The following is a 1,153,433-nucleotide window of genomic DNA, read 5'->3' on the forward strand; positions in this document are numbered from 1 at the left end:
AAAAACATAGTCTAATGATGAGATCGACGGTTCGATTCCTACTTAGGCCCTTTGGCATTGGCAGCTATCTATTTCTACAAGATGGTGGCTATACATAGCTTCTTATGAGACAGCTTAAGAGCGCTTGCACAAGTTGGCTGCTGCTCTTATGAGACGCCCTAGGGGTGCTTGCGGGAGGTAGCAGCGACAAGACGATGACTATACACAGCTGCGTATGATACGGCCTAGAGGTGCTTACACAAGATGGTGGCTGCTCTGATGAAGAAAGCTAGCTTTGCATCGTGCAGGTATTTTTTACAGCACTAAACCTCATACCTTTGAAATGTGGTGGCGGGTAATTTGAAAAATTCGACGTGCTTTTTCTTCACAGCGGCTATCTTTAGACAATAGCGGCTATACATAAGCTGTTAAGGCCTCCTCTTATGTCAAGGCATAGCTGTATCGAACAAGTTTAAACCTGCATCGGAATAGCTAGAGTAAGCACGTGCTGCAGTGATGACGTCATTAAGCATGTTTAGACTTGCAAATCACTAAAGAAACATAACAAGGCTGGAATCGAACACCGCACTCTATGCCGTTAACTTTATCATGTGATCGGAACATTGATTGAAGTGTTTAGAACACTAAATAAGTAGAACCGAACACTGTACTCGATACAACATGTGTTTAGTACATGTCAGGGGATACCTTTGTTCTAAGAAGATTAGTTTACCGCACATTCCTTGTAGGGCTAATAGGCTAAGGGGCTAAATGGCAAAAGGGCTAATGGGCAAAAGGGCTAATGGGCAAAAGGGATAATGGGCTAAAGGGCTAATGGGCTAAAGGGCTAAAGGAGCAACAACCTCATCGATCGCTATCAGCAAGGACGCTTGTACTTTGTTAAGTGTAGAAAATTAATCTTTATTTTTAAATGGTTTCATGTTCAGAACAAGGAATGGAACCTAGGGGTTACGTCTTACGTAATAAAATCCCCGAGGTGCGATGAGTTACGTTTTTCGAACTAGTGTTTGGAACACTGAACTTTTCAAGATGATAGCAGAGAGTTTAGCAATGTTCTGTTGTTGGATTATAAATTCCGCGCTACAACATGCATAAGGTGGCAGCCTTGAGGTTTACTGCCGTAAAGATGACAAGAGTGAGGTTAACAATGTTACGTTGTTGGATTTTAAAATCCACGCTATAACATGCATAAGGTGGCAGCGTTGAGGTTTACCGCCGTAACGATGGCAGCAGTGAGGTTAGCGACGCTCTATTGTCCTTCAAAGTGAGGTTAGGGTTCGTCAAGAAGACAGCTGTCAAAAAATCACGTGGCTATGTTTACCAAACAAGGGCACGTGGTCGTGACTTCACGGTCACGTAGTATGCTGCCTCAGCATGCAAAGTTCAATGTCTACACCTACGTAGTAAACATTCTGCTATGTTCACAAGATTTTTTACACATAACTATTCTTTATTCCTTAAGTTCATGCACATAGGCTATGCTAAGATAGCAGCACAAACACATGCGAACTTTGTACATTCTAATGGAATAAGTTTAGTACTGCGTGCATCTTCTCTTCTTTGTGCTTTAAGTTCGTGCACATGGGTTCGGGATACACAAAAGCGATTGCTACATGCTCTAGCGGAAGAAGTCTAGTACGAGAGTCGATGCATGTAAAATCGATAGGTTATGCTAAGATAGCAGCACAATCTAGCGCAAGAAGTTTAGTACGATATTTGATGCATGCAAAATCGATAGGTGACGTGTACACGCTTTAAAACATGGTTATTCTTCGTACTTTAAGTTCATGCGTATAGGTTAGGTTAAGATAGCAGCACAGTCTAGCGTAAGAAGTTTAGTACGAGAGTCGATGAATGCAAAATCGATAGGTGTTGTGTACACACTTTGAAACATAGCTATTCTTTGTACTTTAAGTTCATGCATCTTAGTTATGCTAAGATAGCAGCACAGTCTACCTGATGAAGTTTTGTACAGGAGTCGATTTATGCAAATTGATAGTTTATGTGTACACGCTTTGAAACATGACTATTCATTGTACTTTAAATTTATGGGTATAGGTTATGCTAAGATAGCAGCACAATCTAGCGGAAGAATTTTAATACGATATTTGATGCATGCAAAATCAATAAGTAATGTGTACACACTTTGAAACATGGCTATTCTTCGTACTTTAAGTTCATGTGTATAAGTTAGGCTAAGATAGCAGCAAAACCTAGCGGAAGAAGTTTAGTACGATATTTGTTGCATGCAAAATCGATAGGTAATGTGTACACACTTTGAGACATAGCTATTCTTTGTACTTTAAGTTCATGCGTCTTAGTTATGCTAAGATAGCAGCACAATCTACCTGCAGAAGTTTAGTACGAGGGTCGATACATGCAAATTCGATAGTTGATGTGTACACGCTTTGAAACATGGCTATTCTTTGTACTTTAAGTTCATGGGTATAAGTTATGCTAGGATACCAGCACAATCTAGCGGAAGAAGTTCAGTACGAGATTCGATGAATGCAAAATCAATAAGTAATGTGCACACGCTTTGAAACATGGCTATTCTTTGTACTTTAAGTTCATGTGTATGAGTTATGCTAAGATAGCAGCACAACCTAGCGGAAGAAGTTTAGTACGATATTTTTTACATGCAAAGTCGATAGGTAATGTGTACACGCTTTGAAACATGGCTATTCTTTGTTCCTTAAGGTCATGCGTATAGGTTATGCTAAGATTGCAGCACAATCTAGCGGACGAAGTTTAGTACGAGAGTCAATGCTTGCAAAATCGATAGGTAATGTGTACACGCTTTGAGACATAGCTATTCTTTGTACTTTAAGTTCATGCGTCTTAGTTATGTTAAGATAGCAGCACAATCTACCTGCAGAAATATAGTACGAGAGTCGATACATGCAAATTCGATAGTTGATGTGTACACGCTTTGAAACATGACTATTCATTGTACTTTAATTTTATGGGTATAGGTTATGCTAAGATAGCAGCGCGATCTACTGGATGAATTTTAGTTCGATGGTCGATGCATGTAAAATCGATAGGTGATGTGTACACGCTTTGAAACATGGCTATTCATTGTACTTTAATTTTATGGGTATAGGTTATGCTAAGATAGCAGCACTATCTAGCGGATGAAGTTTAGTACGATGGTCGACGCATGTAAAATCGATAGGTGATGTGTACACGCTTTGAAACATGGCAATTCATACTGCTGCTCTGTTCCCAAGACTTTTAAGCATAGCTAATCCTAATGCTGCTCTTAACGACGTCGAGCTAAGGATTGATTACGTGACCGTGACGTCACGACCACGTGCTCTTGTTTGGTAAACATAGCCACGTGCTTTTTTGACAGCTGTCTTCTTGACGAACCCTAACCTCACTTTGAAGGACAATAGAGCGTCGCTAACCTCACTGCTGCCATCTTTACGGCGGTAAACCTCAAGGCTGCCACCTTATGCATGTTATAGCGTGGAATTTAAAATCCAACAACGGAACATTGTTAACCTCACTCTTGTCATCTTTACGGTAGTAAACCTCAAGGCTGCCACCTTATGCATGTTGTAGCGCGGAATTTATAATCCAACAACAGAACATTGCTAAACTCTCTGCTATCATCTTGAAAAGTTCAGTGTTCCAAACACTAGTTCGAAAAACGTAACTCATCGCACCTCGGGGATTTTATTACGTAAGACGTAACCCCTAGGTTCCATTCCTTGTTCTGAACATGAAACCATTTACAAATAAAGATTAATTTTCTACACTTAACAAAGTACAAGCGTCCTTGCTGATAGCGATCGATGAGGTTGTTGCTCCTTTAGCCCTTTAGCCCATTAGCCCTTTAGCCCATTATCCCTTTTGCCCATTAGCCCTTTTTCCCATTAGCCCTTTTGCCCATTAGCCCCTTAGCCTATTAGCCCTACAAGGAATGTGCGGTAAACTAATCTTCTTAGAACAAAGGTATCCCCTGACATGTTCTAAACACATGTTGTATCGAGTACAGTGTTCGGTTCTACTTATTTAGTGTTCTAAACACTTCAATCAATGTTCCGATCACATGATAAAGTTAACGGCATAGAGTGCGGTGTTCGATTCCAGCCTTGTTAGGTCTCTTTAGTGATTTGCAAGTCTAAACATGCTTAATGACGTCATCACTGCAGCACGTGCTTACTCTAGCTATTCCGATGCAGGTTTAAACTTGTTCGATACAGCTATGCCTTGACATAAGAGGAGGCCTTAACAGCTTATGTATAGCCGCTATTGTCTAAAGATAGCCGCTGTGAAGAAAAAGCACGTCGAATTTTTCAAATTACCCGCCACCACATTTCAAAGGTATGAGGTTTAGTGCTGTAAAAAATACCTGCACGATGCAAAGCTAGCTTTCTTCATCAGAGCAGCCACCATCTTGTGTAAGCACCTCTAGGCCGTATCATACGCAGCTGTGTATAGTCATCGTCTTGTCGCTGCTACCTCCCGCAAGCACCCCTAGGGTGTCTCATAAGAGCAGCAGCCAACTTGTGCAAGCGCTCTTAAGCTGTCTCATAAGAAGCTATGTATAGCCACCATCTTGTAGAAATAGATAGCTGCCAATGCCAAAGGGCCTAAGTAGGAATCGAACCGTCGATCTCATCATTAGACTATGTTTTTCTTATGCTATCATGTTCCTGATACTGCAAACCTAGGTATCAGGTGGAAAAATTTTGTCCGTTTTCGAGATATTTAACATTTTGCATTTAAGCCCCAAATTTAATGAATCGAACCTACACGGTACGATATACTCTCTACCATAGCTAGACCTGATCATGTTACGAAGACTTGCTTCATTACAAGCTGAAACAGAGCTAATGCCAAAGGGGCTAAGTTAGAACCGAACCGTTGATCTCATCATTAGACTATGTTTTTCTTATGATATCATGTTCCCCATACTGCGAACCGAGGTAGAAAAATTTTGTCCGTTTTGCTCTACGATGCACCGTTTTCGGGATATTTAACATTATTCATTTAAGTCCCAAATTTAATGAATCGAACTAGCACGACACGTTAGCCTCTAAGCTAGCTTTCTTCATAAGAGCAGCAGCCATCTTGCGCAAGCACCTTTAAGATGTCTCATAAGGTGTCGTGTATAGCCCCCATCTTGCGTCCGCCATCTTGCGCAAGCATCCTTAGGGCATCTCTAGCCATCTTATGCAAGGACCCTTAAGCCGCCTCATAAGAGCAACCGCCATCTTGCGCAAGCATCTCTAGGGCGTCTCATAAGGAGCCTTGTATAACCGCCATCTTGCGCAAGCATCCCAAGGGCATCTCATAAGAACCTATGTATAGCGGCCATCTTGCATAAGCACCTTTAAGGAGTCATGTATAGCCACCATCTTGTGCAATTAGCGTCGAGAGATGGCTGATATAGAATTTTTCTTTTTAAATTATCCGCCACCATATTTCAACTAAAGAGTGTAGCACTGAGCTCTATAGATTAAAGATGGCGGATGACAGCTGACAAAAAACGCGTGAGTTTGTTTACTAGCACAGTGCTCTATTGATTAAAGATGGTGGGTGACAGCTGTCAAAAAGCACGTGGCTTTGTTTCCAAACAAGAGCACGTGGAATTTGCCGCCACCACATTTCAAAGGTAACTAGCTAAAGAGCGCAGCACTGATGTTTGTGATGCAAGATGGCGGATGACAGCTGTCAGAAAAAAGCACGTGAGTTTGTAAAGAACGTGGAATTTGCCGCCACCACAAAGAGGGCAGCACTGTGCTCAAAGATGGCTGCTGTCACGTAGAATTGTCTGCCACCACAGGTATCTAGCTAAAGAGGGCAGCACGGTGCTCTCTGGATTAAAGATGGCCGCTATCAAAAGCATTTTTCAAATTATCCGCCACCACATTTCAAAGGTAAGTAGCTAAAGAGGGCACCACTGTGCTCTATGGATTAAAGATGGTGGATGATAGCTGCCAAAAACACGTGGATTTGTTTACCGATACAAATCTCGCGCTAGTAAGGTTAAGTTGGTAGCACTAAGGTTTAGGCCCGTTAAGATGGCAGCACTGCCGATGACAGGTGACGAATTTTCCATCTACTACGATAAAGAGGGCAGCACTGTGCTCTATAGATTAAAGATGGCGGATGTCACCTGTCAAAAAAGCACATAGCTTTGTTTCCAAACAAGAGCACGTGGAATTTGCCGCCACCACATTTCAAAGGTAAGTAGCTAAAGAGGGCAGCACTGTGCTCTGTTGATTGAAGATGGCGGATGACGGCTGTCAAAAAAGCGCGTGAGTTAGTTTCCAAACAAGAGCACGCGGAATTTTTCAATTTACCGCCACCACATTTCAAAGGTATCTGGCTAAAGATGGCAGCACGGTGCTCTCTTGATTAAAGATGGCGGATGATAGCTAACAGAACTTTTCAAATTGCCCGCTACTACGTGCTTAAGGTAGTAGCCATAAAGAGGGCAGCACGGTGTTCTGTGGATTAAAGATGGTGGATGACAGCTGACGAAATTGCCCGCATGATAGCAGCACGGTGCTCTGTTGATTAAAGATGGCGGATGACAGCTGTCGAAACAGCACATGGCTTTGTTTCCAAACAAGAGCACGTGGAATTTGCCACCACCACATTTCAAAGGTATCTTGAGGTTAAGTTGGCAGCACTAATGTTTAGGCCCGCCAAGATGGCAGCACTGCCGATGACAGGTGACGAATTTTCCATCTAAGGAGGGCAGCACAGTGCTCTGTGGTTTAAAGATGGCGGATGACAGCTGTCAAAAAGCACGTGGCTTTGTTTACCACGCGCTAGTGTGGTTAAGTTGGTACCACTAAGGTTTAGGCCCGTCAAGATGGCAGTACTGAGGTTAGCAGTGCGTTGTTGTCTGTCAAAAAGCACGTGGCTGTCAAAAAACACGTGGCTTTGTTTACCTCACGCTAGTTAGGTTAAGTTGGTACCACTGAGGTTTAGGCCCGTCAAGATGGCAGTACTGAGGTTAGCGATGCGTTGTTGTCGATGACAGCTGTCAAAAAGCACGTGGCTTTGTTTACAAATCTGTCAAAAAGCACGTGGCTGTCAAAAAGCACGTGGCTTTGTTTACCTCGCGCTAGTTAGGTTAAGTTGGTACTACTGAGGTTTAGGCCCGTCAAGATGGCAGTACTGAGGTTAGCGATGCGTTGTTGTCTGTCAAAAAGCACGTGGCTTTGTTTACCTCATGCTAGTTAGGTTAAGTTGGCACTACTGAGGTTTAGGCCCGTCAAGATGGCAGCAGTGAGGTTAGCGATGCGTTGTTGTCGATGACAGCTGTCAAAAAGCACGTGGCTTTGTTTACAAATTCAAATCTTGCGCCAAAATTCAAATCTCCCGCCAAAATTCAAATTTCCCGCCAAAATTCAAATTTCCCGCGGGAGGAGGAGGAGGCCGCAGAACCACCCTATTTACACTACTCAGGATCGCTGATGGTAGATGTCAAAAAAGCACGTAACTTTGTTTACCAATTCAAATCTCGCGCTAGTGAGGTTATGTTGGCAGCACTGAGGTTTAGGCCCGTTAAGATGACAGCAGTGAGGTTAGCGATGCGTTGTTGTCGATGACAGCTGTCAGAAAATCACGTGACTTTGTTTACAAATTCAAATCCTGCGCCAAAATTTAAATCTCTCGCGGGAGGAAGAAGAGGCCCCTGGGAAGGCCCCCTGGAGGAGGAGGAGGAGCGGGCCCTTGGGAGGCCCCCCGGGAGTTGGCGGAGGAGCGGGCCCCTGGGAGCCGGAGGTGGAGGAGGCCGCAGAACTGTCCAATATATGTACTCGTGAACATTGGTATTTGGATCTCCTTTAAAAACAAAGAAAAACGCGTTTGGGAGGGGGAATCATTTTTGGGGGGCGGGAGTGAAAAGGATTAGAATTCCTTTCATGAGGACATATATCTCAAAAAGTGAAGATGTTAAGAGTCGTGTTAATTGGTATTTAGAAGATCCTTTACTATTAAAGAAACAAGTATTTTTTGCCGTAAAACTAACTTAAGGGGGGGGGGCGGTGTGAAGTGTCAAAGGAAGTGAAAAAAGTGAATTATGTTTATGGGGACACATATATATCTCAAAACTGAAGGTAAAAGAACAATCAATCAATCAATCAATCAATCAATCAATCAATCAATCAATCAATCAATCAATCAATCAATCAATCAATCAATCAATCAATCAATCACTACTGATCTGCATTTAGTGCAGTCGCCCAGGTGGCAGATTCCCTAATGAAATGTCGTATGGCTTTATTTTGTTGTTTTTTGTTTTTTAGGGGGTTCGGCTCGCCAGGTGCAGGTCTTTCTATTTGACACCCGTACGCGACCTGCGCGACCTGAGGATGAAATGATGATGAAGACAACAAATACACCCAACCCCCGTGTCGTTTTAATTAACCAATTGAGTTTAAATTCCCCGACCCGGCCGGGAATCGAACTCGGGGCCCTCAGAACTGAAGGCCGGTACGCTGACCGTTCAGCCAACGAGTCGGACGGCAGATTCCCTATCTGTTATTTTCTTAAGGTGCGTTTTCCAAGATGCGATTGTAGCCACACGACGACAGCAGTCTCCATCTCCGCGCATGCGCAGTTTGAATATTTGGTCTGCGACTGCGACGATTGCGGCTTGAGCCGCCACACTGGTGCAGTGAGCAGTGCTGGCGGCCGCAGTCGCTGCGACGGAACTGACTATTGCGCCACACCTCCTCCGCAAGCATTCTCCTCTGTCAATCAAGGGCCGATAAAAGCCAGCCGTGCTCAGATGTAAACAGTCTTGATATCTTGTCAAGATTACTGGGTCACAATTTATAGGAATGAATATACAGTAAGGGCCTTATTACACAGGGCAGCCGCCGAGCGACTAGTGGACTAGTTCCATGTTGCTCAGTGTCTGTTTGAGCAGTGAAGAAGACACGAGTGTTCGTGAGTTCGATTAAGTTAGTTTATTAAAATTGACTAGTCGAGATACGTGATGTGTATATGCTTCTCCTTGTACTACTGATGAAGAAGAGGAGGAGAAGGAAAAGAAAGATGCATGTGCATCCTATTCTAAGGCAATCTAAGGGGTTCTACTATACTCTTTTTGATGAGCTTTGTGCAGACGACAAGTTCTTCAATTGGTTGAGAATGTCGAAATCTTCAATACTACTGTTCCAAATCGGAGGACGTCTTTCTATTTCACAGATGAAAACTTCAGTGTTCACTTTTGAGTCTATGAACGTTTGACACTGTTTCTAAAGTTGAAATATATGGGTACGTACAGCCACGTGCTACTATGCACTGTTTTCTTGACGGCAAGTGGAAGTGCGCTATAAGTGCTACTGGAAGTGTAGAGAAAGGAGAAAAGAAGAAACAGGAACAACTTTTGAAAGAGTGCCAAACGTTCATAGACTCAAAAGTGAACACTGAAGATTTCATCTGTGAAATAGAAAGACGTCCTCCGATTTGGAACAGTAGTACTGAAGAATATAGCAATAAGCATGTAAAATTAAATGCTTGGAATGAAGTTATGTGTATATTCATACCAGACTTCGAAGAACGGCCTTTACTTGAGAAGAATAACCTCCGTAAGTATCCCTTGCAAATAAGTTGCACTTTTTACTTATTACATTATGTATTTAAAAAATAAGGATATCAAGAAGCCTACTATAATTGTGAGATACCGTAACAAATTAGTGGGCTTTAATAGTTGTAAGAACAACGAGCTGACTGATAATCTAAACTTTATTTATTGCAAATTTTACATTTTTGTAGCGGTTGTGCACATCTACTGTCTGTTTAGATTCTGTCCATTCGCCAAGGTAAAGCTCCTGCATCACTGACAAAGTAATCACAAAACTTATCCCTGAGCTGTTTTTCTTCATTCGTTGGGCGTTGATACTTCTCACTCCAGTCATATAAACCATCGACTGACAAGATGTCTTCATTTCTGAAACCATCTCGTTCCCTTACGAAATTATGTAAAACGCAGCAAACTCGAATTATGGACTCGCACAATGATAGGTCAACATTCAAAGGGCGATGAAAAATTCTCCATTTATTAGCGAGTATTCCAAAAGAGCACTCTATATTCCTACGTGCTCTGCTCAGTCTGTAGTTGTATACTCTTTGTTTAACACTCAAACACTTGCCTGAATAAGGTCTAAGTATTTCAGTTGCCAACCCAAAAGCTTCATCACCAACAATCACAAAAGCCATAGGAACGTCGAATCCCTGAAAAGATGATTGAGCTTCAGGAATACTTTACGAGCCCTCATCAAGTTTCCTTTTGAATACACTGTCCTTAAATACTGTCGAATCAGATGATTTACCATAAGCACCCACGTCCACAAAAATAAATTTGTAGTTCGCATCACACATAGCGAGTAGCAATATGGAAAAATAGTTTTTGTAATTATAGTACAAAGAACCGCTGTCTACTGGCTTCATTACTCGAACTTGTTTCCCGTCGATAGCTCCTATACAATGTGGGAAATTGGTTTTCTCATAAAACTCAGCAGCTGTTTTAAGCCAAAATTCTGTAGTGAATTCTGGAAAGCAAAGTGGTCTCACGTTTTACCAGATGGCATTGCAAACCTGTCTTACAAATACTGACATAGCTGGTTGACTAATTCTCTACTGGTAGTGAAGATCTTGCATCGAAGTTCCTGTAGCCAAATACCTAAAAAAAAAAGAATATGTACCATAAGCAACTCGCCGACATTTTCACTCGCTCGCGCTTATTCTAACAACATCATTTTCTTTATTTTCAGTGGCACTCATTCAAAGGAAATGGAAATCGATCCGTACATGTTATACAAGAGAAATATTTCGGATAAAAGGTGTCAAGAGTGGTTCAGCTACCAAGAGGAAGACACAATATATGTATTTTGATCAGCTGCGTTTTCTCGAAACAACAGTTAAGAAAACTAGTACGAGCCTGGACGAAGTGGATGTTATCGACCAAGAAGAAAGCGAAACTTCTGCTCCGTCATATACATCCAGCATTAATACCACTTCAGCTAAAACTAGCAAGAGAATCAGCAATGAGGATGAGCTCATTCAAGTTCTAAAGAAAAGAATTGCAATGGAAGAGAATTCGAGTCTCAGTGATGAAACTGACGAGAATAGGATGTTTTTGCTCTCTTTGCTAAGCGAAATTCGCAAAGTACCCGCGGAAAGGAAATTAAAACTCCGGGCCGATATGATTTCCCTCGTCGCTGCAGCCCAAACTGGTGTACAACAAGGATGGCAGGAATCTGGGTACGCTCGACATCTCTACAACCCTACGCCAGGACAAGCAATAAATCAACAACGTATCCTGCAGCAGCCTATGCAACACCACGACCACATGCAACAGTGTCCTATACAACCTTCAATGCCACAATATCGTATTCAGCAACATCCTGTGCTACAACATTCCATCCAACGGTACCCTACGCAACAACCCCATGTGCCAGAAAATCCTGAGGTAGTAATTCAAGAGCCACAAATTCGTCTTCAGACCAGATTACAGCAAGGCCAAGCTACAAGTGTGACCTTACAATCTCCACTGTCCTTGGAAACTTCAGGCATATCCAATGATGAATCAGATGAGACTCAAATTAGTGAAGTTTTGCAGTTCGAGTGATGTAAAATGGTAACCATGTATTTTATGACAGTGTACCTCTATGTGATGGGAGTTGATACAATCTGTTAATGACAGGCATTCATATTTTAATTTCCTTAAATTCATTGGAATATTATGTTACTATAATATCAGTGGGTTAAATAGTAATGATATAAACTTAAGTTATGCAAAAATCAACTTTTATGGTCCTGAATTATTATCCAGATTTTTTAGTTTGTCCCGTGTTTTTTGTTTAAACTTTCATGAGGAGGAAATATTTTCGACCGGGCGGAAACAAGAGATTTCAGCGAGAAAGATTGTCTCTTCATAGCCACGGCGAAGATTCCAATTCCCATTCTGGCCAGCAGCGTTGCTGGGAGGCGCGTACTATGAGCCATAGCACACCCAGTGAAACACTGTTTACCACTCGCACAAAATCACAAATCTGGATAGTGATTTAAAAAATTAATAAAGGAAGTAAACTATGAAAAATATTAATTTTAAATTGAAACTTATTTGCTACTTACTTTTAAGTTACTACAAGTTTCTCTTCTGGTGTGATACATTCTCATTTGAGTATCGGTTCCTGCTATATCAAGCTGTATTAATCCTAATAATTCATAAAAACTCATTTTCGACATTCGCAAGTAATTGAAGAACTTGTTGTCGTCTGCACAAAGCTCATCAAAAACCCTTTAGATTGTCTTGAAGATAGAATAGGGTGCACATGCATCTTTCTTTTCCTTCTGCTCTTCTTCTTCGTCAATAGTACAAGGAGAAGCATATACTCATCTCTACTAGACAATTAATAAAGTAACTTAATACTCGAACTCACGAACAGCCGTGTCTTCTTCACTGGTCAAACAGACACTGAGCAACATGGAACTGTCTGGCTGCTCCACCAGTCGCTCGGCGCGACCTGGCTGCCCTGTGTAATAAGAGCCTAATATGTACTTTTAAATAAAATGCAAATCCCACTCTGCATTATCATTTTAATGCGTTTTTATTGATTCCTTCATTCCCTAGATTACACCGACGGAATGGCATGTAAATAATTGACATATTGGTGCAATTAATGTTGTGTCAAGCAATTAAGTTGCGGGTTTGTTAAACTTGAAGTTTACCGGGCCAGTTGACTGTGCTGTTAGGGGCGCGCAGCTGTGAGCTTGCATCCGGGAGATAGTGAGATCGAATCCCACCATCGGCAGTCTTGAAGATGGTTTTCCGTGATTTTCCCATTTTTACGCCAGGCAAATGCTGGGGCTGTACGTTAATGAAGCCACGGCCGCTTCCTTCCAGCTCCTAGGCCTTTCCTATGCCATCGTCGCCATAAGACCTATCTATGTCGGTGCGACATAAATCCACGAGCAAAAAAATCTTGAAGTCTGTTACGACCACAGATTTAGTGATCGATATGTCTTACTGTAAAAACAGTTATTCAGCTGAGCTAAACACTGTTAAAATAAGATTAAAATGTCTGTACCTGAGAGTGAGTGCAAGTTTATCGGCTGGGCTGATAGGTTTCTTGTACCGATTGCACGGGGTTTTCAAAATTTCACATTTTAAAAGTTAGAGAATATAACTAAACACTCAGTCTGAAATACTTCCTGAACTTTGTCTCATCACTTAAAATATGCCTCTTAATTAAATTGTTATAGCGTCCTTCCTCGTAGTGCGATGCAAATATACTGTTGACTTTCCTTCTTTTCGGGCTGAGATACCACATTAACAATTCTTCTTCTTCTTCCATTCAAATGTCAAGGGAAGCCCTGCCACTAACGAAATCGCCCGTGCTGGCGGACTGGACTGCGCGACTGGCGGCTACAGTCGTACCTTGGAAAACGCACCTTTAGCCTTTTCTTAAGTGGTCGCAAAGAAATTGGAAAATTATTGAACATTTCCCTTGGTAAGTTATTCCAACTTTATCTTCATATTGTGATCTTTCCTACTTTTAAATACACCACTCAAACTTATTCGTCTACTGATGTCCTCCCACGCCATCCCTCCGCTGACAGCTCGGAACATACCACTCAGTCGAGCAGCTCGTCTCCTTTCTCCCAAGTCTTCCCAGCCCAAACTTTGCAACATTTTTGTAACGATACTCTTTTGTCAGAAATCACCCAGAACAAATCGAGCTGCTTTTCTTTGGATTTTTCCAGTTATTGAATCAAGTAATTCTGGTGAGGGCCCCATACACTAGAACCATACTCTAGTTGGGGGTCTTACCAGAGACTTATATGCTCTCTCCTTTACATCCTTACTGCAACCCCTAAATACCCTCATAACCATGTGCAGTGATCTGTAGCCATAATTAACAATCATATTTATGTGATTACCCCAAAGAAGGCCTTTTATTATATTAACACCTAGGTACTTACAATGATCCCCAAAAGGAACTTTCACCCCATCAACACAGTAATTAAAACTGAGAGGACTTTTCCTATTTGTGAAACTCACAACCTGACTTTTAACCCCGTTTATCGTCATACCATTGCCTACTCTGCAGCCGCTCACAATCTTGTAATTTATTTATTACTCTGTACAAAATAACATCATATGCAAACAGCCTTATCTCTGATTCCACTTCTTTACATATATCATTGATATATAAGAAAACAAAACAAGGTCCAATAATATTGCCTTGAGGAATTCCCCTCTTAATTATTACAGGGTCAGATAAAGCTTAGCGTACTCTAATTCTCTGAGTTCTATTTTCTACCCATTCAGTCACTCTTTTTTCTAGTCTAATAGCACTCATTTTTGCCAGTAGTCTTCCATGATGTACCCTATCAAATGCCTTAGATAGGTCAATCGCAATACAGTCCATTTGGCCTCCTGAATCCAGGATATCTGCTATATCTTGCTGAAATCCTACAAGCTGAGCTTCAGTGGAATAACCTTTCCTAAATCCAAACTGCCTTCTGTTAAACCAGTTATTCATTTTGCAAACATGTCTAATATAATCAGAAAGAATGCTTTCCCAAAGCTTACATGCAATGCATGTCAAACTGACTGGCCTGTAATTTTCAGCTTTATGTCTATCACGCTTTCCTTTATACACAGGGGCTACTATAGCAACTCTCCATTCATTTGGGATAGCTCCTTCAGCCAAACAATAATCAAATAAGTATTTCAGATATGGTACTATATCCCAACCCACTGCCTTATTATATCCCCAGAAATCTTATCAATTCCAGCTGCTTTTCTAGTTTTCAACTTTTGTATCTTACTGTAAATGTCATCATTATCATAGGTAAATTTTAATACTTCTTTAGTATTACTCACATCCCCTACCTGGACATTATCCTTGTAACCAACAATCTTTACATACTGCTGACTGAATACTTCTGCCTTTTGAAGATCCTCGCATACACACTCTCCTTGCTCATTAATGATCCCTGGAATGTCCTTCTTGGAACCTGTTTCTGCCTTCTTCCATTTTTCACTCAAATTTGTATGACCGCCAATTACGCTTGCCATCATGTTATCCTTAGCTGACTTCTTTGCTAGATACAATTTGTTTGTAAGTTCCTTCAATTCCTGCTTACTTCCACAGCCATTTCTAATTCTATTTCGTTCCAGCCTGCACCTCCTTCTTAGTCTCTTTACTTCTGTTATAATATAGTGGATCTTTACCATTCCTTACCACCTTTAAAGGTACAAACCTATTTTCACATTCCTCAACAATTGCTTTAAACCCATCCCAGAATCTGTTTACATTTTTATTTACAATTTTCCAGCGATCATCAACTGAACGGCGGTCGGGTGCAAAAGGAGGTAAGACCAATTGATTTTACTGTTCATAATGTACTTATAAGGAGCCTCCGTGGCTCAGGCGGCAGCGCGCAGGCCTCTCACCGCTGGGTTCTGTGGTTCAAATCCCGGTCACTCCATGTGAGATCTGTGCTGGAAAAAGAGGAGGCGGGACAGGTTTTTCTCCGGGTACTCCGGTTTCCTCTGTCATCATTCATTCCGTCAACGCTCTCCAATATCATTTCATTTCATTTGTCATTCATTAATCATTGTCCCAGAGGAGTGCAACAGGCTTGGTCAGCCGGCACAATTCATATCCTGGCCGCTAGATGGGGCTTTATTTATTCCATTCCTGACCCGGTCGAATTACTGGAAACAGGCTGTGGATTTTCAATGTACCTATTCTGATCATAACCCGGTCATTTTTAATCTTTCCTGGGTTCGTTTTCAAGAGCCGTCTTTTCCTTTGGAGAACATAAAGTTAGATTACAGTATATTCTCCTGGCATATAAATAAAAATTTAAACACATTTGATATTAAACCCATAATTCTATGTTGAGAAATTTATTTTTATTTTCCCAATATTTATTTCAAATAAAAGTTACTTGTTTGAGAGCGGCCATGTTTGCATTTCATGAGTCTGGCTGTCTCGTGGGAACGAGTTCCCCGCGTCAAGCAAGCTGCGAACTCGTGAAACGCCGGGACACTTCGGTGGACTTCGAATATTCAACAATTTTTCAAATTCAAGGAATTCTTCGTAACGAGAGATTTTGGCAACACAGTAAATCCAGATATAAATAATCTAAATTATTCTTAAACCCTACGTGAAGACAGAACACACAGGGTAAATATAAATGCAGTTAAGCCTAGAGACGAATCCGCGTCCGACCCGCGGTCTAGCGACACGTGCCAAGGCCGATGGATGAAGAAAACCCGCGAAACGCCCGGACAGAAATAATTTATTTCGCCTGTTGCGAGTATGGGAAAATTATGAAATTAATACCGAAATAAATCGTAAGTCTGTCCGAAGTTATGGAACAAATTTCAGGAAAATCGGTTTATTGGATGCGGAATTAGCATCTTACATCCAGCCCCCGTGCCAGCGAAATTAACCAATGATGGTTAAAATTCCCGACCCTGCCGGGAATCGAACCCGTGATCCCTGTGACCAAAAGCCAGCACGCTAACCATTTAGCCATGAAGCCGGACTTCAATGTGTTAGTGCGACGTTAAACCAATAGAGAAATAAATAAAAAAGAAATCATTTTCCTCGTCTTTTCAATCCCAGTCAGTGTGTACATTTTATGATGACCTTGATGTTCGGCCCCTTTAAACAACCTTTAACACAATTTGCTGTTTACATAACGTTAATATTCGAGGGGCCTGGTACATCTACATACCTTTCTTGTTGCTCCTTGGTTTCCTGGAGGTAGTCCAGTTTAGCCTTGAGGACCTGATGCCGCTCCTTCCATTTGGCCACCTTCTGTTCTTGCTGTAAGACATAGTTATCGTATGTTCGTTTACAAGCTGCTACCCACGTCTGGAGGCTCCGTTGGCGATAATTCAGTACAAGTACTTCGTCTTTCAGTTGTTGCTGTCTCGTAGCCAGACTCTGATGGACCGCAGCGCGATTATCCACTAGGGCCATCAGATCCCCAGTCTGCTGGAGGACCTCTCGTAGCTGGCTGCGCACGGCCCACCTCTTTGCTTGAGTCTCGTGTAACTGGACATACCAAACGTGCCGAATCTGAACTCAATAGTAAGTTGTTGACTATTAATTATGAGGAACATGGAGGTTATTAGCCCTATTTATGAATAAAGTGATGGTGATGGCATTATCAACTCTCAGTAACAATAATAATAAGAGAAAGGGCTTCCATTTCTAAAGGAAGGGTAGACCTAGTGCCGCTAAGGTCAGCAGAGAACAATAATTAACCGAGCAAGTTGGCAACGCCGTTTGAGCCACGTAACTGTGAGCTGGCACATGAGGGATGGTGCGTTCGAACCCCATGTCGGCAACCTCGAAGTTGGTTTTCCATGTTCACATCAAGCAAATACTGGCTTTAATTAAGGCCCATCCCATCGTCACCATAAGATCTATGTGTGTAAAACGCATAGTAAAAGGCTGAAACTGCTGGGACGCACGTTTCTCCACCAGAATTGTCACTAAAAGAGGACGAAATGACAAAGGCAATTTGGTCTGGAAAAATTAATACAAGATTAACTGATAGCTTTAATATGCAAATAATTACAATTATTAATTACTAAAGAAAGGAGAGCTTTGCCCCCTCGAAATGCGAGGATATGCAATTAAAAAGAGAAGAGCTACGAAAACAGCATACCATCTCCCTCACATGGTTTAAGGTTTGGGGAGGTATGAGGAAGAGGGCCTGACGCAGCCCACAAAAATAAATGGCAACAGTGTGTTGGTGAGGCCAAGTACCAACTGGGGTATCAGTGGTCACAGCAGTACGTTATATGTAGACAGAAATCAATCAACAGTACAGGGTATTTAAAAATGAATATCGGGGTTGAAGGCTCTGTAGTATTTATTACATTTGTAAATAATACATCAAGTGAAAGAGCAACTCAAACAAGTGTTCAATGTGAGCACTATTCATCACACGGCGCATATCGAGTTCGTCCCACACTTTGCTCAGTGTGTCTGGAACAGTTGCTTCAGTCCTGTTTCTTAAATTGGTTACGTCAGCTAGGAGCGGAAGTACATTCACGCGATACTTGACGAGAGGTAAAATTCGCATGGCGTCAGATCGGGTGAACGTGGAGGCCATGCAGAGCAAGCTCTGTCATCGGGCCCCAGCGGTTGGGTACAACATCGTTTACCTAATCGCGTACTGAGTTATACCAGTGAGGCGGCGCACCATCTCGTTGCCAAATAAAGTTCTCTGGTTCCGCTTCTTGTAATTGAAGAAAGAGCCATTGTTCAAGCACATCAAGATAAGAAACACCAGTTACATTTGCTTCAGCGTAAAAGAAAGGCCCATAAACCTTTCTCCAGCATATGGCACAACTGTATCATCTCGTGGGAATTTTGTGACCCCCGGATGCAAAGATTACGAGTGCTCACATGTCCACTTAGGTGAAATGTCGATTCATCACTGAACACGACAAAATACCGAAAATCTTCATCATCATGTAGCAAACCGTGGTCTGTAGAGCTTGTACCAACTGCAAACAATAAGGACGTAGTTTTAAACGCCTCCTTAAAACCTTCCACACTGACATCACCGGGACAGCTAGTTCACGACTAGCCCTCCGAACTGATTTCTTGGAGGAAGGACTCTCACTCGTTCAACACGTGCTTCCTTTGTTGATCGTCCGGTACTCTCGCCTTTGCAAAGACAGCCGGCGTCTTAGTTTAGTTTATTACCTTTCTTATATGGCGGGGCTCAGACTATGAAGCCTGCTATTATGCCAAACCATATTATACAACAGCTTTATAAAATAATGTTTACATATATTTCTAAAAATCACTAAAAGTAATTTACTTAACCTCTATAATTTTCTATCCTTATTGATAATTAAGAGCTAATTATTAAATTTTTTACGTTGGTGAAATCTACTTTTTACATATTTGAGTACCACATTAAACATTTCCTTTTAAATAGCCTCGGATTGCCTATGCCTCTAATTTCAGCTGGGATTGAGTTCCAGGAACGTATGGTAGCAGGTATGAATGAGTTGTTGTACGAGTTACTGTGTGGAATGGGAATGGACAAGAGGGAACGTGTGGATGACCTTGAGGGAGCTCTATCGGAAGAGGAGAGGTATTTAAGGTCTGTTCTAAGATAGTCTGGTTTGCTTGTTTGCAGAATACTGTGGAGAAGGGAAACAGCGTGGTATTTACGTCGTTCAGTCAATCTTAGCCACGACAGCTGAGAGAGGAAGGGGCTAATATGAGTTTGTATTGGGATATTTAATACGAATCGAGCACAAGCATTGTAGGCTCGCTGTAGTCGACATGAAAGTGTTTTGCTCATACTATTATAAACTAAATATCCGTAGTCAAATATTGGAAATATTAGACTCTGTACTAATAATTTTCTTGTGTTTCTTGGAAGGAAGTCCCTCATCCTTTTTGCAGAATGTAATGAGTAGAATACTCTTTGACAAATTTTTGTGACGTGTTCCGACCAACTTAAATATTTATCGAATACTACTCCAAGGTTCTTTACATGATCGCTAAATGTTACTGGTATTCCACTGAGCATAACACTGGGTATATACGTGTTTTGTATTTTAGCATGAGTTTTATACGTGCCAATTATGATGGCCTGTGATTTTGATGGGTTCACTTTCAGGCCATGTCTGCTAGTCCAGTCATTAACATTTGGTAGGTCTTCGTTTAACTTAGTGATTGAATTGTTTAAGTCATTAGGCTTTGTGTGAATATATAACTGAATATCATCTGCATACAGGTGATATTTACAATTGGTCAGCGTCTCAGATAAGTCGTTCATGTACAATGAGAACAAAAGTGGTAACAATACTCCTCCCTGAGCCACGCCCATCTTAGTGGTTTGCCACGAAGATGTATCGTTTCCCACTGATACGCGCTGCTGACGATCACTAAGATAGGAGTGTACCCAGGTTAAAGTGCTGTAAGAAAATTTCAGCGCCTTAAGTTTAGCGAGTAATATGTCTCTATCTACACAATCGAAGGCTTTGCTTTAGTCCAAGAGAACAAGTATAGTCATTTGTCCTTTATCTATCGCTAATTGCATGTCATTTGTCACTTTAACTAATGCAGTGGCAGTACTGTGGTTTTGTCTGAATCCCGATTGATATTTGTCAAGTAAGTTGTACTGTATAAGATATTCAGTCATTTGTTTATGTACTATTTTATCCAACAATTTTCCTAATATAGGAAGGATACTTACAGGACGATAATCTTCGGGACTGTTGGGGTTGTTGTTTTTAGGGAAAGGTCGGATGATTGCATGTTTCCGATTCGAAGGAAATACTCCAGTCATAAGTGAGTTATTAATGATATACGTGACCGCTGGAAGTATGGCCAGTGGACCCTGACTTTATTTCACTGAAGACTTCCCTAACGTCACTGGGGGTCACATGAGAAAAGTAGAACTGCTCGCCATTATGTCTTATTTTTGAGGATATTCTGTTAATTACTGCTGCTTTGGTCTGATCGTCAATATGAGAGGATCGTGAGCTAAAGTATGAGTTTAGGTCAGCTAGTGGTACATTACAGTTGTTGCCATTTGTCTTGTTTTTGCATAATCCCATTTCGCGAAGAGATTTCCAAATCTGACTAGAATTTCGAGTGTTCAAAATATCATAAGACTGGCATATTTTAGCATTTCTAATTAACTGTGTAGTTCTGTTTCGGAGATTTTTATACTTTCCGAAATTGTCAGATGTAGGATATTTCGTGTAATAGTTATAGGCTGCGTCTTTTATTTTCATCTGGTCGCGTATTTCTTGGGACAGCCATGGGTTTGAAGGTCTCTTTACCCTAACAGTGCGTAGTGGTGCATGTCTGTCATACAGAGTCAGAAGTAGTTCGTTAAAATGATTTACTTTTCTGTCAATGTCATTTATGAATTGAATGTTGTGCCGTGGTGTGTTAAGAGCATCTTCAAAAAATGCGTCTTCATTAAAGTGTTTAAAATCTCTATATGTAATTAATTTCGGCTTGAATTTAGGGCACTTCAAGGAATATGCAGCGTAAACCATGTCATGTCGGGAGAGACCGGGAACGGGCATTTGTCCATGAGTTAGGATTCGGTTGGTATTATTAGTAATTATTAGATCGAGGAGCGTGCGTGAGTTGGCAACATTGTGTGTAGGGTTTAGGGGTAGTATTGCCAAATTAATGGATGAAAACATCTCAGTCAATCGTTTTGTTTCGGTAGATTTGTTTGTCAAGTCTGTATTAAAATCTCCCATTAAAATCAAATGTTCATACCTGGGTGTTAGATCATGTAGGGCTTCCTCTAGATTTGTGATGTTACCAGTCTTCGGTGGACGATACACCACACCAAGCAAGCACTTCGTACCGCGAACTATGAGCTCAACATACAAAAATTCAGGGCTACTGGAGAACTCACTGGGGGATTTTAATATCACCTTATACTTCACATCATCCCGTATGTACATACCGACTCCTCCACCGAGCTTACCGCTCCTGTCATTCCTAACTAATGAATAACCATTCATACTAACAAGAGATGGAGGGATAGACTGACGCAACCACGACTCGGAGAATAGTATGGCATGCGGTTGCAGGTTGAGAATATTTCAGAGAATTCCGGGAAATGCGGGAGAATGCTCTGAGTGTTTACATGAGCTATTTGTAAGGAGGTAGAGTAAGGCGAAAGAATGTCTTGAAGGTGATTAGCGGTACTTAGGGTGGGGGCTGGGAGATACAGGTAGTGACCTGCTTGGGACTGTGGGTTGGAGAAGCTGAAACTAGAGGCATTTGTTTCCTGGTTACTTGTTGTTGCCAACTTAAAATTTAACTGTGGTTATAAAAGGAAAAACTACACTAGATCAAATTAAGAAACTAAAAATTGAAATTAATGATAAAAATGTAGGCTATAGCTAGAGTTGAAATTCTGATTAAAATTCTATACAGCGGTATTTAGTTTACAGAATGTCGGCTCATGGTTAGCAAATACGATCGAGATCTTCACGGTTTGACACAGGTATTTTCCGAGTTCCCTGCTTAACATAAATTATGCCATTCTTCGACCACACGTTCCGCACAGTGAAGTTACTTATAGCGTCCTGTAGAAGCCGCAGTCTCTCTGGGGTTAGGTCCTCTCTAATTGTTTTATTTGTACCCTTGAGTTTCTTTTTGTTTTTAAACATCGCATTTCTTTTCCGGTACGAAACAAACTTCACAATTATGGGTCTTGGACGGCCAGTTTGACTTTTCCCGACCCTATGCGATCTGTCTATTTCGTCCACTGAGAGTTCCACCCCAATTTCACGAGCAATATCAATGACAATATTGTCGGTGTTTTCTCCTGCAGTTTCTTCCACACCAAACACACGCAAGCACTGTCTTCTTTGGTACTGCTCTAAACTGTCTGCTTTAATTTGCAGCTCTCTTTTTAATTCCCTTATGGTCGTGTCTCTTTCTTCCAGCGTACGCTTTAGTTCCTCGATCACGCTCGTATTGAAATTTATGGTTTCTTTCAGTTGCTCTACAACTGTCTTCGTCACCTGATCTTGGATGAGGTTGGCAAGCGTGTTGAGAGTCTCTTTACTGCTCGGCGCTTCCTGCACTGCTTGCTTCACAATGGCTTCCATTGGCACCTCTTTAACTTTGGGTGGCACGGTTGTTTTTGTAGATATTTCGCTTCAGGTTTCACTGAACACTTCACGAACACTCTGACGTGAATAACTGTACAAGTTAGAGTAATGTATCACACTTGCTACTGTCAAACTCCTAATGCCGCACAAACCACGAGCCTCGTATTTCGTGACTATACACTATCCGCCATTTACGCAACTCATGATACCATTATATCACCTGGAGGATTACAATGGAACTTGATACATTGCCCTGTAACTCCTTGCAAACTGTAAAACACAAAAAGCTTTCTGTTCTCCAGTCGGCGTTTTTTCTACTAAACGCAGGGGCAAAAGCTTGTAGAGTTCCTCTATCGTTTGGTAAGTTCAATATAGTAAGTACTACCGAGCCTTAAAACCCCGATATTCATTTTGAAACTCCCTGTATTATACTCGTACCTTGATCAAACCCAAAGGAATGCACTTCACTCACCTTAGTAACCGAGCATGAAGTGGCCTGGGGTGCTGTGTGCCATCCTAGGAACTGACTCTATATTCTTCCGAGTTTTGCTTTACGTCGCACCGACGCAGATAGGTCTTAAGACAACGATGGAACATGAAAGGGCTAGGAGTGGAAAGGGAGAGGTCGTGGCCTGAATTAAGGTGCAGCCCCAGCATTTGCCTGGTGTGAAGATGGGAAAGCACGGAAAACCATCTTCAGGGCTGCCGACAGTGGGCTCGAACCCACTACCTGACGAATGCAAGCTCACAGCTGCGTGTCCCTAACCGTACGGCTAACTCGGTCTGGGTTTTATTGTTCCCCCAAGTGGTACCTCGTTTTAATTCCCGGATCCCTTCGATAGACCTGAGAGCAGAACCATGTTCGGAAGTGCGTAGAACACGGGTTTCAAACCTTGTCCGTTGTGCTAGACATGCGTGTACACCTAGGCGCAGGCGGCTTGTGTTGTTGACTCAGGGTTGTGCACAGGCTCCAGTTGCCTGTAATGCTTGAAACATGTCGAGTACAAGGATAGGTCGTAAAGGGAAGATGTCTTCAAAATGCAACGAGGAATTGTTATTCCTTTTCTTAAGCCTCGATCACGACAGTGCCTTGTATGTAAAGACATCGTATGCAGGAAGTTTAACGTCTGGCGGCACTATGAATTTGATCATTCTCGAGACTAGAAGTGCATCGCAGGAGAGAAGAGGAGAGCCTAAATAGCCGAATTGTCAAATGGTGTTCAACCGATGAGTATAGGATAGTTAATAAAAACATTAGGTTTTGCTAAACAAGAACAGCACTTCGGTCGCTTTATCCGCGAATGACATGAGATAAAGATTGAAATTAAGAATATAAGAATTACGAAAATAAGCTCGTACCTTATGACAGGAGATGTTCTCCTGCATCTACACATTTCTGACATCGTCTTAGGAAACTCCGATTCACACGCTTAAGTTCGTTTTCCATAATTGAGGTTATTTCACTCCGGATATATTTAATTTTAACATTTTCGTGACCCGCCATGCTGAGCTGTTCGAAAACCCCGGTTTTTTTGTTTAAGTCGTCTTACGGATTTTGTAGGCGTATGTTCTAATCATTCTGCGATTTCATTTATTTTTTCTCGTTAAGTACACGTTCCTTATTGAGTGAAGAACCAGTTCCTCTCAGTTTGTTTACGAGTTTCTCTATGTGAAGGACGTACGCCTGGAAACTGTCTTACAAATCGCCTAACGACTTCCCTGCCAGACTGTGTCACATAATTATCGCACATACATATCCTTTCCCAATACCGTGTACACGGGTGGGAGCAACATGAGAATTATACGCCGAAGTAACACTTCACAACTCGAGAACGGTTGGAGTGACTTAATACACGTTCTAAGCACGGACCTGAACTGCGAAGTGCGCGCCTGCCGACGAGAGAAACTCACTGTATAAGGTTCACCAGCCCTTTGCGATTTAGTTTTATGCATTCTGACGCGTTTACTAGAATTCTGACTGAGCAAATATCATGGGATAGCGGAGCACTGATGTGCAGGTGTGTTGCTACGCACCACACGCCCCCTGTGCCAGCGGCAGTTGTATAGGAGACATTGTGAGCAGTGGCTGTGCATGGCACAGGTGTAACGTGGAACGTCGTCGTGAGCTGACACCGTTCGAACGGGGTATGGTGGTCGGTGCCCGACGGATGAAAAGTGCGATTTCGGAAGTGGTGCGGTAATTCGGCTTCACACGATCAATCGTGTCCAGGGTGTATCGTGAATGGTTGAATGCGGGTGTCACCGTCCACAACAGCCGAACGACTGGCCGCCCAGCCACCCTCGATGACCGTGACCGGCGACATCTGGGACGGATTGTCAATAGTGACAGATGGGCAACCGTGCAACAAATCACGGCTCAGTTCAACACAGGTCGTGCTGGACACGTCTCCCAGTGGACAATCCGTGGGAACATGGGTTCTATGGGGCATGAAAGACGGCGCCGCACACGGGTGCCACTGTTAACCCAACGTCATCGGGCACAACGACGCGCATTTGTCGCCAGTCACCAGGGGTGGACACTGGAACAATGGCGTAATGTGATATGGTCGGACGAATCACGATTTCAACTGCACCATGTCAATGGGAGGCACCGTGTATGGCGCAGACCACATGAAGCGATGGATCCCGCCTGCCTCGAAGGTGTTGTCCAGGGCGCTGGTGTCTCTGTTATGGTCTGGGGTGCATTTTTCTGGTACGGAATGGGCCCCCTACTTGTTCTGGAAGAGACATTGAATGGTACGTGGTATGTTGAACTGCTCGGAGACCATCTCCACCCAATTTTGGCCTTCCAGCGCCCAGACGGTTCTGCAGTGTTTCAAGATGATAACGCGCCGCCACATCGCTCCCATGTCGCCCGGGAATGGTTCCAGAAACATGTAGCGGAGGTCCAACGACTGGCATGGCCACCCAGGAGCCCCAATATGAACCCCATCGACCATATCTGGGATGTCCTGGTACGCAGGCTCCGTGCCATGGATCCTGCATCCAGTAACAGACCAGCACCGCTCTGCAAACGATTTGGTGTCAGCTGCATCCAGAGGACTACCAGGGACTTGTCGACTCACTTCCACGGCGTCTCACTGCAGTTTGCAGGGCCAGATGAGGCCCCACACGCTATTAGGTGACTATCCCATGACATTTGCTAAGTCAGTGTACATCGGTCGCGCGCGCTAAACCGGGGGAACTGTGAACTTGCATCCGGGAGATAGTGGGTTCGAACCCCACTGTCGGCAGCCCTGAAGATGGTTTTCCGTGGTTTCCTATTTTCATACCAGGCAAATGCTGGGGCTGTACCTTAATTAAGGCCACGAACACTTCCTCCCCACTCCCAGGTCTTTCCTATCATATCGTAGCCATAAGACCTATCTGTGTCAGTGAGACGTAAAACAAGCTGTAAAGAAACTGGAGTAGTATAATGAGATGTGTGTTTACGTGCCAGAATACAGCAGGAATCGTTCATTATGAATAATCCGAATGATCCAATGAAACGAGCACAGATACGAAGAATACATAACTTACAACATGGGGTGCACACACAGGCCAACAACAGGTATAGTGTAGGATGGAAACTGCGCGCTGCATGTCAAGCCTCACAATAGCTCATGTGGCAGGGGCGCGGTGCTTGAAGGTTCCTATCCCACTCAAGTATTATTTGGTTTTGCCGCCAATTGCCTGGGATGTGGTAAGTGTGCTAACTTGTTAGCTTCTACAGACTCATTTGTTTATTTGGCCCTGTAATGGGCATGATGGTCTGTGGGTAGGACCCTACACTTTTTGGACACTGATCATGTCTTTTTAGCGATCATCTTATTCACACCAATGGAACCGTTAATCGACATAATATGTATTACTGGAGTAAGGATAATCCCCATTGGGTACGACAGGCAGGTTTTCAGGTACAGTGAGGCGTGAACGTATGGTGTGGCATCGTGCGTGATCACCTCATTGGTCCCCATTTCTATGAGGGATCTCTGAGAGGAGAACGCTATACGCAATTTCTCCAGGATGACCTACCACTGTTCTTGGAACATGTGCCACTCCTTGACCGCTGCAGGGTGTGGTTTGAACATCACGGAGATCAACTGCACGCGTCGGTGGTCGTCCGAAACAATCTCTATGCGACGCATCCTGATGAATAGATAGGTCCGTCAGATCGCCCGATCTTATACCTCTGGATTGCTTTTGTGGGACCATGTAAAACAACTAGTATATGCACAAAAGAAGAGCAATTAGCACGTTAGACAGCTCATCACCGAGGCATGCCGATCTGTTATGCCGGAGATGTTGCAACGTGTCAAACGCTCCTTACAAGATCGCGTGCAGCTCTGTATCGACCACGGAGGTCGTTAGTTCGAGCAGGTGCTGCGTTAAAAACGTAGGTAACTGAAATCCTGTGTCATGTTTCGTAGTTTCTTTCAAACAAGCTGCATACCATATGCCACCATACCAATGGCCAAATCAACAAATCAGTCTGTGGAAGCTTTCAAGTAAGCAAATTTTCCACATCCCAGGCAACTGGAGACAAAATTAAAAATACTTGCGTTGGATTGGAAAATCTTAACCCCCGAGCACTGTTCACTTTCAGATCTCCGGCCGCGCCGCTGCCAAATGAGCTATTGGGAGGCTTGAGATGTAGCACGCAGTTTCCATCCTATACGATACTTGTTCTTGGTCTGTGTGAGCACCTCCTGTTGTAACGTACATATTTTTCGTATGTGTGCTATTTTTACGAGTTGAATCGGGATATTCCAATTAATTATTAGTGGCGCTTACGATTCCTCCTGTTTTTATCCCGTAACCAGACATCTCGTTATATTACCATTTTTAGGGAAGGGACCGATGTATTTCGGAATGGTATTAAATGCGGCGGGATGCCTCAAAGGGCTGGTGAGCCATCCGGTATACTTGTATTGTGCGGAGTACGTACACGACGTGGAGTAGCGCTCGTGACAGCTGTCAATCAGCTCGTGACTTTGAAATGCCTAGCCTACAGGAACTGAAGGAGACGAATTTCACTTCCTAACCTGGACACCAAGTAGGATAGATTAGTAAATGCACACTAACCTTCATCGTCGGGAATTCATCTGGTACTCAGAGACGTTCCACGTACCTAATATCGTTGAACAGCGACAGTATCCATCCATTCTGCACCACTGAATTAGATTAAAACCGTAACTTGGTTGGTGACTCACACTTTGTTGAGAATTGTCGCCCTGCAGGCCAGATTTGATGTAAAATACCCCGTAGGAGAACTGAGAGGTCAGATCTCAGGTCGGCTCGAAGGTGTTGTTAATGCAGACATACTGAAGCTGATGAGAATCTGATGTTCTTTGTGACATGAAAATGGGCAACCATAATTATTTGGACATATTTATTTGTGTATGGGAATTTTATCTCCCTTATCATCGATTCTTTGGACCTGCTGTTAATTGGTGTGACCGACAATATCTTTAAAACTGTTATCTGTGGTTATTACTTCTATTGCTGCATCTTCCCATTCGTTTAATAAGCGAATCGATAAGTGCGCGCATGCGCCTTACTGACTTCTGGACTGTGCGCTGAGGCACTGCCTTCGTAATGTCCAGGCCGTAGTGTACCTCTGATGACGTCACGCTTTGGGGGGGGACTTGAAGGCGACACGCATACGTTCCGCTTGAATAACACATTCGTTTAAATTACTTAAAGAACTGTTAACACCTTATAAAACCAAAAACTATCCTCAAATATTTATTAATTCTGACATACAATGCATATCAGTAGTATAATGGGAGAGTTCTGCGGCCTCCTCCCGCGGGAAATTTGAATTTTGGCGGGAAATTTGAATTCTGCCGGGAAATTTGAATTTTGGCGGGAGATTTGAATTTGTAAACAAAGCTACGTGCTTTTTGACAGCTGTCATCGACAACAACGCATCGCTAACCTCACTGCTGCCATCTTGACGGGCCTAAACCTCAGTGGTACCAACTTAACCTAACTAGCGTGAGGTAAACAAAGCCACGTGATTTTGACAGCCACGTGCTTTTTGACAGACAACAACGCATCGCTAACCTCAGTACTGCCATCTTGACGGACCTAAACCTTAGTGGTACCAACTTAACCTAACTAGCGCGTGGTAAACAAAGCCACGTGCTTTTTGACAGCCACGTGCTTTTTTGACAGCTGTCATCCGCTATCTTTAAACCACAGAGCACTGTGCTACCCTCTTTATCGTAGTAGATGTAAATTCGTCACCTGTCATCGGCAGTGCTGCCATCTTGGCGGGCCTAAACCTTAGTGCTACCAACTTAACCTCACTAGCGTGAGATAAACAAAGCTACGTGCAGCTGTCACCAGCCATCTTTAATCTATAGAGCGCAGTGCTGCCCTCTATGTGGTGGCGGATAATTTGAAAAATGCTTTTTTGACAGCAGCCATCTTTAATCACCGTGCTGCCCTCTATGTGGCGGCGGTAAATTCCACGTGCTTTACAAACCTATATGCTTTTCTGACAGCTGTCATCCGCCATCTTTAATCCAGAGAGAACAGTGCTGCAATCTATGTGGTGGCGGTAAATTCCACGTGCTCTTGTTTGGAAACAAAGCCATGTGCTTTTTTGACAGCTGTCATCCGCCATCTTTAATCACCGTGCTGCCCTCTTTAGCTACTTACCTTTGACAGCTGTCATCCGCCATCTTTAATCCAGAGAGAACAGTGCTGCCCTCTATGTGGCGGTGGCAAATTCCACGTGCTTTACAAACCTATATGCTTTTCTGACAGCTGTCATCCGCCATCTTTAATCCAGAGAGAACAGTGCTGCAATCTATGTGGTGGCGGCAAATTCCACGTGCTCTTGTTTGGAAACAAAGCCATGTGCATTTTGACAGCTGTCATCCGCCATCTTTAATCACCGTGCTGCCCTCTTTAGCTACTTACCTTTGACAGCTGTCATCCGCCATCTTTAATCCAGAGAGAACAGTGCTGCCCTCTATGTGGTGGTGGCAAATTCCACGTGCTTTACAAACCTATATGCTTTTCTGACAGCTGTCATCCGCCATCTTTAATGCAGAGAGAACAGTGCTGCAATCTATGTTGTGACGGCAAATTCCACGTGCTCTTGTTTGGAAACAAAGCCATGTGCTTTTTTGACAGCTGTCATCCGCCATCTTTAATCACCGTGCTGCCCTCTTTAGCTACTTACCTTTGAAATGTGGTGGCGGTAAATTCCACGTGCTTTACAAACCCATGTGATTTTCTGACAGCTGTCATCCACCATCTTTAATCCAGAGAGAACAGTGCTGCCCTCTATGCGGTGGCGGCAAATTCCACGTGCTCTTGTTTGGAAGCAAATCAACATGCTTTTTTGACAGCTGTCATCCGCCATCTTTAATCACCGTGCCGCACTCTTGCGTCAGCTGTCATTTAAAATCTTAGTTTTGCGTCAGGAAGGGCATCCGGCTGTAAAACAATAGTTCTTGATACAGCGATTTAAAATCTAAGAAGTGCATCTAGCTGTAATTCCCCCGATTCTCGTGTTAGAAGTTGTAAAACAGATTCTTAATCCGAGTTCTTTGACGTCAGGAAGGGCAAACGGTCGAAAACAATAGGGTATGATGTGAGAGGCTAGATACTGCCAGTTTTGCGTAAGGAAGGGTAACTCAACAAATTCTTGCGATTTAAAAATCTTAGTTTTGCGTCAGGAAGGGCATCCGGCTGTAAAACAATAGTTCGTGGTACAGTGATTTAAAATCTAAGAAGTGCATCTAGCTGTTAAACTCCGATTCTCGTGTTAGAAGTTGTAAAACAGATTCTTAATCCGAGTTCTTTGACGTCAGGAAGGGCAACCGGTCGAAAACAATAGTGTATGATGTAAGAGGCTAGATACTGCTATTTAAAATCCTAGGAGGGTATCCAGTTGTAAAACGGATTCTTATGATTTAAAATCTCGCGTCAGGAAAGGCAACCGGTTGTAAAACGAATTCTTGCGATTTAAACTCCTGCGTCAGGAGGAGGCACTCGGCTTTAAAACATATTTTTAATCCCGGTCCTGCTACGTTAGGAACCACATCTAGCTGTAAAAACGGGAGCTTCAAACATTTACAGTTTTAAGCTTTAGGAACGGGTTACATTTTCTGTTCTACTGCATAGAACACTATCTTTGAAGTTGTATCGGCGCAGTCATTCAGAGCGACCTGCGGAATGCATGTGTTAGCTGAAATTGTACACTTGGCTTCCGGCAGCACTAACCTTGAACAAAGACACGGTGTGCTGATGAGCGACTTGTAACTCATACAACGTCTTATTGCTAGATTATAAGCGTATTAAGGTTGTAGAATATTCTGTTCTGTAAAACTGAAATAGTCCTCTTCTGTGGTGTAGTAGTTAGTGTGATAAGCTGCTACCCCCGGAGGTCCGAGTTCGATTCCCGGCTCTGCCACGGAATGTGTAGCATTTAGCCTATGTAAGTTCCTAACGTAAAATATCATGATTGTACGGAGAGGTTAAAGCACAGTGCCAGCATGCCTCCATCCGACAGATGAATCACCATCAACGTCTTGTACTCAAAATCATTTTCGAAGGAGTCTGCACAAGGTTTAACACCCCCTATCAACAGCCCTTACTTATTGCTGGCTTTTTTGCACACCCCGCCTCTTAGATCATACACCATAGTTTTACGACCGGTTGCCCTTCCTGACTAGGATTTTAAATCGCCGTATACGCGATAAATTTGTTGTAACGGGTTTTATAACTAGATATCCCGGTACCGGCACATAGCCTACTCCTACCGAAGAAGCCAGCACAAGGCTTATTGCCTCCATCCGACAGATGAATCACCATCAACGTCTTTTACTCAAAATCATTTTCGAAGGAGTCTGCACAAGGTTTAACACCCCCTATCAACAGCCCTTACTTATTGCTGGCTTTTTTGCACACCCCGCATCTTAGATCATACAGCATAGTTTTACGACCGGTTGCCCTTCCTGACTAGGATTTTAAATCGCCGTATACGCGATAAATTTGTTATAGCGGGTTTTATAACTAGATATCCCGGTACCGGCACATAGCCTACTCCTACCGAAGAAGCCTGCGCAAGGCTTATTGCCTCCATCCGACAGATGAATCACCATCAACGTCTTGTACTCAAAATCATTTTCGAAGGAGCCTGCACAATGTTTAACGCCCCCTATCAACAGCCCTTACTTAATACTGGCTTTTTTGCACACCCCGCCTCTTAGATCATACACCATATTTTTACGACCGGTTGCCCTTCCTGACTAGGATTTTAAATCCCCGTATACGCGATAAATTTGTTATAGCGGGTTTTATAACTAGATATCCCGGTACCGGCACATAGCCTACTCCTACCGAAGAAGCCTGCACAAGGCTTATTGCCTCCATCCGACAGATGAATCACCATCAACGTCTTGTACTCAAAATCATTTTCGAAGGAGCCTGCACAAGGTTTAACACCCCCTATCAACAGCCCTTACTTAATACTGGCTTTTTTGCACACCCCGCCTCTTAGATCATACACCATAGTTTTACGACCGGTTGCCCTTCCTGACTAGGATTTTAAATCGCCGTATACGTGATAAATTTGTTATAGCGGGTTTTATAGGCGAGGGACCTGCGCGATCGTCATAACATGATCTAGCTAAATGTAGTTTTAGCTCAATACCTTTAAGTACCTACAGGTAAGGAATACCGCGGATGTAGCTTAGTACCCTCCCGTTTAAGTCCAGAAGTCGAGGATCGCGCGCTAACTTTCTAAGGCTCGATCCGCTGCAGAACTCTTAAATTCTGACACCTCGGCATCAACAGGAGGTTCGATTCCGGCTTAAATACGTCAGCCTGCGGGACTTCAGGAGAGCTCTTGTTGCATAAACACTTCGTTCCGACTGTACTGTAGTTGTCAGCGATTTTCACATCCGCTTGGTAACAAGCAGCATATTTACTCGCTGCAGTCTGCGTGAAGCGCTCACAGTTCTCTGTATGCGTTTATCAAGCACACATCTCCCGTCTAAGTACTGTCTGCTGTGAATATTATTCTTCAGCCTTTATCTTAAGGTAAGGTAGAACTGTTAGTTACTCTTCGCAAAGCAACTTCTACGCTAGGTAATAGACATCTACATTCATATATGTTCTTTTCTTTTCTTTTTTTAGGTACCGTTCGAGTTACAGGCTTGAACGTACGCATTTTATTCATCCGAGTAACAGTCTGCAGCACGTGCATTTTTAAGGTATGTTTTCGAACTTTGAGTTGTAAAGATAGCTAGGTTAACTGATGTACCCTACACTACATTCATATATGTTTGTTCTTTTCTTTTAGGTACGACCAGAATATTATCATTCGAGTTACAGGCTTGAAAGTACGCATTTGATTTATCCGAGTAACAGTCTGCAGCACGTGCATTTTTAAGGTATGTTTTCGAACTTTGAGTTGTAAAGATAGCTAGGTTAACTGATGTACCCTACACTACATTCATATATGTTTGTTCTTTTCTTTTAGGCACGACCAGAATATTATCATTCGAGTTACAGGCTTGAAAGTACGCATTTTATTCATCCGAGTAACAGTCTGCAGTGCGAAGATTTTAAAGTATGTCTGACCTCTATTCGTTGAAACTTGGTTTCTTCCGAACATCGTAACTTTAAGCTAATCATAAATAGTTGTTCTCTTCAATCCTCATGCTATAGACGAGGTTAATCTTATAATTTCAAACACGCACACATAGCTATGTCTGTCCTCAACAGGCTGAAACTTGGTTTCTTCTAAAACATCGTAAATTTAAGCTGATCGTAAATAGTTGTTCTCTTCAATCCTCATACTATAGACGAGGTTAATCTTATAATTTCATACACGCACACATAGCTATGTCTGTCCTCAACAGGCTGAAACTTGGTTTCTTCTAAAACATCGTAACTTTAGTCTATTGATAAATAGTCGTTCTCTTCAATCCTCATGCTATAGACGAGGTTAATCTTATAATTTCAAACACGCACACATAGCTATGTCCGTCCTCAACAGGCTGAAACTTGGTTTCTTCTAAAACATCGTAACTTTAGTCTATTGATAAATAGTCATTTTCTTCAATCCTCATGCTATAGACGAGGTTAATCTTATAATTTAAAACACGTACACATAGCTATGTCTGTCCTCAACAGGCTGAAACTTGGTTTCTTCTAAAATATCGTAACTTTAGACTATTGATAAATAGTCGTTCTCTTCAATCCTCATACTATAGACGAGGTTAATCTTATAATTTCAAACACGCACACATAGCTATGTCTGCCCTCAACAGGCTGAAACTTGGTTTCTTCTAAAACATCGTAACTTTAAGCTAATCATAAATAGTTGTTCTCTTCAATCCTCATGCTATAGACGGGGTTAATCTTATAATTTCAAACACGCACACATAGCTATGTCTGTCCTCAACAGGCTGAAACTTGGTTTCTTCTAAAACATCGTAACTTTAAGCTAATCATAGTTGTTCTCTTCAATCCTCATGCTATAGACGAGGTTAATTTTATAATTTCAAACACGCACACATAGCTATGTCTGCCCTCAACAGGCTGAAACTTGGTTTCTTCTAAAACATCGTAACTTTAAGCTAATCATAAATAGTTGTTCTCTTCAATCCGCATACTATAGACGAGGTTAATTTTATAATTCCAGACACGCACACATAGCTATGTCTGTCCTCAACAGGCTGAAACTTGGTTTCTTCTAAAACATCGTAACTTTGATCTATTGATAAATAGTTGTTCTCTTCAATCCTCATGCTATAGATGAGGTTAATCATATAATTTCAAACACGCACACATAGCTATGTCTGCCCTCAACAGGCTGAAACTTGGTTTCTTCTAAAACATCGTAACTTTAGACTATTGATAAATAGTCGTTCTCTTCAATCCGCATACTATAGACGAGGTTAATTTTATAATTTCAAACACACACATAGCTATGTCTGTTCTCAACAGGCCGAAACTTGGTTTCTTCCGAACATCGTAACTTTAGACTATTGATAAATAGTTGTTCTCTTCAATCCTCATGCTATAGACGAGGTTAATTTTATAATTTCAAACACACACATAGCTATGTCTGACCTCAACAGGCTGAAACTTGGTTTCTTCTAAAACATCATAACTTTAGTCTATTGATAAATAGTTATTTTCTTTAATCTGCATGTCATAGAAGAGGTTAATCTTATAATTTCAAACTCACAGCAATGTCCGACCTCTATACGTTGAAACTTGGTTTCTTCCGAACATCTTAACTTTAAGCTAATCATAAATAGTTGTTCTCTTCAATCCTCATGCTATAGACGAGGTTAATCTTATAATTTCAAACTCACAGCAATGTCCGACCTCTATACATTGAAACTTGGTTTCTTCCGAACATCGTAACTTTAGTCTATTGATAAATAGTCGTTCTCTTCAATCCTCATGCTGTAGACGAGGTTAATTTTATAATTTCAAACACACGCATAGCTATGTCTGACCTCAACAGGCTGAAACTGGGTTTCTTCTAAAACATCGTAACTTTAGTCTATTCATAAATAGTCGTTCTCTTCAATCCTCATGCTATAGAAGAGGTTAATCTTATAATTTCAAACTCACAGCCATGTCCGACCTCTATACGTTGAAACTTGGTTTCTTCCGAACATCGTAACTTCCGCCTAATCACTATTGGTCGTTCTCTTTTCAGATGTTCCCCTGCTGTGAGGAATGTAATGTAACGTTTACAAGGCGTGATAACTTCATGCGCCATATGAAATCAAAACACCCTAGCATAACATCTGCTTTATGTAAAGTTTGTAGTGTGTATTTCGCTAACGTAGAGCGATACGAGGCTCACTTAGTAGAGGTACACCAAATATCTACTTGCCCTCAGGTAGTAGTAGGGAAAAAGCGTGCAGCTACTGATCTAGCTATAGAAAGTACTAGTAGTAAAAAACCTAGAAAAATCATGAACTTCAAACTATTCACTGCGAGCACTGTAACACTGATGTACCATCTTCGCATTTTCAGGGACATTTACGGAGTAATGCGCATAAAAATAATGCGTGTAGAAGTGGTAGTAACGCAAACATCGAGGAAATTAATACAGCATTTAAAAGTAGGATTGCTAGTTACAGAATTCGCACCAGTCAAAAGTTTCTGAGCACTTCAAACTTTTTAAATTGCGTTCAACCGGATGTACAACAGCTTCTTGCTAAATCTTTGTCCAATCATAATTTATTTATAGTTAATTTTGAACTTTTCGCCTTGTACATTAAAAGCACGGATGAATCCGAAATAACGGACATTAAATCATTTAATACGAAGAATTTTGTCATAAGTGAGTCGACTAATTTTGGTGATGTACTTAGGGATGTCTCTAACATTATTTCAACTAAGAGCGAGGAATTTCAGGAAAAGGAATCAGGGTGGGCTTTACTGGAAATAATGTATCTAGAAGTTAACATCAATAAGTACAATCCTATGCGAGGATCTTCGCACATCGAGCTGCCGACATGGATTCAGCAAAGAAAAGCTGTTGTAAACATCCAAAACAATGACGAAGCATGTTTTGCATGGGCGGTGATGTCGGCTTTAAATCCTGCTAAATCAGACGTAGCTAAGAGAACATCGTCGTATCCACACTATTCAACGCAACTAAATTTTGATAGTATAGAATTTCCTGTGCAGATAATGGATATTAAGCGCTTTGAGGAACTAAATAACATTAGCATTAATGTGTATGGTGTAGGGAAAAAGTCTGTAGTAGGTCCTCTGTATTATACATGTCATAAGAAGAGTACTCATGTTAATTTACTCTATATTGAAAACAGTAGGAATAGCCACTTTTGTCTGATTAAAAATCTGAGTAGACTTGTTAGTAGTCAGTTGTCAAAACATAATGGTAAAAAGTGGCTATGTGATGGATGCTTGCAGTATTTTAGATCTGAAGATCAGTTAACGGAGCATTCCAAGAATGACTGCAATCATGTACGTACAGAGATACCTACTACAGGTAATAATGTTTTAAAATTTACAAATTTTCACAAGCAGATGTGGGTACCGTTCGTGATTTATGCAGACTTTGAAGCCATCCTCACGCCATGCAACACATGCTTACCTAATCCTGACAACTCTTTCACTAATACTACGCACATGCATGTCCCGTATAGCTTCGCGTATTACATCAAGTGTAGTTACGATAGTACGCTTAACAAGTTAGAGCTGTATCGAGGACATGATGCTGCTAAAGTATTTTTAGAAAGACTTGAAAGTGATGCAGTTCGTCTTGGTCATATTCTAAATAGTAATATTCCTATGAAGCCACTCACCGAAATTCAGTTAAATGATCATGAACGTGCTACAAAGTGTAGCATTTGTGATGGGGAATTTTCCGAAAATGACCCTAAAGTTTTTGATCATGATCATTTAACTGGTTTCTACAGATGTGCCGCTCATTATAGCTGTAATCTTAAGTATAGAGTTCCTAAATTTATCCCTGTAATTTTTCATAACTTATCTGGTTACGACTCTCATTTCATCATTTCACAATTTGGAGCTTCAGATGAAAAAGTAGATATAATCCCTCAGAATAAAGAGCGGTACATTGCGTTTGCAAAGTCTGTAAAAGTAGATGCTGAGCATTCTATAAAACTGAGATTCCTTGACTCGTTTCGCTTTATGGCGAGTAGCCTCGATAAACTTTCTAGTCATTTACAGCCTGAACAATTTACGGAAATTCGACGCGTTTTCCCGAAGAAGCGCAGTTTAATTTACTTCGGCGTAAGGGTGTTTTTGTTATGAATATCTCGACTGCTTAGAACGCCTCGAAGAACGTACCTTACCATCGAAACAATCCTTTTACAGCTCGCTGAATTCAGCAGATATTAGTGATGATGACTATTTACATGCACAACATATCTGGGAGCAGTTCCACATTCAAACGCTGGGTGAATACTCCGATTTATATTTAAAGACGGATGTACTTTTGTTAACTGATGTTTTTGAAAATTTTCGCTGTGTTTGCAAGAAAACCTACAGCCTTGACCCATGTCAGTATTTTACTGCGCTTGGGTTAAGTTAGGACGCGATGTTAAAATACACGCAGGTGAATTTGGAACTGCTAACTGATATTAATATGGTGCACTTTATAAAATCATCTATTCGAGGCGGTCTAAGTCAGTGCAGCGGGCGGTATTCCAAGGCAAATAATGAGTACATGCCGAGTTTCGATTCTAGTCAGGAATCTCAGTATATCGTTTACCTCGATGCTAATAATCAGTATGGGTGGGCGATGAGTCAGCATCTACCGGTGAGTGGTTTCCGCTGCTTAACGCAGTGCGAAATTGATGCTTTACAGCTACACGCCCTAGGTGATGAAGCTGATAAAGGCTATTTCCTCGAAGTTGACTTACAGTAACCTAAAGAGTTACACACTTCTCATAATGACCTACCGTTCTGCCCTGAAAATATGAAGCCCCCGTACATCGCATCAACGACGAAAATGCTCATTGCCAATTTGTGCGATAAATCTAAGTATATCATTCATTACCGAAATTTAAAGCAGTGTTTGCAGCATGGTTTGAAGTTATCCAAAATTCATCGCGTACTAGAATTTAATCAGTCACCGTGGCTAAAGCCATATATCGATCTGAACAATAATTTAAGAACGAATGCGGTTAACGAGTTTGAAAAAGATTTCTACAAGCTCATGAATAACAGTGTGTTTGATAAGACTATGGAAAATGTTGACAAACGCGTTGATGTAAAATTGATTACAAACTGGGATAATATTAAGAAAAGGTATGGTGCTAACTATTTAATAAGTAAACCAAATTTCCACAGCTGCACCATCATACATGAGAATTTAGTTATTATACAGATGAATCGTGTTAAGGTTAAGTATGACAAACCTACCTACGTCGGCTTTGCAGTACTTGAATTGGCTAAAACACTCATGTATGAATTCTATTACGATTATATGATGAAGAAGTACGCGCATAATGCGCAATTGCTCTACACAGATACCGATTCGTTTATTTATCAAATCAAAACTGATGACTATTACAATGATATAAAGCCGGACTTGGGTAGGTTTGATACAAGTAACTATCCTGTAAATAATCAATATCATCTACCGCTAGTGAACAAAAAGGTTCTAGGTAAAATGAAAGATGAATGTGCTGGGAATATTATCGATTCATTTGTAGGTACTAAATCCAAGTCATATTGCATAAAACTCTTAAATGAATTACAAATAAAGAGATTGAAGGGGGTTAAAAAGAATGTCGTTCAGAATCAGCTAAGTTTTGAAAACTATAACAATTGCATTAAAAGTAATCCACCTGTTTTGCATAAGCAAATGTCTGTCATTAGAAGCAAGAAGCACCAGTTGTACACTCATTTAATTAGTAAGGTAGCCCTTAATAGCGATGATTGTAAACCGTTTGTCATTCCAAATTCTACCAACACGCTAGCCTGGGGGCATAGTAGTATTGATAGGTACTACTTTACATAAAGCAGATGTGTGTGTAAACATTATGTTAGAGGTGTGTACTTACGTTACGCTGTCTTACATCACAATTCACTGTACATATTGTAGGGAGAGGTACGCTGAGAGAGTAGTACGGCAAGTTTAAACTTGTACATTCAAGAATTGCGTCGTGAAGTACGCAAACACTAGGGTAAAATGATTCGAGATAAAACTTGTACATACAAGATGTAAATAAATAATGTAGAATTGGCATATTCTTTTATTTTAGGTTAGGTATTACCTTCCTCCCGCTCCTTATTTGCAAGATAGAGTTTTTGTTTATTTCTCAAAGAAGAAAAGCAAGAAAGAAGGTGTTGAGCAGATTCGTAAGTATGTTATTATCTAGCTCATGTTGAGAAGAGATTTTTTTTCTAAACAGTGTTTGATTGCAATGCAGTGTTCAACAACATCGAACTATAAAATGTAGTATGTGTTCAAGTCTAAACTTGCAATACTCTTGCTTTTGCAATGCATGTTCGATAGAGATGTAGCTTGATAGAGGAAGAAGAGCAGTTAGTAAGTATGTTGAAAAGATATTTTGTTTTTCTTTCTAAACAGTGCTCGATTCTAGTTATACAATGCAGTGTTCAACAACATCGAACACTAGTATGCAGTTCAAGTTTTGAACAGTAGTATGTGTGTGTTCAAGTCTAAACATGCGTCACTGCGGGTATGCGAGCGGATGACGAAATTACCCCGCATGAGGGCAGCACGGTGTTCTGTTCATTAAAGATGGTGGATGACAGCTAACGAAATTGCCCGTTTGTTTCCAAACAAGAGCGCGTACAATTTACTACCACCACATTTCAAAGGTAAGTAGCTAAAGAGGGCAGCACGGTGATTAAAGATGGCGGATGACAGCTGTCAAAAAAGCACATGGCTTTGTTTCCAAACAAGAGCACGTGGAATTTACCGCCACCACATAGATTGCAGCACTGTTCTCTCTGGATTAAAGATGGCGGATGACAGCTGTCAGAAAAGCATATAGGTTTGTAAAGCACGTGGAATTTACCGCCGCCACATAGAGGGCAGCACGGTGATTAAAGATGGCTGCTGTCAAAAAAGCATTTTTCAAATTGTCCGCCACCACATAGAGGGCAGCACGGCGCTCTGTAGATTAAAGATGGCTGTTGACAGCTGCACGTAGCTTTGTTTATTTCACGCTAGTGAGGTTAAGTTGGTAGCACTAAGGTTTAGGCCCGCCAAGATGGCAGCACTGCCGATGACAGGTGACGAATTTACATCTACTACGATAAAGAGGGCAGCACAGTGCTCTGTGGTTTAAAGATAGCGGATGACAGCTGTCAAAAAAGCACGTGGCTGTCCAAAAGCACGTGGCTTTGTTTACCACGCGCTAGTTAGGTTAAGTTGGTACCACTAAGGTTTAGGTCCGTCAAGATGGCAGTACTGAGGTTAGCGATGCGTTGTTTTCTGTCAAAAAGCACGTGGCTGTCAGAAAATGCGTGGCTTTGTTTACCTCACGCTAGTTAGGTTAAGTTGGTACCACTGAGGTTTAGGCCCGTCAAGATGGCAGCAGTGAGGTTAGCGATGCGTTATTGTCGATGACAGCTGTCAAAAAGCACGTGGCTTTGTTTACAAATTCAAATCTCCCGCCAAAATTCAAATTTCCCGCCAGAATTCAAATTTCCCGCGGGAGGAGGCCGCATAACTCTCCCATTATACTACTCATATCCTTCCCCGTAACGTTCTATTTCTGGCGTATATACGTTCGTTTGAGTGAGTACAGCCTGAGACATATTCTTGCGATTTTATCCATTTTCCGATCAACTGGAACATTCACATCATACACACTGACAGAAAACATGCAGCCAATTACCATTACTATTTATTACAAATATAAATTATTTCTGTACCTCACTGTTTCCACTCCACGAACACTGCAGCTTTCCTGGACCTCTTACAGGAAGTTACACCAGTATGGAGTAGGTCTGCTCTCTTTGAAGCACTTTGTTGAATACACAAGTCGGTGTGAATTTTGGAAAAGTTATTTAAAAATATATTCACCCAAATATATATAGGCCTACACTGTCCGGCCAGGTCTTCCAATTTCTTCCCGCAGTCACAAATGACTAGGGAATCTGCCAACTGCATTGACTCCAAAGCCAGGGATTTTGTGACACACTTAGGATCGTCTGAATTCAGAAATACCAACTTATATGTATCTGACACTAACACACCTCAATTCCAAGTTCTATTGACATGTTTGATGGATACTTTAGGCCCCTCGATTTAGGAAATTCAGATATCTTACTTCTGGAGGTAATTCATAAATAAGATCTGAATCTGTCAGAAGATAAGATTTACATAAATTACACTGCTGTTTGATGCTCATAATTTATTATTATTATTATTATTATTATTATTATTATTATTATTATTATTATTATTATTATTATTATTATTATTATTTTGCTATTTGCTTTTCGTCGCACCGACACAGATAGGTCTTACGGCGACGATGGGACAGGAAAGGTCTAGGAATGGGAAGGAAGCGGCCGCGGCCTTAATTAAGGTACAGCCCCAGCATTTTCCTGGCGTGAAAATGGGAAACCACGGAAAACCATCTTCAGGGCTGCCGACAGTGTGGTTCGAACCCACTGTCTCCCGAATACTGGATACTGGCCGCAGTTAAGCGACTGCAGCTATCGAGCTCGGCGATACTCATAAATAGACTTGCATTTTCAAATACACCGAATTCAGGTAAGCCGTAGGTCTGATTACATAAAAATATAGGGCCTACCTAATGTTACCCATGTTTATGACATAACTCGCCATCTGGACGGGACACTTATTTCTCTCAGGATGTGATTTTCAGGAAAGTGCTTAATACACACAACTGTGTTGTGATTAACTATTAAATTCTCCCTGGGAATAGCCTTCTTCCATAACTTAACTCGTTCTTCATGAGAAGGAAACACAAATACCGGAGTGTACTCTCCTTGTTTATAATTGGCTTTGCAGCCAGGCACACAGCAGCTCTTAGGCGTGTTGATTTCCCTCACGGATCATCTTAATTCAAGTATATACAATTCGTGGTTAATAATAAAACACAGAATGCACTAACTCAATTAATTTTACATTATAAATATAACTGTACACAAATAAACTACAAAATTAAAACACTGAAGAACGATCTTCTTAACCTATAGCTTTACATAAATACACGCTCACACTAAGTTTTCTTCACTAATTAACGACTTTCCACTTAATAATGCAGTCGATGACGACTCATTCTCACATATATCTGAGTGAACACCCGGCCATCGTTATAATTTTTAATAAAACTGCGAAAATCTATGTTTAACTCTACTAACTCATGTGCTAAACTCCCCCTCCCCCCCCCCACTAACGATCAGCTGATCGTTTCCCGCGCTCGTTACAGTACGGCCTGGGCATCACGAAGGCAGTGGCTGAGGCTGCTTCAGCCTTCCCAGCTGCCGGGCTCCAAGATGGTTGGATCAAGTCGTGTTTGTTGGAAGGCTTGCGGGATGGAATTAAACACTCCCGGGTAAGGTACATATAAACTAGGGCCATGCCTTAATACCATTTCAAATTGTTGTGTGCTCCAAGTTAACAGTAATTTCATATTTTAGTGATATTTCATTATGTGAGTGGGTTTACCGCTGCCTGCGCGGGAGGCAGGCATTCTACCACTGAAATGCTAACTCTGTTGCAAGTTTTGTGACATCGAATTACACTAAATTGGATACGGAACCACTGGAATGTAAGTAAATATTCTTATAAAATTCCTTTTGGAAGATCATCTACTGCAGTGGATTATTTGCAGGAGACGTTATCTACAACCGTCGTCATGGAAATTTCAGCAGCATTACTAGACTGTTTAGGAGCCAACCTTGTTACTTCAGTTAAATGTTAGGCCTATCTGCAGTGTTCGGCAATATTGTCAAGATTGAATCAAAACTACTTTCTCTCCGGTATTTGAAAATTTGGTAACCAAGTCAGAAAAGTTAAATTAGTATTGTTATGGTTTTCACATGTAAGTGTAATATCAATTTAATTACGAGGTAAATTGGAAACGCGCTGTGTGAGCGTATACGTAGGAACGCCATTCTAACTTTTAGTATAATTGATATTATCGTACGTGTTTAGTTTTCTGCTCCATATACAGTACGGTATGCATATATTTTAGGTTTTGGGGATTATTATTATTATTTTTTTAATTTTTTTATTTTGGTGAGTTTTTCTTTCTGTCTATTTTCCCTGATCTTGTAATGCGTTCTGTAATTGTACTGTAAATTTTGGGGTGATTCTCTCCGTTGGGTGATTCCTTGTTCAAGGCCACCTCGCATTTAATTTAATAACGACCATCTTGGTCTTGTGTAAAATTCTTTCTTGTATGAAATGTCAAATTCTATGAATTTAATTCTTATCATTTATATATTATTATTATTATTATTATTATTATTATTATTATTATTATTATTATTATTATTATTATTATTATTATTATTATTATTCATGTTGGGTCACTCCTCGGTTTGTAAATTTGTGTGCCCCGTTGTTAAATGTTCTGGTGGTTAACGCTCACATGTGTTTGTTTCTTGTTGCGTCACTAGACTCTTATCTTGTGGACGCTTTGCCTGTTATTAGAGCTTGGATTGAGTAGCAGCATGTTCTGTTCGTGTGTGTCGTTGTTCAGTTTTATTTTGGAACATAATTATTTTTTCTTCCCTTTGTAAATTTATAATTGGTTTGGGAAATATTTTCTACTAATTATTTATTATCATTTTAATTTAATTTGTGTAAATTTACTACTGCTCCTGACACATTTTGTGTTTGTGCGTGTGCCCGTGTTTTCGTAATTGCTTAAATATTCACGTAAGAATGAATGCAAAATTTCAGTTTAACCAGTTACTGGCCAGTATTCTAATTTTGAAAGATATACCTTAAAATTAAATTTAATTTTTTAAAAGGGTTTCGGTTTCATAGTAATGATCTACACGCGTGTCAACCTTTTCAGTATTCTTAGTTTTTAAGCAAATGGTTCAACTTAATATTATTTAGTAACTTATTGAAAATGAAAACCTACAACCTGTTTTCCAGTCATTGACGGGGTCAGGGATGTAATGAATGAAGCAGATATAGGCTGTTAGTACGATAGGGTCACCACTCCCAAAGTGATTTATTAATGAATGATAGATGCTATGAAATGAGAATGGAGAGTGTTGCTGGAATGAAAGATGACAGGGAAAACCGGAGTACCCGGAGAAAAACCTGTCCCGCCTCCGCTTTGTCCAGCACAAATCTCACATGGAGGGACCGGGATTTGAACCACGGTATCCAGCGATGAGAGGCCGACGCGCTGCAGTCTGAGCCACGGAGGCTCTTTAGTAACTTATTATTGTACAATCTTCCTGCAACAGCTGCAGGTTGCCCAAAGACAAAGAGTACCTTAACAGCAATATATGGATATCGTATGATGTTACGTGTAGGCAATTTGTTTGAGGTACGCAAGCAAGGTTCTTGAAGATCATGATGAACATCTTGAGTATGGTAATCGCGCTATTCAGCCCAAAGGTATTGCAGAAGTTGACAAAAAATGTAGGTATAGTTCCTCGAGCACCTAACGTCAAGCCGATTACAGAGATGGATGAGAGCTTGTACTTTCGCTTATAGAAGTCCACCGTAGCTTCATAAATTGTTCTTTTTTTCTGCATCGACCTCTTCCGGCTGGTTTTCGTTGGTCTCAAATCTAATTGTTGGATCAATGATGAAACCTTCTGAACAGGATTGCTTAAAAGCAATAATGTCATTGCGTCGGTTGCTTCCTCTGTTGGTGAGACCATGTACTTCTTCATAGACATTATTACCTTGTCCTCTCAAAGCGTTAGCTATCATTGATCTGGCTACATTGTGGCGTGAGGTGCGTAGTAATTCACCATATGGACAGGCTCCCAGTTTCTCAAATTATTTTGGTTTTTTGATTTAATTAATTTAAAAGATGGGAACATTTCAATTGTAAATATTCATGAAATTTTAATTTTATTTATTTATTAAGTAAACATTTCAAACCAGTTCTGATTTCTCGTTGATTTTATTATTTTAAAAAGATAATTCAATTGTAAATATTAATGAAATTTAAACCTTTATTATTTAAGTAAATATTTTGATTTAACTTATAATTTCATCTCTTATTTGGTAGTCTTGACCTTGCAACCCCTCAAGTATTAATTTAAGATCCTGTCCTCTTTATTAGTTAATATTTCTTGGCCCTTCCACGTTTTATGTTTGATGCTACTGCCCTAAGGTAAGTAATTTTGTGCTTTATGTTGATTTTGCCATTTCTGTGTATTCATGGTTGTATGTGTCCTTGGGCGTTGCATTCCTATATATCGACGTCGGGTATGTGTACTCCTTACACTTGGAAATTACTCTCTCCACAAGCCGTCTTTTAACTCCGCCCCTTCGCCACCTCCATATACAGGTGTCAAAACTCTTGGGTCAAATTGAAACAGGTGATAGTGGATCCACAACCGATTATATTAGAAACGAGTGGTCGCAAATGCATATTAATTGTGTTATAGACATACACAGCGTATACCACATAATAATAACGTAGCTCATAGTAATTGTTCAGTGACGACCGCCAGTCTCAATGCATGGCAACAGCTCATGAAGGTCTGCCACACTCTCTCAAAGATCCCTGGTGTCTGTTGTACCAGGTGACAGGCAGATTGGATTCTAGCAAGCAGTTTCTACGAGGCGTTCATACACTAACGACTCGACGTAACCCCAAGGGAAAAGTACAGAGGTGTGAGATCTGGCGATCGCGCTGGACATGAGACAGGACCTCCACTTCCAATCCAACGATGAGGGCACGTGTTGTTCAGGTGTTCGCGGACATTAACCTCGAAGTGGGCCGGTGCACCGTCGTGTTAAAGCCGCATTGTTTCGCGGACACCTAGGGGTGCAGTCTCCAGCAACAGTGCCAGCACATCTCGCATGAACACCAGGTAACGTAGACTAGTCAAACGGGGAGGCAGAAAATAAGGTCCTATTACGTTGCCAGAGAATTTTTGCTGGAGGCCACCGATGTGGGTGGCGTGGGGATTGTCCTTACTCCAGACATGGCTATTGCGGCTGATGAAAACACTATTAAGGGTGTACGAGGCCTCATCCGTGAACAATACAAACTGTATAAAGTTCGGAACCACAGCACTGCGGTGGATAATCCATTGACAGAAGTAAACGCGGGGCTCAAAATCCTTTGGTCCTGGCGGTGCAATACCTGTTCCGGCAGTTCTCTCCACACTGCATTCTTCGAAGTGTGCGTTCCTCGGGCAAGTTGTCGGGTGCTTATTGCTGGGTGGTCGGCCACACGATCGAACATAAGTTTGGTGTTCGGATATGTCTGTGGCGTGAACAACCCCGTTTCTGGTAAGTTTCTATAAACGGAGATAGGATGGCGCCTGGTGGAAAGGCGCTCTCTGTACAATAGTGCTGATTTACGGGCACTACATCCTACCGCACCGTACATTAAATGCATGTGACGAGTAACGATTACGCGTCATGCACTGTACACAGTAACACACCTCACGAGCTGTCGGATGCAATGAACAACTGACATCAGGGATAGAGCTGTGCGGGCGGAAGACTGAACAATGGCCTCACCGCACATACAGAACGCACGCTCCTGCATGATGCAACATTACATCTTGAACGAGCGTCATTCGGCGTTGTCGAGCATGTTTGAGCATCACGTCTCTTTGTGTCTTGTTTGTTTGGTGTAACCAATGTATGCTATAAGCTACCAGGTGTATGCATAAGTTTTTGTTGGTTTTTGTGGTAAAGAAAACACGTAATTTTCAAGGGAAATTCATTGTTTGTTTATTCAAAATATTGACCATCGGCTTCTACACGCTTCGCTCATCTTTCGGGTGAGTTATGAATACCATGCCTGAAAAACTAATTGTCTTTTGCGGCAAACCATTCGTCGAGATATTTTCCAACTTCCTCGAAATTGCTGAAGTGCTGCTCTGCGAGTGCGTGCCCCATTGATGCCATGGCGCCAGGTCGGGGCAGTATGGCGAGTGCGGAAGGAAGCGATTTCAAGGTGTCTTCTACTGTTTTTGCTGTGTGAGACGGCGCATTGTCACTTTTCCATATCTTCTGGCCCATTCCGGTCGTCTTTCGATAAATGCATGATTAAAATTAATCATTTGTTGGCAATAGCGCTGGCAATAACGCCTGCATTTGCTCGTCTTCGCACTTTTGTTGTCTATCTGAGCGCGCATTCTCTTTCAAATTGAAATCGCCACGTTTAAATATATCGAAACCATATCTCACATGATCTAATCGATGGAGCGTGTTCACCAGCAAACGATGACTTTCCACAACGTTTTTCTTTTGATAAAATAAGAAAAGCAATGCGTGGCACAAGTGTTCTTTTTTAGGCACAAACGTCAACATGATCACTGAACGCTAGTGTTTGGTGGACTCAACTTGTGTGACATACTGTATGTGTCAAATTCATACGCTGCGACATCTCTTAGTGAAACCGGAAAAGACTTATGGATACACGTGGTACTTGTGTGAATAAATCTGTTATCCATGAGAACTGATCCATATATGGTAACGATGTGGAGCCGCGTACAAAGGTTAATGCGCCCGTGCGATGAATGCAGCCGTCACATCACATACGTGCTATGAGGTAAGATGTGTACAGAACGTCTGTTTGGTACTGTAGGGTGTAACGCTGTTCAGGTGTACTACAGACACCCGGGATCTTTGCGAGAGTGCGCCAGAGCTGCTTGTGCCGTTGTACTGAAGCAAGTTTTCGTAACTTGATTAGGTCTTGCTATGGTAGAGAGTATAACGTACCGTGCTGGTGCTCTTGTTGGTAAACGAAGTCACGTGCGTTTTTGACAGCTGTCATCTTGACGGACCGTAACCTCACTTTTAAAGACAATAGAGCATCGCTAACCTCACTGTTGCCATCTTCACGGCGCTAAACCTCAAGGTACGTCGTAGCGCGGAATTTAAAATCCAACAACAGAACATCGTTATCCTCACTGCTGTCATCTTCAAAAGTTCAGTGTTCCAAACACTTAAAACAATCAAGCAGATACTGATTTCTGTTAGGAAAACGCAACTCATCGTACCACTAATAGGTCGGGGATTTTATTAGGTAATTCTGATAAGATGTGACCCCTGGGTTCCATTTCCTGTTATGTGTGGCATGAATTTCTTCGGTTCTGAACACAAAACCTTTTACCGATAGAGATTAATTTGCTGCACTTAACAAAGTAGATGCGTTCTTACTGATAACAATCGGTGAGGGTGTTGCTGCTGTTAAAATGTACTCACTTCAGCTAACTCCTTCTAGGAGGAGGGCGTGGTGAGGCGGTGGAGGAGCCCCTTTGCCCATTAGCTCTTTAGCTTATTATCCCTTTAGCCCTACAAGGAATGTGCGGTAAGGTGGAGGAAGAGTCCCTTCATTCTTTTGCCCTTCTGATAAGACGTAACCCCTGGGTCCCATTCCCTATCATGTGTGTAGCACGATTATTTCTTCGGCTCAGCATTTTACATAGTAGCCCTCGCCTGCACAAGATACATGCTTGTAACCCATGCCAACAGATTGAAATATGTTTCCGAACCGATATGTTATGTTACACATTTATGCGATAACTTGTTCGACTGCTTTTCGCACAAGACAAATTATAGAAGGCAAATCATTTGAAGTTGTACTTTTGTTATATTCATATTATCGTTCACCGAGCGAGTAAGCTACGAAGTATGTGCACTGCCCTATGCATAAGATCGCGTTGTATGTTCGCTAGAGATATGCCTTAACCGAGCGGGAAGAGGAGGAGGACGTTATAATAGGCGCTATCTTGCACAAGCTGTTCAGAATTCTAGTCTTATTATTATTGTACCGGGTGGTACCCCTCCACGCCGCTAATTCAAATATTGCGCCAGTTGAAACTTCTCTACAGGAGAAAGCCTGAACTTTAACAAACTGTATTAACTCAACGGTTTCTCCGAAGATGTCACTACTGTAAGTTTGGTAATTTTGAAGTGTTCTTGAACTGTGTCTATTTTGATTTGTGTTTGTTTGCTCCGTATCAAGAAGTTTGAACATGCTCTAACAGATGTCGCTACCCAAAACTATGGTAACACACTCTGGCGCAATGGAATGAACTTTCTTGAAGAAATATTGTATTCCTAAGTTTTATTTTTACTAAATTTTGTTCTGTGGTTTGTGGGTTGGCAATATAAATCCTTTCTTTCCGCCAGTTTTGAATGTAACCAATCATGAATTTACGTAATTAATTTTCCACCAATACGGTGTTTCTTCCTCGTCTTGTGTATTAGTTTTTGCTGTTGGCCAATAAAAGTTTGTGGGCGGGTTGTTATCATTCATGAAAGGTCTCGAATGTTCCACGAGGGTATATAAACTGCTGATTTTCTTGTCTCGGTGCCACTTCAGTAACATCTTTCTTAGTGTGTGAATATGTAGCAGGGGGCGGGAAGCGCCTCTTTCTTCAAGCAGCAGTTCATCTACAAGGTAATGGCCTGTTAACATCTTCATTTCTTGCTAGCTCAGCAGTTTAACTCTCGGGGAGGGTTCGAAACCTTTAGTATGTAACCTACCTTTTTTAAAATGTAAATTCTTTTCTGTCTAGGTAAAATCTATAAATTACAAATTTGTAAAGCGGGGATAGAGAGTGCTTCACCCTCTCGAGCTCCCCTTCATTTTTGAAAAAGGAGGTGACTACGTTTTCATAACCGTTCTCTTCTTTAATATAGTAAAGTTTTCTCATACGTGTCACCTCCCTAGCTTGGGATTAGCCCCTGTATGATCGGCCTAGCGTCACATAGGTTTTAGACTAAACTTGTTGTAGGAGTGCAAGTTATCGCCTCCATTCAATTTTGTATTTTGGGCCATTTACTTAACTTTTGTTTCCTTCCTGCGAAGGACCAGTAGATTTTGTACGATATACCCCTGTTTCTTTATTAGGCCTTAATGGCAGGTTGTGTAAGAGTCCGTTATTGCCTTTATAGGCTTGAAAGATCGAGAGCGGGACAGCTCTTTATAGTGTTGTGGTAAAAGTGCCTTAGAGAGGCTTGAGCTGTAAAGTTGGGAGCTAATGCTCCATGTAATTAAGGGTGTTCTGCCCTTTGGTATCTTGTTATTGTGAGCTGAGGGCTCAGAAATTATATTTGGGGCTCGAAGCCCAGATCTTGTAATAACCCCCTAAATCTTGTGGTTTCTTTGTACCTGATTTTGGCTTGTTGTTGACTTGTTAAGTTTACAAATTCTATGTCATCATTGTTAAGTTTTGAAAATATAACCTTTGTTAAAGTTTTAAATTAACATTAATTTTGTAGTTGAGACCTATTCCCGCCCGCACCTTCTTTCACCTCTAACTACCACGGATATCTCCGTAACAATCTTGTTCGATAGAGATATAAAGCTATGCCTTGACATATGAGGCGGAGAAGGAGGAGGAGGGGGAGGAGGAGGTAGAGGAGGAGGAGAAGGGTAAGGCCCTAACAGCCTATGTATAGCCGCCATTTTTTAAAGATGACAGCTGTCCAAAAAGCACGTAGAATTGTTTAAATTACCCGCCGCCACATTTAAAAGTTATGAGGTTTAGTGCTATAAAGATAGCAGCACAATGTGTTATTGTTTAAAGATGGTGGTCGACAGCTATCAAAACCACGTATAATTTTTTCAAATTGCCACCACTACATTTCAAAGGTAGTAGCTAAAGATGGCAGCACGGTGCCTCGTTGATTAAAGATAGCGGATGCCAGCTATCACGTGGACATTGCCGCCACCACATTTCAAAGGTATCTTTAGATGGCAGCACGGTGCTCCGTTGATTAAAGGTGGCCGCTGTCAAAAAGAACGTAGCTTTGAAAAGCACGTTGATTTTCAAATTGCCCTCTACCGCATGCATAACAGCAGCCGCCATCTTACGCAGTAGCCTCTAAGCTGGCTTTCTTCATAAGAGCCGGCGTATAACCGCCATCTTGTGCAAGCACCCTTATGCAGTCTCATAAGAAGCTATGTATAGCCGCCATTTTGTGTCCGCCATCTTGCGCAAGCATCCATAGGGCGTCTCGTAAGAGCAGCAGCCATCTTGTGCAAGCACCCTTAAGCAGTCTCATAAGAAGCTATGTATAGCCGCCATATTGTAGAATTAGATAGCTGTCAGTGCCAAAGGGCCTAAGTAAGAACCGAACCGTTGATCTCATCATTAGACTACTTTTTTTCTTATGCTATCATGTTCCTGATACTGCGAACCTGGGTATTAGGCAGAATTTTTTTTATCCGTTTTGATCTACGACGCACCGTTTTCGAGATGTTCCACATTTTGCATTTAAGCCCAAAATTTAATGAAACGAATCAGCACGGCATGTTAGCCTCTAAGCTAGCTTTGTTGATCAGAGCAGCAGCCATCTTGCGCAAGCCCCCTTAAAGTGTCTCATAAGGAGCCATGTATAGTTGCCATCTTGTGTCCGCCATCTTACGCAAGCATCCTTAGGGCCTCTCAAGCCATCTTGTGCAAGCACCCTTAAGGCGTCTCATAATGAGCCATGTATAGCCGCCATCTTGAGCAAGCATCCCAAGGGAGTCTCATAAGAGCCTATGTATAGCAGCCATCTTTCAACCACCGTCTTGCGCAAGCACCGTTAAGGCGTCTCATAAGGAGTCATGTATAGCCGCCATCTTGTGCAATTGGTGTCGAGAAGGGCATCCGGCCGTAAAACTGAGGTTAGGCCCTTCCATAAGGTTAGGCTTGCTGTCTTATGTTAGGTTATGCCCCTCTAAGATAGTGGATGTGAGGTTAGGCGGTGTCTCATAAGGAGCCATGTATAGCCGCTATCTTGTGCAGTTAGCGTCGGGAAGGGCATCCGGCCATAAAACTGAGGTTAGGTTAGCTCTCGTACGAATAAAAGTTAAGTTAAGCCCCTCGAAGATAGCGGATTTGAGGTTAGGTTCTCGCTCCTAGGCGTCAGGAAGGACATCCGGCCGTAAAACTGAGGTTAAGCCCCTCCACGAGGTTAGGCTAGCTCTCTTACGCATAAAAAGTTAGGTTAAGCCCCTCCAAGATGGCCGATGTGAGGTTAGGGTCGCGCTCTTAGCCAGTTTGAGGAGGAGGCCTCTGCGGAGAGCCGGTGGCGGTGGTGGCGGCCGAACCCCCCAGTTATACTACTGTCATTAAAGGGACTACTGACTCCGCGTTGCCCTAAATTCTTCGCAGTAGTACTGAAAACACAGAAGATGATATTTCAATGTAGTGTGGAAATGCATTTCTTGTTTTTCCTACCTCAAATATGTATTTTAAAAGGTCATTTGTGACCGAAGAAGGTAAAACATCATTGAGGAGGAGTTCTTGCTTCAGTCTGTCGACTTCCTCTGAGACTCTCAGTCGCTGAGAAGCCTGTCGAAAAGCTTCCTCCTTGGCTTGCTGCACCAGTGCATTCAAGGTGGCTATCTTGTCACGGGATTCCTGCAAATTAAGTCAATAGTTGAGCGTAGTGACAATACATAAATAAAACTACTATAACCACTGCTCCTGATATGGGGATAAATTGAAACAAAAGTGAGTCGTGCGGAATTAAAATAATAATTGTACCGGAGGTATACCAATTCCGTTCATTTAAAGTGAGAGCCTTTTAGAAGGCTATCTGTGACGTGTGTATTGGAAGAAGTTTGAACGTTTATCTTCAGATATCTCTACTATCGACTTGCGTGCCCCCTCTGGTGAGAGGATGGAGAATTAATTTTCAAGAGAATTTTGGTACTTACAGATTTTCTAAATTGAATTGTCTGTAGATTGTTTTTGGTGTTCTAAGGTTACTAGTACTTCTATATCTTCCCGCCTTCTTATAATTTTAGCCAATCAGGAATTTTGTACATTTATTACATCAACCAATAGAAATTGTGGGTGTGTACAGGGCTTCGGCCCACAGAGTTTTGGGACGTCCTTCTGCGCTGTAAAAGCTGGGACCTTTTGGGCCATGCTGTCTTTTCCATCGCTCCAGTCAAGAGGTTTAGAGTCTAGCCCATCGTCGGAAGGCCCACCAGCTCAAGGTAATGGCAGACATCATTCAAACATGTGATAGTCTCAGAAAGCTAACTTGAGGGGAAGCTTTCAAAATTCTTTTGTAATGTAAATTTCAATCTTTCAATGTATACTTTTAAAGAAGTCTAAGTAGTTTAACTTAGGGAATACAGAGTGTGAACCCTATTCAACTTGGTATTGGGCTGACTATGATTTCGTAAAAATTTATTTCTTTCCTTTTCTCTCTCTTTCTTTTCAGATTTTAAACTTTGTTAAACAATGAGAGATAACAGTTGGATAGACAGCTCTTACAACAATAGTTATTTCAAAACCTAAGAATGATCAGGTACAAGGGACATAATGTTTAAGAGATGAGCTAGGTAGCTCAAACGTTACAGTATTACAATTACAATTACTGCTCCAATCAATCCAAAATTTACCACATTCGAAAGAGCGTCCTGGTCCACACAATTACCTATGAGACTACTCTCCAAAATGTACAAGTTTCAAGCCTCTCCAAGGCACATTACAACCAGTTTCAACTGTGTTATTCGCTCGGCGTGCTCTACCTGGCCTTAGTGAAGAAAGAAAATATTTCATATGTCGGCCGTAAACCAAACTTTTAGGAGGCGAACACTTGCTCTCCTTTGAAGTTCACTTGAAAGCTAAGCCTATACTACAGAGGTGACTAGAAGGAGAGAAAATTTTAAATTACAAAGGAAGAATTTTAGAGTTTTAGAGATTTGATCTTTTCTATGTCCACCCATTCACGCCCATACCTTCTTATACCTTTATGCTCCACGGAAACTCCATAATAATAATAATAATAATAATAATAATAATAATAATAATAATAATAATAATAATAATAATAATAATAATAATAATAATAATAATAATGGCTTAACTTTCCACTTTACGGTTTTCGGAGTCGCCGCGGTGCCGGAATTTAGTACCGCAGGAGTTCTTTTACGTACCACACTAGGCTGACACCGGACTGAGCCAAGTTCGGGTCTGAAGGCTGAGGCACTCAGACCGGCCATGCTTTTACTTATCTTCTCTCTAAATGTTCCAGTATTTATTATTTTCCATAAAATCGGTAAATATATCTTGGAAAGCCAGAAGAATACATACTATCTTCCATATTGTAAAATGACATCTAGCAACCTCCATGCACACACTCAAAAAGCCGTTATTTTTACGTACAATGGTTTTATTACGATCCCTTTCCCTCACTGAATCATGCTTTTTACACATTCTCTCCTCCACATCTACCGCCCAGCAGTCATTTCATCTGGTTTTTACTTTTACAACAACGAAACTCTGCACCTAAGCGCAGCATTTAGTCTCGCACTGATGAGACGTGTTATCAAATGGTAGTGGTCGAAGTGGAGGACATGTTTTCCCAGCGCTCTGGACCGCGCGTTGGCGATTTACCGGGCGAGGATATGGATATGGCACGGACGAGTGAGGTGGTGGTGGAAGTACAACTAGGCAACCAATTTCTGTTAACACTAATCAGAGAGAAAAAGTGGAAGGGGTCGGATACTTCCGAAAAATGAAGATATCGGCCAAAGAAAGACAAGGGCCACAAAGTGTGTGAAAAAAGGCTCCCTAGGCCTTGATACTTAATACCGTCGGGGTCGGAAAAGAACAATAGTTGATCGAGAGAGGTCGGTTAGTATAGATGAAAGTGAGGAGACTGTCACAAGTAAGTGGAAGCAATGCCAGGCCTGAGATAAGGGTCCCTCGGTCGCCAACTTACGCTCCCAAGTAAAGAGCCCCTGGGGCCCCTTTTGGTCGCCTTTTAGGACAGGCATGCGATACTGTGGATGTTATTCTACCACCCTCACCCACAGGGGGGTGATAAACTTAGGTATTGTTAGTCTGTAACATTGTGGAAAACACGAGAGAGACTTCAACCCAGAAAAGCTAGGACGGAACGGAGCCCGCAGAATTCGAACAAAGAGTGAAATTACAGAGAGGAACAGTGAAACAGAAGTTGACGACATTCCTATAGTTGAATCAGGGAAGGGAAGTAACATTTTCACTGACGTACTCATTATGGCTGTTGAGGACGGACTACGTATATCCTGGTGAAGCCTAAGCCACTGACGAGTGCAGACGTACGGAGTGGAAGGTCCCAGGAGTGGGAGAAGGGAGTGCAGGAGGGTAGTGAGGAGTTTGGTGTGGGGCAATACAGAGCGACCATAGGAGGATGGGAGGGAAGAAAAAAAAAGGAGTGAAACCAGGAAGGCGTAATAAGGAAATGGAAACGAAAGGAAAATCAATGCTAGCAGTGGCGGTGATAATAGTATTGCTATGGATTGGGGGGGGGGAGTCGAGCTGAATCCAGGTCCTGCTTACAGCGGAAATATGAGCCGGGAAGACATGGAAGCAATTAGAAGAATTGTAAAAGAGGTGGTCGCAGAAGTCCGCCCCTTTGAGCAATTCAAAAATATGATTCAAGAGCAAACGAGGGAATATGGAAAAATGAAGGGATGGTTCCGAGAAAGGGCAGACGACACAGCATCGCAAGTGAGGAAAAATACTGAAGAAGTTGCAGCATTAAGGGAAGAAGAGGAGACGCTGAAACTGAAAGCAGAAGTGGAAGCCAACACTCTAAATCGAAGGAAGAAATGTTTGTTTATATATGGTGTGCCTGAGGAGAACAGTGAGGACAATGTGCTTACAATTTATAAAGTAGTGGACCTAATTCAGAGGAAAATGAAAATTTTAGTCAAGTAGATATAGACGATGTCCAAAGAGTGGGAAGAATTATAGGCAACAGGCCTATCAAGGTACAACTGTTTTCTACGTTGATGGCGGATATTGTGGTTGGAAATGCGGGTAATATGCAGAGGGAAAAAGTAGGGATCAAGAGGGACGTAGGAGCTGAAGCGATCAGGAATGAAAAAAAATTGAAAAAACATATGATACGTGCTAGACTACAAGGGTTGAGAGCAATTATTAGAGGACAAGATCTAGTGGCGTCAAGCAGCAGCTGGAGCAGAACCTGGTCTGTGAATAGATTAATAGACCTAGAAACGAAGATAAAACAAGATGAAGAAAAAGAGAGAAGTGTAGTGAATAGTGGTGATGATAGGCAAGTGAAAGATAGTGATATAGAAGATAACAAGGACAAGAGGAAGCGGAATGAAGGTGGACAGAGACTGGAGCTTAGTGAAAGAGTAAGCGCTAATAGTAGGCTTAGAGATGCAGCTACTGGCACAAGTGAAGAAGAAAGTCATAGAAGAGATTGCAATGAAGTTATGAAGATGCAGAGCGAAAAGGATAATGCAGAGATACCCAGGAAGAGGATAGAAGAATGTTTGAGCAGAGGAAGCAGAGGCGGCTTTGGAAGGGACAAGAGCTTAAGTGAACTATGGGGAATAAAACGAAAGGATGAGGGTATCGTAACAAGAAGTAAAATCGCTAATAATACTAGTAGGTAGTTGTAGTAAATGTAAATTTTGGTTTAGTGGACATGATGACAAATTTAATGTGGAATATGGCTTGGTATTTAAATTGATTAAGCAGGGTTGAATATGTAGGTAATGAAGTGTGTGCATTTATTGCTGAAATTTGGAGTTAGAGAAGTGGTATATCTAATGGCAGAATTTAAGTGTTGAGAGGGATGAGAACTGAGAAGACGTGTTTGTTTGAATAATTATCTTGAGATGTTTTATGAGGTGGAGTTGAAGTTGTAATTGGTGTGTCTGTATAGTGAACTTGACGGGAATATGGCTTGATTGCGTGTATTATTTTTCTTTTCTTTTTTCTGTACAGTATGCGGAGTTTGAAAGAGTGAATTTTCGCATAGGCTGGACATTGTTATTTTTCCCATTTAACGGATCAAATGGTGAAGCATTAGAATCTAAAGGGCTCGATCGGAATGGGAATACTCTTGTTTCATGTTCCAGAAGGGCCACGAGGAAACCAGATGTAAGCACATTACAAGGAGCCCTGCAAGCAAAGCAGACGTGTGTGCGGAAGTGCGAGCGGTCATCGGCCGATAGAACAACCGCATAAAGTGCCAGGCATGTGGACTAAAAAGTGATGTAAAGTACTTTGGCAGCGATAGTGATCGCGGAGCTATTGGTCGTTGGAGGAGTGTAAAGCAATCCTGGGCCACTGAGGTGGGAGGATATTGGAGAGATTAAGGAGGTGATAAAAGAGGTCAGCCAAACAGACGCAACGAGGGAGCTCATCATGGCGCAGAATAAGGACATTCAGGATCTGAAAGATATCCCGAGACGATGGCAGGTATAAAAGAATCCCTGTATAAATTCCAGGACGAAGTGGAAATTGCAGAAGAACATCGCTTGGTGTTGGAGCAGCGCACACGGGAGCTGGACAACAACGCTTGCCCAGCGTAGCAGATGGCTGACCATATATGAGATTAAGGAAAATAGGGGCGAGGATAAATTGTCACTATTATCTACTGTGTTGGAAGTGCTCACGGCACGGAATCAGATGTGGATGGATAGTCCGATTAAGGTGCAATTGGTATCCGGGATGAAAGCCTATCAAATTCTCCGGAATGCATAGCATTTAAAAGGGACGCAAGTTTGGATTCAGAGAGATCTGGGAGTTGAAGAAAGAAAGGCGAAGAGTTCTTCGATTCCACCTGGGGAGCGCAAGTAGAAAGGGCTTTTCAGCGTTCATAAGGCGCAAAAGACTCTTCATCATAGGCGATGGTTGGAGAAAGAACTACTCGTCAACCCAGCTGGAAGCCTTGGCGCGAGAACGAAGTGCAGTACCAGCACAACACGCAAGGAACGGGAGCGGAGCACTTGCCGACGAGTTTGCTGACAGCTACCGAGAATAAGGGCATTGCATCAGTGCCGAGCGGCAACCTGTGGGTAAATGCTGAACACCTGATGTTACAAATGCAGTTGCAAAATAGAAGATCATAACAAAAAGAAACAAGGGCAGAACTTGAAAGACTTATGGACTAAGAAAGGGGATCTCGTAGATGGAAAAGGAAAGATGATAGGGGAAATTTGTAGCCTCTTCACGGAAGTATAGTCCAAATTGATAAAATAAGCACACGAAGTGAAACAGGAAGTGTTACTGATAACAAAAAGTGAATTGAGTAAATTGGGGAATGATGGAGTGTTTGAGCATGTGGAAAATTTTGAGATATTTGCCGTTTTTAGAAACATGGATGCCCGAAGGTAGGGGCATGTTACGAAAAGTGTAATGAAAAGAGAGAGAAGGATACGAGGGAGAACCGGAAGAATATCACTTCTAATAAAGGAGGAGATTACTTATCAGATAGAAGAATTACCTAACAATATGGCAGCGTTTTTTAAAAGTATTCTCGTACCGTAGTAGATGGGTTAAGTCGCTCGCTCCGTAATAGAAGGTACGCAGGTTTTCATCGTATTTCTAATTTACATTTTAAAATGTATTTTCGTTCCCTACCGTTGTTCTTAACTCTCCTTTACGCGGTTCCATATACGTACACACACACACACACACACACACACACACACACACACACACACACACACACACACACGCACACGCACACGCACACACACACACACACACCTTTTTTCGTACTTATTGCCTTTGAGCATTCTATCTGCAGGCTTCTGTGAATTGATTAAGTATCTCCACGATGCTCTATTTTGCAACTAGTTCTGTGACCTCGTTTAGTTCCACATGCTTCCATTAATTGGTAATGCATTTCATTCTAATGTTTAACTTTCATCATCATCATCATCTGTTTACCCTCCAGGGTTGGCTTTTCCCTCGGACTCAGCGAGGGATCCTACCTCTACCGCCTCAACCGCCTCAAGGGCAGTGTCCTGGAGCTTCAGACTCTTAGTCGGAGGATACAACTGGAGAGAATGACCAGTACCTCGCCCAGGCGGCCTCACCTGCTATGCTGAACAGGGGCCTTGTGGAGGGATGGGAAGATTGGAAGGGATAGACAAGGAAGAGGAAAGGAAGTTTGGTACCATCCAGGCATTCGCCTGGAGGAGAAGTGGGAAAGTGGGAAACCACGGAAAACCACTTCGAACCCACCTCTACTCAGTTGACCTCCCGAGGCTGAGTGGACCCCGTTCCAGCCCTCGTACCACTTTTCAAATTTCGTGGCAGAGCTGGGAATCGAACCCGGACCTCCGGGAGTGGCAGCCCTTGAGGCGGTAGAGGTGGGATCCCTCGCTAAGTCTGAGGGAAAAACCGAACCTGGAGGTTGATGATGATGATGATGATGATGATGATGATGAAATGACTTCCAAATAGATTTTGACTTGATATCCTTTCAAAGTTTCTTTACGAAAGCTTGTATAAAATGTGTTCCCTAAGCTACCGATGCGAGTGGCTGGTGTGACCGTTGCAACTCAAGGGAAGCATTAATATTCAAGATCCTGCAATACAATATCGGCCACTGTTACACTATCATGCTTTTTTCAGTATATTAGGCTAAATTAAGTTGTATATTCCCAGAAATACAGCTGAAATGAAATGTCGTATGGCTTTTAGTGCCGGGATATTCCAGGACGGGTTCGGCTCGCCAGGTGCAGGTCTTTCTATTTGGCGCCTGTAGGCGACCTGCGCGTCGTGATGAGGATGAAATGATGATGAAGACAACACATACACCCAGCCCCCGTGCCATTGGAATTAACCAATTAAGGTTAAAATCCCCGACCCGGCCGGGAATCGAACCCGGGACCCTCTGAACCGAAGGCCAGTACGCTGACCGTTCAGCCAACGAGTCGGACAGAAATACAGCTAATAATGTTCAACTCTCAAAACTTGCCCGGCAGGTAAAGTCTTATCGGGCCCTCGAAGTGGCCGATAAATTACGCGTCGGGTAGGATTTATGCTGCCGATAGCGCTACCTGGGGGTGGTCGAACGGAAACATCCTTTTACGTGGAGGGCAAGTTACGCGCTACTTTACCAGTAAGTGGTAGAGCCGGCCCTAATAGGAAAAAAGCAGTAGTAAAGAGTCAGTTAACAAGAATGGCGAAGTTCGTTAGCGAGTTCGACAATTAAACTCAAGATTTAAATGATTCAACTGCAACGTCACGACCTGATAGAGATCAGAAGCGAATACAGTAGAGACAGTTCGCGACAGTCTGCGAGATGTCGAGGTATAGCGATTAGAGCTCTGTCTAGCAGAGTGATCTGGAGTTACTGATTCTGTCATAAGGAAATGTGTGTTTGTGAAGTTTTTGGCATTACGTATGCGTTTGCATTAAGTTTACATAAGTAAATAGTAGCGTGTGTCATTCCTTTATATCTCCTCTCATTATGAGTGGAGAGAAATGCGCTGTGTTTGGCTGCAATAACTATGAAGTGCAAAAGGATTCGCGGTCTTCCTTCCGTTTCCCTCGTGACAAGAAATTGTAGGTAAATATTGTGTTTGCATATATATTCTTCTACTTACAAAGATATTTTTATAGTACATCCTAAACTTCTGACCTGCGTGACCCATATTTTAACTGTCTTAAAATATAATAAGCTTATTTTATTGTATAGTGCAGCAGTTAACCCTGAATACCGATGTGTTGTTGTAGGTGTGATCTGTAGGTTTTGCTTTAATTCAGGAAAATGCACATGCATATATGTGTAGCTAGTTGTGTTCCAAGTTACCCCATTTGGAACGCCGTAATGCATTGTCAAGCACTGAAGAAAATATGCGTGACTTAAGAAATGTACATATTTTGTTGAAACAAAATGATACAAATTTGCTTTACCGTAATGTAATGGCAAGTATTGCTTATAGGAAATTTGGAATGTTTTTGAGGCTAAATTTATAGATTTTCTTTCTGTTAGCAGGCTTCAAGTTAAGAGGAAAATTGTCCAGCTCTTAAATGTTAATTCATTGAATCATGTGTGTAAGGAATGTGCCGATATTTTTATTGATAAGTGTCTTAATGTGATGGTACATTTTTTTTAAATGATGAAAAAGACAAATCTAGTCGTGAAAGTTCAGGCAGGAATGCTAAAGCTAAAAAAGTAATGCATTAATGAAAGCTCAAGCCCTTTCACTGCAGTCCATTTCACATCTTGATTATAGGTTTAATTTCAGTGTTTAAGCAATAATAATAATAATAATAATAATAATAATAATAATAATAATAATAATAATAATAATAATAATAATAATAATAATGTAGTCCTATAGAAGAACTGTTACGGTCTATACAAAAGATTTGCATTTTCACGCCATCTCTTCCTGGGTTGTCCCAGAGATCTCTTCCCACTGGCGCAGCTTTGGGGATCCTACTTCTGTCCATCCTGTTTAAGTGTTCTAGCCAATTTCTCTGGTATTCTTAGATGTATTCCAATAGAGGTCTGCTTTTAAGGTAATTCGCCACTTCTGTATTTCTTTTGTGTTCCCACTTAGTGACTCCTGCTGTTCGCCGCATGTATTCCGTTTCAGTCCTAGTTATTCTTCTCTCATCGCATTTCCTCAGGGTCCACACTTCACTTCCATAGCAAAGTACAGGTTTTGCCAAGGTTTTGTAGATTCTTGTACGGGTGTGTTTTTGAACCAATGATGGTCTAAAAACTTTATTGATGATTCCCAAACATTTTCTCTGGTATGTCCAGTTCTTGAAAGAAGGACAGTTTGTAGTCGAGGTATTTAAAATCATTTACTCTTTCCAAAATGTTGTTATTTAAACATATCTTGCTTCTTACTGGTTCCTTGCCACAGAAAGCTATTATCTTAGTTTCCTCAGGGGATTTTTCCATTGAGTACTTTTCTGAGGCTAGGTTTAGACTATACACTGGACGCTGTAAATCAGGTGGCGACCAGTACTAAGTCATCTGCAAATGATATGGTGTCCAGCTGTAGATATCTGTTAATGCGGATGGAACCATGTCTTGTTTCTCTAAATTATCGTATGAAAGCATTCATATAGATTATGAATAGGAGAGTGGAAAGAACGCAACCCTGTCTTACTCCTGTGTTTATTGTTTTCCACTCTGATAATTTAACGTTGACCTTTACGGAAATCAGGTTATGTTTGTAAAGGTTACTTATGTTCTGTACCATCTGGTGTGGGGTGCGATCAGATATAAAAATATTAAGTGAGGTATTTCCGTTTACTTTGTGAAAAGCTTTTGTGAAGTCCACAAAGGCAATATGTGTTTCTACATTAAATTCCCTGTGTTTTTCGAGAAGGATTTTCATTGTGAAGTAGCCATCGCAGCAAAATCTTTTGAAGCCGAATGCTTCCTCTCCCAGAATGTTCTCATATTGTTTGTACAGTTTATTTTTAATGATGTTGAAATATATTTTATAAACAGAATTTAATAAGCATATGCCTCTGTAGTTTTCACAATCATTTTGTCAGCTTTCTTGAAAATGAGTATAACTGTTGTTTTATTCCAGTTTTCAGGTGAGTTTTCTCCTTTCAAAATTCTATTTAGTAACTGAGTGAATCTTTCTTGGAAAGATTCGCATGAATATTTGAATAACTATATTTAAGCCACCTCCCCCAGGTGTTTCATTGCACTTTAATGTTTTCAGGACAGCAACTAGTTCTGCCATTGTAATGCGTTCTGTGACCATAAATTTTGAAAGTGATTTGCTCAAGTGTTGCAGGAGGTTGAGTTGATTCTGAGTGTCTCTTTAGTTTCCCCTATTTAAAATTTTCATAATTTTGTAAGTCTGTGGTTGAGGTCTGGTTATGCCATTTTCTAAATGGGATACAAATTCTTCCCAGTTCCTCCTATGGTATTTGCACACTTCTCTCTTTGCAATTGTTCGCTTTTTGTGGTATTCTATTTTATTATCATCTTTCATGGTACATAAGTACTTCCTGTAGGCCTCCTGTTTGTCTTTGATAATTTATTTGGTGTTTTCATCCCATATTCTGAGTCCCCTGTTCCTCTGTCATTTCGTTTTGGTGCCAAGGCTTTCTTTGGCTGCTTGTTTTAAGATGGTTGTTACGCGTTTCCATTCCTCTTCAACATTTTCTACCGTTGGAGTTGATTGCGTTAATTCAGCTAGTCGTTATTGGTAGAGACATCTAATACTAGGATCTGAAGAAGTTGTACTGTGTAGAGAAAGGTTGTATTTGATTTTGTTGGTTACTTCATCTTGCTGTTCCATCGAGGTTTTATTCTGATGGGACAGATGAATAGGTAGTGATCTGTGTCTAATTCTGGGCCCCAAAAATCTCTTGTATCTAAAACCATCTCTGCTAGTTTGATGTTGTAAATATGTAACGGATTCGGATATGTATTGTTGTGTACTTAGACACTTATCAAGTAACCTTTTGATCAAAACTAATTATCATGATTATTTCGGCTCATCGAAATTGAACTGGAAGTATTTTATGCTGCAAGCTCATTATTTCGGCTCATCGAAATTGAACTGGAAGTATTTTATGCTGCAAGCTCATAATTATGCGGTCCGCCACTGTAGGCATGCTGTCGAGATTGTACTGCCACCTAGCAACAACCATGGAACTGAATTCAACCTTTTCTCCATGCACAAACGACAATGGGTGACGTTGTTTGTTTTTTGAGAGAGTGATACGGGACGCAGCTACTTCTGCTATTGCTGGTGGATTTTTACTTGTATTAAGTGAGAAAGAAGAAAAGATGAAGATTTTATTTGATCCAGGGTGATCATGGCATCGAGGGGCGATGACCTTATCGCCATTCCATTCCTTTTTCTACTACTTTAAAAATAATCTGTAAGTAACCATCCAGTTCTTGTTTACCCAGGAGATCAAACGATGTGAGGAGCAAATCGGATAATTCCAGGTTACCGAGTGGATTACATAAATTCGTGCCGCTTTATTGAACAGCTTAAATTTATAATTTTCCACTATCTAGTTCATTTTAGTACACAATAAATTGAATTTAGCCTCTAACAAGGCCGTAATGTTCGTCATTTTAAACTGTGAATTAACTACCAATTTGTAGGTGCTTTTATGTAACTATTTGTATAGCAATGGTACGTGTTAACATTTATAAATCTGAATCTCCCCATCAGGGAAGTGATTATGAGCCGAAAATTGTTTCTTATGGCTAATTCTGCTGTGTATTTATCCTTTCTGGGTGGGTAGTCACTTTGTTTGGGTTCGTCATGTGACCCGGTCGCCATGGCCGCACTATTTACATGTGTGTGGGCGTTGCCCGTATTTTGCCGTCTCTGTTCCTTGTTATGTGATGACAGCTGACGTCATGAGAGAGATTTGTTGGATTTTGTTCTTGAGAATAGTTGTGATCCAGTAATGCATCTCCATTTCTGCGTATGCTTGGCGGTTGTAAACTATTAATATTTAATTCTGGATTATATTTAACTTGGCAACTAATTGTATCTGTTGGTCACATTTATATAATTACCCTTTTCCTAAAGTTTGTTCATGTTGAACTTGTGTTCTGCGGATTTCACATGCTACTGATCTTGTCCTACAGTTGAAGTGGTTCTTAAGAAACATTTTTCACTCTCGAAAACGATATTGTGTGAAAACCCGGTTTCGTTCATTTCCTAATTTATCCTCACTGAGGATTTCTCCAGGGAACTGGCTTGTGAGCTCAGATTGTATTTCCTTTTCATTTTCTTTCCCTGATTTTAATTTTAATGAACTTTAAAGTTCTATGATTAATTTAATTCCTTTCTAATTTTTGCCTAACTGAATTTTAACTTTATCTTTTTATCACAATTAATTAATTTTCTGTCATTAAAGTTATGTGTATTTTGAACATGAATTATTATTTTAGTCAGTAAGTATTATTTATCGTCCAATCTACTCGACCTCTGTAAGCCTAGCGGTTTCCATGCCTTGCTACGATCTTCTCTTGGGAAAATCTTGGTAAGTGTTTTACTCAATTTAATTTCCATGATCGTGCAACTACTGTCGTGTAATACCTCACTTGTAAGTTCGCGACAGTGTTTTCGTATCATTTAGCGTGGTTCTTTTGTTTTGTTTGCATTTTAATTTCCCCTGTGATTCTATTTCCCTTTTAGTAAACTGTTGGAGGGGGCCGATGACCTTCGATGTTAGGCCCCTTAAAACAACAAGCATCATCATCAACAAGCAAACTGTTGGAGGTCATTTTTACTTATCTTTAAAATTATTGAATACTGACTAAAATAATCAAGTTGAAAATGTTAAGTGCATTGAACTGTAAAGGTGAAGGCAAGATTCGGCTTGAGACTATAATATTGTATGTTTATGTTTCATGTTCATTTAATCATCTCGCGGGAGCTCATTGCTGCTGTGTGAGGTATCTGAGGGTTATGTATTCTTTGGCTTGGGAGCTTTGGTGTGCTATACTGCTGCTTGCTTGGACATGGTAGTTGGCAGTGAACTGGTGAGTTATTTGATTTGATTTTATTTTTCTATTATTAGTACCTTATAAGGAATAAGATCTGAGAACATCTAATTTTCTTTTCTGCCCTGGTGTACATCTGCGTCTCGGCGACTTGTTATTTACTTTTGGGCATAATAATTTTATGAGTTTTGCGTGCTCAATTTGCCTGCGAAGGAAGTGTTACCTGATCTCTAGCTGTTTCCTTAATGCCTAGAGCTTCTCGTAAGGTGCTCTAGTCCTTTGATTTGCTGTAGTGCAGTTATTAAACGCCTTGGTGAAATATTCGAAAATTTGAAAAGTAGATAAAATTTCTATTTGGAAATAATTTGGTAAAAGGAAATTCTCGCATCCAGAGTAATCTGTTGCTTTGTTCGTTTCTTGCCCACTACTATGTCTCGCTCTGTGTTATTTCTCTACCAGCTTAGGAAAGCGGAATTAGTATATGAGCTATCCATCCGCAATTTAGAACCACCAAGTACTGTGGGGAAGTGTGCTGCCTTGCTGAGTGCAAATGCACATGTTTCAGTCCATCTTTCCCTTATCGATCGAAGCAAATGCTGTGAAATCTTGAACCAAATATGTGAAGCATTGCTGCCTCCGTCGAGAACTCAAATAAATAGACTGAAAGCCAAAGCTCATCATTATCTTGGTCGTATTCAGGATCTGCTTTCTATTAAACCTGAGGCTGAGCTTGTTTCTGAATGCATTAGGTTGTTAACCGTTGTTTCAAGCATTTCCGCCGAACTTGACTCGTTATTAGTCAATAGGGATGTTCAAAATTTAACCATTTCTGCGAAAAATAATCCTACAGTACCTACTTCTGAACCTTCCCCAACCAACTACTGCGTCCTTTACTAACAACCAAGGTACATGCTGTATGACTGCACCCATCTTGGAAAATTTATTAACCCGGCTTAATTCTGCTTCCTCTCCTAACTGTTTAAAAGAAATATTCAGGGGAGTAAATAACTCTTCGGTTAACTCATTTGAAGAGACTATCAGATTTTTGCGATTCCTTGTCGAACTGACTGATTCCGGTAGTGTCTATTCAGTTGACGACCTAGGTATTATTCGTGCCCTCTTCCCTCATTGCGAAGGGATTTTGAAGAGAGGGATTTCTGAGGCTATATCTAGAAAATTGTCGATCAATGCATTTCATGAACTAGTGTTAGGGAAATTCATCCCTTCTCTTGCTTTCCAGAGCTTCATTCCACAGTACTGTTTCCGAACTCAGTTTCCGCATGAGAACCTACTGACTTATGTTCTAGATTTACGGTTCTGTTGTAAAGTATTTAGAATTTCGGTTCCAGAAGGAGAGATGGTAGCTAGAATTTTAAAAGGAATATCTCCTGCATATCGTTTCTACCTTTCGTTGACTCGATGCCCAACTAATTTTCAAGAATTAGAAGAGGCCTGTTCTTTTGCCGAAGATGTCAAACACGGGATGCCTCTAGGCCTGTGAATTTTCTCACTCCTGCTACACCAAATTATCCTGTCGTTTCATCAACATCTAAAGAGGTGAAAGCTCGTAAATATTATAACTGTAGATCCCGAAATCATTTAAGTAATTCTTGTCCTGATGTCAGACGAGATTCTAGTGGATGTTATTCCTATGGCTCTGGACAGCACGTTAAGAAAATTACCCCTTAGTAGGTCGAAAGGGTACTCAATGACTACAGGCCAAGGAAGTGGAGTGTGGGCATCCTACTCTCGAGAAATCTATAACTTGTGAAGAAACCATCCGCCCGCACCAATTTAATAAGATTTCAACTCATGTCCCTTTCCAAGGTACTTATACTCCCGTTGAAATCAATAAGGAGCCTGTAACCGCCCTGCTTGATACTGAAAGTGTCATGTGCTTGATTAATTCAGTATGGTACTATCAGATGAAATCTTCGTGTAAATTGCCCGGACTGGAACTTACTAATGTTAAGTGCGTCACTGCTAATTCTCAATTTCTGGAAGTCTTGGGTTCGGTGAAGTTCAAGTTAAGAATAGGTAATTTTACTTGGAAAATTAAGTGCCTGGTGACACGTAACCTTTCTTGTAATGTGATTTTAGGTGCCAATTTTCTGTCGAGGGATGGGCTCGTTTTAGATTTACAAAGTCGAAATTTCTTTTTCAAATTTTCTCCTGGTCTAAAATTCGACTTAATTAACGTTCCATTGAAGGTCTCTACTACTTCTTGTGTGGGTTACTCTCAGTCTGATGATTCTAGCGACATTGATCGCCTTGACCTAAACCATTTAGGGGATGTTGAAGCTAATCAGGTCCGCGCTCTGTGTATGGAGTTCCCGGAAGTCTTCACTAACAAATTAGGCTTGACCGATGTTCTTGAGTACGATATTGAGTTCTCAGACCACAAACCTGTTCGATCTCCTCCTTACCGTCTTTCTCCACCTCGCATGATGGAATTGAAAAAGATTATTGAGCAAATGCAGAAAGATGGCGTAATAAGACCTTCTACTTCACCTTACGCGTCCCCAGTTTTCTTGGTGCCTAAGTCCTCTGGTGGCTTTTGAGCTGTTGTCGATTATCGAGCCTAAAACAGCAAGATTGTGCTTCAATCTATCCCGTTGCCTGACCTTCATACTTGTTTTGGATGGTTTTCAGGAGCACAATTTTTCACTGTGCTAGACTTGAACCAAGCGTACTACCAAGTACCCTTATCCAAGAAATCCATTCCCCTTACTGCGTTCATAACGGATTGGAACCTGTGTGAGTTTTTGAGATTGCCCTTTGGCATCTCGTGTGTCGCCGCAGTGTTGAGTAGACTGCTAAATTCCATCCTCTCGGACATAAAATTGAAATTCGTATTTAATTATCTGGACGACTTGGTAATTTACTCTAATTCTTTTGAGGAACATGTGGAACACGTTAGGGAAGTCTTGCAACGGCTAAAGAAGGCCGGACTTACGGTGAAATTATCCAAGTTTGCATTCGCCAAACCTAGTATGTCGTTCCTAGGGCATGTAGTTTCCTCTGAAGGTGTCTCAATCGATCATTCCAGAACTCAAGGCATCAGGGATTTCCCACCTCGTAAGCATGTTAAGGGTGTCGCCCGCTTCATCGGTATGGTGAACTTTTTCAGAAAATTTATCCCTAACTTTGCAGAAATCGCAGCTCCGTTGAATTATCTTAGGCGGAAAGATGTTAAGTTCACTTGGGATAGTGCCCAAGAGGAAGCATTCACTTCCTTGGAAGTTGCCCTGCAAATGCCCCAGTGTTGGCGATTCCAGATTTTGAGAAGCGTTTCGTTGTTCAAACTGGTACCTCTGGGCGAGCTATTGCTGGTGTCCTCCTACAGGAGCATGAAAATGGGCGAAAGCCTGAAGCTTATGTATCCAGGCTCCGCAACAATCTGGAGAGTAAATACTCCATCTACAAACTGGAATGTCTAGCTGTGTTATTTGCCTTAGATAAGTTTAGGCCCTTTATCGAACATGTGAACTTCGACCTAGAGACCAACGATCAGGCTCTGTCTTGGGTATTAAATAGGCCCAAGAGGACCGGAAGAATAACCAGATGGGCACTTCGAATCTTATCTGTTAAATTCAATGTTCGGCATATCCGTGGTTCTGAGAATGTCATTGCCGATAGCTTGAGTAGGATGTTTGATGGGAATTGTGGTGCTGACGTGAACCCTGATGGGGATGAACTTCAAGTTAACACCGTTGGTGTTAGTGCCGTACTTACTGACCTTCCTCCGTTGTACCACGATTTACCGGGCGAGTTGGCCGTGCGCGTAGAGGCGCGCGGCTGTGAGCTTGCATCCGGGAGATCGTGGGTTCGAGCCCCACGGTCGGCAGCCCTGAAGATGTTTGTCCGTGGTTTCCCATTTTCACACCAGTCAAATGCTGGGGCTGTACCTTAATTAAGGCCATGGCCGCTTCCTTCCAACTCCTAGGCCTTTCCTGTCCCATCGTCGCCATAAGAGCTATCTGTGTCTGTGCGACGTACAGCAACTAGGTAGTACCACGAATTTGGAGATCATAAAGAATCTGATCCAGAGTTGAAAAGCACCATTGACACAATTAATAGCATTACCGAAGTTAAACTTTACTCCTTATCTAAGGGCGTTCTCTGTTGCAAGGTTCGGAAGGACCGTAACTTCAAAATCGTTGTCCCAAAGGTTCTAGCACCAGTCATCTTTAGGTATTATCACTGCTCTTTCATTGGAGGTCATCTGGGAACCTACACAACCCGCCAAAAATCAGGCAGTTCTTCATTTGGAAGAAGATGGACCATGACATTAGAACCATGATTAAATCCTGCAAATCCTGTGGCATTAGTAAACCTAACTTAAATAACAAGGTTGGATTGTTGTCATCGTCACAAGCCTCACGTCCAATGGAAAGGGTATTCTTCGACCACGTTGGACCATTTCCCCTTTCCTCTGTTGGAAACACCCATATCTTATCGATGCATTTTCTGGGTTTTGTTGGATATTTCCCACCAGATCCACTAACTCCCGTACTTCTATTAACTGCTTAAATTCGATCTTTGCATCCTTTGGTCCTCCCAAGTTTCTGGTTTCTGACAATGCCAGTTCCTTCACCAGTAATTTATTGAAGAAGTATCTGTTTAAGTTGTGCATTTCCCACGTAACTACCACCCCATATTGTCCCGTAACGTGGATCAACCCAAAACAAACTACGATAACGGCAGTAACATTAAGAAACAACTAGCTGGTACACAAATGAGCTAGTTAAAATAACACAAACAGGAAGCGTAAACACACACCCACAAAACATCATTAACAAGAACAAGAAGAGGACTTACCTGTAATGATGAAGGGTGTCTTAGAAAACCGTGAAAAGTATTAAAGGTACCTGGTATCAAGATACTACCTTTTAAAAGAAAAACAAACTGTGTTTTAATTAAAGGAAAATAAATGTGATTTATTTCAAAAGAAATTAAATTGAAAAGAAACAGGGAAAACGTCAACACAGGAAAGTGAAATCATAGACCAAAAGTTAAATTAAGATAAAATTTTTAAATAGTAGTTTACATTACCAAACATGGTCGACCAATCATAACTTTAAATAAAATTTAGGAGGCCTCAGTATACTAGATGAAAGAAACAAGTTATTTGTTTATTATAATGCTTTAAAATATGCAACTTTAACCATGGAATTCTATCCAACAGGAAGAATTTCCCACAGCTCAGATAGAGTAATCAGAACGACTCTTCAAACAGGAAGCAAATAAATGGAAAATAAAATAAATACCTCAAATACAGTTTCAATATTACTTTAAAGCAAGGGAAAATAGTACAATTAAATAGAAATGCCACACGAGTTAGTAAACTCAGAGATCAGCAGAAAATATCATCATGCCTTCTTATGTTTTTTAAACAATACAATTGTTACCGGTCGTCATAGCAATAAAGGCCATGTATCCCAGCGTAAACAAGGTAACCATGGAAACCAAGCCCGAACAACAAGGAGAAAAGCATAATTCAACGCGAAAGAAACAAGGAAAAGCTCAGAAAACCAAAATAGGAACAGAGTAAACTTAAATTAAATTTCCTTCCTCTTGGTCAGAACTCATATGATTCAACCCTTACCTTTGATAGCATTTCAAAACAAAGCATTACATAATTTTACAAATGTTTAATGTACTTAGAAAATAATTTAATAATTTTAACTTCACCCCAAGTATAAGTGCACTCTAGTACACGCTCAAAGACATGAACCTCAATTACAACGAACCCGAATTATGTTCTTGTTTAATAATAATTATAAAGATTTTTGGCCGAGATGAGAACGTACAATGCTATTTAGATTCCCACACACAAAAATATTCCAGTTAATTTTTAAAATAGTTCCATACTAAAAGAAGTTCCAGTACAGGAAGAAGCGGAAGGAAATCCATAATTGGAGATGACGCGATAGCGCCATTTTACTACTTACAGCACATGAAGAAGAAATATAAGTAAAATTCCAAAATATACACCCTGATGACGCTCCCAAATGAAGGTCTCTCTAAAAAGGTATTGAGGGCGCGAGAGAGGGAGCCCTTTCACAGTTTACTTCAGCCGTAGTCCATCGCACTTCTCGTACATGAGATACATGGAACGCGCGTCCATCTTCAACCACTCACCAACACCAGGAATGCCGCACTCGCGCTGAACAAGAATCAACAAGGAAGCGTTCTATCCGAGGAGAGCTCTAATTGGTTAGTAGGCGGAGCATCGTAGTTCGAGCACTCCGCGTAGATGTCAGTACATACAGGGTGCTTTCTTTTGTTAAGATTATCGCCCCAGACTTGAGCGTTAACACAGAGTAGTAGTGAAAAATTAAAACTTGAAGTAGCAAGGAAGAGGAATCTAAATAGTTTGAGGCAAATCATTTTGTAAAACACAAATTTCAATGGGAATTAGCCCAGATCTAAAACTCTTAGGCGGGGGGGGGCGGGGGGTAATCGAACAAATATGACGCCTCGGCGTCAATATTATCCGATTCCTTCCTATGCCGAAAGGTTGAACAGAAATCTGCGGTCTGCATTGATTGCTCATCATCATGGCAACCAATCCAAGTGGGATTCTTGTCTGCACTGGTTGGCCCATGTCTTCAACTCCGCTATTGACGAGTCACATGGTAAGACACCTATGGACCTCATGTTCTGCTACACACCATATTCTCCGATGACTAATCTCTTATGTGTTGAAGATCTCTTACCTGAGTTGTCAAAACCGAATGACGTAAAAAAGATTTGGGATGAAGCAAAGAAGAATTTGGCTGTGTCATATGTGAAGGTTAAAAAGCGGTACGATAAAGGTAGAACCTTATCGAAATTGAAAGTTGGTGATCAAGTGTATGTAAAATGTTATCCCATCAGCAAGGCCATCCATACATTTTCTGCTAAACTTTCCCCCATATATCAAGGTCGTTGTACCTTGTTGCAGTTATTGCCCCTATATCGGTGTTAGCGAGTGATCTCGTAGCTAAACGCATTAGGCGTGTGCATCTTTCCCAAATTAAGGCTTGTTAACTGGTTACGTTTTCTTGCCCTCTTGGTTGAATGTAACCGTGGAAGGTAGCTTCGGCAGCCGTTTGGTATTTTTAGTTGAACTTGGCTTGCATGCTGCTGATCGATGAGTGAATTAATTTTTTTATTATACCGAGATTGGTGAATGGCTCATTACTGAAGCTGTTAAGTTGATTTTTTGATTAATAAACTGTGATCTACGAAATTGCTTTGACCTTATCTCTGTTGGTACTATTGCTCTATTCCCTTAGATTATTATGTTTGTGTACTTGAAACCTTGTGCTTGCGTGGTGTACTACTGATTAACCATTTTGGTATTTAACCTTGTCAAACTTGCAGATTATGTTTTGAGATTGGTTTTCTACCTGCTAGTGTTGTACTTTAACCTAGCGGAATCCTCTCTGGGCAGTTTCTGCGTAGAATGTTTAGTATTGAATTCCAGTTGTTGTTACAGACTTGTTTGCCAAATATGCCAATTGTCTGTCCTACCTTCGCATTACCTACTCTTGGATTGAAGTCACCCATCAATAAGAGATAATCATTCCTATTAATTTTATTCAAAACCTATTGCAGTTTGTTGTAGAAATCTTCATTTTGGTCTTCTTCACTTTCTACTGGGGCATATACTCCAATTACAGACAGGCATCCCCTAGATATTTTCAGATGTATCCCTGTTATTCGTTAATTCCAGAAGGTGTAATCTGTAATGGAAGATTTAAACTGTTTATGTATCATAATATTTATTCCTGCTTGTGCTCGACTTTCGGAAGTTACGCCAGCGTAAAACTGTAGGTAATTTTGTGTCTGTTTTGTACCTTGTAGTTTCTGTTTGGTCTCTGATGTTACGGCGATTGAGATTTCCTTTTTTGCCAAAATGTCGTCTAGCTGTTCCTCTTTATGAGCTATACCTCGTGCATTCCTTGCGGCAAACTTCAGGATGTTTTCTTTCTTCAACTCATTAGCCTTATTCATGCTGTAATACTTCTGTTCAATTTCCAGTGTGGAAGGATTCCAAGGACGCTCCGACTCATGCTTAGGCCTATTGTAAATGTTGGGACTCCCCAGAACCCTAGGTCCCGATGCATTGCATAATGCAGTTGTGGATTTCTCTTCCGAGCTACCACCTGGGGTAGTGCTTTCTTTATGCGGTTTTTCCATTCTGCATTTGTATCTTTGGCAGACTTGAAAGCAAGGAAATGTCCCTCCAACTATTTGTTGGCAAGAAGGAGGTAAGTTCAGTGGTGGGTCTGTCACCTTTCAGCTTCTGAGCCAGCTGCATGGTAGGGCCTACTGCATTTCCTCAGTACTGAGATGGAATTGCTATACCGCCATGACTCGGTCAGGTTGCTGCACTACGGGCAGGTGATGTTGAGATTTGGGTAGGAGACGTTATGGAATGCATACAGATCCGTCTTTAAATAATAACCTGTTAAATAATTCTTCATTCATTTATCCTGAATTGCTTCAGCACTTTCTTTCTAGATGTAATTTATTTATCCATTTCCGTAAATGCATTTCCATTGATATTTGAATTTAGCGCGAATTTCCAGGTCACGCCACTTAGAGTGCCTCTTACCTAATTGTCTCTTATTTTAACAAGGCTAAATCCGGAAGTGTCGCGTATTGTCTCTACTATATTTGTTAGAAGAAATAGGGATGTATCACGCAGCGTAATGGTGGTACACTGTATCTGCTTTCCGCTTCTCGATTGTTTTATATGAGACTTATATCGAGTGTTTCTAAATTTATGATAATCGAAACGAAACTGTTACTGTAAATGCATGAAATGGAAGTTACCATAATCTGCTGATGTTTGAAAGAGATAGGAAATAATAGGTGCAATGACGATAGCGGAATTGAAGGAAAAGGGCGGAAAATTATCAGGAAAGAAGCGAGTTGACTGAAAGTGTAGGACTGCAAGTAGCCGAAACCTGTCACACTCTTCCGGGGAAATTATTAATGGCTGATAGATGAAATGAAATTTAAGAGCGTTGCAGGAATGAAAGATGATAGGTAAAACCGGAGTATGCGGAGAAAATCCTGTCCCGCCTCCGCGTTGTCCAGCACATATCTCACATGGAGTGACGGAACCTAGCGGTGAGAGGCCGGCGCGCTGCCGCCTGAGCCACGGAGGCTCACTGAATAATAATAAATGTTATTATTTTTACGTCCCACAAATTACGTTTATGGTTTACGGAGACGCCGAGGTTCCGGAATTTTGTCCCGCATGTGTTCTCTTACGTGCCAGTAAATCTTCCGACACGAGCACCTTCAAATACCACCGGACTGAGCCAGGATCGAACCTGCTAAGTTGGTCTTAGAAGGCCAGCACTCTACCGCCTGAGCTACTGATCCCGACTGAAATGATTTTAATAGGTTATATTAACTAATCAGAACGTCACTAACTTCTTATAAAATTATTTCTTAGAATTAATTGTCTCATTTTGAGGAGAAGGAACTTTAGGAACAGGTCTGATATTTTACATTTTCCATATAGCTGGAAAGACTCCTGACTGTAAACAGAAATTATACAGGTGAGCTATAACCGGAGTGATTATATCCAAACAGTTCATTAGGAGGGGATGGTGAATTTTTCTTAGCAATACCTAGTGATTTTATAGTTCCCCAGAGAGCAGACGGAGTTGATCTCTTACTGAACAAAGAATGCATGTGTTTGACTTTAGCACCACGGATCGCGAGTTTGGTTTTATTACGCAAGATGCGAAAGGTTTCAAAGTCTTCAGGTTTCCTGGTTTTGATGTGCTTTCTTTTTGCCTTGTCCCGCGCAGATATTAATTTCTTAATTGTAGACGTTATCCACGGGTTAGGAGGGTGTTTGGCTCGAATTAGTTTTAATGGGGCATGCTTGTCGTACAACGCGGAAATTAAACTATTAAATTTGATGACTTTATCATCGATATTACGCTGAGAAAATACTTCATACCAGGGAGCAGAAATTTTCGAAAATCTTCAGGATTAAAACTGCGGAATCCCTAAATGTGATCCATTTTCTTTCATATTTGGGTGTTGATATCGAGAAAACAGCATATAGCATATCATGTCCAGAAAATCCACTCGTTGGGGACTGCCCAAATTTAAGAAGTGTATCATTACAATTTGAAGCTATGGTATCGAGATTAGAATGGCAATATGCAGTATGGTATGTGTCATCAAATGGTATTCTAGGCAAATTGCATGAGTCAAGTGCATCATCGATTACTACAGTTTCCGAGGACCCTGATCCAAAATGCCCATTCATATCACCTGCAAGTATAACATATTTATAATGAAAAACATAATTATACATCGCCTCTACAAACGACTCCATGAAACCAATTTTGGGAGGACGGTAGATGCATGAAAATAATACTTTACCTATAGGTAATTCAAATTCTAGGAAAATATACTCTGGCTTACGACAATATTCTGCAGGGGAGGTGTGAACTATTTTACATTTTATGTTGCTCTTCATGTACACAGCCACCCCTCCTCCCCTCTTGCCCAATCTATCGTTTCTATATAGATTAAAGCCAGGAATGTTAATCTCTGAGTCCGGAATGGACCCCTTGAAAAATGTCTTACAACAATAACATTAATATTTGAATCAACAAAGCAGTCAAAAACTCTTCGAAATGTACCTTATCAACTAATGACTGTGCATTTAAGTGAATTATTTTCAAATCAGAGGGATAGATTTCTGATAGATCTTCAATGGTTTTGTGAATTTCAGAAGACTTAATTTTAGAAGACATGCATGAATTTGGATGGTTACAAAATTCCAGAAAATTAATATTCAATTATAGGTCCCAATAAAATTACATACAATTTTAGATTTCGTGAAGCAAAGTAGAGAAGAGAATACTGAATAGAACATACTAATTTAACTTCAACGAGGAGAGATCTTTTTAAGTTCAACAGTATTTCTCACACGGTGTTTAACACCCCCTTGTAGTACGATAATTGTGCCATCATATTTTCCACATCAGCTTTTCCCTGAAGATGGAAATTGCCTGCTTCAAAAGATGTCTGGTAGAGGTAAGATGTTCACGAATCGTCACCTTGGATCCACGTAACAGCCTCTTCGCACGGAAAACAGCCGATTTCTTAGTGTAGGAGACAAATGTACATATAATAGCCCTTGACTTCCCAGACCCAGGGGCTCCAACCCTATGCGAGCGGTCAATATCTTCCGCGCTTAAGGGGTTTTGACTTGATCCGCGAAATCGGTAGGTTGTGGGTTCGGATCTCACTGGTGTCTGGTTGGCCGTTTTTGTTCTGTACTTAACACCTCTTCAACACGTACTAAATGTACGTAACACGACCTAATAGGTTGGAAGTCGGTTTCGATTACAATGCGGTCGTGAAAAGTCAATATTCAAAAGCAATTAAATGCGGTCGTGAAAATTCAATATTCAAAAGCAATTATATTGTAGCATGGAAAGTGTTAGTAGATAGACATGAGAATAAGCGCCTTACTGCGCCTACTCATATTCAGGAATTAATGTCATTAAAGCCTGTACAAAGGGAATGTGCATCAGAGCTTGTGAGATATTTTAATTCATTTGCTAGTAAGCTGAATGCATTACAGGCATTAAGCACTTCAGCCTCATTGCATGAGGTATTATTGATGAACGTGTATCTACAATGTCTTGACTCGAACTCTAGAGGGAATGGGAATTAAAGTCAATATCCAAGAGTTTCCAACATTACATAAACTACTACAGTTTGTGGAACATAGACGCCAGGCATAAGAAAATATAAAATATGTCAGTCAAACATGTAGTAAGCAGTCATACTCTACACAGGGGAGGGATAGTCAACATTAGGGCATTAAAACTACAAATCATTCGTATGTCGCAACGCACAAGATCGTCTGTGCTGGCTGTAAAAAGAAACTATTTAAATGTCCACAAGCATTGTTACAATTGTTTACATCTAGCTCTTAATGGTACAGCAAGTACTTGTAACAAATGTGGAGGGAAACATGATTCGCTGCTACACAGGGAGGCTTAAAAAAATAAAAAAATAAAAAAAAAACCCGGGGTGGATCTGACGAAACTGTCACACGGTACTCTTGTCTACAGTCATGGGTCGGCAGACTTCATACCTGTCGCACTTTACAAGTGGCTCCGAGATTCAAGCTTAAAGTAGGTACACAGACAAAGTGGTACCAATCCAGGGGACCGCGCGAGCAAGCTTATCTCAGTGTCGCTGTACGTATACAAGCGGATATCGGTAATTTTCAAGATACAATTCAATGTTTAGTCCTCCCACACATCACAGGTATCATGCCTCATTATCACATTGAGCATACCGAGCTCGATAGCTGCAGTCGCTTAAGTACGGCCAGTATCCAGTAATCGGGAGATAGTGGGTTCGAGCCCCAATGTCGGCAGCCCTGAAGATGGTTTTCCGTGGTTTCCCACGGGGCTGTACCTTAATTCAGGCTTCCTTCCATTTCCCTGGCCTTTCTTATCATATCGTCGCCATAAGACCTATCTGTGTCGATGCAAATAGCACATTGAACTTAAACATTGGAACTTCCCCCACAATATCGATATAGCAGATCCTACATTTTATCAGCCCGGACATACAGACATACTATTGGGAGCTTCAAGCTTCTGCGGAACGGGAGACTGGTTCATCAAGGATACTGCCCAATATTACACAGGACGGAACTAGGATGGATCTTCAACAAGCAAAAGAGAGCGACACACTGAAGATGGACTGGACCAGCGTTTTGGGACAACTCCTCCCAGGACGTGGGAACAACTAGAATGTGAAGGATACTTCAAAGAACATACTAGCAGATAAAGAAAGATTGTAAGTCACTAGGAACGTCATATAGTCAAGCCACACACGGTTACTACAAGTTCAGTCAGAATACAAGTTCATGGAAGAGTATGAAGACTTAGGGCATATGAAACTTGTCCATGATGAAGAGGGCGATCGTGAAGGCACGTATTATCTCCCTCATCAGCCGGTTATAAAGGAATCGAGTACATCCACAAGAACCGAGTCATACCGTGTGAAAGAATGTATAAATGGCGAGAATATACAGTACTTGTTAAGCCCAACAGTTTCGTCCCCAGGGCCGGATATGTGCGGACAGAGCATGCGGTCGAGAATGCGCGCTCATCATTCAAGAAGAGTAACTTGATGATAGCCATGGCTACACAAATAGGTGGATATTTACACATTTGGACTATAACTCCAGTCGGTGGCTTCTTTACAACGACGACGACGACAACGACAACGCCGGCTGCTTCGTGATGACAAGCGCCTTCGTCATCGTCACAACCACTAGGAACTGGTAACCAGTACAGTATTTAATCAGGCTTTCCTAAAACATTATCCCATAAACCATGGATCCTACAGAAAGGCTAACATTAATAGGGACAAAGCAGTAGTAAAGAGTCAGTTAACCCTCAAACACACGCGTATGGGGTGGAATCCACCCCAGGTCATTTTATTTCCTAGTGATATGTACAATTATCTTTTCTGTGCTCTCCCCGCTCTGGTAATTTTCTGGCTGGATCCCCGCAGAATGAGTCACTCTTACATAATCTATCTTAAAATCTCAAATTAATATAGTAATTCATATTTTACAATACAATGATATGTGGGGTGGAAAGCACCCCTAGGCGTGTGTCTGCGTCCTAAGATCTGGCGCGTGTGCTTGAGGGTTAACAAGAATGGCGAGGTTCGTAAGCGAGTTCGACAATTAAACTCAAGATTTAAATGATTCAACTGCAACGTCACGACCTGATAGAGATCGGAAGCGAATACAGTAGAGACAGTACGCAATAGTCTGCGAGATGTCGAGGTACAGGGATTAGAGCTCTGTCTAGCAGAGTGATCTGGAGTTACTGATTCTGTCATAAGGAAATGTGTGTTTGTGAAGTTTTTGGCATTATATGCGTTTGCATTAAGTTTACATAAGTAAATAGTAGTGTGTGTCATTCCTTTATATCTCCTCTCATTATGAGTGGAGAGATATGTGCTGTGTTTGGCTGCAATAACTATGAAGTGCAGAAGGATTCGCGGTCTTTCTTCCGTTTCCCTCGTGCCAAGAAATTGTAGGTAAATATTGTGTTTGCATAGATATTCTTCCACTTACAAAGATATTTTATAGAACATCCAAAACTTCTGACCTGCGCGATCCATATTTGAACTGGCAATATAATAAGCTTATTTTATTGTATAGTGCAGCAGTTAACCCTGAATACCGATGTGTTGTTGTAGGTGTGATCTGTGGGTTTTGCTTTTATTCAGGAAAATGCACATGCATATATGTGTGGCTAGTTGTGTTCCAAGTTATCCCATTTGGAATGCCGTAATGGTCAAGCACTGAAGAAAATATGCGTGACTTAAGAAATGTACGTATTTTGTTGAAACAAAATGATGCAAATTTGCTTTACCCTAATGTAATGGCAAGTATTGCTTATAATTAATTTCGTGTGGCTATTTCTAGCAGAGTGCAGCCCTTGTAAGGCAGACCCTCCGATGAGGGTGGGCGGCATCTGCCATGTGTAGGTAACTGCGTGTTATTGTGGTGGAGGATAGTGTTATGTGTGGTGTGTGAGTTGCAGGGATGTTGAGGACAGCACAAACACCCAGCCCCCGGGCCACTGGAATTAACCAATGAAAGTTAAAATCCCCGACCCGGCCGGGAATCGAACCCGGGACCCTCTGAACCGAAGGCCAGTACGCTGACCATTCAGCCAACGAGTCGGACAGTATTGCTTATAGGAAATTTGGAATGTTTTTGCGGCTAAATTTATAGATTTTCTTTCTGTTAGCAGGCTTCAAATTAGAGTTCAAGCATGTGGCGTGGGATTTCAGTGGATAATGTGGCGTATTATACTATTAGATTCGCCGGCCGACGACAGCGACCATCCGTGAAGACTAGTCGCGCGTCCAAACACTGATGAACGAAGTCGTGAAAATACGCCTGATGACCAGAAGCATCCGTGTTCACGTCACGTACACGAAGCACACGCGGCGCCGAACTACCCACGGAGGTACCTCGCTAGGGGTTAGGGTTTCTCATTAGGAAAGAGAAATACAATAAGCTACTCAGGGTAGAACAGAACAAGAGTCCGTCATGAGAAGTCTAAGGATGGAAGTGAAAACAGTGCGCTAGCAGTGCCAAGGTACGTACTTGCATATCACATGATACAAATCCTGAGGAAAGGGAGAAACGGAAGTACTAGTACATGTGAGTGGGCGGCGGTAATTTCGTACAGCACGTTACTCACCAGTATCGCCTTTTGTGCATTTCTAAAGTACGTGATGGTGTCGGCGAGGCGTTGCGTCATTTCGTCTCGCTGGCACTGCAGTTTGTGAACTTCATCTTTTGTCCTTTGAAGCGTGTCTTTAGCCATTTTAACAGTTTCAATAGTGGACATCACAACGTCTCTATACCAAGCCACTTTGTGCCGTATAAATGTTACGTTTTGTTCCAATTTCTCCATTCTCTGCTGTCGTTGATTTGCAGATTCGTCAAATTTATGGATTAGCTGCACAATATCATCAGTTTTTCCATACAGCTGAGTATCACTGGCCTCATTTCTTGCTAAAAGGTCGTTGGTCGTTCTCATAGCGTCATGCTGACTGGATTTCATCTGAAACATTGATCATAACCCACTTTACTGCTTTCCTCTCATCCCTGACATGTCACTTCTAGCAACACTACTGATGTTAGAAGAAACATTATGAATAAAGAAAGGATGTGATGAATACAGAGGAGGCATTCGGTAGTATATGCAGAGTTAATGTTTCGGAAGCGCTCAGAAAGAAAGGAATAAATAAGAGAATAATTGAAAAAAATTAGCATGTATGAGAGACGTGAGAGCTGTGTGAAGACGAGTGTCTGGACTACGTTACAACCCTCGTATTTATGATACAATGATATTTGTATTTACGCCCCACTACCTACTCTTACGGTTTTCAGAGACATATTTATGATAATTCGATTTTCGCAAATGGAACAGTGGTTTCCTTTGTGACTCCTTTATCGATACCGTAATATCGTATCGAACGTGATATCAAGACCAACTGCAGACACATGACGGAATGGTCGCCTCCTCGGGGCATGTGTAACCGGCGTGTGCGATCGCGATCCGGTTGTTTTTGATGCAATACGGTATTTAGAATTTACTACTGTGGTATCGTCAGTGTGTCGTGATGCTATCAGTTGCTTTCTTTGTTGTGCGTTGGGAAAGATCCTTTAAATATGTTAGATTCATGTAGTGAGTCGGGATGTTCTCTAACCCACAACTCCTAGATTTTCTAAGGACGAATCATTAACGGGGAAATAGGTTAGGAGTACTCACAGTAGCTAGTCATTTTAAAGTGATTGGTAAGACTCGAAAATTTCCCTTTGGAATGTTACAGTGAAATTCTTTATTCCATTCTTCTCTTGTCCACTATCAACGTTCATGTCCACGTGTTGCAATGTTTGTTCAGATCTTGATTAGTGACAATTATGAGTCTGAAACTCTCCATTTACAGAATTTAGTTAACTGAGGAAAATGTGTAACCTTGATGATGAGTGTCCGTGTGGCGGTGTGCTGAAGACCGTCATTAAAACCTTCTTTTAAACGTATTTTACACGATTACGCTGTACTGAATCTGAAAGGCGTTGCGTACGTACGTTAGTGTTTTGACACATTTTAGGCGATTCACTAATATTTCGTGTTTTTTAACTTTGGAAACGAGGTTTAGGTTGAATATAATTGTTCTACATCACGGAAATTACGGACTTTATCAGGATTCATATTTAGGCTTTTCATTAATAATTAATATTTAGAGAAAACTTTGTCAAAAGTACTTGCTATGAATTTTCAGAGCAAAAATCAGAAGAGAGGTAACTGTGAACTCCCAAGAGTAAAGGCAAGGACATTTGGCAGCAAATGATCCTCTTTAGAAGCTAACGTATCAGTTCAGTGATATGTTACGTAGTGTCATTGGAAATTGACTGATATTCTTAAAATAGATCTTTATCTCCGCTACTGTTCTGAATGTGACATTTCAACGTACTTTGTGTATTCTTCTATTAATATATTTTACATACATATATAAACCTTTATTTTCTCCAGATTTGTACAGTTAAAAACCTAATGGATCTATTTGGAGAAAATACAAATAAAATAACAATGTAATAACATACCAATAAAAGGTGAACTTACTCTAGGCGTGTGTCAGCGTGAGTGTTACCTGCAACCTCGGGCTTACTCAGGGCCTACTCCCCACCCACGGATCACCAGCTGGTTCTCCACCTGACCCATCGTGTATTCCGTTGAGTCCGGCAGCTGAACACTGACCTAGTACACCTTGGTAATCTGCCTGCCTCTCCATGCTTACTTCCTATTTACAACAACAAGAAAGTACAACAAAGAATGTATATACCTCCTCCCTATTACATGAGTAGTAGTGAACGTGAAGATCTGGTGTTAAGTGTGATGCGAGTGGAGTGAGGTTTAATTTCAAGTGTGGTAAGCTACACGCCCTGGACAGTGATAAGGAAGGGATGGCATGTAGCAATGGGAATGTGACTACCGAGAAAGCAAAAACTGACGGACTACAACTGGAATTATACGAAGCACATCTCATGATTGCAGAGCTACAAAAGAAGTTACGGGAAGTGTATATGAGAAATGTAGGAACTCATTCATCTGTGGAGAATATGAAACCTGTAAACTGTGTGGTGATAGGCGATTCTATCGTGCAGCATATAGGACAAGTGATGTGCACGCCGGGAATACGAGTGGAACAGTTGAACAGCGAAATCGAGGACGAATGCGGCGAGAATGGGGAAACAGTCATTCTCGACGTAGGAAGAAATGTTTTAAAAAGGCAACGGACCGAATATATAATGGGGGACATTTATGATCTAGTGAACTCGACTAAGAAAATGTTCCCGAAGGCAACTTTATAATTAGTGGTATACCATGGAGACCAGATGTATCACGGAAGAAGATCGGCCGATTGAACGAAGAGCTTACAGTCGGTTGCCGAAAGATCCGGATCACTATTTGTAGATGGCAGCAGTTGGATCGACGACAGGGACTTCAGCAGGGATGCACTTCATCTGAACCAGCGAGGAGTGGCGAGACTAGGCGAACTATTTTCGAGGGTTACCGAGTCCTTTTCCACCCAAACGGATGACTGCGTAGAACCGGCAGCCGAATGACGATCCACGACGGGAGCAGTTCAAGGACAACTGGGCAACCAACAGGATATTGTGAGAGGCAGTAAGTTTCTTAGATTGTTGCAGGTAAACTGCGGAAGTACTGGTAATAAAATCCCAAAATCCTAAAACTTAGTTGATGCGAGTGACCCTGATATAATTGTGGGAACGGAAACTTGGTTATCGGCTAACATATATAATTCAGAAATATTCAGGTCAAAAATTATAACGTTCAGACGGGATAGAGGGTCGATAGGAGGGGGAATTTTCATTTGTGTTAGGTCAGAGCTAAGCAGTACGTTAAATGTGTTCTCGATGACTGCGAAATAATATGGGTGGAGGCAAATAATGCACCCAATAAACAAAATATACTCATTATTGGAGCTTATCGCCCCCCGAAATCAGGTTTAAACACGACCACTCGTCTTTCAGAATTGACATGTGCCACGGGCAAAGAAGTATAATCGCAGGGGATCTAAATCTGCTGTCAGTAAACTGGGCTGGGTCAACTACAGGGTGCCTATCGCAGGAAGCAGTTAACTTATTCTTCTTCTTTTCCTGCCGCTTTTCCCACACCTGTGGGGTCGCGGGTGCGAACTGTGTCGCACATTTTGATTTGCCCCTGTTTTACGGCCGGATGCCCTTCCTGACGCCAACCCTCTATGGAGGGATGTAAGCACTATTGCGTGTTTCTGTGGTGGTTGGTAGTGTAGTATGTTTTCTGAATATGATGAGGAGAGGTTGGGACGGACATATACACCCAGTCCCCGAGCCAGAAGAATTAATCAGAAGCGATTAAAATCCCCGACCCGGCCGGGAATCGAACCCGGGACCCTCTGAACGGAAGGTCAGGACAGGAAGCAGTTAACTTATTAGTGTGGAATAATGGCTTTTCCCAAGTCGTTACAAAGAACACACGTAAACGAGCACTTTTAGATGTTCTTCTTGTCAGAATTGATCCTATGACGTAATTCAGGGGATTAGTGACCACAGTGCAGTGGTACTCGATACCTCTTGGGAAACTTGTAATACGAGGTATGTGGGAATTTCTAAGACTATTTTGGTGCTATGCGAGGGGAGACTCCGTAGGTTTTCAAAACTACTTCAGGTTGTGCTATACTAATTGGTTAAAGGAGGGCAAGGGGCTGGACGACATTTGGAAGAACTTCAAAACCATTTTAAATACTGGGTTGAATAAATTCGTTCCCAAAAGGATAATTAGGGAAAATTCAGATCCGCCGTACTACATCACGACTATTAGGAAACTTAAACGTAAGACTAGGAGAGCGTTCAACAGAAGAAATGATAACGATGCGTGCAGAGTATAGAAGTTTGGTAAAGCTTTTGCTAGCAGAAAAGAAAGTGGCTGAAGAGAAATATCTTGACAATATCCTAAATGAAAATCGAAATTCCTGGAACTCATTTTTAAAGTATATACCAAGATTGAAGGGAGAGAACAAGTCAGATCCTTTACTTTGTATAGGAGGGGATTCATTGGCGACAACAGATATAGATAAAGCAGAAGCATTAAATAAGCACTGCGAAAAGGTTTTTAATCCAGCGGCTCACTTATTCAGGGCAATTTCCCGAAAACTAATAACGATTTCCAAATTAAAGTTTCATTATTCAAATCAAATCAATCAATACTGATCTGCATTTAGGGTAGTTGCCCAGGTGGTAGATTCTCTATCTGTTGTTTTCCTAGCCTTTTCTTAAATGATTTCAATGAGTTTGGAAATTTATTGAACATCTCCCTTGATAAGTTTATCCAATCCCTAACTCCCCTTCTTGTAAATGAATATTTGCCCAAATTTGTCCTTTTGAATTCCAAATTTACCTTCATATTGTGATCTTTCCTACTTTTGAAGACGCAACTCAAACTTATTCGTCTACTAATGTCATTCCACGCCATCTCTCCGCTGACAGCTTGGAACATACCACTTAGTCGAGCAGCTCGTCTTCTTTCTCTCAGTTCTTCCCAGCCCAAATTTTGCAATATTTTAACGCTATTCTTTTGTCGGAAATCACCCAGAACAAATCCAGCTGCTTTTCTTTGGACCTTTTCTAGTTCTTGAATCAAGTAATCCATACATACCTAGATACTTACAATGATCCCCAAAAGGAACTTTCACCCCACCAACGGAATAATTAAAACAGAGAGGACTTTTCCTATTTGTGAAACTCACAACCTGACTTATAAGTCCGTTTATCATCATACCAGACTGCTGTCCATCTCACAACATTATCGAGGTCATGTTGCAATTGCTCACAATCTTGTGACTTATTTATTACTCTATACAAAATCACATCATCCGCAAAAAGCCTTACCTCTGATTCCACTCCTTTACTCATATCATTTATATATATAAGAAAACATAAAGGTTCAATAATACTGCCTTGAGGAATTCCCCTCTTAATTATTACAGGGTCAGATAAAGCTTCGCCTACTCTAATTCTCTGAGATCTATTTTCTAGAAATATAGCAACCCATTCAGTCACTATTTTGTCTAGTCCAATTGCACTCATTTTTGCCAGTAGTCTCCCATGATCCACCCTATCAAATGATTTCGACAGGTCAATCGCGATACAGTCGATTTGATCTCCTGAATCCAATATATCTGCTAGATCTTGCTGGAATCCTACAAGTTGAGCTTCAGTGGAATAACCTTTTCTAAAACCAAACTGCATTCTATGGAACCAGTTATTAATTCCGCAAACATGTCTAATATAATCAGAAAGAATGCTTTCCCAAAACTTACATACAACGCATGTCAAACGTACTGGCCTGTAATTTTCAGCTTTATGTCTATCCCCCTTTCCTTTATACGCAGGTGCTACTATAGCAACTCTTCAGTCATTTGGTATAGCTCCTTCAACCAAACAATAATCAAATAAGTACTTCAGATATTGTACTATATCCCAACCCATTGCCTGTAGTATATCCATAGAAATCTTATGAATTCTAGCCGCTCTTCTAGTTTTCAATTTTTGTAACTTTTTGTAAATATCATTGTTATCATATGTAAATTTTAATACTTCTTTAGCATTAGTCACCTCCTCTATCTGGACATTATCCTTGTAACCAACAATATTTACATACTGCTGACGGAATGCTTCTGGCTCTTGAAGATCCTCACATGCACACTCCCCTTGTTCATCAATTATTCCTGGAATGTCGTTTCTGCCTTAAAGTACCTATACATACCCTTCCATTTTTCACTAAGATTTGTATGACTGCCAATTATGCTTGCCGTCATATTATGGTTAGCTGACTTCTTTGCTGGATACAATTTCCTAGTAAGTTCCTTCAATTTATCCTTACTTCCACAGACAATTCTAACTCTATTTCTTTCCAGTCTGCACCTCCTTCTCAGTCTCTTTATTTCTCTATTATAATAAGGTGGGTCTTTACCATTCCTGACCACCTTTAAAGGTACAAACCTGTTTTCACATTCCTCAACAATTGCTTTAAACCCATCTCAGAGTCTGTTTACGTTCTTATTTACAGTTTTCCACCGATCATAGTTACTTTTTAGAAACTGCCTCATGCCTGCTTTATCAGTCATATGTTACTGCCTAATAGTCCTACTTTGAAAACCTTCCTTTCTATCACATTAATTTTTAACTACGACAAAACAGCTTCATGATCACTAATACCATCTATTACTTCGGTCTCTCTATAGAGATCATCAGGTTTTATCAGCACCACGTTCAGGATATTCCCTCTAGTTGGTTCCGTCACTTTCTGAATCAGCTGTCCTTCCCATATTCCCATATTAGCTTATTTGCCATTTGTTGGTCATGCTTCCTGTCGTTCGCATTTCCTTTCCGATTGACATTAGGTAAATTCAGATCTCCCACTACAATCACATTCCTTTCCATGTCGTGTCCCACTTAGCTGATTATCTTGTCAAATAATTCTGAATCAGCGTCAGCGCTACCCTTTCCCGGTCTGTACACTCCAAAGACATCAAGTTGCCTATTATCTTTAGAAATTATCCTTACACTTAGAATTTCGTGTTTTTCATCTTTAACTTTTTCGTAGCTTACAAATGTTTGCGAACTCCCCCTCCCACCATTCCTATCCTATCTCTACGATATACACTCCAGTTTCGTGAGAAAATTTCTGCATCCATATTATCATTTCTCAGCCATGATTCAACTCCTATTACAATATCTGGTAAAAACATATCTATTAAATTACTTAATTCTATTCCTTTCTTTACATACTTCTACAGTTCAACACTAACATTTTTATATCATCCCTACTTGACTTCCAGATCTCTGTACCCTTATCACCGCTCCCTAGACAACCCCGTTTTCCTGAATGTACCACCCTATTACACTTCCAAAAAATTTTCCTAACTTATACGTACCACTGTGGTTTAAGTTAAGGCCATCTGGAGTGCAGATCCCCATCTCCTACCCACCCGTTAGAATCTAGACATTTCACGCCCAGTTTCCCACATACCCACTCATATTCTCATTTAAATCCCCAATCACCCTCCAGTCAGTATCCCTCCTACACATTATTCCACTGATAACAATCTCTGCTTCCTTAAACTTCACCCGTGCTGTATTTACCCGATCCCACACATCCCCAACTATGTTGGTACTTATACCAGCTTGCCTTACGTTGTTGGTACCAACGTGGAACACTACCACCTTCTCCTTCCCCTCCTCTTTCTCTTTTACTTTTCTCAACATCTGCCTAAACCTAATTCCTGGATAACACTCTACCCTGGATCCCTTTCCTCCACACACTTTCGCCACATGTCTAACGATGGAATCCCCCATGACCGGAGCCTTAACCCTACCCACCTCATTTGATCCCGTTCTCTCCTGGTCAGCCCTATATTTCCTGATAGCTGCAGAAGCTACTTCCTCCTCCCTTTTCTCCCTCCCATGACCCTGTTGCACCTGTCTTTTCCTATCCTCTACTCTACATTTCTCTTTCCTACCTCCCTTCCTCCTGCTTCCGCACATCTCAGCAACAGTTCCCTGTTCCTCATCTTCCCTCTGTTGTTCTACCTGGAGTGGCTCGTACCGATAACTCACAGACAGCTGTCCTGAATTCTGATTCTGAGTAGAGCCGTTAGCCTGCAATCTCCTTCCCCTTAAAACATTGGACCACTTGTCTTCTATAATTCCACCCTTTCCTTCCTATTCCTCTTTTACACCTGCTGTAACCTGTACATTGTTTGAGCGAGGCCTACCTTCCTTCCTGTCTTCTGTGAGATTCCTAATTATCTCCCTTAAACTCTCCAACTCCTCCCTCATACCACTCAATGCCTCGCCACACCCACAGTTCCTACACTTGCACTCCTTATCCATTCTTTACGGAAAAAATGAAAAGAAAAGGAAAAATAAAATCACTTGTTTTCTGCACAAAAAATGAACGGAAAGAAATATTGTCTAGGATAGCACTCAAAGATCACACGACAATGAGGTTATTAATATACTACTACACTACAATACTACTTAGTCGTACTCTATTTTTATCCTACAACCTCCTAACAGATAAAAACTGCTGTTAATTACTGAATACCGAAAGCAATACACAAGAATTACACAATTCTATATTGCAGTTAAGCCTATCCTAATTACAACAACATGATTTTTGTAAGAGAGTTTCTACAGACACCTCTGCTATACTACACAAATATTTTACAATAATAAAATGAGAACGCTAATTTCTAATAAGATATTACTCGTATACTACTGTACAGTACACTACAATGATTTTAAACTACGTTCAGACGTATCCTAATTACAATACCGGTATCGTATGCCACTATTAAGCACAAAAAGAAATTAAAATTGCAAGTTTGAAATTTGCACGAACTACTGTACTCAAAGATTACCAACAAAGCTAATTTTTAGACAGATTATTATTAGTACTATGCTCTAATAGATACACACGAAAGATGCACACGAATATAACAGGTAAGATACTGTACTATCTAAATATACCGTATCTACACTACAATTTTCAATTGAAATATGGTTATTTGATTTTTACCGCTGCTGGATTAATATTATTTTCCCTACTACGCGGGACGGAGAATAAAAGTGTCTTTAAATACTGAAAAATAAGAGGATGTCTACAATCATTTCTGTTAAAACTACGCCGGGGGCTTGAACTGCAATATTATTGGGATAGGCGCTATAGGAATTTAATTATTAACGTTTACTCGATGTATGAACGAAGGTGCAAAGTACAGTACACAGTATGCCGGGACCTAAGACTACAAATTATCGGAATAAAGTAATCAGCTGATTCTGTATTTATTTACACAACTACCATGTGCATGTAGCCCCTACTCTTCGATCTCGTCGGAATGAAGCAACAATTGTCAAGAATCCAAAAACGGTTAAGTACCGTAATTATCCAGTGAAATTACCGTATATTCTCTTTAACTTCTTTTTAAATCGAAGTTTACAGGCGTATAGAATTATTTAATTTAATAAATTATTACCTTCGTGATAGTTTGAACGGATATATTGTGGCTACTCCAACCACTACCCTTATACTTACATCTCCTTCACACAATATACATAACATTTGTTTGAGCGCCAGTTGCTTTTTTAAGAAAAACAACAAAATTCGGTAGAGCATACCTCTTATATCAATTATCTCAAGGCGTGAGGTGATAAACTCACATATCTGGCAATATACAGGGATATGGATCAGGACAATATTAAATTACTGTTGCATTTCCACAATTGAGGATTGTACATGGAACTGGAATCACTTATTATAATTAAAATAAAACTGAGTTTATGACTATAATTTACGTCACAATGAACAAGCATTGACGTCTTTTAATTTAACAAAAGAAATATATCGTGAGATTTGCGGTACTAAATAAAAGGAAAATTTAATCTAAACAAAAAAAGCTATTGGCATGAACTTGAAGTGAGATGTGATATCGCCGCTGATTACACTCTTCTTCATGTTATGAATGCATAACATGTCTGATGCTTTAATTACCTGTTGTCTGCATACACCGCTGTTGAACTTGAAATTCTTGGGAAAACCTGTGAGCTGAAGTCGGGAGCCGTCTGCTGTTATCTTCTTATGTCACAAGGAGTTGGCCTACATACCATGTACGCGTGTAGGGAGCTCCAATGTAATTACGTCCACTCAATATATTTTAAATAATTGGAAAATATTATTGAAACATCTTGTGAAGTCCATCCTCACAAGAAGATGATGTTTCTTTATCAGCATAGTACCCGTCTCTGCTCGGATACAACCACCACTTGTAGACCTCCTCGATTATTACTTCTTCAAACACAACTCTTAGCTCTGACCATCACACTAAGACCACTTCTTCCATTTGATACATCTGACTGTTACATATGATCTGCACGATATGAACTGCTTATGAACTGAGTACTATCAACTGATTGATATCATCTGAATCTCTCACTACCGTTGCCTCGACTTTATATAACCTCGCGATGACGACTCATCTCCCCACTCACTGTTCATCCCTTCCACTTCCACATACAGTAGCTGGCGAATACTGACACTTGGTCGCAATCACGTGTCCACGCACTGATGTCATCAGTCATGTGTCGTCTAAGCGTACCCAAGCGGTCCGAGAATGACTATGCCGAATGCGTCACCGGGAAATCTCCTTGCACAGTTAAACATAGCCTCGATTGCAAAATACTATGCCAGCTCATCTAGCCAAAGTTACAAGCCACAGCATGACAATATGAAACCAACAAATCTCACTTACTACAATACAGAATAATTACAAACATATTCACTTAACCTATGATTAAATACAATAATATACGCGATACCTAATTATTACAGTCTAAATGATGAGAAACAGAATATATAAAATCTAATGAATCAGGTTAATAATAATAATAATAATAATAATAATAATAATAATAATAATAATAATAATAATAATAATAATAATAATAATAATAATAATAATAATAAATACAGAATGGAGTCTGTAACCCTGTTGTACGGTTACAGAACGCCTCCCTCATGAAATAATCGATCAAATGAATCGATTGATTCATGAAATATCTACACAATCACCTGAAATCGAGTACACCATAGATACATGTATAAAAATGCCCTTTACAAATTGGGTACATAGTATCATCCATCTGGATGTTCGTTGTTACACATATAAAACATTTATCAATTATCATTTTCACTTTGATTATACAGTATTATTTACATACAGATTACATTTCTTTCTCACTTCTGTCGTTTCAAACGTTCATTGAGTGTTCAAAAGTAATTCTCGAAGACATTTCATTATATACACTGTCTCCAAGCACTGGAGTTTATTGCACTGCCGTGCCTCACTTATTATCACAACACACGCTAATTTCACTGAAGTCCTGTTCGCAATGCCAGCTTCATAAAATATGGTGAATTAACATAATAATGAAAATTAATCAACAAACTCACATGATATATTTCTTAAGATTTCTTATATTGTATGTTCCTACGATATTTCCTTCCTTGTCTTCTAATGAATAAGCACATTTCCCAATCCGTTTCACTACGGTGAAGTATCCCTGATATAACAAGAAAAACTTAGAAAATTGACCAGCTTCTGCTGATGACGGGAGTGGCACTCTGAGTAAAACCTTGTCAGCAAGCTCAAATTCATCCAATATAGTCTTACAAAAATTATCATGCACAATCTTACCGTGTTATCCTTCTTAGGTATAATAACAATTGGATTCAAATTAGGACTACATGATGGTTCAATTATATTATAATCTAGCATAATGTCAATCTGCTCTTCAACAGCGCTAGCGTATTTTAACGGAATGGGATATTTCGGTCCTACAAAAGTTGAGTTATCAATAACATTAAATTTGTGTTCGTAAAGATGTGTTCTACCAGGCCGATCGCTAAAAACATCACTATGTGATATCAATAATTCACACAATTCGTCCTTCTGACTTTCCGCTAAATTGCATTTCTCCACTGTCTCATACAATTCATCTCTAGAATCTCTCTGTATGGACACATGGCAGACATCAATATTTTTCCTAATATTAGGAATTTCACAAGATCCTTCCGTACTAGAACACACTTTATTCGCACTAATTTCTGACAAAACATCATATGGTAAACTGACTTCCCTGCTACTCTTTCCCCAAATAAGATTGACATTACTCAGATCAAAATTTAATTTAGCCTTGTGACACGTTAACCAGTCGGTACCTAAAATAACGGCATAAACTAAATTAGGCACAACTAAGCATGGTTGGAAAATACATTCTCCACTTATGTTAATGGGGACAGCTATTTGTTTATTCACTCTTTGAGACTTGTTTCCAACAGCTGTTACGATGAACGTATTCCTCACTGGAATTTCCGCTACCTCATACTTCTCTCTCAAAACTTCCTCATACAGCTTGGAATTTACACATGACTTCTCACTACCAGAGTCCAACAAAATCTTAACTTTTCTGCCCCATATCAGCAGTTCAATCGTCGGTGTAACAGTAACACTACTTAAATTCTCCTCATTACATAATATAAGATCACTCAACAAATCTTGCCTTATATCTAAATTTAAATTACACTTATAAAATTTATTGTCTACGATCAAGTCGTCACTTAAAACATTTGAATTATTGCTACTTAGGTCACAATCATGTTCACTTACAACTATAGGCTGGTCGACATTAACATACTTATCTACCTTATACGTGAACTTACCATTTACGGACTGTCTCAGTGACCTGTTTATACAGTCCGTTGCGCGTTTAAAGTACTTGGTTCGGTTACGACTTGTTGGTTACACACCTCAGTCGGCCTCCCCTGTTGCCTATTTCCTCTAGCGTCATTATTATTATTATTATTATGGCCTGTATTCTCCCGCCTCCCAGCTTCTGGTTGATTACCATAATCACGCCTCCCAGTCCTGAAATTTTCCGAACTATTTTGATAATTTCTCTCCCTGTGGAAATTATTATTAGGTCTCTCCTGATATTCTCTTCTGTAGTTACGATTATTCATAGGCCTGTCCTGATTATTAGATTGGTTACCCCTTCCTTCTACATTCCTATTTAGTGTCCTATTATTATTCAAGCTACTACCTAAAGCATCAAAACTTTCCAACAAAATCTCCATTTCCTTAATAGTCTCCACTCTTTGCATACAAACAGCTTCTCTTATTCTATCGGGATAGTGCTTAGCCATAAGTCTAACTATATCAGCCTCAGGTCCAATACATTCTAAATTTCTCCACACCAAAACATGAGCCAAAAAGTATTCAGTCATTCTAACACCCTCGTTAGAATTATACCTGCCAAACATTACTCTCTCTCTCTCTCTACTCTGAACACCTTCACTCCAAAATTTAGCCATGAATTTCTCCTTAAATTCAGTTAGACTAGACATCGAGCTTTTATATACTTGAAACCAAGACTTAGTCTCTCCTACGAAAGCATTAGATAAGATCTCCAATACAGTTTCCCAGCTAATAATATTGTCTCTTAATTGAACAGCAAATTTCTTCTCTACTACTCTCATAAATTCCATCGGGTTAAATTCTTTCCCAGAAAACTTAGGTAAATCATGATCTCTAGTGATTAAACCATTATTTACAATTATCTCACGTACATTCTTACTATCACGCACTTCTTGCTGGAGTACTCTCTGGCAACTCAGAAATTTTTCTTCCACTGTTTCCTCAGTCTTTTCTTGAATTTTTCTTAATTCCTCCAACTTTTTTCCGATTCTCTCACCTTCTGTGATAATGATTTCTGCTCACTCCCTAGATCACCTACTTCTCCAAGTTTTCTTTCCACCTGTTCTACCCTACTAATACATTTCCTAGTTTCTTGCCCCACTGTATTGGTTATCTTTTCAAACCTTTCTTCTACTAACTCATTGATTTCTCCTTTATTGGACTCGATCTTGGTGCCTAATTCATCAATCTGTTTGATGCATGTCTCACTAATTTGCTCTATTTCCGTATGGAGATTGCTCCGACCCAATTCCATCTCAGCTCTGATATCACTACACTCCTTATTTACTTTACTTTCTAAATTATTAATTTGCTTACTTATTTCTAACACATTATGATCTATCTTATTACTAACATCATCAATCTTCTTATTAATACTATTTATGGCATTACTCTGAGCTTCAATTTTTTTACTAATAATATTATTCTGAGATTCAATTTTCTCACTCATAATATTATTCTGAGATTCAATTTTCTCACCAATAACCGTTTCAATTTTCTCACTCATAATATTATTCTGAGATTCAATTTTCTCACTAATGACCGTTTCAATTTTCTCACTCATAATATTATTCTGAGATTCAATTTTCTCACTAATGATATTATTCTGCTCAGTCATTTTGGACATCAGCAAATTAAATAAACCCAGGTCAATCACCCCTTTACTTTGATCTTGCGTGACAGCGTTTTCCTCACTTTCTACTATTTTCTGACTTTCAGCAGGTCCCAACTTAGTCACCAACTTCCTATTTATGTTACCACCTTGGATTTCCTTGGACACAATAACCTCAGCCTCATCACCTGACTGCATACTGCTATCCTTGTCCATCTTCGGTTTCCTACTAATTTTTCGCGATCTCAAAGCTATTTCCCCTTGCACTTCCTCTGACATTACCCCTTAAATACAAACTTCAACAAAATGACCTTCCTAACATTACTCGGTGAATTTAACATGTGCGTACTCATTAAAAGAACTGATCCATGTATATTGCCATTCAGAAACACTTTTTCTGAACCTTTCGAGTCCCACGTTGCTGGCGACACTTTGTGGCTACTCCAACCACTACCCTTATACTTACATCTCCTTCACACAATATACATAACATTTGTTTGAGCGCCAGTTGCTTTTTTAAGAAAAACAACAAAATTCGGTAGAGCATACCTCTTATATCAATTATCTCAAGGCGTGAGGTGATAAACTCACATATCTGGCAATATACAGGGATATGGATCAGGACAATATTAAATTACTGTTGCATTTCCACAATTGAGGATTGTACATGGAACTGGAATCACTTATTATAATTAAAATAAAACTGAGTTTATGACTATAATTTACGTCACAATGAACAAGCATTGACGTCTTTTAATTTAACAAAAGAAATATATCGTGAGATTTGCGGTACTAAATAAAAGGAAAATTTAATCTAAACAAAAAAAGCTATTGGCATGAACTTGAAGTGAGATGTGATATCGCCGCTGATTACACTCTTCTTCATGTTATGAATGCATAACATGTCTGATGCTTTAATTACCTGTTGTCTGCATACACCGCTGTTGAACTTGAAATTCTTGGGAAAACCTGTGAGCTGAAGTCGGGAGCCGTCTGCTGTTATCTTCTTATGTCACAAGGAGTTGGCCTACATACCATGTACGCGTGTAGGGAGCTCCAATGTAATTACGTCCACTCAATATATTTTAAATAATTGGAAAATATTATTGAAACATCTTGTGAAGTCCATCCTCACAAGAAGATGATGTTTCTTTATCAGCATAGTACCCGTCTCTGCTCGGATACAACCACCACTTGTAGACCTCCTCGATTATTACTTCTTCAAACACAACTCTTAGCTCTGACCATCACACTAAGACCACTTCTTCCATTTGATACATCTGACTGTTACATATGATCTGCACGATATGAACTGCTTATGAACTGAGTACTATCAACTGATTGATATCATCTGAATCTCTCACTACCGTTGCCTCGACTTTATATAACCTCGCGATGACGACTCATCTCCCCACTCACTGTTCATCCCTTCCACTTCCACATACAGTAGCTGGCGAATACTGACACTTGGTCGCAATCACGTGTCCACGCACTGATGTCATCAGTCATGTGTCGTCTAAGCGTACCCAAGCGGTCCGAGAATGACTATGCCGAATGCGTCACCGGGAAATCTCCTTGCACAGTTAAACATAGCCTCGATTGCAAAATACTATGCCAGCTCATCTAGCCAAAGTTACAAGCCACAGCATGACAATATGAAACCAACAAATCTCACTTACTACAATACAGAATAATTACAAACATATTCACTTAACCTATGATTAAATACAATAATATACGGGATACCTAATTATTACAGTCTAAATGATGAGAAACAGAATATATAAAATCTAATGAATCAGGTTAATAATAATAATAATAATAATAATAATAATAATAATAATAATAATAATAAATACAGAATGGAGTCTGTAACCCTGTTGTACGGTTACAATATATACGAAATACCGGAAAAGTTGCGGCGGAAGTTACGGTAGTATTCCTTGTGGTAATCTGCCTTTGTAAGTATTATACCAACGAACCTACAGATATTTAAAAATATGTTTTAAAGTTAATATTATTACCTAAAGTATTTCCTAAACCTAAATTCGAAACAAGGTACACCTACTTAACCTAGAAAACGTAATTGACTGAACACCAACTGAATTACTTGTTATAAAATTCAAATACATATCACTACTCCCAATTTCTAGCAACAAGCACTAAACACCAATAGCACTAAATGAATCACTAAACAGTTTCAGTAGGTTTTCACTACAATAATGCAAGAGCTCTCTCAACAGCCAAACGTTCACAAGGGACCTTGCGTAAAGGTCTTTTGAAACCTTGTGGGCCAGATTCTATTTCCGGAGAGGCACTTAAACTCGGGGGTGAAGCGATCCTATCATATTTAATAAGACTATTTAATATATCACTGAACAATGCAAAGGTTCCAAATCGGCCATTGTAGTTCCTATTCATAAAGGGGATGACAAGAGCGACTTGAATAACCGGTGAGCTTGACGTCAATCGTATGAAAACAAATGGAGCAATTAAGAGTAGATTATTTGAGGTTAACATGGGACTCTTCTGGAATGATATTTAAGGGGCAGCATGGTTTTAGGGAAGGCTTATCCTGCAAAAGTCAGCTTTGTTCCGTATGTCAAGATATATCGGATAAGCTCTACAGTAGGTCAAGGGTTGACGCAATAGTAATGTATTTTACTAAGACATTCGATCTTGTGCCACATGACATCCCCTTTAACAAGTTAGCGCGTACGAGCATTGGCATGAGAGTTGTGAAATGGATACGAGAACTCCTCAATGGAAGAACTCAGATGGTGCACGTGGCAGAAACGCTACCTTCTCCAATAAGTGTTACGTCTGGTGTGGCTCAGGGTAGCGTTATTGGGCCAATTCTTTTCATACTTTTCATGAATGATATGCTGATTCGGTAAAATCAGAAGTGCGCTTCTTTGCCGATGATTGCGTCATATATCGGGAGATAAAGACAGAAAAGGATGAACTATTGCTTCATCGGGATTTAGATACGATTGAAAAATGGGCGCATGAAAATCGAATGAAAATCGACAATGGAGAAAGCAAGAAATTGTGTGTCAGTAAACAGAAAATGACAGGAATGAGAGATTACGACGGAGGGGAAAGTGCTGTTGAAGTTGATAGTTGTAGGTACTTAGGTGTTACTATTAGAAAATACTTCAACTAATCAGAGCAAGTGGGGAAATGTAGTTAAGAAATCCTGGAGATCGTTACATATGATTATGCGGAATCTCAAGAAAGATAATTCTGGTGCCAAAAGTAAAGCCTATAAATACTTGGTAAGACCGATTCTCGAATATGGATCTGCGTGCTGGGATTCGTTAAGGGCGGGTTTAATAAATTCCCTAGAAAAAGTTCAAAGAAGAGCGATGCGTTTCGTAACGGAGAATAGGAGCAATGCCATTAATTGGGAAAATTCTTGAATCTAGAAGAACTAGAGCTCGCCTTTGTGGTCTTTACAAGAGCTATATGGAAAGGGCTGCCTGGAGTGGTATTAGGAATAGTTTGGAACCTCCTTCATACTTATTGAGAAACGATCATGAGCATACAATTAGGGCCAGAGTCCAGCATCCGGACGTTGTCAAGTTTTCCTTCGTAAACAGGATCATAAGGGATTGGAATAAATTAGCTGCAGCAGCCTTTGACAGTCATTTAAGAAGACCATCAGTGCTAGCGTAAAGTGAAAAGAAAAAAGTTGTAAATTACAGACACTGAATTTGTGATTTTCTGCTTGGTTTAGATTGTGAAACTAGGAGTTTTTCTTGTGGCATTCTCTTTCCAAGGAATTGCTTGTTGTACTCATGTTGTTGTTGTTGTTGTTGGATAATTACCAATGTTTTAAACTTTACTTTATTATTACTTGTAATGTTAAGCTCAACCTCTAGTATTGTAAGCCGTAATGTTAAGGACTGGAAATACTTAATTTGTGTGTGAATTTGTATACGATGATGCTGGATTTAGAATGTTAAACTGGTATTATTTCTTGTAATGTTTTCTTTCCATGGAATTGTTTGTTTGTTTGTTGTTGTTGGGTAATTATGTTAACTTTAGTATTACTTTACTGTAAGTGACCATTGCCACCGGAATATTTCCCATTAGGGATGTATTTGCTGATAATAATAATAATAATAATAATAATAATAATAATAATAATAATAATAATAATAATAATAATAATAATAATAATAATAATAATAATAATAAGTCTAACTTGAGCAACCGAGGAGCGAGGTCGCGTGGTACAGTGCATGCCGTGAACATGGTCGGGATTGAGCAGTACCGGGCCGCGATTGGGAAATGGCAGGTGAAGCAGAGGAAGGACTCCAAGAATGGACTGGTGATAAGAAAAGAAGAGGTGAAAATGGGTGAAACGGTGGTGGTAGCAGCTGTGTTAGCTGTGCTTCTGGTTATTGGGGTGTGGAATTAAACTCAGGCCCAAATTCCAGTGGAAAATTCAGCGTGGAAGATTTCGCAGCACTTAAGGGGTTAGTGAGGGAAGGAAAATTGTCAGTGGGATAAGGTGCAAGAAATAAAGGATATGATGGAAGAGCAGAGAAAGGAGATAGGGAGCATGAAGGAATGGTTAGAAATAAAGACTGAGGAATCGAACAGGTGAGCGTGCAACAATGAGAAAGATATAGAGTTATTAAGAGGTAAGGTGAAACATCTAGAAGAGGAGGTGATGATGATGAAGAAGGAAGCAGAGGGGTATAGGCAGAACAGAATGAAGAAATCCATATTTATATATGGAGTGGAAGAAGGTAAGAAGGAAGGCCAGATTGATATAATTTATAAGGTGGTAGAGGTCATTCGGGATAGGATGAAGTTACATTTCAGTGAAGTGGACATAGATGATGTGGAGAGAGTGGGCAAAATTAAAGGACGGAGGCCAATTAGGGTACAGTTTTTCTCTACCCTAATGGCAGAAATTATGTTAAGAAACGGCAACAATTTACAGGGATAGAAAGTAGGGGTGAAAAGAGACATGAGAAAAGAAGGTGGCGAAAATATGAAGATTTTGAACAGGCATCTTTGAAGAGTGAGACAGCAGGGGCTAAAAACCCGCATAAGAGGTCAGAGACTAGTGGTTACGAATGGAAGATGGATTAGAGAGCATTCAGTGTCGAAGCTAAAAGAGATGGACGAACTCGTCAGTTCCGAGGAGGGAGTGATGGAAGTGCAAGATGGAAGGCAGGAAGCAGAAACAACTAGGAGTGGAGCCTAAGAAGGAGAGGAGATCAACCCAGGTGGTAATCGACAATGCAGTGTGGATGCAGAAGAACAGAGCAGTGAAGGGGTGAGTGAGGGTGAGCAGCAAGAACCAGCGGGAGCAGAGTGCAGTGGCTTAGAAAGCAGGAAAGGACATGAGAAGAGTGACCGACAGGAAGGTAAATCTGTTATGAGCAGAGGAAGAAGTAGGAGCCTAAAATACTTGTGGAGCAAAGTGTGCAAGGGGATGGAGGATACGGAGAGCATGGAACGGCCAAGGTCGTTAAAAAAAGAGGAATGGAGATAGGAAATGAGGGGGCGAGAACTACAAGGAGTAAGAGTAAGGGAGGAAATTTAGAAGGGAGGGAGGGTTATATAGTTATAACTATATTGGAAAATAGGTTGTGTGAATATTGAGAGACTAATAAGCAAACTAGGAAATAAAAAGGTTAGGGAAGTAGTAGAAAGTTTCGACGTTGTGGCACTTTTGGAGACATGGCTAGAAACAGGGAAAGAGATTTCATGGAAGGGTTTTGTGATTAAATATAAATATAGAAGAAAGGAGAGGACTAAGGGACGCGCCCCAGGAGAAATTGTATTAATTAGGGAAGAAATTAGTGAACTAGTAGAGGATATAGAGACAGATATGAACGAAACTATATGGATGAGCTTTAATATGGGATGGCTAGAGGGAAGGATGATGAAAATAAATTTAGCGTTCGTATATTGTCATCCTAGTAGTTCCGCATATACAAATAAGCATCTTTTTGAAGAGCTATTGGTGGATATTAGTATGATAAGAGAGAAGTTTGCAGAAGAAGAGGACATGTTGCTATTTGGAGATTGGAACGCGAGAATAGGGGAACAGAGCCCAGTATATACAGTGCTGTTTGTGAAAGTGAAACACTCAGAAGCAATGGTCTGAAACAAGCCAAAATCAAAGGACGTGTAGAACAGTGGAACCATAATAAGTGTTTTAAATTACAGAGATATGGCTTGCACGTAGGCCTAGCAGTGCCCTTCTGTGTCTGGTCAGGGCAGTTTTACGCAACGCTCAGTCAGTGCAGAGCCGTCATACGAAGTGGAAACGTGTACCTAAGTGCCAGTATGCCTCGCCAATATCACAGGAGGGAGTATCTGCATGTGAGTGGGTTCGAACGGGGCAAAATCAGAGGGCTCTGGGAGATGGGTCTGTCGTTACGTGACATTGCGGCTCGCACAGGGTACGCTGCTTCAACAGTGAGGCGTATGTGGAACCAGTGGAGAGAAGAGGGCCAAGCAGAGCGCCGACAGGGTATTGGACGACACAATGTAACCACAGCGCGAGATGGCTGCCATCTTGTCCGCTTCGCCGTAACGGGCAGAACAGGTTCGTCCACGTTGTTGGCTCGACGTTAGGGCACTGCAACGGGGGTGAGGTTGTCTGCATCGACGGTTCAACGCCGTCTTCTGAGCGACGGACTGGTGGCACGCATGCCATTGCGCCAGCTTCAATTCACCAGCAACCACCAACGCCTTAGACTGCAATGGGCACGTGAACACCGACACTGGCGTGCTGAGTGGCAAAATGTAGTGTTTTAGGACGAGTCCCGCTTCAACTTGTCCTATAGTGATCGCCGCATACGCGTTAGACGCTGCCGTGGTGAACGCCATCGGGCAGACTATACTGTTGAGCGGCATAGCGGACAAACGCCAAGTGTGATGGTTTGGGGCGCAATTGCCTATAACATGTGATCTCACCTCCTACGCCTTGAGGGCAAACTGAACAGCTACCACTACAACAGGGAGGTTTTACAGCTCGAGGAACTGAACCTCTTGCAGGCCGTTCCAGACGCCATATTCCAGCAGGACGATGCCCGGCTGCATGTGGCGAGGAATGTGCAAGCCTTCGTTGAAGAACAACGGATAGCACTGCTTCCCTGGCCTACCCGTTCGCCGGATATGTCACCCATTGAACATGTCTAGGATATGGTCGGTCGGCACCTTGGTCGTTCAGGTCCTCCTGCAGCCACTGTTGATGATTTATGGTCGCGTCTACAAACCGCGTGGCAGAGTATTCCCCAGCAGCATATTCAGGAGCTCGTTGGTTCCATGCCACGACGTCTAGCGGCTCTGATTGCAGCACGTGGTGGCGCTACGCCGTACTGAATTTCCACGGTCACCGTACATGTACAGTTCTGTAATTGTAATCATTTGTGTCTTGTCATGTCCCTGTTTCACTTTCTACAAACAGCAGTGTAGTAAGGAAGATGGGAGGTGTATGTTGAAAAGTAAAAGAAGTGAGGATAAAATTATAAACAGTTATGGAGAGAAGCTCTTAGAGATGTGCGCAGCGGGAAATTCATATATTCTGAATGGATGGAAGCAGGGTGACAGTACGAGGAAATTGACCTATGTTACAGAGAAGGGAGGTAGTGTGATAGATATAGTTTTGAGCTCGGAAGGAGTGTTGGAGGATATTGTAAGGATGGCAGTAGGAGACTGGATTGAATCACACAATTTCCCCGTGTAGTTTCTGTTAAAAAGGGGAGAGGAGAAGCATATCAGGAAAGAAGTTAAAAAAATGAAGGCTGAACTAGGGAGTGGATATTATAAGTACAAATGGTCAGAGAAAGTGGAACGAGACTGGGATATGGTAGAAAAAGGGGCATTACAATTTATGAAATATGGACGGGAAGGAGCGTTAGAGGATAATAATATTGATAAAGCTTTGGAATTGCTGCAACATCCAATAAAGATTATAGCACAGAAGGTAAAATGTAGAAGGAGAAAAAAGAAAGAGGGTGAAGAATGTCTTAATAGAGAGTGTGGAGGAATGCGGAAGAGGGTGCTGGGTGCATTAGGAGAGTATAAGAAAAAAGGTGGGAGTGCAGAAAGTGAGGTCTTCTGTAAGTTGAGGAAAGAGTATAAGAAGAAAATTTGTGAGGTAAAAAAAGGCGTGGTTAAAGGAACAAACTGAAGCCATAAAAGAACGTAAGTCTAACAGCATTGAAAAAGTTTGGGAAAGGATTAACAGAATAATTAAGGGTGGAAAGAGTCTAGAGGAAACGCGCATTGAGGAGGTAAAGTGGGTGAGCTACTTTGGTGAATTACTCGGGGTAAGGGGGAAGTGTGGTTGAGAGAGACGGGGGAGGAATAGAAGAGTGGCAATTGACGAACTAGACAAGGAAATTATAGTACGCGCACCTTTTCTTGAGCCCTGGTTCCCATTCGTTACTATGGAGATCCGGGCTCAAGAAAAGGTGCGCGTACTATACAAGGGAAGAAACCTTGGGAGTGATAAGAAGTATCAGGGCCAAGTCGGCGGGGGATTGTAATGGGATCAATAATAAGTTTTGGAAAGAAATTAGCAAAAATGTGACAATGATAAAGGGCATAGTTAAACTATTCATTAAGATTTTTGATGAGGGGAAGTACCCGAAGGAATGTGAAACAGGAATTGTATGTCCAATTTATAAGGGAAAGGGTAGTATAAACAGTATGAATAATTAAAGGGGAATATCTCTGTTAGATTCCTTAAGTACAATTTACACGGGAATGTTGGCGAACAGTTTAAGTGAATGGGCCGAAAGAAACGAAGTATTGACAGATTACCAAGGGGGATTTAGAAAAAAGAAAAGAACAGTGGATAATATAATGATAGTGAGGACAGTTTTGGAGCCTGTCAAGAAGTATGTGGCGGGAATTGACTTTGAAAAGGCGTTCGATAAGGTGAATAGAGGGGCTCTATTGGAGAAATCGGGTAGGTTGGGGGTTTCGGAAAAGACCATGAGGGCAGTGGAGGGGATATATAGGGTGGTCAGTTGTGTAAAATTGGGAGACGATAGGTTGAGCAGACCCTTAGAATCTAAGGTGGGTTTAAAGCAAGGGTGTAAATTATCGCCAATATTGATTTTATTTATTAACGACATCTTGGACGGGCATGGGGAAAGCAACTGGGCCGTGCCGGTGATGAATGGGTGGGAGGTACAGGGATTGATTTTTGCTGATGATGTGATATTGACGACTCTAACTTCAGCTGGGATGCGGAAGGCCTTAAATGCAGTGCCAGATTTCACAAAGAAATGGGCCTTGAAAATTAATGGGAATAAATCTAAAATGCTAGTTGCCCAGGTACACAAAGGAAGAAAGGAGGACGGAAAATGGGGCGTGCAGGGAGAAAGTTTGGAACAAGTAAGTAAGTTGGAATATTTAAGAGTCATTATTAACAGTAATGGGACTTGGAACGATCATATTAGAAGAGCGAGAAGCAAAGGTTTAGCCGCCCTAGCCTCAGTAAAAATCTTGCTAGCAAAATTTCCGGGTATCAGTTATAAAACCTTGAGGTTAGTTTTAAGATCAGTGGTTTTCGGTAGGGTATTGTATGGCGCTGAAGTATGGGGGTTGGATGAGAAAAGAGTGGAATTAAGACGAATTATTAGTAATTTCGGTAAGTTGGTGATGAGGCTTCCGCTATGCACAGCTAATGCAGGGGTGGAAAGAATGTGTGCGGACGATTTGGAATTTGAGTGTGTGAAAAGAATAATTAGATATTGGATGGCTTTGAAAAGACAGGAAGGTGGGAGGGTATTACACGCCGCGCACGAACAACAACGGAAGAGCATGTATAAGGGATGCTGGCTAGAAAAATTAAGGGATACTTGGAGATGATAGGCTTGGGGTACATGTGGGAAGAGGTGTGGACGAAGACAGAAGCTAGAGGGCTGAAGGTGCTTTCGAGGAGGATTAGAGACATGCATAGGCAGAAATTATTGGAAGAAACTAGATTAAGAAGTCCTCTTAGTGTTTTTAATAAAGTAGAGGAAGTAACGGCGATAAATATTAGATACGTTGATAGTTTAAACAGGGTTGGGTTGGTATGGTGGCTGATGGGACTACATAAGAATAAGGGCTGGTTAAAAGGTAGAGATAAGTCAGTATGTATACTTTGTGGGGCAGAGAACGATGATTTTCACTTATTAGGTAATTGTGGAGAAACAGGTAAGATTAGAAATAGTTTATTGAGTGACAAACGTCGGAAAATATTAGTAAAAGGGGATGAGCAGATTATTATAAGATGGATTATCAAGGAATGGGAAGACGGAGGAGAACTGAACAGGTATCTATGTGCGGTAAAACATTCCTGTGCGAGAAAGATGAAAGAAGGAGAGTCATAGGTTGAATGTGGTAAGTGTAAGGGAGGTATGTGCAGTGAATTCTAAGAGGAAGTATCGCTTAGAGGGAATAAGGGGGTATGTGTTTGGAATGGGGATGTGTGTTTATGTATGTTTATGGGGGCTTGTTTAACAGTATGACGATACTCAGTGGATGGAGATTGTATGGTAAATTTAATGGGAAGTGGAGTACTGGAGATGTGTAAATTGTGGAGAAGGTAGAATTTTAGCCTAGAGGTCAAGTATGACCAAGTTATAACGAAGAGTATTCAGTTGATGAGTTAGTGGAGAAGGTGAATTATGTGGTATTTTGCAATTGTGGAGGCCTTACTGATTGTAGTATGGGAGGATAGTATGGTATGCGTAACAAGGAGCTGAGCAAACAAGGGCACGTGCTGAGTATGGTGAAACGTGTAGTCAGCGGTTCTTGTAGCTATGATCTCTTGTGGAGTAGAACTTAAGGTCAGAATATGGCTATATTTGTATCATTTAGGTATCCAATTAGTATTTATTTTAGGTATCAAATTGGTATATAGATTTTTATTTTATGATTATTGTTATTTGTATTATTATTAGTGTTATTATTATTATTATTATTATTATTATTATTATTATTATTATTATTATTATTATTATTGTAGTGTGAACATGTGTTTGGGCTGAGTGCCTGTTATGTTCAATACATACTAAATACTAATAATAAAAAATAATTCCACTCCTTTAAATTCTTTATACATCTTCTTCTAACCACATATAAAAACTGACTTATATTCCTGGTGCTTTTCAGTTCTTTCACTACCCATTCTTTGATCCTCTGTTCGTTACCTGGCTGGTTCATGACTTCCAACTCTTTCTCACTCATGTATTTCAATCTCTCCATTCGAGTTCCCTTGCACACTTTTAACAAGTGAAAAACTTCTCTTGTTTTTCGGCATAATGTACATATCGTAGTGCATTTCATTCTTGTTCATGCCTTATTCTTATATATGCCCGTCATCCACTAAATTAGTCCTATTCTCTCTATGCTATTACCATTGGCGGCTGGTGCATAAAATCAGTTGTGTGCTGCAACCCATTTCCACTCCCCCCCCCCCTCGTCCAAAATAAAAAAATATATTTAGAAACATATAGAAAAACTCACTCAGTGACGATAAATGAAGTCCATACGTCGCTCCTTCCTGTTACAGAATTTGTCGGTCACCCTGGCGTTGAACCCCTCCATACTGGAGACCATCTTCTTCTCAATGGAGAGGATTGCGGGGGCAACATGTAACATGATCCTCTTCAGTGATGAGAAACATGGGAGTTGTCAGAATGTACCTTGCAGATTACTAGAAACTGTGAACTGCCCCACCAATATTCTTAAAATCTGGCCTACAATACAGAACCGACAGCTCTGTTCTGAACCTTTTCTTTTCCACCATTCTATAGGCCTGGACAGTCACATCAAGTTCTTTATCCAGAAACGTTTTAGAAAACCGTTCAAAGTTGGTGGACTCCAGGTGACCCAAGGTTTGGAAGCGATCACGGGCTTCTATCGCACACCTCCTTGGCATCAGTACGCCGACATGATAGTTTTCTGCGCTTGTTTCCTGAAGCAGGCGTTCTTTCAGAAGTACTGGCAAAGTTTTCTACCGATTCTCTTATGTTGTTTATCACTTGAATGAAGTATGACACAGCATATTTTATTTTTACAGCATCAGCTGTTCTTGACTGCAACTGGTTGTACATAATGTCCACATGTGCCATCAATTTATGAAAAACAAATGACAGCCAAAAGATGAATTCCTCGTCTTCTAAGCTACGACGAAGCCCGTTTGCTTCAGGGCAAGTTTTATAGGACGGGGTTTTCTCCAACATTAATAAACACTATTTTATGGAAGCACTTTGTTCGTACACCACATTTACGGTGCACGACCTGAAATTCCATCTAGTCGCTGGTCCTGTTGGAGTTCTTCGAGCTGCCACTGCTCTAAAGCAGACATCCGTTGCGGCGACCTTGAAAAGAAAACAGGGAACGCTGAAAGGTGAGCGAAGAACACCCTAGTCGACCGATTCTGCGAAGCAGCACGTTTCATTGTCAGATTCAGCTGGTGTGGATAGCAGTGGATGTAATGTGCCTTGGGATAGTAGGTTTTTATCTTTGCTTGCACTCCACCTTGACCACCACTCCTTACTGATGCCCCGTCGTATGTCTGCGCAATAACTTTGTGCGGTGTACTTTTAAACATGTAGTTCATGTATGGAATGTCATCTTTTTCATACCGAAATACCAATGCTAACTGCGTCTGCTGTGAAATATCGGTAGTTTCATCGGTCATTACACTAACAAAATCTGCTTGCTGTATTTCTTCTGCTATCACTTCTCTGCAGGTCTCAAACATCCAGTCTAACAGCTCGTTCTGGATCATTTTTGAAGTCTCTTTGAAAACTCTATTAGATTCAATGTGCTCCTTTACTGCACTTTCTATGCTGGAAATTAAATCTACTAGGCCCAAGAAAACACCAGGATTGTCGGAACTATCACTTTCGTCGTGTCCCCTTAAAGCTAATTCAAACGCACCTCTACAATTCTTGATAGCACATACATGTTCTTTTCCACTTTTTGATTGTGCACGGCTTAAAAATGTTGCAATATTAACCTTTCCTAAAGCACTTGAGTTTAAAGAATTATTAATGTGTTTCTCACTGTCATTATGCTTCTTAATTAAAGTGTTTATATGTCCAAGATCTTTAACACCCACTGTTCCCCAAGAGTCACTATTGCCAAAACACAAACACGGAAAACAGAAAAGGGCGTTTCTAATCTCGCATCCGCACAGCCAATCGTTTTTATACACTTTTCTATTACATTTTCTAGTGTATGGAGTTTTATTAGAAATGCCGCAATGTTTGTGGGTTACTGTAATCACGTCCTAGTTCGTGAACCATGGGCAACGGCTGAGTGGCCTAGTAAGTGGTCCTGAGAGTCGGGATACCAGTTGCTATGGAATGGGAGTGGGCATCTCGGACATATTCTGAGTCGTGGCCCTCCTTGTGCTCAGGCAGCTACTGTAGGACTATACAATTCACCGGTGGTCCATAACCCGTTAGAGGAGAGATTCTCACTTGGACTATGTGCAAGTAGGGTAGCATCCTGCTTCATGAATTTACCGAGCTCAGAACACTTTAAGCAAGCCTCGGACCTATGGGAGTAATGGAGTTCCACTCCCATTTGACAGGCGAGGGACTCCTTGGAAACAACTTGGCGAACGAAATGGAATTCGATGGGGAGCTATCAATATTAATGGGGCTTATGGAAGAAAGAAGGTAGAACTTGCTGAGTCAGCAAAGAGGATGCATCTGGATGTGCTAGGAGTTAGTGATATTCGGGTAAGGGGAGATAATGAGGAAGAGATGGGAGATTATAAAGTGTACTTGACGGGTGTTAGAAAGGGAAGGGCAGAGTCTGGGGTAGGGCTCTTTATCAGGAACACCATTGCAAGCAACATAGTTTCTGTTAGGCACGTAAATGAGCGAATGATGTGGGTAGATTTGTCAGTGGGAGGAATTAGGACAAGAATTGTGTCCGTGTATTCACCATGTGAGGGTGCAGATGAGGATGAAGTTGACAAGTTTTATGAAGTATTGAGTGACACCGTGGTCAGGGTGAACAGCAAGGCTAGAATAGTTCTAATGGGCGATTTCAATGCGAGAGTTGGGAATAGAACCGAAGGATACGAAAGGGTGATTGGTAAATGTGGGGAAGATAGGGAAGCTAATGGGAATGGGAAGCGTTTGCTGGACTTCTGTGCTAGTATGGGTTTAGCTGTTACGAATACATTCTTCAAGCATAAGGCTATTCACCGCTACACATGGGAGGCTAGGGGCACCAGATCCATAATAGACTATATCTTAACGGACTTTGAATTCAGGAAATCTGTTAGGAATGTACGAGTTTTTCGCGGATTTTTAGATGATACAGACCACTATCTGATCTGTAGTGAACTAAGTATCTCTAGGCCTAGGGTAGATAAAATGAAATCTGTCTGCAAACGAATAAGAGTAGAAAATCTCCAGGACGAGGAAATTAGACAGAAGTACATGGATATGATTAGTGAGAAGTTTCGAACAGTAGACAGAAAGCAGGTTCAGGATGACATACAGAGATGCTGTAGTAGAAACAGCAAGGGAATGCCTAGGAACAACTGTGTGTAAAGATGGGAAAAGGCGAACATCTTGGTGGAATGATGAAGTGAGAGCAGCCTGTAAACGCAAAAAGAAGGCTTATCAGAAATGGCTGCAAACAAGGGCCAAGGCAGACAGGGATTTGTACGTAGATGAAAGAAACAGAGCGAAACAAATAGTTGTTGAATCCAAAAAGAAGTCATGGGAAGATTTTGGTAATAACCTGGAAAGGCTAGGTCAAGCAGCAGGGAAACCTTTCTGGACAGTAATAAAGAATCTTAGGAAGGGAGGGAAAAAGGAAATGAACAGTGTTTTGAGTATTTCAGGTGAACTCATAATAGATCCCAGGGAATCACTGGAGAGGTGGAGGGAATATTTTGAACATCTTCTTAATGTAAAAGGAAATCATCCTGGTGGTGTTGTGAACAGCCAAGCTCATGGGGAGGAGGAAAATGATGTTAGTGAAATTATGCTTGAGGAAGTGGAAAGGATAGTAAATAAACTCCATTGTCATAAGGCAGCAGGAATAGATGAAATTAGACCTGAAATGGTTAAGTATAGTGGGAAGGCAGGGATGAAATGGCTTCATAGAGTAGGAAAATTAGTGTGGAGTGTTGGTAAGGTACCTTCAGATTGGACGAAAGCAGTAATTGCACCTATCTATAAGCAAGGGAACAGGAAGGATTGCAACAACTATCGAGGTATCTCATTGATTAGTATACCAGGCAAAGTATTCACTGGCATCTTGGAAGGGAGGGTGCGATCAGTCGTTGAGAGGAAGTTGGATGAAAACCAGTGTGGTTTCAGACCACAGAGAGGCTGTCAAGATCAGATTTTCAGTATGCGCCAGGTAATTGAAAAATGCTACGAGAGGAATAGGAAGTTGTGTTTATGTTTCGTAGATCTAGAGAAAGCATATGACAGGGTTCCGAGGGAAAAGATGTTCGCCATACTGGGGGACTATGGAATTAAAGGTAGATTATCAAAATCAATCAAAGGCATTTATGTTGACAATTGGGCTTCAGTGAGAATTGATGGTAGAATGAGTTCTTGGTTCAGGGTACTTACAGGAGTTAGACAAGGCTGTAATCTTTCACCTTTGCTGTTCGTAGTTTACATGGATCATCTGCTGAAAGTTATAAAATGGCAGGGAGGGATTCAGTTAGGTGGAAATGTAGTAAGCAGTTTGGCCTATGCTGACGACTTGGTCTTAATGGCAGACTGTGCCGAAAGTCTGCAATCTAATATCTTGGAATTTGAAAATAGGTGCAATGAGTATGGTATGAAAATTAGCCTCTCGAAGACTAAATTGATGTCAGTAGGTAAGAAATTCAACAGAATTGAATGTTAGATTGGTGATACAAATCTAGAACAGGTCGATAATTTCAAGTATTTAGGTTGTGTGTTCTCCCAGGATGGTAATATAGTAAGTGAGATTGAATCAAGGTGTAGTAAAGCTAATGTAGTGAGCTCGCAGTTGCGATCAGCAGTATGCTGTAAGAAGGAAGTCAGCTCCCAGACGAAACTATCTTTACATCGGTCTGTTTTCAGACCAACTTTGCTTTACGGGAGCGAAAGCTGGGCGGACTCAGGATATCTTATTCATAAGTTAGAAGTAACAGACATGAAAGTAGCAAGAATGATTGCTGGTACAAACAGGTGGGAACAATGGCAGGAGGGTACTCGGAATTAGGAGATAAAATCTAATTTATTAATGAACTCGATGGATGAAGCTGTACGCATAAACCGGCTTCGGTGGTGGGGTCATGTGAGGCGAATGGAGGAGTATAGGTTACCTAGGAGAATAATGGACTCTGTTAAGGAGGGTAAGAGAAGTAGAGGGAGACCAAGACGACGATGGTTAGACTCGGTTTCTAACGATTTAAAGATAAGAGGTATAGAACTAAATGAAGCCACAACACTAGTTGCAAATCGAGGATTGTGGCGACGTTTAGTAAATTCTCAGAGGCTTGCAGACTGAACGCTGAAAGGCATAACAGTCTATAATGATAATGTATGTATGTATGTATGCCTTTCTGAGCAATATCTAAATCTGGGGTAGGTCTACCTAACTTCTTTACCTTAATATTTTCTTCCAGAGTTCTGGTTGAAAATCTCCTTTTCAAAAGGCTCTCCACTGAGTTTTCCATTCTGAACTAACACTCAAATAACTTCAACACATATACACATTCCTCATACAAAACTAATTAAGCACACAATAACGCCTGCAATGACAAAACATTCACGAACTCAGTAACACGCAAAATACATATTATGTTGCTATAGTGACATTTATGAACTAGGCATTTTGTAGTGAAAGAAAATCAAAACATCGTGTCCTTATTTTGACAACATAAAAAGTACAAATTTTATCGTTCATCGATTTACAAACGTGGCTATGGAATAGGCAAGTTGGGAGGACTAAAAGATCTGGCGGGAACAGCTGATGCCTTCCTCTACAGTATTTTGTTTTCCCGTTTGTTTTGAGCGATTCCCTCTTAATTCTACCACTGAATCCAGAGCGTGCCACCTGCCACGCTCTCATTTCTGTCGAAATACAAGTGCGATCACCACCGCCGTCTCAATCTCTACATACTGCCTGCTCTGTGCCGCGAGAATTGCGTTTACAGCGACATTGCAGATGGCAGCACTTACCGCACCCACAGCACATGTTGGATAAATTACAGTTGGTCCGTAACACCAAAATAAAATGAAAAATAATCCTTAACATGTTACTAATTGAAAAGATAATGCACATACAGAAACTAACATTTCACATTTGAGCTTGGCTTAAGATGTACAAACGTAGGCCTAAAACATATAAAATTTTACCAGTTACAGTAGATATATTAGGATCATCCCACTGCTGCATGGTACATAAACACTTCAGAATTTTCTCGACACGAGTAACGGAGCACCTTTTCATACTGTTATTTACCAGCAGTGGACGCAAAAAATTTCTATCACTATTTCGCTGACCCTTTGTTCATGACCTGTTTTCAGGATACATTTTATAGCACATAATGCAGTGCGTGTGTTCATGACATTAAATCCACCACCCAATCTCACTGAATTAAATAGAGCTTCTATTGCGTCTCCAGAAAATCATCTAGTGAGAACATAAAATAACCGATTTTGTAACAGATAAGACACACATTCCACTATAGATTTCACAGTTAGCGAGACAGCATCTGCCGTCTCATTAGTCATACACTTCAGTTTTTTACGTTTTGATTCCAACCGAATTATTTTAACGTAGTCGATGAAATCATCATTCAACCATTGTAAGTATTCTATCTGCTGGTGAATAGAAATGCACACAATCTGGATTGTTTTGCCGAAATACATTACAGTCATCATTTCTGAACTGAAAGGGATAGATCGGAGACTTCTAAGCCTTTAACGAGGAAGTAGGCAGAAGGACAAGAGAACTTTGAAAGTCGGATTACAAGGAAACACAACAGTTTATTCGCGAGAGCAAGAGATTTTATAATATCTGTGCCACATACACCTTCAAGATTGACCTCGCAAGCGAACTAGTCACTGGTTCGGTCGTAGAGGATTCGTACCTAATTAGCCATTTAATCGGCGAACACTATTACACTCCTCTCTGTTGGTTTGAGAGTTTTACATTCAGTTCTAAGTCTTTCCTTCACTAATTGAGAAATCCAGACAAACACTATCAACATTTTCCATTTAGGATACCTGTCCAGAGGACTTTGTGACGGAGCTGACACTAGACCAGGAGTTCTGCCATATTCGTAACCGTTTGGGATCCTATTCCCCACGCCACATAGTACCGCGTGATTTGTTCTGACTGCCCGGATTTTGTCTTGCGAAAATTATGGATTTGATTTTTAAAAACGGTCGTTTTTCCTTTATATTTGGCTGCTTTCTTTACTTTATTCAGACGATCAATTTCTGGATTGTCTTCGAATTGTCTCTGTAGTATTTCAACTTCATTATGGTCAGTCATCAGTCGTTATCACAGTCTCAGAATTCTTGATCGGAGCCTCTAATATCTGATCACCGCTCTCATTCTTACTCTTGGAATATTGACTTGGATTGATACATCGCTCTTCAAATGAATTTCGTACTCGTCATCCAATGTATTTCCTGTGGTCGAAGAGCTTGTTTCATCACAGATTTCTTCCGAAGAAATATATTGTCGCTGTCTGGTCTTTCGTGGAGCTATTTTTCTGGTTTGAAAATAATGGGGATAATTCGAAGACCGACTAGGCACGCTCTCTGGCTTCAATATATTTTTCTTTTAGTTTTATCGTTTATCTCCATCTGTAAAATTCAGGCTACAAACACGAGAATAATAGGATGGAATATTGATTACTCTTGGTTGATCCTTGCCTTGATATAGCGTTAAGCCAATTTTCCCAAAGTTCTTTACTTGGGGGGAAAACAGGAATCTTCACACCTGAAGAATTTGGATTTCCTACTTTGATATACAGAGAGGAACACAACAATTAATCATTTAACAACCAGAGACACAAAAATAATAAATGCTCGATGCAAATGCACTGGAACACAATAATGTGGGTACGGAGCTAAGTTGGGTGCGTTAGCTCGCGCCCCAAGCGGAGGTTCGTGACACTAAGAGCTCACGCTGAGAAGCATATTAACCCAACACTGGTTCATTCCACGTTAAGAAAACAGTATTGCTCTTATGACAACAGGGTTGCCATATCGAACGGCTCTTCGCAACACAATCACGGGGAAACGGCGGCACCTGAATATGTGAAATTCAGTATTTAATTTCAAGATAACAAGCGGAATAAAATAAGCTGCAAATTATTTGTATGAAGTAAAGGGGACGGGAAATTTACAGGGGCTATTTTTGGTTAGTACAGAATCAGAGGTAAACTACGACACATAAAAACTCAGCATTGAAGTGTAAGGTAAATCGGAGGAGAAAATAGACAAATAATATATTTTTTATGGGCTCGAAGGTTGAAGGATGCATCTAATTGCATTTAATAAATTTCCCCAGACAGGCTGAGTGGCTCAGACTGTTTAGGCACTGGCCTTCTGACCCCAACTTGGCAGGTTCGATCCTGGCTCAGTCCGATGGTACGTGAAGGTGCTCAAATACTTCAGTCTCGTGTCGGTAGATTTACTGGCACGTAAAGGAACTCCTGCGGGACTAAATTCCGGCACCTCGGCGTCTCCAAAATCCGTAAAAGTACTTCATGGGGTCGTAAAGCAATTATTATTATTATTATTATTATTATTATTATTATTATTATTATTATTATTATTATTATTATTAAATTTCCTCAGGAAACGCGGGGTACTACTGTGCTATCGTACCGTTTAACAAAATACAATAGTAAAAATTAAATGCGGTCTTAAAACAGCGGTAATTAAAATGCGCTTAAGAAAGAACAGCTAAATAACAAAACCAAGCCCAAACAAAACACATGGCAAATTTTTGTTTCGGAACAAGTTATGTAGTGGCTGCTGATCGCACTTTGTAAACAGTCGTCTCAGAAATGCCTGTTGCTGCAGCAGTTTCTTTATTCACCCAGCTGAGACTTTTATCTGGATTCTTTCGAGAAAGGTAATGAAGTACGTTAAACACAGTTTGCTTTTGTTTCTTCCTTAGTATCTTTCCCTGCTTAATTTTATGGACGTTCTCATCCATAACGCAAATAAATCACTACTAATGACCACTATTTATGTTAAAAGAAAAAATCATACACGTAGGTTAATCACATAACACTCATTCAGCAGGATACAATTAAGCCTCTACACTGATATAAAGGCTCACACACACAACAAATAAATACCGTAAACGACATCTCTACAAAACAAATCACGGCATTAATATTAAAAGAAAGAAATAACACAAGCAGGCTAATTAATCACATAACACTCAACCCAAGACAAGTACGCACTGATATAAAGACCAGGAAACAGACGCAACAAATGAATACTGTAGATGACTCTACAAAATACCACAGTATTTATGTTAGAGAAATGAATCACACAAATAGGCTTATCCCACAACTATCACTCATCACAAGACAAGTACGCACTGATATACATCCTAAAAACACAGATGCAACAAAGAATTCACTACAGAAGTGAGCTGCCCGCGGTTCACAGATGCTTCTACCAGAGCAACATAGAAGGCAAATGAAGCGATGGCTGTTCCCGCCATTGTACTTCCTCCGTACGAATGTATTTATGAGAAATAAAATGTTATATAGTTATTTTAATATCTCACGGGCAAAAATGCCTCATCCTTTTTGTCTATCTCTCATAATACATTACAAAATACAGTATAATATCCCTAAATCACGATGAATTATGGGTGCCTCAGAGGGGGTATGTTCACTCGCTGTAGGTCCGCAAGAGCAATAGTGTTTTTTTAAACATGGAATGAGTGTTGGTTAACCGCATAGCATAGAGCAGGCAGTGTATAGGATTGAGACGGCGGTGGTGATAACTGATCACTGCTGCCTCTCTGTGGTCGAACGAAGAATCGCTAGCAAGTGATGTCTTGGCTATTCTTTCCACAGCATATCGGAAGAGTTGCGCACGAATGCGCAGTAGGGAGAGTTCCTGCTTTCTGGCAAAACTCTTAACGAATTCACGCTGAGCTGTATAGGTACGCACGACAACTTACCTGATTGTGAGGGGAGTTGAATGATTTCCTGTTCTTTGACTGACGTCTCTTTCAATGCACTGTATATGATTGTACTAGATAACTTTATTAATTTATTTTGAAATATACAATGTACATAAGGTAGGGCCGCCCCTGGCTATTGCATTTTCTACTGCACTTGATTAATTCTATTAAACATGGTTAAGGTCGCTCCCTTCCTGCAGTCACCTCCTGTGCTTGAATATCCTTGCAGTATTCCTCCAACACACTTCTTTCCTCTTTTCCAACTCCTTCTCCCATTAATTTCCTATTTTGCATTCTCACGATTTACTGATAAATTATCTTAATCTCACAACCTAATAATTTCGTCCAGGTCTTTTTGCAATCGCTCTCAATCCTCTAACTCTACACTGTATAGCATCGTCGTCAAAAAGTCTTTTCTGTGATTACACTTCTTTACTCGTGTAATAAATGTAACTTATGGAAAAGTTTTATGACTTTCAACTTTGCTAGTTGTAGGTTTATTTGTGTGCTTAAATACTTTTAGACGGCACAGTAATATGTTTTGGTTTTTAAATTTGGAAACGCGTTTTATGTTAAATATAATAGGTTTTTTTTTACGGAAATTGTTAACATTATCAGCGTTAATTATTTTAGCGAGAACTTACAATAATATCACAACAGACAGCAAAACTACACCAAAGACTACCGCCATGTTGGTTTCTTTACGTACGGTATTGTGACTTGGAATCGTTTAAGGTTAGTCCCCAAGAAATAAATATGGCTGGCCTAAGTATGGCTCATCATTTCCGTCAACTTGACATAATAAAATCACCAAACATTACCAAAACAAACTAAGCTCAAAGCAAGCAGCAATAATACAGGCAACTTGAGTGTATTGTAGCAAGGTCCATCATGTTGCCATACCAAATTGATGAACATGAAGTACTAACAAACACACAATTAATTCCAAACTAAACTAAACTAAACCTATTTTTCAACTTATCTGTGTTATTTCTGGGGTTGCTGAAGCCCCCAGACTCATTTTGGTTTTGTTCGGAGTTTAGGACCTGATGCCCTTCCTCATGCCACGTGATTCTTGAGATGAAAATCTCAACCCAGCATTGAGCGGGATTCGAACCTCAGCCTTCCGGGTGGGAAGCCAGCAGCTAAACCATTGAGCTGATCACACAATTACTTGATTAGCTGATGAAAATGAAACGGGGAAAATCCCACACGCTATCCCCTGTGGGTGGCGGACGCAGACGAAGAATAAACCCACGGTATCCCCTGCCTGTAGTAAGAGGCAACTAAAGAGGGCGACGAAGGGATGATTGAATTTGAACCATGAGACAACTTGTGATTAATAATACCAATCACACGAGGAACAACCATGGGTCGCCTTTACTTGTGAATAGTACCACAATTTTAGGTACACAATTAGTAGCAGCAGAGAGCGGCTTAGTGCCGCACTATGTGAGGACTACCACGGGGTGGCGCGGTTATGTGAGAAACACCATAGGCGTGCATTACTTGTGAGTAGTACCATTAGGGGCCGATGACCTAGATGTTAGGTCCCTTTAAACAACAAGCATCATCGTCAATATTCCAACATAAAACCACGAACTAACGGATAATATGGAGTTGCGCCGCTGTATCACGTTTACGTAGTCAAGAATGGCGGTACTTTTAAAATGTAACGGAAGCGTTTTCTTAAAAAATACGGTATATCACGATATTCATAATCAAGTCAGTTTTCAAACTCTCTTACACACACACACACACACACACACACACACACACACACACACGCACACACACACACACACACACACACACACACACACACACGCACACACACACACACACAGTATTTTCTTCAGATAGTAAGTCATACGTGTACCAATATTATATTCATCCGTATTTTTGGTCATATTGAACATTTTCCTTTCCACCCCTTCTAATATCCATGCCGATAGGGGCTGCACAACGACAACCGGAGTGTCATTATTCACCTCAGCGACCTCGAAAATTATAGAGTGTACACGAATATTTGTCGTAATCTATTATTTCTTATATTTCACCCGTTTTTCGGTGTTTTTTATAATTCACCCTCGCCCGTAGCGGTGCTAGGTGTATTTGACCCCCACAGTAATATTTCCTATATAGTAAGTCATGTGAATACCTAGTTTGGTTGAGAGGTATGCTAGTGCATACACACATGCGTCTTTAAACTCTGTCCCTTTGGACATTATCTTTTCTTTACCGTTTTTAACTCGCCTGCGGATTAGGATTAAACTTAACCTTAAACGGCATCCAGAGTGTCACAGTTCATCTCTGCGATCCTCTAAACTATGGATTGGACACAGATATCGGTCGTTTTCGTTTAATGTTAACATTTCAGCTCTAGGGTCCTCTTAACCCAAAGGTATTTTTTTCCAGACAGTAGGTCCAATTTTTGTTGAGAATTATGCTGGAATATACACATATACGTCCATTATCTCGGTCATTTTGGAAATTTTGTTTTTCACTTCTTCTCGCCGCTATGTGAAAGGAGTCAGAACTTGGACTTCTAGAAAATTCGGAACGTTACTACTTATCTCAGCGACCGCGAAAAGAATGGATTCGACACTATTTTCGATATTTCTACATATCACCCCCTCGTGGGTGAGCATAGCGTTGTCATACCTCCACGCACTTTGTCTCCTGATATTAAATCATAAGTGACTAAGTTTGTTTAAAATCGCTCCCGTAGTCCCGAAAAGTATGGATTCAACACTAATATTGTTATATTTCGTCCCCTTGTCTAAGGCTTCTAGGGGTGTCTTTCCCCCACAGCATTTTGTTTTCTAGATAGTAAGTAATATTTGTACCAATTAAGCTGACAATTATATTGGAACGTACACACAAACATCCTTAAACTCGGTCATTTAGATATTTTCTTTTCTTCACTTCTTCTCACCCGCCTGCCAACTGGGGATCAACTTGGACTTAAACGACAACTGAAGTGTCTCTATTCATTTCAGCGACCCCGAAAACAATTTTGATGCGACCCTATTTTCGATTATTTTTATATCTCACCCTTTCCAACACCTACCCCTTGGGGTGATAAATTGTCATAACCCCACGCAATGTATATTCTGATAGTAATTCATAAGTGTACCAGCTTTTTTAAAATCACTCCAGTTGTCCGGAAAATTATTATTGTTCGCTTTCAGTTACGTATATAAATCACCCCTCTTCTAGAGGTTCCAGGGGTGTCTTATCGTAAACAGTACTTTCTCCAGATAGTAAGTCATATTTGTATCAATTTTGGTTGAAAGCTACGCTGTAATATAGGCCACATAGGCTACGGTACGTCCATTATTTCGGTCTTTTTTGAACATTTCTGTTTTACCCCTTCTTCCCGTCTGCCAAAGGGGGATCAAGTATGATTTATAAAAAAATCCGGAGTGTCATTATTAATCTCATGGACCCCGAAATTATGGATTCGAAACTCTTTTCGTTTATTTTTACTTAACACATCCCCCGCGCCCCAAACCCCAAAGGGGACTGAACTTGGACTTACAAAATATTCGGAGTGAGACGAAATATCTCAGTGCCCACGAAAAGTACCTATTCGACACTATTTTAGATCACTTTCTAAATCACTTCCCCCTCTTCCCCACCTCGAAGGGGATGAACTTGGACTTTAAAAAATCCGGAGTGTCACTATTCACTTCAGTGACACCAAAACCTATGGATTCGACACAATTTTCGATCATGTTTATATCTCACTCCCCCATAATCCCCACCATATAAGGGGATGACCATGGACCCATAAAAATTCCGGAGTGCCACAGTTCACCTCAGTGACCCCCAAAACTATGGATTCGATACTATTTTCGATTAATATTTATATCTCAAAGACCCTCGACCCCCACCATAAACGGGCCTTAATTTGGACTTTAAAAAAAGTCCGGAGTGCCACTAATCTTCTGAGCGACCACGAAAACTGTGGGTTCGACACTATTTTCGGTTATTTTTGTACAACTCCCCTCTATCGTCCCCCCCCCCCCACGAGGGGCTGAACTTGGTTTATAAAATTCCGGACTGTCACTGTTAATACCTGCGACCCCGAAAAGTGTGACAATACATTCGATGATATTTTTAACTCACCCCTCTCCACCCCAACCCGTAACGATGCTTGGGGTGTCTTATCCCCACGTGATGTCTCATGATACTAAAAATACGGAGTGTCGCTATTCATCTCAGCGACACCGAAAAGTATGAATTCAACACTACTTTCGAAGATTTTTATATCTCACCCCCACCTCGCCCTACCGCCCCTAAAGTGTACCTGGGATGTCTTAACCCCACGCGGTTTGTCTCATTACACTAAAAATCCGGAGTGTCGCTATTCATCTCAGCGACCCCGAAAACTGTGTATTCGACACTATTTCCGATTATTTTTTTATATCATTCTTCCATCGCCCCTCACCCCGAAGGGGCTAAACTCGGACATTAAAAAATTCTGGAATGTCACTATTCATCTCAGCGACCCCGAAAACTGTGGATTCGACAGTATGTTTGATGATATTTATATTTCACACCCCTCGCCCCCCCCCTAACGGTTCCTGGGGTGCCTTAAACCCACGCGGTTTTTCTCCTGATACTAAAAACCCGGAATGCCAATATTTACTTAGGCGTCCCCGAAAACGATGTATTTGACATTTTTTCGATTCATTTTAAAAATCACTCCATCCGCCCCCACCCCGAAGGAGGCTGAACTTGGACTTTAAAAATATTCATATTGTCACTATTCATCTCAGCGACCCCGAAAAGTATGGATTCGACACTATTTTCGCTCATTTGGATATATCACTCCCCCCTCACCCCCCACCCCAGGGGGCTGAACATGGACTTTAAAAATTCCGGAGTGTTACTATTAATCTTAGCGACCCCGAAAAGTATGGGTGCGACACTGTTTTCGATAATTTTCTTGTATCACTCCCCCCTCGACCCCACCCCAAAGGGGGCTGAACCTGGACTTCAAAAAAATCCAGAGTGTCAGTATTCATCTCAGCGACACGAAAAGTATGGATTCGACACTATTTTCGAATACTTTGAAATGTCACCCCCCTCGCCCGTCCCGGCCCTAAGGGTACTTCAGGTGTCTTACCCCACACGGTTTGTCAAAAAAAATCCGAAGTGTCACTATTCATCTCAGCGACCCCGAAAAGGATGGATTCGACATTATTTTCTATTATTTTGATATATCACTCCCCCTTGCCCCCCACCCAAAAGCGGCTGAATTTGGACGTTAAAAAATTCCGGAGTATCACTATTCATCTCAGCGAACCCGAAAAGTATGGATTCGACACCATTTTCGAATATTTTTTAATGTCACCCCCTCGCCCCCCATGCCCCTATGGGTACATGGGGTGTCCTATCCCACACGGTTTGTCAAAAGAAATCCGGAGTGTCACTATTCATCTCAGCGACCCCCAAAAGGATCGATTCGACATTATTTTCTATTATTTTGGTATATCACTCCCCCTTGCCCCCCACCCAAAAGGAGACTGAATTTGAACGTTAAAAAATTCCGGAGTATTACTATTCATCTCAGCGACTCCGTAAAGTATGGATTCGACACCTTTTTCGAATATTTTTAAATGTTGCCCCCCTCGTCCCCCCGCCCCTAAGGGTACTTGGGGTGTCTTAACCCCTATATATATTGCTCATAATTTAAAAAGAATGGCATTTCTGTATCGATCATGTCTACAGTAACAAGAAAATGCAGTTTTTACTTTTCCGTAATTTCTGTCTGTCTGTCTGTCTGTCTGTCTGTCTGTCTGTCTGTCTGTCTGTCTGTCTGTCTGTCTGTCTGTCTGTCTGTCTGTCTGTCTGTCTGTCTGTCTGTCTGTCTGTACACGCATCACGAGAAAAAGGCTCAAGAGAAAATAATAAAATTCGGTATATAAAGTCGGGGGGTGAGCCGCTACAATCTAAGCTATAAATCATTTTATTCACGCTGAGTGAAATGGTAGTTTATACCTCAAATATTTATATTACTAGTGGTCATATCAATAAATACTACATAACTAAAGTTATATAGAATTAAATTTCCGATCATTTACGTCTTATGCATTTTTACCGTACCGGCTATGATAACACAGATATTCACGGATTAGGATTTTTGTTGCTAAGTCCGTATCAACGCCGAGCCCCGAGAAAATGGGTGAGCAGAATTTAATGAAAATCGGTATATAGAGTCGGAGAATAAGAAACTGCAGTTTAAGTATAACCAATGTTATTCACCCTGGGTGAAATGGTAGTTTAGGGGAAGGCACCTAAAATTTAATTTTTAAATACCTATATTCTTGGTCCAATGGAAAAGTACTACATAACAAAAGTTATAGAGAATACAATCTCCGATCATTTATGTTTTATTCAGTTTTACCGTACCGACTATGATAAGAATGGTATTTCAGAACCGGAAGACAATTAATAATGTGAAGGCCTACAATATCGAAAGCGCGTAACATTGATCAACAATAACATTGCACTGATCGTAATGTTATTTATCTCTTATCCTGACATTCCACTCCGATAGATGGGATTACTGCTGCGTACCGCGTATAACAGCCTAACTGAATATTGGCGGGAAATAGCTGGGGAGTGAGATAAATTTCTTCTTTAGCATGCCATTCCTCTGGTTCATACATTTTCTGATACTGCTGGTACGTAACACACTGGTTCATCATAGTATTCCAGCTATTCGATACCTACTCTGACGTGCTGTTTTGAATGAGCAGTGTGCAAACTTAAGTCAGAGGCTCAGTTTGCTAGTGGCTTTACGTCGCACCGACACAGATAGGTCTTACGGCGACGATGGGACAGGAAAGGGCTAGGTCTGGGAAGGAAGCGGCCGTGGCCTTAATTAAGGTACAGCCCCAGCATTTTCCTGGTGTGAAAATGGGAAACCACGGAAAACCATTTTCAGGGCTGCCGACAGTGGGGCTCGAACCCACTATCTCTCGAATACTGGATACTGGCCGCACTTAAGCGACTGCAGCTATCGAGCTCGGTGAGGCTCGGTTAGTAGTAGTAGTATGAACTGGTCTAGAATTACAATTTAGGCCTATTCCAAATTATAGTACCACAATTCATTAAATAACTCAAAATTCAACCCTGAAAAGAGCCGTTTCTTAAGAAAAGCTTCTTCCTCTTCACGTTTATTAAATTTACATTTATTTTATTCCAAATTAGCACCGCAGATGTGGTTTCTTCTCTGACTTCGAGGAGAAATTGCCTCCACGTCAGATAGTTCTTTCCCCCGCCAGTGTAGTGAATTGAGATTTTCCGACTCATCGGGCACTCCCAGGAAACAGATAAATAAACGGGCATAGTTTTTGCCCTGGGACTATCCATTATTCGAATCACTCCCCCCCGCCGAAAAAAGGACGAAGATTGTTCAAGGATCACGGATGTCTGCGTCTTGGTCATTCCAGCTCTGTAGCTTTGGACTGTTAGTTCGGCAGCGTAGTACTGTTCGTTAAAAGTGAGAAAATGTGTTTTTTCATTTGATCGAGTATTTCATAATAAAGCATTGCTTTTAATCGCGCCAGTCCTACTGACGTCATTGTAATGACCCATGTTTATTTCAGTTGGGAAAACCACTAAGAGAGTCTTTCTGAGAATCTATAAAGGCAGGCGGAGAGTGAGTGTTTGACTTTATAATAAAAACTCCCCAACCTGATTGTGACTGACGGTAGGCAAGCTGGCCTACCATTACAATAAAAATTTCCTAACCCAGTCTTCATATGAGAAAAGACGTTGGTGACTTCCCCGTCGTGTTTTTAGGGCAACGTTAAGAGCTATGCAACTCAATACAATCTTGCTCACAACGGTTACACTATCTAAGCTAGAATTCTGCATACAATTTTGAATTCCGTAGCGAAGCACGGGTACATCAGCTAGTCAATAATACGGAGAGGCATGTGTCTGCAAAACAGTGCCACCATTAAGTTGTGATGTTGTAACTGTTCCATCTCGTCAAAACACTTGAGGAGATGAAAGTTATTATCTTGGGACACATGAATATTAAATAAACTATTTGTGGCTTGCCCGCAAATTGCCACGCAAATAGGAACAATTAACATTCCATGGTTCCCCATTTCTCTATGTAATGTTTGGGCGCCATGGTTACAGTTTTAAATAAAACTGTAAACCAAAATTTATATTGACTAGCATAGAGACTTATACTTAAATCACAGGGGTAGGATTTTAAATAATTAACCATTAAGTATCGCTTAAGAAAGAAAATTAACGCAATATAAAATACAAATGAATTTATTATAAAAAAATGAGATGAATCGGAAAAGTTTCCTTAAAGCGTGGAGGAATTAATAATTTACTAAATTTACTATTGCTTGCTTTATCTAATTGAAGCTCACCAATTGCAGCTTCCGTTGAAATCATCTGGTTTCCGTGGTTGCTCGTTCTCTTCTTCTCGATGTAGACTTTGCTCCATGGACATCCTTCCTTCCTTCTTTGATATGGTACGGGCTATCTGGACTAGCACTCCCTGCTTGCCTAGTCTTTAAATAGACATTGGCCCTATACTTGTAAAAACTGATCAGCGTTGATCGTATGAGGAGAAAATTCAGAGATATGAATTTTTCCATATTAGTAGAAATCTCAATCCAACTGAGCTATACTATTTATACGGTACAGACTTGTACCAAAATTCCGTAGACTTGAACTAAACATAGTTCTTCGTCCAGAAGATTTACTGAAAATAACACAAGCCGTAAGCTTGTTTCGTTTCACGTAGATCCGATAACATTACCGCAGCTGAGTACTGTATCGAAGCGATAACACATTGTACAAAAATAACTATGTCGCGGAGCGACCACACACTGTTTCAAAAATCAAATCACGTCGTACAAAGTAGACGTTCACAGTAGAAGTAGTAGTGATGGAGTTCACGTAGTTAGGTTGTAAGGTTGTAAGGTCCTAAGGTCTTAAGGTCCCGTTCTCGTGTTGAGAATCAGTATATATCCGGGCTCACCCCCATTCTTGGTAACAGTTCAATCTCAAAACTCATATACAACGAAGTATCTGATTCGATAGATCGAAGCATCAACTCCCCTTCCCTTCTTCTCGACAAGTCCAGAAGGCGTGGCGATGATATAGCTGACCAGCTTGCAAGCCTCGCGCACGGGTCGCTGTTTACTAGCCTTGGTCATAAAATAAACCCATGACTCACGCAAAATCCCAAGCTTCAAGAATAACCCTCCGTATACACAAACATGAGATGAAATGAAAACAACTATGTCTCAACATATTGACCGTATTTACAACATAATGAGTTCTTATCCTACATAATATAATAATTTAAATACTAAAACGATGTTATTATATATACAATATGATTCCAAAAAGCCTTGATTACAAATGATTGACGTTGAATAAATATGTTATTACAAATAATTGCCGATGGCGGATAAACTTGATATCAAATGATATCGCGTAAAATGATATTATATTAAATTAGTAGGGCTGGAGAAGCCTGGACGGTTACAATGTTTGGAACATCACAGCATATGATAAATTATTGAACTGTCTAATTAATTGATAATATGTATATATTTAATCACTGATAGGTCATTTTAAATGAATATATATATATATTGGGTTTTAATCATCCATTTCACATCATTTCATTTCTTTGTATCGCGGCTATAACGTTTTCTGAACGAACCACATATTGGGTAAAGTATTTCAACATCATTCATATGAATAGCTTGCAGTAAATTTTCCAATAGCCGTTGTAAGGTGACCAGAGTCAGCAGGCTAATTTCAGCCCATTTCCAGGAAAAGTACGTCATCAAGGTTACGAGAGACCTTACCCTCTCCACCTCATGAAGAGACAGTTGATACATTATGAACGCCCACTTTTCGAACTTCGCTACCTGACGCTTTATTTCAGCGGGAAAGTTCAGCCTATGTGAATGAACGTAATGAAGCAACGTGATGGATTCACAGCAATACATAGGAGAAGGGATGAGACCTCGAATCATACTGGACCATGTGATATGGCTGATGGAGGGAGACTTTTGAACCGATATACTTCGAAGACAAGAGCTGGAGAGGACATTCTTATTCTCACTCTTAGACATTGAGACACTCTTGGAAGACACTCTTACTACGATTCTACGTCTGCACATCGGAGAAGATTTTAACTTAGTTCGCTTCGCATCTGAGTATATACTACTCAAAAGTTACTATCTTTGGGACCTGTTATCTCAATGACGAGAGGTAGTCAACGGGAGACCGGTTTTGACTAGGAGGGCCTATAGCGGAGGAGAGCTTTTATTATGAATTTAGCTACGCTACTCTTCCGTAATACGGAAGAATACAAGTGTATTCTCTCCATGAACATAACCCATGGTGGTTTTGCATTTAAAATTAGGACTCATTACGACTTTATGTAAGGAGTACAGTAGGAAGTGTTAAAGGCAGGAAAAGCCTAAGTAGGACTGGAATCTAACAACAGATGAGGCAGGCGGTACGAGAGATCCATCGATCATCGGCTTCAAGACAACAGAGTCTACAAATGGTGAGCTTATGGCATAAATTACTGCAAGTCTTCGCGCAACAGTTCATTTTCTTAGAGTTAATGTCATTCAATTTTTCTTTTGCTTCCGTAAGATCAGATTTCGTTAATACGCCGTTACGTCACGTTTTTCATCCTAATAAATAGCTGTTTTAATTTGTATTTTATGAAATGATTATTAATGATCCTTAAATTCCAAGTTAGTGTACTTAATGATTTGTGTTCCGTCACCTCACCCGTGGGAGTTTTTGAGTCTCATAACGTATTATTATTATTATTATTATTATTATTATTATTATTATTATTAATTATCAACTTTCGTTTTCAAGCCATAAGCTTGAAGGCTGGCGCCTATGGGATACTGTTTATTTATATTAATATTAAAGTGACCCGCCACGTTATAATTTTGTCAAACATCTATGGGCGGACTGGGTACGTCACAAAGTCAATACTTTAACTGTTAGGTTATATTAGTCGAGAAAGTTGAAATTTCCTTCATTTTAGTCCGAATCTCTTCGTGAGAAAGTTGTCATGGAAACATGGCCCCTCCTCCGCTAATTCAACAACTCGTACTAATATGCGATTCACATCTTCTGGTGATGTTCTGTCCGATGTTCCTTCTTCCTCATAGAACTGAAGTGAAGTTTGTAAAGCAGTGGTATTACTAAAATAGATTAACAATCGTACATAAACGGAAAATATTAATTAATTAAATTCCCAGTTATACTTTCACAATACGGCAGTAGTAATAACACCACAAGTCGCCAAAATAAATTAAATTACCACATAATGCACTGCCACATCCAAGGTTTTTGACGACACAAGAATGGGAAAGGACTAGGACTGGGAAGGTAGCGGCCGCGGCCTCAATTAAGGTGTGGTATGAAAATGGGAAGAGACCCCCCAGGCCTCGCACATTCCGAGTCGGAAAAGAAGACGAGTTAACCGAAGGGGGAGGAAGTGGAAGGAGCTAGGAGAACCGTGGTGCCAACCCACTCTCCCAAGTTCAAATCCCGTATTTCCCCCCATTTAGTCGCCTTTTACGGCAGGCAGGGAATACCGTAGATGTATTCTACCGCCCCCACTCAAGGTAAGTTGAAGGAGAGGTGCTGTGTATCACAAGTTGTCAACTTAAGATCCTCGCAAACCGAGTGCGAGGTTAATTTGTTTCTGTTCCACTTTGCCGCTGGGTAAAGTACTGACAGGAAGCGTAGAACCCTTGCTTCGACACTTGCGCCAGGCTTCTCTCTTTAACCTGACTTAGATCGCACTCGGTTTGCGATTCCTTTCCATTCTATGAATATAAAGTGGTTTAAATACCTGTACTTTAGATTTACCCTCTTCTTGCTTGACGTCCGATTCTTGTGGCGTTTGCTGAGTTTCTTCCTCTGTTTCCATACTCCGTACACTCCTTGTCGAAACTCTTTTTGTACGAGATTTTTTGACTTGATCAATTAAAAAGTCTCTTTGAGTGGTGAGGTTTTTTATTGTCTTAGAATATTTCTCGTAATTATCATGGTAACATTGAAGCTTTTTATAACACGCCAGTAATTTAATTTTATCTTCTATAGAGTTTGCCAGTTCAGAGTGAGCATTTTCACTGTGTTGGATGACATGTGGTCCATTATCACATGATTTCTGGTGTAATTGTATGCCTTCAAGGATCTCGCGACCTCGCTGATTTATCTTACGCAAATGTTGAGTAATTTGTCTAGTTTTATTATATCTTAGTAGTAAAAGATTGTATTTGCTCAGGTAATAAGTGCGCTGTTCTTCTGTTAGGTTGCCTTTGATGAAAGCATTTCGAAGAATTGCCTCGACTTTCTGTTTCCGTGCTGTAAAAGGATTTTCATCGTGATCTGAATCAAGAGTCGCAAAATCACAGTTTCCCAAATCCATTTTGGACTGAACTCAGCACAATCGCTTTTGGCGTCGCAATGATTTATGTAGGGTTAATATTTTTCACACGAACCTTCAGAACGTTTCATAGTACTTCATACACTCTGTAGCACAAAAGTATGTCCAGCAAGGATACATGTGCAATTAATTAACGCAACGAACTCTGTCAAGTGATAAAATAACGAACATCTTTAGAATGAAAGTTTTGATTATTGAATCCATGGAAACGATCGTAGGCCTATTGGCCATTGGTTTATTGTCAATAACAGTTGGTTTTACGCTTCGTGATAGTCTTTAAAGATCATTGCTAAATATCCATCCTCTTTGATAATTATAATTTAGCCAGTAGCGTGTCTGCCTCTTCAATGTGTTCATCTAGGAAGTGTTCTAAGTTTGTGTCGTTATCTAACACTTGAACATGTACGGGAATGGTTTGTATATTACTTTAAAGTACAAGAATGGCTATAGCGTGTTCGAATCAACCGGTGATGCTGGTCTGATTATAGAGAAGAAAATGGAAGATCTGAACTGCATAGAGTTACTTTCTAACTTATCGTTCGTTTGTGAATTGATATTATAAGTGACAAACATTAGTGGAGAAGTATAATACTAGGATGTACCGGCGGCTTCGCCCGTTAATTCAATAAACCTTTTATTTAAAAGCAAAATAAAAATGTATTACATTTATGAACCCACGCAATGATTTATGTAGTGTTAATATTTCTACGTCTTAAAGCAAAATTCCTTATACCGGTACATCATTCAGCTGTACATCAAACATCGTCAATATATAATCTTAACATATATACACACAATAATCATATCTTGATAATTTTGTTACCGGGCGAGTTGGCTGTGCGGTTAGGGGCGCGTAGCTGTGAGCTTGCATCCACGAGATAGTGGGTTCGAGCCCCACTGTCGGCAGCCCTGAAGATGGCTTTTCGTGGTTTCCCATTGACACACCAGGCAAATGCTGGGACTGTACGTTACGTAAGGCCACAGGCGATTCCCCACCACTCGCAGGCCTTCCCTGTCCCATCGTCGCCATAAGACCTATCTGTGTCGGTGCGACGTGAAGCAACTTGTAAAAAAAAAAAAAGAGATAATTTTGTTATGTAATAGAACACTTTAAAACACTTAGAAAATGTTCACCTGGTTTTTCTTGTCATAAAACTCTTTAAAACACGTATTAAAAAGTCAGCTGATATACCACCAAAGTTAAAATCTTCTCCTTGTTGTTCTTAGAACACTTTCGAATGAACGGATATTTACCATTGAATTATTGGACTTCTTAAGATCTAAATGCGTAATTATTATATCTGCTCGAATGGAATCGTGTTATGTTGGTGTTTCCACCGATACGGTCATGTCATGTCCAGTAGGCGGAGGACCAGCCAACCTATAGCGGCCTGTCGCGCACAATTCCCATTATATTTTCACAGTTTTTATGTTGGTAGTGCTGGGAAAATCGAAAGCAAAATAATCACTTATTCGATTATTTCTTCCATTCGATTATTGATTTGAAATTCCAATCGCATGACTGGGGCAAATGGATGACAAATGCTTTGGAAATTATGGAACGAAAAGTAATCCTCATGACAGGGAAATGAAAATCACCTATCTCGACTCCCTTAGTGTACGGCCACACCACACGCGCAAAAAATGCACAACACTGACTTTAATGGGACTGGCCACACTTGCGGGAAAAAGACGCAGCGGGACAAGAGACAAGGCGCGTCTTCAAGGTCGCCCGCTCGAGAATGGGCCGGGGTCCATTTTCTTTGCGTGTTTCCCGCTCTCCCGCTCAGCAGTGCCTGGCCACACTTGCGGGAAGAAGACGCTGCGGTTTTGTTCGTGTTTAAAACTTAGGAGAATGTTAGACAGTGAACTGATAATTTTGGAGGTACAAAGGTACCCATGCCTTAACGACACCTTAATGTCAATGCGAGTTTTTCTTCCTCAGGAATACATTCCCGCAGCCTTGTGTTTCTTTCGCTGATAGCAAATTTCAACATACAGAAAAGCAGTTCAAATAAGGTCACGGACATTCTGTAATACTCAAAAAAATTATCTTGGTTGTCTTTTAGTTTATAGTGTAGGAGCACAAATTGTCCATTTGATGACCTGTCACTTAATACAGGATGGATCCAATGTTTTCTTTGACGCTGACGACGGCGAAGAACAACCAAGCACATAGCACAACAACGGAATTATTATTTAAAAATGGAATGCAATGGCGATGTTTTGCTACTCACAATATACAACCAAAACCAAACCCCATTGCACTAGAGCCCTTGAAGTGCCTTGGCCTACCAAGCGACCGCTGCTCAGCCCGAAGGCCTGCAAATTACGAGGTGTCGTGTAGTCAGTACGACGATTCCTCTCGGCCGTTATTCTGCGCTTTCTAGACCGGGGCCGCTATCTCACCGTTAGATAGCTCCTCAATTCTAATCACGTAGGCTGACTAGACCTCGAACCAGCCCTCAGGTCCAGGTAAAAATCCCTGACCTGGCCGGGATTGTGGTGGTGATGATTATTGTTTTAAGAGGAAGTACAACCAGGCAACCATCCTCCATATAACACTAATCAGAGGGAAAAATGGAAGGGATCCAACACTTCGAAAAATGAAGATATCGGCCAAAGGAAGACAAGGGCCACGAAGGACGCGAAAATGAAAGACTCCCTAGCCCTCGCAAACCTAATAGCGTCGGGGTCGAAAAAGAACAAGAGTTGACGAAGAGAGGTCGAATAGGATAGATGAAAGTCAGGAGCCTGGCACAAGTAAGTGGAAGCAATTGCCAGGACTCAGCTAAGGGCCCCGTGGTCGCCAACCCACGCTCCGGAGTTCAAACCCTCTGGGTCCCCTTTTAGTCGCCTCTTACGACAGGCAGGGGATACCGTGGGTGTTATTCTACCGCCCCCACCCACAGGGGAGCCTGGCCGGGAATCGAACCCGGGGCCTCCAGGTAAGAGGCAGGCACGCTACTCCTACACCACGGGGCCGGCATCACAATATACAACACACTAATATAATCACGCCGTACAAACACGAAAGTGTGGCCACGTGTTGTCGTCAAGTTGGTGAAAAACACGCAAAAATCCAGCGTGAACAAACCGCAAGTGTGGCCACCCCCCTCGCAGGTCGTCCAGCTGCGTGAAAAACAGGCAGTCCCGCTGCGGGAAAACACGCAAGTGTGGCCCTAGCCTTACAACAAGTGCACGGGTAGGACGAACGGCCTCACGTATGAATGAGATGCCATTACTTAAAATGCATCACGCGCGCACGCGGTTCCTACTTGGCTCACAGAAATCGCTGTCTTTGAAATGATATAGCTAGATGACTTCCAGATCGATGATGACGCTGGTTCTTTCCCCAGCCAAGAAAATGTGTAAAAGGGTTCAAAACAATGAAGAACTTGTTGTTGGTGGTAAAATGGAACGGCGTATGGCTTTTAGCGCCGGGAGTATCCGAGGACAGGTCTTTTGACTTCATGACTTGCGCGTCGTGATGAGCATGGAACGATGATAAAGACAACACATACACCCAGTCCTCGTGCCAACGTAATTAAACAATGATGGTTAAAATTCCAGACCCTGCTCGGAATCGAACCCGAGACACCAGTGACCAAAGGCCAGCACGCTAACCGTTTAGCCATGGAGCCGGACTTGGTGGTGGGAATTACTGTTTTAGGGGAACTTAATACCGTCGGGGTCGGAAAAGAACAAGGGTTGACTAAGGAGGGTCGGTTAGGATAGATGAAAGCAAGGAGTTTACCATAAGTGCGTGGAGGTCACCAACCCACGCTCAATCAATCAATCAATCAATCAATCAATTAATCAATCAATCAATCAATCAATCAATCAATCAATCAATCAATCAATCAATCAATCAATCAATCAATCAATCAATCAATCAATCAATCAATCAATCAATCAATAACCACTGATATGCTTATAGGGCAGTCACCCAGGTAGCAGATTGCCTATCAGTTGTTCATCTAACCGTTTCTTAAATAATTTAAGAGCCTCTGGGGCCCCTTTTAACTGCCTCTTACGACAGGATGTGGATGTTATTATTATTATTATTTTATTATTATTATATTATTATTATTATTATTATTATTATTATTATTATTATTATTATTATTATTATTATTATTATTATTATTGTTACGGGGATACCCGTGGAATGCAGAGGTGAAAGAAGGTGCACGCTGGAATGAGTCTAACTACAAAGCAGAGGTACTGATTAAAATTGCATTAAAGGTTATATTTTCGAAAATAGCAAAACTTAACAAGTTTCACATAGAATTTCAGAGTTTAACAAATAACAACAAGTTAACAAATCAGGTAATAGACCAGAAAAAACCAAGATATAGAGATAATTTAACAAACTGGGCTACAAGCCCCACTTTATACAATTTCTGAGCTCTCCGCTCACAACCACATATTTACCAAAGGGCAGAAAACCCCTAATAACATGAGCACTTGCTCCCACCTAGCAATGTCAGGCCTCCTAGAGGCACGTATCCAAATACTAGAAAGAGCTGACCCGCTCTCAATTTTTCCAGCCTATTAAAGGCAATACCAGACTTTTACACTAAATTTTGATCAAGGCACAGCTTACATCAAATGAAACGGGGGTATCTCGTACCCAACCTACTGGGCCTCAGTGGAAAAATAACAGATGAAGTAAATGGCCCAAAATACCAAGAGGAATGGAGGCGTTGCTTGCACTCCTACATGAAGCCTTTTAAAACCTAAGAGGCACTAGGCCGATGAAACAGGGGCTATTCCCAAACTATAGAGGTGACTCGTATAAGAAAAATTTAAGACATTACAGAAAGGAAGAAAACCAGTTACAAAACGTAGTCACCTCAAACTAGTATGAAGGAGAGCTCGAGAGGGTAAAGCACTCTCTATCTCCGAATTACAGTTAAAGATATTTGAAGTTTACAGAACGATGGGAGATTACATGTTTATTACATGGCAAAGGTTTCGGACCTTCCCCGTGGATTAAACTGCTGAGCTAGCAAGAAATAAAGATGTTAAGTGGCCATTACCTTGTAGAAGAGCTGCTGCCGGATGAAAGAGGCGCTTCCCGCCTCCTGCTACACTTCCATACACTAGGCTAGATGTTGTTCGAGTGGCCGAGAGACAAGAAGATCAGCAGTTTTATACCCTCGTGGAAGATTCGAGACCTTTCATGAATAATCAAGCCACACCCTCTTTCTTTATTGGTCCGTCTTAAAAATACACTCAAAGTCGAAGAAGAAATACATGATTGGTCAAAAATTAATTACAGAAATTTTGGATTGGCTCGATTCAAAACAGGCGGAAAGAAAAGATTAATATTACCAACCCACAAAGGAAAGAACGAAATTTAGTAAGGAGAAAACTTATGAATACAAAATTTCTTCAAAAGGTTCCTTAACTTCGCACCAGGCTGCATAATCATAGTTTTTTAGTAGAGACATCTATAAGAGAATGTCCACACTTCTTGATCAATGGAAACAAAACAAGTTGAACTCCACACAGTATTGACAACTTCGTAATCACAAAATTTACTGTAGTGACATCTTCTGAGAAACTAATGAGTTGGTCCAGTTTTGTAAAGTTCAGAGTTTCTCCTGTAGAGCAGTACTTATTGGCGCAATATTTTAACTTGCGGCGTAGAGGTGTACCTCCCGGTACAATTATTATTATTATTATTATTATTATTATTATTATTATTATTATTATTATTATTATTATTATTATTATTATTATTATTATTATTACATGGTTACCCGTGGACGCAGAGGTGAAAGAAGGTGCCGGGGTGAACGGGTCTAACTACAAAGTCAAGAGTGGAATTTAAAACTTTAACAAAGGTTATATTATCTTTTCTTTTTTTAGAATTTCAAAAAAATGAAAACGAATAACAATATAACAGGTCCCATAGGCAAGTTAGAAATGAGTCAAGTAAAATACAAGGTAGTGAATTCTACAAGTCCTGGGTTTCAAGCCCCTCGCTTACATTTCCTGAGCTACACGCTCAAATTTATAAAGATCACAACTTTACTTAAGGGCAGAAATCCCCTAATACATTGAGCTCTTGCTCCAGCAATTACAATATCAGGCCTCCCAGAGGCACTTTTAAAACACTTGAAAAAGAGCTAACGTGCTCTCAGTTCTCAAGCCTACTCAAGGCAATATCAGGACATTTTAATTACTTGCCATCAAGGCACAACTTACAAAATTGGAAACAGGGGTATCTAGTACCCAACCTATTGGGCCGTAGCAGAAAAGAACAGGTTAAGTAAATGGCCCGAACACAAAATGAATGGAGGCGAAATATTGCACTCCTAGATGTGAATTCTTAAAACCTAAAGGGCACTAGGCCGATGAAACAGGGGCTATTCCTAAAGTATCGAGGTGACTCGCATAAGAATAAATTAAGACATTAGGGAAAGGAAAAAGACCAGTTACGAAACGTAGTCACCTCAAACCAATATGAAGGGGAGCTCGAGAGGTTACATCACCCTCTATCCCCGATTTACAGTTAAAGATTTTATGAACTTTTTACATAAGCCGGCATAAATTACATTTTCAGAAAAGTAGGTTACATAGTTAAAGTTTCGGACCTCCCCCTCGGGTTAAACTGCAGAGCTAACAAGAAATAAAGATGTTAATAGGCCATTACCTTGCTGAACGAACAGTTGCCTGATGAAAGAGGCGCCTCCCGCCTCCTGCTTGATACACACACACTTAGATGTTGATCATATGGCCAAGAGCCGTGAAAATCCGCGGTTTATAAACCCTCGGGGAACGTTTGAGACCTTTCATGACTAAACTAGCCCCACCCTCTCAATTTATTGGTCAATTCAAAAGTTACACTCAAAGTCGAAGAAGAAATACGGGATTGGTTGGAAATTAATTACAAAATTAGCGATTGACTGGATTCGAAACTGGCGGAAAGAAAAGATAAATATTGCCAACTCAAAAATAAATGAACATCAAGTAATGGAAAACAAAACAAGAAGAAATACTCACAGTACTGGAAACTTCACAATAACAAAATTACGTCAAATTACTGTAGTGACATCTTCTGAGTAAAGGTTTAAGTAGGTCTAGTTTCAAGTTCACAGTTTCTCCTGTAGAGGAGTTATTTTAGGCGTAATATTTAAATGTGCGGCTTAGAGGTGTACCTCCCGGTACAATTATTATTATTGTTACGGAGATACTCGTGGAGCAGAAAGAGGTGAAAGAAGGTGGTGGGTGGAATGGGTCTAACTACTACGCCCTATATCAAAAATTGAATTAAAACTTTAAATAAAGGTTATATTTCTTTTAGAATCTCAAACTTAACAAACTTTTCACTTGGTGAAATAGTAAAGTGACAGGTACAAATAGCAATCTTGAAACAATATTTGGAAAACCCAAGATTAGGGAATTTTACAGATTTGGGGCTTCAAGCCCTTAGTTTACAAATTCTGAGATACCGGAGCCAGTTTACAAAATTTTGCAAAATCTCAATGTTAAGACAAGAATCAAACTCTTCCAATTTAAGAGCGATTTGCTCCAACAACTTTACAGCCTTCCAGAGGCGCACCTCAATATGCAGTTGAATTTAGAAAACACAGAAAAGGGCTTACATGCTCTCCAACTTCAACAAATTTCTTACATTCTACTCAAGGGAACATTACATTACACCCTCTGGCCTCTCTAGGCACACTTTACCATTGAAATTACTTTTACACAGGGGTATCTGTTACCCAAACTACTGGGCCTTCGTGGAAGAACAACAGGTTAGATTACTGGCCCGAACACAAAACGAATGGAGGCGTACCCTTGCACTCCTAGATAATGAAGTACAATATCGTAACTGGGCTTTCGACCCGATTATACAGGGGCTAATCCCAAGCTACTGAGGTGACTCGAAAGAAGGTTAATTTAATGCATAACAGGAAAGAAAGTTACGAAATCGTAGTCACCTCAAACCAAGTTGAAGGGGAACTCAAAAGGGTAACGCACTCTCTATCGCCGATTTACAGTTTTAAGATTTTATGAATGTTTACATTGGCCGCAAGAAAGTTTACATTTTAGAGATCAGGAGGTTACATAATTAGAAATTAGGACTTTCCCCTCGTGTAAGTCTACGGAGGTAGCTACAGAAAAATAGGTCTGGCTGCTGGACTGCCTGGAGAAGAATGAGGCTCCCCGCTTCCTGTCTTAATACACACACACTCAGAAATACGGCGATCAATAGACAAGATAGCCAGAAAAGCAGTAGCTTATATACCCGAAGGGAAGGTTCGAGAGGATTCTGGACTAATCCGGTCACACCCTCTCAGTTTTTATTGGACAATTCAAAAAGCGACAAGAAGCCTGTGATAGGTTGAAAAATAATTACAGAAATTTCTAATTAGCCAGATTCAAAACTCGCTGAATGAAAAAGAAGTGTTGGAAACCCAAAATTAAATGAACATTGATACAGTTATGAAAACCTAGAGCCACGAAACTTCTTTAAATTACAAGTTCTTCCACATTGCACCAGAGTGCATGACCAGAGTTTTTTTGCAATGTCATCTATGGAGGAAAGTTTAAACTTCTTGAAGTACACCAAAACAAAACAAAACAAAACAAAATAAATCCGATCAGTTTAGGAAACTTAGAAATGACAAACTTCTCAATTATTAAGTAGTGACATCTTCTGATTACTGTCCCAACTTCCTGCAGAAGCAGTTTCACGTTTTGCTGGATAGATAGAGTTCATTAAGGTGCTTCTTTTGAATGCGCGGAGTTGAGGTGTACCTCCCGGCACAATTATTATTATCATTAATATCATTATGATATTATTATTATTATTATTATTATTATTCTATTTTGCTGTTGTCTTAAAGCTAATATAATGCATTTTTCTCTTTCACATACATTTATAATAACGAGATGTGGCTCCGGAGAGGTCTGGTGCAGGTCTATAGGCGACCTGCATGTCTGCCACCCTATGATGAAGTCTATTATTGAAAACGGCACAAATCCCAGTCCCCGAGCCGTAGAAATTAACTAAGGAAAGTTAAAATATTGGGCCCGACCGGAAATCGAAGCCAGGACCCCTGGACCGAGGCCAGCATGCAGCCAGACGACATATAATTAAAGCAGATACTGTATATTGCCCGCTGCTCGTACTGCGGCTTAGCTCCATTATGCGGCCAGAAGGCGGCATTTACTTGAAGAAGGAATAGAATAGCTGTTGTACCCATTGCTTCGCTACGGAATTCCACATTGTAGGTGAAGTAGTGTACACGCCGTGAGCAAGAAAATATAGCTCTTAAAGTAACCCTAGAACCGCGACGGGAAAGTCATCAAATGTCTTTTATCATATGAAGACTGGGTTAGGGAATTTTCATTGTAATGGTAGGCCCGCTTGCCTACCATCAGGCATAATCAGTTTGGGGAGTTTTCATTATAATGGCAGGCACTCACTCTCCACCTGCCTTTTTACATCCTCAGAAAGACTGTCTTAATGGTTTCCCAACTGAAATGAACATAGGTCATTACAATGACGTCAGCAGGAATGGCGCGATTAAAAGCAGTGCTTTCATATTGTACCCGGATGAGATGGCCCTAGTTTTCATGATTTGATTTTTATGAGATGAATGCAGACATATCAGAATATTAAATTATGTACAGTGTCAGTTTTGTGTGGACGGAAGATTTTCAACATAGTCAGACATATCGCGACAATCCGTCGCCACAGTTAAGCCAGTCATTATGGGGAGAATATTCTTGGTCAAAAGTTAAGAGGATTAAATCTAGAGCTCACAACAACAGAAGTAATGACTACAAGGAAGTGAAAGAGCATTTATTTCTGAACAAGGGCGAGGCCAGGTGCATCACCGATACGAAGAATATGACGTACCAGTATTTCCAACGCCTCGAGGCATTTTGTGTTGTCAAGCTGTAACGAAGAGATTTTAAACTAACCGATGCAGTGTTGACCAATGGCAAAATTTATCAGAGGCTCGCAGATAAACCAACATAAGAGAAACTCAGAGTGAACTCCAGTTAGCTTCTCCGATAACAATAATTAAATTATTCAAACCACAGAATTGAATAGAGGGGATTTTTGTGATATCATTCCCATGTTGATTAATTGTAATTGTAATAAATTAAAGTAATGAGTTCTTGGAAACGACCCACGCTATCTCGCCATTGGTCAAGATGAGCACGCCATCAGGGACGCCGACTTAGCGTGCGAAAGGTGGAGGACAGGAATTAAGTGATATTTCCATGATCACCGAACAATATGAGTTCAGAATACGACACATGAATGTGTATCGCCAGTTTATTAAGTGGGATAAATTAAGAGATCCAAATCCACCTGCATATGCCGATTTAGGATAACCAACCCCCTCCCTATGAGATGACCACGGATGACCCCGGCGGGAAACCATATCGTCCATAAATAACCAGCTGTGGGACCTCACATCACCAGTTGTTACCAGTCACCAGTTGTTACAAGTCACCAGTTGTGACCAGTCGAGCTTCACATCAACCAGTCGTTTGAAATAATTTGATACGCTGACACGGTGACTCCGTAACTCAGTACCAGAAAACGCATTATAGATTCTGTTAGAGTTGAAAGTACGTTAGTAGTCATTAAGGTGAAGACGAACAGTGATAATTATTCAGTATATCGAGTGTAAATTATCAGTATAACTGTATATGAAATTAATACATTTCTCAACATTTCATGTGTTGGAATTTAAAGGATCGACAGGAACGCCGATAATACTTTTTGATTTTGAAGGCAGTGTTCAGAGCCTGAAATAAATATTTCATGATAGACGGTGTAACAATTACTGTAGCAGGGAACTGTAGGAGCGAGGCGATCACAAGACGGCATCGTATACTTCAGGAAGTGCGGCATAAAGAATGCGATACGCGCCGGTTCGAATGAAACGACACTTCGTCGTAATGTGCCATGACGTGTGATTCGGGCTCAAGGAAGAATAATTGTGCAAATGTAATGGGTCTAGAGGCACCTATAAGTGTTTTTTAAATTCTTGTATAAATTTGTGTAAATTCTCTTGTAAGGTATTAATCATGGGTAGTCGCCCAGAAGTGTTTTATTGTGTTAAATTTATAAAGTGCGATATGAAGTACGAGTAAAATTACCATGGGGCTATGAGGCTTTTCATCCGCTACGAGACAATGGAATTCTACATAGGAATGAGTACACAAATTTAATATTTGGGGATGTTATCGCGACTAAACGGGGTTCAATGTAGATTAATTATAGTTACTTAACATGGTCCGCCTCCCGAATCCATGAATTTATTTTTTTGTTAGACGGACGAACTAATTTATATTAACGTAATAATGGGTTAGATTAATTATTTGAGTATTTTTTGTTGTACATAATGTAAATATGGGATATATTTCTTTCAATTAATGCATGCTGTTTGTAATACTTTGATTTAAGTTCATTTCAAGTGTTAAATTTCTTTTGTGCTAACCCATTTATTTGATTTACAATCACTGCGGTGATTATTTGTATTTTAGTTAGGAATATTTGCTACCAGACAGCCAGATTATGAAAGTGCCAGAGTATGTAAAATTTGTGTTGCGTACGAAAGGTCATAAATATAATAATGATACTGTTCTATCTGCTTTGGGTGTTCGCAAGTTCTATAATAATAATAATAATAATAATAATAATACTAATAATAATAATAATAATAATAATAATAATAATAATAATAATAATAATATTTTATGCGTTTGCAAGTTAAAGTATAATAATCATGACAGTGCTTTGTGAGTGGCAAAGGAAAGTAAATTATTATTAATAATAATAATAATAATATTCTGTGCGTTTGCAAGTTAAAGTATAATAATGACTGCTTTGTGAGTTGGCTAGTGCAAATAATAATCAATGTGGAGATGACATGTAGCGTTAAATAATTTAATTCGGGTAATCAGTTTGATTTTACGTAAATTGTTGATTTCACGTTTTTGGACTTTATATTAACCATTAAAATTTGTTTAAAAGCGATAAAGGCACGTGAATTAGAATGGTCACGATATGTTGAAAGCCCAGAGTGGTTTGAGCCCATATTTAGAGTCAGAAGTCATGAAGGCCGAGAATCCGGCATGAAATAAAATTGAGCCGTACTGTTTGTAATGATGAAATAGATGAATCTCAAGGCCTAAGATGATATTAAATGCATATTCCAGTGTTATGAGTGGCAGAATCCACGCACCGAGGAGTAATTTATGAATTAAATGTTTGAAGAGTTCCAATAAGAAAAAGTTGGATTTCAAACGAGTAGGAAGGAATAGTTAGCAATCGCCGGCATTGGAGATATTTGCCCAGCCGCGACGTGCCATAGGTTGTGAGATGTGTCTTGGGAGGACACGTGTCCCCATAAAATTAACGGCAGTACGAAACTGAAGGTTGCGGTACCGAATACCGTGTTGTCCCAACCGATATAAAGCAGATCTTGGTGGTTCATAACGGGATTTAACATATGTGACTGAATTCTAAAGAGTAGAGATTAAAATATCAAACTTCCCATTTTAATAATAATAATAATAATAATAATAATAATAATAATAATAATAATAATAATAATAATAATAATCCAAGTGAATCTTGTCTTAAATCAATTGTTTAGTGCCAAAGTAGACCGAAATTGTAAAAGCTTATGATTTAACCATAAATATCGCTAACGGTAGTGTAACACGTGAAATTAAGTTACCATAATATTAATAATAATAATAATAATAATAATAATAATAATATGAAAAGGAATAATAGGAAGAATTTATTCGATTAATTTGAGAATAATTATGGTGAAATCAATGTAAAATATTAAACCCATGATGAATAAGTGATGCGATAATGATAATCTCTACTGACGGAAATAATAATAATAATAATAATAATAATAACAATAATAATAATAATAATAATAATAATAATAATAATAATAATAATAATAATAATAATAATAATAATTGTTACGGAGATATCCGTGGTAGTTAGAGGTGAAAGAAGGTGCGGGCAGGAATAGGTCTCAACTACAAAATTAAAGTTAATTTAAAACTTTAACAAAGGTTATATTTTCTTTTCAAAATCAACAAATAACAGAGTATAACAGGTACCAAGTAGCAGATCAACAATTAACAAATTACAGCTCATTACAAAATTTGGGCTTCGAGCCACAAGTTTACTTTCTGAGCTCTCAGCTCACGATCACAATTGCTTAAAGGGCAGAAAACCCCTAAGTACAAGGAGCACTTGCTCCTAATTACGATGTTAAGGAAAAGAGCTGACCCGCTCTCAATTTGACAAGCCTCTCAAAGGCCACAACAACTTTCACTTCAGACTGCCCTCAAGGCACACCAGGAAACTGGGGTATTTGATACCCACTCTACAGGGCCTTTACATGAGGAAAACAAAACATCAGGTTTAGTTACTGGCCCATAATACAAAATTGAATGGAGGCGATAAGTTGCACTACTACACAACGTTTTTGTCTAAAAACTAATGTGGCGCTAGGCCGATAATACAGGGGCTAATCCCAATCTATGGAGGTGACTAGTCGGCAAAATAAATTTAAGACTTTAAGAAGGAAGAGCAAAAAGGTTACGAAAACATAGTCACCTCAAATTCACAATGAAGGGGAGTTCGAGAGGGTGAAGCACCCTCTATCCCCGCTTTATAGTAAAAGAGATTTGAAGTTTTTACATACACAGAAAGGAAATTTACATTTTAAAGGAATAGGTTACATATTAAAGGCATCGAACCCTCCCCGAGAGTTAAACTGCTGAGCTAGCGAGAAATAAAGATGTTAACAGGCCATTACCTAGTTGAAGAACTACTGCTTGAAGAAAGAGGCGCTTCCCGCCCCCTGCTACATATTCACACACTAAGAGAGATGTTACTGAAGTGGCACCGAGACAAGAAAACCAGCAGTTTATATACCCTCGTGGAACATTCGAGATCTTCCATGAATGATAACAACCCGCCCACAAACTTTTATTGGCCAACAGCAAAAACTAATACACAAGACGAGGAAGAAACTCCTTATTGGTGGAAAATTAATTACGTAAATTCATGATTGGTTACATTCAAAACGGGCGGAAAGAAAGGATTTATATTGCCAAACCACAAACCCCAGAACAAAATTTAGTAAAAATAAAACTTGGGAATACAATATTTCTTCAAGAAAGTTCATTCCATTGCACCAGAGTGTGTTACCATAGTTTTGGGTAGCGACATCTGTGAGAGAAAGTTCAAACTTCTTGATACGGAGCAAACAAACACAAATCAAAATAGACACAGTTCAGAACACTTCAAAATTACCAAATTTACAGTAGAGACATCTTCCGAGAAACCTTTGAGTTAATACAGTTTGTTAAAGTTCAGGCTTTCTCCTGCAGAGAAGTTTTTCAACTGGCGCAATATTTAAATTTGCGGGGTCGGGGTGTACCAACCGGTACAATAATAATAATAATAATAATAATAATAATAATAATAATAATAATAATAATAATAATAATAATAATAATAATAATAATAATAATAATAATAATAATAATAATAATAATAATAATAATAATAATAATAAGTTGAAGAAGCAGAAGATGAACTTGCAATAGTATTTTGAGAATAATAATTATGATGACAGAAAATTAAGTGTTAGCGAACTAGGGGTCATTTGCGAGCTAAGCTGTATTTTCCCCTACCTGGTGTAGTACTAAAAAATGTTGACAATATGTTATGATGCGAGACACTTGACTTGAGAGAGAACGCGGAGTCTTCAGCTACAGGTCATAGCTTGTTCGCGATGACGGAACTACAGCTCTTGCTACCAAGATAACGTTACTCTACTTAGATCTGAATTGTTTTATGAGGTAGGGTGGAGGGGTAGATTTTTATTAATGGTATACTGCTAGTCGTAAGGGTAACTAAAAGGGATGGGCTAACTCAGGAGAGAGCTGTGCTAGGACACAGAGGTAATTAGACATATACAGAGCCTTATAGACGCATTCTCTAGACTCTGGGTCGGGGGATACCAGTACCTCGCCTTACATGGCCTATCGTTAACTTCTTAAGACTTAGCTGCTTACCTGATTATGGTTAAGAGTGCTAGGTTAACCCATGCATATGACGCCAGGCTTAACTTTACAAGGGCGTTACAGTCTCAAATTTGAGATTCGATCTTACGCTCAACCCAACTAGACGAGATAAGACATGATCCAGGGACTTTGATGCTGAGATTGGTGGAAGGACTAGGGATATGGTGTGAGGTGTAATACAAATGCTTTATTTACAGACAGCGTAATATTGGGGAGCATCTTCGAAGTTCTAAAAACGGAGAGCCTAGCATAACATAGAAGAAATAACTGCACGTGCAAGTTGACTAGCTTTCGATGTATTTGCTAACACATAGAATACAAAGTATTTTTCCCTACAAGTTTGCATCTTAGGTACAATCACGCAGGAAGACCTTACCTATCCTTGTACTGAATACCCAATGTAATACGTAAAATTAATGTGGTGCCGGAATATAGCTCTGCAGCATTTCGCGTATTATCAGAATTCCCGAATACAGAATAAAATCCTTACTTACACTTTACGTTCGATACCCCTGCAGGCCTGACGTTGTGCTGACCACGCGTTAACCTCCTAGGCGATGGTGTAAGCCTTAATACATAACATGCTTCATTCATTGAGACGTAAGGCTGAAAAGCAACCTTAGGTCCAGGGGAGATGAGCGACCGCGCAAGGTATCAGCCAAAGAAAGACAAAGGCTACGAAAGGCGTGAAAATTAAAGATTCCTTAGCCTTCGTAAACCTAATAGCGTAAGGGTCGGAAAAGAACAAGAGTTAACCGAGGAAGGTCGGATAGGATAGATAAAAGTGAGTGACCTAACACAAGTAAGTAGAAGCATGCGTATACAGGGGCTCTTATGGCACTAACCCGGTGGAGGCTGTGCTAGGGCTTTTTGCCTTGTATTTAATAAAATCCATGACCCAGCCTGGAATTACCCTGATTCGAGGTTCTATCCTCCTAACCGGATGCCCTCCTAACTTGCAACTCTCGGTGGAGTGATGTAGGAGGGTGATGGAATACTGCTGTAAGAAACGACTAAAAAAGGGGTGCTCGAGGGCTTTTAACTTCCGAGCGTGGTATAAGCGACAAGAGGACCTCAAGCTGAGTCTGGCATTAATTATAGTTGTTTAACATTTTTTAATAGGGAATCGAAGGTTTAGTGACTCGAGAACAATCTTCTACTCACAACCACGAGGCTTCAGGAATCTGCTGACAGTGTAGCCGGTTACGCTATGTAAGCAACTCAGCTGTCGCAGAGATGCATGCCGTTACAATTGACATGAATGAAATATCTGACCCGCACACACTTCGACTCTTTGAATACAACTCTGCATCTGTTGGCACAAAGGGGTCTATAGCTGAGTCTGGCATAAGTCTAACTCTGCAGAGCTACTACAGGGTTTACAACTTGTAACTCATAAGCTACTAGTTTTTATTAGCTTAACATTCGGAACAAGGCTACTATGCAAGATAGCTGCTATACTTTATTCGTTTAGACTTAACTAGAGGGCTGTCTCATAGGCTGACAACTTGTAACTTAAGACCTTGTGATGTTTGGGACATCACTGAATGTTTTTAATTATTGAACTATATATTTAATTGATAATATGTATATATTTAATCACTGATAGGTCATTTTAAATTAATATGTATATATATAGGGCTTTTATCATCCATTTCAATCATCATTTCATTTCTTTGTATCGCGGCTATAACGTATTCTGAACGAACAAATTATTGGGTAAAGTATTTCAACATCACGCATATTTATAACTTGCAGTAAATTTTCCAATAGCCGTTGTGAGGTGACCAGAGTCAGCAGGCTAATTTCAGCCCAGTTCCAGGAAAAGTACGTCATCGAGGTTACGAGAGATATTACCCTCTCCACCTCATGAAAAGACAGTTGATACATTATTAACACTCACTTTTCAAACTCAGCTTCGAGACGCTTTATTTCAGCGGGAAAGTTCAGCCTATGGGAATGAACATAATGAAGCAACGTGATGGATGCACAGCTATACAAGGGAGAAGGGATGAGACCTCGAATCTTACTGGACCATGTGATATGGCTGATGGAAGGAGACTTTTGAACCAATATATACCACCGACAAGGGCTGGAGTGGACATTCTCACATTAAGAATCTCATTCAGACTCGTATTCGGAGATTCGGACATTCTGATCCTGATTCTCACGCTTGGGAGATACTCTTACTACGATTCTACGTCTACACATCGGAGAAGATTTTAACTTAGTTCACTTCGCATCGGAGTATATTCTACTCAAAAGTTACTCTCATTGGGACTTGCTATCTCAATGACGAGAGGTAGACAACGGGAGACCGGTTCTGACTGGTATAGGGCAGGAGAGCTTTTATTATGAGTTTAGCTACGCTACTGTTACGTAATTCGGAAGAATACAAGTGTATTCTCTCCATGAACATAACCCATGGTGGTTTTTCACTTAAAATTAGGACTCATTACGACTTTATGTAAGGAGTGCAATAGGAAGTGTTAAAGACAGGAAATGTGGATGTAGGACTGGAATCCAACAACAGATGAGGCAGCCTGTACGAGAGATCCACCCATCTTCAGCTTCAAGACAACAGAGTCTACATTTGGTGAGCTTATGGCATAAGTTACTGCAAGTCTTCGCGCAACAGTTCATTTTCTTAAAGTTAATTTCATTCACTTTTTCTTTTGCTTCCGTAAGTTCAGACTTCGTTAATACGCCGTTACGTCACGTTTTTCATCTTAATAAATAGCTGTTTTAATTTGTATTTTATGAAATGATTATTAATGATCCTTAAATTCCAAGTTAGTGTACTTAATGATTTGTGTTCCGTTCACCCCACCCCTGGGAGTTTTTTGAGTCTCATTATGTATTTTTTATTTATTATTATTATTATTATTATTATTAATTATCTACTTTTGTTTTCAAGCCATAAGCTTGAAGACTGGCGCCCTTGGGATACTGTTTCTGGAGAAACAATGACATATCATTTATTTATTTTAATATTAAAGTGACCCGCCACGTTATAAATTTGTCATTAATCTGTGGGCCAAGTGGGTACGTCACAACCTCATGCGTTACAATTGTGTCAAACACGGAATGTAGCGTACAGGACCTGTTATTTCTCTTTCTTCTTCTCCTCCTTAACCTTTTTCTCAATATATTTGGATTAACACGACGAAAAGCATAGTTCGCAAGCCAGAAAACGTAATCATGCACAGTTATATTTATGACCCAGCCGAAAATTAAATCTAAGCCCTTGTTGATGTAGATGAAGAGAAGTTTATTACGACGGAAACACTTAGTTCTCAAGCCACAAAACATAATCATACGCAGTTAAAATCACAACCCGTCGGGGATCGAACCCAACGCCTTGTAAACTTAAGGTTAGTATGCTAATGATACAACCGAGGAGCCTTGTATCTAATAAAATCCATGACCCGGCCTGAAATTACATCAGCCCTCGACAATACAAACTATTAAGTGAACTACGAGGGGTTATTAACTGTGTGTCTCTTATTACTCTTAGAAAAACTGATAAAATGTTAGTCTCTTCTATCTTTAAAGTCGCAATGATGTCGCAACGTCCATTGGTTAACACTTGGTTTCTTTCGAGCTTAACATTTAAACTATATAGGCTATACTCGTATATATAACCTGTAGTGTGCCTGCCTCTTACCCGGAGGCCCCGGGTTCGATTCCTGGCTAGGTTAAGGATTTTTACCTGGACTTGTGGGTTGGTTCGAGGTCTACTTAGCGTACGTGATTAGAATTGACGGGCTATCTGACGATGAGATAGCGGCCCCGGTCTAGAAAGCTAAGAATAACGGCCGAGAGGATTCGTCGTGCTGACTATACGACACCTCGTAATCCGCAATCCTTCGGGCTGAGCGACGGCCGCTTGGTAGGCCAAGCCCCTTCAAGGGCTGTAGTGTTATGGGGTTTGTTTATGTGTATATAACATTTTACTCTTATGTCTAACTCTATTGATAAATTGTCGTTCTCTTCTGACTTCAAACTGGTTACCTATCTGACCTTTATTAATCCAAATTTCGTTTCTTCTAATGTTTAACTGCCTGCTGTCATTTCTTGATGGATACAGTACTTTGCATCCATCTCTTGGCACAGGCCAGAGTAAAGTGTAGCTTCTACCGAAGTCCCAGTCAACATTCATGGCTGTGACAATATTCAAGTTGCTGGGGTATGGGTAGTGCTGAGTAATGACATTCAGAGCATGACTAGTGCATCTGAGTGTTATGAAAGGTGCTGCTCATAGGGTCAGTCGTGCTGCAATAGTACTTTCTGACCCAGTGAGGAAAGCAATGACAAACTACCTCACTCATCATCTTGCCTAGTACGCCTACAGACAGACTAATTTTTAAACTTGCGACTCGACGGAAGAACATTTAACGATTCAGCTGAAGTTGGTACATTTTTGATAGCAGCAACACCCTTATCGATTGTTATCTGCAAGAACGCTTCTACTTTGTTAGGAATAGCAAATTAATCTCTATTGGTAAATGGTTTATCTCTTCTAACTTTAAAACTCGTGACGATGTGTAGGCTAACCTCTGTTGTTCATGATCAATGACTGTTCACAATGTACCTTACAGTAATGTAATCTATTCGTGTTGTGTATATCTGTGGTTATTCTTCAATAAACAACTGCACTGGATGATCTACTAGACTTATGGTTTTTTTGTTATGGTCCTTTACTATAAGCAGTTACAACCTAAGCTTCTCAACATTGTGTATTATTCCTGCTAAGGTACACGGGAAACTGATAAATGTCTGATTTTAAGAAAACGAAAAGTTTACCGTGCTAATGACAATGAGTTAAAACTGTGTGTTCAGAACCAAAAAGAAATTCGTGCTACACACATGATAGTGAACGGAACCCAGGGCTTACGTCTTATTATAAGGCAAAAGGGCTTCCACCTCCTAGCAAAAGGGCAAAAGGGCTTTCTCCTCCTATCAAAAGGGATCCTCCTCCTAGCAAAAGGGCAAAAGGGCTTTCTCCTCCTATTTAAAGGGATCCTGCTCCTAGCAAAGGGGCTAAAGGGATCCTCCTCCTATCAAAAGGGATCCTGCTCCTAGCAAAGGGGCTAAAGGGATCCTCCTCCTAGCAAAAGAGCAAAAGGGCTTTCTCCTCCTATGAAAAGGGATCCTGCTCTTAGCAAAAGGGCTAGAATTGAACTTGAAACGGAACAGTAACACGGGACTAGGAAAAACTGTAAACGATTTAATACTTATGCTTTTTACATAGGGACATAGCGGCTACACATAGTATTGATAGGGCTAGAAAGAATAGTGTAAGGCATAATGCATGTACTTCATTCATAGGGACAGCCCTTTTGCCCTTTTGCAAGGAGGAGGATCCCTTTAGTCCCTTTGCTAGGAGCAGGATCCCTTTTCATAGGAGGAGAAAGCCCTTTTGCTCTTTTGCTAGGAGGAGGATCCCTTTAGTCCCTTTGCTAGGAGCAGGATCCCTTTTGATAGGAGGAGGATCCCTTTAGCCCCTTTGCTAGGAGCAGGATCCCTTTAAATAGGAGGAGAAAGCCCTTTTGCCCTTTTGCTAGGAGGAGGATCCCTTTAGCCCCTTTGCTAGGAGCAGGATCCCTTTTGATAAGAGGAGAAAGCCCTTTTGCTCTTTTGCTAGGAGGTGGAAGCCCTTTTGCCTTATAATAAGACGTAAGCCCTGGGTTCCGTTCACTATCATGTGTGTAGCACGAATTTCTTTTTGGTTCTGAACACACAGTTTTAACTCATTGTCATTAGCACGGTAAACTTTTCGTTTTCTTAGAATCAGACATTTATCAGTTTCCCGTGTACCTTAGCAGGAATAATACACAATGTTGAGAAGCTTAGGTTGTAACTGCTTCTAGTAAAGGACTATAACAAAAACCATAAGTCTGGTAGATCATCCAGTGCAGTTCTTTATTGAAGAATAACCACAGATATACACAACACGAATAGATTACATTACTGTAAGGTACATTGTGAACAGTCATTGATCATGAACAACAGAGGTTACACATCGTCACGAGTTTTAAAGTTAGAAGAGATAAACCATTTACCAACAGAGATTAATTTGCTATTCCTAACAAAGTAGAAGCGTTCTTGCAAATAACAATCGATAAGGGTGTTGCTGCTATCAAAAATGTACCAACTCCAGCTGAATCGTTAAATGTTCTTCCGTCGAGTCGCAAGTTTAAAAATTAGTCTGTCTGTTAGGTCATCAGCCCAGAGGCTGGTTGGATCCGCAAATTGCACCACCAAAGGTTATGCGGCTATAAGGAAAACCCAAAAACCAATGGCAGCACCGTAATGAGGCGTACTAGGCAAGAAGATGAGTGAGGTAGTTTGTCATTGCTTTCCTCACTGGGTCAGAAAGTACTATTGCAGCACGACTGACCCTATGAGCAGCACCTTTCATAACACTCAGATGCACTAGTCATGCTCTGAATGTCATTACTCAGCACTACCCATACCCCAGCAACTTGAATATTGTCACAGCCATGAATGTTGACTGGGACTTCGGTAGAAGCTACACTTTACTCTGGCCTGTGCCAAGAGATGGATGCAAAGTACTGTATCCATCAAGAAATGACAGCAGGCAGTTAAACATTAGAAGAAACGAAATTTGGATTAATAAAGGTCAGATAGGTAACCAGTTTGAAGTCAGAAGAGAACGACAATTTATCAATAGAGTTAGACATAAGAGTAAAATGTTATATACACATAAACAAACCCCATAACACTACAGCCCTTGAAGGGGCTTGGCCTACCAAGCGGCCGTCGCTCAGCCCGAAGGATTGCGGATTACGAGGTGTCGTATAGTCAGCACGACGAATCCTCTCGGCCGTTATTCTTAGCTTTCTAGACCGGGGCCGCTATCTCATCGTCAGATAGCCCGTCAATTCTAATCACGTACGCTAAGTAGACCTCGAACCAACCCACAAGTCCAGGTAAAAATCCTTAACCTAGCCAGGAATCGAACCCGGGGCCTCCGGGTAAGAGGCAGGCACACTACAGGTTATATATACGAGTATAGCCTATATAGTTTAAATGTTAAGCTCGAAAGAAACCAAGTGTTAACCAATGGACGTTGCGACATCATTGCGACTTTAAAGATAGAAGAGACTAACATTTTATCAGTTTTTCTAAGAGTAATAAGAGACACACAGTTAATAACCCCTCGTAGTTCACTTAATAGTTTGTATTGTCGAGGGCTGATGTAATTTCAGGCCGGGTCATGGATTTTATTAGATACAAGGCTCCTCGGTTGTATCATTAGCATACTAACCTTAAGTTTACAAGGCGTTGGGTTCGATCCCCGACGGGTTGTGATTTTAACTGCGTATGATTATGTTTTGTGGCTTGAGAACTAAGTGTTTCCGTCGTAATAAACTTCTCTTCATCTACATCAACAAGGGCTTAGATTTAATTTTCGGCTGGGTCATAAATATAACTGTGCATGATTACGTTTTCTGGCTTGCGAACTATGCTTTTCGTCGTGTTAATCCAAATATATTGAGAAAAAGGTTAAGGAGGAGAAGAAGAAAGAGAAATAACAGGTCCTGTACGCTACATTCCGTGTTTGACACAATTGTAACGCATGAGGTTGTGACGTACCCACTTGGCCCACAGATTAATGACAAATTTATAACGTGGCGGGTCACTTTAATATTAAAATAAATAAATGATATGTCATTGTTTCTCCAGAAACAGTATCCCAAGGGCGCCAGTCTTCAAGCTTATGGCTTGAAAACAAAAGTAGATAATTAATAATAATAATAATAATAATAATAATAATAATAATAATAATAAATAAAAAATACATAATGAGACTCAAAAAACTCCCAGGGGTGGGGTGAACGGAACACAAATCATTAAGTACACTAACTTGGAATTTAAGGATCATTAATAATCATTTCATAAAATACAAATTAAAACAGCTATTTATTAAGATGAAAAACGTGACGTAACGGCGTATTAACGAAATCTGAACTTACGGAAGCAAAAGAAAAAGTGAATGAAATTAACTTTAAGAAAATGAACTGTTGCGCGAAGACTTGCAGTAACTTATGCCATAAGCTCACCAAATGTAGACTCTGTTGTCTTGAAGCTGAAGATGGGTGGATCTCTCGTACAGGCTGCCTCATCTGTTGTTGGATTCCAGTCCTACATCCACATTTCCTGTCTTTAACACTTCCTATTGTACTCCTTACATAAAGTCGTAATGAGTCCTAATTTTAAGTGAAAAACCACCATGGGTTATGTTCATGGAGAGAATACACTTGTATTCTTCCGAATTACGTAACAGTAGCGTAGCTAAACTCATAATAAAAGCTCTCCTGCCCTATACCAGTCAGAACCGGTCTCCCGTTGTCTACCTCTCGTCATTGAGATAGCAAGTCCCAATGAGAGTAACTTTTGAGTAGAATATACTCCGATGCGAAGTGAACTAAGTTAAAATCTTCTCCGATGTGTAGACGTAGAATCGTAGTAAGAGTATCTCCCAAGCGTGAGAATCAGGATCAGAATGTCCGAATCTCCGAATACGAGTCTGAATGAGATTCTTAATGTGAGAATGTCCACTCCAGCCCTTGTCGGTGGTATATATTGGTTCAAAAGTCTCCTTCCATCAGCCATATCACATGGTCCAGTAAGATTCGAGGTCTCATCCCTTCTCCCTTGTATAGCTGTGCATCCATCACGTTGCTTCATTATGTTCATTCCCATAGGCTGAACTTTCCCGCTGAAATAAAGCGTCTCGAAGCTGAGTTTGAAAAGTGAGTGTTAATAATGTATCAACTGTCTTTTCATGAGGTGGAGAGGGTAATATCTCTCGTAACCTCGATGACGTACTTTTCCTGGAACTGGGCTGAAATTAGCCTGCTGACTCTGGTCACCTCACAACGGCTATTGGAAAATTTACTGCAAGTTATAAATATGCGTGATGTTGAAATACTTTACCCAATAATTTGTTCGTTCAGAATACGTTATAGCCGCGATACAAAGAAATGAAATGATGATTGAAATGGATGATAAAAGCCCTATATATATACATATTAATTTAAAATGACCTATCAGTGATTAAATATATACATATTATCAATTAAATATATAGTTCAATAATTAAAAACATTCAGTGATGTCCCAAACATCACAAGGTCTTAAGTTACAAGTTGTCAGCCTATGAGACAGCCCTCTAGTTAAGTCTAAACGAATAAAGTATAGCAGCTATCTTGCATAGTAGCCTTGTTCCGAATGTTAAGCTAATAAAAACTAGTAGCTTATGAGTTACAAGTTGTAAACCCTGTAGTAGCTCTGCAGAGTTAGACTTATGCCAGACTCAGCTATAGACCCCTTTGTGCCAACAGATGCAGAGTTGTATTCAAAGAGTCGAAGTGTGTGCGGGTCAGATATTTCATTCATGTCAATTGTAACGGCATGCATCTCTGCGACAGCTGAGTTGCTTACATAGCGTAACCGGCTACACTGTCAGCAGATTCCTGAAGCCTCGTGGTTGTGAGTAGAAGATTGTTCTCGAGTCACTAAACCTTCGATTCCCTATTAAAAAATGTTAAACAACTATAATTAATGCCAGACTCAGCTTGAGGTCCTCTTGTCGCTTATACCACGCTCGGAAGTTAAAAGCCCTCGAGCACCCCTTTTTTAGTCGTTTCTTACAGCAGTATTCCATCACCCTCCTACATCACTCCACCGAGAGTTGCAAGTTAGGAGGGCATCCGGTTAGGAGGATAGAACCTCGAATCAGGGTAATTCCAGGCTGGGTCATGGATTTTATTAAATACAAGGCAAAAAGCCCTAGCACAGCCTCCACCGGGTTAGTGCCATAAGAGCCCCTGTATACGCATGCTTCTACTTACTTGTGTTAGGTCACTCACTTTTATCTATCCTATCCGACCTTCCTCGGTTAACTCTTGTTCTTTTCCGACCCTTACGCTATTAGGTTTACGAAGGCTAAGGAATCTTTAATTTTCACGCCTTTCGTAGCCTTTGTCTTTCTTTGGCTGATACCTTGCGCGGTCGCTCATCTCCCCTGGACCTAAGGTTGCTTTTCAGCCTTACGTCTCAATGAATGAAGCATGTTATGTATTAAGGCTTACACCATCGCCTAGGAGGTTAACGCGTGGTCAGCGCAACGTCAGGCCTGCAGGGGTATCGAACGTAAAGTGTAAGTAAGGATTTTATTCTGTATTCGGGAATTCTGATAATACGCGAAATGCTGCAGAGCTATATTCCGGCACCACATTAATTTTACGTATTACATTGGGTATTCAGTACAAGGATAGGTAAGGTCTTCCTGCGTGATTGTACCTAAGATGCAAACTTGTAGGGAAAAAATACTTTGTATTCTATGTGTTAGCAAATACATCGAAAGCTAGTCAACTTGCACGTGCAGTTATTTCTTCTATGTTATGCTAGGCTCTCCGTTTTTAGAACTTCGAAGATGCTCCCCAATATTACGCTGTCTGTAAATAAAGCATTTGTATTACACCTCACACCATATCCCTAGTCCTTCCACCAATCTCAGCATCAAAGTCCCTGGATCATGTCTTATCTCGTCTAGTTGGGTTGAGCGTAAGATCGAATCTCAAATTTGAGACTGTAACGCCCTTGTAAAGTTAAGCCTGGCGTCATATGCATGGGTTAACCTAGCACTCTTAACCATAATCAGGTAAGCAGCTAAGTCTTAAGAAGTTAACGATAGGCCATGTAAGGCGAAGTACTGGTATCCCCCGACCCAGAGTCTGTAGCTCTTGGATACTGTCATTAAGGCGGTAGAGGTGGGATCCCTCGCTGAGTCCAAGGGAAAAATCAACCCTGGATGGTAAGCAGGTTAAGAAAGAAAGAAGAAAACTAGAGAATGCGTCTATAAGGCTCTGTATATGTCTAATTACCTCTGTGTCCTAGCACAGCTCTCTCCTGAGTTAGCCCATCCCTGTTAGTTACCCTTACGACTAGCAGTATACCATTAATAAAAATCTGCCCCTCCACCCTACCTCATGAAACAATTCAGATCTAAGTAGAGTAACGTTATCTTGGTAGCAAGAGCTGTAGTTCCGTCATCGCGAACAAGCTATGACCTGTAGCTGAAGACTCCGCGTTCTCTCTCAAGTCAAGTGTCTCGCATCATAACATATTGTCAACATTTTTTAGTACTACACCAGGTAGGGGAAAATACAGCTTAGCTCGCAAAGTCATTCTTTTTCTGCTGAGATGAACATGTCTCCACATTTACTGTAGTCAGTACACATCGTACACATATTTCAATCAGGGTGAGGATATTTGAATTGCACTTAAGCTCTTTAGTTTTGAGTTTATGTCAACTCCACGTTCGAATCCTTAGGAGTGGCATTTACTCTGCTCCTCTAGGGCTGAAGTGCTCCCTACAAGAGTTGGCCAAGCAGGTTAGATAGACGATAGCTTAGCACACAACATGCCTACACCCAGCTAAAAAAACCGAGTTCGCTAATGCAGGCACAACATCACAGGTTGCTCGGCTCCTACCTAAGGCAAGGGTGCTCCTGGAGGAGCTTTACTCTGCTAGAACCTTACCACATCAGAATGAAGTGTCCTACAAGAGTTGGCCAAGGAGGTTAAACAGACGACAGCTTAGCACACATCATAGCTAGACTCAGGTAAAAAACCTAAGTTCGCCATTGCAGACACAACAACAGCACAGGTTGCTCGGTGCCCCTAGAGGAGCTTTACTCTGATCAACCCCCGCCCCCTCGGAATATAGTGACCTACAGGAGTTGGCCAAGGGAGGTTATACACAACAGCTTAGCATACATCATACCTAGGCTCAGCTAATGACCCCTAGTTCGCTAACACTTGCTCTTCCAAGTCAGGTATCCCTTTTAGTAGCCTCTTTCGACAGTATTCCATAAGATAACGACATCCTATTTTCTGAAGGTGTCCGAGGACGTAGCGCGTAGCTAGAGGTAGATTGCGCGTGGCGGCCATCTTGCGCGGTAGCCCTAGAGGTAGATTGCGCGTGGCGGCCATCTTGCGCGGTAGCCCTAGAGGTAGATTGCGCGCGGCGGCCATCTTGCGCATTAGCCCCTGGCCCAGAGTCCCCTTTTTATCACTACTGACGATGATTCATTGTTACGAAATTAATAATAATAATATTTTGTTAGGAAACTGATCATTAAATTGTGCGGATAAATTACGAGGAAGAACGACTCGTTTGAGACGTCGGCAAGGGTTAGCATATAATCATCCCGGATGACAAATGATAATAATCAAATATAGGATTATAATTGAAATTAATGATAATAATAAATTAATTGATGGTAATCAAAGAATATGATAATGATCAGATAAAGAATGATATAATTTAATAATCCTAGGAGGATATGATAGGGATAGTCGTCATGTGTCGAACTGCTCAGAACCAGATGATGGGTTTTCACGTGGGAGATTGTTAGCGGTAGATGCGAAATAACCCACGGGCGGCACATGTCTTCGTTGTCAGAGCATAGTAATGAACCTCTCCGTACGTCTTGTCGTATTGACAAGTGTAAATATTGAGATAGGCTTTGAGTTAATGAGCTCTGCGTGGCATGTTTGTGAATCAGGAAATAATAGGCTAGAGTTTGTCCGTACTATAAATTCCCGTTTTCGAGATGATAACATTTCCACGGTGGGTGTCCGGCTCACCAGAATGTACATACCGGAAGTGTCTCATGTCCAAACGGAACGAGGAGATGGCAGTAAATAGTTACTCTCATGCCTTCGTCTCCGAAAGATCTCCAGCGATGAAACGTCCACTCGTACGGATGTGGATTCGATCCCCAATAACCAATTGTGGCTAATTCACCAAATATTGTACACTACCAGAGTTGTGAGGTGAATCCAAGTATTATGTCATTTATTTTTCAGGATGGAAGTGTCCCAATGTAATAATCGTCATCATGTGCAGTTTGCAAGATAAGTGAATAAATTGCTCCTCATTGCAATTTCAATAGGAAACAGTTTCCATATCTTTTTATTGTAGTTAGTCCAGTATGACCATGAAATTTAAGTTGTCACTTCCCAGTCCTATTGTGGAGTCTAAAATTTGTATCCATGAATGAGCCGTCCCCCGTTACCTTAATTTGCATGCCCCGTCCGTCCCTGTGTTCATTTGGTGCGCCGATTTATAATTATAATTTCTTTATAATTTTCTTTATCTTTTTCGAACTGATCACCCCTGAGATTAAGGCTAGTCTGAGACTCAGGAAATGAGCGGGTGCAATATGACATACTCGATCAAATGAAAAACCGCAAATTTTCTCACTTTAAAGAACAGTACTACGCTGCCGATCTAACAGTCCAAAGTTCCAGAGCTGGAATGACCAAGCGGCAGACAGCCGTGAGCCCTGAACACTGTTCCTCTTTTTTCGGCGAGGGAGTGGGGGGTGTCAAATAATGGAGAGTCCCAGGACAAAAACTATGCCCTTTCACTAATCTGTTTGCAGGAGCACGCGATGAGTCGGAAAATCCCAATTCACTACACTGGCGGCGGAAAAATCTATCTGACTTGGAGGCAAATTTTCTCTCCAAGCCAGAGGACAAACCCCCTTTTCACTCCTAATTTGGAATAAAAATGAATGTAGAATACAATAAAATTGAAGAGGAAGAATCTTTTCTTAAGAAACAGTTCTTTTCAGGGTTGAATTTTAAGTTATTTAGTGAATTGTGGTGCTTTAATTTGGAATAGGCCTAAATTGTAATTCTAGACCACGTCATACTACTACTACTACTACTACTACTACTACTACTACTACTAAGTGAGCCTCTGCCTTAGGCCTAAGTGTGCATACTGCTCATTCAAAACAGTGCGTCAGAGAAGAATCGAATAGCTGCAATACTATGATGAACCAGTGTGTTACGTAGCAGCAGTATCAGAAAATGTATGAACCAGAGAAATGGCATGCTAAAGTGGAAAGTTTTCTAATTCCCCAGCTATTTCCCGCCAATATTCAGCGAGGCTGTTATACACGGTACGCAGCAGTAATCCCATCTATCGGAGTTGAGTGGAGCATAAGAGGCAAATAACAACACAACAAACAATGGTAAATGTAATGTTATTGTTCACCAATGTTATGCGCTTTCCATACGGTAGGCCTTCACATTTAGTTTTCTTCCGACTCTGAAATACCACTCTTATCATAGTCGGTACGGTAAAGCTGAATAAAACTTAAATGATCGGAAATTGTTCTCTATAACTTTTGTTATGCAGTATTTATCGATAGGGCCACTAATAATATAAATATTTGATAATTACATTTTAGTCCTTCCCCTAAACTACCATTTCACTCAGCGTGAATAAAATGATTTATAGCCTAGATTGTAGTGGCTCACCCCCGACTTTACATACCGATTTTCATTAAATTCTCTTCAGCCGTTTTCTCGTGATCCATGTACATACATACATACAGACAGACAGACAGGCAGACAGACATTACGGAAAAGTAAAAATTGCATTTCCTTGTTACTATGAATATGACCGATACAGAAATACGATTATTTTCAAATTCTGAGCAATGTACGGACAAAACTCTTATTTTATATATATAGATATGAAGAATCAAGACAGTTAATTCACACAGTTTCAACATTTGGAGATTCATTTGGAAAAAAATGCAAATTTCTATTTTTCGTAAGAGTTCATCCATTCGCTTATTATCCACCCAACACAGTTAAACCGAAAAAGTTATTCATGACGCATGCAATTATGCTATGTGATATAATTGAATGATATTTGAAACTCATTCCTTTATTTTATTTGATTATTTATTCGATTATTTAAAGTATTCGATTACCACATCACTAGTAGGATGAAGATCACGCCTTGCTCGTGAGTTTTGAGACTGGCCCAGGTAGAGGAACCTGCTCTTACTAATCCTCTCCTTGGAATTCGTGAATTTTGACACTCGCGAGTTTTGAAAAGACGCGCTTATGCCGACGATGGGATAGGAAAGGGCTAGGATCTGGAAGCCAGCGATCGTGACCTTATTTAACCAACTGCCCGAGGATTTGCCTGGTGTGAAAAAATATTATTCCCTAAGGATATTGTAATGGTTACCGTGTCCGCCATGTTGGAATTTGAGAGAGTCTCTCGACGTCCCCATCTGGTCCGCCCGTTTACTCTTAGACTCTGTGATCAGAAAAACAGAGAAAAGGAAAAAGAACAGCCGAAAGTGTCGTAGCGTCAAGAGTAAACAAATATTGCGTGAAGAAAGGGATCAAAAAGAAGCGTGTAGTCGGGAATCCTGACTGTACCGAGGTGTAAGTGATTTACTAACATTAGTTAATAAATTTTAATATAGAAACTACCAGTCTAGTGTTAATTTATCTTACCACTCCGCCAACTCGTCACAACTGGTGTCAGAACCGGGATCGACTGGTAGCAGTAACTAGCAATCTCCAGCGAATAGCAAAATGGATAGCGAACAGTTTCAGGCTCTCCTCAATAAGTTTATCGAGCTCTCATCCAAACAGGACGAAATCAAGAGCGAACTGAAACTGGAAATGAATGAACTTAAGGGTGGACGAAGTAAATTAGAACAGGAAGTGCGCTCTCTAGAAAGGAAATTAAAGAGTAACATTATGCAGGACGTACAGGAACTGGTTGGAAAACAGACCAAAGAAATACCGCAGGTTGTGGAGTCCGGGGTTCGAGACTTGAAAGAGGAAGTAAGCGCCCTTCGTACGAGACTGACAGCCATGGAGACTCATGCTAGGACCACCAGTCGCGATAGTGGCTCCAGCGCCGGGAAGGTAAAACCCCCGCGCTTCGACGGGACCATATCTTGGAGGATCTTTCGGACCCAATTCGAGACCGTGTGCGGGCACAACGGTTGGACATAGGAAGAAAGGGCCGTGCACCTAATCACCGGACTGCAAGGAACAACAACGTAAGTGCTATACAGCCTCCAGCCGGGTGCCATCTACGATGAGACTGTTAGAGCGATCGACAGCCGATACGGTGACCTCCAGCTGGCAGCCGCCTACCGAGTCCAGCTGAGGAAGAAGACCCAGCACGTTAATGAGACGCTGCAGAAATTCGCGCAAGGTGTGGAGCAGCTGGCATACAAGGCTCTGGATGGGCTGCCTACACATTCATTGATGGGCTCTGCGACGCTGAGATCCGTCATAAGCTGATGCTCAGCGGGGAGCATAACCTCAGAGAGGCCCTGGCGTTAGCCCTGAGGGTGGAGGCGGTGAAGGGAACAGCGGCACCGTCACCAAGAATACGAGCCGCGAGAAGCGAGGACGCGCCGGAGAACCGCCCCGTTACAGAAGAACGACGCACGCTACCGACGAGACGCCGACGCACCAACGAGATCACCTGTTGGAACTGTGGCGAGCGTGGCCATCTGCGGAGGGACTGCCATATGGAGACGGCCCCTGATCAGGGAAACGAGTAAGGACCGACAAGGAGAGGGGCTTGTCGGCACCGTTATTACCGTCCCCTCGTTTCACGCTAAATGTGGTCACCGAGCGGAGCGACGACAGCTTGATCACCGACGGGTGACTCGGAGACAGGCCGTGCAGGGTCACGTTAAACACGGCGGTGGCATTAACCATCGCCAGGCCCGACATCGCTGAGGGACAGCAAGAAGGGGAACCCAACCACCCCTACGTGCTGCGAATGGCTTCAGGAGACACCATCCCTGTCCTGAAGGAGGCGCTACTTCAACTGACGCTGGGACAACGACGCCTACGAGTCTGGGCCTTCGTCGCCGCCGTCACGGATGACGTCATCCTGGGCCTAGACGCGCTACGGGCATACGAGGCGACTGTCGACGTGGGACGACGTCTGTTGTGGCTCGGCAAACAAGAGCTAATGCTCCGACGCCCAGGGACGCAAACTCGAGTAGCGCGATTAACGCTGGCCAGCGACGAAGTGATACCAGCCAACAGCGAGATAATGGTTACGGCACGGTTACAGAACCCATACAAGGGGACAGCGTGCTCGTGGAACCCAGACCGCCGACCTCCGATCAATGAATATACCTGGCCAGGACGCTCGTTCTGGCACGAAGCTGCTTGCCGGTACGCATATTGAATTCGACGTCGCGGGAGCAGAGGATACCCAGCGGGACCGAGCTTGGGACTTGTGAACCAGTTACGTGCGTCGTGCCAGTGGGCGACCAAGGCGCACAGGCCCTGGAAGTAGGCGAAGGATCGGATAACCTCCGGATGATTATATCCGACGCCCCCAAACATTTGGAGGCGAGACAGCTCAGGGAGCTTAAGGAACTAATCCATGAGTTTAGGGACATCTTCACTGCTAACGGAGGCGACTACGGAAAGACGGATAGAGTGTACCATCGAATTAACACCGGTGATGCTGCTCCAATCCGACAGCCACCTCGTAGGGTACCCCTGGCAAAAGGGCGGAAATCTACCGGATGCTGGGTGACATGAAGCAGCGGGGAGTCACCGATTAGTCGAACAGCCCATGGTCATCGCCATTGGTCCTGTTGAAGAAAAAGAACGGTGAGCTCCGCTTCTGCGTCGATTACCGCAAGTTGAACGATGTCACAAAGAAGGACTGTTTCCCGTTACCTCGAATAGATGACACCCTGGACACGTTATCTGGCGCCCAGTGGTTTTCGAATTTGGATCTGAAGTATGGGTACTGGCAATTGACGCTCCATCCGGAAGACAAAGAGAAGACGGCGTTCTCAACCGGCCAAGTGCTCTACCAGTTCACTATTATGCCCTTCGGCCTCTGTAATGCACCGGCGACCTTCGAGCGACTGATGGAGTCTGTATTGAGGGGGGTAACTTACGATGCCTGCCTCGTGTATCTGGACGATATAATTATTGTGGGACGCACGTTCAGAGAGCACGTTCAGAACCTGCGGAGAGTGTTCAAGAGGCTACGTGCGGCTCACCTAAAGTTAAATTTCGGAAAATGCCACCTGTTCCAGAAGGAGGTGCGCTACCTGGGCCACATCGTGTCATCGAAGGGAGTAGCCACTGATCCGGAGAAGTTAAGAGCTGTCAGGGACTGGCCGGCGCCTAAGGACAAGCGAGAACTGAGGAGTTTCCTTGGCCTTCGCACGTACTACCAGAGATTTACAGCTGGCTACGCAGACATCTCAAAGCCCCTTACGCGGCTCACGAAGAGAGGAGGCCTTTCCAAAGGTCAAATGATGAGGAGGATGCCTTCTGGACACTGAAGGAGTCCCTGTGTACGGCACCCATCCTAGCATACCCCAAGCCTGGGGAGAAGTTCATCGTAGACACCGACGCCAGCGATGTGGGAATTGGTGGGGTGCTGTCCAAAGTGCAAGACGGCCAGGAGAAGGTGATCGCCTATTTTAGCAAGACGTTATCAAAAGCTGAGAGAAATTACTGCGTGACGCGTCGGGAATTGCTGGCCATAGTGAAGACCTTGGAACACTTCCACAAGTATCTGTATGGGCAGCCTTTCCATCTGCACACTGACCACTCCGCATTGACCTGGCTCCTAAGCTTCAGAAACCTAGAAGGACAGACAGCTCGCTGGGTACAACGCCTTCAGGAGTATGACTTCACCACCGAGCACCGACAAGGAAGGAACCACTGCATCGCGGACGCTCTATCCAGAAGACCGTGCCTTAAAAACTATGCACACTACCAGAAAGTGGAGAGACAGGCGAGCATCGTGGACGTCCGGGCCGTCAGGGCCACCACCGGTGATGGATGGGATCGAGACGCTCTCAGGAGAGGTCAGCTGAAGGATGACGACATCGGGCTGATATTACGGGAAGTAGAGTCGGGACAGAGACTGAAATGGGAAGACATCGCCGAACGCAGTCCAACTTATAAGGCGTACTGGGCCCAGTGGTCGTCTCTCATGGTTAGTGACGAGGTACTTACCCGCGTGTGGGAATCGACCGACGGAAAGAAGCACATTGCCCAGCTGATAATTCCCAAAAGCATGAGAAAAGAAGTGCTGACTGAGTGCACCTGAGGAGAGGATGTGCCAGCTGTGTGACACTTCCGCGGCGAGCCGGTGCCCACGTACCAGGGGTAGGGGCCAGATGATGCAGTACAACGTTGGAGGACCTTTCGAGACGAGAGGGTCCCATTCTTCTTGATGGCCTATCGAGCGTCCACCCCTGAGACGACGGGCATGACACCTGTCAACATGGCCTTCGGAAAGGAGCTTCGCCTGCCATGCGATCTAACGTTCCGGTAGGCACCAGACCAGCAGCAGCCAGTGACGGACTATGTATGGGAGTTGGTGGATCGGTTCAACGACATTTTTCAATCAATCACTGCTGATCTGCATTTAGGGCAGTCGCACAGGTGGCAGATTCCGTATCTGTTGTTTTCCTGGCCTTTTCTTAAATGATCGCAAAGAAATAGGAAAATTATTGAACATCTCCCTTGGTAAGTTATTTCAATCCCTAACTCAACTACCTATAAACGAATATTTGCCCCAATTTGTCCTCTTAAATTCCAACTGTATCTTCATATTGTGATCTTTCCTACTTTTAAAGACACTACTCAAACTTATTCGTCTACTGATGTCCTCTCACGCCATCTCTCGACTGACAGCTCGGAACATACCATTAATCGAGCAGCCTGTTACCTGCGTAACAATTTTTCCCTCTCGGTAAATGTTTTTGAACTAGCCACATGGCTGTGGAAAAACTGTGTTCTTAAAAGTGGTTCGCCGCTTCGTTATTTCTTCTTTTCAAAACTTATAACTGGAAACTTCGCCGTTGGAAAGGTTATTCGTTGCCCAGCTGACTGTATGCACGTCCTGTCTGTGCCTGACTGTATTCTCCTGCACTCTAGTGGCGTAGGTATGTACTACCTCGCGAACTACGTTCCCACTCAGGCGCTTACCCTCTGTGTACATGTGATCGGTGTGGTCGTGCACTGCGGAATCTCGGGAAGACGCCATTGCTGTTTGGTGAGAAGAACGAGATGGACGTGTGTGGCTTCTCTCTCCTTAGCGAGATGATTTCTCCAAAAATGTTCGAGCCTGGTTAAGGTTACATACGTAGGGCTTTTGCCCTGGTGAAAACTGCATGTTGTTTTGGTTTAATATTCCTCGTCTGGAATTTGTATGTTATGTTTTTCTTCAAAAAAGGTAAGTAGAATATACTACCAAAGCCGTCCTCACAACTTCATCTGGATGGAACTGTAAGTGTTGTTACAACTAAAGTTTTACTGATTTATTGTGAAAGTCCTGAAAATTTCCCTATGTGAAGAAAGTGTGTGCGACACGATGTAACTTGCGTCATCTAAAAACTAAGTCTTGCCTTGTGGAATAACAAATTTTTGGCTTGTTAATTGGAACTTATAGCATGTGTAATTACGTCTGTTAAATTGGGACTAGCGTACTATGTGAAAGAACGTTTTGGATTCTTCGAAATCGTAATTGGGAAACTTGATGTTTATTAAAGGTTTTCTAGGCCTAAAAGTTTTGTGGTAAAAGGCTACTATTTAATTGGAATAATTTAACAAGCGAGCCGCTCCAGGGATGTAGGCGTTACGTGTACATTCTGTCTCGGTTCCCTTTACTTTTCTTGCTTCTCTGATTTATTTTAATTTTTAAATTAAATTTTTAATTTTCTGCTTTTATTGGTATTTGGGTTATTTTCTGCGTCCTGTTTCCTTTTGTCCTTTGTATGTGTTTGCCTATTGTTGTTTTGCGGCCTGTGATTGGCCCCTTCCTTCCCTTGACCGATTGTTGGTCGTTGCCATGGGAATGCTAATGTTGTTGATGTTGTTGTGATGGGATTGATGACTGGGATTTGATGTGCCTGTTACGAATTCTGCCTTGTGCGCGGATTACCTTGGTCCATTTTCTTTTTCTTTGAGATTTTAATTTTTCCTTCTGCTCATTTTTCCTCCCGGTGTCTCGGAGCTTATTATTATTATTATTATTATTATTATTATTATTATTATTATTATTATTATTATTATTATTATTTTTATTTCGTGAAAAGTGCACGTAATACCTAGCCATCCTTGCAGGGGGTCGTTTGACACATCCTAAAAAGGGGTTTTCAGTATCAATATTAAAAACTGTTTCTGTCAAGGTTGTTTTTCATGGTTGAAAGGATGTTAAAAAAACTTTTGTACTGTACAAAGAAAACTTTTGGTTGTAAGAAAACTTATGAGTTGATGAGGTGTTTCATTAATCTACATAATCTTACTAAGTCCTTTAAAAACTAAATTATTTATTTCTTTGTTAACGGTCGACCGTAGGGTTTTGTTTGAGTTTAAAATTTTTAATTTTTAATTTTATTATTCCAGCGAGGATTTTCCTTTCTATTTGTTAATTACGTAATTATGCTGATTAAATATTTTTGGTTTCCCAAGGTGTTGGTGTTTTCCTTTATAAGGGGTGATAATTTGATATGACCAGGGGTACTTCATCCGCTCCTTTGGGGGCTCGTTTTTTTGCCTATGGTAAGTGCCTTTTTTTCCTTTTATTTGTCTTTGTCTAGCACGTTTCCACGTATCCGAACCGTGTCTTTGGTGCATGGTCAGACCTTTGGTGCTGTCACTTGGGGTAATTGTGCCTTTAATTGCTCTAAGTGTTACAAGCCCGTCTCCTTTCTCCCAACTTTTCCCAGCCCAAAATTTGCAACATTATTGTAACGCTATTTGCTGGCAGGACCTAGTGTTTACAGTGCACTATGTCTTCTGGTATGGGCTAGAGCAATCTTGTTACTTTCATTGATGTGTCTCAGCTTTATCCTTGGCTGAGGTATGAGTGATGCTACTAATGCCGTTCCTTCTGCAGCCAGTCCCTGCTATGTATGGTGTGAAAATATTGCTCATAGGGTAGGTTGGCGCATGCATTTCAGTGGGCTTGGCAGACTGATATGTAATAGCAACTTCTGGCTCAGTGAGGAAAGCAACGGGAAACTACCTCACTCCTCATTTCCCTAGTACGCCTCTTCAGTGATGCCTAGGCCATTTATGACAGGCGATGGCGGAGCTGTTGAGGATGCAACCAGCCTTCGGGCTGAGGACTAAACATACTCTTTTGTCGGAAATCACCCAGAACAAATCGAGCTGCTTTTCTTTGGATTTTTCCAGTTCTTGAATCAAGTAATACTGATGAGGGTCTCATACACTGGAACCATACTCTAGTTGGGGGTCTTACCAGAGACTTATATGCCCACTCCTTTACATCCTTACTACAACCCCTAAATATTCTCATAACCATGTGCAGAGATCTGTACCCTTTATTAACAATCATATTTATGTGATTACCCCAATGAAGGTCTTTTCTTATATTAACGCCTAGGTACTTACAATGATCCCCAAAAGGAACTTTCACCCCACCAACACAGTAATTAAAACTGAGAGGACTTTTCCTCTATTTGTAAACTCACAACCTGACTTTTAACCCCGTTTATCATCATACCATTGCCCACCGTCCATCTCACAACACTATTGAGGTCACCCTGCAGCCGCTCACAATCTTGTAACTTAATTATTACTCTGTACACAATAACATCATCTGCAAACAGCCTTATCTCTGATTTCACTTCTTTACACATATCATTGATATATATAAGAAAACATAAAGGTCCAATAATACTGCCTTGAGGAATTCCCTTCTTAATTATCACAATGTCAGATAAAGCTTCGCCTACTCTAATTCTCTGAGTTCTATTTTCTAGAAATATAGCCACCCATTCAGTCACTCTTTTTTCTAGTCTAATAGCACTCATTTTTGCCAGTAGTCTTCCATGATGTACCGTATCAAATGCCTTAGATAGGTCAATCACAATACAGTCCATTTGGCCTCCTGAATCCAAGATATCTGCTATATCTTGCTGAAATCCTACAAGCTAAGCTTCAGTGGAATAACCTTTTTCTAAACCCAAACTGCGTTCTATCAAACCAGTTATTAATTTTGCAAACATGTCTTATATAATCAGAAAGAATGCTTTCCCAAAGCTTACATGCAATGCATGTCAAACTGACTGGCCTGTAATTTTCAGCTTTATGTCTATCACCCTTTCCTTTATATGCAGGGGCTACTATAGCAACTCTTCATTCATTTGGTATAACTCCTTCAAACAAACAATACTCAAATAAGTATTTCAGATATGGTACTATATCCCAACCCATTGCCTTTAGTGAATCCCCAGAAATCTTATCAATTCCAGCTGCTTTTGTAGTTTTCTACTTTTGTATCTTGTTATCACAGGTAAATTTCAATACTTCTTTAGTATTACTCACCTCCCCTATCTGGACATTATCCTTGTGACCAACAATCTTTACATAGTGCTGACTGAAGAGCCTCACATACACACTCCCCTTGTTCAATAATGATTCCTGGAATGTCCTTCTTTGAACCTGTTTCTGCCTTAAAGTACCTATACATACCCTTCCATTTTTCACTAACATTTGTATGACCACCAATTATGCTTGCCATCATGTTATCCTTAGCTGACTTCTTTGCTAGATTCAATTTCCTAATAAGTTCCTTCAATTTCTCCTTACTTCCATAACCATTTCTAACTGTAGGTATTTCATTCCAACCTGCACTTTTTTCTTAGTCTCTTTACTTCTCTGTTAAAATATAGTGGATCTTTGCCATTCCTTACCACCTTTAAAGGTACAAGCCTATTTTCACATTCCTCAACAATTGCTTTAAACCCAACCCAGAGTCTGTTTACATTTTTGTTTACCATTTTCCAGCGATCATAGTTACTTTTTAAAAACTCCTTCATGCCTGTTTTATCAGCCATATAGTACTACCTAATAGTCCTAATTTTAATACCTATCTTTCACATTTTTCAACGACGACAAAAACAGCTTCATGATCATTAATACCATCTATTACTTCGGTTTCTCTATAGAGCTCATCTGGTTTCAACAGCACCACACCCAAAATATTAACTTACTTACCATTTGTTGTTCATGCTTCCTGTCGTTCGCATTTCCTTCCCAATTGACATTTGGTAAATTTAGATCACCTGCTACAATCTCATTCCTTTCCATATCATTTTCCAACATAGCTGATTAGCTTATCAAATAATTCTGAATCAGCGTCAACGCTACCCTTCCCCGGTCTGTACACTCCAAAGACATCCGGTTGCCAATTATCTTTAGAGATGAGCCTTACACCCAGAATTTCATGTTTTTCATCCTTAACTTTTTCGTAGCTTACACATTCTTCTTTCAACAGAATGAATACTCCCCCTCCTACTCTTATCACTACGATACACACTCCAGTTCCGCGAGAATATTTATGCATCCATTAAATCATTTCTCAGCCATGATTCAACTCCTATTACAATATCTGGTATGTATACATCTATTAAATTACTTAATTCGATTCCTTTGTTTTCAATACTTCTACAGTTGAGCACTAACATTTTTATGTCATCCCTACTTGATTTCCAGTTCCCTGTTCGTTTAACACCGCTCCTTAGGCCACCCCGTTTCCCTGAATGTACCTGCCTATAACGCTTCTAAACAAGTTTCTTAACTCATATGTACCGCTGCGGTTTAAGTGAAGGCCATCTGAGCGCAGATTCCTGTCTCCTACCCACCCATTAGGATCTAGAAATCTCACTCCCAGTTTCCCACATTCCCACTCCATAGTCCCATTCAAATTCCCAGTCACCTTCCAGTCAGTATTCCACTGATAAAAAACTTCGCTTCCTTAAATTTCATCCGTGCTCATTTACCAGATCCAACACATCCCCAACTATGTTGGTACTTATACCAGCTTGCCTTACGTTATTAGTACCAACGTGAAACACTACCACCTTCTCCTTTCCCTCTTCCTTCCCTTCTACTTTCCTCAACATCTGCCTCAACCTAATTCCGGGATAACGCTCTACCCTGGTTCCCTTTCCTCCACAGACTTTCCCCACATGTCTAACTGTGGAATCCCCCATGACCATAGCCTTAACCCTACCCACCTCATCTGATCTCCTCCCCTTCTGGTCAGCTCTATCTTCTCTCACTGCTGCAAAAGCTACTTCCTTCTCCCTTTTCTCCCTCCCATGACCCTGTCCCACCTGTCTTTTTCTTTCCACTTCACTACATTTCCCTTTCCTACCTTTTCCGTTCCTCCTACTTCCACACACCCAATTATGCCCGACATCATTTACGGGTAGCCAGCGACCGGATAAAAGCCCGCTACGACATGCTGGCGAACTCTGCTGGTTTCTAGAAAGGTGACAGTGTGTGGCTGTACCGTCCGGTGCGGACAAAAGGGAAGTCTCCAAAACTGCAGCCACAATGGGAAGGCCCATATACAATCGTCACCAAGATCAACGATGTTGTCTACCGGATCCGGCGGCCTCCCCGAGGGAAGATGATGATTGTTCGCCTGGATCGCCTGGCAGCGTATCGTGGAGCAGGTCGGGACGAGCAGCCTTAAGGAGGGGGCAGTGTAATGGTACCGTATCCGCCATGTTGGAATTTGAGAGAGTCTGGCGACGTCCCCATCTGGTCCGCCCGTTTACTCTTAGACTCTGTGATCAAAAAACTGAGAAAAGAAAAAAAACAGTGTCGTAGCGTCGAGACTAAACAAATATTGCGTGGAGAAAGGGATCAATAAGAAACGTGTAGTCGGGAATCCTGACTGTACCGAGGTGTAAGTGATTTACTAACTCTTACTACTCCGCCAAATCGTCACATTATTAAGCTTAAATACTCATTCCTCTGGAACCGTTTCACGTACGAAGACAGAATTCCAAATAGCGGTATATATTTTTAAATCCTATGCGTGAAACTGGAAATATTTTAAAACATCGCACCCCTAAGGGATAAAATGTGGTTAGCTCCGGAAACTGTGGACTGAATATCACTGTAAAATTTGTCACAAATGGAACATAATAATTGCTTTTACACATATCAACTGAAAAATCCCTGGCAAATTAAGAAATGCCGCCGTTATTTGAGAAATATAAACATACTTAAGGATTGTAGACAGGACTGGTTTATGTCGTAGTCCGCTGCTGGTGCCGTCTTTTGTTACTTTCTTACGGCTAGCACCGTGGAATGGGAGGGCTATGTCTGTAGATTCTCATTATATTTGTCCAGATGACTAGAGCGGCCAGTTCAAACAGCAAAATGGAGGTCAACAGAAAAATAGCATGATCCCTGCAATAAATATTTTTATTTCTGTTCGAACGAAAGTAGCTCGATCCCTGGACCAATAAATCACTAGTCCACTGAATTTTTCTTATGTACATTGGCCATACCATTTTGTCGCCTATTAAATATTGCATATCGCGATACAATTCATGAAATGATGTCATTGACAAGTGAAGCAATGAAACGAAAGCAAAGAACTTCAGTGAACACAGATATCACACACGAAATCGTTGAAAGTGTAAGACAAAAGACATACGTGTGTCACTGTGAGCACAACACCAAATGTACTTGTAAAGTGGTAAAGTACGTACACATAATATTCTCCAAAAATCAAATATTTCTTAATTTGCCAGGGATTTTTCACTTGATATGTGTAAAAGCAATTATTATGTTCCATTTGTAACAAATTTTATAGTGATATTTGGGTGATACCAATGCGCACTATACCCCCTACTGTACTTGAAAATGATTTTAATAATAATAACAATAAACTAGTAGGATGAGCATTTATCCATTCACGAAGAACTCGCCTTGCTCGTGGGTTTTGAGATGGCCCAGGTAGAGGAACCTGCTCTTACTAATCCTCTCCTTGGAATTCGTGAATTTTGACACTCGCGAGTTTTGAGAAGACCCGCTTATGCCGACGATGGGATAGGAATATATGTATGTATGTATGTATGTATGTATGTATGTATGTATGTATGTATGTATGTATGTATGTATGTATGTATGTATGTATGTGTGTACATGCATTATTATTATTATTATTATTATTAAAATTATTATTATTATTATTATTATTATTATTATTATCATGTTGTTCGTTTTACGCCCCACTAACTGCTTTTTTGATTTTTGGGGAGGCCGAGGTGCCGGATTTTCGTCACGTGGCATTTCTTTTACGTGGCAGTAAATCTACTACACGCGGGTGACGTATTTACCACCGGACTGAGCCAGGATCGAGCCTGTCAACTTGGGCACTTAAAGCCAGCGCGTTACACTCAGCTTAGCTTTCTCTTCTAAGGAGTTTAGACGGGGGTTGACTCTGAAAATCGCAATATTCATTTTTCCGAAAATGTTTCACGTACGAACTTCAAATTTTACATGAACTTTGGTCTTCTATAGCCGAGACATTAAATAAGAAATATTTTTAAAACATTTTATCCCTAAAACAAAACATTCATTCCTCCATTACTATTCGACGTACCAAGTCAAAATTTCACAAGTTGGTCGCTACCCCGCCTAGACTTTAAATAACAAAGGGTTTTAAAACATTCCAATTGTATGAGGTTCAAATGAGTGTAAGATCCGAAAATATTCATTCCTTGAAAACCGTTTGACGTACGAACTGAGGGAGTATTTTATAGGCTAGCAGACAGTAGACTCTCCAAAACTTAAAACTTAGAATGATAGCTTTTTATTTAAAACTACAGCGAAGCACAGGTATCTTGCTAGTACTGTAATAGATCCCTCTGTTTCCTCATTTGGCTGTGAGACCTTTAGCTAAAGGCTTTGGACAGAAAACGCATCGATGCCTTTAAGATATGGTGCTGGCGTAGAATGTTACGCTTGGCTTTGAGAGCAAGCCAGCGTCCATTCTTCAGGAGCTGGAGGTTTTCTTCTCGTATCAGTGTAAGAGTTACTTGACATTGCGAGGCGACCTGGACAAAATGTAGAAAAGTTAATCATGGAAGGGAAGACCACGGGGAAGGCCTGGGACAAGTGCCTCAAGGAAAACCGAGAATTGTGATGGTGTTTATTTGTACCTAAATATGAAACCTAAATTTGGCAAAAAAATAATCAAAACTGAACAAGTATCAGACTTAACTCTCCTTAAAATTTTTCGTAGGAATGAATTCGAATTTATTTATAGAAAAAGTGAAATCTGGAATAATTAAAGTTAATTGTCGAATTATGTGAATTTAGCGTTGTAATAAACAGGGGTGTCCGCCTCTGAGGTGTAGTGGTAAACGTGATTAGCTGCTACCCCCAGAGACGCGGGTTCGATTTCCGGCTCTGCCACGATTTTGAAAAGTGGTACGAGGGCTGGAACGGGTCCACTCAGCCTCAAGAGGTCAACTGTGTAGAGAGAGTTCGATTCCCCCCCCCCCAGCCATCCTTGAAGTGGTTTCTTCCGTGGTTTCCCACTTCTCCTCCAGGCAAATGACGGGATGATAACTAAGGCCTCTTTGACACCAGCGCGGTCCGGGCCCGGATCGGTTTGGACGAAATGTTTTGACTGACGAATCTTGTGGGTGTGTTCACACTAGAGCGGGTGTGCCCGGACAAGCTAAAACCTCTGTGCGGGCCCAGAGGGCACCCGGAAGAGTCAAAACATCCAATCCGGGCCAGGATCGGAAGGCTATTGTTTCATGCATCCACTCTTATGGACGCGTTCACACCAGTGCGGTCCGGGCTGGTTTCGCCCAGAAGTGAATCAGATGTTATTTGCCAATCTGCGTCCATCAGTGGTTGAGTGCAGTTCGTTCTCCAGTTCTCTTGTTGAGTGTCGTTTAGTAGGGAAGGTGGCTGCACGATATGGAGGAAGAAACTAACATTGAGCACTTGATTAGTTTGGTTAGCCAGAAGCCAGTGTTGTGGGACAAAACGGTGAAAGAATACCATAACCGTGTTCCGGTTACGGAAGCATGGCTAGAGGTGTGTTCAGAGATAAACACATATCTCAGCTGCTTTGATGACAAAGCAAAGAACATCTACGGTAAGTAAAGCGTGTTTGTTTCAATAGTTTATAAACAGTGCCATATGTAATTGACAAAATACCAGGCCCATCCCGTCCATTATAATTATTGAGAAGCGAGGTTATGTTTAGCTCGTTGACGTGGCGTTGTTCTATTCCAAGGTCGTGTGCGAGATTGTCGCGACGGAGGGGAAGCGGAAACCGTCCCTCGCCAGCGACGTGAAGTTTCACGGTTTGCACAGCGCGTATACTAATTTATACCGATAAAAAAAGTGGATAAAGTTTACTCTGTCTAACACATTTAGGATGAAAGCTCTAACATCAATTACTCGTGGTACAAAAAATTTATTATATGTTTGTTAAGTAATATCAACAATATATATATTGTAGCAGAATTACGCTGCAACAGTCAGTAAATTAATACACCACTAGTATTGTTACAACACAGAAATAACTATAAGCATGTGAAAAAACCCATCTTAAACAAAAAAATTGATTTTAACTTAAAAGTTTTTTGTCACTTCAAACTTTGATTTCTAGATTTTACTAATCTGCAAGCCAGCGCCCCTTCGTCACTCATGAAGTAGTTTGCAAACTGCCTCCTAATAGCCTTTTCTTTTTGTTTCTTGGTTGCGGTAAGACAGGTGAGCTTTCAAGACCAACCACAAAAAAGTGTTTCCATCTCTGACTCGAACGAAATTGTGAAGCATGCAGCAGACCTTTACGATTGATTCGGCGAGGACCAAGTTACCATTCATGGGGCGATGAAAACTGCGTCATTTATTGGTTAAAATCCCGAAGGAACATTATACGTACCGTCTTGCAATTGTAAGGTGGTAAATTTGAATACCGGTTTTTTTTTTTCACACAATGCAGTTTTCCACCAAAAGGGCGCATCAGGTTTTTGCTCAGTGTAAAAGCTTCGTCCCCAACCAGAACGAAGGGCACCGGTGGTTGACCTTTAGCCAGTGGCTTTGGTTCTGGTATTAAGTCACCGCTTTGAATAGCCTCCAAAAGGAAGTACTTTCAAAAATGGATGGGTCTGCATCCTTGCCACATGGGCCTACATGTACAAACAGAAATCTGTAGTCACTGTCTGCCAGTGTCATCAGTACAAGGGAACTGTTATGTTTATAGCTAAAGTACATAGAACCACTGTCTTTTGGCTTGATTACTCGTACATGCTTACCGTCCACTGCTCCGGCACAGTTTGCGAAGTAGGCTTTGTTTTTAGCAAATCCTTGAGCTACTTCTTGCAACTTTTCTTCAGTTGGTGTAGGAAAGCATTCATCTTTCAGAACAGTGCAAATGACTAAACACACATCTTGCACTATTTCTGACATCGTAGATACTCCCATGCAGAAGAGGTAGTGCAGATCACTGAATGTGTTACCAGAAGCTAGGTACCTAAACCAAAAGTGTGTGTTGCAGTTATCTAAATTATGAAATATTCTGAGGCTGTAACACACTTTTAAATTTACAAGCGCTCGTACACACCTACATAGGGAGCTTTAATTTGCTAGCCAAGCTAGGTTCTATGAGTCAGGTTTCCTTAAAAAAGAAAAAATCAATGTTCAGCCTAACAGTAAGTGAATGAGTGTGTCATCACTCATCAATCTTTATATTAGCAAGATAGATTTTTCATAACCCTGCAATATTAAAAATGTTCCTCCCTTTTAGGAAAATTCGTTCTAAAGAAATGGCGCAACATTAGAGACCAATGGTTGAAAACTTGCAAACTGATTGAAGACGGTATGAAATCTGGATCTGGTGTAAAGAAAATCAAATCATACGTGCACCGAGAACAGCTTGCCTTTTTGAAGAAGACAACGGAATTAATAGAGACCGAATCAAGTTTCAGTCCGAATTCATCGGAGGTACAATTGAACGAATTCATCGGAGGTACAATTGAACGAATTTAACAACTCGGGAGAAATGCCAGCAACAAACAATTATGCACCGACCCAGACTAAGAGACCCAGGCTGATAACCACTACGGAGAAAAGTGCCAAAAGTAGCCAAGAAAAAAACAATCGAGAAAAGCATTTTAGAAGTTTTAAAAGAAGACGATGACACAATGTTTTTAAGAGCTTGCTTCCAAACGTTATTGATGACGAGTTTCTTAATTTACAACGCCGATTTCTGCAAGTAATACAGGACATCAAGCGAGCCACCACCAACTGTATGTGGGCAGTTTGTATGGCAAGCCCACACACAACCAGGTTTTTTGGGGTGGTCAAATAAGCAAGCCCTATCAAGCCTTTCAGTATGGGCCTAATCAAAGAAGTGGACATAGGGACCAACTTAACCGAGAGCCAACAAATCAGTTGGTATCACCCTACTCGACAGCTTCCGATGAAAATTCTGTGGTGTCTAACCAAGACAGTGAATCTCAGATGGATTATTTGTCCTTATATTTTGGAGCGGTTACAAGTAACAATACCTAGATAATTAAGCAATATAGTTTGTCACTCATTCAAGGCCTACGGTATGGCTGATGACACACGGAGCGGTTTTCGCCGAGTCGGCGCATGTTTCTATTGTATCAGATGGGATGAAACAGACAGAGCGGTGCTCGCCGACAGGCGGCAGATTTGCCGACTCGGCCTGTCGTGTAGCTGGCGGTGCAGCGAGCGTTTTGAAGACTTTGTACGCGCTCTAGCGCCATAGATTTAATACATTCAGCTGAATCACGGCCGACTTGATGCTTCGCTCTAGTCGGGCGTGGCTGAATTTACGCGGCGATTGCATCATTGGTAGGTATTCTTGTATTAGATATCATGAAGTATCTTTGAAATTCAATAATATACACGTAAAAGGACATATAGAGTAAGTAGACTTTTGGAATAAGAATAAGAACAATCCTTTATTTTTCGGTAATTTTAGCTAGCTTCCTCACCTTACGTCACGCTCACTAATGTGTTTTGTCCACTGCCTGCTCGATACGCACCCGATGACTGCTTATAAGCAGTCATTTTAGATGCAGTTCGAGCAGGCAGTGGTTTCGTCACAGTCGGCAAAAACCGCTCTGTGTATCAATCACAGTCGGCTGCCGACTCGGCAAAAACCGCTCCGTGTGTCATCAGCCTATGAGAGGGTGTATATAAAGCACAGTTTGACGTCCCTACGAAGAAAGAGCTGTCTGGCTGAGTGACGGTAGTGCTCCTCAATATCTTGTGATTTTGGTTGTACGTAGTTTGAATAACGAAGTGAAACTGTGTGCCGCTGGATTACTAAGGTTTGAAGAACAGATGTACGTATGACATTTTTATTAGATCTTAATTAGTGATGTATTACGGACCAAGTTAAAGTTTTTGTTGGAAGAAGTTATGGGCTCGATTATTTCACCCAGTCACAAAATGTGTAATCGTGAAATAACACTGATAATGCACAATCACACGCAATTATATACACGATGAAGGGCGCGAGAACAGAGTTGAACACCTTTTCTAGTCACACAGCATAACCGTGCCAAGATGAAAAATACGGAAGTTTACAAAGAAATATGAGCATCATTCAAATATTGATTGATAACGTGTATTCAGGGCCGTCGCGTGGTATGTAGGCGCCCAAGGCAAGGCTTAAATCGGCGCCCCCCAGCCCCGGTAAAACTCGTAATTTTGTTCGTTCCAGTTTTGATTCGGGGGGATGATACCCTAGCTCTACAGAGCCACTCCATTATCCACCACCTATGGACCCGCCGTGTTCCGGACTGAAAAAGCCGGCAGCTATCATAAATAACGGTATCACGGACCACCCACCCTCCACGACATATTTTATATACATATACTAAGATTTGATTTATTTATATACAAAGTATGATTTTCATTAACTGTTCTTGTCTTTGGTGCTCTTTTTTGTCGTCTATATATACAAACTTCAAACATTGAAAGGCATTCGCCTAGCTTTTGCATGAGCAAATGTTGTCAGCGTTTTTTGCTGTGTCATTTTATATTGCTAGAATGGCGAGAGAGTTCAGCCTTTCCTGTGCCATTGTAGAGCGCAAATAAGTTTTTATAAGCTTACTAAAGCTTCGTCCGGCTCTAGCAACTGCCACGGGTATTATCAATAACACTCTTAATGCGACGCACAAGTTTGTAAACAAATCCTTACTATTTGTGTTTTTGATCATACACAAGACTTATTTTGGTGTGACTTTTGTTCTATCCGTGATCCATAATCGAACTTACAGTTCATTGCCGTTGATAGCGGACACTTTGGTTGTTGTCTTTCAATGTCCAAACAACTTTGTTTTAGATCTTCTTTTCCTGGAAGTTGAGTAACATTATCCCAAAATCCCCACACTTGTTGGTGTTCTTTCAACGCAGTTGACCTCTTCTTAACTGAGTTCAAACCTTCATCCACTAATAGATAACAAAACTTCTCTCATAAAGGTTTCTTCAGGTGACGATTGCGCTTCCTTAGAAGACTCATACAAAAACCGCGTTTTCGTTTGCGAATCCTTTTCTCGGCAAAAACAGGCTCGATACCAAGTTCAGCAGCCAGCGGAGATTACTTCGTCCGCATATCCATTCTCTCTAAATCTGTTTTAAAACTCCAAACAGTTATTGAACCTTTCAGAACAGTCACTGATGTCTATCTCTTTCCCTTGAATGCTTTTACTGATCAAATTAACTTCAAAAAGAATGCCATTCCACAATATCAAAGTTACGATGAAGGAAAAGTCGTCCATCTGATTAGTCAAAGATTGAGTTTCAGAGGCTGTTTGGGGGTCATCAATTTTGTCGCCTAACTCAACCAATGCATCCCTAACTTCAGCATATTGGTATCTAACAGCCTAAACAGCACTTACGCGAGATTCTCAACGCGTTTCACACACTTGCTTTAAAGTAAGTGCTTTAGTAAGGTCGCTTTCTACAAACCATCGCTTCGTTGAACTAGAGAAGATGGTAAAGACGTGTTGTAAAATACCAAATAAAGATGTAGACTTAATGATTATTTTGCTCCATCAGCAAAAACTAGATTTAAGCTATGGCATCCACAAAGAATGAACGCAGCCAAAGAGAAGTTGGCCAGTACACCGGTTTGAACTCCTTTATGTACACCTGCCATGTTGGCGTCGTTATCCCACGGTATCCCCTGCCTGTCGTAAGAGGCGACTAAAAGGGGCCCCAGGGGCCCTGAACTTTGGAGTGTGGGTTAGCGACCACGGGGCCCTCAGCTGAGTCCTGGCATTGCTTCCACTTACTTGTGCCAGGCTCCTCACTTTCATCTATCCTATCCGACCTCACTTGGTCAACTCTTGTTCTTTTCCGACCCCAACGCTATTAGGTTTGCGAGGGCTAGGGAGTCTTTCATTTTCACGCCCTTCGTGGCTCTTGTCTTTCTTCATTTTTCGAAGTGTCGGATCCCTTCCATTTTTCCCTCTGATTAGTGTTATATAGAGGATGGTTGCCTAGTTGTACTTCCTCTTAAAACAATAATCACCACCTCACCACCACTTGGCGTCGTTATCGTATCCTTGACCACGATAGTTTGTCATGTTCAAATCACACTCTTCAATTTCTTTGTTGAGCAGTTCAGCGAGAGATTCTCCAGTGGTTTCTTTGGCAACTCGATAGGCTATAAAGCTTTCCTCTACTTTGACCTTCCCATCATCCTCATCAGTGACGTAGCGAATTGTTAATGAAACTTGCTCCTTGTGACTTATGTCTGGAGTACAATCAAGGATAACGGAAACATATCTGGCTTCCTTTAGTTTCGTCAATATACTTTGCTTTACTGCGTCACCTAGTATAGTTATTAGCTCATTTTGTATTGGCACACTTAATAAATGAAATTGTGTTTCTTTGTTATAGTTATACATCTAAAGTGTTCCATTACTGCACTATCAAATTTTCCTAAAAGTTGCAAAAGTCCAAGAAAGTTTCCATTATTTTTGGAGAACAGTTTGGAAGATGACCCACGAAAAGCTATATCGTGCTCTGCTAGATATAAAGTAATTTTCACTAAGCAACGCAAAAGACCCTCAGTTTCAATTTGCTTCACGATGTGCTGGTTGATTGATGTATCTCCTTTAATTCTTTTTCTGCTACAAGCCACGTAGCCATAGTTTTGGAATGGTTTGGTGACAACTCACGGGATTTTGAACGGTCTGCCAAAATTTTCCAGTTGTTAAAACACATTACTTGACCAAAATGTGACTTTGGTGAGGGATTAAACAATCTACAACAGAAACAATAGACAGAATCTGATCTTTCTGAATAAATCAACCATCGCTTTGATATTTTTTCTCCATTTTCCAAAAACCGGTACCGGTACCGAAATTGGTTTGAAAATTGCCTCTTTTCGTAATTTTTGGGTAATCATGGTCTTCTTTAGAATATTCAGTGTCTGTTGACATTTCTGTCACTCTTTCATTGCCATTATCACTATCACAATCAATGTGGTCACGATCACTTGTAACGGTACCGGTATCATCAGTAGGGGAAGGGGTATAACTTTAAATCCCGCAGCCCAACGTTTATAACATTATAAGGAAGTGAAAATAATGCAAATCTTACTTGGAATTTCTTTTAGAGGAGAGATGTGTTCATTGCCATGTCTAGGAACTCACTATCCCGACCTAAAAAGTACATTTACTTTTATAACCTAATAAAGAGCAGCAGCCGCCATCATCCATGGCTAAAGCAGCTTCTCGCATTCTCATTGGTCAACGTGAACGGAATGTGATGTCATTGCAATCAATGCTGATAAATACATTGCGGTACCAACCCCGGCTGAATAAAAGCACAAACAACAAACACCATGTAAAATAACAATGCGGCTTGTAACCGTACGGACCGATGGTCTTGTCCAGGTCTTATCCTAACCATCCGCGCGGCAAGAACCAGTCTAGACCAATCGTGTTTCCACACGAAACTAGGGGCCTAGGGTCACTTCGCGGCTTGTAACCGTCCAGACCAATGGTCTTGTCCACGGCAAGAATCCTAATCGTCCAGACCAATCGTCTTGTCCAACTTCCCAAACAGTGAACACCAACCCGTTATGGTGGAAATCGGTTTGAAAATTCTCCTTGTATACTCAATGCCCTTACTCAGACAGAACTTTCAACGAGCCAACTGGGATGGATTCACAAAAGACTTTGACTCCAGCCTAGCTGCGAAGAATCTTCAGCCGACAGCAAGTAACTATGACGAATTTGTTAAACTAGTTATCAAAGCTGCTAAGTCCAACATTCCTAGGGGTTAAAAAAAGAAATATGTTCCTGGATGGAATGAAGATAGTGAGGCTTTATATCAAGAATACCAAAGTTCTGGAAATCAAACAGTGGACTCACAGCTACTCCACTCTTTAAATAAGAGCAGAACAGAGAAATGGGAAGCTACGCTCAAAGAAATGAACTTCGCAAAGTCAAGCAGGAAAGCTTGGAGAATCTTGAATATGCTAACTGGCAAGCAACACCCCAAAAAGCTGCATCCTAAACTGAGTCATGACATTATTGCCAACAGGATCGTAGACCTCACAAGGACAAAGAGGGTCAAGAATCATACCAGAATAGTAAGATGTAACCTTTCTAAACTCAAGCACAGTGCCCCGAGAAACGAGCCGCTTTCCAGACCCGTTTCCACAGTGGAAGTAGAAAATGCAATTAAACAACTGAAAATCGGCAAGGCTGCTGGTCCCGACAACATCTATAATGAATTTATTAAGAACATGGGCCTGCATTGTATATACTGGCTCACTTCTCTCTTCACTTACATACCCCAGGAGAACAGATTGCCCAGACAATTCAAACTGTCAGAAGTTATAGCCATTCTCAAACCTGGCAAACCTGAGTACAGCTCCGAAAGTTATTGACCAATAGCACTGCTCAGTTGCATTTTCAAGCTTCTTGAATGAATCCTCCTAACCAGAATAGCTCCGTTCATTGAAGCTGTTACTCCTCCTGAACAAGCTGGATTCAGACACGGACGCAGCTGCACCGATCAAGTCCTTGCCCTAACTACACACATTGAAGCTGGTTTTCAAGGACCACTAAAATCAATACCTATTTTCATCAACTTGACAGGTGCATATGACACTGTTTGGTGACAGGGACTGATCTACAAACTATTCCAAGTTGTACCAAGTAGAGAAATCGTGGATCTAATATCTAGCACGCTTAGAGAAGACAATTCAAAGTGTTTCCAGGTAACACTAAAAGCCACAAACAAAAACTAAATAATGGTCTACCACAGGGATCTGTTTTAGCACCATTGCTATTCAGTTTGAACATTCATGACCTACCAACCACAACATCAACTAAGTTCATATATGCTGATGACATCGCATTGGTAGCACAGAGTAATAACTTTGAAGATGGTGTACAAATTCTTACAGAGGACCTTAAGAAGATGTAAACTTTCTTTAAAGTTTGATTTTGCCTTGTATATATATATTGTATAAAATCACCATACGATTAAATAAATAACTGACTGATTCATCATCACCGAACCAAACCTACTGGACTTAAACAAATGAGGTTTTGGGAATACATTTATATTAGAGTGTAGGGGCTCACTCAGGGAGGATTTTTGGATATTCCACTGCCAAAGGGGGTGAAAAGGGGGTGAATTGTTTAAATGAATATGTTTATATCTCAAAAACTTAAAAATTTTACACACGTAAAAATTAGTATTTGGAATCTCCTTCAAATATAAAGAAACACGTATTATTTTTTTAAGAAAATTCTATTAAGGGAGTGAAAAAGGTGAAAAAGAGGTTGAATACCTTTAATGAGGATACTTACATCTCAAAAACTGAAGATGTTACAGACATAAAAATTGGTGTTTGGAATCTCCTTTAAAAATAAAGAAACACATCTTTTTGTTTTTGTTTTTAGAAAATCCAATTAATGGGAGATGAACAGGAGAGACAAAAGGGATGGCATTTTTAAAAGATTACTTCTACAGTATATCTCAGATACGGAACATGTTACAGACATGGAAATTGGTATTTTTAATCTTTAAAAAATTAAAAACCATGTTTTGGTTTTTGGAAAAACACTTAAGAGGGGGGTAAAAGGACTGGAAAGGGGGTTGAATTCTTTTTATTAGGCTTCTGGTATCTCAAAAACTGAAGATGTTAGAGATGTGAAAATTAGTGTTTGGAATCTCCTTCAAAAATAAAGCAACACACATTCTTTTGTTTTGGAAAAATCCACATAAGTGGGTGAAAGAATTTAAAAATTAGGTGAATTATTTTTAATAGGATACATATATCTAAAAAAATTAAAGACGTGAAAAATTGTACTTGGTATCTCCTTCAAAATAAAGAAACATGCATTTTGGGGAGGAAATCAACCGGGGTGGGTGGATGAAAAGGAGTTGAATCCTTTTTGGTGACGACACATACATCTCAAAAACTGAAGATGTTACAGTCATAATAATTGGTATTTGGAAGCTCCTTTATAAATAAAGAATTCTTTGTATGAGGATCCTTATATCTCAAAAACTAAAGATGTTGCAGACATGAAAATTAGTATTTGGAATCTCCTTTAAGATGCTTTTTTGTTTTGGGAAAATCGACTTAAGGCGGAGAGAGTGAAAATAAGTAAAGGAGGAGTTGAAAATGCAGGTAGGGACCCTCTTCGGAGGTAGCCCTACCCAGGGAATGGCGCCCCTGCCTATGTGAGTCCCAGAGCACACTGACCCGATGTGTAACATCTGGTATGGGTCCCAGCTCAGGGTTACGAGTGAAGACCTCTACGGCATCTACGGCGGAGAAGGTGGACTTCGGTACGGCGGAGATGCCGGAAGGGGCGTGCCCGTAGCTTCTGTACTCCAGAGGAGCGGCTACAAAAGGCGTCTGTCTCCATGTTAGGGGCGGCCTAATTTTCAACCTGGCAGTAGGTATAAAATGCCTTTGGGTGTGGTGAGCCCATCGTAACAATAGCCTATATGGACAAAGCAGATATGGTGTCTCGGAAAAGGTTAGGGCATCCCCTGCTAAAAGCGACACGCAGCTCTTCAGGTGCTGGGGGAACTGTGAAAAGTGGGCAACCAGCACAAAGCTACATCAAAATTGCAACAGTAAATGCACTGACACTGACGGAAAAGACAGAAGAACTGGTTGACTTCATGATAGAAAAAGATATAGCCATACTTGGACTGTGCGAGACCAAGAAGAAGGGTACAGGGGAGATCTAAATGCACAAGTTGGAATGGAGAGACAAGGAAAGGAAGATGTTTTAGGGCCCTTTGGATATGGAAATGTAAATCCAGAAGGCGAGTTGTTGGTGGATTTTTGGATGAGGAATCAAATGATTGTTGGAAACACCTGGTTTAGGAAGAAGAACAGTCAGAAGATTACAAGGTATGGTTGGGGAAACAGACGAACAAAGACCATGATTGATTATATAATCATAGAGAAAGAACACCAGAAGAACCTTGTAGATGTAACAGCCATGCCTGAAGAAGCCTTTGGTGGAGATCATAGAGTTGTGATAGGAAAATTGAAAGTTGGAAAGATTGAAAAACCCCAATTAAGAAGAGAGAAAAGAATTAAAGTATGGAAGTTGAAGGAGAAAAGCATACAAGAAGAATTTCAAAGGGAAATAATACCCTTGGTACCCAGGACAGAGGTGGGGAATGTTGAAGAGGAATGGAAAAGATTTAAGGAATCACTGGGATGTGCAGAAAAGGTGTGTGGTAGAACATCAGGAAATGTGAAAGACAAAGAAACACACTGGTGGAATGATAGGGTAAACATTAAAGTGAAGGAAAAGAATATGGCATGGAAAGCATGGAAAACACCTAAGACTGAAGAAAGTAGAAGAAAATATGTGGAGGCAAAGAATTTGGCAAGAAAGTAGTGGAGGAATAAAAGAGGAAAAGCTGGGCCTTATTCACACAGAAATTGAGAGATGATACTCAGGGCAGCAAGAAATTACTGTATGGTATCTTAAGAAACAAAAAGAGAGATCAAGTAAACACCAGATTTGTGAAGGATGAAGGTGGCATAATTTTAACAAAGCCAGAAGAAATAAGAAATAGATTGAGAGAGTATTTTCAGAAGCTGCTGAACATAAGAACGGATGACAGTCATTCAATGGACGACCAGGAAGGGCAATTAGTTGATGAAGAAATGGATAAAGTAATTACAATGAATGAAATTGAAATTGCAGTAAGAAAGATGAAGAATGGAAAAACTGCTGGAATAGATGAAATTTCAGTGGAGATGATAAAGGCAGCTGGAGCTGTAGGCCTGCAGTGGACATATCGGGTTCTCAGGAATGTCTTGGAGAATAAGGAGGTCCCTGAGGATTGGCAAAAAGGAATAATCATCCCAATTTTTAAGAAAGGTGGTAAGAAAGTTTTGAAGAACTACAGGGGAATTACTCTAATATCCCATGTTGCTAAGATAATGGAAAGGATACTGGAAAGTAGAATAAGGTTGAGTGTTGAGAATCAGATACAGGAAAATCAGTTTGGTTTCAGAAGTGGAAGGTCAACAATAAAGCCCATTTTCATTATGAGACAACTAATGGAAAAGCATTGGGAGTACAGGAATGATATGGTGATGACATTCATTGACATTGAAAAGGCATATGACAGTGTCCCCAGGACAAAAGTTTGGGACAGTCTGGTGCAAAAAGGAATTGAACAGGGATTAATAAAAATGATCATGGCATTGTATAAGGAATGTTGTAGTTGCGTGCAAACACAAGTTGGCAGGACAAGTTGGTTCAAAATAACTAGTGGGCTGAGACAGGGAAGTGTTCTATCACCAATCCTGTTTACAATAGTAATGGATGACATCATGAGAACAGCAAAAGCAGCATATGGAGGAAGAGAAATGAACATGATGTTATTTGCAGATGATATTGTGATTTGGGGAGAAGACGACAGGAAAGTTCAAGAACAATTGAATGTGGTGAATGGGAATATCGAAGAATGTGGATTGAAAATAAGTGTAGAAAAGAGTAAAACTCTTGTTATGACTAGAGGGGAGAAAGAAGGGAAAGGTCAGATTAGACTTGCAGACAAGTCCCTGGAAGTAGTGGAAACGTTTAAATACCTGGGGAGTGAATTAATGGAGAATGCTCGACTGGATGCTGCGATTAGTAAAAGGATTCAAGCTGGAAGTTGTTTCTATCATAGTGTAAGAAACATGTTATGGGACAAAGGTGTGCCAACAGAAGCAAAGGATACTATGTACAAGATGTATTACATACCCATAACAACTTACGGAGCAGAAACTTGGACAATGACAAAGAAGGATGAGAGTCGAATACAGGCAGCCGAAATGAAGTTCTTGAGGAGTATGATACAGAAGAGTAGAAGAGACAAAATAAGGAATGAGAAAATCCGGGAAGAAATTGGAGTGGAGAAAATGAATGATAGAATAGAGAAGAGCCGACTAAGATGGTTTGGACACATAAAGCGAATGAGCGACGAAAGAATACCAAAAAAGGTGATGGAAATGCAAATCCAAGGAAGGAGAGGCTGTGGACGACCACGATTGAGATGGAAGGATACCATCCAACGCAGCATTATAGAAAGAAACCTGGACTGGGTCACAGTGTTGGAGGAGGAGTGGTGGAAAGACCGAAGAAAGTGGAGAGGAACCATATTTGCCCCTACCCGGCTACAGCTGGATAAAGGGAAATGATGATGATGATGATGATGATGATGAGGAGGAGGAGGAGGAGGAGGAGTTGAATTCTATTTATCAGGATACTTATATACAAAAAACTGAGGATGTTCCAGACTTGAAAGCTGGTATTTTGAATCTCCGTTAAAAATAAAGAAAAACGTTTTTTTTCGGAAAGTCCACTTAATGGGGAAGAGGGGTGGAAAGAAGTGAAGAGGTTGAATTCCTTTTATGTGGCTACTTATATCTCAAAAGCTGAAGATGTTACAGACATGAAAATTGATATTTGGGATCTCCTTTGAAAATAAAGAAGTATGTATTACTTTGTTTTCGGAAAATCCACTTAGGTAGGGGTGGGGGAAGGATTGATAAAGGGGTTGAATTCTTTTTATGAGGATATATCTAAAAAACTGAAGATGCTAGTGACGTGGAAATAGGTATTTGGAATCTCCTGTACAAAGGAACACGTATTTCACGTATTTTTGTTTTCGACCTGAGAGAAGACCCATTTCTCACATGTATGTTGCATGGTGTTACGACCGCTCAATTACATCTTACCTTCTGCCTTCTGTCGCATTCTACCGTCCATCTGCTTGCTCGCCCAGCTGTTCACTGACTGGCCTGTTCTCCGGCACTGTTGCTTCTCCCTCGTTGTGACGTCACACCTACGTATTTTTCATCGAGTAACTTCTCGAATCTCTTCACCACGTATATAAGCAAGCTATTCCTTAGTTTCCCCGGTCAGACATTGAGTTGGATAACAACACGAGTGGAGAGAGCGGAACTGTTCGCTAGCGGCTGGCCCGTTGCGAAGTTTTACCTACTTTTAATTTGTGAATAGCTGCATTGTTTATCAACAGACTGGGTGAGCAAAATGTTACAACTTTTTATATCTTTCGTGGTTTATATCAAGATCTGAACTTTGAATGTTAAATTATTTGGTAGCTTCATGGTCTCCATTCTAACTGAGTCCTTCAGACTGATACCTTTATCAATCTCATACACCAAAATAAACTGTGCTTGGACAAGTGATAGAAGTGTTGCCACATCCTGGACTTTTTCTACAGGCCCGAGTGGTCGCTTACATTGCCAACGTGATAGCGTTTAGCAGCCTGGAAGGATTTCCCCCCCTCCTTTTTCTCTTTTCTTCCCTTCTCACTCTGTTTCTTTTTCTTTCCCTTTTTTCTTTTCCGGTATTGAGTTGTAAAAATTTTGCCTCCCGACGTGCTTTAACTCTCTTGCCCTCTTTTGGGTTTCAAATGAAGATTGTAAGGGTGGCCTTAAATCATTATTTCCAAATATACTAATGTACCCCCCTTTTGATTCTTAACCAATGTGTTTTTTTTAAAGTAGTAGTAAATTTAAATAGGTGCTAATTCTGGTTTTTTTCTGTCGAACTCTGGTCTTGGGCTTTTCTTGAAAATCATAATCGTTATTCCCAAGAATTCTTAATTATTATTCATATTGATTGTATTTTGGTTGTCAAACGGGCTGAGCCCTTGCTAAATGTTTGTAATTCCCATTCTTTGTTTGTTATACACTGCCTATTCTAGTCATTTGAAGTTTAAATACAATTTGTTTTAAATCATTTCACCTTTCTTACATTTGGTTCGTTGTACGTTCTCGCTCACTCTTTACCTTTTCCTTCTCTTTTTTTTGAACGTTGTACTTACTACGGACAGCCCTCTCTGTTAGCCCGCCGTGGCGTCCACTGACTCTGCTGATTGATGAATAATAAGTCTGATATACTAGGTTTGACCCAACGAGGCATCAAGCGCATGCCTTTCCGTGGTCCGACAAGTCACCACCAGTGAAATAACCTTTGCTTGCTTCCAGCGTTATGGTGTCCTAATGATTACCGTTTGACGATCTTTGATGTTGTGGGCCGACCATCCTATCATTATCTATACTAAGATTTTCGTCCTTTTAGCCATTTGTATGAACATAATATTTATTAGCACCCCACATTGACAAATACGCCACAAATGGTAGCAGACAATCTTTTCTATTAATTATACGCCCTGTTTTTCTTTTACTTATCGTTATGACATGTTTTTCGGATAACTTTCCTCTGGGTGACAGTTCTAATTCTTCACCACTTCCTTCATATCATAATTTGTCCTTACCCAACCCTCCTGTCGGGGACTTGATTTCTTTCTCTCCTTCTTCTGATTCAGTAATGCATTCTTCCGATGACATAAAATCTCCTCCAGTCCTTGCTCAACATGCAATGTTTCCGTCTCCACCATCCCATTTTTCTTGCTCCCCTCACCTTACTTCTGTTGACAGTGCACTTAATATTCAGATAGTTAGGCAGTCATTGCTTCTTGTACCTCAGCTACAGGCTACTGATCCTCGCAGCTTGACCATTTGGCTTTTCTCTGTGAGAAAATTTTTAAATATTACACTTGCTTCCTTCCCTCAATTAATCGGTCTTTTGTCGGCTAAAACTACTGGTTTCTTTTCAAAATTTTGGCTTGATAATATGTCTAATTTCTCTTCATGGTTTCACTTACGGACTATAATACACAATTATTTTTTGCCATATGAGATTCGTTATAAATTAAGTACTGAGTTTGTCCGTCGCCACCAACTACCTACTGAATCTACACATGACTATCTTGATTCTATTATCACCTATAGTGATGTATTGAACATTGCTTATAATACTTTTGAATTAATTTCAATTGTCCGTTTTTATGCTTCTCCTTCCTTTCGTCAGCTCCTTGATGCACTTAACCCCCCACTACCATGCTTCAGTTATATAATTTGGCTCAGTCTCATGTCATTAATTCTTTAGGAGATCTTTCATATTATTCATCTATTCCCCCACCTCGTATCGTACCACCTCCCTTACCTATTTCGTTACCTTCGCCTTCCGTCTCCCCTTCTCCATCAACAAATCGTTCAACTATAACATGCTTTCGTTGTAAAGGTCAGGGACATATTTCTAAGTATTGTACTGTCTCACTTTCGGGAAACGCCTTCCACCCACGTCGTTAGGCAGTCGTCGTATTATTGGGGAAAACCTGCCTTCATCTACTTTTTCTCCAGCTGAAAATGTTCCTCAATTTTCTTCCAGTATATATAATGCTTCTTTTCTTCCATGTACTTCTCATGTGTTGATAACTGTCAATAATTTGCCATCGGTTGCTCTTTTAGATTCAGGTGTTGCCGTAGCCCTTATTAGTTTACCATTCTTTGAATCATTAAAAGCCAATTTTCCTCATTTGCAGTATACTCCATCTTCTCGGCAACGTATTTCCGCATCAAACCAACCCCTTCATGTCCTTGGCACTATATCTTTAAACATTAAAATGCAATATTTTTCCTGGCCTTTTACTTTTCTTGTGGTTGAACATTTATCGTCTCCTCTCATTTTAGGTTTTGATTTTTTTTCTCACACTGGTCTCATTCTTGATTCAGTTCACTCCCAGGTTTCTTTTCATTTTTCATCTAAATCTGTTCCGTTGATAAACCTCTTTGATTATCCCTTTTTCTATCAGTCTTCCTCCCTCACAATTAATTCCCTTTATTCTGATCAGGTACAGTCTCTGCTCCAGGAATTTTCTGACGTGATCACCCCTAACTTAGGGACTGTTAAGAACTTCACTGCCCATATCGATCTGACTGACACTACTCCGGTTCGTTCTTCTCCGTATTTTCTCAGCCCTCCTAGGATGAAGATTCTTAATGAATTAATTGATAAGATGCTTCGTGATGGCACTATCGTTCCTTCACCCTCCAATTATGCTTCTGCTGCCTTCATTGTTAATAAACCTGATGGCTCCTTTCGATTTATTGTCGATTATAGGAAATTGAACTCCCGTATATTGTATGATGCCTATCCGATGCCCAAATTACAATCCGCTTTTCAACATTTTTCTAATTCTCATTATTTTACTATTTTTGATTTCAACTCCGCTTACAACCAGATTCCCCTTGATGACATTAGCTCTCGCTACACTGCGTTCATTACGCCTAATGGTTTATATCAGTTCAAAAAAGTTCCTTTTGGTTTAAATCTTGGATCCCAGATCATGCAGCGTTTTGTTGATTCTTTATTTTCTGATCTTAAGTACAAATATTTATTTCCTTTTATTGACGATATCCTTGTTTATTCTCCTGATTTTGAATCTCACCTACTGCATTTCCGTGAAGTTCTTACACGTCTTTGTTCCGTTGGCTTGACTGTTAACCCTTTCAAGGTTCTTGTCGCTCAAACATCTATCAAATTTCTTGGTCATATCCTTAGTTCACAGGGTGTCGCTGTTGATCCTGACCGTGTTTCCGCCATTCATAAAATTCCCCCTCCTCAGAATTTGAAACAATTGCGCTCCTTTTTAGGTATGGTGGGCTTTTATGCCAAATACATTCCTAATTTCTCTCAAATTTCGGAACCTTTAAATCTCCTTAAAAGAAAAGGCATTAAATTTCACTGGACTAATTCTCAACAACTTGCTTTTGATACCTTAAAATCAAAACTTTCTCATGCCCCTCTCTTGCAAATTCCCGATTTTTCCCTCCCGTTTGAACTCTCAACTGATGCCTCTGACGTCGCTCTTGGTGCTGTCTTACAACAAACTTGTAATGGCCAAACCTTACCCATTGCCTATTTTAGTCGTCTTTTATCTCCTGTCGAACGAAAATATTCTGTCTACGAAAGAGAAGCTCTGGGGCTTCTTCTGGCTATTGAACATTTTGCCGAATACTTGGACCATCGGGAATTTGTAGTAAATACCGACAATCAAGCACTATCCTGGTTGCTTCATAATGCTCATAAAATAGGCCGTACTGGTCGGTGGCTCCTTCGGTTATCTCGCTTTAAATTTTCGCTCAAGTTTGTATCGGGTTTCCATAATTCAGTTGCTGATGCTTTATCCCGCCTTTTTGAAGATAATCAATCCCATGAACCTGAAATTGATTCTTTGCCTGTTAATGCTATTACTTCTATTTCCTCCCTTACCAATTTTCCTCTTTCTTTTCAGTCCTGTGTAGACCACCAGAAACAAGATCCGTATTGCCAACAGCTGATTCATGACCTTTCTCTTCCAAATTACTCTGGTCCTTTTCGTTTGCAGAATCATCTCCTCATTTTTAAACCTACTCCACGTGCTATTTCTCGCCTCGTTCTTACTTCAAATTTACGTCCTATGATTTTTCAGTATTTTCATGGTTCCCCTGTTGGGGGCCACTTTGGAATGGCCAAAACTTATGCTCATCTTGCCTCTTTATTTTTTTGGCCACAGATGAGAAAAGACATATATTCATGGGTTCGTTTATGTGATTCTTGTCAAAAACATAAGCCACTCAATCACCAACCCTATGGTACTTATGCTGCTTCCCCTGCTATTCATTGCGCTGAGAAATTCTATATTGACATTGTTGGCCCATTAGTTAAAACTTCAAAAGCAAATGCTTATATATTCACTTTGCTCGACGGTTTTTCAAAGTTTCTTATTATTCGTCCGTTACGAAATATTTCTTCCCAAATAATTATTAATTTATTATCCACTCAGATTTTTCCTATCAATGGTCTTCCTAAAGTATTAATTTCCGATAATGCCTCTATTTTTACTTCTAAAGCCTTTTATAATTTTTGTTTCTCTCACGGTATCAAGAAAGTTTTTACCTCCCCATATCATCCTCAGGGTAACATTGTAGAACGTTACCATCGAAATCTCAAAACCTTTCTTTCTATCTTTCATTCTACTGACCATAAGTCTTGGGATTCCGAACTCCCCCATTTTGTTTCGGCATTAAATGCTACTATTAATTCTTCTACCTCTTTTACTCCTGCCAAGTTGTTTCTTGGCAGAGAGTTACACACACCCCTTTCTTTATCTTGGAATTTACCCTCATTATTGGATACCCCCTCTCATCTTCTCACTGATACTCAACTGAATCACGCCCTTCAACAACTTCTTCACGCCAGAGATCTTCACCGTAAGGCTTGCAATTCCCGAGTCCGTTCTCCATCTTTTCAAGTTTCTGATTTTGTATTATTAAAGAATCACCCCATTAGTTCTACTTCTCAAAATTTATCTGCAAAGCTCTCCCCTCGCTGGATTGGCCCTTTCCGTATCCTCTCCTTTTCCTCTCCGACCACTGCCCTCCTCCAATCCCTTGACACTCCTACTGATGTTAAAAAGGCTCATTTTTCTCAGATGAAGAAATTTTTTCCTCCTTCTGTTCCTGAGGGCCAGGGATAGGGATTTCTTCCAGGCTGCCTTTGTTGTTCCTTTTGGTTAGGTTATTTATCTTCTTTCATTTGTCCATTTTGAGTTTTCTATACTTGTATTTTTTCTTTTCCTTTTGCTCACTCAGTTCTGCTCTCTCCACTCACCCTCGCCCTATGTCTGACTCTCCCATATATAAATTTTGGGGGTTTTATATCCCATTTTTGATTTCCAATATGGGAAACTTTACTTTAAATTACATATATTGTCCTAAAACATCTATCTTTATTGCATTTCTCTCTATATATATTAAGGCCACTCCTTTTTTATTAATGTATATATGTATATTTTTGTAATTCTCTCTTTCAATCCATATCACTTTTCTCTTCCTTTTTCTTTATACCCCCTTTTTCTCTCTTTATATCTCTATCCCATCCCTTTTTCCCTTTTTCCTTTATTTTATTTCGCTGCTTATGCCTGTTTGGTTTTTGCTTTCCGTTTTTGCTTCATCGTTCTACGAGTTCCGGCGATGGTACCTTCTTTGGTCAACATGGGAATTTCTTCTACTCCTCTGGATCATCGTCGTCATCTCCCCCATCTTCGGATTCGCCGAGTGGTGGGAATATGTTACGACCGCTCTACTACATCTTACCTTCTGCCTTCTGTCACATTCTACCGTCCATCTGCTTGCTCGCCCAGCTGTTCACTGACTGGCCTGTTCTCCGGCACTGTTGCTGCTCCCTCGTTGTGACGTCACACCTACGTATTTTTCATCGAGTAACTTCTCGAATCTCTTCACCACGTATATAAGCAAGCTATTCCTTAGTTTCCCCGGTCAGACATTGAGTTGGATAACAACACGAGTGGAGAGAGCGGAACTGTTCGCTAGCGGCTGGCCCGTTGCGACGTTTTACCTACTTTTAATTTGTGAATAGCTGCATTGTTTATCAACAGACTGGGTGAGCAAAATGTTACAACTTTTTATATCTTTCGTGGTTTATATCAAGATCTGAACTTTGAATGTTAAATTATTTGGTAGCTTCATGGTCTCCATTCTAACTGAGTCCTTCAGACTGATACCTTTATCAATCTCATACACCAAAATAAACTGTGCTTGGACAAGTGATAGAAGTGTTGCCACATCCTGGACTTTTTCTACAGGCCCGAGTGGTCGCTTACATTGCCAACGTGATAGCGTTTAAGCAGCCTGGAAGGATTTCACCCCCTCCTTTTCCTCTTTTCTTCCCTTCTCACTCTGTTTCTTTTTCTTTCCCTTTTTTCTTTCCCGGTATTTAGTTGTAAAAATTTTGCCTCCCGACGTGCTTTAACTCTCTTGCCCTCTTTTGGGTTTCAAATGAAGATTGTAAGGGTGGCCTTAAATCATTATTTCCAAATATACTAATGTACCCCCCCTTTGATTCTTAACCAATATGTTTTTAAAAAAAAGTAGTAGTAAATTTAAATAAGTGCTAATTCTGGTTTTTTCTGTCGAACTCTGGTCTTGGGCTTTTCTTGAAAAATCATAATCGTTATTCCCAAGAATTCTTAATTATTATTCATATTGATTGTATTTTGGTTGTCAAACGGGCTGAGCCCTTGCTAAATGTTTGTAATTCCCATTCTTTGTTTGTTATACACTTCCTATTCTAGTCATTTGAAGTTTAAATACAATTTGTTTTAAATCATTTCACCTTTCTTACATTTAGTTCGTTGTACGTTCTCTCTCACTCTTTACCTTTTCCTTCTCTTTTTTTTTTTTTTTTTGAACATTGTACTTACCACGGACAGCCCTCTCGGTTAGCCCGCCGTGGCGTCCACTGACTCTGCTGATTGATGAATAATAAGTCTGATATACTAGGTTTGACCCAACGAGGCATCAAGCGCATGCCTTTCCGTGGTCCGACAAGTCACCACCAGTGAAATAACCTTTGTTTGCTTCCAGCGTTATGGTGTCCTAATGATTACCGTTTGACGATCTTTGATGTTGTGGGCCGACCATCCTATCATTATCTATACTAAGATTTTCGTCCTTTTAGCCATTTGTATGAACATAATATTTATTAGCACCCCACATTGACAAATACGCCACAATGGTCATCTTAGCTCCAAAAGGCAATACCACAAACGTAGTTTACAAAGAGTTTCTGGGGTAAATGGAACTCAGTTTTTCGGTGAGTTTTCACACTTGAGGGATTTTCAGATAATGTCTTAGTACAGTAACGAGGAACGATTACTTTTATCAAATTATGAAATCAACGTAAGCAAAGCCGTGGGTAACTGCTAGTTATATATACTTACAAACTAACTAAAACAGAGTCAATAGAGTAAAACATGGTAAACAATGAAATGGAAATGAAAAAAACGATAGAAACTCACATATATACACAATAAGACATGATAAAACGTGCTGCTGTCCCTTATAAAATGTATGACGAGGTCTGCTGACTGCTTGTCATCTCGTGGGATGAGGGAGATGGTACACATGAGTTTTACGCTACAGCGCAGATTGACCAGGTCCAAGCACTCCGTAAGGATGTGTACCAAGGTAAGATGACTGCCGTAAGTAAACCCACAGGGAGTACACAATGGCCTCTGTGACAGTGACCATTTCTCATTGTTCCCTCTTTGTTGAGACAGAAATCCATCGAAACTCCTTCCTGTTGCGCTGCTTGGCCAAAGTTCTGTCTTCAACGACTGGAATAGCCAGAACGTAGACATTACATCTTCTCCTGAGGCTCCTCGATAAAACTAATTCCTTAATGGAATGAAGAAATTTCAACAGCTATAAAAGATTGATGTCACGCACATCAACACTATAAAACACAGCCTACTCTGGCCAACTTGGTAACATTTAAGAAACTCCGTGATGAGGCATGAGTTTTTATTCGAAAATGTAAGAAAGCTTTGTGACACATAGACCGTCATGTTAAATGTGGACTTAACTGCCATGCATTTCGGGAATACAAAGACCATCCTTTGTCTTGAGCAGTTCCATTGCACGCAGTATCATCACCCATACACGTAAGATTGCTTATCATTTAGCAAGTCAGTTCACGTGTTTGTCTGTTTCTGGGTATTTTTTATCCTGATTTCCTTGCTCTGAAGCAAAAAGCAGAACATCACAACTGTGTTTTAACAGTCATGCTTCAGGATTACAACATGCACTTCATGGAGTGGGAGCACTTCGCAGGGACAGGGCTCCCAGACCAGATTATGTTCACAATCAGATTTTGACCCCCTCAGCTGATGATGATGATGATGGTTGTTGTTTAAAGGGGCCTAACATCGCAGGTCATCGGCCCCGGACCCCTCAACTAGGATAGCGTAAGCTATCTTCTAGAGGTGTTCAACTGAAGCTGGTTAAGGGATGGTAATTCCTCTATTGAAGCCCAACAAAGTCACTGTCTGGAAGCTGTTTGAGTGGACTTGTGTAGTGTATGGAGAAGAAAAGGAATTTTTTCCACGTAACAGTGGGGATTGTACCTACTTGCTTCGCCATTGACCACCTGGTACTCCTGAGAGTTCTATCAGGGACGCCTTTCTCCGAAAAGAACATTATTTTGATGGCTGTTTTCTTTGATTTGAACAAGGCCCACGAGACTACATTGCCATATAGCATTCTTTCAGCTCTGCATCAGTGGAAATTCTGTGATAGTTTGCCCTTTTTGAACACCTAATGAACTGACAAACACAGTAATAGGGACGGTGTTTTTTTTGTCCAACTAACTACTAGAACAGTTTTTGGCGGTGCCAAGGTGCCAAAATTTAGTCCCCCAGGAGTTATTTTGCGTGTACTGGACTGAAGGGCCAACAGGTGAGTGCCAGTCAGCCTGGCATAAATCTCTACTTTGGTAATGATTAAGTATTTTCAAAAGCGTTTTTGACCTTGTTTTGTCACTCATTAAATTCCGTAAATGGTGCAATTAAAGGTAGCTTACGTTCTCCATTTATTGCTAGGATTTTTACCCATTCTTGTCCCATAAAGACTGTCAAAAGAAAATATGGTGTTATTGTATTACTGATAAGAAAACGGAAGTATCAAGCCATACATGAATGCTATTTCGTACTAGGCTGTGTGAATACTATCAATAGGAGGTTTTCTCGTAACCAGTGTTGTATGCAGTCGAAAACAACAACAGACTCACCTACCGTTCCCTCTTGTGCACATCCACATATCAGTACACTTCCTTGCGGCATACCAAGCTGCCTCACAGCCGCCACTGGAAATACTAACTATTTCTCTTGTTGTACAGTCACTGTCAGGGAACTGTCACTCTTAAATGGAATATTGTAGTAAACTAGTTTGGTTATTGACTGGGCACATAAAATTACACTTTAAACTACATTTTGTTTTCAGTGAGAACCAAAATAGCGTTTTCTGTTGACACTGGGAGCCCCGTGACATACCTGATAAGCATTCCTTGCTTGGGCTGATTCTATCGTACACATTACAAAAGAGAAATTGAAAATATTTTCAAAAACACCAGAGAAAATGCACGTGGTATATAAACGATATAAGTAAATAAGTAGAATCAGAGATAAGACTTGTAGTGGATAATGTTATAATGTATAGAGTAATAAGTTATAGGATTGTGAGCATCTGCAAAAAGACTTCAACAATGTTTTGAGATATGTTGGTGAACCAAGAGGAAACGTTCCCAATTACTGTGTTGAGAGGAGAGAAATACCTCATGGGGATCATTGTAAGTACATAGGTGTTGAAGTAATAATGATTCTTTCTTTCTTGCGAACCAGCCAAACTTAGGACCACGCCAAAACCACTTCACTTCCTTCTTATCATCCCTTCTTCCTTCCTCTTTCTCTACAATACCTTCATTCTTTCAGAATGTTGTACTCTTCTCTCTTCAGTCTATCTTCCCCACTCTGCGCTCTTTCTTTTCTTCCACAAGAACTTTTATGTTGGAAAGTCTTTTCCTGAATTGGTCTCTATCACAACATTCTTCATCTGCTTGGCATATCCCTCCTGGCTCTTCAAGTAGTATATTTTATTAAACATTTGTTTATTTTTACTTGCTCAATCCATTCTGACCATGTGTCTATAGAATCGCAGCCGTCATTGCTTTATTGTTGTTTCCAGGTCTTCTGTTCTTTTGTATATCTCCTTATTTGATTGTAATCTGTAGTTTCCCTCTACAACTCTTGGGCATAAATCCTCCTTAATATTCTCCTTTCAATCTTTAGTAGTTTTTCCAGGTTCGTCAGTGTTGCTGTTTCCACCTCATACAGAATCACTGGTTTTACCACAGCATCATAATGTATTAGTTTCGCATTAATGGAAAGATTCTTTTTGTTGTAAATGGCTTTGGTGGCAATGTTTAGCCTTTCCAACTTAAGTCTCCTATTTTCCATGGCCTCTTTATCCATCCCGTTGCTGCTGATAATCTCTCTCTGGTATTTAAACATCCTTGTGACCTTCACTTCACCATATTTCGTCTTCATCGTTCTTTTCACATAATTCCTGTCCGTGCTCATCATATCTGTTTTTGTGAAGGAGATACAGTAGAAGTCCGATATAGCGAGTACGGCATATAACGAGAACTCTGTTATAGCGACGACGTTTTTCTGTCCCTTCAAAATTCCTATATTAAACTGTGTATCGTCCTTCAGTTACAGCGAGAACCCTATCACTAGCGCATCCGTTATTACGAGCGATTAAGCGCGCGCGATTTTTTCCGTTACCGATATTTATGCACCCCAGCGATGATACTGCATGTGATCGATTACCTTCGGCATCGTTTTCTCGCTATGTGCACTAGCGATTTCTGTCGTAGACATTCGAAGGCGATGTCGGAGTCGATTAGTAATACCCGTCGACAGCTGTTCCGTAAAGAAAATTCGAAATGAAGGAGAACATATTTTCGTAATAAATGCGTAAATAACGTGTCCGATAATGGTTGTTAACTCGTTAAAAATTAAGGCCGACTAAACGACCGCTTAATTTTGAAGCTAAATACTGCAATTAAGAATGGGATACACCTCGAGATATGGCAGAGTGCTTAATTGATTTCAGAGGTTAGTTTATATTTTGTCGCGTCTGGTTAAATTACGGAAAGGCTATTATGAAAATTTATAGCGAGAAAATCATACTTTCTCTATTGGCGCTTGATTTTCATCATATGTATAGTACGGTTAAGTTAGGATAAGTGACGCTGTTTGAATAAGAAAACTGAAACGTTTGCAACAAAATGCGATTGATCATCTTCGGTACAGTACAGTTTTCTCACTTTGTGCATTTGCGAGCTCTCTCGTTGACATTCAAAGGCGATGTTGGAGTTGATTAGTAATACCCATCGACTGCTGTTCTCTAAAGGAAATTCGAAATGAAAGAGGATAACACGTTTTCATAATAAATGCGTAAATAACGTGGCCGATAGCAGTTGTTAACTCGCTAGAATTAAAGACTGAAATAAACGATATCTTAATTTTAATGTTATATACCTGAATTAAGTAAGAATGTGAATCACCTCAAGATATGGCAGAGTACATCACTGATTTCAGAGGATATTTCATATCTTCTGGCGTCTAGTTACGGCTATTTACATGTAAATTTGCCGCGAGGAGGTTATTTCTCTACATGCGTTTCAAATATGTTTTCATGATAGGCTACGTATACGGTTAGGTTAGGTGACGCTGTTTGAAGAAGAAAGCTGAGGTGTTTGCCACAGAAATCTCTGGAGTGATACCGCATTTCTCCGAATCCAAGACCTTTTTTTCCCCTCAGAATCTCATGCGAAAACTCAAGGGTTGTTGCAATCGCGGCCTAACAGTAAGTTAATGGATACCACTGGCAACTACCGCGGCAACCACGCTGCTTCTTTTCACACGCGCACAGAGCTCGTTGACACTCGGAAATGTAGAATAATTGTGCAGCCGCAAGAAAATACGGCATAGGCCTAACTAAAGCCAATATTTGGCGTTAGCGTGAAAACAAAGAGCTTAAAAAAAGGCGTACTGTACAAAAAATGCATTCAGTGGTCAGCAACAAGGACGCTTTAAAGAAGTAGAAGATGAAATTGTGAGGTATGTGCACGAAAAACGCAAGGGCGAATGGCCATACCGTGGCGCAATAAACTCGTTCGTTGACTTTCAGCGTTCGCGATTAGGCCTATACATCGCTAGCCGCTGAATTTGGCCGAACCCGATAAGCGAGACGTGCGTGTAGCGGTTATATCTGACACTGCGTAATAGAGGTAACAGTTTTATAGACAACAGGAATAATTTCCTGATGGATCGTTGTATTGTAGAGACGCATGGAATAGGTATTACCGGAACATTTTCAACGAGTTCTTTTCGGTATTATGATGCCAATGTTAAGTTAATGGTCCTCAAACTCGCGGAAATAAGGAATAATTGTGCAGCCGCAAAAAAAAAAAAAAAAAAGAAATACCGCGTGACGAAAGTCAATGTTCGGCGTCTAAAAATGCGTTGGCCTACTGTACAACAAGGCATTCATATGATTTTACAAACTTATTTTTGAGCCTGATATCAACTTTTTGAAGGATTCGGAGAAATACGGTACTATATTTTTTTCAGAATGAAATAAACATACACTTTCACGTAGTATCGGATTACAAAAAATAACAAACAATAAGCCGTAGTGTGGATATCATCTGCGCAAACGCAAGTTTTGAACAAACTGATTGCCGGTTCATACCGATTTTAATGTGCATGAAGGGTTTTCCGACTTTTATACAAAATCGGATATAACGACAATCCGTTATAGCGAGTGAATTTTTCGCTGTTACGAATTCTCACTATAACGGACTTCTACTGTATTTAAACTTTTTTTCTCGGCTATCTCCTGTAGTTCATTTATCTGTATTATTGATTCCTGTTCTGTCTCAGCAAAGAGTGCCAAATCATCAGCAAAGGCCAAACACTTGGGTTTGACATGTTTATTTTTACTACCTATTATAGCACCTGAGTCATTATGTTTCCACAGTGTTTTCATGACCTTATCTAGAACCACGTTGAACAGTGTTGGTGATGAGCTGTCACCCTGTCTCAGACCTGTTTTTATCTGGAAGGGTTTGCTGATCTCTCTTCAAAATTTCACTTTGGATATGGTGTTTGTTAGTGTTAACCTAAGTAAGTTGAGTGTTTTTTGATTGACGCCATATTCTCTCAAAATGTCCATCAATGTGTCTCTATCTATTGAATCGTATGCTTTCTGAAAGTCAAAGAAAGATATGAAGATGTTCTTTGGTCACGCATTGTAATACAGTGGCGGCTCGTGATAAAATCGTCCTACGTGCTACAAAAAAACGCTAAATACGCTGTTTTCAATCTTCAGTGCAAACAGGATCTTGGAAATATAGATCCTCACTAAGAACACTAGTTTAATTTCACTTGATATACACTGTAGTGGATAAATAATTGGATAAATCTCCGTATGAACTTTAACACTAACACAGTGATAGAAAAACACGCACCAACAATATAACCGCGAGATCCAACACCGCAGAAAGCAACTGAAAGAGCTGCCAACCAACTGAATCATTGAGACCTCCTCTATTACCAGCATAATTTACCTTATAAAGCGGTATAACATTTAGGGTCAGTCCAAGATTCTTTGACTCACGTACGAATTCCTTATATTTGACACAAAAGGAAGATGGATATTGGTTGGTTACCTTAATAACAACGTTATGTTTGCGATAGATTGTCCCCAGTTACGCTGTACATTTGAGCCCAGACGATGCTGCTCTCTAGTGGCAGAATCGCTTATTACGTTCAACATCAGGGTAGCAGGAGGCATCGAACACTTCTACCCCCTTGCGGGAGGGCAAGTAACTATAGACGGGATCAGTGAAAGTTGATCCCGGTTGATGGTATACTCCACCGGCTACGGGGAGTGTTGCAAGCTTGGCTGCGCCTGCGTATTGCTTCCTCCAGGCTACAGGCCAGAGCTCATTTCACATGAGCACGAGAGGAGTTCCCCGGGAGAACAGAGCTAGGTGTTCGACAGATCTCGTCCTGATTTTCACAAAACACAAATTCATACCGTACTCAAAACAAAGAAAAGGCACCAGGATAATTGTAATGATAATAATGAATTCCTTACAGTTCCAAGCTACGTGCTGGAGCCCGGTAGCACGTATTGACCGGCCGCCACTGTTGTAATATTTGATTATCATTTTTAGACAAGTTTTGATCCTGACAAGAGCGCCCTCTCCTGAAGCCACTCTGATACTCTCCCAACTTGTGGTCAATTTGCGGTGTCAGTCTGTTCAATAGGAGTTTAGAAAAAATCTTATACGTGACAGATAAAAGTGATATTCCTCGGTAGTTGTTGACATCTGTTTTCGGTCGCTTTTTATGTAGCGGGTGTATTAATGCCACTAGCCAGTTTTCTGGTATTTTCTCATCTCTCCAAATATTCCAGAACAGTTCTGTCGCTTCAGTGATAAAGGTGTCATTGGCTATCTTCCACAGTTCGGCTATTACTCCATCTTCACCAGATGCTTTGTTGTTCTTTAGGGAGTTTATTACTTCCCTTACTTCTTCCTCATCTGGTGGTTCAGAATCTGGGTTCTCGACTGTGTCCTTCTCAATCTCCAATTTTTCCCGTGGTGATTCACAGTTAAGGAGGCCTTCAAAGTACTTTACAAGGATCTCATTGTTATCTTCATTGTTCAGGGTAAGAGTTCCATCTGTTTTCTTGAAATAAAGGCTCGGTGCTATATAGCCTTTGATTCTATTTTTAAAGGTTCTATAGAATAATCTGGTATTGTTTTTCTTGAAGTTCTCATCCGTTTGTACACAGTGGCCTCCACGGTATGCGTCTTGGTGGGTGTGCCATTTACCAACTGATGGGCACATGAGGGCGAAATGCTGACAACCAGCAATGAGTTAGCTGGAAAATTTATAATGTCCAATAATGGACCAACTGTATTGGTATTATAAATTTACTCATTCGGAAGAAATAATTCAGGTTCCGTATTTTTATCATGTGCGGTATGTTCCAAACTGTCAGCGGAGAGATGGCATGGAATGACAATTGAGTGATGTTTTTAAAAGATGGCTATACGAGGACAAATTGGGATGTTTATAGGAAGAGGAGTTTGTGGTTGGAATAATTTACCAAGGGAGATTTTTGATTTTCCAAATTATTTGAAATTATTTAAGAAAAGACTAGGTAAAGAACTGATAGGCAATCTGACAGTTGATAAGTGCGAGGTTCATCACCGTCAGCTATGTGTATTGCAATTGAAATTATCACCCAGAAGCAACGTAAACATACAACATTTTGAGCACTGGCCTTCTGAGGCCAAGTTACAGGGTTCAATCTTTGTCGGTCTACTGGTTTCCAAACGGGCTCTAAGAAATGAGCCTCGTATTGGTTGATTTACTGTGATGTACTCCCGCAGGTAAAAATTCTGCATGCCGACATCTCCAAAAATCATAAAAGTAGTTATTTAAACGTTAAACCAATAACATTATTATTATTATTATTAGCCCGCCTGGTGGCCATGATCACCAAGGCCTGGTTTGACACTCTGGTTAGCCGGTTCGAGTCCTGTTCACCATCAGAATATTTGCCGCCAGGGTAGTGGAGGTGATGGTATACAATTTCTAATCACTAGATTGTGTGCCAAAAGCATGGACTAAATTCCAAACCTCTTCACAGTGCTCATATGGAGTGAGGGCAAATGATGCTGCTGATGGTGATTCATCCGTTGGATGGGGACGTTAAGCCTCGAGCGCACCGCTTGGTGATATTCGACAGAAGTAGGCTGTGTGTCCACACTTCATTTCACCCTCTCCCTTCCTACTATCATGTATCGCATTATTAATTTAGTCTCATTAACTCCCCTGATGAAGCTGACATCAGGAAGGGCATCCGGTCCTATAAACTCGCTATGAAGATCCATCTCACTTCATACCCGACCCCGTGCTATGAAAATGGGAAACCATGGTAACTATCTTGAGGGCTACTGGCAGTGCAATTTCACTCCAGCATCTCCCACAGTCAAGTTAAACACTCAGGCACGTCCCTCTTCACTTGGTCATGTGACCAATTGTTTACTTTACCTATTTGTAGGAAATATTTTGGAGGTGGGTGTTAAGAATTTATTCGTTATACTGAAATAGATAACTGAAGACTTTTTGGAGCTACTACACATTTTAGACACATCAGGATTTGCTGAAGGTAATCGTGAAATGTTGAACGATGGAAGAGACCTGCAATATTCCTTACAGGAGCACATCAAATTTGTGATACACCAGTTTTAATTTCGTGTGTTCAAGTGTACTGTGATATTTTATTTACATTGCCTAGTCCAGGCAATTGGGCTACTTGAATTAACACATCAATTATCACCACAGTTCATGTAAAATGACCACAATATGATTTTCTAAACTCTTGCTGTATATGCCATTGAAATGTCGTATGGGTTTTAGTGCCGGGATATCCCAGGATGGGTTCGGCTCGCCAGGTGCAGATCTTTCTATTTGACTCCCGTAGGCGACCTGCGTGTTGTGATGAGGATGAAATGATGATGAAGACAACACATACACCCAGCCTCCGTGCCGTAGGAATTAACCAATTAAGGTGAAAATCCCCGATCCAGCCAGGAATCGAATCTGGGACCCTCTGAACCGAAGGCCAGTGCACTGACCATTCAGCCAACGAGTCGGACTTATATGCCATTAATGTAACGTTAAGAAAGAAGTGCTGCAAAATCATGTAGCAATCATTTAATGTCTGTGTAAAATTCCTGCAGAATGTCCAAAACTGTGTTATTGTTATCTCACTATAAAAACAATTCAATAATTATAATTTTATGTTGCAACACCTGTTATCATTTCTTTCTTGACTAATTTGAAATATACCACTAATTGTGCACAAGTGGTCTCTCACACAAAATTCACACACTCTTTAACAATGTCTGAACTGGACTCATTACTTGCCGCCATTTCAATATTCATAATTAAACACCACAACTCCTTTTCATAAAGTGACACAATAATTAGGGATGGACTGGTAGTAACATATTGCTCTATCTAAATCAGTAAATTTGACCTTGACTTATCAATACAAATACAACTTGTAAGTTCAAATAAGGTAGACTGAAACTTCCTTTCTTCACAGTTCATTATCCTTAAGAGAGTACAAATCCAATAGGTCAGTAGTAGACATGTGTGCCACTATTGAAGAACTTCGTGTCACACATGGACACCACCAGTCTGGACTGAGCTTGGCATCTGGTAATTGACCAAAAAGGCCAAGCTGTGCCACACCAGTTGCAGTTACATGCGGTGCTAGCAGCGATGTGGTAAACTACAAGAGCAGCGGATATTTCATGTAGAGACGCATCTTCTAAAGAAAAAGTCATATGAAATATGTTTATGTAAATTTTACTGTCGTTATCCTGTGGTTCCTTGTCATCGATAACTACTGTAATGTAGTTGTTTAAGAAGTGGAGAGAAACAGGCTCTGTTCCTGATAGGGAGGTGCTGTCACCGAGGACTGACTTTAACGTATCCGAGTGATGATGGAACAGAGTCCAAAAATATTGCTGGCTGCTCTCCTAAGAATGTGGCCAGTCTATAGGTCCTGCATGTAAAGGCCTTAAAGTGATCAAGTTTCACCCATACAAAATAATCTGTGGTTTATAAATTAAACCATAGTACTGACCCGGTTGTGTGTGCTGAGTTTTTGGGAGGATTTTACAATCTATATATGACCAAATCATGAATCCCACACTTCTTTTTATAAGTGGTGAAGCTTGGTTTCATCTGAATGGTTATTTGAACTGTCAGAATAGCCTGTATTGAGACAGTGAAAATCCTCAAGCAATTCACAAAGTTCTGTTGCGTGATGAGAAAGTCAGGGTATAGTGAACAATTAACACAAAATTGATGATCAGCCCTATATTTTTCAGACATAGTGAATTCAGAGCGCTATCTGAATAACATTTTGCAACCATTCACTCAAATGCTCGTGGAAGAAGAAAACCAGTATGTTTGCTTTGAACAAGACAGTGCGACAGCTCACATATTGTCATATTCACAGCAAGCTGTTTGCAAGATTTTTCAATGAATGGATAATTAACCACGGACTTTGGCCCCCTTGTTCCAGCATCTCCCACAGTCAAGTTAAACACTCAGGAAGAGATCACAAACATTATCAAAGTTGGACAACACACGTTCTTCAGAACCTTCTGTGCCACTGCAACTCGTGCCTTGAAAAAGATGGTGACCACTTTCAACATATTCTGTAAAAGCAGGCAAGAATAAAACCTCCAATCTAATAGTTTTCATTCAGTTAGCTATTGCTTCTGGCTTGGAGAGGCCAGGTCCAATGAAGCATGTGTGTTGTTAGATTCTGAATGTCAGTATAATGCTGAAATTCAAACAAATGAAAACTCTAGTGCAATGCTTTTCAACTGGTGGTGTGAGGATGACCATTGGTACAGGAGGTGATGTCCATTGGTACACAACACGGTGGTTGGATAACCCTTTAAAACATGAATAAAATCTTCAAATGATACTAGGAAGGGTTCCCACTCCTTCAAGGTTTTGTACAAGGGAGGGATTGAACTCCAGTTAGATCCCAATGTGCTGACAGGCATAAGAAAACAGCTTATTCTTTGAAAATATTGACTCTCAAGACCAGATCAGGGATGAATTTTTGATCAAGACATTTTAATGAGATTATGACAGATCAACAAAAGAAACAGGTTAGTTGAAATTTCATGTGATTCTGCACTGAAAAATGTGTTTTATAAATACTCTCTTCCCAACTTTTGGATGTAACTAGCCTGTGGCTGTTTCTGATGGCTTTCACTGAAGACAGTCGACAGTATAGAAGCCACAGAGGTATGAACGGTGCTGGGCCAGAAGTGTTCCTGGACGTTGTGAGAGGTGCTGCTCATGGAATCAGTGAGGAAAGCAATGACAAACTAACTCCTTCCTCATCTTTCCTACTATGCCTCATTATGGCACCACCTTGAAAACTGCATAACCTTCAGTGATGCCATTTGGGTATCCAAGCAGCCTCTGGGTTGATGTCTTGACAGACAGACCCCAAGATTGCCAAGATGGTGATGTTTCTTGATACTTACATTACCAAATTTTTTATATTTATGAACTGTTGTGTACTTATGTGGCTAAGTAGTCATAATAAATACAACTCATGCTCTATATTCTCTTTAGATAAATTCTGGAGCTTTCATTATATTATTATAGAAACATCCTATCAAACGTTTGTTTGTGAGAGGAGTTTTTTTCTTGACACCAAAATGCCATTATAATGAAAGTTTTGTTGATTCATATATTCAGTGAGGTGAGGTTGAATTGCGCACAGGCACAGCAGTGTCACTACTGTCATCTTATTACCCTGCATTGGCTGGATTGTTTGTAGCCACGTCAGTCATGTTGGAAGCTGGATTCACAAGAGTCAGTGTTCAACCATTCCACAATGTTTCCCTCATTAACGTCTTCAAATAATTCCATACTGGAGGCTATGTCCACATCTGTGTACCCTAAGAAGTTACCTTCTAGCTCTGGTAATATTTTTTGCAGTGATCTCACTAATGTACTGCCAAGCATTCGAAATGCCACAAAAGATGTTTGAACACAGCCACTTTCTTCAAAATGCCACCATGTTGTCATCTTCTTCCAGTAGCACTCTCAGGACTCTATTACACCTTGTTGTTATGATAAGACCAACACCACCTGTAGTTCTCTTGTAGATGGCACACCTTTCTTATGAAACCAGTCGGTTCAGACTGCGTGCTCGACTCAGGTTTATTTTGGATTGTAAAAGTGCACTGGAAGGTTTTTAGTTTCCGTTACCTTTGGCCTTTTCAATCACATACAATTTTTTTATACTTCCTGCTGCATGAAACACAGACAGATTTCTTGGACAACTTATGTGGAGGAATGCTACAGTACCTTCGTTCTTGAAGGCAAGTGTCCTTGTTGGTGTGGATTTCCAATACAATCCTATTTCATTAGCATTGTAAATTTAATCAGGTTTTACTTTTGCACAAACTCCTAAAATTCAGTTCCATTGCATCATTAAAAATTTCATAGATCCCAGAAGCAACATCAGTAACTCTTTGTTTGGGCAGATGAGCTTTCGAAGAATAAGCATCATCATCAACCAGTTAACATCTAAATCTTCATATGTAGATTGTTTTAAATGTTTACATTTCTCACGGTCCCTCACCTTCACCACTTTTTCCATACAAAATCTCCAATTTTGTCATCGTGGTCAGTTTGAACTTCATAATCAACTGCCAGCTTAGCAGCCTACTCTCCCTTCTTGAAGTTCTCTATAACTTCCAATTTTAAAAACAGTTATGTAACCGAGGTTACATTTTTGAGGCCCTCTCCATTAACATTTTTGATGTGACAACTTGCCGTGGAAATCTGTGTTACTGGGAATTTATTTTCAACATGTCTTTTACTATTATTTTCTATGTGACTTGGTGTCACATGTTTGATTATAATATCAATTTCGCTTTGTGCGCTAAGCTCCTCCTTCTCACATTCTTCTTGGTGTACCTCTTCTACTCGCTACGTGATGTGCTAATTCGTTTCTGCTTTGTACTGCTCTCTACAGCAGCCGGTCTAACGTTGTTGGTGCTGTCTCTGGCCAATGAGCGCACGGCTTCATCTTTGAGCTGCCAACGACTCCTTGCGGCAGCCATGACTCTCTGTTCTAAAACCATGGATGAAGGATGTGTTCTGAGTCAAGGCTTTAGCCTGGATCATGGATCCAGAATGATTGCATTAATTCAAGGGTGTTTTCACCCTCAGAAAAATCTTTTGCTTTATTCTTTTTCATCATACTCAGACTCTTTGTGTTTTGGTGTGAATTAAGTTTTATTAACCAAGCACATCTATTCTCAGCATGTGGAAACACGTGTTAAAATATTACTGCAAGCTGGAACTGAAACTATAAGTTTTCCTCATGCATTTAATTTTGAATTTCCATCAGTGACTGTGAATGATGCTTTTAGGAAACATCTACTCCTCGAGGTCTTTCGTATGTTTGGTATCTTCAAAAAAAATTATCTTATCAGAATTAATTTGTGGAATCAGGTTTAAAACTGTACTTTTAATTTAAATCTCCTAAAAGGTCTTGAGTTATATAACTTTCCCCGCATGGCGCAACAGCCGCAAAGGACAATGGCCTACCAAGCGACTGCTGCTCAGCCTGAAGGCCTGGAGATTATTAGGTGCCACGTGTTCAGCACGACGGATCCTCTCGGCCGTTATTCTTGGCTTCTTGAGTTATATATATTATGTTAATTAGGTTACAGCCATATATGGTATTGGTAAATTATTATTATTATTATTATTATTATTATAATTATTAATAGTTCATAGTGTGGGTTACTGTAGTCACGTCCTAGTTCATGAATCTTGGGCAATGGCTGAGTGGCCTCGTAAGTGGTCCTGAGAGTCGGGATACCAGTTGCTATGGAATGGGAGTGGGCATCTCGGACATATTCTGAGTCATGGCCCTCCTTGTGCTCAGGCAGCTAGGACTATACAATTCACCGGTGGTCCATAACCCGTTAGAGGAGAGATCCTCACTTGGACTATGTGCAAGTAGGGCAGCATCCTGCTTCATGAATTTACCGAGCTCAGAACATTTTAAGCAAGCCTCGGATCCATCGGAGTAACGGAGTCCCACTCCCATTTGACAGGCGAGGGACTCCTTGGAAACAACTTGGTGAACAAAATGGAATTCGATGGGGAGCTATCAATATTAATGGGGCTTATGGAAGAAAGAGAGTAGAACTGGCTGGGTTAGCAGAGGATGCATCTGGATGTGCTAGGAGTAAGTGATATTCGGGTAAGGGGAGATAACGAGGAAGAGATAGGAGATTATAAAGTGTACTTGACGGGTGTTAGAAAGGGAAGGGCAGAGTGTGGGATAGGGCTCTTTATCAGGAATACCATTGCACGCAACATAGTTTCTGTTAGGCATGTAAATGAGCAAATGATGTGGGTAGGTTTGGCAGTTGGAGGAATTAGGACTAGAATTGTGTCTGTGTATTCACCATGTGAGGGTGCAAATGAGGATGAAGTTGACAAGTTTTATGAAGCATTGAGCAACATTGTGGTCAGGGTCCACAGCAAGGATAGAATAGTGCTAATGGGCTATTTCAATGCGAGAGTTGGAAATAGAACTGAAGGATATGAAAGGGTGATTGGTAAATGTGGGGAAGATATGGAAGCTAATGGGAATGGGAAGCGTTTGCTGGACTTCTGTGCTAGTATGGGTTTAACAGTTAAGAATACATTCTTCAAGCATAAGGCTATTCACCGCTACACATCGGAGGCTAGGGGTACCAGATCCATAATAGACTATATCTTAACAGACTTTGAATTCAGGAAATCTGTTAGGAATGTACAAGCAAACGGACGAGGAAATTAGACAGAAGTACATGGATATGATTAGTGAGAAGTTTCGAACAGTAGACAGTAAGCAGGTTCAGGATATAGAAAGTGATTGGGTGGCATACAGGGATGCTGTAGTAGAAACAGCAAGGGAATGCCTAGGAACAACTGTGTGTAAAGATGGGAAAGGCGAACATCTCGGTGGAATGATGAAGTGAGAGCAGCTTGTAAACGTAAAAAGAAGGCTTATCAGAAATGGCTCCAAACAAGGGCCAAGGCAGACAGGGATTTATACGTAGATGAAAGAAACAGAGCAAAACAAATAGTTGTTGAATCCAAAAAAGAGTCGTGGGAAGATTTTGGTAATAACCTGGAAAGGCTAGGTCAAGCAGCAGGAAAACCTTTCTGGACAGTAATAAAGTATCATAGGAAGGGAGGGAAAAAGAAAATGAACAGTGTTTTGAGTAATTCAGGTGAACTCATAATAGATCCCAGGGAATCACTGAAGAGGTAGAGGGAATATTTTGAACATCTTCTCAATGTAAAAGGAAATCATCCTGGGGGTGTTACGAATAGCTAAGCCAATGGGGAGGAGTAAAATTATGGTGAAATTATGAATGAGGAAGTGGAAAGGATGATAAATAAACTCCATTGTCATAAAGCAGCAGGAATAGATGAAATTAGACCTGAAATAGTGAAGTATAGTGGGAAGGTAGGGACGAAATGGCTTCATAGAGTAATAAGATTAGCATAGAGTGTTGGTAATGTACCTTCAGATTGGACAAAAGCAGTACTTGCACCTATCTATAAGCAAGGGAAGAGGAAGGATTGCAACAACTGTCGAGGTATCTCATCGATTAGTGAAAATGAATGAAAACCAACAACCTGTTTTCCAGTCATTGACCGGGTCAGGGATGGAATGAATGAAGCAGATATAGGCTATTAGTATGACGGAGTAGCCACTCTCAAAGTGATTTATTAATGACTGATAGATGCTATGAAATGAGAATGGAGAGTGTTGCTGGAATGAAAGATAACAGGGAAAACTGGAGTACCCGGAGAAAAACCTGTCCCGCTTCCCCTTTGTCTAGCACAAATCTCACATGGCGTGACCGGGATTTGAACCACGGTATCCAGCGGTGAGAGGCCGATGCGTTGCCTTTTGAGCCACGGAGGCTCTCCTTGATTAGTATACCAGGCAAAGTGTTCACTGGCATCTTGGAAGGGAGGGTGCAATCAGTCGTTGAGAGGAAGTTGGATGAAAACCAGTGTGGTTTCAGACCACAGAGAGGCTGTCAGGATCAGATTTTCAGTATGCGCCAGGTAATTGAAAAATGCTACGAGAGGAATAGGCACTTGTGTTTCGTAGATCTAGAGAAAGTACATGACGGGGTACCGAGGGAAAAGATGTTCGCTATACTGAGGGACTATGGAATTAAAGGTAGATTATTAAAATCAATCAAAGGCATTTATGTTGACAATTGGGCTTCAATGAGGATTGATGGTCGAATGAGTTCTTGGTTCAGGGTACTTACAGGAGTTAGACAAGGCTGTAATCTTTCACCTTTGCTGTTCATAGTTTACATGGATTATCTGCTGAAAGATATAAAATGGCAGGGAGGGATTCAGTTAGGTGGAAATATAGTAAGCAGTCTGGCCTATGCTGACAACTTGGTCTTAATGGCAGATTGTGCCGAAAGCCTGCAGTCTAATATCTTGGAACTTGAAAATAGGTGCAATGAGTATGGTATGAAAATTAGCCTCTCGAAGACTAAATTGATGTCAGTAGGTAAGAAATTCAACAGAATTGAATGTCAGATTGGTGATATAAAGCTAGAACAGGTTGATAATTTCAAGTATTTAGGTTGTGTGTTCTCCCAGGATGGTAATATAGTAAGTGAGATTGAATCAAAGTGTCGTAAAGCTAATGCAGTAAGCTCGCAGTTGTGATCAACAGTATTCTGTAAGAAGGAAGGTCGGCTCCCAGATGAAACTATCTTTAAATCGGTCTGTTTCCAGACCAACTTTGCCTTTACGGGAGCGAAAGCTGGGTGGACTCAGGATAACTTATTCATAAGTTAGAACTAACAGACATGAAAGTAGCAAGAATGATTGCTGGTACAAACAGGTGGGAACAATGGCTGGAGGGTATGCAGAATGAGGAGATAAAGGCTAATTTAGGATTCAACTCGATGGATGAAGCTGTACGCATAAACCGGCTTCGGTGGTGGGGTCATGTGAGGCGAATGGAGGAGGATAGGTTACCTAGGAGAATAATGGACTCTGTTATGGAGGGTAAGAGAAGTAGAGGTAGACCAAGACGATGATTGTTATACTCAGTTTCTAACAATTTAAAGATAAGAGATATAGGACTAAATAAGGCCACAACACTAGTTGCAAGTCGAGGATTGTGGCAATGTTTAATAAATTCACAGAGGCTTGCAGACTGAATGCTGAAAGGCATAACAGTCTATAATGATAATGTATGTATGTATGTAGTTATTATTATTATTATTATTCTTTCTTTCTTGCGAACCGGCCAAACTTAGGACCGTGCCAATACCACTTCACTTCCTTCTAATCATCCCTTCTTTCTTCCTCTTTCTCCACAGTGCCTTCATTCGTTCAGAATGTTGCGCTCTTCTCTCTTCAGTCCATCTTCCCCCTCTGCGCTCTTTCTTTTCTTCAACCAGAACTTTTATGTTGTAAAGTCTTTTCCTGAATTGGTCTCTATCACGGCATTCTTCATCTGCAATTCCTAACCTCTTGAGTTCTTCCTTCATCTGCTTGGCATATCCCCCCTGGCTCTTCAAGTAGTATATTTTATTAAAAATTTGTTTATTTGTTTATTTAACCTTGTTGGATCCATTTTGACCATGTGTCCATAGAATCGCAGCCGTCTTTTCCTTATTGTTGTTTCCAGGTCTTCTGTTCTTTTGTATATCTCCTTATTTGAGCGTAATCTGTAGTTTCCCTCTACCACCCTTGGGCCGTAAATCCTCCTCAATATTCTCCTTTCAATCTTTAGTAGTTCTTCCAGGTTCGTTAGTGTTGCTGTTTCCACCCCATACAGAATCACTGGTTTTACCACAGCATCATAATGTCTTAGTTTCGCATTGATGGAAAGATTCTTTTTGTTGTAAATGGCTTTGGTGGCAATGTTTAGCCTTTCCATCTTAAGTCTTCTATTTTCCATGGCCTCTTTATCCATCCCGTTGCTGCTGATAATTTCTCCCAGGTATTTAAACAGCCTTGTGACCTTCACTTCACCATATTTCGTCTTCATTGTTCTCTTCATATAATTCCTGTCCGTGCTCATCATCTCTGTTTTCGTGAAGGAGATTTTTAAACCTGTTTTCTCGGCTATCTCCTGTAGTTCATTTATCTGTGTTATTGCTTCCTGTTCTGTCTCAGCGAAGAGTGCCAAATCATCAGCAAAGGCCAAACACTTGGGTTTGACATGTTTATTTTTACTACCTATTATAGCACCTGAGTCATTATGTTTCCACAGTGTTTTCATGACCTTATCTAGAACCACGTTGAAGAGTGTTGGGGATAAGCTGTCACCCTGTCTCAGACCTGTTTTTATCTGGAAGGGTTTGCTGATCTCTCTTCGAAATTTCACTTTGGATATGGTGTTTGTTAGTGTTAACCTAAGTAAGTTGAGTGTTTTTTGACCGACGCCATATTCTCTCAAAATGTCCATCAATGTGTCTCTATCTATTGAATCGTATGCTTTTTGAAAGTCAAAGAAAGATATGAAGATGTTCTTTGGTCACGCATTGTAATACTTAATTATCATTTAGACTCAGGATATGGTCCTGACAAGAACGCCCTCTCCTGAAGCCACTCTGATACTCTCCCAACTTCTGTCAATTTGCGGTGTCAGTCTGTTCAATAGGAGTTTAGAAAAAATCTTATACGTGACAGATAAAAGTGATATTCCTCAGTAGTTGTTGACGTCTGTTTTCGGTCCCTTTTTATGTAGCGGGTGTATTAATGCCACTAGCCAGTCTTCTGGTATTTTCTCATCTCTCCAAATATTCCGGAACAGTTTTGTCACTTCAGTGATAAAGGCGTCATTGGCTATCTTCCACAGTTCGGCTATTACTCCATCTTCACCAGATGCTTTGTTGTTCTTTAGGGAGTTTATTACTTCCCGTATCTCTCCCTCATCTGGTGGTTCAGAATCTGGGTTCTGGATTGTGTCCTTCTCAATCTCCAATTTTTCCCATGGTGATTCACAGTTAAGGAGGACTTCAAAGTACTTTGCAAGGATCTCACAGTTATCTTTATTGTTGAGGGCAAGAGTTCCATCTGTTTTCTTGAAATGCAGGCTCGGTGCTATATAGCCTTTGATTCTATTTTTAAAGGCCCTATGGAATAATCTGGTATTGTTTTTTTTTCAAGTTTTCGTCCATTTCTGTGACTTCTGCCCTAAGGTGTTCTCTTCTGACTCTTCTCAGTGTTTGGTGGGTTTGTTTCCTTATTTCTCGTGATTTTTCCAAATTTGTCACAGTCTTATTCTCATTCCATGATTTCCATGCCTCAAATCTTTCTTTGATTGCATTTTCACATTCTGCATTCCACCATGCATGCTTGCTTCAATGTTTCGTAGACGCTAATTCAACTGCTGGCTTCTGCAGATTTTTTGTCACTTCATTCCAATTTTTTGGCACCTGTAGCTTTTTCCTGTATTCTTCCCTCTTTTCTTGGATGAGCAATTCACGGTCAATTTTTGGCACACTATTGCCACGGATATGTGTTTTTTTCGTCCGGGTATGAAATTCATCTTTATCTGTGATAAATAATGGTCTGATGTTACATTAACCGCTTTTCTAACTTTGACGTTATGAATTTCCTTGTAATTGTTCTTGTAATTATTATTATTATTATTATTATTATTATTATTATTATTATTATTATTATTATTATTATTAATTTTGGGGGGACAAGCACTATTGCCCTATTATGTAACTTAATGGAATCACATTTATGGGTGCTTTAACAACCATGTGAGTTTTTTGCAAGTGTTTTAAAATTTTGGATTGAACCCTTTCTTAATATCAACTTTCTGCTCCACCTTAATTTTATTTAAACTTGTAATTTTGTGTTTTTTGAGCTGCTAGTTTCTCTTTTCTTCTTTTCATATATAAGCTCCTATTGTTGTGTTTTGGCTTTGGGATTGGTCGATACCTTTTGCTTTTAGTGTGTGTACGTTATCGTGGTGATCGTGGTGTTGATGACTATTGTTGATTGTTGATTGACCTGGTTGGTGTAATTAATTTTTTCCTGTAAAAGATTTGCATCTTGGTGGAGTATTTTCACGTTAATTTTCCCCTTTAAGTTATTTTATGAATTTTCTTGCCTCACGCATGTGTATTTCTTCTGTCTTTGGAGTAGTTTTGTAACTGATGTTTATTCTGTCTTGTGAGCAAGAATTTTAATTCCCTTGTGAAAGCCCCTTGGATGAACCTAATCCTGATGAAGTGTAATAAACTAGAAATATAATAATTTAAATTGGTTATTCAAATTGAACTAGAAAAGCATGTATTTGCCGAGGCTCTAAAGATGTATTCCTAGCTTTTAGCTTAATTTAAACTTGTTTTCAGAATTAAAATTAAGTTTATTTTCTTAAAATGGGTTTTTTTTTTTCTTTGGTTAACTCTTGGTAACGTGGTACCGTACCAAATTGATTGACGGGTAATTTCTAACACCCTGTCCTGCTTAAGGTAAGTTTAATGTCTGTTTTACTTTTAATATTGTGCTTTTAAGGGTGTTTTGTGCTTCTTAATCTATTTTAACTTATACTGGCTCATTGACGGTACCACAGCGGCACAGTTAAAACAGTTTTCTCAAATTTTCCTGACACGAAACTTAAGACGATACAGTGTGATTTGGCAGAGAACTGAGCTAGATTTCACTTTTTTACAAAGATGCTAGATCGATACTAATAGATACGGTATTATAATGTCATGCTACAAGGATTTATTGCTGTTATTAAAGCTACATTTTATAAGAGTTCAGCTTAGAGGAAGCCTAGTTCGAAGGCAGACAACAGGTCCTGTACAGGCCTGTTTCCACTAGCTGTCTCTACTCCCCAGTGCCTCGTGCGTAGTTCCTCCACGTTCACAATTAAGTAATTTATTTTCCACCTAGTCGATACGATGATTGCTTAAGGCAATTTAATGATTAAAAGTGGTACATCTTTCGTATATTATCAACATCTTCATCCACATAACACAACATTAAAACAATGTTAATTTTAAGGACACTTCCTCTAAAGCATTACTTTGTCAATTTATATATTTTTCATCTAAACAGTGTTATGTGGCTGAAGATGTTGATAATATACGAAACATGTACCACTTTTAACCATTAAATTGCCTTAAGCAATCATTGTATCGACTAGGTGGAAAATAAATTACTTAATTGTGAATCTATTGAAATGCGATACGGACCATGAAGCTGATTTTATGTTCCTCCATGTGTCAAGTCCGAGGACTGTTGGGTCCTTCGCCAGGTCATCTATCCAATGTAGTTGTGGCATCCTGTGGAACACCTTGTGTTTGGCTTCTCCCCGAGTGCCTTCTTCAGTAGCCTCTCTTCGGGCATACAGGTTCGATGGTGTATCTATTGAATTATTCTGTCTCTGCATGATAAGTTTGTTTGCTGCATCAGAAGATAAATTTCTTCATTTTCCCTTCTCCTCCATGTTCCAGTCTCCGGTACTGGACCGCAGATCTTCCTCATAGGTTATCTTTAAAGAATGAGCCATTTATCTTTATGTCTCTTTGTCAGTCCCCAGGTTTCCAAGCCGTACAGTATCGTAGCTACCGAGCTATCGAGATTGATTTTGCGTTGACTGTATGCTACAGCGTATTTTAAAAATTGTTTAGGTTCCACAAATAACCTACACATGAATAACTGACAGTTTGATGTATTGTATTTAATTCATATTACTGGCCTGTGCAAAATTCTGAAAGTTTTACAACTCAGAAGGAACTCTACATAAAATAATTTGAAGGGACTCAGATAGTGGAATGAGCGAGCTCGATAGCTGCAGTCGCTTAAGTGCAGCCAGTATCCAGTATTCGGGAGATAGTGGGTTCGAACCCCACTGTCGGCAGCCCTGAAGATGGTTTTCCGTAGTTTCCCATTTTCACACCAGGCAAACATTATTGTATTTATTTAGAAACACAGATTTTTAAAATTGTAAAGTACTTTTAGTATATTAAAAGAGAGAAAACACCTGTTTTCAGCAAAGAAAATCTTCGCGGGGATTAGTTTTACTCAACATAACATATTCAGAAGATGCAGTAGAATAATTTTAGGAGGAGAAATAAGAACTTTAATTGAACTTATTTTTCTAGTGGCAGTGACACAGAATGACGATCTTTAAAAATACGAGAATCTACTTCAATGAAAATGTGGGAATGGTAGCAAATAATGCAGCATATTGGGCTAGCTACCAACAATTATCCATGTTTTGTTATGAAAAGGAAAGGCTGAGTGATAAGTAAAACTAGACCATCAGCATCAGTTTGTATCAATATCTCCATCTGTATCATCACTTCATATCAATCCATCCCTTATACAGATAAGAAAATATTCAGGAAACTTATGGCATTAGTTAAACAAGTCATACGTAGCAGGTAATTTATAAAATATAAATTAATTTCAGTAATATCCTTAGTCTGTTCATCACAGCTATTTTCATTTTCAAGCACTGTCTGGAGAGGAACTTCACTCTCAACTGAATATTGTACAAGTATAGAATTTTTAAATGTTCATATTTGAAATTCCTAAAATGTATTAATACTGGCTATAGTTTTCTTCATTGACTGCTTTTGATTTTCAATATTTGTTTTCATTGTTGACATAGTTGGATGGAATTTTGGGCTAACTCTGTAAACACGGATCCCCAACACACATACTGACAACAAATATGTAAATAGTTTTCCCCATTTTACCTTTATGTGGCCTTAAGCTAAAAACAAGGATCAATCTCTAATAATAATTTGTCTGTTTATTTTTTGAAGATAATGATTCTCATGAACTACTGCTCAAAACGTCCATTTGCACATCTGGGAAACACACTTATTTCTTTTTTTGCTAGTGGCTTTACGTTGCACCAACACAGACAGGTCTTATGGCGACGATGGGATAGGAAAGACCTAGGAGTGGGAAGGAAGCAACAGTGGCCTTGGTACAGCCCCAGCATTTGTGTGGTGTGAAAATGTGAAACCATGGAAAGCCACTTTCAGGGCTGCAAGCTGATAACCACGTGATCCGAACCGCTTGGCAATCTGCAAAAGCTGCAGGATGGATTATGCTCTTATCATTTGTTTACTTTCATTTCTTATAAACCAGAGGATCTCAATTACAATCAAATATGTTTTGCATGAAAATGTGGACATTATCTTATAAATTACCTTAAATACTGTCCACACTTCAAGAGCATAAGTAAATACGGTATTCCATGGCATATGACGCTGTTGATGGTCATTTGTCCGTCGGATGGAGACATTAATCCTTGAGCAGACTCTTGGTGCTATTCGACGGAAGTAGGCTACGTGCCGGCACGGGGTTTCACCCCTTTCCTTCCTACTATCATATATCACATTCATCTCATTAACTCCCACCATGACAGATTCGTCTCACCTCATACCCGACCCCGTAGAGAAACACGACAAGGATTTGAGGCAAACAAACAATATGATATTTCTTGAATAATATCACCTCAGAATATCACTGAAAATTAAAATTTAAAAAACCCAAGGCACAATAGCCCCGAAGGGCCATGGCCTACCAAGCGACCGCTGCTCAGCCTGAAGCCCTGCAGATTATGGGGTGTCCTGTGGTCAGCATGATGGCTGTTATTCTTGGCTTTCTAGACCAAGAAATTAAATTTCACTTTGCATTAATTGTTTTAATCAGAAAATTATTAGATTTTTATTTGGACTCTGAACATTGTGTGAATAATGGGCGTAAAGCATAAGTTATTGTCCTCCGAAATGGAAGACTGAAAAAATTCTTAATTTAAATAAATAAAGATTTCCAAGACATAATATGGAGGTAGGAACAGCGACAGGTGAGAGTGGGCATAGAAAGAGGACACAAGGACGAAAATATGGGGTTTTCATGTATACCTTTACCTACATATCCCCTTCTCACCATAACTGTCGTTCTGTTTGTCCTACAATGTGTTCCTTTCATGTTTCTGTCTTCCTACATACTGTACTGTATGTCCGGATTTGACACTTGCTTCTTCCTTGTGTTACTTAAATAAATATTATATTATGCGTGTGTTACTTATTTAGCAAAAGAAATCCTGCAACAGATCTGCTGTAAGAATGTACTGCAGTTGCAGCAAAATATTTCCAAAATCACTGTTGATATAGGCATAAATTATGTCAATCTTTCACACAACATAATAATAATAATAATAATAATAATAATAATAATAATAATAATAATAATAATAATAATAATAATAATAATAATAATAATAATAATAATAAAGGCGACAAGTCGGATGTTAACAACTATCGCGGCATCTCCCTCCTACTTATAACCTACAAAATTCTCTTGAAAGCTCTTCAAATCAGGGCAGTAGAGCAGCTAGATCCAGAGCTGGGTTATTACCAAGGAGGTTTCAGGAAAGGACGGTCATGTGTGAAGCAGATTATGAATCTGAAATCTGTCCTTTCATATCTTAAACTAAGGAGCAGCCTTTTGTAGTACCGGTAACGTTCATCGACTTTAAGAAGGCCTATGATTCAATTGATAGAACTACCCTACTTCAGATCTTAAAGGAATTTGGCTTGGACGGTAAAACAAGAGTGATCATCCAACAGACTCTCACAACACCATCTCAAAAGTGAAGTTTAGAGGAGAGACTTCAGATGCCTTTGAAATACGGACAGGAGTTAGGCAAGGAGATGGTCTCTCACCTCTGTTTTTCAACTGTGTTCTCAAGAAAGTGATCCGTGAATGGCGCAGAGAAATGAGTTATGAAGGAGTTGAAAGCGGAGTCAGACTAGGCCACAAGAACAACAACCTTTCAATTGACTGTCTAGCATTTGCAGGTGATCTCGTGGTTTTTGCTGATTCTTTGCATGTGGCCACGAAGCAGATCAACCAACTTCAAACACAAGCTGCAAAGGCGGGCCTCCAAATCTCCTTTGAGAAAACGAAACTCATTACAAACATCAAACTGGTACCAAGTGAGCTAGAAGGTACTCATGGAAAAGTCAAGCGAGTTGAAAAATTTAAGTATCTTGGTGAATGGATAGAACCTAACATGTCCGAAAAAGAAGCTTTTGCTTCATGCATGAATAAAATGGAAATGGCTTACCATCTGACTAAAAATGTCTATCAAATGCTGGGGCTGTACCTTAATTAAGGCCACAGCCGCTTCCTTCCAACTCCTAGGCCTTTCCTATCCCATCATCGCCATAAGACCTAACTGTGTCGGTGCGACGTAAAGCCCCTAGCAAAAAAAAAAAAAAAAAAAAAAGTTTATAACAAAAGATCTATATCTCTGAATGCAAACATCAAACACTATTGCACTGTCATCCGGCCAGAGGCTCTATATGCAGCGAAATGTCTCGCCATGAACAAAAAAGGCATGATGGAGAAAATGAAGGCCAAGGAAAGAAAGATTTTGAGAAAAATCTTAGGTCCAGTCAAAGACAACAGCAAGTTTAGGAGATGGCACAACCCGGAGTTGTACTCACATGTGGAAAAAATAACCGATGTGATGCAAAAAAGGAGGATTCAACACGGTTAACCAACCGCATTTTCACTTTCCTCCAAGAGAAAAAGGCAAAGGGGGCATGGTTCAGTGAGGTACAGAAAGATCTGCAGGAGAATGGGATCTCATTTGAAGATATCCACGAGCGTGTCCCACTTAAGAAAAAACTCCAAGAACATCAGAGTTTCCAACCAAAGCCGAAGATGAAAACTGGAAAGGCATGGACGCAAGAGCGAAAGGAGCAACACCGTATACGAATGAAGGAATACTGGACCAACATTAAAGCTCAAGGGAAACAGTTAAAATGACATGGTCCTTAGTTGGCCGAAACGAAATAGTAATAGTAGTAATAATAATAATAATAATAATAATAATAATAATAATAATAATAATTTAAACATATGGTAGAGTGGATAGATAACAACCTGTCAGAGAAAGAGGCACTGATATCGAGAATCAACAAAATGAACTTGGCATACGAGCTAAGTATGAATACCTATAACAAGAAGAAGATCTCAGTCAATGCAAAACTCAGACATTACCAAACAATGATCCATCCAAAAGCCTTATATGCAGCTGAATGTTTGAACCTGATAAAGGTAGGATTGGTCAAGAAGTTAGAACTGGTGGAACGAAAAATTCTAAGGAAGATACTGGGAGCCCAAAGAACAGAGGATGGATCATACAGAAAGAAAGCAAACCAAGAACTGTACTGCGAGATAGAAAAGATTTCAGACACCATCCGGAAGAGGAGAGCCATGTTCTTTGGACACATCTACAGAATGGACCCTGGAAGACTGACCAACCAGATAGTAAGGTTTTTTGAGACCAGGAAAACTGTGGTACGCTGGCATCAGGAAGTGAAGGAGGACCTGACAGAAATGGGAATACAAGGATTGGAAATAAGCAACAGGGAAACTTACAAGTAAAAAATAAAGAACACAAAGAGTTTCCAAGAAAAAGTTAGTTTGCGGACCCAAACACCATGGATGGAAGAGAGAAGAAGGTTGCAGAGTGAAAGAATAAAGGATTACTGGGCGCAGATCAAAGCCGAGAAGCCTGTGATGAACTGTAATGCTGAGGACTGTGCGCGCGCGCACACACGCACGCACGCACAGCCATTGGAGTGAACTAATAAAGGTTAAAATCCCTGACCCAGCCGGGACCCAAATCCTGAACGCCTTGGACCACACACCACACACCAGCTATGGAACTGGACTTTACATAGTTAAATTAAATTAGCAATTGGATTTGTGATATGACTTTCAATCCTAATTTGCAACTCTAAGGTTTATCTTAATAATGAAAGCAAATAAAATACCTTCTGTAGTAACGAACAAGTTCTAAAAGTAGTGAATGACCATCAGGTGTGTTTCATTCACTTAAAATTATTTGCCACTGTATTAACCAAAATTCAGTTTCCTTCTTGTATAGATTAACTAACTTCTTTATAAGGGAGCAATTTTGAAGTTATGGAGACAAGCCTGAGAAAATTCCCTTGTAGATGACGTTACTGATGTACATAGCTCACTGCTTGCTCCTTTCTCCCCATACAATAATTAAATCATTTCTCTCCTTTCACTGAACTGTACTAACTCTGAGGCATACATGAAAATTATATCCTGTAAAGGGTATTTTTCATTTTAATAAGATTATTGAGGTGAATAAACAATGCATTTTGGTAAGCATTATGTGATTAATCTGAAGATTGTTCCCGAGGTAACGTTTTTAGCCTTCACCATTTATGTTTTGGACTGGCTATTGTTGTAGAAATTTGTGTCACATTATGCTCATCTTTCAAACTTGTTTTCTACGATTACTTCTAAGTTACTGGAGCCCATACTCCTAACTTATTATTTCGACTTGCCTAAAACTCTCTGTTCTATTTTTATTCAAGAACTGTCTGTTTGTGTTTCGCGTATTCTGTGCCAAACAGCGCTAAACTAGTATCTGCCTTCTGCGCAAGGGAGCGCGACTCTTAGCCGTGCCTATGTCGCTGGCCAATCAGAGCTAGCGAGAATTGTTATGTAATGGACCTCTCTGTCTGGCTTGTAGTGGCCCGTTGTCTGTTGGAAGCTATCATGGCGATCAGAAGCATACTTCATTGTGGCTCTAAGCGAGCAATCTGTTCAACCATGGATTACTGTTAGGAAAAACGTTATTGTGCGAGGATGTTGTTCATCCTCAAGAACATTTATATTTAGTTGTGTGACCTTCCTTCTTGGTGATTAAGTATGACTACGGCGCGTAAATTTGTGAGTATGTAAACAACGCGTCTCTTGAACATGGAAGCTACATTGGAACTGTAAGTTACAATTTCATGCATCAAGTTTTCATTATCAATGGGTCTGTGACTTCATATCAATCTTCCTCTCCAAATATTTTCCGAACTTTAAGCGGTGCTTTGGAAATCCTCTGATTCTTGAAATTAATGTAATCAATTAAAGAAAAGAACATTTCAGTATTGGTAATTCTCCTACTGAAACATGGGTTTCTCATTTGTAATTTTCTAAAAGCTTGCTATTGTTATTTTATATTTAAAGTAATGTTCTCGGGAGTTACAGGGTGGTTTTGTTTCGCCCTAAAGAAACGTATAATTCATTTGTGTAAAGCCTGACAGAGTTCCCACAAGCGTCTATTTCTAGTTTTTGGTCCTTTGTTGATTCTATTTATTTGGTATTATATTATGCTTTCTCTCAGTTTTTCTTATTTCCGATAATTCATTATCCTTGAGTCTCTTTTGTTCTTTCTCGTGTTCCATTATTGTGGGATCCTTGGGATTGGTGCCTCGTAAATTTTGCCTGCACCGTTACCATGGTGATGTTTACTAATTTTTAATGATTGTTGAGGATTGATTGACTTAACGCTGAGGGTGGATTTTTCCTTTGGAGCATGAATTTGATATTCTGCGCTATTTTTCAGGTGTACTTGGTTTCTTTATTAATGTTTTAATTACCCTTTTCGGGTAATCTCTGTTTATTTTCGTCCAACTTTCTGTTGTGGTTTTATTGGCTTGTTTCAGGTTCATAATTGAAACCTTTTAAAACTTTGGCGCTTGTGTAAGCTCACGGCAGTAAATTTGAAACTGTTCAAGTGTATTCAGAGACTTTAAAAGGTAATTGCGAATTTTGTGGAAGTTGACTGAGATTGTAGATCGGTAACTTAACTCCTTACAAGTTATAAATCTCATTGTAAAACCGTATTGGATTTCAGAATAAGAAGTTATTATATTAATAAAACCACCTTTCCAATACACAATAGTCCTTTATATTTAGGATAACACCATTTAATTACAAGTAGGACATGTTTCGCTCAGTCTTATTGAGCATAATCAGCTATAGATAACATAATCCATGGTGGGTCAGGGCCCTGATCCTGGTATATATAACGAAAAAACGTCTAATATACATTGGTAAAATACGAATTTTAACAATTTAAAAATAACCAGTACGATTATAGTATGTCTATTAAAACAAATATTGATCATTAAAATTGCTTAAAATGTAAGTGGAATGAATGACATGAAATGTTACTATAGTATGTAGTGATTAAATGTTCGTGTAAATCAATGACCATAATAATCATCGCTCAATTGCAGTAGACTGTTTATGATTAAAAACAGTTATTCACATAAGGGTGAGCTCTTGTAATGAACTATGATGTTGTTTAGTAAAATAAACATGATGAGGAATGCTAAAATCACATATATTGGTTGAAAAACGAACTGCACTGATGATAAAACGTTGTTTAGATCGGCGTAAATAACCTTATGGGACTTCCTCATGTTGTGTTTCAAACATTATTATATTTTGTGTAGCAGTGATAATATTGGGCTTCAAATGAAGAACTACTGATCTCCTAGGTGAAATAATAAAAATCGGGTATATCATGTAAAAAAGAAAAAGGAAGAATAGTATGTGTGTCAGTTGCTGGAATTTAAAGGCTATACTACTGTGAGGAAATAATAACAGAAGGCGCTTACTCGTGTGTTAATTGAGGGGAGATTAGTCCCTTGGTTGTTTACTGAGGTTTGATGGTCACTGACTTGCTGCTACGTGTGTTGTACGAATGCGAACGTCGAGACGGGGAGGATAGCGGGAAGGGGAAGGGAGGCGGGACGTTACGCGAGTTGTCGGCCAATGGAGGGGATGCAGTGCTAGGAGGTGTTGTAGGTGTGGCTACTGTTGCTGTTGTTACTACAGGAGGATTGAAAGCATGTTTATAATGGAAAATCTTCATGAAATTTTTAGCATTGATTCCGAAGTTAGCAATTAGGTTGGGGATTTGCTCAATTATGGGGCAATTAATGTCCAAGACGTCATTTAATTTACTATTTTTATTAAAGTACTGGTCCAAGGAAATGTAAGCGTTTTCATACCCGCTCATTAGACTGCTTTTATTTACGTATTTGAGTATTTGCATATCTTGATCGACAGTACTGAAATTATGCCCTGTGTCCCTCATACGAATACTCATGGAGGAATGCTTTTTGTGTTTCAAGGCATTATAATGTTCTAAATACCTTATTCTAAAGCTACGGCCAGTTTACCCTATATAAGAAAAATTGCACTGTGTGCATCTGAGTCTATATATTCTCGAGTTTGAGAATCTGTCGTAAATTGTATTAACGGAGTTGGAATTGAAAAAAATATTACGGTTGGTGTTGCGGGTCCGGTATGCAATGTTAATATTGTGCTTTTTTAATGGTTTAGTGACATTGTGAATAGCTAGGTTGGTGAAAGTAAAAATAGCGATTTTTTGTTTTGTTTTTTCGGGAACTAATGTAGTTGTACCGGTACTCTTTGATCTAATTTTACCTATGATTCTGGTGATCATATCAGGTTTAAAACCATTCATCATGGCTAATTCTTTGGTGAAATGTAGTTCTTTTTCTCGATTAGCATTAGAAAGAGGAATGTTCATGGCCCTGTGAATCAAGCTGTAAAATGTAACCTGCTTATGGGAGTGGGGGTGCAAGGATTCGCTTTTTATTGTTATAGGAGCAGCAGATGGTTTCCTGTAAATTTGGTAAATGAACTTATCTTTATCTCTAGTCAAAGTTAAGTCTAAAAAGTTTAAGGAATTGTTGACCTCGTCCTCTTTAGTAAACTGAATACTGTGGTTAAGGTTGTTAAGGAGCCTGAGTACGTTGTCACTATTATTCAATTGTTTATCTATGATCACGAACGTATCGTCCGCAAATCTTAGCCAGATATTTATACCATTAATTTTTTAAATTATTAATTTGGTTTCCATATCGTCCATAAAGATGTAGGCAAGAATGCCGGAAATTGGGTTGCCCATTGCTAAGCCTTTTTGATGATATATTTTATTATTGAATGTGAAATAGTTATTGTTAAGTATGAATTTCAATAAATTAATAAAATTGCCTATTTTGTATCTGCTTAGACTGTTATATTTCATAAGGTTAGATTTTACGGGTATGTTCGAATACATGTTAGTGATATCATATGATAGCATAACATGATTATCTGTTTGCTTGAAAGTGGATAATTTGTTGCAGAAGTCGACAGAATTCTTTATGTAGGCTTTATTCTTTCAATTTATCAATTTAATTTTCAATTTATAATGCTTGTATAGGAAACGGTACAAAAATTTTGAAACGTTATATGTGGGACTATTTCTACAATTTATAATGGGGCGCATTGGTATCTCTTGTTTATGTATTTTTGGTAGAGCTCTGGCTGAGGGTAACTTAGGGTTCATTATGGTAAGTTTCTGTTGTTCGTACTCTTGTAAAAGAAAAGAAGACTTTTTTAACAGGTTCTTAAGATCTCGTTGAATTTTTAATGTGGGGTATTTTTCCACTATATTATAAGTTTCAGCGGAGAAGAAATCTTCGGTTTTGCTAATGTTTTCTTGTCTATTCATTAGAACCGTTGTGTGACCTTTGTCCGCTTTTGTGACTTTGATATTGTTATTTTTGATTTTACTCTTGATTCCGGTTATCTGTTTGTTAAAGTTTGATATTGACTTGGATTTCAATTCTTTAACTAAAGAGGGGAGGTTTTTCTTTACTTCGTATTTCACGTCATTTCAATGTTCGATAGGGAGTTTTAAAATACTAGATTCAGCCTTGGCAATACTGGTAATGAGGTCGTCAGACTTATTGGGTTTGGGTCAGTTAAATTTCATGCCTTTATTCAAGAAGTCCATTTCGCTACTGGTGAATGTGGGATCAGATAGATTCACAGTGGAGGGAGTATTGTTTAACTGGGGCGTGTGTGAATTATTCATTCTGTGAGAGTTGATGGACTTTGTTTTTGAATCCTTGAGAAATTTTAGTTTTTTCTCCAAAACTAATTGCTTATGGCTCATTGCAGCTGACACTTTCTCCTTAACGAATTTAGAATAGGAGTCCCATTCTAATGGAGGCATGTTCGAAGAAATCTCTAAATGAGCATTATAGAGCTGTACATTCAAATGACTTTTTCTTATAATTAAATTTAATTTCATTTTTCAACCAAATATCGTTTATTTTCTTTTGAGTATTCAGCAAACTGGAAGAAAAATTATTTTTCCTTTGTGAGCTTCTTAAGAATTTTGGAATTAGATTATTCTTTAAACATTCTTTTAGAAATGTGATGTCCCTAGATATTTTATTGACCTTCACCTTGAGATTAAGAAATCTATTCTTCGAGTTTGCCTGGTTGGCGGTAACATTACAAGTTATAAATCTCATTGTAAAACCGTATTGGATTTCAGAATAAGAAGTTATTATATTAATAAAACCACCTTTCCAATACACAATAGTCCATCTTGCCCATTAGCCCCTGGTCCAGAAGCGGTCTTTTCTCACTACTATATATACCAGGATCAGTGCCCTGACCCACCATGGATTATGTTATGTATGACTGATGATGCTCACTAAGATTGAACAAAACATGTCCTACTTGTAATTAAATGGTTTTATACTAAATATAAAGGACTATTGTGTATTGGAAAGGTGGTTTTATTAATATAATAACTTCTTATTCTTAAACTTAACAATTTAATAGTATTGTTCATTCTACGTTGTTAAACCACTTTTAAAATACCTTAAAATTAAATCTTTGAAACTCAATGCCTGGTTGGTCTTTCTTTCAATTAGTCGTGCCGGTTAATACTGTACCAGTTTTATCCTAAGTATCCATGGGAACTTCTTGTTATCTAAAGGTAAGTTTTCTTTACTTTGGTAATTATGTTTGTGAGGGGTATGTGTCCAGTGATTTATTTCATCTTTATGTATTAATTTACCTTGTCTTGTACTCATACCAGCTTAAAGGATGGTACTGGCTGGTGCAAGATATGGTTTCTAATTAAGGTTGAATTTTTACTGCATATCATAACATTGTTGTGAACTACCTGTTAAAAAAAAAAAAAAAAGCTGAATACAGTACCATCACAGAGCTACACCAGGTTTGATTCCCAGCCAGATCAGGGATATTTACCTGGATCTGAGGGCTAGCTTGATGTCCACTCAGCCTAAGACATTACAATTGAGGGGCGGCCCTGGTCTACAAAGCCAAGACAAACGGCCAAGAGGATTCGTCATCCCAATCTCACAATCTGCAGGCCTACAGGCTGAGCAGAGGTCATTTGTTAGGACAAGGCACTTGAGGGCTCCTGCACCATGGGGGTCTGGTTTGGTTTTGTTTTGTTTGGTCAGTCATTGATAGTTTAAACAAGGAAAGGAAGAAAGCCCACAGAAGGCATTTTTGTTCTTTGACTTCCTTCAGTAAAATTGCTGTTATTCAGTTCTCTTTTGTCACAGATTAATGTTTCACACACATAAAACTTGCTTGATATGAGCTCTGTACAACAGTGTAATCAGTTTCAAAATACTAGCATTTTGCTTCAGTTTTGGAAGATGGCAATGGAGGAAAATGTCCCTAACTTTATCAAGAAACTGTGGATATTATTGAAATTAATTCAGTACATTAATATTTCTATCATCAATATATCACTCTCCTCTTACAATATGAAGTGCCATTGAGAGTTCAGTTTGTCTCTTCTCTCTCTGAAGTTAATTTCTTTAAATGCAACTCTGAACTTAAGATCCTGAAGCATCTACCGGAATTTTTCTTTCACTATTTAACCCTGTTTTCAGTTTTCTATTTAATAACCCTTCTATCTGTCCCTGTCAGGATTTAAGAAATCTCACATTCTGTTTGTGAGTTACACAGCCTTGTTTGCAGGATTATGTCAACACTAAATCATTCTTGTCCGGATTGTCTCATTAATATGCCGTGGTGGAACTGTAACACTAATCTCAGTAAAAGTGAGTTCTATGGACTAATAAGTGCACTGCAGGCAAGCAGAAGGAACACTTTGAGCCAGGAGCTGGGCAGAATCCTGCCCCCGGCTTGAGGAGCGCGTGTGGGGCCGGACACTCTTGTGTTGGCACGGATTATCTGTGAATCCCATCTGATGACATAATCAGGGGCTGTTCTCGTCATGGCACGCAACCTGCAATCAAACGAGATCATGCTAATTTAAAGCACTTCAAGATTTTGAAACGTTTATCAACTTAGAGATGAGAAAAATCAAAACTTAGTCCCAGATACAAAACAACAATATATTTTTTAAATGTTATACAGAAAGGACATGGAGAAAGTACCATTATTCAGAAGTCAAATTATGGACTGTTATACAAATTTAAGATAAGGGAAGTTATTCCACATGAGAACTGATTTGTGACCAATCCAATAGTTTTCGATGAAGGACCCTAATAAAATTGAAGTCCATCCATCTACTAGTCACATACTGTATATATTTCTAATTTTGTGTTGAGGTACATAATATTCCACAATCTTCATTGATACTTACATTTACAACCAGTGAATGAGGGACAAAATGGTTGTTAGCAATGTGCTGATTAACACTAGAATAATAGGAGCAGTCATTTTGACCACAAAACTATTTCTAGATATGATTGTTCTTATGATGAAACAATCCTTGTTGTTTAAAGGTGCCTAACATCTAGGTCATTAGCCCCTAATGGTACAAGATTAAACTACAGTAAATGTAATATATACAGTAAAAATAAAGTTGTAAGGGGTTCGCTGTCTGTAATTTCATTAATTTTGACAATTTTTCAGATATTTATCCACTTTAGGTCAACTGAAGACCGTATCAGTAGTTTTTAGCTTTTGTGTCTCTCTGTTCCACCATCACGGCAAAACGCTGGATAGATCTCGAGCAAACTTCGTGTTTAGAGTATACTCATCCAACAGCAGGTTTTGACATACATATGGTTTAAAAATCACAGTACAGATTGGAGGTTTATTGGGAGATCAAAGGATGTTTTTCATACACTATTGATTTTCTGTAAAATATGTAGACTGTATGTGAAATGTCCCTTCATTTTAAATAATTTTTATCCACATAATTTTGCTTACTCTTCAAATGACGGAGAAATTACTATTTTCTATGAGCTTCACGCTTGTAGTCCGACAATGATTCTACCGGTTACCATGGCAACGTCTCTGGTTGCTTGACAGCAGGGAAGTAATTCCTTTAAGCGCGTAGCTGCTTGTTGGGTAGAAGCGAGAGAGACATAAAGGTGCCATTCTGCGGGATATTTGAAGAATACAGTTGGAGGTTACAATCGTCTTTGTATAGTACTAAACGTGTGGAGTGTGGACCATTATTTCAAAGCATAAGGCATTTGCTATAATGTCTACTGGATTTCTGTTCTACTTTTGTTTCCTCTGCCTTGCCACATTAGGCTTATCTGTTTGAATCCCTGCACCTAAATTTCTCCTCTGTTGTTGCTTCCTTTTATCCATAAATAATATCATCCGAATTTAGTGAGGGACATTTCATTTTTTCAATATATCCAGATAGTATTTACATATTTGTTTTATCCAGTTGTCCTCCGTTATTATCCTATCTTCAATTAATATCAACATTCTTAACTGTCTTACTTTCTTCCTTAATTTCTCCATATGTTTGCAAGTGCTAATCCCGAAATCTATACTCTCTTCCCTTGGAGTGATGTGCACTATTTTATTTATGCATTTTGCCTTAGCAGTCTATAATTCTAGGTGCATAACATAACCTACTGTTAACTGGAACTGTTGAGAGTTGGTGTCTCTAAAAAAACGAGTTGCACTTGGAGAAATCTTCGTTCAAAGCTTATAAAGACCAGTCCAGAGAATGCTTCTGAATATGAGGCAGTTGGAATATTGTCACATTTAGAAAGACATTTTGGGGAACGATGCTGATAGCAAATCAGGTTCAGCTCGCAGAGAGAACATCATTGAAATTCTAGGGCATCCGAGGCTGCTTTTAATAATTTTCTTTTATCTCACAAGGTTTCTGAAGACATCGATGAGCTGGATATTTTGTGCAGCAGGAGTTCACTTATGTACTAGCAGATCTACCAACACGAGCTTTACCAGAAAGTTCTAATTTCTACCCCTCACCCAAATCAAGATGGTGGACACAATCTGCCAGACAAGCTAGAAAACTGAAATTCTGCAATAGCTTTTAGCCCATAACTGACAGGAAAATTCCACAATGTTTAAATGTTTAACTTCTTACCCCAGAAAAGTATTGAAATATGGGGTATTTTAATGACAGTGCAGACCTTCGTTTCGAGGTAATTGGTGGCTGTCGTATCATAAAGCAGATAACAGAACAACTGCCCAATGTTGGTCCTATGACTTTTTGTCGAATCACTGTTGCTTAAACATTAGATAGAGCTGCATTTCTCGATTCTTGGTAAATTTTGTCATTTTTTCATGCATATTTTATAGTTTGACACATGTGTAGATAAGATATAATCATAAAATTTGGCATGCACATTGGCACAAAAAGTGGCTATATGTAGGCCAAATTTAATTATTCTAGCTGCCACATAAGTATGCAAAAAATAAAGCAATATGTTAAAACTAAAATGGCAATGGGTAGGATACACAGCTCGACAAGACTACAACAGGTGAACCTCTAGGATTGTTCACTGGAGACAATGGAAACACAAGAGAGGCATTGAAAGACCCCAGAAGAGATGGCTCGATGACATAATGTTGTTGGCTGGAACACGCTGGTTTCAAGTGGCTCAAGACCGAAAACAATGGAAGAATGTGGAAGAGGCCTACACCCAGCAGTGGACTGAAATAGGCTAGAAAAGAAGAAGAAAGAAGAAGTACCCAAATTTCTCTCTATTCAAAGTTTCAAACTAATAATAATAATTGTACCGGGTGGTACACCTCCACGCCGCTAATTCAAACTTTCCACCAGTTGAAACTCCTCTACTGGAGGAAGTCTGAACTTTATCTACTGTGTTAATCTTCTAGTTTCTCAGAAGATGTCACTACTTGTAAATTTTGAAGTTTCTGAACTGTGTCGTTTTCAATGTATTTTTGTTTTGCCTGTGGTAAGAAGTGTGAACATTCTCTTCTAGAGGACACTACTGAAGAACTACAATTGTGCACCCTAGTGCGAAGTGAAAGAACTATGTATTTGAAGAAATTTTGTGTTCATAAGTTTGTTCTTTGTTAAATTTCTTTCAGTTATTGTTTATGTTGGCAATATTAACCCCTTCCTTCCGCCAGGTTTGAATTTAGCCAATCCCGAATTTCTTTAATTAATTTATGACCAATCAGGTGTATCTTCTTCAACTTGGATATGTTGCTTAATCCTAGCCAATAAAATTCTTGTGGGAGGGTGTTCTCATTCCTGAAACGCCTCGAACTTTCCGCGAGGGTTTATAAACTGCTGATTTTCGGGTCTCTGCACCACTTCAGTAACACCTATTTTTGTGTAAAGTACGTAGCAGGGGGCGGGAAGCGCCTCTTTCTTCGGGCAGCAGTTCAACCACCAGGTAATGGCCGTTTAATAACTTCTTTTCTTGCGAGCTCAGCAGTTTAACTCTCGGGGCAGGTCCGAAGCCGTTCTACCATGTAACTTTTCCCCTAAAATGTAAAGACACCTAGTATCTATTCTATCTTTTAAACTACATATTGGGATAGAGAGTGCTTAACCCTCTCGAGCTCCCACTCATATTGCATTGAGGTGAACTTATTTTCACAACCGTTTCTTCCTTAACGTAATGTAAATTGTCTTCTCATATAAGTCACCTCTTTAGTATGGGATTAGCCCTTGCATTAACGGCCTAGTGCCAAGTAGGTTTTAAACAAAATGTATTTGGAGTGCAGCTTCGCCTCCTCTCAAATTGGTATTTTAGAGGCCAGGTAATTAACCTGTTTCTGTACTTAATAGGCCTCAGTAGGTTGGGTATTTTACCCCTGTTTTCATGTCCTGGGAGGACAACTTGAAAGTGGAGTTTGGTGTGGCCTTTGATAGGCTGGAACCTAAGAGCGGGTGCTCTTTTGAAATTGATTTTGGATGCCTCGAGGAGGCTTTATTTTGTAATTGGGAGCAAGTGTTCCTGAACATGATTGGGGTCATCTGCCCCTTTGTCGAATCTTGTTTTCGGGTAAAGTTGGGTTAATTGCTCAAGAATTGTGAATCCGGGGCTCGAAGCCCAAATTCTGTGAATACTGTAATTGTACATTTGTTGCCTTGCTACCTGCCATTCTTGTTATTTCTTAATCTTTAAAAGAAAATATAACCTTGTTAAATTTTATCTTAACTTTAATTTCGTAGTTTGGGACCTGTTCACCCCCGCACCTTCTTTCACCTCTGCTGTTCCACAGATACCTCGGAACAATAATAATAATAATAATAATAATAATAATAATAATAATAATAATAATAATAATAATAATAATAATAATAATAATAATAATAATAATAATGTTATTGGCTTTATGTCCCACTAACTACTTTATGGTTTTTGGAAAAGCTGAGGTGCCAGAATTTAGTCCCATGGCAGTTCTTTAAGCTGCCAGTAAATCTACCAACACGAGGCTGACGTATTTGAGCACCTTCAAATACCACCGGACTGAGCTAGGGTCAAACCTGCTAAGTTGGGGTCAGAAGCCCAGTGCCTCAACCATCTGAGCCTCTCAGCCCGGCAGTTTGAAACTCAATCTAATGCATACATAGAGGAGATACAAGAGTAGAACACTAAAAATAGCATCTCATGGTGACGTACTGTTTAATCTCAAAGCGAAGCTTTGCAAAAAAAATACTTTCATATATCTATTTATATATATATTGAAGTTCATTTGCAGTGATCTAAAGGGGGGCTCTCAACATGATTAATTCTCCTCAAATCAACAGTGACTCTGTAGGAGAGGGATCATCATCATCATCATCATCCTAAACCATCTCCAGTTTCCCGGGTGTGGTATATGAGCCTAGTCCATCTCATCCTCTCCTTGTACCATTCTTCCTCCACCAACTTGTCCCAATCATGACCTCTCAGCAGTACATCGTTCTTAACTAAATATATCCATTTCCTTCGTGGCCTTCCCATGGGTCGTCTTCCTTCTACTTTTCTGTCAAATTCCTTCCTTGCAGTTCTGTTTACTGGCATGCTCTTCATGTGACCAAACCACTTCAGTCTTGATATCTGAATCTTATTGAGGAGAGAATAATCTATTCCTACTTCTTCTCTAATTTTCTCATTCCTAATCTTGCCTTTCCTGGTTTTCTGGATCATAGTGCATAGGAATTTCATTTCAGTTGCCTGAAAAAAAGGATAGGGATCTGCAATTGTAATTAGAACTCCCCTCATCAACTGTGACTGGCATTAGAAAAAGGGGCCTATCGGTATAACGAAAACTCTCCAACTTTATTGTGAATGGGAGTAGTCAAGTGAAGCTGCCATTATCATCAAAATGCCCCAACGTGCACCTTACAATGGAAACAACATATTGTGCCCTTCAAATCTGGTAAATAATTTATTGAAAGGGAATATTTTAATATCACAGTGAGCTAGTACATTATTTCGTCAGCCAGGACGGAAATTTTAACATTTCAGTATCTCCGTGAGGCGAGCGGCCTAGAACAGGCTTTTCCCGACCAGACCAGCGAGCGAGGGTGCGCTGGGATTTTTTGTCATGTCTTCTACAGCCAGCTGAGTGCCACGTGACAACAGCGGAATTACCAAGGCCGATCGATCAATACTGTCAAGGCCGCTGCACGTCTAACTGTTCTCCAATGAAATTGTAACACCCGCTGGATCGCAAGATTTCGACCAATCACGAGTGATACAAAGACACACCTTCGTCTGAAGATAATTAAATAGTGGTGTTTTCTGTGGGATTTCTCATTCTTCTTCTTATGCTGGTCCTGACTGCTACAATTTGACATTTTATTCTGCTTCTAGGGAAATTTACTCCGTAGAACTTTGAAAATTCAGCAATTCAGATTAATTTCAACTCTACGAAATATAGAAGATTTTAAAACGTTAGGTATTCATATCTGACCTAACTCATCGCGTGTGTGTCCTGAACAATATTTAAGACTGATTTCTTAGTTTCAGCTCATTTCACGAGGAAGACGGAAGAGGAAGACTGCCAGCAGTTCGTGAAATTTTCAAGATGCAGGCACACCTGTATGAAGGAGTCCACTACTATTCCATGCTTGTCCTCACTCCTGCCATGACTTACTAAACATGTGAGGCATCTTCAGCCATGGAGAAGGACGGAGTTCGATGATAGGGTGACCTGACCTATTTCCTTGGTCATCCGCTGAAATCCAGATTCCACATCCACATGAGTACCATGTTTCAATTTCATTTCTGTGAATCTTTGTAAAATTAATGTAGACATAGTCCTTATTTATTCATTGCAGTAACTTCTCATAGTTTCAGTAGTTAGAATTTTTATTCCTTCTTTCTTTGGTGGAAGGTAGTTTGTGACTGAACGTAAATATGTACTTGGGCTCTATTAGTTAGTCAGATTGGTGTGAATGTCTTCGAGACTTGTCCTGACTGTCCCGATTCAGCATAGGAGTGTGATAAAATTAATTGACCCCTCCGATAATACTAATTTGATTTATTAATTAATTTGAAATTAATTTGGAGTCATATGGGACAGAATATCGACACATTTCACTACGTTAGGATTCTCCTTGATGATTTTGCGATCTTTTATGGAACTTAAAATATGTTACAGTCATCTGTAAAATTTATTGTACTTCAGCCTACGTGAATATGACCACGCGTGGATAATAATAATAATAACTGTACCGGGCGGTACACCTCCACACCACTAGTTCAAATATTGCGCCAGGTGAAACTCCTCTACAGGAGAAAGCCTGAACTTTAACAAACTGTATTAACTCAACGGTTTCTCGGAAGATGTCACTACTGTAAATTTGGTAATTTTGAAGTGTTCTGAATTGTGTCTATTTCGATTTGTGTTTGTTTGCTCCGTATCAAGAAGTTGGGACATTCTCTAACAGATGTCTCTACCAAAACTATGATAACGCACTCTGGTGTAAAGGAATGTACTCTCCTGAAGAAATTTTGTATTCCTAAGTTTTGTTTTTACTAAATTTTGTTCTGTGGTTTGTGGGTTGGCAATATAAATCCTTTCCTTCCACCTGTTTTGAATGTAGCCAATCAAGAATTTCTGTAATTAATTTTCCACCAATAAGGTGTTTCTTCCTCGTCTTGTGTATTAGTTTTTGCTGTTATCCAATATAAGTTTGTGGACGGGTTGTTATCATTCATGAAAGGTCTCGAACTTTCCACAAGGGTATAAAAACTGCTGATTTTCTGGTCTCGGGGCCGCTTCAGTAACATCTCTCTTAGTGTGTGAATATGTAGCAGGGGGCGGGAAGCGCCTCTTTCTTCAAGCAGCAGTTCATCTACAAGGTAATGGCCTGTTAACATCTTCAGTTCTTGCTAGCTCAGCAGTTTAACTCTCGGGGAAGGTTCGAAACCTTTAGTATGTAACCTACCTTTTAAAATGTAAATTCTCTTCCGTCTATGTAAAACATATAAATTTCTTTTGCTGTAAAGCGGGGATAGAGAGTGCTTTACCCTCTCGAACTCCCCTTCATTTGGAAATTGAGGTGACTACGTTCTCATAACCGTTTTTTTCTCTTCCTTAAATTATTAAAGTTTTCTCATACATGTCACCTCCCTAGCTTGGGATTAGCCCCTGTACGATCGGCCTAGTGCCTCTTAGGTTTTAATAACTTTGTGTAGGAGTGCATGTTTTTGCCTCCTTCCAATTTGGTATTTTGGGCCATTTAATTAACCCAGTGTTTTGTTTTCTTCATGTGAAGGCCCTGTAGGTTGGGTACAAGATACCCCTGTTTCACTGTATGTGTGCCTTGAGGGCAGTTAGGAGTGAAGTCTGTTGTGGCCTTGGATAGGCTCGAGAAGTTGAGAGCGGGACTGCTCTTTCCTAATTTGATCTCTGCGTGCCTCTAGGAGGCTTAACATTGTAAGGAGGGGCAAGTGCTCCTTGGTATGAAGGGGTTTTCTGCCCTTTGGTAATTTGTGGTTGTGAGCTGAGGGCTCAAGGAATGTAAAACGGGGCTCGAAGTCCAAAACTTGTAATGACTGTAATCTATAATTTCTTAATTTGTTGATTTGCTACTTGGTACCTGTTACACTTTTGTTATTTGTTGTCATTTGTTGATTTTGAAAAGAAAATATAACCTTTGTTAAAGTTTTAAATTAACTTTAATTTGGTAGTTGAGACCTATTCCAGCCCGCACCTTCTTTCACCTCTGCTGTTCCTCAGATACCTCGGAACAATAACAATAATAATAATAATAATAACTGAATATCATTACGGTTTAAAATGTGGGATAAGGTCATGAGTGTAGTTATTGTTTGGACTTGTATGGCATTAATGTGTGCTCAGATTGAGTAAATGTGGGCCTGGAATACGGCTGTGTCTTGACAGATCACTTGTTGCATTTACTGTGTTATTGTTATGATTTTGGACTTGGAAATGGATTAGAGATTTGTGATTATTTTTGTGAATCCATTAATTGAGTCACTTAGGAAGAGGATATGTCGTTGGACATAAGTTCTTCGAGTAGAGCACGTATTAATCGAGAGCCATAATATATTAGGAGAATAATAATAGTGGCGTAACTCATTGATCGCAGACGCGTTTATTTATTTGACCTGCATATTAGGCATTTTTGAAAAATAATGTTATTGATGATTTTTATCTCTAACATTCCCTGGAACATCATTGTGAATTCAGTTTCATTGTTGAAGTGATAATCCTGATACCATCAACTCTCAATCTATCGCAATGGTATTCATTAGCCGATATCGTCATCTAAAATTTTTCCCTGACTTTGAATAAAATTTAAAAATAAAAAATCAAGGGCTAGAATTCACTAAAAATATAAATATAAAGGCTAATTTAGGAATGAACTCGATGGATGAAGCTGTACGCATAAACCGGCTTCGGTGGTGGGGTCATGTGAGGCGAATGGAGGGCGATAGGTTACCTAGGAGAATAATGGATTCTGTTATGGAGGGTAAGAGAAGTAGAGGGAGACCAAGACGACGATGGTTAGACTCGGTTTCTAATGATTTAAAGATAAGAGGTATAGAACTAAATGAGGCCACAACACTAGTTGCAAATCGCGGATTGTGGCGACGTTTAGTAAATTCTGAGAGGCTTGCAGACTGAACGCTGAAAGGCATGACAGTCTATAATGATAATGTATGTATGTATGTATGTATGTATGTTACCGTGTACCCGAGTGTGAGTGTTGAATGAATGATTTGTTGATATTTTGTGATTATGATATTTTTCATGGTGATTATTTGTTGTGATCTCTTGTTCGCTATGCGCGTATTTTGTCCAATTTTGTGTCATTTTTGGATGAGCATATTTTACTCATTTATGAACCTTTAGTGAATTTTATTGAAAATTAAGATAGATTAGGGTCATATGCTTTAAAGAAAAATGAATAAGCAAGGACCATGTCCGTGGATCGAATTCACCGACTGAGAATTGTTAACCTTACATGTTGTAAAAATTAGAGTAAATGAAGGGAACGTTGTGAATGATGCTGCGTCAACTTATGATAATTACTGAGGAAAAACTTTAAGAATAATTGTAGAGATGTTTCAATTTATTAATTTATAATTTAAGAAAGTTGATTGGAAGATGATTTCGCCGACAAAAAAAATTATTTGAATTTTTCAACTAAAGTGAGGAGATAATAATTCAGTTATTAATGGCAAATAAATGGCCGAAGTAATTATTTAATTTAAAAATCATTTTTTTTGTGAAATTGAGAAAGGCTTTCTCAGAAATTAATTTGATTATTTTATAAAATCAAGTAGGCTAATTTTTATTTGTATATTTACAGAGTCATATTTTCTGGGGGCGAATTCCCGAGTAGTTCAGAAACTGGCCGAGAAGAACTCTTTTGAAATTTCAAGATTTTGTCATAAAGTTTTAATGTTTCTTTCATTTGTCGCTAGTCCTTAAGCTATCCCTGCCCTTAACATTTTCTGCACAGCCAGTAAGCGAACGGTCTACTTCTGAGACTCTCACTCACCGGCTGAGCTGCCCGGCAAGAAGGGGGCAATATGGAGCCTCCCCATGGTGTTTTTCAGATAATGCTAAGAGTTGTGCAATTTAATAAAGTCTTCCTCACTGCGTGTATAGCAATTTACGTAGAAATCTGTATATAATGTAGAATAACATAGCGAAGCGCAGGTACATTTGCTAGTATATATTGTACTGGCATTGACCGCACATTGAGTATTTCTTAAATAAAATACGTCATAAATAATTTATAATGTATTAGCGAGTACATTTTCAGCACTCATACTAACAAAGTCTCGCAGGAGCAAGTAGTCAACCTGCATAATGCTAGCTTCGTCATCACACAGCTATTTGTTTTACGTTGCACCGACACAGATAGGTCTTACGGTGACGATGACATAGGAAAGGCCTAGGAATGGGAAGAAAGCGACTGTGGACTTAAGGTACAGCCCCAGCATTTGCCTGTTTTGAAAATGGGAAACTTTGTAAAACCATGTTCAGGGCTGCCGACAGTGGGGTTTGAACCCACTATCTCCTGGATGCAAGCTCACAGCTGCGCGCCCCTAACCGCACGGCCAACTTGCCTGGTCACTCAGGTTTCAATGGCGCTGTAGTTAATGCAGCAGACTCAAAGTGTTCTATAAAAAAATTTAGCAGCCACTAGTGACAGAGGTGAACCCATTGTTGCTCCTTCTATCTGTTTGTAATAATCCCCTTTGTAGTGGAAGTAAGTAGATTTTATAGATTTTATGGAACACTTTGAGTCTGCCTCATTAACTACAGCACCGCTGAAACCTAAGTGCTTCTATTGTTACGTGGATGACACATTTTTGGTCTGGCCACATGGAAGGGGAACATTAAATGAATTTTTGGAGCACCTAAATTCCATTAACAGTAAGATCAAGTTCACAATGGAAGTAGAAGATTAATGTAAATTACTTTTTCTTGATGTGTCAGTGTACAAGAAGAATGATGGCACACTAGGCCATGCAATGTACAAGAAACCTACACATTCTGAAAGATACTTTCATAAGTCCTCACATCGCCACCTCTGCCAAAAAGCAGCTCTCCACCGAATATTATTTACTAGGGTTGCAGCCCGTTCCTAGGCCTTTCCTATCCCATCATTGCCATAAGACTTATGTGTGTCAGTGTGACATAAAGCTAATAGCAAGAAAAGCAAGAACAGGGCAAATTCTGAGGAAGTACAGTATAATTCCAGTTTTCACCACAGTCCAGAAGTTCAAATCGCTGTTTCGACCATTCAAAGAAAAACCACATCTTGAAACACCGGATGTATATGCAGTTCCATGTGGTTGTGGTTGTTCATATATTGGCATGACAAAAAGGCTTGTTAGCACCGGGGTGAAAGAGCACATCAGGTCGGTAAAGAATGTCACCCCTTCATCCTCCATGGAGAACATTTCTACAGTACAGACCATGAAATCCTCTTTGACCAGGCGAAGGTCATCGCGCCTGTAAAAGACTTCTATGCTCAACTTGTAAGGGAAGCCATAGAGATACAGCTGCACCCAAATAACATAAACAGGGACGACGGCTTCAAGTTATCAAATACATGGAGACCTGTATCGCAGAAATACATGCATAACACCACCATGGCGGAGCGGGACGCACTCAAGAAACTGTCGATTACATGGCGGTGAATCATTAACTTCCCTCCCAACCACCAGAGCAGGGCGCGACAATCCTGGAGTCTAGTCAGTGCGGTAGGTCATGGATAGTACGGTCATGACTTCCTCATTCCTGCGAAGAATTTCTTTGGTCACTGCTGGAGGCAAAACTTCACATGCCCTAATGAATGCAAATGCAATTTGCCAGAAAGCTCGGATTTATTAAATAAATACATATAGTGACTTTAATCCAGTTACACATTTATGTCTTTACGTTAACACAATGAGCCATGAAAACTTACATTCATTAATTCAAAGAAAGTGCCCGGTACTACAGCTAGTAATAATTAACATTAACCCACTCACTACAATTTAAAGGATGATGATTAAGAAAATGATTATGAATTTAAAATAACCAGTGGATCTAATATCCAATACCTTATTTTCTTATAAAATTATTTAAAAATAGACAAAATGTATTAATTTGGAATAAGGCATTGCCTTTGAAATAAAATCATACATTTCATAATTAAATATTTGAAAAAACACATTATAAATACACAGGCAGACTAAGACAGAACTGATAGTATATAAGTAATAATAATAGAGTAAAAAAGCAGTTATCAATAAAATAATAATTAAAAAGAAATAGAAGGTTACTTTCAAACATGACAAAACAGGCCACTAACCCTCATAATAATATTCGACATTAAACACAATGTGTACATATGATTATAAAAATAGACAAATTCAATGTCAGTACAAAGTTTCATCTTTTGCGTAATGAGAAAGAGGAAGTGTTCTTTGTGTGCAGTGAAACAGGTTGTGTAGTGAGCAATGTGAGGTGCAGATTTCACAAACATTGTCACTGGATACCTGGTGAAAAACTTTCTTATTACAAATATGGTGATGAAAGCCGTCAATTGTTCCTCTCGTATAGAGGTGATGCAGCTCAAATTTGGCTGATTTCCATTCATCATTGTTCATGGCAGGAGTATTAAAGAATTCTGTGTCTATTAATGAAGATTTCTGCAGTCGTTCATCCAGGAACCTTTTGGTAGCTGGGGTTGGTTACAAGTTGTCATCAGCTTAGATCTGTGAATCCCGAAGGGAAATCTTCCATATCTTCGTAGTTCCTTTAATTGTTCCCTGTTTATTTGGTAGACGGGTGGCCTGCCACTCTATCTCCCAACGGGATATCACCAGATGTCACGGCTGAGAACGAATATCACTGGCGGGAACTCCGTAAGGCAATGGGGGCAGTATAACAGCCTCCTTGGCAGCCTTACCAGCTAATGACATAGATGTTGATTCCCATAAGGAATCTGAAATATTTGTTCCAAATGAGTAAATTTATAATATCAATATAAATGGTCCATTATTGGACATTATAAATTTTCCAGCTAACTCATTTCTGGTTGCCAATGTTTCGCCCCCGTGTGCTAGGCTGGGCCCATCAGTTGGTACCTAGCACACCCACCAAGATGCATGGCCAGTGCATACAGTGGAGGCGTGCGTGCGTGCGAAAACCTAGCACACGGGGGCGAAATGCTGGCAACCAGGAATGAGTTAGCTGGAAAATTTATAATGTCCAATAACGGCCCATTTATATTGGTATTATTATTTACTCATTTGGAACAAATATTTCAGATTCCCTATGGGAATCAACATCTATGTCATCTGATGGCCAAGCAGGCATCAATTTTTGGTATAGAGACAAAGTCTCTCGCAGTGTATTGACACTGCTGGTGGCTACAATTAGCCTACGCAGTGGCCTCCACAGTATGCACTGGCTGTGCATCTTGGTGGGTGTGTTAGGTACCAGCTGATGAGCCCAACCTAACACACGGGGGCAAAACGCTGGCAACCAGGAATGAGTTAGCTGGAAAATTTATAATGTCCAATAACAGACCTTACCAGCTAACTCGTTTCCCTCTACACCCATGTGGCTTGGGACCCACAGAAACGTGATTCTGCTGCTAGCACACCAACACGCAGCCAGCAGGTACTGGATCCGCTGTACCAGAGGGTGCCGAGGAAAACATACATTAATAGATTGTAACAAGCTCAAGGACTTGGTACACTGCAGAAAGTGCCGGCATTCATTGGATAACGTGTATCACAGGATAGCATAGAGCTCTGCCGTGTACACACTACAGGATTCCGGTAGAGGAAAAAGAAACTTCTTATTATCTTAAACTAACCAAAACCCATTAATATTGTGTGTATTTATCTCCACCCCTTGCCCCATTTCTGTATGGGGCCAGTATTAATACACTGAGCGGCACAAAAAAACGTAACACTTCAATTTCTTTCAAAACTGAAATTTATTTTAAATTTACGACACTTTTATGACACTTATCCACTATCTTATGATATAATATTGTGGTATGGTCCCATCTAAGTGTCTAACAATGAAAAAAAGATGATTATAAACAAACTGAACAAATTAAGCCAGAGATGCACATTTCAAGGAAATATTAAATAAGCTCATAAAAGTAATTCACTTCTGTTCTGATATTATACACTTCACACTTTCACTTCTCAGATCTTGTGGACCTGTGTTCGCATCTTCAAGAGCTTGTATTGCCTCCTCTTGTACCAATGACGGCGTCCAACCTTTCAGGCATGCTCCTGATTAATGCGGTTTTGTCCTGTCGAGGAGGGTGTTCTGTAGGTCCTGTAGGGTCTCTGGATTGTGCTGACGGGCTCTTCTCCCCAGGTGGTCCCAGACATGCTCACAAGGATTCAAATCAGGGCTTTGAGCAGGCCAAGCCATAGCACGAATCACTGTTTCATCCAAGAACTCTTGCAGAATTTTCCCAACATGTGGGTGTGCATTGTCGTGCATTACTGTAAAATCACCAATAAATGGAGCGAAAGGTACAACATGCTCCAGAAAGATTTCCTTGACATACCGATGTGCAGTAAGGCTCTCATTCTACATGAAGATCAAATCTGTCCTCGTAGCTGTATTGATTCCTGCCCACACCATCACAGAACCACTCTGAAAAGACGTTCTGAATGAGAATGTGCAAGGGGAATACCTTTCCCATGGCCTTCTCTAGACTCTCTTCCATTAGGTGATCAGAGGCCAAATCACGACTTATTGGTGAACAACACTTGATCCAATTGTTGTACTGTCCAGCCAAAGTCTTCCCTTGTGAAACGTAGTCGAGCTGTGTGATGCTCTCTGGTAAGGTCTGGAACTGTAGCAGGTCTTTTGTACTTAATATTGGCTTCTTCCAGTCTTCTTTGAATGGTTCTCTCACTAACATTGACCCCTTGAACTTGGTGGAGTCGATTTCGTGCTTCAACGACAGTGGTGTGATGGTTGTAGAGGACTTGAAGTTGTAAGAAGCAGTCATCTCTCTCCAATGTTGCTCTTCTTGGGCCTGATCCTGGTCTTGTAAAGCCTCCAGTTTCCCTGTACCTTTGTACGGTTGTGGAAATCGTGGAAGGTGTAGTCCTCAACACTTCTGCAACGTAATGCATGCTGTGACCATCTTCTACAAAAGCAATAGCTTGAAAAAAAAAAAAAAAAGCAACAATTTAGGCTAGTGCAATAAACATTCAACACTCACAAAGCAACATGCCCTGTCTTAAAAAATAGGTTGAAGTGCTTAGCTTTGATTAAACAGATAATTACACATCATTTATTGGGTGTTGCATTTTTTGTGCCACTCAGTGTATTATACAGTAATTTCTAAGCTGTTCTCTCACACTCTACTTGCCAACAGTTTCAATTTTACTTTCTTTTCTGTAGAAATTCGAGGTCTTGATATTAGTATTATATCACAAGAGTACCCTACATTCCATAAGAGAATAATAATGTATAACCTCAGAATGTAACGTGTGATATACATTATCGACTCTTATGCCTTTTAGTGTGTGAACCTGTTTGAATTAACTGAATACCTACACAAACCTCTATTTGAACTAGATCTGTAGCTTCTTATTAGTAAAATCATTAAGAAGTCAATCTAACCATCACTGCCTTGGTCTCACACTTCTCTTATACTATATGGCAAGTCCTTTATTTTCCTAGGTACCTACTGATAACCTATCCTATTCTGAAATATCTTTAAGGAGATATCAAAACAAATCAAAATGACTTTATTTGCAAATGAGGTGTCTATCTTGGTGGCAAATGAAACACAAAAATATGTTTATCATCAAACACTAAATTTTAAATACTATACAACTGCTATAAGATTTAAGTTTACATTCCTTTTTTTTTTTTTTTTTTACCATTTTGGTACCTAAAAAGCATAACGACCTGATGCTTCTTAACCAGAACCCCTTTTGCCACCACTTTCTAGAGTTCCTGAAGGGCCTTCACAGCTACTGTGGCGATTCCAGGGCCCTCAAAATTCTCACTGTACTTCACCCCTACAGGTAGTCCCCTACTTCAGCTGTTCAATCTTCATAGACCTGGAGATGGAATTAATTTCTTCACAAAAATCTTTATATACAATAACCTGCACAGGTCGAATGCGCTCTAATATATCTTTTCTCTGTTGCTGTTTATTCTTTTCTTGAATATGCGTACAGATTTTGCACAAAGGATCAAACACTTCCCCTTGTAAACTGTACCACTCCTTCACGCTCTTCCCAATGAATGAAAATTTACCCCAATTGCTTCTGCTAAAATTCCATCTAAGTTTAAACTTGTGGTCAGTCCTGCTGATATACTTATTTTCCAACTGAAGCCTCTCACGGATTTTTCCCCATGCTTCCTCTCTTTTATAGGCTCTATATAATTCTATAAGACTAGTTTCCTCCCTTCCCTTACTTAAAGCTTCCCACCCAAGTTTCTATAGCATTTCTGATACATTACTTATTCTCCTAAAATTACAAATCTTGCTGCTTTCCTCTGCACACCATCTATTTCTTTTATTAGGTATTCCTAGTGAGGATCCAAACACTGTTTGTATATTACAACTAGCAAGATACCCCGTGCTTCGCTACGGTATTATACAGAAATTTATAATTGAATGCTTAACATTTTGTATATAATCCGCCAAAATTCGCGATCTGATGGCAAAGTTCCTCAGATTTTTCAATCTTTATTTCCAACAATCGATTTCATACTTCCCGGGCTATCTCCAGGTATTCCACCTGGTCAGATGGGTCGCTAAATCTTTGTCATCAGTAATATAATAAGCGGGTTCTGCGGCACCTCCGCCGCCGCACGCCTCCGCCCGCCTCCGCCGCCGCCGCCCGCGGGAAATTTGAATTTTGGCGGGAAATTTGAATTTTGGCGGGAGATTTGAATTTGTAAACAAAGCCACGTGCTTTTTGACAGCTGTCATCGACAACAACGCAACGCTAACCTCACTGCTGCCATCTTGACGGGCCTAAACCTCACTAGTGCCAACTTAACCTAACTAGCATGAGGTAAACAAAGCCACGTGTTTTTTGACAGCCACGTGCTTTTTGACAGACAACAACGCATCGCTAACCTCAGTACTGCCATCTTGACGGGCCTAAACCTCAGTAGTGCCAACTTAACCTAACTAGCGCGAGGTAAACAAAGCCACGTGCTTTTTGACAGCCACGTGCTTTTTGACAGATTTGTAAACAAAGCCACGTGCTTTTTGACAGCTCTCATCAACAACAACGCATCGCAAACCTCAGTACTACCATCTTGACGGGCCTAAACCTTAGTGGTACCAACTTAACCTAACTAGCATGAGGTAAACAAAGCCACGTGATTTTTTTGACAGCCACGTGCTTTTCGACAGATTTGTAAACAAAGCCACGTGCTTTTTGACAGCTGTCATCGACAACAACGCATCGCTAACCCCAGTACTGCCATCTTGACAGGCCTAAACCTCAGTAGTACCAACTTAACCTAACTAGCGCGAGATAAACAAAGCCACGTGCTTTTTGACAGCCACGTGCTTTTTTGACAGCTGTCATCCGCCATCTTTAAACTACAGAGCACCGTGCTGCCCTCTTTCGTCACCTGTCATCGGCAGTGCTGCCATCTTGACGGGCCTAAACCTTAGTGCTACCAACTTAACCTCACTAGCTCGAGATAAACAAATCCACGTGCTTTTTGACAGCTACGTGCTTTTTTGATAGCTGTCATCCGCCATCTTTAATCTATAGAGCACAGTGCTGCCCTCTTTAGCTACTTACCTTTAAAATGTGGTGGCGGATAATTTGAAAAATGCTTTTCGACAAGCAGCCATCTTTAATCCAGAGAGAACAGTGCTGCCCTCTATGTGGTGGCGGCAAATTGAAAAATTCCACGTGCTCTTGTTTGAAAACAAACTCACGTGCTTTTTTGACAGCTGTCATCTGCCATCTTTAATCTATAGAGCACAGTGCTGCCCTCTTTAGTTTGAAATGTGGTGGTGGTAAATTCTACGTGCTCTTGTTTGGAAACAAAGCCACGTGCAGCTGTCATCCGCCATCTTTAATCAACAGAGCACTGTGCTACTATCATGCGGGCAATTTCATCACCTGTCATCCGCCATCTTTAATCCACAGAACACCGTGCTGCCCTCTTTATGGATACTACCTTAAGCACGTAGTAGCGGACAATTTGAAAAGTTCTGTTAGCTATCATCCGCCATCTTTAATCAAGAGAGCACCGTGCTGCCATCTTTAGCTAGATACCTTTGAAATGTGGTGGCGGCAAATTGAAAAATTCCACGTGCTCTTGTTTGGAAACAAACTCACGTGCTTTTTCGACAGCTACCATCCGCCATCTTTAATCAACAGAGCATAGTGCTGCCCTCTTTAGTTTGAAATGTGATGGCGGCAAATTCCACGTGCTCTTGTTTGGTAAACATAGCCATGTGCTTTTTTGACAGCTGTCATCCGCCATCTTTAATACAGAGAGCACCGTGCTGCCCTCTTTATCGCAGTAGATGTAAATTCGTCACCTGTCATCCGCGGTGCTGCCATCTTTAGCTAGATACCTTTGAAAAGTGGTGGCGGATAATTTAAAAAGAAAAATTCTACAGCAGCCCTCTCTCGACGCTAATTGCATAAGATGGTGGCTATACATGACTCCTTAAGGGTGCTTACGCAAGATGGCTGCTATACACAGGTTCTTATGAGACTCCCTTGGGATGCTTGCGCAAGATGGCAGTTATACATGGCTCCTTATGAGATACCCTAGGGATGCTTGCGCAAGATAGCGGCTGATCTTATGGGATGGCTTAAGGGTCCTTGCACAAGATGGCTTGAGACGCCCTAAGGATGCTTGCGCAAGATGGCGGACACAAGATGGCAGCTATACATAACTCCTTATGAGACGCTTTAAGGGTGCTTGCGCAAGATAGTTGCTACTCTTAGCTTAGAGGCTAACGTGTCGTGATAGTTCGATTCATTAAATTTAGGGCTTAAATGCAAAATGTTAAATATATCGAAAACGGTGCACCGTAGAGCAAAACGGACAAAATTTTTCTGCCTAATACCTAGGTTCGCAGTATGAGGAACAAGAAAATCATAGTCTAATGATGGGATCAACGGTTCGGTTCCTACTTAGGCCCTTTGGCATTTGCTCTGTTTTAGCTTGTATTGAAGCGAGTCTTCGTAACATGATCAGGTCTAGCTATGGTAGAGAGTATAACGTACCGTGCAGGTTCGATTCATTAAATTTGGAGGCTTAAATGCAAAATGTTAAATATCTCGAAAACGATGCATCGTAGAGCAAAACGGACAAAATTTTTCCGCCTAATACGTAGGTTCGTAGTATCAGGAACAAGAAAAAACATAGTCTAATGATGAGATCAACGGTTCGATTCCTACTTAAGCCCTTTGGCATTCGCAGCTATCTATTTCTACAAGATGGTGGCTGCTCTTATGAGAAACAAGATGCCTTGAGACGTCCTAGGGATGCTTACGCAAGATGGCAGACACAAAATGGTGACTATACATAGCTCCTTATGAGACGGCCTAGGGGTGCTCGCACAAGATGGCGGCTACTCTTATGAAGAAAGCTAGCTTAGAGGCTACTGCGCAAGATAACAGCTGCTGTTATGCATGTGGTGGAGGGCAATTTGAAATTCTATGTGCTTAATCAACAGAGCACCCTGCTGCCCTCTAGCTGAAATGTGGTGGTGGATAATTTGAAAAATTCTTTTGACAGCTATCATCTTTAAAAACAATGGCGACTATACATAGGCTGTTAAGGTCTTATCATTCTCCTCCTCCTCCTCCTCCTCCTCCTCCCCCTCCTCCTTCTCTACCTCCTCCTCCGCCTCTTATGTCAAGGCATAGCTTTATATCGAACAAGTTTAAACCTGCATCGCGAAGGCAAGCGTGTGCAGCGATAACATTATTGTGCATGTTTAGACTTTCGAAACATAAGAAGAGTAGAATCAAACGCTGTACTCGATACGACATGTGATCAGAACATTGATTGATGCGTTCAGAAAAACAAAATAAGTGATCAAGACTAGAATCGAACAATGTACTCAATACATCATGTGTTTAGAATATGTCAGGGGATACGCTTGTTCTAAGAAGATCAGATTGAAACATAACAAGACTAGAATAGAACACTGTAATCGATGTTGTTAACTTCAACATGTGATCAGAACATTGATTGATGTGTTCAGAACACAAAATAAGTGATCATGACTAGAATCGAACACTGTACTCGATACAACATGTGATCAGAACATTGATCGATGTGTTCAGAACACGAAATAAGTGATCAAGACTAGAATCGAACACTGTACTCAATACAACATGTGTTTAGAACATGTTAGGGGGTACCCTTGTTCTAAGAAGATCAGAATGAAACATAACAAGACTAGAATCGAACACTGTAATCGATGTTGTTAACCTCAACATATGATCAGAACATTGTTTGATGTGTTCAGAGCAAAAGTACAATTTTGATGATTTGCTTAGTGTAAAATCAAAAACTATGGAAACACACTGTGCACATATCGCGTAGCTAACTCGCTCAGTAAGCAATATTGCAAAACTACAACTTCAATGATTTGCATAGTGTAAAAATAAAAAACACACTGTACCCATACTGCGCAGCTAACTCGCTCGGTAAACGATATAGCCAAAGTATAACTTCAAATTATTTACCTTCCATCATTCGTCTTGTGTGTAAAAATCAGTCGAACAAGTTATCGCATAAACATGGCTGAAAAAAAATCGTGATAGGGTATGGAACCCAGGGGTTACATCTTATCAGAAGGGCAAAAAGGATGAAAGGACTCTTCCTCCTCCTTACCGCACATTCCTTGAAGGGCTAATTGGCTGAAGGGCTAATGGGCTAAAGGGCTAAAGGGCTAATGGGCTAAAGGGCTAATGGGCTAAAGGGCTAAAGGAGCAACAACCTCGTCGATCGCTGTCAGCAAGAACGCTTGTACTTTGTTAAGTGTAGAAAATTAATCTTTATTTGTAAATGGTTTCATGTTCAGAACAAGGAATGGAAAATCCCCGAGGTGCGATGAGTTACGTTTTTCGAACTAGTGTTTGGAACACTGAACTTTTCAAGATGATAGCAGAGAGTTTAGCAATGTTCTGTTGTTGGATTTTAAATTCCGCGCTACAACATGCATAAGGTGGTAGCCTTGAGGTTTACCGCCGTAAAGATGGCAAGAGTGAGGTTAACAATGTTCTGTTGTTGGATTTTAAATTCCGCGCTACAACATGCATAAGGTGGCAGCCTTGAGGTTTACCGCCGTAAAGATGGCAAGAGTGAGGTTAACAATGTTCTGCTGTTGGATTTTAAATTCCGCGCTATAACATGCATAAGGTGGCAGCCTTGAGGTTTACCGCCGTAAAGATGGCAGCAGTGAGGTTAGCGACGCTCTATTGTCCTTCAAAGTGAGGTTAGGGTTCGTCAAGAAGACAGCTGTCAAAAAAGCACGTGGCTATGTTTACCAAACAAGAGCACGTGGTCGTGACGTCACGGTCACGTAATCAATCCTTAGCTCGACGTCGTTAAGAGCAGTATTAGGGTTAGCTATGCTTAAAAGTCTTGGGAACAGAGCAGCAGTATGAATTGCTATGTTTCAAAGCGTGTACACATGACCTATCGATTTTACATGCATCGACCATCGAACTAAACTTCATCCGCTAGATCGTGCTGCTATCTTAGCATAACCTATACCCATAAAATTAAAGTACAATGAATAGCCATGTTTCAAAGCGTGTACACATCACCTATCGATTTTGCACACATCGACTCTCGTACTAAACTTCTTCCGCTAGATTGTGCTGCTATCTTAGCATAACCTATACGCGTGACCTTAAGGTACAAAGAATAGCCATGTTTCAAAGCGTGTACACATTACCTATCGACTTTGCATGCAACAAATATCGTACTAAACTTCTTCCGCTAGGTTGTGCTGCTATCTTAGCATAACTTATACACATGAACTTAAAGTACAAAGAATAGCCATGTTTCAAAGCGTGTACACATTACTTATTGATTTTGCATGCATCAAATATCGTACTAAATTTCTTCCGCTAGATTGTGCTGCTATCTTAGCATATCCTATACCCATGAACTTAAAGTATAATGAATAGTCATGTTTCAAAGCGTGTACACATCAACTATCGAATTTGCATGTATCGACTCTCGTACTAAAGTTCTGCAGGTAGATTGTGCTGCTATCTCAGCATAACTAAGACGCATGAACTTAAAGAACAAAGAAGAGCTATGTCTCAAAACGTGTACACATTACGTATCGATTTTGCAAGCATCGACTCTCGTACTAAACTTCTTCCGCTAGATTGTGCTGCTATCTTAGCGTAACCTATACGCATGACCTTAAGGTACAAAGAATAGCCATGTTTCAAAGCGTGTACACATTACCTATCGACTTTGCATGCAACAAATATCGTACTAAACTTCTTCCGCTAGGTTGTGCTGCTATCTTGGCATAACTTATACACATGAACTTAAAGTACAAAGAATAGCCATGTTTCAAAGCGTGTACACATTACTTATTGATTTTGCATTCATCGAATCTCGTACTAAATTTCTTCCGCTAGATTGTGCTGCTATCTTAGCATAACCTATACCCATGAACTTAAAGTACAATGAATAGTCATGTTTTAAAGCGTGTACGCATCAACTATCGATTTTGCATGTATCGACTCTCGTGCAAAACTTCTTCAGGTAGATTGTGCTGCTATCTTAGCATAACTAAGACGCATGAACTTAAAGTACAAAGAATAGCCTTGTTTCAAAGCGTGTACACATTACCTAATGATTTTGCAAGCATCGACTCTCGTACTAAACTTCTTCCACTAGATTGTGCTAAAATCGTGTAAGCGTGCTGCTATCTTAGCATAACCTATCGATTTTACATGCATCGACTATCGCAAGCATAACTAAGACGCATGAACTTAAAGTACAAAGAATAGCCTTGTTTCAAAGCGTGTACAGATCACCCTGAACTTCTTCCGCCAGATTGTGCTGCTATCTTAGCATAACCTATACGTATGACTTTAAGGGTCGTATTCATGAACGAGACTTTGACTTCGACTTAGGTAAGTTTACTTAGTTGAGTTTCGTGGAAGTCTGTTTCATAGACGCAACTTTTACAAAGTAGACTCTGGCGTAAGTAGACTTCAGTAAGTTACGATGTGAAGAATTAGATATGAAGTTGGCAATGAAAACAATGGAAGAGCACTGTAGCATCTCCCATCACTCAATGTTTTTTCTTAATAAAGAGGCAGAAGAAGAAGAAATTCAGCTGTTTCCTGCGTTATAGATCGCGTTATAGACTCTAAACTCAATCCAATCCAGTTAATACAGTTAATTTTTATTTCTCGACGATGGATGGAAAGAAAAAAAATTGCCAGCCTTCAACAACTATGAAAGGGAGGTGTTACTAGAACTAGTGAAAGAGAAGAAAGGTAGCCTATAGTTGAAGTCGAAATCAATAAACTTCATCTCGTGGTTGACTATGCCCAGACATTTGAAACTAAAAATCCCTTTCCTATTACGGAATACCTCAGCATGGTTGCCACCTGGACTTATTATTGGTATATGGATGCAATCTATAGCTCCAACCACTCCAGGGAAACGGGATCTTTCATACACACGTCGCGCATTATTTCGACATTCAGCTTCATTTGGGAACGAAACAAACTGTGGTCTCTTTCGGGCAGTCAGGATCGATATTCTTCTGATTATTCTACATACTGAGGGCTGGCTTACTCCTCGTAAAGCAGCGGAATCAATTTGGAATTTACCTGAAAACCATGGAAGTGTGTGAAAGGCTATTGTATTTACCATAAGAATGCATTAATCTGTACTGATCATCCCTTAACCTAACTAGATAACACGATGAGTAGAAAGTGCAAAAACTGTGCGCTATAGTAACAATAATTTTACTCTTACTTGTAGCATAATATCTTAACGACTGGGCGATTTGTCCGTGCAGTTAGGGGCGCGCGGCTGTGAGCTTGCATCCGGGACATAGTAGGTTCGAATCCCACTGTCGGCAGCCCTGAAGATTGTTTCCCGTGGTTTCCCATTTTCAAACCAGGCAAATGCTGGAGGGCTGCACCTTTATTAAGGCCACGGCAGCTTCCTACCCATTCCTTGGTCTTTCCTATCCCATCGTCGCCATAAGACATCTGTATCGATGTGACGTAAAGCAAATAGCAAAAAAAAAAAAAAAAAATCTTAACGAAATTAGCAACTGTATCATTGGAGGTATGAGTGATCCTCGATTATTATGTTTCTGTAATTCGACTTCAAACATCGTTAGTACATCTAATACTGTACGTTTATGGAATCTATATCGTTTTCTGAACTGATTTTCTGTATAAAATTGAACTGGGTTGTTTCGTGCATCTCTTATAATACGCCGAGGATTAGGCACAACGTACTGAATAATTTCGTGGATCTCTTCAATTTCGTCTACAAAATTAACTGCATCGGCAATATATCTGCCATTTTATTATTTTTCTGATCTCAGAGTCTACTTAAGTACGGAACATCGGCGACTTGGAAGTAAAGTCGCCATCTAAGTTTACTTACCTCCAAGTAGCGATCATGAAATGGAAATGGCGACTTACCGCCTTCTAAGTCTAAGTCTAAGTCAAAGTCTCGTTCATGAATACGACCCTAAGGTACAACGAATAGCCATGTTTCAAAGCGTGTACACATTACCTATCGACTTTGCATGTATCGACTCTCGTACAAAACTTCTTCCGCTAGGTTGTGCTGCTATCTTAGCATAACTCATACACATGAACTTAAAGTACAAAGAATAGCCTTGTTTCAAAGCGCTTACACATTACCTAATGATTTTGCACGAAACGACTATCATACTAAACTTTTTCCACTAGATTGTGCTAAAATCATGTAAGTGTGCTGCTATCTTAGCATAACCTATCGATTTTACATGCATCGACTATCGTACTAGACTTCTTCCGCTAGAGCATGTAGCAATCGCTTTTGTGTATCCCAAACCCCTGTGCACGAACTTAAAGCATAAAGATGAGCTATGTTCTAAAGCGTGTACACATCACCTATCGATAATGTATGTATCGAATATCGTACTAAACTTCTCCTGCTAGAGCGTACGAGTATCGCTTGTGCGTGCACGAACTTAAAGCATAAAGAATAGCAATGTATAAAAATCTTGTAAACAAAGCAGCAGCATTACGTATAGTCAAGATTAAATGCGTGCACACATCATGTATCCATGATGCACACAGTACTAAACTTATTCCATTAGAATGTACAAAGTTCGCATGTGTTTGTACTGCTATCTTAGCATAGCCTACGTGCATGAACTTAAAGCATAAAGAATAGTTATGTGTAAAAAATCTTGTGAACATAGCAGAGTGTTAACTACGTAGGTGTAGACATTGAACTTTACATGCTGAGGCAACATACTACGTGACCGTGACGTCACGACCACGTGCTCTTGTTTGGTAAACATAGCCACGTGCTTTTTTGACAGCTGTCTTCTTGACGAACCCTAACCTCACTTTGAAGGACAATAGAGCGTCGCTAACCTCACTGCTGCCATCTTTACGGCGGTAAACCTCAAGGCTGCCACCTTATGCATGTTATAGCGCGGAATTTAAAATCCAACAGCAGAACATTGTTAACCTCACTCTTGCCATCTTTACGGCGGTAAACCTCAAGGCTGCCACCTTATGCATGTTGTAGCGCGGAATTTAAAATCCAACAACAGAACATTGTTAACCTCACTCTTGCCATCTTTACGGCGGTGAACCTCAAGGCTACCACCTTATGCATGTTGTAGCGCGGAATTTAAAATCCAACAACAGAACATTGCTAAACTCTCTGCTATCATCTTGAAAAGTTCAGTGTTCCAAACACTAGTTCGAAAAACGTAACTCATCGCACCTCGGGGATTTTCCATTCCTTGTTCTGAACATGAAACCATTTACAAATAAAGATTAATTTTCTACACTTAACAAAGTACAAGCGTTCTTGCTGATAGCGATCGACGAGGTTGTTGCTCCTTTAGCCCTTTAGCCCATTAGCCCATTAGCCCTTTAGCCCTTTAGCCCATTAGCCCTTCAGCCAATTAGCCCTGCAAGGAATGTGCGGTAAGGAGGAGGAAGAGTCCTTTCATCCTTTTTGCCCTTCTGATAAGATGTAACCCCTGGGTTCCATACCCTATCACGATTTTTTCAGCCATGTTTATGCGATAACTTGTTCGACTGATTTTTACACACAAGACGAATGATGGAAGGTAAATAATTTGAAGTTATACTTTGGCTATATCGTTTACCGAGCGAGTTAGCTGCGCAGTATGGGTACAGTGTGTTTTTGATTTTTACACTATGCAAATCATTGAAGTTGTAGTTTTGCAATATTGCTTACTGAGCGAGTTAGCTACGCGATATGTGCACAGTGTGTTTCCATAGTTTTTGATTTTACACTAAGCAAATCATCAAAATTGTACTTTTGCTCTGAACACATCAAACAATGTTCTGATCATATGTTGAGGTTAACAACATCGATTACAGTGTTCGATTCTAGTCTTGTTATGTTTCATTCTGATCTTCTTAGAACAAGGGTACCCCCTAACATGTTCTAAACACATGTTGTATTGAGTACAGTGTTCGATTCTAGTCTTGATCACTTATTTCGTGTTCTGAACACATCGATCAATGTTCTGATCACATGTTGTATCGAGTACAGTGTTCGATTCTAGTCATGATCACTTATTTTGTGTTCTGAACACATCAATCAATGTTCTGATCACATGTTGAAGTTAACAACATCGATTACAGTGTTCTATTCTAGTCTTGTTATGTTTCAATCTGATCTTCTTAGAACAAGCGTATCCCCTGACATATTCTAAACACATGATGTATTGAGTACATTGTTCGATTCTAGTCTTGATCACTTATTTTGTTTTTCTGAACGCATCAATCAATGTTCTGATCACATGTCGTATCGAGTACAGCGTTTGATTCTACTCTTCTTATGTTTCGAAAGTCTAAACATGCACAATAATGTTATCGCTGCACACGCTTGCCTTCGCGATGCAGGTTTAAACTTGTTCGATATAAAGCTATGCCTTGACATAAGAGGCGGAGGAGGAGGTAGAGAAGGAGGAGGGGGAGGAGGAGGAGGAGGAGGAGGAGGAGGAGAATGATAAGACCTTAACAGCCTATGTATAGTCGCCATTGTTTTTAAAGATGATAGCTGTCAAAAGAATTTTTCAAATTATCCACCACCACATTTCAGCTAAAGAGGGCAGCAGGGTGCTCTGTTGATTAAGCACATAGAATTTCAAATTGCCCTCCACCACATGCATAACAGCAGCTGTTATCTTGCGCAGTAGCCTCTAAGCTAGCTTTCTTCATAAGAGTAGCCGCCATCTTGTGCGAGCACCCCTAGGCCGTCTCATAAGGAGCTATGTATAGTCACCATTTTGTGTCTGCCATCTTGCGTAAGCATCCCTAGGACGTCTCAAGGCATCTTGTTTCTCATAAGAGCAGCCACCATCTTGTAGAAATAGATAGCTGCGAATGCCAAAGGGCTTAAGTAGGAATCGAACCGTTGATCTCATCATTAGACTATGTTTTTTCTTGTTCCTGATACTACGAACCTACGTATTGGGCGGAAAAATTTTCTCCGTTTTGCTCTACGATGCATCGTTTTCGAGATATTTAACATTTTGCATTTAAGCCTCCAAATTTAATGAATCGAACCTGCACGGTACGTTATACTCTCTACCATAGCTAGACCTGATCATGTTACGAAGACTCGCTTCAATACAAGCTAAAACAGAGCAAATGCCAAAGGGCCTAAGTAGGAACCGAACCGTTGATCCCATCATTAGACTATGATTTTCTTGTTCCTCATACTGCGAACCTAGGTATTAGGCAGAAAAATTTTGTCCGTTTTGCTCTACGGTGCACCGTTTTCGATATATTTAACATTTTGCATTTAAGCCCTAAATTTAATGAATCGAACTATCACGACACGTTAGCCTCTAAGCTAAGAGTAGCAACTATCTTGCGCAAGCACCCTTAAAGCGTCTCATAAGGAGTTATGTATAGCTGCCATCTTGTGTCCGCCATCTTGCGCAAGCATCCTTAGGGCGTCTCAAGCCATCTTGTGCAAGGACCCTTAAGCCATCCCATAAGATCAGCCGCTATCTTGCGCAAGCATCCCTAGGGTATCTCATAAGGAGCCATGTATAACTGCCATCTTGCGCAAGCATCCCAAGGGAGTCTCATAAGAACCTGTGTATAGCAGCCATCTTGCGTAAGCACCCTTAAGGAGTCATGTATAGCCACCATCTTATGCAATTAGCGTCGAGAGAGGGCTGCTGTAGAATTTTTCTTTTTAAATTATCCGCCACCACTTTTCAAAGGTATCTAGCTAAAGATGGCAGCACCGCGGATGACAGGTGACGAATTTACATCTACTACGGTAAAGAGGGCAGCACGGTGCTCTCTGTATTAAAGATGGCGGATGACAGCTGTCAAAAAAGCACATGGCTATGTTTACCAAACAAGAGCACGTGGAATTTGCCGCCATCACATTTCAAACTAAAGAGGGCAGCACTATGCTCTGTTGATTAAAGATGGCGGATGGTAGCTGTCGAAAAAGCACGTGAGTTTGTTTCCAAACAAGAGCACGTGGAATTTTTCAATTTGCCGCCACCACATTTCAAAGGTATCTAGCTAAAGATGGCAGCACGGTGCTCTCTTGATTAAAGATGGCGGATGATAGCTAACAGAACTTTTCAAATTGTCCGCTACTACGTGCTTAAGGTAGTAGCCATAAAGAGGGCAGCACGGTGTTCTGTGGATTAAAGATGGCGGATGACAGGTGATGAAATTGCCCGCATGATAGTAGCACAGTGCTCTGTTGATTAAAGATGGCGGATGACAGCTGCACGTGGCTTTGTTTCCAAACAAGAGCACGTAGAATTTACCACCACCACATTTCAAACTAAAGAGGGCAGCACTGTGCTCTATAGATTAAAGATGGCAGATGACAGCTGTCAAAAAAGCACGTGAGTTTGTTTTCAAACAAGAGCACGTGGAATTTTTCAATTTGCCGCCACCACATAGAGGGCAGCACTGTTCTCTCTGGATTAAAGATGGCTGCTTGTCGAAAAGCATTTTTCAAATTATCCGCCACCACATTTCAAAGGTAAGTAGCTAAAGAGGGCAGCACTGTGCTCTATAGATTAAAGATGGCGGATGACAGCTATCAAAAAAGCACGTAGCTGTCAAAAAGCACGTGGATTTGTTTATCTCGAGCTAGTGAGGTTAAGTTGGTAGCACTAAGGTTTAGGCCCGTCAAGATGGCAGCACTGCCGATGACAGGTGACGAAAGAGGGCAGCACGGTGCTCTGTAGTTTAAAGATGGCGGATGACAGCTGTCAAAAAAGCACGTGGCTGTCAAAAAGCACGTGGCTTTGTTTATCTCGCGCTAGTTAGGTTAAGTTGGTACTACTGAGGTTTAGGCCTGTCAAGATGGCAGTACTGGGGTTAGCGATGCGTTGTTGTCGATGACAGCTGTCAAAAAGCACGTGGCTTTGTTTACAAATCTGTCGAAAAGCACGTGGCTGTCAAAAAAAACACGTGGCTTTGTTTACCTCATGCTAGTTAGGTTAAGTTGGTACCACTAAGGTTTAGGCCCGTCAAGATGGTAGTACTGAGGTTTGCGATGCGTTGTTGTTGATGAGAGCTGTCAAAAAGCACGTGGCTTTGTTTACAAATCTGTCAAAAAGCACGTGGCTGTCAAAAAGCACGTGGCTTTGTTTACCTCGCGCTAGTTAGGTTAAGTTGGCACTACTGAGGTTTAGGCCCGTCAAGATGGCAGTACTGAGGTTAGCGATGCGTTGTTGTCTGTCAAAAAGCACGTGGCTGTCAAAAAACACGTGGCTTTGTTTACCTCATGCTAGTTAGGTTAAGTTGGCACTAGTGAGGTTTAGGCCCGTCAAGATGGCAGCAGTGAGGTTAGCGTTGCGTTGTTGTCGATGACAGCTGTCAAAAAGCACGTGGCTTTGTTTACAAATTCAAATCTCCCGCCAAAATTCAAATTTCCCGCCAAAATTCAATTTCCCGCGGGTGGCGGCGGCGGCGGAGGCGGCGGCAGAGGAGGAGGCGGGCGGAGGCGTGCGGCGGCGGAGGTGCCGCAGAACCCGCTTATTATACTACTGTCATCATTTCCTATAAGCTTTTTTAATATGGATCAAATCCTTGAGGAGATCAGGTGTGGTGTCGTCTTGGGTGCCATGGCAGTACCGAAGCCACGGTCAGGCTGCATTCATAGTCATTACCTGGTCAGGACCCGTTCCCAGTGCGGTCCACACATTTTGACGACGGTCCAGAAAATTATTATTATTATTATTATTATTATTGATGTTCTGGACGCTGAAGCAAGATGCAAGGCCACTACTTGGCGGTAAATTACATCTGCTGCTATTGTCATTGCTTAGAATGTGACCAGCACCATTGTCGCACGTAGGCAAGTGTGCGGGACTTCTGGTGATACAAATGATATACTTCCGTGCATTATTGACCTTGTTATAGAGGTGAACAATTGCATGGTCAATATCATTCCTATCGTTTATTTGAAATGTGTGATTGCTGAGAATGTGACCAGCACCATTGTCACGCGTAGGCAAGTGCACGGAATTTCTGGCGATACAAAACGTATACTTCCGTGCATTATTGACCTTATTATAGAGGTGAACAATTGCGTGGTTAATATCATTCCTATCGTTTATTTCAAATGTGTTTAAATTTTTATTTATGTGCCATGAGAATCTACTGTGATCTAACTTTAAGTTCTTCAAAGGAAAAGATGGCTCTTGAAAACGAACCAGGAGAGATTAAAAATTATTGGTTTATGATCAGAATCAAGTACATTATGAACAGTAAAATCAATTGGTCTCAACTCCTTCTCCACCCCACCGCCATTATGTTGATCCCCCCACCCCAAAGAAAGAAGGCATGTTTCTTTATGCTTAAGGAGATTCCAAATACCAATGTTCACATCTGATACCTTCAGTTTTGAGATATAAATTACTCCATAAAAGAATTACTTTTTTAACTTCCTTTCACTCTTCCCCCTCCCCCATTAAGTGAATTTTCCGAAAAAATACTTGTTTCTTTATTAGTAAAGGATCTTCTAAATACCAATTATCACCACTGTAACATCTTCAGTTTTTGAGAGATGTGTCCTCATAAAAGGAATTCAACTCCTTTTCACCCCTGCCCCCCAAAATGACCTTCCCCAAAAATGCGTTTTTCTTTGTTTTAAAGGAGATCCAAATACCAATTTTCACGTCTGTAACAACTTAAGTTTTTATTAGATGTAATTATCCTCATACAATTAATTCAATTAATTTTTCAAATCTTCACCCCCACCTTCATTGGATTTTCTGAAATCAATGTTCACGTCTGCAACATCTTTCGTTTTTGAGATAATAGTATCTTCATACAAATAATTCAAATAATTCTTCAATTCTAGCCCCCACCCCCCATTAAGTGGATATTCCCAAAACAAAAAATATGTGTTTCTTTATTTGTAAAGGAGATTCCAAATACCAATTTTCAGGTCTGTATAATCTGAGATATAAGTATTCTCATTAAAGGCATTCAACCACTTTTTCACTCTTTTTCACCCCTCCTAGTGGAATTTTCTGAAAACAAAAAAGTATGTGTTTCTTTATTTTGAAAGGAGATCAGTAAACTTTTAAAGTTTTGAGATATAGATACACTCATTTTAAAAATTCACCACCCTTTTCACCTCCTTAGCGATGGAATATTAAAAAATCCTCCCTTAGTGAGCACCTACATTGTAATATAAATGTCCTCAAAATTTCATTTCGTTATGTCCAGTAGTTTTGGCTCAGCGATGATGAATCAGTCAGTCAGGACATGTTATTTTATATATATATGTAGATAATGGATGTACCATACTTAAGTAATCTTTCTCTTTTAATTCTTTGTTGCATCCTTTAAGTACCCTCATTATGAAATGTAACGATCTGTATGCTTTCTGAGGAATGTCACCAACATGACCCTTCCAGTGCAAATTACTTTCAATCTCACACCTAAGTATTTGCACTTGCCATCTTCACATTACTCTCTTCAACCCATTATTAGATACTGTCAAGGTCCCTTTGTATTCTGTACAATCCTCTGTGTTATTAATTTTCCTAGAAACAATTATGTCAACTGCATACAATTTTATTTTTGGTGTTATATTGTTCCCTAAATCATTTGCATATATTAAGAAAGGTAATGCACCAATTATATTACCCTGCGGAATTCCCTTCCAAACTTTCTCTTCCTGTGGTACCTGATTTCTTACTTTGACTTTCAGAACCCTTGAATTTTTTAATTTTTATTTTTATTTTTTGCAAGTTGCTGACACAGATAGGTCATATGGCGACGATGGGACAGGAAGGGGCTAGGAGTGTTAAGGAAGTGGCCGTGGCCTTAATTAAGGTCCAGTCCCAGCATTTGCCTGGAGTGAAAATGGGAAACCACGGAAAACCATCTTCAGGGCTGCCGACAGTGGGGTTCAATCCCACTATCTTCCGAATACTGGACACTGGCTGCACTTAAGCGACTGCAGCTATCGAGCTCGGTACCTTTGAATTTAGAAATGTTCTTATCCATCGTGTAACCCTTGTGTCCAATCCTATTCCTTCCAGTTTCTTTAATAATATTCCATGTTCCACTCTGTCAAAGGCTTTGGAAAGGTCTATGGCCATGCAATCAAACTGGCCTCCTGAATTCAACTGATCTGATATGTCCTGCTGAAATCTCACCTGTTGTGCCTCACAAGAGAATTTCTTACTAAATCCACACTGGCTCTTCATGAACCAGGTTCACTGGTCTGTAGTTCTCAGGTTTCCTTTTACCTCCCTTTCCTTTATAAATTGGTATTATTATAGATTCCTTCCTTTACTTTGGTATTACACATAGTCAAAGATAATTTTTAAATAAGGCACTATGTACTGCATTAACTTCTTTGTAAAGCATAACATAAGTAGTACAATATATTTTAAAATCTTAATTTCATAAACAATAAATGTGTTTGTTTAATTTAAATGTTGCAGGGGACATTACAATTTTGGAAGCATGCTACCTCTTCATAATAAGCTGCTAAGGAGTACAGGAACCTTGTCGGCAGCATAACCAATACTGTTGTACAACCGGTAGTAGTTTGTTTAATTTTGTAAATCATTACACAACAAATATTTCATTAAATTAAAAATGTTCTACTTATTGCATTCCCTTTGCCTCCTTACACATATCAAAAATATTCACACTCATACCATCTACAAAGGCTTGAGTTTACTGGAGAGTGACCTTGATAACGAACAACTCTAAACATGCATAACCATGTCGACATCATCGCTCAATGTTAAAACGGAACGATCTTTGTATTGCACATGCTCATACTCTGGCACAGGTAGACAACTAAGTAGAGGTGAGTTTTAGGAGACGGAAAAGGTGGGTCGTGTATGAGGTAAGGCAAAATTTTGCAATGGAAAGGCCAGCGTGTCAACCGTCTAAGCCATTCAGCCTAGCAGAGTAAGGTAGGCGGTGGTATACAATTTCTAATTACCAGATTGTGTGCCCAAAAAGAGCTTTCCAATCCTTTCAGCAGTAAGGGCATATAAGGCTGTAGTTTGTTATGTGTCCGTCGGATGGAGACGTAAAGCCTTTTACTGACCTCTCAATGCTATTCAACACGAGAAGCCTATGTGCTACTAACAGGTTTTACTTTCCCTCCATATATCATAACATTCATTTTATCTTCTCCGATGTCAAGAAGGGCATCCGGTAATAGATCTTAACAGATTCATTTCATACACAAAATCCGACACCGTAGTGAAATGAGACAAGGTATAGACATACGTCATGCACCCTTAGCCATCAGTCAGCATTTCTAATCACTCACGCTGTGACGTCACCGCTCTGTCAGGAGAGGCCCTGCACGTTTGGTTGTGTGCATTTTTAAATTGCCTGTGCTTATTATGACTAAAACTGGGTCCAAGATGGCAACTGTATAGTTAGGCCCTTCCAAAATGCCATCCTTAAGGGGAAAGGGCATCTGTCCGTAAAACTGGACCAAATATGTGGATTGTGTAGTTAGGCCCCCTAAAAAAACAATCTCGACGGGAAGGGCATCTATCCGTAAAACTGCGCTCGAGATGGTGGAAGTGTTGTTAGGCCCCTCCAAAATGTCTGTGAGGAGAGAAGGGAATCTGACAGTAAAACTGAGCCCAAGCTGGCGATTGTGTAGTTAAGTCCCTCCAAAATGACGACGGGAAGGGCATCTGTCCGTAAAACTGGGCGCTGTGTAGTTAGGCCCCTCCGAAATGGCGATGAGAAGGGCATATGTCCGTAAAACTGAGCCAAGATGGCGACGGTGTAGTTGGGCCCCTCCAAATTTGTGACGAGAATGGCATCTGACCGTAAAACTGGGCCCAAAATGTGACTGTATAGTTAGGTCCCTCCAAAATGGCGACGAAAAGGGCATCTGACAGTAAAACTGGGCCCTGTGTACTTAGAACCCTCCAAGATGACGTCTGGAAGGGCATTTTGCCATAAAAGTAGGTTAGGCCATATGTGCTCACTCTGGTAGGAGAATCAAAATGGTAACGGGAAGGTCATCTGATCGTAAAACCGTGCCCTGTGTAGTTAGACCCCTCGAAAATGGCGACGGGAAGGGCATCTGACCGTAAAACCAGGCCATGTGCAGTTAAGCTCCTCCATCAGGTTAGGCATGCTCTCTTATTCGAATCCCGCATTGCCCTACTACTAAAGATGAAGTCGCTAGAATTCCCAATGCCCTACTACTCAAGATGGCGTCGGGAAGTGCACCTACCGTAAAAGTGAGGTTAGGCCCCTCCATGAGGTTAGTCTTGCTCTTTTACACGAATCCACATTGCCCTACTACTCAAGATGGCGTTGCAAGGATCCCCATTGGCCTAGTACTCAAGATGGCATTGGAAAGGGAATCTAGCTGTAAACGTGAGGATAGGCCCATTCAAGATGGCGACTGTTGCCGTCGGGATGGGCATCAGCCTGTAAAGCTGAGGTTAGGCCCGTCCAAGGTGGCGACTGTGAGGTTAGGCCCCTATGATGTAGAATGAAATTCACCCGTTATTGAACAGTAAACCAATCGCAATGAATAACATACTGTTAAACCTGTCAAGAAAATATATAAAAAAACAAAATATATTAATGTAAGATAAACCAACAATTTCCAAAATTAAGTCCTTAGAACAATATCCAGCTAAAAAGGGTACACCACATAGGCCTAATGCAAGATTAGAAATGTTCAAACATACAGCCGTCAGTGGTATTTGATTACAAATATTTCCTAAAAACCGAATATCTTGAGAACCCTTTATATTACGAACTAGCAAATGTACCCGTGCTTCGCTACGGTATTCTACAATGTATATGGACATCGAAGTAAATTGCTGTACATGAAGTGAATACATTGCTTTTAACTGCATGTCTCTTGGCGTTATACGAGAAAAAGCATAGGGAGGTCCGCAGACGTTGTTTCCAATGTGAAGTGCGAGTTGCAGAGTTGTGATGATAACGACAGGTCCACTTGTCTGCCGCAATTCACTAAGCGTAACGTCAGTCACATTTTGATGGATAAATTTGTTCATAATCGGGTGCACCTATACCTAATTATAAAGAGAATCAAGTAAAAGAGTTTAATAAATGCACACTCCCTTGCCTTCTGCTAGTCAAATCAAGAAGGGAATTATGCATTACAGTGGTGTACAGGCATTGGAGAACTACCCTATTCCTATTGCTAGTTTAAGTCGATGTGGGGACTACTGATTACAACAGCAGACGCCCTCCTGCTGAGAATCACTGTTGATTTGTAAAGTATTAATTACAGTGCAAGACACACCCCTTTCTAGATCGCTACAAATCGACTTAATAAATGTAGATCGATATACGGAAGTATATGCATGTTCACCTTCATTTACAGAATAACTGCTGCTAAACGGTGCATTCGTATTGAAAAACGGATTGTATAAAAAGAGGACTCTGGCCTCATTTAGCGATCTAAATGGCTGGCCCTATGATATTTCCTCGTATCTCATCTATTTAAAGGCAAGATTATTTTACAAACTTTGAATAGGGTGAAATTTGTGTAAGGTTTTCACACAGTGAATTACTTTTCAGATACTTATGCGACAGCTTCAAACACAGAATTTGGCTGGGTGGGCCAACATTCGTGTAGAATTTGATGACCCCATCTTTCCTATAAGTGAATCAAACCATCAATTATACGTGTACAAAGTGCAAAATTTAAGTAAATCCAGAAATAGAGCCAAATTTAACATAAGGGATAGAGATACGACAAAAAGTCATAGGACCAAAGTTGTAGATTAGGCCAGAGAATTTTGAGAATTTTAGATTTTTCTAGGGATTCTGAAGTCATCAGGTTGTCTGGTATCAAGTTTTAAATTTCTAGGATGCCTAGAATGGTCTCATTAATTCACGTCTCTTTTCATTTTTATGCCTTAATTCATATATGTATAGTGCAGTATATATAGATCGCGCCAAACTGACTACTATTTGTTAATATGGATTGTATATTTCACCCGCTTCCGAAGTGGTTCTAGGGGCGTCTTACTCCCACAGTATGTTTTCCAGGTAGTAAGTCATCCTTGAAAGTCATACTGGAACATACACACGTCTATTACCATGGGCATTGTTTACAATTTATTTTTTCATGCTTTCTCACCCTCTTTGCCAAAGGGGGCTGAAACTCGACTTTAAAAATCCGGAATGTTACTATTCATCTCAACGACCCGGAAAACTATGGATTAGGCAGTATATTCGATTATTATTATATCTCACTCCCCCTCCCCCCTAAAGGAGGTTAAAAAACTTTGAGTTTTAAAAATACGGAATGTTACTATTCATCTCAGCGACCCCGAAAACTATGGCTTTGACACTATATTCAATTATTTTTAAATGTGAATTCCCCTCACCCCCACCAGAAAGGGGGATGAACTTGGACTTGTAAAATATCCGGCGTCTCATCATTCATCTCAACGAGCCCGACAACTATGGATTCAACATTATTTTCGTTTATTTTTATATATCACTCTCCAATTGCCACCCACCACGAAGGGGGCTGAACTTTAAAAAATTCTGGAGTGCCATTATTCATCTCAGCGACCCCAAAAAGTATGGATTCGACACTACTTTCGATGATTTTTATATCTCAGCCCCCTCGCCCCCTCCCGCCCCTAAGGGTTTCTGGGTTGTCCTATCCCCATGTGGTTTGTCTCCTGATACTAAAATTTCGAAGTGTACAATTCACCTCGGCGAAATCGAAAACTATGTATTCGACACTATTTTCGATTAATTTTATATATCACTCTCCCCTCGCCCCCGATCCAAAAGGGGGATGAACTTGGACTTATAAAATAACTGGAGTCTCACTATTCATCTCAGCGACCCCGACAACTATGGATTTGACACTATTTTCAATTATTTTTATATATCCTTCTCCCATCTCCCCTACTATGATGGGGGCTAAAACTGGACTTTAAAAAATTCCGGAGTGTCACTATTCATCTCAGCGACCCCAGAAAATATGGATTCGACACTACATTCGATGATTTGTATATCTCAGCATCTCGCCCCCCGCCCCTAATGTTTCCTGGGGTGTATTACCCCACGTGGTTTGTCTCCTGATACTAAAATTCCGGAGTGTCACTATTCATCTCAGCGACCCCGAAGACTACGTATTCCACACTATTTTCTATTATTTCTATATATCACTCCCCCATCCCTCCCACGAAGAGGGCTTAAACTGGACTTTAAGGAATTCCGGAGTGTCACTATTCATCTCAGTGACCCCAGAAAATAAGGATTCGACACTACATTCGATGATTTGTATATCTCAGCATCTCGCCCCCCGCCCCTAATGTTTCCTGGGGTCTCCTACCCCCACGTGGTTTGTCTCCTGATACTAAAAATCCGAAGCATACAATTCACCTCGACGACCCCGAAAACTATGTATTCGACACTATTTTCGATTAATTTTATATATCACTCACCCCTCGACCCCCACCCCAAAGGGGGATGAACTTATAAAATATCCAGAGTCTCACTATTCATCTCAGCGACCCCAACAACTATGGATTCAACACTCTTTTCGATTATTTTCATATATCACTCTCCCATCACCCCCTACCACGAAGGGGGCTGAAGTTGGATTTAAAAAAATTCCAGAGTGTGACTATTCATCTCAGCGACCACGAAAAGGATGGATTCAGCACTACTTTTGATGATTTTTGTATCTGAGGCCCCTTGCCCCCCTGCCCCTAAGGTTTCTTGGGGTGTAATACCCCCATGTCGTTTTCTCATGATACTAAAAATCCGGATTGTCACTATTCTTCCCAGCGACCCTGAAAAGTATGGATTCGACACCATTTTCATTAATTTGTATATCTGACCCCCTCACCCCTCTGGCCCTAAGGGTTCCTGTGCTGTCTTACCCCCACGTGGTTTATCTCCTGATACTAAAAATCCAAAGTGTACAATTCACCTCGGCGACCCCGAAAACTGTGTATACGACACTATTTTTGTTTAATTTTATATATCAGTCGCCCTTCGCCCCCCACCCAAATGGAAGCAGAAATTTAAACTTTTAAATATCGAGGGTGTCACTATTCACCTCAGCGACCCCAAAAACTATGGATTCGACACTATTTTCGATTATTTTTTACCTGACCCCCTAACCACACCCCTAAGGGGGCTAGAGGTGGCTTACCCCACAGTGCTCGTCTCCAGATAGCAAAAAATAAGTTTCAAAATTTGATTGAAATTGCTCCAGTGGTTTAGATGTGTCATTTAGACACATACATCCATCAGTCACCCCTCGCCCCCCACCCAAATGGCAGCAGAAATTTGACTTTTAAAAAATTGGGAGTGCCACTATTCACCTCAGCGACCCCAAAACTATGGATTCGACACTATTTTCGATTATGTTTTTACCTGAACCCCCTAACCCCCACTCCTAAGGGGGCTAGAGGTGGCTTACCCCCACAGTGCTCGTCTCCGGATAGCAAATAATAAGTGTTCAAAATTTGATTGAAATTGCTCCAGTGGTTTAGGAGGAGATGTGTCATTTACACACACACATACACATATACATACATACATACATACATACATACATACATACATACATACATACATACATACATACTTCCATACATTTTCGTTTATTTTTATATATCACTCCCCCTCACCCCCCCCCAAAGGGGGCTGAACTTGGACTTTAAAAAACCCGGAGTGTCACTATTCATCTCAGCGACCCCGAAAAGTTGTGGATTCGACACTATTTTCGTTGATTTGTATATCTGACCCCTAAGGTTTCCTGGGCTGTCTTACCTCTACATGGTTTGTGTCCTGATACTAAAAATCCGGAGTGTACAATTCACCTCGACGACCCCGAAAACTATGTATTCGACATTAATATCGTTTAATTTTATATATCAGTCCCCCTCGCCCCCCACCCAAATGGGAGCAGAAATTTATTTAAAAATCGGGAGTGTCACTATTCACTTCAGCAACCCCAAAAACCGTGGAATCGTCACTATTTTCGATTTTTTTTTTACCTGACCCCCCTAACCCCCACCCCTAAGGGGGCTAGATGTGGCTTACCCCACAGTGCTCCTCTCCAGATAGCAAAGAATAATTTTCAAAATTTGATTGAAATTGCTCGAGTGGTTTAGGATTAGATGTGTCATTTACACACATATATCCATCATCAGTCCCCCGTCGCCCCCCCCACCCAAATGGGAGCAGAAATTTGGCTTTAAAAATTGGGAGTGCCACTATTCACCTCAGCGACCCCCAAAACTTTGTATTCGACACCATTTTCGATTATGTTTTTACCTGAACCCCTAACCCCCCACCCCTAAGGGGGCTAGTGGTGGCTTACCCCCACAGTGCTCATCTTCAGATACCAAATAATATGTGTTCAAAATTTGACTGAACTTGCTCCAGTGGTTTAGGAGGAGATTTGTCATTTACACACATGCTACATCATCAGACCCCCCTCCCCCCCACCCAAATGGGAGCAGAAATTTGACTTTTAAAAAATCGGAAATGTCACTCTTCACCTCAGCGATCCCAAAACTACGGATTCGACACTATTTTCAATTATTTTTTTACCTGACCCCCCTAATCCCCCACTCCTAAGAGGGCTAGAGGTGGCTTAACCCCACAGTGCTCGTCTCCGGATAGCAAATAATAAGTGTTCAAAATTTGATTGAAATTGCTCCAGTGGTTTAGGAGGAGATGTGTCATTTACATACATACATACATACATACATTTTTATATATAGTTAGATAAGATTAATGAACCAGCATACATAAATAAAAGAGCCTTAAATAATGCATGTGTTAAAACATGAATAAAAGCCAGTTTTGGAAATCCTATTGCTAAAAGTCTTATTATCAGGACAAGTTGACTTTAAGTTGACAAAGCAATAATGTTTTTCAAATCAAATTCAAAATTGGCCCCCAACCCGGCTATAAATATAGTAAGCCCAGCTATAAGCAATAAAAATGTATGCAAAATCCGCGAATCTGCAATGCACTACTACTATACTGGGATCAATGACCTTCTGTCACAACGCGCATAGGTACACTACTACGGGTCAATGACCTTGTGGGTTAATGTTGTTGCAGGACCCATTGTTTTAGAACATACTTAACTATACTACTAACAGTTTGTTAAATTTTATTTTACACCATATTCATTCAATGTGTTTAGATCTAGTCAATCTACAATACCAGCCAAGCTATTGGTCTACCACAACTACCACTACCACAACTGTTTTCAATTCCAATACAAGAAATTGTAATTAGATTTTAAGATTATGAATGTTGATAAATCCAATAATACATTTTTAATAACATCAGGATCTTGATTTAACTTTGAGGTGTTATGGCGGCTGATGATGCCTAAAAAACACTTGAAACATGTCCCATTCAAACTATTGTATAAGGATTAAATCCTAATTATAAAGATTTTTATGTATTGAATAGGTGGTGGACCAAATAAATAATTTGTAATTTTAAAAAGTACCGGTACATGGAATTTCAATACGGACTCTTAATTATAATTATTACTTGTAACATACCACTTAGTCGACCAACTCGGCTCCCTTTTCCCAAGTCTTTCCAGCCCAAACTTTGCAACATTTTTGTAACGCTGCTCTTTGGTCGGAAATTACTCAGAACAACTCCAGCTACTTTTCTTTGGATTTTGTTTCAATTCTTGAATGAAGTAATACTGGTGAGGGTCCCATACACAGGAACCATACTGTAGTTCTTTTTAACTAAATTATTTTCACTAGATCTATTGGAAACTTACGTCACTATCACTAAAATGATCATCTCTGATATTTAATACCCTGAATCTACTTGAAGTCAAAATCATAATTATTATCTTATGGTGATATAACCTCTATTTGTTTCTGCTCTGCTTGCTTGTACCTATTAGGAACTTCCTTCCACTGATTGCGCTCATCTAGTTCCCTTTCTAAGTTCCTAAGATTATCTAATAATTTGTCATTATTTTCCTCCACAGACAGTCCAGTAATTGACACAGTCACATGCAGTGAACAACCAAACAGCAACAGCTCAACAGTATTTAGCAGGACGATACTCACAACGGCGAACATTAACACAGGTCCATTTACCTTCACACTCGCGATAGCGGCTTCCCTCGCTGATACACAGTACTCTCAAGTAGTACACAGTCTTTTATTTCGCACCTCTTCAGTCCAGCCCCTCTCTGACACTCAGATACCAACAACGGCTCCTCATTCAGACCTCGGTGGGACACCAGTGACAGCCAACACCTCTGTCGCCCTCAGCCCAGCCGACACACTGAGTCTCTCACTGACTGACTGTCCACGGCTAGGCTCCCTTTTTATAGCTCGGATGCTGTGAACCAGAACATTCCTGAGGTGGCTGGAGGCAAAACACGCTGGATCTCCAAGAAACTCGCAGGTAACCCGGCCGATGATAACAACACGTGGAAAGGCGAGTCCCACGCCGAAAGCTGGCTGGGAGTCACTAGCCCCTTCCTCGAAGTACCGAAAGGGGCTGGCACGTAACAATATATTCAACACTGCTGGTTTTAATCTATAAATGATTGCTGTCAGCTCGCATTCAGGAGATAGTGAGTTTGAACCCCACTGTCGGTAACCCTGGAGATGATTTTCCATGGTTTCCCATTCTCATACTAGGCAAATGCAGGGGCTGTTTAAGGCCACGGTCACTTCCCTCCCGCTCTTAGCCCTTTGCCATCTCACCGTTACTATAAGACCTATGTGTGTTGGTGCGACGGAGAGCAGACTGAACATTTTTCTGTAAATGAGCTCCTTGTGTGAAAAATGTTAGATAGTGTAAAATGTAAATGTTAAAGTGGTTTATGAAATTCTCTTGCTGGCTGCTGCAGCCCTTGTAAGGCCGACCCTCCATTGAGAGTGGCGTATGCTGTGTTGTGGTGGAGAATAGTGTGTGTGGTCAGCACGGCATAAGTATAAAGTTCGCCCCGCAGTGTTAATAACACGAGGTGCTAAGTGGCTGTCGTCTTTTTAATACTTAGTTGTTCCACTAGTATTGCTGAGGTAAGTAGAACAGCACTGCTGCCAACTGTTGGTTATTGGTGTTGGTTTCAATATGGCTGTCTTCTTTGCTGCTGTCCCTGCCGCGACAATAGAAAAAAACCTCTTGAAGGGAGTATGGTGTTGTCAAGACATAGATAGGTTACAGCTATTAAATGACCATTTTTCTTGCTGCAAGTAAAGTTATTGTCAAAAGCGGGCCTCTTTAGCATTTTTTTCTGCAGTGGTTGGTAACAAAATCTCTGTCTTTTCACCGGTGGCAACGACGTCTTAATCATCGATATCTCAGCCAATGCCCGTGATAGTAGGTTCAGAAGCAATGGATAATGGTGCCTGGACCATTATTTTAGGCTATGGTAAATATACTTGTAGGGGCAGGTGGGTTGATCCCTGCCAAGCGTAATGAACATAGCTCTCATCTACCATGATTTCCAGGTAGAAATAGCAGCATTGAAATTTACATTTATGTTGAGAATTCACCCTGAAGACTAGTTTGATCCTCCACAGTTCCACCAACAGCTGTAATAATAGGGTAGGCGTCACTGATGAGGCATACTAGGAAAATGAGGAGTGAGGTAGTTTCCCGCTGCTTTCCTCACTGAGCCAGATGTTGGTATTACATCTCAGTCTGCCAAGCTCATTGACATGCATGCAACAACCGACCCTATGAGTGATATTTTCATACCATTCATACAAGGACCTGGCTGCATAAGGAATGGTATTTCTAGCATCGTCCATACCTCGGTCACTTTCATTTTGTCAAAGTCGAGGATGAGACTGAGACAGATCAATGAAAGTAACAAATTTATTCTAGCCCATACCAGAAGACATAGTGCACTGTAAACACTAAGTCTCACCAGCAAAGGCATGAAACTCACATATTATGTTATAATATCCTTGCAGGATACTTGCACCGACAGCACAAATACCAAGTCCTCAAGTTAAGGGAGTTAACCATTTAGAACCGTGAAGTGGCCTTAGGCCTCTAGTCTCCTGTGCAAACACTATTAGTCTAGACTGGTTAGGGTAGGGGCTGGAGGCGATAGCGATATCTCCCTCGTTACCTGTACCCAACTTTCAACACATACATGTATGCGGTTGTCGTTTGTTTATTTCTTGCGGCCGTCCAGTTGCTTGTTCTTTTATTCTTCCGGAGTTGGTAATGGAATCAGTTATTATGATTGACGGGAATGACGTCATGTGGCACTTTACGTTGCCCAATAGGAAAGCGAGTAGCTACTGTAGCAATGGAAAATGGCATGTAATGCTCTTCATTACGTTACGTATTTCCTGGACATCTCTGCTCTGACACTCATTCCAAGTAAGATTTCTACTTTGTTATAATGTGGTTGCCTCACTGTACTGTTCCATGATCTTATCAGTGGACACTGCACTACACTACATACCTTAGGAGCACCGTGTCCAGTTTCCACGGAAGCGAGACCTCTTTTGTGCGGTCTCTGGGACAGAAGGTATGCAGCAGCTCACCAAACCCATCACTGGAGTTCTCATCGTATTTGTAGGCACTTACATTCCATGCTGTACACGGTCCTGTAAACAGTTAACAGTGGTACCAATAGCCTGCCACAGGTGCAGCAATGTAGTAAAAATAATAACACCACTCAACACAAATACAATAACACTCAAAATACATACACAATAATTTACAGTTGATCTGTAAAGCAGTGTTGAGTATGCCAGCCAGGCTAATAAATTGTTTAAGAGGTTTAACAACTTAAAATTTAAAATTTCCAAAATCTCTAAAGACATAGTTTTTCTTAAAAATGTTTATCTTATAAACTGGTACCTAAACATTTGATATCCTTGCAAAAAGAGGAATGTTACATCCTAATGAGATAAAAACACAGAATAAGGTTAATCAAGTATAGCTCCTTAAAAAGTCCAGACTTAATAATGTGTTATATGAGTTACATCTAATGATAGCCGAAACAGCATCGAAAATAGAGTGGGACTGGTTACAACATAGAAACTTGAATATATAATATTTTGAGCAAGAAACAAGTGATATTGGGTAAGAAGTTCCAAAATTTACCTGATAATAAAGTAAAACTATTCTGGGTGATAATGAACACAAGTTCTTTGAACCTGTTAGAAATCTAACTCAAGTTAAATTTGATGTCAATGAAATGAACATTTTAAATAAAGGGCCTAAATTCAATTGGGAAAAGGAGATATATAGTAATGGAAAAGATTTGGTCATGTTAATAGCTGAAACTGAAGTGGCCATAGCTAACCTACCAGTTGATGAACAAGTTACTCTTAGATACGAAGTTAGTAGAACATTATCCAATATGCTAGAGCATACTATAGATAACCATGAGGAGTTGAATAAGAATATTAAATTATTGAAGAAGAAGAAGATAAATAGTAATAATAATGTTGTGATAAAACCAGATACAGGTAATACTACTGTGTTGATAGACAGACAAGATTATATTGATTATATATATTTTCCAACTAGCAATAATTTTGAATTGATAAAAAAATCCCACGTCATCTATGCAGAAAAAGCTTAAACAAATTCTCAATAACATAACTTTTGTTATTAGACTCCAAAGATACTAACTGTCTAGTTAACATGAGCCCAGAAATACCTTCTTTAAGCGCACTACCGAAAATTCATAAACATGAAATTCCTATTAGACCAATAGTTAATTTTAGAAATAGTCCGATATATACGACGGCCAAATTCATACAAAGATATTTAAAAGAACACTGTAAGTTTAATAGCCAGGCACACCTAATTAATATTATTTTGTAACAGAATCAAAAGAATTGAGCTAACAGACTGCTACACGATGCATATTTTGGATATGTACTCCAACATTCCTATCATAGATACTATAAAAACCGTAAGAAAGAATTTAATGCAACACAGCAAATTAAGTAAGGTGGAAATTGAAGAATTTTTAACATTACTAGAATTTACTTTGAAAAATAACAATTTCGTTTTTGACAACAAAACTTACAAACAGTCTAAAGACCTAGCAATGGGTTCGCCGGCTTCAGGTATTTTAGCAAACATATTCATGGATTACATGGAATATGATAAAATAGTGGATAAAATAGACGGATTGATTACAAGCTTAAGATACATCGATGATATATTTGTTATTACCGATGAACAAAAGGTTAAACCTGATGGTATATTCAACGCCGTAATGGTCAAACACTGAAGAAAATATGGGTGACTTAAGAAATGTACATATTTTGTTGAAACAAAATGATGCAAATTTGCTTTACCCTAATGTAATGGCAAGTATTGCTTATAGGAAATTTGGAATGTTTTTGAGGCTAAATTTATAGATTTTCTTTCTGTTAGCAGGCTTCAAGTTAAAAGGAAAATTGTCCAGCTCTTAATTGTAAAGTCATTGAATCATGTGTGTAAGGAATGTGCCGATATTTTTATTGACAAGTGTCCTAATGTGATGTACAATGCTTTTAAATGAGAGAAAAAAAAAGAAGACAAATCTAGCCGTGAAAGTTCAGGCAGGTATGCTAAAGCTAAAAAGAAAAAATGCATAAAAGAAATATCAAGCCCTTTCACAGCAGTCCATTTCACATCTTGATTGTATGTCTAATGGTTAGTGTGATTAGCTGCCACCCCTGGAGGCCCGGGTTCTTTTTCCGGCTCTGCCACGGAATTTGAAAAGTGGTACGAGGGCTGGAACGGGGTCCACTCAGCCTTGGGTGGTCAACTGAGTGGAGGCTGGTTCGATTCCCACCTCAGCCATCCTGGAAGTGGTTTTTCCGTGGTTTCCCACTTCTTCTCCAGGCAAATGCCGGGATGGTACCTAACTTAAGGCCACGGCCACTTCCTTCCCTCTTCCTTGTCTCTCCCTTTCAATCATAACCCCCCCCCCCCCCCCCCACCAAGGCCCCTGTTCAGCATTGCAGATACGGCTGCCTGGGCGAGGTACTGGTCATCGTCCCCAGTTGTATCTTCCGACCTAGAGTCTGAAGCTCCAGGACACTGCCCTTGAGGCGGTAGAAGTGGGATCCCTCACTGAGTCTGAGGGAAAAGCCAACCCTGGAGGTTAAGCAGATTAAGAAGAAGAAATTATAACCTGTTAAACAATTCTTCATTCATGTATCCAGAATTGCTTTAGCAACTTTGAAGTTAATATTTTAGCAACACTTTCTTTCTAGACGTAATTTATTCATCCATTTCCGTATATACATTTCCATTGATATTTGAATTTAGCGCAAATTTTCAGGTAACGCCACTAGGAGCGCATCTTGCAAATTGTCTCCCATTTTAACAAGGCTAAATCCTGAAGTGTCACGTATTGTCTCTACTGTATTTGGTTAAAGGCAGCTAGTGATGTGAACTTTGGCCAATCAGCATGTTTAAGAATCCGTCGAGGCTCCTCCTCGATTTTTGTTTCAACAAAGTAAGAATAATGAGAAAATGTTCACTGTCACAGAGATCATCGTGTGTATTCCAGCGAATCAGCGGAACCAACGTTCGGCTGCATTGACTTACGTCTATGCGAGAGTATGTGCTGTAACGTACACTGAAATGGGTTGGTTCACCTGTGTTCAAAATACATAAATCCAGCTCTGTTACTAATGTTTCCAACTCCCTTCATCTGGGGCAAGGTGTTTCAGATCCCCAGATGGGGTGATGGGCGTTAAAATCTCCCAATAAGGGGAAGGGAGGTGGAAGCTGATCTGTAAGATCAGTGGCATCATTTGTATTAAGAGGCTGGCCTGGTGGAAAATAAACATTATGCACTGTTGCTATGACAGGCAGTGGTACCCGCACCGCAACTGCTTCCAGTGGCATTCTTAGAGAAACTCTTCGCTATAAGTATCAGAACCAACAAAAATACCCATGCTACCGGGCATAATATCGTTCTGTCGAGTATAGTCTGAAATTTCTCAAGACTGTATGATGACCTAGTCTGAAGTTTGTCTCCTGAATATAGACTATTCTCTCCACAAACTCACTAATGAGCTGATGTAGCTCAGCAAGACGCCTGTCATAACTGCTACAGTTCTACTGTAACAGTGCCATAGTGTGGACTAAAAGAGAGGTTTATGAGCGAAAAGATGCCCTTAAACCTAAACACTATCAATATCAACATCTACATTCGTAGATGTAGATGAAAGCTCGATGTCCATTCTGTCATCGAGGGATGGTGGGACTGATGCCCAGAACTTCAACGCTTTCCGGGGGCGGGATATCCCCTACGAAGGGTGCGTGAAGGTTTTAAATCAGGTGTACCTGCTGGCGCAGACTCATACCCTCCAGTTGGGGGGCAATATTTCCCCTTCACAGGAGAAGTATGGAAGTGCCCGTTAAGGGAACTCTGCCTCTCTGACTTCTTTTCATGGTTAGATGGGCTGGGAGAGAGCTTCCCAGCCCTGGTCGATAATGTCACCTCCGCCAGCTTGGGCACGGCTTTCATCGACTGCTGATGGGGTGGGGGACTTGGACTTCCCCCCTGCTGCGCCGGCTAGGAGCAACAGCCGTCTTGGGTGCAGCGATTGCAACAGGTTTAGGCAATATAAACAATGAACCTGGAGGACTCTGTGCTATCTTCATGTAGTCTAACGTCTTGGAGGGTGCTTTCATAGCACTGAATTTACGGCGTGCTTCGTGGTAGGAAAGATCATCCAGGGTTTTGATTTTCTGGATCTTCTTCTCACCAAGATATACCGGACAGTTCCGATTTCGGGGCGAGTGAAGACCAGGGCAGTTAGTGCACTTGTAAGGAGTTAGCACTCCTCCACTTCGTGATCTCCTCTGCAACATGTACCATATACAGACTTATTCGAGCAACGAGATACCATGTGCCCGAACCTCTGGTATTGATAGCAGCACATGGGAGGCGGGATGTATGGCCTCACATCGCAGTGATACGTTGTTACCTTGACTTTTCTGGTAACACTAACAATTTGAAGGAGACATTGAACGGACTCGTGGCAACGTCCTTGCCATTGACTTTGCGCGTAAAGCGCCAGACGTGTGTCACGCCACGGTGCTTCATGTCTTCCATCGACTCATCGTCAGTGTTTAAGATGATATCACAGTGGAAAATAACTCCACGAACCAGTTTCAACAGATCAGGTTGCACAGCAGTGCGCGTCATTAACAACAAACTACCATTGTGCATTTTCTTCAGGTCTTCCAGTTCACTGTAGTCACCTTCTATGCGCCTGCTAAACAAAATAGACTTTACCAGCTTGAAGTCACTCCCATTGATTGTGGTAGCAACCAGAAACCTAGGGAAGCTGGATCCCATTCCTTCACACTGCGCTTGTTGCCATGGGTTGAACCCACCAAGGAATCACAAGTTAAAGGCATCAGTGGGGGCCCACCTTTGGCAGGTCGAAGACGTTTCGAAGCCATGCCCCAAATCATCCATCCCGAATGCCACCTACTCTGATCAGGGGTCTCTGTAGCCGAACCAAGCAGCCAAGGCAATACCCACCTGGTCATAGCCAGTATTGCCCGGGGTCTGATGCTGGACGATGCCTAATACGGGATGACTGAGGCAATGAGCACTAGGATGCCCTTCCTCCAATCACCCGCAATAGTACAGAGTACATGTACAGAGCACTAAATGTCGAGAAAAGTAAAAAAATAATTAATAATAATATGTCCTTCTGGAATTTGGCTGTGTGGTGACGTGTGTTGTCAGGCGGATACTACTGCAAGGGTACATAACGCTCCCACCCATCGCTTTCTCAGTAGTTACTGCACGGGCTTTTGGGCTTAATCGCACATGTAAAAGGTCCATGACCCTTTTAGTCACATTCTATGACAGGCAGGGATTACCTATGAATGTATTCAGACCCTCCTATTGACAGGCATTGGAACACATTATACCAGACTGCAATCCATATCCGCACCTAGGTCGCCCCTTTTAGTTGCCTCTTATGGCAGGTAAGGATAATGTGGGTGTATTATTCATCTGTGTCCCCCATGCACAGGGGGTCAACAGAGATTTAAAAGGTTAACACTGGCAACCAGGAATGAGTTAGCTGGAAAATTTATAATGTCCAATAACGGACCATTTATATTGGTATTATAAATTTACTCATTCGGGACAAATATTTCAGATTCCCATCAATTTTTGGTAATGAGACAAAGTCTCAAGTGCAATGGCAATGCCGGTGGCTCCAAGTATAGCCTTCGCAGTGGTCTCCACGGTATGTACTAGCCATGCGTTTTGGTATGTGTGCTAGGTACCAACTGATGAGCCCAACCTAGCACACGGGAGCGAAACGCTGGCAACCAGGAACGAGTTAGCTGGAAAATTTATAATGTCCAATAATGGACAATTTATATTGGTATTATAGGTTACCATGTACTCGGACACATGCGATGGGGGGAGTGCAAAATAAGAACGCCCATGTTTCTGCTGTGTTCTTCTGTGCACTGAACGTTAACAAAAAATTGGAATTAATAGATCATAATTTCATGGTTAGCAGCCATAGCCCTTTAGGTTGTGATGTTGACCACGGCTCATAGAGAAGCAAAAGAAGTGTCTGCAGCTTCCTATCTGTCAACCCCATGACTGGATCCATCTTAAACGTTCTATAGGAAAGAAAATGTGGTTTCAAGTCACTGGACTTTCTCACAGGGACATTTTGGATTTTGGAGGCCTCTACAGAAGTTCATTTATGTACTTGAAAATTCACTGAAAAAAAGAGGACTTGTTTAGAACCTTGGACCTGAAAAGAAGAGGATACATAGGATAGGAGAAGTGCTTAGACCTAGTAGGTGCTACAATGGCAAACTTCCTGTTTCTAAGGAGGAGAAAAATATATTTTAGACTTGCTTCCTCTTATTCCAAGTGCTTTCCATCAATTCCACAAGGATATGCAAACAGCCAGTATTGCAGACATTTATCCAGATGGGGAAGGAAATGAGGATGAAAACTGAGCTAGAAACAAACAAACTTAAACGCACTCTACAGTGTGATGGTAGTAGTACCAGACCTGTAGCTCAGATCCTTTCCAACAGAACAAAGATGGCCTAGGCCACCATAGCTCAATTGGTAGAGCAACTGACGCGAAATCAGGAGGTTGTGGGTTCGGATCCCACTGGTGTCTGGTTGGCCATTTTTGTTCTGTACTTAACATCTCTTCAACACGTACTAAATGTATGTAACACGACCTAATAGGTTGAAAGTCGGTTTCGATTATTTTATTTTATTTTATGAAATACTTCCTCTCATGCAGAGGCTGCCTTGCAACAAAGTATACTTTTACATTTATTTTTAGAAGAGAAATATTGAAGGTAACCTAATTGTAACAGTGATTTCTTAGAATTATCAGTGAGCCCCTTAAGGCTATGATGGCAATCTCCCGTAACGTTCATTTGGTCATTCCTAATTCCGGCTATCATTTCCAGATTTTCTTCATTGCCTGAGACCTGCTTTGATTTGCCTAATTCAGTGTAAGGACATCATATTATGACACAAAGGTCACACCATTAACGTTTGTTGTTATAAGTATTCTGATGTTATAATTTTTGATGTTATAATTATTCCTATAACATTGTCTTTCTCCTATATACGTATGTTTTAGTTATCATATGATCTGCTAAATTTTTATTTTGGCTGATAATGGCCACTGGATGAAACTAGTCCCAAGGCTAATGTAATAATATTTACTTAATATGTTGTATTGAAAAAACGTGGACCCTCTTGTCAATTTATTTGATATATATCGTAACAACTATCTTGAAACTTATTATAATTTCAATCAAGTATGCAATTCATGTATTCAATATTTATCTAAAGTTTCCAACCTTAAACAAATTCTATAAGGTAAAAGGGCTAACTACATGGGCGATATAATGAAAGCGCCTATATCGATATTAAAGAAGAGGAACAATTGGTCCCTGTCAGCAATGACAGCGATGACTTTGCAGAGATCTTGATCCAGTACTGCAACAATCTTTTGCCCCAAGGGTGACAACAAAGCATTTACCATCCATGACACACAGCACAGAGAAGAAGAGAAGGCCAACTAGAGTGCGTAAGGTCAGTTCCAATGACAGAAAGAGAACATCGGTCTTAGGGTGTGTAATGTTGTAATGCTGACCTGTGTCTTCCCGAGTGATTCTGGAAATTCCATTCCAGACAGGATTACTCTAACAAAGGCTAGAATGGCATTGTACCTGAATTTTTCTGAGCCTGTTGATGCCCATGGTTTACCATAACCATGCAGTATAGTTACCTTATCCTATTTTACATTTGATTTATCTATTTTTCTATGCAAGCAATAATAATTTTTTTATCTTACTATATATAAAAATGTATGTATGTATGTATGTATGTATGTATGTATGTATGTATGTATGTATGTATGTATGTATGTATGTATGTATGTATGTATGTATGTATGTATGTATGTATGTATGTATGTATGTATGTAAATGACACATCTCCTCCTAAACCACTGGAGCAATTTCAATCAAATTTTGAACACTTATTATTTGCTATCCGGAGACGAGCACTGTGGGGGTAAGCCACCTCTAGCCCCCTTAGGAGTGAGGGGTTAGGGGGGTCAGGTAAAAAAATAATCAAAAATAGTGTCGAATCCGTAGTTTTTGGGGTCGCTGAGGTGAATAGTGACACTCCCGATTTTTTAAAAGTCAAATTTCTGCTCCCATTTGGGTGGGGGGTGAGGGGGACTGATGCTGGATGCATGTGTGCAAATGACAAATCTCCTCCTAAACCACTGGAGCAAGTTCAGTCAAATTTTGAACACATATTATTTGCTATCTGAAGATGAGCACTGTGTGGGTAAGCCACCACTAGCCCCCTTAGGGGTGGGAGGTTAGGGAGGTCAGGTAAAAAAATAATCAAAAATAGTGTCGAATCCATGGTTTTTGGGGTTGCTGAGGTGAATAGTGGCACTCCCGATTTTTAAATGTCAAATTTCTGCTCCCAATTGGGTGGGGGGCCGAGGGGGACTGATATATAAAATTAAACAAAAGTAGTGTCGAATACATAGTTTTCGGGGTCGTTGAGGTGAATTGTACAAGGGGGTCACATATACAAATTAACTAAAATAGTGTCGAATCCACACTTTTCGGGGTCGCTGAGATGAATAGTGACACTCCGGGTTTTTTAAAGTCCAAGTTCAGCCCCCTTTGGGGGGTGAGGGGGAGTGATATATAAAAATAAACGAAAATGTATGTATGTATGTGTGTAAATGACACATCTCCTCCTAAACCACTGGAGCAATTTCAATCAAATTTTGAACACTTATTACTTGCTATCCGGAGACGAACACTGTGGGGGTAAGCCACCTCTAGCCCCCTTAGGAGTGGGGTAAGTGGGGTTAGGTAAAAAATAATAAAAAATGGTGTCGAATCCATAGTTTTGGGGTTGCTGAGGTGAATAGTGGCACTCCCAATGTTTTAAAAGTCAAATTTGTGCTCCAATTTGGTTGGAGGGCGAGGGGGCACTGATGATGGATGTATGTGTCTAAATGACACATCTCTTAAACCACTGGAGCAATTTCAATCAAATTTTGAAACTTATTTTTTGCTATCTGGAGACGGGCACTGTGGGGTAAGCCACCTCTAGCCCCCTTAGGGGTGGGGTAAGTGGAGTTAGGTAAAAAATAATCAAAAATGGTGTCGAATCCATAGTTTTTGGGGTCGCTGAGGTGAACAGTGACACCCCCGATATTTAAAAGTTTAAATTTCTGCTCCCATTTGGGTGGGGGGCGAAGGGAGGCTGATATATAAAATTAAACGAAAATAGTGTCGTATATACAGTTTTCGGGGTCGCCGAGATTAATTGTACACTTTGGATTTTTAGTATCAGGAGATAAACCATGTGGGGGTAAGACAGCACAAAAACCCTTAGGGCCGGAGGGGTGAGGGGGGTTCAGATATACAAATTAATGAAAATGATGTCGGTCCATACTTTTCGGGGTCGCTGGGATGAATAGTAACACTCCGGATTTTTAGTATCAGGAGAAAAACGACGTGGGGGTAATACACCCCAAGAAACCTTACGGGCAGGGGGGGAAGGGGGCTCAGATACAAAAATCATCAAAAGTAGTGCTGAATCTATCCTTTTTGTGGTCGCTGAGATGAATAGTCACACTCCGGAATTTTTTTAAGTCCAAGTTCAGCCCCCTTCATGGTAGGGGGTGATGGGAGAGTGATATATGAAAATAATCGAAAAGAGTGTCGAATCCATAGTTGTTGGGGTTGCTGAGATGAATAGTGAGACTCTGGATATTTTATAAGTTCATCCCCCTTTGGGGTGGGGGTCGAGGGGTGAGTGATATATAAAATTAATCGAAAATAGTGTCGAATACATAGTTTTCGGGGTCGTCGAGGTGAATTGTACGCTTCGGATTTTTAGTATCAGGAGACAAACCACGCGGGGGTAGGACACCCCAGAAACGCTTAGGGGCGGGGGCGAGAGGGTGAAACATATATATCATCGAAAGTAGTGTCGAACCAATACTTTTCGGCTTGCTGAAATGAATAGCAACACTCCAGAATTTTTTAATGTCCAAGTTCAGTCCTCTTTGTGGGGGGATGGGGGAGTGATATATAGAAATAATAGAAAATAGTGTGGAATATGTAGTCTTTGGGGTCGCTGAGATGAATAGTGACACTCCAGAATTTTAGTATCAGGAGACAAACCACGTGGGGGTAATACACCCCAGGAAACATTAGGGGTGGGAGGGGGCGAGGGGGCTGAGATATAAAAATCATCAAATGTAGTGTCGAATCCATATTTTATGGGGTCACTGAGATGAATAGGGACACTCTGGAATTTTTTAAAGTCCAGTTTTAGCCCCCATCATAGCAGGGGAGATGGGAGAATGATATATAAAAATAATTGAAAATAGTGTCAAATCCATAGTTGTCGGGGTCGCTGAGATGAATAGAGAGACTCCAGTTATTTTATAAGTCCAAGTTTATCCCCCTTTGGAATCGGGGGCGAGGGGGTAGTGATATATAAAATTAATCGAAAATAGTGTCGAATACATAGTTTTCGATTTCGCCGAGGTGAATTGTACACTTCGAAATTTTAGTATCAGGAGACAAACCACATGGGGATAGGACAACCCAGAAACCCTTAGGGGCGGGAAGGGGTGAGGGGCTCGAAAGTAGTGTCGAATCCATACTTTTCGGGGTCGCTGAGATGAATAATGGCACTCCAGAATTTTTTAAAGTTCAGCCCCCTTCGTGGTGGGTGGCAATTGGAGAGTGATATATAAAAATAAACGAAAATAATGTTGAATCCATAGTTGTCGGGGTCGCTGAGATGAATGATGAGATCCCGGATATTTTACAAGTCCAAGTTCATCCCCCTTTCTGGTGGGGGTGAGGGGGATTCAGATTTAAAAATAATCGAAAATAGTGTCAAAGCCATAGTTTTTGGGGTCGCTGAGATGAATAGTAACACTCCCGATTTTTTTAAACTCATAGTTTAACCCCCTTCAGGGGGCTGTTGGAGTGAGATATAATAATAATAATCGAATATACTGCCTAATCCATAGTTTTCCTAGTCACTGAGATGAATAGTAACATTCTGGATTTTTAAAGTTGAGCTTCTGCCCCCTTTGGCATAGAGGGTGAGAAAGGGTGAAAAAATAAATTGTCAAAAATGCCCCCCTTTGGCATAGAGGGTGAGGAAGCATGAAAAAATAAATTGTAAACAATGCCCATGGTAATAGACGTGTGTATGTTCCAGTATGACTTTCAAGGATGACTTACTACCTGGAAAACATACTGTGGGAGTAAGACGCCCCTAGAACCACTTTGGAAGCGGGTGAAATATACAATCCATATTAATAAATAGAAGTCAGTTTGGCGCGATCTATATATACTGTACTATACATATATGAATTAAGGCATAAAAATGAAAAGAGACGTGAATTAATGAGACCATTCTAGGCATCCTAGAAATTTAAAACTTGATACCAGACAACCTGATGACTTCAGAATCCCTAGAAAAATCTAAAATTCTCAAAATTCTCTGACCTGATCTACAACTTTGGTCCTATGACTTTTTGTCGTATCTCTATCCCTTATGTTAGATTTGGCTCTATTTCTGGATTTACCTAAATTTTGCACTTTGTACATGTATAATTGATGGTTTGATTCACTTATAGGAAAGCCAATATTCTACACGAATATTGGCCCACCCAGCCAAATTCTATGTTTGAAGCTGTCACATAAGTATCTGAAAAGTAATTCACTGTGTGAAATCCTCACACAAATTTCACCCTATTCAAAGTTTGTAAAATAATCTTGCCTTCAAATAGATGAGATACGAGGAAATATCATAGGGTCAACCATTTAGATCGCTAAATGAAGCCAGAGTCCTCTTTTTATACAATCCGTTTTTCAATACGAATGCACCGTTTAGCAGGAGTTGTTCTGTAAATGAAGGTGAACATGCATATACTTCCGTATGTCGATCTACATTTATTAATTTAAGTCGATTTGTAGCGATCTAGAAAGGGGTGTGTCTTACACTGTAATTAATACTTTACAAATCAATAGCGACTCTCAGCAGGAGGGCGTCTGCTGTTGTAATCAGTAGTCCCCACTTCGACTTTAACTAGCAATAGGAATGGGGTAGTTCTCCAATGCCTGTGTACCATTGTAATGCATAATTCCCTTCTTGATTTGACTAGCAGAAGGCAAGGGAGCGTGCATTTTTTAAACTCTTTTACTTGATTCTCTTTATAATTAGGTATTGGTGCCCCCGATTATGAACAAATTTACCCATCAAAATGTGACTGACGTTACACATAGTGAATTGCGGCAGACAAGTGGACCTGTCGTTATCATCACAACTCTGCAACTCGCACTTCACATTGGAAACAACGTCTGCGGACCTCCCTATGCTTTTTCTCGGATAACGCCAAGAGACATGCAATTAAAAGCAATGTATTCACTTCATGTACAGCAATTTACTTCGATGTCCATATACATTGTAGAATACCGTAGCGAAGCACGGGTACATTTGCTAGTTTTCAATAAATATTTTGAAAAGGTTACTCATTTTAGATTCAAAGATAAAATACGTCATTAGAAAGTGGAAGGATAACGTGTTAACATAAATAGAAGCACATGAAAGTAATTAATTTCAAAATCTTTCAGTAAAAACCTGAATATAGCCCAAGAAGTCCAGTGCCCTCGTACCAACAAGCAGTCCTTGTTTGTCCCATTCTCATTACACACCTGATAAGTTAATCATATCCCAGCTTCCTTTCTCAACATGTCTTGTCTTATCTTATTCAGTTTACCTTTTGGAATTGTGGACTGCAAAAACTTTATCTCAGATGTCTGTAACCTTGATAATCTCTTCTTGGTGAGGGTGCCCGTTTTTAGATCAGTATGACGCATTGATTGATCATCATCAGCTTCACTTTTCTTGATACTTCAGGATCCCAAAGGAGTGTTGTTCTGGTAAAATCATTATTATTCGCACTATTTGAGGCATATGACTGACTAGCTAGTTGTATTTTTAGTGGTTTTACAATGAAACATTATTTAAGTTTGTTTGGTAATACGTTAAATAATTTCCAAGAAAAAACTTGTTAAGGAAATATTTTGTCATCAAGGGTGTAGTAATACTCACTATTCTGGTTGGTGTCAAGCTGAATGGTGAGCTGACGCTCCACCTTCGAGTCCAGGAGCCAGATGCAGTCTTGATGGTAATAGTAGTTCAGTCTAATTCCTGTCTTGGATACGTTTCGTGAATGAATTTCACCTGGAACCAATGAAGTCAACAATATTCTTAGGAAAACAAAATGACACATGGAAGAGTTGTGATCTCTGTACTTACACCAAATAATATGTTCTTAAATCAAAACCAAAACTGTGGAATGATGCATGCTTCCATGTTGTGGAAATGATTTTTAAATTTCATATGATTTCTTTTTCTTCTTAGATTTCTAGGTACACATGGATATTACTTTACTTCAATTCACATGGCATTACTGGATCATAAAAAGAAATGTATGTTCAATTTTGTAACTTTCAACATTTTAATAGACTTAATTTTAATTATTATTGAAATACAGGTCACCTTCAATATATGTTGCAATACTGTTGCACCCTGAGGCATGCCGTCAGGTCGCGCCCCATGGATTAGCACTAGGAGCACTCTACACTCAGGGTCTTAACAGGTTCTTCTTGTTGTGGGGCTATTTCAGAGAGTCAACTGTTTTCCAAGAACTTAGCAGGAGTACAAGTACTCATTCAATTATTCTGATTTGCGTCGTATATTTTTATATACGTACTTAACTTCCCACAACCGTAACAAATTCTGGACCTTCAAAACATTCTCCACTCTACTTTGGCGTCCGACCGCTACGCATGACCTTGAATGTGCCGCGCTGATCACCAGGAGCTGGCGGCTTTCTACTACAAATCTATTCGTCTGCGACTTCAAGTTTTTTGATCTTCGTATATTAGTTGATAGTGTTGTGACAGAATGTGGTGTCGTGTCTTTGTGCCTATCAGAGTGTGAAACTGACCTCCAATATTCATAAACATTGTACATGTTTTTACGGCTGATGATGACCTGGACTAAGGTCGAAACCGGTCCCATTTAAATAGGAATGTGATTACTGCATTTCTTTCTTTTAAGTATTGAATAGGTTGAACCTCCTTTTCAAATATTTAATTTTTAACATCTGTGGTGGAAAATCGGATTCGGAATCCTATTGGGCGGCCTAGTTCCTGAATCTCGGCGTTGAGGTTTTCAATCCATTGCTATTCAGTCTGCATTATCTACTCTTATAATTTGTACCATGCATGCAACGACCATGACTTTGTTTTGTATTAGTGTTACTCATACTTCAATATGACCTTGAGGTTTCTATTAAATTTACAGGTAAGGTTGTTTACATCTATTTTATAATGAAAGGATGGAGATATTCTGGATTGAATTGTATTTATTAATTTAAGTAATCCTACCTAACTAAAACGAAACCAAAGCGTGATCCTAATTTTAGATATTTGGAATCATTGATAATGACACAAAGACGGCTGACGTAATTAAATTAATTTATACCTATTCCAACATAATGCAGTGATCTTGAATTAATTAATCTTCATTTTCCAAGAGCTATACGAAATTACGAACACATGTTTACATTTATTCATTAATACACCTGAACTTTGAAATTAATGATTATTTTTGAGATCTCGTTTTAAACCTGTTCTGTTTGAGTGTATCACCTGTATGATCATGTTCTTTCTTTTATTTCCATTGTTTTGAGTACCCTTCTTTTTTTTTTTTTCGCTTTGATACCAGGTTTACAATAGGTGAAGTTCAATCTTACTTGCGTCAAGTCCAGCTAACAATAATGCCTTTTATTTCTTATGTGATACCTATCCTAACTAAAATCAATAATCATCACCATCCTAGCTAACTTATGCCGTCCTGATGAGGCTCGTCTTGGCGCAACAATAGTCACACACCCATCCTTGCACATACCTTCGAGGATCGTATTAACTTAATGCTACTGCATAAAATGAATAATCAGAAACAACACATATAAGAGCAAGAAATATGTACACTCAAATGTCAACAAAACTTCACATGATATCTCTACTACTTAAACTTAACTACTATGTCCATGAAGTAAAACCCCTAACCTAACCAATATCATGGCATGTGTCCTCGTAGTTATGTGCGTGGCAGGCTTTCTACATGCCGCAAGCGCATCGCCATCATACCAACTGAAAATCCTAATAACTGAATGTAAATTCCGAATATGGCATCCGAAGTGTCATGATAATCGATTGAACAACTGTGGCCAATGTCGCATCACAATTAATAATCATCAGCATCACCATCTTAGCCTACACTTACATATGAACATAACAATCTTAGCATTCACTCATGTATGAATATTACAACCATAACATTCACTTATACATGGGTATTACAATCTCAGCATTAGCTTGTACGTGAACATCACACCTCCATTTACTTTATCCAACTTCACAGTAACATAACACAGTTAAATAGCATGTTCTACGTAACAAACTTAGGATGAATTTTCACTATCACATCTCAACTTATTGTATAATTCTCATGGCACAGCACTTTTCACTATTTCAACCACTAAACCTCACATGAGCTCACTCATGCATCAATAACATCACGATATCACTTCCCACACTATATTATCTATCAACACAATAACTATCACCATCGCAGGCACTTAATACACTTGACACTCACATCATTATTATTATTATTATTATTATTATTATTATTATTATTATTATTATTATTATTATTATTTATTTATTTGATGTCGACTCGCATTAGTATCATCACTCATAATTTCACTACATTTGTATCACTTACCTGCAGAACATCTTCATTGATACCTTGATATGCCGTTGCTTCATGACCATTCTCGTAATTATAGTAAACCTGCTGCAATTATCATTCGAAGAACAACGTACCCTGGAATTTACAACGTTCGCCGTCTCCATTCTTATATTACATCACGTATCCATTTACCTGCGTTACGTGTGTTAACTTCACAATCAATATGCTGATTCAATGCTAATGCCTGTTACATATGCATCCGTAAGCTCATACCTTTCAGTAGTCATGGTATCATAACATAATGTAAACAATGCCGAAGTCGCCTACTGACATAACTAGTCGTTCGCTCACGAGATACCATAGAATCTCAAATACCGTGTCGCCAAATGCGTATATGAATTTCTATAGGCCAAATAACATAATATCACGTCGCTCATTGTGTAATTACTATTACGTCTTGACGAACTACTTCAGGACATGTAATTTATATACACTACTATCTACATTGAGGATACTAGTAAATAAAATAGAATGCAAATAAATGCTGCATAAAATAAAATGCAGAAGGCATTATTATTAAAAATAATGGGCAATTACTGACTTGGATGGCCAGGGTATTGGGAAGCACTCGGCCTAAGTTATCCTTCCTCGCAACCACTCCATCATCTCAGCTGGACATGCTTAGGTGGGCTTAACTCTCCATACTCTCCTGTGAACTTGTACTTCCTGAATATGTTTCTGACATTGTTATTTTACTTTCATGCAGATCACATCTGAAAAAGGCTAACATTAGATTATTCAGTACACACACAATCACTATTAAACCAATAATGCATGTACTTCGAATTACACATAAATGTTTTCGAGATACCGACAATTTCTATTATGGATCGCGTTGCTTTCCTTGTAATGGCTTTGCCTTGTACGATTGTGAGTATTACGTTGTTATTTCGCACCGTTTGCATTCATTCACGGCGTACATACCACCTAATAACTTCTTTTCACATTCGGTTCATGTACACTGCTAATATGCTCATTTAGCAACAACTTTTCTTAAGCTTCCGTGTATCAATTCCACATTACCGTTACATCGACACCAACAATGAACAATGAACAGCTTTGAATATCCTCCTTTCGTTTTAAAACTAGACATGGAATAACAGAATTACACACTAGATGTGGAAGTTTATCTTAAGTACCTACTTACATCTATAGATACCTAGATGTCGCCACCGTCCTTATTAACAACTATCGATGTTTTACATTGCATAACATTACCCTGTATGTACGATCTTTGGTTTTGTCTTACTGTGAATTTTCACAAGAAATATAATTATAGCTTCAATAGCTTCTGAGAGAAAAATACATGAATATTAACATTTTTATGGCTATCTGCAAAAAAATTTAAAAAATGAACATAAATGTAACAAGCCAGGCCGTTTTTCTAATATGAATTAATTAATTCATTTGCTGAAAAACAAAATTACAAACGGTATTATAAATACTTATAAAACTTGCCGAAACAATTCACTAGACGGTCGAAACCTTAACTATCATATGCAATTTACAGTTATCCCTCATTATAATGCCATCATTTGTTCAGAGTAGTAGTTGGTGCAATAGGGAGAATGGCATTAAACTGAGGACACTGAAGTGATTTTCTACAATAATATTAGTCAATATTAAAATGTTTGTATTTAGCATGAGTACAATCCAGTGGCATGTGCTGCATGAGAATTTCATAAAGTTGCTATACTTTCAGTACAGCAGGTGTTAATTTCATCCGAAAATGATGTCTACAGAATACCTGCAAATTAATTCCTTTTGAAAAATTAATCGATTCTATCAATCACTTTAAATCATGTACATAAATGTACAATATTGTTTAAATTCTGTAAACTGGTCAATGATTATTGAACATATTAGTGATGATGATGCTTGGTGTTTAAAAGGGCTTCTAGGTCATCGCCCCTAATGGTACGAAATTGAGACAAATTGTAATGACAATTCGTATGTCTTAAATTCATCCACTGACCAGAATTCAAAACATGATGATGAAGAATGAATGGATGCATATGAATTATAATAATCAGGAGATCCCACTCACAAAATTGAAAGTCAAAAACAATTCCAAAATCAATCCCCTGATGATGATGAAAAATGATTATGAACTTTATCAGTCGATTCGACCCGCAGTACCCCAAGTTCCCAGAAACTATCTTAAAACAATAGTACATACTGACCAACGGGCTGCTTCCAAAGTGCAATCCTGAATCGGTGATGCTTGATCCAGGTCAGCGGCCCCTCATAATGGTATTTCTCGTGTAGTGTTACTAATCATGAGTAACGTACACTCACGGTGTTCCAAACATTATGGTACTACTCACTGGTAATGCAGACCTATGGTGTTCTCCCATATAGGCGGCACACATAGGCAACAAAAACCCATGGTGTTGCTCACATAGGTGTACTAATCACAGGGACGCATACTATCTCGTGGTGTTCCTCACATAGTGGGTACTAATCACCGGCAATGCCCAGACCCACAGTGTCACTCATAAAGTGGTACTCATAGTGAACCACCCACTATTGCTACTAATCACGCTCAGTCCACACCTCTTCTCACAACATACAACAAGGTGAGTCCCATACTTCGTTATATGTGGCCACGAATTTGCTTTATCCCAATTTCAAGCAATCTGCTTTACTAAGTTTTTCTTTCTTTTTAGGCTACACTATCTATATTGAGCTGAGACAAATTTAATTTAAATTCAACCTCATTCAACCACCCAACTTAAGGTGTACCAGCTAAAATCAAATATTAGATGGCCTTGTCAACCACACATTATACTGGACCTTCCTCCTTTGATATTAACAGAAGTGTGGACATTAATTTTATTTCATCATCATATACATCAAGATTTTTACTCTCATTCACCAACTTTTATTATACAACACCAATGTATCATACTAGACTATAACGCCTGTAATGCGTTACATCACTCCATCATATTTTATCCATTGTTTATTTAGTCCTAAACGTAAAATTGTAATCATTTGTAATTTGCATGTACACAGTAATATGGTACAGTATGTATCCTGCCCATCTTGTAACTTCAAGCTGAAGATGACGCTACTATGCATCAAAACCAGTACTTTAAACTAATAAATAACATGTTGTAAACATCTTATATGACATACTTTCTGTTTTCACAGTCAAGAAGTACTTGTACGTAACTGATTTTGGTCCCTTGTGTTTGCCTTCATCTTCACTTGGTCATCGCTGTTGACCCTGAATACATTTCACCAGTCCACAGAGGTTGAACTTTTCCACAATTGGTGTTTGTTGTCAGATCCAACAACTGCAAAGTACTACAGAACTGGGGCTACTGGTACCAATCCAGAGCTCCCTCCATTTCAGGAATCAGCATCACCACAGATCACTATCCTAGAAAATCGACCTCAGCTTCCTGAAAGTGTCACAGGACATACCTGACCAATCACCAACCTAGGAAATCAAAGAGACGTTGTGCAACAGAACACATGATCCAGTGCATAGAAACTGAACTGAGGAATCAGTGGAACTCCCCAAAAAACATAGATGTCAACCTCAAAATCACCAAAAAAGTTGGCATCCTAAAGGAGAAACCTAGGAGAATCTTATGTATCAATCAAAGGGAAATATGTCGAAGAAAAGAAATTCAGTGGAAAAGACTGTTGTTGTTGTAAGGGATGTGTGACTTTGTTAAATACAGCCGAGAGGTGTGCTTTGTTTAAAACATTTTGGGGTCTGGAAAACTTCAGTAAATAAAACGCTTACCTCTGCAGACTGGTGAAATGTGTTCAGGTTCAACAGCGACGATCAAGTGAAGATGAAGGCAGACACAAGGGACCAAAATCAGTTACGTACAAGTACTTCTTGACTGTAAAAACAGAAAGCATTCTTGTTTGCAAACAGTTTTTCTTGGATACCTTTTCCATTTCCAATGGCCGGTTAATCCGTGCATTAAAGAAAGAAGAACTAGGGTGAACACCAGGAGAAGATTTGAGAAAAATTCCCGAGGATGTTGTCAGCATTGTAACGGTTCCCATCTTACGAAAGTCACTACTATAGGGCACACAACGCAAATAAGAAATATCTTAGCCCTGATCTCAATATTAAGATCATGTACGATCTTTACAAAGAAGACTGCATTGAAAAACAGGTTCCAGAAAGAAGTGTAGTGAAAGAGAGTCTTTACAGGCATAATTTTAATGAGAGGTTCAATTTATTGTTTCATGCTCCTGTGAAAGATTCATGTCCTACATGTGACTCTTTAAACCTGAAAATTTTGTCTGCAGAAGAACCACTTAAATCTTAATTGGTAGAGAAACAAAACGAGCATTGGAGGAAAGCAGAAATGGCATGGCAGTCTTTGGCTGAAGACACAAAACTCTGTCAAAGGAAATGGAAATATCGTAGCCATAACTTTCGATCTTCAGAAAGCACTGGCTTTCCCAAAGGTATCAACATCAAAAGCCTATTATTTGAGGAACTTGTATGTGTATAACTGTGGCATTCATAATCTCAAAACAGACAATGGCTTTGTGTAGCTTTGGGATGAGACTTTGGTCAAAAGGCTCCCGAGAAGTAGGTTCCTGCCTTCTAAAGCATGTTGAACTCCATGCCCATGATGCTTATCATGTGGTAGCATACTGGTCAAAATCGGAATTCCAACTTGCACTAATTTGGATAGAGATAGTAAAGAACTCAAGAAATGAAATCGAAGTGGTTGACCATAAGTCCATGCTATCAGGACACTCCTTTCTTCCAAATGATCAGGATTTTGGAGTTATCGAGAGAATATCAAGAACTGCTCAAATTTTTTCTTCGGATGATTGGTGTAATGCCATTCAAATGGCAAGGAGAAAACAACCCTTTGCTGTTTATAGAATGGCTCTGAATGACTTTGTCTGAACAAATGACATAGAGAAAAGTGTAACATTTAGAAAGATAAACATGCAAAATGAAAAGTTCAGTTGGCTTCATGTTCGATGGCTTCGTTTTCAGAAGAGAGAGACATGATGACCCTTCTCCCATACATCCCTCCGGTACACCACACTTTCTTCAATCAACTGATAACTGTGAATTCTGAGTGTCTGTACTGCTGAACTATTAGAACAGATTGCGTAGCTAGCATTTAATGACAGAGCAATTATTTTAACTTAATCTGTGAGAGTAAAAGTTGTAATGGAAGCCGTATGTGCAGTTTCACATCTACTGTACAACATTATGTTTCGTTAACAATTATTTTATAAATACATTGCCATATTAGAGGTTAAAACACAACCTATACATTTTTGGTTTGTTCAACTTTGCCAAAACATTTATTGGTCTTGATTTGTACCACTTTACCTTTCGCTATGAGTAAAGTGGTACTCTAAATTTTAGAAACGATAAAAAGCAATTTAAGGAGCAAATAACTAAAATGCCTTTATTGAATACAATTTTAATATATTGCCTGCATATTTCATCAAATGAATCATGAATTCTTGTAAAGCCTAAATTTACATGAAACCTTTAATTTCACAGAATGGGAAAAACTTGACTTAGACCACTTTGGCTCTCAGCGGCTCATATCTGGGTAGCATTGTTAATGGAAGTAATGAAATCAACCCTGAAATTAATAACAGACTGAGTAAAGGAATAACATTTTATTATCAAGTCAGAGACCTTTTATGGGATGACAAAGTACCCAAGAGAACAAAATTAACATTATATAAACAGTATTTCATACGAATTGTAACATACTTAATAGAAACGCTGGTAACTAATAAGAGACAAGATAGTAAGATCCAAGCAACAGAAGGGAAATTTTTAAGAACATCGGTTAAAAAGACAAGAAGAGATAGAATCCAAAATATTAAAATCAGAGAAGAGCTAAATGTAGAACGGTTAGTACAGAAGATACAGAAAGCAAGACTGACATGCTTCGGACATGTAAAAATAATTGGAAAGGAATGGGTAGAAGGAAATTGGAAAGAGAAGTTAAGGGAAAGAGACTAGTTCGAAGACCAAGAAGAAGGTGGATGAATCAGATTTGGAAGGACATTAGAGAAGCTGGATTGGATGTGACAGAAGTGATGGAGCAGGAAAAGTGGAAGGACAGAAAGTAGTGGAGGAGGCTTATTAACCACACCCGGGCGACTGGAGTGGGACATTGATGATGATGATGATGATGAGTAAGGATGTAAAGGAGACAGCAACTAGAGTATGTTTCCAGTGTATGGGACCCTCACCAGCATTACTTGATTCAAGAATTGAAAAAAATCCAAAGAAAAGTGGCTCGATTTATTCTGGGTGATTTCCAACAAAAGAGGAGCGTTGTGAAAATGTTGCAAAGTTTGGGCTGGGAAGACTTGGGAGAAAGGATCGACTAAGTGGTATGTGATTGAAATAATAACATTAAGTTATTTTATACCACCTAATCAATACAAAATCGTCTTGGATGAATTACATAAATTTGTTAGCTAATAGTGGTACATGTTTCGCCTTCCCTGAAGGCATCATCAGCCATAGTCTTAACCTTAAATTAAAAATAAGCGTCTAAATAACATGTAGTAATGAAATGAATTTTAAAATCTTGAAGAGATTTGAAGTAAAATAACATTAAAAATAACAATGATGGTTTGAAAATACAATGTGATGAGATATAATAGAGGAAGTATTAACAAAATTAACATTAGAAGGCTGCTAAAATAAGTACAATGGATAAAACAACAGATTGTTATACAACAAGTAGTAAGATTGCATAAAAGTAAAGTTGATAATCTGGCGGTTATAATTAGACGGCGAAAAATCGTATATAATCAAAGTAAAGAAGAGAGAATAAAAGTCAAAGTTAGTCGAGAGATCCGAAGTTAATCATGATCTTGAAGATAAAGTCAGATGCATATGGTGAAGTTGTAGAACACGTTGAGGATATGAAGTTGGTGAATAGAAGTTGAAGAACAGTTTCAAATAGGATCACTATGGACCATCTCAAAATTTGAAGTGATGTTAAAATGTTGTAAATTGTGAGTTTGTAGATATTCTAGTTGAAAAAGCATATAAAAGTGGAATCTGTAAAAGGAAGCAAGAAACGTAGAGTTAATTGTGTGAAAAGATATTTGAAGTAGAATCGTGTGTACTTACCATTTGACGGTGACAAAGATAGCTTGTAACATTATGAGTTAGAAGTATTTGCAACAGTAGACTTCTTGCTACGTGTGTTATAACTGAAGTTTTGTGCTGGAGGGGGATCTGTTTGCGTTGACGTAACTATTGTAGGGGGGCTGCTATTGGTGGGAGGGAAGGAAGAGAGTGTATTACTGCGCGTGTTGTAACGGTGTAAGGCTATTGGAGGGAGTGATGTTACGGTGGGTGTGGCTATGGGTTTATTGGTTGTATTTGAATTAGAGGTACTAGCGGCAGGGGGAAGGGAGGGGGGTATATTAGCTGTAGGGGAGGTGGGAACTCTAATTGATGTGAGGTTGAAGATTTTTAAGAATTTATTGGTGAGGGAAGTTGATTCTCGTAATAAAATAAGAATCTGTTCATACAAGGGGCATTTTTTATCAATAGTGTCATTTAGATTCTTATCTTTATTAAAATGTTGGTCGAGGAAAATAAATAAGTTTTCATATTCTGTCATGAGTTTGCTTTTATCGACTCTTTTAAGGATATGGAGGTCTTGTTCTATTGTGGTGAATTTATGCCCAGTGTCCCTCATATGGTTGGCCATTGCGGAGAATTTGTTGTGTCTTTGGGCATTGTAATGCTCGGCGTATCTGGTAGAGAAGCTGCGGCCAGTTTGGCCAACATAAGAAAAATTACATGTAGAGCATTTCAATCTGTATATTGCTGATCCAGAGTAACTATTGTCTGTGATGTTAATAGAGTTGTGATTGAAGAATAAATTACGATTAGTGTTTTTTGTTGTGTAGGCTATTTTTATTTTGTGCTTCATTAATGAATTGGTTATCGGATAAATGCTATGGTTAGTGAACGTGAATTTAGCGTATTTTGGTTTGACGGGTTTCAATGGAGTTAAATTGGTAGCTAGTTTCAGTTTGGTTTTATTGATGATTTTATCAATCATACTCGTGTTAAATCCATTGAATTTAGCTATTTCCTTGATGAATAGTAATTCTTTCTTTAAATTAATAGAGGACATAGGGATCTTTAATGCTCTATATATTAAACTGTGATAAGTGGCTTTTTTATGTGAGTTGGGATGTAAAGAATCATTTTTTATGGTTGTTGGAGAAAAGGTGGGTTTTCTGTATATTTGGAAGTCGAATTTGTTCAATGCTCGTGTGATTTTGATATCTAAGAAGTTCAAAGAGTTATTGAACTCATCTTCTTTAGTGAATTTAATATTATTATCTAAGTTGTTGAGAAATGATAGTGTGTTATTGCTGTTGTTGATTTGTTTATCAATGATAGCTATGGTATCATCAACATAGCGATGCCAAAGACAGAGTCCGTTGATGTTATTAATAATCTTACTATGTTCGAGATTATCTAAGTATATATCGGCTAGTATTCCAGATAACGGGTCTCCCATCGCTAGACCTTCTTGTTTGTAAATTTTCTTATTGAAGGTAAAGTAGTTGTTGTCTAAAATGAAATTAAGTAATTTTAACCATTCATCAATTTCGATTTTACTCAATGTGCTATGTTCCACCAGATTGTTTTTTATGATGTTGATAGTATTGTTGATAGGGATATTAGTATACATGTTGGTGATGTCAAAAGAACATAAAACGTGGTTTGGTTGTAGACTGAACTTATTTAGGGAATTACAAAGTTCGATCGAGTTCTTTATGGGGTTGGAATTGTGAAATTTGAAGTGTTTTTTTAGGAATTTGTGTAGGAATTGAGAGGTTTTATAGGTAGGACTATTGATACTATTAATTATAGGCCGAATGGGGACATCATTTTTATGAATTTTGGGCAGTGATCTGACTGTAGGTAATTTTGGGTTCATTACAGTTAATTTCTGATAATCTTGATCATTTAAAATGAAGTTAGAATTTTTAAGAAGGTTCTTTAAGTTACATCAACGGACTCTGTCTTTGGCATCGCTATGTTGATGATACCATAGCTATCATTGATAAACAAATCAACAACAGCAATAACATACTATCATTTCTCAACAACTTAGATAATAATATTAAATTCACTAAAGAAGACGAGTTCAACAACTCTTTGAACTTCTTAGATATCAAAATCACACGAGCATTGAACAAATTCGACTTCCAAATATACAGAAAACCCACCTTTTCTCCAACAACCATAAAAAATGATTCTTTACATCCCAACTCACATAAAAAAGCCACTTATCACAGTTTAATATATAGAGCATTAAAGATCCCTATGTCCTCTATTAATTTAAAGAAAGAATTACTATTCATCAAGGAAATAGCTAAATTCAATGGATTTAACACGAGTATGATTGATAAAATCATCAATAAAACCAAACTGAAACTAGCTACCAATTTAACTCCATTGAAACCCGTCAAACCAAAATACGCTAAATTCACCTTCACTAACCATAGCATTTACCCGATAACCAATTCATTAATGAAGCACGAAATAAAAATAGCCTACACAACAAAAAATACTAATTGTAATTTATTCTTCAATCACAACTCTATTAACATCACAGACAATAGTTACTCTGGATCAGGAATATACAGATTGAAATGCTCTACATGTAATTTTTCTTATGTTGGCCAAACTGGCCGCAGCTTCTCTACCAGATACGCCGAGCATTACAATGCCCAAAGACACAACAAATTCTCCGCAATGGCCAACCATATGAGGGACACTGGGCATAAATTCACCACAATAGAACAAGACCTCCATATCCTTAAAAGAGTTGATAAAAGCAAACTCATGACAGAATATGAAAACTTATTTATTTTCCTCGACCAACATTTTAATAAAGATAAGAATCTAAATGACACTATTGATAAAAAAAAGCCCCTTGTATGAACAGATTCTTATTTTATTACGAGAATCAACTTCCCTCACCAACAAATTCTTAAAAATCTTCAACCTCACATCAATTAGAGTTCCCACCTCCCCTACAGCTAATATACCCCCCTCCCTTCCCCCCGCCGCTAGTACCTCTAATTCAAATACAACCAATAAACCCATAGCCACACCCACCGTAACATCACTCCCTCCAGTAGCCTTACACCGTTACAACACGCGCAGTAATACACTCTCTTCCTTCCCTCCCACCAATAGCAGCCCCCCTACAATAGTTACGTCAACGCAAACAGATCCCCCTCCAGCACAAAACTTCAGTTATAACACACGTAGCAAGAAGTCTACTGTTGCAAATACTTCTAACTCATAATATTACAAGCTATCTTTGTTACCGTCAAATTTAATTTAATTTAATTTCGTGTGGCTATTTCTAGCCGAGTGCAGCCCTTGTAAGGCAGACCCTCCGATGAGGGTGGGCGGCATCTGCCATGTGTAGGTAACTGCGTGTTACTGTGGTGGAGGATAGTGTTATGTGTGGTGTGTGAGTTGCAGGGATATTGGGGACAGCACAAACACCCAGCCCCCGGGCCATTGGAATTAACCAATGAAGGTGAAAATCCCCGACCCGGCCGGGAATCGAACCCGGGACCCTCTGAACCGAAGGCCAGTATGCTGACCATTCAGCCAATGAGTCGGACAACCGTCAAATGGTAAGTACACACGATTCTACTTCAATATTTTCAAATATCTTTTCACACAATTAACTCTACGTTTCTTGCTTTCCTTTTACAGATTCCACTTTTATATGCTTTTTCAACTAGAATATCTACAAACTCACAATTTACAACATTTTAACATCACTTCAAATTTTGAGATGGTCCATAGTGATCCTATTTGAAACTGTTCTTCAACTTCTATTCACCAACTTCATATCCTCAACGTGTTCTACAACTTCACCATATGCATCTGACTTTCGTCTTTTATCTTCAAGATCATGATTAACTTCGGGTCTCTCGACTAACTTTGACTTTTATTCTCTCTTCTTTACTTTGATTATATACGATTTTTCGCCGTCTAATTATAACCGCCAGACTATCAACTTTACTTTTATGCAATCTTACTACTTGTTGTATAACAATCTGTTGTTTTATCCATTGTACTTATTTTAGCAGCCTTCTAATGTTAATTTTGTTAATACTTCCTCTATTATATCTCATCACATTGTATTTTCAAACCATCATTGTTATTTTTATTGTTATTTTACTTTAAATCTCTTCAAGATTTTAAAATTCATTTCATTACTACATGTTATTTAGACGCTTATTTTTAATTTAAGGTTAAGACTATGGCTGATGATGCCTTCAGGGAAGGCGAAACATGTACCACTATTAGCTAACAAATTTATGTAATTCATCCAAGACGATTTTGTATTGATTAGGTGGTATAATAAATAACTTAATGTTATTATTTCAATCAAATATCATCAATACGGACCAAAAATGATATTTATTACATGTAATATTACATGTAATAATAAGTGGTATGTACTTGAAATAAAAAGACTTGAGGTTTCCACCTTTTCTATACATAATATAATCACATTAGTGATTAAGTAGTATTAGTGTTAAAATTATTTGCGGAACATGTTGGGGTGAGGGGGTAAGTGTGTTTTCCCTTTTTACAGTTTAGGCCCTCTTCATATTTTCACTTTATTTTACTCGGTTTTCTTCTTCTTTCAGACTACCAAATAGAATACCACATTCTGCAACATTTTCCACAGCGGTTTACAAGATCCGTATTATTTAATGCAGCCTTCATTTCAACCTTGGAGTCCCCTCTTATCACCACCTCAGTTATCGCATTGAATTGTCTGCAAGATTATTATGAACATGGAATCGAAACAAGACCAATTTTACCAAGGACGATTCTACCTCATAGATTTAAAAAAGTGTATTTTTAAGTATAGCAAGAACAAGTATATGTTTTACAGACTTTTGATCAGTTTTTATGCACTATTTCTTGTGATCTTAGTGGACATAAGTGCATGTTTGTTATTTATAGGAATCATGAGTGTATGACAACTCTTTACCTCCTGTACCTGTCTATTTTTTATCTATGCTGGAAATAAGTGGCTGATGATGTCTCAAAGAGATGAAACATGTCCTGAAAATAATTTTGACATTAATATAATTTAATGACTAACGTGATTATATAATGTATTGAAAAGACAGGAACCTCAAGATTTTTTATTTGAAGTGTCTTACTGTCCATACCGACCAACAATTAAGTTTTTAACATGTAATACATGGTAGCGGTACCTATGTTCTGAGCTGTCAATAGAGAGATGAGTGGAATGACATTAGTAGACAAATAAGTTCGAGAGATGTTTTTAAAAGTAGGAAATATCACAACATGAAGATAAAGTTAGAATTCAAGAGGAAAAATTGGGGCAAATATTTGTTTGTAGAAGAGGAATTATGGATTGGAATAATTTACCAAGTGAGATGTTCAATACATTTCCAAATAGTTTGCCATTATTTAAGAAAAGACTAGGAAAACAATGGATAAAGAATCTGTCACCCCGAGACTGCCCTAAATGCAGGTAAGTGGTGACTGATTGGCTCATGTGTCCAATAATCCAAGAGTAGGAACATTCTGAGTTCATGGAATAATGGAGGAACTATGGTTTGTCTCTGGCAGTGCACTTAACTACCAGTTAGCATAGTTCATGGAGGATTCCTGAGCGAGGAGTAGAACAAGGTCCACCTCCTCCACAATGATAGCACACAGTTGGAGTACCTCCTTCCCTGAGTGGATGGTTGAAAATTTAATGGAGAATCTAAGGGTGGTTGAGGAGTGGTCAAAGAGGGTGGTGGAACAGTAGAGTAGTAGGTGTTCCTGTATGAATTTAAGGTGGGGATGGATTGATTAATTGTCTAAATTGCAGAAGAATAGGATTAAACAATATAAATTAATTCAGAAGGATGATTGGCAGTTGCTAAAGGTGATGACAGTGTCTAAAAAATCATAAGTTCTTTATGGAGTAGCTGATGCCTACAAATAAACCCTGCATTCCAATTTTGATTAAATTCATAGGGAAGAAAATGATTATAATGAATATTTTTCGCAGTATTGAAATGGATTGACATTCAACCAAAATTTTCCAAGGTGTATTTTTTTTTTTTTTTTTTTGCTAGGGGCTTTACGTCGCACCGACACAGATATTTCCAAGGTGTGTAGACATCCTAGGATATAAGAATGTAAGAAGTTATGAAAATGGGTTAGCAGGAATTTACGAGCAGAAATGAAACGAAAACATACGATCTGTTTTCCAGTCAGTGACCGGGTCAAGAATGGAAAGAATGACGCCCGCATCTTGCGGCAAGGATAGGAATTGTGCCGGCTGCTGAAGGCTGTCGCACTCCTCTGGGGCAATGATTAATGTCTGACATATGAAATGAAATGATATTGGAGAGTGTTGCTGGAAAGAAAGATGACAGGGAAAACCGGATTACCCAGAGAAAAAGATGTCCCGCCTCTGCTTTGTCCAGCACAAATCTCACATGGAGTGACTGGAATTTGAACCATGGAACCCAGCGGTGAGAGGCCTGAGCCACGGAGGCTCTTTACGAGCAGAAAATAGCCACAAAATTAAGCTTTTAGGATCAGTTGCCATTGATGATGTTGATGTTTGTTGTTTAAAGGGGCTTAACAGCTAGGTGATCAGCCCCTCACAATGATACTAATCACTAGTAAAGAAGAACCGTGGTGTCCTCCTACAGTGGTACTAATCATAGGCAATGTAGACACAGGGTGTTTCTCGTATGGTGGTACTGATCACAGGTAACGTAGACCCATGCTATGTCACACACAATGACACTAATTGCAGGCAACAAAAACCCATGGTGTCTTGCACATAAGAGCACCACTTACAAGCAATGTAGACCCATGGTTCTCCTCACAAAGTGGGACTAAACACGGGCGCTGGTATTCCCGTGGTGTATCACACATTATAGTAACGCCCAAAGGCAACACACACTCCTGGTGTTCCTCACTCTCAGGAAATGCAGACCAATGGTTTTTCTCACACAGTGGTACTAATCATGGGCATCAGCCAAACCCATGGTGTTTCTCACACAGTATTACTAACAGGCAACGTAGACCCATGGTGTTTCTCATAAAGTGGTACTACTCGTAGGTAACACAGACCTATTCTGAACACAGTGGAACACTCATAAACAACACTCAGACCCATACTGTTCCTTACATAATGGTACTAATCACAACGAATCTCATGGTTCTATTATCATTATCCCTTGGTCACCACTTTTAGTCACCTCTTACGACAGGCAGGGAATACCGTGGGTGTAGTCTTCGTCTGTGTCCCCCACCCTCAGGGGGTTCAGTTGCCATTAATTGGGAGACTTGAAAAATAACTTGCTTATCATCACCATCATCACTTTCATTTCCCGTTTCAGCTTTTCGGGTCGGGCTGTGCCTCTCCACCACTCTTCTGGTTTTTCTCTCCTCTTCTCTATGCACTCCCACACTGAATCTTTCCACCTCTTTCAGGGTCTTCCTCATGGTCCCTTTACTGTTAACTTCTCTGAAAAAGCACTCTCTCTTCTCCCATTCTCATCATAAACCCGTACCACTTTAGCTTTGTTGTTTTTATCCTGCCTTGAAGTTTCAAGATTCCTGTCCTTTTCCTTATCTCTTCATTTCTTTAAAAGTACAATATAATATTTACAGCAACAATAAAACATAAACTTGAAACAATTGATTATAAAATTAAAACAATAAATAATTAAATAAGGGTAATTCTATTCTTTCTGGTCTTGCCCTCGATACCTCTTAGGAATTTCATCTCCGCTGCCTGTATTTTACTTTCCTCTCATTTTGTTGAAGTCCACGATCCAGCTGCATAGGTTAGTATGGGTTCATAATAGGTTGAATATAATACTTTCTTACATTTCTTCATGTCATCTTCGTTCCACAAAATACCCCTTACACTCTGGTAGAAGCTGTTTGTTTGTTGTGTTCTTTTTCCAATTTCCTCGGTAATCTTTCCATCTTCTGTGATCACACTTCCCAAGTACTTGAAACTTTTAACCACTTCCATAATTTTACCTTTCAGTTTTATCTTTCCTCTTCTTTCCTTCCTTCCCCTTGTCATCACTACTGTTTTACTTTTCTCTGCGCTTACTTTCATCCCCAATTTTTCTATCTCTTGATTCCATACGTCTACTTGTTTTTGCACTGTTTCATCCTCACCCCATATCACTATATCATCTGCAAACAACATGGCTTTTGTTGCCACCGAGCTCAATAGCTGCAGTCGCTTAAGTGCGGCCGGTATCCAGTATTCGGGAGATAGTGGGTTCGAACCCCACTGTTGGCAGCCCTGAAAAGGGTTTTCCATGGTTTCCCATTTTCACACCAAGAAAATGCTGGGGCTGTACCATAATTAAGGCCACGGCCACTTCCTTCCCATTCCTAGCCCTTTCCTGTCCCATCATCGCTATAAGACGTAAAGCAATGTTCTTATGAATTTCGTCCATGACTATGATGAATAGTATGGGGAATAGAACACTTCCAAGTCGGAGACCAGTTTCAACTTTAAACCATTTTGTTTTTCCTATACTAGTCTTCACACTAGTAACACAGTTTTTGTACATGGCTTTTATCATTTGCACTTCCACTCTGTTAACTTGTACGAACTGTCTCAATGTCAGTAAATATCATCAATATGTCTTTTTCAAACTCCCATCTTTTCACCATCATATGTATTAATGTAAAAATCAGGTCAAATGTTGATCTGTCTTTCCTAAAACCATACTCTTCTTTTTTCATTTCTCCTTCTAGCTTCCTCCTCAGTCTTCATTCCAGTACTCTCTCAAACATCTTAGCTATATGGGCAATAAGGGTTATCCCCCTGTAGTTAATGCATTCTTTTTTATCAACTTTTAAAAATATCAGGATAATTAAATCCTTTCCCCACTGTTCTGAGATCTCTTTCTTCCTCCAGATTATTCTAAATAATCTACACAAACACTGTAGCCCCATTGGTCCTGCTTGTTTTATCATTTCCGTAGTTACCTCATTCACTCCTGCTGCTTTACTGCTCTTCATCTTTTATATGACTTCCTCTATTTCTAATATTGATGTCTCCTTTTCTTGTTCTTCTTCTTTCCCCATTGTTTCTTCTTGCTCCTTCTCATCTACCAGTTCACTGTATTTAATATTTAGCAATTCTGAGAAGTATTATTCGTATCTTTTTAGTATGTCATCTCTTTGCATAAATATCTGCTCTGTTTCAGTTTAAAAAACTTTGAATCTTCCCTATTTCATAAACTATTCTTTTCTGTGAAACTTTCCCAGCTCTTCTGTTTCTCTTTTTGTACTATTTTCTTACATACCTTTTTTGCTTCTTTATATTTCTGCCAATTCTCGGTACTATTGCTGCCTATCCACTTCCTCCAAGCCATTTGTTTCTCTTTAACTGTTTCCTTTACCCTGCTGTTCCATCAAGGAGTCTCCTTTTCCTTTCTCCTCTCTGATAGTCTTCCACAGGCGTTTACTGCACACTTTACAAAGCCATTTCTGAAACATGTCCATTCCTCTTCCCCGCTGTTCAAGTCATCTTTGGGAATTTCTTTCTTCAAATCCTCTTGAAACTTTTTCCTTATTTCCTTCTCTTTTAACTTCCATCCCTTTTCCTTTCCCTTTTTTCTCTAATAGCCTCATCGAAAAGAGAGAGCTGGTCAAAATTAATGGAAGAATTGGATATGACACAGAGCAGCCAGAAGGCTTGGAGACTTTTAAAGAAGCTGAGCAGAGATCCAACCATGAGTAACACACATTCTTCTGTAACAGCCAATCAGATTGCCCACCAACTTCTCATGAATGGTAAAATAAAACAAGAAGCCAAAACCCGGAGAACTATGTTGAAAGTACCTGCAGATAGGGATGAAGAAACATCTGAGCTCATGCAACATTTCAATTTCACTGAGCTGGAAAATGCAATAATCAAGTGCAAATCAGGTAAAGCTGCGGGTCTGGATGATATGCGAGTTGAGCAAGTAAAGAATTTTGGAAGAAACACGAAAGAATGGTTGCTACAGTTTTATAATAACTGCCTAGAGATGTCCAAGATTCCAAAATTGTGGAGCAAAGCACGTGTAATTGCTGTTCTGAAGCCTGGAAAGGACAGCAGAGACCCCACGAACTACAGACCAATATCTCTCCTGTGCCACCTATCCTCTTCAGTCCCGAGCTTGTTTTTGCATTTGATGGATTATATCTTTCTCAAATAAATTTTAAAAATTCACCAAAGAATGTAGTATGTTTCACTAAGTTGTTTTATGACGTGTAGCATATATGCTACATCAAGGACTCAGAGTTGACTTCCCTACCATTATTATTTTTGCTTTAAATTGTTTTGTATTATTATAAGTAAAGGAAACCACATGTAGAGCATATGCTACATACGGACGGAGGAGGCTATATAAGATTTTTGAAAGGATGGTACTCAACAGACTCATCCAGACTATCAACCAAAACCTCATTCCACAACAGGCAGGCTTTAGACCAGGCAAGAATGCCGTTGCACAAGTTCTCAACCTCACGCAGTACATTGAGGATGGTTTTGAATATCGACAAATTACAGGGGTAGCTTTCATTGAGCTCAGTGCTGCATATGATACAGTGAACCACCGTATACTGCTTCATAAGATCTTTACACTCACGAAAGATTCAAAACTTACCACATTGATGGCAACCTTGTTGCAGAACCACAGGTTTTTTGTTGACTGTCAAGGACAAAGAAGCAGATGGAGATCACAGAAAAATGGATCGCCTCGAGGAAGTGTACTGGCTCCATTGCTATTTAATATTTATACCAATGACCAACCACTCCCTAACAAAACAAGAAGTTTCTTATATGCAGGCGACCTTGCACTAGCCTGCCAGAGTGCAACTTTAGAAGAGGTAGAACTCACTCTTGACAGTGTTCTGAAGGAATTAGGCACATATTACAAGGCTAACCACTTAAAGCCGAATCAATTAAAATCTCTGCTTTGTGCTTTCCACCTCAAGAACAGAGAGGCATCAAGGAAATTACATGTCTCTTGGAATGGAAACCCCTTAGAACATTCTTTCACCCCAAAGTACCTAGGAGTAATGCTGGACCGCTCCCTCACTTTCAGAAAACACTGTTCCAACATCAAACACAAAGCCAGTGCCAGAAACAACATCCTGAGGAAGCTGAGAGGTACAAACTGGGGTGCAAAGCCACAAGTTCTTAGAACCACTGCATTGGCTCTGTGTTACTCTGCTGCAGAATATGCATCCCCTGTGTGGTATAGATCATCCCACGCCAAGACTGTGGACCCTGCCCTAAATGAAGCTTGTAGATTAATCACAGGATGCCTGAAACCTACTTCTGTTGAGAAGCTATACTGTCTTGCTAGTGCTGCACCTCCAAGTATTTGTCGAGAAGTCGCTGCTGATCAAGAATGACTGAAGGTTGAGAACGTTGAAGCTCACCCACTGTTTGGTCACCAACAATCTCAATCTAGGCTGAAATCCAGGAAAAGTTTCCTCCAGACATCAAAGCCCTTGAAAGGACCACCAGACAAGGTAAGACTTTCGTTGTGGAAATCTAAGCAACAAGAATGGATGGAGCCGCGTGAACGACTTCCGGCTGGCTACAATGTAGACTGGAGTGTTTGGAGGTCCCTTAACCGATTAATAACTGGTGTCGGCAGGGCTAAGTCCTCACTTAAGTTATGGGGCTTCACATCAGAGGACAGCAAGTGCGACTGTTGTGAAGAAGAAACAGTGAGCCATATGTATCAATGTCCTCGCTGCCCATTTTCATGCTCACAGCAAGATTTAATGCTTGCTGATGACAACGCCCTAGGTGTTTGTCAGTTTTGGCAAAACACCATCTAGATGTACAGTAAATTTGGTCTATTTTCTTTTGTCTGTTAATTTTTGTAAATAGTTTAATTATTACTTTATTTTCAACTGTATGATTAAGTATGCTTCTGACAAGAGTAAATCATTTTTTTTACCAAGTCTTAATTTGGCTACCACCACTTTATGGTCTCCTTCGAAATCTGCTCTTGGCATTGCTGTCACATCTTCCAGTTGTCTACGTTTCTCGTTCTCCACCAGAATTAGAGCAATCATTGTCTTTGTCTTTCTATCTCCCCAACAGTATCTAGTTCTTTTTTGTGAGTTCTCTTTTCTAAACCATGTATTGCCAAAAATTAATCTTTTCCTTCTACAAAAATCTATTACCAAATCTCCTTCATCATCTTGGTTTCCATAACTATAGGGGCCAATTATCTCTTCTTTTCCCTGCCTGTCTATTCCAACATGTGCATTCATGTCTCCCATTATTAAAACCTCGTTGTCTTCAATACAACTTTCCAGTTTTTCTAGAAACTCTTCTAAACATTCATCTGCATTCTGCAATTGGGGTTCATAAACCTGTATAAAATCCTTGATTCCACCCTTAAGTTCAAGTCTAATTATCCTGTCACTGATCTGGTCAATTTTGTCCACATATTGCGCTAGGTCTTCTCTCAATATAAAACCCAAACCATTTGTTGCCATCTTTCCTCCACTCCAATATAATCTATACCCTTTCTTCAATTTTTTCTGACCTTTCCCCTTCCATTTTGTCTCACTCATTCCCATCATTACTATGTCATTCTTCTCCATATACTCGATCAGTTCTTCTACCTTGCCATTCAAAGTCATGACATTGATGATACCAATTCTTGTGATGTCTGTTTGCTTAATAATGTGGAAATTGAGTAAAGATGTATTAGCGAAGGTTGAAGAGTGATAAGAATGACGTTGAGAGATTGGAAGAATCTGCGCCCTCTGAGACTGATAAATGGGATCAGACTGCATTGTATGCATCTTAGAAATTGGTTCCGGTTCAGGAAAAGGGGAAGCACTAGGAATATGGCTGGAATGTTTGCCCAAAACATTAACTGTTCAAACACAGGAAAGGTGCCTCAGGGGGTAAACTGGGCAATCATTGAATTTGACGTTTCTGAAATTGAGGTATTAAAAAGGAGTAAAATCATGATGGTCATGCTAGTTCTTCAAAGGGGCCTAACACCTAAGTCATCGGTCGCTAATGGTTCAAAATGAAACACAATATAATAAACATTTAAATTTAAAATTTACGCACCAACTAGAATTAAAACATGGTGATGAATAAAATGATTATGAATGTAATGTGGTTCTGCGGAGGCGATGTGATGTTAGTTTGCTCTTCTCATGTGGTGGTTTACGCGGGTGGTACATTCTCTCTGCGATATTAATCAGCAATGCCTCATTTTCTTAAGAAATGATTTAAAAATTGTTAAAATGTACTAAAATGGAATAAGAGGCTGCGTGTGAAATTAAATCATATATTTCATTCAAATTAAAAGTTTAAAAACACATTAAAATACACAAAGACAGACTAAAACAGAGCTAAAGAAAAAGCACTTAACAATAAAAATAAATAGACAATTGACTATTAACACGATCAGACAGTGGTGCACAATACCTCAAAAAATGGAAGACAATGCCTACCGACTCTACTAAATGAGGGAACTGATACGCACTTGGAATGTTTTAGACTATGGTGCAGATTGGCCAGGTCCATCATGCACTCTGTAAGGATGTGTACCACAGTCAAAGACCCCTGCAAGTACACACTACGGGAGAGATTTCCCTTCAGTAAGCAGGAGTGCGTTGCTAAACCATGGCCGAGAAAGTGAAGTCTCCCACACCTTCGCAGTTCCTTTAGTCGTTCCCAGTTTATATGAATGATGGCTGGCCTGCAACTCCTGGGAGATTATGAAATGTCTCAGCTGAGAATGAAACCACTGGCTGGAACCTTGTACGGCAACAGGGCAAAGTGACCGCGTCCTTGGCAGATGTATCAGCTAACTAATTTCCCGTTACACCCATATGGGTTGGAAGCCACAAAAATATGATTCTAATGTCAGCACTTCCACACCCGGCCAGCACGTTCTGGATGCACTGCACCAGAGTGTCTCACAGGAAACATACATCAATAGATTGTAATAAGCTCAAGGAGTTGGTACACAACAGAAAGTATATATGTTCATTCTTCTTCTTCTTCATGTGCCATGTCCTCGCAGAACGTTGGCGACCAGTAGCATGATCTGTTGTTTGTTCATAGCTGTTCTGAACAGAGTAAGCTTTGTCACCCCAAACCACTGGCTCAAGTTGCCGAGCCATGATGTCCTACTTCTCCCCGGACCACGTTTTCCATTAATTTTCCCTTGGAGTATTACTTGCAGAAGGTGGTATTTAGAGTTCCGCATCATATGACCAAAGTATTCTAGTTTCCTTCTCTTGATGGTAGTGAGAATTTCTGGTTCTTTGTTCATACGGTGCAAAACGTCTATATTGGTCATTTTAGCTGTCCGAGGTATCTTAAGCATCCTTCGGTACGTCCACATTTCAAATGCTTGCAATCTCTTGCACATGGTCTCAGTTAGTGTCCATGCCTCAACGCCGTACAACAGAATGCTGAAAACGTAGCACCGGAGTAGTCGTGTCCGTAGTGAAATGGAAAGGTCACGGCTTGTCAAAAGTTTCCTAAGTCTCTGAAAAGAAGTTCTGGCCTGCTCAATTCTGCATCGGATCTCGTGAGTAAGGTCCCAGTCATCATTGATGTGACATCCCAGGTATTTAAATGTTGCCACTCTCGCGATCAGTTCCTTCGCTATTGTGAGATTACCTCGAATGCCATCTTCATTCCTACTTATAACCATCCACTTGGTCTTCTTTACATTAAGCTTCAAGCCCATTGCGCTGCTGGCTTCAGTGACAGCATTAAGTAGTTCCTGTAGATCCTGGAGATTGGTTGCAAGTAGCACAGTGTCATCGGCGTACCTGATGTTATTTATGATGAAACCATTAACCACAATTCCTTGAGTCTTTCCGTAAAGAGCATCTCGAAAAATCTTTTCTGAATAGATGTTGAAAAGCATGGGGGAAAGAATACAGCCTTGGCGAACTCCTTTCATAATTGAGACTTCTTCCGAGACACGACCATCAACTCTTATGCCAGCACACTGGTTCCAGTAGAGATTACCAATAATACGAATGTCCCGTCCATCAAGTCCTAATTCCCGAAGAATGTTCATAAGTTCATCATGGCGGACTGTATCGAAAGCCTTCTCGTAATCGATGAAACAAGCAAAAACATCGACATTGACATCTCGGCACCGTTGGACTAATATCTGCAGACTGAATAATGCCTCTCTAGTACCAAAACCATGCCTGAAGCCAAACTGCGAGGTTCCGATATTCTCCTCACATTTATGATAAATATATATGTTCATTGGACAGTGCATATGGCAGAGCTTCAAGGGTAGCATAGAGCTCTCCTGTTTACACATTACATGTTTCCATTCTTCTTATTCTCTTCTTCGTTTGAATGGGCTTAATTTGGACCAAGGTTGTTCAACTGTTGGGCTTTGATCTTTGCATTGGTGCATTCTCTCTTTCATCAGCCCAGGGTGTACCTTTCTTCTGGGGTTTTTCCTGAAATCTATGGACTTCTTTCAGGGTACAGCGTACAGTTCTTTAACATCCTGTCTGCCAAGTGGTACGGATCTTCTTGTTCTACCAGAAGATGAAGAGGCGATTGGTCAGTCTTTTGGGAGGCACTCTTACTGTATGGCCGTACAAGGCTATTCTCCTTTTCCTAGCACAATCAGAGAGCCTCTCTACGTGTTCGTAGAGCTCAGAATTGCGCCGTCTACAGATTTCTTCATCTTCCTTTACCAGACCTAAGATCTTCCTGAGAATTCTCCTCTGTCTGACTTGCAGTCCCTCCATCAGACCTCTTCGGTTCAATGAAAGACACTCCACAGCATACAGAGCTTCTTGTCATATGACTGACATGTAGTGCTTCAGTTTTAGTGCTTCAGTCGATAAGCCAGTTCCAACTTGTTGACTCTCAAGGATAATGATGCTTTCTGATAATTTGGGTTCAATCCATTTGCTGAGATACTTAAATTTATCACTCCTCTTGATTTCTCCCTGTTCTAGTAGTATCTCTCTGCTAGCTTCTTTGATGTTGGTAAAGAACTCTGTTTCCTCCAAAGACACTTGAAGACCCACTTTGACTGCCTGTCAACTCAGGCTGTTGCTGTATCCAACGAATTGGCAATCAGTGCATGTCGTCAGCAAAGGCCAGCCCTTCCTTCTTGTGACTCAGGTTTATCCCACACTGGATACACAAGTTGGTCAGTTTTCTGCACCATTCTCTCACAAACTTTTCAAGGACACAATTGAAGTAGGGAAAGTCCATCCCCTTGTCTCACACCTGTTTTAATCTGAAAGCTTTCCAAAACCACGCTTCTAAATGTAACCTTGGAATGGATGTTAGTCAAGGTTTCTAGAATGAGTTTGCAGGTTTTATTGTCTAATCCCAGTTCCTGGAGAATTCTATTAAGTGTTTGTCTATCAACGGAGTCGTAGGCCTTCCGAAAATCAACAAAATTGACAACCACCTTGCAGTTTCTCATTGTGGAGTATGCAAGCACAGTTTTAAGGTGGGGGATCTGTTCAGCACAGGATCAACTCTTCCTGAAGCCTCCTTGATATTCTCTGAGTTTACTGTCCAGTTGACTTTCTGCCCGTGTTCATAATGCCTTGGAAAATATCTTGTATGCTATCAGGATGAGTGAAATTCCACGATAGATGTTGCGATCAGTAAAGTCTCCTTTCTTATAGAGGGGATGAATCAGAGCTGAAGTCCAATCAGGCAGTAATTTCTCTGTTTCCCAGATGTTCTGTATGATCTCGGTGAGCTTGCCCATGGCATTGTTTTCCAGCACATTTCCAGAATTCAACGACAATGGAGTCCTCTCCAGCTGCTTTATTATTCTTAAGAAGTTGAATGATTTCACAAACTTCTTTCTGTGAACATGTTCAGGTTTGGTGTGGTTTGTTAGTAATCAAAATCTTCACTGGGTGGTTCACAATTAAGTAAGTTATTAAAATACTGGGCTGAGAGGCCACAGTTGTCCTTGTCATTAAAAGCTAAGTTTCCCTGCGAGTCTGTGAAGTGAAGACTTGGTGGAGTGTATTTTCCAAGTGTCTACTTGAAAGTTTTGTAGAAGTCCCTGGATTTATTTTTAATGAACCTCTCTTGTATTTGAATTAGTTGGTTGTTGTGAAGGCCCGTTTGGTTGTAAGTTTCCTTTGTTCCAGAATTGCCCTTGGACTTTTTAAAGTTTCACTTCATCCAGACTGCCTGTCACAGTCTTCAGTCCACCACAGATGTTTCCTTCCTCTAGTGAGAGGCCGTCTTGAGAAGAGCTTCTTTCAGTTGGTGCCAATTGTTAAGATCTGCATTGTTCAGTCTTCGACTTACTTCTTGATTATTTTGAAGTCACTCTATATCGAATCTGAACATCTTGGAGGTTCTCCGTAATCTAGTGCTTCTAGGTGAAGTCTCAAGTTGATCTTTGAGAGGCAGTGGTCTGAGTCCAGACTGGCACTTCTTAATACCTTAATGTTTTGTATTTCCATTTAGAATATTCCTGAGATGGCCACATGATCTATCTAGAATTCACCCAGGTTGGTGTTAGGAGAGATCCAAGTCTTTTGTTTGCTTGGCAGAGGCTGTAGATATCATGACCAATCTGAAAGTCCTGTACAGTTCTATCAATCATTCTCTGTTGTGATCAGTTCGTTTATGTGCCGAAAAGTTGCCCACTACATTTCTGTATTTTTTCTCTCTTTCCATTTGGGCATTGAAATCGCCAAGCACATGGTATGTCTCTCTGGAATTTTAGAGATAATATTTTCCAGGTCTTCCTAGAATTTGTCAGTTTTGTCCGGATTGCGCTTGTAGTCCTTGTTGATTGAGGCCTGTGTATTGACTAAAGTGTAGCCCTTGTTAGCACATTTGAGAGAGAGAATGGATACACGACTGCTTGGCGAGGTAAAATGAATGAATCCAGTTTCTTGTGGCTGATTATAGATCCTGTACCTAAGTGAGGTACATTCTTCATCACCCACTGACCCAATTTTCTTCCCAGTATCCTTGTGACTCGAAGGCATGTTCATCAGTGAATCTAGTTTCCTGTACTGCTGTCAGTACTATTTTCTGTCGGATTAGTAAGTCGCTCAGAGGCTTCCGTTCAATAATGAATGCAAAACTTCCTTTCACTTTTGCCCTCAAACCATCCATGTAAGTAACTAGTGAACCTGGATACTGGCCAACAACGGACAGGAAGAGCCTCCGAGTGGTCCGTGTCAGGCCCGGTGTGCAGATTCAGGATGACCTTACTTGGTCATCTAACAAGACAAGAAGGAAAGATTCATCAAACAATCTGTAACTGCTATCAAAGTGCATACCAACCGCCAGTGGGACTGGTAGATAGATAGCACGGAGCTGACAGTCTCCATCTGGAACACGCAGGGATAGTTTGGGTGAAGTGGCATCGGTCACATTAGGTAACATCTCAGGTGTAAAGTTTTCACACCAGAATCAGCGAACAGGCTAACAATGGGGGTTGTACAGAATGCTCGCATTGCAAACGTAAATAGGCTGTGGTGGGTGCTATTCAGTTTCACAAGCATGCTATGCGTTGCTGATTCACACTGCTGTAATCTAACCTGGATAATACATGTGACCTATAAGCGTGTAGCAGCACCGTGCGGTCAGGCCGCCAAGTAGCACCCCGAAGAAACTTCAACATATTCAGTTTCTTAGCGCATTTGACTTTCAATTGTCGAAAATGCGCTACACACGATAATTTACTATCAAAAAGGGGCCCAAGGAAGGGTGACATTCCCCTCCATAAAGCTCAGTATAGAGGAGAAGATTGCGCTTCTGGCAGAAGTGAATAACACAAAATGAAAACCAAAAGCAATATTCTAAGGTCCTCTGCTGAACCAGCTGCAGCGACAATACCGTTTAAATTCTATCGTGCACAGGGTGGCACTGGAAAGCGATCCCTGCCGGACTCCATGTGGCGAATATACTCTCCTTACACAGACAAGGAATAAATGGAGGGACAAACATTTGCAATAGCAAGGAACAAGTTACCTCACAATTTCCATTGATGCAGGTTTGAAAGGATGCTATATTGCAATGTGGTGTCATCGAAGAAAACAGCGACCAAATACCGTGTGCTGGATAGAACACTCCACATGTACCAAGGGGTTACTGATGGAGCGAGCAGCATAAAAACCACCTTGGCACTCGGACCAAAGTCCTATTTTCTCCAAACAACACACATGTTGTCGACTCACAGTTCTCTCAAATGTAAGGCTTGATCAAAAAGTTTCCACTTGAGGGCGTTGCTGCAGCGAACATGCAACGTAGCGAGACTTTGATGCGGGTTTATAAACCCGGACATGTAGTGTGGCAGCCGTGTCGCGCCGAGGAGCGGCCACGTGAACTATGGCGAACACCGGTGGGCATCCATCGGAGAATGAAGACTGTGTATGAAGCAGCATTTCTATCGAAAACAACCAATCTCATCCATTACGGACAAGTGGGCGGTGAATGAGTCGTAATCTCTCACGGTTTACGCCCCTCAAAAAGACCTTGAAGGGTTGACGTTTCCTGTCGGAAGAGGATTTGCACCAGGACACGGGGATCTTCAACATGGTGCCTCATTGCTCACTGGCAGCCTCATTCAGGAGTGTACGGCCGTCGAACGGATTTTTTGATCGCGATGTCGACTGTGCTGAGTCTGGGGCTTGATTTGCTTCTACTGATGAGAAAACATCAATTGGTGTCCTTTTCTTTCCCCGTTACAGTTTCCTATTTTCTTGTGTGAAATTGAGCCAGTCTGTACTCTTCGTTGTTGTGATATTTGGAGCAATATGTTTTCAGTTCGACCCACCTAATTTATAACTGTTAGGTTTTCAGTCTGCCTGAAGATAGAAGCTGAAACCTGCCATTCTATTTTGATTATAGTTGGGCCCACGAGAGTTGGAGGATGACATTTGAGCTGGGAAAGCAGTAACTACGAAGTACGCTGCGTTGTGGCATATCACCCTTTCATACAGGCTGAATATTGTAACCTAATGCAATTCAATAAACTTCGACCCGATCCTAAGCTCGTGTTAATAATTGCATAAAGTAGCAACAGCTAACACAGTACCACTCCGATTGAGAGCAAGCCAACCACGTGGCGATAGCATCCGCTGTTATCGTTGTCATAGCAACACACCATTCTCGACGTCACGCTTTGGGGGGGACTTGAAGGCGATACGCATACGCTCCGCTTGAATGGTAACACACTCGTTTAAATTACTTAAAATAACTGTTAACACCTTATAGAACCAAAACCTATCCTCAAATATTTGTTAATTCTGACATACAATGCATATCCTTCTCCGTAACGTTCTATTTCTCGCGTGTATACGTTCGTTTGCCTGAGTACAGCCTAACATTTTTGAGACATATTCTTGCGATTTTATCAATTTTCTGGTCAACTGGAACATTCACATCATACACACTGACAGAAAACATGCAGCCAATTACCATTCTATTTATTACAAATATAAATTATTTCTGTACCTCACTGTTTCCACTCCACGAACACCGCAGCTTTCCTGGACCTCTTACAGGAAGTTACACCAGTATGGAGTAGGTCTGCTCTCTTTGAAGCACTTTGTTGAATACACAAGTCGGTGTGAATTTTGGAAAAGTTATTTAAAAATATATTCACCCAAATATATATACACTGTCCGGCCAGGTCTTCCAATTTCTTCCCGCAGTCACAAATGACTAGGGAATCTGCCAACTGCATTGACTCCAAAGCCAAGGATTTTGTGATACACTTAGGATCGTCTGAATTTAGAAATTCCATCTTATATGTATCTGACACTAACACACAAAATACTTTGTACACCTCAATTCCAAGTTCTATTGACATGTCTAATGGATACTTTAAGCCCCCTCGATTTAGGAAATTCAGATATCTTACTTCTGGAGGTAATTCATAAATAAGATCTGAATCTGTCAGGAGATAAGATTTACATGCTGTTTGATACTCATTTCTTTTTCTATTTGCTTTTCGTCGCACCGACACAGATAGGTCTTACGGCGACGATGGGACAGGATAGGTTTAGCAATGGGAAGGAAGCAGCCGTGTCCTTAATTAAGGTAGACCCCCAGCATTTGCCTGGCGAGAAAATGGGAAATCACGGAAAACCATTTTCAGGGCTGCCGACAGTGGGGTTCGCACCCACTGTCTCCCGAATACTGGATACTGGCCGCACTTAAGCGACTGCAGCTATCGAGGTCGGTGATACTCATAAATAAGACTTGCATGTTCAAATACACCGAATTCAGATAAGCCATAGGTCAGATTACAAAAAATATAGAGCCTACCTAATGTTACCCATGTTTATAACACAATCAAAAAAATTAACTCACCATCTGGACGGGACACTCTTATTTTTCTCAGGATGTTATTTTCAGGACAGTGCTTGATACACACAACTGTGTTGTGATTAACTATTAAATTCTCCCTGGGAATAGCCTTCTTCCATAACTTAACTCGTTCTTCATCAGAAGGAAACACAAATACCGGAGTGTACTCTCCTTGTTTATAATTGGCTTTGCAGCCAGGCACACAGCAACTCTTAGGCATGGTGATTTCCCTCACTGATCATCTTAATTCAAGTATATACAATTTGTGGTTAATAATAAAACACAGAATGCACTAAATTAATTTTACACTATAAATATAACTTTACACAAATAAACTACAAAATTAAAACACTGAAGAACGATCTTCTTAACCTATAGCTTCACATAAATACACGCTCACACTAAGTTTTCTTCACTAATTAACGACTTTCCACTTACTAATGCAGTCGATGACGACTCATTCTCACATATATCTGAGTGAACATGCGGCCATCGTTAAAAATTTCAATAAAACTGCGAAAATCAATGTTTAACTCTACTAACTCATGTGCTAAACTTCCCCCCTAACGATCAGCTGATTGCTTTCCCGCGCTCGTTACAGTACGTTACGTACTGTACAACTTTATTATTAATAACCCTAATTTTAATAATTTCGTCGATAAGGGATCCATATTTTAGCGCGCCAAGCCCATCACCTGATCAACTGAGGCGAGCTAAGCGAATGTTACATATTATACTTGTGAATGTAATTCATTAGGACTGGGAGAATTCTTTGGATAACTGCGACTGTTAAAAGACAGGAATGTATTCATTTAATTGTTAAGGTATAACGCGTTTTTGTGGAATATAATGCGTTGCGAATTTAAATACAGTGTGTGAAAGTTCGCAATTGCCACAACGCTAAGAACTAGTGCGTTCCACAGCGAAGATAGGCCTACAAATATACAAGTAAATATACACTAATATTTTCATTTTTTTTCGTAAGAGGGTAAGTTACATTTATGAAAAACGAATATCCCAAAAGAAAATATACCTGTCACGAAGAATAAAGGAGTATGTTTCACTCATTTTCCCAAGCTGATGATTAGTTCTACTTTTGACTTTCTTTTTACACAGATTTACAGCAGGGCGTTTTATAGTTTATAATGAACAAGCATAAGAGTGGACAGTGATCAATCGAACCTACATATGGTTATTTCTTGGGTTAGGAATGTTGAGTACGCGCTGCCTTTTCTCCCCTAAATTAACGCGAGTAAAAACAAAACCCAGTCTAAAAATGTAGAACTAAATGTAATTTATAAAACCTAACCTTCTTCTAAATTATTTTAGAATGTTTATGCATACATTTTAAAGTTTTAAAATTAAACATTTAGATTCTTGAAGCAATGCATCTTAATAATTAACTACTTAGTACTTAAGTAATAATTAAGGAGTTATTCCTCGGCAACTTCTACGAATGCGGGAAGTAACTAACAGATCTTTCTGGTCAGTACATTAATATTAGGGAAGACGTGGGCTATTCCTAAACAAAAACTGGTACAAATGTTTGTGTGGAAGAAAGGGTCTCAAGAAAGTCTTCCAAGGATAGTGCCAGAAGTGTTAAGAAACAAGAAAGCTACTGTATTTATGGACGTCGAGAGTTATGGAGGTAAAGTCAATTATTATTATTATTATTATTATTATTATTATTATTATTATTATTATTATTATTATTATTATTGTACGTTTGTTGTCTCCATATTTATATTAACGCATAATCATTATTTGTTGGACGCATTGACGAGTAAAACCAACACCTCCAAGGCCTAACAACAGCGGGGTGACGTCACGCTAAGGAGGCGATGACAGTGCAGAGAAACGCGGAGCATGTTCAAACACAGACATGATTTTAATATTTTTTGCAATGGAATAATTTATTTATTAACAAAAGCGTTTTAATTTTAAAGAATATTGAATTATACTGTCGTTATTACCGTATTTAGCAACTCTGCCATTAAGCAGTACACAGTCGTAAAACACGACAGCATTTTACAATGTTAACTTACTTAGGTCGAATTGCCAACGGCACAACAGGAAGTTACAAACATATTTGAATTTAAATAGGCACTAAATAAGCATTACATGATCTTAAAAGAAAACTAGCACGTCGTATATTTATATATAAATTTCTAGTGGCTTTACGTCGCACCGACACAGATAGGTCTTATGGCTACGATTTGATAGGAAAGGCCTATTAGTTGGAAGGAAGTGGTCGTAACCTTAATTAAGGTACAGCCCCAGAATTTGCGTGGTGTGAAAATGGGAAACCACGGAAAACCATCTTTAGGACTGCCGACAATGGGGTTCGAACCCACTATCTCCCGGATCCAAGCTCACAGCCGCGCGCCCCTAACCGCACGGCTAACTCGCCCGGTACGTATAATATTAGCTTAGGCCTAACATCTAAGCTGATGTAGCGTCACTGGCAGTATTTGCACATGAGCCTACAATGTTTCCTCCCTTGAAGTTCATGTATGGTTTAATGAGAATTTCATCTACTATCCATGTTGTAAATTTGTCATTCTGTTCAAAACCTTGAACTATATGTTTTCCAGGAAGTATGTAATATTGGACTACCATTCAGACTGGTGCCTACTCTTTTAAAAGTATTGATATGTGGCAAAATTAAATTGCTGCTATGTATCATAAATTTGCAAAAAACCGCACGGCGCAGCAGCCCTGAAGAATCTTGGGCCACCAAGCAACAGCTGCTGAGCCCGAAGGTCTGCAGATTACGAGATGTCTTGTGTTCGGCACGTCGAATCCTTCCGGCCGTTATTCTTAGCTTTCTAGACCGGGGCCGCTATATGACGGTCAGACAGTTCGTCAAATGTAATCACTAGACCTGGGATTTTAGGCTCTAAAAAAATTAGTTTTAGGCGCCTAAAATAGGCTTTTAAAACAAGTAAATAGGCTTTTATAAGAGAAAATAGGCACTTAAAATATGTTTTTAAAATGTGTGGATAGGCAGGAAATAGACTTTAAAATATTACAATATACACTTAAAGTGTAACGTTATACTCTTTTACTTTAACAAACGTGGTATCCCTATTCTTAACCGAAATACCTGCAAAATTAGGACAGAATAAAGAAGACATTTATCAAAAACAATATAAAAAAGTCATGTGTCAAAAAACGTATGGATTATATGATATATCATTATCAGTACTGATCTAAAACCTTAATACTAAAATCACTGTACACAATTACAGCACTGTAGGCATCCAATAACGGTGTAAACGCGAATGGAGTATGTGTTTAGTATTTGTGAGGAACATTCCTACAGTACTTTCATTCGTAGTTTGCTTTACAGTACATAACAATAATCTTCTCCAAATTTTCCACAGTAAGGCGGTATCTTTTGTCTGTTAAAATCATTTTGAAATCAGAAAAAGAGCGCTCCACACTCACAGATGTTAGAGGGGCATAGGGAAATTTACCTACATTTTTCAATTCAATTTCACTTGGTAAGTCTACCTTTTCCCCATCCATTACCTGATGTACCCGTTTCAGCACTGAATAACCTGGGTTCTTCTGCAGTACAATAGACCACTTGTCTCTTATTTTATCCCCTACCTTGTTCCTAGCACTTTGTCTGTTATTCTCAGCTTCCTCAATTAGAGAAAATTTCTGTTTGAGACTGTTTCCCTTTTCCTCCATTTTTGTAATGGTGACTGGAAGAAATGAAAAATTTGTCTGAATATACGCAATGTCTCTCTGAACACTGGAACGATCATTTAACAGCTCTTCGACAGACGACACACATGCAGAGTTGTCCGTTAAAGGCAATTTGCCTATCACAGTCATGTTTTCCTCAAGATGTTCTGCATAACACAGGGCAGCTTCCATCCAGGAACCCCAACGGGTGATGATTGGCTGCGGTGGAAGGGGAATAGAGGGGAGTTTCTCTCGAAAGATGGCTATTCTTGATGGAGCCTTACAGAACACTTTCTTCATTGTTGAAATAAGAGTATTTACTGCAGGAAACTCGGCCCTAACTGTTTCTGCGAGTCTATGTAAGGTATGGGACATGCAAGTAACATGAATTAAAGAAGGATAGAAAGTTTTCAGGAGAGGTGCAGTGGCAATCATGTAGGAAGCAGCATCGGAGACAAGGAAAAGGACTTTAGAATCATCATAATTGCAACCCCTTGTTGATGAAGTATGCAATGCTTTGACTATTGACTTTGTCAAGCTGTTTAGAGCAATGGAGGTGAGCGGTAGATGCCTGATTGGGTTCCAGTTTTCCTACTATAAGGTTAGCAATGTACGTGCCCACAGAGTCGGTGGTTTCGTCCACACATAACGATATGCAAGACTCCTGAATATCCTCCCTGATTGACAAAATGACCCCATTGTAACAAATATGTAAGTAGCTTTCTTTAATGTAGATGCTGATGGGATGTGCTGCTTGGTGTATTTCTGTAAAAAATCTCAGAAAACAGGATTATGCACAGCATTCCTGAGGATATTTGCTGCAAATAGGGCTCTACACATATCAGCATAGAAACCATTATGGGTTGTAGGAGATATAGTTTGTGTGAGCAGAGTCTGTCTAATGTTACTTTTCATGGCTGCTTTCGCTTTGTGACTGGCAGTATCTGCATGCTGCTGAAGGTGGCATTTTTTCTCATGTGAAATCTAAAACACGATAAAGTGATGTCAATCAGAAACTGAGATGATGAATAGAAAAGGTGAGCTATTGAATAAAATGTGTAATTTTGAACTATTTAAATTAAGCCATTATTACTCTAAAGTTCATTAAGAACAAGAACACTACAGTCCCCGAAGGGCCTTGGCTTTCAATAACGGTTGCTGCCCAGCTCGTGGCTTGCAGATATTGGGTGGCGTGTGGTCAGCACGATACATCCCTCAGCCGTATTGCCTTGCCTCCGTCACCCCTGCTCACTGTAGCTTCTCGGTTGTCCTCACGATGCTGGGTCAACACCGTTCCAGACCTCATAGATTTCTAAATTACTGCCGATACTAGAAATCGAACCCAGGTCGCCTGGACTAGGTCTCTACAATTAATTAGAGGAGCCAATATCACAACCTTAGTTTTAGATTAATATGAAATTTAAGATATATGCACATACCTGTTTATTGCAGTACTGGCAGAAAATCATCCCTGGAAATTGTACAAGCCATTGTTGTATAAGAGCACTCTTAGATGATTTCGTTTTAGGCAAGATGAACTATATTCACTTAAACAGATTTTCTTTCACTGGCGACTTGACACAGTATGTCCCTTCTTACTACCTGCTCCTTGTTCTTCCTAGATAATCCTCCCCCTCACCCCGTCACTCGACACAGTACGTCCTTTACTACCTGCTCGTTGTTCTTCTGAGCTAATCCTCCACCTCCACCTCCACACTTCACTCAGCATTCCTTTGGTGACAGCTGTCTGGGAAGAACGACATTTCTGCGAAAAACCCACCCTCTGGTGTTCTGCTCATTCCAGGGATGTCCATTGGGTGATTGTAAAAATTACAGAAGTTGAATTTTATTTTAAATATAGAAAATAGGCATTTTAGGCACTAAAATAGTAAAATAGGCTCTAAAGGTCCAAATAGGTATTTTAGGGCACTATAAAACTCTTTTAATGTAAGGGATTTATCATGAAACGTCAACATATTTAACAAAAATCATGTTATTTCGTAAGGAACGAAATAGGCATTTGCCTTAAATTCCCAGGTCTAGTAATCACGTAGGCTGAGTGGGCCTCGAACCAGCCCTCAGATCTAGGTAAAATCACTGACTTGGCCGGGAATCGAACCCGGGTCCTCCGGGTAAGAGGCAAGCACGATATCATTCCACCACAGAGCCGGCCATAAATTTGTAAGCATGAGGAGTTATCAGAAACAAATAACAAGAAATTCATTAACATACTTCTTTATGAACTAAGCAAAGTTTTAACTGTGATTATTAAATTAACTGTGGGGGTCATCATCCTCGGTGTTCAATTTACCAACTTGGACTACAATTAACTTATTTCTTGTATCATTCTGCACATTGTTACACTCATTCCTTGTAATGCAGCTATGAAGTTTTAAACTAAACAATATACCGGTATCGCATTTGTAGTACCGATAGTAATTTTGTCCACATATACATTAGAAATATTTTATACTTTAATAAAACCCCTTTAGAATGAAGGCCATGTCCTATTTCAATATGGTAGGCAGTATTGTTGCCTTGATGTATCCAGTACAGAAAAATTACTTACGTTCCCTTCATCACAGTACAACAACCGTCAGGTAACAACATGTTTATTGTACTTTTCAGCTGTGTATGATTGTTGATTGCAATTCTGTCTATGAGGTATGGTTACTAATACTATCTTCAATGGCTCTGTTTATTGCTTCTCTCTCTATTCTACGTTTTTGCCTGGATCCTTCTCTTCACCTGCCAGAATGTGACGATAAATATGATGGGCAGTTGCGAAAGATATAAGACACTGTATTCTCTGACAATCATGGTGTTGGAAGAGGAGTAGTTGAAAGTTTTGGTTACGTGAACGCTACTGATCTACGAAATATCACTGTAATATTTGTCACATATGAAAGGTAATAATTGATTTACTCAAATAAAGTCTAAAATCCCAGGTAGATTAAGAAATAATGGAAATATTTAATTTTACAGAATACATACTTTACTGCCTTACAGCTATATACAATTTTTTCTGCGTCGCAGGGCTTCCGTGTTTTGTTTGTGTGTAACACAACACCGGTAATGCTTTGGTGTCGTGTCACTTCAACTGTCAATTGTCTAATAGTGCTGTTCCTTTAATAAAGTAATATATCTATTGGTCCAGGGATCATGCTATTTTCCGGTTGCTTCGGCACGAGATTTAGGTCCTGTAATTTCCTTATTACATGGTGATTTTCGTCGTAAAAAAAAAGCGATAACATCCTTAATGTTGTTCACCTCCATTTTGCTTTTTGAACTGTCCGCGCTAGACAAATGCACAAAGATAATAAGAATTCACAGACATGGCACTCCCATTCATCGGTGCCAGCCCTGGACCTCAAGAAACAAACAAAAGACGGCGCGAGCAGCGGAATGCAACATGATGGACTCCTGTTTACAGCTCATAAGTACGTATTCATATTTCTTGCTAGTAACGACGATATTTCTTAATCTACCTGGGATTCGAGACTTTATTTGAGTAAATCAATGATTACCTTTCACATGTGACAAATATTACAGTGATATTTCGTGGATCAGTGGCGTTCATATAACCGAAAGTTTTTCCTGAGGATCAGTACCAGTTACTTCCCACAAAATATCACTGACTTTGAAATGTCTGTGGCATAAAATAATGTATCACCGTGAGCGAAATTCGTGCATTTACAGAGTGAATCGGCCTACACCAGCAGCTCTTGTAGGCTTATGTGATGTGTTTTATTGTGTATAATAATAATAATAATAATAATAATAATAATAATAATAATAATAATAATAATAATAATAATAATAATAATAATAATAATAATAATAATAATAATAATAATAATGTATCCCATGATTGTGAGCTAACATAACCTTATATCTTTGAAAAGTAAATATGCCTACATGTCACCAGCTGTTGCGTGTAGTTAAATACGTCATAGGCCTATGCTCATTATAATGGCGTGAGAATGTAATAATAATAGTTACTCACCATTGAGTAATTAGTAAATCTGTAGTGTTGTCTTGGCATTGCACGTAAACATCTCTGCCGCAATACCTCGTCTTTCGGAAACTTAATGCATGCACTTCGTTATCACTGTGGCAGTTCTCCTTAAAGTTGAGTACGCTATATATCATTACCATTACATACAACGTTATTAGCTTGGCACCATGAAACGAATTAAAACTCTTCTAATTTCAGCGTTACATAGCCAAACTTATTGCTGTCTTATTACTGAAGAAGTTCAAGCTTACCTGCCGATTCTGACGTCACAGTATATTCCCAGAACGGTTGTGAAGCCTTATATCTAGGAGGTGTTGGTAAAACACTCAAGCTTTGACCGCGTAGATCCCGCTCCAAACCCACTTCTCTAAAATTACATAGACCTGACTTACGTGTTATGATGCGATTACAGGTGTTAATAATCTCACCTGTTATATTAATACAACATTTGTAAATATTTTTTTATAATTACAAGGTACGGACATATCAATTCTTTGCATTGCACGGGTCGGACAGAGGAAACAGTTCGCCTCTTTTCGTGACGTCATCGGAACTACAGTACGGCCTGTACATCACGAAGGCAGTGACATCAGACTCTCGTGGAAGTTGTTTCTTCTTCCGGTGTGAACCATATTTTCAGATAGTTTATAAACTTATTTATTTAAAATTACTTTATGCAGACCGAAGAAGCTAACACCAGTCTGTTTGTGGCGGCGAACAAATTCTCTCTTTGTGCCATGGAAGTATGCCAAGAGATACCGCACTTTCTGCGAGTTGTAGGCCTGCACAATGAAGACACACAACAAAACCTCAACATTTCTCAAAAGTGACACACATGGAAATAAACAGAAGAGTATTTAAAACAATCGTCTCATAGATTATTTACCAATGTATAACAGGGCAAAGAATGCATAGAGAACACCGTATCTACGAATAATAAGCAATGTGTAACACACTGTTGCCAATCATTGAGAAAATAATTCAGAAATACCTCGTTTCGATTAATTCGTACGTACTGTACAAGGATTGGTGTGTAATAACCAAAGAGGAAGAACTGGCACTGTAACTAGCGACTGATACTTGTGTTGTATGTGTAACCAAACACTATGATATCCGATTAAGCTTATTATATTGTTTTACTTTTATTTCTGCCTCAATACAGAGTGCAATATTATTCTATATCGATCTTATATATGAATAATAAAGATTTTTATTCAGAAATGTGCATTTCTCTTTCATTAAAACTTACGCCGTTTAAAGATTTTAGTTCACATTAAACCAGTTTTCAGAATATTGAGTTTCATTAATCTCTGTTTCAAGTTATATTAAAATAATGCTTAGACTGTTTTTGTAAAGTGACAAAACACTTTCAAAGGCCTTTCTTTGGGTTGAAACTAATATTGCTATTACCTGAAGGTTCCAGCATTCTCAGGTATCCACAGACAGCATCAGTTGTGAAGACATATCGTGCAGAGAAGGAGAATCCCTTCATCGTCCAGCTGTAGTGGGCTATAGAGTATATGATGCGTAGAGCCGACCAGCTTCGTAAACTTACAGGAAGCCAGTCTTGCTGTACAAAGTACAATAGAGTATTACTTCATTGAGATAACTTTCTTTAGTGTCATTACCTCATTTACAATCTAATTATACGACGTGCAGGAACTTATGTAAAAATGCTTTGTCCACTGGGCAACTGCTATTTATGGGAAGCTGAATAACGTAATCATGCTGTTGAAAATAAATGCACTCATATAGAGCCTGTGTTTATTAAATGACTAAATTACTTTTTATAAAAAGACTTCTTTTACAGTTTCCTTTCAATAGCACTGACACATATAGGTGTTGTGGTGACAATGGGATAGGATGGGAGCGGGAAAGAAGCAACCATGGCCTTAATCAAGAAGTGAAAATGGAAAATCATAGAAAATTATCCTCAGAGCTGCCGACAGTGGGGTTTGAACTCACTAAATGCCGATTGCAAGCTGCTAGATACATGACCCAAAGCACACATCATCTTGCTCGCTGTTAAATAATGTCACTCGTAATATGCAGTGTGATTCAGCAGCCCCTTTCAATATCGTTTGCTGCAGCCCATGGTTGTAGGGGTGCTATTCCCCGCAGGCACACTGTATTGTGCTAATATTCAGTGAGCACATTTTGCACATGGTTCTGAACCCTAGCGAAATGTTATATCATCCGTTCGCAGATCATGACGCATTGAAATTATGTAGCGACATCCTTTCACCATGTAACTATGTTAATGTGTCGTGCCTTGTGATCGGGTGTAACGATGATGATGATGATGCTTGTTGTTTAAAAGGACCTAACATATAAGGTCATCGCCCCTAATGGTACGAGATGGACGGCATGATATGATAATTAAAATGTTAAAATGTATTCACTGACTAGAATTTAAAACAAATGAAGACGAATAATCATGGTGAAATTAAAATAATGAGGGGATCTAATTCGCAATACCTTATTTTCGGTAAAACGAAAGATGATAGCTTATGGTAGAATAACGCATTGCCTTAAAATTCAATAATGTACCATGCAAATGACTTAAAAACACAATAAAACAGACAAACACAAACTAAAACAGAGTCAAAACGTAGTGAACAATAATAAAAAGACTAATACGAAACACCACATTTATACACGATAAAACAGACCACTATCCCTCTGCTGACTGCTCGTCATCTCGCAGGATGAGGGAGATGGTACTCGGGCCCAGATCGACCAGGTCTACGCACTCCCTAAGGATGTGTACCACGGTAAGAAGATCGCCGCAAGTACACACCGGACGAGTTCTCCTTTCAGTAAATAGGACTGCGTTAGTATATCGTGGCCGATCCAAAGACGACATAATACCACCGCTTCCCTCGGAGAAGGCCGAAGGGAAGTCCTCCGTACCTTTGTACCATTTTTATCGCTCTCAGATTATTGGAAGTGGAATAGCCTGCCACTCCATCTCCCAATGGTACATAACCAAATGTCTCAGCTGAGGGCGAACATCACTTGCTGGAACCTTGTAAGGTAACGGGCAACCGCCTCCTTGGCAGCCTGATCTGCTAACTCGTTTCTTTCTACACCAATGTGGCTCGCGATGCACAGAAACGTAATTCTGGTGCCGGCATCCGAACACCCGGCCAGTAGGTCCTGGATCCTCTGCACCAGAGGGTGCCGAGGGAAGCAGGTATCAATAGACTGGAGCGAACTCAAGGAGTCAGTACACAGCAGAAATTGTCGGCGCTCATCGGACAGTGCGTACCGCAGAGCTTCACAAATAGCATAGAGCTCTGCTGTGTACACACTACAGGTTTCCGGGAGAGCAAAAATAAACCTATCATTATGGACAACGAACGCATAGCCCACCTTCGTCTCTGTCCTTGAACCATCCGTGTAAACGACGACTGAACCTGGATAGCGGCGAACAACGGACAGAAAGAGCCTCCGATAAATCGAAGGGTCCGTGTTTCCCTTCGGGCCAGTGTGCAGATCCAGGATTATTTCAGATCGTCGTATTATCCACTGAGGTGCCCCGCTTGGTTGTCTGACAAGGCAGGGAACCGGAGGTACATCGAACTGCTATCCAAGCGTATTCCAACCGGCTGCGTTGCTCGAGGGTAAGCAGCGTAGAGCCGGTTTCCATAGTGGAATACGCAAGAATAGTTTGGGTGAAGTGGCATCTGTCGCAAAGTTACAGCATAGGACATAATCATTTGCTGGCGCCTCACGTGTAAAGGCGGCACACCAGATACAGCGAGCAGACTGGCAATGGGGCTTGTACGAAGAGCTCCCGTTGCCAACCTAACCCCGCTGTGGTGGATGGTATTCAGTTTAGCAAGGACGCTTTGCCTTGCTGATCCATATACTGCGCTGCCGTAGTCTAACCTGGATAAAATATGTGCCCTATAAAATCGTAGGAGCACCGTGTAGTCATCTCTCCCCACCCCCCTCCCCCAATTAGAGCTGCTAAGGAACTTCATATTCAACTTTTTAGTGCATTGCACTTTTAACTGCCGCACATGTGGCTCCCACTATAATTTGCTATCAAAAAGGAGCCCAAGAAATCGATGTCAACTACGGGAAGAGCGACATTTCCTAAATTAAGCTCAGGATGCGAGTGAAGACTGCGTTGCCGGCAAAAATGGACAACAGAAATCTTTGCGACTGAAAATCGAAAGCCATTTTCTAAAGTCTACCGTCCCACTCTCCTAATAGCTTGATGTAATTGTCGCTCTGCGACTGCAATCTTATGCGAGCAATAATGCAGAGCACAATCGTCCACACATAGCGACGGTATTACTGCTGAACCAGTAGAAGCGACAATGGCACTCGCGAAAAGAGTGACACTAAGAACCGATCCCTGCGGGGCTCCATTTTCTTGAACGTGGTATTGCGAGTATGCCCTCCCAACTCGGACACGGAATAGACGGAGGGATAAACAATTCGCAATAAATACCGGCAGGTGATCTCGAAATCTCCATTGATGCAGGACTAAAAGGATACCATATCGCCATGTGGTGTCATAGGCCTTTTCTGTGTCGAAGAAAACAGCCCCCAAATGATATTTGCGGAGAAATGCATTCTGGACAGAACTCTCCAGGCGTACCAAGTGGTCAGTGGTCGAGCGAGCGGCTCGAAAACCACGGTGGTACTCGGACAAAAGTCCTTGTTTCTCCAGACACCACGCAAGTCGGCGATTTACCATCCTCTCAAATAGTTTACACAAACTGTTAGTAAGGCTAATAGGTCTGTAACTTCCTCCATACTTAGGATTTTTGTCAGGCTTGAGAACAGGAATGACTATGCCCTCTCACCACTGAGACGGAAACTCACCCTCTAACCAGATTCGGTTGAACACACGACTATCTTCACTAAGGTGTTTCAACGTTTGGTTATGGACGTTGTCTGGTCATACTCCGTAAAAGACACGTTATATTCCTATGAAACATGAGTGGCGAAACTAAGGTGATGATGTTCTGCCCCCCGCTTCAGAGCGAGGAAATCACGATTGTAATTCCCGCAGTCTGACAAATCCGTGAAATGACTGGCTAGGTGGTTTGCAATCGAGTGTGGTTCAGTGACAATACTGCCTGCAATGGAAATTCCCGGTACAGAAGATGATCCTTGGATACTCCAAATACGTCGAAGTTTTGTCCACCCTTGAGATGACCTGGTATGTGACATCATAGACGACACATATCTCTTCCACGAAGATTTCGTACTCTGTCGATTAAGAACTCGCGCCTTAGCACGGAGTTTCTTAAATGTTACCAAACTGGCCACAGTAGTCTTTCTACGATAGCGTTTATGAGCGCGACGTCGTTTTTTGATAGCTGCTGCAATTTCTGCGTTCCATCAAGGAACAAGTTTTCGGCGAGGAGTCCCTGAAAACGATGGAATGGACTTCTCAGCAGCAGCAAGAATAACTTGTGTTATGTAATTGATATCACCGTCTACTCTCCACCTGGTCATGTCGTTAAAGACCGCTAGTGATGTAAATTTCGTCCAATAATCATGTTTAAGAATCCACCGAGGAGGAGCCCCGACTGATTTCTGTTTCAAGAAAGTAAGGATAGTGGGAAAATGGTCACTGTCACAGAGATCATCGTGTGAGTTCTTTCGAAACAGGGGAACCAGCGTTCGGCTGCATAGACTTAAGTCCATGCGAGAGTATGTGCCGTAACGTACACTGAAATGAATTGGTTCACATGTATTAAAATACATAAATCCAGCTCCCTTACTAGTGTTTCCAACCCCCTTCCCCTGAGGCAAGGGAGCCTTATATAGGGTGATGGGCGTTAAAATCGCCCAGTAGGTGGAAGGGAGGTGGAAGATGATCTATAACATCACTTACATCAGTTATATTAAAGAAGCCGGCCTTGGCACAGGAGGAGGGATCAACGGGGGAAGACTTGAGAGATCAATCCAGATGAGCCTGGGCAAACACACTACAGTGTTTCAAGCTGAAGTGGTAGCTATCACAACTTGTCTTGAAGAAAATCTGAAAATGAACTTTAGGAATAAGAACATTTTCATTTTTACGGACAGCTAAGCGGCCATAGATAGATAGATAGATAAGAAATGGGTGGGCCCTGTTTTCGCAGAGCTCCACACGTAGGTCTATGAAGACCCTTTGTGGCCCTTGAACGGGTTTGCCTAGTCCAGCCCTAGTGCTCCTATAAAGGATACCAGTGTCCGGATTTTGGCATTCCTGATGTCCTCCAGGCTCACAAAATGTGAGCCCAGGTATCGATGTCTAGTGCTTGCAAAAGCCTCGCACTGACATAACACATGCGCGGAGGTCTCCTCCTCCTTACTGCATCTTCTTCACATCGGATCCTGGGTGATTTTCATGATGTGTAGGTGTCTCTGTAAGGTATTGTGGCCTGTTAACAGTCCAACTACCATTCTCATTCTGGTCCTATTCAAATTCATTAGGACCTTTTTATAGCTTTGACTAGGCCCTTTGATAAGTTCACGTGCCTGTCTTGCTATGGTTAACCTCTTCCAAATATCTAGGTGAGACTGGCTTATCCATTGGGATATTGCCAGTCTCACACTTAGGAGTGACACTCCCAGGAAGGGCTCTGGTCCTGTGAAGGAACCCATTGAGCCCTGTTTCGCTAGTTTGTCAGCTTCTTCATTTCCACTGATACCTGTGTGCCCAGGAACCCATAATAGGGTAACTGAGCTAAGCTCACACAGCTGATCTAACATCCTTTGGTATTCCCATACCAGTTTTGATGTTGTTTTAACTGCACATAGTGCTTTTAGCGCTGCCTGGCTATCAGTACAAATAGTGATGTGTCTTCTGTGTCCAGGCATATTCCATATATTTACAGCACAGGCTAGTATTGCGTATACTTCAGCCTGGAAAACAGTAGCATATTTACCCATAGGAAGGGAGAGCCTTGTCTTAGGCCCCCAGACCCCGGCGCCTGTGCCCGTCTCCGTCCGCGAGCCATCTGTGTACCATGTACAGCCCCCAGATTTAAGACGGGCCCCAGCGTCCGCGGCCCACTCCTCCCTTGTGGGTATCACCACTGTGAATTTATAATTCAAATTAAAGCTAGGCTTCATCAGATCCCCGATCATCATTGTCATAGGGCAAGTCTGGTGAAGTCTTGTAAGAATGGAGGTATGACCTCTATTCGGGTTTTTGAAGGACCACCCTCCGAGTGACCAAAGGCGATAGGCACTCATTCCCGCTATTACCTTAACATATAAATGTAAGAGGGGAAGACCTAGGATGGCCTCCATTGCACATAATGGTGTAGTATCCAGTGCCCCTGTTATTCATAGACACGCAAGTCTTTGGACACTGTTTAACTTGGTGCTCACAGTTTTACTCTCTGAGCCTGGCCACCAGACTATAGATGCATAGGTGATCGTGGGCCGTATAATGGAGATATAGAGCCACTGGACCACCTTAGGTCTTAGGCCCCAAGTCTTCCCGACGGCCCTGCGACAGGCCCACATAATCTTGCGAGCCTTATCCACTTTATGATCTATATGTTTCTTCCAACTCAGTCTTGCCTCAAGGATTATCCCTAGCTACTTAACCGAGGTTGTCTTAACTGATTTTTTCCCAAATAGGAAAGGCTCTGACAGTCCGTCTAGCCTCCTCCTCCTGGTAAATACCATGAGCTCCGTCTTATAGGGATTAACCGACAAGTCTGTCTCGTGGCACCATCTTTCCACCCTACGTAGAGAGCTCTGTACGAGTTCGGAAACCGTACTGGGGAAATTTCCTACCGCCATCAGGCTTATATCGTCTGCATAGCCTTGGGCGTATATTCCTCTAACATTTAACCTGGTAAGTAGTTCATCCACTACCAGACACCATAATGTTGATGATAATACTCCTCGCTGTGGACACCCCCTGTCTATATTAGCTCTCAACATTACAGCGTTGAGGGTAAACAGAACTTGACGGCCCTGCAGTGAGGCCATAATCCATTTTATGAGCATACTGCTCACTCCTCTTCTCTCTAGACTACGTTCTATGGAGCCCAAAGATGTATAGTTAAAGGCCCCTTCTATATCTAGGGATAAAACCATAGCAAGTCTAAGCGGCCATTAAGGCACTAGAAGCAGTCCGGATAATATCCAGAATTGTCTGGTATTGCCATTCATTTCTCCTGAAGCTCTCAAAGTACAACATTGTCAAAATGTTATGGGTACCAGGGCATGCAGGTATAGAAGGAAATGAAAAGGCAGATAAACTGGTCAGGAAAGAGGCAGAAACACATTTTGTAGGCCCAGAACCTGTATGCGGGATTTCCTATGGACAAGCCCAACACTACATAGGAAAATGGGTGCAAAAGAAACAAATGGAAAACTGGAAAAATACTCCCGGATGTAGGCTTGCAAAGGAACTAATAAAGGGACCAAACAAGAAGCGTACTAAAGAACTGTTGAAACTCAGCAGAGAAAATATAAGATGGGTAGTAGGACTGTTGACAGGACACTGCCATCTGAAAAAAAACACCTACATAGAATTGGAGTAATAAGAGACAATATACGTAGGAAATGCAATGAAGCAGAGGAATCAGCTGAACACATACTTTTCGAATGTGAGATGCTGGGTAGAATCAGACTCTCCATTCTAGAACTACCAGGTGAAGAGGGAGAGAGAGAGAGAGAGCGAGAGAGAGAGAGAGAGAAAGCCAAGAAGACCCAATAAGAACAACCTGCAGCCTTGTGAAGGTTGCAGGTATATTGTAACCTTTCGTGGTATCAGTACATCAATAGACCATAATATTCCCGCAACATGACGTTAAAAATGGAACACCTTGGATGAGGCCTTCGACCGGGCGCAGCGCCGAAGACCCCTTCTCCCCTACTAGCGTTACAAGGCACTAGCTGAGCCGGTAGAGACATACGGGTCGCAGTCTGTCCTTACTGGGCAGTAATCTAATAATTTGCAGTAGGGGAATCATAATAATAAGAGGAATACTATTTACCTATGAAATGAGAAGAATGAATTACGTTTCCTTTAAAAAGAAATTTAATGCCTGAGAAAACACGTAGATAATTTATACATGGATATGCCACCATATTAAACATATAAATTAGACACCGTAAATTTTCTTGAGTGTGTAACCGTCCTCTCTAGTCCTTTCCCTAGAATTGCAATTCACTCTGAAGATATTCAAACACATTATGCACTAGTACCGTTGTACACAGAAATAATTGGATGATGGCGTATCTTGTATTACTCGCCGTATTTACATTATTACACTATATATTCAAATACCAAGTCGTCGTCCTATTGGCGAGAATTAACATTAGCTATCGAATGAACCAGGTGAGGCGTATTTGATATACGAGCTTGTCTAAAATACCTGAAAGTCGTCTCACTTATTAGAAAGAAAAACACCTATCTCGCTATCTCATGAGATAAACAAATAATACACATCGTATGTTCCAATGGGATGTCACTTAAATATATACACGAATTCGACACTTGTACAACGATGATCCTTAAATGAATTATATTTAGCGAAACAGAAAACAATACAGTGCTCAAATACATATCACACCTATGGATAGAAGACAATAAATACACTCGACATTTACAATATAAATCACGGACCGGGGCATCCGCCCGTAGCTGATAGCAGCAGCATAACTGCCTCTGGTGCTGATGAGACATGAACTCATGTCCCATGACAATTGTGAAGTGTGACTTCCACCCTGAAAATCCCTAGTCGTTTTAGTTACATAAAGAAATGGGGGAATTCTCTCATTTATTGGAATTGTAGGTCTAACCAACGGTGTTTATTTCTGACTGGTTGCGTGTAATATCGATGCCGGAGAGAAAGAGAACGAGCCCTCTAACACTAAGTTCCTCTCACAGCGGTGATAGTATTTCACATCCCTCCTTACCTGGCCGGACTTTAAATCTCACCGGCCAGCTGTTTACACTGTCCTCACCCTGCGCTTTCACTTTCAACACAAGGGAACTCGGTCCCGTTATCTAGCCACCTCGGCATTTCGCTTCAAAATATCATTATTCATTGGATGCCACACGCATCAATTAAACACATCGGCTTGCATCTAGCCTACTTTATACCATTAGCACGGGATAAACAACCTTGCGCATACTTTGCTTATATTTCATCAACACCGCATTCGATCTATTCCTTATCAGCTGGAGTAGCTCGATCTCACTTCTCGGCATAACCAATACACGCATATTATGGAAGAAAGAAAAGCCCTAGCATTCGGGACAAAGTATGCTAACACTCGCGTTCTAAATAAATTCACACATTATCACACTTCACTTGTCATATCGAGGTTTCTTCTTCGCCATACTTAATTTATACAGGGGATGACCTAACACATTACGTGAAGCATCTACTACAGAAAACCTTGAAATTTCCCGATGACTCATATTACTCGTATCTTTTTATCGATGGTACAGGGAATGATTTTCAAGAATATTAAATAATCCCTTTTAATTCCCATAGTGCTCCACGGTAAATCAAATCTAGGGTCTTAAATTACCATGCATGAATTCCCATATTAAATAAAGAAATACGGTCCCCGACCGTGAAGAAACATAAACACTAGCCCTATCAATAACTACTGCCATCCCTTTGAGAACAACGAAATCCTACCCTACATTTCTAAAGAATCTGCATGCATTAAATATTTACATTTTTACAGGAAATAGACTTTCAAATATTTTCACAATACTCATCTGCCTGGATCACCCCACAGCTCACCCAAGAAGGCACATCTAGTCGTTTAGTCGTCCATTACGACAGTATCAGCAACCTGGAGTCCGGTGTTCGGCTGCCGCTGGGTGGATGGCATGATGTCTTGATTCGCCGTACACAGTAGGAAGTCCTTGAGGTTCCACGGCGTCTTGATTAAGTGCGGGCCTCCCGTTGATTCTCTTCTTTCTCGGAGACTGATGTCACTGGCACACCACAATGAGGGAATCTGACTTAATTATAATTGTGATAATTGGCAACACATTATAATTTTTTATGATCAGAGAGACTCATAGGCTCGAGTCCTCTAACCAAGCACCGGTAATGTTTGTAGCCCGTTGCTTTCCCTATTGGCTGTCTATCCCACTGTCGGCAGTTTAGGCCCTAATTATCACGTTCGCACTTTCACTGTTATTAGAAGTCCCAAAGCTACCCTTACGAACGTGGTTTGACCTTGCCTAATTCAGCACTAGTTTATATGGGAGTACAGATTAGCTACTACGTCTGGGATTTTTTTCTTTACCGATATCGCCCTGAGTTTACGCGTCACCACTGAGCCGCACTTTCTCCTACACCTGATCATTCATCATTATATGGTTACTGGATCTCCCATGTTATTTCTTCGGCAGTTAATACACTCGTGAATTTACTTACACGATTTCACAGCCTACTAGCGTTTGATTTACGTTTTCTTTACTCATATATTCGTACACATAAGCGCTCTGCATATCATATGACCGTCATGGTTAGGGTTAAATACCGCACTCTGTTAGTATCACTAAATCTTCACTCCACTGTTACATAATCATATCACTGATAGAATTTCAGCTACATAAACACTATTCAAATGATTATTGACTGGTCACACTTTGTAGCACTGAAGCAAAGAATACCGAAGAGTCACTCACATTAGGTACCACTTCACTATGCCACTGGCAGAATAGAACAAGATGCTTGCCTCAGTTCGCACCCCCTTTTATCATGAAACGTGTCGGACTCGAAAGAGAGGGTAAGACTCCTCCTACCTGCAGAAAGCGGTCCGGTGGCACGTGGTTTCCAGGATCGATCAATGCATCAAATTAAAGCTCAATTGCGCGAGTTTCTACTGATCACTTATCATTTTGATCACTTCACGCGTTTTGCTTTAATCTCGAAAGCGTCCTTTGATATCCCAGTGAGGGAGGGGCTTGCAATTTGGCGGTTCCGTGGCTTCGGTCACCCTAACAGCTTTCTCCAGATGGTGAACACCTGTGGGATGTCCACAAACAGCGTAGATTATTCCATTAGAATCATGTAAAGGACTTCTTGGTGTCAAAATTTTCTATAAAATTCGCCGCTTTTAATGAACCTTGAGTCATGAAAATCTGCCTTGTAGTATGCGAGTTATGTTAATTTCTCTCCTGAAAACAATTGAAGACAGGTTTCTGGCAGCGGTGTTTCCGCGGGAAAAGGAGCGGAAAAGTGATATTTGCCAACGCTGGGCACGACCTCCGTGACCTACTTGCTGTGGGAGTGTTTCTTTCTCTGTCGCGCCTGAGTGAGAGCGCTTCTGGCCGGAGGCGAAAATATGTCTCGGTACAGTACTTACGCGCAAAGAGAGTTTGGTGTGTGGGGCTGACAGCTCGCCACTCGCACCCCGTGGAGGGTGGACGTGCGCTGACTTGGGCGCTAATTAACGTATGAAAGCGCAGAAAACGGCACATTTGAGCGGCGGAATGCCACAATATAGTCTTGATGATGTGATGAACGGTCACATCCTCTCCCTACTTTGACAAAGAAAAATCACGAGTAGGGATTTTTCTTTCCAGTTCATGGTTTCTGCCACGTCACACTTGACAGTTACGTAGACTGTTATTTTCGTGCCTCAACTCATATCTGGACATGAGTATACGCAAGTATTCCTCAGTCATCATGTTTCTTCCCTCCGTGCATTCACGGTAATCATCTTGGTTTGATTCCTTTTCGCCATCATCCGCGTCGCGGCGGTCTCCGCCAACTATCAGGAAGTTCACTTCGTCTTCTTCTTCCCCTTCTTCTTCTTCTTCTTCCTCTTCTCGTTCAGGCTCTCCTGCGGCGTTGGATCCGTCGTCGTCTTCCTCTTCATCATCGGGCATTTCTTCGTCGTCTCGTTCCTCAGGCAGTTCTCTGTCCTCGTGATTGTTTGGATCCTCGGCGGGCAGCTGTCCTGGCATATGATATAACTTCAAATTAGCGGCGTTATAAATGGCTTCAACGGTACCATCCATAGACTGAACTTTGTATGAGTTGTTATCTAAATTCTGGATAATCCTGTATGGTCCAATGTAAAGCTCAGCGAACTTGTGATAGAACTTCCTGGGAGGGTCGGAAGTTGCGGGGCGCTTGATTAATACGTATTCGCCTACACGCAGCGGTCGGTGAAACCGCTTACGCCTGAGTCGTCGTAATCGTTTGTCAGCTTGTCTCTTTAGAGACTCCAGAGTGTCTCTCACTCTTAATTCCACAGAAGGTCTGGGATCTTCAGGACATGGCACGATATCTTTCCACGGCCTTTCGGGCTGTTCATTAAAGTGTACTACGCTAGGTATCTGCTGGGTCGATTCGTGTACTGTTGAATTGATGCACTCCATAATGATTGGGATTACATCAACCCATCGCCAGTGCTGCCTCGGGCAATAGATCCTACAAAATTTGCCAATTTCGCGCATGATTCTCTCGGAAGGGTTCGATTCCGGATGCCGTATCGAACTCATCACATGCTGTATTTCCATTTGCTCCATATCTCTTCGAAAAGCGGCAGAGGTGAATTGTGACCCGTGGTCAGTGAGTAGTTTATCTGGTTTACCCATTTTAGGTATAATCTTATTTTTGATCTGGTTAATAACGGTACGTGTGTTAGCCTTCTGTACTGGGCACAACATGACGTATTTCGTGAATACGTCCATGCATACCAAGATGAACTGTAGCCCCCTGGTCGCCTTAGGGAGGGGACCGTAAAAGTCCATAGAGTATAACTCGCGTGGTTTTTCTGGGATCAGTGGCTTCGGCGGTTGCTTTAATAGATATGCGTTCGGCTTTATGCGTTGGCAAGTATCGCAGGTCATTAGTACCGTGCGTGTCATCCTTCTCATGCGCGGCCAGGTGAAAGTTTCTTTAAGAGTAGCCATGACCTTATCTACTCCTGCGTGCCCTATGGAATGGTGTGTCAGCCAAATGAGATCAACTTGTAAAGCAGGTGGAATAACAACTCGAAGTCGAGTGTGCGCCTCGTCCACGTATTTGTACAGGATTCCATTAATATGGTTATAATTTTGAGCGCGCCTCTCAGCATCTACATAATCAGGTGTTCCAGGTTGTAGTTGCTTTCTTAGATATTGAATTATACGGCGTGACTCTGGCCAGTTCTCTTGTTCTTCGGGAATCTGCCTCAACCTATCGAGAATCTCTCGGTCTTCTTCAGTCAGCTGTACGTAGTGTAGAACTTCACTTTCGGGATCCGGATTCCTACTGAGCGCGTCGGCGATAATATTCTCCTTTCCGGCGCAATGTTCCACCTCTAGGTCGAACTGCTGTACAAACAATGTCCAACGATTTACTCTCTCAGATGACATGGTGGATTTTAATATGAATGTGAGAGCTCGGTGATCTGTTCTTAGCAATATGGGGAATCCATAAATATATTTACGCCAGTGATTTAGGGCGGTGACAATGGCAAGCATTTCCAGCTCCGTGACAGTATAGTTCCGTTCATGTTCGCGCAACTTACGACTCATGAAGGCTAGGTAATTTATGCGAGGTTCGGCATCCTTTCTCTCTTGGTACAGTACTGCGCCAACACCAATCATTGAAGCGTCTGTCTGAATTATAAAACGTTGAGTATAATCTGGATAACCCAACTTGACGCTATTACTCATTAATTCTTTAGTCCTATTAAACGCATCTTCGCAGGCGGCGTCCCACTTCCACCGGTTGTTTTTCTTCAGAAGTTCTTGTAATGGAGCAACCGTGGTAGTGTAAGACGGACAATGGTCCGAAAAGAAGCCACATAAACCAAGGAATTGCCTGACATGCTTCACTCTGGTGGGCTTCGGAAAATTTTGAATGGCTTTAATTTTGACTGGGTTAGGTGAAATGCCATCTGCGTCAATAATATGGCCCAAAAACAGAATGCTACGTTGGCAGAAATGCGACTTTTCAAGATTAATTTTGAAATTATTCCGGCCCAAGTCCTCTAACACAAGTCGCAGGTGTTCAAAATGCTCTTCCATTGTTTCCGTCGCTATCAATATGTCATCCACATATTGGACAGTGATCTCTTTCACCTTGTCGCTCAGGTTTCGGTCCAGCGCTCTAATCAAAGCCGATCCGGCATTCTTGACCCCGAACGGAAGACGGTTGTAAACATACGTCTGTTGGTCAAATAAAAATCCCGTTAAGACCTTACATTCGCTAGACAGTTCCACATGATGGTATGATGCACGTAGGTCAACGCTAGAGAAGAATTGCATGTGCTGAAACCTCTTTAAGAGATCTTTGATATTCGGGGCTCTATCGTACTCGGGGACTAGCCTCTCATTTATGGACCTCGCATCGAGGCACACCCTCAGGGAGCCATTTGGTTTTGCCACAATAACCAGAGGGTTTAGGAAAGGCGTGGGAGCCTTTGAGATAATGCCATGGTCTTCCATTTCCTTAATGATCGTGCGCACCTTCGCGTGATATTTCTCCGGTATTGGATATGGGTTTTTCTTAAACGGTTCCCAGCTGGTAACCACCATATTGTATTTGAAGTTTAATATTTTCCCTGGGTGAGACCCGAAAACATTCTGGTGTGCTTCTATAATTTCCTTTAATTTCAATTTTTCCTCATCATTAATTTTAGCCTCATTTAGTTTAACTTGTACTACGTCCTCGAACGCAGGCTCTCCTTCTTCCTCATCTTTCTCCAAACTAGCAATCATCGCTTCGAACCTTTCTCTTATTTCTTCCATTTTCTCCTGGTCCCAATTCGGGAACTTATCCTGGTCATCTTCTTCGTTCCGAAATGACTGAGCGGTCCAGATTCTCTCTTCTTCCATGACTTCTGGCATATCGTTCAACCGTATATTTTCCTGATTCATATTTACGAAGAATTTTACATGGTTCTGGTCCATATCGATAACCGCTCTGTACTCTCGCAGAAGATCGGCTCCTAGGATGATATTGTACTCCATTTTATCCATAACCAGGAATGGATGCGCGAGTATGGCATTACCTATTTCTAGGTCTAGAAATACTTGTGTGTCGCATATTGTGGTGCGGTCGGGAATAATTCCCCGCACCTTTACCCTCGATACAGGGAGAGTTGGAACATTAAATTTTGACTGGAGTTCCCTCAAGAAAACCTTCGAAACTACACTTACGCTGGCTCCAGTGTCAACTAAGCAGCGTACGCGTATCCCGTGAGCTCGGATATAAATTACAGGTAATTCTCGTATCATCCTTTTACAGCTCGGATTAGGATCTTCTAACAAGTCTTCCGGCTGGATTACCCAGGTATCTATTGTGATTATGGTCCATTCTAGTTCGTTTCGATGATCGCTACTCTGGGAAAAAACTATCTCCTCGTTTCTTAATTCTGGTTTTTTTTATCGCTCCACCCCCTGCAGAATATACGGCTGCGTGAGGGTTGAGATTATTTTCGCGGTTTTGCTCTCGATGGGCCTGGAGTTCGAGACTTTCCGCCCCTCTCATTTCTTCTGAAGAGGCCATCTCTCGGATGGGCCCCTGCCACTTGTCATTTCCAATTGGTTGGTTGCGCAGTTGTTCTACGTATCTCCTGGACTCAGCTTGTCGGTCTGGAATCTGGCTTTCATTTCCTCGGGGTCTTACCCACGACCGTCCGCCATCACCTTTCCACCTATTATAGGGCCTTCGGAAACGCTCAGTATAACCATACCGAGGGCCATTTTTTCTCTCTGGTCGTCTCCTGTACTCGTAATTTCTAGAATCCCAAGCCTCATGATATCGTTCTCGCGGCCTGTTCCATCTGGAGAGGTTCCGGTCCTCCGTCCTCGGTGATGAGTACATCTCTCTAGATTCTTCTGTGCTTGTGCCCTGGGTTCTTCGCTTCGGAGATCCTCCTTCTGGCTTCGCATTTATAGTATGGACTGTTTCATGGTGCCTCTGCCTAACGTGTCCCCCGTTAGTTGTTTGATCGAGTTGCCGTAGGATATGTTCCGCTTCTATGGCCGTTCGGACGTTTGCGGAGATCAATATCTTCTGAACCTCAGGCGGCAGTTGTTTTCCTATGGCCGAGATGAGTTCTAACTCGGATGGCGGACTATCGAGCTCCTTCATTCGTAATAACTGATTTACGAAATACTCACAGAAACGCGTCTGGCCCGTCGCGGAATACCGCCTTGAATATAATTCTAAGCGCAATCCCTGCTGCGCATCGATCCCCCAATATTTTTCAAGGAACCGGCGCCTGAACTCATCATAACTATCAAAGCAATATTTAAAAGCCTTGAACCATATGAGCGGTTGGTCCGCGAGATATCGCTCGACCACACGCAAGCGCTTGTCCACTGGGATGTGGTGATCTGTAAAGTACTGGTCCATCTCACTTAGAAAGCCCTTGGGGGTCATGTGCACGTTTGACCCAAACTTCTTCGGTTCATCGTGATTTAATCGTAAGAAGTTATATAATGGGATCGAACCAAGATCCTGTGGCATGGGGATCTGACCTAGCGGAGGGCGAGTTGGATGCGTCTCGTTAATATGGGGTGACTCTCCCATCATGTCCGACTCTACATGGTTTCCTAATATTTCCTGGCTACCATTTTCCGGTTTTTTCAAGACTGACTTGAGGCCGTCGTCTCTTCGAACTTCTTGTGCCTTTAAGTTTTCGACTTCGTCCTGTGGCTCCATAATTAACTTTTCGTGCACATCAATTTTAATGGCTGCCTTTTGAGCTTTCAGCTCAAAATTCTCTACCTTCTCTCTCAGGTCTTTTATTTTGCCTTGAGTTTCCCGTTGTTTTCCCTCGGCGGAAGTGTTAAGTTCGACCCTTGCCTGACCCATTTGTTGGTCGATGTATTCCTTGCATTTAGTTTCCGTTTGTTCCGCCACCTGTGTCAGATTCTCTTCGATCTCTTGGGACCTCAGAGATAAGTCTTCGAACTTAGTTCGTAGATGAATCATTTCCTCCACTTCAGTATTTAATTTGACCTCTAACTCTTCCACCTTAGTCTGCTGAACGATTAATTTATTATTAGCTTCGCTTATTCTTTCGTCTAAACGGACGTTTGTCTGATCCAATTTTAATGTAAGAGAGTCTATACGATGTGTGACATCGCTAATACTTGAGGTAAAAAGGTCCTTAAGTTCCGCGGCCTGGGCTCTGCCTGATGCTTCATACCCCTCTAATCGTGCATTAATCTGTCCCATATTACTAGTGTGCTGATCTAAAATTGCATTTATTTTGCTGGATTGTTCCTGGTTTTCCGTGTTCATCTGTTCCAGTTTATCAAAACGTTCATTAAGCCGTGTGTTTGCCTGCTCCAATTTCTCGTTCTGTTCGGCCAATAATTGGGCGAACATTGCCTTCACTGCCTCCAAATCCATGTTAAACTGTATTCTTGAGAATTAGTGCCCCCTTGAGTTTGAGCTGCTTCGTGAAACCTTGGTTCATTCGATTTATTCCCTAACGAAAGAAGGTGTGTTCTTTTTTGAAAAAATACAGGATAATTTATGCCGAAACTAGCTTCACAACAGCTGCGTAACACCTCCTAATAATTACTGTGCTTTCTCAGTATACTATACGTAATTCATGGATATCATCCCGATATATAACGAATACAATCTATTTTAGCCCTTCATGAAATAATAATAATAATAATAATAATAAGATTCGCGACTACAGGGGCTCGAGAATTTACCTGTACCTGAAACATGGTACGATCGATAAACATTGAATGCTCTCAGCTTCAAGACAGGCAAGATGCGTTTGCAGACAATTCCCCGTCTTAAACTGACAACATCGCACTGTTCATTTAGAAAACAAGAGTCGTGGGATGAGGCATCCCCTCTCATTCGCGATATCTAATCACTTTACGTGGGATATATCCCCTAAACTACCAAGGCCTGCTGCACATGCAGTACCTTTAGCCTAGACCCATGACCAGTGGAATTTGAAGAATTCCGTCTAATCATTTTATCCTCACTGTTGGGAAAATCATTTCACTGTTTCCATGAAGTTTCACAACTCCATAATATTATTGGGTCTGCTATAATCTGAGTGATTCCCGCGCATGTTTCCACTTAACCTGGACGCGCGATATTTCATTCTTCTCCCTACAGTTATTATTTAAATTTAATTTACCTTATCACTCATTTAAATAACATGTATTCCTCTGTCCTAACAAAATCGAATATACGGAATAAATTCAGTGTTTCATTCGTTCAGTTCTGACCGTGCCAGTTTGGCAATACTACTTTACTAGGTTCTCCTTCAATAGTAGCGGTGTTCGAACTTGTGCCTAATATTTGGCTATGTCATATTTTCTATCGCCATAAGGGCATTACAGGATTTGCCAAGGAAAAAAAAATAAAATACAACACGTGCGAGGTGTCAAACTTGTTACGGTGTAACGCAATTTATCCTACCCTGTGAACCTATTTTGAACTGGCAATATCGCCGTAGAAAATCTTAATCTTTCTATATGTCTAAGCGGACGGATTCCCTCGTACTACTACGTGCTTTGGTGATACTCATCGAACTTATTTATAATTCTTATTGTGGACTGATGGCAACGTCCTTGGATTATCGCATTTCTGAATTGTACGGACTGTTTCATTTCTCTTACAATAAGTGCTGCAATCTTCTGCCAGACACCCACAATGAGTTTCCCCTCCCCTAGCGCCCTTCTACCTATCAGAGCGCGGCTACTTCCTCATGGAGCAAACCTCGCCATTTTGAACCCCGACAGTACGCATTGAGAAGTCATGGCATGCGGTTGTGTTTATTGGATCCTTAAGATGTTGGCGTCGTGTTGGTGTGAAGACCCCGGCTGAGAGTCTTGAGATGTGGGTTTTAAACCCAAATTACTTTGTTTCCTGCATCGTCCTATTATGATACTTTTCAACTAATTCTGACCAGGGAAAAGCAAACTCATCAGGAAGCATCTGTAAGTATGTGAGGAACCAGCTCATCATGGCTAAGCGTCAGCTTCACCCAAGTAAGTGGCTTCATCATTTGGCAAGTTATATCCTGTGAATATGAAACGGCAAGGAAATTCGTGTGATTCGTGACTTGAAAATTAACTCCTTCAAGGTGGAATTTCGTGAAAATAATTATTTTGGAAATTACTAGCAGAGGGACGTGTGTCAAATTCTAATAATATAATTATTGGTATGTAACAACTACAAAATGAGGAAAACCTTTTAAAATTAACTATCATTTTCACCCGTTAATGAACTTCATTGATCATGTAAATTCAAATTGTGTCGGGCACTTAATGCCATTTATACTGCGTGAGGTTCCGCAGAAGCATATAATTCTGGTTTCCTTGGTTTAAAATGAATAACCTTGCTTCTTTTTTCCTGGTATTTAATCTTTTGTGTTTCCTGATTTTATTTTTGTTTCTTGCCTTTGTTGTGGTTTGTACCATGATTGGTTTGCGGGCGTATGTTTTCGTTGCTATGGTGACGATTTGTTTTCGGGAGATGATGGTGATTGTTGTTTGTTGTTTTGCGTGTTTTATTGTGGAGCCGGAGTTTGCTTAAGAATTTCCGCTTTCGGTGGAAAATTTATTTGCTCCTCACTTGATCTCTTACGGTTTTCTCCCTTTTCCCCTTGTTTACTGTGTGTGTTTTCCGTGCGCTAATCTTATTTGACCCCTCGTAGTTTATTAATTTGGCTAGAGTTCTATGCTCCTGCGAAGCCTCCTCTTATTAAGAAGGTGCAATGAAACTCGTTGTTTGAGTGGCTTTCCCTAGGTTTAATACGTTAGTTTTAATTTCATTTTAGTTAGTCTAACAAACGGGCCCCGTTTAAACCTTCTGTGAACAATTTAAGTTTTAATTCGAATCATTTTCTGTTATTATAGTAAGGTTATCAAGGTGTACTGTTTTTGGTAATGATTTAGTGTCTTTAGTTAGTACAACCTTCTGTTTTTAAGCTAATGATTTGCATCAGTATCATTTTCTGAAAAGGACTACGTTTTTCAGTTTCATCCGTGTATTTTCTATTATTCACTAATTGTTTTGAACTACTTAAAATACTTTTATTCCCTCAGATAGGACGATGTTCTTTTGATTTCATGTTAAGTTTTCATTCTTTAATTAAAAGTTTATTTCATTGAAACCAGTGTCTCCTTTATTATCTGTGTGGTTCAGCGCCGAAACAAGGAATTTTTATCCATTTCCTCTGGGAGTTTTATTTGGGCCTTCCTGGGTAAGTAACTGTTGGATGTAATTTTTCTATCCTTGTGACTGATTTCCTTGATTTGTTTAATAATCATTGTTTATTTAACACCGGTTTATAGGTAGTACCGACCGGTGCATGTTTGCTAACCATTAGTGTAGTGTCTTACTGCGCTGGTGGCTTAGTAAAGTGGTAGCAGAAAGCTCTGGTTGTCTTTTTTCTTGAGGGCGCTGCTAACCATTGTCATTCTTTCCCCTTTTTCCCCTGGGTTATTGTACTTGTGATGGCATTGAAGCACTGGATTATGAAGGTTGACTATGTATGATAACTATATGCATAATTGTGAAAAGAAATGCATTCATCTTGTTTAAAGGTATTACCTTTTGTTTCATGTGATTATCTTCATGGAGTTCTGTATCTTTCGCCTTCGTGGTGTTTTGGTGTTTCGGGTCATGTGTACAGTTGGTAGCTCTCCTCTACCAGCTGTTTGGTTCCGGTGTTGCTGCTTCCTCATTTCCTGCTTCTCAGGTGAACTGTATGTTTTCCTCTCTTGTTTCTTCATAAATTGGTGAGTACGGGATTATTGATTTAATTTGGAATTTGGTGTATTATTGTAAACTTTGAAACTGTTGCTAGTGTTTATATTTGGATACAAATCGATTGAGCTTGGGCTTTGAGCATGGTACGGTTTGCAGTGTGCTCTCCGTGATTCGTGTGACATATCTGTTTTGATATTTTAAAAACAACGTGTGTGTTCTCTATACTACTTCGGCGTGCATTAATTGTAATTTCTACTTGGTAAGCTCGTGGGATTTTATTTTCCGAGTGAAGTGCAGTTGGTTTTTGGTTTAAAGTATAATGTGATTGTTCGTGATCTGGGAACACTTTATTGAATTATTGGTCCTGGTCTTGTTTTGATTCCCAGATTTATTATGGTGATCATTATTATTATTATTATTATTGTTTCCTAGCCTGTGTATTTGTCAAGGTGTGTACCTACATTTAATATGAGAAACTACTGTTCCTTGGTGTGTTCTGCTGTGCTAGTACTGGCGTGTGAACGGAAATTTTACTTAACCTAAATTTAGGCCTAAGCATCGTGTGTTATTCGTTTGTGCTACTGGTATTGTACCATCATATATTGGAAATTATCTTCTCCTAGCATCGTTATTACCTGGTGCCACGTATTTTAATTATTTCTGGTGTAGTGTGATTTCTCTGGCGGTCGTGTTTTCCGTGCCCTTTGTGCATATTTATGTATTGAATCGACCTTGGGCTTGCTCGTACGGTTTTAATGCTAGCTCTGATTTTTCTAATTTAAGTGAAACCTAACCGGTGGTGAATTATTTATGCTGGTTTTGAATTTAACACGCTCTATTGTGTATCAGTAACCTTGGCCTGGCAACCTTATTTAACCATTATTATTACATGCAGTGTCTTGTGGCCAGTTACGTTATTTACTGGTGTGATAGCTTGGCAAGCCTGTTATGACTATATTAACCTGTGTAGCATCTATTTTGATTATTTATGGCCTGTTGATGTGATGGCTCTGCTTTTGTTGCGTGTTTGCTGATCTGTGCTAGCTGTGGGGTCGGTGTTTGCAATATTGCATGAATGAAGTATTTCATTTTTACCCTGTCTCACGGTTGGTTTGGATTGGTGAACTGCTGGGCAGAGGTTTGAGTCATTCACCCACCTCGTCCTTTATATTATGTGTTATGGGGAAGGCATTGGTTACGGTCGTATACGGTTAACTTGTGAACCTTTTACCTGCGATGTATGTGATAATGTGCTGTTGGAAACTACCTTTGGCCTAATTGATATCGTTCTTATGCTCGCCTTGCTTCCTTTGAAAATTTATTGTGATCTACGGTTGAAAATTGTTGAATTAACCTTATATTTGGTATGAGCTGCTATGTATTAGTGACTTTTGACTTATAATTATTTCTGAAAAGTTTAAAATTGGTAACCTTTCTGGGCTACTTGGGGACCGGTCATGCTTTCTAGTAGTGTCATCTTAACTTGATTTTGAAATTATATCTCCTGTATGATTTATTTTGGTAATCTGGGGCTGTCGTTGGTGATGTGTTCGTGTACCTGCTGGGCGATTCCTGGCCTAGGCTGATTGTGGGACTGGTGTTCGCCTATGGCGTGAATATGTATTATTCTTACCCTGTCTCGCTGTTGGTGTGGGCTGGTGAGTTGGTCAAGGGTCACTCGATTCATTTCACCAAGGATTCTGTTTGTATGGGGTTATAGTGTAGGCGTTCGTTGTGGTTGAATTCTGTCAGGCCGTAACTGTGTGGATGCCTTGTTGACCATGTGTCTGGACCTATTCAGGTTTTTACTAGTTCATCCGGGCTGGTTATTGGTTGCTGGTAGTCTTCTATTTCTAACGGGTACCGTGCTCTCCTATTAATTTAACCTGTTCCCTTGTTGTAGTGTGGTCGGTTAGTGTGTGGCTTTCCTCAAGTTTCTGGCTCATACATTTTGGTCTTGCTTTAGTTAACTTATGATTTCTGAAAAAGGTTGTCCTGTTAACCTCCTTGCGGTTAGGTCTGGTTCATGTGTGGATATTCTTAGGTGGCTAGTGGTTTCTTGTATGGTTTGTGGTACTCTGTCATGGTCATTGTGTTAATAGAATTCCTATGACGTGAAAATTTATAACCTATTTGTATTTAATTGCATTCCATTTTGAGTTGTGGATTTCATCGGCCTCCCTACCATTTCTACTGTGTTGGATTGCTGTTGAGCTATTGTGATCTGTAGCCTGAGGATGGAAAAGCCTCTTAACCTAATAGGATTGGGTGCAGATCAGTGTTGGGTGATGATATTGGTACCAAGTATTTGTTGTTTGGGGTTTATATTTTGGGGTGGGCATGATAGTTTCGCAGCATGTCGTTGAGGGCTGTTAGTGTCCCTTTTCCCTATCGGGGTCTGGCGCATGCATGTTGGAGCTAGTCATGGTTATTTTATGGTTTCTGTGTTGTGTTGTTGGCTCATTATGACATGTCAGGTATGGACTGGTTGTTGGTCTTATTATTGTACCTTGTGTCTTCGTAGATTTGGAAATACCCTTCGGTGTGGGTCTATTGCTCTGATGGAATGATTTTAAATTGTGTTATGTAACTTGTTGGTTTTGTGTGTCCTGGTTTCTTCACTTTTGATCTCACTGCGTTACCTGTTGACCCGACGTTATTTTGTGTTCTATTGCTACTTCTTGTTAAAGCTCAGTTAATGTTCACCTGTCACTCTTTGACATATTTTCTCTTCAGTGGATCTAATTTGTCTTTTGACAAGGTTGTTTGGTCATCTTACCGTTCTATGGGATTATTAATCTGGTATGGGACGGATTGTTAGTTCCTGGGCGGTACCGAAGTCGCCCAACTGGTAGATTATGGGGTCTATGTGTTGAGTTCCTTTATTCTTCATTATCATTGAGCATTTGCTAACGTCCTGCCATCTTTTCTGCCATGTATATTTTATTTTACCTTGTTTCCTGGTTGTATGGAAGGGTACCTGCTTAGCGGTGATGCGGCAGTATGAATCTGCGGATGTCATATATTATTAGGCCGGCTAGTTCCGAGGTCTTGCAAAAGACAACCGGTAGTTTAGGTTGCGTAGGTCATTGCTCTAATTTCCTGGTGGTCACTTGGTTTGAGGTGGTTTTCATCACCTTTTCTTACTTAATCAGGTGTCCTGTGTGAAAATATGTTGTTGTGAATTCAATGAGGTTTGAGGATATGTGACTTCGGATTGGTTTTCCCTCCTGACTTTCTTTCATCCATTTTCTATTCCGTTATTCCTTGGTGTTATCGAAGGAACCATTATGTGTTTGTTATTTTCCATCCTAATATTATTTTGGGCTTGGTATTGTTGTTGCTTGTTCGGTTGTTGATGACAAACATTTAGCGCACCTCACCATCTTATAGTATCAGAAGTCTCCTTCCGTACTGCCAACGTTATCTTGTCTCGAAGATTTTTCCTCTAACCCTAAGATATTTTAATTTTCTTAAACTTGCAGCAGGTGTTTGGTATTGTTGAAATGAAGTTATGTTTCCTCTCAGTCCTCTTATTCAATCAAGGTAATGTGTTGTGATTGGGAATGTTGAACCAGAAATTGGTGCAAATTTTACTTGATGCCTGTGATAGTCGTGAGAAATTTTAAAATGCATTAATTGCTCATCGAGCGGTAGTATTGAGGTGGTTTTGTTCTAATAATCTGAAATTAAGTGTACCTTCGGAATGTCCGGTCCTGTAAAGTGTTATGGTTAGGAATTTGTACCTCTGAAAACGGGGGTTATTTTATGTTCACTGTGATGTGGTTGGTCGTGACCTGGTTTGGTAAGTACATGCGATGTATGCCTTAACTGTGTGTGTTACCTAGTGTAGTGTTCTGTGGTGGTACTGTTATTTAACTTGGCGTTGTGGATTTTTGATATTGTGATGATGTTAACTGGTAACGGATTTCCGCCGTGTGGTGAATCGGAAATTGATTATTGCTCTGCTTATTGAAATTGGTGTCGAAATTACTATCTTCTAAAACTCGGACGTGTGCACTTAAAGTGTTGTTCTTTCTGTATGGGTGGTATTTGTCGAATTGCTCATGTTTGTGCGGTTTACTCTTGTACTACTCCGTAGGCAAACCTATGCTCTTATGTGGTATGCTCTGGCCCTGACTCAGTCGATTGTAGTTGAGATTTTAAATTTAATTGACTGTTGGATCTTAGTATCCGTCGGGACGTAGTCACCAATTTAACCCATCCTTTCTCTGTTTTCCTTCTTTGCCCTTGTGCGGTTATGGTAAATTTTAATTTTGTTTATGAAACGAGAGGCTGCATTTCTTGATAATCTAGAGAATATTTATTTCCTAACCTGTAATGAAGTACTTAATCTTAATTTTCTGTAAACGGGTGAATTGTAATATGTAACTGGTTTTACTGGAAGCGCACGGCCTAAAGAGTGTAAATTCAGCTAAACCTAGCTGTTATAAACGTTAGGTAAATGGAACCTTGTTTGAGGGGAGCGTGATCTCTTTACTGAACTCTTGCCACCACAAATTTGAACTGAAGTGAGGATTGTGATGTTAATATGATTCAAGGTTCGTGTGTTATTATTATGCATACATGAAGTCGTCATTTGTGGTCTCTATCTAATGTGGACTTGATTTGAAATTTAGCTTACTTCTTGACCACAAACTGAACTGGAAACTATATCAGTGAATACACTAAGCTTCGGGGGGAGAGGGCTGTTACGGTGTAACGCAATTTATCCTACCCTGTGAACCTATTTTGAACTGGCAATATCGCCGTAGAAAATCTTAATCTTTCTATATGTCTAAGCGGACGGATTCCCTCGTACTACTACGTGCTTTGGTGATACTCATCGAACTTATTTATAATTCTTATTGTGGACTGATGGCAACGTCCTTGGATTATCGCATTTCTGAATTGTACGGACTGTTTCATTTCTCTTACAATAAGTGCTGCAATCTTCTGCCAGACACCCACAATGAGTTTCCCCTCCCCTAGCGCCCTTCTACCTATCAGAGCGCGGCTACTTCCTCATGGAGCAAACCTCGCCATTTTGAACCCCGACAGTACGCATTGAGAAGTCATGGCATGCGGTTGTGTTTATTGGATCCTTAAGATGTTGGCGTCGTGTTGGTGTGAAGACCCCGGCTGAGAGTCTTGAGATGTGGGTTTTAAACCCAAATTACTTTGTTTCCTGCATCGTCCTATTATGATACTTTTCAACTAATTCTGACCAGGGAAAAGCAAACTCATCAGGAAGCATCTGTAAGTATGTGAGGAACCAGCTCATCATGGCTAAGCGTCAGCTTCACCCAAGTAAGTGGCTTCATCATTTGGCAAGTTATATCCTGTGAATATGAAACGGCAAGGAAATTCGTGTGATTCGTGACTTGAAAATTAACTCCTTCAAGGTGGAATTTCGTGAAAATAATTATTTTGGAAATTACTAGCAGAGGGACGTGTGTCAAATTCTAATAATATAATTATTGGTATGTAACAACTACAAAATGAGGAAAACCTTTTAAAATTAACTATCATTTTCACCCGTTAATGAACTTCATTGATCATGTAAATTCAAATTGTGTCGGGCACTTAATGCCATTTATACTGCGTGAGGTTCCGCAGAAGCATATAATTCTGGTTTCCTTGGTTTAAAATGAATAACCTTGCTTCTTTTTTCCTGGTATTTAATCTTTTGTGTTTCCTGATTTTATTTTTGTTTCTTGCCTTTGTTGTGGTTTGTACCATGATTGGTTTGCGGGCGTATGTTTTCGTTGCTATGGTGACGATTTGTTTTCGGGAGATGATGGTGATTGTTGTTTGTTGTTTTGCGTGTTTTATTGTGGAGCCGGAGTTTGCTTAAGAATTTCCGCTTTCGGTGGAAAATTTATTTGCTCCTCACTTGATCTCTTACGGTTTTCTCCCTTTTCCCCTTGTTTACTGTGTGTGTTTTCCGTGCGCTAATCTTATTTGACCCCTCGTAGTTTATTAATTTGGCTAGAGTTCTATGCTCCTGCGAAGCCTCCTCTTATTAAGAAGGTGCAATGAAACTCGTTGTTTGAGTGGCTTTCCCTAGGTTTAATACGTTAGTTTTAATTTCATTTTAGTTAGTCTAACAAACGGGCCCCGTTTAAACCTTCTGTGAACAATTTAAGTTTTAATTCGAATCATTTTCTGTTATTATAGTAAGGTTATCAAGGTGTACTGTTTTTGGTAATGATTTAGTGTCTTTAGTTAGTACAACCTTCTGTTTTTAAGCTAATGATTTGCATCAGTATCATTTTCTGAAAAGGACTACGTTTTTCAGTTTCATCCGTGTATTTTCTATTATTCACTAATTGTTTTGAACTACTTAAAATACTTTTATTCCCTCAGATAGGACGATGTTCTTTTGATTTCATGTTAAGTTTTCATTCTTTAATTAAAAGTTTATTTCATTGAAACCAGTGTCTCCTTTATTATCTGTGTGGTTCAGCGCCGAAACAAGGAATTTTTATCCATTTCCTCTGGGAGTTTTATTTGGGCCTTCCTGGGTAAGTAACTGTTGGATGTAATTTTTCTATCCTTGTGACTGATTTCCTTGATTTGTTTAATAATCATTGTTTATTTAACACCGGTTTATAGGTAGTACCGACCGGTGCATGTTTGCTAACCATTAGTGTAGTGTCTTACTGCGCTGGTGGCTTAAACTCGATATCGCAACCTAGGTGTAAATCTGCCCATAAATAACACTGCACCACGTGTCGGGCGCCACACTTGATGTAACCTTTCGTGGTATCAGTACATCAATAGACCATAATATTCCCGCAACATGACGTTAAAAATGGAACACCTTGGATGAGGCCTTCGACCGGGCGCAGCGCCGAAGACCCCTTCTCCCCTACTAGCGTTACAAGGCACTAGCTGAGCCGGTAGAGACATACGGGTCGCAGTCTGTCCTTACTGGGCAGTAATCTAATAATTTGCAGTAGGGGAATCATAATAATAAGAGGAATACTATTTACCTATGAAATGAGAAGAATGAATTACGTTTCCTTTAAAAAGAAATTTAATGCCTGAGAAAACACGTAGATAATTTATACATGGATATGCCACCATATTAAACATATAAATTAGACACCGTAAATTTTCTTGAGTGTGTAACCGTCCTCTCTAGTCCTTTCCCTAGAATTGCAATTCACTCTGAAGATATTCAAACACATTATGCACTAGTACCGTTGTACACAGAAATAATTGGATGATGGCGTATCTTGTATTACTCGCCGTATTTACATTATTACACTATATATTCAAATACCAAGTCGTCGTCCTATTGGCGAGAATTAACATTAGCTATCGAATGAACCAGGTGAGGCGTATTTGATATACGAGCTTGTCTAAAATACCTGAAAGTCGTCTCACTTATTAGAAAGAAAAACACCTATCTCGCTATCTCATGAGATAAACAAATAATACACATCGTATGTTCCAATGGGATGTCACTTAAATATATACACGAATTCGACACTTGTACAACGATGATCCTTAAATGAATTATATTTAGCGAAACAGAAAACAATACAGTGCTCAAATACATATCACACCTATGGATAGAAGACAATAAATACACTCGACATTTACAATATAAATCACGGACCGGGGCATCCGCCCGTAGCTGATAGCAGCAGCATAACTGCCTCTGGTGCTGATGAGACATGAACTCATGTCCCATGACAATTGTGAAGTGTGACTTCCACCCTGAAAATCCCTAGTCGTTTTAGTTACATAAAGAAATGGGGGAATTCTCTCATTTATTGGAATTGTAGGTCTAACCAACGGTGTTTATTTCTGACTGGTTGCGTGTAATATCGATGCCGGAGAGAAAGAGAACGAGCCCTCTAACACTAAGTTCCTCTCACAGCGGTGATAGTATTTCACATCCCTCCTTACCTGGCCGGACTTTAAATCTCACCGGCCAGCTGTTTACACTGTCCTCACCCTGCGCTTTCACTTTCAACACAAGGGAACTCGGTCCCGTTATCTAGCCACCTCGGCATTTCGCTTCAAAATATCATTATTCATTGGATGCCACACGCATCAATTAAACACATCGGCTTGCATCTAGCCTACTTTATACCATTAGCACGGGATAAACAACCTTGCGCATACTTTGCTTATATTTCATCAACACCGCATTCGATCTATTCCTTATCAGCTGGAGTAGCTCGATCTCACTTCTCGGCATAACCAATACACGCATATTATGGAAGAAAGAAAAGCCCTAGCATTCGGGACAAAGTATGCTAACACTCGCGTTCTAAATAAATTCACACATTATCACACTTCACTTGTCATATCGAGGTTTCTTCTTCGCCATACTTAATTTATACAGGGGATGACCTAACACATTACGTGAAGCATCTACTACAGAAAACCTTGAAATTTCCCGATGACTCATATTACTCGTATCTTTTTATCGATGGTACAGGGAATGATTTTCAAGAATATTAAATAATCCCTTTTAATTCCCATAGTGCTCCACGGTAAATCAAATCTAGGGTCTTAAATTACCATGCATGAATTCCCATATTAAATAAAGAAATACGGTCCCCGACCGTGAAGAAACATAAACACTAGCCCTATCAATAACTACTGCCATCCCTTTGAGAACAACGAAATCCTACCCTACATTTCTAAAGAATCTGCATGCATTAAATATTTACATTTTTACAGGAAATAGACTTTCAAATATTTTCACAATACTCATCTGCCTGGATCACCCCACAGCTCACCCAAGAAGGCACATCTAGTCGTTTAGTCGTCCATTACGACAGTATCAGCAACCTGGAGTCCGGTGTTCGGCTGCCGCTGGGTGGATGGCATGATGTCTTGATTCGCCGTACACAGTAGGAAGTCCTTGAGGTTCCACGGCGTCTTGATTAAGTGCGGGCCTCCCGTTGATTCTCTTCTTTCTCGGAGACTGATGTCACTGGCACACCACAATGAGGGAATCTGACTTAATTATAATTGTGATAATTGGCAACACATTATAATTTTTTATGATCAGAGAGACTCATAGGCTCGAGTCCTCTAACCAAGCACCGGTAATGTTTGTAGCCCGTTGCTTTCCCTATTGGCTGTCTATCCCACTGTCGGCAGTTTAGGCCCTAATTATCACGTTCGCACTTTCACTGTTATTAGAAGTCCCAAAGCTACCCTTACGAACGTGGTTTGACCTTGCCTAATTCAGCACTAGTTTATATGGGAGTACAGATTAGCTACTACGTCTGGGATTTTTTTCTTTACCGATATCGCCCTGAGTTTACGCGTCACCACTGAGCCGCACTTTCTCCTACACCTGATCATTCATCATTATATGGTTACTGGATCTCCCATGTTATTTCTTCGGCAGTTAATACACTCGTGAATTTACTTACACGATTTCACAGCCTACTAGCGTTTGATTTACGTTTTCTTTACTCATATATTCGTACACATAAGCGCTCTGCATATCATATGACCGTCATGGTTAGGGTTAAATACCGCACTCTGTTAGTATCACTAAATCTTCACTCCACTGTTACATAATCATATCACTGATAGAATTTCAGCTACATAAACACTATTCAAATGATTATTGACTGGTCACACTTTGTAGCACTGAAGCAAAGAATACCGAAGAGTCACTCACATTAGGTACCACTTCACTATGCCACTGGCAGAATAGAACAAGATGCTTGCCTCAGTTCGCACCCCCTTTTATCATGAAACGTGTCGGACTCGAAAGAGAGGGTAAGACTCCTCCTACCTGCAGAAAGCGGTCCGGTGGCACGTGGTTTCCAGGATCGATCAATGCATCAAATTAAAGCTCAATTGCGCGAGTTTCTACTGATCACTTATCATTTTGATCACTTCACGCGTTTTGCTTTAATCTCGAAAGCGTCCTTTGATATCCCAGTGAGGGAGGGGCTTGCAATTTGGCGGTTCCGTGGCTTCGGTCACCCTAACAGCTTTCTCCAGATGGTGAACACCTGTGGGATGTCCACAAACAGCGTAGATTATTCCATTAGAATCATGTAAAGGACTTCTTGGTGTCAAAATTTTCTATAAAATTCGCCGCTTTTAATGAACCTTGAGTCATGAAAATCTGCCTTGTAGTATGCGAGTTATGTTAATTTCTCTCCTGAAAACAATTGAAGACAGGTTTCTGGCAGCGGTGTTTCCGCGGGAAAAGGAGCGGAAAAGTGATATTTGCCAACGCTGGGCACGACCTCCGTGACCTACTTGCTGTGGGAGTGTTTCTTTCTCTGTCGCGCCTGAGTGAGAGCGCTTCTGGCCGGAGGCGAAAATATGTCTCGGTACAGTACTTACGCGCAAAGAGAGTTTGGTGTGTGGGGCTGACAGCTCGCCACTCGCACCCCGTGGAGGGTGGACGTGCGCTGACTTGGGCGCTAATTAACGTATGAAAGCGCAGAAAACGGCACATTTGAGCGGCGGAATGCCACAATATAGTCTTGATGATGTGATGAACGGTCACAATATCCAGGTGGGAATGAAGGAAAGTCAGGGTAGCAAAAGATCTTAGAGGTCGACGCTAATTAGGAACTAATATTTAGAGGCCCCATGAAGAAAATAAGAAGAGGAAGAAGAAGAGGCCGGCCTGGTGGAAAATAAGCATTACACACTGTTGCTATGACAGGCAGTGGTACCCGCACTTGGACTGCTCCCACTGAGGTTCTTAGTGGAACCTCTTCGCTATAGGTAGCAGAACGATGAAATGAAATGTCGTATGGCTTTTAGTGCCGGGATATCCCAGGAAGGGGTTCGGCTCGCCAGGTGCAGGTCTTTCTATTTGACACCCGTAGGCGACCTGCGCGTCGTGTTGAGGATGAAATGATGATGAAGACAACACATACACCCAGTCCCCGTGCCATTGGAATTAACCAATTAAGGTTAAAATCCCCGACCCGGCCGGGAATCGAACGCGGGACCCTCTGGACCGAAGGCCAGTACGCTAACCGTTCAGCCAACGAGTTGGACAGCAGAACGATCAAAAAAATACCCACGCCACGGGACGCCCGGTGAGCATAATACTAAGGTATCGTTCTGTCGAGTATAGTCTGAAATTTTCCAAGACCGTATGCTGACCTGGTCCGAGATTTATTTCCTGAATGCAGACTCTACTCATCGAATACTCAGTAATGAGCTGGCGCATCTCAGCAGGATGCCTGTCATAACCGTTACAATTTCCCTGTAACAGTGACATAGTGTGGATTAAAAGAGAGTGTGTTAGGTTATGAGCGACAAGATGCTCATAAACCTAAACCCTACCAATATCAACATCTACATCTACGTATTGTGGGGGCGGGATTTCGTCCTACGAGGGGAGCACGCGTACCTGCTGGTACTGATTCATACCCTGCAGGTGGAAGGCATGATTTCTCCTTCGCAGGAGCAGTGCGGGAGCAGCTGGTAAGGGCGCTCCGCTTCTCTGCCTTCGTTTCTTGTTTAGATGGGCCGGCTTCCACCGGCTTGGGCACAGTTTCGCCGAACTCTGACTGGGGGTGGGGGTGTGGGGAGACTTGGCCTTACCCCTCTGCTGCGCGGGATTACGTGGCCCAGCCAACACAGACTTCTTGTGGTCGAAAGAGGGGTGTTCCCCCTTTCGAGCTTTTACTCTTTGCGGCTTTGCTCGTAGGAGGCGCAGCGATCGCAAGAGGTATAGAAGATATAAAGGACGAACCTGGAAGACTCTGTGCTATCTTCGTGTTGTCTAGCGTCTTGGCGGGCGCATTGATAGAATTGAACTTCCGGCGCGCTTTCCGCGTGTAACGAAGAGGGGAATCAATGCCTAATACTAGGGAACAACGCAGTAATTATTGTCTTAAACACCGAGCCGGAGGCTCACGTCGTACTACCAGCAGTGTAGTATAGCAGATGTGGTTAGGCGTTCGCCCAGCAATCGGCGGAATGTTCCAGCGGCGGTTTGAATCCTGTTTCATTCAAGTATTTTTGCATCGGTATGACGTTTGAATACGTAAACACAGGCCCACATTCAAACAGTTGAATGACGCTGTTATTCATCTTGTGCTCCGCTGGTTAGGGCCTGTCTGCTCTCATTCGGCATGTTTTCCACAGAAGAATACGTTGACACGCTCCTCATTTATGGGGAAGCAAGTTAATACGCGTGCGAGGGACTACGTCTGTACCAGGAACGGCATCTCGACAGGCGACACCCGGCTGCTACGACATTCTGCCGTATTGAAAGATACCTAAGGACAACAGGCGTGATTTCCAACCAGCCACCAGTCCGCGATAGGCCAGTTACATCGGATGAAACAGAAAATGCCGTTCTGGAGGCAGCTCGTAACACATCAGTAGAAGGGCGATTGCACGACAGGTGAACACCAGCCAGCCGACCGTCCGGCGAATACTGCTTCAACATAAATTTCATCCATAGCATCTTGAGCTATAGCAAGAGCTCCATGGGAGGGATTTCGAAACTCGAATGGAGTTCTGTCGGTGGCTATTAGGCAGGTTGGACAATGATGCAGCATTCGTATGGTATACCTTGTTCTCGGACGAATCGCGCTTCGACAATAATGGGATCGTCAATCGCCACAACATGCACTATTGGAGTCCGGACAATCCTCACTGGGTGCGACAGGTGGCCCATCACGTACGATGGGGAGTGAATATGTGGTGTGGAATCTTGGAGGATCGCCTGACTGAACCTTATTTCTTTGAGAGTCATTGGACGGGCCCACGCTACCTGCACTTTCTCCACAGCTGCTGGAGGATGTGCCCTTGCACGATCGTTTGACGATGTGGTTGCAGCAGGATTGATCTCCACCACATTCGACTTTGCCCATTCGTAACCATCTGAACGAGGAACTGCCAGGGAAATGGATAGGACGAGGAGGCCCTGTTTCTTGGCCCGCCAGAATCAACGGATTTAACGCCGTTAGACTTCTTCTTGTGAGGACATTTGAAGAACGTCGTTTACGCCCAAGCGCCGGAAAACCCTGATCAGCTCCGGCAAGTCATCACGGGACGCCTGCCCAGAAATTATACCAGTAATGCTTCAGCGCGCAACACGATCTATTGGACACCGGGCTCGAATGTGCATAAACAAAAACGGTCATCACATCGAGCATTTGCTGCGTTAAAACATTGTCAGGGCAGCTGTGTTCCTATTATTTCCGGTCTGTAGTGTCCTGCCTGCTAACTAATAGGCCCTTCTTAAGGCCACAAACACATTCATTCGCACACAATTTGCATGAATGTGGGTATTTCAAAAATTTGTAGTGTTCGCCACGAACTCAAACCTCCCGCCTGACATGCAAGCCCGCTCCGCCACGCCTTTACCAAGTACACTACGGTTCCGCACGACACACTGTGCAGCTGATAGCAAGGTTTTGGTTTACTGTGGTCACAATGTCAATTTAGTGTTTCGCCGGCGTGTCACGTTCATAAGATCCAGAAAGCACACACATGCCTTCCAGTGTTTAGTACGAGTATAACATTACGGCGTCCTATCATGGTGATGCGGTAAATACCGAGATATCCGGTTGTGTTGTCTGATCATACCGGCGGGGCAGATGTTTTCAGAACGGAATGAATATTGTGGGTTGCATAAAATTACATTAGAAGGGGCGGCTGAATCACACTGTATATCCAGGAAAAATACATAGAAGGAAGGCTGAAAAATGCAAAGATCTTATGACGATGCAGTTGTTTAAAGGGCCCTAAGATGTAGGTCATTGACCACTAATGTTACGAGATGAGAAAAGATGGAATAATAATTAAAACGTTAAAATTAACCACTGACTACGATTTAAAAACGATGGTGAACAAAATTACTCATCATCATTATCATCATCATCATCATCATCATCATCATCATCATCATCATCATCATCATATGTTTACCCTCCAGGGTTAGTTTTTCCCTCGGACTCAGTGAGGGATCCCACCTCTACCGCCTGAAGGGCAGTGTCCTGGAGCTTCAGACTCTGAGTCGGGGATACAACTGGGGAAGATTACCAGTACCTCGCCCAGGCGGCCTCAGTTGCTGTTCTGAACAGGGGCCTTGCGGGGGGATGGGAAGATTGGACGGGATAGACAAGGAAGAGGGAAGGAAGCGGCCGTGGCCTTAAGTTAGGTACCATCCCGGCATTTGCCTGGAGGAGAAGTGGGAAACCACGAAAAACCATTTCCAGGATGGCAGAGGAGGGAATCGAACCCCTCTACTCAGTTGACCTCCCGAGGCTGAGTGAGCCCCGTTCCAACCCTCGTACCACTTTTCAAATTTTCGTGGCAGAGCCGGGAATCGTACCCGGGCCTCCGGGGGTGGCAGCTAATCATACTAACCACTACACCACAGGAACAAAATTACTATGAATTTAAAATATTCAGTGGATCCTTATTCGTAATGCATTATTTTGATGACGATGATATTTGTTGTTTATAGGGCCATAACAACTAGGTCATCGGCCCCTAATGATACGAAGTGCAACGAAATTTAACGATAATTAAAACTTGAAAACGTTTCCACTGACTAGAATCTAAAACAAATTATGATGAAAAATGATCATGAATCCAAAGCAATCAATGGATCCGATTCACTGGGACGATGTTTGTTGTCCAGCCCTTATAACAGGTAATGTAGACTGAGGGTATGTCACACACAACGGCGAGGCAACAAGGACCCATGGTGTTTCTCTCAAGGAACGTAGACTCGTGAGCATGAGGTTCCTCACGGGCACCGGCTAGATCCGTGGTGTTCCTCATACGAAAATGAAAATCCACAACCTGTTTCCACTCACTCGACAGGGTCAGGAATAGAATGAATGAAGGCCCCATCTCGTGGCGATGTTCCTCACATGTGTTAGGGGCATCAGTCCATAGACTGGCCTGATGCAGCTCTCCATGTCACCCTATCCTGTGCTAACATTTTCATTTCTACGTAACTACTGCATCCTACATCTGCTCTAATCTGCTCGTCATAATCATACCTTTGTTGACAGAGCTGATCAAGAGAGTAGAGGAAGCAAGCCTAGAAATTGGATTATGCCTAAATCGACAGAAAACCAAAGTCATGATTGTTGATCGTAAGAACAACAACAGTCCACATATCAAACATATTGGAGGGTGTGAAGTTGTACATCAGTATGTATACCTAGGCTCCTTACTATCCAATTCTGGTGGTTCCAAAGATGAAACAAAGCGAAGAATTGAAATAGCAATGGTAGCAATGATCCGTCTGCGGAAGATCTGGAAAGATAACAACATCACCATTAAGACAAAAAAGAAGCTCGTTGAATCTCTAGTCTTCTCAGTCTTCTTGTATGGCGCAGAGACGTGGACCATCCTCAAAGGTGATCGTGAACGGATAGAAAGCTTTGAAATGTGGTGCTGGAGAAAAATGTTAAAGATTCCTTGGACAGCTCATCGGATGAACACATCAATCCTGAACCAACTTCAGATAAAAGTTCGTCTATCGTGTAAGGTCTCTCAGCGGATTGTACGCTACTTTGGATATATAATGCGCCGAGATGGTAGTCTTCAAAAGCTGATTGTTGAGGGCAAAGTCCAGGGAACCAAACAACGAGGACGAATACCAACGCGATGAATTGACATGGTGAACGGCCCCCTACAGTGTTCTCTCAGAGTAACCACATTGAAAGCTTTAGGTAGGGAAGAATGGAGGAGTATGGTTCATAGGCTAGACGGCTGAATATTATGATAGTCACGACGCCTCAGTCATGAGGCAAAACGAAGAAGAAGAAGAAGAAGAAGAAGGAGAAGAACAGTTCTTACCACCTACACTTCCTTCAAAAACCAACTGAACAAGTCCTGGGTGTCTTAAGATGTGCCCTATCATTCTATCTCTTCTTCTCGTCAAATTTAGCCAAATCGATCTCCTCTTGCCAATTCGATTCAATATCTCTTCATTTGTGATTCTTACCTTCAGCATTATTCTGTAACAGCACATTTCAAAAGCTTCTATTCTCTTTCTTTCTAAGCTAGTTATCGTACATGTTTCACTTCCATACAATGCCACGCTCCACACGAAAGTCTTCAAAAACATCTTTCTAATTCCTATATCAGTGTTTGAAGTGAGCAAATTTCTTTTCTTAAGAAAGCTCTTCCTTGTTTGTGCTAATCACATTTTATGTCCTCCTTACTTCTGCCATCGTTAGTTATTTTACTAACCAAATAACAATATTCATCTACTTCCTTTAAGACTTCATTTCCTAATTTAATATTTCCTGCATCAGCTACCTTCGTTCGACTGCACTCCATTACTTTTGTTTTGGACTTATTTATTTTCATCTTGTACTCCTTACCCAAGACCTTGTCCACACCCTTCAGCAGCTCCTCGAGATCTTTTGCAGTCTCAGATAAAATAACAATATCATCGGCAAATCTCAAGGTTTTGATTTCCTCTCCTTGGATTGTGATTCCCTTTCCAAATTCCTCTTTGATTTCCTTTACTGCCTGTTCTATGTAAACATTGAAAAGGAGGCGGAATAAACAGCCGCCTTGCCTCACTCCTTTCTGGATTGCTGCTTCTTTTTCAAAGACTCGATTCTTATCAATGCAGACTGATTTTTATACAGATTGTAGATAATTCTTCGTTCTCGGTATCTGATCCCAATCACCTTCAGAATCTTAAATAGCTTGGTCCAATCAACATTATCGAATGCCTTTTCTAGATCTACGAATGCCATGTACGTGGGCTTGTCCTTCTTGATTCGATTCTCTAAGATCACATGTAAAGTCAGGATTGCTTCAGATGTTCCTACATTTCTTCTGAAGCCAAACTGATCTTTTCCCAACTCAGCTTCAACTTGTTTTTCCATTCTTCTGTAAATAATACGTGTTAAAATTTTGCAGGCATGAGATACCGGTACTAAACTAATGGTGCGATAGTTTTCACACCTGTCAGCACCGGCTTTCTTGGGAATAGGTTTAACAACATTCTGCCGAAAATCGAATGAGACTTCTCCTGTTTCATACATCTTACACACTAAATGGAGTAACCTTACCATGCTGGTTTCTCCTAAGACAGCCAGTAATTCAGAGGGAATGTCATCAACTCCAGGTGCCTTGTTCCTATTTAAGTCTCTCACAGCTCTGTCAAACTCTGACCTCAAAATTTGGTCTACCATTTCATCAGCATCAACAGCATCTTCTTGTTCCAGAACCAAATTATCTAGATCTTCACCTTGATACGTTCCTGCCATCTTTCTACTTTGTCTTCTTTCCCTAGAAGTGGCTATCCATCTGAGCTCTTAATATTCATACACCTAGATTTCCTTTCTCCAAAGGTTTCCTTGATTTTCCTGTATGCAGGATCTACCTTTCCAAGGACCATACAACCTTCAACATCCTTGCACTTCTCCTTCAGCCAGTCTTCCTTAACTACCTTGCACTTTCTATCCACTTGATTCTTTAATCGCCTGTATTCTTTTCTGCCCTCTTCATTTCTAGCATTCTTGTATTTTCGTCGTTCATCAATCAGGTCTAGTATCTCCTGAGTTATCCACTGATACTTAGTTGATCTTTTCTTCCTTCCTAACATTTCTTCAGCAGCCCTGCTGACTTCATTTTTCGTGACTATCCACTCTCCCTCTATTGTGTTTCCTTCAGCCTTTTCATTTAGTCCTTTTGCAACATGTTCCTTGAAACAATCCCTCACACTCTTTTCTTTCAACTTGTCTAGATCCCATCTTTATGCATTCTTTCCTTTCTTCAATTTCTTCAGCTTCAGATGGCATTTCATGACCAAAGGTTTGTGGTCAGAGTCCACGTCTGCTCCTGGGGAAGTTTTGCAATCCAGAACCTGGTTTCTGAATCTCTGCCTAATCATAATGAAGTCTATTTGATACCTTCCAGTGTCTCCAGGTCTCGTCCGCGTATAAAGGCGTCGTTTGTGGGGTTTGAACCAAGTATTGGCAAGGACTAAATTATGATCAATGCAGAATTCAACCAGCCGACTTCCTGTTTCATTCCTTTGTCCCAATCCGAATTCTCCTACTGTATTACCTTCTCTTCCTTGGCCTACCACTGCATTCCAGTTTCCCATTACAATTATATTCTCGTCACCTTTTACATATTGTATTAAATCTTCTATCTCTTCGTATATTCTTTCGATTTCCTCATCATCTGCTGAGCTAGTAGGCACGTAGACCTGCACTATTGTGGTGGCCATAGGTTAGGTGTTTATCTTGACGACAATAATTCTTTCACTATGCTGGTCGTAGTAGCTTTCCCGCTGCCCTATTTTATTATTCATTATTAAACCAACTCCTGCATTTCCCCTGTTTGATTTTGTGTTGATAATTCGGTAGCCGCCTGACCAAAAGTCCTGTTCTTTCTGCCAACGTACTTCACTTATACCAACTACATGTAACTTTAGTGTATCCATCTCCCTTTTCAGATTCTCTAACCTACCACAACGATTAAAACGTCTAACATTCCACGCTCCGACTCGCAGAATGTCAGCATCCATCTTCCCGATCATCGCCCCCTCTCGTATAGTCCCCACCCGGTGATCCGAATGGGGGACTAGTTTACCTCCGGAATATTTTACCCGGGAGGAAGCCATCATCAGTACATCATTCATACAGAGAGAGCCGCATGTCCTCAGGAGTTAGTTACGGCTGTAGTTTCCCGTTGCTTTCAGCCATGTAGCAGTATCAACACAGCTAAGCCATGTTGAGTGTTATTACAAGGCCATATCAGTCAATCATCTAGACTGCTGCCTTTGCAACTACCGAAAGTCTGCTACCCCCCTTTCGATGAACCATTCCTTAGTCTGGTCTCTCAACAGATACCCATCCGATATGGTTGCACCTGCGGCTCTGCTATCTGCATCATTGGGACACGCAAGCCTCCCCACCACGGCAAGGTCACATGGTTCGTAGGGGAGGCATACATAGTGGTACTAATCACAGGCCACGTATGCTCATGGTGATGCTCACCTAGTGGTACTAATCGCGGCCAATGCAGACTCACGGTGTATCACACATTTTGGTAACACCCACAGGCAACACAGACTTATAGTGTTCTTCATATAATGGCACTACTCCTATAGTAATCCCTCCCCGATGATACTAATCACAGACTCAGCTGGAAACAGTACCAGTACGAGTGATTATTGCTCTAAGAGTGAGCACAACCAGGCACACATAGTGGTACTAATCACAAGTAAAGTCGACTCATGGTGTTCATCGCGTAATGGTACTAATCACAGATGATCTCATGTTTCGAAAAGTATCACTCCTTGGTCACCCCTTTTATTCACCTCTCACGACACGCAGGGGATACCGTGGGTTTATATTTCCTCTCACAGGGGTTGCTGCCAGAACAAGATGCTATAGCATGGCTGGTCCGAAGACAGCATAATACCACTGATTCTCTCCGAGAAACCCGAATAGAATTTTCCATACCTTCGAAGTTACTTTAATCTCAGCTTATTAGAATGATGGGACTTCGCTAGATGTCTCAGCTGAGAATGAATATCACTGGCTGGAAACTTGTTATGCAACGGGGCAGTATGACCTCCTGCTTCCCAACCTTAACAGGGCTTGGGAGCCACAGAAATATATTTCTGGTGTTAAGTACCCACAATATGGCCAGCAGGTCAAGGATGTGCTTCGGAAAACAAGCATCGAGCTCAAGGATTCAGTACACAGCATAAAGTGCATACTGCAGCGCATGGAGCCCTGCTGTGTACACGCTGCAGGTTTCTGGTTGAGGAATACGGAATCTCTTATTATCGAAAGTAAACGCACAGCCTACTTTCGCTTCAGACCTCCAACCATCTGTGTAAATAACTACTGAACGTGGACATGAAGAGCCGGTGTGCAGATCAGGTCATCGTATTATCCACAGAGGTACCTTACATGGTCGCCTAAAAAGGCAAGGAACTGAAGATATATAAACAAATCTGTAACTGCTATCCAAGCGTACACCGACCGGAAGGAAGATGATGGCGTTTTGCCTCCCGTTTCAGGGCCATGAAATAATAATGGTAATTTTTGGAACGAGAGAAATCTGCGCATTCACTTGCAGGAAGAAAGGGAAGCCGAGGGCGGATGCAACGGAAATGTTCTGCGCATTTTCTTTAAGTCTTCCAGTTCGCCGTAGACACCTTCAATGTGTCTACTGAACAAAATAGACTTAAGTAGCTTAAAATCTTGCCCATCCGTTCTGGATCCCATGCCTTCTCGCTGCACTTGTTCCCTGAGGTTTGTCCTCCCGAGGGATCTGAAAGTTGAAGTCTTCGATGGCGCATCATCTTGCCAGACACTGGACATTTGTTTCCAGCCATGCCCGGAAACATCCTTCCCGAATGCCAGCCACTCCGATCAAGGGCCTCTGTATCCAAACCAAGCAGCCAAGGCAATACCCACCTGGTCGTAGCCGGTATTTCCCGCGGTCGGATGATGGACGATGACTGTAGCTATGAGCACCAGGACTCCCTTCCTCCAGTCACCTGCAATAGCGTATACAGAGTAATAATTATATATTTGAAGAACAATAATATGCCCTTCTGGCATTCGGCTGTGCCTGGACCTGTGTTGTCAGGCGGATACATGACGCTCCCATCCTCAGGATTTTTGGGGATACTCCCGGGCTTTCGAGCGTAGTCTCATACATAAGAGGCTGGTCCCCAAGCAGCACGCAGATGAAGAACTTTTTATCGGTCTACAATTAACCCTAAAAATAAAAAAAATGAAAAGGGGCCCGATGGCCACATGACCCTTCTACGACAGGTAGGGATTACCGTGTATGTATTCATCCCCTCTCATCCACAGTGGGTGCAACACATGGTACCAAAGCCACAATCCTCTTCCACGCACAGGTCACCCCTCTTAGTCGCTTTTTACGACCGACAGGGTTTATCGTGGGTGGTAATCATCACCAACGTCTGCGTTCTCCCACACAGGGGGTTTGAACTGTTATTAATTTCGCGAACATGTCTGATATAATCAGAAGATGTTTATGATGTTGTTGTTGTTTCTTTATGGAAGGGGCCTAACATCTAGGTTATCGGCCCCTAATGGTACCAAATGAGATGAAATGTAATGAAAATTTAAAATTCCAAAATTCATCCACTGACCAGAATTCAAAATTTGTTGATGTAGAATGAATGTGTGAATTTAAAATAATCAGCGCATCCAACTCAGAATATTTCGGGTCAAAAGTAATTCCAAAATCAGTCCACTGACTAGAATTTAAAAAGACGACGATGAACAATGATTATGAACTTAAAACAATGGGTGGGTCCGACCCGCAACGCCCCACCTCCCCAGAACAACGGTACCGTATATACCAGTGGCGTGCACTGAACCCCATCTACCCCAGCGCTGCTGGGCAAAGTTTTTGTATTTACACATCCTTCGTTATTAAAGCAAACTTGATTGTAATTACGTGTGCACAAAGGTGTAAAATAGATAAACGGTTAAAATATTATTATTTACCCTTTGATAGAATAACTTCTTAAATATTGAAGTTTAATCCTACCGAGTAGTAAGTACATTAAATTTATCCGTACTATTGTAATCACTTGAACGACATAATCTACGTCGATAATTTGTAGGTTAAGTTTCAAATTAAGTCCAAAGTGAACATATCAACACAGTACTCTTCACTTAGATATTTGGACGGAAGGGACGACACAAATCACCGAACGGAAGTAAGAGTTTAAGGAAATAAGAAATGACAATGCCAACTACAGGACGAATAGAAATGAATAGTGTGACGACTCCCTCTGAATCACATGTTAACAAACACGGTGTACATGTTCTCCGCCACCTGCCGCGCTGCTGTCGGTAAAAGGGCCAAGTACGCGCGCTTTTCATCAGCTTACTGTGGAAGTGTGCAAACAGTATGTGGTATTTTTCAGTAGTTTTATACATTCTCCAGTTGTATAAATGCAAAATAGCTGGCATTAACTTTTCATGAACTGAAAAGTGAAAAAGATTATGCATTTGAGAAGTAGGACGTATACTTTGGCATATGCTTCAATTTACTACCGCATGTGAATATGCCTACAACTTGCAATGTCCCGGGTTGTAATTCGGGTTACAATAAACATTCGAATGATAAGCGTCATTTTTGTTTCACCCCCAAAAGATCCCACTCTGTTCTCAAAGTGGTCGAAGGCGATCCCACGTCAACATCTGCCTTAAAGTGATAGTACCCTTAACATAATTTCTCAGTCAGATTAGAGCCATGGCAAAAGCTGGTTGTCAAAGAGAATGCCAAAATCACAAGTACAGCTCAGTAAAAAAAATTACAGCACGCTTACCTTTGATCAGCCACAATGTTTTTTTTTTGTTGCTAGTTGCTTTACGTTGCACCGACACAGATAGGTCTTATAGCAACGATAGGATAGGAAAGGCCTAGGAGTTGGAAGGAAGCGGCCGTGGCCTTAATTAAGGTACAGCCCCAGAATTTGCCTGGTGTGAAAATGAGAAACCACGGAAAACCATCTTCAGGGCTGCCGACAGTGGGATTCGAACCCACTATCTCCCGGATGCAAGCTCACAGCCGCGTGCCCCTAACCGCACGGCCAACTAGCTCGGTCCACCATTATCAAGTTGGGAAGATGAACAAATAGCTCCTTTCATCAGTTCAAAAATTAATGTCATTCATCAGTTCTGTGGGCATATTGTTAAACATGCAAGCGAAGTGATAGATTGGTTCCATGCAAAACAATACAGAGGAGGACCTAACAAGTCTAGAAGAATATTTTAACGCATCTATCTATCTTATTTGTCCATCGAGTGAATTATTATTGATGTTTTCTCATGTAGAGGAAGTTGTTGTGAGAAATATTAGTGTACAAGAAGCATATGGGGTGAAATATTTCAAGAATGCCTGGATAGTTTACCTTCAATTACTGTTTCTTATACACTTGGGTGCTGTACTGAACATGCTCAGAACTTGGTACCAAAATTATTTTTTCATTACATACGATGCCGATTTTATTTCCGAACAAGAGAAGTATGGAAAGAAATGCAAGCTTGTACGACCGCAAAACATACCCGGAAAATGTCCAAGGTGTCCAGTTAACTGACTGATGGGGTGAAGTGCTGATAAGATTCATTAATTTGAGCATGTTAATATATAATTTAACTTAAGTAGTTATATAGGAATTACATGTGTATGACATACCGGTACGTAACATCATGTGGGTGCCCGCAGAGTTTTAATGTGTTTATATTACGCAGCATGCACACTAACAGTCGAACATGTGTCTTTTTAAGGTTATAGCTGATAATTGCAACTGAGTTTGATTTTGTGGTGAATTAATGAAATAGCTTTATACACACATACCCGTTTGACATATTCGTTAAGACACTGACGAGCCAATTTCAGAAGTAATGTCATTAAATCATGACTAAATGTAAAATATTTCCTACGAATTTGTCACATATTACTTTCAAAACAAGGAACACTGTAATCTTAATTTGCACGAAACACAGATCGCACATAAACACAGTCATCGGTCAGTAAAGAGAATGCACATTCCTGAAACATAACAATAATAAACACACGGTTTTGAATAATTTATTTAAACGATAAATTCCGAATTAAGTCACATCAGATCTCATTTAAAATCACATGTTCAGGGACAGCTGATCCCTGTTTACCTACACCAGCGCCGCGTAGTGTAGGAACATATCAAACAGCAGAAGTCGTCACACTATGTACTTCTATTCGTCCTGGCCAACTACTTCTGAATTACACCTCAACCACTGCGACATCTGTCGTAAGGAAGTAGGCAATAATGACCATGCTATTCAATGCGAAGGTTGCGACAAATGGCAGCATGTAGACTGCAACGGCCTTACGCGGGGCGAATATGATATTATAAAAAGAAAAAATTGCAAACTTTCATGGCTCTGCGTGGAATGCAAACCACGGTCTTTGAGGAAATGCAATACAAAAGACGAAGAATCCATAAAAATTCTCACGGAAAAAGTACAAGAATTACTAAACTTCATGGAAGATAAATTACAGGAGAAAATACGGGAAGAAGTCGCCTCTATCCTAGCAAAGGAGCACCAGGCAAGACCATCTGTCATTAAGCAGGTCAAACAGAAGGCACCGACATCGAATGTACATACAAAACAATCACAGGCGAGGCCGAACGAACAACAGGTACATGAGCCACAAGACACCGATACTGAGAATGATAATGAAAATGAATGGGTATCCCAGTCTTATCAGCCTTGTCATAGCCACAAGAGAGTCAAAGCTGGCGATAGTACTGCGTGGCTGTACGTGATTAGCTACATAACACCACGGCAACAGATGGTTTAAAATCTTATCGGAAAGAAAACGGAATAGCTGGAAAAATTACATGTGAGGAAGTGAAAAACAGGGGAAGCAATAAAGCGTTCAAAATTGGAGCAGCCTTCGAAAATCTACATAAAATCAACACTCCGGGGCTATGGCCAAAACGGGTTGTGGTAAGGCGTTTTCGTTTCATCAGGCAACGACAGGGAGGAGTACAATTACGAAGTGAAAGGGGTGACTAAATTAAACAAGGAAACCTTGCTACTGCTGTGGAACATAGAAGGTATACGAAATGTCATGAGAGTGATTCCAGATAATGCATTCCAAGAGGATATAGTTGTATTAACAGAAACATTCCTACTAGATAATACTAGTGTGAAAGGATACTATGGTCATCATATTATGGCTTTTCAGGGACAAATAGGTAGACCGAGTGGTGGTATATCTTGCTTAGTTAAACCATGGCTAACACCCACAAAAGTTATACATAAAACCAAAAACTTACTGGGTATAGGAACAAAAATTGGTGTAATTCTCTGCGCGTTCTTTCCACCAGAATCGTCTTAATTTGAAATAATAGAATCCTTGAAGCAACGCCTTATATAAGGTTGGAAACGAGCCCACAATTGATGTATAAAACAACAAAACGGAGGCAGTGATAACATTTTTAGAATAAGAAGGCCTACTATTACATAACGATCATCGAAACCCAACGTACGCCTGCCACAATGGTACAAGTGTAATAGACCTTGTATTTTCAAACAATCAGGTCAAATTCCTAAGTCAACATATTCTAAAATCATCTATGTTAACGGGCATCAGGAAGAACCTACCAGTTCTAACTTCTCTGACAACTAACAGAAAAACACTTCAATCTCGAAATAGCAATCAAGTAAGAATGAATAGAACACTTAACGTAGAATCAAACAAGCAATCAGCATACACTGCAAACCACTATGTTCTCCAAGAACTAAGTAACGTACAACTCGATAATGCAGCCCAGATTATAGTAGACACGATAAAAACAGCAGTTGAACCAGTAGGAAACTATCATCGTAAGTCAAAACCTTGGTTCGATGCTCAATGCTATGAGGAAAGGAAATAGGTATTAGACTGCCTACACAAAACTAGATCTAATAAGAAGAATCCTGAAGATATAACAATGCTCGTCGCAAATACAAAGAAATTCTAAAGGAAAAAGAAAGAAACTATTTAGACATGAAACACACTCAATTGGCAGAAGAAGCGCAGGCAAACCCTTTTGTAGCATTAAGACCAAAATATAGTAAATGAGCACTTAGAAAGTTCACTTGAACAAATTAACACGTCATTGACAAAACTGTTCAACAAATGTTTAGAAAAAGGGGATATACCACAGTGCTGGACGTACTCCAAAATCAAAATTCTCCATAAAGGGAAAGGAAACACAGAAGATCCAAATTATTTTAGAGGTTTCGCCCTAGAGAACAATGGATTTAAAATCTTCACTAAAATTCTTTGCAAAAGACTAACAGAGCTGGTTGACAATTCTATCCCAGACTCTCAATTTGGTTTTAGAAGGGGTAGATCAACTCTTCATGCAATAAAGAATTTATTGAATGATATCGATGATACATTAAGGAAGGAAAAAGAAAAGTTCTTCGCAGTTTTTGTAGATTTCAAAAAGGCTTTCGACTCTCTGGACAGAGGAATACTCATCACGAAATTAGAGTGATAGGATGGGAAAACTACCTCACCGTAATAATCAGAGATATTCTATCTGACACAAGAGTGATAATAGATGATGGCATTGCTACATCCAGTACCGTAAAGCAAATCAATGGTGAACTTCAGGGGGACCTCATGAGTCCCGTCTTATTCAATATCGTAACATCTGATGTAACAAGAATCACCCATGGGATGGATAAGAAGGTCGTGATGTACATGTATGCCGATGACATTGTCCTGTAGGGCCAATCCTACAAAACGTCCACGATACACTCAATAGACTCTGGGAATGGGCAATTGAGAATAAATTCTCAATTAATACTAAGAAGACAGTTCAAATGACTTTTCGGAAAGGAGGAAAGAATGTAATAAAAGACCAACTGTACCTAGAAGGAAACAAATTAGCAATTGTGAACCAATTCAAATACCTGAGCATTTGTCTCCAGACGACTCGGACCACCTTCTCTTTGCATGTTAAAGAAAAAGCAACAACAGCGATTAGAGCCATGAAAGACATTCCAAACCCGGAAAAATTGTCTCTGCCCATAGAAATGGAACTTTTTCAAGCGAAAATAATTCCAATTTTGACATATGGAATATAAATTATATGGGACCATTTAAAAGTACGTGATCTGGAAACCCTAGAAAAAGTGAAGGCTTCCTTTCTTAAGAGAACACTTGGTGTTTCACAATTCACTCGATCGAGACTTGTGTATGTCCTAACGAAAGAAGACTATCTAATTCAAGAAATCAGAAATATTATGCTACTACCATCAACGATTGCCCTCCAAAATGTATTAAGAAAGCGAGAACAAAAAAGGACTGACATTTGGTCCTTGTTTTATGCCACTGACGCCATCACGGATAAGGCGTGGACACAGTGTAACTACGAGTTAAGACATGTGGTGACCCGGTATGCTTGTCATGGTTTCCATCATGTAGTCTGCACTAATAAAAGATTCCATGATCCTTGTGACTCATGTGTATGCGAACTGTGTGGTGAAAGTTGTCACAGATATCACTTGCAGTTTTGCAAAAAGGGAAAAAAACCATTGTGTACTTATGCTAAACACTGATGCTCATTGTGCGCAGTTCTTTTAATAAATAATTATTCCTTATAATGCTTTGTATAAAAAACTGCAAACAGCTAAATCAATCTAAGTACAGCTGTCTCGACAATTCGCTCGCTATGCACCAGCTATCTGCCGGCGCGAACGAGAGCTACCCCAGCGAAATTCAAGTTACTATGTTGACGCATGTGCTTGAAGCGTTATTTAACAAAATACGCTTGTTATGCCATATACTTTGGACAATCTACTGTCTACGCGACTTATATTTAAATGGTGTCTCTTATCGGCACTTGTAAGTTTTGGTGAATTATTTCATTCCGCTATGGACCTCGTGTTCACGGCCTAGTTATTATACCCCGATTATATGAAACTGGAATTCAACACCATTTGGAGTATGGGATGACTAAAACCTTGTATCTAGTAGACTTGGGTTATATTAATGCATGAGCGCTCTGAACTGTTAGCCTATTGGTCATCTATTCAGTCTAAACGTGGCAATTGTGACTTTTCGTCACATAGTTTTCTGTTTGGTAGTGCCTCTACAGGGTATCATTGTATAGTGGACAGCTACATGGACTTCTACGCCATCTATGTGTGTACATAGCAACTACTGTGTGGGTTTTGGCGGTCTCCGCCAGAGCGTGTAGCGGTGTTAGACTGTGTCGCGCCATGTGGCGAAGTGTGGAGTGTATCTTTCGGCTGTTGGACTTGCTCGTGACTGGACCCTAATGGCCATGTCTAACGGCTGCGCTGCTACTAAAATTATTATGACTGAATCGCTCGGGATCGGCTAATTAAGGAGAGTATACCTCGCCAAGCGAGGAGGACAAAATGTGTTGTACAGTATGTTAAGTGCATTAGAGTTTATTATGTAAAGTTTTTATTTTTTTGTTACTTGTTACCTGAGCATAATTGGTCACCATGAACGTACGCCTTTTGGATTTATTACTGTCTATAACTTGCTTAGTGTGTTACTGTATTATATGAGTGTATTTATTGTAATTGAAATTATGTCACTGTTTGGTGATGGCGTTCATACTTGAAGTGTGTGCGGTGTATCACGGCGAAGTGCATTGTTTGCTCTAGGTAACCGTCAAAATTCTTCGTTGCTTTTTCTAAATTTTGTGTTTCCCTTTGGTTTATTCCTGTTTCTGGTGTATCTACGTGTGTTTTCCCTGAACTGTTTTGATACGCGTGCTGTTTCTATTTGTAAATTTCATATTCATTGCTCTTATTGCTGCGTTTTTGTGGTGCACATTGTCGTCCTTTCTTTGATGTTGTGATTCTCATATTGTTTATGTGCATCGTTTCGTGTGTTTCGGCTTCCTGTTACCCGTGTTCCAACCTAAGTACTACGTTTGCACTAAACACCTCCCTTTAAAAAATTATTATTAATAATATTATATTGCGTAGATTTTATTACTTGCTTGATACGTATAGTTAGCGATTTGGATTGTATATTTCTGCATTACTGCGGGTGGTTTTATTTCATTATTGCTTTATGAGATGGGGATATCCACATTAATTTCAAAGATGTAATTCCTTAATAATGTAAAATTTGGGGTTTTAATTGAGGGTTTGGGCACCTCTAGTGTGGAGCGATCGTTTCTTTGGCCTTATCTACTCTTCTGATTGTTATTTGCTTATCTTATCTTATCGTCGTGTGGCAGTTACGCAACTGAAATTGGGCGTTATTGTCTCGTCGGGATTAGCGTTCGCTGGTGTGTGTCGCTGTGAATATAATGATGGATTGTTTGTGGTATTGAGGCGAGATCGTGTATCTTATTTCTTGTGGTTGCGTGTCCTGCTTTCATTGCATTATTTATTTCGGGTCGTGTTTTTGTTATTTTACATGCCTACTAGTTTGGGTGATTTAATTCATAATTTATTTGCGTTGATATTATTTTAACTTCTTTGCGGTATGGTGTTTAACATGTTGACCTGTTGTTGTGTGGAGTTTCTATTTATTGTGATGTGTAGTTGATCTACGTTATGTGGGTTTTACGGGGAATGATCCTTCCACTAGGGTGTGTCGGAAGCCCTCTATTAAGTAATTTGTTGTTATTCTTATTAAAATTTTAAGTTTGTTTGTGAATATTCACTAGTAACTTGTTAGGTTTTAAGCTATCCGGTGCACCAGGATTTTCTTTTAAAGATGAAGAAATAATTTTATTTTAAAGTATATTAATTTTATTTATACCTAAATTATTTATTTTACCAACTCTTATGGATGCTATTTAGATTTTCATTGCTTCAAGTTCATTTTATTTACCAGGGGCTAGAGATTTATTTAATTTGATGATATGTAAAAGTATATATTTATTTTAAAATGTAAAAGTTGATGTCGTATTCCTCGCAATTCCTAGTGATCCCCACCTCTAACCTTATCTTATGGGTGGGGTCTTGCACTCTTCCTCGCTTCCTTGCTTCCCTGTATACATTTGATGTGTTATTATCTGATTTATTTAGAATTATTTCCTTTTCTAAATATTTGTCTTGGTGCGCACTTCCCCTATGACGTTCTCTTCAGAACGTTATTCTACCATCATTGTTAAGGGGGTGTTGCAGTTGGTCGTTATCGGGCGTGGTTTCTTGGGTGAAGCTACGCTGAATAGCTAGTTACGAAATTGCGACGCAGGCACACAAAATTACACTAAAAGTGAATATTTAAGTATGTATTTGTAAGCTGAGGTGGATTCTGCTGATTCTTTTGGTTTATTGTTACATGTACCTTCCTATGATGGCTGTACGCTCCATAAGTGACCCGCGTTTCCTGCGTAGTGTTGAGTTAGCCTACGAGTTGCAGATACGAGGTCTTGAAAACGGGGGAACCAATGCTGACAAGATAGAGGGGCTCATCGAAGGTGCCCACTTTCCCATCAATGTACCAGAATTGGATCAACAATCAGTCGGTGAGTCGATTGTCCTTCTCACTGATTATGTTGATGAATTAATTGAATTATGTTCCTCGTTTGCTGATGTCACGCTGTCTAAGGCTCAATTAAAAAGAATCAAAGTAAGAGTAGAACACTACTTGAATCGAATTAAGGATCTGCTTTCCTTAAATATTAGCCCTGATAATCGACAAGGTGTTTCCGGATTGTTGACTGAAGCCATTTCTTTGTCTTGTGATGTTCACGCACTTGATGTATTTATTGATGTGCAGAAGCTTACCCTCGTTGATGTAGATGACCGGGCTAGTGGCATCGAACATCTTACTACATCCAACCATAGTCCGACTGGTACCTTGTCTCCCTGAAATGAAAATCAATGTCGAGGATGCCCACCTAGTAACTCGTTCATTGTACCACCCCGGTCTTAGAATTATTTAAGGGTTTGGCCGATTTCTCTGTTGATTCTATCGAAGAGACCCTTCCGATTTTTGAGATTCTGGGTCGAATTATTGGAAAATGCATATATTTTCGAGCTGGCTTCGTTGAATGTCTTCAGAGTCTGCTTCCCTCATTGTAAAGGGATGTTAAAAGATGAATTGCCTGAGGCCATATCGCAAAATGTTACCGTGGAAAACTTTCACGATACCATTTTAAATAAGTATATCCCTTGGACTGCTCAACAGTCCCTTATTCAGAGCTGTTGTTTTAGGAGGCAATCCTTAAATGAAAAGTTGTCAACCTACATAAAATACGTTAAGTTTTATTGCAGGGTCTTGAGGCAATCCATTCCTGAAAGTAATCTAGTGAACCACTTGGTCAGGGGCATTTCGCCACAGTATCGGTCCTACATGTGTTTTACTGCTAGACCTGTAACTCTTAATGATCTGGAGGCTGCTTGTGTTGAAGCGGAGAGTGTTCGATATGAGGATTCGTGTCCTGTGGCGAACATTCCCCCTCCGTTACCTTGTCCAACCAGTGTTTCTCAAATGTCAACCCCAGTTAGCAAACCGATTAAGAAATGTTACGCATGTGGTGCCAGGGATCATCTTCGGGACAAGTGTCCGAGTTTGAAGCAGCCCACTACACCTAAGAATTACTCTAATCCCAACTTCGCCTGTTTCGTTTGTGGGTCCAAAGAACATAGTAAGCGTTCTTGCCCAAATAATCCCAATAAATCAAGTACTTGACTAGCCGACCCTAACGATACTGTGAGTTTTTCTCCTGTCTCGACAACACCTATGAATTTGCGTAACCAGTCTAATGATGTCCTGTACCATATTGATTGTCAGCATATCTATGCTCATGTTTGTATTAATCTGCCTTTTATTGCAGCTGAGATCAACGGTGAGCCCGTGTCCGCTCTCGTGGATTCTCGGAGCGTGTATTTATTGGTCAACATGTCTTGGTATGAAAGGTATAAGTCCCCTTGTAACCTTCCTGAGCTGCAACCGGTAAATATAAATTGTGTCACTGCTAACAGTTCTACTGTATGTGTTATTGGGTCTATTATTATCAAAATTAGAATTTTGAACTTCACGTGGAATTTTAAGTTAGTAATAATTAAGGAATTGTGTTGTGATCTTATTTTAGGAGCTGATTTCTTGACCCATGTTGGTTTGGTGATTGACCTTCAGGAAAGAACATTATTTTTCAAGCTTTCTCCTGATTCTAAAGTTTCATTAATTGGCAGGCATATTGTTCCCTTTGGTTTTATTTCTTCTGTCGAGAGCGCTCCTAATGTTGAAACCGTGCAAATTAACTTGGAGTATTCACCTAGTGACCAAGCTGTTCAAATTCGTGACTTGTGTGCAAACTTTCCAGATGTTTTCACCGATAAGCTTGGTTTGACTAACGTCCTAGAGTACAAAATTGATGTGTCCAATAACATCCCTGTCAGATCCCCTCCTTATCGTTTGGCTCCTCCCCGTATGAACATTTTTAAGGATTTTATCCAAGATATGCTGAATGAGGGTGTCATACGTCAATCTACCTCTGTCTATTCATCTCCCATCTTTCTTGTGCCTAAACCTAACGGTGGTTATCGCCCTGTTGTGGATTATCGTGTCTTGAACCGCAAGGTGGCTCTACAGTCTGTACCGTTACCTGATATTCATTCTTGTTTTTCCTGGTTTCATGGAGCAAAATTTTATACATCATTCGATTTGAATAGTGCGTATCTTCAGATTCCTCTCGCCGAAGAGTCTCGTCATCTTACTGCCTTTTCGACGGACTGGAATCTGTATGAATTCTGTCGCGTGCCCTTTGTCTTGTCTAATGGTGCTGCAGTTCTCACGCGCCTCCTAGGTTATATCCTTTCGGACATTAAATTTCAGTACGTTTATCATTATTTGGATGATCTTATAATTTATTCCAAAACCTTTCAGGAACATGTCCTACATATCCATGAGGTGCTTACTCGGTTAAAGAAAGCTGGCTTGACTGTCAAAATTGTTAAGGTGTCCTTTGCTAAACCCCAGATGTCCTTTCTTGGCCACATTGTGTCTCCCGAAGGGGTTGCTATCGATAAAAGTCGAACTCAAACGATTCACGAATTCCCTCCTCACAAAAACCAAACAGACGTTGCTCGTTTCATTGGCATGGCTAACTTCTTTCGGAAATTTGTGCCAAATTTCTCTGAAAATGCTGCCCCTCTCAATGCGTTAAGACGCAAGAACGCTAAATTCGTTTGGCACCTGCCCCAGAAAGAAGCGTTCAAAAATTGAAAACCGCATTGTCTAACTCTCCCATCTTGGCCGTTCCTGATTTCTCCAAAAAATTCATCGTACAAACAGATGCCTCTTGTTCCGCTGTAGCCGGATTTCTTCAGGAATCTGAACTCGGTAGGCGTCCTATTGCGTATGCATCTCGTGCATTGAGCTCATTAGAATCTAAGTACTCCGTGTATGAGCTTGAATGTTGGTGGTCATCTTTGCTTTAGAAAAATTTCGGATGTATATTGAGCATGCTCCCTTTCTCTTGGAAACTGATAACATGGCCTTAAGTTGGGTCCTGAATCGCCCACGTCGAACTGGCCGTCTTACTAGATGGGCAATTCGCATTTCTGCCTTCAAGTTTGAGGTACACATAACTAACTGGTAGTACAAATCACTTCACACATAACTAACTGGTAGTACAAATCACTTCACACATAACTAACTGGTAATACAAATCATTTCACACATAACTAACTGGTAATACAAATCACTTCACACATAACTAACTGGTAATACAAATCACTTCACACATAACTAACTGGTAATACAAATCATTTCACACATAACTAACTGGTTATACAAATCACTTCACACATAAATAACTGGTAATACAAATCACTTCACACATAACTAACCGGTAATACAAATCACTTCACACATAACTAACTGGTAGTACAAATCACTTCACACATAACTAACTGGTAGTACAAATCCCTTCACACATAACTAACTGGTAGTACAAATCACTTCACACATAACTAACTGGTAATACAAATCACTTCACACATAACTAACTGGTAATACAAATCACTTCACACATAACTAACTGGTAATACAAATCACTTCACACATAACTAACTGGTAGTACAAATCACTTCACACATAACTAACTGGTAGTACAAATCACTTCACACATAACTAACTGGTAGTACAAATCACTTCACACATAACTATCTGGTAATACAAATCACTTCACACATAACTAACTGGTAATACAAATCACTTCACACATAACTAACTGGTAGTACAAATCACTTCACACATAACTAACTGGTAATACAAATCACTTCACACATAACTAACTGGTAATACAAATCACTTCACACATAACTAACTGGTAATACAAATCACTTCACACATAACTAACTGGTAATACAAATCACTTCACACATAACTAACTGGTAATACAAATCACTTCACACATAACTAACTGGTAATACAAATCACTTCACACATAACTAACTGGTAACACAAATCTTTAAGGTAAACATTCAAAAAATAACCGGGCAACACGCGGTACTACAGCTAGTTTTGAATAAAATGCTCCTTAAGCGTTTGCAAAGGAAACAGTTCCAGGTTATTCTTCTTCTTGTAGACACTAGTCAATGCTTGGAGACCGATTAATATATCGTCCCCTTTCCTAGGGCGGAGCCTCCCGTTTCTCCCCGTTGATCTGTTTTAATTTATTTAATTTGTTTTTATTGTTGTGCCTTAACGTTAATATTTTTGGATGCCACGTTCACCCTTGTAGTACTGATTTAATTGCGCCAATATTTTGATTGGAGATTCCGAATCCTTGTATTTATATGTTTGTTTATTTGCGCCATACATCCCTGAGATTACATGCTGGTTGGGACTCAGGCCTGAGCGGGTGCAGTACGTATAAAGCTGCTGTGAATTAGTGATGGGACATTCGATTCATTTTACTGAATCGATTCATTTCATTCCGTTCACGTTACTGAATCGATACAGTGATCCGATTCACGGCACATTAGTCACCGCTCCTACTGCATCTGTGTACTATGTGCTGGTAAGACAGCAGTATCAGCATTCAGTGCTCGCAGCTGCCATCTGGTCTTCATACTATGAACTCCTTTCTTAGAAAAAAATGCTAGTCACTCTAATACATCGAAGGTTTCCGAGACGCAGGATGGGAAAGGTCTAGGATTGGGAAGGTAGCAGCCATGGCGTGATTTAAGGTACAGTCGCAGCATTCCCTGGTTTGAAAATGGGGAAACTATGTAGAACCATCATAACGGTTGCCGACGGTGGGATTCGAACCCATCAACCCCCGAATGCAAGCGCATAGCTACGCGATACTAACCGCACGACAACTCGCTCTGTCATTTTTGAAAATATGTATTTTTCTATCAGCTGAGGACTTTTTTAAAATCGTCATATTTTGTATAGGCTACCCGAGATGTACAGTAGCCCGCTGGTTTTCTGATTCAACATACTGTTGGTTAAGTTATTGCGTCTGTCCACATGTGATTGAAGTCTTGTGCAACGATGTGATATATGAACTGAGAGAATACTGAGCCATTCTTCCCAATATAAAACAGGTACTTTTCAGTGGTCATGAGCATGACTCATAGTCATAGGGCAGGCTAGAGAAGAGTTTAATTGTCAAATGTCAACTAAGTTATAATACTAAGATTCATTAAACTAATAAATAGTATAACCTAATAGCCTACCTACTTACTAGCTACTTCAGAATTATGTTTTGACTACTTTTTTAACACTGCAAATAACACCATATATTATTTAAACCTCCCTGTAAGAAGAGGACAGTGAATGCAAATGGGTATTATTTTCAAATGAGCTGAGCTCGTGAATCCATTATAGCATACGATTCTTTCAGTGTACTGTACCATGGCTCACTGTATGTCTCGCTGCAGCGGAAGCTCGGCTCTCCGCCAGTGTTTCCAACTGTCCAGTGTGGCAATAAGGAGCCGTGAATCTTGTGTCTCACTGAGCCGTGCTCGTTCACGATTCTTTCAGTGTATCATGGCTCACTGTATGTCTTGCTGCAGCGGAAGCTCGGCTCTCCGCCAGTGTCCAGTGTGCCGATAAGGAGCCGTGTGTATCTTGTGTCTCACTGAGCAGCGCTCGTTCACGATTCTTTCGATGTGCCATGATTCACTGTCTCGCTGCAGCGGAAGCTCGGCTCCCCGTCAACGTCCAGTGAGTGCGCCACTCAGCACTGTCCGCTGGGAGTAAACTGAATCGTGCGCCGTGAGCTCGCCGTTCCTGTGAATCGATTCACTCGGACATTTGAATGAAGCGATACACTGCTTCGAATCATGCATTCAGAAGCCAACACTACCGTGAATACCAGTAATGTGGTGGGGCTGTGATTGCAGCTGTTCGCCGCAGGCCACTGGTTTTTACCGACAAAATGGCTGCTTCCAAAGCAAAATCATATTTCGATGCTTCTTGTCCAGAGGGGTCCAAAACCCAGATCAATGGCCCCATATAATGGTACATAATGCTAGTAAACTAGAACCATGCTATTTCTCATGTAGCGGTACTACTAGCAAGTAAAGTCGACCCATGGTGTTCCTCGCGTGATGGTGCTATCGTAAGTAGTTTCATGGTTCTAATTCAATCATCCCTTGGTCGCCCCTTTTCGTCACCTCTTACGACAGGCAGAAACTACCGTGGGCGTATTTATCACCTGAGTCCCCCACCAACAGGGGGTCAGAGAGAGTAAAAACAATTAAGCGAACCGACACTTCGAAAAATGAAGTAGGCCTACTAGACAAAGAAAGACAAGGGCCACGAAGGGCGTGAAAATGAGAGACTCCCTAGGCCTCGAATACTCTTATACCGTCGGGGTCGGAAAAGAACAAGAGTTCATCAAAGGAGGTCGGCCAGGATAGATGAAAATAAGGAAAGTGGAAGCAATGCCATGACTCAGCTATGGCCCCCGGGGACGCCAGCCCACGCTCCCAAGTTAAAGCCTCTGGGACACTTTTAGTCGCCTCTTACGACAGGCGGGCGTGTATTCTTCGCTTGTGATCACCAACCACAGGGAGTAGTATTGGACTCATGGTGTTCCTCACATTATGGTACTATTCACAGGTAACGTAAACACATGGTGTTCCTCACATTATGGTACTATTCACAGGTAACGTAAACCCATGTTGTTCCTCACATTATGGTACTATTCACAGGTAACGTAAACACATGGTGTTCCTCACGTAGTGGTGCTAATAACAGGTAACGTAAACACATGGTGTTCCTCACATTATGGTACTATTCACAGGTAACGTAAACACATGGTGTTCCTCACATTATGGTACTATTCACAGGTAACGTAAACACATGGTGTTCCTCACATTATGGTACTAATCGCAGGTAACGTAAACACATGTCGTTCCTCACATTATGGTACTATTCACAGATAACGTAAACACATGGTGTTCCTCACGTAGTGGTGCTAATAACAGGTAACGTAAACACATGGTGTTCCTCACATTATGGTACTATTCACAGGCAACGCACAATATCGTGGTGTTCCTCACATAGTGGTGCTAATAACAGATAACGTAAACCCACGGTGTTCCTCACATAGTGGTGCTAATAACAGGTAACGTAAACGCATGGTGTTCCTCACATTATGGTACTATTCACAGGTAACGTAAACCCATGGTGTTCCTCACGTAGTGGTACTAATCGCAGGTAACGTAAACCCATGGTGTTCCTCACGTAGTGGTACTAATCGCAGGTAACGTAAACACATGGTGTTCCTCACATTATGGTACTATTCACAGATAACGTAAACCCATGGTGTTCCTCACGTAGTGGTACTAATAACAGGTAACGTAAACCCATGGTGTTCCTCACGTAGTGGTACTAATAACAGGTAACGTAAACACATGGTGTTCCTCACATTATGGTACTATTCACAGATAACGTAAACCCATGGTGTTCCTCACATTATGGTACTATTCACAGGTAACGTAAACACATGGTGTTCCTCACATTATGGTACTATTCACAGGTAACGTAAACACATGGTGTTCCTCACATTATGGTACTATTCACAGGTAACGTAAACACATGGTGTTCCTCACATTATGGTACTATTCACAGGTAACGTAAACACATGGTGTTCCTCACATTATGGTATTATTCACAGGTAACGTAAACACATGGTGTTCCTCACATTATGGTACTATTCACAGGTAACGTAAACACATGGTGTTCCTCACATTATGGTACTATTCACAGGTAACGTAAACACATGGTGTTCCTCACATTATGGTACTATTCACAGATAACGTAAACCCATGGTGTTCCTCACGTAGTGGTACTAATAACAGGTAACGTAAACACATGGTGTTCCTCACATTATGGTACTATTCACAGATAACGTAAACCCATGGTGTTCCTCACGTAGTGGTACTAATCGCAGGTAACGTAAACCCATGGTGTTCCTCACGTAGTGGTACTAATAACAGGTAACGTAAACCCATGTTGTTCCTCACATTATGGTACTATTCACAGGTAACGTAAGCACATGGTGTTCCTCACGTAGTGGTACTATTCACAGGCAACGCACAATATCGTGGTGTTCCTCACATAGTGGTACTAATAACAGGTAACGTAAACCCACGGTGTTCCTCACATAGTGGTACTAATATCAGGTAACGTAAACCCATGGTGTTCCTCACACAGTGGTATTACTCACACTCTGAATACAGGGGGATGAACACAATTTGGCTCAGCGCACGCCACCTTCTCCTGCATGGCCCACTCCCCCACCCGGCGGGATGCACACGATGGTACTAATCACATGTAATCTCATGTTTCCCTTGTGCACCCCTCTTACAACAGCAGAGGGTACCGTGGGTGTATTCCTCGTGTGCGTCCTCCGACCCGCAGGGGGTTATGGCGCAATGCCCATAATACCAACTAAGTGCTTTTGTTGCATTTGTCTTACTTTTGCAGAAACCCTTCATAATGTATGTACACAAGACAAGAGCTTTAGTTGTGTAGTACATGTAGTTTGGGAACTGTTTCTTTTTGGAAAAAACATCCTCTCTGCTATTGTAGCTCAATTGTGAGATGCCATCTATTATTAGGGAATAGCCTGTTGGTGGTTAATAAATCTATCTATCTATCCATCCAGAACATCGGGCACAATGTCATAAGGTTGTGAGTTCGGTTCCCGCTGGAGGTTGGCCATATTTATTCATTACTTAAAATCACTTTGCCAGGTACCATATGTACTAGACACAAGTCTGTTTGTGAAAGCTTAATATTCTATTTCAATGCATTGTGACAAGTATGTAAAGAGATTCAAAACCATGATTCTACGTTTTGACTTTTCTTCTTGTATGATACTAGTAAGTTTCCACAATGTTTAACATACCAGTAAATCAAAGTCAGTGAATCAATGAAAGTTTTCAATGAACTTATTTGGTGAACATTAATTGTTACTGAAGTTAATATTTTAGAGTGATTTTAAAATATTAATTAATTTTTATTACAACCTAAAAATAGATGTCTATGAAAACGATTAGACTGGTATGGAAAGTTTTAGTATTCTGTAAGGATATGCAATACAAAACACAAAACAGATTCTCAGATTCCTTGACAACAAAATAATTGGAAATCACAGACTGTGTATGTTGACGGTGATTATTAAGACTGTCGATGTACCTGAAAGTCCCCACACAGGCAAGATACAGCCTGGCCCTGGTCTGTGATCACAAGCAGATGATCCATCTGAGGTAGAGGCAGCAGTTTGGTAACACAGCGACAGCCATCATCGCCGCACTGGGTGTGACAGTGTGGATCAGGAGACAGCCTCGCCAGTGATGTCACCTGGAAATGTACATTATTTCTAATAATACAAAATTAACAATTTTCCGCCACTGGTGTAATATTTTGTTAAAGGTATAACTTGTGTGAAGTACAGTCACTGCTGTCGAATGTTCTTCCAGTGTGGACGTTCCGATGATGCTTGTTCTTTAAAGGGGCCTCACATCTAGGATATTGGTCCCTAATGGCACGAAATATAATCACAATTCAAAAATTCAAAATCATACACTGGCAAGAATGAAAAAACGTGATGGTGAAGAATGAATGGATGGATATGAATGTGAAACAATCAGTGGATCCGACCAAGAAACTATCATAAACAATAGTATTCCTGACCAAGGGACTGCTTCTAAAGCACAAACCTGAATCGAGGATGCTGTTGCCTAAAGGGGTCCAAAATCCAGGTCATTGGCCCCTCATAATGGTACTTATCGCAAGTAAAGTAGAACCATGGTATTTGTCATGTTGGGGGTACTAATCAAAAGTAGCGTAGACTCACGGTGTTCCACACAAGGTGGTACTACTCACAAGTATTGTACGTCGCACAGGTAACGCAGACCTGTGGTATTTCTCACATATAGGCAAGCCAGAACCATGGCGTCGTTCATATAGTGGTACCAGTCACAGGTACTGTCAAAGTCGACAGTGGGGGACTGACCGCACGGTGCTCCTGCGTGCTATTTTGTACCTAACATAGTTGTACTACGCGCAAGTAAGAGCGACCCATGGTGTTCCCCGCATGGAGGTACTAATTAGAAGTAGTTTCATGGTTCTAATACAATCATCCCTTGGTCGCCCCTTTACGTCCCTCTCACGACAGGAAAGTTGGGTGTATTCTTCCTCTGCGTCCCCCACCCACGGGGGGTTGACTGAGAGAAAAAGAAGAAAAGAAGGGATCCATCAGTTTGAAAAATGAAGTAACGGACGAAGAAGGCAAGGGCCACGAAGGGCGTGAAAATGAAAGACTTCCTCTTAAAACAATAGTCACCACCACCACCACCACCACCACCACCACCACCACCACTCAGGGATTCCCTGCATTTGAGGCTCAGTATAACAATGTGATTACAATAATTGAGGAACTACCTGATGGTGAGATGGTAACTCTGATCTAGAAAGCCAAGAGCGATACCTCGTAATCTGCATGTCTTCGGAACGAATGCAGTGGGTGGCCGGTTAGTAGTCCATGTTGCTCCATGTCTGTGTATTGAGACAAACCCACAAGTAGTCCCTGGACCAGGGAAGCTAACCAAAGTGACCTTTCAGCCAAGCTCAGGGCGTAGTTACTGCAAACACATTGATGTCTTCCACAACAGAAGCAGCACTGAGGATGATTGTGATGATATTGATGATGATGGTGGTTGGTTAAGCCTGCAAATGAAAAATCCACAGCCTGTTTCCAGTTATTCGCCCGGGTCAGGAATGGAATGAATGAAGCCCCATCTAGCTGCAAGGATAGGAGTTGTGCCGGCTACCGGAGCCTGTCGCACTCCTCTGGGGCAATGATTAATGAATGACAGATGAAATGAAATGATATTGGAGAGTGTTGCTGGAATGAAAGATGGCAGGGAAAACCGGAGTATCCGGAGAAAAACCTGTCCCACCTCCGTTTTGCCCAGCACAAATCTCACATGGACTGACCGGGATTTGAACCTCGGAACCCAGCGCTGCTGCACGGAGGTTATGCAAATGAAAAAATGACGCAAAATGTTTGTGGATCCGTACTGGCTGAAGAAAGGCAAAGCTGTTTCATCCCAGGGACTCGTAAACAGAGGAAGTGTATATCCTTAACCTGAGTTTGTAACGCAGTGGTTTTATACGTTATTCTATCTTTTAACTTTGTTTTGCTGTTCTTCATACCTCATAACTAAAGGTCTGATGATTGTTGTTTAAAGGGTCTAACAGCTAGGTCATTGACCCCTAATCGTACGAGGCGGAACGAAATGCAAACTGAAACTTCCAAATGTATCGACCGACGAGAATATAAAACGAATGGTCATGAGGAAATGATCGTGAAATAAAAACTATCTTTTTTGCATTACGTCGCACCGTCTTATGACGACGATGGGAGAGGAAAGGTCTAGGAATGGAAAGGAAGCGATCGAGGCCTTAATTAATGTACAGCTCCAGCATTTGCGTGGTGTGAAAATGGGAATCCACGGAAAACCCACTTCAGGGCTGCCGACAGCGGGGGTCGAACCCTCTGTCTTCCGGATTCGAGCTCACAGCTCCTCCTTTCTATACCCCTTTGTAGTATAGGATTAGCCTCTGTGTCATTGGGCCAGGTTTCCAGGAGTGCCGGTGTTTCGCCCCCTCGCAGCCTTCTCTAAAGAACACGTAGTATGGGTAATTATGCCCCTGTTTATTCTGTATTTTTCATAGATTAACTGTTTCTTCGTGTTAGTTCCCTTCGGGAACAGTGACTAGTATTATTGTTGAGCAATGATAAGCCCAGCATGAGGCAAGCGTGTATGAAAACATTGAAGTGGGGTCACCCGATGGGTTGCCTAGTGTGTCAGTGTGTCATGAGAAACTGATAGCCTCTTCGAGGCTAGACACGTGTAATTTGGAAACCAGATTCCTGTCTAGTGTACCTGCTCGGAGCAAATCTTGCTCTTGCAAAAAGTTGTACCTGACCGGAGCAACCTCTATGTAATTTAACGAGTAGTGAAGTGTTTGTACCCGATTTCAGGACTTTTAAGTCCCAGATATTGTTAGAGCTGACGAGCTCACTATTAACCTTTTCAATTGTTTATCAGATTTCCTATTTCTCAGTTTTAAGAAAGGAAAGAAATAAAATTTCCAAATTTGTCATGTTAAATGCTGCTACGCGCTTCCTGTTCCTTTGTGATCCACGGAAACTCCGTAACAATAAAATATGTAATTTTTTACAATTTCCTTTATGCTGCTCCGACACAGGTCTTATGGCGACGATAGATATGAAAGGGGTAGGAGTGGAAAGGAAGCGGCCGTGGCTTTAATTAAGTATAGCCCCATCATTTGCTTGGTGTGAAATTTGGAAACCACGGAAATTCATTTTCACAGGAAGAGGTAGAAGAAGAAGAAGTCAGATATATTAAGAATAAGCTACATACTAGTGACATAAATGTTTTCAAGACTTTTAAATTGTCCTTTGTTTGTTTTAACTGTCTGAGTCAGTTTCCTATATTTATTTTTGCTGAAGATATCTCACAAAGAGATGAAACCTGTTTTAAATTAGCATATGTATTCAACCCTCTACCCTTCCAGCCTATGATATTGGGCGCCGGCGATGATCCCAGGGTCATACACGAGTAACCCCCAGTGATATCTTCGAATGAACTAACTAGTCTTAAATTACCAATCAGGAAGGATAAGAGAGAGAAAAGAAAAATAATAATAAGATATAAATGAGAAAATTTTTGCAAACAAGTTTATTGAAAAAGAAAAACTTTGACAAAGTAAAATACGGAAAATAAATTGACATGAAACCACTTCACTATCTGTAGGTATATCTGTAAGTAAAGTTGATACTTCTGACACGAATAAAGAAAGACTATAAAAATTATCACGCACGTACTAGATCAACTGAAATCCTTAATAATTGATTAGTATTACAAAATCAATTTGATTAATTTAATATTTGTTTCAATTAAGCACCAATGCTTTATCTATTAAATAAAATAAGTCGGCCTAATTCCGAGTTAATCCAGTTTCACTCAAAACTTATTAACATAAAAACAATCTTCTTTGTAAACTCCAAATCCAAGTAAATGCGTATTGAGTGGTTGAAATATTACTATAATTCGAAAAATTCATATTAACGACTTCGTTACAACAAGATACCGCCGACATTAACTAAATTAATTAATTAATTTAATTACCACATATTGGCACCATACTGTATAGTATTTTGGGCTTATGCCGTGTCAAGAAAATAAGGTGAAATTCTGTACGTTTCACAGAGAACTGTGCTCTGTGTGCTCTCGACTGTCCACGAGAAAGGCTTCTTGAAATGTAGACGTTATAAGAGAAGTGGAAATGGTATGTTTATTCGTCACCAGATAGCTCCACGGACATGGCACAGCGCTAGCGTTTGAAGCGGAAGCTGACTGAACCGCCGTTGCTATGACAGGCAGCGGAACGCGAACTGCTACAGCCTCCAGTGGGTTTCTTAGTGGAATATCTTCACCGTAGGTATCAGCACGGACAAAAATACCAACGCCACCGGAAGCCCGGTTAGCATAATGTCGTTCTGTCCGGTATAGTCGAAAATTGATCAAGACCGTATGGTGACCTGGTCTGAAATTTATTTCCTTAATCCAGACTATACTCGCCGAATACTCGCTAATGAGCTGGTGTAGCTCAGCAAGATGCATTTTATAACCGTTACATTCCATTGTAACAGTGCCATAGTGTGGGTGTGGAATTCTGAGATTTAAGTTAAAAGCAGCGAAATGCTACCTAACCTATACAAAGATGGAGATAAATGCTCCATGTGCATCACCTCGTCACTGCCTTGAATTTCTTCGACGTAGTCCGGGGCGGGGTTTCTTCCTACGAGGGGAGCGCGCAGATTTTCCAGGATGAAAATCCGCTGGCGCAGACTCAGACCCTCCGCGTGGAGGGCGTGAGGCCCCATTAGTAGATGTGAAAGAACGCCTTGTAAGAGCGCTCTTCGTTCCTGCTGTCGATTCTTGTTTAGACGGCGGTAGGAGCTGATTTCCCAGCCCTCGTCGGATGCCGCCCCCGCCTGCTTAGACGCGGCTTTCGCCGACCTCGTGAGGGAAGGAGAAGTTGTCTTCTTCCCCTGCTGTGCCGGCGTATGTTTGTTAGCTTGTTTGTCGTCGAAGGCTGGGATGAACCGGCCTTCAAGCTCTTTCTGTTTGCGGCGTTGCTCACAGGAGAAACTGCCGCCTCGGGCGTTCCGATATTCTGGGATGATGTTCCAGTCGTAAATGACGAACCTGGGAGAGACAGTGCTAACATGCTGAAGTCTAGTGTCTTGGCCGGCGCATTCAGAGAATTAAACTTACGCCGCGCTTTCTGGTAGGAAAGACCATTCAGGGTCTTATTCTCGTGAATCTTCTTCTCGTTCAGGTATACCGAACAGTTCAGATCATGAGGAGAATGAAGACCAGGGCAGTAAGCGCAGCTATATGGAGTTGTGCATTCTTCCCCACCATGAGCTTCTCTTCCACACGTACCACACATAGATGGATTCGAACAGCGAGATGCCATGTGTCCGAATCCCTGGCATTGATAGCATCGCATAGGAGGCGTGATGTACGGCCTCACATCGCAACGATAGGTTATTACCTTGACTTTCTCTGGTGACACTGACAATTTGAAAGAGACTATGAACGCACCATTTGCAACGTCTTCACCGTTGACTTTGCACGTGATGCGCCGGACGTGTGTCACGCTACGGTGCTTCATGTCTTCTATCAATCCATCGTCGGTGTTCAGAACGAGATCACGGTGGAAAATAACTCAACGAACCAGATTCAAGACTTTGTGCTTTTCCACTTTGATGGGGATTTCGCCAAACTGGTCGCACTTAAGCAACCGATCTGCTTGTAGCGCAGTGTTCGTCTTCAGGAGCAAGCCACCTTGACCATTTTCTTAAGATCCTCAAGTTTACCGTATACACCTTCGCTGTGTCGACTGAAGAATTGATTTGACCTGCTTGAAACCTTGCCCATCGGTTCTGGTAGCAACCAGGAACCTAGCGAAGCTGGAACCCAGACTAATACGCTGCGCTTGTTCCCGAGGGGTTAGCCGCCCTTAGGGAATCGAATGGTTAAGACTTGGGAGCGAACTACCCGAGGAGGTAGATGGAAGTGGTTTCGACGTCATGCCGCAAATCACCCTCCCCGAACACCACTCACTCCAATCGGGGGTCTCTGTAGCCGAATGAAGCAGCCAAGGTAATAGCCAGCTGGTCATATTCGGTACTGCCCGCGGTCTGATGTTGGACGATGCCTAATACGGGATGACTGAGGCAGTGAACACTAGGACTTCTTTCCTCCAATCACCAGCAATAGCATGTGCCCCATAGCGTGTACAGAGCACTAAATATGGAGAAAAACATTTAATAATAATATGTCCTCCTGGCATTCGGCTGTGCGGAGGCCTGTGTTGTCAGGCGAATACTACTTCAAGGGTACATGACGCTTCCACCCGCCGATCCCTGGGTGGTCACTGCGCGGGCTTTCGAGCGTAATCGCACACGTAGGAGGTGCAGCACGCACATCGATAATTTTGAATCGGTCCACAACTAACCCTCAAAAAGCAATAAAAATGAAGAGGGGATCAGGGCCACATGACCCTTTTAGTCGTTTTATACGACAGGCAGGGATTACCTGTGAATGTATTCAGCATTTCCCATTCACAGATGGTCCAACACATTGTACCAAATCGCAACCCTTGTCCGCGCCTTGGTCACCCCTTTTAGTCACCTCTTACGACGGGCAGGGGATACCACGGGTGTATTCTTCATGTGCGTCCCCCACCCGTAGGGAGTGGAGAGGGGTGGGGAAGTATGGGAAGGCCTTGTGGAGCGTTGTGGATCTCTGTTATTGGATGATGAAATCGAGTATATTGTACCGTGGAGAGGGGAGGGGAAGTAGGGCGGAGCGAGTGGAACGCTGTGGAACATTCTATCAACACTGGAGAGGGGAGGGAGAAGTAGGGCGGAGCGAGCGGAGCGCTGTGGAACCTTCTATCAACAGTGGAAAGGGGAGGGAGAAGTAGGGCGGAGCGAGCGGAGCGCTGTGGAACCTTCTATCAACACTGGAGAGGGGAGGGGGAAGTAGAGCGGACCGAGTGGAGCGCTGTGGAACATTCTATCAACACTGGAAAGGGGAGGGGGAAGGAGGGTGGAGCGAGCGGAGCGCTGTGGAACCTTCTATCAACACTGGAGTGGGGAGGGGGAAGTAGGGTGGAGTGAGCGGAGCGCTGTGGAGCCTTCTATCAACACTGGAGTGGGGAGGGGGAAGAAGGGCGGAGCGAGCGGAGCGCTGTGGAACCTTCTATCAACACTGGAGAGGGGAGGGGGAAGTGGGGCGGAGCGAGCGGAGCGCTGTGGAAACTTCTATCAACACTGGAGAGGGGAGGGGAAAGTAGGGCGGAGCGAGCGGAGCGTTGTGGAACCTTCTATCAACACTGGAGAGGGGAGGAGGAAGTAGGGCGGAGCGAGCGGAGCGCTGTGGAACCTTCTATCAACACTGGAGAGGGGAGGGGGAAGTGGGGTGGAGCGAGCGGAGCGCTGTGGAACCTTCTATCAACACTGGAGGGGGAGAGAAAGTTATTGACCTACTTCACGTTTAAATGTACTTTTATGTAATATGGATGAATGTAAATTAATTCGCAGTAAAAACTTGCAAGTCATCTAGGAAATTCTAGTGATGCAGGGCATTTTCTGACTCAAAGGAAACAGTCACGAAATGCTTCGTGGTTTGGGTTTAAATTATCTGGTAAACACACCACCAATCCCGTACCGGGAATAAAATCAGTGATGTTATTTATTTGAAGGCATACTGTTCGTCTATCTGGTGGATATATTTACATTGTTGTTGCTGTACTTTGACCTTGGATAGAAAATATCTATATCCTCACCTGTGATGAAACTCCCTCTCGCCATTTAGGCGCTAGCTATTATCATCGGATTCCTGTTGAATTTTAAGTACTACTTTCAGAAATTCAGTGAGCATAGAAAGTCACACAACACTACAACACTGTGAAAAATCAAGCAGTAAACTTGTTGAAATATGTAATTATATTACTTTTTGCTTAATGAATAACAGGAATTTCACTTTTTTCAAGGAAATCGTGTCATGTACATCCATGGAACTTCGCTATAAGTAAAAGAACGAACAAAAATACCCACGCCACCGGACGGCTGGTGAGCATAATATCGTTCTGCCAAATACAGTCTGAATTTTCTGAAGACCTTGTGATGACTTGGTCTGAGGTATATCTCCTGAATACAGGCCATAGTCACCGCGAACTCACTAATGAGCATGCGTAGCTCAGCAAAATGCCTGTCATAACCGTTACAATTCCACTGTATCAATGCCATTATGTAAACTAAAAGAGAGAGTGTTACCCGTTATAAGCGACAAGATGCTGTTAAACCTAAACACTATCAATATCTACACCTACATACTAGATGTAGACGAAAGCAAGACTTCCATACCGTCATCGACAGATGGTGGGGCTGACGCCTAGAACATCGACGCTTTCTGGGGGCGGGACGTCCCCCAACGAGGAAAGCGCGCATGTTTTCGAGCAGACGTACCTGCTGGCGTAGACTCATACCCTACAGATTGCGGGCATGGCTTTCTCTTCACAGGAGAAGTACTGGAGCGCCCGGTAAGGGCGTTCCTCTTCTCTGCCTTCTTTTCGCGTTTAGACGGCCTGAGAGATAATTTCCCAGCCCAGGTCGACGAAGCCGCCTCTGCCGGCCTGGGAACGGCTTTCGCCTACCTCTGACGGGGGGAAGCTCGGTCTTCCCCACCCGCTGCGCCGGCTTAGGAATCCCAGCCGGCGGACTTCTGTTTGGTCGAAGGTGGTGTGGTACGCCCTCCTTCGAGCTCTTACTCTTTGCGGCTTTGCTCGCAGGAGCAACAGCCGCCTTGGGCTAAGGGATCACAACAGGTTTAGGCGATATTAAGAATGAACCTGGAAGAGTCTGTGCTATCTTCCTGTAGTCTTGGCGGGTGCATTCAAATCATTTAACTTTCGGCGCACTTCCAGGTAGGAAAGACCATCCAGGGTCTTGATCTCGTAGATCTTCTTATCACGGAGATATACCTCCCAGGGCGAGTGAAGACCAGGGCAGTTAGTCAGTTAGTGCACTTGTAAGGAGTTGAGCACTCCTCAGCGTCGTGAGTTCCTCAGCCACATGTACTGAACCCATAATTCTACGATGATAAATATTGCAGATAGATATTTCAGCTACAAATAACTTTCGGTGCAGCCATGTTTTTATTGCGGAATTATCTCACTCTTATGGAGTGGGACCGAACTCACCACAGCGAGCGATCCACCCGTTCGTGAAATGCTGGGACACCTCGGCTGATTTCGAGTACTGACCAATTAACAATCTATAGAAAACCTTCACTACGAGAGATTTCGTCAACATAGTTAATCCGGGAATAAAGAATTGAAATTAGTAATACATATTAAATGAAGATAGAATCCGCAGGGTGAAAATGAATGTAATTGATGCTGCTTGTTGTTTTAAGGGGCCTAACATAGAAGGTCATCGGCCCATGAATGTAATTAAGCCTGGAGAGAAGTTGGCATCTGTATCGGCTGATTAACACTTGCGAAGGTCAAACCCTTACAAAGCCCGCGAAGTCGCATGCATGAAATAAATTTATTACGCCCGTTGCTTGTGAATTGTAATTTTGGTTGAATTTTCGGAGTGAATTTCAGGAAGATTGGTCGAGCGATTATGAAATTATAGGATTGCACCACAGGACTTCACGACTTGGGTAGTGTCATCTCAGACGTTATAAATAGACCCCCCATCAACATTCACACACTCTCTCTGAAAGTTCGGAAGGAGGGACTCGCGCTGCTTGTCTCCGAGAAAAAGTTCGGTAATTGTTTCCTCAGAATAATTTGTGATATGTACTCATGTAGGTGGTTCGACTTAGAATACTTAGTGGAATTGATATAAAATTCCTGAATTTCCGCAAATTAAAACCATGAAGGCATTGATTTTTTCAAAAATACGTGTCTGGCTTTCATTTCTTTCACTATTGTGTGTTGTAAATCAATAAAGGGAGTTTCGAGCCTAGCCCTAGACAGGTTCGGGGCTCAAATCTCTTGAACACCTGGCATAACCGGGGTGTGAGAATATAGCCCTCGCTAACAGTCCGTTGATATCCGGCAGACAGGAAATACGTTCGCGTGATAACGAGCAAGAATAGTGCGTCATTTGCGTTTCTTTAATTAATAGCGAGTGTAAGATCTGTGTAAATAATTTATAAGAAGATAATGTATTCTCCAGTCATGTGTGGCTGAATCTGAGACAAGCTGGCTAGTATGTAACCAGGACTCCGAGATGACTCCATTAACAGGTCTGTCTACTTTGTATTAATGTTGTAGATAGATCGTAATTTGTTTGTCCCACTAAAAGTTTCCAATGCGTGTGTCGAATAGGCATTTCATAGTATTCAGGCGAAGTGTTTATTGTTCTTGTCGGGGTGCGAAACTCTTCAGTGCGGTAAAAATCACGTTAAGAAACTGTAAAAATGCGAAGTTTAAATATCATGCTAAAATCGAAGAAATATTGTTCTAGCTGATGAATGTTAGGAATATGATAACCATAATATAGTCGTGGTGAACATGATAAATTCAAATATCATATGAGTTCAGATAATAATAATAATAATAATAATAATAATAATAATAATAATAATAATAATAATAATAATAATAGGCGCGCGGCTGTGTGCTTGCATCCGGGAGATAGTAGGTTCGAATCCCACTATCGGCAGCCCTGAAGATGGTTTTCCGTGGTTTCCCATTTTCACACCAGGCAAATGCTGGGGCTGTACCTTAATTAAGGCCACGGCCGCTTCCTTCCAACTCCTAGGCCTTTCCCATCCCATCGTCGCCATAAGACCTATCTGTGTCGGTGCGACGTAAAGCCCCTAGCAAAAAAATAATAATAATAATAATAATAATAATAATAATAATAATAATAATAATAATAATAATAATAATAATATGGCTATAAACCACCATCTCTATGCTTTGAGCGAACGGACGGCACACTGGCGACGTCAAATGAAGAAAATTGCAGCATTCTGGCAGATTACTTCAAGAATTTACTTAATTGCTCTAAACCGCAAAGCGCCATTGAGACCAAGGAACCCTTACTCAGGTAACCAGATTCCAGACCACCCGACAGAGATGAAATCAAGCGCCACATTGCCCGTCTCAAAAATAACAAAGCGCCGGGGGAAGACTCAGTAGTAGCAGAACTATGGAAATATGCCCCAGAAGAATCACTTGATATCTTGCAAAAGCAAATAGAAGAAATTTGGAACAAGGAGACCCTACCCGAAGATTGGAAAATAGCTTTGATCCATCCATTACACAAAAAGGGCAGCATGAAGAACATCAACAACTACAGAGGAATATCTTTGCTACCCGTGACTTACAAAATTCTATCACTTGCCATCCTGGAGCGTTTGGAAGCACAAGTCGAACGTCAAATAGGTGAATACCAAGGAGGGTTCAGAAAAGGTCGCTCAACAGCTGAACAGATCCAAAATCTGGAAACGATCATCAGATATTGTACACTAAGATCCAAGCAGTATGTGTCTGTCTTTGTGGACTTTAAGAAAGCGTACGACTCCATTGACCGGGAAGTCCTGCTAAACATCTTAAATGAATTTGGAGTTGATTTGAAACTGCTGGCATTAATTAGAGCCACCCTGACCGATACAAAATCCAAGGTGAAGTTTCACGGATGTCTCTCGCATTCCTTTGACATCAAAACAGGAGTCCGACAAGGTGATGGGCTATCCCCGATACTCTTCAACTGTGTTCTTGAAAAGATCATCAGAACCTGGCGGGTGAGATTACAGGAAACCAACTATAGTCCATTGAGAATAGGAACCAAATCCAAGACGATCGCACAGTCTGCTTAGCATTTGCCGATGATATTGCTGTTCTCTCAACCGACATAGAAACCGCTAGAGCTCAAGTTGAAATTTTAAAGGAAATTGCCGAACAAACTGGTTTTCAGATATCGTTTGAGAAAACAGAAGTAATGACTAACATCAAAGAGGCTCCACCAAAACTCCATACAAAATACGGGGACATCACCCGAGTAGACAAATTCAAATACCTGGGTGAGATCATCATGAAAAATGGACTGGACAAAGAAGCACTTCAGGAGCGAGTACGCAAACTGGAAATAGCCTACCAAACATCCCGCACAATCTACAACAAAAAATGCCTTTCCCAAAACACCAAGATACGTCACTATGAAACAGTTCTGAAGCCAGTAGTTCTATATGCAGCCGAAACCCTGTCTCTAAATGCCAACAAAGGACTCCTTGAAGAACTGGAGAAAAGAGAACGCAAAATTGTGAGAGGAATTTTGGGATCAAAGTATAGAAATGGAATCCATCAAAAGAGATCCAACAAGGAAGTCTACAGCAAAATAGAGAAAATTACCGACACAATCAGAAAAAGACGGGCACGATTTTACGGTCATCTGAAAAGAATGGACAGAAGAAAGTTAACTACAGAAATCTTTCACTTTTTTGATTCAAACTCCAAAACCACAATTCCCTGGTTTAGAAATACCAAAGAAGACCTGCAAATGCTACATATCTCAGCTGAAGACGCCTTTAACAGAGATCTCTTCCGTAAGAAAATTTTGACGAACGGGATAAACCGAGACGAGCAGCCGAAGAGAAGACACGGTGCCCCTTGGACAGAGGAGCGTAAGCAGGTCCACTCACAAAGAATGAGGGAAATTTGGACTCTAAAGAAGGCCAAGTTCAGTGTCAAATGCAACAAGACTTAACGTTGTCCTTGATGGCCCCAGCGAATTATATATAATAATAATAATAATAATAATAATAATAATAATAATAATAATAATAATAATAATAATAATTACATCAGGATAAAATTTTCTGTGTTAAAACATGTATTTAACAGTAATGTCGAGTGAGATTTGCGCTTTTACCGGAATCCAGTGGAATCTGATAAAGTTATATTTATTTTTGTGGAGCATACATTTTGTAACACCGTGTATTCTGTGATACAGAAAATCACGGTATGTTATCTTTGTTCTTGAGGTCGGAAAGGTGTAATGAAGTAAGTTAAAAGATACTTATAACGTTGTTCGTCATGGGAATATTCGTACTTGAAAAGTGTTGGACAGGAAGAAATGGATTGTGTTGGAAATGAAATGTTATGAGAATAGTTATGAAGAGGTTGAAGGCATAGGAAGAATGTATTTTGCGGCCGTGATGATAGGCTATATTTGTCGATGGAGAAGAAATTTTGAGACATGCTCTATGTTAAAAATGTGATATTTCTGAGACAGGCTATCTTCGTCAATGGAGAAGAATTTTTGAGTAGGCGGTATGTTAAAAATGTGACATTTGTGAGACAGGCTGTATACGCTGTCCTGTTAGCAATCCGGAACAGCTGACTGATTTAATAGTGGTCAGATTCTAAGTGAGCGCGTTGCAACGCCTATTATGATTTCAAGTCGAGAATCTCCCATGATAAACAATTTCTGTAGAAGATTTTAGCTCTTGGCAGTTAAGTCCAAATGATGATTCTATGTGAAACCAGCGTAGTGCATTTTATGATAAGTGACCTCACGAACAAAGTGCATTCTGAAACACGGTCGAGGTGTTGTTTAATTATTGTGACAAATTTCCATGCCGTATATTTTTTATTACGAGACGAAATTATCATTTAATTGGAAACATTGTGGGATGGAATATTGGACGTTATTAGAGTGATAGTCTGGTTTGCGTAAGAACGACGAAAATTTGCTTCACTGGATAGTTCATGGATAGAAATGTTTGGAACGTTGAGAACGGTAGGCCGTTCGGAAATCTCATGCTTGAATTACACTGTGGGTCGTGATGGTGGTGAAATATTTATGTAAAGTTAGACGAGTGTTGAACTTATACTTTATTTTCCGAACTTCACTGCGTGTGTTGAGATTGTGTTTGAGACATAGATTAAAGTGGCCGCGCGTTCTTAATTTCAATTTCACGTTTTTTTGGATGGAATGGACATAGTTATATTTCCAGTCTTGAATTCATTCTGTGGCAAGCTTCATTTCAATGTGTTAGATTTTCAACAAGGTTTAAAGTTAAATATCAGCGATTGTGTTAGAAGTTTCGATTTCGCCTGACATTGCAGATGATGCGTAGACATCCCAGTTTCCGCTCAACGATAGATTTAGGATGCTGCGTGTGTTATAGAATTTATTGTTAGTGTGTGTAGACACTATGTAGGCTCGACAACAGGATTTTTTTTGCTAGTTGCTTTACGTCGCACCGACACAGATAGGTTTTATGGCGACGATGGGACAGGAAAGGGCTAGGAGTGGGAAGGAAGCGGCCATGGCCTTAATTAAGGTTCAGCCCCAGCATTTGCCTGGTGTGAAAATGGGAAACCACGGAAAACCATTTTCAGGGCTGCCGACAGTGGGGTTCGAACCTACTATCTACTGAATACTGTATACTGGCCGCACTTAAGCGACTGCGGCTATCGAGCTCGGTGACAACAGGATTAGGGTGTTGTCTGTATATAGTCAAGTCCTAGGTTAGATGTTTTGCGAATTGACTTGAACGATGTTAGTGTCTGCAGTAGTGAATGTAAATGCGAAGAGTGCTAGCAAAGTATTATTGAGGCCATGTTTCGGCATAATCCTTACTAGCCAGTAGGTGTTTACATAATAGCATGGAGCCACTAGTGGCATGAATGTGAGGGTTGTCCAGCGTGGATACGGAGATTGATTACTGCTGTTTGCCACACACGTTGAGGTTCAATGAACTTTAGTTTTTTATTTTTATTTCTCGACTTAATTATTTTATCATTCAGATGTCCGGTATACCTTGACAGTGCCGTGTGTTGACACTTAGCTGATTTATGTAGGACTTGCGCTACGAATGCGGTTTCGATTCGTCAGCTGTTAATGCATTTTATTTTCAATTTTCCGTTATTTCACTTTGGGCTATATTAGGTGAGACATTTGGTCTTCCAATTACTTGTACTTTGGTTTAGTGGGACAGACATAGGTAGACAGATTTTTAATGGTAGTCGTAATTTGAGAATGGAAAAGTTTCCTTTGATTTATTTTGTCGTGTGGACTTGTAATTTACTAAACTTAACATAACCGTTTATAACCTGACTGTTGGTTTTATAGGAATATTTTCAAGTGACTTATCACTTTTCTTTAACTTCAGTGTTTAGCATTTCTTCTAAATGCGCAATGAATAAGTGTTCCCTGCATTTCGCAGTTTTGTTCCTTCACAACGACTTAACGTAAGATCTTTTCGATTCGAGTTGTTGTTGGTTCCTTCTGAACAGCTGTTTGGGTGTTGCATGTTTCAGCATCGGGATTATTCCGTAACTTAAGCGTGTCACGAGGTGACAATACATGTTGGAATTTAATTTTTTTATTGTGGCTATTGCCGTTAACTTGTAGTGAACACCATGCTTTCTAGTAATATTGTGCAACCTATCCAAGGCAATTGATAGTCAATTTGGTTCGATTAAGGGTCCATTCGGCGGGTGTTCCAATATCCGATAGGGTATCGGACTGGTGGATAACCTTAATTAAATGTAAATCTGGAATTCTACTTGTTGAAGGTCAGATTTTCCACGGATTGTGTGGGTTAACTCTCAGTTATCGTTTGAATCAAATGGTGCCCGATTTTCAGGTTTTATTTTCGTTTTTCTAGTTTTCGCTGTTCACGAATTTTATGATATTTTCTACTTTCCTCTGAAGAAATTTTAAACAATAATAATACAACATTCACGCATTGCAATGTGACTGCGTTTAAATATTAAATAATTAAATGATTTGATGTATGATTTTTATAAACATATCTTTTGCATTGATAGTTTAATAAAATTTAGTAAGCACATTTTTGTTCCTCATTTAAAGTAGTTAGGCTCTCTTCTGAACCCCCATCGTTTGGTCAATGTTGTGGCAGAAATATACCCGCTACAACCGCAAGATCCATGAGTTCGATATTGCTCTATTGCAGCATCTGTGGCACACGACCAACGTTGGAACGGCGACTTCAAGGGTTCAGTACTACATACAGACTGATTCGAGCAACGAGATACCATGTGCCCGAACCTCTGGTATTGATAGCAGCGTATGGAAGGCGGGAAGTACAGCCTCACATCGCAGCGATATGTTGCTTCCTTAACTTTTTCTGGTAACACAGACGATTTGAAGGAGACAATGAACGCACCTGTGGCAACGTCCTCGCCGATTACTTTGTGCGTAATGTGCCGGACGTGTGTCATGCCACGGTGCTTCATGTCTTCCATTAACTCATCGTCAGTGTGCAAGATGAGATCATGGTGGAAAATAACTCCACGAACCAGATTCAAGGTCTTGTGCTCTTCCACTTTGACGGGAATATCGCACTTGAGCAGCAGATCAGCTTGCACGGCAGTGCGCGTCTTTATCAACAAACTACCACCGCGCATTTTCTTCAGATCTTCCAGTTCACCGAAGACACCTCTATGTGCCTGCTAAACAAAACAGACTTTACCAACTTGAAGTCACTCCCATCGGTTCTGGTAGCGACCAGAAACCTAGGGAAGCTGGATCTCATTCCTTCACACTGCGCATGTTCCCAGGCGGTTGAATTCCTCAAGGAATCACAAGTTAAAGAATTCGGTGGGGGACCACCTTGGGCAGGTCGAAGACCTTTCGAAGTCATGCCCGAAATTATCCTCCCCGAATGCCACCCACTCCGATCAGGGGTCTCTGTAGCCGAACCAAGCTGCCAAGGCAATACCCACCTGGTCGTAGCCGGTACTGCCCGGGGTCCGATGTTGGACGATGCCTAATAGGGATGACTGAGGCAATGAGCACTAGGACTCCCTTCCTCCAGTCACCCGCAATAGCATGTACCTCATAGCGTGTACAGAGCAGTAAATAGAGTGAAAAATTAAAAAATAATAATAATTAATAATAAATAATAATTGTACCGGGCGGTACACATCAACTCCACACACTTAAAAGAAGCGCCTTTAAGGAACGCTATCTCTCATACAAAACGTGAAACAACTAATGCATGAAGTTGGGACATTAACCAGAAGATGTCACCATTGAATTGTTGAGTAATGTGTTATTTTGGGGTTGCCTAAACTGACTGGACTTGTTTGTTTTGTGTTTGTTTACTTCAAGAAGTTCAAACGCGGAGTCAAGATGGTAGTGACTACATGATGTTCGCGTGTAATATTTTCGCTTGGAACTATTGAATAATCGGTCATTCTAAGCTAAAATTTACGGTCTGAAGCACCAGAGTGAAGCTGCTAAGTACTTTTGTAGTGAGTGTGGTTTTAAATCTGCGTTGTGGAGATTAGTGTTCATTAAAGGATCACTCTCATACCTATAACCTCATCTTGTTAGCTAACCGATAATGGCCGCCTCTGTTGATGGAGGTCGGCAAGTTTTTTCTAAATGAATCTAAAAAATGAAAATCAGCAAGTCTCAAGTAACCTCACGAATGGACAGAATAAAGAAAGCATAATTCCCACCCGTACCGGTGAACCAGGTAACCTCATGACAACCTCTATTACTGTTCCTAACACACTTAATCAATCTCCTAACAACCCAAGGTTAAGTACTCTGCAGCAATGCAATCCTACCCTACCAAAGATCAAGCTATTGTTATTGAATCTTGCGATGGTATTAGTATCCGAGATTATATACTAGCAATTGGAAAAGTCACTAGTCCTAGTAACATCCGATTTGTCTCACGGATATCTAATGGAAGAATATGTATCTTCCTTGCAAGTCAAAAGTGTGTTGAAGAATTAATTTCAAAACATCCTAAGATTCTCATAAATAATGTCTCCTTGGAAATAAGACCTCTCCTAACTAAAAACAAACGAGTTATTCTATCCAATGTTTGCCCTGTGATTCCTAATATTGTTATTGAAGAAAAATTTCTCAAACTCGGCATTAAACCAATGTCAAAGATATCACCTATTAGAGCAGGTTTAACAATCCCCGGATTTTCTCACATTCTCAGTTTTCGGAGACAGATTTATATTCAAAATGAAGACTTTAACAAACTTCCAGACTCACTCCAAATCGAATATGAGGGTACCAATTACTGGATTTATTTATCCTCTGACACACCCACCTGCTTTCTTTGTAAAACTGAGGGGCACTTAGCTAGAAACCGTCCTGATAATGATGAAATAATAAATGAAGGCTCCTCATTAAATCAAAACAGTCATTCTCATGGCAAGATCAATCTAACAGAATTTCCCCAACTAGTAGTGGATACACAAAAAACTGAAACAAACTGTCAAGAAAATATTACCTGTACTCCCTCACAAACTACTGTTCAGACAACTGCTACATCTACATCTCTTCAGTGTTCTCAAAATCAAAACTGTGGGCCTTTACCCTCAGGCGAAACGACTCTAACCTCTCATTTGGAATGCCCTCAAAACCCCTCATGTGTTCATCTTGCTGGATCAAAGAGACCAATATCACTATCTAGCAGTGAAACTACAGGCAGAAAAGACCTTGATTTTAAGGAACCTCCCCTAACAACTGAACCTAAGACAAGTGAACAGACAGGGAAACACAAGACAAAACAAACTTACAAGAAACCAAAGACAGAAAAAGAAAGCACAACTATTAGTGATATGCTTAAGCCAATTAAGCAAGTTCTAGAAGCCAACACTCAGTCCTTTCCCCTCAATTACTTACAACTCCAATCATTTTTTGAAAACAGTATTGGAGTTAATGACATTGCGGCAATAGCTTCCAATTACACCCAAGATCTAGAGGGTTTAGCCCAAGCCCTTCAAAAACTATATCCATACTACACTGAAAAATCCATTAAGAACAGGAGTACTCGAATAGTCAAGAAACTGCTTAAGGCTAGCAGTGAAAACCGAGGTGAAGCAATTAACAGTTTAGTTCCAGATTACTCCAGCGATGACTCTACTTCCCTCACATAATAATGATAAAATTCCTTCTACACTTGTTTGTCATTCTTATGACTATATCATTACTTCAATGGAACCTCAACATTTTTCGATCACAGCGAGAGTATTTACAACTTCTACTAAATAAACATCAGCCTTCAGTTGTCTGTCTACAAGAAACTAACTTTAGAGACAACTTTGTTTCCCATTTAAGACAGTTCAACGTACATTATAAAAACCGAATTAATCCAAATCATGCAAGTGGAGGCGTAGCCACCTATGTTAAAAATAATTTACACCATCAAGAAGTTCCTTTAACTGCTGATTTAGAAGCAGTCGCAGTTTTATTATACCTTCCACAAGCTATATGTGTATGTAATGTTTATTTTCCTACGAATAGTACATCTCACGCTGATGATTTAAGAAACCTAATACACCAACTCACCAAACCCTTCATCTTGATGGGTGATTTTAATAGCCAGAACAGTTTATGGGGTAGTCGCAATACTGATGCAAGGGGGAAAGAAATAGAGAAGATACTAGGTGAATTTACTCTAGTATTATTGAACTCAACTGCTCCAACTCGTTTTGATATAGCACATGGAACATACAGTAGCATAGATTTAACTATATGTACGCCAGACATAGCTGCACTATTTAACTGGTCCATTTACTCAACTCTACAAGGAAGTGACCACTTCCCCATCATAATTAATGATGATCAAAGTTCTTCAGAAAACACATCAAAACTCCAATACTGTAAATGGAATTTAAATAAGGCAAATTGGCAATCATTTAGAAAGATTGTAAATAACTATTTAATTGATCTAACTCCAACAAATAAATTTCCTTCTAAGCACATCAATGATATTGTTCAAGACTTCACTGAAGTAATAATTAAATCTGCTGACCAGAGCATCCCAAAAACAGCTCCTATGCCCTTCAAGAAAACGGTTCCCTGGTGGAATGACTCCTGTAAAGAGGCTATCAAAAATAAAAACCGTGCTTACTACCTATACAAAAGAAATCCTACGCCTGAAAATAAAATCAATTTTCAAAAACACCGAGCAATAGCACGAAATAAAATAAAATAAAGTAAGAAAACCTCCTGGTTAACATTCATCTCCTCCTTAACCTGCCAAACTTCACAAAAAGTTATGTGGAATAAAATCCAAAGAATAAGTGGCAAATACAATAAATTCTGTATTACCTCTCTAAGAGATCCAGTCGCTGGGTCAATTGTAAATGAACCTCAACAAATAGCTGATCAACTGGCTAAATCATTTTCAAAAATCTCTAGCGATAACAATTATGAACCTGAATTTCTTCGCATGAAAACAACTCGAGATCCAATAGACTTAAGTGAAACTGTACCTACACCGAACTATGCTTATAATGATACTTTACAGTTACAAGAAATGGTTACAGAACTCAACAAATGCGGCAGATCTAGTCCTGGCCCAGACACCATTCCATATGAATTTTTAAAACAGCTTCCACATAGTGCACTCAATTATCTACTTGCTATTTTCAACTACATATGGAGTTCCAAACTATTTCCAGATCAATGGCGTTGTGCTATTGTAGTGCCTATACTCAAACCAGGAAAGGACATTTTGATCCCAGATAATTATCGTCCCATCGCCTTGACAAATACAATGTGTAAGCTACTGGAGAAAATTGTTAACAAGAGATTACGCTGGTATTTGGAACATATACACTTTTTTAGTGATGCACAAAATGGTTTTCGTCAAGCACGTTCAACAACGGATACTCTGATATGTTTAGAATCAGAAATCCTAGAAGCTTTTCTAAATAATCAGCACCTCATAGCTGTTAGTTTAGACATTGAGAAGGCATATGACATGGTGTGGAAAGACTATCTAATTGAAACACTGATGAAACATAATATTTCAGGAAACATGCTTCACTTCATTTATAATTTCCTTAAAGATCGCCGAATTCAAGTCAGGACAAATGGAACTCTTTCACATGAAGTAGGCCTAACCATTGACAATGGAGTTCCCCAAGGATCAGTCATCAGCGTCACATTATTCGTCGTTGCAATAAATGGCATTGTCTCCAACATTCACCTACCAGTAAAGGCTTGCCTTTTGCCGATGATTTGACTATACTAAGTGCAGGAAGAAATAAATTAACTACTCAACAGTTACTTCAAGAATCAATTGATAATATCCAAAAATGGGCTAAAGTTACAGGGTTCAAGTTTTCCAAAACTAAAACCAAATGCATACTCTTCTCCAAATGTAAACATACTTTACAAGACCCTGAGCTGTACATGGACAATCACAAAATTGAAACAGTAACAACTATGAAAATCTTAGGAGTTTTATTTGACACTACGTTAAGTTGGATTCCTCACCTGAAAAACCTTAAAGATGACTGCTTGCGAAGGCTGAACATAATGAAGATCCTGGCAGCAAAGAACTGGGGGGCAGACTACCAAGTGCTAATGAACACGTACAAAGCCATTATTATGGCTAAATTAGACTATGGCAGCATTGTATACAATTCCGCAAGAATGTCTTCACTCAAAATCCTTGATTCCATCCAGTCCTCAGCTCTTCGAATTGCTCTAGGAGCCTTCCGTACCAGTCCAGTAGCCAGCATTCAAATAGAAGCAAATGAACCACCACTCACAATTAGACGTAGACAACTAAGTTTGACTTACGCGCTCAAGGTAGCAACTATGAGTGAATCAAGAATTTAGTTGTATGCTTTTCCTAACAAGCATCAAGGTACACTCATTAAATCAGGATCACAACCACAGCCTTTCAATGTCAGAATAGCTAAGTTTCTTGAAGAACTAAATTTAAATATCCCTCCAATACTCCTCACAGACAACTCTCTTAATGTCCCACCATGGACCCTTCCAAAAATTAACTTTGAAATAAATTACAGTGTCAAAGATGAAACTGACAGATCTCACTACCATCAATTATTTCTTGAAATTTCTAATAAATACCCAAGGCACACTGCAATCTATACTGATGGATCAAAATGTGAGGAAAGAAATGGATGTGGGATTATATATCCTGAACGTACCATGCTATACCGATTGCCTGACTTACTATACAGTCTTCTCTAATGAGCTGTACGCAATAAAGCAGGCTATGCTATATATTTTGAAAACCAGCACCTGTAATAACACCATCATTTTTTCTGATTCAAAAAGTGCATTAGACGCAATAGAAAGTCCATCATCAAAACACATCCTTGTACAAGAAATACGACTGTTGTTTAACAACATCATGAAAGAAGGCAAACAAGTCATCTTTGTGTGGATACCCTCTCATAGAGGTATTCAAGGCAATGAATCTGCTGATCAAGCAGCTAAAGACGCTACTTACCTCCCGCTAGGCGATCTAACAATAGCCACCCCTCACACTGACATTATTGCCTATGCTAGAACAAAATTTTACCAACAGTGGAAGATAAAATGGCTTCAAACTTCGAACAGCAAACTCCACGAAGTAACAACGGAATCTACAGTACAACACTATCTTCACAACCTTCACAGGCAAGATCAAGTCCTAATAACTAGAATACGGATTGGCCACTCCAAGATAAGTCACAGTTACCTCCTTGAGAAGAAACTGCCTCCCATCTGTACAACATGCAATAGTGTGCTGACTGTGAAGCACATCATAACAGACTGTTCACTGTATGACAAATGGCGCCAGTACCACGGTATACCTGAGGATATTAAGGGGACACACTCATTTCCTTCACTGTGCAAACAAATTATCAAGTTTTTCAAAGACACTGGTCTGTATTCAAAAATTTAACTGTTCAGTTTAAAATACCACTTTTATATTTTTTCATTCTTCACCCTACTGTAATTTAATGTAAATTCTACAGTTAGAAGTCACGATAAGACCTTAGGGTTAAAGTGACTCTAAATTATCTTAATAAAAAAAGTTCAAACGTTTCTCCATAGATGTCATTACAAAAACTGAGGTAATGCACTCCGGTGCAAGGTAAAAGAATTAGTGATTTGAAGAAGTTTTGTGTTCTTATGTTTTCTCAACTAAATTAATGTTCATGTATGTTTTTGTTTCAAGGTTTGCAACACTTCTTTCTCATTCCGCCAGTTTTGAATCTGGCCAATCATGAATTTTCTGTAATTATTCTTCAGCCAATAATAGGTTTCATGTACCTCTTGAAGTCGGCCAATAAAAATGAGAGTGTGTGTCCGGATTTAGTCCAGAACCCTCTGGAATCGTCCCCTCGGGTATATAAGCTGAGGCTTTTCTGGCTACCTTGTCCTTTGATTGCCGGATTTCAGAGCGTGTGTGTGTTAAGACATCCTTCGCCAGGCAGTTCAACAGTTCTAACTATGTAACCTTCTGTCTTCTAAAATATAAACTTTCTTTCAGCTAATGTAAAAATTTCATAGAGACTTTAATTGTAAATCGGGGATAGAGAGTGCTTTACCCTCTCGAGTTCCCCTTCAATTCATCTTGAGGTGACTACGATTTTGTAACCGTTTTTTTCCTGTAAATTTCCAAGTAACTTGTTCATTCTAGTCACCTCAGTAGTTTGGGATTATCCTCTGTATCACCGGGCCGCGAGCGCAATTAGTGTTTTACACTTAATTTTCTAGGAGCGCATGTGTAAGCCTCCATACATTTTGTGTTCGGGATAGTAATTTAACCTGTTCTTCTCTCTACGAAGGCCCAGTAGTTTGGGTAATAGATTCCCCTGCGTAAAATTGTAAATTGTAGGTTGGGCTTGGAGAGGCCAGAAATGTGTAAGATTTGTGGTGTAAAGTTGCCTTAAGTGGGCGGTAAGAAATTGGGAGCGCAGTCTCCTGGTTAAAGTTGGAGAGCATGTAAGCACTTTTCTGAAATTGCTAAATTTTCTGCAACATTGAGAGGTGCCTCTGGAAGGCTGTAACATTTGTATCGGTTGGAGCAAGGTGCTCTGTTTTGGGAGATTTATCTCCTTGTCTATGTAAATGCTAATTGGCGATATTGTAAAGTTGGAAATTTGGAGCTTAAAACCTGAAACTGTTAAATTCCCTATTCTTGAGTTTTCCAATTCTTGTATCAAGATTGTTATATTACCTGACCTTTCGTTTCTTCACCTAGTGAAGAAGCTTGTTGTTAAGTTTGCGATTTGAAAAGAAATATAACCTTCATTTTTAAAGGTTTAAGTGAATCTTTTGATATAGTAGATAGACCCATAACCTTTCTTTCACCTCTTTCTGCTCCACGAAAACACGGTAACAATAATAATTAATAATAACTAATTAATAATAATTAATAATTACATTTTGTCCTTCTGGCATTCGGCTGTGACGTGTGGTGTCAGGCGGATACTACTGCAAGGGTACATGACGCTCCCACCCGCCGCTCCCTGTGTGATTACTGCACGGGCTTTCGTGCGTAATCGCGCACGTAATAGGCCCATCTCCGAGCAGCACGCACATCAAAAATTTTGAATCGGTCTACAACTAACCGCCAAAAAACAGTAAAAAATAAAAAGGGGACCATGGCCATCTGACCTTTTTAATCACCTCTTACGACAGGCAGGGTATTCCGTGGGCGTATTCTTCATCTGCGTCCCCCACCCAGAGGGGGTTAAAAGAGAAAGAAAAAGGGAAGGTAATTTTTGGAATACATTCTAATTTTTTTGTGGTCATTTGTCCAGATGTCTCGGGCCTGCCACTTCTTCCCCTCCACTTCCACTGAAGTCGATATTATTTATAATTACTTCTCATATAAGTCACACTATTGAAGTGTTTAAGAGTAATTTTAGAAACTTTTAAAAGCAAAATGAAAAGGATAGGACTAAGATCTATTTAACAAAACAATATAAAATGAGGTTCCCTTCTTGTGAAGCAATATAAATAAATAAATAAATAAATAAATAAATAAATAAATAAATAAATAAATAAATAAATAAATAAATAAATAAATAAATAAATAAATAAATAAATAAATAAATAAATAAATAAATAAATAAATAAATAAATAAATAAATAATGCCAATTATAGTTATTACCAAGTGACAAAAGTGACTGTGAAGGTCAGATACAGTATAAACTGACTCTGCTTAATGTGATTCATGTGTTCTTTGGTAAGGTCTTAGTCACCTCTATTATAATAGCCGAATGGTTAAGTCAAACATTTTTGGAATGGATGATAATGTCTGTTTCCATTGCTAAGTGGTAGCACGCTGGCCTTAGATGCGAGGGGCTTAGGGTATGATTCCTGGTCTGCCTTTAGGATTTTAAAAACCATAAGTGGTTAATTCCTTTGATTCAGGAACTATGTAGGTGCTTGTACAATTTTTTCACTTCTCCAGAATTCACACACACACACACACACACACACACACACACACACACACCCAATTATATTATTTTGCTGTGATACATGGCATATCATAAAGACCTGGAGGTAAGAAAGTTACTGAGTAATTGAAGCGTTGGTTGTTCAAATTGAAATTATTGGTTAGAACATTGACAGTTAATTGAAATGGAAAATGCATAGACTTGATCCAGTTAACTCTAAACCATTTGAAGTTCAATCAGAAGACTGAGATGATCTTCCTTGATTGTGAAATAAAACACCTTTTCCACAGTTTGAATGCTGGGCTGATAAATAATTCAGCACATGTTGTTCATGTCTATGAAGGAAACCCAAAATATTTCCTTTTATTAACACACTACTGACAGCTCATCATTGATAAATCGAAAGTGTGAATTTTAAGTTGTACTATTTAGAAGTTCTGTAGCATAAGCTTAAATGAAAACTAAATTATGCTGTTTGTGGAAGATACTCACAGTGATGGTTACACTTTGGTTTGCAGCGGGGATGAACCTCTGGGAACAACGGAGAGCTCCTTCAATATTCCAGAACAACTGTTGTGTTCCAGGGTTGGAGATGCGACCTTCTCGAGGACTGCTAAGCCCATAGTAGTCCACATCACAGAGTGTGTCTGGTCGAAGTGTACCATCTATTTGTTCTGCAAGAAAAATAAGTAGCATGATGAAAAGTGATAGTGAACCCAAAACAATCAGTGGATCCAGGTCACAATGTCTTAATTACTGGGATGATGCTTATTATCTAAAGGGGTCCAAAATACAAGCCACTCATAATGGTATTAATTACTGGTAAGGCAGAAAAAGTACAAAAGTACAAAAATGATGTAACATATAAGTAAATAGATAAATTAACAAATGAAAAATGAAAACTAAACTAGCATGTTCAGTTGTTGGAGCCATTGAATAGCTGCTGTTGAAGCTGTCAGGAGGTCGTCGGTAGTTCCGCGGAAGGTTCTATGTGGGAATCTGAAGGTGATGCGTCGCATTGTCTGGAGTTCTTCACCACAGTCACAGCTTGGAGATGGTCTCATGCCCCAAGAATGCATTGCAGACCCGTTTCTTCCATGCCCAGTGAACACTCTGTTTAGAGGGACCCATACACTCCGCGGGAGATGACACCCGGGCGGGGCTGCGTAGGGTCAAAGATCGAGCTTCATTCGTCGGGGTCCTCAGTAGTCCATCCTTCATTCCAAGTTCGCAGTCCACAGTGGCTTTCTTACACCAGTTTTTGAGCCAGCAGCAGGGAGGGTATCTGGATTTCAGTCGGGTTCAAGCGATTCTTTGGATGTCTTTGAGTAGAGGGGCTGGGTGCGTCCCAATCCACCTCGTCAGTATTTTTTGCTGCGTCAGCACCCGAGGTCATTGACCCCTAGTAGTGTACCTAGGTGGGTTCTGACCCCGAGGTCATTGACCCGATGTCATTGACCCCTAGTATAGTAGAAGGGCTAGGCCGATTAGCGGATTTTACGTAAGAGAGCGAGCCTAACCTCACAACCGCCATCTTGAGGGGCGTGACCTTACTTTAACTGCTAGTTACCCTTCCCGACGCCTAAGAGAGCGAGCCTAACCTCACATCCGCCATTTTGAAGGGGGCTATCCTTAGTTTGATGGCAAGATGCCCTTCCCGACGCCAATTGCACAAGATGGCGGCTATACACAGCTCCTTATGAGACGGCCTAGTGGCTCTTGCGCAAGATGGCTGCTATACATAGGCTCTTATGAGACGGCCTAGGGACGGTTGCGCAAGATGGTGGATATCAAATTCCACAAGATGGCGACTATACTCAACTTCTTATGGGACGGTTTAAGGGCGCTTGCGCAAGATGGCGGCTATACAAAGCTCCTTATGAGACGGCCTAGGGGCGCTTGCGCAAGGTGGTGGCTATACACGGCTTCTTATGGAGAATGGGGAAGTGGAGTTGCTCACGTCCGTAGGTTTTAACCTAAAGTACCCTCCACGTGCTTCCTGGGTGGTGCTAAGCGAGCAACAGCAATCAGGCTGCCAGACTATCCTAGTGATCTCCTGGCTATTTTACATGAAAATGAAATATCATTCAAACGGTTCTTTTCAGAACCAACATGCAAAAACTTTCGGGCCTACACTTAAAGTCCTTCATCTAAATATAGAAGGCATAAGCAAATCCAAATGCCAATACTTGTCAAGAATCCTACGAGATGGAAAAATCGATGTGATTGCCATTCAGGAAACACATGCTGCGGATGAACATCAATTACAAACTAGAGGGCTAATATCGGGATATGATATCGTAGGTGCAACATATCACCATACATATGGTACAGCTACGTATGTTCGTAGTACTATTAAAATGCCTCATTGCTCGCAGCTAGCTCAAAAGACGACATACATACAGTTGTCATCAAAGTTGGAGATGTCAACATCATAAACGTCTACAAGCCTCCACCTTCACCATGGCCCTCCCAGATGATTCAGGTACAGGACCATCCAGCCATCTATGTGGGTGACTTCAACAGTCACCATGAAGAATGGAAATATAGTGCCACTGATTCTAATGGAGAGACTCTCATGAACTGGGCTGAGGAACATAATATTCATCTTGTATTTGATGCAAAAGATAGAGGAACATTTAGATTCGCTGTATGGAAACAGGAATACAACCCAGACCTATGTTTTGTTTCCAGTGATCAGAATAATCAACCTCTGCTCACATAACGTAAAGATTTCCCACATAGTCAACATCGACCTATATGTCTTGAGGTTGGAATGCAAATACCCCTGGTAACTTCTTATCCTCGTCCACGATGGAACTTCAGGAAAGCAGACTGGATACCACCAACAAGTAACAATTATGAGAGATTTGTGGGTGCTCTAATTGCCACAGCAAAAATATTCATTCCTAGAGGCTATAGGAAGGAATATATTCCTGGCTGGACTGATGCAACTGAGAAGTTATACCAAGAATTCCTTGCTAGCGGTGAACAAGAAATCGGGGATGAACTGCTTCATAACCTAAATAATGCTCGAAGAGGGAGATGGACCGAAACTGTAACATCTATGAATTTCAGAGAATCGAGCAGAAAGGCATGGTCATTGTTACGGAAGCTTGGTGGGGCCACTCCCATCTTTCGTAAAAGTTCTGCAGTCACTCCAAACAAAATTGCAGCTCATATAGTTGATATGTCTAGATCACCGAGAGACAGAAATCATACAAGGAGCATCAAAAACAATTAACCAGTCTTAAGTCCACAAGCCCCCATGATTCGGAATACACTAGACCATTTAGTGTACAAGATATTGAGACAGCTTTAAAAGACATAAAAACTGGTAAAGCACCAGGATTTGATGAGATTCATCCTGAGTTTCTAATTAATTGTGGAGCAAATACGAAATTATGGTTATCTAGGTTTCTAACCTATATTCTAAGAATAGGTAATCTACCTCGGTTATTTAAAACGAGTAAGATAATTGAAATCCTAAAGCCAGGAAAGCCTAATGATGCACCAGAGAGCTATAGACCAATAGCATTGCTTAGTGTATGCTATAAATTACTTGAAAGTCTAATCTTGAATAGAATTGCTACAAAAGTGTTGGAAACGATCCCTATTGAACAAGCAGGATTCAGGCCACAAAGAAGCTGTACTGACCAAGTCTTGTCAGTAACTACCTTCATTGAAGCAGGATTCCAGCAAGGACTAAAGACTTCAGTAGCATTTATTGACTTAAAGGCAGCTTACGACACAGTATGGAGAGAAGGTGTAATCAGCAAACTCCTTAAAGTGATTCCATGCAGGAGTCTGGCTCAACTTATAAATAACATGCTGAGTGACAGAACATTTCGCGTAGTCTTGGGGGATGAAATAAGCAAACCCAGCAAACCAAATAATGGACTCGCGCAAGGTTCAGTGCTTGCCCCACTCTTGTTCAGTTTATATATCTCAGATATACCAACCACAAGATCCAGGAAATGTGGATATGCAGATGACTGGGCTCTTGCCACTAAAGACCTATGCTTCGAGCAGACAGAGGAAACATTAACAAAAGATCTCTCTGTTTTAGGAAAATACTTTCGAAAATGGAGACTTCAACCAAGTATGAGTAAAACAGAAGTTTCTTGTTTTCATCTGAACAAACGAATGGCTTCAAGGGACCTCAAAGTATACTTCGATAACACTCTCCTCCGCCACAATAGACATAACAACATAATTCGAAAACTGTGTGGTTCTTCTTGGGGTGCAAGTGCAACTACTCTACGCTGCTCAGCTCTAAGTCTAGTTTACTCTACTGCGGAGTATTGTGCCCCCGTCTGGATGAACAGTCCTCATGTGAAGAGGATAGACGTTAAGTTAAATGACGCAATGAGAATGATCACTGGCACGATCAGATCAACTCCAATTCAATGGTTGCCCGTACTAAGCCATATTCCTCCACCCTACCTCCGTAGAAGCATTGCTCTGATGAATGAATACAATAAGATTCAGAATAATCAAAGATTGCCTATTCATGAGGATATCCCCCACCTACATATAGACAGACTTAAGTCAAGACGTCCACCCATCTGTACGGCGGAGAACCTTGTACCCAATCTGACTGAGAGATGGTCTAATGAATGGAGACAATTTGCTTCAGCAGAATCCTTAAATATGCCATGCATTACACAGAAGGTACCTGGCTTTGAACAACCGCGGAAAGTATGGTCCAAGTTAAACCGGATCCGGACTAACCATGGTGTGTGTGCAGATCTTTTGTATAAATGGAAGAAAAAGTCGTCATCCTGCTGCGACTGTGGTGCTGAGAGGCAAAATGTGAAGCACATCACACAAGAATGCCCATTGAAACGTTTCAGTGGAGAAACAAGTGAATTTTTCCTGGCGGCGCCATAGGCGATTACCTATGTAAATGTAGATATAAACCTGTAATTTACTGTACTGTTCATGTATATGCCATACGATAAATAAATAAATAAATAAATAAATAAATATGGAGAATGATGACGGCCATGGGCCTTTGCGCAAGATGGCGGTTATACATGGGCTGTCATAGAGAAAGATGCCGGCCATGGGCGATTTCACAAGATGACGGCTATACACAGGCTCTTATGGAGAAAGGTTGCTTAAAGGCTACTGCGCAAGCTGGCGGCTGCTCTTATGACACGGCTTAAGTGCGCTTGCGCAAGATGGCGGCTGTACATAGGCTCTTATGGAGAAAGCTAGACCAGGGGCTACTGCACAAGAAGGCGGCTATACATGTGCTCTTATGGAGAAAGATGATGGCTATGGACGCTTGCGCAAGATGGTGGCTATACACAGGCTCTTATGGAGAAAGCTAGACCAGGGGCTACTGCACAAAAATGCGGCTATACATGTGCTCTTATGGAGAAAGATGATGGCTATGGACGCTTGCGCAAGATGGTGGCTATACACAGGCTCTTATGGAGAAAGCTAGACCAGGGGCTACTGCACAAAAATGCGGCTATACATAAGCTCTTATGGCCTCTCCCTCTTCCGGAGGGACACAGCTGGCCTCCTCCGCCTCCTCCTCATCCGTATAGCAAAAGGGCAAAACGGCACCTTCTCCTGGAAAAGGAGCAAATGGGCAAAAGAACACCTCCTCCTCATCTGTAGGGCAAAAGGGCTTCTCCTTATCTGTTTGGCAAAAGGGCACACCGTCCTAGCAAAAGGGCAAAAGGACTTCTCTTCCAGGCAAAAGGGCTCCTTGGTAAAAGGGCAACTCCTCTTAGCAAAAGGGCAAACGGGCACCTCCTCCTAGCAAAAGGGCAAATGGGCAAAAAGGACACCTCCTCATCTGTAGGGCAAAAGAGCAAAAGGTCTACTCTTTCTGGCAAAAGGGCACCTCCTCCTAGCAAAAGGGTAAAAGGACATAAAGGCAAAACGACACCTCCTCCTAGCAAAAGAGCAAATAGGCAAAAAGAAAACTTCCTCCTCATCTGTAGGGCAATAGGACAAAAGGGCTACTCTTCCTGGCAAAAGGGCTCCTTGGCACCTCCTCCTAGCAAAAGGACAAAAGAGCAAAAGGACTCTTCCTTATCTGTTTGGCAAAAGGGCACCTGCTTGTAGAAAAAGGTGTTCTCTTCTGGGCATAAGGGCACCTCCTTGTAGCAAAAGGGCAAAAGGGGTTCTCTTCTGGGCATAAGGGCAAAAGGGCTCCTCTTTATCTCTATGGCAAAAGAGCTCTTCCTTTTCACAAAAGGGCAAAAGGACTCAAGGGCTCCTCTTTCTCACAAAAGGGCTCATCCTCCTGGCAAAAGGACTCTTCGTGGCAAGAGGGCAAAATATTCCTTACATTTAATGAGGTTATCTACATCCCTCCTCCTCCTCAATTAAACGTTACATTGAAAACAAAAATACTTACATTATGTAGCGTTGTCTTCGTCGCATAAGTTTTTCGATTGAGGAGAAAGCGGTAGGAGGAGAAGGTAATACTTTTTTCAGCATGCAAAAATATTGTAGGATAAGCAAATGCTGTATCTGACAAGACAAATCAGGTTCAATCTAGTTACAGAATGCACTTGTAAAAATATAGAATTGACATGCTGTATGTCTTTATCCGACAAGACAAAACATGTTGACTATTAAACAGAAAACTTTTATCGCTACTGTGCTTCATCAAGACAAGTTACAAATAGCACAAACTAGAAATGATTGTAGGACAAGACGAAACATGTTTACAATTAGTGTTTAGAACAGAAAACGTATAACGCAAAACAATATGAGATTAATCTCTCTGTTGATACAAACGCACTTCTGTGCAATTAGCGCGCACACATAGAATTGCAAATGTATATCTCCATCCGACATACTTCTTCTTAACCACTGCAGATAAAATGACTTTACTACTTAGCAGGGGGTACCTTTAGCCTAAGGAGGTGCATTTTTATTGCGGGATTCGAACAAATGCAACAGAAAGAGATCTGTATAGATTTCGAACTCTGATTTAGTTACAATAGAAAAACATAGATTCAAACCCTGTTCTCTTATCATAAACACTATAGAGAAAGAAAAAAATTATAGGATTTGAACTTAGATACCGAGGGAGACTAATTGATGTACTTCCTCTTAAATCAATAATCACTACTATATAGATAAAGTAATGCATGACCATACGATTTTCTGCAACTATCTTATATCGATATTCATATTTGAATTTAAAAACATCACATCAGCCTATACTTACTATCTTCTTGTAATCCTGGGAATCGAACACGTGATTATTTAATTGTGCAACGATAACGCTGTAATCATTGACAGAAGGGCAACTCTGAGTCAGCGGAACGATAGAAATAGAGGATAGATGCACTTCCTTATAAAACTATAATTACTACTACTACTGTTGATGTGATTAGCGCGCACAAGCTATATGTTACTAGGAATTGAACCCCCCAGCTACATAGTAGGACGGTATCGGCACTTACATAAGATGTTTAGAACACACTATGAAATATAGAATTAAACGTTACATTTCTTTAAAAACAATAATTACTACTACCACGATTAACATTACAGTTTGAACCGACTATCTTACGATCCGGATGCTAACACGTCGCCAACCCTACAGTTTAAAGTTGATTACAGCTAAGATACAATTTCTATTATTTGCCTGGTGCGGAAATGGGAAACTACTGAACGCATCTTCAGAGTGCGCCTCGAACCTGCCCGCTCCAAGTTGACAGCTTTATGCAGTTGCATGTGAATAAACGGTAACATAATAATCACTGCCTACTATTACTCTGCATCGTAAAACTACACACGCATAAACAAGATGCATCTAGTTTCCGAAGGCGTTGACGTGTAAATTATTAGCACTGCACAGTAGAAACGCACAAACTTACTTGAAATTAACAATACTTACATACTGAAAGGGAAAAGAACAGATCTGCATTTAACACACAGAACATTCAAAGTAAATATTTGCATGCCGTGAGCTCGCTGGCTCGCGACCGGAAGTAAGTGTGCGTCGACTGCATGTCGTGGCTTACAGAGAAATATTGTACCGAGTTAAGATTACGTGGATTTTAAATTGCCCGCCACCACATACGTAAGGTGGCAACAATGAGGTTTAGCCCCATTTAGCCGAGGTTTGCGATGTTCTGCTGTTTAAAATTCCGTGCCCACATGGTTAAAGATGGCAGCTGTCATCTGGACAGGTGTCAAAAGGCATGTGGATTTTAAATTCCACGTCACGACGTGCATAAAGTGGTAGCAATGAGGTTTAGTGCCGTGAAGATGGCAGCAGTGAGGTTAGCGATACTCTATTGTCCTTAAAAGTGAGGTTAGGGTCCGTCAAGATGACAGCTGTCAAGGTGGACAAGCACGTGGCTTTGTTTACAAACAAGAGTACGTGGTTGTAACGTCACGGTCACGTGGTATGCTGCGTCAGCATGCGAAATTCAAAATCCACGCCCATGTGGTTAGAACCACGTGCCTAAGGTGGTAGCCGTGGGGTTTATTGCCGTAAAGATGGCAGCACGATGGTCTGTTGTTTAAAGATGGCAGCTGTCAGCTTGACAGCTGTCAAAAAGCTCGTGGCTTTGTTTACAAACAAGAACACGTGGTCATGACGTCACGGTCACGTGATCATAACGTCGCGAGGTCAATGACCCCTGTCCGTGGTCAATGACCTTTGATTGTGACGTAGCAGAAAAAGTGCTGACTCATTTATGGCCGTGGGAGTACCACTGTCCTACTACTTCTTTGGAAGTCACACATTCAAAGGCTCTTTCGAGGGCCGCACAAAGGCTTGCCCAAAAGCTCAATTCCCTGGAGGAGCTCTCGGTATGTCATCTCAACACTGAATGCCTCAGAAGATCAAAATGCGAAATATACTGGTACTAATCAGATGTAATGTACACCTATGGAATGTTTAAATAAACATAGCATCCCAGAAGCACTAATTAAAAATGTTCAGATGTTGTATGATAGTTGTGAAAATAGTGAGCAAGTAGGATATGGAAGATCTCAGTGGTTTAAAACAAGAAGAGGTGTCCAATAAGGGAGTTCTCTTTCCCCGTTGCTCTTCATTTCACTCATGGATACCATTATACAGGAACTCAAAGAAGATCTTAATGCATCTCATTTGTTTTTGCTGATGATGTTGCCATTTGTGGAAAAACTGAGAGAGATGTTCAGAGGAGACTGGACCTTTGAAAGCAGAGTTTATAGAATATAAGTTAACTGTGAGAAAGAGCAAAACAGTGATGTCGGAAGCTGGCAGGACAAATACAGCTTGTAACCTCATCCTCGAGGGAGAGAAGATTGAATTTTGAATGCCTTATATATCCGGGGAGTACATTATCAAATGACGAAAGTGCCAAGATCGAAGTGTTGACCAGAGATACAAGAACGACGTATCTAAGACGCTGACGAATTGTAAATATCACATGTATGCAGATGATATTCAATTATATATTCACACAAAGCCTAATGACTTAAACAACTCAATCACTAAGCTGAACGAAGACCCAGCAAATGTTAATGACTGGACTAACAGACATGGCCTGGAAATGAACCCATCAAAATCACAGGCCATCATAATTGGTAGTATAAATCTCATGCTAAAATACAAAACACGTCTATACCCAGTGTTATGCTCAGTGGAATACCACTAACATTTAGCGATCATGTAAAGAACCTTGGAATAGTATTCGAGAAATATTTAAGTTGGTCGGAACATGTCACAAAAGTTTGTCAAAGAGTATTCTGTTCATTACATTCTGCAAAAAGGATGATTGACTTCCTTCCAAGAAGCACAAGAAAATTATTAGTTCAGAGTCTAATATTTCCAATATTTGTCTACGGAGATGTAGTTTGTACTAGTATGAGCAAAACACTTTTATGTCGACTATAGCGAGCCTACAATGCTTGTGCTCCATTCGTATTAAATATCCCAATCCAAACTCATATTCGCCCTTTCCTCATTCAGCTGCCATGGCTAAGATTGACGGAACGACGTAAAGACCACGCTGTTTCCCTTCTCCACAGTATTCTGCAAACAAGCAAACCAGACTATCTTAGAACAGACTTTAAATACCTCTCCTCTTCCGATAGAGCTCCCTCAAGGTCATACACACCTTCCCTCTTGTCTATTCCCATTCACCACAGTAACTCGTACAACAACTCATTCATACCTGCTACCATACGTTCCTGGAACTCAATCCCAGCTCAAATTAGAGGCATAGGCAATCCGAGGCTATTTAAAAGGAAATGTTTAATATGGTACTCAAATATGTAAAAAGTAGATTTCACCAACGTAAACATTTAATAATTATCTCTTAATTATCAATAACGATAGAAAATTATAGAGGTTAAGTAAATTAATTTTAGTAATTTTTAGAAATATGTGTAAATATGATTTTATGTACATTATTCTATAAATTGTATAAAGGTGTTGTATAATATGGTTTGGTATAATAGCAGGCTTCATAGCCTGAACCCCGCGATATAAGAAAGGCAAACTAAACTAAACTAAACAAAAAGGATCCAAATTCTTCCATCAAGTACGGAACATGGCATGGGACAAGGGAGTTCATCAGAGGGCTAAACAGACCCTGTTCCTGCCCATCATGACGTGTAGTCTGGAGAGTCGTGTCAAGTCAACTGCAAGCTGTTGAAATGGAGTTCCTTAGATCAGCTGTACAGGAAACAAGGGAGGATAGAATTAGGAATGATGAGATATGAAGGTCAACCTGACCATGGAAGAAAGGCTGAACACCAAGGAAGTAATCGTTCCAGGCGGAAGACCAATTGGACGCCCTAGAGAATAGAGGAGAAGCATAAAATGTACTATGGAGTAAAGAAGCATACCGGGATCGTAATGACTGGAGGCACAAAACATCTTACCAGGCTCGCTGGAAGGAATTCATGATGATGATAGTGATGAATGTAGACCCATGGTATGTCAAAAATAATGGCACCACTCACAGGTAACACAAACCCTTGGTGTTTCGCACATAAGAGTACTACTCAAAAGCAACGCAGACCCATGGTTTTCCTCAGATAGTGGTACTAATCATGGGCGCCATCTAAAACCCTGGATTCATCTTTGAACTTCACACTTAAGTTTCTACACAACATTGAGTCCTTCAGTCCAGTGAAGTAAACAATGACTCTTGTATAATCTGTGCTATCACGCTGACGTTTGTGAGGTGCATTTAAGAAATTAAATTTCCGGCGCGCTTCCTGGTAAGAAAAGTCCAGTGTCATGATCTCCATTATTTTCTCACTGAAACACACAGGATATTTCCTATCTCGAGGAGAATGAAACACCTGTTCGGAGGTGTGCATTGTTACGCGCCTTGAGCTCCTCTGCCGCATGCAACGCACGCAGGCTGATTCGAACAACGAGATACCATGTGTCCGAACCTTTGGGATTGATGGCAGCGCAAGGGAGGGGGATGTACAGCCTCACTTCGCAGCGATAGTTGATGATGATGCTTGATGTTTAGAGGGGCCTAACATCTAGGTCATCGGCCCCTAATGGTACGAAATGTGACGAACATACATACATACATACATACATACATACATACATACATACATACATACATACATACATACATACATACATACATACATACATACATACATACATACATACATACATACATACATACATACATTCATACATACATACATACATACTGAACCCTTTTGGTCCATATCGAAGGATACCTACCTTTCTTACCTATCAGCAAAGTTCATAAGATCTGTCTCTTGGGTCGTATCGGGTTCTTCGTCACTTGCTGAGGTAAAGGTAGGGTTCAGTAGTTCTAATCTATCTACTCAAATGAAAGGTTTGTTTAAAAATGTTCCTATTTAGTCAAGTATTTCATTAAGCATTTCTGATTTATCAACGGTATCATTTAACTCAATCGTGTCCAATGGACACCACAATTATTTTTACATAGAAGGTCAGAACACTGGTGTGATCCTTTGACGTAACTGCCTGATGGGCATTCTTACTAGAAACCATTGTCTCAATTATTAATTAAAGAAAGGAAAGTCCGGAAATCCTTAAATTCGGCTTCCATGTGAGACTACATGTACCATCACAGTGATGGTCCAGCCCTCGTAACACGAACTCTGGAGTCTGGGTATAATTAAAGCAGTCCAATCGGTGTGTGCCACGCAGTGGTTATACGGCATGGACCCTTAATTGAATCGATGTGACCTGCGACTCTGTCATGGACCGACATCTAAACTTCTAAGTTACTTTAAAGTCATTGTGGGTGATGACCGCAAGGAAAATGATGCTACAGTGGCATATGGCCCTAATCTAAGTCACTGAGGTTGATGACCCCCTGACCATCCAAGTTTCTAAACTGAAGGCTAAACACTTAAGTTACATCGGTTGATGACCAAAGTTTCCACTTTACTATCCCCAGCACATTCACTGCTCAATCAATCAAAGTTAAATAATACAACAATAGCAATGCTCACAATACTTTGTGGCAGTAAAATCCATTACCTTTGGATATGTCCCCTTAATCGTTACGTTAACATTTACGCATTCCCCAGAAAACAAACTAAGATTTCCGGAATGCATCTCCAAGTTATTCGCTTGATTTAAAGTTATTTCAAACTACGGTTTTCACTTAATTTAATAATTAAATAAATTTAAATGATTTAATGAAATCTTAATGAACAACAAATTCTATCTCCGCGGAATAATGGTTTCTTCAGAAATTCCTACGCAATTGTGACGTTAAATTTTTAATACTGTGATGTTTATCTGTTGATTCCGATAGCTGGAAAAGAACTATTACATCATTCATGTCCAGTTTATATCTTCTTTCATGACCTCACACTTTAAATCTAATCTAACCCTAGCCATTATTAACACTTGGATAACCCTAATAATTACGTACAAACCAAAGTAATTCACCGTATAATGTAAGCCAATTACGATGTCATATCTCGTCATAACATTTTATAAAGTTTGCGCACACCTCACAGACAAAACAATCATCACTACAATCGCTCTATATTTTGGACAACCCTGAATTTGGCTAATCTTGCTCATTATACTCTAAGTCCGTGGTCTCAAATGCACATTACGTTCTCAATTAAACAAATTTACCGTGTCTAATAACACACATGTTATTCCCGGATGAAAATTTCAACTAAAATCCAACATTTAACGTTATCCTTTGCGGAGAAATGCACTCTCAATTCAATGCGTAACACACTCTGCATGTTCCGTTATCCGGGCGGCGAACCCCTATCAGCTGGCGGCATATCGCCCCAACACTCGCTTGGCAGTGATATGAGACATCTGGTCGTTCTACCTGACTGGCCTCTCAGAATGCAACCTTTAAACTCTGCCGACATAATTACACAAATACGATATTCTAACCAACAAAATGCACATAGATTCAACTTCAAAATGCCCACAATAATTGTACACATCGCAAATTAATACCGGCGCGGATTCTTGTATACTGCTTTCCATTCCCAACATTATGAAATCTTCCTCGGGCTTCCACAAGTCCCGGCTTCATTGACAGGTCTCCAACACCTGATTCATAAATCTCATCTCGACTCACACGACAAAACTAACCTCTGTTTCCCAAACCCACGACTATCACTGACAAGAGAACTGGAATAAAATCCTTACTAGAAGCCATGACGTCTAATAACGCACAGTGCTTTATTAATGAATAACTTTGCATAAAATGATATCGTATTTTAATAACTGGATTTTCACGAAAATGACTGTAAAATTCTACTAAATCTTTTTTTATTGTCAATCAGACACAGTTTAAATAGGCCTAGAAAAACGTTCACTGCGCGACCAAATTCATCACTCTATACTCTCACCCGACAGCGCGCTTCCACTCGGTTGAAAATGGGTAACTATGGATTTCTTATATTATTTACGTCAAAATTCAGACAGAAAAATTTTACGTCGAATGAACATCTTAATTTGACATCACAAAATATAGGCACTAATCACACGGAAATGACGATCTACATTGGACGTGATATCACTTCGAAACCCTACTTAATAACGTTTTACAACATCATACGGCACTCGCAAGACTTTGAAAATTTATCCAAGTGGAAAAGAAAACAAATGACCCTTTTTCGTCGTATTCTGACATTTACAAAAACCACATAGGGGCGACCAACTGCGTCGTATATACCCCCTTCAAATACATGTAATTTAGACATCATGAAACAAGATATAATAGGTGGTAAGATGGTAAGTCACATACCTTAAGCCACGCCAGCGTTCATCATAGGGCTCACCTGTGACCCTGGCATTTTTATTTAGCCATTTTTACATTTCTGGCTGTACAGATCACTTTATTCTTCCGGTTTCCTGGAAATAAAACATAAAATAAAGAAAATACCCTTCACTTGTTCTTGTTGAGCGCACACGATGGACTGTAATTATTTCCGCACACGAATTACTTTCTTTATCACATACAAATTTATTCGGTCCCTCGACCGTCCTTTTTGGTACAATTATTTCCACTCAAGAAAAATTGTCTCCACATGGAGTCAAGACTCCAGCCACAACGGCTAAAAATCTGTTGGTTGGACTTAGTCTACTTTTGTCGTTCGATTTTTACAGAGCAGCTCAACCCTCTGTCTTCAGCCTCGTGATACAAACTGCAGGGGGCTTCATCATGGCGTCACTTCTTATTTATAGAAACTTCCCCCTCTCTCCAGGCATCTCCCTTTGCCGCCAAGAAAATTTTCGTAACCTTAACTAAACTGTAATTACATGAGTTTTGAAGGTGACTACATACTTGCTACATTTCCGGCGGTAGTGTTCATGGACATTTAAAATTTATACATATAAAATTAGCTGGATAAATGACCTCATTTGGTAGACATTATATTTTGTCGACTTGGCTTGGGTACACCATACACACGCTCTCTTCTGAAATAGCCCCAAAATGACTTAAGATCCTTCCGCCGTTGACACGTGCGAATGACGTCACGTATCCCAGAGCGTGGGACAGAAGCTAGCTACTCCCTCGCCACGTGTCAACTCAGTGCTCAAGAATCGAACTTCTTATTCCAATTGCCAATTTAATACATAATATTCTTAGGGCACAAAGGTCATGGGTTCATACTGTATCACGAGGCTGAAGACAGAGGGTTGAGCTGCTCTGTAAAATCGAACGACAAAAGTAGACTAAGTCCAACCAACAGATTTTAGCCGTTGTGGCTGGGGTCTTGACTCCATTGTTTAGAGGGGCCTAACATCTAGGTCATCGTCCCCTAATGGTACGACATGAGACGAACATACATACATACATACATACATACATACATACATACATACATACATACATACATACATACATACAGTATAATCATAGACTGTTATGCCCTTCAGCGTTCAGTCTGCAAGCCTCTGAGAATTTACTAAACGTAACCACAATCCTCGATTTACAACTAGTGTTGTGGCTTCATTTAGTTCTATACCTCTTATCTTTAAATCGTTAGAAACCGAGTCTAACCATCGTCGTCTTGGTCTCCCTCTACTTCTCTTACCCTCCATAGCAGAGTCCATTATTCTCCTACGTAAGCTATCCTCCGCCATTCGCCACACATGGCCCCACCACCGAAGCCGGTTTATGCCTACAGCTTCATCCATCGAGTTCATTCCTAAATTAGCCTTTATCTCCTCATTCCGAGTTCCCTCCTGCCATGGCTCCCACCTGTTTGTAACAGCAATCGTTCTTGCTACTTTCATGTCTGTTACTTCTAACTTGTGAATAAGATATCCTGAGTCCACCTAGCTTCCGCTCCTGTAAAGCAAAGTTGGTCTGAAAACAGACCGATGTAAAGATAGTTTCGTTTGGGAACTGACTTCCTTCGTACAGAATACTGCTGATCGCAACTGCGAGCTCACTGCATTAGCTTTACTACACCTTGATTCAATCTCACTTACTGTATTACCATCCTGGGAGAACACACAACCTAAATACTTGAAATTATCGACCTGTTGTAGCTTTGTATCACCAATCTGACATTCAATTCTGTTGAATTTCTTACCTACTGACATCAATTTAGTCTTCGAGAGGCTAATTTTCATACCATACTCATTGCACCTATTTTCAAGTTCCAAGATATTAGACTGCAGGCTTTCGGCACAGTCTGCAATTAAGACCAAGTCGTCAGCATAGACCAAACTGCTTACTACATTTCCATCTAACTGAATCCCTCCCTGCCATTTTATACCTTTCAGCAGATGATCCATGTAAACTACGAACAGCAAAGGTGAAAGATTACAGCCTTGTCTAACTCCTGTAAGTACCCTAAACCAAGAAATAATTCTACCATCAATTCTCACTGAAGCCCAATTGTCAACATACATACCTTTGATTGATTTTAATAATCTATCTTTAATTCCATAGTCCCCCAGTATAGTGAACATATTTTCCCTCGGTACCCTGTCATATGCTTTCTCTAGATCTTCGAAACATAAACACAACTGCCTACTCCTCTCGTAGCATTTTTCAATTACCTGGCGCATACTAAAAATCTGATCCTGACAGCCTCTCTGTGGTCTGAAACCACACTGGTTTTCATCCAACTTCCTCTCAACGACTGATCGCACCCTCCCTTCCAAGATGCCAGTGAATACTTTGCCTGGTATACTAATCAATGGGATACCTCGGTAGTTGTTGCAATCCTTCCTGTTCCATTGCTTATAGATAGGTGCAATTACTGCTTTTGTCCAATCTGAAGGTACCTTACCAACACTCCACGCTAATTTTACTACTCTGTGAAGCCATTTCGTCCCTGCCTACCCACTATACTTCACCATTTCAGGTCAAATTTCATCTATTCCTGCTGCCTTATGACAACGATTTTTTTTTACCATCCTGTCCACTTTCTCAAGCATAATTTCACCAACATCATTTTCCTCCTCCCCATGAGCTTGGCTGTTTGCAACACCACCAGGATGATTTCCTTTTACATTGAGAAGATGTTCAAAATATTCCCTCCACCTCTCCAGTGATTCCCTGGGATCTATTATGAGTTCACGTGAATTACTCAAAACACTGTTCATTTCCTTTTTCCCTCCCTTCCTAACATTCTTTATTACTGTCCAGAAAGGTTTCCCTGCTGCTTGACCTGGCCTTTCCAGGTTATTACCAAAATCTTCCCATGACTTCTTTTTGGATTCAACAACTATTTGTTTCGCTCTGTTTCTTTCATCTACGTACAAATCCCTGTCCGCCTCGGCCCCTGTTTTGAGCCATTTCTGATAAGCCTTCTTTTTACGTTTACAGGCTGCTCTCACTTCATCATTCCACCAAGATGTTCGCCTTTTCCCACCTTTACACACAGTTGTTCCTAGGCATTCCCTTGCTGTTTCTACTACAGCATACCTGTATGTCAACCATTCGCTGTCTATATCCTGAACCTGCTTACTGTCTACTGTTCGAAACTTCTCACTAATCATATCCATGTACTTCTGTCTAATTTCCTCGTCCTGGATATTTTCTACCCTTATTCGTTTGCATACAGATTTCATTTTCTCTACCGCAGGCCTAGAGATACTTAGTTCACTACAGATTATATAGTGGTCTGTATCATCGAAAAATCCCCGAAAAACTCGTACATTCCTAACAGATTTCCGGAATTCAAAGTCTGTTAAGATATAGTCTATTATGGATCTGGTACCCCTAGCCTCCCATGTGTAGCGGTGAATAGCCTTATGCTTGAAGAATGTATTCGTGACAGCTAAACCCACACTAGCACAGAAGTCCAGCAAACGCTTCCCATTCCCCTTAGCTTCCATACCATACCCACATTTGCCAATCACCCTTTCGTATCCTTCAGTTCTCTTCCCAACTCTCGCATTGAAATCGCCCATTAGCACTATCTATCCTTGCTGTTTACCCTGACCACGACGTCTCCCAATGCTTCATAAAATTTGTCAACTTCATCCTCATCTGCACCCTCACATGGTGAATACACGGACACAATTCTTGTCCTAATTCCCCCAACTGACAAATCTACCCACATCATTCGCACATTTACGTGCCAACAGAAACTATGTTGCGTGCAATGGTATGATGAAGAATGCATGAACGAATATGAATTTAAAACAATCAGTAGATCCGACCTGCAATGCCTCACCTTTCCAGAAATAATATTACTGACCAAGGGACTGCATCCAAAGCACAATCCTGAATCCATGATGCTTCTTGTCTAAAGGAGTTCAATATCCAGGCCAACGGTCCCTCATAATGGCACTTATCGTTAGTAAAGTAGAACCATGGTATTTCTCAGGTTGCGGTACTAATCAAACGTAGCGTAAACTCACGGTGTTTCAAACATTATGGTACTATTCACAAGTATTGTACGTCGTACAGGTAACGCAGACCTCTGGTGTTTCTCACACAATGGCGAATCTCATAGGCTACGCAAACCCATAGTGCTCCTCACCTAGGTATACTAATCACGGGCAACGTTAGACCGTGGTGTTCCGCATTAAGTGGTACTAATCACAGGTACTGGAGACCCACAGTGAACCATTCTTTGATGCTACTAATCACAAAACTATCGAGTACCTAACAGAGTGGTACTACTCGCAAGTAAAGGCGACTCATGGTTTTCCCCGCGTGATGGTACTAATTACAAGTGGTTTCTTGGTTCTGATTCAATCATCCTTTGGCCGCACCTTTTAGTCTTCTCTTACGGCAGGCAGGGGATACCGTGGGAGTATTCTTCGCCTGTGTCCCCGAACCACAGAACAAAGAAGAAGAAAGAAGGGATCCGTCACTTCGAAAATTGAAGTAACGGACGAAGAAAGGCAAGGGCCACGAAGATCGTGAAAATGAAAGACTCCCTAGGCCTCGAATGCTCCAATACCATCGGGGTCGGAGAGTAACAAGAGTTGACCAAGGGAGGTCGGACAGGATAGATGAAAGTGAGGAGCCTAGCAAAAGTGGAAGAAATGCTAGGACTCAGCTAAGGGCCCCACGGTCGCTAACCTCGCCCCCAAGTTGAGAGCCCCTGGGGCCCCTTTTAGTCGCCTCTTAAGACAGGCAGAGGATTGTATGAGTTTATTCTACATGTGCGTCCCCCACCGGTAAGGGGTTCGCAGCGATAGGTTGTTCCCTTGACTTCTTCTGGTAAGGCTGACAATTTGAAGGAGGAATTAACGCACCCGTAGCAACGTCCTCGCCGTTGACTTCGCGCGTAATGCGCGGACGTGTGTCACGCCACGGTGCTTCATGTCTTCCATCAACTCACCGTCAGTGTTCAAGATGAGATCGCGGTGGATGATAACCACCAGATTCAAGGTTTTGTGTTCTTCCAGTTTGACGGGGATTTGTCCAAAGTGATCGCACTTGAGCAACAGATCAGCTAGATCATCTTAAGGAGCAAACTACCATTGTGCATTTACTTATTTACTTCAGATGCCGTATACACCTTCGGTGTGTCGACAAAAGAGGATTGATTTGTCCATCGGTACTGGTAGCGAACCCAAACTCACAAGCTGCCTTGTTCCCAGGGGTTTGCTCCCCTGAGGGAATCAAAAGTTAGAGATTGCGGTGGCGGATTACCTTGGACAGGCTTGAGGCACTTCGAAGCCAGGGCCGAAATTATCTTCTCCGAATGTCACCCACTCCGATCACGGGCCTCTGTAGCCGAACCAATACGGGCTGACTGAGCCCTAGAATGCACTCCCACAAATCATCTTCAATAGCATGTACCCGATAGCGCATACACAGTAAAAAAAAAGGAAATTCATAATAATATATTCTTCTGAAATTCGGCTGTGCGGGGACTTGCGTTGTCCGAGGGATACTGCTGGTGGGTACATGGAGATCCTACTCAACTGGGTTTTTGATATACCGTCGTTCCTTCGAGCGTAATCGCACACGTAAATGGCCCCTCCCCAAGAAGCACGTACAGTACATAAAGAATTTTGATTCTGTCTACAATTAACCCTTAAGAAAAAAAGAAAAAAAGTAAAGAGGGGAGCGATGGCCACATGACCATTTTAATCGCCTTCTACAACAGGAAGGGATTACCGTGGATGTATTCAACCCCTCCCATTCAGAGGAGGTAAAACAAATTGTAACAAAGCCACAATCCACTTTTATACATAGGTCACACCTTCTAGTCACCTCTTATGACATGCAGGGGATACCGTGGGTGTACCCCACCAACACAGTGTATTATTGAATCTAAGGACTCAAGTTCAATAAGTAGGTTAGTCGGAAAAAGTATGGAGGTTTACGTCAGTTCTAGAGACATTAACCGGGTGTTGACGTGTGTTATGGAGAGATAGCAACAACCATAGTCTAGTTTTATGATTCGAATTTTGCTGATGTGAAAGGGCAAAACGTATTGAAAGAAAGAATCGGAGTACTAACCATCATGGAAAACGAATGCGCCATCCATGAACTCGTTGTCAGTCGATGATAATGGAGGTGAGGGCCGTCTCAAAACTAACGTCATGATATTATCAGAGGAAAGGAACGTCTGCTGCTCCAAGAACCTGTTAACAAACATATTGAGTTAGTGAGACGAAAAGGGGAACTGAAGTAATTAGGAGAATGAATAAAACTTGCCCTACAGACTACAAAACTTAACAATAATATTCGAAAATAGCGTTAAAGAGAAAGAAATAGATGCTTTTAACTGTGGCGATATTGTGCTGGTTAATTACTGTAATTAAAGCCGAAAAGAGAAAGAGAAGGACCCAGAAAAATTATGGAAAGAGGAAACCAAATAAGATGATGATGCTTGTTGTTAAAGGGGCCTAATACCTAGGTCGTCGGTCCATAATGGAGAGAAATGTACTTATAGATGTACATACCGACTGCGATTTAAAAATGAGAAATAATCAATGGAGCTAATTCTCAGTGGGTTACTTTCTTTAAAGTGAATTAAAAGTAAATCGAAATTGACTTTGAAGTCGCATCATATATATACGATAATTAAAATAACACACTAAAATACACAAAGACAACCGAAAACAGAGTCAATAGAATAAAATTAGTTAACAGTAAAATAAAAATTAAAAAATAGGAAATACACTTTTAAACACTATAACACAGGACACTATGCCTCATAACACGGATGACAAAATCTGCTGACTGGTCGTCGTTTCGTAGGCTAAGCGAAATAACCCTCCGAAGTTCTAGACTAAGGCACAGATCCCGTGTATAGCCGCCATCTTGCACAGTAGCCCCTGTGCCAGCTCTCTCATTTTCTACTTACTACAGGGAGCTGGCGCGGGTGCTACTGTGCAAGATGGAGGCTATACACGGGCTCTTACGGAAAACAATGGCGCAGGGGAGGATAGGCGGTATACATAGGACTTAGTACGATGGCCTCAGCTAAAGCCATCTTGCACAGTAGCACCCGCGCCAGCTTCCTGTAGTAAGTAGAAAATGAGAGAGCTGGCACAGGGGCTACTGTGCAAGATGGCGGCTATACACGGGATCTGTGCCGTAGTCTAGAACTTCAGACTGTACTCAGCTAAAGACCCCGAGTTCGTCAATGCAGACACAACAACAGCGCAGTCCTATGTGTACCGCCTATCCTCCTCTGCGCCATCTTCTTCCGTAAGAGCCCGTGTATAGCCGCCATCTTGCACAGTAGCACCCGCGCCAGCTTCCTGTAGTAAGTAGAAAATGAGAGAGCTGGCACAGGGGCTACTGTGCAAGATGGCGGCTATACACGGGATCTGTGCCGTAGTCTAGAACTTCAGACTGTACGTCAGTTAGTTGAGTCTGCTTATAGCGTCGGTGTAGTGCGTCTCGTTCTTTCATCATAGTCTTAACATCAGCAATCAGCCAAGGGCAGGGTGGACGTGTTACTCTCACAGAACGCTTTGGTGCATTGCAGTTATCTTGCATAGCAGCCCTTGCCTCATTTCTCGAATATCGGGCTGATAAAACTGATAGTGATACGTCATGCGTTACCAGTTGAGAGCCCTTAAATAAATAAATAAATAATGTAGACCTAAGGGGCGCACAACTTGTAACTTATGACCTATTAGTTTTATCGGAGTGATATTCGAGAACGGATGATGATGATGAAGATGTTTGTTGTTTAAAGTGGCCTCACATCCAAGGTCATCGGCGCCTGATGGTACGAGATGGAAGAAAACGACATGATAATTAAAATTTTAAAATGTATCCACAGACTAATGTTTAAGAGAAATGGTGATGAAAAATGATTATGAGATTAAAACAATCAGTGGATCTAATTCGCAATGCCTTATTTTCTAATAAAATTATAGAAAATTACATGTGAAAATGGAATAAGGTATTGCATGGAAGCACACACACACACACACACACATGTATATATAGACTAACTGAGCAAATGTCATGCGATATCGGAGCACTGATGCGCAGGTGTGTTGTCTGCGCACCACACGCCCCCTGTGCCAGCGGCAGTTGTATACGAGACCTTGTGAGCAGTGGCTCTGCATGTGACAGGTGTAACATGGAACGTCGTCGTGAGCTGACACCGTTTGAACGGGGTATGGTGGTCGGTGCCCGATGGATGGGAAGTGCGATTTCGGAAGTAGTGCGGGAATTCGGCTTCACACGATCAACCGTGTCCAGGGAGTATCGTAAATGGTTGAATGTGGGTGTCACCGCCCACAACAGACGAACGACCGGCCGTCCAGCCACCCTCGATGACCGTGACCGGCGGCTTCTGAAACGGATTGTCAATAGTGACAGACGGGCAACCGTGCAACAAATCACGGCTCAATTCAACACAGGCCGTGCTAGACACGTCTCCCAGTGGACAATCCGTAGGAACGTGGGTTCTATGGGGTATGGGAGCTGGCGCCGCACACGTCATCGGGCACAACGACGCGCATTTGTCACCAGTCACCAGGAATGGACACTGGAACAATGGCGTAACGTGATGTGGTCGGACGAACCACTATTTCAACTGCACCATGCCGATGGGAGGCACCTTGTATGGCGCAGACCACATGAAGCGATGAATCCTGCCTGCCTCGAAGGTGTGGTCCAGGCGCTTGTGTCTCTGTTATGGTCTGGGGTGCATTTTCCTGGTATGGAATGGGCCCTCTAGTTGTTCTGGAAGAGACTTTGAATGGTACGCGGTAAGTTGAGCTGCTCGGAAATCATCTCCACCCATTTTTGGCCTTCCAGCGCCCAGACGGTTCTGCGGTGTTTCAAGATGATAACGCGCCACCACATCGCCCGGGAATGGTTCCAGAAACATGCAGCGGAGGTCGAACTACTGCCATGGCCACCCAGGAGCCCCGATATGAACCCTATCGAGCATATCTGGGATGTCCTGGAACGCAGGCTCCGTGCCATGGATCCTGCACCCACGAACAGACCAGCATTGGCGGCCGCTCTGCAAACGATTTGGTGTGAGCTGCGTCCAGATGACTACGAGGGACTTGTCGACTCACTTCCAAGGCATCTCACTACAGTTCGCCGGGCTAGAGGAGGCCGCAATCCCTATTAGGTGACTATCCCATGACATTTGCTAAGTCAGTTTATATATATGTACCGGGAGGTACATCTCAACGCCGCGCATTTAAAATTAGCGCCTTAATGAACTCCTCTATCGAACTAATGTGGAAACTACTACAACTAGAAATTGGATCTTTAATCAGAAGCTGTCACCACCGAAATATTATGTAATTTTGTTATTATAAAGTTTCCTAAACTGAGTGAATTTCTACTTGTTTTGTTTGCCATTCATCAAGAAATTTGAACATTCTCCCATAGATGACACTACAAAAAATGTATGATCATGCCCTCTGGTGCAAAGTGAAAGAGCCTAAAATTTAAAGAAGTTTTGTATTTCTAGGGTTTTGTAACTGATCGGTGTTCATTTCATTTTGGGTTGGCAATATTTACCTTTTCTTTCCACCAGTTTTTAATCTAGCCAATCCCAAATTTCTTTAATTAATTTTCAACCTATCACAGGCTTCTTGTTCGATTCTGAGTGTAACTTTGAAATTGACCAATTAAATTGAGATGGTGTGGCTGGTTTAGTCTTGAATGATCTCGAACCTTCCCTGAGGGTTTATAAATTGCAGATTTTCACGTTTCTTGGCCAATTGATCGACGTCAATCTGAGCGTGTGTGTGTTCAGCTAGAACTTCTACAAGGTAATGGCCACATAACTTTATTCTTTCTTGCTACCGAAGGAAAGGACCGATTCTTTAGTATGTAACAACTTTTGTAAAATGTATCTTTCTTCCGGATAATGTAAAAACTTCATAAAATCTTTAACTGTAAACCGGGGATAGAGAGTGGAGTACCCTCTCGAGCTCCCCTTCATCTTGGTTTGGGGTGACTACGTTTTTCTCTAACTGTTTTTCCTACTGTAATGTGTAAATGTAATTTCTATACGAGTCACCTCAGTAGTTTAAGAATAGCCCCTGTTTCATCGGCGATGACCTTCGATGTTAGGCCCCTTTAAACAACAAGCATCATCATCATCATGTTTCATCGGGCTAGAGCCCTTTAGGTTTTTAAGTGTTCATTATAATGCAAAGCAGTGTGCCTCCATTCACTTTGTGTTTGGGCCAGTTATCTAACCTGTTCTTTTTCCATGGAGGCACAGTAGGATGAGTGTTATATACCCCTGTATAAATTATTTTCAAATTGTAAGTTGTGCCCTGAGAGGGCAGTAATTGTAAGTTGATGTTCCCTTGAGTAGTCTTGGAAAACTGAGAGCCTGATAGCTCTTTTTCAAGTTTTGTAGTAGTAAAGAGTGCCTCTGGAAGGCAAGTGCTCGTAAATTAGAGGATTTCTGCCCTTGAGTGATTTGTGCTTTTTGTAAATTTGAGCTAGGAGCTCAGGAAATGTAAAGCGAAGGGCTTGAAGCCCAGGATCTGTTAAGACCACTTATCTTGTCTTTTCCTAGACTTGTTTTAAGATTATCACTGTACCTGATGTTTCAGTGTTATGAAAAATTGTTAAGTTTGCAACGGATCAGACACCAGAACAAACTAAATTCTGACAAGATAAATTGTCCTTATGACCTTGCTCCTCGATGGCGATCGTAATTAACATGCCCACGAATCATGATATAGATAATTAACAACAATTGCAAGCTAGGCGCCAGGCTTCGAAATTAAATGTAATTTGAAACCGAATTTACATGTAGAAAGTACTAAACTTAATTCAATGAGACTATTCCGGTCGTGAGGTATAAGGATACTAACCATTAAATACTATGTGGAAAAACATAGGGAACCTACTAAAAAGTAAATTATTTAACGATGTACAAAGAAAAAAGTTTTATTCCATAAAAGGATGAAATTCCGTAAAAACGAGTTATTACCAAAATTGAAAATTACCGACAGATTACAATTAAATACAACACGCGTGGACTTGCGATAACAAGGCTAACTAATGCTCACGGGAGGTTAATCTTTTCGTCGTCTTTTTCCGTGGTTGATAGTTCTCGTACCTGTTCCAACAGCATCATCCTTGGCATCTGCTTCATGGAATGGATTCCACCCTGAATCGATCACTCCCTATTGTGCTAAAGTACCAAAACCGTAGTACCAGCCTTACGATGTGAAATTCCACACCGGAATGAATTGAATAGAGAGGACTGAAACATCCAGTCCTTCTATATTATATGAACTTATCTTTCTAAATAATCTGAGTAAGTCTCACAGAGCAGATAAGAAATATTGAGTGTATGCACATCATCAGCGATGCACTCAGATAGCAGAGTGACTCTCTAGAAAACCGTAGACTACCTGAGAATGGAGACTCTAGAAAGATTGATGCAGAATGATCCTCATCAAGCAGTGTAGATCTATATAAATCCTCTTCAAATTCCCACTTCCTCCCTCGATGTCACATGACATCACGTTCCAATGAGAGACGACATACGTCGCCACCCTGTCGATATATAGATGTAGTGTCTGTCCTTGACAGAAAAAGCCCTCCTGATAGGAGCACGTGATATGGGATGATTTAGCGTCCCAAAAACGAGATTATGTATCTTCCTCTTGCTGTTGCGTACGTTTCCAAGAACCATCCAAATTAACCTGCTATTCCTGGACTATTGCGAGACACCAAGTAGCCTGTTAGCGCAAGACCAGGCTTGACATTACAACGAAATATTCGAATATATTACAATTAAAACTTATTTCTCTTTCTTACGTACCAATTACATAAATTATGATGATGGACGTTAATAATGAATAAAATTATATATGATACATGATACATATATATATATATATATATACAATTAATTCAGGTGGGCAATCAAATTATGCAAATGTCGTGGCGACCACGATATTACAAGTTTGAAGTTCTGAAAATATAACCTTCAGTTTAAGTTTTACATTAATTATGATATTGTAGTTAGACCGTTTCAAGCCCGCACCTTCCTTCATCATATCTGCGTTCCACAGACACCCCGGAACAAGTGGCAGCAGAGCGTGGTTGAATGGGACTCAATTAAGTCCTTTTTGACGGCTAAATTTAGAATCCGCATCGATCCGAAATCTAAGAATTTTCTCAGTCGCTGGATTTTTTCTTCTAAATTTGTAAATTTTCTATCATCATGTCTGGCCCTCGTGAAGTCCTCCATCCCGGCTACTTGCGTAAGGAGGAATTAATTTATGAATTACTAATTAGAAATGTTCAATCTGGAGGCACGGTTGTGGAGGATACAACCAAACTTAAAGAGTCCTTAAAATTACGACTTTGTATCCCAACTTTGGGGGAAAAGAAATTGATGAGGCTGTATCCACTATCACGGACAACACCACCGAGCTAACGTCTGTAGTAAGTTTTTGTGAAGTGAGTGATCCATCTCCCAATCAACTTAAAAGAGTGCAGGCTAGACTGTTCCATTTTTATCACAGGGTTAGGGACCTATTGTGTCTCAAACTAAAAGAAGATCATGCTAAGGAAGCTAGTAACCTTGTTGAACATCTTTCTGAAATCTCAAATGAAGTTAGTCAATTGTTGACTGGGGCAGCTGCTCACAAAACCGACCAAGCCCCTGCGACAAACATTGTAAGTGAGGAGGATTCTTCCAAGGGTGGAGAAAGTAGGAAATCTGTGGTAAATCAACAAACTTCTACCCCATTAGGAAACGAGTCTGATCGTCGTACATCAATTCCACGCTTCTGTTTGAATAATGCTGTGTCTGAAGCTTCTCAACCCCCTCGGGCGTTACCTATTATGTCAGCTGGATGTAGCAGTTTCCCTCATCCATTGGCTATGTTGCTTAGAGGAATTTCAAAGTTTCCTGTAAATTCTACTAACGAAGTCATTTCATTTTTAAAATTTTTAGTTGAATTCCAAGATCACGCTCTTGTGTTTTCTCTCTCTCATTTCCAAATTCTTCTAATTATTCACCCTCTCGGACAAAATAGTCAAAGCAATAGCTGAACAATCTTCCATAGAAGACTTCCACGCCCATCTGCTGGCTAACTTTATTCCGGCTCGAGCCCTGTCATCATTCATTCAAAAGTACTACTTCAGAGTACAGTGACTAGATGAAAATCTGACAGAATTCATCCAAGATAATAAGTTTTACACCCGGGTATTCGCTCTTCATTTCCCGGATGATCAAATCGTGTAGACGATTGTTGAAGGGATTTCACCGCCCTACAGGTCGTATCTGTGGTTCGCGTCGCGTCCTCAAACTTTTGCACAATTAGAGGCTATGGCGGTCTCAGCCTAAGGAGTGCGGTATGCCCACATCTTACGAGTCGCTAAGGAACCCCCTCCGTCTTCTAATAGTTTTCGGCCTTCACCTCGCCGAACATTCACCATCCGTAAATGCTGTGCTTGTGGGTCTACGGAACATGTCCGTAGCAAGTGCCTTTTGATCAAACCCAGTGGGACAAGGAATGGAACAGGGTCATTGCAAGGATGTTTCAAATGTGGCTCGTTTACTCACTTCGCCAAAAATTGCCCTAATGCCAAAAGCACCCCATCCTGCTCAACTTCTGGTGCAACCTCCACGAACTCTAATTATCGTAAGTGACTAGTGTCATCGGCTGAGTCGGCAGGTCCATCTTTCCAAGGCTCAGCCCCTGTCAAACCCACCGAAAGCTCGGAACAGGGTAGAAGTTCTTCTAACCCCGCATTTGAATGCCCTAAAGAATGCCTTAGGATTGCGGCGGAGACCCCCGCACTTGCACATTTTCTTAAAATTGTGTTGAATAGTGAAAGGGTCACTGCTCTATTAGACTCAGATAGTGTTTGTTCTATTATTTCGGCTGAATGGTACTCTAAATTAAAGAGCATTTGTAAGTTTCCTGACCATTTTTCATCTTCTGTTCAATGCGTTTCGGCTACCTCCTCTCCCTTAGATATTTTAGGGTTCATCTTTGCCAAAATTCGTATTTCCAAATTCACCTGGAAAGTAAAATTGTTCGTGGCTAAACACTTGTCTTACCCCGTAATAATGGGAGCGGATTTAATGTCTTCCACTGGTCTAGTGCTTGACATTCAGAGCAAGTCGTGCACCTTCAAATTTGCTAAATATTGTAAAATTTCTTTGCTAAAATGTAATTCTGTGTCATGTTCATCTGTTTCACCTACCCAGGATGAGATATTGTTAGACCTTAGACATCTACCTGAGGAGCAGGCTGAGAGTATTCGTAAACTGTGTCAGTCGTTTCCAGATGTATTTTCCGATGCTCTTGGTGTTACTGACCTAATCGAATACAAGATTTAGGTTACGGATTCTATCCCGGTTAGATTTCCGCCTTATAGGCTGTCTCCACCTAAAATGAAGGCCCTTAAAGAGATCATCGACCAAATGTTAAAGACGGAATTATTCGACCCTCTAAGTCGGCGTACTTCATCGCCCATTTTTCTGGTGCCGAAACCCCAAGGTGGCTTCAGGCCCGTACTCTCTTGCACGAATTTTGAAATAGAATTTTTTAAAAAAATTCTCATATGTCCTTACGGTGCTGCAATCTGTCCCACGCTTATGAAACTATAAAGTGATATAATAAAAATCTTCCGGGCTATTATGCCGTGGTCCACTCCTCACGCTTCTCCCAGACGTTTCGACTACTCCTGCGGTAGTCATCTTCTGTGGCGTCGTGTAGATACGCTCTCCTGTATCCTGTATCCCGCAATGGAAACGTAACAGATAACATATATTGTCATGGAGAGTTAGCATGACAATTCAAATGCCAATTAATTTCAGACCTCATATGAGGCTGTCATACACGAGAGGGTTAAATCGGAAGGTGGTGTTACAATCTGTGCCTCCTCCCGACCTTCACTCTTGTTTTTCATGGTTTCGGAAAGCTACGTTCTTCACCATCCTCGATCTCAATTAAGCGTACAATCAGATCCCTCTAGGCGAAGAATCGAAACATCTAACAGCTTTTGCCACGGATTGGAACTTGTATGAGTACAACCGCGTGCCTTTCTGGTTCCCCACGGAGGCAGCTGTGCTCACTAGACTGTTAGATAGGGTCTTCTCCGACATCAAATTTGAATATTTGTATCATTATATTGATGATGCCGTCGTATTTTCTGAGACCTTTGAAGAGCATCTAGATCATCTGAAGGAAGTACTCAATCGCCTTCGTAAGGATGGGTTGACTGTGAAGTTATCTAAGGTAGCTTTTGCTAAGCCTTCCATGTCATTCTAGGGCATATCGTGTCGCCCGATTGTGTTTCTATCGATCATTCCAGAACGCATGCCATCCATGATTTCAAACCTCCTAAGGATGTCAAAGGTGTTGCCAGGTTCATAAGCATGGTGAATTTCTTCAGGATACTTATTCATAACTTCGCTAACAGAGCGGCGCCCTAGAACTTACTTCGTAGGAAAGGCGTCAAATTTGAGTGGGGACCGTCTCAACAAGCCGCTTTTGAAGATCTGAAATTAGCTCTTTGTAACGCCCTGGTTCTTGCAATACCTGATTTTTCGAAGAAATTCATCGTTCAGACCGACGCCTCCTCATCGTCGGTGGTCGCGGTGCTTCTGAAGGAAACTGAACTCGGAAGGCGACCCATCGCCTACGCATCTAGGACAATATCGGCCCAAGAGGCCAAATATTCCATCTATGAACTTGAGGGTTTGGCAGTTTTATTTGCACTAGAGATGTTCCGCCTCTATCTGGAACACGACAAGTTCGACTTTGAAACAGATAACCAAGCCTTAAGTTGGGTATTATCTAGGCCGCGTCGTACTGGTCGTATAGCCTGGTGGGCCATCAGGATTTCTGCCTTCCAGTTTGATGTGAAGCATATCAGAGAATCCGAAAATGTTGTTGCGGATGGACTAAGCCGCATGTTTTCTCAGGATGTGGAGACCACCGAACAGGAAGATAGCTCTTCTTCTCCCGTGACCATACCTTCGGGTGTGAATGCCATTCTAACTGAAGCCCCCATGTTGTTTAGGGACATTGAAAAATATCAACATGAAGATCCTGTGCTGGCCCCTGTTATTGAGACCCTCTGTTCCGGGGAACATGTCGTCTCTTATGTATTGAGGAGCGGGGTTTTGTGTTGCCCGTCGAGGCATGACCAAAAGATGAAATTAGTAGTTTCAGCCGTGCTTGTACCTATGATCTTCAAGTACTATCATGAGACCCCATTAGGGGGGCATTTAGATATCTTCAAAACTCGGGAAAAGATCCGAGAGATGTTCATTTGGAAATGTATGGAAGGCGAAATTCGAGAATTGGTAAAGGCTTGTAAATCTTGTTTGCTCAGTAAACCCACATTGTCCACTAAGCTAGGTCTATTATCTTCTCATCAAGCGTCGCGCCCCATGGAACGCCTATATAATGTGCCATTTCACTGTTATGAGAAGTTACGACCGTAAGTAGAACAAAGATGGAACCCATGTATCTTGGAATAATTAACGCCGAAAGGTCTGATCATACCGCATGTGAAGGCGAAAGTACTCACATCAAGTGGGAGAGAAGAAGAATTAAGATCCAGAAGGCAGTGAAAAGGATCGAACGGGAATATTGTTACTAACAATTATGAGAAAAATTAGAAAAACGAGATTGGATTGCTACCTAAAAAAATATACGAGTTGAAGACGGAAGTAACTGCACTAGAATTTTAAGGTCGGTACAACAAGAAATCAGCTCAGCGGGATAAAGAATGAATTTTTAGAAGCTACATTGCGAATTGAGTGGGAGACTAATAATTTCATTCAGCGAACTCCAAGAGACGTGAAGAGAGGGAAATAACAGCAACAAGTTTACGTCACTGCAGTCCCTGCGGACGTACTTCACGATATTGCCGAAGTGAAGAGTTACAGAAAGGGAATCCTACAATAACTCGAAATTGAGTGAAGAAAGAGAATTAATCATTTCAAATTATAAACTTACATCACCCTAAGGAGAATATTCAGCAAGTAAATCAACTCTTTCAAAGGGAGCAATCTTCGCATTAGACAGTTTCTCACAGTTATTCACAATGGAAATGCTAATTAATCTTATATGCTATTCTGTTCCAACTAGACCACAGATGAACAAGATGCTCTAAGGAGATGATAAGCCAGACTGCCCAAATGGGTGCCGCAGGATGACGTTGCCGACCGAAATGACTGAGCCCAGAGGAGGAATATGCGAATATTTCCCGTCCACCCAGGGAAATAAAAAGCGACGTTTCAATATGTCCTGTCAACTGGACATATGACGGCGACTGGAGCTGCTGAATTCAGATAAGTCTTACTTTTAAATCAGTGTAATAATGTTTATATTCAACTGTAAGTGTAGTATGATTTATTAATTTGGTGACGTGGCTATGCACTTAATGGTTTTCATGTAGAGTTTTGCTAATTAGGAAATGAACGTGTAGCAATTTCATGTACTGTTTATCTTACGAGCAAGCATAAAGAAATGCAAATAAGATCGGAGTGACATCTGTTGGTTAGAACGCACACTTGGTAGTGTCAACAAAATCTCAGTTAGGAGGACGAATTAAACACATGTGCTGTCACAAATGTTTTCTAATACCAATCTATTCTCAGACGAGAGGAACGTAGTAACTTCTTAGGCGACATCCTATCACTGATGACTGAATGGAAATGTAGGAATGATATTCAACGGTCAAGTCTTCACACCATGCACCACTCTAGATAGCATATTTCAGACGAGACTAGTAGAGTAGTCGTTAACAAGTATAATGTCGCACCTATGTTTAGCTTAAAATGACGAGAGGATTTGGAACTTTAAATGGTATATGTATCTTATTGGTTCTGGTTGAACTTTTTATGAGAACTACATTGATTTGAAAGGGGGACTTGTCGGACTTCACGCAGAATAAATTGACGTAAATAAAGAAGCATTAATATTCAACATTCGACATTCAATATTCAATATTCAATGTTCGTTATTCCATATCCAACATTGTGACTTAGCTATGTACGGAAGTATTAGGAACTATCCTCCCAGATTAGCACCCATAAGTATTTATTAGTATGTTGAGAAGGATAGGATTATTCTATGGCAGTAAATGAATATGAGCTCCGAGGGAGAGCTAGCAGTTAATTCAAACCTGATATGTAGTAGGGAAAAATTCCAATTCTTGAGATATGGTTATAAGTCTCAAAATGCGTCCTGGATACCATGAAGAAGACACCCTCAGTCTATATTTTTGCTTATTGGAACTCATGTTGTAAATATTTTTCTTTTCCTTTGCTAGGGTGCACCCAAACAAATAAAATTTTTTTGTTACCCAGATAAGTTACTAACTATACAGATAAGTTATTCTTTAGTTGTCCAAGTAAGTTTTCAATTACTTATACGAATTTTTAATTACCTATGTTAGAAAATATTTCACTAAGTTAAGTAGTCAAACATATTTGACTTCGTTTCAATCCATTAATTGAACGCTTTATTCCAATTTGATTATAGCTTTAAGGGCCTAAGAGGGAGAATTTGACATTTTCTTTTGGACTTATGATTTTTAATTTGATAATTATGAGTTGGAGCATAATGGTATTCAACTTAATACTGGCTTATGCGGAACTTAATACCTTGCCATACACTGTATTCTGTCCCTGATTTTGTGGGCAAGCATGACCTGAGCACTTAATGTAGTGGATTCCAGTAGATCTATTACAGATGATGACAAAATCAAACAACTTTTACTTTAGAATGTATAGTGGGCGCCGGATGGGCTAAATACCGGTGGATTCTCCATAAACATTGCTTACATATATTTTTGCACGATACCGCCCTTTTCTTCGATTCTTCTTTCCACCCAGAAATGTGGAAGTGCTGAATGAAGGAATGATATAGAGCAATTAGAAGAGAAACGGAAATGATTAATTAAATATTGAGTGGAGAAAGAGGTAGACTTATGAGGTTAAGTCCATGTTCCCTAGAAATAGGCCAAGTGAACAGTCGATCATACAGTTTCCTTTACCAGATTTTTCTTGTGGAGGATAGCTCAATATTCGAATTCTGGATTGAAACATTTGTATAATAAACAAATATGTAAAATGTTAAACAGTTCTTTCAATGTGTTCGTAGTATAGAGACCTAGATTTAAGTAAATGAGAGCGGTAACATCTTGATAGCATAAGAATTAGAATAAGCAACATATGGAAGTCGTTTCTATAGGTGATTTAAGTCTTATTTGGCTCCGTATGGTATATCTTTCTCTGATTCGGAACTCAACACCCAAATTATAGAACTATTTAGTTGGAAAGGTCATAATTAAGCTAGCCTGGATATTATGCGTCCTCTCAGGGAGCCGGGAACGGCGCATAAATAAATTGGCCCCCAACAGTGGAGCAAAATAAGGAGAAAGGCGCTGCGCGAAATGAGGAAAAGGGTACACACGAATGGTCGTCATAAATAAATTGGCTGCCCAATCGTGTGGCAATTAAGGAGAAAGGTACATACAAGTGATCGCCAATAGATAAATTGGCACCTAAACGTGTTGCAATTCAAGAGAAACGTCGTGGGACGTCAAGAAAAAGAGTCATTAATCACATAGAAACTGACACAATAAGATTGAAAGTGGAGAAAGGTCATTGTGCATGAGGAGTACGATACTAGGAGGTAAATTAGAGTGAGAGGAAATACTGGAACAACTTGACAGAGGAATGGATACTAGAAATAAGAGGAAAATTATCGGGTAGTTGGAAAGAAAACATAGAAGTGTTGCAGAATTTGATTTGGATTGAATAAAGGAGGTATCATCTGACCTAACCGTGGTAAATTGGAGGAGAAGATGATACGGTAAGAGAAGGAAATCAGCAAGATATAACAGTAGGAGAAGAGTTCGTGAACTTAGGATTTGAAGGACAGAGAGTTATTTCTTGATTAGTGATAATGATAATAATGTGTTAATGTTAATAATATGTTAAGGAATGTTGTAGTTTGTAAGAAGTAGATTTTAAGAAGATTATTTTTTCTTCCTTGAGTTTCTTGCAATTGATCTAGAGTGAGGGTTCTCAAGAATTGGAATTGAAGTTAATGGAATGAATATTCATGCTTCTTGGCTAGAATGGGAGGCAAGGTCATCTTTAGGTACTTAATTTGGGTAGTTAGGCTTATTTATTTGTTGAATACATATACTAATATTGTGTATAGAGTAACTGTGAGATTGGAGTGTTGAAAGAGTTGATTGGTAAGGAATTGGGGGGAGTATTAGAGCACTGTTATGCAATTAGAGATTTCAAAAACAACATTAAACCAATATGACGACATTAAGCCAAATGAAGGCGCAGTTCGAGCAATACCAGAGAGAACAGGAAGAGAGACAGGAGGAATTTCAAAGGGAACAGAGAGAGAAGCAGGAGATGTATCAAAGAGAACAAGAAACGCAAGAGAAATGCCGGAAAGAACAAGGGGAGCGATTGAAAAGAGCAGAAGAAGCAGTAAAGGAAGTGAAAGGAGAACAAGGAGGATTGGTAGAAAGATTCCAGCGGATGATGGAACAGATGATGGAAGAAGCCCGGAAGCGTGATGAAGAAGCCCGGAAGCGTGATGAAGAAGCGAGGAAAGAGAGACAAGAAGAAGCCCGCAAGCGTGATGAAGAAGCCCGGAAGCGTGATGAAGAAGCGAGGTAAGAGAGACAAGAAGAAGCTAGAAAGCGGGACGAGAAACAACGGGAAATGATGGAGAGAATAAATAAATACCAAGAGCGAATTGAAGAAATGAATAAACATCAAGAAGAGATGAGAGAGGGAATGAATAAACATCAAGAAGAGATGAAAGAAGAAATAAAGAGAGGTCAGCGAGAACAGAAGGAGGAAATGAATAAATATCAGGAGAAGGTAGAGGAAATGACTAAGGAGCAAGAGGAGAAACAGAAAGTAATGATGGAGGAAATGAAGGAGGAAATCGGGAAAATAGGATCAGACATGGATAGAATCAGGAATAACATGGACGAATTGAGGGTTGAAATGAGTGATAGGATCGAGGAAAAGAACAAAGAAATTCAGGAAGAGATAAATGAAATTAAAAAGGAAATGATAGAAAACAACAATTGCCTCCAGGGTCTGAAGGAGAACGAAATGAAGAAGTTGACGGATAATATGGAGCAGTTGAATATTGATTCACAAGGGAAATGGAAGCAGTGTGAAGAAAAGATCGACAAGTTAAGCAACGAAATTCAAACGACGAATGCTGGTATAGAAGACAGATATAAGCAAGCTAGTGAGCAGATTGGAAAAAGGATTACTATGATAAGGGAGGAGATTAAGCATAATAAGGAGGAAATAGATCAAAGAATCTCCAAGTCTGAAGAAGGGCTAAAACAGATACAAGTACAGATGAGAGAGATCAGAGAAGAGGTTCAAGGGAAGACACCGATGTCAACGTGTAGTGAGGGACGAAAAACGATAGAATTACAGATAAACGAAAGGGAGACTACACCCACGTTGATCGCTCATTCTAGTCATGGCAATGGAGAAGTGAGTACGGAAGGTGGAAACGGTGGAAATCCAACCATCATCAATGTGATTAAAACGTATGAGGATAGACCGAAACATTTCAATAACACTGCTAATATATCGCCTAAACGTTTCCTTAGGGAAATGGACGATTACTTTAAAGACCATAATATTCCTGAAGAAAAGAGACTGAAGGTTGTTGAGAAATACCTGGACGCAAATCCTAGTCTTTGGTTTCAGGCCTTCAAATATACCTTTCACGACTATAATGACTTTAAAACGGCTTTTCTGCAGCGCTATTGGAGTCCGGAAATTCAGCAGAATCTTCGTTTGGAACTATACTCGAGGAAATATGCAAGTAATGGGCAAACAGGATACAGTGACTATTTTTCCTATCAGTTTCACCGTTTCCAGGACCTTGATTCGCCGCCCAGCGAATTGGAAGCCATCAAGACCATACAGAGACAGTTTCCTTTGGAAGTCGAACGTTTGTTAGCTGCCAATAGCATGGTCACTGCAGTACAGATGGAAAGCACTTCGAGACAGATAGACATGACTACAATGCCATATTCGCACAGGGTAGGCAGAGGCGCTCACGGAGAAGAAACGATTAATATGCTAATGCCGGAACAGACAAAGGAAAGTACCTCAGAAGAACGAAGAAAAATAAATAGGAAGAGAGAATGGAATAATCCAGAAGGTAGAGGAAGAGAAGATGAAAAATGCGTCTGTAGGAGAAGTTCGTACGAACAAGGAGCATATTCGGGAAATAGAAGATACAGGCCTTATATGCATGGTAGGAATTCATCCAGAGACGGAAGAAGACGGCATGAATTTAAGGGCAGATTTAGATACGACAGAAAAGATAATAGAAATGACAGAGGTAGAGAGTATTACAATAGACGATATACGAGAGAGCCGAATGAAGGTCAGAGCGAGAAGAGCAAATGGGAAAGAGCCATAAGGGGCTAAGATATTAATGCGGACGTAGAAGGAGCGGAAAGCTTGGAATTACAGAGATTTAAAAGGAATAAACAAGAGACGTCGAAACTCAATCCTGACACTAAAGAATTCGAGTGTAGGAGAGAGATTAATCAATCTGTAAATAAAAAAAACGCCAATTTCAGATTAGAGGGTGAAGAAAAAGGTATACAGGACGCTGAAAATATCAAAATTCATGGTTATTTTATAACTCAAATAGATTCTTAGGAGATAGATCCGGAAGAATTAACGAGAGACATATCAGTTGACCCTATGAAGAAAGCATACAATTTGCCTATTATAGTAGCGAGAGTAAACGGACTACGAGTGCATTGTCTCGTTGATTCAGGCGCTAGTATCAGTGTGCTATCTAAGGAATTATTCTTGGAAATAAATAGAAAAACAAAACTGCCAACGATACCTGTATCAAAAGTTAAGATTCGCGGTATAATACCAGACAAAACAGTAGAGTGTAACTTGCAAACATACCTTGAAATTAATATCGGAAGTCGGTACTTCGAACACCCATTTATCGTCATGAACAAGATCAGGCATAACATTATATTAGGCATAGATTTTATGACGATAAGCGGCATGACGATAGATATGGAGCGGCAGGAAATCAGATTTCCTATATATAATGAACAGATAGGGAATGTCCAGGAGAAAATTAAGCTCAATGAAGGACCCAATATGATGAGTGACATGAAAATAGAGGAAGAAGAAGGGAAACATCTATCAGAAAAACATCTAGTATGTTGGAAAGAAGAGGAAGAGATAGAGATGGTTCATGAAGAAATAATGAATAGCATAGAGAAGGTAATGACGATGGAGGATGAAGGAGACAAACCTAACATCGCAGGAGCAGTGGTTAATGCCAAGCTATCACCTGTCGAGAAGTCAGAACTTCATGAGATCTTACAAGAGTATTCAGACCTGTTCAAAAACAAACCAGGGCAGGTACCGAACTTTAAATATAAACTTCTAGTAAATGATTGGACACCATATAAGGGCAAATTATACGGTATTCCGGAGAAATATTTCCCTGAGGTCAAGAAAATTATACAAGAAATGGAAAAGGACGGTATAATAGCAAAGACATCCAGTCCATTCTTGAATCCCTTAGTTGTGGTTGTGAAAAGCAACGGGAAACTGAGAATTTGCCTAGACGCGCGTGTATTGAACGGGAAATTAATACCAGAGTATAATAAGGTTCCCAAGATTAGAGACATTATAAAAAGATTCAAGGACATGAAGTATTTTTCCACCATGGATTTTACCAGTTCTTACCATCACATAGTCTTGGAGGAAAAATCCAGACTTTTAACGGGATTCATGTTCGATAATCAAACCTATGTCTACTGTAGGCTTCCATTCGGCCTCCGAAACAGTTGCGCAGTTTTCGTGAGGGCGTTAGACAGGAATTTGACAGCCGAAGTGAAGGAAATTTTTAATCTATTATGTGGACGATTTGATCTTGGCTACCCAGACATTTTCGGATCATTGCGACAAGTTACGGAAATTATTTAAAAACTTAAGAGAAACAGGTTTCAAAATTAATATTGAGAAATCTAAATTCTGTCAGGAAGAAGTACTGTTCGTAGGTCATATGATTGATGGTACGGGGGTACGCCCAAATCCAGTGAAGATCAAAGCTATATGTGATTTTCCTCGTCCAAAAAAGAATCAAGCAAGTGAGACAATTTCTGGGAATGACACAATTCTTTTCTAGCCATTGTGAGAATTATACTCAAACAGCAGCACCGTTACAAAATTTACTAAAGGTAAACAATCGATGGAAATGGGACGAGAAAGCCGAGAGAGCGTTCCAGCAGATGAAAACATTGATGGTGAAAAGCATAAAGCTAAGCTATCCAGATTATAAAAAAGAATTCATAATCCAGTCAGATGCCTCAAACATAGGTATAGGAGCTTGCCTTTACCAGGAGGAAAAGGGTCAATCGTCACAGAGAATGTATTTGGCTTTCACCAGCCGGAGATTGAAGAAACATGAAATCAATTATACTACTACTGAACAAGAGCTATTGGCCATAGTATATGCATTACAACAGTGGCGAAAAACAATCTATGGATATCCAGTAATTGTTAGATCAGATCATAAGGCTCTGGTATTTGGATTAAAGGCTGCAATGACCAGTGAAAGAGTAACTAGGTGGATGTTATTTGTCCAACAATTCCAAGTAGAGATTGAATATTGTAAGGGAAAGGATAATGTCTTAGCAGACGCTAAGACGCTTTAAGGCGTAATCCCGTGGATAAAGATGAGGAACTACACAGGATCGAGTTGGTTCCACAAGATGAAGAGATATTGGAGAAATTGCGTGACTTAAGAGGTTTACAACACCAAGACGAGAAGCTGAGACAAATCTTAGATGTATTGGAAAATGAGAATCATGGAAATGAATTGAGGTCAAGGATGATACAGAAATATGGGATCGAACAAGGAATATTGGTAACTAAGATGGATCGAGAAGAAGATAAATTCCGAATTCTATTACCATCGATATTACAGAAGGAAGTAATCTGGCATGCGCACAGAATTACAGGACATGGTGGAGTAGAGAAGGTCACCCAGGTGATACTAGAAAGATTTACGTGGCGAAATCTAAGAAGGACGGTAGCGAGGATAATAAGAACTTGCGATATATGTCAAAGGGTAAAACACGGTAATCGCTTAATTACCCATGAACCAAAGGCTATATTACCTCAAAAAGCTAAAGAAATATACGCCATTGACATTTTTGGAAAGCTACCGACTGCACGAAGGGGACACAAATTCATAGTGGTTGTAATGGATGTGTTTTCAAAATATGTGTCATTACAACCAATTCAAAGAGCTAACTCTAAACAAGTACTACAGCGTTTAATCAAGTATGTTATACCTGCTATGGGAAAACCCGAGAGACTGTTATCTGACCGAGGAACACAATTCACATCCATACAATTTAAAGAGGCAATGAAAGAACTAGGAATTAAGCATACGTTCTGCTCGGTAAGACACCCTGAGTCAAACCCAGTCGAAAGATGCATGAGGGAAATATCTAAATTTTGCCGCATCTACTGTCCTGAACAGCATTGGAAGTGGATAGATGTGATTAGAATAATTGAAGAAAGTATCAACAACACGGTCCACGAATCGAGTGGAGAAATACCAAACCTTGTACATCATAAGGTACAGCCTTCGAGACCTTGGGATATGGTAATTGATCTTCCTAACCGACCAAGTCCAAACCAAGACGAAATCAACCAACGAGTTAGGGAAATAATGTTTAGACAGTCCCGAAGAAGATTAAGGAGAGTACGCCACAAGAAATTTCGACCTGAATTGAAGGAAGGAGACATCGTATTACTCAAAAGATCCTTAATTTCGAACGTGTCAGCAAAAATCTTTGCTAAATTTACGCCTTTGTTCGATGGACCATTCATGATAAAAAGATCTTTCAATAATAATGCGTATGAGATCACTGATATGGACGGAAGATATAGGGGTATTTATAATGCATCAAATATGAAACCGTATATTAAGGAAGAATACCGAGGAATACAGACAGATGTTCCAAATGAAACAACGAGATTCGAACCGGAGTGCTTCAAATTAAAGATGGACTGATCTGTAGCTTTTGAATGTTAAAAGGAAATATATATAGACAGAAGGGCACAGAAATGAACAGTGAAAGGTCACATTGATATGTTAAGAATCAAATGTATAAATATATTACGAGTAATATATTTAAATAAGTGTAGGGGAAATAATGTGCCATTTCACTGTTATGGGAAGTTACGACCGTAAGTAGAACAAAGATGGAACCCATGTATCTTGGAAAAATTAACGCCGAAAGGTCTGATCATACCGCATGTGAAGGCGAAAGTACTCACATCAAGTGGGAGAGAAGAAGGATTAAGATCCAGAAGGCAGTGAAAAGGATCGAACGCGAATATTGTTACTAACAAAACGAGATTGGATTGCTACCTAAAAAATATACGAGTTGAAGACGGAAGTAACTGCACTAGAATTTTAAGGACGGTACAACAAGAAATCAGCTCAGCGGGATAAAGAATGAATTTTTAGAAGCTACATTGCGAATCGAGTGGGAGACTAATAATTTCATTCAGCGAACTCCAAGAGACGTGAAAAGAGGGAAATAACAGCAACAAGTTTACGTCACTGCAGTCCCTGCTGACGTACTTCACGATATTGCCGAAGTGAAGAGTTACAGAAAGGGAATCCTACAATAACTCGAAATTGAGTGAAGAAAGAGAATTAATCATTTCAAATTATAAACTTACATCACCCTAAGGAGAATATTCAGCAAGTAAATCAACTCTTTCAAAGGGAACAATCTTCGCATTAGACAGTTTCTCACAGTTATTCACAATGGAAATGCTAATTAATCTTATATGCTATTCTGTTCCAACTAGACCACAGATGGACAAGATGCTCTAAGGAGATGATAAGCCAGACTGCCCAAATGGGTGCCGCAGGATGACGTTGCCGACCGAAATGACTGAGCCCAGAGGAGGAATATGCGAATATTTCCCGTCCACCCAGGGAAATAAAAAGCGACGTTTCAATATGTCCTGTCAACTGGACATATGACGGCGACTGGAGCTGCTGAATTCAGATAAGTCTTACATTTAAATCAGTGTAATAATGTTTATATTCAACTGTAAGTGTAGTATGATTTATTAATTTGTTCCGTGCGAAGTGGTTAAGCGACAAGAGAGGTGTGATAAGTTAGAATAAATGTGGATAGGTAATCTTCAGATATGCATGACAAATCCTTAGATAGGTAGTCACTCAGTGATGAAAGCCTACGTTCGAAATGTGATCTATGTAGTGTGAAATTCTGACTTAGTCAAGGTGACAGTAAATTGTATGATATGTAAAAGGGCGATATAGATACGTGTGTACATTGGTTATAGTCAATAAATGTCAAATTAGGAACCAACAGTAGGATATGCTTGCTAGATAGACAAATCTGTTTATGATAAATGGTGGTTATGACTGAATGAAGGTCATAGTATCTGGAAAAGTATCCATGAACCGTAATTGAAATAATGAGGGCCACGATTGTAAGAAGTGAACCCGTGTTAGTAAGGAGACAGATTATGGTTTTGAAGTATAATAATAATGTTTTTTAGAGAAGTTGATACGTGATTGATGATTTAGAGTAATGATAGTTATTGATTCTTCGCGAGGATGAGCACGGTGACGTGGCTATGCACTTAATGGTTTTCATGTAGAGTTTTGCTAATTAGGAAATGAACGTGTAGCAATTTCATGTACTGTTTATCTTACGAGCAAGCATAAAGAAATGCAAATAAGATCGGAGTGACATCTGTTGGTTAGAACGCACACTTGGTAGTGTCAACAAAATCTCAGTTAGGAGGACGAATTAAACACATGTGCTGTCACAAATGTTTTCTAATACCAATCTATTCTCAGACGAGAGGAACGTAGTAACTTCTTAGGCGACATCCTATCACTGATGACTGAATGGAAATGTAGGAATGATATTCAACGGTCAAGTCTTCACACCATGCACCACTCTAGATAGCATATTTCAGGCGAGACTAGTAGAGTAGTCGTTAACAAGTATAATGTCGCACCTATGTTTAGCTTAAAATGACGAGAGGATTTGGAACTTTAAATGGTATATGTATCTTATTGGTTCTGGTTGAACTTTTATGAGAACTACATTGATTTGAAAGGGGGACTTGTCGGACTTCACGCAGAATAAATTGACGTAAATAAAGAAGCATTAATATTCAACATTCAACATTCAATATTCAATATTCAATGTTCGTTATTCCATATCCAACATTGTGACTTAACTATGTACGGAAGTATTAGGAACTATCCTCCCAGATTAGCACCCATAAGTATTTATTAGTATGTTGAGAAGGATAGGATTATTCTATGGCAGTAAATGAATATGAGCTCCGAGGGAGAGCTAGCAGTTAATTCAAACCTGATATGTAGTAGAAGCTAAAATTCCAATTCTTGAGATATGGTTATAAGTCTCAAAATGCGTCCTAGATACCATGAAGAAGACACCCTCAGTCTATATTTTTGCTTATTGGAACTCATGTTGTAAATATTTTTCTTTTCCTTTGCTAGGGTGCACCCAAACAAATATTTTTTTTTGTTACCCAGATAAGTTACTAACTATACAGATAAGTTATTCTTTAGTTGTCCAAGTAAGTTTTCAATTACTTATACGAATTTTTAATTACCTATGTTAGAAAATATTTCACTAAGTTAAGTAGTCAAACATATTTGACTTCGTTTCAATCCATTAATTGAACGCTTTATTCCAATTTGATTATAGCTTTAAGGGCCTAAGAGGGAGAATTTGACATTTTCTTTTGGACTTATGATTTTTAATTTGATAATTATGAGTTGGAGCATAATGGTATTCAACTTAATAATGGCTTATGCGGAACTTAATACCTTGCCATACACTGTATTCTGTCCCTGATTTTGTGGGCAAGCATGACCTGAGCACTTAATGTAGTGGATTCCAGTAGATCTATTACAGATGATGACAAAATCAAACAACTTTTACTTTAGAATGTATAGTGGGCGCCGGATGGGCTAAATACCGGTGGATTCTCCATAAACATTGCTTACATATATTTTTGCACGATACCGCCCTTTTCTTCGATTCTTCTTTCCACCCAGAAATGTGGAAGTGCTGAATGAAGGAATGATATAGAGCAATTAGAAGAGAAACGGAAATGATTAATTAAATATTGAGTGGAGAAAGAGGTAGACTTATGAGGTTAAGTCCATGTTCCCTAGAAATAGGCCAAGTGAACAGTCGATCATACAGTTTCCTTTACCAGATTTTTCTTGTGGAGGATAGCTCAATATTCGAATTCTGGATTGAAACATTTGTATAATAAACAAATATGTAAAATGTTAAACAGTTCTTTCAATGTGTTCGTAGTATAGAGACCTAGATTTAAGTAAATGAGAGCGGTAACATCTTGATAGCATAAGAATTAGAATAAGCAACATATGGAAGTCGTTTCTATAGGTGATTTAAGTCTTATTTGGCTCCGTATGGTATATCTTTCTCTGATTCGGAACTCAACACCCAAATTATAGAACTATTTAGTTGGAAAGGTCATAATTAAGCTAGCCTGGATATTATGCGTCCTCTCAGGGAGCCGGGAACGGCGCAATATAGACTACGTCGGACCCTTCCCCCAATCAAAGGGGAACGCCAATACATTTTTTATGGTGTGTGTAGATGGTTTCACAAGATTTTCCTGGTTATTTCCGACTAAGCTGGCAACCGCTCAGTCCACCATTTCTTGTTTAAATACCATACTTGCTTCTTTTGGTCCCTGTCAATATATAGTTTCTGATAATGCTAAAGCATTTACATCCAACCTCTTCCTCAAATTCTGTTTTGATCTATCTATATCACATGTTACTACTTCGGCGTATTATTCTCAACCATCTCTGGCTGAGCGGGCCAGTCGTTATCTTAGATCGGCTCTCATCGCATTTCATCATGAAGATCATTCCAGGAGGGATACGTCCCTGCATTGGTTGGCCTTTGCTTTACATTCGGTGGTTCATGAGTCCCATAAGTTCACTCCGGCTTCTCTGTTGTTTAAATTTGTTCCTAACACGCCGCTCTCTAACCTTTGGTCACTCAATGATTTTTTACCAGAGACAATAGATACCGATAATACAGTGACGGACAGTGACAATGCAACACCAAGGAGGAGTGGTTCGAAAGGGATGAAAGTTGTGGAAAAAACAGAGACGGCACGGACGAATAATTGATGTTTATTTCAAACCGATATGCAGGTTACACAATGCGCACGGCATCGACTCAGTAGGATGTAGGACCACCGCGAGCGGCGATGCACGCAGAAAAACGTCGAGGTACAGAGTCAATAAGAGTGCGGATGGTGTCCTGAGGGATGGTTCTCCATTCTCTGTCAACCATTTGCCACAGTTGGTCGTCCGTACGAGGCTGGGGCAGAGTTTGCAAACGGCGTCCAATGAGATCCCACACGTGTTCGATTGGTGAGAGATCCGGAGAGTACGCTGGCCACGGAAGCATCTGTACACCTCGTAGAGCCTGTTGGGAGATGCGAGCAGTGTGTGGGCGGGCATTATCCTGCTGAAACAGAGCATTGGGCAGCCCCTGAAGGTACGGGAGTGCCACCGGCCGCAGCACATGCTGCACGTAGCGGTGGGCATTTAACGTGCCTTGAATACGCACTAGAGGTGACGTGGAATCATACGCAATAGCGCCCCAAACCATGATGCCGCGTTGTCTAGCGGTAGGGCGCTCCACAGTTACTGCCGGATTTGACCTTTCTCCACGCCGACGCCACACTCGTCTGCGGTGACTATCACTGACAGAACAGAAGCGTGACTCATCGGAGAACACGACGTTCCGCCATTCCCTCATCCAAGTCGCTCTAGCCGGGCACCATGCCAGGCGTGCACGTCTATGTTGTGGAGTCAATGGTAGTTTCTGAGCGGACATCGGGAGTGCAGGCCTCCTTCAACCAATCGATGGGAAATTGTTCTGGTCGATATTGGAACAGCCAGGGTGTCTTGCACATGCTGAAGAATGGCGGTTGACGTGGCGTGCGGGGCTGCCACCGCTTGGCGGCGGATGCGCCGATCCTCGCGTGCTGACGTCACTCGGGCTGCGCCTGGACCCCTCGCACGTGCCACATGTCCCTGCGCCAACCATCTTCGCCACAGGCGCTGCACCGTGGACACATCCCTATGGGTATCGGCTGCGATTTGACGAAGCGACCAACCTGCCCTCTCAGCCCGATCACCATACCCCTCGTAAAGTCGTCTGTCTGCTGGAAATGCCTCCGTTGACGGCGGCCTGGCATTCTTAGCTATACACGTGTCCTGTGGCACATGACAACACTTTCTACAATGACTGTCGGCTGAGAAATCACGTTACGAAGTGGGCCATTCGCCAACGCCGTGTCCCATTTATCGTTCGCTACGTGCGCAGCACAGCGGCGCATTTCACATCATGAGCATACCACAGTGACGTCAGTCTACCCTGCAATTGGCATAAAGTTCTGACCACTCCTTCTTGGTGTTGCATTTGCTCTGTCAGTCAGTGTATTAGAGATATATGGAAGAAGACTAAGGCCAATCTTTAAGTGTCCCATGAATAGGTTAGGGAAAGATATGATCGTGGACGGAGGCCCACGAATTTAAAAGTCGGAGATCAAGTCATGGTTAAAAACTTTGTTCCCGCTGTCAAGCTTGCCCCCAGATTTCACGGGCCGTGCATTATATTAGATTTTTTGACGCCAGTTACGTTATTGTTAGGCAATCCAGCCATGGAGACGGTCTTTAGAGTGCACCTCTCTCAGGTGAAACCTGTATAATTACAGTACCTTTTTTGCCGCTAAATTTAGCAGGAGTTTGAAGGTTATATTTTTTATTATTATTCGAGGCCTTCTGCCCCGATTATGTTATTAAATTTTGTATATGATCTGTATGTACGATCTTCCCCTCTTGTTTTCCTACTGTCAATTCATTAGTGGCCATTACCAAGCCCCCGTCTCCTGCATCTCCGCACTATTGGCACTAAAGCATTTTCCACGCCGCCCGCCCCGCTGCATCACCAATAAGTCTCCAACAACACATTTCTGTCGCCGAGATCTTACTGTTTCAGTGCCCCCTCAGCCGCTTGCCGCCCTACTGTAGTATCTGGGGAGGGACACAAGAGAGAAGAAAGGGCCCTCTTCGCTCTAGTAAGGCCTCCTTCTGAACGGCGCGCCGGAGTGCATCTTCCCGGCAAAGGCTGAAGTGCGGTGACCCTACCACCAACACTTCTGGAGACTGCACATATACTTCTAATCTGCGGCGACCATCACCACGACTACCCCTCTCATAGTAGCGGGAGAGGTGTATCTCAGGGTGCCCCGGGTGGGGGGGTCAGGGCGACCTTCCCCTGGGTATCGGCAAGCGGCGGCAGGACTTGCCGTCAAATCTATAAACATGTGTTTAACATTCTACAACAACAAGGACACTCTAAAGCTGGAGTTAATCAAATTTCTACCTATCAACTTAAAAAAACCTTAGAAGAAATATTTTTCTCTTCAAATGAAAATATTTTCTTAAAAATTTTCTGTGTCACCCCAAGGAAGGATATTAGGGGGGGGCAGGGGGGGAGTCTGTACCGGGAGGTACACCTCAACGCTGCGCATTTAAAATTAGCGCCTTAATGAACACCTCTATCGAACTAATGTGCAAACTACTACAACTGGAAATTGGATCTTTAATCAGAAGCTGTCATCACCGAAATATTATGTAATTTTGTTATTGTACAGTTTCCTAAACTGAGAGAATTTCTCCTTGTTTTGTTTGCTATTCATCAAGAAGTTTGGAAATTCTCCCATAGATGGCACTACAAAGATTTATGATAATAGCCTCTGTGGAAAGTGAAAGAACCTATAATTTAAAGAAGTTTTTGTATTTCTACGGTTTTGTAACTGATTGATGTTCATTTAATTTTAGGTTAGCAATATTTACCTTTTCTTTCCGCCAATTTTTAATCTAGCTAATCCCAAATTTCTGTAATTAATTTTCAACCTACCACAGGCTGCTTGTTCGATTCTGAGTGTAACTTTGAAATTGACCAATTAAATTGAGAGGGTGTGGCTGGTTTGGTCTTGAATGATCTCGAACCTTCCCTGAGGGTTTATAAATTGCAGCTTATCACGTTTCTTGGCCAATTGATCGACGTCTATCGAAGTGTGTGTGTGTTAAGCAGGAGGCGGGCGGCCTCATTCGTCGGCAGTTAGAACTTCTACAAGGTAATGGTCACATAACTTTATTCTTTCTTGCAGTTTAACCCGAGGGAAAGGTCCGACTCTTTAGTATGTAACAACTTTTCTAAAATGTAACTTTCTTCCGGCTAATGTAAAACTTCATAAAATCTTTAACTGTAAACCGGGGATAGAGAGTGGAGTACCCTCTCGAGCTCCCCTTCATCTTGGTTTGGGGTGACTACGTTTTTCTCTTACTGTTATTCTTACTGTAATGTGTTGCTGTAATGTCTATACGAGTCACCTCATTAGTTTGGGAATAGCCCCTGTTTCATCGGCCTAGAGCCCTTTAGGTTTTTAAGTGTTCGTTATATTCGAGCGCGGTGTGCCTCTATTCACTTTGTGTTTGGGCCAGTTATCTAACCTGTTCTTTTTCCATGGATGCCGAGTAGGATGGGTCTTTTATCCCCTGTATAAATTATTTTCAAATTGTAAGTTGTGCCTTGAGAGGCCAGTAAGTGTAAGTTGATGTTCCCTTGAGTAGCCTTTAAAAACTGATAGCCTGTTAGTTCTTTTTCAAGTTTTGTAATAGCAAAGAGTGCCTCTGGAAGGCTAGATATTTATATTTTGGAGAGCAAGTGCTCGTAAATTAGGGGATTTTTGCCCTTGAATAATTTGTACTCTTTTGTAATTTTGAGCCAGGAGGTCAGGAAATGTAAAGCGAGGGGCTTGGAGCCCAGGATCTCTTAAGACCACTTATCTTGTCTTTTCCTAGACCTGTTTTAAGATTATCACTGTACCTGATGTTTCATTGTTATGAAAAATTGTTAAGTTTGAAGTTCTGCAAATATAACCTTCAGTTTAAGTTTTAAATTAATTTTGATATTGTAGTAGACCCTTTCAAGCCCGCACATTCTTTCATCACCTCTGCGTTCCATAGATACCCCGGAACAATATGTATAGAATTCAAGTTGTGAGTTAAAATAACACATTAAAATACGTAAACACGAACTAAATTAGAGTCAATGGGATAAACGCGCAGCTCACAGAAATATACCTAGACAGACAACAATATTACACACGAAAGAAAAGGCCACTCTCATTCACAAAACGGATGGCGATGTCTGTGGACTGCAGGATGAGGGAGATGGTACTCGGGCGCTGGTCGACCAGGTCCACGCACTCCGTAAGGATGTGTACCACGGTAAGATGATTGCCGCAAGTACAAACCGGAGGGGTTCTCCTTTCAATAAATGGGAGTACGGTGGTATACCGTGGCCGATCCGAAGACGACATAATAACACTGCTTCCCTCCGGGAAGCCCGAAGGGAATTCTCCATACCTTCGTTGTACCCTTTATCGTTCTCAGCTCATTTGGAAATGAAGTGGCCTGCTACTGCATGTCCCAATGGGACATAAATGAATGTCTCAGCCGAGAGCGAATACCACTTGCTGGAACCTTGTAAGGTAAATGGGACAGTGTAACTGCCTCCTTGGGAGCCTGATCCGCTAACTCGTGTCCCTCTACACCCATGTGGCTTGGGAGCCACATAAACGTGATTCTGGAGACGGCATCCGAACACCCGGACAGTAGGTCCTGGATCCGCTGCACCAGAGGGTGCCGTGGGAAACAGGTATCAATAGGCTGTAGCGAGCTCAAGGAGTCAGTACACAGAAGAAAGTGTCGGCGCTCACCGGACAGTGCCTACCGCACAGCTTCACAGATAGCAATGAGCTCTGATGTGTACATACACCAGGTTTCCGGGAGAGAAAAAAGAAACGTATCAGTGTCGACAACGAACGCACAGCTCATTTTCATGCCTGTTCTCGAACCATCCGTGTAAACGACGACTGAACCTGTATACCGGCCAACGATGGACAGGAAGAACTTCCGATAAATCGAAGGGTTAGTGTTTCCCTTCGGGCCAGTGTGCATATCCAGGAGAATTTCAGGTCGTCGTACTACCCACGGAGGCATCCCACTAGGTTGTCTTACAAGGAAAGCAAGCGAAGATACATCAAACCATCTGTGACTGCTATCCAAACTTATTCCAACCGGCCGCGCTGCTCGAGGACAAGCAGCGTACAGATGACGGTGTCCATTGTTGAATACGCAAGGATATCTTGGGTGAAGTTGCATCTGTCACAAACTTGCAGCATACGATAAAAGCATTTGCTGGCGCATCAGGTGTAAGTGCGGCACACCAGATTCTGCGAGCAGGCTAGTAATGGGGCTTGTTGGAAAAGCTCTCGTTGCCAACCTAACCCTTTTGTGGTAGATGCTGTTCAGTTTCGCAATGACGCCTTGCCTTGCTGAGCCATATCCTGCATTGCCGTAGTCTAACCTCGTAGCAGCACCACGCGGTCAGAACCCCAATTAAGTCTGCTAAGAAACTTCAAGGGATTAAGTTTCTTTGTGCATTGCAATATTAACTGCCGCACGTGTGACTCCCACGATAATTTGCTATCGAAAGGAGCCCAAGTGTCAACTACGGGAAGAACGGCATTTCCTTAATAAAGCTCAGGTTGCGGGTGAAGAGTGCGTTGCCGTGGAAATCCGAAAGCCACCTTCCAAGGTCCACTGTTCCACTCTCGTAATAGCTTTCTGTATTTGTCGCTCTGTGACTGCCATAGCAAGCGAGCTATAATGCAGAGAAAAATAGACCACTTATAGCGGCGGTATTGCTGCTGAACCAGCAGCAGCGACATTAGCTTTTATGGCACTCGCAAACAGAGTGACCCTAAGGGCCGATCCCTGTGGGACTCCATTTTCTTGAACGTGTTGTTATGAATATGCCCTCCCAACTCGGACACGGAACAGACGGAGGGACAAAAAATTCGCATTAAATACGGGCAATTTACCTCGGAATCTCCATTGATTCAGGACTGAAAGGATGCCATTTCGTCATGTGGTGTCATACGCCTTTTCTAAGTCGAAGAAAACAGCCACCAAATGCTATTGCATCCTGGATAGAACTCTCCAGGCGTACCAGGTAGTCACTGGTCGAGGGAGCGGCTCGAAAACCACGTTGGTACATGCACAAAGGTAGTTGTTTCTCCAGACACCACACAAGTCTGCGATTTAACATTTTCCCAAAAAGCTTACACAGGAAGTTTGTAAGGCAAATAGGTCTGTAACTTCCTGCATACATAGGATCTTTGTCAGGCTTGAGGACAGGAGTGACTATGCCCTCTCGTTACTGAGACGGAAACTCATCCTCTATGCAGATTCGGTAACACTCGAAGGAGATATAGTAGGCTATCCTCACTGAGGTGTTTCAACATCTGGTTATGGGCATTGTCTCGCCCAGAAAACATGTCCTTGCAAAGCGCCAATACGCTCCTGAGTTCCCACTCCATAAAGGGCACATTATAGTCCTCTGAAGCTTGAGTGGGAAATTGAAAGTAATAACGTTCTGCCTCCCTCATCAGAACGAGGAAGTCACAATTGTAATTCCAGGAGCCAGGCACATCCACGAAGTGGCTAGCTGGATGGTTAGCAATCGAGAATGTTTCAGTGACGATATTGCCTGCAATGGAAATTCCCGGTACAGAAGATATTCCTTGGATACCAGAAATACGTCGAAGTTTAGACCACACCTGAGATGATGGGGTATGACGTCACATATCTCTCTCACGAAGCTTTCTTACTTTGGCGGGTAAGAACTCGTGCGTTAGCGCGGAGTTTTTTAAATGTTACCAACATGGCCACAGTAGGTTGCCTACGATAAAGTTTATGACCTCGACGGCGTTCTTTGTTAACTGCTGCAATTTCTTCGTACCACCAAGGAACGAGTTCTTGGCGAGGAGGGAATGGACTCCTCAGCAACTTATGTTATATAAGTTATATCGCCGTCTACGGTCCGCATGGTCTCGTCGTTAAAGGCAGCGAGTGATACGAACTTTGTCCAATCAGCATGTTTAAGAATCCATCGAGGAGGAGCCTCAACGGATTTTTGTTTCAACATAGTAAGAATAATGGGAAAATGGTCACTGTCACAGAGATCATCATGTGTATTCCACCGAAACAGCGGAACCCACGTTCGGCTGCATAGACTTATGTCTATGGGAGAGTATGTGCCGTAACGTACACTGAAATGAGTTGGTTTATCTATGTTCAAAATACATAAATCCAGCTCGGTTACTAAAGTTTCCAACTTCCTTTACCTGGGGCAAGGTGTTTCAGAGCCCCATATGCGGTGTTGGTGTTAGAATCCCCCAGTAAGAAGAAGGGAGGTGGAAGTTGACCTATAAGATCAGTGACATAATTCATGTTAAGAGGCTGGTCTGGTGGAAAATACATGTTACACACTGTTGCTGTGAGGGTCAGCGGTATCTTAGAGGAACCTCTTTGTATGAGAACGAACACCGGACGCCCGGTGAACATAGTTTCCTTCTGTCGAGTAAAGTCCGAATTTTCTCAAGATCGCATGATGACCTTGTCTGACAATTGTCTCCTGAATACAGACTATACTCGCCGCGCACTCACTAATGAGCTGACGCAGCTCAGCAAGATGCCTGTCGCAACCACTACAATTCCACTGTAGTGTGGACTATAATAAGAGTGTTAGTTTATGAGCGACATGATGCTCTTAAACCTAAGCACTATCAATATCAACATCTACATTCGAAGATGTAGATGACGGCTCGACGTCCATCCCGTTATCGACAGGCGGCAGGACTAACCCCCAGAACTTCGACGCTTTCAGGGGACGGGTAGTCCCCCTATGAGGGGAGCGCGCATGTTTTGGTGCAGGCATACCTGCTGGCGCAGACTAATACGCTCCGGACGGAAGGCATGATTTCCCCTTCGTAGGAGAAATAGGAGACGTAGTCTTCCCCCTCTCTGCCAGCTCGCACAGACTTCTTGTTGGTCGAAGGTTGGATGGTCCCCCCCCTTCGAACTTTTACTCTTTGCGACTTTGCTCTCAGGAGCAACAGTCTCCTTGGGCGCAGCTATCATCACGGGTAACGATGTCGTGAAAGACTAACCTAGGAGACTATGAGCTATCATGCTGTAGTCTAGTGTACTAGGTTTATTCTTGGAATTAATCCTACGGCGCGCTTCCTGGCAGGAGAGACCATCCAGGGTCTTGATCTCCTGGATCTTCTTCTCACTCAGTTATGTCGGGCAGTTCCAGTCTCGAGGAGAATGAAGACCAGAGCAGTTAGTGCACCTGTACGGAGTTGTGCACTCATCCGCATGTACCACACCCAGACTGATTCTAAAACGAGATACCATATGTCAGAATCTGTGTCATTGATAGCATCGGATAAGAGGCGGGATGTACGGCCTCACATCGCAACGATAAGTTGTTACCTTGACTTTGTCTGGTAACACTGACAACTTGAAAGAGACAATGAAGTCACCAGTGGCAACGTCTTCACCGTTGACCTTGCGCGTAATGCGCCGAACGTGTGTCACGCCACGGTTCTTCATGTCTTCCATCAACACTTCGTCCGTGTTCAAAATAAGGTTGCGGTGAGAGATGAGTTCGAGAACCAGATTCAAGGACGTACGCTCCTCCACACTGATGGGGATTTCACCAAAGTGGTCGCACTTAAACAACTGACCAGCTTGCAGTGCTGTCCGAGTCTTCATAAGCAAACTGCCGTTGCGCATATTCTGAGGTCCTCAAGTTCGACTTAGACGTCTTCAATGTGTCTAGTAAAAGGATCGATTTTACCAGCTTAAAATAATTTCTAAATCATTTCTAAATAATTTCTAAATAATAATAATGATAATGCTACTTGCTTTACGTCCCACTAACTACTTTTAACGGTTTTCGGAGACGCCGAGGTGCCGGAATTTGGTCCCACAGGAGTTCTTTTACGTGCCAGTAAATCTACCGACACGAGGCTGACATATTTGAGCACCCTCAAATATCACCGGACTGAGCCAGGATCGAACCTGCCAAGTTGGGGTCAGAAGGCCAGCGCCTCAACCGTCTGAGCCACACAGCCCGGCCCCATCATTTCTGGTAGCAACCAGAAACCTTCACGCTGCGCATGTTCCCAGGGATTTGAACCTCTCAAGGAAGCAAAAATTAAAGTCTTAGGTGTTTGATCACCTTGGGCTGGGCGATGACGGTTCGAAGCTATGTCCGAAATCACCCTCCCCGAATGCAACCCTCTCCGATCAGGGGTCTCTGTAGCCGAGCCAAGCAGCCAAGACAATACCCACCTGTTCATAGCCGGTACTGCCCGGGGTCCGATGTTGAACGATACCTAATACGGTATGACTGAGGCAATGAGCACTAGGTCTCCCTTCCTCCAGTCACCCGCAATAGCATGTACCCCACAACGTATCTAGAGCACTAGGTATAGCGAAAAAACAATAATAATATATCCTTCTCTCAATCGGGTGTGTGGGGACCTGTGTTGTCAGGCGGATACTTCTGCAAGGATATATGACGCTCCCACCCACCGATCCCCCGGTGGTCACAAATGCGGACTTTCGGGCGTAATCGCCCATCTCCGAGCAGCACGCACATATTTTTTGAATAATTCTACAACTAATCCTCAGCAAATAATAAAAATTAAGGAGGAGACCCTGACCACATGACCCTTTTAGTCGCCTTCTACGACAGGCAGGGCTTTCCAGTGAATGTGCTCAGCACCTCCCATCCACAGGAGATCCAACACATGATATCAAGCCGCAATCCATATTCGCGCCGAACTCGCCCCTTTCAGTCACCTCTTACTACAGGCAGGGGAAACCGCGGGTGTATTCTACATGTGCGTCCCTCACCCGCAAGGGGTGACATTCGAGAACTGAGGCAAGGGCTGCTATGCAAGATAACTGCTGTGCTCTATTAGTATTGACCTAACTGGAGAGCTAACTCAGGGCTCATAACTTGTAACTTATGACCTATTAGTTTTATGACCCTGACATTCGTAATTGAGGCAAAGGCTGCTATGCAAGACGGATGTTATACTCTATTCGTATAGACCTAACTAGGGAACTCTTTCAGGTGTTCACAACTTGTAACTTATGACCTATTAGTTTTTCAGCCTGACATTCGAGAATTGAGGCAAGGGCTGTTATGCAAATGGTTGCTGTACTCTATTCGTGTAGACCTAACTGGAGGTTCACAACTTGTAACTTATGACCTATTAGTTTTTCAGCCTGACATTCGAGAATTGAGTTATGCAAATGGTTGCTGTACTCTATTCGTGTAGACCTAACTGGAGGACTGCCTCATGGGTTCACAACTTGTAACTTATGATAGTCCGTAAGAATGATGTACCGCCATTTGCTCATGGACCATCTCCTTAAAGTTAGTCTCATATTGAACCAAATCGATATATGTTTCAAGTGCATATCATTTATTGATGGGTATCACTGTGGGCTTATTTATGCATCGTTGCTTGGTTGTAAAAAAAGGCCGGCTGCGTGCTAGACCGCGCCTATTCTAGAGACACGTTGATACAGAGCCGGTATCAACGCTTATTTTCAAGTTCGAAATAAGTCGAAGAAGCTCTTTGTCCCTCCAGTTCGAATTCAGCCAACCATAAGCTGGTAGGGGAGATATTTGAAGACTGGGAGTCCCCAGATAATGCAAACTAACCTCGTTACCGCTGGAATTGAATCATCAAATATTACGTGAAATATCCGCCCCTGCGCCAAAATTCCACAGTTTTATTTACTCGAAGAGTTAGACGAGAATTTAGAACTACCTGTGTGCAAAAATATTGACTACTTGTATTAGCTGAGATCGTTTTGCATTTTTAACGGAAAGCCATTTGAACATGATAAGCCGTTGGAGAGACACGTTGTTGTATCACAGGGACTCCCCTATCCTAACCAAAATCTGCAAGACTATAAAAAAACGCATTGAGATGGAAGTTCTCTCATTCCTTTTCTGATCGTCAACAAAAGGCTGGATTGCGAAGTTTCCAATGCAATATTCTTCAAACTTTAATAACTCAGCTATTCTTCCTCCGATTTTCCTGAAATTTGATACATTATTATCTGTTATAAGGATCGACATGATGGCGTGGTTAAAAGTTTGATCGGACATTCCATTCTGGATATAATGAAATAGAGGTAATGGAATATTCGATAGTGACGTCACTTGGCCTTGGCTGGTACCCCGCAGCGAGCGTTCACCTGCATTGCTGCCACATCCACTGCCGGAGCGCTCTGCGGTCTTTTCATATCCTAGTAGATGGGAGTTAGCGCGGGTTGTGTAAGAAATACCTTGACGGCGAATATCGACAGGGCATTCCAGTTTCATGTCCTCCCTGCTCAGGGAAAAAGAAAATTGGTACAAGATTTTCCCCTTTTTATCTATCTTCTTGCAAAGTATTTCGTGAAAATACCCTCGAGTTCGCTATTCATTTTTTCCATTTCATAGGCACCGTTGTCTAGTGCTGTCTCTTGCGCTACACGGACTAATTTCTGAGAAATTAAAGAGGCCTGAGAACCTGAATCCACTAGTGAATTAACATTAATACTGCATAACTTTATGCTATTGATCGGGAGACTGGGTTGTCGTGGTGTACAGTGTCCTGCAAGTACCAGTAATTGATGTATCACTCCTTCATTCGGGTTTTCAGGCAATCCCCGTATTGCTTAATTGGAGTTATTTGGTACCCGTGGTTTCGGGATTCGTCTCGTTCCTTTCATTCTTTCTCTGTACCTCTTCCTGGTACCGTAATCTAAAGAAGCTGCTCCTCTCTAATATTATTTCTTACGTATTCTTGTGTCTCTCTCCAATGTTTCTCTAATTCTTCCCGCTGGGAGTTTCTGTTATTATTAAGTTGGTTTGCTGTCTGTCTCCACGAAGTTCCTTGTTGAAATGTAGCCCTTTATTTGCACGGACGTTTTCTATATCTTCGCTACCGGAATGGTACGTCTCTACGAGTTTACCTCTCTTCTTGTGGTTCTGGGTTTACTCGAACTTGAGTTTGTACCTCGACGGGGTTAGTCGTAGCTTCTTTAGCTTTGCTAGACTTGGTTAAGTTCTGAGTGTGAGGAGTATCGAGTTTTCTCAAGACATCATCAAGCTGCTCTAAATCCTGCACGTTTGCTGCTACTAATATCTCCTGAACATTTGAAAGAAATTGAAGTGTTATTACTTGAATGAGTTCTTGTTCCGGCAAAAGAGGGTTAAACAACTGTATCGCTTTAAGTTGAGATATTAGGAAATATAAATATTGTGAAGAATTGATGGAAGTATTGTACTTTGTAGTTTCAGAATTCCAAAACCGCTTAAGTAAAGCTTCCTTAAATTCTTGATAAATCTTGATACTGAATTTGAAAGCAGTATACCACATTAACGCCCTTCCTTCTAACAATCGGGATGCAATGCGCAACTGACGATCTGATTTAATGTTGTTCTCTTGAAAATATTCTTCGAGATTGAGAAAAACGCATTGGCCGTTTACTCCTCCTTCCCTGACAATTTAGCTGGCTTTTTCTCAGTCATTAAAAGCTGTAGAAACGTTAACGGTTCCTCCACCAATAGTTTGAAGACTAGATGATAAAACATTTTGGTCTATTTGGGAGACCTTATTGCTAAGAGATTCCATATTCCTTTGGAGTTCAAGTTTTAGGGTTTTAACTTTCCCCTGTATGGAATTCTCAACTTCCTTCTCTAAGTCAGCTACATCGCAACATATGCGGGTAATCTGCGTGTGAGCAGTATATAGTTGTATCTTGACACGTTTATCAGCCTCCTCTTGCTACGTTTTTAATATAATAATTTCATTTCCTAACTTCACAATACTATTATTTACAGATACATGGAGGTTGTTTTGTATAGAAGCCATCTTGGCTTGTGCAAGCGACAACTGAGCATGGGACTCCTGAAATCATCCTTTTAAAAGCTCTACTTCTTTAATAACTTCATGAGAAGTACGGAAAGCAGTTTTTAAGGGCGCAGCTACTAGTGTTTTAATTTCTTCTTTGATGGCTTATGAGTCACGTGTTCGTCTTTCATTTATCTCCGTGAACTTAGAATCCATTCTTTTGTTAGATTCCTCAGACCGTTTCTCAATTTCGGCACCTGCAATATCGAGTCTACGTTCGAGATTACGATTAACGTCTGCGAATTTTTTATCGACAGATTCTGTTAATTTTGTAATATTAGCCTCAGTAGCTTCTCTAATCTGAATTATATTATTGTTAGTGGCCTCATTAGCTACCCTAAGCTGAGTAATATTATTATTAGTGGCCTCAATACGAGTTAATAAGGTAGCGGTAAGTTGATTCATGCTAGGATTAGATTCTCTAAGCTGGGCTCCTAAAATATTGTTAGTTGCCTCAATGCGACTTTCTAAGGTGACATTGGATTTTCTAAGTTGGGCTCCTAAAGCGTTAGTTGCAGCGTTTGATTCAGGAATCCTACGTCCTAGACTAGCGTTACTTTCCGTAATCCTGTCATTTGGACTGACTTTTAAAGCCTCAATAGCAACTAATATATTCTCCATATTAATTTCATTATTTTCAGAAAATACGGAAAAAGCAGTCATTCAGCTGATACTTAAAATCACCATTATTGTCCAGTGGCTAAGTCCAATAGTTCACCAACACAAAATATTAAAGACTTATGTGATACTGTGCATAAAAGTTCGAATACTGTGCCTGAAGATTTTAAGTAATTTACACACACAAAATGTCACTTTAGCCATAAAAAGTTAATCATAGCTCTGTCCTACTAGTCTAAAATTGATCAAAGTCACTGTAAACTGAATTTGTTAGAGTTTATTATAGTTCAAGTCTGTCTTTAGAAATTAGCTTGAATGTAAAGAAATCACAGTTTTCCTAGTTAATTTAGCTAATGTCACTTTTTATACTCTCTTTAATGGAGCCCCAACGTCATGGGAGCCACTTTTACATTCTACCCTCTCTCTGCTACAGGAACGCCCCTACTTTAGTTCAGTCTAGAGCATGGATTGACGCCAGAGCTTGTACCGCCCATGCTCAGAGAGTCAGAGAGAGATGGGTAGTATAATAAGTTCTCATTAAGTTGAAACTTGTGTTTATTGGAAAAATCGACAAATTATATCACTTTTTACAGATGAATAGTTGGGATTTTGAATAACCAGATAGAGGTTGGGAGAGATCTCATCACTCGGCGTCGGCGTCGGTGATGTCCCATGTTGTCGAACTCCTTCCCCCTCACCATAGAACCCCTCTCAGCACGATGGCACCACGTTATCCCACGGCGGTTGACGACCTTTGAAGTTCGGATGAGACTCGAACCTGGGAATTCCACCGAAATCCCATGAAGGGATTAGAGAAATGTGTGGACTTCGCACAGAATGTCAATGGAATCTGAGACGACACTTCTCTACCGTGCTGCACTAAAGACTGTTACACGACACTGTTCGAAAAATTCACAAGTTCCACAGTTAGTAGGGTTGGACGCGAACACTTCGAAGAAATTCAAATAAATTCACTATCACAATTTGTAACGAAAAGGAAAATTAGCACAGTTCAAAATATGAAAGTAATTATCGTCTGATACACTCGTCGACGAACTTGAAATTAATGAAGTAACACAATAATCTGGAACCTTCTATGGCTTTAATTTTCAGCCTTACGCAATGAAATGAACACCATTACTTTGGCACAGTCCAATGAAAAGAAATAAATTAAGTCACAAGGACACAGTCTAACGTAATGCTTAAACACGATAAAACGAATGTACAGTTCTATGAATGAAATGAATACAATCTTATGAAAAGAAATTACGTTCTTTCATGAAGGCACAGTCTTATTTGAGCACAGTCTTATGGCAAGAATGTAAGTTTTCACGAAGGCAGAGCCTTATTAAATAAGACGCACAGTCTTATGGAAAGAAATTAAGTTTTCACTGAGGCACAGTCTTTATGGAACGTGTTAAGCACAGTCTATCGGAAGGAAACTAACTTTTTTACTGAGGCACAGTCTTTATGGAACGCGTTAAGCACAGTCTATCGGAAAGAAAGTTTTCACTGAGGCACAGCCTTTAAGAAATGAGTTAAGCGCAGTCTGTCGAAAACCACAGTCTTGTGAGAAAAGTTCATGCGGAACAGCCCCGTAAAATAAATCAAGGTACAGTCTTTGCGAACTGAAATGAAATTCACAATTCACTTCGTAATTGTTTAAAATATCAATCATCTAAGCCCTTTCAGTTCGACACTTTATGAAACCAATGTGATCACTCTTGTATTACTGTTTGTACAAGTTAGCCACTACCAATAACTTGAGATAATTCGCCTCCTCCAATTTCACACGAAGTTCCCACTTCTAACACTTAGAAAATTTAACTGTATCACTCAGGTCCTGTCACCGGCACTCAGCCGGACAGAGTAAGGATCTCGAGTACAACTTCCACAGCTGGCCCGCACGACGTGGCAGACACACACAGAATGTTTCTTTTATACGCGTGGCTCGGATTGCGAAGTTTCAAGTAGAAGATTCTTCAGCCTTATTAACTCGGCTGTTGAAAGTTTGATCGGACATTCCATTTTATAGATAATGAAATGTCACTTGCCTTGACTGGTTCACCGTAGCGAGCGATCACATCCGCTGCTGGAGCGCTCAGCGGTCTAGACGGGAGTTTGTGCGAGTTGCGTAAGAAAATGTCGACAGGGCATTCCCGTTTAACCGATCGACTATAGACATAGCCAGTGATTTAGAGTAAGATAGGGACACGAGAGCACCTCAATCTCTGTAACGATAGTAGCATTGATATCGAAGGTAAGAGGCATATACACTATTGTATCGGAATATATGAATCTTGAGTCGGAGATGTTATGCAAATGTGCTTACGCGTTGATGTCTAATGCTTAGATTTGAATCCAAAAACTTAGAAAGCCTATGTAGATAGAATATTTGGGGACTAAAAGTACAAAAGTTTTCAAAATAAGTTTTGTTTGAAATCGGTTATTACATTTTATCGCGAGTTCGTTAGGCAGTTTCTGCACGGCGAGTTATTGAGCCATGTTGATTGATTTTTTGTTTAAAGTAGATGGCAGAAACTGAAATTTATATTCATGTGAAAGTTGGAAACTTGGGACTACATTCAAAACCGTTCGCGACGCGAGCAGGCCGCGTGCATATCTCGGTACATATTAAGATGGCAGTTACGTTAGCGGACCTACCTGCACGTATGGACTTGACTGGTATAGAAGCTGAGAAGCGTGAGCAGGAGCGAATGAATGAACTGACAGACAGGTTCAACTTGGCAGCGGTAAAAGCTGAAAAACGTGAATTAAAGCGTATGAGTGAACTTATCGATAGGATCGACGAACAATTTAAGCAAATGGTAGAAGGGAATGGGAAGCTTGAGAACAAAATAGATATCGTTCAGGAATATTGCAAGGAGGGAATGGAGAGATCTGGGAAAATGTTAGATGCTGTAGAAAGTAGAACGGAAGAACAGGTAGAAGTAATTAGGAAAACTGTTGAGGAATTAACAGGGAAAGTGACGGATGGAGCGGCAAGAACTGACAAGAGACTGGAAGAAGTTACAGTTAGCTTGGATGAGGATCGAACCGAGATCTGCGAAAATAGGAGCGCTATCGAACAGCCAGTAGTAGCTACGGAAGCAACGTTTGGAAATATATCGGGAGAAATAAGTACTCAGATTGCGGACCGAGGAGAAGCCGGAAATGAGAACGAAAGAAACGCAACGGGAAACCGAAGCGGAAATCAAAACGATGGAAGGAAAACTGAGACAGGAGGTTGACGAGATAAAGAAGATGATTTTGCAGACCGCGAGACGGCTAGAATAAAGAAGTAGGAGGGAGTATAGGGGTTTGGGCCGAGGCAAGCCATAAAATCGGAATAAACTACTAACTTTTGAGGCGTTATTAAGCAAAATACTAATTATGTGAGATAATTTGGACAATCAGCTGTCTACGCAACATATTTTTCTCTTTTCGGCACTAGTAATCCTTGGTGAATTATTGCATTCTGCTATTGGACCATGTATTTGCGGATTAGGGCCTGTAAACTGAGCTGAGACTGGAATTCAACACCTTTTGAAATATTGGATGACTAAACTTTGTATCTGGTGGACTTATCTTATTTTAATGCATGAGCGCTCTAAACTGTTAGCCTATTGGTCATCTATTCAGTCTAAACGTGGCAATTGTGACTTTTCGTCACATAGTATTCTTATAGTAGTGCCTCTACAGGGTATAATTGTATGGTGGACAGCTACACGGACTTCTACGCCATCCATGAGAGTACATAGCAACTACTGTGTGAGTTTTGGCGGTCTCTGCAAGAGCGTGTAGCGGTGTTACACTGTGTCGCGCCATGTGGCGAGGTGCGGAGTGTATCAATCGGCTGTTGGAACTGCGCGAGAAGTAGACGCTGATGGCCATGTCTAACGGCTGCGCTGCTACTAAAATAATTATGACTGAATCTGTCGGTATTGGGTAATTAATGAGGGTGTACCTCGCCAAGCAAGGAGGACAAAAATGTGTTTTAGAGTATATTAGTTACATTACAGTTTATTATGTAAAGTTTTTATTTTTTGTTACTTGTGAGTGCCGTAGTAATTAGGTGAGACACGAGGAGGTTACCTGGGCATAATTGGTCATCATGAATGTACGCCTTTATGATTTATTACTGTATAAAACTTTCTTGGTGTGTGTTACTGTATTCTACGTGTGTATTTATTGTAGTTGAAATTATGTCACTGTTTGGTAATGGCGTTCATACTTGAAGTGTGTGCTATGTATAACGGCGAAGTGCATTGTTTGCTCTAGGTAACCGTCAAAATTCTTCGTTACTTTTTTCTAAATTGTGTGTTTCCCTTTGGTTTATTCCTATTTCTGGTGTATCTGCGTGTGTTTTCCCTTAGTTTTGTTATACGAGTGCGGTTTTCATTGGTACATTTCAGATTCATTGCTGTTATTGCTGTGTTTATGTGGTGCACATTATCGTGCTTTCTTTGATGTTGTTATTCTCATATTGTTTTTTGTGCATCGCTTCGTGTGTTTCGGCCTCCTGTTACCCGTGTTCCAACCTAAGTACTACGTTTGCACTAAACACCACCCTTTTTAAAATATTATTAGTATTATTAGTATGGAATTTCGTAGATTTTATTATATGCTTGATACGTATAGTTAGGGATTAGGATTGTATATTTCTGCATTACTGCGGGTGGTTTTATTTCATTATTGCTTTGTGAGATGTGGATATCCACATTAATTTCAAAGATGTAGTTCCTGAATCATGTAAAGTTTCGGGTTTTAATTGAGGGTTTGGGCTCCCCTAGTGTGGAGCGATCGTTTCTCTGGCCTTATCTATTCTTCTGATTGTTATTTGCTTATCTTATCTCATCGTCGTGTGGCAGTTACGCAACTGAAATTATGCATTATTGTCTCGTCGGGATTTGCGTCCACCGGTGTGTGTGAATATAATTATGATTTGTTTGTGGTATTGAGGCAAGATCGTGTGTTTTCTTTCTTGTGGTTGTGTGTCCTACCTCATTATATTATTTATTTCGGCTTGTGTTTTTGTCAATTTCCATGCCCACTATGTTGGGTGATTTAATTCATAATTTATTTGTGTTGATATTATTTTAATTTCTGTGCGGTATGTTGTTGTGTGGGGTTTCATATTATTGGGATGCGTTGTTTGAGCTACGTTATTTTGGTTTTACGGGGAATGATCCTTCCACTAGGGAGTGTCGGAAGCCCTCTATTAAGTAATTTGTTGTTATTCTTATTAAAATGTTAATTTTGTTTAAGGATATTTACTAGTAACTTGTTAGGTTTTAAGCAATCCGGTGCACCAGGATTTTCTTTTAAAAAGGAGGAATGATTTTATTTTTAAGTATATGAATTTTATTTATACCTAAATTATTTATTCTACAAACTCTTGTGTATGCCATTTAGATTTTCATTCCTTCAAGTTCATTTTATTTACCAGGGGCTAAAGATTTCTTTTAGTTGATGACATGTAAAAATGATTTTTTAAGTATATATTTATTTTAAAATTTTAAATGTTGGTGTCATTTGGGTGTATTCCTTCGCAATTCCGTGATTCCCACCTCCAAGCTTATTTTATGGGTAGGGTCCTGCACTCTTCCTCGTTTCCTTGCTTCCTTATTGAGATTTGTGGTGTTATTTACTGTTTTGTTTCATTTGCTCCCTTTTTTAAAATTGTCTTGTGTGCTCACTTCCCCATGACGTTCTCTTCAGTACGTCATTCTTCATCATTGTTAAGGGGTGTTGCACTGTCGAGAAAGAAATTCAACATATGAAAAAATAGAGTTGTTGGGTTTGAGAACCAACAAGGAGAAGGTTAAAATAAAATGATCATTACAACAACAAAGTATTGATAGAGAGCACAGTCATCCAGTGAGCCGGAATTAATTAGTGAATTCCCCAGACCGCAGAGAGAAACTCAACATCGAATGTATAAGGAGGGGTGCCTGTTTATATTGTTCTCCGTGCGTCTGAAGATTAACCTTGCAAGTTCAGTGGTATGGATGACCGCACCCCATGAGCTTTCCTCGGAGAGATGGATGATCATTTGGTTGACTGCAGGATACCGCCGGAAAGGAGGGCACGGTCAGTGGAAAAGTTCTTATCAGTTTCAGCTCTTGAATGGATGATGGCTTTTCGCTATACGTTCAGAAATTACGAGGAAATTCAAGCAGCCTTCCTACGCAAATTCTGGGATGTTTCTGTTCAACAAAGGCTTCGCATGGAGCTTTATTCCAGAAAGTAATCAGACACGCGCCCAACAAAATTTTCACAATTCTTTGTATCACAAATAATTAAATTTAGTGATTTAGACATTCCGCCTTTCGAGAGCGAAATGATAGACGCTATTTCAAAGCAATTGCCAATCGAAGTGCAGAGGACGCTCATCGAAGCGAACGTCAAAACCCCTGCAGACGCTGATATGATGCTGAGGCATCTCAGACGTCGAGTCAAGGGCACCCTAGGATCAGATATGCAGAGGCGATCCATACGATTGGCTTGAGTGAGAACAATGGCTCACCACCTAAGATAAGGAAAGGCCATGAACAGCAGAGCTCAGGAACTCAAACCATGTCACGTGAAATTAGGACTAGTGAACAAGGACAACCACGGAATGGAAATTGGAATCAAAATAATAGGACAAGAAAGGAGAGGACCATGTTTCAGCTGGAACAGCGGCGAAGCTAGAGGACGAAATTATCCTAATGGAAACCATGGACGAGGTACAAGTATAGAGGGTTCGCAGGACAACGGCGACCATATCACCGTTGGGATGACAGAGAGCATAGGAACGGGAGAATAAGTCAAAATTATCGTACTGATTACCAGCAAAGAAACGTGGAATCCAAGCGATATGTTTCAGAGCCACGGGAAAAACAGCAGAGGGAAGCACATTGGAAGGAAGCGATACAAGGGAGCGCTGAAGAACAAGGTCACGGTGCAGAAAGCGAACAGTACCGTAATTACCGGCAGGCCTAGCAGAACCAGGGAATAAACCCTAATGCCGCAGACTTTGACGCGAGGGCTGGCGTAGCTAAAAACCCCAATTGTAGGAAGTGGAGGTAGCCAAAATTTGACAGGGGAGAATAATGGAGGTAATTGGATTGTGGGGTCAGTGTGCTGTTGGGTCATCCAACCGGAGGAATTACTGGAAGAAAATGTGAAATTAAACCAAAATTAAATCAGAAAACTACCGATGATTTATGTCAGAGTCGGAGAACTACGGGTTCAAACTCTAGTTGATACTGGTGCGACCATTAGCGTGGTGTCAACTGAGATCAAAAACGAAAGTACCAATTATTCCCATTTCAAGACTGACAGTTTGTGGAATAATACCCGACTAGACCACGATATGTAAAGAGCAAGCTTTATTGGACCTGGAAGTAGGGCATTCTATCGCGTCACATCCTTGCGTAATCCTGCACAAGATATTAGGCGCAGGTTTTCTAGGTAGTTATAATGCCTTAATTGATATGGAGTCTAACAATGTATCCTTCGGATGAATAATACTGATGAGAAATTGAAATTAAATCAGGCAGAGGTAGGTTTTAACGAGGAACAGATTTGAAATACAGCAGCGGACGGGGAAAGGAGACGATCGATTTCCCGGCGTACTGGCTGGGAAATTGTAAAGAATTACGAGAGGATTTTGAGATAATGATCACCAACCTGGAAGAAGATGACGAGGAAGCAAACTTTAACCAATTGTTGCCTGAGAAGATAGCCGAAGCCCCAGTAGACGATGAGACACGTGGAAAGCTACGGGAAATGTTAATTAAACACAGAACTGTTTTCGGTTTGAAACCCGGAAGGATCCCCATATATGAGTATAAGATTGTTGTGAATAATTGGTAACGATTCAAGCAAAGACCATACCCAATTCCAGAGAAGTTATTCCCCCACGTCAAGGAGAATATTGAGGCTATGGAGAAGAATGAAATAATTGTCACATCGCCCACACCGTTTCTTAATCCTATCCTCGCAGTGCCTAAAGCGAAAGGATCAATTACAGTTTGCTTAGATGTCGGTCAGTAAACAAACGCTTAGTCCCGCCGTATGAACAGGCTCCCGCTATCAAGGACATGTTGATGTAGTTCGGAGGGATGGGATTCTTTGGAACCGTGGAACTTACATCGTCATTCCATCACATCTCACTATATCCTGGATCGAGCATGTTAACAGGGTTGATATTGGATAACCAAACCTTTTCCACAGGCTTCCATTTGGTTTCGCTAGTTCGAGTTCTGCACTCATCAGAGCATTGGAAAAGAACCTCAGTCCAGCAGTTATAAAGAATTCACCTTGAGATATATTGATGACATAATTTTTGCTCTAAACAATAGAGGAACACCTAAAAATGGATTTACTTTTAGAGGATTTAAACAGGTGTAACTTCAAAATCAACTTGAAAAAATCTGACTTCTGTCAACGAAGTACTTTACTTCTGGGCCATGTAATTGACGGAACAGGGATTCGTCCAAATCCTTTGAAAATTTCTGCGATACAAAATTTCCCGCAGCCGAGTAGAATAAAGCATATTTCCCAATTCCTGGGATTATGCCAATTCTTCGCAGATCATTGTGTCTCTTACACGGACACCGTTGCACCTCTGCAAGACAGATACGGTGCAAAATAATCAACGTATAGCGACCATTTTGCCTCGAGGGGCCTAGCACTAGGAAGTTGCGCAGGGCCATCATCTTGCGCATTATTCCCTAGGCAATCTTCTTAAGTACTATGTGTACTGCATATTCTCCCCTGCACCAGAGTTCTCCATAAGAGCCCTGTATAGCCGCCATCTTGCACAGTAGCCCCTGTACCAGATCAGTCATTTTCTACCTACTAGGGTCCCAAGAAAAGATTGAATGTACTCCTAAACCCTTAAAAGGATAACTTGAACGATATAAGTTACCTTATGGTCTACGCTCCTGTTATTCGCGGCGTGAATGAGGTGAACTTCGTGCTATCATCACGTTTAGGAATCCATTGTGGCTGTTTGAACAGAGCAAGAACAACAGGGAAATGATCATCGTGTACATTCAAACGAAACAGGGGAACGAGCGTACGACTGCAAATACTAACGTCAATGTACGAAAAGTTGCCGTGGCCTACGCTTTAATGTATTGGTTCCCTTGTATTCAATATGCATCAGTCCAACTCACTTATTAACCGTTCAGACTCTCTTCCCCTTGAGCATGACAGTTCAGAGCCCCATAATGGGTGATGAGTTACCAAATCACCCATAATCACCCAATAGGAGTAATGGGGGATAGGATCAATTACGTCACTGCTTTTAAGAGGCTGGCCCGGTGGATAACAGGCCTAAGACACTGTTGCTATGACAGGTACTGCTTCCAGCTGGATTCTTAGTGGAAACTCTTCGCTGTACGTATCAGGGAACAAAGATACTAACGCCACGGGAAGCCCGGTGTACATATTCTCGTTCCGTTCAGTAAAGCCTGAAACTTCTCAAGACCTGGTCTGAGATTGGTTTCTTGAATAGACTGCACTCGCCGTGAATTTATTAAATAACCGGCCCAGCTCAGTAAGGTGCCTGATATAACCGTTACAATTCCACTGACACAGTGCCATAGTGTGCTCTAAGGAAAGGAGAGTGTTAGATAATAACCGGCGAGTCACTTTGAAACTAACACCAACATCAACATCTACATCCCACGAACCTACCTACTACGCTGGCGTAACAGGTGGAGAGATCATACTCCCAGGTGGCGGATAGGGGGTCCTAACCGGCTTGCCGGCGGACTTGAGCGAAATAAAATAGCACTCGCGCTCAAAACACATGGCGCCCTGTGGGTGGGGGGCGCATACGAAGAATACACCCACGGTATCCCCTGCCTGTCGTAGAAAGCAACTAAAAGGGGCCACCAAGTGATGACTTTAGAAGCTATTTTTATGCTACTTCCTTTACGTCGCACTGACAGAGATAGGTCTTACGGAGACGATGGGATAGGAAAGGGCTGAGACTGGGAAGGAAGCGGTCGTGGCCTTAATTAAGGTACAGCCCCAGCATTTCTCTGATATGAAAATGGGAAACCACGGAAAACCATCTTCAGGGCTGCCGACAGTGGGGTTCGAACCCACTACCTCCCGGATGCAAGCTTAGAGCGATTTTTGAACCATGAGACTATTTGTGATTAGTAGCATTTCGTGAGGAACACTATTGGATGACGTTTCTTGCGGTTAGTACCACCATGTGAGGAACACCACGCATGTGGGCGTAGCCTGTGATTAGTACTCTCGTGCGGATTCCACCATGGTGGACGAGGGCATGGGTTGGCGGGCATTCGCTGCGCGTGGATCGTAGACTTATGTCCATGTAATGCTGCACTGGAATTTGTCGGCTCCCGTGTGTTTAGATCATCCCGGTAATTTAGACGTTGTGAATTGGATCATTCATCTTAGATTCTAGACAGTGGATACATTATGAAACTTTTTTATTTCGGTTTACCTTGTATCATTAGACCTAGCTGTTAGGCCCCTTTAAACAACAAAACGATGTGGAGGAGGTGACCGAGGCCCACAACTCGACGAATTTTATTGGTGGTGAGGTTTCTTCCCACGAGTGAGGGGAGCGCTGGTGCTGATGCGGGACATGGTTCGCCTTTCGTAGTAGGAGTGAGAAATAACGTGATAAGGGTGTCCCTCTTCTCCAACGCTTTCCCTGTTTGAGAAGGGGAGGGACGTGCAGCACTCGCCGACCAGATGATGATGCTTATTGTTTAAAGGGACCAAGCATCTAGGTCATCGGTCTCTAATGGTACGAAAGTTGTGAGCCCCTGAGGTAGCTCTTTAGTTAGGTCTATACGAATAGAGCATAGCAGTCATCTTACATAGCAGCTCTTGTTCATTTCTGGAATATCGAACTGATAAAACTAATAGGTCATAAGTTAAAAGTTGTGAGACCCTGAGGCAGCCCTGTAGTTAGGTCTATACGAACAGAGCATAGCAGTCATCTTACATAGCAGCCCTTGCCTCAGTTCTCGAATATCAGACTGATAAAAGTAATACATGATAAGTTACAAGTTGTGAACCCCTGAGATAGCTCTCCATTTAGGTCTATACGAATAGGGCATTGCAGTTATCTTGCATAGTGGCCCTTGCCTTAGTTCTCGAATATGAGGCTGTTAAAACTAATAGGTCATAAGTTACAAGTAGTGAGCCCCTGAGGGACTCATTTAGTTGTGTCTGTACGAATAAAGTATAGCAGCCATCTTGCAAATCAGTCCTTTTCAGTCGGCTCTTACGACAGGCAGGGGATACCGTGCGTGTATTCTTCGTCTGCGTCCATCACCCACAGCGGGTAATTGCAGTTTAATTATTCATGTATTATTTATTATACACATGTTGTATTCTACGTGCGTTTATTAGGAAGCGTTCCGGTAATAACTGCGGATTTTTGCCGCACCCAATGGCTAACTTTTAGTAGCAGTATTTCTTGGCGGAAACATTTTTTCCCGCACTTTCGTAGGTTCGACTTAGCCTACGGCTGGGCTGGAACTTATTAATGATAGATTTGTACACGAAATAACAAGGAGTAGCTGTACCTGCCACTAGGGTCCAGAGCGTGTTTTGTTACTGGGCTGCAGAGTCGTTTTCTTGGCTTCACATTTTCCTCGGCCAGTCCATCGTACATCTCGACAACAGACTGGCAGGAGGGTGCTCTGTTAGAAGGAGATACGACTAATATTAATAATCATTCCCTATGTAAGAATATTCTTATTCCCAGCACTCACTCACCTTAACCGGTAGTTGAAGAGGGACACGTGGATGATATCGGTCCGTCGTCCGATGAAGGCGATGCTGCAGGATGGACTCCAGGATCCTCCTCTAGTGTCGAAATGGCCAGATCTCGTCTCAGTACCAGTGAAAGTGACATCACACCCTGGTCGTGGGGTAAGTTGCCGAGGTGCACTAGTTCCATCCACTGAAAGCAAGGACTAAACTACAGGGTCGTTTGGAGAGAAGGAAACGGAAATAAGGAATGCGAGTACTGAGGAGACATGAGTGACCAGCTTCAGTAATTGCCAAACTACCTGGTCATTGGATGCTGTTATCAAAATAAAGAGCATCTGAGGGGAGATGGCGTATTGATATAAGAATAGTTCTTGAAGTTTTAGGAATGAGGGAAAGATCTGCCGAAACGTCTCAGACTACGTACCTGCAGTCCTTTTATATTACCAACGAAGAACCACGATACCCACGCTTGCCTTTTAGCAGACTCTTACAGCAGCTCGGGAAGATATTGTGGATGCTTTCTATTGCTTATTCAATCAATCAATCAATCAATCAATCAATCAATCAATCAATCAATCAATCAATCAATCAATCAATCAATCAATCAATCAATCAATCAATCAATCAATCAATCAATCAATCAATCAATCAATCAATCAATCAATCAATCAATCAATCAATCAATCAATCAATCAATCAATCAATCAATCAATCAATCAATCAATCAATCAATCAATCAATCAATCAATCAATCAATCAATCAATCAATCAATCAATCAATCAATCAATCAATCAATCAATCAATCAATCAATCAATCAATCAATCAATCAATCAATCAATCAATCAATCAATCAATCAATCAATCAATCACTCACTGATATGCATTCAGAGCGGTCGCTCAGGTGGCAGGTTCCCTATCTCTTGCTTCCTAGCCTTTTCTTAAATGGTTTTAAAAAGAAATTGTAAATTTATTGAACACCTCCCTTGGTAAGTTGTTCGAATCCCCAACTCCCCTTCCTATAAACAAATATTTGCCCCAATTTGTCCTCTTGAATTCCAACTTTACCTTCATATTGTGATCTTTCGTACTTTTAAAGACATCACTCAAACTTATTCGTCTACTAATGTCATTTCCTGCCATCTCTCCGCTGACAGCTCGGAACATACCACTTAGTCGAGCACCTCGTCTTCTTTCTCCCAAGTCTTCCCAGCCGGAACTTTGTCACATTTTTGTAATGATACTCTTTTGTCGGAAATCACCCAGAACAAATCGAGCTGCTTTTCTTTAGATTTTTTCCAGTTCATGAATCAAGTAATCCTGGTGAGGGTCACGTACACTGGAACCATACTCTAGTTGGGATCTTACCAGATAATTATACCCTCCGTTTACATCCTTACTACACCCCCTAAACACCCTGATAACCATGCGCAGAAATCTGTACCCTTTATTTACAACCCATTATCTGATCACCCTAATGAAGATCTTTCCTTATATTAACACCTAGGTATTTACAATTATCCCCTTTCACCCCATCAACGCAGTAATTAAAGCAGGGAGGATTTTTCCTATTTGTGAAACTCACAACGTGAATTTTAACCCCGTTTGTTATCATACCACTGCCTGCTGTCCATCTCACAAAATTATCGAGGTCATTTTGCAGTTGCTCACAATCTTGTAACTTATTTAATACTCTATACAGAGTAACATCATCCGCAAAAAGCCTTATCTCTGATTCCACCACTTTACTCATATCATCTATATATATACACACTGACTGACAGAGCAAATGCAACACCAAGAAGGAGTGGTTCGAAAGGGATGAAAGTTGGGGAAAAAAACAGAGACGGCACGGACGAATAATTGATGTTTATTTCAAACCGATATGCAGGTTACACAATGCGCACGGCATCGACTCAGTAGGATGTAGGACCACAGCGAGCGGCGATGCACGCAGAAACACGTCGAGGTACAGAGTCAATAAGAGTGCGGATGGTGTCCTGAGGGATGGTTCTCCATTCTCTGTCAACCATTTGCCACAGTTGGTCGTCCGTACGAGGCTGGCGCAGAGTTTGCAAACGGCGTCCAATGAGATCCCACACGTGTTCGATTGGTAAGAGATCCGGTGAGTACGCTGGTCACGGAAGCATCTGTACACCTCGTAGAGCCTGTTGGGAGATGCGAGCAGTGTGTGGGCGGGCATTATCCTGCTGAAACAGAGAATTGGGCAGCCCCTGAAGGTATGGGAGTGCCACCGGTCGCAGCACATGCTGCACGTAGCGGTGGGCATTTAACGTGCCTTGAATACGCACTATAGGTGACGTGGAATCATACGCAATAGCGCCCCAAACCATGATGCCGCGTTGTCTAGCGGTAGGGCGCTCCACAGTTACTGCTGGATTTGACCTTTCTCCACGCCGACGCCACACTCGTCTGCGGTGACTATCACTGACAGAACAGAAGCGTGACTCATCGGAGAACACGACGTTCCGCCATTCCCTCATCCAAGTCGCTCTAGCCCGGCACCATGCCAGGCGTGCACGTGTATGCTGTGGAGTCAATGGTAGTCTTCTGAGCGGACGCCGGGAGTGCAGGCCTCCTTCAACCAATCGACGGGAAATTGTTCTGGTCGATATTGGAACAGCCAGGGTGTCTTGCACATGCTGAAGAATGGCGGTTGACGCTTGGCGGCGGATGCGCCGATTCGCGTGCTGACGTCACTCGGGCTGCGCCTGGACCCCTCGCACGTGCCACATGTCCCTGCGCCAACCATCTTCGTCACAGGCGCTGCACCGTGGACACATCCCTATGGGTATCGGCTGCGATTTGACGAAGCGACCAACCTGCCCTTCTCAGCCCGATCACCATACCCCTCGTAAAGTCGTCTGTCTGCTGGAAATGCCTCCGTTGACGGCGGCCTGGCATTCTTAGCTATACACGTGTCCTGTGGCACACGACAACACGTTCTACAATGACTGTCGGCTGAGAAATCACGGTACGAAGTGGGCCATTCGCCAACGCCGTGTCCCATTTATCGTTCGCTACGTGCGCAGCACAGCGGCGCATTTCACATCATGAGCATACCTCAGTGACGTCAGTCTACCCTGCAATTGGCATAAAGTTCTGACCACTCCTTCTTGGTGTTGCATTTGCTCTGTTAGTCAGTGTATAAGAAAACATAAAGGTCCAATAATACTGCCCTGAGGAATTCCCCTCTTAATTATTATAGGGTCAGATAAAGTCTCGGCTACTCTAATTCTCTGAGATCTATTTACTAGAAATGTAGCAGCCTATTCAGTCACTCTTTTGTCTAGTCCAATTGCACTCATTTTTGCCAGTAGCCTCCCATGATCCACCCTCTCAAGTGCTTTAGACAGGTCAATCACGAGAGAGTACATTTGACCTCCTGAATCCAGGATATCTGCTATATCTTGCTGGAACCCTAGAAGTTGAGCTTCAGTGGAATAACCTTTCCTAAATTCGAACTGCCTTCTATCGAACCTGTTATTAATTTCGCGAACATGTCTAATAAAATCAGAAAGAATGTCTTCCAAAAGCTTACATGCAACACATGTCAAACTTACTTGCCTGTAATTTTCAGCTTTATATCTATCAGCCTTTCTTTTATAGATGGAGGCTACTATAGCAACTCTCCATTCATTTGGTATAGCTCCTTTATGTAAACAATAATCAAATAAGTACTTCAGATACCAACCCATTGTATTTCACATATACCTAGATCTTATCAATCTCAGCCGATTTACTAGTTTTCAACTTTTGTATCTTATTGTAAATGTCATTGTTATCATTTGTAAATTGTAATACTTATTTAGCATTAGTCACCTCCTCTATCTGCACATTATCCTTGTAACCAACAATCTTTACATACTGCTGACTGAATACTTCTGCCTTTCGAAGATCCTCGCATACACACTCCCCTTGTTCATTAATGATTCCTGAAAAGTACTTCTTGGGACCTGTTTCTGCCTTGAAGTACTTATACATATCCTTCCATTTTTCACCAAAATTTGAATGACTGCCAATTATGCTTGCCATCATGTTATCCTTAGCTGACTTCTTCGCTAGATTCAATTTCCTAGTAAGTTCCTTCAATTGCTCCTTACTTCCATAACCATTTCTAACTATATTTCTTTCCAATCTGCATCTCCTTCTTAGTCTCTTTATATCTCTATAATAATAAGGTGGGTATTTACCATTCATTAGCACCTTTAAAGTTACAAACCTATTTTCACATTCCTCAATAACTGCTTTAAACCCATCCCAGAGTCTGTTTACTTTTTGTTTACAGTTTTCCACCGATCGTAGTTACTTTTTAAAATCTTCCTCATGCCTGCCTTATCAGCCATATGGTACTGCCTAATAGTCCAAATTTGAATACCTTCCTTTCTTTCACATTTATTTTTAACTACGACAAAAACAGCTTCGTGATCACTAATACCATCTGTTACTTCGGTTTCTCTATAGAGCTCATCTGGTTTTATCAGCGCCACGTCCAGGATATTTTCCCCTCTAGTTGGTTCCACCACTTTCTGAATTAGCCAACCTTCCCATATTAGCGGAGCGGAAAGGAACTGGCCACCCTACTGCTTGTAAACTCCGGCTCAGGCACACCTCTGCGGAGGTTCGGACCTGCCTTCGGGCAGAATACACCTTTACCCTTTACCATATTTGCTTATTTGCCATTTGTTGGTCATGCTTCCTGTCGTTCACATTAACTTCCCAACTGACAATTGGTAAATTCAGATCTCCTGCTACAATGTCATTCCTTTCCATGTCGTTTCCCAGATACTTCATTAGCTTATCAAATTATTCTGAATCAGCATCAACGCTACCCTTTCCCCGTCTGTATACTCCAAAAACATCAATTTGCCTATTATCTTTAGTATTGAGCATATCACTTAGAATTTCATGTTTGCCATCTTCAACTTCGTCTTAGCTTACAAATTCTTATTTCACCAAAATGAATACTCCGCCTCCCACCATTCCTACCCTATCTATACGATACACACTCCAGTGCCGTGAGAAAATTTCTGCATCCATTGTATCATTTCTCAGCCATGATTCAACTCCTATTACAATATCTGTTAAGTATATATCTATTAAATTACTTATTTCTATTCCTTTCTTCACAATACGTCTACAGTTCAACACTAACACTTTTATGCCATCCCCACTTGAATTCCAGATCTCTGTAACCTTATCACCGCTTTCCCTAGACCACCACGTTTCCCTGTATGTACCTCCCTATTACACTTCCAAACAAATTTCCTAACTTATACGTACCACTGTGGTTTAAGTGAAGGCCATCTGAGCGCAGATCCCCATCTCCTACCCACCCATTAGGATCTAGAAATCTCATTCCCAGATTCCCACATACCCACTCCATAGGCTCATTTAAATCCCCAATCACCCTCCAGTCAGTATCCCTCCTACACAGTATTCCACTGATAACAATCTCCGTTTCCTTAAAGTTCACCCGTGCTGCATTTACCAGATCCCACACATCCACAACTATGTTGGTACGTACACCAGCTTACTTACGTTGTTGTAACCAACGTGAAACACTGCCACCTTCTCCTCCTCCTTCTCCTACTTTCCTCAAAATCTGCCTCAACCTAATTCCTGGATAACACTCTACCCTGGTTCCCTTTCCTCCACGCACTTTACCGACATGTCTAGCAATGGAATCTCCCATGACCAGAGCCTCAACCCTACCCATCGAATTTGATCCCTTCCCGTCCTGATCATCCCTATCTTTCCTGACAGCTGCAGAAAGTACTTCCTCCTCCCTTTTCTCCCTCCCATGACTCTGTTCCACCTGTATTTTCCTATCCTCAACTCTACATTTCTCTTTCCTACCTTTTCCCTTCCTCCTACTTCTACACATCTCAGCAACAGTTCCCTGTTCCTCATCTTCCCTCTGTTATTCTACGTGCAGTGACTCGTACCGATTTCTCACAGACACCTGTCCTGAATTCTCATCCTGAATAGAGCCCTTAGCCAGCAATCTCCTTCCCCTTAGAACATTAGACCACCCGTCTTCTACAATTCTCTCCCCTTTCCTTCCCGTCCCTCTTTTACACCTACTGTATCCTGTATATTATTTGAGGGAGGCCTACCTTCTTTCCTGTCTTTTGAGAGAATCCTACTTATCTCCCTCGAACTCTCCAACTCCTCCCTCATACTCCTCAATGCCTGGCCACACACTACACTTGAACTCCTTAGCCATTCTTTACGGAAAAATGAAAAGGAAAGGATTAATAAAATAACTGATTACGTTCAAAAGAGTAAAAGGAAAGAAATATAGTCTAGGACAGTACACAAAGGTCACACGGCAATAAGGTAATTGATATACCACTACACTACAATATTACTTAGTCGTACCCTATGTTTATCGTACAACACCACAACAGAATAAAAACTTCCGTTAATTTCTGAATACCGAAAGGAATACACAAGAATTATACAATTGTAAACTGCAGTTAAGCCTATGCTAATGAAAACTACAGAATTCTAGTAAGAGAATTTCTACGGATACCTCTACTGTACTCAGTGGTTTAGTTGGACCGTACCGGGCAGGAACGCCGTTCCGGAAAATACTTTCCCGCTTTACAATGACGTAAGATTTTTACATTCAGTAAGAAAATCTTATAGCCTATACATAGCACTGAAACGTCATGGGTGTACTCTAGTGGACTAATATGGAAACTTACGGTTTTATGTTCATAAGATACGGTGGATTTTACACTCCTGGGTGGTTTTCTGGTTCTCTAATGTTGGCTACACTGCTATTGGATTCGGTGAGCGGGAAGTGAGCACAACAACCTTCTTCCACTTGTTATGTTTGTGTGAATCCAAGTGAATCCAAAATATTTGCAATAAGATGGGTAGCATCGAGCCAGAGAACTATAAAAACTGTCTGGGAAAACTATAGTTCACTAGTAAAACATTTTTGTGAGCCCAAAAATGAACCACCAGAGAGACTCCAAAGAAAGAGCAAAATTCCAAGGCCTAGAAAATATGTTAACATGTGTAGAATTCCTAGAAAATAGAGCAATTATGTATGATACTCTTGTTGAATTAGCTGATTTGTCATTAGAGTTGCAGAAAAGAGAGACAAGTCTGACAGAGGCTCAAAATGCAATCAAGTACACTATAAAAGTGTTAGAATCTATGTGTAACTTAGATCCTGGAGAATACTAAAGAACAGTTCTTAAAGCAGCAGAAAACAAAATATTTAGAAACATAGGATTACATGATTCTAAAAAAAAGTTGTAAAATTTGACAGAAAGCAGTTTTTCAGAAGTCTTGTGAACAATTTAAACAACAGGCTTATGGAAAATGTGTCCAAATCATCTCATCTTGGTTCCAGCTCTAGTCAACAGAGACATGAGAGAATGACAAAAGGTATCAGTGATTCAAAGGTACTATACAAAAATAACTGGTCCTCCGCGTCTACTTTGGATATATACTATGGTGATGAGAGTGTTGGCAACCTTTGTGACTTTTTCCAAGTGTCAGACAAGACGAGGTACATTAATGCGTTTAGAAAGTATGTCAAGACCAAGGAAATTCCAGTGGAGCTGAAGCCTTTAATCAAGACTGTACATACCATTCCCATCTCTTCAACAGAAACTGAAGGAGATTTCAGTACCATGAATGAGATCCTGACCGAAAAGAGAAATAGGCTGCTGGATGCAAGATCAAGCGGACTTATTTTCATAAGCAGCGTTGGACCTCCTGTGCATATATTTAACCCACAAACATATCTCAAGTCATGGCTACGAAAGGGGAGACGTTCAGCTGATGAAACAACTTGTCGGAAACATGAGGCCGTTGATTTTGACACCCAATACGAGTCCATTTGGAAATTGCTAATGTGAGTTCCTGTAAATATTTCGTTCAAACTAAATCACTGACTGTACTACATAAATATTTTACAATAATATAATAAGCACGCTAATTTATAATAAGATATTACTCGTATATTACAGTACACTACCATAATTTTAAACTACGTTCAAGCGTGTACTATTTATAGTAACGCATGTTACTACTAAGTACAAACAGAAATGAAAATTGCAAGTTTGAAATTTGCAAGAACTACTCAAGATTACCAAGAAAGGCGAATGCTTAGGCAGATTATTATTAGTATTATGCTCTAATAGATACATACGAAAGATACACACACAGATATACATACAAATATAGCAGGCAAGATACTATACCATCTAAATATACCGTATCTACACTACAATTCTCAACCGAAGTGTGGTTATATGATTTTTACCACGGGTGGATTATTATTATTTTCCATACTACGCGGGACGGAGAATAAAAGTGTCCTTAAATGCTGAACAATAAGCGGTTGTCTACAGTAATTTATGTCAAAACTACGCCGGAGGCTACAACTGCAATATTATTGGGATATAGGAATTTGATTATTAACTTTTACTCGATGAATAAACGAAGGTGCAAAGTACAGAACATCAGCTGGGTTTTGTATTTGTTTGCACAACTACCATGTGCATATCGGAATGCAGCAACGATCGTCAACTCTTGAGTACCGTGTGTTCTCTTTAACTTCCTTTTAAATCGACGTTTACAGGCTATCGTGTTATTACCTTCGTGATAGTTTGAACGGATATCTACACGGAATACCGGTACCGGAAAAGTTGCAGAAGTTACATCTCCTTATGATAATCTGCCTTTGTATTTTACCAACGAACCTACAGATACTTAAGAATATTTATGTTTGAACTGAATTAAAACTTAATTTAAATTTAATATTATTACCTAATGTATTTCCTAAACCTAAATTCGAAACAACGTACACCTAGCTAGCCTACTTAACCTAGAAACCGTAATCTACTGAACACCAACTGAACTACTAGTTATAAATTTCAAATAAATATCACTACTCCCAATTTCTACCAAAAGTCAATAAACACCGAAATATAAATAGCACACACGCAAAAATTAAGCGAGTTCAATAGGTTTTAACTACTTTATCACTACAATAATATAAGAGCACTCTCAACAGCCGACCATTCACAAGCGCATCCAGTTGAGAATTATTTACACAACTGAGAAACATTATGGCAGATCATGCTGGTGGTGGTGGTAGTGATTGTTTTGCGGGGTCTAGTTGCACTGGTATCGATTTCTAGAAATGGAAGTTCACTTACCATTCAAATACTTCCAGTGAGATTGATTGAAGTGAAGCGCTAATTATCTTGTTAACTTCTTCGTTAAGTCATTAACAGAAATATTGATCTATTAACTTGAAGAGCGAGATGTTAGAAACACCGGTACAACGATGATTAGACTATTTTCCATTTGTGGATATACCGCCATGTTCTTCCCTCTCAGTTACGACTATGGTTATGAGGTCTGTCTGTTAGGTCATCAGCCCAGAGGCTGGTTGGATCCTCAAATAGCACCACCAAAGGTTATGCGATTATAAGGAAACCGCAAAAACCAATGGCAGCACCAAAAAGAGGCGTACTAGGCAAGACGAGGAGTGAGGTAGTTTGCCATTGCTTTCCTCACTGGGTCAGAAAGTGCTATTGCAGCACGACTGACCCTATGAGCAACACCTTTCATAACACTAAGATGCACTCGTCGTGCTCTGAATGTCATTACTCAGCACCACCCATACCCCAACAGCTTCCATATTGTCACAGCCATGGATGAGACTGGGACTTCGGTGGAAGCTACACTTTACTCTGGCCTGTGCCAAGAGATGGATATAAAAGTACTGTATCCATCATGAAATGGCAGCAGGCAAATGAGAATCGCAGGAAAATAGATAAACATAATATTGTGAGAAAACCGCAGTACTAACACCCATGTATTATACATCAAAAGAAATGTCTTCATCTGAGGATTAATAGAAAAATATTGTTTTTTCATTAACTACTTTATTTGCGTAAAATAGTCATTTATTCGCAGAATACGATGCTTATGTCGTATTCGCCGGTAGATGACCCTCTGAAAGTTGTCTCCACTAATATTCGTATGTCAGCCCGATAGAGGGTTCTGTGCAAGTTGTCTATGCGGATATTTCTATGTTAATTGTATGTGAAATCAAGTTATCACAAGAATATTAGTCGTTGCTCCATGTTGGTTCTAACAAGCGAGAAACAAACAAATACATCTCAGGATATTATATATTTCGAAAAGTCCTTTATTACGAAACTTACATTGAATTATTCAATGCAGGATTATTAAAGGCATCTATATGCACTACCAAACATGACATTCCGCTGTGGAAATGGTAACTGGATATTTTAATTTTACTGCCACAATGGTTTGGTTGATTTTCCACAACCTCAAGTAAACGACGTACTTACAAGTATGATAATGATTTCAAGACCCGTTTAAGGCAGTATGACAGTACAATGTATTCTGCGTTAACCTTAGCGTATACAGAGTAATAACTATAGATTTAAAAAGTAACAAATAAAATTATAATCATATTGTTACGTACTCAGGTGACCGTGAGCGTTGTCACCTGAAAGGGGTGACTAAGTCAGCTCGGGGAACTCCCCGGCCCTTCCGAGTACATACCGTCCTTCATCTAGTTTCTCCACGCGATTTCTGGAAGATACGACAGGAAGTTCCATCTCCAGCCGAACCCTGACTGTTCTAAAATACCATTTCACTCAGCATGAATAAAATTATTTATCACCTAGATTGTAGCGACTTATTCCCTCACATTACATGTCGATTTCCATTAAATTCTCTTCAGCCGTTTTCTCGTGGTGCGGGTACATACATACATACATACATACATACATACATACATACATACATACATACATACATACATACATACATACATACATACATACATACATACATACATACATACATACATACATACATACATACATACATACATACATACTGTCCCCTTCAAATTTGGCCACAATACACATTTTATTGTGTTTTCAAGTAAGAGGCTATTATTTCATTAGTATGGGTGATATATTTCCAGCCCTGGGTTATAGAGACGTGTCCGCATGTACGGAACCGTTTCTCATCAGCCGAGAGCAAAGTATTGACTTTCAATCGACCGGTCAGTTTTGTCACATGACCCACTGGGAACGTCCTATCATGTGTGGGACGACGGCCAATTACGAGTCAACCCACCTTGAGAAATGCTTAAATACCCAAGTTTTCAGAAGAAACGCTCTCTTACTCTTAATTATTCGCGCTCTAAGTATTTGTTCTACTGGCTCGTACTTGCATTGTTCCGGGATTTTACGACGCAGACACTCTGTCACTGGACTCGGCAATATTTCTACTCGATGGCAGTACAAATCAACTACCTTCTTATAGTACATTAGTCAACGAGTCCGGCAGATTTTCGCGGGCTAATTTACGTGTTATTCATCTCTAAAACTCGACGTAATTGTGTGTGGAATATCTTCTAAAAATTTGTGTCAGTTTCAGCCTTCACCGTACTAGAAGAAAGAAGAGGATCGCCACGTGGTTATTAGAGTTCGTCAAGATGTTTCAACGATTTGAGGAGGAGACCTAGAGTGTTTCCGCATTGGACTTCACTGTTGCGATGGTGTACTAAAATGTAGGCGACATCCAACATGGGGAGATAACGACGGAAACAGATAACCAACAATATGTGATCCAGTAATTCCAGATCATCGGCAGAGATCCAGTTTCATCATACATTTAAGTACCCTTTTCTAATGTTTTATCTGTTCATCTTTGTAGAAATAATGCTTACATATTCATCAGTGGTAGTATTTCTTCTAGATTTACAGTAGTAGTTAATATTTTCATCCTTCTTTCACATGGGGAACGGTAGTGTTGTCACGTTGTGTGTGAGTGATTACTGGATTCTATTAGAGTAGCTAGGATGTGCCCTTGTTTTCTATGATTACTCGAAATGTCCTACTTAGTAGTCTAGTGTAATTTAAAAATCACTGTCCTCATCGATAGATAATAATTTAATTATTAAAATATTTTCAATATGGAAGTCATGTGAGACAGATTTACGACATGTTGTCACGCCGGATTTCAATGTAAATTTTCTTCTTGTTGGATTTAACGCGTGTTAGTGTCATCTGGCTTATTGTCGAATTCTGGCTTACGTAAATTTAATATCTAGCACATATAATAATAATAATAATAATAATAATAATAATAATAATAATAATAATAATAATAATAATAATAATAATAATAATAATAATAATAATAATAAAAGTTCCACCTTGGGTTAAATGAATGAGTAAGGGTCATGAGTTTAAATATTGCTCGATCTTGTTGTAAGATGTTAATGTGTGCTCAATTATGATGAATGTGAGCCTGGAATATGGCCGAATGCTGATGGATCGTTTACTGCTTTTTATTGAATTATTGAATTCTTTTATTGAATTTTATTTGATGAATACGTGTGTGGTAAAACGTAAAATCTTCAAGTGTGGAGCACGCGTTGATTGATGAACGTAGAGTTAAATAATAATAATGTCGTGACTCATGAACTATGAATGCGAATGCTAATGTTTGACCTGTACTATGTGCGTATCTGTAGACGACAATTCTTCCAGATATCAACCGCTGATGTCATTATGACTAACGTTGTGAAATTTTCATCATCTTTGACTAAGTGATCAGTCAGATTTCATCACATTTCTGAAGTCGTCAAATGATTTTTTTAACCGATACCGTCATCGTGATACTTCATGTGCCTATTGTAAAAAACAAAATATGAAATTGAAAGTCTAGAATTCGTTGTAAATAATGTAAATAATTCTCGTGTGTCTTTGTGTGTGTGCTGTATCAATTTCAGTGACTTCTGATATTTTTTGAACTATGGTTTTGACCCGGCCACGTGGTCATCATGTTGGACCCAGCACCGTTGTTTGAGTTGATCTGACTTATTGAAAGTTAAATCTTTAGTAAATTTTATTTTAAAATTAAGTTGAGATAAGGTCAAAGTATCAGCCACCAATGAATAACGAGAGATTATTTCATGCGTCTGGACAAAGTTTACTGTTACTGTAAAGCTTGTAATGTAAAATTTTCTCAAGGCGTCAGATGTTAAAGATTAACTTCACGTGTTGTTCAGTCAAATATTAAAGGAAGTTTCGTGGAAATAATTATTGTACGAGCACAATTTGATGGAACTATGTCTGATAGGACACCTTTAAGTAATGCTTTCCGAATATTTTTTTGCCCAGTTCAATGGATCTCACGTTTCATGAATGAGACGATGTAACGTAAGATTATCCACAAGCAGAACAACGTGATTAAATATTTTTTCTTGTAAAATCTTGACGCCATAATTTATTTCAGTTACTCAAAGAATTTAAATTTTCATTTGAAGTAATGGATATTGACATGAATGGATCTGATAATTTAAATACTTACAACCAGTTATGTGTCAGGTAGCTCATTGAGATTTATTTGTTTTCAACTTGTAAATAATTACGGCATTACTAAGAGGAGGTCCTCCCCATATAAATGTTTTTGTTTCGTTGAGCCAGAAGTAGGCTAATATAAATCTGTATACTTACAGCATATTTTGACTTCCAAGGGGTCGGAAGAATTAAATGCTGTATCTAAGGGAACTGGCTGAGAAGACTTTAATTTTGAATTACCACCAAGATTTATTTTATGTTAATTTGTCAATTGCTGTTGAGTGCTAGTGTTAATAAATGTCAAAAACCTGTTGTTTGAACCTTTTTGTATTATTGTCGCTAGTCCTTGTCTCTTTCCCTGCCTTCAAAAATAAGCGAAGCCAGACAGCGAACGGTCCAACCTTGAGACTCTCGCTCTCCAGCTGAGCATGCCAGGTGTAAAGGGGGCAATACATACATACATACATACATACATACATACATACATACATACATACATACATACATACATACATACATACATACATACATACATACATACATACATACATACATACATACATACATACAAACGGAGAGAAATTACGGAAAATTAAAAAATGCATTTCCTTGTTACTATGGACACGACAGATACAGAAATACCATTCTTTTTAAATTCTGATTAATGTACATACAAAAATATTATTTTTATATATACATATATATATTAGCAAGGATGAAATATGCTTAAGAAAAATTATTTCGCAAAGTGTCTAGAATTTTCTGAGTTTTGTATTATCTAGACGAGGCTGGGAAACTTCGTAATGACAGCACCTAGCGCATCACGATTTGCACAGCACCGTTTCTTGCGATTCGCTCCGTAGATGAGAGAGCTTCCGTTCGGATTTTATATCACACAAGTTAGGCCACGATTTCGCCCGCACTTGTCTAGAAAAAGCAAAACTCAGAAAATGCTTGGCCGTTTGAAGGGAGACTTCATCCTTCCTAATTTAAAATATAATACGTTGGAAACAATCCAGCAATAAATGAAAATTGCATCACAGTTCGTTACTCACTTATTTTCTATTTTAGTTTCAAAAATCACCAATATACCAGCAGGAGTAACCATCGTCTAGTCTGGGCCAAAAATATAGTCGTTTCCCAATGTTAATATAGGGACAAGGTCGCGTATGTTCAAGTCATAGTGTATTCCAAGACTTTCTGGCAAGACTCTATATGTATATGATTCTCATTCCTATATTGATCTTACTAGATATTTGTTATAAATGGACATTTTTTGAATCTTACTTGACTTACTCATGACATCAGGCTCTAGACCCACCGATTGTTCAGTACTCCACGTCCCCTCGGTAAACTGCAATGTGGCCACAAACCCATTATAATCGTAAGGCGGGACAGGTGGACCAGAGCTGGAATGAAAAGAATTCCAAGTTTGAAGTGTGACAGTTGTATACTTAAAACATTAAATATTACGAGACAAAACTCTCCCTTCTGTTGAGATCACTACTTAGGACTCCCAGGCGACGTGTTGGGATACTGCTTGGGCTTTCAAGCGCAGTCGCACACGTATGAGGCCCTTCCCAAAACAGCACGCACATCAAATTAAAAATAAAATAAATTAAAGAGCGGATCCAGAGCCACATGACCCTTATAATCGCGTTCTGTGACAGACAGTGATTACCTGTGGATGAATTTAGCCCCTCCCATCTACAGGGGGTAAAATTCATCGAACCAATGCCACAAACCACTTCCGCGCCTAGGTAGCCCCTTTTAGTCTCCTCTTACGACAGAGAGGGTATACCAAGTGTGTATTCCTCGTCTGCGCCCCCCTCCCGCCCACAGGGGTTTCTGATGTCATCACAAGTGTAGCCACAACTTCTCTGATCTGGGCGTGCATCATCGGTTACACTGATCATGTTTCCTCCTAATTCTGGTTTCAAGGAGCTTCTTTACGTCAGATCCTCCTAAAGGGAGATCTGAGGCATTTTTGGGCCTGGTCTGTAATACCACACATTTTCTCACGCGAATGTTAACAAAAGTTCCTTATCGTTAAAGTTTTTGAGATCCAATAGAATACAGGTGCATCAATCCCAAGGTGTCCTCAGCTTGCGAAGCAAGGCGTACTCCACTGCAACAAGATAGTGATGCCTAGTATCTAGGTCATCGGTCCCTAGTGGCATGGCATGGAATGAAGTGCAGTAATAATCAAAATTTAAGATTTGCCCACTGACTAAGGTTAACAAAAATGGTGATGATAAAATTTTATGAATTTAAAATTATCAATCGATCTAATTCTCAATGCCTTACTTTATTACAACATTATTTAAAATAGATTGTAATGTAATAAAGTAGAGTACGGCATTGGCTTTGAAGTGAAATAATATTTCATTCAAATTAAAAGAGGTTTGAACAAACCGTTAAAATGCACAAATAGAGACAAGAACGGAGTTAGAATAAAACTCTTTAACAATAAAATAAAAATTAAATACAGCTAGAATAGAATGAGGGAGTTTTAGACTACGGCGAAGATTGGCGAGGTCCACGCACTCCGTAAGAATGTGTACCACGGTAACATGATCGCCGCAAGTACACTTCGGGGATGATGATGATAATGATGATGATGATGATAATGATGATGATGATAATTGTTTCTTAAAGGGGGCTAACGTTTAGGTCATCGGCCCCTAATGGTACGAAATGAGACGAAATGCAATGACAAATTAAAAGTCCTAAATCCTCCACTGACCAGAATACAAAACGTGAGGATGAAGAATGAATGGATGGAGATGAATTTAAAACAATCAGTGGATGCGACCCGCAATGCCTCACATTCACAGAAACTGACGTAAAACAATAGTATTACTGACCAAGGGACTGCTGCTATAGCATAACACTGAAACGATGATGCTTGCAGCCTGAAGGGGTCCAAAATCCAAGTCTTCGGTCCCTCATAATGGTACTTATCGCTGGAAAAGTAGAACTACGGTATTTGTCAAGGTGCGGTACTAACCAAAAGTAGCGTAGACTCGCGGTATTCCATACATTATGGTACGACTCACAGGTAATGAAATTCGCACATGTAATACAAACCTATGGTGTTTCGCACATTGCGGCGCGATTTACAGGCAACGCAAACCTATGGTGTTTATCACATAAGTGTACTAACCACAGGGACTCGTACTGTGGTGTTCCTCATACAGTGGGTACTAATCATAGGCAAGCCAGAACCATGGTGTCGCTCACCCATGGTGTCACTCCTAAAGTGGTACTAATCACAGGTACTGTAAAAGCCGGCAGTGCACTCTAAGTGGGGGACTGACCGCACGGTGCTCCTGTGTGCTACTAATCACAAACCTATTTGGTATCGAACATAGTGGTACTACGCGCAAGTAATAGCGACCTATGGTGTTCGCCGCGTGGTGGTACTAATCACAAGTAGTTTCATGTTTCTAATACCATCGTCCCATGGTCGCCCCTTTTAGTCGCCTCTTACGACAGGCAGGGGATACCGTGGGTGTACTCTTCGTCTGCGTCCCCGACCCATAGGGGGTTGTGTGTTTGGTCCGTGAGAGGTATTTTATTTCCCTCAAGGACGCCCCTATCCGCCACCTGCGACGCGCCACGTGGGAGTATCACCTCTCCCCTGCTACGCCAGCGTAGTAGGTTCGTGGACATCGGGGAGGATTATCCCTACAGTAAGCAGAAGTGCGTTGCTATCACATGGCCGATCCGAAGACGACATAAAACTACTGCTTCTCTCCGAGAATCCCGAAGGGAAGCCTTCCATACCTTTTAATTTTATTTTATGTCCGGCTCCATGGCTAAATGGTTAGCGTGCTGGCCTTTGGTCACAGGGGTCCCGGCTTCGATTCTAGGCAGGGTCGAGAATTTTAACCATAATTGGTTAATTTCGCTGGCGCGGGGGCTGGGTGTATGTGTCATCTTCATCATCAATTCATCCTCATCACGACGCGCAGGTCGCCTAAGGGAGTCAAATCAAAAGACTTGCACCTGGCGGGCCGAACATGTCCTCGGACACTCCCGGCACTAAAAGCCATACGCCATTTCATTTCATTTCATTTTATTTTATGTATTTATTTACTCGCCAACGGCCGTAGCCGTGTTGAAACACCGGATCCCGTGAGATCTCCGAAGTTAAGCAACATTGGGCGTGGTCAAGATTTGGATGGGTTGCCACGCGCTGTTGGTGGCGTAAGGGAATGGAGGAACGGAAAGGAACTGGCCACCCTACCGTACGTAAACTCCGGCTCAGGCACATCTCTGTGGAGGTTCGGACCTGCCTTCGGGCAGAAACACCCTTACCTTACCTTATTTACTCAAGGAAGGTCAACAGAGCCGAGGCTCTTAACAGTGCAGTACAATAGTTTACAAAATATTAACAATGCAATAATGCGATACTTCTAAATTCGTTCCAGGTTAAGAGAAGAAGAAACCCTTACATCTACATTGACTGCTCATTTTCTTCTATCCATTGATTATTATTATTATTTTTTATTATTTTGAAATTGTTGCTGCCTGTTGTATACCTTCACAGAATAGTGCCCTATGGAGTTACAACCGTCTATATATGTAAAACACAAGCGAGTTTTGTTATATCGATTTTGTGAGAATGACTGAACTTATTGACACCGTAAAGCATTCTGATGATTCTATAGATTTCCAGAGTGCCCATAAAAGCATAAAATATCGACGTGTATTTTTAAACTATTAAAGAAAATTGTATCATTCTGATTGGATAATCCGCTCTCGAGTACTTCAAGCGCACTGCCTGCATGTGCGTGATGGGAGCGCACGTGCGCCGCATGGTGTGACGTCTCCTCGTACATCCTTCGTCGTACTGAATGCTTCAGAACTACGTATGTTTAAGTCCAACGAACACTCTTACGCCATAATCTGTCACGGTGGTTCATAGCCACTTAAAAACATGGTCACCCAGGTCCGGACTTTACATCATATCTCCTTGCCTGTTTCGAGGTTCAAAACTCCATTTCTTCTTGGAGTCTGGCTGTATCCTCCTCACTTCGAGGTTCGAAATCCCATTTCTTATTGGGTTGTTTCACCTCACATCGAGGGCAGGATAGCCGTACTCACACTAGACATCAGTCACTGGTCAATCCGCAGTCGAAGCAGTGGCTGTAGCTTATCACACAGACATCTTCCCGTGACACTGTCCCTCAGCACCCCTCCTGCCTCTCGCCGTATTGCTACCGCCACAAACCTCAACTCAGGAGGAACAACTCAGTATGGAATCGACACCCACGACAACTAACGCTCCTTCGGATTCAAAATATCCATCCCTTCCTCCAGTCCAACGCTCAATCACTTCCATTCGCTCCATACAATCCCGCCCACAAGGCTCTCAAGCATTTCTTCTAGTTAATCCAACTCCTGAATTCCGCTGCGCTCGAGAGATTCTCGCCACAAGCTCCACTTCAACATGAAGAAGAAAAGAGCAGATATTCGACCAACAGCGAATACCATCACAATCAAAGTAAATGGCGAGGAAGCAGCTCATGAACCATCAAATACAATTGGTGCAGCACAACTAGATTCTTCTACACCCTTTCAAACTCTCAAACACCCCACACTCAAGCCCCACCTCCACCCTCTCGCGATCGTATACTCAGCTCTATGCTCGGAGGTTTTGACCCTGCCATTACGGCAGAAGTCATCATACAAGAATTAAACGCCGCGAGAATCCCCGTCCGAAAGGCATTCCGAATAAAGAACTCCTCCGAGCCGACCTTTATGATCCTGCTACTACTCCCGACCATCGAAGACGTCGATCGCCTGCTGTCAGAAGGGGTCTACATCTATCGGCAGCACTATCGTGTGGAGCCGTCTCAGCCCCTACGATGTGAGCGTTGCTTGCAGTATAACCGTCACAGCACCAATCACTGCCACGCAGAGCGCCCAAACTGCGGACGCTGCAGCCAAGCACCCTCCACACCCAGCTGCCCAAATATTCAGGCACCACCTCCTTGCTGCAGCCAACCACTTCCACTGTGGTCTGCGTGCCCATTTTCTTTTCTATCTTTTAGAAACCCTGGCTTAATCCTCTGTATACAAGTTGTTTTTGAAAAAGACGGAAGGATCATCACCATAGTATTACAACACATTAAATGACAGCTTATCGAGAAGAATTACCCTCCATTAATATCATCCACTAATCATACCTTCATTCAATCATACATCCTCCTGTCACCCCTTGCTTGAAGTTATATATTCATTCCGTAATACTTTCACATCAACTACCCTTTCATTTATGAGTTCATACATACATCCGCACCATAACTCATCAGCCAAATTAAAAATAAGTAAATAAAACTAGCAAGCTTCCAGTTATTGACCCAATGTAGCCTAGCCAAGAGCTCAGCAACTTTCCTACCACCATATTATTCACACCGCTCCCAATCATTTCCTTCAACCCTTCACTTTTCCATCTAACAGCCTGAATGCCCAGAGAGAGGGCGTTACTCTCTGAGTGGCCCGCCTCACCCTTCAGGGGAGGAGTGAAAAATATTTATGATGATGATGTTGTGGACTCGTGGTTTATGGATAGTATTTAACGTTGACTACACAAACATTCATCATCATTTTCCAGTTCCACTTTCCCGGGTGTGATGAACAAGCCCTCGCCATTTCTTTCTGTGAGAGTGGAGTTTCTGATGATCTACATCTTCCCATTTCACAGTTTGGCCTTCCTACTGCTCTTTCCCTCTCACTTCTCTGTCACAAACAGTGTCCACCTAATTTACTGTCATGGAAACCCGAAGGAATGTACCTAAACTAGATGATGGAAACAGTTTCGTGCTGTTTATATCAGAACGAAGAACGTAATCGTGAGCACACTGTGGCGAGCCTTATCTGCTAACTCGTATCCCTCTTGGGAGCCACACAAACGTGATTCTGGTGCCGACATCCGAACACCAGACCAGGAGGTCCTGGATTCGCTGCACCAGAGGGTGCCGAGGGAAACAGGTATCAATAGACTGTAGCGAGCTCAAGGAGTCAGTACACAGCAGAATATGTCGGCGCTCATCGGACAGTGCGCACCGCAGAGCTTCACAGATTGTATACAGCAGAGCTCAATGGTCACTGCAGGTTTCTGGGAGAGCAAAAAGAAACCTAGGTTATCGGCAACGAACACACAGCCCACTTTCGTTTCTGCGCTCGAACCACCCGTGTAAATGACGACTGAACCTGGATACCGGCCAAGAACGGACAGGAAGAGCCCCCGATAAATCGAAGGGTCCGTGTTCTCCTTCGGGCCAGTGTGCAGATCCAGGACTATATCAGGTCGTCGTATTAACAACGGAGGTACCCCACTTGGTTGTCTGACAAGGCAGGGAACAGAAAATACGTCAAACAATCTGTGACTATTATCCAGGCGTATTCCAACTGGCCGCGTTGCTCGAAGATAAGCAGCGTACAGTCGACGGTTTCTATTGTGGAATACGCAAGGATAGCTTGTGCGCCTTTTCTGTGTCCAAGGCAGGCGAGCATACTCTCAGGGTTCGATGATTATTATATTTTTAACGTGTGTTCTGAAAAAGACGAGAACGGCTTCTTAATAAACGAATTACTTGCCAGAAATAACGATGGACGTCTTCATTCTACGTACCGTTGGTTATCGCAGAATATGATTTATATTACGCTTTAACTCCAAATCTATCTAGAATGCTTAACCAAGTTGATAAATAGTACTTAAACAGAATCATTTATACAAATTATAAAGTTGAGAAAAGAGAACGAAATCAAGAAAAATTATTATCTCATATTAAACTCATTGAGTCTGCTTCGATAAGGTAAATATGAATGTTGATCATTAAAATGTTAATTATGCATACTAAAAATTACTAAGGTTTGAAATGTACTAATGTTCACCTTAACTTCTAGCATCATACATCATTTACCAAATTAATCTTCGATTCAAATTAACTGTTACGGGGTTACCCGTGGACTGCAGAAGTGAAAGAAGGTGAAGGCTGGAATGGGTCTAACTACCAGGCCGAAAGATGAATTAAAATTTCAATAAAGATTATATTTTCAAAAATAGAAAACAAATTTCGCATAGAATTTCAACAAATAACAACAACTCAACAACTATCCACTAATCAGGTACAAGGTATAATTTTACAAATAAGAGCATGAGAGCACAGTTTTTGGGATCCTTACATTTTACAATCCTTGAACTACTAGCCCAACTTTACCAAGGCACACTTTTTTCAAAGGGCAGGAAAACCCCTTCATACAAGGAGCATTTGCTCCAAAAAGAAAAAAAACATATCAGGCCTCCTAGAGGCACTTTTACCAAGTCAGAAAGAGCCGATCCGCTCTCAATTTTATCAAGCCTATTGAAGGCAATACCATACCTTACAATAAATTGCCATCAAGGCACAACATACAAGAATAACTCAGGGTGTAGCGTTATTAACAAATACGCTACTTGTGATATATATATATATATACAGTATATATGTGTGAACTATCTACTGTCTACGCGACATATATTTATATGGTGTCTCTCATCGGAACTGGTATTTTGGTAAATTAACTAATTCCTCTACGGACATTAAGTTCGCGGGCTAAGTACTGTACTGAGCCGTGATTTTCCCGTTCATCTGGAACTGTTATTCAACTCTATGGAAAGACTAAAACCTTGAGTCTGGTAGACTTGGTTATTTTAATGCATGAGCGCTATGAACTGTTGGAATATTGGTCATATTTCCTGTCTAAACGTGGCAATTGTGACTTTTCGGAACATTGTTTATTGCTTGGTAATACTTCTACGAGATATTATCACATAGTGGAACGATACATGGACTCCTACGCCATCTGTGAGAGTGGCTAGCAACTTATCAAGGTGGTCCGGCGGTCTCCGCCAGAGCGTGTAGCGGGGTTGAGACTGTGTCGCGCCTAGTGACAATGTGTGAAAGGCGCTTTTTAGCTGTTGGACGCGCTCGTGACTGGAAGCTAAGCCATGTCTAACGGCTACGCTGTTACTCAAATAATTATGATTATGGAAGCTGTGGGAATTGGGTGATAAAGGAGAGTATACCTCGCCTAGCGAAGAAGAATAAATTGTGTTGTACAGTATTTAAGTATATTTGTGTTTAGTATGTAAGTCATTCTTATAAAATTCTTATTTGTGAAGTGCCGTAGTAGTTGGTTATAGCACGAGGATGTTACCTGGGCATTACTGATCACCAGAAAAGTTCTCCTTTAGGTCTTTTTACTGTGTATATATCTTTTTTGGTGTAGATTTCTGTATTCTATGTGTGTATTTATTGTAAGTGCTTGATGATGGTGTTTATATTTGAAGTGTGTGCTGCGTAACGGCGAAGTGCAGTGTTTGCTCTAGGTAACAGTCAAAATTCGTTCCTGCCTTTTCTAAATTTTGTGATCCCCTTTGTTAATTCTTGTTTCTGGTGTATCTACGTGTGTTTTCGTGAATTATTTGATTCGTGTGCTGTTTCTTTTGATAAATTGCATCTTCATATTGCCGTGTTTATTGTGGTGCACACTATCGTCTGTTCTCTCTGATATTTTAGTTCCCATATTATTGTTTGGTGATTCGGTTCGCGTGTTTCGGCCTCCTGTTACTCGTGTTACGACCTAATTACTGCGATTGCACTGAACACCACCCATTTCTTTTAAAGGGCATTATTATTATTATTATTATCATTATTATTATTATTATTATTAGTTGCATTTTTCATAGATTCTTATTTGATTCATACGTATGACTAGGGAATAGGATTGTATATTTCTTGCATTTCTGCGGGTGGTTTTGTTTTATTATTGCCTAATGATATGAGGATACCTACATTTATTACAACGATGAAATTCATTAACAATGTAAAAGTTTGAAGATTTAATTGAGGGTTTTGGGCACCCCTAGTATGGAGTGGTTGTTGCTTGGGGCTTATCTACTCTTCTCATTATTGTGGCTTATCTTATCTTAACGCCGTGTGGCAATTAATTGGGCATTATTGTCTTGTGGGCATTCGCATCCGCTGTTGTGTGCCGCTGTAATTATTAGGATGTTTTGTTTTGCGGTATTGAGGCGAGATTGTGTGTTTTTATATCTTGTAATGTGGGTTCCGCCTCATTTAATTGTGCATTTCAGGTCGTGTTGTTGCTAATTACCACATCTACTATGGGGAGTGATTTTATTTATAATTTATTAGTGTTGATTTTATTTTAACTACTGTACGATATGTGTTTTCATATTGGTCGGTTGTAGTGTAAAGTCCCTTTATTTTCATGCATTGTTTGGTTTACGTTTTGTGAGTTTTGTGGGGAATGATCCTTCCACTAGGATGTGTCGGAAGCCCTCTATTAAATAATTTGTTATACATTTTATTAAAATTTTATGTTTGTTCACGAACACTTAATAGTAATTTATTTAGTTTAGCTGTCTGGTGCACCAGAATTTTATTTTACAAAAGAAGAAACTTATTTTAAATAATATTAATTTTATTTATATCTAGATTATTTATCTGACTTATTTTCAGGGATGCCAAAAAAATAATTTTATTTTCTCAAGTTCATTATGTTAATTGGGGTCTAATGATTTTTTATTTTAAATAATATGTAAAAATGAATTTTCTTTTAAGTATAAATTTAATCTAAAATTTTATGTTAGTGTTATTTGGGCGATGTCTGTTGCAATTCCTAATGATCCCATCCTCTAATCTTATTTCTTTTGGGTTAGGCCCTGCACTCTTCCATTTTTCCTTTGATGATGTTGTTTACTGTTTTGCTTCATTCCCTTTTTTTCTGTTTATCTTGTATGCGCACTTCCCTATGACGCTTGTCATTTTCTTGTATTGTTTGAGGGCGTTTCAAGGGGTATCTCGTACCCAGCCTACAGGGCCTTCATAGAAAAATAATTTAATTTAAATGGCCCTAAATGCAAAAAGGAATGGAGGCGTGAATTGGCACTCCCCAATACACATTTTAAAACCTGAGAGGCACTAGGCCGATGACACAGGGGCTATTCCAAAACTAGGGAGGTGACTCGTATAAGAACATTTTTACACATTGAGGAAGAGTGGAAAATTGGTTACGAAAATGTAGTCACCTCAAATCAAAATGAAGGGGAGCTCGAGAGGTAAAAGCACTCTCTGTCCCCGAATCACAGTTAAAGCTATATGAAGTTTTACAAAGACTGAAAGAATTTACATGTTTCAAGAGATAGGTTATATATTAAAGGTTTCGGACCTTCCCCGAGGATTAAACTGCTGAGCTAGAAAGAAAATAAAGATGTTAAACGGCCATTACCTTGTTGAAGAGCGTCTGCCCGAAGGAAGAGGTGCTACCCGCCCCCTGCTACACGTCCATACACTAAGCTAGAGGTGGTTGAAGTGGCGAGGAGCCGTGAAAATCAACAATTTTTATACACTCAGGGAAGATTCAAGACCTTTCATGAATAATTAAGACACACCCAGTCAACTTTATTGGGTAGCTTAGAGTTACACATCAAAATCGAAGAAGAAAGACATGATTGGTCAAAATTTAATTAAAGAAATTCGGGATTGGCTAAGTTCAAAACTGGCGGAAAGAAAGATTAATATTGCCAACCTACAAATGAAAGAACAAAATTTAGTAAAGACAAAAACTTCTGAATACAAAATTTCTTCAAGAAAGTTCATTCACTTCGCACCAGGGTGCATGATCTCAGTTTTACAGTAGAGACATCTATGAGAGAATGTCCACACTTCTTGGTCAATAGAAAACAAAATACGTTGAAATCCACACAGTACTGACAACTTCGTAATCACAAAATTTCCGGTAGTGACATCTTCTGAGAAAACTTATAAGTTGATACAGTTGTTAAAGTTCAGAGTTTCTCCTGTAGAGGAGTACTTTACGGCGGAAAATTCAAATGTGCGGCGTAGAGGTGTACCAGCCGGTACATTAACCATTAAAAAATAACTAATTAAATACATTCTCGCATGAGTGTCTGAATTTTAACATATTACCTTATGGCATTTATTTAAATATGCAAGGGATACTTTTCATGGAGATCCTAGAAATTAACTGTCCTCCTGGAATTATTTAGAAGAAAATCATCATGCCTGTCCATGTGGCTTGATATATGCCATGCTTATCATTCAGGAACATAACCTTATGGTAGAGATACTAGGTTAAAATGGTCAAATTACTAATCAACACTTCCTAAACATGCTTCATCATGATGATCTAATTATGCCATAACACATTATAACTATCATAACACATCGTTTCAATCGTAGGATATGGATTTTCTGGCAATGAAATATCATCATGGTACCGCGAACATAAATGATCCAGGATTGCGTCAACTATCATCACCTTTCTCTTAAAAACAATCATTTTCTTCTTTTATCAACGTAGTATCATGTATTCTATCCCTCATTATACTCGTATAACATTACAACATCACTTTCATCTCACATATCATATCATATCATATCATATCATATCATATCATATCATATCATATCATATCATATCATATCATATCATATCATATCATATCATATCATATCATATCATATCATATCATATCATATCATATCATATCATATCATATCATATCATATCATATCATATCATATCATATCATATCATATCATATCATATCATATCATATCATATCATATCATATCATATCATATCATATCATATCACATCATATCATATCACATCATATCATATCACATCATATCATATCATATCATATCATATCATATCATATCATATCATATCATATCATATCATATCATATCATATCATATCATATCATATCATATCATATCATATCATATCATATCATATCATATCATATCATATCATATCATATCATATCATATCATATCATATCATATCATATCATATCTCTTCCATTTCTTTCCAATAATTCACTTCATTGATTCAATATCTTCGTATCTATTCTCAACATGTCTTCGGTTTATTCTCATATCCACATATATAATCCTACCCTGACTTCCTACGACAATAACTAGCCTTCATAATCCAAAATATCAATCAACACTTCACATTCTACCACTTTAGCACGTATAACCTTCCAATATTCTTTGGTATCATTGCAATGGCATTAATATATTATTCAGTTCACACTCCCTAACTAGGATTGGTTTTAACTTTAGGACGACTACCTATCTCCATGTAATTCGACACAAATGTAAAATTATTTCGCGAGAATCTAACATAATTGAATCATTTCGAGGATATTAACGATCTAACATGTACTCACAATCAATTAAGATGACTACTTTGGAATTTATAACACACTCATTTACCTTACTTTAATGAGAAATCTTTTTCTTTCGGCTCCGGGATTGGATTACGTCTGCATCGTGATCTGCGCGTTCTGTCGGTGGTCATCGAGATGCTCTCAGCGATGTGGTCCTTCGTCGCCGTCATCTCAGCTTGGCCTCATCCAGACAATCTCCTTAAAACTGCATGGCGGCCAGGTCTTGCGCAATAGGGATATGAAGTTAGTTGTGACATCACGTTGAATTCAAAGCCTTCTAACATAACAATTTCATTGATAACTTCTTTAGCTCGAATTTTATAATAATAACGTTGCAGATCTCCAATATGTCTACCGTTGTTTCAGCCTTATATGGATCGTATATTACTGTTTTTAAGGATCAATTAGATATTGCAGCTTTATAAAGAATTCCTTTTCTTCTTATTGAATCAAGGCCTAGTCTTTGCCGTGATGAACTCCAATACGTATTGCCTTTACAATACTCTTCTTACTTCGTAGATTATATTACTGCTATTATATCTGCATGCTTTTCAGTTAGTTTTAGCGTTATAATCTCTTTTTCTCTGATGATTTTCTTCAAAATTTTGAATTTATAATTGCGTGTCTTGCTTCCTCAAATCAATAGGCCTACGTCCGCTCTCAAAGATGGTTAGTTCATTTATAATTTTGCAATAGTACTGTGTTTAACAATTCTGAGACTTGTTTTTGTCTCAGCCACTGCCGTGTTGATCTTTACTATTCCAACATCGCGCTATATCAATCTCCTTGACCTGTATTATCGAGTTTATGCGTTTTATTTAAATTTCTTATCGGCAATTGCGACCATCTTAACTCCAGGACAGTGAAATGGCACACTTGGGCATACGTCAGAATTATTTACTGGTGCCTCAGGTGTAAAGGCGACACACCAGATTCAGCGAGCAGGCTAGCAATGGGGCTTGTACGAAGAGCTCCTGTTGCCAAACTAACCCCGCTGTGGTGGATACTGTTCAGTTTCGCAAGGAAGCTTTGCCCTGCTGATCCATATACCGTGCTGCCGTAGTCTAACCTGGATAAAATATGTGCCCTGTAAAAACGTAGGAGCACCCTGCGGTCAGCCCCCCAAATAGTACTGGTAAGGAACTTCAAAATATTCAACTTCGTAGTGCATTGCACTTCTAACTGTCGCACATGCGGCTCCCACGAGAATTTGCAATCGAAAAGGAGCGCAAGGAATAGGTAAGTGTCAACCACGGGAAGAGCGACATTTCCTAAATAAAGCTCAGGATGCGCGTTCGGCAAAGTGCATAACAGAGATCTTTGCGCTGGAAAACCGAAAGCCATATTCTAAAATCACTGTTCCACTCTCCTAATAGCTTGCTGTAACTGTCGCCGTGCGACTGCCATATTATGCGAGCAATAATGCAGAGCAAAATCGTCCACATATAGCGACGGTATTTTTGTTGTTCTTCTTCTTCTCATTTATTTATTTTCCACTAATTTTTGAATAGAGAAAGGGCATAGTCCCACATACACGAAAGTGCCTCCATCACCACTTAAAATTACAGTTTTCAGATATAAAATTACATTTTACATAGTGTGCTTATATACAGTTACCGTATTTACATAGACATATTTACATAATAGTCACAAGACCTGTTGAACATTCAAGTAATTCGACACACACACACACACACACACACACACACACACACACACACACACACACACACACACACAGTCTCTTTCTCTCTATCTATCTCTGTCTCTCTAGAATCCCCATATATACTTTTACCTAGGCCGACTCACTCATACTCACTCGGGATCCCATGAACTTTCATCCGTCCTCCCACTCATAGTGAACATTCTCACAGTAGAAGAATTATGTTATGTACATAAGGTATCATTATATATACATCCCTTTTACCTCTTTACAAAATTTCCCCGGAGGTAGTTCCTTTATCTGTGGTGGGAGTTCATTCCACAGCCAAGCAGAACGATTAAAGAAGCCACTGTTCTTGCAAATGGAAGGAAAAGGGACACACCTCTTTGAGCGGAACGATTGTTCAGCTGTAAGCGGTTGAAAGGGTTTATATGAATGTTACCTGAATGTAGAGAAGGTTTCATTATATATACATCCTTTTTACCTCAGGAAAGCAATATCTATTTGTTTACAGAGGGTTGTTATGGAGGGCAGTCACTTGGCTGTATTTAAATGACCATATTGAGTAATTAGTCGTTCTGTTCAGCGTTGAACTCCCTCTAGTTTCATCATGTTCTCCACTGTAGTAGGGTGCCAGAAAGGAAGCCCGTTCAACAGTATTGGCTGCACTAATGACAAATAGGCTGTATGAATAGCTTTCTTCCTGGCTCCCAGTAGAGATCTGCGGATGAATCCCAGGACTCTGTATGCTTTGCACCTTATTTCCTCAACATGCTTGTTCCATTTTAAATTGCTGCAAATGTGAATGGCAAGCAATTTTATTGAGGTTTTTACCACACAGTGAAATTTGGTGTTGTAACTGTAATCTTGCTCGAGTTAAGCGTACATATTTACATTTCTGTACATTTATAGACATTCTATTTATTTTGCACCACAGAACCACATTATCCAGATCTGACTGTAGCTTATTTACGTCGTCCTCATTGCGTATGGCTCTGTAAATGATGGTGACATCAGCGAACTGTGCCACAGAAGACGATACACAACCTCACAGATCGTGTACAGAAGCGGCCCTATCACACAACCTTGAATCACGCCCGAGGTGACTAAGGTTTGTTCTGACCTGGCCCCACTGCGTCCGACCTACCAGGAATGATCGAAACCATGCCAGCAGTTTGCCTTGAATGCCATACTTGTTAAGTTTTAACAACAGTCGTTGATGAGGTACCTGATCAAAGCCTTACTCCAGTCGAGAGTTACGCAGTCCACTTGGGATATATTAGACTGGTCCAGGGAATGTTGCCACTCATCAATTACTGTTGATAAAGTGTAGTACAGAATTTCCCAGGGAGGAATCCAAGTTGGTTGTTATGCAGCAGGTTTCTCTCGTTCAGAAAATCCAGCACATGTTTAACAATTAGGCGTTCCATGCATTTACATAAATCAGATGTAATAGAGACTGGGCGATAGTTGTCTACATTTTCCCTGTCACCATCTTTGAATACTGAAACGACATTTGCTTTCTTCCATTCTTCTGGCACAGTCCCACTATTCACTGAAATGTTAAATATTGCACAAAGAGAAGGTGCTAATGCTTCTGCACAGCGACGGAGAATTCTGGCCGGCACGTTCGCAGCATGAGGTCCAGTTCTCCGAACTCGTTAGCAGTGAAGTACAAGCTAGTTAGGGGCGGAAAGGGAGGGGTTGTCCTTGTGGTGAACATGTCTTCATCCTTGTCAGCAGTGGTGAAGTTTATTTTTAAATTTACTATTAAATGTGTCTGTATTTCTTGGGGTGAGGAAACTGATAGTCCGTTGTACTTGAAGACGGATGGAGCACTGTTGCCGCTTTTGTTTCTGATGAAAGCCCATAGCTCTTTACTATTGGAACTAAGGCTGTGGATATATGAACTGTAGGCGTCATGGATTAATGATTTGAGTTTGTTCCTAGCCAGTCTGTTATTAGAGGTAGGAAATTTCGACACAACTTGATCGACACATTCAAGAAACTTTTTTTCCAGTTTTCCCAGATCTCGTTGATATTTATATCGCCGGTGAAGGACGCGGGGGGAATAGGAAGATTTTTTTGATAGAAGAGAGGAAAGATCGTTCCAGTTCGTGCGGGAAAAATTACATATTGTTTTGAAGTGGAGTTTTGGAGGGGGGGGGGTTCTGTAGGTCAAAGTTGTAATTATAGCTTGGTGATCACCAAATCCAGGTATTACATCCAGGGACTGGACGGATGATGGAGAGTTAGTAAGGAACAGGTCTAGTGTGGAACGGGAATTTTGAGTAATACGAGTCACTTCGAACACTAACTGATGCAGGAAAATGTCGTAGAAGGTGCAGAAGCAAGAGGATTGTTTGGTACTGGGGCGGCGTTTCTAGACCAAGTAATTTCCAGATTGAAGTCACCGGCAATATAAATTGCGTCGTAATTATTCTGCACTTGTTGCACACGCTCCAGAGAGGAGAGCAATGCATCGTTCATTGTTTGCGAGGACTTCGGTGTACGATACACTGATCCGATGAGGAATTTATTATTACCGCACGTAATTTCCACCTACACGGCTTCAGCTGTTGTCTCCAACTCGGGACGTCTAGTTGGAATACACTCTGGTTCTGCAGCAATAAGAACTCCGTCTCCTGTGGTTAGGGTCCTGTCCTTACGGAACAGGACAAAAGAATCTGGTAGCACTTCTGAGTCATTAATTGTGTCTGAAAGCCATGCTTCACTGACACACACTCTAGTATAGTGATGGGAATATCGAATGTTTTAAACTATCGTTAGCCTACCGATTGTAAAGCCTGACTATAGAATGAAAACATTCGATAGTTTTCATTCGGTTAAAAATCGGTTGTAAAGTAGTAATAAATGTTTTGTACTGTGGTACTACTAGTAACTAGTAAAAAGTCATTTGCTAGTAACTAACGAAATGTGGATTTTTGTATTGTACTACCGATCTTTATAGCGTGTTTCTTTTGTTGGTAGTGATATGAGCGGAAATATAGAGACTCGTAGTAGAAATTTGTGCACATGTCTGTGACTTCTTGACGAAAAACTGTTACAGTTCACAAATAATTGGTTACGACGCCCACTGCTTTCACATACTGTACAATTCTGAGGTCCGGGGTTCAATTCAATGTCTCCATCACGACGCGGTCGCCCTACTGCCAGCAGCCCGAGACTTTCACTACCACACCAAGTGAGACACTTAATAGAACATTTCTCACTTACCAACAGTTTTTCCAGTAGACGAATATTCTTCAAATCATCGCAAGACTTATCCGAATGCACTGTTACACTTTTCGCGTAGGTCACCGCACGTTTTACCAACAAAGCTACAATATGCACGGAGAACACTTGTAACCATCGGCATGCACGCCGCCATCTTATCAGGATCAGCAGCAGCGACAATACCGTTTAAGGCAATCGCGAACAGAGTGACACTGAGAACCGATCCCTGTGGGACTCCATTTTCTTGAACGTGGTATTGAGAATATGCCCTCCAAACTCGGACACGGAATAGATGGATGGTCAAAAAATTTGCTATGAATATCGGCAAGTCACCTCGGAATCTCCATTGATGCAGAACTGAAAGGATACCATATCGCCATGTGTTGTCATAGGCCCTTTATAAGTCAAAGAAAACAGCCACCAAATTCTGTTTGCGGAGAAATGCATCCTGGATAGAACTCTCCAGGCATAAGAGGTGGTCAGTGGTCGAGCGAGTGGCTCGAAAACCACATTGGTACTCGGACAAAAGTCCTTGTTTCTCCAGACACAAGTCGGCGATTTACAATCCTATCAAATAGATTACACAGGCAGTTAGTAAGACAAATAGGTCTGTAACTTCCTGCATACTTAGGATTCTTGTCAGTCTTAAGGACGGGAATGACTATGCCCTTTCGCCACTGAGACGGAAACTCACCCTCTCTCCAGATTCGGTTGAACACACGAAGGATATATAATAGACTATCCTCACTAAGGTGTTTCAACATCTGGTTATGGATGTTGTCCGGTCCAGGAGACGTGTCCTTGCAAATCGCCAATGCGCTGCGAGTTCCCACTCCAAAAAGGGCACGTTGTAGTCCTCTGAAGCTTGAGTGGGAAAACTAAGGTGATGACGTTCTGCCTCCCGCGTCAGAGCGAGGAAATCACGATGGAAATTCCGGAGCCAGACACATCCTCGAAATGACTAGCTAGATGGTTATCAATCGAGAGTGGTTCAGTGACGATACTGCCTGCAATGGAAATTCCTGGCGCAGAAGATGATCCTTGTATACACGAAATACGTCGAAGTTTAGTCCACGCTTGAGATGACGGGAGTAAGTGACGTTATAGACGATACAAATCTCTCCCACGAAGCTTTCTTACTTTGGCGAATAAGAACTCGCGCCTTAGCGCGGAGTTTTTTAAATGTTACCAAGTTGGCCACAGTAAGCTGCCTACGATAGAGTTTGTGAGCGCGATGGCGTTCTTTGATAGCTGCTGCTATAGCTTCGTTTCACCAAGGAACGAGTTTTCGACGAGGAGGACCCGAGAAGGATGGAATGGACTCCTCAGCAGCAGCAAGAATAACTTGGGTGATGTAAGTTATTTCCTCGCCGACGGTCCGAATGATATCATCGTTAAAGACAGCTAGTGATGTGTACTTTGGACAATCCGCATGTTTAAGACTCCATCGTGGGGGAGCCTCGACGGATTTATGTTTCAACAAAGTAAGGATGATGGGAAAATGGTCACTGTCACAGAGATCATCGTGTGTATTCCACCAAACAGCGGAACCAACGTTCGGCTGCATAGACTAACGTCTATGGGAGAATATGTGCCGTAACGTACACTGAAATGAGTTGGTTCCCCTGTGTTCAAAACACATAAATCCAGCTCTGTTACTAATGTTCCCACCTCTCTTACCCTGGGGCAAGGCGTTTCAGAGAGCCATATCGAGTGATGGGCGTTAGAATCCTCCAGTAAGAGGAACGGAGGTTCAAGTTGGTCTATAAAATCAGTGACATCATTTATGATGAGAAGCTGGCCTGATGGAAAATAAACGTTACACACTGTTGCTAGGACAGGCAGTGGTACCCGCACCGCAACTGCTTCTAGTGGGTTCTAATAGGAACCTCTTCACTATAGGTATAAGAACAAACAAAAATCCCCACGCCGCCGGACGTCCGGTGAGCTTAATATCGTTTTGTCGAGTATAGTCTGAAATTTCTCAAGACGGTCTGATGATCAGTCCTGAAGTTTGCCTCCTGAATACGCACCGCGAATTCACTAATTATCTGGCGCAGCTCAGCAAGATGCCTGTCATAAATATTACAACTCCACTGTAACAGTGACATAGTGTGGACTAAACGCGAGAATGTTAGGTTATGCGCGACAAGATGCTCATAAACCTAAACACTATAAATATCAACATCTACATCCCTAGATGTAGATGACAGCTCGATGTCCATCCCGTCATCGACATACGGCGGGAATGACGCCCAGGACTTCGACGATTTCGTGGGCGGTAAGTTGCTCTACGAGGGGAGCACGCAGGTTCTGGAGTAGGCGTACCTGCTGGCGCAGTCTCATATCCTCCAGATGGAGGACATGGTTTCCCCTTCGCAGGATAAGTGCGGGAGCGCCCCGTAAGGGTGTTCCTATTCTCTGCCTTCTTTTCGGGTTTAGACGGGCCGGGAGATCATTTCCCAGCCTTGGTCGACGATGCCGCCTCCGGCAACTTGGTAACGGCTTTTGCCGACCTCTGACTAGGGAAAACTTGGCCTTCCCCCTGCTACGCCGGCTTAGGAGTCCCACCCAGCACAGAATTCTGTGTGGTCGAAGGTGGAGTGGTCCTCCCCTTCGAGCTTTTACTCTATGGGGCTTTGCTCGCAGGACCAACAGACGCCTTGGGCGCAACGATCGCAAAAGGTTTAGACAATATAAACGATGAACCTCGAAGGCTCTGTGTTATCTTCGAGTAGTCTAACGTCTTGGCGGGTGCATTCATGGCATTGGACTTACGGCGCGCTTCCCGGAAGGAAATAACATCGAGGATCTTGATCTCCTAGATCTTCTTCTCACCGAGATATAGTGGACTGTTCCGACCTCGGGGTGAATTAGTGCACTTGTAAGGAGTTGAGCACTCATCCGCGTAGTAGTTCCTCCGCCACATGTTCCACAGAAACTGATTCGAGTAACGAGTTACTTCTGTGCCTGAACGCATGGCATTGATAGCAGCGCATGGGAGGCGGGATGTACGGCCTCACATCGCAGCGATAGGTTGTTACCTTGACTTCATCTGATAAGAAGGAGACAATGAACGCACCTGTGGCAACGTCGTCTACGTTGACTTTGCGCGTATTGCGCCGGATGTGTGTCACGCCACGGTGCTTCATGTCTTCCATCGACTCATCGTCAGTATTCAGGATGTGATCACTGTGGAAGATAACTCCACCAACCAGATTCAAGGTCTTGTGCTCTTCCACTTTGACCGGAATATCGCACTTGAGCAACAGATCAGCTTGCATGGCAGTGCGCATCTTTATCAACAAACCACCGTTGCGCATTTTCTTCAGATCTTCCAGTTCACCCTAGATTCCTTCTATGTGCCTGCTAAAAAAAACACACTTTACAAGCTTGAAGTCACTCCCATCAGTTCTGGTAGCAACCAAAACCTAGGGAAGCTGGAACCCATTCCTTCACGCTGCGCTTGTTCCCAGTGGTTGAAACCCTCAAGGAATCACAAGTTAACGACTTCGGAGGGGGACCACCTTGGGCAGGTCGAAGACGTTGCAAAGCCATGCCCGAAATCATCCTCACCGAATGCCACCCACTCCGATCAGGGGTCTCTGTAGCGGAACCAGGCAGGCAAGGCAATACCAACCTGGTCGGGGTCCAATGTCGGACGATGCTAAATACGGGATGACTGAGGCAATGAGCACTAGGACTCCCTTCCTCCAATCGCCTCCAATAGCACGTACCACATAGCATGTACAGAACACTATATAGAGAGAAATAAAAAAAAAATAATAATACAACCTGTGACAATAAAGTTCGGTGAATAGTCCTGTACTATCAACATAGATGAACAATGCACGACAGTGACCTTACTGTCCTTGGAAATAGTCCCCTCCCATAACCAAGCACTGCTGAGATCGGCGATACATGTCCTGGAAACTTTGCAAGGAGGCTTCCTTTGGGATGGTGTTCAAAAGCCTCGTCAAGTTTCGTTGGATGTGAGGAATATCGTCAAATCTCTTTCCTTTCAAAGCGAGTTTGCGTCGTGGGAATAGGAAGAAATTTGGTGTCGCATCCGCCGTTTCAACAAAATCCGGTGAAGCCTCTAAACGTGCCTGCTTTTGATCATATGTCAAGTGATGTGGCACAAGACGAGAACACGTTTTCCTCTTCCCTATCTTATGGGTAACGATTTGTCGCACGGATTCACGGTTAATTTGCAGTTCATCCGCTAAAATGCGCACAGTTAATTGCCGATCGTTCGTGATTAATGTCCTCACCTTCTCAATGTTTTCGTCACTGACGGCGGTGGCAGGTCTTCCGCTACGCGGTTGTCAGAAACACTTTCCAGGTCTCCTTGAAAACGGACGAACCACTCGTACACACACTTCAAGGACAGTGATTGATCTTCATAAACACGTACCAGTATCGCATGCACTTCTTTCGGTGTCTTGCCAAGCTTAACACAAACCTGTACATTGATCTTTTGGTCAATAATGTTCCTGTTTGCAGTTCAGAACCAACTCACTAAACACGCACTGTGTCAAACAGGTCTAGCACGGCACACACACGATGCTTAATTGAACAACGTTGGGAGCAGGTGGTCAAAACGTGCTGCTACGCAGGTGCAGCGTTGCGTGTCGCCAGTGTTGCTGGATCGATCGCTCTGACTTCATTCACCGAACTTTATTGTCACAGGTTTTTTGTCCTTCATGCGTTCGGCTGCGCGGGGACCTGTGTTGTCAGGCGGATACTACTGCCAGCGTACATGACGCTCCTACCCGCCAATCGCTGTGTGGTCACTGCGCGGGCACACGCAAGAGACCCATCTCCGAGCAGCACGCACATTAAGAATTTTGAACCCTAAAAAAAAAAAAAAAAAAAAAAAAACTGGGCCATGGCCACATGACCCTTTTATTCAACTTCTACGACAGGCAGCGATTACTCGTGAATGTATTCAGCCGCTCTCATCCACAGCGGGTCCAACACATGATACCAAACCGAAATCCATGTGCGCGCCTAGGTACCCCCTTTAAGTCGCCTCTTACGACAGGTAGAGTGTACCGCGGGTGTACTCTACACGTGTGTCCCCCACTCACAGGGAGTCCAATTTAAAGAAAACTGCGGAGGATACATTACGTCATCCAGTACCAATCGCAAATGTACTTGCCATTGACGTGAACAGTACGACGCACAATGAAACAAGCAATTAGAACATTAAAATAAATATGACAAGGATGGAGGACTTATTTGTCAACTAATCGGTTGAAGCAGTAAGCAAACTGCCCAAATGACTACACGCGTCAACAGACATAGGAATTAATGAGGCGAAATGTACTTAAATTATCTTATGTAAACGTTCGATTATGCGAAAAGCAGGTAGTATTGAGAACTTCAAGCAAGAAATGGAAAGTTACTATGACATTATTTTAATGAAAATTCATTAAAGTCCTATGAACAAAAGATTTTTCGAGAATCCGTCCAGCATATAGCAATTCCTAAAGTTCCAATGTTTTCGCGCACAAGCAGCAATAACGATGCTTCATAGGGTTGCCTGGTGATCATTTTAGTATTCAGGGTTTTATGGAATGATGAACATTTCAAACATTATCAGCTTTGTTGAAGTAAACAGAAATTCTATGTTCATCAAGCTAGAAGAGTAAGGACCTCAGAATATGAAGAGGTTAAGTGTAGTCAAGAGATCCCTTGAGTGGATCCATGGTTTCTGAGAGTGCATGTTAATAGGAATGAAAGGTGCAGTGAGTTACCTGAATTCCAGAAGCAGTTTGGGACCTGAATAAGTTAGCTTCGTACGTCGGTTAGAACAGAGTGTGGTCAGCAGGGTACTGGACGGTGTTGAGCCCTGGTACACTGCGACATAATCCGTTGCACAGTGGCTGAACAGGTAAAACATCACAGAATTATTTATAGTTTGTGTGTTCCAGCTACTGTAGTAAGCTACAACATTAATACGTACTGTATAAGTAAAAGGAACCAAACATTGCTATTTACACATAGTATTCAATTTCTTTTCTCAGTTTACAGTATTACACTTTTTATTTTGCTAGGTACACTGAGTGGCCAAAAGTCATGGGAAGACACTAACGAGTTGCTCCTACGCGAGCCCTTAATGCGGCGAGACATCATCTCTACAAGGTGTTGGAATCGTTCTGGACCCACGCAGCTTCCCACAGTTGGTCTTGTGTAGTACACCAGCATCGACAGCATCCCATAAATGATCGATTGGATTAAAACCGGGGGATCTGGAGGGCCACTTCACTGGCCTGCTCCTCCAACCACCTGCGTGCCAGCACAGAGCGGTGACATGGCGCATTGAAACATGGCATCTCTATTAGGGTACCCTAGGGCCATAAAGGGATGCAGATGGTCTGAAATAATGTTCACATAACATGCACCAGTCAGCGCTCCCTGCAGCCGGACAATGGGGATTAACATCGACCATGAGGACGCTACTTAGACCAGAAGTGAGCCACCTCCCGCCTGGACACAACCTTGTTGACATGCGGGATCTATAGCTTCAGGGGGCATATGCCACACTCTCACGCGCCCATCAGCTCGATAAAACTGGACCCAGGATTCATCGGACCATACCACACGTCGCCACTGTTCCATGGTCCATTGTCGATGTTCGCGGGCCCGTGCACCTTGTTGAGGTGTCAGCAAAGGGACACGAGTTGGTCGTCGGCTGGTGAAGCCTATGCGGTGCAGTTGCCTCCTTACAGTCATGGTAGAAATGGGTTCCTGACTTCCAACATTCAACTGGGCGGTGATCTGACACACAGTAGCCCGTCGAGCGCCCAGTATGGTTCTGCGGAAGCGACGTGTTGTCCGTTCGTTAATCACCTGTCGTCTTCCCGTGCGGCGGTTTACGCGGGTGGTAACATTCTCTCTGCGCTATTGAAGATCCATCCTCGGCAAATTCGCGTGTAATGTCCGCAATGCTATGACCCATGTCGGTCAAATCGCGGCGTGTTGGCATCTTCACGACACTGGTGTCTGTGACAGACTGCTCAGGGGTCACACACGGAACATCCTCTTCCCGTGACTTTTGGCCTCTCAGTGTATACGCACGTACATTATACACCATGAAGAATACGTTACTAAGAAAAACAAGATGTAGTCATCGCAACGTCAAAAATAATAAATAACTTTCACAGTATCACTAATTAATGTCTTCCTCTCTGAAGAAAGAGCAACTTTACTTCGGAAAACATGGTGAGGAATAAGGAAATTATTGGCCGACCTTTTTCTAGGTCATGCGAATTACATTTTTTAAATTAAATGCTGCTTACAGGTTGAAGTGATTTCTTAAGAATGTTTCTGATGCCGACGTTACTTTCGACGTGGAGGGTTTAGAAAGTTTGAAACACACCATAACGATGTCGCTTTTCAAGGTGTGTTTCTTTACCTCGTGATTGAGGATTTTTAAATATTTGGAAATGATTTTTCGATCATGAATATATCGTGGTTGTGCCTGCGAAAACTGCTATGTAATAATACTGAGCCGCAACACATCGGAATATTCAGCCCTAGATGACACAGCCCGATGATGTTATTTAAAGGGGCCTAACAGCTAGGTCATCGGCCCCTAGTAGTGCATACATGAAACGGTAATTAAAACCTCAAAATGTATCCACTGACTAGAATCTAAAACGAATTATGAGGAAGAAATCGTGAAACAAGAACAATCAGTGTACCTTAGTTACTGGGATGATGCTTCTTGTCCAAAATCCAGGTCCCTAAAGCAGAACCATGGTGTTCCTCAGGTGGTGGGACTAAAACAGGTAAGGCAAACTAATGGTCTTCCTCAGGTGGTGGGACTAATCACGGGCGTCAGATACATCTTTTTGCATTGATCATTTTTTGTAAGCATCCAGTATTAACAAGAGTAAAAAGGGAAGAAAAAAGAAAGGTCGGTTTATGGCCAAGCGTAAAACATCAAACTATGTTGCATGTTATACTCTAATCGAGAGGGTAGGGGAAGGTCGGGAATGCAACGCGGGTCGCTGCCTGGATTCAAGGTCAGCACCTCCTCGCTAATGCCGTCGCCCAGAAGGTTTTCGTTGTTCAGTACTGGCGTTCAGAATTGAAAGTGGCCCGTGCGGTTTGCACTACGTCATTGCACAACGTTGTAGGAATATTGTCTACTAAATTTCAACCAGATTAGAATTTTACACCGAAATCCGTTCCCTTGTGAGTACAGATGTGGTTCTGTCGACTGCAAGACTGGGATTGACCGTCTCATCACCCAGTGGGATGTGATTTGTTTTGAGATAAGGAATGTTCTACTTTAGTTTCTCTATTTTTTACGTTTTAAAATTCGCTTTACGTCACACGACACAGACAGGTCTTATGGCGACGATGGGATAGGAAAGGGCTAGGAGTGGGAAGGAAGCGGCCGTGGCCTCAAGGTATAGCCCCAGTATTTGCCTGGTGTGAAAATGGCAAACCACGGAAAGCCATCTTCAGGGCTGCCGACAGTGGGGTTCGATCCACTATCTCCCGGATGCACGCCCCTAACCGCACGGCCAATTCGCGCGGTATTACAAGTTGTCGTGGTTTCATTTGGCTGCCCCTTATACACTGAATTAACTAAGCCCCTCTACAACCCCCATTTGGTATCTGTTTTACGTCGCAGATCGTTCAGGACTGGGAAGAAAGGAAGCTACCGTGGACTTAATTACGGTACAGTCTAAACACCATCGCCTTGATCTACCATCCATTATTCTCTGAGATTTCAGAGATCTACATACGAACAAGCCACCTGGAATTGATGGCATTCCATCTGAATTACTAGCTGCTTTAGGAGAAACTACTAAGGAGAGGTTATTCCATTTAGTGCGCAAGATGTATGATACAGGAGAAGTGCCATCCGATTTTTAGCAGAATGTCGTTATACCTATTCGAAAGAAAGCCAGTGCCGACAAGTGTGAAAACTACCGCACCATTAGTTTAGTATTTCATGCCTGCAAAATTTTAACACGTATTATTTGCAGAATAATGGAAAGACAAGTTGAAACTGAGTTGAGAGAAGATCATTTTGCCTTCAGAAGAAATGTAGGAACACGTGAAGCAATCCTGACTTTACGTCTGATCTTAGAGGATCGAATCAAGAAGGACAAGCCCACATACTTGGTGTTCGTAGATCTCGAAAAGGCATTTGATAATGTTGATTGGACCAAGCTATTTGAGATTCTGAAGGTGATCGGAATCAGGTATCGAGAACGAAAAGTTATACACAACCTATACAAAAGTCAGTTTGCAGTGATAAGAATGGAGGGCTATTAGAAAAATGCACCAATCGAGAAAGGAGTGAGGCAATTTGTCCCCCCCTAATTTTCAGTATTTTTATAGAACAGACAAGAAAGGAAAACAAAGAGGAACTTGGAAAGGGAATCACAATCCAAGGAGAGGGAATAAAGAACCCTGAGATGACACTGTTATTTTATCTGAGACTGCAGGAGATCTGGAGAAATTGCTGAATGGTATGGACAGAATCTTGCGTAAGGAGCACAAGATGAAAATAAATAAGTCCAAAACAAGAGTAATGGAGTGCAGTCGAACGAAGGTGATGCATTAGATTAGTAAATGAAGTCTTAAGGGAAGTAGATGAATATTGTTACTTTGGTAGTAAAATAACTAACGATGGCAGAAGAAAGGAGGATATAAAATGCAGACTAGCACAAGCAAAGGTCTTTCTTAAGAAAAGAAATTTCCTCACTTCAAACATTGATGTAGGAATTAGAAAGATGTTTTTGAAGACTTCCGCCTGGAGCGTGGCATTATATAGAACTAGCGCAGAAAGAAAGAGAATAGAAGGTTTTGAAATGTGGTGTTACAGAAGAATGCTGAAGGTGAGATTGATAGATCGAATCACGAATAAAGAGATAGCGAATAGAATTGATGAGAGGAGACAATTGTGGCTAAATTTGACGAGAAGAAGAGAGAGAATGATAGGACACATCTTAAGACACCCAGGACTTGTGCAGTTGGTTTTTGAGAGAAGCGTAGGGGGTAAGAACGGTAGGGGTAGACCAAGGTAGGAAAAATACAAGCAGATTAGAGCAGTTTTAGGATGCAGAAGTTATGTAGAAATGAAAAGGTTAGCACAGTATAGGGTGACATGGAGGGCTGTATCAAACCAGTCTATGGGGTGACGACTCCACAAGCGAAGCTTGTTTGTGCACACTGATTCATCAGCAGAGTTCATTTCTAATTCAACTTTTATCTTCTCCATCGAAGTTTCTGCCCCCCCCCCCCCCCCCGCCCGGCTCCACAGCTGTTTGTAGGGGCGATTATTCTCACTACCTCCATGAGCATTACTTCTAACTCATAAATAAGATATCGTGAGGTCAATGCTGTACAACATTATCGGCTTAAAGCTCCCTTCTTCCTGCGAGCTGACTACATTAGCGTTGCTTCAGGTCCACCTCTGTCATTACTTCGGACTTTCAAAGTCTAATTTTCATGTCATAGCATAGCATTTAGCATAGTCCAGCATTAAGACTTACTTGTGAGGTAGCAAGAGGGCGGTGAACGTGATGTGCACTTGAGTCTGGATGGAGCTGGTGGTGATGTGGTACTTGCACTGTTGGTTGGCTGGATACAGGCCAGGATATCCAGGACTGGCCAACACACAGGACTCAGGATCTCGACACAGGAAGTCCTGATACAGCCAGTCACACTCTGCAATATATTGGGTGATTTGTGATACTGCAAACAGGTCAAATCTTAACTCACGGTATATATCACTGCCTGTAGAGAAGATTATCATTGCAAATGAAGATTGTACATTATTTCATATTAACATGATGGTATTCGCCGAACACCACTATATTACTTTTAATATTAAAATTGTTATAACAAAAAAAATTATGACATCTATATATTAAAAGAGTTTAGTAAAAGTAGCTTTGGCAAATCCGTCCGTCCGTTCTACTGGACCGAACTGCTTTACTTGTGCGGAATTACCTACCGGTGAATATTGATAGGTCTTAAAGTTCAGCCTACTTTGAGTGATCATAAAATAAAATGATAAAATGATCAGACGAAGGCTTATCTTCTTCTTCTTCTTCTTCTTCTTCTTCTTCTTCATGTGCCATGCCCTCGCAGAACGTTGGCGACCAGTAGCATGATCTGTTGTTTGTTCATAGCTGTTCTGAACAGAGTAAGCTTTGTCACCCCAAACCACTGGGTCAAGTTCCCGAGCCATGATGTCCTACTTCTCGCCGGACCACGTTTTCCATTAATTTTCCCTTGGAGTATTACTTGCAGAAGGTGGTATTTAGAGTTCCGCATCATATGACCAAAGTATTCTAGTTTCCTTCTCTTGATGGTAGTGAGAATTTCTGGTTCATACGGTGCAAAACGTCTATATTGGTCATTTTAGCTGTCCAAGCCTGCAATACATTCTGTACTTAGCAGGTTGCTAAGCGACTAACACTTTGTTCTGATATAGCCAATGTGATTTTCATCGTTAGTAATGTCATTGCATGCAGCCATGTTTGATTACTACCTGTGAAGCCAGAGAGTACACACTTCCTCTGATCACGGAAGAATACTATTCTCTGCTAGATACTCTTTGATTATCTAACCTTTCCAGGCAACAGATGCCACAGCGTTCATAATAACTTATATATTGCTAAGAGAAAAAAGTCTACGTGCAAACAGACCCCATTAAGACATTATCTGGGATATCGAAGGATAACCTAGCTACACTAGAAAGAGTGCAGGCCATGCATGTTGTGCCTGGCAAGAAACGCTCCTTCGAGATTAAGCTATGAGCTCACAACACAACCGTTCTATGTAGAAGAACTGCGATTGCCTTGTACGACACAACACCAAGCTTTACATCAGAAAACAGCAGGATAAAGAAAGCGAATGTATGAATACCAAACAGGCGGTATGATCGTCAGAATGGATGAATTCTCACTACGAACAGCGGTATACCATTTCGCGCTTCTCATTAAATGTTCATAAAAGCATTGAAAATGTCTGGAAAAGCAATGTAACTACGATCAAGATGAGTTATCTGACCTTCTGTGGAGCACCACGGCTCCTCTAAGTATAATTAAAATATATGTATGAAAAAACAGCCGATTCTTGCGCAATCTGTAAACAGTACCTTACTCTTTATGATAATAGAAACCAAACAAAGTCGTGGCCCAGCAACATGTGTCCAGCCAGATAACCTACAGATAGTGCAGAGCCACGTGGTCAGCGTGACAATAGGCTCAGCCTTTTAACTTGGCTTTCCCAACCGGGCCCTCTTAACTTTCATATCATCCAGTTCTTCAATTAGTTTGCCCGTCGATGTGTTGAACCCCTTTCATCCACAGGGTGTCCCAAGTCATAATCATTTCCCGAGCCTAGGGCGCCTCTGATGACAGGTGTTCTCCATATTGTCTAGCTGAGAATGTGTGACTACCGCTTCTTGAATGTATGTGTTGGGAATTATTATCTTTGATTAAGCATTCAAGTATGACTATAATGTCGAGCGTATGCACTTGCCCCGTGAGATGGGCCTGTAGTCTTCCATTACAATGTATGTCAGGACCAGTCCTAGATGATAGTTCCCTTTAAACAACACGCACCATCATTATCTTCAAGATGTATGGCACATAATCGTGGACGAACTTGGTATTAAGCCATCAAATACATACTTCAATATTACTAAAAAGTTATGCTTTTTACAAAAATCTTCAAATTAGGATGTTGGAGTGTTTAGGAAGAAAGATTTCTATCAATGGATAAACATCACTAGACGTTAAAAATTAGATGATTGGGGCCTAACAGCTAGGTCATCGGCCCGTAATGGTATCAGGTGTAACGAAATACTTATTTAAACTTCAAAATACATCCACTGACTAGAATATAAAACGAATGATGATGAAAAATTACCACCAATCCTAAACAATCAGTAGATACAATTCACAATGCTTTATATTCTGGGATGTTTCTCATTGTCCAACGGGGCCCGGAATTCAGGTCACTGGCCCCTCATAATCATTCTAATCACTCGTAAAGTAGACTACTGATGTTCCTCACATACAGGTGCTACTCACAGGTAACTCAGACCAACGGTGTTCCTCACATATCATACTAATAACAAGTAACACAGACCCATGGTGTTCCTCACATACAGGTGCTACTCACAGGTAACTCAGACCAATGGTGTTCCTCACATATCATACTAATAACAAGTCACACAAACCCATGGTGTTCCTCACATACAGGTGCTACTCACAGGTAACATAGACCCATGGTGTTCCTCACAGGATGGTGCCACTCACAGGAAACTCAGACCAGTGGTGTTCCTCACATAGTGATACTAATAACAAGTAACGTAGACCCATGGTGTTCCTCACAGAATGGTGCTACTCACAGGTAACACAGACTCATGGTGTTCCTCACAGAATGGTGCTACTCACAGGTAACACAGACCCATGGTGTTCCTCACAGAATGGTGCTACTCACAGGTAACACAGACTCATGGTGTTCCTCACAGAATGGTGCTACTCACAGGTAACACAGACCCATGGTGTTCCTCACAGAATGGTGCTACTCACAGGTAACACAGACCCATGGTGTTCCTCACAGAATGGTGCTACTCACAGGTAACACAGACCCATGGTGTTCCTCACAGAATGGTGCTACTCACAGGTAACATAGACCCATGGTGTTCCTCACAGGATGGTGCCACTCACAGGAAAGTCAGACCAGTGGTGTTCCTCACATAGTGATACTAATAACAAGTAACGTAGACCCATGGTGTTCCTCACAGAATGGTGCTACTCACAGGTAACACAGACCCATGGTGTTCCTCACAGAATGGTGCTACTCACAGGTAACACAGACTCATGGTGTTCCTCACAGAATGGTGCTACTCACAGGTAACATAGACCCATGGTGTTCCTCACAGGATGGTGCCACTCACAGGAAAGTCAGACCAGTGGTGTTCCTCACATAGTGATACTAATAACAAGTAACGTAGACCCATGGTGTTCCTCACAGAATGGTGCTACTCACAGGTAACTCAGACCAGTGGTGTTCCTCACATAGTGATACTAATAACAAGTAACGTAGACCCATGGTGTTCCTCACAGGATGGTGCCACTCACAGGAAAGTCAGACCAGTGGTGTTCCTCACATAGTGATACTAATAACAAGTAACGTAGACCCATGGTGTTCCTCACAGAATGGTGCTACTCACAGGAAACTCAGACCAGTGGTGTTCCTCACAGAATGGTGCTACTCACAGGAAACTCAGACCAGTGGTGTTCCTCACAGAATGGTGCTACTCACAGGAAACTCAGACCAGTGGTGTTCCTCACAGAATGGTGCTACTCACAGGTAACTCAGACCAGTGGTGTTCCTCACATAGTGATACTAATAACAAGTAACGTAGACCCATGGTGTTCCTCACAGAATGGTGCTACTCACAGGTAACTCAGACCAGTGGTGTTCCTCACATAGTGATACTAATAACAAGTAACGTAGACCCATGGTGTTCCTCACAGAATGGTGCTACTCACAGGTAACTCAGACCAGTGGTGTTCCTCACATAGTGATACTAATAACAAGTAACGTAGACCCATGGTGTTCCTCACAGAATGGTGCTACTCACAGGTAACACAGACCCATGGTGTTCCTCACAGAATGGTGCTACTCACAGGTGACTCAGACCAATGGTGTTCCTTACATAGTCATACTAATAACAAGTAACACAGACCCATGGTGTTCCTTACATAGTCGTACTAATAACAAGTAACACAGACCCATGGTGTTCCTCACAGAATGGTGCTACTCACAGGTAACTCAGACCAATGGTGTTTCTCATATAATGATATTACTCAAAAGTTGTTTCACGTCCGTAGGTAAAACCTTAAGTTGCCCTACACGTATCCCCCGGGTGGTGCTAAGAAAGCAACAGTGGTAAGATGCCGCCGTACTGTCCCGTGGGGCCTCACGGCCATGACAGTAGAAATAAGACAAAAAGTCCTTCTAAGGACTCAGCATTCAATATTCGGACCCTAGGCCCTCAATTAACTATTTGTCAGCTTATCATTGAGAGCATTAGTAGAGCTAAGTGTGATTATCTATCCAAGATACTCGAGGAACAATCAGTAGATGTATTGGCACTACAAGAAACTCACACAGAAGATGATATTCTAATAGGGGTAAAATTCCGTGATACAAGACTGAGACAGAACTACATCACCCAAAATATGGTATTGCTATCTATATTAAGAGTGAAATTGAAGACTATACAGTCTTGCCAGCTGTTATATGTTAGAATATCTTCTCAGCTTCTTTTAAGCCACAGGATGTTACCATCATAAACGTCTATAAGCCTCCAATGGTCTGCTGACCAGATCGTGTCACCATCGTACCTGGTGAAGATAGTATAATACTTGGCTATTTTAACAGCCATCATGCTTCTAGGGGATATGACAGAAATGATGGAATTGGGGATAAGTTTTTTGAATGGATGGATATAAATAATCTCACACTGATACTTGATGCTAAAGATTGCGGCACATTCCATTCTGCTCGGTGGAACCAGAACTATTCTCCTGACCTTTGCTTTGTCTCGCAGGGCCTCATGACTCCAACACCACAAATCCGAAGACAAGTTCTGAAGGACTTTCCACTCAGCCAGCACAGGTCAATCATTTACAACATCGGTATGCATACCCTTGTAATAAGATCCGTACCCCAACCTCGCTGGAACTTCCAAAATGGTGACTGGGATATGTACGCAAGATATACAGATGCTAATATTAGATGGGTGCAACCAACCCCTGAGAACTATGACCGGTTCGATGGCTTAATGAAATCTGCTGCCAAAAGAAGCATCTCTAGAGTTTTTAGGGAAGACTATGTCCCCGGTTGGAATGAAGAAACAACTCGCCTAAGCTGTGAATTTTGACAAGACGGTACTCATGAAAAACGTAATTGAACTTCTGAAATCCTTAGACAATGCTAGAAGGGAGAAATGGACCAAGACTGTTGAAACCTTGAACTTTACTCACTCAAGTAGGAAAGCATGGTCCCTCATACGAAAATTGGACCCAACTTCTATACCATCGAGAAAGAATTCCTGTATCAATGTAGAATCCATAGCTAACCACCTACTTTATACATCTAAGACTGTAGGACACAAGAAGTTCAATAGAAAGATACGTTCGGAATTCAATCAGTTAAAATATGAAGTCAAGGCACATCCAGTATACTTATAGCCATTTACTTTACAAGAGATAAAAAAGGGTCTAGATGGTCTCCAGACTGGCACAGTAGCAGGATTTGATGGTGTTTATCCAGATTTCCTTAAGAAGTGTGGCCCAGAAACCATTCTTCATCTCATTTTCAACTCAGGACGTCTGCCTCCACCTTTCAAGAAGGCCAAAATTACTGCAATATTGAAACCAGCGAAGGATCCAAAGATACCTCAAAGCTACAGACCAATTTCCTTATTTAGTGTCACCTACAAACTACTTGAAAGGCTCTTATAATAGAATTGCTCCTGCAAATGAGTCATTGATTCCTATTGAACAAGCTGGATTTCGCCAAAAATTAGGGTGCAGCAATCAAGTTCTTGCCCTGTCTTCCTACCTAGAAGTTGGTTTCGAGAAGAAGCTCAAAATTGTTTCTGCCTTCCTGCATCTTTCAGCACCATATGACACATTCTGGAGAAGATAAATTCTCCTCAAACTTATAAAGGCAGTTCCTTGCCTTAAAATAGTCATACTGATTGGTAATATGCTGAGTAACAGGCTATTCCAAGTTTTAACTGGAAATGTTATAAGCAGGTTCCATTCAATCAATAATGGTCTACCGCAGGGATCCGTCCTATCCCCTCTGCTATTAAACTTGTATACTCATGATCTACCCGAAACTCTATCTCACAAATTCATCTATGCAGATGATATAAATCTTACAGTTCAAGTTACCACCTTTGATGAAGCTGAGGATATATTAAATACAGATCTTGGGAAGATGGATGAGTACTTCAGAAACTGGCAGCTCCAGCCAAGTGCCTCAAAATATGAGGTTGCCACATTTCACTTCAGTCACATACAAGCAAACTATCATCCTAGAGTGGAGTTTAGGAATCAATACTTAAAGTACAAAAGCTGTTCTACGTACTTAGGCGTGACATTGGACAGGACACTGACCTACCGAAATCATACTGGAAAAACGGCTGCAAAACTGAAAAGTCATAACAACATACCTAGTAGCTCTCACTGCCATCTAGTGGATATTCAACTTCGCCAAACTCTGCGTTGTACTCCATCCCAGTGGTTACTAGCTCCACCCCATCTTAGGAGACAGCAAGCTCTTGTTCGCCTGTGGTGTAGGATATTGGGAAATGATGCTCTTCCAATTCATCATGATGTCAAATGTCTTTCAAAACCGAGATTGAAAGCAAGAAAGCCAGTTTGCAAGACGGCTGAAGATCTTACGCAAACCAGGTTCAATCTCCGAAATGCCTGGAGAGGTGAATGATTAAACTCGACACCTCATGGCCTACTTTCAATCAATGATCCCACAACAAGGCTACCTCGGACAGTCTGGTCAAGGTGTGGTACTGGTCGAACTGGTGCAGCCCTATATCAATGGGGTTGGATAAATTCTCCTCAATCCGACTGCGGTTTTGAATTGCAAACGATCAAGCATATTGTGCAGGAGTGCCCTCTACGTGCATATCCCGGCTCCTTGGATGAACTCCACTCAGCATCTCCAGAAGGAATTAGATGGATTGCAGACCTTTCTATCCATATTTGAAAAGTGGTCCTAATGCTGTAAATTGTATATAAGTAACAATATAATTTAATGTAATTCTGTCTTGTAAGCATCATACGCTAAATAATAATAAATTATAAATAAGAACTCAAAAGTAACGGAGACCCACGGTGTTCCTGACGTAGTGGTAATAATCACAGGTAATCGCACGGTTCCATGTCCATCATTCCTTGGTCGCCCTCTTACGGTGGGCAGGGGTATACCACTCTGATATTTTCCTTCCCTGATGAATTAATTGTCCTTTTACATGCAGCTATTTTCGCTCCAACTATTTTGGTTTTTGAGGAATCTTTGCAAGAACTAGTCTCGCGGAGATTCCAATCCAAGTACAAATTATAATTATCACGGATAGGGCCGAATGCTTAATTACGATTACTGACGGGGTAAGAGCAACCTCTCGTGCTTTCCGTAATAAATTATTGCTTATGTTAATGGAAAGAGTACACTTTTACCTTTCATACCCATCACAAATAAAGTTATTCCAGTAAAATGTGCTCGAGGTATAACTTTGATTCGGATGGTTAGTTTACAAAATTACTTCTGGAACTGGCCTATTTAACCGGTTGTCAATCGACTATACTACTCGTTGGCTGAATGGTCAGCGTACTGGCCTTCGGTTCACAGGGTCCCGGGTTCGATTCCAGGCCGGGTCGGGGATTTTAACTTTAATTGGTTAATTCCAATGGCCCGGGGGCTGGGTGTTTGTGTTGTCCCCAACATCCCTGCAACTCACACACCACACATAACACTATCCTCCACCACAATAACACGCAGTTACCTACACATGGCAGATGCCGCCCACCCTCGTCGGAGGGTCTGCCTTATAAGTACTGCACTCGGCTAGTAATAGCCACACGAAATTATTATAATCGACTATACTTGGGACAGCTAGAGTTAAATGAAAGCAAGGCAACTTTCCCCAACTCCCCAAGAGATGGCACAACGAGTTTCAAAAGAACAAATTTATTATGGACCAGAGATGCACTTGCCCAGAAATTGCTCTTGCTCCATCTCATCTTACTGGGAATATTAAATAACATTATTATTATTATTATTATTATTATTATTATTATTATTATTATTATTATTATTATTATTATTATTATTATTATTATTATTATTATTATTGCCAACGGCCGCAGCCGTGTTTAAACACCGGATCCCGTGAGATCTCCGAAGTTAAGCAACATTGGGCGTGGTCAGAAGTTGGATGGGTTGCCACGCGCTGTTGGTAGGGGGTAAGGGAATGGAGGAGCGGAAAGGAACTGGCCACCCTACCGCACGTAAACTCCGGCTCAGGAGCACCTCTGCGGAGGTTCGGACCTGCCTTCGGGCAGAATAACCCTTACCTTACCTTATTATTATTATTATTATTATTATTATTATTATTATTATTATTATTATTATTATTATTATTATTATTATTATTTCGTTACGCCCAACCAAGGAGCGCGTGTGATCGTTTCTTCTTGTCTCCCCCAAATCTCTTGATCCTTTCGTTGTGCTTCTTCTTGCGTTCTTCTGTCCATTCTTAAGACGTCGTCTCCGAACGGAGGTAGACGACCAGCTCCGATCTTGACGTTGCAGCCATGCCATGTGTATTTATTGGAATATCTCTCAGGATCTTTAATGCAATGGTTTCCCGTTGCCTTCTGCATCCTAATGCCGTTGACCAAACGGGTTTCTCCACTTTTGGGAACAATTTCCTGTCCCCAGGAAAATAGAGTGCCCGCTCATCCACTCTCAAAGAGACTGTTGGCACTTGGTATAGGGGGTCTCCTTGTACCGAGAGATAATCGGTCCGTTCATTCGTTAGCCGCCTGCATATAAAATATTGTTTTTATAAACAGTCGTTGCCCCCTCTCTACTGCGGGGAGGTGAATGTCAGGATTTCACCGTCACTGAAACAAGGAGCAAATGGCATTTCCTTGTTTCTCTGGTTCTTTAGAGGGGCCATCCTGATCAGGTGACCGTAGAAACTTTATCTTCTTTTTCTAACGGTGTCTGTGATTTATTCTGTTACTTGACACATTTCCTGTGATTTCCTTTCCATCCAAATGTCATTTTCGCATTTAGGTCCTGGAAGTTTCCTGAGAAATTTCCTCTCTTAGTTTTCGATGTTTTTATTTGCGATCTGCCACCAATTATCAGAGCTTCTAATGAATAAAGGGCTTCTGGTTTCACAGCTGTGTTGTAGTGTCGTAATTTTGCGTTTTGGGATACAGATTTTTGTTGCACCTGCTCCAGACAATTTTTTTTTCCTTTTTGTAATTTTGTAATTCTTTCTTTGTTTGCTTTTGATTCATCCCGTTCGGTTGTATAATTTCCCGTAGGTATTTGAATTTATCTACTTGAGAGATTTTCGCAGATCTAGTGATTACAGAATGGTTGTTAAATCTTGTACCTTCCATATATTGGTACTTTGTCTTTTCATATGAAATTTGCAGACCTGTTACTGCCGCTTTCTCATGAAGTTTTCTACGGACTAGCGTGCTTCTTGTTTGTTGTTGGGGAGGATTGCAAGTCATCTGCAAAGGCAAGGCAATCAAGATGAATTTTGTTTTTAAGAAGTCCACCAATATTGGTCCCTTTAGTTTCATTTTCCATTCTCGAACCACTTTTTCTAGAACTAGATTGAAAAGTAGTGGTGATAATCCATCGCCATGTCTGACCCTTATTGTAATTTCGAATGGCCCTGAAATTTCTCCTAAAAAATTAACTTTCGCTGTTGTGCCTGTTAGAGTTTGCTTGATCAGCTCCCTTGTTTTTCTGTCTATTTGATATTACGAAAGTATGTTGAATAGTGTCTGTTGGTCTATTATTATTATTATTGATAGGGCTGAAATTAAAAGACAGAACGCTTATTTACGATTACTGATTATACGGTTCTTGTGGTGGTACCTTGATATATCTACACATGAAATATGCCGAGTAATTTCAGGGGTGGACGTCACACTGAATTTTGGTACATGTTCAATTTAGTTTACTTCAATAATCAAGATGATTGGAACCTTCTTCTACGCTACTCAGACGTTGTTACCTGTGTGTTCTATCCTACGTCCTCCACGAGGTCGGAACTCCGCCCCTTGGCTGCTGCTGGAAGGAGTGAAACTGAAGAAGGCAAGGAACTGGGACCGCAGCGTGGGCTCTGCTACACTGAAACAAAATTATTCCATTTAAAATTGGTTTGGTTAGTATTCAAAAGTACAAGTGAGATATAATCTGTTCTCCGATCTTCTAAATCCTCATGAACACACACACACACACAGCTTATTTAAATGTCCGTAAACTCATTGTACAGTGTGATGGGGCATTGGACATGTTCTGTTTACCTAACCGTCATCCGGATGGTTGGGAGGTACGCGTGCCTCATTTCAAAGTGTGTGCGAAGGTTGGTTTGCATGCAGTGTAGCGATTGCGATTGCGCGAACAAAAGTAGTCAACAGGGAAAGCAACTATCGCCCAACGGACCCACTTGTGCATTTAGACTGCTTCAAGAAGTCCAGAATTCTAGGGGTCGCTCACAATATGATTAGGTATCAGTAAAAAGTTTGCCAGGATCTTGCTACGGATCGTCAGAGGAAAACTATCGATCGTTTTGCACGTCTACAGGAGGAGCACTGGGGTTCAGTTAAGATACCGACGATCCACTCAAGTACCTGTACTAGACAGACGTCAGGAGACAGCAGGTTGCAGCATGTGGTGATGTTCTTGGATGAGGCCGTTTCGAGTCATATCTTTCAGATTGTCGTCTGCGAGTTGGGGGAAGAAATGGGAAGCAATTTTATCCGACAGCTTACGGAGGTGGATCTGTTATGTTGCGGGCAGGCAAAAGTCTTGACACGAAAACCGATCTCCTAATCAATCTCGATAGATCCTTATTTTTTTGTCGGCACATTCTCAGAGCCACCTGCCATTCCTAACGAGAGACAACTTGTTGAAAACGCAGTATTCATGCATGATAATGCTAGAGTGCTTGACGCCAACATTGTTGAGAGGTACCTATGAAAGCACCAATGGAGTGGTCACTCAGAAGTCCCGACTTCAATCCCGATTGCAGACATCTAGGACCAAGTGAAGTAACGCATCCGAGCGAGAAATCCACCACCCCTAACACTACATGCCCTTTGGAAGAGTAGGGAAGTATGACCCAACCGAACGTGCGGCACCTTGTCAGAAACATGAGAAGGCGCTATGAAGCGCGGGTGGAAACCCTAATTAAGACGCTCAGTTACCACATAGCCATTCTGGTGTATGAGCATGGAGCAGAGTGCTTATCGCATGCTGTGTATTGAGTGTCCGAGGAATGATTTTAGCTTCTCTTCTCAATTGTTGCAAAGGAGGAGGTTCGTTTTTATTGCGTGAGTCTGTTTTCATGTCAATATTTGTGGATATCGTGGAGGTATAATCATAAACTATCGCCATACTTGTTTTTTTGAGCAGTATAGTTGTCAGGGTGGTGACTGCAACGCAAGGCGATCCCGTGATCTGCACTCTGTCGTGTTCTAAACGTGGCTACAATGACCATGATGATGCTTCTTGTTTAAAGTAGCTTAACTGTATGCAAGTTTTTTGCTAGTGGCTTTACGTCGCACCGACACGGATAGGTCTTATGGCGACGATGGGATAGGAAAGGCCTAGGAGTTGGAAGGAAGCGGACGTGGCCTTAATTAAGGTACAGCTTCAGCATTTGCCTGGTGTGAAAATGGGAATCCACGGAAAACCACGTTCAGGGCTGCCGAGAGTGGGATTCGAATTCACTGTCTCCCTGATGCAAGCTCACAGCCGCGCGCCCCAACTCGCCCGGCAGGACAACTTTTAGATTGCGGAACAGTCTGATATTGCCTGTGATATTATCATTAAATTCGTGATTTCCTACTACGATGTTCTCTCGGACAGAACTAAAGAAGCTTTCTTTCTCCAGAGCGTCGGAGGGCTCTTTCTTTCATGAAACCGCAATATCTCGTTTTCTCGATCTATCAGCTTCTTCTTCTTCTTCCTGTTCTATATGTGACCGGATGTTGACTAAGATAATGCCTTTTGTAGTCTTATTCTTAAATCTTCGGAACAGCTCGGCAGATGACAGTTCTAACCACCGAGGGAGGTTTTACAGCCAGGTGGTACGAGGGCGTCCAGGGCCTCCTTTCGCGAATATTCTGCCTTGCATGATCTATTTCTCTCCTCGCTGTGCATCACGTGTCCGAAATACTCTTGTTTCCGCTTCTTTACGTTTTCCATCAGTTTGATGATCATGATGATGCTTGTTGTTTAAAGGGGCCTAGCATCTACGTCATCGCCCCTCATGGTACGAAATGTTATGACAATTTTAATCCGATATTCTCCACTGACCAGAATTCGAAAACGTGAGGACGAAGAATGAATGGATGGATGGATATGAAGTTAAAACAATCAGTGGATCCAACCCGCAATGCCTCACATTGCCAAATCCAAGTCATTGGCCCCTCATAATGGTATTTATCGCTAGGCAAGTACAACCACACCATCTGCGGTACTAATGAAAAGTGGCGTAGACTCGCTATATTTCACACATTATTCACAGATAGTGTAATGCGCACATGTAACACAGACCTATGGCGTTTTGCACATTGCGGCGCTATTTACAGGCAACGCAAACCTATGGCGTTCCTCATATAAGTGGACTAACCACAGGGAATCACACTATCCCGTGGTGTTCCTCACATAGTGGGTACTAAGCATAGGCAAGGCGCAACCATGGTGTCGCTCATATAGCGGTACGAATCACAGGTACTGTAAAATGCCTCCTGAACCACACACTGTCGCTACTAATCACAAACCTATTCTGTACCTAACATAGTGGTACTACGCGCAAGTAAAGAGACCCATGATGTTCCCTGCGTGATGGTACTAATTACAAGTAGCTTCATGGTTCTAATTTGATCATCCTTTGGTCGCCCCTTTTAGTCGCATCTTACGACAGGCAGGGGATACCGTGGGTGTATTTTTCGTCTGCGTTCCCCACCCACAGGGGGTTTCCATCAGTTTCTGCAGGATAATGATGATGGTCACGTGGTTTATCCAAAGTATTCTTCAGCCTTCAATGGATTCACATTTGGAACGCATCTATTCTCCTCTCATTTGTTTCTGATAGCGTCCATTTCTCCACCACGTACAACAGAACACATGACGATATCAGATCTCTGAAGTCGATGTGATGATTTCTATTTGGGGTTTGCATCGGGGTTCCCCTGTGCGTGAGAACTGCTTCCTAGGTAGACGAATTTGTTCCATGGTATTTAGTTCCAATACGGCAGCTTCGTTCGCGGTTATAAAGCCGGTACAGCGATGCCTTGCGCCTGAACCATTGAGCATAACACTAATCATTAGACGAGTTTCGCCTTGGAGGATTAGGACTAGGTGATACAAGGTCGGCGGAACGGAGGATTATTACACAATTATGTACTGCAGGAAAATTTTCAATTATTTAATTCCTTTCGGAAATATAATATGGATCTAGCCTTTATGTATCCGATGAACCTCGTGTAGCTTGAATTAATTTACTTTTTGGTCCACTTATGTTTATGAACTGTCAAATTATGTGATGATAATGATGATCACGAGGCTTGTTGCTTAAAGGGCGTAACAACAAGGTCATCGGCCCCTTTGGTACGAGGTAGAGCGAAATGAAATAACCCCCACTTGGTTGTTTGACTAGGCAGGGAACCGAAGGTACATCAAACAATCTGTGACTGCTGTCCAAGCATATTCCAATCGGCCGCGTACAGCCGACGGATTCCATTGCTGAGTCGGAAAGGTCAAGGAGCCCTGTTGGGGGAAGGGGGGAGTGTTATATGTTGATCTGACTCGTAACGTACGTTCAGAATGAGCTCTCTTGGTGAAAATCCAAGCAATGGCCCAATCGAATCAGATTGTGATTAGAAGTCAATCTTGAATGAAGACTCAATAACATATGTATGTGTGATGTTGCCCGCAGTAATTGAGACCTTGTAGTTACTATTACTAAAACTTTCATAACTAACTATTCAAATAACGTACTTTCAATGTAGTCATGAATACCGTCTACTGAATAACTGCCTGCCGTTAGAGTTAGCACATGCTCATCGTAATAGAACTTGTTTACGCCATCATGCACATTAGAGTTTATTGTAGCTTTCAAATGACACAAGTAAAAGACTATGTAGCTAATAACCGACTTCAATCGGTGGATTAAAGTAGATGGTTGTTTTAGGTCCTTCTCCGCGTACAGCGAAAGTTCTTCCACCGTTAGTCATCACGTGCACACTGTTGCTCTTTGTCTACTGTCTGGTTTTAATATAAGGACATAAGACATAATCACCCGCACATGTGTGTATTGAAATTTTGAACACGGTTTTGATTGTAAACAATGTCAGCACTGCTTCCGAAATAACATAACCCCCATATGGGGAGATGGGCGTTAAAGTCATCCGATATGAAGAATAATAAAATATAATATCAGTTGCATCAATTAAGGTATATTTAGAGGCTGGCCTGGTGGAAAATACACATTATACGCTGTTGCTATGACAGACAGAGAAACTCAAAGTGCTACAGCGTCCAGCAGGGATTATAGGGGAACCTCTTCAATATAGGTATCAGAACGGACGAAAATGCCACCGCCACCGGAAGACTTGTTGGCATAATATCGTTCTATCGAGTATAGTCGAAAATTTCGCAGGACCGTATGATGACCTGGTCTGAGATTCGTTCCCTGAATACGGACTATACTCGCCGATTACTCACTGATTAGCTGGCACAGCGCAGCAAGATGCCTATCATAACCTTTACAATTCCACTGTAACAGTGCCATAGTGTGGACAAAAACGGTTATACATAAAACCTAAGTTCTAACATCAAGGAAAGCTCGACGTCCATCCTATAGTCCACGGACGAGGAGACTGACGCCCAGAATTTCGACTGATTTTGGGGGCGGTATTTCGTTCTACGAGGGGAGCGCGCAGGTTTAGGAGAAGGCGTACCTGCTGGCACTCATTCATACACTCGAGATGGAGGGCACGATTTCCCTTTCGCACGAGATTTGTATGAGCTCCTGGTAATGGCGCTCCGCTTCTCCGCCTTCTTTTCTTGTTCAGACGGGCTGGGAGATATTTTGTGGGGAGACTTGGCCTTCCCCTCCTGCAGCTTCGGCTTAGGATTCCCAGTGGGCTTAGACTTCATTGTGGTCGAAAGTGGGGTGGTCCCCCCATTAGAGCTTTTACTCTTTGCCGCTTTGCTGGCATTAGCGACAGGCGCCTTGGGCGCAACAAGTTTAGACGATATAAACGATGAACCTTGAAGACTCTGCCTAGGCGGGTGTATTCATAGAAATGAACTTCCTTGTAGCTTCCTCTTAGAAACGACCATGCAGGATCTTGATCTCTTGGATCTTCTTCTCACCGAGATATACCGGGCAGATATACCGATAAATGAAGACCAGGGCTGTTAGAGCACTCGTCCGCGTAGTGAGCTCCTCTGCCGCATATACCACATTCAGGCTGATTCGTGCAACGACATACCATATGCCCGAACCACTGGCGTTGATATCAGTGCAAGGGAGGCGGGACGTACGGCCTCACATCGTCGCAGCGATAGGTTCTTACTTAGACTTTTTCTGGTGACGTTCTCAATTTGAAGGAGGCAATGAACGCACCCGTGGGAACGTCTTCGCCGTTGACTTCGCGCGTAATGCGATGGACGTGTGTCACGCCACGGTGCTTCATGTCTTTCATCAACTCATCGTCAGTGTTCAAAATGATATCGCGGTGGAAGGTAAGTCCACGAACCAGATTCAGTGCGTTGTGCTCCTCTACTTTGTCCAAAATATCCCCAAAGAGGTCGCACTTGAGCAACCGATCAGCTTGCATGGTAGTGCGTGTCTTTAGCAACAAACTACCGTTGCACATTTTTTCCGATCTTCCAGTTCGCCGTAGACACCTTCTATGTGCCTACTAAACAAAATAGACTTTACCAGCTTGAAGTCACTCCCATCAGTTCTGGCAGCAACCAGAAACCTACTGAAGCTGAATCCCATTCCTTCACGCTGTGCTTGTTCCCAGGGGGTTGAACCCCGCAAAGAATCAATAGTTAAAGTCTTCAGAGGAGGGCCACCTTTGGCAGGTCAAGGCGTTTCGCAGCCATGCTCGAAATCATCCTCCCCAAATGCTACCTACTCCGATCATAGGTCTTTGTAGCCGAACCAAGCAGCCAAGGCAATACCCACCTTGTTGTAGCTTGTATTTTCCTGGTTCCGCTGTTGAACGATGCTTAATACGCGATGACTGAGGCAAAGAGCACTAGGACTCCCTTCCTCCAGTCACCCGCAATAGCATTTACTGCATAGAGCGTGCAGAGTAATAAATATATAGGAAAAGTAAAAAAAAAAAAAAGAACCTTAAATAAAAATATGTACTTCTGGCACTCGGCTGTGCGTGGACCTGTGTTGTCAGGCGTGTACTACTGCAGGGGTACATTGCACTCCCACCCACAGGCTTTACGAGGTCACGAGCGGGCTTTCGGGCGTAATTGCACACGCAAGGGGCGCATCTCCGAGCAACATCACGTCAAGAAGTTTGAATCGGTCTACAACTAACCCTAAAAGGATAAAGAGGGGACCATTGACCACATGACCCTTTTAGTCGCCTTCTACGACCGGCAGGGATTACCTGTGAATGTATTCAGCCCCTCCCATCCACAGGAAGTACAACACATGATACTAAGCAGCAATCTATATCCGTGCCTAGGTCGTCCCGTTTTGTTCACTCTGACGACAGGCAGGGGATACTGTGGGTGTATTCTTTGGTTGCTTTCCCCACCTTCAGGGGGTGCCTGTGAATGTATTCAGCCTATCCCATACACAGGAGATTCAACACATGATACGAAACCACAATCCATGTCAGCGCCTAGGTTTCCCCTTTTAGTCGCCTCTTACGAGAAACAGGGGATACCGTGGGTGTCCTCCTCATCTGCGTCCCCCAACCACAGGGGGTACGCACGGCTACTTCTTCCAGCTGGGTCCTTAATGGAACTGATTTTCTGTTGGTGTCAGAGCAAGTGAAAATGCCAGCGCCACCAAGAAGCCCGGTTGGCATAATGCCATTCCGGCGAATATAGTCTGGAATTTCTTAGGGCCATGCATGATCTGAACTGAGATTAGTTTCCTGAATACGGACTATATTCGCCACGAACTGACTGATTAACGGACAGAGTTAAGCAAGATGCTTGTCATCAGCGTTCCATTTCCACTGCAACAGTGCCATAGTGCGGAATGTTTTTGCAATAAGTGTTACGTTTTAAGTGGCGAGTCACTTTCTAACCTACACTAACATCTCCATCCGAAGACGGAAATTGATGCTCACAATGCTCTTCACCGGACGAGGTGATGTATGCCTTGCTCTTTCTAGACGTTTCTGGGGAGTGGTGTTTCCTCCTACGAGGGGAGCGCGCAATTTTAGGAGCAGGTTAACCAGACTGGCGCTGGTGTATACCCTCCACATGGAGGGTTTGATTCCCCTTTCGTAGGAGTATTGCGGGGGGAAGAGGCAGGTGAGGGCTGGGACATATTTTCTCATCCTCGGACGTTGATACCGCCTACGGCAGCCTGGGCATGGCTTTCGCTGACCTCTTGGGGGAAGGAGATTTCGTCCCCCACCCCCCGCAACTGATGTGCCGTCACAGGCTTTTTGGTGGTCGAAGGTCGGTTGGTCCGTACCCAACCTTTGCAGCTTTGCTCACTGGAGCGGGTGCAGCGATCGTAACAGGTGTTGCTGATACAAACGACGAACGTTGGCAGGCGCATTAATTAAATTGAAGTTACAGCGCGCTTCCTGGAAGGAGGGACCATCCAGGGTCTTGATCTCCTGGATCTTATTCTCACCGAGATATACGGGACAGTTCCGATCTCGGGGGGAATGATGACCAGAGGTGTTAGTGCACACTCTTCCGCGCCGTGACGACCTTTGCCGTATGTACCACACAAAGACGGATTCGAACAACGAGATACCATATGTCCGAGCCTTTGGAATTGATAGCACCGCATGGCAGGCAGGATATACGGCCTCACATCGCAACAACATGTTGTTACGTTGATATTTTCTGCTAATACTGACAATTTGAAGGTGACAATGAAACCAACTGTGGCAACGTCTTCGGTGTTGTCAATGCGCCCGACGTATGTCACCCTGTCGTGCTTTATGTCTACCATCAACTTATCGTCGTTGTTTAAGGTGAGATCGCTGTTGAAGATTGAAGATTGAAGGTTTTGTGCTGCTCCACTTGGACGGGGATTTCGCCAAAGCGGCCCCGCTTGAGCAACTGGTCAGCTTGAAGTGCAGTCTGAGTAATGAACAGAAAACTATATTTGAACCTTTTCTTTAAGGTCTTCCAGTTTGCCGTAGACACCTTCAATGACTTGAGTGACGGATCACCCTGGGCAGTCCAAAGACCTGTGTAGCCGGACGAAGTCATAGCAGTATTGTGCGGTGTTCGATGCCTAATACTGGCTGACTGAGGATGAGACTCCCGCAATAGTGTATACAGACTAATAAGTATAGATTAAAACATAAAATTTATAATAATATGTCCTTCTGACATTCCGCTGTGCGGAGAACTGGGTTCTCAGGCGGATACTACTGCGCGAGTACATGGCGCTTCCTCCCAACTGGATTCCTGGTGTCATCGTAGGGCTTTCGAGCTATTCGCAAACGTAAGAGAACCATCCTAAAGCAGCACGCACATGAAGAATTTTGGTTCGGTCTACAATTAACCCTGATAAAAAATAAAGAAGGGGCCGAAGGCCACATGACCCTTTAGTTCGCCGTCTACGACAAGCATGTATCAACCGTGGATATATTCGATTGCTGCCATTCAAAGTAGGTCCAACCAGTGTCGTAATACATTTTCGCGCCAAGGTCACCCGTTTTTGTCGCCTCTTTCGACAGACAGGGGATACCGTATGTGCAGTCTTTGTCTGCGTCCCCAACCATAGGAGGCATTTGTTTGTGTGTTTTATCAATTATGCCAACCAAGGCAACACCAAGATGGACTTTGTAATCACAGCATACTATTTTAATACGTTTTATAATTTGTGGTAGACTACTGTGGATGATTCCCCTTCGGATATATAAGCTGAGGCTTTTCTGGCTACCTTGTCACTTTGATCGCCGAATTTCTAAGAGTGTGTGTTAAGAGAGGAGGCGGGGCGCCTCATTCTTCGCCAGGCAGTTCATTAGCGCAGGTAATGGCCATCAAATTTATCTCTCTGTAGCCACCTCCGCCGACTTACACGAGGGGAAGGTCCGAATTTCTAACTATGTAACCGTTCGATGTAAACTTCTTCATTTTCATGTAAAATGTCATAAGTTCTTAAAACTGTAAATCGGGGATAAAGAGTGCGTTACCCTCTCGAGTTCCCCTTCAAACTGGTTTGAGGTGACTACGATTTAGTGCTGTTATTCTTCCCTGTAATGTATTAAATTAACTTTCACTCGAGTCACCTCAGTAGCTTGGGATTAGCCCCTGTATCATCGGGCCGAGAGCCCTGTTAGAGTTTTAATACTTCATTATTCTAGGAGCGCAAGTGTACGGCTCCATTCAGTTTGTGTTCGGGCCATTTATTTAGCATGTTCTTTTTCTGCAAAGGCCCAGTAGGTTGGGTAATTGATACCCTTGTGTAAAATAAATTTTGTAAATTGTACCTTGAGAGGCCGGAGATCATAAAGTTTGGTGTAATGTTGCCTTAAGCGGGCCGTTAAAATTCGATGAATGTAGGAGAGCGTGTAAGCTCTTTTCTTGTTTACTGTAATATTGAGGAGTGCCTCTGGAAGGCTGTATATTGGTTGGAGCAAAGTGCTCTTGAATTCGGGAGATATCTATCCTTGTCTAAATAATACCACTTTGAAATTGTAATTGTGTGAACTAGGGGCATGAACCCCAAAATCGTTAAATTCCCTATTCTGGGGATTTAAAGAGAAATATAACCTTTGTTAAAGTTTTAAATTAATTTTGATATCGTAGTTAGACCCATTCAAACCCAGCATCTTCTTTCACCTCTCTGCGATCCACCAAACACGGTAACAAAAAGCATAAATCCTAAGTTTTAAAGATCACTTCAGAAACCCACAGAAACGCAGCACAAACTCGAATATATCAACTTGAAACTAATAGGATATGGGTAGGAGAAGAAATCCAATTCCTCCGGAGGAGGAAGTCTCTCTTGAATAATAAACTTTACAAGTCCCGGTCACATTTCCCCTCTCGGAAGAGAACAACATGATTTCCACCCGCCAGTTAACAACCTCGGTATAGTTAATTTTAATTCAGAAGACCTTAAAATACTAAGTAAGTGGCCTAAAGTGGTGCAACCCTTCAAAATATGGTGACCTAATCACTACAAAAACGGAATCAGAATTAGTAAAGTGCTATTAGATAAACAAGATTTCAGGTGCGAAACAAGAAGAAAACCTGTTGTAGACTCCAAAGCAAAATCAAGCCGTAAAACCCAATACGGATCATTCTACTACTAATAAAATTAAAAAAAGGAATGGCTTCTTAATAACTAAGGATTGTAATGATGGACGAAGAAGATGATATAAACAAGACACATTCGTTTCTTTCAGATAATAACTCCAGTACAATCAAGAAAGCTCCAACGAAAGAATAACAAGAGACCTGACAACAATAATTAAGGATATTTACTTTCTATTTAATGATCTTGAAAAATCCAAAGTATTATGTATCTTAATTTACCCACAGCCAAATAAATACCAAAGATCCTCAAGGCCGATGTCCCCATATCTTCATAAATAGCCAACTTACAGAATTTCCCTTATTCATACAGAAATTTTCAAAATTGCAGTACCACTTTCTAGCGAACACATCAGAGAAGAACTCCATAGAACTTTATAACAAAATTAAGGATCTAAATATATCGAAGTAACACGCTCTCATTCCTTCGACATAACCGACATGTATGCCAATGTTCCTTTCAGCAACACCATCGAAGTAATAACGAGAAACTTAACTAAATTTAGCAAATTAAGCATAGGAGAAATAGACGAAATATTTCCAAATTCTAAAAATGTCGCTAAACAGTAGTTATTCTACCTTCAACAAGACAATATGTTAGCAGACAGACCTTTCTATTGGTTCACTGGCGTCGAGGAACCTAACTAATATTTTATATATATATATAGATCATTTACAGCACTCGAACATCATCGAAAAATTAATGGTATAGGACACAATTGATGACATTTTCAAAACTTTTGATGATGATTATGGTTGTTGTTTAAAGGAGACTAATAGCTAGGTCATCGGCCCCTAATCGTACGAGGTGCAACGAAATGCAAATTGAAAATTCAAAATGTATCCACTGACTAGAATCAAAACGAACGGTGATCGAAAAATGATCGTGAATCCAAAACAATCAGTGGATCCAGTTCACAATGCCTAAATTACTAGGATGATGCTTATTATCTAAAGGAGTCCAAAATACAGGCCACTGGCCCATCGTAATAAAGCAGAACCACGATGTTCCTGCTGTAGTGGTACTGATCATATGTAGACCAATGGTATGTCATACACAATGTCATTTTATACTCTATAGGCCACTAGGGGCCACTTAATAACATTGATCCGCACATAAAATTCACTATAGAATCAGAAAATAATAATTTGCTTAATTATCTCGACATAACCATGACACATGCCTTTGCTGGCAGGACCTAGTATGGGCTAGAGCAATTTTGTTACTTCCCTGTTTTGAATGGTGTGAAAATGTTGCTCATAGGATCGCTTGGTGCATGCATTTCAGTGGGCTCGGCAGACTGATATGTAATAGCAACTTCTGGCTCAGTGCGGAAAGCAACGGGAAACTACCTCGCTCCTCATTTCCCTAGTACGCCTCTTCAGTGATGCCTAGGCCATCTATGACAGCTTATGGCAGAGCTGTTGAGGATCCAACCAGCCTTAGGGCTGAAGACTGAACATACATACACAACCATGACACGTAACTACAATAATCTTTTAACATCTGTAGAAAACCGACTCATACCATTAACATCATCAAACATACTTCTCTACATCCTGGTGCACATAGAAAGGCGGTATATAATAGCATGATCGATAGAGCCATGAAAATGCCATTAGAAACTCAAGAAGGAACTAAGAACTACTTGTACAATAGCGGAGAACAATGGGTTTAACAAAGCATTCATAAATGGAATCATCACCAAACACAATAACTAGTGTGGTCTTGGGTATGTTTAAGTTTTGACTCCTAAACGGAAGTTTTCCACGTTTACATTTAAACACAATAACATATACCAAATTGTCAACGTTTTGAAGAAAACACCATATGAAAAAGCTTTCAGAGCCAGCCCCACCAAAAGAAAATTAATTCACAACTCTCATAGTATTAATTATAATAATAAATACACTAACTCACGTATATACAAATTAGAGTTTCAATTATGTGAGTCTTTTTAATTGGGACAAACAAGTCGGAATTTCATAATAAGACACACAGAACATTGTAATGCAATAAAACAATCGTTCTTCTGTCATGATTGTACGACAATAGACCAAGATCTGGAGATTGTGCAATATGAACGAGGGGATTCATATCAACACTCACCATAATAAGAATCCTTCCAACAACTCAAATTACATTAACGAAGAAAGAAATATATTATTTGAGACCTTGACTCCACTTATTTGCAAACAATGTCACAAGAAGAATAAGCCGCGCCCGCAACACATGGTGCTCTGCTCACTAGTCACGTCCATTGAGGGTTAGCCGTTCACATGTATCCGCTTACACATTATCCAGCATAAGTATTCATCTTTAACTTTATATTACAGATTACACGGAAAACCACCAGGATTAACAAATTGGCGGTTTTACTCACCTGAATTAAAACCACAACATTACTGGTAACCCGTTAAAAACATTACGGCCCTACTCCATGCAGTACCCCAGCGAATTTAAACGCATCAACAGGTAATATAACTATTGACCGAATTTATATACACAAGGTATCCAAGGCGGACATTTTATGCTAATGCGTTCTTTTTTAAAAATGTAGACAAGAAGACTTCCAACCTCACAACAGTTGTTATGTTAACTACGACAGCACCAAGATGGACGTTTTTAGATAATATATTAAGAACAATTGTATTTGTCAGTGAAATTGTAATCACTGGGTGAGTCGGCCTTGCAGTTAGGTTCGCGCAGCTGGAGCTTGCATTCGGGAGACAGTGGGTTCGAACCCCATTGTCGGCAGCCTTGAAGGTAGGTTTCAGTGGTTTCCCATTTTAATACTAGGCAAATGCGGGGGATGTATTTTTATTAACGTTGCGGCCGCTTCCTTCACACTCCTAGGCGTTTCCTGTCCATCGTCACCATAAGACCTCTCTGTGTCGGTGCGACGTAAAACAAATTCAAAAAAAAAAAAAAGGATATTGTAACCGCAGTACACTGTTAGTAATATGCTTTTGTAATTTATGTTAACTCGTTGAAGATGACTCTATAGAGTTGAAACATTGACTCCATCTTATTAGGTGGTATCTTGTATCGGATAGGAGGATTACAGTACAAGTTCAACCGTCAAACCGTAACTAGCTGGTACCCACGGCTTCGCTCGCGAGGATTTGGTAAAATGAATTGTTCCTCGGTGCTGAACTAAGACATTATCTGAAAAACTCACCGAAAAATTAGATTTCATTTACCCAAGAACCTTTTTGTAAACCACGTTCGTGGAATTGCCTTTTGGGGCTAAGACGGCCACGCTACTGGCAGTGCTAAATATGGAACACGGGACATGGAACTCTATGTGTGAGAAATAATTCTCTTTTATGTCGAAAAAAAGTTTTCTTTATTTCTAAAGGAGATTCCAAATACCAAATTTCACGTCTGTAAAATCTTAGTTTTTGAGTTATAAGTATCCTCATAAAGAGATCCGAAAAATGAACGTGTTTCTTTATTTTTTAAGGAGACTACAAATACCAATTTTCACGTATGTAACATGTTACGTTAATGAGGTAGATAGGCTCACTATAAAAACTGCCCAACTCCTTAGCTGAGTGGTCAGGATTGAGGTCTTCGGTTCACAGTGTTCCGGCTTCGATTCCGGGCTAGGTCGGAGTTTTAATCGCGTGTGATTAATTCTTCTAGTTCGGGGAAAGGTTGTTTGTGTTTGTCCCAACATTCTCTTCTTTATATTCACTCAACACATCACAACAGGAACACGCAATAGTAATTACACCCCCACACATACGGTTGTCGTTAGGAAGGGCATCCAGTCGTAAAACAGCGTCAAATCCACATGTTTGCACCTCCAACCCAACAGGTGTGGGAAAAGCGGTAGAAGAAGACGAAGAAGAAAATATTCATTTTAAAAGCTCAACCGCTTTTTTATTCTATTCACCCCCTTAAGTGGATTTTCCAAAGAAAAGTATGTTCATTTTTAAAGAAGACACCAGTAGTTCGCCAGGTGTGTTTGTACTTCTCGAGCCGGACTTGAGCCACGTAGAGACGCCTCGCAAAGTTCGCCCGTGGATTCGCTAACTTCAGCCGCGAGATATCGCGTAACTTATCGGTATGACCGACACTCTAATGTTCACATACCCTGTGTGCTCATCCTGTACGGGGCCAAATAAATTATACTGCAGGCCATCAAGATTTCTACACCAACAAGAACCTGAGCCATCACATCCGGAATTTTTTGTGCAGAATATCGTCATACTCCGGTAATATGATTACTCTTGCAGCTTTTTATGGCGTACATATTTATGGGGTATCAGTACTGCATGTCCTCTCGCGAGTGCAAATAACCGCTGTTACACGGGGGCATAATTGAGAATAAGACTCTTTAAATATCCGTCAGAGGTATCGGTGCTTCGATGAGCACCCGAACTACATCCGCTGTGGTCGCTATGGCAAGTCAGTCATCGTCCAATCATTGACCAAACGTTTTCGATCGGCGAATGTGTAGGCCAGGAAAGCAATATGACATAGTTGTCGTCCAGGAATGGTCGGATATATTGTGCCACATGTTGTTGGTACAGGGCCCCAGGCTGACTCCACCTGTGCACACAGACCATGGGGAAACAAAATGCACTACCTATCAGAGACTCTCCGAATCTCCATAAACAAACCGCTAGTGTTGACATTGGCACACGCGCTGTGCCATTCGGATGAACAACTTATTGAGTCACTGTCCCACCGTGCTCTGCGCATTCCCCCAAGCTGGGGTCCATAAGATGAGTTCTTCTCGGTGTTTCATCTTACCCCACGTAGTGACAGTAATTATCGAATTTTCAAAACGCCAAATAATTGCAAAATGCTATGACAGGAACTGGCAGGAATGAACGAGTCTCATTCACTTGAAATGCGTTCTGAGTGAGGCTGGACACGATTCTATTATCTTGTGCATAGATTGCCAATGGCTCACCAGATGCACTACACAGCTGACCGCCTGGAGTCAATAGCAGTCTAAGCTGGGAGGCTAGAGCTTTGATTAATGGATCCAGCTACATACTGACCGCTTAGAATACGGTCGCTTTAAATACACAGAGGAAAGGAAGAGAAGATAAAACAAAAGAGAAATGAGATATAGCACTACGGGTATTTGTGAGATTTGTCCCAAGTTGCGGTAATCCAGAACGAGATCCCGGGCAGAAGTTTATAAACTGCTGTCATGGGGGTATAAAAGCAAAACGGGAGACGCGATAAAATGTGGAGGGCTTACGATATCTTCTCTTTGTGTTTGTTAGGACTTAAGCCTCCAGTCCCGGGCTCGCAGAAGTTGAGCGGAAATAAATTAAGGGACGCTCGCAGCTCATAACCAGATCCATCTCATGATACGATCTAAAATTCGGTATGTCATAGAGACTAACATTAGAGATTATCAGGACAAATTTTGCAATGGCTGCTTGTTAGATGAGTTTCCTTGTCGAGGCGGTTGATACAATTGCTGCTTCACGGGCCTTGGAAAACTTGGTCATCAGTTCCACGGGAATGTATGATAAAGATGACAACGGTTGCTTCGAAGTGCCTGATCTCACGGATATGAATCTCTAGTTTTTAATAATGATAATTGTACCCGAGGTACATTCCTCCCCCCTCCGTCCATTTCAATAAAGCGCCTTTGACAAGGTCACCTAGAACTTGGTCGTCAAACTGTTTGATACAAAAGGTTTAGACATTTTTCGACAGATGTCTCTACTATCAACTTATGTTGCGCCCTCTGCGACTTTCAAAGTAATTTGTACATCAAGGTTTCCTAAACTGAATTGTTTATAGTTTGTATTTGTGTTCTAAAGTTATCAACACTTCCATCTCTTCCCGCCAACTTAATATGTTACCCAATTAGAAATTTTGTACATTTATTTAAGTAACCAATCAAAAATGTTTGATATTTATTAAATTAACGAATAGGAATTGTGGCTGTGTTAGGGGTTCGACCCAGAACTATCTGGAATTTCCTCTCCGCTATAAAAGCTGGTACATTTCGGGCCAAGTTGTCTTTGTGATCGTTCCAGTCCAGAGTGTTTTTGTAACGGAGGCAGGGGGAAAGGTCTCCCTCGTCCATCTTCGATAGGTCCACCAGCTCAAGGTAATGGCAGACTCTGCTTAACAACGTAATAGTCTTTGATCAAACTTACGGAACAAAGAGTGAGGAACCCTCTTGTATTCCTTCTAAACTTGATACTGAGGTGACTGTGATTTTGTAACCTTTAAATTTATCTCTTACTTTTGTAAACTTTCTCTCCGTCTAGTCACCTCCGTAGTGTAGGCTTAGCCTCAGCAACGTCGCGCTATAAGCTCACTTTGGGTTTTTAGTATTTTCATGTGAATTTCAAAGAGTGCAAATGTTCACCTCCTAACTTTTTGATTTTTGGCCAGTAAATTTAACCTTTCGTTTTTACCAAAGGCCACGTAGTGTGGGTACTTGTTCGCCCTGTTAAACTCAATTTCACTCTTTTCCCTTTAGTGTAAAACAGACTGTTGAGCATATAACGCAGTGTCTACCGTTTGGTTTTCTTAAATGTAGGTAGGTGCCGTAATAGGCCTGGATTTTGTAATTTTGGAGAACAGTTTCCTAGGAAGTAATTGTGTACAGTAAGAGACGATCGTCCTACTGGTGTAAAAGTTGGGAGATCCGTCTCCTTGACTGTTGGTTGAATGGAGCAGTCGTGCTCAAGTAAAGTTGTAATTAGGAAGCTTCAAGCTCATATTGTTAAATTATTGTTATCTGATTATTCTAGACCTCTCTAAAATTGTTACTCAAGCTTAGGAGCTAAACTGCTGTAACTGATTAATTGTTATTTTCTAACCCTGTTAAAAATTTGAAAAGAAACAAGAGATATAAGGAAGAAATATAAATTTTAAAGTTTTAAGTTAATCTTCCGTCTCTTATGTATCCACCCATTCATTCCCGCACTTTCTTTCACCTCTGCGTTCCACGGTATCCCCGGAACAAGTGGTAGCAGAGCGTGGTTGAATGGGTCTGGATAAAGCCCCTTTTCATGGCTATTCATAGGATTCGATATCGAACACTAATTTTTTTTCTGTTTCTGGGATTCACTCAGTATGTCTGGTTCTGGAGAAGTCCTTGCACCGGGCTACCTGGGCAAGGATGAGTTAATCTATGAACTCTTAATTAGAGAAGTCCAGTCTGGTGGCACGGTTGCGGCAGATATTGCGAATCTTAAAGAATCTTTAGAAATTCCCATCTGTATCCCGGTATTTGGGGAGAAAGAAATTGATGAGACTCTATCCACCATCACTGACAATACCACTGTAAGTTTCTTTGAAGTGAGTGACCCTTCTACAAATCAGCTAAAGCGTGTTAAAGCTAGACTGTTCCATTTTTACAATAGGGCTAGGGACCTCTTGTCTCTAAAACTGAAGGATGATCATGCCAAGGAACCTAGTAATTTAGTTGAACACACCTCTCCGCCCTGTCCAATCGGCTCAGTCAATTGTTGGCCGGGGCCGCTAGTGCTAAAAGTGACTCTAGTAGGTCTGCTGAGAGTAGAAAGTCGGAGGTTACACAACAAACGTTTCCCCATCGGAGCAAGTATCTGATCATCTAAAACAACTTCGACCTTTCTTTATTAGTAATGCAGCTTTTGAACCCCTCAAACTCAAATGCCATCCCCCATTATTTTGCCAGGTTTTAGCAGCTTACGAACACTCTTTAGCCATGTTGCTTAAGGGTATCTCCAAATTTTCGACAAATTCAACTAACGATGTAATTTCATTTCAAAGATTCCTTCACAAAATGATTTACCCATATTCGGTAGGCGTATGTTCTAATGAAGACTTCCATGCCCATCTCCTGGCTAACTTCATTCCGGCTAGAGCTATGTCATCTCTAATACAGAAGTACTACTTTCGAGTCCAGAAGTTGGACGAACATTTGTACGATTTCATCCAAGACAAAGTTCTATACGAGGGTATTCTCTCTTCATTTTCTCGAAGTTCAAATCGTACAGACCATTGTCGAAGGGATTTTTCCATCATACAGGTCGTACTAATGTTTCGCTTCTCGACCTCACACCTTCTCCGAACTCGAGGTAATGGCAGTGTCAGCCGAGGGAGTGAGGTACGCTGACACGTTACGAGTTGCCAGGGAGCCCTCGCCGTCATCTAACAGTTCTCGCCTACCACCTCGCCGAAACGTTCCTCCGCGCAAGTGTTATGCGTTCGGATCGACAGAACACCCTCGTAAAAACTGGTGGAACTAGGAATGGAGCAGGCCCGTCCCAGGGTTGTTTTAAGTTCGGATCGTTCACCCGCCTGGCCAAAAATTGTACTTCACCTAACAGCATACCTTCCTGTTCTACTTCTGGTGCTGCTTCCACTAACTTAGGAGATAGGAAGTGACTAGCGCCGTCGGCTGAGTCGCCATGTTCAGCTTCACGAGGCTCAGCCCACACTAAGTTAGGCATCGAACCCTTCGAGGAAGATACTCTCTCTAATTTATCCTTTGAAGGCTCAAGGGAATGCCTTAGAATTGGTTCTGAGACCCCAGGATTCGTGCTATTTCTTAAAACTGAGATTAATAATGAACCCGTCAAGGCACTATTAGACTCAGGAACCGTTAGCTCCATCATTTCTGAGGAGTGGTACTCTAAATTGAAAGCTGTTGTAAATTTCCAGATTTTAGTTTATCTTCTATCAAACGTGTTTCGGCAAATTTGTCACGTTTATAAATTTTGGGCTTCATGTTTGCTAAAGTTCACATTTCGAAATTTACTTGGATAATTTTGTGGTTTTTTGCTACACATTTGTCTTGCCCTGTAATATTGGGAGTAGATTTCATGTTGCATTCTAGTCTTGAGCTCGATCTTCAGAACGAGTCGTGCACATTCAAATTTAACAGTAACAGTACTCCTCTTTAAAAATGTAATTCTGTGTCATCGTCATGTATTTCGCCTACCCAGCCTACCTTGAGTGAGATCAGGCTGACAGTATTCGAAGGTTGTGTCAGTATTTTCCCGATGTATTTTCGGACACCCCTGGTGTCACTGATTTAATTGAATGCGAGATTGAGGTCACTGATTCTATTCACGTAAGGTTTACTCCATATAGGCTACCTCCACTTGAAGTGAAGGCCCTTAAGGAGATTATCCACCAAATGTTGAAGGATGGCACTTTTCGACCTTCAAATTCAGCGTATTCATCGCCCATTTTTCTTGCCCTTCTAGGCATGATCAGAAGATGAGAGTAGTTGTTCCAGCGACTTTTGTGCCCAGGATCTTCAAGTACCATCATGAGACCCCATTAGGGAGACATTTAGACATCTCCGAAACCAGAGAGAAAATGAGATAAATGTTCATCTGGAAGAGTATGGACAGCGAAATCATGGAAATGGTTAAAGCTTATAAACCTTGCTTGCTTGGTAAGTCCACCTTGTCCACTAAGCTAGGGCTATTGTCATCTCATCAAGCATCTCACCCTATGGAGCGCTTGTGTATAGATTACGTTGGACCCTTCCCTCAATCTAAGTTGAACGGGAATAAATTCATCCATGTGTGTGTGTGTAGAAGGTTTCACCAGATTTTTACCGTTATTTCCGCCTAAGCTGGTTACCGCTCAGTCTACCATTTCCTGTCTTAATACAATTTTTGCTTATTTCGGTCCTTGTCAGTATATAGTCTCCGATAATGCTAAGGCATTCACATCTAATTTATTCCTAAAATTTAGTTTTGACTTATCCATATCTCATTTCACTACTTCTCCTTATTAACCACAACCATCTCTGGCTGAACGGGTTAATCGTAATCTTCGATCTGCTTTGATAGCTTTTCATCACGAAGATCATTCCAGGTGGGATACTTCTCTGCATTGGTTGTCTTTTGCGCTGAATTCGGCGGTTCACGAGTCACACGAGTTTAGTCCTGCCTCTCATGTTTAAGTTTGTACTGAACCCATGACCTTTGTGCCCTAAGAACATTATGCATAAATTAACAATTAAATTAAAAGTTGGATTCTTGATAGCATGGATTTGACACGTGACGAGGGGGTGATTACCTTCGGTCCCACGCTCTGGTGTACGTGAAGTCAGCCACACGTGTCGACGGCGGAAGAATCTCAAGTCATTTTTGTGAACTATTTCAAAGCGCGTGTACATGACGTGACCCAAGCCAAGTCAAAAAAAATAGTGCCTATCAAAGGGGGTCAATCATCTCACAAATCGAACCCGTAAAAATTGTAAATGTCCATGAACACTACCGCCAGAAATGTAGCAAGCATGTAGTCACTTTCAAAACTCTTGAAATTACAGTTTAGTTAAGTCAGAAAATTTATAGAAATTTTCTTGGCGACAAAGGGAGATATCCGAAGAGAGGGGGTAACTGCTATAAATATGAAGGGGCGCCATGACGAAGTCTCCTTCTCCGGCATTTGTGATACAAAGCGGACGAAAAATTGTTGAGCTGCTCTGCGAAATCAAACAACGAAAGTAGACTGAGTTCAACTGCAGATTTTAGCCATTGTGGCTAGGTCTTGACTCCATGAGGAGATAGTTTTCTTGAGTGAAATAATTGTACTAGATAGGACGGTCAAAGTACTGAATAAATTCTAATGCGATTAAGTAATTCGTGTGCGGAAATGATTATAGTCCATCGTGTGCGCTCAGCAAACAAGTGAAGGGTATTTTCTTTTTTTATGCTTTATTGCAGGAAACCTGAAGAAATATAAAAATGGTTTGTAAAGCCATGAATGTAAAAATGGCTAAATAAAATGCCAGGGTCGCAGGTGAGCCCTATGACGAACAATGGTGTGACTACATGAGGTAGGTGATTTTCCATCTTACTACCTCTTATATCTTGTCTCATGATCTCTAAAAGTGTATTTGAATGGGGATATACGACGCAGTGGTCACCCCTACTAAGTTTTGTAAATGTGAGAATACGACTAAAAGAGTCATTTGTTTCATTTTCCACTTGGATAAATTTCTGAAGTCTTGCGAGTGCCGTATAATGTAGTAAAAAGTTATTGAATAGGGTTTCGAAGTGATATCACGTCCAATGTAGATCGTCATCCATGTGAGTGTACTGCCTATATTTTGTGATGTCAAATTAAGATGTTCATTCGACGTAAATTTTTCCTGGCTGAAATTTGACGTTAATAATGTAGAAATCCATGGTCAATCATTTTCAATCGAGTTGAAGCGCGCTGTCAGGTGATAACCTAGGGTGATGAATTTGGTCACGGAGAGAAACGTTTTTCTAGGCCCATTTTAAACTGCGTCTGACTGACAATAAAAGATCTAGTAGAATGTTTCAGTCATTTTCTCGTAAAAATCAAGTTATTAAATACGATATCCTTTATGCGAAGTTATTCATGATTAATGCACTGTGCGATATTAGACGTCGAGATTTCTAGTGAGGATTTTATTCCAGTTCTTTGTCGATGATAATTGTGGAGCTGGGAAACAGAGGTTAGTTTTGTTAATATGAGATTTGTGAATCAGGTTGGACCTGTCATTGAAGCCGGGACATGGAAGCCTGAGGAATGTTTTATATGAGTTGAGATGAGATGTGCGAATCAGGTTAGGGTCCTGTCATTGAAGCCGGAACACGATAGCCCGAGGTATATTTTATAATGTTGGGAATGGAAAGAAATACATAGAAATCCATAGCAGTGTTAATTTGCGACGCGTATAATTAGTGTGGGCATGAAGCATAATCTGTGCATTTTGTTGAATAGAATATCGTATTTGTTTAATTATGTCGGCAGAGTTTAAAAGATGAGCATTTTGAGAAGCCAGTCAACTGGAATAAGCCAGGTGTTTCATGTTACTGCCAAGCGAACTTGGGGACGAGAGGCCTCAGCTGTGATAACGGGACAGGGGTGGAATTGAGATTGTACTGTATTCTCGGCCGGGGAAAACGTTAAAATGCTGGATTTAGTTGAAATTCGTAGCCGGTAATGATCTGAGTATTGTGAAATACTGTAAAATTTGTTTAATTGGGGACGTAATGAACATTTGAAATCACGAACTTTGAGTATAAGGAACAGAGTAACCAAATTCAGGGTTGTCCAAAATATAGAGCGATGGTTGAGATGATCGGTTTGTCTGTGAGGGGTGTGCAAAATTCGTAAATGGTATGACGAGAGATGACATCGTAATTATATGGCGAGTTGTTTGGTTTGTACGTAGATTATTAGGATATCCAAGTGTTAATAACGGTTAGGGCTAGATTAGATTTTAAAAGTGTGAGATCAGGAGACAAGATATATAAGTGGACATGAATTATGTAACAATTCTTTTCCAGCCAGATAAACATCACAAGATTGAATTTACATCACAGCTGTGTAGGAATTTGTGAAGAAACCAGAGTCCGCGGTGATAAAATTTACTGTTCTTTAACATTTCGATAAATCATTTAAATTTATTTAATTATTAAATTCAGCGAAACCGCATTTTGAAATAACTTTAATCAAGCGAATAACTTGGAGATGCATTCTGGAAATTTTAGTTTGTTTTCTGGGGAATATTAAAATGTAAAGTAACGATTAAGGGGACATATCCGAAGGAAATGGATTTTACTGCCACAAAGTTTGTGAGCATTGCCATTGTTGTAATTATTGAACTTTGATTGATTGAGCAGTGAATGTACTGGGGATAGTAAAGTGGAAACTTTGGTCATCAACCGATGTAACTTAATTGTGTTTAGCCTTCAGCCTAGAATCTTGGAGGGTCAGGGGGTCATCAACCTCAGTGACTTAGATTAGGGCCATATGCCATTGTAGCCTCATTTCCTTGCGGTCATCATCCACAATGACTTTAAAGTAACTTAGAAGATTAGATGTCGGTCCATGACATAGACGCAGGTCACATCGATTCAATTAAGGATCCATGCCGTAGAACCACTGTGTGGCACACACCAATTGGACTGCCTTAATTATACCCAGAGTCCAGAGTTCGTGTTACGAGGGCTGGACCATAACGAATTACTATGATGGTACATGTGGTCTCACATGGAAGCCGAATTTAAGGATTTCCAGACTTTCCTTTCTTAAATGATTAATAATTGAGACAATGGTTTCTAGTAAGAATGCCCATCAGGCAGTTACGTTACAGTCTCACACCAGTGTTCTGACCTTTATGTAAAATGATTGTGGTGTCCAGTGGACACAATTGACTTCTATGATACCGTTGACATATCAGATTGCTTCAGAATTTTCCTGAATAAATAGGAATCTTTTAAATAGACCTTTCATTCCAGTAGATAGATTAGAATTACTGAACCCTATCTTTACCTCAGCAAGTGACGAAGAACCCGATACGACCCAAGAGACAGATCTCATGAACTTTGCTGATAGGTAAGAAAGGTAGGTATCCCTCAATATGGACCAAAGGGTTCAGTACCTAACACGCAGTTGTCTAATATATGGTCCGTCAATGATATATTAAAAGAGTCAATAGATTCCGATAATATTAGAGACCTGCGGAAGAACGCTAAAGTAACTTTAAAGCTTCTCATGAAAACGTTAAAGAGAGATACGATCGTGGACAGAGACCGACCAATTTAAAGGTCAGAGATTTGGTCATCGTTAGGAATTTTGTACCTGCAGGCAAGCTTGCCCGCAGATTTTATGGGCCGTGTATTATCTTTTATTTCTTAACACCGGCCACCGAAACAATTTTTAGGTTCATTTGTCACAAGTAAAAACCGTATGAATCTTTGTTTTTCAGTGTAGGCTGCTAAGTCATGGCAGTGAGACTGTAGTTATATTTCTTCGCTTTACAGCTTGAACTATTAATTTACATAAGTATTATGTTGAGCCCTTCTGCGCTGCTAAAATTGTAATATACCTAAGATATATTTCTGTGACTTTGTACCACCTGTGTACAAACCTTTCCCTCTAGAAATATTGTTTTTCCTCCGTTTGCCATCACCTTTCCCCTCCTCCAAAACCGAGCCTGCATTTCAGACACTCATTCTCGATGCCGCCCGCCTTATCTGCACCACAACGCAAATATAAACAAACTCTCTGAGTGAGTGTAGTGTAAATAATCGATGCCTCTGTGTGTGTGTGTGTGTCATTGTAGATGGAACATAAGAGAAACTAAGAGAGAGAGCGCGAACCGTGTAAGTGTGTAACCATGTACTTGTGTAAGTTGTAAGCTCGGCTATCGTGTTTGTGTGTGTGTAAATCTGTAATTGTAGTGCTTAGTGAATAAATCTCAGAAATAGGACACTACCAGGTTCCGGACTCATTTATTTACTTATTTACCCCGCCAACACGTTACAACTGGTGTCAGAAATGGGATATTCAAGTGTGATAAACTAGTGGATAAACTCTTACGTAAAAACTGGTGTCAGAATCGAGTACCCGGTAGCGTATTTTGTAGTCGACAGAAATTTCTACTAGTGAAATTAATTCCGAACAGCTCCAGATTTTTCTAAACAAGTTTAGTGAACTTGAAAATAAAATCTTATCTAGCCATGGCGAACTCGTTAGTGAACTGAGATCCGAGCGGAGATCAAACCCGGACCAATTGAAAACAGACCTATGTGATCGGAAGTGTGAGGAGTTAAAGTCAGAAAACGAAGTGCGCTCTCTCGAAACCGAGGTCGACAATGACGAAGTGCGGGACGACAACGAACTGGACGAGAAGGCGTCCGAAGACATGCCCGCTGTTGTGGAGTCCGTAGTTCGAGGTCCAGCGGTGGAAGTGAGTGCCTTGCATGCGAAAGCGATGGCTGTGGAGAGGCGAATGAATCCCGCTAGCAGCGATGGCGGCAACACCATCGTGAAGTTGGAAACACCACGGGACGACGGGATTACTTCCAAGAGAACATGCCGTATCCAGTTCGAGACCCGATCGACGTCCAAGAAGAGTGCCGAATATCCAATCGCCGGACTACGTGTACAGAAGATGAGAGTACAACACAGCCCCCAGCCAAGTTCGAGCTACGACGAGGTTGTGAGAGTGCTCGACGTGCGCTGCGGTGTTCAGCAACCGAGAGCCACCTACCGAGTCCAGCTGCAGGAGAGGACTCAGCGCGCCGATATGACGCCGCAGATAATCGACGCTGAGATTGAGCGACTGGGCGACGTGATTGTGGAAGAATTATCCCGAGGTGACACTAAACTCGAGGCGGCTGACGCCTTTGATAAACTACGTGGCGCTGAGATCCATCTAGGGAGGACGATAGGCGAGAAACAGAACTACGAATAGGCTCTGACGATAGCCCATGAGACAGATGCAGCGATTGCAACGGCACGGCTGGAGGGACCCCTACTAGGAGACGGAGCAGAAATGGAAGACGAACCGATGACCAACGAACAAGGATGCCACCTGACCAGGACACTTGTTCCGGCACGAAGCTGCGTGCCGGTACGAACTTCAAATTCCGCACCCCGGAAGAAAAGGAAATTTAGCAGGGCTAAATCTGGGACCAGAAAACCAGTCCCGGGATCACACCAGAGGACTACGAAGGCGCTCAAGCCCTGAAAGTAGACGCGGGTGTGGACGAAAAGAAAACCAACGAAGTTTCGGCTGCCACGCGAGGACTTGCTGATCGTTATCGACGGGAACGAGGATACCGTCGACCGGACCTAGCGGATCCCCCATGGGAAGGTGGTGGCCAACCGAACAAACCGTATTGCAGCGTATCGTGGAGCAGCTCGGGACAAGCAACCTTAAGGAGGGGGCAATGTAATGGTTATAGCGTCCGATATGCCAAGTCGCTACACGCCAGGAGCGTCATCGTTTCGGCCCCACCCCTTTACGCTCGAGCGCGCCAATCACGAGCAACACTTGGTGTTAGTCCGCCATCTCGCCTCCGTCCGCGGTCCCACAGCAGAGGACGACGGAAATGACTCGACTATCAATCTGGAGTCTTCCATCTCGCGAGGTTCCTGGATACATCCAGCATCCGGCCTGTTCCAGAAGGGTCGGCGCAGCTATATAAGAGAGGAGTGACTGCCTGGTCAGTGAGAGTCAGTTAGTGAGTGAGAGAGCGAGAGCGAGATTGAGATCGCTGGTGTGAGTTAGCGAAGAGCGCAGTCAGTGATAGCCTGGGCTGAGATGTCAGCCTGATGGAGCCGAGCACTCGTTCCTGTTTCCCTGATGTCGTGTGTGTGTGTGTGTGTGTGTGCCCCTTGGGGCCGGCTGATGGAGAAGAACCTGGGGTGTTCTGGAGCAGCGCGAAGGGAACACTGGGTGCCGACGTGTGCAGACTGCGAACGCGGTTCGACGGATTGAGTGAACAGCGGATACTATCCCGACCTGCGAGACTGACGTGTAGGCTGTGGACCGTGACAGCGCTAACGAGTGTGACTGAGTGAGTGTAGGGTAAATAATCGATGACTCTCTGTGTGTGTCATTGTAGATGGCACATAAGAGAAACTAAGAGAGAGAGAGAGAGAGAGAGAGAGAGAGAGAGAGAGAGAGCGCGCGAACCGTGTAAGTGTGTAACCATGTACTTGTGTAAGTTGTAAGCTCGGCTATCGTGTTTGTGTGTGTGTGTAAATCTGTAATTGTAGTGCTTAGTGAATAAATCTCAGAAATAGGACACTACCGGGTTCTGGACTCATTAAAAAATGAAATGTCGTATGGCTTTTAGTGCCGGGATATCCCAGGACGGGTTCGGCTCGCCAGGTGCAGGTCTTTATATTTGACACCCGTAGGTGACCTGCACGTCGTGATGAGGATGAAATGATGATGAAGACAACACATACACCCAGCCCCTGTGCCACTGGAATTAACCAATTAAGGTTAAAATCCCCGACCCGGCCGGGAATCGAACCCGGGACCCTCTGAACCGAAGGCCAGTACGCTGACCGTTCAGCCAACGAGTCGGACTCTGTACTCACTTATTTACTTATACACCCCGCCAACACGTTACAATATAATCAAATTCCACTGGCAGAAGAATCCAAACACCTGACTGCTTTCGCCACGGATTGGAATCTGTACGAATACAACCGCGTGCCCTTCGTGCTCCCCACGGGTGTAGCTGTCCTTACTAGACTGCTGGATAGGGTCTTCTCTGGCATCAAATTTCAGTATCTGTATCATTACCTCGATGAAGTCGTCCTGTTCTCAGAGACCTTCGAAGAGCACTTCGACCATCTGAAGGAAGTCCTAAATCGCCTTCGTAAGGCTGGGTTGACTGTTAAATTATCTAAGGTAGCTTTTGCTGAGCTTTCTATGTCGTTCTTATGGCAAATTTTGTTGTCCGATCGTGTTTCTATAGGCCATACCAGAACAACGGGCTATTCGTGACTTCAAGCGTCCTAAGGACATTAAGGGAATCGCTAGATTCATAGGCATGGTGAATTTCTTCAGAAAATTTATTCCTAACTTCGCTAATAGGGCGGCGACCCTGAACCTACTTCGTAGGAAAGGTGTAAAATCGAATGGGGACCGTCGCAGCAAGCTGCTTTTGAAGACCTTGAATTAGCTCTTTTTAACGCCCCGGTATAAGCTATGCCTGATTTCTCTAAGAAATTAATTGTCCAAACTGATGCCCCTTCATCTGCTGTTGCTGCTGTCCTTCTTCAGGAAACGGAACTCCGAAGGCGGCCCACCGTCTATGCGTCTAGAAATTTATCGGCTCAACAAGTCTTGTTTGCGCTGGAGAAGTTCCGCCTTTATCTGGAACAGGTCAAATTTGAATTAGAGATAGACAATCAAGGCTGAAGTTGGGTATTAGCTACACCTCGTCGTACAGGACGTATCGCCCGTTGGGCTATCAGGATCTCAGCATTTCAATTTGATGTACGACACATTAGGGGTTCAGAAATTGTTGTTGCTGATGGACTAAGTGATGTTGAGACTAGTGAACAGGAAGATAGTTTTTCTCTTCCCATGCCAATACCTCCTGGTATTAATGCTATTTTGACGGATGTCCCTATGCTATTTCGTGACACTGAGAAATATCAGCTTGAAGATCCAGTTCTGGTGAACATGTAGTCCCTTATGTGTTGAGAAACGAGGTTTTGTGTTGCCCTTCGAGGCATGATCAAAAGATGAGTTGTGATTCCAGCCGTTCTTGTGCCAATGATCTTCAAATACTATATCGAGACACCATTATGGGGGAATTAAGGGCATCTTCAAAAACAGGGAAAAATCAGAGAGATACTTATCTGGAAGAGTATGGATGGTAAAATCCGAGAGATGGTTAAAGCTTGTAAATCTTGCTTACTTAGTAAGCCCACCTTGTCTACTAAGCTAGGGCTATTGTCATCGCACCAAGCCTCTCGCCCCATGGAGCGTTTGTACATCGACTATGCCGGACCCTTCCCTCAATCAATGGGGAATGGCAATACATTCATTCTTGTATGTGTAGACAGTTTCACTAGGTATTCATCGTTGTTTCCTACTAGGCTGGCTACTGCCCAGTCTACCATTTCTTAACTTAATACTATCTTTGCATCTTTTGGTCTATGTCAATATATAGTTTCTGCTAATTCAAAGGCTTTCACATGCAATTTATTCCAAAAATTGTGTTTAGATCTGTCTATAACAACCTCTGCTTGTTACTCGCAACCATCTCTGGCTAAGCGGGTGAATCGTAATCTTCAATCTGCGTCGATCGCTTTTCATCATGAAGATCTTTCCAGGTGGGATACTTCTCTGCATTGGTTATCTTTTGTTTTAAATTCAGCCGTTCATGAGTCCCACAAGTTCACTCCGGCACCTCTCATGTTCAAATTTGTTCCCAACACGCCGCTGTATAGTTCTTGGTCACTTAACAACATATTGCCAGAGACAATAGATCCTGGTAATACCAGAGACCTGTGGAAGAAGGCTAGATGATGATGATGATTTTTGTTCAGAGGGGCCTAACATCTAGGTCATCGGCACCTAATGGTATGAAATGAGATGAAATGCAATGACAATTTATAAGTACAAAATTCATCCACTGACCAGAATTCAAGACGTGATAATGAAGAATGAAGGTGTACCGGGAGGTACACCTCAACGCAGCGCCTAAATGAACTCCTCTATTGGTAAAACCGTGAAACTGAAACAACACCAACTTGGAACTTTCATCAGAAGATGTCACCACTAAAATATTGAGTAATTTTGTTATTGTGAAGTTTCCTAAATTGAGTGAATTTCTCCTGGTTTTGTTTGCCATTCGTCAAGAAGTTTGGACTTTCCTCCATAGATGACACTACAAAAACTATGATCATGCCCCCTGGTGCGACGTGTAAGAAGTTATAATTTAAAGAAGTTTTGTATTTCTAGGTTTTTGTAACTGAATGATGTTCATTTATTTTTGGGTTGGCAATAATTCCTTTTTCTTTCCGCCAGTTTTGAATCTGGCCAATGGAAAATTTCTGTAATTAATTTTCAACATATCACAGGCATCTTGTTCGATTTTGAGTGTTAATTTTGAATTTAACCAATAAAATTAAGAGGGTGTGTCCTGATTAATCTGGGATGATCTCGAACCTTCCCTGAGGGTCTTTAAACTGCGGCTTTTCACGTTTCTTGGCCAATTGATCGTCGTCTATCTGAGTGGGTGTGTGAAGCGGGAGGCGGGCAACCTCTTTCGTCGGGAACCGGAACATCTATAAGGTAATGGCCACATAACTTTATTCTTTCTTGCTACCTCCGCAGTTTAATCCGAGGGAAAGGTCCGACTCTTTAGTTATGTAACAAACTTTTCTAAAATGTAACTTTCTTCCGACTAATGTAAAAACTTCATAAAATCCTTAACTGTAAACCGGAGATAGAGAGTGAAATACCCTCTCGAGCTCCCCCTTCATCTTGGTTTGAGGTGACTAAGTTTTGTATCTGTAATGTGTTAAAGTAATTTCTATACGGGTCACCTCAGTAGTTTGGGAATAGCTCCTGTTTCATCGGCCTAGAGCCCTTCAGGTTTTTAAGTTTTCATTGTCTTGGAGCGCAGTGTATGCCTGCATTGCTTTTGTGTTCGGGCCAGTTATTTAACCTGTTCTTTTCCATGAAGGCCCAGTTGGTTGGGTTATGAATACCCCTGTAAAAGCGATATCAACTGTAAATTGTGCCTAGAGAGGTCAGAGAGTGTAAGAGTTGTGTGCAACGTTGCCTTGAGTGGGCAGTGAGAAACTGAGAGCCTGTTAGCTCTTCTTCAAGTGTTATAATAGTAACGAGTGCCTCTGGGAGGTTAGATATTATGATTTAGGGAGCAACTGCTCTTGAATTAGGGGATTTCTGCCCTTAACTAAGTAATTCTTCTTCCTTTTGTAAAACTGTAAAACTAGGAGGCTTAAAGCCCGAAATGTTAAGGTTCTGAATCTTGGATTTTTCCTAATCTGGTTTCAAGATTGGCATTGTGCCTGATTGTTATTTTTCCCTTGTGGAAATTTGTTAAGTTTTTTAATATTGAAAAAATATAACCTTTGTTAAAGTTTTAATTTAATTCTTGACATTGTAGTTAGACCCATTCATGCCCGCACCTTCTTTCACCTCTGCGTTCCACAGATACCCCGAAAGAAGTGGTAGCAGAGCGTAGTTGAATGGGTCTCAATTAAGCCCTTTTTGACCGCTAAACATAGTATCCGTATCGAACTCTAAGAATTTTCTCAGTCACTGGAATTTTTTTCTTTCTTCTAAATTTGTAAATTTTCTTGCATCATGTCTGGCTCTCGCGAAGTCCTCCATCACGGGTACTTACGCATGGAGGAATTAATTTATGAGTTACTGATTAGAAATATTCAATCTGGAAGCATTGTTGCGGCAGATACCACCAAACTTAAAGAATCATTAGAATTACCAATTTTATCCCAATTTTGGGGGAGAAAGAAATTGATGAGGCTCTCTCCACTATCACCGACATTACCACTGAACTAGCATCTGTAGTTAGTTTTTTGATGTAAATGACCCTTCTCCTAATCAACTTAAAAGGGTGCAGGCAAGATTGTTCCATTTTTATAACAGGGTTAGCCATCTATTTTCTCTAAATTTAAAGGAAGATCATGCTAAGGAGGCTAGTAATCTTGTTGAACACCTTTCAAAAATGTCTAATAGAGTTAATCAGTTGTTGACAGGGGCAGTTGCTCCCATAACCGACCATGTCCCTGTGATAAACATTGTGAGTGAGGAGGATTCTTCCAAGAATGTCGAAAGTAGAAAATCTGTAGCTACTCAACAAACATCTGCCACATTGGAAACAGAGTCTGGTCATCCCAAACAAATTCCACATTTCTTTTTGCATAATGCTGTATCGGAAGCTTCTCAACCATCTAGGCCGTCACCAATTATGTCACCCTGTTTTAGTAGTTTGCCCCATCTTCTGGCTATGTTACTTAGGGGAATTTCAAAATTTTCAGTAAATTCCACTAATGATGTGATTTCGTTTCTAATATTTTTAGTTGAATTTCAGGATCATGCTCTAGTGTTTTCTCTCTCTCACTCCCAAATTCTTAAAATCATATACCCGTATTCTGTAGGTGTCCTATCGGACAAGATAGTTAAGGCTATAGCTGATAAATCATCCATAGAAGACTTCCATGCTCACCTTCTGGCAAATTTCATTCCGGCTAGGGCAATGTCCTCTTTAATGCAGAAGTTCTATTTTAGGGTACAACGTCTGGACGAAAATCTGGCAGATTACATTCAAGATATCAAATGTTATACCAGAGTGTTCGCCCTGCATTTTTCCGAAGACCAAATAGTGCAAACTATTGTTGAAGGTATCTCTCCACCTTATAGATCCTATTTATGTTTTGAGTGTCGTCCCCAAAGCTTGGCAGAATTAGAGGCTATGGCTGTATCAGCCGAAGGAGTGCGGCATTCCGACACTTTATGATTTGCGAAGGAAACCCCTCCGTCTTCTAGTAATTGTCGGCCTCAACCTCGCCGAACATTCCCCACCCGCAAATGCTATGCTTGTGGGTCTGCGGATCATCTGCGTAATAAGTGCCCAGTGATAAAATCCAGTGGCACAAGGAATGGAGCAGGGTCATCACAAGAACGTTTTAAATGCGGATCTTTTACTCATCTGGCCAAGAATTGCCCTAATGTCTATAGCACCCCCTACTGCTCAACTTCTGGTGCAACCTCCGCGAACTCTAATAATCGAAAGTGAATAGTCATCGGCTGAGTCGGCAGGGTAATTTTACCAACCCTCAGCCCCTGTTAAACCCAGTGAAAGCTCGGGTAAAGATAAGAGTTCTTCTAATTTATGATTTGAAGGTCCTAAAGAATGCCTCAGAATTGCGGCGGATTCCCCCGCACTTGTACCATTTCTTAAAGTTGAATTGAATAGTGAACTCTTTACCGCTCTATTAGACTCTGGGAGTGTGTGTTCTATAATTTCGACTGAGTGGTATTCTAAATTAAAGTCCATTAGTAAGTTTCCTGATTATTGATCGTCTTTCGTCCAATGCGTTTCGGCTAATTCCTCTCCATTGGAGATTTTAGGCTTCATCTTTGCCAAAATCCGAATTTCTAAATTCACTTGGAAAATAAAATTGTTTGTGGCTAAGCACTTGTCTTGCCCCGTAATATTAGGAGCGGATTTCATGTCTTCTACTGGTCTGGTGCTCGACATTCAAAGCAATTCGTGAACTTCCACATTTGCTAATAATTGTAAAATTCCTTTGCTTAAGTGTAATTCTGTGTCATGTTCATCTGTAACGTCTACCCAGGACGAGATGTTGTTAGACCTTAGACATCTACCTGAGGAATAGGCTGAGAGTAAATTGCGTCAGTCGTTTCCAGATGTATTTTCCGATACTCTTGGTGTTACTGACGTTATTAAATACAAGATTGAGGTTACTGACTCGATTCCAGTTAGGTTTCCACACTATAGGCTGTCTCAACCCAAAATGAAGGCTCTTAAAGAGATCATCGACCAAATGTTAAAAGACGGAATTATTTCACCCTCTAAGTCCGCGTATTCATCGCCCATTTTCCTGGTGCCGAAACCTCAAGGTAGCTTCAGGCCTTTCATTTTTATAGGACTTTAAATCGGAAGATGGTGTTACAGTCTGTGCCTCTTCCCGACCTTCACTCTTGTTTTTCATGGTTTCGGAAAGCTACGTTCTTTAACATCCTTGATCTCAATCAGGCATACAATCAGATTACTCTAGCTGAAGAATCGAAACATCTAAAAGCTTTTGACACGGACTGAAACTTGTTTGAGTACAACCGCGTGCCTTTCGAGTTCCCCACGGTGGCAGCTGTGCTCACTAGACTGCTAGATAGAGTTTTCTCCGACATCAAATTTGAGTACCGTACTTGTGTCACTATTTTGATGATGTCGCCGTTTTTTTCTGAAACCTTTGAAGAACACCTGGATTATCTGGAGGAAGTACTCAATCGCCTTCGTAAAGCTGGGTTGACTGTCAAGTTATCCAAGGTAGCGTTTGCTAAACCTTCTATGCCATTCCTAAGGCATATTGTGTCACCCGATGGTGTTTCTATCGATCATTCCCGAACACAAGTAATCCGTGATTTCAAACCTCCTACGGACATCAAGTGTATTGCCAGGTTCATCGGCATGGTGAATTTCTTTAGGAAATTTATTCCTAACTTCGCTAACAGGGCGGCACCCTTGAACTTACGTCGTAGGAAGGGCGTCAAAATTGAGTGCGGGCCGTCCCAACAAGCCGCTTTTGAAGAACTGAAATTAGCTCTTTGTAACGCCCCTGTCCTTGCAATGCCTGATTTTTCGAAGAAATTCATTGTTCAAACCGATGCCTCGTCATCGGCGGTGGCTGCTGTGCTTCTTCAGGAAAATGATCTCGGAAGGCGGCCCATCGCCTATGCGTCTAGGACATTATCGACCCAAGAGGTCAAATATTCCATCTATGAACTTGAGAGTTTGGCAGTTTTATTTGCATTAGAGGAGTTCTACCTCTATCTGGAACACGTCAAGTTCGACCTGGAAACAGATAATCAAGCCTTAAGTTGGGTCTTAGCTAGGCCGCGGCATACTGGTCGTATAGGTCGTTTGGCCATCAGGATTTCTGCCTTCCAGTTTGATGTTAAGCATATCAGAGGATCTGAAAATGTTGTTGCGGATGGACTAAGCCGCATGTTTTCTCAGGACGTGGAGACCACCGAACAAGAAGATAGTTCTTCTCTTCCTGCGCCCATACCTTCGCGTGTAAATGCCATTCTAACTGCTGCCCCCTTGTTGTTCAGGGATATTGAAAAATATCAACGCGAAGATCCTGTGCTGGCCCCTATTATTGAAACCCTTTCTTCTGGGGAACATTTCGTCCCTTATGTATTGAGGAACGGGGTTTTGTGTTGCCCGTCGAGACATGACCAAAAGATGAAAGTAGTGGTTCCAGCCGTGCTTGTACCTATGATCTTCAAGTGCTATCATGAGACTCCATTGGGGGACATTTAGCCATCTTCAAAACTCGAGAAAAGATCCGAGAGATGTTCATTTGGAAAGGGATGGACGGCGAAATTCGTGAATTGGTAAAAGCCTGTAAATCTTGCTCGCTTAGTAAGTCGACCTTGTCCACTAAGCTAGGCCTATTATCATCTCACCAAGCGTCGCGCTCCATGAACGCCTCAATATAGACTACGTCGGACCCTTCCTCCAATGAAAGGTGAACGCCAAAAAATTCATTCTGGTATGTGCAGATGGTTTCAGTAGATTTTCCTGATTATATCCGACTAAGCTGGCAACCGCTCAGTCCACCATTTCTTGTTTAAATACTATATTTGCTTCTTTTGTCCGCCGTCAGTATATCGTTTCTGATAATGCTAAAGCATTTACATCCAAACTCTTCCGTAAATTTTGTTTTGATCTGTCTATATCACATATAACTACTTCGGCGTATTATCCTCAACCATCTCTGGCAGAGCGGGTCTATCGTAATCTTAGATCGGCTCTCATCGCATTCCATCATGAAGATCAATCCAGGTGGGGTACGTCCGTTCATTGGTTGTCTTTGCTTTAAATTCGGCGGTTCATGAGCCCATAAGTTTACTCCAGCTTCTGTTATGTTTAATTTTGTTCCTAACACGCCGCTCTCTAACCTTTGGTCACTTAATGATATTTTACCAGAGACAATAGATCCCAATAATATTAGAGATCTATGAACGAAGGCTAAGGCCAGTCATAAAGTGTCCCATGAAAAGGTAAGGGAAATATATGATCGTGGACGGAGGCCCACCAATTTAGAAGTCGGAGATTTTTCCCGCGGGCAAGCTTGCCCCCAGATTTCATGGGCCGTGCACTATATTAGATTTTTTGACGCCAGTTACATTATTGGTAAGCATTCCAGCCACAGAGATGATCTTTAGAGTGCATCTATCCCAGATGAAACCTGTATAATTGTAGTTCATTTCTTTACCGCTAAATTTTAGCAGGAGTTTTGAAGGTTATATTTTTAAAAAATTTAAGGCCTTCTGCCCTAGGCTTTTATTTATTTATGTATATGATCTGTATGTACGATCTTCCCTTCTGGTTTTCCTGCTGTCAATTCCTTAGTGGCCATTGCCAAACCCCCGTCTCCTGCATCTCCGCACTATTGGCACTCAAGAACCTTCCACGCCTCCCGGCCCCCTACATCACCAATAAAGATCGTACCCTCGAGTCGGCAACAACACTTCTCTGTAGCCAGATCTTACTGTTTCAGTCCTCCTTCAGCCGTTTGCCGCCGTACTGTAACATGTTGTGAGGGACACAAGAGAGAAGAAATGGCTCACTTCGCTCCAGTAAGGCCTCCCTCTGAACGGGGCGCCGGGGTCCATCTTCCCGGCAAAGCCTGAAGTGCGGTAATCCTATCGTCAACAGTTCTGAGGACTGCGACCATCACCACGGCCACCCCACTCATAGTAGCGGGGTGGGGGGGGGGAGGGGGGTTGTCCGGGCGACCTTCTCCTGGGTATCGGCAAGCGGCGTCAGGACTTGCCGTCAAATCTATAAACATGAATTTCATATGCTACAACAACAAGGACGCTCTAAAGCTGGAGTTAAACAAGTTTCTACCTATCAACTTAAAAAAAAATAGACATTTTTTTCTCTTCAACTGAAAATGTTTTCTCAAAATTCTTCTGTGTTACCCCAAGGAAGGACATTTGGTGCGGGAGGGGTCTCTACCGGGAGGTATACCTCAACGCCTCGCATTGAAAATTAGCGCCTAAATGAACTCCTCTATTGGTAAAACCGTGAAACTGAAACTACACCAATTTGGAACTTTCATCAGAAGATGTCACCACTAAAATATTGAGTAATTTTGTTATTGTGAAGTTTCCTAAACTGAGTGAATTTCTCCTGGTTTTGTTTGCCATTCGTCGAGAAGTTTGGACTTTCCTCCATAGATGACACTACAAAAACTATGATCATGCACCCTGGTGCGAGGTGTAAGAAGTTATAATTTAAAGAAGTTTTGTATTTCTAGGTTTTTGTAACTGAATGATGTTCATTTATTTTTGGTTTGGCAATATTTCCTTTTTCTTTCCGCCAGTTTTGAATCTGGCCAATGAAAAATTATGTAATTAATTTTCAACATATCACAGGCATCTTGTTCGATTTTGAGTGTTACTTTTGAATTTAACCAATAAAATTAAGAGGGTGTGTCCTGATTAATCAGGAATGATCTCGAACCTTCCCTGAGGGTCTTTAAACTGCGGCTTTTCACGTTTCTTGGCCAATTGATCGTCGTCTATCTGAGTGGGTGTGTGAAGCGGGAGGCGGGCAACCTCTTTCGTCGGGAAGCGGAACATCTATAAGGTAATGGCCACATAATTTTATTCTTTCTTGCTACCTCCGCAGTTTAATCCGAGCGAAAGGTCTGACTCTTTAGTTATGTAACAAACTTTTCTAAAATGTAACTTTCTTCCGACTAATGTATAAACTTCATAAAATCCTTAACTGTAAACCGGGGATAGAGAGTGAAGTACCCTACCGAGCTCCCCCTTTATCTTGGTTTGAGGTGACAACGTTTTGTATCCGTAATGTGTTAAAGTAATTTCTATACGGGTCACCTTAGTAGTTTGGGACCGAGCTCGATAGCTGCAGTCGCTTAAGTGCGGCCAGTATCCAATAATCGGGAGATAGTGGGTTCGAGCCCCACTGTCGGCAGCCCTGAAGATGGTTTTCCGTGGTTTCCCATTTTCACACCAGGCAAATGCCGGGGCTGTACCTTAATTAAGGCCACGGCCGCTTCCTTCCAATTCCTACGCTATTCCTATCCCATCGTCGCCATAAGACATATCTGTGTCGGTGCGACGTAAAGCAAAATAGCAAAAAAAAAAAAGTAGTTTGGCAATGGCCCCGGTTTCATCGGCCTGGAGCCCTTTATGTTTCTAAGTGTTCATTATATTGGAACGCCGTGTGCTTCCATTCACCTTGTGTTTGGGCCAATTATTTAACCTGTTCTTCCATGAAGGCCCGGTAGGTTGGGTATTAAATACACCTGTAAGTTCAATTTGTAAATGGTGGTTTGAGAGACCAGAGATTGATGTAATGTTGCCTTGAGTAGGCAGTAAGAAACTGAGAGCCTGTTAGCTCTTTTTCACATTTTGTAATTGTAACGAGTACCTCTGGAAGGCTAGATATTGCACTTTGGAGAGCAAATGCTCTTGAATTAGGGGATTACTGCCCTTTAATAATTTGTGCTCTTTTGTAAATTTGAGGTGGGGGCTCAAGAATTGTAAAGCGAGGGGCTTGAAGCCCAGGACCTGTTGAATTCACTAATATTGTATTTTCCTTGATTTGTTTCAAAATCGCTAATTGTACCTGTTATGTCGTTATTTGTTGATTTTTGAAATTCTAAAGAAATACAACCTTTGTTAAAGTTTTAAAGTAATTTTGAGACTGTAGTTAGACCCATTCAAGCCCGCACCTTCTTTCATCACCTCTGCGTTCCACAGATACCCCGGAACAGAAGGAATCAATACGAATTTAAAACAATCAGTGGATCCGACCCGCAATGCTTCACCTGACCAGAAACAATATTAGGGACCAAGGGACTGTTTACAAGCACAATCCTGAATCGATGATGCTTGTTGTCTAAAGGAGTTCAATATCCATGTCAACGGTCCCTCATAATGGCACTTATCGCTAGTAAAGAAGAACCATGGTATTTCTCAGGTTGCGGTACTAATCAAAGGTAGCGTAAACTCACGGTGTTCCAAACATTATGGTACTACTCACAAGTATTGTACGTCGTACAGGTAACGCAGACCTCTCGTGTTTCGCACATAATGGCGAATCTCATAGGTAACGCAAACCCATAATGTTCTCACCTAGGTGTACTAATCACGGGCGTCGGTATTCCCGTAGTGTTCCGCATATAGTGGGTACTAATTATAGGCAACGAAGGGTCACGGTGTCGCTCATATTGTGTTACAAACCACAGGCAACGCCCAGAACCGTGGTGTTTCTCACTTAATGGTACTAATCACGGGCAACGAAAGACCATTTATTATTATTATTATTATTATTATTATTATTATTATTATTATTATTATTATTATTATTATTATTATTATTATTAAATTCCTGTTGTTCCTTGTGGAACATAGGGCATCAACAAAGCATCTCCATCTGATCCTGTTGTCAGCCAACCTCTTCACCTCTCTCCAAGTGCCTCCATGTGTACAGATCTTCGCCACGTTTGTTTGGGCCTTCCTCTCCTCATTTTACCCTGCAGGTTCCAATCCAGTGCCTCTCTCTCAATGTCTTCATTCCCTTTCCTCAACGTATGCCCTATCCATTTCCATTTCCGCCGCTTTATCTGTATGGTCATCTCGGTTTCCCCCGTCCTTCTCCATAGTTCATGATTGGTGATTACTTCTGGCCAGTAGATGTTTAGAATTTTCCTTAAACAGCGGTTGACAAAGGTCTGTAACTTGGAGCTAATGACTTTAGTCACTTTCCAGGTCTCGGGCCCATATAGTAGAACAGCCTTGACATTGCTTCGGAAAATGCGAAGTTTGATCCTGATAGATATTTTGTTATTCTTCCATCCCGGATAGAACCGAACAAAGGCACCATTTGCTTTTTGTATACGTTGAGAAACATTCTGTACTGCTCCTCCATTTTTGTAACTACACTGCCCAAGTAGGTGAAACTATCCACATCCTCTATATGTTCATCACTGAAGACAAATGGGTCTAGTTTGTTGGTGTTCATCCTTAGGGCCTTGGTCTTCTTTGAGTCGATCGTTAGTCCCACCTTTTTTCCTTCTTTTACCAAGTCTTCAATCGTTGATTGCATTTCACCTTGTGCCTCAGACAGGAGACACACATCGTCAGCGAAGCCTAGGTCTTCTAACCTATTAGCCAATCCCCACTGGATACTACGTTTCACATTTCGCGTTACATTCCGCATTACCGCATCAATCACCACCAGGAACATGTTTGGCGAGAGAATACAACCTTGACGTACTCCTGAACGTACCTTAAAGGCTCAGATACACGGCCCTCATGAATGGCTCTGCATGTATAATCACGCTATGTTTCCTGAATAAGGTTGGTAATTTGTGTTGGCACTCCATACCGCTTCACTTCTTTCCACATAGCTTCTCTGTTGATCGAATCAAAAGCTTTTTCGAAGTCGATGAACACTGCATAGAGGCGAGATGACCACTCAGAACACTGCTCCACAATTATCCTCAAGGTGTTTATTTGGTCTACACACGAGCGATTCGGTCGAGAGCCTGCCTGTTCCCGTCGGAGCCTCAAGTTGATATACTCGTTAATTCTTTTCAACAGAACCCTGGTGAAGACTTTGCTAGGGATTGAAAGAAGCGTAATGCCCTTCCAGTTGTTACAGTTTGACACATCGCCCTTCTTTGGCAACTTCACCAGCAACCCACATTTCCAATCTGTCGGCATTTCCCCATTCTCAACTAGCGGCTGCAACATATTGGCAGTGGTATCCTTCATGACTTCTGCTGGAATATTGTCAACACCTGCTGCCTTACCAATATGCAACTCTCTCAATGCCCGCTTGATTTCCTTCACTGTTGGAATGCAGACTTTAATCCTTAGGTCAGGCTGGGTTTCTTTCTCTTCTTCTTCTTCTTCTTCTTCGCCTTCGTCTGCATCTACTTGCTCCTCCAAGGAGTGGCTTAACACTGCAGAGAAATGTTCCTGCCATCGCTTCAGTTGATCCTCGAAGTTTGTTAGGAGGACACCATCTTTGTTTCGGACTGGACGGTTTTTCTGCATATGCTTCCTTGCCAGAACTCTGGTGATGGTATAGAGTTCTCTAAGATTTTCCTTTCTGGTTGCCTCCTCTGCTTGTTAAGACAGGTCATCTATCCATTTCCTTTGATCTCTCCTCACACACTTCTCTTTACTTCCTTATCCTTCGCAGCATATTTGGATTGCAATTCAGCCTTCCTTGTTCGTGTCTTACATGCATTCATTAATTCCTTTATCTCTTTCCTTCGTCTGATAATTTCCCATGTCTGGTCAGTCATCCAGTCTTTTTTCCTCCTGACCTTAAAACCCAGGATACTTTTACTTCAGTAAATACAGATCTAGTCTTAACCTACTTTTCCTCAATAGTTTCATCCTCCACCTCAGTGAGTGCTTGGAATCGATTCTTTAGTTCTATCCTGAAGTCTTCCCCTAAGCTTTCCAAAATCATACCGCTTCCTTGTCTGCTCTACCCTTCTCTTTTGTGCCTGAATCTTCCACAACAAGATGGTGATCACTGCCAATGTCCACAACTTTCTTGTTCCTCACATCCAACAATGAATTCCTCCACCTTGTCCAATAGCCACATGATCTATCTGGTTTTCTGTCCTATGATCCGGTGATACCCATGCCACCTTATGGCAGTCTTTATGTGGAAATATAGTACCACCAATAACCAAATCGTGGCTTGCACAGAAGTCCACAAACAGCTGTCCATTCTCATTTCGTTCTCCTAAACCAGGCCTTCCCATAATATGTTGAAGTCCTTCGTTGTCCTGTCCCACTTTTGCATTCAAATCTCCTCCAACTAGGATTATATCCTTCCTTTTATGTTTCCTAACCGTTCTATTAAGATGTCCATAGAACGCCTGTTTGTCTTCCTCCTCCGCCGACTCCGTAGGTGCATAGCATACTATCAACACAATGTTTCTAACATTGGTCTTAAAACGTGCCACTATTATCCTTTCCGTCACTGAGTGCTACTCCCTAAGGATCCTCTTAGCCTCCTTATCCATTAACATACCCACATCTCCATAACTCGCTCCGTCGCCCTCGGGTCTTCCAGAGTATACAAATGTAGCTCCATCGTGGGTTGCCAATTCCCCAAAACTCACTCCATCTTACCTCACTCAAACCTAGGATGTTCAGGCCATAACTCCTCATACTTGCCACTGCCTGTCGTAGCCTTCCACTTTCCCTCCGAGTCCTCACATTCCAGAGCCCAGTTTTCGTTAGCCTTTTCAAGCCAAAGGTCGTCACCTTTGGATCAGTCCGGTTTCTCATTGTTAATGTTTCTGTAATAAGGTAATTTAAGTTTGTGCGAATTATTGACCCACAGCACCCCAGCTTGGTGGTGGGGCTGCCACTACGCCTCCAAGCCTGCTGTTTTCTGTTGGGGTAGTCTCCCTTAGCCTTTGAAGATCTCTCTTCACCACAAGGCAGTGGGTTTCCTCTTTATTTTACCCCAAGAGGAAGGGTTGCCTCCTCCGCCAACTTTGCCGTACCAAAGGTCTCCTTCTCCGCCTCAGTTGCCGTTAAGGACTTCACCAGAGCCCCGTTAGCCGTTACTTTTCAGGGTTTCTGTAAGGCCTTCACAGCTACCGTAGCGATCCTGGGGCACACAAGGTCCCCGCTGTACTTCACCCTTACAGGCTAACCCCTACTTCGTACCGTTGTCCGTTCCCCACGACGTGGACGAGGGGTTGGACTTATGGGAGACAACGAAATACCATGGTGTTCCGCATTTAGTGGTTCTAATCACAGGTACTGGAAACCCACAGTGAACCCCGCTCTACTGCTACAAATCACAAAACTATTGAGTAGCCTACCTAACAGAGTGCTACTACTCGGAAGTAAAGGCGACCCATTGTGTTCCCCGCATGATGGTAAAAATCACAAATAGTTTCATGGTTTTGATGCAATCATACCTTGGTCGCCCCCTTTTAGTATCCTCTTACGACATGCAGGGGATACCGTGGGTGTATTCTTCGTCTGCGTCCCCCACCCACAGGGGGTAGACGAAGAGAAAAAAGAAGGAAAAAGAAGGGAACCGTCACTTCGAAAAATGAAGTAATGGACGAAGAAAGGCAAGGGCCACGAAGGGCGTGAAGATGAAAGACTCCCTAGGCCTCGAATGCTCTAATACCGTCTGGGTCGGAGAAGAACAAGAGTTGACCAAGGGAGGTCAAACAGGATGGATGAAATTGAGGAGCCTGGCACAAGTAAGTGGAAGCAATTCCAGGACCCTGCTAAGGGCGCCATGTTCGCCAACCCACGCTCCCAAGTTGAGAGCCCCTGGAGCCCTTTTAGTCGCCTCTTACGATAGACAGAGGATACCGTGGGTGTATTCTTCATCTGCGTCCCACACCCACAGGGGGTGGAAGAAGGCTAGAAGTACTCTTAAGGCTTCTCGTGAATAGGTTAGAGAGAGATATGATCGTGGACGTAGGCCCACCAATTTAAGGGTTGGAAATAGAGTTGTGGTTAAGAATTTCGTTCCTGCGGACAACTTGCCCCCAGATTGCATAGGCCATGTATTATTTTGGACTTCTTAACTCCTGTCATACTTTTGGTCAGCAACCCAGCCACTGAGAGGATATTTAAGGTTCACCTTTCTCAAATCAAACCCGTTTAAGCTTTAGTTTTTCAATATGGGCCTCTAAGTTATGGCAGCAGTTCGGTTGCAGTTCAGTAACAAATGGTTTTCAACCAGGTTGTAAGGTATATGGGGAGGCCTTCTGCCATATCAATTTAGGATAATAATATTAATTATGTAATTAACCCTGTACAACCTTTCCCTCTATTACGTTTTACCTTATTCCGTCACCTGGATACCATTACCGTATTCCCCGCCTCCAACACCAAGCCTGCAATCACATACTCATCCACTATGCAGCCCGCCTCCTCTGGAACCACAGCTTAGAACTCTTAGTCTCCACAAAAACAATCTCTGTCGCCAAGTAAATTACTGTTTCAGTGCCCTCTCTGACATCGGCAGCCAAATTGTAACATCTGGCGAGCTATGCTGGCCCAGTCTCCTGCATTACGGCGTACAGGAACAACATCCTTTCCGGCGAGGGCTGAGGTGCGGTAATTCAACCGCCTACCCATCGTGGTGCAATATCTCTACATCTGGTCTGTAGCGAGCATCACCATGGCTACCCCTCTCATTGTAGCGGGAGAGGTGTATCTGAGGGTATTTGGAGGATCCGAAGGACACCACCGTGTTATCGGCGGCGGCGGCCGATCTGGCCGTCAAACTCGAACTTTATATCCCAGACTTCTACGACTTCAGGAAGACTTCAAGATCGGTTTTGACTTAATTTTTTTTCTAAAAAACTTTTTCAAGGAAATGTCTGAAACAAATTTTTTTATCTAACAAACAATTTCAATTTTTTACCGTGAGGAGAAACTTTAACGGGTGAAGCCTGTACCACGAGGGTACACCCGCCCAGTTTATTGAAATGAAGCGCCTTAAAACACGCCATCTTCAATATAAACTTGCAACTACTTGGGCAAGTAGTTTGGACTTTTCCTCACAGATGTCTCCACAAAAGTATGTTATACCCTCTAGTATGAAGAGGAACTATTAAAATTCTAAAGTAATTTTTTAATTTGAGGTTTACTACACTGAGTTGATTGTTATTTTGTTTTTTCCCATGTTAGAGTTCTTAACACTTCGACCTTCTTCCGTCAACTTCAAAATTGGACAATAGATTCTTCTACGTATTTAATTATCCAATAAAAATTCGGGGTGTGTCGGGCCTTAGCCCAGATATTTCTAGAACCTTCCTCTCGGGTATAAAAAGTGGCAATTTTCGGTCCAACTTGTCTTCTTGATCGTCCGGTTTACTGAGTGTATGCTAATAGGGGCGTCTAGCCTTTCATCGAGGAGTCCAGCGTAGTAAGTTAATGGCAGCCACTTAATATCTCGAGGGGAAGGTTTCCTACCTTTGATAATGTAAATTTAAATCTCCAATCTTCTAAACTGTAAATTTCTGCTGTAAATTTCAAACAAGCTTAAAAGCACTTAACTTAGATGCGGGAATAGAGAGTGTGACACCCTATCAACTTGACTTCGATGTGACTATGATTTTGTAAGCTTTTTCAGCCTGCAACTGAAATTTTCTCCTTCTAGTCGCCTCAGTATGGGATTAGCCCCTGTAACGTCGGGCAGTGAGCCCAATTAGGGTTTGAAGAAGGCGTGCAAGAGTCCGACTCCGCATCGTTTTGAAATTTGGGCCACTAATTACAACCTGTGTTTTGTTTTCCTATGGGTCTGTATCATTCAATTCCTTTCTTTTAGGTTACGTAGTAAGATTGCTGTGTGTCTACGACAGTGAATACTTTTTTTTTTTGGTAGTTGATTTACGTCGCACCGACACAGATAGGTCTTATGGTGACGATGGGAGAGGAAGGGGCTAGGACTAGGAAGGAAGCGGCCGTGGCCTTAATTAATGGCAAATGCTGGTGTGAAAATGGGAAACCACGGAAAACCATCTTGAGGACTGCCGACAGTGGGGTTCGAACCTACTATCTTCCGAATACTGGTTACTGGCCGCACTTAAGCGACTGCAGCTATCGAGCTGGGTACAGTGAGTACTGTTGGAATTGTAAATGGTAGGTGATACCTATGATAAGGCCTGGACCTTTCTAAAAACACGGTGTCCTATTGTAAAGTTTTAATAGCGCAAAGACGTTCTTTGTCTTTTGATAGTTAAATGAAGCCTTTTGGAAGGCGGTAACGTTGGGGTGGAGCAAAACTGCTCTTGGAAGAATTGTACCCTGTAAAAAGAAATTGGGAGATCTATCTCGTTGAGTGTGTTAGAAAGCAGCCTCGGTGCTCTAAGAGCGACAAGCTAATGTGTTACTTGTTGAAAATGTTTTTGATGCTACCTGATCTAAATAACTATTTATGCAAAGTGTTAACATTTAATTTCTGAAAAGAAAACCAAAAGATAGAAAAAAAAATATCACTTTGATTTTTAAAGCTTTTAATTAAACGTTTGATTGTCTTAGATAAACCCATTCATGCCCGCACATTCTTTCACCTCTGTCCACCACAAAAAACCGCAATAATAATAATAATAATAATAATAATAATAATAATAATAATAATAATAATAATAATAATAATAATAATAATAATAATTGTTGCGGAGATCCCTTGGTGGACAGAGGGGAAGGAAGGTGCGGGCATGAATGGGTCTGTCTAAGACAATCAAAGATTTATTAAAACTTTTAAAGTTAGAGCTTTTTCGTTTTTCTCCGCTGTTTTCTGTTTCTTTCCAAAAGTTAGACTTTACATTTTGAGACACTATAAGACATAACAACTTTGAGCTTGAAGCCCGTCTTCAAGAGCGCAGCGGGCTCCTCCCGTCAGGGAGACGGATCACTCCAAAGTAAGAGCTTCCTTACTCTAGGAGTCTACTCTCCATACCGAGCTCGATAGCTGCAGTCGCTTAAGTGTGGCCAGTATCCAGTAATCGGGAGAGACTGGGTTCGAGCCCTACTGTCGGAAGCCCTGAAGATGGTTTTCCGTGGTTTCCAATGTTCACACCAGGTAAATGCCAGGGTTGTACCTTAATTAAGGCCTAAGCCGCTACCTTCCACTTACTAAGCCTTTCCTATCCCATCGTCGCCATAAGACCTATCTGTGTCGGTGCGACGTAAAACAAATAGCGAAGAAATAAATTAAAATAAATTACAGCCTTCCAAAGGCACCATTCAACATGGAGCGTCTTTGCTCTATCAAATTTCATTTTCAAGAAGGTCCAGGCCAACCTAAAGTACAAAATACATTTTACAAAACCAAATAGTATTCAGTATCTTAAAGCTTGACCGACAACTTTCTTTATCATAAGTTTAACAGGGGTACCAAGTACCCAAGTCTACCAGGCTTTTGTGGGAAACAGTAGGTTAAACTTATTGGGCCAACAACCAAAGTAGTGGGGAGGCGAAATTGCGCTCTTAGAAATTTGCAATTAGAAGCTTAAAACCCTATTTGGGCTTATGGCCCGAGGTTGCCGAGGATAATCATATGATACTGATGTGACTAGATGGAGGAAAGTTAATTTACAATAATATGAAATGGTTGCAAAGGCATAGTTACCTTAAAATCAAGTTGAGAGGGAATACCAGAGGGTATGGCACTCTCTATTCCCTCATTTCAGCTAAGTTCTTTTCGGCTCGTTCGAAATTTACATTAGAAGTAGAAATTTAAGGTTACATTATTAAAGTTTGGAAACCTTCCCCTGGAGCTAGCTTTCGGAGGCTATCACTTAGTTACATACTGGCTACACCTTACACCTTACACCTTAAGCTGATGGAATACTCGATGATGGGCGAGACGCCCCGGCCTCCTGTACTGACACACTCTCAGTAGACTGGACAATCAATAAGACAACCTGGTCGAAAATGTGCCAGCTTTTATGCCCGAGAGGAAGGTTCTAGAGAGTCCTGGGCTAAAGCCCGACACATCCCCAATTTTCATTGGGTAATTATATAGCTACTAGGCAGATCTTATTGGTTAAAAAGTATACAAAATTTACTCTTGGCTAGCATCCAAAGTTGGCGATAAGAGATAGAAATCTCACAAACTTTGCACACCCAAAACAAGGAAGAATGTTTAAGCTTACTGGCACTTCTTTCTCTTCCCACCGACTTAACATTGTAGGCAATGAGTATTTTGTACATTTTTTTAATCCACCAATCAGAAATATTTGATATTCATTTGATTGTTCAATGGAAATTGTGGGTGTGTCAGGGCTTCAGCCCAGAGAAATCTGGAACCTTCCTCTCGGCTATAAAAGCTGGGATGGTTTGGGCCATGTTGTCTTTCGATCGCTCCAGTACATGAGTAGAGTGTGTTAATATAGGAGGCAGGGGACGCGCCTCACCCATCTCATCTTTTTATCATAAAATCGTCTCTGAAAGCTAGTTCGAGCGGAAGGTTTCTCTTTTTATTAATATAACTCTGTCTAGGACCTTCATCGAACTTAGGGAATAAAGAGTCTATTATTCCCCTTGAACTTGGTGGCTATCATTTTGTAATCTCTAAAACCTATCTCGTAATTTTGTAAGTTAAACATTTCTCTCCATCTAGTCACCTTAGCATCTGTAACTTTAGAGTCATCAGCCCAGCTAGGGTTTTAGGTATTTTTCAAATGTATTTCAGAGGAGTGCAGCCTTTTTCATTTCCGGCCAATAACTTTAACCTTTTCTGTTTACTGAGGCCGGGTAGAATGGGTGCTCATTACCCCTGTTTAAGTATACTGCTATTATTTTTTTCCATGTAAATTCGACTGTGGAGCAGATAATACAGTAAAAGGTAGATTGTGCCTTCAAGAGACCTGGAGAATAGTCTCCTAGAGAGAAGACGCTCTTCCCACTGCTCTGCTCAGTCTGCTTTTAGTTTTATTGAAGGGAGCCGTGGTGCTCTTGGGGAGCTTCAAGCTCAGGTTGTTAAATCATGTTGTATGATTGTTGTAGATCTTACTAAGATTGCTTACCGAGCTCAGGAGCTAAACGTTTGTGCCTGATTATTTGTTATTTCAAAAAAAAAAAAAAAAAAGAAAGGCAAGAAATAAAATTCATAAAGATTTTAGTTTACATTTTATCTTTTCTCTATCCACCCATTCATGCCCGCACCTTCTTTCACCTCTGCATTCCACAGAATACCCGGAACAAGAACAACGATGATAATAATACTAATTATAATAACAATAATAATGATAATCCCCTGTGGGTGGGGGTGCAGATGAAGAATACACCCGCTGATGACTGAAAGTGGCGCGGAAATGGAAGTTGGTATCCTGTGGATGAGAGTGGCTGAATACAATCTCTCCCTGTCGTGGAAGGCAACTGAAAGGGTATTGTGACCATCCGTCCCCATTTCGTTTTTCTTTTTTCTTGAGAGTTAGTTGCAGACAGAATCAAAATTGGTGTGCGTGCGACCTTTTACGTGTGCTATTATGCTCGAAAGCCCTATACAGTCTGGTGGGAGCGCTAGGGCTTTATGTCGCACCGACACTTACGGCCATGATGGGAAACGAAAAGGCTAGGAGTAGAACGGAAGTGGCTGTGGCTGCCAGTGGGGTTTGAACCCGCTTTCTCCCGAATACTATACACTGGCCGTAGCTGTCGAGCTCGGTCACCACACATATCAGCGAAATGACTAGCTAGAAGGTTAACAACCGTGGATGGAACAGTAACAAAGGATATTCGAGGTACTGAGTCCTTTTACTCCGGAAATAGGTTCAAGTTTAGTCCATGCTTCAGATGTGAAGTCACAGACGACACTAATCTTTCCCATGAAGTACTTTTACTCTGTTAAATAAGAACTCGCGCCTTTAAATGTTACCAAGTTGGCCACAGTGGGCTGCCTACGATAGCGTTTATGAGCGCGACGGCGTTCTTTGATAGTTGCTGCAATTTCTACGTTCCACCAATGAACGAGTTTTTGGCGAGGAGTCCCTGAACCCCCGGACGAGAATCTCTTGTGGGATATACAGTAAGTTGTGTCGTCATATACGCTCCGGCTCTTCGCGTCAGCTAGTGGTAAAACTTTGGCCAGTCAGCACGTTTAAGAATCCATCGGAAAGAAGCCTCTATGGATTTCTGTTTCAACAAAGTAAGAACAATAGGAAAATAGTTAGTCACAGATCATCGTGTGTATTCAACCAAAGCAGTGCTCGGCTGCGTAGAGTAACGTCAATTCGGGAAAATTGAGAATTTGAGAATTGAAAATCTTATTTGAACTTGTATTTCATTTACTATTCATGTTGTGTCTATTGTCACATGGCCTATGGTCGATAGCCTCTACTAAGCATCGTGTTAGCTTATCAATTTATCGTCTGCATATTGTCGGTTAAATAACGGGTTGTCGGTAGAGAAACTAAATTGGGTAACTTCCTGTATGAAACTGCGCATGCGTGATACACCTTGCGACCATTAAAAACTTCGTCAGTCACCTTGAAGGAGACGGACCGTGCGATGAACGGCAGTGTTCGCCATGTTGATATTTCGCGTCCCTCGTTTGGGGCGTAGTAACCTACTGAAAGACTACGGGACCCAGTATTTCTCTCATCATATGTATTTGTGGTAATAAGCTTCACCTCTACAGTGGCCCGAGGTATTAATTGCCATGGACTTGTGAGTTGTTCCCACTTCAACTATATTTCTTCAGGAATGTAAGTAGTACGAATTATATCAAGTCAACTTGTTCTGGTCTTCTAAATTAATTATCAACGTACTACGTGAAGGTTTTAGAAAGGCAACATGTCTTATGTGATTCCACTTCGCCTGTGCGTGATTCCCGGTATGGTATTTCACAGGCGATCTCGACAGAACTGAATGTAAATGAATTGCGCGTGCTAAATTATAAGAGGTTGTTAATGTTGTAAATTATATTTGGTGTTGATATATCCTAAGGCGATTTGATGAATTATAACGTAAATCTGTTTGAAGTTATGTAGGCCTAAAATACTTTATCAACCTTACTGGTAATGTGCCTTTAAGTAGACGTTTAGAACGTCTGTTCGTGTATGGTATTTGTATTTAGGTACCTAATTAGAGTTAAGTGAGTGTTTGGTAAATTTATCTCAGTTTTACATTATGTCAGTTAATTATGTTGAGAAAGACCTGGAACTGGATGAAGAGTCGTTTTGTTCATTAATTAATTAATTGATTAAGTTAATTAAGTTAATAAGTAATAGCATCATTACCAGCACTTCATCATGTATTCTTCTGTACTATAGAAGCAACTACTCAGCAGGAGATTTTTAAAGCTATAGTCAATGAACTGACGGGACAAATGTCTTTAATCTCATTTGGAAGCTTATTATACAATCTGATTCAACAGAGTCTACATGTCTCAAGGCAATGGTTTTACTCTTGTGCTCGATAAAAATATTATTTCTTTTCCGTCTGGTAATTGTGATTTTCAAAATTCTTCCTGAAGCGATCAATATATTTTTTTCACGTGTGGAATGCTTTGTATAATGTATATGCTTGGTACTGGGAATATCCTTAATCTCTTAAATAATGGTCTGCAATGATCTAACCTGTTACGTCTCGATATAACTCTGATAGCTCGTTTTTGAATTTGGCATTCCGGTTGGGTGATTTGGTCTAATGCCTGTTGTCATGGCCACCTGTGAAGTTATTTATTTATTGACGTGGTTACCTTTACAGGGTTTTTGATTCCTGAATGTCGGCCGGGTTGGTCCTAATTTCTGAGTTCATTACTGATTTTCTATTGGCTAGTGATGATATGTAATCCGTGTGGACTTATTGTGGATATGCATTTTATATCTCTGCAACCTTCTTAAAGAACCTCCTAAGGAAAATCCTTAACCTTTATCACCAAACTCTTGAAGTACGCTCATTTGCCCAACCCCTGGAATCTGGCTAAAGTCATCATGATTCCCAAAGCACTCTCGGATCCCAACTTTCCCTAAAACTGCAGACCTATCTCTCTTCTCTCCATCCTCTCCAAATTCTACTCTCTCGCCTCCAAGGTCTTATAGATGATAAGCACCTTCTCAATGACGAGCAGTTCGGATTCAGAAGTGGTCACTCTACTGTTCACCACCTTATGACGATCACAAAGAACTTCAACCACAGAAGGCACACAGAAGTCTGTTTTCTAGACATCTCCCGTGCATTTGACAGGGTATGGCACGAAGGACTTATCTACAAACTCCAACTTCTCCTCCACAGCTATCTCTCAGAGAGAAAATTTCAGGTCCGGGTTGGCAACTCCCTGTCTGACCCTCGCCCTATCTACGCTGGGGTCCCACAGGGAGGAGTCCTCTCACCAGTACTGTCCGACATACCGCGTCCTCCACACGTGAATGTCTACATGTACGCCGACGACACTGCCATTTCCGCTAACTCCCGGCAAACACCCAGTGTACAAAATTACCTCCAAGAAGCTCTCTCCACCATCGAATCATGGCTTCGACAGTCGAGAATTAAAATAAATGTTTCCAAGAACAGTGCTACCCTCTTATCCAAGCGTACTCGTTCAGACCCTCTGCCACTGCTCTTTTTCGGCGACGTGATCCGGTGGTCTGATGTCACAAAATACCTCGGTGTTTCCCTGGATCGAGGACTAACGTTTCGGCACCATATTGATAGAATCTCGGCCCAGGCGTATCGGCGCATGTATGAAATTATACCTATTATGAAAGCCGAAAATGGGCTCAATTTAGAAAACAGGCTCCTGCTGTACAAATCCTTAATTGGCCAATCTTCGAATATGCCAGTCCCGTCTGAGGGATCGCAGCCAACACGCATCTCAACAAAGTTCAGCGTCTACAAAATCGTGCACTCCGCATGATCACAGGTGCGCAATGGTACGAACAGAATCGTGACGTACACGTTGACGATATCTACTCCAGAATCCTGACATCAGCCAAAAAATTCTACTCATATCTCAAATCTCAACTCCAACCCAAACCCTCTCATCTCAAATCTGGGTAATTACGAAAATGACGGTCTTCGCCACAGAAGGCCCAAGTCCCTCTTAAACTAAACCACCCTCCGGGGTGCAGGTCACATTCTGACCAGCGCGATTCCGTTCTCAAAGTACCACCTCTTCCAACATCAATGCAGTTTAGCTATATTACCCATCGAAAGTTGCACTCAAGGCCCATAAGAGTCAATTGCTCACCGGATCTGTGTCACACACATATCCTCCGAGACGCGTGGTCTACCTACCTTCGCGGTGATATCATTTACGGGGTTTGTTCTTTGTGGTACCGGTACTTCGAAATGGAATTTTCGTTGCCGTGGTATTAAGTTGTGTGTTTTGGTACTGAACCCGTGTCTCCTTCTGGCTTCACGCCTGACTTTCACTGAATCTTTCTCTTTATTTCGTGCGTGTTCTGATGTGCTAAGTCGCTTCCATCTCTATTCAGTATTGAGTTTTCAAGTAAAGAAATGCGCATTTCCCACAAAAGTTATAGTGATGATCTTAACAAGTAGTTTAATTGGTATCGAAGAGTGAAGTGTGTGAAGTATGTTCCGTGGAATTCAAGGTAAATATAATTTCTCTAGCGTATATTAATCTGCTTCGATTCAGCGTCAGGAGGAAGAAACATTTAAGAAGCGAGATTTCCACTTCCGGGGTGCACATGGCCCTGAGGTTCACTCAGTCTACACAGTAGCAGGTTAATTCCTGGGGGGCAAAGGAGGCCGGACGTAGAGATAACCACTCTACCCCACCAAGTGCCGAGCCTTTACCTTCCACAGTCGAAGGGCCTTCGTGGCCTGCACTGAGATGGCTGACTCTAAATTAATCTGTTGAGCCTGTCATCTTAATTTTTATTATTTCACTTTCTAACATTTATTCATTTATTAAATTTTCAAACCCTTTTAAATGTGTGTTGTACATTTGTTCACCGTTACATCTCAAGTAAATCTACTAGCATTCTATGTTGACAGCGTCCAACCGTTTCCAAATGTGGTTATGTGGCCAGTTGATTCCCACTATTATTGTACTTGCTGAGACGCTAGGTAGTATCTTTCCCTTTCCCTTATTTTTCGTTGAAATGATTTGTTTAGTTACGAGCTAGGTAGTTGCGGTAATGTAATGCAAAGAATTGTTCAAGAAAAAGTATTTCCTATTCCAGTTGCCATATATGTGATTGCAGATGGAGGAATGCACCAATAGATAAATAGTCAATGTTACAGGATTAAAATACCTTGATTCATGTTGGTTCTTGTAAGAACCTGGTGAACCTTAGCGGCACCTGCGAAATCCCTGATACTTTATTTATTGTGATTGATCACCAACCTGCCACACTGAAAGATGTTTTACTAGCAAGATGTCTTGACCCATCTTTATTGAATCAACACAGATTTTGCTCTCTGACTGATGCTCAATTCCTTGAAACTGCTGTGGGTATGGCTCGTAGAATGGAATTCCGTGCTCAGACAAAGATTGTTCATAAACAGTTAGCTGCAAGGAATGTAATGATGGTTGATGGAGTTCTCCGAAAAGTTGATAGTTTTGGAAATGCATAGTACGATACTGGAAGTATGATACCTGATTACACAACCTAGAATGCTCAAGAAATTCTCCGGAGTCACCATTTTGTCAGTTAAAGTGATATTTGGTCCTTTGGATGTCTTGTGGGAAATCACTGCTTTCGGTGGAGCCTCTTATGTACAGTAGATATAACTAGAGTTATGCAGGTCTTAAGGTTACCTCAGATTGTAACAGTTCATAAAACTATGCTGGCAGGTAGATCTGCCCCTTTCAGGAGATAGTGAACGCTTGATGATGATGTTTGTTGTTTAAAGGGGCCTACGAGATAGGTCTTCGGCCCCTAATGGCACGAGGAGAACGACATCAAAATTTAAATCTCAAAATGTATCCACTGATTATAATCTAAAACGAATGGCGATGAGAAAATGATCGTGAAACAGAAACCATCAGTGGATCCAATTTACACTGTCTTAGTCATTGGGATGATGCTTATTATCTAAAGGAGTCCAAAATCCAGGTTACCGGCCCCCCACAATAGTACCAATGACTAGTAAAGCAGAAAGGTGGTGTTCCTTCTACAATGGTACTAATCACAGGTAACGTAGACTCGTGGGGTTCCTCGCATGGTGGTACTAATAGCACGTATTGGTATGTCATACACAATGGCACCACCTGCAGTTAACACAAACCCATTCTGTTTCCCATATAAGAGTACTACTCACAAGCAAAGCAGAACTATGGTGCTCCTTACACAGTGGAACTAATCACAGACGACGTATACTCATGTCGTGGCACACATAGTGGTGCTAATCATACGCAATGCAGATCCACGGAGTATCTCGCGTTATGGTAAAGCCCACAGGCAACAGAAACCGATGGTGTTCCTGACACAATGATACGGCTCTCAGTAAACGGAAACCAGAGGTTTAACTCAAGTAGTGGTACTTATCACGGGAGTCAGCCAAACCCGTGGTGTTTCCCACCACAAACAACGTAAACCCAAAAGTGGTACTACTCATAGGTATCAGAGAACCATTCTGAACACAGTGGAATACGCATGATGACATCTATCATAACACACAGACCCACAGGTTCCTGGCATAATGGTACTGCTCTATACAACGTAGACCGATGGTTTCTTCGCAGGGTGGTACAAGTCGCAACTAACGTCGACCTATGGTCTTCCGCACGTAATGGTACTAATCACAATTATTCTCATGGTTCTAATGCAATCATCCTTTGGTCGCCCCTTTTAGTCGCCTGTTACGACAGGCAGGGGATGGCGTAGGCGTATTCTTTGTCCGCGTCCCCCACCATCAGGGGGTTCAATAAAATAAAGCGTAGTATAAAGTAGGAAATACTACGTTTTTATACGATAAAACAGGCCATTATTCCTCATAAAACGGTTGACGAGGTCTGCTGACTCCTCGTCATCGCGCAGGATGAGGGAGATGGTACTACGGAGTTTAAGACTACGGCGCAGATCGACCAGGTCCACGCACTCCGTAAGCATGTGTACCACGGTAAGATAATCGCCGCAAGTACACACCGGAGGCGGTTCTCCTTTCAGTAAATATGAGTGCGTTATTATATCGTGGCCGATCCGAAGACGACATAATATCACTGCTTTCCTCGAAGAAACCCGAAGGAAAATCCTCCATATCTTCGTTGTACCTTTTATCGCTCTCAGCTTATTGGGAAATGGAGTGGCCTGCCACTCCAACTCCCAATGGGACATAACCAAATGTACAAGCTGAGAGCGAATATCACTTGCTGGAACCTTGAAAGGCAACGGAGGCAATGTATCTGCCTCCTTGGTAGCCTGATCTGCTAACTCGTTTCCCTCTACACCCATGTGGCCTGGGAGCCACTTAAACGTGAGTCTGGTGCCGGCATCCGAACACCCGGCCTTCAGGTTCTGGATCCGCTGCACCAGAGGGTGCTGAGGGAAACTGTTATCAATAGACTGTAGTGAGCTCAAGGAGTCACCACACAGGAGAAAGTGCCAGCGCTCATCGGACAGTGCGTACCGCAGAGCTTCACAGATAGCATACAGCTCTGCTGTGTACACACTACAGGTCTCCGGGAGAGCAAAAAGAAACCTATCATTATCGGCAACGAGCGTGCAGCCCACTTTCGTTTCTGCCCTCGAACCATCCGTGTTTGCGACGACTGAACTTGAATACCGGTCAACAACGGATAAATCTAAGGGTCCATGTCTTCCTTCGGGCCAGTGTGCAGATACAGGACTATTTCAGGTCGTCGTATTATCCACGGGGGTACCCCATTTGGTTGTCTGACAAGGCAGGGAACAGAAGGTACGTCAAACAATCTGTGACTGTTATACTGGCGTTTTCCAACCTGCCGCATTGGTCGAGGATAAGCAGCGTACAGCTGACGGTTTCTATTGTGGAATACGCAAGGATAGCTTGGGTGAAGTGGCATCTGTCGTAAACTTGCAGCGTACGACAGAAGCATTTGCTGGCGCCTCATGTGTAAAGGCGGCACACCAGATTCAGCGAGCAGACTAGCATTGGGGCTTGTACGAAGAGCTCCCGCTGTGGTGGACGATAATCAATTTCGCAGGAACGCTTAGTCTTGCAGATCCATATGCTGCACTGCCGTAATCTAACCTGGATAAAATATGTGCCCGGTAAAATCGTAGGAGCACCCTGCTGTCGACTTCTTGGTGCATTGCACTTTTAACTGCCGCACATGTGGCTCCCAAAAGAATTTGCTATCGAAAAGGAGCCAAAAGGGTCGGTGTCAACTACGGAAAGGTCGACATTTCCTAATGTGCCATTTCACTGTTCCCAACAAGATCTAATTGGAACGAAAATGGAGTTTAAGTCATCAGAACGTCGACAATAAAGCGTCAGAGTACTACTATGAGCCGAAGGAGTAATGTTTTCGTCAAGCGGTCGGAGAGAAAGGAGCATAGAAGGCGGTGGTAAAGAAAGACGTGTGAAGATTGTTAAGAGTTATTATTAAAAACTTAACTTTCGATTCGCATAGAAGGACAACGTCACGGTCATACTTAAGAGGAAGAAAAACATCATTTTATCAGAATACTAGCCATAAAATAGAGTGAAACCTTTATTCACAACTGTTTTAATAGCGCTCAAGAATATTTCACGCCGCGAAATTAAATTGTACTTTAAAATATAAAGACTTCCACATTGCTACGTCACGATATACACCCAAGACGACGTATTAGCCGATACCATCAATTCTGAGAGGCTACAGAGCTGTAATATCAACAAGGAGAGAGAGAGGAGAAGAATATATATATACATATATTTCCATAATTCAAATGGAATATTCACTTTTACATATTCCAAATTTTAGAATACTTCCAAGATCAACTTTTCTAAGAGCAATAATCAATTATCATATTCAGATGGTAGAAACGCATATCCATAAGATGACGACAACTGACGTCTTGTTTTGTTCCGATTGCTCGAGAGACCAGCAGCATGCACTAAGGAAATGAAGGCGAGGCTACCTAGATAATGGCGGCACGGGATGACGTTTTCAGGCCTTAAGGACCGATAACCAGCCGAGACAGTCCCAGATGTTCCCAAACAGATGAGGGAAAAGCAGGGAGCTGTGCCCGCATGGCCATCCACCTGGACATGAGACGACTACGGGGAAATCAGAGCAAAGATAAGTTTCTTTAAGTCAATCCTACAAGTAAAAATTTATTTATTTTTCAAAGTGCTATTCTAATTAATGTCACTGAAATCAGTTTGCATGGTAGTGCGCGTCTTTACCTACAAACTACCGTTCCGCATTGCCTTCAGATCTCCCACTTCACCGTAGACAGCTTCGATGTTCCTGCAAAGCAGCATAGACTTTACCAGCTTGAAGTCACTTCCGTCAGCTCTGGTAGCAACCAGAAACCCGGGGAAGTTGGATCCAATTCCTCCTCGTTGCGCTTGTTTCCAGGGGGTTGAACCCCTCAAGGAATCACAAGTAAAGGACTTCGGTGGGGAACCACCTTGGCCAGGTCAAAGATGTTTCGAAGCCATGCTCGAAATAATCCTCCCCGAATACCACCTACTCCGATCAGGGGTCTCTGTATCCGAACCAAGCAGGCAAAACAATACCCACCTGGTCATAGCCGCCACTGCCCGGGTTCCGATGTTGGACGATGCCTAATACGGGATGACTGAGGCAATGAACACTAGGACTCCCTTCCTCCAGTCACCCGCAATAGCATATACCCCATAGCGTGTACAGAGCACTAAATATAGAGAAAAAAATTAATAATATGTCCTTCTGGCATTCAACTGTGAGTGGACCTGTGTCTTCAGACGGATACATGACGCCCCCACCCGCCGATCCCTGGGTGGTAACTGCGCGGGCTTTCGGGCGTAATCGCACACTTAAGTGGCCCATCTCCGAGCAGCACGCACATCAAAGATTTTGAATCTGTCTACAACTATCCCTCAAAAACAATAAATTATATGGAGGGGACCATGGCCACATGACCCTTTGAATCGTTTTCTACGACCGACAGGGATTACCTGTGAATGTATTCACCACATCACACCCCACTCCATCCACAGGAAGTCCAACACATGTTATCAAGTCGCAATCCATAGCCGTGTCAAGGTCGCGCCTGTTAATCACTTCATACGACAGGCAGGGGATACCGTGTGTGTATTCTTCATCTGTGTCCCCCACCCTCAGGGGGTAGTGTGTCTGGCCCTGGACAGGTATTTTATTTCCCTCAAGTCCGCCGGAAAGCCGGTTAGGACCCCTCTATCCGTCACCTGGGACGCGCCACGTCGGAGTATCACCTCTCCCCCTGCTACGCCAGAGTTGTAGGTTCGTGGCCGCATATAGCGGGTACTAATTACAGGCAAGCCAGAACCATGGTGTCATTCATGTAGTGGTATTAATCACAGGTATTGTAAAGGCCTACAGCACACCCTGTCGCTACTAATCACAAACCTATTTTGTACCTAACATAGTGGTACTACGCGCAAGTGGAAGCGACCCATGGTGTTCCCTGCGCTGTGGTACTAATTAAAAGTAGTCTCATCGTTCTCTTTCCGATCAATCCAACCTGGCCAATCAAATCCTTAAGAGGCATTGTCTACAACGAATGGTTTGGCAAGGCGGCATCTTCTGCAGGCATGAACCCTGTTGAACATTCATGGCATGAAGGAATGTATCTAACGCACACCTTGCCAATGCTCCTGCTAACAGTCAGAAACTGACTATTACTATATCCTAAATAAATTGGATGCCTTCACTTGTCGAAGCATGCCACAGCAGTGATCTGCCACCGAAAGAATGATATTTTGGGTTGAAAATGTGATATTACCATCTTCGGGGATCTTTTGCTTCTCTGTTGCTTTTGCATAGCTGATTGAGTGTTTTTCTTTGTATAATGTATAAAGTAGTGCATACACTTAGCGGAATAAAGGTCTAGTAAACGGGAATTTGCCAAATTTATTAAAGCACTACTTTTAAGTTTGTATTTGACACCGTGACGAAGCGGGTAAAGTGTGTGCTGACTCGCGTCCTCATAACATCCCAACAGAAGTAATGAGAAAATAAGTAATATTTTAGTTTCATGTAACAGCGGCCGAGTTATTAGTCACGTCCATGCTTTATGAAAAAACGAAGTTCCAACAAAAGAAATTCAGAAAATCACGTTAAGCAAACGCCAAGAAAGACACGATATAGTTATTTATGATGTGCCTGCCTATGGTTTTCTGTTAATGGATACAGTATTTTTGCACCTGTCTCCAGGCACATAGCACAGAAAAATGATGCTGTCTCGATAGCACTTGTGGCCGAGATGATGATGATGATGATTGTTTTCTGAAGGTGCCTAACATCTAGGTCATCGGCAGCTAATGGTACGTGATGAGACACAATGATATGATTACCAAAATGTTAAAATATCATCCTGTGGCTAGAATTCAAAAAACGGCGACCAAAATTGTTTATGAACTTAATCACGTCAGTGGATCCGACTCGCATAAAATAATAAAAGGGAACAAGAGACCGCGTCCAAAGCAAGATCATGCTTGTTTTCCAAAAGGAGTCCACAATCCATGTCACTGGCCCCGACAGGTAACGTAGACTCATGGCGTTCCTCACAACGTGGTACTAATCATAGGTAATCTCATGGCTCCTAAACCATTACCCCGTCGTCGGTTCTTTCAGTCGCCTCTTACGACAGGCAGGGGATACCGTGGGTGTGTTCTTCGTTTGTCCCCGTGACAGTATGTAAGCTGCACGGCTGGATGTTATGGAAGGTGCTACTCATAGGTTCAGTGGTTACACTACATTTTCCAGCCCAGTGAGGAAAGCAATGGAAAACCAATTCAAACCTCATCTTGCCTAGTACGTGTTATTATGAGGCCAACATCCGATTTTTTATAGCTTTCCTTTCAACTGCATAACCTTTGTTGGTGCTATTTGGGGCTCTAACCACCCTCCAAGGTGATGACAAAAGATAATTTTAGGTGATATTTAAGTATTTTTAAGTATATTTAATCATTATTTTCACTTAGAAAATTCCAAATAGTCTCTTGCAACTCGATGGACGAATCTTATACTAATGGGACTCTACCAGAAATGATACTAGTTTATGATTCCTGAGTGGTCTAAAACAGTATTGTTGTTTTATTGGGAATGTGCTGCTGGGATTCAGTCTTGTCGCGTTGAGTTCAGAAGGCGAACCTTTAAAGAATCAGACTTCATGACAGACATACAGACCATGTTATAAGAGATAGGCTAATATCGAGTAAATCGCGTATTTTATATTTAATCCGTTTTGTGTCTTACAGAAGTCTGTTAGTGAGGTTGCACATTACACGCACTTGTCTTCTGGGTTACGGTATCTCTCTGTTGTGGATATTCGGTGGTGTGATCCATGGATCATGATGTGTCGTAGATCTTCGCATCCGTAGCAAAGAACTCCGGCCATCTCTCTTGTTTCTTCTTGGTGAGTTCTCTTAGCAGATCTTTGTAGGGTTCGGTGACTGGCAGGAGCAGGTCTAGGCGAAGTTCTTCTATGAAGAACTGTTCCTTTGGTAGCACGTAGGTGAGATGTGAGGTTTTTACTGTGATAGATTAAGATCACTTTTCAGGAAGTGAGCTCTGTCCTTTTATATGTATTCTAGATTTTTCCTTTTTAGGTTTTTCCATATCACCTCTAATCCGAACTTCAGGCTGAATATGGTTTTCGTCGTTTCCAAGGGTAACTACCATCTCGTCTGCGTAGGTGTATATTTTGGTATTCTCGGTTGCTATTTCTTGTGGTGCTGCTGAAGAGGCTATTATGAAGAGCAGAACCAGACTTCTCGACCCGTGATATGATCAGGGGCCTCGGGGAAGTACGAAGTCTAGCAATGCTCCTGCAGAACCACTGGCCGTATGAGTAGTACCTTTATGACATTTAATCACACTACTGGAGCTCTGTATGCAGCAGACCGAGGAATCTAGCCTGTGCTGTGCAGTCCCACGTACTCTACTGGAGGAGAAGAATAAGGGATCTAGTCTCGATATATCAGATTCAGGATCCAATGAACCTCCTGTCCTGAGGATTTAGATTTTTTGGTTACAAGGATAGGAAAGGGCTAGGAGTGGGAAGGAAGTGGCCGTGGCCCAGCATTTGCCTGGTGTAAAAATGGGAAACCACGGAAAATCATCTTGAGGGGTGCCGACAGCGGCGTTCGAACCCACTATCTCCCGAATGCAAGTTTTTATGGTTACCTAGAACACATTGCGTGGAAATTATTACTAACTTTCCGCAACAGGGTAAGGGACGGAATGGATGATTTAGTCCAGTGATTCGAGGAACAGATCTAGAAAAATTATATCCATTTTTAGAACTCATCATTTTTTGAGCCCCGAGGTTGGAGATTTGTAACGTTTTCACGTATGGAAATGAGTTTCTATATTTTCATGTGTGTAATTCAAACCTTACTCATGCAAAGAATAAGAATGATGGATATGTGAAACAAAATATAAAGAAAAATGCTCCAAGAAGTATTAAGAGGGCACCTTTCTAATGTACCAATTCACTACGAAATATATGAGGAAAAAGGAATAATAAATATAACTTGGGGATGTTTACTAAATGTAGTCGACATTTATTGACCGAAAAAAAACGAGACAAATACAATAATTGGAAGAACTTCTCCGGAAAGAAAACAAACTAGTCTGAGCTTTGATGGAGGGTGACTTGAGGTGATTCAAGACCGAGAGGGAGAGAATTTGTACAGGAAATTTGATGGAGAGAGAGATAGAAAGTCCTTGAGTAATAAGACATTTCAAGAAATTGGGCCATAAATTAATGAAGATAACATCATTAGAAGGAACGTCATTGAAAGCACAGTAGCGAGTTTCCATTATTGTTATAGCCAAAGAAACTGCGTTCATTTCTGAAGCAATCTCATTTGCCTGTTAGTTTCTGTCGAGGAGCTCAACATCTCCGTTATTCAGTCTGTGTAAAATTATTTTGTTGCAATGTTTTTGGTTTTATATCCAACTAACTATGTTTACGGTTTTTGGAAAAACAAAGGTGCCACAATTTTGTGCCGCCAGAGTTCATTTACGTGCCGGAAGATTTACCGATACAAGGCACCTTGAAATACCGGTTGATGAAATCAGTATCGAACTCAGCAAGTGAGGCTCAGAAGGCTGGCGGTCTCAGCCCTGCTGTTGGTACATTGTGCTTGATGCCCCTGGCAGTAGAATAACACCCACGCTATCCGCTGCCTGTCGTAAGACTAACAGGAATACGAAGTTTCAGTGCATAAAATTGGCAGGAATTTTTTAAAAATGAAAATGAAAGTCTTGTGGCAAAATATACAGACCCTACAGTAAATAATTTTGAATGTCCGACCAGTATTGATGAGATCACTTTATAACATTCTAGATAAGAATATTTGGCTACTCCTTTATTGTTACAACACATTGAACGGAGGACTTTAATTACTTGTTTAGCAATATATATGGCTAGCTGATGTACCCGTGCTTCGCTACGGAATTCTACATTGTATACAGAATTCTAGGCTAGGTAGTGTACACGTTGTGAGCAAGATTGTATTAAATTGCATATCTCTTAACGTTACCCTAGAAACGCGACGGGGAAGTCACCAAACGTCTTTTCTCATATGAAGACTGTGTTGGGGAATTTTCATTGTAATGATAGGCCCGCTTGCCTACCATCAGTCACCATCAGGTTGGGGAGTTTTCATTATAATGGCAGACACTCAATCTCCACCAGTCATTTTACATCCTTAGAAAGACTGTCTTAATGGTTTTCCCAACTGAAATGAACATAGGTCAGCTGCAATTACGTCAGTAGGAATGGCGCGATTAAAAGCAATGCTTTCATATGAAATACTCAATCACATGAAAGACCACACAATTTCTCACTTTTAACCAACAGTACTATGCTGGAATTCCAGAGCTGGAATGACCAAGCCGCAGACAGCTCTGATCGGTGAACACTCTTCGTCTTTTTTCGGCGGTGTGACGGGGGGGGGGGGGAGGGGAGGCGAATAGTGGAGAGTCCCAGGGCAAAAACTATGCCCTTTTACTAATCTGTTTCCTAGGAGTACCAGATGAGTAGGAAAATCTCAATTCACTATAATGGCAACGGAAAAATCTATCTGACTTGGAGGCAATTTTTTCCTCCAAGCCAGAGGAGAAGCCCCCTCTTCACTGCTAATTTGCAATTAAATGAATGTAGAATTTAATAAACGTGAAGAGGAAGAAGCTTTTCTTAAGAAACGGCTCTTTTCAGTGTTGACATTTTAGTGATTTAGTGAATTGTGTTGCTATAATTTGAAATAGGCTTAAATTGTAATTCTAGACCAGGTCATACTACTACTACTACTACTACTACTACTACTACTACTACTGCTGCTGCTTCTGCTGCTAATACTACTACTACTAAGTGAGCCTCTGCCGTACGTGTGCATACAGCTCATTCAAAACAGCGCGTCAGAGTAGGGATCGAATAGCTGGAATACTATGATGAACCAGTGTGTTACGTACCTGCAGTATCCAACTCCCCAGCGATTACCCGCCAGTGTTCAGTCGGGCTGTTATCCTCGGTACGCAGTAGTAATCCCATCTATCGGAGTTGAGCGGCACCATAAGAAACGAAGAACATCACAACAAACAATGGTCAATATAAAGTTATTGTTGATCAGTGTTATGCGCTTTCGATATTGTAGGCCTTCTGAAATACCACTCTTATCATAGTCGGTACAGTAAAACCGAATGAAACATAAATGATCGGAAATTGTATTGTCTATAACCTTTGTTATGTAGTACTTTTCGATAGCACCAATAATATAGGTACTGGTATTTAAAAAGTAAATTTTAGGAGCCTTCCCCTAAACTACCATTTTATCTCGGGCGAATAAAATTATTTACAGCCTAGAGTGTAGTTTCTTATTCCCCGACTATATATAGCGGTTCTCATTAAATTCTGTTAACCCACTTTCTCGTGGCTCGGCGTTGATATGGAATTAAAAACAAAAATACAAATTCATTAATATCTGTGTTATCAGAGCCGGTACGGTAAAAATGTATAAGACATAATTGATTGGAAATTTAATTCTATATAACTTTAGCTATATAGTATTTATCGACACGACCACTAATAATATAAATATTCGATAATTAAATTTAAGGCCTTCCCCTAAACTACCATTTGACTCAGTGTGAATAAAATAATTTATGACCTAGATTGTAGCGGCTCATCTCCCGACTTTACATACCGATTTTCATTGAATTCTCTTCAGCCGTTTTCTCGTGATGCGTGTACAGACAGACAGACAGACAGACAGACAGACAGACAGACAGACAGACAGACAGACAGACAGACAGACAGACAGACAGACAGACAGACAGACAGACAGACAGACAGACAGACAGACAGACAGACAGACAGAAATTACGGAAAAGTAAAAAGTACATTTTTTTGTTACTATGGGCATGACCGACACAGAAATACCATTCTTTTCAAATTCTGAGCAATGTACAGACAAAACTCTTAGTTTATATGTATAGATGGGTTGTTTGAGTCATCAGTCCATAGACTGGTTTAATGCAGCGCTCCATGCCACCCTATCCTGTGCTAACCTTTTCATTTCTACGTAACTATTGCATCCTACATCTGCTCTAATTATTACAAGGCCGTATCAGTCAATCATCTAGACTGCCGCCCTTGCGACTACCGAAAGGCTGCTACCCCCCTTTCGATGATCCATTCCTTAGTCTGGTCTCTCAACAGATACCCATCCGATATGGTTGCACCTGCGGCTCGGCTATCTGCTTCATTGGGACACGCAAGCCTCCCCACCGCGGCAAGGTCACATGGTTCGCAGGGGAGGATATTTATGATATAATAGAGATATTTCAAAATTTCTACTTGAACTCTTGCCGTCTTGAAAACTGCAACTAATTGTTGGGTCTAAGGGCATGCCTTGAACATGCCCCCCTGTAATTATAGTAATAATTCCTTCCTTATCTCTCATAGATCTCTTTACCACTCAGAACATACAGAATATCCTTGAAGTATCGGCCAGTCCTTATCTCTCTTCCGGGCTTTCATCAGATGCTAATTAATTTCCTCGCGCATTTTGTTGATATCCTCAGTACAATAGACTCTTTCCTTCGAGAAGCTATCGCGACATGGGGGAGGGATAGCGAGGTCATCGGTCCATGAAGTGAATGATAATTAATAAACCAGACGGAGTATGAATCATTGCCTTATTTGGATAAAAGTCATTAAGAAATTAATTAAATCTGGTCAAAACTCGTTAAATTATTGATTTAAAAATTTTCCTATCATAAAACTAGAGTCAAATTAATCACAAAACCTTGCATTTTAAAACGCTGATTATAAATTTCAAAAACTGAAGAAAAGACACTAAAAATTTGAAAAAGACATTAATAATACGTGAAGTTTGAAACCTAATCTACAATATAAATGAATTTGTAGAGGTCCGCTGTCTGTAACTTCCTTTGTTTTGCCAAGTTTAAAGATATTTATCCCCTTTAGGTCAACTTAAACCGTATTTAGCTTTCCTATCTGTTTATTTGTTCCATCATCTCGACCAAACTTCATATTTAGTGTATTCGCATCCAAGGGTTTGTAGTAAAACCAGAACAGGTTTCTTCCATTTTCTCTTATACTATTGATTTTCCGTAAAATCCGTGTGAAACGACCTTCGTTTTAAAACTAATTTTGTTGTGCACATAATTTCACTTACTCTTCAAATGACGGAGAAAATTACTATTTTCTGCGGGTCTCATGCTCTGCACTGAGTGACCGACAACGAACCTACAGGTTACCATGACAACGTCTCCGGGTACTTGCCAGCAGAGAGTTAACTAACGTAATGCCATTTTCGTCATCATTCCTGGAAATTAGTGGTAGTTCGTTGGGTAGAAGGCGAGAGAGACGTCAAGCTGCCATTCTGCGAGAATACCGTTGGAGATTACAATCGGGTAGCACTAAGGGTGGCTGTTAATATTTAATATTTGAGTCTAGCCCATTATTTCACATCGTAAGGTCTTTCCTGGCATTTGCAATAATTTGTACTGTATTACTCTTCAACTTATACTTTATGCTTTAATTTCTTGCCTCTGTCTTGCCTCTTTAGGCTTAAGTAATAACACCAAGTTATCTTCTTATCTGTTTTCCTAAGAATCCCTGTCATAATGCTAAAAAGAGGGATGTTCCATCTATTCAATACAATAATAAACTGTTGCACAAATTAATGTTGCAACATGTTTAATATGGTTTGGGACCGGTTTCGGCACATATCTATGTCATCATCAGCCGATAGAAAAAATATGGCAAGAAGTCAACACACAAAAAACATTAAAGGATAACTGTAACACTTGTGACACTTATGAGGTAAAATTAACCTCAAGATCTACAGCAAGAGTGCTCAAGAACCTACGATCCCTACAAAAATTATCTTCATTGAAAAGTGCTACATGAACTTCGATTATTAATTCTTCAAGAAAGTGTCATAAGTGTTACAGTTACCCTTTAATTTTTTTTTGTGTTGACTTCTTGCCATGTTTTTTCTATCCGCTGATGATGACATCGATATGTGTCGAAACCGGTCACAAACCAAATTAAACATGTTGCAACATTAATTTGTGAAACAGTTTGAATAGGTGGAACATCTCTCTTTTTAACATTGTGATTCTCAGTTCAATACGGATCAACGATGAAGTTTTTAACTTTAAATAAGAATCCCTGTGCCTAAATTTCTCCTCTGTTAGCGCTTCCTTAAATCCGTAACTCATATCATCACAATTTAGTGAGGGACATTTCATTCTCCACTTCATCCTATCTGGTTGTCCTCGGTTATTACCCTATTTTAAATTAATGTCGCTTTCTTAACTGTATTATTTTCTTCCTTAATATGTCCGCATGCGAGTGCTATAATACCGAAACATAGACACACTCTCTTATGACGATACATTCCAAGCTGTTCAAATGTGTAACTTTTGGTCCCAAAAATTATCGAAATATGGAGGCAATTTTAATGACTAGTCTAGAACATGATTAGATAATATTCAATTTAAAATGATAAAATAGACCGCAGCCCCACCAAGTTCTACCGATTGCTCGCCATTTATAAAATGAGGGACATGGTGTTAATTCCTTCGCAGATCCGCCAGTTGCGCGTGCTCTTTGAGGACGTGTCCTAAAGTCAGTTTAGTGGATCTTCACTTCTCAAAAGGTAGGAGTTCGTGGCTTTACTGTGGTCGATACGCAGACGGTGGAAAATAATAGTTTCTTTTGTCACGAAGAGACGTCTTCCATTACTTCGTTGTCTGCGTCATTGATCTTGGGTTGTGGGAGAATGGAATAGCCTGCCACTTCTCCTCCTTCACATGGATTAGTCACAAAAATAAATGCAAGTTAAATGAGTTTTCCTACAGATTAGGAGCATACGAGTTCGCATGGAACGAACCAAACTACAGTGTCACATAACGACCAAATACAACCTTAATTCCCCGCCAGACGAAAAGAAAATCACCATTAGATGTAGTTGATGCTCAGCCTTCGGTGAACATGGACATGACAACTCCCACTAATTCAGACACATCAACGCACATCTTAACATCTTACTTGCATCCGGGAAATAGTGGGTTCGAATCCCATTGTCGGCAGCCATGAAGATGGTTTTCCGTGGTTTCCCATTTTCACACCAGGCAAATGCTGGGGCTGTAACTTAATTAAGGTCACGGACGCTTCCTTCCAACTTCTAGGCCTTTCCTATCCCGTCGTTGCTATGAGACCTTTCTGTGTCGGTGCGACGAAAAAACAAACATTTCACACATCGAAGATGAAGCAAGCAATAGAAATGCACCTCGCAGGAAAAAAATAACCATAAAGACCTCAATGATCACATACCCTTGTAAAAATTCACCCCCTATATATTATTCTCTACTAAGTTAATTCAACATCTCAATTAAGCATGACACTTCACTTACGGTTGTGACCTAAGATCTATCACGCATGAAGCTACTCTACACGTCTGGAAAGTGCGTACGTTAGACGTATTGCGAACTAAGTTCTCTAAATATTGGCAGGGGTTTCCCAATGAGGACCTCGCATTATTATTATTATTATTATTATTATTATTATTATTATTATTATTATTATTATTATTATTATTATTATTATTATTATTATTATTATTATTATTCACTGCGCTTGAGGCGGTAGAGGTGGGACTCTCGCAGAGTCCGGGGAAAAACCAACCCTGTAGGGAGAATGGATTAAGAAAGAAAGAAACAAATAACGAAAGAAAGATTATTTATTAAACGATAACTTTTATACAATCAAGACATTTCAACAAACTATTCGCACAAATACCGAGACAGACAACGGGTTGCTCAGTACTGTGACTTGCAGTGCTCCGAGGAACCTGTCCTACTTCGATTTCGGAAAAAGGTAATGTTGTTGAAGTCGCTCAAGGACTACACAACATCTATTTTGCAATGGCAGTTAGCTGTTAATGAGAGGAGTTCACAGGACGACGATGGAAATATTACCTGTGAGCGGTACGAAAAGCGCCTTTAATTAGGAAAGTGTACATGTGTGGATTTGAAAAAGGAGTGGTAGGCTGTACTCGATATATCTATAATGTATTGGAACCAAACCCCATAGCGCAACAGCCTTGGCCTTCCAAGCGACGCTGCTCACTTGTCGTGTGGTCAGCACGTCGCATCCTCTCGGCCGTTATTCTTGGTTTTCTAGACTGGGCCGCCATCTCACCGTCAATATTGTAATCACCTAGGCTGAGTGGAATTCGAACCAGCTCTCAGATCAAGGCAAAAATCGCTCACCTTGCCAGGAATCGAACCCGGGCCCTCCGGGTAAGAGACAGGCACGGTAACCCCATACCGCGGGGCCGGCAAAGGGACCTGAGCCAACGGCACGTGGTGTTCTCAAGCGATCAACCATCCAAGTACTGACCACACCCTGTGTTGCTTAACTGCGATGATAGGACGAGAACCGCTGTATTCAACTTGGTAAGGCCGTTGGCATCGTATATTGTAAATAGAAGTTATTTAAAATGTTCACATAGTTTTATTTATTCATTTCAATGTTAATTAATTGGAACAATTTTCATCAACTATCAAGTTTGGTGAATGGCTGATGTACGATTTATAATTTTATTTGTTTTTATTAGATGCAAACACTGCGGACTCAAATTTGTAACTTTCACTGACAAGATGTACTTTTGGTATTATTCGGTGTTGCAGTTTACTTGAAGAACAGCACAAAATGTAGTGTACTTAGCAAATCTCCTGGAGAGTAAAGTAAGAAACCTGAGTTAGCCCTTTCAGACACTTTTCGCTTGTATATATCGTCAACCAAAAGTAGGGTTCATGGATACATTCTTGAACGATTTGTATTCTCATGTTATGAATTATAAATATGTATTCGTTGTGGGCGATGTTAATGCTCGTTTCGGAACTGGGACGTTTGAAAGCGAAAACATACGTCTTGGGCTCAACGTTTATAACCTCGACTGCCTTCCATTCAATCTAACCTTCCATACTGCCATTTCCGACAGCCCTCTAGACATAATCTCATCCAACTGCAATGAGTTGGTAGTAGAATACGGACAGGAACCAGCTGCCTGTTTTTCTGGTCATGACTTGCTGACTTTATCCACTCCAAAACAAATTCATAAAACAATTCATGTTCGTGACTTCAGTAAATTTGACGTAAACAAGTTTCGTGTTAACGCTGAATTACTACCCTGGAATGTGTTTCTTCCAGTCTAAACAGCTTTGTACTTTCTCTTTATGACAAGCATGCGCCCCCAAAATGAATTCTCGTAAAACACCAGTCAACACCATGGTTCAATAAGCGTATTAAGGAATTGATAAGTAAACGGGACAGAGCTAGGAAGGAATTTATTAAAACAAAACTTCCAGATGATTACGAGCAATTCAGGGTCCTGCGTAATGAGACAAAACAAGTCATTAGAAACACTAAAGTGAAGTATACGTACAACATCTTCCGTAACTGTAAGAGCACCTCAGCTTCTTGGCGTGCTGCAAAATCATTTGGTATTGGAGTCAGTCAGTCTCTGGATAACCAGATGCCTGTTACTCCATCTGAATCAAGTGAATATTATATGGCATCAGTCTCTAACTTCAACTGTCCGAAAGTATCAGAAACTGCCGAACATCATAGATCTCTCACTCCAAGTAACAGAGATAAATTCTATTTCATGTACGTACACCCTTCACAGGTATAAAAACAGTCATATCAATTCGAACTAAAACTAAAGGTCCAGATAATATCTCAATATCCATGATTTCTAACTGCATTGACATATTTCTTCCTGCCCTTATGCATTTATTTAACTTCTCTCTGCAGAATGGAGTGTATCCCTCAGAATGGAAGCGTGCCCAAAAAGAAAATTCCAGCAGTTTGTAGTGATTTTAGGCCTGTCAACATCCTCTGTGCACTTAGTAAGGCACTAGAAAGAATTGTTCATGAGCAGATATTTGAATATCCCTACCAATCCGGCTTCAACAAGGGCCATAGTACTATTACTATTACGGATGATATACGCGTGGCCACCGATAAGAGGCATTTAACTATCTTATGTCTCCTTGATTTCTCTAAGGCATTTGACTCTGCTAATCATGAGTTGTTTCTTGCAAAGTTGAAGTCAATTGGTTTCTCGCAGAGTGCTCTGTCGTGCTTGAATCATATCTATCAAGTAGATCACAAAGAGTCACGTTTGTTGACGGACGATCCTCTATCTGGGAATCAGTAAACTGTGGCGTACCACAAGGATGAGTCTTCGGTCCTTCATGCTTTTCTATTTATGTTAATGACATCCCTGAAGTCTTTAAAAGTAGAACCTTTTACATGTATGCTGGTGACTTACAAGCTTACTTCCACTTCAGTCCCACTAACGCACCTTCTTATATAATGCATTTTGACCATGATATCTCTCGAATGATCGAATGGAGCGCAAATCATAACCTCCAATTAAATATGGCTAAGATCCAGCTTATTTGCATAGGTTACACAAAACTCCTGAAAACTGTTGATCTCAAATCCCTCCCAGAAATAAACATTCTAGATACAGATATCCATTATAGTGACACCGTTAAAAATCTAGGACTAATTTTCGACAGAACCCCATTCCCGGTCTGATCATACGTCAAATGTAAGCAGAAAAGTTGTGTCATCCATGCATATTTTGAAACGTAACGTGTCATGTACACCACCTTTTATGCGAAAACTACTTCTTCAAAATTTTATAATCCCCATAATTGGCTATGGATCAGTCGTATACAACGACTTATCTGAAACTTTGAACATACAACTACAGAGGGTACAAAATGCATGTGTTCGTTACGTGACAAATGCCAGGCGTGATGAACACATAACACCCTATTACATACAGCTGCAATGGTTGAAACTCCATGAACGACGGGAAATATCAGAAGCCGTTGCTACGCACAAAATTCTCAAACTGAAGACCCCACCCTACCTTTATACTGAATTTAAAGCTATGGAGTCATTACATAACAGAGATAATAGTTTTACAAAAACTACCCTTCAAATTCCCCTTCATCGTACTGCTAAATTTAACAAAGCTATTGTTTACACTGCATCCCGTATCTTTAACGTCTTTAATCTTCACCGTTTGGCAAATGACAGGAATTGTACCCAACTAAAGCAGTCCTTGACATCTACCTTCCTGGAGGAGGACGCAAGGGGCTGAGATCAGATATTTTTGTGTCTAACAATCAGAAATACGTATGTTTCTAAGAAAATTGTTTCTGTTTTCTATTTATGTTAATGACATCCCTGAAGTCTTTAAAAGTAGAACCTTTCTTTAGATTCTTGTAGTCTAAAATAATAAATAAGTTTAATGATATACTTTCTTACTTCTTACATAATTGATGTTTTAATTTATTGGATTTGGTATTTGTATTTTAATTTTTTAAGTTTAATGTTTAATTTATTATTTTAATATTATAAAATGTAGTTAGTGTGTTCACAAACCGGTATTGTATTATACGGAGACGCTACATAAAGGGGATTTTCAGCCTCAGTGTCATGTAAATCATCATCAGTAAATTCAATTCAATTCAATTATCTAATTTTCTCTTTCATATGTTGTTATAAGCTTGTACACGTTTTTCGTGTACAGTTCGAAATGAACCAATTTTTATTCACAAAACCTTCAGTGTTTACCCGCTGTGGGTGTGGGACGCAGATGCCTGTCATAGGATGTGACCGACCAAGTAGCATTAGGTGGGCCGACGTTACTTGCGACTTGTACCAAAATGCGAAGAAAACCATGGGTATACGTTATATAGGAGCAGTACCATTATCTGAGGGACCTATGGGTGTGAGTGTTGCTTATGATAGAGGGTCATCTTGTGTATTCCAACGTGTTCAGAATGGGCCTGTGTTACGTATGAGCAGTACCACTTTATGAGAAGCAGCATGGGTTAGTACTACTATGTGCGAAACACCATGTGTGTGTGTGTTAACTGCGAGTGTGCCGTTGTGTGTGCCATACCATAGGTCTACGTTACCTGTGATCAGAACCACTGTAGGAGGAACGCAATAGTTCTGTTTTACTACAGTGATATCCGACTCGTTGGCTGAACGGTGAGCGTACTGGCCTTCGGTTCAGAGGGTTCCGGGTTCGATTCCCGGCTGGGTCGGGGATTTTAACCTTAATTGGTTAATTCCAATGGCACGGGGGCTGGGTGTATCCTCATCACGACGCGCAGGTCACCTACGGGTGTCAAATAGAAAGACCTGCACGTGGCGAGCCGAACCCGTCCTGCGATATCCCGGCACTAAAAGCCATACGACACTTCATTTCACTACAGTGATTTATTGAACAATACAGGCTTTCAGTCCCGATAGATGTTCACAATGCCCGGTTACATGCACAAAAAACTTACAACGAAAAGAAAAACACGAGACTCCTTGGCCATGCCATGAGGTCCATCAGATACTCCGGAAACGTGACACTCCCTAGGAAGGGTCACCACAGTAGTCATTCTCAGTCCCTACATGTCACGTCCATCGTCTCCACTGAGTATTAATTGAAAAATAATAATCATACGACCTACTACAACTGTTCGGCCGTGTCATTACCCCTGGTGAGAAAAAGGCTATCCTCCCAGTGATGAATTGACCGGCCCTATCCGTGGGGCCCAAAAGGAAGACCCCAACATCCCCTACCAGATGACAGTGCAGATTTCTCACCATCCCAGTTGTGGCCGGCCACATGAGGCAAAATCCGATCTCCTCATGTGCTGCTAAGTTACTTCAAAATATTCAACTTCTTAGTGCATTGCAATTTTAACTGCCGCGCGTGTTGCTCCCACGATAATTTGCTATCGACAAGGAGCCCAAGAAATAATCAAGTGTCAAGTGCGAGTGAAGAGTGCGTTTCCGGCAAATGTGGACAACAGAGGTCCTTGCGGTTGAAAGCCATGTTTAAAGTCCACTGTTCCATTCTCCTAATAGCTTGGTGTAATTGTCGCTCTGCGACTGCCATACTGTGCGAGCTATCGTGCACTTGTAGCGACGGTAATACTGCTGAACCAGCAGCAGCGACAATACGCGAACAGAGTGACACTGAGAGCCGATACCTGTGGGACTCCATTTTCTTGAACGTGGTATTGTGAGTATGCTCTCCCGGAATAGACGGAGGGACAAAAATTTCCCAAGAAATACCGGCAAGTTACCTAGAAATCTCCATTGATTCAGGACTGAAAGGATACCATATTGCCATTTGGTGTCATAGGCCTATTTTGTCAAAGAAAACAGCCACCAAATGCTGTTTTCGGAGCAGTGCATCCTGGATAGAACTCTCCAGGCGTACCAAGTGGTCAGTGGTCGAGCGAGCGGTTCGAAACAACATTGGTACTCGGAAAAAAGTCTTCGTTTCTCCAGACACCACACAAGCCGGCGATTTACCATCCTCTCAAATAGCTTTCACAAGAGTTTGTAAGACAAATAGGTCTGTAACTTCCAGCATACTTAGAATTTTGTCAGGCTTGAGGACAGGAATGACTATGCCCTCTCACCACTGAGAAGGAAACTCCTCCTCTATCCAGATTCAGTTAAACATACGAAGGGGATATAACAGACTCTTTAAGGTGTTTCAATATCTGATTATGGACATTGTCTGGTTCAGAAGACATGTCTTTGCAAATCGCCAAGGGGCTGCGGAGTTCCCACTCTTTGAATGTCACGTTATAGTCCTCTGAAGCTTGAGTGGCAAAACTGAGATTATGATGTTCTGCCTCCCGCTTCATAGCGAGGAAATCACGATGGTAATTCCCGGAGCCAGACACATCCGCGAAATGACTGGCTAGATATTTGCTTGTTGTTTAAAGATGATGCTCGTTGTTTAAAGGGGCCTAACATCGAGGTCATCGGCCCGGCTAGATATTTATCAATCGCGAGCGGTTCAGTGACGATACTGCCTGCATTGGAAACACCCGGTATTAGAGATGATCCTTGCATACCTGGAATATTTGAAGTTTAGTCCAGGTTTGAGATGACTGAGTGTATGACTTCATAGACGACACATGTCAACCCCACGAAGCATTCTTGCTGTTTGGAATAAGGACTCAGACCTTAGCGCGGTGTTTCTTAAATGTTACAAATTTGGCCACATTTTGTTGCCTACGATGGCGTTTATGAGCGCGACTGCGTTCTTTGACAGCTGCTGCAATTTCTTCGTTCCACCAAGGAACGAGATTTCGGCGAGGAGTCCCTGAAAAAAGGGAATGGGCTCCTCAGCAGCAGCAAGGATAACTTGTGTTATGTAAGTTATATCGCCATCTACGGTCCGCCTGGTCTCGTCGTTAAAGGCAGTTAGTGATGTGAACTTTGGGCAATCAACATGTTTAAGAATCCACCGAGGAGGAGCCTCGACGATTTTTGTTTCATCAAAGTGAGAATAATGGGAAAATGATCTCTGTCACAGAGATCGTCGTGTGTATTCCACCGAAACAGCGGAACCAACGTTCAGCTGCATAGGCTGACGACTATGCGAGAGTATATGCCGTAATATGCACTGAAATGAGTTTGTTCACCTGTTACTAATGTTTCAAACTTCCTTCCTCTGGGGCAAGGCGTTTCAGAGCCCCATATGGGGTGATGGGCGTTAAAATCTCCCAATAAGAGGTAGGGAGTTGGAAGCTGATCTATAAGATCAGTGACATCATTGATGTTAAGAGGCTGGCCTGGTGGAAAATTAACGTTACACACTTTTGCTATGACAGGCAGTGGTATACGCACCGCAACTGCTTCTAGTGGACTTCTTAGGGTAGCTTCTTCGCTATAGGTACCAGAACGAACAAAAATACCCACGCCACCGGACGCCCGGTGAGCATAATATCGTTCTGTCGAGTATACTCGAGAATTGCTCAAGACCTTATGATGGCCTGATGTGAGACTAGTTTCCTCAATGCAGACTATACTAATAGAAAACTCAGTAATTAGCTGCCGCAGCTCAGCAACATGCCTATGATGACCGTTACTATACCACTGTAACCGTGCCATAGTGTGGATTAAGTAAGAGAGTGTTAGGTTATGAGGAACAATATGCTCCTAAACCTAAACACCATCAATATAAACATTTACATCCCTAGATGTAGGTGACAGCTCGATGTCCATCCCGCCATCAACAGACGAGGGAAGTGATGTCTAAGAACTTCGACGCGTTTTGGGGACGGGATTTCCTCGTACGAGGGGAGCGCGCAGGTTTAGGTACAGGCGTACCTGCTGGTGCTGATTCATACCCTCTAGATGGAGAGCATGATTCCCCCTTTGCAGCAGAAGTGCGGGAGCGCCTGGTAAGGGTAATGAGCTTCTCGGCTTTCTTTTCTTGTTTAGACGGGCTGGGAGATAATTTTCCAGCCCTGGTCGACGGTGCCGCCTCATCCGGTGTGGGCACGGCTTTCACCATCCTCTTTGGGGAACTGCTGTGCCAGCTTAGGAGTTCCACTCGGCACAGATTTCCTTGTGGGCGACGTTGGGGTGGTTCCCCACTTCGAGTTTTTACTCTTTGCGGCGTTGCTGGCAGGAGGAACAGCCGCCTTGGGCGCAGCGATCGTAACAGGTTTAGAAGATAGGAAGGATGAACCTGGAAGACTCCGTGCTAACTTCATGTAGTCCAGCGTCTAGGCTTTGAATTCATAGAATTGAAATTACGGCGCGCTTTCTGGTAGGAACGACCATCCAGGGTCTTGATCTGCTGAATCTTCTTCTCGCCGAGATATACCGGGCAGTTTCGATCTCGGGGTAAATGAAGACCAGGGCAGCTGTAAGGAGTTGTGCACTATTCCGTGCCGTGAGCTCCTCTGCCATATGTACCACATACAGATTGATTCGAGCAACGAGATACCATGTGCCCGAACCTCTGGCATTGATAGCAGCGCATGGGAGGCGGGATGTACAGCCTCACATCGCAGCGATATGTTGTTACCTTGACTTTTCCTAGCAACACTGATAATTTGAAGGATACAATTTATGCTCACGTGGCCGATGACTTTGCGCATAATTCGCCGGACGTGCATCACGCCACGGCGTTTCATGTCTTCCATCAACTCATCGTCAGTGTTCAAGATGGCATCGCGTTCACGAAACAGATTGTAGGTTTTGTGCTCCTCTACTTTGACGGGATTATTGCCAACGTGGTCGCACTTGAGCAACCGGTCAGCTTGTACGACGTTGCGTGTCTTTAGCAACGAACTACCGTTGCGCATTTTTTCAGGTCTTTCAGTTCGCCGTAGACACCTTCTATGTGCCTACTAAAATAAACGAGCTTGAAGTCACTGCCGTCAGTTCCGGTCCTTCACGCTGCGGTTGTTCCCAGGGATTGAACGCCACAAGGAATCAACTGTTGAAAACTTGGGTGGGGGCCACCTTGGACGGGATAAAGAAATTTCGAAGACATGCCCGAAATCATCCTCCCCGAATGCCACCCACTCCGATCAGCGGCCTCTGTATCCGAACCAAGCACCCAAGGCAATACCCACCTGGTTGTAGCAGGTACTGCCCGGGGTCCGATGTTAGTCGATGCCTAATACGGCATGAGTGAGACAATGAGCACTAGGACACCCTTCATGCAATCACCCGCAATAGTATGTACCCCAGAGCGTGTACAGAGTAATAAATATAGATAAAATAAAAGAATAAAATAATAAGATGTCCTTCTGGCATTCGGCTGTGCGGGGGACCTGTGTTAATAAAATAAAATAATTAATAATAATATGCACTTCTGGCATTCGGCTGTGCGGGGACCTGTGTTATCAGGCGGATGCTACTGCAAGGGTACTTGACAATCCGACCCGACGTGAGTTTTGGGAATACATTGAGGCTTTCGGGCGTAATCGCACACGTAAGTGGCTCTCCTCCGAACAGCACGCACATCAAGTATTTTAGTCCGGAAACCCTCAAAGGGAATAATAAAGAGGTGACCGATGGACAGATGACCCTTTCAGTCGCCTCTTACGACAGGCAGGTTATACAGGGAGTGTATTGTACATCTGCGTCCCCCACCCACAGGGGGTTGTAAAATGATCGGGTGATTAGAATTAAGAATTTCTTACCTAACAGTCTATGTGTGGAAAACGAACCGGGTGTCAGAAAATAACCGGAATTTATTTGTGATGGAGTTTGCAGTTGGTAGTATTGGAGAAGTCTGACTCGCCTCAGGGGACCAGCTGAGGGAGGAGGCTTTAAGGAGGGTAAAACTCATCTTGCGGAGGCTCCACGGCCCGGAAGTCTCTCAAGTTCGAAGACCGACATCAATACGAAGTTGTTGCGGGAAGACCGCCGTTTAATCATTAAACAGTTTTCAGGAATGATAAACGGCTACAAACTTCGCTCAAACTGGATGAATCCTACACCATGACAACGGACCTGCGTATCGAGCAATCAAGACACAAGACACAATAACCGAATTGGGCACTGAGGTGATGATATATCCACCTTATTCACCGGACCTAGCAGGATGCGGCTTCTGCCTATATCCTGCAGTGAAAAAGGAACTTCGGGACCGTCATTTTCAAAGTGATCAAGAAGTAAACAATGCAATTTCGGGTATACTTTAATTACTTCGTGACCACGTTGCTTGAAAGGTTGAAAATTGTTCTAAATGGACCAGGAATTACCTTAAACGTCTTCACGAAGGTAGAGGGAAGTCTGAAAAATGAGGAAGCCCAAGAAGTGCGGAGCAGAACGTGCAGTGCAAAAAAGTGGAGACGTACAGCGCGTTACCGTCATAGATACATTAATCTATATTCATTGTCATTTTAATTCAATAAATATTGTTGATACATCTACTTTATTTGTCAGAAATACATACTCTAGCCAATAAACCCTGCACCTTTGATTTAGGTGGAGAGAACTCTGCCGATCAATCCGGTAAATTCGTTTTCCATTGCCTGCTCATTGCGCAAGTTAAAAGTCTTCTCTGATCATTTTGTTAACACTTACAATGGCCACTTTGTAAAGTGTGGATCATCTTCCTGTTCAAACCAGGATAAATTGCTCACAGCTCTAAGATTCGTTCTTTTGTATACAAGTGAATGGGTTTTTAGAAGTTGGAACGATCGTAATATAAATATGAAATTGGAATTCAAGAGGAAAAATTAGGGAATATATTAGTTTATAGGAAGATGATTTAGGTGGATTGACTCAGACCTTCTGGCACGTCAAAAAACTCCGGCGGGAAAAATCGGGCACCACAGCGTTTGAAGAAATCATAAAAAATGTTAGTGCGGCGTAAAATAACAACTGCCTTGATTATTCCTATTATTGAACAGGAATTATGGATGGGAATAATTTATTAGAGGAGGTGCTCGATAAGCAAATCACAGAGCGGGCGACTGAAGGCATACACTACATCTACGTCATTGGCCACTAATGGTACCAGATGAGGTGAAATGTAGAGACAATTACAATTCTAGAATTCAAAAGGACGACGAACGATGATGTAAAACAATCGGTGGACCTTCTTCCAAAGCACAAACCTAAATCGATTATACTTGTTGTCTAAAGGAGTCCAAAATTCAGGTCACCGGTCCATCGTAATGGACTAGTTGTTGGTAACATAGAACCATGGTACTAATCACAGGTAATGTGCTTCGCACAGGAAACGCAGAGCTATGGTGTTCCGCACATAGTCCCATGGTATTTCTCATATAATGGTACTAATCACAAGTAACTCAGACTCATGGTCTTCCACATATAGTGGCACTGATTGCAAGTAAAGTCGATCCATGGTGTTCCTCGGGCGATGGTACTAATCACAGATAATCTCATGGTTGAAAATCCATCATCCCTTGGTTGCCCCTTTTAGTGGCCTCTTAGGACAGGCAGGGGATATCGTGGGTGTATTCTTCATCTGCGTCCCCCACCCACAGGGGGTACACTACGTTGATTTAATGCATGATTTGAATGTAAGGATCGACTGTTCGAACAGCATTTGTATTAACTCAACCATGTGCACAAATGACTGTCATTTAATTGATTATCACTTTCTAATTGTTTAGGAAGTCGAGAATTTTGATTTTTGTCATCATGTCGTTCTCGACTTCTCAATCTTGTCCTGCGAACTATAACGGATTGTCCGTAATTATCACGAATTTCACCACACGATTACGGGAAAGCGACATTGTCACGAAAACAGTCTACGAAAGAAAGAATCCTATTATTTGTTTCTTCCTGTTGCTACCCGTGAGCCGGAGCTCTTCTCCAAGTAATGTTGTGTTGAGTAGCTGACAGTAACTTTCCCACAGAAAGACAATTCAAGCTTCCATTAATTGTGCGCATCTACACTGGAATCTCTTGTTGTTAAGAAGACGAAAATGTCTTCTCAGGTGCTTTAGAATACATTGCTGTCAAGAAGGTGTTATTATCGAGAAGAGAGGAGCAGGCTTCGGTTTGATTCAAACATTTTCTGAGAGTGGGGGGGGGGGGGGAGAGATTACCGATAACTCACTTCAAAGACTGGCACCTCTGCGCAGGGTTTAGTCCTACACTACACGACCCCTCTATGGGCTACTGCATTTTTTACATAATATTTTGAATCATGCTGTATATGTTTGGAAGTAATTTTAAAGAATATGAGGATATTCTTATAGAAGTAAGCATGTCATTACATTATTAACGTGCTGTTTAATTTCGAGGCATGTTCTATCGTTTTATACATTCGTATAATCTACTCGACAGAGTGAAAACTTACCGGTTACTTGAACTGACACTTCCATTTTAACAACAAAAATGTGTCACATATGTGGTGTGATCCCCCCTACCTTCCAGTGTCTTTTCATCTCAAGCGGTTCATTCTTATACACAAGAGCACCAAATACGTACTTACTGGAACAGTAGGTTTGCGGGACCACGGTCGGCGAAGAGGACTACAGGAGGCGCGTACCTCTCGTTGGTGCCGCAGATCTGAGACGCCGTGGGTCTAGGTGAGGGCTCCAAACCATCCACTAACTGGAGAAAGCCTCCCATGCAGCTGGAACAGAAGGAATACTCATTACTTTATTCCTTGAAATTCACAAGTGCAATGCCAGCTTGAATGAAAACACAAAGTGGGAAGGTTTACAAAAAGTTCATGTTTGTCATCTTCCTGCTACGAAGAGCAAGGTAGTACAAGAAAAATTGGGTGGAGATGGGCATAACTAAATTATAGCAAATTTTTTATAGTAGTTCGGTTACCTGTGACGACTGATGTTTCATGAGATGATGGATGCCTGTCACAGCCATTACAATTCCACTGTAACAGTGCCATAGTGTGGACTAAAAGAGAGAGTGAGCGATAAGGTGCTCTCATGCCTAAACACTATCAATATCAATATCTACATCCGTAGATGTAGATGACAGTTTAACGTTCATCCCGTCATCGACACACGGCGGTACTGACGCCCAGAATTTCGACGCTTTCCGGATGCGGGAAGTTCCCCCCTACGAGGGAAGCGCACAGATTTTGGAACAGGAGTACCTGCTGGCGCAGACCCATACCCTCCGGGTGGAGGGCATATTTCCCCTTCGCAGGAGAAGTGCGGGAACGTTCGATAAAGACTTTCCTCTTCTCCGCCTTATTTTCGTGTTTAGACGGACTGGGAGATAATTTCCCAGCCGCGGTCGGCGATGCCACCACCACCGGCTTGGGCACGGCTTATGCCGACCTCTTACATGTGGGGGGAGTTTTACCCTTGACCCCCCTGCTGTGCCGCCTTAGGACTACCAGCCGGCACAGACCTCTTGTTGCTCGAAGGTTGGGTCTTCCCCCTCTTCGAAATTTTACTCTTTGCGACTTTACTCTCAGGAGCAACAGTCGTTGCCTTGGGCGCAGTGACCTTCACGGGTAAGGATGTCGTGAATTACGAACTTGGGAGACTCTGAGATATCATGCTGTAGTCTAGTGTACTGGAAGGATTATTCGTGGAATTAAACTTACGGCGCACTTCTTGGTACGAAAGACCATCCAGGGTCTTGATCACCTGGATCTTCTTCTCACTCAGATATGTTGGACAGTTCCGATCTCGAGGAGAATGAAGACCAGAGCAATTAGTGCACCTGTACGGAGTTGTGCAGTCTTCCGCGCCGTGAGCTACTCTTCCACAAGCACCACACACAGACTAATTCGAACAACGTGATACCATATGTCGGAATCTCTGGCATTGATAGCATCGCATAGGTGGCGGCATGTACGGCCTCACATCGCAACGATAAGTTGTTACCTTGACTTTGTCTGGTAACACCGACAATTTGAATGAGACAATGAACGCACCGGTGGCAAGGTCTTCATCGTTGACCTTGCGCTTAATGCGCCGGACGTGCGTCACGCATGGTTCTTCACGTCATCCATGAACTCTTCGTCAGTGTTCAAAATAAGTTCGCTGTGGAAGATGACTCCGCAAACCAGATTCAAGAATTTATGCTCCTCCACTTTAACGGGGATTTCGCCAAGGTGGTCGCACTTAAGCAACTGATCAGCTTGCAGTGCTGTCCGAGTCTTCAAAAGCAGACTACCATTGCGCATTTTCTTGAGATCCTCAAGTTCATCGTAGACGCCTTCAATGTGCCTCCTAAAAAGGATAGATTTTACCAGCTTAAAATCGTGCCCACCGGTTCTGGAAACAGAAACCTAGAGAAGCCATAGCCCATTCCTTGACCCTGCGCATGTTCGCAGGGGTTGAATACTTCAAGGAATCAAAAGTTAAAGATTTCGGTGGGGGACCACGTTGGGCAGGTCGAAGACGTTTCGAAGCCATGCCCGAAATAATCCTCCCCGAATGCCACCCACTCCGATCAGGGGTCTCTCTAGCCGAACCAAGGAGCCAAGGCAATATCCATCTGGTTGTAGCAGGTATTGCCCGGTGTCCGATGTTGGACGATGCCTAATACGGAATGACTGGAGGCGATCAGCACAAGGACTCCCTTCCTCCAGTCACCCGCAATAGCATGTACCCCATATCGTGTACAGAGCAGTAAATATAGAGAAATAATAATACACAACTTATGATAATATGTCCTGGTATTCGGCTGTGCGGGGACCTGTGTTGTCAGGAGAATACTACTGCAAGGGTATATGACGCTCTCACCCGCCAATCCCTGTGGGGTCGCAAGCGGACTTTCGGGCGTAATCGCACACGTAAGAGGCCCATCTCGGAGCAGCATGCACACCAAGATTTTGGAATCGCTCTACAACTAACCCTCAAAAAGCAATAGAAAGTAAGGAGGAGACCATGCTCACATGACCCTTTTATTCGCCTTCTACGACAGGCAGGGATTACCTGTAAATGTATTCAGCCCCTCCCACCCACAGGAGGTCCAACACATGATATCAAGCCGCAATCATTTCCGCGCCAAGGTCGCCCCTTTTAGTCGCCTCTTAGGACAAGCAGAGTATACTGCGGTCCCGTAGGGGTCAGTTTGGGCCCACTTTTATTTGTTGTTAGTGTGAACGATATAGGGGAGGCATTGAAATATATCAAGTACCATATCTATGCAGATGATCTTCAGATTTATTATCACTCATATCGACAAGATATAGATGTAGCCATTGGCAGAGTCAATTTTGACTTACGACGACTGAATGACTATGCGAAAAACAACAGTTTGTTAATAATTCCTAACAAAACTCAGGCTATTATATTTGTTACCAAAAGTAACCTTAACTTGTTAAAAAGTAGACATGTACCCCCAGTTATTTTAAATAATACTGTCGTGCCCTATTGTACGCCAGTAAGAAATTTAGGTGTTATAATGACTGAGACACCCTATTGGACTGAAAAGTGACCAATACATGCCGTAAAGTGCGGAAATCCCTTTTTCCTCTCAAACGCTACTCTACGATATTTCCAAAACATCTTAAAATACAACTGGTAAAATCCCTAATCTTACCAACTCTAGACTACTGCGAAACTGTATTTACGGACATAACTTAAGACAGTAACAAGATGCTTGAACGGAGTTTAAACACCTGTATTTGATTTATATTTAAGATGCGATATGATTCTCACATTCCACCTTATTATAGGGAGTTCTCATGGCTTCGTGTTCATGAGCGTCGCAGTCTCCACATGTCGTCCCTTCTTCATGGAGTTCTGAACTCAGGTGTACCGAATTATTCCTCAAAAGCTTTAATTACCTATCCTCTTATCATAACCACGATACACGATCTAGCTCCTGTTTAACAATATCTCGCAGTCACTCCAGGACTTTGTAGTCACTGCCGCGAGGCTGTGGAATACCCTACCTGCTACCATTGGGGATTTGCGTTCTCGTAGGAGATTTAAGATGGATTGTCGAAATCACTTGCTGAATACCTCTAGCTGACTTGTTCATGAGCGTAGTGTGAATCAGTGCGTCAATGAGCTTATATTCTAAAAAATCAGAAATGTATTTGCTAGTTATAGGTTCTTACTGTGTTTCCTTCTTTTATTGTTACTAGTGTTACTCTGCGTCATCAGAGCCCCTCCACAAATGACGCCTGTGAGGAGGGAAGAGCATCTATCCGTAGAATGTGTACTTAGGCCCCTCCAAAATGACGTCTGTGACTAGAAAAGGGCATCTGACCGTAAGACTGAGCCCAAGATGGCGAATGTGTTGTAGGCCCCTCAAAAAAAGGCAATGGGAAGGGCATCTGCCCGTAAAACTGGGCCCAAGATGGCGACTGTGTATTTGGCCCTCCGAAATGGCGATGGAAGATGGCGATTGTGTAGTTAGGCCCCTCCAAAAGGGTGACGGGAAGGGCATCTGTCCATAGAACTAGGTGCAAATGGCGACGGTGTAGTTAGACCCCTCCAAGATGGCATCGGTGGGATCCGGCTGTAAAACTAGGCCACGCGTGGTTAGGCCCCTCCATTATGGTGACTGTGAGGTTTGGCTTGCTCTCTTATACAAAATCCGCGGAATCCCCATTGCCGTACTACACAATATCAGGTCGGGAAGTGCATTTGGCCGTAAACGTTAGGTTAGGCCCCTGCAAGATGGCATCGGGAAGATCATCTGACCGTTAAATTGGGCCCTGTGTAGTTAGGCCCCTCCAAGATGGTGTCAGGAAGGGCATCTGTCCGTAAAAGTGAGGCCCCTCCATGATGGCGACTGTGAGGTTAGGCTTGCTCTGTTATGCCAAATCCGCGAATCTCCATTGCTCTACTACTGTACTATGGGTCAATGTCCTTAGCTCCCCGTTTCCCCACTACTAGGAGTCAATGACCTCGGGTGTCGACTCAGCACAAAAAATGCTAACGCAGTGATCTAGAACCGGGCTTGCCCTACTACTCTAGTGATTCGTAGCATTAACACAGGTAAGGCCTTTGGCGAAGCAAGGATGGGAATATTAGTGGCATGGCCCTGCCTGCTGTGGAAATAGGCTGCCGACGATAGTTTACAAACCCATCATCCCTGCGCTGCGACCCTTTCCGCACGGCCAACGCATGCGTCGACACATCTATGCCTGAGTGTGCTGCTCATACTGACGGTTATTTCTCGGCATGCAATTGTATGGGAATTAAGCAATGCAATTCCCCTGAAACAAGTAGCCTATTGTTTACGAACTTGTATGGCACCATTCTCATGACACTCATATCCAATTATTACTCCTAGAAGTAATTTATATTTTTTAAAGCTCAATGAAGTATCCCAGACTTGTGTCCTTCTCACTCAGATTTATGGCATGTTCTTAGACTCGCGCCCTGCTCACTTCATCGCTCTTAGGTTTGTGTTGTTTACTTCAGCACTCCCAGTCGTGTGACTTTCGTACTTTAGGTTGTGTGTAGTCTCGTGTCGCTGGCATTAGCTGATGTTCACTTAACAGCCTCGCGGTAATCTACAGACTAGTTGGTAATTACAAGAGAAATGTAACAGAAAGTCGAAGAGTGGACGATGAGTCGCTTAGAAATTCAAATGTTCAAGAAATTCCTATTTGACATGAAATATAATAATAAAACAGGCACGGACAAAGTAAAGTTGACCCCAGCATCTCTGTTCATTAAGGGAGTTCACAGTTGACCGTCGGCTCTTTTAGTAGAATTCTTTAATGCGGTCTATGCTTTTTCAAGCCAGACAATTTGTTGCCGACATTTGTGATATCAACAAATGTTGAACAGCAGGCATTCAATCTAAACGTATAGCGGCGTCTTGAATATGAGGGAGGCAGGTAAACAAAGGAGATGTAATTTTCCTCCCGAGTGCTCCTTCGTAATATATATTGGAGTAAGAACGTGTTTCATGTGGGTTTTGGGGAGTAGAGGAAACCAATTCAGGGAAATGTAATTGACTTGCTTGTTTTTAAATGGGCCATTTGTGACCGTGCCTAAATAACCATCACTACGCAGATTGAGCTGTAGAATGACTTACTATTAGATGAACAACACCATCGCATAGGAATTTACACGTCACTTGCATGATAGTGAATTTACTGAATTCATTCATGAGCCAGTATACGAAATATTTACTTTCCATTGAAACTGTGACTGCTATTACTGTTAAATTGTGATTACGGTTATTATTATTATTATTATTATTATTATTATTATTATTATTATTATTATTATTATTATTATTATTATTATTAACATCCTCAAATTCGTACTACAGTTATATTTAAGTTATTTTGTTAGGAATGAAGCCATACTTTTGAGTGTCGACTTAGTTAAATGTAACAAAAACTCTTGAGTCTGTCAAAACACAATGATATTATACTATGAATTATATATGCGTATAGTGTTATAATTTGTATTGTTGCTGCAGTGTGTTTGACAGACTGAAAAGTTTTTGTTACATTTAAGTCATTTGTCAGTTCTTAAAATTATTTCTTACTTACTTTAATTGTATCAGTTTGATGTAGTTATCAAACTTGGTTTAGTGTAAAAGAAGGATTTATGGTCTTAACTACAAGAAGCAAAGAAAGGCGATAAATAAATAAATAAATAAATAAATAAATAAATAAATAAATAAATAAATAAATAAATAAATAAATAAATAAATAAATAAAATAAACAAATAAATAAATTGTTTGGGGAAAGGCTGTAAGATTGCTGCAAGTACCGGTAATATATTACAATAATCTGTTCCCCGATAAAAAAATATTTACCATCGTTTGTTTCCTGCAGTTTACCATTTATTCATGTCCCTGTTTATGTTCTAGTTGACTCTTCAACTTTCCCTAACCTGGATATTTGCTATAGCTATTGTGCATTTTACTTCTGGCCTTTAACGTCTCCCGTCCAAGTTTCTCTATAATTCTTGTCAAACTCGTTGGCTATAAGTGAGCACTGTCGACCCCCATAACCACAGGTTAAAGTAAGAAGTGTTATGATTTTTAAACGGGATGATTTTGTTTTAGAAAGGTAAGTCATGTGTTTTTAAATCTCAGAAAATATCTACAGCGTATTCGAAACTCTCCAGAACAAATAATGCTACTAATAATTGAAAATAAAACCTCAGTATAATCTGTGGATAGTCAGGGAAAGCGGAGTTGGTTAGCGATAATTGTTTGAAGGAGAACTACAACTGTTAATAACCGGGAAAGGAGATTAAATCCTGGAGACAGAAACAACCACCCCTTTTCTTAAATATGATATCGAGAATGACCTTCTGCCAGCTACCATGCTACGGTTGGGAGAAAAAAGTGTTGGCAACGTTCGTGTTTTCTCTCTGCGAATAGCGATTGATTATTTTGTTTAGCAACGGTGACTTGATTTGTCTTGCACGTACATGTGCAATACATTTCACAAAATATGGCTGCCAATAGGTGTAAGGGTCTACTTACATCATATATGCTGCACAAAAGTGTTAACTTGCTGAGTGAGGTGGTGTATAAGGGTTGGAGTTTATATAGGTGTGTGTGTGTCATTTTCAAAGTAACTGATTAGTCTGCTTAGCTTATGTACTAAAATAATAATCCCTTCGGGGGGTTCTTTATTAGCCACCCTGCTGTTCGATGATCTAGTGTAGCAGAGCGGCGCCGTGTAGAGGTTAGTTCGTATATTGCGTAGAATAATGCCGGTTAAAGAAGATACATTAACCGTTTTCAAGTTCTCAGTTAGAAAAAAGAGTCACAGCACTGCTTACAATATGCTCGTACAAATTTCGCAGTCCCATTTGCATATGAGATCGCTCCTGCAGTTAGCTACCGCAAGTACATTCAATTTAATTACGAAGCAAAACATCTTGTTGTTGTATTGATTTTCCCCGGCTGTACACTTTCATTCTAGTAAAAAATACACTGCCTGACAAAAAAAAGCACCCAGAAGCAGTGATTGAAAGTGAATGAAACTGCGTATGCTGAAAGACCGTGAGCCTTCATTGAACTGAGGAAATGAAATGGCGCATGGCTTTTAGTGCCGGGAGTGTCCGAGCACATGTTGGGCTCGCCAGGTGCAGGTCTTTTGATTTGACGCTCGAAGGCGACCTGCGCGTCGTGGTGAGGATGAAATGATGGTGAAGACGACCCATACACCCAGCCCCCGTGCCAGGGGAATTAGCTAATGATGGTTAAAATACCCGATCCTGCCAGAAATCGAACCCGGGACCCCTGTGACTAAAGGCCAGCATGCTAACCATTTAGCCATGGAGCCATACATTGAGCTGATTATAATATGGGATGAAAGAGACAAGCCGGCAGGTACGTGTAGAATGTTGGCACCAGGACAGTAGGATGTCGCAACCCCAACCCGTGGCCACCCTTATGCGGTTTAGAATGGTGTCAAACAGCCTCTCCTGAGGCAAGTTCGTCCACAGTTGTTGCAGATCCCACAGGTTGGTACTGGGACGGAGTCCTACACGGGTCTTGCTGGACCTCAGCATGCTCTAGGCAGTCCAAAGACACACGTGCTGTGTGTGGACGTGCATTATCTTAGTTCTGCGCCATAATAGGATGACACGTATCGCCGTGCCGTCAATATCTACCGAAGCACTATTAGAGGTGACCTGAACGCACATGCTATGGCGCCCAACACCATTATGCCGGGAATAACGTCTGTACCTTTCCACAATATGGAGAGGATCTTCCCTCTGCTCTCGACGCCGCCAAACCCTCACACGATGGTCATCGGTCGTTATGGAGAAGCGGGACTCATCACTGAACAGTCGTCCTCTGTTCGTGCCTCCCGGGCAAGATACCACTCCAAAAGCAGGCGTTGGTGTTCTGGTGTCAATTTGGTGGATGCGAGTCACGGAGACACTGTGGGGGAACTCATAGGATGTTTTAGAGTCTCCAGTACATGTTCGCGATGGCGGGTGCTGAAGTTATGGGATCCCGCAACGCTTGGCGCACCATACGTCGGTCCTTCCTCGGGGTGGTGCTTCTTGGTCGACCCGAGTCTGCACGACGTGATTGCGTGCCCTCATGTACCCACTGAGTCTAACATCGGGCCACTGTGACGTCTGAATGGCCCATATGCCTGGCAATTGCACAATACGACGAACCAGTCTTATGCAGTCCCACAATGCGGCCTCTGTCAAATATGTTGTCAATTCGTGGGTGCGAGGCATCGGGGGAGCTTCGTTCTTTGCGTAGTCCTCTCTACACGTCTTGCTTAACAGCAGTTGGCTGGTAACAACAGGGCGCTGCCATCAGGTGGCCGTTCTACACATTACTCACACATCATGTGTGTCTTATACTCACTGTCTGTTGTAGCGCCACGCAAAGTGCAGACTGTTTTGTCACAGCCTTAGTCCATTGACACTGCCCGAAATACGACGTCTCAGCCTACGAAACCGACCTAATGTGCGACTATCGCCATTTGTCCAAACTCAGCCCACACGTCGTGATCCGTTGAGAAATCAGAATGAAATAATTAATTATTAACTGTCGAATGTTTGTGTCCTACACCGCTATGTCTAGGAGCGATTAAGCGTTCGTTTGAAGCCCAGACGGGGTACTTGGAAATTAAAAAAAATGAGGAGAGCCCGTCTTTCCAATTTACAGTAATAATTGTTCCATCGCTCCACGAGGTTAGCGGATAACTCTAGAGAGCGGCTAGCTCTATCTCTCGTGCGTGACCAGGCGCTAACGACCTCTGGCTGTGATAGATGGTGAGAGGTTAGGGAGAACCTAAGATAAGAGCTCCCCGAGGACTTTGCGCAGTGCCCACCACGTTTGATTTAAAGCGAAAACACCTTCAGATTCTCTCTTCTCATCCGTTTTCCGGGAAACGTGACTGTAGTCAAGTGCAAATGTTCGAGATAAAGATATTTCATGTTTTATTATAAAAACATCATTTGCTAGAATAATACAACCTAGTGTATTTTGATAATGGTGCCTCATGGTTAAAGGGACATAACATCTAGGTCATCGGCCATAATGGTACGAGGTGGAAACTAATGTCAAAATAATTAAAATTTTAAAATCTATAAACTCACGAGAATATAAAAAAGGTGATGGTGGAAATGATTATGAATTTAAAATTGTCAGCGGATCTAATTCGCAACGCCTTGCTTCCTTACAAAATGATAGAAAAGTAGATTAAAGAGAATAAGGCATCGCCCTGAAGTGATAGCCTATATATAATTCAAATTGAATGTTCTAAAATACATAGAAAACTCACTTTATTACACGCTATACTGATGATGATGTTTGTTGTTTAATGGGGCCTAACAGCTCAGTTATAGGCCCATAATGGTACGACATGGAACAAAACGATATAATTCAAAATGTAAATTGCATCCACTGACAAGAGTTTAAAACAAATGATGATTAAAACTGAGTATGAGATTAAAATAACCAGTGGATCTAATTCGCAATGCCTCATTTTCTAACAAAATTATAGAAAATGCAGGTGACAATCGAATAATGCATTGCCTCTGATATATTATTCAAGTTAGAAGTTAAAATAACTCATTAAAATTCGCAAACACGAAGTAAAATGGAGTCGATGAGAAAAAAGCGTTAAAAAAATACACTAATTCAAACTTCATTATTACACATGATAAAAAGGCCCCTATCCCTCATAAAACGGATGACGAGGCCTGCTGACTGCTCGTCATCTCGTAGAATGAGGGAAATAGCACTCAGGAGTTTTAGACTACGACCAGATCAGCGCACTCCGTAAGGATATGTACCACGGTTAGATGACTGCCGCAAGAACACACCGGGGGGCATTCACGCTTCAGTAGGTACGAGTGCACCACTTTGCCGAGGCCAATCCGAAGAATGCGAGAAGCCCGAAGCGAAGTCTTCCATACCTTCGTAGTTCCTTTTATCGCTCTCAGGTTATTTGGGTGAGGGGTGGCCTGCCACGCTATCTCCCATTGGAACATAACCAAATGTTTCTGCTGAGAGTGAATGTCACTTGCTGAAACCTTGTAAGGCAGCGAGAGCAAGTTAAGAGCCTCGGCAAACTTATCAGCTAACTCGTTTCTCTCTGTACCAACGTGGCTTGGAAGCCACGTAAACGTAATTCCGGTGCCGGCCTACGAACAACCGGCCAGCAGGATCTGGATCCGCTGCACCAGAGGGTGCCGAGGGAAACAGGTATCAATAGACTATAGCGAACTCAATGAGTCAGTACACAGAAGAAAGTATCGGCGCTCATCTGACAGTGTGTACGGTAGAGCTTCACAGATGGCATAGAGCTCTGCTCTGTACACACTACACATTTTCGGTAGAGAAAAACGAAACCTGTTGTTGTTAACAACAAACGCACAGCCTATTCCACCTTCTGCCCTCGAACCATCCGTGAAAACAACGACCGTATCAGGGTAACGGCCAACAACGTACACGAAAAGCCTTCCATAAATAGATAGTCCGTGTTCTCCTTCGGGCCGGTGTGCAAATCTCGAGTGAATTCAGGTCGTTGTATTATCCTATGTGGTACTCTACTTGGTCGTATGACAAGGCAAGGGACCGAAGGTACATCTAATAATCTGTGACTGATATCCAAGCCTATTCCAACCGGCTGCGTTGCTCGTGGTTAACCAGCGTACAGCCGATGGTGAAGTGGCATCTGTCGCAAATTTTCAGTATAGGACAGAAGCATTTGCTGGCGCCGCAGATGTAAAGGCGAGCAGGCTGGAAATGGGGCTTGTACGAAAAGATCCCGTCACAAAATTAATCCCGCTGTGGTGGATACTGTTCAGTTTCGCAAGGACGCTTTGCCTTGCTGATCCATATGCTGCACTGCCATAGTCTAATCTGGATCAAATATGTGTCCTGTAAAATCGTAGGACCACCGTGCGGTCAGCCCCTATTTTAGGGCTGCTAAGAGACTTCAAAATATTCAATTTCTCAGTGCATTGCACTTTTAACTGCAGCATGTGTGGCTCCCACGATATTTGCTATCGAAGAGGAGCCCAAGAAATCGGTTAGTGTCAACTATGGGAAGAGCGACATTCTCTAAATAATGCTCAGGATGAGAGTGACAGTGCGCTTCCTGAAAAAGTGCATAACAGAGGTCTTTGCGGTTGAAAACCGAAAGCCATGTTCTAAGGTCTACTGTTTCACTCTCCTAATTGTCTCTCAGCGACGGTATTACCGCTAAAATAGCAGCAGTGACAATACTGTTTATGGCTATCGCGAACAGAGCAACACTAAGAGCCGATCCCTGTGGGACTCCATTTTCCTGAACGTAGTATTGCGAACATGTCCTCCTTACTCGGACACAGAATACACGGAGGTATAAAAATTTAGTAACAAAGACTGGCAAGTTACCTCGGAATTCCATTGATGCAGGACTGAAAGGATGTCGTATCACCATGTTGTGTCATAGGATGCTAAGTCAAAGAAAACAGTCACCAAATGCTGTTCTCGGAGAAAATCGTCCTGGATAGAATTCTCCAGGCGTACCACGTGGTCAGTGTTCGACCGAGCGACCCAAAAACCACATTGCACTTCGGATGAAAGTCCCCTTTTCTCCAGGTACCACACAAGTCTGGGATTGACCATCCTCTCCAAAGGCTTTCACAAGCAGTTTGTAAGATAAAATAACTTCCTGGATACTTAGGGTTTTTGCCAGGCTTCGCCAGGACAGATTTACTATGACCTCTAGCCAATGTCATACAACCTCACACTCTACCCAAATTCGGCTGAACACATGAAGGAGATAAAAAAGGCTATCCTCACTAAGGTGTTTCAACATCTGGTTATGGACGTTATCTGGTCCGGGAGCAGTGTCCTTGCAAAGTGCCAAAGCACTGCGGAGTTCCCATTCCGTAACGGGTACGTTATAGTCGCCTGAAGCATGAGTGTCAAGACTGAGGTGATGACGTTCTGCCTCCCGCTTCAGAGTCAGGAAATCATGATGGTAATTCCCGGATCCAGACACATCCGCGAAATGAATATCTAGATGATTAACAACTGAGAGTGGGTCAGTGAAGATACTGCCTGCAATGGAAATTTCCGGTACAGAAGACGATCCTTGGTTCCACGAAATACGTCGAAGTTGAGTTCACACTTGAGATGACGGTGCATGTGACGCCATACACGACACATATATCTCCCACGAAGCTTTCTTGCTCTGTCGAATAAGAACTTGCGCATTAACGCGGAGTTTTTTAAATGCTACAATGTTGGCCACAGTAGGCTGCCTACGATAACGTTTATGAGCGCGACGACGTTCCTTTATAGCTGCTGCAAATTTTCCGTTCCACCAAGGAACGAGTTTTCGGCGAGGAGTCGCTGAAAACGATGGAATGAACTCCTCAGCAACAGCAAGAATAACTTGTGTTATGTACGTTATATCGCCGTCTTTGCTTCGGCCAGTTGCGTCGGTAAAGGTAGCTAGTGCTGTGAACTTTGGACAACCAGCAGCATTCTCGATGGATTTTTGTTTTTCAAAAGTAATAATGATAGGTAAATTGTTACTGTCACAGACAGCAGCGTCTACATTCCACCCAAACAGGGCAACCGGCGCACGCTTACATACACTATGGTCTATGCGAGAGTATGTGCCGTAACGTGCGCTGAAATGAGTTGGTTCACATGTATTCAAAATATATAAATCCAACTCTCGTAGTAATATTTCCAACTCCCTTGCCTTGGTGCAGGGCGTATCAGAGCCCCATGTAGGGTGATGGGCGTTAAAATCACGAAAAAGAGGAATGGTGGTGGAAGCAGATCTGTAAGATCGGTGACATCACTTATATTAAGAGGCTGGTGTGGAGAAAAATAATCATTACACACAGTTGCTATGATTTGCAGCGGCACCTGCACCGCAGCTGCTTCCAGTGGGGTTCTTAAAGGAACCGCTTCGCTAGAGGTATCAGAACGAACAAAAATACCAACGCCACCGGACGCCCGGAGAACATAGCATTGTTCTGTCGAGTAGAGTCGAAAGTTTCTCAAGACCGTTCAGTTTCCTGAATTCAGACTATACACGCCACGAACTCACAAATGATGTGGCGCAGCTCAGCAAGATGCCTATCATAACCGTTACAATTCCACTCTAACAGTCCCATAGTGTGGACTAAAGAAGAGAGTGTTAGGTTATGAGAGACAAAATGCTCTTATAGCTAAAAACTATCGATATAACATCTACATCCGTAGATGTAGATGGCAGCTCGACGTCGACAAATGGTGGGACTTCGACATATCTTGGGGGCTGGATTTCTTTCTTCGTGAGTAGCGCTCGGGTTTAGGGGCAGGGTTACCTGTTAGCGCTGACTCATACCCTGCAGATAGAGGGCATGATGAGCCCGGTAAAGGCGTTCCTCCTCTCCGCGTTCTTTTCGCGTTTAGATGGGCTGGAAGATAATTTCCCAGCCCTGGTCGACGATGCCACCTCCGCCGGCTTGCGCAGGGCCTTCGCCGACCACTTGGTGGGGGAGACTTGGCCTTCTCCCGTTGCTTTGCCGGCTTAAGAGTCCCAGCTTGCACAGACTTCTTGATGGTCGAAGGTTGGGTGATTCCCTTCCATCAATCTATTACTCTTTGCAGCTTTGCTCACGGGAGCAACAGCCCCTTTGGGCGCAGCGATCATCACGGGTAACAATGTCGTGAAAGACGAACCTGAAAGACTCTCAGCTATCAAGCTATAGTCGAGTGTAGGGCTGGTATATTTGTGGAATTAAACTTAGGGCGCACTTCCTGATAGGAAAGACCATCCAGGGTCTTGATCTTCTGGATCTTCTTCTCACTCAGATATCCGACAGTTCCGATCTCGAGGAGAATGAAGACCAGGGCAGTTAGTGCACCTCTGCGGAGTTGTGCACTCGTCCGTGCCGTGAGCTACTCGTCCACATGTACCACACACTGACTGATTCGAACGACGAGATACCATATGTCCGAATCTCTGGCATTGATAGCATCGCATAGGAGGCGGGATATGCGGGCTCATATAGCAACGATAGGTTGATACGTTGCCTTTCTTTGGCAACACCGATAACATGAAAGAGACAATGAAGGCACCAGTGGCAACGTCTTCACCGTTGTGTCATGCCACGGTCCTTCATGTCTTTCATCAACTCATCGCCAGTGTTCAAAATAAGGTTGCGGTGGACAATGACTCTGCGAACCAGATTGAAGGATTTGTGTCCCTCCAATTTGACGGGGATTTCGCCAAAATGGTCGCACTTAAGCAACTGATCGGCTTGCAGTGCTGTACGAGTCTTCAAAAGCAAACTACCGTTGCGCATTATTTTGAGATCCTCAAGTTCGCCGTGCACGCCTTCAATGTTTCTACTAAAAAGGATCGGTATTACCAGCTTAAAGTCATGCCCATCGGTTCTGGTAGCAACCAGAAACCCAGGAAGCTGGATCCCATTCCTCCACGCGGCGCATGTTCCCAGGGAGTTGAACCCCTCAAGGAATCAAAAGTTTGGGTCCTCGGTGGGGGAGCACCTTGGGCAGGTCGAAGACGTTTCGAAGCCATGCCCGAAATCATCGTCCCCGAATGCCACGCACTCCGATCAGGTGTCCCTGTATCCTAACCGAGCAGCCAAGGCAATACCCACCTGGACGTAGCCGGTACTGCCCGGGGTCCGATGTTGGACGATGCCTAATACGGGATGACTGAGGCAATGAGCACTAGGACTCCCTTCCTCCAGTCACCGCAATAGCATGTACCCCATAGCGTGTACAGAGCACTAAATATAGAGAAAAAGTAATAAACACTTTATAATCATGTGTCCTTCTGGCATTCGGCTGTGAGGGGACCTGTGTTGTCAGGCGGGTACTACTGCAAGAGTACACGACGGTCCCATCCGCAAGATCCCTGGGTGTTCACAAGCGGGCTTTGTGACATAATCGCATCAGTAAAGGGCCCATTTCCGAATAATTTTGAATCGGTCTCAATCGAAGCCTCCAGAGAGAAATAGAGGGGCCGAAGGCCGTATGACCCTTTTGGTCGCCTTCTACGACAGGCAGCGGATACCGTGGATCTATTCTTTATTAGCGTTCCCCACCCACAGGGGTCTGTTAAAACGGATGACGAGGTCTGCTGACTGCTCGTAGGATGAGGCAGATCGTACTCGGTAGTTTTGGACCACGGCGCAAGGTCGGTCACTTCCACGCACTCCGTAGGGATGTTCACTGACGGTGAGATGACCGCAGCATGTATACTCCCTCTCCCTTCACTCCGAGAAGTTCTTTGTAACTTCGGTGTTCCTTTTATCATTCTCAGTGCATTTAAAAGAAGGGTTCATCTCCCAGTAGGACCTGACCTAATCTTACACGTGAGAACGAATATCACTGGTTGTAACCTTGTATGACAGCGACGGCGCCCTTGTCAAGTAACTCGTTTCCCGCTAACCCATGTGCATTAGGAGCCATAAAAATGTGATTATGGTGCTAGCATCCCAACACGTGGCCAGCAGGTCCTGGATCCGCCGCACCACAGGGTGCCAAGGGAAGCATGCATCAATAGATTGTAACGAGCTCAAGGATTCGGTACACAGCAGAAAGACCTAGACAATCAACTCTTCTTTGACCAGGCGAGTGTACCGCTCCTGCAAAAGTCTTCTATGCTGTGTGAGGGAAGCCATAGAGATAGAGCTGAGCCCAAATAACTTCAACACGGAAATCTGCTTCAAGTTTTCATGTACATGTAGACCTGTACTCCATATATACATTCATAAGACCGCCATGGCTCAGCGCGATGCGGTCCAGAAAGTATCACCAGGGGGCGGTGAGTCAGTAACTCCACTCGCAAACACCACAGCGCAGCGTGATGTTGCCTGAGCCCAATTACTGGGGGCCGTGGATAGTTCGGTGGTGAATTCCACGTTCTTTGAAGAATTTCTTTGATTACTGTCAGACCTTGACATGCCCTGACGAAGGCCGCGGAGTGCTCGGCTTTATTCAACCACATACCTAATATTTCTATAAAATCTCCCTATTACTCTCACTATTACTTCCTAATAAAATATTTGTACATTACAGCTATATGTCAGAATGAACATTTCTTCAGAATATAGACATTTCTCCCTCTCAGTTCGGGTTGAGTGGCTCAGATGGTGAAATATGCCTTTAAGATCCCAAGTTGTGGTTTTAATCGTAGTATACTTGAAGATGATTAAAAACATATAACGTTTGAACGTGTTACCACTTTTAACGTCTGATATGAACTAGTATGTCTGCCTTCATTGTTCCACGCCCCTGTAGGGCAAACTAAAATGGTAAGTTCACAATGTTGTGTGTACGCAATTGTTCAGAATTTAAATGAAAATAATCCAGGTATAATACAACCTTTGACCATGAAATTCGGTGGATGATGTCAGGACGGTCGATCTGGCAACAGTGGCGACACGCAATGCTGCACTTGCATACAGCAGGTTTTGACCACCTGCTGCCAACGTTGTTCAGTTGAGCATCATGTGTGTGCGTGTAAGACCTGTTTGACACAGTGCATGTTTAGTGCGTTGGTTCTGAACTGAGAACAGGAACATGAACGACCAAAAGTTCAATGTTCAATTTTGTTTTAAGCTTAGCAAGACACCTAAAGAAGCGCATGCGATGCTGGTACGTGTTTACGAAGATCAAGCACTGTCCTTGAGGTGTGTGTACGAATGGTTCGCCCGTTTTCGAGGAGGCGAATATCGTCAAACCGTTCATGGCAAAAAAGGTGGTGGTGCAAATTGAACATTCCCCATATTCGCCAGATCTCAATCCTACTGACTCCTTCCTATTTCGGCTCAAACTCGCTTTGAAAGGAAATAGATTTGACGATATTCCTGACATCCAACGAACACCGTCCCAAAGGAAGCCTTCTTGCCAAGTTTCCAGGACATGTATCGCCGATCTTAGCAGTGCATAGTTCTGGGAGGGGACTATTTCGAAGAACAGCAAAGACACTGTCGTACACTGTTCATCTCTGTTGATAGTATTCACCTAACTTTTTTGTCAGAGGTATTAGTAACTAAAATAGATAAATTTTATTGAATAAATATAGGACCCCTATGACTGAAAAAAGCAGATGACAAGGTCTTCTGACACTCAAAATGTTGGATATAGTGTTAGACAGGTTCACTAGCCAGATCTAGGCACTCCGTGAGAACGTGTACTTCGGTCAGTTGGGTGATGTGGCCGATCTGCACTCACCAATGCTTTTTTCTTTCGGGATTTCCTTCCTTCCTTACTTTCGTTGTCACTTTAGTTGTTCTCAGCTTGTTGGAGGAAGAAGTGGCTCGTTCCAGTGAGACATTCAAGTTTGAGGAAGCTGGAATCACACTTACCTGGTACCATTAAAGCGCCCCACACTGACCAGTCGGTACACTTGAATCTCCACACGCTGTCCAGTGTCTGGTTGCAGCAGATACCAGCAGAAGCCAGGACCTTCCAGGGAAGGAGATTTTATCTGCCCAAAGCTCTTGCCTGATCGTGCCGACAGGTATCGTGAGTCAATCGTGACGTTACACACTGGAAAGAGAACAAAATTAGTCGTAATTAACAGGTAGTTCCTTTCAGGTCCTACAATCGTTTACGTTTACTAACAGAAATATTTTAAATGTACTCTTCTCTCTCGATTCTACAAACTAGCGAGAGGGACTGGAGAACTGTGCTATGAGGCCAGCAATCAGAGATAATTTCCTTTGGAGAGACTAATGGTCGGAATTCAGAAAACAAACAGTTTTCCTCAAATGAATCTCTCTTGGGGTTCTTAGGATGTCCTCGGGCAATCCCGATTCAACCAGTGGACTCAGCGTACCAGAATATTTCTTCCTTGTTACTTCCAGCGCCTTCAAAGCACGATGTTGGTTCGTCCAATCATAAAATGTCCCCTTAGTTTATAACATCTTGATCTCTTACCTGCGTTGTTACTAAACCAAGTACAGTAATTAACGAACGTATATCTCGAGTAACGGTTCACCAAGCACGAACTGATTTTAGATGTGCATAAACCTTCCTCCAGTTACGTCCTGAAGGGAAACATTGTTGTTGATGATGATATTTGTTGCTTAAAGCAGCCTAACATCCAAGTCAGTCGGTACGAGATGAAAAGAAATGAAATAATAACTGTAAAAATTTATCCAATGAGTAGCATTTTTTACTACGCCTTAATTCAAAGGAGGGACCTATGTGTATTTTACATACAATTTTAACTTTTAGTTTGAATGAAATATATGATTTTACATATAAGAATCTTATTCAGTTTTATTTTCTCTATTATTAGTAATTTTATAGAAATAAAAGGCATGCGAATTAGATTCAATCAGCACTTTAAGTACAATGTCATTTTTCTCATAATATTTTTAAGATCCACACACACAGTGGTAACATTTTTAAGATTAGTCTATTAAACAATTTTGTCCCCTATCATACCATCAGGAGCCGATGACCACTTTAAACGTCATTATTCAGACCTACCGAACTACAATACTAAGCAGCTCCTGTACTACACAGAAAGGTAGGTTTCACTCTGACTTGTACCAAGAAACAGAGAAAGAATACTGTACCTATCAAGAAACGGTAAAAAGTGACATGTACAGGGTGCAAAAGTTCATATTCATTTTTGTTTGCTACGTTCACAAGCAGCGATAATCTCCGTGACAGTAAAAATTTTCCCGATGTTCTTACTTTGATGCAACAGAAATTCGAGTCTCCCCCGCGATGGATTCTAAATCGTGCTGATTGGCGGAACTTCACATCACTAGCCGTCTTTAACGATGCGAACAGCCGGAGTGTAGACGATGATATAAAACATCACACAAAATATTGCTGTAACTGAGAAGACCATTTCGTTTTCTTCTGGGACTCATCAAGGAAACATCGTTCCTTGGTGGAACGAAGAAATTGCAGAACCGAAAGAGAGGTGAAGTCGCGTTCGTGAAGATTATCGTAGGAAGCCTAGTGTCGGCAACTTGGTAACAAGAAACTCCACGCTAAGGCGCGATTCCACTGAAGCTCAACTTGTAGGATTCCAGCAAGATATAGCAGATATCCTGGATTCGGGAGGTCAAATGGACTGTATCGTGATTGACCTATAGGGTAGATCATGGGAGACTACTGGCAAAATGAGTGCAATTGGACTAGACAAAAGAGTGACTGAATGCTGGCTATATTTCTAGAAAATAGAACTTAGAGAATTAGAGTAGGCGAAACTTTATCTGACCTTGTAATAATTAAGACGGGAATTCCTCTAGGCAGTGTTATTGGACCTTTATATTTTCTTACATATATCAACTAGCAATTACCCGCAGTTTCGCTCGGGTGCATTTCGTAATTTCATCAAAATAATCGTTCCTCGGCATTGTATTAAGATATTATCTGAAAATTCTTAAAGTTTAAAAACTCACCCAAATGTGAATTTAATTTACCCCAGAAATTATTTGTAAACCATGTCTGTGGTATTACCTTTTGTGACTAAGACCACCATGCGACATAGAACTGTACATGATCGGTCTGTTTTCAGACAACTTTGCTTTACGGGAGCGAAAGCTGGGTGGACTCAGGATATCTTATTCATAAATTAGAAGTAACAGACATGAAAGTAGCAAGAATGATTACTGGTACAAACAGGTGGGAACAATGGCAGGAGGGTACTCGGAATGAGGAGATAAAGGCTAATTTAGGAATGAACTCGATGGATGAAGCTGTACGCATAAACCGGCCTCGGTGGTGGGGTCATGTGAGGCGAATGGAGGAGGATAGGTTACCTAGGAAAATAATGGACTCTGCTATGGGGGGTAAGACAAGTAGAGGTAGACCAAGACGACGATGGTTGGTTAGACTCAGTTTCTAACGATTTAAAGATAAGAGGTATAGAACTAAATGAGGCCACAACACTAGTTGCAAATCGAGGATTGTGGCGACGTTTAATAAATTCACAGAGGCTTGCAGACTGAACTCTGAAAGGCATCACGGTCTATAATGATAATGTATGTATAATGTATGTTCCAAATACCAAGTTTCTTGACTCTAACATGTTAAGTTTTTGATATATAATGTAGATATACTAGTACTCATTTTAAAAATTCACCTGCTTTTCCAATTCTTTCCAGCCCTTTAACTGGATTTTCCGAAAACAACAAATGCGTGTTTCATTACTTGTAAGATTATTCTAAACACCAGTTTTCATGTCAGTATATCTGTAACACCATCAGTCTTTGAGATAAATGTATACTATTAAAAGTAATTAAACATCTTCTTCTTCTTCTTCATTTCTTTCCACCCCTCTTCCGCCTTAAGTGGACTTTACGAAATCATAAAATACGTGTTTCTTTATTTTGAAAGGAAATTCAAAATACCAACTTTCACGTCAGCAAAGATAAAGTATCCTCATAAACATATTTCAACTCCTTATTTACTTATTTTCAACCCCACATCCCTTACGTCCATTTTCCGAAAAAAACAAACAATTGCGTGTTTCTTTATTTTTAAAGGAGATTCCAAATATTGATTTTTCACGTCTGTAAAGTCTTCAGTTTTGAGATATAAGTATCCTTATAAAAGTAATTCAAATCCTTTTTCACCCCGACCCTTCCAACCCGTTAAGTTGATTTCCCCCTCCCCAAAAGTGCGTGTTTCCTTATTTTAAAGGAGATTCCAAATACCAATTTTCACGTCTTTGACATCTTTAGTTTTTGAGATATAAGTATCCTCATACAAAGAATTCAACTAATTTTCCAAATTGTCCGACCCCCCCCCCCCACCCGTTAAGGACCTTTGCCTAAAACCAAAGAATACATGTTTCCTTATTTTTAAAGGAGATTCCAAATACCAATTTTTACGTCTGCAACGTGTTAAGTTTTTGAGATATACTGTAAATATGCTAATTTTAAAAATTCACTCCCTTTTTCAGTTCCCCTTAAGTGGATTTTCCGAAAAAAAGTATTTATTTTCCTTTACTTTTACAGAAATTCCAAATACTAGTTTTCAAATCTGTAATCTGAGATATTTTAAAAATTCATCCCGTTTGTCACTCTTATTCACCCCCTATTCATCGGATTATCCAAAAGCACAAAATACGTGTTTCTTTATTTTCAAAGGATTTTCGAAATACCAATTGTCATGTCTGTAACATCTTCGGTTTTTGAGATATAAGTCTCCTCACAAAAGGTGTTAAACCCCTTTTCCCCCCCTTTTCACCCCTCACCTTAATGCGATTTTCTTAGAACAAAAACAAAAAATTCTTTATTTTTAAAGGAGACTCCAAATACTAGATTTTATGTCTGTAAATTTTTAAGTTCTTGAGATATAGATATCCTCATTTTAAAATTTCACCCCCCTATTCAGTCCCTTAGTGACGGAATATCCAAAAATCCTCCCTTAGTGAGCACCTACACCATAATATAAATATATCCCCAAAATTTCATTTCTTTGTGCCCAGTAGTTTTGGCCTGGAGATGATGAGTCAGTCAGTCAGTCAGTCAGTCAGTCAGTCAGTCAGTCAGTCAGTCAGTCAGTCAGTCAGGACATGTTATTTTATATATAGAGATGATATGTATAAAGAAGTGGAATCAGAGATAAGACTTTTTGCAGATGATGTTATCCTGTACAGAGTAATAAATAAGTTACAAGATTGTGAGCAACTGCAAAATGACCTCGATAATGTTGTGAGATGGACAGCAGGCAATGGTATGACGATAAACGGGGTTAAAAGTCAGGTTGTGAGTTTCACAAATAGGAAAAGTCCTCTTAGTTTTAATTACTGCGTGGATGGCGTGAAAGTTCCCTTTGTGAATCATTGTAAGTACCTAGATCTTAATATAAGGAAAGCTCTTCATTGGGGTATTCACATAAATATGATTGTAAATAAAGGGCACAGATCTCTGCACATGGTTATGAGGGTATTTAGGGGTTGTAGTAAGGATATAAAGGGTCTGGTCGCGCGGTGTAGGGGGCAACGCGTCCGCCTGTCATCCAGTGGCGCCGGGTTCGATTCCCGGCCGGGTCAGGGGACTTTCCTCGCATTCAACACTCTACACTTCCGCAATTCCAATTACACGCAGGTTCATATCATATGGTGCAAGTAGGTCGACGCCCCGAACAAATAGCATTAAACAAAGGATGTAAAGGAGAGGACATATAAGTTTCTGGTAAGACCCCATCTAGAGTATGGTTCCAGTGTATGGGACCCTTATCAGGATTACTTGATTCAAGAACTGGAAAAAATCCAAAGAAAAGCAGCTCGATTTGTTCTGGGTGATTTCCGACAAAAGAGTAACCTTACAAAAATGTTAGAAAGTTTGGGTTGGGAAGACTTGGGAGGAAGTGGTATGTTCAGAGCTGTCATTGGAGAGATGGCGTGGAATGACATCAGTAGACGAATGAGTTTGAGTGGTGTCTTTAAAAATAGGAAAGATCACAGTATGAAGATAAAGTTGGAATTCAGGAAAACAAATTGGGGCAAAACATTGTTTATAGGAAGGGGAGTTAGGACTGGAATAACTTACCAAGGGAGATGTTCAATACATTTCTAATTTCTTTGCAATCATTTAAGGAAAGGCTAGGAAAACAACAGATAGGGAATCTGCTACCTGCGCGACTGCGCTTAATGGAGATCAGTATTGATTGATTGATTGATTGATTGATTGATTGATTGATTGATTGATTGATTGATTGATTGATTGATTGATTGATTGATTGATTGATCGAGTCCTTATTCGGCCGAGCAAGAAAGCTTCATGGGAAAGATATGTGTCGTCCATAGCGTTATTTACACCATCATTTCAAATGTGGATTAAACTTCTACGCTTTACGGCATACAAGAACCATCCTTAGTTTCGGGAATTTCTATTGCAGGCAGTTTCGTCACTGATCTACCCACGGTTACTAATCATCTAGCAACAAATTTCTCAAATGTTTCGTTACGGGATGTACTACCGTGATTTCCTTGCTCTGAAACGGGTAGTAGGGGGCCAATTACGTGGCACGGGAAATCCACAGCGCCCTGACAACACGCCCCCCCCCCAATCAGATAATATCTATAACCATATGTAGAAGCACCTCAGGCAAGATAGCTTATTGTATCTGCTCGGGGTATCCAGGGTGAGATTCCGTCAGAGTGGTGAGAGGCGATAGTAATTCCTCTCCTTAATCCTGACAAGGACCGTAAATATGCTTATTTCTGTCATGAACAATCTGTGTAAACTGTTTGATAATGATGGTGATGTTTGTTGTTTAGAAGGGCATAACAGCTAGGTCATCGGCCCCTAAAATTGCGAGTTGAAATTAAATGAAACGGTACTTCAAACTTCAAAATGTATCCACTGACAAGAATCTAAACCGATGATGATGAAAAACTGACGATGAATACAAAACAATTAGTGGATCCGATTCACAATGCCTTATTTTCTGAGATGATGCTTGTTGTCCACAATCCAGGTCACCGACCACTCATAATGGTACTAATCAATGGTAAAGTAGAAGCACATAGCGGTGCTGATCAAAATTAGTCTCATGGTTTTAATTTCATCATCCCTTGGTCGCCCCTTGAGATACCGTGGGTCCACGCACAGGGGGTCATTAGATCCTTTGATTATTTTAATTCATTATCTTCATCATTAAGAATCATATTCAGTGGGTGATTTTAATCATTATTTCATTTGGTTTCATTAGGCACCGGTATACTGTCATTATCATCAAACGTGTACACGAATCCACGTAACTTCGCATAAATTCATGAAGGAAACAGAGGTCGCCTTGCAAACTGCCCACGGCGTGCTTCAAGCGGCAGGTTGGCTTAGTACGTTGGTATTTGATGGTCTTCAAATACCGCAACTTCGTGTCCGGAATTTTACCGAATTCCGGCACCTCGGATTCTCTGAAAACCGTAAAAAAAATACGTATTGGTAAGTAAATACATTATTATTTCTATTATTATTATTACCATCATCATCAGTATTAATTTATACGCATTATTCCTCATCGAATGCTATGTACTTGCATCGTCACACCAAGACATGGAACTTGAACGTTGCGTGCAGTTGGTGACCCCTGGGAAGGAGAATAATGTACTAATACTTTTCTTCCGTCCTGTACTTCCCAATAAAAGTGGAGTCACGATTTATTGTTTTTAATCTCAACTCTGATTGGATCTCAGCAGATGGGATGGACGTTATCCTATATTAAAACACTCGTTTTGTACAGATGGACGACAACAAAAGCGCTCACAGTCGAATTATGTGCTTAAATAGCAAATTTAACTTCTTACAGTACCTAGGCGCGAGGACCCCCGAGTGTATTACCATTCAGAGACTTTAAATAAAGTTACTCATGCATTTAAATGGACATTTTAATCCCAAACTGCAGAGTACAAGAACTGAGAAAGTATATGAAAGAATACGACTACAAGGGCGGAATAAATAGCTGCCTGTTTCCATTAGCGCCACTTGTACCTTGCGTTGCTTTCAGAAGGTTACGTATTCTGTTGTAAATGAATACAAAGATGGTGTTTAGAGAAAGAACAACATCATTTCCTAAATCACGGAAATAATCTCGTTATACAGAGAGCCCGTATAACGCTCACTTCTCTAATCACCAGAGAATTTATCTTGTTTTACAAAATAATGTTTTCCTTTCAGTCTTAAATTGTTCATCCTGACGCACGAACTACGAGCTGCTCCATGATCGAAAAGTAAACACGTTCGGTGTTTCCAAATAGTTTACCATAAATTATGTCCACTACTGAACACAAACGAAGAAAGAAGGAAATGTCATTGAATTCCCAGGTCAGCCATCCTCGAAGCGGTTTTCCGTGCTTTCCTAATTTTCCTCCAGGCAAATGTGTGGATCGTACCTAACTTAAGGCCACGGCCTCTTCCTTGTCTATCCCTTCCCATCTTCCCAGCATAGCAGGTGAGGTCGCCTGGCGGATTTACTGGCCCTTCTTCCCAGTTGTATCCTTCCAACCCAAAGTCACACGCTGCACGACCCTGTCCTTGAGGCTATAGAGGAAGAGTCCCTCGCCGAGTCCGAGGGAAAAACCAACCCTGGAGGGTAAAGAATTAAGAAAGAAAGAAAGTAGGAAAGAAAAATATTTTTAAGTGATTGAAGAAAAATGTAGCATTCTGATTGGGCGAAACGCGCTACCTGGACTGTGGGAGCGCTGTGAGGGCTGGAAGGGTACAAGCACGCATGCGTAGCGGGTACTGCCCAGTCAATGTGCTGGGATCGGTAGAAACGGAGCGAAGCTCTTTCTCGCCAGACTTCCGCTAGTCCTCCGATTGAATTTAATGGCGGAACGTTCAAATGCGTTAATGTAACGGTCATCTCGGGTGGAATTACAATTTAGGTTTCACTGCACATGCATGTGTGTTCTTACGCATGTCATTCAAATGCTGCTAAGATTGCCCAATTATTCGTCACGCTATGAATAAAAGATCCAGTTTCCAATGGATTCAGGTGGAAATAATAATGTAGATGCTACTGCTACCCTCCCCTGCCGGGGGAGGCGGACCTCTTAGACGGTGACGCCGTTTCTCAAGCTGCGCAGGTTTGTTACAGTGAAGGAGATGCTCGGAGAAGGTGAGGGGGTGGGCTGCCGTAGGACTAGGAACTCTCCGGGCATTCGCCGTAGTGCAGGAAACCATTGCCAGGACAGCCGACGGTTGGGGCCATCTGTGAGGTGCAGGGCTGTCCCGTCTTCCGAATGCAGTGGCGTAGAGCCACGGTAGAGCCGTGGCCATCCTTCCTCTGCTCGGTTGGTCGGTAGGAGTGCAGAGCTGTTGGACCACGGACCAGCCGTGGCCAATTGTGGGCCGAGACTCACTCTGCATCTACCGACCTAATGTAGATTTAATATTCCTGCAAATGCATTTCCAATAACAGTAACAGCAACAGAGTAGAAGTGGGAACGCTGGGGTACTCGCGGAGGTCCAGCGCATTTCAGTCTTGCAATAAAATAGTTGACACTCGTAAATTAGGTTTACTTTATGTCAAAATTTATCTCTTCATTTAAAAGGGACTGACAAGTATACCGTTGACCTTTCTGGAAAAAAAATTGCTGCAGAAAATTCCTTCACTAACCATTTGTGTCTCATCTCTACCTTTTTGAGTGGATTCTGTCACTAACTACTGCGGGATATTTTTATTTCTTACGAATGAGAATCTAATTTTAAAGTATATATCGTCGTTCCTGTACGAATGTGACAATGCTCTAGACTGGTCACGCCTCCCAGGTACATACAGTCCATTGGAACAATGTTCGTTGAGTTCACTTTCCTATGAACCTTACTGTACCATACTGTAGGAATGTATGTTTGTGTGACATATTTACCCGCTCCTAGAATATTATGTATTTAAGGTTCATTTTCCTTTACACGCGCATAGGAAAATGAACTCAACGAACATTGTTCCAATGGACTGTATATCAATACTAGCATGTACCCGCGGCTTTGCCCGCGTTTATTAATTCAACTGTTTTATATAATAAAAAACTATTTTTTCCTTATAGAGCTTCCGGTTGAACTATATTAATGTCCTTCCAAATGAAGCCAACATACTGTATAGAGTGCGTTTGCCTTTCCAATTCTTGAACAAAGCACGTACAGTTGACAATAGGTGAAGCAGCCTTTTCGAAGATGGAGTCCAAGAACTTTAAGAGATTGTTCTTATGCCTTGTTGATGTTCATAGCGAAACTGAAACAAACGGTGAACTGTAGATATCTAAACTTAAACTGTATATCGGAAGAAATTATTCGAATCCGAGGAATGAATATTACTTCGCTCACGGCATGCCGAATCATGAGAATGGCTTCAATAATATTAGTCATCAGTTTCAGAGTCGTGTTCATTGCAGAGGGCAGGATTCTTGTTCTTAAGAAGGATAATCGGTGCCACAATCGTCCGCTCTAAGATGTTCGAGGGTACTTTCAAAAGCTCTGCCGTGTAGTCGATAGACTTGTAACTTTGTAGATCATCGGATAATTCTTGTGTGTGTTGCAGCTTCATGTCTTGGTGCAAGAATTGCTCTTAGACACAGCCATGGGTCTTAGCTGAAAACCTGTGTCCACCTATGACAAATATTTCAGATCATTGTTTGCCGTACATGTGGTTGGGCATCGCACACAGACAGACAGACAGACAGACAGACAGACAGACAGACAGACAGACAGACAGACAGACAGACAGACAGACAGACAGACAGACAGACAGACAGACAGACAGACAGACAGACAGACAGACAGACAGACAGACAGACAGACAGACATCACGGATCGAAGGAAAATGGCTTCCTATTCCATGGACTTAAAATGGCATGTTGACTGATATATGCATTATTCCTTGTTTATTATTATCTTCTATCTTGTGTCCTATATTTTTCTTCTAAATGTATACATGTCCATCCCTTGTCCCCTTTCTCTACGCGGTTTGGGGATGAAGTGAGATGATTCTTTCATGATATCTTTCATGACGCCAACCTAATCAGATGAGTTATTTAGATGAAATGAATGGCATGATATATGATAGTAAGAATGAAGAGGATGAAACCCGGCGCCGGCACATAGCCCACTCCTCTCAATAGCTCAAGAATTTACATCCCCAGCCGACGGACGAATCACCATTACAGGGTCATATGCCCTCACACCATACAAGACCAAAAACGGCTTCCTACGCCATGGACGTACTGTAAAATGGCTCCTTGAATTGTGTTCTATACCTACCTTATGTATGTTGCCTAGCGACAGTGACGCTATGCACATAATCTTGGTCAGCACCTTGGATTGTCGTATCCCAATACACGTTCTGCAATGGTTTTTCGTTCATAACTCACCAACGAAAGCGAAAATGAAAATTCCGGCTTCAGATCTCTGCGTGCTGTAGATTTTCCTGGGCATCGCGCACAGACGGACATTACAGATGTGGCTGTGAGGAGTGACGACATATCACACTGACTTCGTATTAAAGACATAAAATGTTATATGACGCATCATTTTCCTATAGATCGATAGGTTATCTAACATGTAATATTGTGTCCCTGTAGTTTTTCATCATTCTGAGTCTGACCCGTAGGAAACGGAAACGAAATGCCTTCTCTAATGAAATAACTCAAAACAAGGAACCGTTCATCAAACCTGCATAAGCAAGTACGATAGAAGAGAAAACTGCAGTTCAAGTCTTAACGACGGTTTAACTTTAACTGAGCGAACGAGCTCGCAAGTTCCAAGACGTTTGCTCACGGTAAAAAGTAACATTTAAAACAAGAGGATTCAAATTAACTTTTAATAAGAAGAAAAATATTTAGAGACAGAGAAGGAAGTGAGAGCTCATTACAGAAGTAAGTAATGAATTGGGACTTGAAAATTATTGAGGAACGAAAAGTCAGAACTCTGAACGAGCCTCCAGAGAGGACGAAATGTTTATTGATATTCCGTTCTTGGTGCCTTGAGTCTGCGGCAGAGTAGAGCCCATACGAACCGGGTGGATACAGCCCTTAACGATGATCTCGAAGATGATTGTTGTTTAAACGGCCCTAACATTTAGGTCATCGGCCTTTAATGCTGGGAAATGAGACGAAATGTAATGACAAATTAAAAGTACAAAATTCATCCACTGACCAGATTTCAAAACATTATGATTAAGAATTAATTGATGAATATTAATTTAAAACAATCAGTGGATCCGACCCACAATGCCTGACCTTCTCAGAAAATATAGTACTGAACAAGGGACTGCTTCCAAGGCACATTCCGAAATCGAGGATGCTTGTTGTCTAAAGGGGTTCAATATCCAGGTCTACGGCCCCGCATAATGGCACTTAGAGCTAGTAAAGGAGGACCATGGCATTTCTCAGGTGGCGGTACTAATCAAACTAATCTCAGGGTGTTCCAAACATAATGGTACTACTCACAAGTATTGTACGTCCTACGGGTAACGCAGACGTATGGTGTTTCTCACACAATGGCGCCCATCGTAGCCAACGCAAACCCATGGTGCACTTCAAATAGGAGTACTACTTCGCAATCACAGGCAACGCCCAGACCCGTGGTGTTTCTCACTTAATGGTACATATCACAGGCAAAGTAAGCTTGTGATGTTCCGCATATAGTGGTACAAATCATAGGTACTGGAAACCCACAGTGAACCCACTCTCTGCTGCTACTTATCACAAACCTATTGTGTACATAACATAGCCTCTCTTGCGAACCATGTGACCTTGCTTGCGTGTCCCAATGAAGGAGATAGCCGACTCGCAGGTGCAACCATATCGGATGGGTACCTGTTGAGAGACCAGACTAAGGAATGGTTCATCGAAAGAGGGGTAGAAGACTTTCGGAAGTTGCAGGGGCAGCAGACTAGATGATTGACTGATAATGTCCAGTAATAATACTCGTCATGGCTTAGCTATGTCGATACTGCTACACGGCTGAAAGCAACGGGAAACTACAGCCCTAACTAACTCCCAAGAACATGCAGCTCTCTCTGTGAAAATGATGCACTGATGATGGCTTCCTCCCGGGCAAAATATTCCGGAGGTAAACTAGTCCCCCCTTAGGATCTCCGGGTGGGGACTACACGAGAGGGGGCGATCATCAGGAAGATGGATACTGACATTCTGCGAGTCGGAGCGTGGAATGTTAGAAGTTTGAATCGTTGTGGTAGGTTAGATAATCGGAAAAGGGAGATGGATAGACTAAAGTTAGATGTAGGTGGTATAAGCGAAGTACGTTGGCAGGAAGAACACGATTTTTGGGCATGCGACTGCCGAATTATCAACACAAAATCAAACAGGGGCAATGCAGGAGTTGCTTTAATAATGAATAAGAAAATAAGGCAGCGGGTAAGCTACTACGACCAACATAGTGAAAGAATTATTGTCGTCAAGATAGACACCAAACCAATGCCCACCACAATAGTGCAGGTCTATATATGCCTACTAGTTCAGCGGATGATGAGAAAATCGAAAGAATATACGAAGCGATAGAAGATTTAATACAATATGTAAAATGTGACGAGAATCTAATTGTGATGGGAGACTGGAAAGCAGTGGTAGGCCAGGGAATACATGGTAATACAGTAGGAGAATTCGGATGGGGACAAAGGAACGAAAGAGGAACTCGGCTGGTTGAATTCTGCACTAATCATAATTTAGTCCTTGCCAATACTTGGTTCAAACACCACAAACGACGGCTGTATACGTGGACGAGACCTGGAGACACTGGAAGGTAACAAATAGACTTCATTATGATTAGGCAGAGATACAGAAACCAGGTGTTGGATTGCAAAACTTTCCCAGGAGCAGACGCGGACTCTGACCACAACTTGTTGGTCATGAAATGCCATCTGAAGCTGAAGGAATTGAAGAAAGGAAAGAATACAAGAAGATGGAATCTAGACAAAAAGAGTGTGAGGGATTGTTTCAAGGAACATGTTGCACAAGGGCTAAATGAAAAAGCTGATGGAAACACAATAGAGGAAGAGTGGATAGTTATGAAAAATGAAGTCAGTAGGGCTGCTGAAGAAATGTTAGGAGGGAAGAAAAGATCAACTGAGAATCAGTGGATAACTCAGGAGATACTAGACCTGATTGATGAACGACGAAAATACAAGAATGCTAGAAATGAAGAGGGCAGAAAAGAATACAGGCGATTAAAGAATGAAGTGGTTAGAAAGTGCAAGGTAGCTAAGGAAGAATGGCTGAAGGAGAAGTACAAGAATGTCGAAGGTTGTATGGTCCTGGGAAAGGTAGAGGCTGCATACAGGAAAATCAAGGAAACCTTTGAGAAAGGAAATCTAGGCGTATGAATATTAAGAGCTCAGATGGAAAGCCACTTCTAGGGAAAGAAGACAAAGCAGGAAGATGGCAGGAACATATCCAACGGCTGTATCAAGGTAAAGATGTAGATAATTTGGTTCTGGAACATGAAGAGCCTGTTGATGCTGATGAAATGGGAGACCCGATTTTGAGCTCAGAGTTTGACAGAGCTGTGAGTGACCTAAATAGGAACAAGACGCCTGGAATTGATGACATTCTCTCTGAATTACTGACTGCCTTAGGAGAAAGCCGGTGCTGACAAGTGTGAAAACTAGCGCATCATTAGTTTAGTATCTCATGCCTGCAAAATTTTAACACGTATTATTTACAGAAGAATGGAAAAACAAGTTGAAGCTGAGTTGGGAGAAGATCAATTTGGCTTCAGAAGAAATGTAGGATCACGTGAAGCAATCCTGACTTTACGTCTGATCTTACAGGATCGAATCAAGAAGGACAAGCCCACTTACATGACATTCGTAGATCTAGAAAAGGCATTCGATAATGTTGATAGGACCAAGCTATTTAAGATTCTGAAGGTGATTGGGATCAGATACCGAGAACGAAGAATTATCTGCAATCTGTATAAAAATCACTCTGCAGGGATAAGAATCGAGGGCTTTGAAAAAGAAACAGCAATCCAGAAAGGAGTGAGGCAAGGCTGCAGTTTGTCCCCCCTCCTTTTCAATGTTTACATAGAACAAGCAGCAAAGGAAATGAAAGAGGAATTTGGAAACGGAATCACAATCCAAGGAAAAGAAATCAAAACCTTGAGATTTGCCGATGATATTGGTATTTTATCTGAGACTGCAGAAGATCTCGAGAAGCTGCTGAATGGTATGGACCAAGTCTTGGGTAAGGATGAAAATAAATAAGACCAAAATAAAAGTAATGGAGTGCAGTCGAACGAAGGCAGGTGATGCAGGAAATATTAGATTAGGAAATGAAGTCCTAAAGGAAGTAAATGAATTTTGTTACTTGGGTAGCAAAATAACTAACGATGGCAGAAGTAAGGAGGACATAAAATGCAGATTAGCACAAGCAAGGAAGAGCTTTCTTAGGAAAAGAAATTTGCTCACTTCAAACATTGATATAGGAATTAGAAAGATGTTTTTGAAGACTTTCGTGTGGAGCGTGGCATTGTATGGAAGTGAAACATGTACGATAACTAGCTCAGAAAGAAAGAGAATAGAAGTTTTGAAATGTGGTGTTACAGAAGAATGCTGAAGGTGAGATGGATAGATCGAATCACAAACGAAGAGATACTGAATCGAATTGGTGGGAGGAGATCGGTTTGGCTAAATTTGACGAGACGAAGAGAGGGAATGATAGGTCACATCTTATGACACCCTTGTTCAGTTGGTTTTTGATGGAAGTGTAGGTGGTAAGAACGGTAGGGGTAGACCAAGGTATGAATATGACAAGCAGATTAGAGCAGATGTAGGATGCAGCAGCTACGTAGAAATGAAAAGGTTAGCACAGGATAGGGTGGCATGTAGAGCTGCATCAAACCAGTCTTTGGACTGATGACTCAAACAACAAAAACCTAACATAGTAGCACTACTCACAAGTAAAGGCGACCCCGCGTGATGGTACTAATCAAAAAGTAGTTTTATGGTTCTAATTCAATCATCCTTTGATGATCCTAGGGGCATAACATCTAGGTCAAGGACCCCTAATGGTACGAAATGAGACGAAAATTAATGACAAATTAAATATCCAAAATCCTCCACTGACCAGAATTCGAAACGTGAGGGCGCAGAATGAATGGATGGTTAGGAATTTAAAACAAGCAGTGAATCCAACCCGCAATGCCTCACTTTCACAGGAACTGACGTAAAACAATATTATCACTGACCAAGGGACTGCTTGTGTTGCACAATACTGAATCGATGATGTTCGTAGTCTAAAGGAGTCCAACATCCAAGTCATCGGCCCCTTATAATGGTACTGATCGCTAGGAAAGTAGAAGCATGGTATTTGTCATGTTGCGACACTAATCAAAATTAGCGTAGACTCGCGGTATTCCATACATTATGGTACTACTCACAGGTAATGAAATTCACACATTCAGCACAGACCTATGGTGAAATATTGCGGCGCCATATACATGCTTCGCAAACCTATGGTGTTCATCACATACGTCTACTAACCACAGGGACTCGCAACTATACCGTAGTGTTCCTCAAGCCAGAATCATGGTGTCGCTCCTAAAGTGGTACTAATCACAGGTACTCTAAAAGCAGGCTACGCACGCTGTTGCTACTAATCACAAACCTATTTTGTACCTAACCGACTGATACTACGCGCAAGTAAAAGCGACCCATGGTGTTCCCCGCGTGGTGGTATTAATCACAAGTAGTTTCATGGATCTAATACAATCATCCCTTGGTCACCCCTTCTAGTCGCCTCTTACGGCAGGCTGTGTATACAGCGACTGTGTTCTTCATCTGCGTCCCCCACCCACAGGGGGTAGAAAGAGAAAAAAGAAGAAAAAGAGGGGATCCGTCACCTCGAAAAATGAAGTAACGGACGAAGGAAGGCAAGGGCCACGAAGGGCGTGAAAATGAAAGACTCCCTAGGTCTGGAATGTTCTAATACCGTCGGGGTCGGGGTCGTAGAAGAACAAGAGTTGACCAAGGAAGATCGGACAGGATAGATGAAAGCGATGAGCCTGCCCCAAGTAAGTGGAAGCAAAACTAGGATTCAGCTAAGGGTCCCGTGGTCGCCTACGCATGCGACCCTGGGGACCCTTTTAGTAGGCTCTTACGACAGGCAGGTGATATCTTGGATGTATTCTTCGTCTGCGTCCCCCGCCCACAGGGGTAGCCCTTAATGAAACATGCAGAATAGTTACTGGGTGTCTGAAATCTACTCGCACTGCTTGACAGGTATTGCCCCTCCAGACTTTCGCCGAGAAATATTTGCAAGGCAATCGAGATCGAAGGTGGATCTCACAAATACCCACCCGTTGTTTGAACATCGGCCTCCAGTCGAGGAAAAGTTTCCCCAGTGCCTCCAAGGCTCTGGATAAACCAACACGAACAGCACGTTGTGATATGGGTCATCCTTCTGACTGGATGGTGCCTCCTGAATCTCCACCCCCTGGTCATCATTTGGAATGGACAACCTGGAAGACACTGAATCGATCGAGGAGTGGGGTAGGTAAATCCAAGGATAACCTAAGAAAACGGGGTTATTTGAAAGATCAGTTAGACTTCTGCGATTTCGGGGAGCAACAAACTACCCAACACGTGTCGGTCCTGTCCTGTTTGTTGTACACATTCATCTCACCTCAAACTCAACACCGTACAGAAACGGGACAAGAAATGGACACAAGTCATGCACCCTTATCCAGCATCACCCACGTTGTGACGTCACAGCTAAGTCAGGAGACGGCCTGCGCTTTGCACTTTAAATCACACGCGTTCAATACGTCACAACTCCATCGCTCCTCCAAGGAAAGACGGCAAAGGGCCCCTGTGGCCACACCTACAAGTCACCTCACTAGTTCGGCTTCTCCAAGTGGAATCCGTAACTAGCCTTTTTGAGGTTAGGTTAGCGTTCCTCGTAACAAAGTTAGGTTAACACGTCGTAATGACGTCTTAACCTTATCTGCAGGTCACCTAACCGATTGGTGGCTCCTCCATGGGCGCCCGTCCGATTCGTCTCCTCCAAAGTGGCCCGTGAGGTTAGCATTGCCCTCGTACGTAAAGTTATGAAGGCATAATCTCACCTGGCGGTCAAAAACACTCCAGATTGGTCTGTGAGGTTAGCATTGCCCTCGTACATATGGGTATGACGTCATAACCTCACTTAGGAGTCAAAAGCACCCCACATCATTCCCTGACCAATTAGGCCCCTCCAAAGGAGTCTATGAGGTTAGGCTTACTCTCGTACGCAATTTTATGACGTTATTCCGCGTCTTAACCCGGGTAAGTACCTACATAGCTTTACTACTCAAAAAGGCGTGGGGAAATGCTGACTCAACACCCATTACTTTAGAACATACTTTGCCCTTCTACTGCTACTAATCACAAACCTATTGTGTACCCAACATAGTGGTATTACGCGCAAGTAAAGGTGACCATGGTGTTCCCCGCGTAGTGGTACTAATTACAAGTAGTCTCATGGTTCTGATTTATTCATGTCTTAGTCGCCCCTTTTAGTCGCCTCTTACGGCAGACAGGGGATTCCGTGGATGTATTCGCCTGCGCCCCCCACACAAAGGGGGATGTGTGTTTGGTGCGCGATAGCTTTTTCGAGTACTAACTCTCCCCGTGCCACGCCAGCGTAGTAGGCTCGTGGATTATTATTATTATTATTATTATTATTATTATTATTATTATTATTATTATTATTATCATTATTATTATTGTTATTCAAAATTCAAAGGAATTTAAAAACTGTACTTAAAACTCAACGTTTTTGCTTTAGGAACAAGAGTATCAAAAATCAATTAACATGAATCCAAATTCACCCACAGTAAACCCATTGCATAAAATTCATAAAAAATAAATAGGCTACCTATTCGACTAATCATCAATAGTAGAAATGAAACTTCTAAATTCATACACAGTTTTCTTAAAAAGCATTATAAATTCAATAAGGATTCCCCAGTTAGAAACGTAAAGAATTTATGCGAAATATTAAATAAATTCAACCTACAACCCAACCGCATTACGTGTTCTTTTGACTTTACAAGCATATATTCAAATGTTCCCGTGCCGGGAGGTACACCTCCACGCCGCACATTTCAATCTTGCGCCTAAATAAACTCCTCTACAGGAGAAACCGTGAACTTGAAACTAGTCCTACTTCAAATTTTACTCAGAAGATGTCACTACAGTAATTGGACGTAATTTTCTTATTTTGAAGTTTCATGTACTGTATGAAATTCTACGTGTTTTGTTTACCAGTCATCAAGAAGTTTGGACCTTATTCAACAGGTGTCACTGCTAATAAACTATGATCATGCACCCTGGTGCGAAGTAGAAGAACCTTTTTTGAAAACGTTTGGTATTCATAAGTTATTTTTTAACTAAATTATGTTCATTCATTTTTGGGTTGGAAATATTGATCTTTTCTTTCCGCCAGTTTTGAATTTAGCCAATCATGAATTTCTGTAATTAATTATCAGCCCATTACAAGCTTCTTCCTCGATTCTGAGTGTCACTTTTGATGTAAACCAATAAAGTGGGAGGGTGTGGCTGATTTATTCATGAAAGGTCTCGAACTTTCCCCGAGGGTTTATAAACTGCGGATTTTCACGTCTCTTGGCCATTTGATCAACATCTAAGTGTGTGTGTGTGTGTGTGAAGCAGAAGGCGGCAGGCGCCTCTTCCATCAGGCAGCAGTTCTTCAGCAAGGTAATGGCCTATTAACATCTTTATTTCTTGCTAGCTCTGCGGTTTAACCCGAGGGGAGGTCCGAAACGTTAAGTATGTAACCTAACTTTCTGAAAATGTAATTTCTGCCAGCCTATGTTAAAACTTCATAATATCTTTAACTGTAATCGGAGATAGAGAGTGATGTACCCTCTCGTGCTCCCCTTCATATTGGTTTGAGGTGACTACGTTTTGTAACTGGTTTTCTTCCTTTCCGTAATATCTTAAATTTCTTTCTTATACATGTCACCTCCATAGTTTGGGAATAGCCCCTGTTTCATCGGCCTAGTGCCCCTTAGGTTTCTAGAATGCATTTTTAGGAGTGCAAGTACTCGCCTCCATTCAATTTGTGTTTCGGGCCATTTACTTAACCTGTTTCTTCCCGCAACGGCCGAATAGGTTGGGTACTAGATACCCCTGTTTCAAATTTGTAAGTTATGCCTGATGGCAAGTGATTGTAATTTTCTGATATCGCCTTTCATAGGCTTTGAAAACTGAGAGTAAGTCTGCTCTTTTCTAGTGTTGTAAAAGTGCCTCTGGGACTTGATATTATGTGTTAGGAGCAAGCGCTGCAGGTATTTAGGGGATTTCTGTCCTTTTGTAAATTTATGCCCTTCTGTAAAGTTTGAACTGGAAGCTCAAAAATTCTTAAAACTAGGGGCTTGTAGCCCGAGTGTGTTAAAATTTGAAATCTTGGATTTTTCTAAGTCTTGTTTCTAAATTGCTATGTCATTGTTATCTCACTAAGTGAAAAGTTGTTAAAGTTTTGTTGTTGTTTTTTGAAATCCTAAAGTAATATAACCTTTGTTAAAGTTTTAGATCAATTCTTGGAATTGTAGTTAGACCCATTCGTTCCGGCACCTTCTTTCACCTCTGCTGGTCCACGGGTAACCCCGTAACAAGTCTTAACAGAGCGTGGTTGAATGGGTCTCAATTAAGCCCTTTTGACGGCTAAACATCGGATTCGATTTATACTCTAACAATTTTCTCAGTCGCTGGAATTTTTTTCTATTTTCTAAATTTGTAAACTTCTGTCATCATGTCCGGCCCTCGCGAAGTCCTCCATTCCTGCTATTTGTGCAAGGAGGAATTAATTTACGAATCATCTATTAGAATTGTTCAATCTGGAGGCACGGTTGCGGCAGATACAACCAAACTGAAAGAGTCATTAGAGTTGCCTATTACTATCCCAACTTTGTGAGAGAAAGAAATTGATGAGACTCTCTCCACTATCACTGACAACACTACTGAGTTAGCGTCTTTAGTTAGCTTTTTTGAAGTAAGTGATCCATCGCCCAATCAACTTAAAAGAGTGGAGGCTAGGTTGTTTCACGTTTACAAGAGTAAGGGACCTATTGTCTCTTAAACTAAGAGGACTAAGGAGGCTAGCAACCTTGTTGAAAATATCTCTGAAATGTAAAATAAAGTTCTTCAATTGTTGACTGGGGCAGCTACCTCCAAGCCACTGTGGTAAACATCGTATGTGAGGCAGACTTGTCCAAGAATGTAGAAAGCAGGAAATCGGTAGCTACCCAACAAACTTCTGCCCCATTGGAAACCGAGTCTGATCGTCGTACATCCATTCCACCATTCTTTTTAAATATGCTGTGTCTGAGGCTTCTTCACCCCATAGGCCGTTACGTGTTATGTCACCGGGCTTTAATAGTTTGCCTCACACTTTGGCTATGTTGCTTGGGGGAATTTCTAAATTTTCGATCAATTCTACTAATGATGTCATTTCATTTTAAAGATTTTTAGTTGAGTTTCAAGATCACGCTCTAGTGTTTTCTCTTGCTCCTTCTCAAATTCTTCAAATCATTTACCCTTACTCCATACGTGTCCTCTCAGACAAAATAGTCAGAGCCATATCGGAACAATTCTCTATAGAAGACTTCCATGCATACCTTCTGGTGAATTTCATTCCGGCTCGAGCTATGTCATCATTAATTCAAAGGTACTATTACAGAGTACAGCGACTGGATGAAAATCTTGCCGACTTCATCCAGGACATTAAGTTCTACACTAGGGTATTTGCTCTTCATTTCCCAGAAGATCAAATTGTGCAGACTATTGTTGAAGGGATTTCACCGCCCTATAGATCTTACTTGTGTTTTGCGTCGCGCCCTCAATCGTTCGTTGAGTTAGAGGCTATGGCTGTCTCGGCCGAAGGAGTTAGGTATGCCGACACCTTACGAGTCGCTAAGGAGTCCCCTGCGTCTTCGAGTAATTTTCGGCCTCAACCTCGCCGAACTTTCACCATCCGCAAATGTTATGCTTGTTGATCGGCAGATCATCTCCGCAATAAGTGCCCTTTGATTAAATCCAGTGAGACAAAGAATAGAGCAGGTTCATCATGAGTATCAGAAAAGACATCAGGAAACGACTGGCATAACTTACGAATACTATCAGCCTGCTCCTCAGGTAGATATCTCAGGTCTAACAACATCTCATCCTGGGTAGGCGAAATAGATGAACATGATGCAGAACTACACTAAAGCAAAGGAATGTTACAATTACTAGCAAATTTGAAGCTGCACGACTTGCTCTGAATATCGAGCACTAGACCAGTAGCAGACATGAAATCCGCTCCTAACATAATGGGGCAAGACCAGTGCTTAGCCACAAACAATTTAACTTTCCAAGTAAATTTAGAAATCGGAATTTTGGCTAAGATAAACCCTAAACTTTCTAAAGGAGAGGAATTGCCCGAAATGCATTGAACCAAAGATGAACGATAGTCAGAAAATTTTCAGACAGACTTTAATTTTGAGTACCGTTCAGCCGAAATAATAGAACAAACACTCCCAGAGTCTAACAGAGCGGTGACCGTTTCATTGTTCAACTCAATTTTGAGAAAAGGAACCTGTGCGGGAGACTTCGCTGCAATCCTAATGCATTCTTTAGGAGCTTCGAATGATAAATTAGAAGAAACTTAATTCGTACCTGAGCTTTCGCTGGGTTTAACAAGGGCTGAGCCTGGAAAATATGAGCCTGCCGACTCAGCCGATGACATTAGTCATTGCCTTTTACTCGAGTTCGCGGGGGTTGCACCAGAAGTTGAACAGGAGGGGGTGAAAAATTACTTGAAACATCCTTGTGATGAACCTACATCTATCTAGACTAATACTTCATTAAAACCAGAATTTGAATGACATAATAGAAATCAAATGTCCCTTATACGAAATTTTTTTAGAATTATTACAAATATTCAATTTGAAAGAAAGTAGTATTTTAAAGTCTATAATTACACGTCCTTAAAACTCTCATAACCCAACAAACATAACTCCCTCCTGATCCGCCTCTATCAATCACCCTCCGCGCACAATCACCGTCACACCCCCGCCGAAACTTCCATACGGTTACAATACGAGAAGCAGGAGAGCAGTGGCTGTCAGTCGTTCCGGCGCAGTCAGAACTGCTAGTCAACCTTACAACAGTCAAGGGGGTAAGTGATAAACATTCAACGTGACCCTTTAAATTAAATTAACACTACTTGTTCGACTTACACGTCTTCTTTTCATTGCAGACATTTTCAACACATACTCTGCTATCTAGTTGCAGCATCCACACACCATCTAATGTTATTGTTTGAATGTCCCGTTTTGACCAACTCATAACAAGTGGCAGCATTCTAGCTTAAAACCAAGTGTGCTGACAGCCCCTCTGATATATTCCACTTATATACAACGACCACGAGGGTAGAGTTCAATGCCGGTTACGACATCATATATCGCTAAATGCAAATTATAATACGTCAACATTTTCGTTTTTAAGCTAATCTTGTATAGGATTATACTCTTAATGATAGACAGCTACATAAGACACCAATATTAATTTATTTTGTTTTTCCATGATGTAAAAGTTTAACATGATACTGATGTTCTCAATTACAATTAAACATGATAAGTTCAACCAGATTTTCCAGGTAAGTGCTATGTTTCAAATAATCTTCATCGAATGATCACGAACTGAAAGAAGTTTTAGACATTTTTGACCTTTAAGCTTAGATGAATCCAACATAATTGTCACTAAATTGTAAACTAATTTTATTCAGTGTTCTTAGAATTAGTTAAGTCACTATCACAGCCAAGCTGTTAGTTTTATATGTTCTATAACAATAGTTGTTTTCAAACAAAACAAGAATTTGTAAATTAGATTTTATGACTGTAATTGTAGATTCCAATAGTACCTTTTTGAACATAATCAGGATCATGATTTGATTTTGAGGTGCAATTGATGGCTGATGATCCGACAAACGGGCGAAATATGTCCCAATTAGACAATTGTTACAAGGATTAAGTCCTAACTATAAGTAATTACTTGTATTAAATAGGTAGTTGGTTTAAATTAATATTTGTATTTTAAGAATTATATTGAATGTCAATACGGACCCACAAAGGAAATGATTACTTGTAATACCCAGAGTATGTCAAATTGAAGTTACACTCCATCTGTGAGGTGTACAGACTACTGCGGTCATTTGAGCACGTTGTACGTCAACCAGCACATCCCATGAGACATCTTAACGAGGTTCAATTCGCACTTTGATCCAGGAAGGCTGGGCTTTTCGTCGCGTTGCTGTGGATCTCAATGTCTCTCCGTCAGTTATTCACCACTTATGGAATCGCTACAATGAGAGAGGGAAGTTCACAAGGAGGGTTGGACAAGGTCGTTGACGCATGACAAACCCCACAGGATGACCGATATCTGAGCATCTGTGCGTTACGGCGTCGTTCAGCAACTGCCAGAGAAGTGCAAGATCTCAGATGGGGTACTGGATGATGATGATGATAATGATGATGATGATGATGATGATGATGATGATGATGCTTGTTGTTTAAAGGGGCCTAACATCGAGGTCATCGGCCCTTAATGGTACGAAATGAAATAACAAAAAGTACAAATTCATCCACTGACCAAAATAAAATAAAAAATGTCATGAAGAATGAATGGATGGACATGAACCCAACAAAAAACAAAAACAAACAAACAAAAACAGCGGATCAGACCAAAAAAGATCGTAAATAATAGTATTACTGACCAAGGGACCACTTATAAAGCACAAGGATGCTTGATGTCTAAAGGGGTGCAAAATCCACGTCTAAGGCCCCACAGAATGGTACATGTCACTAGTAAAGTAGAACCATGGTATTTGTCATGTTGGGGTACTAATCAAAAGTAGCGAAGACTCACGGTGTTCCACACAAGATGGTACTACTCACAAGTATTGCACTTCGTACAGAGAACGCAGACCTATGGTGTTTCTCACACAATGGCACCACTCACAGCCAACGCAAACCGATGAAGTTCCTCACCTAGGTGTACTAGTCACGGGCGCCGGTATTCCCGTGGTGTTCCTCACATAGTGGGCACCAATCACAGGCAACGCAGAACGACGGTGTCGCTCATATAGCGGTACAACACACAGGCTACGCCCAGACCAGCGGTGTTGCTCACATGGGTACAACGCACGAGTACTGGAAACCCCCAGGCCAGCCTCTTTACTGCTATGAATCACAAACCTATTTCGTACCTAATTTAGTGGTACTACTCGCATGTACAGGCAAACCATGGTGTTCCCCACTTTATGGTACGAATCAAAAGTAGTTTCATGGTTCTAATTCAATCATCCCTTGGTCGCCCGTTTTAGTCGCCTCTTACGACAGGCAGGGGATACTGCGGGTGTGTTCTACATGTGCGTCCCCCACCCGCAGGGGGTAGTGTGTTTGGTCCGCGAGAGGTATTTTATTTCCCTCAAGTCCGCCAGCAAACCGGTTAGGAACCCCCTATCCGCCACCTGGGACGCGCCACGTGGGAGTATCACCTCTCCCCCAGCTACGCCAGCGTAGTAGGTTCGTGCGGGACACTGGAGTCACGGTATCATACCAGATAGTAAATAAGTGGTTAATAGAAGTATTCTTACGACGCAGATGTCCTGTTCGAGTGCCCCGCTTAACGCAGCAAATTCGCGCAGCTCACGTTCTGTTTGCCCGTTCCCACGTCAACTGGCAACTTCGTCAATGTAGACCTGTGTTGTTCACAGACGAGTCCAAATTTCCCCTGACACAGCGTGATGGACGTCAACGTGTATGGAGATGCCGTGGTAAGCAGTACATGCCAAATGTTGTCAAGGAAGCCGACCGATTCGGACAAGGTTCTGTGAAGGTATGGGGCGACGTGAGTATTGATGGCTGTACGCATATTGTCGTCGTCCACGGTAATCTCACCGCTGCGGGGTACATCGAGGAGATACTGCTACAGCATGCGTTATTTGCTGCATACGGTGTTGGCCCTTAATTCGTACTAAGCCATGAGAATGCCAGGGCTCATGTAGTGCGCATTACCGGAGCTGTCTTGCGAAAACTGGACATTCAAGAGATGGAATGGCCAGCAGTGTGTCCCGAACTTAATCCCATCGAGCATGTGTGGGATAGCCTTGACAGAAGTATTCGTGTGCATCCTGTTCCACGACAGAATCTACAAGACCTCGAACAGGCTCTCATTGAAGAATGGGACCTGATACCGCAACGTGACCTCCGTCGACTTATACGAAGCATGCTACGTAGGTTCCAAGCTGTGATAAATGCTTGTGGAGGACATACACCATATTGAAGCTCTCCAACTGAGATGAAAATCCACCCTGGAGGACTGATATCACTACTTTTTAGCCCCTATTTTGACATTTCTGTTTGTATTCTGAAAATGAACGCGAATTCATCAATTTTGTTTTGTATACTTCAAAGGTAAGGACTAAAGGTTTAGTTGGTAATATACCTGGGTGTGAGGTATTGTTTTATAGAGCATGGCATATGTTCAAAACTGTTCCGCTAATGGTTTTACTGTGTATATATAAGGTCCATTAGAGCTCTAGGATATCGAGATGTTTACACATTCGCCGTAGATCTTGTTCGTTTGTATTTGTTCCCAAGATACTTTAGAGCAGCATTTCCATGTTTCAGCGACGTTTCGGCAACTAAATCCCTCTTGCCATATGGAAACTTCACAACAGTTTTCAGCTCAACTGACCTGTACACTAATATGGTACGTTTACGTACCATACATGACTTCGAACTAATTGTACGAAACTTTTTCTGTGCCCTTAATAATACTTTGTTATAAATCAAAGAATATAGTCCACCTCAATGAATTATGTCGACCATTAGTTCATTTGTAGTGTTAGTATAAATCGCTTACCGATAATTCCCGTTTGTGTACCGTTTGAAAGCATACATGAACGAATACTTATTTTACCTACTGTATGCACTTTGGTCGGCGGAGCGTGCTATCTGAGAGTGGGAGATGTTTGAGCTAACACGCCCGGCATGGAATTCGAAAAACAGGTTTTTTAATACTGCTTTTCCTAAGCCACGTGTCACCAGCGGTCTTGTGCGAGTATTGATCACTCGATTTTAGAATGTTAATCAGCTGCATGTGGACCATTTGCAAGAAATGAATATAATCTAGGAGAAATATACTCGACGGCATACCGGAAAAAGTTGGGATACGCGAGTGAATTAGTAGATAAGTGGAGTGTATGATCTGAGTTAATATTTGTGTGCCAACGAATACCGCTTAATTTATTTAAAAAATTAAAATTGTTTTGGAATAATTTCGAATTTTTAAGTGTCAACGAGTGGTCAAATGTTTTAGGAACTGGGTTGGAGCTGATAGTGACTGCTCGCTCTCAGACCGACGTTGTTCATCATTCCATTACCAGTCTCCATACTAGAAACACGGCGGCGCATTCAACAGATTTGCAGAAGTTACGTACCATATGGGCTATAGGGCACTCTCTTAACTTTTTGGTTCAACTCAGATAAGGTCGGAAATATTGTTAACATCCAGGATAACGACGTATATGAAGAGGACCACATCAAAGTTCATCATGTTCGACGAGGGTTTTGCTAGGTTCTACGCGGAATCCACATCTAGGATCGAAGGCAGTACCATGTCTGCTTAAAATGAAGGGTCAACCCCAGTAGCAAGTGAAATGTGAACGACACCGTCATCATAACCAGCCACCAAGCTCACCGAATGAGTGAATCTCCTGGTTACAGTTATTGTAAAACATAACTCGACCGATGTACCACCCCATTTGCTTCAGTTTATTGATTTCGAATATTCCAGTCACATTATTCATTTAGTCAAGTAATTATCATCATTCATTATTACAGATTTTTGTTCTTGACGTGGCCTAACATGAATAAACGTGATCAATGAAAGGTATGTTCTGTGACTAGCCCTCATTAGGGCAATTCTCTATATCCTTCACATGTTCCATGCGCTTCGGCAATAAGTTACGTGTGCCAGAATAATTTAGGACTGATCAAAATTTAAGATATCTCTTCTTTCTCGGAATTTGAGTTAGGGTACGTGTTACTGTTAGTTATTATTTATTATGTATGTTACGGGTACAGTATGTATGTATGCAAAAGAAATGTCATCAACCTGTGAAGATTGAGACAAACACCCGCTGTTACGGGAAAAGCTATTGCTTAATTACCGATTGGGTTAAGGTTTTACTATGAAGGAAATTTTCGTTAAGTACAAGGTTAATATCTGCATGGAGTGAACATTTAACTCAGTATGGATGAAATAAAACTTCTAACTGTGAGCTGCTATCTCTCTCTCAGGGTAGCAATATGCAATTCTAATAATGGAACGCCGAAGTTGGCAGCTTTGTCGAGTGCTGCGAACAGTGCCAGGCAGGATTCGTGCCAGCAAAAATAATAGAAATTTTTCCACGCGAACAGCGCCTCAAGGGCGACTACTGCATACAGGGAGGGGATGGTCATTATCGCCGCACTGAGTAGAGGCTGTGTTGGCCTTTAGTATTATCATACTGACATGTGGGGAAATGTTCCGGAGTTTTATAGAAGTAGTAACTGGAGCTGTTTTGACGAGACAAAAATATAGGATTTTTTATACTCCGAAGGACAAGAGTTCCATTCTCAAACAGGAAAACGAGAAATTTAGAAATGTGTTTTCACCTATTGATACACACTTGATACTGACATCCCCTCATATTACAACAAAATGAACAACAACAACAATAATAATAATAATAATAATAATAATAATAATAATAATAATAATAATAATAATAATAATAATAATAATAATAATAATAATAATAATAATCGCATGGTCAAAGCTTCCGTGCGCTGGCATTTTGCTTTGACGCCATGTTCTGTTCCACCCTTGCTGTAATAATTGTCGCTCTGCGACTGCCATATTACGTGAGCTATAATGCAGAGCGAAATCGTCCACATATAGCGACGGTATTACTACTGAACCACCAGCACTGACAATACCGTTTATGGCAATCGCGAACAGAGTGATATAAAGAACTGATCTCTGTGGGAATCAATTTTCTTGAACGTGGTATTGCGAATATGCCTTCCCAACTCGGACACGGAATAGACGGAGGGACAAAAAATTCGCAATACACACCGGCTAATTACCTAGGAATCTGCACTGATGCAGGACTGAAAGGATACCATATCGCCATGTGGGGTCATGAGCCTAATTCGCGGAGCCAGACACATCGAGAGTGGTTCAGTGACAATACTGCTTGCACTGGGAATTCCCGGTACAGAAGATGATCTTTGGATACCCGAAATACGCCGAATACTTGAGATGATGGACTAAGTGACGTTATAGACGACACAAATCTCTCCCAAGAAGCTTTCTTACGGTGGCGAATAAGAACTCGCGCCTTAGTGTGGAGTTATTTAAATGTTACCAAGTTGCCCAAAGTAGGCTGCTACGATAACGTTTATGAGCGCGACGCCGTTTTTTGATAGCTGCTGAAATTTCTTCGTTCCAGCAAGGAACGAGTTTTCGGCCAGGAGCCCCTGAATAGGAGGGAATGCTCTCCTCAGCAGTAGGAAGAATAACTTGTGTTATGTAAATTATTTAGTCGTCTACGGTCCGCCTGGTCTCTTTCTTAAAGACAGCTAGTGATGTAAACGTTGGCCAGTCAGCATGTTCATGAATCCATCGAGGAAGAGCCTCGACGGATTTTTGTATCAACAAATTGAGGATAATGGGAAAATGGTCACTGTCACAGAGATCATCGTGTGTATTCCACCGGAACAGCGGAATGAACATTCGGCTGCATAGACTTAATTCTATGCGAGAATACCTGTTTTCAAAATATATAAATCTAGTTCTGTTACTAGTTTTTCCACCTCTCTTCTCCTGGAGCAAGGCGTCTCCGAGCCCCATATGGGGTGATGGGCGTTAATACCATCCAATAAGGGCAAGGGAGGTGGAAGCTGATTTATAAGGTCAGTGATATCATTTATGTTAAGAGGCTGGCCTGGTGGAAAATAAACATTACGCACTGTTGCTATGACAGGCAGAGGTACCCACACCGCAACTGTTTCCGGTAGGGATCTTAGAGGAATCTCTTCGCTATATTTATCAGAACGAACAAAAATACTCACGCCACCGAACGCCCGGTGAACATAATATCGTACTGTCGAGTATAGTCTGAAATTTCTCAAGACCGTATGATGACCTGGCCTGAAGTTTGTCTCCTGAATACAAACTATACTCGCCGCAAAATCACTAATGATCTAACGCAGCTCGGCAAAATGCCTGTCATAACCGTTACAGTTCCACTGTAACAGTGCCATATTGTGGAATATAAAAAGTGCGTTAGTTTGTGAGTGACAAGATGCTCTCAAACCTAAACACTATCAATGTCAACATCTACATCCGAAGACGTAGATGACAGCTCCATATCCATCTCGTCATCAATATACTGTGGGGCTGACGACCAGAACTTCGACGCTTTCCGGGGGCGGGAAGTCCCCCCTAGGAGGGGAGCGCGCAGGTTGTAGAGCAGGCGTACCTGCTGGCACATAGTCATACCCTCCAGATGGGCGGCATGACTTCCCATTTGCAAGAGAAGCGCGGGTGCGTCCGGTAAGGGTGTTCTTCATCTCTGCCTTCCTTTCGTTTTTTGACGGGCTGAAAGGTGATTTCCAAGCTCTCTTCGACGAAGTCACCTCGGCCGTCAAGTGCATGGCTTTCGCCGACCTCTGGGATGTGAGCAACAGATCAGCTTGCACGGCAGTGCGCCTCTTTAGCAACAAACTGCCGCTTCGCCTTTTCTTCAGATCTTCCAGTTCACCGTAGACACCTTCTATGTGCCTGCTTCACAAATATACTTTACCGGCTTGAAGGCACTCCCATCAGTGCTGGTAGCAACCAAAATGTAGGGAAACTGGATCTCATTCCTTCACGCTGCGCTTGTTTCCAGGGTGTTGAAACCCTTAAGAAATCTCAAGTTAAAGACTTCTGTGGGGGGACCATCTTGGGCAGGTCGAGTACATTTCGAAGCCATGCCCGAAAATATCCTCCCAGAATGCCACCCACTCCGATCAGCGGTCTCTGTAGCCGAACCAAGCACCCAAGGCAATAACCACCTGGTCTCAGCCGGCATTGCCTGGGGTCCGATGTTGGAGGCAATGAGCACTATGTCTCCCTTGCTCTAGTGACCCGAAATAGCATGTGTCCCATAGCGTGTACAGAGTAGTAAATATAGAGAAGAAATTTTAAGAAAAGAACAATTAATAATAATATGACCTTCTGGCATTCGGCTGTGCGGGGACCTGTGTTGTCAGCGGATACTACTGCAATGGTACATGACGCTTCCACCCGCCGATCCCTGGGTGGTCACTGCGCGGGCATTCGGGCGTAATCTCACACTTAAGAGGCCCAGCTCAGAGCAGCACGCACATCAAACATTTTGAACCGGTCCTCAACTAACCCTCAAAAAACAGTAAATGTTAAAGGGGAGACGATGGCCACATGACGCTTTGACTCGCCTTCCACGACAGGCAGGGATTACCTCTTGTCGCGTCTTACGACAGGCAGGAGATACTGTGGGTGTGCATCAGTCCCGATGCGGCCTGCAACGGAATCGCACTACTGAGGATAATCGGTGGATACTCAAAATACGTCGAAGTTTAGTCCACCCTTGAGATGACGACTGTCAAATAAGAACTCGCGCCTTAGCGTGGAATGTTTTAAAATTTACAAAGTTGGCCACAATCGGCTCCCTACTGTAACGTTTATGAGCGCGATGGCGTTCTCTTATAACTGCTGCAATTTCTTCGTTCCACCAAGGAAAGAGTTTTTGTTGACAAGTCCCTGAAAAGAATGGAATGGACTTCTCAGTTCCTCAAATATTGGTAGTACTCTTAGGTAACGCAGCATAGCGGGACGAGCACATTCGAGCGCGCGCTCGGCACTTTCTCTGCCTCGGTGGAATACGCACAATGGCACTCATCACAAGCAACGCCCAAACCCGTTGTGTTCCTCGCAAAATGGCACTGCTCCTATGTAACTAAGACCAATGGTTTTACGCAAGTAACGTCGACCCATGGTGTTCCGCACGTAATCACACTTATCACAAGTAATGTCTTGGTTCTAGTGTCATCATCCCTTGGTCGCCCCTTTTAGTCACCTATTACGATAAGCAGGGCATACAATGGATGTATTCTTCATCTGCTCCCCCTCCCACACCCACAGTGGTATCCCTTAGATCTTTCCTAGATATCAAATATAATAAATCTGGCGAGATTCCCAGACAGTAGAATAATTGTGTTCTTAAGTGTGATTTACATACCGTCTCCTTTTCATCCTTACTATAACTCGTAAGTACTTGCATAAGCACATGAAGAGGTCACTAACGTTTACTTATAGCCTAGTTAATGTGATCATTCAAATGAAGATATTTTCTTATATAAACCAGGAGGTACTTTCACCCCATAAATGCAATAGCTAAAACTGAGAGGACTTTTCCTGTTGGTGAAACTTCTCACCCCGTTGCCTGCTGTTCATATCAGGACTTCGTGCAGTCCTCGTTACCCTGTACAGCGCATCAACTGTAGCGCACCCTCATAATGTCTGTCTGCACAGTAACCGCAGTAAAAGGAATATGTTTGTGTCTGAGGTCAATACAAAAATAGAAGCTGTTATGCCATAATATTATTACGTTAAAGAAATCACTAGTGCGCTCTCTGGTATGCTCTGTGAAATACGACCGAGTTATGTTATCTCACGTGTTGTGAGCAGCACCACTACATATGACCGGTTCGAATCTGAGGCAGAGATACTTTTACGTTTTCATTTAGTTGCTACCCTCTCTGAAAGTACGACAAATATCCTCTTTCATGCATGTTTTCAGCGAATATGGCCTTAAAAAGCCCGATATGTCATTAGGGTCTGACGCAGACGGAGAACCGAACTGTTTGGTTACGTTAGCAAGTTGCTTGTTGAACATCTAGTACGCTGTAGCGGTTTTCTGGCCTCAGTCCCTACAGGAAGAAGTTTACTGGTGACTTGACGGTCCTCCCGTTCCTACCCACTTTCCTGGATGCCTCTCATGCAGATGGTTACGGACACCCATTGTTCTATGTAGTAAGCACCAAATCATTAGTGACACACCCTCCAGCAGAAGTGGGAGTTCATGGCGTCTGTTAAATGGCTCCCAACGGAATACGGTCCAATGCGGATATCACTCAAGGTTCCACACCATACACTCACGCACTCACACACCATTGCCTGCCGCATCCACTGTGGTTTCTTTACTGTGGAATAGCGATTCGTTCGGGAACAGGATTTTCGACTGAATTCTACTTACTACATCTTCGTCCAGATTTCTTTACAGTCCCTGAAAGCAATTCCTTAGAGCTTCGAAATCTCGCCTCTGGTGTTTCTGGTTTAGCTGGAGATAGTAGGGGCGATGATTATGAGCATTCAGTATTCGTAGTAGAAAAGGCAGGCTGATGTATACGATTTTTTTCTTGCTAGTGGCTTTACGTCGCACCGACACAGACAGGTCTTATAGCGACGATGGAATAGAAAAGGGCTGGGAGTGAGAAGGAAGTGGCCGTGGCTTTAATTAAGGTACAGCCTGGTGTAAAAATGGGAAACCACGAAAAACCGTCTTCAGGGCTGCCGACAGTGGGAATCGAAGCCACTATCTCCCGGATGCAAGCTCACAGCTCCGCGCTTCTAACCGCATGGTCAACTCGTCTAGTGGGCTGATGTTAACCTACTGTGCATTCGCTCGTCAACTCGTGCGTAGGTCATTGTGATCTGTACCCAGAGCAGTCTCCTCATTCACAACAGAAGTTAACAACTTTTATTGGACAGGTGGAAGAGCCTCCGTGGTTCAAGCGGCAGTGCGTCGGCCCCTCACCGCTGGGTTCCGTGATTCAAATCCCCGTCAATCCATGTGAGATTTGTGCTAGACAAAGCGGAGGCGGGACAGGTTTTTCTCCGGGTACTCCGGTTTTCCCTGTCATCTTTCATTCCACCAACACTCTTCACTATCATTTCATCAGGCCTCGGCAGCCTCGCCGCAATTCCATCCCTGACACGGTCAATGACTGGAAAACGTGTTGTAGGTTTTCATTTTCATTGGACAGGTGGTATAGTCTGATGATGATGATATGATGATGATGACGATGATTGTTGTTTAAAGGGGCCTAAGAGCTAGGTCATCGGTCCAAAATAGTACGAGGTGCAACGAAATGAAACGATAATTCAGACTTCAAAACTGATCCACTGACTACAATACGAAACGAATGACGATAAATTGATCCTGAATCCAAAACAATCAGCGGATCCAATCCACAATGCCTTTCTTTTCGGAAATGATGCTTGTTATAAAAAGCGGCCCAAAATCAGCTCCCGGTCCCTCATAATAGTCCTAATTACTGGTAAAGCAGAACCATAGTGTCACTTCTATACTGATACGAATCACAGATAACGTAGACACAATGTGTTTCTCGCATGGTGGTATTAATCACGGACGCGGTATTCCGTGGTGTTCCTCACATAGTTGAACTAATCAACGGTCACGGCTACTCTTGGTGCCGGTCACCTGGTGATACTAATCATAGGCAATGCAAACCCACGGTGCATCACACCGACCGATGGTGTTCGGCACATAACGGTACTGCTCTCAGGCAGTTCACACCCCTTGTGTTCCCCACATAACGGCACTGCTCTCAGACAGTTCACACCCCTTGTGATCACCACATAACGGCACTGCTCTCAGGCAACGCACACCCCTTCTGTTTCGCACATAACGGTACTGCTCTCAGACAGTTCACACCCCTTGTGATCACCACATAACGGCACTGCTCTCAGGCAACGCACACCCCTTCCGTTTCGCACATAACGGTACTGCTCTCAGGCAGTTCACACCCCTTGTGTTCCGCACATAATGGTACTGCTCTCAGGCAGCTCACACCCCATGTGTTCCCCACATAACGGCACTGCTCTCAGGCAGTTCACACCCCTTGTGTTCCGTACATAACGGTACTGCTCTCAGGCAGTTCACACCCCTTGTGTTTCGCACATAATGGTATAGCTCTCAGGCAGCTCACACCCCTTGTGTTCGGCACATAACGGTACTGCTCTCAGGCAGTTCACACCCCTTGTGTTTCGCACATAATGGTATAGCTCTCAGGCAGTTCACACCCCTTGTGTTCCCCACATAACGGTACTGCTCGCAGGCAATGCACACCCTTTGTGTTCGGCACATAATGGTACTGCTCTCAGGCAGCTCACACCCCTTGTGTTTCGCACATAACGGTATTGCTCTCAGGCAGTTCACACCCCTTGTGTTCACCACACAACGGTACTGCTCTCAGGTAACGCACACCCCTTGTGTTTCGCACATAACGGTACTGCTCTCAGGAAGCTCACACCCCTTGTGTTCCCCACATAACGGTACTGCTCTCAGGCAGCTCACACCCCTTGGGTTCCCCACATAACGGTACTGCTCTCAGGCAGCTCACACCCCTTGTGTTCCGCACATAACGATACTGCTCTCAGGCAACGCACACCCCTTGTGTTTCGCACATAATGGTACTGCTCTCAGGCAGCTCACACCCCTTGTGTTCGGCACATAACGGTACTGCTCTCAGGCAGTTCACACCCCTTGTGTTCCAAACATAACGGCACTGCTCTCAGGCAGTTCACACCCCTCGTGTTCCCCACATAACGGTACTGCTCTCAGGCAACGCACACCCCTTGTGTTCGGCACATAATGGTACTGCTCTCAGGCAACGCACACCCCTTGAGTTTCGCACATAACGGTACTGCTCGCAGGCAATGGCCAACCTTTGTGTTCGGCACATAATGGTACTGCTCTCAGGCAGCTCACACCCCTTGTGTTTCGCACATAACGGTACTGCTCGCAGGCAATGCACACCCTTTGTGTTCGGCACATAATGGTACTGCTCTCAGGCAGCTCACACCCCTTGTGTTTCGCACATAACGGTACTGCTCGCAGGCAATGCACACCCTTTGTGTTCGGCACATAATGGTACTGCTCTCAGGGAGCTCACACCCCTTGTGTTCCCCACATAACGGTACTGCTCGCAGGCAATGCACACCCTTTGTGTTCGGCACATAATGGTACTGCTCTCAGGCAGTTCACACCCCTTGTGTTCCCCACATAACGGTACTGCTCTCAGGCAGTTCACACCCCTTGTGTTCCCCACATAACGGTACTGCTCGCAGGCAATGCACACCCTTTGTGTTCGGCACATAATGGTACTGCTCTCAGGCAGCTCACACCCCTTGTGTTCCGCACATAACGGTACTGCTCTCAGGCAACGCACAACCCTTGTGTTCCGCACATAACGCTACTGCTCGCAGGCAGTTCACACCCCTTGTGTTCCCCACATAACGGTACTGCTCGCAGGCAATGCACACCCTTTGAATTCGGCGCATAACGGTACTGCTCTCAGGCAACGCACACCCCTTGTGTTTCGCACATAACGCTACTGCTCGCAGGCAATGGGCACCCTTTGTGTTCGGCACATAATGGTACTGCTCTCAGGCAGCTCACACCCCTTGTGTTTCGCACATAACAGTACTGCTCTCAGGCAGTTCACACCCTTTGTGTTCGGCACATAATGGTACTGCTCTCAGGCAGCTCACGCCCCTTGTGTTTCGCACATAACGGTACTGCTCGCAGGGAATGCACACCCTTTGTGTTCGGCACATAACGGTACTGCTCTCAGGCAGTTCACACCCCTCGTGTTCCCCACATAACGGTACTGCTCGCAGGCAATGCACACCCTTTGTGTTCGGCACATAACGGTACTGCTCTCAGGCAACGCACACCCCTTGTGTTTCGCACATAACGGTATTGCTCGCAGGCAATGCACACCCTTTGTGTTCGGCACATAACGGTACTGCTCTCAGGCAACGCACACCCCTTGTGTTTCGTACATAACGCTACTGCTCGCAGGCAATGGGCACCCTTTGTGTTCGGCACATAATGGTACTGCTCTCAGGCGGCTCACACCCCTTGTGTTTCGCCCATAAGAGTACTGCTCTCAGGCAGTTCACACCCCTTGTGTTCCCTACATAACGGTACTGCTCGCAGGCAATGACACCCTTTGAATTCGGCACATAATGGTATTGCTCTCAGGCAGCTCACACCCCTTGTGTTTCGCACATAACGGTACTGCTCTCAGGCAGTTCACACCCCTTGTGTTCCCCACATAACGGTACTGCTCGCAGGCAATGGACACCCCTTGTGTTCCGTACATAACGGTACTGCTCTCAGGCAGTTCACACCCTTTGTGTTTCGCACATAACGGTACTGCTCTCAGGCTGTTCACACCCCTTGTGTTCCCCACATAACGGTACAGCTCTCAGGCAGTTCACACCCCTTGTGTTCCGTACATAACGGTACTGCTCTCAGGCAACGCACAACCCTTGTGTTTCGCACATAACGCTACTGCTCGCAGGCAATGGACACCCCTTGTGTTCCGCACATAACGGTACTGCTCTCAGGCAACGCACAACCCTTGTGTTCCGCACATAACGCTACTGCTCGCAGGCAGTTCACACCCCTTGTGTTCCGCACATAACGCTACTGCTCGCAGGCAGTTCACACCCCTTGTGGTCCCCACATAACGGTACTGCTCGCAGGCAATGCACACCCTTTGTGTTCCGCACATAATGGTACTGCTCTCAGGCAGTCCACACCCCTTGTGTTCCGTACATAACGATACTGCTCTCAGGCAGTTCACACCCCTTGTGTTTCGCACATAACGGTACTGCTCTCAGGCAGTTCACACCCCTTGTGTTCCGCACATAACGCTACTGCTCGCAGGCAGTTCACACCCCTTGTGTTCCCCACATAACGGTACTGCTCTCAGGCAACGCACACCCCTTGTGTTCCCCACATAACGGTACTGCTCTCAGACAGTTCACACCCTTTGTGTTCCCCACATAACGGTACTGCTCTCAGGCAGTTCACACCCCTTGTGTTCCCCACATAACGGTACTGCTCTCAGGCAGTTCACACCCCTTGTGTTCCCCACATAACGGTACTGCTCTCAGGCAACGCACAACCCTTGTGTTTCGCACATAACGCTACTGCTCGCAGGCAATGGACACCCCTTGTGTTCCGCACATAACGGTACTGCTCTCAGGCAACGCACACCCCTTGTGCTCCGCACATAACGGAACTACTCGCAGGCAACGCACACCCCTTGTGTTAGGCACATAACAGTACTGTTCTCAGGCAACGCACACCCCTTGTGTTCGGCACATAACGGCACTGCTCTCAGGCAGTCACACCCCTTGTGTTCCGCACATAACGGCACTGCTCTCAGGCAACGCACACCCCTTGTGTTCCGCACATAAGGCACTGCTCTCATGCAACGCACACCCATTTGTGTTTCGCACAAAACGGTACTGCTCTCAGGCAGTTCACACCCCTTGTGTTCGGCACATAACGGCACTGCTCTCAGGCAGTTCACTCCCCTTGTGTTCCGCACATAACGGCACTGCTCTCAGGCAACGCACACCCCTTGTGTTTCGCACATTACGGCACTGCTCTCAGGCAGTTCACACCCCTTGTATTCCCCACATAACAGTACTGCTGTTAGGCAACGCACACCCCTTGTGTTCCGCACATAACGGTACTGTTCTCAGGCAACGCACACCCCTCGTGTTCCGCACATAACGGTACTGCTCTCAGGCAACGCACACGCCTTGTGTTCCGGACATAATGGTACTGCTCTCAGGCAGCTCACACCCACCCCTTGTGTTCCGCACATAACGGTACTGCTCTCAGGCAACGCACACGCCTTGTGTTTCGCACATATAGGTACTGTTCTCAGGCAACGCACACCCCTCGTGTTTCGCACATAATGGTACTGCTCTCAGGCAGCTCACACCCACCCCTCGTGTTTCGCACATAATGGTACTGCTCCGAGGCAACGCAGACGCATGGTGTTCCGGACATAATGGTACTGCTCTCAGGCAGCTCACACCCACCCCTTGTGTTCCGCACATAACGGTACTGCTCTCAGGCAACGCACACGCCTTATGTTTCCCACATAATGGTACTGTTCTCAGGCAACGCACACCCCTCGTGTTTCACACATAATGGTACTGCTCTCAGGCAGCTCACACCCACCCCTCGTGTTTCGCACATAATGGTACTGTTCTCAGGCAACGCACACCCCTCGTGTTTCACACATAACGGTACTGCTCGCAGGCAACGCACATCCCTTGTGTTACGCACATAACGGTACTGCTCTCAGGCAGCTCACACCCACCCCTCGTTTTTCGCACATAATGGTACTGCTCCGAGGCAACGCAGACTCATGGTGTTCCGCACATACCGCTACTGCTCGCAGGCAATGGACACCCTTTGTGTTCCGCACATAACGCTACTGCTCGCAGGCAACGCACACCCCTTGTGCTCCGCACATAACGCTACTGCTCGCAGGCAAAGCACACCCTTTGTGTTCCGCACATAACGGTACTGCTCTCAGGCAACGCACACCCCTTGTGCTCCGCACATAACGGAACTACTCGCAGGCAACGCACCCCCCTAGGGTTCCGCACATAATGGTACTGCTCTCAGGCAACGCACACCCCTTGTGTTCCTCACATAATGGTACTGCTCTCAGGCAACGCACATCTCTTGTGTTACGCACATAATGGTACTGCTCTCAGGCAACGCACATCCCTTGTGTTCCGCACATAACGGTACTGCTGGCAGGCAACGCACATCTCTTGTGTTCCGCACATAACGGTACTGCTCTCAGGCAACGCACACCCCTTGTGCTCCGCACATAACGGAACTACTCGCAGGCAACGCACAACCCATCGGTTCCGCACATAACGCTACTGCTCGCAGGCAATGCACACCCTTTGTGTTCCGCACATAACGGTACTGCTCTCAGGCAACGCACACCCCTTGTGCTCCGCACATAACGGAACTACTCGCAGGCAACGCACAACCCATCGGTTCCGCACATAACGCTACTGCTCTCAGGCAACGCACATCCCTTGTGTTCCGCACATAACGGTACTGCTCTCAAGCAACGCACATCCCTTGTGTTCCGCACATAACGCTACTGCTCGCAGGCAACGCACATCTCTTGTGTTACGCACATAATGGTACTGCTCTCAGGCAACGCACACCCCTTGTGTTTCGCACATAACGGCACTGCTCTCAGGCAGTTCTCACCCCTTGTGTTCCGCACATAACGGCACTGCTCTCAGGCAACGCACACCCCTTGTGTTCCGCACATAACGGCACTGCTCTCAGGCAGTTCACTCCCCTTGTGTTCCGCACATAACGGCACTGCTCTCAGGCAACGCACACCCCTTGAGTTACGCACATAATGGTACTGCTCGCAGGCAACGCACATCTCTTGTGTTACGCACATAACGGTACTGCTCTCAAGCAACGCACATCCCTTGTGTTCCGCACATACGGGTACTGCTCGCAGGCAACGCACATCTCTTGTGTTACGCACATAATGGTACTGCTCTCAGGCAACGCACATCCCTTGTGTTTCGCACATAACGGCACTGCTCTCAGGCAACGCACATCCCTTGTGTTACGTACATAACGGTACTGCTCGCAGGCAACGCACATCTCTTGTGTTCCGCACATAACGGTACTGCTCTAAGACAGTTCACACCCCTTGTGTTCCGCACATAACGGTACTGCTCTCAGGCAGTTCACACCCCTTGTGTTCCGCACATAACGGTACTGCTCTCAGGCAGTTCACACCCCTTGTGTTCCGCACATAACGGTACTGCTCTCAGACAGTTCACACCCCTTGTGTTCCGCACATAATGGTACTGCTCTCAGACAGTTCACACCCCTTGTGTTCCGCACATAACGGTACTGCTCTCAGGCAGTTCACACCCCTTGTGTTCGGCACATAACGGTACTGCTCTCAGGCAACGCACATCCCTTGTGTTTCGCACAGAACGGTACTGCTCTCAGACATTTCACACCCCTTGTATTCCCCACATAACGGTACTGCTCTTGGGCAACGCACACCCCTTGTGGTCCGCACATAACGGTACTGCTCTCAGGCAGTTCACACCCCTTGTGTTCCGCACATAACGGTACTGCTCTCAGGCAGTTCACACCCCTTGTGTTCCGCACATAACGGTACTGCTCTCAGACAGTTCACACCCCTTGTGTTCGGCACATAACGGTACTGCTCTCAGGCAACGCACACCCCTTGTGTTCCGCACATAACGGTACTGCTCTCAGGCAGTTCACACCCCTTGTGTTCCGCACATAACTGCACTGCTCTCAGGCAGTTCACACCCCTTGTGTTCGGCACATAATGGTACTGCACTCAGACAACGCACAACCTTTGTGTTTCGCACATAACGCTACTGCTCGCAGGCAATGGACACCCCTTGTGTTCCGCACATAACGGTACTGCTCTCAGGCAACGCACAACCCTTGTGTTCCGCACATAATGGTACTGCTCTCAGGCAACGCACACCCCTTGTGTTCCGCACATAATCGTACTGCACTCAGGCAACGCAAATCCCTTGTGTTTCGCACATAACGCTACTGCTCGCAGGCAATGGACACCCCTTGTGTTCCGCACATAACGTTACTGCTCTCAGACAGTTCACACCCCTTGTGTTCCGCACATAACGGTACTGCTCTCAGGCAACGCACATCCCTTGTGTTTCGCACAGAACGGTACTGCTCTCAGACATTTCACACCCTTGTATTCCCCACATAACGGTACTGCTCTTGGGCAACGCACACCCCTTGTGTTTCGCACATAACGCTACTGCTCGCAGGCAATGGACACCCCTTGTGTTTCGCACAGAACGTTACTGCTCTCGGACAGTTCACATCCCTTGTGTTTCGCACATAACGGTACTGCTCTTGGGCAACGCACACCCTTTGTGTTTCGCACATAACGGTACTGTTTTCAGGCAACGCAGACGCATAGTGTTCCGCACATAACGGTACTGCTCTCAGGCAACCCACACCCCTTTTTTTGCTAGGGGCTTTACGTCGCACCGACACAGATAGGTCTTATGGCGACGATGGATGGGAAAGGCCTAGGAGTTTGAAGGAAGCGGCCGTGGCCTTAATTAAGGTACAGCCCCAGCATTTGCCTGGTGTGAAAATGGGAAACCACGGAAAACCATCTTCAGGGCTGCCGATAGTGGGATTCGAACCTACTATCTCCCGGATGCAAGCTCACAGCCGCGCGCCTCTACGCGCACGGCCAACTCGCCCGGTCCCACACCCCTTATGTTTCGCACATAATGGTACTGCTCTCAGGCAACGCAGGCCCATTTTGTTCCACACATAATGGTGCTGCTCTCAGGCAACGCAGGCCCATGGTGTTCCACACATAATGGTGCTGCTCTCAGGCAACGCACACGCCTTGTGTTCCGGACATAATGGTACTGCTCTCAGGCAGCGCACACGCCTTGTGTTTCGCACATAATGGTACTGCTCTCAGGCAGCTCACAATCCTTGTGTTCCGCACATAACGGTACTGCTCGCAGGCAATGGACACCCTTGTGTTCCGCACATAATGGTACTGCTCTCAGGCAGCTCACACCCCCTGTGTTCTGCACAGAACGGTACTGCTCTCAGGCAGTTCACACCCCTTTTGTTCCGCACATAACGGTACTGCTCTCAGACAGTTCACACCCCTTGTGTTCCGCACATAACGGTACTGCTCTCAGGCAGTTCACACCCCTTGTGTTCCGCACATAACGGTACTGCTCTCAGGCAGCTCACACCCCTTGTGTTCCGCACATAACGGTACTGCTCTCAGGCAACGCACACATCTTGTGTTTCTCACATAATGGTACTGCTCTCAGGCAACGCACACGCCTTGTGTTTCGCACATAACGGTACTGCTCTCAGGCAACGCACACCCCTTGTGTTTCGCACATAATGGTACTGCTCTCAGGCAGCTCACACCCACCCCTTGTGTCCGCACATAACGGTACTGCTCTCAGGCAACGCACACCCCTCGTGTTTCGCACATAATGGTACTGCTCTCAGGCAGCTCACACCCACCCCTCGTGTTTCGCACATAATGGTACTGCTCCGAGGCAACGCAGACGCATGGTGTTCCGCAGATTGTGGTACTGCTCTCAGGCAGCTCACACCCCTTGTGTTCCGCAAATAACGGTACTGCTCTCAGGTAACGCAGACCCATGGTGTTCCGCACATAATGGTTGTGCTCTCAGGCAACGCAGACCCATGATGTTTCTCACTGTCGTATTAATCACGGGCAACAGCCAACTCGTTGTGTTCCTCATATAGTGGTACTACTCATAGGTAATACTGATCCATTCTGATTATAGGGGAACCGACATATTCCAGTGCAGCTTACGGCACCTTTCCTTGCCCGTGCAGCCGATTGCCGCCATCACACCTCTGCCTCGGTGGAATACACACGATGGTACTACACAGAGCCTACGCCCAGACCCATAGTTTTCCTCACATGAGGGCGCTACTCGTAGGTAAAGTTGAAATATGGTGTTCGTCACGTAATGGCATGTGTGGAACACCACGCGCTTACGTTGCCTGTGATTAGCACGATTATGTGAGAAAAACCATGTGTCTGTGCGTTGCCTGTGATTAGTACCACTGTATGAGCGACACCGTGTGTTTGCGTTGGCTATGAGAAGTGGCCGCATTGTGTGAAATACACCATAGATATGCATCTGTGTTACTTGTGCGTATTACATTACCGGTGTTCAGTACTACAATGTGTGGAATACCGTGAGTCTACGCTACTTTTGATTAGTGTCGCAACATAAGAAATAACTCGGTTCTACTACAGTAGTGATAAGTACCATTATGAGAGGCCGGTGACCTGAATTTTGGACCCGTTTAGACAATAAGCATCATCATCATCGTTATTATCACGTAATAGTACTTGTTAAGGAAATATCGTGGATCACAGAGGTCTTCTTTCTTTATTCGTGTCAGAAGTATCAACTTTACTTACAGATATTTAACAAAAAGCAACAAGATATCTACATTCCTACTATACAAATATACAAGTCTATTATACAATCACAGATAGAGCAACAATATTCGAGAGCTAGATGATGCTTGCCCAGCATTGGGCGACGTCAATAGCGTTGGGGGAGGCTGCAATCAAGTCTTTCATAGTGCACATTGAAGGACATAAAACACACTGACATAGATGTTGGATCGTCTGCTGCTCTCCGCAATCACAAAGTGATGAATCACTTGTGAAGCCCCACTTCCGCAAGTTTACTGTACTTTGGTTCTGCCGACTTCTGTACGGAGTCTGTTAAGGGCTTTCCATACTGTCCACTTCTCCTGGTGTCCACATGGAAGACTTTCCTTCGGCTCTATCCAGTTGGAAAGGTGGTGGATTCTTTCTTTCCACATTGTGACTCTAGCATTCTCTGCTTTCCCCTCAAGGTTAACTGATGTGCGGAGAAAACTTTTCCTAGATTTTAGCTGCTTGCTTGTTGTTTTAAGGGGCCTAACATCGAAGGTCATCGGCCCCTAGATTTTAGCCTCTGTGTGGCTGGGTGATATCCATAGAGAGGATGTGGTTCTGAAGAAGATGCCTGAGCCTTTCTTTGTTAGCTGCTACCTCCCTACGAATCTCACTGGGAGCAATACCAGCTAAAAGTTGGACCTTCTCAATGGGTGTAGGTTTCAAACATCCAGTAATGATCCTGCAGCTTTCGTTTAAAGCGATGTCGATCTGCTTCGTATGAGCTGACGTGTACCAAATCGGGGAGGCATATTCTCCTGCAGAATAGCATAGAGCTAGAGCTGATGTTCTAATTGTTTGTGGTTGTGTTCCCCAACTTGTTCCTGATAACTTTCGTTATCCTGTGCTAACCTTTTCATTTCTACGTAACTATTGCATCCTACATCTGCTCTAATCTGTTTGTCATATTCATACCTTGGTCTACCCCTACCGTTCTTACCACATACACCTCCTTCAAAAACCAACTGAACAAGTCCTGGGTGTCTTAAGATGTGTCCTATCATTCTATCTCTTCTTCTCGTCAAATTTAGCCAAATCGATCTCCTCTCATCAATTCTATTCAGTATCTCTTCATTCGTGATTCGATCTATCCATCTCACCTTCAGCATTCTTCTGTAACACCACATTACAAAAGCTTCTATTCTCTTTCTTTCTGAGCTAGTTATCGTACATGTTTCACTTCCATACAATGCCACGCTCCACACGAAAGTCTTCAAAAACATCTTTCTAATTCCGATATCAAAGTTTGAAGTGAGCAAATTTCTTTTCTTAAGAAAACTCTTCCTTGCTTCTGCTAGTCTGCATCTTATGTCCTCCTTACTTCTGCCATCGTTAGTTATTTTACTACCGAAGTAACAATATTCATCTACTTCCTTTAAGACTTCGTTTCCTAATCTAATATTTCCGACATCACCTGCCATCGTTCGACTGCACTCCATTACTTTTGTTTTGGACTTATTTATTTTCATCTTGTACTCCTTACCCAAGACTTCATCCATACCATTCAGCAACTTCTCGAGATCTTCTGCAGTCTCAGATAAAATAACAATATCATCGGCAAATCTCAAGGTTTTGATTTCCACTCCTTAGATTGTGATTCCCTTTCCAAATTTCTCTTTGATTTCCTTTACTGCCTGTTCTATGTAAACATTGAAAAGGAGAGAGGACAAACTGCAGCCTTGCCTCACTCCTTTCTGGATTGCTGCTTCTTTTTCAAAGCCCTCGATTCTTATCACTGTAGACTGATTTTTATACAGGTTGTAGATAATTCTTCGTTCTCGGTATTTGATCCCTATCATCTTCAGAATCATAAATAGCTTGTTAAAACCAACATTATCGAATACCTTTTATAGATCTACGAATGCCATGTACGTGGGCTTGTCCTTCTTGATTCCATCCTCTAAGATCAGACGTAAATTCAGGATTGTTTCTCGTGTTTCTACATTTCTTCTGAAGCCAAATTGATCTTCTCCCAACTCAGCTTCAACTTGTTTTTCCATTCTTCTGTAAATAATACGTGTTAAAATTTTGCAGGCATGAGATACTAAACTAATGGTGCGGTAGTTTTCACACCTGTCAGCATCGGCTTTCTTGGGAATAGGTATAACAACATTCTGCCGAAAATCGGATGGGACTTCTCCTGTCTCAAACATCCTGCACACTAAATGAAATAACCTTACCATGCTGGTTTCTCCTAAGGCAGTCAGTAATTCAGAGGGAATATCATCAATTCCAGGAGCCTTGTTCCTATTTAGGTCACTCACAGCTCTGTCAAACTCTGACCTCAAAATTGGGTCTCCCATTTCATCAGCATCAACAGCCTCTTCATGTTCCAGAACCAAATTATGTATATCCTTACCTTGATACAACTGTTGGATATGCTCCTGCCATCTTTCTGCTTTGTCTTCTTTTCCTAGAAGTGGCTTTCCATCTGAGCTCTTAATATTCATGCACCTAGATTTCCTATCTCCAAAGGTTTCCTTGATTTTCCTGTATGCAGCATCTACCTTTCCCAGGACCATACATCCTTCGACATCCTTGCACTTCTCCTTCAGGCATTCTTCCTTAGCTACCTTGCACTTTTTATCCACTTGATTCTTTAATCGCCTGTATTCTTTTCTGCCCTCTTCATTTCTAGCATTCTTTTACTTTCGTCGTTCATCAATCAGGTTTAGTATCTCCTGAGTTATCTACTGATTCTTAGTTGATCTTTTCTTCCTTCCTAACATTTCTTCAGCAGCCCTACTGACTTCATTTTTCATGACTCTCCACTCTTCCTCTATTGTGTTTCCTTCAGCCTTTTCATTTAGTCCTTGTGCAACATGTTTCTTGAAACAATCCCTCACACTCTTTTCTTTCAACTTGTCTAGATCCCATCTTTTTGCATTCTTTCCTTTCTTCAATTTCTTCAACTTCAGATGGCATTTCATGACCAACAAGTTGTGGTCAGAGTCCACGTCTGCTCCTGGGAAAGTTTTGCAATCCAACACCTGGTTTCTGAATCTCTGCCTAATCATAATGAAGTCTATTTGATACCTTCCAGTGTCTCCAGGTCTCGTCCACGTATACAGCCGTCGTTTGTGGTGTTTGAACCAAGTATTGGCTAGGACTAAATTATGATCAGTGCAGAATTCAACCAGCCGACTTCCTCTTTCGTTCCTTTGTCCCAATCCAAATTCTCCTACTGTACTACCTTCTCTTCCTTGGCCTACCACTGCATTCCAGTCTCCCATCACATTTGGATTCTCGTCACCTTTTACATATTGTATTAAATCTTCTATCTCCTCATATATTCTTTCAATTTGTTCATCATCCGCTGAACTAATAGGCATATAGACCTGCACTATTGTGGTTGGCATTGGTTTGGTGTCTATCTTGATGACAATAATTCTTTCACTATGCTGGTCGTAGTAGCTTACCCGCTGCCCTATTTTCTTATTCATTATTAAACTAACTCCTGCATATCCCCTGTTTGATTTCGTGTTGATAATTCGGTAGTCGCCTGACCAAAAATCATGTTCTTCCTGCCAACGTACTTCACTTATACCAACTACATCTAACTTTAGCCTATTCATCTCCCTTTTCAGATTCTCTAACCTACCACAACGATTCAAACTTCTTAACATTCCACGCTCCGACTCGCAGAATGTCAGTATCCATCTTCCTGATGATCGCCCCCTCTCGTGTAGTCCCCACCCGGAGATCCGAATGGGGGACTAGTTTACCTCCGGAATATTTTACCCGGGAGAAAGCCATCATCAGTACATCAGTCATACAAAGAGAGCTGCATGTCCTCGGGAGGTGGTTACGGCTGTAGTTTCCCGTTGCTTTCAGCCTGTAGCAGTATCAACACAGCTAAGCCATGTTGAGTATTATTACAAGGCCGTTTCAGTCAATCATCTAGACTGCCGCCCTTGCAACTACCGAAAGGCTGCTACCCCCCTTTCGATGAACCATTCGTTAGTCTGGTCTCTCAAGAGATACCCATCCGATATGGTTGTACCTGCGGCTCGGCTATCTGCATCATTGGGACACGCAAGCCTCCCCACCGCGCCAAGGTCACATGGTTCGCAGGTACTTTGGTGTAAAGCAGTGTTCCAGTAAGTTCCCCTTCCATAGTACTTTGAGTTCCTGAGAGACCTGCGCATGCCGCAGATGGAACGCACAAATTTGAGTCTTAGCTGGATTTGGTTTGAGTTGGTTTTTCTCATAATAGGTACCTAGCTCTTCTAATGCAGCAGTTAAAGAGATCTCTGCTTCATCAAAGGTATCAGTTTGAGTAGTAAGTGCAAGGTCATCGGCATAGATAAAGCTTTTAGTATTTTCTGGTAACGGCTGGTCATTAGTGTAGATGTTGAAAATAATAGGAGCCAGTACACTGCCTTGAGGTAGTCCATTCCTTTCATTCCTCCATCTGCTTCGGCGTCCTTGGAATTCGACAAAAAAGCGACGATTTTCCAGGAGAGTAGCTATCATCTTGGTTACCTTGATGTCTGTAATCATTCTATAAAGTTTGTGTAATAATATCCTGTGATTTATTGTATCGTAGGCGGCTGAGAGGTCCACAAAAGCCACACTAGTAATCTTCTTCATTTCAAACCCGTCCTCGATGTGCTGGGTTAGATGTAAAACCTGTGCTGGATCACAGAGGTGCAAGAAGCGGCTGGAGGGAATGCGTGGACAAGGCATTAGCATAGCTTAACACAAGAAACTTTGAAATTTTATTCTTTTCCCTTTTTTAAACTTAAACCTGATAAATAGAAAATCTGAGAGACCAATAACGATTGAGCTCCTCAGCTCCAACAACAATGACTTAAAGTCCAGGAAATCAGGTACGAAACTTGAGAGAATTACAAATGCCAATTTACGCCGAAAAGAGCTGGACCGCTCTTGGCAGTGACAAGATTTGCGAGAGCAAAAATTTCTTCTATCCTTCACATTACAACGGAGCCCCGCTCCAACTATATCATGGTCCAGCCTCACAGAGGCATCAGGTTTTAATAGCGCAATTACAACCCTTCGGTTGTCTTTACACATTGCACCCTGCAGGTGGGCTTGTCTATTGCTCAAGGGAACTTCACACCAGACTCATTTCTACACACCACAATAAATTTACAGGGGCAAGATAGCCCATACTACATGGCTTTCGTTGTGACTGGCCATAAACAGATTGCAAAGGAGGCGGAACTCTTGCACTCCTTCTAGAAGTCGACAAACTTGACCATATCGGTCCTTAATTGGTCCGTATTGACTCGTAATAACAATAACGTACAACGGGTGATTGTTTGGTCCGGGGAGCAAAGCAGAGAGCAGAGCAGCGAGCAAAGCATTTTATTATCAACACGCCGATGAAGGAGGGTGGTGGTCATAGTGAAGCGAAGGGCAAAGCAGCGAGTAGTGCGCGCCAACAGACTTCGCAGTCAGGTAGTGAATGATGGACGAGTTGTTTATGCTGGAAAATTCTGCATTAAAATCTGGCATGTGATGCAAAACGTAGATACCAGTACCGGTAGAAGTTGTAATGTGCACCCAATAACCCAGTGACGAAAGAGCCTGGTGAGAAATATTAGATTAGCTGTCCTAGATATTCTCGGAATGAGTTGATTTTAGTCTTCAGTTGTTTAAGACAAATCAGAGTATTAAATTACGAAATACATTCCTACGTTTCCTCGTGCATATATAAGTCAGTAACGAAACATTCTGGTGAGAAATATTATCCGGGAAGCCTGAATGTGTCTCCACACACGCAGCGTCTCAATACAAAACGATTACCGGTACCGAAAAAGGCAAACGTAGGCTAAATACCATTTAAATGTTAATCTAAAATATATTATTAAGCCTTTACTACAGGCCACGTCCGTAGCTGCCGCCCTCGAAGGCCCGGATTATTCGCATAAGCCAAAAATGTAAGATGGCAAGAGAGCCGGTACCGGTATGTGTTTTAAAACAGTACTTGCATCTCATCTCCTTTGACGGTGAACCTGATGAGAGCTGCACAACTTCGGAATGAGGACGACGAACGATTTAACTACAGCAGTGACCAAGATGTTAAGCCCCTTTGAACAACAAGCAGCAATCTGTAGGCCTGCAAATGTTTCAACCGTCGGGACTCGGTATTTTCCCCGTCCGGAAAGCCAGCTACTGCTACGGTCAACCGGCTTACGAGAAGTCCCGTAGAAATGCCGCTCCGCAACGCGATAGTTTAAACATTAGCATTGTTAGGGACCTGCCCTAACAAAACTCACCTCATCTCCTATAGGCGCAAAATGTCAATACACTTTACACTGATGTCTCAAAAAGCAGTTACGGTAATACAGTACATATTCTGTAATGGGAACAAAGATTCCACAACCTCGCTCTCGGATGAAAAAAAGAAAACTACCAGTTATTACCGCACGATTTGAGATGTTACGAATTTTTAACTAACATACCTAGTAGAACAAGTAATAAAAGCTTATTATATTGGAATTAGTCAAGTTTGCCCAGAAAATTTATGGCACGTGTAAAATCATCTAAAAACTACTACAGTAATTTAGTATATCTACATACTTGTTTTCATTTCTGCAGCAACTTCATCCCAAAGCTTATCTAAAACAAAGCGATTGTGGTGTTGTGCGTCCTTTTAGCCCCACAGAGCACTAATTAATTGATCGATATCCATGTTGGATCCAAGGTAAGAGCGGCGAGCAAAGCAGCGAAATCAAATTATTTTGAATGCTCCGCTTTGCTCTCTCCTCGTGATAAAAGTAACGCTCTGCTCTCCGCTGCACTATGCAAGCTCCCACTTGCAAACACGTGTTTGATTTCGCTGCTTTGCTCGCAGCTCTGCTCTCTGCTTTGCTCCCCGCTTCACTATGTTTTCAGCCTAAGTGGACTTATGGCCCAGTGATGCGGCTAAACTTATTCTACACCGAGCTGACTGAATGAGAAACTTTAAATACCAAAAAAAAAAAGTTAAGAATGTTAAAGTTTTAGAAACTCCAGTCTCCGCATACCAAGTTGAATGGGAATCAACATTACATTACATTATTTCCCAGCACGGAACAGAACAGAGTCGCCGAAAATTCTACAATTGAACGACCTGACTTAGACATTTACATGAAATAAAAGATGTTGAAACCTTCCCCTCAAGCTATCTGTACGAGTTTTATGAAAATTATGCCATTACATTGCTTTGCTGGGCCTTCCAAAGATCACCCGCGGTCCCCGCCTCCGTTGGAACACGCCGCACGCAATAAACTGGAGCAAGAAGAAGACAATACGGCCCTAATGCGCCTAGCTTTTATAGCATTGTTGAGGGGAAGATTCCAGAACTCTTTAATGATATGCTGAACTCTTACACACACCCCTGATTTTAATTGGCTAGAGAAAATATTTACAATATTCTGATAGGTTGATTGATATTGGAGAAGGAACGAGCAGCAGTGTTGACAACTTTGATACATAAACAAAACAATCTGCAAAAAGTAAGGTTATCCAATGGTAAAAATTGATTTTCCCTTAAGAATTAATTATCGTTGATCCCGCCAGAGTGGGCACGTAGAGCGATGGTAGAGATATCTAACAGCTGAAAACCAAACTATCTTGTACTACATCAGTTCAAGTTAACAGGTCGCAGAAGGTGTACCACCGGTACAGTAACTAATCACAAGTAGTCTCCTAGTTTGAATTTCATTATCCCTTGATCACCTTTTTTAGTCGCTTCTTACGACAGGCAGGGGATACCGTCTGCGTCCCCACCCACAGGGATGGTATAGTCAGAGGTACCACTGTTGTTCAGTGATGATGATGATGATGACACTTGTTGTTTAAAGAGGCCTAACATCTAGGTCATCGGCCCCTAGAGGTTAAGTTTTGACAGTCTGATGTTACTTGTCGCGATACCTTTCCTCACACGGACGCAAGTCTGTAACGAATCGTCTCCTGCTTCCTCACAGATAACGAGCATGTCAACATAACGAATGACGGGAGCTGTGGCCTGTGGTTAAACACCGAAGCTTCATACTGATGTAGGATTCAGAATACCAAAACTAAGTTCCATTAGTTAATAGGCCAGTGTTTGGCAACATGCGTGTGAGTGGAACCTTCGTACGCTCTCCACGGTACCGTACCACAGTTTCAAGCGTTAATTCCGGGTTTTGCTATACCTGGTCGCTAACAAGCGCATCACGTGGTAAACTGACGTACGATAAATGAAAGAATGTGACGTTTTTCGAATGGTCTATAGGCACTTAGTGGGAACGATACTAGCGTGTATTAGTACGATACAGGATGTATCTACCTAGCGGCGATCTCACACGTTTGTTGGCCTGGCAGCTGATTTACCTGGTATAGATCAGGAAACATAAAGTTACAATAATATAGCCTCTTAACCATTACAGGGTCGGATAATGCTTCACCTCTCTGAGTTATATTATATAAAAATGTAGACTCTTGTCAAGTCCAATACCACTCAATTTCGTCAGTAGTCAAGGTCATTTGCAAAGTCTATAGCGGCACGGCCCATTTGGCCTCCTCAATATAAAATATCTGCTCTATCTTTCTGCCTCATTGGAATATGATTTCCTAAACCCGTACTGCCTTCTGCCACAGACGTGTTTTTGATTAGTTATTAAAAAAATTGTATAACAATAAATAATGTTCGAATTCGACTCAAAGACGCTTACAGACACTTGAAGTGCGCCTGCGCTATGATTTGAGTGTTACTTATTGGTATGTTATTTCCTGTTTCGACATTCGTTGTCCCCCTCCTGTTCGTTCCCCTCCTCAAGCGTGGCTGGTTGTGTCCAGCGGTTGAGTATCATTATTTGTCGCTCAATCTGAGCATCAACTTAGGGGTTCGTTTCGAACCGGAGGCTGCGAGCATTAGAGTGTAAGTCGTGAGTGTATGCTGAGTGGCAGCCAATGGGCGTGACGAGCTCGTAGCTCAGGGGCTACCTGAAGGCCGTCAATGGTTGTAACGAGGCCAACAGAGATTTAAGGTGCTTCAGTTACATTTTTGTAAATATTTGGCTACCTTATAGATGAATTTACGGATGGAAAACTCCCTGTGCTCGGTATGTTCCTTTCTCCTAGGCCCTAATGCTAGTACCTTGTCACATCCGCCAAATTAGTTAGTATAATATATTCAGAAAGAATGCTTTACCAGAGCTTACACGTCACCATGGCTGGCCTATACTTATCCACTTTATGCTTATCACTCTTTCCTTCGTGCTCTAGCAACTCTCCATTCCTTCACGGAAACAGCTGTCAAATAAGTACTTCAGATATTTCAGCCAATTGCCTTTAATATATTCCTAGAAAGCTTATCAATTCGAGATGACATTTTAGATTTCAACTCTTGTCTGGTGATGGTTGTTGCTTGAAGGGGCCGAGCGTCTGTAATGGTACGTGACGATATCAACATTCCAAAATCCATCCACTCACTACAATTCAAGAAGACGACAACGAAATATCAATGGATCCGACCTGCAATGTCCCACCTTCCCATAAAATAACATAAAACAATGGTATGTACTGACCAAAGGACTACTTCCAAAGAAAAATCCTATATCGATGATGCTTGTTGATTAAAGGGGTCCAAAATCCAGGTCATCGACCCTAAATAATAGTACCACTTACTGGTAAAGGGACTCAACCTGTTCCTCATATAACTGTATTAATCACATGTAAGGTAAACCCATGGTGTTCCTCGCGCGATGGATTTGGAACCATGAGATTGCCTGTGATTAGTACCATCATCCCTCGGTCACCTCTTTTGACAGTAGTCACCTCCTACGACAGGCAGGGGATACCGTGGCTGTATTCTTCGTCTGTGTCTCCCACCCACAGGGGGTAAACTTTTGTGTCTTCTTGTAAATATATTTAACATCAGAGGTAAATATCGGCTCCTCGCTAGTATTAGTTTCACCTCCTCTACCTGGACATTGTCCTCATAACCCAGTATTTATATATGCTGCTCACTACATAGTTCTGCCTTCTGTAAATTCACACATATAAACTCCCCTTGTTCATTAACGATTCATTCCTTCTTGGTGTGCCCTACCATGCTTCACTAGAGCTCATATCACTGCCAAATATGCTCAAGAGTTTTCGAGACTGAAAGTCGATGTGTTCTCAAGTAGTAAAGAGTTTCTTGACATATATTTTTGTTTTAACACTAATGAATGAGGCCTCTTGGAGAAATAATGCACCAGCAGCACGATGTAATTTAAGAAGGAGAGACTATGAGGTATATTTAATTGAAATTTAACGAGAGCCATTTTTCATTTCGATGCAAAGAACTGAAGGCAGCGCAGACGAAGTAATTATGTATTCATTATTTCTTAAGTTGATGAGATGCTGCCGCTAAGCCTCTAGATTCTAAGCAGTGGATGTCTGCCTTTCTTAAGACAACTCTGTCAAACCCCTTTGTTTCAAGCTTGAGTGTGAAAATCTCGCTCTATACTAATCCTCCAAAAAGTTACGTTTAATTAAAAAATTTGCAATTTAAGTTTCCTCTGAGGCTCAGCAGGTGTTGTTCCTTCTTATCGACTGCGAGAAGGGAAACTCCACTACACAGTGAACTCTTTCGTGTTCCAGACCCATGCCCAAGAGTACTAGAAACTACTTGGTCTAGAATTTTCATATTAATTTACTCTTGTAATTATGAAGTATCGTTCAGCGATATGAACTGTTAAGGAGGTGGGTAAGGAAAATAAAAATATTATGGTCCAAAGAACGATAATAGATTCTGGAGAAAAAGGAGCAAAGGAGAGGTGATACAATAAACCAGATAACATGTCACATACTGCGATGGCTGGCCACGTAGAAAGAATGCTAGACGATAGGCTTGAAGCGAAAACCAGGACGAAGTCGAATGACAGGCAGGCTGGACAATGTTGAAGAGGATCTGACGAGGATAAGAGGTAAATGATGGTGACTAAAACAAGTAAAACAAGGGACTGATAAGTATGTAAAAAAGTTGTATAGGAAGCTAAGGCTATTCAAGAATTGAATTTACAAGGGTAAAATAATAGTCATTATTACTGTTGCTTTGGTCCGCTTAACGTGACCACTGTTTCAAATACATCTATATTATACTGACATACGGAAAAATATAATTTGTGCTTTCAATTACCTCTTTCCTATGATTTTAAACCAATCAGTGAAGAGATAATAATAATGCTCGCTCCTTAAAGCGGCCTAAAATCTAGATCACCCACCTTTAATGGTACGAGATGGACCTAAATGAAATTATAATACAAATGTTTAAATACATACACTGAGTTGAATTTAAAATGAATCATGATGAAAAATGATTATTAGTTTCAAATAATCAGTGGAGGTAAATCGCAATGCCTTCTTTTCGGAAAAAATAATAGAAAATTAATATAATATAAATAATTGCCTTGAAGCACAATCGTAATTCTAATTCAAATTAGAGTCTTTAAAACACGTTAAAATACACAAAAACTAAAATAGAGGCAACGAAGATGACCACAAAATACAAACTAATACATAATACAATTTTATACGCGATAAAAGATACCACCATCCCTCATAAAACGGATGGCGAGGTCTGCTGACGGCTCGTCATCGCGAAGGATGAGGGGGATGGTACTGGGGGTTGTAGACTACAGCGCGGATCGACCAGGTCCACGCACTCCGTAAGGATGTGTACCACAGTAAGATGATCGCCGCAAGTACACACCGGAGGGGGTTCTCCTTTCAGTAAATAGTTGTGCGTTACTATACCGTGGCCGATCCGAAGACGATATAATACCACTGCTTCCCTCCGAGAAGTCCGAAGGGAAGTCATCCATACCTTCGTTGTACCTTTAATCGCTCTCAGCTTAGTTGGAAGTGGAGTGGCCTGCCACTCTATCTCCCAATGGGACATTAACAGATGTCTCAGCTGAGAGCGAATATCACTTGCTGAAACCTTGTAAGGTAACGGGGACAGTATAACTGCCTCCTTGGCAGCCTGATCTGCTAACTCGTTTCCCTCTACACCCATGTGGCTTGGGAGCCACATAAACGTGCCGACATGCGAACACGCGGCCAGCAGGTCCTGGATCCGCTGCACCAGAGGGTGTCGAGGGAAACATATATCAATAGAATATAGCGAGCTCAAGGAGTCGGTAGACAGAGAGTGTCGGCGCTCATCGGACAGTGCGTACCGCAGAGCTTCACAGATAGCGTCGAGTTCTGCTGTACATACACAACAGGTTTCCCGGAGAGCAAAAATAAACTTATCAGCGCCCATCTTCGTTTCTCCCTCGAGCCATCTCTGTAAACGACGACTGTCCCTCGATACCGGCCAACAAAGGACAGGAAGGCCAACGAAGAGCGTAGACCTCTAGTTCTCTACCACCGCCCTGTTGGAAGGGTGCGAGAGTTGACCGAGGGAGGTCGGACAGGAAAAATAAAGCTTGACACAAGCAAGTGAAATCAATGCCAGGAATTAGCTAAGGGATAAGGGCCCCGTGATCGCCAACTAACGCTCCGAAATTTAGAGACCGTGGAGTCCCTTTTGTTCACCTCTTACGACAGGCGGGAAATACCGTGGGTGTCGTTCCCCCGCCCCGTCTCACAGGAGGCGACAGGGAGGGAATCCGGCCATAATACAGGGCCAAATCATCAGTTGAGACGCGGTACCCACCTGTGTGGGAAAAGCGGAAGTAGAAAGAGAAGAAGAACAAGACGAAGACGATTGTTTTTTTAAAGGGGCCTAACAGCTGGGTCATCGGGCCCTAATGTTACGAGGTTCAACCGGTTGAGTTGTAAAAGTAAGTAGTGCTCGAAACCTGTTTTAAAACCGGATTATTGGATAAAACGTATTCTATAATTGCGACTTATTGGCTGAATGATGAACGTAAGCCCTGCGGTTTAGAGGGACCGGATGAGGGACGAATGATGAAAAAGTTTCCATAAATCCAAAACAATCACTGTATCCACTTCACAATGCCTTCTTTTCTGAGATAATCTTTTTTATAAAAAGGGGGTCAAAAATCCAGGCTACCGGCCTATGATAATAGTACCAATCATTGGTAAAGCAGAATCATGGTGTTCCTCACATAGTGGTACTAATCAAATTATAATATTTTTATCTTTACGCCCCACTAACTAATTTTCCTGTTTCTGGAGACGCCGGGGTGCCTGAATTTAGATAGATAGATAGATAGATAGATAGATAGATAGATAATGCCTTCATTGGTGGCGAAGTTAGGGCTCAAGGCCCTCTCTTACACTTAACCACTAGACGAGTATACATGTACATAACTTATACAGTACTTACAAATACAAATAAAACAAATAATATTAATAGCAAAAACAAGAGTAATAATATTAAAAATGACAACAAAAGAATCCTTAATTTTAAAATACACAAAGTAAAATACACTGCAATAATCCATTCATTCTTTCATTCACTCAACAATTATCCAGCAAGTCAGCAAATACTCGCGGCACGATGAGAGGAATTGTCCCTAATGTTCGCAGGTAGCAAATTCCATGCCCTGGACGCAGAGATTATGAAAGAGCGGTTGTAAGCAGCAGTGCGGTTTACAGGTATGGTAAGAGAGGAGCCAGATCTCGTATTGTGGTCCTAATATGACGAGAGGTAAGAAAAAGGTGAAGAAAGATAGTTGGGAGTATTAGTGGAAAGTATTTTGTGCAGAAGTGATAACATGTGAAATTCACGGCGCTGGTGCACTCGAAGCCACGACAATTCCTTATAATATGGTGATATGTGAGCATCATATCGCAGATTAAATATATCTTACGCAGCTATTGAGGCTCCGGTCGAGTTTCTTGTTACTGTCGCAGGTAATTTCAGTCAACACAGTGTCACAATAGTCAAGTATAGGTAGTATAAGAGAGTGAATTAGTTGTACTTTAAGTAGAACCGAGAATGGATTGCAGAATCGCTTCAGAGGATATAAGCATTTGTGTACTTTATTACATGTGCTTATCACCTGTTGAGTCCAATTTAGGGTCTCAGTCATAATAATTCCTAAGTTAGTCGCTGAAGTAGAGTTGGAGAAATGTCCCGTCGCTTAAGGGAATATAGGTTTTTACTGGTACCAATAATAATAACTTGAGTTTTGTTCGGGTTTATTAGTAAACTGTTTTCATTTGCATAGTCACTAAGATGTTTTAGGTCGGAATTTATTTTAGTAATTGCAGTATCAATATCACTCGGTTTTGAATGATAGTAAATTTGTACATCATCTGCGTACACCTGCAATTTGCACGCATGTGTTTTTTTGCATGCCAGTAAATCTACCGACACGAGGCTAATGTACTTGAGCACCTTCAAATACCACCGGGCTGAGCCAGAATCGAACCTGCCAAGTTAGGGTCAGAAAACCAGCGCGTCAACCGTCTGAGCCACTGAGCCCGGCGGTGCTAATCATAGGCAATGCAAACCCACGCCGTATCACACATCATGATACCAGCCTCCAGCAACAAAGACACATTGTGTTCATCACATAGTGGTAGTACCCACAGGCTCCTGTTAGCGGTCACTATCTACCTTGCTTCAGTCTGCTACATTCTCCGAAGGTTCTGACGTTCCAGAAACATTTTCTCGTTACCATTTCATCCCAAATGTTGTCAGCTTATTATCTGTCTGGTTGTGTTTTAATTCAGTTCCTTTCATAGTGCATCTTTAAGATTGCGCGAGTTATTCTCCGATCTTGGTGGTGGGGCTGCCTCCTGAAACTTCCAAGCCTTCTGTTTTCTGCAGGGGTTGTCTCCCTTAGCCTTTGAAGTTGCCTCTTCACCAGAAAGTAGTGGTTCTCCCTCTTTATTTAACCCCAGGAGAGGAACCCGTCCTGAAGGTCTCCTCTGCCGCACCTGCCGTTCAGATCTTCGCCAGAGCCCCGTTCAGCGTTCGTGTAGGACCTACAGTAACAGTCAATTCCGCACTGAAATTTTGAATTGGCGTGTAGCTTTTAGTGCCGGGAGTGTCCGAGGACAAGTTCGGCTCGCCAGATGCAGGTCTTTTGATTTGACTTCCGTAGGCGACCTGCGCGTCGTAATGAGGATGAAATGATGATGTAGAAGACACATACACCCAGCCCCAATGCCAGGGAAATAAACCAATTATGGTTAAAATTCCAGACCCTGCCGGGAATCGAACCCGGGACCCCTGTGACCAAAGGCCAGCACGCTAACCATTTAGCTATGGAGCCGGACAATTCTCCACTGAACATTACCCCTATCGCCAAGCCCGTGGTTCGTGATGTACCCGTCTCCCACGACGTCGACGAAGGTTGGACTGATTATGATGCTTGTAGTCTAAAGGGGGTCCAAATTAAAAGCCATCGGCCCCTCATAATGGTACTTATGGCTAGGGAAGTAGAACTCTGGTATTTGTCATGTTGCGGTACTAATCAAAAGTAGCAGACTCGTGGCATTCCACACATTAAGGTACTACTCACAGGTAATGAAATTTGCACATGCAATTCAGACCTATGGTTTTTCGCACACTGCGGTGCCATTCACAGGCAACGCAAACCTATGGTGTTCGTCAGGGACTCGTGCTATCCCGTGGTGTTCCTCATATAGTGGTACTACGCGCAAGTAAAAACAACCTATGGTGTTTGCCACGTGGTGGAACTAATTACAAGTAGTCTCATGGTTCTAATTCGATCATCCCTTGGTCGCCCCTTTTAAGCGCCTCATACGTCAGGCAGCGGATACCGTAGGTGTATTCTTCGTATGCGTACCCCACCCCCAGAGAGAAAAAGAAGAAAAAGAAGGGGTCCGTCATTTCGAAAAATGAAGTAACGGACGCAGAAAGGCAAGGGCCACGAACGGCGTGTAAAAGACTCCCTAGGCCTCGGAAACATAACAGCGTCGGGGTCGGGAAAAACAAGTGTTGACCAAGGGAGATCGGACAGCATAGATGAAAGTGAGGAGCCTGGCACAAGTAAGTGAAATAAATGCCACGACTCGCTAACGGCCCCGTGGTCGCGAAACAACGCTCCTAAGTTGAGAGGCAGGGGATATCGTGGGTGTATTCTTCATCTGCGTCCTGCCCCAAGGGGGCTGAGGGTTGGACTAACGGGAGACAAATAACGAGCGGCATTTATGGTGATTATAAGGACATTAAAATGTTGCTGATGAGTCTGAAGACCGTGAAGTAGGGAAGTGGGAGGCTGAAGGTGCCATTCGTACTGTCTGCGTGCCTGAGCGACCAAGTTAAGTCCCGTGGCTATGATCGCAGTCGCGTGACTGTTGGGTGATTTGTGGCCGAGTTTTAATTAATTCTGTAGTCTAAACACCTCTGTATGACAAGGACTTGAACCCGCGATCTTGGCCAACACTACCACTGATCCACAGAAAGGCACCTTAGTATTTGAGTAAAGTAATAGTTTTGAAGTAAGGTGGCTAAAGTTGGTAAAAGACGGGTCAGAATTTACTAAGCAACGAAGCTCTCGCTACCTTTGAAGGGCGCATCTCGTGAGCGCTTATTAGTAGTTATCAGTCGCTGATAATCACGATAAAAATGCTTTGAGAAAAGCATGAACATGATGTAGTTTCAACGTACGTTTTATAATAAAATATTTATGTAACAGAAATGTGCATAAAGAGGTTCTCAGGAACAGTCGTCACAGAATTTCGTTATCGATTCAAGTCGTAGCTCACACGTAAATATAGGATAGCGTCCACAAAGTTTATGCCACCTCTAGAGTCCGTAGTTGGCTCATGAAAGTTCACCCTGTGACACAAACGATGCACCGCACGTCTCATCTAATTTTCTCCTTGTGTCCATTTATTTTAATCATTGCGTCGCATTGGTAAAAGTCTTCCCTTATAGCATCCCTTTTTACTGAAGCTCTTTTATATATGCTGGAGTTTCTGGAAGCAGGAGGCTGAACAGCAGCTCTTCTATGTACAATAGTTCCCTAGACAGACGATATACGAGTCCAGATAGAGCGTATTTTGATGAAAAATCACTGACTTCCGATAGGACGCTTTCTCCTTCTCCATACTATGTAGTTGTCTATTTCCAAAATATATCCGTACATTTTCAAGGTCATACGATACTCTCAGTTTGATCTTTAGACAAAATAGTTCAGTACCAGTTGTGAGCGACATGTTGTTTAATGATTTCATGTCATTTATAGAATTCGTGGTGGCGTTAACTCGATCCTTAATATGCGAAGAAAACAAATTTCCCACTGTTAGACATGTAACAGCTACATATCTGAAATCTGTGACTAACTTGTACATTTATCAAATGTGGTAGGAAAATAATTACAGAGTGACAACATATTTCGGCATTGTAACATGAGGAGCAATGCAACTTGAACACACGCAAAAAAATTTAAAAAAATAGGGGGATAAGATTTAGAACTCTCATATTGCTGTACAGTGACATATTACCAGACAGTTCAAACATTTATCTAGCACGAATGCTCAGCTAATTAATGTTCCATTGTGCACTTGGATGCAGGTAGGAGAAATTGAATACGGCGCAGATTGGTCGGGTCCACGCACTTCGTAAGGACGTGTGCCACGGAAAGATGACCACCGCAAGTAAATACAGAAAGAATTCCAAAGCATATGGATTGATTCGTGGGCAGAACAAAGACTAAAACGGCAATTCTAATGATGGTAACACCGCAAGAAGGTTTTCTTTGAGAACCCTGCAATATCGGCATGCGATCGTGAATAGAATGATTTCGCATAGTACTTATCGCCATTTCCAGTGGTTTTCCTGGTAATCCGGAGAGGTTCCAAGCAATTTGTGTTATTACAGGCAGGTTATTTGTGGAAAAGTACCCTTAGTTATGTATGCCGCCTACAGTATTCAAACTACTCATTGATGGTCCAGCAGGATGGCGAATTCTTTACTACCTATTGGTCAGTTATACGAAGACGCAGAAGAAGAGCATAATATGATGATGATGATGATGATGATGATGATGGTGCTTATTTAAAGGCACCTACTACCTAGCCATCGACCCCTAATGGTACGAAATGAGACGGAGCGTAATTACAAATTTAAAATTCTAAAACTCATCCAATGACCAGAATTCAAAGCGTGATGATGAAGAATGGATGAATGAATATGAATTTAAAATAATCAGCGGATCAATCTCGCAATATTGAAAGTTAAAAAATAATTCGAAAATTAATCCACTGACTAGAATTAAGAAAACGTTGAACAATGATTATGAACTTAAAATAATAATCAGTAGATTCGACCATCTATGTTCCAGTTTCCCAGAACAACAGTATATACTGACCAAGAGGCAGCTTTCAAAGAACAATCATAAATCGATAATGCTTGTTGTCTAAATCCAGTTCAATGGCCCCTCATGATGGTACTTATCGCTAGGAAAGATGAAACCATGGTATTTCTCATGTTGGGGTACTGATGTAGACTTACATTGTTCCACACATTATGGTACAACTCACAAATAACGCAGACCCATGGTGTTTCTCACATTACGGAGCCATTGTTGGGCAACGTAAACCCATGGTGTTCCTCACCTAGGTGTACTAATCAGGGGCGCGGTGTTCCGCATATAGGTACTAATCGCAAGCAACGCCCAGACCCGTGGTATTTCTCACAATGGTACAAATCACGGTCACTGTAAAACCCATACTCGCTACTAATCACAAACCTATTGTGTACCTAACATAGTGGTACTACTCGGAACTAAAGGTGACCCATGGTGTTCCTCGCCTGATCGTACTAATTACAAGTAGTTTCACGGTGCTAATTCAATCACCTCTTGGTCACCCCTTTTAGTCGGCTCTTACGACAGCCAGGGATACAGTGGGTGTATTTTTCGTTTGCGCCCCTACCCACATGGAGTTGGATGTTTGGTCCGCGGGAGCTATTTTATTTCGCTCCAGTCCGCCGACAAGCCGGTTGGGACCCCGCTGACCGCTACCCAGGACGCGCCGCGTGAGAGTATCACGTCTCCCCTTGCTACGCCACCGTAATAGGTTCGTGGACAAATATATTTTCGGATGCCTCGGCCAATTCAGTGTATTCCTTGTACATTCAATAAAAGACGTGTGCCATCTTGTTCAAAGCAATTCTCTAAACATGAAAATCGTGTTCCTTATTCATTGTGACATCTACGGTATTGTACTGAACTGCTTCTCTCGTCGTGTACAATCGAGATATAACCGCAGCTTCCTGTACGCTTGTTCATACTCTATCCCACTTAGCCCAGGCACACCCCAAATGGAGGTGAGGTGAATGCGTGTTTTTAAGTCCTTGGCATTACCGGGAATCGAGCCCGGTCCTCCGAGGACGGTAGCGAACCGAACTAAGCGTTACGATAGAGGTAGACAAGATGATGATCCAAATTAAGTAGACGAACAGTTGTTGAGTTCGTTCAACACAGAAAAATTTAATAATAATAATAATAATAATAATAATAATAATAATAATAATAATAATAATAATAATAATAATAATAATAATAATAATAATAATAATAATTGTTACGGAGTTTTTCCGTGGTAGGTAGAGGTGAAAGAAGGTGCGGGTGTGAATAGGTCTCCAGCTACGAAAGCAAAATTAATTTAAAATTTAACAAGGTTATATTTTCTTTTTTAAAACAAAGAAATAACAAGCATGGCAGGTACAAAGTAGCAAATCAAAAAGGGTAGTTACAATATTTACAGGATTTGGGCTTCGCGCCCTGATTTTACACTGCTTGGGCAATCAGCTCAATTTTACCCCAAACACGAGTTTTAACAGAGGGGCAGAAAACCCCATTCATACCTAGGAGCCCTTGCTCCAAATTACACAGAAAAGCCTCCACGAGGCATACAACACCTTTTTTTTTCAAAAGAGCCACTCGCTCTCAAAATTTAAGCCTCTCCCAGGCCACACCAAACTCCACCTTCAAGTTGTCCTCACCGGACATACACACAGGGGTAAAATACCCAATCTACTGAGGTCTATTAAATGAAAAGCAGGTTAATTAAATGACCTCTAAAATAACAATTTGAGAGGAGGCGAACTTGCACTCCTAATACACTTTGATTAAGACCTACTTGGCACTAGGCCGTTAATACAAGGGCTAATCCCATGCTAAAGAGGTGACTTAAGAAAAGAACAATTTGTTTTACATTAACGAAGAATAGGTTGAGAAAATAAGTTCACCTCAAGACAATGTGAGTGGGAGCTCGAGAGGGTTAGCACTCTCTATCCCAATATGCAGCTTAAAAGAGAATAGAAGAAAAGACCGTTACATTTTAGGAAAAGGTTACATGGAGGAACGCTTCGCACCCGCCCCGAGAGTTAAACTGCTGAGCTAGCAAAGAAAGAATTTATTAATCGGCCATTACCTTATTGATGACCGCTGCCGAGGAAAGAGGCGCTTCCCGCCTCCTGCTATGTACTTTATACACTGAAAGATGGAACAGAAGTGGCCCGGAGACCCTAAAATCAGCAGTTTATATCCTCTCGCGGAAGGTTCTAGGCGTTAGGGGAATGAAAACACCCTCCCACAAACTTTTTATTGGCTCGGGTACAGAAACATATCCAAGTTGGGGGAAGATACATCGGATTGGTCGGAAATAACTCAAAGAAATTCAGGATTGGTTAAATTCAAAACAAGGGGAAAGAGAGGGGTATACAGCCAACTTAAACAATAACTAAAAAAAATTAGCAAAGACAAACATTTGAAATAAAAATTTCTCCAACAAAATAGTTCTTTGACTCCGCACTAGGTTGCACTATTGTTGATCTTCAGTAGTGTCCTCTAGAAGAGAAAGTTCACACTTCTTACTTCAAGTGAAACAAAACCACATCAAATATGACACAGTTCAAAAACTCAAAATTTTCCACGTGGTGACATCTTCTGAGAAAGTAGAGAATTAATAGCGTAGATAAAGTTCAGACTCCCTCCAGCAGAGGAGTTTCAACTGGCGCACATTTTAAATTAGCGGAGTGGAGGTGTACCGCCCGGTACAATAATAATAATAATAATAATAATAATAATAATAATAATAATAATAATAATAATAATAATAATAATAATAATAATAATAATAATAATATGTGCCATTTCACAGTTCTTTATATGAACTGATCGGAACAAAAATGGAGTCCAAGTTATTAAAATGTCAAAGTTAAATAAAACATCTAGCGTAAATACGAGCTGAAATGATGATCTTTTCATCAGGCATTTACCGAAGGAACCGCACATACAAGGCGGTTGAAAAAGAATGACAAATGGAGATTATTTAAACCTATTATTAAAATGAAGACTTTCATCTGAATAGCATTCTTTCAACTGACCTTCAGGAAGTAAGACATAATCGAGTACGAGAACATAGATCAGCTTATCGGAATTAAACATCAAGTACTAACGGAAAGTATAATTCGCGGCAACACGCACGACAGTAGCTGCAGAAGATAAATCACTGCGCGAAATTAAACGTCCTGTGAAAAGAGCTATTAAGATTGCCACTGCGATACGTCACAACTGGACTTGGACGATATATATTTATCTGATACTCCCTATTACAAACAGCTGTGAGACTGACCAGCTGACCAGTGCATTTAAAGAGAAGAAAACATAGAGAATCATTTTTGCTTTCTAAGCAAGATAAATAACCATTACCTATCCCATTCTATTTAAGACGATCTTCTTGAGATAAACTTTCCCATAACAAAACCTGCATATCGTAGTCATTCCAAAACAGATATCGATTGTAAGATGACGGCATTGAGTAATATGTTTTATTATTCTATTCCACATGCACGAACCACCACGCTGATGCTGTAAAAGGAAAAGGCGATACTCCTCAGATGATGGCGGCGCGGAGCGATGTTGATGATCCATGATGGCTAGAAATCAGCTGAGAGAAGCAACTATGTACCCTAATTACTAAAGGAGAGCCATGGAGCGATGTCCGCACATCCAACACCTAGATGCGAGACGGAAGCACGGTTCCATAAGTAAAGTTAACTCCACTATAAGTCGCAATTGTAAGTAAGGATCTTTTTGTTTATTGGCTATGTGTTGTCATAACTTGGTGACATTGTGAAAATGTGCGTAAACGATTATCTAAGTGAGGTTACAGGATGTAGGTATTCTTCTACATTTAATGTCGAGTCCACATATAGGCGTAGTCAGCCAGTGATAACCGTTCGTAATGTTATCAATGCAATGTGAGAGAAGATAATTTGTATTTCTATCCTCATCAGTGAAGTGCATAGAGTGTGAGATAGATGTTAATACACATATTATGTGAAAATATTACCAAGCTGAGATAATAAGAGATCGTATATAGAATATGTTTACGGTGAAAATGTGAAATAATACTTCTCAGAATTATGATATGTTTTTAACACTATGACAGTAATAATATTTTTTGGTAATATGAGCAGATTATGATGTTATACGTCGTGTTTAATGAAATATGTGCTTATAATGTAAGGAAGTGTTTTCTACGTGAATTATGGAATGATGATTGAGGATTTGGAGTAATGATATAGGATGGTGACGGTTAGTGATGGTGATATTTATTATTCTTCGAGAGGTTGGTCATAGTAGTTTGGTAAGATGATGTTATTGTCAAGTTATACATTCTGAGATAGATTTTGAAAATGTGCTACTTTCATTTCGAAGATATTAACCCGAAATATACTCGAGGTAGCTTAGGATACGATCTCAGCGATATCAGAGTAGCGTAATTATTTACATTTAAGATCATCAAACGAGCCATGATGTTAGCCTGATAATCTAGCCTTTACTGAAATATTTCTAATGATTATAGAGAACTCTCACATATAATAAGTTAATTTCAGATTTTATTTAAGCAATTCGACACATCACTGGTGACTTAGTTACATATATAAGGATCATTAGTTGAAGATAATGTCTTCTGACCAAACAGATTTTCTACTTGTGGTATGTTTTTGTAGAAGTTTAGCAAGATATACTCATTAATGCAACTTCTAGCTCAAATACGCACTTTAATAAATTGGTAACCTTGGAATAAGGTGATAGTTTCCTAGAATTTACCACATATGCCATATGATTATGCTATTTCATGTTAAATGTCGACTTAGAGCGGAGATAGCTTTGCTTATATTGAAGTAAAGTCCAAGAAACAAGATGATGCAGATAACATGAAAGCTTACATTAACTATTTAAAGTTACAAGAAATGTGAGATCGATTTTCCATATTCTTTTCTTTGTGTATGGACACATAATATTTAGTACAGCCCAGGATAACGTTTTTCGTTAAGCAAGAATGGATTCAATGTTAGCTGACAGAACTTTTAAGTTAATTTGAGGAGCAATTTTGCTCAAGAGGAAGAGATTCCAACCCTTAAAGAAATATTTATCGAACATTCTTAACTGCGTTCTACATTCTCACGACAACCTCGATCTGAAATATTGTATATAGCAATTAACATAATTTTCTTTTCATATTTATTTGGTTAGATGCATCTAACGTTTTTGTTATTATTTAATATATTTTTCTCATTCAAATACTTTAATTTTAGACTGATTTTCTAAATATTTTCCAATATTTTACTTAATTTTCCAATATTTTCATGAGGCCAATAATTTAATGGACCAACATACTTATGGCCTAGGACTTTAGTACTCATTATTAACTCCATGAACCTAACTTTTCTTTTACTACAATTTAGTCTAGTACGAATCTACTGTACTTTGAATTAGCTATTTGACAGAGGTCGAAACGACTTTAATTTCAAGTAATTTGAATAGGTAAAGGAATTCTAAGAACACAACGAGGTTCACTGACCAATATTACCTGAGTTAATGAAGAATCAGAGAAATATTTCTTCGTTGTTCACAGGGTGTGATTAATAAATGATGCATTGTGAAACCTCACAATTCTTTCAATGTCTTCTTAGGATAAGCATTAGTTCTAAGCCTGTATTCTTTTATTTTATTTGCGATTCCTCTGGCGATGTTTCTGGTATCTAACTGATAGCGTGTAGGAGACGTCCTTCGGCGTGAGTTAGGGTTTACCATAAAATTAACCGGCGCACTTTCTCTAGCGGGACTCATAGCCCATAAACTTTGATCAGCGAATACTATTTTACAATAGGAGCTAGTCTGGATCTTATGCGTCCTTACCTGGACGCCGGAACGGCGCAAATAATAATAATAATAATAATAATAATAATAATAATAATAATAATAATAATAATAATAATAAAAATAACGGTAAAGTAATTCAAATATTTGGGGGAAACAATCCAGGAAAATGGTTTGGAAAAATCACTATAGAGCTAGGATACACAAAATGGAAAGAGCATATGGTATTACAAAAAATACATACAACGAACAACGTTTATCTAAACGTTTTAAAAATAAAGCACTACAACACATTGAAACGAATGCTTAGTACTCAATTATAAACTTGAAAGGTTGGAAGTACTAGAAAGAAGAATTATAAGAAAAATATTAGGCCCTCTAAAAACGGCAGAATTTTGGAAATTAAGAGGTAATAACGAAATTTATCAGAACATAGAAAACATATCTATAACAGTACGGAAGAGGAGACTGCTAATTTTTCGACATATTTACAGAATGGGCGACAGTAGACTAACCAAAAAGATCCTCACGTATCTTTAGAAGAAAAAGTCAACAACAACCTGGATTCAAGAGATCAAAAAAGACTTGGAAAGAAACGACATCACAGAAGACGAAGAAGAAGTAAACGAAAGAGACATTTTCAGGAGGAACGTTCTAAAGATGGAAGGATTCCAAGGGAGCAAAGGAACGCGGCACAAAGTGATCTGAAAAAAAAAGAAACATAGTGAAATAATAAAGGAATATCGGAAGAAAAGGAAGAAACAACAAAAAACGATGAAGAATTGAAATTGGAACGTAGTCCCTAGTCGGCCCCAACGCAATAATAATAATAATAATAATAATAATAATAATAATAATAATAATAATAATAATAATAATAATAATAATAATAATAATAATAATAATAATAATAATAATAATAATAATAATAATAATAATAATAATAATAATAATTGTTCCGGGGTATCTGTGCAACGCAGAGGTGAAAGAAGGTGCGGGCTTAAATGGGTCCAACTACAATGTCAAGAATTGAATTAAAACTTTAACAAAGGTTATATTTCTTTCATTATTAAAAAAACAAACATAACAAATTTCCACCAGGGAAAAATAACAATCACGGTACAATGCCAATCTTTAAACCAGATTACGACAAATCCAAGATTCAGAACCTTAACACTTTGGGCTTTAAGCCCCTAGTTTCAGAATTTTACAAATGGAAGAAGAATTATTTGGTTATGGGCAGAAATCCCCTAATTCAAGGAGCACTTACTCCCCAAAATACCTTCTAGAGGCACTCCTTACAATTACAAAACTTGGAAAAGAGCTAATCGGCTCTCCGTTTCTTTCAGCCTCCTCGAGGCAACCTCAAAAATCTTACACTCGCTGGCCTTCCATGGCTCAACTTACAATTTGAAACAAGAGTATCTCGTACCCAACCTATAGGGCCTATGCGGAAACGAACAGGTTAAGAAAATGGCCCGAAACACAAACTGAATTGCGGCGTGCTGTGCTCCAAGATAATGAACACTTAGAAAACCTAAAGGGCTCTAGGCCGATGAAACAGGGGCTATTCCCAAACTACTGAGGTGACTCGTATAGAAATTACATTAACACGTTACAGTAGGAAAAACAGTTAGAGAAAAACGTAGTCACCCCAAACCAAGATGAAGGGGCGCTCGAGAGGGCAATTCACTCTCTATCCCTGATTTACAGTTAAAGGGTTTACAAAGTTTTTACATTAGCCGAAAGAAGATTTACATTTTAGAAAAGTTTGTTCCATACTTAAAGATTCGGACTTTTCGCTCGGGTCAAACAGCGGTGGTAGCAAGAAAAATAAAGTTATGTGGCCATTACCCTGTAGATGTTCTAGCTGCCGACGAAAGAGGCCGCCCACCTCCTGCTTAACACACACATACACTCACTCAGATAGACATAGATCAATTGGCCAAGAAACGTGAAAAGCCGCAGTATATAAACCCTCAGGGAAGATTCGAGATCATTCAAGACCAAACCGGCCACACCCTCTCAATTTAATTGGTCAGTTTCAAAGTTACACTCAGAATCGAACAAGAAGCCTGTGATCGGTTGAAAATTAAATACAGAAATTAGGGATTGGCTAGATTCAGAAACTGGTGGAAAGAAAAAAGATATATTGCCAACCCAAAAATAAATGAACATCAGTCAGTTACAAAAACCTAGAAATGCAAAACTTCTTTAAATAAGTTCTTACACCTCGCACCAGGGTGCATGATAATAGTTTTTTGGTAGTGACATCTGCGGAGAAATGTCCAAACTTCTTGACGTATAGCTAACAAAACTAGAAGAAATACACTCAGTTTGGGAAACTGCACAATAACAAAATTGCATAATATTTCGGTGGTGATACCTTCTGATTAAAGTTCTAAGTTGGTGTAGCTTCAGTTTCACTGTTTTACCAATAGAGGAGTTCATTTAGGCGCTAATTTTGAATGCGCAGCGTTGAGGTGTACTTCCCGGTATAATAATAATAATAATAATAATAATAATAATAATAATAATAATAATAATAATAATAATAATAATAATGTATTTTGCTTTGCGTCCCACTAACTACTTTTACGGTTTTCGGAGACGTCGAGGTTCATTTACGCGCCAGTAAATCGCGTGACACGGGCTGACGTATTGGAACACCTTCAAATACTACCGGACTGAGCCAGGACCGAACCTGCCAAGCTGGGGTGAGGAGGGCAGCACCTCGACCGTTTGAGCGCAGGAAGATTTTAAACCGCGGCGTTTCGTATGTATTTGTAAGGCACAAGGGAAGTGGCAATGCTGGAGCATTATTGAGAACGGGATCGTTTGGAAACAGCGCAAGTTTGTTTGTTGGCCTGCATCAGGAGAGAAGGGTAAGCCGCAGGGAGTGGCCGACCGGACGGTGTAATGGTGCTGCATAATAAATAGAGAGCGCCCATTGTAACCGTCCGTACGTCCAGGATATTGGGGTAACTAATTCTCATCATCTATGGATCAGCTATATTACTGAATTCTCTGAAAAATGTTGCTGCAGAAGTATCTGTAATAATAATAATAATAATAATAATAATAATAATAATAATAATAATAATAATAATAATAATAATAATAATAATAATAATAGTAATTCAACACAGTTACTATATCCATCAGAAAACTTAACTTTCTACAATTGGAGATAGTGAAAAACAAGAACGTAAAACGCTTAGAAACATTTTCTGTCAGTTACAAGAAAATGGAAAAGCCTCCGTGGCTGAGGCGGCAGCGCGTCAGCCACTCACCGCTGGGTTCCGCGGTTCAAATTCCGGTCACTCCATGTGAGATTTGTGCTGGACAAATTGGAGGCGGGGAAGGTTTCCAGTTTTCCCTGTCATCTTTCATTCCAGCAAAACTCTCCATTCTCATTTCGTCTGTCAGTCGTTTATCATCGCCCCACAGGAGTGATACACGGTACGGCAGCCGGCACAATTCCCATCCTCACCGCAAGATGGGGACTTCATTCATTCCATCCCTGACCCGGTCATTGACCAGAAAACAGGTTGTAGGTTATCATTTTCATACAAGAAAATGGAATTTGAATCAAAAGGCGAACTGCAGATCTCTAGAGCTACAGAGATACTTTCATCAAAAAGGCGTTTGATAATTTTTGGATGATAATGGACTCGTAATAAATGTATTCAGTGTGCAAGAAAGAGGAGAATACATTGGCTGGAAATGCAGGAGACCTCTGTGGGTGGGGGATGCAGATAAAGAATATACACACGCTATTACCTGCCTGTTGTAACACGCGACTAAAAAGGACCCCAATGGGAAATAAAATTGGGGCGTGGGTGGGCGACCACGGAGAACTTAGCTGATTCCTTACAGTTTTTAGACATATTTGTCATCTACTCTGTGCACCTCCCTTTGTCAACTCTCGTTCTTTTGATGATGATATCATGCTTCTTGTTTAAAGGTCATGGCACGAGCTGGACGACATGATTTGACTAGAATTTAAAACAAATGATGATGAAACATGATTGTGATTTTAAAATAATCAGTGGATTTAATTCGCTATGCCTTATTTTCGAAAAAATGTTAAGATCATACATTATGGTAGAATAAGACAGTGTCTTACGATACAATAACATATCATGCAAATTGCACTAAAAATGTGCAAACACAGTGAATTTAATAAAACGTAGTGAACAGTAATACGAAACAAACCAGTATCGCTCATAAAATGGGTGACGAGGTTGCGGGAGCTGGTACTCGGGAGGCCCACGCACTCCGTAAGGACGTGTACCACGGTAAGACGATCGCCGCAAGTGCACACCGGAGGGGGTTCTCCTTTCAGTAAATAGGAGTGCGTTACTATACTGTGACCGAACCGAAGACGACATAATACCAGTGCTTCCCTCGGACAAGCCCGAAGGGAAGTTCATTGTACATTTTATCGCTCTCAGCTTATTTGGAAGTCCTAATGGGACATAAGCAAATGTCTCAGATGGCAGCGAATATCACCTGCTGAAACCTTGTAAGGCCCGGGATCCGCTGCACCAGAGTGTGCCGAATAAAACAGGTATCAACAGACTGTAGGGAGCTCAAGGAGTGAGACACAAGAAAGTGTCGGCGCTCATCGTACAGCATAGAGCTCTGCTGTGTACACACTACAGGTTCCGGGAGAGCAAAAACAAACCTATCACTGTCGACAACGAACGCACAGCCCACTTTCGTGTCTGTTCTCCAGCCATCCGTGTAAACGAGACTGAACCTGGATACCGGCCAACAACGGACAGCAAGGGCCTCCGATAAGTCGAAGGGTCCGTGCTTTCCTTCGGGCCAGTGTGGAGATCCAGGATTATTTCAGGTCGTCGTACGACCCACGGAGGTACCAACTTTGTTGTCTGACAAGACAAAGAAACGAAGGTACGTGACACAATCTGTGACTGCTATCCAAGCGTATTCTAACCGGCCCCGTTGCTCGAAGACAAGCAGCGTACAGGCGACGGTGTCCATTGTTGAATACGCAAGGATACCGAAGGATAGCTTGGGCAAGACCAACCATAATACCTCAGACCTTAACCGACCTATCGAAACTGTCTAATGGCGGCAGCTGGAGTGCTAGCATGCGTTTGTTTTGATTTGTTTAAGTCGTGTTGTTACCAAATATTTAGGGAAATTTGAATATTATTAATCGTACATTATATTTATTTATAGTCTTAAGAAGGTTAAAGTCTCTTTCAATTGCTGTAAGAAGCTGTTTTTTCTCAAAGAGCTTATTTATTCCAACAATATCGGTGGTGATTAGGTTAATGTTGATTCTCGTGTTCTTCTCTGAAAGTGTTTTCTTTATTTTTAGTTACCTATGCAATATGTTCTTAGTTTAATGTGCCGTGTGCCTGGACGCGTGTAAGAGGTAGGGCACAAGCTTCAGTGTTCCCGTTTCCAAACGACATAGATTTAAGGCAAAGTTTGGTTAAGAGCATTCGTAAGGAAAACTTCGAACCGAATGATAGGCCTCATGATGTTGTGTGCATTAATCATTTTATCATCCTTAAATCAAATGTATTGTTAATATGTTATATACCCATAGAAGGTGGTGATCTAATTCGAGTGCCGCGCAAACTTCCGAAGTTAAAACTAATGATGTCAATCCTAGCATTTGCTCTATCAGCCAACGTACCTTACTACAAAGAAAATTGAATCAGTCTCGGGAAGATCCAGAAAATCATGACACAAAATTTATGATTTAGAGACTAAAATAATCTTAAACGGTGGTGCAAGAATGATGTAATTAATTTTCAACGTTTTACAATGAACGTGGGTAAACTAGACGTAACCCCAATTCCCGTGAGTGAACTTGAAAATTACGTTCCTTTTTTATATAAAATACAATTGTGCCATCAATTCTGGTGGTTTTTAAGGTGACGAGTGAATTAGGTGGTCAAGTGTATCATACAAATATCGCTTGTACCTACTCAACAATACAGGTGGATTTTGGAGGGTTAAAATTTTGTTGGAGATATTTGTTTGCGTGTTTCACATAATGGGCTGTGATTAATGGTGGTGTTGCATGTAAGGTTAATAATGTTCTCTGTTGACACCGGTATCTTATTTGCTGACCGCAGTATCATACTTGAAATACTGTGTGTCTGTTTCAACAATAATTTTCCCTTCGTTATTTTCCCCTCTGAAATTACATTTAGACATACAATACGCCATAACGCTACTTTTGATTTTGACTTAGTGAGTTGCATTTTGTGACGTTCGACTTGTGATCTTTTCTTTATATAACTCGTAATAAACATGCATTCTCTTCCCCTCAACCTCCCATATAGGCCATGTTTCTGGATTACGGTCTGATGTAATTGTATTTGGTTTTGGCTTGGGTGAAGTGGCATCTGTCGCAAATTTGTAGCATACAAAAGCAGGAGCTGCTGGCACTTCAGGTGTAAGGGTGGCACACCAGATTCAGCGAGCTGGCTAGCTATGGGGCTTGTTTGAAAAGCTCAAGTTGCCAACCTAACCCCGCCGTGGTGAATGCTGTTCAGATTCGCAAGGACGCTTGGTCTTGCTGAGCCATATGCTGCACTGCCGTAGTCTAACCTGGATAAAATATGTGCCCTGTAGAATCGTAGGAGCACCGTGCGATCAGCTCACCAATTAGTGCTGCTAAGAAACTTCAAGCGATTAAGCCTCTTGGTGCATTGCACTTTCATCTGCCGCACGTGTGCTCCCACGGTAATGTACTATCGAAAAGGAGCCCAAGAAATCGGTGTCAACTACGGGAAGAACATTTCCTAAATAAAGCTCAGGATGAGGGTGAAGAGTGCGTAGCCCTGCGGGGCTCTGTTTCTTGAACGTGGTATTGTGTCCCTACTGGGGCACATACCCCATAGCGTGTACAGAGAAATAAGTATCGAGAAAAATTAAAAATCAATTAATAATAATAATCTGGCATTTGACTCTGCGGGGATTTGTCAGGCGGATACTACTGCACGGATACATTGCGTTCCCACCCACAAGATCCCTGGGTTGTCACAAGCTGTCTTTCGAGAGTAATCGCACACGTGGAAAGCCCCTCTTCGAGCAGCACGCACATCAATAATTTTGAATCGGTCTACAAGTAACCCTCAAAAAGCAATGAAAAACAAAGGGTGTCCATGGCCACATGACCCTTTTAGTCACCTTGTGCGACAGGCAGGGATTACCTGTGAATATATTCAGCCCCTCCCATCCACACGTCGTCCAACACATTATATCAAACCGCAATCCGTATCCGCGACCATGTCGTCCCTTTTAATCGCCTCTTGCGATTGGCAGGGAATACCGTACTTTACAAGTGCGTCCCCTACCCGCAGGGTTTTGAAAGCTTTCATCCCCTCCTCGAATATCCATAGAGTGGAGGTAGTAATCATTGTAGATAATACACTTTCGGGATCAGATATCTTAACCCAGTTCTCAGCCTCACTAGACGATTGCACCGGAAGTACAGCCGGCACGGGATTTAAATTAGGCGTTTTTGAGGTCATCTGTAACTTGGACATCAAACTACGTTTTAAAAGAAGTTTGAACGTTTTTCTACAGAGGTTTCTTGTCAAGCTTGGTGCTCCCTCTGATGAGAGGATGGACAATTACAATTGAAGATAAATTTGGTATTCGTTAGTTGGTAAAACTGAATTGTTTGTAACTTGTTTTTTGTATTCTAAAGTCATCAACACGTCTATCTCTTCCCGCTGACTTAATATTTCATCCAATAAGATATCATCTTTGATATTTATTAAATTAACCAATAAGAATTGGCGGGGTTGTATGTCAGGACTTCGGCCCAGGGAAATCTGATACATTCCCCTCCGCTAAAAGAGCTGGGACCGTTTGGGCCATGTTGTCTTTGTGGTCCGTCCAGTCAAGAGGCTTAGAGTGTTATCCTGATTGTGGCAGGTGAGGGAGAGGGGGTCTGCCTCGCCCGTCTCTGGAAGGCCCACCAGATCAAGGTAATGGCAGAGTTTCTCTAACCATGTACTGGTCTAATTGAACTCCAGAGTGGGAGTTGCATTACCGGTATTAGCTATTTCCACGCCAGCAACAAGACCACCAAATACCCTATTCCGCCTCAGAATTGGATTTCTCTGAGTAGAGATAAGTACACCGGAAGATATCGTTCTCTTCCAAGATACCGTCTCCACCATTAAAAATGCACATGCCACCATGGCGGCCATCAAACATTTCGTTGCGTTTCAAGCTTGGATTGGAATCAGTCTTAATACAGACTCCTGCCATAGCGTTATCAAAAATCTCATTCCGTTCCAACAAACCAAGGCCTCCATTATACACCAACACGCCTCCATTCTGGCCTCGACAGATTTTGTTCCCCGAATTATAGGATTGCTTGCAGTCCTGATTTGGACACCAGAAACCAAGTGGCTGAAGTTTGCCGTGCCCACTTTACCCCCACTTGCTTGCCCGAGTGTATCCTGCGCTGCCAATGGTAATCCAGGTATCAGCCAGTGTGTTGGCATACACCTCATTCTCTTCTATGCACGTAGATCCCACCGTCCTGCCCGTTGTGGATCTTGTTTTGACGTACGATGAGGTCACTATTTGTGCGAATCTGAATACCGGCTAACACATTACCATAAACATTATTTTGCTCTATGAGACCCCTGCATTTTCCAAATATATATATAGATCCCCTGGATATCCATTATAAATATCATTGCATCTGATTGTGGCATTGCTGTTGGAAGTTATCCACATTCCAGCAAAGTTGTTACAATGGATCTTGTTGTCAATAAACTGACCCAGCCCATTGCCCCTCGTCTGATCGCATTGCACCACAGTGGGATTGGGTCCAGCCTTTCCATCGAAACCAGCGATCAGTTTGTTGTGGATGTCATTTGCTTCAAAATAGCCCAAACTATTCTCAAAGGTAAAGATGCCAACGTCAGGACCGTGATGAATGTGATTCCTTCGCATTATGGGATTGGCAAAATTCTTCACCCGGATTCCAGCGAAAGCATTACGACTGATGTCATTATCTTCATAGGTACCTTGGGCATATTCTGTTACATAAAGGCAAGACCATCTACAATAGTATCAGACCAACATGGCCGACGCATCGGTTCAATGTGAACAAGCCTGTGATACATAAACATAACCTTCTGATTATCGTATTGAATTGCTAAGTTGTAAATAATAACGACCAGAATACTTTACTACAGGTAATAGACTAATACTATATACAAATAGCCTAGCAATAGCAATTGTGGAAAACTCAAAAAAATATAAGCCTGTTCTATGAACTACGGTATTGTCCAGGAAATATAGGTAATATAGGATTACATTCTAAAATATCAGTCCTGGGGGAATATCTTATGCATTTCAAAGTGTGGCAGTTTCAATCCAGTTAATAAAATCAATCAATCAATCAATCAATCAATCAATCAATCAATCAATCAATCAATCAATCAATCAATCAATCAATCAATCAATCAATCAATGAACTTAATTTAGTGCTGTCGTCCAAAAGGCAGATTCACTTAAAGGAAGATGTTGGAAATTTATCGAATTGGTGTAGATATAGTTGGGGTCATCCTTGGTAAATTATTCCAAACCGTAATTATTCTTCCTATAAATCAATATTTGTGGTAGAAATACATTATTATTTGAGTGACATTTCTATTATAATACGCTTTAAAATATAATAGCCTACCTCATTCAAGAAATTTACATTGTAACAAATTCTAGTTCTCTCATAACAATAATTCTGATAATGACTCACCAAACTGCAATACTGCATCTGTTTCACTCCGAATAATCAACAGGAGAATCGATTTGAAGTTCTCTGTTGACATATGCATTATCGTATATAGCACTCAAATGTTTGGCCACACTGTGAGTGCCAGTATATCAGTTGATAAGTTGTCCTCTAATTTAACTAAGATAATATAATCTTCATTTTACGAATTATAAATAGCTGTATCACTTTTTATAACCTCACTTTTCTCGTAACATTTTACTCACCGACGTAGTAATGTTCGTGCGGTTCATGAATCTTTTAGCAGGTATGATGTACTCACTGTTGCCGCAGTGCTGCTCCAAGCCGCACTGACTACAGCGGTTGGGCGCGCTCCTCCCGCACGGACAACCCCCGTCTCTCACACAGCAGGCGCAGTCCTCACGTGAAGCATCAAACGGGCAGCGACACCCTTGGGCACCCTGTGTCCACAAGTCCACTTGACCTGAAACACAAGAAGGGAAGATGACTAATACGAGGTCTATTAGGTTAATGAAATGCCAAGGAAGTCCATTGTTTTACAATCAACTGACAAGGTTCTGTCATGTTTAAGAGCGTGCAATTGCTAACTGATCTTCCTGCAATTAACATTTAAAGGTCGATAAGGACGTCTATGATGAGGAGAGAAATAAATCGTTCTTAAACCTAAAAGAAAAATACAGCAAGCAAGTTGGCCATGAGTTTCGGTTCACGTAGCTGTCAGCTTGCATTGGAGAGATGGTGGGTTCGAACCCCACTGTCGGCAGGTTCATTTCCTTCCCAGTCCTGTCCTGTCTTATAACAACACCGCCATAACACATATCTGAGTCGGTGTTACGTGAAACCAATAGCAAAAGTTTAAGCAATGAGTGCAATGGAATACAGAGCCAAACAAGAAAATATGCTAGTTGTTTAACATCTAGATCGGCCCCTAATGGTGCGAAATGTAATGACAATTTAAAAGTCAAAAATTCACAACTGACCAGAATTCAAAACAACATGATGATGAAGAATGAAAGGATGAATATGAGTTCAAAATAACCAGCGGATCCAATTCACAACACCGAAAGTTAAAAATCATTTCAATAAAGACGACGATGAACAATGATTATCAACTGAGAACCATCTGCGTATCCCACCTTCCCAGAAAGTATCGTATTACTGACCAAGGGACTGCTTCCATCCTCAATCACTGATGCGTGTTGTCCAAAGGGGTCCAAAATCCAGGTCAATGGCCCCTCATAATGGCACTTAACGCTAGGGAAATAAAAACCATGTAGCGGAGCTAATCAAAAGTAGTGTACACTCGCGGTGTTCCACACATTATGGTACTACTCACAAGTATTGTACGTCGCATGTAAACATAATGGCGCCACTCACAGGCGACGCAAACGCCTCGTGTTCCTCACCTAGGTGTACTAATCACGGGTGCCGGTATTCCCGTAGTGTTCATCACATAGTGGGTACTAATCACAGGCAACGCAGACCCACGGTGTTTCTCACATAGTGGGTACTAATCACAGGCAACCTAAGCCCATGGTGTTCCGCATATTGTGCTCATAATCACAAACCTATTGTGTACTTAACATAGTGGTAATACTCGCAAGAAAAGGCAACCCTCGGTGTTCGTCATCTGATAGTACTAATCACAAGTAGTCTCGTGGTTCTAATGCAATCATCCCTTGGTCGCGCCTTTTAGTCGTCTCTTGCGACAGGCAGAGATGTTTCCTTCGTCTGCGCCCCCCACTCATGGGTTGTGTGTTTGGTCCGCCAGAGCTAATTTATTTCGTTCAAGTTCCCCGGCTGTCCTGTTGACACCCTCCTTTCCACCACCTGGGACGCGCCACGTGGGAGTATCAACTCTCCCTCCTACGCCAGCGTAGTAGGTTCGTGGTCCCTCTGGAAGGACATCACGGTTATCCGAATTAATAATAATATTACTTCCTGGCATTCGGCTGTACGGGAACCTACGTTGTTGGGCGAATGCTTCTGCTGAGTACGATTGGCTTCTTGGGATACTGTCTGGCTTTCAACCGTAATCGCATACGTAGGATGTCCCTCTCGAAACACCACGCACATCAACATTTTGATCCGGTCTACAATTTATATCAAGAAAAAAATAAGAATATGGAGGAGACTGATGGCCACATCACCCGTTTAATCACCTTCTAAGACATGCAGGTATTATCTGTGGATATACTGAGCCTCTCTCGCCCAGAAGGGTAGACGACACGCAGTACCAAAAACCGGAATCCATTGCCGAGCCTAGGTCACCCCGTTTAGTCACCTCTTACGACAGGAAGCGGATAATGTGGGTGAATTCTTCGGCTGCGTCTCCCATCCACAAGTATTTTCTGAGTTCCTCGTAGAGAAACACTAATTACATTTAAAGTGTTGACCTTCTATGTGATGTCATCCTTCCTGTTACATTGGTAACCTTGGGTTGATAGTAAGTTCCTCCGTTTCGCAGTCAGTACCAGCCGCTGCCATTGTCCTTGTGCCGGGGTACACTCTCTCCGGTCTGTTAAAAGGAGCGCCTTCCACAAGGCCATCTATGTAATCTAACTTGAACTGATGAAGTAGAGGATGGTTTGGTTTTCAATTCTTAGATGTCTCTACCATCGGTCTAAGAGCCCCCTCTGGCGGGAGCAACGATAATTAATTCTTAGGGGAAAATTGATTTTTACCATTGGCTAACCTTAGGTTTTGAAGATTGTTTTATTCATTTATTAAAGTCATCAGCAATTCAGCTGGTTCCTTCTCCATTATCAATCAACCTATCCGAATTTTGTAAATATTTTCTCTAGCCAGTTATGTTCGGGGATGTGTACAGGAATTCAGCCTGTCAGTAAAGAGTTCTGGAATCATCCCCTCAAAAATACTATAAAAGCTGGGCGCCCTAGGAACGTATTGTCTTCTTTCTGCTCCACTTTACTGAGTGCGGCGTGTTCTAATGTAGGCGGCGATAGGAAGGCTTGTGGGGAAGGTTTCAACCTGTTTCATTTCATGTAAATTTCTAAATCTGGGGGTTTAAATGTAGAATTTTAGACCAGTCTGACGACTCTGTTCTGTTCCCTACTAAGAAAAATGTAATGTAAGGGAACAAAGAATGATTAACCTCTGTTGATTTTCGTTCAACTTGGTATGGTGTAGCGACAGTTTCTAAACTCCCAGAATTCTTAACACTCTTTTGGTATTTAATGTTTCTCATTTATTCACCCCGGTGTAGAATAGGCTTAGCCTCTGTATCTTTGGGCATATGATGATGATGATGCTTGTTGTTTAAAGGGGCCTAATATCTAGGTCATCGGCCCCTAATGGTACGAAATGAGACGAAATGGAATGACAAATTAAAAGTCCAAAATCCTCCACTGACCAGAATTCAAAACGTGAGAATGAAGAATGAATGGATGGATATGAATTTAAAACAATCAGTGTATCCCACCCGCAATGTCTCGCATTCACAGAAACTGACGTGAAATGATAGTATTACTCACCAAGGGACTGCGTCTATAGCATGACACTGAATCGATGATGCTTTTAGACCAAAAAGGGGTCCAAAATCCGAGTCATCGGCCCCTCATAATGGTACCTATCGCTAGGAAAATAGGACCATGGCATTTGTCATGTTGCGGTACTAATCAAAGGTAGCGTATACTCGCGGTGTTCCATACATTATTGTACTACTCACAGGTAATGGAATTCGCACATGGAATACAGATCTATGGTGTTTCGCACATTAGGGCACAATTTAAAAGTAACGCAAACCTATGGTGTTCACCACATACGTGTACTAACCACAGGGACCCGCACTATCCCGTGGTGTTGCCCATATAGTGGGTACTAATCACAGTCAAGCCAGAACGATGGTGTCGCTTACCCATGGTGTCGCTCCTAAAGTGGTACTAATGATGATGGTGATGATGATGCTTGTTGTTTTAAGGGCCGTAACATCGAAGGTCATCGGCCCCTAATGAACGAGATGGACATGATACATGATATTTAAAATTTTAAAATGTATCCACTGATAAGAGTTAAAAAATATGGTGATGCAAAAATGAGTATGAGATTAAAACAGCAGTGGATCTAATTCGCAATGCATTATGTTCTAATAAAATAAGAGAAAATACAGGGAGAAAAGGAGTAAGGCATTGCCTGGTGGTGCATATATATAAACTTCATTTACATTATACGTTAAAATAACACATTAAAATACGCAACACAAACTAAAAAGAAGTCAATGGGATAAAAGCGCAATTGACACAAAAACATTAGGACAAAGGACATCATTAGACACGATAAAACAGACCACTATCCCTCATAAAGCGGATGACGAGGTCTGCTGACTGCTCGTCATCTCGCAAGATAAGGGAGATGTTACCCGGAAGGTTAGGTCTACGGCGAAGATCGACCAGGTCCATACACTCCGTAAGGATGTGTACCACGGTAAGATGGTCGCCGCAGGTACACACCGGAGGGGGTTCTCCTTTCAAAAGATGCGAGTGAGTTACGATACCGTGGCCGATCCGAAGACGACATAATACCACGGCTTCACTCCGCGAAGTCCGAAGGGAAGTCCTCCATACCTTCGTTGTTCCTTTTATCGCCCTCAGCTTATTGGGAAGTGAAATGGCCTGCCACTCCATCTCCCAATGAGACATGACAAGATGTCTCAGCTGAGAGCGAATATCACTTGCTGGAACCTTGAAAGGCAACGGGGGCAGTGTAACTGCCTCCTTGGCAGCCCGATCTGCTAACTCGCTTCCCTCGATGCCCATGTGGCTTGAGGGCCACAGAAACGTAATTCTGGTGCCGGCATCCGAACACCCGGCCAGCAGGTCCTGGATCTGCTGCATCAGAGGGTGCCGAGGGAAACAGGTATCACTAGACCGGAGTGAACTCAAGGAGTCAGTACACACAAGCAAGTGTCGGCGTTCAATGTACAGTGCGTACCGCAAAGCTCTACAGATAGCATAGAGCTCTGCTGTGTACACACTACAGGTTTCCGGAAGAGCGAAAAGAAACCTGTCATTGTCGACAACGAACGCACAGCCCACCCTCGTGTCTGTCCTTGAATCATCCGTGTAGACGATGACTGATCCTGGATAGCGGCCAAACGACGGACAGGAAGAGCCTCCGATAAATCGAAGGGTCCGTGTTCTCCTTCGGGCCAGTGCGTAGGTCCAGGATTATTTCAGGTCGCCGTACTACCCACGGAGGAACCCCACTTGGTTGTCTGACAAGGCAAGGAACCGAAGGTACGTCAAACAATCTGTAACTGCTATCTAAACTTATTCCAACCGGCCGCGTTGCTCGGGGACGAGCGGCGTACAGCAAACGTATTGCCATTGTTGAAAACGCTAGGATAGCTTGGATGAAGTGGCATCTGTCGCACCGAGCTCGATAGCTGCAGTCGCTTAAGTGCGGCCATTATCTAGTATTCGGGAGATAGTAGGTTCGAACCCCACTGTCGGCAGCCCTGAAAATGGTTTTCCGTGGTTTCCCATTTTCACGCCAGGCAAATGATGGGGCTGTACCTTAATTAAGGCCACGACCGCTTCCTTCCCACTCCTAGCCTTTCCTGTCCCATCGTCGCCATAAGACCTATCTGTGTCGGTGCGACGTAAAGCAACTAGCAAAAAAAAAAAAAAAAAAAGCATCTGTCGCAAATTGGCAGCAGAGGTAAGAAGCAGTTGCTGGCGCCTCAGGCGGCATACCAGTCTCAGCGAGCAGGCTAGCTATGGGGCTTGTACGAAAGGCTCCCGTCGCCAACCGAACGCCGCTGTGGTGAATGCTGTTTAGCTTCGCAAGAACGCTTGGTCTTGCTGAGCCATATGCTGCACTGCCGTAGTATAGGCGAGATAAAATATGTGCCCTATAGAATCGTAGGAGCACCGCGCGGTCAGCCTCCCAAGAAGTGCTGCTAAGAAACTTCATGATATTAAGCCTCTTAGCACATTGCATTTTACTATCGAAAAGGAGCCCAAGAAATCGGTAAGTGTCAACAACTGGCAGAACGACGTTTCCTAAATAGAGCTCGGGATGAGGTTGAAGAGTACGTTGAAGGAAAAAGTGGACAACAGAGGTCTTTGCGGCAGAAAACCGAAAGCCGTGTTTAAGGTCTACTGCTCAACCCTCCTAATAACCTGCTGTAACTGTCGCTCCGGAACTGCCATACTGCACGAGCTATAGTGCAGAGCGAAGTCGTCCACATATAGGAACGGTATTACTGCTGGACCAGCAGCAGAAACAATACCGTTTATGGCAATCGCGAACAGACTGACACTGAGGACCGATCCCCGTGGGACTCCATTTTCTTGAACGTGGTATTGCGAATATGTCCTCTCCACTCGGACACGGAATAGACGGAGCGACAAAAAATTCGCAATAACTACCGGCAAGTGACCTCGGAATCTCCATAGATGCAGGACTGAAAGGATGCCATATCGCCATGTGTTGTAGGCCTTCTCCAAGTCAAAGAAAACAGCGACCAAGTGCTATTTGCGAAGAAACGCATCCTGGATAGATCTCTCCAGGCGTACCAACTGGTCAGTGGTGGATCGAAAGGCTCGAAAACCACATTGGTACTCGGACAAGAGTCCTTGTTTCTCCAGACACCACACGAGTCGGCGATTTACCATCCTCTCAAATAGCTTACACAGGCAGTTTGTAAGACAAATTGGTCTGTAGCTTCCTGCGTACTTTGGATCCTTGTCAGGCTTGAGGACAGGAATGACTATGCCCTCTCGCCACTGAAACGGAAAATCACCCTCTATCCAGATTCGGTTGAACACATGAAATAGATATAGTAAACTATCATCACTAAGGTGTTTCAACATCTGGTTATGGATGTTGTCCGGTCCAGGAGACGTGTCCTTGCAAAGCGCTAAGGCGCTGCGGAGTGTCCACTCCGTAAATGGCACGTTGTAGTCCTCTGAAGCTTGGGTGGCAAAACTAAGGTGATGAAGTTCTGCCTCCCACTTCAGAGCGATGAAATCAGGACAGTAATTCCCGGAGCCAGATACATCCGCGAAATGACTAGCTAGATGGTCAGCAATCGCAAGAGGGTCAGTGGCGACACTGCCTGCAATGGAAATTCCCGGTACTGCAGATGATTGTTGGATACCCGAAATCCGTCGAAGCTTAGTCCACACTTGGGATGATGGAGTATGTGACGTCATAGACGATACATATCTCTCCCATGAAGCCTTCTTACTTTGTCGAATAAGAACTCGAGCCTTAGCGCGGAGTTTCTTAAATGTTACCAAGTTGGCCACAGTAGGCTGTCTACGGTAACGCTTATGAGCGCGACGGCTTTCTTTGATGACTGCTGCTATTTCATCGTTCCACCAAGGAACGAGTTTTCGGCGAGGAGTCCCCGAGAAAAACGGAATGGACTCCTCAGCAGCAGCAAGAATAACTTGGGTGATGTAAGTTATTTCCTCGCCAACGGTCCGCCTGATATCATCGTTAAGGACAGCTAGTGATGTGTACTTTGGCCAATCAGCATGTTTAAGAATCCATCGAGGGGGAGCCTCGACGTGTTTATGTTTCAACAAAGTAAAAATGATGGGAAAATAGTCACTGTCACAGAGATCATCATGTGCATTCCACCGAAAGAGTGGAACCAACGTTCGGCTGCATAGACTTACGTCTATGCGAGAATATGTGCCGTAACGTACACTAAAGTGAGTTGGTTCCCCTGTGTTCAAAATACATAAATCCAGATCTGTTAGTAGTGCTTCCAGCTCTCTTCCTCGGGGGCAAGGCGTCTCAGAGCCCCATATGGGGTGATGGGCGTTAAAATCGCCCAATAAGAGGAAGGTTGGTGGAAGCTGAGCTATAAGATCAGCGACATTATTTATCTTCAGATGCTGGCCTGGTGGAAGATAAACATTACACACTGTTGCTATGACAGGCAGCGGAACGCGAACAGCGACAGCCTCTAGTGGGGTTTTTAATGGAACCTCTTCGCTGTAGGTATTAGAACGTACAAAAATGCCAACACCACCGGAAGCCCGGTGAGCATAGTACCGTTCTGTCGAGTATAGTCTGAAATTTCTCAAGACCGTATGATGACCAGGTCTGAAGTTGGTCTCCTGAATACAGACTATACTCGCTGCGTACTCACTAATGAGCTGACGTAACTCAGCAAGATGCCTGTCATAACCGTTACAATTCCACTGTAACAGTGCCATAGTGTGGACTATAAAAGAAGTGTTAGGTTATGAGCGACAAAATTCTCGCAAGCCTAAACACTATCCACTTCTACATCCGTAGATGTAGAGGACAGCGCGACATCCATCCCGTCATCAAAAGATGGCAGGGGTTCCGCCCAGAACTTCGACGCTTTTCGGGGGCGAGTTGGTCCCCTACGAGGAGAGCGCACAGGTTTGGGAGCAGGAGTGCCTCTTGGCGTAGACTCATACCCCCCAGATGGGGGGCATGACTTCTCCTTCGCAGGGGAAGTCCGAGAGCGCTCAGCACGGACGCTCTTCTTCCCCTTCTTCTTTTCGGGTTTAGACGGGCTGGGAGATGGTTTACCAGCCCTGGTCGACGATGCCGCCTCCGCCGGCTGGGGCACGACTTTCGTCGACCTCCTAAAGTCTCCCCCCCTTGGTGGGAACTGCCAGCCTGCACAGACTTGTGGTTGGTCGAAGGTGGGGTGGTCCCCCCCCCCAAGCTTTGACTATTTGCGACGTTGCTGGGAGCAGCAACAGTCGCCTTGGGCGCAGCGGTCTGGACAGGTGTCGAGGTTGTAAATGACGAACCTGGAAGACTCTGAGCTATCAAGCTATAGTCAAGTGGACGGGCAGGTCTATTTGTAGAATTAAACGTACGGCGCGCTTCCTGGTAGGAAAGACCATCCAGGGTCTTGATCTCCTGGATCTTCTTCTCACTCAGGTATGTCGGACAAATCCGATCCCGAGGAGAATGAAAACCGGAGCAGTTAGTGCACTTGTATGGAGTTGTGCACTCCTCCGCACCGTGAGCTACTCGTCCACATGTACCACATACAGCCTGATTCGAACAGCGAGATACCGTATGTCCGAATCGCTGGCATTGATAGCATCGCATAGGAGGCAGGATGTACGGCCTCACATCGCAACGATAAGTTGTTACCTTGACTTTCTCTGGTAACACTGACAACTTGAAAGAGACAATGAAGGCACCAGTGGCAACGTCTTCACCGTAATGCACCGGACGTGTGTCATGCCACGGTTCTTCATGTCTTCCATCAACTCGTCGTCAGTGTTCAAAATAAGGTCGCGGTGAAAGATGACTCCGCGAACCAGGTTCAAGGACTTATGCTCCTCCACTTTGACGGAGATTTCCCCAAAGTGCTCGCACTTAAGCAACTAGTCAGCTTGCAGTGCTGTACGAGTCTTTAGAAGCAAACTACCTTTGTGCATTTTATTTAGTTCCTCCAGTTCGCCATCGACGCCTTCGATGTGCCTACTAAAAAGGATCGACTTCACCAGCTTAAATTCGTGCCCATCGGTTCTGGTAGCGACCATAAACCTAGGGAAGCTGGATCCCATTCCCTCACGCTACGCATGTTCCCAGGGAGTTGAACCACTCAGGGAAGCAATAGTTAAAGACTTAGGGGGGGGGGGACCACCTTGAGAGAGCCGACTTAGTTTGGAAGTCATGCCCGATAGCTTCCTCCCCGAATGCCACCCACTCCGATCAGGGGTCTCTGTAGCCGAACCAAGCAGCCAAGGCAATACCCACCTCGTCATAGCAGGTACTGCCCGGGTTCCGATGTTGGACGATGCCTAATACGGGATGACTGAGGCAATGAGCACTAAGACTCCCTTCCTCCAGTCACCCGCAATAGCATGTACCCCGTAGCGTGTACAGAGCACTAAATATAGAGAGAAAATAAAAAATAATTAATAATAATATGTCCTTCTGGCATTCGGCTGTGTGGGGACCTGTGTTGTCATGCGGATACTACTGCCAAGGTACATGGCGCTCCCACCACGCAATGGTCCTGGGTGGACAGTTGCGGGCTTTTGAGCGTAATCGCACACGTAAGAGGCCCATCTCCGGGCAGCACGCACATCAAAATTTTGAAATGGTCTACATCTGACCCTCAAAAATTATTAATAATAATATGTCCTTCTGGCATTCGGCTGTGTGGGGACCTGTGTTGTCATGCGGATACTACTGCCAAGGTACATGGCGCTCCCACCACGCAATGGTCCTGGGTGGACAGTTGCGGGCTTTTGAGCGTAATCGCACACGTAAGAGGCCCATCTCCGGGCAGCACGCACATCAAAATTTTGAAATGGTCTACATCTGACCCTCGGAAAAATAATAAAAAATAAAGAGGGGACCATGGCCACATGACCCTTTAAGTCGCCTTCTACGACAGGCAGGGATTACCTGTGAATATACTCACGCCCTCCCATCCACAGGAGGTCCAACACATTATACCAAACCGCAATCCATGTCCGCGCCTAGGTCGCCCCTTTTAGTCGACTCATACGACAGGCAGGGGGTACCGCGGGTGTATTCTACATGTGCGTCCCCCACCCGCAGGGGGTAGTGTGTTTGGTCCGCGAGAAGTATTTTATTTCCCTCAAGTCCGCCGGCAAGCCGGTTAGGAACCCCCTATCCGCCACCTGGTACGCGCCACGTGGGAGTATCACTTCTCTCCCTGCTACGCCAGCGTAGTAGGTTCGTGGAAAGTGGTACTAATCACAGACCTATTTTGTACCTAACATGGTGGTACTCATCACATGTAGTTTCATGGTTCTAATTCAATCATCCTTTATTCGTCTCTTTTAGTTGCTTCTTATGACATGCAGGGGATATAGTGGGTGTATTCTTCGTCTGCCTCCCCCACCCTGTTGTGTGTTTGGTCCGCGAGAGGTATTTTATTTCCCTCAAGTCCGCCGGCAAGCCGGTTAGGAACCCCCTATCCGCCACCTGGGTGTATCGCTGCTACGCCAGCGTAGTAGGTTTGTGGTCTTCGCGGCATAAGGCCACTTATTGTTCTAGAAGGAATGCAAGTGTTCCGCCTCCTTTGCATTTTGTTTTTGGCCGATTACAAACAACCAATTCTTTTTACGATATTGATGCTTGTAGTCTAGAGGCGTCCAAAATCAAAGTCGTTGGCCCCTCATAATGATACATCCTCCAGCACCAGTGGGAGTTCCAGACGCAGAAAGTGCAGGTAGCGTGGGCCCGTCCAATGGCAGTCAAAGAAATAAGGTTCAGTCAGGCGATCCTCCAATATTCCACACCACACATTCACTCCCCATCGTACTTGATGGGTCACCTGTCGCACCCAGTGAGGATTGTCCGGACTCCAATAGTGCACGTTGTGGCGACTGACGATCCCATTATTGTCCAAGCGCGATTCGTCCGAGAACAAGATATACCATACGAATGCTGCATCATTGTCCAGCCTGCCTAATAGCCACCGACAGAACTCCATTCGAGCTTCGAAATCCCGCCCATGGAGCTCTTTATATAGCTCAAGATGGTATGGATGAAATTTATGTTGAAGCAGTATTCGCCGGACGGTCGGCTGGCTGGTGTTCACCTGTCGTGCAATCGCCCTTGTGTTACGAGCTGCCTCCAGAACGGCATCTTCTGTTTCATCCGATGTAACGGGCCTATCGCGGTCTGGTGGCTGGTTGGAAATCACGCCTGTTGTCCTTAGGTATCTTTCAATACGGCAGAATGTCGTAGCAGCCGGGTGTCGCCTGTCGAGATGCCGTTCCTGGTACAGACGTAGTCCCTCGCACGCGTATTAACTTGCTTCCCCATAAATGAGGAGCGTGTCAATGTATTCTTCTGTGGAAAACATGCCGAATGAGAGCAGACAGGCCCTAACCAGCGGAGGATGCGCAGGGCACAAGATGAATAACAGCGTCATTCAACTGTTTGAATGTGGAAAACGTGGGCCTGTGTTTACGTATTCAAACATCATACCGATGCAAAAATACTTGAATGAAACAGGATTCAAACCGCCGCTGGAACATTCCGCCGATTGCTGGACGAACGCCTAACCACATCTGCTACACTACACTGCTGTTAGTACGCCGTGAGCATCCGGCTCGGTGTTTAAGACATTAATTACTGCGTTGTTGCCTAATATTAGGCATTGATTCCCCTCTTCGTCACACTCGGAAAGCGCGCCGGAAGTTCAATTCTATCAATGCGCCCTCCAAGACGCTAGACAACACGAAGATAGCACAGAGTCTTCCAGGTTCGTCCTTTATATCTTCTATACCTTTTGCGATCGCTGCGCTTAAGGCGGCTGTTGCTCCTATGAGCAAAGCCGCAAAGAGTAAAAGCTCCAAAGGGGGAACACCCCTCTTTCGACCACAAGAAGTCTGTGTTGGCTGGGACACCTAATCCGGCGCATCAGAGGGGTAAGGCCAAGTCTCCCCACACCCCCACCCCCAGTCAGAGTTCGGCGAAACTGTGCCCAAGCCGGTGGAAGCCGGCCCATCTAAACAAGAAACGAAGGCAGAGAAGCGGAGCGCCCTTACCAGCTGCTCCCGCACTGCTCCTGCGAAGGAAAAATCATGCCTTCCACCTGGAGGGTATGAATCAGTACCAGCAGGTACGCGTGCTCCCCTCGTAGGACGAAATCCCGCCCCCACAATACGTAGATGTAGATGTTGATATTGGTAGAGTTTAGGTTTATGAGCATCTTGTCGCTCATAACCTAACACACTCTCTTTTAATCCACACTATGTCACTGTTACAGAGAAATTGTAACGGTTATGACAGGCATCCTGCTGAGATGCGCCAGCTCATTACTGAGTATTCAACGAGTAGAGTCTGCATTCAGGAAATAAATCTCGGACCAGGTCATCATACGGTCTTGGAAAATTTCAGACTATACTCGACAGAACGATACCTTAGTATTATGCTCACCGGGCGTCCCATGGCGTGGGTATTTTTGATCGTTCTGCTACCTATAGCGAAGAGGTTCCACTAAGAACCTCAGTGGGAGCAGTAGGTGCGGGTACCACTGCCTGTCATAGCAACACCGGGTAATGCTTATTTTCCACCAGGCCGGCCTCTTCTTCTTCCTCTTCTTATTTTCTTCATGGGGCCTCTAAATATTAGTTACTAATTAGCGTCGACCTCTAAGATCTTTTGCTACCCTGACTTTCCTTCATTCCCACCTGGATATACCTGCAACCTTCACAAAGCTGCAGGTTGTTCTTATTGGGTCTTCTTAGCTTTCTCTCTCTCTCTCTCTCTCTCTCTCTCTCCCTCTTCACCTGGTAGTCCTAGAGTGGAGAGTTTGATTCTACCCAGCATCTCACATTCGAAAAGTATGTGTTCAGCTGATTCCTCTGCTTCATTGCATTTCCTACATATATTGTCTCTTATTACTCCAATTCTATGTAGGTGTTTTTTTTCAGATGGCAGTGTCCTGTCAACAGTGCTCCTACCCATCTTATATTTTCTCTGCTGAGTTTCAACAGTTCTTTAGTACGCTTCTTGTTTGGTCCCTTTATTAGTTCCTTTGCAAGCCTGCATCCTGGAGTATTTTTTCAGTTTTCCATTTGTTTCTTTTGCACCCATTTACCTATGTAGTGTCGGGCTTGTCCATAGGAAATCCCGCATACAGGTTCTGGGTCTACAAAATGTGTTTCTGCCTCTTTCCTGGCCAGTTTATCTGCCTTTTCCATTTCATTCTATACCTGCATGCCCTGGTACCCATAACATTTTGACAATGTTGTACTTTGAGAGCTTCAGGAGAAGTGAATGGCAATACCAGACAAGTCTGGATATTATCCGGACTGCTTCTAGTGCCTTAATAGTCGCTTGGCTGTCCGTAAAAATGAAAATGTTCTTATTCCTTAAGTTTTCTTCAAGACAAGTTGTGATAGCTATCACTTCAGCTTGAAACACTGTAGTGTGTTTGCCCAGGCTCACCTGGATTGATCTCTCAAGTCTTCCTCCGTTGATCCCTCCTCCTGTGCCAAGGCCGGCTTCTTTAATATAACTGATGTAAGTGATGTTATAGATCATCTTCCACCTCCCTTCCACCTACTGGGCGATTTTAACGCCCATCACCCTATATAAGGCTCCCTTGCCTCAGGGGAGGGGGTTGGAAACACCAGTAAGGGAGCTGGATTTATGTATTTTGAATACATGTGAACCAATTCATTTCAATGTACGTTACGGCACATACTCTCGCATGGACTTAAGTCTATGCAGCCGAACGCTGGTTCCCCTGTTTCGGAAGAACTCTCACGATGATCTCTGTGACAGTGACCATTTTCCCACTATCCATGGCATTTGTCAGGGCGCGGTACTAATCAAAAGTAGCGTAGACTCGCGGTATTCCACACATGATGGTACTACTCACAGTTAATGTAATGCGCACATGTAACACAGGCCTATGGTATTTCGCACATTGCGGTGACAATTACGGGCAACGCAAACCTATGGTGTTCTTCAAATAAGTGGACTAACCACCGGGACTGGAATTATTCCGTGGTGTTCCTCGCACTGTGGGTACTAATCATAGGGAAGGCAGAGCCAGGGTGTCGCTCAGCCATAGTGTCGATCATATAGCGGTACGAATCACAGATACTGTAAAATGCATCCTGAGAACACCCTGTCACTACTAATCACAAACCTATTTGGTACCCAACATTGTGGTACAACGCGCAAAAAAGCGACCCATGGTGTTCCCCGCGTGGTGGTACCAATCACAAGTAGTTTCATGGTTCTAATTTGACCATCCCTTGGTCGTCCCTTTTAGTCGCCTCTTACGACAGGCAGGGGATACCATGAGTATATTCTTCACCTGAGTCCCCACCCACACGGGATTGTGTGTTTGGGCTCTCAAGTCCGCCGGCAAGTCAGTCAGGACCCTCCTGTATCACCTCTCCCCCTGCTACGACAGAGTAGTAGGTTCGTGGTTTTCTCTTTTTTTTTACATTAAGGTTACTTAGTATGGGTGAAAATGCCCCTGAAATCTATTGTGGTGTGTAGATGAGTCTGGTATGAGGGACAGAAAGTTATAAACTGTTGAGCAATAGACAAGCTCACCTCGGGGCTACGCTGCGTAAATTTGTAAATTAAGAGAGACCGTTAGGTTGGAAGTGCGCCTTAAAAACAGATGCCTCTTGAGAAGCTGGACGATGTTAGACTCGTATGTTGTTTGAAGGTTAGCAGCAAATTGTGCTGTTGTAAATTTCGTACCTGCCAAGAGCAATTCAGCTGTTTTCTGTGTGAGTTAGCATTTGTAATTCTCTCCAGTTTTGTACCTGAAATTGTTCTTGTGCTTTCACATTTTCTATTTATGAGTTTTATATTTTAGAAAAGGAAATAAATAAAAGTTTCAACGTTTTTTAAAGTTATGCCGCTCCTTACACCGCTGTAAACCACGGGAGTCCCGTAACAGTCCTCATCGAAATACTGGGTTGACAGTTGGTAATTTTGCTTTTTTGAGGGCATCGCGCTGTAAGGTATTGATAATGCTGCTGGTAACGTTTCATTTTATTTTGTTTAGTCAACCAATAGTACCGGTGGTAGTGACTGATTTTTTGTCATGGATAGGTGCAGTTGCCATGTGCTTTTCTCCCCACGAAGAGTGTTGTCTTGCTGGTCTCAGCTTGTCGAGGGTCTTTCAGAGGTGTTTTAGACTGTGTAGGAACTAGTGCTGCCACCTTGTTGGCAAGGACTGAAGTGGACCAAACGAATTTGTTTGTTTCAAGTACAAAGACTTGCATAGAGCCAGAAATGGAGTATCCTTGGCCGTGCTTTTCGGTCAACCTTCCAAGCATTTCACCACGGGACTTGGTGGCAATACTACTTCATGTGTAGCTGCCTGTTCTTCAGTTATTCCACCTCCGGCAGTTAACTTTACTCAATCCGTCATCTTAGTTGTTGGCGGGGCAGCCTTTCTTCTCTACCTTTGGTAACCGATACAGAGTCCAGCACACGCACACTACTCGTCACTCCCTCAGTCGGTATTTACCGCGAGGTGATCGACTGAAATCCACATCGCCTCCGACATGCTATTAGTTCCAAGAAGAAAAACGTACCAGGGAGTATGATAGTACAGGAGTATGTGCCTGTCCCCATGTTACCAGGCCAGATGCGTAGAGCTCTGCTGTGTACACACTACAGGTTTCCGGGAGAGGACAAAGGATCCTCTCATTGTCGACAACGAACGCACAGACCACTTTCGTGTCTGTTCTCGAGCCATCCGTGTAAACGACAACTAAAGCTGGATACCGGCCAACAGCGGACAGGAAGAGCCTCCAATAAATCGAAGGGTCCGTGTTTTCCTTCGGGCCAGTGTGCAGATCCAGGATGATTTCAGGTCGTCGTACTACGCATGGAGGTACCCTACTTGTTTGTCTGATAAGGCAAGGAACCGAAGGTACGTGAAACAATCTGTGACTGCTATCCAAGCTTATTCCAACCGGCCGCTTTGCTCGAGGACAAGCAGGGTACCGCGGACGGCTTCGGTGACGTAACCCCGGTGTGGTGTATGTTGTTCAGTTTCGCAAGGACGCTTAGTCTTGCTGAGCCATATGCTGCACTACCTGGATTAAATATGTGCCGTGCGGTCAGCTCCCCAATTAGTGCTGCTAAGAAACTTCAAAATATTCAACTTCTTGGTGCATTGCACTTTTGATAGCTGCACGTGTGACTCCCACGACAATTTTCTATGGAATAGGAGCCCAAGAAATTGGTGTCAACTGCGGCAAGAGCGACATTTCCTAAATAAATCTGAGGAAGCGAATGAAGTTTGCGGTTGCCGACAAAAGTTAACAACAGAAGTCTTTTTGTAGGAAAACGGAAAGCCATGTTCTAAAGTCGACTGTTGCACTCTCCTAATAGCTTGCTGTAATAGTCGTTCTGCGACTGCCACATTATGCGAGCTATAGTGCAGAGCAATGTATTCCACATATAGCGACGATATAACTATTAAACCAGCAGCAACGAAAATACCGTTTATGGCAATCGCAAACAGAGTGACACTAAGAACCGATGCCTTTAGGACTGCATTTTCTTGAACGTGGTATTGCGAATATGCCCTCCCAACTCGGACACGGAATAGACAGAGGGCAAAAAATTCGCAATAGTTAGCGCCATGTTACCTCGGAATCTCCATTGATGCAGGACTGAAAGGATATCATATCTCCATGTGGTGCCATAGGCCTTTACTAAGTCAAAGAAATCAGCTCTAAATTATGTTTCCGGGGAAATGCCTCCTGGAAAGAACTCCCCAGGCGTACCAGGTGGTCAGTGGTCGAGAGAGCGGCTCGAAAATCACATTGGTAATCGGAAAATAGTTCTTCCTTCTCCAGACACCACAGAAGTCGGCGATTTACCATCCTCTCAAATGATTTGCACAAGCAGTTAGTGAGACAAATAGGTCTATAGCTTCCTGCATACTTACGATTTTTATGAGGCTTGAGGACAGGAATGACTGTGCACTCTCGCCACTGAGACGGAAACTCACCCTCTATCCAGATTTGGTTGAACACTCGAAGGACATACAATAGAACATCACCACTAAGGTGTTTTACAAATGATTATGGGCATGGTCTGGCCCAGGAGACGCGTTCTTGCAATGCGCCAACGCGCTGCATAGTTCCCACTCCGTAAAGCTTGAGTGACAAAACTAAGGTGGTGACGTTCCGCCTCCAGGTTCATAGTGAGGAAATCATAATGGTAAATCCCAGAGCCAGATTCATCCGCGAAATGACTTTCAAGATGGTTAGCAATTGGGAGTAGTTCAGTGACAATACTGCCTGCAATGGAAATTTCCGGTACAGAAGATGATCCTTGGATACACGAAATACGTCAATGTTTAGTCCACACTTGAGATGATGGAGTATGTGACGTCATAGACGACACATATCTCTCCCACGAAGCTTTCTTACTTTGGCGTATAAGAAATAGCGTCTTAGCGCGGAGATTTTTATATGTTGCCAAGTTGGTCACAGTAGGCTACCTACGATAACCTTTAAGAGCACGACGTCCTTCTTTCATAGCTGCTGCAAATTCTTCGTTTCACCAAGGAACGATTTTTCGTTGAGGAGTCCGTGAGAAGGAGGGAATGGAATCCTCAGCAGCAGCAAGGATGTCTTTTGTTGAAGTATAAGTTACATCGCCGTCTACGGTACGCCTGGACTCGTCGTTAAATACAGCTAGTGATTTTTGGATTCCATATCCTTTTTTGTCTCAACAAACTAATATTAAAGGGAAAATTGTCGCTGTCACAGAGATCATCGTGTGTATTCCACCGAAACAGCGGAACCAACGTTCGGCTGCACAGACTTATGTATATGCGAGAATATGTGCCGTAACGTACGTTGAAATAAGTTGCTTCGCCTGTGTTCAAATTACATAAGTCCAGTTCTGTTACTAAAGTTTCCAACTCCCTTCCCCTGGCACATGTCGTTTCGGAGCCCCATAAGAGGAGGGGAGGTGGAAGCTGATCTATAAGATCAGTAACATCATTTATGTTAGGAGGCTAGCCTGGTGGAAAATAAACGTTACACACTTTTGCTATGACAGGCAGCGGTATCCGCACCGCAACTGCTTCCAGTGGGGTTCTTAGAGGAACCTTCTCACTATAGGTACACTGAAGAAATGGAAATTACAACACCCAGAAGGAGTGGTGCTACATTGCTGCAATTGGACATGCAAGACGAGTGTTCGGTTGTGATTCGATGATTACACTTTCAGGTCCCTCTGACGGCAAGTTTGGACAACAATCAATACAGGATGTGCCCACCACGAGCTGCAATACGTTGATGAATTCGTCGAGGCATGGAGTCAATAAGACCCTGGATCGCTTCCTGAGGAATTGTATCCCATGCTTGCTGCACTGCAGGGGTCAGTTGTTCCAGAGTTGTGGGTGGCTGAGGACGGTTGGCCAGTTGTGGACCCATCATGTCCCACACATGCTCAATAGGACTGAGGTCCGGGGATCGGGTGGGCCATTCAAAGCTGTGATGTCGTGAAGAGCTTCTCTGGAGATGCGTGCAGTATGAACCCGGGCATTGTCCTGCTGAAACATTCCATTAGCAATGTTCGCCATCATAGGGACAACCACTGGATTGAGTACCCTAACAACGTACTGTCAAGCAGTCATAGTGCCCTCAACAAGCACTAATTGTGATTTCACATTAAAACCAATAGCTCCCCAGACCATAATGCTTGGTGTTGGCCCTGTGTGCCTCTCGACAATAAGTTCTGGGCGGCCCCTCTACTCGGTACGTCGGCGCACACGATTCCGGCGATCACTGCGGGCAAGACAGAAGCGCAATTCATCACTAAAGACGACCCTATGCCATTCGTCGACCCACGTCGATCTTTCTCGTCATCAGGCCAGCCTTACCTTCTGCAGGGACATGGACTCGTAAGCCAGCCGCACGCAGGCGATTACCAACTGTTTGTTGTGAAACGTGGGGTGCCACAGCTGTTCGAATTTGCGCTGCTGTTGCATGCGGTTCCATCCGGGCCATCCGAATGATGCGGCAATCCTCTTTCATAGTTGTCCGACGCGCTGGGCCTGTGACAGGTCTACGAGTGTGGGTACCTTCATTTGACCACTGCTGCCATACACGTTGTATCGTAGATGTCTGTCGGCCAACACGTGCAGCGACAGTCCTCAGCGATAATCCAGCCTCACACAGCCCAATTATCCGAGCCCTCTCAAACGGCGACAGTTGTTGGTAGCGTGCTCTTCTCTGTCGTCGAGGCATGTTTGACTAGGAACATTTCACTGCACAGACTTAAAGTCAACTACGCTACACCAGCGTCCGTATACTGGAGTTGATTCCTAAGCGACCATTCACGTGGGAGACCTGTAGCAACAATCCAATGGGTCTGAAACTTTGATCGTTTACATACCTATATGCCATCGTTCCATATCTTGAAAATCAACACAAATGACCAATGCCTTCATGGTGTTGCAATTTCCATTTTCTTAAGTGTACGTGGACGAACAAAAATACCCACGGCACCGGACGCCCGGTGAGCATAATATCGTTCTGTCGAGTATAGTCTGAAATTTCTCATGACCCTATGATGACCTGGTCTGAAGTTTGTCTCCTAAATACAGACTATACTCGCCGCAAACTCGCTAATGAGCTGACGCAGCTCAACAAGATACCTATAGTAACTGTTACCGTGGTTTAGTGGATTAGCAGAGGTGAAAGAAGGTGCGGGGGTGAACAGGTCTCAGGCTACGAAATTAAAATTTAAAATTTAACAAGGTTATATTTTCTTTGCAAAATCAAGAAATAACAAGCATGGCAGGTACAGAGTAGCAAGGCAACAAAAGTACAATTACAGTATTTACCGGATTTGGGCTTCGAGCCCCGAATTCACAATTCTTGGGCAATCAGCCCAACTTTACTCCACAATAAGTTTTAACAGAGGGGCAGAAAACACCATTCATGCCCCGGAGCACTTGCTCCAAATTACACAGAAAAGCCTCCTCGAGGCATACAACACTCAATTTTCAAGAAAGAGCCACTCGCTCTCAAACTTGAAGCCTATCAAAGGCCACACCAAACTCCACCTTCAAGTTGTCCTCTAAGGACATAAACACAGGGGTAAAATACCCAACCTACTGAGGCCTATTAAATGAGAAAAGGTTAATTACATGGCCTCTAAAATACCAATTTGAGAGGAGGCGATCTGCACTCCTAATACATTTTGTTTAAAACCTAATCTGGCTCTAGGCCGCTAATGCAAGGGCTAATCCCATACTAAAGAGGTGACTTTAGAAAAAAAACTATTTACATTACGTTAAGGAAGAATTGGTTGTGAAAAATAAGTTCACCTCAAAACAATATGAGTGGGAGCTCGAGAGGGTTAAGCACTCTCTATCCCAATATGTAACTTTAAAAGAGAATAGATGCTAAGAGTCTTTACATTTTAGGGAAAAGTTACATGGTGGAAACGCTTCGGACCCGCCCCGAGAGTTAAACTGCTGAGCTAGCAAGAAAAGAAGTTATTAAACGGCCATTACCTTGTTGTTGAACTGCTGCCCGAAGAAAGAGGCGCTTCCCGCCCCCTGCTACGTACTTTACACTTTGAAAGTTGGTACTGAAGTGGCGCAGAGACCCTAAAATCAGCAGTTTATATACTCTCGCAGAAAGTTCGAGGCGTTGCAGGAATAAGAGCACCCTCCCACAAAAACTTTATTGGCTAGGGTTAAGCAGCATATTCAAGTTGGAGAAGATACACCTGATTGGTTATAAATTAATTAAAGAAATTCGGGATTGGCTAAATTCAAAACAAGGGGAAGGAAAGGGTTATACAGCCAACTTAAACAATAACAGAAGGAAATTTAACAAGAGACAAACTTTTGAAATAAAAATTTCTCCAAAAAAACAGTTCTTTCACTTCGCACTAGGGTGCACTATTGTAGTTCTTCAGTAGTGTCCTCTAGAAGAGAAAGTTCACACTTCTTTCTACAGGTAAAACAAAAATACATCGAAAACGACCCAGTTCAGAAACTCAAAAATTTTCAAGTAGTGACATCTTCTGAGAAACTTAAAAATTAACACCTTAGATAAGGTTCAGACTTCCTCCAGTAGGGGAGTTTCAACAGGCGCAAGGTTTGAATTAGCGACGTGGAGGTGTACCACCCGGTACAGACCTCCCCCCCCCAAAAGTCCCTCCAGGGGTGACACAAGAAATCTGTTTGAAAACAAAGTTCAGGTTATGATGTTGATATGGAGCTTAATTTGCAGAAGCATTTACAAAAATTTACTAAATTTGGTTTGATCCAGTTTCAAAATTCGTGTAGTAACTGTTGAAGTAATGTCTTTATGTTTGTAGAAGTTGAATTCAGAAGGAAAATTTTAGTTTTTAAAGTTGAGGAAAGAGTTTCTAAGTCCACCAGATATTGCAGTAAAATCCAAAAAAAAAAGGTAGTAATGTTGAACTGGAATGTCCATATAGCTGAATATGTACTTTAAACGTTGATAAGTTTGACGGCCAGACCAGCCGCCGCTGCTTGAGTTCAGAGGAGGCCGCTCGGACCCCTCAAGTACCCTGAGATACCGCTCGCCCGCACTATGAGTGGAGTAGAAGCACGCCGCGCCCGCGGCGAACATGCAGGTCGCGGGCCAGTTACAGGTTGTGCGCCGCAAATCAGCCTTGGCCGGGAGGAGGACTCCGGCTCGCCGTACACAGGTTGGCATCACTGGGGAAGGGCGGGCCCGTACCCTGCCTCAGGAGCGGTACGGCGCCGCGCTGCTGCGGGGGCACTGAAACATTAAAGCTAGGCGGCAGAATTTTGTTGGACCATCATCTTATTTGAGGGCACAGGCTTTGTGGAGAGGTTGAGGGGCCAGCGGCGTGCAGATATTCATGGCATTTATAAGCCACTGTGTGTTGTGGAGCAGGAGACGGGAGCGTGGTAATGGCCGTGGCAAGGACAGGATGGCAGTTTAACAGTGCGGGGAAGGTTTACAATAAATAATTACACACAAAGGAAACAGATTCCAAGAGCAGAAGGCCTTAAAAGTGACACCCCTCAAAAAAAATATAACCTTCCTATTTCTTTCAAAATTATATGAAGCAAGTTAACACAGACATTACACCAGTTTCACCTGTGACAGGTGAACCCTAAATATCCTCTCGGTGGCTGGATTGCTTAATAACAACGTAACCGGCGTAAGGAAATCGAGAATGATACACGGCCCATGAAATCTGGGGGCAAGCTTGCCCGCGGGAACAAAATTCTTGACCATCACCTCGTCACCTACCTTCAGTTTGGTGGGTCTCCGTCCACGATCATATCTTTCCCTAACCTTTTCATGAGACACCTTAAGGTTGGCTTTAGCCTTCTTCCAATGATCTTTAATGTTGTCTGGATCTATTGTCTCGGGTAAAATGTCACTCAGAGACCAGAGGTTAGAGAGCGGCGTGTTGGGAACAAACTTGAACATCAAAGAAGTTGGAGTAAACTTGTGAGATTCATGAACCGCCGAATTCAAAGCAAAAGCTAACCAATGCAGGGACGTGTCCCACCTAGAATGATCTTCATGATGATAGGCAATAAGCGCGGACCTGAGATTACGATTAACCCGTTCAGCCAGAGATGGTTGAGGGTAATAAGCAGAAGTCGTCACATGAGAGATGGACAGGTCAAAACAGAATTTACGAAAAAGATTTGATGTGAAAGCCTTAGCATTATCAGACACAATATATTGACACGGACCAAAAGAAGCAAAGATAGAATTTAGACAAGTAATGGTGGACTGAGCGGTAGACAGCTTAGTCGGAAATAACCAGGAAAATCTTGTAAAACCATCTACGCATACAAAGATGAACTTGTTGGCATTTCCCTTTGACTGGGGGAAGGGTTCTACATAATCAATATACAGGCGTTCCATGGGGCGCGACGCTTGATGAGAAGACAACAGGCCTACCTTGGTGGACATGGTTGGTTTACTAAGCAAACAGGATTTACAAGCCTTTACTAGTTCACGGATTTCACCGTCCATACCCTTCCAGATGAACCTTTCACGAATCTTTTCACGAGTTTTAAAGATACCAAGATGCCCGCCTAATGGGGTCTCATGATAGTACTTGAAGATCATCGGTACAAGAACAGCTGGAACGACAACCTTCATCATCTTATCATGCCTCGAAGGGCAACATAAAACACCATTCCTCAGTACATAAGGGACGACATGTTCCCCAGAAGAAAGGGTTTCCATTATCGGAGCCAGCGTCGGATCTTCACGTTGGTATTTCTCGATATCCCTAAAGAGCATGGGAGCATCTGTTAAGATGGCATTAACATCAAATAGTATGGACTCGGGAGGTGCTGAACTGTCGACCGGTTCATGGGTCTCAACGTCGTTGGAGAACATACGGCTGAGTCCATCAGCAACAACATTTTCGGTACCTCTGATATGCCTGATATCGAATTGGAAGGCAGAAATACGGATGGCCCAACGGGCTATACGACCAGTACGACGCGGCCTACCTAAGACCCAGCTTAAGGCTTGATTATCTGTCTCCAGGTCGAATTTGACATGTTCCAGATAGAGACGGAACTTTTGTAAGGCAAATAAGACTGCCAAACCTTCGAGCTCATAGATGGAATACTTGGCTTCTTGAGCCGATAGAGTCCTAGATGCATAGGCGATGGGTCGCCTCCCTAGTTCAGTCTCTTGAAGAAGGACTGCAGCTACCGCCGACGACGACGCGTCGGTTTGGACGATGAATTTCTTTGAGAAATCAGGCATAGCAAGGACAGGGGCATTACAGAGAGCTAATTTAAGATCTTCAAAAGCGGCTTGTTGAGAAAGTCCCCACTCAAATTTGATGCCTTTCCTACGAAGAAGGTTCAAGGGCGCCGCTCTATTAGTGAAGTTAGGAATAAACTTCCTGAAGAAATTCACCATTCCAATGAACCTGGCGATACCTTTGATGTCCTTAGGAGGTTTAAAATCACGGATGGCCTGTGTTCTAGAATGATCGACTGCAACACCATCAGGTGAGACAATATGCCCTAGGAATGACATAGAGGGCTTAGCGAAAGCAACTTTGGACAACTTAACAGTTAACCCAGCCTTACGAAGGCGACTGAGAACTTCTCGCAGATGATCTAAATGTTCTTCAAAGGTCTCCGAAAATACGACGACATCATCCAGGTAGTGATACAAGTACTCAAATTTGATGTCGGAGAAGACCCTATCTAGCAATCTAGTAAGTACAGCTGCTCCCGTGGGGAGCACGAAAGGCACGCGGTTGTATTCGTACAAATTCCAATCCGTGGCAAACGCTGTAAGGTGTTTAGACTCTTCCGCTAGGGGAATTTGATTATAGGTCTGAGATAGTAAAGAACTTGGCCTTACGAAACCATGAAAAACAAGAATGAAGGTCAGGAAGGGGCACAGATTGCAACACCACCTTCCGATTGAGAGCCCTATAATCAATGACAGGCCTGAAGCCACCTTGGGGTTTCGGGACTAGAAAAATAGGTGAAGAATACGCCGACTTAGAGGGCCTAATAATACCATCCTTCAACATCTGATCGATGATTTCTTTCAGAGCCTTTATTTTAGGTGGAGATAGCCTATATGGTGGAAAACGGACAGGAATCGAATCCGTGACCTCAATTTTGTATTCAATAAGGTCCGTAACACCAAGAGTATCAGAGAACACCTCTGGAAACGACTGACACAGCTTACGAATACTATCAGCCTGCTCCTCAGGTAGATGTCTAAGGTCTAACAACATCTCATCCTGGGTAGGCGAAATAGATGAACATGATGCAGAATTACATTTCAATAATGGAATTTTACAATTAAACGCAAATTTGAAAGTGCACGACCTACTCTGAAGATCGAGCACAAGACCAGTATGAGAAATGAAGTCAGCTCCCAATATAATGGGGCAAGACAAGTGCTTGGCCACAAACAATTTGATTTTCCATGTAAATTTAAAAATACGAATTTTGACATGTAAAGAACCTAGAATTTCTAATGGAGATAAATTAGCCGAAACATATTGGATCGCAGACAAACAATAGTCAGGAAGCTTACAAACAGATTTCAATTTTGCATACCATTCAGCCGAAATAATAGAACAAACACTGCCTGAATCTAATAGAGCTGTTATAGGCTCATTATTTAACTCAATTTTGAGAAAAGGCACAGGTGCGGGGATATCCGCCGCAATCCTAAGACATTCTTTGGGGCATTCAAAAGATGAATTTGAGGACTGAGTTTTCCCTGAATTTACGACCTGTTTACCAGGGGCTGAGCCTCGGGAAGAGGGATTAGTCGACTCAGCCGAAGCCACTAGTCACATTTTATTATTGGCATTGGTGGAATTTGCACCAGAAGTTGAGCAGGAGGGGGTGCTATTTGAATTTGGGCAATTCTTGGCGATATGTGAGAAAGCCCCACATTTAAAACAGCCTTGTGATGAACCAGCTCCATTATTTGCCCTACTAGATTTGATTGATGGGCACTTGTTCCGAAGATGGTCAGGCGACCCGCAAGCATAACATTTACGAGGTGTGACTGGTCGGCGGTTATTTATACTTACTTCTTTTCACTGGTAGTGTTAACAGAAAATTTCGAGATACCTCTGAGCAACATTGCCAATGGATGAGGCAAGCTGCTGAACCCAGGTGACATAGTAGGTAAAGGTTTAAGTGGCAAAGACGTTAATTCAGAACGTACATTATTCAATGAGTTACGGCGTTCAGACTCGTTGTCCAATGGGGCAGAGGTTGTTTGAGCTCCAACGGTTTTCCTATTGACTTCTCCCTTAGGAGGCTCTTCCTCGCTACCTACATTCACCGTGACGGGTTGATCAGTTTTGGGAGGAACTTCCCCAGTTAACAATTGGGTGACTTTACTGGACAATTCAGAAAGATTTTCGAGAACCGTACTAGCTTCCTTCCTCTGAACGTCATTCAACTTCAGAGACAACAGATCGTTAACTCTATTTGAAAAATGAAATAGCCTGGCTTGCACACGCTTAATTTGATTAGGAGAAGGATCATTTTCTTCAAAAAACTAACTACAGATGCTAGCTCAGTAGTATTGTCAGTGATCGTGGAAAGAGAGTCGTCAATTTCTTTCTCTCCCAAAGTGGGGATGGAAATGGGCAAATCAAGGGACTCTCTAAGCTTATTTGTGTCTACCGCAACCGTGCCTCCAGATTGCACATTTCTGATAGTTAATTCATAGATCAACTCCTCCTTGCGCAAATAGTTAAGATGGAGAACATCGCGAGGGCCGGGCATGATGACAGAACAATTTAGAGAAAGGAAAAAAATTAAAAATTCCAGCAACTGGGAAAATAGTTAGAGTTGTAATCAAAGCAATGTTTAGCCGTCAAAAGGGGCTAAATTGAGACCCATTCAACCACGCTCTGCTACCACTTGTTACCGTGGTTTGGTGGATTAGCAGAGGTGAAAGAAGGTGCGGGGGTGAACAGGTCTCAGGCTACGAAATTAAAGTTAATTTAAAATTTAACAAGGTTATATTTTCTTTGCAAAATCAAGAAATAACAAGCATGGCAGGTACAGAGTAGCAAGGCAACAAAAGTACAATTACAGTATTTACTGGATTTGGGCTTCGAGCCCCGAATTCACAATTCTTGGGCAATCAGCCCAACTTTACTCCACAATAAGTTTTAACAGAGGGGCAGAAAACACCATTCATGCCCCGGAGCACTTGCTCCAAATTACACAGAAAAGCCTCCTCGAGGCATACAACACTCAATTTTCAAGAAAGAGCCACTCGCTCTCAAACTTGAAGCCTATCAAAGGCCACACCAAACTCCACCTTCAAGTTGTCCTCTAAGGACATAAACACAGGGGTAAAATACCCAACCTACTGAGGCCTATTAAATGAGAAAAGGTTAATTACATGGCCTCTAAAATACCAATTTGAGAGGAGGCGATCTGCACTCCTAATACATTTTGTTTAAAACCTAATCTGGCTCTAGGCCGCTAATGCAAGGGCTAATCCCATACTAAAGAGGTGACTTTAGAAAAAAAACAATTTACATTACGTTAAGGAAGAATCGGTTGTGAAAAATAAGTTCACCTCAAAACAATATGAGTGGGAGCTCGAGAGGGTTAAGCACTCTCTATCCCAATATATAACTTTAAAAGAGAATAGATGCTAAGAGTCTTTACATTTTAGGGAAAAGTTACATGGTGGAAACGCTTCGGACCCGCCCCGAGAGTTAAACTGTTGAGCTAGCAAGAAAAGAAGTTATTAAACGGCCATTACCTTGTTGTTGAACTGTTGCCCGAAGAAAGAGGCGCTTCCCGCCCCCTGCTACGTACTTTACACTTTGAAAGTTGGTACTGAAGTGGCGCAGAGACCCTAAAATCAGCAGTTTATATACTCTCGCGGAAAGTTCGAGGCGTTTCAGGAATAAGAACACCCTCCCACAAAAACTTTATTGGCTAGGGTTAAGCAGCATATTCAAGTTTGAGAAGATACACCTGATTGGTTATAAATTAATTGAAGAAATTCGGGATTGGCTAAATTCAAAACAAGGGGAAGGAAAGGGTTATACAGCCAACTTAAACAATAACAGAAGGAAATTTAACAAGAGACAAACTTTTGAAATAAAAATTTCTCCAAAAAAACCAGTTCTTTCACTTCGCACTAGGGTGCACTATTGTAGTTCTTCAGTAGTGTCCTATAGAAGAGAAAGTTCACACTTCATTCTACAGGTAAAACAAAAATACATCGAAAACGACCCAGTTCAGAAACTCAAAAATTTCCAAGTAGTGACATCTTCTGAGAAACTTAAAAATTAACACCTTAGATAAGGTTCAGACTTCCTCCAGTAGGGGAGTTTCAACAGGCGCAAGGTTTGAATTAGCGACGTGGAGGTGTACCACCCGGTACAGTAACCATTACAATTCCGCTGTAACCGTGCCATAGCGTAGACTATAAATAGAGTGTTAGGTTATGAGCGGCAAGATGCTCTTAAACCTAAACAATCAATATCAACATCTATATCTTGATGTAGATGACATATCGACGTCCATCCCGTCATCGACAGACGGCGGGCCTGACGCGAAGATCTTCGACGCTTTCCGTGGGCGGGAATTTCCCGTACGAGGGGAGCCCGCAATTTTTGGAGGAGGCGTACCTGGTGGCGCAGAGTCAGATGTAGCGCATGATTTCCCCTTCGCAGGAGAAGTGCGGCGGCGTCCGGTATGGGCGCTCCTCTTCTCCTGCTTCTTTAAGTGTTTAGTCGGGATGGGAGAAAATTTTCCAGCCCTGGTCGATGGGCTTGGTGAAGGCTTTCACCGATCTCTTAGGTGGTGGGGAGGCTTAGCCTTCTTCCCCTGCTGTGCCGGCTTAGGACTGCCAGCCGGCACAGTCGTTTTGTTGGTCGAAGGGTCCCCCCTCCACCTTCGAGCTTTTGCTCCATGCCACTTTGCTCTCATGAGCAACAGTCACCTTGCACGCAGCTTTCTCGTATGAATCTCCTTTATTACGCCTCTAGGCTTACATTTGGAAATTAAGTACTTTTTCCTCTTTATATCCAGGCTTTGGTGAATAAATCTCGCTTCTAAACTCCTTTGGGATCATTTACATAACATTGGTAATAGTTTTATTGCCAGCTATGTGAGCGTATACGTGTATAAGGATTAATCTAAATTTCTGGAGGAACAATACACGATGGTTAAGCTCGAAAACTAAAGCGAATATAGAATGAAGTAATTTCTCCCTCAGGGTCTGATGTCTCGGTACCGGACGACAACACAACTGTTCACACTGCTCAATGGTCAGTGCATATGCCTTGGTTCATAGGAATCCGGGATCTATTCCCAGATGGCCCGGAAATTTTTAGAAAAGTGACGATAAATCTTCTCATGATAATGCTGATGATGATGTTTGCCTAATAGCCAGGTCATTGACACCTAACGGCACGAGGTGCTACTTCAAAAATGTATCCACTGACTAGAATCTAAAACGAATGATAATAAAAATATAATCGTGAAACAAAAACGATCAGTGGATCAAATTCACAATTACCTCATCTCTGTACCACTACCGGCCAAGGGACAGATTCCAAAGCACAATCATGAATCAATAATGCTTGTTGTCTAAAGCGGTCCAAATTCCCCGTCAAGGGCTTGTCGTAATGTTACTTACCACTAGGAAAGTAGAACTGTGGTATTTCTCATGTTGCGGGACTAACGAAAAGTAGCGTAGACCCATGGTGTTCCACACATGATGGTACTACTCAAATGTATTGTGCGTCGCACAGGAAACGCAGATCTATGCTATTTCTCACGTAGTGTTACTAATCACAGGCAACGTAGAGCCATTCTGAACACAGCGGAACCGACAAGTTCCAGCGCAGAGTTACGGTACACGGACATTAGTCCGCGCCACACCACCACCCCTCATGCCATGGTGGACCCGCGGTGTTCCTCACATAAGGGTACTAATCACGAGTAGGCTCACGGTTCTAAAATCATCATGCCTTGGTCATCCCTTTTCAGTCACCTCTTACGACAGGCAAGGGGTGCCGTGGGTGCAGTTGTCATCTGCGTCCCCCACCCATGAATCTTCAATAATCAGCGGATCCAACTCGCAATACTGAAAGTTACAAATAATTTCAAACTTATTCCGCTGACTTGAATTCCAAAAATTAGGCGCAGTACAATCATTATGAACTTAAAACTATCTGTGGATTCGAACCTTCCCAGCAATACTATGTAGACTGGCCAAGGGGCTGCTTCCAAAGCACAATTCTGAATCGATGATATTTTTCGTCTAAAGGGGTCCACGACCGCTCATAATGGCAGTTATCCCTAGTAAAGTAGAACCATGAGCCTGGACTCACCATGTTTCACACATTATGGTACTACTGACAGGTAATGTACTACGCACAGATAACGCCGACCTATGGTGTTTCTCACATAATGACGACACTAATAGGCAACGCGTTCCCCACATAAGTGTACTAATCACAGGAACTCGTACTATCCTTTGTTGGTCCTCATAATGATACTAATTACAGGCAATCGTCGCCATAAGACCTATCTGTGTCGGTGCGACGTAAAGCCCCTAGCAAAAAAAAAAAAAAAAAAAAAATTACAGGCAAAGCCCAGACCCATAGTGTTTCTCACAAAGGTATTAATCACAGGCTACGTAAGCTCGTGGTGTTCTGCATATAGTGGTACCAATGACGGGTACTATAAAACCCAAACTGATTCTCCCTCTGTTGCTAGTAATCACCAACCTATTGTGTACCTAACCTAGTGGTACTACTCGTAAATAAAGGCAGCCTATGTTGTTCCTCGCGTGATGGTCCTAATTACAAGAAGTCCCATGGTTCTAATTAAATCATCCCTTGGTTGCCCCTTTTAATCGGCTCTTACTATTGGCAGGGGGTACTGTAGGTGTATTATTCACATGGGTTCGCCACCCACAGAGAGTCAGGAATTCTTTCACGTGCCGGAAGTCAATGGCATTAAGCCGTTTCGTTTAAAAACCACCAAAAACATCTCGAATCGGAGCAGCCATCCATTGAATAGAAGGCCAACAACTAACAAACTGCGCACTGTTGCTGAGATCGTGCAGCATAGGTGTTCTGCTCTCGATACGTGAAGGTGACACGGTAATGAACATAGCTATTAGCTATGCTCGGCGAGACGTCTGAATTATTGAATTGGGTTAAAGCAGGTCACAACCAGGGCGGCGTTCTTCATTCTGGAGATTATCAACCTCATGTTTACTACAACCAAAATTCTGACTAAGCTAGAGTGCAGTAATGAGGGGGAGATCTATCGAGTGACTCTTAAAATTCAAAAATGGAGTACCCCCTGTGAGTGGGGGACGCAGACGGAGAATACACAAATGGTATCCCCTGCTTGTAGTATGGGGCGACTAAAAGGGGCGACCTGGGCTCGAACATGGATTGTGATTTCGTATAATGTGTTGGACCCCCTGTGGATGGGAGGGGCTGAATACATTTTACAGGTAATCCCTGCCTGTCGTAGAAGGCGACTAAGAGGGTCATGTGGCCATGGTCCCCTCTTTATTTTTATTGATTTTTGAGGATTTGTTGTTGACCGATTCAAATTTCTTGATGTGCGTGCTGCTCAGAGATGGGCCTCTTACGTGTGCGGTTACACCCGAAAGTCTGCGCAGTGACCACCCAGGGTTCGGCGGGTGGGTGTGTCAAGTACCCTTGCAGTAGTATCCGCCTGACAACAACCTCTTCGTAGCCGGTATTGCTCGGGGTCCGATGTTGGACGATGCCTAATACGGGATGACTGAGGCAATAGGCACCAGGACTCCCTTCCTCCAATCACCCGCAATAGCATGTAGCTCATAGCGTGTACAGAGTAATAAATACAGATAAAACTTAGAAAGCTATTAATAATAATATTCCCTTCTGGCATTCGGCTGTGCGGGGATCGGCGTTGTCAAGCGGATACGACTGCACGGGTACATGGCGCTTCCACCCGATGTGATTTGTGGTGATTGATAATAATGTTATTTGTTTTACGTCCCACTAACTACTCTTTTACGGTTTTCGGAGACGCCGAGGTGCCGGAATTTAGTCCCACTGGAGTTCTTTTACGTGCCAGTAAATCTACCGACACGAGGCCGTCGTATTTGAGCACCTTAAAATACCACCGGACTGAGCCAGGATCGAATCTGCTAAGTTGGGGTCAGAAGGCCAGCGCCTTAACCGTCTGAGCCACTCAGCCCGGCTGCGGTGATTGCGTCGGGCTTTAGACCGTAGTCGCATACGCAAGAGGCCCATCCCCAAGAAGCACGCACTTGAAGATTTATGAATCGGTCTACAACAAACGCTTAAAAGGTTACAAAAGTTAAAAAAAAAATTGAGAGAGCACCAATAGTCACATGACCCTTTTATGGGCCTTCTACGACAGGCAGTGATTACCTGTCAATGTATTCAGCCTCTCCCCTCCACAGCGGGTCCAACACATGGGACCAGAGCGACAGGTCTTTTCGCGCCTAGTTCGCCCCCTTCTAGTCGCTTCTTACGATTGGCAGGATTTAACGTTTCCCGCATCCACAGGGTGCGCCCCGGGATATAATTGAGTTCGGATTGTCATCAGTGGTGAGTGTGAATGTTAAGTCTATCTTGGTCGTATAAGCCAGATGTTGAGGCGATTTTATGTCGTCATCTTTACCAGTTCGGAATGGTTCGAAGGTACGTATTCGATCTCGCCACCTTCAGTACAAGCTGATAGTCATGGTGTATAGCAAGATGAAACACAAAAATGGGATGATACGAAGGTAACTTATTTGTATTTACTGAATTATAATTACAGGGAGGTCCACAGATAATTCGTGTAAAGCAACTTCTCGCGAACGAGTTTCATTATCCTAATGGAAGACGGTCTAAATGAGAGAAACTTGGCAACATTGACGGCGCTAATGCTTAAAGAGCAGACGCTCTTGCAGGGAACACTCTCCTTAAAACTTGCACCATGGTGACATTGACGGTAATTTTTTGATATGCCTATTTATTGGTTTATAGCTCATTGCGATACGACCTGTATGTTTCACTAAAGGAAAAACTGAACGGAGAGCCAAACCCTGATTATATTAAGTTACTACCTGTTCACCAACTTTTACCGGTTTTTTGGACACCCAGGTGAGGTGGAAGGCACAAACTTGGTAGCATACGCGGACCTGGCCATGTTTCACTATTGTATGTGTACATGAGAAGGTGCTTCTTGGGGCAATGACCAACACAAGGCACCGTGAATGGAACGTGGGGCCCACGGAATGCTAATCATTAAGCAAAGAATCCAGATAATTTCCCAGTAAATGATACATAATCATGTTGATGATGCTTGTTGTTTAATGAGGCCATCGGCTCTTAATGATACGAGGTAAAACGATGATGATGATAATGATAATTTTAAAATATATCCACTGACTAGAAATAAAACAAACCATGATGAGTTTAAAATAATAAGTGGATCTGCCTTACTTAAGAGTAAAATTATATAAAATAAAGATTATGTTAGAAAAACGCATTGTCATGGAATGCAGTATTATATAATTATATTATCCAAATTAATATTAAGAAATGCATTAAAGTAAACAAATCCAGACAAACAGAGTCAGTAATTTAAAACGTGAAAAACAATAATATAAATACTAATAGGAAACTCTACGTTTATATATGATAAAACAACCGACTCTCCCTCATAAAACGGATGACTAGATCTGCTGACTGCTTGTCATCTCGCAGGATGAGGGAGATGGTATTCGGGAGTTTTAGAATACGGCGCAGATCTACCAGGTCCATGCACTCCGTAAGAATGTGTATCACGGTAAAATGATCGCCGCAAGTACACACCGGAGGGGGTTCTCCTTTCAGTAAATAGGAGTGCGTTACTATACTGTGACCGTTCGTGGGACGCCTAGTTCGAAGATGATAATAAATTTTATAATTCGCTCGACTAGAATTCAGTGGTTTACATGATCCTCCACTCAGGGCATGGCCCTTCGGAAAGAAAGCGGTCACATCCTATCAATAATTAACCTGGTAATGATCCAACATCAGTCTCGAAATAATGAGTTCACTTAAATTAGGCATAAATGAAAGTTGCAATGAGAAATTGGAAATATAATAATTTTAATAAAACGAAATTAACTGACTACAATTGAACAACTGAATATGCAACGTAAAATAAATTATCCTTGTGCATCTCTTATCGCACCGCATTAAAAGAATCAAGTCCATCTTGAAAAATAATTGTCAGTCATTAAATTAAAATCTCATCATTACACAACACTGATTCACTTAAATAAATGTAAATTAATATAATGGAAAATCAGCAATTTCAGTTTCTATTCATTCATCTTGTTTGTTCATTCGCTGACGCATAGACGAACCTGTCCTCCCTGTTCTACTTTTCCTATTACTTCATTATAACCTCCTAACTGGGTACGATGCGCATTGGTATCACCCAAATATCACTGTAAAATTTGTCACAAATGGAACATAATAATTGCTTTTACACATATCAAGTGAAAAATCCCTGGCAAATTAAGAAATACCGTCGTTATTTGAGAAATATGAAAACATACTTAAGGCTTGTAGACAGGACTGGTTTATGACGTACTGCGCTGCTGGTGCCGTCTTTTGTTACTTTCTTCAGGTCCAGGACTAGCACCGTGGAATGGGAGTGCTTTGTCTGTAGATTCTCATTATCTTTGTCCATATGACTAGAGTGGCCAGTTCAAACAGCAAAATGGAGGTCAACAGAAAATAGCATGATCCCTGGACCAATAAATATTTTTATTTCTGTTCGAACGAAAGTAGCTCGATCCCTGGACCAATAAATCACTAGTCCACTGAATTTTTCTTATGTACATTGGCCATACCATTTTGTCGCCTATTCAATATTGCATATCGCGATACAATTCATGAAATGATGATGTTTGACAAGTGAAGCAATGAAACGAAAGCAAAGAACTTCAGTGAACACAGATATCACACACGAAATCGTTGAAAGTGTAAGACAAAAGACATACGTGTGTCACTGTGAGCGCAACACCAAATGTACTTGTAAAGTGGTAAAGTACGTATACATAATATTCTCCAAAAATCAAATATTTCTTAATTTGCCAGGGATTTTTCACTTGATATGTGTAAAAGCAATTATTATGTTCCATTTGTGACAAATTTTATAGTGATATTTGGGTGATACCAATGCGCACTATACCCCTTCTAACTAACTGAATAATAACTTGAATTTTCTAACGGTGGATGATAAACACACACAAAAAAATCCTTCAAATACATAATAATAGTATCATTGCTCCATAAATAAATAACTGCATGTCTCCATCCAACCAACGGCATCATATGGCTGCACCTGAAATAAAGTACTAACTACTGTTATAAATAAGTGAACGATCAAATGCCAGACGATCTGCGTTGCATCGGCTCCACTCCATCCTGCTGGAAAATGCTTCTACAGCGCCAACTTACTACATCTAGCAATGCTACAAGTTGATCTACAGTACAGGTGACAATACTCCCACAATCTAATTATCGTTCAAGTAGCTTGTCGAAGATTCTACTCGTGTGTTCGTAAAATACATTCCGCTATCCATGTGATATCAAATTAAACTCAAGTCAGCTCGTATGCCTAACCAATCTCTTCGAAAAGCATTCAATCAACGCTACGGAACTCACTCATCTAATAAACTCAAACATATGCGGCGGAAATACTTCTCAATAACACTATCCTAACCATTGGCCATCTCAAAGAATTAAATTACTACCGCAATTCACCACTCAATAAATCATTCTCTAATTATACCGTCAACTATACCTTTAGATGACCCTACATATTTTACGCCACACAATGTCCACCACATAACGAAAATACTCATCATTTCCTACATAAATGAGCTAAAATATCTTTGAAGAGCTTCACTATTATTTATACAACCATCACTGAATCGATCCACAAAACATATCACAACACTCCGCGGAATTATTCATATTATAAGATCACCACATCAAATATCTCACACATCGGTACTTCAAACTTACCTGTAGCATTCAAGATCACACTCGCTTCACAGCTGTTCCACTAACATGGAAAACAACTCAGGAAAGATCGCCTAACCCTAATATTCACCGACGGAAAACATTATTCTAATATACGCAGTAGCATTATATGACGTTAAACCAACACCGTTAGCACGTTAGAACATTCAAGTTATTTCACTTTATATCACCTGTGTGACATTTAAAAAGATCTACTTCTACTATAAGCATCTACAAGTAAACAAGAATAGCAAGGTTCGACTACTCATCTGACTTCCTCGCTTCTCCACAGGTATTGGTCGTCAGGTTATTTTTTCAGCCATCTCATTCATCTCGGCAGGGAGCGGATCCACCAGGATCCTACTGGTTTACTCGAACATCTCCTCTATATGGACTTTCTCATTCACAAATATAGGCAACATCTTGGGTTCAATCTGAAACTCGAACAAAATAATTAGAGCGAATTCATACAGATTTACAAGTCCAATGTTATCGATTAATACTGGCCTGTATAAATTAGTGTCGCTCAATGCTATATTTAGTTTATCAAACGTTATTTAGGCCTCAACTTCTTAAATTTTAAAGACCTTAACTCGCATACAAGAGCTGTGCTCACTATTTGCTTCCCGATCTTTTTCTGCTACTCAAGAATTAACATTGAAACAAATTTAAACTTCATTATTTACAATAATAATAATGAGGCTGCTTTCCATGAACCACATAACTATGATCCTGACTTCTTTACATATGATTTTGACATTTGAGGAAACGTTATCACGGAGATTCACAAAGGAACACACGCTACTATTGTTTATTCTTCTCCACTTGAAGTACGTCACACCACACGCCTGTTAGATGATTAACTGTATGTAATTCCGGCTCAATCCATGGCCTCCTTGACGTCTGTAATACTAGATGTAATGTCTGGCCTTTCTTCTTCTCAGCTGTTACTGCAAATATTTATTGATACCCGCTTGCAACTACACTGTTTTCATGCGGTTCGATGTATACCACGGTGTTCTGAGCTTGATCTACCGATTCTCTTCCATAAGATCTACCATCAATTCGCGAGTTGTGTCGGCTCATATTTTACGAATATATATAAATTCGCCGTGCATCAACAATTTATCTTACATCTATGCCGTCCATATGCATTTATCATAATTATGACCTTCAATGACTCCATGACATGTAATTACACGTCATTGGAAGGTCATAATACCGTGGCCGATCCGAAGGCGACATAATACCAGTGATTCTCTACCACAAGCCCGAAGCAAAGTCTTCTATACTTTCGTTGTGCCTTTTATAGCTCTCAGCTTATTTGGGAGAGGGGTAGCCTACCACTCCATCTCCCAATGGGACATAACCAGATGTCTCACCTGAGAGCGAATATCACTTGCTGGAACCTTGCAAGGCAACGAAGAGAATTAACTGCCTCCTTGGCAGCCTTTACTGCTAACTCGTTTCCCTCTACACGCATGAGGCTTGGGGACCATGTAAACCTAATTCTGGTGCCGGAATTCAAACACCCGGCCAGCAGGTCCTGGATCCGCTGCACCAGAGGGTGCTGAGGGAAACAGGTATCAATAGACTGTAGCGAGCTCAAGGAGTCAGTACACGGCAGAAAGTGCCGGGGCTCATCGGACAGTGCGTACCGTAGAGCATCGCAGATAGCATCGAGCACTGCTGTGTACACACTAGAGACTTCCGGTAGAGGAAAAAGAAATCTGTTATTGTTAACAACGAATGCACAGCCTTCTCCCGCTTCTGCCCTCGAACCTCGAGCCAACAACGGAGAGTAACAGTCTCCGCTAAGTGGCCGGCGTGCAAATCTAGAACTATTTCAGGTCGTCGTAGTATCGAGGGAGGTACCCTATTTTGTCGTCTGAGAAGATAAAGAACCTGAGGTACCTGAAGTTAAGAACTTCATGGCCGTTTCGTGTTGAACTGACAATCACAAAATGAATTTAATGTAATGGGATCCACCTTTTCAGTACATACAAAACTGTTGCACATAAATTATATTACATTTTTATTATTATAAAGGTACCAGTTTCCACATGTTTTCAATGTCATCATTAGCCTTACGTAAAACCAAGCAAGGGAATAGATTCACATATAACAACAATACACACATGCTAGGTAAAATTCGTATAATGACACATTTAAAATTGTTCATATAAAATATATGAGGATTGCTACGCGTTGGCGGTGTAATAATCTTGTATTGTTTTGGTACATGGGTTGAGGCACTTTCTGTAAGTTGTGCTTTGGTGGGTACTACGACCTACATGTACACTAAAAACCACCTTCCGACGCACATAGTACAACTTTAAGATAAGAAAACCATGCCACGAACAGAGCTCAGATCTTTCCTCAGTGCCGTATTTCTCTATGAATAAGATACTTTTCAAGATTTTAACTTGTTCATGGAGTTTTATCATATCAAAGCACAACTTACAGAAAGTGCCTCAACACATGTACCAAAACAATGCAAGATTATTACACCGCCAACGCGTAGCAATCCTCAGATATTTTATATGAACTATTTTAAATGTGTCATTATAGGAATTTTACTTAGCATGTGTGTATTGTTGCTATATGTGAATTTATTCTCTCGCTTCGTTTTACGTAAGGCTGATGATGACACTGAAAACGTCGAAACCGGTACATTTATAATAACAAAAATGTTGTAATGAAATTTATGTGCAACAGTTTTGTATGTATTGAAAAGGTGGATCCCATTATGTTAAATTACTTTTGTAACTGAAGGTACATCAAACTGCTATCCAAGCGTACAACAACCGGGTGCTCACGGATAAGCACCGTACTTTCCCTCGTGGAGTAGCTCGCGTGATGCGGCATCACAGGACAGTACAATTTGCTGGTGCCTCGGGTGTATGGTGATGATGATGATGCTTGTTGTATAAATGGGCCTAAAATCTAGGTCATTGGCCCCTAAAGGTACGAAATGTAATGACAAATTAGAAGTCCAAAATCCTCCACGGACCAGAATTCAAAGCGCGAGGAAGAAGAATGAAGGGATGGATCCGACCACCAGTGCCTCACCTTCACAGAAACTGACGTAAAAGAAGGACTGCGTCTATAGCATAACACGGACTCGATGATGTTTGCAGTCTAAAGGTCGCTCATAATGGTACTTATCGCTAGGAGAGTAGAACAACGGTATTTGTCATGTTGCGTACCTACTAATAAAAAGTAGCTAGAGTCTCGGTATTCCACACATTATGGTACTACTTACAGGTAATGAAATTCCCACATGTAATACAGATGTCTGGTGTTTCGCACATTGCAGGGCCATTTACAGGCAACGCAAACCTATGGTGTTCATCACATACGTGTACTAACCACAGGGGCTTGCACTATCCCGTGGTGTTCCTCATATAGTGGGTACTAATCATAGGCAAGCCATAACCATGGTGTCGCTCCTAAAGTGGTACTATTCACAGGTACTGTAAAAGGCGGCAACGCACTCTGTTGCTACTAATCACAAACCTACTTTTTACCTAACCTAGTGGTACTACGCGCAAGTAAAAGCGACCCATGATGTTCCCCGCGTGGTGGTATCAATCACAAGTGTTTCATGATTCTAGTACAATCATCCCTTGGTGGCCCCATTTAGTCGCCTGTTACTACAGGCAGGGGATACCGTGGGTGTATTCTTCGTCTGCGTCCTCCGCGAGAGGTTTTTTATTTCCCTCAAGTCCGCCGGCAAGCCGGTTAGGACCCCACTATTCGCCACCTGGGACGCGCCACGTGGGTATATCACCTCCCCCACCCCTGCTACGCCAGCGTAGTAGGTTCGAGGTCATTGCAGTTGAAAAACGAAAGCCCGGTTATAAGGTCCACTGTTCCACTCTCCTCTCCTAATAACTTGCTGTATGTGTCGCTCTGCGACTGGCATATTACGTGAGCTATAGTGCTGAGCAAATTCATCCACATATAGCGACGATATTACTGCTGAACCAGCAGCAGCGACAATACAGTTTATGGCAATCGCGAACAGAGTGCCACTAAGAACCGATCCCTGTGGGACTCCATATTTCTTGAACGAGGTATTGAGAATATGCCCTCCCTACTCGGACACGGAATAGAGGAATAGACAGAAAATTCGCAATAAATACCGGCAAGTGACCTCGGAATCTCCATTGACGCAGGACTGAAGGGATACTATATCGCAATGTCGTGTCATAGGCCTTTCCTAAGTCAAAGAAAACAGCCACCTAATGTTGTTTGCGGAGAAACGCATCCTGGATAGAACTCTCCAGGGGTATCAGGTGGTCAGTGAAAGAGCGAGCGCCTCAACAATCAGTTTGGTACTCGGAAAAAAGTCCCTGTTTCTGCAGCCACCACACACATCGGCGATTTATCATCCTCTCATATAGCTTACACGAACAGTAACACAATTAGGTCTATAGCTTCCAGCGTACCTGAGGTTTTTGTCAGACACTAGGAGAGGAATGAGTATGCCCTCTCGCCACTGACATGGATACTCACCCTCTATCCTGATTCAGTTGATACTCGAAGGAGAAATAATAGACTATCTTCACTAAGGTGTTTTGACATCTCGTTATGGACATTGTCTTGTCCAAGAGAGGTGTCCTTGCAAAGCGCCAACGCGCTGCGGAATTTCTACTCCGTAAATGGCACGTTATAGTTCTCTGAAGTTTAAGTTGAAAAAGTAAGGTGATAAAAATAACGTACTGCCTCCCGCTTCAGAGCGAGGAAATCACGATCGTAATACCCAGAACCAGACTCATCCGCGAAATGACGGCCTAGATGGTTTGCAATCGAGAGTGGTTCATTGACGACACTGCCTACTACAACGATTATGTGCTCGACGGCGTTCTTCGCTAGCTACTGCAATTTCTTCGTTCCTCCCAGGAACGAGTTTTCGGCGAGGAGTCACTGAAAAGGAGGGAATGGACTCCTCAGCAGCAGCAGCAGCAAGAATAACTTGTGCTATGTAAGTTATTTCGTCCTCTATGGTCCACTGCTCTCGTCGTTAAAGGCAGCTGGTGATGTGAACTTTGGCCAGTCAGCATGTTTAACATTCCATGGCAGATCCTCGACGGATTTCTGTTTCAACAAAGTTAGGATATTGGGAAAATGGTCCATGTCACAGAGATCATCGTGCGTATTCTACCGAAACAGCGGACCCAACGCTCAGCTACATAGACTTAACACTATGCGAGAATATGTGCCGTAACGTACACTGAAATGAGTTGGTTCACCTGTGTTCAAAATACATAAATCCAACTCTGTTACTAATGTTTCCAACTCTCTTCCCCTTGGGTAAAACGTGCCAGGAGTTAAAATCACGAAATTAGAGGGAGGGAGGTGGAAGCTGATCTATGAGATCGGTGACATTATTTACATTAAGAGGCTGGCCTGGTGAAAAATAAACGTAACACACTGTTGCTATGACAGGCAGCGGTACCCGCACCGCAACTGCTTCCAGTGGGGTTCTTAGAGGAACGTCTTTGCTATAGGTATCAGAACGAACAAAAATACTCACGCCACCATAAGCCCGGTGAGCATAATATCGTTCTGTCGAGTATAGTCTGAAATTTCTCAAGACCGTATGATGACCTGGTATGAGGTTTATCTTCTGAACACAGACTGTACCGGGAGGTACACCTCAACGCCGCGCATTCAAAATCTGCGCCTTAAGAACTCGCCTATCGATCAAAGAGTGGAATTAATAACACAACTAGTCGGAACTATAATCAGAAGATGTCACGGCCCGATGACCTTCGATGTTAGGCCCCTTAAAACAACAAGCATCATCAGAAGATGTCACCACTGAAATATTAGGTAATTGTTTTGTTGTGAAGTTTCCTAAACTGACTGAAATTCTCCTCGTTTTGTTTTGCTATACAACAAGAAGTTTGAACATTTATCTACCGATGACACTACCAAAAATCTATGATCATGCACCCTGGTGCAATGGGAAAGAAATTATATTTTAAAGAGGTTTTGTGTTTGTAGGTTGTCCATAACTGATCTCTGTCCATTTATTTGTAGATTGGCAACACTTCCTTTTCTTTCCGCCAGTTCTGAATCGGACCAATCACAAATTTTGGTAATTAATTTTCAACCCATCCCGCATTTCTTGTTCACTTTATGTTAAGCAATAAAAATTAAGTGGGTGTGTCCTGATTAGTTTTGAATTATCTCGAACCTTCCCTGAGGGTTTATAAACTGCGGCTTTTCACGTTCCCTTGCCAATTGATCATCGTCAATCTATGTGTGTGTTAAGGCAGGAGGCGGGGCCGCCTCTTTCTTCAGTCAGCAGAACATCTACAATTTAATGGCCACATAATTCCATCTTTCTTGCTGTAGCCGCAAATTATTCCGAGGGGAAAGTCCGAAACTTTACTATGTAACCTTTTCTAACATGTAACCTCTCTTTCGGCTAATGTAAAAACTTCATAATATTTTTAACTGTAAATCGGGGATAGAGAGTGAGTTACCCGCCCGAGCTCCCCTTCATCTTGATTTGAGGTGCCTGCGATTTAGCAACCTGTTTTCTGTAATGTATTACCGTTATTTCCATGCGCGCCACCTCAAGTAGCTTGGGATTAGCCCCTGTTTCTTCGGCCGAGAGCCCTGTAGGTTTTAATTTTCTTTATCTTGGAGTGCAGTGTACGTCTCCATTCAGTTTGTGTTTCGGGCCGTTTATTTAACCTGTTCTTTTTCGCAAAGGCCCTGTAGCTTGGGTACTGGATACCCCTGTACAAAATGATTTTCAATTTGTAAGTAGTGCCTTGAGAGGCCAAAGATTGTCAATTTTGATGTTGCCTTGGATGGGCCGTAAGAACATGAGAGCCTGTTAGCTCTTTTTCCAAAGTTTGTGAAAGTAACGTGTACCTCTGAAAGGCTAGATACTGTAATTTGGGAGCAAGTGCTCTTGAATTATGGGATTTCTGCCCTTAACTAAAGGATTTCTTATTTTTAATTGAAGTTCTGTAAACTGGGTCCGGTATATCTGGAATTGTAAAACTACGTGCCTGAAGCCCAGAATCTGTAAAGTTCACTGTTTTTATATTTTCCTAGTCTTGCTTCAAGATTGCTTTTGTACCTGATATGTTGTTATGTTCACCTAGTGAAAAACTGTTAAGTTTGAAGTTGTAAAAGAAATATAATCTTCAATTCAAGTTTTAAATTAATTTTGATATTGTAGATAGACCCATTCACCCCGGCACCTTCTTTAAGTAAAAGGCATCGTGCAACATCAGACCCCGGGCAGTACCGGCTATGACTAGGTGGTATTGCCTTGGCTGCTTGGTTCGGCTACAGAGTGGGTGGCATTCGGGGGGATGATTCCGGGCATGGCTTCGAAACGTCTTCGACCTGCCTAAGGTGGTCCCCCAGTGAAGACATTAATTAGTGATTCCTAGAAGGGTTCAACCCCTGGGAACAAGTGCAGCGTGAAGGAATAGGATCCAGCTTCCCTAGGTTTCTGGTTGCTACAAATGGGACTGACTTCAAACTGGTAAAATCCATTTTTTTAGCACGCACATGCAAGGTGTCTACAGTGAACTGGAATCTGAAGAAAATACGCGGTGGTAGTTTGTTGATAAAGACGAGCACTACCGTGCAAACTGATCTGTTGCGCAAGTGCGAGATTCCCGTCAAAGTGAAGAGCACAAGACCTTGAATCTGGTTCATGGAGAACTCCGCCGCGATCTCATCTTGAACACTGACGATGAGTTGATGGAGGACATGAAGCACCGTGGCGTGACACAAGTCCGGCGCATTACGCGCAAAGTCAACGGCGAGGACGTTGCCACGGGTGCGATCATTGTCTCCTTCAAATTGCCAGTGTTACCAGAAAAATTCAAGGTAACAACATATCGCTGCGATGTGATACCGTACATCCGGCCTCCCATGCGCTGCTATCAATGCCAGAGGTTCGGGCACATGGTATCTCGATGCTCGAAACAGTCTGTATGTGGTACATGTGGCATAGTAGCTCACGACGCGGGGAGGTGCACTAACTGCCCTTGTTTTCACTCACCCCGTGAACGGAACTGTCCTGTAAATCTCGGTGAGGAAAAGATCCAGGGGATGAAGACAATGGATGGGCTTTCCTAACAAGTAGCGCGCCGTAGGTTCATTGCTATGAATGCACCCGCCAAGACGTTGGACTACACGGGGATAGCACAGAGTCTTCCAGGCTCATCATATATATCTAAACACTATCACTGCACACAAAGCGGCTGTTGCTCCTGGGAGTAAATCCTCGAAGGATAGGCGAGGGTGGGGGGAACCAACCCACGTTCAACCGCACAGAAGTCCGTGCCGGCTGGAACTCCTAAGCCGGCACAGCAGGGGAGAGGAGGTTGGCGAAAGCCGTGCCCAAGCCGGCGGAGGCGGCATCGTCGACCAGGGCTGGGAAATTATCTCCCAGCCCGTCTAAATACGTAAAGAAGGCGGAAAAGATGAACGCCCTTATCGGGAACTCCAGAACTTCTCCTTTAAAAGGGAAATCATGCCCTCCATATGGAGGGTATGTATGCGCCATCTCCAAAACGTGCGCGCTCCGCTCGAAGGGGGAATTCCCGCTCCCGGAAAGTGTCGAAATTCTGGGCGTCAGTCCCTCCGTCTATTGATGACGGGATGGACGTCGAGCTGCCATCTACATCTATGGATATAGATGTTAATATTGATAGTGAGTAGTATAATTGGATGGTTCGGGCGCCTCCGCCGCCGCACGCCTCCGCCCGCCTCCTCCGCCCGCCTCCTCCGCCGCCTCCTCCGCCGCCGCCGCCGCCCGCGGGAAATTTGAATTTTGGCGGGAAATTTGAATTTTGGCGGGAGATTTGAATTTGTAAACAAAGCCACGTGCTTTTTGACAGCTGTCATCGACAACAACGCATCGCTAACCTCACTGCTGCCATCTTGACGGGCCTAAACCTCACTAGTACCAACTTAACATAACTAGCGTGAGGTAAACAAAGCCACGTGTTTTTTGACAGCCACGTGCTTTTTGACAGACAACAACGCATCGCTAACCTCAGTACTGCCATCTTGACGGGCCTAAACCTCAGTAGTGCCAACTTAACCTCACTAGCGCGAGGTAAACAAAGCCACGTGCTTTTTGACAGCCACGTGCTTTTTGACAGATTTGTAAACAAAGCCACGTGCTTTTTGACAGACAACAACGCATCGCAAACCTCAGTACTGCCATCTTCACGGGCCTAAACCTTAGTGGTACCAACTTAACCTAACTAGCGCGTGGTAAACAAAGCCACGTGTTTTTTGACAACCACGTGCTTTTTGACAGCTGTCATCCGCCATCTTTAAACCACAAAGCACTGTGCTGCCCTCTATAGATGTAAAATTCGTCACCTGTCATCGGCAGTGCTGCCATCTTGACGGGCCTAAACCTTAGTGCTACCAACTTAACCTAACTAGCTCGAGATAAACAAATCCACGTGCTTTTTGACAACCACGTGCTTTTTGACAGCTGTCATCCGCCATCTTTAAACCACAGAGCACTGTGCTGCCCTCTTTCATCACCTGTCATCGGCAGTGCTGCCATCTTGACGGGCCTAAACCTTAGTGCTACCAACTTAACCTAACTAGCTCGAGATAAACAAAGCCACGTGCTTTTTTGACAGCCACGTGCTTTTTGACAGCTGTCATCCGCCATCTTTAAACCACAGAGCACCGTGCTGCCATCTTTCATCACCTGTCATCGGCAGTGCTGCCATCTTGACGGGCCTAAACCTTAGTGCTACCAACTTAACCTAACTAGCGCGTGGTAAACAAAGCCACGTGCTTTTTTGACAGCCACGTGCTTTTTGACAGCTGTCATCCGCCATCTTTAAACCACAGAGCACTGTGCTGCCCTCTTTCATCACCTGTCATCGGCAGTGCTGCCATCTTGGCGGGCCTAAACCTTAGTGCTACCAACTTAACCTCAATAGCGTGAGATAAACAAATCCACGTGCTTTTTGACAGCTGTCATCCGCCATCTTTAATCTATAGAGCACAGTGCTGCCCTCTTTAGCTACTTACCTTTGAAATGTGGTGGTGGATAATTTGAAAAATGCTTTTTGACAACAACCATCTTTGAGCACCGTGCTGCCCTCTTAAACAAACTCACGTGCTTTTTTCTGACAGCTATCATCCGCCATCTTGCATCACAAACCTCAGTGCTGCACTCTTTAGCTAGATACCTTTGAAATGTGGTGGCGGTAATTTGAAAAATTCTACATTCTCTTGTTTGGAAACAAACCCATGCGCTTTTTTTGACAGCTATCATCCGCCATCTTTAATCCAGAGAGCACTGTGCTGCCCTCTTTAGCTACTTACCTTTGAAATGTGGTGGCGGCAAATTCCACGTGCTCTTGTTTGGAAACAAAGCTATGTGCTTTTTTGACAGCTGACATCCGCCATCTTTAATCCAGAGAGCACCGTACTGCCCTCTTTATCGTAGTAGATGTAAATTCGTCACAGCTGTCATCCGCAGTGCTGCCATCTTAACGGGTCTAAACCTTAGTGCTACCAACTTAACCTCACTAGCGCGAGATAAACAAATCCACGTGCTTTTTTGACAGCTGTCATCCACCATCTTTAATCCATAGAGCACAGTGGTGCCCTCTTTAGCTACTTACCTTTGAAATGTGGTGGCGGATAATTTGAAAAATGCTTTTTGATAGCAGCCATCTTTGAGCATCGTGCTGCCCTCTTTAGCTAGATACCTGTGGTGGTAGGCAATTCCACATGACAGCAGCCATCTTTAATCAAGAGGGCACCGTGCTGCCCTCTATGTGGTGGCGGCAATTTGAAAAATTCTACATGCTCTTGTTTGGAAACAAACTCACGTGCTTTTTTCTGACAGCTGTCATCCGCCATCTTGCATCACAAACCTCTGTGCTGCGCTCTTTAGCTAGATACCTTTGAAATGTGGTGGCGGCAATTTGAAAAAAATCTATGTGCTCTTGTTTAGTAAACAAAGCCACGTGCTTTTTTTTGACAGCTGTCATCCACCATCTTTAATCAATAGAGCACTGTGCTGCTATCATGCGGGTAATTTCATCACCTGTCATCCGCCATCTTTAATCTACAGAGCACCGTGCTGCTCTCTGTAGTAGCGGGCAATTTGAAAAGTTCTGTTAGCTATCATCCGCCATCTTTAATCAAGAGAGCACCGTGCTGCCATCTTTGGCTAGATACCTTTGAAATGTGGTGGCGGCAAATTGAAAAATTCCACGTGCTCTTGTTTAGTAAACAAACTCACGCGCTTTTTTGTCAGCTGTCATCCGCCATCTTTAATCTATAGAGCTCAGTGCTACACTCTTTAGGTACATACCTTTGAAATATGGTGGCGGGTAATTTAAAAAGAAAAATTCTACATCAGCCATCTCTCGACGCTAATTGCACAAGATGGTGGCTATACATGACTCCTTAAAGGTGCTTATGCAAGATGACCGCTATACATAGGTTCTTAAGAGATGCCCTTGGGATGCTTGCGCAAGATGGCGGTTATACAAGGCTCCTTATGAGACGCCCTAGAGATGCTTGCGCAAGATGGTGGTCGCTCTTATGAGGCGGCTTAAGGGTCCTTGCACAAGATGACTAGAGACGCCTTAAGGATGCTTACGCAAGATGGCGGACGCAAGATGGCGGCTATACACGACTCCTTATGAGACGCCTTAAGGGTGCTTTCGCAAGATAGCTGCTGCTCTTAGCTTAGAGGCTAACGTGTCGTGCTAGTTCGATTCATTAAATTTGGGGCTTAAATGCATAATGTTAAATATCTCGAAAACGGTGCATCGTAGAGCAAAACGGACAAAATTTTTCTACGTAATACCTCGGTTAGCAGTATGGGGAACAAGTAAAACATAGTCTAATGATGAGATCAACGGTTCGGTTCTAACTTAGGCCCTTTGGCATTAGCTCTGTTTCAGCTTGTAATGAAGCAAGTCTTCGTAACATGATCAGGTCTAGCTATGGTAGAGAGTATAACGTACCGTGCAGGGTCGATTCATTACATTTGAGGCTTAAATGCAAAATGTTAAATATCTCGAAAACGGACAAATTTTTTCCACCTGATACCTAGGTTTGCAGTATCAGGAACAAGAAAAATCATAGCCTAATGATGAGATCAACGGTTCGATTCCTACTTAGGCCCTTTGGCATTGACTGCTATCTATTTCTATAAGATGGCGGCTATACATAGCTTCTTATGAGACAGCTTAAGAGCGCTTGCACAAAATGGCTGCTGCTCTGATGAAGAAAGCTAGCTTTGCATCGTGCAGGTATTTTTTACAGCACTATACCTCATACCTTTAAAATGTGGTGGCGGGTAATTTGAAAAATTCGACGTGCTTTTTATTCACAGCGGCTATCTTTAGACAATAGCGGCTATACATAAGCTGTTAAGGCCTCCTCTTATGTCAAGGCAATAGCTCTATCGAACAAGTTTAAACCTGCATCGGAATAGCTAGAGTAAGCACGTGCTGCGGTGATGACGTCATTAAGCATGTTTAGACTTGCAAATCACAGAAGAAACGTAACAAGGCTGGAATCGAAAACTGCACTCTATGCCGTTAACTTTATCATGTGATCGGAACATTGATTGAAGTGTTTAGAACACTAAATAAGTAGAACCGAACACTGTACTCGATACAACATGTCAGGGGATATCTTTGTTCTAAGAAGATTAGTTTACCGCACATTCCTTAGCTAAAGGGCTAATGGGCTAAAGGGCTAATGGGCAAAAGGGCTAAAGGCCTAAAGGGCTAATGGGCTAAAGGGCTAAAGGGCTAAAGGAGCAAACACCTCATCGATCGCTATCAGCAAGAAAGCTTGTACTTTGTTAGGTGTAGAAAATTAATCTTTATTTGTAAATGGTTTCATGTTCAGAACAAGGAATGGAAAATCCCCGAGGTGCGATGAGTTACGTTTTTCGAACTAGTGTTTGGAACACTGAACTTTTCAAGATGATAGCAGAGAGTTTAGCAATGTTCTGTTGTTGGATTATAAATTCAGCGCTACAACATGCATAAGGTGGCAGCCCTTGAGGTTTACTGCCGTAAAGATGACAAGAGTGAGGTTAACAATGTTCCGTTGTTGGATTTTAAATTCCGCGCTATAACATGCATAAGGTGGCAGCCTTGAGGTTTACCACCATAAAGATGACAGCAGTGAGGTTAGCGACGCTCTATTGTCCTTCAAAGTGAGGTTAGGGTTCGTCAAGAAGACAGCTGTCAAAAAAGCACGTGGCTATGTTTACTAAACAAGAGCACGTGGTCGTGACGTCACGGTCACGTAATCAATCCTTAGCTCGACGTCGTTAAGAGCAGCATTACGATTAGCTATGCTTAAAAGTCTTGGGGACAGAGCAGCAGTATGAATAGCCATGTTTCAAAGCGTGTACACATTACCTATCGATTTTGCATGCATCGACTCTCGTACTAAACTTATTCCACTAGATTGTGCTGCTATCTTAGCATAACCTATACGCGTGACCTTAAAGTACAATGAATAGCCATGTTTCAAAGCGTGTACACATTACCTATCGACTTTGCATGCAACAAATATCGTACTAAACTTCTTCCGCTAGGTTGTGCTGCTATCTTAGCATAACTTATACACATTAACTTAAAGTACAAAGAATAGCCATGTTTCAAAGCGTGTACACATTACTTATTGATTTCACATGCATCGAATCTCGTACTGAACTTCTTCCGCTAGATTGTGCTGCTATCTTAGCATGACCTATACCCATGAACTTAAAGTACAATGAATAGTCATGTTTCAAAGCGTGTACACACCAACTATCGAATTTGCATGTATCGACTCTCGTACAAAACTTCTTCAGGTAGATTGTGCTGCTATCTTAGCATAACTTATACGCATGAACTTAAAGTACAAAGAATAGCCATGTCTCAAAGCGTGTACACATTACTTATTGATTTTGCATTCATCGAATCACGTACTGAACTTCTTCCGCTAGATTGTGCTGCTATCTTAGCATAACCTATACGCATGACCTTAAAGTACAAAGAATAGCCATGTTTCAAAGCGTGTACACATTACCTATCGACTTTGCATGCAACAAATACTGTACTAAACTTCTTCCGCTAGGTTGTGCTGCTATCTTAGCATAACTTATACACATGAACTTAAAGTACAAAGAATAGCCATGTTTCAAAGCCTGTACACATTACCTATCGATTTTGCATTCATCGAATCACGTACTGAACTTCTTCCGCTAGATTGTGCTGGTATCTTAGCATAACGTATACACATGAACTTAAAAGTACAAAGAATAGCCATGTTTCAAAGCGTGTACATTACCTATCGACTTTGCATGCAACAAATATCGTACTAAACTTCATCCGCTAGGTTGTGCTGCTATTTTAGCATAACTTATACACATGGACTTAAAGTACAAAGAATAGCCATGTTTCAAAGCGTGTACACATCACCTATCGATTTTGCATGCATCGACTTTCGTATAACGATCGCATATGTGTATTGCTAACGTACGTGTATAAAGTTAAACTTCTCCCGCTAGAGTGTACAACCATCGCATATGTGTATTGCTAACGTATGTGTATAAAGTTAAAGCACAAAGAATAGCTATGCTCCAAAGCGTGTACACATCACCTATCGATTTTGCATGCATCGACTATCGTACTAAACTTCTACCGCTAGAGTGTACAACGTTCGCAATTGTGTGCTGCTACCTATGTGCGTGAACTTAAAGCACAAAGAATAGCGTGTACACAACACCAGTCAATTTTGCACGCATTAACTCTTGTTCTAAACTTCTTCTACTAGAGCGTGCGATCATTGCTTGTGCATGCTGCAATCTTAACACAACCTATGTGCGCGAACTTAAAGCACAAAGAATAGCCAAGTTCAAAGCGTGTACACATCACCTATCGATTTTGCATGCACCGTCTTTCGTATTAAACTTTTTCCACTAGAGCGTGCGTCAACCTTATAACTATGCCGCTAACTTAGTATAACTTATACGCATGAACTTAAAGCATAAAGGATAGCGATGTATAAAAATCTTGTGAACATAGCAGCAGCAGTAAGAATAGCAATGTTTTGAAAGCGTGTACGCATTGCCTATCGATTATACATGCATCAACTAGAGTACTAAACTTCTCCCGCTAGAGTGTGCTGCTATCTTAGCGTAACCTATGTGCATGGATTTAAAGCACGAAGAATAGTTAAGTTTCAAAGCGTGTACACAACACCTATCGATTTTGCATGCATCAGCTATTATACCAAACACATCCCGCTAGAATGTACAACGTTCACATGTGTTTGCACTGCTACTTTAGCATGACCTATGCGCACGAACTTAAAGCATAAAGAATAACGATGTTTAAAAATCTTGCGAACATAGTAGCAGTAAGAATAGTAAGGTTTAAAAGCGTGCACATATCACCTTTTGATAATGCATGCATCTTCTACTAGAGCACGTGACCATCGCTTGTACGTGTGCTGCTATCTTAACATAACCTATGTGCACGAACTTAAAGCATAAAAATAGTTGTGAGTAAAAATTTTGTGAACATAGCAGAGTGTTTACTACGTAGGTGTAGACATTGAACATTGCATGCTGAAGCAGCATACTACGTGACCGTGACGTCACGACCACGTGCTCTTGTTTGGTAAACATAGCCACGTGCTTTTTTGACAGCTGTCTTCTTGACGAACCCTAACCTCACTTTGAAGGACAATAGAGCGTCGCTAACCTCACTGCTGTCATCTTTATGGTGGTAAACCTCAAGGCTGCCACCTTATGCATGTTATAGCGCGGAATTTAAAATCCAACAACGGAACATTGTTAACCTCACTCTTGTCATCTTTACGGCAGTAAACCTCAAGGGCTGCCACCTTATGCATGTTGTAGCGCTGAATTTATAATCCAACAACAGAACATTGCTAAACTCTCTGCTATCATCTTGAAAAGTTCAGTGTTCCAAACACTAGTTCGAAAAACGTAACTCATCGCACCTCGGGGATTTTCCATTCCTTGTTCTGAACATGAAACCATTTACAAATAAAGATTAATTTTCTACACCTAACAAAGTACAAGCTTTCTTGCTGATAGCGATCGATGAGGTGTTTGCTCCTTTAGCCCTTTAGCCCTTTAGACCATTAGCCCTTTAGCCCTTTAGCCCTTTTGCCCATTAGCCCTTTAGCCCATTAGCCCTTTAGCTAAGGAATGTGCGGTAAACTAATCTTCTTAGAACAAAGATATCCCCTGACATGTTGTATCGAGTACAGTGTTCGGTTCTACTTATTTAGTGTTCTAAACACTTCAATCAATGTTCCGATCACATGATAAAGTTAACGGCATAGAGTGCAGTTTTCGATTCCAGCCTTGTTACGTTTCTTCTGTGATTTGCAAGTCTAAACATGCTTAATGACGTCATCACCGCAGCACGTGCTTACTCTAGCTATTCCGATGCAGGTTTAAACTTGTTCGATAGAGCTATTGCCTTGACATAAGAGGAGGCCTTAACAGCTTATGTATAGCCGCTATTGTCTAAAGATAGCCGCTGTGAATAAAAAGCACGTCGAATTTTTCAAATTACCCGCCACCACATTTTAAAGGTATGAGGTATAGTGCTGTAAAAAATACCTGCACGATGCAAAGCTAGCTTTCTTCATCAGAGCAGCAGCCATTTTGTGCAAGCGCTCTTAAGCTGTCTCATAAGAAGCTATGTATAGCCGCCATCTTATAGAAATAGATAGCAGTCAATGCCAAAGGGCCTAAGTAGGAATCGAACCGTTGATCTCATCATTAGGCTATGATTTTTCTTGTTCCTGATACTGCAAACCTAGGTATCAGGTGGAAAAAATTTGTCCGTTTTCGAGATATTTAACATTTTGCATTTAAGCCTCAAATGTAATGAATCGACCCTGCACGGTACGTTATACTCTCTACCATAGCTAGACCTGATCATGTTACGAAGACTTGCTTCATTACAAGCTGAAACAGAGCTAATGCCAAAGGGCCTAAGTTAGAACCGAACCGTTGATCTCATCATTAGACTATGTTTTACTTGTTCCCCATACTGCTAACCGAGGTATTACGTAGAAAAATTTTGTCCGTTTTGCTCTACGATGCACCGTTTTCGAGATATTTAACATTATGCATTTAAGCCCCAAATTTAATGAATCGAACTAGCACGACACGTTAGCCTCTAAGCTAAGAGCAGCAGCTATCTTGCGCAAGCACCCTTAAGGCGTCTCATAAGGAGTCGTGTATAGCCGCCATCTTGCGTCCGCGATCTTGCGTAAGCATCCTTAAGGCGTCTCTAGTCATCTTGTGCAAGGACCCTTAAGCCGCCTCATAAGAGCGACCACCATCTTGCGCAAGCATCTCTAGGGCGTCTCATAAGGAGCCTTGTATAACCGCCATCTTGCGCAAGCATCCCAAGGGCATCTCTTAAGAACCTATGTATAGCGGTCATCTTGCATAAGCACCTTTAAGGAGTCATGTATAGCCACCATCTTGTGCAATTAGCGTCGAGAGATGGCTGATGTAGAATTTTTCTTTTTAAATTACCCGCCACCATATTTCAAAGGTATGTACCTAAAGAGTGTAGCACTGAGCTCTATAGATTAAAGATGGCGGATGACAGCTGACAAAAAAGCGCGTGAGTTTGTTTACTAAACAAGAGCACGTGGAATTTTTCAATTTGCCGCCACCACATTTCAAAGGTATCTAGCCAAAGATGGCAGCACGGTGCTCTCTTGATTAAAGATGGCGGATGATAGCTAACAGAACTTTTCAAATTGCCCGCTACTACAGAGAGCAGCACGGTGCTCTGTAGATTAAAGATGGCGGATGACAGGTGATGAAATTACCCGCATGATAGCAGCACAGTGCTCTATTGATTAAAGATGGTGGATGACAGCTGTCAAAAAAAAGCACGTGGCTTTGTTTACTAAACAAGAGCACATAGATTTTTTCAAATTGCCGCCACCACATTTCAAAGGTATCTAGCTAAAGAGCGCAGCACAGAGGTTTGTGATGCAAGATGGCGGATGACAGCTGTCAGAAAAAAGCACGTGAGTTTGTTTCCAAACAAGAGCATGTAGAATTTTTCAAATTGCCGCCACCACATAGAGGGCAGCACGGTGCCCTCTTGATTAAAGATGGCTGCTGTCATGTGGAATTGCCTACCACCACAGGTATCTAGCTAAAGAGGGCAGCACGATGCTCAAAGATGGCTGCTATCAAAAAGCATTTTTCAAATTATCCGCCACCACATTTCAAAGGTAAGTAGCTAAAGAGGGCACCACTGTGCTCTATGGATTAAAGATGGTGGATGACAGCTGTCAAAAAAGCACGTGGATTTGTTTATCTCGCGCTAGTGAGGTTAAGTTGGTAGCACTAAGGTTTAGACCCGTTAAGATGGCAGCACTGCGGATGACAGCTGTGACGAATTTACATCTACTACGATAAAGAGGGCAGTACGGTGCTCTCTGGATTAAAGATGGCGGATGTCAGCTGTCAAAAAAGCACATAGCTTTGTTTCCAAACAAGAGCACGTGGAATTTGCCGCCACCACATTTCAAAGGTAAGTAGCTAAAGAGGGCAGCACAGTGCTCTCTGGATTAAAGATGGCGGATGATAGCTGTCAAAAAAAGCGCATGGGTTTGTTTCCAAACAAGAGAATGTAGAATTTTTCAAATTACCGCCACCACATTTCAAAGGTATCTAGCTAAAGAGTGCAGCACTGAGGTTTGTGATGCAAGATGGCGGATGATAGCTGTCAGAAAAAAGCACGTGAGTTTGTTTAAGAGGGCAGCACGGTGCTCAAAGATGGTTGTTGTCAAAAAGCATTTTTCAAATTATCCACCACCACATTTCAAAGGTAAGTAGCTAAAGAGGGCAGCACTGTGCTCTATAGATTAAAGATGGCGGATGACAGCTGTCAAAAAGCACGTGGATTTGTTTATCTCACGCTATTGAGGTTAAGTTGGTAGCACTAAGGTTTAGGCCCGCCAAGATGGCAGCACTGCCGATGACAGGTGATGAAAGAGGGCAGCACAGTGCTCTGTGGTTTAAAGATGGCGGATGACAGCTGTCAAAAAGCACGTGGCTGTCAAAAAAGCACGTGGCTTTGTTTACCACGCGCTAGTTAGGTTAAGTTGGTAGCACTAAGATTTAGGCCCGTCAAGATGGCAGCACTGCCGATGACAGGTGATGAAAGAGGGCAGCACGGTGCTCTGTGGTTTAAAGATGGCGGATGACAGCTGTCAAAAAGCACGTGGCTGTCAAAAAAGCACGTGGCTTTGTTTATCTCGAGCTAGTTAGGTTAAGTTGGTAGCACTAAGGTTTAGGCCCGTCAAGATGGCAGCACTGCCGATGACAGGTGATGAAAGAGGGCAGCACAGTGCTCTGTGGTTTAAAGATGGCGGATGACAGCTGTCAAAAAGCACGTGGTTGTCAAAAAGCACGTGGATTTGTTTATCTCGAGCTAGTTAGGTTAAGTTGGTAGCACTAAGGTTTAGGCCCGTCAAGATGGCAGCACTGCTGATGACAGGTGACGAATTTTACATCTATAGAGGGCAGCACAGTGCTTTGTGGTTTAAAGATGGCGGATGACAGCTGTCAAAAAGCACGTGGTTGTCAAAAGCACGTGGCTTTGTTTACCACGCGCTAGTTAGGTTAAGTTGGTACCACTAAGGTTTAGGCCCGTGAAGATGGCAGTACTGAGGTTTGCGATGCGTTGTTGTCTGTCAAAAAGCACGTGGCTTTGTTTACAAATCTGTCAAAAAGCACGTGGCTGTCAAAAAGCACGTGGCTTTGTTTACCTCGCGCTAGTGAGGTTAAGTTGGCACTACTGAGGTTTAGGCCCGTCAAGATGGCAGTACTGAGGTTAGCGATGCGTTGTTGTCTGTCAAAAAGCACTTGGCTGTCAAAAAACACGTGGCTTTGTTTACCTCACGCTAGTTAGGTTAAGTTGGTACTAGTGAGGTTTAGGCCCGTCATGATGGCAGCAGTGAGGTTAGCGATGCGTTGTTGTCGATGACAGCTGTCAAAAAGCACGTGGCTTTGTTTACAAATTCAAATCTCCCGCCAAAATTCAAATTTCCCGAGGGCGGCGGCGGCGGCGGTGGAGGAGGCGGCGGAGGAGGAGGCGGGCGGAGGCGTGCGGCGGCGGAGGCGCCCGAACCATCCAATTATACTACTATAGTGTTCAGGTTTAAGAGCATCTTGTCACTCATGACCCAACACCCCTTTTATAGTCCTCACTAAGGCACTGTTTCAGAATATTTGTAACGGTTATGACAGGCATCTTTCTGAGCTGCGTCAGCTCATTAGTGGGTTCGTGGCGAGTATAGTCTGTGTTACGGGGATACCCGTGGAGAAGAAAGAGGTTAATAATATTATGTCCTTCTGTCATTCAGCTGTTCGGGGACCCTTGTTGTTAGGCAGATACTACTGCATGTGTTCATGACGCTCCCACCCGCCGATCCCTGGGTGGTCGCTTTGCGGTCTTTCGGGCGTAACCACGCACGTAAGAGGCCTATCTTCGAGCAGCACGCACATCAACATGTTTGAATCCGTCTACAACTAACCCTCAAAATCAATACAATTAAAGAGGGAACCATGGCCACATGACCCTTTGAGTCGCCTTCTACGACAGGCGGGTATTAAATATGAATGCATTCATCCCTCCCAACCACAGGATGACCAACACATTGTACCAAACCGCAATCCATGTCCGCGCCTAGGTCGCGCCTTTTTTTTTAGCCACTTACGACAGGCAGGGGATACAGTGGGTGTATTCTACATGTGCGTTCCGCACTCGCAGGGGGTGGACTTCGAAGGAATCTCGTGGAGACTGATTGATACTGACAAGTAAAAGGGTAAAACTAACCTAGCTGACAAATCTTTAGTAATCATTGAAATACCAACTGATTAACTTTGAGTACCTAAGCCGAACTGCGCACACTGATTTATGCTGTGTGTAAAGCCTACCGTGCCCTTTAACCTCTTAGTGCTAATAATATCAAGGTCGTTCTGATCTCTATTAAAAAGGGTGGTTTAGCGGGGTTATAAACCAGCGCTGCAATAGCTGTGATTCTCAACGCCACTTGATTACCATATGTGATGGATGATCAGTAGCCTGTGAGCTGTTAACTCCGCTGTCTTAATGGAGTGGCAACAGAGACTGCGGCTATTTGAAATTGAGATGAGCGCCGCCGAGTGGAGACAATAGCAGACGGCTTCGCTCCCTTCATTCGAGTATTGATATTTGCTAGCGGTGTGTTGGACATGTAATGAAATTGTCAGCATGAAGCTGCCGTCAGCGAGAGAAAGACATTTTTGACGACAAAATCAGAAATTACACGCCGATAATCACGAGCAATTGTCGTTACTTTCGGAGCTTATTTCTGTACCTGAGAACCAGACTATCTTAAGTCCAAATGGTAAGTTTAACAGTAGATCCAGAAAACGAACTTTTACTCGCAACTTTCCCTACAAGGTCGTAATAAAAGACTTTATCTTACATGTATATAATCATAGGCACTTGTACTTCATACTGTGATGACGGGGTTTTGTTCTCTCATTTTTAAATACTTTTGTGGACTTAAGATATCTGTTTTTCAGGATGTGGAGAGGACTTAGGATAGGAGAAGACATGTTAAACTAAGTAGTATAATTGGATGGTTCGGCCGCCTCCTCCTCCTCCCGCCGCCTCCTCCGCCGCCTCCTCCGCCGCCGCCTCCGCCTCCGCCGCCCGCGGGAAATTTGAATTTTGGCGGGAAATTTGAATTTTGGCGCGAGATTTGAATTTGTAAACAAAGCCACGGGCTTTTTGACAGCTGTCATCGACAACAACGCAACGCTAACCTCACTGCTGCCATCTTGACGGGCCTAAACCTCACTAGTGCCAACTTAACCTAACTAGCATGAGGTAAACAAAGCCACGTGTTTTTTGACAGCCACGTGCTTTTTGACAGACAACAACGCATCGCTAATCACAGTACTGCCATCTTGACGGGCCTAAACCTCAGTAGTGCCAACTTAACCTAACTAGTGCGAGATAAACAAATCCACGTGCTTTTTGACAGCCACGTGCTTTTTGACAGATTTGTAAACAAAGCCACGTGCTTTTTGACAGACAACAACGCATCGCTAACCTCTGTACTGCCATCTTGACGGGCCTAAACCTCAGTAGTACCAACTTAACCTAACTAGCGTGTGGTAAACAAAGCCACGTGCTTTTGACAGCCACGTGCTTTTTTGACAGCTGTCATCCGCCATCTTTAAACTACAGAGCACCGTGCTGCCCTCTTTCATCACCTATCATCGGCAGTGCTGCCATCTTGACAGACCTAAACCTTAGTGCTACCAACTTAACCTCACTAGCTCGAGATAAACAAATCCACGTGCTTTTTGACAGCCACGTGCTTTTTTGATAGCTGTCATCCGCCATCTTTGAGCACAGTGCTGCCCTCTTTAGCTACTTACCTTTGAAATGTGGTGGCGGATAATTTGAAAAATGCTTTTCGACAAGCAGCCATCTTTAATCCAGAGAGAACAGTGCTACCCTCTATGTGGTGGCGGCAAATTGAAAAATTCCACGTGCTCTTGTTTGGAAACAAACTCACGTGCTTTTTCGACAGCTACCATCTGCCATCTTTAATCTATAGAGCACAGTGCTGCCCTCTTTAGCTACTTACATTTGAAATGTGGTGGCGACAAATTCCACGTGCTCTTGTTTAGTAAACAAACTCACGTGCTTTTTTGTCAGCTGTCATCCGCCATCTTTAATCTATAGAGCACAGTGCTGCCCTCTTTATCGTAGTAGATGTAAATTCGTCACAGCTGTCATCCGCAGTGCTGCCATCTTAACGGGCTTAAACCTTAGTGCTACCAACTTAACCTTACTAGCGCGAGATAAACAAATCCACGTGCTTTTTGAGAGCTGTCATCCACCATCTTTAATCTATAGAGCACAGTGGTGCCCTCTTTAGCTACTTACCTTTGAAATGTGGTGGCGGATAATTTGAAAAATGCTTTTTGATAGCAGCCATCTTTGAGCACCGTGCTACCCTCTTTTGTGGTGGCAGGCAATTCCACGTGACAGCAGCCATCTTTAATCATGAGAGCACCGTGCTGCCCTCTATGTGGTGGCGGCAAATTCTACATGCTCTTGTTTGGAAACAAACTCACGTGCTTTTTTCTGACAGCTGTCATCCGCCATCTTGCATCACAAACCTCAGTGCTGCGCTCTTTAGCTAGATACCTTTGAAATGTGGTGGCGGCAATTTGAAAAAATCTATGTGCTCTTGTTTAGTAAACAAAGCCACGTGCTTTTTATGACAGCTATCATCCACCATCTTTAATCAATAGAGCACGGTGCTGCTATCATGCAGGCAATTTCATCACCTGTCATCCACCATCTTTTAATGAACAGAGCACCGTGCTGCTCTCTGTAGTAGCGGGCAATTTGAAAAGTTCTGTTAGCTGTCATCCGCCATCTTTAATCAAGAGAGCACCGTGCTGCCATCTATGTGGTGGCGGCAAATTCTACGTGCTACGCGCAGCTGTCATCCACCATCTTACATCGCAAACCTCAGTGCTACACTCTATGTGGTGGCGGATAATTTAAAAAGAAAAATTCTACATCAGTCCTCTCTCGACGCTAATTGCACAAGATGGTGACTATACATGACTCCTTAAAGGTGCTTATGCAAGATGATCGCTATACATAGACGCCCTTGGGATGCTTGCGCAAGATGGCGGTTATACAAGGCTCCTTATGAGGGATGCTTGCGCGAGATGGTGGTTGCTCTTATGAGGCGGCTTAAGGATCCATGACTAGAGACGCCCTAAGGATGCTTGCGCAAGATGGCGGATGCAAGATGGCGGCTATACATAGCTCCTTATGAGACAGCCAGTACTCGATACAACATGTGATCAGAACATTGATTGATGTGTTCAGAACACTGTACTCGATACAACATGTGATTAAAACATTGTGTGGTGTGTTCAGAACACTACATAAGTAGAATCGAACGCTGTATTAGGGGATACCTTTGTTTAGATTGAAACATAACAAGACTAGAATTGAACACTGCACATTGATTGATTGATGTGTTCAGAACACAAAATAAGTAGAATCGAACACTGTACTCGATGTCGTTAACTTCAACATGTGATTAAAACATTGTCTGGTGTGTTCAGAACACTACATAAGTAGAATCGAACGCTGTACAACATGTTAGGGGATACCTTTGTTTAGATTGAAACATAACAAGACTAGAATTGAACACTGCACTCGATGTCGTTACATGCGATTAGAACAATGATTGATGTGTTCAGATCACGAAACAAGTAGAACCGAACACTGTACAACATGTTAGGGGATACCTTTGTTCTAAGAAGATCAGCTTGAAACATAACAAGACTAGAATTGAACACTGCACTCGATACAACATATAATCAGAACAATGATTGATGCGTTCAGATCACGAAACAAGTAGAACCGAACACTGTACAACATGTTAAGGGATACCTTTGTTTAGATTGAAACTAACAAGACTAACACTTCAAATGATTTGCTTAGTACGAAAATAAAAAAATATATACCGCGTAGCTAACTCGTTCATCACACTGCTAAGACGCTTAGTAATTGTGAATACACTCATACGAAAATCAAGAAAGCACACTGCGTAGCCAACTCGCTCGGCTCACTCGCTTAGTATTTGCAACACACACGGATAAGAATGTTCCGAGATACTTACATGTTTTTTAAGGGAGGGTGAAAGATCATAAATTATATGTACACATGTTGTCTCCTCCAAGTTGTAAGATGAAATAGACGCAGTACTGCGAGTTTCCGCTCTAGCTGGCGAACGGAAGTAGCATGATATCTCAGCAAAAAATAATACGCGTGAGCTTGCAAGTCAGACACAATGATGGATACCGCGATTCAAATCCTGGTAACTTATGCCGTCGGGAAGGGTATCCGGCGAGCATCTAGCTGTAAATCCTCGATTCTCGACAGATTCTTAATCCGAGTTCTTTGACGTCAGGAAGGGCAACTAGTTGAAAACAATTATCGAACACGCATCGCGAAGGCAAGAGTGTGCAGCGATATGCTTGTTTAGACTTGCAGATTACGAAAAGAAACATAACAAGACTTGAGTCTTAAAACAAATTCTTGCGATTTAAAATCTTAGTCAGGAAGGGCATCCAGCAGTAAAACAATAGTTCGTGATACTACGATTTAAAATCTAGCAGTAAAACCCCCGATTCTCGACAGATTCTTAATCCGAGTTCTTTGACGTCAGGAAGGGCAACTAGTTGAAAACAATTATCGAACACGCATCGCGAAGGCAAGAGTGTGCAGCGATATGCTTGTTTAGACTTGCAGATTACGAAAAGAAACATAACAAGACTTGAGTCTTAAAACAAATTCTTGCGATTTAAAATCTTAGTCAGGAAGGGCATCCAGCAGTAAAACAATAGTTCGTGATTTAAAATCTAGCAGTAAAACCCCCGATTCTCGACAGATTCTTAATCCGAGTTCTTTGACGTCAGGAAGGGCAACCGGTTGAAAACAATTATCGAACACGCATCGCGAAGGCAAGAGTGTGCAGCGATATGCTTGTTTAGACTTGCAGATTACGAAAAGAAACATAACAAGACTTGAGTCTTAAAACAAATTCTTGCGATTTAAAATTTTAGTCAGGAAGGGCATCCAGCAGTAAAACAATAGTTCGTGATTTAAAATCTAGCAGTAAAACCCCCGATTCTCGACAGATTCTTAATCCGAGTTCTTTGACGTCCGGAAGGGCAACTAGTTGAAAACAATTATCGAACACGCATCGCGAAGGCAAGAGTGTGCAGCGATATGCTTGTTTAGACTTGCAGATTACGAAAAGAAACATAACAAGACTTGAGTCTTAAACAAATTCTTGCGATTTAAAATCTTAGTCAGGAAGGGCATCCAGCAGTAAAACAATAGTTCGTGATTTAAAATCTAGCAGTAAAACCCCCGATTCTCGACAGATTCTTAATCCGAGTTCTTTGTCGTCAGGAAGGGCAACCGGTCGAAAACAATAGGGTATGATATAAGAGGTTAGATACTACCAGTTTTGCGTCAGGAAGGGCAACTAGTCTTAAAACAAAACTGATTCTTAATCCGAGTTCTTTGACGTCAGGAAGGGCAACCGGTCGAAAACTATAGTGTATGATGTAAGAGGTTAGATACTGCCAGTTTTGCGTCAGGAAGGGCAACTCAACAAATTCTTGCGATTTAAAATCCTAGTCAGGAAGGGCAGCCGGTCGTAAAACTATGGTGTGAGGCGGGGTGTGCAAAAAAGCCAGCATTAAGTAAGGGCTGTTGATAGGAGGCGTTAAACCATGTGCATGCTCCTTTACCAGGAGAAGCCTACATGCCGGTACCGTGCAGGTTCTTTCGATAGGAGTAGGCACTGTGTGTGTTTTAACCTCTCCGTACAATCATGATATTTTACGTTAGGAACTTACATAGGCTAAATGCTACACATTCCGTGTAAGAGGTTAGATACTGCTAGTTTTGCGTCAGGAAGGGCAACTCAACAAATTCTTGCGATTTAAAATCCTAGTCAGGAAGGGCAGCCGGTCGTAAAACTATGGTGTGAGACGGGGTGTGCAAAAAAGCCAGCATTAAGTAAGGGCTGTTGATAGGAGGCGTTAAACCATGTGCATGCTCCTTCATCAGGAGAAGCCTACATGCCGGTACCGTGCAGGTTCTTTCGATAGGAGTAGGCACTGTGTGTGTTTTAACCTCTCCGTACAATCATGATATTTTACGTTAGGAAGTTACATAGGCTAAAAGTAGTATAATGGGAGAGTTCGGCCGCCACCTCCACCTCAGGCTCCCAGTGGCCACCTCCACCTCCACCTCAGCCAGAGGCCTCCCAGTGGCCACCTCCACCTCCACCTCAGCCAGAGGCCTCCCAGATGCCTCCTCCACCTCCCGCGGGAAATTTGAATTTGTAAACAAAGCCACGTGCTTTTTGACAGCTGTCATCGACAACAACGCATCGCTAACCTCAGTACTGCCATCTTGACGGGCCTAAACCTCAGTAGTGCCAACTTAACCTAACTAGCGCGAGGTAAACAAAGCCACGTGCTTTTTGACAGCCACGTGCTTTTTGACAGCTGTCATCCGCCATCTTTAAACTACAGAGCGCTGTGCTACCCTCTTTCGTCACCTGTCATCGGCAGTGCTGCCATCTTGACGGGTCTAAACCTTAGTGCTACCAACTTAACCTAACTAGCGCGAGGTAAACAAAGCCACGTGCAGCTGTCATCCGCCATCTTTAATCTATAGAGCACAGTGCTGCCCTCTTTAGCTACTTACCTTTGAAATGTGGTGGCGGATAATTTGAAAAATGCTTTTTGACAGCAGCCACCTTGCATCGCAAACCTCAGTGCTGCCCTCTTTAGCTAGATACCTGTGGTGCAGACAATTCCACGTGACAGCAGCCATCTTTAATCAAGAGAGCACCGTGCTGCCCTCTATGTGGTGGCGGCAAATTGAAAAATTCCACGTGCTCTTGTTTGGAAACAAACTCACGTGCTTTTTTTGACAGCTACCATCCGCCATCTTTAATCACAGTGCTGCACTCTATGTGGTGGTGGTAAATTCCACGTGCTCTTGTTGGGAAACAAAGCCACGTGCTTTTTTTGACAGCTGTCATCCGCCATCTTTGAGCACTGTGCTGCGGGCAATTTCGTCAGCTGTCATCCACCATCTTTGAGAACAGTGCTGCACTCTATGTGGTGGCGGTAAATTCCACGTGCTTTACAAACCTATGCGCTTTTCTGACAGCTGTCATCCGCCATCTTTGAGAACAGTGCTGCCCTCTATGTAGCGGTGGCAAATTCCAAGTGCTTTACAAACCTATGCGCTTTTCTGACAGCCGTCATCCGCCATCTTTGAGAACAGTGCTGCCCTCTATGTGGTGACGGCAAATTCCACGTAGAAACAAAGCCATGTGCTTTTTTGACAGCTGACATCCGCTATCTTTAATCACCGTGCTGCCCGGTGGCGGCAAATTCCACGTGCTCTTGTTTGGAAACAAAGCTATGTGCAGCTGTCATCCGCCATCTTTAATCACCGTGCTGTCCCCTCTTTAGCTACTTACCTTTGACAGCTATCATCCGCCATCTTTAATCACCGTGCTGCCCGGTGGCGGCAAATTCTACGTGCTCTTGTTTGGAAACAAAGCCATGTGCTTTTTTGACAGCTGTCATCCGCCATCTTTAATCACCGTGCTGCCCGGTGGCGGCAAATTCCACGTGCTTTACAAACCTATGTGCTTTTTTGACAGCTGTCATCCGCCATCTTTAAGCTGTAAATCCCCGATTCTCATGTTAGAAGTTGTAAAACAGATTCTTAATCCGAGTTCTTTGACGTCAGGAAGGGCAACCGGTCGAAACAATAGTGTATGACGTGAGAGGCTAGATACTGCCAGTTTTGCATCAGGAAGGGCGACTAGTCTTAAAACAAATTCTTGTGATTTAAAAATCTTAGTTTTGCGTCAGGAAGGGCATCCGGCCGTAAAACAATAGTTCGTGATTTAAAATCTAAGAAGTGCATCCAGCTGTAAATCCCCGATTCCCCGTGTTAGACGTTGTAAAACAGATTCTTAATCCGAGTTGCCAGGAAGGGGGCAACCGGCTGAAAACTATAGTGTATGAGGTTAGATACTGCTAGTTTTGCATCAGGAAGGATAACTCAACAAATTCATGCGATTTAAACACATTTTTATTCCCAAGAGAATCGAACCCGAGACTACCGGGTGAGAGGCATGCATACTGTAGGCTATAGATTTGTTCTACAGTCCTTGAAGCATCGGCACAGTCATTCTGAGCGAGTTGTGTGGAATGCGTGTGTTAGCTGAAATTGTACACGTATCTTCCGGCTCGACCTTGAACGAGGACACTGCGTGCTTGTAACTCGCGAACGTCTTCTTAGCTGAGTCCCATGTAAGCTCTTAAAACACAGTACTAATTAAGGTTGTAAAATATTCTGAAATAGTACTCCTCTGTGGTGTAGTAGTTAGCTGCTACCCTCGGAGGTCCGAGTTCGATTCCTGGCTCTGCCACGGAATGTGTAGCATTTAGCCTATGTAAGTTCCTAACGTAAAATATCATGATTGTACGGAGAGGTTAAAACACATTAACAGCCCTTACTTATTGCTAGCTTTCTTGCACACCCCGCCTCACACCATAGTTTTACGACCGGCTGCCCTTCCTGACTAGGATTTTAAATCGCAGTATACGTGATAAATTTGTTGTAGCGGGTTTTATAACTAGATATCCCGGTACCGACACATAGCCTACTCCCGCTGAAGAAGCCTGCACAAGGCTTATTGCCTCCATCCGACAAATGAATCACCGTCAAGTCTTGTACTCAAAAAATCATTTTCGAAGGAGTCTGCACAAGGTTTAACGTCCCCATCAACAGCCCTTACTTATAGCTAGCTTTTTTGCACACCCCGCCTCACACCATAGCTTTATACGGCCGGTTGCCCTTCCTGACTAGGATTTTAAATCGATATCCCGACATAGCCTACTCCTACCGAAGAAGCCAGCTTAACACCTCTATCCAACAAATGAATCACCCTCAAACACTCTTCAATCATTCTCGCTACTTCGGAAGATAGCGGGTTCGAACTGGAAGCCGTAAATGTTAGGCGAGGGACCTACGCGATCGTCATTGCATGATCTAGCCGGATGCCCTTCCCGACGGTATAAGTTGCCAGGATTTGAATCGCGTACCCCGACTAGAAGAAGCCTGCACATAGCTTAACGCCTCCATCCGACGAATGAATCACCCTCAAACACTCTTCAATCATTCTCGCTACTTCGGGGATAGCGGGTTCGAACTAGAAGCCGTAAATGCTAGGCGAGGGGCCTGTGCGATCGTCATTACATGATCTAGCTTTAGCTCAATACCTACAGGTAAGGAATACCGCGGATGTACCCTCGAGAAGTCGAGGATCACACGCTAACTTTCCAAGGCTCGAACTCTTAAATTCTGACACCTCGACGTCAACAGGAGGTTCGATTCCGGCTTAAATACGTCAGCCTGTGGGACTACAGGAGTGCTCTTGTTGCATTCGTTCCGACTGTACTGCAGTTGTCAGCGATTTTCACATCCGCTTGGTAACAAGCAGCATATTTACTCACCGCAGTCTGCGTGAAGTGCTTACAGTTCTCTGTATGCGTTTATCACGTACACATCTCCCGTCTAAGTACTGTCTGCTGTGAATATTATTCTTCAGCCTTTATCTTAAGGTAAGCTAGAACTGTTAGTTACTGTCTGCAAAGCAACTTCTACGCTAGGTAATAGACATCTACATTCATATATGTTTGTTCTTTTCTTTTTAGGTACCGTTCGAGTTACAGGCTTAAAAGTACGCATTTTATTCATCCGAGTAACAGTCTGCAGCACATGCATTTTTAAGGTATGTTTTCGAACTTTGAGTTGTAAAGATAACTAGGCTAGCTGATACACCCTACACTACATTCATATATGTTTGTTCTTTTCTTTTTTAGGTACCGTTCGAGTTACAGGCTTGAAAGTACGCATTTTATTCATCCGAGTAACAGTCTGCAGCACATTCATTTTTTTTAAGGTATGTTTTCGAACTTTGAGTTGTAAAGATAACTAGGCTAGCTGATACACCCTACACTGCATTCATATATGTTTATTCTTTTCTTTTTAGATTCGACCAGAATATTATCATTCAAGTTTCAGGCTTGAACGCACGCATTTTATTCATCCGAGTAACAGTTTGCAGCGCGAAGATTTTAAGGTATGTCTGACCTCTATTCGTTGAAACTTGGTTTCTTCTAAAACATCGTAACTTTAGTCTATTGATAAATAGTTGTTCTCTTTAATCCTTACGCGGGGTACGTACATAGCTATGTCTGCCCTCAACGGGCTGAAACTTGGTTTCTTCTGTAACTTTAAGCTAATCATAAATAGTTGTTCTCTTTAATCTACATACTATAGACGTGGTATAATTTCAAACACGCACACATAGCTATGTCCGTCCTCAACAGGCTTAAACTTGGTTTCTTCTGAACATCGTAACTTTAGTCTATTGATAAATAGTTATTTTCTTTAATCTGCATGTCATAGAAGAGGTTAATCTTATAATTTCAAACACGCACGCATAGCTATGTCCGTCCTCAACAGGTTGAAAGTTGGTTTCTTCCGAACATCGTAACTTTAGTCTATTGATAAATAGTTGTTCTCTTTAATCAACATACTATAGACGTGGTATAATTTCAAACACGTACACATAGCTACGTCTGCCCTCAACGGGTTGAAAGTTGGTTTCTTCTGTAACTTTAAGCTAATCATAAATAGTTGTTCTCTTTAATCCTCACGCTATAGACGTGGTATAATTTCAAACACGCGTACACATAGCTATGTCTGCCCTCAACAGGCTGAAACTTGGTTTCTTCTGTAACTTTAAGCTAATCATAAATAGTTGTTCTCTTTAATCAACATACTATAGACGTGGTATGATTTCAAACACGTACACATAGCTATGTCTGCCCTCAACGGGCTGAAAGTTGGATTCTTCTGTAACTTTAAGCTAATCATAAATAGTTGTTCTCTTTAATCTACATACTATAGACGTGGTATAATTTCAAACACGTACACGTAGCTATGTCCGTCCTCAACAGGCTTAAACTTGGTTTCTTCTAAAACATCGTAACTTTAGTCTATTGATAAATAGTTATTTTCTTTAATCTGCATGTCATAGAAGAGGTTAATCTTATAATTTCAAACACGCACGCATAGCTATGTCTGACCTCAGCAGGCTGAAACTTGGTTTCTTCTAAAACATCGTAACTTTAGTCTATTGATAAATAGTTGTTCTCTTTAATCCTCACGCTATAGACGAGGTGCGTACATAGCTATGTCTGCCCTCAACAGGCTGAAACTTGGTTTCTTCTAAAACATCGTAACTTTAGTCTATTGATAAATAGTTATTTTCTTTAATCCGCATGCCATAGGAGAGGTTAATCGTATAATTTCAAACTCACAGTCATGTCCGACCTCTATAGGTTGAACATCGCAACTTTAGGCTAATCTCTATTGGTTGTTCTCTTTTCAGATGTTTCCCTGCTCGCAGTGTGATATAACGTTTACAAGAAGAGATGCCCTCACACGACATTCACAAACCAAACATAGAGAAGCGTCTACGTTCACCTGCGAGCAGTGTGAGACATCGTTTACAAGGCGAGATAACTTCATGCGCCATATGAAATCAAAACACCCTAGCATAACATCTGCTTTATGTGATGTTTGCGGGCTGTACTTCGCTAATGTAGAGCAATACCAGGCTCACTTAGCAGAGGTACATCAAATATCTACTTGCCCTCAGGTAGTAGTAGGGAAAAAGCGTGCAGCTACTGATGTAGCTGTAGAAAGTACTAGTAGTAAAAAACCTAGGAAAAATGAACTTCAAACTATTCACTGCGAGCACTGTAACACTGATGTACCATCTTCACATTTTCAGGGACACTTACGGAGTAATGCGCATAAAAATAATGCGTGTAGAAGTGGTAGTAACGCAAACATCGAGGAAATTAATACAGCATTTAAAAGTAGGATTGCTAGTTACCGAATTCGCACCAGTCAAAAGTTTCAGAGCACTTCAAACTTTTTAAATTGCGTTCAACCGGATGTACAACAGCTTCTTGCTAAATCTTTGTCCAATCATAGTTTATTTAAAGTTAATTTTGAACTTTTCGCCTTGTACATTAAAAGCACGGATGAATCCGAAATAACGGACATTAAATCATTTAATACGAAGAATTTTGTCATAAGTGTGTCGACTAATTTTGGTGATGTACTTAGGGATGTCTCTAACATTATTTCAACTAAGAGCGAGGAATTTCAGGAAAAGGAATCAGGGTGGGCTTTAGTTGAAATAATGTATCTAGAAGTTAACATCAATAAGTACAATCCTATGCGTGGATCTTCGCACATCGAGCTGCCGACATGGATTCAGCGAAAAGAAGCTGTTGTAAACATCCAAAACAATTACGAAGCATGTTTTGCATGGGCGGTGATGTCGGCTTTAAATCCTGCTAAATCGAATGTAGCGTATAGAACATCATCGTATCCACACTATTCAACGCAGCTAAATTTCGATAGTATAGAATTTCCTGTGCAGATAAAGGATATTAAGCGCTTTGAGGAACTAAATAACATTAGTATTAATGTGTATGGTGTAGAGAAAAAGTCTGTAGTAGGTCCTCTATATTATACATGTCATAAGAAGAGTACTCACGTTAATTTGTTCTATATTGAAAACAGTGAGAATAGCCACTTTTGCTGGATTAAAAATCTGAGTAGACTTGTTGGCAGTCAGTTGTCAAAACGTAATGGTAAAAAGTGGCTATGTGATGGATGCTTGCAGTATTTTAAAACTGAAGATCAGTTAACGAAGCATTCCGAGAATGACTGCAATCATGTACGTACAGAGATACCTACTACAGGCAATAATGTTTTAAAATTTACAAATTTTCACAAGCAGATGTGGGTACCGTTCGTGATTTATGTAGACTTTGAAGCCATCCTCACGCCATGCAACACATGCTCACCTAATCCTGACAACTCTTTCACTAATACTACGCACATGCATGTCCCGTATAGCTTCGCGTATTACATCAAGTGTAGTTACGATAGTACGCTTAACAAGTTAGAGCTGTATCGAGGACATGATGCTGCTAAAGTATTTTTAGAAAGACTTGAAAGTGATGCAGTTCGTCTCGGTCGTATTCTGAATAGTAATATTCCTATGAAGCCACTCACCGAAATTCAGTTAAATGATCATGAACGTGCTACAAAGTGTAGCATTTGTGATGGGGAATTTTCCGAAAATGACCCTAAAGTTTTTGATCATGATCATTTAACTGGTTTCTACAGATGTGCCGCTCATTATAGCTGTAATCTTAAGTATAGAGTTCCTAAATTTATCCCTGTAATTTTTCATAACTTATCTGGTTACGACTCTCATTTCATCATTTCACAATTTGGAGCTTCGGATGAAAAAGTAGATATAATCCCTCAGAATAAAGAGCGGTACATTGCGTTTGCAAAGTCTGTAAAAGTAGATGCTGAGCATTCTATAAAACTGAGATTCCTTGACTCGTTTCGCTTTATGGCGAGTAGCCTCGATAAACTTTCTAGTCATTTACAGCCTGAACAATTTACAGAAATTCGACGCGTTTTCCCTGAAGAAGCGCAGTTTAATTTACTTCGGCGTAAGGGTGTTTTTTGTTATGAATATCTCGACTGCTTAGACCGCCTCGAAGAACGTGCCTTACCATCGAAACAATCCTTTTACAGCTCGCTGAATTCAGCAGATATTAGTGATGATGACTATTTACATGCGCAACATATCTGGGAGCAGTTCCACATTCAAACGCTGGGTGAATACTCTGATTTATATTTAAAGACAGATGTACTTTTGTTAGCTGATGTTTTTGAAAATTTTCGCTGTGTTTGCATGAACACCTACAGCCTTGACCCATGTCAGTATTTTACTGCACCTGGGTTAAGTTGGGACGCGATGTTAAAATACACGCGTGTGAATTTGGAACTGCTGTCCGATATCGATATGGTGCACTTTATAAAAGCATCCATTCGAGGCGGTCTGAGTCAGTGCAGCGGCCGGTATTCGAGTGCTAATAATAAGTACATGCCGAGTTTCGATTCCAGTCAGGAATCTCGGTATATCGTTTACCTCGATGCTAATAATCAGTATGGGTGGGCGATGAGTCAGCATCTACCGGTGAGTGGTTTCCGCTGGCTGACGCAGTGCGAAATTGATGCTTTACAGCTACACGCCCTAGGTGATGAAGCTGATAAAGGTTATTTCCTCGAAGTTGACTTACAGTATCCTAAAGAGTTACACACTTCTCATAATGACCTACTGTTCTGCCCTGAAAATATGAAGTCCCCGTACATTGCATCAACGACGAAAATGCTCATTGCTAATTTATGCGATAAATCTAAGTATATCATTCATTAACGAAATTTAAAACAGTGTTTGCAGCATGGTTTGAAGTTATCCAAAATTCATCGCGTACTAGAATTTAATCAGTCACCGTGGCTAAAGCCATATATCCATCTGAACAATAATTTAAGAACGAATGCGGTTAACGAGTTTGAAAAAGATTTCTACAAGCTCATGAATAACAGTGTGTTTGGTAAGACTATGGAGAATGTTGACAAACGCGTTGATGTAAAATTGATTACAAACTGGGATAATATTAAGAAAAGGTATGGTGCTAACTATTTAATAAGTAAACCAAATTTCCACAGCTGCACCATCATACATGAGAATTTAGTTATTATACAGATGAATCGTGTCAAGGTTAAGTATGACAAACCTACCTACGTCGGCTTCACAGTACTTGAATTGGCTAAAACACTCATGTATGAATTCCATTACGATTATATGATGAAGAAGTACGCGCATAATGCGCAATTGCTCTACACAGATACCGATTCGTTTATTTATCAAATCAAAACTGATGACTATTACAATGATATAAAGCCAGACTTGGGTAGGTTTGATACGAGTAACTATCCTGCAGATAATCAATATCATCTACCGCTAGTGAACAAAAAGGTTCTAGGTAAAATGAAAGATGAATGTGCTGGGAATATTATCGATTCATTTGTAGGTACTAAATCCAAGTCATATTGCATAAAACTCTTAAATGAATTACAAATAAAGAGATTGAAGGGGGTTAAAAAGAATGTCGTTCAGAATCAGCTAAGTTTTGAAAACTATAACAATTGCATTAAAAGTAATCCACCTGTTTTGCATAAGCAAATGTCTGTCATTAGAAGCAAGAAGCACCAGTTGTACACTCATTTAATTAGTAAGGTAGCCCTTAATAGCGATGATTGTAAACGGTTTGTCATCCCAAATTCTACCAACACGCTAGCCTGGGGGCATAGTAGTATTGATAAGTACTACTTTACATAAACATTATGCTAGAGGTGTGTGTACTTACGTTACGCTGTCAGAGATTGAAGGGGGTTAAAAAGAATGTCGTTCAGAATCAGCTAAGTTTTGAAAACTATAACAATTGCATTAAAAGTAATCCACCTGTTTTGCATAAGCAAATGTCTGTCATTAGAAGCAAGAAGCACCAGTTGTACCCTCATTTAATTAGTAAGGTAGCCCTTAATAGCGATGATTGTAAACGGTTTGTCATCCCAAATTCTACCAACACGCTAGCCTGGGGGCATAGTAGTATTGATAAGTACTACTTTACATAAACATTATGCTAGAGGTGTGTGTACTTACGTTACGCTGTCTTACATCACAAAGAGGTACGCTGAGAGTGTAGTACGGCAAGTTTAAACTTGTACATTCAAGAATTGCATCGAGAAGTACGCAAAACATCACTGGGGTAAAATGATTCGAGATAAAACGTGTACATACAAGATGTAAATAAATAATGTAGAATTAGCATATTCTTTTATTTTAGGTTAGGTATCACCTTCCTCCCGCTCCTTATTTGCAAGATAGAGTTTTTGTTTATTACTCATAGAAGAAGAAAGAAGGTGATGAGCAGTTTCGTAAGTATAGTTCGGTAAGTATCTCGAGAGCAGAATTTTTTTTTGTCAAAAAAGCACATAGGTTTGTAAAGCACGTGGAATTTGCCGCCACCGGGCAGCACGGTGATTAAAGATGGCGGATGACAGCTGTCAAAAAAGCACATGGCTTTGTTTCCAAACAAGAGCACGTAGAATTTGCCGCCACCGGGCAGCACGGTGATTAAAGATGGCGGATGATAGCTGTCAAAGGTAAGTAGCTAAAGAGGGGACAGCACGGTGATTAAAGATGGCGGATGACAGCTGCACATAGCTTTGTTTCCAAACAAGAGCACGTGGAATTTGCCGCCACCGGGCAGCACGGTGATTAAAGATAGCGGATGACAGCTGTCAAAAAAGCACATGGCTTTGTTTCTACGTGGAATTTGCCGTCACCACATAGAGGGCAGCACTGTTCTCAAAGATGGCGGATGACGGCTGTCAGAAAAGCGCATAGGTTTGTAAAGCACTTGGAATTTGCCACCGCTACATAGAGGGCAGCACTGTTCTCAAAGATGGCGGATGACAGCTGTCAGAAAAGCGCATAGGTTTGTAAAGCACGTGGAATTTACCGCCACCACATAGAGTGCAGCACTGTTCTCAAAGATGGCGGATGACAGCTGACGAAATTGCCCGCAGCACAGTGCTCAAAGATGGCGGATGACAGCTGTCAAAAAAAACGTGGCTTTGTTTCCCAACAAGAGCACGTGGAATTTACCACCACCACATAGAGTGCAGCACTGTGATTAAAGATGGCGGATGGTAGCTGTCAAAAAAAAGCACGTGAGTTTGTTTCCAAACAAGAGCACGTGGAATTTTTCAATTTGCCGCCACCACATAGAGGGCAGCACGGTGCTCTCTTGATTAAAGATGGCTGCTGTCACGTGGAATTGTCTGCACCACAGGTATCTAGCTAAAGAGGGCAGCACTGAGGTTTGCGATGCAAGGTGGCTGCTGTCAAAAAGCATTTTTCAAATTATCCGCCACCACATTTCAAAGGTAAGTAGCTAAAGAGGGCAGCACTGTGCTCTATAGATTAAAGATGGCGGATGACAGCTGCACGTGGCTTTGTTTACCTCGCGCTAGTTAGGTTAAGTTGGTAGCACTAAGGTTTAGACCCGTCAAGATGGCAGCACTGCCGATGACAGGTGACGAAAGAGGGTAGCACAGCGCTCTGTAGTTTAAAGATGGCGGATGACAGCTGTCAAAAAGCACGTGGCTGTCAAAAAGCACGTGGCTTTGTTTACCTCGCGCTAGTTAGGTTAAGTTGGCACTACTGAGGTTTAGGCCCGTCAAGATGGTAGTACTGAGGTTAGCGATGCGTTGTTGTCGATGACAGCTGTCAAAAAGCACGTGGCTTTGTTTACAAATTCAAATTTCCCGCGGGAGGTGGAGGAGGCATCTGGGAGGCCTCTGGCAGAGGTGGAGGTGGAGGTGGCCACTGGGAGGCCTCTGGCTGAGGTGGAGGTGGAGGTGGCCACTGGGAGCCTGAGGTGGAGGTGGCGGCCGAACTCTCCCATTATACTACTGCTAAATGCTACACATTCCGTGTAAGAGGTTAGATACTGCCAGTTTTGCGTCAGGAAGGGCAACTCAACAAATTCTTGCGATTTAAAATCCTAGTCAGGAAGGGCAGCCGGTCGTAAAACTATGGTGTGAGGCGGGGTGTGCAAAAAAGCCAGCATTAAGTAAGGGCTGTTGATAGGAGGCGTTAAACCATGTGCATGCTCCTTCACCAGGAGAAGCCTACATGCCGGTACCGTGCAGGTTCTTTCGATAGGAGTAGGCACTGTGTGTGTTTTAACCTCTCCGTACAATCATGATATTTTACGTTAGGAACTTACATAGGCTAAATGCTACACATTCCGTGTAAGAGGTTAGATACTGCCAGTTTTGCGTCAGGAAGGGCAACTCAACAAATTCTTGCGATTTAAAATCCTAGTCAGGAAGGGCAGCCGGTCGTAAAACTATGGTGTGAGGCGGGGTGTGCAAAAAAGCCAGCATTAAGTAAGGGCTGTTGATAGGAGGCGTTAAACTATGTGCATGCGCCTTCACCAGGAGAAGCATACATGCCGGTACCGTGCAGGTTCTTTCGATAGGAGTAGGCACTGTGTGTGTTTTAACCTCTCCGTACAATCATGATATTTTACGTTAGGAACTTACATAGGCTAAATGCTACACATTCCGTGGCAGAGCCGGGAATCGAACTCGGACCTCCGAGGGTAGCAGCTAACTACTACACTACAGAGGAGGACTATTTCACAATGTTTTACAACCTTAATTAGTACTGTGTTTTAAGAGCTTGAATGGTACTCAGCTAAGAAGACGTTCGCGAGTTACAAGCCGCTTATCAGTGTCCTCGTTCAAGGCCGAGCCGGAAGATACGTGTACAATTTCAGCTAACACACGCATTCCGCTGCTCGCTCTGCGCTGATACGACTTCATGGACAGTAGAACAAACCCATAGCCTACAGTATGCATGCCTCTCACCCGGTAGTCTCGGGTTCGATTCTCTTGGGAATAAAAATGTGTTTAAATCGCAAGAATTTGTTGAGTTGTCCTTTGCACACTCTTGCCTTCGCGATGAGTGTTCGATAATTGTTTTCAACCGGTTGCCCTTCCTGACGTCAAAGAACTCGGATTAAGAATCTGTCGAGAATCGGGGGTTTTACTGCTAGATTTTAAATCACGAACTATTGTTTTACTGCTGGATGCCCTTCCTGACTAAGATTTTAAATCGCAAGAATTTGTTTTAAGACTCAAGTCTTGTTATGTTTCTTTTCGTAATCTGCAAGTCTAAACAAGCATATCGCTGCACACTCTTGCCTTCGCGATGCGTGTTCGATAATTGTTTTCAACCGGTTGCCCTTCCTGACGTCAAAGAACTCGGATTAAGAATCTGTCGAGAATCGGGGGTTTTACTGCTAGATTTTAAATCACGAACTATTGTTTTACTGCTGGATGCCCTTCCTGACTAAGATTTTAAATCGCAAGAATTTGTTTTAAGACTCAAGTCTTGTTATGTTTCTTTTCGTAATCTGCAAGTCTAAACAAGCATATCGCTGCACACTCTTGCCTTCGCGATCCGTGTTCGATAATTGTTTTCAACCGGTTGCCCTTCCTGACGTCAAAGAACTCGGATTAAGAATCTGTCGAGAATCGGGGGTTTTACTGCTAGATTTTAAATCACGAACTATTGTTTTACTGCTGGATGCCCTTCCTGACTAAGATTTTAAATCGCAAGAATTTGTTTTAAGACTCAAGTCTTGTTATGTTTCTTTTCGTAATCTGCAAGTCTAAACAAGCATATCGCTGCACACTCTTGCCTTCGCGATGCGTGTTCGATAATTGTTTTCAACTAGTTGCCCTTCCTGACGTTAAAGAACTCGGATTAAGAATCTGTCGAGAATCGGGGGTTTTACTGCTAGATTTTAAATCACGAACTATTGTTTTACTGCTGGATGCCCTTCCTGACTTAGATTTTAAATCGCAAGAATTTGTTTTAAGACTCAAGTCTTGTTATGTTTCTTTTCGTAATCTGCAAGTCTAAACAAGCATATCGCTGCACACTCTTGCCTTCGCGATGCGTGTTCGATAATTGTTTTCAACTAGTTGCCCTTCCTGACGTCAAAGAACTCGGATTAAGAATCTGTCGAGAATCGGGGGTTTTACTGCTAGATTTTAAATCGTAGTATCACGAACTATTGTTTTACTGCTGGATGCCCTTCCTGACTAAGATTTTAAATCGCAAGAATTTGTTTTAAGACTCAAGTCTTGTTATGTTTCTTTTCGTAATCTGCAAGTCTAAACAAGCATATCGCTGCACACTCTTGCCTTCGCGATGCGTTTTCGATAATTGTTTTCAACTAGTTGCCCTTCCTGACGTCAAAGAACTCGGATTAAGAATCTGTCGAGAATCGAGGATTTACAGCTAGATGCTCGCCGGATACCCTTCCCGACGGCATAAGTTACCAGGATTTGAATCGCGGTATCCATCATTGTGTCTGACTTGCAAGCTCACGCGTATTATTTTTTGCTGAGATATCATGCTACTTCCGTTCGCCAGCTAGAGCGGAAACTCGCAGTACTGCGTCTATTTCATCTTACAACTTGGAGGAGACAACATGTGTACATATAATTTATGATCTTTCACCCTCCCTTAAAAAACATGTAAGTATCTCGGAACATTCTTATCCGTGTGTGTTGCAAATACTAAGCGAGTGAGCCGAGCGAGTTGGCTACGCAGTGTGCTTTCTTGATTTTCGTATGAGTGTATTCACAATTACTAAGCGTCTTAGCAGTGTGATGAACGAGTTAGCTACGCGGTATATATTTTTTTATTTTCGTACTAAGCAAATCATTTGAAGTGTTAGTCTTGTTAGTTTCAATCTAAACAAAGGTATCCCTTAACATGTTGTACAGTGTTCGGTTCTACTTGTTTCGTGATCTGAACGCATCAATCAATGTTCTGATTACATGTTGTATCGTTAGCAGTGTTCAATTCTAGTCTTGTTATGTTTCAAGCTGATCTTCTTAGAACAAAGGTATCCCCTAACATGTTGTACAGTGTTCGGTTCTACTTGTTTCGTGATCTGAACACATCAATCATTGTTCTAATCGCATGTAACGACATCGAGTGCAGTGTTCAATTCTAGTCTTGTTATGTTTCAATCTAAACAAAGGTATCCCCTAACATGTTGTACAGCGTTCGATTCTACTTATGTAGTGTTCTGAACACACCAGACAATGTTTTAATCACATGTTGAAGTTAACGACATCGAGTACAGTGTTCGATTCTACTTATTTTGTGTTCTGAACACATCAATCAATCAATGTGCAGTGTTCAATTCTAGTCTTGTTATGTTTCAATCTAAACAAAGGTATCCCCTAATACAGCGTTCGATTCTACTTATGTAGTGTTCTGAACACACCACACAATGTTTTAATCACATGTTGTATCGAGTACAGTGTTCTGAACACATCAATCAATGTTCTGATCACATGTTGTATCGAGTACTGGCTGTCTCATAAGGAGCTATGTATAGCCGCCATCTTGCATCCGCCATCTTGCGCAAGCATCCTTAGGGCGTCTCTAGTCATGGATCCTTAAGCCGCCTCATAAGAGCAACCACCATCTCGCGCAAGCATCCCTCATAACGAGCCTTGTATAACCGCCATCTTGCGCAAGCATCCCAAGGGCGTCTATGTATAGCGATCATCTTGCATAAGCACCTTTAAGGAGTCATGTATAGTCACCATCTTGTGCAATTAGCGTCGAGAGAGGACTGATGTAGAATTTTTCTTTTTAAATTATCCGCCACCACATAGAGTGTAGCACTGAGGTTTGCGATGTAAGATGGTGGATGACAGCTGCGCGTAGCACGTAGAATTTGCCGCCACCACATAGATGGCAGCACGGTGCTCTCTTGATTAAAGATGGCGGATGACAGCTAACAGAACTTTTCAAATTGCCCGCTACTACAGAGAGCAGCACGGTGCTCTGTTCATTAAAAGATGGCGGATGACAGGTGATGAAATTGCCTGCATGATAGCAGCACCGTGCTCTATTGATTAAAGATGGTGGATGATAGCTGTCATAAAAAGCACGTGGCTTTGTTTACTAAACAAGAGCACATAGTTTTTTTCAAATTGCCGCCACCACATTTCAAAGGTATCTAGCTAAAGAGCGCAGCACTGAGGTTTGTGATGCAAGATGGCGGATGACAGCTGTCAGAAAAAAGCACGTGAGTTTGTTTCCAAACAAGAGCATGTAGAATTTGCCGCCACCACATAGAGGGCAGCACGGTGCTCTCATGATTAAAGATGGCTGCTGTCACGTGGAATTGCCTGCCACCACAAAAGAGGGTAGCACGGTGCTCAAAGATGGCTGCTATCAAAAAGCATTTTTCAAATTATCCGCCACCACATTTCAAAGGTAAGTAGCTAAAGAGGGCACCACTGTGCTCTATAGATTAAAGATGGTGGATGACAGCTCTCAAAAAGCACGTGGATTTGTTTATCTCGCGCTAGTAAGGTTAAGTTGGTAGCACTAAGGTTTAAGCCCGTTAAGATGGCAGCACTGCGGATGACAGCTGTGACGAATTTACATCTACTACGATAAAGAGGGCAGCACTGTGCTCTATAGATTAAAGATGGCGGATGACAGCTGACAAAAAAGCACGTGAGTTTGTTTACTAAACAAGAGCACGTGGAATTTGTCGCCACCACATTTCAAAGGTAAGTAGCTAAAGAGGGAAGCACTGTGCTCTATAGATTAAAGATGGCAGATGGTAGCTGTCGAAAAAGCACGTGAGTTTGTTTCCAAACAAGAGCACGTGGAATTTTTCAATTTGCCGCCACCACATAGAGTTTAGCACTGTTCTCTCTGGATTAAAGATGGCTGCTTGTCGAAAAGCATTTTTCAAATTATCCGCCACCACATTTCAAAGGTAAGTAGCTAAAGAGGGCAGCACTGTGCTCAAAGATGGCGGATGACAGCTATCAAAAAAGCACGTGACTGTCAAAAAGCACGTGGATTTGTTTATCTCGAGCTAGTGAGGTTAAGTTGGTAGCACTAAGGTTTAGGTCTGTCAAGATGGCAGCACTGCCGATGATAGGTGATGAAAGAGGGCAGCACGGTGCTCTGTAGTTTAAAGATGGCGGATGACAGCTGTCAAAAAAGCACGTGGCTGTCAAAAGCACGTGGCTTTGTTTACCACACGCTAGTTAGGTTAAGTTGGTACTACTGAGGTTTAGGCCCGTCAAGATGGCAGTACTGAGGTTAGCGATGCGTTGTTGTCTGTCAAAAAGCACGTGGCTTTGTTTACAAATCTGTCAAAAAGCACGTGGCTGTCAAAAAGCACGTGGATTTGTTTATCTCGCACTAGTTAGGTTAAGTTGGCACTACTGAGGTTTAGGCCCGTCAAGATGGCAGTACTGAGGTTAGCGATGCGTTGTTGTCTGTCAAAAAGCACGTGGCTGTCAAAAAACACGTGGCTTTGTTTACCTCATGCTAGTTAGGTTAAGTTGGCACTAGTGAGGTTTAGGCCCGTCAAGATGGCAGCAGTGAGGTTAGCGTTGCGTTGTTGTCGATGACAGCTGTCAAAAAGCACGTGGCTTTGTTTACAAATTCAAATCTCGCGCCAAAATTCAAATTTCCCGCCAAAATTCAAATTTCCCGCGGGCGGCGGCGGAGGCGGAGGCGGCGGCGGAGGAGGAGGCGGGCGGAGGCGTGCGGCGGCGGAGGTGCGGCAGAACCATCCAATTATACTACTAAACTATAAAATTACAGCGCTAACTCCTTTCACATTGACTTTATTATAAACATACACAAAATTACAAGGAAGAAAACATCAATAAAATTCAGTACAGCATTGAGCGCTACTGCGCTTATGTTAAAGTTTATAGATCATGAGCCAAAACTGCTAACCAGGCAATTTTTATTCCGAGTCAGGGTAGCATTCTGTGACGGATTCTTCAGTCTTGAGATTCCTGAAATACAAGTGATATTCTTCTGGAACCCACTTCAAAATGGTGCACAAATCCTTATACTTTTCTTTACTAATTGACTTCTTAACAGTTCTAATCACAGGAAGAGTTTGTGGGAAAGATGTCCTGGCACTTCTGGTATTCCTCCTCAAATCGACTTCTTGGAACATTTCATCCTGGAACGAGGTTTTGTACTGATAGGTGTATGGTTTGTCTTTTCTCACCTGGATCCAAACTATTTCAGAAATATGTGCGTTTTCTCCCAAGGGTGTTTTTCTTCCTCAGAAAAATCATATTGGTGGCTTTGCTTGAAATACCCAAGAAATCTTTGAATTCTGCCAAAAACATTCTTTCAACTTCGAGATTTTTTTCCACTTTCTTCTACTAAGTTTATCCAATCATTACAAGTGAAGATGTTTTGTGTCTCAATCCTTTCCTTCTTCCTTTCAATAATGCTGTGTACAGTACCCACTTCCATGTGGGTGTGCCCACGCAACAAGTACTTGTGGTTAATAACTTGCAAATTTTTCCATTTTGAAATAAGCCAGGAGTACATGATAATCATTTGATGATTTCTGTTCTGACCTGAACAGTTATATGACCAGACAGTGCATCATGCAATAGGACTGTCTTAGTGTGGAATCATATAGGGTATAGTTCAGTGTCCATAACTTCCTGAGGTAGTAGCACTCTGAATTTGTTAGATATGGTCTCGGTAAACATTTTTGTGGGTCCACCATTACGACTTTCTCGTTTTCGCCGCAAGTTTCCTTGTCATTTGCTTTCATTTTGTAGCGGCGGGTGGCTTCTTCCAAGTGCTCTTTCTTCCTTTCCATAATTTCAGATATCTCATGTTGTGTGGACGATGGTTGGTTTATCTGGATATTATATTAATCGCACTTGTCACATATATCGTTATCTGGCAACTTAAAAGCGATGTTATACTCTTCATTGATTATTTTTCGAAACAACCATTCTTTTGCTGCTAGTTTTCCTTCCTTGGTACATTCTTGGCAGTATAAAGAATACATTTTTTTGGATTCAGTTCACTTCCTATGTACTTCTTCTTCGTTCGTTCCCTGCTGTAATGACTCTCATAAGCTGGATATCTGTCAATATGTGCTCTAATGTCATGACAAAGCTCTTCTGAGATTTTATTTGATGGCGTGTGTTTACCTCTTCCATCAACTTCAATCATACCACACCCACTGGCCTTTTTCAAGGCAGTTTTCACCATTTGAATACTTATCCCCAGTGTATTTAAAAACATTCCTTAACAAACGGGGATTTTATTGTTTGACACGTTTAAATGATAGATATATGTTGCTGTTCTTTGCCGTTGTGTCTCATGACATCGTGGCCTATGCTTTATAACTAGTTTTTCCTCCACAAGGGAAATAATGTACTGTCTCATAAGGTCCCAACTCTTCTCTGCGCTTCAAAATTCATTAAATATTTGCTGTCTTTCAACCACAGTTACCTTTGTTGAACATTTTATTCTGCAGTTTCTACATTCAGAACGAAGGACACGCTTACCAACTAACTTACCAGCTGAAGAGACACATTCTTCTCCACCTAATAACTTTACTTTCCTCACATTCTTCTTCCACAAAAAATTATTTCTTTTCCTTTTCCTACAACCATTCTTTTTATTTTCAAAATCATCTTCGGAATTTGAGTACGGAACCAGCACCAGCTGTACGAGAGGGGAGCAAAAATGTTCCGCTCACTGTTTGCTTGATGTCACGAACAGAAGAAAGGGCACTGGATGGGGTATCATTAGAGTCATTCAGCAACGAATGCTCTTGTGGGGACTGTGATCTCTTACCAGAACTACCCACAAGCTGAAATCTCTTCAGCAACAAGCGGCGGGTAAATAGGCGTGGAGACTTGATCATTGTAACCTACGTCAGTGTAATGCGAATTCACTTTAACACATTCTAATTGAGTATAAACCTATTCTCCACTATCTTCTTCGTCGTCTTCTTCTTCTTATTCTTCTTCTTCTTCACAAAATCGGGCATCGTAACAGTAGGGGCCTGTGGACAAAAAATATTTATAAGCTACTATCCAACAGATAAAAGCACACGCAAGAATAACAGTTCTTGAACAAATTGCATTGACTCTTAAAAACAATGTTTTCTCAAATACAGTATAACCTTTCATGAGTATAAAGTGCGATGAACTTAATACTTACTTCCACTTTTTTATCTACATGTAGATTCATAGCAGGAAAGGCAGTTTCTGTTCCCTTAAGCTCATTGATTAACAAGCGGATTACTGTGAGTTTCATAAAGAGGAAGACTCTTTCCTAAAACGTCAACAAATTACTTTTCAATATCTGTAGAGCATAGAAATATGAATACATTGTAATAATCAATATTATTCTTACCTCCTGGACACTGGTTTAGCTGCAGTGCAAGATCAACCAACATCCGTCCACGACTCATTGCTTCTTATGAATGAAACCGAGCAAAAAATGCAAAACAATGGTAATATTCCTGCCTAAATCAACAAAACCCTTGTCAATAACGTGACTTGAACTACAATGGTAACACAAAATCTTAATGCCAAACTATCTTAAACGGACTTAGGCTATTGCAAGTTATGATTTGCTTAGAACCAAAGTATCGTAAGTGGACTTAGGGTAAGTTGGCTCACAGGATTCTCAGGACTAAAGATTATATTGACACTGCTAATTCGTAAAATTATTGTTTTACAAGACTTAACATAGTCTGGCTCAATAAAGCGCTCCTTAATCATCTACACTCCGGATTATCTCAAAAAGGCAAAAAATGGACTTAAGATAGTCTGGTTCTCAGGTACAGATTTATGAAAACGTTCTTCAGCAGCAATCATTGAAACCATGAGAGCCATTCTCAGTTCTTAAACAATTTAAACTAATACAGTATATATTTCCGAAAAATAAGGCGAAAATTTTGTGAAATATCGGTGGATGCGCCTTGTATTCGGGTACTAGTATTAATTTAATTACCCTGGCACTGAGTTAACATATTTCATTTGAAAGAAGTTGAACCTTGACTATTTATATAAACATGTAACCTAGCAAATAAAATGTGCGTCTTTTGCAAGGTAGCTAGGCTGAATAGTTGACGGGCAAGAGCTCAAAGTGGCGTGACTCAATCTCAGCTGAAGGTATTGACACATGTCAGCCTCATGTCAGTGGATTTACTCGTGAAGAAATGAATTCTTTCGGGAGAAAATTCTGGCACGTTGCGATGTCTGGAAACCCTATAAGTAGTTAGCACTCTGCCAAACATCGGTGTTTCAATCTCGGGATGAGCCTTATATTCTACACCAAGTACGATGATACTTCTTGATTAAAGGGGCGTAACTTCTAGGTCATCAACCGCTAATGGTGTGACATGAAAAGAACTGCAATGATGATTAAAATTAAAAAATTGACCCACTAACTAGAATTTAAAAGGTGGTAATGAACAGTGAACATGAATTTGAAATATGAGTGGATCTAATTCGCAATAACAAGATAGAGAAAGTAGATTAAGGCAGAATAAGGCATCGCCGTGACGTGCAATCAAGTGCCGTTCCCGCTGTTTACAGAGGATTAGGAAGCGCCTGGGTTCAATGGCTGTACGTAGAGCAGCATTTAACATAACAAGCTTGGAAATTTCACTTCTTTATTTTCTTTAAATTGAACGATAGGAAATCTGAATGAATACCAAAACAACAGAACAATGATCTCGTCAACTCTAACAATATCTGGGACTTAGAAGTCCTGGACTCAGGCAGAAAAGTCAAGTCATTACATTACCTGGATTACTACTCCGGACAGGAACAGTATTTTGCAAGAGCAAAATTTGATCCCATCAGGTACACTAACAGGAGTCTGAGCTCTAAAACACAAGAGTCTAACCTCGAAGAGGCAATCAGTTTCTCATGACGCACTTAAAATTGCACTAGGCTACTCATCGGGAAAGCCCAGTTCAAAACTGCTCAACAATAATAGTAGTCACTGTTCCCAAAGGGAACTAAAACGAAGAAACGGTTGCGTCGCGCATTCCTATGTACGAAATGTCAGTGTAAAATTTGTCACAAATGGAACACAATAATTGCTTTTACACAGATGAAGTCTAAAATCTGCGGTAAATTAAGAAATATTTTATTTTTTGGAGAATATTATGTTTAGCTGCTTTACTACTTTACAAGTACGCTACGCTCACAGTAACACACGTATGTCTTTTGTTTGTCTTACACTTTCAACAATTTCGTGTGTGATGTCTGTGTTCACTGAAGTTCTTTTCTTTCGTTTAATTGCTTCAGTTGTCAATGACATCATTTCGTGAATTGTATCGCGATATGCAATATTTAATAGGCGACAAAAAGTTATGGCCAATGTACAGAAGAAGAATTCTGTGGACTAGTGATTTATTGGTCCAAGGATCATGCTATATCATTTTTGTGGTACTTACGATATTTCTCTGTAATGTGCAGCACCAAGTTGTTGAATGCGTCCTTAGTTGTTTTTCTGTAGAGTCATTGAAGAACGAAATAACATCGTGAATGCTGTTTCAACTGGCCGCTCTAGCAAGGCCTTCGTGATATACAGGCCATACTGTAGCTCTGATGACGTCACGCTTTGGGTGGGAAATGGAGGCGATACGCATCTGCTTCGCTTGAATAACACACTCGTTTAAATTAGTTAAGAAACTGTTAACACCTTATAAAACCAAAAACTATTCATAAATATTTGTTAGTTCTGACATACAATGCATATCCTTCCCCGTAACGTTCTATTTCTCGCGTATATCCGTTCGTTTCCGTGAGGAGCGTACAGGCTAACACTTTGAGACATATTCTTGCGATTTATATTCATGTTCTAGTCAACTGGAACGTTCACATCATACACACTGATAGAACACAAACAAACAATTACCAATACAATACACTAAAAATGTAAATTATTTTCGTACCACCATTTCAGTACCTGCAAGAAAGATTACGAGTAAGCTAACCTCCAACAACAACAAAACATTTACTCTCACTGCCATGATATTAACTTGTTGTTTAAAAAACTGTAGATTTTAAACAGCAAATAATGCCTATACAATTATTTTCATGGAATAACCCTGTTCCATTGCCTATGAGACGAAATTTGATAGGAAAATCTCAGCAGTGTTAATTCACAAGAAATTTTTACCTAAAATATTAAAGTGAATAAATTGGACTTGAATTTTCAAATACACGGAATTCAAATAAGCCGTAAGTCTGATTCCATAAAACATATGTTAATCATGTTTTTGACATAATAAGAAATGTTAACTCACAATCAGGACGAGACACGCTTATTTCCCTCAGGATTTAGTCTTCACGAAAGTTTTGTGGTGATTAACTGTTTATTTCTCTCTAGGAATAGCTTTCTTCCATACCCTAACTCTTTCTTCATCGGAAGGAAACAGATACTGGAGTGTACTCTCCTTATTTAATTTTGGCTTTGCAGCCAGGCATACAGCAACTCTTAGCATGATGATTTCTCTCTCTGATAACACTAAGTCAATTATACACACACATCTTGGCTGATAACAAAACGCTGAATGCACTAACTTAACTCATTTTACACTATGGATATAACATTACACAAATAAACTACAAAATTAAAACACTGCATAGCGATATTCTTAACCTATAGCCTTACATGAACACACGCCAACGCCATGTTTTCTTCACTAATTGAGGACTTTTCATTAATAATGCAGTCGATAACGACCCAGTCTGATACGTATCTGAGTAAACATGCGGCCAACGTTAAAAATTGCAATAAAACTGCGAAGAATGCACATGTAACGTGCTAAACTTCCCCCCTAACGATCAGCTGATTGCTTTCCCGCGCTTGCTACAATACGGCCTGTACTTCACGAAGGCAGTGGCTCTAGTCATATGGACAAAGATAATGGAATCGACAGACATAGCACTCCTATTCCTCGGTGCTAGCCCTGGACCTCAAGAAATTAACAAAAGACGGCACCAGCAGCGGAATACGACATAAATGAGTCGTGTCTACAGGCCTTAAGTATGTATTCATATTTCTCTAATAACGGCGGTATTTCTTACTTTACCGCAGATTTTTCACTTCATTTAAATAAAAGCAATTCTTATGTTCCATTTATGACCAACTTTACAATGACATTTTGTAGATAGGAATGCGCGATGTAACCCGAGGAAACAGTTACCTTATAAATAGTAAAGAATAAAAAGGGGCATAATTACACACATTACATGACCTCAAAAGTATAAAAGGAAAACGTTGCGCATAACCGGCCATCAGCAAGGAGGCGAAACAACAGCGATACAGAGGCTAAAGAGGGGTGACTAAAGGACGAACATTTAAAGCCGGCACACGCTTTACACAAATTAGAGGTTGAAAACTTTAGTCATACAATCGCAAGGTTCAATGGGAGACGGCAGGGGGTCACCACCCTTCGTTTCTTTACATTACATATTTCCCAATAATTAATAGAATCAGACTCCTCGGATTTTGTCGGAAATCCTACATTTAAACCACCAATTTACAAAATTACGTTAAAAGAAAACGGCTGAAAGCTTCCCCTCAAACTACCCGCAGGTGTTATCACATTTTCTACCATTACCTTGTATCGGTGCATGTTCTTCAATCTGGCCGCACCCCTGCCTCCAGGCCTCCGTCAGGTCGCACTCTCGAGCACTGAAGCAATTCCGACATAAAGTGCCCTGCTTTTATAGTTCCGTAGCGAAAGCATCCAATTTATTGGAACTGCCCTTTGCTGAGAGGCTGAATTCCCATACACCCTCCGGGGTTTGATTGGCTAGAGAACAAGCTTTTGATAGGTGGAACCAGCTGAAGTATTGACAAATTCGACACAAAAATTCCCCAGAGAAAGGTTTACCAATAACAAAAATGAAATTTCCTAAGCACTTAGTTTAAATTTAGTCCTGAGATCGCTCTAGCAATTCGATGGTAGAGTCATCAAACCGCAGATTGTTGAGAGTTTACAAGTTCAAGTCAGTTGGCATAGATGGCGGTAGAGAAGGCTTGCAGTTTAAATACCCGGGAATGATGCAACCCTGACATAATATCATTCAAGTTAAATATTACAAATATTATTTAAATAGACAAACTAAAACAGTATTAACAGAATGAAGCATAGTCAAAGAAAACTAGAAGCAAATAAAAACGCAACCGGGCGAGTTGGCCGTGCGCGTAGAGGCGCGCGGCTGTGAGCTTGCATCCGGGAGATAGTAGGTTCGAATCCCACTATCGGCAGCCCTGAAAATGGTTTTCCGTGGTTTCCCATTTTCACACCGGGCAAATGCTGGGGCTGTACCTTAATTAAGGCCACGGCCGCTTCCTTCCAATTCCTAGGCCTTTCCTATCCCATCGTCGCCATAAGACCTATCTGTGTCGGCGCGACGTAAAGCCCCTAGCAAAAAAGTAAAAACGCATTTATACACGATAAAACAGCCCACTATCCCTCATAAAACGGATGACAAGGCCTGCTGAATTTTCGTCATCTTTTAAGGTGAGGGAGATGGTACTTGGAAGTTTTTGACTACGGCGCAGATCGGCCAGGCCCTCGCACTTCGTAAGGATGTGTGCTACCTTCAATAAGTAGGAGTGCGTTGCTATGCCATGACGACATAATACCACTGCTTCTCCGAGAAGCCCGAAGGGAAGTCCTCCATACCTTCGTAGTTCCTTTTGTAGCTCTCAGCTTATTTGGGAGAGGGGTAGCCTGCCATTCAGTAGCTATTTATACGGATGATTCGAGGACAAAAGCGGGAGTAAGCTGTGCGTTCCTTGTCGACAATAAGGCTTCGGCCACAGTGCAGGCGGCGAGCGGAGCGTTGCTCTGTGTGGCGGCGCGGATGAAACTCAAACCTGCGTTAGCAAATGCATGTGGCCATAGTGCCAGCGGCGCGTCACTTTGGAGGGGAAGTTGGCTCAAGGACAACGCTGCCTGCCGCCAGCCGCTCATTCCTGTTTGAGATTTCAGCTGCGCCGCTCGCAATGACTGTTCGTGAATTAACAAGAGCAGATAAGGAAGTGTTGATTTCTGAAGTTCAAACTCGCACTTTCCTATGGAATGACAGAGAGAAGAATTTCAAAAACCTACCAATGACAAGGAAAGCATGGGAAGAGATTGGAACGATATTGAATATACCAGGTAAATTGAACTAAAAATCAAACACGGTTATGAACAATATTGCCTTTAATAACTTACACATTACTATTATTATTATTATTATTATTATTATTATTATTATTATTATTATTATTATTATTATTATTATTATTATTATTATTATTATTGTACGTCCTGTTATAATTGTTTAATTAATATTATTATATTTTGTAATATATTATTGTGTTGAAAACTTGTTTTCGGCATAGTATCTGACTTTTATAAAAGTACTTAAATGAGATATGAAATTTGCATTTGAATAGGCCTACTAATACTAAAAATACTAAAAAGGAGTCCTTGGGGGACAGAAAAATTAATGTTCCAGTGTTTATGTACTACTAACACTGAGAACAATGTTCTGTGAGGTTATTGACAGATTTGCTCAGCCTATAACTCGGAAGAAACCTTTGGTGTATTGTTTTAGCTGTACTTATTTCTATCCGTTTCCCTTTACTGTTAGTTACAATATGCCCTTCTATTTAGTTACAGTAATTAATTAATGTAGTTTATTTCTAAGTCTGCAGTTTTAATTCTGTTTGTGATGATGATGATGAGGTGATACCAACAGACAGTTTACAAGTCATTGAAATAATCAGTGAAATACTCTCTTATTTGCCTCGGTTATTCACTGCAACTGTTCTTCCTGCGATCTAAGTTCCCACAAGTTTGGACAGTTTCATTTTCTGGAAATTGTAGAGTCACTTCACGATAGTGTAGATCACTGTCACCATCCTTTTCCCTTATTAGGTTATGGAGGACACAAGCACATTTGATAAAAGTGATGGCCTTTTCCACGTTTGTGTCAATATTTGTATCCAGAAATCGCCACTTAGCGCGTAATATTCCGAAAGCACATTCCACACATTTTCGAGCACTAGATAAGTGTTTATTAAACCTTTCCCTTCTAGGAGTTAGTCCTCTCCCCGGATATGGCCTCATGAGGTAAGGTTTTAGAGGATAGGCTTCATCTCCAAGAAGTACCAGTGGCACTTTTACATCTGAGTTCGGTAGTGCTTTATCACTAGGCACATTAAAATTATTGGTTTCCAATAAATTGAAAAGAGTGGAAGTTGTGAAAATGCCTCCATCACTCTGTTTTCCTCTCGACCCCACCTCAATAGTTAAAAATCTTTTGTCTGCGTCAGCAACACCTTGTAGTACTATGGAGAAATATTTGAGATAATTGAAATAACTGGAGCCGGAATTAGGAGGGCACTTTATCTGACAGTGCTTTCCGTCGATTGTACCGAAGCAATTAGGGAACCCCCAGCGTTCATAGTAGTCAGTGGCCACTTTGTTTAGTTTTTCTTCAGTTGGTTGTGGCATGAATTCTTCAACCAGTTCACTCCAGATGACCTCACAGGTTTCTTTCACTATTACAGAAACCGTAGATTTTCCTACCCTGAAGGAAAATGCCAGTGACCGAAACTATACCCCTGTCGCTAGAAACCTAGAAAATAAGAACATTGTTAGAAATTTACTTTAATTATTTTTCAAATTTTAAGCCATTAGGACTAATATAAGATTATATTAATTACCACATACAGTAGTTATTGAATATGTATTACTGTGTTCTACTTCAGGAAACGTGGCGAAAAACAAGTGGAAGAATTTGAAAGACAAGTTTCGGAAGGAACACCAGAAGCTTCCAAAGACATACAGCGGTTCCGAAGCAAAAACCGTCAAATCATCTTGGGCGTTTTTCGACGCCATGATGTTTGTAATGGACGTCGTTCTTCCTGGTAGAACTGAGGGAAACCTCTACCTACAAGAGATGCCATCGCCATCAAGCGCCTCTTATGTGGGGGAAAGTGAACATACTATTGGCAGTGATGGTGAGGAGATATCGCAACAGACAAATGTGTCCTCGGATACCACAACGCCAAAACCAAGAGCCCGGAAGCGTAAAATCGATCCATTCGATGAGAAGATGCTGGAGCTCGAGGAAAAAAAGATGGACATATTATTAGAAGAACAAAGGCAGAGACAGGATTTCAGTGATCCCGATTACTGTTTCTTAATGACTCTTCTGCCGCATATGAAGAATTTAAGCGCGGTGGAAAAATTAACATTGCAAAGTACACTCTTGCTTGAAGTTTTAAATGCAGTAAAAAGACACGAAGCAAGTGAAACAGACTGAAACCCTTGGAACTTTCGTTCTTTTCTAATATTTCTCTAATATTCTAATATTTTTTCTAATATTGAAAAGTAAATTTTAAGTAGAAGCTAACTTGTTCTTATTTACTTTTCCTTGCTATGTAGGACAGCTCTTGGATGTATTTTGAACGAATGCGACTTAATTTCTTCCACAACAATTTACGGAGACATAGAACTAATCAATTTAATTTATATATACAATTGCACCATTTAATTCAAAAATTGCCTTACCTTATTGTAATGACTAGTCTTTCTGCAGGACTGATGGGTCTCTGGAAGTTGGTGACTTGCTTCTGTAGTCGCACCTTAAGTTTGTTTAGTAAGAAGTCAAACGTTTGAATAGACATACGAGTATATTCGAAAAATCTATCAGGAAATCTCCTTAGTTCCCAATATAAATGATGAAATTCTCCATACATTTCACGTTGTTTATTAATTGGATGAACACCAAATTCTCTCCTGACCCTACTTCGAACTCTTCTTTTTAGGTAAGAATTTTCTAAAAGCAAAGACAAACGGGAAAACTTTGATACCGCCATTATCTAATCACCACGCTGACTGACTCTCGCGAGATGTCCACACCAACGCTCCCTCCTCCCCCACTCCACAACTTTTGACAGCTGCCTGCACTGTGGCCGAAGCCTAAGAGGTTCCTTTCTCCTTTACCGGAAGTATGTTGTGTGTACACAGAAGAGCTGTACGCTATCAGTGAAGCTCTGCGGTACGCGCTGGCCAGTGAACGCCGGTACATTCTGCTATCACATATTACCTCGTACCGGCTTTCTGGCGGACTTGAGCGAAATAAAATACGTCTCGCGACCAAACACACAACGCCCTGTCGGTGGGGGACGCAGACGAAGAATACACCCACGGTATCCCCTGCTTCTCGTAAGAGCCGACTAAAATGGGGGACCAAGAGATGATTTTATTAGAACCATGAAACTACTTGTGATTTGTACCACCACGCGACGAACACCATGGGTCGCTTTTACTTGCGCCTAGTACCACTACGTTAGGTGCAAAATAGATTTGTGATTAGTAGCAATAGATTGTGTTGGCGGCTTCTATAATACCTCTGATTCGTACCCCTATATGCGCAACACCATGGCATTAGCGACACCATGGTTCTGTCTTGCCTATGCTTAGTATCCTCTATGTGAGGAACACCACCTGATAGTGCGGGTCCGTGTGGTTAGTACACTTAGGTGATGAACACCATAGGTTTGCGTTGCCTGTAAATGGTGCCGCAATGTGCGAAACAACATAGGTCTGTGTTACATGTGCGAATTTTATTACCTGTGAGTAGTACCATGATATGTGCAATACCGCGAGTCTACGCTACTTTTGATTAGTACCGCAACATGACAAATAGCATGGTTCTACTTTCCTAGCAATAAGTAGCATTATGAGAGGCCGATGACTTGGATTTTGGATCCCTTTGGATTAAAAGCATCATCAATTCAGCATTATGCTATAGACGCAGTCCCTTGGTCAGTAATACTATTATTTCACGTCAGTTTCTGTGAATGCGAGATATAGCGGGTCGGATCCACTGATTGTTTCAAATTCATATCCATCTATTCATTCTTCATCCTCACGTTTTGAATTCTGGTCAGTGGAGGATTTTGGACATTTAATTTTTAATTCCATTTCGTCTCATTTCGTACCATTAGTGGCCGATGACCTAGATGTTAGGCCCATTTAAACAACAAGCATCATTATCATCATCTAATCCAACATAGTGTTTGTGCAAGATGAATGTGAATTCTTGCCTCTGACTGAAGATCTTACCATCTGTTTCTTAAGATTAATGTACTTTTCTATACAAAGTCCAAGCCTTTTATTATTGTTATTATTATTATTATTATTATTATTGCTATATCATCCAGATAGTAGAACAATCAGAAAAACTATTTTCTGGATTTCATTTCGTTGTATCAATACTCGACTGTACAATAAGTTTTATAGCCGGCAATGCAGCGAAAGGGGCCCTGTGGATTCAGTTCTTGCCGGTGAAAATGTACTAATAAAACACAGGAAATATCATTTATTCGTACAAAGTCCGTTACATGCGCGTGACATAAGAGCTAAAAGCGAGTTCCCGACGCTTCAAAATGGGGACAACCCCGAAAGAAAACATTGGCCCTCCAACATTGGTGGGGGCTGGCGTTGGGCTGACAACCCAGTCTGTAAAAGAACCTCGTAACAAAATCTGAAGAAGAAATAGTCGACCTGCCCTTTTTACGACGACGTTGCAAACGTTTAAAGGACTTGAGAATGTTTTACCAGGCTGGAAACCTAAGAAAGTTGCCCGATGATATTACTGCTACTCAAGAAGTGAGTGAAGGAGTGATACAGAGAATAAAATCACGTATTCTATACTTGCCGCACAAAGCATCACATTTTTGGTACTGGTTTTATTGTCAATAAGGCGATAAAACAGCTTTTCAGGCATTTTCGGACAAAATCGCATAGTTCGTGTACACTTAGAATTGGTGATAATGATGCTTGTTGTTTGAAGGGGCCTAACATCTATGTAATCGGCCCCTAATGATACGAAATGTGAGGAAATTTAATGAATATTTAAAAGTCCAAAATTCATCCACTGACTAGAATTCAAAAAGACGACGATCAACAATGATTGTGAACGTAAAACAATCAGTTGATCCCACCCGCAATACCCCAACCTTCCCAGAAACTACCTTAAAACAATATTATTACTGTCCAAGGGACTGCTCTTAAAGCACAGTCCTGAATCGATGATGCTTGTTGTCTAAACGGGGCCAAAACCCAGGTCAGCGGCCCCTCATAATGGTACTTATCGCTAGTAAAGTACTAATCACAAGCAACGCCCCGTGGTGTTCCGCATTTAGTGGTTACTAATCACAGGTACTGTAAACCCACAGTGAATCACTCTCTGTTCCTAGTAGTCACGAACCTATTGTGTACCTCACATAGTGGTACTACTCGGAAGTAAAGGAGACCCACAGTGTTCCCCGCGTGATGATATTATTCACAAATAGTTTCATGGTTCTAATTCTATCAAGCCTTGGTCGCTCATTTTAGTCGTGTCGTACGACAGGCAGGCTATACTGCGGGTGTGTTCCTCACCCACAGGGGGGAGATTTAGAATTAGAGGAATTTTTTCAATTACAGTCTTATTGTGTACATGCTCCAACTGAAGAGATGAGCGACGAAGATATATTTTACAATGAGTGGCCAAGAGTACACTGTGAAATAATCTTTGGGAATGTGAATGCGAAGATAGCACAGGAAGACGAATACAGACCTTGCGTGCTATTTGTAACGATAGTGGAGTCAGACTTGTATATTTTACATCCTCCAGAAATATGGTAGTGGAAAGTATAACTTTTAATCACAAGGACATGGAAATCTCCAGACGGAAGTACTGTTAACCAAATTGACTACCCCCTAATATGTGGAAGACACTTCTCTAACTTGATGGATGTTAGAAGTTACAGCGGGGCCAATATTGACTCTGACCACTACCTTGTGGTTGCATCCATTAGAAGACGAAAATCTAATGCGAGAAAGGTACATGGATCCAATGCAAGAAAGTTCAACAGTAATCGGCCGAAAGAGCCCGAAACTGTTTTGAGATATGCTAACTAGCTTAATTAGGCCCTGACCGATTTGCCTAATAGTACTGTAGTGTCTTAATTTGGATGAATTTTAAAGACACATTATTAAAAACTGAAAATGAAGTTTCAGGAAGTGAAGAGACAGTTAGGTACATGAGTTGGTTTGATGAAGAGTATGCACGAGCAACAGCCTTAAGAAATGAAACATGCAAGAGAATGCAACAGAGGGTCCACACCCGAAAAGAAGTGGAAGACTATAGAACGTGCAGAAGATAAGAAAAAGAGTTTTCAAAAGAAGAAAAAGGGACAGCATGAGAGGAAAGAATAGGAAGATGAATGGTGTGAGAGCTTTCTATCAGATGTTAAATAAAAGTCATAAGGATCTCCCGCCTAGAACAAATTTGTTTAGAGATAAAGATGACATGATATTGGACAATGAAGAAGCGATACGAGAAGTATGAGCCCAATAATTTGATGAAATGTTGCGTGAAAGTCCGGATGATGACCAAAGAACTTTACCTCCTCTAAATACAAGAAAATCAGGTATAGAAGTACCGGTACCTACTACTGAGGACGTTGAGCTTGCTATTAAGAAGTTCAAGAGTAACAAAGCCCCGGGAATGGATCTAATACAATCAGAGATTGTGAAAATTGCTGGAAAATAATTTGTTAAACCCTTTCACTAACTAGTGGCCGAGGCATGGGTAGCTGAAACAATCCCTGATGAATGGAATGTAGGTATCATCTGCTTGATACATTAGATAGGTGATATCATGTGTTCTAACAATAGAGGTATCTGTCTATTATCAATTGCTTATAAAATATTTTCCAATATTCTCTTCAGCAGATTGGTGCCGTATGTGGAAAATGCAGTTGGTGACTATCAGTGTGGATTTCGCCAATATTTGCTATTGATCAGATCTTCACACTACCCCAGGTACTTAAAAATGTGAAGAATTTTTTATTGATACCCACCATCTCTTCATTGACTTCAGATCTGCTTATGGCAGTATTGATAGAATTAATCCCTTGGCAGCAATGGAAGAGCTAGCGATCCTTAAGAAATCGATCGCCCTTGTAAAAGCTACTATGGAAAATACTCGGAATCAAATTAAGATACAGAACATGTTATCAACTGCTGTAACGACCAAGAACTGAGTTAGGCAAGGAGATTCATTATCATGTCTTTTATTCAATATAGCTTTTGAGAAAGTTGTTAGAGATGCGAGTATCAACACAAGGGGAACCATGTTATATCAGTCAGTTCAAATTTTGGCATATGCAGATGATATTGATTTAATCTTAAGAACACTAAGAGCATTGAAAGAAGCTTTCACAAGCCTCGGAAAAGCAGCAAGAGAGATGAATTCACAGATTAATGAAGAGAAACTATGTACATGCCCGTAACCAAGAAAGACTACCCTAGTGGAATTACATTCATAGAAATTGGGTCATATACTGTACTTTTCATGATGTGCGTAGCTTTACCTACCTTGGATCAGAAGTTAATTAAAAGAAAAATGTTAGTTATGAAATCCAAAAACGTTTTTATTGTCTGTTAACAAGTGCTGTCATGGCCTCGGAAAACATCATAAGTCTAAGCTGAAGTTCAGGAAAACTAATGTCCTAACGTATAAAGTTTTAGAGCCTTTATTAACATATGAGATCTAGGCACTCTCAAAATCTGATGAAAGGCAGCTTGGCATATTTGAGGCAAATTTTTGGACCATTGGAGGTAAACGATGTCTGGAGAAGAATGATTTATATAACGAAGCAAACGCAGGCCATGTGCTAATGATAGAATGATGAAGATATCTAATGCAATACCAGAAGGAACAAGGAAAGTTGGAAGACAGCAACTATGGTGGAAAGAAGAGAAGATGTAAAGTAACTGGAGGAGCTCTGCACTTAACAGGAAAGAAAGGGGAAAACTTCTTAAGAAGGCCAAGGCCCACAGAGGGCTGTCGTGCCCGTGATGACGGATGTTGCGCAGTTAAGGATTAAAACAACGCTTACCTTTGTGCTTAGGTGGTTTGATTTAGTTGTGGACGGAAGATTTGGACTGCGGAAATAGAGACATAATTACAAAGGAGGAGTTACTCTACGTCGGAGTGGAGTGTCTGGTGGCGGTTTTACTCGGGCTCGTCCGTCAGTGGTGGTAATTGTGCACTTCCTTTGTACGGGCTTGGTTACAGTTACCACGTCTGGAACAGCACTCAGCGTAGATACATGTTCTGGCTGGAGTACACGTCATTGGTGGGTTGGTTTTCCTACGAATGCAGCAGTAACGAGATATAACAGCAGTTAGTTTCCCACAGTGAGTGGGAGTATAGAATATGTCCATGGTATCCCCTGCCAGTTCCTCGGCCAACGCCGCCGTCTACCATTGCTACCTCTCTTTGCTTCTGTCTTTCCTACTAGACCTATCGTGGTCTCCGATGGTTTGCGAAACCTAGGAAATCTGCCATGTTCGCGGCCTTCGTGGAGCTATCCTTCCTCTTCCTGATACAGTCATTCCTAGAAGGATCGGCGCTCCACCACTTTTACTCTCTGGTTAGTGTTGTTAGCAGTCCGTGTTCAGCCTTAGGGCACCATATTCCATTTTATTCGATTTCACTGATATTAAGGCAACTAAGACCTAGACAGTGATTGTGCCCTGTAAGGTTCATGTCCTCGTCGTTTTTCGATATACCATTCCTTTATGTTTTCCCTTCCGTTCCGATAGTCATTTTCTTACTGATCAAATGGATGTTCATGTTGTTGGGGATTAAGAGCTAGGTCATCGGCAGCTAATAGTAGGAGGTACAACAAAACAAAAATTAAAACTTCAGAATGACTACAAAGTAAGACAAATCATGGAAAAAAATGATCGTGAAACAAAAAGAATCGGTGGATCCAATTCACAATGCTTTAATCTCTGGGATGATATGTGTTATCTAAAGGGGTCAAAAATCCAGGTCACTGGCCCGTCATACTGGTACTAATCACAGGTAATGTAGATCCACGGTGTACCACTCATTATGGTAACACCCACAGGCAACACAAACCCATGGTGATCCTCATATAATAATACTATTCTCACGCAACACAGAGCCATAGTTTCCCTCACATAGTGGGATTAATGAATGGCAACGTAGACCCATGGTGCTTCTCAAAGTAGTACTAACCGTAGGTAACGTATACCCATGGTGTTTTTCAAAGTAGTGCTAACCATACGTAACGTAGACCCATGGTGTTTCTCAAAGTAGAACTAACCATACGTAACGTAGTCCCATGGTGTTTTTCAAAGTAGTGCTAACCATAGGTAACGTAGACCCATGGTGTTTCTCAAAGTAAAACTAACCATACGTAACGTATACCCATGGTGTTTCTCAAAGTAGTGCTAACCATAGGTAACGTAGTCCCATGGTGTTTCTCAAAGTAGTGCTAACCATACGTAACGTAGTCCCATGGTGTTTTTCAAAGTAGTGCCAACCATAGGTAACGTAGTCCCATGGTGTTTCTCAAAGTAGTGCTAACCATACGTAACGTAGTCCCATGGTGTTTTTCAAAGTAGTGCTAACCATAGGTAACGTAGTCCCATGGTGTTTTTCAAAGTAGTACTAAACATACGTACCGTAGACCAATTCGGAACACAGTGAAGCGACCAGACCCGTAGTACTGCTCCTATGTAACGTAGACCCGTGGTTTTCCTCGCGATGTGGTACTAGTCGCAAGTAACGTCGATCCATGCTGTTCCACACGTAATGGTACTAATCACAAATATTATCATGGTTCTAATTTCATCATCCCTTGGTCGCGCCTTTTAGTCGCCTCTTACGACTGGCAGGGGCTGATGAAATGGGCAGAATGATATGCGCCCCATGAAGGCAATCACAGCAATCACTACCACCATTCGCAGAACTCATTGCCATGACGAAGGAATAATATTTCTATGCTGTCTATACTCACCACTCGGTAATGAAAGTTTGTTTAGTGAATTTCTTCTTTCTCATAGCTCGGGCGGTGAAAACTAAAAACCGCTACACCGAGCTAGATAGCTGCAGTCACTTCTAAGTGCGGCCAGTACCCGGTATTCCTGAGATAGTGGGTTCGAACACCACTTAAGATGGTTTACCGTGGTTACCCATTTTGACATCAGGTAGATACTGTGCCTGTACTTTAAGGTCGCGGCCGCTTCCTTCCCACTCCTAGCCCTTTCTTGCCCCATCGTCGCCATAAGACCTCTCTGTGCCGGAGCGACGTAAAAGCAACTTTAAAAAATTACCAGTTAACCACAAAATTTGCCAAGGACGAAGCTGCAGCTTTTGAAACACCAATTGTAAGACCTACAATAAAGTTGTAAATGTTGATGATGCTTGCTGTTTAAAAGGGACTAACATCTAGGTCATCGGCCCCTAATGGTACGAAATAGGACGAAATGTTATCACAATTTAAAAATTCACGATGATGACAAAGTTTGGCCTCCAGAGAGGCCTGGTGCGGGTCTTTTTCTCGTAGACGGCCTATTAGGCGACCTGCATGTCTGTGAAGATGAGGGCTCTACCTAGGATGATTTCTAATGCTGAATACGCCACACACACTCAGCCCCCGAGCCATTGGAATTAACCAATTAAGGTTAAAATCTCCGACCTGGTCGGGAATAGAACCCGAGACCCTCCGAACCGAAGGCCAGTAAGCTGACTATTCAGCCAACGAGTCGGACAATGGTGATGATGATGTTTGTTGTTTAAAGGGGTCTAAGATCTAAGGTCATTGGCCTCTAATGGTGCGAGATAGAACAAAAAGACATGATAATTAAAATTTTAAATTGTATCCACTGACTAAAGTTAGAAGAAATGGTAATGAAAAAAGATTATGAGATTAAAACGAACAGTAGATCTAACTCGCAATGCGTATTTTCTAATAAAATTATAGAAACATACAGGTGAAAATGGAATGAGGCATTGCATGGACATTCGGATATATATAATTCAAGTTATGAGTTAAAATAACACATCAAATACGCAACACGAACTAAAATAGTGTCAATGGGATAAAAGCGCAATTGACACAAATACACTAGCACAAAGGACAATATCACACACGATAAGAAAGGCCACTATTCCTCATAAAACGGATGATGAGGTGTGCCGACTGCTCGACATCGCGCAAGATGAGGGAGATGGTACTCGGGAGTTTTAGGCTACGGTGCAGACCGACGAGGTCTACGCACTCCGTAAGGATGTGTACCACGGTATGATGAGCACCGCAAGTACACACCGGAGGGGGTTCTCCTTTCAATAAATGAGAGTGGCGATACGAAGACGACACAATACCACTGCTTCCCTCCGAGAAGCCCGAAGGGAAGTCCCGCATACTTATCGTTGTAGATTTTATCGCTCTCAGCTTATTTGGAAGTGAAGTGTCGGCGCCACTCCATCTCCCAATCGGACATAACCAAATGTCACAGCCGGAAGCGAATATCACTTGCCGGAACCTTGTAAGGTAACGGGGGCAGTATACTGCCTCCTTGGCAGCCTCATCTACTAACTCATTTCTCTCTACATCCATGTGGCTTGGGAGCCACATAAACGTGATTCTTGTGCCGGAATCCGAACACCCGGCCAGCAGGTGCCGGATCCGCTGCACCACAGGGTGCCGAGGGAAACACTGCAGCGAGCTCAAGGAGTCAGTACACAGAAGAAAGTGGTGGCGCTCACAGATAGCTGTGTACACACTACAGGTTTTCTGGAGAGCAAAAAGAAACTTATCAGTGTCGACAACGAACGCACACCCCACTTTCCTGTCTCTTCTCGAGCTATCCGTATAAACGACGACTGACCCTGCATAGCGGCCAACAACGGACAGGAAGAGCCTCCGATAAATCGAAGGGTCCGTGTTTCCTTTCGGACCAGTGTGCAAATCCAGGATTATTTCAGGTCGTCGTACTACGCATGGAGGTATCCTACTTGGTTGTCTGACAAGGCAAGGAACCGAAGGTACGTGAAACAATCTGTGACTGCTATCCAAGCGTATTCCAACCGGCCGCGTTGTCCGGGTACAAGCAGCGTAGAGCCGACGGTGTCATTGTTGAATACGCAAGGATAGCTTGGATGAAGTGGCATCTGTTGCAAATTTGCTGCTGGCGCCTCAGGTGTAAAGGTGGCACCCCACAATCATCGAGCCCCCAATTGCACTACAGTCCTTGAAGGGCCATAGCCTACCAAGCGACTGCTGCTCAGCCCTAGGGCCTGAAGATTGCGAGGTGTCGTGTGGTCAGCACGACGATTCCCCTCGGCAGTTATTCTGGGCGTTCCAGACCGGGACCGCTATCTCGCCGTCAGATAGCTCCTCAATTCTAATCACGTAGGCTGAGTGGACCTCGAACCAGCCCTCAGGCCAAGGTAAAAATCCCTGTCCTGGCCGGGAGTCGAACCCGGGGCCTCCGGGTAAGAGTCAGGCACGCTACGCCTACACCACGGAGCCGGCTATGGGGCTAGTTTAAACCCCGCAGTGGTGGATGCTGTTGTGTTTCGCAAGGACTCTTTGTCTGCTGAGCCAAATGCTACACTGCCTTAGTCTAACCTGGATAAAAGTGTGTCCAATAGAATCATAGGAGCCCCGTGTGTTCAGCTCCCCAAATAGTGCTGCTAAGAAACATCAAGGGATTAAGCTTCTTGGTGCATTGCACTTTTAACTGCCACAAGTGTGGCTCCCACGATAATTTACTATCGAAAAGGAGCCTAAGAAATCGGTGTCAACTACGGTGAATAGCAATATTTCCTAAATAAAGTTTAGGATGAGGGTGAAGAGTGCGTTGCCGACAAAGGTGGACAACAGAGGTATTTGCGGCGGAAAACCGAAAGTCATGTTCTAAGGTCCACTGCTCCACTCTCCTAATAGCTTGCTGTAACTATCGCTCTGCGACTGCCATACTACGCGAGCTATAGTGCAGAGCAAAATCGTCCACATATTATAGCGACGGTATTACTGCTGAACCAGCAGCAGCGACAATACCGATTATGGCAATCGCAAACAGAGTGACGCTAAGACCCGAACCCTGGGGGAAACATTTTTTTGAACGTGGTATTGCGAATAAGCCCTCCCTACTCGGACACAGAAAAGGTGGTGGGACAACGAATCCGAAATAAATTCCGTCAAGTAACCCGGAATCTCCACTGATGCAGGACTGAAAGGATACCATATCGCCATGTGGTATCATAGGCCTTTTCAAAGTCAAAGAAAACAGCTAAAAATGTTGGCTGAGGAGAAACGCATGTGGATAGAGTTATCCAGGCGTACCATGTGGTCAGTGGTCGAGCGAGCGGCTCGAAAACCACACTAGTATTCGGACAAGAGTCCTCGTTTCTACAGACACCACACAAGTCGACGATTTACCATCCTCTAATATAGCTTACACAGGCAGCTTGTAAGACAAATATGTCTGTAACTTCGTGCATACTTAGGATCTTTGTCAGGCTTGAGGACAGGAATGAAGATGCCCTATCGCCACTGAGACGAAAACTCACGCTCTCTCCAGATTCGATTGAACACACGAAGGAGATATAGAAGACTATAATCACTAAGGTGTTTCAACATCTTGTTATGTATATTGGCGACGTGTCCTTCCAAAGCGCTAAGGCGTTTCGGAGTTCCCACTCCGTAAAGGGCACGTTGTAGTCCTCTGAAGCTTGAGTGGCAAAACTAAGGTGATGACGTTCTGCGTCACGCTTCAGAGCGAGGAAAACACGATGGTAATTCCTGGAGCCAGACACATCTGCGAAATGTTAGCTAGATTGTTAGCAACCGAGAGCGGTTCAGTGCCAATACACCTGCAATGGAAATTCCGGGTACAGAAGATGATCATTGGATACCCGTAATACGTCGAAGTTTAGTCCACACGTGAGATGATTGAGTATGTGACGTCATAGACGACACATATCCCTCCCACGATGTTTTATTACTTTGGCGAATAAGAACGCGGGCCTGAGCGCGGAGGTTTAGAAATTTTACCAAGTTGGCCAGACTAGGATGCCTACGATAACGTTTACGAGCGCGACGGCGTCCTTCGATAGCAGCTGCAAATTCTTCCTTCCACCAACGAACGAGTTTTCGGCGAGGAGTCCCTGAGAAGTAGGGAATGGACTCCTTAGAAGCAGCAAGAATAACTTGGCTGATGTAAGTTATTTCCTGGCCGACGGTCTGCCTGGTATCGTAGTTAAATACGGCTAGTAATGTGTACTTTGGCCAATCAGGAGGAGCCTCGACGGATTTTTGTTTCAACAAAGTAAGGATGATGGGAAAATGGTCACTGTCACAGAGGTCATCGTGTGTATTGTACCCGGATGAGATGGGCCCTAGTTGTCATGATTTGATATTATAATATAAATGCAGACATATGGGAATATTAAATTATGTACAGTGTCAGTTTGGTGTGTAAGGAAAAATTTCAACATAGTCAGACGTATTCTCGACATCTGTCGCCAAGAGTTAAGCCTGTAATTACGGGTAGTATTATTTCGTTGTCGAAAGCTAAGAGGATTAAATCTAGAACTCACAACAACAGTCCTAATTACAACAGGGAAGTGAGAGAGCATTTATTTCTGAACAAAGTGCAGCCGGTGTGTCACAAAATACGAAGAAGATGACGAAATAGGGTTTCCAACGCCTCGAGGCATTTTGTCGTCAGGTTGCAAGGACGAGATATTTAATCTAACCGCTGCGGTGTTAGCCAATGACAAAATTTATCAGAGACTCGCAGAGGCGCCAGCATAAGAGAAACCAAGGTAAACTCCAGATAGCTTCTCCGATAAAATTAATTAAATTATTCCAACCACAAAATTGAACAGAGGGGATTTTTGTGATATCATCCCAATGTTGATTAATTGTAATTGTCATAAATTAAAGTAAAGAATTCTTGGAAATGACCCACGCTAGCTCGCCATTGGTCAAGACGATCACGCCATCAGGGACGCCGACTTAGCGCGCGAAAAGAGGACAGAAATCAAGTGATATCTCCGTGATCGCCGAACGATATGAGATCAGAATACGAAACGTGAATGTGTATCGCCAGTTTATTAAGTGGGATAAATTCAGAGATCCAAATCCACCTGCAAATGCCGATTTATTATAACCAACCCCCCTCACTCTGGTATGACCACGGATGACCTACGCGCGAAACCAGGTCGACCATATATACTAGGGAGTCGAGCTTCACATCAACCAGTCGTTTGAAATAATTTGATAGGCTGACACGGTGACTCTGTAACTCAGTACCAGAAAACACATTATAGATTCTGTTAGAGACGAAAGTACGTTACTAGTCATGAAGGTGAAGACGAACAGTGATATTTATTCAGAATATGGAGTGTAAATTATCAGTATCCCTGTATGTGAAAATAATATATTTCTCAACATTTCATGTTGTACAGGATCGACGGAATGCCGATAGTAATTTTTGAAGGCATTGTTCAGAGCCTAAAATAAATATTTCATGATAGACGGTGTAACAATTATTGTAGCAGGGAACTGTAAGAGAGAGGCGATCACGAGACGCCCTCGTATACACCAGGAAGTGCCGGATAAAGAACGCGATACGCGCCGGTTCGAATGAAACGACACTTCGTCGTATTGTGACACATCTTGTAGTTCGGGCTCAAGGAAGAATATATATTGTGCAAATGTAATGGGTCTAGAGGCATCTATAAGTGTTCCTTTATTCTTGTATAAATTAGTGTAAATTCTCTAGTAAGGTATTAATCATGGGTAGTCGCCCAGAAGTGTTTTATTGTGTTAAATTTATAAAGTGCGATATGATGTATGATGTTCGAGTAAAATTAGCATGGGGCCACGAGGCTTCACATCCGCTACGAGACAATGGAATTCTACATAGGGATGAGTACAAAAATGTAATATTTGGGGATAGGGTTCAGTGTAGATTAATTATGGTTATTTAACATGGTTCGCCTCCCGAATCCATGATTTTTGATAGACCTACATACATACATACATTATCATTATAGACTGTTATGCCTCTCAGCGTTCAGTCTGCAAGCCTCTGAGAATTTACTAAACGTCGCCACAATCCTCGATTTGCAACTAGTGTTGTGGCCTCATTTGGTTCTATACCTCTTATCTTTAAATCGTTAGAAACAGAGTCTAACCATCGTCGTCTTGATCTCCCTCTACTTCTCTTACCCTCCATAACAGAGTCCATTATTCTCCTAGGTAACCTATCCTCCTCCATTCGCCTCACATGACCCCACCACCGAAGCCGGTTTATCCGTACAGCTTCATCCATCGAGTTAATTCCTAAATTAGCCTTTATCTCCTCATTCCGAGTATTCCCCTGCCATTGTTCCCACCTGTTTGTACCAACAATCATTCTTGCTACTTTCATGTCTGTTACTTCTAACTTATGAATACGATATCCTGAGTCCACCAAGCTTTCGCTCCCGTAACGCAAAGTTGGTCTGAAAACAGACCGATGTCAAGACAGTTTCGTCTGGGAGCTGACTTCCTTCTTAGAGAATACTGTTGATCGCAACTGCGAGCTCACTGCATTAGGTTTACGACACCTTGATTCAATCTCACTTACTATATTACCATCCTGGGAGAACACACAACCTAAATACTTGAAATTATCGACCTGTTCTAGCTTTGTATCACCAATCTGACATTCAATTCTGTTGAATTTCTTACCTACTGACATCAATTTAGTCTTCGAGAGGCTAATTTTCATACCATACTCATTGCACCTATTTTCAAGTTGCAAGATATTAGACTGCAGGCTTTCGGCACAGTCTTCCATTAAGACCAAGTCGTCAGTATAGGCCAAACTGCTTACTACATTTCCACCTAACTGAATCCCTCCCTGCCATTTTATACCCTTCAGCAGATGATCCATCTAAACTACGAACAGCAAAGGTGAAAGATTACAGCTTTGTGTAACTCCTGTAAGTACCCTGAACCAAGAACTCATTCTACCATCAATTCTCACTGAAGCCCAATTGTCAACATAAATGCCTTTGATTGATTTTAATAATCTACATTTAATTCCATAGTCCCCCAGTATGGCGAACATCTTTTCCCTCGGTACCCTGTCATATGCTTTCTCTAGATCTACGAGACATAAACACAACGGCCTATTCCTCTCGTAGCATTTTTCAATTACCTGGCACATACTGAAAATCTGATCCTGACAGGCTCTCTGTGGTCTGAAACCACACTGGTTTTCATCCAACTTCTTCTCAACGACTGATCGCACCCTCCTTCCAAGATGCCAGTGAATACTTTGCCTGGTATACTAATCAATGAGATACCTCGATAGTTGTTGCAATCCTTCCAGTTCCCTTGCTTATAGATAGGTGTAATTACTGCTTTTGTCCAATCTGAAGGTACCTTACCAACACTCCACGCTAACTTTACTACTCTATGAAGCCATTCCATCCCTGCCTTCCCATTATACTTCACCATTTCAGGTCTAATTTCATCTATTCCTGCTGCCTTATGATGAAGTTTTTTTAACTATCCTTTCCACTTCCTCAAGCATAATTTCACCAACATCATTTTCCTCCTCCCCATGAGCTTGGCTGTTTGCAACACCACCGTGATGATTTCCTTTTACATTGAGAAGATGTTCAAAATATTCCCTCCACCTCTCCAGTGATTCCCTGGGATCTATTACGAGTTCACCTGAATTACTCAAAACACTGTTCATTTCCTTTTTCCTTCCCTTCCTAAGATTCTTTATTACTGTCCAGAAAGGTTTCCCTGATGCTTGACCTAGCCTTTGCAGGTTATTACCAAAATCTTCCCATGACTTCTTTTTGGATTCAACAACTATTTGTTTCGCTCTGTTTCTTTCATCTACGTACCAATCCCTGTCTGCCTCGGCCCTTGTTTGGAGCCATTTCTGATAAGCCTTCTTTTTACGTTTACAGGCTGTTCTCACTTCATCATTCCACCAAGATGTTCGCCTTTTCCTATCTTTACACACAGTTGTTCCTAGGCATTCCCTTGCTGTTTCTACTACAGCATCCCTGTATGCCACCATTCAAATATCCTGAACCTGCTTACTGTCTGCTGTTCGAAACTTCTCACTAATCATATCCATGTACTTCTGTCTAATTTCCTCGTCCTGGAGATTTTCTACCCTTATTCGTTTGCAGACAGTTTTCACTTTCTCTACCCTAGGTCTAGAGGTACTTAGTTCACTATAGATCAGATAGTGTTCTGTATCATCGAAAAATCCGCGAAAAACTCGTACATTCCTAACAGATTTCCTGAATTCAATGTCTATTAAGAAGAAGAATGTATTCGTAACTGCTAAACCCATACTAGCACAGAAGTCCAGCAAACGGTTCCCATTCAGACGGACGAACTAATTTATATTAACGTAATAATGTGTTAGATTAATTAATTGAGAATTTGTTTGTTGTATATAATGTAAACATGGGATATTTCTTTCAATTAATGCATGCTGTTGTGAATATTTTTATTTAAGTTCATTTCAAGTGTTAGATTTCTTTTTGTGCTAACCCATTTATTTGATTTTCAATCACTGCGGTGATTATTTGTATCTTAGTATGAATATTTGTTACCAGGCAGCCAGATTATGAAAGTGCCAGAGAGTAAATTTTGTGTTGCGTACGAAAGGTCATAATAATAATAATAATAATAATAATAATAATAATAATAATAATAATAATAATAATAATAATAATAATAATAATAATAATAATAATAATAATAATAATAATAATTGTACCGGGCGGTACACCTCTACGACGCAAGATTTGAACTTGCGTCAATTGAAACTTCTCCATAGGAGAAACCCTGAACTGTAACAACTGAATTAACTCCCCTGTTTATCAGAAGATGTCTCTAGGTGTTTTTGATTTGCTTTTGTTGATCAAGAAGTATGGAAATTATCTAACAGATGTCTCTACTAAAAACTATGATTATGCACTCTGGTGCGAAGGAATGAACTTTCTTGGAGAAATTTTGTATTCATAAGTTTTGTCTTTACTAAATTTTGTTCTTTTATTTGAGGGTTGGCAATATTAGGCTTCCTTTCCACCTGTTTTGAATTTAACCAATCCTAAATTTCTGTAATTAATTTCCCACCAATAAGGTGTTTCTTCATCGCCTTGTGTATAAGTTTTTGCTGTTAGCCAATAAAACTTTTGTGGGCGGGTCCTAATCATTCATGAAAGGTCTCGAATTTTCCGCGAGGGCATAAAAACTGCTGATTTTCTTGTCTCCGGGCCACTTCAATAACATCTAGCTTAGTGTGTGGATTTGAAGCAGGAGGCGGGAAGCGCTTCTTTCTTCGGGAACACCTTTTCTTGCTAGCTCAGCAGTTTAACTTGCGGGGGTGGTTCGAAACCTTTAATATGTAACCCACCTCTTTGAAAAGTAAATCCCTTTTCAGTCTATGTAAAATCTACAAATCTCTTTAACTGTAAAGCGGGGATAGAGAGTGCTTTACCCTCTCGAGCTCCTCTTCATTTTGAATTTGAGGTGACTATATTTTCGTAACCGTTTTTCTCTTCCTTCTTAATGTGTTAAATTTATCTTGTATACTAGTCACCTCCATAGATTGGGATTAGCCCCTGTGTAATCGGCCTAGCGCCACTTAGGTTTTAAAATGTGTATTTAGGAGTGCAAGCTCACGCCTCCAGTCCTCTCTGTACTTTGGGCCAGTAACTTAACATGTTGTTTTTTCTTTTTCTTCATGCGAAGGCGCTGTAGGTTTGGGTACAAGATACCCCTGTTTCCTTGTAAGTGTGCCTTGAGGGCAGTTAGAAGTAAAGTTTGTTCTGGCCTTTGATAGGCTTGTAAAACTGAGAGCAGGTCAGCTCTTTCTGGTATTTTGGAAGGTGCCTCTAGGAGGCTTGACATTACTAACCGGGAGCAAGAGCTCCATGTAATTAAGGGTTTTCTGCCCTTTTGTATTTTGTGGTTGTGAGCTGAGAGCTCAAGGATTGACGTATTGGGGATCGAAGCCCAGGATTTGTAAAGACACCTTAACTTGTGTTTTTGCTTGTAAAAGTATTATTGTACCTGAATGTTTATTTTTTATTTCACTTAGCGAAAATTGTTAAATATTGTTATCTGTTGAAAATATAACCTTTATTTAAATTTTAATTTCATCTTTAAGACTTGCAGTTAGACCCATTCCAGCCCGCACCTTATTTCACCTCTGCCTTCCACGGATAACGTGAATTAGAATGGTCACGATATGTTGAAAGCCCAGAGTGGTTTGAGCCCATAGTTAGAGTTGGAAGTCATGAGGGACGAAAATCCGGCATGAACTAAAATTGAGCCGTACTGTTTGTAATGATGAAATAGATGATTCTCAAGGCCTAAGATGATACAAAATGCCGATTCCGGTGTTATGAGTGGCAGAATCCACGCACCGAGGATTAATTTACGAATTAAATGTTTGAAGAGTTCTAATGAAAAAAGAGGGACTTCAAATGAATTGGAAGGAATAGTTTAGCAATCGCCAGCATTGGAAGAATTTGCCCAGCCGCGATGTGCCATAGGTGGTGGGAGGACATGTGTCCCCATAAAATTAACGGCAGTACGAAACTGAAGGTGCGTTCCCGAATACCGTGTTGTCCCGACCGATATAAAGCAGATCTTGGTGGTTCATAACGGGATTTAACATATGTGACTGAATTCTAAAGAGTGGAAATTAAAATATCGAACTTTCCATTTTTAAATAATAATAATAATATGAAGAGGAATAATAGGAAGAATTTATTCGATTAATTTGAGAATAATTATGGTGATATCTATGTAAACTATTAAATCCATGATGAATAAGTGATACAATAATGATAATCTCCACTGATAATAATAATAATAATAATAATAATAATAATAATAAGAAGAAGAAGAAGAAGAAAAGATTGAAGAATCAGAAGAAAAAGAACTTGAAATAGTATTTTGAGAATAATAATTATGATGAAAGGGAATTAGGATATTTAATGGACGATGATTCAGTGTTACGAATATCATAATAATAATAATAATAATAATAATAATAATAATAATATTAATAATAATAATAATAATAATAATAATAATAATAATAATAATAATTAGAGCCACCCTGACCGATAAAAAATCCAAGGTGAAGTTTCACGGATGTCTCTCGCATTCCTTTGACATCAAAACAGGAGTCCGACAAGGTGATGGGCTATCCCCGATACTCTTCAACTGTGTTCTTGAAAAGATCATCAGAACCTGGCGGGTGAGATTACAGGAAACCAACTACAGTCCAATGAGAATAGGAACCAAATCCAAGAGGATCGCAACAGACTGCTTAGCATTTTCCGATGATATTGCTGGTCTCTCAAACGACATAGAAACCGCCAGAGCTCAAGTTGAAATTTTAAAGGAAATTGCCGAAAAAACTGGTTTGCAGTTATCGTTTGAGAAAACAGAAGTAATGACTAACATCAAAGAGGCTCCACCAAAACTCCATACAAAATACGGGGACATCACCCGAGTAGACAAATTCAAATAACTGGGTGAGATCATCATGAAAAATGGACTGGACAAAGAAGCACTTCAGGAGCGAGTACGCAAACTGGAAATAGCCTACCAAACATCCCGCACAATCTACAACAAAAAATGCCTTTCCCAAAACACCAAGATACGTCACTATGAAGCAGTTCTGAAGCCAGTAGTTCTATATGCAGCCGAAACCCTGTCTCTAAATGCCAACAAAGGACTCCTTGAAGAACTGGAGAAAAGAGAACGCAAAATTGTGTGAGGAATCTTGGGATCAAAGTACAGAAATGGAATCCATCAAAAGAGATCCAACAAGGATGTCTACAGCAAAATAGAGAAAATTACCGACACGATCAGAAAAAGACGGGCACGATTTTACGGTCATCTGAAAAGAATGGACGGAAGAAAGTTAACTAAAGAAATATTTCACTTTTTGATTCAAACCCCAAAACCACAATTCGCTGGTTTATAAATACCAAAGAAGACCTGCAAATGCTACATATCTCAGCTGAAGACGCCCTTAACAGAGATCTCTTCCGCAAGAAAATTTTGACGAACGGGCTAAACCGAGACGAGCAACCGAAGAGAAGACACGGTGCCCGTTAGACAGAGGAGCGTAAGCAGGCCCACTCACAAAGAATGAGGGAAATTTGGGCTCTAAAGAAGGCAGGCCAAGTTCAGTGTCAAATGCAACAAGACTTAACGTGGTCCTTGATGGTTCCAACGAATTATATAATAATAATAATAATAATAATAATAATAATAATAATAATAATAATAATAATAATAATAATAATAATAATAATAATAATAATAATAATAATAATTTATTATGAAACTGATCATTAATTTGTGCGGATAAATTACGAGAAAGAACGACCCTTCGTTTGAAACGTCGGCAAGGGTTAGCATATAACCATCCCGGATGACAAATGATAATAATCAGATATAGGATTATAATTGAAATTAATGATATTAATAAAATAATTGATGGTAAACAAAGAATATGATAATGATCAGATATAGGATGATAATGATAATTATTTAATAATCATAGGAAGATATGATCGGGACAGTCGTCCTGTGTCGAACTGGTCGGAACCAGATGTTGGGTTTCCACGGGGGAGATTGTTAGCGGTAGATACGAAATAACCCACGGACGGCCCAGGTCTTCATTGTCAGAGCATAGTAATGAACCTTTCCGTACGTCTTGTCGTATTGACAAATGTAAATATTGAGGCAAGCTTTGAGTTAATGAGCTTATACCTGGCATGTTTGTGAATCTGGAAATATAGGCTAGAGTTGTCCGTACTATAAATTCCCGTTTTAGATACGATAACATTTCCACGGTGGGGGTCCGGCTCACCAGAATGTACATACCAGAAGTGTCTCATGTCCAACGGAACGAGGAGATGACAGTAAATAGTTACTCTAATGCCTTCGTCTCCGAAAGAAGGTCTCCAGCGGTGAAACGTCCACTCATACGGATGTCGATTCGATCCCCAATAACCAATGGGGCGAATTCACCAAATATTGTACACTACCAAAGTAGTGAGGTAAATCCAAGTATTATGTCATTTCTTTTTCAGGGCGAAAGTGTCCCAATGTAATAATTGTCATCGTGTGCAGTTTGCAAAATAATTCAATAAATTGCTCCTCATTGCAATTTCAATAGGAAACAGTTTCCATATCTTTTTATTGTTGTTAGTCCAGTATGGCCATGAAATTTAAGTTGTCACTTCCTAGTCCTATTGTGGAGTCTATAATTTGTATCCATGAATGGGCCGTCCCCAGTTACCTTAATTTGCATGCCCCGTTCATCCCTGTGTTCATTTGGTGCGCCGATATATATTTTGATTGTTTTTTTATTATTTTCTTTTACCTTTTACGAACTGATCATCCTTGAGATTAAGGCTAGTCTGGGACTCTGGAGGTGAGCGGGTGCAATATTCCACAGAAACAGCGGAACCAACGTTCGGCTAAATAGATTTACGTCTATGCGAGAGCATGTGCCGTAGCGTACTATAAAGTGAGTTTGTTCCCCTGTGTTCAAAATACATAATTCCAGCTCTGTTACTAATGCCTGCAGCTCTCTTCCCCAGAGCCCCATATGGGTTGATAAGCGTTAAGGCGTGGGGAGGTGGAAGCTTATCTATGAGATCGGTGACATATATCATGTTTGGTGGAAGTAAACGTTACACATTGTTGCTATGACAGGCAGCGGTACCCGCATCGCAACTGCATCCATTGGGGACCTTAGAGGATCCTCCTCGATATTGTTATCAGGACGAACAAAAATACCCACGCCACCGGACGCCCGGTGAGCATAATATCGTTCTGCCGAGTATAGTCAGACGTTTCTCAAGACCGTATGATGTCCTGGTTTGAATACAGACTACACTCGCCGTCTACCAGTAATGAGCTGACGCAACTCAGCAAGATGCGTGTTATAACCGATAAAATTCCACTGTAACAGTACCGTAGTGTGGACTATAAAAGGACTGTTAAGTCATGAGGGACGAGATGCTCTTAAGCCTGAACACTATCAATATCAACATCTACATCCGAAGATGTAGATGACACCTCGACGTCCATCCCGTCATCGGCAGACGGCGGAGTTGACGACCAGTGCCCCTACGAGGGGAGCGCGCAGCCTTTCGAGCAGGCGTACCGGATGTAAGGCATGACTTCCCCTTCGTAGGATAAGTGCGGGAGTGCCCAGTAAGGGCGCTCCTCTTCTCCGCCATCTTTCTGAGTCAAACGGGTTGGGAGATAATTACCCAGCCCTGGTCGACGATGCCGCCTTCGCCGACCTCTTAGCGTGGGGGGATTTAGCCTTCCCCCCGGCTGTGCCGGCTTATGACCGCCAGCCGACACAGACTTCTTTGTGGTCGAAGGTTGAGTGCCCCCATCCCTTACGAGCTTTTACTCTTTGCGATTTTGCTCTCAGGAGCTTTGGGCGCAGCGATCACCACGGGTAACCATGTCGTGAAAGACGAACCTGGGAGACTCTGAGCTATCATGCTGTAGTTAAATGAACGGGCAGGTGTAATCATGAAATTAAACTTACGGCGCGCTTCCTGCTACGAAAGACCATCCAAGGTCTTTATCTTCTGGATCGTCTTCTCACTCAGATATGCCGGACAGTTCCGATCCCGAGGAGAATGAAGACCAGTGCAGTTAGTGCACTTGTAGAAAGTTGTGCACTCCTCCACGCCGTGAGCTACTCTTCCATTTGTACCACACACAGACTGATTCGAACAAGGAGGTACCGTATGTCCGAATGTCTGGCATTGATAGCACCGCATAGGAGGCGCGATGTACCGCCTCACATGGCCACGTAAGTTGTTACCTTGACTTTGTCTGGCAACACCGACATCTTGAAAGAGGCAATGAAGGCACCAGTATCAATGCCTTCACCGTTGACCTTGCGCGTAATGCGCAAGACGTGTATCACGCCACCGTTCTTCATGCCGTCCATCAACTTTACGTCAGTGTTCAAAGTAAGGTAGAGGTGAATGATGACTCCAGGAACCAGATTCAAGAATTTTTGCTCCTCCACTTTGACGGAGATTTCCACAATTGGTCGCACTTAAGCAACTTGCAATGCTCTAAGTCTTTAAAAGCAAACTACCGTTGCGCATCTTCTTGAAATCCTCAAGTTAGCCGTAGACGCATTCAATGTGTCTACTAGAAAGGAAAGATTTTACCAGGTTAAAATCGTACCCATCGGTTGTGGTAGCAACCAGACTCATAGGGAAGCTGGATCCCATTCCTTCACGCTGCTTATGTTCCCAGGGAGTTGAACCTCTCAGGTTAGCAAAAGTTAAAGGCTACGGTGGGGGACCACTTTGGGCAGGTCGATGACGTTTCGAAGCCATACCCGAAAATCGTCCTCCCCGAATTCCACCCACTCCGGTCAGCGGTCTCTGTAGCCAAACCAAGCTGCCAAGGCAATACCCACCTTGTTCATAGCCGGTCTTTCCCGGGGTCCGACGTTGGACGATGCCTAATACGGGAGGACTGAGGCAATGAGTACTAGGGCTCCTTCCTATAGTCACCCAAAATAGCACGTACCTCATAGCGTATACACAGCACTAAGTATAGCAGAAAGTAAAAAAACAAAATGTCCTTCTGACATTTGGCAAAAGTGCATAACAGAGGTCTTTGCGGATGTAAACCGAAAACTTTGTCCTAAAGTCCACTGTTCCACTCTCCTAATAGCTTGCTGTAATTGTCGCTCTTGCGACTGCCGTATTATGCGAGCTATAATGCACTGAAAAAAGTCCACATATAGTGACGTTTTTATTGCTGAACCAGCAGCGGCGACAATACAGTTTATGGATTCGCGAACAGAGTGACAGTAAGAACCGTTCCCTCTGCGACTCAATTTTCATGAACGTGGTTTTGTGAATATTCCCTCCCTATTTGGACTCGAATTAGATGGAAGGATAGTGGTCGAGCGAGCGGATCGGAAGCCAAATTGGTACTCGGACATAAGTCCTTCTTTCTCCAGACACCACACAAGTCGGCGATTAACCATCCTCTGAAATAGCTTACACAAACAGTTAGTGAGACAAATAGGTCTATACCTTCCTGCAAACTTCGGGTTTTTGTCAGCCTTCAGGACAGGAATGGCTATGCCCTCTCGCAACTGAGACGGAAGCTCACCCTCTATCCAGATTCGGCTGAACACACGAAGAAGATATAACAAACTATCGTCACTAAGGTCTTCCAACATATGGTTATGGACATTGTCTGGCCCAGATGACGTGCCCTTGCAAGGCGCTAGCCAGCATTCGAGAAAGGTGGAATGGAAATTCCTAGTACAGAACATGATCCTTGGATACCCGAAATACGTCGAAGTTTAATCCACACTAGAGATGGTGGTGTATGTGGCGTTATAGCCAACACATATCTCTCCCACGAAGCTCTCTTACTTTGGCGAATAAGACCTCAAGCTCTAGCGCGGAGTTCTTTTAAATATTACCAAGTTGGCCTGTGATAACTTTTATGAGCGGGACGGCGTTCTTTGATATCTGCTGCAATTTCTTCTTTCCCCCAAGCAACGAGTTTTCGGCGATGAGGCCCTTAAAATGGGGGAATGGACTCCAAGAATAACTTGGGTGATGTAAGTTATTTCCTCGCCAACGTTCCGCCTGGTATCGTCGTTAAAGGCTGCGAGTGATGTGAGCTTTGGCAAATCAGCATGATTAAGAATGCATCGAGGAGGAACCTCGACGACAATTTTTTTTCTCAACAAAGTAAGGGTAATGAGAAAATGGTCACTGTCACAGAGATCATCGCGTGTATTCCACCGAAACAGCCGAACCTGAGAATATGTGCCGTAACGTACATTGAAGTTAGTTGGTTCCCCAGTGTTCAATATATATATATATATAAATATCCAGTTCTCTTACTAATGTTTCCAGCTGTCTTCCCTTGGGGCAAGGCGTCTCAGAGCTCCATATGAGGTGATGGGTGTTAAAACCTGGCAATAAGAGGAAGGGAGGTGGAAGATAAGTGACATCATTAAGTGACTGGCCTGGTATAAAATAAACATTACACAATGTTGCTGTGACAGGCAGCGATACCTGCACTGCAACTACATCTAGTGGGATTCTTAGAGGAACGTCTTCGCTATAGGAATCAGGACGAACAAAAATACCCACCCTACCAGACGCCCGGTGTGCATAATTTCGTTCTGTCGAGTATAGTCTGAAATTTCGCAAGACCGTATGATGATCTGGACTGAAGTTCGTCTCCTGAATACGGACTATACTCGCCGCGAACTCACTAATGAGCTGGCGTAGGTCAGATAGTTGCCTGTCTTAGCCGTTACAATTCTACCGTAACAGTGGAATACTGCGGATTCAATGAGAGAGTATTAAGTTATGAGCGACAAAATGCTCTTAAACCTAAGCACTATCTATATCAACATCTACATGCGTAGATTTAGACGGGCTGGGAAATGATTTCCCACCTCTGGTCGTCAATGCCGCCTCCGCTGGCTTGGGTTCGGCTTTCGCCAACATCTTAGGGGAGGGGGAGATTTAGACTTCACTCCTGATGCGCCGGCTTGGGAGTCCAATTAGGAATAGACTTCTGTGTTGTCGAATGTGGGGTGGTCCCCCCCACTCTTCGCGGCTTAGCTCGCAGGATCAACAGCCGCCTTGGGCACAGCGATCGCAACAGGTTTAGGCGACGTAAATAAAGAACCTGGAAGACTCTATGCTACCTTCGTGTAGTTTAACATCTTGGCAGGTGGATTAATAGCATTCAACTTACCGCGAGCTTCCTGGTAGGAAAGACCATCCAGGGTCTCGAACTCGTGGAGCTTCTCCTCACCGAGATATACCGGTCAGTTCCGATCTCGGAGCGAGTGGAAGACCAGGGCAGTTAGTGCACTTGTAAGCGGTTGGGCACTCCTCCACGTCGCGAGCTCCTCTGTCACATGTACCACATACAGACTGATTTGAGCAACGAGATTACCATGTGCCCGAACGTTTTGCATTGATAGAACCGCATGGGAGGCGGGATGTACGGCCTCACATTGTAGACATAGGTTGTTGCCATGACTTTTTCTGGTATCGTAACACTAACAAATTTGAAGGAGGCAATGAACGGACACGAGGGAACGTCCTCGCCGTTGACTTTGCGCGGAATGCGCCGGACGTACGTCACGCTACGGGGCTTCATGTCTTCCATCAACTCACCATCATTGTTCAAAATAAGCAGCTGATCGGCTTGCAGTGCTGTGCGAATCTTCAAAAGCAAACTACCATTCCGAATTTTCTTGGGATCCTCAAGTTCGTCGTAGATGTCTTCAATGTACCTATAAAAAGTATATATTTTACCAACTTTAAATTGTGCCCATCGTTCTTGTAGCAACCAGAAACCTAGGGAAGCTGGATCCCATTCCTTGACACTGAGCATGTTCCCAGGGAGTTAAACCTCTGAGGGAAGCAAAAGTTGAAGTGTTCGGTGGGGCAGGTTGGAGACGTCTCGAAGCCATACCGGAAATCATCCTCCGCGAATGCCACCCACTCCGATCAGGAGCCTCTTTAGCCGAACCATGTTGCCAAGGCAATATACACCTGGTCGTAGCCGGTATTGCCCGGGGTTCGATGTTCGACGATGCTTAATACGGAATGATTGAGGCAATGAGCACCAGGACTCCCTTCCTCCAGTCACCCGCAATAGCATGTACCCCATAGCATGTACATAGTAATAAATATAGAGGCTTATAAGAACATAATAATATATTCTTCTGTCATTCGACTGTGCGGGGACCTATGCTGCCAGGCGGATACTACTGAACGCGTGTATGATGCTACCACACACAGGCTTCCTGGGTGGTCACGATCGGGCCTTCGGGCGTAATCGCACACGTAAGAAGCCCTTCTCCGAGCAGCACGCCCATCAAAAATTTTGAATGTGTCTACAACTAACCCTCAAAAGACAAAAAATAAGTAAAAAGAGGACCGATACACCCGTTACCCTTTTAGTCGCCTTCTACGACAGGCCGGAATTACCTCTAAATATTTTAGTCCCTCCCATCCACAGCGGTCCAACACATGGCACAAGACCTTAATTCATATCCGCGCCTAGGTTGCCCCTTTTTATCGCCTCTTATGACAGGCAGTTTATACCGGGGTATATTCTACATCTGCGTCCCCCACCCGCAGGGGGTTATCCTTTTCGTCGCCTCTTACGACATGCAGGGTATATCATTGGTGTATTCTTCGCCTGTATCCCCGACCCACAGGTTTCCTTCTATTTTATTGGTAGTTCCTCTGCTCACTTTTACTCGTCTAACTCGGCTTCATGTCGATCCATACTCACTTATGGAGAGTTAGCATCGTCAGCCAGAAAGACGATAACTCAATGTAGACGGTTCTCACGAGCTTGGCGGTAATTACTCTGCACTGAGGTTTTGAACTGTAAGCAGTCGCGTTTCCTTGAAGCGTGAATGCGCTGTGGAGCGAATAAGTCCCAGTTAATTAACGAGGGGTGTGTTGATTGGCACGACCCTAAAACCACAATACACTGCATGTTTCAATTAACTCAAGTCTGTCACACTGATGTCTCAGACTGCTCTCCGAGTGACCGCCAGTTCTGTTTCCAGCCTTGCCAGTCTACATTTCGCGGGAGCAAACGAAAGGAGCTCTCAATATCTTTTTACTATATGAGAAAAATCGTGGGTAAAAGAGATCACTTTATTGAACATTAATTAATGACAATTTCGTGTGGTCATGGCTAGCGTTGTGCAGCCCCTACGAGGCAGGTCTTTCGGCGATTGTGGGCAGCGTCTACCATGTAAGCGAAACTGTGTGTTAGCGTGGTGAATGATAATTAATAATAATAATAGTACCGGTGGACATTTCTCAACAGATGTCGCTACTATAAACTTACTTTGTGCCCTCTGGTGTGAAGATGAGCTATGAAAATTCTAGAGTACTTTTGTATGTTAAGGTTTTCTAAACTGAATTGTTTATAATTTGTTTTTGGTTTTCAGAAATTTACTGTACTTCTATGTCTTCCCGCCAACCTAACACATTAGCCAATAACAAATTTTGTAGACTTATTTATTCACCAATGAGAAAATTTTGATGTTTATATAATTATCCAATGAGAATTGGGGGTGTGTCAGGGCCTTAGCCCCAAGTTTTCAGGATCCTTCCCCTCAGCTATAAAAATGACACATTTTCGGACCAGGTTGTCTTTATGATCACTCCAGTCTACATCTAGTGTGTGTGTTCGTATGGGATGTGGAGGCGCCTCGTCCATCTTCGAGAATTCCACCAGCTCAAGGTAATGGCAGATTGCGTATAAACTGGCTAGCTCGAGAGGAAGGTTTCAAATATTTAGTAATGTAACTTCATTTTCTAAAATGTAGATTTCAAACAAGCTGAAAGAACTTAAGGTAGAGAGTGAGGTACCCTCTCGTATTCCCTCTCAACTTGATTTTGAGGTGACTAGGATTTTGTAATCTTTGCTATCTTGTAATTTATGTAATTTAAATATTTTTTCTCCATCTAGTGACCTCCGTAGGATATGCTTAGCCTCTGTAACGTCGGGCCATAAACCCCAAATAGGGTTTTATGCATTTACTGGAAAATTTTAGCTGTGCAAGAGTTCGCCTCCTTTCCATTTTTGGTTTTTGGGCCAGTAATTTAACCTTTTGTTTTTACCGAAGGCCTTGTAGAATGGGTACGTGATACCCGTGTTACAATCTATGTCATTCTTTTAATGTTAAAGCGATCAGACTCTTGATCGTATTAGACAGTAAGCACTGTTTGATTTTGTTAAATGTAGTTTGTGCCTTTGATAGGCCTGGAAGGTGTAAATTTTCGAAGATGCATTCTTAAGTGTAAATTCATAGAGCAAGCACGCTCTTCATATTAACTGGAAAGGTATTGATGTAAAGGTTGAATGGTGCCTTTGGGAGGCTGGATTGGTGTAAGGTTTAGAAATTAGTCTCCTGGATAATTTTGTGGAATAACATATCCCAGAGATATTATTGAATGGAGCAGTCACAACGGCAAGCTCGTATGTTTCATTGATGTGGTTTAATTGTTTTATGAATTCATAATTTTACTTCTCGAGCTCATTGTTGTAAGAGATTTTGTTATTCACTTAGCGAATTGTTTTTGTTAAAATTTAACATCTAAAAGAAAAAGAAAGAAAAGGAAGCTTAAAATTGCCATGTTTAAAGTTTTAAATCAATCTCTCGATTTTGTTACTGTATATCCACCCCTTCATGCTCGCACTTTCTTTCACATCTATAAACCAGGAAAACCCCGTATTAATAATAATAACAATAATAATAATAATAATAATAATAATAATAATAATAATAATAATAATAATAATAATTGTTACGGGGATACCGTGGTGGACAGAGGTGAAAGAAGATGCGGGCATGAATGGGTCTATATGAGGCAAACAGAAGATTAATATAAAATTTTAAAATCAGAGCTCTATTTCTTTTGTGCTCTTTTTTATTTTCAAATACCAAATTTTTAACAAAACACATTTCGCTGAGCGACAGCACTAGCTCGTTAGCTTAGGTACAAAGTAAGAGAAATCAGAAAATCAACAAAATTTATCAATTAATAATCTGAGCTTAAAGCTCCCAAATTTTCAAATGTTACTTGAGCACTATTGCTCCATCCACTCTACAGTCAAGGAGACAGATCTCCCAATTTCATTTACGACGTACAATCTTCCAACAGTCTCCTTTTGTCCTAGGAGACCACAACGTCACCGCCTTCCAGAAGGCACCATTCAATATTTACACTGACACCTCTACAAGAATAGAAAGAGCATTTATGCTCTATGAATTTATCTAGGAGACTGCATACTCTTACTGCATTCTCAAGGCACTCTTCAACTTTTATACTTAAAACCAGAGCATCTGTGCTCACTAAAATTTACACAATGCAGGCCTCTCGAGACTCAGCCTACATTTTACAACTCAACAATCTAACCTCTTAATATAAATGACTGAATTTTACAAGAGTATCGAATACCCATTCTACCGGGCCTTTGTGAAAAAAAAACACAGGTTAAAATTACTGGCTCAAAAATCAAAATGATGCAGGGGCAGACACTTGCACTCCTTGAAATTTGCACTAAAAAAAATTAAAACCCTATTTGGGCTTCAGGCCCCAAATTACAAACGCTAAGCCTATACTAGTGAGGTGACTAGATACAACAGCTACAGACAGAAAACGGTTACAAGAGCATCGTCACCTCAAATTCAAGTTGATAGGGAGTGTGTCACGCTCTCTATTCCCGAATTTCGACTAATTCTCTTAGATTAGTTGTGAGATTTACATTAGAAGATGCAATTTACATAATTGAAGATTGTAAATTTAAGGTTACATTATTATAGATTGGAAACCTTCCCCTCAAGCAAGCTTTAAGAGATTATCGATAGTTTAAAAGTGGATGCCGTTACCTTAATGATGGAATACTCGGTGAAGGGCGAGACGCCCTCGCCTCCTCGATTAACACACACTCAGTAGACTGGACGATCAATAAGACAAGGTGGCTCGAAAATGTCCCAGCTTTTATACCGGACTGGAAGGTTCTAGAGAGCTCTGGCTAAAGCCCGACACACCTCCAAAAAGTACAAGACGGCTCCTATTGTCTAAGAATTAAACATACAAAATTTTCTATTGGTCAATATTCGAAGCTGGCGGACAGAGGCAGAAGTGTTGTAAACTTTAACATACCAGAAACAATGAATAAACGATTCAGTTTAGTAAACCTTAAAATAACAAATTACATTACCATTTTAATTGTTTTTCTTCGCCCTAGATGCCATAGCAGACGTTTGTAGAGAAAAGTCCAAACATATTGCGTTAGTTGTTTCAACCTTCATATATCAGATGGCATCCTTCAAGGCGCTTCATTTGAATGAACGAAGCGAGTGTACCTCGCGGTACAACAACAAAAACAACAGCGGAAAAAGTCGGCCTCCAAATATCGTTAGAAAAAACTGAATACATGACCTGCAGCAATGAAGCCCCTAAATTCATGGAGAAAAAATATGGCAAAATAAATCGGGTCCAGCAATTCAAATATCTCGGTGAAATAATTCAGGAGAATGGAATAGAAACAAAAGCCAACGAAGTTAGATGCCAAAAAATGGAAACTGCATATAGACTCACCCAAAATATCTATAACAAAAAGTGTCTCTCCAAGCATGCAAAACTAAGACACTATAAAACAGTAATAAAACCAGAATGCCTCTATGGATCAGAGACACTAATTTTGAACAGGAAAACTGATCTAGAAAATATTCAGAAAAAGGAACGCAAGATCATTAGAAAAAATTTAGGCCCAAAACTCGTAGATGAACAGTACCGCCTTAGAGGGAAACAGGAAATCAAACAATTTTCTAACATTCACAGTGACATCAGAAAACGCAGATTAAGATTCTTTGGACATATAAGAAGGATGAACCCAGATAGACTTACCAAGCAAAGAGTTGAATTTTATGAAAACCGAAGTAAAGCCAAAACGGACACAATAAAATGGATTGGCGAAATTAAAACAGATCTCGAACTGGCAGGAATTACACCTGAAGACATCCAAAGCCGGGTTATCTTCAGAACCAAAGTTCATAAGTGGCAAGTTGACCAAGAGGAGGAACCAAGGAAGAAGACCGGAACAACATGGTCTCAAGAGAGAAAAGAAGCACACAGCAAACGAATGAAGGAAGTGTGGGCACAAAGAAAGGCAAATGCCTGTCTCTAAGTACTTTGCGTAGTCTTAATGGGCTCATTTGCAAATAATAATAATAATAATAATAATAATAATAATAATAATAATAATAATAATAATAATAATAATAATAATAATAATGTTTTTACGTCCCACTAACTACTTCTTATTGTTTTCGGAATCGCTAAGGGGTGCCGTAATTTTGTCCCGCAGAGTTCTTTTACGTGCCAGTAAAACTACCGACACGTGGCTGACGCTTTTGAGCACCTTCAAATAATGCCGGGCTGAGCCAGAATCGAACCTGCCAAGTTGGTGTCAGAAGGTCATCCAGGACCGTCTGACGCAGTTGTGAGAGGTAATAGTTGTGAAATGTGTGTTTTAAGAAATGTAGCGGACAGTACGAATACCTAGACCGCGAGCCAAAATTTAAATAATACTACCCGCCCCGAGGATCGAAGGTCAGGACTTTAACAGGAGCCACATAGATGGAAACTGCTCACAAAATACACTTTAGAGCGGATGCACGTTTTCCTCGCCAGTCTTTCAACACAAACTAACAACCGTCGAATGCAGGCCATCAGAGTGAAGTGATGTCGTATTAAGTGATGTACGTTCTAGCAGGAGGCATGGACGAGCATGTACCACCTGAATAAGTAACTCAGGCTGTGACGCACCTACAGATGGGCCCCAGTCAGTAACTTGGAGTGACTCAACCAGTGTAATGCCGCCCGTGGAGAAGATTACGACAGAATGGAGCCAGCGACCCTTGAAGAGGATTATGAGGAGAAATACAAAATGCACCCTCTGACGACCGATTTCTACCCCTCCAGTAACACCGAAACAATCGAGTAACCCTCGCGGTCTGGTTTCTTGTTTACTGCCCGATGCCAGCGATCTCCTCAGGTGCTACATCTGAGGCCGCAACATCGACGGCGGTAGCGAATCCAGACTCCATTATTGTTCAGCGATGAAACTGAAGTACCGGAATTTTGTCCCGCAGTTCTTTTACGTGCCAGCAAATCTACCGACACGAGGCTGACGTATTTGAGCACCTTCAAATACCACCAGACTAAGCCAGGTTCGAACCTGCCAAGTTGGAGTCAGAAGGCCAGAACGATATTGTTTGCAGACGCCTAAAATCTAGGTCATCGGCCCCTAACGGTATAGGTGAAACAAAATTAAATAATTAAAATTATAAAAAGTGTCCACTGACTAGAATTTAAAAATAAGATGAAAAATGATTATGAATATAAAATAATCAGTGGATCTAATTCTCAGTGCCTTATTTTCTTATCAAATGACAATAGAAAAAGGCATTCCCTTGAAGTTAAAAGTATAAAAACCAATTAAAATGTAAAAAAGAGTCAGTAGAATAAAGGATCGAAGACTACCAAAACTCCGTATGCATGCGTACCACGGTGAGAACAGCGCCGCAAGTACGGACCGGTGGGATTCACTCTTCAGTAAGTAGGAGTGTGTTGTATACAGTGGCCGATACGAAGACGACATACAGTAATACCACTGCCCGAAGCGAAGTACATTCGTACTTCATGTTATCGCTCTGAGCTTATTTGGAAGCGTTGTGGAGTGCCACTCCATCCGCCACGACAACATAACCAAATGTTCAAGCTGAGAACAAGTATCACTGGCTGAAATCCTGCAAGGCAACGGGGGCAATGTGAACACATTCTTGACAACCGTATCAGTTAACCCCTTTCCCTCTACACTCTTGTGGCCTGGCAGCCACTAGTGCTACCACTCCAACACCCGGCCAGCACGGCCTGGATTCACTGCACCACAGAGTGTCAAGGTAAAGATATCAATAGATTCTAGCGACCTCAAGGAGTCGGTACACAGCAAGCACTCGTTGGGACAGTGCAGACCGCGGAGCTCGCCGCTGCACCCACTATAGGTCTCCAGGAGAGGAAACCAGATATTGTCGACAACGAATGCACATCCTACTCCCGATGCTGCCCTCGAACCATCCTTGTAAATAACGACTGAATCGGGACACTGGACGGCAAAGGACATAAAGTGTCTCGGATAAATGGAAGGGTCCGTGCTTTTCTCTGGGCCAGTGTGCAGATTGAGGACTATTTCAGCTGGCCTGAAAAGGCAGGGAACACAAGGTTTGTCAAACAATCTATGACTGCTATTCAAGCGCATGCCAACCCGCCGCGTTGCTCGAGGACAAGTAGCGTACAGACGACGGTTTGCATTGTGGAATACGCAAGGATAGCTTGGGTGAAGTGGCATATGTCGTAAATTTGTAGCATAGGACAGAAGCATTTGCTGGCGCCTCACGTGTAGAGGCGGCACACCAGATTCAGCGAGCAGGCTAGCAATGGTTCTTGTACGAAAAGCTCCCGGTGGCAACCTAACTCCGCTGTGGTGAATACTATTCGGTTTCGCAAGGCTGGAGAGAAGAAGGATCGATGTAACCAGCTTAAAATCGTACCCATCGGGTCTGGTAGCAACCAGAAACCTATGAAAACAGTCTGCGGCTCTTTCCAGGGTCTTGCCCCCGCCCCCCACCTGATAGAGTTAGACTTCGGTGACGGAACACCTTGGGAAGGTCGAACACGTTTCGAAGACATGCCCGAAATCATCCTTCCCGAATGCCACCCACTCCGATCAGAGGCCTCTGTAGCCGAACCTAGCAGCACCTGGTCGTAGTCGGCACTGCCCGGTGTACGATGTTGGACGATGCCTAATACCGAACGACTGACACAATGAGCATTAGGACTCCCTTCCTCCAAGCATGTCCCCCACAGCGTGCACAGTAGTGATTTGAAAATATAATAAACAGTAATATGTTTTTGTGGCATTCGGCTGTGCGGTGACCTGCGCATACCACTGCTGGATACCTGGCGCTCCCACCCGACGTGAGTTTCGGGATACCATCGGGCGTAGTCGGAATGTAAGAGGCCCCTCCCTAAGCAGCAGGCATGTAAAACTGTGGATTTGGTCTAGGACACATGGTGATGATACTTGTTGTTTAGAGGTCATCGGGCCCTAATATTACGAGGTAAAACGGAATTCAACGAATCCTCTAGCAAAACTATAACGTAAGGAGGGGCCGGTAGCCACATACAAATTTTAGTTGCCTCTTACGACAGGCAGGGGATACTGTGAGTGTATTTTTCATCTAAAGTGTTTGGTCCTTGTTATCATCACTGAAAGTAGAGACAAATGTTCTTTATATTTAGGGATTTATGTATTACTTGAGGTGACATCATATCTGAATAACCCTGTACATGTATTGATCCTACTTTCATGTCAGCCTGCGAACGTACATTTGTAAGCGCTTCAGTTGATATTACGAATTCCTCTAGGGTTGGCTGCTACTAGCAAGTACAGTTGAGGGCATGTATATGAATCCTGCATTCGAAAGCAAGCCACACCCTCGCCAAGTCCAAGATAACTGTATCCATTCACTATGTGCAATGCGTTTCTCATCAGATAAGAGCCAAACCTTGGCTGGAAACGTGGTGACATTGAATAGCTTCTACAAAATCTTGTAGTTTTAGTATGTATATAGAAATGAAGAGGGACCTGAAAGAGCTAGGTGGAAGGGCTCTAATGGTAGATAGCAGACTTTCTACGTGCAAGTTGGCGGGTTTGATCCCAACGGTAAATGAACTCTGGAATTCAGAATTTAAGTAGTTCATCAATAAACGTTTTGCATTTCTTCAGATGTAATGAGGAGGAGTTATGACATTTTATAGGAGCGGTGTAATGCGAAGTGCTTATGAAGGTTAATACTTTTGTACTTTCATTTTCAGGACCTGCAATCCAATTTTTAACATGTGCTAAAAATTATGAGGGTGATGATGCTTGTCATTGGCCTCTAATGGTACGAAATTTAACGACACATTCAAAGTCAAAAATTCATAAACCAACCTGAATTCAAAACACGACGAAGAAGAATGAAGAATCAGTGGATAAGACACCTTCCCAGATACGAGGTACACCTCAACTCCACGCATTCAAACAAAACGTGGGACAGTAATCAGAAGATGAGAAGTTTGTCATTTATAAGTTTCCTGAACTGATTGAGTTTATTTTGTTTTGTTTTGGTCTACTTCAAGAAGTTTAAACTTTCCTCAATAGATGTCATTACAAAACACTCTGGTCATGCACTCTGGTGAAAGGTGGAAGAACTTGTAATTTAAAGAAGTTTTTGAGTTTCTAGTTTTTCATAACTGTATCAATGTTCACTTATTTTTGGCTGGTAACACTACTTTTTCATTCTACCAGTTTTGAATCTAACCAATTATAAAATTCTGTAATTATTTTTCAGCGTATCACAGGCTTCTTGTCGCTTTTTGAATTGTCCAATAAAAATTGAGAGGGTGTGTCCGGATTAGTCCAGAATCCTCTCGAACCTTCCTTTCATGTATAAGCTGTGGATTTTTTGGCTACCTTGTCTATTGTTCGCCGTATTTCTGAGTGTGTGTGTGTGTGTATTAAGACAGGAGACGGGGCGTCTCATTCTTCACCAGACAGTCCAGCAGCCAAGGTATTGGTCACCAGTCTTATGTTTCTGTAGCTACCTCCGCAGACTTACACGAGGGTAAGGTCCTAATTTCTAATTATGTAACCTCCTGATCTCTAAAATATAAACTTTCTTTCGGCCAATGTAAAATTTCATAAAGACTTAAAACTGTAAATCGGGGATAGAGAGTGCGTTAACCCCTCAAGTTCCCCTTCAAATTGGTTTAAGGTGACTGCGATTTTGTAACTGTTTTCCTTTCCTGTAATGCATTAAATTAACTGTCTTTCGAGTCTCCTCAGTAGCTTGGGATTAGGCCTTGTATAAGCGGGTCGAGAGCCCACTTAGGAATTTATACTTCATTATCTAGGAGTGCAAGTGTACGCCTCCATTCGTTTAGTGTTCGGGCCAGTAATCTAACCTGTTGTTCTTCCACGAAGGCCCAGTAGTTTGGGTAACTGATACCCCTGTGTAAAAGTAATTTCAATGGTAAAGTGTGCCTAGAGAGGCCAGAGAGTGTAATGTTCCCTTGAGTAGAATGTAAGTTGGAGAGCATGTAAGCCCTTTTCTGTGTTTTCTTTAATAGTGAGTGGTGCCCCTGGAAGGCTAGAGATTGTAACTTTTGGAGAAAAGTGCTCTTTAATTGGGGGATTTCTGCCCTTGCCTAAATTACACCTCATTTGCGAAATTGTAAATTTGTAAACGAGGGCCTTGAAGCCCAAAATTGTTAAAGTTCCTGTAACCTCGTTATTTCACTGAGTGAAAAATTTGTTAAGTTTGTGATTTAAAGAAAAATGTAACCTTTGTTAAAGTTTTAAATTAATTTTTGATATTGTAGTTAGACCCATTCTACTCAGCACCTTCTTTCACCTCTGCGATCCACAAACACACGGTAACATATAGTATTACTGAACAAGGGGTTGCTTCCAAAGCACAATCTTGAATCGATGATGTTTGTAGTCTAAAGGGGCCCAAAATACAGGTCACTGACCATTCATAATGGTAGTAATCACAGGAAATGTAGACCCATGGTATGTCACACACAATGCACTACTCACAGCTAACACAAATCTACTTTGTTTCGTAGATAAGGGCATTTCTCACAAGCAACGTAGACCCGTCGTGTTCCTTACATATTGAGACACACACGTAAGAGACCCATCACCAAGCAGCACGCATATCAAGAAGTTTGAATCTATCTACATCCAACCCCAATAGGAAATATTGAATAAAAAGGGTACCGATGGCCACATGACCCTTTTAGTTGCCTTTTACGACAGGCAGGGATTATCTGTGAATGTATTCAGGCCCTCCCAACATACGGTACCAAAGCACAATCGATCTCCGCGATTATGTCGCGTTTTAGTCGCCTCTTACGACAAGCAGGGGATACCGTGTGTGTATTGTTCGTCTGTGTCCCCCACCCACAGGGGGGTCTTCAGCGTGCACTAGTTTCACGTCAGAAATATACAAACTGACGATGAGGTTTATTGTTTAAAGGGGCCAAACATCTAGGTCATCTGCCCCTAATGGTACGAAATGAGACGTACTGTAATGACAAATTAAAAATCCAAAATCCTCCACTGACCATAATTCAAAAAGTGAGGACGAAGAATGAATGGATGGATATGAATTTAAAACAATCAGTGGATCCGAACCGCAAAACCTCACATTCACAGAAACTAACATAAAACAATAGTATTACTGACTAAGGGACTGCTTCTAAAGAGCAATATTGAATCTCTAATGGGGTCCAAAATCCAGGTCATCGGCCCCTGTTAAAGGTACTTATTGCTAGGAAAGCAGAAGCATGGTATTTGTCAAAAGTAGCGAAGACTCGCGGTATTCGATACAACAACATGGTACTACTCACAGGTAATGAAATTCGCACATGTAATACAGACCGATCGTGTTTCCCACATTGCGGCGCCATTTACAGGCAACGCAAACCTATGGTGTTTATCACATACGTGTACTAACCACAGGGACTCGCACTATCCCGTGGTGATCCTCATATAGTAGATACTAATCATAGGCAAGCAGAACCATGTTGTCACTCACCCATAGTGTCGCTCCTAAAGTGGTACTAATCATAGGTACTGTAAAAGTCGGCAACGCACTCTGTTGCTCCTAAGCACAAAACTATTTTGTACCTAACATACTGGTAGTACTCGCAAGTGAAAGCAACCCATGGTATTCCCTGCGTGGTGGTACTAATCACAAGTAGTTTCATGGTTTTAGTACAATCTAATACAAGCCGGTTAGGGCCCCCCTATCCACCACCTGGGACGCGCCACATGGGAGTATCACCTCTCCCCCTGCTACGCCTGCATAGTAGGTTCGTGGAGTTTCAATCGCACAGAAAGTTAATAACCCCTCTGTGATGCGATAAAAGTTCTCCTGTACCATCTCTTCTCTTCTCCCTTGCTCAGTTCATCTTTCCGCGAGATAAGAAAATGCTACATCAGGAACTCCGTACATCATTCTGCCTTGGATAGAGCAGCTGGGTATAGAACAGTAATTATTTCCAATTGTTGTACCGCCATTACTCTCCTGAAGACTGACGACAGCATTCTTCATGTCGCTGAAGGAACAGGAACACCGCACTTAAACGTGTGAGATATATACTCAGAGGACACAAGACCTCTCAATGCGGTTTATGAGGGAAATTGGACGGTTTTATTTTTAAATTAGAAAAAAAAGGTGTGACTAGTTACTACAATGTTAGGTTGTAAGCGAGGAGACTCGCCGCCTTAATGGTCGCTTTACGGGAGCGGAGTTTCCTCCCACGGGGTGATGCGTAGATTGTCCAGCAAGTGGAGCTGCTTGCACGGACAAATCCCCCCAAGATAGAGAGCACGTTGGTGGGGACTCTCTTCGTAAGGGCGTCCTCCTTTTCTCTTTGGGGAGGGAGACTTGGCTTTGTGCCCCTGGTGTGCCGACTTTTACCATTTGCAGTGTTGTCCGCAACTGCTACCTTGGGCGTAGCGATCCTTACAGGTGTTGACGCAACAAACGACGAATCGGGTTCAAGCTAGAGACAGGGGCACATAGGTCGATGGCACGGGCGAGTTACACTAAGTGTGTGTGTACGCCAAGTGATAAGGTACACCTACGAAAATCTGGGCTCGAGGGAATTATGATGGTGGCAGCAGTAGTGGCAATTCTTCTGATAATAGGAGGAGTAGAAGTGAACCCCGGACCAACGGGACCGTTGAGCTGGGAGGACATAGAAAAGATTAGGGAAGTAGTCAGAGATGCTTGCCACATTGAGCAAACGAGGGAGCTAATTCGCAAGTTGAGAAATTATATGACAGAAATGAAAGACTGTATAAAAGAAGATTTAGAATTATGACAGAAAAGGTGGTCCAAAACTCTAGGGAAATACAATTATTGAAGTCGAAAATGAAGGTAATTGAAGGGGAAATGGATAAATTAAAGTGGCAACAGAAAATGACTATCCAGGACGCAAATAGGAAAAATATTTTCATATACGGCATTCCGGAGAACGAAAAGGAGGATTTGAATGATCTAACGAGTAAAGTGTTGGATATTATTAATAATCATGTAAAGAAGAAGATATTGATGAAATCTATAGGCTGGGGAGAGTCAAAGGGAAAAGACCTATTAAAGTTAAGTTCACTTCGGCCCTGAACGCGAATAAAATTATCCTCAGTGGGAAGAACTCTTAAAAGGAGAAAGGATTTGGGTAAGACGATATATGGATAAAGAGACAGTAATGGAACAGAGAGGCTTGCGATTTCATCTAGTAAAAGCTAGGAACTATGGCCTGAAAGCATACATAAGAGGCAAACGTCTTATATTTAAAAAAAATAGTAGGTGACAATAACTGGTCGCGTATCTGGTCAATTGCACAGCTACGGGAAATGGATAGACAGTTGAGTTCATCACACCAGGAAGTGCAACGGTCTGTACTTTAGAGCAAGGAATGTGCCGGTCAGCTGCCTGTGGCGTGGCTGATAACGTACAATCTGATGACAACAGCGACCTTCATACAGAACAGAAGACTGCAGAGTGACGAACACATAGTAGAGGAACGGCAACCTGCTGACTGTCGAGTCGACACGAATCCAGGGAGCAGCGGCCTATCTGATGACAGAACCAAGACTTTGGCTGGGAAAGGTAAATCCTTGAGTGTAGTAGACTTCTGGGTCAAAAAGGGCAAAGGACAGAAAGACAATTTAGACAAAGAAATTATTAGTTCACCAGAGGGCAGTGTTCAAGATCTGGAGAAAAAGAGAATAACTAGAAGTAAGACAAGTAACTCGTCTGAGTGTAAAAGTAAGAAATAGCTAGAATGGAATATTGATATGGTCAACATTGAAGGTTTCTTGAACAAGTTAAAAATGAACAGGTGAAATTGTTAATGAGAGTTGGATAGCACCGGGATATGAAGTACGTATTGAAGGTATTAAAACGTATAGCAAGGTAAGGGGCAGAAATGCTCGTAAAGGTAGATATCCCGGTGGTATACTAACCTTGATAAGGGAAGAAGAAAAGGAGAAAATTGAAATAATAGAAACTGATATTGAAGAAATACTTTGGGTGAAAACAAGGGTAAAACAGAAGAGGGATGTTAATCTATGTTTCGGTTTTGTATACAATCCTTTAGAGGGCTCGACATTGGCTAACAAGGAATTCTTCACTGAGTTAGCACTATAAGTAAACAGATGAAAGAATATACATGAGGACATATGTATTGTAATAATGGGGGACTTCAATGCGAGGATTGCAGACTTAAAACCAGTTTATTGTAAAGAGGCTGAGGAAATAATAATTGGAAAAAGAATTAGTAATGATAAAGTTTGCAATAACTGTGGCGAAAAACTATTAGAATTATGCGGAACAGAAGAACTCTATATTTTAAATGGGTGGTGACCAGGAGATGAAAGGTGTAATTTAACTTTTATAACAGAAATGGGTGGTAGTGCAGTTGATCTAGTATTATGTTCTTAGTAGGCATTACCACTCATTAAGAGGATAAATGTTAAAGATTGGGGAGAATCGCATCACTTACCCGGAATTATAAATATGGTAAGCACGGAGGAGAATAGTGGGGGGAATTACCTAAATAATATTAAAGGGAGGTTAGTGACAACACTTATATTGTGACAAGACCTTATCACATAATTCAAGGAATATTTCGAAGGTAGGTCATTTGAAATTATTAAGACAGGAATAAAGACCGCGATGGAAGATAATAAAATAGACCAGACGATAAAGCTAATAGAAAACACAATACTGATGGCAGGACATAAGATGCGGGCTCGGGAGGTAAGAATACAAAGAAACAGTGGGTGGTACAATGAAGAATGCAGAGGAAAAAAATCGGAAGATGTTTTCCTATTTGTTATACGTCGCACCGACACAGATAGGTCTTATGGCGACGATGGGATAGGAAAGGCATAGGAATGGGAAGTAAGCGGCCGTGGCCTTAATTAAGGTACAGCCCCAGCATTTGCCTGGTGTGAAAATGGGAAACCACGGAAAACCATCTTTAGGGCTGCCGACAGTGGGGTACGAACCAAAATCAGAATTAATTAGAGCACTAGACACATTCAGAAAAATAGGTGGGCATGAACCAGGAACTGCATTCTGTAGCAAAAGAAAAGAGTACAAAGAATTATTAGTATGAACTAAAGATTTGTGGCAGAAGAAACAGACTGACAACTTAAACAGAGATGCTCTGCATAATGATACTAAGTATGGCATAGAATAAATCAAATTTGTAAAGACAGAAAAAATATAACTCAGGTAAATATAAGCCATAGAGAATGGATAGAATACTTTAGTAAACTATTAAGTGGTGAAGATAGTTGGAAACAGGATGTACAGAAAATGGGAGTCTCAAGAGGATTGGAGTGCTCCCTGCCAGATTTAGATAAGGAAATTTCTGCCGACGAAGTAAAGGAAATATTAGAGAAAGGGAGAAAAGGGAAATCAGGAGCAATTTCAGGTATAAAGAATGAATTATGGAAGGAAGCAAGCAAAACTAGCTTTATCCTAGCAAGTATAGTCAACATATTTAACAAGATTTTCGAGGTAGCAAGATTCCCTAAATCATGGCAAGAAGGTATCATCTGTCCTGTATACAAGAAACGTGAGATCTAACCCAAGTAATTATGGAGGGATTACGTTGCTAGATTCCTTAAGTAAGATATACACAGAGATATTGGCAAAAATATAATGAATTGGGCGGAGGAGTGCTCGATCCTGTCGAGATTACAAGCAGGATTCAGAAAGGGAATGAGGACTAGTGACAATAATAGGTAAATATATTAAGATGAAAAGAGGCAAGTTGTACATTACCGTAATCGATTTAGAAAAAGCGTTCGATTCGGTGAGTAGAAGAGCTGTCGTCCACAAGCTGGGGCAGATCGGAGTATCAGCTTAAATTACAAGAGCAAATGATAATATATATTCGGAATTTAAATGTACTGTCAAAGTTAATAATTGTTTAGTAGTGGGAGAGATAAATTTTAAAGTGGGTCCTAAACAAGGGTGTAAACTGTCCCCCATATTTTTTTATTGTTTATTAACGATATTTTCCACTCGAAAGAATTTGAGAAAGGAGCTTATCCATGTCTCGAGTGTCCAGGCCTAATCTTTGCGGACGATATCACTCTACTCGCAATAATACCCAGCAAGATGCAAAATAGTAATAATGAGGTAGAGAACTACTGTAAAGGATGGAATTTAAAGATTAACCCACAGAAAACCAGAGTAATGGTATATAAAATGGGTGTAAAGCTTTCTAAGAGTGAACAGTGGTGGATGGGTAAGACAAAGTTAGAAGTGGTAAAAAATCTAATACATAGGGACGATTATAAGCAGCAATGGAAGATGGTCAGATCAAATACAAAGAGCAAAAATGAAGGGAATGAGTGCCTTGGCTAGTATCAAAATATTAGACAAAAAGATGCCTAACATAGAATACAAAATTCAGGAAAACATATTTAATTCTGTAGTCAAAGTTAAGGTATTGTATGTATCAGGAATTTGGGGAATAGGTGATGGAAATGTAGCATTAGAGGTAATCGTAAGCAAACTTGCCAAAATAATTATGGAATTGCCAAAGTGTACTACAAATAGTGGAGTAAGAATGATGTGTCAAGGGGTGAATATATGGGCTGATATTGCGAAACGAATAGTTAAGTATTAGTTGAGATTAAGGGCGGGGGGAGGTGGTGAAATATTAGGCATAGCCTATCAGCACCAAATGAAACATCTAAAGGAAGGCTACTGGGTGGATGGGGTGAAGAAGTTGCTAGAGCACATAGGATTGGGATCATACTGGGTAAGTAATATTTGAAGGGAAGACAGGAGATTGCATAAGAAAGTAGTTCAAAGAGTGAAAGATATAGAAAAACAAACAATTAGGGCAGAATGTAACAGCAAAAGAACACTAATGGAATTCTGTAAAATAAGCGAAAATGTGGCTATAAGGGCACAAATGTTAACAAAAAGGGAAATGAAAGAAATAATCCGGTGGTTGATGAGAATTTATGAAAACAATGCTTTAAGAGAAGAAAATGACGAAAATAAATGTATTTTATGTAATTTAAATATTGAAGTGGCACATTTGATTAAGGACTGTAAAGAAACAAGAAACAATAGAGAGAAATACATAGAAAGGAAAGAGTTTGGATAAAATTCTAAATGAACATGAACTGTACACACTTTCAAGAATGGAAGAAACCGGGAAAAATAGCAAAATAATTTAATATTATTAGAGGTATTTGGGGGAAAATGTAAAGAAAACAGAGATAATTACGTGTAGTTACGGAAGAGGTGTCCAGGGCTGTACAACTGAGTTAAAATCCAGGAAATACCTCATAAGGATAAGGTTGAATACGTTCAAAGATATATTAACTCTTAAAGAATATGACTATGGTAGTAAATTATAATTGAATGTGGTATCAGTTACAAGTGAGTGGCATTTCGAAATTGTGATAACGATGGATGCGATGATCGGACGGTCTCTCCCCCCGGGTTGATGGCCATCCGTGACTGGCGGGGAGGGGGTGTCCTTTCATTGTTTCCAATCGGTCGTGTGGAGTTAAGTATATTCGATTTACTGTAATTAGTAATCCTGGTTGCATGTGTGTGTGCAATGGTCGCGGCGGGCGGACCTTCTCCCCCTCCCCGATGGGCGGTTGTCCCTGACTTGGTCGGGGGGGGGGGGGAGGGGTCTGTTCGCTGTTTTATAAGGATGTACAAATATGTATGTGGTTTGCAGTATATACTAACATGATCTAACTCTTAACGAATTTGAATAACTTTGAATTTTTTTCCTATCTTGCTTTCGGTTATTGGTTTGTTGGCTTGGAGTATGTTCAAATTTATTTACATGCAATGTGTTAGATTCCAATAAACGAATACGCTCTCCCCAGTTGGTGGTCATCCGTGACTGGGAGAGAAGTGTATTCATTCAGTACCTGTGATTAGTACCATGTGAGGAACACCACAGGTGTGGGACAATACCACTATGCGTGATACACCATTACCTGTGATTAGAACCGCTACATGAAGAACACAGTGATTCTACTTTACCAGCGATTAATGCTATTATGATGGGGCGGTACAACAGCGATCATCGAAGCAGTCCCCATTTCAGTTTATATCATTGTTTTAAGTTATTTTATGGGATGAGGGGGCTTTACGGGTCGGATCCATCATTGAATTATAGTCAGTAGATGAATTTTGGAATTATTTTCAACTTTCAATATTGTAAGTTGGATTCGCTGATTATTGTAAATTCATATTCACTCTTCATCATCCTGTTTTGAATTCTGGTCAGTGAATGAATTATGGCATTTTATCATTACATTTTGTCCCACTTCGTACCATTAGTTGCCGATGGCCTAGATGCTATTCTGAGCACAGGGGTGACGGAACTTCAGTTCATATTAGCTTTCGTCAGGTAATCTGCTAAATTAAGAAATACACGTGTATTTATCGTCGAAATTCTGTAGTATAATTCACAGAAGAATGCGCACAGTACATCGTGATGATGATGATTTTTGTTGATTAAAGGGGCCTAACATCTAGGTCATCGGCCCATAATGGTACGAAATGTAATGACAAATTAAAAGTTCAAAAGCCTCCACTGACCAGAATTCAAAACGTGAGGACGAAGAATGAATAGGTGGATTTGGATTTGAAACAATCAGTGGATCCGACCCGCAACGTCTCGCATTCACAGAAACTGGCGTAGAACAATAGTATTACTGACCAAGGGACTGCTTCTATAGCACGGTACTGAATCGATGATGCTTGCAGTATAAAGGGGTCCAAAATCCAGGTCATCGGCCCCTCATATCGCTAGGAAAGTAGAACCATGGTATTTGTCATGTTGCGGTATTAATCAATAGTAGCATATACTGGGGGTATTCCACACATGATGGTACTACTCAGAGGTAATGAAATGCGCACATGTAACACAGACCTATGGTGATTCGCACATTGTGTCGCTATTTACAGGCAACGCAAACCTATGGCGTTCCTCACATAAGTTGACTAACCACAGGGACTCGTACTATCCCGTGGTGTTCCTCACAGAGTGAGGCAGAACCATGCTGTCGTTCATCCCATGGTGTTGTTCATACACGGGTACGAATCACAGGTACTGTAAAGTGTACTCGTGTCCTCATCCCGAGATGGGGCACCCCAAAAGGAGGTGAGCTACACGTAGCGTTTCAACCACATACCAGTCCTCCTGCCAATTTTAAATGCCTGGCAGTACCGGGAATCGAACCCGGACCCCCGAGGACGGCAGCTAATAACACTAACCGTGACGCTACGGAGGCGGACACAGGTACTGTAAAATGCCTCCTGAGCCACACACTGTCGCTACTAATCACAAACAACATAGTGGTACTACGCGCAAGTAAAAGCTACACATGGTGTTCCCTGCGTGATGGTACTAATCAAAAGTAGTCTCATGGTTCTAATCCGGTCATCCCTTGGTCGCCCCCTTTAGTCGCCTCTTACCACAAGCAGGGGATACCGTGCGTGTATTCTTCGTCTGCGTCCCCCACCCACAGGGGGTAGAGAGAAAGAAAAGAAAGAAGGGATCCGTCACTTCGAAAAAGAAAGTAACGGACGAAGAAAGGCAAGGGCAACGAAGGGCGTGAAAATGAAAGACTCCCTAGGCCTCCGATGCTCTAAAACTGTCGGGGTAGAAAAAGAACAAGAGTTGACCGAGGGAAGTCGGGCAGGATAGATGAAACTGAGGAGCCTGGCACAAGTAAGTGGAAGCAATGCCAGGACTCAGCTAAGAGCCCCGTGGTCGCCAACCCATGCTCCCAAGTTGAGAGCCCCTGGGGCCCCTTTTAGTCGCATCTGACGATAGGCAGGGGATACCGTGGGTGTATTCTTCATCTGCGTCCCCACCCACAGGGTGTAAGATCCACATGGAAATCCCATATCCATTCAGTTTCCCCGAGTGAGTGGGGGTCACAGTAAGTGGGACCAGGGACACTCAACTCCTGGAGACTACCGTTTCCAAGAGGCTAACAACTACGTCATCGGGCCCTAGTGAAGCGAAAAGCGAACATTAAAATGATAAAATTAATCCACTGACTAGAATCTAAAACGAATAGTGATGGAAAGTTGATCGTGAGACAAACACAATCTGTTTACAATGCCTAAAGGGGTACCCGGTCCCTCATAATGGTGTTCCTCGTGTAGTAACGTACACCCATGGTATGTCATACACAATGGCACCACTTACAGGTAACAAGAACCTATGCTAAAGAAATAAATATGCGATCTGGATTAAAGACACATACATATTTGACAACGCCGAGCTTTCTGCCGAATTGCATTGGCCTTCATCAGGGTAATCGAGCAAAGAAATTCTGCGAAGTAACATGGAAGTCACGACCATACTATCCACGGCCCCCCACTAACTGGAGTCAGTCCTTCGAAGAATTTCTTTGCTCTCTGTCGGAGGAGCCAACGGCCGTAGCTGTGTTGAAACACCGGATCCCGTGAGATCTCCGAAGTTAAGCAACATTGGGCGTGGTCAGGAATTGGATGGGTTGCCACGCGCTGTTGGTGGGGGGTAAGGGAATGAGGGAGCGGAAAGGAACTGGCCACCCTACCGCACGTAAACTCCGGCTCAGGAACACCTCTGCTGAGGTTCGGACCTGCCTTCGGGCAGAATAACCCTTACTTCACTGTCGGAGGCACACCTTCGTATGCCTTGATAAAGGCCAATATAATTTCGCAGAAAGCTCGGCTTTGTTAAATGTATATAAGTGGCTTTAATCAAGATCGCATATTTATTTTTTTATATTTAATACAATGGACCACGAAAACATTACAAACCTACGGTGTTTCGCACATAAGGGTACTAGAATAGAATAGAATAGAATAGAATATAGCATATAGAGCTATTTGTTCGGGGCGTCGACCTATACAAATCTTTTGCCCCTACTTGCACCATGTGATAGAAACCTGCGTGTAATTGGAATGGAGGAAGTGTAGAGTGTTGAATGTGAGGAAAGGAACGTTAAGGACGACAGAAACTCCAGTTCCGAGGCCAGGGTTATTAATAATTTACAATAAAAAATCCTGACCCAGCGGGGAATCGAACCCGGGACCGCCGGATGACAGGACGCGTTGCCCCCTACACCGCGGTGTCGGACACATAAGGGTTCTACTCACAAGCAACGCAGACCCGTGGTGTTCCTTACATAGTGCGACTAATCACGGGCGCCGGTATTCCCGTGGCGTTCCTCACTTAGTGGAACTAATGATGATGATGATGATGATGATGATGATGATGCTTGTTGTTTTAAGGGGCCTAACATCGAAGGTCATCGGCCTACAGTGGAACTAATCACAGGCCACGTATATCCATGGTGTTGCTCGCATAATGAGCAATGTGGAACTACTCATAGGTAAAGCAGAACCATTCTGAACACAGTTGGAATGTACACGATGACCGTTATCACAAACGGATGCCGGAAAAGTGCGAACACGGAAATTAGCGAACACATCATTAAAGCGGAAATTTGCGCACACTAGGGATTATTACTACTTGACTAGGGTTTGCCAGGTCTTGGTAAATATTTCGTTGTCGGAAATCTGCGAACACTATCCTGAGAATCCCATCTACCCTTGATCAGTTTTCCTATTTTAACATTGTGTTTGCAAGCTCCCATACCATGTCACAAACATCTATCAGGTAGTTTTGTAACTAATGCGAACAATATTGGGGATTTCCGCTGCAGCCGGTTCTACCGCCGGTTCGGGGCGCATACCCGTACTTCTGTTCACTTCACTTTTAACCTCCATAGCGTTAGCAATATTGAGTATGGATATTGTAACCACGATCAGGGGTAGGCCCTCCGCTCGTTATAATGGTTACGCGTACCGTAAGTATAGAGAAACAAAAGCAGGTGTTGTTACGTGGCTATGTTTACGCCAAAAGTCATGTCACTGTAAGGGATTGATGCGGTCGAAGAATGAACAAGTACTTTTTGTATCCGAACATTTGTGTGGACCACCTGATGACGCCGCTCAAGAAGAGAAGAAGCATGTGTGTAACGCCAAGAAGAGGGCTCGAGAAGAAACTACACAGTTATGTGAGATATACACCGATGAAATAGGAAATCTACTTAATAAAGGTTAGTAAAGAAACATCCTTATTTATATTATAATTATTTTCGTGTTATATTAATATAAAGTACACGTGCCATATGGTAAAATAAAGCAAGAATAAATTTTGTATTACAAATCATATTATAGGTCAATAAATAACAATGTGTAGTGTATATTTACGAAAATTCATATATTTACTACTACTACAGTGTACTATTATTTGGCATAGCCTGTACATCCGGAAACAATTGTTGGAGCTCTTCTACTCTCTTGACCAAAAGTGTTCTTTGTGTGATTTTTAGCTTTATATGGTACTTAAAAGCAATTTTGACCGAACAAAAATTATAGAGCGTAATATTCTACAAAATTGGTTATTATGATTTTTTGAAAAATGCATCGTGTGGTTAGAAATAAGAAAAATAAGAATGAGACAATATATTTAGATGTTTTATTATATACTCTAATAATATAATTAAGATTTTTATAATTAATCAATATGATCGTTTCAGGTTATGACTTTGTGACAAAAATTCCTCACGCAGAATCAGCGAAGTAACGAGCGTGGAAATCAACAAGAGCCAAAAGAACGTGCTGACATTATTCTTAATGAAGAAATCTTGAAAATGACCGATGACAGCAGTTTTCTTCTGGTAGATGGCGGACTAGAAGAAAGAATCCTAGTTTTCAGTGGAAACAAAGGAAAGGAAAGTTTAAAAACATCTACACATTTTTTTAATGGATGGTACATTTAGATGCTGCAGCAAACAGTTTGCACAAGTCTACACTGTTCACGCAGACCTAGGAGGCCGACCGGACGAAACAAATGTGTTCTCTGTGGTATTTGTCCTGCTCCCTAATAAGAAGAAAGAAACCTACATTCGCCTGTTCCTTCTTATTAAAGTAGTTCCACAGTGGTGTCCCTGTAAAATCAATGTCGATTTTGAGGCAGCTGCAATATCGGCTCTACATCAAGTGTTTCCCTCAACTCAAGTGAGTGGGTGTCACTTCCACATGAAGAACTGCTTATGGAGAAAAGTTCAAAGTCTGGGTCTACAAGAGGAATACCTTCAGAATGAAGAATTAAGGCTTCACGTCACAATGTGTGCGGCACTGGCATTTTTGAAACCGGAGGACGTAGAGGACGGATGGCTCCAGATTCATGCGGAAGCTCCCGACAACCAGCAACTCTGCGAGTTTTTCGACTACTTTGTGGATACATGGCTACAAAATGAAGAAATCCCCATCGAAGTGTGGAGTTGCTACGGTAAGAGACACAGAACCACGAATGCTGTAGAAGGGTGGCACAACAAATTAAATACTATCGTCGGAAATCCCCCATCCCAGAGTCAACATGGTGGTGGAATGTTTGAAGAAGGAAGCGGAACACACAAATTGCATGTACATGAGGTTAGAAATACATCTTGAAGGGGAGAAGAGAAAGAGGAAATACTTGAAACTGGACGACAGGATTGAGAAGAGACATTAGGTCCTGCTTAAAAGCCGTTTCTCATATTCAGAAATTGGAATAAATTACGGTAACCCACATGTAAATATATAGTGTAGATATATACGTATGTAAAAATGACGAAGCCTATAAAAGCCGATTTTAAACGACAAATGTATGAAAAAATGACGAAGCCTATGAAGGCTGATTTTAAATACGCCAAAATGGTAAGATGATAATTATCATTTTGACAGTCCAAAGCCTGTGTAAAGTGTGATGGAAATCAGCTTCAATAAGTTGTATGGATTAAACATTTTTTTTAATTTTTTTTTTTTTTTTTTTTTTTTTTTTTTGCAATTTGCTTTACGTCGCACCGACACAGATAGGTCTTATGGCGATGATGGGACAGGAACGGCCTGGGAATGGGAAGGAAGCGGCCGTGGTCTTAATTAAGGTACAACCCCAGCATTTGCCTGGTGTGAAAATGGGAAACCACGGAAAACCATCTTCAGGGCTGCCGGCAGTGGGGTTCGAACCCACTATTTCCCGGATGTGAGCTCACAGCTGCGCGCGCCTAACCGCATGGCCAACTCACCCGGTAAAGATTGTTTTATTTACAGGGATCGCTTTCATTACATGTCTTGTTTACTTTTTTGAAGATAGTGTTCGCAAATTTCTGGCAACGAAATATTTACCAAGACTTGGGAAATCCTGGTCACGTAGTGATAATCCCTAGTGTGCGCAAATTTCCGCTTTAATGATGTGTTCGCAAATTTCGTGTTCGCAGTTTTCCGGACACCATCACAAACAAGGCCCAGACCACGGCCAACTCGAAGTTCCGGCCTGCTACACATGACAGTTCCATAGTGATGACGTCAGTTTTTTAGTGCAGCGATATATAGGCACGAGTCTTGTTTACATGGTGGTTTCATAGCCCGTTGTTGTTATTTCAACGTTATTAGAAGTGTTCGTTCGTGTTTAAAAGTCATAACTGTATGAAAATGCATCAGTAAAGGATGCATTTTCAGCAATAGTATGTGTTAAATACTATAGAATTCTAATTTGAGCAGCCTGATGTTAGGAAGTATTGCTAGGTTATGTGATAGGTTAACTGTACCCACTGAGCTATTATGCATTGTCTAAAGTACTCTAAAGTTTATCATTGAATTATGATTATTACTATAATGTGCTCCTCTTTGTAAAATGGGACGAACGTATAGTGTGCCTGGATGTAAGCCTAAATCCAATTACCGTTCAAATAAGGTGGTGACTATCTCAACATTTGCGTTTTCTAGCTGTGCCAACTATATTTCCTGGGCAGCCGTCATATATGCCTCAACCAACACCTGCCAAACGAAAATCGCCAGAAGAAGGAGACAAGATATCAAATTATGAGGACTTTTTGGGTAAGTTAACAACCCTAAATGTACTTGAATTTTCTACCAAAATTGATTCATTTTAGAGACAACAGTTCGCTTATTGAGCATTACATGATTTGTTATGGAGGACTACATGTTAATTCCGGCCTTGATATCTGATTCAAAGATGTATGTTTAAACAGTGGAAATCGTAGGGATCTTTCTTTCAATGATTTGATAATGGAAGTTGAAAAACCTGGTAATTTCTGTGACAAGTGTGGGTTTGAGCTGCAGAGTTAATGAGTGTTGTGTCGAAGATCTATCATATCATGGCCAATATTTTTCCTAACAGTCATTCATAAATAATTTATAGCAGTATGTGCTCAAATAAGGGCATTTTGGAGACAGCAACAGTTTGCTGAGTGACCATCATACTCCTTTTCAAATTGTGAAAAACTACACATTAACTCAGACCTTGATACCTCATTCAGTGGTAATTGTAGGGATGTTTCTTTCAATGTTTTGATCATGAAAGTTGAAATATCTAGTAATTTCTGTGAAAAGTGTGGGTGTGTGTGCTGCAGAGTTAATGAGTGTCCAAGATCTATCATATCCTGGCACATATTTTTGCTAACTGTCATTCATAAATAATTAATTATACTATATGCTCAAATAAGTGTAATGTGTAATATAAGGGCATTTTAGAGAGAGCAACAGGTTGCTGATTGACCATCATACTACTTTTCAAATTGTGGAAAGATACACGTTAACACAGACCTTGATACCTCGTTCAGTAGTAATAGTAATTGTAGGGATGTTTCTTTCAATGTTTTTATAATGAAAGTTGAAAAACCTGGTAATTTATGTGACAAGTGTGGGTGTGAGCTGCAGAGTTAATGAGCGTTGTGTCCAAGATCTATCATATCATAGCAAATATTTTCCTGCCATTCATAAATAATTAATTAATAACACTATGTGCTCAAATAAGTGTAATATAATGGCATTTTAGAAACAGCAACAGTTTGCCTAGTGACCATCATACTACTTTTTAAATTGTGGAAAGCTACACATTAAATCATACCTTGATATCTGATTCAAAGATATTTTTAGACAGTGGAAATTCTAGGGATGTTTCTTTCAATGTTTTCAATGTTTTGATAATGAAAGTTGAAAAACCTGTGACAAGTGTGGGTGTGTGCTGCTGAGTTAATGAGTGTTGTGACCAAGATCTGTCATATTTTGGAAAATACGTTTTTTAATTTATTCATGTGCTCAGACAAACATAAAAGAATTGCATTGTTTTGAGAGAAAACCATTCGCCTATTCACCGTCATCGTACAGTCCAGATGAGTAGCCTTCAGTCGAACATTTTACAATATGTAATATATTACCTTGAGTGCATATATTTGTGTATTCGTATTTATACTTTTGATAGTGTTCCTTCGGTGTTTTGTGCTTATAGGCTTATTATTGCATTTTCTTTGTCAAATTATGATAAAAAGTATCGTATCAGCAATATAGGAATTAAACGCGACGACGGAGAGTGAACACTATACGCGTGACGTCACAACTGTTGGTAGCAGGCCTCTATATTTCAAGATAGCCGTGCCCAGACCCGTAGTGTTTCGCGCATAATGGTACTGTCCCTATGTAACTTAGATCCATGGTACTAGTCGCAAGTAACGTCGACCCATGGTGTTTCGCGCTAACAATTCAAATCATGAAATGAAACGAAATGTAATGACAAAATTCCATAATTCATCCACTGACCAAAATTTAAAATTTGACGATGATTAATGAATGAATGGACAGATGAATATGAGTTTAAAACAATCAGTGCATCCGACCCAAAATGTCCCACCTTCCCAGAAACTATCTTGGAACAATATCATTGTAGGTGTTGAAACCGTACAGTGTCCTGAAGTTATAGGTGCCTTTCTACCCTATTAAAATCACTTCTAAAAGTCGCATCATTGGTAGGATGATGGGCGATGGGGATCGAGCAGCGTCTGGCCAGAACGGAACCCACGAAATATCGCCTGGAAAACAAAGTAAAAGTTAGGCAGGAGCCAAGACCCCGTGAAAAAGCCCTCTCAACTCGCAGACAGAGATGGAGATATGACGCGACGCTACGGTCGTCAAACACGCTCCGAGGTGTGGCCTAGTTTCCCAGGGTTCCAAACTAACGGAAGGAACTTCCGGTTTTTATGCACGTTTCACGGGTGCCAACGTCGAATTTTGGCGCGTAAAACTTATAGGATATTTTGATCCAGACATGGGAAAATTACGGGAGGCACACCAATGAATAGAGCTGAATTTTCTGCGTATCCCAAACTGAAAATATAGAATACTTTATTCAAGGGACGAAAGGAGGTCACCAGATATCCAGCGGTAACAGACTGCAAACACGTGTGGATGTAAAGTGTCCCCCAAGCTAAGAATCGCGCTCAAAGAAGACGCTAATGGAATAATTAAAAGGCGGGAACCAAATTACGTAAGAACTGCCGATCGTCGGTAGATCACACCTTGCTGAAATAGAAGCGGAAGGAGAGGGTTACAATACGCACCATTTAAATGTCTGGAATTCCTGGGATGAAAGGAGCTGTTGTCCTTAATGAACCGTGAAACGTTTACGCCCATAGTCGTCCGGTGTAAAGATAATAAAGGCCGGGCGGGCCCTCGCAGTTCATAGCGGGTCGCTGGGAGAGGACAGTGTGTTACATTGTGTTCCAGTTTTTACAGTCCGAACCCTATTTACCGCATACTAAGACAGTGTTATTGTGTCCGTCGCGGCCGTGAAATAGAAAAGCCTTGTGAAGTGTAGATGGGAAGCCAAGCGAGCCTCGGCAAATGTCTCTGTGCCGCGTTTCAATTAATTAAACCGCGAGCATAATTCATAAACGAGTAGCGGGAGTCGGCTATGGACAATGCCGGCCTAGATGAGTACGTGATATCAATAAATTGGTATCATCCAAATCGCTACTCTGAATCGGGGTTCTCAAGTCTCGTGAGCCACCCGATTCATGCTGTGAACGCGCCCGCTGTGATTAGAATGACCTGCTTGTTCAGGGTGTAAATTCTGTGTGTGTGTCGCGGTAAACAGAGGACCGTGTGACGAGTTGTGGAGTGTTACCCTTTGGATTACTCTGGGATTTCAGCAGTGAACGAGCTGGATGACAGAACTGTGTGGAGCAGGGTCGAAGGACAGCACGCCCGATTCCAGCGCCGAGGCCATGCAGCAGTAAGGTCCGCCATGGGTCTCCCGCGGAAGGAAAAAACCACGGCCACCAAACAGATGAGTTGATATCAAATATAATTTTCCTAGCACGTTATAGTATAACTGGGGCGCAGGATGAGCTTTTATTTTGTAATACCTAAATGCTGTAAAATTATGCATGTCCTAATATGGAAATGTTATTGTTCTTGATCATGTTAACGTAAATTCAAGGGGGTTATTGTTAGTAATATGTAGAATATCTTAGCAAGTATGGGAAACAAGGATAGGAGATTATTTGAGTTCCTCTAGGGGTGGTTGGAACAATAATGTTGATGAGCAGGGAACGTCATGTCCGAAGGCTGTTAGTTAATGTCCAAGATGGCTATCGTATATGCTGGGGAAATTCAGGGGTCAGTCAGACGATGCATGCGAGCTTATACATATAATAATTGCATGTGTAGCAAGAGAGAAGAGATTCTGACTGAGAGAGGTACATAAATGTGTTATTTAGGTATAATTGTGAGGGACAGTTTGCGAGTTTTCCGTGGTTCTTGATTATTTAACTAGAATTGTCTGGAGTTTTTGTCCGTAACCAGCATGAGGCCCAGGGAAGCCAGAGTCTTTAATGTGTGGTCAAAATATAAAATATGCATAACTTTGGGCGCTGAGCGAAGAGGATGAGAAGCGTGGAACTTTGGAATAATGAGAGTCCTCTGCCCAAGGAAAGAAGATACGCGATATGAGAGGTAATGAGAGGGCCGAACGCCCAGATAATTCGGAAGTGATGTTGCGCACATTCGGCGCTCAACGATAAGAATGAGAAGGTAGAGAGTAAATGAGTATCTCTCGGGAATCCTGCGGTGAGATGAATAAACAAATGAAGTGGGCCATAGATATGTGTCTCCGAGAAAGGAGGGCTGGCCGTTGTAATTGAGAGGAGTCAAGGATCCGGCGTAGCTAATGAATGAGTGATGGTTGTAGTAGAGCGAATGACCCTCCCTTCTTTTTTGAGTGTTTGCTCCTCTCCCTTCGCGACAGAGCGGCCCTGCCGTGCTATTATAGTTAAGGACTGGGGCCTCTGGGTCTTCACACCGAGCATGTGTGTTTGTTTTAAATGGTTCAGCTAAGAACACTTCTGTAAATGATTATATCACGGTGACTTAGATGGTATTTAATAAATGCTTGTTGATTTCCCCCAATATCCGGTAGTATGAGACCGTAGCTAGTTTAGGGATTTCAGTAATGTATCTCTCAGTCGGGAGTGGTCCAGTTCGAACCCAGGTCAGAATGGGCTACCTTGGACAAGCTTCCATTAAGCTTGCGCCGGGGGCAGAAGACACTGATAACCATGTTTTTCTTAAAGGAATGGCCCCATTTATGCATGATGTGTACATATGAGTGTGTTTAGTATTTAGTGTGCATTATTTTGAGTTCAAACAGAACCGATGTTCAACGTTGTTTTGCCTTGGTGGCAGATAAGGGACGTCCGGGGTTTAGCTCAATGGTATTTTTTTGACTATGTATTGTGTAAATATCTCTTTTAATATGGTAATCATGTAGTGCAGGAACCGCTTAATTAGTGCTAAGAACAGTATGTATCAAGTAGGGGGACATCAGCTCATATCACGGTGTGATCGACAGAATATTAAAATGTAATGACAACGGTATGAACTAATGAGGGAAAGATAGACGATAGTGGTTACAAAACCTCAATTATACCTTTGTGCAGACGATGCCCTTCGGCGAGTTATATTTAAAGTGTTAATTATTTTCTTTTATTCCCGTATGCTGATAATTCATTGTATAGGGTTGCATTTTTTTATTATGTCAGGTTTGAATAAATTAGTATTCGTAACCCCACTATATGATTCTTGTCATTTGTAGTTATGCTAAGCAGTATCTAGTAACAGTTGAATCCCGAGATCCTACTTTCATATTACATAAGGCTCCATCTTAAGTATTTGTTTTTCTCTTTCTTGCGAACATACCCCCCCCCCCAAGTGCTCGAGCTGCCGAGGCCAGCACAGAAAGTAGGAGGGGAGCGGTTCGAAGCTCGTTAGGCAATTCGGAGCCGCTCTTCACTATAGTCTCATCCGTGGTTGCTTACCAGGTTACGCGGAGGCCTTCGTATGCGTGCGTCGTCTATTGGAGGCCCGGAAGGGTGTAGTGTCAATATCATTACTGACCAAGGGACAGCTTCTAAAGCACGATCCTGAGTCGAATATGCTTGTTGTCTGAAAGCGTCCAAAATCCAGGTCAATGGCCCCTCATGTTGCGGAACTAATCAAAAGTAGCGTAGACTCACGGTATTCCAGATATTATGGTAGAACACACAATTAATGTACGTCGTACAGGCTTCTCACATAATGGCACAGCTCACAGGCAACGCACACCCATGTTGATTCTCACCCAAGTGTAATAAACACGGGCGCGGTATTCCCGTGGTATTTCTCACATAATGGGTACTAATCACTAGGGGCCGATGACCTTTGATGTTAGGTCGCTTAAAACAACAAGCATCATCATCATCATCATCTTTATCATCGGTACTAATCACAGGCAACGCAGACCTACGTTGTTGCACATATAGTGGTACTAATCACACGCAGCGCCCAAACCCATTGTTTTTCCTCACAAAATGGTACTAATCACAGATACTGTAAACCCACAGTGAACCCCTCTCTCCTGCTACTAATCACGAACCTGCTGTATACCTAAACATAGTGGTACTATTCGCAAGTAAAGGCGACCCACGGTGTTCCCAGCGCGATGGTACTAATCACAAGTAGTTTCATGGTTATAGAACAATCATCCCTTGGTCCCCCTTTTAGTCGCTTCTTATGACAGGCAGGGGATACCGTGGTTGTATTCTTTGTCTGCATCGCCCATTCACAAGGGGTTTGATATTAAGAGGCTGGACTGGTGGAATATAAACATTACACCCCGGAACTCGATCGACTAAGAATCCCGCTGGAGGTAGTAGCACTATCAGAAGCCCGGTTTCTGGTCAGTTTCTTGAATACAGACTACACTCACCCTGACTGACTGACTAGTTGTCCCAGCTCAGTAACATGCGTGTATTAACCATTACAATTCCACTGTAACTCTGACATAGCGTGGACCTTTAGGAGAACAATTAGGTGTTAAGCGGTGGGAACCTTTCTATGCTACACTAATATCTCCGTCCGATGATGTATATGGATGCACGCCTGTAATATTTTGGACAGATTTCAGGAGCGGTGTTTCCTCCTATGAGTTGAGTGCACAGATTTAGGATCGAATTTACCTGCTGGGCCTGATTCCCTTTCGAAAGAGTGGGGGAGCGGCCCTGTTCCTCTGCTTTATTAGACGGGCTGGGAGATGTGTTCCTAGTCCCGGTTGAGGATGCTGCCTCCATCGGCTTGCGCACGGCTTTCGCCGTCTTCTAGGTGCGGTCGCACCCTACACTTCCTGTTGTGCCACCTTAGGATTCCCAGCCGCCAGAGTCTTCTTACGGGTCGAAGGTTGGTGGTCCCTTATCTAACAGAAGCAACAGGCGCCTTGGGCGCTGCGGTCGTCACAGGTGTTGCTGAAGCAAACGACTTAACTGGTGGACTCTCAGGTTGCACGTTTAAGTCTAGTGATTTCAAGGAGGCATTCCTGGAATTAATCTTATGCCGCGCTTCTGGGTACGAGGGACCATGGAAGGTCTTGCATCACCTTCTCAATTGAGAGAGACTGGACAGTATCTGTCGCGAGGAAAATTAGGCAGAGGTCAGTTAGTGCGCCTGTAAAGAAGTGTGCACTCGTCTGATCCCTGAGCTCTTCTTCGACATATACCACACACAGAATGATTCGAAGAACGCGATGCCGTATTATGCCCGAAACATCGGCTTGAGGCTAACATCGCAACGATATGTTCTTACCTTGAACTATTTTTGGTAACACTGACAGACTAAGGGAGAAAATTAAGTCACTAGTGGCAACATCCTCGCCATTGACTTTGCGCGTAATGCGCCGGACCTTATCTTCATGTTTTCCATCAACCATCGTCAGTGTTCAAGGTGAGATCGCGGTGGAAGATGTATCTACCAACCAGATTCAAGGATTTGTGATCTTCCACTTTGACGGGGAGTTCGCCAAGTTGTTGCACTTGATCAACTGATCAGCCTGAACAGCAATGCGCGTCTGCAACAACGAGCTAGCGTTGTACATTTTCTTAAGGTCTTCCAGTTCGCCATAGAACTAAATTTAATTCAACAGCGTTCATCATGCCCATCGGTTCTGATAGCAATGAGAAACCCAGGGAAGATGAATCCCATGCTTTTGACGTTTGCGTTTGTTTTGGTGGTTGAACCCGTGTGTGGATAAAAATTAAGAAATTGTATGGAGGGCTACCCTGGACAGGCTTGAAAGCCATGCCTGAAATCAACCTCCCGAATGCCACCCATACCGATTAGGGGTCTTTGTATTCGAACAAAGCCGCCAGTGCAGTGCACACCAGACGTAATAGGTATTACCCGGGGTCCGATGTTAGAGGATGCCTAATACGGACTGACTGTGGCAATCACTCCCTCCCTCTATTCACCTGCAATTTCAAATAATGATATGCTCCCCTGGCATTCGGCTGCCTTACGAGGTGGATACAACTGCCCAGTACGTGGCGCTCTCACCCGACGGGCTGGGTTTTCTAACGTAATAGCACACGTAAGAATGCCCTGCCCAAGCACCAGGCATATCAAATTTTGATTCGGTATTTAACCATTTAACCAACCCTCAAGAAATAATATAAAATAATGGGATGACCGACGTCCACATGACCCTTTTAGTTGCGTTCTAAACAGGCTACTGTGTATGTATTGTGACCCTCCCACAGAGGGATATCATTCATGGTCCCAAAAGCATAATCTATATCCGCACCTAGGTCGCTCCCTTTTATTGGACTCTTACGACCTACAGGGTATACTGTTCGTCTGCGTCCCCTGCTGCGGGTGGTAAGAATGGGATGAATATCCGAGGTAACTGGTAAGGGTCAGGAAGAATATCCCGCAGCACAAACCGTTGTACCCATATCATCTCCACTGCGGTTTGATCTAAAATAAAGTGTGTATATTTTGGAGTACCTTACCCAACATTTAGTTCCGTTCCGTATAGACCGTGAACCCCTCTATGTTCAAAAGTTGGAATGTCCCTTGTTTGTGAGTCTCTGCATTATGAAATTACACCACTGACCAAATTTCATATTTGGAGTTTCACCAGTTTCAACTCGGAGATGACGAATCTTTCAGTCAGGACATGTTATTATTTATAATATATACTTCTTTATTGGTTGGCAGTGTAACTAAGATGTATATAAGGGGTGATGACAAACTTTTCGCTCGATGGCCGTAGAGTCCTGAATCGCGATGCCAATCAGGCAAAATTTCCGTGAGTATTGACACACTCATCTCACTGATAATAATAATAATAATAATTGTACCGGGCGGTACACCTCCACACCGTTTATTTAAAAGTTGCGCCAGTTAAAACTCCTCTTCTGGAGGAAGTCTGAACTTTATCTACGGTCTTAATTTCCAAATTTCTCAGAAGATGTCACTACCTGGAAATTTTTGAGTTTGTGAACTGTGTCATTTTCGACGTACTTTTGTTTTGCTTGTATTAAGAAGTGTGAACTTTCTCTTCTAGAGGACACTACTGAAGATCAACAATAGTGCAACCTAGTGCGGAGTCAAAGAACTATTTTGTTGGAGAAAATTTAATTTCAGGAGTTTGTTCTTTGTTAAATTTCTTTCTGTCATTGTTTAAGTTGGCAATATTTACCCCTTTCTTCCCCTTGTTTTGAATGTATCCAATCACGAATTTCTTCAATGAATTTCTGACCAATCTGGTGTATCTTTCCCCAACTTGAATCTGTTGCGGGGTCCTACCCAATAAAATCTTTGTGGAAGGTGTTTTCTTTCCCCTAACGCCTAGAATTTTCTGCGAGAGTATTTAAACTGCTGATTTTAGGGTCTCCGGGCCACTTCTGTTCCATCTTTCAGTGTATTAAGTACATAGCAGGAGGCGGGAAGCGCCTCTTTCCTCGGCAGCTATCTACTACCAGGTAATGGCCTATTAATAACTTCTTTTCTTGCTAGGTCGGCAGTTTAACTCTCGCGGCGGGTTCGAAGCGTTTTCCATCATGTAACCTTTCCCTAAAATGTAACTACTCTTTTCTTCTATTCTCTTGTAAAGCTACATAATGGGATAGAGAGTGCTAACCCTCTCGAGCTCCCACTCATATTGTTTTGAGGTGAACTTATTTTTCACAACCTATTCTTCGATAACGTAAAACTATTGTTCCTTTCTTAAGTCACCTCTGTAGTATGGGGTTAGCCCTTGCATCAGTGGCCTAAGAGCCAAAATAGGTCTTAAAAACAAAGTGTATTAGGAGTGCAAGTTCGCCTCCTCTCAAATTGTTATTTTTGAGGTCATTTAATTAACTTTCTTTTCGTTTAATAGACCTCAGTAGATTGGGTATTTTACCCCTGTGTTTATGTCCGTTGAGGACAACTTGAAGGCGGAGTTTAGTGTGGCCTGGGAGAGGCTCAAATTGGAGAGCGTGTGGCTCTTTTAAAAATTGTATGTTGTATGCCTCGAGGAGGCCTTTCAGTGTAATTTGGAGCAAGGGCTCCGAGGTATGAATGGGGTTTTCTGCCCCTCTGTTAAAATTGTGTTTGGGATAAAACTGAGCTGATTGCCCAAGCATTGTGAATTCGGGGCTCGAAGCCCAACTTCTGTAAAAATTGTAACTACCTTTTTTGACTTGCTACTCTGTAACTGCCATGCTTGTTACTTATTTATTTTGAAAAGAAAATATAACCTTATTAAATTTTAAATTTTGTTTACATGCACTATATTCCGTAGTTTGAAACCCATTCACGCCCGCACCTTCTTACACCTCTACCTACCGCTAAAACACGGTAACAAGTGGTAGCAGAGCGTGGTTGAATGGGTCTCAATTTTGCCCCTCTTGACGGTTAAACATTGCTTTAATTCAAACTCTAACCATTTTCTCAGTTGCTGGCATTTGTGAGTTTTTCAAAATCGTTCTGTCATCATGCCCGGCCCTCGCGATGTTCTCCTCCTTAACTATTTGCGCAAAGAGGAGTTGATATACGAGTTAACTATCAGAAACGTTCAATCTGGAGGCACGGTTGCTATAGACACTAACAAGCTTAGAGAGTCCCTTGATTTGCCCATTTCCATCCCCAATTTGGGAGAGAAAGAAATTGATGACTCTCTTTCCACGATCGTCGAGAATATTACTGGGCTAGCATCTGTAGTTAGTTTTTTTGATGAAAATGATCCGTCTCCTAATCAAATTAAGCGTGTGCAAGGCAGACTATATCACTTTTCAAATAGAGTTAATGATCTGTTGTCTCTAAAGGTGAATGACGTTCAGAGGAAGGAAGCTAATACGCTCCTTGAAACTATTTCTGAATTGTCTAGTAAAGTCACTCTATTGTTAACTGGGGAAATTCCTCCCAAATCTGATCTACCCACCATAGTGAATGTAGGTAGCGAGGAAGAGTCTCCTAAGGGAGAAGTAAATAGGAAAACCCCCTCTGCTCAAACTATCTCTGCCCCATTGGACAACGAGTCTGAACGCCGTGCATCGTTGGGTAACATCCGTCCTGAATTAACTTCTTTGCCATTGAAACCTTTACCTACTATGTCACCCGGGTTTAGTAGCTTGCCTCATCCATTGGCAATGTTGCTAAGAGGTATCTCTAAGTTTTCTGTCAACACCACCGGTGAAGTTATTTCATTTTTAAGATTTTTAGTTGAATTTCAGGATCACGCCCTTGTGTTTTCTCTTTCCCCTTGTCAGATTTTGCAAATTATCTATCCGTATGCTATTGGTGTTCTCTCAGATAAAATAGTAAGAGCCATTGCTGAACAGTCATCTATTGAAGATTTTCACGCACACTTGCTTGCAAATTTCATTCCTGCCCGCGCGAGGTCATCTCTGATTCAGAAATACTATTATCGAGTACAGAGGTTGGATGAAAACTTGGCTGATTTCATACAGGACATTAAGTTTTATACTAGGGTGTTTGCCCTTCATTTTCCTGAAGATCAGATTGTACAGGCTATTGTAGAGGGAATTTCACCTCCCTATAGGTCATATTTGTGTTTCGCGGCGTGCCCGCAAACTTTCTCTGAACTTGAAGCATTGGCCGTTTCAGCGGAAGGAGTTAGATACGCTGATTCTTTGCGTGTCGCGAAAGAACCCCCGCCTTCCTTTAGTAACACTCGGCCTCCACCTCGCCGACCAGTCAATCCCCGTAAATGTTATGCTTGCGGGTCGCCTGACCATCTGCGCGACAAGTGTCCACTGATCAAGTCAAGTGGGACAAGGAATGGAGCCGGGTCATCACAAGGCTGTTTTAAGTGCGGGGCCTTCTCCCATATCGCCAAGAATTGCCCAAACTCAAATAGCACCGCCTCCTGCTCAACTTCTGGTGCAAATTCCAGCTATGCTAATAATAAAAAGTGACTAGTGGCTTTGGCTGAGTCGACTAATCCGTCTTCCCGAGACTCAGCCCCTAGTAAACAGGTTGTAAATGCAGAGAACGATCAGCCTTCAAATTCATCTTTTGAATGCCCTAAAGAATGTCTTAGGATTGCGGCGGATACCCCCGCACCTGTTCCTTTTCTTAAGATTGAGTTAAATAACGAGCCTATAACAGCTCTATTAGATTCAGGCAGTGTTTGTTCCATTATTTCGGCTGAATGGTACTCGAAATTGAAATCTGTTTGTAAACTACCTGTCTATGACTCTTCTCCTATTCAATATGTTTCGGCTAATTCATCTCCATTAGAAATTCTAGGTTCCGTACTGGTCAAAATTCGTATTTTTAAATTTACATGGAAAATTAAACTGTTTGTGGCTAAGCACTTGTCTTGCCCCATCATACTGGGAGCGGACTTTATTTCTCACACAGGTCTTGTGCTCGATCTCCAGTCTAGGTCGTGCACATTCAAATTTGCTTCTAGTTGTAAAATACCACTATTAAAGTGTAATTCTGTGTCATGTTCTTCTATTTCGCCTACCCAGGATGAGATGTTGTTAGACCTTAGACATCTACCTGAGGAGCAGGCTGATAGTATTCGTAAATTGTGTCAGTCGTTTCCCGAGGTGTTCTCTGATACTCTTGGTGTTACTGACCTTATTGAATACAAAATTGAGGTCACGGATTCGATTCCTGTCCGTTTTCCACAATATAGGCTATCTCCACCTAAAATGAAGGCTCTAAAAGAAATCATCGATCAGATGTTGAAGGATGGTATTATTAGGCCCTCTAAATCGGCGTATTCATCGCCTATTTTTCTAGTCCCGAAACCCCAAGGAGGCTTCAGGCCTGTCATTGATTACAGGGCTCTCAATCGGAAGGTGGTGTTGCAATCTGTGCCCCTTCCCGACCTTCATTCTTGCTTTTCATGGTTTCGTAAGGCCAAGTTCTTCACTATCTTGGACTTGAATCAGGCCTATAATCAAATTCCCCTTGCCGAAGAGTCTAAACACCTTACAGCGTTTGCCACGGACTGGAATTTATACGAATACAACCGCGTGCCTTTCGGGCTCCCCACGGGGGCAGCTGTGCTCACTAGGCTACTAGATAGGGTCTTCTCCGACATCAAATTTGAGTACTTATATCACTACTTGGATGATGTCGTCGTATTTTCAGAGACTTTTGAAGAACATCTAGATCATCTGCGAGAAGTTCTCGATCGCCTTCGTAAGGCTGGGTTAACTGTTAAGTTGTCCAAGGTTGCCTTTGCTAAGCCCTTTATGTCATTCCTAGGGCATATTGTGTCACCCGATGGTGTAGCGGTCGATCATTCTAGAACACAGGCCATCCGTGATTTTAAACCTCCCAAGGACATTAAAGGCATCGCCAGGTTTATTGGTATGGTGAATTTCTTCAGAAAGTTCATTCCTAACTTCGCTAATAGAGCGGCGCCCTTAAACCTTCTTCGTAGGAAAGGCATCAAATTCGAGTGGGGACCTTCTCAACAAGCCGCTTTCGAAGATCTTAAATTAGCTCTCTGTAATGCCCCTGTACTTGCTATGCCTGATTTCTCGAAGAAATTCATCGCCAAACGGACGCGTCGTCGTCAGCTGTAGCTGCAGTCCTTCTTCAAGAGACTGAACTAGGGAGGCGACCCATCGCCTATGCATCTAGGACATTGTCAGCTCAAGAAGCCAAGTATTCCATCTATGAGCTCGAAGGTTTGGCAGTTTTATTTGCCTTAGAAAAGTTCCGTCTCTATCTGGAACATGTCAAATTCGACCTGGAGACAGATAACGAAGCCTTAAGCTGGGTCTTAGGTAGGCCGCGTCGTACTGGTCGTATAGCCCGTTGGGCCATCCGTATTTCTGCCTTCCAATTCAATGTCAGGCATATTAGAGGTACCGAAAATGTTATTGCTGATGGACTCAGCCGTATGTTTTCTAACGACGTCGAGACCCATGAACCGGTCGACAGTTCATCACCTTCCGAGTCCATACTATCCGAGGTTAATGCCATCTTAACCGATGCTCCCATGCTTTTTAGGGATATCGAGAAATACCAACGTGAAGATCCGACGCTGGCTCCGATAATGGAAACCCTTTCTTCTGGGGAACATGTTGTCCCTTATGTTCTGAGGAATGGTGTTTTATGTTGCCCTTCGAGGCATGACAAGATGATGAAAGTTGTCGTTCCAGCCGTTCTGGTACCTATGATCTTCAAGTATTATCATGAGACCCCACTAGGAGGGCATCTGGGTATCTTTAAAACCCGTGAAAAGATTCGTGAAAGGTTCATCTGGAAAGGTATGGACGGTGAAATTCGTGAACTTGTAAAAGCCTGTAAATCTTGTTTGCTTAGTAAACCAACCATGTCCACTAAGGTAGGCCTTTTGTCTTCTCATCAAGCGTCGCGCCCCATGGAACGCCTGTATATTGATTATGTGGGACCCTTCCCCCAGTCAAAGGGGAATGCCAACAAGTTCATCCTTGTATGTGTAGATGGTTTTACTAGATTTTCCTGGTTATTTCCGACTAAGCTGGCTACCGCTCAGTCCACCATTACCTGCTTAAATTCTATTTTTGCTTCTTTTGGTCCGTGTCAATATATTGTATCTGATAATGCTAAGGCTTTTACATCTAATTTATTTCGTAAATTCTGTTTTGACTTATCAATATCTCATGTAACTACTTCTGCTTATTACCCGCAACCATCTCTGGCTGAACGGGTTAACCGTAATCTCAGGTCCGCTCTCATTGCTTATCATCATGAAGATCCTTCCAGGTGGGACACGTCCCTGCATTGGTTAGCTTTTGCTTTGAATTCGGCGGTTCATGAATCTCACAAGTTTACTCCAGCTTCTTTGATGTTCAAGTTTGTTCCCAACTCGCCGCTCTCTAACCTCTGGTCTCTGAGTGACATTCTGCCCGAGACAATAGATCCGAACAACATTAAAGATCTTTGGAAGAAGGCTAAAGCCAATCTTAAAGTGTCTCATGAAAAGGTTAGGGAAAGGTATGATCGTGGACGGAGACCCACCCCTTTGAAGGTAGGTGACCAGGTTATGGTCAAAAATTTTGTTCCCGCGGGCAAGCTTGCCCCCAGATTTCATGGGCCTTGTATCATTCTCGATTTTCTTACGCCGGTTACCTTATTGTTAAGTAATCCAGCCACCGAGAGGATATTTAGAGTTCACCTGTCCCAGGTGAAACCGGTGTAATTTCTGTGTTAACTTGCTTCGTATTATTTTGAAAGGATATGAAGGTTATATTTTTTTTGAGTTTCACTTTTAAGGCATTCTGCACTACCTATAATATTTTGTTTCAGATATAAGCATTTTTGTAAAACCTGTCCCGACCCGTTAAACTGCCATTCTGTCCTTGCCACGGCCATTACCACGCTCCCGTCTCCTGCTCCACTTTACACTGTGGCTTCATAATATGAAATGCCATGGATATTTGCACGCCGCTGGCCCCTCAACCTCTCCACAAGCCTGTACACTCAATGAAGATGATAGTCCAACACAATTCTGCCGCCTAGCTTTAATGTTTCAGTGCCCCCGCAGCCGCGCAGCGCCGTGCAGCAACTGGGGAGGGGGATGGGCCCCCTCCTCTCCAGCGAGGCCGACTTGTGCACGGCGAGCCGGAGCTCTCCTCCCGGCCAAGGCTGATGTGCGGCGCACGACCTGCTACTGGGCCGCAGCCTGTATATGTTCACCGCGGGCGCGGCGTGTTTCAACACCTCTGCTCCCCTCATAGTGCGGGCGAGTGGTATCTCAGGGTACTTGAGGGGTCCGAGCGGCCTCCGTTGGACGCAAGCTGCAACGGCCGGTCTGGCCATCCAACTTAATCTACATCAACTACATGGACAGTCACCATAAGCAATAATTACACTTGGGAATTCAACAACAATATTTGGTGGACATTGCAAAATTTTCTTCACTTTTAAGTATTAAAAGCTTATCTTCAGAAATTCAACTTCTATAAACATAAAGACTTTACTTCACCTGCAACATCAAAATTTTGGAACCGAATTAAGAAATTTCTCAAATACTTCTGCAAGTTATCTTAATATCAACATCAAAACTTGGAACTTAATTTCAAACAAAAGTTTACGTTCTTCTGTGTTACCCCTTGGAGGAACTTTTGGGGGGGGAGGTCTGTACCGGGCGGTACACCTCCACACCGTTTATTTAAAAGTTGCGCCAGTTAAAACTCCTCTTCTGGAGGAAGTCTGAACTTTATCTACGGTCTTAATTTCCAAATTTCTCAGAAGATGTCACTACCTGGAAATTTTTGAGTTTGTGAACTGTGTCATTTTCGACGTACTTTTGTTTTGCTTGTATTAAGAAGTGTGAACTTTCTCTTCTAGAGGACACTACTGAAGATCAACAATAGTGCAACCTAGTGCGGAGTCAAAGAACTATTTTGTTGGAGAAAATTTAATTTCAGGAGTTTGTTCTTTGTTAAATTTCTTTCTGTCATTGTTTAAGTTGGCAATATTTACCCCTTTCTTCCCCTTGTTTTGAATGTATCCAATCACGAATTTCTTCAATGAATTTCTGACCAATCTGGTGTATCTTTCCCCAACTTGAATCTGTTGCGGGGTCCTACCCAATAAAATCTTTGTGGGAGGGTGTTTTCTTTCCCCTAACGCCTAGAATTTTCTGCGAGAGTATTTAAACTGCTGATTTTAGGGTCTCCGGGCCACTTCTGTTCCATCTTTCAGTGTATTAAGTACATAGCAGGAGGCGGGAAGCGCCTCTTTCCTCGGCAGCGATCTACTACCAGGTAATGGCCTATTAATAACTTCTTTTCTTGCTAGGTCGGCAGTTTAACTCTCGCGGCGGGTTCGAAGCGTTTTCCATCATGTAACCTTTCCCTAAAATGTAACTACTCTTTTCTTCTATTCTCTTGTAAAGCTACATAATGGGATAGAGAGTGCTAACCCTCTCGAGCTCCCACTCATATTGTTTTGAGGTGAACTTATTTTTCACAACCTATTCTTCGATAACGTAAAACTATTGTTCCTTTCTTAAGTCACCTCTGTAGTATGGGGTTAGCCCTTGCATCAGTGGCCTAAGAGCCAAAATAGGTCTTAAAAACAAAGTGTATTAGGAGTGCAAGTTCGCCTCCTCTCAAATTGTTATTTTTGAGGTCATTTAATTAACTTTCTTTTCGTTTAATAGACCTCAGTAGATTGGGTATTTTACCCCTGTGTTTATGTCCGTTGAGGACAACTTGAAGGCGGAGTTTAGTGTGGCCTGGGAGAGGCTCAAATTGGAGAGCGTGTGGCTCTTTTAAAAATTGTATGTTGTATGCCTCGAGGAGGCCTTTCAGTGTAATTTGGAGCAAGGGCTCCGAGGTATGAATGGGGTTTTCTGCCCCTCTGTTAAAATTGTGTTTGGGATAAAACTGAGCTGATTGCCCAAGCATTGTGAATTCGGGGCTCGAAGCCCAACTTCTGTAAAAATTGTAACTACCTTTTTTGACTTGCTACTCTGTAACTGCCATGCTTGTTACTTATTTATTTTGAAAAGAAAATATAACCTTATTAAATTTAAATTTTGTTTACATGCACTATATTCCGTAGTTTGAAACCCATTCACGCCCGCACCTTCTTACACCTCTACCTACCGCTAAAACACGGTAACAATAATAATAATAATAATAATAATAATAATAATAATAATAATAATAATAATAATAATAATAATAATAATAATCGTATGGCCTCAGCTACCGTGTGCAGACATTTCGATTTGATGCCATCTGGCTGTCTGCTCGTCAATTTCGACGTTCCGTTTTACTCCAGGCTCACTAGATGGCAGACCGAGTAAACCGGATCTCTCTTGGGCGTCTATGGCTGAGATTTAATGAATTTTGTCGGGTAAATACCAAATGTATCACCAGAGGTCTTTTACATGCCGATATCGTACGACATGGAGTATTGATGGAGTTTTTTCCGCCCTTCAAAAATCCGACTACCTCTGCCGGGTTTGAACCCGCTATCTTGGGATCCGGAGGCCGACACTCTACCACGGATGCACCAGGCTGAAGATCCCCGTTTCCTGCTGCGTGAATAAGTCCGTGACCTCCCGCTGCACATGCTCATGCAACAGGAAGCGTCAACCCTTCAAGGCCATTTTGAGGGGACCGAAGGCGTGATTATCAGGACCATAGGGCGGGTGCTCGAGTGTTTTCCACTTGAGTCGGCGTAATGGATGATGCTGGCATCCCGCGTTGAACTTGGGAGCACCATTCGACGGCGGTGGTTTTCGTCAGACGTGCTGCTTCATTCTCCACCGGTGTTTGTCTCTCGGCAGCCAAGGACAGAATAACACCACGCTGGTCCTGTTTGGACGCATTTGGTAATAACGTCACCGTAACGCACGACACGACTGACACACTAATCCCTTTGCCTACATGTCCGCTTCAGCAACGCCCTCAAAAGGAATCTTTCTGATCCCTAGCCTGGATGCGACTGACCTCCCCAGCCGGATGCGGAACCCCTGGCCCTTTTACGAGTCGTCTGCTGTCAGCACTAAAACTAGTGGTCAGTAGAGTTATATGCTGTGTGTAAGTGAAGACATGTGGGCCTAGTGAGACGATTATAAATACCCAGTCCCCGTGCTATAGGATTAAATCAAACGTGGTTACGGATTCCCAGACCCGGGTCTTGTGAACCGAAGGTCACTACTCCTAACTATTCAGCTAATCAGCCGTATTAAATCAACTGCACCGCTGATCCTCCTGTCTAATGATGCGCTATCGAGCTTCGAACTGTTTGATCCAAGTTTTAACTGGATGCTTCAGGGAAACAAGAAAAATTCAAAAGTTGCTCGTTTACTACCTTCCATATCTCTGTTACGTTACTTTTTCTATAGCGTTTACTCACCCTGAATGTTTTATAAGGCTGCTTCCTTCGCGTTTCTTGAAAAACTTTGTGCTCTTTGCTGTTAGTAAATTAGTAATGGCACTGCTAGCGCTCGTGCACATGACTGGTTAAGTGAACATAAAGTAAATAATGCACAAGACTACGCTGTTCTTGAAAACAGAGACCTTAATTAGCGGGGGAAATAACTCCAAACCAGCGAAAATTAACTGGCGTGTAAGCAAAAGTACAAAATGTCAACGTATCCACACGGCACACACAAGACGCTAATTCTGGACTGTATTTAGAAATCTGTAAAGGATATTATTATTACAATAATCATCGGTACAAAATCGGAATGCACACTTCATTCTCGTGGATTCGAATGTAGGAATATTCGATATGATGATGAAGATGATGATCGTTGTTTACAGGGGTCTAACAGCTACTAATGGTACGAAATGAGACGGAATGTAATGACAATCTAAAGTGCACTGACAAGAATTCAAAACGTGATGATGAAGAATGAATGGATGAATACGAATTTAAATCAATCAGTGGATCCGACCTATAATGCCTCTCCTTCCCAGAAACGGCATTACTGACGAAGGGACTGCTTGACGCTTGTAGTTTAAAAGGGTTCAATATCCAGGTCAACGGTCCCTCGTAATGGTACTTATCGCTAGTAAAGTAGAACCGTGGTATTTCTCACGTTCTTAAAGGTACCGTAATCTCACGGTGTTCCAAACATTACGGTACTACACACAATTATTGAACTTCGTACAGCTAACGCAGACCTATGGTGTTTCTCACATAATGGCGCAACTCGTAGGCAACGCAAACTCATGGTGCACCTCACACAGGTGTACTAATCACAGGGACTCGTACTATCCCGTGGTGTTCCTCACACAGTGGGTACAAATCACAGGCAACGTAAGCCTGTGATTCCTGTTATTATTAATATTCTTGTATGTTTATCTCACTGGGGTGCAAATTTATTTCTGTTATAAAGTATTTAGATTGCCTTTAACTGTGCTATACTTAGTATTAATTACAGTAGTGTTAACTTTGATTCTGTGTACAAATAGGTTTAATGTAAGAGAAAGCCTGATGGCTTTAACTATGCCACTCTATCTATCTACCTATATTCCGTACATAGTGGTAGCAATCACAGGTAATGGAAACACACAGTGAACCGCTCTCTGCTGCAACTAATCACAAACCTGTTTTCTACAAAACATAGCGGTACTACTCGCAAGTCGAGGCGACCCATGGTGTCCTCCGCGTGATGGTACTAATCAGAAGTACAGTAGTTTCAGGGTTCTAATAAAATCATCCCTTGGTCACCTATTTTAGTCGCCTCTTACGACAGGCAGGGGATACCGTGAGTGTATTCTTCATCTGTGTCCCCCACCCGCAGGGGGTGGAAGTGCAGTATTAGGTAACATACTATCATAATTACAGTATCAAGAGGTAAAGAAGGTTTTTAACCGAAAACTATTTGATACTTACTAATTAGGATTAATTTGTTGCTGCGTTATATCGTGTCATAACTTGAAAACATCATTAACTGTTTCGTAATTTGTTTCTGGACTTTACGGAAGTCATATCATCATAATTTACCACCTCGGATACAGCATTACGGTACATACTATAGATAGAAAGTTACTATGCTAAAATAAGTTAATAAATAAAGTATTATAACTGTGTAATCATTTATTTAAAAAACATAACTGAAAATACATTTCACTTCTTGAACAACAACAAAATAAATTTGAAATGTAATTTTGTCCTAAAATATACAAAAAAGTCTTTTGTTTCAATACATCAACAAAAATAATGGTTACAAATATTTAACAAATTTTTACAGAAATATGATCAAATATATGAAGTTATACATCTTTCTAAAAAATAAAAAATTAAATAAACGTACGGTAAAATAATAAACATAGTGCACTGTCCATAGTTACACAATTTCAAGAAAAGAAAAGCGGAAATTAATACAAAACAAATTGTGAAATAGGTATTAAATAGTTATTTGAATGACGAATACTGACTTTACAACAAGTACAGGCGAAGAGTTTTTCCTCGGATCCAGAACAATTCAAATCAGTCCATGTCCTGTTCCTGTTTATTACTTACTCTAGCCGCTTGGGAATGGAATCTATTAGATGTTGGAGAAAGGCTAATTCATTCCTCAGTGCGTTAACAGAGTCGCTCTTGTCCTCTCCTGACCTGGAAGCCACGTGTTTACCTGCCAAAACATGTTCTATGATATTCAAGTCAGCCGAATTGGGAGGCCATTCAAGCACGTGAACGTCAGGATGCTGTTCAAAGAAAGCTTCGGTTACATGTACAGGGTGAACAGAGCAGTTATCTTGCACAAACCTGATAACGGGAACGTCCATGGGGTAAACAGCTCGATCACTAGGAAGAACAGCACCTTTTACTATGTGCACATATTTACAAGGAGTCTTATGTGCAGTGACCTCTGTCAACACTCCTGTATCGGCACCACTTACCCACCCCAATACGCCAAATGTGCCGCGTCACGACTGATTAGTTACCTGGACAAAGGGCTCTTCAAAACGCTTTCCAAGTGGACGCCAGCACTTCAGCTCTTTACCTGGTCGGAGCAAAATACAATTTCATCCAACCAGATTGTAATTTCCCAGTCCTGTCGTGGGGTAGTGTAAAGCCTACGCGAAGTTCTCCGCAGGTCGGCGACTGTGAACACCTGCAGCATGGAGTCTGCGACTCCGGCATTACCTATACTCGCAAACGGAGAACTGTCCGTAGTTTGAACGATTCCATCATCCTGTTCCTGAGTAGTTCTTCTAGGAGCCTTGTTGTGTGTTCTATCATCTACCAATCCTTCCTCACCTCGTTCTTGACATATTTGTAGCCATCTCCAAACTGCCTTAAGACTGCAGGGTATTGCTTGAGCTATTGCTTGGAGGGGCATGTGCGCCTCCCACATGCCCATAATACGACCTCGATTCACTTGTAATAAGATAGGAGCCATTTCACAGTGTTACAGTGTAACGAATTCTAGTCCGCCACGGAATACACACACTGTACCTTCAGCACTGCCCGTTCACTGTCTTCTTCTCATTCTCGGCACTGAAGTAGCTTTCACATTACCCTTTCACTCCCCTTCTTTTCAGTACTGGAGTGGGGCAGTGTCGGGACACCATTTACGTGCACGCGTGTACACCGCACACTCCTCGCACAGTGCTGACTGAAAGCGATCCACCCTCACTTTGTAGTTCAGCCGCTCTCTTCGTTGAATTCCTTGTTGATTGTTTGTACTATATAACGCTTATCACGTGATGTAAGAATATGAGGCCGTCCACTTCGGGGTCCGTTTCGCAATGTTATACCCCTGCAAAAATTTTCTATACTATAATTTTTAATTAATATATACTAATATATAAAGAGATAAAGTTTGTTTGTACGTAATGGCTAATCTCAGGAACAACTGGACCGATTCAAAAAATGTTTTACCACACTGGTACTCGGACTAAAGTACTTGTTTCTTCAGACACCACACAAGTCGGCGTTTTAGCAACCTCTCAAGTAGCTTACACACAGTAAGACGGATAGGTCTGTAACTTCCTGCATACTTAGGATTTTTGTCAGGCTTGAGGACAGGAATTACTATACCGTCTCGCCACTGACACGGAAACTCCCCCTCTATCCAGATTCGATTGATACTTGAAGGAGATATCCTCACTAAGGTGTTTCGACATCTCGTTATGGACAATGGTCCAGGAGAGGTGTCCCTGCAAAGCGCCAAAGCGCTGCTGAGGTCCCATTCGTAAAGGGCACCTTACAGTTCTCTGAAGTTTTAGAGGCAAAACTAAGGTGACGACGTTCTGCCTCCTGCTTCAGAGCGAGGGAATCACGATGGTAATTCCCGCATCCAGACACATCCGCGAAAAGGCTAGCTAGATGGTTAGCAACCGAGTGTGGTTCAGTGACGATACTGCCTGCAATGGAAATTCCCGGTACAGAAGATACTCTTTGGATACACGAAATACGTCGAAGTTTTGTCCACACCTGAGATGATGGAGTATGTGACGTCATACACGACACATATCTCTCCCACGATACTTTCTTACTTTGGCGAGTAAGAACTCGTGCCTTAGCGCGGAGTTTTTTGAATGTTACAAAGTTGGTCACAGTAGGCTGTCTATGATAAAGTTTATGAGCGCGACGGCGTTTTATTTGATGGCTGCTGCAATTACCTTGTTCCACTAAGGAACGAGGTCTCGGCGAGGGGTCCCTCAAAATGAGGGATTGGACTCTTCAGCAGCTGCAGCAGCAAGAATAACTTGTGTTGTGTCAGTTACCTTGCCGTCTACGATCCGCCTAGTCTCGTCGTTAAAGGCAGCTAGTCATGTGAACTTTGGCCGATCAGCATGTTTAAGAATCCATCGAGAAGGAACCTCTATGGATTTTTGTTTCAATAAAGTGAGAATAACGGGAGAATGGTCACTGTCACAGACATCATCGTGTGTATTGCACCGAATCAGCGGAACAAACCTTTGGCTCGCTAGACTAACGGCTATGAGAGAGTATGTGCCGTAACGTACATTGAAATGAATCTGTTACTAATGTTTCCAACTCCCTTGCCCTGGGTCTAGGCGTTTCAGAGCCCCATATGTGATGTTGGGCGTTAAAATTACCCAATGAGAGGAAGGGATGTGGAAGCTGATCTATAATATAAGTAACAATATTGTGTTAAGAGGCTGGCCTGGTGGAAAATAAATATTACACACTGTTGTTATGACAGGCAAAGGTTCTCGCACTGCATATGCTTCCAGTGGGGTTCTCAGAGGAAACTCTTCGCTATAAGTATCAGAACGAACAAAAATATCCTCGCCACAGGACGCCCAGTGAGCGTATAATCTGAAATTTCCCAAGACCGTATGATGAATAGAGACTATACTCGCTGCGAACTCACAGCTCAGCAAGATTTCTGTTATAACCGTTACAATTCCACTGAGACGGTGCCATAGTGAGGGCTAAAAGAAAGAGTGTTGGGTTATGAGCGTCAAGATGCTCTTAAACTTAAACACTATCAATGTGAACAACTGCGTCCGTAGATGTAGATGAAAGCTTAACGTCCATCCCGTCATCCACAGATGGTGGGACTGACGCCCAGAACTTCGACGCTTTCGGGGGATGGATGCCCCCTAATGACGATGCTTGTTGTTTAAAGGGGCCTAACATCTAAGGTCATCGGCCCCTAATGATACGAGATGGACAACATGGGATGATAAATATAATGTATCCACTGACTAGAGTGTAAATTAAATGGTGATGAAAAAATTATTATGAGATTAAAACAATCAGTGGGTCTAATTCGCAATGCCTTATCTATCCTAATATTATAAACGAATACACTCAAAAACTACTGAACCGATTTTAAAGATTGCTTCACCTATAGAAAGCTACAATGCCAGTGAGTAACATGGGCTGTATTTTATTTTCAAAACAAATCGTGGTGGGGAGTGCGAGGGAGGGGATGTAAAAATAATAGGCTAATATAGGCAAAATATCGAATTTGTCGTATAAGGACGAGACAAAGCTCAATTTAACCCTCTTGACGTAAAGAACAAAACTCGGTTAGCCCTAAGGGCCCGAAAACCATGTTTTAAGGCCCTAAGACGAACCGTTACGGAGATATTGGCACCACACTACCCCTGCTCTAGGAATCCGATAAAGTAATGAACTGCCGTAACCATGGCAACGACAGCTCCAGGATTCTAGAGCAGCGAAATTATCTACAATAAATCACAAAAACCTAACATGTTACAGGCCATACGATTATTATTATTATTATTATTATTATTATTATTATTATTATTATTATTATTATTATTATCCCTTTAAAAATAAAAGAACACAAATATTCGTTTTCAGAAAATCCACTTAAGTGGGGGGGGGGGGCGCGTGTGTGAAAAGAAGTGAGGAAGGAGTTGAATTATTTATATGAGGATACATGTATCTCAAAAAATGAAGATGTTACAGACTTTAAAATTGGTACTTGGAATCTCCTTTTAAAATGAACACATTCTTTCTGGAAAATCCACTTAAGGGGGTGAAAAGAATAAAAGAGCGGGTGAATTTCTTCTTCTATCGCTTTACCCACACATGTGGGGTTGCGGGTGCGAACTGTGTCGCACATGTAAGTTAAACCCTGGTTTACGGCTGGATGCCCTTCCTGACGGCAACCGTATGCGTAGGGATGTAATCTATACTTCAATACTAATATTATAAAGAGGAAAAGTTTGTATATTTGTTTGTAACGGGTAGACTCAAAAACAGCTGAACCGATTTTAAAAATTACTTCACCTATAGAAAGCTACATTGCCAGTGAGTAACATGGGCTGTAATTTATTTTCAAAACAATTCGAGGGGAGGCGGTGGGGAGATATAAAATAATAGGCTAATAAAGGCGAAATCGAATTTGTCGTACAAGAATGAGACAAAGCTCATTTTAAGCCCCTTGACGCAAAGAACAAAACTCGGTAAACCCTTCGGGCCCGAAAACCATGTTTTAAGGCCCTAAAACCAACCGTTAAGGAGATACTGGAACCAGACTACCCCTGTTTTAGGAATCGGATAAAGAAACGAAAAGCCGTAACCATGGCAACGTCAGCTCCATGATTCTACAGCAGCTAGATTATGCATGTACGTTTGGGCATAGTTGCCAACCAAAACTGATACACGTATGACTTACTATCTGGAACAAATAAACTGTTGTGTAAGACGTTCATAGCACTCCTTTGGGCGGGGATGGAAAGGGAGTGAAGTATAAAAATAATAGCCCCGGAGATCTCCGTAGTACAGCGACCAGCGGTTGCCGACGGGCCTCCGTTTTTACGTACTGACTTAGGTTTCAGCATTTTGCAGAGTCTGTTATCTATAGTTTAAAATATTTTCTATCAAATCATGGAGTAGTAGGAACACAGAAGTTATTAGTGCCGATATTTTGGTCCACTATTACAATCATTGTAATCATGAAAACAACCTATATACTGTACACAATTGGGTGCGCCCATGACTTGAAAGAATTTCTCAACATTTATACTCAGATTCATTATATGATGCGCGATATGAGTGACAAGCCCTGGCAATTATAATTCTCAATAATTATTATAGTAGTTTCTTTTATGCATCGCGTATTTCCTTGATCATTTGTAATAGTTACGAAATGTCGGATCAAACAAATACATTCAATAATATTTATATTCGTGGTACTATCTAGCGAAAGTATGTGTGTTTGAGTCATCAGTCCGTAGACTGGTTTGATGCAGCTCTCCATGCCACCCTACCCTGTGCTAACCTTTTCATTTCTACGTAACTATTGCATCCTACATCTGCTCTAATCTGCTTGTCATATTCATACCTTGGTCTACCCCTACCGTTCTTGCCACCTACACTTCCCTCAAAAACCAACAGAACAAGTCCTGGGTGTCTTCAGATGTGTCCTATCATTCTATCTCTTCTTCTCGTCAAATTTAGCCAAATCGATCTCCTCTCACCAATTCGATTCAATATCTCTACATTCGTGATTCGATCTATCCATCTCACCTTCAGCATTCTTCTGTAACACCACATTTCAAAAGCTTCTATTCTCTTTCTTTCTGAGCTAGTTATCGTCCATGTTTCACTTCCATACAATGCCACGCTCCACACGAAAGTCTTCAAAAAACATCTATCTAATTCCGATATCAATGTTTGAAATGAGCAAATTTCTTTTCTTAAGAAAGTTCTTCCTGGCTTGTGCTAGTCTGCATTTTATGTCCTCCTTACTTCTGCCATCATTAGTTATTTTACTACACAAGTAACAATATTCATCTACTTCCTTTAAGACTTTATTTCCCAATCTAATATTTCCTACATCACCTGCCTTCGTTCGACTGCACTCCATTACTTTTGTTTTGGACTTATTTATTTTCATCTTGTACTCCTTACCCAAGACTTCATCCATACCATTCAGCAACTTCTCGAGATCTTCTGCAGTCTCAGATAAAATAACAATATCATCGGCAAATCTCAAGGTTTTGATTTCCTCTCCTTGGACTGTGATTCCCTTTCCAAATTTCTCTTTGATTTCCTTTACTGCCTGTTCTATGTAAACATTGAAAATGAGAGGGAACAAACTGCAGCCTTGCCACACTCCTTTCTGGATTGCTGCTTCGTTTTCAAAGCCCTCGATTCTTATCACTGCAGACTGATTTTTATAAAGATTGTAGATAATTCTTCGATTTCGGTATCTGATCCCTATCATCTTGAGAATCATAAATAGTTTGGTCCAATCAACATTATCGAATGCCTTTTCTAGATCTACGAATGCCATGTACATGGGCTTGTCCTTCTTGATTCGATCCTCTAAGATCAGACGTAAAGTCAGGATTGCTTCACGTGTTCCTATATTTCTTCTGAAGCCAAATTGATCTTCTCCCAGCTCAGCATCAACTTGTTTTTCCATTCTTCTGTAAATAATACGTGTTAAAATTTTGCAGGCATGAGATACTAAACTAATGGTGCGGTAGTTTTCACACCTGTCAGCACCGGATTTCTTGGGAATAGGTATAACAACATTCTGCCGAAAATCAGATGGGACTTCTCCTGTCTCATACATCTTGCACAATAAATGAAATAACCTTGCTATGCTGGTTTCTCCTAAGGCAGTTAGTAATTCAGAGGGAATGTCATCAATTCGAGGTGCCTTGTTCCTCACAGCTCTGTCAAACTCTGACCTCAAAATTGGGTCTCCAATTTGACCAGCATTAACAGCCTCTTCATGTTCCAGAACCAAATTATCTACATCTTTACCTTGATACAACTGCTGGATATGCTCCTGCCATCTTTCTGCTTTGTCATCTTTCCCTAGAAGTGGCTTTCCATCTGAGCTCTTAATATTCATACACCTAGATTTCCTTTCTCCAAAGGTTTCCTTGATTTTCCTGTATGCAGCATCTACCTTTCCCAGGACCATACAGCCTTCGACATCCTTGCACTTCTCCTTCAGCCATTCTTCCTTAGCTACCTTGCACTTTCTATCCACTTGATTCTTTAATCCGCTGTATTCTTTTCTGCCCTCTTCATTTCTAGCATTCTTGTATTTTCGTCGTTCATCAATCAGGTCTAGTATCTCCTGAGTTATCCACTGATTCTTAGTTGATCTTTTGTTCCTTCCTAACATTTCTTCGGCAGCCCTACTGACTTCATTTTTCATGACTCTCCACTCTTCCTCTATAGTGTTTCCTTCAGTCTTTTCATTTAGTCCTTTTGCAACATGTTCCTTGAAACAATCCCTCACACTCTTTTCTTTCAACTTGTCTAGATCCCATCTTTTTGCATTCTTTCATTTCTTCAATTTCTTCAGCTTCAGATGGCATTTCATGACCAACAAGTTGTGGCCAGAGTCCACGTCTGCTCCTGGAAAAGTTTTGCAATCCAACACCTGGTTTCTGAATCTCTGCCTAATCATAATGAAGTCTATTTGATACCTTCCAGTGCCTCCAGGTCTCGTCCACGTATACAGCTGTCGTTTGTGGTGTTTGAACCAAGTATTGGCAAGGACTAAATTATGATCAGTGCAGAATTCAACCAGCCGACTTCCTCTTTCGTTCCTTTGTCCCAATCCCTATTCTCCTACTGTACTACCTTCTCTTCCTTGGCCTACCACTGCATTCCAGTCTCCCATCACAATTAGATTCTCGTCACCTTTTACATATTGTATTAAATCTTCTATCTCCTCATATATTCTTTCGATTTTTTCATCATCCGCTGAACTAGTAGGCATATAGACCTGCACTATTGTGGTGGGCATTGGTTTGGTGTCTATCTTGACGACAATAATTCTTTCACTATGCTGGTCGTAGTAGCTTACCCGCTGCCCTATTTTCTTATTCATTATTAAACCAACTCCTGCATTTCCCCTGTTTGATTTTGTGTTGATAATTCGGTGGTCGCCTGACCAAAAATCTTGTTCTTCCTGCCAGCGTACTTCACTTATACCAACTACATCTAACTTTAGCCTATCCATCTCCCTTTTCAGATTCTCTAACCTACCAAAACGATTCAAACTTCTAACATTCCACGCTAGCGGAAGTATACTTACACTAAACCTGCAGCATTGTGAAGGGAACAGGTACCGGTATATCTAGGTGGGAATGAAGGAAAAACATGGTAGCAAAAGATCTTAGAGGTCGACGCTAATTAATAACTAATATTCAGAGGCCCCCATGAAGAAAAGAAGAAGAAGGTACACTGCAATTCCAAACATGATAAATAATTTCTACGTACTTAAGTAAATACACCAGTGATATAAATATCTAATGAAGTCAGTCACACCGATAGTATGAGTAACTAAAGCTAGTTTCTGACAACCCGTTCGAAGAACGGGTACTTCTGCTAGTTTTTTTTAAATAAAAGTATAGAAAATAGGGGTGATAAAGGAATAAGGTATTACCTGGAAGTATATATATATAATTTATATAAAAAGTTAAAATAACACATTAAAATATGCAAACATGAACTAAAACTGATTTAAAGGGTAAATCACAGTTAACAAAAATACACAAAGACAAAGGACATTATTACACGCGATAAAAACGACCACTGTCCCTCATAAAACGGTTGACGAGGTCTGCTAACTGCTCGTCATCTTGCATAATGAGGGAGATGATACTCGGGAGAGTTAGCCTACGGAGCAGATCGACCAGGTCCACGCACTCCGTAAGGATGTGTACCACGGTAAGATGATCGCCGCAAGTACACACCGGAAAGGGTTCTCCTTTCAATAAATGGGAGTGCGTTAGAATACCGTGCCGATCCGAAGAAGACATAATATCGCTGCTTCCCTCCGTGAAGCCCGATGGGAAGTCCTCCATACCTTCGTTGTACCCTATATCGCTCTCAGCTTATTTGTAAGTGGAGTGGCCTGCCTCTCCTTCTCCCAATGGGACACAACCAAATGTCTCAGCTGAGACGGAATATCACTTGGTGAAACCCTGTAAGGCAACGGGGACACTGCCTTCACCGCCCTTTTAGGGGGAAGGAACTTAGCCTTTCGCCCCGGCTGTGGCGGCTTAGGACTGCCAGCTGGGACAGTTTTCTTGTTGGTCACCCCTTCGAGCTTTTGCTCTTTGCGACTTTGCTCTCAGCCTTGGGCGCAGCGATCATCACGGATAAAGATGTCGTGAAAGACGAACCTGAGAGACTATGAGCTATCATGCTCTAGTCTAGTGTACTGGCCGGTTTATTCGTGGAATTAAACTTATGGCGTGCTTCCTGGTAGGAAAGACCATCCAGGGTCTTGATTTCCTGGATCTTCTTCTCATTAAGATATGTCGGACAGTTCCAATCTCGTGGAAAATGATGACCAGGGCAGTTAGGTGCACCTGTACGGAATTGTGCACTCTTCCGTGCCGTGAGCTACTCTTCCACATGTACCACACACAGACTGATTCGAACAACTAGATACCTTATGTCTGAATCTCTGGCATTGATAGCATTGCATAGGAGGCGGGATGTACGGCCTCACATCCCAACGATAAGTTGTTACTTTGAATTTCTCTTGTAACACTGACTACTTGAAGGACACAATGAAGGCACCAATGGCAACGTCTTCACCGTTGACTTTGCGCGTAATGCGCCGGACGTATGTCATGGCACGGTTCTTCATGTCTTCCATCAACTCATCGTCAGTGTTCAGAATAAGGTCGCGGTGGAAGATGACTCTGCGAATCATATTCAATGTTTTGTGCTCCTCCACTTCCACTGGGATTTCGCCAAAGTGGTCGTACTTAAGCAACTGATCGGCCTGCAGTGCTGTGCGAGTCTTCAAAAGAAGTCTTCCGTTGCGCATTTGATCGCGATCCTCAAGTTCGCCGTAGACACCTTCAATGTGCCTACTAAATAGTATTGAATTTACCAGCTTAAAATCGTGCTCACTGGTTATGGTAGCAACCAAAATTCTGAAGAAGCTGGATCCCAATCCTTGACGCTGCGCATGTTCCCAGGTGTTGAACCCCTGAAGAATCGAAAGTTAAAGACTTAGGTCGGGGCCACCTTGGGCAGGTCGATGACGTTTCGAAGCAATGTCAGAAATAGTCCTCCCCGATTGCCACCCACTCCGATCAGTGGTCCCTGTAGCGGAACCAAGCAGCCAAGGCAATACCCACGTGGTCATAGCCGGTACTGCTCGGTGTGCGATGTTGGACGATGCCTAATACGGGATGACTGAGGCAATGAGAACTAGGACTCCCTTCCTCCAGTCACCCGCAATAGCATGTATCCCATAGCGTGTAGAGAGCATTAAATATACATACATACATACATACATACATACATACATACATACATACATACATACATACATACATGCATACATTATCATTATAGACTGTTATGCCTTTCAGCGTTCAGTCTGCAAGCCTCTGAGAATTTACTAAACGTCGCCACAATCCTCGATTTGCAACTAGTGTTGCGGCATCATTTAGTCCTATACCTCTTATCTTTAAATCGTTAGAAACCATCGTCGTCTTGGTCTCCCTCTACTTCTCTTACCCTCCATAACAGAGTCCATTATTCTCCTAGGTAACCTATCCTCCTCCATTGGCCTCAAATGACCCCACCACCGAAGCCGGTTTATGCGTACAGCTTCATCCATCGAGTTCATTCCTAAATTAGCCTTTATCTCCTCATTCCGAGTACCCTCCTGCCATTGTTCCCACCTGCTTGTACCAGCAATCATTCTTGCTACTTTCATGTCTGTTACTTCTAACTTATGAATAAGATATCCTGAGTCCACCCAGCTTTCGCTCCCGTAAAGCAAAGTTGGTCTGAAAACAGACCGATGTAAAGATAGTTTCGTCTGGGAGCTGACTTCCTTCTTACAGAATACTGCTGATCGCAACTGCGAGCTCACTGCATTAGCTTTACTACACCTTGATTCAATCTCACTTAATATTACCATCCTGGGAGAACACACAACCTAAATACTTGAAATTATCGACCTGTTCTAGCTTTGTGTCACCAATCTGACATTCAATTTTGTTGAATTTCTTACCTACTGACATCAATTTAGTCTTCGGGAGGCTAATTTTCATATGATACTCATTGCACCTAATTTCAAGTTCCAAGATATTAGACTGCAGGCTTTCGGCACAGTCTGCCATTAAGACCAAGTCGTCAGCATAGGCCAAACTGCTTACTACATTTCCACCTAACTGAATCCCTCCCTGCCATTTTATACCTTTCAGCAGATGATCCATGTAAACTACGAACAGCAAAGGTGAAAGATTGCAGCCATGTCTAACCCCTGTAAGTACCCTGAACCAAGAACTCATTCTACCATCAATTCTCACTGAAGCCCAATTGTCAACATAAATGCCTTTGATTGATTTTAATAATCTACCTTTAATTCCATAGTTCCCCAGTATGGCGAACATCTTTTCCCTCGGTACCCTGTCATATGCTTTCTCTAGATCTACGAAACATAAACACAACTGCCTATTCTTCGCGTAGCATTTTTCAATTACCTGGCGCATACTGAAAATCTGATCCTGACAGCCTCTCGGTGGTCTGAAACCAAACTGGTTTTCATCCAACTTCCTCTCAACCACTGATCGCACCCTCCTTTCCAAGATGCCAGTGAATACTTTGACTGGTATACTAATCAATGAGATACCTCGATAGTTATTGCAATCCTTCCTGTTCCCTTGCTTATAGATAGGTGCAATTACCGTTTTTGTCCAATCTGAAGGTACCTTACCAACACTCCACGCTAATTTTACTACTCTATGAAGCCATTTCATCCCTGCCTTCCCACTATACTTCACCATTTCAGGTCTAATTTCATCTATTCCTGCTGCTGTATGACAATGGAGTTTATTGATCATCCTTTCCACTTCCTCAAGCATAATTTCACCAACATCATTTTCCTCCTCCCCATGAGCTTGGCTGTTTGCAACACCACCATGATGATTTCCTTTTACATTGAGAAGGTGTTCAAAATATTCCCTCCACCTCTCCAGTGATTCCCTGGGATCTATTATGAGTTCACCTGAATTACTCAAAACACTAAATATAGAGAAAAAAAATAATGATATGTCCTTCTGGCATTCGGCTATGCGGGGCCTGTGTTGTTAAGGCGATAGTGCTGCACGGGTAAATGACGCTCCCACCCGCAACATCCCTGAGTGGTAACAAGTGCGGGCTTTCGGGCGTAATCGCACACGTAAGAGACCCATCTCCGAGCAGCGCGCACATCAAGAATTTTGAATCGGTCTACAACTAACCCTCAAAAAACAATAAAAAGCAATGGAGGACCTATGGCTACATGACCCTTTTAGTCGCCTTCTACCGCAGGCAGGGAATGACTGTGAATATATTCATCCCCTCCCATCCACAGGGGGTCCAACACTATACCAAACCGCAATCCATATCCGCGCTTATGTCACCCCTCTTAGTCGCCTCTAACGACAGACAGGGGATACCGGGGGTGTATTCTACATCTGCGTTCCCCACCCACAGGAGGTGTTACCGTGTTTATCGCCTCTTACGACAGTCAGGGGACACCCTTGGTGTCTTTTTGTCTGCGTTCCCCAACTACAGTAGGTGGGGTGATAAAAAGTAAGATAGGAGTTGAATTCTGTATATGAGGATACATTTCAGAAACTGAAGATATTACAGACGTTGAAACTGGCACGTGGAATGTTCTTTAAAAATAAATAAACACACTTTTTTTGGAAGATCAACTTAAGGGGATGAAATAATAAAAAAGCGGGTACATTTTTAAAATGAATACCTCATTCTTGTATACCTTTTTCCACACCTGTGGGGTCGCGGGTGTGAACTGTGTCGCACATGTGGATTTGACCCTGTTCTACGGCTGAATACCCTTCCTGACGCCTAGCGTGTGTGTAGAGATGTAATTATGATTGCGTGTGCCTCTTGTGGTTAGTAATGTGGTGTGCTGAGTGAATATGAAGAGGAGAGTGTTGGAACAAACATAAACAACCTGTCCCCGAGCCAGAAGAATTAATCACACGCGATTAAACTCCCCGGCACAGTCCGCAAACGAACCCGAAACCCTATGAACCGAAGTTCTGAACGCTGACCACTGAGCCAAGCAGTGTTGCCAAGTTAGCGGATTTTCCGCTAAATTTGGCGGAATTAGAAGACTGTCGGCGGAGAAATATATAATTTAGCGGACAGCGGATTTTTTGGTGGAATTCTAGATTAACTATAGCGGAATTTAGTGTTTTATCCATTTTATGTTTTTAAAAAAATTTGTACTACAGTCTGTCTCCGAACTATTCCGTATTTCTTGTCAGGAGCTAGCAGTCACATGAGGAAAACATGTTATTTAGATTTGATGTTATGAGATCATGGTATCATAAAATGTAATGCGTGGTGAAAATGTACTTATCTCTTAGTTGACGAATGACGACAGAGAGAGTAGCATTTTTATTTATGCTATGAAGGAAGACCGTGTGGCCCTTGAGGTAGGGGATTCACCTACAAGTTTTAGCTCGCCTGGTCGGAAGCAGGGGTTTAATCCCAGTGAAACTCACAGATCAGGTGAGTGCAGATATTATATTATTATTATTATTATTATTATTATTATTATTATTATTATTATTATTAATGATACTCATGTTTATTACTCATTATTTGAGATCGGATTTCTTGGCGGAATTTTAGCGGATTTTTAGTAGTATTTAGCGGATCTTGAAAATATAAATTGGCAACACTGGAGACAAGGAGCGGGCAGTTTTTTTAAATGAGTATCTCTACAGTATATCTCATAAACGTAACATGTTACAGACGTGAAAATTGGTATGTATTTGTAATCCCCATCAAAAAGAAGGAAACACGTACCTTTTGTTTTCGAATCGAAAATAAGTGGAGTTGAATTCTCTTTATGAGGATACTTATATTTCGAAAACTAAGATTTTACACATTGGTATTTGGAATCTCCTTTAGAAATAAAGAAACAATTTTTTTTCCCACGTAACTCGAGAAGGCAGTGACTGATGATGTTCGCGAGTAATGATCTTGCACAAGTTTTGCTATATAATAGAGGTTCGTAATCGTTACATTAGTGTAAGAGTGATCAGAAGTAAATATTTAGATCACCTACTACATTCTTGTAAGCAAGATACCTGACATTATATCCGTGGTCTTTCTGAGAAGTGAAGAACTATACAGATAACCTAAAACCCTTTGTTGACCCACTCAAAATGGCCACCTCTGTTGACAGAGGTCGGCATCTATCGAATTCAATGAATGAAAAAATCAATGATATTTTTCCTCAACAGACACCAAGTAAGCCAACAAATAATAACAACACCGTAGATAACCCTCCACATCCTGACAGTGCATCAGGTAACCAAATGACAACCGTGACAAGTAGGCCTATTAACGAACGTAATTCAAGGTTATGCTATTCGGCTGCAATACAGTCGTACCCCTCCAAACAACAAGCTATTGTAATTGAATCTCATGACGGGATCAGTATCAAGGATTATGTGCTAGCTATAGGGAAACTTACAACCCCTAGCAACATTCGGTTTGTTTCACGTATATCGAACGGAAGGATATGCATTTTTCTCTCTAGTAAGAAAACTGTTGAAGATCTGATATTGACAAATCGTAAGATCTTAATAAACAATGTATCACTGGAAATACGACCCATTCTAACAAAAAACAAGCGTATTATATTATTCAACGTGATCCCAAACTATGTTATTGAAGAGGAATTGTTAAAACTCGGTGTGAAAATAATGTCTAGGATTACCCCAATCAGAGCAGGTTTGTCAATTCCAGGATTCTCCCACATTTTAAGCTTTCGAAGACAAATGTACATTCAAAATGAAGACTTTGATAAACTCCCCGAATCCCTTCATCTCGAATACGATGGTACAAACTACTGGATTTACCTATCATCCGACTCACCCACTTGTTTTCTTTGCCATACCGCAGGACATCTGGCCAAAGATTGTCCTAACAACGTATCACTTCCAAAAGATGAATCCTCTTCGAATAATTTTCCTCAGCTCCAAGAGATTTCACAAAAGTCACAGGTTGAAAACCCCAAAACAGACATCGGTACTTCTAGCTTTCTCCCAAAAGATAGGCCTATTCAAGAAGCCACTTCAGTGACCAACCCTGACTTAGCACTTAGCCAAGTCTGTAATGATCCTCCCTCCTCCAGAATTCAAATTGAGAGAGAAATTTCAGCACCTATGGAAACACACGCCACCCCTACAACAGTGAATTTTCCTGGATGTAAAAGGCCAATTTCACTAGCTAGTGGTGAAACAACTAATAGCAACAAACAATCCTGATAGCAACAAATCCATACTGGCCTCTCCTGAACAAATCGAAAACCGTAAGACAAATCACACTTCCAAGAAACCCAAGACAAACACGCAAAAATCAATAAGTGATATGCTCCTGCCAGTAAAACAAGTTCTGGAAGCCGACCTATCACTATTCCCCCTCAGCTACCTACAGCTCCAGTCCTTCTTTGAAAATACAGTTGGTGCCAAGGACATATCAGCAATTGCCTCAAACTACACACAATACATCGAAGGCCTTGCTAAAGCCTTTCAAAAACTATATCCTTACTACACCGATAAAAGCATAAAAAACAAAAGCACTCGAATAGTAAAAAAACTACTGAAATCCGCCAGTCAAAGAGAAGACCCAACGCATACCAATGTAACGCCTGACTATTCCAGTGACGACAATTCCTTCCCAGTATAACAATGGAGATAAACCTCGTTCTGCTTTTGATCATTATTATGACAACATTACTCCAATGGAATCTTAACAGTTATCGATCACAGATAGAATATCTACAACTCCTAATAAACAAACACCAACCATATGTTATCTATCTCCAAGAAACAAACTTTCAGAACGACTTTACTGCCAATCTAAGACTCTACAGTGTCTACCACAAAAATAGAACTAATGTGAATCATACGAGTGGAGGAGTAGCTACTTATATCAAAATATATATATATGCCAAATAAATTACTGTTAACACTAATTTGGAAGCTGTAGCAATTTCAGTCCATCTACCACCTTCTCTATGTATCTGCAATGTTTATATTCCAAACAGTTATTTATTTCAAGGTGATGATCTACGAAACCTTATCCACCAACTACCTAAACCATTCATCCTAGTAGGCGACTTCAACAGCTACAACACGTTATGGGGTAGCCAAAGTTCTGATGCAAGAGGAAAAGAGAGAGAAAAGATACTTGATGAATTTGATTTAATTCTACTGCTCCAACTCGCTTTGACATAGCCCACGGCACCTGTAGTAGTATAGACCTAACCATCTGCACACCGGACGTAGCAACGCTTTCAACTGTTCTGTTTATTCAACACTCCAGGGAAATAGTGACCACTTCCCGACGCTAATCAATAATGAAAATTCTTCTGTCAACTCCTTATTTATTAACAACTCTAAATGGAACTTAAATAAGGCAGATTGGACGAAATTTAGGCAGACAGTCAATAATCACTTAAAAGACTTAACCCCTCCAAATGATTTCCCTTCTAAGCACATAAGGCAAGATTTCACAGAAGTTCTTGTTAAATCTGCGGACATGAGTGTTCCAAAAGTAATCTCAAATTCCTTTAAGAAAACAGTACCTTGGTGGAATGGCTCTTGTAAGGAGGCTATTAGGAATAAGAATCACGCTCTCTTCCTCTACAAAAGAAAACCCACACCTGAAAATAAAGCCCAGAAATATAGAGCAATCGCTCGAAAAGAAATTAAACTCAGCAAAAAGAATTCATGGCTATCATTTGTCTCCTCGCTAAGTTCCCAAACCCCACAAAAGGAAATGTGGAATAAACTTCAAAGAATAAATGGCAAATACCATCATTTCTATATTACTTCCCTCAGAAACTCGGTTGATGGAACCTTCATAAACAAACCTCAAAACATCGCTGATAAATTAGCTGACACATTTGCCGAGATCTCTAGTGACAAAAATTATGATCCCGAATTTCTCCATATAAAGAAATCCAGTAAATCCGTTGATGTAAGGAAAGCCATCTCTGACCCCAACTATAATCTAAACTATGCTTTTCAACTACAGGAAATAATTACTGAACTTGACAAATGTGGCAAATCTAGTCCTGGCCCAGATACGGTCCCTTATGAATTCCTAAAACAGCTTCCACTAAATGCAATAAATTATCTTTTGGCCATTTTCAACCACATATGGAGTTCTAAGACTTTTCCTGATCAATGGCGAAATGTCATTGTAGTTCCAATACCCAAACCAGGAAAAGACAACTCAATTGCAGAAAATTATCGCCCTATTGCTTTAACTAACGCGATGTGTAAAACTCATGGAGAAAATAGTCAACAAAAGATGACGCTGGTATCTCGAGCACATAAATTTCTTCAGTTATGTGCACAACGGGTTCCGTAAAGCACACTCCACAACAGACACTTTGATAAGTCCGGAATCTGAAATACAGGAAGCGTTCCTCAATAACCAATACCTAATAGCAGTCAGTTTAGATATTAATAAGGCATATGACATGGTATGGAAAGACTATGTAATCAAAGTACTAATGACACATAATATATCTGGAAATATCCTTTATTTCATTTATAATTTTCTCCAAATGCGCCGAATTCAAGTTAGAGTAAATGGAATGCTGTCAAAGGAAGTAGTAATCAACAATGGAGTCCCACAAGGATCAGTTATCAGTGTAACACTGTTTCTTGCGGCAATTAATGGTATAGTCTCTAACTTCCACTCACCAGTTAAGTGTTACCTTTTTGCTGACGATTTGATAATCTTCTGCCCAGGGAAAAACATTACGACGACTCAACTCCTATTACAAGAATCAATTGTAAATATTCAAAACTGGACTAAAACCACAGGATTCAAATTTTCTAAAACTAAAACCAAATGTATTCTCTTCTCCAAAAATGAACATACCATCGCTAACCCTGAATTATATATGGAAGACCATAAAATTGAATCAGTTAAAACTATTAAAATTCTAGGACTTCTATTTGATAACAAGCTCACCTGGACCCCATACCTTAAAAATCTTAAAGACGAGTGTCAAAGAAGAATGAATATCATGAAAATTCTCTCAGCAAAAATATGGGGAGCAGACTACCATGTCCTAATGAACACATACAGAGCCACAATCAGAGCCAAACTGGATTATGGCAGTATAGTATATTGTTCTGCCAGACCATCTACTCTTAAGATCCTTGATACCATCCAATCTTCAGCTCTTCGAATTGCCCTAGGAGTCCACCGCACCAGCCCCATAGCTAGTATAGAGATTGAAGCCAACGAACCACCACTTGAAATCAGACGTAAACAGCTGAGTTTGACATACGCACTCAAGATAGCTGGTACAAGTAACCAACACTTGAAAAAAACACCTACTTTCAAAGAGACATCAAGAAAAACTAACTGGATCTCAACCCCAACCCTTTAACATCAGAATATCCAATCTTCTCAAAGAAATAAACCTCAGCCTTACACCCATTTTATTTCCACACAACTCACTAGATACCCCTCCATGGAAAGCTCATTTGCCTCCAGTCAACTGGGAAATGAACAACAATCTTAAAGCTCAAACTGACACTGCAAAATCCCAACAGTTATTTAATGAAATTTGTAATAGATACTCATCATATAGTGCAATTTATACTGATGGATCAAAATTCAATGAGAGAAATGGTTGTGCAGTGAAATATAATAGTAAGTATAGTAAGTATAGTAAGCTATACAAATTACCAGATATTTTCACACTTTTTACAAGTGAACTGTATGCTCTTAAACAGGTCATGATTCATGTTTCAAAAGCAAGCTACAATAACTCATTCATAATATTCTGTGATTCCAAAAGTGCATTAACTTCAATACAGAATCCATCAACAACACACCTCCTTGTTAAAGAAATTCAAATGCTGTACCACAAGATGAAGATTGCAGGGAAAAAAATGTTATTTTTATGTGGATACCATCTCACAGAGGAATACCAGGCAACGAATCAGCTGATCAAGCAGCAAAAGAGGCTACTAGTCTTCCAATCAACGACTGTCAAATTGCCACGCCACATTCTGATATCATCGCTTATATCAAAATCAAACTACACGAACAATGGAAAATGAACTGGCTTAAAACTTCCAGTAGCAACCTCCAAAAAATTAAAATGATATCTACGAGAACATATCCTCTCCAAAACCTCACCAGACATGAAAAAGACTTAACCTCCCGACTAAGGATAGGACATACGAAGATCACCCACAACTATCTCCTAGAAAAGAAACAACCTCCCACCTGCAGTAAATGTAACTGCTCCCTCACTGTCAATCATATCACCTCAGAATGTCAACTGTATGACCATTGGCGCCAACACCACAACATACCTAAGGAAATGGAACTGACACTGTCTTCTTCAGCACTGAGTCATCAAGTCATCAACTTCCTCTTGGACAGTGGCTTGCACTCCAAAATCTAATTACATTACACTTATTTTTCTTTACATTATTATTATTATTATTATTATTATTATTATTATTATTATTATTATTATTATTATTATTATTATTATTATTATTATTACTATTATTCCGTAATCATATGTAAGAGTCGCGATAAGACCTTGGAGTTAAAACGACTATAAACAACAATAATTTTTTTTTTTCAACTTAAAAGAGGACTGTTTCTCACATGCAGAGTTCCATGTCGTATGTTCCAGATTTAGCTCTGCCAGTAGCGTGCTCACCTTAGCCCCAAACGGCAAGGTCACAAACGTGGTTCACGAAGAGGTCCTGGGGTAATTGAAATGCAAATTTTCAGTGAGTTTTTATAATTTAGGGATTTTCAGATAATGTTTTAGTGCAGTACCTAGGAACAATTAATTTTTATCAACTTCGGAAATCCTCGCGAGCGAAGCTAGTCTATTATATATTGTATTGTTGAGCGGGATCTTCCAATAGTGCGAGTTATCTTCAGTTGATAATGTAGTGTTTCTTTCCTCTCGTTTGGTCTCCTTCCCGTTTTCAGCCTTCTCTGGTTCTTACTCACTGTACTGCTACTCCAGCGCAGACATGTGTGCGGATCATCTCAGTACGTGCTTCGCTGGGTGTACGAATACATCTTGAACGTAGTTCACGTCACTGACACTGAATAACATGAGTATTTGTATTTATTCTTGTTCAGCACCCAAATACATGTTCACAATAAAAAGTTAATAATAATAATAATAATAATAATAATAATAATAATAATAATAATAATAATAATAATAATAATAATAATAATTGTACCGGGCGGTACACCTCCACGCCGCTAATTCAAACTTTGCGCCAATTGAAACTCCTCTGCTGGAGGAAGTCTGAACCTTATCTACTGTGTTAATTTTCAAGTTTCTCAGAAGATGTCACTACTTGGAAATTTTGGAGTTTCTGAACTGGGTCGTTTTCGATGTATTTTTGTTTTACCTGTAGTAAGAAGTGTGAACTTTCTCTTCTAGAGGACACTACTGAAGAACTACAATGGTGCACCCTAGTGCGAAGTGAAAGAACTGTTTTTTTTGGAGAAATTTTTATTTCAAAAGTTTGTCCCTTGTTAAATTTCTTTCTGTTATTGTTTAAGTTGGCTGTATAACCCTTTCTTTCCCCTTGTTTTGAATTTAGCCAATCCCGAATTTCTTTAATTAATTTCTGACCAATCAGATGTATCTTCTCCAACTTGAATATCTTGCTTAACCCTAGCCAATAAAGTTTTTGTGGGCGGGTGTTCTCATTTCCGAAACGCCTCGAACTTTCCACGAGAGTATATAAACTGCTGATTTTCGGGTCTCTGCGCCACTTCTGTACCAACTTTCAAAGTGTAAAGTACGTAGCAGGGGGCGGGATGCGCCTCTTTCTTCGGGCAGCAGTTCAACAACAAGGTAATGGCCGTTTAATAACTTCTTTTCTTGCTAGCTCAGCAGTTTAACTCTCGGGGCGGGTCCGAAGCGTTTCCACCATGTATCTTTCCCTAAAATGTAAAGACTCTTAGCATCTATTCTCTTTTAAAGCTACATATTGGGATAGAGAGTGCTTAACCCTCTCGAGCTCCCACTCATATTGTTTTGAGGTGAACTTATTTTTCATAACCGATTCTTCCTTAACGTAATGTAAATTGTTTCCTTCTAAAGTCACCTCTTTAGTATGGGATTAGCCCTTGCATTAGCGGCCTAGAGCCAGATTAGGTTTGAAACAAAAGGTATTAGGAGTGCAGATCGCCTCCTCTCAAATTGTTATTTTGGAGGTCATGTAATTAACCTTTTTCTCACTTAATAGACCTCAGTAGGTTGGGTATTTTACCCCCGTGTCTATGTCCTTAGAGGACAACTTGAAGGTGGAGTTTGGTGTGGCCTTTGATAGGCTTAAAGTTGAGAGTGAGTGGCTCTTTTTTGAAAATTGAGTGTGTATGCCTCGATGAGGCTTTTCTGTGTAATTTAGAGCAAGTGCTCCTGGGCATGAATGGGGTTTTCTGCCCCTCTGTTAAATCTTGTTTTGGGGTAAAGTTGGGCTAGTTGCCCAAGAATTGTGAGTTCGGGGCTCGAAGCCCAAATCCTGTAAATACTGTAATTGTACATTTGTTGCCTTGCTACTCTGTACCTGCCATTCTTGTTATTTCTGAATTTTGAAAAGAAAATATAACCTTGTTAAATTTTAAATTAACTTTAATTTCGTAGCCTGAGACCTGTTCACCCCTGCACCTTGTTTCACCTCTGCTAATCCACCAAACCACGGTAACAAGTGGTAGCAGAGCGTGGTTGAATGGGTCTCAATTTAGCCCATTTTGACGGCTAAACATTGCTTTGATTACAACTCTAACTATTTTCTCACTTGCTGGAATTTTTACTTTTTCCTTTTTCAAAATTGTTCTGTCATCATGCCCGGCCCTCGCGATGTTCTCCATCTTAACTATTTGCGCAAGGAGGAGTTGATCTATGAGTTAACTATCAGAAATGTGCAATCTGGAGGCACAGTTGCGGTAGACACAAATAAGCTTAGAGAGTCCCTTGATTTGCCCATTTCCATCCCCACTTTGGGAGAGAAAGAAATTGACGACTCTCTTTCCACGATCACTGATAATACTACTGAGCTAGCATCTGTAGTTAGTTTTTTTGAAGAAAATGATCCTTCGCCTAATCAAATTAAGCGTGTGCAAGCCAGGCTATTTCATTTTTCAAATAGAGTTAACGATCAGTTGTCTCTAAAGTTGAATGACGTTCAGAGGAAGGAAGCTAGTATGGTTCTTGAAAATCTTTCTGAATTATCTAGTAAGGTTACCCAATTGCTAACTGGGGAAGTTCCTCCCAAAATCGATCAACCCACCACGGTGAATGTATGTAGCGAGGAAGAGCCTCCTAAGGGAGATGTCAATAGGAAAACCGTTGCAGCTCAAACAACCTCTGCCCCATTGGACAACGAGTCTGAACGCCGAACCTCGTTGAATAATGTACGTTCTGAATTAACGTCTTTGCCACTTAAACCTTTACCTACTATGTCACCTGGGTTCAGCACCTTGCCTCATCCATTGGCAATGTTGCTCAGAGGTATCTCGAAATTTTCTGTTAACACTACCAGTGAAGTTATTTCCTTTTTAAGGTTTTTAGTTGAGTTCCAGGACCATGCTCTTGTTTTTTCTCTTTCTTCATGTCAGATTTTGCAAATCATTTATCCCTATGCAATTGGTATTCTCTCAGACAAAATAGTAAGAGCCATTGCCGAGCTATCATCTATTGAAGACTTCCACGCCCACTTGCTAGCTAACTTCATCCCGGCTAGGGCAAGGTCCTCCCTTATTCAGAAGTACTATTATCGTGTACAGCGCTTGGATGAAAACTTGGCACACTTCATCCAAGATATTAAATTCTATACTAGGGTGTTTGCTCTTCATTTCCCTGAAGATCAGATTGTACAGGCTATTGTGGAAGGCATTTCACCATCCTATAGGTCATATTTGTGTTTCGCGGCGTGCCCGCAAACTTTCTCTGAACTTGAAGCATTGGCTGTCTCAGCGGAAGGAGTTAGATACGCCGATTCCTTGCGGGTCGCGAAAGAACCCCCTCCTTCTTTTAGTAATCCTCGGCCTCCACCTCGCCGACCAGTCACACCTCGTAAATGTTATGCTTGCGGGTCGCCTGACCATCTTCGGAACAAGTGCCCATCAATCAAATCTAGTAGGGCAAATAATGGAGCTGGTTCATCACAAGGCTGTTTTAAATGTGGGGCTTTCTCACATATCGCCAAGAATTGCCCAAATTCAAATAGCACCTCCTCCTGATCAACTTCTGGTGCAAATTCTACCAATGCCAATAATAAAAAGTGACTAGTGGCTTCGGCTGAGTCGACTAATCCATCTTCCCGAGGCTCAGCCCCTGGTAAACAGGTCGAAAATTCAGGGAACGATCAGTCTTCAAATTCATCTTTTGAATGCCCCAAAGAATGTCTTAGAATTGCGTCGGATACCCCCGCACCTGTTCCTTTTCTTAAAATTGAACTAAATAATGAACCTGTAACTGCTCTATTAGATTCAGGCAGTGTTTGTTCTATTATTTCGGCTGAATGGTATTCAAAATTGAAATCTGTTTGTAAACTACCTGACTATGGCTCATCTCCTGTTCAATATGTTTCGGCTAATTCATCTCCATTAGAAATTCTAGGTTCTGTAAATGTCAAAATCCGCATTTTTAAATTTACATGGAAAATTAAATTGTTTGTGGCCAAGCACTTGTCTTGCCCCATTATATTGGGAGCTGACTTCATTTCTCACACTGGTCTTGTGCTCGATCTTCAGAGTATGTCATGCACTTTCAAATTTGCGTCCAATTGTAAAATTCCCTTGTTAAAGTGTAATTCTGTATCATGTTCATCTATTTCGCCTACCCAGGATGAGATGTTGTTAGACCTTAGACATCTACCTGAGGAGCAGGCTGATAGTATTCGTAAGCTGTGTCAGTCGTTTCCAGAGGTGTTCTCTGATACTCTTGGTGTTACTGACCTTATTGAATACAAAATTGAGGTCACGGATTCGATTCCTGTCCGTTTTCCACCATATAGGCTATCTGCACCTAAAATGAAGGCTCTGAAAGAAATCATCGACCAGATGTTGAAGGATGGTATTATTAGGCCCTCTAAGTCGGCGTATTCGTCACCTATTTTTCTAGTCCCGAAACCCCAAGGTGGCTTCAGGCCTGTCATTGATTATAGGGCTCTCAATCGGAAGGTGGTGTTGCAATCTGTGCCCCTTCCTGACCTTCATTCTTGTTTTTCATGGTTTCGTAAGGCCAAGTTCTTTACTATCTTGGACTTGAATCAGGCCTATAATCAAATTCCCCTTGCCGAAGAGTCTAAACATCTTACAGCGTTTGCCACGGATTGGAATTTGTATGAATACAACCGCGTGCCTTTTGGGCTCCCCACGGGAGCAGCTGTACTCACTAGATTGCTAGATAGGGTCTTCTCCGACATCAAATTTGAGTACTTGTATCACTACCTGGACGATGTCGTCGTATTTTCGGAAACCGTTGAAGAACATCTAGATCATCTGCGAGAAGTTCTCGATCGCCTTCGTAAGGCTGGGTTAACTGTGAAGTTGTCCAAGGTTGCCTTTGCTAAGCCCTCCATGTCATTCCTAGGGCATATTGTCTCACCTGATGGTGTTGCAGTCGATCATTCTAGAACACAGGCCATCCGTGATTTTAAACCTCCCAAGGACATCAAAGGTATCGCCAGGTTCATTGGTATGGTGAATTTCTTCAGGAAGTTTATTCCTAACTTTGCTAATAGAGCAGCGCCCTTAAACCTTCTTCGTAGAAAAGGCATCAAATTTGAGTGGGGACCTTCTCAACAAGCCGCTTTTGAAGACCTTAAATTAGCTCTCTGTAATGCCCCTCTCCTTGCTATGCCTGATTTCTCAAAGAAATTCATCGTCCAAACCGACGCGTCGTCGTCGGCGGTAGCTGCAGTCCTTCTTCAAGAGACTGAACTAGGGAGGCGACCCATCGCCTATGCATCTAGGACTCTATCGGCTCAAGAAGCCAAGTATTCCATCTATGAGCTCGAAGGTTTGGCAGTCTTATTTGCCTTAGAAAAGTTCCGTCTCTATCTGGAACATGTCAAATTCGACCTGGAGACAGATAATCAAGCCTTAAGCTGGGTCTTAGGTAGGCCGCGTCGTACTGGTCGTATAGCCCGTTGGGCCATCCGTATTTCTGCCTTCCAATTCGATGTCAGGCATATCAGAGGTACCGAAAATGTTGTTGCTGATGGACTCAGCCGTATGTTTTCCAACGACGTTGAGACCCATGAACCGGTCGACAGTTCATCACCTCCCGAGTCCATACTATTTGATGTTAATGCCATCTTAACAGATGCTCCCATGCTCTTTAGGGATATCGAGAAATACCAACGTGAAGATCCGACGCTGGCTCCGATAATGGAAACCCTTTCTTCTGGGGAACATGTCGTCCCTTATGTTCTGAGGAATGGTGTTTTATGTTGCCCATCGAGGCATGATAAGATGATGAAGGTTGTCGTTCCAGCTGTTCTTGTACCTATGATCTTCAGGTACTATCATGAGACCCCATTAGGCGGGCATCTTGGTATCTTTAAAACTCGTGAAAAGATTCGTGAAAGATTCATCTGGAAGGGTATGGACGGTGAAATCCGTGAACTAGTAAAGGCTTGTAAATCCTGTTTGCTTAGTAAACCAACCATGTCCACCAAGGTAGGCCTGTTGTCTTCTCATCAAGCGTCGCGCCCCATGGAACGCCTGTATATTGATTATGTAGGACCCTTCCCCCAGTCAAAGGTAAATGCCAACAAGTTCATCTTTGTATACGTAGACGGTTTTACAAGATTTTCCTGGTTATTTCCGACTAGGCTGGCTACCGCTCAGTCCACCATTACTTGTCTAAATTCTAACTTTGCTTCTTTTGGTCCGTGTCAATATATTGTATCTGATAATGCTAAGGCTTTTACATCTAATCTATTTCGTAAATTCTGCTTTGACCTGTCCATCTCTCATACGACTACTTCTGCTTATTACCCTCAACCATCTCTGGCTGAACGGGTTAATCGTAATCTCAGGTCCGCGCTTATTGCCTATCATCATGAAGATCATTCTAGGTGGGACACGTCCCTGCATTGGTTAGCTTTTGCTTTGAATTCAGCGGTTCATGAATCGCACAAGTTTACTCCAGCTTCGCTGATGTTCAAGTTCGTTCCCAACACGCCGCTCTCTAACCTCTGGTCTCTGAGTGACATTCTACCCGAGACAATAGATCCAGACAACATTAAAGATCTGTGGAAGAAGGCTAAAGCCAATCTTAAAGTGTCTCACGAAAAGGTTAGGGAAAGATATGATCGTGGATGGAGACCCACCCATTTGAAGGTAGGTGACCAGGTGATGGTCAAGAATTTTGTTCCCGCGGGCAAGCTTGCCCCCAGATTTCATGGGCCGTGTATCATTCTCGATTTCCTTACGCCGGTTACGTTGTTATTAAGTAATCCAGCCACCGAGAGGATATTTAGGGTTCACCTGTCGCAGGTGAAACCGGTATAATTTCTGTACTAATTTGTTTCATATGATTTTGAAAGAAATATGAAGGTTATATTTTTGAGGGGTTTCACTTTTAAGGCCTTCTGCCCTTTCTATAATATTTTTTTAATATTTAAGCATTTATTGTAAACCCTCCCCGCACAGTTAAACTGCCATCCTGTCCTTGCCACGGCCATTACCACGCTCCCGTCTCCTGCTCCACAACACACAGTGGCTTGCTTATGAAAAGAATTTCTCCACGCCGCTGGCCCCTCAACCTCACCACAATGAATGTACCCTACTATCATTCTGGTTCAACAAAAATTCTGCCGTCGAGCTTTAATGTTTCAGTGCCCCCGCAGCCGCGCGGCGCCGTGCCGCGACTGGGTTAGACGAAGGGCCCCCTCTACTCCAGCGAGGTCGACCTGTGCACGGCGAGCCGGAGCCCTCCTTCCGGCCAAGGCTGATGTGCGGCGCACACCCTGCTACTTGCCCGCAGCCTGTATATGTTCGCCGCGGGCGCGGCGTGCTTCAACTCCTCTACTCCTCTCATAGTGCGGGCGAGCGGTATCTCAGGGTACTTGAGGGGTCCGAGCGGCCTCCTCTGGACTCAAGCAGCGGCGGCTGGCCTGGCCGTCAAAGTCATCGGCAACTGATATATTTAGTCAGTTACATGGAAGTTTCACATCAACAATTATTACTTTTTTGGATTTTACTGCAATGTCTGGTGGACTTAGAAAATTTTCTTCTCTTTCAAGAATTTAAAGTTTTTCCTTCTGAATTCAACTTCTACAAACATAAAGACATTACATCAGCAATATCATTAAATAATTTTGAAACTGGATCAAACCAAATTTAGTAAATTTTTGTAAATGCTTCTGCAATTAATCTCCATATCAACATCATAACTTGAACCTTGTTTTTAAACAAATTTCATGTGTCACCCCTGGAGGGACTTTTTGGGGGGGGGGGGGGAGGTCTGTACCAGGCGGTACACCTCCACGCCGCTAATTCAAACTTTGCGCCAATTGAAACTCCTCTGCTGGAGGAAGTCTGAACCTTATCTACTGTGTTAATTTTCAAGTTTCTCAGAAGATGTCACTACTTGGAAATTTTGGAGTTTCTGAACTGGGTCGTTTTCGATGTATTTTTGTTTTACCTGTAGTAAGAAGTGTGAACTTTCTCTTCTAGAGGACACTACTGAAGAACTACAATGGTGCACCCTAGTGCGAAGTGAAAGAACTGTTTTTTTTTTTTTTTTGGAGAAATTTTTATTTCAAAAGTTTGTTCCTTGTTAAATTTCTTTCTGTTATTGTTTAAGTTGGCTTATAACCCTTTCCTTCCCCTTGTTTTGAATTTAGCCAATCCCGAATTTCTTTAATTAATTTCTGACCAATCAGATGTATCTTCTCCAACTTGAATATCTTGCTTAACCCTAGCCAATAAAGTTTTTGTGGGCGGGTGTTCTCATTTCCGAAACGCCTCGAACTTTCCACGAGAGTATATAAACTGCTGATTTTCGGGTCTCTGCGCCACTTCTGTACCAACTTTCAAAGTGTAAAGTACGTAGCAGGGGGCGGGAAGCGCCTCTTTCTTCGGGCAGCAGTTCAACAACAAGGTAATGGCCGTTTAATAACTTCTTTTCTTGCTAGCTCAGCAGTTTAGCTCTCGGGGCGGGTCCGAAGCGTTTCCACCATGTAACTTTCCCTAAAATGTAAAGACTCTTAGCATCTATTCTCTTTTAAAGCTACATATTGGGATAGAGAGTGCTTAACCCTCTCGAGCTCCCACTCATATTGTTTTGAGGTGAACTTATTTTTCATAACCGATTCTTCCTTAACGTAATGTAAATTGTTTCCTTCTAAAGTCACCTCTTTAGTATGGGATTAGCCCTTGCATTAGCGGCCTAGAGCCAGATTAGGTTTGAAACAAAAGGTATTAGGAGTGCAGATCGCCTCCTCTCAAATTGTTATTTTGGAGGTCATGTAATTAACCTTTTTCTCACTTAATAGACCTCAGTAGGTTGGGTATTTTACCCCTGTGTATATGTCCTTAGTGGACAGCTTGAAGGTGGAGTTTGGTGTGGCCTTTGATAGGCTTAAAGTGGAGAGCGAGTGGCTCTTTTTTGAAAATTGAGTGTGTATGCCTCGATGAGGCTTTTCTGTCTAATTTAGAGCAAGTGCTCCTGGGCATGAATGGGGTTTTCTGCCCCTCTGTTAAATCCTGTTTTGGGGTAAAGTTGGGCTAGTTGCCCAATAATTGTGAGTTCGGGGCTCGAAGCCCAAATCCTGTAAATACTGTAATTGTACATTTGTTGCCTCGCTACTCTGTACCTGCCATTCTTGTTATTTCTGAATTTTGAAAAGAAAATATAACCTTGTTAAATTTTAAATTAACTTTAATTTCGTAGCCTGAGACCTGTTCACCCCTGCACCTTGTTTCACCTCTGCTAATCCACCAAACCACGGTAACAATAATAATAATAATAATAATAATAATAATAATAATAATAATAATAATAATAATAATAATAATAATACATAACAATAATACATACATACATTACATACATTATCATTATAGACTGTTATGCCTTTCAGCGTTCAGTCTGCAAGCCTCTGAGAATTCACTAAACGTCGCCACAATCCTCGATTTACAACTAGTGTTGCGGCTTCATTTAGTTCTATACCTCTTATCTTTAAATCGTTAGAAACCGAGTCTAACCATCGTCGTCTTGGTCTGCCTCTACTTCTCTTACCCTCCATAAGAGAGTCCATTATTCTCCTAGGTAACCTATCCTCCTCCATTCGCCTCACATGACCCCACCACCGTTGCCGGTTTTATGCGAACAGCTTCATCCATCGAGTTCATTCCTAAATTAGCCTTTATCTCCTCATTCTGAGTACCCTCCTGCCATTGTTCCCAGCTGTTTGTACCAACAATCATTCTTGCTACTTTCATGTCTGTTACTTCTAACTTATGAATAAGATATCCTGAGTCCACCCAGCTTTCGCTCCCGTAAAGCAAAGTTGGTCTGAAAACAGACCGATGTCAAGATAGTTTCGTCTGGGAGCTGACTTCCTTCTTACAGAATACTGCTGATCGCAACTGCGAGCTCACTGCATTAGCTTTACTACACCTTGATTCAATCTCACTTACTATATTACCATCCTGGGAGAACACACAGCCTAAATACTTGAAATTATCGACCTGTTCTAGCTTTGTATCACCAATCTGACATTCAATTCTGTTGAATTTCTTACCTACTGACATCAATTTAGTCTTCGAGAGGCTAATTTTCATACCATACTCATTGCACCTATTTTCAAGTTCCAAGATATTAGATTGCAGGCTTTCGGCACAGTCTGCCATTAAGACCAAGTCGTCAGCATAGGCCAAACTGCTTACTACAATAATAATAATCTACAAATAATACTAAACTGAAACTCTCTATACTAACTAGCTACTTGACCGAAATACTTCTTAACAACCCTAACCTACTAAATGTATCCTATACAAGATCATTTTATCTGTACAAGTCACCGATTCCTCGTACCAGCACACTCGTCACGTGTCCTTATGCACTCATCAACTTGCGTCGCATTCATTGTTCCCTAACCCACAGTCGATAAATACCAAAACAACGCTAGTCAGCAATTACATTCCATCCTGTCATATCACAAACAAACAGTCCCTACCTTTACAAAATCACACACCATTTACCCAACTCCACCCACTCCACTATTTACCCAATACCCTTACTCCCCTCACCATTAATTTTATCATACTGTCTCCATCCAGTGCATATCATCAAATTATTAAACACGCTTACCCTAGACATACATCACTATTCCAATCACCTATTCCCGTGTCCACACTCTAACTCTGCTTCTTTCATTTTGCTCTCACAGGACTTTTTTACCGCACATAGATACCTGTTCAACTCGCCCCCGCTTTCCCACTGCTTGATAATCCATCTTAAAATAGCCTGCTCATCCCCTCTTCCCAATAGTTTCCGATGTTCGGCACTCAGTAATCTACTTCTTATCTTACTAATAACATGATTACGAAATTTATTCTTATTCCAATAAAGCAAAGAAAATTGAGGTAAATTCTCTGGATGGTAATGTGGTGTGCCGCATACGCATCTTCTACGCACAAGAATGGAAGTATTTAACAAATCAACACCAAATATATGAATATTTTTCGTCTTGACTGTAGGTGTACTAATCACGGACGCCGGTATTCCCGTGGTGTTCGTCACATAATGGTACTAATAATAGTGTTATTTGCTTTACGTCCCACTAACTACTTCTTTTACGGTTTTCGGAGACGGCGAGGTGCCGGAATGTAGTCCCATAGGAGTTATTTTACGTGCCATTAGATCTACCGACACGAGACTGACGTATTTGAGCACCTTCACATAACACCGGACTGAGCCAGGATCGAACCTGCCAAGTTGGGTTCAGAAGGCCAGCGCCTCAATCTGAACCACTCAGCCCGGATCATAATGGTACTAATCACAGGTACTGTAAACCCAGAGTGAACCACTCTCTGCTTATTGTGTACCGAACATAGTGGCACTATTCGCAAGTAATGATGACGTTGCTTATTGTTTAAAGGGACCTAACATCTAGGTCATCGGCCCAACTCGCAGTAAAGGTGACCAAAGGTGTTGATCGCGTGATGGCACTAATTACAAGTAGTCCGTTGGTACTAATTCAATCATCCCTTGGTCACTCCTTTTAGTCGGCTCTTACGACAGGTACCGTCTGCTCTACCCCACCGCAGGGAGTTGTGTTATTTGGTCCGCGATCGCTGTTTTATTTCGCTGAAGTCCGCCGGCAAGCCGCTTAGTACACACCTAACCGCCACCTGGGACACGCTACGTGGGAGTATCACCTCTCGCCCTACTACGCCAGCGTAGTAAACTGGAATGTTTAGGGTTTGTTTTTGGATGTTCAAAAGTTATCAACACTTCTGTCTCTTCTCTTCAACTGAAGATGTTGGCAAATTAGAAATTTTGTATACTTATTTAAACAACCAATCACCGTTATTGATATTTGATTGTACACTAGGTACCGATCCCTGTACGTGATATCGTGTAAAAATCATGCCTACCCGGACACGGTATAGACAAAGGGACATAAAATTCGCAATAAAAACCGGTTTGTTACATAGAATTTCCACTGAAGCAGGTTTTAAATGATACTATACCGCATTGTCCTTCTCTTCTACCAAATGCCGTTTTCAAAGAAACGCGTCCTGGATATAATTCCCCAGGCGTACCCTGTGGTCAGTGGTGTAGCGGGCAATGGTACTCCGATAGAAGTTCTCCTTTCTCCAAACACCACACAAGTCGGCGATCCACTATATTATTAAGTAGATGATGGGGGTGATGATGATAATGATGATATTGTTTGTTGTTTAAAGGGGCCTAACAGCTAGATCATCGGCCGCTAATGGTACACGGTGCAACGAAATGATACGATAATTAAAACATTCAAGATGTATCCATTGACTAGAATGATGATGAAAAACAGTTGTGAAACAAAATCAATCAGTGGATCCAGTTCACAATGTCTTAACTACTGGGATGATGCTTATTATCTAAAGCGTCCAAAATTCAGGTCACAGGCCCTTCATAATGGTGCTAATCACTGGTAAAGGAGAACCGGTGTGTTCCTCATATAGTGGTACTACTCACAAGCAACGTACACCCATGGTGTTACTCACATAGTGGCACTGCACCTATGTAACGTAATTCATGATTTTCCTCACAAGGTGGCATTAGTCGCAAGTAACGTCGACGCATGGTATTCCACACGTAATGGTACTAGTACCGGAGATACTCCCGCCCCGCGCATTTAAATTAAGCACGTTGCGTATGTCATCTGAAATATAAATCTCCCAATAACTAGTAGAAGAAGATTGAACATTTCTCAACAGATGTCGCTACTATAAACTTATATTTTGCCCTCTGGTGTAAAGACGAGCTATGAAATTCTACAATAATTTTGGAGTAAAGGTTTCCTAAACTGGAATGTTTAGGGTTTGCTTATGGATGTTCGAAAGTTATCAACACTTCTGTCTCTTCCCGTCAACTTAAGATGTTGGCAAATTAGAAATTTTGTATACTTATTAAAGCAACCAATCACCGTTATTGATATTTGATTGTCCAAGGAGAAGTGGGGGTGTGTCAAGGCCTTCCCCTCTGTTATAAAAGCTGGCACTTTTCGGACCAGGTTGTCTTAGTGATCGCTTCAGTCTAGAGTGTGTTCGTAACGGAGGCGGAGGCCGCCCCATACATCTTCGGGAGGTCCACCAGTTCAAGGCAATGGCAGATACAGTTTAAAATCTGATAGAATTTCAAAGCTAACTCGAAGAGAAGGTTTTAGATCTTTAGTAATGTAAATTTATTTTCTAAAATGCAAATTTCAAACTCTAAAGGTACATTTCAAACAAGCCGAAAGAACTTAACCTAAATCAAGGAACAGAGAGTGAGGTACCCTCTCAACTTGATTTTGAGGTGATTACGTTTTTGTAACCGTTTTTATTTTGTGATTTCTGTAACTTAAATATTTTTCTCTATCTAGTCACCTCCGTAGTACAGGCGCCACGTTGCGCCATAAGTCCAAATAGAGTTTTACGCAGTTAATGTAAGTGTTCGCCTCCTCACTATTTTGGTTTTGGGCCATGAATTTAACCTTTTGTTTTTTATCAAAGGCCATGTAGAATTGGTACATGTTTGGCCCTACCCCTGTTAAAATCTAGGTCATTCTTTTCATGATAAGGTTATCCAACTCTTGAGCGTATAAGAGAGTTAATACTGCTTAATTTTTATTAAATGTAGGTTGTGCCTTTGATAGGCCCGGAAAGTGGGAATTTTCGAAAATAGATTCTTAAGTGTAAATTTTGATATAAAGGTATTAATTTGAAGGTTGAATGGTGCCTTTGTAAGGCTGGAATGGTGTAATGTTTGCAGAGTAGTATCCTACATACTTTTGTGGAGCAACGGTGTTCTTGTGAAATAGCATATTTTTGTCTCCTAGTGGTGTAAAAGAGATAGGGAGATCCGTCTCCATGACTATTGATTTAAATGAACAATAATGCTCAGGTAAACATTGTGGTTGGGAGCTTCAAGCTCAACATGTAATATTGTAATCTGATTATTTTGGACTTCTCTAGAAGTGTTTTTCAAGTTCACGAGCTATTTTTTGCAATTAGTTGGCAAAGTATTAACATTTGAAGATAAAAAGGAAAAGTTGAGAAAAGAAATAAAACTGCCAATTTTAAATTTTTAAATTAATATTTCGATTTTCGTATATTCACCCATTCATGCCAGCACCTTCTTTCACCTCTGCGATCTACCAAAACACGGTAACAAGTGGTAGCAGAGCGTGGTTGTATGGGACTGGATAAAGCCCCTTTCGACGGCTCCTCATAGATATCAACAACGAACTCTGAAAAACTTTTAGTAGCTCGAATTTTCCAAATTTTGTCAGGTTTGCTATCACTATGTCTGCCTCTGCGGAAGTCCTTGCCCCTGGGTTCCTACGCAAGGAGGAATTAATTTATGAATTTCTAATTAGGAAGGTCCAGTGTGGTGGCACGGGTGCAGCAGATATTGCCAAACTTTAGCAATCTTTAGAATTTCCCATTTTTATCCCGGAATTTGGGGAGCACTATCACTGAAAGTACCACTGAGCTAGCGTCTGTTGTTATTTTCTTTGAAGTAAGTGATCATTCTACTAATAACTTAAGAGAGTTCAGGCTAGACTCTTTCATTTTTACAATAGGGCTCGGGACCTATTGTATCTAAAATTGAAGGCTGATCATGCTAAGGAAGCTAGTAACTTGGTGGAACACTTGTCTGACATCTCTAATAGGGTTAGTCAATGTTTGTCCGGGGCCGCTAGTGATTAAAGTGACCATTTTCCAACGGTGAACGTAACTACGGAAGAGGACTCTAGTAGGCCTAGTGAGAGTAGGAAATCGGTGGTTCCACAAATAATATCTGACCCATCGGAACAAGTGTCTGATCATGTAAAACAGCTTCCACCCTTCTTTATCTGTAATGCAGTATCTGAACCCCTCTCAATCTCCAACGCCGTCCCGTATTATTTCGCCAGACAGCAGCTTGGTCCACCCATGGGCCATGTTTCTTACGGGCATCTCCAAATTTTCGATTAATCCAACTAATGAGGTAATTTCATTTCTAAGATTCCTAGTTGAATTTCAAGATCGTACTTTGGTATTTGCTCTCTCTCATTCGCAGATTCTACATATAATTTACCCCTATTCCGCAGGCGTAATCTCGGACAAAATTGTGAAAGCTATAGCTGATAGATCCTCTATAGATGACTTCCATGCCCACCTCTTGGCTAACTTCAATCCGGCTAGAGCCATGCCATCTTTAATTTAGAAGTAATACATCCGAGTACAGAGTTTGGACGGTAATTTAGCGGATTTTATTCAGGACATAAAATTCTATACTCAGGTATTCGCTCTTCATTTTCCAGAAGATCAAATTGTGCAAACCATTGTCGAAGGAATATCTCCATCTTACGGGTGGGTCTATTCTTTACCCGCGTCCTCCTCCCACAGGGGGCCTCAAATTGTTTACAAAGGCAGTTAGTGAGGCAAACAAGTCTAACTTCCCGCATACTTAGGATCTTTATTAAGTTTGAGGAGAGAATACTATTCCCCTCTCTCAGGCGTGAGTGAAAAAAAAATGACTTTCTGACTCCCGGTTCAGAGCAAGGAAATGAGGATGGTAATTCGCGGCGCCGGAGACATCTGCGAAATGACTTTCTAGATAGTCAGCAAAGGACGGTTATCAGTGACGAGTCTACCTGCAAATGAAATTCTCTGTCCTGAGGTGTCGTCGAGGAATGGACTCCTCAGTGGCAGAAATAATCACTTGTATTAATTAAATTATCTCATTTTGACGCCACGGCTATTCGCCTCGTTCAAGACAGCTAATTATGTGAACTCTGTCCAATCGGCACGTTTAAGAATCCATCGGGGAAAAGCCTCGGCTGATTTCTGTTTCAACAAAGTAAGCATAATGGAGAAATGGTCACTTTCATAGAGGTCATTGTGTACATTGCACTAAAGCAGGGGACAAGCGCACGGCTGCACAGACCTAAGTCACCGCGAGAGAAGGTACAGTGCGTTTCACGTAAGTTTCTTTGTTCCGCTGTGTTCAAAATACATACATCCAGCTGTCCTTTACGTTTTTCCAACTCGCTTCCTCTGGGGCAAGCCGTTTGTGGGCCCCCACATGCGTAATGGGCATTAAAATTACCCAACAAGAGGAAATGAGGTGAGAGGTGATCTATAACGTCAATTACATCTTTGATATTGTCCGACTCGTTGGCTGAATGGTCAGCGTACTGGCCTTCAGTTCAGAGGGTCCCGGGTTCGATTCCCGGCCGGGTCGGGGATTTTAACCTTCATTGGTTGATTCCAGCGGCCCGGAGGCTGGGTGTTTGTGCTGTCCACAACATCCCTGCAACTCACACTCCACACATAACACTATCCTCCACCACAAGGACACGCAGTTACCTACACATGGCAGATGCCGCCCACCCTCATCGGAGGGTCTGCCTTACAAGGGCTGCACTCGGCTAGAAATAGCCACACGAAATTATAAAATTATTATATCTTTGATATTAAGGCACTGACCCGGTACATATCGTAGTTTTAACAGCTACTGCCTACAACTCGGTTTAAATGCTACCAGGCTGGTAAGGACAGCGATGTCTTTCTCATATGGTTGTTATGTATCAAATGAACAACTTGTCTGGGATGTATGTGAGGAGATGGTTAGTACTTGCAAGGAAGTCAGTTGGCTCGATTAAGGTCGAGCGTGGTGTGAAAATTGGAAGGCATGGGCAACAATTGAACCCATCATCTTCGCATGAAAGTTCTCATCCACGTGACACAAACCACGAAGTCAACTCGCTCGATTTTGAACTTAAGGTCAACAGACAAAACTTCACTCCGTTCTTGAACTCACAGTCGTTTATTGTGAGTATGTTAGAATTGTGGTTGCACCGACCTCGATAGCTGAGGCCAGTATCCAGTATTCGGGAGATAGTGGGTTCGAATCCCACTGTCGGCAGCCCTGAAGATGGTTTTCCGTGGTTTCCCATTTTCACACCAGGCAAATGCTGGGGCCGTACCTTACTAAGGCCACGGCTGCTTTCGTCCCATTCCTAGCCCTCTCCCATCCCATCGTCGCCATAAGACCTAACTGTGTCGGTGCGACGTAAAGCAATTACCAAAAAAAAAAAAAAAAAAAAATTAAAAATAAATTGTGGTCTAAAGAGTTTTGTATGAAGTGACATGCACTGTCGAATTTTACGTGATTCTGAGTCTTTATTTGTATTTGTCCTTGAAAATGCAAGCATGATGAGTCTGTTATTTGAATTTCTATACGCATTTTCGACAATGTTTCATTGCTGGTATTATTAATTAGCTACGATGACAATTCAACAGCTTCCACTTATTGGATACTGGGCGATCACATTATTAGAAACTGACGTCGGAGTAAGCATGCAGTAATCTGAGCCACGCACAATGCAATGGCTGACGTGTTAATGAAATACGGGCCATTGGTGGAGGCTTCTAGGGACAAATTAACCACGGCGTGTGGTACCTTATCACTATCTCACTGTCCAAGCATTTCTCTATAAACACCGCACTCAGTTTTGCGCCTCATCGCATTTATACAACCTCAATCACCAGCAGCAGGTGGTTTCATGCCTGTAAATACTACACGATGAAACAGTCGACGGGAAACATTCTGCAATTTGTTCAAATCGAGACATAAGTAACAGTGTTTACATGATATTGGCGTGGAAAGGAGGACAGGACCATTACGATAGTCCCTCCCTTGTGTCGGAATTGCTCTCACAGATATCTGAAAGATGCACCCCGTCCTTCCTCCGCAAGAGTGTGAATTGAACATTGATTTCTATTAAATACAACGTATCAACTTCCATCTTCTTAGATTTTTATTCTTGTTTTATTCTTCACTACTTGTTCTCACTCTAGAGCTATTTTGATGATGATGATGACGGTGATGTTTGTTGTTTAAAAGGGCCTAACATCTAGGTCATCGGCCCCTAATGGTACGAAATGAGACGAAATGTTATGACAATTTAAACATCCATAATCCTCCACAGACCAGAATTCGAAAACATGAGGACGAAGAATGAATGGATGGACACGTTAAAAGAATCAGTGGATCAGACCCACAAACAATAGTAATACTGACCAAGGGACTGCTTCTAAAGCGCAATACTGAATCTATGAGGGTTGTAGTCGAAACGGGTCATCGGCCCCTCATAACGGTACTTATCGCTAGGATACTAATCAAAAGCGTAGACTCGTGGTATTCCACATATTATGGTACTACTCACAGGTAATGAAATTCGTACATGTAACACAAACCTATGGTGTTTCGCACACTGCGGCGCTATTTGCAGGCAACGCAAAGCTATAGAGGCAACGCAAGCCTGTGGCGTGCCTCACATAAGTGAACTAACCACAGGGACCCGCACTATCTCGTGGTGTTCCTCACATAGTGAGCACTAAGCATAGGCAAGGCAGAACCATGGTGTCGCTCATCCCATGGTGTTTCTCATACAGTGGTACTAATCACAGATACTATAAAAGCTGGCAACGCACCCTTTTGCTACTGTTCACACACCTATTTTGTACCCAAGATAGTGGTACTACGCGCAGGTAAAAGCGACCCTGCGTGATGGTACTAATTACAAGTAGTCTCATGGTTCTAATTTGACCATCCCTTGCTCGCCCCTTTTAGTCGCCTCTTATGACAGGCGGGGGATACCGTAGGTGTATTCTTTGTCTGCGTCCCCCAACCACAGGGGGAAGAAGGGCCTAATAGCTAGGTCACCATAGTACGAAGTACAACGAAATGTATCCACTGAATAGAATCTAATACGATTGGTGATAATAATGGCGTATGGCGCGGTGCTGGTCTTTTCGTCGTAGGCGACCTGCATGTCTGTAAAGATGAGGGCCCTACCTGTGATTTCCAATGATAAATACCCGACACACACCCAGCCCCCGAGCCATTGGAATTAACCAATTGAAGTTAAAATCGCCGACCCGGCCGGGAATCGAAGCCGGGATCCTCTGCACCGAAGGCCAGTACGCTGACCATTCAGCTAATGGTGATGAAAGAAATGAACTTGAAAAAAAAAACAATCAGTGGATCCAACTCAAAATGTCTTAATTATTGAGATGACACATGTTATCTAAAAGGGGTCCAAAATCCAGGTCACCGGCCCCTCACAATTGTACCAGTACTAGCCTTCTTTAAGGCTATCTATGTAAACAAACTTTGGTCTTCTACAGTTAGATGTCTCCGCCATCGATTTAGTTGCTCTCTCTTCTCGACTACTGGATAGAGTAATATTTATTTTTGCAGTAGGCAAACCTTTTTTTCTGAGGATTGTTTTGTAAATGTACCGAAGTTGTTAACACTTCAGCTGGTTCGTCCTCAATTGCAATCAACTTATCAGTTACTTGGAAATATTTCTTCTAAGTAATTAAAACCGGGATTGTGTACAGGAGTCCAGCCAATCTGTAAAGAGTTCTGGAATCTTCCCCTTAGGTTACTAAAAATGCAGAGCACGATGATGATGATGGTGTTACAAGTTTAAAGGGGCCTAACATCTAGGTCATCCGTTCTTAATGGTAATACTCTAAAATCCATCCTCTTACTAGGATTGAAAAAGACGATGAAAATTGCAAAAATATTGTGAAGGTAGAACACCTTCCCATGAATTAACTTAAAACAATGGTATATTTTGAAAAAGGGACTGCTTCCAAAACAAAAACGTATTTCAATGCTTGATATCCGAAGGGGTCCAAATTCAGATCACAGGCCTCTCATAACAATACCAATCACTGGTAAAGTACACGCGCATGGTGTTCCTCACAACCCCGTGTTGTTCTACTCATAGGTAACGCCGACCCATTTTCAATACAGAGGAAACCAGCGGAGCGCACGGCACGTCTGAACAAGGAACAAGCACGCGCTCTCCCGCACACGATGGTACTAATCGCAGGTAACGCCCACACCTACGGTGTTCCTCACATAATGCTACTGATGATGGTAATGTTTGCAGTAAAAGGGCCTAAGAGCTAGGTGAATGGTACAGGGTTCAACGAAATGACGCGATAAGTAAAATTAATCCATTGACTAGCATCCAAAACAAATGAAGATGAAAAATGAACATGAATCAAAAAACTGTCCGTGGAACCAGTTCACAACAGCTGGAGATTCCAGTATGTAGATTACAGATGGTGTTCTTCCTATAATGAATGATAACGAGGACCCGCGTGCTGTTCCTCCTACAACTCCTAGTTAACGCCATTTGTTTTACGTCGCGCCGTCCCAGATGGTTCTTATGGCGACGATGGGATGGGAAAGGCCTAGGAATGGGAAGGAAACGGCCGTGGCCTCAATTGATGTACAGGCCCAGCATTTGCCTGGTGTGAAAATGGGAAAACAACTTCAGGGCTGCAGACGGTGTCATTCGAACCGACTATCTCCCGGATGCGAGCTCAAAGCTGCGAGCCCCTAACCGCACGGCCAACTCGCCCGGTCTCTTAGTTAACGCAGACCCATTCCTTCAATGTGGAGCGCAGTGCCCGGCATCTGGTCGCACTAGGTACTTGTCTATTCAACCGAGTGTCCGCTCCGGCGCATCGCTGGAATGCACACGATGGTACTGCGCCTTTCCCGCGTCCAGGGCGGTTCGAGAAGAAATACAGACTAGCAAACTCTCAGAGTTAATTGCCTATCGATGTTTATTTTTAACGTGAATTGCGCGAGAGAGTGAAAGTCTATTTTTTACGGATAATTAATCTACTGTAATAAGTGATGGACGTCTCCACCCTAGAAATAATTAATTTCATCGAGAGATAATTCCTGTTTTACCTTAAATTAAAAATATGTATATAATGCTTACACTAGATGATGAATATAAATACCAACTTATCTTAATTTGGCGACTGATGAGATGAATGATACATTTGTGTTGACAAGTGATGTTAGCTGATATTATGGCTTCAAATCCGAAGAAAATCAAGAAAGGAAAATCTAGTTAAAAGAAAATTATCTTTTTAAAATTCATCAATGCAATTTCAGCACTTAGGATCGTTCATTGAAATATAATTATAATTATGTACAATAAGAAAAATAAAATAATTATTAAAATTCAGATTGTTGGAATGAATTCACATATCACCTTTACATCATCAGTCACATAAAAGGGAAAGGTTCCCAAATTCTAATTAAAGTTTCTCAAATTATTTACACATCATCTTGGAAAGTATCCCTCATTCTTCTCCTCATAACTACTTAGGATGAGCATTAGGTTTTCTTTATTGTATATTTGGGAATGCGTCAGGAAAAAGATACGTATTAAGTTAGCCATAATATCCGCTAGTGATTAGTACCTAACATCACTTGTCAACACAAGTGTATCGTTCATCTCATTTGTCGTCAAAATTAGTTTAATCATATAACTGTGTCTGATGAGAAATATTCTCACATGAATAACTGAATTCCAACACATTAACTAATGTCATTTACTAAAATAGGTACAGAATATCATTCATGAACAGTCTGTGAATTATCTAACCTCCTGGGATAATTTAATTTTATTTATATTATTAAGTGAGTGCCATGTGTTTCTTCAATGAATATTAACATTACGGTAGATCTCTAGATTAATTTTAATCAATACACTACTCAACATCGCCTAAAATGAATCATTTCAATGATTTTTTAACGCCATAACTTACTGTAAACCTCACAATATGTTTTCACTGGTGTAGGATATTAATAACCTCTTCAACGATTCTTGATCATGGTACCCTGAATATTAATGATCCTGGATTGCATCAGTGCCCTTCACATTTTCTTCATAATTAATCATTCCCTTCTTTACCGACGTAGCAACACATATTACAATCATATACCCTTCCTCTAATTCATTTAATACTTCAATATCACAATCTTCGTATGTATTATATCATATCTCTTCATTTTCTTCCAAATAATCCTCAACTATACCTTAACTTGACGCTTGGAATCCTTTCACTCTCATCTATTCATCATTTATCAACTATCACGCACATATAACCTTAAATATTCCACCGATATGGATCTCATGATTCCTATATGATAACCTCTCAATATACTTAAATGTCACTGCGATTGCACTAACGTATAGTTCACTTCACATTTCCCAACCAAGGATTGGTTATGTCATTCAGATGACTACCTATTATCCATGTATTCTGACCCAAATGTAACGTTAATCCGCGAGAATATAACATATTTAAGATATTCTGAAGACTACAACCATTAAACATATATTCGCCAACAAACATGAATGACTATATTAGAATTTGCAACATCTATTTAACTTACTTTACTAAGAAAGGAGACTTATCTTTCTCCGTCGGCTGCTCCGGGATTGAATTAGTTTCTCCACGACATCTGCCGCTCGAGCTTGGCAATCACATCTTGCTGTTGGTTATCACGATGCTCTGGGAAAGGTAAGCCTCTTTAGCCGTCACATCAGCTCAGACTCCTCCAGACATCTCACCATCGTCTTCTTAGAAATGCATGGGAGCCATATCTTCCACAAATAAAATAGAAATATACATGTAAATGAAGTTACTAGTTGCGTCATAATGTAGGATCCATAGCCTTCTAACATTCTAGCTTCAATGACAATTCGTTAGTCTTGATTGTATTCTCAATAACGCTTGCAGATAACCAATATGTCTGTCCTTCTCACAAATATATATATTATTGTTGTTATTTTACGAGTTAATTTAGCTATTTCTCCGTAGTCTCGGAATTTTCCTCCTTGTGACTGTGTCAAGGCCTATTCTTTGCCGTCGCGCTAATCCAGTGTATGAATTTCTTTACGATTCTCTTCTTATTTCGCAGTTTTATTTGCGGCTTTCATAATTACGAGTTCTCCAATAAATATAGATCTCGAAAATCTTCTTCTTTCAATGATTTTCTTCTTAAGTCTCGAGATTGTATGTGCGTTTATTCTCTTGATATTGACACGACCGTTCCTTAAGCTTGCTCATTCAATTATCATTTTTCAATAGTCTTCTTATTCTTAACGTGCCATCTTCTAGCGAAGGTTGGTGGTCGACATGGCGATCTTGAATTTGGATGCAGCGACACGGTACAATCCATACCAGTCTACGAGGTTCTTTATCCATAGAATTCGTCGCCTACCAGGACTCCTACGCCCTTCTATTCTTCCTTGTGTAACAAGCTCCAGGATTCTGTACTTATCGTTCCGCATTATATGGCCGAAGTATTCCAGCTTCCGTCAGCATGACTTCAGTCTTCTTCCCAAGTCGATCCAACACCTTGGAATTCCGGATTCTGTCTGTCCAAGAAATGCGAAGCATCCGTCACACACATTTCGAATACTTCCAGTCTCTTACAGATGGCTTGAGTAAGTGTCCGGCCTTCTATTCCATAAAGTATTGTAAGAAAGATGTATAGGCACGGGCCAGACTAAGACTTAGGTTTAGTTGTAGGTAGCGGTTGCTGAGCAGTTTCTTCATCTGCATGAAGATGCTTCTCGCATGTTCAATGCGGACCCGTATTTCTTGGCTGCAGTCCCATTTCTGGTTGAGGTAACATCCTAGATACTGGCTCTGGTGAATCGTAGCAATGAGAGTGAACTGCACGTGGACGTCTTGCCGTTTACTGACGACCATGAACTGGGATTTCTTAATGTTTATCTTCAGTCCTCTGTTGTTGCAAGCAACATTCACTTTGTCTAGTAATACTTGAAGGTCTTCTGCGTTTTCTGCTAGCAATACCGTGTCGTCAGCATAACGGAGACTGTTTAGACGTTACCCGTTGATAATGATGCCTATGGTAGACGGTTCTTCCAGAGCTTTTGCAAGGATAGCCTCTGAGTAAATGTTGAAGAGTAGAGGCAATAATACACAGCCTTGTCCAACGCTACGGCGGATGTCTATTTCTTCTGACAGGTTTTCCTCAATCTTGACTGCTACTTTCTGACCCCAGTACAAGTTGGCAATAATACGAATATCTCGGTCGTCAAGTCCGATGTTCTGCAGAATTTCCATCAATTTTCCATGATGTACTTTATCAAATGCCTTTTCGTAGTCTATGAAACATGCATAGACATCCTTGTTCATTTCCAAGCAACGCTGGACAAGTACCTGAATACAGAAAAGTGCATCTCTAGTCCCAAGACCATTCCTGAATCCGGACTGTGTTTCAGTTATCACTTCTTCACACTTAGCACGGATTCTGCAATGAATGATCTTTAAGAACATCTTTAGGATATGGCTCATCAAATTGATGGTTCTGTTCTCTTAGCATCGCCTGGCATTTGCTTTTTTGGGGAGAGTGTTAAAAGTGGACCTAAGCCAGTCTTCTGGAATTATTCCAGTTGAGTAGATTTTGTTGAATAGCTCTGTCAGAATACTGATACCATTGTCGTCCAGGAGCGTGAGGAGTTCTGCATGCACTTCATCAGGTCCAGGGGCCTTTCCATTCTTCGTTTGGCAGATGACACGCCTCACTTCGTCCTTCAAAATGGCAGGGCCTGTGTTCGCCTCGTTCACACCACGTTCGTTAGGTCTATCATCGCTGAACAGTTCTTCTATATATGACTTCCAAACCCTGAGTTTGTTAGTGATGTCAGTCACAATGCGGTTGTTCTTATCCACCAGAACATGATGCCCTCTATTACGATATAATCTAAGACACTCCTTTATTTTTTTGTGTAGATTAAAAGTGTCACTCTTTTGCTGCACTATTTCTACCTCTTGACATCTTTCGGTAATCCACTGTTCTTTTGCAGCCACAATCTTGCACTTGGTTGTATTTATTTATCTCTCGGTTCTTCCATTTCCGCCGCTCATCCATGAGTTCCAGTATCTCACTGGTCATCCATGGTTGTTTCTTGATGTTTTTATCACGTGTTAAATGTTGTTTCCCCGTGCCCGTTATATGTTTCATTTCTGTCCACAAGACTTCTATACCTGTATCAACACTCATTTTATCGAAACCTTTAGATAGGTCATGCTGAATCCTCTTACGAAGCTCTTCATTCTTGATCTTGCTGATGTCTATCCTCGCAGGTCTTACGAACTGTCTTGAAGCGCAGTTGGATGCATGCTACCACAGGGTTATGGTCTGATCCGATGTCTGCTCCAGGCTGGGTTTTAACCGATTTGAAACGTTGCGGAAGCGCTGGTTCACCAGAATAAAATCAGTCTGGTTTCGGAGGATGTGTTCTGCGGTATCTTGAGGTGACTTCCAAGTGTAGAGTCGGGGCTGGTAGTTTGAACCAAGTATTAAGTACGACGAACTCGCTGATTTACAGGATGTCTAAGTGAATCCTCTTCATTTCGTGGATGGTATTACCAATCTTTCCTATTTCAAACATACTTCTTGCATTCCATGTCGCGATCTTGATAGCTGACCCGGAGATTCTAAGCGCCCTCTGACCATCTAATTTCTGCCGGGGACTGAGAGCCATGTTTCTTGTGTTTTCAGCCATTTTGATTGTACTAGGAATAATTCATAATGCGGTGGTTTTCCGTTGCCTTCCGCATCGCAGCATAACATTCGTACCGCTGCTCCAGCTCCGCATGTGACTATCTGAACTTGAGCCCTTTTGGTGCGTGAATTCCTCTTCGGCCTCAAGTCAGTTCTGTTGAAGCTGCAGCCCTCCAACAAGATGGGTTCCAGTGGCATTTTCTCTACTGTGGGGCTATCACCCTCCCTGGGGTCCGACTCGTTGGCTGAATGGTCAGCATACTGGCCTTCGGTTCAGAGGGTCCCGGGTTCGATTACCGGCCGGGTCGGGGATTTTAACCTTAATTGGTTAATTCCAATGGTCCGGGGGCTGGGTGTTTGTGCTGTCCCCAACATCCCTGCAACTCACACACCACACATAACACTATCCTCCACCACAATAACACGCAGTTACCTACAAATGGCAGATGCCGCCCACCCTCATCGGAGGGTCTACTTTACAAGGGCTGCACTCGGCTAGAAATAGCCACACGAAATTAAATTTTTTAAAACCCTCCCTGGGGGCAGTTCCTACGCCCGAAGCCGTTGACGCCCCCAGCGGAGCCAGGTTAATTAACCGCCGCCTGACATGTAGTCGCTGGCTGCATGGTCTACTCCGTTACCATGGCAGGAGAACCTGGCCAGACACATTTTTCAGTAGTACAATGTCTTAACAATTCTGGATCCTTCTTTCTCTCAGTCACTGTCATATTGATCTTTTCTACTTCGATTTCGTTTTATACCGTATCTATCTGATATAATTGCCTGAGTTCATGCATAATGTTTAGCTTTATTGGCAATTGCGTCCAATTTAGCTCCATTAAATTATCTTTTTAAGACAGTGAAATTGCACAGTACTAATCACAAAGAACGCTCAAACCCGTTGTGTTCCTTTTATAATGATACTGGTGCTAGGTAACGTAGACCAATAGTGGTACTAATGGTACTAGTTACATGCAGTCTAATGGTTCCCTTAGTTGCCCCTTTTGAATGGTTTCTTACGTCTCCAGCCCAGAGAGAGAAGATGGAATGGATTCGACATTTCGAAAACTGAAGTACCGGACAAAGAAGGAAAAGGGCGTGAAAATGAAAGACTCGAGTTCTGTGAAACCATCGGTGTCTGAAGTTGACCGAGGAGGAGCCTGGTGCCAGGACTCAGCTAAGGTCACCAATCCGCGCTCTCAAGTTGAGACCTCGCCTCTTACGAGAGGGTTCCTGGTCAGTAGTTTGTACCTAATGCTATAATTTAAACCTATTGTAAATGCTAATGCGCTCTTTGCTTGATAAAATGTACACATATTTCTTAGCATTAAGTAACGAAGAAACACTTGTGTCAGAAAGTTATGAATTTCCTTCAGTATGATATAGGCTTTAAAGGCGAATTAGAATAATTACATGTTTGAAGCTATCTAGGAAGAACGTCCAAAAGTGAAATATCCTGCAGTCTACACTGCCTTCACTCCCTGGCCTTAAATTATGGCTGAAAGCAGACCTGCATAATGACAACTTTGCTGACTATTACCTGCAGAACACCATCGATCACAACTGTGGAAATAAGGTTTTGAGGAAAAGTTCCATGCTAAAGAAATGTAACGAGAAGCTTCAGCACCAGTTATTAATTAAACAGTCTTTTTCGCAGAATGGGAGAAGTATGATCAAAATATTCCTACGTTAGAAGCAGTGAATATTAAAACATGCACATTCGCCTAATTACAGCATTCCTTTACCACCTTGGTTCTCCTAAACTGGTTATCGATTTCATCGCCTTTTGAGCCGATCCTTTGTCATGTACTGTCAGGGAGCAGGTTTTTTCCATTTTCTGTTTAATAGCCTCGCAAGTGTGTCAAGTTCATGTTCATTTAGGATTTTGATGATGATGATGCTTGCTGTTTAAAGAGGTCTAACATCGAGGTCATCGGCTCCTAATGGTACGAAATGAGACGAAATGGAATGACAAATTAAAAGTCCAAAATTCTCCACTGACCAGAATACAAAACGTGAGGACGAAGAATGAATGGATGGAGATGAATTTAAAACAATCAGTGGATGCGACCCGCAATGTCTTACATTCAGAGATTCTGACGTAAAACAATAGGATTACTGACCAAGGGACTGCTGCTATAGCATAACACTGAATCGATGATTCCTGCAGTCTAAAGGGGGTCCAAAATCCAAGTTATCGGCCCCTCATAACGGTACTTATCACTAGGAATGTAGAACCATGGTATTTGTCATGCTGTGGTACTAATCCAAAGTAGCAGAGACTCGCGGTATTCCAGACATTATGGTACAACTCACAGGTTATGAAATTCGACATATACTACAGACCTACGGTTTTTCTCACTTTGCGGCGCCATTTACAGGCAACGCAACCCTATGGTGTTCAGGCACATAAGAGTACTAACCACAGGGACCTTCCCCTATCCCCTGGTGTTCTTCATATAGTGGATACTAATCATAGGCAAGACAGAACCATGGTAGCTATCATCCCATGGTCCTGCTCATATGGTGGTACTAATCACAGGTACTGCAAAAGCCGACCGCACGGTGGTCCTGTTTGCTACTAATCACAAACCCATTTGGTACCTAATATAGTGGTACTACGCGCAAGTAAAAGCGACCCATGATGTTCTCCGCGTGGTGGTACTAATCACAAGTAGTTTCATGGTTGCAAGACAATCATCCCTTGGTCGCCCCTTTTAGTCGCCTCTTACGACACGCAGGGGATACCGTGCGTGTATTCTTCGTCTACGTCCCCCACCCACAGGGGGTTGTGTGTTTGGTCCGCGAGAGGTATTTTATTTCCCTCAAGTTCGCTGGCAAGCCGGTTAGGACCCCCCTATCCGCCACCTGGGACGCGCCTCGTGGGAGTATCACCTCTCCCCCTGCTACGCCAGCGTAGTAGGTTCGTGGAATTTAAGATTTTATCCAACCCCTTCCTATATATTTCTCTCTAATATATATAGTTTCTTTGCAGTCCTTAATCAGATGTACTACTTCCATATGCGAACTGCATAAAATGCATTTATTTTCATTTTTCCTCTTAAAGCATTGTTTCCATGAATTCCCATCAACCACCAGATTATTTCTCTCATTTTCCTTTTGTGTTAACATTTGTGTTCTTATTGTGATGTTTTCATTTATTTTACAAAATTCTATTCTGGCCGTATTATGTGTCTTTCCATATCTTTCACTCTTTGAACGACCTTCTTATACAATTTCTTGTCATCTCTTGATGCACTGCTTTCCCCACCTCCCCCTGTTTTTAAACTCAACTAATACTTAACTATTCGTTTCGTAATATCAGACCGTATATTCACCCCTTGACACATCATTCTTACTCCACTATTTTCAGTACAGTTTGGCAATCCCATAAATATTTTGTATAATTTACTAACGATTACCTCTAAGGCTACATTTCCATGTTCTATTTCCCAAATTTCTGATCCATACAATACCTTAACTTTGACTACAGAATTAAATACGGTTTTCTGTAAATTGTAATCTATGTTAGGCATCCTTTTATCCAATATTTTGATACTAGCCAAGGCACTTATTCCCTTCATTTTTGCTCTTTTTATTTGGTGAGACCAACTACCATTACTACTTATAATCGTCCCTAAGTACTCGAATTTTTAACCACTTCTAACTTCGTCTTACTTATCCACCACTGTTCACTCTTAGAAAGCTTGACACCCATTTTACAAACCATTCCTCTACTTTTCTGTGGATTCATCTTTAAATTCCACTCTTTACAGTAGTTTTCCATCTCATTATTACTATTTTGCTTCTTGTTGAGAGTAGAGTGATATCGTCCGCAAAGATTAGGCCTGGAATATCTTGATATTCGAGACATGGATAAGCTCCTTTCTCAAATTCTTTCGAGTGGAAAATATCGTTAATAAACAATAAAACTAATATGGAAGACAGTTTACACCCTTGTTTAAGACCCATTTTTGAAGTTATCTCCTCCACTAATACACCATCTTTAATTTTGAGAGTACTTTTAAATTCCGAATATATATTATCAGTGGCTCTTCTAAGTTTCACTGATGTTCCGATCTGCCCAGCTTGTGGACGACAGCTCTTCTACTCACCGAATCGAACGCTTCCTCTAAATCGATTAGAGTAATGCACAACTTGCCTCTTTTCTTAATATATTTATCTATTATTGTTTTAACTACCATTATACCTGTCACTTGTCCTCATTCCCTTTCTGGAATTTTGCTCACTCAAACATCTTGTTAAATATGTTGACTATACTTGCTAGGATAAAGCTATTTTTGCTTGCTTCCTTCCATAATTCATTCTTTATACCTGAAATTGCTCCTGATTTCCCTTTCCTCCCTTTCTCTAATATTTCCTTTACTTCGTCGGCTGAAATTTCCTTATCTAAATCGGGGAGGGAGCACCCCAATCCTCTTGAGACTCCCATCTTCTGTACATCCTGTTTCCAACTATCTTCACCACTTAATAGTTTACTAAAGTATTCTATCCATTCTCTATGGCTTATATTTACCTGAGTTATATTTTTTCTATCTTTACAAATTTGATTTATTCTATGCCATACTTAGTATCATTATTCAGAGCATCTCTGTTTAAGTTGTCAGTCTGTTTCTTCTGCCATAAATCTTTAGTTCATACCAATAATTCTTTGTACTCGTTTCTTTTGCTACAGGATGCAGTTCTTGATTCATAACCACCTATTGTTCTAAATGTGTCTAGTGCTTTAATTAATTTGCCCTCTTTTTTTCTTCTGCATTCTTTATTGTACCACCCAATATTTCTTTCTTTCTTATCTCCCGGGCCCGCATCTTATGTGCTGCCATCAATATTGTGTTTTCTATTAGCTTTATTGCCTCGTCAATTTTGTTTTCTTCAATCGCGATCTTAATTCCTGTCTTGATCATTTAAAAAGTCCTCTCTTTGAAATATTCCTTGAATTCTGTGCTAAGGTCTTCTCCCATTGACACTAATCTGTCTTTAATATTACTTTGATAATACCGGCCACTATTATTTTCCCTCCTTACCATATTTATAATTATTGGTAAGTGATGCGATTCTCCCCAACCTCTTACATATATCCTCTTAGTGAGTGGTAATGCCTTCTTAGAACATAATACTAGATCAATAACACTAGCACCCGTTTCTGTTATGAACGTTAAATTACCCCTTTCGTCTCCTGGCCAACACCCATTTAAAATATAGAGTTCTTCTGCTCAACATAGTTTTAATAGTTTTTCGCCATAGTTATTATAATCTTTATCTTGACTAGTTCTTTTTCCAATCATTATTTCCTCAGCCTCTTTACAATAAACTGGTTTTAAGTCTGCAATCCTCGCATTGAAGTCCCCCAATATTTCAATACCTATGTCCTCATGTATATTCTTTAATCCATTTATTTCTAATGCTAACTCTGTGAAAAATTCCTTGTTTGCCAATGTCGAGCCGTCGGGAGGATTGTATACAAAACCGAGGCATAGATGAACACCCCTCTTGTGTTTTAACCTTGTTTTCACCCAAAGTATTTCTTCTTCATCTGATTTCAATTTTCTCCTTAACTTCTTCCCTTATCAAGGTTAGTATACCACCGGGATATCTACCTTTACGAGCATTCCTGCCCCTTGATTTGCTATACGTGTTAAAACCTTCAATATGTACTTCATATCCCGGTGCTATCCAACTCTCAAGAAAGGTAATGATATGCATTTCTGCCATTAATAATTTCACCTGCTCATTTCCTAACTTGTTATAAAAAACCTTCTATATTGACCGTGCCAATATTCAATTCTAGCTATTTCTTACTTTTACCCTCAGACAAGTTAGTTGTATTGCTCCTAGTCATTCTCTTTTTCTCCAGTTTTATAATACTACCCTCTGGTGAACTAATTTCATTGTCTATATTGCCTTTCTGTCCTTTGCCCTTCTTAGCCGAGAAGTCCATTAAACTCAAGGATTTACCTCTCCCTGGCAGTTGCTTCTCCCATCAGATGGGCCACTGCTCTCTGGATTCGTGTCGACTCGACAGTCAGCTGGTTTCCCATCCCCCTTTACTGTGCGTTCGTCACTCTTCTGTTCTTCTGTAGAGTATGAAGGTCGTTGTTGTCATCAGATTGTACGTTGTCAGCCACCATACCGGAAGCTGATGGCAGATTTCTTGCTCTACAGACAGTTGCACTTCCTGGTGCGATGAACTCAACTGTCTATCCATTTCCCGTAGATGTGCAATTGACCAAATACGCGACCAGTTACTCTCACCTACTATAAGTTGTTTGCGTCTTATGTATGCTTTTAGTCCATAATTCGTAGCTTTTACTAGATGAAATAGCAAGAATCTCTGTTCCGTGGCAGTCTCTTTATCCATGTCTTTTCTCACCCGAATGCTTTCTCCTTTCATGTTCTTTGCATTGAGGATGACTTTGTTCGCCTTCGGAGCCGAGATCAACTTAACTTTAATAGGACTTTTTCCTTTGACTCTCCCCAGTCTATGAATTTAATTAATGTCCTCTTCTTTACTATTTATCCTTATATGATTATGTATAATATCGACTACTTGAAATCCTCCTTTTCATTCTCCGGAATGCCGTACATGAAAATAGTTTTCCTCTTAGCGTCTATTGCGACTTGAATTTCTCCCATTCTCCTTCAATCTTCTTCATTTTGGCCTTCAATATTTCTATTTCCCTAGAGTTTTTTACCACCTTACCTGTCATAATTATTATTTCTTCTTTTATAGCGCCTTTCATTTCTGTATTATAATTTCTGAACTCGCGAATTAGCTCCCTCGTTTGTTCGATCTGGCAAGCCTCTCTGACTATTTCCCTAATCTTTTCCATGTCCTCCCAACTCATTGATCTCTTTCGTCCAGGGTTCAATTCTACGCCTCCTATTATCAGAAGAATTGCCACTACTGCTGCCTCGACCCCAGATTATCGTAGGTGCACCTTACCAGTTGCCGTATTCACACACTTCACTCGCCCTACGGCTGCGCTATACTGCTCTCTCACTGAACAATACAACCTCTCGCTCCGCTAGCTCGATTACAACTGAAGAAAATAAATATTGTTCATGAGAGCAGAGAAAGCGTTCGAACAAATTTGAAAAAAAAATTCTCGTATTTATTTATTTCAGGCGTGACAAGCTAAAACATAGGTGCCATTGACATGACTGTTCTTCCACAACCCGTACAAAACGGTGAACTGAGTGTTTTTGTTATAGATTGCTGGGAAAAGCTCTCTGACCATTATTTAAAGAGTCCGAGAATTGACATAGGCTACCTCGAGTGTAAAATATATCAATCTACTAAAATAGTCTGCTAGAAACAGCTTTGGCAAATCCGTACGTCCATTCTACTGGACCGATTTGCTTCACTTGTGTATTATACCCTCCGGAATTAGCTGCCGGTGAATCATGAGATATTGATAGGTCTCCAAGTTCAGCCAACTTTGAGAAATCATAAAATCAGTTCGTTAAATAATTGTAGGCGAAGGCTTACCCTAACCCGCAATACATTCTGTACTTAGCAGGTTGCTAAGCGACTGACACTTTCATTAATCTATCTCTCTATATAAAGTAATATCCGAGAAAGAAAGGAAGATCAGATGTGAAAGGATGAAGAGGTTCTGGGAGAAGAATAAGAAGAAGAGAAAGCCAATGCGGTCCACAGGCGGCCAAATTCGGGAACAAGAAGAGTCAAGTCATTGTATGTATGAATATTGAATTTTAAGGACCGCATTGTATTCGAAATCGACTTTCGACCTATTAGGTCATGTTAAGTACATTTAGTACGTGTTGAAGAGATGTTAATTACAGAACAAAAATGGCCAACCGGACACCAGTGGGATCCGAACCCACAAACTCCCGATTTCGCGCCGGCGCTCATCTGACAGTGTGTACCGCAGGGATTCACGGATTGCATAGAGCTCGGCTCTGTACACACTACAGATTTTCGGTAGACGAAAACGAAACCTGTCATTGTCAACAACGAAGGCACAACCTACTCCCTCTTGTGCCCTTCAACCATCCGTGAAAACTACGACCGAATCACGCTACCCGACAAGAATGCACAGGAAGAGCCTCCGATAAATGGACGGTTACCTGTTTTCCTTTGGCCCAGTGTGCAGATCCAGCATTATTTCATGTCGTCCTATTAACCACGGAGGTTGGTTGTCTGAAAAGGCACGGAACTGAAGGTACATAAAATAATCTGTGACTGCTATCCAAGCGTAGTCCAAACAGCCGCGTTGCTCGAGGGTATGCAGGGTACAGCCGACGGTTTCCATTGTGGAATACGCAGGGATAGCTTGGATGAAGTGGCATCTGTCGCATATTTGCAGCATAGGACAGAAGCATTTGCTGGCGCCTCAGGTGTAAAGGCCGCACGCCAGATTCAGCGAGCAGGCTAGAAATTGGACTGGCACGAAAACTACTGTTGCCAACCTAACTCCGCTGTTGTGAATGTTAAGGACGCTTTGCCTTGGTGATCCATATGCTGCACTGCCGTAGTCTAATCTGGATAAAATGTGTGCCCTACAAAATGTGTTTCTGCCCCTTTCCTGGCCAGTTTTCATTTCCTTCTATACCTGCATGCCCTGGTATCCGTATTATCCATAGTGCCGCTGACTAGAATAATGGTTTCTTCCCCCGACACGTTTGACACTCCTTAGTTCGAAACCCAGCATAAACGAAGAGGAAGAAATAAGCTGCCAATTAAGTAATGAGAGGGGATACAACAAACGAAAGATCAGACACGCCGGCCTTTAAATTCTTCTACCTTCAAAGACGTTGTAATATATCAGATTTGACCAAAGTTGTTTTAAAAATAGGAGTCCAGGACAGGAAAATGGGAAACACAATGTACCCAGCACAGGATTCTCTGTATATATAACAAACAAAACCAGCTACATAATCCTAAATAATTTCAGAATTAATGCAGGGAACTGCTTTTCATAGCTCTTTCGTTGAGGTCGCTGCAAGTAGCGCATCAAGGGAAGAAATTCGGAAATTCCATTGACGCAGTACTGAAAAGTTGCCGTATCGCCATGTAATATCATAGGCCTTTTCAATGTCAAAGAAAACAGCCAGCAAATGCTGTTTGCGTAGAAACGCATCGAGAATAGAGTTCTCCAGGCGTACCAAGTGGTCAGCCGTCGAGCAAGTGGCTCGAAAACCACACTGGTACTCGGACTAAAGTCCTTTTTTTTTCAGGCACCACACAATTCGGCTATTCACTATCCTCTCATAGACGACACATATCACCCCCACGAAGCTTTCTTACTCTGTGGAATAAGAACTCGCGAAGTTTTTCAAATAAAGCGTGTATGAGCGCGACGGCGTTTTTCTATGGCTGCTGAAATTTCTTCGTTCCACCAAGGAACTAGTTTTCGGCGAGGAGTCCCTGAAAACAATGGTATCAGCAGCAAGAATAGCTTGTGTTATGTAAATTATATCGCCGTCTACGCTCCAGCCAGTTGCGTCGGTAAAGGTGGCTACTCTTGAGAACTTAGCCCAATCAGCACGTTTAAGAATCCATCGAAGAGGAGCCTCGACGGATTTCTATTTCAACAAAGTAAGAACAATGAGAAAATGGTCACTGTCACAGACATCTTCATGCGTATTCCACCGAAAGTGGGGCACCAACATTCGCCTGTGTAGGCTAACGTCTATGCTTGATGCTTGTAATATAAAGGGGTTCGAAATACAGGTTATCGGACCCTCATAATGGTACTTATTGCTAGGAAAGTAGAACCATGGTAATTGTCATGCTGCGGTGCTAATCAAAAGTAGCGTAGACTCGCGGTATTCCCCACATTATGGTACTACTCACAGGTAATGTAAAGCGCACATGTAACACAGACATATGTAATTCCTCACATTGTGGCGCCATTTACAGGCAACGCAAACCTATGGTGTTCCTTACATGAGTGTACTAACCATAGGGACTCGTACTATCCCGTTGTTCCTCACATAGCGGGTACTAATCATTGGCAAGTCAGAACCATGGTGGCACTCATATAGTGGAACTAATCACATGTATGTAAAACCCAGCCTGAAGCACACACGGTCGCTACTAATCACAAACCTGTTGTGTACCTAACACAGTGGTACTACGCGTAAGTAAAAGTGACTCATGATGATGCGTGATGGTAATAATTACAAGTAGTCTCATGGTTCTAATTCGATTATAAGAATCTTCCAGCTGGCTTTGATTTGCCCCATAAGACGCGGGTAGACCTCAACACTGTCCTTACTAACCACGGGAGATGTGGATCAATGATGTTTAAATGTGGTATGAGATCTTCTCTAGCCTGTGACTGTGGTGCAGTTAAGCAGACTATCGACCATATTGTCACCGAATGCAATGGAAGGGCATTTGCTGGATCCAGCCAGGACTTTGTGGTGGCTTCTGCTGAGGCCATACATTGGCTTGAGAATTTAGATCTAACTCTTTGAACCCTGTTGCTTGCATGATTGTTTTCAATGTTATAATGTGTATATCTTGTAATTTACTGTTCATGTATATTTAATCTTTGTATTGTTTTGTGTACGTTACCATACGCTAATAATAATAATTCGATCATCCCTTGGTCGCACCTTTTAGTCACCTCTTACGACATGCATGGGATAAAGTGGGTGCATTCTTCGTTTGCGTCCCCTACCCACAGGGGAATGGTGTTGCCATGACAGGCAGGTGGTACCCGCGCAGCAAATGCTTCCTGTGGGGTTCTTAGAAGAACTTCTTCGCTATCAGAACGAAAAAAATACCAACGCCACCAGACGCCCGGTGAACATAATACCGTTCTGTCGAGTATAGTTTGAAATTACTCAAGACCGTACGATGACCTGGTCTGAGACTGCTTTCCTGAATACTGAATATATTCGCCGTGAACTCACGAATGACCTGGCGTAGCTTAGCAAGATGCCTGTCATAGTAGTTACAATTCCACTCTAAACAGTGCCATAGTGTGGACTAAAAGAGAGAGTGAGCGACAAAATGCTCTTAAACCTAAACACTATCAATATCAACATCTACATCCATCGACAGACTGCGTGACTGACACCCAGAACTTCGACCTACCTTGGGGGTGGGATTTCTTCCTACGAAGGGAGCGCTCGGTGTACCTGCTGGTGCTGACCCATAACCTGAAGATGAAGGACATGATTTTCCCTTCGCAGGAGAAGTGCGCGCGCGGTAAAGGCGTTCCTTTTCTACACCTTCTTTTCTTGTACAGACGGGCTGGGAGATAATATCCCTGCCCTGGTTGACGATGCCGCCTCCGCCGACTTGGGCGTGTCTTACACCGACCTGAGCATTTAATGTGAGACTCTGAGCTATCATGCAGAAGTCTAGTTCATTGGCACGTATATTCGTGGAATTAAACTTAAGGCGCGCTTCCTGGTAGGAAAGACCATCGAGGCCTTGATCTCTTGGATCTTCTTCTCACTCAGATACGTCGGACAGTTCCAGTCTCGAGGAGAATGAAGACCAGAGCAGTTAGTGCACTTGTACGGAGTTGTGCACTGCTCCGCGTCGTGAGCTACTCTTCCACATGTACCACACTCAGAGTGATTCGAGCAACGGGATGGCACATGTCCGAATCGCTGGCATTGATAGAATCGCATAGGAGGCGGGATGAACGGCCTCACATCGCAACAATAAGTTGTTACCTTGACTTTGTCTGGTAACACTGACAACTTGAAAGAGACAATGGAGGCACCTGTGGCAACGTCTTCGCCGTTGACACGCCGGACGTGTGTCACGCCACGGTTCTTCATGTCGTCCATCGACTCGTCGTCAGCGTTCAAAATAAGGTTGCGGTGGAAGATGACGCCGCGAACCAGATTAAAGGATTTATGCTCCTCCACTTTGACGGGGATTTCGCCAAAGTGGTCGCACTTAAGCAACTGATCGCCTTGCAGTGATGTACGAGTCTTCAAAAGCAAACTACCGTTACGCATTTTCTGGAGATCCTCAACTTTGCCGTAGACGCCTTCAATGTGTCTTCTGAAAAGGATTGATTTTACCAGCTTAAAATCGTGCCCATTGGTTCTGGTACCAGAAACCTAAGGAAGCTGGGCCCAATTCCTTCACGCTACGCACGTTCCCAGGGAGTTGAGCCTCTCAGGGAAGCAAAAGTTAAAGGTTTTGTTGGGGGACCACCTTGGGCAGGTCGAATACATTCGAAGCCATGCCCGAAACCATCCCCCCTGAATACCACCCACTACGATAAGGGGCTTCTGTAGCTGAACCAAGCAGCCAAGGCAATACCCACATGGTCGTAGCCAGTATTGCCCGGGGTCCGAAGTTGGACGAAGCCTAATACGGAATGACAGAGGCAATGAGCATTAGGACTCCCTTCCTCCAATCACCCGCAATAGTAAGTACCCCATATCGTGTACAGAGCACTAAATATAGAGAAAAATAAAAACAAAAAACAAATAATAATAATAATAATATGTCCTGCTGGAATTCGGCTGTGCAGGGCCCTGTGTTGTCAGGCGGATATTACTGCACGGGTACAGGACGCTCCCACCCGAAGGCTTGCCTGGTTCACCAACTGGCTTTTGGGCGTAATCGCACACGTAAAATGCCCAACTCCGAGCAGCACGCACATCAATAGTTTTGAATCGGTCTACAACTAACCCTAAAAAATAATAACCACACTTCCATTGTTGGATGTGCTAGCGAGTGGTTGGCTGTTCCAAGAACTCTGTGTTATCTCAGTGATAAAGTAGATAATAATTGTAGAAATATACCAAATTGTGTGTGTGTGTGATACACTTAGCTCCACAAATAATTGTGTTTAGTGTTTGTAGTAGTTTTCACACTGAGTAGTTCCGTAGGCGTTTGCTAGATTACAACCTGTAATTTAGGACTGCGTGAAAGAAGAAATATCTCTTTCTTTTTAATAGTATTATTAAAATATCAATAGATTTATTGATAAAATACTTACAAAGATGGGATATTAAAAAGAGTCGTAACTTCTACAGCGGTTATAGTCTACTAGTGCAGGCATTTGACAGGGTATTTAAAAAAGCAGTTTAACGATCCCACCTATCACGAAGGTAATAACTTCTTTAAATAATGCGTTACTGTTGTAAATTTTGTTTAAAGAAAGGATTTCAACAGAATAGACAGTATTTCACCGTCGAAATAGTTAACAGTCGCAATTGTTATTGATTAGTATTGTCGCTCTTCGTATTCAGATACTGGCATTGTTCGCTACAGTCGTGTACATAAGGTGTAGTGTATCAAGAAAATATAAATAAAAATCAGCTGACTCTTGCATTCCGATCATTTGTAGCTCTCAGTATGCAGTTAAAGTATCCGTAATTTATATTTCACACCCTCGATATTTCAGTATTTATGAGCGGTTAGCTAATAATCAAGTTCCTACATTCTAATAATAGCAATTCAAGTTCCTGGCCTAGTTTAGATAGAAATACATTTGAGAAATTATTGTAAACAACCTCATAATTTTCAAAAGAAACCAACAGGAAGCGCCACATACACTACACACCCAGAACACAAATAAATAAAATAGGAAACAGTGAACTTACCTCCAGGTGGTAGAAAACAAAGCGGGTGGATCAAGCTACCAACTGACAGTGTGCCAAATAAATGTTGAGTAGAAAACAAGACAAGTCTTTCTTTTAAAAATAAATATAATTCATGAAACTCAAAAAAACAGTTTAATAAATAACAGGCCATCCTCGCAGTTAGTTTTACTAAAACAAAATAGGTACCAGAACTGAATATAAACCCCACAGACATAGGATAATGTTAAAGAGGTCTTTAAATTCAAATTAAATTAAATTAAATTAAGTAATCAGACCTCCCTAAAACCACAGGAAAACTCCAATTAAATTCAAGAAACACAAAGATAAATTAAGGGAATATTATTTAAAACCGCCGGTCGGTAAGAAATTAACTAGGGTAAGTAAAATGGTACCTTCAAGTTGAACAAAACCTAAAATAACGAAACTAAATCACAAACCGCCGGTCGACAAGGAAAGAAATTAAAAGAAGGAAATTTTACAATCCTCACTTCAGTTTACTTTCGCAACAACCACCAAATCTTTTTCTTAAGGGAGGAAATAAATCATTTTTGGGAAATGGCACCTTATAACAAATAGAAAAGAATACCAACTTTCTTTGCTTTACTGATTTTCTTTGAGAGATGGATACTCTCTTCCCGATTCACATGAACTATAGGGTAACCAAAATACAGTGGGATGTCCAGCACTGGATGTCAAGTGCTTCACGTTAAATTTTCAAAGGAAAAAGTAAACGACCACAACAAATCCCGAAGAGAAAGGGCAAGAGCGCAAAAGAAACAGTTAACACGCAAAACGGTTTCTTTAAATTACAGAACACTCATACAACAGGGTAGTCTCCCAACATTAAAAATCATCACAACCATCACTTCCTTTCAAAAACAAAACATCGTCCCCAAGGCAACCATAATTAATTGTTAAACCAGGAAGGGACAAATCCCGTTAGTGGACCAACAATGGTACGAAAAATGGAGGAAAAATAAGGCAACAAACTATCCCAAAATACACGTAAAAACCCAAAAATAAACGATATTAAATTAAAACCAGAAGAAGGAATACAGAACAACCGGAATTGCACAAATAATCCCTACTGGAACTCCCATGTATTACCCCACCTTTAAAACAAAATTTCAGAACAGCAGTAACATCATTACCGGTTAATAATAATAATAATACACTGACTGACAGAGCAAATGCAACACCAAGAAGGAGTGGTTCGAAAGGGATGAAAGTTGGGGAAAAAACAGAGACGGCACGGACGAATAATTGATGTTTATTTCAAACCGATATGCAGGTTACACAATGCGCACGGCATCGACTCAGTAGGATGTAGGACCACAGCGAGCGGCGATGCACGCAGAAACACGTCGAGGTACAGAGTCAATAAGAGTGCGGATGGTGTCCTGAGGGATGGTTCTCCATTCTCTGTCAACCATTTGCCACAGTTGGTCGTCCGTACGAGGCTGGGGCAGAGTTTGCAAACGGCGTCCAATGAGATCCCACACGTGTTCGATTGGTGAGAGATCCGGAGAGTACGCTGGCCACGGAAGCATCTGTACACCTCGTAGAGCCTGTTGGGAGATGGGAGATGCGAGCAGTGTGTGGGCGGGCATTATCCTGCTGAAACAGAGCATTGGGCAGCCCCTGAATGTACGGGAATGCCACCGGCCGCAGCACATGCTGCACGTAGCGGTGGGCATTTAACGTGCATTGAATACGCACTAGAGGTGACGTGGAATCATACGCAATAGCGCCCCAAACCATGATGCCGCGTTGTCTAGCGGTAGGGCGCTCCACAGTTACTGCCGGATTTGACCTTTCTCCACGCCGACGCCACACTCGTCTGCGGTGACTATCACTGACAGAACAGAAGCGTGACTCATCGGAGAACACGACGTTCCGCCATTCCCTCATCCAAGTCACTCTAGCCCGGCACCATGCCAGGCGTGCACGTCTATGCTGTGGAGTCAATGGTAGTCTTCTGAGCGGACGCCGGGAGTGCAGGCCTCCTTCAACCAATCGACGGGAAATTGTTCTAGTCGATATTGCACATGATGAAGAATGGCGGTTGACGTGGCATGCGGGGCTGCCACCGCTTGGCGGCGGATGCGCCGATCCTCGCGTGCTGACGTCACTCGGGCTGCGCCTGGACCCCTCGCACGTGCCACATGTCCCTGCGCCAACCATCTTCGCCACTGGCGCTGCACCGTGGACACATCCCTATGGGTATCGGCTGCGATTTGACGAAGCGACCAACCTGCCCTTCTCAGCCCGATCACCATACCCCTCGTAAAGTCGTCTGTCTGCTGGAAATGCCTCCGTTGACGGCGGCCTGGCATTCTTAGCTATACACGTGTCCTGTGTCACACGACAACACGTTCTACAATGACTGTCGGCTGAGAAATCACGGTACGAAGTGGGCCATTCGCCAACGCCGTGTCCCATTTATCGTTCGCTACGTGCGCAGCACAGCGGCGCATTTCACATCATGAGCATACCTCAGTGACGTCAGTCTACCCTGCAATTGGTAGAAATTTCTGACCACTCCTTCTTGGTGTTGCATTTGCTCTGTCAGTCAGTGTATTTTACATTTCTACTTTTCTTAGAAATTTCCCCTAGTAACATTTAAATTCCATATCGTGAAACATTACACACTAGGTGCATTAACTAAAAGTCTAAAACCTTTTTCAACCCGATACGTTTGTTTTGAAAGGGTAGTACCGTACAATATTACTTAACAATGAATGGTCCACAAAATTTTCCGGCACGCATCACTTATTTTGGTGATTGAAAGGTTTCTTCGAAGAAATCACAGAAGCAGTTCACCGCCGATGAAAATAGCAAATAAATAAGAAGATTGACTTACAGGTTGGTTGGTTGCTCCAGCAGTAGAAAAATTTAAACACGGGCAAGCCATGTGCACCTTACCAGTTGAAAATCAGGTAAATTAAAAATCACACACTACGAGCATATTTGAAAAATACACTGAGGGTGTGGAGCACAACCCTACATCCTTCAAAACCACTATCCACAGTCCATGTTGCTACTCCAAAGCATTACTTGGAGACCGATACACCAACGTCTTCTAGCCATGATGGAAAGACAGCGAATGCCCCTTCGCTTCCCTCTCTCTCACACGAGACACTCTATTTCAAAATGGCCGACACCAAGCGCTGATTGGCCGGAGCCATGCCAAGGACAAAATTGACAAATAGTTCCTACTATAACCGTAAGATAGCAGCATCAATCAGAGCGTGCATGCCCTCGCAGAATTAAACATCAAAATTAATGAGAACACCGTTTAAGCAGTAGAAAATAAGGGTACAGATTTCTATGCCGTAACAGACTATCCCAAAACGTAGATGCAGAGGGGACAAATACGAAACCTCGGTTTCAGCCTCCCCCCTTTAAGGGTTTCATATTTTCATTCGTCTCCCTTAGACGTAGTCCAGTCTATGAAATTAAGCTAGTTTTTAGGTGTCTCAGTCCACAACAAATAAAGTCACTGGTACCGAGTGCAACTTAGCTTTTCATAGCACGCAGAAGTGAAGGTATCCCTAAACCGGCAATGTCCATAACTCACCACCAATCATACCATTAGGTTCATACAACACAACTCAAGGTCCAGAAGTTATAGGTTACCTTTAAACTTACACAGCGCCACAACACAGTTTTTCTTTTGAAATCCACTTTTCCGAAACAGTTCAGGTTTCAATTTTCCTACATGTTTTACACCAAGGTCGCTTTAGATTACTTTTCACATCCAGTTTCATAGTAAAACACTTTACCATTACCATTCCCCGAGATCATGCGGAGTTTGAAAGTTTTTGAAATTTTTCACATAACCAGAACAAATGTGCATCCCTTGCAGACTTCAGTCACCAAACACACTCTTGATTGTAAGAGAAGTTCAAGGGACCATTAGATAACAGTTATTTAAGTCCACTACAGTTCAGGATAGACCACCTAACACTTCTTACAATACCCTTCCAACCACTAAACCCTTTTTTTATTATTAAATCGGGTTGCTAATAAAGAAACGCACCATCAAGATTGTTTCAATTACAGCGAAATGGGCCACAAAATAAAATGAAAACAAAGCGCGATAAGGGGGAAAGAAAAATGCAATGTTGGTGAGTAATCATAAATAAGGTGATAAAATAAAAAATATACAGGCCACATCATAAATTAGGTTGGCACTAGAATATATCTTTGGCTTGAGAAGGTACCAAGATAGGGGAAGTGCAAGCGACCAGAACAAGACGAAACCAACACTGAATAGGAACAGTAAAATAGAACGCAATTCCCAAAGGGCTTACACAGAAAAGTCCCCGAGAGCAAAAGGATAAACTAGGATAAGATAAGGAAAAGCACATTAACAAACAGAATATTTTCCCTTTTAAATAGCAAGGTCCAATACTACAAGAATTAGAGAATTCACATGCATGCCTTCGATCACAGCAAGGTTTCCAACAACACAAGGGAACCACTTTAAAAAAAGGTAAATAAATATTTACACCAATTAATTAAGGAGAATTAATGCACCCAACGAAGGAGCGCACATACACATACATACACGAGGTAGCTAGGCCACGCCCAGGCACAGCTTAACCTTAGGAAAGGAAAGCTAACAAACCCCAATTACTCACATAAGGAAGTTCAACAAGATGTCCAGAAGGTAGGTACATGTTCGCAAAGTTAAAATACCACGTACCAAAGGGAGGTACAGTTTAGGTTTTGGACAAATTCCGATCAAATACCAAAGAACTACCACAGAACCACCCATAGTTGAACCAACCAAAGGCCAGCTTCCTAATACACTACAGAAATCTTCCCAAAAATAGTGATTATCCAGGTTTACAATGCCACGCACATAATCCCATACATAACCAAGTAGAATGAAAATATGAAACAGAAACAGCGAACAGAGTAGGCACACCAGAATGACAAGTTTAGCAATAATCAAATCCATGGCTACAGGGTAATAGTTTTACTCAGCAAACGCAAATTGACAGAACAGACGGAGACTTCTAGAGCTCAAATAGATGGAGGGTACGCGTTCAAGTTGGTCATCCACGGCCAAACTATTAACAGCATCAAGCAACGAGTAACAGGGATGCACAGAATTAAATTTCACCAGACCATAGCAGTACCATGGAAAACAGGACAGGAAAGGTTTTAAAAGATAAATCACATGAGGTTAAACACCAATACAGCCAAAAGACCAACCAACTTCAGCAAAACATAAGTTAATTCCCTGTAGGACACCTAATCAAAATGAAAAGGAACGTGAAATACGCCTCAGATCAGTTGACCAGCAGGGAAAAGGGAACCATATCCTGCACAACATAAACTACCGGTTGCCCGTCAGGACCTCGAGACAATTCGGACTAAAAATAAGTGACATCATAATCACCCTGTTGCTCTACAGCAGACAGGCACCTACTTCCATTTCCCAAGGAGATGAGGTAAATAAAAGAATAAATGGCAGAAACGAGGTAGGACGATAGAAAATTTTCCATAAGACCAAGAAGAAGGATCGTTTAGCGGAAAGACGCCAGCATTTATCCAGAGTTTCAGCAAATAATCCCATACTTATTCGATGAAACACAGAACAGCAGAAGTTTAAAACAATCATATCATCAAGCATCAAAATCCACTAAAAAAACACCTAGGGCGGTAGGTTGACATTAAATGAACTTTACAGTACAACAATGGAAAATATGATGACGTCTGAGAGACAGGTTATGCAGGAAATCAATGAGATGGCAGAAACAAAATACAACAGGAAACCAGTTACCCAAATTCACCTTCGTACTATTCTACAAGAGTTGCGTGACCAAGAAAACAAACAATTTCCAAATCTACCAGGACACATGAGAAATCACAAGTTTCATAACTGCCCAATAACTACCACACAACTTTCAAAACCACAATGACTTCCAGAAACATGAGTCAGCCCTTCAGGGTTTAAAAGACTACACAATCTTCAACACCATGCTAAGAAGTCATCATGCGACCATCAAATTTACACTCAACACAACACACCGGTACCGAAATAACAACACCAGATACAGGCCCAACACCAAACCTATCAGGGCTAAAGAAGTAGAATTCTCAGGTTAAGGACCTTACTCTGACAACACAACACTACAACAACAGGTAGATGTGGTAAGATACTCTACATACTACAACAGCACACAACTCGCATAGAACAGCACTTGAAATAAGGAACCTGGCGAATAAAGCTTCCAGAGGAGCACAGAACTAAAAGTTTAGCGTAGGGCTACAGAAAACAATAAAGAAAAGATACTTCCAACAGTTATCAAATAGGGTACGAAGATATTTTAGATTGAACGAACTAGAGACGAGCCAGTCTCAAGAAGATCTCACAACTCCCAAAGAGATGGGAGTAGTAAAGAACCGGGCACTAGAAGAATTAGCAAAGGAGGATCACCCATAACCAGCAGTCGGACAGTGGAGAACCAGAAAGACTCAAATCATTTTGTTAATATAATGGGATATAAACTTAATTTTGTTTCTTAGCTCTTAAACTTGAGTATCAGTGAGAGTTGTAGGCTCAAATTTATTCACAACATTTGAAATATGACTTCTGAACGCCTCTCTTTACGGCACGACCGCCACGCGTTGAAAACTTCTTCTCGCGGTAACGCCCACATAGTCACAGAAAATAAACCATCATGCATATTCGTGCGCAACCAAAGCACTACAGATCCTAAATCTGCATTAAATTTCCGATCGAATGACGTTTAAAGTGAAGTGGCACTATGAGGAACTCATAAAGTTTTTTTCAAGCAATGTCTAAAAACAATATAATTTTCTACAACCACTTACTTTTACAACACGTTGTGAATAATTTATTTAGTGTATAACGCTTTATTACGCATAAAAGTGAAAACCAATACCTCTTTTCACTATTCCATGAGCCACAGAACACAACAACTCTTTGAACTCACTAGAAACACAACGTTCGGTTCACTCCGACACCTCCTATCAACTGAGCCTGATAACTCCCAGGAAGACGTTTCAGCACCTGTCCCCTTCCTCCTACGCACCAGAAAGCGGAAAGGAATACCGAAGATCACAATCTGGTTTGTTCACTATCGAATGAGCCAGGTTTCGCTTTGATTTGCGGCAGTGAAATTTTTCCACCTAGATATGGGATTCGACACACTGTACGGCGTTCTTTGATAGCTGCTGCAATTTCTTCGTTCCACCAAGGAACGAGTGCTCGGTGAGGAGTCCCTGAGAAGGAGGGAATGGGCTCCTCAGCAAATGAAAGGATAACTTGTATTATATAAGTGATATCGCCGTCTAGAGTCCGCCTGCTCTCGTCGTTAAAGATAGCGAGTGATCTGATCTTTGGGCAATCAGCGTGTTTAAGAATCCATCGAGGGGAAGCCTCGACGGATTTCTGTTTCAACAAAGTAAGAATAATGGGAAAGTGGTCACTGTCATAGAGACCATCGTGTGTATTCCACCGAAACAGCAGAACCAATGCTCGGCTGCATGCGAGAGCATGTGCCGTAACGTACACCGAAATGAGTTGGTTCACCAGCGTTCAAAATACATACATCCAGCTCTGTTACTAATGTTTCCCACTACCTTCCCTAGAGGCAAGGCGTTTCAGAGCCCCATTTGGATGATGAGCGTTAAAACCACCCAATAAAAGGAAGGGAGGAGGAAGCTAATCTATAAGATCAGTGACATCATTTATGTTAAGAGGATGACCTGGAGGAAAATGAACGTGACACACTGTTGCTATGCAGGCAGCGGTATCGGCACCGCAAAGCCTTCCAGTGGGGTTCTTAGAGGAACCTCTTCGCTAAAGTTATCAGAACGAACAAATACACTCACGCCACCGGACGCCCGGTGAGCATAATATCCTTCTGTCAAGTATAGGCTGAAATTTCTCACGACCGTATGATAACCTGGTCTGAAGTTTGTCTCCTGAATACAGACTATACTCGCCACGAACTCACTAATGAGCTGACGCAGCTCAGCAAGATGCCTGTCATAACCGTTTAAATTCCACTGTAACAGTGCCTTAGTGTGGACTAAAAGAGAGAGTGTTGGGTTATGAGCGACAAGATCCTCTCAAACCTGAACACTGTCAATATCAACATCTACATCCGTAGATGCAGATGACAGCTCGACGTCCATACCGTCATCGAGAGACAGCGGGACCGACGCACAGAACATCCGGGGGCGGGAAATCCCCCAACGAGGGGTGTGCGCAGGTTTTGGAGCAGATGGAGGGCATGACTTCCCCTTCGCAGGAGAAGTGCGTGAGCGCCCGGAGAGGGCGTTCTTCTTCTCCGCCTACTTTTCCTGTTTAGACGGGCTGGGAGATGATTTCCTGCCCCGATCGACGATGCCGCCTCCGCCAGCTTGGGCATGGCTCTCACCGACCTCTTAGGGATTGGGGAGACTTGACGTTCACCCCCTGCTTCGCCGGCTTAGGGATCCTACCCGTCACAGACTTCTTTGTGGTCGATGGTGGGGTGGTCCCCCTTGAAGCTTTCACTCCTTGCAGCTTTGCGCCTTAGGCGCAGCGATGGCAACAGGTTTAGACGATATAAATTATGAACCTGGAAGACTCAGCTATCTTCGTGTAGTTTAACGTCTTGGCGGGTGCATTCATAGCATTGAACTTACGGCGCGCTTCCTGGTAGGAAACACCATCCAGGGTCTTGATTTCCTGGATCCTCTCCTGAACGAGATATATCGGACAGTATCGATCTCGGCGCGTGTGAAGACCAGGGCTGTTAGTGCATTTGTAAGGATTTTAGCACTCCTCCGCGTCTTGAGCTCCTCTGCTACATGTACCACATACAGACTGTTTCGAGCAACGAGATACCATGTGTGCCCGAAACTCTGGGATTGATAGCAGCACCACCGTGCTTCATGTCTTCCATCAACTCATCTTCAGTGTTCAAGGTGAGATGCCATTGGAAGATAACTCCACGGACCAGATTCAAGGTCTTGTGCTCTTCCACTTTGACGGGAATGTCGTCAAAGTTATCGCACTTGAGCAACAGGTCAGCCTGAGCGACAGTGCACGTCTTTAGCAACAAACGACCGTTTCGGATTTTCTACATATCTTCTAGTTCACTGTAGGCACCTTCTATGTACCTGATAAACAAAATGGATTTTACCAGCTTGAAGTCACTCCCATCAGTTCTGGTAGCAACAAGAAACCTAGGGAAGCAGGATCGCATTCGTTCACGCTGGGCGTTTTCCCAGGGGGATGAACCCCTCAAGGAATCACAAGGTAAAGATTTCGGTGCGGGACCACCTTGGGCGGTTCGAAGACGTTTCGAAGCCATGTCCGAAATCATCCTCCCAGAATTCCACACACCCGATAAACGGTCTCTGTACCCGAACCAAGCATCCAAGACAATACCCACCTGGTCGTAGCAGGTATTGCCCGGGGTCCGATGTTGGGCGATGGCTAATACGGGGTGACTGAGGCAATGGACACAAGGACTCCCTTCCTCCAATCACCCGCAATAGCACGTACCCCATAGCGTGTACAGAGCGCTAAATATAGAGGATAATAATAATAATAATAATAATAATAATAATAATAATAATAATAATAATAATAATAATAATAATAATAATAATAATTGTACCGAGAGGTACACCTCAACTCCGCTCATTCAAAAGGAGCGCCTTAGGGAATGCTATCTCTCTAACAAAACTTGAAACAGCTACGGCATGAAGTTGGGACATTGACCAGAAGACGTCACCAGTGAATTATTGAGCAATGTCTTATTTCGAAGTTGCCTAAACTGACTGGACTTATTTGTTTTGTATTTCGTCCAGAAGTTTAAACTTTTCTCCACAGATATCAATAAAAATGGTGCACTGTGGTGCAAGGTAAAAAAATTATGATTTAAAGAATGTTCGTGTTATTATGTTTTCTCAACTCAATTAACTCATTTATTTTGTTATTTCACGGTTTGCAACACATCTTTCTCATTACGCCAGTTTTAGGATCTGGCCAATCACTATTTTCTGTAATTATTATTTAGAAGCCAATCACTGGCTTCTTGTAGGTTTTTGGTTGACCCAATAAAATTGAGAGGGTGTGTCCGGATTTAGTCCAGAACCCTGTCGAACCGTCCCCTCGGGTATACAAGCTGCGGCTTTTCAGGCAACCTTGTCTTTTGATCGCCGAATTTCTGAGTGTTTGTGTGTCAAGGCCAGGCAGGCAGTTCATCAGCCAAGGTAATGGCCACCAGTCATATCTCTCTCTAGCTATCTCCGCAGACTTATACGAGGGGAAGGTTCACATTTCTAACTATTCATCTACCTTTATCCTAAAATTTAAATCTTCTTTCGGCTAATGTAAAATTCCAGTCTTAAACTGTAAATCGGGGATAGAAAGTGCGTTACCCTCTCCAGTTCCCCTTCAGCTTAGTTTGAGGTGACTACGATTTTGTAACTGTTTCTCTTTTCTGTAAAGCGTTTACTTTACCTTCATTATAGTCATCTCAGTAGCTTGGGATTAGCCTCTGCATCGTCGGGCCGAGAGCCTAATTAGGGTTTTATATTTAATTTTCTAGGAGTGCAAGTGTACGCCCCCATTAATTTGTATTCGTGCCATAATTTAAGCTGTTCTTCTTTCCACGAAGGCCCAGTTGTTTGGGTAAATGCTACCCCTGTGTAAAAATTGTAAAAGTGAAAGTTGGGCCTAGGGAGGCCAGGAACTGGTGTAATGTCGCCTTGAATAGGCTGTAAGAAATTGGAAGCGCAGTCTCCTCGGTTAATGTTGGAGAGCATTTAAGCGATTTTCCAAGTTTGCTGTAATATTGAGGGGTGCCTTTGTAAGGCTGTAAAATTTGTATCGGTTGGAGCAAAGTTCTCTTGAAAGAGGAGATTTCTCTCCCCGTCTAAACGCAATATTTGCGATGTAGTAACACTTTTAAATTTGGAGCTGGAGCTCAGCACTTTTGATTTCCAAACCGCTATTTGTACCTGTAACTTTCTTATTTCACTAAGTGAAAAGTTTGTTAAGTTTGTGATTTAGGAAGAAATGTAACCTTTATTTTAAAGATTTAATTTAATTTTTGATATCGTAGATAGACCCATTCAGGCCCACACTTTCTTTCACCTCGCTCTGAACCACGGAAAATCCGTAGTAATAATAATAATAATAATAATAATAATAATAATAATAATAATAATAATAATAATTGTTTCGAGGTATCTGTGGAACAGCAGAGGTGAAAGAAGGTGCGGGTTGGAATGGGTCTTACTACAAGGCCAAAAGATTAACCTAAAATTTCAATAAAGGTTATATTTTCAAACATATCAAAACTTAACAAGATTTAGAGGCAAGTTAACATTTTTCACTAGGTGAAATAACAATGGAAAAATCAGGTACAAAAATAATTTTACAAATGAAAGAACAAGTTCAATATTCCTTACAAGCCCTGGGCTCCAAGCCCCACTTTACATTCCTTGAGCTACCAGCCCAACCTTGCCAAGGAAAAAATTTGATTTAAGGGCAGAAAACCCCATCATACCAAGGAGCACTTGCTCCTAATTACCATGTTAAGCCTCCTAGAGGCCCCCATCAAAATACAAGAAAGAGCAGACCCGCTCTCGATTTTACAAGATTATCGAAGGCCACAACAAATTTTACTTCTAACTGCCCTCAAGGCACACTTACAAAGAAACAGGGGTATCATGTATCCAACCTACAGGGCCTTCGCATGAAGGAAAACAACAGGTTAAGTTACTGGCCCAAAATACAGTAAGGACTGGAGGCGTTTACATGCACTCCTAAAGACACCTTTAAAACCTAAGTGGCGCTAGGCTGATTACACAGGGGCTAATCCCAAGCTAGGGAGGTGACTCGTATGAGAAAACTTTAACACATTACGGAAGAGTAGAAACGGTCACGAAACGTAGTCACCTCAATTTCAAAATGAAGGGGAGCTCGAGAGGGTAAAGCACTCTCTATCCCCGAATTACAGTTCAAGTTATGTGATGTTTTTACAAGGATTGAAAAGGCTTACATATTTAAAAATATAGGTTACATATTAAAGGTTTCGAACCTTACCCGCGAGTTAAACTGCTGAGCTAGCAAGAAATAAAGATGTTAAAAGTCCATTACCTTGTTGACGAGCTGCTGCCTGAAGAACGAGGCGCTTCCCGCCCCCTGCTACATATTCACACACTGAGCTAGATGTTATTCGAGTTGTCCGGAGACAAGAAAATCAGCAGTTTTATACCGTCGTGGAAAGTTCGAGACCTTTCATGAATGATAACAACCCGCCCTCAAACTTTTATTGGCTACAGTACACAGTTACATACAACATTGAAGAAGAAAGCCCCGATTGGCCGAAAATTAATTACAGAAATTCCTGATTGGCTACTTTCAAAACAGGCGGAAAGAAAGGATTAATATTGCCAACCCACAAATGACAGAACAAAATTTGTTAAAGACAAAACTTATGAATACAAAATTTCTCCATGAAAGTTCCTTCCTTCACACGAGAGCGCATTATGATAGTTTTTGGTAGAGACATCTGTTAGAGAATGTCCACACTTCTTGATCAATGAAAAACAAAAGCAAATCAAAAACACACAGTGACATCTTCTGATAAACAGTAGAGTTAGTTCAGTTGTTAAAGTTCAGTGTTTCTCCAGTAGAAAGGTACTTTAAGGCGGAAGTTTCAAATGTGCGGCGTAGAGGTGTACCAACCGGTACAATAATAATAATAATAATAATAACAATAATAATATTAATAATAATACTTTTTTTTGCTAGGGACTTTACGTCGCACCGACACAGATAGGTCTTATGGCGACGATGGGATAGGGAAGGCCTAGGAGTAGGAAGGAAGCGGCCGTGGCCTTAATTAAGGTACAGCCCCAGCATTTGCCTGGTGTGAAAATGGGAAACCACGGAAAACCATCTTCAGGGCTGCCGATAGTGGGATTCGAACCTACTATTATTATTATTATTATTAATAATAATAATAATAATAATAATAATAATAATAATAATAATAATAATACCGGGTCTTCAAGAGTAAAACGGACAGGGGAGTTGGTAAGGGAACTCCCTTACTAGGAATGGCCTTCATGGTACATAAAAGTATAGTAGGCTCAATAAAAGAAGTCACTTCCATAAGCAACCGGCTCATGACAATGCGCATCCAATGTGCTAACAAGAAATATACAATAGTGAACGTACATGCACCTACTAACGCTGATAATAAGACGAACCTAAAAAAATGATGTATTCTGGGGTAAATTTGTAAAAATCATGGCGAAGATTCCAAAAGAGGGTACAAAAATTTTGCTGGGCGACTTTAACGCACAAATTGGTATAGAAAAAGAACACCAGAAAACTGTTGGCAAATTCCCTGCTCACAAATTCACTAACAAAAACGGGTTGAGACTCATTGAACTGTGTCAACAAAACAATCTTAAAATCATGTCAACTTCTCTGAGAAAATCACCACGGAAAGAGAAGACCTGGAGGTCTCCCGTTCCAGGGATCGGTGAATTTCAAATCGATCACATTGCCATATCTCATCCCATGCAGAGAGAGGTACACGATGTACAGGTACGCCGAGGAGCAAACGTCGGTTCCGATCACTACCTAGTGAGAATAAAGGTAAAATTCACCCCGAAGAAAATTCATCATAAGAGGTCACACATACCGAAGTTTGACACGACACAGATTGGAAACACTTATCTGCTAGAAGTGTGGGAAAGGGAACATGCAGGCACCTGGGAGAAATTCCGCAACAAAATCATCCAGAAAGCTCGAGAGCAAATTTCCCTGAAAAAGAATACTAAACACCCTTCGTGGAATTCTGAATGTGAACGTGCCTTGAAGGAACGACAGGAAGCATTCCAGAAATACAACAGCAAGAAATCACCAGAAAACCAAACATAGTTCAATGAAACCAGAAAACGAGTAGCCTAACTCATCAGGCAGGTCAAGAGAAAACACTTGAAGCAACAACTGGACTCGATTGAAGACAACTTTCGTAACTACAACGTACGCGATTTCTACAGGGAATTCGGAGGACAAGTCCGTGGGTATACTCATCAAAACCTGGCTTTCAAAAGATCAGATGGAAAACTTGCACTCAGTAATCAGGAAAATTGTCAGGAACTAGCACTTTACTTTGCTGATCTCCTCAACTGTCCAGAGCCCCTTACAAGATTCCATCAAGGACCCCTAAGGCACACTTTTCCAGAATCTCCACCACCGACAGAAGAAGAAATTCGCGGTCACATCCTGAAACTTAAAAACTATAGGACCTCCGGAGAAGATGGCATCATTGCGGAACTTCTGAAAAATCTTGGACCTAACTCCCTCAAGGAACTCACTCAAATCGTTACAGACATCTGGCAATCGGAGAAATTACCTCAGGATTGGAAGTGTGCCCTCATCCACCCATTACACAAAAAGGGAGATAAGACTGACGTGAACAATTACAGGGGCATTTCTCTTCTCCAAGTGACATACAAACTTCTTTCAGCTTGCCTTTTGAAGAGAACGCAGGAACAACTTGAAAAAAGTATTGGCGAATATCAAGCAGGCTTCCGCCCTGGTCACTCGAGTGCAGAACAAATATTCAACTTGAAGGGAACTCTTAAATACAAAGCATTGAGGAACAAACCGGTCATCTGCATTTTTGTTGACTTCAGGAAAGCGTACGACTCGGTTGATCGACAGTCTCTCTTCGTTATTCTTGAGGAACTGGGGCTTTATTCCAAGACCCTCAACCTCATCAAGGCAACACTCACTGACACTATCTCCAAAGTTAAATTCATGGGGAAATCTCTGAACCATTCCCGATTAAAACTGGCGTCCGACAAGGTGACGGCTTATCTCCGCTTCTTTTCAACCTCGTCCTCGACAAAGTTATCCGCGAGTGGGAGAAGGCATTGCAAGACATGGGATACTGGCGCCCCATACGACTAGGACGACCCAAAGACGGTATTGAGATATCATGCCTCGCTTTTGCAGATGACCTTGCCATACTGACAGATGATGTAGTCACAGCCGTTAAACAAATTGAAACCCTTAGTGAATGTGCTGGAAAGGTTGGTCTACAAATTTCCTTCGAAAAGACTAAGTTCTTTTGTTCAAAACTTGACATCAAAAATTTGAACACGACATATGGGCAAATCAGCCGAGTACCACACTTCAAGTACTTGGGAGAAATACTTGAACGAACGGGAGGCGTGAAGGCTGCCCAAGAAACTCGCCTTCAAAAATTTCGGAAAGCCTACGGTAGGGTTCACAACATATACAATAAAAAGTGCTTGTCCCGCCATGCAAAGATCAGACACTATAATACAGTAATCAAGCCCGAAGTCTTATATGCCAGTGAGACCCTTACACTAAATGGGAAAGGTGACCTAGAAAACATTTTAAAAGAAGAAAGAAGAATCCTGAGGAAAATTCTCGGCCCCCGAAAAACAGAAGATGGATATAGACTGAGGTCACGCAAAGTGACAGAAGAGCTTTCCAACACTGCAGCAGACATCCGCAAAGACGTCTGAAATTTTATGGACACGCGCGCAGACTGCCGGCAAGTAGACTGACACACAAGATTCTCACCTACATAGAACATCTATAAAATATTCCATGGGTACTGGAAGTGAAGAAGGATCTGGGAAAAGCCCATATGTACTCAACTGACACCGCGGACAGAAACCTCTACAGGAAAAAAATTAATGGATGGAAAGTGCAACCAGAGAACGAAGTGAAAAAGAAGACTGGAGCAAAGGGGACTGAAGAACGAAAAGGATCCACGGAGAAAGGATGAGAGCTGTTTGGCAACTCAGAAAACAGAATCGTTAGAGCTTTGCGTGATCCATTGGGTTCATACGCACATAATAATAATAATAATAATAATAATAATAATAATAATAATAATAATAATAATAATAATAATAATAATAATAATGATAATAATTGTTACTTAGATATCCGTGGTAGTTAGAGGTGAAAGAAGGTGCGGGCGGGAATAGGTCTCAACTACAAAATTAAAGTTAATTTAAAACTTTAACAAAGGTTATATTTTCAAAACTTAACAATGATGACATAGAATTTGTAAACTTAACAAGTCAACAACAAGCCAAAATCAGGTACAAAGAACTCACAAGATTTAGGTGGTTATTACAAGATCTGGGCTTCGAGTCCCAAATATAATTTCTGAGCTCTCAGCTCACAATAACAAGATACCAAAGGGCAGAACACCCTTAATTACATGGAGCATTAGCTCCCAACTTTACATCTCAAGCCTCTCTAAGGCACTTTTACCACAACACTATAAAGAGCTATCCCGCTCTCGATCTTTCGAGCCTATAAAGGCAATAACGGACTCTTACACAACCTGCCATCAAGGCATAATAAAGAAACAGGGGTATATCGTACCCAATCTACTGGGCCTTCGCAGGAAGGAAAACAAAACGGGTTAAGTAAATGGCCCAAAATACAAAATTGAATGGAGGCGATAACTTGCACTCCTACACCAAGTTTTGTCTAAAACCTATGTGGCGCTAGGCTGATCATACAGGGGCTAATCCCAAGCTAGGGAGGTGACACGTATGAGAAACTTTTACTACAATAAAGAAGAGAAGAACGGTTATGAAAACGTCGTCACCTCCTTTTCAAAAATGAAGGGGAGTTCGAAAGGGTGAAGCACTCTCTATCCCCGCTTTACAGTAATTTATAGATTTTACATAGACAGAAAAGAATTTACATTTTAAAAAGGTAGGTTACATACTAAAGGTTTCGAACCCTCCCCGAGAGTTAAACTGTTGAGCTAGCAGGAAATGAAGATGTTAACAGGCCTTGAAGGAGAACTGCTGCTTGAAGAAAGAGGCGCTTCCCGCCCCCTGCTACATATTCACACACTAAGAAAGATGTTACTGAAGTGGCACCGAGACAAAAAATCAGCAGTTTATATACCCTCGTGGAACATTCGAGACCTTTCAGGAATGAGAAGACACACCCTTTCGCTTTTATTGGATAGCTGAAAGTTACACATCAACATCGAGAAAGAAAGACACTATTGGTCAGAAATTAACTACCAAAATTAGTTATTGGTTAAATTCAAAACAGGCGGAACGAAAGGATAACTGTTGCCAACCCCCAAACCACAGAACACAATTTAGTAAAAACAAAACTTATGAATGCTAAATTTCTTCAAGAAAGTTCATTCCATTGCACCAGAGTGTGTTACCATAGTTTTGGGGAGCGACATCTGTTAGAGAATGTCCAAACTTCTTGATACGGAGCAAACAAACACAAATCAAAATAGACACCGTTCAGAACACTTCAAAATTACCAAATTTACGGTAGTGACATCTTCCGAGAAACCGTTGAGTTAATACAGTTTGTTAAAGTTCAAGCTTTCTCTTTTAGAAAAGTTTCAACTGGCGCAATATTTGAATTAGCGGCGTGGAGGTGTACCACCCGGTACAATAATAATAATAATAATAATAATAATAATAATAATAATAATAATAATAATAATAATAATAATAATAATAATAATAATAATAATAATAATACGGTTTTCGACTGTGCGGCGAGCTGTGTTGTCAGGCCAATACTACTGCAATACTGCAAGGGTATATGACGCTCCCACCCGCCAATACCTGGGTGGTCACTGCCCGGGCTTTCGGGCGTAATCGCACACGTAACAGGCCCATCTCGGAGCAGTACGCACATAAAAAATTGTGAATCGGTGTACAACTAAGCCTCAAAAACAATAAAAAATTAAGGGGTCCATGGCCATATGACCCTTTTAGAAGCCTTCAACGACAAGCAGAGATTACCTGTGAATATACTCAACCCCCCCCCCCGCCATCCACAGAGGGTCCAGAACATACCATATCACAATCCATGTCCGCGCCTAGATCGCCCCTTTTAGTCGCCTCTTACGACAGGCAGGTCCGACTCGTTGGCTGAATGGTCAGCGTACTGGTCTTCAGTTCAGAGGGTCCCGGGTTCGATTCCCGGCCGGGTCGGGGATTTTAGCCTTCATTGGTTAATTCCAATGGCCCGGGGGCTGAGTGTTTGTACTGTCCCCAACATCCCTGCAATTCACACACCACACGTAACACTATCCTCCACCAGAATAATATGCAGTTACCTACACTTGCCAGATGCCGCCCACCCTCATCGGAGGGTCTGCCTTACAAGGGCTGCACTCGGCTAGAAATAGCCACACGAAATTTAAAAACGACAGGCAGGGGATACCGCGGGTGCATCTACACGTGCGTCCCCCACCCGCAGCGTGTGGTGGAAATAAAAGGTCGTGAAACGAAAACAATCATTGGATCCAAATCACTATGCCTTTATTACTGGGATATTTATTATCTAAATTGGACCATAATGCAGGGCACCGTCCCCTCATAATTGTACTAATCTCTGGTAAAGCAGAACCACGGTGTTCCTCCTATTGTGGTACTAATCGCAGATAACGTAGACTCATTGTGTTTCTCGCTTGATGGTACTAATCACAAGTAATGTAGACCCATGCTATTTCGCACATAAAGACACAACTCACAAGCAACGCAAACCCATTTATTTATTTATTTATTTATTTATTTATTTATTTATTTATTTATTTATTTATTTATTTATTTATTTATTTATTTATTTATTTATTTATTTGCTATGCCTTTGTAGGTGGCGAAGTTAGGGCTCTTGGCCCTCTCTTACACTGTGTTTGTCAAAGCGGTACTACTCGTAGGTAAAGTGTCCATTGGGAAGACAGTGGAAACGACCGGTGAAGTACACACGATCACACTTATCACAAGCAACGCCCAGACTGGTGGTTTTCCTCGCAAGGTGGTACTAGTCGCAAGTAACGCCGACCCACGGTGTTCCCAACGTAATGGTACTAATTATAAGTAGTCTCATGGTTCTAATTCAATCATTCCTGGGGCGATGACCTTAGATGATAGGCACCTTTAAACAACAAGCAATCGTCCGATCGTCGCCTATTTTAGTCCCCTCTTACGACATGTAGGGAATACCGTGTGCGTCCCTCTTCCACAAGGTGTAGCGGAAGAGAGGGAGAGAGGGAGTAGAAGGGATCGGACACTAAGGGACGAAGAAAGGCAAGGGCCACGAGGGGATTCGTAGGCTTTAATAACATCGGGGTCAGAAAAGAACAAGAGTAGACTAAAGAAGAGGTGAAAGTGAGGAGCCTGGCACAGGTAACTGGAAACAATGCCAGGAGTCTGCACAGGACCCCATATTCGCCAACGCACGCTTCCAATTTGAGAGCCCCTAGGGCCCCTTTTAGTCGCCTCTTAAACAACGCAGGGGATACCGTGTGCGTATTCTTCATCTGCGTCCTCCACCCATAGGGGTCTTCAATGTAGGGATGGCTGGGAATGTAATATGTTTGCGTGGTTATTTTAAAAGTAGAAAGTATCAGAATTTATGAATTTATGAATTTATGGGACAAATTGGGGCAAATATTTGGTTATAGGGAGAGGAATTAGTCATTGAAATCATTTATCAAGGGAGATGTTCGATAATTTCAAAATTCTTTAGAATTATTTGAGAAAAGACCAGGCAAGCAACTGGTAGGTCTTCAGCCACCTGGGCGACTGCCCTAAATGCAGATATGTGGTATGATGGTATGACAAAACTGAGGGAATTGTAGGCAATAACAGATACTTGATGTAGCTCTTCATCGGCCGTAAGCTCTCCTGTTCTTCAGACGCAGGCCGCTCCCCATTGTCAGCAAGTACCAATAACGCATTCTGTAGACTCTTCAAGCAGCTTATCAACTCTGCGGGAAATGGATAGGAAGGGTTGGTAAAGAGAGCTTAGAAGGACTTTCGCTGCTTCGCTGCTCTACAAAAGACTCTGTACGTCGCTCAGCATTGTCAAATGTTGTACGGTTTTGTTGGCCTTACTGAGTAATTTACCGATCCTCTTCTGCTATGATCATTTAACGCGGTCGAACTAAGTACACACACATATATATAGAATTTTAGTTATGAGTTAAAATACCACATTAAAATACGCAGCACGAACTAAAATAGAGTCAATGGGATAAAAGCGCAATTGGCAGAAATACACTAAGACAAATGACAATATTACACACGAAAAAAAGGCCACTATCATTCATAAAAGGCATGACGAGGTCTGCTGACTGCTCGTCATCGCGCAGGATGAGGGAGATGGTACTGGGGAGTTATAGACTACGGCGCAGATCGATCAGGTCCACGGACTTCGTAAGAATGTGTACCACGGTAAGATGACCGCCGCAAGTACACACCGGAGGAGGTTCTCCGTTCAATAGATGGGACTGCGTTAGTATACCGTGGCCGATCCGAAGACGACATAATACCACCACTTCCCTTCGAGAACCCCGAAGGGAAGTCCTCCATACCTTCATTGTACCCCTTATCGCTCTCAGCTTATTTGGAATTGGAATGGCCTGCCACCCCACCTCCAGATGGGACATAACCTGATGTCTCAGCCGAGAGCGAACATCATTTGCTGGAACCTTGTAAGGTAAAGGGGGCAGTGCAACAGCCTCCTTGGCAGCGTTGCCTGCTAACTCATTTCCCTCTACACCCATGTGGCTTGGGAGCCACATAAACATGATTCTGGTGCCGGCATCCAAACACCTGGCCAGCATATCCTGGATCCGCTGCACCACAGGGTGCCGAGGGAAACAGGCATAAATACACTGTAGCGAGCTCAAGGAGTCAGTACACAGAAGAAATTGTCGGCGCTCATCGGACAGTGCGTACCGCAGAGCTTCACAGATAGCAAAGAGCTCTGCTGTGTACACACTAAAGGTTTCCGGGAGAGCAAAAAGGAACCTATCAGTGTCGACAATGAACGCACAACCCACGTTCCTGTCTGTTCTCGAGCCATCCGTGTAAATGACGACTGAACCTGGATACCGGACAACAGCGGACAGGAAGAGCCTCCAATAAATCGAAGGGTCCGTGTATTCCTTCGGGCCAGTGTGCAGATCCAGGATGATTTCAGGTCGTCGTACTACGCATGGAGGTATCCTACTTGGTTGTCTGACAAGGCAAGGAACCGAAGGTACGTGAAACAATCCGTGACTGCTATCCAAGCGTATTCCAACCGGCCGCGTTGCTCGAGGTACCGCGGGCGGTGTCGGTAACGTAACCCCGGTGTGGTGGATGTTGTTCAGCTTGGTCTTGCTGAGCCATATGCTGCACTACCTGGATTAAATATGTGCCGTGCGGTCAGCTCCCCAATTAGTGCTGCTAAGAAACTTCATGATATTAAACTTTTTGGTGCATTGCACTTTTGATAGCTGCAAGTGTGACTCCCACGACAATTTTCTATGGAATAGGAGCCCACTAAATTGGTAAGTGTCAACTGCGGCAAGAGCGACATTTCCTAAATAAATTTGAGGAAGCGGATGAAGTTTGCGTTGCCGACAAAAGTTAACAACAGAAGTCATTTTGTAGGAAAACGGAAAGCCATGTTCTAAAGTCCACTGTTCCACTCTCCTAATAGCTTGCTGTAATTGTCGCTCTGCGACTACCACATTATGCGAGCTATAGTGCAGAGCAATGTATTCCACATATAGCGACGCTATAACTTTTGAACCAGCAGCAACGAAAATACCGTTTATGGCAATTGCAAACGGAGTGACACTAAGAACCGATGCCTTTAGGACTGCATTTTCTTGAACGTGGTATTGCGAATATGCCCTCCCAACTTGCACACGGAATAGACGGAGGGATAAAAAATTCGCAACAGTTACCGCCATGTTACCTCGGAATCTCCACTGGTGCAGGACTGAAAGGATATCATATCGCCATGTGGTGTCATAGGCCTTTACTAAGTCAAAGAAATCAGCTCTAAATTCTGTTTCCGGGGAAATGCATCCTGGACAGAACTCCCTAGGCGTACCAGGTGGTCAGTGGTCGAGGGAGCGGCTCGAAAACCACATTGGTACTCGGAAAATAGTTCTTCCTTCTCCAGACACCACAGAAGTCGGCGATTTACCATTCTCTCAAATAGCTTGCACAAGCAGTTAGTGAGACAAAGAGGTCTATAGCTTCCTGCAAACTTAGGATTTTTATGAGGCTTGAGGACAGGAATGACTATGCCCTCTCGCCACTGAGACGGAAACTCACCCTCTATCCAGATTTGGTTGAGCATTCGAAGGACATACAATAGACCATCCCCACTAAGGTGTTTTCCAAATGATTATGGTCATGGTCTGGTTCAGGAGACGCGTTCTTGCAATGCGCCAACGCGCTGCATAGTTCCCACTCCGTAAAGCTTTAGTGACAAAACTAAGGTGGTGACGTTCCGCCTCCAGGTTCATAGTGAGGAAATCATAATGGTAAATCCCGGAGCCAGATTCATCCGCGAAATGACTTGCAAGATGGTTAGCAATTGGGAGTAGTTCAGTGACAATACTGCCTGCAATGGAAATTCCCGGTAGAGAAGATGATCCTTGGATACACGAAATACGTCAATGTTTAGTCCACACTTGAGATGATGGAGTATGTGACGTCATTAGACGACACACATCTCTCCCACGAAGCCTTCTTACTTTGGCGTGTAAGAAATAGCGTCTTAGCGCGGAGATTTTTATATGTTGCCAAGTTGGTCACAGTGATAACCTTTAAGAGCACGACGTCCTTCTTTCATAGCTGCTGCAAATTCTTCGTTCCACCAAGGAACGATTTTTCGGTGAGGAGTCCGTGAGAAGGAGGGAATGGAATCCTCAGCAGCAGCAAGGATGTCTTTTGTTGAAGTATAAGTTACATCGCCGTCTACGGTCCGCCTGGTCTCGTCGTTTAATACAGCTAGTGATTTTTGGATTCCATATCCGTTTTGTCTCAACAAACTAATATTAAAGGGAAAATTGTCGCTGTCATAGAGATCATCATGTGTGTTCCACCGAAACAGCGGAACCAACGTTCGGCTGCAAAGACTTAAGTCTATGCGAGAATATGTGCCGTAACGTACATTGAAATAAGTTGCTTCACCTGTGTTCAAATTACATAAGTCCAGTTCTGTTACTAAAGTTTCCAACTCCCTTCCCCTGGCACATGTCATTTCAGAGCCCCATAAGAGGAGGGGAGGTGGAAGCTGATCTATAAGATCAGTAACATCATTTATGTTGGGAGGCTGACCTGGTGGAAAATAAACGTTACACACTTTTGCTATGACAGGCAGCGGTATCCGCACCACAACTGCTTCCAGTGGGGTTCTTAGAGGAACCTCCTCACTAGAGGTACACTGAAGAAAATGGAAATTGCAACACTCAGAAGGAGTCGTGCTACATTGCTGCAATTGAACATACAGGACGAGTGTTCGGTTCTGATTCGATGATTACACTTTCAGGTCCCTCTGACGGCAAGTTTGGACAACAATCAATACAGGATGTGCCCACCACGAGCTGCAATACGTTGATGAATTCGTTAAGGCATCGACGATGTCGGGAATTAAGAACTTGGGAGACTCTGAGCTATCATGCTGTAGTCTAGCGTACTGGCAGGATTATTCGTGGAATTAAAGTTACGGTGAGCTTTCTTGTAGGAAAGAACATCCAGGGTCTTGACCTCCTGGATCTTCTTCTCACTCAGATATATCGGACAGTTACGATCCCAAGGAGAATGCAGACCAGAGCAGTTAGTGCACCTGTGCACTCCTCCACACCGTGAGCTACTCTTTCACATGTACCACACAGAGAGTGATTCGAACAACGAATCTCTGGCATTGATAACATCGCAGAGGAGGCGGGATGTACGGCCTGACATCGCAACGATAAGTTGTTACCTTGAATTTGTCTGGTAACACTGACAACTTGAAAGCGACAATGAAGGCACCAGTGGCAACGTCTTCACCATTGACCTTGCGCGTAATACGCCGGACGTGTGTCACGCCCCGGTTCTTCATGTCTTCCATCAACTCTTCGTCCGTGTTCAATATAAGGCCGTGGTGGAAGATGACTCCGCGAACCAGATTCAAGGATTGGTGCTCCTCCACTTTGACGGTGATTTCGGAAATTTGGTCGCACTTAAGCAACTGATCGGCTTGCAGTGCTGTGCGAGTCTACAAAAGTAAACTACCGCTGCTCATTTTCTTGAGATCAAGTTCGCCGTAGACGCTTTCAATGTGTCTTCTGAAAGGGATAGATTTTTACCAGCTTAAAAATCGTGCCCATCAGTTCGGGTGGCAATCAGAAACCCAGGGAAGCTGGATCCCATTCCTTCACGCTGCGCATGTTCCCAGGGAGTTGAAACTCTCAGGGAAGCAAAAGTTAAAGCGTTCGGTGGGGGACCACATTGGGCAAGTCGATGACGTTTCGAAGCCATGCCCGAAATCATCCTCCCCGAATGCCACCTGCTCCGATCAGGGGTCTCTGTAGTCGAACCAAGCTGCCAAGGCAATTCCCACCTGGTCATAGCCGGTACTGTCCGGGGTCCGATGTTGGACGGTGCCTAAATCGGGATGACTGAGGCAATGAGCACTAGGACTCCATTCCTCCAGTCACCCGCAATAGCATGTACCTCATAGCGTGTACAGAGCACTAAATATAGAGAAAAAATTAAAAGAAACTTTTAATAATGATATGTCCATCTGGTATTCGGCTGTGAGGGGACCTGTGTCGTCAGGCGGATACCACTGCAAGGGTACATGACGCTCCCGCCCCCCGTTCTCTGGGTGTTCAAATGCGGGCTTTCGGGCGTAATCGAACACGTAAGAGGCCCATCTCGGAGCAGCTCGAACATCAATGATTATGAATCGGTCTACAACTAATCGTAAAACTCGAAAAGTTAAAGAGGGCACCAAGGGCCACGTAACCATTTTAGTCGCCTTCTACGATAAAGAATGAATGGATCAGTAAGAACGGAACCAGCTCACAATTTTGACAGTTAAAAATAATTTTGAAATTAATACACTAAGTATTGAACCCTTGAACTTACCATTCCGTCGTTGGTCGGCCACGGCTGCTATAGTAGAACAATTTAGAACTCTTAAATCTTGGGTCGTTGCGGGAATAAATTCGGTCACGATCTTAACCAAACGATGGGGTTCAGAAGAAAGCCTAACTACTTGAAATGAGGAGCAAAAATGTGCTTACTAACTTTTATTAAACTGAAAGAGCACGATAACATCGTTAATTTAATATGCATTCTTGCCACAAAAATATTAAAAAAATTAATTATTGATTTTTTTGAAAGTTCCAAACACAGTCACATTACATAACGTCCCTTCGTTTCTTCCAATGTCGAAGAGTTGCTTCGGAGAAGCTAATATGTTAGTGGACAGCGAAACTGAAAAACTGAAAACGGGAAGACCTGAAAACCGGGCACCTATCATTCCAAACGAGAACTGAGAGTTAATCCACACGATCCGTGGAAAATCTGACTTTCAACAAGTAGAACGCCTGATTTTCTCTTAATTAAGGTTATCCACCAGTCAAATACCCTTCACGGATACGGAACATCCGCCGAATGGACCCTTAATCGAACCAAACTGACTATCAGTTGCTTTGGATAGGTTGCGAAATATTATGGGAAAGCATGGTGTTCACTACAAGTTAATGGCATCATTCACAATTGAAATAAAATTCCACCATGTATTTGTCATTCATGACACCCTTAAGTGATAAGGTAATCCCGATGCTAAACGTGCATCACCCCAAACAGCTGTTCGGAAGGAACCAACAACAACATGATCCGGGAGGATCTTACGTTAAGTCGTTCTAAAGGAACAAACTGCGAAATGCAGGAAACAATTACTAATCATGCATTTAGAAGAAATGCCAAACACTGAAGTTAATCAAAAAGTGAAAAGTCACTTGGAAATATTATTATTGAACCGATTTTCAGGTTAGAAATGGGTTTATTATGCTTAATAAATTTACCAGTCCACGCTAAAATTTACTACAATTTAAAGGAATTCTTTCCCTTGACAACAATGCTACCAGTACAGATCTCTCTATTTACTGTCTGTCCCAACACACTACTGGAAAGTGATTACTTACTTACTCTAACTATGAATACGAATGAAAACACGACAAGATGAAAATAATATAAATTACTGGCTGACGAATCGAAACCGCATTCGCAACTCAAGTCTCATTCTAAAACACTAAGTGTCAATATGCACACTATCAACGAAAACGGACGTCAAGACGAGGAAACAATAAAGTCCGTAAAAATAAATCAACATCTCGAAGTCATACAGCTTAACACGCACGAAGAAACACAGTAAAAATATTTAATCTAGATCGGGTCGATGTCCCACACTTGGACAGCCCTCGTTTGTCAACAGCAATCCAGTTATCTCAATGAGAGCTTCGCACAGACCCTCTACAATAAATCATATCGTACTGTAACCGCTACCTTCCTCCAGGCCACTTCACAAAAGAAACAAAAGGAAAAAAAAAATCTAAACTGAGACTTGAGTGTGTACAGCTACCATCCCAGACCTATCGTCGGGCTCACTTGAAATCTGTACACCCTAAACCTAATCAGTATATACATGATGCCTTCCAAATCCTATCGTCGGGCGTGACCTAGGACGTCTCATCATCAATGACTCCAAGAATAAACACGTGACGTCCTAAATCTATCGTCGGGCGTCAAAGTGGGTCGTACTACATCTCCCTTAACATATCAGGCGAAATGCAATTCTCAAACAAACTGATATTTAACACTAGATTTCGTCAAACAAATACGCACGACGGAACCCACGTCTCTATTATCAAATGAATGCAAGTCGAAATACAGCAAGTGTCTACCTCTCGAAAAATACAGTAAGTGTCTACCTCATTATAATATGTGAACTCAAAATAAATAGACGTGACGAACGGTTCTCCACCTCGAACACAATCTCAGCCTGTGCACTGACGTGTTAGGGAAGCAAATGAAAATTCCCAACACACGTGTACCCTTTTAGTGGATGCCTTCAAAATAATAATCATCACCATCGCATTCGAAATTCTCAGATCGCCTATCATCAATTCCAACCATCTTATCCATGACCTCTCCAGTGAACAAATTAAATATAACCCAACCGTGTGTCCAAAGTGCTCTTTGATCCTGAAGATCGTTCATTCTCTTATCATCCATGCGGGCTTTACGTAACATAGATCACTGGATGTGTACTACCCAGCCTTTAACATTTTACAAGAGTCGGTTTCACTTGGAATCTTTCTATAAATTTCACAATGCTTCACATCATAGTCATCTCAAATTCGGATTGATTGCGGAAAACAATACAGCCTGCCTCACACAGCCTGTTCCTAAATACTTCCTCTACAAAATACAACTTGTCTCAACACTCTTTCTCCTCGCTTTCCAGCGGTATTACTTCCATCTATCTCGTCTCCACATACATATCAATTCATCGCTCTCAATTCCTTTTCCTTCAAGATCCTTTTTCATACATCGATCCCCTGGTGAAAACGACAACCATTATTAAACACATCTCTTACTTTACTATTATTAAGACTTTCGGACCTCAAGAATCCAAGAGCACACATCGACCTTTCGCAATTCAAGTATACACGATGTCTCAAAATTTCCTTCCCATTAACGACGGTGACTCTAACAAATTTTATTGACATTATCTAAATATGCGTACGATCCTTGTAAAAATAACTGGTTAAATGTAATTTAACAGAGAGGAATTTCCTTATCCCGCGGTAAACATTATTATTATTATTATTATTATTATTATTATTATTATTATTATTATTATTATTATTATTATTATTATTCTTGACCAACATTTCTGAATGCAACTGACACCTGAAATTACGATATTCGCCACGACAAATTTACACTTATAACGTTCACAAATCCGCACTTTGAATGATATCTCATCTCAACACAAAATTTTAAGCGTCGCATTATACCGTTCTTGACATGAACTTTACACACTGAAATTTTCACACGCTGACCAAAATTTACAACGCCTTTCGCCTGATAATTACGCATATCACCCGACAATCATCTGGAAAATTTGGTTAGGACAGACAGTAACTAACTAACTAACTACAACATAATATAAATTAGACAGACCTGCACATTGGTGACATTCTCAGCATTCTGATTACATCACCTCCAGCAACCTCGTACTTAGCCACTCATTTTCACAGATAACATTTTCATTTTCAAAAACTCACTCATCCAAACACTACCCTTCACACACACGAGATTAAAATTACCATATAAATAATGCACTTTCTCTGTAACTTGCACCACGAACTTCCCTCGTTCGGCAGTCGACTCTAACTGTCTGATGCGTTTCCCAGAGTGGTTTCTCTCCCCGTTGTTTCAATAAGAACAGGTGTTCGGCCGATAAGGAAGTCGAACTATTTGAATCGCTTCCCCCAGACCCTCTTCACTTACAAGAGTACAGGAAATGATAAAAATAAAATCTGCTGTGTAATTTTCAACCAGCCTACACCTTCCCAGTTCGTCTGCAAACGTTCACAGCTTCTCCAATCACTTTTCTTCTTGACTAAATATATGGACCTTAGCCACGAACATGTATTGAATTATTGTCGGTCAATCTGGCGCGAATTTCTAATGACGACGGGCACAAGCTCCCGCGGCTTCAAGTTCCAGATCGACACTGAAAAATCTACGGTGGGGGGTTTCTTTTATAATTTCCGGAAGGACGCTATCCCCTCTATGAGGCTTGGTTGTGAAATCTGCCAAATTTGCTTCTAATAGGCCAATTTTGATAAGATTTGTCCCAGAACTCCGGACAGACTTGCACTTATGTTAGGTGTTAATTTTATAATTTTTCTACACTCACAACAGGAGAAATAAATTGTTTCTGCCCGTGCGTTTCGCGCGTTTTCTTCTGCCCATGACCTTGGCACGTGTAGCTAGTTCGCTGGTCTCACGCTAACATGTACTTGGGCTTAACTGCACTTAAAAATTTCCCTGGTGTCTCTACCTTCACAGAGGGTGTATGAATAATTTTGCTTCTTTATTTCATTATTTACTACATTGTCAAAATCCCTCGTTGTGCAGAATTCCATTAATTTAAAGAATTGTCGGGCACTCGAGCCCCGCCGAGGTGTCCCGGCAATCCACGAGCTCGCCGGGAAGGAAGAACCTCCCCACGCAACATCGGGCTCCTGGGAGCGCAAAATGGCTGCCCTCAAACATACAGTAGTTTCTGAATACCAAATAAATATTTGAGAAAAATAAAAAATTTTCCTCACCGTAGAATTATGGGTTCATAATCCACCTACAACGACGAAATGTTTACCCAAAAAGGGGAAATATTTAAACAGATATATTCCTTCAAAATTCTAAAGTGTACATGGGAATTTTGATACAAATGAACCATGATTCTACGTACAATTTCCCAGCCGATCTCACTCTTGACGTAGGGCTCTGTTACTTTCACGTATTTCCCTGTTTTCTTCTTCCAACAATAGGATTGCGTTACAGATGTCATCAACAAAGTCTTCTCTTAAGAATGAACATTGTAAACATTCAGCGTCTTCCTCTTCTTTACTCCCACTGCTTGCCTGTCCTTGGAGTGGTGCCTCGACCTGTCTTCCTCTCGACGTGACGATCATATTTACTGGTTGTACCTCTTCTTCTTCTTCTTCTTCGGTGACCATTTCCCCAGCTGGTAAGGCTGCGTCATCCTGTAGTGGAACTCTTTCTTCTGCTCTATGATCAATCTGTAAATTTCTTGTTGGGTTGCGGTCATCATTGAATTGGGAGTTGCTCGGAGTTTGTTTCTTGCTGTTATTGATGTTATGTGCGTCATTTGATGGTCTCTGCCGCCTGCCTCTCTCTCTCTCTCTACACCTGCTATCTACATTTCACTGAAAGGGCTCTCCGGCATATCTTTCCTTTATCAAAGAAACAATGTTGACGGGCTGTAATGTCTACCCACAATAATGGCGCTTTCTCGACGTATCCATCAGCTGTCCTCCATCTACGTTCTTCAGATATCTTGGCCTCCAGGACATCTTCCATTAGATCCTCAAAGAATTCCTTTACAGTTAGGTGCGGGTCTTCCTTCAATTGGCACAACTGGTCCTGATATCTCCCAGTCATATTAAAGACGTTCGCGATCCTTAAGTTTTGAGATTTTCTCGCCTCAACGTACACATTCTGGCCTGTAGCCTTTGCGTCATTTCCAACTTTCAATTGACTACCAAGGTCTAGATTATGATCCTCCATAGCTTGACTCAGATTTCCAACCATCTTTGGTTGCCTGTCCACTGTACTGATCTCATTACTAACTTCACTCTCCTTGAGTTTGACCTTCTCGTCCGTCTGCTCCGGGGGTAAGGTATTCCCTCTCGAATTCTGTTCACAATTACTATCGACATCCTCGGACTCTTTGGTGTGGACGGTCATGACCCGTTCATCGTCACCTAAATCCTTTTCTACTTCCACTGCTCCCTCTTTGAATTCTGGACAACCAATCTCAGTCTCTGGAATCTGATTCTCAACTTTCACGTGTCTATCGGTCATTTCTTCTGAGCCTACCTTTGACCCATTATTATTTCTCTTACAAACATTTCGTAACTCACCCACAATACTCTTCAAACCGTTAAAATTATCTTTCAGGCTAACCTTCAACTCATCTATCCCACTCTTTAAATCGTCATGACTTTCTTTCAAACTGGCTCGAAAAGCATCCATACTACTCCTAGTGTCTTTCAAACTAGACTGTACCTTCTCCCTAGTGTCTTTCAAGCTAACTACCGAACACTTACGCTGAACTATCACGTCATCCGTTGTACTATTTAAGTTCTCATTATGAGCCTTCAGGTCCTTTCTCATCTCCTTAATAATCTCACCCCGATTCTTTATGATCTCCCGCATACTCTCGTAATGCTCCTTCATGTCCTCTCTCAACTTGCTATCCAAACTATCTATCTTACTATTCAAGTTCTCATTTAACTTAATATTTAACATCTCATTGTGAACTTTCACGTCCTCCATCATCTGCTTTAGCAGATCCACGGTCACCTGACCTTCCATCTCACAATACCACAAAGAATACAATAATGAGTACGCTGGCTGTCGATGCAACCAGAATACTCCAAACTACTAAGGAAAGAATTCACTATCTACTGCGTTTTCACATACAAACGCTGTTATAATTTAATACCGAAACTGGCAACATTCCAACAGTTGTCTCATAAAATCTTGTTTAGGTGGCTGGTATCACAAACTTGTTTAATGAAAAGAAAATTCTAAACTTAATAAGTTACTCTGGATAAATATCCCAAAGAGTTTCGCTTCCGTAAATTAAGTAAATAACGAACATGTTAACGCATAAACTTTGAATGTAATTCAGCATTACCACTTCCAAATTTTATATTGGCAACATGACATAAGCTTCAATAAAGCTTTAAGTACTGGTTTCCTAAAATGCATTGTGACTGTTATTATTATTATTATCTACCAAGTAGTTACGCTCCTCATTAAACGTGTTAATATCTAGCACTCTCATTGGGCATAATTCGTTTAACTGTGGCTCAGCCATAGTTCTCACCCGCTTGTATTATTTATAATGTGGCTTAGGCCTCAACATTATTTTATATTTTCCTAACATTTATTTTCAATGGATAATTTCATTATCGTTATCGTGGCATCGTATCGTTATCGTGACTTTGGGCTCCTCATCGTTATCGTGACATTAAGGCCCCAAAGTTGATGGCGCCACTTCTACTGAACCCTTGAACTTACCATTCCATCGTTGGTCGGCCACGGCTGCTATAGTAGAACAATTTAGAACTCTTAAATCTTGGGTCGTTGCGGGAATAAATTCGGTCACGATCTTAACCAAACGATGGGGTTCAGAAGAAAGCCTAACTACTTGAAATGAGGAGCAAAAATGTGCTTACTAACTTTTATTAAACTGAAAGAGCACGATAACATCGTTAATTTAATATGCATTCTTGCCACAAAAATATTAAAAAAATTAATTATTGATTTTTTTGAAAGTTCCAAACACAGTCACATTACATAACGTCCCTTCGTTTCTTCCAATGTCGAAGAGTTGCTTCGGAGAAGCTAATATGTTAGTGGACAGCGAAACTGAAAAACTGAAAACGGGAAGACCTGAAAACCGGGCACCTATCATTCCAAACGAGAACTGAGAGTTAATCCACACGATCCGTGGAAAATCTGACTTTCAACAAGTAGAACGCCTGATTTTCTCTTAATTAAGGTTATCCACCAGTCAAATACCCTTCACGGATACGGAACATCCGCCGAATGGACCCTTAATCGAACCAAACTGACTATCAGTTGCTTTGGATAGGTTGCGAAATATTATGGGAAAGCATGGTGTTCACTACAAGTTAATGGCATCATTCACAATTGAAATAAAATTCCACCATGTATTTGTCATTCATGACACCCTTAAGTGATAAGGTAATCCCGATGCTAAACGTGCATCACCCCAAACAGCTGTTCGGAAGGAACCAACAACAACATGATCCGGGAGGATCTTACGTTAAGTCGTTCTAAAGGAACAAACTGCGAAATGCAGGAAACAATTACTAATCATGCATTTAGAAGAAATGCCAAACACTGAAGTTAATCAAAAAGTGAAAAGTCACTTGGAAATATTATTATTGAACCGATTTTCAGGTTAGAAATGGGTTTATTATGCTTAATAAATTTACCAGTCCACGCTAAAATTTACTACAATTTAAAGGAATTCTTTCCCTTGACAACAATGCTACCAGTACAGATCTCTCTATTTACTGTCTGTCCCAACACACTACTGGAAAGTGATTACTTACTTACTCTAACTATGAATACGAATGAAAACACGACAAGATGAAAATAATATAAATTACTGGCTGACGAATCGAAACCGCATTCGCAACTCAAGTCTCATTCTAAAACACTAAGTGTCAATATGCACACTATCAACGAAAACGGACGTCAAGACGAGGAAACAATAAAGTCCGTAAAAATAAATCAACATCTCGAAGTCATACAGCTTAACACGCACGAAGAAATACAGTAAAAATATTTAATCTAGATCGGGTCGATGTCCCACACTTGGACAGCCCTCGTTTGTCAACAGCAATCCCGTTATCTCAATGAGAGCTTCGCACAGACCCTCTACAATAAATCATATCGTACTGTAACCGCTACCTTCCTCCAGGCCACTTCACAAAAGAAACAAAAGGAAAAAAAAATCTAAACTGAGACTTGAGTGTGTACAGCTACCATCCCAGACCTATCGTCGGGCTCACTTGAAATCTGTACACCCTAAACCTAATCAGTATATACATGATGCCTTCCAAATCCTATCGTCGGGCGTGACCTAGGACGTCTCATCATCAATGACTCCAAGAATAAACACGTGACGTCCTAAATCTATCGTCGGGCGTCAAAGTGGGTCGTACTACATCTCCCTTAACATATCAGGCGAAATGCAATTCTCAAACAAACTGATATTTAACACTAGATTTCGTCAAACAAATACGCACGACGGAACCCACGTCTCTATTATCAAATGAATGCAAGTCGAAATACAGCAAGTGTCTACCTCTCGAAAAATACAGTAAGTGTCTACCTCATTATAATATGTGAACTCAAAATAAATAGACGTGACGAACGGTTCTCCACCTCGAACACAATCTCAGCCTGTGCACTGACGTGTTAGGGAAGCAAATGAAAATTCCCAACACACGTGTACCCTTTTAGTGGATGCCTTCAAAATAATAATCATCACCATCGCATTCGAAATTCTCAGATCGCCTATCATCAATTCCAACCATCTTATCCATGACCTCTCCAGTGAACAAATTAAATATAACCCAACCGTGTGTCCAAAGTGCTCTTTGATCCTGAAGATCGTTCATTCTCTTATCATCCATGCGGGCTTTACGTAACATAGATCACTGGATGTGTACTACCCAGCCTTTAACATTTTACAAGAGTCGTTTTCACTTGGAATCTTTCTATAAATTTCACAATGCTTCACATCATAGTCACCTCAAATTCGGATTGATTGCGGAAAACAATACAGCCTGCCTCACACAGCCTGTTCCTAAATACTTCCTCTACAAAATACAACTTGTCTCAACACTCTTTCTCCTCGCTTTCCAGCGGTATTACTTCCATCTATCTCGTCTCCACATACATATCAATTCATCGCTCTCAATTCCTTTTCCTTCAAGATCCTTTTTCATACATCGATCCCCTGGTGAAAACGACAACCATTATTAAACACATCTCTTACTTTACTATTATTAAGACTTTCGGACCTCAAGAATCCAAGAGCACACATCGACCTTTCGCAATTCAAGTATACACGATGTCTCAAAATTTCCTTCCCATTAACGACGGTGACTCTAACAAATTTTATTGACATTATCTAAATATGCCTACGATCCTTGTAAAAATAACTGGTTAAATGTAATTTAACAGAGAGGAATTTCCTTATCCCGCGGTAAACATTATTATTATTATTATTATTATTATTATTATTATTATTATTATTATTATTATTATTATTATTATTATTATTATTGACCAACATTTCTGAATGCAACTGACACCTGAAATTACGATATTCGCCACGACAAATTTACACTTATAACGTTCACAAATCCGCACTTTGAATGATATCTCATCTCAACACAAAATTTTCAGCGTCGCATTTTACCGTTCTTGACATGAACTTTACACACTGAAATTTTCACACGCTGACCAAAATTTACAACGCCTTTCGCCTGATAATTACGCATATCACCCGACAATCATCTGGAAAATTTGGTTAGGACAGACAGTAACTAACTAACTAACTACAACATAATATAAATTAGACAGACCTGCACATTGGTGACATTCTCAGCATTCTGATTACATCATCTCCAGCAACCTCGTACTTAGCCACTCATTTTCACAGATAACATTTTCATTTTCAAAAACTCACTCATCCAAACACTACCCTTCACACACACGAGATTAAAATTACCATATAAATAATGCACTTTCTCTGTAACTTGCACCACGAACTTCCCTCGTTCGGCAGTCGACTCTAACTGTCTGATGCGTTTCCCAGAGTGGTTTCTCTCCCCGTTGTTTCAATAAGAACAGGTGTTCGGCCGATAAGGAAGTCGAACTATTTGAATCGCTTCCCCCAGACCCTCTTCACTTACAAGAGTACAGGAAATGATAAAAATAAAATCTGCTGTGTAATTTTCAACCAGCCTACACCTTCCCAGTTCGTCTGCAAACGTTCACAGCTTCTCCAATCACTTTTCTTCTTGACTAAATATATGGACCTTAGCCACGAACATGTATTGAATTATTGTCGGTCAATCTGGCGCGAATTTCTAATGACGACGGGCACAAGCTCCCGCGGCTTCAAGTTCCAGATCGACACTGAAAAATCTACGGTGGGGGGTTTCTTTTATAATTTCCGGAAGGACGCTATCCACTCTATGAGGCTTGGTTGTGAAATCTGCCAAATTTGCTTCTAATAGGCCAATTTTGATAAGATTTGTCCCAGAACTCCGGACAGACTTGCACTTATGTTAGGTGTTAATTTTATAATTTTTCTACACTCACAACAGGAGAAATAAATTGTTTCTGCCCGTGCGTTTCGCGCGTTTTCTTCTGCCCATGACCTTGGCACGTGTAGCTAGTTCGCTGGTCTCACGCTAACATGTACTTGGGCTTAACTGCACTTAAAAATTTCCCTGGTGTCTCTACCTTCACAGAGGGTGTATGAATAATTTTGCTTCTTTATTTCATTATTTACTACATTGTCAAAATCCCTCGTTGTGCAGAATTCCATTAATTTAAAGAATTGTCGGGCACTCGAGCCCCGCCGAGGTGTCCCGGCAATCCACGAGCTCGCCGGGAAGGAAGAACCTCCCCACGCAACATCGGGCTCCTGGGAGCGCAAAATGGCTGCCCTCAAACATACAGTAGTTTCTGAATACCAAATAAATATTTGAGAAAAATAAAAAAATTTCCTCACCGTAGAATTATGGGTTCAGTATAAAAGAAGGAGACTTTTGAACAATATTTATGAAAATAAAGGCATCATTGGATTCTACCCGCAATAGCCCACCTTCCTGGAAACAATAGTGTGTACTGACCAAGGGACTGCTTCCAATGCACAATCCTGAATCGATGATATTTGTTGTGTAATGAAGTCTAAAACCCAGGTCAACGGCTCCTCATAATGGTACTTATCGCTAGGAAAGTGGAACCACGGTATTTCTCATGTAGCGGTACTCATCGTGTGTACGGTGTTGTGGTACTCACAGAGGTTCATACTATCGTGTTGTGTTCCTCGCCTAGGTGTACTAATCACAGGTACTGGAAACCCACAGTGAACCTCCCTCTCCTGCTACTAATTAGAAAACTATTGTGTAGCTAACATAGTGGTACTACTCGCAAATAAAGGTGACCCACCGTGTTCCTCGCGAGATGGTACTAATTACAAGTAGTTTCATGGTTCTAATTCAATCATCCCTCTTTCGCCCCTTTCAGTCGCCTCTTACGACAGGCAGGGTAACCGTGGGTTTATTCTTCATTTGCATCCCCCACCGGCAGGGGTAAATCGAATCTGTAGGGCTCCTAAAAGTTTTCCGAAAATTCACACTATCACCTCTACAAGAGTTGTCAGCGATAGACGCCTTCGTTTATTACGGTATCCTGTCATTTGGGCCCTAAGCTCCAACCAAAGATTCATATTTTCATTACGGGGAGGGAAACCTCCATGGCTCAGGCGGTAGCAGGCTGCCTCTCACCGCTGGATAGCGTGGTTCAAATCCAGGTCATTCGATGTGCGATTTGTGCTGGACAAACAAGAGGCAGAACTGGCTTTCCGCTGGGTACTCTGGTTTTCTCTGTCATCTTTCATTCCAGCAACACTCTCCACTATCATTTAATTTCATCTGTCAGTCATTAATCATTGCTCCAGCGGAGTGAGACAGGCCTCGGCAGCCAGAATAATTCCTATCCTCGCCGCAAGTTGGGGGCTTTATTCATCCCGTCCCTGAACCAGTCATGACTGGAAAACAGGTTTAGGTTTCCAGTACAGGGAGGGGAGCAAGGTGTCTTCTATCTTCTTGCCTTGTGGCGCAGGGACTCCAAGCAGGGTATTGACTCGACACAAAGTGAGGTTAGTTGTGTTTTACTTACTGTCTACGAAGATGGGAGTCCAGACCACCTGTGATGCAGCACAGTGCAGAATGAGTAGTATTATCAGAGACGCCATCACACCTGGAAAACGAGAATGACGTTAGTTATTATTGTTGCTTAAATGAGACAAAATGTAATGACAAATTCAAACTCATCCACTGACCAGAATTCAAAACGTGATGATGAAGAATGAATGGATGAATACGAATTCAAGCTAATCAGCGGATACAACTCACAATAACGAATTCCAAAACGAATCCACTAAATCGAATAAGAAAAGAAGACGGTGAACACTGAGTGGATTGTGCTTCCAAAGCTCAATCCTGAATCGATGATGCTTGTTGTCCAAACGGCCCCTCATATCGCTAGGAAATGGCATTTCTCATGTAGCGGTACTAATTAACGTAGATTTACGGTGTTCCACACACTCACAGGTAACACAGACCTATGGTGTTCCTCACAAAAGATAGGAATTGAATTGCAGTCATTCATTACATTCGGCGATAATTCATTTTGGGTTGACTGAAGGACTCACGGGAATTTTAGCAAGGGTAGTTTTTCTTCGACAACCAACTGACCGAAGATCAATGGAGCTGGATAAATGGCCATTTCACATAAGTAGTCTGATTTACCTTCCTGTGTGGTATCTGCGGTAAGAAAAACACAAACATCTATGATCGAGATTGTACTTCAGCAATGGATCCTTCAACTAATTACAGAGGAATACAAGAGGTGGTGCTTGTAGTTTCGTCGACTTATGACGTTATTAAGAATAGCACTTTAAGCTTCAAGGAAAGGTACCAGATCTTAGCTAAGACAACTTGAAACAGCCTTAAACACAAAGGAGCATCACTCACAAACTAATAGAAACACATGTGTTACTTTTCACATACACAAAGAAGCTGCTTCACTCTTCGCACAGCCGGTCACAGGTAAGTGGTACTAACATTGAAGAATGAAATACAGCGGGTTTTCTAAGATTGATGATAATGATTCTTGTTGTCGAAACAGACTCTCAACCTATTAGGTCGTGTTACGTACATGTAGTACGTGTTGAAGAGATGTTAAGTACAGAACAAAAATGGCCAACCACACACCAGTGGGATCCGAACCCTCAACCTCCCGATTTCGCGCCTAATAGGTTGAGAGTCTGTTTCGATTACAATGCGGTCGTGAAAAATTCAAAATTCATTGACTTGGCCCTCAACGGGCAACTTAAACGCACTCTACAGTGTGATGGCAGTAGTACCAGACCTGTAGCTTAGATCCTTTCCAACAGAACAAAGATGGCCTAGGCCACCATAGCTCAATTGGTAGAGCAACCGGCGCGAAATCGGGAGGTTCTGGGTTCGGATCCCACTGGTGTCTGGTTGGCCATTTTTGTTCTGTACTTAACATCTCTTCAACACGTACTAAATGTACGTAACACGACCTAATAGGTTGAGAGTCTGTTTCGATTACAATGCGCTCGTGAAAAATTCAATATTCATGATTCTTGTTGTTTGAAAAGGCCTAAGCTGTTGGTCATCGGCCCCTAATGGTACTAAATGAGACGAAATGCAATGACAGTGTCTAGATTTTTTTTTTTTTTTTTTTTTTTTTTTTGCTAGTTGCTTTACATCGCACCGACACAGATAGGTCTTGTGGCGACGATGGGACAGGGAAGGGCTAGGAGTGGGAAGGAAGCGGCCGTGGCCTTAATTAAGATACAGCCCCAGCATTTGCCTGGTGTGAAAATGGGAAACCACGGAAGACCATTTTCAGGGCTGCCGACAGTGGGGTTCGAACCTACTATCTCCCGAATACTGGATACTGGCCGCACTTAAGCGACTGCAGCTATCGAGCTCGGTGACTAGATTTTAAAACGTGATGATGCAGAATGAAAATATAAACATGAATTTAAAATAATCAGCGGAGACAAGTCCCAATCCTAATTCCAAAATCCATCCACTGTCTAGAATTCAAAAAGGTGAAGATGAACAATGATTACGAACTTAAGGCAATCAGAGGATCCGACCCGCAACGCCTCACCTTCCCAGAAACTATACTGTAAACTTAGTATTAACAACCCAGGAACTGCTTACAAAGCACAATTGTGAATCGATGATTTTTGATGTACAAAGTGGTCCAAAATCCAGGTCCACGGCCCCTCACAATGGTTCTTATCGCTAGTAAAGTAGAACCATGTTATTTCTCAGGTTGCGGTACTAATCAAGAGTAGCGCAGACTCACGGTGTTCCAAACGTTATGGTACTACTCACAAGTATTGTACGTCGGAGAGGTAACGCAGACCTATGGTGTTTCTCACATAATGGCGCCACTCGTAGGCAACGTAAACCCACGGTGTTCCTCACATATATGTACTAACCATAGGGATTTTTTTTATTGCGTGGTTTTCCTCACCTAGGTGTACTAATCACAGGCAACGTAAGCCCGTCGTGTTCCGCATATAGTGGTACTTATCTCCGGAACCGTAAACCCATAGTGAGCCACTGTTGCCTACCTAACAGAGTGGTACTACTCGCAAGTAAAGATAACCCTTGGTTTCACCCGCGTGATGGTATTAATAACAAGTAGTTTCAAGGTTCAAATTCAATAATCCGTTAGTCTTCCCTTTTAGTCGCCTCTTACGACAGACAGGGAATACGGTGTGTGTATTTTTCATCTGCATCCCCCACCCACAGGTTTATTTTTCTAAGTATGATCAGAATTGTTCTTACATCGAAATTGTTCCACACTACCCTATATTACATATCATTAATGACCTAGATGTTAGGCCTTTTAAAACAACAAGCGTCATCATCATCATCTCTACCTTTTCACCAATGTTTTTGGGTCAGCAGTTGAGGCTGAAATGGCTCATTCTTACAATTGAGCCCAGTTCTGACGCCAAAGCTTTTGGGAGGGATTTTTTCGCGATTGTGATTCCGCGGTGGTTGGTAGAAGTGTCTTGAGCGAGAAGAATTCAACATAAATCCTCGGCCCCACAGAGAATCGAAGAACGGGCCTTTTGAAGCGAAGGCCAGTACGCTGACCATTGAATGAACAACCAGGCGTTGGAACACTCCCTTGTGATACTTTTGGTGGACCACTCGCAAACTCCACCACAGCAACTATCACGAGGCTCATACTGGTACCCCTTATTCGTACTGTGTACAGGTTCTCTCTCCAAAGATTTGGGCTTGTCTCAGCAAACGAAATATGGTCCACTTACCACCAGCCCCCTCCTCCTCCCCCCTCCCAATGAAGGATGTTATTGGTGATTGTTGTTTAAAGGGGCCTTAACACTTAAGATCGTCCACCCCTAATGGTACGAGGTGAAAGAAATGAAGGTTAAAACTTAAACATGTATCCGCTGACTACAATCTAAAACAAATGATGACGAAAAAATGATCGTGAAACACAAACAATCTGTGGATCGATTTCTCAATGCCTTAATTACTGGGATGATCAGAAGGCGTCCAAAATCGAGGTCACCGACCCCTCATAATGGAACTAATCACTCGTAAAGCAGAACAATGGTGTTCCCTCTATAGTGTTAAAATCACAGGTAACCTAGACCCATGGTGTTCCCCATAAAGTGGTACTATTAATAGGTAATTCTGAACGATTTGGGACCGACCAGTGGTATGATCACAAGCAACGCCCAGGCACGTAGTAGTCTTCAAGTAATCTCATGATTCTAATATCATCATGCTTGGTCGCAATTTTTAGTCACCATTAAGACCATTCGTCTGCGTCCCCCACCCCCAGGGTGTTAAAAGATATTTTTCGTCTTATAGGAAGTGAAGACCACGAGGTGAATAGCATCATGTGGTGACGCGTGCTGCCAGATAGCTACAATATTAGCAGGTTCCCCCAGACGCTATATTGATCTGATCCGCCTACACAGCTGCAAGTACTTACCCACATTCTGCTACACTTCAGTGGCTAAATAATAATAAATCACGCAACATTCTTATAATCAAATTTCCTTGCTGGCGTTTGAACTGATCTCCAACGAGCTGTCTGCTGCAAATCAGACAAAATAGTGTACTATTTTGAACTCTATAAATGCTTAGGCCTAATTAACTCACTTGGAAAGGTACGAATATTTCAATTGAATTCCGATTTAAACGTTGTTGATGATGATTATGGTGCTTCTTGTATAAAGAAGCCTGCCATCTTGGTCATCGGCCGCTAATGGTACGAAATGAGAAATGTAACGATAATTTGAAAGTCCAAAATCATCCACTGACCAAAATTCAAAACGTGAGGACGAAGAATGATTGATTGAATGAATGAATGACTGAATGAATGAATGGATATGAATTTAAAACAGTCAGTGGGCCTGACCCGCAATGCCCCACATTCCCAGAAACTAGCCTTAAACAATACTATCACTGACCAAGGCAATGCTTCTATAGCACAATCCTGAATCGATGATGCTTGTAGTCTAAAGTGGTCCAAAATCCAACTCATCGGCCCCTCATAATGGCACTTATCGCTAGGAAAGTAGAACCATCGCATTTGTCATGTTGCAGTACTAAACAAAAGTAGCGTAGACTCGCGGTATTCCACACATTCAGAGATAATGTAATGCGCACATGTAATACAGACCTATGGTGTTTCACACATTGCGGCGCCATCTACAGGCAAGGAAATAATCACAGAAAAGAAATAATAATAATAATAATAATAATAATAATAATAATAATAATAATAATAATAATTGTTACCGAGTTATCCGTGGAAGGCAGAGGTGAAAGAAGGCGCGGGCTGGAATGGGTCTAACTACAAGTTCGAAAGATGAATTAAAATTTCAACAAAGGTTATATTTTCAAAACTTAACAATGGTAACATAGAATTTGAAAACTTAACAAGTCAACAACAAGCCAAAATCCGATACAAAGAAATTACAAGTGTTAGGGGATTATTACAAGATCTGGGCGTCGCGCCCCACAACCACAATCCTTGAGCTATTAGCCCAACTTTACCAAGGTACAAAATTGAACAAAGGGGCAGAAAACCCCATCATGCCATGGAGCACTTGCATTGTAATTACAATGTTAAGCCTCCTAGAGGCACACAGAGATCAAATTTAGGAAAGAGCAGACCCGCTCTCAAAGTTCAAGCCTATCAGGAGGCCATAAGCAGACTTCACACTAACTGCCCTCAAGGCACACATATAATGGTACAGGGGTACCTCGTATCCAATCTACTGGGCCTTCACAGGAAGGAAAACAAAACGAGTTGAGTAAATGCCCAAACTACAAAATTGAATGGAGGCGATTACTTGCACTCCTACACTAAAGTTTTTTTTAAAAAACCTATGTGGCGCTAGGCCGATAATACAGGGGCTAATCGCAAACTAGGGAGGTGACTCGTACGAGAAAACTTTAATACATTAAGGAAGATAAGAAACGGTTATGAAAACCTAGTCACCTCAATTTCAAAATGAAGGGGAGCTCGAGAGGGTAAAGCACTCTCTATCCCCGCTTTACAGTAAAAGAGATTTTGTAGATTTTACATAGACAGAAAAGGAATTTACATTTTAAAAATATGTGTTTCATATTAAAGGATTCGAACCCTCCCCGAGAGTTAGACTGCTGAGCTAGCAAGAAATAAAGATGTTAAAAGGCCATTACCTTGTAGAAGAACTGCTGTCTGAAGAACGAGGCGCTTCCCGCCCCCTGCTACATATCCACACACTAAGCTAGATGTTACTGAAGTGGCACGGAGACAAGAAAATCAGCAGTTTTTATACTCTCGTGGAAAATTCGAGACCTTTCAGGAATGAGTAGACACCCCCCCCCAATTTTATTGGTAGACAAATAATTACATATGGAAATTCGAAGAAGAAAGCAATGATTGGAGGAAAATTAATTACAGAAATTAGTGATTGATTAAATTCAAAACAGGCGGAAAGAAAGGATTAATGTTGCCAACCCACAAACCACAGAACTTAATTTAGTAAAAACAAAACTTAGGAATACAAAATTTCTTCAGGAGAGTACATTCCATTACACCAGAGTGTATTACCATAGTTTTTGGGAGAGACATCTGTTAAAGAATGTCCACACTTCTTGATCCATAAAAAACAAAAACAAATCAAAAACACTCAGTGACATCTTCTGATAACCCGTAGAATTAGTTCAGTTGTAAAGTTCAGAGCTTCTCCTGTAGAGGACTTTCAATTGGCGCAAGATTTTAACTTGCGTCGTAGAGGCGTACCGCCCGGTACAATAATAATAATAATAATAATAATAATAATAATAATAATAATAATAATAATAATAATAATAATACAATTTAGGAAAATCAGAACAAGGCGAATTGTAAATCTAATTTATCACATTTAAGGCACACTTCAGTAGTCACTCTGGTATAAAATTACAAATCCAAGTATTACATTCACACACACTCTGTCAGTAAGTAATGTCGCTTAAACATCATTGACACCCCTCACCAATAGAGTGCCAAAAATTTGTGAAATCGATATATTAAATTTTACATTGCCGAGAAGATTGAGCAATAATATTTGTACCTTAAATTAATTTTTTAAACTGCCACAAGTTGCATCAACAAACTGGAGTCGATCACCTATACTAGTACTGACAGCAGATTATCATATTAAAAAAGCAGACTCTGAATTAAATTTGGACGATAGTGAATTTGGCAAGACGCGTAATTGACATGTTAAATTTTACTCCAGTAAATTATTTCCGACATCTAATTATTTAAATCTTGAAGTTTTACGGTGTTCGGAGGTGAACAGCACTCCCAAGTGAATTACAGCAATGATGATCATGTTTATGCTTGCAGTTTAAAGGGGCCTAACATCTAAGGTCATCGGCCCCTAATGATACGAGATGGACGACATGAGATGATAATTAAAATGTATCCACTGACTAGAGTTTAAAATAAATGGTGATGAAAAATGATTATGAGATTAAAACCATCAGTGGATTAATTCGCAGTGCCTTATTTTCTAATAAAATATAAAATAGCCGTAATACTGGAATAAGGCATGCCTGGAAGTACAGATATATATATAGAAACAGCAACCGTCCGTGATCGAACTGGCGACCGCGCGGTCTGTTTCATCCTTTCAAATTGTGCGCGTTGTTGGCTATGATACAACGTTTCCGGCGAGCGAGCGCGCGGCAGCTGCTAAGACACGACTACGACGTCACGAAACGCGTGGCCCACGCGTCAAAGAGAACCATCTGTCAGCTTTTGTTCATATCTCCGCTTCCAGACAACGGGACCGTGTAGCTTACAATAACAGATAGCTCATGTCCAAATTTCATGATAATAACTATTTTATTGAAGGACATATCGCATCGTCAATATATCAAGTAATTTCAATGACGTGTATGCTCAGGGTCAAGCCGGGCATACAATACGAGCGAGAGGACAGTATAGACAGCTCTGCTTTCCCTTCAAAGTGTACAGACACAGAGCTCTGGCAAGCTTTTATACATCCCTGTTATTGGGCATCTCCAATCTCCGCAACTCCTTCTATTCTTGCTCGGCCGGGTGGCTCTTCATCTTTAATTGCAGCTCCCAGGCACTGGCAGTTGGCCTCCCCATCTACGATCCTTTCTCTTTCTACCAACATGATCACCACCATAACCTCCGGCCACATCTGTCATTTTGTTTCTCTTCCCTCGTCTACGCCTTCTCATCCTTCTCCGATCATGTCCTCTTTCCTCCTCACGCACCGGACCGCCGCAGTCATCTTCAGCGCTTCAAGACGAACTTGCCGCACCACCAGTTACCACTGCCGATGCATCTCTACTTCGACGCCCAGTCATCTTCAACGTCAGTCGCTTCAAGACGCCCTGCCATATCACCAGTTATGACTGCCGACGCACCTCTACCATCGTCACCAGCGCCAACTCCGTCTCACACAGGCATTTATAGCTGCGTCATCCGAGGTGTCAGTTCTCGCTGTGCTTGCGAGTGCGTCTGGCTTGTTTAGTATTCGTGTGGTGAGGAAGTTACGAGTACCGTTGTATTGGTCGTGTTTGGAATTTTGCAAACAGTGACTTTGTTACTAATTCCAGACAAGGTGTTTCTACATACTGGCAACGATAATTAGACAAATCAACATGACAGCAATCGAACGAAAAAACACAATTTTGATTAGTTTCATTGATCGTGATATTCCTCGACCTGTGCCGTGTGAAGTTCACGACTGGATATTCGACACCCTCAAACTTGAGGAAAATGACTTCGAAATGCTACAGCTCAACGGCGTATGAAGACAAATCTTTGTTAAATGCAAGAATTCGGAAATATCGGACCGATTACTCCAAGATTATTCATGTGAGCACACCTTTCTTCATAGTAATGGTTTCCGAAGTAAAGTGACTGTAGACTCTGCCGGCCTAGGCACCAAATTGGTTAGGATTTTCAACTTACCGATAGAAGTGCCACACAGACTAATTTCCGATCGGATAGGTAAATTTGGTACAGTGCTTTCCATTAATGATGAGACCTAGGTTTCAAGCTTGCGATATCAAGAAAATAATGGTGTCCGTGCAGTTAAACTCATGTTAAAACAGCATATCCCTTCCTATCTTGATATCAGTGGTTTCAGAGCTTTAATTAGCTACGAAAGCCAGCCCATAACATGTTTGATATGCAGTGAAACAGCTCATCTGCGAGGTCAATGCCCCAAACGGAAACATCCAGTTCAAATGCTGGCCGAGGTCGATGCCCCGACCTGGGCAACACTAGCGAGTGGTAAACTCCCAACCAAACGAGTTCCGTTACCAGCTGCCCAACTCACACTAGAGGACAATATCAACAATACACACACAGTTGACACAGTACCTGAGTGCACACCACCAGAGAATGAGGATCCATAGAACTCCAAACAAGTTCCACTACAACCCCTCATGGATGTTGATACAAACATTGAGACATGTAAGTTAGAGATGACAAGTGCAGACAAGATGACTGTTGTACAGAACCTCTCCTCAATATCAGTTGATGAGTCTACGGAAAAAGATCCTTCTCCCCCGGCGTTATATGTCCCAAAACAACAAAAACAACAACAACCCAATGAACTTGAATCCATAAGCGACCAACACCATTTAGGGGAAGACTAAGAACCCAGGATAGCTGACCAAGCGGAACAACTTTCCACTCCATATGTTTTAATGCCGGAACAGGTCTTGGATAATGATCCAGGTCAACTACAAACACTTTCATTACCAACCAGCTCACATGATAATACGGAAATGGATGTCCGAATAATCAAACCTCCGGGAACCAGTTCGAGAGACCCCAGTTGACGACTTTAGTAATAAGCGAGGACCGAATATTCTTAAAAACATCCCGCAAGGCAAAATTCGAGGCCAGATCATAAATGGTCAGTAAAATGTGAGTTGCTAAAGTATTTCTCCTTTTGTTTATAATACTCCTTCGCACTTACGCCACCCTTAATGTGAACTGCCTGCGAAGTAGAAGTAAACAAGTTCTTCTCCGCGAATTTATTCGAGATCACGACATTGACATCATTTTCCTGCAAGAGATTAACATCAGTAATCTAGCTTTTCTTGGCCCATTATATGACATTGCCAACCCGGGAGAGGAGTCCAGAGGTACCGCTATCCTATTTAGAGCAAATATACCCATCAAGTTAACCGAATGTCATCCCAGTGGAAGGATTACATCTATACTAACAGACGACAACACACTTTACGTGAACATTTACTGCACTCAGGGACACACAGAAAACATGAAAGGGGGAGATTTGTTACCACGCAGCTACCATACTATTTGCGACACAACTGTCACAGACTAGTCATTGGAGGTGATTTAATTGCGTGTTGCATTCCAAAGATCAAAAAGGTCACTTCAATTCGTCGCCAGCGCTTGAATGAATTTATACGGCTCTCCAACTTCGTGATGTTTGGGGATCCAAATATGGCCCGCTTGTTCAATTTACATATTTCCAAGGATCAGCGGCATTCCGTCTTGATAGATTCTATGTTAATAAAGACACTATTCCTAGTGTTCATGACATAACAGTTAATATCGTTCGTTCAGTAACCATCATGCAGTTGTCCTGAAAATGCGATCTGACGATTCTTTACCCAGAATAGGGAGGGGATACTGGAAATTAAACGACTCCCTGTTAAATACGGAGGGAATAAAATAAGAATTTAATCAGATATGGGCAGACTTGATTAACCGACTACAAAGGCAGAGGCCCCTCAACATATCAACATGGTTGTACAGATTGAAGCCTGCTATTCAACCCTTTTTTAAAAGACATGGGGTGGAAATGGCAAATAACAGGAGACAAACCCTACATTCGTACTATGTAATCCTCAATGATTTATTGATTCGCCAACAAGCAGGCTTTGATGCCTCCAACCGTATAGGAGTTCTCAAACGTCGAATAACATCTATCCAGGACCACATTCTTCAAGGTTCCCTTGTGCAGTCCTGCCCTTCATCCATCCCAGCGGAAGAGAAAGCTCAACTCTACCATATAGCCATGGAGAAAAGAAAGGCTCAGAGGAAATTTGTGCAAATCCTACACTCGGAAGATGGTACAGAAGAATGCCTAGAGGAAGCAGAGAAACATTTCAAAATAACGGGAACTCCGTAGCCGAGCAGCAAAACATTCTATCATTTGTAGAGCAGCACTTGGGTGAAGAAGAGAAACAGGATCTGACCCGTCCCATCACTGAAGAGGAAGTATTTGAGGCAATACGCACAGCTAGTCCCAAGTCCGCACCAGGCCCCGATGGCCTTAGCTATATTTTTACAAGACTTACTGGCCTATCATCAAAACTACTTATGTGGAGCTAATCAATGTACTTCTCGAAGAACTGCCTGATTGTACCGGGTTTTGTGATGGTATAATAATACTCATACCCAAGGTTAAAATGCCCAAAACAATATCAGACTTCCGTCCAATAACATTGCTCAACACTGATTATAAGATATTCATGAAAATTCTTGCCAGTCGTATAATGCCTCTCATGGGAAGAGTCATCCGACAAGGTCAAACGTGTGGTATTCCAACTAGAAAAATAACACACAATCTTCAAGACATTAGGAACACGGTGCTACTTTATGGAAGGAATACAGATATTGCTGGTGTCATTTTAAGTCTGGACTTTCAGAAAGCTTTTGATCGAGTTCATTACGGATACTTGCTGGGAGTTCTGAGACATATGGGTTTCCCCGACGCTCTCTGTAACATTATACATAAGGTTTATCAATCCGCCCACTCTCGAATTCTACTTAATGGTTTATTTTCTTGTCCGATTCCTATTCAGACGTCAGTACGACAAGGATGCCCCTTGTCTATGATCTTATATTCGTTGAGCATAGAACCATTCGTACGTGCTGTTCACCACGTCCTTAACTCAGTACCTAATCCAGATAATCTGTTTACCATTAGATCCCATGCAGATGACGCCATTATTCATCTTCGGACCCCTGAAGTCGTTCAACAGCTAACAAGAATAATATCTACGTACGAAATGGCCTCCAACGCCCTTGTAAGTTATCAGAAATCGGAACTTCTTCCTCTTGGCAGATGGCCGCAGGCAGTAACGTTAGCCGAAGTACCAACCAAAGAGCGTGTTAAAATACTAGGGATCAGTTTTACCCCAAACATCGACGAAATAGTCGATTTAAACTGGAACAATATTACTCAAAAGGTGCGCTCCACCCTATCGATGCACCTCAGCAGGAACCTCAACATAATAAAAAAAGTATGGCATATCAACTTGTTTGCCCTGTCAAAACTATGGTACACCGCACAAATTTTACCGATGCCCGAAACAATTGCCCAATGGATAGAACTTAGTGTCGGATATTACTTATGGAGGGGATATCCTTTTCGTATAGCCAGGCCACAACTGAGGAAACCAATTGATCAAGGGGGATTAGGCCTCATAGCAGTCTCCGAAAAATGCAAAGCTCTCCTGATCAGAGAAATGGTGCAGTATTCGACTTCCGACCAAGATAGAGCCCTCCAGTCCCCCCCCCCCCCTTGTGGAAAATAATCATTACCTTCGCTTGTCTTGTTTTAAATAGTTTCTCCAGTCTTTGCACAGCTTGCAACTTCCTGACCACAATATCCTCACTGTTAAAGTACTTTATAAAAAATTGTTACAGAAGCATGATCATCCTCCACGCATTATGGTCAAATACCCCAGTTTCAATTGGACTAATATTTGGACAACTTCCAAATGTCTTGCATCCCCTTAGAATGGAAAGTAGCTAGCTATAAGGTTATAAACGAGTTACTTCCGACAGAAGAAAAGAAATTCCGCTACAGGATGACACAATCCCCGCTATGCAAGACTCTCAGTTTCATAGACTGACTAGTTGTGGATTCGTGAAGGATATTTGGCAGTGGCTCAGAGAAGCGTTCCACAGGTTGACGGGATCTAGAAACCCGAACGACGTGGATCGTGCAGTATTGACTTTAGACATTAGTAGACGTCATCCTAGACATGCTCTGACTTGGCTTAGTATGGGATATTTCTTGTACATTCAAACCAACGACAATGTATCCCCGACTTCCTTCAGAAGCTACTTACAAGAATGTAAACGGAAAATAGCAAGATGTGGTAGTCCCGCCGATAGTCTACTCGTAATAAACTTCCAAAGTATACTGTGATATTTTCAGGTTTGTTGTCTCAGCCGTGTCTAAACTTTCCACCGATATCTCGTGTGTGTTATAGCTTTTTAACCCCTGTGACAAAGGTGCTGGAAAGCGGTGCGAGTGTCAGCGATGCGCAGTGTTACAGTGAAGATCGTGGCTACCGACAAGTAGCATTGTATAGACTGTGTTCCTTAGTGAATTGCATGTAACATGTTGACTAATGCAGTTTGATGTAAATGCATAGGCGTAAGAGGTCAGCACAGGACACTGAAGTGCAAGAAAAGTGCTAATGATGACAGATAACGATATCACGTTTCTTTTTCAATACATCATGTCCCTTGTTAAGTGCTTATGTGTATATTGTAAATTTATGTGTAAGTGTACAATAAAAATGATCTATAAAAAAGACAGTTCTACGACGTCAGGAAACGCGTGGCCCACGCGTCAAAGAGAACCATCTGTCAGCTTTTGTTCATATCTCCGCTTCCAGACAACGGGACCGTGTAGCTTACAATAACAGATAGCTCATGTCCAAATTTCATGTTAATAAGTATTTTATTGAAGGACATATCGCATCGTCAATATATCAAGTAAATTCAATGACGTGTATGCTCAGGGTCAAGCCGGGCATACAATACGAGCGAGAGGACAGTATAGACAGCTCTGCTTTCCCTTCAAAGTGTATAGACACAGAGCTCTGGCAAGCTTGTATACATCGCTGTTATTGGGCATCTCCAATCTCCGCAACTCCTTCTATTCTTGCTCGGCCGGGTGGCTCTTCATCTTTAATTGCAGCTCCCAGGCACTGACAGTTAGCCTCCCCATCTACGATCCTTTCTCTTTCTACCAACATGATCACCACCTCAACCTCCGTCCATATCTGTCCTTTTGTTTCTCTTCCCTCGTCTACGCCTTCTCATCCTTCTCCGATCATGTCCTCTTTCCTCCTCACGCACCGGACCGCCGCAGTCATCTTCAGCGCTTCAAGACGAACCACTGCCGATGCATCTCTACTTCGACGCCCAGTCATCTTCAACGTCAGTCGCTTCATCATGCCATATCACCAGTTATGACTGCCGACGCACCTCTACCATCGTCACCAGCGCCAACTCCGTCTCACCCAGGCATTTATAGCTGCGTCATCCGAAGTGTCGACCCTTGCATTTTGGTATCTGCCATCCTACGAGAACTCCACGCTGCACGCATTCCGGCACGCAGAGCTTTTCGTATTAAAAATCTCACTGGACCCACTTTCGTGGTTCGACTTCACCTACCTACAGAAGGAGACGTCCGCCGTCAATACAACTTTTATTTACGAATATTACACACGTTTAAATCCACGGTATTGACGGTCTCACTACACTGCTTAGCACAGTGTTTCGTTTTAACTGTCAGCGAGTTTTATTTGACAATCAAGAACGGCCCATCAGACGAGAGGACCTTGTACCTCAATATGTTTTTGATTCATTAACCGTGATCACTGTCATTTCAACTCATTAAGATTTTTAATTTGTTTGTATTATGTGATAATTGTTCTGCTATTGAAGATGGCCTTGAGAATAGGCTGAAACATGTATAGACTTTGTTCCATCTAACAGATGAGTTGATTTGTATTGGTAAGGAGGATTTTATAAATACTGTTATTTGTAAAGTGACAACCGTCAATACGGAATGAGGTTTATGACCTGGCACTCTTGTATAACCCCACTCATTTTCTACGCATCCTCTCTCACAAATCCCCTATCATTCCTAACACCGCGTACACCCCATACAATTTACTCACTTCGTCCTTCCATGATCTTCTTCCCATCACACCACCCTACTCCAAGCAGCTCTGGCCCGAGAGACAGCGTCACCGTTTAAGGGGCGGGGAATGAAACACACTAAAAAAGCAGTACAGACACAGTACAGCACAGTAGAGACTTTCTGCCGGAGTTTGTGCCGGCATTGTGCTCTAGTGTCGAGTCTGAACGTCGAACTGACAAGGGAACACATACATGTGTTACACTCGGATCCGGTTGAAATTGGGTAGGAATATTCGTGGGAGGCAGTAGAATGCTAAGGTGAAAACTGTATGTGCCCAGCGCAAGTTTGAACGCCAACATTGAATAAATAAATAGTCCTAAATTTAAAAATGCCGCGGGAGTATCGGGGTGTGGCGGAGAGGTAAGGAGAAGCGAAGCAGTGGACGTGTGCCAGCATCCCAACCTCATAAAAGATATAGACTGCTATCTGCCAGCCATCGTTGAATCTACTTGAACTGCTGGCAGCCATGACACTTACAGGCAAAACAAACGGCAGGTGTCATGACAGAGTGGCTGTACTTGAATTAAATTCGATATTCTTTACGTTTCATGCAATAAAATCGGCCTTGATTATGATACAAATCTGTTCAAAATGCATGTATTAAAAGTACCGTACAAGTTATGTGATGAGAGTGTTCAACCAATGTGGCTCCAGATTCCTGTTAAACGATATATATTTTTCATATTTGCTTTACGGCGCACCGACACCGTCTTATGACGACGATGGGATAGGAAAGACCTAGGAGTAGGAAGAAAGCGGCCGTGGCCTTAATTAAGGGACAGCTCCAGCATTTGACTGGTGTGAAAATTGGAAACCACGGAAAACATCTTCAGGGCTGCCGACAGTAGGGTTCGAACCCACTATCTCCAGGATGCAAGCACACAGCTGCACGCCCCTAACCGCACGGCCAACTCGCCCAGTAAACGATAATATTTAATGAAATAATGTTAAATGTTCATAGTAAGTTGGGTATCTAAATAACAAACTGGACGTGTACTCATAAGGTGTATTGCAATATTAAATCCTTCTCTCTCACTTGTAATCCCAGGAAGGGGGAGTGGTGGTGATTATTATTTTGAGAGGAAGTACAACCAGCCAACCATCCTCTATATAACACTAATCAGAGAGAAAAATAGAAAAAAATTGGAAGGGATCCGACACTTCGAAAAATGAACGTATCGGCCAAAGGTAGATAAGGGCCACGAAGGGCGTGACATTGAAAGACTCCCTTAGGCTATAATGCCGCCGGGGTCGGAAAATAATAAATAACAAGTAAGTGGAAGCAACACCAGAACTCAAGGGTCCCGTGGTCACCAACCCATATGCTTTTTGGGGCCCCATTTAGTCGCCTTTACGACAGGCAGGGGATACCGTGTGTGTTAATCCACCGCCACAATCCACAAGGGGAGTTCAAAGGAAACCTTAAGAAAAATAATATGTTATAATTAGAATGGCCTATTGGATATAAAATTGGGTTTCGGCTTATAATAAAATAACTAAAATGACTAAAATAACTAAAATACATAGGGCCTACTTGTGAAATGTAACGTTAACCCTTTCTGATGGCGATTGGTGAAGTAATTGCTGCGCACGACATGGAAAACACGTATTAATACTGTTCATCTTCTTTTCAACCAAACGGCCGCTAGATTTGCTGCGCTTATATAACAGTGTTTTCAAACAACGTCCGAACTTACTACTTTTAAATGACTTTTGCAAAAAAAAAAAAAAAAAAAAAAAAAGATAAAAACCCACATCTATACATGAACTGATAATACATAACTCGCTCGTATCTTCCCGATTAGAAACGTCAAAACAGATTGAGTAGACGGCGTTCTTATATGGTAACTACTTTAACGTTGTATGGTTACACCTAGATACAACAAAACGCCCACTACAGAAGTCATTCAATCCGCGGAATGTAGTAGTCTGCATTCAGAGTTGTTTTGTAGAGTTTGACAAAAAAAGACCCATTTTCTGAAGATGAAAGGAATTTGCGTAAGTAGACTAGTCTATTTATATATATTTATTTTAAGAGAAAAACAAACGTTCACAGGAACTGGGTTCTTGTCTCCATTTTACAGGTCTAATTGCCGACAGGGTTTTGGATACTGATATGACAGTGGAACTGGACGGCATATTGGATATGTCAGATGATGACTTTGTTTGCGAAGAAGACAATATTGAAACATCGATATTTGAACCCGTCTCCGAAAATGTTGCTCCTAACTCTGCATCCACAACAACGGCTGAACGATGGCTAATCCCAATCCCAATAAGAAGAAGGTCGTCGAATATTGGTGAAACAAAGGTGGGAAACAGAGGAGTTTCGTATCAGTGAAACACAGGTTTAGTAAATTAAAGTGCCGGGAAGAGCTTCACCGGTGGCAACAACAATTGGAAAACGGTGACACAATGTTACGAAGAAGACTTATCGTACAGTAAGTTCAAAGAAAGTAGACAACGAAACAAAATTGTTCACGATATAATATTAAAAAATGGGCTTTAAAGTACGCTCGTATTGTTTGCTACGACACGTTTCGAGCGTCTCATTTTTAAAAGAAATTTAAAATTGGATCAAGAAAGATTTGCAAATTCGTATCTAAAATACCAATTTGAACAAGAAGATACTAATTGTAACTTAACAGTGTTTGTGAAAGAAGTGTGGCAATTAATAGAAAGTCACGGCCCAGAGTGCGTGTTTAATACTAATCAGTCTGGTTTTCAAGAAGAGTTCCATTCTGGCAGGGCCCATAATGAACGAGGAGAAAAAGTCGTACCGGTATTAGCGGAACCACAATCTATGAATTCGCTAACTCATAGCTACACAATACAGCCAATAATTTCGGCAGACGGACAACTCCTGCCGAAGTTGCTAGTAGTCTTGAAAGAAAAAATGGCAAATTTGGTCCTAATATAGAAAAAAAATCTATTTACCGCACCAAATTTGTACACTTTGCCTTCAAAGTCTGGAAAACTGACCAAAGAACTTGTGCCGAAATGGTTATGGGGTGTTTATTGTGAGCTAGTACCACAGTACAGCGTTTTAGTTCTCAATTCGTGGACCGGACAGAAAGCAGAAAATATTTTAAATGGGAGTAAGAAAATCATTAATGTTCGAACAATTCCGAAAGGCGCCACTGGACTTATCCAGCCGTTAGATGTTTTGAGCTTCCGCATTTGGAAGGAATTTATACGTATTTTGTACGATTTAATTTTGTTAAACTCGTTAGGCATCAAAGTACATTTAAGGAACAACATTTTAAAAGTGCAATCTTTGACGCACAACCAGTTCTCCCCGCGCATTCGTAGCATGTGGCAGTTCAGTTGGTACAAATGTTAACAAGAAACCTTCACAATTTGTTAATACAGTTGATTACTGTTACAAAGAAGAGCCTTCCTATAATCAATGTAATGCTTGTGAAAGCGACAGCGCTGTAAGATGTGCATGGTGCACAGAGTATCTGTGCCTTGTCCACTTTTTTTGTGAACAATCACTATTGCACTAATTGGAACGAGGAAAAAGAACTCGGGCGTGAATTTTTCAAGCCTTATTGGCATCGTTGTTCAAACATCGCCCTTTGTACACTTGTTTCATGTGCTGTTTTCATATTTACGTTTTGCACGTCCGATCGGGAATTTAAGGGGAACGCGCTAACTATACGCTGCCTGGCTGCTGGCGCGGCTCGTCACAGCCAGGTTGGCTCACGTCCGCTGCTTCGCTCCTCCCTACCTCTCCGTAACATCCCAATACTTCCGCGGAACTTTTAATTTTACGACTATTAATTTGTTCAATTTTAGCGTTTAAACTTGGGCTGGGCACATGCAGTTTTCACCTTAGCATTCTACTGCCTCTAACGAATATTCCTACCAAATTTCAACGGGATCCGAGTGTAACACATGTATGTGTTCCCTTGTAAGTACCCGAGAGGTACAGCGGTATAAATCCTGCATCCTAAGTTTTTCCAAATACCTAAATATTTCGCGTGACACGTTAATACCGTGTGTGATAGTTAACTTATGAATTATTCGAAAGGCTCCCGTTGCCAAACCAACCCCGCTGTGGTGGATGCTGTTCAGTTTCACAAGGACGCTGGTCTTGCTGAGCCATATCCTGCACTGTAGTAGTCTAACCTGGATAAAATGTGTGCTCTATAGAATCGTAGGAGCACAGTGCGGTCAGCTCCCCAATTAGTGCTGCTAAAAAGCTTCAAGAGATTGCACTTTTAGCTCCCGCACGTGTGGCTCCCACGATAATTTACTACCAAAAAGGAGACCAAGAAACCGGTAAGTGTCAAGTACGGGAAGAGCCATATTTCCTAAATAAAGCTCAGCATGCGGATGAAGAGTGCGTTGGAGGCAAAAGTGCATAACAGAGGTATTTGCGGTGAAAAAGCGCAAAAATCATGTTCTAACTTCCACTGTTCCACTCTCCTAATAGCTTGCTGTAATTGTCGCTCTGCGACAGCCATATTACGCGAGCTATAGTACAGAGCAAAATCGTCCACATACAGCGACGGTATTACTGCTGAACCAGCACCAGTGACAATACCGTTTACAGCAATCACAAAACAGAGTGTCACTAAGAGCCGATCCCTGTGGTACTCCATTTTCTTGAAGGTGGTATTGTGAATATGTCCTCCCACTCTGACACGGAATAGACGGAAGGACAACAAATTCGCAATAAATACCGGCAAATTACCTGGGAATCTCGACTGATGCATGACTGAAAGGATACCATATTGCCATATGGTGCCATAGGCTTCTTCTAAATAAAAAAAAATCAGCCACCAAATGCTGTTTGCTGAGAAATGCATCCAGGCGTACCAGGTGGCCACTGGTCGAGCTAGTGGCTCGAAAACATCATTGGTACTCGGACAGAAGTCCTTGTTTCTCCAGACACCACACCAGTCGGCGATTTATCATCCCCTCAAATAGCTTACACAAACAGTTAGTGAGACAAATAGGTCTATAGCTTCCTGCATAACTAGGATTCTTGTCAGGCTTAAGGACAGGAATGACTATGCCTTCTCGTCACTGAGACGGAAACTCACCCTCTATCCAGATTCGGTTGAACACTCGAAGGAGATACAATAGACTATCCTCACTAAGGTGTTTCAACATCTGGTTATGAAAATTGTGTGGCCATGGGGACGTGTCCTTGCAAAGCGTCAAGGCGCTGCGGAGTTCCAGCTCCGTAAAGGCCACATTTTCTTTGAAGCTTGAGTGGGAAAACTAAGGTGATGACGTTATGCCTCACACCTCAGAGCGAGGAAATCACGATGGTAATTCCCGGAGCCAGAAACATCCGCGAAATGGCTACCTAGATGGTTAGCAATCGAGAGTAGTTCAGTGACGATACTGCCTGCAATGGAAATTCCTGGTGCAGGAGATCCTCCTTGAATACCCGAAATACGTCTAAGTTTAGTCCACACGTCGGATGATGGAGTATGTGACGTCATATACTACACATATCTCTCCCACGAAGCTTTCTTACTTTGGCGAATAAGAACTCGGGCCTTACCAAGAAGACCACAGTAGGCTGCCTATGAAAACATTTGAGCGCTACGACGTTCTTTCATATCTGCCTGCAGTTCCTTCGTTCCACAAAGGAACGAGTTTTCGGCGAGGAGTCCCTGAGAAAGAGGGAATGGATTTCTCAGCAGCAGCAAGGATACCCTGTGTTATGTAAGTTATATCGCCGTCTACGGTCCGCCTAGTTTTGTCGTTAAAGACAGCTAGTGATGTGGAGTTTGGCCAATCAGCTTGTTCAAGTATACATCGAGGAGAAGCCTCAAGACAGTAAGAATAATGGGAAAATTGTCACTATCATAGAGATCATCGTGTGTATTCCACCGAAACAGTGGAACCAACGTTCGGCTGCACAGACTTAAGTCAATGCGCGAGTATGTGCTGTAAAATACACTGGAATAAGTTGAATCACCTGTGTTCAAAATACACAAATCCTGCTATGTTTCCTACACCCTCCCCCGAGGCAAGGTGTTTCAGAGCCCTATAATGGGTGATTGGTGTTTAAATCTGCCAATAAACGGAAGAGAGGTGGAAGGCGATCTGTGTGATCAGTGACATCATTTATATTAAGAGGCTGGCCTGGTAAAAAAAAAAACCGTTACACACTGTTGCTATGACATGCAGTGGTATCCGCACCGCAACTGCTTCCAATGGGGTTCCTAAAGAAACCTCTTCGCTATAGGTGTCAGGACGAACATAAATACCCACACCACCGGACACCCGCTGAGCATAGTACCGTTCTGTCAAGTGTAGTCTGAAATTCCTAAGGACCGTATGATGACCTGATGTAAAGTTTTTCCCCTGAATACAGACTATACTCGCCGCGAACTCACTTATTTTCTGGCGTAGCTCAGAAGGATGCCTGTCATAACCGTTACAGTTCCACTGAAGCAATGACACAGTGTGGACTGAAGGAGAGAGCGACAAGATGCTCTCAAAGCAATACGCGATCAATGTCTAGAGATGAAAGCTCGACGTCCATCCCGTCTTCAGCAGAATGATGGTGGGACGGACACCCAAAACATCGACGCTTTCCGGGGGCGGGATGTCTCTCTAGGAGGGGAGCGGGTAGGTTTTGGAGCAGGCGTACCTGTTGGCGCAGACTCATGACGATACCGCCTCCGCCGGCTTGGGCACGACTTTCGGCTGCCTCTTACTGGGGGGGGGGGGGGCTTGGATTTTCTCCACCCCTGCTGCACCGGCTTAAGTGTCCCAGCCGGCACTTTGTGGTTGAAGGTGGGGTGGTCCCCCCTTCGAGCTTTTACTCCTTGCGGCTGTGTTCGCAGGAGCAACAGCCGCCTTGGGCCCAGCGATCACAACAGGTTTAGACGATAGGAAGGGTGAAATTGGAAGACTCTGTGCTATCTTCGTGTAGTCTATCCTGTTGGCGGGTGCATTCATAGCATTGAACTCACGGCGCGCTTCCTGGTGAGGGTCATAAGCCCATAGTGAACCACTTGCTGTTGCCACTAAACATAAACTTATTATTGTGTACATAACAGTGGTACTAATCGCAAGTAAAGGCGACCCGTGGTCTTTCTCGCGTTATGGTACTAATCACAAGAAGTCTCACGATTCTAATTCAATCATCTCTTGGTCGCCCCTTTCAGTCGCCTCTTATGACAGGCAGGGGAGACCTGGAGTGTATTCTTCGTCTGCGTTCCCCATCCATGTGGTTACTTTTTAACAAACTACTTAAAAGTGGCATTGCCCGATTCATTGGCTGAATTGTCAGCGAAGGAAGTCGCGGGTTTGATGCCTGGTCCGGTCAGGGATTTCAATTGTCTGATTGACAATGGTATTTGTTTTTTAAAGGGGCCTAACAGCTAGGTCATAGGCCCCTAATTATACGAGGTGCAACGAAATTAAGCTATAATTGAAACTTCAAACTGTATTCTCCAACAGAGGTATAAAACGAATGAACATGAATGCGAAACAACCAGAGGATCGACTTCAAAATGCCTTCTTTTGTGAGTTAATTCTTGTTATATAAAGGATTCGAAAATCCAGGTCCTCGGCTACTCATAATAGCACTAATGATTGGTAGGGCATAACGATGCTATTCCCCCTATAGTGATACTAATTACAGGTAATACAGCCCATGGGATGTCGCACTCAAGGCAACCACTTACAGGTAACACACTACGGTGTTCCTCGCATAAGAGACCACTCACCAGCAACGTAGACCCGTGGTGTTCTTCATACATTGGTAGTGGTAGGTAACTCAGTGCCGTTGAACCGACACATTGCAGCGCATCGTACGGCAACTTTTCTGAAATAAACATTGTGCCTTCCCCCCTCCCGCCAGCCGCGGCGGATAGTACCAACCACAGACAACACTAGGGTGTTCCTCACAAATGGGTACTGCTGCTAAGTAACGTAGATCCATGGTTTTCCTCACGTAATGGTACTAATCATAAGTATTCTCATGGTTTAATGTCATCATTCCGTGGTCGCCCCTTAATTTAGGCAGGGGATACCGTGGGCGTATTCTTCATCTGCATGACCCACCCACAGAGGATAATCGCCTGATTAGTTCCTCCCAATCGAGGACTCGGTGACTGTGTTTGTCCATTGTCAGAAAGGGCATCTGCTGTAAAACTGGGTTAGCCCTCTCCCACCCGCGATCCTGCCAGAAGAGCAGGGAAATGCTGATGTGGCTTCACATGTGCTCTAGATCACCACAGGACACGTGATCGGTGTAATAGCGTCTCGATTAGGCTGCGCACGGCCTCAAGTGTGACGTCACGAACTCTCTCGTAAGGAAGGAGTAAAATTATTAATTACTTGGGAAGAGAGAACCTATGGCGGTTCTGAGACTCGTTGGAAGCGGTAACGGCAGTATAATAAATTACCTCGCGAACTGTGAAGCTGTTAAACTGGACGTGTAGTTCTCTCTCCTTCTAGAGCTTATCTAACTCTTCTCTCCCTTAACGCTTGAGTGATGTCACATTATAAGGATAAATGCGGCCCCTTCCTTATCATTACTAGTACTATTGAAAGCCAAGAAGAGATTAGCAGATACCGGTAGAGAACTTGCGTTTTACGCTGTTCAACGTGAGAGCCGGTAATGAATGAACAACAATGTGTTAACTACTTGAAACTTTGTATTAAACCAAGCAAATATCCTTTTTATGCAGTAAATCTTTGTGTTAAATTCAGGGGCGGCCGTACCTTATGTGCTGAAGTGCTGCAGCACATTGGGAAAATTAAATTATTTTAAAAATATTATCTACAATCAAATACTGTACTGTACAGCGCATTGAAAAAGACGTCAGCCAAAGAATAGGACATTATTCAACTCCCCTCACAACCAGGTAACTACTGGTGCGCTCCACGCTGGGTGCTGTGCGATCACAGGTCAGAGAAACCAGGAACTCTGCCTTTTGCGCATGCGTGCCGAACTTTTCCGATACAGGGAGAATGTGTTCCGATCGGTTCCGACAGGCTGTGGAAACAACAGCCAAGACATCACTTCTCAGCGATTCTTCGTTCGACCACAGGGAGGCAGCACTTTCACTAGGCACACTTGCATTACGAACGATATGAGATATGAGAACCCTCTTGATTCAGCGGTAGTATTTCAGAGAGGATCGCTCAAAGCAAACGGGAAAACGAAATACTATAGAGCTGTTCGCGCCAGGTCTTTGAATACCAAAGAGGATAGAATACTACCAACTTGCCTATTCCATAGTCACATTTGTAAATCGATGAACTATAAAAATTGTACTTCTTATGTTGTCAAAATAAGGACATGATATTGTGATTTTCTTTAATTAATATGTCTAGTTTATAAATGACACCATAAAAACATAACCTATAATTCTGCATTACGACGTTGCTGCTTTTATTTCAATGACATTGGTAACATTGGGAAGTTCTGCTTTTGTGCCCTCACACCAAGTGTTTGAGATCGTGAATATTTTGCCATTGCAGGTGTTATTGTGTGTTTAATTATATAGTTTTATAGTTTTTTTATGAGGAATGTGTATATGTGTTGGGGTTGTTTGCGTGGTTGCTCAGTGTGGAAAACTCAGTGGAGAGCCTCTTGAAAACCACATACTGGTATGTTTCTAAATATTTTTATTTTTTGGAGTGGGGATGGGTTACAGCACACAACTGATTTTCTGCACCAGCCGCCACTGGTTAAATTATCTACGAATGCTCTCTACTCTGCTTTAAGACACACACTAGCGAAGATTATGCTTGTTGTGTAAAGGCCCAAATATCTTGGTCATTGGCCCCTAATGGAACGGAACGTAATGGCAATTTAAGTATCCAAAACTCATTCACTGGCCAGAATTTAAAATCTGATGATGAATGAATGGATTAATATGAATTTAAAATAATCAGTGTACCCAGCTTTCAATATTGAACGTTAAAAATAATTCCAAAATTAATTCACTGACTACAATTCAAAAAGACGACGATGAACAAAGATAACGAAATTAAAACTCTCAGTGGATTCGATTCGTAATGGCCCACCTTCCCAGAAACTGCCTTAAAATAATAGTATTACTGACCAAGGGACTGCGTTCAAAGTAGACTTTGAATCGATGATACTAGTTATATGATGGTGTTCAAAACCCAGCCCAGCGGCCCCTCATAATGGTACGTATCGCTAGAACTATGGTACTTCTCATGTAGCGGTACTACTCACAGGTAATGTAATACGCACAGGTAACGCAGACCAATGGTGTTTCTCACAGTAAGGCGCCACTCATAGGCAAAGCATGGTTTTCTTCACATAGGTGTACCAATCACAGGTCATATTGGCTCGCGGTATCACTCATAGTGATACTAATCATAGGCAACCCGAACCCGTGGTGTTCCTGTCATAGTGGGTACTAATCACAAACCCCAGACCCGTGGTATTCCCCACGTCATGGTACTAATCACAAACCTATTGTGTACCTAGCATAGCGGTACTACTCGCAAGCAAAGGAGACCCATGGTATTCCCCACGTCATGGTACTAATCACAAGTTGTTTCATGGTTTTAATTCAACCCTCCTTACGTCGCCCCCTTTAGTTGCCTCTAATGTCAGGCAGTGGATACCGTGGGCGTATTCTTCGTCGGTGTCCCCCACCCACAGCGGGTCATCTAGGAGGAGCGTTAAGAATTCTGAAGGCTGAATTCTTCTCAGTTTATCTGTGGATCACCCCGCTATGCTGGGTGGTAACGTCAGCATGAAAATTGTATATTCCGGATGATCCCGCGAGTGGGATGCGTTCCCTGCTGTCCGAACAAGTTACTTGCTACGTCTCTTAGAATCTTGTCTTTTCGCTCTTCCTTCGTTCATTTCATATTCAGAACTCCTCTATGACATACTTGTACATATTTCCTGAGGGATCACCATCTCATGTGGTTGCTGAATTTCCCACGAGTTACTCCTGTCACGTGCTTTGAATGTGAAAGCTTTGGCTGCTCTCTGCACCAAATAGAGCGCATACGGGTCTCGCCATACATACATAATGGGTATAATTTGCCGGAAAACCATGGAATTTAAGGAAATTTATTCACAATGCTGGGTACATTATGGTACGAAAAATCCACCCAATAACTACCATCACTGCAAATATTCGGATGTGTAATAGAGCTTACTCGGAAAGGAACTGTCAATGTATATACCCATAAAATTATTTGCATTTAATATTGTAAAGAAGACCAAACCTTATACCGGGTGGTCCACCAGTCATTTGCGATCCAGTTTTATGCATCCCTTCACATTCATTACAATTCCGAAAGACATCGGTCCCTCGCCCTAAAGCGGGGTAATTTAAAGAGATGTGTGTTCAGGGGATATAAGGCAGCATGTATCATGAGCGCCACTATTAATTCATTAAGTGGTCCTCGAATGAATCCGTGAAACGAGTACAGATACACAAAACATGTACTTTAAAACAAGAGGTGGACACACGGTACTGTATATGTTGGGAAGTGGGCGCCGTAGGCCAAGTGTCGCAGTAGCTCAGATGGCAAGCGGGCGGGGAGGTATATGATAGTGGGCAGTGCTTGAGGTAAGAGGTTCGAATCCCAAGTAAGAATTTTAATAGCCAGTTGCCCGGGATTTGGTGAGGTTGCATAATTGATACCTTCCAAGGACTGATTTGTTTATTTCGCCCTGTAAAATACAGCATGTATCGTTTCGTTGGGTATGGTGCTGGGTTGGAAGAGGATGAGGAGATGATGGCCTGTGGTCATTAAGCTACGCCGTACATGATCCAAGCTTCGTAGACCACAGGTAGGGCAAAGTATGCCCCATTGGAATGATAACAACATGCGATGGCATGTGTAAGTGTGTAGCTGCGCTATCTCCCCTCCATAGAAGGAATTGACAACACAAAGTTTCGCTGCCTCGAGATTTATTGCAGCTACGAGTATGTGGATATGTTACTTATCTATGGAGAAACTGGACAGAATTCATACCAGGCACAACGCCTGTACCAAGAACACTATCGGATAGACGACAATCGACGGGCATGACATTTCTGAGCGTGGAAAGACGCCTGCGGGATACTGCATCCCTGGGAAGGACATGGCCTGTTTGAATCATCCTGTGACATCTGCTGAAAATGAAGAGATAGTGTTTGACGCTATATGGCGTAACCCTCATATCAGCACACGGGCCACTGCACTGGAGACGAACATAAGTCGAGCGGCAGTTATGCGGATATTGCATACCCACCGGTTTCACCGGTACTATCTGCACATACACAAGAAGCTCCATGATCATTATTTCAATGCCCGGGTGGCGTTCTGTCAATATATCCTACAGCATGTGGACATTGATCCTGATTTTGCAGTGACTCCCATATTTACGGACGTAGCACGGTTCCACAGAAATGGAACCCTTAATCGCTGTAATATGCATCACTGGAGTGTGGATGATTCCTATTGGGTGCGACAGACAGCTTTTTATGTACAAAGGGGGGTGAATGTATGGTATGGAATCGTGGGTGATCACCTCATCGGTCCCTATTTCCTTGAGGGCCATCAGACCGGCCAACGCCATCTGTGGTTTCTCCAAGATGAACTACCACAGTTTATGGAACACGTGCCACTCCTTGACCGCTGCAATATGTGGTTTCAAAAAGACGGATCTCTACCGCACGCGGCGGTGGTCGTCCGGAAAATCATCTCCATGCGACGTATCATGATAAATGTATATAATGGGGAGGACCTCTCCCCTGGCCCACCAGATTGCCCGATCTTACGCCCCTAGATATTTTCTCTGCGGCTATGTAAATCTCGTGTATGCACAGGAAACGGCCAGCTCTTACCACCTTAAATCATCGAGGACTGTCAATACGTTTACATTTCAATTTAACCAGATTACTTGTAGCCTACCTAGTTAAACTTACTGGCCAGTAGTATGATTAGCTCTTAAGGAATGGATCCATTTGACATTTATTGTTTTTGAGGTGAGCTCCCGACTTTTTTATTTTTCGGTACATTGTAATAATTACAATAACTTGCTATCTGAGTGTGTGTTCATAATTTTAATTATTTTAAAAATATGTATTTGACGCTTATTTTAATTAATTAATTTAACATGAAATATATTTTGGTGTAAGGTCTTGAACTTGCTTATTTTTATGCAACATTGTAAGAATTATTTTACCTTGCTATCTGAGTGTACAATTTTAATTATTTTAAAGGTAGATTTTAATACCTTTTTCAATAAATTAATTTTAACATTAAATTATTTGTTCTCGATTTTCCTTATTTCAGAGTCTAACTCAAACTATCGAAGAAAGCGGTTGTACTGAGTGGAGTGTGCAGAACAATGGTTGGTATGGAGCAGTACCGAGCAGCGATAGGAAGGTGGTTACGGAGAATGAAATGGAAAAAACTGAGAAGAGAGTGCATAAGAGTGACTTATGGAAGATAGGACAGATGGTACTGGTGGCTGTGGTGGTTACGACGCTGTTAGTTACTGGGGGCGTGGGACTTAATCCCGGACCGAATGCTAACGGCAATATGAGTTGGGACGACATGGAGGTTATCAAAGAAGTAGTCAGAGAAGAGATGAAGGATATCTGTGCAACAAAACAACTAAAGCAGATGTTCCAGAACCAGTCAAGTAAGTTCGAAGAGCTGAAAAGATGGATAAAGGACAAAACTGAAGAGGTAGCTGTAAAGACGGGAAGTAATGGAGAAGAAATCAGGAAACTGAAGGAAAAAGTCAAAAATCAGGAAGAAGAAGTAACGAAATTGAAGAAAGTAGAGGCGAATTGTGGACAGGGTCGCGTAAAGAAATATAGTTTATATACGGAGTGAAAGAAGAGGTAAAAGAAGCTAAAGTTGAACTCATATACAAGGTGGTAGATGTAATTCAGACTAAGATGAAGATCAACTTTAGCGAGGTGGATACCGAGGATGTGGAAAGTGTTGGAAAAGTGAGGGGGAGCAGGCCTATCAGAGTGAAATTGATATCAACTATCATGGCGGAAATTATCGTAAGAAATGCGAACTATCTTCAAGGCGAGAAATTATGGGTGAGAGACATGGGAAGTGAAGGCAGTAAGTGCTTAAATACTTTAAGAGCCCATCTATTTAGGGCAAGAAATCAAGGGCTCAGAGCACATATCAGGGGACAGCAGTTTATAGTTTCAAACGGAAAGTGGGTAAGGCGATGGACGGTGGAGAAATTGCAGATGATTGACGAAAACCTAAAACGAGAAGAAAACAGGCTAGCAGACAGGAAGACTGAAGAGGAAACAGCGCGGGACAGCGAAGCAAGTAAGGAACTCACGTCAGGGGTCAGTGTATCGAGCAGTCCAGTAAGCAGTGCGGAAGCCGAAACGGGGAGTCAGAAAGTCCTGGCAGAAGTTGACTCACAAGATCCGGGAAGTTTATATGTAAGTAGGTAAGTGTCCAATAAAGAACAAGGAGCACGCGAGGAATCAAAAGGTCGAGATGCCCTGAATATAGGGAGAAGTTTAAGCCTAAAAAACTTATGGGGTAAGAAAAGTAGACTCGCGGAAGAAAATGATGACAGGCTGCGCTGCAAAGGGCAAAAGAAAGATTGAATGGGTATAGAAGAGGAAAGGGCCATAATAACAAGAAGCAAAAATAAGGGAGATAACCGGGAGGGACGGGAGGGGAAGTCATAGCTAGAATGGAAGATAGGGTTTATAAATATTGAAGAGCTACTAAATAAATTAGGTAACGAGGGACTTATTAAAACGATAGAAAGCTTTGACATTGTGGCACTACTAGAGACCTGGCTTGAATTTGTGAAAGAGATGCAATTGAAAGGGTATGGGGTAAAGTATAAATCTAGGAGAAAAATGAGCGGAAAAGGGAGAGTTCCGGGAGGAATAGCGCTATTGATAAAAGAAGGGATTAGTGAGCTAGTAGAAGTGATTGACAACAAGATGGAAGAAGTAATTTGGGCCAGGTTTTGTAGGGGGAGGGAAAAGGGAGGGAAAAGAAGATATGTTTGGCCTTTGCTTATTGCCACCCACAGAATTCTGCCTACGCGAACGAGAATTTCTATGAGGAATTAGTTATAGAAGCGAGTACCATAAGAGGGAAATTTGATGAAGATGGATTGTTGTTATTCGGGGATCGGAATGCTAGAATAGGAAAATTGTGCCCTGTTTACAGTAAAGAAGATGAGATGACGATGAGGGTAAGAAGGCGAAGTGCAGATAAAGAGAAGAATGGGTATGGATCAAAACTGTTGGAGCTATGTGCTACAGGCCAATTTTATATTTTGAATGGATGGTGGGAAGGAGATAGGGGGGTGGGGCGAGGTAAGCTAACTTTCATTACGGAACAAGGGGGAGTGTGATTTATTTAATATTGTGTACAGAGGACATGTTTACAGCATATCAAAATGATGCAGGTGGGAGACTGGGCTCAGTCTTATCATGCACCAGTATGGGTAATGTTGGAAAGAAGCGAGGGGAAAATAGAGGAGGAGGAGGTAAAGGGATGCATGGGGAAGGGCACTAGTTACACTAAGTACAGGTGGACGGAAAAGACAACACAGGAGCTAAATGCCCTTTTAGAGAAGGAGCTGGATGTAGTTAGGTGTGGATGGGAAGAGGCCTTGAGAGAAGGTAAGACTGATAGAACACTTGAGTTAATCGAATACCCAATTAGAAGGGTGGCAAAGGCTGACAGAGTCCCTAGCAGGGCGAAGAAGAATGAAGAGTGCTGGTACAACAATGAATGTAAAGAAAAAAGAGTGATAGTGGCGCTAAAAGAGTTTAGAAAGAAGGGAGGGTGCCAAGAAAGAATAGCGTTCTGTAACCTAAGAAAAGAATACAAATTAAAAATCGCAGAGAGAAATAGAATATGGATGAAAGAGCCAACAGAGCTAATAAACAAGGAGTGCAAAATGAAACAAGTGGATAGAGTATGGGACAGAATTAATAAAATTAACAACGGAGGGAAAAGTGTTGGCAAACCGAATATAGCGGACGATCAATGGTTTGATTATTTTCTGGAGCTGTTAGGAGGTGAAGACAAATCGAAAAAGGTAGAAATGGAAATGACAGGAGGGAGAAATCTAGAGGATCACATTCAGGAACTGGATAAAGAGATCTCGAGGGATGAAGTGATGAGGGTGCTGAGCCATATTAAGAGTAAATCAGCGGGAGGATGTAATGGTATAAGTAACGTTTTTTTGGATGGAAATAGGTAAACACGATCAGATAGTAGAAGGTATAGTTAAACTTTCAACAGGATTTTCGAAGGAGGAAACTATCCAAAATAATGGGAAGTTGGTGTAATATGTCTTATTTACAAAAAGAAAGGCCACAGAAATCTACCAAAGAATTATAGAAGAATAACACTGCGACTCGCTGAGTAAGGTTTACACAGGGGTACTGGCGAACAGGCTAAGTGATTGGGCTGAGAGACAGTCGATATTGTCAATTTGTCAAGGGGGGTTCAGGAGACGTTGCAGAACAACAGATAGCATAATGACCGTAAAGATGATCATAGAAAAATATCTGGATAGGAAAGGGGGTAAAGTGTACCTCGCGGCAATAGACTTTGGGAAAGCATTTGACACGGTTAGTAGAAGAGCTCTATTAGAAAAATTAGGGAAAGTTGGGGTATCTAGGAAAATGGTCAAAGCGATTGGAGCTATCTATAGGAAGGTATATTGTAGGGTTAGATTGGAGGATAATCGGTTGAGCAGACAAATAGAATGCAAGGTAGGTCTGAAACAGGGCTGTAAGTTATCGCCCATATTATTTCTCCTGTTCATTAATGACATCCTCCAGGGCCACGGTAGAGATAGCTGGGCGGTGCCAGCGGTACATGGGTTAGAGGTACCAAGCTTAATATTTGCTGATGATGTGATTATACTAGCCCTGATAGGGGGAGGTTTACAGAAAAGCCTCAACAAGGTTGAGGAGTTTGCAAGGAACGTGTCCCTGAGAATCAGTGGAAGTAAGTCGTAGGTGATGGTAGTAAGTAAAACTAAGAGAAGGAAGAATGAAAGGATATGGGTGGTACAGGGAGTGAAGATTGAAGAGGTAAGCAAACTAGAATATGTGGGGCTAATTATAAACAGGAGAGGAGACTGGAATGACCAAGTGAGGACAGCGAAATGGAAGGGAGCCGCAGCACTTTCGGTGGCAACATCCTAGAATCAAAATTCCCTGGTATAAAATACAGCTTGCAGAGACTGGTTTTTAAAACGCTGGTGCTAGACAGAGTACTGTATGGGGCGGAACTATGGGGTTTAGGGGACAAAAAAGACATGCTGAAACAGATTATATCCAGATTCAGTAAAATAATAATGCAATTACCACAATGCACGGCTAATGCCCGGGCATTACTAATGTGTGGGGAATGTATCGAAGCTGATTGTGTCAAAAGAGTACTAAAGTACTGGATGAGACTTAAAATAGGAGAAGGGGGTGATGTTTTGCAAGCAGCATATCTCCAACAGCCGAAGCGTATGTATAAGGGGTGTTGGCTTACGAAAGTTAAAGTGTATTTGAATAGGATCGGTATGGGGTATATCTGGAAGACAATGTGGCACGGGAAAGATAACTGTAGACTGAGAGAGATAGTAGGGAGAGTTAAAGACAGCGTCTGATAGAGGAAGGTAGGGAGAAGTGTTTCCTTAGCCTGTATAATGAAATCAACAAAGAAGCAAGAATAAGCATTACCAATGTAAACAGAGCAGAGAGAAGAGGTATGTTATGGTGGTTATTGGGATGCATAAAATAAGGGATGGACCAGAAGGGCTGATAAGTCACGGTGCTTATTATGCGAGAAAGTGCCCAATGACTTGCCTTAGAAAAAGTGAGAAATACATTTTTGAACAAGCTCTACTTAAGCAGGGGGATGAACGGAAAATTACTAAATTGGTAGTGAATGAATGGACCAGGACAGGTAACTTAAATAAATACTTATGTGCTGCAAAAAATTATGTGTGGGCAGAATAGAAGAAGGAATTGGTCAAATATCTTAAAGAAACAATGTTTTAAAAAAAAGACTTGGTGAGTGTGATTTTAATGCTGCTCTTAAATAATGAATCAGGGTTTAGGAGACTTCGAGTTGAAAGTAGTTAGTGTATAACTCAGCAGACTATAGAAATTATGTGTGTGCAGCGAAATGGAACAATAGAGGATGTCTAAGAGCAAGCAGACAGGTCCAACCATATTGAACAGTGTTCAAGGACAGTGCTATGAAGTCTGAGTGTGAGGAGGAAGTGAATGGACAAGTGTTGCTGACACTAAGGATGGAGGAAGGTCAAGTGCCCCCTCTAGAGTGCCGATATGTATTATTTATTTTAATGTTTTTTCTCTTTTATCGCCGAAAGGCATTTTTGTTTGTTATATGTTGCCGTTCTGCCAAGGTCTCCGATAAGGAGCGAATAATTTCACTGTTTTATCAGTTCTATACACTGCATGTTGGGTTAGATGTAAATTAGTAAACATATTTAGTAGGAGGTGGTAAGAGGAATAGTATATTCGGTTTTTTATGGGTGTGGTGAACATATATCTGGGCGAAAACCTGCTATGTTCAATGGTCAATAAACAATTGATTTTCCTTATTTTTCAGTACATTGCAATAAATTTTAAATCTTATTTAAGTATCATTCGTGAAAAATTATAATTTTATAACTCTTTAAGTAGATATTTTTAAATAAAAATTGTATTTTCTCTATTATTTGGTAGCCTTAGTTGCACCCTCTCAAGTATTCATTTAAGATCCAGTCTTTTATTCCTTTATTTTCTGGTCCCTCCACGTCGAATGTTTAATGCTACTGCCCCCAAGGTAAGTTATGTGCCTTATGTTGCTATTTCCATTTCATGTGTGCTCATTGTTGTATGTGTTCTTGGGCGTCGGATAAACAATTAATTAATATTAATATTATTAATTAATACTAATATGTCTCTCTGGCATTCGGCTGTGCGGCTGTTTGTCAGGCGGATACTACTGCAAGGGTACATGACGCTCCCACCCGCCTCTCCCTGGGTGGTCACTGCACGGCCTTTCGTACGTAAACGCACACATAAAAGGCCCATCTCGGAGCAACACGCACATTTTTTTGAATAGGCTTACAACATACTCTCAAAGAGCAATAAAACATAAAGCGAGGACCATGACCATATAACTCTTTTAGTCATAGGCAGGGATTACCAGTGAATGTACTCAGCCCCTCCCATCCATAGGAGGTCCAACCGCAATCCATGTCCGCGCCTTGGTCGCGCCTTTTAGTCGTCTGTTATGACTGGCAGGCGGTACGGCGTGAGTATTGTACATGTGCGTCCCCAGCCCGCAGGGGGTGATCGAGCCTTCAAGCGGTATGGAAGCGATCTCGAATGTTTAAATGCTTTGTTTTTAATTCTCAGGATTTTAATGGTTCATTGTGATTTCTGTGGTGAATTTATATGATCAGAAAACATTAGGTGCAGTGCGGTGATCATTTTCCGCTATAACCCATGGTGTGTTTAGCTTGTGTTTTCATACAAATTCAAATACCAGATGCTGGCACGTGACGTCATAGTTTCGTCATGGTTAACCTTTAACAAGTTGTCGGGATGTCCTGACGTCATCAGCATGGCTACCATGGCAAACAAGTAGTAGCGCTTGGCAAATATTTGCATTTACTAATCACAAATGAACTGCCAAAAATCATACTTTTCGCATCTTAGTTCCTTCGTTGTACTCGGTAGAATTCGCCGTTTAGGTTAAAACATTTCTAAGACCAAAATTAGTGGTAGTTGGCTTGTGTACCGGATCCAGGCTTATGATTAACAGCAGCAGAGAGTGGTTCACTGTGGGTTTAAAGTACCTGTGAATAGTACCCACTATGTGACTAACACCACGGGAATAACGGCACGCGTGATTAGTACACCGATGTGAGGAATATCATGGCTTTGGGTCGACTATGATTGGCGCCATTATGTAAGAAACATCATAGGTCTGCGTTATCTGTGCGATGTACAAATACCAAGGTTCTACTTTTCTAGCGATAAGTACCATTATGAGGGGCCATTGACCTAGATTCTCAAGCCCTTTAGACGTCAAGCATCATCGATTCAGCATAAGATATTTTTTTCTTTTTAATGTACCATTCAGCAAAAGAGTTCGATATGTAATTCAATTGTTTGGAATCACCCTGAACATGGTTGTCTGTTTCTTGTAGTGTAAATTAACAGTAAAATTAACAACACGGATCTCTGATTTCAACACACTGACTGTAGAGATCCGATCCTCATTTATTCGATCAGTAATTTTAATTCTGGACAAAGTTTTAACTAATCTCAACACAGCCTTAAAAACTGTGTGTACATTTTCAGACGGAAACAATCACAGTTAAACAAATGATTAATTCACGACTGTAACAACAGAGCAAGTGTATGATTTTTTTGAAAAACTGAGTTTGTAATCATTCCTTTTTGTGTTAGAGCCTATTAGAGCGATGAAAATAAAATACTTTAGTTCCTTTTTCGGTGATTTAATTCATATTTGGGAACCTCATGACATTGCTACAAGCTTCCTCTCATGTTTTCCTTTACTGAGAGGAGAGATGCTAACGCACTGCGTTCAGTGAGACGAAACTTGTGTTATCTCTGAACCACCAGCCCGACGACCACTATTACAAAGAGCTGACCATACAGTCTTATCAGTTTTCCGCCTGACAACACCGCTGTCGCCAGAGCATGGACTAAATCACTGGAATTTCTGTTAGAGTTGACGATGCTTGTTTAAAAGGGCCCAACGTCAAGGTCATCGGGCCCTAATGGTACGAGGTGGACGGCATTATATGATCATTGCTTTTTCAAATGTATCCCCTGGCTAGAATTTAAAAATATCATGATGAATATACCGGAAGTACACCTGCCCCATTCATTTAAATTAAGCGCCCTGGATAACGCCCTCTTTAAAGTAAAGTTTTAAATGACTATTACAAGAAATTTGAACATTTCTCAAAAGATGTCGCTGCTATAAACGTATGTTGTGCCCTCGGGTGTGAAGATGAACTATTAAAATTCTAGAGTAATTTGGTAGGCTAAGGTTTCCCAAACTGAATTGTTTATACTTTGTTTTCGGTGTGCGAAAGTTTACAACACTTCTATCTCTAACATATGTTGTTAGCCAATGAAAAATTGTATACATTTGTTTTCTACCAATCAAAACTTTCTGGTGTTTATTTGATAATCCAATAAGAATTGGGGGTGTGTCGGGCCTTAGGACAGAGTTTTCTGGAACTTTGGCCGCTACTATAAAAGTTGGCACTTTTCGGACCAAGTTGTCATTGTGATCGCTCCAGTCTACATCTACTCTCTATTCCTAAGGGAGGCGAGCCGCCTCGTCCATCTCCTGGAGTTCCACCAGCTCAAGGTAATGGCAGATCCACTTTCAATCTGATAGTCTTTCAAAGATAGCTCGAGGGAAAGGTATCGAATATTTAGTAATGTAACTTCATTTTCTAAAATGTAAATTTCAAACTTTAAATATAAATTTCAAACAAGCCGAAAGAACTTCGCCGAAATCATGGAGTAAAGAGTGATGTACACTCTCAGCTTGATTGTGAGGTGACTATGAATTTGTATTCTATCTTGTAATTTCTGTAACTTCGATGTTTTTCTCCATCTAGTCACATCAGTAGTACAGGCTTAGCCTCTGTAACGTAGGGCTATAAGCCCAAATTTGGTTTTATGCATTAATGTAAATTTCTAGGAGTGCAAGTGTTCGCCTCCTTACCATTTTGGGTTTTGGGCCAGTAATTTTCCTTTTTTTATGGCCTGGTAGAGTGCGTGCGTGTTATCCCTGTTGAAATATATAATTTTTTCATGCTGAACATATCAGACTGTTGAGCAATTAAGACAGTGGATACTGTTTGATTTTGCTAAATATAGGTTGGGCCTTTTATAGGCCAAGAAAGTGTAAATTTTAAAACATAATAGATTCTTAAGTGTAAATTTGTAGAGCAAAGATGCTTTTACTTTTGGTGTAAAAGAAACTGGGTGATCCGTTTCCCTGACCGTTGTTTAACAGGGAGCAGTTGTGCTCATGTAAAATTTGTGATCTGGGAGCTCCAAGCTCATGTTGTAAATGGTTGTTGGTTTTCTAATATTGTCACGCAAGATTACGAGCAAGTCTCAAATGGTTATGAGCGCGACGGCGTTCTTTGATAGCTCCTGCAATTTCTTCGTTCCACCAAGGGACGAGTTTTCGGGGAGTAGTCCCTCAGAAGGAGGGAATGAAACCCTCAGCAGCAGCAAGGACAACTTGGATTATGTAAGTTATATCACCGTCTAGAGTCCGCAGGGTCTCGTCGTTAAATATAGGGAGGGAAGTGCACTTTTTCCAATGAGCATGTTTAAGAATCCAGGGAGGAGGAACCTCGGCGGATTTTTGTTTCAACAAAGTAAGAATAATAGGAAAATGGTCACTGACACACAGTTCATCGTGTGTATTCCACCGAAACAGCGGACAAATGTTGGGCTTCATGGACTTAAGTCTATGCAAGAGTATGTCCCGTAACGTACACTGAAATGAGTTGGTTAACCTGTGATCAAAATACATAAATCCAGCTCTGTTACTAAAGTTTCCAACTCCCTTCCCCTGGGGCAAGGCGTTTTAGAGCCCCATATGGGATGATGGGCGTTAAAATCGCCCAATAAGAGGAAGGGATGTGGAAGCTGATCTATAGGACCAGTGACATCATTTATGTTAAGAGGATGACCTGGTGGAAAATAAACATTACATACTATTGCTATGACAGGCTGTGGTATCCGCACCGCAACTGCTTCCAATAACAGAACAAACAAAAATACCTACGCCAACGGACGCCCGGTGAGCTTAATATGGTTCTGTCAAGTATAGCCTGGAACTTCTGAAGACCGTATGATGACCTGGTTTGAAGTTTTTCTCCTCGGCGCGTAGTCACTAATGAGCTGAGGCACCTCAGCAAGATGTCTGTCATAACCATTACAATTCCACTGTAACAGTGCCATAGTGCGGAGTTTAAAAATGGTGTTATGTTATGTGCGACAAGATGCTATTAAACCTAAAAAATATCAACATCTAGAACCGAAGATGCAGATGACAGCTCGAAATCAATCCCGTCATTGACAAACGGCGTGACTGATGCCCAGAACTTCGACGTTTTTCGGGTGCGGGATGTCCACGTACGAGGGGAGTGCGCAGTTTTTAGAGCAGACTCATACCCTCCGGGTGGAGTCGTAGGGGAAGTCGGTAAGGGCGCTGTTCTTCTCCCACTTATTTTCGAGTTTAGATCGCTGGGAGAGAATTTCCCAGACCTGGTCTACGCAGCCGCGTCCACCGGCGTGGGCATGGCTTTCGCCGATATCTTAAGCGGGGAGACTTAGAATTTCCCCGTTTCTGTGCCGGCACCGATCTGTCAGCCGGTACAGACTACTTAGTGGTCGACGGCAGGGTGGTCCCCCATCGAGCTTATTAACTTTGCGACTTTGCTCTCAGGAGCAACAGCCGCCTTGGGTGCAGTGATCATCACGCGTACCGATGTCGTGAAAGACGAACTTGGAAGAGACTGAGCTATCAAGGTGTAGTCTAGTGTACTGGCAGGAATTAAACGTACGGCGCGCTTACTGGTAGGAAAGACCATCCATAGTTTGCTCTTCAGGATCTTCTTCTGACTCAGATATGTCGGACAGTTCCCATCCCGAGAATAATGAAGACCAGGGCAGTTAGTGCACCTGTACGGAGTTGGGCACTTCTCCTCGCCGTGAACTACGCTTCCACATGTACCACATACAGGCTGTTTCAAAACACGAGATACGATATATGCGAATCGCTGGCATTGATAGCATCGCATAGGAAGCGGGATGTATGACCTTACGTCGCCTTACGATAATTTGTTACGTTGACTTTGTGTGGCAACACTGACAACTGGAAACCGACATTGAAGGCACCTAAGGCAATGTCTTCGGCGATTACTTTGCGCCGGATGTGTGTCACGCCACGGTTCTTTATGTCGTCCATAAACTCTCCGTCAGTGTTCAAAATAAGGTCGCGGTGAAAGATGACTCCGCGAACCAGATTCAAGGTGCTCCTCCGCTTTGATGGGGATTTCACCAATGTGGTCGCACTTTAGCAACTGGTCGTCTTGCAGTGCTGTAAGAGTCTTAAAAAGCAAACTACCTTTGAGCATTTTCTTGAGATCCTCAAGTTCACCGTAGACGCCTTCACTGTGTCTACTAATAAAGATTGATTTTGCCAGCTTAAAATCGTGCCCATCGGTTCTGGTAGCAACTAGATACCTAGGGAAGCTGGATCCCATTCCTTCACGCTGCGCATTTTCCCAGGGAGTTGAACCTCACTGGGGTGCAAAAGTTAAAGAGCTCGGTGGGTGTCCTCCTTGGGATAGGCGACTTCCTTTCGAAGCCAGGCCCGAAAATCATCCTCCCCGTGTGCCACCCACTCTGATCAGGGATACCTGTAGCCCAACCAAGCTGCCAAGGCAATACCCACCTGGTCATAGCCGGTAATGCCCGGGGCCCGATGCTGAACGATGCCTAATACGGGATGAGGCAATGAGTACTAGGACTCCCTTCCTCCGGTCACCCGCAATAGCAAGTACCCCATAGCGTGTACAGGGCACTAAATATAGAGAAAAATAAAAAAGAAACAGTTAATAATAATATGTCCTTTTTGAATTCGGCTGTGCGGGCACCTGCGTTGTCAGGTGGATACTACTGCAAAGGTACATGACGCTCCCACCCGCAAGATCCCTGCGTGGTCACAAATGAGGGCTTTCGGGCGTAGCCGCACAAGTAAGATGCCAGTCTCCGAGCAGCACGCACATAAATATTTTTGAATAAGTCTACAACTAGCCCACGAAAACCATAGCAATTAAATAGGGTACCATGTCCACATGACCCTTTTTTTTCGCTTTCTACTACAGGCAGTGATTACCTGTGAATGTATTCAGCCCCTCCCATCCACAGGGTGTCCAACACATTGTACCAAACCGCAATCCATGTCCACGCCTAGGTCGCCCCTTTTAGTCGCCTCTTACGACTGGCAGGGGATACCGCGTGTGTATTCTACATGTACGTTCCCCACTCGCAGCGTTTGAGGTCGTATTAATTAATTATTTGTTGAATGGAGTCCTGTAAAAGGATGATTTGAGATGCAGTAGTGTGAAAGCTGGGGAGATATGAAATTAAAGGCCACGCATAGAGAAGTCTGTTCAATGCGGTAGTAAAATTTACAAGCCATAGACAAACTTATTAAGCGCAACATTTTTTCCTTTCCGCAGTAAATTGATTTAGAGCTCGCATAAAGTGGACGGTGACATTCCATGTCCGAACTGCTGGCTGGATCAATACACTTCCAGAGATGACAGACTGTAAGAGGCTAGAAGAATCAGTATAATTATCACGATGTAATGAACTAGGCTGTATATATCCAGAATAATGAAAAAAAAATGACTGCAACTGAATTATAATAATAATTTCGTGTGGCTATTTCTAGCTGGGTGCAGCCCTTGTAAGGCAGAACCTACGATGAGGGTGGGCGGCATCTGCCATGTGTAGGTAACTGCGTGTTATAGTGGTGGAGGATAGAGTTATGTGTGGTGTGTGAATTGCAGGGATGTTGGGGACAGCACATTCAATCAGCTCCCGAGCCACTGGAATTAACCAATGAATTTTAAAATCCCGACCCGGCCGTGAATCGAACTCGGGACCCTCTGAACCGAAGGCTAATACGCTGACCATTCAGCCAACGAGTCGGACAGCAACTAAATTATTATGTGACTGGAGGAGTGGAAGTGAGAATTCAGGAGAGAATTGAAGTTATAGTTGTTTTGTTTGCGTCTCCAGCCGGCTGAACGCAAACCGCTGCCGAGAGACAGATTTATGGTATGAAGGTGTGTCAAGCCCTTTAGTACGCCGTCTGTAGTCTCTCAAAACTCGCGGAATATTCGCAATGGAAGTCTCTTTCATATAACACTGCATTAATAATCTCATGCCAATGATATATTATGACCATCGTTGTGAATTTAATGAGTCTGTAGAGGACGGATTCCTCCCCACTTTTATATGTCCAGGTCGAAATAGGTGTTTCAGATCTTGTACCTCGGAGGCTGACGAACGTGGGTTTGATATGTGTCAGGCTGATGAATTTGGGCTGACACCAGAAGGCCTGACCAGGCCATAGTTTCGATGACGATGATGCTTGTTGTTTTAAGGGGCCTACCATAGATAGATAGATAAATGTCTTTATTGGCGTAGTTAAGGCCATTGGGCCTTCTCTGACACTAAACCAATTAGTATACATTAAAGTCATAAGTAATATTACAGTAATTAATACTAGAAGACACAATTAAAACACAATCAAAATCCAATTGAAATAAAATTCCACCACAGTAGGACATACATACAACAGCAATAATTTTAATAATAATAATAATAATAATAATAATAATAATAATAATAATAATAATAATAATAATAATAATAATAATAGATTATTGTAGTAGCACGATCACTGAAAGGCCAGAAATGCACAGGTCACTCGCATCTTGCTGTACCTCTTAACGCTCTTTTAAATGACACGGTAGTTGGTATTCCTCTGACGTCGTCCGGTAAACGATTCCATTCTCGTGCGGCACACACCGAGAATGAGCTGTTATATGTGGCAGTTCGATGGTGAGGGATGATGAGCAGGTTGGATGTTTGAGCCCTTGTATGCCTGTCATGAACATTTGAGAAGTAATGGAAACGTGAAGAAAGGTAAGATGGGGAAGATGTAGTAAGAACTCGATAGAGGAGAGACAAAGTATGATGGTTACGACGAACGTGCAGTCGCGACCACTCTAATTTTAGGAAAGAGGGTGACAGGTGGTCATATTTTCTTAAATTGCATATATATCTCACACATGCATTTTGAGCGCGCTGTAGCCTTAGGGAAAATTGCGACCTGACGTCATTGAAAACAACATCACAATAGTCAAAATGTGGCATTACAAGAGCTTCAATTAATTTATTTTTAATCCTTATTGGAAATATATGTTTATATTTGTATAAGGAATGTAAAGCTGAGTAAACCTTTTTGGCAGATATGTAAGACATGTGCAGACCAAGTCATGCGTTCGCTCATGATAACACCGAGATTCTTCACTTGTGATACAAAAGGAATTGGAACATCCTGCAGGATTACTCTTGGCAACGGACGTTTAGTTATACTTGTTAGTTGACTTTGATGGCCAAGGAGGATTACTTGCGAATTTCAGTTTCAGGCCGTGCGCAGCAGACCAATCACTAACAGACTGTAAGTGAATATTAAGTAAGTCGATATTTTCTTGGAGGTCTCGTGCTGTAGAGTCGGTGCAGAGTTGAAGATCGTCAGCGTACATATGGTATTTGCAGTGTCTTAAATTGGATGATATGTCATTCACAAAAAGAGCGAAAAGAAGAGGACCAAGTACAGAGCCTTGAGGGACTCCTCTCAGCACGTGGCGCCACGAGGAAACGATTCCATTATTACCTTTCACACATTGTTGACATCCGTGAAGATAAGAATGCATCCAAGCAATCTTACTCTGAGAAAAATGTAGAGCCCTCAGTTTTACAAGTAAAATTTCCGTCTATAACTTAAATGAAATCAACGAAAAGAAAAATATTTTATTGGAAACCTTTGTCCCGCTCATCTGCGAACAGTTCATTAATAAAAAAGAGTTTCACTACCGACATTCTAGAACAAGACCCACCCTTCCATCAACACCCTCCTTCTGCGAATCACAACGTCCCTCCCTCCCTGCCCCTCCCCCTCCATTACCCCTCCCAACCACATCGACACAGATACACAGTAAGCCACACACAGGCTTAGTTGTCAATGTGACTTGAGACCGACAAGGTCATCTCCATTCGAGACGACAACTTTTAGTTACAAGTAAGTCATATGAGTTTTCTTTTCGTACATCATTTTTAACTTGTTCTTCATCCACTCATATATTCCTTTTTTCTCATTACAGATGTTTACACGTTTTATTCGTAGTATTGACGGTCTCACTACACTCCTCAGCATAGTGTTTTATTTAACAGTCAGCAAGATCTATTAGACGAGAGGACTTTGCACCTCAATGTGTTTTTAACTCACTAATCATGATCACTGTCACTTCACATCATTACGTTTTTTAATTTGTTTGTATATTATGTAATCATTGTTTTACTACTGAAGATGGCCTTGAGATTAGGCTGAAACATGTATAGACTTTGCTTCATCTAACAGATGACATGAATTGTACTGATAGGAGGATTTTATAAATATTTTCTTTTGTAAAGTGATAACCGTCATTACGGAATGAGATTCATAACTTGCAATGGTAACGCCATCCAGGCTAGTAAGAAAGCAAACCTATATTGTAATTTGAAGATAAAGGTTGCCAAATTAGGTAAAGATTTATGTTTTTTAAGAAAATGCTTAGCTAATGACGTCACACCTAATTTCTTAAAATTTACGAAGAAAACTCATAGAGACACGGCTAAAACCCGCGCGACTCAACGAAAAACGGATAAAATTTGGATAATAGAGGAAATTAAATTCCTTCAAAAGAAAAAGCTCTTCTTAACAATAATCTTTACGACACTCATTTAGAAGTTTCGACCTTATTATGTCCTCTCGAATGGACTTCTTTTCAGGTTCACGTCACCAATAGACTCGATAAGGTTTTATCGAAAAAACAAAGCACTCTTGACAAGAAGTGGAATAACTTAATAAACGCTTCCCATAATACCCCAAATACGCAGAATCACGCGGAATCGAACGTTTTTCACCCGCCGGTAGTGAACCTCAGTCAAGTTGACCTTGATCCTAAGGACCTCAAGATATTAAATAAGGCTCAAAACATAACTGGGACACGTCCTTCAACCACGACGATTTAATCATTACGTTGGCTGAATCTGAATTAGCGATTAATAGGTTACCTAGAGACGTTCAAAATGAGGTTAGATATGTAGTTAAGCGAAAGTTACTTTCATCTTTCGATCAGAAACATACCGGTTCTGGCAAACCCAATAAAGAACAAGTCACCAACATACGCAATCTCAAAAAGAAAATTAAAGATAACGATTTAATAGTAACTAAAGCAGATAAAGGTAATGCTACTGTGGTTATGGAGAAAAGTGACTACGTAAATAAAGCACAATTCTTCTTTACTAATAATAACTTTAACGCAGTAAAAAAAGATCCTACCAATAGAATACAAAGAGAGCTGAAAGCTTTAATTAAGAATTTTTTATTTTTGTTTAATGACGTAGAAAAATCAAAACTGATCTTCATGAATCCCAAGTTACCTACGGCGAAAGCGTTACCGAAGGTTCACAAGGCGGATGTCCCCATAAGGCCCGTTATTAACTTCAGAAGTAGTCCGACGTATAAAATATCCCAATTTGTTCACAATTTTCTTAAAACACATTATTCCTTTCAAGCTAACACGTCAGTTAAAAATTCCCTGGAATTCTGTAATAGAATAAAAAAATCTCACGTTACCGAAACATTACACCCTTCACTCTTTTGACATAGAAAATATGTACGCGAATGTACCCGTCAATAAAATCATCGAAATAGTAAAAAGCAATCTTTCCAAATTCAGTAAATTGACTATAGGGGAGGTAGAAGAGTTTATTCAGATTCTCAAGTTTACATTAAATAATGGCTTCTTTACTTTTAACAACATCATATACCAACAGAAGGGGCTTCCTATGGGGTCACCGGCCTCGGGAATCCTCGCTGATATTTACGTAGATTTGCACGAATACACTCACATTATAGGTAAAATTAATGGGATCAAACATTGGACTTGGTATGTGGATGATACTTTTATTATCCTGGATTCTCACATTACTGACAGCAACACCGTTCTTGAATTACTTAATAACCTTGATCCACACATAAAGTTTACGATAGAATCCGAGAACAACAATTCCCTTAATTATCTCGATTTAACTATTACTCGCAATCAGAATAAAACCATTTATTTTAATATTTACAGGAAGCCCACTCACAAAGTAAACACAATCCATCAAACTTCTCTACACCCAGGGACACAGAAGAATACAGCTTACAATAGTACGATTTTCAGAGCTCTTAATGTTCCTTTATCCCGTAAGAATTTTAGAAAGGAAATCAACACCATTTATGCAATAGCCGAAGGTAATGGTTTCAGTAAAGCTTTCGTGAATAAAATTCTCAATAAATTTAGAAATAAACCCAAGACCACCTTAGAAAAACAATCTTTCCTTAAAGAGAAGTTCACCACATTTACCTTTAATAATAGTAATATATATCCTATTTCAAACATCTTTAAAAAGCTCAAATTAAAAGTAGCTTTCAAGACCGTTCACACCAATACAAAAATGTTTTTTAATTCTCATACTGTCAACAGCAAAAAATTTTCTATCTGTGGAATATACAAATTAAAATGCCAATCATGTCTTTCAACGTATATTGGGTAAACAGGCCGCAGTTTCAATGTAAGATACTCCGAACATCTTAATGCCCTAAAGTATAATCGCTACTCAGCCATGAGCGAACATTGTAGAGAGAAAAATCATAAATACACAACAAATGATCAAGATTTAAAGATCCTGCATTACGAACAGAAAGGTCCCTTACTTAATATACTAGAGAATATATATATAGATATCGACCAATATAACAATCCCGTCTATAACTTAAATGAAATCAACGAAAAGAAAAATATTTTATTGGAAACCTTTGTCCCGCTCATCTGCGAACAGTTCATTAATAAAAAAGAGTTTCACTACCGACATTCTAGAACAAGACCCACCCTTCCATCAACACCCTCCTTCCGCGAATCACAACGTCCCTCCCTCCCTGCCCCTCCCCCTCCATTACCCTTCCCAACCACATCGACACAGATACACAGTAAGCCACACACAGGCTTAGTTGTCAATGTGACTTGAGACCGACAAGGTCATCTCCATTCGAGACGACAACTTTTAGTTACAAGTAAGTCATATGAGTTTTCTTTTCGTACATAATTTTTAACTTGTTCTTCATCCACTCATATATTCCTTTTTTCTCATTACAGATGTTTACACGTTTTATTCGTAGTATTGACGGTCTCACTACACTCCTCAGCATAGTGTTTTATTTAACAGTCAGCAAGATCTATTAGACGAGAGGACTTTGCACCTCAATGTGTTTTTAACTCACTAATCATGATCACTGTCACTTCACATCATTACGTTTTTTAATTTGTTTGTATATTATGTAATCATTGTTTTACTACTGAAGATGGCCTTGAGATTAGGCTGAAACATGTATAGACTTTGCTTCATCTAACAGATGACTTGAATTGTATTGATAGGAGGATTTTATAAATATTTTCTTTTGTAAAGTGATAACCGTCAATACGGAATGAGATTCATAACTTGCAATTACAAGTAAAATGTCAATGTCTACGCTGTCGAAAGCTTTACTGTAATCTAGTAGTACCAGAACTGTGAATCGTCCTCTGTCTATTGCTTGTCTAACATCCTCAGTCACTTTAAGTAATGCTGTAGTTGTACTATGTCCTTGTCGGTAACCGGACTGGAGAGGATTAAGGAGATTGTGCGTTCGAAGGTACTCAGACATTTGTGTATGGATTACATATTCTAAGATTTTTGATAAAGCTGATAAAATACAGATTAGATGATAGTCTCCCTCGTTCGAAGACGTTTGACTTTTCGGAAGAGGTAGCACAATAGCCTTCTTCCAGAGAGTTGGATATATGGAGTATAGAAGAGAGAAATTGATTATATGAGTTAAGGTTGGCAATATACAATCAAGAATTAGTTTGAACATGTCAGTCCCAATGTCATCAATTCCTTTTGCTTTCGTGCTTATTCTGAGGACTGCTTTTCTGACTTGGAGGGGCGTCACGTGACTGAAATAGAATTTCTCTCTGTCAGGAGTATGGTGTGTACCATAATAATTCATAAGTCTCTGTTTGTCGTCATGTCGTACTGCGGAGCAGTTTGCAGTAAAGTACTCGTTAAGAGTCTCGAGAGGTACTGTAATTTCTTCTCTGGTCTTGTTCTTCGTAAGTCCAAGCTTATTAATAGATTTCCAAAATGTCGTCGCTGTTCTACTGTCAGACGTAATCAAACTGTAAGCGTGTCGCAGTTTAGCATTTCGTATTTGTTGTGTTGTCTTATTTCGTAACTTCGTATATTCGTCAAAGTTTTGTACGGTAGGGTCATTTTTGTACTGCCTGTGAGCGCAGTCTCTTTGTTTCATAAGTTGTCTAATTTCGTCATTTAACCACGGGGAGGGTCCTTTCGATATTCTCGCTCGCCGCTTTGGGGAATGCTTGTCAAATAGTTCCGTTACTTTGCTATTAAAGAAGTCAACTTTGTCATCTAGATTGTTATAGTTCGTTATGTCATGCCAGGGTATTTTGCCTGCGTCCTCTAAGAGTCTATCTTTATTTATATTTTTCAATGGTCGATAGGTGATAAATGTCTGGGAGGGTTTCGGTGGCCGGAGGTTATACGAGATGTATATTGCGTCATGTGCAGATATACCAGGTACGGAGGTTTGACCAACATTGAGAACTCTGTTTGAGTTGCTGGTAACTATAAGATCTAATAGTGTGTGCGAATGAGATGTATTGTGAGTCGGAGAGAGATGTAAGATTTCCATATTATATGCTTGAAACAATGTTTTGAGTCGTGTGGATTCGGAAGAAGTTGCGTCAGTTAAGTCCGTATTGAAATCTCCCATAATTATTGTGTGAGGGTAGTCCGACAGTAATTTAGTTAAGTCAGCTTCAAAATCTTCTAAGTGACCTGTATTCGGAGGTTTGTAAACTACTCCTACAAGCGCTTTAATCCCGTTCGTTGTTATTTCTACGAGCATGCATTCTGGTTTTCTCTCATACCTGCCTGGTGAATGACCGACCAGCTTAGGTTTGAGGCTAGTTAGGAAATAGCCACATACCCCTCCACCCCGTTTGTGAGTGCGGTCATTTCTCAGAAGCGAGTAGCCTTCAAGATGACACAAAGAAGACTGGCTATTATCTGTTAACCATGACTCAGACACTAGCAGGACATGGAAAACAGGTGGAGTGAATATTTCTAAAATCTCGTCCATTCGGTTGGCTGCTAATATACTTTGCGCGTTTATATGACAGACGTGTAGGGCTCTGGGATGTTGCGAGACGAAATTCTTGAGGATACTAGCAGTACTTTGGTCAAGGTTTGCGCTAGAGGGTGAGGGGAGTGGGGACGGCGGAAGGACGGGAGAGGGTAGGTGGTCTGAGGCGACATACGGTGGCTGTTGAAATCGACTAGTGACGTCAGAGGAATTTGGTTTGTCACTTGTAACTCTTGCCAACTTGGACGATGAAAGTTAACAAAGTGTACAGATAACCGCAAAGAGCTAGGAGGAATTTAACGTTAATTGAAGTAGTGAGGTTAAGGAATATAATCAACTGTGCCTAGAATTACCTATTATTTTAAAGCTCGACTAAATTAAGGGCGTTGTGTCTAAATTAATAAAATAAAATTTACAAGTATTTAAAATTGAAAGTTATTAAATTAATCATAAGGAGATAAGAAAGTAAATGCAATTATTTAGTAAAATATATAGATAAATAGTTGCAAAAAATAAATTTTAACTAAGCTAAACGAAAATAAATGATAATTCACTAAACTATTCTAAGATCAAATTTAACGATCTTGAGAGAAATAAATATGGACTAATCTAGGAATATAAACACTCAGTTCGGTGCACTTAGTTCAAGAATTGTTACATTTAACTGCTGTCACTGTCCTTAGGAATGTCACTCAGCCGGTTAATTCTAATTTTTCTGCCATCTGGTTTCTTAATAATGATGTCTCCACTCGAGGTCCAACAATTGTTCTGATTAAAGCGGAGAATAGCTGCCTTAAGAATTGACAACCTGGTGGAGGTTAGAACTTCGCGAATAGTTACTGGGGTACCTTTCAATTTTCGCTTATTGTGAAACACTTCCTGCCTTGTTCGATATGATGTGAATTTAACAATGATTGGCCGAGGTTTCCCTGGAGATTTAGGTCCGACATCGAAGGTCATCGGCCCCTAATGGAACGAAATGGACATGATACACAATATTTAAAATTTTACAATGTATCCACTGACAAGAGTTAAAAAACGTGATGAAAAAATGTGTATGAGATTAAAACAGCAGTGGATCTAATTCCCAATGACATATTTTCTAATAAAGGAAGAGAAAATACAGGTAGAAAAGGAATAAGGCATTGCCTGATAGTGCAGATATACATACATAATTTACATTAGACGTTAAAATAACACATTAAAATACGCAACACAAACTAAAAAGAAATCAATGGGATAAAAGCGCAATTGACACAAAAAACATTAGGACAAAGGACTTCATCACACACGATAAAACAGACCACTATCCCTCATAAAGCGGATGACGAGGTCTGCTGAATGCTCGTCATCTCGCAAGATAACGGAGATGGTACCCGGGAGGTTAGGTCTACGGCGAAGATCGACCAGGTCCATACACTCCGTAAGGATGTGTACCACGGTAAGATGGCCGCCGCAGGTACACACCGGAGGGGGTTCTACTTTCAAAAGATGCGAGTGAGTCACCGATACCGAGGCAGAACCGAAGACGACATAATAAAACGGCTTCCCTCCGCGAAGCCCGGAGGGAAGTCCTCCAAACCTTTGTTGTTCCTTTTATCGCTCTCAGCTTATTGGGAAGTGGACTGATCAGCCACTCCATCTCCCAATGGGACATAACCAGATGTCTCAGCTGAGAGCGAATATCAATTGCTGGAACCTTGAAAGGCAACGGGAGCAGCGTAACTGCATCCTTGGCAGCCTGATCTGCTAAGTCGTTTCCCTCTAAGCCCATGTGGCTTGGGAGCCACAGAAACGCGATTCTGGTGCCGGCATCCAAACACCCGGCTAGCAGGTCCTGGATCCGCTGCACCAGAGGGTATCGAGGGAAACAGGCATCTATAGACTGGAGCGAAATCAAGGAGTCAGTACACACAAGCAGGTGTCGCGCTCATTGTACAGTGCATAGCGCAAAGCTTCACAGGTAGCATAGAGCTCTGCTGTGTACACACTACAGGTTTCCGGGAGAGCAAAAAGAAACCTCTCATTGTCGACAACGAACGCACAACCCACTTTCGTATCTGTTCTTGAACCATCCGTGTAGACGACGACTGAACCTGGATAGCGGCCAACAACGGACAGGAAGAACCTCCGATAAATCGAGGGGTCCATGTTTCCTTTCGGGCCAGTGTGCAAATCCAGGATTATTTCAGGTCATCGTACTACCCACGGTAGTACCCACTTGGTTGTCTGACAAGGCAAGGAACCGAAGGTACGTCAAACAATTCGTAACTGCTCTCCAAGCGAAACCCAACCGGCCCCGTCGCTCGAGAGCAAGCAGCGTACAGCAAACGGTTGCCATTGTTGAACACGCAAGGACAGCTTGGATGAAGTGGCATCTGTCGCAAATTTGCAGCATACGTAGGTAAGAGTTGCTGGCGCCTCAGGTGTAAAGGCGGCACACCGGACTCAGCGAGGAGGCTGGCGATGAGGCTTATACGAAAATCTCCCGTTGCCATCCTAATCCCGCCGTGGTGGATGCTGTTTAGCTTCGCAAGAACGCTTGGTCTTGCTGAGCCATATGCTGCACTGCCGTAGTGTAGTCGAGATAAAATATGTGCCCTATAGAATCGGATGAGCACCGTGCGGTCAGACCCACAAGAAGTGCTGCTGAGAAACTTCATGATATTAAGCTTCTTAGTGCATAGCACTTTTAACTGCCGCACGTGCGGCTACACGATAATTTACTGTCAAAAAGGAGACCAAGAAATCGGTAAGTGTCAACAACTGGAAGAACGATATTTCCTAAATAAAGCTCAGGATGGGGGTGAAGAGTACGTTGACGACAAAAATGGACAACAGAGGTCTTTGCGACAGAAAACCGAAAGCCATGTTCTAGGGTCCAATGCTCCACCCTCCTAATAGCTTGCTGTAACTGTCGCTCTGCGACTGCCATACTGCACGAGCTATAGTGCAGAGCAAAATGGTCCAACTGACGGTATTACTGCTGGACCAGCAGCAGCGACAATGCCGTTTATGGCAATCGCGAACAGGCTGACACTAAGGACCGATCCCTGTGGGACTCCATTTTCTTGAACGTGGTATTGCGAATAAGTCTTCCCTACTCGGACACGCAATAGACGGAGGGAAAAAAAATTCGCAATAAATGCCGGCAAGTTACCACGGAATCTCCATTGATGCAGGACTCGGTTGCCATATCGACATGTGGTGTCGTAGGCCTTCTCCAGGTCAAAGAAAACAGCTACGAAGTGCTGTTTTCGGACAAACGCATTCTCGAAAGAGCTCTCCAGGCATACCAAGTGCTCAGTAGTCGAGCGAGCGGCTCGTAAACCACATTGGTACTCGGAGAAGAGTCCTTGTCTCTCCAGACACCACCGGCGATTTAACATTCTCTCAAATAGCTTACACAGGCAGTTTGTAAGACAAATCGGTCTGTAACTTCCTGCATACTTAAGATCTTTGTCAGGCTTGAAGACAGGAATAACTATGCCCTCTCGCCACTGAGACGGAAAATCGCCCTCAATCCAGGTTCGGTTGAAAAAACGAAGGAGATAAAGAAGACTTTCATCACTAAGCTGTTTCAACATCTCATTATTGATGTGGCCCGGTCCAGGAGACGTGTCCTTGCAAAGCGCTAAGGCGCTGGGGAGTTCCCACTCCGTAAAGGGCACGTTGTAGTCCTCTGAAGCTTGAGTGCCAAAACTAAGGTGATGACGTTCTGCCTCCCGCTTCAGAGCGAGGAAATCAGGATAGTAATTCCCGGAGCCAGAGACATCCGCAAAATGACTTGCGAGAGGGTTAGATATCACGAGAGAGTCAGTGGTGAAACTGCCTGCAATGGAAATTCCCGGTACAGCAGATGATCCTTGGATACCCGAAATCCGTCGAAGCTTCGTCCACACTTCAGATGATGGAGTATGTGACGTCATAGACGACACATATCTCTCCCATGAAGCCTTCTTACTTTGTCGAATAAGAACTTGCGCCTTAGAGCGGAGTTTCTTATATGTTACCAAATTGGCCACAGTAGGCTGTCTACGGTAACGCTTATGAGCTCGACGGCGTTCTTTGATGGCCGCTGCTATTTCATCGTTCCACCAAGGAACGAGTTTTCGGCGAGGAGTCCCCGAGAAGAACGGAATGGACTCCTCAGCAGCAGCAAGAATAATTTGGGTGACATAAGTTATATCCTCGCCGACGGTCCGCCTGATATCGTCATTAAAGGCAGCTAGTGATGTGTACTTTGGCCAATCAGCATGTTTAAGAATACATCGAGGGGGAGTCTCGACGGATTTATGTTTCAACAAAGTAAGGATGATGGGAAAAAGGTCACTGTCACAGAGATCATCATGTGTATTCCACCGAAACAGTGGAATCAACGTTCGGCTGAATAGACTGCGCATTTTCCCAGGGAGTTGAGTCTCACAGGGATGCAAAAGTTAAAGAGTTCGGTGGGTGTCCTCCTTGGGATAGGCGACTTCCTTTCGAAGCCAGACCCGAAATTCTTCCTCCCCGTATGCCACCCAATCCCATCAGGGGTCTCTGTAGACGAACCAAGAACCCAAGGCAATACCTACCTGGTCAGAGCAGGTACTGCCCGGGGTCCGATGTTGGACGATGCCTAATACGGGATGACTGAGGCAATGAGCAGTAAGACTCCCTTCCTCCAGTCACCCGCAATAGCATGTACCCCTTAGCGTGTACAGAGCACTAAATATACAGAAAAAATAAAAATAATTAATAATAATATGTCCTTCTGGCATTCGGCTGTGCGGGGACCTGTGTTGTCAGGCGGAAACTACTGCCAACGTACATGGCGCTCCCACCCGCAAGCGTCCTGGGTGCTTAACTGCGGGCTTTTGGGCGTACTCGCACACGTAAGAGGCTCATCTCCGGGCAGCACGCACATCAAAATATTGAATGGTCTATATCTGACCCTCAGAAAAGTAATAAAAAATAAAGAGGGGACCATGGCCACATGACCCTCTAAGTCGCCTACTACGACAGGCAGGGATTACCTGTTAATGTATTCAACCCCTCCCATCCACAGGAGGTCAGTAGTAGAATTGGATTTTTCTGCGGCAACCTCCCCCTCCCGCGGGAAATTAGAATCTTGGCGGGAAATTTGAATTTTGGCGGGGAATTTGAATCTTGGCGGGAGATTTGAATTTGAATTTAGACTTGAAATTTGAATTTTGGCGGGAGATTTGAATTTTGGCGTGAGTTTTGTATTAGTAAACAAAGCCACGTGCTTTTTGACAGCTGTCATCAACAACAAAGCATCGCTAACCTCAGTACTACCATCTTGACGGGCCGAAACCTCAATGCTACCAACGCAACCTCACTAGCGCGAGATTTCATTCGGTAAACAAATCCACGTGCTTATCGACAGCTGTCATCCGCCATCTTTAAAACACAGAGCACCGTGCTGCCCTCTTTATCGCAGTAGCTGCAAATTCATCACCTATCATCCGCAGTGCTGCCATCTTAACGGGCCTAAACCTTAGTGATAACTACTTAACCTCACTAGCGCGAGATTTGAATCGGTAAACAAATCCACGTGCTTTTTTGACAGCTGTCATCCGCCATCTTTAATCCATAGAACACACTGCTGCCCTTTTTAGCTACTTACCTTTGAAATGTGGTGGCAGATAATTTGAAAAATGATCTTTGACAGCAGTCATCTTTAATCCAGAGAGCGCCGTGCTGCCCTCTTTAGCTAGATACCTTTGAAATGTGGTGGCGGCAATATGAAAAATGCTATGTGCTCTTGTTTGGAAACAATGACACGTGCTTTTTGATAGCTGTCATCCGCCGTCTTTAATCAATAGAGCACTGTGCTGCTATCATGCGGGCAATTTCGTCAGCTGTCATCCCCATCTTTAATCAAGGGAGCACCGTGCTGCCATCTTTAGCTAGATACCTTTGAAATGTGGTGGCGGCAAATTGAAAAATTCCACGTGCTCTTGTTTAGTAAACAAACTCTTTATGACATGTAGTAGCGGGCAATTAGAAAAGTTCTGTTAGCTGTCATCCGCCATCTTTAATCAAGGGAGCACCGTGCTGCCATCTTTAGCTAGATACCTTTGAAATGTGGTGGCGGCAAATTGAAAAATTCCACGTGCTCTTGTTTAGTAAACAAACTCACGCGTTTTTTGTCAGCTGTCATCCGCCATCCTACATCGCAAACCTCAGTGCTACACTCTTTAGGTACATACCTATGAAATATGGTGGCGGATAATTTAAAAACCAAATTCTACAACAGCCATCTCTCGATGCTAAATGCACAAGATGTTGGCAATACATGACCCCTTAAAGGTGCTTATGCAAGATGGTCGCTATACACAGGTCCTTATGAGACGCTGTTGGGATGCTGCGCAAGATGGCGGTTATACAAGGCTCCTTATGAGACAACCTAGGGATGCTTGCGCAAGAAGGCGGTTGCTTATATGAGGCGGCTTAAGGGTCCTTGCACAAAATGGCTTGAGACGCCCTAAGGACGCTTGCGCAAGATGGCGGACGCAAGATTACTGCTATACATGACTCCTTATAAGACGCCTTAAGGGTGCTGCCGCAAGATGGCTGCTGCTCTTATCAGGACAGCCAGCTTAGAGGCTAACGTTGTCATGCTAGTTCGATTCAGTAAATTTGGGGCTTAAATGCAAAATGTTAAATATCTCGAAAACATTGCATCCTAGAGCAAAACGGACAAAATTTTACTGCCCAATGCCTCGGTTCGCAGTATGAGGAACATGATAGCATAAGAAAAACATAGTCTAATGTTGAGATCAACGGTTCGGTTCCTACTCAGGCCCTTTGGCATTTGCTCTGTTTTAGCTTGTATTGAAGCAAGTCTTCGTAACATAATCAGGTCTAGCTATGGTAGAGAGTATAAAGTGCCGTGCGGGTTAGATTCATAAAATTTGGGACTTAAATGCAAAATACTAAATATCTCGGAAACGGTGCATCGTAGAGCAAAACGGACAAAATGTTTCCACCTAATACTCGGGTTTGCAGTATCAGGAACATGATAGCATAAGAAAAACATAGTCTAATGATGAGATCGACGGTTCTATTCCTACTTAGGCCCTTTGGCATTTGCAGCTATCTAATTCTACAAGATGGCGGCTATAAGTAGCTTCTTATGGGACAGCTTAAGAGCGCTTGCACAAGATGGCTGCTGCTCTTATGAGACGTCCTACGGGTGCTTGCGCAAGGTAGCAGCGACAAGACGGTGACTATACACAGCTCCTTATGATACGGCCTAGAGGTGCTCACACAAGATGGTGGATTCTCTGATGAAGAAAGCTAGCTTTGCATCGTGTAGGTATCTTTACAGCACTAAACCTCATACCTTTGAAATGTGGTGGCGGGTAATTTGAAAAATTCGACGTGCATTTTCCTAACAGCAGTTATCTTTAAACAATAGCGGCTATACATACGCTGTTAAGGCCTCCTCCTATGTCAAGGCATAGCTCTATCGAACATGTTTAAACCTGCATCGGGATACCTAGAGTAAGCACGTGCTGCAGTGATGATGTCATTATGCATGTTTAGACTTGCAAATTACAAAAGAAACATAAGAAGACTAGAATCGAACACTACACTCTATGCCGTTAACTTTATCAAGTGATCGGAACAATGATTGAAGTGTTTAGAACACTAAATAAGTGATCAAGACTAAATTAGAACACTGTACTCGATACAACATGTATTTAGAACATGTCAGGGGATACCTTTGTTCTAAGAAGATTAGATTACCGCACATACCTTGTAGGGCTAATAGGCTGAAGGGCTAATGGGCAAAAGGGAAAAAGGGCTAATGGTCAAAAGGGCTAAAGGGCTAGGGTCCCTCTCCTCTCTTTATCCGGGCTTGAGACCGGCTCTATAACTAGAGGCGGAGTTAACACCCTAAGGAAGGGAGAATGTTGGGAAATAATCTATACGAATATAGCTACTCGATCGACTATATACTACAGATGAATGACTTAGGTGAGGGTAAGCGCTTACTTAATAATACCTGCACGACGTAATTCATGCTCTATTTCAAAAATATCTTCTTTGTACTGTGTGTAAACAGATCATGATAGGCTCTTAGCAGTTGTAAACGTTTTACGAGTACGTTGGGGTCTTTACAGTAGCTTATATCTACATAGGGTAACAGAGGCTTGTTGTGAACTTTGAGTCTATATGCAGACAGTTGATGTGTAGGGACTTGTTTTGATGTAATACGTGCTTCAGCAGTAGCGTTTCTAGGTACAAACTTAACTTGTTTCGATAGCGATGACGCGTTGAAATTTCCTTCTTCTTTACCTTGCATCTCTTCTTGAGATGTTTGCACTGCGACAGAACGTGTAGTAGGCTTAGGAAATGAAGTAAAATCATCAAGCTGTAATAGCAATGAAACATTAAGATTTTCTTCTTCTTCTACTTTCCCTTTACTACTGTTTTGATCAACATCATTATCCTTATTATCATAATCATGATCTTGCCTCTATCTTGAAGTTTGTGCTTAGTAACAGAACTTTTAGCAGGCCTAGACAACAAGGGAGAATTAAAAATCTTTCGTAGAGGTGTACTTTTTAAACATAAATCAGTGTTCGCTGGAATATGGTTGAGCTCTTAGTATTTTGTTCCCGATGAAGCTACATTACACGCGGCTTCATGACGTTTAGCGCTGTATGCGTTCTTGAACTCTCTTCTACAATGTTTGCATTGAAAAATTGTCCTACATGATTTCTCATGATGTCCCTTGTGATAGCTTCGGGAAAATGCTTTTCTACACTCTTCGCAAACATACCTAGAAATAGGTCTTTCAATGACGGACTTTTATCTTTTGCTTACAGATTCTTCTTTAAGTCTACTTGACATTTGTTACTCTCTACTTCGATGATGCGAACAGCTTAGCGATTAACAGTAAACTAACACACAAGCGTATAATCAAGGTAGCAACACTATGGTTTAAGCCCATCAAGATGGCAAGAGTGAGCTTAGCAATGTTCTGTCGTTGGATTTTAAATTCCGCACTATTGAACCCTTGAACTTACCATTCCATCGTTGGTCGGCCACGGCTGCTACAGTAGAACAATTTAGAACTCTTAAATCCTGGGTCGTTGCGGGAATAAATTCGGTCACGATCTTAACCAAACGATGGGGTTCAGAAGAGAGCCTAACTACTTGAAATGAGGAGCAAAAATGTGCTTACTAACTTTTATTAAATTGAAAGAGCACGATAACATCATTAATTTAATATGCATTCTTGCAAAATAAAAAATATATAAATTATTGATTTTTGAATATTCCAAACACAGTCACATTACATACCGTCACTTTGTTTCTTACAATGTCGAAGAGTTGCTTCGGAGAAGCTAATATGTTAGTGGACAGCGAAACTGAAAAACTGAAAAAGGGAAGACCTGAAAACCGGGCACCTATTATTCCAAACGAGAACTGAGAGTTAATCCACACGATCCGTGGAAAATCTGACTTTCAACAAGTAGAACGCCTGATTTTCTCTCAATTAAGGTTATCCACCAGTCGAATACCCTTAACGGATACGGAACACCCGCCGAATGGACCCTTAATCGAACCAAACTGACTATCAGTTGCTTTGGATAGGTTGCGAAATATTATGGGAAAGCATGGTGTTCACTACAAGTTAACAGCATCATTCACAATTGAAATAAAATCCCACCATGTATTTGTTATTCATGACACCCTTAAGTGATAAGGTAATCCCGATGCTAAATGTGCATCACCCCAAACAACTGTTCGGAAGGAACCAACAACAACAGGATCCGGGAGGATCTTACGTTATGTCGTTCTAAAGGAACAAAACTGCGAAATGCAGGAAACAATTACTAATCATGCATTTAGAAGAAATGCCAAACACTGAAGATAATTAAAAAGTGGAAAGTCACTTGAAAAATATTATTATCGAACCGATTTTCAGGTTAGAAATGGGTTTGTTATGCTTAATAAAATTACCAGTCCACGCTAAAATTTACTACAACTTTAAGGAATTCTTTCCCTTGAAAAACAATGCTACCAGTACAGATCTCTCTATTTACTGTCTGTCCCAACACACTACTTGTAAAGTGATTGCTTACTTACTTTAACTATGAATAAAAATGAAAGTACGACAAGATTGAAAATAAAATAAAATACTGGCTGCCGAATCGAAACCGCATTCGCAACTGAAGTCTCACTCTAATACACTGAGTGTCAATATGCACACTTACAAACGAGAACGGACGTTAAAACGAGAAAACAATGAAGTCCGTAAAAATAAATTAACATCTCGAAGTCATTAAAGCTTAACACGCACGGAGAATCACAGAAAAAAATTTAATCTATATCGAGCCGATATCCAACACTTGGACAACCCTCACTCGTCAATAGCGGTCCCGTTATCTCAATGGAGAGCTACGCATTGACCCTCTTCATAAATCATTTCGTACTGTAACTGCTACCTGACCCAGGCCACTTCAACAAAAAAACAAACGAAACATCTAAACTGAGACTTGAGTGTGTACAGCTACCATCCCAGACCTATCGTCGGGCTCACTTGAAATCTGTACACCCTAACACTAATCATTATGTACATGATGCCTTCCAAATTCTATCGTCGGGCGTGACCTAGGACGTCTCATCATCAGTGACTCCAAGAATAACATGTGACGTCCTAAATCTATCGTCGGGCGTCAAAGTGGGTCGTACTACGCCTCCCTTAACATATCAGGCGAACTAGCAATTTCAAACACCTCCGACATTTAATACTAAATCTGGTCAGACAAAATACGCACGACGGAACCACGTCTCTTACTATCAAATGAATGCAAGTCGAAAAACACAGTAAGTCTCTACCATTACAATACGTGAGCTCAAAAATAAATATATGTGACGAACAAATCTCCACCTCGAACACAATCTCAGCCTGTGCACTGAAGTGTTAGGGAAGCAAATTAAAATTCCCAACACGTTTACCATTTAGTGGATGCCTTCAATATAATAATCATCACTACCGCATTCGAAATTCTCAAATCGCCTATCATCAATTCCAACTATTTTTATCAATGACCTCTCCAGTGAACAAATTCAATACAACCCAACCATGGGTCCAAAGTGCTCTTTGATCCTTGAGGTCGCTCATTATCTTACTGTCCATACGGGCTTTACGTAACAAAAATTACTGGATGTTTACTACCAATACTTTAACATTTTACTAGAGTCGTTTTCACTTGGGATCTTTCTATAAATTTACGATGCTTCACACCATAGTCGTCTCAAATTCGGATTGATTGCGGAAAACAATACAGCCTGCCTCAACACAGCCTGTTTCCTAAATACTTCCTCTTCAAAAATATAGCTTGTCTCAAACTCCTTCTCCTCGCTTTATTCCAGCGGTATCACTTCCATCTCTCTCGTCTCCACATACATATAAATTCGTCGCTCTCAATCCCTTTTCCTTCAAGACCCTTTTTCATACTTCGATCCCCTGGTGAAAACGACAACCATTATTAAACACATCTCTTACTTTACTATTATTACGACTTTCGAACCTCGAGAGTCCAAGAGCACCCAGCGACTTTTCGTATCATTGATATACACGATGTCTCAAAATTTCCTTCCCATTAATAACTGTGACTCTAACAAATTTCACCGAAATTATCTAAATATGCCTGCGATCCTTGTAAAAATATACCGGTTAAACGCACTTTAACATAGGAAAATTTCCTTATCCCGCGGTAGACATTATTATTATGATTATTATTATTATTATTATTATTATCGACCAACATTTCTGAATTCAACTGACATCTGAGATTAAGATATTCGCCACGACTAATTTACACTTATAACGTTCCAAAAATCCACGCTTTGAATGATATCTCATCGAACATTCAACACAAAATTTTAAGCGTCGCATTTTACCGTTCTTGACATGAACTTCACACACTGAAATTTTCACACGCTGACCAAAAATTACAACACCTTTCGCCTGATAATTACGAATATCAACCCGACAATCATCTGGAAAATTTGTTGGGACAGAACAATAACTAACTAACTACAACATAATATAAAATAGACAGACCTGCACAATGGTGACATTCCCAGCATTCTGGTTACATCATCACCAGCTGACCTCGGGCTTAGCCGCTCATTTTCACAGATAACATTTTCATTTCCAAAATCTCACTCATACAAACACTACCCTTCACACACACGATATTAAAATTACCACATAGATCAGGCACTTTCTCTGTAATTTTCACCACGAACTTCCCTCGTTCTGCAGTCGACTACAACTGTCTGATGCGTTCCCAGAGTGGTTTCTGTCCGTTACTTCAATAGAAACAGGTGTTCAGCAGATAAAGGGAGCAGAACTACTCTGAATAGCTTCCCACAAACCCTCTTCACTTTCAAGCGTACATGAGATGATATAAAGAAAACTTTGCTGTGTATATTTCAACCAGCCTACACCTTCCTAGTTCGTCGGCAAACGTTCAGAACTTTTCCAATCACTTTCTCTTTTTAACCAAGTATATGGACCTTAGCCACGGACATGTATTTAATTATTTGTCGGTCAATCTGGCGCGAATTTCCAATGACGACGGGCGCAAGCTCCCGCGGCTTCAAGTTCCAGATCGACACTGAAAAATCTACGGTGGGGGGTTTCTTTTATAATCTCAGGAGGGACGCTATCCCCTCTATGAGGCTTGATTGTGTAATCTGCCAATTTTGCGTCTAATAGACCGATTTTGATGAGGCTTGTCCCAGAACTCCGGACAGACTTGCACTTATGTTAGATGTTAAATTTATAATTTTTCTACACTCACAACAGGGGAAATAAATTATTTCTGCCCGTGCGTTTCGCGCGTTTTCTTCCTCCCCTGACCTTGGCACGTGTAGCTGGTTCGCTGATCTCACGCTAACATGTACTTAGGCTTAACTGCATCTAAGTTTTTCCCTGGTGTTTCTATCTTCACGTAGGGTGTACGAATAATTTTGCTTATTTATTTCTTTATTTACTATATTGCCAAAATCCCTCGTTGTATAGAATTCCATGAATTTAAAGAATTGTCGGGCACTCGAGTTCCACCGAGGTGTCCCGGCGATTCACGAGCTTGCCGTGAGTGAGAACCTTCCCACGCGACATCGGGGCTCTTAGGAGCGCAACATGGCTGCCTTCAAACATAAAAGTACTTTCTTAATACCAAATAAATATTGGAGGAAAAAAAATATTTTTCTCACCGTAGAATTATGGGTTCATAATCCACCTACAACGACGAAATGTTTACCCAGAAAGGGGAAATATTTAAACAGATATATTCCTTCAAAATTCTGAATTGTACATGGGAATTTTGATACAAATGAACCATGATTCTACGTAAAATTTCCCAGTCGATGTCACTCTTGCCGTAGGACTCTGTTACTTTCACGTATTTCCTTGTTTTCTTCTTCCAACAATAGAATTGCGTTACAGATGTCATCAATAAAGTCTTCTCTTAAGAATGAACATTGTAAACATTCAGCGTCTTCCTCTTCTTTACTCCCGCTGCTTGCCTGTCCTTGGAGTGGTGCCTCGACCTGTCTTCCTCTCGACGTGACGATCATATTTACGGGTTGCAATTCTTCTTCTTCTTCTTCTTCTTCTTCGGTGACCATTTCCCCATCTGGTAAGGCCGCGTCATCCTGTAGTGGAACTCTTTCTTCCGCTCTATGATAAAACTTTAAATTGGCTACATTGAATATAGCTTCGCTGCTGCCATCCAAACTCTGAATTCTATAGGAATTATTCCTGAAACGTTTGACCACCTTGAAAGGCCCAACATATAAGGGAGCAAATTTAGCATATATGTTTTCCTGCGGTTTTGACATCATGGGTCTCCTAACAAGCACCAATTCGCCTTCCTCTAAGGGACGGTGGAATCTCCGGTTCCTCACCCTGCGTAACCGGCGGTCTGCATGCCGACGTAGATGTTCTGCCGTACTTTGAATGCATAACTCCTGTGACGGCGGGGATCGATGGGACATTGGATGACACCATGCCAGGATCTCACAGGATACCTATTGAAGTGCACGATAGAGGGAATCCTCCCAATAGATTCGTGTATGGTGTTATTTACACAAGTTACTATCAGGGGTAGCACATCAACCCACTTGAAATGCTCTCGGGCGCAATAAATTCTACAGAATTTTGCAATTACTTGCATTACCCTTTCGCTAGGATTTCCCTCAGGATGTCTCACGCTGCTCAGGATGTGATGAATTTCCATATTCTGAAGGGCAGTTTTGAACTGTGCAGAGGTGAACTGGGGACCATGATCTGTCAGAAGGAATTTCGGTGTGCCCATTTCCGGAATGATATTTCGGGAAATACATCTCAAGACTAGCTTAGTGTTAGCTTTTTACATGGGAAACAGAGTCGTATACTTGGAGAAAACATCAATGGTTACCAGCACGAACTTGTTCCCGCGCTTTCCTTTCACGAGTGGCCCATAGATATCCATCGCGAACAGCTCTTTAGGTTGCGAAGGTAAGAGAGGAATAGGCGCCTGCCTGATCAGATAAGGGTTTGCCTTAACCCGTTGGCATATATCACATGTGATGATGATGTCTCTGACATTTTCCCTCAAATTCACCCAGGTGAACGTTTCTTGGATGGTTGACACAACCTTATCAATCCCTCCATGACCAATAACCCTGTGTACGTGCCAGATTAATCCCTTCCGAAGCTGCGGTGGTACCAAAATTCGGGATTTCACGTGATCGCTGTCCACGAATTTTACCAACATGTTATTCACGTACAAGTAGTTGATTGACAGTTTTTGGATGGCAAAGTACCGTGGATCTTCAGCCGGAAGTGTCCCTCGGAGGAAAGAAATCATTTTTCCGCAGAAAGGATCTCTCAATTGCAAGTCTCCCAGTTGTCTCAACTCTGATAGAAAATCGTGGTCTTCCTGGACTAAGTCTAAATGATTCACGACGTGTTCTTCCTCATTAGGATTTCGGCTTAACAGGTCTGCCAAGATGTTCGATTTTCCGGAACAGTGCTCAATTTCGAAGTCAAATTGTTGTATGAACAGGGCCCACCTAGCCACTCGTTCACTAGCGACAGCTGTTTTCATTATAAAGGTCAGTGCCTTGTGGTCGGTTTTAATGATTATGTGAAAACCATAAATCATTTTCCTCCAACGTTGCAATGCCTGAACAATAGCCAACATTTCCAATTCGGTCACGCTGTATTTGACTTCGTGTGATCTCAACTTTCGACTGTAGAAAGATAAATAATTCCTATTATGAGGCTGGTCCGAACATTCCTGGTATAGGAGTGCCCCGATTCCTACGGTCGATGCATCAGTCTGTACGAAAAAGGGTTTCTCGAAATCCGGATACCCTAGCTTAACGCTGTTTAGCAAGAGCTCTTTGGTCTTTCTGAATGCCTCCTCGTGCTCGGGACTCCATTTCCACCTGTTGTTCTTGTGAATCAACTCTGAAGTGGGGCTACAACCTCCGTGTAATTCATGCAATGGTCCGAAAAAAAGTTGCACATTCCAAGGAATTGCCTGACGTTCTTAATTTTGAGCGGTCTTGGGAACTTGTCTATGGCTTGGAGCTTCACCGGGTTCGGGCGAACTCCTTCACCATCAATGACATGGCCGAGAAACAGGACCTCTTTTGACAAAAATGCGATTTCTTCAAGTTGATTTTGAAACCTGATGCCCTTAAATTCTCCAGTAGTTTCCTCAAATCCCTGATATTTTCCTCAAAACCTGATGAAGCTAGCAAGATGTCATCGACGTACCGAGTTGTAGCGGTTTTAACTTCATCAGTGAGACATCGATCTAGGGAGCGTATGAGGGCTGCACCGGCGTTTTTCAACCCGAACGGAAGACGGTTGAAGACATACGTCTGTTGGTCAAAAATGAAGCCAGTAAATAATTTAGACTTGAGTTCCAAACCGATGTGATGATACGAGGATGTCAAATCTACGCTAATAAAACGTGATTTTCCTCTAAAACGTTTGATAACCTCTTTAATAGGAGGGGCATGGTCATGCTCGGGGACTAAGCGCTCGTTGAGAGCACGTGCGTCCAAACACACGCGCAGAGACCCGTCCGGTTTTTGAACCCCGACCAACGGATTCAAATATGGAGTGGGCTGCTTGGAAATTAGCCCGTTCTCCTCCATTTCCTTAATAATTTTTGCAGCTTGAGCATAGTACTTGTCCGGTATAGGGTACGGTCTCCTCTTAAACGGTGTCCAATCCGTAACAGCTAGCGCATATGTGAAATTAGGGATTAGACCCGGTTTGGAATCGAACACAGATATGAATTCCATTAAGAGAGCTCTAAGTTTTTCCTTCTCCTCTACAGTACCAGGGCATTCCGCGACCTTTAACCCAATTAAGGCCTCGTAATCGGTGTCAACCTCAGCCTCCAAGACGTCATGTAACTCCTCATGATGAATCCCTTCGTCATCTACACTGTCAATATCACCAGCGACTCCCTCTAACGAATTTACGAAGTCTACACATTGGGCCTCCTCTTCGCCATATTCTAATGTTCTGTCTTCTCCCAATTCCTCGTTTAGTGTAACGACTTCTGCTCCCTCTTCTTTCCTGAACTTTATCTGGTTCCTGCTCAAATCAATGACTGCGTTGGTCTCACGGATAAAATCAGCCCCTAAAATTACATTGTAGTGCATTTTAGACATGACTACGAATGCATGAGCGAAAGTGGAATTTCCAATTTGTACGTCCAAATAAGTTTGTACCTTACAAACAGCAATTTTGTCAGGAATGACCCCTCGAATTTTTACATTTGACACCGGAATAATTGGCAATTTATTTCGTTGTCTCAAATCGTCAAAAAGAGCTTGGGAGATGATGCTGATACTGGCCCCGGTATCTACCAAACTTTTGACATGAAAATTACAGATGCGGACATTTATTAAAGGCAGTTTCTTTACTTGATTGCTCTCCTGTTTTAAGTGGTCTTCCACCAAGTCATCAGAGGTAATGATCCACGAATCTATCTGTGCGACCACCCACTCATCTGACGTCTCTCCTTCAGAATCTGGGATGAAAGACTCTGAAACATTTCCTACTGGGAATTTGAAGTTTTTTTTTCTATCAAGAGTCGACATTGACTCTTGCTCAAAATTCGGCGCAAACGGGTTCAGACCGGAGTTTCGCTGGTCTTGCCTATGTGCCTTCTGGAATTCCAGACTTTCAGCCCCGAAACAATCGGTGTTGACTTCCTGGCGCTGTATAGCCCCCTTCCATTTTTCCCTTTCGTGGTCCTTCCTTAACCCGTCGGCGTACTGAACACGTTCGCGGTACCTTTCATCATCATCACGGCGGAAGTTCTGGGTTCGATTATTTCCCCAGTCCCTGCGGTTAATATATCCATTTCGGAAATTCCTCTGGGTTTCTCCGCCCCCATCGTATCGCCTCCAGTAAGGGTTCCTCCTTTGCGGATAATTCCAATTACCCCTACGCCTTTTCCAATCCTCATTTCGTGGATGCGAGGGTTCCCAGTTATTGCGAAACTCACGCCTCCGCTCAGTCGGCTGTGGTTTCCCCTGCTCAGGTGCCTCTTGACTTCCCTCTGGAATCTGGCTAACAGTGTTTACATGTTGCTCGTGCGATCGTCCCCCTCTGGGTGCTACTTGATTATGGGTATGATCCAGTTGCCTAAGGATCATTTCTGATTGCATGGGGGTCTCTACCTTTGATGCAATGAGCATCCTTTGTACTTCGGGAGGTAGCTGCTTTTGGATGGCCTGGACCAATTCCTGCTCCGAGGGCGGCGCCTCAACTTCTCTGAACTTTACCATTTGTGCAATAAAGTACTCGCTGAATTTAGTAGGGCCTATTGCAGTATAACGACGTGAGTATAGTTCTAATCTGAGACTCTGCTGAATTTCGGTACTCCAAAATTTATTTAGAAACGCCCTCTGGAATTCATCAAAGGTGTCGAAGTGGTATCGGAAGCCTTTGAACCATAAAAGTGGTGCCCCTCTAAATATCTTTCAGCTACCCTTAACTGACGTTCCTCAGGAATCTTGGCGTCCCGGATGTACTCCCTGAGATCCTTAAGAAATCCCTTCGGCGTGGTATGTGGGCCTCCATTAAATTTCTTAGGCTGGTCCTCATGTAACTTATTCATGTTAATAACGTTTGTGAACCCTGAGCCTTGAGATCGACTGGTATCTACATTCGAGCTCTGACCGTTGTTATTTACATGACTGATATTTGGCAACTGACCACTGAGGTCAGAGTTAACAGCTGTCGAGGTTTGACTCAATACTTTGTCCACCTTGGACTGCATATCTACCACGCTGCTAATCCAGCTGCTCACTTCGCTCTTAATGAACCCAACTTTCTTGTCCGTTTCTTCCTGGGCTGACGTAATTTCCCTTAAGTCCTGGTCTATACTATTTTGCCTATCGTTGAATTCCCGGGTATGTTCATTTTTCATTTCAACTAACTCCTCTTGAATTTCTTTAATTAAAATTTCAGAGTCCTCATTAGCCACTTGGAGTTTACTAATTGCTTCCTCATTAATTTGCAACAGTTTCTTCTCCATGGTTTCGGTTTTTGACAATACTTGACTATCCCGTAAAGAATGGCTAAGGAGCGCGAGTGTACTTATTGTGAGTGTGGTGAGGCATTGAGGGGTATGAGGGAGGAGTTGGAAAGTTTGAGGGAGATAATTAGGATTCTCACAGAAGACAGGAAGGAAGATAGGGCTCCCTCAAACAATGTACAGGTTACAGTAGGTATACAAGAGGGAGGGGAAGGAAAGGGAGGAGTTGTAGAAGACAGGTGGTCTAACGTTCTAAGGGGAAGGAGATTGCAGGCCAAGGGCTCTATTCAGGATCAGAATTCAGGACAGGTGTCTGTGCGAAATCGGTACGAGTCACTCCAGGTAGAACAACAGAGGGAAGATGAGGGACAGGGAACTGTTGCTGAGATGCATGGAAGTAGGAGGAAGGGAAAAGGTAGGAAAGGGAAATGTAGAGTAGAGGATAGGAAAAGACAGGTGGAAGAGGGTCATGGGAAGGAGGAAAGGAAGGAGGAAGTAGCTTCTGCAGCTATCAGGAAAGATAGGGCTGACCAGGAGGGGAGGGGATCAAATGAGGTGGGTAGGGTTGAGGCTCTGGTCATGGGGGATGCCATCGTTAGACACGTGGGGAAAGTGTGTGGAGGAAAGGGAACCAGGGTAGAATGATATCCAGGAATTAGGTTGAGGCAGATGTTGAGGAAAGTAGAAGAGAGGGAGAAGGGAAAGGAATAGGTGGTAGTGTTTCACGTTGGTACCAACAACGTAAGGCAAGCTGATATAAGTACCAACATAGTTGGAGATGTGTGGGATCTGGTAAATGCAGCACGGGTGAAGTTTAAGAAAGCGGAGATTGTTATTAGTGGAATACTGTGTAGGAGGGATACTGACTGGAGGGTGATTGGGGATTTAAATGAGACTATGGAGTGGGTATGTGGGAAACTGGGAGTGAAATTTCTAGATCCTAATGGGTGGGTAGGAGATAGGGATCTGCGCTCGGATGGCCTTCATTTAAACCGCAGTGGTACGTATAAGTTAGGAAATTTGTTTGGAAGGGTAATAGGGAGGTACATTCAGGGAAACGGGATGGCCTAGGGAGCGGTGATAAGGGAACAGGGAACTGGAAATCAAGTAAGGGTGACATAAAATTGTTAGTGCTGAACTGTAGAAGTATTGTAAAGAAAGGAATAGATTTAAGTAATTTAATAGATATATATATTTACCAGATATTGTAATAGGAGTTGAATCATGGCTGAGAAATGATATAATGGATGCAGAAATTTTCTCACGGCACTGGAGTGTGTATCGTAGAGATAGGATAGGAAAGGTGGGAGGGGGAGTTTTCATTCTGGTGAAAGAAGAATTTGTAAGCTACGAAAAAGTTAAAGATGAGACACATGAAATTCTAGGTGTAAGGCTCATTTCTAAAGATAATAGGCAACTTGATATATTTGGAGTGTACAGATCGGGAAAGGGTAGCACTGATGCGGATTCGGAATTATTTGATAGGATAGTCAGCTACGTGGGAAACGACATGGAAAGAAATGTGATTGTAGCGGGAGATCTGAATTTGCCAGATGTAAATTGGGAAGGAAATGCGAACGACAGGAAGCATGACCAACAAATGGCAAATAAGTTAATATGGGAAGGACAGCTGATTCAGAAAGTGATGGAACCAACCAGAGGGAAAAATATCCTGGATGTGGTGCTGATAAAACCAAATGAGCTCTATAGGGAAACTGAAGTAATAGATGGTATTAGTGATCATGAAGCTGTTTTTGTGGTGGTTAAAAATAAATGCGATAGAAAGGAAGGTCTTAAAAGTAGGACTGTTAGGCAGTACCATATGGCTGATAAAGCAGGTATGAGGCAGTTTCTAAAAAGTAACTATGATCGGTGGAAAATGGTAAATAAAAATGTAAACAGACTCTGGGATGGGTTTAAAGAAATTGTTGAGGAATGCGAAAACAGGTTTGTACCTTTAAGGGTGGTAAGGAATGGTAAAGACCCACCTTATTATAATAGAGAAATAAAGAGACTAAGAAGGAGGTGCAGACTGGAAAGAAATAGAGTTAGAAATGGCTGTGGAAGTAAGGAGAAATTGAAGGAACTTACTAGAAAATTGAATTTAGCAAAGAAGGCAGCTAAGGATAACATGATGGCAAGCATAATTGGCAGTCATACAAATTTTAGTGAAAAATGGAAGGGTATGTATAGGTATTTTAAGGCAGAAACAGGTTCCAAGAAGGACATTCCAGGAATAATTAATGAACAAGGGGAGTGTGTATGTGAGGATCTTCAAAAGGCAAAAGTATTCAGTCAGCAGTATGTAAAGATTGTTGGTTACAAGGATACTGTCGAGATAGAGGAAGAGACTAAGGCCAAAGAAGTAATACAATTTACATATGATAACAATGGCATTTACAATAAGATACAAAAGTTGAAAACTAGAAAAGCGGCTGGAATTGATCAGATTTCTGGGGATATACTAAAGACAATGGGTTGGAATGTAGTACCATATCTGAAGTACTTATTTGATTGTTGTTTGGTCGAGGGAGCTATGCCAGATGAATGGAGAGTTGCTATTGTAGCCCCTGTGTATAAAGGAAAGGGTGATAGACATAGAGCTGAAAATTACAGGCCATTAAGTTTGACATGCATTGTATGTAAGCTTTGGGAAGGCATTCTTTCTGATTATATTAGACATGTTTGTGAAATTAATAACTGGTTCGATAGAAGGCAATTCGGTTTTAGGAAAGGTTATTCCACTGAAGCTCAACTTGTAGGATTCCAGCAAGATATAGCAGATATCTTGGATTCTGGAGGTCAACTGGACTATATCGCGATTGACCTGTCTAAAGCATTTGATAGGGTGGATCATGGGAGACTACTGGCAAAAATGAGTGCAATTGGACTAGACAAAAGAGTGACTGAATGGGTTGCTATATTTCTAGAAAATAGATCTCAGAGAGTTAGAGTAGGTGAAGCTTTGTCTGACCCTGTAATAGTTGAGAGGGGAGTTCCTCAGGGCAGTGTTATCGGACCTTTATGTTTTCTTATATATATAAATGATATGAGTAAAGGAGTGGAATCGGAGGTAAGGCTTTTTGCGGATGATGTTATTCTCTATAGAGTGATAAATAAGTTACAAGATTGTGAGCAACTGCAACGTGACCTCGAAAATGTTGTGAGATGGACAGCAGGCAATGGTATGTTGATAAATGGGGCTAAAAGTCAGGTTGTGAGTTTCACAAATAGGAAAAGTCCTCTCAGTTTTAATTACTGCGTTGATGGGGTGAAAGTTCCTTTTGGGGATCATTGTAAGTATCTACGTGTTAATATAAGGAAAGATCTTCACTGGGGTAATCACATAAATGGGATTGTAAATAAAGGGTACCGATCTCTACACATGGTTATGAGGGTGTTTAGGGGTTGTAGTAAGGATGTAAAGGAGAGTGCATATAAGTCTCTGGTAAGACCCCAACTAGAGTATGGTTCCAGTGTATGGGACCCTCACCAGGATTACCTGATTCAAGAACTGGAAAAAATCCAAAGAAAAGCAGCTCGATTTGTTCTGGGTGATTTCCGACAAAAGAGTAGCGTTACAAAAATGTTGCAATGTTTGGGTTGGGAAGAATTGAGAGAAAGAAGAAGAGCTGCTCGACTAAGTGGTATGTTCCGAGCTGTCAGCGGAGAGATGGCATGGAATGACATTAGTAGACGAATAGGTTTGAATGGCGTTTATAAAAGTAGGAAAGATCACGATATGAAGATAAAGTTGGAATTCAAGAGGACAAACTGGGGCAAATATTCATTTATAGGAAGGGGAGTTAGGGATTGGAATAACTTACCAAGGGAGATGTTCAATAAATTTCCAATTTCTTTGAAATCATTTCGGAAAAGGCTAGGAAAGCAACAGATAGGGAATCTGCCACCTGGGCGACTGCCCTAAATGCAGATCAGTATTGATTGATGATGATTGATTGATCCAATTCCACACTAATTTTATCTACCTTGTTGTTCAATGACTTAATATCCGCTGATAATAACTGACGTTGTTCATCTATTATGGTTAGCGTTTTCCCCTTTTCCTTATCAATGGAACTCCGCATCTCTACGACCTGTTGTGTAATGTCGTCCTTAAATTCGACCTGACTGTCGATCAGCTGTTTGTGCGCTGCCTGGCTTTCCAGTAAATGCTTGTCAAGTTCCTTCCTCATCTCCTCCTGACTATCGCATAACCTACTGTACATGTCGTGGCTTTCGTCAAAACGTTTGTCCATATCGGTTTTTAAACTGTCATGGATTTTGGAAAACTGTTTATCAAAATCGTTCTTTAAATTGACCTGCACTTCCGCAAATTGTTTATCAATTTCATTCCTAATTTCCACTTGGCTATCATCAAAACGCTGGTTGAGTTTACCTATCTCACCCCTAACTTCCTCTTTAAGTTCGGTGCAAATAGTGTGTGTCTCATGAACTACGTTCTTCAATCCAGCCTTCAACTCATCACTAGACTCTTTACACCTAGCCTGGGTATCCTCGATACTACTCTGTAAATCCTCACGAGTGTCTTTCAAACTAGCTGCCAAACATTCACTTTGAATTTTGATATCCTCAATCTTACCATCCAAACTTTCATTATGAGTCTTCATGTCCTCTCTCAGATTCTCACTCTGGACTTTCGTGTCCTCCCTCAAACTATTCAAACTATCACTCTGAACTCTCACATCCTCCCTGAAATTCTCATTCTGGATTTTTCTGTCTTCCATTAAACTTTCCATCTTATTATCCAAACTTTCCATCATTTTTCTAAATACACCCTCCATCTTATTTTGGACTTTCATGTCCTCCCTCATCTGCTTTAGCATCTCCATCACCGCCTGATCCTCCATATCACAATACCACAAAGAATACAATAATGAGTACGCTGGCTGTTGATGCAACCAGAATACTCCAAACTACCAAGGAAAGAATTCACTATCTACTGCGTTTTCACATACAAACGCTATTATAATTTAATACCGAAACTGACAACATTCCAACAGTTGTCTTATAAAATTTTGTTTAGGTGGCTGGTATCACAAATTGTTTAATAAAAAGAAAATTCTGAAGTTAATAAGTTACTCTGGATAAATATCCCAAATAGTTTCGCTTCCGTAAATTAATTAAACAAAGAACATGTTAACGCATAAACTTTGAATGTAATTCAGCGTTACCACTTCCAAAATTTATATTGGCAACATGACATAAGCTTCAATAAAGCTTTAAGTAGTGGTTTCCTAAAATGCATTGTGACTGTTATTATTATTATTATCTACCAAGTAGTTACGCTCCTCGTTAAACGTGATAATGTCTAGCACTCTCATTGGGCATAATTCGTTTAACTGTGGCTCAGCCATAGTTCTCACCCGCTTGTATTATTTATAATGTGGCTTAGGCCTCAACATTATTTTATATTTTCCTAACATTTATTTTCAATATATAATTTCATTATCGTTATTGTGGCATCGTATCGTTATCGTGACTTTGGGCTCCTCATCGTTATCGTGACATAAGCCCTAACGTTGATGGCGCCACTTCTTACTGAACCCTTGAAATTTCCATTCCATCGTTGGTCGGCCACGACTGCTACAGTAGAACAATTTAGAACTCTTAAATCCTGGGTCGTTGCGGGAATAAATTCGGTCACGATCTTAACCAAACGATGGGGTTCAGAAGAGAGCCTAACTACTTGAAATGAGGAGCAAAAATGTGCTTACTAACTTTTATTAAATTGAAAGAGCACGATAACATCATTAATTTAATATGCATTCTTGCAAATATAAAAAAATATATAAATTATTGATTTTTGAATATTCCAAACACAGTCACATTACATACCGTCACTTTGTTTCTTACAATGTCGAAGAGTTGCTTCGGAGAAGCTAATATGTTAGTGGACAGCGAAACTGAAAACTGAAAAAGGGAAGACCTGAAAACCGGGCACCTATTATTCCAAACGAGAACTGAGAGTTAATCCACACGATCCGTGGAAAATCTGACTTTCAACAAGTAGAACGCCTGATTTTCTCTCAATTAAGGTTATCCACCAGTCGAATACCCTTAACGGATACGGAACACCCGCCGAATGGACCCTTAATAGAACCAAACTGACTATCAGTTGCTTTGGATAGGTTGCGAAATATTATGGGAAAGCATGGTGTTCACTACAAGTTAACAGCATCATTCACAATTGAAATATAATCCCACCATGTATTTGTTATTCATGACACCCTTAAGTGATAAGGTAATCCCGATGCTAAATGTGCATCACCCCAAACAGCTGTTCGGAAGGAACCAACAACAACAGGATCCGGGAGGATCTTACGTTATGTCGTTCTAAAGGAACAAAACTGCGAAATGCAGGAAACAATTACTAATCATGCATTTAGAAGAAATGCCAAACACTGAAGATAATTAAAAAGTGGAAAGTCACTTGAAAAATATTATTATCGAACCGATTTTCAGGTTAGAAATGGGTTTGTTATGCTTAATAAAATTACCAGTCCACGCTAAAATTTACTACAACTTTAAGGAATTCTTTCCCTTGAAAAACAATGCTACCAGTACAGATCTCTCTATTTACTGTCTGTCCCAACACACTACTTGTAAAGTGATTGCTTACTTACTTTAACTATGAATAAAAATGAAAGTACGACAAGATTGAAAATAAAATAAAATACTGGCTGCAGAATCGAAACCGCATTCGCAACTGAAGTCTCACTCTAATACACTGAGTGTCAATATGCACACTATCAAACGAGAACGGACGTTAAAACGAGAAAACAATGAAGTCCGTAAAAATAAATTAACATCTCGAAGTCATTAAAGCTTAACACGCACGGAGAATCACAGAAAAAAATTTAATCTATATCGAGCCGATATCCAACACTTGGACAACCCTCACTCGTCAATAGCGGTCCCGTTATCTCATTGGAGAGCTACGCATTGACCCTCTTCATAAATCATATCGTACTGTAACTGCTACCTCACCCAGGCCACTTCAACAAAAAAACAAACGAAACATCTAAACTGAGACTTGAGTGTGTACAGCTACCATCCCAGACCTATCGTCGGGCTCACTTGAAATCTGTACACCCTAACACTAATCATTATGTACATGATGCCTTCCAAATTCTATCGTCGGGCGTGACCTAGGACGTCTCATCATCAGTGACTCCAAGAATAACATGTGACGTCCTAAATCTATCGTCGGGCGTCAAAGTGGGTCGTACTACGCCTCCCTTAACATATCAGGCGAACTAGCAATTTTAAACACCTCCGACATTTAATACTAAATCTGGTCAGACAAAATACGCACGACGGAACCACGTCTCTTACTATCAAAGGAATGCAAGTCGAAAAACACAGTAAGTCTCTACCATTACAATACGTGAGCTCAAAAATAAATATATGTGACGAACAAATCTCCACCTCGAACACAATCTCAGCCTGTGCACTGAAGTGTTAGGGAAGCAAATTAAAATTCCCAACACACGTTTACCATTTAGTGGATGCCTTCAATATAATAATCATCACTACCGCATTCGAAATTCTCAAATCGCCTATCATCAATTCCAACTATTTTTATCAATGACCTCTCCAGTGAACAAATTCAATACAACCCAACCATGGGTCCAAAGTGCTCTTTGATCCTTGAGGTCGCTCATTATCTTACTGTCCATACGGGCTTTACGTAACAAAAATTACTGGATGTTTACTACCAAGACTTTAACATTTTACTAGAGTCGTTTTCACTTGGGATCTTTCTATAAATTTACGATGCTTCACACCATAGTCGTCTCAAATTCGGATTGATTGCGGAAAACAATACAGCCTGCCTCAACACAGCCTGTTTCCTAAATACTTCCTCTTCAAAAATATAGCTTGTCTCAAACTCCTTCTCCTCGCTTTATTCCAGCGGTATCACTTCCATCTCTCTCGTCTCCACATACATATAAATTCGTCGCTCTCAATCCCTTTTCCTTCAAGACCCTTTTTCATACTTCGATCCCCTGGTGGAAACGACAACCATTATTAAACACATCTCTTACTTTACTATTATTACGACTTTCGAACCTCGAGAGTCCAAGAGCACCCAGCGACTTTTCGTATCATTCATATACACGATGTCTCAAAATTTCCTTCCCATTAATAACTGTGACTCTAACAAATTTCACCGGAATTATCTAAATATGCCTGCGATCCTTGTAAAAATATACCGGTTAAACGCACTTTAACATAGGAAAATTTCCTTATCCCGCGGTAGACATTATTATTATGATTATTATTATTATTATTATTATTATTATCGACCAACATTTCTGAATTCAACTGACATCTGAGATTAAGATATTCGCCACGACTAATTTACACTTATAACGTTCCAAAAATCCACGCTTTGAATGATATCTCATCGAACATTCAACACAAAATTTTAAGCGTCGCATTTTACCGTTCTTGACATGAACACCACACACTGAAATTTTCACACGCTGACCAAAAATTACAACACCTTTCGCCTGATAATTACGAATATCAACCCGACAATCATCTGGAAAATTTGTTGGGACAGAACAATAACTAACTAACTACAACATAATATAAAATAGACAGACCTGCACAATGGTGACATTCCCAGCATTCTGGTTACATCATCACCAGCTGACCTCGGGCTTAGCCGCTCATTTTCACAGATAACATTTTCATTTCCAAAATCTCACTCATACAAACACTACCCTTCACACACACGATATTAAAATTACCACATAGATCAGGCACTTTCTCTGTAATTTTCACCACGAACTTCCCTCGTTCTGCAGTCGACTACAACTGTCTGATGCGTTCCCAGAGTGGTTTCTGTCCGTTACTTCAATAGAAACAGGTGTTCAGCAGATAAAGGGAGCAGAACTACTCTGAATAGCTTCCCACAAACCCTCTTCACTTTCAAGCGTACATGAGATGATATAAAGAAAACTTTGCTGTGTATATTTCAACCAGCCTACACCTTCCTAGTTCGTCGGCAAACGTTCAGAACTTTTCCAATCACTTTCTCTTTTTAACCAAGTATATGGACCTTAGCCACGGACATGTATTTAATTATTTGTCGGTCAATCTGGCGCGAATTTCCAATGACGACGGGCGCAAGCTCCCGCGGCTTCAAGTTCCAGATCGACACTGAAAAATCTACGGTGGGGGGTTTCTTTTATAATCTCAGGAGGGACGCTATCCCCTCTATGAGGCTTGATTGTGTAATCTGCCAATTTTGCGTCTAATAGACCGATTTTGATGAGGCTTGTCCCAGAACTCCGGACAGACTTGCACTTATGTTAGATGTTAAATTTATAATTTTTCTACACTCACAACAGGGGAAATAAATTATTTCTGCCCGTGCGTTTCGCGCGTTTTCTTCCTCCCCTGACCTTGGCACGTGTAGCTGGTTCGCTGATCTCACGCTAACATGTACTTAGGCTTAACTGCATTTAAGTTTTTCCCTGGTGTCTCTATCCACGTAGGGTGTACGAATAATTTTGCTTATTTATTTCTTTATTTACTATATTGCCAAAATCCCTCGTTGTATAGAATTCCATGAATTTAAAGAATTGTCGGGCACTCGAGTTCCACCGAGGTGTCCCGGCGATTCACGAGCTTGCCGTGAGTGAGAACCTTCCCACGCGACATCGGGGCTCTTAGGAGCGCAACATGGCTGCCTTCAAACATAAAAGTACTTTCTTAATACCAAATAAATATTGGAGGAAAAAAAATATTTTTCTCACCGTAGAATTATGGGTTCACTATAACATGCATAAGGTGGCTGCCTTGGGGTTTACCGCCGTCAAGATGGCAACAGTGAGGTTAGCGACGCTCTATTGACCTTTCAAGTGAGGTTAGGGTCCGTCAAGACGACAGCTGTGAAAAAAGCACGTGGCTTTGTTTACTAAACAAGAGCACGTGTCTGTGACGTCACGGTCACGTAATCAATCCTTAGATCTACGTCGTAAAGAGCAGCATTAGTATTAGCTATGTTTAAAAATCTTGGGAACAGAGCAGCAGGATTCATAGCCATGTTTCAATGCGTGTACACATCACCTATCGATTTTACATGCATCGACCCTCGTACTAAACTTCTTACGCTATATCGTGCTGCTATCTTAGCATAACCTATACGTATGAACTTACAGTACAAAGAATAACCATGTTTCAAAGCGTGTACACATTACCTATCGATTTCTCATGCAACAAATATCGTACTAAACTTCTTCCGCTAGATTGTGCTGCTATCTTAGTTTAACTTATACACATGAACTTAAAGTACAAAGAATAGCCATGTTTCCAAGCGTGTACACATTACTTAATGATTTTGCATGCATCGAATCTCGTACTAAACGTCTTCCGCTAGATTGTGCTGCTATCTTAGCATAAATTATACACATGAACTTAATGTACAAAGAATAGCCATGTTTTAAAGCGTGTACACATCACCTATCGATTTTGCATGCATCAAATATCGTACTAAACTTCTTGCGCTAGATTGTGCTGCTTTCTTAGCATAACCTGTACGCATGAACTTAAAGTACAAAGAATAGTAATGTTTCAAAGCGTGTACACATCACCTATCAATAATGCATGCATTGACTCTCGTACTAAACTTATTCAGCTAGATTGTGCTGCTATCTTAGCATAACTTGTACACATGAACTTAAAGTACAAAGAATAGTAATGTTTCAAAGCGTGTACACATCACCTATCAATGATGCATGCATCGACTCTCGTACTAAACTTCTTCAGCTAGATTGTGCTGCTATCTTAGCATAACTAATACGCATGAACTTAAAGTACAAAGAATAGCCATGTTTCAAAGCGTGTACACATTACCTAATGATTTTGCATGAAACGATTATCATACTATACTTTTTCCACTAGATTGTGCTAAAATCGTGTATGTGTGCTGCTATCTTAGCATAACCTATCGATTTTACATGCATCGACTATCGTACTAGTCTTCTTCCGCTAGAGCATGTAGCAATCGCTTTTGTGTATCCCTAACCCATGTGCACGAACATAAAGCACAAAGAAGAGCTATGTTCCAAAGGGTGTACACATCACCTATCGATAATGTATGTATCGACAATCGTACTAAACTTCTTCTGCTAGAGCGTACGACTATCGCTTGTGTGTGCACGAACTTAAACCATAAAGAATAGTTCTGTGTAAAAAATCTTGTGAACATAGCAGAGTGTTAACTACGTAGGTGTAGACATTGAACTTTGCATGCTGACGCAGCATACCACGTGACCGTGACGTCACAGCCACGTGCTCTTGTTTAGTAAACAAAGCCACATGCTTTTTTGACAGCTCTCGTCTTGACGGACCCTAACCTCAATTTAAAGGTCAATAGAGCGTCGCTAACCTCACTGCTGCCATCTTGGCGGCGGTAAACCTCAAGGCTGCCACCTTATGCATGTTATAGTGCGGGATTTAAAATCCAACAACAGAACATTGCTAACCTCACTCTTGCCAGCTTGATGGGCTTAGACCTTACTGTTGCTACCTTGGTTATACGCTTTTGTGTTAGTTTACTGTTAATCGCTAAGCTGTTCGCATCATCGAAGTAGAGAGTAACAAATGTCAAGTAGATTTAAAGAAGAATCTGTAAGCAAAAGATAGAAGTCCGTCAAGGAAAAACCTACTTCTAGGTATATTTGCGAAGAGTGTGGAAAAGCATTTTCCCGAAGCTATCACAAGAGACGTCATGAGATATCATGTAGGACAATTTTTCAATGCAAACAGTGTAGAAGATAGTTCAAGAACGCATACAACGCTCAACGTCATGAAGCCGCGTGTAATGTAGCTTCATCGGGAAGCGAACACTGATTTATGTTTAAAAAGTACACCTCTGCGAGAGATTTTTAATTCTCCCTTGTTGTCTAGGCCTGCTACAAGTTCTGTTACTAAGCACAAACTCCAAGATAAAGAGAGGCAAGATCATGATTATGATCATAAGGGTAATGATGTTGATCAACACAGTAGTAAAGGGAAATTAGAAGAAGAAGAAAATCTTAATGTTTCATTGCCATTACAGCTTGATGATTTTACTTCATTTCCTAGGCCTACTACACGTTCTGTCGCAGTGCAAACATCTCAAGAAGAGATGCAAGGTAAAGAAGAAGGAAATTTCAACGCTTCATCGCTATCGAAACAAGTTAAGTTTGTGCCTAGAAACGCTACTGCTGAAGCACGTATTACATCTAAACAAGTCCCTATACATCAACTGTCTGCATATAGACTCAAAGTTCACAACAAGCCTCTGTTACCCTATGTAAATATAAGATACTGTAAAGACCCCAACGTACTGCTAATAGCCTATCATGATGCTGGTTACACACAGTACAAAGAAGATATTTTTGAAATAGGGCATGAATTACGTCGTGTAGGTATTACTAAGTAAGCGCTTAACCTCACCTAAGTCATCCATCTGTAGTATATAGTCGATCGAGTAGCTATATCCGTATAGATTATTTCCCAACATTCGCCATTCCTTAGGGTGTTAACTCCGCCTCTAGTTGTAGAGCCGGCCTCAAGCCGGGATAAAGAGAGGAGCGGCACCCTAGCCCATTAGCCCATTAGCCCTTTAGCCCTTTAGCCCTTTTGCCCTTTAGCCCTTTCGCCCTTTTGCCCATTAGCCCTTTAGCCTATTAGCCCTACAAGGAATGTGCGGTAATCTAATCGTCTTAGAACAAAGGTATCCCCTGACATGTTCTAAACACATGTTGTGTCGAGTACAGTGTTCTAATTTAGTCTTGATCACTTATTTAGTGTTCTAAACACTTCAATCATTGTTCCGATCACTTGATAAAGTTAACGGCATAGACTGTAGTGTTCGATTCTAGTCTTGTTAAGTTTCTTTTGTGATTTGCAAGTCTAAACATGCATAATGACGTCATCACTGCAGCACGTGCTTACTCTATCTATCCCGATACAGGTTTAAACTTGTTCGATAGAGCTATGCCTTGACATAAGAGGAGGCCTGAACAGCTTATGTATAGCCGCTATTGTTTAAAGATAGCTGCTGTTAAGAAAAAGCACGTAGAATTTTTCAAATTACCCGCCACCACATTTCAAAGGTTTGAGGTTTAGTGCTGTAAAGATACCTGCACGATGCAAAGCTAGTTTTCTTCATCAGAGAAACCACCATCTTGTGTGAGCACCTCTAGGCCGTATCATAAGGAGCTGTGTATAGTCACCGTCTTGTCGCTGCTACCTTGCGCAAGCACCCGTAGGGCGTCTCATAAGAGCAGCAGCCATCTTGTGCAAGCGCTCTTAAGCTGTCTCATAAGAAGCTATGTATAGCCGCCATCTTGTAGAATTAGATAGCTGCCAATGCCAAAGGGGCTAAGTAGGAATCGAACCGTCGATCTCATCATTAGACTATGTTTTTCTTATGCTATCATGTTCCTGATACTGCAAACCCGGGTATTAGGTGGAAAACTTTTGTCCGTTTTGCTCTACGATGCACCGTTTCCGAGATATTTAATATTTTGCATTTAAGCCCCAAATTTAATGAATTTAACCTGCACGGCACTTTATACTCTCTACCATAGCTAGACCCGATCATGTTACGAAGACTTGCTTCAATACAAGCTAAAACAGAGCGAATGCCAAAGAGCCTAAGTAGGAACGGAACCGTTGATCTCATCATTAGACTATGTTTTTCTTATACTATCATGTTCCTCATACTGCGAACCGAGGCATTGGGCAGAAAAATTTTGTCCGTTTTGCTCTAGGATGCACCGTTTTCGAGATATTTAACATTTTGCATTTAAGCCCCAAATTTAATGAATCGAACTGCATGACACGTTAGCCTCTAAGCTAGCTTTCTTGATAAGAGCAGCAGCCATCTTGCGCCAGCACCCTTAAGGCGTCTCATAAGGAGTCGTGTATAGCCGTCATCTTGCGTCCGCCATCTTGCGCAATCATACTTAGGGCGTCTCACGCCATCTTGTGCAAGGACCCTTAAGCCGCCTCATAAGAGCAACCGCCATCTTGCGCAAGCATCCCTAGGCCGTCTCATAAGGAGCCTTGTATAACCGCCATCTTGCGCAAGAATCCCAAGGGAGTCTCATAAGGACCTATGTATAGCGGCCATCTTGCATAAGCACCTTTAAGGAGTCATATATAGCCAGCATCTTCTGCAATTAGCGTCGAGAGGTGGCTGTTGTAGAATTTTTTCTTTTTAAATTATCCGCCACGTATTTCAAAGGTATCTAGCTAAAGGTGGCAGCACGGTGCTCTCTTGATTAAAGATGGCGGATGAGAGCTGACAGATCTTTTCAAATTGCCCGCTACTACATGTCATAAAGAGGGCAGCACGGTGCTCTGTGGATTAAAGGTGGCGAATGACAGCTGACGAAATTGCCCGCATGATAGCAACACTGTGCTTTATTGATTAAAGATGGCGGATGACAGCTGTCGAAAAAGCACGAGGCTTTGTTTCCAAACAAGAGCACATATAATTTTTCAATTTGCCGCCACCACATTTCAAAGGTATCTAGCTAAAGAGTGCATCACTGAGGTTTTTGATGCAAGATGGCGGATGACAGCTGTCAGAAAAAACACGTGAGTTTGTTTCCAAACAAGAGCACGTGGAATTTGCCACCGCCACAAAGAGTGGAGCACGGTGCTCTCTTGATTAAAGATGGCTGCTGTCACGTGGCATTGCCTGCCACCACATTTTAAAGGTATCTAGCTAAAGAGGGCAGCATGGTGCTCTCTGGTTTAAAGATGGCTGCTGTCAAAAAGCATTTTTCAAGTTATCCGCCACCACATTTCAAAGGTAAGTAGCTAAAGAGGGCAGCACTGTGATCTATGGATTAAAGATGGCGGATGACAGCTGTCAAAAAGCACTTGGCTTTGTTTACAAATTCAAATCTCGCGTCAAAATTAAAATCTCCCGCCAAAATTCAAATTCTGGCCAAAATTCAAATTTCCTGTGGGAAGAGGAGGTTGCCGCAGAACCATCCAATTATACTACTGAGGTCAAACACATTATACTACTGAGGTCCAACACATTATACCAGACCGCAATCCCTGTCCGCGCATAGGTCGCCCCTTATAGTCGACTCATACGACAGGCAGGGGATACCGTGGGTGTATTCTACGTGCGCGTCCCCCACCCGCAGGGGTGGCCATAGTTTCAAGATGTATTGTCTGTCAATGAATTTACTTGTGACAATTTTTTTTTTTGCTAGGGGCTTTACGTCGCACCGACACAGATAGGTCTTATGGCGACGATGGGATAGGGAAGGCCTAGGAGTTGGAAGGAAGCGGCCGTGGCCTTAATTAAGGTACAGCCCCAGCATTTGCCTTGTGTGAAAATGGGAAACCACGGAAAACCATTTTCAGGGCTGCCGATAGTGGGATTCGAACCTACTATCTCCCGGATGCAAGCTCACAGCCGCGCGCCTCTACGCGCACGGCCAACTCGCCCGGTTTGTGACAATTTATTTCTTTATATATTGTATTTGTGTATTTGTGTTATTTATTAGTGTTTTATGGTGACGGGCAGGAAAGCAACATTGCATTGTTCCGATTTGTAAATTATAGTTTAAAGTAATCCCAGAAAAAACACGTATATGCGATTAATATATTATGTAACTGATTTGGTCAAAAAATACCGTAGGTTCGATTTGCGGCGATATGATTTCGTGGGTAGGAAAATGTACACAACTGTATCTATACAATACTTCATAGCCATGTTGGGCAGATCAAAGAATATGTCCTCGGGAGGAATGTCGTTTATCTGTGTATAAAGAGATGATTTTGTTAATGCATTTATTTAACAGATACCATCGGGTATCATTCCTAGGTGAAAGGATAATCCTGCGATATGTGTAAAGTGTAAATCATAATTGCGTGTTAATGAGGCGATTTAGGGTATGCCAGATAGCCAAAGCAGAATATGAACTGGCAAGGACATTCAGGCACTTTACATACAAGTGTATGTAATAACATGACATTATCTCGTGCTATTTGATCTTGTGACGATCAGTTTATTAAATTCTATGTTTAACAATTGGGAACAAAAATTTTTCTCATTTAGTAGTATTAGTGTATTACCAGAAAACACCAAACTTTCGATATATTTAAATTAGTGCCCATTTTTAGCGAACAGATCATTGACCCATATGCTCCTGAGCTCAGCCGTTGGAACTGTGAAAGTATTAAAGCTGGGACTTCGATGTCCGGTAAGTGATTCCTGAAGTTCTCATCCAAAGAATTCCATTCAAATATTTAGTTGTGAAACCGAGTTACTTAAGTTATGCCCTGCTAAGTCCGGGACAGGTGCAATACAGACCACAACATATAGACGTAGGACGAACCTCTAATTACATAAGAGCGTGGGCAAGTCCCACTACCTGGCTGCGACACATACTTTCCAGAATTCTCACGAGAAAGCCAGGGGCTTATGCCAGCCAGAAAGTGTAGGATATGTATGAGCAAGGTCAGGAACCACTCTTGTAATGTGTTGACATAGGAGGTTTGAAAAATATTTCTTCCATATATTCTCCTTTTAGTCACAGCTTACGGAAGATCTATGATATCGTTGGGTTAACGAGTTAATACACGAATGAACACTACTCAAAGCTGAGAATGACACACTCTGAATGGTTGTTTGAAATTTATTTAAGATATGGAATTAAAGGCCATGCCTAGAGAAGTCTGTTCAAAGGAGTAGTAAAATACCTTACAAGCCATAGACAAACTTTTTCCTTTCCGCAGTAAATTACTTTAGAGCTCGCATAAAATCGACGGTGACACGCTATGTCCGAATGTTGTCAATGAGCCAACTGCTGCCTGGATCAATACACTTCTGTTTGCATTCCCATCCCGGTCCAGATACTTGAGATGAGAATGTTAGTTACTGTAAAGAAGCCGACCATGGCCAGGTCACTTGCACATCCACTGGTGCACAAGGAACGAGTAGAGGTGCGCCATTACTTGTGCACTGTACATGACGGAGTGAACATGGCGATCGTGTGACTGAGGGGTGATGACGTCATAGGGTGCTTGAGAGAGACTAGGAATTAATTTCAAAAACTGAGTCAGAATTTTCCCTACTGCGCATACGTGACGAATTTAACACTTCACCTTCAAAAAATTCCTCATTTAATTTATTTAATACTAGCTGATGTACCCGTGCTTCGCTACGGAATTTTACATTGTATACAGAGTTCTAGGTTAGGTAGTGTACGCGTTGTGAACAAGAATGTATAAAATTGCATAGCTCTTAACGTTACCCTAGAAACGCGACGGGGAAATCACCAAACGTCTTTTCTCATATGAAGACTGAGTTTTCATTCTAATGGTAGGCCCGCTTGCTTACCATCCGTCGTAATCAGTTTGGAGAGTTTTCATTATAACGGTAGACACACTCCACTTGCATTTTTACATCCTCAGAAAGACTGTCTTAGTGGTTTTCCCAACTGAAATGAATATACGTAATTACAAAGACGTCCGTAGGAATGGCGCAATTAAATGCAATGCTTTCATATGAAATACTCGATCAAATAAAAAAACCACAAATTTTCTCACTTTTAACGAACAGGACTACACTGCCGATCTAACAGTCCACAGTTCCAGAGCTGGAATGATCAAGCCGCAGAAAGCCGTGATCCGTGAACACACTTCGTCTTTTCTGGCGGAGAGGGGCTCGAATAGTGGAGACTTCCAGGGCAAAAACTATGCCCTTTTACTAATCTGTTTCCTAGGAGTACCCGATGAGTTGGAAAATCTTAATTCACTACACTGGCGGTGGAAAAATCTATCTAACTTAGAGGCAAATTTTTTCCTGCAAGCCAGAGGAGAAACCCCCTCTTCACTGCTAATTTGGAATAAAATGAATGTAGAAATTAAATGAAAGTGAAGAGGAAGAAGCTTTTCTTAAGAAACTGCTTGATTATTGAGTTATTTAGTGAATTGTGGAGCTATAATTTGGGATAGGCCTAAATTGTTATTCTAGACCAGGCCATACTACTACTACTACTACTACTGCTAAGTGAGCCTCTGTCTTAAGTATGCACACTGCTCATTCAAAACAGCGCGTCAGATTAGGGATCGAATCGCTGGAATACTATGATGAACCAGTGTGTTACGTACCAGCTGTATCAAAAAATGTATGAACCAGGAATGGCATGCTAAAGAAGAAAGTTTTCTAACTCCCCAGCTATTTCCCGCCAATATTCCGTCAGATTGTTATGCTCGGTACGCAGCAGTAATTCCATCTATCGGAGTTGAGAGGCAGCATAAGAGACAAAGAACATCACAACAAACAATGGTCAATGTAATGTTATTGTTGATCAACGTTATGCGCTTTTGATATTGTAGGCCATCACATTTAGTTTTCTTCCGACTCTGAAATACCACTCTTATCATGGTCAGTACGGTAAAACTGAATAAAACATAAATCATCGGAAATTGTATTCTCTATAACCTTTGTTATGTAATACTTTTCGATAGGACCAAGAACATAGGTATTTAAAAATTACATTTTAGGCGCCTTCGCCTAAACTACAATTTCATCCAGGGTGAATAAATTTGTTTACAGCTTAGACTGTTGTTTCTTATTCCCCGACTCTATATACCGATTTTCATTAAATTCTGTTAATCCATTTGCTCGTGGCTCGGCGATGATATGGACTTAGCAACAAAATTACAAATTCATGAATATCTGTGTCATCATAGCCGGTACGGTAAAATGTATGAGACATAAGAGGTCGGAAATTTAATTCTATATAACTTTGGTTATGTAAAGTTTGTCGATACGACCACTAATAATATAAAGATTTGAGAATACAATTTTAGGCCTTCCCCTAAACTACCATTTCACTCAACGCGAATAAAATTATTCATATCCTAGATTATAGTGGCTTATCCTCCAACTATGCATACCAATTTTCATTGAGATAGGACCACTAATAACGTAAATATTTAAGAATTAAATGTTTGGCCTTCCCCTAAACTAACATTTTACTCACCGCGAAAAAAATATTTATATATCCTATATTGTAACGACTTACTTCCCGACTTCGCATACCAATTTTCATCAAGATAGGACTACTAATAACATAAATATTTGAAAATTAAATTTTAGGCTTTCCCCTAAACTACCATTTCTATCAGCGTGAATTAAATTATTTACAGCCTAGATTGTAGCGGCTTATCATCCGACTTCGCATACCGATTTTCATTAAATTCTCTTTATCCGTTTACTAGTGATGCGTGTAGAGACAGACAGACAGACAGACAGACAGACAGACAGACAGACAGACAGACAGACAGACAGACAGACAGACAGACAGACAGACAGACAGACAGACAGACAGACAGACATTACGGAAAAGTAAAAAGTGCATTTCCTTGTTACTGCGGACATGACCGGTACAGAAATGCCATTCTTTTCCAATTCTGAGCTATGTACAGACAAAACTCTTATTTTATATATATAGATGCCTCTGTAGGTTGTTGTCCCTCTCTTTCACTTAACCATTATAGTGGGAGCAGAGTTTGACTACCGTACATGATATTACAATAACCTCCACAAAAAAACACACTTTTCTATCTCACATTAATTCGATCGCACAAGTTAGTCAGCTGCATTCAGGAGGAAGTCCAGGCAAGCTGTCTTTTGAGGTGCCATTTCTGACACTGACAGGCAGGGATGGTGGTGGTGGTGATTATTGTTTTAAGATGAAGTACAACTAGGCAACCGTCCTCTATATAACACTAATCAGAGGGAAAAGAGTGGAAGGGACTCCACACTTCGAAAAATGAAGATATCGGCCAAAAGAAGACAAGGGCCACGAAGGGCGTGAAAATTAAAGACTCCCTACCCCTCGCAAACCTAATAGCGTCGGGGTCGGAAAAGAACAAGAATTGACCAAGAGAGGTCGCATAGGATAGATGAAAGTGAGGAGCCTGGCACAAGTAAGTGGAAGCAATGCCAGGAATCAGCTAAGAGCCCCGTGGTCGCCAACCGACGCTCCAAAGTTGAGAGCCCCTCGAGCCCCTTTCAGTCGCCTCTTACGACAGGCAGGGGATACCGTGGGTGTTATTCTACCGCCCCCACCCACAGGGAGGGAGTTCCAAATTCTAGAACCCGCCACAGCGAAGGATCGATGAACAGCAATAGAAAGGGAGGAACCGGAGCAGGTATTGCTGCTGTGAAAGGGGGACAAAAGCTGGGATGAAATGTATATTGGTCTGTCTTAAGGAAGTAGTCTGTATATCTGTATCAGTATGTGGTATGTTCATCGTTTATCATTTTTCAGCCAAGAAATAGTGTGATAGTATGGGGTGACATGTGTATCACACACACACACACACACACACACACACACACACACACACACACACACACACACACACACACACACACACACACACACACACATATATCTATATATATATCAAAGCGCTCGCTGAAGTTTCGAACTCTGCTCTTTTGTTGCGTCTACAAGAATGATGTGAGAGTAGTCGAGGGCGGGCGGCACTAATGTTTGAATCTCACATTACAAGGCAAAATATTGCTATTTTTTTTTTACTAAATGAAGTATAGAGAATATTTCTACACGCATTTTTAATATATATTCAGACCAATTTAATGTTTCGTTCACTGTCACTCCAAGATTTCTCACAGTTTGGCTGAATGGAATAACTCTTCCATCTATATATAAATAAGTGCAAGTCGGTCTGGAGCGGTATATATATAAAGATATAAAAATGAAACCAGACGCGAATTAATGAGGTGCTTCCCGAAATCTCCGAAATTTGAAACTTGTACCGGAAAAGCTGATGACCCCAGGATCGCTTCTTCTTCTTCTTCTTCTTTGTCTTTTCCCGCTCATGCGGGGTCGACGTTTTTGACAAGTCTTTTCCATTTTCGTCGGCCCCTAATGGTGTTTTCAGTTAACTGCTTTTCTGCGAAGTCTTTTCCCACACAGTCCATCCATCTTCGTCTAGGTCTGCCCTTCACCTCAAAGTCAAGCACTCTTCTTGCTACATAGTTCTCATCCCTGCGCTTAATGTGACTATACCAGAGCAACCGCCTTTCTTGAACTTTCTGTGATGCTTGAGTAACCTTAACACTGCCTCGTATGAAGCTGTTTTTGATATGTCTTTCCTAGTACCACCACACATCCATCGCAGCATTTTCATTTCGGCTACATCCAGCCGCTTATTTTGCGATTGGACTATTGGCCAAGTTTCTGCACCGTATATCATGGCATGTCTCACCGCACTTTTGTAGACACTCCCTTTCACTTGGACATTTAGTCTCCTGTCGCAGAGGACACCAGACAGCCTTTTCCAATTTAACCAGGCAGCCTGAATTCGGTGTGTAATTTCCAGATCTAGATTGCCATCATCAGATACAGTTGAACCAAGGTACTTGAAACAGTTACTTGCGTGGAGTTGATTTCCATCCATTTTCACACTATAATTTCCCCTTCCATCGAGGCACAAGTATTCTGTCTTATTCCGGCTGATTTTAAGACCTCTATCCTCCAGTGCTTTTCTCCAGTGTTCTAGTTTAAGTTCAAGTTGTTCTCTATTAGTGCTGCCTAGTACGATGTCATCTGCAAATAGCATACACCAAGGAGCTGGATCTCTAAGACTTTCAGAGAGAAAATCCATTATCAGATTAAAGATATAAGGACTCAGCGCAGGTCCTTGATTGAGACCAACTTCAACTGGAATGGTTTCCGTTAGCCCTACATGCATCTCCATACTTCTTGGCGGGGCACACGATCATAAGCTTTCTCTAAATCAATAAACACCATATGTCATTCTTTCCTCTTTTCTCTGTGTCTTTCCATGAGCTGTCTTAGAGCAAAAATGGCATATATGGTTCCTTTCCCTGGCATAAATCCAAACTGTTCTTCTCCTATTGTTGTCTCCTGCCTAAGCCTACTTTCAATTATTTTTTTCCAGATTTTCATAGTGTGCGACATGAGTTTTATTCCTTTGTAATTTGCACAATCCTGAATGTCCCACTTTTCTTTAAAAATGGGGATTATTATACTCTTCCGCCACTCATTGGGCATTATTTCCTGTTGGAATATTTGTTAGAATGGGTTTAACAACATATCTATTTCCTCTTCTCCCAGGCATTTCCAGACCTCTACAGGAATTTCATCGGGGCCCGTTGCTTTTCCGCTTTTCATTTTCTTCATAGCAGTTTCAACCTCTATCCTGCATATGTCAGAGGTTACATTATAATTTGGAATACCATCTTCAAACACAAGCCGTTCATTCTCCTCATTAAGCAGCTTCTTAATTAGGTTCTCATCTTGAATGACCATTCCTTGTTCATTCTTCATTTGCTTGATGTTTGTTAGATCTTTTGAATCTCTGTCCTGTGCCTTAGCAATTCTGAAGAGCTTTGCCTCGCCCTCTTTGGTCTCTAAATTTTCGTAGACTTCATTCCATGCCATTCCCTTTGCTCTTCCAACAACTCTTTTCGCAGCTTTATTAGCTTGTCTGTAGTGTTCTCCATCTTCGGCTATTCCAGATTCTTCCCAGGCTTTCTTGGCTTGTTTTTTCATCTTGATCGCATTCTGGACCTCGTCGTTCCACCACCATGTTTCTTTATCAAGTGGAGCGCCTTTCCCAGATGTCATGCCCAGAACTTCCATACCAACTTTCCTGATAGCTTCAGAGTTTACTGTCCACCATCGAAAATTGCCCAAATTCCCTGAAGAGGACACGTTGCGTGTGGGCTTCAAATTTTGGGCTCAACATAAGAACGCAGTCTTATAATTTATCCAAAGCGACAACTTATAGGTTTTGTGCGTTAAAAGATGTTCAGGAATTTCTTAATTTTTTATCCCCCTTCCCCCAAATCAAGATGGCGGCACAATCTGCCAGACGAGCCACAGATTTTGAATTTTGCGAAATTATAGCTTTTAGCCTGTAAACGACGCAAAAATTCCAAGGTGTTCACATTTTTCACTTTTAACCCCGAAATGTATCGAAATATGGAGGCAATTTTAATGACTGTGCAGACATTTCTTTTGAGGTATTTGTTGGCTAAACGGTGAGTCGTATCACAAAACGGATGGCACAACGTCCTATGACGTTTTGACGTATCTCTCTCCCTTATACTTCTCAACTGTAATCTGTCTGGAAGTAGGAAAGAGGGCCTGCGATTGTAACGAAAACTTCCCAAATCAATTGTGACCCTGCATTAGGCAATGGGACATGTCATTATAATGTAAGCTTCCCAACTCGATTGTGAATGGTAGTGGTCAAGTGAGTCTGCCGTTATCATCGCAACTCCGCAACTCGCACTTTACGTTGGAAACAACGTATGACGATATCCCCATGCTGTTTCTTGGATAACGCTTAGAGACATGCAATTTCTTATTCACAGCGTGTACAGTAATTTCCTTCGATATCTGTATACAATGCAGAATACCGTCGCGAAGCACGGGTACATTTGCTAGTTCAGTATAACTCGAGGAATAGTTCCGCATCGTAGTTGGTCAACAACTTCTGAGAGCCAATGGTGATTGCTTGTATCTAGAAGTGATACGAAGGAGGGAATTTTTCAAGGAGTAAGCCTGAAGTCGCTGAAGTTCAGCACTGATGCATGTTATGGCTTGAGGCAAATTACAGGTCTTACGGTGACAGTATATTTGTAAGTCGTCCACATAAAACTGGTAGCTACAATTACATGAAATGATCGTGACATAAATATTATGACGTCACACCATCACTTTTCCTTCTATGGACACCGTATATTTATGGTAAGCCTGCGAGAATGTGAAGTCATCCTCCCAGGAAGAATGAGGAGTAACAGCAAGGTCATCATCCCCTCATTGTACGAGGTGAAAGGAAAAAACTTCAAAATGTATCCACTGACTAGAATCTAAAACGAATGATGATGAGAAAATGATCGTGAAACAAAAAATCAGCGGATCCATTTCACAATGCCGTAATTACTGGGTTGATACTCATCATACAAAGGAGTCAAAATTCCAGGTCACCGGCCCCTTATAATGTTATATAGAACCACGGCGTTCCTCCTATAGTGGTACTAATCACAGATAACTTAGATTCATGGTGTTTCTTGCAGGGTGCTACTGATCACAGGTGACTTAAACCCATGGTATCACAAGTATAATGAGGCATTAAACTTAGACAACTTGACCTCGAGCAAATTACATGAAGAATATAAACTTATTTCTTTTCTCCCCTTCAAACATACAACTCGCTCCTGATAAATACTGCACCGTACTTAAAACCTTTTACATTACAGTTCAGGTTTCGACCCTACGCATGAGGCCATCTTCAGGTGCAGAAGAACCTTGATATTTTTATAAATAACATATAATGTTAAAACACTAATTATTCTAATTTTAGACGACTAATTCAAAGTTATATTGATAGAAATGTAAAAGTTTAAAATTGTTCCAACAGTTCATTATGAGATGCCACTTATCTTGGTGTTCAATCACACACACACACACACACACACACACTTTATTTCTGTATCACAATGTTAAGTGCTTTCATTTTAAGTTTTAAAAATGTCTTATTTCTAATTTAACGCTACTATATTTTTTATAAAACTTGCGCCAGTAACAAGTCTATGTTTTCTAAAAGTTTAATTAAAGTACATGATATCTTGATGTTTTTTAACAAACTTCGATTTCTACAACAAAATAGGAGGGAGTTCGTTTCATTTCATACCATTAGGGGCTGATGACCTAGATTTAAGGCTCCTTTTAAACATCAAGCATCATCATCATCATCATCATCACCACAACCACCGCCACTAATCACACGAGGGTGCTAATCACAGGCAAAGTAAGCCTGTTGCGTTCATGGGTATTGTAAAACCCATACTGATTGACCCCCTGTTGCTACTAATCACAAAGCTATTGTGTACCTAACATAGTGGTACTACTGCAAGTAAACGTGACCCATGCTGTTCCCCGCGTGATGGTGCTAATTACAATTAGTCCAACTCAATCATCCCTTGGTAACATGTTTTAGTTGCCTTTTACGACAGACAGGAGATAGTATGGGTGTTTTCTTCGTCTGCGTCTCCCACCCACACGGGGTTAAATTTTGTGTTTGTTGTTATTTGTTTAAGAAGTATTCTGCGAACCAAATTAAATAGCTTTCGGCAATAACTTTTCTTAGTTTAACTTTTGTTTCATGCTGCTCCAGCCATTTGTATTAACGCTTCTAATCACTCTCCGATCGAATTACAATAAGTCGCCATAAGACCTATCTGTGTCGGTGCGACGTAAAACCCCTAGCAAAAAAAAAAAAAAATACAATAAGAATACTAATAAATGATAATAATAATAATCTCTAGTCATGAAACACTGTCTTGTATTGTCGGAATTTCGCCGTCAATGCGGTCGTAAGCATACTTAAAAATGTACGTATAAGGGTCTTTACCATAGTATTTTGAATTGTGGAATGCGAGCATATCGTGCCGGAATTTGAATCATTTAACGGTAGGAGGCGAGCACATAAGTAGCCATTCTACAGCCAGTAATGACGAAAATGCTTGTTGTTCAACGGGACATAAGGACATAACATATAGGTCATCGGCCCCTAATGGCACGAAATGAGACGAAATGTAAGGACAATTAAAAATCCATAACCCTCCACTGACCAGAATTCAAAAAGTGAGAACGAAGAATGAATGGATTGATAGGAAGTTAATCAGTGGATCCGAGCGCAATGTCTCTCATTCACAGAAACTGACTTAAAACAATACATTTACTGACCAAGGGACTGCTTCTAAAGCACAATACTGAATCGATGATGATTTTAGTCTAAATGGGTCCAAAATCCTGGTCATCGGCCCCTCATATCGCTAGGAAAGTAGAATCATGGTATTTGTCACGCTGCGGTACTAATCAAAAGTAGCGTAGACTCGCGGTGTTCCACACATTATGGTACTACTCACAGGTAATGTAATGAGCACATGTAATACAGACCCGCACATTGTGTCGCTATATACAGGCAACACAAACCTATGGTGTTCTTCACACAAGTGGACTAACCACAGGGCCTCGCACTATCCCATGGTGTACCTCACATAGTGGGTATTAATCATAGGCAAGGCAGATCCATGATGTCGCTCACCCATGGTGTCACTCATATTGTGGTACGAATCACAGATACTGTAAAATGCATCCTGAGCTACTAATCACACACCTGTTGTGTACCTAACAGTGGTACTGCGCGCAAGTATAAACGACCCATGGTGTTCCCTGCGTGGTGGTACTAATTACAAGTAGTGTCATGGTTTTAATTTGATCATCACTTGGTCTCCCCTTTTAGTCGCTTCTTACGACAGGCGTGGGTGTTCTTCATCTGGGCCCCCCACCCACAAGGGGTTTTGTGTTTGGTGCGCGAGAGGTATTTTATTTTCCTCAAGTCGGCGGGCAAGCCGGTTAGGAACCCCTATCCGCCACCTGGGACGCACCACATGGGTGTATCACCTCTCCCCCTGCTACGCCAGCGTAGTAGGTTCGAGGTCTACAGCCAGTCTCGTTCTGTGGGTTCGAAATTCAACAGGATAAAGTATGTGGAGCTTCAACTATTGAGATTAGAAGCGATCATGAATTGACTAAATACGTTCGGCAAGCAGGTAAAATAGAAGACCCTGACCCACATGGCACTTACTATACCACTGTGTTCTTAAAAATCATAATTAAAATACAAGGGGATAGCATATTAATATACCAACTATTTAATAATACAGCAATCATTCGGGTACTTACCACTTCTCGAGTCAGCGAAACGAGCACTTATATTCCAGAGTTTATTCAGTGTTACATCCCTTAGACACACTCTTCATGAAGAAAACCGCTAGGATTGTAATCTAAAATAAAGTGCGTATTATCTTCGTGACCACCAGCACTTTCCGCCCTCCTGGTAGCTGTACTGCCACTATTTCACACACGAATATTCACTCGTTCCATTACTACAGTCGTATGAGTTCACTTTCGGAAGGGATGAATTCTACCCCCAACGAGAAGACTGATTCATTAGTTAATCTGGCGTCAGTTCTGCCCCACCAAGTCACAAGCTGGGAATTACACTTCCTGGAGAGAGAATACTTCCACCGCAATGTCAGAGCTCGATAATGTTGACGGTTATTTGAAAAGCTTTCCTCGCGGTTTGAATATTGATTAGCCTAAGCATGCTTCAAGTGCTTATTGGAGCTTTCGAAATGTCAAGCTCTCATTCCAATAGCTTGAAGCAAATCTGATCAGTTATCAGTAGAGAAGGGACGTTTGTATGAGTTAACTCTCATACCTTAAATTTAGAAAGATTTCTACTGAAAAATGCTTCCATAAATTTGGAGTAGAAGGCGTGGACAAATACAGTCATACTCAGGTAATACCAGTCACATTTCATATCTTGACAAGTGCAATACCTGCTGAAAAACGATAAAATTCACTAGTCAATTTCTACGGTTATTGTTTTATAAACAATGCTATGGCAGTGCCCTGAAATCAAATCATCAAAATTCTCCCTTTTCAGAATGCACACACGATTCTGTAATTGAATGTAGAGCGAGACGCGGTACGTCCAGGCGGCGATGCTGACGTTCTCTCACTGGCGCCTCCCAGCAGCGTCATCCAGCTGTGCGCAATACACGAGCTCTGCAGGGCGGGACCGCAATCTCATCCCGTATCAACATCGCGGGGGAGTCGAACGCAGATCACTCACCTTCAGATTGTCACTTCTTATATTAATCGTTATAATCATTGTAAAAGTAAGAACGTCGGGATTGTAGTTGCGTTAGATTAGCACGTTCACCCTGGGGAAAGGGTTTGATGATGGTGATGCTTGTTTAAAGGGGCCTATCATCTAGGTCATCGGCCCCTAATGGTACGCAATTTAAAAGTCCATAATTCATCCACTTACCAGAATTCAAAACGTGATCATGAGAAATGAATCAATGCATATGAATTTAAAATAATCAGCAAATTCAACTCACAATACTGAAAGTTAAAACATAATCAACCCCGTGACTAGAATTTAAAACGACGACGATGACCCGCAATGCCCCACCTTCCCAGTAAATGACTTAAAAGAATAGTGTTACAGACCAAGTGACTGTTTCCAAAGCACAATCGATGATGCTTGCTGTCAAGTGCGGTCCAAAATCCAGGCCAAAGGCCCTTCATAATCCTACTTATCACTAGTAAAGTAAACCCATGGTATTGTCACATAGTGAGTAGTAATCACAAGTAACTAGACTCAAGGTGTTCCACACATCATGGCACTACTGACAGGTAATGTACTACGCACAGGCAACGCAAACCCATGGTGTTCCTCACATAGTGAGTACTAATCACAGGCAATGTAGTGGTGCTACTACTCGCAAGTGAAGGCGAACCATGGAGTTCCTCACCTGATGTTACTTATCACAAATAATCTCATTGTTCTAATTGGTCGCCGCTCTTCAACTACAAGTGTTATATCTCGTGCAAATACAATTGAAATGAAGTAACGCAGTGTGACTGGTGCAAGCCGCATAAGCGAGCTGCGCGTCTAAGGATGAAGTGCCCTCTTTAACGAATTCTGAAGTAAAGGGCGAACCACATGAAATAACTAATGAAAAGTGTCACCGAGCTGAAGACCAAAAAGCTAAGAAGTATGATACCACATTTTGTTGAAAACCATGTGCCAGGGAGGCCGGTGAAGTAAAGTTTGGACAACTGTATATTTTTCTTAACCTTAATCAATATTTTTTGTTCGTTTACATTTGCTTTAAGTCGCCCCGACACAGGTAGGTCATATGGCGAAAAATTTAATTAGAATAAAGAAGATGTAGAACACTTCAATGAATAAAGGTACTGGTTAAAAATAACACGGGCCGCCAAGAGCATGAACATGACATGTAAACCCTCGGAAATCTAGTACAACCTGATTTAAATGAGAAAAAGTGTTGACCTAGGGAGGTCAGACAGGGCTGATGATTTAAAAGACCTACAATCTAGGCCATCCGCCCTGATAACAGGAATTAAAATTATTATTTAAAATATACACGCTGAGCAGTAAGTTCAATCAATCACTACTGATCTGCATTTAGGGCAGTCGCCCAGGTGGCAGATTCCCTATCTGTTGTTTTCCTAGCCCCTTCTTAAATGATCGCAAAGAAATTGGAAAATAATTGAACATCTCCCTTGGTAAGTTATTCCAATCCCTAACTCCCCTTCCTATAAACCAATATTTGCCCCAATTTGTCCTCTTGAAATCCAACTTTATATTCATATTGTGATCTTTCCTACTTTTAAAGACACCACACAAACTTTTTCGTCTACTGATGTCCTCCCACGCCATGTCTCCACGGACAGCTCGGAACATACCACTTAATCGAGCAGCTCGTCTCCTTTCCCCCAAGTCTTCCCAGCCCAAACTTTGCAACATTTTTGTAACGCTACTCTTTTGTCGGAAATCACCCAGAACAAATCGAGCTGCTTTTCTTTGGATTTTTTCCAGTTCTTGAATCAAGTAATCCTGGTGAGGGTCCCATACACTGGAACCATACTCTAGTTGGGGTCTTACCAGAGACTTATATACCCTCTCCTTTACATCCTTACTACAACCCCTAAATACCCTCATAACCATGTGCAGAGGTGTGTACCCTTTGTTAACAATCATATTTATGTGATTACCCCAATGAAGGTCTTTTCTTATATTAACACCTACAGTAGGTACTTACAATGATCTCTAAAAGGAACTTTCACCCCATCAACACAGTAATTAAAACTGAGAGGACTTTTCCTATTTGTGAAACTCACAACCTGACTTTTAACCCCGTTTATCATCATATCTTTGAGCACCGGCCATCTCACGACACTATCGAGGTCACCCCGCAGCCGTTCGCAATCTTGTAACTTATTTATTACACTGTACAAAATAACATCCTTATCTCTGATTTCACTTCTTTACACATATTATTGATATATATAAGAAAACATAAAGGTCCAATAATACTGCCTTGAGGAATTCCCCTCTTAATTATTACAGGGTCAGATAAAGCTTCGCCTACTCTAATTCTCTGAGTTCTATTTTCTAGAAATATAGCCACCCATTCAGTCACACTTTTTTCTAGTCTAGTTTTTTGCCAGTAGTCTTCCATGATCTACCCTATCAAATGCCTTAGACAGGCCTCCTGGATATCTGCTATATCTTGGTGAAATCCTACAAGCTGAGCTTCAGTGGAATAACCTTTCCTAAACCCAAACTGCCTTCTGTCAAACCAGTTATTAATTTTGCAAACATGTCTAATATAATCAGAAAGAATGCTTTCCCAAAGCTTACATGCAATGCATGTCAACTGACTGGCCTGTAATTTTCAGCCTTATGTCTATCACCCGCTCCTTTATACACAGGGGCTACTATAGCAACTCTCCATTCATTTGGTATAGCTCCTTCAACCAAACAATAATCAAATAAGTATTTCAGATGTGGTACTATATCCCAATCCGTTGCCTTTAGTGTATCCCCAGAAATCTTATCAATTCCAGCTGTTTTTCTAGTTTTAACATTTGTATATTACTGTAAATGTCATTGTTATCATAGGTAAATTTTAATACTTCTTTAGTATTACTCAGATCCCCTAACTGGACATTATCCTTGTAACCAACAATCTTTACAGACTGCTGACTGAATACCTCTGCGTTTTGAAGATCATCGCTTACTCACTCCCCCCCATTCGTTAATGATTCCTGGAATGTCCTTCTTTGAACCTGTTTCTGCCTTAAAGTACCTATACGCTTCCATTTTTCACTAAAATTTGTATGACCACCAATTCTGCTTGCCATCATGTTATCCTTAGCTGACTTCCTTGCTAGATTCAATTTCCTAGAAAGTTCCTTCAATTTCTCCTTACTCCCATAACCATTTCTAACTCTATTTCGTTCCAACCTGCACCTCCTTCTTAGCCTCTTTACTTCTCTGTTATAATGCAGTGGATCTTTACCATTCCTCACCACCTTTAAAGGTACAAACCTATTTTCACATTGCTCAACAACTGCTTTAAACCCATCCCAAAGTCTGTTTACATTTTTATTTACCATTTTCCAGCAATCATATTTACTTTTTTTTAAACTCCCTCATGCCTGTTTTATCAGCTATATGGTACTGCCTAATAGTTCTAATTTTAATACCTTCCTTTCTTTCACATTTATTTTTAACTACGACAAAAACAGCTTCGTGATCACTAATATCATCTATTACTTCGGGTTCTCTATAGAGCTCATCTGGTTTTATCAGCACCGCATCCAAAATATTCATCCCTCTAGTTGGTTCTATTACTTTCTGAATTAGGTGCCCTTCCCATATTAACTTATTTGCCATTTGTTGTTCATGCTTCCTGTCGTTCGCATTACCTTCCCAATTGGCATTTGGTAAATTGCGATCACCCGCTACAATCACGTTCCTTTCCTTATCGTTTCCCACATAGCTGATTATCTTATAAAATAATTCTGAATCGGCGTCAGCGCTACCCTTTCCCGGTCTGTACACTCCAAAGACATCAAGTTGCCTATTATCTTTAGAAATGAGCCTTACACCCAGAATTTCATGTTTTTCATCCTTAACTTTATCTTAGCTTAAAAATTCTTCTTTCACCAGAATGAATACTAGCCTTCCTACCATTCCTATCCTATCTCGACGATACACACTTTAGTTTCGCGGGAATATTTCTGCATCCCGGATTCCATTTCCTTTGTTTACAATGCTTCTACAATTGAGCACTAACATTTTTATGTCATCCTTACTTGATTTCCAGTTCCCTGTTCGCTTAACTCCGCTCCCTAGGCCACCCCGTTTCCTTGAATGTACCTGCCTACAACCCTTCTAAACAAATTTCCTAACTTATATGTACCACTGCGGTTTAAGTGAAGGCCATCTGAGCGCAAATCCCTGTCTCCTACCCACCCATTAGGATCTAGAAATCTCACTCCCAGTTTCCCACATACCCACTCTCATGGTCTCATTTAAATCCCCAATCACCTTCCAGTCAGTATCCCTCCTACACAGTATTCCACTGATAACAATCTCCGCTTCCTTAAACTGCATCCGTGCTGCATTTACCAGATCCCACACAGCCCCAACTTATACCTGCTTGCCTTACGTTGTTAGTACCAACATGAAACACTACCACCTTCTCCTTTCCCTCTTCCTTCTCTTGTTGGTTGTTGTTTAAAGGGAACGCACGTCTAGGCTATCGGCCACCCCCTGACACATTGTGCAAGTATAGGAAGGCAAAGGAAACAGACAACCACAACACACTCAAACACAAGCACTCATAATAGAGTAAGAACAAGCAAACCAATCTACAGAAAACTTTCCCATCCTGTCCTTGTGAGAAAGTGCAAGACTCAAAACGAAAATGAGGCCATCAACATAATTGAGTGTGTCTGCATCCCTAAATGTCCTTGTTGATTACAAAACTGTAAACCAAGGCGTGTCCGATGCTGTGATAACAATGGAAACATTGCCACACTAAACCTGTTTGAAGAGTGAGATACATCACCTGAATAGGTGATGATTGTTGTTGTTTAAAGTGGTTTAACAGCTCGGTCATCGGCCCCTAATTGTACGAAATGTTTCGAAAACTAAATTAAAACTTCAAAATGTATCCACTGACCACAATCTAAAACGAATGGTGATGAAAAAATCATGATGATGATGATGATGCTTGCTGTTTAAAGGGCCTAACATCTAGGTCTTCGGCCCCTAATAGTACGAGATGGACGACATGAGATGATAATTAAAATGTATCCACTGACTAGAGTTTAAAATAAATGGTGATGAAAAATGATTATGCGATTAAAACAATCAGTGGATCTAATCCGCAATGCCTTATGTTCTACTAAAAGTATAGAAAATAGAGGTATTGCCTGGAAATACAGATATATATAATTCATGTCAGAAATGAAAATAACACATTCAAATACGCAAACAAGAACTAAAATAGAGTAAAGGGGATAAAGGTGCAGTTAACAAAAACACACTAAGATAAAGTATATTATTACACGCGATGAAAAAAATACCACTATCCCTCACAAAAAGGATGATGAGGTCTGCTGACTGCTCGTCATCTCGTAGGATGAGGGAAATGGTACTCGAAAGCTTTAGGCTACGGCGCAGACCGACCAGGTCTACGCACTCCTTAAGGGTGTGTACAATGGTAAGATGATCGCCGCAATTACACACCCCTTTCAAGAGATGGGAGTGTGTCAGGATACCGTGGCCCATCCGAAAACGACATAATGCCACTGCTTTCAACCAAGAAGCCTCAAGGGAAGTCCTTCACACTTTCGTTGTACCTTTTATCGCCCTCAGCTTATTTGCAAGAGGAGTGGCCTGCCACTCCATCTCCCAATGGGACAGAACCAGATTTTTCAGCTGAGAGCGAATATCACTTACCGGAAACTTGTAAGGCAACGGGGGCAGTGTTACTGCCACCCTGACAGCCTTAACTGCTAATTCATTTCCCTCTACACCCATGTGACTTGGGAGCCATATAAACGTGATTCTGGTGCCGGCAACCGAACACCCGGCCAGCAGGTCCTGGACCCGCTGTACCAGAGGATGTTGAGGGAAACAGGTGTCAATAGACTGTAGCGAGATCAAGGAGTCAGTACACAGAAGACATTGGACAATGCGTACCGCAGAGCTTCACAGATGGCATAGAGCTCTGCTGTGTACACACTACAAGTTTCCGGGAGAGCAAAAGAAAACCTATCACTGTCGACAACGAACGCAGAGCCCACTTTCTTGTCTATTCTCGAGCATTTGCAGGCGCCTCAGGTGTAAAGGCGGCACACCAACTCAGCGAGCAGGCTGGCAATGGGGCTGGTACGACGAGTTCAAGTCGCCATCCCAACTCCGCTGTGGTGGATGCTGTTCAGCTTCGCAAGGACGCTTGTCTTGCTGAGCCATATGCTGCACTGCCTTATCTAACCTTGATAAAATCTGCGCCCTGTGGAATCGTAGGAGCACCGTGCGGTCAGCACCCCAATTAGTGCTGCTAAGTGAACCCAAACGGCTCATATCATTGGCATAAAATATTGAAATGATAGAAAGTTATGGGAAGAATGAAGTGAAGTTACATGAGAGGCCGGATATGTGTTGCAATGCCGCTTGTTTAAGCTCGTAGCCAGAGTCCATGTGTCAGGGTCATTTGATGGCGCAATATGGAAGCATTGGAATATTCCACGCTAGAGAGAGAAAGGAGTGTGACCGAGCCACTCAGATTTTAAGTTGGTAGGACTTCTGAGTAGCGAATCAGAGCACAGCACTCTTGAGGCTATGTGGGAAAAGAAATATGGACGCCAGCATGAAAGCCCTCCAATATTGGCAAAATTTCGCCGGGAGATAATGTAGAAGAAATTTCAGGCTCTTACATAAATGGAAATTTGAGACGATATTTCCTAATGAATTATCGCAATTTATAAATGTAGCTATATACGACAGGATATTACAGAACTAATGAGGGGATTCACTCCATGCCAGGAGACAAGCGTACAGGAAGAAGCCACGCGCTGTCCGGTAGAAGCACTCTGCTGTGTGGTTCGGGACGATTCGGACGGAAGGTGTACGGTGTTCGCTATAGAACAAAACTTGAGCATTTCTCAGCCTAATAACTTTAACCATTGATAAAGTATAACTGGATCCGATGGATTTCATTTCATTTAGATACTGGGGAGTGTAAATAGTCAAGAATTTGGAGATATAAAGTCTCACGTTATCAACTTTTCGTTGGGCAGTAAAGACCGGAACGATATCAAGTCGCGGGACGCTTTGCAGTGTCACGTGTCGGGAATCGCGAAGTATTGCAGAGACAGAGTTTTATTAACTTGTGATGAAAGTGTAACGTGTACTTATATGTAACTGATGTATATGTTTATGTGTATTTTTAGTGTGACAATGTGTGTAAAGCTGTGTAAAATGTTAAAACCAACAAGAGTGAAGAACATGGATGTAGAGGAAGGCATTTTGTGCACATGTTAATGCCACCATTATGATGTAATAAACCACAGCATGGAGCCTACCTAAGGTCAAATATGCTGCACGGCTGACATGGAACGCTGCCGAACTCGATAAGTACCTCCTGATTCATAATATTTTGCTTATGCATGATCCGCTGTAAATGAATTTCTTGCATGGAAAGTTCACTTTATATTTTTTTACTGTAGCAAGGGTTAGCTAGATGTAGGGAGTAACTTTCAATACTGATGCCTTGGGGGAGTGATTTGTGTAGAATAAGAAACGTGTGTTGGAAATAATCTTCTATAATAATAAGATATGTGCGTTGAAATACGATCTTCTATAGTAATTAGAAACGTGTGTTTGAAATATGATCTTCTATAGTAATAAGAAACGTGTGTTGGAAATAATCTTCTATAATAATAAGATATGTGCGTTGAAATACGATCTTCTATAGTAATAAGAAACGTGTGTTGAAATATGATATTTTATAATGTGTGATCTTCTGATATGATATCCGTGTGTGTAAATATCTTAAGTAGCATAGATGGCAATCAGTATGTGTTTTATAATCATGGGGATAGGATAGTTGTGGCATGCTGCATGATGTTAAGTTAAGATCGTCGAGAGAAAATTCATTGACATCCTGGAGATACGAACCATTGGTCATCCATGCACATTACAGTGAGATTTTAGAGTCTGTTTTATCAATAAGTAATACGTATTTTTAACGAGTAGATGAAAATGTGCTGTGAGGGAATAGGTATTCTCTCATATAATTCACTTGAGATTTAGTTGAGATTAGCTTCGAAGTAAGACCTTTAACATACGAACGCTAGTAGCAGGAGACGAACCGGTGATATTGTGAAGCGTAATGTTTGAATATAGGGCCAGCAAAGTGAAGTAAAGTACTTCATAATATGATACGAATCCTGTGAGGAGTGCGAAGTTAGACACGTGAAGTATAGAATGAATAATGCGTATTGAAAGCGTTGAATGCTTATAAATAATTTTACTTTACAATGGCGAAAAATTATAAATAATTATAAATAATTATAAATAATTGTTATTGTCCCCCAGGGAGGCTCAGTTATACGAAAGATGATTTAAGAGAAACATATGTAGTTAATTAGAACGGAGAGATATTCATTTTGTGTTGACGGAAAGATTGAAGTGTCAGTGGAATAAACAGATATGAGTTGCGCTCAGAGATAAGACGCTCGTTTACTGCTAGGCGTGTATATTAAAGAAATGTCATCTGATTGGGCAACAGTACATTGAAGTTAAAATACTATATATATTTCGTGATGATCCATTGTAAGATAGGAAATGATAGGTCACTGTAATGTTGCGATTCAGGTGGTCAATGGCCAGGTCAATGAACACGATTTTCCTGGTAATTATGTATATGACTGATTTTGTGTTTGTTGCATATGTGATGTGTATTTTACTATGGAATTGGCAATGCAAATTCTGGTTTGCAGTTGCAACTTTTGTGAATTCATTTCATTGTGGTTGATGTGTTTGCGGCAATATGGTTCTATCCTATTGTCATGGACTCAGTGTAGAATAAGTTTGGTGGGATTTCAATTTAATGTAGATCTTTTGCTACAGAGTTTGTGTTTATTTTATGAATTAGTATACAGCTGATTGTGCGTATGTGAAATATTTTTCCTTTCAATGATGAATCAGAATAGTAAGTAAAATTTATTCGTGTCAGGGGTAATTAGCGATTCGGTCACGTCCCGTGTTAACTGTGTATAGATGAGAGGAGGAAGCCGATATAAAAGAACGATTTAACAAAATTTGAGGACAATACTTTAATGATTTAAGAAAATTTGAAGACTTCATAATTTAATGATTTAACAAAATTTGTGGACTTAATAATTTAATGATTTAACAAAATTTGTGGACTTGATAATTTAATGATTTAACAAAATTTGTGGACTTGATAATTTAATGATTTAACAAAATTTGTGGACTTGATAATTTTATGATTTAACAAAATTTGAGGAATAGGTAATTTAATTATTTGACAAATTAGAGCACTGAATAATTTTAATGATTTCAGATTTAATGATTTTTTAATGATGCAATGACCTCAGACTTAATGGTCATTAATGATTTAATGATTTTAAATTTAATAAATTGTTGATTTCATGAACGATTTAACAAATGTAAAGATTTAATACTTTCAAGCAGCTTCATGACTCCATGTTCGAAATTATTGTAACAATTTAAAAATTTTAATAATAGTAACAGGATTTTTATAATTTAATAAGTGAACAATTTTGAAAGTATAATGACTTAGTCATTTAGTATCTAGTTCAAATGTTCACATTTTCACAATGATGTATAGATAAGAGGGAAAGTGGACACGGAGTAATGAGTTCATGTATAGATGAATGTATTTTGAATTTATTTCTTTTTGATTTTCAAAGGTCACTATGACGAAAGTGATGGATGTAATGATAGTCAACTACATTATTATTATTATTATTATTATTATTATTATTATTATTATTATTATTATTATTATTATTATTATTATTTTGAAATATAATAAAAACCGAGATGAATTAGGTAAAAGGAATTAGTGGGTAAAGTAATGTTGGTAATACGAACTCAATTAAGTGAGATGCATTTGGATGAACTTTGAATTCATGGACAAGATTGTTGGTTTTCATGGTCATAATTGACATGGAATAAAAATTGATTTGATAACATAGGTTGACAAATCCTTAATAGATAATGGTATTAGGGAGTGACTTAAAGTAAATCATTGTGTAAATTAAACCAATTTTACATATGAGTTGACACAGGTAATGTATGACGTATCCATGTACCGACCGATTTTTTTAATTTTTGTGTAGGAATTTTACTTTGCCAAAGTTTAACTTTTTATTTCAATAAATCTGTGTTTTTACCAAAAGGTTCTCATTCAGATCTTTTTATTTAATTTCATCTTCTGTCTTATCCTTCCTGCTTAATAATTTAAGGTTGCTTATACTATTCGAAGATATCTCTGTGGGTAGTACATATTCAGCGACCCTGGGATTCTTTTTTCCGGTGCCACATTTCAAAGGCTGGAAGGGTAGAGGGTTGAGTCGTTGTACCTTTTATCGCTCTCAGCTTATTTGGAAGAGGAGTGGCCTGCCATTCCATCTCTCAATGGGACAGAACCAGATGTCTCAGCTGGGAGCGAATATCACTTGCCGGAACCTTGTAAGGCAAGGGGGGCATTGTAACTGCCTCCTTGGCAGCCTTATCTGCTAATTCACTTCCCTCTACACCCATGTGACTTGGGAGCCATTTAACGTGATTCTGGTGCCGGCAACCGAACACCCGGCCAGCAGGCCTTGGATCCGCTGCACCAGAGGGTGTCGAGGGAAACAGGTATCAATAGACTGTAGCGAGATCAAGGAGTCAGTACACAGAAGACATTGGACAATGCGTACCGCAGAGCTTCACAGATGGCATAGAGCTCTGCTTTGTACACACTGCAAGTTTCCGGGAGAGCAAGAGGAAACCTATCACTGTCGACAACGAACGCAGAGCCCACTTTCTTGTGTATTCTCGAGCATTTGCTGGCACCTCAGGTGTAAAGGCGGCACACCAACTCAGCGAGCAGGCTGGCAATGGGGCTTGTACGAAGAGTTCAAGTCGCCATCCCAACTCCGCTGTGGTGGATGCTGTTCAGCTTCGCAAGGACGCTTGTCTTGCTGAGCCATATGCTGCACTGCCTTATCTAACCTTGATAAAATCTGTGCCCTGTGGAATCGTAGGAGCACCGTGCGGTCAGCACCCCAATTAGTGCTGCTAAGTGAACCCAAACGGCTCATATCATTGGCATAAAATATTGAAATGATAGAAAGTTACGGGAAGAATGGAGTGAAGTTACATGAGAGGCCGGATACGTGTTGCAATGCCGCTTGTTTAAGCTTGTAGCCAGAGTCCACGTGTCAGGGTCAGGCTGCTAAGAAAGTTCATGATATTCAGCTACTTAGTGCATTGCACTTTTAACTGCCGCAAGTTCGCCTCACACGATAATTTGCTATCGAAAGGGAGCGCAAGAAATCGGTAAGTGCCAACAACGGGAAGGACGACATTTCCTAAATAAAGCTCGGGTTGTGAGTGAAGAGCACGGAGCCGACCAAAGTGGACAACTGATGACTTTGTGGTGGAAAACCGATAGCCATGTTCTAAGGCCCACTGTTCTACTCTCCTAACAGCTTGTTGTAATTGTCGCTCTGCGACCGCCATATAGTGAAGATCAAAATCGTCCACATATAGCGACGGTGTTTGTGCTGAACCAGCTAAAGCGACAATACCGTTTATAGCAATCGCAAACAGAGTGACACCAAGGACCGATCCCTGTGGTACTCCATTTTATTGAACGTGGTATTACGAATATGCCCTCCTAACTCGGACACGGAATAGACGGAGGTGCAAAAAATTCGCAATAAATACCGACAAGTTACCAGAGAATCTCAATTGATGCAGGACAGAAAGGATACCATAACGCCATATGGTGTCATAGGCCCCTTCTCAAAGAAATCAGACACTAAATGCTGATTCCGGAGAAACACATCCTGGATAGAACTCTCCAGGCGTACCAGGAAGTCAGTGGTCGTGCGAGCGGCGCGAAAACCACACTGGTACTCGGATAAAAGTCCGTGTTTCTACAGACACCAGAGAAGTCGGCGATTTACCATCTTCTAAAATAGCTTACACAAGCAGTTCGTGAGACAAATAGAACTATAATTTGCTACATACTTAGGATTTTTGTCATGGTGTTACCTATCACAGGTAATGTGGACCCAAGATATGTCACACACAATGGCACCACCCGCAGGTAGCACAAACCCATGGCGTTTCGCACATAAGGGCACCACACACAAGCAGCCCAGGCCCATTGTGTCATCTTCACCTAGGTGTACTAACCATGGGTGCCGGTTTTCCCGTGGTGTTCCTCACTTGGTGGAAATACTCACAGTTCACGTAAACTCATGGGGTCGCACACATAGTGGTACTAATCATACGCAATGCGGACCCACGGTGCATCACACATTATGGTAACGTCCACAAGCAACAGAGTTCTCTCTGCCAGCGCAGACTCAAAGTGGTACTAAGCACGGGTGTCAGTCAAACCCATGGTGTTTCTCACATAGTAACGTGGACCTATGGTGTTGCACATAAACTGATTACATGTATAAATATTAGACTTTTCACCCAATCAATACTGTTATTTATTAGAAAGTATTTGCAACCTTTTTATTTTATTTTCAAAATCTTCCTCCACTCGGAGGCTGCCTAAGACAAAGAATACACATAAAATTTCATTCAAAAATATTAAAAAAATAAGTAATTAATGTCTCAGTCCGGCGAATACAAGTGGTGTCTGAGTATCAAAAGAGAACCCCTGAGTGCTTTCAGCCCCCAGTCGATGAACTCATTGGTACTGATGTTGAAGACATTCATCAGTTCTATCGTCTTCTTAGGGATTGTCCCTCTAGCACCGATCATGAGACCCCTCACTTCTACATCGTCCAGTTCGTATTTATTCGTATAATACGGCACTGTAGGCTGATAGATAGACTTCTTTTCTCGGTCCACTTCGTCTGGTTGGTCGGAGTGTCTTACTGTGGGGTCTAATATATATCCTTTCTTCCCTTTGACTGCGATCATATCAGTCCTTCTCGTGCTGCCATTTACTCCAATGCCATGGACTTCCTCATGCACTTGAAATCCTTTCTCACGGAGCGTCTGTGCTATGGATGACCTGATGTTGTGATGTCTCGTGTTTCGAAGAGCTTCACCGAAGGCACAGAAACCCAAGACGTGAGGTAATGTTTCAGTCTCATTACATCTTCTGCAGCGGTTACCATCAAGGGACCTTCCCGGTACAGCTCTTACAGGTGCAACGTTACATGCCATTTTCAGCACATCTCTCCACTCCGTGCTAGAAGGGCCATCGTGGTTTCTAACCCAGCGGTTCGCAGGAGGGAATTCCTTGTACAGACACACTCCCTGACCTTTGCTTCTCAATTGGCACCATTTCTCAAATTCAGATTCTCGTAGTTTGTTTCTGAGATTCTCGGTGTCATACTCACCGTGCCTGTTCTTCATATCCTCAGTTTTATCATTTACGTTTAACTCAGTTAAGCATCTGTTAATTTCTTCGTCTAGATTTCTAGTGGCTTCAATATATTGGTTCCCCTCCCGTTTCAGAATGTTGCAGCTGTTTATATTCTGAAGCAAGGCTTCCCAGCTTGTCCTAAAACACCTAACACTTTGTACCGTTTATCTGAGTAAATCATAGAATCAGGAGTGTCAGTAGGAAGGGATAAGATCTCCTTTAGTGTACTCGTAACAAGTTTATCAGCATCTTCCAAAAACCGCTGTGGTATTTTACTTGCAGGAACGCAGAGGAACTGGTAAGTCAACGTAGGGCAAACTGAACAATTGAGAATTTCTGACCCGGATGAAGCCAGGGACAGGATGATAACGAGGTGAGTTTCTGCTGAAGGAGTGTCATTGATTCCTTGAAATCAAATAACATAGTATCTGCATAATTTACCCCTAAGTATCTGACACATTCGTTCCTCGAAATACATTTAATCTCCATACCTTCTTCGACTGTAATGAGCCCTTCGTTTATATCTCCTCTACTGATTTTAGATTTTTCAGGGTTTATTGTTAGACCAAGTTCACGAAACCTTTGTAAAGCTACTTTTTTCAGTTCTACTGCAGAATCTCGGTTTTTCCCTACAATAACAGTATCACCTGCAAAGCCTAATATTGTTAGAGTTTGAAGTCCATTGGCAAGAGAATAACCATGCATGTCACATAGTTCTTTCTACCGAAAAATGTGATCTGTTGTGAGATTGTATAAAACTGGTGACTATGGGGATCCTTGCATTACTCCACGGCGTAATTTAATGGGATTAGTTTTCTTGAAATTGGCCTGGATTAGAGTTGTATTATTCTCCTGAAGCTAGCAAATTATATTCCTCAGCTTGCTTGGCGCAGTTGACGTAGCTAACGTTTTCCTTAAGTGTAATGGCTCATCCTTGCTTATGTCTAGGAAGACATCTTGTTTGTTGTGTTTTGGTGAGTTTAACACAGATCTGAGTAAAGCTGTGCTTATGATGGTGCCAGGTGATTTGATGAATCCTCTTCGATGTTCGCTAAATTGGATGTAACTCCTTAATCTTACGTCAAAGACCTTTTCGATGACACGACGAAGGACTGAACATATAGTGATTGGCCTCCAGTCTGACAGTTCTGTTGGATCTCCAGTTTTAGGTAACAAAATGGTGCGCGCCTTTGTGAACAGTAATGGAGCATGTCCAGTCTGTAACATTATCGTAGCAATTTTAGCTATGATAGTTGATGCCATATCATCTTTGATAGCTCTGACTAGAACTCTGTCGGGTCCGGCTGACGTGTCGACAGGCATTCTTTTCATAGCCAGGATTACCTCGTCCTTGTGCACCGTTACGTCGAAGGTTTCGTCTTGTACAGCACGTTCCCTTTCAGTCAGCAGGTCGTCGTAATGTTCGCGTTCACAGTTGTCAGGTGTGGCAAAAATAGATGAAAAATGGTTCTCAATATCCTCGATATCAGCCGTACAGTGAGTTGTTTGGTCGTTCAGGGCGTTCCTGACGGCTTTTCTTCGCTGGTTCTAATAGAATACTGAATTTCTTGATATCGGTACGTATTATGTCTCTGTTTGTTGCCCTCTGCGGATTTGAGTGTTGCTGGTAAGTTCTCTGTAGATTTGCAACTCTCTTCATTTTTCTTGCCTCAAAGTATTTTTTGCCGGGTGTTTAGGACCTGGTAGGAGATCTATGGCTTCGGCTAAAAAAGCAGCGAATTCGTCGACAGACTTGTCGAACTGATCTGTGCTCATTTCATACGAAAACTTAGAATTCCTCTGATATAAGCTCTTTTTATATTCGTTTATAGGTCCCACTGGTTTTCTACCCTCATTTTGAGAGCGAAATTCTTCGTTATTGTATGTTTCACCAAGCGGCAGAGTGGTTTATCATCAGGATGAGATTGAGTTTTTTGTAGTGCTTGCCGCAGTGGGGACAGGGTAATCGTGGTTTTCCATTAAGTTGTTTTGGGATCTACAACACTTGAAGAATCCGCTGCTTCATTACTGGCTTTCGCGAATTCCGCCTCCATGACATAAAAATGTAATACGATGTTGTTAACAAGCTTGCGATTTGCTAATTTGAGTTTCTTTATCAGGTTTTGCTCTTATAATGTGTTAACTACCAAGTCAGTACGATTAAACTGAGATTAATAACACTATACGTAGACTGTGTAATACAACCAATGGACATACAGACAATGCGCGTTCCCTAGCCTTAAGATTTCTAACTATAATATGATATAAGCACTTCTCTGCAAAATCACAGGTTAGAAAAACAGAACCAAAACCGCTTCGAACATTTAGATTAATAACAAGGAACGAACGAACGAACGAACGAACGCCAAAAACTGATCAAAAATACTGTTACAGAAAGCTTCACATAAAAACCGTCAAATAATATCTCGCTACTCACTCCGTAGAAACCATGTAAACAAATATTATAAGCACCAAGTGAAAAATAGTACTACAAATTAATTACAATAAACATCGTAAAGCAGCAGAAAAACCTTAAAAAAATATATAAACTACAAACCAACCGTGCAAATAAATCCGTAACACAGATTAGTGTCGACTATACACCAATAACATAACCTTTTAGCACACGGTCACACATAGTAACGCAACATATGGTTGCCATGCTTGTAAACAAAATACCGAAAACGTAAATAACACTTAAAATATCGCTGTACAGTCCTCTGCAACGGATATCATTAACGAACACTATTAAAATATCCAATATAATAATGTAAATAATCCAAGAATAACGAAAACGAAATATAAACCATATAAAAACATCAAAATAACAGGACCAAGTTTGTCTCCAAGTCACCGCACGCTATGTAAGGGTCAACTTCAGCTGCTGAAGAACCTACACTTTTTAAAATTTGACGATGTTGAAACACTACTTATTCTAATTTTAGATGACTAATTCTAAGTTACATTGGTACAATGTAGTGTTAAAATTTGCTTGGATGTGAAATGTAAACTCTAATATTATTGAACAGCATTATGAGATGTCACTGATCTTCATGTTCAATAAGACGTACATTCTTTTGACTTCTGTATTACGATGTTCAATACCCTCATTTTAAGTTTTCAAACATCTTAAATCTAATTTATATGATACTATGCTTCTATAAAACTTAAATCACCAGGAAGTCTATGTTTTCTAAATTTTTAATAATAAGGTATCCTGTCTTGATGTTTTCAACAAACTTTGGCTTGTATATAAATAAAATCGTAACGACCGTGTGTCTGTACATAGATTATTTTGGCGAAATTTCCGTACAGTTGTCCGTTTCAGGTGTAATAATGACCATCTGCATAATTTTTAGCTTTGGTGTCTCCTGATTGTCTGTCCCTCTATAACTTGAAAACTACTGGATATATTTATACCAGACTTCATATTTAGAATCTACCTGCCCTTGGGTAGGTTATAGGGCAAATATTGTTTCTAAATCCCTGATCTGACTGGGGATTTGTACGAAAGAGAGACCGTGATTTTGCGCTTCCTCAAAATATACACAACGAACCTTAATGTAAAACTACCTGCCTTAATGGAAATTGATTTCTAAACCTTATTTTCTCATGTGCATCATTTAGATACCAGGATTAATAAGGGATATATCATTAACGGACCGTTTTACGGTACATGTCCCACCGGACTTAACGCAAGAGCGGGTGCGTGTAAATCGTATTTCTTACAATTTGAAGACTACTGAATATATTTGAACCAAACTTTATATTTAGTGTCCACCTGTACAAGGGTATGTTTTAAGGTCAATACCATTTCGAATTCCCGAAATTGACTGGGTTGTTATAGGGAACCGAAATTGTGATTTTACTTTCCCACAATATACACTGACTGACAGAGCAAATGCAACACCAAGAAGGAGTGGTTCGAAAGGGATGAAAGTTGGGGAAAAAACAGAGACGGCACGGACGAATAATTGATGTTTATTTCAAACCGATATGCAGGTTACACAATGCGCACGGCATCGACTCAGTAGGATGTAGGACCACCGCGAGCGGCGATGCACGCAGAAACACGTCGAGGTACAGAGTCAATAAGAGTGCGGATGGTGTCCTGAGGGATGGTTCTCCATTCTCTGTCAACCATTTGCCACAGTTGGTCGTCCGTACGAGGCTGGGGCAGAGTTTGCAAACGGCGTCCAATGAGATCCCACACGTGTTCGATTGGTGAGAGATCCGGAGAGTACGCTGGCCACGAAAGCATCTGTACACCTGGTAGAGCCTGTTGGGAGATGCGAGCAGTGTGTGGGCGGGCATTATCCTGCTGAAACAGAGCATTGGGCAGCCCCTGAAGGTACGGGAGTGCCACCGGCCGCAGCACATGCTGCACATAGCGGTGGGCATTTAACGTGCCTTGAATACGCACTAGAGGTGACGTGGAATCATACGCAATAGCGCCCCAAACCATGATGCCGCGTTGTCTAGCGGTAGGGCGCTCCACAGTTACTGCCGGATTTGACCTTTCTCCACGCCGACGCCACACTCGTCTGCGGTGACTATCACTGACAGAACAGAAGCGTGACTCATCGGAGAACACGACGTTCCGCCATTCCCTCATCCAAGTCGCTCTAGCCCGGCACCATGCCAGGCGTGCACGTCTATGCTGTGGAGTCAATGGTAGTCTTCTGAGCGGACGCCGGGAGTGCAGGCCTCCTTCAACCAATCGAGGGGAAATTGTTCTGGTTGATATTGGAACAGCCAGGGTGTCTTGCACATGCTGAAGAATGGCGGTTGACGTGGCGTGCGGGGCTGCCACCGCTTGGCGGCGGATGCGCCGATCCTCGCGTGCTGACGTCACTCGGGCTGCGCCTGGACCTCTGGACCCCTCGCACGTGCCACATGTCCCTGCGCCAACCATCTTCGCCACAGGCGCTGCACCGTGGACACATCCCTATGGGTATCGGCTGCGATTTGACGAAGCAACCAACCTGCCGTTCTCAGCCCGATCGCCATACCTCTCGTAAAGTCGTCTGTCTGCTGGAAATGCCTCCGTTGACGGCGGCCTGGCATTCTTAGCTATACACGTGTCCTGTGGCACACGACAACACGTTCTACAATGACTGTCGGCTGAGAAATCGCGGTACGAATTGGTCCATTCGCCAACGCCGTGTCCCATTTATCGTTCGCTACGTGCGCAGCACAGCGGCGCATTTCACATCATGAGCATACCTCAGTGACGTCAGTCTACCCTGCAATTGGCATAAAGTTCTGACCACTCCTTCTTGGTGTTGCATTTGCTCTGTCAGTCAGTGTATACAGTACAAGACCAAGCTGATTGGAAATCGACCAAACTTAATGGAAATCCTTCTCTAACATGTTTTCTCATGTGTATGTTGCGACAGGAGGATTAATAAGGGAGATATCATGAAAGGTCGGTTTCTCAGGCTAATTCCAGCGGACATAGCCGAAAAGGCGTTGTAAGTGGAGCAGATTTCTTATCCATATACCCTAAATAGGTTCGTAACGACCGTTTTTCAGTGCATTGATTATTTTGTCGAAATTTCCGTACAGCTTTCCGTCTAAGGGGTAATAACGACTATCTGCATATTGTTTAGCTATAGTTCCCTGAAAGTCCTAAATTTTGCCCCCTCGCCCAAAATCAAGATTGCCTCACAATCTACCATACGAGCTGGAAAATTGAAATTAAGCAAAATTATACTTTTTAGCCGGTAACCTACGGAAAACTTCCAAGATATTTAAATTTTTTACTTTGTATGCCGAAAAGTATCGAAATATGGAGCAAATTTAATGAGGGTGCAGACCTCCGTTTCGAGGTATTTCGCGGCTGAACGGTAAATCTTATCATAAAACGGATGGCACAATCTCCGTTCAATTTGGAGTGATCTACAACTTTGGTCCTATGACATTTTGTCGTCGTCTCTCTCTCTCTCTCTCTCTCTCTCCCTCTCTTATATGGTAGATTTGTATATTTCGATTGTTCGTAAATTTTGTGCTTTTTACACGCATGTTACATAGTTCGACACACTAATAGGAAATATAGTGTGCCCTACAGGACCCTATGGTTCCGGCCAGGCGAAAGCCGGTCTCGAACCCAGAGTACAGTAGTGAAAGAACTCTCACAAACGTGAGCTTGTGCACATAGTCTTACCTGAACACACATCCATGCTCGGCCGCACAATAGCGCACTTCTCAGGGATAACATGGGTGAACAAAAGGGCAACATTAAGATAAAACACTAGGATATGTGACTAATCAGGTAAGAATCAGCTAAAATAAAAAATCTAACCGAAAACATCGCTGCATTCAAAGTTTTAAAATCAAGGATTTATTACATAAAAAACTATATACAAATATAAGAGCTTTCAAAATGCTTGGGGTAAAGATAATGTTGAGCCGATGACAACCAGTTCACTGCCTTCACGAAACAGCTGTGCTGTAACAAGCATGTTACAATTGTGTAAGTGATGAAATCTAGAAAAATGGATATCTGCTGAAATACACATCTAACAGTCATTCCCATAAAGTTTACTATGCCTCGTACCATCGAACCCCGGTGCAAACAAATATAAACACATAATGTACCGTGTCCTGACTCGGTCACGAACCCTGGTCCCATGAAGAGTAAGGCGTAGAATATGCATATACAAACAATATAAAAAGAACACAACCAACATATCCAAGGGGTCAATATCAAACGGGCCAGTGTTAAAATTAAAGTAGAACAAACAGAACAAAAATCTCTCCCTGCGTTCAAAACATCAAGGTCGTCTTCTCCCCCTTACACACTCGACAAGCTGCAGACAGCAATATAACCAAGTTTCAAGACTGTGACGTCAGACACAACAAACCTCACCATTCGAACACTCGACAAGCAGCAGCCCACACAATTTACGAGCTCAGCTGACTGCGGGCTAAGAAACCTCGCCTTTCACAGTACCTCACATAATCTGGCTGCTAAAAGCACTCTTTTAAATACACCTGGGCTATCCGCCCTCATCTCAATATCACCAGCAATATAACAATTCTTATTTCCGCCTCCCATGGGCTCAACCTTGATAATACAAAGACACAAATCAGTAAGCGATAGTCACATGGCCATAATAAGGCATCTCCAATGCATCCAATACACTCTCAAACTGTGCTGGGCTTTCTCATATCAATACATACAGTCAGCTACATGCATAATGCTCACATCTCTCAAACATTCGGACTCGCTCGCCCTGTCAGTAAAGCGAGGTGAATTACGGGTAACATCCTGGTCTCAATTATACAGCCTACGCCTGCAGAGACAAATGCCTGAACGCGACACAATAAATAGTGCCTGCCTGTTAGACTAACCTACTATGACCAAGGGAGTTCGACCTGATCCATGAAGATAACACGTACGCTTATATAATACTATCGAAATGAAATATAAACACACCAACAAGGAATCTACAAAATATCATCTACTCTAATGTACGGGGTTCGAGCTTGAGGCCTAGCTCTTTATTACCAAGAATTTTCCTACTATAACTAACCTGTTGGCTGACGGCCCCCATATTCCTATCTAAATTTAAATGACATGCTTGAAACAGAATTGGAAAGCTCTGACTTTATATGATTGATGACATGACGGAGCGGCCCTCCCTGTGGACCACTGAATTTACCACATCATGACAAACTGCGACGGTTGCAGCAGATACTGGTGAACACTTGGAGACATTCTATCTTGCGTGAGTCCTTCGTACAGCTCCTTAGATGGTTGGAAGATGTCCCCTTCGACGTCGCGCTGATCAGGTACGCCCAACGTTCCTGGATCGATTCCCGATGTCGTGTCGGCTTCAGCTCCGGTTGTGGCTTCCTCGCAATGATGATGTAAAAGCTCGTTCTGGCTTGATGCAGGGGTAACTGAAAACAAATTCATTTATTACAGACTGTCCAGACTCGATGCCTGTTTCCACGACTATCGTGCCTCACACGTTACATTGACCAAGTCTTGTTCTGAATTTTAAACTTGGTACACTATAGTTTCTTCACCACTCTTAGTAACACTGTTATTCCATCCTTTCACTCGGACAACATGTAGTTCTGGAAGAACTACCCTGAGCCTATATTTATTCTAGCATTACGTCAGTTACAACTTGACCTCACAGAAATATGAAGCTACTAGTTCATCAGTCTATTATAGGCAGTACCTCATCTCACCATAGCATATCAACACAGGTAATATCAAGACTTTAGCTGAATATGCAAGTTGATTACTTCCTCGCAGATACAGTAGTACTAATTGTATGTGCAGCTCGAAGAAAAAATGTTGTTCGCGGTGCCGACTTGTAGCATGACGACTTCGTTCAAGCAGCCTTATGGTCAAAGAATGAGGCTGATGTGCCAGGCGGCCTTGCATTTATAATCAGGTTAGCGTAGCCACGTCACTTGATCGCGTGCAGGATACGCGCGCCCGCGACTCGAAGTTTTCCCGCACAAAGCACGTCAGGTACCCTATTTAACGAATGCATTTATGATTGCAGCCCTAATGCATATCAAAATTAAGCAGAAATTATGCAGGTTGCAATTCTTGTATCAAATCCAATGCAACTCTTCCGTAACCAAAGATATTAATTTAAATCTTTCTTCCCTCCGAAGGTAAGTTTTGCCGGGATTCGGGAAGCGTCCCCAATCTTCATTAAGACGCTTGGCTTGGGACATAACTCCCTTTAATGAGGTTCTGGAGATTTTCATTATGACGCTCTAGCTCTCTTCACACAAGAACGCTTCTTCTGGACTCTTTTATGAAATAAACTATAAGACAATGACTTCATGGGTGGTCTTATGTAATCCCAATATCCAATACTAAAATCTATACTATTGGTCCATGAACAGAATGGTTCAATAAAGTCATCGAATTTGGGACCCATATTGACACGACCAATGGCTATATGCGAACGAAATTTCATGATATTAGCTTCCACATAAGTATATGAAAAATAATGTAAAATGTTAAAAATGTACCCAAATTTCACCCCATTCAAATATCGTAACTCAATCGAACCCATAAACATGGAAGATACGAGAAAATGTTTTAAGACCAAACATGTAGAGTGATAAAAGGGGAGTCTGAGGCTGCAAACCGTATGTTGATATGATCTACCGTTTAGGAGCAGTAAATCTCGAAATGAAGTTTTGCGCTTACAAACGAGATATCATGAACGGTTGGTTTTGCAGGTTAAGTAAAGCGGACATAAACCAAAAGGTGTTGAACGTGGAGCTGATTCCTTTTCTATCTATATATAAAAATAAAATCGTAACGACTGTGTGTCTGTACATTGAGTATTTTGGTGAACGTTTCGTACAGCTTTCCGTTTGAGGGGTAATAATGACTATCTGCATATGTTTTGGTGCATTTTCCTGAAAGTCCTAATTTTTATCCCCTCACCCAAAATCCAGATTGCCGCATAATCTGCCAGACGAGAAAGAAAATTGAAATTTGGCAAAATTATCTAGCTTGTAACGGACGGAAAACGCCCAAGATCTTTAAATTTTTCACTTTTTATCCCCGAAGAATATGGAAATACGAAGGCAATTTTAATGAACGTGCAGACCTTCGTTTCGAGCTATTTCGTGAGATGAACGGGATGCCCAATCAACATAACGGATGGCACAATCTCTGTTCTATTTGGAGTGATCTTCAACCTTGGTCTTATGAAATTTTGTCGTATCTGTATCCCTTATACGTTAGATTCGTCCCTATATCTCTCGATATTAAGTTAATTTGGACTTTTTACATGCATAATTCATACTTTCAATCACTGACAAGAAAGACAGAATCATCAAACTCTACACATACATTAGCCCACCCAGTACCCATATTTGAGCCAAATATTATGTCACATAATTATCCGAAAAGTAATGCAATGTAAGTTAATCCTACACAAATTTCACCCTATTCAACGTTTCTAAGTTAATCTGACCCATGAATAAATGAGATGCAAGAAAATATCATAGGAACAACCATTTAGGCCGTTCAATACTGAGTTTTATGGTACAATCCTTTGTCGATAAGACGTACCGTTTAGCAGCAGTTAATCTGTAAATTAATTTCTGCAATATTGATATCGATTTGAAGCGATCGGGAAAGGGTGTGTCTGCTATTGTAATCAGTACTCCCCACACCGACTTTGACTGGCAGTAGGAATGGGGCCATTCTCCAACTCCTGTGTAACTGGCATTAGTAAGGAGGGCCTAACATTGTAATGAAAAATTCACTGCACAATTTGACTTGCAGAAAGCAAGGGAGCATGCAGTTTTGTTCAAAACTCCCCTACCCGATTTTGTTTGGCTGTAGGCTAACGTGCCGGCCATTATAAACAAATGTACCCATCTAAAATGTAATTAACATTAGGCCTAGTGGCCTGCTATTTTAATGGAAACTTACCAACTCTGTGTGACTGGCAGTAAGCTGGAAAAAGGGCCTGTCATTTTAATGAAAACTGCACAACCCTATTCTGACTGGTAGTAGGAAAGTTGCCTACCATTATAATAAAAACTCCTCAACTATCTGTCTGGAAGTAGGAAATGGGGCCTGCCATTGTAACGAAAGTTCCCCAAATCTATTGTGACTGCGTAGTAGGCAATGGGGCATGTTATTATAATGTAAACTTCCCAACTCGATTGTAAATGGAAGTAGGCAAGTGAGCCTGCCGTTATCATCACAACACCGCAACCCACATTTTACATGGAAACAATGTATGGGGACCTCCCCATGCTATTTCTCGGATAACGTAAGAGACATGCAATTTTAGAACAATCTGATTTACTGCACGTACAGGAATTTACTTCGATATCAGTATACGATGTAGAATACCGTAGCGAAGCACGGGTACATTTGCTAGTCTACAATAAAACAGGAGCAGTTTTATCAACGACTGAGACAGATGAGTGAAAGTAACAAATTTGTTCTGGGCTATACCAGAAGGAACAGCGCACTGCAGTCACTACGTCTCACCAGATATGAGTTTGAATTACAGTGGATGAAACCGTTATTCTAACAATAATGTATTTTACAGTACATACTGGTAAATGATTTTACTGTATTGCATTACAGATACAGTGTGCCACCGTCAGTCTGGCGCTGATAAATGAGTGGCTATGCCACGCAGAAGAGTCGTAAAGGCTACGATGTCCACTTGGTGCGGACAGGAGCAATCAATTAGAGCTGCACTTCGGACACACAATCTCCCTTAGGCTGCCTTTCCCATGTGGAAACATAATAGCGGGTCTACTGATATACAAGCTAGGCTGAGACATGGTTGAGTACTGCGAACTGAAGTTAGTGGTATAAAACACTTACCTTACAAGCTCGTCCGCAAGACGTGTGTCTTCTTCACTTAGGAACACATACACACTTCCCTTTGTTTGCCAGTTAAAACATTCACCTCAAAAACTCATAAACTATTATAGATATCGGAAATCTGAGTTTCATAAATGATAGTTTCCCGGAGTGTCCGTATAGCAGTACTAACTTTCTATTTTCCGGTCTGAGGTACGTGAGGGTGACAACACGACTCTTTTCAAACCGCCGTTCTCGACGCTTATATCTAAGTGATATGTACCACCGTGTAGATCAGGGATTCTCCAGCTATTTCCTTGTATTCTTACTTCTCATAGGCTACTTGGCACAAAAACGGCTCACGAGATCTACATTATTTGCGCCTGTCTAATTACTGCTTTCACCAAGAAGGAATCTCAATCCCCCCTGGGGAAAAGTGTACGAGTGGTTTCGCGAACTGTTGATCTCCAGGAACACAATTGCAACATGCATGATCTCACTAGGAAGCAGCCAATATAATAATACTCCTCAGGACCTGCTCATCTGATGAGCTAAACTGCAGGAGGCCATGCTCCTTAGTGAATTCACTAGACTATTTATTTGATTAATTAATTGAATATTGCAGCTACCATTTACAATAATAATAAATAACAAACATCAGAGTTCAATTATTATTTGCAAAAAAGTTCATGCATTTGTGTTATTCCGGATGTTGAAAGTTAACTGTTACAATAAAAACAACGGCGGCGTGAGCAGTTATTGGATACGAACACTTTTGTTTCTTTCACTACACATTTTTCACTAACTTGTTCTTTAGATGTGGCACCTGTGATGCTTTTGGTTCATTAGAATGTTTTTAATATTTAACAGCTCGTGACCGATAAATGACAATAGAAATAATATATTCTGCGCGTTTAAGCCGCGACTAACACAATAGAGACACGCGACACCCTCAGGGGTGCTCAGTAAGGGATTGACATGTTCCATAAAAGAAATGGTGTGGATCAAGGAGATGGGCAGATATTAGTAAATAATGAACCATCGAAATACAAATTAATGGTGGATGATTTATTACAAAATAATTCCGTCCTTCTAAGAATGATGATTTTACGTTAACACTTTCTGTACATCCAAAAATTAAAGCAAATGGGATGGTACATGTTAATGAATTTTTATTAATTTTGACAAAATTGTTTTCATAAAAGTCACATTTTATCGAATAATATTTTGAATGTTAAATTTGATTTTGCTTAGAGAATGATGCTCACACGCATGTCAAATCATGCCGGGAAAATCTGGAACAAGATTTTAAATGCTTAAGTTAAATGACTGGTCAAAAGGTGAAAATACAAAAAAAAAGAAATGAATAAATTGCTTTGTCACTTAATTTCACTTTTTAATTATTTCTTCAATTTAACTCGACCTTTCAGTGATTATCTGTTCAGCGTAACCTCAGAATACACGTGACGTTACGTTATAAAAGTAAGCAGAAAGAAAAAAAACATTAAATTAAATCTTTAACCATGTGTCATGACCTTAACGCAACGCCGAAACTCAGAACAACGATGCTAACACACACATCAATAATTCATAATAAAATAAATGGAAATAACAAAATAAAAATGCACGTAATAAGTCTCCCGTTACCATCATCCACCAAGGAAAGAATTATAACCAACTACAACTAAGGATACTATTTTACGAATATACACAAACGTCCACATGTTATCCGTAAATTTCTGTGGACAAGGAAGACTCCCATAAATAATGGTTTGCACCTGAAAGTAATCCATCCGGTACAAATAGTCTGGATAGTGGTGACTGATAATATCGTCAATATCTGCATCGAACTCAAGACGTTACCAAAATTGATCAAATATCGAGGAATTGAGTAATATTATACAGCTACGAATGTGATATTATTGCGATGACGCTCATCCATGTCATACACTCAATTTTATTTTGTAGGAAGACATGTGGTTTACCTCGTGATTCAATAATATTTTATGAAGACGCTATCGCCTATGGGTCTCTCACGGAAACAACAACTCGAAAATACATCAAAATGACGATAAATTATTCCTAAATATCCTTTCATCATTGCACACAACATCGCAGAAAATAGATTACATCTGTTCATAGAGACGCGAAGATTCGCCCCCAAATAGCACATAAAATCACCGTAATCCATGCCACATTTCTCCACATGGCACAACGTGAGAGGTACAATAGCGAAAATAATTCGCAATATCCGTCCAAAATATCACGGGAAAATTCTCATAAATGACTGGAACCACATATAAACACAATGATCAGACAATGTCCTCCCTCAAAGGTATGAAATTGAATCGAAAAGAAAGCTATCCGTACCGTTAGCGTAGCGTTAATATATCAGATGAGCCTGCTCCCTCGTGCAAAATGTAACAAACACTTTCGGCAAAATATGAGAGAAATAAATTCCTAAGAATAAAAATATCACGCGCACACAATCCCCAATATTATAATAATTGAATGGAAATGTAATATTCCTTAAAAGTTAGCCGATGGCTGATATTTAAACCAGATACTTGTCTGATGATATGACTTATTGAAACCCGCATGGTCGATGATGTTGACATACCGTCATCACGCACCTTAAAATCACATAGTAAGAGAAAATACAAATCCAACGTCGTGTAACACAAGAAAATGACATAGAAAATACTAGGAATCTACTCAAACTACTGTTCAATCAATACTCCCTTCAAGAAGAAAGTTAACTACTTATTACAGCTACATAGAACAGATAATACCCAGTGTAAATGATATGTCGACTTAACTTGGATGTCTTGATGACGCTGGTCTCCTTCTAGGCTGGATTCATGGCATTAGGACGCTGCCAGCATTGGTCCTGTCTTTTAGTACTGCATCCTGATGTGGGCGATGTCTCCGGGGCACACGAATTTCTTACTGTAGGTCTTCATTGCCTTGGTCGGTATAGAACCGGTACTGCTTGATGTGCACTGAAACTTTCACAAAAATGTTAGTACAAATTCCCCACTTGTCGTTTCACAATTGACATATAATGATACGTACTTTCTTACCTATTCAAGTCACTATTGACGTCCGTTATGATTTTAGATGGTCTGTTAAAACTGCCAAGAAATGACACTGTTCTCCTCGTGACGCAAGTAACAGCTGTCCAAGTCTATAAAAGACCTCCTTGCGTAGTGAGCTTCCGAGCAACACGCGTAGCTAGCAGATAAGCAAGAGTGAGAATATTCTAGTTCGGTTTGCCACCTTTATTCTGAGCTCTGACGTCATACCTCGTGATTCAATTGACGTCCTGAATTCCTCGACGTTGTAATTAACATGTCCCCTAATCTCTTGTTAATTAATTCCACAATTAATTTAATTTCCAAATATTAATATTATTTATGCCTTCCTGAAATGTAATATCAAAGCTTTTATGCACACTTGTTGGAGAATATTTATTAAGACGTCGAATCTGAAGTTGTGATATTACGAAAGGTTTTGAATGTAAAACTTCTCGTGGATGAAAAGTTCAGCAGTATTAAAAATTTTCCCGTCTTCTCTTGTGGCGATAACATTGTCTTTCACCCCTCAACATGTTACACAAAAAGGAAAGAATAAAGTTATCCCTTTGGGTTCCGCTGCCTACAATCTGCGCGGAACACCTGGCGTACAGTCCGGTCACATAAAATTCACTGCCAATTACAACAGACCTAAAATGTCACAATATACAATTTTAAACAGTTAAATTTTAAACGTTATTTAAAGTCTTCAGAGGAATGAGTGAAAGAGAAGAATATAATTATACACGGTTCAAAATTCGGCAATTCTCTGACACTTACTGATATAGTGCGAAACAGTTGAAAGAACATCTCGCAGATCCCCATGCAGCTGCAGTCCAGACCGATACTTCGTCTTAATGGATGCCATTGCAGAAAATGTTGACTTACATTAGTAGGCTGAAGCACGTCCGTTACTTTCCTTCATAAATTGGGATATTAATTCCAAATCTGCACCCAAACTTTTTCATGAGATTTAAATTAATTTCGAAGTGTTTTGTCACTTAAGTGTTCTATTAGGTGCTCCTGTTCTCCTATTGGCGAGTGGGCTGCTCCGTTCGTGCTTCTTCAACATCAAAACTTACTGAACAGAACATCTTACGTGAACCTAGTGGTCCTACTGCATTTGCTAAACGCAGTGTTTGTGATAATGTAGCGAGTGCTTTTCGGCTGTTAGTTGACGAATCAATTCTTCGTCATATAAAAAATGTACTGAGGCAGAGGCCAGGAGGAGACTTCAAGAGAATATCTGGACCATTTCACTGGAAGAGTTGGATGCATTTATGCATTACTTTACGCTCGTGGTGTATATGGTGTGAAGGGAAAATCTGTCTACTTTCTTTGGTCGAAAGACTGGGGCCCAGCTTCCTTTAGTAAGACAATGTCACGGCAGAAGTTCAAAAGTATTATTGGTTACCTGCGTTTCGACATGAAATGTATAAGGTCAGAGCGCCTGCAGAATGATAAGTTTGCGCTTATGTCAGAGGTCTGGAATAAGTTCATAGATAACTGTCAACTACGCTACAAGCCAGATGCAAACATGTGAATTGATGAACAACTATTTCCTACTAAAAGCAGATGTAGATTCACCCAATTCATGGCAAATGAACCTGACAAGTTTGGCATCAAATTCTGGGTCAACGCGGATGTAAATTCGAAATATATCTTGAATGCGTTTCCTTACCTCGGAAAGGGCGAATTACGACCAGTTGGCCAGACATTATCTGAGAATGTAGTTCTACGTGTTGTTGCTCCATTCATGGAAAAGGGAAGAAATGCAACAACTGACAGTTTTTTACATCCGTGAGTCTTGCGGAAAAACTGAAAGAGAGGAGAACAAATATTTTGGGTACAGTGAATAAATCGCGGCGAGAAGTTCCTGAGACAGTGCGAAATTCGAATGCAGATTTATATAGCACCTTAGTGTTGAAGCGTGGTGTCACTACACTCACTGTGTATCAAGGGAAGAAACGAAAGAACGTTATCATTTTGAGTACGGTGCATCCAAATGTAAGTGTAGACAGCAGTCACAAACAGAAGTTGCGTGAAAAAAATAATTATTACAATGCAACAAAATACGGAGTGGACGTAGTAGATCAAATGGCGCGCTTTTACACAACAAAAGCACCATCCCGACGTCGGCCGGTTCAGGTTTTCTACAATATGCTAGATTTTTCAGGGACAAATGCCTGAGTACTCCATACAGGTGTCACTGGAAAGAATATTAGTCGAAGCACATTTTTGCTTCAGTTGGCTCAGGAACTAAGAGACTCATACGTAAGGAAGAAACCACAAAAGGCAGCAATCCATGATCCAGAAATGTCACGAGGCAACAAGGAAGAACCTACTACAATGAAAAGGCGTCAGTGTCAGATCGCACGTTGTAATGGCAACAAAACAATGGATGTGTGCTCATGTGTAACAACGCTCTGTGCGGACAAGGTCAAGAAAGAGTTTGTGAGCGTGAATTGTAATGTCAAGTAGCTAATCACAGCAAGAAAGACTTGTAGGCCTACCCTGTAGGATGAAAGGATTTAATTCATACCAATAATGTTAAGTTCTATATTGTTGTATAATAACAGTAAATAAAGTATAGTGATGACGTAGTTTGGAAATATTTCCTGAGGAATTGTGCTATAAAGATATGCTGTATAATCTTCCAAACACTAAATTTCAATACAGGGGTCAAATTGACCGCCGCGGCCGTTTTAGGAGTGCCAGAGTGTCGGTCGTTCTAGAAAAAAACCTACTTTCACAATATTTACAACGATGACTGCAGCGTTCTGCACTTCATTGACTTCAGATGTATCTCGTAATGTGTGAATTTTACGGAAGTAACAACACTCACTCTTGCTCTGAACCCCTTCATAGTTTCAATTAATGTCACCGCGCCATCGATACAAATACCAACAAAGTTTTTCCATTACAGATTTTTGACAATGAACAAATTCACAAAATAAGAAAAAACGTCTTTTCCTGCAGTTTTACCTTCCACAGCTACACAAGCCCTTTTGCGTTTCATTTCTATGACAGTAGCGTACAATGATATCAATACTGTCATCAAGTAGAATGGACTATCATGAAGACGTGACAGCGTTACCCCCTGTGGGTGTGGGACATAGACGAAAATCCTATACCAGTCGTAAGAGGTGACTAAAAGTGGTACCGGTAACCAAGGGATCAATCAATGAATCAATCAATCAATCAATACTGATCTGCATTTAGGGCAGTCGCCCAGGTGGCAGATTCCCTATCTGTTGCTTTCCTAGCCTTTTCCTAAATGATTTCAAAGAAATTGGAAATTTATTGAACATCTCCCTTGGTAAGTTATTCCAATCTCTAAGTCCCCCTTCCTATAAATGAATATTTGCCCCAGTTTGTCCTCTTGAATTCCAACTTTATCTTCATATTGTGATCTTTCCTACTTTTATAAACGCCACTCAAACTTATTCGTCTACTAATGTCATTCCACGCCATCTCTCCACTGACAGCTCGGGATGTTGAGATGACCATCACGTGAGGATGGATTCACTTTACCTGTGATAAGTATCACTAGGCGGAGAACACCACAGGGCTTCGTTGCCTGTGATTAGTACTACAATAGGAGGAACACCATGGTTCTGCTTTACGAGTGATTAATACTATTATGAGCGGCCGGTGACCTGGATTTTAGACTCCATTTTATAACAACCATCATCTCAGAAAAGAAGGCACTGTGAATTGGATCCAGTGATTGTTTTGGATTCATGGTCGTTTTCTCGTCATCATTCGTTTTATATTTTAGTCAGTAGGCACATTTTGAAATTTTGATTATCGTTTCATTTCGTTGGGGCCAATGACCTAGCTGTTATGCCCTTTAAACAACAAACATCATCATCATTATCGTTACGGGCTTACGATAGTTTACAGAGGAGAAACAAGGTGCGGACATGAATGGTTGGGTGAACGACAATCAGGAGATTGATTTTAAACTTTAAGATTATAACTATATTTTGTTCTCGGGTACCTTTTAGTTTCTTCTTCAACTTACAACTTTCAAGTTACAAATTCAGGTACAACAGTTCGTAAGATTGGGTAGCAATTTTAGAAAATCGAATAATAATCAATTAACAAATTTGAGCTTGAAGCTCCCTAATTATAAATTCTCCGTGATTGCTGAGGCTCCTTTCAACAAACACTCCGGGAGACGGATCTCCCAATTTCATTTACATCATTAGTAAGAACATCTTTGCTCTACCAATTATCTAGGACACTACTCACCAAGCATTACACCATTACAGCCCTCCAAAGGCACTATTCAACCTTTAGTTTAATAGGAAGAGCGGCTTTGCTCTATAAATTTACACTTAGTAACCTACTCGTATTTTCAAAATTTCACATCTTCCAGGCCTAACCTACAGTTTAAAAAATAGAACAGTATTTAGTATTTTAAATGCTCTAACATCCTTACACGACAGGAATGAAATAGAGTTTAACAGGGATATCGAGTACCCATTCTACCTGGACATTAGGAAAAACAACAGGTTAAATTTACTGGCCCAAAAATCAAAATGGTGAGGAGGTGGATACTTGCGCTCTTTGAAAATTGAAATGAAAACTTAAAAACCTATTTTGGCTTATGGCCCGAAGTTACAGAGGCTAACATTATACTACTGAGATGACTAGATGGAGATAGTATTTAAGTTACGGAAATTACAAGATGAAAAATGTTACAAAATCATAGTACCTGAAAATCATGCTGAGAGGGAACATGAGAGGGTAGCTCACTCTCTATTCCCTGATTTCGGTTAAGTTCCTTCGACTTGTTTGAAATTTAAATTGAAGGTTTGAAATTTACATTTTAGAAAATTGAAGTTACATTATTACAGATTGGATACCTTCCCCTCGAGCTAGCTTGAAAGACTATCATATATTTAAACTGCAGCTGCCATTACCTTGAGCTGGTGGATTTCTCTAAGATGGACGAGGCGCCTCCGCCTTCTTTATAAAAACACACTCTGTAGACTGGAAAGATCAAAATGACTACCTGTCTTGAAATTTGCCAGCATTCATAGTCGATTGAGAAAGTTCAAGAAAACTTTGAGCTAAGGCTGGACATACCCCCAATTCTGATTGGATAACTAAATAAACACCAGAAAATTATGATTGGTAGGAAAATAAATGTACAACTTTTTTATTGTCCAGCATCTTAAGTTGGCGGGAAGAGACAGAAGTGCTGTAAACTTTAACACACCGAAAACAAAGTATAAACAATTCAGTTTAAAAAATTACTCTACAATTTTGATAGTTCATCTTCAAATCAGAGGGCATAACCAAGACCATCTACAACATAATCAAACCTTAATACAAAATCAACATGGTCGACGCATTGGTTGAATGTCAACAAGCCTGTGACACATAACATAAACATAACCTTGTATTGAATTGCTAGGTTGTCAATAATAACGAAAAATATACTTTACTTTGGGCAACAGACCAATATCATCTAGAAATAGCCAGTATTTAGATAAGCATATGTGGAAAATTCAAAATAAAAGTATTTCCTATTTCCTATGAAGTAGTATTGGCAGGAAATAGGTGACATAGGCTTGTATTATAAAATATCACTCCTGAGCGAATATCTGATTCGTTTCAAAGTGTGGCAGTTTCAATCAATCAATCCATCAATCAATCAATCAATCAATCAACCAATCAATCAATCAATCAATCAATCAATCAATCAATCAATCAATCAATCAATCAATCAATCAATCAATCAATCAATCAATCAATCAATCAATCAATCAATTAATCAATCAATGACCTCACTTTATGGTTGTCGTCCAAGAGGCAGGTTGCGTATCAATTGTATACCTAGTATTTTCTTAAATGATTTTAAAGAAGTTAGAAATTTATCGAACTGGTGTAGATATAGCAGGGGGCACCATTGGTCAATTATTCCAGACCTTAATTCTTCTTCTATAAATCAATGCTTGTTTTAGAAATGCATTTATTTGAATGACCTTTATATTACCATTCGTTTTTAAATACAATAGCCTACCTCGTTCAAGAAATTTATTAGAAACATAACCTTATCACGAATTTCAATTATCTCATAACAACGATGCTTTTAATGACTCACCACTCTGCTATACTGCATCTCCTTCAGTTCAGATAATGAATAGGAGAATCTATTGGAAGTTCTCTGGTGCCAAATGCATTTTCGTATAAAGCAACATGAATACGTACTGTAAGTGACAGTATTTCAGTTGATAACTTGTCCTCTAATTTAACAAAAACCATATAATCTTCATTCACAGATAAAATAAATAGCTTTATCACTTTTTTAACCTCACGTTTAAAAACCTCAAAAGGTACAGTAATCGAGAAATGCACTAGGATAGGCATCAACACAGACATTTGGCCTTATCCGAAAAAACTAGCTCACAACACCTACACGAAAAACATCTTCTCTACTGACAAATTTATCCTCGAATGTTTTAATAGATTATTTGTAAATACGAAATCATCGCGATGCATTAAATACTCTTGATCTGAATGTGAGTGCACCAGACACACAATACTATGGACACGTCCTAATATATCAAAATAGTTTTAAAACCAAATTTCAATAAATACATCACTGCAGGAAGCACTACTAAACTGATTCTTCGCGCATGCTCGTGTTTACATTTGAACAAACCCATCGCGTCGCCATCTTATCTGATATTGATAGCTGCTTTAAGGTCCGATATATTGTAGATGGTCTTGGCGTAGCATAAGTTTATAGTAGCGACATCTATAGAGAAATGTCCAATGTTCTTGCGTTAGTTGTTGCGAGTTTTATATTTTAGATGGAATTCTCCATGGCGCTTCATTTAAATGTACGGGGCGGGTGTACTTCCGGTACAATTATCATCATCATCATCATCATCTTTCCACCACTGCTACTTAGCTACTTATGTATGGGTATAGCGATACTCGTATGACTTGATTGATTGTAAATCAGGCTAACCACCTGCACTGAACACGCGCTGGAATTGACCTCTACACTCACTGTCTTTGGACTGAATGCAAAGGCCTGACTTAAGTTTAGTCGAAAATGGCGAAAGTAGAACATAGTCTTGTGGTGTACCAGGGGCACACCTTCCCCGGCTATTTTAAACCTCGTGCCTTCTCTAGACCGTCTATGTTACCGGACTTGAACTTCTACTGTTCGATGACTATACCATCGATTTGTAACTACGTATTTCAGGACCTGTCAAAGTCTCATCCTTGGCTTTTAAGAATGAAAGTTGTTGTATGTCCGGCGCTCTCTTCTCGCTCCTCCAGCCAGCTGCACGCGCGCCTGTGTATCATTCTGCTAGCTTCGACGCGCAGCCCTCAGTGCGCGTGCCTGACCATCGAGTGTAGTATAAATAGGAGCTCCCTGCCTGCTCAATTGCCCACTTGCCCGGTGTCCAGCTCCAGAATACACCCTACGTCGAGCACGGAGGCTACTCCTCTTGAAAATGTGCTTCGACCAGGTGGACTGAATTTCTGGCAGTACGAGGTTTCACCTCTGGTCACCGCTCCCTTTCCTGTTTCCGCTGCCCATGCTCCGTAATTCTTTTACAAGCCATTTTCATTCCCTAATTTATGCAAGCTCCCTTAGTTTCGCTAGGTGGAATTTCTTCAATCAATTGAACTTGCTTTTTAGGAATTCAGGCACTTCAACAAACAAGGACTCTCTAAGACATTCATGTTAGTGTGCCAGATAGTTCTCGACTATCAACGTGTCAATTCACTAAGACTATCTTTTCAAGATAGAAGTGTATATAAAGACTGTAAACCTGTACATATTGTATAAAGACAGACTTTTCTCAAGATTCAATATTCCTTTTTGCTTCAAAATAAATTTCAGTTATTTGTGTAAATATCATAAAGTGAAGCAATAAAAGTTGTGTTCTGTAAACTTCAACCTTGGTTACAACACAACTCTATGGCGACGAGGTAAAAACGCAACTCTACAATTCTTCGGTCCCAATCGCCAACTCTATGGCGACGAGGTAAAAACGCAACAACCTACAATTCTTCGACCCCAGTTGCCAACCCTATAACGACGAGGTAAAAAGCAACAAACTACACGTCATCAGCCCCAATCGCCAACTCTATAGCGACGAGGTAAACACGACACTACAATTCAACAGGCCCAGTTGTCAACTCTACGGCGACGTGCTACACAACAACGACACTCCAACCAGTTCTGACACACAGCTTACCTTACTCTTTCTTGCACGCATCTCGCAATGGCTACTGCGGAACAACTCGCTACGGTCTTCCAAGCCTTACAGCAGCAACAACAACAGTTTATGCAACAACAACAGGCAGCATTAATTCCGGCTATTCAAGCTATTTCTGTCTCTACACAGCCATCAGCTATTCCTCCGTTCTCTGCTTTTGATCCGGCTAAGGAAGAATGGTCAGTTTATTTAGCCCGTTTACAACAGCATTTCATCTGCCATTCTGTCACAGATGATCAACGCCGCCGCGCACTATTTCTTAGTTCGGTTGGCAATGCTACGTGTGAATTACTACGTAAATTAAGTCCGGAAGAACACTTATCTGGGGTACCCTTCACGCAGCTCTTAGCCCGTCTCACGGAACACTATGCCAAAGCTCCTCACATAGTGGCTGCTCGCTATAAATTTTTTCAGTGCAGAAAGCAACCCCATCAGACACATACTGAATGGATAACTGAATTGCGTGGTCTAGCTAAACCCTGCCAGTTCATCTGCTCCAAGGACGGTTGTGGTTCATCCTACACTGATTCTCTCATTCGGGACATGATAATTTTACATACTCCTGAAGACAAAATACGTTTTGACGCTGTCAAGCAGAGTAACCCTTCTTTAGAAGACGTCCAGCGTATTGCTACGGTTTATGAGCTTACTACCAAGACTGCCGCAGCCATAGCTTCTCCACACGAAGTTGCACAAGTCTCGCCTCAGGCCCGCAAGTCCTCTGCTACAGTGAACCGTACGGATAAGGCGCTCTCCACCAAGCATTCTCGCCAGGTTCCCTCTCGTAATGCTACACGGAAGCCCAATTCTAAAAGCACCTCGAAACTCCTGCCTTCCTGCCGAGGTTGTTTCAAGCATCATGAACGTCGTGACTGTCGTTTTTTCAAAGCTACTTGTGAACGATGTAATAAACTTGGACACATTAAGACTGTCTGTCAAAGTTCGCTCCGCACTGCTAAGACTACTGCAGCACGCCGGAAGCATATACAGCCCCGCCAAGACATGGAAGTTGATCAGATCAATCTTATTCTTCCCACAAAGGATTCTCACAAAATCATCATTCCTCTCTCATTCTCTGATCGATCTGTCGATTTTCAATTCGATACTGGATCACCTGTCTCTATTATTAACCTGACTACCTACCACGACTTAGGTTCACCTTCATGCTCTCCAGCTGACATCCAGCTCGTGACATTTAACAAGAAGAAGATTGACATCAAAGGTCAAATCAAGCTTCAGGCTAGTTATAAAGGAATTCAGAAGGCCATTCCTCTTCTCGTAGTTAACAACTACACTGCATCAAACATTATGGGCATGGATCTATTTAACTTATTTGGTTTCCAGATACATGACAACATTAACGTCGTATCTACATTGCATCCTACTTCTGACGTTACCGCTCTCCTAGCGCAGTTTCCTGAAGTCTTCGACTCTCAGCTCGGAACAGCGCAAGACTATACAGCTCACATACAGCTGAAATCCGGAACTAAGCCTCGCTTCAAGTCCAGTACCCCTAGCACTTCATGACCAGGTCACGAAAGAATTAGAAAGATGGATACAAACTGGAATTGTTGTACCAGTTACTTCTAGTCAATGGGCTACTCCACTCGTGGTAATCAAGAAACCTGATGGTAATGTTCGACTTTGTGGCGATTTTCGATCTACAGTCAACGCACAACTAGACACAGATATCTTTCCTATTCCACGTCCAGAAGACTTATTCCGTCGTCTCTCTGGTGGACAATTCTTCTCTCGAGTTGATCTTAAAGAAGCATATCTCCAGCTACTTTTAGACGAAGAATCTAAGAAATTTCTCACACTCAACACTCCTCTCGGACTGCTCCAGCTCCAACGGCTCCCATTCGGTGTTTCATCCTCAGCGGCTATTTTTCAGCGCTATTTGGCTCAACTCACCGCCTCCATTCCCGGTTGTGCTAACTACCTGGATGATATTATTGTTACTGGAAAAGATCATCAGGAACATCTAACCAATCTACGCCTCCTTCTCCAGAAATTGAAAGACAATGGCCTACGAGCGAATCTCGCTAAATGTACCTTCTTTCAACCTCAAGTTCACTACCTAGGACATATACTTGATAAGAGTGGAATTCGTCCTAGTACACAGAATGTCTCAGCGATAGTAAACATGCCAGCACCTCAGAACCTCAAGCAGCTTCAGTCCTTCATAGGCAAAGCGAACTATTATAATAAGTTCATTCCACGCTTCGCTACAGTGGCAGCTCCATTAAACGCTCTACGTAAAAAAGGTGTTAAGTTTCAGTGGACTCAGCAATGCCAACAGGCATGGAAAACAATCAACAACGCCTTAATTCAAGCTATACAACTCACTCATTTTCAGCCCGACAAGATCATCACGCTAGCTACTGACGCTTCAGACTATGGTGTCGGTGCCGTTCTCTCACAGAAGGATCGTCATGGACAAGAACGCCCCATCGCCTTCGCTTCGAAAACACTTAATGACCATCAACGTCGATACTCACAGATAGAGAAAGAAGCTTTAGCCATCATCTTTGGTATTCGCCGTTTCAATGAATATCTCTATGGCAACCATTTCCTGATCATTACCGATCATAAGCCTCTCGTACACTTATTCCATCCTGGTAATAAGATCCCAGAGAATTCCCTCAGAAAGCTTCAAAGATGGTCCATGTTCCTTTCTGATTATTCCTATCAGATTGTATATCGAGCCACATCCCAGCATTGTAATGCTGATGCCCTCTCCCGCTTACCCGTTGGTCCTGATACTGCCTTCGATTCTCAAGAATCTGAATGTCTTCAGTTGGACATAGAACTTGAAGATACTGTATCCAGTTTTCCTATTGATGCTACCTGCATAGCTAAAGCTACGGATAAGGACAGTACACTTGCTACTGTACGTACTTACATCCGCAACGGTTGGCCTCTTCAGAGCACACTTCCTGCCTACCTGGCACCTTATCATCGTATGCAGCATCGTCTCACGACTCGTGCCGGAGTTGTATTACTAGAAGCAGGCACCATCTTCCGAGTGGTTATCCCACTTAGCCTACAGACACAAGTTCTCGAATTATTACACCAAAGCCATTGGGGTATCTCCAGAACAAAGCAACTCGCCCGTCAACACTGCTACTGGCCCGGTATTGATGCCGCCATCGAAAAGCTAATACGTCATTGTGAGCAATGTCAAACGAATCAGAACGCCCCGTCTTCTGATCTTGCTTCATGGCCTCCTGCTACTACTCCATGGGAACGAGTTCACATCGATTTCGCAGGTCCTTTCCTCAATTCCATGTGGTTAATAGTCATCGATTCACTGTCAAACTTTCCATATGTCGTGGATATGCATTCGACTACTACCACCGAAGCTACCATTCGTGCTCTCCAGAAAATCTTTACTACAGAAGGTTTACCGCAAGTACTCATTTCAGACAACGGACCTCAATTTACAGCTACTGCTTTTCAGAATTTTTGTACACATAATGGCATTCGTCATATCCTAGCACCACCTTTTCACCCTCAATCTAATGGTGAAGCTGAACGCTTCGTACAAACATTTAAAAGAAGTATGAAGAAAGCTGTCTCTTCAGGCTTAACTAAAGACCAAGCCTTGCTCCAACTCTTAAACAACTACAGAACTCTACCCGGCGCTGATAATATCACTCCTGCACAGAAGCTCCATGGACGACCTCACAGAACTTTACTTTCTCTGTTACAGCCTCTTCCGGCCCAGCATAAGACCTCACCAACGAAGTTCTCCCTCAACGACAAGGTCTACACCAGGACATTCAAATCCAACCCACTCTGGATACCTGGAGTCATCTGCAGATCTTTGGGTCATCGTCTATACGAGATACAGACTACGGAGAAACGTATCTGCCGCCATCAAGATCAGATACGTCTGCGCTACCGCCCCTGTCCTGCTATTGATGCTATTGCTAAACCTGATAAATCTATTGCTGAACGCGCTTTAGATCATTTAATAACAATGGGTTCCTTTCAGGACGAGACAGCGCCACTCCGCCCAGTTCCAGCTCCGGACACTACAACAGAGTCATCAGCAGCTCCGCCCCAGCATCGCAGTCGCCGCCAGCGCCGCCGCCGTTTCACGCCGTACCGGCGTATTTAGGAGGGGAGGGTGTTGTATGTCCGGCGCTCTCTTCTCGCTCCTCCAGCCAGCTGCACGCGCGCCTGTGTATCATTCTGCTAGCTTCGACGCGCAGCCCTCAGTGCGCGTGCCTGACCATCGAGTGTAGTATAAATAGGAGCTCCCTGCCTGCTCAATTGCCCACTTGCCCGGTGTCCAGCTCCAGAATACACCCTACGTCGAGCACGGAGGCTACTCCTCTTGAAAATGTGCTTCGACCAGGTGGACTGAATTTCTGGCAGTACGAGGTTTCACCTCTGGTCACCGCTCCCTTTCCTGTTTCCGCTGCCCATGCTCCGTAATTCTTTTACAAGCCATTTTCATTCCCTAATTTATGCAAGCTCCCTTAGTTTCGCTAGGTGGAATTTCTTCAATCAATTGAACTTGCTTTTTAGGAATTCAGGCACTTCAACAAACAAGGACTCTCTAAGACATTCATGTTAGTGTGCCAGATAGTTCTCGACTATCAACGTGTCAATTCACTAAGACTATCTTTTCAAGATAGAAGTGTATATAAAGACTGTAAACCTGTACATATTGTATAAAGACAGACTTTTCTCAAGATTCAATATTCCTTTTTGCTTCAAAATAAATTTCAGTTATTTGTGTAAATATCATAAAGTGAAGCAATAAAAGTTGTGTTCTGTAAACTTCAACCTTGGTTACAACAAAAGTGACTGAGGTATGAGTGATGCTAGTAATACCATTCCTTATGGAGCCAGTCCCTGTTATGAATGGTGTGAAAATATCGCTTATAGGGTCGGTTGGTGCATGCATTTCAGTGGGCTTGGAACACTGACATGTAATAGCAACTTCTGGCTCGGTGAGGAAAGGAACGAGAAACTACCTCACTCCTCATTTCCCTAGTACAACTCTTCAATAACGCCTACTCTATTTATGACAGCTTTTGGAGTAGCTGTGGAGGATCAACCCAGCCTTTGGGCTGAATACCCAACATATATACATTTTAGGAGTTGGTAAACTGTGCCTTAATATTGTTTTTTAATGTACCGAAGTTGTCAACACTTCAGCTGGTTCCTCCTCGATTGTAATCAACCTATCAGATGCTGGTAAATATCTTCTCTAGTCAATTAAACCCGGGTGTGTGTGCTGGAATCCAGCCAGTCAGCAAAGTGTTCTGGAAGCTTCCCCATACGGCACTATAAAAGCAGGCCACTTTAGGGCCTCCTTCTCTGAATTGCTCCAGTGCTGAGGAGCGCAACTTGGCGCGAGCCCAGGAGGCAGGGGCGAGGCCTGCTTGAGGGAGATCCAGCGGCACAAGGCAATGGCAGAATTTACCTGGACATGTGATAGCGCCTCCGGATAGTTGAGCAAGAGATAAGCCCACGCTGGGGCAACTGCACACGAATACTTTAATGTGAGGTGGTAATTTCATTTCATTTCCCACTTCCAGCCCTTTCCTGTCCCATCGTCGCCATAAGACCTATCTGTGTCAGTACGACGTTAAGCAACTTGTAAAATACCGACCGGACCTTCAAGAGGACTGACAGTCGCTCGACTTCGTAAGAATTCGAACACTCATGATGGAAATCAGCGCGGTATTGACGTATTTTTGAAATATAAATCCTGAAACAAGGGGCCGAGGAACCCGACCATGTTATATAGTTTGGGCATGACCCATTTATTCATTTTCTTGTGTTTAACATCTTCAACACAGAAACTTCACAACATACAAATATGAATAATTCAATTTAATGCCTGGCAATTAAAAATAAATTACTCTCCGGTGGACGTACGGACAGGTGCTACACCGGACTGACTGCAGCCCTATTCTGAAGAGCGGAGTGCGTGTTAACTAAGAGACGAAGAAAGAAGGAGCAATTCCACTTCTCATTTTCTGGCGAACAAAATGAAAATTCTAGAATCCTATATATAATTACAGCAAGATGAAACGGAAGGAAGCAAGTTCTATTGCTGGGAATATGTCGACGTGGAGTGTACGACCAGTTAATGGCTCCATTATTCCGGACCGAGATCTCATAACGAGGTGGTAAGAAAACTTCATTACTGTCGTCTTGGCTCTCGCTCAGACAGCGCTTCTACTGCCAGTAACAAAACACAGTTCACTGTTTCTTATGGCTATCTCAACCATATGTTGAGCACGCAGAATACACACACGCTGTATCAATTTACATTTCTGACATTCTTTATAACCTATTAGAGATGTATTGTCAAATTCTGAAGCTTGCGATTTCGTCTGGTTCTCTAACATGAAATTTGTAGGATGAAGTTTAATGTCTGCGCTGCGTGTTATGTTTTCATCTCTGGCGCGATTTACTGTTTAGAGCGCGACGTGTCTTCTGCTAGGTTCATTACTTTCATTCATCTACCTTTTTCATGGCTTTGATAATTCGATTAAGGGCTGGTGAGCTAGCTGTTTGGTCACTATAAACAACAAATATCATCATTGTCTGAGTAATTTGAAAATCACTGAGGTAGTAACGTTCATAGTTTAACGTCTCTTTAATTGCTATAGATTCTAAGAGACATAGGAGAGTCTGAATTTTGTCTTACTGGAGCTCTTCAGTGTACTTCTACTACATGCATTTCCGTGATTCAGAGAGGGAATGAAGCATGAGAGGTCAGTGCTGGACAAAGCATGAACCAAAGATTAAATGTTGACAAAAAAATTAATGAAATATTTAGTTAAAAGGGAATAATGACATAGGTTTAATAAAAGGAAATTAACAAAGTAGCATACAACCTTGGAGAGTTCACAATCCATCTTACACAAGACTTTCTGTCAGAAACAGATCGAAAACTTTTATAAGTTTACATATCCTTGGTATTATTTTGGTGAGGCACTAGCATTTACTTAAGAAATACCTCAGCGTACGGAATACAGAACCTTACTTTGTTCAGAGTACCGCATTAGAATGGTCTCTAGATCGGAACTGAAATTTACGATATACTGATTTCACTGACCAAAGGGCTTCAAACCCGGAAATACTTTACTATACGCTTTATGTGCCTCGAAATCACATTAGATTAATTAATTTTCACAAATGATATCTCGTCAAAATACCTCTAGCAGAATATTATTGCTCCTAGAAGCTTAAACAGCAGTCACACCTCGGTCTCCTTATTGTACAGGCGTATCAAACATCCAGAAAATGCAGGATTTGAAGCCGAAAAAGGAAACGAAGGTAAATGGAAAAGCCGACAACAAAATTAAAATACAAGCGGAACCCAAGTAAAACCTAGAAGCGCGTAAGGCCCTATGACACAGAAAACAATCCATGCTACTTCGTGACTAAGAAGAAAAATGTGTAAGTCGGAAAGCACGGTAGAAAAGTTTAAAATAGGAAACAAAACGAATAAGGGAAACGAGGGTCATCATATTTTACAATGGCCCAATGAGATGTTTTTATATCACGTGTGTAGACTGCCTAGGAAACCTACATTTTAAGTCCTAGCAAAGGAAGGAAACCCTACGTTAAAATTAGAGGAAACTAGTAGTAGGCTGTGACATTATTAAGAAACGTGAACTGCCTTGGTAAGTAATTTGAATTCATGTCACGTTATGATTGAAACTAGTGTGCATCGCCTGTTGGCGTTCCTCGTTAATAGAGACACATCCAGTTGGTGGCGCTCCACGCGGCTGCCCGTCGGAACTGCGACAATGAGACAAATAATTGAACTGGATAAGTGAATATTGACCTTTGTCGTCGGGGTCAAGATGGTTTCTGAATCAGAAGCAAATCCGTTTGTGTGTCAGAAAATTATTTCTGGAGGAGAGGATTTTGATCCTGGTTAGGAACCCTTTTAGGTTTCGCCTTTTCAACATGTTTCCTTAAGTCGGCTCTAGCCGTTATTTTATGTACTATGGATATTTCTCCTTTTGGGCAAATCCTTTCCACGTGCCCATGTGGTAACCTAGTTTATTTACTTTTCATTTATAATTAAGTAGTGTGTTAATCTGAACCTCAAGATATATATGTAATCCTTTAGTATGCTGTAAATCAAAATTATGTGTGGAACTGGTTACAGTGGCCGTGCGACAGGCAGATAATCTTATTCTGTTTGGAATCCTTAAAATGTGCTAAAATGATTACCCTAATTCGTTAACATACCTTCTGGTGAGATTAGAAGGCTATATTATGGTTCTAATTCGTGGTTAAAGTTTATTCAAGGTGTTATGTGAACATCGCGTTGTGAGTGTAGGCCTAAACATTTAAAACTGCATTTCGAAGCATTCTTCTCTCATGTAAACGAAACCTCAAAATTGTTAGTGGCCCTGAGGCTAGTTTTCTCTATGCCTATTATTACGACTTGTTGCCTGGTTGGGGGTTTGCTTTGATGACGATTAATTGTTTGTCCTCCTTGTTGTTGAAAAATAGATGACTGTCTTTGAAGGTTAATGATGGATGGAATGGTGTTTGATGACTATGTTATTTATTCTGCTAGCTAGTCAGTTTAATGTGATCCTACGTATTAATTTATTGGTGCTAGCCAGTTTATTGTATGTTAATTGTGCATGTTCCTGAAGCAAAATTCATTTATATATGACTATATTCCTTGTCCAGTTAACCAAGGCTTGTTCTAATTCTGATACACCGCACACACCAAGCATAGTAATAATAATAAGTATGCAGTATAGTTAAGGTTCTTTTTGAGGTACCTCAACCTTGAATTTGTATCTTGATTTAAAAAGTAATTCAGATTAATGATTTTGTTTGATTCTACTACATTAATTTAATTGACAATGTATTGAGTCTCCTTATTTCGTCATTTACTTCATATAATTTTAATTTCATCTGTAAGTATGAATGTGTTAATTAAAGCCCTTAAGTTTAATGGCGTGGGTCATTTCACATGACATGATAAGGAGGGCTAAAGCTTATGTGAGTACTTTTTCCTGGCCTTTTGATGAATCTACTCTTGGAGTGGGCTTCTCCCTTCCACATTAAATTTTGTCTGCGGTAAGTATCTTGTTCCGTGCCATAGGGCAAGACCGGTTCTAAAACAATGGGTGTTGGGTCAGCATTTCCCGACGAGGTCATTGACCCCTAGTAGTGTAGACCTACCTAGGGGGTCCTGACCCGAGGTCATTGACACCCAGTTGAGAAGTAGGGAAATGGGGATTCGCGAATTTTGCGTGTGAGAGCAAGCCTAACCTCACAGTCGCCATCTTGGAGGGGCCTAATCTAACAGGGCCTAGTTTTACGGCCAGAAGCTCTTTCCTCCCTCAACTGACCTAGTTTTACGGCCAGATGGTCTTCCCCCTCACATACATCATTTTGTAGGGGCCTAACCTCACACGATCGAGGGATCTGCTCAAGACTTTACGTCTTCATCTGACAGCCATATAACTATAAACACCCTTCGTCTTTCTCCTACAAGGCATCTCTATACTTAGTTGTGCACTTGTGTTAGAGGTTTTAACATGCAACGAACACGTCGACATGGTTATGCATGTTTAAACTTGTTCATTATCAAGGTTGCTCTCTACAAAACTCAAACTTTTATCTGCCCTTGGAGGAGTCGAGTAACGAACCCGTTACGTACATCTTTGGAGGTGGTGATCACCACTCTTTTCCCAGGGTCCGCCCTTCCTGACGTCAACCTTGTTAGGGAAGGTAACTAACGTCAAGGTCCATTTTGTATATAATCGGATGCCCTTCCTGACGTTAGAGAAGATATTCGTTTTCTCTCTATGTTGTGGGGTGGTGAGATCAAACTGATAAGATAGATTTTTTTTATAACCAAATGCCCTTCCTGACGTTAGGGAAGATAAAATGAAAAGACATGTTATATATGATAGTTGGACAAAATTTTTCGCAGGGTTCGTCACCACATACACGTCACTGTAGAGAATCTAATAATTAGAAATTGTATACTCCACCTCCCTTACCCTGTTAGGCTGAATGGCTCGGACGGTTGAGACGCTGGCCTCGTCGTCGCAAACTGTCTCAGCTGTGTGTGGGTGGAGGGAGGGGAGAGGTCCGGAAAATGCATTGTGAGCAAGAATGCTGCATGCCGGACATTTTTTGTCTTTAGAACGAACACTGTCTGTCAGGAAATCTTCTACTGTCTCCGCAGTGTTCAAGTATCTCTTCCTACCATCAACGGCGCAGTCTCCAGGGAAGGAAGACGATTCTCCGCAGAATAAAACAGACAAAGTAACCCCACTTACAACACTACTGCGATCACCGTCAGCTATGGAGCGCAACCACCATCAACAACTCCGGCAAAACGACCAGGACTTATTGGACGAACGATGGAGTGTTACGAACAGAAGAAGAGATTCAGTGGCTGGAAGATTCACCCGATACGATTCCTTGCAACCAAGAAAGTCTGCCATGAAAGTGTAAGTGTTTTGGATGAATTATTGATTTTTTCTTTATTCTTTATTATTATTATTATTCCCCAGATCACAGTAACCAAATACCCAATCGATCCATTGAATGAGAAAAATAACAATGTTCATCCTAAGCCACCAAATTCCACCAACAGAAATAGACAACACAAATTCCTAATAAAATTAATAATACAAACGGAAATAATAATAATAGTAATAAACCCCAAACGCTCCGTGGACATGCCATGAAGTCCGTTGGATACTCCGGAAACTTGACCCACAAAGTTTGGGTCAACACAGTAGTCATCCTCCGTACCTTCGTGCCACGTCCATCGTCTCCCCTAAATATATCTATTGCCACTCCAAATTATGTTCTTTAAATAAAATATAAAAGACAAATTATAACTACTGCTACTGTCCGGCCGTGTCATCACCCCTGGTGAGAAGAAGGCCGCCCTCCCGATAATGACACGACCGGCCCTATCCGTGGGGTCCCAAGGAAGGCCCCAACAATCCTACCAGATGACAATGCATTTCTCTCACCATTCCATTGCGGCCATCCCCATGAAACTGGAGCCGCTCTCCTCTCTTATCCCGCCTTTCACCTTCTTTTGCTTATTTGTATTGGGCCCGTCTCACCCCGCCTTCTTACGGGTGTGTCCTGCTCACCCTTGCCCCTCTTGCCTTACCATCTCCTACTATGCTTGGATAGTGAGAAAAAAGCACCGTCACTGCCTCAAGGTTCTTGCATACTCTACTCGTGTCCTTATGCACTCAGCACTTTCGTCATATTCATCCTTACAGTCGCGCCACATTCCTTCTCCGCTATTGTGACCCACTCCGGATTGCTGAGTCCACACTCCCTTACATCACCAGTCTGGACTTTGTTTACATTCATCTGCTCATGTTGCAACTTTATCCTTGTGCTACTTCTCTGTTTCTGCACTGCATATTTATCCCTACCTAATCTAATTTAAAAACCCAGCCACACTCCACATTAAATTTGCCATCCCGTTTCCATGAAAATATACCATCAGTCCTTCTATAACTTAACAACTTCTCCATACTTCTCCAAGCCTTAATAATACCTCCATAAATAATACTACAATAGTAAATACACCACCACTTCTCTATACTTCTCCAACACCACATTTCATCATGCCAAACCGCCATCCCTTCACCTTCATCCCTTACTCGCAAGTTACTCATAATTCAATACCAACACACTACCGTCGCTTTACCATCTTCCCACTACAAGAATAAATAGCCCATCAATAAATAATTCTACAACAATAAATACACCATAATTTCTCTATACTTCTCCAGCACCACATTTCAACATCAAGCCAACATCACTTACCACTTACTCGCTCCATCAATTCAATACCATCACATAAATTTGCCATCAGGTTTCAATGAAAATATACCATCAATCCTTCTTTAACTTAACAACTTCCCCATACTTCTCCAAGACTCAATAAATAATACTGCAACAGTAGATACACCACCACTTCTCTCACACCACCTTTCAACATACCAAACCGCCATCACTTACACCTTCAACCCTTACTCACAAATTACTCATAATTCAATACCAACACAACTACCGTCACTTTACCAGCTTCCCACTACAAGAATAAATGCACCCATCCCTAAATAATTTTACAACAATAAATACACCACCACTTCTCTATACTTCTCCAAACCCACCTTTCAACATTCATTCATCAATAAATAATACTACAACAATAAATACACCCACCACTTCTCTATACTTCTCCAGCACCACATTTCAATCTGCCAAACCTCCTTCACGTACACTTCATACCATACTAGCAACTTACTCATATTTCAATACCAACACATCAATAAATCATACTACAACAATACATACACCACCACTTACTCTTAAATTCCATACCAACACATCTACCACTTACGACTTCACCCCTTACTAACAAATTACTCGTAATTGAACATCAACACTTCAATAACTCATACCACAACAATAAATACACCACCCCTTCTCAATACTTCTCCAACACCACATTTCAATAAACTCAACCGTCTTCACTTATTCTGTCATCGAACCATACCAGCGAACATCACTTCTCAACTCTACATTCTGTCGTCAAACCATCTTTAACTTCGCTCTTCAATACACTAATATTTTTTGCTTCGAGTAACAACACCCCTCTCATTTCCACCTGTACCCCACATGTCTGTTAATTTTCTGTGCCTTCCTGCTTCTCTACCACCTCTCTTGGCCGCCATTTTATCACTATCTTCACTCTGTTGGTTTCCTTTGCCTCCAACTTCAGCTCCACTCAGGTCCCTTAAACTTCTGCTACTCCCTCTGCTCCTACTCAGATCCAGACTCTCCCAGGTCACCCCTGACCTTACCTTTTTACCCATCGCTTCTCTTACTTCACTGCTTTCACTTTCCTGCCTATCCTCTTCACTGATTATGGTCCCATTTTCACTTGGCCCCTCTCCCTGCCTCACTTCATCGCTACTGATCGCTGCTCTTCCCTCTTTTTCTTCGTCTTGTTCTATCTTCATTTCTAAGTCCATCAATCTATTCACAGACCAGATTCTCTTCCAGTTGCTGCCTGTCACCACTAGTTCCTGTTCTTTGATCGTTGCTCTCAGCCCCTGCTTTATAGCTCGTATCTTGTGTTTTCTCAGTATTTTTTCATTCCTAATCGCCTCTATTCCCACGTCTCTCATGATCCATACTTTTTTCCTCTGCACATTCCCCGCATTGCCTACCACAGCATCCGCCATCAGCGTAGAAAACAGTTGAACTTTGATAGGCCTGTTGCCTCTAATTCTCCCCACTCTCTGCACATCATCTATGTCCACTTCACTAAAATTTACTTTCAATTTCCCCTGTATTAAGTCCACTACTTTGTAGGTTGTAAGCACTTTATCTTCTCTCAACTCCCCGGCACACCATATATAAATAGGCACTTCTTCCTGCGATTTAAAGTGTTGGCTTCCACCTCTGATTTCAGTTTCAACGTCTCCTCCTCTAGTCGTCCTATTTTTTCTCTTAATGTTGCAACTTCTTCAGCGTTTTTCCTCACTTGTGCTGTTGTATCGTCAGCCCTTTCTCGTAACCATACCTTCATTTTTTCAAACTCCCTGGTTTTTTCTTGAACCATATTTTTAACTTGCTCAAAGGGGCAGACTTCTTCAACAAACTCTTTTATAATTTTTCTGAATTCTTCCATGTCTTCCCAGGTCTCATCTCCACTAGATGTCGGACCTGGGTTCAGCTCAACCCTCCGAATCCATAGCAATATTATAACCACTGCCGCTGATAGCAATAATTCTCGTTTAATATCCATTTCAACTTTACGCCCACCTGATATCACTTCTTTCTTCTGTCTCCCCTGCCATCTTCCTATAGTTGCTCTGTATTGTTCCACACCAATCATTGTCGATAAACTCCACACAACCTTCCAGCACTCAGCACTCTCTCTCCCTACTCCCACTCCCGGGACCCTCCACACAATACGTCCGCGCTCGACCGTGGCTTAAGCTGGAATTATTGAATATAAGATTTATTCATGATTTTGTCAGATGTACATTGCTTACTTGGTAAGACTACTCTGAAAAAAAAACTGTTTAGAGATAGTGAGTCTACCAGGTGCTCGTAAGAATTATTTTCTCGTTTCAGTGTGTAAATTTTGTATATCATGGGGAACTGTTGGAAATGCTTTACAACATAATTCATCTATTAAATAACGCGTACAACAAACGGATTTTAATGTTTAATATTCCAAATTTAGGATAGCTTTTGGAATAAGCAATGCAAATATTTGCCGGTGATAAATTAACATTACGAATAAAGTGTTACAATGTATCAATAGGACACGCGTATTATGTGCAGATTTCCTACAAACGCTATTTTTATTCACAAAATGTTTCGATATAGACGGGTGTCTGCTCCATTCTTGAAAGATAATCATAAGAAGGTACTTCTATTTACAATTTAGTATATTTGTTTAAGAAGTACAATACAGTCTTGTAAAAATTATACTAATTGTATTTAACAAATACCTTTATTTCCTTTAACAATTCCATATCTGATGAATTATACAAAAAAAGCGTATGTTGTTGTTTGGAGATTAAAATTCTTTTTAGTTACCACTTGCAACAGGCAGGGGATAAGGTGAAACAATCTCTAACCTGGCTAGGAATCGAACCCGTGAATAGCATCTTCTGCCACAATGAAGAATTAGTCAGTTAAACACTTACTCCACTTTTTTAACGTAATTGAATGTGATTTAACTATATCGTGCTGCACACATCAAGAAATATCCCTCATGAATAATCACGACCGGGGAAGCATCTGCGGTCTTAAGTTAAGTACCATATCGGCATTTGCCTGGACGAGAGGTGTGAAACCACAGAAAACCACTTCGCGGATAGCTAAGGTTCTATCCCGGTATTTGCCTGGTCGAGAAGTAGGGACCCGCGGAAAATTACTTCAAAGTTAGCTGAGGTAGGAGGAATCGAGCCAACCACTATACAGTTGACCCCCCCGTAGCTGAGTAGACTCCGTACCACATTTCAAATTTGCTGACAGAGCCGGTAATCGAACCCGGGCCTCCGAGGTGTGCAGCGGCTAATCACGCTAACCACTAAACTACAGAGGCGGACACTTACGAGCGAATCGACCACGCGGTTAGAGGGCGCGTAGTTGTAAGCTTGCATTCGGGAGATGTGGGTTCGATTTCCATCATCATCAGCGTAGAATGTGGTTTTGTCGTGTCTTCCTATTTTCCATCTGACAAATATTGGGGCTGTATTTTAATTAATGTCACAGTCGCTTCCCTCCCACTCCTAGTCCTTCCCTATCCCATCGTCGCCACAAGACCTATCTGTGTCGGTGGCACGATGGCTGCCTTCGGTTTAACACAATGCTGTCCGCTCACGTATCAATACGTGTTTCCAAGCTCGGTGCTCTGCAGCCGATCACGTATAAATACGTATTTGTGCAAGTCTGTCTTCTGATGCCATCTAACGGTTATTGAGGAACTATTTGGAGATTATCGTTGATGTGCCTAAATCGTAGAAAAACTACGCTTCTTTTAGTACTGGTTTTGCCCGTTTTAGTGCGTCAGTTGCATTTCTTTTTGCCTTCGAATATCTTCCGTGTATCCATCAATGCTAGTAAACAAAAATGGCAGCCCCGGTAAACAAAAACAGTGGACTGACTGCTGGTGATATTATACATGAATTATACGCTGAATATTTGTCATATGTTTCCCGTGATTTTGAGGAGAGTGAAGGTGAATTGTCTAATGATAATTCTAGTGCTAGTGTCATGCATTTACGTGGAAGTGATGCGTTGAATGACACGTTTATTGCACCATGTGAGCAATGACCTGATGCTTCAGATAGCAAGGATGGTCCAGATGTAAGTACTGTTGATAATATTCTCCCTATTTCTGGCAGTGAGTGGCCTAACAGGAAATTATACTGTTTTTGGAGTCTTTCTCGTGGACGCCTGGCGTTAAAATTTCGCCGAGTGAACCTGAGAATATAGGTTGTGATGTCAATGATTTGTTGGCGTATATGGTGGAGGAATCAAACATATATCAATACCAGAATGAACCGAAATATAAAATCTCACCAAAAACTTTAAAGTGGACAGATATAACTGTGAATGAACCTAAAATTATTAAATTATGATACCGTGCAATAACTCCATGTCTGTGCCAAAACCTTCCGGCCACAGGGGCCAGTTATACGTCAGATGGGCCGGACAGCAATGTCTGTGGGTAAGGTACGGCGCATGCTACCCCTTGCTCGGCGATCTGCATCCCCTCACCTCCTCTGTACACGTGCGTGCTATAGTAGTGATAATTCAATTATTTCATTTTTAAAATTATCATTTACGATGATCGGCAACAGTGAACAAACTTAATATCTGTGTAAACCTTCAGGTGTGTCTTAACAAGTATGCAGTAATTACTTTACGTCGCACTGACACAGATACGTCTTATGGAAAGAAGCGGCCGTGGCCTTAAGTAAGGTACAGCCCCAGCATTTGTCTCGTGTGAAAATGGGAAAACCACGGAAAACCACCTTCAGGGCTGCCGACAGTGGGGCTCGAACTCACTGTCTCCCGAATACTGGATATTGGCCGCACTTAAGCGACTGCAGCTATCGAGCTCGGTGTAGTAATTGAAGTAGACATGAGTTGTTGTTGTTATTATTATCTCTTCGCTTCACGCAATAGTTTTATAAAGTCAAGAGGGCGTCGGGAAGGGCATCTGGCCGTAAAACTACGTCTGTGATGTTGTGAAGGGCGTCTGGCAGTAAAACTGGCCTCTGTGAGGTTCATAAGTACATCTGGCCGTAAAACTACGCTTTGTGAGGTTAGGCCGCTCCAAGATAGCAAATTTCCATTGCCCTACTAGTACTCCTCCTCGTCCTCCTCCTCCTCCTCCTCCTCCTCCTCCTCCTCAAGATGGCGTCGGGAAGAGCATTTGGTCGTAAAACTACGCCCTGTGATGTTATTAAGGGCATCTTGCCGTAAAACTACGCTTTGTGACGTTAGGCCCCTCCAAGATGGCTACTGTTAGGTTAGGCTTGCTCTCGTATCAAAATCCGCGGAACCCCATTGCCCTCCTACTCAACTAGGCGTTAATGACCTCTGGTCACAACCCTCTAAGTACACTACTAGGGGTCAGTATCCTCGTGAGAAAATGCTGACTCAACACCCATTGTTTTGGAACAGGCCTTGCCCTAATACTGAAACTCAGAACGACTTAACCGTTACATGCTAAGGGGAATGCTGGAATCTTCCCTTTTTTCAGATGCAGATAGAGTTCACATAGTCAGATGATAGTTCTACTTTACCTTATACCAGCACTAGTCTCTGCAACCAGTTCCCGAAGGAGACCGCCTCAATTAGGGTGGCATTCTGAGTCCCGATGAAAATTGAACCCCTCGGTTCAAATCCAAAGCTATGTACAGTATATAGGGGCTGGCTGACTGTTCCAGAACAATCATGTAATGAACTGTTTGATTGGTGGCACCTTACGCCATTCACCAGAAATCTGACTGGTTGTTCAGAGTTCCAGAGAGTAGTGCCAATAAATAATAACCCAAAAACAATTGAAGGCGATCAGGTTCTCAAACCTCAAAATATGAACATTCTCACTCTAGCTGATTACACTTGAAATCACCAGTAGAGACATCTAGTTCAGATACGTTGAACTTCTTGGATATGGTGAAGCTCCTCGAACAGTTTCTGCCACTCGGTACAGGGCGACTTCAGACTGAGGGAGAGCGAGAGTTCAACTGTCACATTTCAGAACTGGCTATTGCACATTCACTAATTGATTTTTTCGCATAGCTCAATGTGGTACCGTTCACAAAGTTTAGTACACAGATCACATATGCACGAATCCGTAGGTACGACTTATTGGAGCACAGAAGGTGATGATAGCCGTATACAGCAAGCCCTGTTCAGAGTTCTCCGATGTCCACGTTTAGTCGATCATGTACCCCGTAGAGTTGAATTCCCTCCAAAATTTCATACAATGTCCCTTTAAAGTTAGCATTTTTGTTCTGCTGCTTTGATAGGTGGGATGACACAATTCAGTGCTTAAGTCCCCTATGGGAGACGTTTGTATGGCTGAGTTCTTGTCGAGGTTTGCCTCCTCCCACAATAGCTACTACACTCGGTACGCCGCTATTGGAATTATCTCTGCTTTGCATAATTTTCTTCCTGTATTCCAGGCTAAGAGCATGAATGTTTACCACCTGTGGGTGGGGGTCGCAGACGAAGAACACACCTAAGGTACACCCTACCTGTCCTAAGAGGCGACTAAAAGGGGCTACCAAGAGATGATTGATTAGAACCATGAGACTACTTGTAATTGATACCATCATGCAAGGAACACCATGGGTCGGGAAGCACTATGGGTCGTCTTTACTTACGAGTAGTACCAGTATGTTATGTACACAATTGGTTTGTGATTAGTTGCAACAATGGGTGGTACACTGTTTGTACCCGTGATTACTACCATTATGTGCGAAACACCACGGGTCTGGGCGTTATTAGTATCACTAAATGAGCGACACCGTGGGTCTGCACTGCCTGTGATTAGTACCCACTATTTGGGGGAAATCACGGGATAATTCGGGTCCGTGTGACTAGTACACCACGGGTTTGCATTGCCTATCAGTGGCGGCATTACGTGAGAAACAAAAAAAAATCTGCGTTACCTGTGTGAGGCACGTTACTAGTGAGTAGAACCACAATGTGTGCAGCACGGTGAGTCTGCGTCATTAGAGTAAATAAAGGGTACAGGTCTTTGCACGTAGTTATGAGGGCATTTAAGGCTTATAGTAAGGATGTAAAGGAGAGGGCATATAAGTCTCTGGTAAGACCCCAACAAGAGTATGGTTCCAATCTACGGGACCCTCACCAGCATTCCTTGATTGAAGAACTGGAAAAATCCAAAGAAAAATAGCTCAATTTGTTCTGGGTGTTTTCCGACAAAAGAGTAGCGTTGTAGAAATGTTGCAAAGTTCGGGCTGGGAAGACTTGGGAGATGAGCTTCTCGACTAAGTGGTATGTTCCGAGCTGCCAGTGGAGAGATGGCGTGGAATAACATCAGTAGACGAATAACTTTGAGTGGTGTCTTTTAAAAAGTACGAAATATCACAACATGAAAATAAAGTTGGAATTCAAGAGGACAAATTGAGGAAAATATTCATTTTTAGGAAGGGGAGTTAGGGATTGGAATAACTTACCAAGGGAGATGTTCAATACTGTAACCTTTACTACAGTGGTTACACAAAATAAATCACTAAACACAGTAAAGGGGGGGGGGGGGGGTAAGAGCAACTACACAAAATCAGAAACCACTACACACTCAGGAACATTAACTGAGATTACGCGGATCTCCGCCGACAAAAACATACTTAAATATCAGTAGGGCCAACTAGTGGACAATAAAGCAGGAAGGTGGAAGGAACTACGACCTACTGAGAGCATGGACATGGCTTAGGTTGCTGTTTCCGAAATAATTCGCCTTGATCCTTAAATTTGAAAAATATTATTTACAAGTGAAATTTTACAAATACATTCCGAAACAAAATCCACCAACTTACAACTTACGAACTATAAGCTCCGTGATACACATATCTTAGTGGTTCTTTGATAATGGCTTCACTACAACTTTCAAACTTCAAACCAACTATACATCTAGTTACAAATCCAGTTGTACAATGCAATTTAGTAGGTTAAAAGCAACGTAAAAAGCAATTACAATTTACAGTGAAGTGAACGTACTCTCCTAAACTCTAGCGTACATCAAGTGACACTGAACTACCAGAGGCAAACCGCAAGGTAAAATATTAAACTACAATCTACATATTTAGTGAAACAAGAAATGGGAATGCCTCGAAAACAAACAGGCAAGCCCGGCTGACAAGCTAAGGCGTCATAAATAATTAATTTGGTGAATCTAGTTTAGGCTAGGGCAGACTCCTATACGAAATAACAACAGAAATTTTTGGCGGAACGGAATTCGACAGTGCTTACCCGAAGGTGACCCATCCCGTTAGCGAGACGTCGCACACGACGGAAAACTTCAGACCAAGACAAGGCAAGACAAGACAAGACAGACCGAATTATCACGAACGCAGCTTTGCACTCCATATATATGTAAACCCTGGCCTTGGAGTAGCCAATCAGAATGCATGAGTCCGCCCATCCCCACCTAGTTTTCACCAATCACAATTCCTACTTTCAGTTGCGAAGTTTAACTAAACTTCTCGAATACGCACGTTCGCGAATCTTCCATTTCCAGAATAGTTAGAAAATGCCTTCTAGAACACATAACCAACAAAAGGCAACACACCCTGTTCAAAAATTCACGTAACTTTCTGGATACCTCCATTAAGTACAGAACTGAAATCTACTTTTTACAAATACATATGTTACAAATATTACACTGTACAGGTTAGGTCATTCCAAATAAAACATATTACCACACTTTACAAATAAAGTCTTCAATAAACATTTTCCACTTCCACTACATTGTTCTCCTGTGACAAATACTTTTCCCATTTCTTTTCAATCATTTAACGAACTTCTAGGAAAACAGCAGATAAGGAATATGCCACCTGAGCGACTGCCCTAAGTGCAGATCAGGATTGATTGATTGATTGATTGATTGATTGATTGATTGATTGATTGATTGATTGATTGATTGATTGATTGATTGATTGATTGATTGATTGATTGAAATACCTTAGAAACGCGGATCGAATCCATTGAATTATTAAGTTCATAATCATTGTCTTCGTGGTCTTTTTGAATTCTAGTCAGTGGATTGATTTTGGAATAGTTTTTAACTTCTAATAGTGGGTGGGATCCGCTGAATACTTTACGCTCATATTCATCCATTCATTCTTCACCATCAAGTTTTGAATTCTCGTCAGTGGATGAGTTTAGGACTTTTAAATTGTCATTTCATTTCGTACCATCAGAGGCCGATGACCTACATGTTAAGCCCCTTTAAGAAGCAAGCATCGTCATCATCACAGATTGCAATTAATGACCTATATTAGTGATCTAGTAGGAGAGCGCTCCATCGCAAACTCTACTCGTGCGAAACAGGTGGCCCTCCGGCACTTAGATAAAGAATTTTGACGGCCTGAAACTGTCAGGTGAAACGTAGGGAGTAAAGCTATCTTATAAAGAATCTATAACCAATTTATATTTCCCTGGGCATGTGCTACAGCTCCCTTTATTGAATTACCCCTGGCCAGGACTTCCGCGAACATCATATCGATTCTTCTAAGTGATAACCTAAAGGGTAGAAGCACGTTGTATGAAACATATACAGTGTGGGAGGTTTAATGCAGTACTCGATTACAAGGGAAGACCACGCCCCAGGTGAACCAATTACCTGAACCAGGCCATGTACTCTGCTGCTGATCGGAGAGGGGGTCTAAATTGGCAGGATGACGATAGAATGGAACAGGGCCGAGAGATGTATTTCACTCTCCGAGGAGTAGTTGAGCCAGTACAGTAGATGGAGAAACTATGAGAAAATATCCCGGTGTAGATTATTATTATGGACCTGGAAAGTGCATTTTTGTTGGTTTCTCTAAGTAGCACTCCTAATTTACTGGAATGACCGGCATGAGAGTTGTTACGTATTGGAAAAGTAATCAGTTTACAAATTATTACAATATTCATAAGTAAAGGTGGGGTTTACACTGATCTCCTAAGTACGTTGTACACGATTCAACAAGGGTTAATTTTTCGGAAAATGTACGCATAACTGATGTTACAGAAAGATCAAGCTTTTCTGCTATTTTTCACATTTGTAAGCATATGTATGTTTAGTCCTCAGCCCGAAGGCTGGTTGGATCCTCAACAGTTCCGCCATCAGCTGTCATAGATGGCCTAGGCATCACTGAAGAAGCGTACTAGGGAAATGAGGACTGAGGTAGTTTTCCGTTGCTTTCCTGACTGAGCCAGAAGTTGCTATTACATATCAGTCTGCCAAGCCCACTGAAATGCATGCACCAACTGACCCTATGAGCAATATTTTTACACCATTAATAGCAGGGACTGGCTGCAGAAGGAATGGCATTACTAGCATCGCTCATACCTGTCACTTTCATATAGTCAAAGCCAAGGATAAAGCTGAGACAGATCGATGAAAGTAACAAAATTGCTCTAGCCCATACCAGAAGACATAGTGCTCTGTAAACACTAGGTCCCTCCAGCAAAGGCACTTGTAAGCATAGATGATAATAATAATAATAATAATAATAATAATAATAATAATAATAATAATAATAATAATAATAATAATAATAATAATAATAATAATAATATAAAAGTAACCAAGAAAAACTTTAGGTAAATTAGAAAACCAGTCTGTACGGGGTGTATTTGGATGAAAAGGAAATCTCATGACTGTACCAACACTCATAGAAAATACATTTGAAACTGTAAGGAGTTATTTTCAGAATGAGTAATCAGTTATTTACCAAAAGAATTCTAAACCTCGCCCTACCAATGAAAGTAAAAAACAAGATTTTCAGGAAGTAGGCATCGCAGATGACACTGTGTTAGACAGATCCAAGTTCAGAAAATTAGTCGACAATCACCGTTTTAAACATCAAGCAAGCACTACCACGATCAAAACCTGCTCAGAAGATCGCGAGCGAGAAAATGAAGAGAGTTTGGGAGATAAGTTGAATCGCGCTCGTTAGTTGGGCAGGACGTCATCACCGTGAGTCACACACAACAGTAAACACCTTTCAACACACCAACAATGCCGTAGACACATGAAACGCAACAATAGGTATATGTCTTTCATTTCAAAAAATCTCACATGCTTTAGCTGGGGTTTGAAACGAGACCGCGTTGCTGAAAGCTATGCCACAGTACATTGACGTCCCTCAAAGCAACGTTAAAGAATGTGGGTTCATTTTCGACATCACGGTGCATTAGCAAACGTAAATACCGCAGTGAGAAAGAACTAAATACAGTATTGAGCGCCAGGAAGACGAGATTCTAAATAAATACGTAGGCCTACTCAAAATAAAACTCTAGCCCCTGTGCATGGGGGACGCAGATGAAGAATACGCACACGGTATCCCCTGCCTATCGCAAGAGGCGACTAAAAGGGGCCCCAGGGGCTTTCAACTTGGGAGGGAGTTTGGCGACCATGGGGCCCTTAGCTGAGCACTGGCATTTTCGCCACTTAGATCTTACTTATGCCAGGCTCGTCACTTCCATCTACCTTGTCCGACCTCCCTTGGTGAACTCCTGTTCTTTTCCGACCCCGACGGTTAATTCGAGCATTCGAGGCCAAAGTAGACTTTCATTTTGACGCCACCCCCTGTGGGGGGGGGGGGGCACCCACGGTATTGCTTCTTCGGTGTTGACCTGCCACGGCTGTCCCCGAAGAAGTGAGATCTCTGTCCCAGGCGCGATCAGTCCCCGTCGTCGATCAGGGATAATAAGGATGGTCTACTCACTATATAAATCGTGACACAGACTGATTTTTTAAATTTTGTGTAAAAAAACTTTATTTATAAAATTTAAGAAAAATGAAGAATATGCTTAATATCAATTAATGTATTGTTAATTCAACGACCAAAAGTATAGTTTATAAATTGAAATATGTTACCTCATCACCAAATAATTCTTGGAATAATTAATTTGTTAATTGCTAAATTTGAAAATTAATTACCAAATACCTTATTTAAAATTTGTAAATATATACGCAGATATACACAATAACATGGTTATGCGGTATAAATAACCTGGATATACATAATAGTTAGTGGACATAAAATAATAATAATAATAATAATAATAATAATAATAATAATAATAATAATAATAATAATAATAATAATAATAGTATAATTGGATGGTTCTGCGGCCACCTCCACCTCAGGCTCCCAGTGGCCACCTCCACCTCCACCTCAGCCAGAGGCCTCCCAGATGCCTCCTCCACCTCCACCTCAGCCAGAGGCCTCCCAGAGGTCTCTTCCACCTCCCGCGGGAAATTTGAATTTGTAAACAAAGCCACGTGCTTTTTGACAGCTGTCATCGACAACAACGCATCGCTAACCTCAGTACTGCCATCTTGACGGGCCTAAACCTCAGTAGTGCCAACTTAACCTAACTAGCGCGTGGTAAACAAAGCCACGTGCTTTTTGACAGCTACGTGCTTTTTGACAGATTTGTAAACAAAGCCACGTGCTTTTTGACAGCTCTCATCAACAACAACGCATCGCAAACCTCAGTACTGCCATCTTGACGGGCCTAAACCTCAGTAGTGCCAACTTAACCTAACTAGCGCGAGGTAAACAAAGCCACGTGCTTTTTGACAGCCACGTGCTTTTTGACAGATTTGTAAACAAAGCCACGTGCTTTTTGACAGCTCTCATCAACAACAACGCATCGCAAACCTCAGTACTACCATCTTGGCGGGCCTAAACCTTAGTGGTACCAACTTAACCTAACTAGCATGAGGTAAACAAAGCCACGTGTTTTTTTTGACAGCCACGTGCTTTTTGACAGATTTGTAAACAAAGCCACGTGCTTTTTGACAGCTCTCATCAACAACAACGCATCGCAAACCTCAGTACTACCATCTTGACGGGCCTAAACCTTAGTAGTACCAACTTAACCTAACTAGCATGAGGTAAACAAAGCCACGTGTTTTTTTGACAGCCACGTGCTTTTCGACAGATTTGTAAACAAAGCCACGTGCTTTTTGACAGCTGTCATCGACAACAACGCATCGCTAACCCCAGTACTGCCATCTTGACGGGCCTAAACCTCAGTAGTACCAACTTAACCTAACTAGCGCGAGATAAACAAAGCCACGTGCTTTTTGACAGCCACGTGCTTTTTTGACAGCTGTCATCCGCCATCTTTGAGCACCGTGCTGCCCTCTTTCGTCACCTGTCATCGGCAGTGCTGCCATCTTGACGGGCCTAAACCTTAGTGCTACCAACTTAACCTAACTAGCGCGAGGTAAACAAAGCCACGTGTTTTTTGACAGCTGTCATCCGCCATCTTTAATCTATAGAGCACAGTGCTGCCCTCTTTAGCTACTTACCTTTGAAATGTGGTGGCGGATAATTTGAAAAATGCTTTTCGACAAGCAGCCATCTTTAATCCAGAGAGAACAGTGCTGCCCTCTATGTGGTGGCGGCAAATTGAAAAATTTCACATGCTCTTGTTTGAAAACAAACTCACGTGCTTTTTTGACAGCTGTCATCTGCCATCTTTAATCTATAGAGCACAGTGCTGCCCTCTTTAGTTTGAAATGTGGTGGTGGTAAATTCTACGTGCTCTTGTTTGGAAACAAAGCCACGTGCAGCTGTCATCCGCCATCTTTAATCAACAGAGCACTGTGCTACTATCATGCGGGCAATTTCATCACCTGTCATCCGCCATCTTTAATCCACAGAACACCGTGCTGCCCTCTTTATGGCTACTACCTTAAGCACGTAGTAGCGGACAATTTGAAAAGTTCTGTTAGCTATCATCCGCCATCTTTAATCAAGAGAGCACCGTGCTGCCATCTTTAGCTAGATACCTTTGAAATGTGGTGGCGGCAAATTGAAAAATTCCACGTGCTCTTGTTTGGAAACAAACTCACGTGCTTTTTCGACAGCTACCATCCGCCATCTTTAATCAACAGAGCATAGTGCTGCCCTCTTTAGTTTGAAATGTGATGGCGGCAAATTCCACGTGCTCTTGTTTGGTAAACATAGTCATGTGCTTTTTTGACAGCTGTCATCCGCCATCTTTAATACAGAGAGCACCGTGCTGCCCTCTTTATCGTAGTAGATGTAAATTCGTCACCTGTCATCCGCAGTGCTGCCATCTTTAGCTAGATACCTTTGAAAAGTGGTGGCGGATAATTTAAAAAGAAAAATTCTACAGCAGCCCTCTCTCGACGCTAATTGCATAAGATGGCGGCTATACATGACTCCTTAAGGGTGCTTACGCAAGATGGCTGCTATACACAGGTTCTTATGAGACGCCCTTGGGATGCTTGCGCAAGATGGCAGTTATACATGGCTCCTTATGAGATACCCTAGGGATGCTTGCGCAAGATAGCGGCTGCTCTTATGGGACGGCTTAAGGGTCCTTGCACAAGATGGCTTGAGACGCCCTAAGGATGCTTGCGCAAGATGGCGGACACAAGATGGCGGCTATACACAACTCCTTATCAGACGCCTTAAGGGTGCTTGCGCAAGATGGCTGCTGCTCTTAGCTTAGAGGCTAACGTGTCGTGCTAGTTCGATTCATTAAATTTGGGGCTTAAATGCATAATGTTAAATATCTCGAAAACGATGCATCGTAGAGCAAAACGGACAAAATTTTTCTACCCAATACCTCGGTTCGCAGTATGGGGAACAAGTAAAACATAGTCTAATGATGGGATCAACGGTTCGGTTCCTACTTAGGCCCTTTGGCATTTGCTCTGTTTTAGCTTGTATTGAAGCGAGTCTTCGTAACATGATCAGGTCTAGCTATGGTAGAGAGTATAACGTACCGTGCAGGTTCGATTCATTAAATTTGGAGGCTTAAATGCAAAATGTTAAATATCTCGAAAACGATGCATCGTAGAGCAAAACGGACAAAATTTTTCCGCCTAATACGTAGGTTCGTAGTATCAGGAACAAGAAAAAACATAGTCTAATGATGAGATCAACGGTTCGATTCCTACTTAAGCCCTTTGGCATTCGCAGCTATCTATTTCTACAAGATGGTGGCTGCTCTTATGAGAAACAAGATGCCTTGAGACGTCCTAGGGATGCTTACGCAAGATGGCAGACACAAAATGGTGACTATACATAGCTCCTTATGAGACGGCCTAGGGGTGCTCGCACAAGATGGCGGCTACTCTAATGAAGAAAGCTAGCTTAGAGGCTACTGCGCAAGATAACAGCTGCTGTTATGCATGTGGTGGAGGGCAATTTGAAATTCTATGTGCTTAATCAACAGAGCACCCTGCCGCCCTCTTTAGCTGAAATGTGGTGGTGGATAATTTGAAAAATTCTTTTGACAGCTATCATCTTTAAAAACAATGGCGACTATACATAGGCTGTTAAGGCCTTATCATTCTCCTCCTCCTCCTCCTCCTCCTCCTCCTCCTCCCCCCTCCTCCACCTCCTTTTCTACCTCCTCCTCCGCCTCTTATGTCAAGGCATAGCTTTATATCGAACAAGTTTAAACCTGCATGGCGAAGGCAAGCGTGTGCAGCGATAACATTATTGTGCATGTTTAGACTTTCGAAACATAAGAAGAGTAGAATCAAACGCTGTACTCGATACGACATGTGATCAGAACATTGATTGATGCGTTCAGAAAACAAAATAAGTGATCAAGACTACAATCGAACAATGTACTCAATACATCATGTGTTTAGAATATGTCAGGGGATACGCTTGTTCTAAGAAGATCAGATTGAAACATAACAAGACTAGAATAGAACACTGTAATCGATGTTGTTAACTTCAACATGTGATCAGAACATTGATTGATGTGTTCAGAACACAAAATAAGTGATCATGACTAGAATCGAACACTGTACTCCATACAACATGTGATCAGAACATTGATCGATGTGTTCAGAACACGAAATAAGTGATCAAGACTAGAATCGAACACTGTACTCAATACAACATGTGTTTAGAACATGTTAGGGGGTACCCTTGTTCTAAGAAGATCAGAATGAAACATAACAAGACTAGAATCGAACACTGTAATCGATGTTGTTAACCTCAACATATGATTAGAACATTGTTTGATGTGTTCAGAGCAAAAGTACAATTTTGATGATTTGCTTAGTGTAAAATCAAAAACTATGGAAACACACTGTGCACATATCGCGTAGCTAACTCGCTCAGTAAGCAATATTGCAAAACTACAACTTCAATGATTTGCATAGTGTAAACATCAAAAACACACTGTACCCATACTGCGCAGCTAACTCGCTCGGTAAACGATATAGCCAAAGTATAACTTCAAATTATTTACCTTCCATCATTCGTCTTGTGTGTAAAAATCAGTCGAACAAGTTATCGCATAAACATAGCTGGAAAAAAAATCGTGATAGGGTATGGAACCCAGGGGTTACATCTTGTCAGAAGAGCAAAAAGGATGAAAGGACTCTTCCTCCTCCTTACCGCACATTCCTTGGCTAAAGGGCTAATGGGCTAAAGGGCTAATGGGCTAAAGGGCTAATGGGCTAAAGGGCTAAAGGGCTAATGGGCTAAAGGGCTAAAGGGCTAAAGGTGCAACAACCTCGTCGATCGCTATCAGCAAGAACGCTTGTACTTTGTTAAGTGTAGAAAATTAATCTTTATTGGTAAATGGTTTTATGTTCTGAACAAGGAATGGAACCTAGGGGTTACGTCTTACCTAATAAAATCCCCGAGGTGCGATGAGTTACGTTTTTCGAACTAGTGTTTGGAACACTGAACTTTTCAAGATGGCAAGAGTGAGGTTAGCAATGTTCTGTTGTTGGATTTTAAATTCCGCGCTACAACATGCATAAGGTGGTAGCCCTTGAGGTTTACCGCCGTAAAGATGGCAAGAGTGAGGTTAGCAATGTTCCGTTGTTGGATTTTAAATTCCGCGCTATAACATGCATAAGGTGGCAGCCTTAAGGTTTACCGCCGTCAAGATGGCAGCAGTGAGGTTAGCGACGCTCTATTGTCCTTCAAAGTGAGGTTAGGGTTCGTCAAGAAGACAGCTGTCAAAAAAGCACGTGGCTATGTTTACCAAACAAGAGCACGTGGCTGTGACGTCACGGTCACGTAATCAATCCCCATCTCTACGTCGTTAAGAGCAGCATTAGGATTAGCTATGCTTAAAGTCTTGGGAACAGAGCAGCAGTATGAATTGCCATGTTTCAAAGCGTGTACACAACGCCTATCGATTTTACATGCATCGACCATCGTACTAAACTTCATCCGCTAGATCGTGCTGCTATCTTAGCATAACCTATGCCCATAAAATTAAAGTACAATGAATAGTCATGTTTCAAAGCGTGTACACATCACCTATCGATTTTACATACATCGACCATCGAACTAACTTTCATCCGCTAGGTCGTGCTGCTATCTTAGCATAACCTATACCCATAAAATTAAAGTACAATGAATAGCCATGTTTCAAAGCGTGTACACATTACCTATCGTTTTTGCATGCATCGACTCTCGTACTAAACTTCTTCCGCTAGATTGTGCTGCTATCTTAGCATAACCTATACGCATGACCTTAAAGTACAATGAATAGCCATGTTTCAAAGTGTGTACACATTAACTATCGACTTTGCATGCATCAAATATCGTACTAAACTTATTCCGCTAGGTTGTGCTGCTATCTTAGCATAACTTATACACATGAATTTAAAGTACAAAGAATAGCCATGTTTCAGAGCGTGTACACATTACTTATTGATTTTGCATTCATCGAATCTCGTACTAAATTTATTCCGCTAGATTGTGCTGCTATCTTAGCATAACCTATACCAATCAACTTAAAGCACAATGATTAGTCATGTTTCAAAGCGTGTACACATCAACTATCGAATTTGCATGTATCGACTCTCGTACTAAACTTCTGCAGGTAGATTGTGCTGCTATCTTAGCATAACTAAGACACATGAACTTAAAGTACAAAGAATAGCTATGTCTCAAAGCGTGTACACATTACTTATTGACTTTACATTCATCGAATCTCGTACTGAACTTCTTCCGCTAGATTGTGCTGGTATCTTAGCATAACCTATACGCATGGTCTTAAGGTACAAAGAATAGCCATGTTTCAAAGTGTGTACACATCACCTATCGATTTTGCATGCAACAAATATCGTACTAAACTTCTTCCGCTAGATTGTGCTGCTATCTTAGCATAACTTATAAACATGAACTTAAAGTACGAAGAATAGCAATGTTTCAAAGTGTGTACACATTACTTATTGATTTTGCATGCATCAAATATCGTACTAAATTTCTTCCGCTAGATTGTGCTGCTATCATAGCATAACCTATACCCATGAACTTAAAGTACAATGAATAGTCATGTTTCAAGGCGTGTACGCATCAACTATCGATTTTGCATGTATCGACTCTCGTACAAAACTTCTTCCGCTAGGTTGTGCTGCTATCTTAGCATAACTCATACACATGAACTTAAAGTACAAAGAATAGCTATGTTTCAAAGCGTGTACACATCACCTATCGATTTTGCATGTATCGACTCTCGTACTAAACTTCTTACGCTAGACTGTGCTGGTATCTTAGCATAACTTATACCTATGAACTTAAAGTACGAAGAATAGCCATGCTTCAAAGCGTGTACGCGTCACCTATCGATTTTGCATGTCTCGTACTAAACTTCTTGCGCTAGATTGTGCTGCTACCTTACCATAACCTGTACGCATGAACTTAAAGTACAAAGAATAGCCTTGTTTCAAAGCGTTTACACATTACCTAATGATTTTGCACGAAACGACTATCATACTAAACTTTTTCCAATAGATTGTGCTAAAATCATGTAAGTGTGCTGCTATCTTAGCATAACCTATCGATTTTACATGCATCGACTATCGTACTAGACTTCTTCCGCTAGAGCATGTAGCAATCGCTTTTGTGTATCCCAAACCTATGTGCACGAACTTAAAGCATAAAGATGAGCTATGTTCTAAAGCGTGTACACATCACCTATCGATAATGTATGCATCGACTGTCGTACTAAACTTCTCCTGCCAGAGCGTACGACTATCGCTTGTGTGTGCACGAACTTAAAGCATAAAGAGTAGCAATGTATAAAAATCTTGTAAACAAAGCAGCAGCATTACGTATAGTCAAGTTTAAATGCGTGCACACATCATGTATCCATGATGCACATAGTACTAAACTTATTCCATTAGAATGTACAAAGTTCGCATGTGTTTGTGCTGCTATCTTAGCATAGCCTATGTGAATGATCTTAAAGCATAAAGAATAGTTATGTGTAAAAAATCTTGTGAACATAGCAGAATGTTTACTACGTAGTTGTAGACATTAAACTTTGCATGCTGAGGCGGCATACTACGTGACCGTGACGTCACAGCCACGTGCTCTTGTTTGGTAAACATAGCCACGTGCTTTTTTGACAGCTGTCTTCTTGACGAACCCTAACCTCACTTTGAAGGACAATAGAGCGTCGCTAACCTCACTGCTGCCATCTTGACGGCGGTAAACCTTAAGGCTGCCACCTTATGCATGTTATAGCGCGGAATTTAAAATCCAACAACGGAACATTGCTAACCTCACTCTTGCCATCTTTACGGCGGTAAACCTCAAGGGCTACCACCTTATGCATGTTGTAGCGCGGAATTTAAAATCCAACAACAGAACATTGCTAACCTCACTCTTGCCATCTTGAAAAGTTCAGTGTTCCAAACACTAGTTCGAAAAACGTAACTCATCGCACCTCGGGGATTTTATTAGGTAAGACGTAACCCCTAGGTTCCATTCCTTGTTCAGAACATAAAACCATTTACCAATAAAGATTAATTTTCTACACTTAACAAAGTACAAGCGTTCTTGCTGATAGCGATCGACGAGGTTGTTGCACCTTTAGCCCTTTAGCCCTTTAGCCCATTAGCCCTTTAGCCCTTTAGCCCATTAGCCCTTTAGCCCATTAGCCCTTTAGCCCATTAGCCCTTTAGCCAAGGAATGTGCGGTAAGGAGGAGGAAGAGTCCTTTCATCCTTTTTGCTCTTCTGACAAGATGTAACCCCTGGGTTCCATACCCTATCACGATTTTTTTTCCAGCTATGTTTATGCGATAACTTGTTCGACTGATTTTTACACACAAGACGAATGATGGAAGGTAAATAATTTGAAGTTATACTTTGGCTATATCGTTTACCGAGCGAGTTAGCTGCGCAGTATGGGTACAGTGTGTTTTTGATGTTTACACTATGCAAATCATTGAAGTTGTAGTTTTGCAATATTGCTTACTGAGCGAGTTAGCTACGCGATATGTGCACAGTGTGTTTCCATAGTTTTTGATTTTACACTAAGCAAATCATCAAAATTGTACTTTTGCTCTGAACACATCAAACAATGTTCTAATCATATGTTGAGGTTAACAACATCGATTACAGTGTTCGATTCTAGTCTTGTTATGTTTCATTCTGATCTTCTTAGAACAAGGGTACCCCCTAACATGTTCTAAACACATGTTGTATTGAGTACAGTGTTCGATTCTAGTCTTGATCACTTATTTCGTGTTCTGAACACATCGATCAATGTTCTGATCACATGTTGTATGGAGTACAGTGTTCGATTCTAGTCATGATCACTTATTTTGTGTTCTGAACACATCAATCAATGTTCTGATCACATGTTGAAGTTAACAACATCGATTACAGTGTTCTATTCTAGTCTTGTTATGTTTCAATCTGATCTTCTTAGAACAAGCGTATCCCCTGACATATTCTAAACACATGATGTATTGAGTACATTGTTCGATTGTAGTCTTGATCACTTATTTTGTTTTCTGAACGCATCAATCAATGTTCTGATCACATGTCGTATCGAGTACAGCGTTTGATTCTACTCTTCTTATGTTTCGAAAGTCTAAACATGCACAATAATGTTATCGCTGCACACGCTTGCCTTCGCGATGCAGGTTTAAACTTGTTCGATATAAAGCTATGCCTTGACATAAGAGGCGGAGGAGGAGGTAGAAAAGGAGGTGGAGGAGGGGGGAGGAGGAGGAGGAGGAGGAGGAGGAGGAGGAGAATGATAAGGCCTTAACAGCCTATGTATAGTCGCCATTGTTTTTAAAGATGATAGCTGTCAAAAGAATTTTTCAAATTATCCACCACCACATTTCAGCTAAAGAGGGCGGCAGGGTGCTCTGTTGATTAAGCACATAGAATTTCAAATTGCCCTCCACCACATGCATAACAGCAGCTGTTATCTTGCGCAGTAGCCTCTAAGCTAGCTTTCTTCATTAGAGTAGCCGCCATCTTGTGCGAGCACCCCTAGGCCGTCTCATAAGGAGCTATGTATAGTCACCATTTTGTGTCTGCCATCTTGCGTAAGCATCCCTAGGACGTCTCAAGGCATCTTGTTTCTCATAAGAGCAGCCACCATCTTGTAGAAATAGATAGCTGCGAATGCCAAAGGGCTTAAGTAGGAATCGAACCGTTGATCTCATCATTAGACTATGTTTTTTCTTGTTCCTGATACTACGAACCTACGTATTAGGCGGAAAAATTTTGTCCGTTTTGCTCTACGATGCATCGTTTTCGAGATATTTAACATTTTGCATTTAAGCCTCCAAATTTAATGAATCGAACCTGCACGGTACGTTATACTCTCTACCATAGCTAGACCTGATCATGTTACGAAGACTCGCTTCAATACAAGCTAAAACAGAGCAAATGCCAAAGGGCCTAAGTAGGAACCGAACCGTTGATCCCATCATTAGACTATGTTTTACTTGTTCCCCATACTGCGAACCGAGGTATTGGGTAGAAAAATTTTGTCCGTTTTGCTCTACGATGCATCGTTTTCGAGATATTTAACATTATGCATTTAAGCCCCAAATTTAATGAATCGAACTAGCACGACACGTTAGCCTCTAAGCTAAGAGCAGCAGCCATCTTGCGCAAGCACCCTTAAGGCGTCTGATAAGGAGTTGTGTATAGCCGCCATCTTGTGTCCGCCATCTTGCGCAAGCATCCTTAGGGCGTCTCAAGCCATCTTGTGCAAGGACCCTTAAGCCGTCCCATAAGAGCAGCCGCTATCTTGCGCAAGCATCCCTAGGGTATCTCATAAGGAGCCATGTATAACTGCCATCTTGCGCAAGCATCCCAAGGGCGTCTCATAAGAACCTGTGTATAGCAGCCATCTTGCGTAAGCACCCTTAAGGAGTCATGTATAGCCGCCATCTTATGCAATTAGCGTCGAGAGAGGGCTGCTGTAGAATTTTTCTTTTTAAATTATCCGCCACCACTTTTCAAAGGTATCTAGCTAAAGATGGCAGCACTGCGGATGACAGGTGACGAATTTACATCTACTACGATAAAGAGGGCAGCACGGTGCTCTCTGTATTAAAGATGGCGGATGACAGCTGTCAAAAAAGCACATGACTATGTTTACCAAACAAGAGCACGTGGAATTTGCCGCCATCACATTTCAAACTAAAGAGGGCAGCACTATGCTCTGTTGATTAAAGATGGCGGATGGTAGCTGTCGAAAAAGCACGTGAGTTTGTTTCCAAACAAGAGCACGTGGAATTTTTCAATTTGCCGCCACCACATTTCAAAGGTATCTAGCTAAAGATGGCAGCACGGTGCTCTCTTGATTAAAGATGGCGGATGATAGCTAACAGAACTTTTCAAATTGTCCGCTACTACGTGCTTAAGGTAGTAGCCATAAAGAGGGCAGCACGGTGTTCTGTGGATTAAAGATGGCGGATGACAGGTGATGAAATTGCCCGCATGATAGTAGCACAGTGCTCTGTTGATTAAAGATGGCGGATGACAGCTGCACGTGGCTTTGTTTCCAAACAAGAGCACGTAGAATTTACCACCACCACATTTCAAACTAAAGAGGGCAGCACTGTGCTCTATAGATTAAAGATGGCAGATGACAGCTGTCAAAAAAGCACGTGAGTTTGTTTTCAAACAAGAGCATGTGAAATTTTTCAATTTGCCGCCACCACATAGAGGGCAGCACTGTTCTCTCTGGATTAAAGATGGCTGCTTGTCGAAAAGCATTTTTCAAATTATCCGCCACCACATTTCAAAGGTAAGTAGCTAAAGAGGGCAGCACTGTGCTCTATAGATTAAAGATGGCGGATGACAGCTGTCAAAAAACACGTGGCTTTGTTTACCTCGCGCTAGTTAGGTTAAGTTGGTAGCACTAAGGTTTAGGCCCGTCAAGATGGCAGCACTGCCGATGACAGGTGACGAAAGAGGGCAGCACGGTGCTCAAAGATGGCGGATGACAGCTGTCAAAAAAGCACGTGGCTGTCAAAAAGCACGTGGCTTTGTTTATCTCGCGCTAGTTAGGTTAAGTTGGTACTACTGAGGTTTAGGCCCGTCAAGATGGCAGTACTGGGGTTAGCGATGCGTTGTTGTCGATGACAGCTGTCAAAAAGCACGTGGCTTTGTTTACAAATCTGTCGAAAAGCACGTGGCTGTCAAAAAAACACGTGGCTTTGTTTACCTCATGCTAGTTAGGTTAAGTTGGTACTACTAAGGTTTAGGCCCGTCAAGATGGTAGTACTGAGGTTTGCGATGCGTTGTTGTTGATGAGAGCTGTCAAAAAGCACGTGGCTTTGTTTACAAATCTGTCAAAAAGCACGTGGCTGTCAAAAAAAACACGTGGCTTTGTTTACCTCATGCTAGTTAGGTTAAGTTGGTACCACTAAGGTTTAGGCCCGTCAAGATGGTAGTACTGAGGTTTGCGATGCGTTGTTGTTGATGAGAGCTGTCAAGAAGCACGTGGCTTTGTTTACAAATCTGTCAAAAAGCACGTGGCTGTCAAAAAGCACGTGGCTTTGTTTACCTCGCGCTAGTTAGGTTAAGTTGGCACTACTGAGGTTTAGGCCCGTCAGGATGGCAGTACTGAGGTTTGCGATGCGTTGTTGTTGATGAGAGCTGTCAAAAAGCACGTGGCTTTGTTTACAAATCTGTCAAAAAGCACGTAGCTGTCAAAAAGCACGTGGCTTTGTTTACCACGCGCTAGTTAGGTTAAGTTGGCACTACTGAGGTTTAGGCCCGTCAATATGGCAGTACTGAGGTTAGCGATGCGTTGTTGTCGATGACAGCTGTCAAAAAGCACGTGGCTTTGTTTACAAATTCAAATTTCCCGCGGGAGGTGGAGGAGACCTCTGGGAGGCCTCTGGCTGAGGTGGAGGTGGAGGAGGCATCTGGGAGGCCTCTGGCTGAGGTGGAGGTGGAGGTGGCCACTGGGAGCCTGAGGTGGAGGTGGCCGCAGAACCATCCAATTATACTACTAATAATATGTGGGGGTCCGGTTCTGAAATGAGTAGGATCTAGGCGTAACCCTGCGTAAGACACTGGGGTGGGGGCCCTCAACCCCGACACGGCGCGTCCCATATGGCTGATAGGGGAAGCTCCTGTAGATATGCAGGACAGGTATGAATAAGGCTTAGCCAAATAAGCACCCGCGGATCAACTGAGGTAAACAGAGAAATGGTCAACGGCCTCGACGGCAGAAGAGGACATATCCCAATGGCAGAGAGGGCGGAAGAACCGAATCAAATCCACTTCGCGTCTGACTTGTAGCAAGCGGCAAGTGGTCAGCGTCTGATCACCAGAGGTGCGGCTGTAAATATGCTCCAGGAACTAACAATCCCTGGTTCTACACCACTAGCGAAAGCTAGAAGATTGCTTACAAGCAGACATGACTCGTACAAGTAAAGACAAAATTACCCCAGGTGGACAATCCACCCACTCTAAAGTGGCAACCAAGCATTCGGATTCTGGGGAGCTTGGGCGAATACGAGAGAGCAAATCGGAGTGCTCTGATAAACTTCCACGAAAGACTCACACTTTCATTGGCACATTCAACATTCAGACACTGATTCAAACAGGAAAACTGCACAATCTCACAACAGAACTTACAAAGCAGAAAATCCAAATTCTGGCCCTGCAAGAAACACGCTTCACCGATTCAGAAACGATGGATTACAATAATTATAGGATCTTCAAAAGTGGAACAAACAAGAAAATTGGTAAAGGAGCAGCATTGTTAGGAATGGCCTTCTGTGTAGACAAAAAAGTTTTGGGTTCAGTAATAGAGGTGAAACCCATCAACAATAGGCTTATGACCTTAAGAATCAGGCATACAAACAAAAAATACACCTTTATTAATGTGCATGCACCAACAAATGGAGACAATAAAAAGGAGCCTGAAAAAACAGAAAGATTCTGGGAAGAACTTGAAACAGAAATGGCCAAAATACCTAAAAATGATGTAAAAATTCTACTCGGTGATTTCAATGCACAGCTTGGCAGGGAATACAAATACAGGAGGACAGTGGGAGACTATCCAGCCCACAGATTCACCAATAAAAATGGCACACGCTTCATTGAGTTATGCCAACAAAATAACCTCAAAATTATGTCAACATCACTCCGGAAGAATTCCAAAAAGCAAAAAACTTGGCGATCACCCATCCATCATTTAGGAGAATTTCAGATTGATCATGTGGCAATATCATATGATTACCAAAAGGAAATTCATGATGTGCAAGTGCGCAGAGGTGCTAACATCGTTTCGGATCGTTATTTAAGCAGAATCAAAATTAAATTCACACCCAAAGGGAAATTCAACAGGAAAACATCGGTGATTCCAAAATTTGATCTGCACAAAATCAAGGACTCCAAAATTTCAGAAGAATGGGAAAAACGACCTGCAGAGAGCTGGGAGAATTTCCAGACTAAAATCATCGAAACGGCGAAGGACCTAATCCCTCTTCGCAAGAAACCAAAACATCCTTGGTGGAATCAAGAATGTGAGACCGCACCAGAAGAAAGGAAAAAGGCATTTCAAAACTACAATTGTAACAAATCAGAAGAAACACAGAAGAAATTCTTCGAAGTTCGCAAGCATGTATCCAAGATTTTAAGACAAAATAAACGGAAATACGTCAATGTCCAACTGAAGTCAATTGAAGACAACTTCAAAAATTACAACACACACGATTTCTAGAAGACCTTTGCGAACCAAATTAAAGGATATTCCCCACAGAACCTTTGCTTTCGGAAGCACGATGGTAAACTAGCCTTGACAAATAAGGAAAACTTCCAAGAATTAGCTACATATTTTTCACAGCTTTTAAATTGTCCAGAACCCAAAAACAGATTCCCGAAAGTACAGCCAGAAATCATACCGGAAAATTCGTCACCACCAACTCAAGAAGACATTTATTCACATATCAAGAAACTTAAAGACAACAAAGCATCAGGGGAAGACGGAATTGTAGCTGAACGTCTGAAAAATTTAGGCCCAAATTCACTCAGAGAAATTACACAAATAATCCAAAACATTTGGCAAACCGAAAAGCTCCCGGATGACTGGAAGATTGCTCTAATCCATCCACTACATAAAAAAGGCAGCAAGTTAGACGTAAACAATTACAGAGGAATCTCACTTGTATCAGTCACATACAAAATACTATCAGCCTGTCTCTTGCATAGAACACAACAACAATTAGAACCCAAATTATCAGAATTTCAAGCAGGATTCAGACCAAACAGGTCATGCCCAGAACAAATTTTCAACCTCAAAACCATGCTTAAACTACGAGCCCTCAGACAAAAGCCTACAGTATGCACATTTGTAGATTTCAAAAAGGCATATGATTCGATAGACAGACCCTCACTATTCCAAATTCTAGAAGAGAGAGGACTAGATCCCAAAACCCTAGAACTCATAAAACAAACACTAACGGGCACAAAATCTAAAGTGAAATTTATGGAAGAAATTTCAGAACCCTTCGACATTCAAACAGGTGTGAGACAAGGTGATGGACTCTCTCCTATTCTGTTCAACGTCGTCCTAGACAAGGTTATGGAAGAATGTGAGAAGGAACTCAAGAAACGTGAATCTTGGAAACCGATCCGATTGGGCTTTCCCAAAAACAACCTCTACGTACCATACCTTGCATTTGCGGACGATCTGGCGATTTTAACAGAGGATGAGGAGACTGCCATCAAGCAGCTTGAGATACTTAAGGAATCTGCAGAAAAAGTGGGACTACAGATTTCATTTGAGAAAACTAAATTCTTCTGTTCAAAGACAGATATCACGAGCCTGAGAACAAAATACGGTAAAATCGACCGGGTCTCGTACTTTAAATACCTCGGAGAATTCATCGAACCGACAGGGCTTGAGAAGATCTCACAGCAAAACCGTCTCCAAAAAGTCAAGAAGGCATTAGGATTAGTTCAAGACATCTACAACAAAAAATGCATGTCAAGACAGACAAAAATTCGGCATTACAACACAGTCATAAAATCAACAGTCCTTTACGCAAGTGAAACATTGTCACTTAACAGTAAACAAGAATTAGAAGAATTAGAGGAAGATCATCAGGAAAATCCTAGGAGCAAGATATACCCAAGATGGTTACAGGCTACAATCAATCAAAACAACAGAAAAAGTTTCAAACATTGAAACTGACATTAAGAAAAGACGAATGAAATTCTTTGGACACCTCACAAGATTACCAGAAAATCGACTGTCAAAAAGAATAGTAAATTATGTTAGCTCACTTAAGAATTCAACACCTTGGCTGGACGAACTTCGAAAGGACCTCAAAAACGCAAACATATGTGCAACAGATATTTTAGAAAGAGACACCTTCAGACACAAAGTCAACAAGTGGGAAGTTACATCAGAGCAACCAAAGCAAAAACAGTGCAGAACGAAATGGTCGGAAGAACGTAAACAAGCCTTCTCAGAGAGAATGAAAGCCTATTGGAAGAACAAGAAGAACCCAAAGAAAGCTTGATTGAGTTGTTTGCTTAACGTCTTCCATTATTGGGAGAATACGCTAATAATAATAATAATAATGATAATAATAATAATAATAATAATAATAATAATAATAATAATATAAGTTTCACTAAATGATCTTTCTAGTGGCTATCAATAAATGAATCATTAAAAATACTAATAATCATCCACCAAACTTAATAAAAGTTGATAATAAAACATTTTAGAAGTTACAAAAAATACAAATGTTAATAATTAATTAAATTACAATCAAAATTTCTATTTCTTTATTAAACGCACAACTAACTGTCTTAAATGATTGATATCATGCCTAATTAGGCCTTCCAAATAACCTGTAAATTATATTGGTGACATACTAAAATAATATTAAAAGTATTATTAATATTAATAATAATAATAATAATAATAATAATAATAATAATAATAATAATAATAATAATAATCTTCATTATCATAATAACGAAATGTAGCCACTCATGTCCACCATGATTTATTACCATTGTGTATGTGTAGTTGTAACTCAGAACATTCATAACATATCACTCCACTGGTGATTACACTGATTTTTCTCTTATTTATATATTTAAAGGAATTTATTGTTTAACATAATAATATACATGATGTCTTACATCTCAAAAGGAAAAAGAACTTTTACACTGTGCAAGGAAGGATATCAATTGCCTTAGACGTGTTTTTCCAAAATAATAATAATAATAATAATAATAATAATAATAATAATAATAATAATAATAATAATAATAATAATAATACATTTTTAGTCACCACATAGTTACTGAATTTTTACAAATATAATTTGTTTCATAACACACTCTTTCAGACCACATAACTGTTAATTTAAATCATTAGTTCAGTAACCTGACTAATTTAAATGTTCGTTGTTTTTGTTGCTTTGGAATCCAAAACATTCCTTTATTTTGTACGCGAGTCTTTACCCTATCTTATTCTACGTTACAACAAAAGAGAAAATACTCTCCCACTTAAGAAAATGTCTCCTAAAATATAGTACTATTTACAATAAACGAGAAAACACAGCCAAATGTACTAGGCTAGCATGTTAATCAAAACAGCAAACTATCGTTAATTATTTACAAAATGTACAGGAAAGATTGATATATGCACAGGAAAGATGGATATATACCAACCATTTCTCCAAAATAAAATTATAACTCAGGTTCACAAACTTCATATAATAATTGGTTAATTTCAGTCTCCATGTAGTATTGATTCACTGAAATAAAACTACCGTTAAACACGACCATGAAACAATTAATTTCGTGGCTTATTCAATTGTAGCATACGACGAAAGCATAAGATAGGGTTCATGTCATTATTAGTGCCATAATACCAAAATAAAAGAAATAATTAACTTTTTAATAATAATAATAAAAATAACAATAATAATATTATACCGTAGTGTCACACAAACATTTTATTACTGAAGATAAACAAGATCTAACACTCCTAATAAACTAATTGGGTGTTTGTCGTGCCAATACAACATTACAGTGGCGTTCTAATTATTCAATAAAATTCTACCTGTCATCTCTCGATGTTGTGTCACAAATTTTACCCGTAAAACATCACTTGGTCCTTTCAATCACGTAATATTTGACTGGTTTATCATCATATATATTTATCAAATTTAAATTATCTCGGCTTCAATACACCGGCATTCGTTATATCTCAACAGCAACACTGATTCCCATTATTTCCAGTCAACATACTAATATACATAAATATCTCATTTTTCCACTGAGAATAACATTCCGTATCACTTCGTTCCTTACATATGGACCTTATAAACTCACTGAGTGCTATCGTCACTCAACATCGCATTTATAACTCACCAATAAATAATTCTTACTAAAGACATACATTTTCTTATAGTAATTTTTTACCACCCAATTATTTATTAAGATATCAAAAAAATAACGATCACCATCACCTTTACTGAAATTATGGCGATGAGTCACGCAGATTCAGAGTATAGCATTAATAGCATTTAATTTAATTATTACCATCATCACTCGGTATATTAGTCTGCACACAAAATAATATTATTAATTCATTAATAATAATAATAATAATAATAATAATAATAATAATAATAATAATAATAATAATAATAATAATTTTTCCTACGCCGATCCTTCCAATACCTCAAAATAAACATGCTTTCGACATCACACTAAACTGAGGTTATACTTTAAATATTCGTGGAAATTATTACAAGGAACCTGAAGTAACCCCATAATTATATAATATTAATAGTAATAATAATAACATTTCCTAAGAACAATGAATACGAATGCAATACCCTAAATAAGTTGACTGTGTTCCCGTATCTACATCTACGACTCGCGTAACTTACATCTTAATTATATTTGTTACGGAGTTTTCCGTGGTAGGTAGAGGTGAAAGAAGGTGCGGGTATGAATAGGTCTCCAGCTACGAAAGCAAAATTAATTTAAAATTTAACAAGGTTATATTTTCTTTTCAAAAACAAAGAAATAACAAGCATGGCAGGTACAAAGTAGCAAATCAAAAAGGGTAGTTACAATATTTACAGGAATTGGGCTTCGCGCCCTGATTTTACACTGCTTGGGCAATCAGCTCAGTTTTACCCCAAACACGAGTTTTAACAGAGGGGCAGAAAACCCCATTCATACCTAGGAGCCCTTGCTCCAAATTACACAGAAAAGCCTCCATGAGGCATACAACACTCAATTTTCAAAAGAGCCACTCGCTCTCAAAATTTAAGCCTCTCCCAGGCCACACCAAACTCCACCTTCAAGTTGTCCTCACTGGACATAGACACAGGGGTAAAATACCCAACCTACTGAGGTCTATAAAATGAAAAAGGGGCAATTACATGACCTCTAAAATAACAATTTGAGAGGAGGCGATCTTGCACTTCTAATACACTTGTTTTTAAAACCTAATCTGGCTCTAGGCCACTAATGCAAGGGCTAATCCCATACTACCGAGGTGAGTTTAGAAAAGAGCAATTTGTTTTACATTAACGAAGAATAGGTTGAGAAAATAAGTTCACCTCAAGACAATGTGAGTGGGACCTCGAGAGGGTTAGCACTCTCTATCCCAATATGCAGCTTAAAAGAGAATAGGTGAAAAGATCGTTACATTTAGGAAAAGGTTACATGGTGGAACGCTTCGCACCCGCCCCGAGAGTTAAACTACTGAGCTAGCAAAGAAAGAATTTATTAATCGGCCATTACCTTATTGATGACCGCTGCCGAGGAAAGAGGCGCTTCCCGCCTCCTGCTATGTACTTTATACACTGAAAGATGGAACAGAAGTGGCCCGGAGACCCTAAAATCAGCAGTTTAAATACTCTCGCAGAAGGTTCTAGGCGTTAGGGGAATGAAAACACCCTCCCACGAGGATTTTATTGGTAGATCAATAAACCCCCTACACAATACTAAGAAGAAACACATAATTGGTGGAAAATTAATTCAAGAAATTCGGGATAGGCTAGATTTAAAACAAGGGGAAAGAAGGGGTAAATATTGCCAACTTAACCAAAGACTGAAAGAAATTTAGCAAAGAACAAACATTTGAAATAAAAATTTCTCCAACAAAATAGTTCTTTGACTCCGCACTAGGTTGCACTATTGTTGATCTTCAGTAGTGTCCTCTAGAAGAGAAAGTTCACACTTCTTACTTCAAGCGAAACAAAACCACATCAAAAATGACACAGTTCAAAAAACTCAAAATTTTCCACGTGGTGACATCTTCTGAGAAAGTAGAGAATTAATAGCGTAGATAAAGTTCAGACTTCCTCCAGCTGAGGAGTTTCAACAGGCGCACATTTTAAATTAGCGGAGTGGAGGTGTACCGCCCGGTACAGACCTCCCCCCCCCAAAAGTTCCTCCCGGGGTGACACATGAAATTGTTTGAAAACAAGGTCCAAGTTTTGATGTAGATATGGAGATTAATTGCCAAAAAAATTTATAAGATTTTCTTAATTTGGTTTGATTCAGTTTCAAAATTTTGTTGTTGCAGGTGAAGTAAAGTCTTTATATTTGTAGAAGTTGAATTCTGAAGATAAACTTTTAATACTTAAAAGTGATGAAAAATTTTGCAATGTCCACCAAATATTGCTGTTGAATTCCCAAGTGTAGCCATTGCTTATAGTAACTGTTCATGTAGTTGATGTTAATGAAGTTGGATGGCCAGACCGGCCGTTGCAGCTTGCGTCCAAAGGAGGCCGCTCGGACCCCTCAAGTACCCTGAGATACCGCTCGCCCGCACTATGAGGGGAGCAGAGGTGTTGAAACACGCCGCGCCCGCGGTGAACATATACAGGCTGCGGGCAAGTAGCAGGTCGTGCGCCGCACATCAGCCTTGGCCGGGAGGAGAGCTCCGGCTCGCCGTGCACATGTCGTCCTCGCTGGGGCCGAGGGGGCCCTTCCTCAAACCCAGTTGCGGCACGGCGCCGCGCGGCTGCGGGGGCACTGAAACATTAAAACTAGGCGGCAGAATTGTGTTGGACCATCATGTTTCTTTTGAGGGCACAGGCATGTAGAGAGATTGAGGGGCCAGCGGCGTGCAGATATCCATGGCATTTCATCTAAGCCAGCCACTGTGTGTAGTGGAGCAGGAGACGGGAGCGTGGTAATGGCCGTGGCAAGGACAGGATGGCAGTTTAACAAATCGGGGGAGGTTTACAAGAAATGCTTAAATATAGAGAAATATTACAGAAGGAGCAGAAAGCCTTAAGATTGGAACTCAAAAAAATATAACCTTCATATTCCTATCAAATTATATGAAGCAAGTTGACACAAAATTTACACCGGTTTCACCTGGGACAGGTGAACCCTAAATATCCTCTCGGTAGCTGGATTGCTTACTAACAACGTAACCGGCGTAAGAAAATCGAGAATGATGCATGGCCCATGAAATCTGGGGGCAAGCTTGCCCGCGGGAACAAAATTCTTGACCATAACTTGGTCACCTACCTTCAAAGGGGTGGGTCTCCGTCCACGATCATACCTTTCTCTAACCTTTTCATGAGATACCTTAAGATTGGCTTTAGCCTTCTTCCAAAGATCTTTAATATTATCCGGATCTATTGTCTCGGGTAGAATGTCACTCAGAGACCAAAGGTTAGAGAGCGGCGTGTTGGGAACAAATTTGAACATCAAGGAAGCTGGAGTGAACTTATGAGATTCATGAACCGCCGAATTCAAAGCAAAAGCTAACCAATGCAGGGACGTGTCCCACCTGGAATGATCTTCATGATGATAGGCAATAAGTGCGGATCTGAGATTACGATTAACCCGTTCAGCCAGAGATGGTTGAGGCTAATATGCCGAAGTAGTTACATGAGAGATGGATAAGTCAAAACAGAATTTACGAAAAAGATTTGATGTGAACGCCTTAGCATTATCAGACACAATATATTGGCACGGACCAAAAGAAGCAAAAATAGAATTTAAGCAAGTAATGGTAGACTGAGCGGTAGCCAGCTTAGTCGGAAATAACCAAGAAAATCTGGTAAAACCATCTACACACACAAGGATGAACTTGTTGGCATTACCCTTTGACTGGGGGAATGGTCTTACATAATCAATATACAGGCGTTCCATGGGGCGCGACGCTTGCTGAGAAGACAAGAGGCCTACCTTGGTGGACATGGTCGGTTTACTAAGCAAACAGGATTTACAAGCCTTTACTAGTTCACGGATTTCACCGTCCATACCTTTCCAGATGAACATTTCACGAATCTTCTCACGAGTTTTAAAGATTCCCAGATGCCCTCCTAATGGGGTCTCATGATAATACTTGAAGATCATAGGTACAAGAACAGCTGGAACGACAACTTTCATCATCTTATCATGCCTCGAAGGGCAACATAGAACACCATTCCTCAGAACATAAGGGACAACATGTTCCCCAGAAGAAAGGGTTTCCATTATCGGAGCCAGCGTCGGATCTTCACGTTGGTATTTCTCGATATCCCTAAAGAGCATGTGAGCATCTGTCAGGATGGCATTAACCTTAGATAGTATGGACTCGGAAGGTGATGAACTGTCGACCGGTTCATGGGTCTCGACGTCGTTAGAAAACATACGGCTGAGTCCATCAGCAACAACATTTTCGGTACCTCTGATATGTCTAACATCAAACTGGAAGGCAGAAATACGGATGGCCCAGCGGGCTATACGACCAGTACGACGCGGCCTACCTAAGACCCAGCTTAAGGCTTGATTATCTGTCTCCAGGTCGAATTTGACATGTTCCAGATAGAGACGAAACTTCTGTAAGGCGAATAAGACTGCCAAACCTTCGAGCTCATAGATGGAATACTTGGCTTCTTGAGCCGACAATGTCCTAGACGCATAGGCGATGGGTCGCCTCCCTAGTTCAGTCTCTTGAAGAAGGACTGCAGCTACTGCTGACGACGATGCGTCGGTTTGGACAATGAATTTCTTCGAGAAATCAGGCATAGCAAGTACAGGGGCATTACAAAGAGCTAATTTAAGGTCTTCAAAAGCGGCTTGTTGAGAAGGTCCCCACTCGAATTTGATGCCTTTCCTACGAAGAAGGTTTAAGGGCGCCGATCTATTAGCGAAGTTAGGAATAAACTTCCTGAAGAAATTCACCATACCAATGAACCTGGCGATACCTTTAATGTCCTTGGGAGGTTTAAAATCACGAATGGCCTGTGTTCTAGAATGATCAACTGCTACACCATCAGGTGACACAATATGCCCTAGGAAAGACATAGAGGGCTTAGCAAAGGCAACCTTGGACAACTTAACAGTTAACCCAGCCTTACGAAGGCGATCGAGAACTTCTCGCAGATGATCTAGATGTTCTTCAAAAGTCTCTGAAAATACGACGACATCGTCCAAGTAGTGATATAAGTACTCAAATTTGATGTCGGAGAAGACCCTATCTAGTAGCCTAGTGAGTACAGCTGCTCCGGTGGGGAGCCCGAAAGGCACGCGGTTGTATTCGTATAAATTCCAGTCCGTGGCAAACGCTGTAAGATGTTTAGACTCTTCGGCAAGGGGAATTTGATTATAGGCCTGATTCAAGTCCAAGATAGTAAAGAACTTGGCCTTACGAAACCATGAAAAACAAGAATGAAGGTCGGGAAGGGGCACAGATTGTAACACCACCTTCCGATTGAGAGCCCTGTAATCAATTACAGGCCTGAAGCCTCCTTGGGGTTTCGGGACTAAAAAAATAGGCGAAGAATACGCTGACTTAGAGGGCCTAATAATACCGTCCTTCAACATCTGATCGATGATTTCTTTTAGAGCCTTCATTTTAGGTGGAGATAGCCTATACGGCGGAAAACGGACAGGAATCGAATCCGTGACCTCAATTTTGTATTCAATAAGGTCAGTAACACCAAGAGTATCAGAGAACACCTCGGGAAACGACTGACACAATTTGCGAATACTATCAGCCTGCTCCTCAGGTAGATGTCTAAGGTCCAACAACATCTCATCCTGGGTAGGCGAAATAGAAGAACATGATGCAGAATTACACTTTAATAGAGGGATATTACAATTAGAGGCAAATTTGAAAGTGCAAGACCTACTCTGAAGATCGAGCACAAGACCAGTGTGAGAAATAAAGTCCGCTCCTAATATAATGGGGCAAGACAAATGCTTGGCCACAAACAATTTAACTTTCCATGTGAATTGAAAAATACGAATTTTGACATATAAGGAACCGAGAATTTCTAATGGAGAGGAATTAGCCGAAACGTATTGGATCGCCGACAAACAATAGTTAGGAAGCTTACAAACAGATTTCAATTTTGAATACCAATCAGCCGAAATAATAGAACAAACACTACCTGAATCTAAGAGAGCTGTTGTAGGCTCGTTATTTAACTCAATTTTGAGAAAGGGGACCGGTGCGGGGGAATCCGCCGCAATCCTAAGACACTCTTTGGGACCTTCAAAAGATGAATTTGAAAATTGCTCGTTCCCTGAATTTACAACCTGTTTACCAGGGGCTGAGTCTCTGGAAGATGGATTAGTCGACTCAGCCGAAGCCACTAGTCACTTTTTATTATTGGCATAGGTGGAATTTGCACCAGAAGTTGAGCAGGAGTGGGTGCTATTCGAATTGGGACAATTCTTGGCAATATGTGAGAAAGCCCCACATTTAAAACAGCCTTGTGATGACCCGGCTCCATTCCTTGTCCCACTTGACTTGATCAGTGGACACTTGTTGCGCAGATGGTCAGGCGACCCGCAAGCATAACATTTACGGGGATTGACTGGTCGGCGAGGTGGAGGCCGAGTATTACTAAAGGAAGGCGGGGGTTCTTTCGCGACACGCAAAGAATCGGCGTATCTAACTCCTTCCGCTGAGACGGCCAACGCTTCAAGTTCAGAGAAGGTTTGCGGGCACGCCGCGAAAAACAAATATGACCTATAGGGAGGTGAAATTCCCTCTACAATAGCCTGTACAATCTGATCTTCAGGAAAATGAAGGGCAAACACCCTAGTATAAAACTTAATGTCCTGTATGAAATCAGCCAAGTTTTCATCCAAGCGCTGTACACGATAATAGTACTTCTGAATCAGAGATGACCTGGCGCGGGCGGGAATAAAATTTGCAAGCAGGTGTGCATGAAAATCTTCAATAGATGACTGTTCGGCTATGGCTCTTACTATTTTGTCAGAAAGAATACCAATTGCATAAGGATAGATAATTTGCAAAATTTGACATGGAGAAAGAGAAAACACAAGGGCATGATCCTGAAATTCAACTAGAAATCTTAAAAATGAAATTACATCACTGGTGGTATTAACGGAAAACTTAGAGATACCTCTGAGCAACATTGCCAATGGATGAGGCAAGCTGCTAAACCCGGGTGACATAGTCGGTAAAGGTTTCAATGGCAAGGAAGTTAATTCAGAACGGATGTTACTCAATGATGCACGACGTTCAGATTCGTTGTCCAATGGGGTAGGGATAGTTTGAGCAGCAACGGTTATCCTATTAACTTCTCCCTTGGGAGGCGCTTCCTCACTACCTGCATTCACTATGGTGGGTTGATCAGATTTGGGAGGAACTTCCCCATTTAACAATTGAGTGACCTTGCTAGATAATTCAGAAATGTTTCCCAGGAGCGTACTGGCTTCCTTCCTCTGAACGTCATTCAGTTTTAGAGACAACAGATCGTTAACCCTATTCGAAAAATGATATAGCCTAGCTTGCACACGCTTAATTTGATTAGGAGAAGGATCATTTTCATCAAAAAAACTAACTACAGAAGCTAGCCCAGTAATATTCTCAACGATCGTGGAAAGAGAGTCGTCAATATCTTTCTCTCCCAATGTGGGGATGGAAATGGGCAAATCAAGGGACTCTCTAAGCTTATTTGTGTCTACTGCAACCGTGCCTCCAGATTGCACATTTCTAATAGTCAATTCGTAAATCAACTCTTCCTTGCGCAAATAGTTAAGATGGAGAACATCGCGAGGGCCGGGCATGATGACAGAACAATTTTGAAAAACTCAAAAAAAATTCCAGCAACTGAGAAAATGTTAGAGTTCGGAACAAAACAAAGTTTAGCCGTCAAAAGGGGCTAAATTGAGACCCATTCAACCACGCTCTGCTACCACTTGTTACGGAGTTTTCCGTGGTAGGTAGAGGTGAAAGAAGGTGCGGGTATGAATAGGTCTCCAGCTACGACAGCAAAATTAATTTAAAATTTAACAAGGTTATATTTTCTTTTCAAAAACAAAGAAATAACAAGCATGGCAGGTACAAAGTAGCAAATCAAAAAGGGTAGTTACAATATTTACAGGAATTGGGCTTCGCGCCCTGATTTTACACTGCTTGGGCAATCAGCTCAGTTTTACCCCAAACACGAGTTTTAACAGAGGGGCAGAAAACCCCATTCATACCTAGGAGCCCTTGCTCCAAATTACACAGAAAAGCCTCCACGAGGCATACAACACTCAGTTTTCGAAAGAGCCACTCGCTCTCAAAGTTAAGCCTCTCCCAGGCCACACCAAACTCCACCTTCAAGTTGTCCTCACTGGACATAGACACAGGGGTAAAATACCCAACCTACTGAGGTCTATAAAATGAAAAAGGGGCAATTACATGACCTCTAAAATAACAATTTGAGAGGAGGCGATCTTGCACTCCTAATACACTTGTTTTTAAAACCTAATCTGGCTCTAGGCCACTAATGCAAGGGCTAATCCCATACTACCGAGGTGAGTTTAGAAAAGAGCAATTTGTTTTACATTAACGAAGAATAGGTTGAGAAAATAAGTTCACCTCAAGACAATGTGAGTGGGAGCTCGAGAGGGTTAGCACTCCCTATCCCAATATGCAGCTTAAAAGAGAATAGGTGAAAAGATCGTTACATTTAGGAAAAGGTTACATGGTGGAACGCTTCGCACCCGCCCCGAGAGTTAAACTGCTGAGCTAGCAAAGAAAGAATTTATTAATCGGCCATTACCTTATTGATGACCGCTGCCGAGGAAAGAGGCGCTTCCCGCCTCCTGCTATGTACTTTATACACTGAAGGATGGAACAGAAGTGGCCCGGAGACCCTAAAATCAGCAGTTTAAATACTCTCGCAGAAGGTTCTAGGCGTTAGGGGAATGAAAACACCCTCCCACGAGGATTTTATTGGTAGATCAATAAACCCCCTACACAATACTAAGAAGAAACACATAATTGGTGGAAAATTAATTCAAGAAATTCGGGATAGGCTAGATTTAAAACAAGGGGAAAGAAGGGGTAAATATTGCCAACTTAACCAAAGACTGAAAGAAATTTAGCAAAGAACAAACATTTGAAATAAAAATTTCTCCAACAAAATAGTTCTTTGACTCCGCACTAGGTTGCACTATTGTTGATCTTCAGTAGTGTCCTCTAGAAGAGAAAGTTCACACTTCTTACTTCAAGCGAAACAAAACCACATCAAAAATGACACAGTTCAAAAAACTCAAAATTTTCCACGTGGTGACATCTTCTGAGAAAGTAGAGAATTAATAGCGTAGATAAAGTTCAGACTTCCTCCAGCAGAGGAGTTTCAACAGGCGCACATTTTAAATTAGCGGAGTGGAGGTGTACCGCCCGGTACAATATTAAAGGGATGTTTTAGATTCTACATAACCATATAAGAATGGTACTTACATTAGCAACCAGTCATCTCCGTCCGAGGTAGCAGCCATGGTGATTTAGTAACCCATTTTAAACAATTTTGTTTCTTCATTTTTCTTGAGGTGCACATATTCCTTAATTACTGCTTATAACTAACACATAATACATTTTCACACGATATTTTGACTATATCGCTGGTGTAAAATATTAACACTTATCAATTAATATACACACGACCTGTCTTGCGCTGAACTGCAGAAGAATTTTAATGCCATTCTTCGCCCTGGACGTCTCATTTCTCTCCTTCGCACGTACTCTGCGGCTTGGTGTTGTCGACCCTTGGTCTTAACAAGAGAACCGTTATCTGCGGGGGTTGCACCCTAAATAGCTATGCTCCAGCTGGCTCAACAAAACAAAACAAGAAAAGTGTTCCCAAAGACTGTGGTAATCTGCTAATGTTTTAGAATGTCTAACTCCCAGCACTAGTTAGCATACTCACTATGTATTACAACTGTACTGCAATTTATTGCGTAACTCATGATTTCGTGTCAGTAATATGTAACGTTGATTCTGAGTATATGTTAATCCATTATTTATTTCCCTAATATACTTAAAATCACTTTCATAGTCACTCGCCACTTCTGATAGTTAACTTCACATAAGTGTACAGACAAATATTCTTTGTTCACTGTGGGTACCCGAAACGACAGAGCGATTCGCGACACGCGTGTTGTCTGCAGGACCCTCTGAAGCTGACTGATGCTCGAGATTGGGGCTGTTTGGTGACAAAGTTACTACTTTAGCGGAAGGATACAAGCTCTTGAACACACCAAAATCCCCGTTGGAGAGCGCCTCACTAATAAAATGCTTAAGAGATGAATTGCATTACACACCAAAATTCCAAAAATACATATCAATATGCTGATGGAGCGTGATCACAAAATTGTTCGTAACTTTTTATGTAATACCGGTAGCGTTTTACGGGGACTTCACACTCGTGTTGCTACCCAAAAGTTCAGTGCGCAATTACTTTTACTCATTACCAATAAGCTATTGACTTGGTCCATACTAATATCTTGCTGTCACGAAATCCATCTTAATTGTTAGCCTAAATTGCAGACGAGTTAAATACATTTTGTCCCGCTACTTTTGAAAATATTTGAATACTGCAATCTGATTGGAACACACATATACGCTATTCATTTTTATGGACGAGTCTATTCGAAACCAAGGGGATTCTGGTAGTAACATTCGACATTTTCTCTCTCACTCATCCTAGTGGAATTTTCGACTGTTACTGCGCAGTTCCAATGCTGATGCAACACTAGGTGTAACTTGTTTATGTTGCAGAGATAGCGATTTATTCCAGAAAAGAAAGGAAACATAGGCTTCTACTGATGCTTTGTTCATAGGCACTGGTCTCTTGAATATCCCAATATTATAATTATTATAGCATATCTGAATACTTTTATTCCATATTAAATATAATTAAATTCGTCAATCACGCTCATATGATGGGTGCAGTATCCCCTGCCTGTCGTAAGAGGCAACTGAAATGGGGACCAAGGGTTGATTGAATTAGAACAATGAAAGTACTTGGGATTAGTACCATCACGCGGGGAACACCCTGGGTCGCTTTTACTTGCACGTAGTACCACTATGTTAGGTACCAAATAAGTTTGCGGTTAGTAGCAAAAGAGTGCGTTACCGGCTTTCACAGTACCTGTGATTAGTACCACTTTAGGAGCGACACCACGGTTCTCCCTTGCCTGTGAATAGTACCAACTATATGAGGAACACCACTGGATAGTGCGGGTCCCTGTGGTTAGTGCACATATGTGATGAACACCATAGGTTTGCGTTGCCTGTAAATGACGCCCCAATGTGTGAAATACCATACGTCTGTATTACATGTGCGAATTTCATTACCAGTGAGTAGTACCATAATGTGTGGAAAACCGTGAGTCTAGGCTACTTTAGTACCGCACCATGACAAATACCATGGGTCTACTTTCCTAGCGATAAGTACCATTATGAGGGGCCGTTGACCTGAATTTTGAACTCATTTAAACAACAAGCATCCTCGAATCAAGATTGTGCTTGGGAAGCAGTCCTATCGTCGCCATAAGACTTGTCTGTGTCGGTGCGACGTAACGCCACTAGCAATAAATAAATAAATAAATAAATAAATAAATAAATAAATAAATAAATAAATAAATAAATAAATAAATAAATAAATAAATAAATAAATAAATAAATAAATAAATAAATAAATAAATAAATAAATAAATAAATAAAAAGTAATGGGGTGCAGTCCTTGGTCGGTAATACTATCTTTTATGGTAGTTTATGGGAAGGTGGGGCATTGCGGGTCGGTTCCACGGATTGTTTTAAATTCATATCCATCCATTCATTCTTCACCATCACGTTTCTTATTCTAGTCATTGGACGATTTGGAACTTTAAAATTGTCATTACATTTCGTCTCATTTCGTACCGTTAGGAGCCGATGACCTAGATGTTATGTCCCTTTAAACAACACGCAACATCGTCATCATCAACATCATCAACATCATAATCATATTATCTCCGGTCGAGGTCAATGATTCACCTAGGAAGTAACCTTAAACCACCCTCACATGATGTTTGGAAAATGGTAAAACGACGAAAATATATAAACAATACAACATTGAATGAGAAACACAATTTGAACGAATTAAAACAAAAAGCTGTGGCGAGATAAAATGTATGAAGTGAGTAACGCCGCTATATTATTCGTGTAAGAGAAGGTCTTGAGAGTGAGACGTTCTTGTTCTCCAGGTTATGTCAGCTGATCTGCAAACTCTCCTCCAAGACTTCCTCGGACACACTGCGCAGTAGTGGACGTTGATACCGGAACGGAGCGATCCGTGTGGATGGGGGATGCAGGCGAGGAATATGCACATGGTATCCCCTACCTGTCGTAGAAGGTGACCGAGGGTATTTGGTTTAGAGCCATAAGATTAACTCCCCCTGCGGGTGGGGGATGTACATGTAGAATACACACGCGGTATCCCGTACCGGCCGTAAGAGGCGACTAACGGGGGTGACCTAGGCGCGGACATGGATTGCGGTTTGATATCACGTGTTGGACCTCCTGTGGATGGGAGGGGCTGAATAAATTCACAAGTAATCCCTGCCTATCGTAGAGGGCGATTAAAAGGGTCATGTGGCAATGGTCCCCTCTACCTTTTTGTAGTGTTTTCAGGGTTAGTTGTAGACCAATTCAAAATTCCTGATGTGCGTGCTGCTCGGGGATGGGCCTCTTACGTGTGGGATTACGCCCGAAATGCCGCTTGTGAACACCCAGGGATCTTGCGGGTAGAAGCGCCATGTACCATTGCAGTAGTATCCGCCTGACAACACAGGTCCCCGCACAGCCGAATGCCAGAAGGACTTATTATTATCAATTGCATTTTTTATTTTTTGTCTATGTTTAGTGCTCTGTAAACGCTATGGGGTGTATACTGTTGCGGCAAACTGCAGGAAGGCAGTCCTAGTGCTCATTGCCTCAGTCATCCCGTATTAGGCATCGTCCAACATCGGACCCCGGGTTGTACCTGCTATGACCAGGTGGGTATTGCCTTGGCATCTTGGTTCGGCTACAGAGACCCCTGATCGGAGTGGGTGGCATTCGGGGAGAATAATTTGGGACATGGCGTCAAAACGAAGTCGCCCACCCCAAGGTGGTCCCCTACCGAAGATTTTAACATCTGCTTCCGTGAGAGGTTCAACTCCCTGGGAACATGCGCACCGTGAAGGAATGGGATCCAGCTTCCCCAGGTTTCTGGTCGCTACCAGAACTGATGGGCACGATTTTAAGCTGGCAAAATGTATCCTTTTTAGTAGACACATTAAAGGAGTCTACAGCGAGAAAGAGGATCTCAAGAAAATGCACAACGGTAGTTTGCTTTTGAAGACTCGTACAGCAACGCAAGCCGATCAGTTGTTTAACTGCAACCACTTTGGCTAAATCTCCATCAAAGTGGAGGAGCACAAATCCTTGAATCTGGTTCGCGGAGTCATCTTTCAGCGCGGTCTTGTTTTGAACATTGACGAAGAGTTGATTGAAGACAAGAATAACCGTGGCGTGACACACATCCGGCGCATTAAGCGCAAAGTCAACGATGAAGACCTTGCCACTGGTGCGTTCATTGTCTCATTCAGATTGTCGGTGTTGCCAGACAAAGTCAAGGTAACAACTTATCGTTGCGATGTGAGGCCGTATATCCCACCTCCTATGCGATGCTGTCAATGCCAGAGATTCGGACATATGGTATCACGTTGTTCAAATCACTCTGTGTGTGGTTGAGGAGTAGCTCACGGTGCGGATGAGTGCACAACTACGTACAGGTGCACTAACAACTTTGGTCTTTATTTTCCTCGGCATTGGAACTATTCGACATATCTGAGTGAGAAGAAGATCCAGGAGATCAACGCCCTAGATGGTCTTTCTTACCAGGAAGCGCGCCGTACATTTAATTCCACTAATGCACTTGGCCGGACACTCGACTACAACATGCCAGCTCAGAGTCTTCTAGGTTCGTACTTCAGGACGTCGTTACACGTGTAGATCGCTGCGCCCAAGGCGACTGTTGCTCATAAGAGCTCGAAAGAGGGTGGACAACAATCCTTCGACATACAAGAATTCTGTGCCGGCTGGTAGACTTAAGCAGGGGAGGAAGGCTAAATCTTCCCCTGCCCTAAGAGGTAGGCGAAAGCCGTGCCCACGCCGGTGGAGACGGCATCGTCGACCAGGGTTGGGAAATTATCTCCCAGCCCGTCTAAACTCGAAAAGGATTCGAGGAAGAGGAGCGCTCGTACCGGCCAATCTAGCAATTCTCCTGCAAGGAGAAATCATGCCTTCCATTTGGAGGGTGTGAGTCTGCGCCAGCAGTTAGGCCTGCTCCAAAACCTGCGCGCTCACCTCAAATGCGGCAATCCCCACCCCCGAAAAGCGTCTAAGTTCTGGGCGTCAACACCGCCGTCTGTCGATGACGGGATGGACATCGAGCGGTATCTACATCTACAGAATTAGATGTTTATATCGATAGTGTTTAGGTTCAGGAACATATCGTCACTCAAAAAATATCACTCTTTTTATAGTGCACACTATGGCACTGTTACAGTGGAATTGTAACGGTTATGACAGGAATCTTGCTGAGCTGCGTCAGCACATTAGTGAGTACGTGGCCAGTATAGTATGTATTCAGGAGACAAACTTCTGAGCAGGTCATCGTACGGTCTTGAGGAATTTCACTCTGTACTCGACATAACGCTGTTATGCGTACGGTGGCGTCCGGTGGCGTGGGTATTTTTGTTCGTTCTGATACCTATAGCGAAGAGGTTCCTCTATGGGCCCTACTGCAAGCAGTTGCAGTGCGCGTACCGCTGCCTGTCATAGCAAAAGTGTGTAAAGTTTATCTTCCACCAGGCCAGTCACTTAACATAAATTATGCCACTGACCTTATAGAAAAGATACCACCTCCCTTCCCCTTGTTGGGAGATTTTAACGCCCATCCAGCCCTGATAGGGCTCTGAGACGCCTTCCTCCAGGGGAAGAGAGCTGGAAACATTAGTGACAGAGCTGGATTTATGTATTTTGAACACAGGAGAACCAACTCACTTTAGTGTATGTTACGGCACATATTCTCGCACAGATGCAAGTCTATGGAGCCGAACGTTTGTTCCGCTGTTTCGGTGGAATACACATGAAGATCTCTGGGACAGTGACCATTTTCCTATCATCCCTACTTTCTTGAAACAAAGATGTGTCGATGCTCCTCTTCGATGGATGTTTAGACATGCGATTGTCCAAAGTACACATCACTAGCTGTCTTTAACGACGATAGCAGGCGGACCGTCGGCGAAAAAATAACTTACATCACTCAAGTTATACTTGCTGCTGCTGAGGAGTCCATTCCCTCCTCCTCAGAGACTACTCCCCAAAAACTCGTTCGTTGCTGGATCGCAGAAATTGCAGCAGCTATCAAAGAACGCCGTCGCGCTCATGAACGTTATCATAGAAAGCCTACTCTGGTCAACTTGGTAACATTCAAAAAACTCCGCGCTAAGGAGCAAGTTCTTATTCCGCAAAGTAAGAAAGCTTCCTGGGAGAGAGAGATGTCGTATATGACGTCACATACTCCATCATCTCAAGTGTGGACTAAACTTCGACGTATTTCGTACATCCAAGGATCATCTTCTGTAACGAGAATTTCATTGCAGGCAGTATCGTTGATCCACTCTGGATTGCTAACCATTCAAGCTAGTTTTTTTCGCGGATGCATCTGGCTCCAGGAATTACCATCGTGATTTCCTCACTCTGAAGCGAGAGGCATAC

The 1,153,433-nt window shown here is 41.6% G+C and overlaps 1 protein-coding gene and 1 pseudogene across 1 annotated transcript; both read right to left on the bottom strand.

Moving 5' to 3' along the window:
* Positions 1–226,173: 226,173 nt before the first annotated feature.
* On the bottom strand, positions 226,174–966,407 carry LOC136872117 (uncharacterized). The gene is made up of 17 exons (XM_067145963.2): positions 966,332–966,407; positions 708,106–708,267; positions 630,780–630,963; positions 613,030–613,173; positions 532,539–532,654; positions 522,205–522,379; positions 517,441–517,569; positions 494,787–494,899; positions 480,083–480,269; positions 479,890–480,006; positions 430,639–430,763; positions 410,744–410,925; positions 385,084–385,248; positions 325,703–325,862; positions 285,386–285,517; positions 272,180–272,324; positions 226,174–228,074 (listed from the first exon to the last, which is right to left on the bottom strand). The coding sequence occupies exons 1-17, from the start codon at positions 966,405–966,407 to the stop codon at positions 227,894–227,896; spliced, it is 2,493 nt and encodes an 830-aa protein (XP_067002064.2). The 3' UTR covers positions 226,174–227,893.
* LOC136873009 (5S ribosomal RNA) lies at positions 601,550–601,668 on the bottom strand (annotated as a pseudogene).
* Positions 966,408–1,153,433: the final 187,026 nt, after the last annotated feature.

Source organism: Anabrus simplex, chromosome 4, assembly GCF_040414725.1.
Source record: "Anabrus simplex isolate iqAnaSimp1 chromosome 4, ASM4041472v1, whole genome shotgun sequence".
Classification (NCBI taxonomy): Eukaryota; Metazoa; Arthropoda; class Insecta; order Orthoptera; family Tettigoniidae; genus Anabrus; species Anabrus simplex.

Coding starts and splice junctions, on each gene's coding strand:
- LOC136872117 (XM_067145963.2), bottom strand. CDS start 966,407: ATGGCGTCTCTGATAATACTACTCATTCTGCACTGTGCTGCATCACAG. Junction 517,570..522,204: donor GCCCTCTTGCTACCTCACAA/GTAAGTCTTAAT, acceptor TTACCTGTTCAG/CCACTGTGCAACGGATTATG. Junction 494,900..517,440: donor AAACTGCTTCTGGAATTCAG/GTAACTCACTGC, acceptor TTTTCATTCCAG/CTCTGGTCCACCTGTCCCGC.